The 1153433-nt window shown below is 48.2% G+C and overlaps 1 protein-coding gene and 1 non-coding gene across 3 annotated transcripts; one reads left to right on the forward strand and one right to left on the reverse strand.

The window, feature by feature from the left end:
* Nucleotides 1-194069: 194069 nt before the first annotated feature.
* On the forward strand, nucleotides 194070-817073 carry LOC140396153 (PDZ domain-containing RING finger protein 4-like). Of its 2 annotated transcripts, XM_072484373.1 has the most exons (10): nucleotides 194070-194961; nucleotides 203541-203627; nucleotides 231967-232074; nucleotides 751794-752047; nucleotides 757932-758034; nucleotides 777272-777373; nucleotides 782655-782717; nucleotides 796839-796940; nucleotides 802938-803054; nucleotides 814852-817073. In XM_072484373.1, the coding sequence occupies exons 1-10, from the start codon at nucleotides 194245-194247 to the stop codon at nucleotides 816400-816402; spliced, it is 3204 nt and encodes a 1067-aa protein (XP_072340474.1). In that variant the 5' UTR covers nucleotides 194070-194244; the 3' UTR covers nucleotides 816403-817073. The 2 variants fall into 2 exon arrangements, with proteins under 2 accessions (XP_072340474.1, XP_072340475.1); XM_072484374.1 differs by lacking the exons at nucleotides 194070-194961; nucleotides 203541-203627; nucleotides 231967-232074 and adding an exon at nucleotides 625219-625571.
* On the reverse strand, nucleotides 442739-442933 carry LOC140396687 (U2 spliceosomal RNA). Its single transcript, XR_011936589.1, has one exon. It is a non-coding gene; the product is annotated as a U2 spliceosomal RNA (small nuclear RNA).
* Nucleotides 817074-1153433: the final 336360 nt, after the last annotated feature.

Raw genomic sequence — 1153433 nt, forward strand, 5'->3', positions numbered from 1 at the left:
AAATTGTGGAGGCATTAGTGATGATCTTTCAGGGATCACTGGAGGCAGGAAGGGTCCCAGAGGACTGGAAAGTGGCTAATGTAACACTGCTGTTTAAGAAGGGAGGGAGGCAGAAGATGGGAAATTATAGGCCGGTTAGCCTGACTTCAGTCATTGGTAAGATTTTAGAGTCCATTATTAAAGATGAGATCACGGAGTACTTGGAGGTGCATGATAAAATAGGACTGAGTGAGCACTGCTTCGTCAAGGGGAAGTTATGTCTGACAAATCTATTAGAGTTATTTGAGGAGGTAACAAGGAAATTGGACAAAGGAGAACCAGTGGACCTGATTTATTTTGATTTCCAGAAGGCTTTTGACAAGGTGCCACATAAGAGACTGATAAATAAGTTGAGTCCATGGTGTTAAGGGTAAGATCCTGGCATGGACAGAGGATTGCTGACTGGCAGAAGGCAGAGTGGATAAAGAGGTCTTTTTCAGGATGGCAGCCGGTGACTAGTGCTGTGCTTCAGGGCTCTGTGCTGGGACCACAACTTTTCACAATATACATTAATGATCTGGAAGAAGGAACTGAAAGCACTGACATTAAGTTTGAAGATGGTACAAAGATCTGTTGAGGGACAGGTAGTATTGAGGAAGCGGGGGTGGGGGGCAAATGCAGAAGGATTTGGACAGGCTAGGAGAGTGGCAATGAAATGGCAAATGGAACACAATGTGGAAAAGTGTGAGGTTATGCACTTTGGAAAGAGGAATGGAGGCATAGACTATTTTCTAAATGGGGAAATGCTTAGGAAATCAGTAGCACAAAGGGACTTGGGAGTCCTTGTTCACAATTCTCTTAAGATTAATGTGCAGGTTCAGTTGGCAGTTAGGAAGGCAAATGATAGCATTCATGTCAAGAGGGCTAGAATACTAGAGCATGGGTGTATTTCTGAGGCGGTATAAGGCTATGGTCACACCCCATTTGGAGTATTGTGAGCAATTGTGGGTCCCGTATCTAAGGAAAGATATGCTGGCCTTGGAAAGGGTCCAGAGGAGGTTAACAAGGATGATCCCTGGAATGAAGAGCTTGTCGTATGTGGAACAGTTGAGGGCTCTGGGTCTGTACTCGTTAGAGTTTAGAAGGAATGAGGGGGGATCTTATTGAAACTTACAGGATACTGCAAGGCCTGGATAGTGGACGTGGAGAGGATGTTTCCACTTGTAGGAAAAACTAGAACCAGAGGACACAATTTCAGACCAAAGGGACAATCCTTTGAAAACTGAGATGAGGAATTTCTTGAGCCAGAAGGTGGTGAATCTGTGGAATTCTTTGCTGTGGAGGCCAAGTCACTGAGTGTTTTTAAGCTAGTGACATCGAAACAAACCTGTTGGACTTTAACCTGGTGTTGTAAGACTTCGTACTGAGTGTTTCTAAGACCGAGATAGTCAGGTTTTTGATTAATAGGGGGATCAAGGGTTATGGGCAGAAGGCAGGAGAATGGGAAAGAGCCATGATTGAATGGCGGAGCAGACTCCATGGGCCGAGTGGCCTAATTCTGCTCCTATGTCTTATGGTCTTATGGACATAAAATTGAGTAGGAATAAAAGGGACATGTCAGCCTGATGGATGAAACCAGCAGGGTAATGCAAGGAGCAATGCTTGTGCCTCAGCTATTTACAATCAGTAGTAAAGACTTGCCTGAGGAGACTGAGTATAATTAATCCACGTTTGCTGATGATGTGAAGATAGCAGCGAGTTCCAGGCACCCACTACCCTCTGTGTAAAAAAAAAAAAAAAAAAAAAAAAAAACTTGCCTCGTACATCTCCACTAAACCTTGCCCCTCGTCAGATGGAATATATTGTGGGAAAGTGGAAAAAAGCAGAATAGGTGAGATAGCTGGGAAATGGTGAGAGGCTGGGAAATGTGCCGGAGAGACCTTCACAGAAAGTTAACATGCAGCAAGCAATTAGGAAAGCAATAGTATGTTAGCTTTTATTATAAAGGAATTGGAGGATGAATGAGGAATCTCATGTGATCATATAGGATCTTGGTGAAACCTTGAGTACTGTGTACAGTTTTGATCTCCTTTACCAAGGGTAAGATATACAACTTTCAGAGAGAGCACAAGAAAGTTTCACCAGATTAATTACAGCGCAAGGGATTGTTCTATTAGAAGAGATTGAGTAGACTGGGCCTATATTCCTTGGAGTTGAGAAGAATGAGATGCTATCTTATTGAAAGATATACTATTCTTAAAAGCTTTTGACAGGATAGATGCTGAGGTGATGTCTCTCCTAGGTGGAGAGTCAAGAATTAGGGATCACATTCTTGGAATATAGAGATTGACTATTTTGGATTGCAATTGAAAAGATACTTCTCTCAAAGGATTGTAAACCTCGGGAATTGCCTTGGGAACAGCCAGAGGGCTATCACTTGAGTATATTGAAGACAAGAGAGCGATAGATTCTCGGATAGTGTGGGAAGAGGGAATTGAGGTTGACAATCGGCCATGGTAGTACTGCATGCTCACATGCAGTCTCAAAGGGCCAGATGTTTAGCTCTTGTTTCTAGTTTCTGTCTTAACAGGAAGAGGTTTATAATCCCATAGGGAAATAAATGAAAGGATTAATTTCTTCCTCCTATTTTGACTCCCGGCATTGAGCTTGGCTGAGAACGTAGTGAGATTGATCCATGCACCCCACCTCACTCCCCCTCATTGAACTCCCCCTTCGACCCTGCATCACAGGCTCCTTAGCTGAAAAGTGACTTTTGTTTGAAAGATACTTCTCACATTTGCCACAGCAGAAAAGATGCACCATTCGTTAGCTTTAATTCTGCTGAATAAATTGACTTATTTTAACGGTTTAAATGAAGTATTGTACACTAGTGTGGAACTTGCGGGACTTTGGGTTGGTAAACCCTTAACTACTGCTGAATATTTACAACTGACCGAATCATCCTGTGGACAGGGTGCCTGTTTCTTTGGAATCCTTGTTTTCACTCTGCAATGAAACCGTGGCCTGGTGAATTAAGGCTGCAGTGACAGTTGGGTCAGGATCCCCAGGTTCCATGATGGTAAGTGGTCTAAGGAAGCTGAAGTGGTAAATGGTTCAGAAGGGCACTTGGCACAGAAGATGGCTGCCTGACACACAAGATGGAGACACAGAGAATAAAGCAGACATAACTGATGCCTGGAGCCCAGCGGGGTGCCAGTGGGACAGATAGGAACAGATCCAGGACAAAGGGAGCCAGACAGGAAGATTAAGAAATACATAAATGCGGGACACCACTTGAATAAAGCTGACTTCAGCCAAGGTGTACACAATGATATGCTAATACGAATGTCTTGGGCCATTTCCTAAAACAAAGGGACAATCAATACTGCTTTCCTGCTGCTACCTGTAACCTGTAAAACCTCTTTAACTATAACCATGTGTAAATGGCAAAAAAAACTTACAAATAACGATGTACAATCTATAAAACGTTTAAAGATAACAAGGTGATAATTGTTTTGTATCTGGGCCCATTGTGAACCCAAAGTATAAAATGAATGACTGCCATTTAAACCACGAGAAAGGCTGGCTACCGTATCGCGGGGTACGTACGCTTTCCCCCGAAGCTTCGTGAAACAATAAACTGCACTAATTGGACACAGCAAGTCTGACTCATGAAGTGGTTTATTTTCCCACAACAAAGCCAAGTGCCTTTCAGAACCAGTGTCAGTTGCCTTTTGATCGACTTAATTGGCGCGGGAACAGATTTCACAGTCTAGTTGAATAATCAAGGTTTCACCAAAGAAATCTGCTTATTGGTGAGGCACCAACTTGGACACAAAATCCTAAAATGGGTTTAGTTGAGAATTGCAGTTGGCTCATCCAAGGAAACAATCTTGCCCTTCCATATCGCAACAGCAATAACTTGTGTTAATGTCGTGCTTTTTTAGCGAACATCCTGATACCTTCGCGTTGAGCTGTTGTGTAAATTATTCCTTTCTTTCCCATTCCAAGCGGTGAATATTCTCGGAAGAAAATGTTCTCACATCAGAGTCAGGGCTGTAATGCTCCAAGCAATTATCACGTAGGTTGGTGAAGTTCTGTGATACAGAAACAGCTTCTCTTGAACTCTCATAAGTCCTTTTTTATAGATCATTTAATTTGGATTGCCGGAGCTGGCTCCCACTAGTTATGCTGTTTAATTGGTACTGTACAGATTGGTGGCAGACTTCTGGACCAGCCAGAAGGCGAATCAGATGTAAAACCAGGACCAGGCAGCAGGCATTGCATTGAAAGACCAGAATAGAGGCAACTTAATAATGTCTGGAGGGAGTAGATGTACTACTTTTAGCAAACCTGAGAACCTAGCCGCATTCTTCAAACTGTTATCCCATCTTGCACTTTGAGAAGCCTTCTGAATTAACTTTCTGCTCATGTATTACTTTATAATGAATTGGACATGACTTGAGGAACAGACCTTTTTTAAGCAGCTTTGTGTTAAAACGTGTCAAGGTGTCCAGCCGAACCCTGAAATATTTTTGGAATAGGCTCTGCTGTGTATCTTCTTTTTCAGCATTCCGAGCAGGAATATGAGAGTTGAGGGTGGGGGTTTCCGTGGCAATGCTGGGAGCTGACTCTGGATGTACAGGAATCGTAATTCCTGAGCACACAACATTGTTTTAACATCAGCAATTTGACCAGCCTGCTTTCATTGAACATACGAATGTGGCCATTACGGAGACATGGTTAGAACAGGGACAGGAATGGTTGTTGGAAGTTCCGGGGTGTAGATGTTTCAGTAAGAGTAGGGAAGGTGGTAAAAGAGGTGGAGGGGTAGCATTGTTAATCAAGGATAGTATATTGGCTGCAGAAAGGCAGTTTGAAGGGGATCTGCCTACTGAGGTGATCTGGGCCGAAGTTAGAAATAGGAAAGGAGCGGTCACGTTGTTAGGAGTTTTCTATAGGTCCCCAAATAGTAATAGAGATGTGGAGGAAGAAATTGCAAAACAGATTATGAATAGGTGTGGAGGTCTCAGGGCAGTTCTCATGGGTGACTTTAACTTTCCAAATATTGATTGGAACCTCTATAGGTCGAACAGTTCAGATGGGGTTTTTGTACAATGTGTGCAGGAGGGTTTCCTGACACAATATGTGGGCAGAGGGGGGGCCACATTCGATTTGGTACTGGGTAATGAACCGGGCCAAGTGTTAGATTTGTTTGTGGGAGAGCACTTTGGAGATAGTGACCACAATTCGGTGTCTTTCCCTATTGCATTGGAGAGGGATAGGTCCATACGGCAGGGCAAGGTTTATAATTGGGGAGGGGTAATTATGATGCGATTAGGCAAGAATTAGGGAGCATAAGATGGGAACAGAAACTGTCAGGGAAAGGCACAAATCAAAAGTGGAGCTTGTTCAAGGAACAAATACTGCGTGTCATTGGTAGGCATGTCCCTGTCGGGCAGGGAGGAATGGCTGAGTGAGGGAACCATGGTTCACAAAAGCGGTTGAATGTCTTGTCAAGAGGAAAAAGGAAGAGTATGTAAGGATGAGAAAACAAGGTTCAGTAGGATCGCTTGAGGGTTACAAGGTAGCAAGGAATGAGCTGAAAAAAGAGCTTAGGAGAGCGAGGAGGGGGCATGAGAAGTCCTTGGTGGGTCGGATAAAGGAAAACCCCAAGGCTTTTTACTCTTATGTGAGAAATAAAAGAATGACCAGGGTGAGGATAGGGCCGGTCAAGGACAGTAGTGGAAACTTGTGCATGGAGTCAGCAGAAATAGGAGAGGCGTTGAATGAATACTTTTCTTCAGTGTTCACAAAGGATGAGAGTGTGATTCAGGTGGGTAGGCTGGAGGAAGTAAATTTTCTGAGGAAGGGTGTATTAGCAAATTTGAAAAACCTGAGGGTCGACAAGTCCCCTGGGCCAGATGGGATATACCCAAGGATTTTTGGGAGGCAAAGGATGAGATTGCAGAGCCTTTGGCTTTGATCTTTGGGTCCTCACTGTCCACGGGGATAGTGCCAGAGGACTGGAGAGTGACGAATGTTGTTCCTCTGTTCAAGAAAGAGAATAGGAATGACCCTGGTAATTATAGGCCAGTTAGTCTTACTTCGGTGGTCAGGAAGATAATTGAAAAGGTCCTGAAGGATAGGAATTATGACCATTTGGAACGATACAGCTTAATCCGGAATAGTCAACATGGATTCGTGAAGGGTAGATCTTGCCTCACAAATTTGATTAAATTCTTTGAGGAGGTAACTAAGTGTGTAGATGAAGGTAGAGCAGTTGATGTCGTATACATGGATTTTAGTAAAGCATTTGATAGGGTTCCCCATGGTCGGCTCATGAAGAAAGTAAGGAGGTGTGGGATAGAGGGAAATTTGGCCAATTGGATAAGTAACTGGCTATCGCATAGAAGAGAGAGAGGGTGGTGGTGGATAGAAAATTTTCAGACTGGAGACCAGTTACCAGCGGTGTACCACAGGGATCAATGCTGGGTCCTCTGCTATTTGTGATTTTTATCAATGACTTGGAGGAGGGGACTGAAGGGTGGGTCAGTAAATTTGCTGATGACACCAAGATTGGTGGAGTAGTGGATGAGGTGGAGGGCTGTTGTAGGCTGCAAAGAGACATTGATAGGATGTAGAGCTGGGCTGAAAAATGGCAGATGGAGTTTAACCCTGATAGGTGCAAGGTGATTCATTTTGGTAGAAAAAAATTGAATGCGGTTAACAGGGTCAACGGCAGGGTTCCGAGGAATGTGGAGGAACAGAGAGATCTTGGGGTTCATGTCCACAGATCTCTGAAGGTTGCCACTCAAGTGGATAGAAGGCTTATAGTGTGTTAGCGTTTATTAACAGGGGGCTTGAGTTTAAGAGCCGCGGGGATATGCTGCAACTATACATGACCCTGGTGAGACCACATTTGGAGTATTGTGTGCAGTTCTGGTTACCTCATTATAGGAAGGATGTGGACGCATTGGAAAGGGTGCAAAGGAGGTTTACCAGGATGCTGCCTGGTTTGCAGGATAGGTCTTATGAGGAAAGGTTGAGGGAGCTAGGGATTTTCTCTTTGGGGCGGAGGAGGATGAGAGACGACATAATAGAGGTTTTAAGATAATGAGGGGGTTAGATAGAGTGGACGTTCAGAGACTATTTCCTCAGGTGGATGTAGCTGTTACAAGGGGGCATAACTTTAAGATTCAGGGTGGGAGATATAGGAGGGATGTCCGCGGTAGATTCTTTACTCAGAGAGTGGTTAGGGTGTGGAATGGACTGCCTGCTGTGATAGTGGAGTCGGACACTTTAGGAACTTTCAAGCGGTTATTTGATAGGCACATGGAGCACACCAGAATGACATGGATTGGGATAGCTTGATCTTGGTTTTGGACAATGCTCGGCACAACATCGAGGGCCGAAGGGCCTGTTCTGTGCTGCAATGTTCTATGTTCTATACTGCACTTCTGAGTGACAGTGATTTGTTTTTAATGACCCCCCCCCCCCCCTCCCACCCCCCTGCACTCTGGAACCTCTGCAGAATTCAGGTTCTGTTATGAAAGAGGAGTTCGTTGTCATACTGCTCACACAGCGCATCTCCAGCCGACCCCCATTTGATATTCTGACTATCAGAGAGAGGGGAAGAGATGATGTTGCCCACTTAAGTTCCTAATTTTTAACGCAGCAGAAATAAAAGGAATGTAAACCTGATCATAAAAAAACCTGTAGCTCTAATCCCATCATAGAATTCCTACAGTGCAGAAGAAGGCCATTTGGTCCATCGAATCTGCGCCAACCCTCTGAAAGAGCACTCTAAGGAAGCCCGCTCCCCTGACCTATCCCTGATCCCCACCTAAGCTAAAGGATGCTCGAGGGACTATTTAGCACGGCCAATCCACCTAACCTGCACACCTTCGGAATGTGGGAGGAAAATAGAGCACCCGGAGGAAACCCACACAGACACAGGAGAAAGTACAAACTCCACACGGACAGACACCCAAGGATGGAATTGAACCTGTGTCCCTGGCGCTGTGAGGCAGCAGTGCTAACCACTGTGCCACCGTGCTGCCAATCCTGCCTCGTGGTGAAGCTTGTTCCATAAAAATGAAAGACCGCGAAGGTAAGGCATGCCCAAGCGCTCTTGAACTTAGTCTTATCAGCTAGTATATGCTGACCTTTCATAGGATTTAATTTGAAAATGTGTTTTCTTAAATGTGACATTAAGCCCCCTTATCACAGATGCCTCTTTGAAAACTGCATTGTTACAGGTTTGTGTCACATCTTATGCCAGTTAACAGGCAGAGAACATTTGCTTCCTGTCAAAATTAGTTTATGAACAGAAGTGGATGCTGCATAGTGCATCACTGATTTTACGTGCCTTGCCCACTTTGTGTTCACTGTAAATGTAACACTTTTCAATCATCTTTCAATGACTAGAATTTACAGCACAGAAACAGACCAGTCATCTCGACTGGATTTTGCTGGTGTTTCTGCATCGCATGAGTTTCCTTCCAACCTTCCAATCTGTTTCATCGAATTCAGTCAGCATAACCATGTACTCCTTCTGCTCACGCAATAACCTAGCTTCCTCTTAAATGCATCTACTTTTTAAAAATAAATTTAGAGTACCCAATTAATTTTTTCCAATTAAGGGGCAATTTAGCGTGGCCAAACCACCTACCCTGCACATCTTTGGGTTGTGGGGGCGAAATCCACGCAGACACGGGGAGAATGTGCAAACTCCACATGGACAGTGACCCAGAGCCAGGATTGAACCTGGGACCTCGGCACCGTGACGCAGCAGTGCTATCCACTGTGCCACCCTGCTGCCCTTTTAAATGCATCTACATTCCTCTCTCAACTACTCCCTCTAGTTCTATATCTCTATATTCTAACTGTGCTCTGGCTGAAGAAGTGTCTCCTGAATTTTGCGGGATTTGTTTGTAACTATCTTATACTTATGACCTCTCAGTTTGAACTCTCCCACAGTGCAAATATGCGTTTGCTCGAACAGAACTTCAATATTGCTGAAAAGAGAGATGTTGCTGAATCTTTTCATCTTGCACACATCAGCACAAATACAAGAATACCAAATTTCAAATCATCACAACAAGTTATGCTGCAGGAGAAAAAGGGTGCTGATTGGTTAGCAAGACTAACTGGCAAGACTGATTGGCTGGTTGGATCCCCATGCTTCTCGAGGAACAGCAGAACATCTCGCTCGTTCTCCAGACCTCCGACTAGTTGTGAATGCTGTCCATGTTCTCCATTTCGCCGGTAGCCCGGTAATTTCCTGACAGCGCAGGGCTGCCCACAATGGGAAACCCCATTGGCCGGCTGGCGAGACAGAGAATCCCTGGGGCGCGCATCACTAGAAATCTGGTGCAGCGGGATGGAGAATCCTGCCCAGTATATTTATGGCACAGATGAGCTGAGGGCCTTCAGCCCATCATGTCTGCACCAGCCAAGAAAAAGTCATCCAGCCTGATCCAACTTTCCAGCAATTGGTCAGTAGCTAAAAAGGTTCCGGCACATTCAAATGTTTTTTTTTAATGCAATGGGGATTTCTGCCTCGACCATCCTTTCAGACAATGGCTTCAAGATTCCCACAGCCCTCTGACTGAAAAAGTGACTCCACAACTCCCCTCTATTCTTTCTGACAATTACTTTAAATCTGTTTCTCCTGGTGTTGACCTCTGTGATATCTGTTACTTCCAAAGCACGTTTTCTAGGCCCCTCATAATTTTGTACAACTCAATTAAATCTCCCTTCAGCCTCTTGTGCTCCACACAATATGACCCCACCTTACTTCTAAATTTCCTCTCTACCCAATTCAGTGCAATCACATTTATTTTGTAACATGTTGCCCAAAACTCTGCACAGTCCTCTAGCTGTGAACTAACTAGCGTTTTATTCAGTTAGCATAACGTCCTGTGGTGATATACATCACTAAGTACACAAAGGGTTAATGTACATACACTACACCTAGCTAGACACTAGAGGGAGCACCAGAGACATGACACACAGACAGTCAACCAATAGGTCAGTGTGATAGGACACGACCAATGGGCATTCACGATACGCACAGAGGTGACACTACCACAGGGGGACATTACACCAACCCATATCATAGATTAGCATAGAATTTACAGTGCAGAAGGAGGCCATTCGGCCCATCGAGTCTGCACCAGCTCTTGGAAAGAGGACCCTACCCAAGGTCAACACCTCCACCCTATCCCCATAACCCAGTAACCTCACCCAACACTAAGGGCAATTTTGGACACTAAGGGCAATTTATCATGGCCAATCCACCTAACCTGCACATCTTTGGACTGTGGGATGAAACCGGAGCACCCGGAGAAAACCCACGCACATACGGGGAGAACGTGCAGACTCCGCACAGACAGCGACCCAAGCCGGAATCGAACCTGGGACCCTGGAGCTGTGAAGCAATTGTGCTATCCACAATGCTACCGTGCTGCCCTCTATAAAAAGAAACATCACACATGCTCAGCCTCTTTCCAGTGGAGACACTCAGTGAGTACAGACACAGGGTTGATTGAACATCACACCCACCACGTGGATTGTAGCAGACTGGTTCATCAGTCTGAGTAGCTATAGCAGGATTAACAGTAGAGTCGAATCCAAGTAGGAGAATTGTTAATAGTTTAATAAACGTGTTCAAGCTATCTCCAAGTCTGAACCTTCCTTTGTCAGAGTGCACATCAAGGAAGCAGCTTATGCTACATCAAGAGCATAATAAAACATGGTACCAGTGAGTAACTGTTTAAATCCATATAGCTCAACTCAACTCAACACAACAGTGACAACCAGCAACAACAGCCAGGCAAGATGATTTTCGGTATTCAGGTTCCACAGCAGCTCAGGTACCAAGGCAATCTCAGTGAAAACTGGCGTTGGTTCAGGCAGACATTCGAGATCTACCTGGTATCGTCCGACCTAGATGGCGTGGCGGATGCAGAAAAAAATAAAACTTCTACTTACCATCGCGGGTCCAGAAGCAGCTGAAATCTTCCAGACCTTCAAATACTCAAAGGGGCAAAACAAGTCCTGGACAAATTCCAAGAATTCTGCGAGGAACATACAAGAAGAAAAGGTAAAAGAGGCGCCAAAACTCACCGCGAGGTAGGCTTGCAGCAACGAATGGCAGTTTTGAATTGCAGCCATCTTGGAAAAGATGCTACACATGTGCAGTTGCGCGAAGAGCGCACGGAACGGAAGGTCCATTTGCACATGCGCGAGAGGCCGTGCATGCACATTTGTGAAAATGGCCCCTAAGTACAGGAACAGCGATATGCGCTTGCGCAATCGCTTCCTACGACCTACGTCACAGACTTCATGATGTCAGAGGCCCCGGACCACGCCCACTTAAAGGGAAAATGTCTCAAACCACGGGAAAAAAAATGTTAAGCCTCAAAACCAGATTCCTTCACCTGGAACGACAGCACAATGCCTGAAATTCGACCAGTAGCTGAAAGTAACCTCCACAGAACCCTGCAACAAGCAGTTAGCACTGCCCAAAGAGATGATACAGTCCTTGAAGACTATGACTCAGACCTTGAATTCTTCTTTGGACATCGCGAGCCCAATGCCAGCTCTGACACAAAACATAATGATATGGTCCTAGAAGACAACGATTCAGATGAACATTTCACCTTGGGTGGTACCCCAGCACCAAATCTGAACCGCAACTAGACGTGTTGCACATTGACGACCCCGACGACAAGTTCTTCGGATTGGGGAATCTTCAGCCCAGCATATATGACATCCCGACTCGTGAGTGCAGGATTATGCTGCGGCCTGGCGCCAAGAGACAGAGAGTGGTACAAGCCCACAGAGAGCGGCCTGCTGCCACACAGAGTGGTCCATGCACCACAAAGAATGCATTACATTCATCCCCCACCATCTGGCCTGCGAAATCCTACCAACTGTCCTGGCTTGAGACAATTCACACCTCTTTAACCTGGGGTTACCCCATCTCTGGATCTGTAAAGATTTAATCACCAGCTAATGCTCGTATTCTAAGCATTGTCTGGCATCTTTGAATCTGTCTATGTTTCTGGAACATACCTCTTCATTCACCTGAGAAAGGAGCAGTGCTCCGAAAGCTAGTGACATTGAAACAAACCTGTTGGACTTTAACCCGGTGTTGTAAGACTTCGTACTGTATTTATTTACACACACACTTAAATATACTCCTGCACGAAACTCTACAGACTAAACTATCACATTGCTAAAGCCTATACTTAGCTTCGGGTGCCCACTCAGTCAGAGGAGCAATGGCCGTTGTTCGGTTCTGAGACTGCTGGGGTCGAACTGGTACAGGGGAACAGCTAAGGTTGTCCGTCTGGTAGCGAGCGTTGACCTTGGACTTACTTGCTTCTGGTGCAGCTGGTGGACGGGTCTCTCCTCGGTGAGAGCCGGGTCCAAGAGAACGATTCTCTCTTGGGGGCTCCTTCTTAAACCCAAAGGGGCTTCGCGCTCTTTTGGGTGGGCCTTGAACTTGGTCCTAATTAATTGGGCCGTTTCTTGATCATTCATATTGATCTCGTCCAATAAAGGGGTGGGTGCCCTGATGGCTGGGCGTGTCCTAGCTGGCCGTTGGCCTGCTTTGTTCTGGTCTCCTCTGGCGCCGGAGGTGTCTGCCATAGTATCGGTTACTCAAATGTTACCCTTTTGTTCCCGGAGATGGGCCATTAGTATGCTAATGGGCCTAGGAGTTTTGGTCTTGTCTGGGAGCTGTGGCTCCAATACACAGACAAGTTCTGAACCTGCTTGTTTTCTCAGCATTGTCCATTTTCCCTGCAATCGTTGCAAAGTGTCCATTTTGTAATCGGGAAGTGGCTATCCCAGATGGCTACACTACATGCCGCTCCTCGGACACATCACCTGAAAATACGGTGTTAGTTTTCACATGTGCAATTAAAGTGCCCAACTCTACCTCACTATTACCTCTCTTGACTCCGCTACTGTTTCTAAACGATTAGACTGTTTAATCAGTGCCCAGTATTGGATGAGTGTCAAAGTTTAGTCTCCGAAATGGAGAATCCTGCCCAAGAATTTTTGTTTCAGATGGTTGTTTCGCGCACACCTTTCATCAGTCCAGGCTTTCAGCTCTGTCTGTAATGATTTTCACTGTAGATTCATTCAGGGCTCTGCAATTTCATAGAATATAAAGTGCAGAAGGAGGCCATTCAGCCCATCGAATCTGCACCGATCCACTTAAGCCCTCACTTCCACCTATCCCCATAACCCAATAACCCCTCCTAACGTTTTTGGTCACTACGGGCAATTTATCATGGCCAGTCCACCTAACCTGCACGTTTTTGGACTGTGGGAGGAAACCGGAGCACCCGGAGGAAACCCACGCAGACACGGGGAGAACGTGCAGACTCCGCACAGACAGTGACCCAGTGGGGAATTGAACCTGGGACGCTGGCGCTGTGAAGTCACAGTGCTAGCCACTTGTGCTACCACACTGCCCTCAGAAATATTCAGAAATACAGCAGCTGAATGGCTTTCTTGGGGAAAAAAAAAAAGAGAGAAAAAGAGAGCAGATCCTTTCCTCTAAGTGTCCAGGACTCCCAAGTGTCTGTCCCCTGGCTCTCTGAAATTCATCCCACTCATGCAGTTACCCAGCATAATATGGCTTTTTGTCCAATTCATTGGCCACCAGCCAGCGAATCGAACCGAGTCTGGTTTAGCTCACTGGGCACAATCGCTGCCTTTTAAAGCAGACCAAGGCAGGCCAGCAGCACGGTTCAATTCCCGTTCCAGCCTCCCCGAACAGGCGCCGGAATGTGGCGACTAGGGGCTTTTCACAGCAACTTCATTGAAGCCTACTTGTGACAATAAGCGATTTTCATTTCATTTCCCACCAATCTCTCTGGTGCCGAAAAGTCTTGAGTTCTACTGTCTACCTTGGTGAGTTACTGCAGTGCATCTTGTAGATGGTACACACTGTCATGATATCCACATTAGCATATCATGGTGCAATCACGCACAGGCTGATGGACAGGTAGTTGGACCAACCAACACACACACAACATTGCAGCCAATCACCAGTGAGAGCACACGCACTATAAAACAGGGAACACCACAGTTCCCGCTCATTCTACCAGGAGATAGCTCAGAGCACAGAGCTCACAGCGCGCCACTCAGACATAGACCATGTGCTGAGTGCCTCACCAAGATAGTTATAAGGGCTGGGTCCACAGGATAGCTGGTGAAGCATGAACCTCAGCCAGCAGTTAGTAGATGTTATTGTTTAAGACAATAAAACAGAGTTGTACCATCTACAGCAGTGTTGGAGCATTTGTGCATCGGAACACCCAACACGACATGATATCAGTAGTGGAAGCTAACCAGCGACCGTGAGACCTACCTGCGCCCTTTCAGAAATCCGCCATCCTGCTCCATGGTAAACGTCAGCCGGCCGCAGCCGCCCCGAATCGCTGGAAATCTCGGCGTTGACTGGAAGCTGTTTAAACAGCGCTTCCAGCTCTTCCTAGAAGCCACAGACAGGGAGAATGCATCGGACACCAGGAAGATCGCCCTCCTCCTCTCCACGCCATCCACATCTACAACTCCCTGGCATTCGCGGAAGGCGAGGACAAGACTAAATATAAGACGGTGCTTCTAAAATTCGAGGAACACTTCAGCGTGGAAGTCAATGAGAGCTTCGAGAGGTATCTCTTCCAGCAGCACCTGCAGGGTAAGGATGAGCCTTTTGAATCTTACTTGACACACCTCCATATCCTCGCGCAGTCCTGCAGCTATGAGGCCACCTCCGACTCCATGATACAGGATCAGATAGTTTTTGGGGTTATCTTACACCCTGCGCCAGCAGCTCCTCAAAATTAAGCACCTCACCCTAGCGACTGCCATCGAGACCTGCATCCTCAACGAGAACGCGACCAGCCGGTACTCCCAAATCCAGGCGGCCGAAACGGCACGGCAGGGGTCCTACGAGGCAGAGCCGGTCCAGTCGATCGAGTTCCTCCCGGCCCGCGGCTCGGACGAGGGCGGCCATTTCACGCGCTTTCCGAGGCCTCCTGCGCTTGTACGCGCCAAAAGAGGGGACGTTGACGCAGAGGGACGCGTTGCGCAGGCGCGCTCTACGCAGGACCGCACCGCGGTGATGCAACGAACGCCATGACGTCACGACGTGCGGCAACTGTGGCTCCGCCCATTTAAAGCGGCAATGTCCAGCCAAAGCGCGACAATGCCTCCGCTGTGGCAGGATGGGCCACTACGCTGCCTGCTGTCGAGCAGCTCAACCTGCCAACTCTCAACAATTCCGCCATCCTCGCAGGGACGTGTGGGCTATTCCGCCTCCATACACTGTCATATCCTGACAACATGCAGACCAGTGATACCGAAGACAGGGAACCCTTCCGCATTGCGGTAATCCACAAGAACCGGATGTCCCCAAATCGGCACCACCAGCCGCTGTCAGTGCACAGCATTGATCCGGGCAATGAGTGGTGTGCCACCCTAACGGTCAACCTATCACAGATCACATTTCGCTTGGACATTGGTGCCTCCGCCAATCTCCTTGCATTGTCAGCCTTCCAGACCTGAAGGTTAAACCACCGATTCTGCCATCCCACTGTCAGCTGGTTGACTATAACGGAAACGTCATCCCGGCTACAGGATCCTGCCAGCTCGAGGTTACACACAACTCACATAAAGCCACATTGTCTTTTGAAATAGTTGGATCCTCGAAGGACTCTCTGTTAGGCGCACAGGCGTGCAAGGTCCTCCACCTCGTTCAGCGGGTACACACTCCGTCTCCTGAAGGCACGTCCGACTTCCCAGATGCAGACTTTAGGGCGCAGCTCCACTCACTCCTCGCGCACAACCAGGAGGTTTTCGAGGGCATGGGCACACTGCCCTACATGTATAGAATACTGCTCAAACTGGACGCCACCCTGGTCATTCACGCACCTCGTAGAGTCCCAGCACCACTCAAGCAGCAGCTGCAGGACCAAGGAGTGCTTTCCCAGGTAACGGAGCCAACGCCATGGGTCAGCTCCATGGTGTGCATCAAGAAGCCCTCCTGCGAGCTCCGGATCTGTATCGACCCAAAAGATTTGAATCACAACATTATGAGGGAACACTACCCTATACCCAAACGAGAAGAATTCACGAGCGAAATGTCTCGGGCAAAAATATTCACCATGCTTGATGCCTCAGAGTTTTTGGCAGATTCAGCTGGATCAGTCCAGCAGGAAGCTGTGCACTTTCAACACTCCCTTTGGCAGATACTGCTACAATAGGATGCCGTTCGGCATCATCTCGGCCTCCGAGGTTTTCCATCGCATCGTGGAACAGATGATGGAGGGCATCGAAGGGGTACGCGTCTATGTAGACGACTTTATCCTCTGGTCCACCACACCACAGGAGCACATCAGTCATCTCCAGCGTGTCTTTGCACGGATACGAGATCAGGGCCTGCGCCTCAACCGAGCCAAGTGCTCTTTTGACCAGACTGAGCTAAAGTTTTTGGGGGACCACATATCCCGGTCAGGGGTGCGGCCGGATAACGACAAAGTGGCAGCTATTGCAGCCATGCAGCAGCCGGCAGACGAGAAGGCAGTGCTACGCTTTCTCGGGATGGTCAATTTCCTGGGAAGTTTATTCCTAACCTCGCCTCGCATACGACGGCTCTTCGCCACCTGGTCAAGAAGACAACGGAATTCCAGTGGCTGCCCGCACACCAGAAGGAATGGGAGGAGCTGAAGATCAAGCTCACCACTGCCCCGGTATTGGCGTTCTTCGACACCACTCGGGAAACGAAGATCTCGACTGATGCCAGCCAGTCCAGCATTGGGGCGGTACTCCTGCAACGGGACGACACCGCATCATGGGCCCCGGTCACCTATGCCTCGTGGGCCATGACCCCCACAGAACAACGCTATGCGCAGATTGAAAAGGAGTGCCTGGGTTTGTTGACCGGCATCGACAAATTCCACGATTATGTGTATGGTCTTCCGCAGTTCACTGTGGAGACCGACCATCGCCCCCTGGTCGGCATCATTCAGAAGGACCTAAACGATATGACCTCTCGCCTCCAGCGCATTCTGCTCAAGCTCCAGAGGTACGACTTCCAACTTGTCTACACCCCGGGAAAGGACCTCATCATCACGGATGCTCTGTCCAGGGCAGTGAACACACCGCCCGAATCGGAGGGGTTCGTTTGTCAGGTTGACGCACAAGTAGCCTCATCGGCCAATCTGCCGGTTACTGACGCACGTCTGGCCCACATTCGCCGTGAGACTGCGGCTGACCCCCTTCTACAGCGTGTAATGCGCCACATGACGGAAGGGTGGCTCAAGGGGCAGTGCTCACAATTCTACAATGTCTGGGATGACTTGGCCGTCATTGATGGTGTCCTCTTGAAGTTCGACCGGATTGTGTTGCCACACAGCATGCACCAGCTTGTCCTCGAACAACTGCACGAAGGCCATCTCGGAGTTGGAACGTGCAGGCGGAGGGCCCGAGAGGCGGTGTACTGGCCAGGCATCAGTGGCGACATCGCTAACATGGTGCTCAACTGCCCCACCTGCCAAAGGTTTCAGCCGGTGCAACCCCCTGAGACCCTTCAGCCCCATGAGTTGGTCACGTCCCCCTGGGCGAAGGTGGGCGTGGACCTCTTTCATGCACTCGGCAGGGACTACATCATTCTGATTGACTATTTTTCAAATTATCTGGAGGTCATACGCCTGCACGACACAACGTCATCAGCTGTGATCCGGGCTTGCAAAGAAACCTTCGCTCGCCATGGAATTCCGCTCACCGTCATGTCTGACAACGGGCCTTGCTTTGCGAGCCAAGAGTGGTCTTCCTTTGCCACTTCATACGACTTCACACACGTGACGTCCAGTCCCTTGCATCCCCAGTCGAATGGCAAGGCGGAAAAGGGCGTCCACATTGTGAAGCGGCTCCTCTGCAAGGCTGCTGATGCCGGATCTGACTTCTATTTAGCCCTGCTGGCCTATCGCTCAGCCCAGCTGTTGATGGGTTGCACCCTCAGGACCACTGTGCCATCCATTCATGTTCCTGAACCCGACCATGCTCCAGTACTGCAAAGGATGCAGCAACAGCGTGCTCAGCAGAAGGTGGCACATGACGCTCGGGCAACTGATCTTCCTGCCCTGGCGCCTGGAGACAACGTCCGCATACATCTACCGGAGGGTGGCTGGTCGGCAACTGCCGAGGTTCTCCGCCGCGTGGCTTCCCGCTCGTTCCTGGTTCGCATGCCTGATGGGTCCATTCGCCGACGTAATCGGCGGGCCCTTCGTCTGGTTCCGCGCTCTCTACGAGATCACGCACTGGTGCCACGCCCTCCTGCTGTCCCTGATGTTGCCTTCATTGAGCTTCCTGCCACTCTGCCCATTCCTCTCTCGTCCGTGGCCAAGCCCATTCCTCAGCCGGTGGATCCTGACCCACCCTTGAGGCCATGATGTGGAGATGCCGGCGTTGGACTGGGGTGAGCACAGTACGAAGTCTTACAACACCAGGTTAAAGTGCAACAGGTTTGTTTCGATGTCACTAGCTTTCGGAGCGCTGCTCCTTCCTCAGGTGAATGAGGTTCCTTCATTCACCTGAGGAAGGAGCAGCGCTCCGAAAGCTAGTGACATCGAAACATACCTGTTGGACTTTAACCTGGTGTTGTAAGACTTCGTACTGCACCCTTGAGGCGGTTAACCCGAATTCGTCGCCCACCTACTAGACTGGACTTATGAGCCTGTTAGCACATTGGACTCACTGAATTGTTTTACAGCACTGTTAACGAGTTTCTTTCTTGTCGTTCCAGAAGTTCTCTCTCGTCGTTTGCTGATTGCATTTGTTTTGTTAGTGGTACAACCTCGTTGCTCTGTTGCACCTGACACCTTCCTATGTATATAGTTTAGCCTCATGTACATGTTGTAAATATTGCACACACATACTCAGATGCACTCAGTACACACTTATATTTATTAGCATGTAGGCACTTATCCTTGTGAAAAGGGGGGGATGTCATGATATCCACATTAACATATCATGGTGCAATCACACACACACCGATGGACAGGTAGTTGGACCAACCAACACAGACACAACATCGCAGCCAATCACCAGTGAGAGCACACGCACTATAAAACAGGGAACACCACAGTTTCCGCTCATTCTACCAGGAGATAGCTCCGAGCACAGAGCTCACAGCGTGTCACTCAGACATAGACCATGTGCTGAGTGCCTCACCAAGATAGTGATAGGGCTGGGTCCACAGGTTAGCTGGTGAAGCACTAACCTCAGCCAGCAGTTAGTAGATGTTATTGTTTAAGACAATGAAACAGAGTTGTACCATCTAGAGCCGTGTTGGATCATTTGTGCACCCAACACGACACACACGGCTGCCACTTTTCATTGGTGGTGGAGGGTTTGAAAGTTTTTGGAAAGGGGAGCAATCAAGCGGGCTAATTTGTCCTGGATAGTTTTGAGCTTCTTTAGGTTGTTGAAGCTCCACTCATCCAGGCAAGTACCAATAGTTTCTATACCCCAATAGTTCAAAAAGGGGTGGGGTGGGGGGCGTGGATAAGTGTTTAATTAACTGTATCACTTAAAAACTTGTGCCTTGTAAGATATTGTTATTACGGTAATGTGATGAACGGTTACTGCCTTATCATCATGTAAGGTGATGTCCCCTTTAAGACATGGCTTGGAACCCTGGGGACTCCGCCTCTGGCTCCACCCATCTGTGAGCCATATATGAAGGGCTGCCTCATGGGCTGTGCAGCCATCAGCACATGCCTAGCTCTAGCATAGTTCTTAGTCTAATAAAGCCTTCTTTACCGTTTATACTCTAAGCGTCGTTATTGAGGGTACCTCAGGTAACAACCCCTCGGAATTCAGCAGTTAAGCTTTATAGAGAGTATAATTTTTTTTTAATGGTGCTGCTCAAAATGTATCCCTAAATGACATTCCTGTAGCTAAACACCCACAATGTTTTCGTTTTGCCTCCGGTTTTGTGTTCTAACACCAAGCAACAGTCAGAATTCTGATAATCTAGCCGCACGTTTTTTTCTTTAAAACTTAGAGTACCCAATTCATTTTTTTCCAATGGAAGGGGCAATTCAGAGTGGCCAATCTACCTACCAATCTCCAATTTGAAAGAAAGAAGGTAGAATCAGATGTAAAGGTGTTACAGTTAAATAAAGGTAACTACAGGGGCATGAGGGAGGAACTGATGAAAATCGACTGGGAGCAGAGCCTAGTGGGAAAGACAGTAGAACAGCAATGGCAGGAGTTTCTGGGAGTAATTGAGGACACAGTACAGAGGTTCATCCCAAAGAAAAGAAAGGTTATCAGAGGGGGGATTAGGCAGCCATGGCTGACAAAGGAAGTTAGGGAATGCATCAAAGCAAAAGAGAAAGCCTATAATGTGGCAAAGAGTAGTGGGAAGTCAGAAGATTGGGAAGGCTACAAAAACAGAGGATAACAAAGAGAGAAATAAGGAAAGAGAGGATCAAATATGAAGGTAGGCTAGCCAGTAACATTAGGAATGATAGTAAAAGTTTCTTTAAATACATTAAAAACAAACGGGAGGCAAAAGTTGACATTGGGCCGCTCCAAAATGACGCTGGTAATTTTGTGATGGGAGACCAGGAAATAGCTGAGGAACTAAATAAGTACTTTGCATCAGTCTTCACAGTAGAAGACATGAGTAATATCCCACCAATTCCGGAGAGTCAGGGGGCAGAGTTGAATATGGTAGCCATCACAAAGGAGAAAGTGCTAGAGAAACTAAGAGGTCTAAAAATTGATAAATCTCCAGGCCCAGATGGACTACATCCTAGAGTTCTAAAGGAGATAGCTGAAGAAATAGTGGAGGCGTTAGTTATGATCTTTCAAAAGTCACTGGAGTCAGGGAAAGTCCCAGAGGATTGGAAAATCACTGTTGTAACCCCCCTGTTCAAGAAGGGAATAAGGGAAAAGATGGAAAATTATAGGCCAATTAGCCTAACCTCGGTTATTGGCAAGACTCTAGAATCCATTTTTAAGGATGAGATTTCTAAATTCTTGGAAGTGCAGGGTTGGATTAGGACAAGTCAGCATGGATTTAGTAAGGGGTGGTCGTGCCTGACAAACCTGTTAGAGTTCTTTGAAGAGATAACAAATAGGTTAGACCAAGGAGAGCCAATGGATGTTATCTATCTTGACTTCCAAAAGGCCTTTGATAAGGTGCCTCACGGGAGACTGCTGAGTAAAATAAGGGCCCATGGTATTCGAGGCAAGGTACTAACATGGATTGACGATTGGCTGTCAGGCAGAAGGCAGAAAGTTGGGATAAAAGGTTCTTTTTCGGAATGGCAACCGGTGACGAGTGGTGTCCCGCAGGGTTCAGTGTTGGGGCCACAGCTGTTCTCTTTATATATTAACAATCTAGATGACGGGACTGGGGGCATTCTGGCTAAGTTTGCCGATGATACAAAGATAGGTGGAGGGGCAGGTAGTATGGAGGAGGTGGGGAGGCTGCAGAAAGATTTAGACAGTTTAGGAGAGTGGTCCAAGAAATGGCTGATGAAATTCAACGTGGGCAAGTGCGAGGTCTTGCACTTTGGAAAAAAGAATAGAGGCATGGACTATTTTCTAAACGGTGACAAAATTCATAATGCTGAAGTGCAAAGGGACTTGGGAGTCCTAGTCCAGGATTCTCTAAAGGTAAACTTGCAGGTTGAGTCCGTAATTAAGAAAGCAAATGGAATGTTGTCATTCATCTCAAGAGGCTTGGAATATAAAAGTAGGGATGTACTTCTGAAGCTTTATAAAGCATTAGTTAGGCCCCATTTAGAATACTGTGAGCAATTTTGGGCCCCACACCTCAGGAAGGACATACTGGCACTGGAGCGGGTCCAGCGGAGATTCACACGGATGATCCCAGGAATGGTAGGCCTAACATACGATGAACGTCTGAGGATCCTGGGATTATATTCATTGGAGTTTAGGAGGTTGAGGGGAGATCAAACAGAAACTTACAAGATAATGAATGGCTTAGATAGGGTGGATGTAGGGAAGTTGTTTCCATTAGCAGGGGAGACTAGGACCCGGGGGCACAGCCTTAGAATAAAAGGGAGTCACTTTAGAACAGAGATGAGGAGAAATTTCTTCAGCCAGAGAGTGGTGGGTCTGTGGAATTCATTGCCACAGAGGGCGGTAGAGGCCGGGACGTTGAGTGTCTTTAAGACAGGAGTTGATGAATTCTTGATTTCTCGAGGAATTAAGGGCTATGGAGAGAGAGCGGGTAAATGGAGTTGAAATCAGCCATGATTGAATGGTGGAGTGGACTCGATGGGCCGAATGGCCTTACTTCCGCTCCTATGTCTTATGGTCTTGCACATCTTTGGGTTGTGGGGGCGAAACACACGCAAACACAGGGAGAACGTGCAAACTCCACACGGACAGTGACCCAGAGGCGGGATCGAACCTGGGACCTCGGCGCCGTGCGGCAGCAGTGCTAACCACACCACCGTGCTGCCCTATCTAGCCGCACTTGAGGAATGCGTTCAATTGTTCCTCTTGGACAATCTGGTGTTTGCATGTGACTTGACTCTCCATAGATTTCAATCATGTGCCCTACTGCAACATGGAAACCTCTTTCAGAAAGAGAAACTGAACAAACCATGGTTCTGTGGCACCTTCCATGACCAAGGTACTTCACAGCTAATGTGCTTTTGACATGTAGCCGCAATTTGCTTTTGCAAAAGCTACATGTGTTGATTGTAATTCGGTGTCAGCAGGGTAAGTGCGCCCATTCCTTTGAGTTACCTCATTATCAAAGGGTACACTTAATGCAATCACTGGTGCAGCATTAATCGCCCAAAAAAATCATATTGCATTACCAGTCAAGTTTAAAGATTTCAAGTACATTTGACCCAACTCATTGATTTTGACATTCTTGTTAAGTGCAGCTTAAAGGGATTTTTTTTTTTTTGTTGATAAGTCATTGTTATGGTCTTGGATTTCTGAGATTTAATGTTGAATGAGCCTTGCATATGGTTGATGTCATATGAACCCTCTATAATTGGGACATCAAAGCAAAAATATGATTCTGACCATTATACGGCATGATGCTCATGTTTCACAGGAACCTTTTGATGTAAATCATCTCATTGCGCCTGTCAGTTTTACCTTCCATAAAGAATTGCCAACAATGGGCTGTGTAACCTGAGTCTCCACAAAATCTGAGCAAATATTTTGGCTTCCCTCTGACAAAGTAGCACATCGTCCAACGAGGCTGTAGAAACTTTTTAGCAAAGTGAAGATTTGTCATATTCCGATTCTGCACTGCAGCTGGGAATGAGGATTTTATACATGGATCAATACATGTTTAATCAGGTCAGATCACTCACTGACTGACCACCACCAAGAGCATGTCTCGTATGGCATTGGAATCCCGTGGCAATCAGTAATCCACGAGAATGAGAATCTGCATACCTCATATTTGCTGATTTGATATTGAGAGATGTTTTACAACTTCGGAATGCATGGGTTTGTTCAATCTTCTAATACCTACACACTGAACTCTGTAACTCTATGTATCAGAATGCTCTAAGATGGCAGTGTACCAAGATATAGATTCCCAAAAGACTTCTGAATTTCCAGCATCCTATAAATAGATGGGATTGCTGAAGTGGAATTTTATTTGGCTTTGCAAACGAAACTGTAGCTTCAAAGTATTTTATAATTCAAGACGGCTATTGATTCTGATACATCCAAGGTATTCTGCACATGCCCAGTGTATAAGGATTTTGTTGTCTAGACTTGTCGTCTTTCCAATCTGTCCTCATTGAAATATAGCTTTTCCTGTATGTAGTCTTTCTTAATTCTCCTCCTCCTTCATTCACTTTTATTGTTCCCATTCTGGACTGACCCTGGCAATTAAAAGGTTGCAGCCTCAAGTGGTTAGCTTGTGTTTGTCATAAATTGACCTCCTTTGCTGTGTTGCTGCCTGTATTGAGCTGATGATAATGGGTTGATTTAAGCCCGCTTCTTGGGTAGATGTTGAACATTAATGGTGCTGTGCTTAAATGCTATGTCTTGGTGGCCCTTAGTATGAGGCCGTAGGTCAACGGTACTTAAATCACAAGAAGTGAGAAGTACGCTCAGGAATGCTGATGTTCATTGCTGCAGTGTACACTCCCGTATCACGCACACGAACAAGGGAAGGTCACGTGACCTGCTCTGCCAGTTTGTTAGCTCTGGCCTGATCATCGCTTTGATTCCAAGTTCCTGACCTCCTCCCCCTTATCTTCCAAGTACCTACCTCTTTTTATTTAAAAGCATGTCCATTGTTTCTGAATCCATAAGCCACTGTACCCCATATTTTTGCAAACTTTTGTGTGGAACCATTGTTTTCTGAATTTACTTTTGAATCACATAACGACAGTTACAAGGCTATATGTGAACTGTTTTTTTTAATGGGCGCGATCTAGCCGAATGGGAACAGAGACCCGTAGCGCGATTAGTGTGGTAAACCATTGTTGTACCTATATTAGAGGATCTACGGTAGAACCTGTACTACAGGTTCACCGGTAGTCCCTGCCTGCTGGCTCCGCCCAGGAGGTGGGGTATAAATATGCGTGGCCTCCAGCTTGCAGCCATTTCGCCAGCTGCTGTGGGAGGCCACACATCTGATAGCAATAAAGCCTCAGTTTGGATTCAACTATCGTCTTTAGTCCAATTGATCGTGCCTCAATGTATTGCTATCAGTTTCTAAGGATGGACCTCCATATTAAACCGGATCGCCTGAAGCTGGATCCGCACTCAAGCGATGCCAGAAAGGACTTCCAGCACTGGCTAGCTTGCTTCGAAGCGTATACCAACGTGGCGCCAACCCCTGTTCGGAGGCTCAGAAGATTCCGATTTTATATTCCAGGTTGAGCTCCAAAGTCCTCCCACTAATCCAGGATACGCCGAACCAAGCCGAAGACTTGACTCGACTCAAGGACAATTACGAGTAGAAGGCAAACACGCTCTTCGCCAGGCACGTACTCGCCACTCGTTCTCAACTACCTGGTGAGTCCATAGAAGACTTCTGGAGGGCCCTAATCCCACTAGTCCGGGACTGTGACTGCCAGGACATCACGGCCAAGGAGCATTCAGACCTCATGTGGAACGCCTTTGTGACTGGAATTGGGTCAGATATCATATGCCAGCGGCTCCTAGAAGGGGCCACGCGTGACCTTGCAGAGACTAAAACTCTAGCGCTCTCCATGACTGTCGCCCTGCTCAACGTCCAGTCCTACGCCCCCAACCGTGCGGCCCACCCCTCCTATGCTTCGTGGACCCCACAGACAGCCGCCCCAGCGGGGGCACTGCCCACCCAATATGCCTGCGCTACACGCCAGCCAGTGAACACCGGGGAGCCCCGATGCTATTTTTGCGGCCAGTAAAAGCACCCCAGCCAGCGATTCCCGGCCCGCGCTGCCCTTTATAAAGCCTGCGGGAAGAAGGGCCACTTCGCCGCGGTGTGCCAGGCCCGCTCAGTGGCCGTGATCGCCCCCCCCCCCACAGTCACGGACAATGGGCACCGCCATCTTCTCCCCCCCCAGACCATGTGCGATCAGTGTGCGCCGCCATCTTCCCCTCCGCGCAACACGTGCGTTTCATGGGCGCCGCCATATTGTTCCGCCCCCGCAACGTGCGTTCCATAGGCGCCGCAATCTTGTAACCCGCAAGATCTTCGGGCGCCGCCATCTTGACTACCCTTCAGCACATGGGCACCACCGGCGTTTCAGAACCGGAGCTCAACAGCCGCCCCATTACCCGACGACCAACCAAGGCTCGCCTCCATGTCAATCGACCAGTCTGGCCCGCATAACCTGACTAACGCATCCACCAGCGTGAAAGCCGATGGCGATGTAACCTCCTGCCAGCTGGACTCCGGGAGCACCGAGAGCTTTATACACCTGGATACAGTAAGGCACTGCTCCCTCACGATACACCCCGCCAATCAAAAAATCTCCCTGGCCTCCAGATCCCATTGCGTAGCGATCCGGGGGTACTGTACGGTCACGCTCACGGTCCAGGGCGTAGAATTCCACGGCTTCCACCTTTACATTCTCCTCTGCGCTGCACTAATCCTCAGCCTGGATTTCGAGTGTAACCTCCAGAGCCTAACCCTGAAATTCGGCGGGCCCTTACCACCCCTTACTGTGTGCGGCCTCGTGACCCTAAAGGACGACCTACCTTCCCTCTTTGCCAATCTAACTCCAGATTGCAAACCCGTCGCCACCAGGAGCAGACGGTACAGCACCCAGGATAAGGCCTTCATCAGGTCCGAGTCCACCGGCTGCTTCGGGAAGGCATCATCGAGGCCAGCAACAGCCCCTGGAGAGCTCAAGTGGTGGTAGTTAAAATTGGGGAGAAGCACCGAATGGTCGTGGACTACAGCCATCCTATCAATCGGCACACGCAGCTCGACGTGTACCCCCTCCCACGCATATCTGACATGGTTAACCAGATTGCACAGTACCGGGTCTTCTCAACGGTAGACCTGAAATCCGCCTACCACCAGCTCCCCATTCGTAAATCGGACCATCCATACACCGCCTTGGAGGCAGACGGCCGCCTATACCACTTCCTTAGGGTCCCTTCGGCGTCACTAACGGGACCTCGGTCTTCCAAAGGGAGATGGACCGAATGGTCGACCAGTACGGGTTGCGGGCCACCTTTCCGTACCGAGACAACATCACCATCTGCGGCCATGATCAGCAGGACCACAACGCCAACCTTGCTAAATTTCTCCACACCGCTACTCTCCTAAACCTCACTTACAACAAGGAGAAGTGCGTGTTCAGCACGAACCGCTTAGCCATCCTCGGCTACGTGGTCCAGAATGGAGTCCTGGGGCCCGATCCTGACTGCATGCGCCCCTCATAGAACATTACAGCGCAGTACAGACCCTTCGGCCCTCGATGTTGTGCCAACCTGTGGAACCAATCTACAGCCCAGTATTCCCTTATCACACTACTCCCTTATCGTCCATATGTCTATCCAATGACCATTTGAATGCCCTTAGTGTTGGCGAGTCCACTACTGTTGCAGGCAGGGCATTCCACGCCCTTACTACTCTCTGAGTAAAGAACCTACCTCTGACATCTGTCCTATAGCTATCTCCCCTCAATTTAAAGCGATGTCCCCTCGTGCTAGATATCACCATTCAAGGAAAAAGGCTGTCACTGTCCACCCTATCCAATCCTCTGATCATCTTTTTTTTTTTTTTATAAATGTTTTATTGAAAATTTTTTCCCAAACAACAATTTTTCCCCTCTTACAAAGCAAACGCAACAATAACAATACAGAAATTTTAAACAATACACAAGTAACAAAACCCCTTTATCTTTGACCTAAACTAACCCCCCCCCCCCCCCCCCCCCCTCCTCCCCCTGGGTTGCTGCTGCTGGTCATCTGTCTTCCCTCTAACGTTCCCCTAGGTAGTCGAGAAATGGCTGCCACCGCCTGGTGAACCCTTGAGCCGATCCTCTCAGGGCAAACTTTATCTGCTCCAGTTTAATGAACCCCGCCATATCATTTACCCAGGCCTCCAGTCCGGGGGGTTTCGCCTCCTTCCACATGAGTAGGATCCTGCGCCGGGCTACTAGGGACGCAAAGGCCACAACGTCGGCCTCTTTCGCCTCCTGCACTCCCGGCTCTTCCGCAACTCCAAATAGAGCTAACCCCCAGCCTGGTTTGACCCGGGCCTTCACCACCCGCGAAATCACTCCCGTCACTCCCTTCCAATACCCTTCCAGTGCCGGGCATGCCCAAAACATATGTGCGTGGTTTGCCGGGCTCCCGCCACACCTCCCACATTTGTCCTCCACTCCAAAGAACCTGCTCAATCTTGCTCCCGTTATGTGTGCTCTATGTAGCACCTTAAATTGAATCAGGCTAAGCCTGGCGCATGAGGAAGAGGAATTTACCCTGCTTAGGGCATCAGCCCACATACCCTCCTCTATCTCCTCCCCTAGTTCTTCTTCCCACTTTCCTTTTAGTTCGCCCACCGACTCCTCCCCCTCTTCCCTCATCTCTCGGTAAATCTCTGACACCTTGCCCTCTCCGACCCACACCCCTGAAAGCACCCTGTCCTGTATCCCCTGTGTCGGGAGCAATGGAAATTCCCTCACCTGTTGTCTAGTAAATGCCCTCACCTGCATATATCTCAAGAAATTTCCCCGGGGCAACTTATACTTTTCCTCCAATGCTCCCAAGCTCGCAAAAGTCCCATCTATAAATAAATCTCCCACCCTCCTAATTCCCAACTGGAACCAGCTCTGAAATCCTCCATCCATTCTTCCTGGGGCGAACCTATGGTTGTTCCTGATTGGGGACCCCACCAGGGCTCCCCGCACCCCTCTCTGTCGCCTCCACTGTCCCCAGATATTTAATGTTGCCGCCACCACCGGGTTCGTGGTAAACTTTTTAGGTGAGATCGGTAGCGGCGCCGTCACCAGCGCCTCTAAACTCGTCCCTTTACAGGACTTTCTCTCCAGTCTTTCCCACGCCGCTCCCTCACCCTCCATCATCCATTTACGTATCATTGCCACATTGGCGGCCCAATAGTAATCGCCCAAGTTCGGTAGTGCCAATCCTCCTCTGTCCCTACTACGCTGAAGGAACCCCCTCCTTACTCTCGGAACTTTCCCTGCCCACACGAAGCTCGTGATGCTCCTGTCTATTTTATTAAAAAAGGTCTTAGTGATTAGGATAGGGAGACATTGAAATACAAATAAGAACCTCGGGAGGACCATCATCTTAATTGCTTGCACCCTGCCCGCCAGCGATAGAGGCTGCATGTCCCACCTCTTGAAGTCCTCCTCCATTTGTTCTACCAACCGTGTCAGATTAAGTCTGTGCAAGGTTCCCCAGCTCCTAGCGATCTGAATCCCCAGGTATCGGAAGTTTCTTTCCACTTTCCTTAGAGGCAAGCCTTCTATCTCTCTACTCTGGTCCCCTGGATGTATCATAAATAATTCACTCTTCCCTATGTTTAGCCTATACCCCGAGAAATCCCCGAACCCCCTCAAAATTCGCATAACCTCTATCATTCCCCCCGCTGGGTCCGACACGTATAACAATAGGTCATCCGCATATAACGAGACTCGGTGTTCTTCTCCCCCTCTAATCACCCCTCTCCATTTCCTGGAGTCTCTCAACGCCATGGCCAGAGGTTCAATTGCCAACGCGAACAACAATGGAGACAGCGGGCATCCCTGTCTTGTTCCCCTATATAGTCGGAAATACTCCGATCTATGTCGACCTGTAACTACGCTTGCCGTTGGAGCCCCATAAAGAAGTCTAACCCAGCTAATAAACCCGTTCCCAAACCCAAACCTCCTTAACACTTCCCATAAATACTCCCACTCCACCCTATCAAATGCCTTCTCTGCGTCCATTGCCGCCACTATCTCTGCCTCCCCCTCCACTGGGGGCATCATTATCACCCCTAATAGTCGTCGCACGTTAACATTCAGTTGTCTCCCTTTTACGAACCCTGTCTGGTCTTCGTGCACCACCCCCGGGACACAGTCCTCTATCCTCGATGCCAGTACCTTTGCCAACAATTTGGCGTCCACGTTCAACAATGAAATGGGTCTATAGGACCCGCACTGCAACGGATCTTTATCCCTCTTCAAAATTAACGATATCGTCGCCTCCGACATCGTCGGGGGTAGAGTCCCCCCTTTCCTGGCCTCATTGAACGTCCTCACCATCAACGGGGCCAACAAGTCCACATATTTTCTGTAATACTCCACCGGGAACCCGTCTGGTCCTGGGGCCTTCCCTGTTTGCATGCTTCCCAGTCCCTTAATAACCTCGTCCACCCCAATCGGTGCCCCCAGGCCTACCACCCCCCGCTCCTCCACTTTCGGGAACCTCAATTGGTCCAGGAACTGCCGCATCCCCTCCTCTCCCTCTGCGGGTTGAGACCTATACAGTTCCTCATAGAAGGTCTTGAACACCTCATTTATCTTTCCTGCCCTTCGCACCGTGTCTCCCCTTTCGTCTCTAATTCCTCCTATTTCCCTCGCTGCTGCCCTCTTTCGCAATTGATGAGCCAACAGGCGACTCGCCTTTTCCCCATATTCATACCTCCTCCCCTGTGCCTTCCTCCACAGTACCTCCGCCTTTCTGGTGGTCAGAAGGTCAAATTCCGTCTTGAGTCGTCTCCTCTCCCTGTACAATTCCTCCTCCGGGGTCTCTGCAAATTCCCTATCCACCCTTAAAATCTCCCCCAGTAATCTTTCCCTTTCCTTGGCCTCTGTTTTCCTTTTGTGGGCCCCAATGGAGATCAGCTCTCCTCTGACCACCGCTTTTAGTGCTTCCCATACCACTCCCACCGGGACCTCGCCGTCGTCATTGACCTCCAGGTATCTCTCAATACACCCCCGCACTCTTGCACACACTCCCTCATCCGCCATCAGTCCCACATCTAATCGCCAGAGTGTTCTCTGCTCCCTTTCCTCTCCTAATTCCAGGTCCACCCAATGTGGGGCATGATCCGAAACCGCTATGGCTGAGTACTCAGCTTCTTCCACCCTAGAGATCAACGACCTTCCCAAAACAAAAAAATCTATCCGGGAGTACACTTTATGGACATGGGAGAAGAAGGAATACTCCCTAGCCCTAGGTCTAAGAAATCGCCATGGATCCACTCCCCCCATTTGGTCCATAAACCCCTTAAGTACCTTGGCCGCTGCCGGCCTTCTTCCGGTCCTTGAGCTGGATCTATCTAGCCCCGGGTCCAGCACCGTATTAAAGTCCCCTCCTAAAATCAAGTTTCCTACCTCCAGGTCCGGTATACGCCCCAGCATCCGTCTCATAAATCCCGCATCGTCCCAGTTTGGGGCATACACGTTAACCAACACGACCTCCATTCCCTCCAGCCTGCCACTCACCATTACATATCTACCTCCGCTATCTGCTACGATGTTCTTTGCTTCAAATGCGACCTGTTTCCCCACCAAAATGGCCACCCCTCTATTCTTTGCGTCCAGTCCTGAGTGGAACACCTGTCCCACCCATCCTTTCCTTAGCCTAACTTGGTCCGCCACCTTTAGGTGCGTCTCTTGGAGCATAACCACGTCTGCCCTTAGTCCTTTCAAATGCGCGAGCACTCGGGCCCTTTTTATCGGTCCGTTCAGGCCTCTCACGTTCCACGTGATCAGCCTCACTAGGGGGCTACCTGCCCCCCTCCCGTGTCGACTAGCCATTACCTTCTCTAGGCCAGTCCCATATCCCGCCTCCGCGCTCCCGCTCGCTCCCCCAGCGTCGCACACCATCCCCGCCCACCCACTCTTTAGCCATTTCCTTTTGGATTTCCGCAGCAGCAACCCAGTTGTCCCCCCCCCCTTCTCCCTCCCTCCTCCCCTCCCCGCTAGATCTCTTTCTAGCTTGATTGCTCCCCCCATATTACTTCCGTAAGTCAGCTAACTTCAACTGACCCCGGCTACTCCTGCTCACTCCTCGACCCCCCCCATGTGGGGAACTCCCATCCGCCTTGCGCCTGTCTTCCCGCCTTATTCTTTCTGGTGCGGGAACATCCCATTACCTGACCCGCCTCTTATGGCGCAGCTCCCTCTCCCCTCCCCCTCCCCTTCCCCATTCTCCAACTATGTCCCGTCTTTCCCCCCTCACCGGCGCCCACATTTCCCCAATGTCTCCCCCCTTCCCTGTTTACTTCTCAATTAACTTCCACCGTAACATTAACAATAACATTTCCTGCAGCATCAGTCCCTCAGTTCCGATCCAATTTCTCTTCTTTGATGAAGGTCCATGCTTCCTCCGCCGTCTCGAAATAATGGTGTCTCTCCTGATACGTGACCCATAGTCTTGCCGGCTGCAGCATCCCGAACTTCACCTTCCTTTTATGCAACACCTCTTTGGCTCGGTTGAAGCTCGCCCTCCTTCTCGCCACCTCCGCACTCCAATCCTGGTATACCCGTACCACTGCATTCTCCCATCTGCTACTCCGCACCTTTTTAGCCCATCTCAGGACCTCTTCTCTATCCTTAAGGCGGTAAAATCGCACGATTATCGCCCTGGGTGGTTCCCCCGCTTTTGGTCTTCTCGCCGGAATCCGATTTGCCCACTCCACCTCCAAGGGGCCCGTAGGGGCCTCAGCACCCATCAGTGAGCTCAGCATCGTACTTGCGTACGCTCCACAGTCCACTCCTTCCACACCCTCAGGGAGACCCAGTATCCGAAGGTTCTTCCTTCGCGCTCCATTTTCTAGGGCTTCGATCCTTTCAGTACACTTTTTATGAAGTGCCTCGTGCGTCTGTGTCTTAACCGCCAGGCCCAGGATCTCGTCCTCAATATCTGTCACCTTCTGCTCCACCACACGGAGCTCTGTCTCCTGGGTCTTTAATGTCTCCTTGAGCCCCTCAATTGCCTGTAGCAACGGGGTCAGCACCTCCCTCTTCAGCAGCTCCACGCACCGTCTCACAATTTCATGCTCAGGCCCCCATGTCGCCTGCGCTTTCTCCGCCGCCATCTTGTACTTCTCTCTTTCTGACCCTTTGGTCGACGATTCCTCGCGCTGCAGCCGCCGCCGCCGGTTTTTTCCTCCTTCGTTTGGGGGGGACTCCCTTCTCACACGCCCCACACCGGGTTGCGTCGTCGAAAAATTCCCCGTTGGGGCTCTTAAAAGAGCCCGAAGGTCCGTCGGAGCTGGAGCCGCCGAAGCGTGCGGCTAGCTAGGCATCACCGCAACCGGAAGTCCCTTCAGTGGCCTTGATGAGGTCTTTTCACAGTTGTTCCCTCTGCTGCTAGAATTCACCTTTGATACAGGCCCTCAGGTCAGCTTGCAGCTTTAAGCTTGCCCTTCCCCCGCCTGCATGCTGGAAGAGGCCCTGTTTATCCTGTAGTTGCAGCCAAATCTTTCACTGTTTCTGCGTGTGTCTGGCAACCAAGAGACATACCCTTCCTGGGGGACACTGTCGGGGGAATATTGCCGCCTTCTTCCCACACCGGGAAATGTCAAACAAATGCCGTGGGGGCCCTGTAAAAGAGCCCAAAAGTCCGTTCCAAGCAGGAGCTGCCGAATGTGCGACCTAGCTCTGCATAGCCGCACCCGGAAGTCAATCCTCTGATCATCTTGTATGCCTCAATTAAGTCACCTCTTAACCTTCTTCTCTCTAACGAAAACAGCCTCAAGTCCCTCAGCCTTTCCTCATAAGATCTTCCCTCCATACGAGGCAACATTCTGGTAAATCTCCTCTGCACCCTTTCCAATGCTTCCACATCCTTCCTATAATGCGGCGACCAGAATTGCACGCAATACTCCAAATGCGGCCGCACCAGAGATTTGTACAGCTGCAACATGACCTCATGGCTCCGAAACTCAATCCCTCTACCAATAAAAGCTAACACACCGTACGCTTTCTTAACAACCCTCTCAACCTGGGTGGCAACTTTCAGGGATCTATGTACATGGACACCGAGATCTCTCTGCTCATCCACACTGCTAAGAATCTTACCATTAGCCCAGTACTCGGTCTTCCTGTTATTCCTTCCAAAATGAATCACCTCTCACTTTTCTGCATTAAACTCCATTTGCCACCTCTCAGCCCAGCGCTGCAGCTTATCTATGTCCCTCTGTAACTTGTAACATCCTTCTGCACTGTCCACAACTGCACCGACTTTAGTGTCATCTGCAAATTTACTCACCCATCCTTCTATGCCCTCCTCCAGGTCATTTATAAAAATGACAACCAGCAGTGGCCCAAAACAGATCCTTGTGGTACACCACTAGTAACTGGACTCCAGTCTGAACATTTCCCATCAACCACCACCCTTTGTCTTCTTCCAGCTAGCCAATTTCTGATCCAAACTGCTAAATCACCCTGAATCCCATGCCTCCGTATTTTCTGCAGTAGCCTACTGTGGGGAACCTTATCAAACGCTTTACTGAAATCCATATACACCACATCAACTGCTTTACCCTCATCCACCTGTTTGGTCACCTTCTCAAAGAACTCAATAAGGTTTGTGAGGCACGACCTACCCTTCACAAAACCGTGTTGACTATCTCTAATCAAGTTATTCCTTTTAAGATGATTCTACATCCTATCTCTTGTAAACCTTTCCAATATTTTTCCCACAACAGAAGTAAGGCTCACTAGTCTATAGTTACCGGGGTTGACTCTACTCCCCTTCTTGAACAAGGGGACAACATTTGCTATCCTCCAGTCTTCTGGCACTATTCATGTAGACAAAGATGACGGAAAGATCAAAGCCAAAGGCTCAGCAATCTCCTCCCTAGCTTCCCAGAGAATCCTAGCATAATTCCCATCCGGCCCAGGGGACTTTATCTATTTTCACACTTTCCAGAATTGCTAACACCTCCTCCTTATGAACCTCAAGCCCTTCTAGTCTAGTGGCCTGAATCTCAGTATTCTCCTCGACAACATTGTCTTCTTCCTGTGTGAATACTGGTGAAAAATATTCATTTAGCACCTCTCCTATCTCCTCGGACTCAATGCACAACTTCCCACTACTGTCCTTGACTGGCCCTACTCTTACCCTAGTCATTCGTTTATTCCTGACATATCTATAGAAAGCTTTAGGGTTATCCTTGATCCTACCTGCCAAAGATTTCTCATGTCCCCTCCTGGCTCTTCTTAGCTCTCTCTTTAGGTCCTTCCTAGCTAACTTGTAACTCTTGAGCGCCCTAACTGAACCTTCATGTCTCATCTTTACATAAGCCTCCTTCTTCCTCTTGACAAGTGTTTCGACTGCTTTAGTAAACCACGGTTCCCTTGCTCGACCCCAGGTACATACTGACAGGTACATACTTATCAAAGACACGCAGTAGCTGTTCCTTGAACAAGCTCCACATTTCCATTGTGCCCATCCCCTGCGGTTTTCCTCTCCATCCGATGCATCCTAAGTCATGCCTCATCGCATCATAATTGCCTTTCCCCCAGATATAACTCTTGCCCTGCGGTATATACCTATCTCTTTCCATCACTAAAGTAAACGTGGTCACTATCACCAAAGTGCTCACCTACCTCCAAATCTAACACCTGTCCTGGTTCATTACCCAGTATCAAATCCAAAATGGCCTTGCCTCTCGTTGGCCTATCTACATACTGTGTCAGGAAACCCTCCTGCACACATTGGACAAAAACAGACCCATCTAAAGTACTTGAACTATAGCGTTTCCAGTCAATATTTGGAAAGTTAAAGTCCCCCATAATAACTACCCTGTTGCTTTCGCTCCTATCCAGAATCATCTTTGCAATCCTTTCCTCTACATCTGTGGAACTTTTCGGAGGCCTATAGAAAACCCCTAACAGGGTGACCTCTCCTTTCCTGTTTCTAACCTCAGCCCATACTACCTCAGTAGACGAGTCCTCATCAAATGTCCTTTCTGCCAATGTAATACTGTCCTTGACTAACAATGCCATCCCTCCCCCTCTTTTACCACCTTTCATGGAGCTTCCCCTCCCCCAATGCCCAAGGCCCTCAAACGCTGCCTGGGGTTCTTTTCATACTACGTCCAGTGGGTCCCAAACTATGCGGACAAGGCCCACCCACTCATACAGTCCACCAACTTCCCCCTGACGGCCAAGGCCCAACAGGCCTTCACCCGGATCAGAGCTGATATTGCCAAGGCCACAATGCACGTTGTAGATGAAACACTGCCCTTCCAAGTAGAAAGCGACGCATCAGATGTTTCCCTAGCCGCCACCCTCAATCAGGCAGGCAGGCCCGTGGCATTTTTTTCCCGCACGCTTCATGCCTCAGAAATTCGGCACTCATCCGTCGAAAAAGCGGCCCAAGCTATTGTTGAAGCTGTGCGGCATTGGAGGCATTTCCTGGCCGGCAGGAAATTCACTCTCCTCACTGACCAACGGTCGGTAGCCTTCATGTTCAACAACATACAGCGGGGCAAGATCAAAAATGATAAAATCTTGCGGTGGAGAATCGAGCTCTCCACCTATAATTACGAGATTATGTATCGCCCCGGTAAACTCAACGAGCCCCCAGATGCCCTATCCCGATGTACATGTGCTAGCGCACAGGTAGACCGATTCCAGACCCTGCGCGACAGCCTTTGTCACCCAGGAGTCACACAGTTGTACCACTTCATTTAGGCACGAAATCTGCTCTACTCCGTCGAGGAATTAAGGACGATCACCAAGAACTGCCAAGTCTGTGCGGAGTGCAAGCCGCACTTCTACCGGCCGGACCGCACACGCCTGGTGAAGGCCTCCTGTCCCTTTGAACGCCTCAGCGTGGATTTCAAAGGGCCCCTCCCCTCCACCGATCGTCACACATATTTCCTCAGTGTGATCGACGAATACTCCCGTTCCCCTTCGCCATCCCATGCCACGACATGACGTCTGCCACCGTCATTAAAGCCCTCAATTCGACCTTCACTGTTCGGTTTCCCTGCCTACATCCACAGTGACAGGGGATCCTCTTCATGACTGATGAGCTACGTCAGTTTCTGCTCAGCAGGGGTATCGCCTCCAGCAGAATGACAAGCTACAACCCCCGGGGAAACAGACAGGGAGAAAGGGATGGTATGGAGGGCCGTCCAGCTGGCCCTACGGTCCAGAGATCTCCCAGCCTCCTGCTGGAAAGAGGTTCTTCCTGATGCACTCCATTCCATTCGCTCATTACTCTGCACTGCCACTAACAATACACCGCTTGAACGTCTTTTTGCCTTCCCCAGGAAGTCCATTTCCAGGGTGTCGCTCCCGGCTTGGCTCACAGCTCCGGGAACTGTGCTTCTCCGTAAACATGTCCGACTCCACAAGGCGGACCTGTTGGTGGAGAGGGTGCACTTGCTCCACGCAAACTCCCAGTATGCCTACGTGGCGTTCCCCGATGGCCGCCAGGATACTGTCTCCCTCAGGGACCTCCACCAGCAGGTTCCATCCCCACACCACCCCCTTCGCCCCCCGTGCCACCCTCCCCTCCCCCGACGCTCACAACAACCCCCCTGGCACGCTTCCGGAGTCACCTTCGACCAGGTCAGCACCAACATCGGCGACACCACTTCGTCGCTCCCAGAGGAACATCAAGGCCCCAGACCGGCTAAACCTCTGACTGGTCCACTGGACGTCAATGGACGTTTGTTTGTCAATGGACGTTTGTTTGCTTTATACATATTAACTCATTATTGTATATAGTTATCCACCACCCCCGCCGGACTCAATTTTTAACAGGGGGTGAATGTGGTAAACTACTGTTGTACCTATATTCGAGGATGTACGGTAGAACCTGCACTACAGGTTCACCAGTAGTCCCTGCCTGCTGACTATGCCCAGGAGGCGGGGTATAAATATGCATGGCCACCAGCTAGCAGCCATTTCGCCAGCTGCTGTGGGAGGCCACACATCTGATAGCAATAAAGCCTCAGTTTGGATTGAACTATTGTCTTTAGTCCAATTGACCGTGCCTCAATTAGCTGGGTTTATCTTGGCACTATTGAACAGCCATTCAGGTAGATTTGGGGCCTCAGCCCGCAACGTGTGGCCAAGGCATCTCTCTAGAACTCCTCAGTGCAGGAGATCGGGACCCCCAAACCCTCCCAAGCCCCAACTCTCCGATAAGGGGGAGGGGGGGGGGGGGGGAGAAAGCCTTAGGCTTTCCCCGCACCCGCATAGGGCACACCTGCGCCGGTCCACATCAAGGGAAAAATGCCAGCCTGGTACCATGGAAGTGCCCCTGTCAGCACCACCTGGGCACCTTGGCAGTGCCAGGCTGGCACCCAGGTTGCAGTGCCAGGGTGCCATGTTCACAGTGACAGGATGGCAGTCTGGCAGTGCCAGTGCGCCATCCTGCCCAGAGGGCAAGCATCTGGGGGCCTCCAATCCCCTGGGAGACCCCCACGAGTACCATTACATCTGGTTTGTGGAGACCAACACTGAACGGCACCCACCCAAGGTCTCCAAGGTGAGGGAGTCAGATCCCACGCCTTGGGTACATTGTGGGAATGCATATTAGAGCGAGACTAGCCGTCTCACTCTAATATGCAGATTTACCAAAAGGTGAGCCAGCCAACAATAGATGGGGACTTTGTTGGGGCCCCTTCAGCTGCCTCTGATCTGCATCTGGGATTGCTAAGCCTAGGCACACAGAACCACCGGGGGAAATTTTGCCATGTAGGGCACCTTTCCCCGAGACAGCTGTGCCAAGGTGTAAGGTTTCCTATCTCAGAAGCAAATATCCGGGCCTAAGTTTCCTGGATTTTAACAGCACCTTTGGGTGGGATTTACTGAGCAGCCTGCCAAGGCATCCCGCCATTGGCCGGCAGCGGGATCATCTGGTCCCGCCATTGTCAATGGGGTTTCTGGTTGAATGCCCCCTCTATCACTGTGAAACCCATGGTGAAGATGTGCCATCGATGGGATCAAAAGATTTGACTGCCGTGAACAGTTGGAAAATCTTGCCCTATATTTCAAAAAGTACTTTGTTCCAAAGTGCTTTGAAACGAGTGGAAAGACACTATATTAATGCATGTTTGTCTGCCTGTCAATGAATGCTTGAGAACATGGTTGCTGTCGGTCTTTGACTTCAGTTGACCTTGAAAAGGTCCTTACCATCAAGCAGCTCCTTCCAGCCCAATTCCAAGGTCATCACCAGTCCGGCCACCACTAACTTCCTTTACTTTAATTATCTCACTGATGCATATATGCTGTTAACCGTTTTAGTTGCTGCGATGTGAAGAGTCTAAAGTTCTTGTTCCTTTTCACCAAACACCATTTATTTCACTTCCATCGCCTCTGCTCAAAACTCTTAACAACACACCAACTGACAGAGGCCACCTGAAGCCCCTTTACATATCAGTGTCAATTAATGGATACTTAACATAAATGAGACAACTAATTGCAATGTCTCTTATACTTAACAGTCTCCCCTTGGAGAAAAAAAATAATTAGGTGAAAACAAAATTTCAAACTCAAAAACACACACATGATGTCCCCCCCCCCTTTTTTTTTTGTTTGGACGCGAAAGAGAAAAACAGTCACAGAAACAGGCGCCCTTCATTAACAATATCCAAAAGTTTCTGTGAACTCGCCCCTCTTTTCGTAAAACAGTCTGACAGTTGATAGCTCCTGTCGACCCATTTAATTTTTGTTATTTCCCCTCTGTCCAACATCTGCTTCAAACTTGCGATGTCTATCCGTAACCTCTTTTCATTGACAGTTTTTGTAGAGTGCACATTTTCCCACAGGGATTTATTGTCAATGTGACAGTCAATAGGTATATTACCCAAATCCCCATATCCCAAAATTTCTGTCAATATCATACTTATATAAAAGGCCATATCCACCGCCTCCACAAGGCTCAGCAGCCAAAGTGCTTTTTACCACTCTCCTTATTTTCTTTGTTTCCCACACAAACGGGCAACATTTACCATTGTTCCCCAAAAGGAAAATTATAAAACCTCCTGCGCTTGAAACTCCATCACATAAATTTGCGTAGGACGCATCACTATAAACTATGATTTTCAAGTGCTCAAGGTCACCTAAAACCAGGAACTTCAAAACACACTCCTGCATTTTTAGTTTGGCCAACGCTTTATTTGCTCTTATTACGTCTTCCACTTTGGGATCATTCATTTTTGTACTCAACTCTAAGACATCAAAACTCACGTCCGGTCTCGTCTGTCTACCTAACCAGTTCAGTTGCCCAATTAAACTTCGCAGTTGCTCTTTTTCTATCTTTGAAACCATTGCGTCTTTTTGTGAAACTCAGCCACGACTAATTGCTGCTGGGGTGATGCTTTCCAAATAAGATTGCTGACGTAAAGTTGCCCCTAACTTAGTCTGTCCAATTTCCAGTCCAATATATTTAAATGCACCGGAAGCCTGACTTCCAACCCTGAATTCTTTCCTCAAACCAGAGATTACAATAGCTTCAAAATCACTAGTCCCACCCCACATAAAATCATCGACATGCATCATAAAAATGCCAGAAAGATTTCCTTTATAGTGCCCGTAAAACATTGCAGGATCTGCTTTCAACTGGCAACAGCCTAACTTTAACAAAACTGACCTTACCGAAAAATACCAGACTCTAGATGCATCATTTAATCCATATACACATTTGTTCAATTTCCAGAGTACCCCTCCTGTGTTAGCTGCATCTTTAGGAGGATGGAGAAAAATGTCTCTCTGGAGCTGATGCTCCTGCAAAAAGGCAGCTTTTATATCTCTAGATTTGCATTCCCATGCGTTTGTGGCTGATAGAGCCAAGAACTTATTTAAAATAACCTTTCCTGCTGTAGGTGAATCTACCCTTAAATCCTGATCTTCTAAGTGTTCTTCAAATCCCCTTGCCACAAGCCTGGCCTTTGCCTTATAAGTTCCATCCGGAAGAACCTTTTCCGTGCAAATCCATCTGTGGGATAGAGCTCTTTGTCCCCTATCCGGTACTTCTGTGTACACCCCAAATTCACTCCAACTATGCAATTCTTGCTGTTTAGCTTCTTTAATAACTTTTTCATCTAATTTATTTGAAGCCACCAAAATCTCATGTGCACGTGGGCTTCCAGCCCTATTAGTATTCGTAGTCTTACTCATGTTCCGAGATCTTGACAAACTACGTCCCCTCTCCCACCTGGTATCTCGTTCTGTACTGCTACTGCTTGATCTTTCCCTTCTGCTGTGGGATGTCCTTTCAATAGTTTTCGACCTTTTCCTGCAGACCTGTTCACTATCTGATGTACTATCTGAACTGGCACTGCGTTTCTGTGCCCTCCATGTTTGAACTTCGTTTTCCCAATCCATTGTCTTGACTCTTTCCCATGAATGCTGTACATTCAACCAATGTTTATACTTTCCAATGGCCTTCCCTGCTCTACTAATATCAGTTGCATCTTTCCATTGACTAGACCCTTCAGGCAAGTATGTCACTTTTGTACTACCTTTTGGCAGTTGCCCTTTCGGAATAATGGCCTGTTTTAATTCACCAGAAGTGTTGTGTTCCTCCACAGAAACGCTGTCTATATCATTTAATTGGTCCTCATGGTTCTGTAACACATGCATACCAGATGACTCTGGTTCCTCGTCATGTCTGTCTGCTCTGTCGAAATTTGAAAATTTGTAATCTGTACCCATTATCCTTGATGAATGGATCCTAACAGTTTGATTATCATGTTGCAAAATAATTGTTTTGCAATCTATGCCTATGATCTTCCCTGGGCCTTTCCATTCATTAGAATTGTCTCTCTTATAGTATACCATGCCTCCTTGCTGAAAAACGGCATCCGATGGCCGTGCGTTATGTCTTCAAGCTCTGCGAATTCTTTCAGAGACTTCTGCTTCCAAAAAAGCTTTTCTACTGCTATGTAATGCATTTAAATGTTCAGCAAAACCAGAGCTAATTGTAATCCCCTCACAAGCTGGAGGCTGTGATCCAAAATGGACGGAATTTTAGGATTTCTACCAAACACTAATTGATAAGGACTATAGCCCCCCAACCATCTGCAATGAATTCTTTGCATGTACTGCCCATGCTAAAGCTGAATTTAGCCTGCAATTTGGTCAATCTGCCAAAATTCTCCGAAGCATGTCATCGATGACAGCATGATTTATTTCACAGACACCATTACTAAATGGGTTTTCTGCAGCCGTATTCATAACTCTGATATTCATGTTTTCACACATATCCCTAAACTCATCATTAGCAAATACTCCCCCATTGTCCGTAAGGAATTTTGCCGGTGACCCATTCCTGACCCTATCCATTTTTCCACTATTTGATCCAGAATTACTCTCTTTTTTTTTACTTCGTGCAATCGTTGATTGACTAAATCTGGTTGCTAAATCTACAAAATGCAAAATACATATTATTTACTTTATCCCAGATCTTAAGGTCCATGGCCACAATGTCGTTAAAATCCCTGGCCATAGGTAGGGTTACTATCGGTCGTGCTGGTGTCCTTTTGAAATGAAAGTGAAAATGAAAGTCGCTTATTGTCACAAGTAGGCTTCAAATGAAGTTACTGTGAAAAGCCCCTAGTCGCCACATTCCGGCGCCTGTTCGGGGAGGCTGTTCCAGGAATTGAACCGTGCTGCTGGCCTGCCTTGGTCAGCTTTCAAAGTCAGTACTTCCTACAAACTTCACAGCGGTCACTAACCTGTTCTATCAGTTTAGTTTAGTCGTCATCCCTTACCCCTGCATCCTTTAATACATTTTTCAGCCTCCGAGGAGACGGATGTGCAAATTGCCTTTGCAGTTTTAATACAAGCTTTTTATCAGCTAAAGTCCCATTTTCAACTGCCATTAACACATCCTTAAACACTCTACTTGCAAAATTATTTGTCAGTAATGGAATACAATAGTGTCCCGACTCTGTACATTGTAAGTCCACCATCTTTCCAAAAACTGTTGCCTTATCCTGTTCAATATCCAGTTTCATGTGTGCTTTCTTCCTCGACAGTCTGCTCAAAAGCAAAGGTATCTCACTTGATACAACATCTTTCTTATGAATCTTATCCATTTAATGTAATAAAGTCTCCAGACCGTCTTCTGAGTCTCACTCTTCCAATTCCAGCTCAGAAAGCACTTTGTTTCGGATTTTACTGCCATTTGGTAGAGAAAGAGCCAATGCCATACCTTGTTTTCTCTTTCCCAAAGCAGTTACTTTAGTCCACATAACTACTGCATATCTCCATTGGTCGTACGATTCCATTTCAGAAAATAAGGGAGGATAGTCGTATCCAGACATCTTTATCCTCGGTTCAGCCATATATCCCTTCTTTTTTTTTTCCTTTTCTCACTTACTCCTTGGTTTGATCTGGAAAAGTTGTATCTTTCAACCCATCACATTTACACAGCAACCATCCTCTGCTCCCAATTGTTAACCATTTTAATTGCTGCGATGTGAAGAGTCTAAAGTTCTTGTTCCTTTTCACCAAACACCATTTATTTCACTTCCACAGCCTCTGCTCAAAACTCTTAACAACACACCACCTGACAGAGGCCACCTGAAGCCCCTTTACATATCAGTGTCAATTAATGGATACTTAACATAAATGAGACAACTAATTGCAATGTCTCTTCACCCATTACTTAACATATGCCACCTGGGAAGATGTGGCTGCTGCCAGTACTACACCCACACAGGGCCTCAGATTGAGGAGGGACCCAGGCACAGGTGGATGATGGCAATAAGGGGGTCACCGGAGGGAGTGGGGGTGGTGTTCAGCAGCAAGGGCAGGGGTTGACTCTCAGCCCTCTTTCCTGATGCTGCGTCCCACTGGCACTGAGTGCCTTTGAGCAAAGGACCCCTCCCCCACCGTTACTCTCCTCCCCAAGAGTCTGTCAGCAAAGATGCCAAGGAACGTGTCATGTTCCTGGCATATTGAGCCCCCCTGCCTGCCGCTTGGTGAATCCCACGGTGATACGGTGAGACCCTTAAGTGGGCATTAATCGCCAATTGGCAGCGGGGCAGCAAGGCCATCCACAGAACCTTCCCACCAAGGATTACGGGAAGGTGGTTGGGTCCCTACCTGCCACTCTCCCACCCTGGGAAACACACCACCTGCCACCAAACCCACCGTGGGGGAGGGAATTGGATTCCGCCCACCATTTCTGCCAGTTGAGTTGAGAGCAGGATATTCCAATAACAGGGGTAGCATTCTCTGATATGAACCTTAGCCTGATTTCAATTATCTCCTATCTGAAAGCTGTTTTGTGTGTAGCCACCATATAAGACTGACCCGTAAAACTGAGCAATGAACTTGAATCTTCGGTCTGGACAATTCCTGTTTGTATTGTAAATACTAATTGTGAAACCAGAGCAGTCTGAGAAAAGAATCATCATTTCAAGGTGTATGGTGATTTAATTACTCGGGTCTCTTTTTGAAGATAACATCAACTTAAGGAATGTCCCTTCTAAAAAGCCCGATATTATATTCAGGTCACTGGTCATCTGTCATGCTTTCTTGTAAATTAGTAGGAGCACATTGGGTAACTGTTGAGACTTGCAAGTAAATTTACAAAGCAAGTTTCTTCCATTTACCGACGGTACCTTGCCTCTCAGTACAATTTCTGTATTACAGTACACCTCTTCAACTAGATTCAGCTACGGTGAATTTTAAATAGCTTCAGCTGGAGGCGATGTTATTGGGATTAGAATCTATAGTTTGAGGAAAAGTTGTTGTGTTGAACTTCCAGCAGCCTTTGTTAACTCGTCAATCTCATTCTGGGATCTTTTGAAAGGCAGTCGGTATTTTAATTGTAGATTCTAAGCAGATGGTTGGCATTGAAGGAGTGCTTGCAGGTGGTTGGTAGCCATGGAGGTGAGGCTCGTTCTTCTGGAGAGAGTCCAGCTGCTTCACTTTGCAAATGAGTGAAGTTGTGGCGAGTTTAACCCAGGGCTATGGCTTGGTATAAGCAGTACTTGGGTTTGATAGTCCCAGACAGCCTATGAATAATCCTTGATAAAGATGTCCGCCTTGGCTCAGTATCAGCACTCTCGCTTCTGAGTCAGATGATTGGAGATACAAGTCCCAGCACAAAACCAAGAATAGCACTTTAGGGCAATCCTGAGGGAGCACTGCACTGTCTGAGGTGCCATCTTGGATGGGTGTAAAAATGGCAATAGGGGCGGCATGGTGGCACAGTGGTTAGCACTGCTGCCTCAGCGTCAGTGACCCAGGTTCGATTCTGACCTCGGATGACTGTCTGTGTGGGGTTTGCACGTTCTCCCCGTGTCTTCCAGGGTTTCCTCTGGGTGCGCCTGTTTCCTCCCATAGTCCAAAGATGCACAGGTTAGGTTGATTGGCCATGTTAAATTGCCACTTCATATGGGGATAGGGCGGGGGAGCGGGCCTGTGTAGGGTGTTCTTTCAAAAAGGTCGGTGCAGACTCGATGGGTCGAATGGCCTCCTTCTGCACCAGGAAATCTACGGTTCTATTACAAGAGCAGATGACTTTCCACAGTATCCTTGCCAGCATTGCTAAAATAGATTATCTGATCATTTATCGCCGGGTTATTCATGGAAGTTTGCAAAGCACCTATTCGCTGCCATCTTTTCTACATTACAACAGGGACTACATTTCAAAAGGACTCCATTGATTGTGAAGCAATTTGAGATGCCGTTGGATTAAGAAAGGTCCTTTTTTTAAAAGATTTGTAAGTGAAGTCTTTCAGGTGAAATATGAACAGGCCTTGTGCCACTTTAGCGGAGTGGATTGCTCTCTATTGTTGACATTTTGTGCACTCAAAAATAAAGTGGCTGCTGGAGAACTGCTTCTGACTGTAGTAGCTGCTGGAGTATGAAGCTCGTTCGTTGCCCTTCATGGCAATCATTTTGTTGTTCTCCTATTAACAGAGTGAGGTTAACAGGAGGTTGTGCTCATAACCTGCATGGGGTGGGCACATGAAATGGCCACACTGTTTTAACATTTTACTGAGAAGCTAAGGGTCGGCAACGTAAGAATGGAACTGCAGTGACCAGATTCCATCACGAGTTTGAAACATAAGCAATTATCATAGAATTTACAGTGCAGAAGGAGACCATTCGGCCCATCGAGTCTGCACCAGCTCTTGGAAAGAGCACCCTACCCAAGGTCAATACCTTCACCCTATCCTCATAACCCAGTAACCCCACTCAACACTAAGGGCAATTTTTGGACACGAAGGGCAATTTATCATGGCCAATCCACCTAACCTGCACATCTTTGGACTGTGGGAGGAAACCGGAGCACCCGGAGGAAACCCACGCACACACGGGGAGGACGTGCAGACTCCGCACAGACAGTGACCCAAGCCGGGAATCGAACCTGGGACCCTGGAGCTGTGAAGCAATTGAGCTATCCACAATGCTACCATGCTGCCCCTAGCAGCTCAGTCTCCATGTGTCAGAGAATACATTTCTGCTGGTAAAGCACTACGTGATGTGGAGTGACGTCAGCAGTGTTTGCATGTGCTTTAGGCAGTTTCCCATCTTTGAGTGTATGAGCAACACCTCTTAATAAACCCCATCATTATGTTTTACAAGAATCCAGATTGTGGGCACCTCCAGACCTTTTCTCTTTGCGGCAGCAAAGAAATAAAACCAAAGAGAAAACTGGTGATGAGGACCGAGGCAGAAAATTTGCTGGAAGAAGAAATTTGTTGACTAAATAGTGGGGACGGCATCGGGAGCAACGGCAGATACTCCAGACCGGACTCCATCACCCATAGACGTCGGGTGAAGCACTGCCGCTGATGCTGAAAGTTTTAAAACAAAAATGTTGACTGCAGCTATGGGTAAAGAGATGGACAATCAGGGGGAACTTGTTTTGCGTTGAAGTGAGTGCGGTCTGGGGTGCAGGGGTCGTGCATGTGGCATAGCTAAACGGGCTGAAACGAATGGGGATGCCTCTGCACGGGCCTCTACCGGGGGGGGGGGGGGGTCGAACTGTAATCAGGCAAAACAAAAGTTAGTTGCTCATAACAAAGGGGATCACTTGTGCCATACTTTACATTATAACTTTGGGGGGAGGGCACTTCCTGTGTGGCATGTAGTGGAACATGAGGTGACTTCCCCCCCCCCCCCCCCCCCCCCCCCCCCCCCCCCCCCCCCCCCACCAGAGAACATTGTTTAAGCCCTTTTTGCCCAAACTTCGATAGAAATCTGGGCTGAAAGTTGTTGGGAGGAATGGAATGAGTGTCCGACAGTGAGTAGATACAAAATAGGGACAGAACTAGGCAACAGAAGAAGAAAGAAGCAGTTTCAAAAGGGGAAGTTTCAAGTTCCTTGGTGGAGAAGAAAATAGCGGATGTGATTGCGGTATCAGGGGCCACCCCACTAGCTATTGAGATCTTGGGCGCAATTCTCCCATCGGGAGACTAAGTCCTGACACCGGAGTGAAAACCGGAGTATTTCACTCCGGCATCAGAGCCCGCTCCCAGGTCCCTATTCTCCCGCCCCCGGGGAGCTAGGAGCTAGGAGCGCCATTTACGCGTTGGCGCCGCGTAAATGATGCGGCCGGCGCCGCATGAATGATGTCACCCGCGCATGCGCGGGTTGGCCGGCGCCAACCCGCGCATGCACAGTTGCCGTGCTCCCCGAGACCGCCCCGCAAGAAGATGTCGGATGGATCTTGCGGGGCGGCGGAGAAAAGGAGATGGGCACCGATCGCGGGCCAGACCCCTTTTGAGGCCCCCCCCCCCCCCGGTGCAGGAATCCACCTCCTGCCCCCGCCAGCGTTCCCGCACTGTTCCCGCCGGCAGCGACCAGGTGTGGACGGTGCCGGCGGGAACCCGTCGTGTTGGGCAGGCCGCTCGGCCCATCCGGGCCGCAGAATCGCCGCTCGCCCGTTGCAAACGGTGACGGCTATTCTCCCAGCAGCCAGCCGTGATTCTCGCCGCGCCAGTTGGGGGCGGGAGAATCGCGTGCGGGTGACGGGGCGGCGTGGCGGGACTCGCGCGGCGCCCCAGCGATTCTCCCACCCGGCGAGGGGGGGGGGAGGAGAATTCCGCCCCTTAGATGTGGAACTGCAGAAACAATGGAAGTCGATTGAGGCAGCGATTTCCTCGATTCGAGGGGCCCTAGCTAAGGGGGACGAGGTGGTGAGGCAGCAGGGTGTGGAGCTGCAAGAGGTAGGGGTTGCTCTGTCGAGGCAGAGTGAACAGATCGCGTCTCTGGAAGTGGAGATGGCAAGGGCAGTGGCCGACAACAAGGGTTTGAGGGCTAAGGTGAGCGACGTGGAAACTCGGTCAAGAAGACCGAATCTGAGGATGGTTGGGTTACCGGAGAGGTTAGAGGGCTAAAACGCAGTTGCTCTGGAAGGTAGTGGGGGAGGGGGAAATGTCCGACCCTCCTGGATCGAGTCCACAGTTCGTTGAGGCAGAAGCCCGTGCTGGTGAGCCACTTCATGCGATTCCACATCTACCAGGATAAAGAACAAGTTTTACGGTGGGCAAAGGAGCAGCGGGAGTGCAGATGGGATGGCCACAAGGTGCGAATCTACCAACGTGTTGGAGTGGAGCTGGCCAGGAGGCGTGCAGCGTTCAATGAGGCCGAAGCGGCATTGTTTCAAAATAAAGTTTGGTTTGGTGTGGTTTATTCCTCACTCATCCGGGTGTCGTACAAAAATAGGGACCACTACTTTGAAACACCAGAGGAAGCTGAGGCGTTCGTTTAAATAAATGGACTGGGACTGAAGTAATTGAAAGGTATTTTGTACGTGTTGAGGGAGGTTTGTTCGAAAGTGGATGGGATTTGTTTGGTCTTTCGTCTGTTTGATAAGGCTGTTTTGTAACTTTACTTGCGGAATTGTATTGTGGGGGGCTGGTGAGCTCACTGTTGTTACTGTTCATGTTACTTTCTTTTTGAATTAATAAAGTTGGTTTTGGATGGAGTTGATGCACGATCAATTGAACAAAGACTAGAGTTGGATACAACTGAGGCTTTATTGCTCTAAGATTTGTGGCCTCCCACAGCAGCTGGCGAAATGGCTGCTGAATGGAGGACATGCATATTTATACTCCGCCTACTGGGCGGAGCCAGCAGGCCGGGACTTCCGGCGAACCTGTAGTACAGGTCCTACCTTACATCACCTAATAAAGGTGTAACAGTGGTTTACCACATTCACCCCCTGTTAAAATTGAGTCCGGCGAGGGTGGTGGAGAACTATATACAGCAATGAATCTATATTTACAGTATTTCAGGAGAAAAAAATGTCTTAAGTTCGGCGGACCAGTTAGAGGTTTAACCGGTCTGGTGCCTTGATGTTCCGCTGGGAGGGACGTAGTGGTGGCGGCGATGTCGATGCTGGCCCAATGTTCGGTGACTCCGGGAGCGTGCCAAAATCCTCTTCATCCTCGGGGGTGAGCAGGGGAAGGACGGGTGGTCCTGGTGGGGTTAATGCTTGGAGCGCCGGGGGAGGAGAGGGTGGCGCCGGGCCGGAGGGGTGAGTGTGTGTGGAACCTGCTGGTGCCAGGTCCCTGAGGGTGACAGTATCCTGGCGGCCGTCGGGGTACGCCACGTAGGCATACTGGGGGTTTGCATGGAGCAATTGCAGCCTCTCCACCAACGGGTCAGCCTTGTGGAGTCGGACGGGCCTACGGAGCAGGACTGGTCCTGGAGCTGCGAGCCAAGACTGGAGCGACACCCCAGATGTGGACTTCCTGGGGAAGGCAAAAAGATGTTCATGGGGTGTGTTGTTAGTGGCGGTGCACAGTAGTGACCGAATGGAGTGTAGTGCATCAGGGAGGACCTCCTGCCAGCGAGAAGCTGGGAGGTTCCTGGACCGTAGGGTCAGTTGGACGGCCCTCCATACCGTCCCGCTCTCCCTCTCTACCTGCCCGTTTCCCCGAGGGTTATAGCTGGTCGTCCTGCTGGAGGCGATACCCCTGTTGAGCAGTAACTGACGCAGCTCATCACTCATGAATGAGGATCCTCTGTCACTGTGGATGTAGGCGGGGAAACCGAACAGAGCGAAGATAATGTTTAGAGCTTTGATGACGGTGGCAGACGTCATATCCGGGCATGGGGTGGCGAAGGTTAATCTGGAGTACTCATCGACCACTCTGAGAATATACGTAGTTCGGTCGGTGGAGGGGAGGGGCCCTTTGAAATCCACGCTGAGGCATTCAAAGGGGCGGGAGGTCCTCACCAGGCGCACACGGCCCGGCTGGTAGAAGTGCGGCTTGCACTCCGCACAGACCTGGCAGTCCCTGGTGATTGTCCATACTTCCTCGACCGAGTAGTGCAGATTGCGAGCCTTGACAAAATGGTACAACCGAGTGATCCCTGGGTGACAAATGCTGTCGTGCAGGGTTCGGAGTCGGTCTACTTGTACGCTGGCACATGTACCTCGGGATAGGGCGTCTGGGGGCTCGTTGAGTTTGCCGGGGCGATACAAAATCTCATAATTATAGGTGGAGAGCTCGATCCTCCACCTCAAGATTTTATCCTTTTTGATCTTGCCCCGCTGTGTGTTATTGAACATGAAGGCTACCGACCGTTGGTCAGTGAGGAGGGTGAATCTCCTGCCGGCCAGGTAATGCCTCCAATGCCGCACAGCCTCAACATGGCTTGGGCCTCTTTTTCGACGGATGAGTGCCGGATTTCTGAGGCATGAAGCATGCGGGAAAAGAATGCCACGGGTCTGCCTGCCTGATTGAGGGTGGCGGCCAGGGCGACGTCTGATCCGTCGCTCTCTACTTGAAAGGGCAGTGTCTCGTCTGCTGCGTGCATCCCGGCCTTGGCGATATCGGCTCTTGTACGGGCGAAGGTCTGTTGTTCCTCGGCCGCCAGGGGAAAGTGTGTGGACTGTATGAGTGGGCAGGCCTTGTCCGCATAGTTTGGGACCCACTGGGCGTAGTATGAGAAGAACCCCAGGCAGCGTGTGAGGGCCTTGGGGCAATGGGGAAGGGGGGGCTCCATGAGGGGGGCGCATGCGGTCGGGATTGGGCTCCAGAACTCCGTTCGGGACCACATAGCCAAGTATGGCTAAGCGGGTCGTGCTAAACACGCACTTCTACTTGTTGTAGGTGAGGTTGAGGAGAGTGGCGGTGTGGAGAAATTTGGCACGGTTGGCATCATGGTCCTGCTAGTCATGGCCGCAGATGGTGACGTTGTCTAGGTACGGGAAGGTGGCCCGCAAACCGTAATGGTCAACCATTCGGTGCATCTCCCTTTGGAAGACCGAGACCCCGTTAGTGACGCCGAAGGGAACCCTGAGGAAGTGATAGAGACGACCGTCCGCCTCTAAAGCAGTGTATGGATGGTCCGATTTACGAATGGGGAGCTGGTGGTAGGCGGATTTGAGGTCTACAGTTGAGAAGACCCGGTACTGTGCAATCTGAGTGACCATATCAGATATGTGCGGGAGTGGGTACGCGTCGAGCTGCGTGTACCGATTGATGGTCCATGACCATTCTGTGCTTCTCCCTAGTTTTCAGACTACCACTTGGGGCTGTTGCTGGCCTCGATGATGTCTTCCCGATGCAGCCGCTGGACCTCGGGCCTGATGAAGGTCCTGTCCTGGGTGCTGTACTGTCTGCTTCTGGTAGCGACGGGTTTGCAATCCGGGGTTAGATTTGCGAAGAGAGAAGGCGGATCGACCTTTAGGGTCGCAAGGCTGCACACAGTGAGGGGTGGTAGGGGCCTGCTGAATTTGAGGGATAGGCTCTGGAGATTGCACTGGAAGTCCAGGACCAGTAGTAGAGCAGCGCAAAGGTTAGGGAGAACGTAGAGGCGGAACCCGCTGAATTCTACACTCTGGACCGTGAGTGTGACCGTACAGTACCCCCGGATCGCGACAGAATGGGATCCAGAGGCCAGGGAGATTCTTTGGTTGGCGGGGTGTACCGCGAGGGAGCAGCGCCTTACCATATCCGGGTGTATGAAGCTTTTGGTGCTCGTCCAGCAGGCACGAGGTCACGTAGCCGTTGATTTTCACGCTGGTCGATTCGGTGGCCAGGTTGTGCGGATGAGACTGGTCGATCGTCAGTGAGGTGAGTCGTGGTCGGTCGCTGCTGGCGTCGGATCATGGGGAGCCTGGGGGGGCCCAGGTCCTGGAATGCTGTCGGTGTCCATGCCCTGTGGGGGAGGCAACAAGGCGGCGCCTGAAGATCCTGCGGGGGACAAGATGGCGGCGCCCATGGGCCACATGCGGACTGAGGGGGAGAAGATGGCGGCACCCACTGGCCGCGCGTGGTCCAGGGAGATAAAGATGGCGGTGCCCATTGTGTATAGACTAGGGGGTGGGGGCGATAGCGGCGACTGCGCGGGCCTGGCACACTGCGGCAAAGTGCCCCTTTTTGTCGCAAGCCTTGCAAAGGGCCGCGCGGCCTGGGCAGCGTTGGCGAGGGTGTTTCTGCTGGCCGCAGAAGTAACATCGGGGACTCCCAGGGTGCACGGACTGGCGCGTGGTGCAGGCGTACTGGCTGCGTAAGGCCCCCGCTGGGGCGGCCGTCTGTGGGGTCCACGATGCGTAGGGGGGTGGGCCGCGCGGTGGGGGGGGGGGCGGTAGGCCTGAATGTTGCACGAGGCGACCGTCATAGAGAGCGCTAGCTTCTTTTTCTCAGCTAGATCGAGCGTGGCCCCTTCTAACAGTCTTTGGTGTATGAGGTACGACCCAGTCCCCGTAACGAGTCCCGCATAAGGATGTTTGAATGTTCAGTGGCCGTAACAGCCTGACAGTCACAGTCCCGGACGAGTGGGTTTAGGGCCCACCAGAAGTCTTCTATGGACTCACCAGGGAGTTGAGAGCGAGTGCCGAGTACGTGCCTGGCGAAGAGCATGTTTGTCTTCTGTGCGTAGTTTTCTTTGAGAAGCGCCATGGCGTCGGCGTAGTTCGGGGCGTCCTGGATTAGCGGAAACACGTTGAAGCTCAACCTTGAGTACAGGATCTGTATCTTCTGAGCCTCCGGAACAGGGGTGGCCGCTGAGTTGATGTACGCCTCGAAGCAAGCTAGCCAGTGATTAAAGTCCTTTTTGCCGTCGCTTGATTGCAGATCCAGCTGCAGGCGATCTGGCTTGATACAGAGGTCCATCTTTTGGAAAATCTTAGAGCAATAAATTGATGCACGATCAATTGAACAAAGGCTAGAGTTGGATACAACTGAGGCTTTATTGCTCTAAGTTGTGTGGCCTCCTACAGCAGCTGGCGAAATGGTTGCTGAATGGAGGACACACATATTTATACGCCGCCTACTGGGCGGAGCCAGCAGGCATGGACTACCGGCGAACCTGTAGTACAGGTCCTACCTTACATCACCTAATAAAGGTGGAACAGTGGTTTACCACAGTTTGATTCGTTTTTTTTGAATTTTGGGGTTGTGAACCTGTTGAATCCAGGGCAGCATGGTGGCGCTGTGGTTAGCACTGCTGCCTATGGCCCTGAGGTTTCGATCCTGGCCCTGGGTCACTGTCTGTGTGGAGTTTTGCACCTTCTCCCCATGTCTGCGTGGGTTTAGCCCCACAACCGAAAGATGTGCAGAGGAGGTGGCTAAATTGCCCCTTAATTGGGGAAAAAAAATGATTGGGTGCTCTCAATTTATATTAAAAAAGAAAAAAAATGAATGTGTTGAATCCGCAGTAGACGGAACACATAGACAAAAGTAGAAATTACAGAAAAAGGTTTATTTTGATACAATTACAACACTCCTCTGACCTCCTAAGGGTCTCCTTCCCCGACTTGCAGCTAGGCCTGGGATTTTATACAACTGGGGCTCTCCTTGTGAAGGGAGATGTAGATGAACCCCCCCCCGCACCCCCTTCCCCCCAATCCGACTGGTTACATAGGATGTGAGAGGGTTGAGTGGCCCGGTAAAGAAATCTGGGGTGTTTGCGCTGATGTGGTGCTGTTGACGGTTAGAGATCAGATAAAGGTATGGAAGGGTTGGATTGGGCAGCTGTTTTCATTCGGGGTTTAATAGTAGGGCCCGGGCGGGCAAGCGATCCTGATTAATAAGAAGGTAGCCTTTTAGCTGAAGATTTTGACAGATTCGAAAGGGAGGTATGTGGTGTTCAGTGGGTTGTTAGTGGGTGCACCAGTGATGCTGGTCAATGTATATGCCTCAAATTGAGACAACACAGCATTTCTGAGTAAGATTTTGTCTTTAATCAAGGATTTGGATTTGCACCGGCTAATTGTGGGAGGGAACTTTAATTGTGTGTTGGATCTCCGACTGGATAAGTCAAGGCCTAAGGCATTGAAATATTTTGGGATGGTAAAGGCACTGTTGGCCTTTATGGAGCAGAGCCTTGGAGATTTCTGCTTCCTGGGGGGAAATATTTTTTGTTCTTCTCTCGGGTGTATTCCTTTGTGGTAGATAGGTCCCTGCTGATGGGGGTGGTGGGTGCAGGGTACTCGGTGATAGTGATTTCTGAGCACGCTCCTCATTATGATGCAACTGCAGTTGAGTCGGACCCTGCTCCGCGCTCTCCGTGGAGGTTTGATACATCGCTGCTGACGGGTAAGGGCTTCCGCGAGATAATGTCCTCCGCCATTGAGGAGTACCTGTGATTTAATAGGGGTGAGGAGATTTCACTTTCCATGTTGTGGGAAGGTGGTTGTTAGAGAGGAGATCATTTCTTTTAAGGCACACAAGGGGAAGAGTGAAAGGGTGTAAAGGCAGAGATTGATGAATGTCATATTGCAGGTGAACCGTCAATATTTGGTCAATCAAGCAGCGGAGTTATTGGCTAGTAGGAAGAATCTCTGGGAAGTGCAGTAGCACAGTGGTTAGTACAGTTGCTTCACAGCTCCAGGGTCCCAGGTTCGATTTCCGGCTTGGGTCACTGTCTGTGCGGAGTCTGTACGTTCTCACTGTGTCTGCGTGGGTTTCCTCCGGGTGCTCCGGTTTCCTCCCACAGTCCAAAGATGTGCAGGTTAGGTGGAGTGGCCATTCTAAATTGCCCTTAGTGCCCAAAAAGGTTAGGTGGGGTTATTGGATTACGGGGATAGGGTGGATATGTGGACTTGAGTGGGATGCTTTTTTCAAGGGCCAGTGTAGACTCGATGGGTCGAATGGCCTCCTTCTGCACTGTTGATTCTATGATAAAGTTGGGGTTTGGACTGTTGTCATCAAATAGAGCGGTGCACCTGCTGCGACGCTCAAGGGGAGCTTTTAAAGAGCATGGGGAAAAGGCTAATCGCTTGTTGGCACAGCAGTTGAGGCAACAGGTGGCCTCTCAGGAATTTGAGCAGGTTGAGGACACAGGGGTGGAGTGGTCTCAGCCCCGACCAAGGTTAATGAGTCATTTTATCAGAACCTTTTACGAGTCTGAGCCCCCAGAGGATGGGTTTTTCGGCTTTTGGGATGGTTTAGCTGTTCTGGTGGTGGAACAGAAGAAAAGGGAGGAATTGGAGGCTCCTCCGGCTTTGTAGGATGTTAGGGAGGATATGTGTCTGATGCAGTCGGGGAAGATGCCAGGGCCCAGATGAGTTCCAGATTGAATTTCAGCAGGTTTGCTGGGTTTATGGAGTTCACCTGACCCACAACTTGTGATAGATTTTGGTTATGGGGAGCACAAGGGCCCACTTTACAGGTGTGATGCAACAGAGATCTAAAGTATTTTTAAACAAACAATGTTTATTCTATGAATCCAATTAACATTTTATAAACACACAGTGAACACCTTATCAACTACCAACACTTATACCCCCCCAAAGATATAGTACTCTATTAGTAACCCTTAGTAACTTTCCTACCAACATCCATAAGTAAAAGACCTTTTAACAAAGACAGTAGGTTTGCAGAAACAGGTATTACTTTAAAATCATAAAGTGATCTGCAGACATTTTTTAGAATGCAAAGAGAGACCAAAATACACCTCCTTGGTTTGGATGCAGCTCTCCAACTGAAAACGAAACTAAAACTCAGAGCCAAAAACAGCTTTCAGTTCAAAACGAAAGTAAAAAGCAGATCCAGAGCCCAGCTCTACCCACACACTGACATCACTGCAGCCACTTGAAAAGACAAACATTTCTTAAAGTGGCATTCCCATGACACTGGCCATAGCATTGAGGTCATCCACGAAGTGGAGGGGGATAGAGAGAGTTGGGACGGAGCATAAGCTGTCATTAAATGCGGACGATCTGTTGCTGTATGTAACTGACCCTCTCTACAGTGCAGAGGAGATAACAAAGCTGCTTGGGAAGTTTGGTTCCTTCTTGGAGTATAAAGTGAACTTGGGTAAAAGCGAATGCTTTCCGGTAAATTTCCCAGGGAGAGGAGCCAACCTGGGGAAGTTGCCTCTTCGCATCGCCAGGTCCAGTTTTCATTATTTGGGAGTCAAGGTGGCCCATGATTTGGGCCTCGCTGCAGAGATTAAATTTCAGTGACCAGGTTGAAAGGGTGAAAGCTCACCTGAAGAAGTGCGATAACCTCTCACTGACTTTGGGGAGGACTCAGTTGGTCAAAATGAATATCCTCCCAAGATTTCGATTTTTGTTTCAGTACGGTACCTGGTAATGCTGGAACACCATTGGTAGATATTGTACATTTCCTATTGGTCAAGCTGTATGGTACCCCGCCTTGCAGGGCGGAGCTATCAGAGCCCGTGCCGCCCTCTTCTTTCTGTACCTGAGCTTCTGGGGGAAACATCTAGCTTATTAAAGCCTTCAGTTGGACTACAACCTCGCTTTAGTGGTCATTGATCGTGCATCAAGTACCTTCTAGTTTTCCTTCCAAAATCTTGCTTCATGAGAGTCAAAAAGATGATCTTGTCTTTTATTTGGGCAGGCAAGATCCCTTGGGTCTGTAGGAAGTTTTTACAAAGGGGCAGTGAGGGGGCCTAGTGTTGCCCAACCTGTATTACTAGTGTGCGGCGATTATTGAAAAGGTGCAGGGGTGGGACTTCCGGTGACGGCGGGCGGGAGACGGCCGCACAATGGAGGGCTCCCGGTCGGCAACGGCATTTTCGGGGCTTTAAGCCCGGTCCCAGGGTCCGCGGAGGCGGCAGAAGAAGGGAGAAGGCACGGAGGAGGCACAGTGGAGACACAGGAGGAAAAAAGGAACAAAGAAAAATGTCGAGGGTGAGCAAGAAAACGGCCGGAAAAAAAACAGCTGGAGGTCTGTCGGGGAGTTGAAAGGTCACCGCGGGGTCACCAGGGAAGGCCGCACTGCTTACGGCTGAAGAAATAACTAAAGTGATGGCTGCGGAATTTGAAAAGCAGTTGGCGCAGATTGCGAAATGCATGGAGATGGTGAGGAAGGAGATGAGGGAGGTTTTGAGTGTGCTGGTGGAGGAGGCGGTTTCCCCAGTGAGGACGGAGGTGGCGAACGCAGTGGCGGAGGTGCGAGAGCAAGGGGAGGCGCTGAAGGAAGTGGAGGAGACGTTATTGCAGCACGGTGATCAACTTGCCTCGATGGGGAAGGAGATGCGGAAGGTGATGGATACTAACAAGGATCTGCGAGGAAAAATGGAAGACCTGGAAAACAGATCCAGATGACAGAATTTGAGGCTGCCCGACGGAGTTGAAAGACCAAAGCCGACTGAGTACTTTGCCGCGATGCTGGCAAAATTATTGGGGGAGGGGGAGGAACCCTCCCGGTATGAACTGGATCGGGTTCATCGGTCGTGGAGGCCTATACCAAAGGCGAGTGAGCTGCCAAGGGCAGTGACTCTGTGCTTCCGTAGGTACAGTGTGAAAGAGAAGGTCCTGAGCTGGGCCAAGCAGAAGCGGGTGGTGCAGTGGGCTGGAGCTGGTATACGTGTATACCAGGACTTCACGGTGGAGCTGGCAAGGAGGCGGGCTGCCTTCAACCGGGTGAAGAGGGCACTGTACATTAGCAAGGTGCAGTGCGGCATTGTATATCCAGCGAAGCTGAGGGTGACTTACAAGCTCAGGGACTTTTATTTTGGAACGGCGGAAGCAGCGGAGGAGTTTGCGAAAGCAGAAGGACTGTGGCAGAACTGACAAATTGAGGAATGGCCATGTGCCGATGTAACCTCATAACTGTATTTTCTTCTTTTTTGTATCACTGCGCGCGGGTGTAGAGATTAAAGGAGCCAAGATGGTATATATTTGGACAAGGGAAGGGACGGGACTTTCACTCGAAATGAGAGTTCTTTGGGGTGTAGGTGGATATGCGGGGTTTGTGTGCTAAAAGGGGATCTTTGGGCTTTCCTAGGGACGGGCAAGTGGGAAAGGGACCCGGGCGGGGGCCTCCACGCTGGCCGGTTTAAGCCGGTCAGTGAACGGGAGTGAGGTGGGGGGAGGGGCTGCTGCCATCGGAGCCTGGCAGAACAGGGTCCGAGTGGTCTAGCCGGGGTGGAAAGTTGGGGGGAAGGAACCGAGGTTGGGAGGAGGAGTTTTACAAGAGGCAGTGGACGGGAGGAGCTGGAGACCTGCGGTGGGGGGGGGGGGGGAGCTCTGTAAGATTAAGGGTGACTACGGGTAATCCCTGATTCCTTTTTGTAATTTGTTTATGTAAACATGCGGGTTGAGGTTTGGGGGTCGGTGGGTAGATGGGATCGTTGTTATTATGGGGGCTGACATATCGTGCTGATTATTGTTTATTGTTGATGGATGTAAATGTGGGAGAAAATGTGAAAATGGAGGAGAATAAAAAAACATTTTTTTTTTTAAAGAAAAGGTGCAGGGGTGGTATCGGGGGACGGAGTCCATGTGGCGGCAGATAGAGAGGAATGACTGTGAAGGCGATAGTTTGTGAGCATTGGTTAGCCAGGCGAAATGGACTGCCAATCCAGTGGTGGTGGCGAACATGAGGACAGTTTAGGCAGCATTTTGAACTCGGTGCTCTGTCGGCGTTGGCCCCAATTTGTGCAAACCATTGTTTTGTGCTGGTGGTTTTGGACTCATCCTTTGGGGTTTGGAGAGATGAGGAGTTAGAGTGGTTTGGTGACTTGTTTGTAGATGGGAGGTTCGCTGGTTTTCAAGAGTAGCTAGAGAGGTACAGGCTTCCGAGAGGTGACCAGAGTTTCGGTACTATCAGGTGAGAAATCTTCTCCGCAAGGAGGTCATTTCCTTGCCTTTGGCACTCTCACCCTTGTTGAAGGATCGAGTTCTCACGATGGTTGGTGCGGGGGAGGGGAGGTGTCTGAGATCTATGGTTGGCTGGTGTTGACGGAGCAGGTCCCTTTGAACGAGAATAAAAAGAAGTGGGAGGAGGATTTGGGCTAGGAGTTTGAGAGGAATTTAGATCAGGGGTTTGAGAGGAGGGAGGTGTCAACTCCGCCTCCTCGTGGGCTAGTCTCAGCCCGATCCAATTTAAGGTGGTGCGTACGGCACATCTGACTAGGACACAAATTTGTGTTTTTTTCTTGGATATAGGTGCAAGCAGTACTCTAGAGACGAGGCGCATCATGCACACATGTTCTGGTCCTGCATTGAGTTTGTGGGTCTCCTTCAGCATCATGCCGGGAATTACTGGGGTTGAGTTGGAACTGTTTGGTGGCTTTTTTGGGGGTCTCAGATTTACCGGAGTTGCAGACGAGAGCGAAGCTAGATGCTCTTACCTTCGCTTCCTTAATAGCCTGAAGACGAGTTCTATTTGTTTGAAAGTCCATGACCCGACCCAATGCAGCAGCATGGTTAAGTGACCTGATGGAGTTTTTTAATTTGGAGCGGGTGAGGGGGGGAAATCAAGTACTAATAATAGTAATCTTTATTAGTGTCACAAGAAGCCTTATATTAACACTGCAATGAAGTGATTGTGAAAAGCCTCTAGTTGCCACACTACGGCGCCTGTTCGGGTACACTGAGGGAGAATTCAGAATGTCCAAATTACCTAAGAGCACGTCTTTTGAGACTTGTGGAGGAAACCGGAGCACCCGGAGGAAACCCACGCAGACACGGGGAGAACGTGCAGACTCCGCACAGACAGTGACCCAAGCCGGGAATCGAACCGGGGCCCCAGGCACTCTGAAGCCACAGTGCTAGCCACTGTGCTATCATGAAGGGTTCTACCTGAGGTGGCAGCCGTTTATTTCCTATTTCAGGGACTTGGTCACAGTTGGTAAAGGAGAGTCGACATAGGGGGTTGTTGTTCATTCTTTTGCTTTGGCAGAGTGCGGTGGAAGGGTTCAAATATTGTAAACTATTGTACGTGTATGAATGTAAAGGTGTTATATTGAAAGATTTGTTCATAAAAATTTTTTTTTTTAAATCAGAAGGGAGGAAGTTGGTTGAGGTTTAGATCCCAGGAGCTGGAATTCGAAAATAGTGGGAAAAATGGGCGCCATAGATGCATTGATGAAGACTGTGAGACTTCAAATATGAGGAAAAATTCGAATTATTTCTCATAGCAAATCAGATACTGGAGGACCTAAAGGCCACAACATGCTCATCTCAATAGGGTGAAAAACCTTTATGCTGCTCCAAAATTTACTTCACCCGGCAAAACCAAGAGGCAAATCCTACATTGAATTAATGAACATTTAGAAGGGTATTTTCCTAGACCGGTATTGATTGCAGAAATGTTTCAGTTCCACCGTTGTGAGTCGGGAAGAAGGTGAAAGCGTTTTACAGTTCATAGTGACTTGAAGGTTAGCACAATATTGCAAATTTGGTGCAACACTTGATGACACTCTTCATGATAGGCTGGTTTGTGGACTCTGCAGTAAAGATATTCAGAGGAAGCTGCTTACTGAAAGTGATTGAACGATTGAAGCTGCTGTGGAAGTTTCCACATCTATTCAGCTCGCAACGAGAGAAGCTTTACAGATAGGGGCAGGAGTGAAGATCCACAAGATGAATACCACAAGGAACAAGGATGCAAGTGTGTGCAATTAATGGACACAGCTCAAGATCACCCCAAAGACGACGCAACCAAGCCACTGCAAGAACTGAAGCTAGATGTTTTGTCAGTGCGGGACAATCAACAAGGCTTTTGGGTATATCCATAACTCAAAATAATAATAATCACTTATTGCCACAAGTAGGCTTCAATGAAGTTATTGTGAAAAGCCTCTAGTCGCCACATTCCGGCGCCTGTTCAGGGAGGCCGGTGCGGGAATTGAATCCGCGCTGCTAGTCTTGTTCTGCATTACAGCTGTTTAGCCCAATGTGCTAAACCAGCAAAAGGTTACAAAATTAAAATTCAAGTGCATATGGGTACAGCAGTGTTATTAATTCCTGAGACCATTGATAATCATCCGCTGAAGCACCAGTCTTTACAATCTGTCAAATGTGATCCAAAGGATGCACACCGAAGAGGTCATCCCATTAAAAGGATGCATTATGGTGAAAGTAGAAGCAAATGGGTAGACAGTGAAATTGTCTCTTCACGTTGTCATGAAAGTTTTCCTGCTCTATTTGGCAGAGCAGTGTTGGCTAAGTTTAGGCTTAACTGGGAAACAGTGAAGCGACTAGTGGGTTCAAAGAGCAACTTGCAACAACTTCTGATGAAGTACGAGAAGGTTTTCGAAGATTCGCCAGGCTGTATAACTGGAGTTGAGGTTCACCTAAAAGATCAAGCCAGACACATCACCTAAATGTCTCAAAGCTAGACCCGTGCCATACGCCATCAGGCCAAATGTTGAAGAAGGACTAGAAAGACTCATGCGAACAGGAGTCATTGAACCTGTTGCTACAAGTGATTGGTTAACACCAACAGTTCCTGTATTAAAACGTGATGGCTCAGTACGAATTTGTGGCGATTTTAAAACCACTGTTAACCCGGTATTGTGCCCAGATCATTACCCACTGTCGCTGTTTGAAGACTTGTTTGCTGGACTTTCTGGAGGGCAGAAATTCAGTAAAATTAATCATTCACATGCATACTGCAGATGAATGTGATTGCCGAATCACAGCCACTACTCACCATCGTAACGCACAATGGAATTGTTTTGTTACAGAAGACTTCCTTTTAGAAACTGTACCTGTTCTAAGTGGGTTGAATGGAGTTCAATGTTATTCAGATGACATACTCAAGTTCCAGTGAACAGGAACACTTGGAGAATTTGGAAAGCTACTACAAAAGTCATTCCTGTTTTATTTCCTTTTTCTCATTTATTTTATTTTATTTTTATTATCTTGGTCCATGGATTTATAATCAGGATGTGCCTTTAAGCAGGTTTTATATTTTGGTAAGGAGAAGCCAGACTCTTTGGTGCCGAGTGGATCTTGAGAACCAACTTTGGAAGGACTTGGTTCAGTTGGTCAACTGGCAACCAGTGGGTTGGGCAGATCCAGTGCTCTGCCTGACAACAGTCAGTGATTGGTTCCTGCATGATGCTTTCTGAGAGAATGTAGCAGAAGTGTTTAGATTTTGGAAATGAAAGAAACACACACTCTCTCAAACTTGCTGAAGTGAAACAACTGCACTATTTTCTGAAAGCAGTGATTGCCTGGCACATTCTTTGCTGTGAACCTGAAATGATGCTGAGTCTGTAGAGAAGGTAGACAACCCTTGCCAGAGAAAACTATCTCAAGCCCAGAAGGAAGAAGCACCAGAAGGAAAGCCTGAACTTCAGAAAGACATTGACTGGGAGTCACCCCAATGCATCAAAGATCCTTAGCGGTTTATTTTCATTTACATGTTTTTCCCTTTCCACCACTCTTGCCCCACTGTCTATACACACACACACACACACGAAAGTTAGAAAGGTCTGTTTAGAATAGGGCAGTAGATAATCAGTTACATTTTCTGTAATTATAATACTGTACATAAATTGTGTTTTGAAGTTATAAAACTGTTGACTGTAGTTTATTGGGCTCAACCAAGATCATCGAGTAGATTAAATAAAATCTAATTTAATTTGTATTGTGACTCTGGGTCAAGATGGGCTGGAATTCACCGCACACTAGCCCAGGGTGTCATGACACAACCCTGAAGCATTTGCAGATACACCATCATCTGAGAGTTAAAATGGAAAAGTGCAACTTTTTCAAGTCATCCATAAGTTACTTGGTCATATCATTGACAAAGATGGCTTACACAAGGAGTCGAAGAAATTGTCAGCAATCTTAGAAGCACTGTGACACAATAAGGTCTTTCTTAGGATTGATCAATTATTATCGATTGAAGCTTTTACACACTTTTGCTGTGTGCCGTACAGGCATGGCACTGGTCAGAAGAATGTGAGAATACACACAATGAAGTAAAAGAGGTTTTACAGAAGTCAGAGCTATTGGTTCATTATAATCCCAAACTGAAGTTACAACTTGCTTGCGATGCCCCACCCAATGGGGACGGTGCACTTGCTTCGCAATTTTGCTTTCAGGAGAGGAATGACCGATAGCATTTGCTTCACGCACTCTTACTAGCGCAGAAACGAATTACACTCAGCTAGAAAAAGAGGCTTTGACCATCATTTTCTGTGTAAGAACATTCCATCATTATGGGCGTCATTTCACTCAATTGACGGATCATTGACCCTTGACGACAATCTTTGGACCGTTTAAAGGTATACCTTCTTTGGCAGACAGTAGATTGCAAAGATATTCATTGATATTGTTGGCACACATTTACAATATCCAATATCCCAAGTCCGAGTACATGCAAATGCTGGTGCTCCGCTATGATTGCTGTTACAAGACAAACACGAACTAGAAGAACATTCCGTCAACTTCCTCATGGACTTAGCACTACTGCCGAGATCCCAGGTTGGATCCCAGCTCTAGGTCACTGCCCGTGTGGAGCTTGAACATTCTCCCCGTGTCTGCGTGGGTTTCGCCCCCACAACCCAAAGATGTGCAGGAGCGGTGGATTGGCCATGCTAAATTGCCCCTTAATTGGAAAAAAGGAATTGGATACTCTAAATTTATTTAAATAAAAACTTCCTAATATATAATGTAGCTGTGACTTCAGCTCCAGTTCAAAGATATGCAACAGTCGATCCAGTGATGGACGAGGATGAAGGATTCGGCATGCAGTTACTTTTGGTGGCCAGGATTAGATGCTCGAATTGAAGAGAAAGTAGGACAATGTTAATCCTGTGTAAAACTAAGGAAAGCTCATCATTACATCCTTGAGAATGGCCCACACTGGAATGGCAGAGAATACACATCAATTATACTGGCCCACTGGAGGGTTACATGTTCTTAGTGATTGTGGCCGCATACAGGCCAGAAGCCACAACAATGACGATGGCTGAGCAGACCATTGGGAAATTAGACAAAATAACCACAAGATTTGGAACAGGGGAGCAGATTGTCAGTGATAATGGTACTCAGTTCACTTTGAGGGACTTTGTGGACTATTTGAAATGGAACAGTATACGCCATATCAAGTCCGCTCCATATCATCCTGCAATGAATAGATCGGTTGAACATTTTGTTCATTCATTAAAGCATTCTATCAAAGTGTCAAAGGACCAGGGGACATTGACAAGAAGAGTAAACAAATTCCCAACCTCCTACAGGAACACTATTCATGCTGACACTCAAGGGTTCACCGGCAATGCTGTTAATCAGGAGGAAACCACAAACACATTTGATTTGTTAACGCCACCCTGATAATTAAGAGATTGTCAAACGACAACAATAAGCACAAATTGCTAGGAGGGAGCAAAACTCTAAAGAACGAGTATTCAACCAGGAAAAGAGAGTGCTAGCTAGGAGTTACACCACCAACGAGAAATGGGTAATGGCTGTGATCCTAGTTAAGACAGGTCCACTATCATACACTGTACAGATGGACGATGAAAGAGTTTAGTGGCGTCATGCTGATCAGCTACTTGCTTCACAAAGTGAGTTCGCAGAAACTTCTCAAAAGGCTCTTCCTTTGGAAAATTTAGAGAGCGATACTTTGGAACCAAAACTAGACACAGTTCAAATTCTGTTTCTAAGGATCTTTCAGTACCTATGGTGACAGATACTGAAATAACAACTCAATAAGTATCATCTACGGAAAGGAATGAGGACACTTCCACGGTCTCAAGTGGCCAAGTTCCAGAACGTAGACATCCGCCACAGAGACTATCTTACAGTCTATGTGTATAGATATAATGCATAAGTGGATTTGTTGCACTAATGAAGTCAAGTGGGAGGGGTGTTATGCATCAGAGACATTCTTGCTGGTAAAAATGTCACTTGATGTGTAGTAATACCAGCAGAGTGTTTGAGCAGGCTTCAGGCAATTCTCCATCTTTGAATGTATAAGCAACACCCCATAAAACACGATGAAAGGTTTATTAAAAGAATGCAGAGTGTGGGCACCTCCATACCATTGCTCTTTGCAGCAACAAAGAAATATCTCACCAGGTTACTGTTTTCAAGAACGCTCTGTTCAAAGACAGCCTCATCCTCCAGCAAACGTTGGATGTTCCTCAGCATTTCCTCCATTAGATTGACAGTCACAGCAATTGTTTTCCTGCTTTCTTTCAAGATGCTGCTAGCCTCCATCCTGGTCTAATGAATTTAATTGTCTGCCCTGAAGGTCTTGATGTCAAATAACAAACTGCATTTTTACAGAGTGCCTCTAGTGTAGTTAAACATTGAGTGCACGTCACAGGAATGCGATCAGAAATAAAAATTGACACTGGCCCAAAGTTGGAGTGATGATCAAAAACTTAGTCGAAGAGAGTAGTTTTAAGGAGCTGCTTAGAGGTCGGGGATGTGGAGGGGCATGGAATTTTATAGGAGGGAATGCCAGGGTTTAGACGAGAGATCGGAAGGCACAGACACTGAGGGAGAATGCATGGATAAAGATAATGGGCAATACGGAAGTTTGTATGGGATCTTTGATTGCCTGTAAAAGAGGAAGTCTCAATTCCCCCCACAGGGATGTGCCAGACATATCAAATGTCATTTGTGAGTGAAGAAAACGTGCCCTTGAGTAGGTTCAACGGCCGTTCCATGCCTATAAGAGGCAATCACTTGGGGAAACAAATGTTACCAGATGTTTAGATTTCTGCCTTAGTTTTTTGCCGAACATAAATGGAACCGAAGCATATAAATAGTTTTGTGTGGAAATAAAGTTGTCTAAAGAGCCATTAACTTGTTGCAATGCAGACTAAATATTTTTACAATTTCGCTATTAGACGGGGGAAAAGAAAGTAGAGGGCACTTGGCTCCTGTTGTGTTTCTAAACTTGGGTTACGGGTCACATAAAGCACGGGGTGGGTTACTTGGATCATGCAATACTTTTCCTGTACAGCATTGTTGAAGGGGAAAACAGGCTTAACAATGAATCTGAAAGGATACTTTTCTGCCTGAAGTAATGGCATTTTCACACACTGTTAATATTGGGAAGGTCGAGAGCGCTGTTTCCATTCGATGCAGCTATTTTATTGGGTTAGAATTAAGGTCGATGTTGTGAACTTATTTTGTAAGTGTTAGTCAGACTCTCAGACTTGTTTTGCACATCTATCCAAAAATTGCGTTAACAGCGGGCTGCTTAATTTACACATGGAATACTCCCATCTAATTGCCCCAGAGTTATTGACATTACTTTTTGTCACGTCCTTGAAACCTTTTTAAAATCTCTCTCTTCCCTCATCTGTCTTTCCCTTGGTTATGTCAGAATTGGATATTCAAAGTTAAACTCTGATAATAAGGGCCCTTCAGCCCATTTAATCTCATTTTAGCAGAATACTAGCCCTCCCATTTAAACATTGTACTGTTTCACTGTTTAAATGACTGTAACCAATCTTCCTGGTGACCTATTCCAACTGTGCTCACTGAGACTGTAGATGCTGGGTCAATTGAAATTTTCAAGATGGAACTGCCTCCTAATACAATTTCAAATAAATAATATGTTGCATTTGACTATTAAGCTTTATTGGCTATGGTGCATGCCCTGCTGAACTATCTTTTATGAAGATTAGCCATGAGGATTGTGTTGTGTATTCATGTTTGTTCCTAGTTGGAACAAGATCATGTCAGAGTCCGATTATCTGACCTCTTGATGACATCATTGGTTGTTTGCCTGGGAAATGGGCAGTCTACCTTTACAGCCTGTGGAGCAAACACCTTTCCAATAAAGCTCTTCTTTGTTTGTACCTTTGTGGCCTGCAAGCCTCTCCTTTAAAAATACCACAAAGAAAACTGGCGACGAGGAGATTGGAACCACGCTGGCAGATTCCTGGAGAAATTAAATATTGAAAACTCATCAATCCATGTGCAAACATCTGAAAAGGATTAAGAAGCTAAACACTTTGCACCAATGCTGGCGATGGAAGGGTATGAAATGTAAATAGCAGCCATCAATGGAATCAAAATTTAAACATAGATTTCAGAGGTAGGCCGCATTTGGAGTATTGCATGCAGTTCTGGTCATCACATTATCAGAAGGATGTGAAAGCTTTGGAGAGAGTGCAAAGAAGGTTCACCAGGATGTTGCCTGGTCTCGAGGGTGTTGGCTGTGAGGAGAGGTTGAATAAACTAGGATTGTTTTCACTGGAAAGACGGAGGCTGAGGGAAGACCTGATAGAGGTCGACAAAATTGTGAGAGGTATAGACAGGGTGGATAGTCAGAGGTTTTTTCCAAAGGTGCAAGGGGCCACAGGTTCAAGATGAGAGGGGGAAAGTTTAAGGGAGATGTGCAGGGTAAGTTTTTCACTCGGAGTGGTGGGTGCCTGGAACGCGATGCCGGAGGATGTGGTGGAAGCAGGCACATTAGCAACATTTAAGAGGCATCTGTATGGGTACATGAATAGGGAAGAAATACAGGGATACGGACCCAGTAAGGGTAGAAGGTTTTGTTTTTAGTTAGGGCATCATGATTGGCACATGCTTGGAGGGCCAAAGGGCCTGTTCCTGTGCTGTACTTTTCTGTGTTGTTCTTTGAAACAACTTTGAAAAGAATCTCACCACATGCTCTGCCCGGAAATATCAGGAACAATTCAGGAAGCACTATTCAGAAAAGAAAGAACATAGAACATACAGTACAGAAGGAGGCCATTCGGCCCATCGAGTCTGCACAGACCCACTTCAGCCCTCACTTCCACCCTATCCCCGTAACCCAATAACCCCTCCTAACCTTTTTGGTCACTAAGGGCAATTTATCATGGCCAATCCACCTAACCTGCACGTCTTTGGACTGTGGGAGGAAACCGGAGCACCCGGAGGAAATCCACGCAGACACGTGCAGACTACGCACAGACATTGACCCAGCGGGGAATCGAACCTGGGACCCTGGCGCTGTTAAGCCACAGTGCTAGTCACTTGTGCTACCGTGCTGCCCTAAAAGACTTCCATTTGAGATTACATCTGCACCTGCGCTGTTCCAATGTGCCATGGATCAAATTGAAAAATGAAATGAAATGAAAATCGCTTATTGTCACATGTAGGCTTCAATGAAGTTACTGTGAAAAGCCCCTAGTCGCCACATTCCGGCGCCTGTTCGGGGAGGCTGTTACGGGAATTGAACCGTGCTGCTGGCCTGCCTCGGTCTGCTTTCAAAGCCAGCGATTTAGCCCTGTGCTAAACAACCCCTGCTACCTCCACCTCCACCCTCATCGGGCCGATTGCCTCCTCCACCAATGATCTTGACACGACCACCGTCTCTTTCCTCAAGGCCTCCATGTGCCTCACAAACTGTTTTCCAGCTCCACCGCCATCACCTCGGTCATCTTCCCCACCGTAAGTAGTGTGGCCCCGCCTTGCAGTTCGGCTTCCGCCATCCTGTCAACACTTTTGCTCGTCTTCTCCTTCGGCGGCGAACCCGCGTTTCCTCCTTCGACGCTGCTCTTCGCATCCTTTAGCGGCTTATTGTTTTTTATCTTCTTTCTTTTCTCCTCTCTCCCCCTTCACCCTCCTGTCCTTCATCAATCTGACATTCTTTTCTTGAGAAAAAAAAAGTGGGAGAGAAAAAAACAAACTTTCACCAATCTTCCTTAAACCTCCTTTCTTTCTCCTCTACATTCACCTTGAGCCAGGCTTCAACCTTCTTTCTTCTTCCTAGGTGGGAGCCATCCGACATGGAGCACCCTCCCTACATAGTGCCCTGGCCTCGGGCCTGCCGCCTCAGCCTCCTCGTAGCTCCGCCCCCGCTGCTCTAACCTGCCGCGCCGGGCCCAGCGCCTCAGCCCCGCCGCCCGACACCCGCGCGGGGTTCTTTGCCGGTTTTCAAACCGGCCCCGCTGGCTGCTCGTGACGGCTCCAAAGGCCGACGATAGTCAGGGAGTGCGTGAAGACTTGGGAATTTCCCCAAAATCGCCACCAATCGCGGCCACCGGTGGGAGCCCTTGTTGTTGCGGCCGCCCTGCTTGCCCACGCCACCGGAAGTTGTCTATAGTTATGTTTCTACTAAATTGGCACAATTGACTCATCAAGCAAGGGTCAGGAACCTGGGGCGAAATTCTCCCCCAACGGCGGGATGTCCGCCGACTGGCGCCAAAGCCGGCGCCAATCAGACGGGCATCGCGCCGGCCCAAAGGTACGGAAGGGTCCGCATCTTTGGCGGCCTAGCCCCAACATTGAGGGGCTACGCCGACGCCGGAGGGATTTCCGCCCCGCCAGATGGCGAAAATGGCGTTTGTTTCCCCGCCAGCTGGCGCGGAAATGCGGCGCATGCGCGGGAGCGTCAGCGGCCGCTGTCAGTTTCCCAGCGCATGCGCGGGAGCATCAGCGGCCGCTGTCAGTTTCCCGTGCATGCGCAGTGGGGAGAGTCTCTTCCGCCTTCGCCATGGTGGAGGCTGTAGCGGAGGCGGAAGGGAAAGAGTGCCCCCACGGCACAGGCCCGCCCGCGGATTGGTGGGCCCCGATCGCGGGCCAGGCCACCGTGGGGGCACCCCCGGGGTCAGATCGCCCTGCGCCCCCCCCCCCCCAGTACCCCGGAGCCCGCCCACGCCGCCTGGCCCCGCCGGTAAATACCAGGTTTGATTTACGTCGGCGGGACAGGCAATTCCTGGGCGGGACTTCGGCCCATCCGGGCCGGAGAATCCAGCGGGGGGTCCCGCCAACCGGCGCGGCCCGATTCCCGCCCCCGCCAAATCTCCGGGAGCGGAGACTGCGGCGGGGGCGGGATTCACGGCGGCCAACGGCCATTCTCCGACCCGGCGGGGGGTCGGAGAATGACGCCCCTGATGAGGCAACTGGTTTCCCCTTGTGGCAGGTGAGGCAGATCTGATGTGTGTGAAGACTGAAATTAGCATGTCAGCTTCATCCTTAGAGGGCACCCTCATTCCCCAGCTCTCAAGGGCTGCGGGTTAGACAAGCCTTCCAACTTGAACAGCCAGTCACCCATACACTAATCCCCGACAGCCTGGCCTCCATAACCAGTGGCCTTGAACTTCCAAACAGCTCATAGCCTCTGACTTCAAAGTGCTGCCTAAATGTGCGGGTTCATTCTCACAACACCCATCCTCCCCCCGATGTGAGGGTCTTCAGGCCTCATGAGACTGGAAAAGAGCCCTTGTCAGACTCCACCACTCTGCCCATGCAGCCTGGGATCTGTGCTGAGCCTATGGACCAGAAGGAGACAAGTGCTACCTAGGTGATATCTTTGTTACTGGAAAGAATGAAGGGCATCTTCAAAATTTACACTACAAGAGGCGAAAGGATTACAGGCTACGAGTATGGAAGGATAAATGTGAATTCTTCAAATCTTCTACTGAATACCTGGGCATGTCATAGATACAAAGGGACTGCACAAATCGCCTTCAAAAGTAAAAGCCTTAACTGAGGCACCTACACCTCATTGCATAAATCAACTTCAATCATTTTTGGGATTATTGAATTATTATTGAAGGTTTTCCCCTAATCTAGCAACTAGTGAAGAGAAGCCAATAGTGTTTGCATCACGATCTCTGAACAAAGCGTAAATTAACTATGCACAGGTAGAGAAGTAAGTTGCAGTCATCATTTTCAGGATCAAATATTTTTACCAATACCTATATGGATGGACATTTACTTTACTAATGGATCATTGACAACGCTACTTGGGGCGCACACCAGTATTCCTTCTCTAGCAACGAACCAGATGCAGAGCTGGGCATTGCTGTTGTCAGCACATACATGCATGGTAAAATATCATCAATCAAATTTCCATGAGAATGCTGATAGTCTCTATAGATTGTCTTTGCCTAATGACTCATCAATGAACAGTTCGAGTGATAATATTTTAATTTCGAAGAAGTCGATAACGCTCCTGTAACTGCAGGTCAAGTTAAGAAGTACACTAGAAATAACCCACTACTGTCAGAAGTTATGGACATGGTACTTCATGGCAAGACTTTGTGAGAAAACTAGGAATTGATGCTATATATTACCCAGAGACTCAAACCCTCCGCACAAGCTGCTTGTCTCCTCAGGGGAATGAGGGTCATCATTCCAATATTTTTAAGGGAACGTGTCCTAAACCAAAGCCATGAAGATCAGAAAATAGCCAGAATAGCCCTTAGGGGCTGGTTTAGCACAGTGGGTTAAACAGCTAGCTTGTACTGCAGAACAAGGCAGCAGCGCGGGTTCAATTCCCGTACCAGCCTCCCCGAACAGGCGCCGGAATGTGGCGACTAGGGGCTTTTCACAGTAACTTCATTGAAGCCTACTTGCGACAATAAGCGATTATTATTATTATTATTATTATTATTATTATTATTATAGAAGCTATTTTTGGTGGTCAGGGCTCGATTGCAAAACAGAGGACAAGGTGGACATGTGTTTGGCATGTGCAAAGATTTAAAATCAGTCACCAATACCACCATTATATCCATGGGAATGGCCAGAAGTGCCATGGCAAAGAGTGCATATAGATTATGCTGGACCATTCGAAGCAGAAATGTTTTTCATTGTGGTAGATACTGAAGTCACCATTATGAAGATTACATCCTTGGAGAGTACAATAGAAAAATTGGATGAGGTTTTATATGCAAGATTCGATTTCCCTGAACAACTTGTTAGCAACAATGGGCCACAGTTCATTTCGTAAGGAGAACAGCATTCAACACATCTGATTTACTCCTTATCACCCTGCCACAAATGGGCTGGCCGAAAGGTTTGGTCAGACAATGAATCATTCTCGTGAGCAAGGACCATTGTCAAAACGACTAAGTCAATTCCTGATGACATACAGGAATACAACACATTCGACAACCCAAAGTTCTCCGGCATTACTAATGGTAAAATGTCAGTTGCGCACAAGTGTTTGATTTACTGTTGAGAGTAAGCAGCAAAGTCAGGTTTTGCAATGAGAGGTCAGGAACTTTTGGCAAAGAACCATACCACCAAGGCGAAGTGGATACCTGCCATCATCTTAGTACAGACAGGACTGGTCTCCTACACCGTTCAAACTCGGGTTGATGTAATAGGGAGAAGACACGCTGATCAACCTTTAGCAACTAGATCCAGTTTGCCAAGAGACAGAGTTAACCTAGAGTCTGCAACTGAGTCAAGTGAAGACCTAGGCATCCCTGAGAATCTGACAATACCAGAAACAACTGTGAAAGACAGTATCATCTTGTGATAAAAGGGGGAATGCCAGCATCAAGCCAAAGACATCCCTCAATGCTGATGACTAAGCATTGAAATTTGCATTATGTCAGGTAGCATCAAAACCTTCCTGCACCCATCGTCCATGTGGTGCTGTGATACAGTATTTGACACTTAGGATTTTTTTTTAAAAAAGTCACGAAGGATACGTTGTTCGTGAAACATAATTTGCAGCTGTAAAGTGCTCACGTGAAAAGTTTTCGGCTTGTCCATTAATTAGAAATATTAATCAGAAATATTTCAATCGAATAGATACAGAGAGAATGTTTTCGCTTGTGGGGGGAAATATATCTGGAGAGTATCAATATAAGATGGTCACAAAATAACCTAACGGAATCCAGAAAAAGCTTTTTCATCCAAGAGTGGGGAGAATGTAGCAATTGCTAGTATAGGGAATGGTTGGAGCAAATATTATAGATGTGTTTAAAGCAAAACTAGGTAAGCATATGAGGAAGAAGAGAATGGAGTGTGCTTTGGATAAATTCAAGATAATCAGGCAGAGTCCACAAGATTTTCTGAGATGGAGATCATATTTACCCATTTTGTTGGAGTTCTTCGCAGAAGTAACCTGTGCTGTAGATGAAGGGAAATTCAGTGCATGTACTGTACTTAGTATTCCAGAAGGCATTTGATAAGGCATCATATTTAAGGTTATTGTGGAAAATAAAGGCTCCACTGTATTGGCATGGATAGAAGATTGTCTCGCTAATCAGAAACAGACTAGGTATAAATGTGTAATTTTCTGGTTGGCAAGATGTAACGAGTGTCGTGCCACAGGGATCAGTCCTGAGATGTCAACTCTTTACAATTTGCGTAAATCACTTGGATAAATTTACTGATAATGCATTGATAGGTAGGAAAGTAAGTTGTGAAGAAGACTTGAGGAGGTTTCAAAGGGAAAGGTATGTTGAGTGAGAGGGCAAAATTATGGCAAATTAAATATAATGTGGGAAATTGTCCATTTTTTCAGGGGAAAAGAAAACATGTGTAAACGGTCTGAGATGCAGAGGGGTCTGCCTATCCTAAACCATGAATTATGAAATGTTATTGTGCAGGTACAGCAAGTAATTAGGAAGCTGAACTTCCAACTGCCAAAGCAAATCTTTTTTGCCAAGCTCAAGGAAGGTTTCTGGAGAAGAGGACAAAGGAAGTTCTTAAAAGACACCTTGAAGGCTTACCTTAAGAAATACAACATAGATGTTGACACCTGGGAGACCCTTACTCTGAAGAGACCTACTTGGAGGAACCTCCTGGTTGAAGGGACACAATTCTTCGAGGACACCTGACAGCAAGAGGATTTGGATTTGGATTTTGTTTATTGTCACGTGTACTGAGGTACAGTGAAAAGTATTTTTCTGCGAGCAGCTCAACAGATTATTAAGTACATGGAAAGAAAAGGGAAAAGAAGAAATACATAATAGGGCAACACAAGGTATACAATGTAACTACACAAGCACCGGCATCGGATGAAGCATACAGGGTGTAGTGTTAATGAGGTCAGTCCATAAGAGGGTCATTTAGGAGTCTGGTAACAACGGGGAAGAAGATGTTTTTGAGTCAATTCGTGCGTGTTCTCAGACTTCTGTATCTCCTGGCCGATGGAATAAGTTGGAAGAGTGAGTAAGCCGGGTGGGAGGGGTCTTTGATTATGCTGCCTGCTTTCCCCAGGCAGCGGGAGGTGTAGATGGAGTCAATGGATGGGAGGCAGGTTCATGTGATGGAGACTGGGCTGTGTTCATGACTCTCTGAAGTTTCTTGCGGTCCTGGGCCGAGCAGTTGCCATACCAGGCTGTGATGCAGTCTGATAGGATGCTTTCTATGGTGCATCTGTAAAAGTTGATAAGAGTTAATGTGGACATGCCGAATTTCCTTAGTTTCCTGAGGAGGTATAGGCTGTTGTGCTTTCTTTGTGGTAGTGTCGACGTGGGTGGACCAGGACAGATGTTTGGAGATGTGCAACCCTAGGAATTTGAAACTGCTAACCATCTCCACCTTGGCCCCTTTGATGCTGACAGGGGTGTGTACAGTACTTTGCTTCCTGAAGTCAATGACCAGCTCTTAAGTTTTGCTGGCATTGAGGGAGAGATTGTTGTTGCTGCACCACTCCACTAGGTTCTCTATCTCCCTCCTGTATTCTGACTTGTCGTTATTCGAGATCCGTCCCACTATGGTTGTATCATCAGCAAACTTGTAAATGGAGTTGGAACCAAATTTTGCCACGCAGTCGTGTGTGTACAGGGAGTAGAGTATGGGGCTAAGTATGCAGTCTTGCGGGGACCCGGTATTGAGGACTATTGTAGAGGAGGTGTTGTTGTTCATTCTTACTGATTGTGGTCTATGCGTCAGAAAGTCGAGGATCCAGTTGCAGAGTGGGGAGCCAAGTCCTAGGTTTTTTTTTGAGCTTTGATAGGAGCTTGGCTGGGATTATGTTGTTGAAGGCGGAGCTGTAGTCAATAAATAGGAGTCTGATGTAGGAGTCCTTGTTGTCGAGATGCTCTAGGGATGAGTGTAGGGCCAGGAAAATGGTGTCTGCTGTGGACCGGTTGCGGCGGTATGCGAATTGCAGTGGATCAAGGCGTTCTGGGAGTATGGAGGTGACGTGCTTCATGACCAACTTCTCAAAGCACTTCATTATGACTGACGTCGGGGCCACCGGACGATAGTCATTGAGGCACGTTGCCTGGTTCTTCTTTGGCACCGGTATGATGGTGGACTTCTTGAAGCAGGAGGGGACCTCAGCATGGAGTAGGGACAGGTTAAAGATGGCCGGTGAAGGAGGAAGCCCAGTAAAGGAGCAGGAGGAAGCCCAGTCAAGGAGCCAGAGAAAGGAATACCAATGATCCAGATGCTGATCCCACCTCCCAGAAACACCTGACAAGAGTGTGGTTGAAAATGCAGCTCTAGATTCAGGCTCATCAGCCATTCAAGGACCCATAAGAACCCATGACCAATAAGACGAGGTTCTTATTGTTAACGAATGATCACTGCAAAAAGAAGAGGAAAGCTAATACAATATTATTGTTTATTGCACGGAGAATTGAATACAAAAGTAGTGAGGTTATGCTTCTGTTATACAGGTCACTGATAAGACCACATTTGGAGTACTGTTTACAATATTGTTTTCCTTATTTGGGGAAGGATGTAAATGCATTGGATGCAGAGAAGGGTAACAAGACTAATTACTGGAATTGGTGGAATGTCTTATGAGGAAAGGTTGGACAGGCTCGGCTTGTATTCGCTGGAGTTTAGAAGAGTGAGAGGCAACTTGAGTGAAACCGAGGTCAGAATTTTCTGTGCCCTTCCCCTCCCCCACCCTCTCTGCAGCGTGTGATGGCGAAGGCAGAGATTCCCCACCATTGGCCGACAGTGAGATTTTCCAGTCCCACTGCTGTCAATGGGGTATCCCGTTATTCGCAAACTCGTCGCCAGGGAACCTGCGATGAAGGCGTCAGCGGAACTGGAAGATCCCAACGTCATGAACAGCTGGAAACTCCTGAGGGATCTTGACAGTGTGGATGTGATAAGGATGTTCTCTCTTGTGGGGAATATCCAGAACTAGTGGTCACTGTTTAAAAACTAAGAGATTTCCCTTTTTAAGGGCATTTTTTTTTCCTGAGTGTTGTGAGGCTTTCAAACTCTCTTCCTCAACTGGTGATGGAAGCAGAGTCTTTGAATATTTTTACGGCAGGAGCTGGATGCAATTCTTGATAGGTGAGGGGCTGAAAGGTTATTGGAGATAGGTGGGGATGTGGAGTTGAGCTTACAATCAGATGAGCCATGATCTTATTGAATGGTGGAGCAGGCTCGAGGGGCTGAATGGCCTACTCCTGTTCCGAATTCATCTGTATGTGCATACAATGGTCAACTTAGATGAGGTAAGAGTGGAGGAGGCTAGAGCGGAGCATATATGTCAGTGCCTTACACCCTATGTAATCCTGTGTAAAGTATCAGCTACCTTGAGGTAGTAAGTGCTGCTGTAGCAATTGAAACCAGTGAGCTCTCTCATCTGGGACAACAAGACACTAAATGAATAAGATACTAATTGGTGACTGTGATGAATGAGTAATGTGCCTTTAAGATCATGCATGTAATGTCCCTTTAAGACCGGGTTTGGAACCCTGGGGGACTCCGCCTCCGGCTCCACCTCCCAGGGGCCGGATATAAGGTGACGTCAGTGGGCGGCGCTCAGTGAGCACTCATCTCCCTGGCTGGCGAAGTTCTCTGTTTATTAAAGCCTTTGTTTTACGAGTACACTCTCTCGTGGCATAATTGAGGGTATATCAGTGAATCAGCTTAAAATCATTATTATTTTGTTGTTTGATAGAACTGGGCAGAGAAGGTTTGGGCCATCAGCCTCTCTTAAGGCCCCAGCAAATAGTGACTGTGAATAAATCTTGGTGTCCCGTTTCCACCATGATCCCAGTTCAAACAGATGTGGCTCCTGAATGAGCTGCCCTCATCAAGACCCCTTCAAAACAAAATAATTATTTCAACAGTGATAAAAGCAATGTTTCCTCTGGAGCAAATTACAAAGTAATTAAATTCCCAGTGCCTGGTAAAGATACATTCCAGATACTCCAGTATGTCACCAGTATGTATTCCCTGTTGCCTGATGCTACAGGACGTGTAACAGAGCTGAAAGCTGATCCCCACTGTATGAATGAGCTCAATGTGTCATGCCGCATTATGGACAGACAGTTGCGTATCACAGTGTATCAAATGTATAGAAAAGATTTTTGGAGTATCGTTTCTTGGACGACATCCAGTCAGATTGTGTTACCTTTCATTCTTTGCACTTCATTATTCGGAAAGCATTTGTATTGTTGTGCCATGGCATTGGAAAATGCAGTTAATCCACGGCATACATGAAACCTGTGCTGGACTTCATTTCTCAAGCTTTGTGAATATTTAAGGTGGATCGAACTGCTTCGCTCATTTTACGTGATGTCTTTCCTCTTTTGTAAGTCACTCCACTGTCGCACTTATCTGTCTAAATCGGGAGTCCGCAGCACGTTCGAGTTGAACTGACCTACAGTTGCCTTTTAGCGTGGGTCAAGATGGAAAAGTTTACATTTATTTCTTTGGCTACAAACCGGTATTCATTGGCACATCAATGTGTTGGAAAGGAAGCAAGCTGACTTGTTGATAGGAAAGTGATTTGCGGAGCTGGAGAAAAGACAAGAAGGAAGATAACAAAGAAACGGGAACCAGAACTAAAAGCGTTATGCAGATCCTTTGCATTAAACACAGACATGGGAGAGGTGCACTCACCGGGAGCAAACTCTCAGGCTATTAAAGATCAAAAAAATGCCATTTTTCAACAGAAACTTTGGGGAAACAAAACTGCATTCCATCTTTGAGGTCCTAGATTTCCTTCTCGACAAAGCAAGCTCCATTGTGTGTTGTTGGGAAAGAAAGATTTTAATGAATGAAGCATTTTGATGTTTAGAATTGTTTCCTACTGACCACTGTTTAATATCAATTTTAAGCCTAACCTGTAGGGGGGAAACCTCTGATCTATCAGCTGTCTTACACTGTGTGCAGCTCTGTTGAAATCCTTTCAAACCAATTGTGTGGGTTAGTTTAAAATCAGAACTATCATTCATTTAAGGGAATCTATATCTCAATACAAAATCTTTCATCCAAGCTCTCTATCTAAGCAGATGTGGAGGTGTTTGTGTTCCCCATATGCAGAGGTAATTTTCTGATTCTTTCCATTCCACGGCACCAATTTGAAGTCATCCATGTCTTGAGTTGTTAACCTTTTCGTCTCCTACCTGTTCTACAGAATCTGAGTAGAAATATTCAAACAGCCTTCGTTTTCATGTTGCGGATTAGGAACAATAGTCAATTCTATATGCTTTTCTCACAAATGCTTGAAACACTTTCTGTAAAATTGGGTGTAAAGAAGGCATTCAACATCTTGCCTAATTACATTAAACTGGCATTTAGGAGCACAGCAGTGTCACCATTTGTGCAAGGGGATAGTGCCTCAATGTATACTTTCGATGGACTGCTGAGGACTGGAGTACACCACACTTTACAGAAGTACGCCAAATGTATTTTAGAGCCTAATCTACTTGGATCTCCGGGGTTAATCTATGCAGAGCTGACACAAAAAATGAGCCACCAAACTTGAAATCAAAGATGGGCTTTGCAGTGCAGCAGGTTGCAGAGTGAAACTATGACAGGACCACTTTCTTTTGAGGTGATACATGGAGCTGGCGCCAACCGCACTGTATCGTGCCAAACGCACAGTGTGGTATCGGTGCCAGAAGTACAGTTCAGCAGAATGATATAATGAAAATTCCATGAACAGAACTAAAAAGAGTCACACAAAGTAGTGAAAAGATGAGGTTAGCAGATGGTGTTGGCTTGAAGTGGCTCTTGGGGACCATCAGCCATGAGATGTAATAGTGCAAGTTAATCAGTTTAACAAATGATTTTTTTTGCCGATCAGTTGGACTTTGCACTGTGCAAATGGAGGGGTACATTTAAAATTCCTCTCTTCTGCAAAGCATATTTTCCTAAAACATTTGCGCAAAAGTCAGAGGGAATTATGCAGTCAAAGATAATGTGCTGATGTCAATTGATTTTGAGGGACCGATGGGGTCTCTTTAACTAGGTTAAACATCAGTGCTTGCAGATCAGACAAAAGGCAGAATTGACTGTTAGAAGTCCACTGACCAGTCCAGCAGCATCGTTGAGAAGAGTCCACTAAGAGAGGTGCCTAAAGAACAAGTGCCAAATAGATTTGGCCTTGGTCACAAAAGGTGTTTCAAATTGTTACTCTTCCTCTTGGAATTAAGAGTGTGAAGTAGCAGAATGATTCATAAGCTGTGTAACAGTCTGAGGGACTGTTTCCATTGCATTGACCATCTCTCTTTCAGTCAATGGGATTTCATCCCAATCCGTAGGGGATGGGTGGGGGGGGGAGGTGGTGGTTAAGGACCTCCCTCAGTCCACACAACGAGATTGCTGGGGGTGGTGTGTGGAGCACTGGTGAAGCGGCATCACCCACACTGGGGCATTGGTGGAGGGGCATAACCCACAACTAGGGCATTGGTGGATGGGTGCCACCCACACCTGGGGCATTGGTGGAGGAGTGCCACCCACAACTGGGGCGTTAGAGGTTGGGCACCATCCTTCCTGGAGCATTATTGGTGAGGCTCCTCCACCCACACCCTATCACATATGAGTAACGTTGCTGGATATCAACCCTGAATTCAGAGCTAAACCTCTGTTTTCTACCTTTGGGACTATCTGAGAGAGTCACAAAGTCCTGCATCTGACCATGATTACCATGACTTAAAGGACTTGGCTGTTCAACTGGATCTGCAGCTGGTGGTGGAGGAGGGAAAAATCTACTTGACCTCAACCTCAGAAATCTACCTGGCAAAGATCCGTCTGTTCATGATAGTATCAGTCGGTGTGACTACTCAGACCTTGTGGAAACAAAGTCCCGCCTTCACATTGAGGATACTCTCCATTGTGTTGTGTGGAACTACCACCGTGCTAAATGGGATGAATTTCAAACTGATCTAGCAACTCAAAACTGGGCACCCATGATGCGTTGTGTGACATCAGCAGCAGCAGAATTGTACTCAACACAATATGTAACCTCTAGGCCTGGCGTATCCCCTTCTTTACCATTACCACCAAGTCAGGGAATCAAGCCTGTTTCAGTGAAGAGTGCAGGAGGGCATGCCAGGAGCGGCACCAGACATATCTAAAAAAATAAGTGTCAGGTGGTGAAGCGATAACACAACGACAGCTTGAAGGCCAGATATCTGAAGCAACATACTAATACACAGAGCTAAATAATCCCACAACCAACAATCAGATCTGAGCTCTGCAGTCCTGCCACATCCAGTCGTGAATGGTAGTGGACAATTAAACAGCTCACTGGAAGAGGAGACTCCACAAATATCCCCATCCTCAATGTTGGAGGGGCCTAGCACATCAGTGCCAAAGACAAAACTGAAGTATTTTCAACAGTCTTCAGCCAGAAGTGCTGAGTGGGTGATCCATCTCAGCCTCCTCCTGAGGTCCCCAGCATCATAGATACCAGTCTTCAGCCAATTCGATTTGCATTATTATTATTATTAATAACGTGATATCAAGAAAAGCCTGAAGGCACTGGATACTGAAAACTCTATGGATCCTGACAATATTCCAACAATAGCACTGAAGACTTGTGCCCCGGAACTTGCCACACCCCTAGCTAAACTGTTTAGCTACAACACTGGCCTTTACTCGGCAATGATGAAAATTGCCCAGGCGTGTCCTGTACATAATAAACTGGACAAATCCAACTTGGCCAATAACCACCATATCAGTCTACTGTCCATCATCAGAAATGTGATGGAAGGGGTCATCGATAGCGTTATCAAAAGCCACCTGCTCAGCAGTAACCTGCTCACTGATGCTCGATTTCGATTCTGCTAGGCCCACTCAGCTCCTGGCTTCATTACAGCCTTGGTTCAAACATGGACAAAAATGCTGAATGCAACAGGTGAGGTGAGAGTGACCCCTTGACATCAAGGCAACATTTGACCAAGTGTAGCACCAAGGAGCCCCAGCAAAATTGGAGTCAATGGGAATCGGTGTGGGTGGAAATCTCTCCGCTGGTTCGAGTCATACCTGGCACAAAGGAAGATGGCTATGGTGATTGGAGGTGAATCATCGCTGCTCCAGGACATCACTGCAGGAGTTCCTCAGGGTAGTGTCCTAGGTCCAGCCATCCTCAGCTGCTTCATCAATGATACCCCTTCCATTATAAGATCAGAAGTGGGGATGTTTTCTGATTTTATTCAGCACCATTCGCGACGACTCAGATACTGAAGCAGTCCGTGTCCATATGCATCAAGACCTGGACAACATTCCGGCTTGGGCTGTAAATTGCAAGTAACGTTCACACCAGACAAGTGCCAAGCAATGGCAATCTCCAATAAGAAAGAATCTAACAATCTCCCGTTGACATTCAATGGCATTATTATTACTAAATCCCCCACTATCAATATCCTGGGAGTTATCAATGACCAGAAACTGAATTGGACTAGCCATATAAATACTAATGGCTACAAGAGTTGGTCAGAGGCTCAAACGTCTGGAGCATGCTACTCACCTCCCTGGCTCCATAAAGCCTGTCCACCATCTACAAGGCACAAATCCAGGAGGTGGAAGAATACTCTCCACCCACCTGGATGTGTGCAACTCCAACAACATCTGAGAAGCTCAACATCATCCAGGAGGAAACAATCTACTTGATTGGCACCCAATTCATTACCTGCAACATCCACACCCTTCACCACCGATGCACAGGTGCAGCCATGTGTACCGTCTGCAAGTTGCACTGCAGTAACTCACCAAGGCTCCTTTGACAGTACCTTCTAAACCCTCCACTTCAACAACCTAGAAGAAGGGCAGCAGATGGGAACACCACCGCCAAACATTATTTCACGGGATGTAGGTGGTGCTGGCTGGGCTAGCATTTATTGCCCATCCCAAATTGCCCTTGAACTGAGCGACATGAAGGCCAGGATAAGTAAGTACGGCAGATTTCCTTCCCTACAGTATATTAGTGAACCAGATGGGTTTTTCCATCAATCAACAATGGTTTATTGATCATCATTAGACTTTGTAATTCCATATTTTGTAGTGAAGTCAAATCCCATGGTAAGATTCGAACCAGGGTCCTCGGAGTCAAGTCTCTGGATTACGAGCTCAGTGCCAATACCATTACACCATCATCATCTCCCCCTGCAAGTTCCCCTCCAAGCCACACATCATCCTGACTTGGAACTATATCGCCATTCCTCCACTGTGGCTGCGTCTAAAATCCTGGAACTCCCTCTCTAACAGCACTGTGGGCGTACCTACACCATTATGGGATGGCCAATGAAATCTGATCTTGCTGATGACGCCTACATCCCAAGAAAGAATAAAAAAATCAAGGAGGTGGGAATGCTATCACAAAGCCAAAGACTTGCTTTTGCGTTACATAGACGTGTATCAGGAAGCCTTGAAGAGCTACATACAAATGTAACTCTGATTTCCTACCTATTTGCATATATCTCGAGTTGCAGATCCTAATTGATTTGTTTGATTGAACTACCCATGAGGTGCAATGCTGAAACAGTCCTTCCAAGTTACACGGTTGGCAAAATTCAAACTGGGCAAATCAGCAAGTCAGAAGCTAAGGGTATATAAGACCAAGTTGCTTCGACCCTGGGGTTACATAGCCAAGAATAGCGAGTATGAGTGGGTGCCCTTCTCTGAAGGCGAGAGGACAGAATGGCTGGGGTAGAACCATTCTGCGTTCTTCTCCCAATATCAAGCGATGTAACAAATAATGAGGACTGGGGGGTGGGGTCCCGTAGAAGTCAGTCAAGTGTAACTGGAACTGGTTAAAAGTCTAATAACAGTGTGGGCCCCAAGTAATTCATTTTTAACAATGCAAGAATGACAATCTGTTGAAGCTCAGATGCCAAGTGCATGTGTTTTCTTCCTTTTGAAAAAAAGGTTATTTAGAAGTTATGGGAGAGATCTGAAGATAACACATGTTTCCATGACTTCTTCAAAAATGAAAACAATGAATTAATCTGAAGTGCCTGGGGAATCTATCATGTACAAAGATGCCAGTAAAGCATCTGCAATGAAGCAACTCTAATAATGAAATATCTACAGAGCCTCTGACCAAAATAAAGCAGGATTTTCACAGGTAGGAAGACTACGGCAAGGGTCCAGTTAATAATTTGTGGAGTTTGACTAATGTAGAAACTGTATCCAGAATGCTGTTCTCCTGTCTCAACAAGAAATGGAGCACTAATCGGACAATCAAACGCGTTAATCTGACACTGGTAATAGACCAAATTTATAGTGAAGAATCAGTGTTACAAAGCGGCCACTAGGTATAGTTAGTTGTGGTTCTGGCAATTGTATGGAACTCTTCAAGAAAACAACCAGATTAACAGTGATGACTGGAGATTTGGCTGGATTCCGAATCCTCTTCCCCAGTGCTATCTGTAAACAACTTGCAAGGGGCTATTTCTGGTAAAAGTACAAAGTTGACTCGAAGCCCAAGTTGTCCGGCCAAGTAGCGAGTGTGAGGAAATTGAGAATATTCAGAAGCACCAGGGTCAATTAAATAAGTGAAACGAAAAAAGAGTAGAAGATTCCAAGGAGGAACACAACTGTGGTAAACGCAAATCGGAATCGCTTAAGAACTCGTGCAAAAACAATGGCAAGACCCTGATCTTTGGCCGAGAGATTGTAGAACTTTGGCCATAGCCTGTCACTCAGTTACCTCCATCTTCACGCAGATTCCAAAGTGCCTTTGCCAACGGCCCTCTGCTGCTCATGAAGCCTCAGCGCTCGAGATATGTACAGCTTTCTTAAATGGTCAGTTCTCAACAGGCTGAAGGTCTACAGCTAAACCCCAAACTTCCATTTCAGCTTTAAAAATAGAAAATGCTGGACAATATCAGCAGGTCTGACAGCATCTGGATGACTTTGTCAAAGTTTTGACAAAGAGCCATCCAGACTCGAAATGTTAGCTCCCTTCTCTCTCCACAGATGCTGTCAGACCTGCTGAGATTGTCCAGTATTTTCTGTTTTGTTTCAGATTCCAGTATCCACAGTAATTTGCTTTTATTTTCATTTCAGCTATTTTTTGTTCAATTTTCGCGAGTCTTTTTAAAAAAAAAAAAAAAAAATTCCACAATTTATCTCCTCAAATTTTCAAAAGTTTCTTCATCGCCTCAAAATGATTTGCTTAAAAATTCAAAAATGTCCGTTCAATCTTTTCAACCTAGCTGCGGACATAAATGATAGTTTGATGGTCCTCAGCCTATGGCCAGTCCCAAACGCTTTAGTTACCAATGTAGTGACTGAACTCAAGCAATCAGAGACCTTCCGAATAAAACGGCCAGTGCAGTTCAAAGAGTGGGCTGCACCAGCAGTTCCTGTCCTCAAGCCTGACAAGTCGGTCTGCCTCTGTGGAGACTATAAACTAATGGTTAATAAAGTGTCATGTTTAGATCAGTACCCCATGCCATGCTTAGAAGATCTATATGCCTAACTGGCAGGGGGTCAAGCCTTCATCAAACTCTATATGAGCCATGCCTACTTCCAGCTAGAACTAGTTGAGTCATCCAGGAAGTATGTGACAATTAACACTCAAACATGCAACTATACATGCCTGCCCTTCTAAGTCTCATCAGCATATGCCATTTTTAATGCACGATGAAGAACATTCTCCAAGGGCTGCCTAAGGTGGCAGTATACATAGGTGACATACTAATCATAAGAGCCATGGAAAAGGACCACCGGGAAAACCTGGAAAAGATTTTGAGATGATTTTCTGATGCAGGTGTCCATATCAAATGAGAAAACTGTGTGCCAGGCAGGAAAAATGATCTCCTTAGGGTGCTGAGTTGATAAAAAAGACCTACACCCTGTGGAGAATAAGGTTCATCAAAGTGGCACCGACCCCACAAAATACCACAGAATTAAAAAACTACGTTAGGAAATTTATCCCAAACTTGACCACTTTATTGTCACCCCAGTATTGTCACACTGTTCAAAAAAGCACCAGAAGTGGTCATGGCAGGTGCCGCAGGACGGAGCTCACGAAGGTGAAGCAGCAGTTTCTATCATCAAACATCCTGGCTCATTACAACCCCAAGAGAGATTTGGTGTTAACGTGATGCCTCTCCATATGGAGTAGGGGCAGTCCGATGGTTCGATGGCAGAGACCTAGAGCATATCCATCTAGAACCCTGGCAGATGTGGAAAGATGCCAGTCTCAGATCGAATAGGAAAGTCTGGCTGTTATTTTGGGGGTGAAGGAATTCCTCCCATATGTCTATGGCCAACATTTCACAATTGTAACAGACCATAAACCCGTCCTGGGCCCTTTCAAAGAGGAAAAGGCGATTTTCCCCCCATTTCCTCGGCTTGGGTCCAACATGAGGCATTATTGTTAGTGGCCACTAATACTCTCTCAAGCCAATATAGATGCCCTGAGTCACCTCCCACAAGCTTGGCCCCTCTGCCAGCGATAGAAGAAGTCATCGGGACCTTGAATGTCCTGGATACCTTGGCAGGATCGTGAAGCAGATCCGAGCATGAACCCAGAAGGGCCCCACAGTGGCAGGATTGCGCCACATGATCCTCAGTGGCAGAATCCGAGGACACTCCATGGATGACATGAAGCCCTTCCTCACTAAAAAGCAACAGGAGCTAAGTGTAGAAAATGCATCATCCTGTGGGGGAGTCTTAGTAGACGACTCCTGCCCAAGTGGGAGGAAACCCACACAGACACAGGGAGAATGTGCAGACTCCACACAGAGTCACCCAAGGCCGGAGTTGAACCCTGGTTCCTGGCGCTGTGAGGCAGCAATGCTAGCCACTGTGCCATCATGCTGCCCCATATGAATTTCAGGCATTCATGAAGTTGAACAACACTAAAGACAATTGACCGGCATCAATCGTCCCATCAATCGTCTAATGCCTGGCCAACGGGCATTTCAAGCATTCAAAACCAGAATGAATAAACGTCCTGTTTGTTCCCTGGATACAAAATCGGCCCAGTTCCTCTTTGAGTATAGAACCATACCCCATACGATGTCTGGAGTCGCACCAGCAGAATTGTTAATAGGACGACGACTGTGCACCAGGCTTCAGAACAGGAGATGCCATCCGTGTGCAGAACTTTGGAGATTGCTCCCAATGGATCCCAGACGTCATGCTGGAATAAATTAGTTCCAGTTTCTTACAAAGTCAAAGTCTAAGGGAAGGCCATGAAAAAACCAAGACCAACCAAAAAGCCGGGAACTCAGTACAGTGGAGACGATTTTAGCAGAGATGATGTCTTTGACGCTCATTGCAACTGCCTCCGGCAAGGGGACTCAGGCTATGGGGGTCCCGAGAATTGTTCCTCCCCCCGCCCCCCCCCCCCCCCCATCCTCCCTCCAGCTGATGATGAAGATTTGGAGTACAAAACCGAGACTGAGGAGATTGATTCTCCGCCAGATGTCAGCACCGAAGACCAGCCTGCACCTGTGACCCTTCAGCTTTCAACAAGGAAGCGACGATGCGCAGTCCGCTTCGTGCACCACGATCTGACTCCACCAACTCGAGGCCTTTTGCCAAGCGACAAAAGAGGCCTCATCACCGTGAGAGTGAGGGGGATGATTCGGACCTGAAGGTGAAGGAATGTGATGACCCTCACTAGGACCACGGAGGATCACTCATTGATCTCCCTATGACCGTCGTTGAAATTGAGTTCCCATGGTTGAGCAGTTGGGGGCCCGCCCAGCTGGGGCTCGTTAGCTGGCCCTTTATATATAGCTCCCAGACCCAGACTGGCAGTTCCCGATAATCTGGGGTTGGGACGTGTGTTTTGTGTGCCTTTCTCTCCGCGAGTAATAACTCTCTTGGAGTTATTACAGTCATCATTACTGAGGCTAGTTTTCAATTCCACATTTATTCGTTGAATTTCAATTCCACCAGATGCCGTGGTGGGATTTGAACCCATCCCCCCCCCCGGTGCATTAGCTCAGGCCCCTGGATTACTAGTCCAGTGACACTACAGCACTACGTCTCGCCAAGGTTTCAACTCCAAGATGACTCTCCCTAAGGAGTAGAGTACGGAGTTTTGAAGAAGAGTCATATTTGACACAACGTTAAGTCTGTTTCTCCCTCCATAGATGCTGCCAGACCTGCTGAGTTCTTCCAGCACTTTCTCTTTTTATTTCAGATGTGGAACAGAGCCTGTTGAAAAAACTCAGCAGGACTGGCAGCATCTGTAAGGAGAGAGAAACAGTTAATGTTTTGAGTCATTTGGCTCTTCATCAGAAATTAAGGGAGGAAATGTTTGTTAGAGCTGTGAAAGATTACAAGAAAATGTTGCAACATTTTGGTGTGCATTGCATGTTTCTAAAGTGTGTTCAATGTATGTATTTGGTACAGTAAGGGTTAAAAGCTTGGGTTAGTGTGTGTGTGACTGCTGAAATCATGTTTTAATGGACATCCTAGTTTGAAAGATAACAAAGGCTTTCGGAGCCGGGATGCAATTAAACCATCGTAAAAAGGTTGGGCTAATGGAATTTTGTTTGGATTAAGCAGATTCTTGTGGAGTTAATTAGATTCCAGACTGGTAAGGTGATGTCGTTGATGGGTGGAGCTGGCATTAGGCATTATGAGAAAGCAGTTCAGTTCTGAATGAAGCTGTGTCCAGAAGTAAAGCAGTTTTGCTCTCACTGTAGTTCAGTTAAAAGACATTAGCAGTCTTTAAAAGCAATGCATACCTGTCCGAGAACAAGGTAGGGGGAGGGGGTGGGGGGGGGGGGGGGAAACAAACTGAGAAGCAGCTTATAAAGTCAGAGTTTCTGCTTGGGTCTGACAGGAGTCAGATCTTTTCTTTAAAGCAGAGATCTCTATTTCTCAAAGAGCATTTCTGAAAGGCAAGTATTCCTATGTGTCATTGGTAGTCAAATTGGATTTAAAACTGACATGGTTTTATTTCTTATTGTTTAAGTGGCAATAGCCATCACAGTTAAGGGTAATGTATTCACTGTATTGAGTAGTATTGTTTAAGGGATAATTGTAAACTATCCTGGTGTGATGTTAAAGAGTTTAATACTGTGTTAATAATAAAGTTTGTTCTGATATCCCATATCCCTATTTATTTGTGCAATCACTCCTGGAACAAAGTATACTTCCCTCATATCTTACAAAATTAAAATAAAATATTGTGGTTTCTGACCAGTATCCTAGCCACTGTCGGGGTCCGGACTGGGATCATAATAAAAGGACTGTTTTGTTTCTTTACATAATATATTACAGCACAGAAACAGGCCATTCGACCCAATATGTCTCTGATGATGTTTATGCTTGCTCCACATGAGGTCTTTTCCCACTGCATATCATCTCACCCCATCAACATATCCTTCCATTTCTTTCTCTCTCATTTCTTTCTCTCTCATGCCTTCACCTAGCTTCTCATGTTGCTGTTTGTACTTAAATACAGAGCTTTGTGTCTGGTTTATTGTAATAAATTATACCCGGAGAGAATGCAGTTGCCGAGACGGAGGTCAGCATCAGGCAACCAAGTGAGACCCCACTGTGTTGCAGTGTCCCATGGGATGCATGGCACTACCCCCTCACCATACCATCACCAGCCTCACACCACCACCACTCCACCACCCAACCCGTGAGCCAATCGTGCATCATGACTTGTGTCTTACAGAATCATTTGGCGAAGAGGCAGACGTTTCTGGTGTTCTCCGCCCCCGACCTAAACCCCAAGCAGATGCCAGCGAGGAGTGGCGCGTGCACCCGAATGCCAACCCAAAACACCCTGGAGCACCAGTCCAAAACACCCTGGAGCACCAGTCCTGGGACGACATATGTAAAAAGCAAGAGGATGTTCCAGGGAAAGGATTGGACCACTTAAGAACAGTGGGGGAAATCTGGACAGGGGGGTATCTATGTTTTGAGCCAGAGGAAATGGGTGAGGTACTAAATGAGTACTTTGCATCAGTGTTCACCAAAGAAAAGGACTTTGTGAAAGATGATTCTTGGGTAGGGTGTGTGGACAGTCTGGATCATGTTAACATTGAAAAGAAGGAGGTATTGGGTCTTTTAAAAGATATTAAGGTAGATAAGTCTCCTGAGCCAGATGGGATTTATCCCAGGATACTGAGGGAAGCAAGGGAGGAAATTGCTGGGGCCTTGACTGACCTCTTTATATCCTCATTGGCTACAGGTGAGATCCCAGAAGACTGGAGAAAGCTAATGTGGTACCGCTGTTTAAGAAAGGTAGCAGGGATAATCCTGGAAATTATTGGCTGGTGAGTCTTACGCCGGTAGTAGTTAAATTATTGGAGAGAATTCTCAGGGACAGAATTTATACCCATTTGGAAACAAATGGACTCATAAGCGATAGACAGCATGGTTTTGTGAAAGGGAGGTCTTGCCTCACTAACCTGATCGAGTTTTTTGAGGAGGTAACAAAGATGATTGATGAAGGGAGGGCGGTGGATGTTATTTCCGTGGACTTCAGTAAAGCCTTTGACAAGGTGCCTCATGGCAGACTGGTACAAATGCGAAGTCACACGGGATCAGAGGTGAGGTGGTAAGATGGATACAGAACTAGCTCGGTCACAGAAGGCAAAGGGTCGCAGTAGAAGGGTGTTTTTCTGAATGGAAGGTGTAGCCATGTAAAATGGCTGCGTTCCGATTAATCTGGCCAAACCCCAGTTTAAAACGGCTAACCCGAAAGACTGCTGGGAAAAGCAGCCAAGAAGACACAAGCAGGCAGCTGCAGACAGGTTTGCATATTCAGCTCTGGGAACGTAGCCCAGATCGATACTCAGGGCTATCAACAGCCCATCAACCCAGGTATCTGCAGTCGCATTCAGGACTGTTTACACCTAATCTACTCAGACATCCACAGTTAAATCGGCTATCCCCGGGAACAATTGCAACATATTAGCAATTAAATACCGGGCCAGACCTGTCAGCGCCTGCAGTGGCCGAATCAAAGACAGGTGAGCGACCACCCCCCCGATCAGGGAATCGCCTCACCATTGGACACATCGACCCCAGAGGCTGGGGACAGAATCCAATCACTTGGGACTCAGGGTCAAGGGCCGCCCCGGGAGGCGGGAAGCCCCTGGGCCCTATAAAAGTAAAGGTCCAAGTTCAGATCGCTCTCTCTCTCATCTTCCCCTGCTCGAGACCTTCGCAAGACCAGCCACCGGCAGCAGTAAGTTTGAATCCAACGATCGCTATCTGGTAGAGACAACTAGCCACCGACCTGTAGCAGCCTTTTGAATCCCGTGGGCCAGATTTGATTGGACAAGCCATTCGTTTCCCTGACCTGGTGGGCTCTTCCCAAGTTAAGTATTGGCCAGTAGTGATAGGTTTATTATATAAATAGCAGTATTAGGGTATTAATATTGCTTGTTGTGTATAATAAATGACCGTTGTTTTAATCCTTACTAAGCGGTGTGCTGTGTTATTAATCATAACCTGAACTTGAACCACGTGGCGGTATCATAAAGATACCTGGCGACTCATGAGCAAAGGTGACCTAAACTGAGCAAAAAGACTAAAGCTAGAAAGAGCAACAAAGGTTGTGACTAGTGGTGTTCCACCAAGGATCGGTGCTGGGGCCTCTGTTGTTTGTGGTGTACATAAACGATTTGGAGGAAAATGTAGCCGGTTTGATTAGTAAGTTCACGGATGACACCAAGGTTGGTGGAGTGGCAGATAGTGTTGAGGATTGTCGGAAGATACAGCAGGACATAGATAGGTTGGAGACTTGGGCAGAGCAATGACAAATGGAGTTTAATCGGGACAAATGTGAGGTAATGCATTTTGGTCGGTCTAACATAGACAGGAAATATACAGTAAATGGTAAAGCTCTTAATAAAGTAGAAAGTCAGAGAGATCTGGGTGTGCAGGTCCACAGATCTTTTAAGGTGGCAACGCAAGTGGACAAGGTAGTCAAGAAAGCATACGGAATGCTTGCCTTCATTGGACGGGGCATCGAGTATAAAAACTGGCAAGTCATGCTACAGTTGTATAAGGCCGCACTTGGAATATTGCACACAATTCTGGTCGCCACACTACCAGAAGGATGTGGAGGCTTTGGAGAGGGTGCCGAGGAAGTTTACCAGGATTTTGCCTTGTCTGGAGGGTGTTAGCTATGTAGAGAGACTAACTGGACTGTTTTCATTGGAAAGACGGAGGTTGAGAGGTGACCTGATAGAAGTCTACAAGATTATGAAGGGCGTGGATAGAGTGGATGGGCAGGCACTCTTTCCCAGGGTGGAGGGGTCAGTCACCAGGGGGCATAGGTTTAAGGTCCATGGGGCAAAATTTAGTGTAGATGTGCAAGGCAGGTGTTTTTATGCAGAGGGTGGTAAGTGCCTGGAACACGTTGCCAGGGGAGGTTGTGGAAGCAGATACATTAACGACGTTCAAAAGGCATCTTGACAAATGTATGGATAGGATTGGTATAGAGGGATACAGCACAAGGAAGTGCTGAGGGTTTTGGCAAAGGTTGGTATAATGACCGGTACAGGCTTGGAGTGCCGAAGGGCCTGTTCCTGTACTGTATTGGTCTTTGTTCTCGGGGACACCGACCTCCCGTCACAGCTGCATCCAACACCCTTCACCATTCCAGATGGGTACCTTGGTTGGGCACTTCAATTAAGAGGCTCATGGGCACTATCTAGTGTGCACCATGCACGTGCTGTGGTACATCAGGTGGAGGTAGGAATGCTTGGGGGGGGGGGGGGGGGGGGGGCGGACGGTTAGAGGGCAGTCCGACCCCAGGGACTAGCTTCCATCCAGACGGGTCTCGGGTTTCTGGAAAGGCCAGTCCCATCAATAATGGAGATGCAGACACAGAGCCAGGGACTACATGAGGGGCTGTCAGCACGAGGTGGTGCCGATATTGCATGCCACCCAGGCCAATACCGCACGGGTGGTGTCTGCGGTGGAGGCCTTCGGCGGCGGCGGGGGGACGACGACATATCGGTCATGGGTCAGGATGTCTAAGGCTTGGAGCACTCTGTCCGGGCAATGGTTGAGGCACAGGACAGGTCTGCCCTGTCACAGGCAGCCATGTACCATTGCCATGTGCTCCATGGCCGCAAGCATGGAGACGCTGGTCGAGACGAGAGCTGGCCTCCAGGACTGGCAGTGCCAGGTGCCGGGGAGCTCCAAGAGTTCGCTCCGGTCACACGCGCAAACCAACGCAAAGCGGGGGGCCATCGAGCACCCCGAGGGAGGAGGAGGTGATGGGGCCCATGCTGGTGACTCTGCAGGGGAGGTGTCGGAACACCACAGCAACTCAACACAGCAACACCACAGCACCACCAGTCAGGGGCCAGCGCTCCCAATTCCGACTACGGCGCGTCCAGAATGTGCAACGACGTTTACAGGATTCTGATCCTGGCAGTACAATGGTTCCAGAGGACGAGTGCCTGGGGTCCACCTACCGAGTGGGCATCATTACCACACGTGAACATGCCACACCTAACTCATCTCGCATTCAGTCCATTCTCGCTCTGGATTCGGAGGACGAATGGCGTGCGGTGATGCAGGTCAACCGCTGCTCCATCCAGCTCCAGCTCGACACAGGTGCTTCTGCCAACCTCCTCTCACAGGCAGACTTCAAACACATCAAGAAGCCCCCCAAGGTCCTTCCAGCAGTCTGCCACCTCCTGGACTATAATGGTAATGCCAACACGGCACTGGAGTCCTGCCATCTACTCGTCTCCAACCGGAGCACCCATGCACGGCTAAGGTTTGAAATTGTCAAGCCGGACAGGGCATTCCTACTGGGCGCGCATGCCTGCAAAAAGCTAATCCTGGTGCAGAGGGTTTATTCAATGACATCCTCCAACGTGGATCTTCAAGCTGGCATTGACGTCATCCTCGCTCAGTATCCAGATGTGTTTGACAGGATGGACACTTTGCCATATCGGTACAAGATCCTACTGTGACCTGATGCCAAGCCAGTGGTCCATGCATCACTCCGGGTCCCGGCTCCGCTGAAGGAGCACCTGAAGGAACAGCTCAAGGAGCTGCAGCAGCAGGGGATCATTTCCAGGGTAACCGAACCGACTGACTGTGTCAGCTCGACGGTGGTGGTTAAAAAACCATCTGGAGACCTGCACATCTGCATTGATCCCAAGGATCTCAACCAGAATATAATGCGTGAACACTACCCCATCCCGAAGCGGGAGGAACTCAGTGAGATGGCACATGCACGGTTTTTCACGCAGTTAGATGCGTCACATGGATTCTGGCAAATTCAGCTGGATGAGTCCAGCAGAAGGCTCTGCACCTTCAACACACCGTTTGGCAGGAACTGCTATAACCGTATGCCGTTCGGCATCGTCTCGGCATCGGAGATATTTCATCGAATCATGGAGCGGATGATGGAGGGCATCGAAGGGGTTCGTGTGTATGTGGACGACGTCATCATATGGTCCACGATCCCTGAGGAGCATGTTTCCCGTCTCCAGCAGGTATTCTGCCGTGTCTACGCCAATGGCCTGAAGCTGAACAGGGCCAAATGTTGCTTTGGCATGTCGACACTCAAGTTCCTAGGAGACCAGATCTCTCAGCAGGGCGTGTGCCCCGACACAGACAAGGTCAAGGCCATCGCAGCCATGAAGGTCCTGGAAGACAAGAAGGCAGTATTGTGCTTTCTGGGCATGGTCAATTTTCTGGGCAAGTTAATCCCAAACATGGCCTCACACACCACGACCCTACGAAACCTAGTGAAGAAGTCCACTGCCTTCAAGTGGAAGGTGGCCCATCAGGCAGAGTGGTTGGAGCTGAAAGCCAAGCTCCCCACTGCACCCGTATTGGCATTTTTCGACTCAGACAGGGAAACAAAAATCTCAACAGATGCGAGCCAGGATGGCATCGGTGCGATCCTGCTGCAACGCGATGACACTTCATCCTGGGCACCGGTTGCCTACGCATCAAGGGCAATGACACCCACCGAACAAAGGTATGCACAAATCGAGAAGGAATGCCTGGGCCTTCTCACTGGCATTCTCAAGTTTCACGACTATGTCTACAACCTGCCGACATTCACCGTCGAGACGGCCCCTGGTCCACATTATCCACAAGGACCTTAATGACATGACGCCTCGGTTGCAGCGCATCCTCCTCAAACACAGAAGGTACGACTTTGACCTGGTCTACACGCCTGGCAAGGAGCTCATCATTGCCGATACACTGTCCCGCTCCATCACTGTGCCTTGTGAACCACTGAACGTCATCCGGCAAATTGAGTCACAGGTTGAGTCACAGATGCAGCTGTGTGCTAGCACTCACCCGGCATCTGATGAGAAGGTGATTCGTATCCGTGAGGAGACAGCCAAAGACCCCCTCTTGCAACATGTTATGCAACACCTAGCCAATGGCTGGTAAACAGAGCAGTGCCCTCAATCTTTCAATGTCAAGGACGACCTGACGGTGGTTGATGGTATTCTCCTCAAACTGGACCGGATTGTAATTCCACGCAGTCTCCAGAGCTTGGTGCTCCGTCAAATCCATGAGGGCCACCTGGATGTGGAAAAGTGCAGACGCACAGCCAGGCAGGCTATCTACTGGCCCGGGATCAGCCAGGACATCGCGAACATGGTCCTTAACTGTGCGACCTGTCAACGCTTCCAGCCAGCGCAGAGTAAGGAGATACTTCAGCAGCATGAAATCAAAACCTCTCCGTGGTCCAAGGTTGGCATCGACCTCTTTCATGCAAATGCTCGTGATTACGTGTTAATCATTGATTACGTTTCCAATTACCCTGAAGTCGTGAAGCTCTCAGACCTCACATCTCGGACCGTCATCAAGGCCTTTAAGGAGACATTCTACAGGCATAGTATCCCACTCACTGTCATGAGTGACAATGGCCTGTGCTTCAGCAGCCATGAATAGGATCGCAACCCCACTCATCTTAGAATCAAGCCCCGAATGAAAGACCTGACTGACCCAGCCCTTCCTTAACCTAATCTGGTCTGCCACTTCCAGGTGCGTCTCCTGCAGCAAGGCTATGTCCACCTTCAGAACCCCCAGATATGCAAACACACGCACCCTCTTCACTGGCCCGTTTAACTCTCTAACATTCCAGGGGATCAGCCTGGTTGGGGGACTTCGCCCCCCCTTTGCCGATCAGCCATCCCCTTTCCTTGGCCAGCCCCCCAGCAATGTGTCGCGCTTCCTCTGGCCCGCCTCCTGACCGGCTCCACCCATGACCTCCTCACTGTTGCCATGCCCAGTTTCCATCCCCATCAGCAGAACTACTCTTCCCCCCCCCTTAGCAACACCATCCTATCACCTAACACCTGCTCTAATCTAACTATATGCACACCCCTCACCGCGGCTTCCATTGACTAGATACACTCAGCTAGCCTGGGGCTCCCAGCCTCGGCGCCAGCGCATCTCCCACCCATTGTTCCCAGTCACCCCTCCCCCGACCCATCCATACCACTTCCCCAGATCAGCCCTACTTAAACAAACACTCTATAAAATCATAAACAACCCCCACAATAGCACAATTCAAGTTAAACAAGAAAAAAAGAGATAAGAAATAACAGGCACTCTCAGTCCTTCCCATACACTCACAGAAAACAATTGCACAAAGTTCCCCTGAAGCATCCATTTTAACCCAACCCTTTTAACTGTTTTCTTTATTATTTTCCCCCCAGCCAAACTCCAACTAATCAATGAGCCCAAACAGGAAACATTCAGGTCAACCACGCAAAAAGCACGCAAAAAAACCCAACACATCCCCAGCAACTTCCAACCCCTAAAAAGGTCGAAAAAAGAAACGACAAAAACGGACCCAAACATGCAGCACTTTTCAAAACGGGAGAGACCCCACAAATACTTAAAAGTTCTAACATGAGTCCAAACGTCCTCAGCTCAGGGCCAGCCCTTGCTTCTTAACAAAGTCCATTGCCTCTTCGGGTTCCTCGAAATAGTGGTGCTGACCCTCATAGTAACCCACAGTCCACCCGGAAAAAGCAGCCCGAATTTCACCTTGTTTTTATACAGTATCTCCTTCACCTGCCTGTAGCCTCCCCTCCTCCTGGCCACCTCAGCACTCAAATCTTGGTAAACACGGAGGGTGGTATTGTCCCAAGTGCAGCTTTGTGTGCTCGTTGCCCATTGCAGCACCCGTTCCTTGTCCAGGTAGCTGGGAAAGTGTACCACCATCGCTCATGGGGGACCCCCTATTCGCGGCTGCCTCACCTGCACTCTGTGTGCCTTGTCCACCACCGGCGGGCACGGGAACTCCTCGTTCCCCAGCAACTTCTGAAACATACCCTCCACATACGCAGCAGCATCTAGCCACTCTGCCTCCTCCGGGAGGCCCAGGATTCTCACGTTCTGCCGGCGAGATCTGTTGTCCAGGTCCTCCAGCCTTTCCAGGAGCACTTTATGCTGGTCCCTCAAGCCTCCAAATCTCCACATCCGCCACCGTTTGAAAGTCAGCCTGCTCCTCCACTGACTTCTCCAACTGCTGGAGCTTCTCAGCCTGATCATCCAGCCTTTTGCCCATCCGGTCAATTGACTTCTGAAGCGGCTCCAAGTTGTTACGCTTCAGAGCCAAAAAGCCCTCCTGCATAGTCTGCAGCAGCTGCTCCATTGTGGGCTGGGCTGTCGGTGCCTTGCTCTCAACACCAGCCATGCTGGTCTCTCTCACAGCCTCGACCTTACTCTACCACTTCTTCTGCTGTTTACGGTCCCTCCGGCTTCTTAGGTCCATATAATTCTGTATGGGTCCTGTGCCTGAGTACTATTGCTTTCCAGTTCCGCGCTCAAAAGCGCAAAAACGTCGGGGGAAAAGGTCCAAAGATCCAACTGAAACGGGAGCCACCAAATGTGCGACCTGCTCCCTCATAGCCACCACCGGAAGTCGTAAATATGTTAATATTGGCCTCTTCTTCTAAATACGTTCACACATGTAATCCAAACATAATTTAAAAAGGGGAGATGTCATGATATGCAGACACACACATAATGATACAGACAAGCAGCTAATGGACACAGAGAACAGGATATGACCAATAAGCAGGCAGGACACTCAGAGGTGGGATCTAACTATAAAAGACACAAGGCACTCACACTCTGCCTCTTTCCACTGATGAACATCTAGAGAGTCAGTCAAGGGTGTTGTTACAATCTCACACCTCCACCACGTGGCTAAGAGCTAGTCTGGTTCAGTCAGACAGAGTAACCACACTTAAGTTAGCAGAGAGTCGAACTCACAGAGAACTGTGCTAACTGTGCTATTAGTTCAACAAACCTGATTGAACTAACTTCAAGGTCTGGAGTATCTTTCTGATCTAAGCTGCATCCAGTTGCAGCCAGTGTTAGATCAGTGTGCCGAACACGACACTTGCTGCAGAGGTGTTGCTGCCGGGAAATAGGGGATGGTGGGGGGGAGCCCATAGTCACGTTCTGGGAACATGTCCTACCTCCTCTCTCCCCCTCAGCCTGTTTCCCGATTTTTAAGTTCACAAGTGAAACCTGCCGTTGGTAATTCCTCCTGGCAGTGGTGGAGCTTTGCGGAGGCCCTGAAGAGTACCGGATCAGGCGGTTAACAATAATATGCTTTTATTTTATGTGCGGAGAAGAATGTGTTGACACTGCTGTTGAGGCACCGAAGCATGGCATTCCGTTGTGCCCGCGGTGCTGGCCACGATTTTCACCTCACGGGCGATTCTTCACCGAATCGCGATTCCGGCATCTCTGGGCGGAGAATTCCACCCCATGTGGTATTCTGGTATTCTTGCGAAGTGTCCTAATGACTGTAAGACTTTGTACATGGAACATACAGTGCAGAAGCAGGCCATTTGACCCATTTTCCACCCTATCCCCTAAACCAATAATCTCTCCTAACCTTTTTGGACATTACGGGCAATTTAGCATGGCCAATCCACCTAACCTGTACATCTTTGGACTGTGGGAGGATACCACGCAGCCACAGGGCGAACGTGCAGACTCCGCACAGGCAGTGACCCAGTGGGGAATTGAACCTGGGATCCTGGCGCTGTGAAGCCACAGTGCTAACCACTGGGCTACCGTGCTGACAAAAAGTTTCAACTTGTCTCTTAATTTTCAGCAACAAGAAACATTCCTGAGGTGTTAAATATTGGCATGGATTTTGCAAAGTAGCTTGGCGTTCACCTCAGAAACAAAATGCTTCACGCCAGGTTTCAGAATTCTCGAGAGAACAGCTCTCTTCTTTTCTGATGTCTGAATTTGGTGCTTTCTACACAGGATCTGTGGCATAAGTGAACAGGGTAAAGAGACTGAACAATTAATCAGATTGAAGATTCATCATGCCCGGCAAAGCAGGAAATATCATTTGCTCTTAAATTATTGTACGCAGTGCACTTGGGGTTCAGGAAAAAAGTTGAATTACAAAATGCACTTGAAAAGGAAATTTTATTTTTTGACTGTGAAGATTTCCTTTACTTCTGAGAATGACTGCCTATTTGTAAAATTATTTTTGTCAGGGACAAGAATTTTTCAGCATTATTTATACTTATACCATTTGAAGAACTCAATTGTGCCTGATTAAAAAAGGCTGAAATTTTGCATCCATCTTTAGTGTGGGGAATTTATTTGAAGTTTGCCTTTTCCTCCAAGATGCTAGATATATAGTGTTGACAAAGAATATACAAATAAGAAGATTGAATCAAAACTAATTTATTTTACACGACTAAACTAAAATGAAGTTCGCACACTCTACTGAGTTACAGATAATAAACTAATGTTACTGAATCTGCAGTACAGTATTCAATATTCTATCTAGCTATTAAACTACACTATGACTTGAACTCGTGCTATATTTCTCTATTCAACTTTCACTCTGCTCTCTTCATGTCTTCATACAAAGTGGCAAAGATTAGTGGGAGACTAGAGGACTGGGAAATCTTTAGGGGGCTACTAAAAGCTACTAAAAAAGGTATAAAGAAGAGTAAGATCGATTATGAGAGTAAACTTGCTCAGAATATAAAAACAGATAGTAAAAGTTTCTACAAATATATAAAACAAGAAAGAGTGGCTAAGGTAAATTTTGGTCCTTTAGACGATGAGAAGGGAGATTTAATAATGGGAGATAAGGAAATGGCTGAGGAACTGAACAGGTTTTTTGGGTAGGTCTTCACAGTGGAAGACACAAATAACATGCCAGTGATTGATGGAAATGAGGCTATGACAGGTGAGGACCTTGAGAGCATTGTTATCACTAAGGAAGTAGTGATGGGCAAGCTAATGGGGCTCAAGGTAGACAAGTCTCCTGGCCCTGATGGAATGCATCCCAGAGTGCTAGAAGAGATGGCTAGGGAAATTGCAAATGCACTGTTGATAATTTACCAAAATTCACTAGACTCTGGGGTGGTCCCGGCGGATTGGAAATTAGCAAACGTGACACCACTGTTTAAAAAAGGAGTTAGGCAGAAAGCGGGTAAGTATAGGCCAGTGAGCTTAACGTCAGTAGTAGGGAAGATGCTGGAATCTATCATCAATGAAGAAATAGCGAGGCATCTGGATGGAAATTGTCCCATTGGGCCAACGCAGCATGGGTTCATAAAGAGCAGGTCGTGCCTAACTAATTTAGTGGAATTTTTAGAGGACATTACCAGTGCGGTAGGTAACGGGGAGCCAATGGATGTGGTATATCTGGATTTCCAAAAAGCCTTTGACAAGGTGCCACACAAAGGGTTGCTGCATAAGATAAAGATGCATGGCATTAAGGGGAAAGTAGTAGCATGGATAGAGGATTGGTTAATTAATAGAAAGCAAAGAGTGGGGATTAATGGGTGTTTCTCTGGTTGCCAATCAGTAGCTAGTGGTGTCCCTAAGGGATCAGTGTTGGGCCCACAATTGTTCACAATTTACATAGATGATTTGGAGTTGGGGACCAAGGGCACCAAGGGCAATGTGTCCAAGTTTGCAGATGACACTAAGGTGAGTGGTAAAGCAAAAAGTGCAGAGATACTGGAAGTCTGCAGAGAGATTTGGATAGGCTAAGTAAATGGGCTAGGGTCTGGCAGATGGAATACAATGTTGACAAATGTGAGGTTATCCATTTTGGCAGGAATGACTGCAAAAGGGATTATTATTTAAATGATAAAATATTAAAACATGCTGCTGTGCAGAGAGACCAGGGTGTGCTAGTGCATGAGTCGCAAAAAGTTGGTTTACAGGTGCAACAGGTGATTAAGAAGGTGAATGGTCAAAATGACGGTGCTCCCAAGGTTTTTGTTCCTGTTCCAGTGCCTCCCCGTGTTTATCCCGAAGGCTTTTTTCAGGCGGGTTAACAGGAGTATAATGAGGTTTGTGTGGGCACGAGGGACTCCGAGGGTGAGAAGGGTGTCCCTGGAGCGGAGTAGAGATAGGGGGGCTGGCGATGCCCAACCTATGTGGGTACTACTGGGCCGCCAATGCGACAATGGTGCGCAAGTGGGTGATGGAGGGGGAGGGGGCTGCATGGAAGAGGCTGGAGACGGCGTCCTGTGTGGGTACGAGTCTGGGGCCGCTGGCAACGGCGCCGCTGCTGCTCCCTCCAAGGAGGTATACCACGAGCCCGGTGGTGGTGGCGGCCCTCAAAATTTGGGGGCAATGGAGGCGGCATAGGGGGGAAGTTGGGGCCTCGGTGTGGACCCCATTACGGGGGAACCACCGGTTCACCCCAGGAAGAACAGGTGGAGGGTTTTCGGGGTGGCACAGGGCAGGGATACGAAAGTTGGGGGACCTGTTTGTGGACGGGAAGTTCGCAAGCTTGGGTGAGCTGGAGGAGAAGTACGGGCTCTCCCCCGGGGAACACCTTCAGGTACTTACAGGTAAGGGCATTTGCCAGAGTTAAATTTGCCATTGTTGAGTTAAATTATCTGTGCTTTCTGGTGGTATATGCAAGGCATGAATATTGTTTTGAAAATATAATTGTCTCCTGATGTACATTGCCTCCTGAAAGAACAGTTTTTCCTCAAGGTTGTCAAGTACAAAGAAACTCATTGATTTATGACATCATTTACAGTCTCAATTCAATAAATGCTAAAATAAAATTGTAACTGCAACTATTTTCTCCTTTGCAAAATTACTGCTGAAGTCATTAGTGTGTTAAAAATGTAACAGAATGTAGTTTTAGAGCTGGTCAGAGCATGTTGTATAAACAGCCTTCGCCTGCCTCTAGGCAAAAGACAGTAAATTGGCTTGCTCCGTACTACAATGCCAGCTATACAACTGTGTGTATAAATTTTGGCTTTAAAAACCTCGGCATTTCGACTCCTTGCAATGATCTTAAATAAGAAATGTTCTGTGACCCTTTTGCATTTCCCTATTCCAGCCTTATGATACTGGAAAACTATCCTGTGGATGTAAGATGTTCATATGTGGAAGCCTCAAGGATTTGTTGTTTTTCGACCAGGAGGAAAGAAACGTCCACTTGATAAACAGTGATTCACTTTGCCTTTGTAAGGTTGAGGATGATTGTACTGTTGAAGATCAAAACATTCAGAATAAAAAGGTTTTAAACTGATGCAACCAGCAGTTTTTACAGGTGTTGACTTCTGTTCAGGTTCTTCCACTGTCCACTGAGTTTGTTCAAAAATACGCAATCAAAAACAATTGACGAGCCATCATTATTGTTGCTAACACTGATATTCCCTGGTTCAAGGTTTCAAGGAAAGGAAACAGGAGAATACAGTGTTGTGACTTTGTAAATGCATGTCATAAATGTTTTTTAATGACCATAATTTGCCCTCATGGGCCAACTTGTACACATTCCAGATCAGAGTTTGATTTCCACCATCCAGTAAACCTTTGCTTGTTCTGCTCAGGAAATAAGTGAATCCTGATTAATATTCTGCAGTACCTACTTCTGGAGTCCACAATTAAGGATAGGGACGTCATTCTCCGACCCCCCGCCGGGTTGGAGAATCGCCGGGGGCTGCCGTGAATCCCGCCCCTGCCGGTTGCCGAAGTCTCCGGCACCTGATATTCGGTGGGGGCGGGAATTGGGCCGCGCCAGTTGGCGGGGCCCCCCGCTCGATTCTCCAGCCTGGATGGGCCGAAGTCCCGCCGATAAATTGCCGGTCCCGCCGGCGTGGATTAAACCACCTTTTGAACGGCGGGACAAGGCTGCGTGGGCGGGCTCCGGGGGGGGGGGGGGGCGCGGGGCGATCTGGCCCCAGGGGTGCCCCCACGGTGGCCTGGTCCGCGATCGGGGCTGTGCCGTGGGGGCACTCTTTCCCTTCCGCCTCCGCCACGGTCTCCACCATGGCAGAGGCGGAAGAGACTCCCTCCACTGCGCATGCGTGGGAAACCCAGCGGCCGCTGACGCTCCCGCGCATGTGTCACCCGGGGATGTCATTTCCGCGCCAGCTGGCAGGGCAACAAAGGCCGTTTCCGCCAGCTGGCGGGGAGGAAATTCCTCCTGCGCCGGCCTAGCCCCTCAATGTTGGGGCTCGGCCCCCAAAGATGCGGAGCATTCCGCACCTTTCGGGCGGCGCGATGCCCGTCTGATTGGCGCCGTTTTGGGCGCCTGTCGGCGGACATCGCGCCGTTTCGGGAGAATTTCGCCCATGGTGACTGAACATCTTGAAACTTTTCAGCTGACCTGAGAGAGCCAGTAGTTGTCGTGTTATGTACTCTGGGATAACACAGGCTGCAACTGGATGCAGCTTTAACCAAAAGATAGTCCAGACCTTGAAGTTTGTTCAATCTGACTTATCAAACCAGTAGCACAGTTCTCTATGAGTTTGACTCTCTGCTAACCTAAGTGTGGTTATTCTGTCTGACTGAACCAGACTAGCTCTTAGCCACGTGCTGGGGGTGTGATACTGTACATACACCCTGACTCACTCTGTAGATGTTCATCAATGGAAAGAGGCGGAGTGTGAGTGCCTTGTGTCTTTTATAGTGAGATACCACCCCTGAGTGCTGTTTTGAAGAGGTGGCTCATGCACTGGACAGGAGAATGTCTCCGGGTGTTATTTACTCAGACTTTCAGACTTCCAGAAGGCCTTCAATAAAGTATCTCATGAGAAACTGTCAGCTAAAAGTTGATGCTTATGGAATTGAAGGCAAATCGATGACCTGGTTAGAAAATTGACTGAGTGGCAGGAGACTGAGAGAGTAGGAATAGTGGATAGTTACTCTCATTGGCAGTATGTGTCTAGTGATGTCCTGTAAGAATCTGTGTTGAGGCTTCAGTTATTGAGCTTGTTTATTAACGGCACAGATGATGGGATTATAAAACCACTTACTTACCTGTGGTTGACAATGATCCTTCGGACTTCACCTTAGATATGCACTCCATAGCACTGTATACTGGCCAAAGCCTGTAACTACATCATTCACGTTGAGATTAGCTGTATTGACAAAAGGTATGGTGAACATTGTTGACACAACCTTCGGCTGGAAGCGTGCCTCGCGGAGATTTGTAATATCCGCCAGATTTTCAAGTTCTGAGAAGATGTTTTTGCTACGATGATTCAGTATGACCCTACTGCTTTCAAGGAATTGTGAATGCCATAAATTGTAAAAACCTGTTTTCAGTTACTGTTATATTGAAGTGATTGAAACTTACTAGTTACATTCAGTTGTCGGAAAGAGCATTTGGTTATACTTCAAGTGCATTTCCCACAGCGTTGGTAATTAAGGGATACCACTAATGGGATGAGGCCCTCCAAATGGGGGTTTGTACCTAACATTGGCTTGTAAGAGTAGGCATTGTGCAGTGACACATAGCAGAATCTTTTTTCTGACAAGCTACAACTTTCAGATTAAAATGCCACCTCCTTTTGTCTATTGAGGACAAATTACCCCCCCCTTCACCCAGACCAATCCTGTAGCAATAGACATACCTGTGTTCTTTGCCACTCTTACACGGAGAAACAAATTGAGCACTTTCTGGCATTTAACCGTTCTTTGCTTCTCCTAATTTGTTGAAAGTTACGCTTTACTTGGCAGAACATTGCCTTCAGATTCCAGACTCAAGGCTTTAAATGACAAATTCCTCTAGTTGACTTTTGGTTTTCTGCCACTATGTTGCCGTGGAGCTGGCTGCAGCTCTGGCCTTGTTTGCTGCTGAATGTCGACAGTGTTTAGGCAGTTGTCGACCGGCCATGTTACCCGCTCGGTATATTGGTAAAACGGCTATGGATTGAATCACTATTGCCACTTTAACTATAATACAATTTATCCCACTTTGCTTGAAATTTTCCATGAAGCTATTCCCACAGCAACCAGTTTGTTATTTTAATGCAACTGGAGCAACAAAGCCCCAACGAGAGCAGTTCTGGTTACCACACTTTAGGACAGACTTGTCCAAGGGCCGGTCTGCAGTCCGGATGTGGCCCGCGAGATGGTTTGATCTGGCCCACAACACCGTTCAACTCAGACACAATATCAATCAGATCTTCAGTGCTATCAGCAGCCAATACAGGGAGAACCAAGCTATGAGCGGACAAGCAGCACACAGTTGCCAGATAAGTTTGAAATCTCCATTTCTGCCAGCAGAGCTCAGAGTAATGTATGGTGAGTGCAGGGGCTGGAGCAGCTGCAGCACGAAGGAGGCGATTCAGGCCTCGGCCCATGGAGCAACTTCGAGAGTGGGGGAGGTGAGCCGGGCCTCCGAGCACGGAGCAACTTCGAGCAGAAGGAGGAGAGTCAGGCCTCTATGGAGCCACTATAGAGCCACTCGGCCCAGCGGGTCTGCACCGACACCTGGAAAGAGCCCCCCACCCAGGCCCATGCCTCCACCCCATCTCCGCAACACCACCTGAACTTTTGGATACTAAGGGGCAATTTAGCATGGCCAATCCAACTACATCTTTGGACTGTGGCAGGAAACAGGAGCATTATGAGAAAACCCACGCAAACACAGGGTGAACGTGCAAACTCCACACAGTCACCCAACGGCAGAATTGAACCCGGGTCCCTGGTGCTGTGAGGCAACTGTGCTAACCACTGTGCAACCGTGCCACCCATACTATGAATAGGTGGGGGCTGGGGAGGAGGGGGGTGCTAGAGCTGCAGAGAAACTTCTAGTGGGAGGGCAGTCAGGCCTCTGAGTTTGGAGCAACTTCATATGCGGGTCAGGGGAGGAGGAAGAGGGCCTTGGGCAGGGCCTTTACACAGCATGTTGGGGGAAAGGCATAACAGGACCATGATACAGCATGTGTGAGGGGAAAAGCAAAGCAAGGATGACGGGGAGTCCTGAGACAGCATGTTTCGAGGGTAAGGGCTCTTCAAGGGCTGACAAACAGATATCAGGTCTGGGTTATGTTGTGCTGCATCAAGTACATGGGCAGGCATTGACGACGTGACAGACAAAAACAAGGGCAGATATCTCACTGAATCAGTGCTCAATGGGCAGAGAAGATAAGGTGGTAAATGAGTCTTCTCATCTGAAGCTTGTTCAAAGAGATACAGATTAATGTTGATTGGATTAACAGCGAGATAAATTTCCATTCCTCTCAGCCTGTTTCCTATTCTTCTCCCAAGCGAGAGAAAATTGAAAATGCCCTCCCCTTCATCCCCCTCCAAGCAGAAAGGTTGGACAAGTCTACTTTGTATCTGCAAAGGCTGATGTCGAGTGGGAAAAGTGGCATTGAAGCCGTGGTCAGCAATGGAAGCTTTATCCGGCTTATAGTCTGGGACTTCAAGGGACAATCCCATGACATATTGCTGGAAGGGAGGGTGGGGGGGACATCTGATCAACCAGTTAATCCTGGAACACCCCCTGGCATCCCCCTGGCACTGGGAGCTGCCTGTGTAGTGCCAGGGCAGTGCTGGGCTGCCAAACTAATGCTATGACGATGCCCAGTTAGTACCCAGGATGTGCTTGGACAGTGCCACCTGGTGGTGCCAGGGTACAAACTGATCAGTTAGCGAGAATAACCCTCTCCCTCCAAGCATTGCACTCACTTGAGCTCCCCTGCGAGGTCTGCCCACCAGATGCACACTGTCGGAGACCAGTTGGGCTTCATGTTACTCTGCTGTCATGCCGCTGTGGATGGATCTTTTGAAGGTGGGAGCGGGGGAGGTGATTCCAGCGTACAGGCCTGATAATTACATGTTAATATATTCAAAAGAAGTTCCCATCATTGGAAAACACGTCCCATCACTGACAGGGGGAGTGGACAGTCACCTCATGTGCTTACATGCGCCTTGTCGTCAAAGCTGCCTGCCGTATTGAAAAGCATCCGAAATCACTGACTCACCATTGAAGACAGAAGATACATCTCCTGAAGAAAGAAGGCGAACCTCCAGGAACACATTGAGCCTGGTATGTGGACTTCCTCGATGACGCTAAAACTGAAAGATGTACCGGAAAGATGCTACCCCACCCACAGTTCTGAGGTCCCAGGGTCACTGGCTTTCTCCATCCTGAACTCTGGAGGCAGCCCCAGTCATTCTTCAGGTAAGTCCAGAATTTTGCACGCCACATTGTCCCAGACGTGACCTTACCGATGTGTTTTTTGCGCGAGTATGAAACCGATATATGGGCCGCCTGCCAAATTCCTAGATTACTCCACAGGGAACAAACAAGGGGCTGAATGGCCTCCCTTCAGTGTCATAAGTGATTCTATGACTCCTTTTATTGGGTTAATACATTAACAAACGTAACTGTCGTGAACATATTGATCTTGGGATTATTTGCTTGGGTGTGACTTAACGTGCAAAATCAGAGGCACTTTTTGGACGTGTATAGTGGGGTGTTTCTTGACGCTCTGCTATCTAATGGAATTCTTCTGTTTTTTTGGCCTCGGTGACGAACATCCCACCGTGGCCGCGCTTACCTCATTTCCTCCACTGATGAGCTAGGCTCGCCAATGCAGAACGATGACTCGCAGATCGGGACACCATTTTAAAATGTGGCCCTGATCTTTTGACAAACCCTCTGCTCATCCAGCACGGCCTCCAGACTCCCCACCCTCCCACCCCCACCCCCAACGTCTACAACTTGGAGGTGCAGTCATTCGGATGGGGTACTACACTGAGGCCCCGTTTGCCCCTTCAGGTGGAACTGAAAGAGTCTGTGGCATTATTTTGAAGAAGGGTAGGATACTGGGTGTGTGTACATGTCAGAGACTACAGAGATTCAAGAAGGCAGCTCACTGCCACCTTCTGAAAGGCAACTAGGGATGGGCAATAAATACTGGCCTAACCAGTGACGCCCACATCCCATAAATGAATTTTTTAAAAGCTCTCCCCAGTACCCTGGGCAATATTTATCCCTTAGTCAGCAGCACACATACAAAAAAACAGATTACCTGGTCATTGTCACACTGCTGTTTGTAGGAGTTTGCTGAGTGCAAATTAGCTGTCAGTCATTCCATTGCAACAATGACAACACTTCAAAAATGTACTTTGTCAGCTACAAAACACTTAAAAACATCCAGTGGTCGCGAACCCTTTCTTTCTCTCCATGGCACCCAGCATGCATTTGCAAAACACAGATTTATATTTAGAATTGTCAATAACATTTTATATACAAGGAACAGGTCAGATGTTGGGCCAGGATTTTATTGCCCCCCCCCCCCCCCCCCCAACCTGCCCTGCGGATGAGCTGGGGCATTAAAATTGCCGTTTATTTAAGCGGGACCATAAGATCCCGCTGCTCATGAGGTGCCGTAAAATCCTGGCCTTGCCGTTTGGTTAATCTGCCTCTTCTCCCCTGCTTTCTATCAGTAAAACAGTGGTGACAATTAAAAGCTCTTTACAAAATTAACTGAAAGATTAGCAAATTCTGGAAAAACACTGTGCCTATTCAAGTTTGGAAGGAGATTCCGATTAAATATCTGGAACGTTTAGATTGAGGCAGAAACTTGCAGTTAAACTAGATACTGTGCCAGAAATAATTGGTGCGGAAAGAAGGAAGTAAATTTGTTTTAGGAATATTGGATTCAGGAACAGGAGTAGGCCAGTCAGCCCTTCGAACCTGCCCTGCCATGCAATAGGATCATGGCTGATCAGATTGTGGTCTCAATGCTACTTTTCCATCTGCCCCCCCCCCCCCCCCCCCCCACCCGCCCCCTCCCCTCATAACCTTTGACTCCCTTGTGTATCAAAAATCTGTCTAACTCTGCCTTGAATTCATCCAATGACCCAGCTTTCATTACTTTCTGTGGAAGAGAATTCCGCATTCTAACGATCCTCTGAGAAAACATTTCTCCTCATTCCATCTTTAACAGTAGACCTTTTATTCTTAAACTATGTCCCTTTGATTGTAGTCTCCCTCAGAAGTGGATACATTCTCCCGGTAACCACCTTCTCAAATTCCCTCAGGGTCTTATATGTGTCAATAAGATACCTCTCAATCCTCTAATTTCCAATCTGTTCAATCTTTCTTCATAAAATAATCCCCCGCATCCTAGAAATGAGATGAGGGACTCATTTTTGTTGCTCTTTCCTGTCGACTGTCTCATGTGAGAGTACCTTTTAAGGTTTGGGTGTTTGTAAATGGGTACATATATAAGCATCTGTAGTGAGAGTACCTTTAAGAAATGGGTTTTTATTACTACATTACTGACGTCAGAGAGTTGGTGGAGCTCGGCTGTCTGTCAGCTTTTTACTTTTGTTTTAGGCTGTTTGCTGCACGGTGTGTTTTAGTTTCATTTTCAGTGTTGGCGCTGAAGCCAGACACAGCAGCTGTACTGCTATTCTCTCTGCCAAGAAAAGACTATCTCTTGATCATTTGGTGAATTCAGAATTATAAATGTTTTCAGTAGTGCTGATGTGCTTTTGTTAAAGGTTTTGTTTTTAAGCCGTATGGATGTTAAAAGGAAAACTTTAAGGATTACTTAGTGTTGTAGTCTTTGGGGGTTGAATTTGAATTAATGGTTGCTAAGATGTTCACTGTGTGTTTTAAAAAGGTTAACTTGAGTTCATAGAATAAACATTGTTTTGCTTTTAAAAAATACCTTTCCATTTCTGCTGTACCACACCTGCAGAGTGGGCCGTGTGCTCCCCATACCACAATCTACTAAAAGTTGTGGGCCAGGTGAACTCCATGATACACTTTGGGGTTCTCTAAACCCTGGCCCATAACAACTGCAACACTTTAAACAGCTTTTGCAGTTTTACCTAGCCAAAGGCCTTTTCACAAACCACAAAGCAGGTAGGTCTAAATCTCTTTCAGTATTCTATGCTTCTTTCATTTAACACTCATCACGACTTGTACCCTCTCTAGGTCGGTCACCTGTTCTAAATCTGAAGTGATCACAGCCGAGGTAATGGCTCGCTTTGACTTTCAATCTATTTGTGAGCATCTTCAACATTAATTTGGATGCTTGTGTAATCCTCTGTAATTCTCTTCATCAGTAGGACTTTAAACTAGAGATTGGGGGGAAGGGAAAGCCAGGGAACCAAGAGGTGAAGTAATTAGTGGGAAGCATAGCTGCTTAGGAATACAAAAAAGCACGAAAAGACAGAACTCAGGATAGGTTACGATAGTCCCCATCCCACAAAATATGACACAGTGTATGGAAAGGCTCAGTAAACCAAGGTCCACCACACTAAGAAAACAAAAAGGGACGGTCAATAGAGAATTAAAGGTGCTATATTTAAATGCGTGCAGTGTACGGAACAAGGTAGATGAGCTTGTGGCCCAGATTGTGACTGGCAGGTATGATGTGGTAGGCATCACAGAGACGTGGTTGCAGGGCGTTCAGGACTGGCATTTAAACATCCAGGGATTCACAACCTATCGAAAAGACAGAGAGGTGGGCAGAGGGGGCGGGGTTGCCTTGTTAATTAGGAAAGAAATTAAATCAATGGGCGAAATTCTCCGGTATTGGCGTGATGTCCGCCGACTGGCGCCCTGAAAGGCGCAAAAGTCGGGCATCGCGCTGCCCCAAAGGTGCGGGATGCTCCACATCTTGGGGGGCCAAGCCCCAACCTTAAGGGGCTAGGCCCGTGCCGGACGAATGTCCGCCCCGCCAGCTGGTGGGAAAGGCCTTTGGTGCTCCGCCAGCTGGCGCGGAAATTACATCTCCGGGCGTCGCATGCGCGGGAGCGTTAGCGGGCGCTGACGGCATTCCCGCGCATGCGCAGTGGAGGGAGTCTCTTCCACCTCCGCCATGGTGGAGACCGTGGCGAAGGCGGAAGGGAAAGAGTGCCCCCACGGCACAGGCCCGCCCGCGGATCGGTGGGCCCCGATCGCGGGCATTCCTGCGCATGCGCAGTGGAGGGAGTCTCTTCCACCTCCGCCATGGTGGAGACCGTGGCGAAGGCGGAAGGGAAAGAGTGCCCCCACGGCACAGGCCCGCCCGCGGATCGGTGGGCCCCGATCGCGGGCCAGGCCACCGTGGGGGCACCCCCTGGGGCCAGATCGCCCCCGCGCCCCCCCCAGGACCCCGGAGCCCGCCCGTGCTGCCTTGTCCCACCGGTAAGGTAGGCGGTTTAATCTACGCCGGTGGGACAGGCATTTTAGCGGCGGGACTTCGGCCCATCGGGGCGGAGAATCGCGGGGGGCCCGCCAACTGGCGCGGCGCGATTACCGCCCCCGCCGAATATCCGGTGCCGGAGAATTCGGCAACCGGCACGGGCGGGATTCACGCCAGCCCCCGGCGATTCTCCGACCCGGCCGGGGGGGGGGGGGGGGGTCGGAGAATCTCGCCCAATAGCACTAAACGACATAGGGTCAGATGATGTGGAGTCTGTGTGGGTAGAGTTGAGGAACCACAAAGGCAAAAAAAACATAATGGGAGTTATGTACAGGCCTCCTAATAGCGGTCAGGACCAGGGGCACAAAATGCACCACAAAATAGAAAGTGCATGTCAGAAAGGCAAGGTCACAGTGATCATGGGGGACTTGAATATGCAGGTGGACTGGGTAAATAATGCTGCCAGTGGACCCAAAGAAAGGGAATTCATTGAATGTTTATAGGAGGGATTTTTGGAACAGCTTGTGATGGAGCCCACGAGGGAACAGGCCATTTTGGACTTAGTGTTATGTAATGAGCCAGACTTGATTAAAGATCTTAAAGTAAGGGAACACTTAGGAGGCAGTTATCATAATATGGTAGAATTCAATCTCCAATTTGAAAGAAAGAAGGTAGAATCAGATGTAAAGGTGTTACAGTTAAATAAAGGTAACTACAGGGGCATGAGGGAGGAACTGACGAAAATCGACTGGGAGCAGAGCCTAGTGGGAAAGACAGTAGAACAGCAATGGCAGGAGTTTCTGGGAGTAATTGAGGACACAGTACAGAGGTTCATCCCAAAGAAAAGAAAGGTTATCAGAGCGGGGGTTAGGCAGCCATGGCTGACAAAGGAAGTGAGGGGATGCATCAAAGCAAAAGAGAAAGCCTATAATGTGGCAAAGAGTAGTGGGAAGTCAAAAGATTGGGAAGGCTACAAAAACAGAGGATAACAAAGAGAGAAATAAGGAAAGAGAGGATCAAATATGAAGGTAGGCTAGCCAGTAACATTAGGAATGATAGTAAAAGTTTCTTTAAATACATTAACAACAAATGGGAGGCGAAAGTAGACATTGGGCTGCTCCAAAAATGACGCTGGTAATCTAGTGATGGGAGACAAGGAAATAGCTGAGGAACTAAATAAGTACTTTGCGTCAGTCTAACAAAGAACAAAGAAATGTACAGCACAGGAACAGGCCCTTCCGCCCTCCAAGCCCGTGCCGACCATGCTGCCCGACTAAACTACAATCTTCTACACTTCCTGGGTCCGTATCCCTCTATTCCCATCCTATTCATGTATTTGTCAAGATGCCCCTTAAATGTCACTATCGTCCCTGCTTCCACCACCTCCTCCGGTAGCGAGTTCCAGGCACCCACTACCCTCTGCGTAAAAAACTTGCCTCGTACATCTACTCTAAACCTTGCCCCTCTCACCTTAAACCTATGCCCCCTAGTAATTGACCCCTCTATCCTGGGGAAAAGCCTCTGACTATCCACTCTGTCTATGCCCCTCATAACTTTGTAGACCTCTATCAGGTCTCCCCTCAACCTCCTTCGTTCCAGTGAGAACAAACCGAGTTTATTCAACCGCTCCTCATAGCTAACGCCCTCCATACCAGGCAACATTCTGGTAAATCTCTTCTGCACCCTCTCTAAAGCCTCCACATCCTTCTGGTAGTGTGGCGACCAGAATTGAACACTATACTCCAAGTGTGTCCTAACTAAGGTTCTATACAGCTGCAACATGACTTGCCAATTCTTATACTCAATGCCCCGGCCAATGAAGACAAGCATGCCGTATGCCTTCTTGACTACCTTCTCCACCTGTGTTGCCCCTTTCAATGACCTGTGGACCTGTACTCCTAGATCTCTTTGACTTTCAATACTCTTGAGGGTTCTACCATTCACTGTATATACCCTACCTGCATTAGACCTTCCAAAATGCATTACCTCACATTTGTCCGGATTAAACACCATCTGCCATCTCTCCGCCCAAGTCTCCAGACAATCTAAATCCTGCTGTATCCTCAGACAGTCCTCATCGCTATCCGTAATTCCACCAACCTTTGTGTCGTCTGCAAACTTACTAATCAGACCAGTTACATTTTCCTCCAAATCATTTATATATACTACAAAGAGCAAAGGTCCCAGCACTGATCCCTGTGGAACACCACTGGTCACAGCCCTCCAATTAGAAAAGCATCCCTCCATTGCTACCCTCTGCCTTCTATGGCCTAGCCAGTTCTGTATCCACCTTGCCAGTTCACCCCTGATCCCATGTGACTTCACCTTTTGTACCAGTCTACCATGAGGGACCTTGTCAAAGGCCTTACTGAAGTCCATATAGACAACATCTACTGCCCTACCTGCATCAATCATCTTAGTGACCTCCTCGAAAAACTCTATCAAGTTAGTGAGACACGACCTCCCCTTCACAAAACCGTGCTGCCTCTCACTAATACGTCCATTTGGTTCCAAATGGGAGTATATCCTGTCTCTAAGAATTCTCTCCAGTAATTTCCCTACCACTGAAGTAAGGCTCACCGGCCTGTAGTTCCCGGGATTTTCCTTACTACCCTTCTTAAACAGAGGAACAATATTGGCTATTCTCCAGTCCTCCGGGACATCCCCTGAAGACAGCGAGGATCCAAAGATTTCTGTCAAGGCCTCAGCAATTTCCTCTCCAGCCTCCTTCAGTATTCTGGGGTAGATCCCATCAGGCCCTGGGGACTTATCTACCTTAATATTTTTTAAGACACCCAACACCTCGTCTTTTTGGATCACAATGTGACCCAGGCTATCTACACCCCCTTCTCCAGACTCAACATCTACCAATTCCTTCTCTTTGGTGAATACTGATGCAAAGTATTCATTTAGTACCTCGCCCATTTCCTCTGGCTCCATACATAGATTCCCTTGCCTATCCTTCAGTGGGCCAACCCTTTCCCTGGCTACCCTCTTGCTTTTTATGTACGTGTAAAAAGCCTTGGGATTTTCCTTAACCCTATTTGCTAATGACTTTTCGCGACCCCTTCTAGCCCTCCTGACTCCTTGCTTAAGTTCCTTCCTACTTTCCTTATATGCCACACAGGCTTCGTCTGTTCCCAGCCTTTTAGCCCTGACAAATGCCTCCTTTTTCTTTTTGACGAGGCCTACAATATCACTCGTCATCCAAGGTTCTCGAAAATTGCCGTATTTATCTTTCTTCCTCACAGGAACATGCCGGTCCTGTATTCCTTTCAACTGACACTTGAAAGCCTCCCACATGTCAGATGTTGATTTGCCCTCAAACATCCGCCCCCAATCTATGTTATAATTAGCCTTCCCCCAATTTAGCACATTCATCCTCGGACTACTCTTATCCTTGTCCACCAGTACTTTAAAACTTACTGAATTGTGGTCACTGTTACCGAAATGCTCCCCTACTGAAACATCTACCACCTGGCCGGGCTCATTCCCCAATACCAGGTCCAGTACCGCCCCTTCCCTAGTTGGACTGTTTACATATTGTTTTAAGAAGCCCTCCTGGATGCTCCTTACAAACTCCGCCCCGTCTAAGCCCCTGGCACTAAGTGAGTCCCAGTCAATATTGGGGAAGTTGAAGTCTCCCATCACCACAACCCTGTTGTTTTTACTCTTTTCCAAAATCTGTCTACCTATCTGCTCCTCTATCTCCCGCTGGCTGTTGGGAGGCCTGTAGTATACCCCCAACATTGTGACTGCACCCTTCTTATTCCTGATCTCTACCCATATAGCCTCACTGCCCTCTGAGGTGTCCTCTCGCAGTATAGCTGTGATATTCTCCCGAACAAGTAGCGCAACTCCACCTCCCCTTTTACATCCCCCTCTATCCCGCCTGAAACATCTAAATCCTGGAACGTTTAGCTGCCAATCCTGCCCTTCCCTCAACCAGGTCTCTGTAATGGCAACAACATCATAGTTCCAAGTAGTAATCCAAGCTCTAAGTTCATCTGCCTTACCCGTAATGCTCCTTGCATTAAAACATATGCACTTCAGGCCACCAGACCCGCTGTGTTCAGCAACTTCTCCCCGTCTGCTCTGCCTCAGAGCCACACTGTCCCTATTCCCTAGTAGCCCGGCGCAGGATCCTACTCATGTGGAAGGAGGCGAAACCCCCCGGACTGGAGGCCTGGGTAAATTACATGGCGGGGTTCATTAAATTGGAGCAGATAAAGTTTGCCCTGAGAGGATCGGCTCAAGGGTTCACCAGGCGGTGGCAGCCATTTCTCGACTACCTAGGGGAACGTTAGAGGGAAGACAGATGACCAGCAGCAGCAACCCAGGGGTGAGGGGGGGGGGGGGGGGGTGGTGAGGGTTTTAGTTTAGTTTTTGTCAAAAGATTATGGGGTTTAGTTATTTGTGTATTGTTAAAAATTTCTTTACTGTTACGTTTGCTTTGTAAGAGGGAAAAAATTGTTGTTTGGGGAAAACATTTTCAATAAAATATATATATTTTTTAAAAACTATCTGTTTCCTAGCACTAGATTTCTAATAGAAATGCGAAAGCTAAATATAGTACTCTCTGATCTCTGGCTTAGATACCACTCTAAATTATAATTAAGTAATTATGTTTAATTAGTTACCAATGCTTAATTTTTTAAATTTAGTGTAGATTCCCAACCAGCCACTCAGGCCACAGCTTTTCTGTGATGTCACTTCAGTTTCCCCCCGACACACACAATTTGAAAAAGGTATAAAAGTAAAAATGAGTAAAAATCACTTACTTACCTTCTTACCTTCTGAGTGTCTTAGATGTTCTCAGGTTCTCTCGCTGACAGAGACTGCTCCTCCACCTCCGAACCTTGACCTGCACAATGCTAATAATATAATAATAATATAATATGGCACTTACCTTACACCAATGGGTCTTATTATTAGGTTAGAGGAGGAGGGCGGGTGGGAGACACTACACGTGTAGTGTCTCGGGTTTCCTCTCCACCAGAATTTATTGGTTGGGGGGGGGGGACTTGCCAGAGGTCCGCGGGTCGAACTTCCGGTTCCCGCCTTATATAAAAACAAATAAAACAGAAAAGAAGAACAGACACGGGACCAGGCAAGGCTTTTAAATACACTACTCACCTCCAAGAAGGCCCCTGCGCACCGCTGCCGCCGAAATCCAAAGGGCTGCTCCTGTAAAGGCAAGGCTTTTTAAAGTAAGTACTCACCTCCCAGAAGGCCCCTGCGCACCGCTGCCGCCGAAATCCAAAGGGCTGCTCCTGTAAAGGTAAGGCTTTTAAATACACTACTCACCTCCAAGAAGGCCCCTGCGCACCGCTGCCGCCGAAATCCAAAGGGCTGCTCCTGTAAAGGCAAGGCTTTTTAAAGTAAGTACTCACCTCCCAGAAGGCCCCTGCGCACCGCTGCCGCCGAAATCCAAAGGGCTGCTCCTGTAAAGGTAAGGCTTTTAAATACGCTACTCACCTCCAAGAAGGCCCCTGCGCACCGCTGCCGCCGAAATCCAAAGGGCTGCTCCTGTAAAGGCAAGGCTTTTTAAAGTAAGTACTCACCTCCCAGAAGGTCCTTGCGCACCGCTGCCGCCGAAATCCAAAGGGCTGCTCCTGTAAAGGTAAGGCTTTTAAATACGCTACTCACCTCCAAGAAGGCCCCTGCGCACCGCTGCCGCCGAAATCCAAAGGGCTGCTCCTGTAAAGGCAAGGCTTTTTAAAGTAAGTACTCACCTCCCAGAAGGCCCTTGCGCACCGCTGCCGCCGAAATCCAAAGGGCTGCTCCTGTAAAGGTAAGGCTTTTAAATACGCTACTCACCTCCAAGAAGGCCCCTGCGCACCGCTGCCGCCGAAATCCAAAGGGCTGCTCCTGTAAAGGCAAGGCTTTTAAAGTAAGGACTCACCTCCCAGAAGGCCCCTGCGCACCGCTGCCGCCGAAATCCAAAGGGCTGCTCCTGTAAAGGCAAGGCTTTTTAAAGTAAGTACTCACCTCCCAGAAGGCCCCTGCGCACCGCTGCCGCCAAAATCCAAAGGGCTGCTCCTGTAAAGGTAAGGCTTTTAAATACGCTACTCCCCTCCCAGAAGGCCCCTGCGCACCGCTGCCGCCGAAATCCAAAGGGCTGCTCCTGTAAAGGCAAGGCTTTTTAAAGTAAGTACTCACCTCCCAGAAGGCCCCTGCGCACCGCTGCCGCCGAAATCCAAAGGGCTGCTCCTGTAAAGGTAAGGCTTTTAAATACGCTACTCACCTCCAAGAAGGCCCCTGCGCACCGCTGCCGCCGAAATCCAAAGGCTAGAGGTCCTGTCTTTTAACTTTCTGCCTAGCTCCCTGAACTCCTGCTGCAGGACCTCATGCCCCTTCCTGCCTATGTCGTTAGTACCAATATGTACAACGACCTCTGCCTGTTTGCTCTCCCCCTTCAGGATCCCTTCTACCCGTTCGGAGACATCCTGGACCCTGGCACCAGGGAGGCAACATACCATCCTGGAGTCTCTTTCACGTCCACAGAAGCGCCTATCTGTGCCCCTGACTATAGAGTCCCCTATTACTATTGCTCTTCTGCGCTTTGACCCTCCCTTCTGAACATCAGAGCCAGCCGTGGTGCCACTGCTCTGGCTGCTGCTGTTTTCCCCTGATAGGCTATCCCCCCTGACAGAATCCAAAGGGGTATACCTGTTCGAGAGGGGGACAACCACAGGGGATTCCTGCACTGACTGCCTGCCCTTTCTGGTGGTCACCCATTTCTCTGCCTGCACCTTGGGTGTGACCACATTTACATAACTGCGATCTATGACGCTTTCCGCCACCTGTATGCTCCTAAGTGCATCCAATTGCTGCTCCAACCGAACCATGCGGCCTGTGAGGAGCTCCAGTTGGGTGCACTTTCTGCAGATGAAGCCATCCGGGACGCTGGAAGCCTCCCGGACCTGCCACATCTCACAGTGAGAGCACTGCACCCCTCTAACTGACATTGCGTCAATTAATTAAAAATTAAAAAAAAAAAAAATTTTTTAATTTTTAAAAAATATTTATTTTTTTAAATTTCAAAGTTACTGTTAACTATCTGTTTCCTGGGGCTTCCGGTTGCGGTGATGCATTGCTAGCCGCACGTTTCGGCGGCTCCAGCTCCGATGGACCTTCGGGCTCTTTTAAGAGCCCCAACGGGAAATTTTTTGGCGGCGCAATCCGGTGTGGGGTGAGTGAGAAGTGAGTCCCCCCCCCCCCCAACGAAGGAGGAAAAAACCGGCGGCGGCGGCGGCTGCAGCGCGAGGAATCTTCGACCATAAGGTCAGAAAGGGAGAAGCACAAGATGGCGGCGGAGAAAGCGCAGGCGACATGGGGGCCCGAGCAGGATGAATTTTTGAGACGGTGCGTGGAGCTGCTGAAGAGGGAGGTGCTGACCCCGATGCTACAGGCAATTGAGGGGCTCAAGGAGACACAAACGACCCAGGAGACAGAGCTCCGCGTGGTGGAGCAGAAGGTGACAGATAATGAGGACGAGATCCTGGGCCTGTTAAGACACAGACGCACGAGGCACTTCATAAAAAGTTTACTGAAAGGATCGAGGCCCTAGAAAACGGAGCGCGAAGGAAGAACCTTCGGATACTGGGTCTCCCTGAGGGTGTGGAAGGAGTGGACTGTGGAGCTTATGCAAGTACGATGCTGAGCTCACTGATGGGTGCTGAGGCCCCTACGGGCCCCTTGGAGGTGGAGTGGGCACATCGGATCCCGGCGAGAAGACCAAAAGCGGGAGAACCACCCAGGGCGATAATCGTGCGATTTCACCGCCTTAAGGATAGAGAAGAGGTCCTGAGATGGGCTAAAAAGGTGCGGAGTAGCAGATGGGAGAATGCAGTGGTACGGGTGTACCAGGATTGGAGTGCAGAGGTGGCGAGAAGGAGGGCGAGCTTTAACCGAGCCAAGGAGGTGTTGCATAAAAGGAAGGTGAAGTTCGGGATGCTGCAGCCGGCAAGACTATGGGTCACGTATCAGGAGAGACACCATTATTTCGAGACGGCGGAGGAAGCATGGACCTTTATCAAAGAGGAGAAATTGGATTGGAACTGAGGGACTGATGCTGCAGGAAATGTTATTGTTAATGTTATGGTTGAAGTTAATTGAGAAGTAAATTGGGAAGGGGGGAGACATTGGGAAATGTGGGCGCCGGTGAGGGGGGAAAGACGGGACATAGTTGGAGAATGGGGAAGGGGAGGGGGAGGGGAAAGGGAGCTGCGCCATAAGAGGCGGGTCAGGTAAAGGGATGTTCCCGCGCCAGAAAGAATAAGGCGGGAAGACAGGCGCAAGGCGGATGGGAGTTCCCCACATGGGGGGGTCGAGGAGTGAGCAGGAGTAGCCGGGGTCAGTTGAAGTCAGCTGACTTACGGAAGTACTATGGGGGGAGCAATCGCGCTAGAAAGAGATCTAGCGGGGGGGGGTGGGGGGTGGGGGGGGGGGGGGGGCCAATTGGGTTGCTGCTGCGGAAATCTAAAAGGAACGTGAGAGGCCTGAACGGACCGATAAAAAGGGCCCGAGTGCTCGCGCATTTGAAAGGACTAAGGGCAGACGTGGTTATGCTCCAAGAGACGCACCTAAAGGTGACGGACCAAGTTAGGTTAAGGAAAGGATGGGTGGGACAGGTATTCCACTCAGGACTAGACGCAAAGAACAGAGGGGTGGCCATTTTGGTGGGGAAACGGGTAGCATTTGAAGCAAAGAACATCGTAGCAGATAGCAGAGGTAGATATGTAATGGTGAGTGGCAGGCTGGAGGGAATGGAGGTCGTGTTGGTTAATGTGTATGCCCCAAACTGGGATGATGCGGGATTTATGAGATGGATGTTGGGGCGTATACCGGACCTGGAGGTAGGAAACTTGATTTTAGGAGGGGACTTTAATACTGTGCTGGACCCGGGGCTAGATAGATCCAGCTCAAGGACCGGAAGAAGGCCGGCAGCGGCCAAGGTACTTAAGGGGTTTATGGACCAAATGGGGGGAGTGGATCCATGGCGATTTCTTAGACCCAGGGCTAGGGAGTTCTCCTTCTTCTCCCATGTCCATAAAGTGTACTCCCGGATAAATTTTTTTGTTTTGGGAAGGTCGTTGATCTCTAGGATGGAAGAAGCTGAGTATTCAGCCATAGCGGTTTCGGATCATGCCCCACATTGGGTGGACCTGGAATTAGGAGAGGAAAGGGAGCAGAGAGCACGCTGGCAATTAGATGTGGGATTGATGGCGGATGAGGGAGTGTGTGCAAGAGTGTGGGGGTGTATTGAGAGATACCTGGAGGTCAATGACGAGGGCGAGGTCCCTGTGGGAGTGGTATGGGAAGCACTAAAAGCGGTGGTCAGAGGAGAGCTGATCTCCATTGGGGTCCACAAAAGGAAAACAGAGGCCAAGGAAAGGGAAAGATTACTGGGGGAGATTTTAAGGGTGGAGAGGGAATTTGCAGAGACCCCGGAGGAGGGACTGTACAGGGAGAGGAGACGACTCCAGACCGAGTTTGACCTTCTGACCACCAGAAAGGCGGAGGTACTGTGGAGGAAGGCACAGAGGAGGAGGTATGAATATGGGGAAAAGGCTAGTCGCCTGTTGGCTCATCAATTGCGAAAGAGGACGGCAGCGAGGGAGATAGGAGGAATTAGAGACGAAAAGGGAGACACGGTGCGAAGAGCAGGAAAGATAAATTAGGTGTTCAAGACCTTCTATGAGGGACTGTATAGGTCTCAACCCCCAGAGGGAGAGGAGGGGATGCGGCAGTTCCTGGACCAATTGAGGTTCCCGAAAGTGGAGGAGCAGGAGGTGGTAGGCCTGGGGGCACCGATTGGGGTGGACGAGGTTATTAAGGGACTGGGAAGCATGCAAGCAGGGAAGGCTCTGGGACCAGACGGGTTCCCGGTGGAATATTACAGAAAATATGTGGACTTGTTGGCCCCGTTGATGGTGAGGACGTTCAATGAGGCCAGGGAAGGAGGGACTTTACCCCCGACGATGTCGGAGGCGACGATATCGCTAATTTTGAAGAGGGATAAAGATCCGTTGCAGTGCGGGTCCTATAGACCTATTTCATTATTGAACATGGACGCCAAATTGTTGGCAAAGGTACTGGCATCGAGGATAGAGGACTGTGTCCCGGGGGTGGTGCACGAAGACCAGACCGGGTTCGTAAAAGGGAGACAACTGAATGTTAACGTGCGACGACTATTAGGGGTGATAATGATGCCCCCAGTCGAGGGGGAGGCAAAGATAGTGGCGGCAATGGATGCAGAGAAGGCATTTGATAGGGTGGAGTGGGAGTATTTATGGGAAGTGTTAAGGAGGTTTGGGTTCGGGAACGGGTTTATTAGCTGGGTTAAACTTCTTTATGGGGCTCCAACGGCAAGTGTAGTTACGGGTCGACAAAGATCGGAGTATTTCCGACTATATAGGGGAACAAGACCGGGATGCCCGCTGTCTCCATTGTTGTTCGCGTTGGCAATTGAACCTCTGGCCATGGCGTTGAGAGACTCCAGGAAATGGAGAGGGGTGATTAGAGGGGGAGAAGAACACCGAGTCTCGTTATACGCAGATGACCTATTGTTATACGTGTCGGACCCAGTGGGGGGGATGATAGAGGTTATGCGAATGTTGAGGGAGTTCGGGGATTTCTCGGGGTATAGGCTAAACATGGGGAAGAGTGAATTATTTGTGATACATCCAGGGGACCAGAGTAGAGAGATAGAAGGCCTGCCTCTAAGGAAAGTGGAAAGAAACTTCCGATACCTGGGGATTCAGATCGCTAGGAGCTAGGGAACCTTTCACAGACTTAATTTGACATGGCTGGTAGAACAAATGGAGGAGGACTTCAAGAGGTGGGACATGCAGCCTCTGTCGCTGGCGGGCAGGGTGCAGGCAATTAAGATGATGGTCCTCCCGAGGTTCTTATTTGTATTTCAATGTCTCCCTATACTAATCACTAAGACCTTTTTCAATAAAATAGACAGGAGCATCACGAGCTTCGTGTGGGCAGGGAAAGTTCCGAGAGTAAGGAGGGGGTTCCTTCAGCATAGTAGGGACAGAGGAGGATTGGCACTACCGAACTTGGGCGATTACTACTGGGCCGCTAATGTGGCAATGATACGTAAATGGATGATGGAGGGTGAGGGAGCGGCGTGGAAAAGACTGGAGAGAAAGTCCTGCAAAGAGACGAGTTTAGAGGCGCTGGTGACGGCGCCGCTACCGTTCTCGCCAAAAATGTTTACCACAAACCCGGTGGTGGCGGCAACATTAAATATCTGGGGACAATGGAGGCGACAGAGAGGGGTGCGGGGTGCCCTGGTGGGGTCCCCAATTAGGAACAACCATAGGTTCGCCCCAGGAAGAATGGATGGAGGATTTCAGAGCCAGCACCAATTGGGAATTAGGAGGGTGGGAGATTTATTTATAGATGGGACTTTTGCGAGCTTGGGAGCATTGGAGGAAAAGTATAAGTTGCCCCGGGGAAACTTCTTGAGATATATGCAGGTGAGGGCGTTTACTAGACAACAGGTGAGGGAATTTCCGTTGCTCCCGACACGGGATTCAGGACAGAGTGCTTTCAGGGTTGTGGGTCGGAGAGGGCAAGGTGTCAGAGATATACCGAGAGATGAGGGAAGAGGGGGAGGAGTCGGTGGGCGAACTAAAAGGAAAGTGGGAAGAAGAACTAGGGGAGGAGATAGAGGAGGGTATGTGGGCTGATGCCCTAGGCAGGGTAAATTCCTCTTCCTCATGCGCCAGGCTTAGCCTGATTCAATTTAAGGTGCTACATAGAGCACACATAACGGGAGCAAGATTGAGCAGGTTCTTTGGAGTGGAGGACAAATGTGGGAGGTGCGGCGGGAGCCCGGCAAACCACGCACATATGTTTTGGGAATGCCCGGCACTGGAAGGGTATTGGAATTGAGTGACGGGAGTGATTTCGAAGGTGGTGAAGGCCCGGGTCAAACCAGGCTGGGGGCTAGCTCTATTTGGAGTTGCGGATGAGCCGGGAGTGCAGGAGGCGAAAGAGGCCGACGTTGTGGCCTTTGCGTCCCTAGTAGCCCGGCGCAGGATCCTACTCATGTGGAAGGAGGCGAAACCCCCCGGACTGGAGGCCTGGGTAAATGATATGGCGGGGTTCATTAAATTGGAGCAGATAAAGTTTGCCCTGAGAGGATCGGCTCAAGGGTTCACCAGGCGGTGAATTTCTCGACTACCTAGGGGAACGTTAGAGGGAAGACAGATGACCAGCAGCAGCAACCCAGGGGTGAGGGGGGGGGGGGGGGGGGGTGGTGAGGGTTTTAGTTTAGTTTATGTCAAAAGATTATGGGGTTTAGTTATTTGTGTATTGTTAAAAATTTCTTTACTGTTACGTTTGCTTTGTAAGAGGGAAAAAATTGTTGTTTGGGGAAAACATTTTCAATAAAATATATATATTTTTTAAAAACTATCTGTTTCCTAGCACTAGATTTCTAATAGAAATGCGAAAGCTAAATATAGTACTCTCTGATCTCTGGCTTAGATACCACTCTAAATTATAATTAAGTAATTATGTTTAATTAGTTACCAATGCTTAATTTTTTAAATTTAGTGTAGATTCCCAACCAGCCACTCAGGCCACAGCTTTTCTGTGATGTCACTTCAGTTTCCCCCCGACACACACAATTTGAAAAAGGTATAAAAGTAAAAATGAGTAAAAATCACTTACTTACCTTCTTACCTTCTGAGTGTCTTAGATGTTCTCAGTTTCTCTCCCTGACAGAGGCTGCTCCTCCACCTCCGAACGGCTCACGAAACTAGGCCGCGATTTTTTAAATTCTCCGCTCTGACTCGCAGCTCCTGCGCTTTTTAAATCTCCCGCGCTTTTTAAATCTCCCGGATCACTCACCTCCCGCACTGTTTTCACTGTCCCGGCTCACTCACCTCCCGTGCTGTTTTCACTGTCCCGGCTCACTCACCTCCCGTGCTGTTTTCACTGTCCCGGCTCACTCGGCTCTCGCGCTGTTTTCACTGTCCCGGCTCACTCACCTCCCGCGCTGTTTTCACTGTCCCGGCTCACTCACCTCCCGCGCTGTTTTCACTGTCCCGGCTCACTCACCTCCCGCTCTGTTTTCACTGTCCCGGCTCACTCACCTCCCGTGCTGTTTTCACTGTCCCGGCTCACTCACCTCCAGCGCTGTTTTCACTGTCCCGGCTCACTCACCTCCCGTGCTGTTTTCACTGTCCCGGCTCGCTCACCTCTCGCGCTGTTTTCAATGTCCCGGCTCACTCACCTCCCGCGCTGTTTTCAATGTCACGGCTCGCTCACCTCTCGCGCTGTTTTCACTGTCCCGGCTCACTCTCCTCTCGCGCTGTTTTCAATTTCCCGGCTCACTCACCTCTCGCGCTGTTTTCAATGTCCCGGCTCACTCGGCTCCCGCGCTGTTTTCACTGTCCCGGCTCACTCACCTCCCGCGCTGTTTTCAATGTCCCGGCTCACTCACCTCCCGCGCTGTTTTCAATGTCCCGGCTCACTCACCTCTCGCGCTGTTTTCACTGCCCCGGCTCACTCACCTCCCGCGCTGTTTTCACTGTCCCGGCTCACTCAGCTCCCGCGCTGTTTTCAATGTCCCGGCTCACTCACCTCCCGCGCTGTTTTCACTGTCCCGGCTCTCTCTCCTCTCGCGCTGTTTTCACTGTCCATGCTCACTCACCTCCCGCGCTGTTTTCAATGTCCCGGCTCACTCACCTCCCGCGCTCTTTTCAATTTCCCGGCTCACTCACCTCTCGCGCTGTTTTCAATGTCCCGGCTCACTCACCTCCCGCGCTGTTTTCACTGTCCCGGCTCACTCACCTCCCGCGCTGTTTTCACTGTCCCGGCTCACTCACCTCCCGCGCTGTTTTCACTGTCCCGGCTCACTCACCTCTCGCGCTGTTTTCAATGTCCCGGCTCACTCACCTCCCGCGCTGTTTTCAATGTCACGGCTCGCTCACCTCTCGCGCTGTTTTCACTGTCCCGGCTCACTCTCCTCTCGCGCTGTTTTCAATGTCCCGGCTCACTCGGCTCCCGCGCTGTTTTCACTGTCCCGGCTCACTCACCTCTCGCGCTGTTTTCAATGTCCCGGCTCACTCACCTCCCGCGCTGTTTTCAATGTCCCGGCTCACTCACCTCTCGCGCTGTTTTCACTGCCCCGGCTCACTCACCTCCCGCGCTGTTTTCACTGTCCCGGCTCACTCAGCTCCCGCGCTGTTTTCAATGTCCCGGCTCACTCACCTCCCGCGCTGTTTTCACTGTCCCGGCTCTCTCTCCTCTCGCGCTGTTTTCACTGTCCATGCTCACTCACCTCCCGCGCTGTTTTCAATGTCCCGGCTCACTCACCTCCCGCGCTGTTTTCAATTTCCCGGCTCACTCACCTCTCGCGCTGTTTTCAATGTCCCGGCTCACTCACCTCCCGCGCTGTTTTCACTGTCCCGGCTCACTCACCTCCCGCGCTGTTTTCAATGTCCCGGCTCACTCACCTCCCGCGCTGTTTTCACTGTCCCGGCTCACTCGGCTCCCGCGCTGTTTTCACTGTCCCGGCTCACTCACCTCCCGCGCTGTTTTCAATGTCCTGGCTCACTCACCTCTCGCGCTGTTTTCAATGTCCCGGCTCACTCACCTCCCGCGCTGTTTTCACTGTCCCGGCTCACTCGGCTCCCGCGCTGTTTTCACTGTCCCGGCTCACTCTCCTGCGCTGTTTTCAATGTCCCGGCTCACTCGCCTCCCGCGCTGTTTTCAATGTCCTGGCTCACTCAGCTCCCGCGCTGTTTTCACTGTCCTGACTCACTCAGCTCCCGCGCTGTTTTCAATGTCCCGGCTCACTCACCTCCCGCGCTGTTTTCAATGCCCCGGCTCACTCACCTCCCGCGCTGTTTTCAATGTCCTGGCTCACTCAGCTCCCGCGCTGTTTTCACTGTCCTGACTCACTCAGCTCCCGCACTGTTTTCAATGCCCCGGCTCACTCACCACTCGCGCTGTTTTCAATGTCCCGGCTCACTCACCTCCCGCGCTGTTTTCAATGCCCCGGCTCACTCACCTGCGCTGTTTTCAATGTCTTCACAGTAGAAGACATGAGTAATATCCCAACAATTCAGGAGAGTCTGGGGGCAAAGTTGAATATGGTAGCCATCACAAAGGAGAAAGTGCTAGAGAAACTAAGAGGTCTAAAAATTGATAAATCTCCGGACCCAGATGGGCTACATCCTAGAGTTCTAAAGGAGATAGCTGAAGAAATAGTGGAGGCGTTAGTTATGATCTTTCAAAAGTCACTGGAGTCAGGGAAAGTCCCAGAGGATTGGAAAATCACTGTTGTAACCCCCCTGTTCAAGAAGGGAATAAGGGAAAAGATGGAAAATGATAGGCCAATTAGCCTAACCTCGGTTATTGGCAAGACTCTAGAATCCATTGTTAAGGATGAGATTTCTAAATTCTTGGAAGTGCAGGGTCGGATTAGGAAGTCAGCATGGATTTAGTAAGGGGTGGTCGTGCCTGACAAACCTGTTAGAGTTCTTTGAAGAGATAACAAATAGGTTAGACCAAGGAGAGCCAATGGATGTTATCTATCGTGACTTCCAAAAGGCCTTTGATAAGGTGCCTCACGGGAGACTGCTGAGTAAAATAAGGGCCCATGGTATTCGAGGCAAGGTACTAACATGGATTGACGATTGGCTGTCAGGCAGAAGGCAGAGAGCTGGGATAAAAGGTTCTTTTTTGGAATGGCAACCGGTGATGAATGGTGTCCCGCAGGGTTCAGTATTGGGGCCACAGCTGTTCTCTTTATATATTAACGATCTAGATGACGGGACTGGGGGCATTCTGGCTAAGTTTGCCGATGATACAAAGATCGGTGGAGGGGCAGGCAGTATTGAGGAGGTGGGGAGGCTGCAGAAAGATTTAGACAGTTTAGGAGAGTGGTCCAAGAAATGGCTGATGAAATTCAACGTGGGCAAGTGCGAGGTCTTGCACTTTGGAAAAAAGAATGGAGGCGTGGACTATTTTCTAAACGGTGACAAAATTCATAATGCTGAAGTGCAAAGGGACTTGGGACTCCTAGTCCAGGATTCTCTAAAGGTAAACTTGCAGGTTGAGTCCGTAATTAAGAAAGCAAATGCAATGTTGTCATTTATCTCAAGAGGCTTGGAATATAAAAGCAGGGATGTACTTCTGAAGCTTTATAAAGCATTAGTTAGGCCCCATTTAGAATACTGTGAGCAATTTTGGGCCCCACACCTCAGGAAGGACATACTGGCACTGGAGCAGGTCCAGCGGAGATTCACACGGATGATTCCAGGAATGGTAGGCCTAACATAACGATGAACGTCTGAGGATCCTGGGATTATATTCATTGGAGTTTAGGAGGTTGAGGGGAGATCTAATAGAAACCTACAAGATAATAAATGGCTTAGATCGGGTGGACGTAGGGAAGTTGTTTCCATTAGCAGGGGAGACTAGGACCCAGGGGGCACAGCCTTAGGATAAAAGGGAGTCACTTTAGAACAGAGATGAGGAGAAATTTCTTCAGCCAGAGCGTGGTGGGTCTGTGGAATTCATTGCCACAGAGGGCAATGTCTTTAAGACAGAAGTTGATAAATTCTTGATTTCTCGAGGAATTAAGGGCTATGGAGAGAGAGCGGGTAAATGGAGTTGAAATCAGCCATGATTGAATGGCGGAGTGGACTCGATGGGCCGAATGGCCTTACTTCTGCTCCTATGTCTTATGTCTTATGGTCTTATGGACTTCTTGGGCGGGATTCTCCATTTCTGAGACTCAGTGTTGACGCCAACGTAGAATTCATGGACTTTCATGACAGAAAAGCTAGCACCACACCTAGACTGATTCCGCTGCAATTAAGGGACTAGCACCGGTGCCGCGTGGAACACATTCAATTCCAATGAAAAACATTGCAGGATTCACCGTGTCTGTGCTTGGCACTCGGGTGGCTGACAAGCTGTAGCAGCACATACACATTACAATCCCCACACACACTTATCCCAACCAAAAGAATGGCACTGGTTGAGATGGAGCACACCCAGACAGCTGATTGGTCAGCTGCAGCTAGAGGGCACCCAGGGGATGCCCAGGGGGGGACACCTAAACGGTGTGTTGTTAGCGGTGTGCGGAGCTGCATGGCTGACTTGCCGGCTCGGCAATGGTGTTCTGTGTCCATCCACCCCGGCCCCCCCACCGGCCCTGGCAGAAGCCCCCGGCCAGCGGCACAACTGTCAGCAAACTATGGCGATGTTGGGCACTTTCTGCACCCCCTCTTTCAACCCTCAGCAACCGCCGCGCCGGTTTCTCAATTTTTAAAAGCACAAGTGAACCCCACTGTTGGGAACTCGGCCCATTGGAGGCGAAGAATCGCGGAGGCCCCGGAGAATATCGGGTCGGGTCCCCTAATGATATGCAAACGGTGTTTACTGCCTGTGCATTCCGGAATGCTTTGACGACGCTGTCAAAGTGCTAGAGAATTGCAATTTGGCACCTGCCACGATTTTGGCATCGGAAACGATTCTCCACCCGATATCCTTTCCCGATTTCAGCATCGGCTAACGGAGAATCCCACCCCTTATTCTTAAGCTGCGTCCCCTGGATCTAGTCTCTTCCACAAGTAGAATCATCCTCCCAGTATCTACCCTATCAAATCCCCTCAGGACCTTAGATGTTACAGCCAGACCCTGATGTTTTAATCTGTTCCTAATAATAATCATCTTTATTATTATCACAAGTAGGCTTACATTAACATTGCAATGAAGTTCCTGTGAAAATCCCCACTCTGGTGCCTGTTCGGGTACACAGAGGGAGAATTCAGGGTCGGAGAATGGCCGTTGGCCGCCGTGAATCCCGCCCCCGCCCCCGCCGAAGTCTCCGGTACCGGGGATTGGGCGGGGGCGGGAATCGGGCTGCGCCGGTTGGCGGGACCCCCCGCTCAATTCTCCGGCCCGAATGGGCCGAAGTCCCGCCCAGAAATTGCCTGTCCCGCCGGCGTAAATCAAAGCTGGTATTTACCGGCGGGACCAGGCGGCGTGGGCGGGCTCCGGGGTCCTGGGGGGAGCGCGGGTCGATGTGGCCTGGCCCGCGATCGGGGCCCACCGATCCGCGGGCGGGCCTGTGCCGTGGGGGCACTCTTTCCCTTCCGCCTCCGCCACGGCCTCCACCATGGCGGAGGCGGAAGAGACTCTCCCCACTGCGCATGAGTAGGAAACTGCCGGCGGCCGCTGATGCTCCCGCGCACGCGCCGCATTTCCGCGCCAGCTGGCGGGGCAACAAACACCATTCCCGCCAGCTGGCGGGGCGGAAATCCCTCCGGCGCTGGCCTAGCCCCTCAATGTTGGGGCTCGGCCCCCAAAGATGGGGAGCATTCCGCACCTTTGGGCCGGCGCGATGCCCGTCTGATTGGCGCCGTTTTTGGCGCCAGTCGGCGGACATCGCGCCGTTGGGGGAGAATTTCGCCCCATGTCTTTCGGGACTTGTGGGAAGAAACCGGAGCACCCGGAGGACACCCACACAGACACGGGGAGAATGTGCAGACTCCGCATAGACTTTGACCCAACCTGGGACTCTGGCACTGTGAAGCAACAGTGCTACCGTGCGGTTATTGGTCGTCAAATATATAAAGCAGCCCACAAATTTGATATTGTAGGAATGGACTATTCAAAAATAAATCATATTTGTACGGCTTCATTTTCTAGTTTATTGAAATAGATGAAATTGTGATTTTTAAAAAAAAGCAAAACTCAAAGTAAGTTTAAAGGGGGGAATCGTATATTTTCGGCTTTTGTTAATGTAAGAAAGGTTACATAATTTTGTCATTATATTATATTTGGGGTCTCTGTTTTACAATTTGATATACCAGCTGGCAGTCGTGTGTTCGGCTGAATGGCAGCACCTCTGTGTTTGAACAAGAGTTAGTCTTTTTTTTAGAACTATGCTTGACAGATTGATCTGTCTGTGTGTGTGAAAAATGTGCGAGTGACTGTATGTCCTCAGACTCACCTTGAACAATGCCAGGAGATCTGCTCGGACTGTACTGAATGGTCAGACTCTCATGACCAGCGCATGGATGCAGCACAGATAGGGGACTCGTACAAACAGGACAGTATGCTCCATCCAGCCTATCCCGCACAATTCAAATGCCTGAAGATATATGCACAATTCATCCCCTTAAAATCATGTGATCGCCTAGGAAAGGTAAAAATCTAAATAAAAGCACAGCACAATTGGGCCGGGGAGAGGGACTGGGGGGGAGGGGGGAAGGGGGGGCACCAAGAATATCTGGGAATTTCCTCCCTGACCCTTCTGGGAATTTCCTCCCTGACCCTTCTGGGAATTTCCTCCCTGACCCATCTAGGAAAGAAGACCTACTCCACGAGAACATTTCTGGCCCTGAATTCCCCACAGTATCTTAGGTAGAGATGATGTCCGCCCCAACCAGAATAAAGTCCAACTCGCGCTTGAAGGAGCACAGCAAGTTGATGCCCACTGCTTGAGCTGACAGTGTGTTCCAGGGCACCATTAATGTCTGGGGTAAGCATCACCTCCTGACAACTGACCTTTCGCAACGTAAAACCTTAATCCCTGGTCCTCCAAACCTATTTAATTGGAACTGTCATCTGGGTGGGGGTGGGGGGGGGCGGGGGGGGGCACAATGGTGCAGTGGTCAGCACTGCTGCCTCACAGCACAAGGGACACAGGCTCACTGTCTGGGTGGAGTTTGCACTTGCTCCCTGTGTCTGTGTGGGTTTCCTCCAGGTGCTCCGGTTTCCTCCCACAGTCCAAAGATATGCAGGTGGATTGGTCGTGATAAATTTGCCGTTTCGTGTCCAGGGATGTGCAGTTTCGGTGAGGTTATGGGGATGGGGTGGGGGAGTGGGCCCAGGTAGGGTTCTCTTTCGGAGGATCAATGCAGACTCGATGGGCCGAATGGCCTCCTTCGACACTGTAGCGATTCTATGGTTCTAAGGTTACTCACCAGGAAGCCTGGTGATGAAGGTTAAAGCAGGAGCCAATTTTTATATACTTTTATAAGTATTTATTCATAGACATGACACGTTACAAACATGCACCGCCCATGAGGTAATGGAAGACACGGAGCAGTGTCAGGAGAAAATTCCGGAGCTCCCAATGGTGGATCAATAAAATCAAGGATGCTCAAGGAGCCAGAATTAGATAGCGGGGATATTTCAAAGGGTTGTGGGATTGGAGAAGATTTCGGGCGTAGGGAGGGATGAAGCCATGGCAGGTTTAGAAAACTGGGATGAGAATTTGAAAGCACGATGTTGCTCGACTGGGAGCTAATGTAGGTCAACACACAGGAGTGATCGGTGAACAGGAATTGGTATGGGTCAGAACACTAACAAATCGTTCTCTTCCTCTTGTACACATCTAGTTAAATTGCAATGAGCCCGCATGCTTTGTGATTGTAGATGGATATGCTACGGTTTAACTTGTAGAATGTCTCCATCGATTGACTTTTTAGATAATGTGCTCACTAGGTGGCACTAAGCAGAATGGGCAATCCAGTGTTAAACTTGTTCTAATCTTAAATCTATTTTGCACATATTTAATGCAGTTGAAAAGTGTTGTCACAACTGCTGTTTGATAATGCTATGAATAATAGGCAAGCCCACATTCTGGTTGCGGCATATCTTCTAATAACCCTGCCAGGAGCTGTGGTGTTGATTTCTTGGAATGTCGCTTTCTTCAGTTCATTAACCCCTCTCCCACCCAACTCCCGAAGCGTAGGTCCAAGACTTTCTATCTGAAAAGTGGAGGTTTGCAGCAACAACCCAGCTTTCAACGGACCGCAGCTTTCTTTAACAAAGATTGGACCGTTGTCTGTGGAGTGTGACGTGCATCTGGCTGACCCCGGGGTCACCGTGTTGACTGGAGAGAACCCACTGAGTTCAATAACAAAGGACGGATGGATGGATTTTAAACGCTCCCGTTATTAAAGGAAGATGCAACTGGGGTTACACTGCACACTGTGGGGATTGAAACTAGTGAGAGACAGTTTAAAGGTACACTCCGAACTCCCAAATGTACATCCTTACTTTCATACTGTTGTACATCCAACACCCTCTCACAACACAGATGTAGAACTGCAGCCTCGGAGATTATCGTTTGAATGTGACATGACCCATTTTGCCTCGTCTTCAAAGTTGAACCCATGAAATACACTGGCTATTCTGTTTAAAGATATATTAAATAAATAAACCACTCTTTTAAAAAATCATTTCCAAAGCTTCATTTGTTATTTCAGGTGAGTTTCATAAATTTCTATGAGGTTGGGCTGGGATAGCTCGACTCAAGCTGATTGCTTGTGAGTCTGTACAGAATGAATGACCAGAAGAAAGTAACCACAGCGACCTTTGTGCTGACATCCATTTGCCTCTTCTGCCAGTGTAAAGTTCATGGCAACTTTCATTGTGTGCCCAGATCACCTTGTGAATATTAAATCATAAAAATGTCTTACATTTCACAGTGTTGCGATGCCAGTTGATGTTTATAATAATCTTTATTAGTATCACAAGTACATAGAACATACAGTTCAGAAGGAGGACATTCGGCCCATCGAGTCGGCACCGACCCACTTAAGCCTTCATTTCCACCCTATCCCCGTAACCCAATAACCCTTCCTAACCTTTTTTGGTCACAAAGGGCAATTTATCATGGCCAATCCACCTAACCTGCATGCCTTTGGACTGTGGGAGGAAACCGGAGCATCCGGAGGAAACCCAAGCAGTCACGCGGAGAATGTGCAGACTCCGCACAGACAGTGACCCAGCGGGGAATCGGACCTGGGACCCTGGCACTGTGAAGCCACAGTGCTAGCCACTTGTGCTACCATGCTGCCCCAAAAGTAGGCTTACATTTTTAAAAAAAAATGATTCTCCTCCTTGCTCACATTTTCTCCCAAATTTACACCCACCAACATTAAACAATAATCAGTATCGAATGCAATGTCAATCCCCATATCAATAACAAAAATCCCATCCTCCCACCAAATCCCCAAACATTAGTCCGCATGTTAGCATAAACAAGTAACAATCAGGAATCACCCATAGTCACCATTAGCATAGACTGTTACCCCTCCACCCAACCCTCCCAACAGCTCCCCCCCCCTAATGTTCAATGTAATCTAATTCTCGAAAGTACATAATGAATAACGCCCATGAATTGTAGAACCCCTCCATCCTTCCCTTCAGTTCAAATTTGACCTTCTCAAGAGACAAGAATTCCAGCAGGTCCCCCCGCCATGACAGGGCACAGGGTGGAGAGGTTGATCTCCACCCTAACAGGATCCGCCTTCCGGCGATCAACGAGGCGAAGGCTACAACATCTGCCTCCGCGCCCGTTTCCAACCTCGGCTGGTCAGACACCCTGAATATGGCCTCCCGAGGTCCCGGGTCCAGTTCCACGTGCTTCCAGTAACAACCTCCTTCCAGTAATCCTCCAGCTTTGGACAGGACCAAAACATGCGAACGTGGTTTGCAACCCCCCCCCCCCCCCAAACTCCCCCCCAAACCCCCGGCAACGTTCACAGACATCTTCTAACCCCTCAAAGAGCCGGCTCAACCCTCACCCTTGCGAGGTGTGCTCTATATACCACCTTCAGCTGTATCAGCCGCAACCTCGCGCATGAGGAGGAGGCGTTCACCCTCCGGAGCACCTCACACTCAAGTAGGCTTACATTAACACTGCAAAGAAGTTACTGTGAAAATCTAGTCGTCACACTCCGGCGCCCATTCGGGTACTTTCTAACTGGATGGGAACCACCTCATTCTGCAGGCGGGACCGGGGTCAAATGTTTTACCCTTCGCCTCGCTGACTGCTCGGAGGTGGGTCTTGTTGGGGTGGAGGTCAGCCTCTCCACCCTAGGCCTCGGAATGGCAGGGGGACCTGCTGGAGTTTTTGGACTAGAGAAGGTAATGTTCAACCTGAGGGGGGTGAAGAACGGTTTCTTCAATTGTTATTTAGCATACACTTTGGGGAGTTGGTTACAGTTGACTGTTGAGGGTGGGGTGGGGGGGGGGGATTTTATTTGTTTGGGAGTTGTTTGGGTTTTGTATTTTGAAAATGTTGAAAATCTGTTGAATAAAAATACTTTCAATAAATAAATAACTGGATCGGAAGATCACAGAATGGAACCCAGTTTTACTATTCGTTATCAAACATGAGGTAACAGAGTAACAGGACTGCTAATTCGTTTAAAAAAATGTTTCAAACATAGAACAATTGGATTATGATATAATGCTCCTTTACTCTCCCTTTAGGTTAACAATTACACACAGGTTTTAAGATAACACAGACAGCAAAGTACATTTGTAGCTACAATGGTCTTGTTAACACACAGTTTGTGTTTGCGGAATTGCCCTCTGAATCCCCCCTGTCGTATGAGAGTTACAAAACTCCACTCCCAATATACGCTTTGAAACCTCCTCTCCAGTCCGTATTTTACAAATGACACTTGTGAACAAAGCTTCCGTTCCACTTTTTAAAAAAATGTTTTTATTCTTCATTTTCACATTTTCCTTCATAATTTACACCCCACCCACAAACAGTAAATGGTAACAAATACAAAATCAATCCCCTTAACAATACCAACGATCCCATCCTCCCATCACCCCAAACAACGGCCCACCTGTCAATATATGCATCCCATAAAACAAACGCTCCCACGGTGGAAACAAAAGAGAAAAAGAAAAAGGAGTCCGGGACCGCCCATGGTCACCATTGACCGAAAGAGTCCACTCCCCCTTCCCCCCTCCCTACACTCAATGCCATCCAGCCTCTGAAAGAGTACCGTACATGATACCCAAGAGTTGTACTCCCCCCCCCCCCCCCCCCCCCACCTCCTCCCAGTCTCCAACTCCTCCCGTCCACTGCCTCTTGTAAAACTCCTCCCCCCAACCTCGGTTCCTTCACCCCCAACTTTCCACCCCGTCTAGACCACTCGGACTCTGTTCTGCCAGGCCCCAACGGCCACAGCCCCTCCCCCCACCTCACTCCCATTCACTGGCCGGCTTAAACCGGCCAGCGTGGAGGCCCCCGCCCGGGTCCCTTTCCCCCTTGCCCGGCCCTAGGAAAGCCCAGAAATCCCCTTTTAGCACACAAACCCCGCATATCCACCTTCACCCCAAAGAGCCCTCATTTCGAGTGAAAGTCCCATCACTTCCCTTGTCCAAATATATAGAACATTGGCTCCTTTAGCCCATACACCCGCACACAGTGAAACAAAAAAAGAAGAAAATACAGTCATGAGGTCACATCGGCACATGGCCATTTCTCAATTTCTCAGTTCTGCCACAGTCCTTCTGCCTTCGCAAACTCCTCCGCTGCTTCCGCCGTTCCAAAATAAAAGTCCCTGAGCTTGTAAGTCACCCTCCGCTTCACTGGATATACAATGCCACACTGCACCTTGCTAATGTACAGTGCCCTCTTCACCCGGTTGAAGGCGGCCCGCCTCCTCGCCAGCTCCACCGTAAAGTCCTGGTTTACACGTATACCAGCTCCAGCCCACTGCACCACCCGCTTCTGCTTGGCCCAGCTCAGGACCTTCTCCTTCACCCTGTACCTACGGAAGCACAGAGTCACTGCCCTTGGCGGCTCACTCGCCTTTGGTACAGGCCTCCACGACCGTTGAGCCCGATCCAGTTCATATCGAGAGGGATCCTCCCCCTCCGCCAATAGTTTTGCCAGCATCGCGGCAAAATACTCAGTCGGCCTCGGTCCTTCAACTCCTTCGGGCAGCCCCACAATCCTCAAATTCTGTCGCCTGGATCTGTTTTCCAGGTCTTCCATTTTTCCTTGCAGATCCTTGTTAATGTCCATCACCTTCCGCACCTCCTTCCCCATCGAGGCAAGTTGATCACCGTGCTGCAAAACATCTCCTCCACTTCCTTCACCGCCTCCCTTTCTCTCGCAGCTCCACCACTGCACTCGCCACCGCCGTCATCACCGGGGAAATCGCCTCCTCCACCAGCGCACTCAAAACCTCTCTCATCTCCTTCCTCATTGTCTCCATGCATCTTGTAAACTGCCTTTCGAATTCCGCAGCCATCACCTTAGTTATTTCTTCAGCCGTAAGCAATGCGGTCTCCCCTGGTGCTCCAGCCTCCAATTTCCTTGCTGAGCCCGCGGTGACCTTTCCACTCCCCAACGGACCTTCAGCTGTTTTCTTTACGGACGACTTTTTGCTCACCCTCGACATTTTTCTTCACTGTGCCTTCACTGTGCCGCCTCTGTGCCTTCTTCCTGTTTTTGCCGCCTCCGTGGACCCTGGGACCGGGCTTAAAGCCCCAAAAATGCCGTTCCCGAACGGGAGCCTTCCATTGTGCAGCCGCCTCCTGCCCGCCGTCACCGGAAATCTCTGTTCCACTTTTAACAGTGAATTTGTTCCAAGATTTTGTCCCAACTCCTTTAGGATTCCTTTGCCTTGGCGGTCTTCCCTATCACACAACCTCTGACATCAACCAATACTTTCTTCCCAATTAATTTAAGATTTGTTTCCCAGGCAGTAGCAAGAAATTCCAAACTTTAGAATTACTTTAGATACCTTTTTCTAGCATGCTCACCAATCAATTCTTTCTCACTCCTGTGACAGGAAATGACCAAACCCTGTTCTGCTCCCAGTTCCTCTTTGTTCCTTAAAATTCAGACCTGGAAGCTCCTCTTCATTTCTCTAGTTGCTTTAAGTAGCAGCCCTTTAGATTTCTGGCACTGCGCCATTAAACATTGCGCCATTGTATGGCTTTTCTTATAGTAAAGCTGAGAGAGATGTTCCCTCTCTAGCTACCTGTCAGCAACTACTCTAGCTTTCAATTAAGACTAAAAAACAAAAATAGTGTTTTTTCCCTTGCAAGGGTCTCTAGTTTCCAAGCAATTGTATTTACTCTTCACGTCCTAAACTGTCTCTATTACAATAGAATCAAGGTTGGAATTCAAACCAATCCCCATACATCCAAATACTTTTGTCCAGCCTGAATCTAGCTGTAGGTATTTAGCTTTCCAGGCACAGTGACATTAAATTAAACCCACTTAAAACTAAACTTGGGCCGGGATTCTCCGACCCCGCACTGGGTTGGAGAATTGCCGGGCATGGGGGGGGCGCGAGAATCCTGGCCCGGATGCCAGCCCCCCGATTCTCCGACGCCGATTCTCGGGTGGCCACAGGATCGCCGCCGTGCTGGTCGGGGGTAGTTGAAAGCGCCCCCCCCGGCAATTCTCTGGGCCTCAATGGGCCGAGTGCCCGTCGAGTTCGGCCGAGTCCCGCCGGCGTGGGTTACGTATGGTCCCACTAGGTGGGACCTCGGAGTTCTGGCTGCAGGGGCCGTCCTGGTGGTGGGGGGCGGGGGGCTCCGAACCCGGGGGGGTGCCTCCATGGAGGCCTGGCCCACGATCAGGGCCTAACGATCGGCGGGCGGGCTAGTTCCGTGGGGGGTCCTATGTTCCTCCCCGCCGGGCCCCTATAGGGCTCTGCCATATTGCCCGGGGGCCGGCACGGAGATGGTAACCCACGCGGCAGCCGTGGCATGCCGGCTTTCGGGCGGCGGAGCTGCGGACACCACTCCGGCGCCGTACTAGCCCCCTAGGAAGGGGTGAATACCTGCCACTTGAGGCCCATTGACGCTGGAGTGGCTCGCGCTGCTTTTCACTTGGCCGTTGGATTGGGGAATCCTGGCCTTTATCTCTAAAGTTTGCCAACACAAATATAAATCCTTTAAAACTACTTGTGTTTTCCTCACAATGAACAGGAAGAGATTTCAGAGGTATGCATTGAAGAAGGTTTTAATTTGTGTATTATTCCAATATGAATTAAGAACTATCTGTTAATGCTTGTGCATGCATAAGTATTGAGTGTCACATTGCTCATCACTGCACTACAGTCAGTTACTGGGCAATACATGGTACGATCTAAGAAATACATTTGATGACGGTTGAGCTGTTGTGTGAGATTCTTTTGGACTGCAGGAATCCATAAGACATAACAAGAGGGCAAAACAGTGGGCCCTGTGTAGGAATGAGGAAGAGAAAAATATGGGCATTAAAGCAGAGGGATGTGGCTGAAAGAGTGCGGAAGAAAAACTTTTGAGGAGGTTTTACAATGAGAGAGTGGTGACCTAAAGGATGGCTCTAGGCAATAGCATTGTCATGGACAGAAGCATATTGATTGACAGTGTGGCCATCATTTGAGGAGTGGAGGGATAATGAGTCGTCCATTGTCAGAGAAACTGTGTGCACAGACACTCAAGACTGGAAAGGACAAATAATCTGGACTAGAGATAAATCTCAGAGGAAAATTAATATGGGCAAGCGCTTCAGAGTTAATTCACAGGGGAACAAGGAGCTAGCGAAGCATGTGTATGGTAGCACACACCTTCCTTCGAAACAATTCACAAGAAATGGGTTGTGATTTTCTTTCTGGAAAAAGGGACGGCAATGTTTCAGTTATTTTCAGTGCAGTCAGATAGGTTTAATATCAGCTTTTTTGGACGTTCTTGTCAGGGGTGGCTAAAGACCAGGGAAAGAGAAATCACCTCTCTAACAATCAGGAAAAAAAATCCAAATTGTTTCACAGTCAGATTGCTGCAACACACAGAATTCTTGTGAAATTCATAGGTCTGATCCAAAAATATATTTTTTTAAAATACAGGTAAAAGAGGTTTATCCAGAGCAGACGCCTACAGAGGTTTTGGTCAGTTTGTGAGATTGCCGACTGAATATACAACACCAGCAGTTAAAAGCACACCAAGGGTTAATCGCTTTTTCCCTCACATAACTCAAGAAATATATCAAGCCTTATTTTCGAAATGCATGCTATGTTGTGTGATTGCTATTTTGAAGGGAGTCAGAGTGGCTTGTAGAATGCATGTCTTTCTGAGAATTCCTGCAAAAGGTCCCCAGGAAGGAAGCTGTTATTTTTTCCAAGAGTTTCAATTATCTGATACAGTAATGCATTTCAAAATAAATAGTTCATTGTTTCCGAACTGAAAAGGAATTGTCGTAGCAATTCAATATCTGCTAACCAGCTGATTGCAGTAACTTGCTGCCAGTTCGAAATTGGGTCAAGTGCAAAGATACCCATTATCTTAATGGTGCATTTGGAATGCGAGCAGACCTCTGTTGGCAATGCCTGTATTGAGTCAGAATCCACACTGGTACGAAAGAAGATGCTACAGGGAGTGGGGGAAGGATGTGCAGTTCCGCAGAAATAAGGATAGTAATTTTTAACGGCCATCTCCCCTGGGATAGTGGCTGATTTTGGTTGGGGGGGGGGGAGGGGGGGGAATGAATTGTGTTTTCCTTACCAACTGCAACTGCAAATAGATAAATAATTGTGTGTCTTTCTTTGCATGCCATACACTCTCCATGTAATATGTAGGAGCAGCTCGCTATCTTTCCTGTCTGTCTGTTTAGGATGTGGCTTTCTCACTCAGGAGCTTAAGAAATTATTTTTTTTACCCTTAGTTTCCATATTTCCTTCCTTTGAAATAAATCTGAAACGGTTCAATGTAGGTTAGACCCAAGAGAGATAAATCCCAAGTGTTTTCAAAATGGTGAAAAACTGTGGAGGAGTAAAGAGATTTGGGATTCCCAGTGCGCAAATCATTAAAAGCCAGTGGAGATGAACAAAAAGGCACATTAATGTTGGCCTTTACCTCAAGGGAGCCGAATGCCGAAGGGAATAAGCTTTGGTTCGATCCCATCTGGAGTATTGCGTTTGCTTTTTCAAACTGTTTTTCTTTTTAGGAGGGATATGTTGACCTTGGAAAGATGACAAATGCAGAAGCAGCAAAATGATACCAGGGCTTGGGGGATTAAATTATAAGGACAGGTCGTGTACACTTGTTTTGTATTCCCTTAAGTGTAGGAGATTGAGGAATAATCTGATCAATGATTTCAAGATGATAAAAGGATTTGATAGGGGTTGATACAAAGAAACTATTTCCTCTGGGAGCAGCAAGAGCAATGGGACATAATCTTAAAAATATTTTTTAAAATAATCTTCACCTGATGAAGGAGCTGCGCTCCAAAAGCTAGGGATTCCAAACAAACCTGTTGGACTTTAACCTCGCGTTGTAAGACTTCTTACTGTGCCCACCCCAGTCCAACGCTGGCATCTCCACATCATAGCTTAAAAATAGAGCTATATTATACAGGAGTGTAAATCTAAACATACTTTTTTCATACAAAGGTTAATGGAAATTTGGAAAGCTCCAGCCCAAAACATTGGGTCAGTTGGATCTTGCTCAGTGGGCAAGTAATTGGGTACGCTAAATTTATTTAAAAAAATTAATTAATTAATTAAAAAAATACAAGTGGTGACGCTTGGAGAAAGAACTTATTTGTGGAATTTCTATGTTGGTGTTAATGTGATTTGGTGATATAAGTGGGATGTAACTCATGTTTATTATCAAGAACACAAGCAACTTATTACATCAAATTTAGTTTTGACTGAGGCATTTCATAAGTATTACAGTGTTTTTCATTGAATTCAGCAATCTTGTGATTGTTTTTGTGAAACCTGAATGTCAGCGTCATGATTTATCCCCAGTTTACTCCTGGCGATTCAGTCATCTTTGCTTTGTTCTGGAAAAAGGTCACATTATCTCATGGTTTGAATTAAGCAACTTTGAATGAAGTGGAGCGGATTATCCTCCTTTACACACGTGCTCAATTTTATTTCTGACCTTTTAAAATTCCACTATGTGTGGTAACATACTCGACAATGCACACCAGGGTGGGGAGGTACTTGACCTTGGTGAGAGGAGCTTTGTCGGGGGTGGGGGCGGGTGGGGGGGAGGGGGGCACTTGAAGTTCAGCAGCATTTGGAAAAAGTCTTTAGCTACTTTAGCCCCAAAGGAATAATGTTCTTGGGTTTTAGTAGAACTGCTCAGGAGGATCCTGGATCAATGGGTGAGATTCCAAAACTTGTTTCACTTGTTGTCGCATACCCACTGCAGCTGGATAAATAAGTTACCATTAAGGCTGTATTAATAACAATATTCTTGATTGGAAAGTAGAAATAAAGCAAAGTTTCCCATCATTGACATCTGCTTTTGTAAACGTATTGGGAAATGTTTCACAACATGAGAAAGAAGCTTCACAAAAGTTGATACATTCTTTATTAGTAATCATGGTTTTCAAATTCCAACTAACTACTTATCAAGAATACATTTTTTGATTTTGAACAAAGTTAAGCAAGCAGAAGCAGAAGTAAAATTATAATGACCAAATCAAGGTAGATGGAGATTTTAAATGAACAAACACATGCAAAGGCACATAAATAGGCAAGTTTAATTTAGTGTGAAGTATTTCATATTGTCTGTTCTGTTGTGTTATAAACCATATTTAGACATAGGTGCGGGATTCTCCATCAGTGGGATCCTCCATTTCGCCGACAGCGCACTCACACCTACAGCTTCCCAATGGTGTGGTGTAGCCACAATGGGAAACCCCATTGGCCGGCTGCGTGGACGGAGAATCCTGTTGCTGGCGGGAGTGCCCCCGTAGGAAAACGGGGCTGGCGGGATGGAGAATCACGCCCTAGAAATTTCAGTTCCTAACGTGGAAGCTTTGGAAATTTTTTCGTGTGATTGCCTTAGTTTCAAGTTTGATCATTTTTGTGAGCCTGCACTGTTAGACGGTCTCAATCATGGTTTATATGTTTTATATTTCAGCTAATAAAAGGCATTAAGCCAGAGTCGAGGAAGGAAGTGCGATAGCAGAGCATTACTGAGAGGAACCATGTCCTATCAAATTGTTTTTAATATTGGATAAATTGATACATAAATTTTCAAATGTCTCCCAACATAACTTTGGCAGAAGTTCAGAAAACTTGGAGAAAATGTGTGCCATTTCTCCAGGGTACCTGCTGATCTTGACAGATGAGAGTTTTTGGAGAAATTCTACACTACAGTTTGAACAAGTGGATTTGGCTGTATGTACAGTCCAGATAGACAGAATAAAATCTCCTCTTTCTCCACAAACATGAATGATTTTGGGTAAACCTTGGACGTTCATGGCTCATTGGTACAAATCAATGGCTGAATGGAGACTTTGACAACTAAATGTCTCGCTAGTCCTCTTCATGGCCAGTTATGAGTTAACCACAATGGTGTGAGGCTGGAGTTATATATCAATCCGAATGGGTAAGGATGACAGGTTTCCTGCCTTCAAGCACATGAGTGAAACAGTGGGAATTTACAGGAGGCTTGGGGGTTGTGAGAAGGGGAGATTGGGGTCTTGGTGGGATGGGTCAGGAGGGGAGAGAGGTCCAGAGGTCACCAGGCCCTAAAGTGAAGCCTCTCCCAGTCGGAAGGGGGCTTCAGATGGAGGCCCCCCCTTCACACCCAAGAACAAACTTCATTCAATTTCAGATTTCCCCTCCCACTCACTGTTTATCATCTGCCCGCCAATCTATAAATTGAGCCTGGGCAGGAAAGGGCTCTTAAGTGGCTACTTAGTTGAGTTAATTGGGGCAAGGGCGGGTTTCCTATCTGAGGCCCTGCCCACCCCAACATAAAATCCCAACCAGACCGGGGCTGGTGGAATCCTAAAGGAGCGAGGGATGAATAGCATAAAATTCTGACATCATGTGTATGCAGAAATCCTGTAAGTTCTGACATATTTTAAAGTATCATAAATAAACCTGTAGTAGATTTAGGACTTGTGCCATCTCTTTATTGTATTTGAGCTAAAGCAGACATATAAGATATACATCTACATAACATACATGCTATCAAACATCTTATTCCAATAAAGGATTTATTCCAAAGTACATTTTATTATTTTTGCTAATTTGCTGAAAACAGAAATGTAGCTCTTTCAACTGGCATTGCATTCCATCGCTCTAACTGAAGTTGTGAAATGGATGAATGGATGGCCCTCCATTCCGAGACATTATTATCATAGTGTTAGCAGAACGGGCAGCATGGTAACACAGTGGTTAGGACAGTTGCTTCACAGCTCCAGGGTCCCAGATTCAATTCCCGGCTTGGATAACTGTCTGTGCGGAGTCTGCACATTCTCCCCGTGTCCACGGGTGGGTTTCCTCCGGGTGCCCCGGTTTCCTCCCACAGTCCAAAGATGTGCAGGTTAGGTGGATTGGCCATGTTAAATTGCCCTGAGTATCCAAAAAGGTTAGGTGGAGTTACTCGGGTTACGGGATAGGTTGGAGGTGTGGGCTTAAGTGGGGTGCTCTTTCCATGGTTGCAGACTCGATGGGCCGAATGGCCTCTTTCTGCACTGTAATTTCTATGATTCCATGAACCATTGAAATTGTCCATTCCCCACTGATACTTCATTGGCCGCATCTCCCAATCCCTCAACACCTACCTAGAACGATATGGGCAACAAGTGAATAGAAATACCACAATCTCCAATCTCCGTGGGTCATATGCCTTTCTGACGAGGAAAGTGGTGCTGTTCCTGTATCACAGGAACCAATCCTGGAATTCCCAGTCTAACCACTGTCTTTGGGTACAGTTCATCACCTGGCCTGCAACGGTACAAGAAGACTCAAGGGTGACTCACGATGGGCAATAAATGGGAACTTTGGCAGCGATTCCCACATCCCAAGAATGACATTTCAAAAACACCCTAAAATCAATGGCTACGCAGCCACACGAGTAGTTCCCCCTTGCTGTGCAAAAATTGATGTTGCAGTAACAAAAAATTGTAGAAATGTTTAAAATTCTGCCCCAACTCTTAAAAAGTGTTTTCAAGATTAATTTTTTGGATGAGGACATCATAGAATCCCTGCCGTGCAGAAGAAGGCCATTCAACCCATCGAGTCTGCACCAACCCTCTGAAAGAGCACCCCTCCTAGGCCCACTCCCCCGCCTTATCCCTGTAACCCCACCTAACCTTTGGACACTGAGGAGAAATTTAGCATGGCCGATTCACCTAACCTGCACATCTTTGGACTGTGGGAGGAAACCGGAGCACCGAGAGGAATCCCACGCAGACACAGGGAGAAAGTGCAAACTCCACACAGTCACTCGGGTCCCTGGCACTGTGAGACAGCAGTGCTAACTATTGTGCCACCCTGCCACCCATGCTGCTGGCATTGCTTGGCTATCTTTAATTGCCTGAGATGATGCTGGTGGGCCTTCTAGAACCAGTACAGTTTAGTGTTTTGATATAACTGAGTGGCTTGATAAGCCCCACCATAGGATAGTGTAGAGTTGACCACATTGGTGTGGGACTTGAGTCACAGACAGGACAGAATTGGGGGGATAGGTTTCTTTCTGCAGACAGAATTTATGGCCCTTTTATTTTGCCCGATCCGTTTTGTGATCCGTGTGTACAGAATCTTTAAGATCGGAGTGTCCAGGAAGGTTTCAGTGGTCTTGATTTGCACTAAGTAGTGCAGTTTTTAATATGATGTAAGTGCCGATCACGTACCTCCCAGGGAGCACACTGAATCTTGAGAGTGCTGTTACACTGTGCAAAGTTAGTCCTGTTTTCCAAATAGTTCTGTGCTCGATTTGCAACTGATGAAGGGTTAAGTTCTCCCCTGCTCATTGATGGAGCTGAGCAAAGCTGCAGAATCACATGTTAAGCTAATAAGCAGATCACTGAGTTTCAGTCACAAACTCCTTACAAGCTGCGAAGAGGAACTGTTAGCTCTCGGGTCAGAAATTTACCCAATTGAACTGCGATGACTGCTGTTCGTAGTTGTTAACCTTTACCTATCTCCTTTTAAGGGTGTAAAATGTGAAATAATTGTTCCTTACTCTCATTGCATTCACGTTTATTTAATTTCACGTTCAGGCTTTGAACAGTTTCTTTCTCCTGCCATGTTTGGATAGCCTCAATTGGGACAATATTTACATTCTTTAGTTGAATCTCTTACCACCCAAGCGTAAGGAGATGCTGGTGCTAATCAGACAAGAGAATTATCAGCTTGTTTTCATTCGGCCATGTCATCCCCCAATTCATTTGCTGCTCTTTGTTTTAAAAACATGATTATCTTCTTTGGAATGGATTTGCTGAGGCGCTCGCAAAGGCCTGCTTCTATTTGAGAAGCTATGTGGATTACGGAACACATCTGACAAAGCTGGCAGCTCTACAAAGTGCAGCTGCTCATTGTGAAGAGCAAGTTGGCTTTGTTACAGCAGAAGAATGGGGGACCTTGCGCCCGAGGCTGCTTTTACACAACCAAAGTGCAGCTGACTCTGTACATGTAGGTCTCCCTCTCTCAGCCTGCGCTCTGTAGGATGAACAAGCCACTGCAAGGCAAAGCCTACGATTTGAGCTTATGAGGGAACTGGCTTTACTAGGGTAAATACAGGAACCTGATGATGCTCTGTGTGATTCTCCTCATAAAAGAGGAGGTTAGATGGTCCCACCTTGACACCCAACCATCCAAGCTCATACAAGAGCTCCATCATATTGATGGAGGTTACTGTCCTGAAATAAGATGCACTGAAATAAACCTCAGTTCCCTCCTGGCCAGCTACACCTCCCAAGAAGGGAAAAGAAAGTACAATGGGGAAATACGAATACTTGGCCCAGCTGTTTTTCTTTCCTTCTGGGTCTCTGTCCCCAAGGTTCCCACAACTGTGCACTGCATCCGCCAGCCCTCTCCACTAATTTTCTTTACCTTATTCTGGCTGCTCACCCTTCCAAGTATAGTAGTTGTGTTGCTGGACTAATAATTGAGAGAATAAGCTTTCAAATCCTACCACTGCAGCTTGAAAATTTTACGTCATTATTAAAACATCCAGGAATAAAAAGCTGGTGTCAGCAACCATGAAATGATCAAATTGAGATATTTTACTCAGTTAAAGGAGCTATGTAAATGTGAGTTGTTGTTGCATGTCTGGCACTTGTGCAAAGGTAGAACAAGACAGTCAGGATAGCGTAGAAGCATTAGAGTTTAAACAAGTTAACCAGTGAGGTAATTTAAATAAAAGCTCAATTACTAGACATCAGGAACTGAAAGCTTGACAACAGATCAAACAGTCCTGAGGAGTTTTCGGTTCTCTTGCAAACATTTATGGACTATTACGAATAAACTTGTTTTACTGTTATAAATTAGGAAATGCAAGATTACTGTGGAAGGCGTAGATATAGGATTGTTTCTTCCATGTCTGATACTCATATATTTACCGATGAATAATCTCAATTGTCAGTGAGTAAACTCCCATAACTATTGGAATTAAATGGATTAACAAAGATGCATAATTAATTAATTTATAGTTTGTGGTCTCACTTCTAATCCGAAATCTTCATGGCTTTGTTAAATTTCTTTTCACTTGTTCTTTTCAGTGAATATAGTTTAGTTATTTTAATTTATGCCCACATATTGTTTTCTTTTTCAGTTCAGCTTGATCCTACCTAGACAGCTTCACTGGATCTGAAGTCGAGTCTCTCTTCTCTGAAAGTGACCAGTTATCGGCCAGTTCTTGGGTCTCGTTTTTCAGCGGTTCTGCTGATTTTGACTGCCCGCCAAGATTTTACAACATCTCTTCTTCTCGAAACCGGATCAGCCTCGCCTTGTACATTTCTTCCCGTAGTCACGAATCTGCCAGTTTTCAGATGCCAGAGTTTCAGCCTTCAAACTGACTGGCCTTTAACCAATGGCTGTTGAGAATGTTGCCTGTAAATCAGCTGCTAATACTGACATGCTACTAACATACTGTTAATCATGGACACAAACAGGCGGATTCTCCACTCCCGCGCCGGTTGGGAAAATCGCCTGGGCCTCCCAAATTTCCCGGGACCCAAGCGGCGGGAACGGCCCGGTCGAGTTCCGCGGGCCGCAGGCTGGAGACACCCAAAATGGCGATTCTCCGGCACCCCAGTTATTCTCAGGCCCGGATGGGCCGAGCGGCCAGGCCAAAACGGCGGGTTCCCCCCAGCGCCGTCCACACCTAGTCGCTGCCGTCGTGAACAGTGCGTAAACGCTGGGGGGGGCGGCCTGCGGGGGGGGGGGGGATCCTGCACCAGGGGGTACCTCAAATGTGGGGTGGCCCGCGATCGGTGCCCACCGATCGTTGGGCCGTCCTCTCTGAAGGAGGACCTCCTTCCTTCTGCGGCCCCGAAAGATCCATCCGCCATCTTCTTGCGGGGCGGACTCAGAGAGGACGGCAACCGCATGCGCGGGTGACGGCAGTTATGCGGCGCCGGCCGCGTCAACTATGCAGCGCCGCCTTTACGCGGGCGACAAAGCCAGGCGCGTGTAGATGACGCTGCCCCGATCCTAGCCCATTGTCAGGGCCTCAATCAGTCGGCATCGGGGCCGTTTCGCGCCGTCGTGAACCTCGACGGCGTTCACGACGGCGCGGCCACTTAGGCGCGGGAGTTGAGAATCCCGCCCAAAGTGTCTTGGCTTGGACTGGTTGTCCTGTCCCCAGCTTTGTAACTGAGCAATGTGCATGAGTGTTTTGTTTGATATGATATGATTATAGTCAAAGTCATTGTCCTGCACTGCAAACATTGTTCTTTATATTGAGCAGCATTTCAAACCCAAGCTTTCTGCTTGGCCTGAGAATCAATAATCAAGTTCGGGCGAGATTCTCCGACTCCCTGCCGGGTCGGAGGATTGCCGGGGGCTGGCGTGAATCCCGCCCCCGCCGGTTGCCGACTTCTCTGGCACCGGAGATTCGGCGGGGGGGGGAATCGCGGCGCGCCGGTTGGCAGGCCCCCCCCCTCCCGCGATTCTCCGGCCCGAATGGGCCGAAGTCCCGCCGCTGTCAACCCACGCCAGCCGGCGTGGATTGAACCACCTACCATACCGGCGGGAGCAGACGGGGTCCGGGGTCCTGGGGGGGTGCAGGGCGATCTGGCCCTGGGGGGTGCCCCCACGGTGGCCTGGCCCGCGATCGGGGCCCACCGATCCGCGGGCGGGCCTGTGCCGTGGGGGGCACTCTTTTCCTTCCGCCTTCGCCACGGTCTCCACCATGGCGGAGGCGGAAGAGACTCCCTCCACTGCGCACGGGTGGGGATGCAACCGCTAACGCTCCCGCGCATGCGCCGCCCGGCAATGTCATTTCCGCGCCAGCTGGCGGGGCACCAAAGGCCTTTCCGGCCAGCTGGCGGGGCGGAAATCAGTCCGACTCAGGCCTAGCCCCTCAAGGTTAGGGCTCGGCCGGTCAAGATGCGGAGGATTCCGCACCTTTGGGGCGGCGCAACGCCGGACTGATTTGCGCCGTTTTTGGCGCCGGTCGGCGGACATCGCGCCGATTACGGAGAGTTTTGTCCCAAGTACTTTTGTCAACTTCAAATACGAGAGTTTTGGGGCGGGATTCTTCATTTTCTGGTGCAACATCTGCATCTCATTAACAGGACGCAAAATGGTTTGACACCAGCCTCTGGCGGAAATGACCCACCATGACAGGTGGAAACACACGTTCGCACTTTACGGCAGTGGAAATCTGTTGGTTTCCCACCTGTCATGGTGGGTCATTTCCTCCAGAGGCTGGTGTCAAACCATTTTGCGTCCTGTTAATGAGATGCAGCTGAAGGCCCAACTGGGGTTATTCCATCTGCCCAATCATCCGCACTGCCAACGGGCTTTCATGCCGGACTAGAAAACGTCTGGACCAAGGTTGTGTGTGAACGTTGGACATACCTGTGGGGAGGCATGGGGCATGAGATCAGAAGGGAAGATGGAGGCCTCCAGTGTCCAGATCCTGCAACACGTACCGCAGTCAGTGAGCTTTACATCAACGATGTGGATCTTCTGACTTCAGGACCTCCCAGGAGTTTTAAACTTCCCCTTCAAAAGGTGGAGAAGTTGTTGTCCAGGTGCCTTTTAAATATGGCACCTGAATATGATGATGGGCAGACATGAGCCATCCAGCCCATTTCGATGCACAAAACATCAGGAAACCCCCAACTGCAAAACCATTTAGGCCAGCAGCCCCATGGCAGGATATTCTCCCCATTTCCCCCTTCCACCACGGCAGCCACGAGTCCAGATTGGAAAATTCCACCCTTAGTTTTTGGAAAAGGAAAATTTAAAAAAAGGCGCCGAAAAAAAAGAAGGGGTCAATGACAAGGTTGAGTTTTGAAAATCTCGATATTCTGTTGAATCTTCCGCCCTTTCTGCCAGAAGGATATTCCGGTCCCGCCGATGGTGACCCCCCCCCCCCACAAGGCGGGTTCCCCGGCGGCACAGCCGGTGCACAACCCGAAACGCCATTGACATCGGCACGACCACAGAAGATCCCACCACCGCAGAAAAGGAAGATTATGGAAGGTCAAGAATCATGCAGCTTTGAGCCTTTGAAAAACAAACAAAAAGTTAAAATAGGAGTTTTCAACATAGAACAAAGAACAGAACAACGCAGGAACATGTCCTACGGCCCTCCAAGCCTACGCCGACCATGGTACCTGCCTAAACGTAAACCGTATGCGCTTACGGAGTCTGTATCCTTCCATTCCCACCCTATTCATATATTTGTCTAGATGCCCTTAAATGCCGCTATCATAACTGCTCCCACCTCCTCCCCAGGCAGCGCGTTCCATATATTTACCACCTTATGTAAAACACTTGCCTCGCACTTTAAACCTATGTCTCCTCGTACTTGACTCTCCTACCCTATGAAAGAGCATCTGACTATCCACTCTGTCCATGCCACTCAATCTTGTAGACCTTGAAAAGTCGCCTCTCAGTTTCGATATAAGAACATTCGATACAAGGAAGAAAGGTTTAGAGGAATGCGAACTTTATTGGAAATAAAACAGACAAGAAGGGTAGAAATAAGAGATAGATTGCTTACCAGACTGCAGTTAATTTAACTTGGGACCCATGTAGGAACTTCCCAAGGGAACAATATTGGACAGATGGTGATGAAATCAGTGCTCTGAAGGATAAAGTGACACTTTAAATGACTGGGCCATTTTCACTAAAACACAAAATATCACCTGGATTTGTATTAATTTATTCAAATATCTTGGAAAAATAACAATTGATTGAAGCAAGCCAATTTGTACATTGTCCAGCCAATTTCTACATGGTCCAGCTACTCATAATTTAGATGCAGAAATGACTGGTGGATCAACTGCATCATTAAAAAAGGAAATGGGTTCAGGTATGATGGGCGGTATTCTTCCCCCCCCCCCCACCCCCCGCTGGGTGGGAGAATCGCCGGGGCGCTGCACGAATCGCGCCACACCGCCTCGACCCCCGCACACAATTCTCCCACCCCCTTGAAACCAGTGCCGCGCGAATCGCCGGGCCGCTCGGAGAATCGCCGCAAACGGCGAGCGGCGATTCTCTGGCCCAGAAGTGCCGAGCGGCCGCGCGTAAACAGCCTAGTCCCGCCGGCGTCATCCACACCTGGTCGCTGCCGGCGGGTACTCGTCGCGAAGGCTTGGGGGGCGGCCTGTGGGGGAGGGAAGGGGGCTCCGTTCCCGGGGGGACCTCCAGATTGGCCTAGTACGCGATCGTGACCAACCGATCGGCAGGCCGGTCTCTCTGTCGGCGGGCCTCCTTTCATTTTCCAGCCGCTCAAACACACTCCACAGTCTCTCTTCCAGTTCCGCTCTTCACGTCTGCCCCAAGCCTTCTGCCCTCACGAACGCCTCAGCCGCCTCCGCTGTCTCAAAATAAAAATCTTTGGCGTTATATGTTACTCTCAACTTCGCCGGGTACACTACACCAAATTGCACCCCCTTCTTGTACAAAGCCGCCTTCACTCGCCCAAACGCCGCTCGTCTTTTTGCCAACTCCACCGTCAAGTCCTGGTAGATCCGAACCGCAGTACCCTCCCACAGCACCTCACGCTCCTGCTTCGCCCAGCTTAATACCTTCTTCATGCAAAACTTATGGAAGTAGATAATTACTGCCCTTGGCGGCTCGTTCACTTTGGGCTTCGGCCTTAATGACCGATGAGCTCGGTCTAGCTCGTACAGGGTGGGGCTCTCACCCTCCCCCATCAGCTCCGCCAACGTCTTAGCGAAGTATTGCGTTAGCCTTGGGCCCTCTGTCCCTTCGGGCAAGCCCACAATTCTCAAATTGTGCCGCCTTGAGTGGTTTTCCAAGTCTTCCAGCTTTGCTCGGAGTCGTCTGTTAACCTCCACCACCCTCCGCAGCACGTCCCCCATCGAGGTGTGTTGTGTCACGGCCTCCTCCACCTCCTTCATCTTCTCACCCTGCTCTCTCACCTCGGCCGATGGCTTTGCCAGCTCCACCCTCATCGGGCCGATTGCCTCCTCCGCCAATGATCTCAACACGACCGCCATCTCTTTTCTCAAGGCCTCCATGTGCCTCACAAACTGTTTTTCCAGCTCCACCGCCATCACCTCGGTCATCTTCTCCACCGTAAGTAGTGCGGCCTAGCCTTGCAGTTCGGCTTCCGCCATCCTGTCAACACTTTTGTTCGTCTTCTCCTTCGGCAGTGAACTCGCGTTTCCTCCTTTCTTCGACGCTGCTCTTCGCATCCTTTAGCGCCTTATTGATTTTTATCTTCTTTCTTTTCTCCTCTCTCCCCCGTCACCCTCCTGTCCTTCATCAATCTGACATTCTTTTCTTGGAAAAAAAAAGGGGGAGAGAAAAAAAAACTTTCACCAAACTTCCTTAAACCTTCTTTCTTTCTCCTCTGCATTCACCCAGAGCTCCCCTGGGACCAGGCTTCAAACTTCTTTCTTCTTCCTAGGTGGGAGCCATCCCTACATGGTGCCCTGGCCTCGGGCCTGCCGCCTCAGCCTCCTCGTAGCTCCGCCCCCGCTGCTCTAACCTGCCGCGCCGGGCCCAGCGCCTCAGCCCCCGCCGCCCAACACCCGCGCGGGGTTCTTCGCCGGTTTTTAAACCGGCCCCGCTGGCTGTTCGTGACGGCCCCAAAGGCCGACGATAGTCGGGGAGTGCGTGAGGACTCGGGGATTTCCCCGAAATCGAAGTGAATCGCGGCCACCGGCGGGAGCTCTTGTTGTTGCAGCCGCCCTGCTCGCCCACGCCACCGGAAGTCGTCTATAGTTATGTTTCTACTAAATTGGCACAATTGACTCATCAAGGAAGGGTCAGGAACCTGGGGCGGAATTCTCCGGAAACGGCGCGATGTCCGCCGACTGGCGCCCAAAACGGCGCAAGTCAGACGGGCATCGCGCCGCCCCAAAGGTGCGGAATGCTCCGCATCTTTGGGGGCCGAGCCCCAACGTTGAGGGGCTAGGCCGGCGCCGGACGAATTTCCGCCCCGCCAGCTGGCGCGGAAATGACATCTCCGGGCGGCGCATGCGCGGGAGCGTCAGCGGCCGCTGACAGCTTCCCACGCATGCGCAGTGGAGGGAGTCTCTTCTGCCTCCACCATGGTGGAGACCGTGGCGGAGGCGGAAGGGAAAGAGTGCCCCCACGGCACAGGCCCGCCCGTGGATCAGTGGGCCCCGATCGCGGGCCAGGCCACCGTGGGGGCACCCCCCGGGGCCAGATCGCCCCCCCCCCCCCAGGACCCCAGAGCCCGCCCGCGCCGCCTTGTCCCGCCGGTAAGGTAGGTGATTTAATTTACGCCGGCGGGACTTCGGCCCATCCAGGTCGGAGAATCGCGCGGGGGGGTCCGCCAACCGGCGCGGTGCGATTCCCGCCCCCGCCGAATCTCCGGTGCCGGTGACTTCAGCAACCGGCGGGGGCGGGTTTCACGCCAGCCCCCGGCGATTCTCCGACCCGGCGGGGGGTCGGAGAATGACGCCCCTGATGAGGCAACTGGTTTCCCCTTGTGGCAGGTGAGGCAGATCTGATGTGTGTGAAGACTGAAATTAGCATGTCAGCTTCATCCTTAGAGGGCACCCTCATTCCCCAGCTCTCAAGGGCTGCGGGTTAGACAAGCCTTCCAACTTGAACAGCCAGTCACCCATACACTAATCCCCGACAACCTGGCCTCCATAACCAGTGGCCTTGAACTTCCAAACAGCTCATAGCCTCTGACTTCAAAGTGCTGCCTAAATGTGCGGGTTCATTCTCACAACACCCATCCTCCCCCCGATGTGAGGGTCTTCAGGCCTCATGAGACTGGAAAAGAGCCCTTGTCAGACTCCACCACTCTGCCCATGCAGCCTGGGATTTGTGCTGAGCCTGTGGATTCACCTCCTCCCACCCACCTGGCCACTCTGGAAGGGCAATCCCTCAACGGTTACAATGCCACAAGTCCAGCAAGCAGGATACGGGAAGTGCTGCCTGCATACCAGCCTCCAGACACCTGTAAACCTTGAGGCTCGCAACCATGAGAGGCTGCTAACAGCTGTGAAGAACCCTGCAGACCCCAACCCCCCCACGAGATGCCGAAACTGAACACTTCCCCCTGTCCCGAGTTGAGCATTTTTGGGTCCCCGTGCCCTCTCCGGTGCCCCCTATGTTACTGGGACCCTGGAGGGTGGTGATAACCTGATGCTCACCTCCAATATCTCCTTCAGAGGTGAGGTCACCAGATCCCCGTTTTATACAGCTGTTGTAAATCACACCACGTGACATCACAGCGGCGACCGATGAATATTCAGTCAGAGAGGAAGCCCCAGTGGGAGGGCTCATTAATGATATGTATTTAAATGTGGTTCCCAATATTCCATGGCGGATTTCTCATTATGCCACTGGCAAGGGTGTTAAGCTCCGATACTTTATAAGAAGAACTGGGAAGCAAGTCTTAACTTCTTTGACGACAAGTTTATTGTGTTCAGTAATCACTTCACTAACACAACAGAAGAGTGCCATCTGTATCCCCTTTATATATTGGTGCAGTCTATTAAACAATAAGTGTAATCTATGAAACAATTGAAACCCAACTTGCAACTGAAGTACTAGGCACCATTAACTCTTTCTTAACAGATGTTCCCCTCTTAAAAGTTAAAAGAAATCTTTAATTTTGACGTAAATTACAAAAACAAAAATGGATGTATATATATTTTTGCAATAAATGCACCCTATTCCCCCTTTTTTCATTTGTGATGTGGAGGTGCATTGGACTGGGGTGAGCACAGTAAGAAGTCTTACAACACCAGATTAAAGTCCAACAGGTTTGTTTCGAATCAATAGCTTTCGGAGCACTGCTCCTTCCTCAGGTGAATAAAGAGGTGGGTTCCAGAAACATATATATAGACAAAGTCAAAGATGCAATATGATACTTTGAATGCAAGCCGTTGCAGGTAATTAAGTCTACAGGTCCAGACAGAGCAACTGGAGAGAGGGATAATCATAGGTTAAAGAGGTGTGAAATGTCTCAAGCCACGACAGTTGGTAGAATGTTGCAAGCCCAGGCCAGATGGCGGGGGGTGAATGTAATGCGACATGAATCCAAGGTCCCAGTTGAGGCTGTACTCGAGTGTGAGGAACTTGGCCATAAGTTTGTACCCTTACATCTTGGTCACACAAGATTTCTTCAAACTTCGAGCCACCAGCCTGGCTTTGGCATTATGCGTTCCATCAGGAAGCACCTTTTCTGTGCATATCCATCTATGAGATCAAACTCGTTGTCCTCTATCTGGGCATCTGTGTGCATCCCATATTCTTTCCAACTGTGCAGTTATTTCTGTTTTGCATCTTTTACCAATTGATCGCCTAATTTGTTTGAAGCCAATAAACCTCCTCAGTCATATGGGTTTCTGCTCCTTGTAGCATCCTCGCCTGTACCATATTTCTTGACCTTGTTAAGCTGCAGCCTTTATCCTGCCTTCCAGATTCGGTGTCATGGAGGGGATCCATCTTCCAGACTCCGACTGTTCCTGGAGATCCAGCTCCAGTCTCAGAAGGTATATCTTCTGGTCTCAGAGTGTTCCCCGAGATCCATCTTGATTTGCAGGAGATCCATCTTCTTTCTTCAATGGGTCAGTGATGATGAGCACCTTTTCAATATGGCGTCCAGACACATGGCAGTCTATGCCTCTTCCATACCTGCCATTTCAAGCTGCCCTCCGCTGTTGCAGAAAAGACTGTGGAGGGGGGAGGAAAATCCCACCCCACAGTGTCTATGCCATCCCTCTGAAAGAGTTATCCATTCCATCCAATTCCCCTGCATTTTTCCCCCGTCCTACAAATGTTTTCCTTTTCCAACATCCTCTGGAAGGAATGATTGAATATGCTTCCTCCAGCGATTCCGGCAGTGCATTCCATTTGTGTCAATGAATTACATGATCGTCACGGAGACAGATTCAGGAGCCCACTTTTCACACAGCAAGAACCCAAACCACCCATGAGCTGAATGACCAATGAACTCGGTCTTGGGCGGTGGGGGTTAGCTGGGACCACAAAGTAGTCTGTTTGAAAAGCGATAAATGTTTCAAATCCACTATTTTAACAACAAGAACAGGGATTCTGTACGAGTTGTGTATTTCCTATAAACACCAGCTGAATCGGAGCCTTGCAATAGAGAAACATAGTCACAGAGTAGCTCAATAAATTTTATGAGAAATATTTTGACTTCTTTACTATCGATGTGTCTTTAAATTATTGTGTAATATGACAAGCTGTTAAAAAGTCAAAATATATTATTAAGAAAAATATCAGCAGGTTTGCGCTTTAAGGTTTAGGCATGCCGTTTGTAATTATTAACTTCTAAATTTATTGCCCATGGTATGTGCAGTCATTCAATTAGCTCCAGCCTGATCATTTCTGATCCTTTTCCCTTTTACTTTAGCTACCCTGCTTTGTCAGCAATCCATCTTCTAACATTGAAACCCCACTGCTCTTTGTTTTTGACTGCTGGGAGAAGAGATTGGAGAGCCCTTATCAAGAAACACAAATGGCAAGATGGGGATGACTTGGAATGTGTTCTAGCAAATGCCCATGAAAACATTGGCCCTTTAACTGCCTAACTCCATATTCCTTCAGCATTCTGCACTTGTTAAAATCCCAGTCAAGTGTAACAATATGAGGCCGTGTCTTAATCCTTAATTTTGAATTGATTGTTTATTTTAGCAATTTGCAGAAGACATTGCACCATATTTAATTAACAATCGCACAGAAACCAAACAATAGCTTGTGCCCAAGCCCACTGGTTTACGATGACTGCATAAGTCAAAGTCTGCATTTATTCCTTGATTTTTCCAGGTGCTTCTTTGTTTGTTTCTCCATGAAAACCACACATCATTTAGATTTAGATTTATTGTCATGTGTACCGAGTGAAAAGTATTTTTCTGTGTACAGTCCAGGCAGATCGTTCCAGACAAGAAAAACATAAGACATACGATAAACACACAATGTAAATCCATAGACATGGACAGCGGGTGAAGAATACGGAGTATAGTATTACAACAGTAGAGAAGATTCGTAGAGAGATCGGTTCAGTCCACAGAGGGTCATTCAGGAGTCTGGTAACAGAAGCTGTTTTTGAATCTGTTAGTGTGTGTTCTCGGACTTTTGTATCGTCTGTTCGATGGAAGAGGTTGGAAGAGAGAATAACCCGGGTGGGAGGGGTCTTTGATTATGCAGTGGGTGTAGGCAGAGTCAATGGGTGGGGCGCAGGTTCACGTGATGGACTGGGCTGTGTTCATGACTCTCTATAGTTTCTCATAGTCTTGGGCCGAGCAGTTGCCACACCAGCCTGTGATTCAGCCGGTTAGGATGCTTTCTATGCTGCATTTTTAAGAATTGGTCGGAGTCAATGTGTACGTGTCAAATTTCTTTTTTAAATATTTTATTCAAGGCATTTGCACATATATTCTCAAACTATCAGAAGAACAGCAAAACAACTCAATTAACAGCCACATCTCCTTCCTCATTTTATCCCCATTACCCAACCGCCCCCACCCCCTCCCCCCCCCATATACACTCCCCTTTGATAACCCCTCAATCCTCCTTAAAAAATTTGATTGAAAACGATGTTGAGATGGATGGAGTTTTTGGCGCTTCCACCCGGTAAACCCCTCTGCTGACCCTCGCAGAACGACTTGACCTTTTCCAGCCTCAGGAATTCCGCCAGGTCACTCGTCCACACTCCCACTTTTGGAAGCTGAGTTTTGCCATCCTAGCAAAATCCGTCCCCGGGCTATCAGGGAGGCAAAGGCCAAAACATTGATCTCTCTCCCCCCTGGACCCCCGGGTCATCCGACACAGACTCAGAACCACCCCCACACTCAACACCTCGGATATCACGTCCGAGAACCCCTGCCAGAATCCCCTAGTCTTGGATATGCCGAGAACACGTGCACGTGATATGCCGACCCCACCCTCCCCCGCCCACAACGCACCCTCACCTCCTCTCCCAGCTCCTCCTCCCATTTACGCTTAATATCCCCTGCCAGGGCTTCCACCATCAATTCCTGATAAATATTCAACACCTTCCCCTTCCCTATTCCATACATCGACAGCACTTTGTCCTTCAACCCCAGGTGGGGCAGCTCAAGAAAGGACGGCACCTCTTTCCTCACGAAGTCCCTAACCTGAACATACCAAAAGCCACTTTCCCTGGGCAGCTCATGCACTTTCTCCAAGTCCTCCAGACCCGCACATTTACCTCTTATGAACAAGACTCCAAAGCACTCAAACCCCGCCTGCCCCCACCCCCTAAACCTCACATCCAGCCCCGCCAGCGCAAACGCCACTGGGTTCTCTATATCCCTCCTGTTCTCTGACTCATCGTTGTTTGAGATCCGACCCACTACGGTTGCGTCCCCAGCAAACCTGAAGATGGAGTTGAAGCCAGATTTTGCCATACAGCCGTGTGTGTAAAGGGAGTATAGTATGGGTCTAAGTACCCAGCCTTGTGAGGCCCCGGTATTGAGGACTATTGTGGAGGAGGCGTTCTTAACCTGCTTTGCTTCATGCCCAAATACATTTTCATTTGTGTTTGTGGAATGAGCGTGCTCTCTGTCGGTGTAGCTATTGGTTGTTTGCTCCCCTGCAAATCTTGTGTGTTCCTTCTGCTCGACATTGGCAATGTTGAACAATGGGATGTTCCAATCAAAATACAAGACCATTACGATGTGGGGCTCCTTGCGGTGTCTGTTCTGCCATTCTGCAAAAAGGTTAGATTACGTTTGAGAGCAACCATGTCCTGTTGCTCATCTTCATTCAGTTCTTCATTTCTGGTGTGTGACAGCTGTGTTCCTACAATTGAACAGATGTTTCTGATCATCGTCAAAATGTCCTTGTGTCTTTTTTTCTTCCAGTGCGAGTCATCTTGAAAGTCTGTTGTTGCATAGCCCGCCATGGGAAACAGGTCCACCCTGCCGCAAGGTGGAAGAGATTCTGTCGCTCCCTGTTGGAAGTAAATGTATGATATCCCCCCCCCCCCCCCCCCCCCCCCCCCGACGACAAAAACTCCATCCATCTCAACAACGTTTTCACATTGTCTGCAGTTGGCTTTGTTCAGTTAAGATCCTGTACTTTGGGTTGCGTTATTGGGGAAGAACAACTTTAGTACACTGACTTCAGGCCATCAAGACAATGGGAGCCTATCCAAAAATGAACTTCCTTAACCCTGTAATCACCTACTCATTTCCCTCCTCAATGACAAAATACTTCCATAATGCCCCTTCATGGTGGAAAAGAAAATGGATTTGTTGTATCCCAGTAATTAATGGATTATAAGCACTGTCTTTATATGGTTTCACATTTAAGAATCTTAGTGAGCCATGTGACAAGTGAGGGACCCATGTTGTAATAGTAACTGCTATTGCAACTTGCTGTAATATCCAGAACTATCACTGATTGACAACTTTAAAATAGCAGGTGAGCAACTATACTTCTTTTTATTATTTCAATTTGTCCAATTAAGGCGCAATTTAGCATGGCCAATCCACCTAATCTGCACATCTTTGGGCTGTGGGGGTGAGACCCACGCAGACATGGGGAGAATGTGCAAACTCCACACGGACAGTGACCCAGGGCCAGGATCAAAGCCGAGTCCTTAGCACCATGAGACGGCAGTGATAACCACTGCACCACCATGCCGCCCTGAGCAACTATAATTTCAGTGAATTGAAGGTCTGTGTTTCCCTGCAGCCTGGGTCTGTGGTCGCTTGGTTGGCACACTGACCTTTCACCCTTTGAGGATGGGGTTTGAATGTAACCCAGATGGATGGGAATAGAATCTACCCTCCATGGTGTCTGAAACCTTCAGCGAACACGGTTCATGCGGTTTCAATCCAGATTTGTGCATGGAACTTTGATCAGAGTCCATAATACTAGTTGGTCTACTTAGGGAGAAGTATGCAAATGTTAGCTCTTGAGCCCTGGCACTCCTGCCTTTGAAGTTCAAGGACCTCAGTCCTATTATGCACCACATATCTCCATCACCCCTTCTGTCTCATTCGCTACTTCTGTGTTGTCTAGTCACTTGTCTGACATTCAGTCTTCAATGAACCAGTATCTTCAGCAGATGATCATTAGGAAAACTATAGGTACCATATGTAGCTCCCACCTCTATACCACTGCCACGTTGACTGTAACCCACCCTCGGCAGTTGTTCCAGTCTCAATCAGATTGTTCAGAGCCTCAATTTAACAATGTCTTCTTTCGCCAAGAGCAGACCTTTCAAATCATTATGCCCTCCACTACATAGCTGCCAGTTCTGTAACACTGCCCATCTGTAGCCCTGGTCCATCTGCTGTTGAAAGAAACCCTCATCCTTAACTTTGTCAGATTCAATTATGTCAGTGTTCCCCTGGAAGTCTCACATCCTTCATCCGCTGCAAAGTTCAGCCCATCTAAAATTGTGCTGCCGTTTCCTGTCCCAACTCCCGTTTGCTTAAGAACCTATTCTTGTGGACTAACAGTAGCAATGTCTCAAATTGAGCATTCTTGAACTCCCTTCTTGGTCTTAGAATCATAGAATCCCTACAGAGCAGTAGTAGGCCATTCGGCCCATCAAGTCTGCACCGACCCTTCGAAAGACCACCCTACCCAGGCCCAATCACCCGCCCTATTCCTCCAACCCCAAGCTAAAGGGAAATTTAGCATGGTCAATTCACCTAATCTGGACATCTTTGGACTGTGGAAGGAAACTGGAGCAACTGGAGGAAACCCACGTAGACACGGGGAGAATGTGCAAACTCCACACAGACAGTCACCCGAGGTCGGAATCGAACCCGGGTCCCTGGTGCTGTGAGGCAACAGTGCTAACCACTGTGTCACCATGCCTCTCTCATGCATTCCACCTCCCTTTGCTCCTCCGTTGACAGCTGTACCTTCAGCTGCTTTGGAATTCCCTCTCGAAAACCCTTTTCTCTTCAACTCCCACTCCTTCTTTAAGAAACTCTTTAAAATCCACCTCTTCAAATCAACTTCTCATCACTTTTTCGGCTTGACACCGTCATCTTTAATGCTTCTCTGAAGGACCAAGGTTATTTCTTTGAGATGCTCTTCCGCATTAACTGGAATTTGTATTTTCCTATTTAGTCTTTCAAGGATGTGGACATCGCTGGCCAAACCAGCATTTGCTGCTCATCCCTAATTGGCCTTGAACTGGGTGGCTTGCTGGGCCATTGCAGAGGCAGTTAACCACATTGCTATGGATCTGAAGTCACATGTAGTCCAGACCGAGTTACAATGGCAGATTTCCTTCCCAAAGGGACATTAGTGATCAATTGTTGTAAAAACCCATCTACCAATTGTTGTGTTATGCTGCTTCGGATAACACAGGCTGCTATTTGATGCAGTCTTAACTAAAGGATGCTCCAGACTCTGAAATGAGTTCAGCGTGTTTATTGAACTATTAACACAGTTCTCAAATGAGTTCGACTCTCTGCTAACTAACTGTAGTAACTCAGTCTAACTGTACCAGCTTGCTCTAAGCCATGTGCTGGGGTGTGATGCTGCTGATCAACCCTGTCTAACTCTCTAGATGTCTGTCTGTGGAAATTGGCAGCGTGTGAGTGCCTCGTCCCTTTTATAGTGTTTATGTCATGCCCCCTTGTGGTGATCCCACCTCTGAGTGTCCTGACTGCCCATTGGTTGTGTCCTATTCTGAGTATTGATTGATTGCATGTTTGCATATCATGACACCAATAATACCAGTAGATTCATGTCACCAATAATGACCCTAGATTTATATTCCAGATTTTATTAATTCAATTTCAATTCCATCATCCGCCATGTTGGGATTTGAGCCCATGTCCCCAGACCATTAACTTGGGCCTCTAGAGCAGTTGTCCAGTGACAGTACCACTGCCATCTCCCATTAATATTTCCTCTTCTCCAATTTTGTCCTGTTGAACTTTGTGAACTGGGAATTTTAGAAAGGATTGGTTTTAGTCGGGTTGCTCCTTGGTGAATAATTCCTACATCAGTCAGATAAATAATACACAGAGATGTTTTAATATCGGCGCCTTCAGTAGAAGAAAGGGTTTCAATTGTATGTGTGCTCTCACATCACCATGAGGCTCACAAAGGCTTGGTTACCCCGCAGTAGGAGATGCTCCTTGGGAGTTAGAGTTAAAATGTCTGACTGGGCAACAGGAGAAGGAGCATTGAATTGCATTTGGCCATCGAGAGTGTGTTGCTGGTGTGTTTAATGCTGACTAAGTGTACAAGCAGGATATATTACCCAACATCCCGCATCCTTTCTTTACTTAGCTCTCGTGCTCAGCAAGATTAACCAAAATAAACATGAGAACACTTCGGAGCTGCTTTCTTTTACCAAACTTTTGTAAAAATAATTTTAAAAAATCATTGTGTCAGATTTCAGTTTTGCCTTCCGATTAGTCATTTGATCTCCTAAACTTCAGTCCTGTGCTGAGGGAGTGCTACATTGCCGAGGTGCTGTCGCGTTGATGAGCTGTTGACAATCCCAAAATATTACTTGAAGTAGAGCGGAGTTTCTTCCGAGTGTCCTGGCCAACATTCCTCACTCTACCCAATGTGCAAATTTTCTGGTCACTCATCCCGCTGTTTGTGAGATCTCGCTGTTTCCAAAATGGCTGCTATGTTTGCTTATGTAACTTCAGAGTAATTGAGATGTGATGCATCTCAGAAATATAAGAAAGTGCCAGTTGAACGTAGACACTTGTTACCTTTGGGCTGCTTACTGGACAAACTTGATTGACAAATAGGAATCGCCTCCACATACCAATTCTGAACTGTGTCAGGTGGTGTGGTGCTTTGTCAACATAAAGCAGGAGCGGCCCTTAAGGCTCCAACCTTGTCCTTGAGTGGCAATAAATCTTAGAAACCTTCCGGAGAACCGTTCAAAATGAAGTTCTGACCAAATTGATGATACATTGAAGAGTGCTCACAATGTGTGAATTGGTGATTTTGTTCATTTTATCAACAGTTTCACTGACTTCAAAGCAGACATGAAATAAATTGTACTTGGAAAAAGGAGGGGAAAAAATTCTGAATCCCTGGATGCCTTGTGCTCAGGATCTATTGTTGCATTTGTTCACCTCTCCTATGTGTTCTAATCGCTTCATACCAAGGCACCCTGCAATAAATGTCACAACGACAGTGATACAATACAGTGGGTTTGTTATTCATTTCACAGGAATGTCTTTTTGGACCAATGCCTTCAGTGTTATTCTAACTCCGTGCTGCTCACGCTGTTTTTTGTTGAGGGCCACATTTCAAACCGACATCTTGCTCGAGGGACATTCTCATGAACACTGCACCACACACCGATGGAATCAGGTCTGTACTCGGATACCGCACACAGACTACTCCTGATTTCAATCTTTACTACTGCGTCCAATTAATACCAACAAACAAAAAATTTAAAGCTGCAACATCTGAAGCATGGGAATGGCTCAAGGTGCTTCAAGGATAGGCTGGCTAGGCACCAGGTAGGGGTAGAGGCTGTGGAGGGGTTGGTGGGAAGTGATGTCTGTAAAAAATTGAATTTTGTCTATTGCCTCTAACACTCAAACTTTTTTGCCTTGATCTTTAATTTCTCTGACTCACTCTCTGCCTGGCTACTATTGATGCTCTGTCTCCTTATCTCTCATTTACTCGCATTTACAGACTGGTTTGTGTCTCCACAGTAGCTGAAAGAGGTTATCTGTACCGCCTGCTTTGTAACAGTCTGAAGAAAGGAAACCTAGCTTCAGAAACTCACCTTGGGAAGATGAGGTCATATTTACAGTTCATCAGTTATCTTTTCTTTTCCGTCATCAAGAATGTTTGGGAAGTTGATTAATCTCATTGTGAAAGGTGTACAGTATTCATTCATTTTTCTGAATGTCAAATAAACCAAATGATAGTTCAAAGCTGTGCCTTGCTGTGATATAGTGCTTTTAGCTCAGTTGGCAGGACAGCTGGTTCATGACGTAGAGCAAAGCCAACAGCGCGGGTTCAATTCCTGTACCGGCTGAGGTTATTCATGAACTCTCAACCCTTCTCAACCCTCGCCTTAGGTGTGGTGATCTTCAAGTTAAATCCACCGTCAGTCTGCTCTCCCCTCTCAAGGGGGAAATCAGCCGATGGTCATCTGGGACTGTAGCGACTTTCCTTTCATTTCGTGCTTTTTCATTTATTTACCTTTTGCACAGAGGGGATCATTGTAGTATTTCCTATTGGGTATACAGAGTAAGGATTCTCAGTTCAAATCAATGTTGTTGTTCTCTTTCCACACCTAGTGGTACACGAGGCAGACTTTCACCTGTTCCCATAGCTCGTTTTCCTGGAAAAGGGTGCTAGTCTGTCACCAGAGCTTGAGCGCCGCCATTCCACATCAAGAAATAGCACAGTGGTTAGCACTGTTGCCTCACAGATCCAGGGTCCCAGGTTCGATTCCTGGCTTGGGTCATTGAGTGTGCGGAGTCTGCACGTTTTCCCTGTGTCTGCGTGGGTTTTCTTCGGGTGCTCCGGTTTCCTCCCACTACTCCCAAAAGATGTGCTGTTAGGTAATTTGGACATTCTGAATTCTCCCTCCGTATACCCGAACAGGCTCCGGAATGTGGCGACTAGGGGCTTTTCACAGTAACTTCATTGAAGTGTCAATGTATTCCTACTTGTGACAATAAAGATTATTATAAGAATGGCTGACCAGGAATCTCTCTTGCTCTTTCCACCTGCCAAATTGTTGGACATTGTTGGAATGATCTTGTAGGTTGCCACTCAACCTGTTTGACCACGTTATGAATCTACCTTCCTTGGCCATCAAGTCCTGGGTGGAACCCGAACCTGGAGGCTCAAGGTTAGAACATAGAACATTACAGCGCAGTACAGGCCCTTCGGCCCTCGATGTTGCGCCGACCTGTGAAAGGGATGATGCCCACTGTACCAAACAACCTCCCTACCAAATCCATGTGCTACATTATAATTTAACCAGATAAATACACTCTGAATTACTGGTGATGTAAAGTCTTGACAGTAAAGCTGAATCTGAGTTAATGTCCAGTGTCAAAACCCTAGGCTTGTGGCTGTGATTCCAAGAATGGTCAAAGAGTAAACGTTTGAGGAGGTTCTTTAAAGTGAGGAGGAATATAACAAATCACAGACATTCAGGAAGAGAATTCCAAAGTGCAGGGGTAAGTGGAGGTCAAGCACTTCTCGCAGGCAGGAAAAAACAAACTAGAAGACAAATAGTTGTGTTAAACCTTGTATTTTAACTTGGTTGTGAGCTGGGATGACTAGGAGCATGCCTCTGTCTTGTTTTGCTACAGAATGGGAGGGCTGAACCACACAGCTTCCTGTTCTATTAACAGCCTACAGATGACGAGAGGCTCAGAGTTACATGGAGCAACAGGTTTACCCTTGGCCATGGGGGTGGGGGAGGTGGCCTGCTATTGGCATCAAGGGCTAAGCCAGTGTTTTCCAGACATAGCTACAGAAGTGTTGGTTTAGTGATGTACACTAATTCTGGTAGAGAATGTCTACATTTGATCACTCAACTAATATAGGGAAACATACTTAAGTATATAACGTAAGCAACATCTATCACTGTTCAATAGTCAAGGACATGGGGAGGTGGTGTAGTGGTATTACCACTGACCTAGTAATCCAGAGACGCAGGGTAACACTGGGAACCTAGGTTCAAATCCCATTGGGGAAGATGGTGAAATTTGAATTCAATTATAAGTTCAATGTTGACGTTTGTAGATTGTTGGTTCACTGATGCCCCTTTTGAGGAGGAAATCGGCCATGCTTACCTGGTCTGGCCTATGTGTGACTCACAGCCATGTGGCCCTATAAAATGGCCGAGCCACTCAGTTCAAAGGCAATTATGGATGGACAATATATGCTGACACAACCAGCCCTTATCAGGTGAATCAATGTACCCCCAATGCTGCTAATTTTCCATTTCTGTTTTCCAAAAGGGTCATACGGACTCAAAACACTAACTCTGTTTCTCTCTACACAGATGCTACCAGACTTGCTGAGTTTATCCAGCATTTTCTGTTTTTAATCCCATTTTTCACTTATTGTTTCTCAGAACCCATGCCTCATGCGGCTGGTGGCAAATGCATTGGTTAAGACTGTTCTAAAACATAGGGCCTCTCACTGTCCCACAGTTTTGCCAGTTAATACACGGGCAAACTTGAATAGGTTCGACGTGTTACAACCTGCATCGTGAATGGCCCGTTTGCACACACCTTCCGCGCTGTCACCTCCACGCTCACTTACATTATCTGAATGATTTGTCTGATCATGGCGAATAAATCAAATCTGATAACATCAGTGGTTTTGTAATATTTGAGGTATTTAAACCAGCCTGTTGTTTTGTTTATGGTTTGGCTGCAGATTAAAGGTAAATTTAAACCCTTCCTAACGGAAGATAAATTCTGGAGTTTGCTTTATAATGTTTGGCAGATTAAATCTGTGGAGCAGACTTTATTATTTGTGAACGGTCAAGGTTTGATGGACCAAATGGCTTATTTTCATTACATGCTTGTCTCTATGCTTTACTGTATGAATGTACTCCAGTTTTTACATACAGCTATTTGGAGGCTACGTCTGTGGTCAGAATTCATCTGGTTTTGATCCATTTCTTTACATCTTTGCTCATTATTTACACAATCCACTATTGGGGCAATATAAAATAAAGGTTACACTCTAAAGAGGGTGTAGGAGCAGAGGTACCTGGGTGAATATGTGCAGAAACAATCGAGAGGGGGGTAAGTCAGCTTGAGGGAGTGTTAATAAAACATGCAAGATCCCAGACTTTATTAACAGTGGCATGTGGCGTACAAGAGCAAGGAGGTTATGGTGAACTTGTATAAGTCACTAGTTCAGCCTTAGCTGGATTATTGCATCCAGTTCTGGGCACTGCATTTCAGTAGTGATGTGAAGACATTAGGTGTAAATGTTAGAGATGCAGGCCCCTGTAAGGGGAAACCAGGACTAACTTCAGAGTGAATTGAGAGCAAGTGGTGCTCATTGAAACTTGTATTTAAGTGTTGGGTTTTCCCCAGTGGACAGGGAGATGAAGATCCAGAGGGGAAGAGAAGAAACCAGTGTTTCTGCTACAATCTATAATAATCTATAATCTTTATTATTGTCACAAATAGGCTTACATTAACACTGCAATGAAGTTACTGTGAAAATCCCTTCATCGCCACATTCCAGCGCCTCTTCGGGCACACTGAGGAAGAATTCAGAATGTCCAATTCAGTTAACAAGCATGTCTTTCGGGACTTGTGGTAGGAAACCGGAGCACCCGGAGGGAATCCACGCAAACATGGGGAGAACGTGCAGACTCCGCACAGAGAGTGACCCAAACGGAAATCGAACCTGGGACCCTGGCGCTGTGAAGGAACAGTGCTAACCTCTGAACTACCGTGCCGCTGAGCTCTTGCATCACAATAAAATTGTTCAGAATCATCCGAATGTCTTTTGCTGCTTCATTCAGTAAATGGATATTCAGCTATTTAACATGGTAGCAGAGGATTAACCTCGATCCCTTTAGGTGGGAAGGTAAATAAAACAGAAAGCAATCTCTGCTTCAGACACACAAGGGAAGCTCCCTGTGGCTTTGAAGCTGAAATGCCTGAGTTACACTCCAGGATCACAAACTTTGATAACCCACCAGTCTTGTCTGAATTGGAACCATAGTAACAAGGGAAGAACGAGGTGGAGATGTCGACCTCGCGTCATTTCTCTGGCTGAGAGGAAACAGGAATGGGTTTGGCCTTGTCTTTATCAGAAAGATTGGAAATGAAAGTATTTTCAGAACTGGATCTAACTGACTTCATACCAAAGTGTGCTGATCCTACTACAATTTATGAACAGAATTTACAAAAAAGATGACTTGTTCGAAGCCGGTGACGGATGGTCAATATTTGATAGTTTTAAGATGATCGACATCAGTCCATTGAAGAACACGTTATGGATTTTAAGACTTTATATAAAAGACTAAAGAAATTCAATCTATAAATTCCAGAGTCTATACTTGCATTCAGATGATTAGATTTGGCACAGATATCACACGCATATAGACTTTTGGCTTCGACGGGTGTTCAATTTTGTGGTGAGGACCCTCTTTATGAACAAATGGCCGCAGCTCTTACAAAATACCTTTTGGGGAAACAATTGCGTCCAACTATCTTCGAGTGATGTGGGAAATTCTGCAGTGGTACAGAGAATGGAGGACTCCATGATTACTGACTCTCAGAATCAATAGCGGCCTAGTCGCAGGCGCTTGTACAAGGATGGAATTGCTCAAAGACGTTCTGAAGTGGGCCATACTTTTAATAGATATAACGATCAAGGCAAAAACAGGATTGGTATGATAACTGACAGTGAATTAATCCAATAAACACATGGGGAATAATTACTGTGTTTCCCGTGTGACTCTAAATATCACTATGTAAGGAATTGTCCAAAAGTCTGGAATCAAGTATTTGAAGCAACTCCTGAAACAGATGGCTCTGATGGTGAAGATGATATGGATGAACAGCAATAAGGTATTGTGTTCGTGACAGAAAGCCTAAGCATTCAAATCCAGTGCAGGAGGCTTGGTGATATTTCTTGTGGGAGAGAATGGAAATAGCTGTCCCCTGACATGGAAGGCAAATAAAATGTGAGTAGTGAAGAATACACTAGCCACTGGAACACATGTTCTCGTTGATGCTATTTTTATGGCCATTCTATTTATCCACGATATGGAAGAAACTGTTGTTTAAAAAAGAGACTGATAGAAGAATAGAATGGTTTTTTTTACATTGTTAGAGTACCCAATTATTTCTTTCCAAATCTCAACCTACATCTCGATACTGGGTAGTACTGTGATGCACTATCACATTTAGTTAGACTCAGGGGTGGATTCTCTGCTGTAGCAGGGTTCCCGATTCAGCGGAGAATCGAATGTTGGACTAATAATTGGCTGGTTCTATTCTGATCATTCGGTCCCCTGCTGGTGGTGGCAGCAAGCTACACGCCCTCCCATGGCAGGAAGATGCAAATAGGTCTTTGCACCCTTTTGCATCCGATTAACAGGCTAGAAGTCTGATTCTCCAATCGCAATGATGCTTCACTCTTGCTATGATTAATAACCCCTCACTATATCAAAGGCAGCTAAATTCTTCCTGATGTGAAGAAGAGGAAGCCAAAGCATTTAGCTACTTTTGATGTGGTGAGGGGCTGTCAATTATAGCAAGAATGTTTATAAATGTTTATAAGCGTGAAGGGAAAGATCAATGAACAATCCACCAAGCAGCTCCCTCTGGAGTAAAAAAAAGTGAATCATTTTTTTTCTCTCTTTTTTATAAATTTAGAGTGCCCAATTATTATACACCGCGGGGTCACCAAGTAAAATGGAGGCTGGAGCACCAGGGGAGGCCGCATTGCTTACGGCTGAAGAAATAACTAAGGTGATGGCTGCGGAATTCGAAAGGCAGTTTACAAGTTACATGGAGACAATGAGGAAGGAGATGAGAGAGGTTTTGAGTGCGCTGGTGGAGGAGGCGATTTCCCCGGTGATGACGGCAGTGGCGAGTGCAGTGGTGGAGGTGCAAGAGCAAGGGAGGTGGTGAAGGGAGTGGAGGAGATGTTATTGCAGCACGGTGATCAACTTGCCTCGATGGGGAAGGAGATGCAGAAGGTGATGGACATTAACAAGGATCTGCAAGGAAAAATGGAAGACCTGGAAAACAGATCCAGGCGACAGAATTTGAGGATTGTGGAGCTGCCCGAAGGAGTTGAAGGACCGAGGCCGACTGAGTATTTTGCTGCGATGCTGGCGAAACTATTGGGGGAGGGGGAGGATCCCTCCCGATATGAACTAGATCGGGCTCATCAGTCGTGGAGGCCTGTACCAATGGCGAGTGAGCCGCCAAAGGTAGTGACTCTGTGCTTCCGTAGGTACAGTGTGAAAGAGAAGGTCCTGAGCTGGACCAAGCAGAAGCGGGTGGTGCAGTGGGCTGGAGCTGGTATATGTGTATACCAGGTCTTTACGGTGGAGCTGGCAAGTAGGCGGGCTGCCTTCAACCGGGTGAAGAGGGCACTGTACATTAGCAAGGTGCAGTGCGGCATTGTATATCCAGTGAAGCTGAGGGTGACTTACAAGCTCAGGGACTTTTATTTTGGAACGGCAAAAGCAGCGGAGCAGTTTGCAAAGAGGGTACAACTCTAGGGTGTCATGTACGGTACTCTTTCAGAGGTTGGATCGCGTTGAGTGGAGGGGGGGGAGGGGGAGTGGACTCTATAGGTCAATGGTGACCATGGGCGGTCCCGGACTCCTTTTTCTTTTTCTCCTTTGTTTTTTGTTTCCACCGTGGGAGAGTTTGTTTTATTGGATGCATATAGTGACAGGTGGGTCATTGTTTGGGGTGGTGTGAGGATGGGATCGTTGGTATTGTTAAGGGGATTGATTTTGTATTTGTTACCGTTTACTGTTTGTGAGTGATGTGTAAATTTTGAAGGAAAATGTGAAAATGGAGAATAAAAACATTTTATTAAAAAGTGGAACGGAAGCTTTGTTCAAAAGTGTCATTTGTAAAATACGGACTGGACTCCGGATTGCAAACCGCTAAGTGAAAGTTTTGCTATGAGGGAGGTTTCAAAGCGTATATTGGGAGTGGAGTTTTGTAACTCTCGTACGACAGGGGGGATTCAGAGGGCAATTCCGCAAACATTTTTGAATTTAACGTAATCCCGAGAGCTCCCCGCCATGCATAAATTTGCATGGCAAAGGGGAGGGGATCATATACTGGGACCCACTCCTCACGCCAGCGATTATACTCCGACGGGAACAGACTCCCAAATGGAGAATCCTGCCCTTAATTTCTCTTTGACACACAGTTTACCTTAATCTCTGCTCCCTGAGAGCTCAGAGTTCAGCCAGCCAATGAGTTGCTGAGCCATGTTGAGCAGGAGGCCAAGTTAGCCACCTTCAGTCAGGTGATAGGAAGTCAGCCATTGCCCTTAGCTATCTCGGGTTGCACCCTCCGTGATCATTCAAAATTGAGCTGCCCGAAATATGACTGGTACAAATTTATGCATCAGCTCGTGGGCAAAAACCTACAAAAGCCTCTATTTTTAAAATTCCCATACTTCGTTTTTTGAAATCCCACCATGGCCTGCCCCTTCCCTATTACTGTAACCTTCTCATGCTTGACAATCCTCAAAATCTCTACTTTGCCCAATTCAGGGGTGGGATTCTCCCCTACCCGGTGGGGCGGGGGGTTCCGGCGTAATGGACTGGCGGGAACCACTCCGGCGTCGGGTCGTCCCAAAGGTGCGGAAGGCTCCGCACCTTTAGGGACCAAGCCCTCACCTTGAGGGGCTAGGCCCGCATCGGAGTGGTTTGCGCTCCGCTGGCTGGCGGGAAAGGTCTTTGGCGCCACACCAGCCGGGCCGAAAGGTCTTCGCCGGGCGACGCATGCGCGGGAGCGTCAGTGGCTGCTGATGTCATCCCCGCGCATGTGCAGGGGAGGGGGTCTCTTCCGCCTGTCCCATGGCGAAGGCGGAAGAAAAAGAGTGCCCCCACGGCACAGGCTCGCCCGCAGATCGGTGGGCCCCAATCGCGGGCCAGGCCACTGTGGGGGCACACCCCGTGGCCAGATCGCCCCGCGCCCCTCCCAGGACCCTGGAGCCTGATCGCGCCACCTTGTCCCACCGTTCAAAATGTGGTTTAATTTACGCTAGCGGGACAGGCATTCCAGCAGCGGGACATCGGCCCATCGCGGGCCGGAGAATTGGCAGGGGTGGGCCCGCCGACTGGCGCGATTCCCGCCCCCGCCGACCGGCGCGGCGCAATTCCCGCCCCGCCAAATCATCTCTGGCGGAGACTTCGGGACACGGCGGGGGCGGGTTCACGCCAGCCCCCGGCGATTCTCTGACCTCTCCCGCCCCTGATCTTTAACTCATTTCTTATTTTTAATCAGTCCATCGTTGGTGGCTGTGACTTCAAGTGCCAACTTCCTAATATCTCTAAAGCTTTGCTCCTCTTTACCTCCATCTCCTTCTTTACCAAGTCAATATTTAATCTTTTGATTGCTTGGTTCAATATCTCCTTCTTTGGCTTTGTGATCTTGTTTGATAATGGTCTTGTGAAGCAACTTGGAATATTTTACGAGCTGTGTATTGCCGGTTGTTGTTGAGTTAGTGAGGGAAAATCCCCCAAGATTTTTCCTCTTGATCATTTGTGCAGTAAATACTTCTGGAAATGTGTACATAGAGGTCAGGTGGGGACAGGCTAATGCAAACAAAGGACCACATCATCAAGACACTGCGGATCATTCAGCACCCATGGATTCATGACCCAGCGAGAGAAGGAAGGGAAGGGAAACATTGAGAAGAAACAAAGTGCCTTCAATTCAAACCTTCTGAAAATTGTATAACGATTGGCACAGTGGCTAGTGTTGCTTCACAGCGTCAGGGACCCAGGTTCAATTCCTGCCTTGGGTGACTGTCTGTGTGGAGATTGTACGTTCTCCCCGTGTCTAAGTGGGTTTCCTCCTGGTGCTCTGGTTTCCTCCCACAGTCCAAAGATATGCAGGTTGCCTGTGCTAAAAAAAATTGCCCCTTAGTGCCTAAGCATTAGGTGGGGTTGAGGGGGAATGGGCCTGGGTGGGGTGCTCTTTCGGAGGGTCGGTGCACACTCTATGGGCTGAATGGCCTCCTTCTGCACGTTAGAGATTCTATGAACAATGATTTTTTTGAAAGAAAATCACACCGGCCAGGATATTATTTCACATGTTGTCAGCTGTGACTCAATGTCAAGGTTTCAATCTCTGAGATAGCAAGTTGTGAACTCAAGCATAATAAGGCATAAAGGCTGACATTTCAGTGCAGTCCTGAAGGGGTGCTGCGCTGTCAGAGGTATTTATCTTTCAGATGAGATGTTAAATCATAGACCAGGTATTGTCAAAGTCGGGGGCACGGTCCGCGGGTGGGTTGTGGGCAGGTGTCGGGAGGGTCACGGAGCAGTCCGTCACGGTGCTCCCGATTGTGCAAATTTGCGTGCAACAGCCGGCTTTTAACTATGCTGGCTGCGATCAGCCTTTTTACCATATATAAAAATGCAGCCGCACTGCGCGTGGGTGCCCGCTCATCGGTGCGCATGCGCAGAGTTTTTGCACCGATGAGTGGGCATGCATGCGCAGTGCGGCCGCATTTTTGTAATATGGTAAAAAGGCCGCTCGCAGCCGGCATAGTTAAAAGCCGGCTACTGCTCGCCCTGCCGATTCGGAAGTGCTCGGTTCTACTGAACGAAGCTAAGGCCGAGTATCGCCCTGGCGACAAGCACCATAGGACCCACCCGCAGAGATGCACCGCCATGGCCTCCACCTCGGAACTCGCTTGTATCGACAGCGCGCTCATCCTGCACGACGATGAGGTCACTGTCGCCGAAAACAAATTCAATGCCCTGATTAAAACAGCTGGTGTGACCATTGAGCCTTTCTGGCCTAGTCTGTTTGCCAAGGCATTGGCTAATATTTATTTATTTTTAAAAAAAAAAAATTTTTATTGAGGTTTTCACAAAATATCAACAACAGAATGAAAAAGGAACCCAACAGAATTAAATGCAAAACACAGTAAAACAACCCCCGTGCCCCCCTCCACCCTGTACATAAATAATAAATTAACACCCCGAATTAACACAAAGCAAACATATCAAATATATACACCCCCTCAGATCCCCCAGTGTACATAAACAAAAATAGAATAGAACCCCCCCCCCCGGGTTGCTGCTGCTACTGACCAGGAAGTCCAAGAACCGCCTGAAGAAACCTTGTACCGATCCCCTTAAGGCGAATTTCACCCTCTCCAATTTAATAAACCCCGCCATATCGTTGATGCAGGATTCCAAGCTTGGGGGCCTCGCATCCCTCCACTGAAGAAGAATCCTTCGCCGGGCTACCAGAGACGCAAAGGCCAGAATACCGGCCTCTTTCACCTCCTCCACTCCCGGCTCCCCTGCAACCCCAAATATTGCGGGCCCCCAGCCCGGCCTGACCCTGGATCCGACCACCTCCCGACACCGTCCTCGCTACGCCCTTCCAAAATTCCTCCAGCGCTGGGCATGCCCAGAACATATGGGTGAGATTTGCTGGGCTTCCTGAGCACCTAACACACCTGTCCTCACCCCCAAAGAACCGGCTCATCCTTGTCCCGGTCATGTGTGCCCTGTGCAGCACCTTAAACTGTATGAGGCTGAGCCTCGCGCACGAAGAGGAAGAGTTCACCCTCCCTCGGGCATCTGCCCACGTCCCCTCCCCGATCTCCTCTCCCAACTCCTCCTCCCACTTACCTTTCAACTCCACCACCGAGGCCTCCTCCTCCTGCATCACCTGGTAAGTTTCCGAGATCTTTCCCACTCCAACCCACCCCCCGAGAGCACCCTGTCCTGTACTGTGCGTGGCAGCAGCCGCGGGAATTCCACCACTTGCCGCCTGGCAAACGCCCTTACCTATAAGTATCTAAAGGTGTTCCCCGGGGGGAGCCCATACTTCTCCTCCAGCTCACCCAGGCTCGCGAACCTCTCGTCCACAAACAGGTCCCCCAACTTTCTTATCCCTGCCCTGTGCCACCCCGAACACCCTCCACCTATTCTCCCTGGGACAAACCAGTTGTTCCCCCACATTGGGGTCCACACCGAGGTCCCAACTTCCCCCCTGTGCCGCCTCCACTGCCCCCAGATTTTGAGGGTAGCCGCCACTACCGGGCTCGTGGTATAGCTCATTGGAGGAAGCGGCAGCGGCGCCATTGCCAGCGCTTCCAGACTCGTACCCTCACAAGATGCCGTCTCCAGCCTTTTCCACGCAGCCCCCTCCCCCTCCATCACCCACTTACGCACCATTGCTGCATTGGCGGCCCAGTAGTAGCCACAGAGGTTGGGCAGTGCCAACCCCCCATCCCTATTCCGCTCCAGGAACACCATTCTCACCCTCGGAGTCCCTCGCGCCCACACAAACCCCGTTATGCTCCTGTTGACCCGCCTAAAGAAGGCCTTCGGGATAAACATGGGGAGGCACTGGAACAGGAACAAAAACCTTGGCAGCACCGTCATCTTAACTGACTGCACCCTTCCCGCCAGGGACAGCGGCAACGCTTGAACTCCCCCTCCATTTGCTCCACCAGCTTCGTGAAATTAAGTCTATGCAGGGCCCCCCAGCTCCTGGCCACCTGGACCCCCAAATACCTAAAGCTCCTCTCCGCCCTTTTTAGTGGGAGCTCACCAATCCCCCTCTCCTGGTCCCCTGGGTGAACCACAAACAACTCGCTCTTCCCCATGTTGAGCTTGTACTCTGAGAAATCCCCAAACTCCCTGAGGATCCTCATTACCTCCGGCATTCCCCCCACTGGGTCCGCCACATATAGCAGCAAGTCGTCCGCATAGAGCGACACCGTATGCTCCTCCACACCCCGCACCAACCCCCTCCAGTTCCTCGACTCCCTCAGTGCCATAGCCAGGGGTTCAATCGCCAGTGCGAAGAGCAGGGGGGACAGGGGACACCCCTGCCTCGTCCCTCGATGCAACCAAAAGTACTCAGACCTCCTCTTGTTCGTGGCCACACTCGCCATCGGGGCCTTGTACAACAGCCTAACCCACCTGACAAACCCCTCCCCAAACCCGAACCTCTTCAGCACCTCCCACTCTACCCTATCGAAGGCCTTCTCAGCGTCCGTCGCCGCCGCTATCTCCGCCTCCCCTTCCCTCGCCGGCATCATAATAACGTTCAGGAGCCTCCGCACATTCGCGTTCAACTGCCTCCCCTTCACGAACCGCGTCTGGTCTTCGTGGATCACCTGCACAATCTTTCAATTCTCGTGGCTAAGACCTTCGCCAGCACCTTGGCATCTACGTTTAACAATAAAATCGGCCTGTAAGACCCACACTGAAGGGGATTCTTGTCCCGCTTCAGGATCAAGGAGATCAGTGCCCGGGACATCGTCGAGGGCAAAGCCCCCCCCCTCCCTTGCCTCATTGAAGGATCTAACTAGCAATGGGCCCAACAGGTCCACATATTTTTTGTAGAATTCGACCGGGAAACCATCCGGCCCCGGCGCCTTCCCTGCCTGCATGCTCCCTATCCCTTTGGCCAGCTCCTCCAGCCCAATCGGGGCCCCCAATCCCGCCACCAGTCCCTCCTCCACCTTCGGAAACCCCAATTGGTCCAGAAAGCGGCCCATTCCTCCCTCCTCCAGTGGGGGCTCGGACTGATACAATTCCTCATAAAAGTTCCTGAAGACCCCATTGATGCCAACCACACTCCCTCCCCTATCCTTAACTCCCCCGATCTCCCTAGCTGCGTCCCGCTTCCGAAGCTGATGCGCTAGCACCCGGCTTGCCTTTTCCCCATACTCGTAAATCTCCCCCTGGGCCTTCCTCCACTGCACCTCCGCCTTCCTTGTGGTCAATAGGTCGAATTCGGCCTGGGGGCTACGCCTCTTCCTCAATAGTCCCTCCTCAGGCACCTCCGCATATCTCCTGTCACCCTCACCATCTCCCCCACCAGCCTCTCCCTCTGCTCTCTCCTCTCCTTGTGGGCCCTAATGGAGATCAGCTCTCCCCTAACCCTGCCTTCAGCACCTCCCATACCATCCCCACTCGGACCTCCCCGTTATCGTTGGCCTCCAGGTATCTCTCTCTGCTTCCTCGGATCCGCTCACTCACCTCCTCGCCCGGCAACAGCCCCACCTCCAAGCGCCACAATGGGCGCTGGTCCCTCTCCTCCCCCAGCTCTAAGCCTACCCAATGCGGTGCGTGATCCGAAATGGCTATCGCCGAGTACTCAGTATCCTCTACTCTTGCTACCAGCGCCCTACTTATAATAAAAAAGTCGATCCGGGAATAAGCCTTATGAACGTGCGAGAAGATTGAAAATTCCCTAGCCCCCGGCCTTGCAAATCTCCAAGGGTCCACCCCTCCCATCTGGTCCATAAACCCCCTCGGCACCTTAGCCGCCACCGGCTTCCTACCCGTCCTAGACCTGGAGTGATCCAGTGCCGGATCCAACACCGTGTTAAAGCCCCACCCCCCCCCATTATCAGGCCCCCCACTTCCAAGTTCGGGATCCGACCCAACATGCGCCACATAAAACCCGCATCGTCCCAGTTCGGGGGTACACATTGACCAGCACCACCCTCTCCCCTTGCAGTTAACCACTTACCATTATGTACCTGCCGCCATTATCTGTCACAATGCTCGATGCCTCGAACGACACCCTCTTTCCCACCAAGATCGCCACCCCCCCGATTTTTGGCATCCAGCCCCGAATGAAACACCTGACCTACCCACCCTTTCCTCAATCTTACCTGGTCTGCCACCTTCAGGTGAGTCTCCTGGAGCATGACCACATCCGCCTTCAGCCCCTTCAGGTGCGCGAACACCCAGGCCCACTTGACCGGCCCATTCAGTCCCCTTACATTCCAGGTTATCACCCGGATCAGGGGGCTACCCAACCCCCTCCCACGCTGACTAGACATAACCCCTCCTCGGCCAGCCACGCGCCCGCACCCCACACCCGGCCCGTTCCCCACGGCGGCAGACCCACGTCCCAGCCCCTCTACTCGCTCCAGCTCCCCCTTGACCATAACAGCAGCAACCCGGTTCCCCCCCACCCACCCCACCCGTCCTCCGGAGACTCAAAATAATGGTGCCGGTATTGTAGGTGACCCACAGTTGCGCCGGCTGCAGCATGCCAAACTTCACCCCCTTCCTGTGCAGCACCGCCTTCGCCCGATTGTACCCGGCCCTCTTCTTCGCCACCTCCGCACTCCAGTCCTGGTATATTCGAACCTCCGCGTTCTTCCACCTGCTGCTCCTCTCTTTCTTGGCCCACCTGAGCACACACTCCCGATCGACGAACCGATGGAACCGCACCAGCACCGCCCGCGGAGGCTCGTTAGCCTTGGGCCTCCTCGCCAGCACTCTATGGGCCCCTTCCAGCTCCAGGGGCCCCTGGAAGGACCCCGCTCCCATCAGCGAGTTCAACATGGTGACCACATAGGCCTCCTCGTCCGACCCCTCCAGCCCCTCCGGGAGGCCCAGAATCCGCAAATTCGTCTGCTTCGACCGACTCTCCATCTCCTCGAACCGTTCCTGCCATTTCTTGTGGAGCGCCTCGTGCGCCTCCACCTTTACCGCAAGACCTAAGATCTCGTCCTCATTGTCGGAGATCTTTTGTTGGGCCGTGTGGAGCACCACCCCCTGGGCCGTCTGGGTCTCCAGCAGCTTATCGATAGAAGCCTTCATCGGCTCCAGCAGGTCCGCTTTGATCTCCCTGAAGCAGCACTGGATAACCTCCTGCTGCTCCTGCGCCACTGCATCCACGCTGCCTGGTTCCCCGCCCGCCGCCATTTTGCTCTTCTTCCCTCGCACCTTCTTCGGGTCCACCACCACTTTTTTAGTTGCCCCGCTCCTGGTACAAGCCATATACTGCTGGGGAACTATTGCAATCTCCTTCCCACACCGGGAAACATCGAAAAAAGTCCATTGAAAAGAGCCCAAAAGTCCGTTTTTAGCGGTAGCTGCCGAATGTGCGACTTAGCTCCGCATAGCCGCAACTGGATGTCCGGCATTGGCTAATATTGACATCAATAGTCTGATCTGCAACGTTGGTGCTGGTAGCAGTACCCCAGCTGCTGCAGCAGTTAGAACATAGAACATAGAACATTACAGCGCAATACAGGCCCTTCGGCCCTCGATGTTGCGCCGACCTGTGAAACCACTCTAAAGCCCATCTACACTATTCCCTTATCGTCCATATGTCTATCCAATGACCATTTAAATGCCCTTAATGTTGGCGCGTCCACTACTGTTGCAGGCAGGGCATTCCACACCCTTGCTACTCTCTGAGTAAAGAACCTACCTCTGACATCTGTCCTATATCTATCTCCCCTCAATTTAAAGCTATGTCCCCTCATACTAGACATCACCATCCGAGGAAAAAGGCTCTCACTGTCCACCCTATCTAATCCTCTGATCATCTTGTATGCCTCAATTAAGCCACCTCTTAACCTTCTTCTCTCTAACGAAAACAGCCTTAAATCCCTCAGCCTTTCCTCATAAGATCTTCCTTCCATACCAGGCAACATCCTGGTAAATCTCCTCTGCACCCTTTCCAATGTTTCCACATCCTTCCCATAATGCGGCGACCAGAACTGCACGCAATACTGCAAATGCAGCCGCACCAGAGTTTTGTACAGCTGCAACATGACCTCATGGCTCCGAAACTCAATCCCTTTACCAATAAAAGCTAACACACCGTACGCCTTCTTAACAACCCTATCAACCTGGGTGGCAACTTTCAGGGATTTATGTACATGGACACCGAGATCTCTCTGCTCATCCACACTACCACGAATCTTACCATTAGCCCAGTACTCTGTATTCCTGTTACTCCTTCCAAAATGAATCACCTCACACTTTTCTGCATTGAACTCCATTTGCCACCTCTCAGCCCAGCTCTGCAGCTTATCTATGTCTCTCTGTAACCTGCAACATCCTTCCGCACTGTCCACAACTCCACTGACTTTAGTGTCATCTGCAAATTTATTCACCCATCCTTCTACACCCTCCTCCAGGTCATTTATAAAAATGACAACCAGCAGTGACCCCAAAACAGATCCTTGTGGTACACCACTAGTAACTGAACTCCAGGCAGAACATTTCCCATCAACCACCACCCTCTGACTTTTGACATCTAGCCAATTTCTGATCCAAACTGCTAAATCACCCTGAATCCCATGCCTCTGTATTTTCTGCAATAGCCTACAGTGGGGAACGTTATGAAATCCATATACATCACATCAACTGCTTTACCCTCGTCCACCTGTTTGGTTACCTTCTCAAAGAACTCAATAAGGTTTGTGAGGCACGACCTACCCTTCACAAAACCGTGTTGACTATCCCTAATCAGATTATTGCTTTCCAGATGATTATACACCCTATTATAAACCTTTCCAAGACCTTTCCCACCACAGAAGTAAGGCTCACTGGTCTATAGTTACCGGGGTTGTCTCTCCTTCCCTTCTTGAACAAGGGGACAACATTTGCTATCCTCCAGTCTTCTGGCACTATTCCTGTAGACAATGCCGACATAAAGATCAAAGCCAAAGGCTCAGCAATCTCCTCCCTAGCTTCCCAGAAAATCCTAGGATAAATCCCATCCCGGTTGTTTCCACCGCCGCCCTTGTTGCTGCTGAAGAGAAAAAGGAAGAGAAGAAACAGGAAGAATCTGAAGAGTCTGATGATGACATGGGCTTTGGTGTCTTTGATTAAACGTGCTGTGCATTAACATTGTTACAATTTACAAAAAATAAATAAAAATTGAATATAAAAGCTGGCTGCTGTGGCTGAAGACCGCAAAGTTGCGCAATTGGAGACGCAGAAGATTTTTTAAAAATTCTATGTAATCTTCCTGCCTGAGGGAGGCAGAGAGCAGGTCACGGCCCCCAAACGTCGCCATGACGTACTTTAGGCGTGATTGCGATTCCTCCATTTTGTCAGCAGCAAACAAGGTAAGAGAAAATGGTGGGTCGTGAAGGTCAGCCAGCATGGGTCCCGAAAGTAAAGTGGATCCCCGGGAAAAGAAATTGGAAGAACACTTTCATAGACCCTAGGCTAGATTCTCCGGCCCACCACACCACATTTCTGCCTCGACCCGCCAGCGGGTTTCTCCGTTAGGATGGCCTGTCAATGGGGTTTCCCAGTGTGGGGTAGCCCCAAGCCATCGGGAAACCCCCGGGTGCCGGCAAAACGGAGAATCCCGCAGGCAGAGAATGCCGCCCCCCTGTCTGTCCTGCCACAATCCTGAGGCATTATTTCGAACAAAAGGAGTTTTTCATAATGTCATGGCCAATGTTTTCCCTCAAACAACCAATTCTACTTCAACAGATTATCTAGCCATTGTTATATTCCTGTTTATGGGATTGATGCACGATCAATGACCACTAAAGCGAGGTTATTGTCCAACTGAAGGCTTTAATAAGCTATATGTTTCCCCCAGCAGCTCAGGTACAGAATGAAGGCTGCTGGGGCGGCACTGGTTCTTATACCCCACCTAGCAGGGCGGAGCGACCATACATCCTGACCAATAGAAAGCATACAGTTTCCACCAATGGTGCTTCAGCCTATCAGGTACCGTAATACCTATAATACCACATTCACCCCCTGTTAAAATAGAGTCCGGCAGGGGTGGTGGCCTGAAACTACAAAACATGGCAACGTGGTATAATTAGTTATGGAGGTACCGTAATACCTCCATACAGTGTTTTGTAACTATTTACAATTCTGATAGCGATGTACATTTGATGGTTTACATTTACAGTTTACAATTAAAAAATGGAGCAATTAGATTACAGTTTACAGTCTACAATTTAAAATGAAGCAATCAGTCGATCGGGGGCCCTGGTCGTCCTCTGTGATCGTCGGAGCTTCGGTGGTGACTCCGGTGGAGGCTCGGGCGTCTGTGACTCGGGGAGCATGGCTTCGATCTCCATGGCAGCTTCGGCACCCCTAGATGGCGCTGGTGGGGAAAACGGTTGACCTGGGAAGGGAGCGCCTGCGGGTGGCGTCGCTGGGTGGAGGGGGTCCTAGCCGGGGGCGGCGGAAGGACCGATCCTCCTGTAAGGTGCTGCGGTAGAGGGGAGGGTGGGACTGGTGGCTGGGGTGTGCGTGGGGTTCCGGCAGGCGCCAGGTCCCGTAGGGAGACCGTATCTTGTCGGCCGTCGGGGTACGCCACGTAGGCGTACTGGGGGTTAGCATGGAGCAGATGGACCCTCTCGACCAACAGATCCGACTTGTGCGCCCGCACGTGTTTTCGGAGCAGGATGGGTCCGGGTGCTGCCAGCCAGGTCGGGAGCGTGGTCTTGGAGGAGGACTTCCTTGGGAAGTCAAGGAGACGTTCGTGAGGTGTCTGGTTGGTTGTGGTACAAAGCAGTGACCGGATGGAGTGGAGGGCATCCGGTAGGACTTCCTGCCAGCAGGAGACTGGGAGGTTCCTGGACCATAGGGCCAGTAGGACAGTCTTCCAGACCGTTCCGTTCTCACTTTCTACCTGTCCGTTACCCCGGTGATTGTAACTGGTCGTCCTGCTCGAGGCGATGCCCTTGCTGAGCAGGAATTGACTCAGTTCGTCGCTCATAAAGGAGCACCCCCTATCACTGTGTATGTAAGCAAGGAACCCGAACAGCGCAAAGATGCTATGTAGGGCCTTGATGACGGTGGTTGCGGTCATGTCGGGGCAGGGGATGGCGAATGGGAACCGGGAGTACTCGTCAATCACGTTCAGGATGTATGTGTTGCGGTTGGTGGAGGGGAGGGGGCCTTTGAAGTCCATTCTGAGGCGTTCAAAGGGACGGGATGTCTTTATCAGGTGCGCTTTCTCTGGTCAGTAGAAGTGCGGTTTGCACTCCGCGCAGATTTGGCAGTCCCTGGTGGCTGTCCTGACCTCCTCGATGGAGTAGGGCAGGTTGCGAGTCTTGACAAAATGGAAAAATCGAGTGACCCCCGGGTGGCAGAGGTCCTCGTGGAGGGCTCAGATGCAGTCCACTTGTGCGTTGACACATGTGCCGCGGGATAGGGCGTCAGGAGGCTCATTTAGCTTCCCGGGACGGTACAAGATCTCGTAGTTCTAGGCGGAGAGTTCGATCCCCCACCGCAAGATCTTGTCGTTTTTTATCTTGCCCCGCTGTGCATTATCAAACATGAAAGCAACCGACCGTTGGTCAGTGAGGAGAGTGAATCTCCTGCCAGCCAGGTAATGCCTCCAATGTCGCACAGCTTCTACTATGGCCTGGGCCTCCTTTTTGACTGAGGAATGGCGGATTTCGGAGGTGTGGAGGGTGCGTGAGAAGAAGGCCACGGCCTGCCCGCTTGGTTGAGGGTGGCGGCCAGAGCTACGTCAGACGCGTCGCTCTCGACCTGGAAGGGGAGGGACTCATCGATGGCGTGCATCGTGGCCTTTGCAATGTCTGCTTTGATGCGGCTGAAGGCCTGGCAGGCCTCTATCGACAGGGGAAAAACTGTGGATTGGATCAGGGGACGGGCCTTGTCCGCATAGGTGGGGACCCAGTGGGCGTAGCAGCTAAAAAAACCCAGGCAACGCTTCAGGGCCTTGGAGCAGTGAGGGAGGGGGAACTCCATAAGGGGGCGCATGCGTTCAGGGTCGGGGCCTATAACTCCATTTCACACTACGTAGCCAAGGATGGCTAGGCGGTCGGTGCTAAACACGCATTTATCCTTGTTGTATGTAAGGTTCAGGATTTTTGCGGTCTGGAGAAATTTTCGGAGGTTGGTGTCGTGGTCCTGCTGGTCGTGGCCACAGATGGTGACATTATCAAGATACGGGAATGTTGCCCGTAAACCGTACCGGTCAACCATTCGGTCCATCTCTCGTTGGAAGACCGAGACCCCGTTAGTGACACCAAAGGGAACCCTTAAGATGTGATAGAGCCGCCCATCTGCCTCAAAGGCAGTGTACTTGCAGTCACTAGTGCGGATGGGGAGCTGGTGGTAGGCGGACTTGAGATCCACCGTGGAGAAGACCTTATAATGCGCGATCCTGTTTACTAGGTCGGATATGCGGGGGAGAGAGTACACGTCCAGCTGCGTAAACCTGTTGATGGTCTGACTGTAGTCGATGACCATCCTATGCTTCTCCCCGGTCTTTACCACCACTGCATGAGCTCTCCAGGGGCTGTTACTGGCTTCAATGACCCCTTCCCTCAGTAGCCTTTGGACCTCTGACCTAATCAAGATCCGGTCCTGGGCACTGTACCGTCTGCTCCTGGTGGCGACGGGTTTGCAATCCGGGGTGAGGTTCGCAAACAGGGAAGGCGGGTCGACCTTAAGGGTCGCGAGGCCGTAGACAGGAAGGGGGGGTATAGGGCCGCCGAATTTGAAGGTTAGACTTTGGAGGTTACACTGGAAGTCTAAACCCAGGAGTGTAGCCGCACAGAGTTGGGGAAGGACGTAGAGACGGAGATTTTTGAACTCCCTCCCCTGGACTGTGAGGTTTGCTACACAAAACCTCTTTATCTCCACTGAGTGTGAACCGGAGGCCAGGGAGATTTTTTGATTAACGGGGTGGATGAGGAGAGAACAGCGCCTTACCGTGTCAGGGTGTATGAAGCTCTCCGTGCTCCCAGAGTAGATTAGGCAGGACGTCTCGTACCCGTTGATAAATACAGTCGATGTAGCAGTTGAGAGTGTTCGAGGCCGGGACTGATCCAGGGTCACCGAGGCTAATCGCAGCAGTTGAGAGTTCTCTTCGGGCAGTGCGTGGTCAGCCGAGCTGGGGTCCTGTGGGTTCATCCAAGATGGCGGCTCCCATTGGTCACACTTGGCTGGGGGTGCACAAAATGGCGGCGCCCATCCCTCCAATGTGGCGTCCGCGGAACAAAATGGCGGCGCCCGGAGTCCGCACGTGGCCCTGGAATATGAAGATAGCGGCGACCGCTGGCCGCACGGGGACAGTGGAGAGGTTTGTGGTTGCGGTCTGCATTCGCCGCCTGAGACCGCGGCAACCGCACTGGCCTGACATACCCTCACAAAATGCCCTTTTTTGCTGCATCCCTTGCAGGTGGATGCGCGGGCCGGGCAGCGCTAGCGGGGGTGCTTGGCCTGCCTGCAAAAGTAGCAGCGGGCCCCCCCAGGGTTGCCAGGCCGCCTTGCAGTTCCTGGAGGCCACGTCCAGGAAGCCTGCAAGGGCCCGTGCCTCCCTGAGACCCAGAGTGTCTTTTTTTAACAGTCGCTGGTGGATTTGTGAGGAAAGAATACCTGCCACGAAAGCGACCCGGACTAAGAGTTCCATGTGTTCGCTCACCGAAACTTGCGGGCAGCTGCAGCTTCTTCCCAACACCAGGAGTGCACGGTAAAATTCCTCCAGCGATTCCCCAGGGGTTTGTCGCCTTGTTGCAAGCAGGTGCCGGGCGTAGACTGGTTTACCGGGTGAATATAGTGTCCTTTTAGCAGCTCTATTGCTGCATCGAAGTCTTCCGCTTCCTCGATGAGGGTGTAAATCTCCGGGCTCACCCTTGAGTGCAGGACTTGCAGTTTCTGCTCTCCCGTGGGTGTGTTTTCGGCCGTCCCGAGATACCCTTTAAAGCACGCCAGCCAGTGCTTAAAGATTGCCGCTGAGTTTGCCGCGTGGGGGCTATGTTGCAGACACTCCGGCTTGATTTGGAGCTCCATCCTTTGTTCTTAAAAAACTAGCTCATTAAATTGATGCACGATCAATGACCACTAAAGTGAGGTTGTAGTCCATCAGAAGGCTTTATTAAGCTAGATGTTTCCCCCAGCAGCTCAGGTACAGAATGAAGGCTGCTGGGGCGGCACGGGTTCTTATACCCCACCTCGCTGGGCGGAACTACCATACATCCTAACCAGTAGAAAGCATACAGTTTCCACCAATGGTGCTTCAGCCTATCAGGTACCGTAATACCTATAATACCACAGGGATCTTGTTTGTAAATTGCCTGACTTGCAAGAGTAATATTAAAGGTCATGACAGATGGTACATAAATGCAGAATTTATTTTTACCTGCAAGTTCCCCTCCGAGCCACACACCATCCTTTTTAAAAATAAATTTAGAGTACCCAATTCATTTTTCCAATTAAGGGGCAATTTAGCATGGCCAATCCACCTAGCCTGCACATCTTTGGGTTGTGGGGGCGAAACCCACACAAAAACAGGGAGAATGTGCAAACTCCACACGGACAGTGACCCAGAGCCGGGATCAAACCTGGGATCTCGGCGCCGTGAGGCAGCAGGGCAAACCCACTGCGCCACTCCCCACTCCACACACCATCCTGACTTGAAAATATATTGTCGCTCCTTCATTGTCATTCGGTCAAAATCCTGGAACTCCCTCACTAACTGCACAGTGGGTGTACCTGCACCACTTGGATGGTAGCGGTTTGAGAAGGCAGATCGCCACCATCTTCTCGAGGGCAATTAGGGCTAGGCAATAAAAATCGAAAAAAGTAAACCTTCTCCTTTTTCCCCTCTCCTCCCCCCTCCTCCCCCATAACAAGTAACGGTGACCATCTCCGTAAAATACACAATATGGCTGCCATCTCCGATAAAACCCCTCAATTGCTCCCCTCATGGTGTACCTGACTTTTTGAGGTGTAGGAACTCCATCAGATCTCCCAGCCACACTGAGGCACTGGGCAGAGAAGCATACCCCTACCCCAGCAGTACTCGCCCTCGGGCAATCAGTGAGGCGAAGGCCAGGAGATGGGCCCCCGGGCCCGTCTGCTGCTCTGGCGAGTCTGACACCCCAAATCTGGCCACTAAAGGACTGGGCTCCAGTTCAATTATCATGGTGCTAAAGAAGGGGATCCAAAAACCTACAAGCTTGGGGTAAGATTGGAACATATGCACATGGTTGGCCTGCCCCCCCACAATAGCACTTATCTCACCCGCTTGACTCTTGAGGCGACAGTGAACTGAGGTTGACACATTTACTAACCTCATGCCTTGTTTACATTTCTCCCCTCACTTTCTCTCCTGAAAGTGCGGAGATCCATTGGCACTGGCAGTTCACCTACACCGCATTCAAGTAGCCATTCTTAGTGTGAATCTGGGCAAGCTATTTGACTGTGGAGGGCATCGGGATCAGGCTCCACCTCAGCATCGCTCCACCAGCTCCACCCGCAATAATCACTCAGCAACAATGAGGCGGAAAGCATAGATGAATGTTCTCTCAAACTATCCTCCTTAGTCGAATTGCACTGAGGCCGCTAAAGTACGACATCTGTGTCCTAGTGCAATCACAAGCTCAGCACAAGCCTTTTGGTTCAATACTAACAGGCTCAGGAACGTGGCGACTAGGGGCTTTTCACAGTAACTTCAGAGCAGTGTTAATGTAAGCCTACTGGTGACATTAAAGATTATTTTTTTTAAATGCAATACAATTAAGATTGCCAATAACAATTTTAAGCCGAGGATTTATTGAAGTGACTGTTTTCCCACTGATAATTTCTGGCAAAATGGCTGTTTTTAAAACCTATATTTTGAATAATGTATACATGTTGTCTAAAGGTACAGGAAAATGTCTTGTGCAACGTTATCCTCAGCAAAAATGTCTGCATAAGATTTCCACTGGAACGTTTTTTGCTGATAGCTCATTTATTTAATCATTAAAACCTTTCCAAAGACGCGTCTGCCAGACTTGCTCAGGCACAAATCCAAGGAAGTGAAAGGGATATAACAGGCAAATCAGTGCCAAAACTCAATAGTAAATAAATGGAGCAGTGAAAGCTACATATGAACATAGCTGACTTTTTTTCCCCCCCAAAAGGACACAGCTAGGAGATTTTCAATCCGTTGACAATAATTAGCTGTGCGTTACAGGTTATTCTGTGAACAATACAGTGGGGTTTTTCCATAATCCCCTAATTACTACTGACACAAATCCCAGAGTGGTCTTGTAATCAGATCAGAACTTCAGCAACAGAGCTTCCTTTTCTGTCCCAGTGCACAGATATCACATCACATTGGGATGGAGCCACTGCAGTTTATTGCTGATTTGACCCATATTCTGCTGTCTATCCTCTTATTATTGTACACCGTGCCAATGGCAAAATGAACGTGTTTTGATAAATGGCTTATTTGAGATGTTTAAAATATACACAAAGTGCTTACAAGGGTCTCTCACAGTCTGTGGTCTCGCTCCATTATAGAACTTAATGTAGATTGAAATTTCTTTTGGGGACTGCAACTTCTTCGCTCCAGTGTATTGACATTCCAGGGTCTTCTGTTTAAAAAGGTGCTTCAGTTAGAATTACAACCGTGGCCATGGTAAACTGGAGCAGCTCCACTTCACTCTCAATAACCCAGTTACCGCATATACAAAATATTTTATCTCCCCATATTTTTAATATCTATATCTCCATATGTTCCCTTTGTTTAGAAAGTCCAGATTATTTTCATACACTGTTTTCACAGCTGACGTTAGACTTTTGCTGCCTTCAAGTCGATGTGGTGCTGTACACCCATCGAGTTTCATTACCAAACATTACCGCACCAGTGCGCTAGCCTAGCCGTGACCCCGTTAGCTCATCATAGTTAGGTTGTTGTACAAGTAAGGACTGCTTGTTGGCATTAGAAAAGTTAAAGAAAATAAAACAGTGCTTAATGGCAACAATCATTGCCTTGCATGTGTGTGTCGAGATCCACTTTGTGCAGGAACACACAGAGGCAGCACAGTGGTTAGCACTGCTGCCTCAGAGCTCCAACGACCTGGCTTCAATTCTGGCCTTGGGTGACTGTGTGGAGTTTGTACGTTCTCCCCGTGTCTGCGTGGGTTTCCACCGGGTGCTCTGGTTTCCTCCCACAGTCGAAAGATGTGCAGGCTAGGTTACGGGCCAGGGCGGCGGGGGGGGGGGGGGGGGGGGGGGGGCAGGGGGAGTGGCCTTCGGAGGATCGGTGCAAACCCGATGGGTCGAATGGCCTCCTTTTGCACTGTCAGGATTCTATGAATTCTATAATCTGACTGCTGCCTAAAAGATCTAAATTCAAGTAAAATTTCTAATGTCTGTGATTCACCACGTATGTTATATATTAGAAACCATTAAAACCAACGAGAAAAATAAAAATGTTCAAACACCCTCCACCAAAGGGTGGATTTTCACAGTAACTTCATCGCAATGTTAATGTAAGTCTACTAATAAAGATTATTAAGATTATTACAGATTCTCTCTTCTTCTTTCTAGAACTCTTATTTTTCCCAGATCTCCCATGGTTTTGAACACCTCTATAAATCCTTCTTGAGGACAGCAGCTCCAGCTTCTCCAGGTCCCACATGCCTGGAACCATTCTTGAAATTCTTTTCTGCTCCCAGTCAAAAACCTTCACATGTGTGCCCAGAAGGGACACAATAGTCCAGCTGAGGCCGAACCAGTGCTTTAAATAGGTTTATCATAACGTCCTTGCTTTTATACTCTATGCCCCTATTTATAAAGTCCAGGATCCGGTGTATCTTCTTAGCCACTTTCTGAACCTGCTCCTTAATCTTCAATGACTTGTGCACATATAGCTCCAGATCCCACTGCTCCTGCACCCTTTTAGATCTGTATCCTTCAGTTTATATTGCTTCTCCTCATTTCCTACCAAAATGTGCCACTTCACTTTTCTAAGCATCACATTTCTTCTGCCACATAACTGAACATTCCGTCCATCAGCCTGTCTGTGCTCTTTTAAAGTCTATTACATTCCTCCTCACAATTCGCAATACTCTCAAGCTTTGAGTCATGTGCACATTTTGAAATTGTACCCATTCACCAAGTCAGGAAAAGCAGTGAGCCTTGTACCGACCCCACAGTATACATTCCTCCAGACCAAGAAACAACCGTTCACTGATAATCTCTGTTCCTGTCACTCAGCCAAGTTCATATCCACACTGCCACTACCCCTTTTATTCCCTTAGCTTCAGTTTTGCCTGCAAACCTATTTCGTTGGGCAGCACAGTAGCACAGTGGTTAGCACAGTTACTTCACAGTTCCAGGGTCCTAGGTTCTATTCCCGTCTTGGATTACTGTCTGTGACGAGTCTGCACGTTCTCCACGTGTGTGTGTGGGTTTCCTCCGGGTGCTCCTGTTTCCTCCCACAGTCCAAAGATGTGCAGGTTAGGTAGATTGGCCACGCTAACATTGCCCTTAGTGTCCAAAAAAGGTTAGGTTGGGATACGGGGATAGGTTGGAAGTGTGGGCTTAAATGGGGTGCTTTTAGCGGGTGGTGCAGTGGGCTGGAGCTGGTATACGTGTATACCAGGACTTTACGGTGGAGCTGGCGAGGAGGCGGGCTGCCTTCAACCTGGTGAAGAGGGCACTGTACATTAGCAAGGTGCGGTGCGGCATTGTATGTCCACCGAAGCTGAGGGTGACTTACAAGCTCAGGGACTTTTATTTTGGAACGGCGGAAGCAGCGGAGGAGTTTGCGAAAGCAGAAGGGCTGTAGCAGAACTGACAAATTGAGGAATGGCCATGTGCCGATGTAACCTCATGACTGTATTTTCTTCTTTTTTGTATCACTGCGTGCGGGTGTAGAGGCTAAAGGAGCCAATGTTGTATATATTTGGACAAGGGAAGGGACGGGACTTTCACTCGAAATGAGGGCTCTTTGGGGTGTAGGTGGATATGCGGGGTTTGTGTGCTAAAAGGGGATCTTTGGGCTTTCCTAGGGCCGGGCAAGGGGGAAAGGGACCCGGGCGGGGGCCTCCACGCTGGCCGGTTTAAGCCGGCCAGTGAACGGGAGTGAGGTGGGGTGAGGGGCTGCGGCCATCGGAGCCTGGCAGGACAGGGTCCCAGTGGTCTAGCCGGGGTGAAAAGTTGGGGGGAAGGAACCGAGGTTGGGAGGAGGAGTTTTACAAGAGGTAGTGGACGGGAGGAGCTGGAGACTTGGAGGGGGTGGGGGGGGGGGGAGGAGGGGGGGAGGAGCTGTGTAAAATTAAGGGTGACTACGGGTAATCCCTGATTCCTTTTTGTAATTTGTTTATGTAAACATGCGGGTTGAGGTTTGGGGGTCGGTGGGTAGATGGGATCGTTGTTATTATGGGGATTGACATATCGTGCTGATTATTATTTATTGTTGATGGATGTAAATGTGGGAGAAAATGTGAAATAGGAGGAGAATAAAAAAATTATTTTTTTAAAAATGGGGTGCTTTTTCCAAGGCCGGTGCAGACTCGATGGGCCAAATGGCCTCCTTCTGCACAGTAAATTCTATGATTCTATGTTGCACTTTCTTAAACGCCTTTTTAGAAGTCCATATCCACCACATCAGTCTCTTGTCGTCAATCAACACTCTCTGCTCCCTCATCAAAAAAACTCAACAAAGTTTAGTTAACCACAAATTTTCCAGAACAAATCCATGCTGAATTTCTTTAATTAATGCACCCATTTCTGAGTGACTTGCTAATTTTGTCCCGAATTATCATTTTGAAAAGCTTTCCCACCACCAAGGTGTAGTTGCTGAGTTTATCTATGCATCCTCTTCTGTACAAGAGTATATAATATTTGCATTTCTCAAATCCACTGCCATATTTAACATGGATTGGAAGATTGTGGTCAGTACCTCTGCAATTTTCATCCTAACTTCCTCAACATCTTCAAATGCGTCTCTGTGGTCCTGGTGACTTATCAGTTTTGAGCCTATCTAATATAACCACTTTATCAATTTGTAGCCCATCCGCTACAATACCTAATGTCTCCTTGTTCACTATGACTTTGACAGCATCATCTTCCTTTGTAAAGACAGATACAAAGTATAATATCCCACATGGGACGTACAGGGTAGGAATGCTTGTCTTCCCCATGTTCCTTGTGGAATATGAGCTCCCCTGCTAGTGGCAGGGTATCTCAATTAACCTCTATATATAAGGTCGGCCAGTAAGGCACCAAACAGGGAGGAACCTGGTAGGGCGCTAAGGGGTAGTGTTTATATTGTTTGTGTAAATAAAACTCTGTTCTTATTTTATTCAGTGTGGACTTCCCGTGTCCGTATTAAACAATATATTTATTTCACACTTCCACCATATCCTCTTCTTCATGTATATATATGCTTTTTGATGCTGAATCAATGTACCCCTTCCTCTCTTTTTACTATTTATATTCCTATAGAAGACTTTTGGATTGATTTTTATGTTAGATGCCAGCCTCTTCTCGTGCTTTCTCTTTGACTCTCTTACCATCACAGCATGGTATGGCAACTGCTTGGCTCAAATCGTAAGAAACTACAGAGACTCGTGAACCCGCCTTCAATCCATTGACTCTGTCTACACCTCCTGCTGCCTTGGGAAAACGGGCAGCATAATCAAAGACCCCTCCCAGATGGGTTATTCTCGCTTCCAACCTTTTCCATTGGGCAGAAGATGCAAAAGTCTGAGAACGGGCACTAACAGATTCAAAAGCAGCTTCTTCCCCGCTGTTACCAAACTCCTGAATGACCCTCTTATGGACTGAACTGATCTCTCCATGCATCTTCTCTACTGTTGTTAGCACTATACTCTGTATGCTTCACCCAATGTTTATGTCTGTGTATTTACATTGTGTTTTTATCATATCTTCTATGTTTTTCATGTATGGAACGATCTGCCTGTACTGTACGCAGAACAGTACTTTTCACTGTACCTCGATACACGTGACAATAAATCTAAATATAAATTTGTTACTCCCCCTCTGACCTTTCCACACTCCACCTGGTTCTTATTTGTATTATCAAACTAACATCTGCCGTACGCGTTCTTTTTTTTGCTTAATCTTATCCTGTATCTTTATCTCTTTTGCCATCCAGGGAGCTCTATCTTTGATTTACTCTTATTTTCCCATCAATGTACTTCGACTGTATGGAATCATTTATTCTTTCTCCATTGCAACTTTGTCTGCCAATCTTTAATGCCATTGTGCCCAGTGGAAGCCTGATCTCACCCCAGTGAAATAGCTTCTTCCCCAATGAAGGAGCAATCTAGAGTAAAAGTACTTGTCTTTCTTCATAAGTAATCCAAATGAAATCTCATGAGACTATGATGGCAGTTCCCCAAATGTTCCCCTTTGATCTACTTGATCAGAACCAGATGTAGCAATAATAATAATCTTTATTGTCACAAGTAGGATTACATTAACACCGCAATGAAGTTACTGTGAAAAGCCCCTAGTCACCACATTCCAGCACCTGTTTGGGTACACAGAGGGAAATTTCACCTAACAGCACGTCTTTCGGGACTTGTGGGAGGAAACCGGAGGAAACCCACGCAGCCACAGGGAGAACTTGCAGACGCCACACAGACAGTGACCCAAGCCGGGAATCGAACCTGGGACCCTGGAGCTGTGAAGAACAGCGCTAACCACTTTGCTACCGTGCTGCTCTTCTTCCTCATTGGACCAGAAACATACTGATCATGAAAATTCTCCTGAATACACTTCAGAATTATCTGCCCCTCTCTGCCCTTTATACTTTGATTATTCAAATCTATATTGGGATTATTACAATCCCCCATTATTACTATTCTATAATTCATCTATCTCTCTGTAATTTTCTTGCAGATTTGTTCCTCTATATCTGTCCCACTGATTGCTGGTATATTGAATATATAGTCTATAATATATAGAATATATAGTATTTAATAATAATCTTTATTATCACAAGTAGACTTCCATTAACACTGAATTAAGTTACTGTGAAAAGCCCCTAGAGGAAACCCACGTAGAGAACGTGCAGACTCCACACAGGCAGTGACCCAAGCCGGGAATCGAATCTGAGGCCCTGGAGCTGTGAAGCAACTATGCTAACCACTGTGCTACTGCGCCGGCTAGGTAGGGTCTCTCCACATGAATTTATTTCTCTCTCCTTCTCCCTGACACTGACTGTCCTGTGTTTTGAGCAGTTGGTGTCCTTGTTTCCCATGTCCAGCAGCCCAGTGACACCAGGAATGTTACTGAGTATGCTGACAATCCAGTGAGCTCGCCACTGCCACATAAGCAAGATACCTAGTCAATACCTGAGTGAACAGATTATTTCAGTGAAATTCAGGTCCGTCCTCCTGACCTCCATTCCTGCTCCTGATTACCACCTATTTACCCCCTGGTGACTATGAATTGGTTAGGTGTGGACAGGACTGAGTTTAGTTATGATCCCCCCCCCACCAGCAGTCGAATAGGCAGGCAACCTCACTGCGGAGTACCAGAGGCCTATTCAATGCCACAGAGCTGTACTCCAACAAGGAGTGAGGTAAGCAGTTCTGAGATCAGAGGGAGTACGCCTGAGGGGTAACAGTGCTGATACCAACAGGGAAAAGCATCAAATCCGAGGAAACTCGGAACCTGAGCCCAGAGGGACCGAGGTTTTTAAAAAAAAACAAGTGCGAAGTCAGCACGGGAAGGTGCTGGTAGATGCTAAGGTTTATTTTAAGTAAGTTTTTAATCATTCTTTAGTTTATTTCTGTTGAGTTTAGTCAGTCTAAGTGTGCCATGTGGCAGGGCATCTCAGCCCGAGGAGGGTACGTCCTGTTCCATGTGAGAATTACGGGTTGCAGGAAGTGTCATCAGCTGGAGGAGCTTGCGTTCTGAGTTTGGGAACTTGTGCAGCAGCTGGCATTGTGGTGCATCCCATGTGGCAGAGAGTTTTGTGGGCAGCACATTTCTGGATGTGCTCACTCTGCAGCTTAAAGGGTGAGCAGGCAGAGGGCGAATTGGGTGACCACCACACAATCAAGGAGGACAAGGCAGGTAGTGCAAGAGTTCCCCAAAAGCACCTCAATACTGATGAATACGGATGAGGATGATAGCTCTTCTGGGCAATGCAGCCACAGCCAAGAAGGACTTGTAAACAAATAGGGACAGAGCAATTTATAGTTCGAAGTACTGAGGGCATGAATTCCATCTGGTATGTTGCCTCCCTGGTACCAGGGTTAAGGATGTCACTGAGTGCCTGCAGAGCACTCAGTAGGGAGGGTAACAGCCAGCAGTCGTGGTCCAAATCAATATCAATGACGTCTGTCAAAATCGTAGAATCCCTACAGTGCAGAAGGAGGTCATTCGGCCCTTCGAGTCTGCACTGACCCTTGGAAAGAGCACCCTACTTAAGCCCATGCCTCCACCCTATCCCCGTAACCCCATCTAACGTTTTGGACACTAAGCAATTTAGCATGGCCAATCCACCTAACCTGCAGATCTTTGGACTTAGGAAACTGGAGGACCCGGAGAAAATCTACGCTTACACGGGGAGAAAGTGCAAACTCCACACAAACAGTCACCCGAGGCCAGAATTCAACATGGGTCCCTAGAGCTGTGAGGCTGCAGAGTTAATCACTGCCGACCCAGAGGAATAAGGTCCTGTGGGCAGATTTTATAGAGCCAGAAACGAGGTCAAGAAGTTAGACGTTTCAACGGTAGTAATTTTTGGCTTAGCCCCAGTGTCACGAGCGAGTGAGTATAGAAATAGGAGGACAGTTCAGGAGAATACATGGCTGGAGAGATGTTGCAGGAGGGCGGGCTTTAGATTTCTGGGACACTGGGACCAGTTCTGGGGAGGTGGGACATATACAGACTAGATGGGCTGAACCTCAGCAGAACTGGGACAAATGCCCTTGCAAGGCCATTTGCTAATGCTGAGGTTTCAGACAAAGTTGGCAGATAGTTGGGAAGCAGGGTGTAGCATTAGAAAAAAGAAACAAGGTACATCAAGGATTGGGAGAGACAGGTTAAGGGGGAATGCAGAAAGTTCTAATTCAAGTTCACACTACATGAGGATTTCCTGAAGCAGTCAAGGGCAGAATCTATTGAGTTAGAGACCAACTCTAAACAACTCCGAGTTCGAAACTAACTCTAGAAGCGGCACGGTAGCACAGTGGTCTGCACTGTTGCTTCACAGCGCCAAGGTCCCAGGTTTGATTCCTGGTTTGGGTCACTGTCTGTGCAGAGTCTGCATGTTCTCCCCCTGTATACGTGGTTTCCTCCGGGTGCTCCGGTTTCCTTCCACAAGTCCCGAAAGATGTGCTATTAGGTGAATTGGATATTCTGTATTCTCCCTCAGTGTACCCGAACAGGCGCCGGAGTGTGGCGACTAGGGGATATTCACAGTAACTTTAATGCAGTGCTAATAATGTAAGCCTACTTATGACACTAATAAAGATTCTTCTTATTATTACCTTGGAATTGTCCTCTGTCCTGAGCAGGGCTTTGCACATTGGGAAAAAGAGGTGCCGGTAAAGGAAGGGGGGGGGGGGGGGTAGTGCGGAGAGATGAAGGATGATTCTGGGATTTGGGAGAGTGGGGGACAGAGAAAGGGAAAGAAAGAGAGGAATGTGAAGGAAGGCGAACGGAAACCTCTGTGGCTTGCCTCATTCTTTTTAAGCTTTCCGTTGCTGGCCACTGGAATAGCTTTCTGTGTGATTCTTTCTGGTGACTTTTTTTAAATAAAATGTGACATTTCAATCTTAACAAATAAAAAAAGAAACATCGAGTCGACTTTGAACAACAGTGATCCAGTGATTCTGCACTGCAAGGGACTTCACCTTCCTGGACTTCATTTCTGGAGGCGACTGTTTTAGGAAGAATACGGTGGATTTGTGCTGATCCTGGCAGTACACAGTGAGAGAGAGAGTGAGTGAGTCCAGTCGGACTGGGAGACTTCAGTCTGAGCTGTAACAACTCAGCTAGCAGTTACTTGGAGCGTACAGTCTGCCAATGACTCTGGGCTGCACTTAGGAGGCTCCAGGCAACTTTCTGAACTGATCTTCACAACCGAGAACGTGAGAGAGATAGGGGGGTGGAGAAGATGGGGTTTGAACTGGATCGTTTCAGCGAGGAGGTGGACCCCGAGCTGAAGTGCAACCTGTGCAACAAGGTGCTGGAAGACCCGCTGACCACCCCGTGCGGGCACGTCTTCTGTGCGAGCTGTGTGCTGCCCTGGGTGGTGCAGCAGGGCATGTGCCCGGTGCAGTGCCAGAGGATGTCCACCAAGGAGCTCAACCACGTCCTGGCCCTCAGGAACCTCATCTCCAAGCTGGACATCAAGTGTGACTACCGCTCCCGGGGCTGCGGGAAGCTGGTCACCCTGCAGAAGCTGCCCGAGCATGTGGAGATGTGCGACTACAGCCCGGCCAGGTGCAGGAACAAGGGCTGCCAGGAGGTGCTCAACCTGAAGGACATGGATGTGCACATGCGGGAGAGCTGCGAGTGCCGGCCGGTGGGCATGTGCGAGCAGGGCTGCGGGCTGGTGCTGCTGTACCGGGAGCTGGGGCAAGGCGACAGGCACTGCTGCCTGGCCGCCCTGCGGGGCCGGGCAGCCTCCCTGCAGCACCGGGCGGCCAGCCTGGCTCAGGAGCTGAAGAAACAGGCGGTCCGCGCCGGCAAGCGGGAGCAGGCGCTGCTCGCCCAGGTCTCGGCGCTGCAGAGCGAGGTCCAGCTCACCGCCCTCAAATACCAGAAAAAGTTCAACGAGTACATGGTCCACATCAGCAACATCAGCAAGAACCTGGCCGGGTACGGCAAGGTGAGGCGGCGGTGAGGACTTTGAGAGGGGGGGGGGGGTGAGGACTTTGAGAGGGGGGGGGGGGTGAGGACTTTGAGAGGGGGGGGGGTGAGGACTTTGAGAGGGGGGGGGGGTGAGGACTTTGAGAGGGGGGGGGTGAGGACTTTGAGAGGGGGGGGGTGAGGACTTTGAGAGGGGGGGGTGAGGACTTTGAGAGGGGGGGGTGAGAGGACTTTGAGAGGGGGGGGGGTGAGGACTTTGAGAGGGGGGGGTGAGGACTTTTAGGGGGAGGGGGGGTGGGGTGAGGACTTTTAGGGGGGGTGAGGACTTTTAGGGGGAGGGGGGGTGGGGTGAGGACTTTTAGGGGGGGTTAGGACTTTGAGGGGGGGTGGGGGTTAGGACTTGAGGGGGGTGGGGGTTAGGACTTGAGGGGGTGGGGGTTAGGACTTTGAGGGGGGTGGGGGTTAGGACTTTGAGGGGGGTGGGGGTTAGGACTTTGAGGGGGGTGGGGGTTAGGACTTTGGGGAGAGGGGTGAAGAATTGGGGTGAGGGGGGAAAAAGTGGTGGTGGGGGGGGCAAGTGGTGGTGGGGGGGCAAGTGGTGGTGGGGGGGGAAAGTGGTGGTGGAGGGGGAAAGTGGGGGTGGGGGGGTAGGAAAGTGGTGGTGGGGGGGGGGAAAGTGGTGGTGGGGGGGGGAAAGTGGTGGGGGGGCAGAGTGGTGGGAGGGGGGGCAGAGTGGTGGGAGGGAGGGAAAGTGGTGGGGGGAGGGAGGGAAAGTGGTGGGGGGGGGAAGAAAGTGGTGGGAGGGGGGGAAGAAAGTGGTGGGAGGGGGGAAAAAGTGGTGGGAGGGGGGAAAAAGTGGTGGGGGGGGGAAAAGTGGTGGGAGGGGGGTAAAAAGTGGTGGGAGGGGGTAAAAAGTGGTGGGGGGGGTAAAAAGTGGTGGGAGGGGGGGGAAAAGTGGTGGGAGGGGGGAAAGTGGTGGGCGGGGGGAAAAGGTGGTGGGCGGGGGGGAAAGGTGGTGGGCGGGGGGGAAAAAGTGGTGGGCGGGGGGGAAAAAGTGGTGGGCGGGGGGGAAAAAGTGGTGGGCGGGGGGTAAAAAGTGGTGGGCGGGGGGTAAAAAGTGGTGGGCGGGGGGAAAAAAGTGGTGGGAGGGGGGAAAAAAGTGGTGGGAGGGGGGAAAAAAGTGGTGGGAGGGGGGAAAAAAGTGGTGGGAGGGGGGGAAAAAAGTGGTGGGAGGGGGGAAAAAAGTGGTGGGAGGGGGAAAAAAGTGGTGGGAGGGGGAAAAAAGTGGTGGGAGGGGGGGAAAAAGTGGTGGGAGGGGGGGAAAAAGTGGTGGGAGGGGGGGAAAAAGTGGTGGGAGGGTGGGAGGGGTGGGGAAGGGGGAAGAATTGGTAAGGGGGAGGAGGAAGAATTAGGGAGGGGGAAGTATTGTGGAGGAGGAGGAAGGGGGAAGAATTGGGAAGAGAGGAGGAGGAATTGTGGAGGGGGAAAGAATCGAGGAGGGAGGGAGGGGGAAAGAATCGAGGAGGGAGGGAGGGGGAAAGAATCGAGGAGGGAGGGAGGGGGAAAGAATCGAGGAGGGAGGGAGGGGGAAAGAATCGAGGAGGGAGGGAGGGGGAAAGAATCGAGGAGGGAGGGAGGGGGAAAGAATCGAGGAGGGAGGGAGGGGGAAAGAATCGAGGAGGGAGGGAGGGGGAAAGAATCGAGGAGGGAGGGAGGGGGAAAGAATCGAGGAGGGAGGGAGGGGGAAAGAATCGAGGAGGGAGGGAGGGGGAAAGAATCGAGGAGGGAGGGAGGGGGAAAGAATCGAGGAGGGAGGGAGGGGGAAAGAATCGAGGAGGGAGGGAGGGGGAAAGAATCGAGGAGGGAGGGAGGGGGAAAGAATCGAGGAGGGAGGGAGGGGGAAAGAATCGAGGGAGGGGGAAAGAATCGAGGGAGGGGGAAAGAATCGAGGAGGGAGGGAGGGGGACAGAATCGAGGAGGGAGGGAGGGGGAAAGAATCGAGGAGGGAGGGAGGGGGAAAGAATCGAGGAGGGAGGGAGGGAGGGGGAAAGAATCGAGGAGGGAGGGAGGGGGAAAGAATCGAGGAGGGAGGGAAGGGGAAAGAATCGAGGAGGGAGGGAGGGGGACAGAATCGAGGAGGGAGGGGGACAGAATCGAGGAGGGAGGGAGGGGGAAAGAATCGAGGAGGGAGGGAGGGGGAAAGAATCGAGGAGGGAGGGAGGGGGGGAAAGAATCGAGGAGGGAGAGAGGGAGGGGGAAAGAATCGAGGAGGGAGAGAGGGAGGGGGAAAGAATCGAGGAGGGAGAGAGGGAGGGGGAAAGAATCGAGGAGGGAGGGAGGGGGAAAGAATCGAGGAAGGAGGGCGGGTAAAAGAATCGAGGAGGGAGGGAGGGGGAAAGAATCGAGGAGGGAGGGAGGGAGAAAGAATCGAGCAGGGAGGGGGAAAGAATCGAGGACGGAGGGAGGGGGAAAGAATCGAGGACGGAGGGAGGGGGAAAGAATCGAGGAAGGAGGGAGGGGGAAAGAATCGAGGAAGGAGGGAGGGGGAAAGAATCGAGGAAGGAGGGAGGGGGAAAGAATCGAGGAGGGAGGGAGGGAGGGGGAAAGAATCGAGGAGGGAGGGAGGGGGAAAGAATCGAGGAGGGAGGGAGGGGGGGGATAGAATCGAGGAGGGAGAGAGGGAGGGGGAAAGAATCGAGGAGGGAGAGAGGGAGGGGGAAAGAATCGAGGAGGGAGAGAGGGAGGGGGAAAGAATCGAGGAGGGAGGGAGGGGGAAAGAATCGAGGAAGGAGGGCGGGTAAAAGAATCGAGGAGGGAGGGAGGGGGAAAGAATCGAGGAGGGAGGGAGGGAGAAAGAATCGAGGAGGGAGGGGGAAAGAATCGAGGACGGAGGGAGGGGGAAAGAATCGAGGACGGAGGGAGGGGGAAAGAATCGAGGACGGAGGGAGGGGGAAAGAATCGAGGAAGGAGGGAGGGGGAAAGAATCGAGGAAGGAGGGAGGGGGAAAGAATCGAGGAAGGAGGGAGGGGGAAAGAATCGAGGAGGGAGGGAGGGAGGGGGAAAGAATCGAGGAGGGAGGGAGGGGGAAAGAATCGAGGAGGGAGGGAGGGGGATAGAATCGAGGAGGGAGGGGGATAGAATCGAGGAGGGAGGGGGATAGAATCGAGGAGGGAGGGGGAAAGAATTGTGGAGGGAGGGGGAAAGAATTGTGGAGGGAGGGGGAAAGAATTGTGGAGGGAGGGGGAAAGAATTGTGGAGGGAGGGGGAAAGAATCGAGGAGGGAGGGGGAAAGAATCGAGGAGGGAGGCAGAGAGAATCGAGGAGGGAGGGGGAGAGAATCGAGGAGGGAGGGGGAGAGAATCGAGGAGGGAGGGGGGAGAGAATCGAGGAGGGAGGGGGAGAGAATCGAGGAGGGAGGGGGAGAGAATCGAGGAGGGAGGGGGAGAGAATCAAGAGAGGGGGCGAGAATCGAGGAGGGAGGGGTGAGAATCGGGGAGGGAGGGGGCGAGAATCGGGTAGGGAGGGAGGGGGCGAGAATCAGGGAGGGGGCGAGAATCGGGGAGGGAGGGGGGAAGAATCGGGGAGGGAGGGGGAGAGAATCGGGCAGGGAGGGTGGAAGAATCGGGCAGGGAGGGGGGAAGAAGCGGGGAGGGAGGGGGGAAGAATCGGGGGGGGAAGAATCAAGGGGGGAGGAAATGGTGGGGGGAGGGGAGGAATTGGAGGGAGGAATGGGGAAGGGGATCGTGGAGATGGAGAAGGGGGAGGAATTAAGAGGTGGGAGAAATTGGACAGGAGAAGGGGTAGGAATTGGGGAAGAAAGAGGAATTCGGGAGTGGGGAGGAATTGGGGAGGCAGGATGGGGTAGGGTGGGGGAAGTGGGGTAGGGTGGAGGAATAGGGGAGGGAGAGGAATAGTGGAGGGAGAAAGGGGAGGAATTGGGGATGGGGGAGAGATTGGGGAGGCAGGAAGGGAGGGGAATTGGGGAGGAGGTTGAAGGAAGGAGGAACTGGGAAGGGTTGAAGGGAGGGGGAATTGCATTAGAAATTTGGGCAGTGAAGGGAAATTGAGGGGGAGAATTGTGGGAGGGTGTAATTGGGTGGGGGAGAGAAGAAGAAATTGTGGGGAGGTGGAGCAGGAATTTTGGATGGGGGTGCAGGGAGATAGGAACAGGGCAAAAGCGAATTCGATTGGGAACTGATGTGGGGACGGCAATTGGAATCGGTGGGGGCAAGCACAATGGGTTGGCGAGGGGGATGAATTGGATGGTGAAAGGTGAGGGTGAAGGGGGAATTGGAAGGGACAGGGGAGAGAGAATCGGGTGAGGATGAGGTAGGATTGGAGGGGATGGGAGAGGAACTGTAAGGATTGGAAGGTCAGGAGCAATTGGTAGGTAAGAGCTAAGAGCCAATTGGGGGTGTCTGGGTGGGGCAATTGTGGGGTGGATAGAGGAGGGTCTGGGTCGGTTGGGGGAAGAGGGGATGGGCTGGAGGAGGAGTGGGAAGGAGAGGGGGAGGAGGAGGAAACGTGGGAGGAAGGGGAGGGAGTATGAGAGGGGGAATGAAGAGATGGAGGGTAATTTGGGGATATTGCGGAGGGGGGGCGTTGTGTGCGACTGAAGAGGTATTGGCAAGGAGGTGTTTGTGACTCACTCTGCAATCTTGCAGAGTATTTATCAATTGCACAAGCAACTGTCTCTTTAATTTTACATATTTATTTTGCTGCTCTTTTTCTAGTTATCATTTTGTAGTCGATAACCCTGTTTGGCTGTTCATTCACTGATGTGCTGTAAAAGAGGTAGTTATCGGATGCAGTGAACACTAGTGAATACCATGAGGGGAGGGGTGGGGGGGGAACAGGAATGAAGTAATTGCAGGAATTCCAATAAGCAGGAGGGAGGGAGAGGGAGATTATACATGTCTGTGATTTGTTTTGATAACTGAAGTAGCTTTAGGATTTTCATATTCGTTTCTTTTTCTTGTGTTGACATTAGAATGGAAGGACAAGCTGATTTAATGTGGACTTTAGCTCACACAATGACTTGCTACGGTTCAAACTGGAAACAAAAGCAATGCTGGGGGCCCTTTAAAAAAACATTAATTGCAGTTTGGAGAAAAAAATTGATTAACCTCATAAGCAGCAAAAACATCTGCCACCAATTTTGTGCTCAGCTTTTGTGCTAATTCAAAGACATAAAGTTGATTGGAGCACACTGAGAGAATTTAACAAAATAAGAAGCCAAATTGGTTAACGTGTTCAAGTTATCTTGTAATCCAATCACTTGATCTTTGAAATTCCTCTTCACTCAGGCAGGGCTTCTCTGCAATGTGTGAGGGAAAGGGTGTCCTCGTGTTTAACTCGAATTCTAAACGCAGCTGCTCTCCGGAACCCTGCGGTGATTTAAGATTTGGAATCGGGGATTACATGGTGACCCTTCAACAATCTATTGTGTTGTTGCCAAACCTTTATTTACTGCTGTGAGGTCTGTCCTGGGATGGGGTTTGCCGTGTTTGAACTATTGTTTGTTTGAACTGTGTTGGATGATTGTGTGTTTTATAAAACAACAACGTTGGTTGGGATGTTTTCAAGGTTCACTTACCCCTCTTGGCGCAGAAACACACACAAAGTCCAACATTTCACGATGGGAAAAGATGAAAATGAGCGTGAGTTGTGGCATAGAGTAGGATGCGTCCTGTGTTCAGCCTAAGGAGTCTTGCCGTAGTCATCTCATCGTCATTCTGCCATTGAGCATTGGCCGAAAACGGTATGTCAGCTTTCAGGTGTGAACGCCAGTTTGGCTCTCAGTCTGCTCGTTGACAGTGAGCTGCAATACTGAGCATATTGCTGCTGTTCATCAGCTCAACTTGAGGGAAGTTTAAACATCAGGAAGAAGGATTGCAGTGACTACAGAGAAATGTGTGACCATTTGCAGGATCTGGCTGCAGTATTTCCCCCCCCCCCAACCCCACACACACACACTTCAAGCTGCTATTCGTTCCCTGCTAGTGGTGTGTCGCAGCAGGAGGCAGCAAGGGCCATTGACTCCGTGTTTCTGTGTTTGAAAGAGTGTTCAAACATGTTACGCTGTAGTCAGGATGTGAGCTGAGCGGTGTTCGACAATAGGTTGTACTGAGTTTATTAATAGTAATCTTTATTAGTGTCACAAGTAGGCTTACATTAATACTACAATGAAGTTACTGTGAAAATCCCCAAGTCGCCACATTCCGGTGCCTGTTCGGGTACACTGAGGGAGAATTTGGAATGTTCAATTCACCTAGCAGCACATCTTTTAGGAGTTGTGGGAGGAAACTGGAGCACCCAGAGGAAACCCACGCAGACGTGGGGACAAAGTGCAGATTCTGCAGAGACAGTGACCCAAGTCAGGAATCGAACCCGGGTCCCTGGCACTGTGAAGCAACAGTGCTAACCACTGTACTACCATGCCTCCAAGAATGGGGGCGGGGGGGGGGGGGGGGGGGGGGGGGAGGCATATGCAATGATAAGTAAAGTCTTTCCTAACATTATGAGGTGAACTTTCCATTGAATTAAGGCATGACTTTGGCAGTAAATGGAATAATATGGATGCTTAAAAACTGTACCCAAATTGTTCTTTCACAAGAAACATTATTCCCCTTTCATACTTTTCTTGTGTCATTTGAGTCAGGTTTATGTTCTAAGTGCGCTTCCACCTCTTGTGAATTGGCGCTAGGTTATTTAGGAATGGTTTTCATATAAAGGTTTATTTAGCTTATTTGTTCATGGGATGTGGGCATCGCTGATAAGGGCAAAATCTGTTGCCCATCCTGAATGGTCCTTGAACTGACTGCCCACAGAGCCATTTCAGGGGGGCTGTTAAGAGTTGACCATATTGCTGTGGGTCTGGAGTCACATATAAGCCAGACCAGGTACAACAATTGATGATAGTACGGGCGGGATTCTCCAGCCTTTCCCACCCGGCAACAGGAGAATCCCGCCCGAGGTCACTGGACTTCTGCATTGTCAGCACCTCGCCCGTGGCGATCTTGCGGAATCCAGCCCTATAACTACTATTCCTGAGACTAGCTTTATATTCCATATTTATTAATTTAATTTAAATACCACCAGCTACTGTGGTGCGATTTGAACCCACATTGCCAGAGTATTGGGCTGAGCTTCTGGGTTACCAGCCAATGATATTACCACGAGACCAGCACCTCCCCATGGTGATCAGAAACCCACTTTGCCACAAAAGGCTATGGGCCGGGGTGAAGCGATGTGATTTAAAGTCTTCCAGTTCTGCCTGAACTGAAGTTAAACTAATCATCTTGTTGTATCCCGCATGCTTGAGGGCAGCATGGTAGCACAGTGATTTCCTCCGGGTGCTCCGGTTTCCTCCCACAGTCCAAAGATGTGCGGGTTAGGTGGATTCGCCATGCTAAATTGTCCTTAGTGTCCAAAAGGAAATGAATGCAAATTGTTGGGAGGCCCAGGTTACGTTGAGCTCACAGATGCTGGGCGAGTTCAGTCTCCCAAGTGCAAACAGTGCACTGATCCTTACAACGTGTCATTAAAATGGTTACAATAATGATTTTAAGATTAAATGCTGTCGCTGGGCATCGGTGTAAAGTGGCAAATGACAAGTTTAGAATGCCAGGAAGTTAATTTGTCCACAAAGAAAGGCAAGATTTGCATTTATATAACGACTTTCATGATCTCAGGACGATCCACGGAGCAGTTTTGAATTATCGTCATTGTTGCAATTTGAGGTGTTCAGCAGCCGACCCGTGCACAGCAGGATCCCACAAACAGCAATGAAATAAATTACCGGATCGTCAGTTTTACTGATGTTCCACTGCTGCCTCACGGCGCTGAGGACCCGGGTTTGATCCTGGCCCCGGGTCACCGTCCGTGTGGAGTCTGCGCATTCTCCCTGTGTCTGTGTGGGTTTCACTCCCACAACCCAAAGATGTGCAGGGGTAGGTGGATTGGCCACGCTAAATTGCCCATTAATGGGGGGGAAAAAGTAATTGAGTACTCCAAGTTTATTTTAAAAAACAAAGAAAAGTTTTTGTGACGTTGGCTATAGATTAGCCCACGGGCAAACTTCGTTATTCTTCAAAGTAGTGCCGCAGGATCTTATATTCTACCTGCGAGAGTAATCAGTAATGGTTTGACGCCAGATCCAAAAGACCGCCTGACGAATAGTGCGCCACTCTCCGCCTGGCTCTGCAGTGTCAGCTTGGAATTTCTGTGGGGTAGGCGGGAATGGGCTATTGAGTTGGATGATCAGCCACAATCATAATGAATGGCAGGGCAGGCCTGAATGGCCTACTCCTATTATCTATGTCTCCGGGGTGGAACTTGAACTTCAACTTCCTGACGCCGAAGTGAGAGTGCTCCCACTGAGTCCAAGGCTTATGGTCTTGTGGGTAGGATAATGAAGGCAAAAAATGTTTTTGTCATTCCACAAGCATCTGTGAAGAGCTGACTCAGACACACAGACCAATTAGGCCCCTCAACTGTACTTGCTGCTGTTTTTATTATGCTATGTTGCAGTTTAGACATTTACAGTTTCAGTCCTTTGAGAGGCATTCAAATGTTACTTTTGCTCTCTTCTAACAGGGTGGAGAAACCAAACCACTAACCATAGCTCTGCACCGAGAAAATGACACGCTTGGATTTAACATTATTGGCGGAAGACCCAGTCCAGTAAGTTTCAGAGAGCTTTCAGTACCTTTTATTTACAGCTTTGGCCTGTTTGACACAGGAGTTATTATTCGGTACAACTTGAAGATTCCTGAGAAACTGTCTGGCTACATGTCCTTTTCAGATAAATCAGATGCAACGTTTGCAGAGATGTTGCGCAGTTGGTATTACAGATGACCTGACCAATCCTTTAGGAGTTTGATTTGCCTGGCGTCTTAAATTTTAAATGCCTAATGACATGTCTCAAATATATACAGTCCCCAATATTTACACCGGTCCCACCTCTAGGCTATAATGTAGCAAATTAGATAGACATTTCTTTTTGAAAATTTATAAAAGTACATTCTATGACCGTTCAAATTACATAAGGAGTAAAACAATCCATTTCTTCCAATACTGTATGTTACGTGCCACGTTTACAATTACAGTCAATATCTACCATGTTTATCACCAAATCTCATCCTACTTTGCTACTAGAACTTTGGAAAGATACATTCCACAGCAGTGGAAATTGAGTGCAATCTAATTCAAGTCCTTTCCATACAGCTTGTGGAATGTATTCTGAGGTGCCTCAATACAATTGCAATTACAAGCTATATGTACAATATACATTCCATGATAAAGATACCGCCCGAGAGGTGTGACACAGTATCCAGCATCTCGGGACGCTCTGGCAGGTAGATCTTTGACCATATTCTTTCCTCATTGCACCTTTGAGGCAATGTAGTCCTGGACTTTGGAATGTACCAGTCTGCAACTCTCGAACGTGGCGAACTCTTTTTGTTATATAAATTTAGAATACTCAATTATTTTTTTCCAATTAAGGGGCAATTTAGCGTGGCCAATCCACCTAATCTGCACATCTTTGGGTTGTGGGGGTGAAACCCACGCAGACATGGGGAGAATGTGCAAACTCCACACAGACAGTGACCCGGGCCCGTGTCCTCGGCGCCGTAGGCTGCAGTGCTAACCACTGTGCCACCACGCCACCCTAGACATGGAGAACTCTTTTCAGCGGAAGACAAACATGTTTCAGGCAGGCCACATAGTGTATTTCACTGAGTTGATGGCTCTCCAACAGCAGTGATACTTATCTCGAGCTGCTCAGGATGAACTGGGACAGAAAACATCAAACCCGTGCTCGACTTTCTTTGCACAGACACATTCCAGAAGGGGGCAGACGACAGTCTCTTTATCACTGCATCGGGGGCAATGGGCAGAACGGATGAGACTCCGGGTGTGCAGAAAGGACCTGAAGGAGAGGACCTGTCTCGCCACTCGCCAAGCTACATATTGATGCTTGCTTGAAAGTTCTGACAATGGGGAATTCAGCCAAATGACTTTGACAGTCTGCTCATCCAACCATTGGAAAGGGTCCGCCATCTCCTTTGCTCCATTTCCTGCCAGGTGTCAAGGAGGTGTGAATCACTGCCTGATGGAATCATGGTGAGAGGTGTTTTCTGCGTAAAATTCTCCATGAGAGTGGTAGAGCATAAGTCCAACAGGCTGGAGCTTTCTACTGCAATTGAAATACAGAAATTGACCATTCGGCCAACAGGCTATTCTGCTGGTGGTGTTCCTCAAGTACCACCTCTCACTTCACTACATTTAACCCTGTCAGCATTGTCACGTGTGCCTTTCTCCTTCAGGTACCTATCTAGGTGGATTGGGAGTGTATTAAATTCAGCAAAAAATTCACAAATTGATAAAGAGAGTGTGAAAATAAACTTGCAAGAGATGTAAAAGCTTCCATAATTATGTAAAAAAGAGATTTAAGTAAATGTGGATTTAATCAGAAATAAGCACAGAAGAAATTATAATAGAGAATAAAGAAATGACAGTGAAATTCAACAAGTTCTTTGTATCTGACTTCGTGGTAGCAAACAAAATGACAATCTGGCAATAGTGGGGAACTAAGGGTTTGGCAAGAATGAGGAATTTAAAAGAATAGTGTTGGAGAAATTAATGAAACTAAAAACCAACAAATCACCTGTAATTAGGGGTTTAAAAAAGTGATAATAAATCCCAAGTGGAAGCAAAAGTACGGGATTTGGCAAAAGGCAAACTGGTGGTCATTGCCGGTCATGAGCCTTTGCGATAGGCCATACGTGGCAAAGTGCCTCTTGAGTTTCACAATTATCAAACCGCTGATTGTACTTGCCAAATAGTCCAGTTTGAACCGTCCAAAGTACCAATTTACCATACCATTACTGTCCCATTCAGAATGTCTGTTGCTGTGGACTGTACGTTAGCACTGTTGCCTCACCGCTTCAGGGATCCGGGTTCAATTCTGTCCTCAGGTGACTGTCCATGAGGAGTTTGCATTTTCTCCCCGTGTCTGCGTGGGTTTCTTCCAGGTTCTCTAGTTTTCTCCCACAGTCCAAACTGCAGGTTGGTGGACTGGCCATGGTCAATTGCCCCTTAGTTTCCAAAAGGTTAGGTGGTGTTCCTGGGTTAAAGGGATGGGGTGGAGGCATGGGTTTCAGTAGGGTGATCTTTCCAAGGGCCGCTGCAGCCACGATGGGCCGAATGGCCTCCTTCCATACTAACTTCTATGATTCTACGATAAATGCCCATGAGAAATGTGGGACCTAATGTTAGTGTAGCGACTCTTTTGTTTGGTGTGGCTTATGTGCATTGTAGGGAGAGCAATTGGAGACCTCCCTCAATGCCAGCTTGTATAGAAGGCCAATGCAGCGACTCTTTTGCCCTGGCCTTAGTTGTGTCCAATGTGGGGTGCCCTTGATTGGCTTGTTAGGTATGGTACTGGTGGAGAGCGGGTGGAATGATGAATCGCTGACCTCGCAGAATTAGACCATCTTGAATGGTTAGTTCCTCTCTGAAAGCAAGGAACACACCGAGGCCATGAGGAATCTCCCTAGAAGATTCCGGCCAGCCGTGTATGATGACATCATGCCATCAAGTGTATGTGACACCTTGCTGCAACCCTGGCTTCAACTCCTGGATGTGGCGGGAGGAAAGTCCCTCCTCTCCATGCTGTCGATGTGTGCCTCATGATCAGCCTGGTCTGTGGTGGACAGGAAGGCTCTGGAGAGGGCATCGGCTAGGTAGAATTCCTTGCCGTGCTTGTACACCTCACTGATGCTGTAGCTTTAACATCATGTGATTTGGCCGTGCAGATGCAGTGTGAAGAGGCTTTATCAGGATGGTTTTGAGCAGTCGATGGTCAGTTTCCACAATTGCCAGATGATCATAGATGAAGTTGTGGAATTGTTGACATGCAAAGCCAGGGAAAGGAGCTATTTTTCTATTTGCGCGTATAATGTTTCTGTGTCAGTGAGTCACCTCAAGGCAAAGGTTATTGATCAACCACTTTGTATGCATGTTGCACCAAGTCCATGCTGTGATGCATATTACAACCCCAGATCAGACCCCAACAGTGGCTAGGATACTAGACAAAAACCTCTACTTTATTTTGATTTTGTAAGACTGAGAAGAGGATAATTCATTCCAGGAGTGATTTCATGTAAAATAGGGATACGTTTTTTAACAACAAACTTTATTACTAATACAGCATTAAAATACCTTTAAAATTACACAAGAAAAGTAGCTTACAATTACCCTTTAAACAATGCTAATCGTTAGTGACACAATAACCCTTAACTGCTATCTTTACTTCCACTCAAATAACAAAGCCATCTCAGCTCTCAATCCACTTTCAAATACAGTTAGCACTCAGGAATACCTGCTGCACAGAGATGTCTGGATACTCTACTTTGAGAAAGGAGTGATCTTTTGACACTGCTTTAAAGAAAGAGACCCAAGGGCGGCATGTGGCGCAGTGGATAACACTGGGACTGCGGTGCTGAGGACCCGGGTTCGGATCCCGGCTCTGGGTCACTGTCCGTGTGGAGTTTGCACATTCTCCCCATGTCTGCGAGAGTTTCACCCCGACAACCCAAAGACGTGCCGGTTAGGTGGATTGGCCATGCTAAATTGCCCCTTAATTGGAAAAAACAAAAATAATTGGGTATTCTAAATTTATTAAAAATAAAAGAGACCCGACCCTGTCAGAAGACTGCAGGATCTCTAGCTGAAGTTTTCAGAAACTGTCTTCATAATTTGACTTCCATCTCCAGACCTAAAACTAAACTGCTTCTCTGCAAAATGTCTGGTACTCAAGCTCCTCTCATTAATTCCATCATTTTACCAAGCTGAAACACAACGTATCTAATTAACTCCACAGGAATAGCCCTTAATCCAAATAAAACTCCATTAGCCCCAGCTTTGATGATGCCTTAATTGCACCCCTGTCTCCTAAAACCTATCAAAGCAGGATTTTTAAAAACATGACTGCAGCAGTCGTACACACACTAACCCAGATTTTTAACCCTTACTACACCAAATACATATAATACAATGTATCTGAAATTCCAACATTCATCACACACATCTGCTGAGATTGGGGTAAGAGCTTGGACATTGAAGTATTGTAAAAGTAGTGGAGATGCCAGCGATCATTTGGGTCTGTTGAACGACCTGTGTGATGTTCTTGCCAATGCCATGCGAGGTCCGGATATAAGAGTTGAAGAAGTAGCCCAGTGATTTCACTGTAGCAAAGAATGAATTTTGAGCAGCAGTTTGTCCTACCCGAGGAACACTGTAGAGCGTGCTCATCAACCGGAGGGTTCGTGTGACGTATGGCTGCACTCTTCTCTGGATCAGGTTTTACACCACCATCTGTCAGCTGGTAGCCTACATGCTGCACCTGATTGACCCCGAATTGACACTTTGTAGGATTGAGCTTCAAATTGAGATCACTGACTTTGTTCAGGACACGAAGGTTCAGCTACAGTACGACCCCAGATCAGGATGTCAGCAACTATGATTTCACATGGTTGATCTGCAAAGAAATGTTCCATACAGCACTGGAAGCCTCACTGCTGGAAGAGATATATGGCATTCGGGCAAAATGGTACCTGCCTACCGGGGGCATGAATTTGGTCAAGCTTGAGGATGGTGGGTCCAGTGGTATTTGTCACATTTCGCATCTAACACACTAAATACTCTTGCTTGCGGCATGTCTGAGATGACCTGTTCTACTGTCTTCATGGGGTGACGTGGCCTGAATGGTGCTTTGTTTAAATGTACAGGCTCGATACATTTTCTGACCACACCATCCTTTTTTAACCGCGACTACCCATTACTGAAATCCATTCTCTTCCACTGGGTTAATTACACCCATTTCAGTTATTCGATACAGCTCATTGATGACCTTTTGCTTCGTCAGAGTCGGTATCCTTGGCGCACATACCATTGGTGTGACTGAGTACCCAATCTTATATCATATATAACAGGTAGCTTGCCGATTGCCTTAGCAGTCAAAAATGTCATCATACTTTGACGCCTCCGGAGCTTGACATTGCACATCGTGGACCTCTTGGCCAAATTGAATGACGAGGTGCTGTCCCCACAGTCCTAGTAGGCTTGAGACTTTGGGCCACAATGTGGAAGTCAAAGTTTTCCTGTATGCAGCTTTGTGTGGCCACAACGTAACCCATGACGTCGGACTGCTGATTGGGATCCGGTGTTGCCTCCAAGTTTTCTCACACAGTTCTTTTTCTGGATAGAACATTGTACTTTCCGCCGAAGTCGATTTTGACTTTTAACTTGGCTGAGATTATCTGTGGTGTGATCTCTATCGAATTCTTCAGTAAACACTCCAAATGCCTATTTTCCTGCTCAGATCTTTGGTGTGCCCATGTACGATTGGATTGATTCGAATGGTTTCTGATTAGCAGAGTGGAATATGTGGCACACATGCCATTGCTGTGACTGATTATGCTTTTAAGCGGGGAGCAGATATCTTCAAATTCCTGTAGGATAATTGCAGGGTCCTCTTTATGTGCTTCTGAATCGAATTTGAACAATCTAAACTTCGCCACTGCTGCTCCTCTACCTGAACTAGATTTTTATTTCCCAAAGAGTATGTGACCTCCTTATTCGTTTGACTAAAATGCGCCACCTCAAGCTTATCTATATTTACAAATGACTTGCCCATTCTGCCAGTTTACTGATACGTTTTTGCAAATTGTCGAAGTATTCTTCTGTATTGACTATAACCCCAATTTTGTCACGACTGCAAATTTGGGAATTCTGCTTATGTTTCCCAAGTCCACGCTGCTTATGTAAATGGTGAACAAGCAGTCCCAGCACCAAACCCGTGGAACATCACTTCAGCCAGTCTGACTATGTATATTTAACCTCGCCAGGTCAGCTGCTATCCATTCTGCTGCTTGGATTTGGATTTTGTTTATTGTCACGTGTGCCAAGGTACAATGAAAAGTATTTTTCTGCGAGCAGCTCAACAGATCATTAAGAACATGAAAATAAAAGAAAAGAAAAGTACATAATAGGGCAACACAAGGTACACAATGAAATGTCATCAACATCGGCATCGGGTAAAGCATACACGGGTGTAGTGTTAATGAGGTCGGTCCATAAGAGGGTCGTTTAGGAGTCTGGTATCGGGGGAAAAAGCTGTTTTTGAGTCTGTTTGTGCGTGTTCTCAGACTTCTGTATCTCCTGCCCAATGGAAGAAGTTGGAAGAGTGAGTAAGCCGGGTGGGAGGGGTCTTTGATTATGCTGCCCACTTTCCCCAGGCAGCAGGAGGTGTAGATGGAGTCAATGGATGGGAGGCAGGTTCGTATGGTGGACTGGGCTGAGGTTTCTTGCGGTCTTGGGCCGAGCAGTTGCCATACCAGGCTCTGATGCAGCCAGATAGGATGCTTTCTATGGTGCATTTGTAAAAGTTGGTAAGGGTTAATGTGGACATGCCGAATTTCCTTAGTTTCCTGAGGAAGTATAGGTGCTGTTGTGCTTTGTTGGTGGTAGCGTCGATGTGGGTGGACCAGGACAGATTTTTGGAGATATATACCCCTAGGAATTTGAAACTGCTAATCATCTCAACCTCGGCCACGTTAATATTGACAGGGGTGTGTACAGTATTTTGCTTCCTGAAGTCAATGACCGCCCTTTAGTTTTGCTGGTATTGAGGGAGAGATTGTTGTTGCTGCACAACTCCATTAGGTTCTCTATCTCCCTCCTGTATTCTGACTCGTCGTTATTTGAGATCCGGCCCACTATGGTTGTATCATCAGCAAACTTGTAGATGGTGTTGGAACCAAATGTTGCCACGCAGTCGTGTGTGTATAGGGAGCATAGTAGGGGGCTAAGTACGCAGCCTTGCGGGACCCCGGTATTGAGGACTATTGTGGAGGAAGTGTTGTTAATTTTTACTGATTGTGGTCTGTGGGTCAGAAAGTCGAGGATCCAGTTGCAGAGTGAGGAGCCAAGTCCTAGATTTTGGAGCTTTGATACGAGCTTGGCTGGGATTATTGCTGTTGAAGGCGGAGCTGTAGTCAATAAATAGGAGTCTGATGTAGGAGTCCTTGTTGTCAAGATGCTCTACGGATGTGTGTAGGGCCAGGGAGATGACATCTGCTGTGGACTGTTTGTGGTGGTATGTGAATTGTAGTGGATCAAGGCGTTCTGGGAGTATGGAGGTGATGCGCTTCATGACCACCCTCTCAAAGCACTTCATTACGACTAAAGTCAGGGCCACCGGACGATAGTCATTGAGGCACGTCGCCTGGCTCTTCTTTGGCACCGGTATGATGGTGGTCTCCTTGAAGCAGGTGGGGACCTCGTAGCGGAGTACGGGCAGGTTAAAGATGTCCGCAAACACATCTGCCAGCTGGTCTGCGCAGGCTCTGAGTGCATGGCCAGCGATCCCGTCTGGACCCTTCCGAGGGTTCACTTTCAGGAAGGCCGATCTGACTTTGTGATGATGGGTGTCAGATGACGAGTCTGAATACAGGAGGGAAATTGAGAACCTAGTGGAGTGGTGCAGCGACAACAATCTCTCCCTCAATGTGATGGTGGGTGTGACAAGCTTTGACAAAGGGTCATCTGGACTCGAAACGTTAACTCTTTTCTCTCCCTACAGATGCTGTCAGCCCTGCTGAGATTTTCTCTATGGTGGGTATGGGTGTGTTATGGGCTGCTGGGGCACTCGACAGCGAATTGTTGGTTTCCTGCTTGAACCGAGCATAGAATGCATTGAGTTCATCGGGGAGGGGTGCGCTGCTGCTGGAGACACTGCTCGGCTTCGCTTTGTAGCCCGTTATGTTGTTTAGGCCTTGCCACAACCCGCCGAAAGTCTGTAACACTAGTCTGTGACTGTAGCTTGGTCTAATATTCTCTCTTGGCATCTCGGATGGCTTTGCGGATATCGTACTTGGATTTCTTGTGAAATCTGTGATGTTGGTGGCATACCCATTGGTCGCTGAGTTCTTAAATATGGAACAGTCCACTGTCTCCAAGCAGTCACGTAAGAGCTCTTCTGTTTCCTCGGACCAGCACGCACGATCCTCTTAGCTGGATTCTCCCGCTTGAGTTTCTGCTTGTATGTCGGGAGAAGGAGCACCGTCTTATGGTCTGATTTTCCAAAGTGCGGTCGGGGGATGAAATGGTAGGCGCCCTTGATTTTTGAGTAGCAGTGGTCAAGAGTGTTGTCGCCCCTGGTGAGACAGGAGGTGTGCTGGTGGAATTTTGGTAGTACACTCTTGAGGTTGGCCTTGTTGAGGTCCCTCGGCCACGATGAACAAGGCCTCCGGGTGTTGTGTTTCGTAGTTGTTTATAACTGTGTACAGTTCGCCCAGCGGCACCTTCATTTCTGCCTGGGGTGGAATGTAGACCGCTGTGATAATGGCTGAAGTGAACTCACGTGGAAGATAGTATGGGCGGCACTTCACGGTCAGGTATTCCAGGTCCGGGGGGCAGTGAGTCGTCACATCCAAGCGCCAGGAGGAGTTGATGAACAGGCAAACCCCTCCACCCTTTGCTTTGCTTGATACTTGTCACCTGACTCCACATACTCTCTAATCTGTGTTTAAACCACAGCACCAACCATTTGCCAGTACCATAGGCAAGCAGTTACAAAGGTGCCACTTAAGCCATATTAAGAGCACTGAGTATTGTTGATGGTGCAAGCAGCTATTGGCGCCTTGTTGAAGCGCGATTGCTTGTGATGAAGTTCTGTCTCCTTGTGTGGGACAGGATGGAGCGTGCTGCATGGTCGAACATACCGCAGGGCCAGAAATGTCGCACAATCGGGCACCCCGCACGGCCAGACACCCCACGTGGTCGGACGCCCAGTGCGGTGGGCCACGTCGCGCGGTGGGGCACTCTGGCTGGAAATGGCTGCGCGGCTGGGCCAGTGTGAAGGAGGGCAGTTTATTTTTGTTACTTCTGCCCATTCATGGAGCCTGGGAAAAAGTCAGAGGGCTTGTCTCCTGTGTATTGTCGGATGCTGGTGGGCATACAGTGTTCCATCAGTGCCATTGTGGCATTGGGTTTCTCTGAAGGAGGGAGATGTGTGGATACAAGGTTCCCGTTTTCCTGAAGTTCAACGTCGCGCAAGAGAGTCACCATTGTCCCCAAGGACCATAGGCTGCTCTCCCATTTTGAGAGAGCTGACTGGTGGTGATTTAACCTGAGGGTCACCACACCTCAGGCAAGGGGCAAGATTGTGAAGGGGGGATAACCTCAGCTGAATTAGCATGGCTCCACATCACGAACCAGCCGCCCAGCCAACTCCGCTGACCGACTGTCATCAACCCCAGAAAGGACGACTTGAATATACACACTACTTCTGGCCGTCCCAAAATGCTTCACAGCCAATAAAGTACTTTCAAAGAGAAATACAGGCAACACACAAACCAATTTGTGCCCAGCAAGCTCCCAGAAACAACAATGATAACAGAAGATGCCGGAAAATCTCAGCAACTTCTGCGTGGGAAAAACAGAAGAAGAGTCATGCAGACTCGAAACATGAACTCCCTTCCTCCGGATACTTCCTTCAGACCCGATGGGCCAAATGGCCTCCTTCTGCACTGTAAACGTCATGCTGTCAGACCTGATTTCTTGTCCCCAACATTGTTTTTGCTTTAAATTTAATGAACAGGTAATATGTGTTTTAATGTTAATTGAGGGGCAAATGTTGGTCCGGCAACGGCAGGCATGGAGGCCTGCGGCCTTCTTAGAAGTAATTCCACGAGCTGATTCGACAACGGCTTAACATCTGATCCGAAATATGGAATTGCTGGAATTTGTGCAGCTGCTCAGTTAGGTTTGCAATGTATCCACACGAGTCTAACTCATTTCAGAAGCTAGCCCATATTAAACACAGCTTGAAGCAGATTAGTGCCTGTCCTGTTAGTGCCTGCTATTTTGGGTTAATGCATGACTTGCCACCAATAACACAGTGGGAAATCTGTTTAATTAACTGGGCGAAAGGGGAAAAGAATCTGATGCATGTTCGTAGTAATGATTAATTTGATCAAATGCCTTCAAGCAGCCGTTCATTTTTTTCCCCCACAACTGTGGGTTTGAAGCATCTTAAGATATCACACGACGTACCAATTCAAGCTGATACTGATGTCAGCCACACCTCTCTGTTGGTGGCATTTCTGCCTGAGCTTGAAGGCTGTGAGTCCCATTCCTGTGACATGAGCACAGAATTGCAGGCTGATACTCTAGCGCAGTCCTGAGGGGCAGCTGGATTGTCGCAACTTCTGTCTTTTGGATGAGATATTAGATCGAGGCCTTGTCTGCTCTCACAGAGGGAGGAGAAAGATTCCACAAGGCTATTTTGAGGAGAGGCGGGGAAGTTAGCTTTGGTGTCCTGCCAAATATTACACCCTCAGCCAAAATCACATTAATAGGTCATCTGGTTATTATCACATCACTGACTGTGCACATTGCCTGCTGCATCTCCAATGTCACAACAGTGGCTACACATCAAAAATACTTAATTGGCTATAAAGCACTTTGGGTCATTCTGGGGCTCGATATGAATGTAAGTTCTTTCCAACTGCACCCTACCAAGAAATTAGGTAGTCTGGACTCCTGGCTAGGATGAAATGCTGACTATGGATAAATCCCAAGTCATTATAACTGCTTCTAAACTTCCAGTGGGCTACAAATCGTTGTAAATGTAGAGCTTTCTGGGGACTTTCCATCAGCGATCATGTGTAAACAGCAGGAGGAAGAATCCTGGCAGAGTTTCCGTTCCCTAGGCCCTGGGTTCTTGTATTCAGTGTAATGGATGGTATCGGAGTATTTTTTAAAATAATTTTTATTAGGATTTTCACAAAATATCAACAACCGAATGAAAAAGAAACCCAATAGAATTAAATAGAGAACAAAGTAAAACAACCCACGTGCCCCCCTCCCCCTATACATAAATAATAAATTAACACCCCGAATTAACACAAAGCAAACATAGCAAATATATACACCCCCTCAGATCCCCCAGAGTAAATAAACAAAAATAAAATAGAACCCCCCCCCCCACCCTCTCTCTCTTTCGCTCTGCCAGGAAGTCCAAGAACGGTTGCCAGCGCCTAAAGAACCCTTGTACCGATCCCCTTAAGGCGAATTTCACCCTCTCCAATTTAATAAACCCCGCCATATCGTTGACCCAGGATTCCACGCTTAGGGGCCACGCATCCCTCCACTGAAGAAGAATCCTTCGCCGGGCTACCAGGGACGCAAAGGCCAGAATATCGGCCTCTTCCGCCTCCTGCACACCCGGCTCCCTGATGGTATCAGAGTTGATGAGACCAAACCCAGAGGATAATTATTTTACCAATATCGTAAGTAGGTTGCCCCTTACCTGTGTAAATCAGGCTTCCTCCTGTGGCCTAATGGTACAGGGCAGACCTAGAGCAATTCTCTGGGGTTCCAGGCTCGAACCCCACCACTGGCTGTTGGTTGAATTCAAATTCTAAAATAAACAAGTGTAAATCACAATGCTTTTAGTCCACAGCAACAGTTCAATTTTAAGTGTGAAGTGGCTGCTTTGCTCAATAAATGTAGTTTTAGTATGCCATCTGAGGTTAGCTGCTAATTACTATTACAAACGTGTCTGGAGACTCGAGAACAGATATCTGCAGGTTAAACATTCCAGTACTGATTCGGGGCAATTCCCTGGGATGTGTGTTGAGTCCATGCAACCTTTATCACTAAAGGTGTGGAGTGTGCTGGCTGACCCACAGTACCACATGTCAAGGTGGTGCAGGGACTGGGGGAGGAGGGTGTACACTTTCTCCAAAGTGACACTGGAGGTCCTGGTGGTGGAGATCCAGAGACGGAAGAGGTGCCCTGTGGAGAGAGTGGCAGAAGCCTCCCTCGCTCTGCTGTCCCTCTTTCCTTGTGCTGCTTTGCCTGACCTCATCCAGAGGAGACAGCAACGTTTCTCCTACTAACTGGTCTAAGGTGACGGAAGTTCTCAAGAGAATTTCGCATATAAATATTGATTGTATTGGTGAAGTTGTGACAAACAACCTCAAAATGTTTCCCGATGTGTGTCTCAAAAGTCTTCTTAAAAGCTACAGCAGCAGGTGAGCTGTGTAAGTCGAGCATGCCTGTAAGTAGTGTCCAAAATTCTCAGGCATTGATTTGTGGACGGCACAGTGGTATAGTGGTTAGCACTGCTGCCTCACGGCGCCGAGGGTCCGGGTTCGATTCCAGTTACTGTCCGTGTGTAGTTTGCACATTCTCCCTGTGACTGCGTGGGTCTCACCTCCACAACCCAAAAAGATGCGCAGGTTGGTGAATTTGCCACGTTAAAATTGCCCCTTAATTGGGGAAAAAAAAGAATCAGGTACTCAAAATTTTTTTTAAAAAAACATTGATTTGTTTGCTCCTGTTCAATTAGGCATTTTTAGGCAAATACATTAGTCAAAGCTCTAGCCCTAAGATGTCATGGAGCCTCTTGAATGAGCACCAAAAGGCACTCTATTTGTCAATCAGATAATGTTCCTCTCGGTGATCGCTCACAGTGAATGTTTTCACTCCTTTTTACCAAGATGTCATCTTGAGCTAGATGTCAGCTATACGGGTGTTGTTGTTCAAGATCCCATCTTCACCGCCTCAGAATTTCTTTCATGTCTAAAGTATCTGGAAAAAATCACTTGTTGCAACTCTGGCAAGGATTTCAGTGTAGGACTTTATGATATTTGAAGTTACTAATTAATATTGAAGACAATATCCAGGCTTGGGCTGACAAGTGGAAAGTAACATTCGCGCCACACCGGTATCAGGCAATGACCATCTCCAACAAGAGACGATCTAACCATCGCCCCTTGACATTCAGTGGCATTGTCATCGTTGAATGTCCCATTATCAACATCCTGGGGGATATCATTGACCAGAAACTGAACTGGACTAGCCATTTAAATACTGTGGCTCCCAGAGTAGGTCAAAGGCTAGGAATCCTGTGGCGAGTAACTCACCCCCTGACTCCTCCTCAAAGCTTGTCCACTATCTGAGGCACAAGTCAATGGTGTGATGGAACACTTTCCACTTGCCTGGATTGGGTGCAGCTCCAACAACACTCAAGAAGCTCGGCACCATCCAAGACATACTAGCCTTTCCACAAACATTCAATCCCTTCACCACCAATGCACAGTGGCAGCTGTGTCTAACGTCTACAAGATGGACTGCAGAAACTCACCAAGGCTCCTTAGGCAGCACCTTCCAAACACTTGACCACCACCATCTAGGACAAGGGCAGCAGATACCTGGGAACCCCACTAGCTGGAGGTTCCCCTCCAAGTCACTCACCATTCTGAGACTTGGAAATATATAGCCGTTCCTTCACTGTTGCTGGGTCATAATCCTGGAACTCTCTCCCTAAAAGCACTGTGGGTTTACCCTACATGCACTGCAGCAGGTCAAGAAGGCAGCTCACCACTGCTTTCTCAAGGGCAACGAGGAATGGGCCAACCAACGACACTCACACCGGATAAATTATTTTTGTTTTAATGAAGGCTTAGTTATACCTTAGTGCACTCTTAATTGTCATGTTATTTGGCTGACTTCCAAAAAGTACACTATGATAAAGGTGTATTTACATACAGTAGATTATTCTACATGCCATGCATTCAATGGAGACAAACGCAGTGGAAGCTCGCACTAAATTGTTTCAATTCAATAATACAGAAAAGCTTGTGTTTTATTGAAAGTTGAAGTGTTAAGACTGTCCAACTCTCAGGACCTAACGCTTAGATAACTCTTCGCGTGGGATTCTCTGACCTCCCGGTTGCATGTTTCTCAGTGACGGTAGGCGGCGGACTGTTCGCTGGTGGTGGGATTCCCTGCTCCCACTGCTGTCAATGGAAATTCCCATTGAAGCCGCCTCACATCACTGGGAAAACTGCGGGGAGTACCTGTGGACCAAAGAATCCTGCTGCCAGTGAATGGTCGGACAACCGGCCTTAATTGTTGCAGGGTGAAACTTGAGCACCCATTTTATTTATCGAAGGTGACCGGACTGCATTTAAATGGATGCCGTGTGCAATTTGCATTTTAAAATTTCCCTCGCATATGTTGGATGTTTTCTAAACCTTGTCATATCCAACTTATCAAAGAAATTCAGCGCGATGGGTTTGTTGCAATGACAATAGGGGTGCTTCAGCTGCTGTTCAAGCCAGCTGTAGAGGGAGGAATTGTCCATTGTTCATGGTGATATGTGGATCGGGCTTGTTGATCGAGTAGCACTCATTGCCGAGAGTCATACATGAGTTCTTTGGCCAAGGTACTGGAGACCGAGTCCCAGCTCGGAGTCTGGATCTTCAAGAGGACAGGAGCAGAGAGAGAGAAAACATTGGGAACAAAAAAAAATGTACGGGCTTTTAGTGACACAGCATTGCAATTTTTCCTTCCTGTGGTGCATTGCGGTTGGAATTACATCACTGTGACCAGATTTTGTCGCCATACACAATTCTGCAGATTTTTGGCTTGTAAATAAGACCCAGAAAGACAAGCAATCAATCCATGAAGAAGACCTACAGCACACAAGCCAACCACTGTGTGATTTCATCTGACAGAGCAAACAGGCTTTACGATGTGAAATCTCCGCATTCTCTCTCCCCTCCCAGCCAAATCATATGCCAAGTTCTGTTTAATGGAAGCTTTGGGAAATCGAGGCTGCTTGTCACAGGTAAGATTCTAACCCAGGGCAGCACGGTGGCGCAGTGGGTTAGCCCTGCGGCTTCACAGCGCCGAGGTCCCAGGTTCAATCCTGGCTCTGGGTCACTGTCCGTGTGGAGTTTGCACTTTCTCCCCGTGTTTGCGTGGGTTTCACCCCCACAACCCAAAGATGTGCAGGCTAGGTGGATTGGCCACACTAAATTGCCCCTTAATTGGAAAAAACGAATTGGGTACTCTAAATTTAAAAAAAAAAAAGATTCTAACCCAGTGATACTATTAAATCATACATTGTTTAAATTGTTTCTTTTGAACACACGTATAATTTGTTTTACAAATTACTCACTTAAATACGTTTTTAAATTAAATAAGGTTGGTTTCATTACTGTTTTAAACTGGCTTTCTGCAATGGAATTCTCCGGCCCTTGCCGGCCCTTGGGGCACCCTGTTCCCGACAGCAATGCACCCCCATCCGCGGGTTTCCTGCAGCGTGGGCTGGCTTCAATGGAAAATCCCATTGACAAGTGGCAGGAGCAGAGATCCCGCTGCCAGTAAACGGCGCGCCTCCACCAAACACGGGCGGTATTCTATGAAAATGGGGCTATGTCCCCACGCCGGCGGGAAAACCGGCGCCAATCACTCCGGCGTCAACAGCCCCCGACAGTGAGGAATTCTCCAATTTTTCGGGGCTAGTTTGATGCTGGAGTGGTTGCTGTCGCTCCAGCCGGCGCCGAAGGGTTCGCGCATGCGCGGAACGGCCAGCATGATCTTGTGCATGCGTGGACCGGCCGGCGTATTTCCGCGAATGCGCAGACCGGCCGGTGTATTTCCGTGCATGTGCGGGTGTTCTCCGCGCCGGTCCCCGGGCAATATGGCAGAGCGCTACAGAGGCCCGCGGGGAGGAAAGAAGCCCCCCCATGGAACCAGCCTGCCCGCAGATTGGTCGGCCCCGATCGCGTGCCCCCCCCGAGGACAGCCCCCGCACACTTATCTGCCAGGTCCCGCCGTGCGTGAGGTGAGTAATTCACGCCAGCGGGACTGGCCAAAACTGGACGGCCACTCAGCCCACCGGGCCCCAGGGGGGCCACTGTCAACGACCCCCGACTGGCGTGGCGGGAATCCCGCCGGCCCCCGAAAAGCAGCGTCAGAGAATAGGGCAGCTGGTGTCGGGGTGGAATTCGCACCTCCCCCCGGGGACTTTCCGACCCGGCGCAGGTCGGAGAATCCCAGTCCATGTGGCTGGGGGAAGCGGAGAATCCAGACCCTGGTGTAAATCTGAGCATAGAAGCTGGAGTGTATAGGCACAAGTCATGATTTTTACACCATGTTGGAAAGATATGGGTGGAAACACGAATACTATGAATGCTGCAATCTGAAACCAAAAGAGAAAATACTTGAAAATCTCAGTAGGTCTGGCAGCATCTGTCTGGAGAGAAAAGAGCTAACATTTCGAGTCCAGATGACTCTTTGTCAAAGCTGATATGGATGAACCTGGGCACAATGCTTGGCTTTATTGCTTGACCTGGCTATTGTTGCATTCAACTGATGATAATTGTTGATTTTGTATAAAATAAAGTTGCAAAATATTTGGACCTTTTATAAAAAAAAATTTTAAAACCTCAAATACTGACTCTGCCGTCTATGTTTTAATGTGGAAATGCCAGCGTTGGACTGGGGTGAGCACAGTACGAAGTCTTACAACACCAGGTTAAAGTCCAACAGGTTTGTTTCGATGTCACTAGCTTTCGGAGCGCTGCTCTTTCCTCAGGTGAATGAAGAGGTATGTTCCAGAAGCAAATATATAGACAAATTCAAAGCTGCCAGACTTCAGCAATCACTTCAGCAGTCAAGGGCATTCAGCCTCTGATCTCCGTGCAAGCGCCCTCCAAGGCGGCCCCCAGGACGCGCGACAACGCAGAATCGCCGAGCAGAAACCCACAGCCAAGTTCTGCACACATGAGCGCGTCCTCAACCGGGACCCGGGACTCATGTCGCACCACATTTAGACAAACTTGCATAAGTTGGGAAGGTGTGAAGCATGTTTGTGCACGCATGCTCCCCGGTTGTCACAAGCAAGTGTTCTTCCATTTCGTCATGTGGCACTGGTCATTTTCCATCTCTGATATTCTGGGAAGCTACTGAGTGGAGCCAATTGAGAAAGAAGGCAAAATTAGGAGGAGTAACCTCATGATGCCTTTGCACACTGTCGGTGGACAGTGACCTAGGAGCTTGCTTTCAACCGAGCTTCAATTTCTGTTGCCACGAAAAACCTGAAGATGCACTGATCATGCATCTGTGCATCTGTTTAAAGAATCTCATTTGGCTGGTTAAGCATGTTGTTATGGACAATGTATAATTTTAGGTTGAATGTATATATTTTATTTGTGTGTTAAGCAAGGTAAAAATGATTTCAGTTTCATTTAGGTTTTGTTAATGACCTTTGATGCCTGGATAGACTTATTCATAAACCATAGAATTCCGGCAGTGCAGAAAGAGACCATTGGCTCATTGAGTCTGCACTGACCCTCTGAAAGAGCACCCAGCCTAGGCCCCCTGCCCCGACCCATCTCTGTAACCCATAACCCCACCTAACCTGCACATCTTTGAAACCCACGTAGACATGGAGAGAACATGCAAACTCTGCACAGACAGTCACCCAAGGCTGGACTTACCACCCAAGTGGCACTGAAAGTTTTCAGATCCTTTGGGTTTGATTCTATGTATATATCTTCAACGAGGTTTTACAACCCCTGAAGTTAAAGAGATGGGTTAAAAGGTGTTAGAAATTCGGTGATTTTGGAAACAGAAAGAGTAGAAAAGTTTTTACAGTTTAGCGAGTGACACAGGCAGAAAAAGCCAGGAGTGAGAGGGGGAAAGATCTAATTTGATTGTGAATGTGGAATCGAGGAGTTTCTTATGGATTGGATGAAATCCAGGTTCCTTTGCTGATTACATTTTCTGCCCACATCACCCGCTATTATTAAGAACGTGATTAAATAATAAAGATGAGCCATAGTTCGATTTTTGTATACAAGTCTATTGATCAGAGGCCATTTCAAAACCTAGCTCAATATATGAGAACATGGGCGGGATTCTCCGACCTCCCATGAATCCCACCCCCGCCGGCCGCCGAATTATCCGGTGCTGAAAATTCGGCGGGGGCGGGAATTGCGCCGAGCCAATCGCCCCCCCCCCCCCCCCCCCCCCCCCCCCCCCCCCCCCCGCCGGCGATTCTCCGGACTGCGATGGGCTGTAGTCCCACTGCTGTCATGCCAGTCCCGCCGGTGTGAATCAAACCACCTACCTTCCTGGCGGGACTAGCGGCGCGGGCGGGCTCTGCGGTCCTGGAGGGGGCGCGGGGCGATCTGGCCCCGGGGGGTGCCCCCACGGTGGCCTGGCCCGCGATCGGGGCCCACCGATCCGCGGGCGGGCCTGTGCCGCGGGGGCACTCTTTTCCTTCCGACTCGGCCATATCCTACGCAATGGCCGATGCGGAAGTGACCCCCCCCCCCTGCCCCAGCAGCCGCTCCCGCGCATGCGCGGACTTCCGCCGGCCGGCGGAGTCCCTTCGGCCCCGACTGGCGTGGCGCCAAAGATCTTTACTGCCGGCCGGCGGGGCGCCAACCACTCCGCGCGGGCCTAGGCCCTCAAGGTGAGGGCTTGGTCCCTAAAGGTACGGAGAAATCCGCACCTTTGGGGCGGCCCGACGCCGGAGTGGTTCACGCCACTCCCTCCCGCTGGGACCCCCCCGCCCCGCCGGGTAAGGGAGAATCCCGGCCCATGAACTGTGCTGCTTCGAATTGTCTTGCAATTCGCTGCCTAAATTCTGATCACTGGCCTTTTGAAAAAGCAAAATCAATTTTGAATTTGCTGCAATAATTCTGTCATGCACAGTGATAGCACCTAAAGTGGCTCAAGCAGACTGTGATTACAGTAGTTTGCTGATACTGCGATTAAAGGGAGAAAAAGATAATTGAGCTGAACTTTACAAATAGATTTATTTGGAAAAGGTATGGCCCGGCTTTAAGTGGAGTCTTGACCCCAATTTTCTTTCCTGTACCAAAATATTTGTCTCTGAAATAGCCCGATCAAATGAAATCATCTTAAGTAAATCAGTGTGGTCGGACGAGTGTTTGAATTTGCGTACAAGTCAAATGTTACTTCTCCTCTCCAGGTTCCTGGGCATCACTCATACTGTGGGGATGCATGAGCTAGTTATAAATAAGGCAACTCGCATTTAAAATTGGCACCTTACTTTATGGTCGAAAGCCTTGCTTCTCTCTCCCCCCCCCCCCCCCCGCATTTCCGAGAAGTAAATTTTATTTTCCTCCAGATTGGCTGCTCCACGCGCTAGCATTGCTGCACAAAATAGGGAGCAGGAGACCAGCGAGAGAACAGGAGCCTGAGAGAAAGAAGCAGGAGACTTGGAGAAGTTTGCAGACCAAAGAGGGAGTATATTTGGACAAGTTGGGTTTGTTGGAAGGCCGGGAAGCGGTGAAGCTTGCTGAGGACTGGGATGATAGGTGAAGCCAGCTGGAGATTGCGGTGATAGGTGAAGCTGGCTGAAAATTTGGATGGCGGGTGAACCTTGCTGAGGATTGGGATGGTAGCTGAAGCTTGCTGAGGATTGGGATGGTAGGTGAACCTTGCTGAGGATTGGGATGATGGGTGAAGCTTGCTGAGGATTGGGATGAAAGGTGAAGCTTGCTAACGATTGGGATGATAGGTGAAGCTTGCTGAGGATTGGATGGTAGGTGATGCGTGCTGAGGATTGGGATGATGGGTGAAGATTGCTGAGGATTGGGATGGTAGGTGAAGCTTGCTGAGGATTGGGATGATAGGTGAAGCTTGCTGAGGATTGGGATGATAGGTGAAGGTTGTTGAGGATTGGGATGGTAGGTGAAGCTTGCTAACGATTGGGATGATAGGTGAAGCTTGCTGAGGATTGGGATGAAAGGTGAAGCTTGCTAACGATTGGGATGATAGGTGAAGCTTGCTGAGGTTTGGATGGTAGGTGAAGCTTGCTGAGGATTGGGATGATAGGTGAAGCTTGCTGAGGATTGGGATGGTAGGTGAAGCTTGCTAACGATTGGGATGATAGGTGAAGCTTGCTGAGGATTGGATGGTAGGTGAAGCTTGCTGAGGATTGGGATGATAGGTGAAGCTTGCTGAGGATTGGGATGAAAGGTGAAGCTTGCTAACGATTGGGATGATAGGTGAAGCTTGCTGAGGATTGGGATGATAGGTGAAGCTTGTTGAGGATTGGGATGGTAGGTGAAGCTTGCTGAGGATTGGGATGATGGGTGAAGCTTGCTGAGGATTGGGATGTTGGTGAAGCTTGTTGAGGATTGGATGGTAGGTGAAGCTTGCTGAGGATTGGGATGATGGGTGAAGCTTGCTGAGGATTGGGATGATGGGTGAAGCTTGCTGAGGATTGGGATGGTAGGTGAAGGTTGTTGAGGATTGGGATGGTAGGTGAAGCTTGCTGAGGATTGGATGGTAGGTGAAGCTTGCTGAGGATTGGATGGTAGGTGAAGCTTGCTGAGGATTGGATGGTAGGTGAAGCTTGCTGAGGATTGGGATGTTGGTGAAGCTTGCTGAGGATTGGGATGTTGGTGAAGCTTGTTGAGGATTGGGATGGTAGGTGAAGCTTGCTGAGGATTGGGATGAAAGGTGAAGCTGGCTAACAATTGGGATAATAGGTGAAGCTTGCTGAGGATTGGATGGTAGGTGAAGCTTGCTGAGGATTGGGATGATAGGTGAAGCTTGTTGAGGATTGGGATGTAAGGTGAAGTTTGCTGAGGATTGGGATGTTGGTGAAGCTTGCTGAGGATTGGGATGATAGGTGAAGCTTGCTGAGGATTGGGATGATAGGTGAAGCTTGCTGAGGATTGGGATGGTAGGTGAAGTTTGCTGAGGATTGGGATATTGGTGAAGCTTGCTGAGGATTGGGATGATGGGTGAAGCTTGCTGAGGATTGGGATGTAAGGTGAAGTTTGCTGACTATAGAGCTGATTGGTGAAGCTTGCTGAGGATTGGGATGGTAGCTGAAGCTTGCTGAGGACTTGGATGGTGGGTCAAGCATGCTGAGGATTGGGATGTTGGTGAAGCTTGCTGAGGATTGGGCTGGTAGGAGAAGCTAGCTGAAGATTGGGATGATAGGTAAAGCTTGCTGAGGACTTGGATGGTAGGTGAAGCTTGCTGAGGATTGGGATGGTAGGTGAAGGTTGTTGAGGATTGGGATGTTGGTGAAGCTTGCTGAGGATTGGGATGATGGGTGAAGCTTGCTGAGGATTGGGATGGTAGGTGAAGGTTGTTGAGGATTGGGATGGTAGGTGAAGCTTGCTGAGGATTGGGATGGTAGGTGAAGCTTGCTGAGGATTGGGATGTTGGTGAAGCTTGTTGAGGATTGGGATGATTGGTGAAGCTTGTTGAAGATTGGGATGGTCTGTGAGCGGATCGAAGTTTGTGCAGGTTAAAGCTGGGGGAGCTGATGAGAACAACATTGGAATAGTTGAATCTTGAGACAATGGAAAGATAAGAGAGTGTTTTTGGCGGTGGTGCACTTGTAGAAAGGGAAAAGTGTTACTTGTGCGGGGATCTGGTATGACTGAAATCTCAGCTCAATTGTGAGCTATTTGGTTTAGTGCGAGTGAGTTTCCAGAGAGAGGATTAGACTTAGCTCAAAATTATGGTGCTATTGAGGAGAGCCAAATAAAATAGATTTGGTTTTCCAAAGTAGGGAAAGCTCTTGCTCATCTTTGACTTGCTGTGAACTTGGGCAGTCTGGTAAAGTGGCAAGAGTCACGATGGTTGAAGTGGAGTGTCAAAGCTTGGTTTCATAGAATCCCTGCACAGCAGAGAGAGGCCATTTGGCCCATCGAGTCTGCACCCACCCTATGAAATAGTACCCTACCTAGACTCACGACCCCGCCTTATCCCTGTAACCCACACCTAACCTTTGGACACGAAGAGGCAATTAGCGTGGATAATCCACCTAACTGGCCCATCTTTGGACTGTGGGAGGAAACCGATGCTTCCGGAGGAAATCCACGCAGTCACGGGGGGAACGTGCAAACTCCACACAGTCACCCAAGGTCGGATGCTTTATGTGTAGAAACTGTAGGTCTTGTGGCACAGTGGGTAGCATCCCTGCTCTGAGCCAGGAGCTCTGGGTTCGAGTTCTACCCTGGGTCTTGATGACCAAGGAAGGTGCGCCCATAACGCGGACAAACCGGTTGAGTGAGTCAACCTGCAAATCCTTGCCAACAGGCCAATGGCTGGCAGAGAGAACAGGAGAGACTCTGAGTCAGCCACACTTGATGGGGAGTGGCGCCCCTCAAGCTGTAAGCCCCGGGGATTACTAGCGATGGAAACAAACAAAAGTCTGCCTTAGTGCACCACTAGATGCGGGAAGGGAATTGGAATGGAAATTGTAGAAACTAAGCTTGTGTTGGGAGATAACCTCTCAGTATAACATGGTAATCTGCTGCTGTCGGCACCTGTCCAGTGGAAACCTAAAACTTCACCCAGGCCTTGCACTGCTCCGAATTGCTGCTTTGTAAACATTTGAGTTGGAGACTTTCACAAGCCCGTCTTTGTCGGTAATGTTTGCTACTGAAGATCAAATAAAATAAAGAAACAAAGCTACAACTCTTCCCTGGAGCTTTCCAAATGCTGTGGACAATTTGTGTATTTACAGCCGGTCTGAGACATTCAAATAAAATCAAAAGCAAATTCAAGTCTAAGACATTTGTTTGAGAGCCTTTTGAGCAACAAGCCAGGCGAATGATGGAATTATCTCCATTTGCCTGGATGACTGCAACTCCAACAACACTCTGAAAGCTCGACACAATCCAGGTCATAACAACCACTTGATTGGTATTTGGACATAGAATTTACAATGCAGAAGGAGGCCATTTGGCCCATCGAGTCCACACCGGAAAGACCAACCCGCCTAAGCTCACACCTCCATCCTATACCCACAAACCAGTAACCCCAGCTAACCTTTTTGAATACTATGGCCAATTTAGCATGGCCAATCCACCAACCCCTACACATCTTTGGACTGTGGGAGGAAACCGGAGCACCCGGAGGAAGCCCTCACAGACACGGGGAGAACGTGCAGACTCTGCACAGACGGTGACCCAAGCCGGGAACCGAATATGGGACTCTGGAGCTGTGAAGCCATAGTGCTAACCACTCTGCTACCCTGCTGGTGTTGCATACACAACCGTAAACATCCACTTCCTCCGTCGTTGGCACAAGCATTGTGCCAAGGCTACCTTGATCGAACCTCTTGAACCTGAGAACTTTAGGGAGCAAGTACTTGACGACACCAGCACCTGCAAGTTTCCCTCCAAGGCGCACACACCATTCTGACTTGGAATTCTATCACCGTTCCTTTACAGTCATGGGTCAAATTCCTGGAATTACTATTATTAGTACTGGTAACAGTACTAATAATAATCTTTATTGTCACAAGTAGTCACCACATTCAGGCGCCTGTTCGGGTGCACAGAGGGAGAATTCAGAATGTCCAATTTACTTAATAAACACGTCTTTCGGGACTTGTGGGAGGAAACCGGAGGACCCGGAGGAAACCCACGCAGACACGGGGAGAACGTGCAGACTCCACACTGACAGTGACCCAAGCCGGGATTCGAACCTGGGACCCTGGAGCTGTGAAGCAACTGTGCTACCATGCTGCGTGGATGTTCCTGCACCACATGGACTACATAGCAGCTCACCTTTACCTTCTCGAGGGAATTAAACATGGGCAATAAATGCTGGCCTTAACTGTAACAGCTTCATCCAATGAATTGATATATAAATACATCTTCCCTGGCTGAGTTGGTGATAAGTTAGAAGTAATTTGGGGAGAGCACTCCATACTCTGATTAGGTGGGCATCTGGTACATCAGTAGAAAGATGCAGGGTGCATTAAGGCCGCTCTGCTACAGTCTGCTACAGACTTGGTAATGGGTCTAGATACTCGAGGGGGCAGGAGCGGGGGTCTCGGCACCCCAGTTACCTGAGCTTCCTGATGCATGAGGCAAATGAGAATGGGGGTGGGGGGTGCATTGCTGGATTCTAAAGAAATACTCAAGTGGCACTTGCACATCGTTCCCACAGTGACCCAGTGAAAATGCTCAAAGTTATTACAGCAATGTTAGGGCAGCATGGTGGCGCAGTGGGTAAGCCCTGCTGCCTCACGGCGCCAAGGTCGCAGGTTCGATCCCGGCTCTGGGTCACTGTCCGTGTGGAGTTTGCACATTCTCCCCGTGTTTGAGTGGGTTTCGCCCCCACAACCCAAAGATGTGCAGATAGGTGGATTGGCCATGCTAAATTGCCCCTTAATTGGAAAAAATGAATTGGGTACTCTAAATTTATTTTTAAAAATTAAATATTATAGCAGTGTTATATCAGGGCACTTAGATAAGGTAATCAGGCAGTGTCAACGTGGTCTTGTGTGAAGGGAATTGTTTAACCAATTTCTGGATGTTCTTTGAAGAAGTAACAGGAGGCTGTAAATAAAGGGGGACTGGTGGATGTAGTGCACTTAGATTTTCAGAAGACATTTGATCAGGTGCCACATCATAGGTTTTTGTGGAAAATAAAAGCTCGCGTTGCAGGGGAATTTTACATTGACATTTATGGAAGATAGGCTGGCCAACAGAGGGTAGCGATAAATGGGTTATTTTCTGATTGGCAGAATGTAATGTACCACAGCAATCAGTGCTGGGCTCTCAACACTTTACAATTTATTTCAATGACTTGGATGGTAAGATTGCTAAATTTGTTGATGAAATAAAGATGGGACGGAAAGGGAGTACTGAAGAGGGCATGAAGTTACAAAAGGATAAGGATAGATAATAAAATGAGTGGACAAAAAGATCTGGAAAATGGAGTATATATGTTGGAAAATGTGAATTTACCTATTTTGGCAGGACAATAAAAGGGAAGCATATTATCAAAAGAGATTGCAGAGCTCTGAGATACAGAGGGATCTGGGTGCCCTAGTGCATGATTTGCAAAAGATTAGTATGCAGGTACAGGAAGTAATTAGCAATGCTAATAGAATGTTGTTATTAGTGAAGGGAATTGAATACACGAGTTTACACTTGAGTTATACAGGGCATTGGTGACAATCGCCGGGAGGCGGCGTGAATCCCGTCCCGCCGCTCCGACGCCTGCGGCCGAATTCTCCGGCGCTGTTTTTTTTGGCAGATGCGGGTATCACGTCGCGCCGGTTGGGGGCCGTTGGCAGTGGCCCCCCTGCCGATTCTACTGGCCCCCGATGGGCCAAGTGGCCGCCTGTTTTCAGCCGGCCCTACCGGCGCGAAATGGATAAGGTGCGTACTGGCGGGACCTGGCTCCGAGGGCGGCCTGCAGAGTCCTCGGGGGGGGCACGGGGTGATCCGGCCCCGGGGAGGGCCCCCAAAGTGGCTTGGCCCGTGATCGGGGCCCAACGATCTGCGGGCGGGCCTGTGCCGTGGGGGCACTCTTTCCCTCCGTGCCGGCCTGTGTAAAGCTCCGCGGTGGCTGGCGCGGAGAAGAAACCCCCTGCACATGCACAGGGATCAGGCCAGCGGTTCTGCGCATGCCAGAACATGTTGACGCTCCCGCGCATGCGCCAACTCGCGCCGGCCGGTGGAGGCCCTTCGGCGTCGGTTGGCGCGGCGCTAACCACTCCAACTCCGGCCTATCCCCCGGAAGTGCGGAGGATTCCGCACCTTCCGGTCGGCCTGACACTGGAGTGGTTCTCGCCACTCTTTGGCGCCGGTACGGCCCGCCCTGCCGGTTGGGGGAGAATCCCGGCCCATATCTGGAATACTGCAGATAGTACTGGTCTCCTCATTTAAGGAAGGATTTAAATGCGTTGGAAGCTGTTCAGAGAAGGTTTATCAGCCTCTTACCTGGAATGGAAATGGGAGGGTTGTGTTATGAGGAAGAGCTTGTATCTGCTGGAGAAGAAGAGTAAGAGGCAACCGGATTGAAAGATACAAGATCCTGAGGGGTTTTGATAGGGTGGAAGTGAAGAGGATGTTTCCTCCTATGGAGAGTTTAGAACTCTGACTTCATTTAAAAATAAGGGGGCTTCCATTTAAGACCGAGATGAGGGGAAAACAATTATCTCAGAGGCTGTGGAATTTTCTTCCTCAGAAGGTGGTTCAGGCAGAGTCTTTGAATGTCTTTTACACAGAGGTAGATAGATTGTTGTTAAGCAAGGGTTGAATGGTTAAGCAAGGGGGTGAATGGTTATCAGGGGTAGGCAGGAATGTGGAGTCGAGATTACATTCGGATCAGCCATGATCTTATTGAATGGTGGGCAGGCTTGAGGGGCCGAGTGGCGCTCCTAAATCATATGTTCGTATGACTCCGGATCTATGCGTGTTAGTGGTCTTCTTGAGCATTCTCCTCAGACTTCGTCATCTTGAGTTGAAATGTGACTTGGCTGCACAGGGAATTAAACCTGGGCGAAGGCTTTTGGGGTGTGGACAGAGATGTGTCATTTATTACTGAGGGCAAATCAGGAACACATGAGCCACAGTGAGGCTCTGACAAAGTTTTCCCAAGGTCCTAAAAGGCGATGCTGCTTCATTGATTCAGTCAATGAAGTGTTTTCAATACTTATGCTGCAGTTTGTTTTGGACTATAGAATACAGTTTATCGAATCATAGAATCCCTGCAGTGCAGAAGAAGGCCATTCGGCCCATCGAGTCTGTATCGACCCTTTGAATGAACTCTCCACCCATGCCCACTCCCCTGTAACCCCATATCCTAACCTGCACCTCCTGGATACTAAGGGGCAATTTATCATGACTAATGCACCTAACTTGCACATCTTTGGACTGTCGGAGGAAACCCACGCAGACACTGGGAGAACGTACAAACTCCACACAGACAGTTAGCCAAGGCTGGAATTGAACCTGGGTCTCTGGCGCTGTGAGGCAGCAGTCTAACTGCTCTGCCACCATGCCGCCCATGTGACTTAACACATCTACTGAAAATGGGAGTCCGAGAAGTATACTTGCAGAACTTTGTCTGAAAAATATGTGCATTCTGCAATCATCCGGTTCTATTTTAGTCGCTGTTGACTGTGTTTAGGGAATTTTCTATTTTAAAATGCTGTTTTGACATTTTAGTCATGGTGAGGTGTATAGGTGCAGTTTAGTCATGTCTTGTAGTTCAGACAGGAGCAACTGGAATACACGACGTGTAAAGGTGTTTAAAATAATTACTGCACATCATTCGACTGACCTATCTACCAATTGCGACTGTTATACTACAAGGATCAAGCAAGCACTATTAGCCAATCAGTTTTACTGGCTTGAGAATTGTGCTTTAATAAATTCTGAAAAATGAATCATGTATTTTCAATGTTTTTGTTGATTTGACAAACTACATCTGAAAAAGAAAGACTTGCATTTAGGTAGCACTTTCACAACCACAGGATGTCCTGAAGCACATTAAATAATTCTACCGTCTAGTCACTCTTTTGATGTAGGGAACACAGTAACCAATAACAATGCGATCACGACCAGATAATCTGTATGTAATGATGATAATTGAGGAACAGATATTGCCCGGGACATAAGGGCTGACTGCGATTCTTCGTAATAGTGTCAGGGGATGTTTTTGCCTCCACTGGAGGGGGCAGACGGAACCTCGATTTGACATTCTTCTAAAAGTCAGCAGCTCTGACAACGCGACACTCCCTCAGTACTGCCCTGGAATGTCAATCCAGATATTTGTGCTGAAGTCTATGGGGTGGGGCTTGAACCCACTGAGCCACGACTGACGCTCTCCATGTCTGTCATCAGGGTCTTATTCTCCAGGCATTTCACAACCTCAGGACCCAGCTGGCCCTGGGTGAAGTACTTTTGAACTGTAGCCACTGCTAAAATGGTGGAAATATCACAAGCAACATGCACACTGCAAGGTCCATGTTGGGACCCTCAACGTTCTGGTCATGAGGTGTGAGGTCTACTTATGAGTTCTACCACAACTACCAGTCTAAAATAACTCTTAATGGTATATTTTAGTAAGAAGTCTTACAACACCAGGTTAAAGTCCAGCAGGTTTGTTTGCAATCACTAGCTTTCATCAGGTGAGCATCAGGTATATTTTAGTGTTAAGGGGCCCAGGATGGATCCTGCAGAGTTTAAGGTTACCATTTGAATTAGTAAACATTAAATTGTTAGTTGAGCCCTACCCCCTTCCCTTTCCAACCCCGAAAGCAAGGAAAGCATGTAATTATCTCGACCAGGGGTTACCTGCTTCCAAACCCCCACTGACTCTCTGTTGCCTTGCTTTCTAGGACAGTGAGGAAGAATCTTCGAGCGAAGGAATTTATGTTTCCAAAGTTATGGAGAAAGGGCCTGCTGACAGAGCAGATGGACTCCAAGTTCATGACAGGATCATTGAGGTAAGAGAGGAGGTGTGGCCAAATGTATTAATGTCTGCTCTTCAGTTTACCAGGCCAAGCACATTCCATTCTTCCTTTTAAGGAGATAGTGTGCCTCTACGTCATCCCTCTCCAGCTTAATATACAAAACAGTTTGTCTTCTATCTAAACAAGGTGCTGGTAATCGTTTTTCCTGGTGTGACCTTGTACCCGGGTCTAATTGCCTGTGTCTCAGACTAATCCAGCGATTGGTTGAGTTACGCAGACAGCAGAGGCTCCAGTTTGGCTTTCCCCTCACTGTGCTAACTTGCCTGATTTCTTCTACAAGATTTCTGCCATTGGCATCACCACCTCTTAAGTTGGGGAGAAGAGGAGGTAACAAAAGAAAGCTGTGTTCACATTTCTAACTGCTGTCAAATGACACCCCTTGCAAATTCCTATGTGCCGTCAGGTGAGAACCAGGCTTGAACCTGTTGGACGCTCTGGCCACAGTCATGGAGCTGTTGAGTCGGTATCTCCACATTAAGGGAAGGAAAAACTCTGGCGAATGGATAAAGAACAGTTTTTACCTCAAAGGATGAAACTGTCTCCATGCTTATGCGGTCAAAACAGTAAAAGTGTGAGAACTATCCACCTTCCCTTTCCTCTTCAACCCATCCAAGACTTAGCATTTCTTGGACGTTTCCGTATAAGGGCACAGAGCACTGAGCTGCAGCAGTCTAACATCTTACACTTACCTTATTGCTTGTAAGTGTCATGCAGTAGTGGTTGTGTGATATGCTTCTGTTTTATCTCCTTGACGCAGTGGGGAACAGTACATTTCCCGGTGTCCTTCCAAACTTGAGTCGTGTCTTGTGTTTAAAGTTATGTGCTGGAGATTACCCCGGTCGGATCAATGAGGTGATTATTGGTATTGTAAAAAAATGTGTCACACGCCACGCAAGTCCTTGGGTTGAACAGTGACTGTTCCTGTTGTGTGTTTGGTATCCATAAATGAACAAGCCCAGTGACAACATGCGCTATATTTCAAACATTTTGCTTGAACCATCAGTCACAGTTGGACCAAGTGTTTTGTTACAGGAGGCAATTTGTTAACATTGAAAAGCTGGCATTTTGACTGCCTCTGAAACCTTTTGTGCCAAATTGTGCATTGAGGGTAGTGTTTTTGTTTTGCTTTGTGTATGATTAGTGTAGACATTTGCTGTGGTACCATCCTCACTCCACTTGTCTTAACCATCACGGCGCCATTTTCCAATGAACCGTTTAAATGTTTAAATTGCATTTTTATTCCGTTCACCTCATGTGAAATATTATTTTTCTCTCCTGTTGAAGATATGTTAAGCTAAATAAACCATGTATTGAGGAAAGGTTGAATCTGAAGTCAGCAGTTCCCTTCCGCCAGGTTTATTTCCAAGAGTAATAACACAGATTCCTTTTGCCACCACCCCCCACTCCTGCAGCTTTGCCCCATTGTAAATTAAGCATATCACCTCTTTAAATTTTGATGGGAATGTCTGTATTAGCAATGAGCAGTTGCAGGTAGGTAGGGGGCTGATTTGTGTCATGTCAGTTAACATAAGATGATGATTTACGATGACATCAACTGTGCCGAATGGCATTTAGCTTTATATAACGAGAGCAGAGATCATCAAAGGTTTTTTTTAAGGGAATGTTTCCAGAAGAGGATATCTTGATAAAGAAGTTTCCACACACTTGCACACACTGAATGATTTATTTTTCCTCGTGTGCTGTATAGGCCTTGCCTTTTCAAGACAAAACCAAAGAAAATTAGCTTTTTACCTCAGCAATGATTGCTCTACACATGAGTTGCAGCCTCCATACACCTGCCAGTACAGTACATTGTGATGAGTTCATAAAGATGTTGCTTTCCTTACTTGAGGATGCACAGAAAGATGGATCATGTTGGGTAGGAAATGCAGGATGGGGCAGGGAATGGAGGATGGGCGGAGAAGCAGCAGCCCCGTGATTAAGCTTCTTGCTAAACTGACACAATTCCAAGTTTTTTAGCCGTTGATGTGAATGGCTGCCTCTTTTGAATTTGCTGTAACAAATTCACCTTGTGATTAATGGGCGTGATGTCACCATTGCCCATGGGCACCATTTCTGTGCTGCTTAACTAATGATGTCATCCAAAACCATCGGTTCAGTGTTGCTAGGCGACTGACATGAAAGGCTCCCTGTTTGGATTTGTTCCGGATATTACTCTTGTGATAAATTTTACTGTAAGCCAGTGTAATTTAAGTGGTGGTGGTGGTTGTTGGGGCGTGGGATGTGTGGGTGTGTGAGGGGGTGGGGGGGGGGGGGGGTGGATTGTAGAGGAATGTTGTTTTGAAGCTATTGCTAAATTTTTACATCTGAAGTTTGACTTGCATGAATATGTGAGATGAGTAGGCGAATATTCTTTATTGTTTTCACGTTGGTCACAACCATTGATTGCTTGATCAAAATAGCATGATGCATTAGAGTACCAGAGCTGTTGGATCCTGAAATGCCACTCTTGTCAGTTCCCTTGCGTATTTCAACTGTTATTGGTCTTGGGCTTCGGTCCACTAACGAGCGTGCAAGTAATAAGATTACTAGGTGTGGCTTGAAATAAAGATGGCAAAAATGCCCCTTCATAATACCATACAGAGTCAGGATTCTGCTTATTCATTCAGTTGAGTTATTGGAGTTTGTACTGTGGAATACAGTTGACATGCTAATATAAGCACAAATTTCTGTTTATATTATAACATTTCTACAGCCTTAAATTTATCCTGAATCCAAGTTTATATCGACTGTTGACGGCGTTGCATTACTGCCAATTCATCAACAACCTCTTTCAATCTTAGTGCTATCTTCTTGCAAAAGAATTGCATGAATCCTGAAGCACAGGAAAGAGGCAGCTAAGGGGAAAAGGCACTCCGAGGTTACAATAAATATTCCAAAGTAATACTGCACAAATACATGGCAATCAACACTTTACAACACTTTACAAAGAGATGTGTTCTTTTGCTGCCAGGAAGCAGGAACTCAGCCATATTCCCAGAAGGACTTCCCTTACCGGATGGGGAAGGATCTCTCTTGCTATATTTTTCCAGTGAAATTTTCAGGCCTGCAGCTGTTGGCCAGCTGTGACCCATAGTGTCTGCTCTGAAGAATTAGGCTGCTATTAGTTTCAATCACCTTCGACTTTGTCCAGTTATTTCTCATCTGTGGAGCTTACATTGGTTCAATGCAGTCGGCGAATTATTTTCCGTGACATCATTGAAATAAGGCCCTTCATTCTACTGGATTCAATAGAGTATGTCAGTCACTTCTTTTAGGTCTATTAAAGCATGCTATCTAATGCCACAGTGGTTAAAAAGGCTGCAGGTTGCAATACTGAGCCACAAGTCATGAGATTGAAAACAACGTTGACCCTCATTCGAAGAGGCTCCTCAGTGTTGCCAGCAATAGTCTGGCCTTTGCGGGTGGTGAATCGAGCCAGCACCCTTGGGAGAAAAGGAGGGAACTAAATAATCTTGCTCTGGCGACCCGCTGCGGGCGATGTGACTTGGTGGCGCGAATGTGTTTGAGTCCCAAAGTGCCACGAGCAAGATTCTGAGCACGGTGACTTTTCTCATCTGTGCTGAGCCACAAGAGGGGGCACCACCAGGCAAGTGCGAGCGAGAATCAGAGGCCTCGTGATTCTTTCCACTACGAGCATGACCGCCACTGAGCGCCTCCCTGTGGCCGGTTTCTGATGTTACTGGCCCAGGGAATTGATTATCCACCTGGCTTCGTGCCTGAGAAATGCAGAGGCCAAGGAAACCAGGTATTCAACCCAGTTCGTCTGAGACAAAGGAAAAACTTTGAATCACATTTATCCACCCTGCTCTTGTATCTCTGCAACCCCTGTTCCTTTATTCACAAAGGGCTGAGGATGTTAAATTTTTCAATATCTGTAAGTCAGAGGTTGATAGATGCTGAAGGAATTAAGGGATGCAGGAATAGTGTGTGAAGGTGGACTTGAGGTCGAACGTTAGTCATGATCCTATTGAATAGTGGAGCAGCCTCAATGGCCTACTCCTATTTTGTATGTTTGGAGGGAGGATTAAATATTGAACAAAAAAGCAGTGCAAGTCCTTTAATTGGTAATACATGAAATAAATTAGCTTTATATATCTCCATCATTTATTATTGATGCAAAGAAGTTCCAGTGCAGGAACAGATCATTTGACTCAACACAGCTATGCTTCTATTTCTGTTCAGTTTAAGGATTGAGAATTTTCACGGTCATGGAACAGTGCAAGTTTCTACTACCCTCCCATCCCATTCCTCACACCTACCCACTCTGACGCCATACGTTTTCCCAGTGAGTAGCTGCACCAGACCGATCAGGAAGATCCTAGGTCCAATCCCGAGTTTGTGCCAAACATAGTTGAAAGCAACGGGGCGGGGGGAGGGAGCGGATACATGCGATGAAAATTTGTCGAGGTCACCAGTCTTGAGAATGATAATCATTATTGGTGTTACAAGTAGGCTTACATTAACACTGCAATGAAGAATATCTCCTAGTCGTCACACTCTGGCACCTGTTCGGGTCCACTGAGGGAGAATTCAGAATGTCCAATTCACCTAACAAGCACTTCTTTGGGGACTTGTGGGAGGGAACCGGAGCACCTGGAGGACCCACGCAGTCATGGGGAGAATGTGCAGACTCCGCACAAGACAGTGACCCAAGCCGGGAGTCGAACCTGTGACCCTGGTGCTGTGAAGCAGCAGTGCTAACCACTCTGCTACCATGCTGCCCTGAATTTTACTGTTGTCTCTGCTGCTGCTGCAGCTGTTGTGTGTTGTGTGAATGTGTGGGGATGTCAAGTGAGGCTGCATTTAGGCTGGTCTGTGGTGTATCGACAGCAGAGTAGCTTGCTAATACTCACTCACCAGATAAACACATGAATAAGGTCATTTGGAGCTTGCTTTCATCAAGAGTTTGAAAGGGGAAGAGGTTGGTCAATAATTTGGTCAAATGATTTCAGCATTTTAGGGGGTGCGAAATGAACTGAGTTCTGACGAAGGAAAGATTTGGGAACAATATATTCTTGCCAGAATCTCTTTCCGTCTCCCTCACTCTCTTGCGTGAATGCAGTAGAGTAATGTGCATTTCTGACCAGATATGGAACACTTCCTTTGGCATTTCGGGTGTCATACTTCTTCAGGAGTTGAAATTTCATGTTCATTTTTTAAAAAAAGCTAAAAACTCACGTTCTCTTCCGAATGAGGTTGAGGAATAAAAAATAAGCCAAGGGGCCAAGCTGACAAGTGGGCAACAATCAATCCTCACTCACCAGCCTGGAGAATCAATCAGCAATTTCACAAAAAGGAGAAGCCAAACTAATGGCTCAACATGTGTTTAGAATATTTTACTCTGTCTGCTGTTTTTATGTTCATCGCCTGGTGGGTATGGACTAAAAATAAAGGTCTGTGACAGAAGCGAATTAATCTTAGCCACTCAAGCTTTCTTCCACGTGTTTGACTTGCTTTAGTGTTTTATTTGTGAAGGCCTTAGCCTGTCCCAAAAGCCCAGCCTTAAAAGTAGATATTTTTCACCCAGCACTATTTCTGGCATTAGCTTCAGGGAAATGGCATAGGCAGTGAAAATTTCCAATTGTTTGTCAGTGCGAGAAATGGGCTGATACAGTGGTCATGATGCGGAAGGATTTTTGAGTTTCGTTTGGAGCTTCAGGTGAAACCAAGTGCAAAAGAAATCTCCAGCTGCAACCCCCCCCCCCCCCCCCCCCCGACCTTTCACATGGTGGAAATTGCTTGCCATAGGCGGGATTTTCCAGATCCGCCGAAGTCGGTGCTGATTTACATTCCTCGTCCATGCGCGACGTGGGTCGACCTTCAGTGGGACCAAAGATCCCGCTGATGGGAAGGCCTGGAAAATTCCGCCCACTGTCTTTCTTCGCATCATTAATCGAATCGTTTTTTAAAAGAATTAATTGATTGAATTTTGAAAGTTTCTCAAGTAACGCAAAGGTTTGGGTTGCCATAACCTATAATTTGTTGCTAGCCAATGCCAAAAGTTGAATTAATGGCAGCTATATTCTGCAGTGCTCTAATTTACAAGGAAGCTTTTTTGAGTAAAAATATATTCCCTTCTCATTCTCCTGTGCCAATTCTTCTCATTCCTCCACACGGTCACTCACCACCCCCTTTCGTAACAACCGACGGTGTATATAATGCCCTCCTCCATGTGAATGCACTCTCAACCCCCAAATGAGCACTTACCTCAGTCATTAACCCAAATTCTCATCATCCCACCCCACCCCAAATACTCTTGATCCCAAAACCCAAAATAGATAACTGCCTCAACTCCCATCTCTTCCCTCGATTGCTAACTGACCCTTCAGTAATCGTACCTCGAGTCCAAATGCCTTCTACTCCCCAAATCCAAACTATCCAAGCAGCGGATTGAGAACTGCTTGCAATTACTGACAGCCGCACTACCGCAGTCTATAGCGGCCAGAATTCTCCGGTCATTGCCGTTCAGTTTTCCCGCCAGTGTACCCCTGCCAGCGGGTTTCACGGTGGCGTGAGGATGGTTACAATAGGAAATCCCATTGACAAGCGGCGGGAAGATAGAATCCCCCACCAGCGAACGACTCGCAGCCGAGAAATACATGGCCGGCCACCCAGTATCTTTAACATTGCAAAATGTCCCAAAGTGTTTCAATGTCAATTTATTCAGGAAACTATTGAGTGTCGAGATTAAAGAAAAGTTTGTTCAAAAGTGGATTTTAAGAGGATTCTTAAAGGATCAGTGGGAGGGTTTTGGGCAGGTAATTCCAGAATCCGGGATCTAGGCTGCTGAAAGCACGAGTTTAAGTGGTGAGGTGAAGGGGGGGGGAATGCAAAACGGAATCCTTACACATCCAACCTTCTTGCCCCATACTCCCAGACCCCTTACCCCTTGCTCACCAAGAGCAATAACATAGGTGATTCACTTCCCTATTAAACGCCTCTGATGTCTCATGGACGACACTGCGGTTATGTGTATCCCGCACATCACATTGTGTGTGTTGTGTTGTGTGCGTCCTGCACATAACCATTGGACACATGCGGAGAGACTCAAATTCCCTGGAAGGAGATCACTATGTGACCATCATCCAGACAATTTCTTGACGCTGTTCGCAGAAACATCCTTGCACATTGCTCAAGGGGACCTGAAACACAAAATCCATGTTCCTTTCCGCCCAGAACAAAATCAGGCTGGGAGCACAGAGCTTGCAGATTCACTAGCTCCCATTTTTCTCCCCTTACCCATAACCGACCTCACTCCACATGCGCCTAAATTCTCTAGAAATTTCCAAGGAGGCTCCTATCAGATGACTGGGCTCCTAGTATAGCAGGATGCCCATCATTGCTAGGCCTCTACAACAACCAATACAATCGCAAAGAACGCTATAAGCCGAGCTGTGGCGATCACTGGTTCTGAGGGAGGATCACTAATGGTTGTGTGCTGTGCTATCCAGTTTCCCTCTTGGCCTTGCGACACTTTCATAGATCCATACTTGGCCATCCACGATTGTTACTTTGCAATGTTTTTTAACAGCTCTTTCCAAAATATGCGACTTCCTTGTTTGAAACCTTGATGAGTAACACGGAACACTTCATTGACAAGCAACACTGCCTCTTTAAAGGTTTTCTGGCATCTGTTATATTCACGCTCGCCTCGCAGTGGTGGTGATAGAAGAGACCAATTAATAAAAGCCTTGAAATTATCCTGTGCTGGTATCAGTGTATGAAAGCTTAATGGCTTTGCCTGCTATTTTAGTGGAGGCCTTAACCCTCTCGAACTAAATGAGTTCATGCTTCCATTAAACTCGAGGACAAAAGAACTGCATTACAATCGCACAGTGTAATCTTATGGCCAAAGGGAGCATCATTACTTGACACCAGTGCCACCATGTATACGACCAATCAAAGAACTTTGTTATATCAGTAGCCAAGCGCGAGGCAATGGTGCAAGCTATTTTTGTGCTCGAAGTGATGAAAAGGCTTAATGTTGTTGTGCGCATACCCCCTTTAATATAGTTAAATGTGACATAACCTAAATTCCACTCTGTTGGCTCTACCGCCAGCATGTACAGCTGCTGTTGTTAGACCAGTCTAAAGCCCCACCAGTTATTGTGCTGCGTGTCATGGCTGCTGTATGACACACTCCGCTCAAGGCCCTTATTCTTTAACCAAGTACGTGTAAATAATTACAACGCCTGAGATGCCGGAGACGAAGAATAGAGAGTCTGGAAACTATGTACGAAGTTTGCAAGCCTGGCAAAGACGTACAGAGTAAAAATTCTGTCTTTACTCTGAAGCTGTCCGCATCTTGTGTTCTGAGCAGATAATAGTGCTGCTAATAAAATCAGCTCCCTTTAAGCATTCTGAGTGCCTATTTTTATGCGAGTAGTAATAGCAAAGCTTAAACTCGGAGCCTGTGCACAGCAATGATGTTTATTTGTATTGCATGATTAACATTGTAGATCTAAATTCCATTAAGTGACTGCATCCTACCCACACCACCCCCCCAATCCAATTTTCCCGTGTTTATGTTTCACATTGCATTCTCCCTTATCTTGCATAGCTGCTGCAGGATCACTGCTGTAGTTTTCTGTAATGCCAAATGACAGCAGCTACTGTCGCCTCTATCGAGCAGCCACTTAATGCCTCTATATGACATTCCTCGCTCCCTTCCTTTTGCACAAGTGTAAACCTATTTGTCTCAAAATGATTTAACGTCTCTGCAGGAATAGTAGCCAGAGGAATGTCATGTCCTTCTGCCAACAATCATTTTTCAGATGAACATGTTTAAATTCAAAGGCGATGCGTTCGCATTTGAGTCATTGTTGTGGTCAAGGTCTGGCAGAAATGCTGTTGGAAAAACGCTTACAAGCATTTCAAGAGCAAAATGCCTTTGGAATCAGCATTATTGCGAAGTTTATATTTAAAAAAAAACATTCATTTGCGATATGGTCATCGTTGGCTAAATCTACTCCAGTCACCCAAGTTTCAGAATCACAGAAATGTTACAGTTCATAAAGAGGCCATTCGGCCCATCATGTTGAGAGCGGCTCTCCTAATGAGTTTGAAGCAACCAAACATCTTGTTCGGTCACTTCAAGGGTTCGTTAAGAGTCACCCACGCTGGTGTGGGGCTGAAGTCACACATGAGGCAGGTGGGGGAAGGCAGAGGTAAAAAATGAGCCGGTTGGGTTTGTACAAGAATTTGACCGCTTCATGGTCACCTCGATTGGCACCAGTGTTTTTTTTTTAATTTTCAGATTTAAAAAAAAAACTGACTGCAGATATCCATACTACGTTACGCCTAAGCTGCCATTAATGTGACTTGGATAATACTACTTCAATCTGGGCTTGTGCTGCTGAGGCATCCCTTGCAAGCAATCCCTTTTACTATTCCTTCATGGGATTTGAGCGCTGCTGGAAAGGCCAGCATTAGTTCCGTATCTCTAATTGTCCTTGAGAACGTGCTGCTGAGCTATCATGTTAAACAGCTGCCCCAAGCTGTCACTCACCATTAGCAAAGCCATGGGTGGCATGGTAACACAGTGGTTAGCACTGCTGCTTCACAGCGCCAGGGTCCCAGGTTTGATTCCCGGCTTGGATCACTGTCTGTGTGTAGTCTGCACATCCTCCCCGCGTCTGCGTGGGTTTCCACCGGGCGCTCCGGTTTTCTCCCACAAGTCCCCAAAGGCTTCCATGTTAGATGAATTGGACATTCTGAATTCTCCCTCAGTGTACCCGAACAGGCGCCGGAGTGTGGCGTCTAGGGGATTTTCACAGTATCTTCATTGCAGTGTAAGCCTACTTGTGACAATAATAAAGATTATTGTTCTGTTGTTTTGGTGGATTGAGGTCGAACATAATGGGGAAGGAGCAGATGATTTGTCAAGTGGGCACGGTTTGATTTCTGCTGGGAAAGGAAGGGGTGAAAAAATCAATGAGCAGGTTTTCCAGAGAAGGAAGGTTTGAGTTGAGAGGACCATTGAGATGATTTATAGATGATGGAATTTTACTGTTGAAATTATTGGCTGGGGAAAAAAAACCCATACCATGTTTCACACTTCAAAGATCCATACATTTCTCAGAAAGCATGTGAAACTAGTTAGATTCCCGATGCCAGATGTTCTTGTGTAGTTTCAGGAGAAGCTGATAGTTGCTTAGTTGCTGGGGCTTCAGAAATGGCAATGTGCAGAGCCTGAGTGTTCTCCTCGTGTCTGCATGGATTTGCGCTCTGGCTTCATTGACTGAATTTCACATCAGATGTAAAACATAGTACAAGAATTGAAATACTCTGGGCAGATCATAAGGTACATGATCTGACCAGAATTAGGCATCTTCTTCAGCCTATAGTGACTCACACTGCTCGTGCTCTTTTACTAAATATCAATCTCCAGTTGACTGAATCCATATCGACCACAGCCAAGAAAACGTTAAATGTCAAACCACTTCTATACCAGAGCAGTCACTTCATCAATAAATCAAACCCGCTGTTCCCTAAGTGCGTGATACAACATGTAATGGGCCAGCATCTGTGCTAGCTACCCATGGCCCTGAGCTCAGTTGCTTACATAGAATAGATTGTGCTCCTCAATTGAGATGATACACTCGCCTCCACTACTTCTTCAATGTATCATTTAGCCTCAGCATTTTTAGTTCGGCATATTGCTACTCAGCGGTTGAATTTAGGTTTACTTCTCCTTAACTAATGGGTGGAATGTTCCAAAAATTGCACGGAGTGCTGGATCAAACGAGAAAAGCAGGAAACTCATTGGTTTCATAGCTGCCTTTTCTAGCCAGATCAAACAGCGCTCTGCACAATTTCAAAGTGCTGCCGATGCTTACACAACTAGCTAGCGGGGGCGCTTGGAACTCGCCAGCAAAGCTGGAATTCTGAGAAAATAGTACCCCGATCTCAAAGTGAAGTTCATGCCCCTCCTTCCAGACGTCGGGACAACTGTCAGACAAGCGAACACCTAACTAGGCCAACCCCCCCCCCCACTCAATTGTCAGGTCACCCCCCCCCTCCCCCTCTCCCCACCCCCACCCCCCAAACCGCACAGGGTGACCCGTGCATCCCTTCCCAATCCTCACCGGCGTTGGGGCACCCCTTCATTCTGAGTCTTCCCCGCTCCCAGCATAATGGGGATCCCCCCATTGGGGTTCCCCCCATTGGGGTTCCTGAGAATCCCCACCCTCTAGCCCTGCCCTGGTAACTTCCAACTTGGCATTGTCCGCCTGGCACTGCCAATCATCTTTGGTTGGCACATTGCCAGGGCAAGCCAGAGCATCTCCTGGCGACGTCCCTCACCACCTAGGGGCTATACCAAGTCCCCGGTGTGATCGTCACGACTGGATTTTGTTTTGAGCTGGGCTCCATGAAATAAATAGATAGTACTCCACTCGTATGATGCAGCTATTAGCCAGCAGAGAACAATGTCAACTGATAGGGATACTTGGGATTGAACTTGCTGCAGCAATTGTATGGCCAAGGCAATGTGAAAGTGGCCAAAAAAGCCTGGTGATTAAAACGAGATTCGACCGGCACCAATGATCTCCAGTTGCTTGATGTCAATGAAACCAATCAGTGGAGCACAATTTGTAACTCTTCTTTAAAAAAATATATATTTTATTCAAGATTTTTGGCCAAACATAACAGTACGTAGTGTTTCTTTTATACAACAATAAAACAATATAAATAACAGTGGCCAGTTTTAAACAAATAAATAAATAATATATAAACAAAAACAAAAACAAAACTGAATGGCAACTGCCTTGTCCAAAATAAATACTCTCCAAAAATACAATCCAACAATCCAATATACAATTACCTACAACAACTACCTATACATATTATACATATACAATAACATCTCTGAGAGTCCGTTCGATTTCCCCCCCCCCCGCCTGGTGAACCCCTAGGCCGAACCCCTTAACACAAACATAATCCGTTCTAACTTTATAAATCCTGCCATGTCGTTTATCCAGGTCTCCACACCCGGGGGTTTGGCTTCCTTCCACATTAACAATATCCCGCGCCGGGCTACTAGGGACGCAAAGGCCAACACGTCAGCCTCTCTCGCCTCCTGCACTCCCGGCTCTTCTGCAACCCCAAATATAGCCAACCCCCAGCTTGGTTCGACCTGGACCCCCACCACCTTCGAAAGCACCTTTGCCACCCCCACCCAGAACCCCTGTAGTGCCGGGCATGACCAGAACATGTGGGTGTGATTCGCTGGGCCTCTCGAGCATCTCGCACACCTATCCTCTACCCCCAAAAAATTTACTGAGCCGTGCTCCAGTCATATGCGCCCTGTGTAACACCTTAAATTGTATCAGGCTTAGCCTGGCACACGAGGACGATGAGTTTACCCTACGTAGAGCATCAGCCCACAGCCCCTCCTCAATCTCCTCCCCCAGCTCCCCTTCCCACTTCCCTTTCAGCTCATCCACCATGTTCTCCCCTTCGTCCCTCATTTCCCTGTATATGTCCGACACCTTATCATCCCCCACCCATGTCTCTGAGATCACTCTATCCTGCACCTCCTGCGTCGGGAGCTGTGGAAATTCCCTCACCTGTTGCCTCGCGAAAGCCCTCAATTGCATGTACCGAAATTCATTCCCTTGGAGCAACCCATATTTTTCCGTCAGCGCTCCCAGACTTGCAAACATCCCATCTACAAACAGATCTCTCAGTTGTACTACCCCAGCTCTTTGCCATGCTCCAAATCCCCCATCCATTCTCCCCGGAACGAACCTATGATTGTTTCTTATCGGGGACCGCACCGAAGCTCCCGTCCTTCCCCTATGCCGTCTCCACTTCCCCCAAATTTTCAATGTAGCCACCACCACCGCCCGGTGGTGTATTGCTTTGGTGAGAATGGCAACGGCGCCGTCACCATTGCTTGTAGGCTAGTCCCCCTGCAGGACGCCCTCTCCAATTTCTTCCATGCCGCTCCCTCCCCTTCTCCCATCCACTTACACACCATTGAAACATTGGCAGCCCAGTAGTACTCACTTAGGCTCGGTAGTGCCAGCCCCCCCTGTCCCTACTACGCTGCAAGAATCCCCTCCTCACTCTCGGGGTCTTCCCAGCCCACACAAAACTCATAATACTCTTCTCGATTCTTTTGAAAAAAGCCTTCGTGATCACCACCGGGAGGCACTGAAACACAAAAAGGAATCTCGGGAGGACCACCATTTTAACTGCCTGCACCCTACCTGCCAATGACAGGGACACCGTGTCCCATCTCTTAAAGTCCTCCTCCATCTGTTCCACCAACCGCGTTAAATTAAGCCTGTGTAATGTACCCCAATTCTTGGCTATCTGGATCCCCAAGTACCGGAAGTCCCTTGTTACCTTCCTCAACGGTAAATCCGCTGTCTCTCTGCTCTGCTCCCCTGGATGCACCACCAACAACTCACTTTTCCCCATGTTCAGTTTGTACCCTGAAAAATCCCCAAACTCCCCAAGTATCCGCATTATCTCTGGCATCCCCTCCGCCGGGTCCGCCACATATAGCAACAAATCATCCGCATGCAGAGATACCCGGTGTTCTTCTACCCCCTGAGTACTCCCCTCCACTTCCTGGAACCCCTCAATGCTATGGCCAGAGGTTCAATTGCCAGTGCAAACAATAACGGGGACAGAGGACATCCCTGCCTCATCCCTCTATGGAGCCGAAAATAGTCAGACCCCCGTCCATTCGTGACCACGCTCGCCATCGGGGCCCTATACAGCAACTGTACCCACCTGATATACCCATCCCCAAAACCAAATCTCCTCAGCACCTCCCACCAATAATACCACTCCACTCTATCAAATGCTTTCTCGGCATCCATCGCCACCACTTTCTCCGCTTCCCCCTCTGGTGGGGGCATCATCATTACCCCTAGCACCCTCCGTATATTTGTATTCAGCTGTCTCCCCTTCACAAACCCAGTTTGGTCCTCATGAACCCCCGGGACACAATCCTCTATCCTTATTGCCATTACCTTGGCCAGAATCTTAGCATCCACATTCAGGAGGGAAATGGGCCTGTAGGACCCGCATTGCAGCGGGTCTTTTTCCTTCTTTAGGAGGAGCGATATCGTTGCCTCTGACATAGTCGGGGGCAACTGCCCCCTTTCCCTCGCCTCATTAAAGGTTCTCATCAGTAGCGGGGCCAGCAAGTCCATATATTTCCTATAGAATTCAACTGGGAATCCATCTGGTCCCGGGGCCTTCCCCGCCTGCATACTCCCAATCCCTTTCACCACTTCCTCCATCTCAATCTGTGCTCCTAGTCCCACCCTCTCCTGCTCCTCCACCTTGGGAAATTCCAGCTGATCCAGAAAGCACATCATTCTCTCCTTCCCATCCGGGGGCTGAGCTTCATATAATCTTTCGTAAAATGCCTTGAACACTCCATTCACTCTCTCCGCTCCCCGCTCCATCTCTCCCTCCTCATCTCTCACCCCACCTATCTCCCTCGCTGCTCCCCTTTTCCTCAGTTGGTGGGCCAGCAACCTGCTCGCCTTCTCCCCATATTCGTACTGTACACCCTAAATTTCCAAATTTAATCTTCCATTTGTGCAGCACCGCCTTGGCCCGATTAAAGCTTGCCCTCCTTCTCGCCACCTCCGCACTCCAATCTTGATATACGCGGATCACCGCGTTCTCCCACCTACTGCTCCGAGTTTTCTTTGCCCATCTGAGGACCATCTCTCTGTTCTTATATCAGAGAAATCTCACCACTATGGCTCGAGGAATTTCTCCAGCCCTCGGTCTTCGCGCCATAACTCGATAGGCTCCCTCCACCTCCAGCGGACCCGTCGGGGCCTCCGATCCCATTAACGAGTGCAGCATCGTGCTCACATATGCCCCGATGTCCGCCCCTTCTACACCTTCGGGAAGACCAAGAATCCTTACATTCATCCTCCTCGCATTATTCTCCAGCACCTCCAGCCTTTCCACACACCTTTTGTGTTGTGCCTCGTGCATCTCCGTTTTCACCACCAGGCCCTGTATGTCGTCCTCATTCTCAGCAGCCTTTGCCTTCACGACCCGAAGCTCCTGTTCCTGGGTCTTTTGCTCCTCCTTTAGCCCCTCAATCGCTTGTAATATTGGGGCCAACAGCTCCTTCTTCTTCTCCTTTTTGAGTTCTTCCATGCAACGTCGCAGGAACTCTTGTTGGTCAGGGCCCCATATTAAACTGCCTCCTTCCGACGCCATCTTGCTTTGTGCCTGCCTTCCTGGCCGCTGCTCTAGAGGATCCACCGCAATCCGGCCACCTTCCTCTCTTTTTTTCCATCCGTGTCAAGGGGGGATTCCCTTCTGGATTACAGCACAGTGTTTTTTTGCCGTTAAAATTGCCGTTGGGGCTCCTATCAAGAGCCCAAAAGTCCGTTCCACCGGGAGCTGCCGAAACGTGCGACTTAGCTGGTCATCGCCGCACCCGGAAGTGACAATTTGTAACTCTTTAAAAAAAAGAGATAAACTTTTGTTTTGGTTTTGTGGATCTGTAATAACGAAACAGATTTGAAGCTTTCGCATTTCTTTGGGGGTGCACTGTTGGGGCCAACCAAAGTAGGCTTTTAGTCTACTGAGAACCGCACTTAGCATTTCAGATACAGTAATGAAGTACAGAATTCTCTTCACGATTAGTATTGGGAGATTTGGAAGGTTGAAAGTGGCAGAGCGCCGGGGGGGTGGGGGGGGGGGGGGGGGGGGGGGGGTGGGGGGGGGATGATGGGGAAGAGAGAAGAGCGAGAAGGGTTGCTGTCAGTACCCTTTTCTCATTAACCTTGAACCCACTGAGGCATGGCTCAAAGATAGCAAAAGGAGGAGGTAACAATCCAAAAATGGGCAGCTTAGGTGGATTGGCCGTGCTAAATTCCTTAGTGTCCAAAAAAGGTGGATGGGGTGGCGGTGTGGGCTTGGGTGGGGGTGCTCATTGCAAGGGCTGGTGCAGCCTCGATGGGCTGAATGGCCTCCTGCATGGTAAATTCTTTTTAAAAAATTATATTAATCCTATCTGATCTTTTTTCTTTATTTTTTAAATTTAGAGTTCCCAATTATTTTTTCCAATTAAGGGTCAATTTTGTGTGGCCAATTCACCTACCCTGCATATCTTTGGATTTGTACGGGTGAGACCCACGCAACATGGGACAATGGGGTTAGGTGAGGTTAAGGTGGCAGCATGGGCTTAAGTCGTGTGCTCTTTCCAAGAGTCGGTGCAGACTCGAAGGGCCAAATGGTCTCCTTGTGCACTGTAAATTCTATGATTCTATGAATGTGCGAACTCCACATGGACTGTGACCCAGGGCCGGGATCGAAACCAGGTCCTCAGTGCCGTGAGGCAGCAGTGTTAACCACTGTGCCACCGTTCTGCCGTGTCCTATGCAGAATTGTTCACAACTCATTCAGCTTCTTTTAAACAGGTGCCACTATCCAAAACGCCATCGTTAAGCTAAGAGGATATTTCGGTGGGTTGTGTGCAATGAAAGGACAGCAAACCCTTCCGAGCTTACTGTGCCACACTAGCACCAGCTCAAAATTTTCAGGGATTCAAAGTCTATACCATTACACATAAAGCTCTAAGAATTCCTGCAGAAAGGAAGATGCAGACCTGTGCAGATTCTTGGGAGTTCACATTACAGTCTTTGATCTTAGCACGTCAGTCCAGATAGGCTGATACACTCGTCTGCATTTCTTTCATATCTTTGATTCGCTTGTCTAGTGACCTTTCTAATTTAGTCGGATCTCCCTTTGAGTGCTGCCAATCTCCCTCAAGCTCTCACGTTATCCCAGTGGGTTGTCTTCAGCAAACTTTTAACCTGTGGAATTCTGCCCCCAAACCGACCCCCTTCCCGTCTCCGTGGGGTGCTCGGAATTCAGCAGCAAACATGGGAGCCCTGCAATTGAGACTCCGCTGCCAATGATGAGTCCTAATGGACGGGAGCATCAAATTAGTCATTCGCAAATTTTCCCTTGGTTCAAATTCCACAATTTCAGGTCATACTGGAGTGTCCTCCGTGAAGTGGAAGGTGGGGTTTGGGAGGGCTGGTGGTGCGTGGGGTGAGAGAACTTTACAAATTTCCCCTGAATCAATAATTGATGCCGTCAATGTGGAAGCTTCATCACAACAGATGGACAAATTTGCATCAGGTTCATCCAATCACCAGTTTTGAACATGGTAACCTGACCTCTGTAGTTGCTACAGCTGCATATTTGAGATTTATTCCAAGCTGTTTTGAATTAAGAGATCGCATGTAAACATGGTAAAGCTTACCAACTGAGACGTTACGCCACCGGGAATATTGCCTCCCACCTCCTGAAGCTCCCTTTGAAACTGCTTTGTGTACATCTTGATTTTAAATTAAACTGCTGCTCACAATTATCGTCAAACTTAGCCTCCCCCGTCCAGACTGGTGTTAGTGGGTGTGTTGGACAAACGGTTTGATGCAAGTGCCCAGAACATCTTCCGATTTGGAGGACGAAGGAGGCCAATTGAGGAGCTGAGGGCAGTATTTCCCCCTTCCCAGTAAAGTTGTGATGGCCCAGAACATCCTCCAACCCTCAGCTCCAGCTGTTTTTCTGGCTTTGGGGCTAAGGGGTTTATTTTGAGTTCCCAACAGTTAATCGAGGCTGCGCCGGCACGGTGACACAGTGCTGCCTCACAGCACCAGGGGCCCAGGTTCGATTCCCACCTTGGGTGACAGTCTGTGTGGAGTTTGCACTTTCTCCCTGTGTCTACGTGGGTTTCTTCTGGGTGCTCCAGGTTTCTCCCACAGTACAAAGATGTGGATTGGACATGCTAAATTTCCCCTTAGGATGAGGTTACAGGGAGGGGGATAGGGCCTAGGTAGGGTGCTCCTTCAAAGGGTCGGTGAAGACTCGATGGGCCAAATAGTCTCTTTCTGTGATAAGTAATAACTATTTAACTTTCAGGGGCTTGTCACCACTGCCCTCAGACCTTGTCCTGTTTTCAGCCATTATCCCACTAGTTTTGGATGGGAAAGGGGAGGAAATTCCCCATTAACAATTATGTTCTCGGGTCGAGTTTCTCGACTAACATGCATGCTCCTTGAAAGACCAGCTCATCGGAATGAAGCTCCCTACCTGCAAGAAATGAGAATGTTCACTTTTGCGACTGCAACAACCAGCAAGATTGACTTCTTCCATGAGTAATAGTGAGTTGCCGCTGCATTGTCTTTTTTCGGAAGCGTCTGTAAATGCTATCCAATGTTCGAGATCGGGCGGTGGCATTACAAGTTGGTTGGAGGATGACCAAGGGACAGTTAAAGGGGAAGAGTGGAGCAGTCGACGGGCAAAGACAGAAGGAACATGGGCAGCACGGTAGCATTGTGGATAGCACAATTGCTTCACAGCTCCACGGTCCCCGGTTCGATTCCGTCTGGGGTCACTGTCTGTGCGGAGTTTGCACATCCTCCCTGTGTGTGCGTGGGTTTTCTCCGGGTGCTCCGGTTTCCTCCCACAGTCCAAAGATGTGCAGGATAGGTGGATTGGCCATGATAAATTGTCCTTAGTGTCCAAAATTGCCCTTTGTGTTGGGTTGGGTTACTGGGTTATGTGGATAGGATGGCGGTGTTGACCTTGGGTAGGGTGCTCTTTCCAAGGGCCGGTGCAGACTCAATGGGCCGAATGGCCTCCTTCTGCACTGTAAATTCTATGAATTCTGCAGGCTGTCTGGAAGCCCTTTAAATTTGATGTCTTGACCTTCGACCCCATAAGATAACGGCGGGGTGAGACTTCCTGCCTGCCCGCCATAAAATTCACCATTCTCAAGGATGCATAGGTAATGAACTGACCAACGTAAATATGCGGATGGTCAACTATCCCAGCACCCCATCCAGTGGGAATTACTAAATCACTCCCACTTTCCCTCCTGTCATCCTAGGATGGAAGATTCCGACCGAGGTCACTGGATTTCGGTCATCACTCCGACATTCTTCGTTAAACGCAACTTTAAAGCTTTGCACAAGTCTTTATTACCCTGAACAAATCCTTGGGTAATTTTCCGGTGTCCATGAATAGATAAGGTAAGATTCCCACATCATATGAACAATTCTGCTAATGTGGAATATGTTGCATGGTCTGGGACCATTACACTGTCAAAGGCAAAAATGGAACTCGGCGAGCTCTGACAGGAACGATTAATCACCCTTAATGTAGAAAACAGTCAAAGGTGTTTTATAAAGGAAATTAAAAAAGAACATATGCCAAGCATTGTGCGATATTTTGGAGAAATAACCAGATGCTAGGTTAATGTTAAGAAGGCTTTGATAAGCCGAAAAGGAATGAGAGAGAGAGGGACGCTTGCAGTAAACCCAAAGTGGCTCAATGCTCTGTTATCAGTCAAACATACGCAGAAGCAGGAGTATGTGATACTCCTGCTCCACAATTCAATAAGACCAGACCTGATCTTCGACTTCAACTCCACTTTCCTACTTGATCCCCAAACCTCTTCCTCTCGGAGTCAAAAAAAATCTCTCTCCGCCTTTAAAATACTCAATGACTCAGCTGTCTTCTTGGTCCATAATAACTGACCCCTTATACCGAGATGGTGGACGCAGGGTCTAGACTTTCCAACCAGGCAAAGCTTAACAGCATCTAGTCAGCTCTCTAGAATTTATGTTTCAATGAGATCCCCTCTCATTCTTCTAATCTTCAGAGAGCACAGATCCATTTTACTCCCATTTCTCCTCATCGAACAACGATCTCATGACCGAAATCATTCTCGTGAACCTTCGTCCCATGCACACATATCCTTTCTTGGGTATGGAGACCAAAACTGTGGCCTCACCAAAATTCGGTGTAATTGCAGCAAGACTTCCTTACCCTTGGACTCCAACTCCCTTGAAGCGAGGATGAATCTGCCATTTGCCTTCCTAATTATTTGCTGCTCCTGCATGCTAACTTTGAGTTTCTTATGCAGGGATACCGAAATTTAATAGCTTCTCACCATTCCTAAAATGTTGGCTGAGGTTTTCCAGTCCTGCCAATGGTGGGCGGGACTGGAACATTTGGAGAGCAGCCAAACGTCCGTCGACTTTCGGCGGGAATTTCTGGATTGTCAGTGTCGGGCTGGAAAATTCCACCCATTGTGTTTCTATCCTTACGATCAAAGTGAATACCACATTTCTACACATTATTCTCCACCTTGCTCTCTCACTTAATCTAACCACATACTTTTACAGACTCGTTGGGCGCATCCTACTGGCTATTACGCCGGCGGTATCTCCTGCTCCTGCCGACGGCACACCCCCTTCCGTGGATTCAATGGGAAATCCCATTGTCAAAGGCGGGACAAGAATATCCAGCTGCCGACCAATGGCGCACTGCCTCCAGTCGCCAGGAAGAAGCCAGCGAATCTCGCCCTTTGCAGTCTCCTTACAGCTTTCTTTTCCACCTAACTTTGTGACGTCAGCAAACTTGGAAACTTTCCATGTTTTATTGGAGAATGTTAAGGGGGTGGTGGCGATGGACGCCGAGAAAGCATTCGACAGAGTGGAGTGGGATTATCTGTGGGAGGTGCTGAGGAGATTTGGTTTTGGAGAAGGGTTTATTGGATGGGTACAGCTGCTATATAGGGCCCCGGTGGCGAGCGTGGCCACGAACAGACAGAGGTCTGATTACTTCCGTCTTCATAGAGGGACGAGGCAGGGGTGTCCCCTGTCTCCATTACTGTTTGCATTGGCGATTGAGCCCCTGGCCATAGCACTGAGGGGCTCAAGGAAGTGGAGGGGAGTACTCAGGGGAGGAGAAGAACACCGGGTATCTTTATATGCAGATGATTTATTGCTGTATGTTGCGGATCCAGTGGAGGGGATGCCTGAGATAATGCAGACACTCAGGGAGTTTGGGGAATTTTCGGGGTACAAATTGAATATGGGTAAGAGTGAGTTGTTTGTGGTGCATCCGGGCGAGCAGAGCAGGGCAATAGATGACTTACCGCTGAGGAAGGTAACAAGAGATTTCCGGTACTTAGGGATTCAGATAGCCAGGAGTTGGGGAACCTTACATAGGCTTAATTTAACAAGATTGGTGGAACAGATGGAGGAGGATTTTAAGAGATGGGACATGGTGCCCCTGTCACTGGTGGGTAGGGTGCAGGCAGTCAAAATGGTAGTCCTCCCGAGATTCCTTTTTGTGTTTCAGTGCCTTCCGGTGATGGTCACGAAGGCTTTTTTCACGAGAATTGAGAAAAGTGTCATGAGTTTTGTGTGGGCCGGGAAGACCCCGAGAGTGAGGAGGGGGTTCTTGTAGCGTAGCAGGGATGGGGGGGGGGGGGGGGGGGGGGGGGGGGGGCTGGCACTACCGAGCCTAAGTGAATACTACTGGGCCGCCAATATCTCAATGGTGTGTAAGTGGATGGGAGAAGGGGAGGGAGCGGTGTGGAAGAGATTGGAGATGGCGTCCTGCAAAGGAACCAGCCTACAAGCAATGGTGACGGCGCCGTTGCCGTTCTCCCCGAAGAAATACACCACAAGTCCAGTGGTGGTGGCAACACTAAAAATTTGGGGGCAGTGGAGACGACATAGGGGAAGGACGGGAGCCTCGGTGCGGTCCCCGATAAGAAATAACCATAGGTTTGTCCCGGGGAGAATGGATGGGGCATTTGGAGCATGGCAGAGAGCTGGGGTTGTGCAACTGAAAGATCTGTTCGTAGACGGGACGTTTGCGAGTCTGGGAGCGCTGACGGAAAAATATGGGTTGCCCCAAGGGAATGCATTCAGGTACATGCAACTGAGGGCTTTTGTGAGGCAGCAGGTGAGGGAATTCCCGCAGCTCCCGACACAGGAGATTCAAGATAGTGATCTCAGGGACATGGGTGGGGGATGGTAGGGTGTCGGATATATATAGGGAAATGAGGGACGAGGGGGAGATCATGGTGGATGAGCTGAAGGGAAAATGGGAAGAAGAGCTGGGGGAAGAGATTGAGGAGGGGCTGTGGGCTGATGCCCTACGTAGGGTAAACTCGTCGTCCTCGTGTGCCAGGCTAAGCCTGATACAATTCAAGGTTTTACACAGGGCGCATATGACCGGAGCAAGGCTCAGTAAATTTTTCGGGGTTGAGGATAGGTGTGGGAGATGCTCGAGAAGCCCAGCAAACCACACCCACATGTTTTGGTCATGTCCGGCACTGCAGGGGTTCTGGGTGGGGGTGGCAAAGGTGCTTTCGAAGGTGGTGGGGGTCCGGGTCGAGCCAGGCTGGGGGTTGGCTATATTCGGGGTTGCAGAAGAGCTGGGAGTGCAGGAGACGAAAGAGGCTGATGTCTTGGCCTTTGCGCCCCTAGTAGCCCGGCGAAGGATATTGCTTAGGTGGAAGGAAGCCAAACCCCCGGGCGTGGAGACCTGGATAAATGACATGGCAGGGTTTATAAAACTAGAACGGATAAAGTTCGCACTAAGGGGTTTGGCTCAAGGGTTCACCAGGAGGTGGCAACCGTTCATTGACTACCTCGCAGAACGATAAAGGAAATGGGAAGGTAACAGCAGCAACCCAGGGGTGGGTGGGGGGGTGCGGGGAGGGCTTGGGTGGGTCCTCAGGGTGTTTTTGTATAGATATTTGTACTAGGTTATGTATAATGGATTGTTTGATTTTATTTTTGGAGAGTTATTATTTTTGTTATGGCAGTTGCCATTTAGTTTATATATTATTTATTTATTTGTTAAAACGGCCACTGTTATTTATATTGTTTTATTGTTGTAAAAAGGAAAACCTTTGTATTGTTTTGTTTGGCCGAAAAATTTGAATAAAATATATTTTTTAAAAAAAGAGAATGTTAAGGGGAGATTAGATGGCCATTCTGAAAATCTTGAGGCGTTTTGGTAGGCCTTTGCGTCCCTAGTAGGGATTCCCTATATATATACGACACCCTACCATCCCCCACCCATGTCCCTGAGATCACTCTATCTTGAATCTCCTGCGTCGGGAGCTGCGGGAATTCCCTCACCTGCTGCCTCGCAAAAGCCCTCAGTTGCATGTATTTGACGCAAAGCTCAGCTGCTGAAAATTTGGCAACCAGGTGAGAGAGATTTAAGACACGTAAACTGGCGGCAACATGAGGAAGAAGAAATGCGGCCTTCTTATTCCCTGAAATGTTGTGCCTGAATGTTTGGCAGAAGAAAATTCAATAATAACTTCAGTAAGTATTTATCCAATTCCTTTTATGAAGTTATCTTTGAATCTACTTGTATGAGGTCCTGTATGACAAAAGAACAATGGGAGTGGAACTATTGGGATAGTTCTTTGCATGATGGGACAAATGGCTTCCTTCAGTCTATGATTTTAAAAGAATGGATGGACTTACAGCTGAGTTGTGCCTTTCACAATCGCAGCACGACCCAAAGCATGTTGCAGCCAATGAAACGTCATCATAATGTAGGAAACCACGGCCAATTTGCACACAGCAAGCTCCTACCAACAACAATTAGATCATGGTTGTATAAGAAACTCTGGTTAGGTTATTGGCTCCCCTTCATTTCTGAGACCACATCGGTATTTAAATTGCCACTATGCCTTTGTCATCCTCTTATAAACCTCATTGAGGGGGTGTGGGGGTACCTGTTTATCCAACTTGTTTATCTAGGGGTGGCACAGTGGTTAGCACTGCTGCCTTACCGTGCCAAAGACCCGGGTTCCTCCTGTCTGTGAGGAGTCTGCACATTCTCCCCGTGTCTGCGTGGGCTTCCTCTGTGCTCCAGTTTCATCCCACAGTCCAAAGATGTGCGGGTTAGATGGATTGGCCATGCTTAAATTGCCCGTTGAATGTCCAGGGATTTGCAGATTAGGTTATGGGGTTACGGGGATAGGGCGGGGTGGACGGGGGAGTGGACATGGGTAGAGCGCTCATTCAAAGGGTCGGTGCAGACCCGATGGGCCGAATGACCTCCTTCTGCACTGTAGGAATTCTATTCTATGGCATGAGGAATGGAAGAAGCGAGTCTTCATTCACTTCAGTTCTATATCGGGCTTGTGAGCTGTGCTTCCAATGCTGTCAAGTGAGAGCCAAGCTTGCAACTTGCAGTACAGCTTTCAAGCTCTTGGGCTTAATGCATTGGGAGTTTCGGCAGCCTTCAGCTTAAGTCCTGTCTTGCACGGTATTTAAGCATCTGGAATAACATCACTCACACTGTACCATTCCACTGCAATGACCAGAAACTGTCAAAGGCTCTTTCATCTACTTTCTTTTGGCTTACGTTTCATTTCTAATTTACTAATGAGGCGACTAGGGACAGCTAAGAGCAAAGGATTTGGAGGATTGAACCGTGCGTTGGACACTATAAACTGCAGAGTGCTGGGGGAAAAATAGAATCAAGCTCAAGTCAGAAAGAAATGGGAAAAGAACACGGGAACTGAGATAAATAATGGAACGGACAAGATGTGCAAAGTGTGTAATATGTGATAAACAGATAAGGCAGAGTAGATGATGGGGCAACTGTCATTTGTGAAAATCACAATGATTTAAGTATATTAATTAGGGCTTTCACTCTGCAGCATGTGGGTAAATGCTCATGGGGCAGAATTTTGCGCCTGCATTTTCCGCAGACCACGAACGCAAACGGCAACATGAAAATGAGAATCCTGCCAGCGAGATCTCGTTTTCAGATTTACCATGTCCTTCGCTGGTGAGGGAACGAGGGAACTTTATTTAAATAAAGTACAATGACATTTTAGCCTTCACTACCATATCATACACCGCCCCCCCCGCCTCCACATTGGGATCCCACTTTGGCGATGTGACGTCGTGCTGGTGAGGTTCAAAACGAGTTTTTAAAAACCGGGCCCAAGCGGAGGGAACCCACCAGGGGCGCGCACAATTAAGTGTAGGTCTTGTGGGGAGAGGGACATGTCCGGATAGTGCCCTGGCTCTGCCCCCTTGCACCCTGGCAGGGAGGCATGCCTTCTGGGAATCTAAGTACAGTACATTCACCAGTTCCCCTTTATCCACCACATATGTGACTCCTTCAAAGAACTCTTTGGTTAAACGTGATTTCCCTTTCATAAAAACATGTCGACTCTGCCTGATGGCCTTGGATTTTTTTTCAATTGCCCAGCTTTAACATATTTAATAATGGCATCTAACATTTTCACTATGACATATGTTAGGCTAATTGGCCTGTAGTTTCCTGCTTTCTGTCTCCACCCTGGCAGTGCCTGTGGCACCCTGCCCTGCCCCAAGGCGGACCCCTCTGGGTAGCTCCATTGTTGGGAGGGGGCGGTTTTCAGTCCTGTTTTTTAATTGTAGATCAAGGCGATCAAGGCACCCGTTTTAGGCCAGGGTTCACAGCACTGCCAGCCTGAAGTGTGGGCCACGCCTTCATTTTGTTTCCCGCAGAATGCTGCACGATCTGGCGAGAAAAAACAGCTGTGCAGCTGGCAAGCTGTGCGATGGTGTACCCGCGACCCAACATCTGTGCAAAAATAGGACAATTCCACCCATAGTTTTTCAGCAGCCAGTGTGATCCTTATTTGATTATTTTAGCGTGAAGACACTGGGGTTCACTATTAACCTTCCAAGAGCTGAGGAAGACAAATGGCAAAATGGTGAGAAGCAAATGGAAATATTGCCTTGAAATCAAGTGGCAGATTTTCCAGCCTCAGGTTTGGGGTCACTAAAGCAGCCAGCCCCCACATGCTGGGTCACCACTTTGGCTGGTAAAAGGGCGTTATTGAGGGCGCTGAAAGGAGGCCAGCCTGAGATTTCCCAGGTGGCCTCTGGTTTCCTGACCCGAGCATGGAGGGGAGGGGGGGTCAATACTTCAGGTAAGCCCACAGGGCCTCCCTGCCCATCTGAGCATGGGTGAAAACAATGACCCCAGCAAACCCCAGCTGTGTGCCGACTGCCGACTGCTGATTGTTTTGCATTTCAACTGTTCAGAAGAACTTGGCGAAAGGCCGGCTCCATGTTGAAGCACCCTCTCATTACAAACTGCTGCTCCTCTTGAAGCTGGATAGCCGCCCCTCACTGACGCTACTTTGAGAATCTGCCTACTGCCCTTATTGAACAGGAATTTGGGCAGATGAGAATAAGAGGACATCTCTGTCAAAATCCTAAGAGTGACTGTTTCCCTTTTGGGAGCCGGGTTGAGGCTCAGAAACAGACCCAATTCCCTATTTTCCCAACCCCCTTTCACCCGGAATATTCGCCCCACGAAGTATGGGCGGTCATAGAATTGGTACCTGAGCGACCAACACTAGTTTTAATCTCTGCTTTACCTCCCGGGTTCTTCAAACTCCCTTCTCCAGTATTGTCTTCATAATATTCCATCAGCTGTTTACAGCCCGTGTTATTTCCAGCCCAGCTTTATTTCAATGAGCTTCCTTGTTGGGTTCCGGCTGTAGTAGTCTCCAGTCTGGCTGGAATGAGTGAGGTTTGTACAATGTCAGGAGCTCTGCTCTGACTGAACTGTGAGAAAAGCCAAGAGTGGGGCCATTGTGAAACTTAAAAGCAAGGTGGCTGGGAGTGAGCTTGATATGCTTTGCTCGATTAAAATCTGTGCATCCCTTTTTAAAGAGTCTTCCTGGCATAGTTTTACAACCAAACGATTTACTGAACTTGTTTCATTATTTATTAAAAAAAATACTATTTGAGGATGGAAGAGAGGGAGATTAATTCTGCACCTGTAGATGCTGAATTGGTTAGTTGAAAGAACTCATTGTAGTCATTGGCAGCTCGCTCGTGGATTGCCGGGGCTGTGTCAGAGGTGAAAATGCAAAGAATTCAGAACAGGACCTAGACCAGCCCACTCGAGTTTTAATGGAGGTGGACTTAGGGCAGGTGAACACCCCATTTATCAGAAGAGGTTAGTCCTTTAATTATTAGAATGAGGCAGCCTGCCTTCACTTTTAATAGTCGCTGTGCTTTTAACCCTAGGGGGCCGGGTTTCCTGGGTCCTGGGGAAACTCAGCAGCCTAAAGGAGGTTGGGACCCCCTTAACCAACATGGGAACCCCTCCCTCCCAACTCCCCACACCCAATTTCACTCTCTCTCCCCCACCTCTTCCTTCATAGGGTTTGGCACTGTGAAAGAGGCTTCCTGTCTGAAGAACTCCGCCCTGACAATCAGCCTGCTGGACAAAACGAGCTCGGCAGTCAAATCCAGCAGGACCCTCCGGAAACCCCTGCCTCCAGGCTGCCCTACACCTTCAAACCACTCCCCCGCATGGAATGCGTCTCCAGGCTGAGGTGCAGGCTATATGTATGTATCGAGGTCAGATGTACTCGGGCTGGAGGGAATGAGGACGTTGGTGGACCAGAGGTAATATGACTGGTTAGGGCTATATCCCTGTGAGTTTTTCACACAATATGGATTATATGGAGTACTTTGTTGACTCCATTTCTTAACAAGTCAAATGCAAGGCAATCCTCAGTTGGAGCAAACACTCTGCACAGTCATTTTAACTGACAGACAGTGGTCACAGTGGAAATATTTTGCTGGAAGCTTTGAATTTGACCTTTCACTTTTCTGCTGTGCCCACGCACACTGGAATAGGGCAGATTTCCTTCCTTTTGCGGATGGCTCAGACATGAATCTGGACCGCAGGATAGCATAAGTTTCTTTCTGTTTCTATATGTTTGGCCTACCTCTGTAAGTACAGAGCAAAAACTGGAGGTTCAGTTCAAAGGGCGGCACGGTCGCACAGTGGTTAGCACTGTTGCTTCACAGCACCAGGGACCTGGGTTTGATCCCCGGCTTGTGTCACTGCCTGTGCGAAGTCGGCACGTTCTTCCCGTGTCTGCGTTGGTTTCCTCCGGGTGCTCCAGTTTCCTACCTCGAGTCCCGAAAGACGTGCTTGTTAGATGAATTGGACATTCTGAATTCTCCCTCCGTGTACCCGAACAGGTGCCGGAATGTGGCGACTAGGGAATTTTCACAGTAACTTCATTGCAGTGTTAATGTAAGCCTACTTGTGACAATAAAGATTGTTATTATAAATCATCCTGGTGCACTGGTTGCAAAGAGGTATAACCTTGAGACAGCTTTAGCTGTCGTCAAGTTTTTGCTCTTGCATTCACTTTTTTAAAATCCTGTTATTAGTACAATCTTTCTTTCTTTGCCATTATGTAAAGTCGAGGCAAAACAAGCCGAGGTGCCTTGGGTCAGAAGAGCAGTGGAACTTGTAAAGTCTCATGAAGCGATGTCACCATAGAATTCCTACAGTGCAGAAGGAGATTGTTCGGCCCATCGGGTCTGCACCGACCATCTGAAAGAGCACCCTACCTGGGCCCTAGAGCACCCGGAGGAAACCCACGCAGAGACACGGGGAGAATGTGCAAACTCCACACAGCCAGCCACCCAAGGCTGGAATTGAACCCGAGTCCCTGGCGCTGTGAGGCAACAGTGCTAACCACTACGCCACCATAACACTGCTTTGTAATTAAAGCAACTGTGGTTCCAGTTTTGAACAAAAGAATTCAGGCTGAATTTAAAAAGCTGAAATTTGGATGGTGGAAATTCTTTTCATGATTTTAAAAAAACAAGTTGCACACATGCCGGTTTCGTTGATCTACGCAGCATGCCTTAAGGAAGTGTTTTGCCCATAGCCTTGCCCCCTTTCGAGTTTTAGACTTATCACGAGGGGAACACCCTAACTCACTCAGAACGCATGTTCTGTAACAGTTATGGCAGAAAAACAAAGAGGTTTTTCTCGCCCTCCTTATTTTTGTGTTATAACAGTCAGGAATCTATCTCCTACCAGAATCTGAAGAGCGTGATGTGCAGCTGGCAGACTGACCGGGGTTATACTGTCAGCAGTTGGTTTCACTGTTCCCAGTACTGGAAGAGTTGTATGCGAGTACGGAGAACTTCCCTATCTGTATCCTCAATTTGTTAAATGCGGATGTCATTGCGGCCGAGGCAATTTGTTCGCCTCTTTCATGAACACAAAGGATTCAAATTAAAGTTGAGATTTGAGTTGCAGTTCTATTGTATCTCCTGTAAAGGGAAAGTGGACTGACCGTACCCCCTGAAGGCACCCCATAACACTTCCCTTTTAGCACATCTGGAACTCTGATCTCCAGCCTGACTCAAGGGTTGGACAGCCGCTTTTGTATCAACATGTATCTGAAATGAAGTATTATTAGTGAGGAGTAGAGACCCTCCACCTAATAACTGGAGTTCTACTGCCAGAAACTTACTCGGCCCAATTTCCCCATGTTCTTGCACTTTGTTTTTTAAAGAGACGCGTTGGAAATGTGCTTTAAATCAGGGAAATTTGACAAGAAAGTCGGTTTGAAAACTTTGACAGCATAAGTAGGGCATTGTCCCGTTTTTAAAGTTGTGTAATTATTCCGTTTCAATTCAGCAATATTTCATTCAGGAGTCAAGCAGGTTCTATTCTAGCAAGCTACATGTTGACAAGGGGCTGACTGTCCGAAATCACAAGTGGTTGCTCTTTAGTTCCTTAAGAGCCTGAGCTCACATTGGCAAGTAAGATTCTGGAGAAAGGATAACACTGTTTCAGAAATATATTCCTGTTGCTTCTACTTCTTCTCTGTACCTCAAGGTTAAACCAAACACTAAGTTGATTTATTTTAGCCAATTTTGTACTGATTACAACCCGGCTTCCTGTTAGCCTGTGGCCCTCAACAGGAGTGTTCATTTTCATGCCCCTGGTTTTCAACTCATGGCCCATCACTGTGTGATGTTGCTGGAGCCAGGATTCTGGAGGAGGCAGAGAAAATATAGTGGACTGAGGGAGATGGGGAAATAAATGGTGTTTGTGTGTAGGGTGGCCACAACTTGAATGCAATTAACTGCTTGGGATTCTGGTCCCTGATATAAAACGTTAGTGAGCCTCGCCCTTAATCTGACGCAATGTCCTCTGGCACATCCATGGATGCTGATATGGTTGGAGTTTTCATGACAGGGTAGGTAGATTTTTGTTCAATAAAGGATCATCCTGGTTTGAAAAGGTAACCCTGGCTTCTTTCCCCTAATGCAAACTCCTCCACCCTCATCTCTGGCAATAAGTCGAGAAGCTCATAGACATCTTTGTCATTATGATCGAGACATAGAACATAAAACATACAGTGCAGAAGGAGGCCATTCGACCCATCGAGTCTGCACCAACCCACTTAAGCCCTCACTTCCACCCTATCCCCGTAACCCAATAAGCACCCTAACCTTTTTGGTCACTAAGGGCAATTTATCACGGCCAATCCACCTAACCTGCACGTCTTTGGACTGTGGGAGGAAACCGGAGCACCCGGAGGAAACCCACGCAGACACGGCAAGAACGTGCAGACTCCGCACAGACAGTGACCCAGTGGGGAATCAAACCTGGGATGCTGGCGCTGTGAAACCACAGTGCTATCCACTTGTGTTACCGTGGAGACCATCCAATCAGATCATTCTGTGGTGCACCTTCCTCTCATCAACCCCCTCCTCTAAAGTTTCACCCACTACTCTCTCACTACACTCGCATCTTTCTCTAGTTTCTCTCCTATCTCCACTCATGCCCTCTCCTAGCTCATCTTATATGTGAGCCTCAGATCTTGCTTGCTCAACCTTATTCTCACTAAACTACTGATCACCTAATTTCCTTCCTGGTTTCCATGTTAGCTGATAATTGTTAACAATTCTTTCTCTTCGGTATCGACCCTCCTTTCAATCTGCCATCATCAACACCATCCTAAAAAAAAAACAACAATCCTTGACCCCACCGTCATGCAAATTATTACCCCATCATCACCCTCCCTTTCCTCTCCAAAATCCATGTCCCCTCCCAAATCCAGGCCCACCTTTCCCAGAACTCCATGTTTAAAGCCCTCCAATCAGGATCGTGGCCTTGTACTTAAACAGCTCTTATCAAAGCCACGTGACATCCTATGTGACTGACAAAGGTAAACCATCCCTTCTCATCCTTTTCGACCTATCTGCCAACTTTGACATAGCTGACCACACTGCCATGTTATTCACCCTGGGGTAACACGGACTGCAACACGATGCAGAGAAATGATAAAGCATACACCAAACATAGGTGTTGGTTCAATAGGATTTATTGAACTTCAGTAACGAAGCACACAGCTGCCTGTGGGTTGACTCTCCACTAGTTTAAATAAACTAACTCTTAACTATCTAGACCAGGCTAGCTCTGATCCACGTGTAGAAGGTGTTGAATGATTTGTACACCCTGACTGTCACTACAGTTGGCACCAGTGGAAAGAGGCAGAGTGCTGATGCCTCGTGTGTTTTATAGTTGGAAGCCCCCCCTCTGGTGTTCTGTCTGGTGATTGGTTGTGTTCTGTTCTGTATGTTGATTGGCTCACCTGGGTGTCTGTCACTGCCTGCTTTTACCTCATGATGTGCATGGGTGCATATTATGACACACACGATCCTCCAACTCCTCTCCACTGCTGTCGAGCTGGGTGGGACTGCCCTCACCTGGTTCCATTTTTTTCTCTCTTGTGTTAGCTCCTCAGCCTGCTTGCGCACCCTTATCTCCTGTCTCCCCTAAAAATCTATCCATCGGCCCTCCACTGCTTCTCATCTACGTGCTGCTCCTTGGCAATGTTATCCAAAAGCACAGTGTCGGTTTTCACACGCACGCTGTGACACCCAGCTTTACCTCACAGTCACCTCTCTCAATCCTCCACTGTTATTAAATTATCAGACTCCCAATACTGGATTAGCAGAAATTTCCTTCAGTTAAATGTTGGGAAAAATGAAGCATTCGTTTTTGGTCACTGCTCCAGACTCCATCCCTTATCTACTGAATCCATCCCCCTCCCTGGCAGCAGGCTGAGACTTTACAACATTGGCGTCATAATTGACCCTGCGGTGAGCTTCTGACCACACATATAGTCAGTCAAGCTATCACTAAGACCATCTCCATTCACCCCCATAATATTGCCTGACTTTACCCCATGACAAAAATTGCAATTCCTCTGCATAGAGCTCTTCAGCTGTTGTGCTTTGAAGTGCCTGTACCAATGGTCAACCAGTTGCTAATGTGTTTTTGGAGGCAGGAGGGACTGAGAGACAAATGGGAACAAAGCTGAGCTCAATTTACAACAATTGGATGTACGTTGCTGAAACTGTCATTCGTGCCTCTGTTACTCCTCAAGTTGACTATTACAAAGTACTCCTGGCTGATCCCTTGCACATTTTGCTTGAGGTCTTGATGACTTGAGGTCATCAATATTCTGCTTCCCGTGTCTGAACTCAAACCAAGTCCTATTCCCCCATCACCCTATGTTTACCGATTTACATTGGCCCCTGTTCAAGCAATCTCCTGATTTTAGAATTCTCATCCTTGGTTTCAAATCTCACCAAGGCCATAACTCTCCCTGCCTCTGTAATCTCCTGGCCCACAATCCTCTTGAGCTAACTGCCCTGCTCAAAGCGAGCCTCTGGAGTTTCCTTGACATTTTAATTGCTGCACCATTGGTGACCATGCCTTCAGCTACCAAGGCCCTAAACTCTGGAATTCCCTCTCACCAACTCATTTTTCTCCTTTAAGACACTCCTTAAAACCTACCTCTCTGACCAAGCTTCTGGCTGTCTGACCCAAAATCATTTTATGAGGCTTGGTATCATATTTTATTTGATAAAACCACTGTGAAGTGCCTTAGGGCATTCGGGTGGCACAGTGGTTAGCACTGCTGCTTCACAGCGCCAGAGACCCAGGTTCAATTTCGACCTCGGGTGACTGTGTAGGTTTCGTCCTGGTGGTCCAGGTTCTTCCCACAAGTCCAAAGATTAGGCGAGGTGGATTGGCCATGCTACGTTGTCCCCAGGTGGGATTGGGCCTTGGGTAGGGTGTTCCGAGGGTCGGTGCAGACTCAATGGGCCAAATGGCCTCCTACTGCACTGTCGGGGATTCTCCGATTTTATTATGTCAAAGGCACTATATAACATCGTTACTGTACTGAACTAATGCAGAAAAGTAGATTTTAGGTGCCTTCAGCCATGAACTAATTGAATGGTGGAGCAGCCTTGAGGGGCTGTGAGTGGCTTATGCCTGTTCCTGACATCTCTGATCTATGGAGATATAGTTCTACCGTAGAGCAGCTTTGAAGGATGGTCCCGTTTTCCTGAGCCTTTCATATCTTCTAGACTGGATAACGTGAACAGAAGGAGATTAGTATTCGTGTCTTGTCAGAAAATGGACACGAAACAGGCCAAGCAATCCACTGCTAATAAAAATGGAATTAAACGCCTCTGAAGAGCATCATCGTTAATCGCCCGGAACAGGCGACCTTGCTGCCCGTGTGTGGTATTACCACACGCGGGAAGGAAAACTGGTGCAAGTGTTAAAACTTCAAAAGACATTTGAAAACATAGTGCAAAGGATAAAAGGGGATGTCAAGCAGAGGTTGCTAAGTTTGTAATGTGTATAGTGAATAGGCAAACTTAAATCCTCACAGAAGGTAGACTGGCTGGTGCATTTGGAGTGGCTCTTTGAAGTGCATGCTGACAGAAACTGGTTTGAATGATTAACAGTAAACCCAGCTGTGAATGGCTCTTGTGAGGCTTAGCTGAACAGTAGACTGAGCACATTAGACCAAACTGCTCAAAGGAATTTAGAAAGATTGCCTCTCTGTTGAACACATGCCTCTAGTTCCAGTGTTTTAATGCACCAAAGAAGTAATGAATAGAGCATTCATTGGCTCTCCTTAGGACCGTGCAGTTTACCATTGGAAAGACACAACTTTACAAAGACAGAAGAGACAGCGGACATGTGTTGTGAGAAAGTTCTCCTTGCCTTCTCAACCGCCTAGATTGTCGCACTGCAAAGATGTGCCTCAGGCTTTTTGGGTTGCCATAATAGTTTTCCTTAATCATCTAATCCTGTTCAAATTATCTAGTTGATCTAAACACTTTATACTCGGACATTAAATGCAGCAAGACACCAGCATCTCGTGTACACTGTAAATTTACTGGCGCATTAGTTTTGTTGTTCTTTCGTACAGCAGTTGTCACCGTACACTATTTAAAAAAGACTAAAATGAACTCTAAATCATTTGACCCTGTCTCTTGACACGAACAGTGAAAGCATGCTTCATCGGACTGATTCAAAACCAATTTTGATTTGTTAACCATGCAGTGTCCCCACGTGGTCATCCATACCGTTCATGCACCTTTTAATGCTGAATTTTGGCGCCCTAATTTCACTAATACAAAGCCAAGCCTGCTCCAAAGCCACAAGGACATTGATGTACTCGTGGTCTACACCACAGTGCGCATACAACAAATCTAGCTATTGTTTAAGAGTGAGCACTCATTCTCAAAGCATGGTAGTATTGCCGTGCACATTCATTGACTGAAAGGAACTGAATAATGAGCCCTGTAAGCCACGTGGGTGCTCCACCGGTCTGCAATCACGAGGGAGCAAACAGGCCGTGTCACAAGCTACCTTGCCTTTAAGATACACACATGCAGGCTGACAGGTTAATCCAAGAGGGACTGTGCACAGCAAACAAGACTGAGAGAACATTGCTTGTGAGCCTATATCACACGAGTGATATTACAGTTCCTACTCTAGCCTCACAGCTGTGTGCGCAGCATTTTTTTGATGCCTGGCTTATGACTTTAAAAAAAAAAATGTTTTAAGAGTATCCAATTAAGGGACAATTTTAGTGTGGCCAATTCACCTATCTGGCACATGTTTTAGGTTGTTGGGGTGAGACCCACGCAAAAACGGGGAGAATATGTAAACTCCACACGGACAGTGACCCGGGGCTGGGATCAAACCCAGGACCTCAGTGCCGTGAGGCAGCAGTGTAAACCATTGCGCCACCGTGCCGCCTGAGGCTCATGACTTTTAAAAGATGTGACTGATCACATAACCCTTGGTGCATTATAAATGTATGTTAGATACAAACAGCACTCATCAAAGGCGAATGAAGGTTTCTCTCCACACTGCATCTGTTGTATCACATGGTGTAAAACCTACGGTTCGTGAAGTGAGCTTTTTAATCGCTTTAACACCAGAATGAAGGGATTACACCATATTTGTGGTCACTCAATAACTTAATCCATTCTGGATTTGTTCTGGAACACATGTACTGTAGATTGAGCGTGAGAGGGGACTTGGAATGATTTGTTTGAATCCATAATGGTTTGGTCAGTCTGAAAGAAGACCTACCAGATTTAGTTGATATAGGGGTGTCACAGTGGCGCAGTGGTTAGCACTGCTGTATCACAGCGCTGAGGACCCGGGTTCAATCCCAGCCTGGATTACTGTTCATGTGGAGTTTGTACATTCGCCCCGTGTTTGCGTGGGTCTCACCTCCACAACCCAAAGATGTGCAGGGTAGGTGAATTGGCCATGCTAAATTGGCCCTTAATTGGGTGGAAATAAATAATTGGGTACTCTAAATTAAACACAAGATTTATTTGATGTAATCTGTATTGTATAATATCCCATTTGCTCATCACCTGAGGACTCCATCGCCCAACTCTTTAGTTTCATACTCATCATCCCTGTCTCTAAATCCCTTCATGGCCACAGTCCATCTCATCTTTAATTCATTTGCACTCTTGTCTGCGCTTGCCCTCTCTCTGCCCCATTTTCTGCTGAAGTCTCCTACTGACATATCTGCCTTCCTCGCATTGTCTTTCTATGTCCCTTTGCTTGGCCAGGTGGATCTGGAGTCACAAGTCTGGATCTGGAGTCACAAGTCTGGAGCGAGACCAGGTAAGGATGGTAAAAACGATCTTTGTGAACCAGATGGGTTTTGGGAGCCGGTTTAGCTCAGTGGCTGGACAGGTTTGTGATGCAGAGCAAGGCCAACAGCATGTGTTCAATTCCCGTACTGGCTGAGGTGATTCATGAAGGCCCTGCCTTCTCAACCTTGCCCCTCACCTGAGGCGTGGTGATCCTCGGGTTAAATCCCCCTCAAAGGGAAAAGCAGCCTATGGTCATCTGGGACTGTGGCGACTTTACTTTACTGCTGGTCTATATCTCTCCTTAGCTTCAGAAGCCTATTGTAAAACCTGTCTCTTTGGAAACCTGTAATTCTACTCCTTTTAGCTGTGTTTTATTATTTCGAAAATTGATTTAAAATCTCTCCTCCTCATGTTCAAATGCCTCTCCATGGCCTTGCCCTCCCTAACTCTGGTTGTTAGCTCCTACAGGCTTAAAACTACTGGCGAAGTTCTGCATTACTACTGTGGCCTTTAGTACATCGTCCACTTCCTTTGCCCAACTTTGGCTGTCATGCCTTTAGCCATCTTGGCCCTCTGGCCTGGAATTCTCTCTCAAAACCTCGCTCTTCTCTTTGAGCATGCTTCTTAAATAATTGATCTTCCATGTTATGTCGCTTAATGTGTCTGTCTTTTGCTTGGTCCGATTCATTTTCCCGTACGGGGCCTTGGGACATTTTTCCATGTTAAAGGCATGATATAAATGCAAATTTTAATTGGACTCGATCTCCAGTGTGTGAGACATATTGGGATATGTTGAATGAAGGTGTAATGTGAGCATGGGTTGTTGGTGTACGCTCAGCCAGATGTTGAACTGTAGCTGCTTTTGCTGTTACTTTACTCTGAATCTCTCAGGGCTTGGATGTGAACGTCTGGCTGGTAATGAGCATGTTGCATGGCTCCCACCAGGGGAGGCGGCGGCGTTGTCCCTGGACTGACAATCTGGAGGCCCAGGCTAATTTTCTGGGGACACCGGCTCAAATCCCACCATGGCAACTGGTGGAATTTAAATTCAATTAACAAATCTGGCATATAAAGCTAGTCTCTGTAATGTTGACCATGAAACTATCACCAAAAACCCATCTGGTTATCTAAGGTTCTTTAGGGAAGGAAGGAAATCTGCCGTCCTTACATGGTCTGGCCTATTTGTGACTCCAGAGCCACAGCAATGTGGTTGACTCTTAAAAACCCTCTGAAATGGCCCAGAAAGATGCTAAATTCAAGGGCAATTAGGGATGGGCAACAAATGCTGGTCAGTGGCGGCCACATCCCATAAAAAAATAAAGAGAAAAGATAATGTTTACCGAGTTGCTCTTGTTATGCCTCGATTTTCATTTGGGATATCTGAGCAGGGGTTACGTGGGCGGCACTTTGCATTTCTGAGCCCGGGTCCTTTACCTCAGTGGCAGACTTGTATATCTGGTGCCAGGGTGACGGAGTGTAGTCATGTGAATGTTTCAGCTGGCTCACAGAAGCTGCCCCCCCCCCCCCTCCAATGCAAACAAAATTAGCAGTCCAAAACCAGCTTATCTCCTCAAATCTCTTGCGTGACTCTTCACATTCACATGGTGAATCGCAGGGAGCACTTATTTCTGTCAGGTCAAGTGGCTGATGAGAAGTTCTGTTGACTTGACAACTGATCGTGATCGCGTATGTCAATCCACAGCAGGATTAAATATGATTTCATTGCCGTTTGCCAAGAAGGCCACTATTTAAATATTACATTGCCGTTTAACTATATTAATGCTGAGGGCTCATGTTGAAGCAGGTTTGTGCTTTGGGACAATTAAATGTGGATTAGCTGAGTCCTATTGGTTACACTGATTTCATTCATCAGTTGTTGAACAGCGCCATTGGAAAAGTGGATTTTGGTTTTGTAGTATGTCATCAGGCTAATTAAGACTGACAGCACTGTTTTATGCCATCGTCAGAATGCACATCAGGATCAATGCGATCCTCCTGGCTTTGTACTGAGGGCTGGCTGTTCTCATATCCAGCTATCTACCAGTGGAGATAAACCGCACTGTGGCCGGCCTAAGATTAAATCCTGTTGGAAATTTGCAACTAATATTGATGTTTGCGGATATTTTGTGAATGAAACTTATTTCTCTTTTAAAGCAGTGTTTGCTTTTGCCTGGCTAATTTTTAGGTAAATGTCAAGGAGATGCAATAAGGGAGGAATCCCTGACTCACCATATCACTGGGGGCTGGTCTCAGTTGGCTGGACGGCTGGTTCGTGATGCACAGGGATGCCAGCAGCATGGGTTCAATTCCTGTACCGGCTGAGGTTATTCATGAAGGCTCTGCCTTCTCAACCTTGTCCCTCGCCCAAGGTGTGGTGACCCTCAGGTTAAATAACCACCAGTCAGCTCTTTCCCGCCACAACAGCCTATGGTCATCAGGGACTATGGCGACTTTACTTTATACTGCAATTTACTGGACTATGCCACAAGCTGCCACATGATCTCCTTGTGTGGAGAACATCCACTTTATCTCACCACAGTGCACCTAACCAACTAATGAATATATTGACTGAATTAATCAGGGTAACAGCCATACAAATGCAATGCAACTGGTATACTTGCATTAAGTGAAAACTTCACCCATTTCTTCTGAAGTAACCTAAAACAAAACTTTACTATAAAACACAATTCCTATGCTTCTTAAATTGCTATCCCTTACCATTGAGTTGCTGACCAACTCCTAATCTCTGCTGGCTTCAGGTTGACTGCTGCATCGTTGCATTTCAAAACGGGCTCCAAATTTCTTTGAGGCTATCTCACAATGGAAAGAATATCAAATTTCAGAATGAACTTCAGAACTTCAAGCTCTCGAGCGGCGGGACGGGATTCACGCCCCCCCCCCCCCCCCCCCCCGGCAATTCTCCGACCTGGCGCGGGGGCCGGAGAATCCTGCACCTGAGCACAAAGTTTACTGATACCCAAGTGCAGTACTGGGGACTGGGGGAGTGCTGCATTGTTGGAGGTGCTGTCTTTCAGTTAAGACAGTAAATGGAATTTTCAATGCAAAAGAAAAAGGGAAAAAAACTCAAATTAGGATGAAGGAAAGACTCTTACTTTTTCTCTCATTTGAAAACAGAGCTTTCCAAGTAGTTGCTTTATTTCAGACCCAGGTCAAAAGTTCCCACAACTTCCTAAACTGAACAAATATTTGTGGAATTTTCCAGTATTCATTTGTTTTTGATACATTCATGGGATGAGGGTGTCACTGGCTGGCCCATCCCTAATTACCCTTGAACTGCCATAGCTTGCAGAGCCAACCAGGGGTCTGGAGTCACTTGTAAACCAGCTAAGGATGGCCAATTTCCTTCCCGAACAGACGTTAATGAACCAGATGTGTATTTATGACAATCGACAATAGTTCATGGTCATCCCTAGACATTTAATTCCAGATTTTTAATGAATTCACATTTCACCGTCTGCCACAGTGGGATTTGAACCTGGGTCCCAAGAGAATGATCGGAGGTCTCTTAGTTACTAGTCCAGTAACAATGCCATTTATACTGAGGTTAACGATGTGCTGAATGGTAAAATAAAAGCAAAATGCTGTGGATGCTGGAAATCTGCAATAAAAACAGAAAATCTGGCAGCACCTGTGGAGAGGGAGAAAGGTAACATTTAATAATAATAATCTTTATTGTCACAAGTCGGCTTACATTAATACTGCAATCAAGTTACTGTGAAAATCTCCTAGTCGCCACACTCGGCGCTTGTTGGGGTACACAGAGGGAGAATTCAGAATGTCCAATTCACCTAACAAGCACGTCTTTCGGGACTTGTGGGAGGAAACTGGAGCGCCCGGAGGAAACCCACGCAGACATGGGGAGAACGTGCAGACTCCAAACAGTCACCCACCCAGGAATCAAACCTGGGATCTGTCATGCTATTCAGGTAAACATCATGGTACAAACATACATATATACTGATGGACAGATCAACGGACCAATCAACACACACACAACACCACAGCTAATCACAGGCAAGAGCATACACAGTACAACACAGGGAACACAACACTTCCCGGGCATTCCAGCAGGAGACAGCTCAGGGCACAGAGCTCACAGCAAGCCACTCAGACATCCACCATGTGCTGAGTGCCACTCAAATATAGTATTAGGAATAGGTCCACAGATTCTAGGGTTATGATCGAACCTCAGTAACCAGTTTACCACTGTAAATATATGTTAGTAATAAAACTGAGTTGTACCATTCGCAACCATGTTGGTTCGTCTGTGTAGCAGAGTACCCAACACATCATAGTACCAGGAGTAACTGTGGGACCTACCTACGAATCCTCCGGAATCTGCCATCCTGCGCCATGGACACCGTCAGCACGCCGCAGCCGCTACAAGTCGCTGGAAACCTCGGCGTTAATTGGAAGCTGTTCAAATAGCGCTTCCAGCTATTTCTGGAAGCCAACGAAAAGGAGAGCGCCTCGGACACCAGAAAGATCGCCATCCTCCTCTCCATGGCAGGTCAACATGCCATCCATGTCTACAACTCACTGGTTATCGCGGAAGGTGAGGACAAGACCAAGTACAAGACATTCCTTCTCAAACTCGACCAACACTTCAACGTCGAGGTCAACGAGAGTTTTGAGAGGTATCTCTTCCAGCAGCGCCTGCAGGGTAAGGATGAACCCTTTCAATCCTTCCTTACGCACCTCCGTATCCTCGCGCAGTCCTGCGGTTACGCCACCACCTCTGATTCAATGATTCAGGACCAGATTGTTTTTGGGGTCACCTCGGGTACCCTACGCCAGCAGCTATTAAAAATTAAAGGCCTCACCCTAGCCTCCGCAATCGAAGCCTGTCCTGCATGAAATCGCGACTAGCCGCTACTCCAAATTTCAAGCGGCCGAATCGGCGCGGCAGCGGTCCTATGCGGCTGGATCGGTGAGCCAGGCGTCCTACGAGGCCGAACGGGTCCAGGCGATCGAGTTCCTCCCGGTCCGCGGCCCGGATGAGGGCGGCCATTTCGCGTGCTTTCCGGGGCCTCCCGCGTTTGTGCACGCCATAAAAAACGTCGACACAATGTGACGTGATGCGCAGGCGCGCTCGACGCAAGACCGAACTGCGCATGCGCGGTGGCGCAACGAACGCCATGACGTCACGACGTGCGGCAACTGCGGAGTCGCACATTTAAAGCAGCAATGTCCCGCAAGAAACCGACAATGCCTCCGCTGTGGCAAGATGGGCCACTATGCTGCCTGCTGTCGAGCAGCTCAATCTGCCAATGTTCCCCAATTCCGACATCCTCGCAGGGACGTGCGGACCATTCAGCCTCCTTACTACGAGTCGTGCCCAGACGATATCCAGACCAGTGACAAAGACGACCGGGACGCCTTCCGCGTTGCGGTCTTTGATGGGAACCGGATGTCTCAAACCAGGACCCACCAGCCGTTGCAAGTGAACACTGTCAATCCGGGTGATGAATGGTGTGCCACCCTAACGGTCAACCGATCACCGATAACATTCCGTCTGTACACTGGCGCCTCCGCCAACCTCATAGCATGGTCAGCCTTCTACGCCATGAAGGTCAGACCACCAATTTGGCCATCCCGTTGCAAGATGGTCGACTACAATGGGAACGTAATCCATCTATGGGATCCTGCCAGCTCCAGGTGACACTCAACACACACACGGACACACTCTCATTCGAAATTGTCGGATCATCAAAGGACTCCCTGCTAGGCGCACAGGCATGCAAGGTTCTCCACCTCGTGCAACGAGTCCACGCTCTGTCTCCAGAAGGCACATCTGACTTCCCGGATGCTGAATTCAGGGCACAGCTCCAATCGCCCCTCGCCCACAACCAGGAGGCATTCGAGGGCATGGGAACACTGCCCTACACCTACAGAATACGGCTCAAACCGGACGCCACCCCGGTCATTCACCCACCTCGCAGGGTCCCAGCGCCACTCAAAGACCGCCTCAAGCAGCAGCTGCAGGATCTCCAGGAGCAAGGGGAGCTGTCCCGGGTCACGGAGCCCACGCCATGCGTCAGCCCCATGGTGTGTGTTAAGAAGCCCTCCGGCGAGCTCCGGATCTGCATTGATCCAAAAGACCTCAACAACAGCATAATGAGGGAACACTACCCCATATCCAAACGGGAAGAGATCACGAGCGAAATGGCCTGGGCTAAAATCTTCACAAAACTGGATGCCTCAAAGGGTTTTTGGCAGATCCAACTGGATCAGTCCAGCCGAAAGCTGTGCACCTTCAACACCCCTTTCGGCAGGTTCTGCTATAACAGAATGCCATTTGACATCATCTCGGCATCCGAGGTCTTTCACAGGATCATGGAGCAGATGATGGAGGGCATTGAAGGGGTACGCGTCTACGTGAACGACGTCATCTGGTCCACCACACCACAGGAGCACATCAATCGTCTCCAGCGCGTCTTTGCGCACATACGGGAAAACGGCCTGCGCCTCAACCGAGCCAAGTGTTCTTTCGGCCAAACCGAGCTGAAGTTTCTGGGGGACCACATATCCCAGTCAGGGGACCGTCCGGATGCAGACGAGGTGAGCGCAGCTGGCAGACAAGAAAGCAGTGCTACGCTTCCTAGGCATGGTCAACTTCCTGGGGAAGTTCATTCCCAACCTTGCCTCCCACACGACGGCTCTGCACCACCTAGTGAAGAAGTCCACGGAGTTCCAGTGGCTGCCCACACACCAGAAGGAATGGGAGGAGCTCAAAATTAAGCTCACCACAGCCCCGGTATTGGCGTTTTTCGACACATCTCGTGACACAAAATTTTCGACTGATGCCATCCAGTCCGGCATTGGGGCTGTACTCCTACAGCGGGATGACACTGCGTCATGGGTCCGGGTCGCCTATGCCTCGTGGGCCATGACCCCCACAGAACAGCGCCACGCGCAGATCGAAAAGGAGTGCCTGGGTTTGCTGACCGGAATAGACAAGTTCCATGACTACGTTTATGGTCTCCCCCAGTTTACCGTTGAGACTGACCATCGCTCCTTGGTCAGCATCATACATAAGGACCTGAATGAGATGACCCCTCGCCTCCAGCGCATCCTACTTAAACTCAGGAGGTATGACTTCCAACTGGTCTACACCCTGGGAAAGGACCTTATCATTGCGGATGCCCTACCTAGAGCAGTGAGCACACCACCCGATACGGAGGGGTTCGTCTGTCAGTTCGAAGCGCAGGTGGCCTTCACATCGGCAAATCTGCCAGCTGACGACTCCAGTCTGGCCCGTATTTGACGGGAGACTGTGGCTGACCCCCTTCTACAACGGGTGATGCGCCACATGACGGGAGGGTGGCTCAAAGGACAGTGCCCGCAGTTCTACAATGTCCAAGACGACTTGGCTGTCATTGATGGTGTCCTCCTAAAGCTGGACCGGATTGTGATTCCGCACAGCATGCATAAGCTGGTCCTCGACCGACTACACGAAGGCCATCTGGGGGTCGGGAAGTGCAGACGGGGGGCCCGAGAGGCGGTATACTGGCCGGGCATCAGTGATGACATTGCCAACATGGTGCTCAACTGTACAACCTGCCCAAGGTTTCAACCGGTGCAACCTCCTGAGACGCTTCAGCCCCATGAGCTGGTGACGTCCCCCTGGGTGAAGGTGGGTGTGGACCTTTTTCACGCGCTTGGCAGGGACTATGGAATCGTCATTGATTACTTTTCAAACTATCCAGAGGTCATACGCCTGCACGATTTGACATCGTCCGCTGTCATAAGTGCCTGCAAAGACACCTTCGCTCGCCACGGCATTCCGATTACTGTCATGTCGGACAATGGGCCCTGTTTTGCCAGCCAGGAATGGTCGTCCTTTGCTGCTTCGTATGGCTTCACACACGTGATGGCCAACCCTCTGCACCCCCAGTCCAATGGAAAGGCGGAGAAGGGCGTTCACATCGTCAAGCGGCTCCTCTGCAAGGCTGCTGCTACCGGATCGGATTTCAACCTAGCCCTGCTGGCCTATCGCTCGGCCCCACTAGCCACTGGCCTCTCACCAGCCCAGCTGTTGATGGGTCGCGCCCTCAGGACCACTGTGCCATCCATTCTGGTACCCACAACCAACCATGCTCCGGTACTACACAATGCAACAGCAGCGCGTTTGCCAGAAGATGGCATAATGCACACGGACAACTGATCTTCCTGCCCTTGCGCCTGGAGACGACGTCCGCATCCACCTACTAGAAGGTGGCTGGTCAGCACCTGCCGAAGTTCTCCGCATGGCTCCCCGCTCGTTCCTGGTTCGCATGTCTGACGGATCCATTCTTTGGCGCAATCGCCAGGCTCTTCGCCTATTTCCACGCTCTCTACGGGAACTTACACCGGCACCACGCCCTCCTGTTGTTCCTGATATCGACTTTGTGGAGCTTCCTGCCACCATCCCCCTTCCGTCGTCGCCCGTGGCCAGGCCCATTCCTCAGCCGGTGGATCCAGACCCACCCTTGAGGAGGTCAACCCGAATTCGTCGCCCACCTACTAGACTGGACTTATGAGCCTGTTTGTACATTGAACTCATAATACCACTGTGTTAATATGTTTCTGTTCTTCCTTGTCGTTACAGGAATTTGTTTTGTCGTTCAACATTTCCCCGTTCTTTGTTTATGGTACAACCTCGTTGCTATGTCGCACCCGACATCGCCCCTTGTATAGTTTAGCCCCATGTACATGCTGTAGATATTGCACACACACACTTCCAGCTGCACTCAGTACACATCTCTATTTATAACCACATAGGCACATGTTCTTGTAAAAAAGGGGGGATGTCATGATATTCAGGTAAACATCATGGTACAAACATACATACATACTGATGGACAGATCAACAGACCAATCAACACACACACAACACCACAGCCAATCACAGGCAAGAGCATACACACTACAAAACAGGGAACACGACACTTCCCGGGCATTCCAGCAGGAGACAGCTCCGGGCACAGAGCTCACAGCAAGCCACTCAGACATCCACCATGTGCTGAGTGCCACTCAAATATAGTATTAGGAATTGACCCTGTGAAGCAACAGTGCTAACCACTGTGCTACCCTGTCGCAAGTAAAGAAAATGCTGATAGTGGTGTAAAAGTAAGATAGGAGAATGTTAGGACAGCACGGTGGCACCGTGGTTAACGTTGCTGCCTCACGGCACGGAAATCCCAGTTTCGACCCCGGCTCTGGGACACTGGCCGTGTAGACTTTGCACGTTCTCCAACAACCCAAAGATGTGCAGGGTAGGTGGATTGGTCATGTTAAATTGCCCCTTAATTGGAAAAAAATAATTGAGTACATTAAATTTTTAAAAAAAGACAGGAGAATGTTTCTCTCCCCACAGATGCTACCAGGCCTGCTGAGTTTGATTGATTGATTGATTGATATTTATTGTCACATGTACCGAAGTACAGTGAAAAGTATTTTCTGCAGCCAAGGGAATGTACACAGTACGTACATAGTAGACAAAAGAATAATCGACAGAGTACATTGACAAATGGTACATCAACAAATAGTGATTGGTTACAGTGCGAAACAAGGGCCAAATAAGAGCAGTATAGGGCGTCGTGAATAGTTTTTCCAGCATTTTCTGCGTTCATTATAACCTAGTCAATGGTTTCAGCTGACAGAGTGTGAATAGATGTGACGCCACCAGGAATTGATCTCTGAAGGGCAGATGTTCAGTACAGAGGTGATGGTCTGACTCAGATGGCCCCAGCCACAAATTGAACTGTTCGTTGTCTTCCACACGTGAAGCAAGTGGCCGCACCACCTGCCCCACCCCCCCACCCCCGAGCACAAACGGTTGAGGGTTACCCAGACCTGGGACTTCACCATGTGGGTCAGTTACCAGGGTGCGGTTGGTGATGTTTGCGGTCAACCACCAGGTAAGGTGGGGCTGTCATCGGGTTGTAGGGCGCGGGTTGTGGGATTTCAAATGAGTGCATAGGTTCTTTTTTTTGTGAGGCCTTAAGTCAATGGGCGGATTTTGTTAGCTGTCAGCTAGTGGTGTTCTTTGAGGAGGTTTTGTTTTTCTCTCTCCACGCACCAGGAGGTTCAATGTCAGCAACTGTCACAGAGTATTGCTTGAGGAGGCTGTTTTCCCCGCAGACGTGGAATGCATGACCTGGATGAAAACATTAGGGGCTGGATTCTCCTGTCCCCTAGCCACATGTTTCTCGGCAACGCGCTATTTGTTGGTGATGGGATTCTCTACGCCCACCGCTTGTCAATGGAATTTCCCATTAAAGCCACCCTACGCGGCCGGGAAACCCATGGGAGGGGGCATGCTGCCAGCTGGAACACAGAATCCCAGCAGACGGGAATTCCAGCCTACGTTGTGGAATGCAATAATGGCACTCAGCTATAGGAACAACAAATGTAGAAAGCGTTCAAAGGGACATTATAAAGGAAATTTTAAAAAGGAATAAATGCCTAGCATAGTGTGAAAGTTGGGAGAAATAGCCAGATTCTTGGTTAATGTTAAGAAGACTTTGACAGCCAGAAAAAAGTCATTGCTAGAGGGACACAGCACTGCACTGTATTATTCCACAATTCCATAAATAATCTGGCAAAGGTTTGCACAAAATTAAGGGCAGTACTGAGCGAGTGCCGCATTTTTGACAGTGCTGTATGTTCCGTGAAAGGTTAAATCAAGTCTCTGTCAGTCTCTCAGCCTGGATGTAGGTGCCATAGCAACATTCCAAGAGCAAAGGATTTCTCCCCGTGTGCGAGCAGTTCATCCCTAAACTGACATCAGATCAAAGCAGCTGCCCGTTTACCCCCTTAGCCGTTGGTCATATCGCACTGTGGACAAATTGGATGCTGGGTTTTCCGACAAAAGGAGTTGTTACATTTCGGAAGTACTTTAATGGCCACAAAGCGTTTTAAGATTACCTGGGAACATGAAAGATGCTACGTTACAGAAATGCAGGTTTTTCTTATACGATCCTTTATAACTGTACAAGTTGTCTTGTTTTTAATTTTAAGATTTATTTATATTTTTGCGAAGTTTCTGCTCGTCAGAGTGAACTGGACGGTGGCACATCATGACCAGTCTTGTGAGCAGTATTGTAAATTAGAATGTATTCATTGGGCAGGTGGACAGACTTCAACAGCGCTGAGAAATTGAGGGCTGCACGGAGGCACAATGGTTATTACTGCTGCCTCACAGCTCCAGGGACACAAGTTCAATTCCAGCCTTGGGTGACTGTGACTGCACTTTCTCCCCGTGTCTGTGTGCGTTTCCTCCAGGTGCTCCGGTTTCCTCCCACAGTCCAAAGATGTTAGATGGTTAGATGAATTGGCGATGCTAAATTTCCTCTTAGTGTCCAAAAGGTTAGGTGGGGTTATGGGGATAGGGTGGAGGCATGGGCTTAAGTAGGGTGCTCATTCTAAGGACCGGTGCAGACACGATGGGCTGAATGGCCTCCATCTGCACTGTAAATTCTATGATTAGACTGACAGCAGGATATTCTTCACACAGAGGGTGATCAGCCAGATACAGCAATGGACCTGGAAGTGAAAAGGAGACTATCAGATTCTGTGGTGTCTGGACTGGGCGGCACAGTTAGCACTGTTGATTCACAGCGTCAGGGTCCCAGGTTCGATACCCGGCTTGGGCCACTGTCTGTGCGGAGTCTGCATGTTCTCCCAGTGTCTGCGTGGGTTTCCTCCGGGTGCTCCTCCCACAAGTCCCGAAAGACGTGCTGTTAGGCGAATTGGACATTCTGAATTCTCCCTCCGTGTACCCGAACATGCGCTGGAATGTGGCGACTAGGGGCTTTTCACAGTGACTTCATTGCAGTGTTAATGTAAGCCTACTTGTGACAATAATAAGATTATTATTATAGATTCTCTTTGGTTGAGTGGGCATGGATGGACCAAATTATTCATTCACATCTATTTCATGATAAAAGCAAACAAGGACTAACATAGGCTAAATAGAAAGCAAAGCTTCCCTTTGCCTCGCGATGTGTGATATCCTTCACTTCAGTGGATTACTATTTGAATTACTGAGCACATTGAAGCTATGACACCTCAAGTCTTAGCCAGTAAACTAGGTTGCAAAGGCTTGAGAATGCACCAAGTGCAGTATAACCCGTATTCATTTACACGCTCTTTAATAGCTTTCATTGGTGACATATTCCACAACTCAAATCGCTTCAGCTATGAACAGTAGCTCGAGGATGATTCTCAGCGAAGATGGGTCGCCTACTACAGGCATCACTGCTGGGTCTGTGAAAGGCTTGGGTCTGGGTCTGTTGCCCCTTGACATCTGTTTCGGTCAAACAGTCAGCGCTTTCCTCAGGCTACAGGACAATAGTCATAAAACCTGATGTTGAACTCCTCAAGGGTCAAAGAGAGATACAAAGCTACCCCTGAATAACCCTTGGCTCCGTGGTTGTATGAGCGCAGGCAAGTAATGTGAGCAATTTGAACTGAAACATTTCCCTTATTGTTTTCAGTGCTTAGATTGGGCTTTACAAACTGTGCAGTAATTATGTTGACATTCACAAGAGGGAGCAAATGCCATCATGTTTGTCCTGAAGTGGGATCTGACTTTTGAATAACTCTTTTATTTCAAATTGCCTTGTCACGAATATCAGCGAAGTCAAAGTGCGTGTCACCCCCACCCACTATCTAATCCAAGGAGAGAGGGATTTTTCCATGCCCCTTTCCGATTACCAATTGATATTTTAAAATGATCTTCATCCTTCTGAAACTATAGCTGTTGTCATCGTTTCCATTTATTTCTTTTACAATTTTTAAAATAGATTAAAAAATTTTTTTTTTCGAGTACCCAATTATGTTTTTCCAATTAAGGGGCAATTTAGCGTGGCCAATCCACCTAACCTGCACATCTTTGAGTTGTGGGGGTGAAACCTACGCAAACACAGGGAGAATGTGCAAACTCCACACAGACAGTGACCCGGGGCCGGGATCGATCCCGGGTCCTCAGCGCCGTAGGCAACAGTGCTAACCACTGCGCCACCCCATGGTTCCCATCTCTGAATGCTATTCAGAAAAGTGTAATGGGATGAAGACTGATGAGCATGTGCTGCGTACCCCCATCAGATAGTCTCGCTGTCAAGGTGCACACATGAAGAATGATCGCATGCTACCAGAGGACATTCTGCTGATCGCAGTAACGCAGGCCACATACAGGACTGGAAAAATCCACTTTGCTTCATCCTGCTGGCTCCAGAGTTCAAACAGCTATTGGGTGGAATTCATCCCCCCCCCTCCGCCACCCCCCGGCACAGCGCCATTCCGCCATTCGCTGGTGATAGGATTCTCTGTTCCCGCAGCTGTCCATGGGAATTCCCATTGAAGCCACGCTGCTGGGTAACCTGTTACAGAGGGGTGAGGGGGGGTGAGGGTGTGCACTGCCGGTGGGACTAGAGAATGCCACTGTGCCCATTATTAGTCTTAATCCCCTCCCTGCGCGGCGTAATCCGAACATTTACCACCCTCTATATGAAATAGTTATACATCTGTTTTTTTAATGCATCCACAGGAAGTGAGCATCACTGGTGAGGCCAGTATTAATTGCCCATTTCTAATTGTCCTTGCGAAGGTGGTGGTAAGCTGCCTTCTTGAACTGCTGCAGTCGCTGAGGTGCAGGTACACCCATTGCGCTGTATGGCGGGAGGACGGAGATCCAGGATTTTGGACCAGCGACAGGGGAGGAATGGTGATATATTTCCAAGTCAGGATGGCACGTGGCTACTTGCAGGTGGTGGCTTTTCCACGCACCATCTGCCCTTGCCATGCTTGGGGGGGGGGGGGGTAAGAGGTGGTAGAGGTCGCGGGTTGGAAGGTGCTGTGCAAGGAGCCTTGGAGAGTAGCTGCCTGTTCAGCTTCCCTCCTTTTTCAGCTTTGACCAAAGTGCCCTCATTGCCATTCCCAGGGTTATAGTAAACAATTACTCAGAGTTAAACTTGTCAACATCCTGAAGTATTTTGAAACCCTCAAGACTGCATTGTAAAATTATTATTAGCGGGTGGGTGGATTACCAGGGGACACAATTTTAAGGAGATTGGTAGAAAGATTAGAGGGGACATGAGGAAAACCCTTTCCACCCAGAGGTTGGTGGCTGTCTGGAATGCACTTCCTAAGTTGGTGGTTGACACTGAAATGCTCAACTCATTTCAAAGGTATCTGGATCTGAAGTGCTGCAATTTACAAGGGTACGGATCAGATGCTGGGAAACTGGGATTAAAATGAGTCAGTTTCTTTTTTCCCCCTATTTTTTTGGTTGGCGGAGACACGATGGGCTGAATGGCCTCTTTCTGCACCATAACTTTTCAAGGGTACTATCAGCAACAGAGTGACCTCCTGGACTAGTTCCGATCACCTGAGGGGAATTTTACAGATTCTTTTTTTCTCTAATTGGCCTGTGTTTTAAACCTGTTTCTCAGGAGTTGGGCGAGAAGTATGGGCTGGCAGTGGGGAATGTTTTAGGTATTTGCAGGTGCGGGACATTGTGAGGAAGGTTTCCCCGACCTTCCCTATAGCGTCTGCCTCCTCGCTGATGGGGCAGTGCTGTCAGTGGGGGAGTTGGAGAGTGGGGTTGTTTCGGCGCTATATGGGAGGACTCTGGAGTCGGATGGGGTGCCATGGAGAGGGTTAAGGTGAAGTGGGAGGAAGAGCTGGAGGCGGGGCTAGAAGAGGTTGGGGCTGATAAAGCTGGAGGTAATGTGGGGGCGCACCCCAAAATCAAGGATGAGCCAGCTGTTTGAGGTGGTGGAGGACGTCTGTGAGCGATCTGAGAGGGGCCTTGCGAACCATGTTCATATGTCTTGGTCCTGCCAGAAGCTGGAAAGATTTTGGAGGATGGTGTTCAGTACAATCTCCGGGGTCTTGCATGTGGATATGGAGCCCTGTCCCCTGAGAGCCATATTCGGGATGTCGGACCATCCTGAGCTGCAGGCGGGAGATGTTTTAGCCTTGTCCTCGCTGATTACTCGCAGGTGGGCCTTGTTGGGGTGGAGGTCAGCTTCTGCACCCTGTGCCTCGGCGTGGCGGGGGGAACCTGCTGGAGCTTTTGATCCCAGAAAGGCTGAAGTTTGTGCTGAGGGGGGAGAATGAGGGATTCTATAATTGTTGGGGTTTGTTCATCATGCACTTTCGGGAGTTGGTGACTGTTAGTGCTGGGGTAGGGTGGGGGGGGGGGGGGGGGTGATTGGGGAGGGGGGTTTGTTTTGTATTGTAAAATTGCTGGAAATTTGCCGAATAAAAATACTTTCAAAACAAAATTCTGTTTCTCTTCGCCTAACGTGGATTTTGGATATGTATTGTAATGTGCAAAGCGATGCTCTTGTTTGGAGCAGTGTAGATGGAACCTGCTACGTTTGTGATAACTCACTTTGATCAACTATCTGTCTTCTCTGATTTTAAAAAGACAACTCCTTTCCTGCAGCCTGGTTTTCCTGTAAATCCTACTCGTTCCTGGAAGGTCATTTCAGTTGTGGGGTGCAGTGGGATAGGGAGGGTGGGGAAAGGAGAGGAAGACGGAGATTGGGAGAGAGAAACAAAATGGAAAGACAGGTGTGTGAGAATGAATGAATGAATGAAGAGAAAGTAATTAATCCTTTGCACGGTGGATGGGCAGGTGTGTGAGTCAGAGATTTCTATTCAGTGACTGCCATGCTGGTCTTATTGAGATCTATTCATGTCAGGCTTTTTCACCCGCTGCCTGTGGTTCACACCGTCGTTTATGAAATGTTCCGATGGATTTGTCCTTAAAATTTTTACACAGACACCAAAACCAGGGTCATTTTTAGCATTCAAATTGAATAAGTAGAATTTGGAGAGAGCAAAATGCGAGGCCTTGATTTAAACACACTAATTGTGTTTGTCCTCTGTTCGTGCCTCTGTAACACTTGAATGCATTTGGTTCTTTGATCCCTCTGTTGAAAACAGGCTACGCAGTGATGAGCACTTTCTGGTCGAGAGCAGGTGAAAGGGAAGATCACCTTCATCAACAGAATCTAGTAATCAAGGAGAAATGCTCCTGGGTAGTATGCGTCTATGTTATTCTTTTGCTTTTCTCTTCGTCTCGTACCAAACCTTGATCTTTGGTGTCTTTAATACCCGGGGAATAAAGATACATTTGAGCAAGTTCAGCCCAGTGGATTTAGGGGTGCTCACCAGAACAGCTGATAAAGTTGACCTTATCTGAATGAGTTCTCTTGAGCCAAACTGCATCTGAATTTCAAACAGTGCATTTCAAGTGAATGCTTATCATTGACAAGGTGAGAGGCTCTCTGTTGACTTGTCTGTTGAAAGGCTTCATTCTTAACTTTATTTTTATTTTTTGGAGTTCAGTGTTATGAGTATAACATGCACCTTGTTATAACATTGTCATTCTTCAGCTTTCTTACCTTTCATGTTGTTTATGCTTGCCCTTTCTCTCGCCGTCTTCCCTAATTGACTTGAACTTTGCGTGTATCTGTGCTTTCTCTCTCTCTTTTTCCCTCTCTCTCTGTTCACCTCTGCCTTCCCTCCACCAGCCTGGTCACCATGCCAATCTATGCTCACCTATGTTTCCTGCTAGGACCATTACAGCTTACATCAACCCTCTTCTGCTCTTCCTTGTATTCCCTCATTGGCTCTTCTCAAATGTTCTTTCAGTCTTGTCCCCAGTGTTTTACTGAATCTTCTTGTTGCTTGAGGCAATCTTCCTGACACTCTCACTGCGACTTGAACCCAGGTCTGATAGCTCAATACACTTCCTCAGCTGGTGTTCCCCTGTTGAGTACTTCCTGAGGTCCTCTCCATTAAGGCCTCATCTATGAGGCCTCTCTCAGAGTTCTCACAACCAATATTTTGTTCCCAGGTCTCCCTGAGTCTTGTTTCTCTTCAGTTTTATTCACGGCACGGCAAATTGCCTACTTAAAAAAACACATTTGCTTTAAGAATCGATTGTAGAAAAGAATATTGTGGTGGTTCACATTGGAGTACGACTATTAAGAGTGTGTTTTTGAGTTTGATCAAGCTGAGCTTAACGTCCAAACCAACAACTGTCACTAAGCCCAACTACAGCAATGCCAAAACCTCAGTCAACGTGAACTTCTAAAGGAAAGTTTAAAAGAGATGTTTTATGATCGAAATACTTGGTGTCCTTGAGCTAAGATATATAATGCTCCATCTCCGCTCGGTTTTACATGTTCAGACTTAGTGAGCTACCAAATCTTCACGCACGACTGATTTCAAAGAAGAACTGTTTCAGGCTGCGGAAAAATACTGTGGAAAAACAAACTTCTTTAAGAATATTTCTTGGGCTGAAGAGACTAACCGAAGCAGCTGGGTTTCTATTTTCACACTCTGGTTTCTATTGTTTTTAAGGAGGTCCACTCAGCACACGCCTTCCATCCTGGAGTCATTCCACCTTAAAGAGGCTCCTGAAAACCTACCTTTTGACGAGAACTTTGGTTGTTCTCTATGAATCTTCCCTCGACACTCTCTTGCACTCATTCTCATTTTCTCTCTCTGTCACTTGTGATCTCTCTCTTTATCTCCCTCTCACGCCCTCTCTCGCGTTCACTTTCCTACGTACTCTCTCACTCTTTCTTGCACTCTCTCTTTCACTCGCAGGCACTCTCCGATATACACACTTTCTCTTGTGGGTGCTCCCTTGCGTGCGTATATGCTCTCATGCGTTCGCTCTCTCATGCGCTCTCTCTGGTATGCTCTCTCTCATGTATGCTCTCTCTCACATGCTCATGCACTCTCTCCCTTGGGCGCCCTCCCCCTTATGAGCGATCTCTCGTGCGCGCGTTGTCCCGTGCGCGCGTTGTCCCGTGCGCGCGTTGTCCCGTGCGCGCGTTGTCCCGTGCGCGCGTTGTACCGTGCGCGCTCTGTCTCGCCCTGTCTCGCTCGCGCCCTATCTCGCTCGCGCCCTGTCTCGCTCGCGCCCTGTCTCGCTCGCGCCCTGTCTCGCGCGCGCCATGTCTCGCGCGCGCCCTGTCTCGCGCGCGCCATGTCTCGCGCGCGCCCTGTCTCGCGCGCGCCCTGTCTCGCGCGCGCCCTGTCTCGCGCCTGCGCCCTGTCTCGCGCGCGCCCTGTCTCGCGCGCGCCCTGTCTCGCGCCCGCCCTGTCTCGCGCCCGCCCTGCCTCGCGCCCGCCCCGTCTCTCGCGCCCGCCCCGTCTCTCGCGCCCGCCCCGTCTCTCGCGCCCGCCCCGTCTCTCGCGCCCGCCCCGTCTCTCGCGCCCGCCCCCGTCTCTCGCGCCCGCCCCGTCTCTCGCGCCCGCCCCGTCTCTCGCGCCCGCCCCGTCTCTCGCGCCCGCCCCGTCTCTCGCGCCCGCCCCGTCTCTCGCGCCCGCCCCCTCTCTCGCGCCCGCCCCCTCTCTCGCGCCCGCCCCCTCTCTCGCGCCCGCCCCCCTCTCTCGCGCCCGCCCCCTCTCTCGCGCCCCGCCCCCTCTCTCGCGCCCGCCCCCTCTCTCGCGCCCGCCCCCTCTCTCGCGCCCGCCCCCTCTCTCGCGCCCGCCCCCTCTCTCGCGCCCGCCCCCTCTCTCGCGCCCGCCCCCTCTCTCGCGCCCGCCCCCTCTCTCGCGCCCCGCCCCCTCTCTCGCGCCCGCCCCCTCTCTCGCGCCCGCCCCCTCTCTCGCGCCCGCCCCCCTCTCTCGCGCCCGCCCCCTCTCTCGCGCCCGCCCCCTCTCTCGCGCCCGCCCCCTCTCTCGCGCCCGCCCCCTCTCTCGCGCCCGCCCCCTCTCTCGCGCCCGCCCCCTCTCTCGCGCCCCGCCCCCTCTCTCGCGCCCCGCTCCCTCTCTCGCGCCCGCCCCGCTCCCTCTCTCGCGCCCGCCCCGCTCCCTCTCTCGCGCCCCGCCCCGCTCCCTCTCTCGCGCCCGCCCCGCTCCCTCTCTCGCGCCCGCCCCGCTCCCTCTCTCGCGCCCGCCCCGCTCCCTCTCTCGCGCCCCGCCCCGCTCCCTCTCTCGCGCCCGCCCCGCTCCCTCTCTCGCGCCCCGCCCCGCTCCCTCTCTCGCGCCCGCCCCGCTCCCTCTCTCGCGCCCGCCCCGCTCCCTCTCTCGCGCCCGCCCCCGCTCCCTCTCTCGCGCCCGCCCCGCTCCCTCTCTCGCGCCCGCCCCGCTCCCTCTCTCGCGCCCGCCCCGCTCCCTCTCTCGCGCCCGCCCCGCTCCCTCTCTCGCGCCCGCCCCGCTCCCTCTCTCGCGCCCGCCCCGCTCCCTCTCTCGCGCCCGCCCCGCTCCCTCTCTCGCGCCCGCCCCGCTCCCTCTCTCGCGCCCGCCCCGCTCCCTCTCTCGCGCCCGCCCCGCTCCCCCTCTCGCGCCCGCCCCGCTCCCTCTCTCGCGCCCGCCCGCTCCCTCTCTCGCGCCCGCCCCGCTCCCTCTCTCGCGCCCGCCCCGCTCCCTCTCTCGCGCCCGCCCCGCTCCCTCTCTCGCGCCCGCCCCGCTCCCTCTCTCGCGCCCGCCCCGCTCCCTCTCTCGCGCCCGCCCCGCTCCCTCTCTCGCGCCCGCCCCGCTCCCTCTCTCGCGCCCGCCCCGCTCCCTCTCTCGCGCCCGCCCCGCTCCCTCTCTCGCGCCCGCCCCGCTCCCTCTCTCGCGCCCGCCCCGCTCCCTCTCTCGCGCCCGCCCCGCTCCCTCTCTCGCGCCCGTCCCGCTCCCTCTCTCGCGCCCCGCCCCGCTCCCTCTCTCGCGCCCGCCCCGCTCCCTCTCTCGCGCCCGCCCCGCTCCCTCTCTCGCGCCCCGCCCCGCTCCCTCTCTCGCGCCCGCCCCGCTCCCTCTCTCGCGCCCGCCCCGCTCCCCCTCTCGCGCCCGCCCCGCTCCCTCTCTCGCGCCCGCCCCGCTCCCTCTCTCGCGCCCGCCCCGCTCCCTCTCTCGCGCCCGCCCCGCTCCCTCTCTCGCGCCCGCCCCGCTCCCTCTCTCGCGCCCCGCTCCCTCTCTCGCGCCCCGCTCCCTCTCTCGCGCCCCGCTCCCTCTCTCGCGCCCCGCTCCCTCTCTCGCGCCCCGCTCCCTCTCTCGCGCCCCGCTCCCTCTCTCGCGCCCCGCTCCCTCTCTCGCGCCCCGCTCCCCCTCTCGCGCCCGCCCCGCTCCCTCTCTCGCGCCCGCCCCGCTCCCTCTCTCGCGCCCGCCCCGCTCCCTCTCTCGCGCCCGCCCCGCTCCCTCTCTCGCGCCCGCCCCGCTCCCTCTCTCGCGCCCGCCCCGCTCCCTCTCTCGCGCCCGCCCCGCTCCCTCTCTCGCGCCCGCCCCGCTCCCTCTCTCGCGCCCGCCCCGCTCCCTCTCTCGCGCCCGCCCCCGCTCCCTCTCTCGCGCCCTCCCCGCTCCCTCTCTCGCGCCCGCCCCGCTCCCTCTCTCGCGCCCTGCGCGCTCCCTCTCTCCCCTGCGCGCTCCCTCTCTCCCCTGCGCGCGCTCTCTCTCCTCTGCGCGCGCTCTCTTCTGTCAATGCCTTGTCAAATCAGGTTTGAATTTGAAAAAGCCTTTGGAAGTTAACTGTTCCCTGGTGCATTCTTCATAGCGAGACCTCTATCAATTTGAGCCCACATGCCAATAAATCAGTACTTTCTTCTCATGCAGTGTAAATTGTTGCTTCCATTACATTTGGCAATCTTGCAATGTGTCCTGATGAGTTCATGATGAAACCTTCGACCGCATGTTTCTTTTTTTTTCAGCAATTTTCAAGTTCCAGTAATGTTACCTATTCAAGACAGCAACCTTTTAGCCAGTTAAGGAAAAGGCATAATCTGTGATTCCATGAAATGTACTGCTTATTTTACTGCAAGTTAGTGTACCTAGCAGATCCCTACACGAATGTAAAATGAGATGTGCTGACGTCGGGACGTCAATCTCCGATTGGCGAGTGGGCGCAGAAATCGGAAACCTGCCTGCCATTTTCAAATTACCAGTGATCAAGCTATTGGACATTTCCTGGGCGACGGACCTGAACAGGTTTAGGAGTGTTTTATGGCAGCTATGACAAGGTGACACATGGGTGGAAGGAAAGGCATGCCACTGGAACCAAGGCTGAAGGTAGCAGTAGTTCTGTCAATGAGTGGTAGTGCCTATATGTCATGTTTTAACTCCTTTTTTAACTTTTTTGGAACCTGCCATAATGAAAATAAGAGAGATTGAGCGAACAAGGGGGCCTTTAAATTTTAAATTTGTAGCTGTGACCGACTTCTTGTTAACAGCATAATGCCACTGCCACATGACGTCCCAGCCTGGATTCCCGCTTGGGCGCAGAGCACAGCCCACACTGCCTTCCTGCTGCACAGCCATTAATTGGTCATTCGACACTTGGTTCAGCAATCTAACATGGCGGAAGCGAGTGGATCACTGACTATTCATTCCACCTCTCTCTCCCCCCCCCTCTCTTGCGCATTGCAACAGATCCTTGCAGTGTGGGTAACAAACACCTTAGAATCGCAACCATTGGCAGCAAGGTGGCGCAGTGGTTAGCACTGCTGCCTCACAGCGCCAAGGACCCGGGTTCGATCCCAGCCCCAGGTCACTGTCCGTGTGGGGTTCGCGCATTCTCCCCGTGTCTGCGTGTGTCTCACCCCCACAACCCAAAGATGTGCAGGTTAGGTGGATTGGCCACGCTAACTTGCCCCTTAATTGGAAAAAGACATTTTAAAAAAGAATCGCAAACATTAGCAGCATACAATTCAGCCTCTTGTAATTTGACTTTGTGGTACGTATACTTGCACAATGTTAGTGTTCTTTAGTCATAGACCAAGATTCATTTCATCAAAAGGTTTTGCGAGATTGGGGCATGGCAGAATAGAGTTCTGCGATAATCTAATGGTTTTCAATTCCCTGTTTATTCAGTTCTGTTTCTGAATGAAGTCAGCAGAGGAAAAAATCTTCTGAAAGTGCTTTCTACAGAAAGATCATTTGTGGTGACAGTTGTAATGCCAAGGCAAAAGCCCGAGATGTCTGCCTGTATGTGGTTGCTTTTTCCTCAGTGGTGTCACCATCCTGCCCTTTTTCCCTTTCCCACAAATACCACAACCCTGCTCAGCCCACAGACTGTGTGATCCCCTCGCCAGCCGTCTGTTTAATCTTTCAGTGCCCACAAATACTGCTAGACTGCCTGAGCGCCTGCCATCGATGATGTGATTCATTCTGCCCCACCTACCTCTCTCCACAGAAGCCCGCCATTCGAACAAAACAGTGCCTTTTCGACAAGAGGCAACCTATCATTTAGGAAATTAATCTGACTCCACATAAAAGTAAGACTTGTATTTATATAATGCCTTTCAGAATGTCAACATGCTCGAAATAGTCCACAACCAGTTGTTAGGACACCCTGGGTTAATGCGTGGTCAATTCCAGCCCCCACTTGACCCGGAGTCACAACACGGGTGAAATTAGATTTTATTTAAAATACCCGAGGCCTTTCATTGAGCCCAATAAACTACAGTCACCAGGTTTGTAACTTCAAAACACAAGTGACATTTGATTGTGCACAGTATCATAATTAAACGGACAGTAAATGCAACTGACTACTATCGCTTTCCCAACCCCCCACCCCTTCCTAACTCACCCCACCCTCTACATATATACATATCTATATATATATATATATAGAAGGGAAAGGGTGGTGGTGAGGGAAAGAAAATAATAATAAAAATAAAAGGATAAGGATCTTTTATTTTTAAATTTAGAGTACCCAATTCATTTTTTCCAATTAAGGGGCAATTTAGCATGGCCAATCCACCTATCTGCACATCTTTGGGTTGTGGGGGCGAATCCCACGCAAACACGGGGAGAATGTGCAAACTCCACACGGACAGTGACCCAGGGCCGGGATCGAACCTGGGGCCTCGGCGCCGTGAGGCTGCAGGACTAGCCCACTGCGCCACCGTGCTGCCCCCAAGATAAGGATCTTTGATGCACTGGAGTGAATTCCAGTCAATGTCTTTCTGACACTGTTCAGGCTTTCCTTCTAAGTTTGAGATGGTTTTATTTGGAAGGTTGCCTACCTTCTCCGCATCTCAGTATCATTTCAGGATCACAGCAAAGGCTGTGCCAGGTACTCACTGCTTTCAGAACAATAGAATCGTTTTTTCACTTCAGCCAACAGGGGAGAGAGTGTGTTCCTTTAACTTCTAAGGTCTAAACACTTCTGCTTGGCTGTCTCAGAAAGCATCATGCAGGAACAAATCACTGACCATTGTCAGGCAGAACACCGATCCTGGCCAACCTACCAGTCACCAGTTAACCAATTGAACCGACTCCCTCCAAACCTGGTTCCTAAGATTCACTCAGTGCGAAAGAGCCTGGGTTCTCCTTTCCAAAATACAAAACCTAGGAACACAGTATCCTGGCAAGCAGTCTGTTTCAATTTGAGACTTCTGCTTAAAGGCACATCCCGATTCTGAGTCCACGGACCAAAATAATAATAAAATAAATGGGAACAAACAAGAGAGACTCTTACAAAGTGAAGTACTTTTCAAATGTAGCCATTGCTGCAATGTAGGAGACTGCATTGCAAAACAGAAATGTGAGCATATGATTTAGTGGTTTTCGTTAATAATAATAATCTGTGAAAAGCCCCCAGCCGCCACACTCCGGCGCCTATTCGGGTACTCTAAGGGAGAATTCAGAATATCCAATTCACCCAACTGCACGTCTCTCGGGACTTGTGGGAGGAAACCAGAGCACCCGGTGGACACCCAAGTAGACACGGGGAGAACGTGCAGACTCCGCACAAACAGTGACCCAAGCCGGGAATCAAACCTGGGACCCTGGAGCTGTGAAGCAACAGAACTAACCATTGTGATACCATAGCTCTTTTTCTTGAATAATGACAGGGGATTTCTAGCTGAGGGGGCAGGTTTAGTGTCTCATCCCGAAGACTGCATTCCTATTAGTGGAGCACTCCCCCAATAGTGCACTGGAGTGTCAACCTAGCTTTGACTGGAGTGGTGGCAAATCCACAAATTGATTTTGGAAAGAGGGCGACCACTGAGCCACGATTAACACCTACCAGAATTTATACATACGTAGGAAGCAGAACAGAAATCTATCTCTTTGACTTTGTCTCTGGTTACCTTCCATAGTTGTTTTACTGGTCTCTGTCTACATGTTTTGCTGGTTTTTGTCCTCATGCACCCCTGGAAAGCCTTTCGAGTTAAAGGTCGGGATTCTCCGTCCTTCCAGCCGCCTGTTTCTCGGCATGGAGGCAGCGCGGCGTTCGCTAAGGAGCGGGATTTTCTGCTCCCGCTGCTGGCAATGGGATTTCCCATTGAAGCCGCCCCACTGCACCAGGAAAACCCGCAAGCGGGGGCAGGTTGCCAGCGGGACCGGAGAATTCCGGCCAAAGTTAGAAGCTCAATGCAAATGCAGCTCGTTCACTTGAGCTTGATTGTGGACCCCACAAGTGATCGCCAAATATTTGCATGGGTAGGGACACCGAGCATGTCATGGCAATCGTCGCAGTTACGTTTCTGCTGTAAAGCACTGCTGAGTACAGCCTCATAGGAAATCCTAGTTCAACCAATCTTGAAGCATTGAAGCATTGAGTGATGGGATAATCACAAAATAAAGCAGTGAGATCTTCCGATTACAGTCAGGTGCAGTTGCGGTGCAGGGTTGCTCTGGGACATGTTTAGCATTCATACATTGCAAATGTGCCTGTGGGCAAGCTGTGCCCCATGTCTCTCTTTGTGAAGCATTCATGCACATTATGAATGCATCCAGGGAATTCAGTGTTCTATAAAAGGGAGTGTGGGATCTTTTGTTTGCCCATAGATTTCCATGTCTCAGCTGTGGGCAAGCAAATTACTGTGAGGATCTGAATTTTTAAAAAAGATCTGCCTGACCCTGGACTTCTGATGTGGATATTAATTCAGGAAGGATTTTACATCGAGACATTTCGTTAGAAAATATTATTTTTAACTCCTCTGGAGACCTGGCAAGTTAATGAGCAACTTTGCCTCACAGGCCAGAAGAGAGTACTAGATTGGAGCCTCTTCCCAGCCATACCTGTATGTAGGGCTACACTGTGCCATCAGTGCCGGTTATTATTGAGTCTGCTGTGGCCATTTTAAGTCAGTGGTTTGTGGGTTCAAGTTCCGCACCAGAGCTTTAAGCACATAATCCAGGCCGACACGTCAGTGTACCGTCAGAGCTGCTGTCTATGGATGGATCCCTTTGACTGTTTGGGGGTGGGGGAGTGTTCGAAAAAAGATCAGGATGCCTTTCCCCAGTGCGCTAAGCAATGTGGAACCATCACTAGCACCAATGTAAGTCAATCGTTCGCTCATCTCATTACTCTGTGGAATTTGGGGCATGAAATGGGCTGTGTTAGGTAACGGTGACTGTGGTTTGAGAATGTTGTCTAATGTTTTGCGATTTTGGGGGTTAGCATTGCTGCCTCACAGTGTCAGGGACCCAGGTTCTATTCGGCCTCAGGTGACTGTCTGTGTGGAGTTTGTACTTTATCCCCCTGTGTCTTCTTGGGTTTCCTCCGGGTGCTCCGACAGTCCAAAGATGTGCAGGTTAGGTGGATAAGCGTTGCTAAATTGCCTCTTAGTGTCCAAAAGGATAGGTGGGGTTACAGGGTTACGAGGATAGCGTTGGTGCTTAGGCCTAGGTAGGGTTGGTGCAGACTTGATAGGCTGAATGGCCTCCTGCACTGTAGAGATTTTATGATTCTATCCTGAGGGCACCTCAGGAATGTTCGTAATGTCCCTTTTATTCTTTGATGTGATGCATTGTTGATGATGTTATGGTCAGTGAAGAATTGGTTTAATCTTCATTTAGGTCTTCTGATCCAAGTTCACTGGGGCACCCTACCAAGCAAATGATTATAAGTTCATCAAAGTTTGGAATAATCTCACCATCTGTGTTGATTTTAAATGCGGCCCTTAAAAATTATTTATCAGTCTGTCCAATTTACCCATTGGGTTTCCTTAATATCATCCATTGATTCATTTTAGTCCTTGAGGAAAGCACTATGTCTGATGATTCTATAACCTATTTCTCTGTTCAGCACCCAGCTTGCTGAGGATTTATAGGACTGCCTTTTTTAATCTATCAAACACAGTTCGTCCTGCTGCTGACTGTCAGACAGGAAGCGGTGTCCTTAACTGGGCCTGAAGTGTAAGTGAATCATTTAAACAGAGTACAACATCAGCAGTTGAAGCAGCAGCCCTCGTATCGCAATTCCGAATTGGGTTAATTTTATGCATTTGGCTTTTGATAATGTTGTCATCGGATATGAGTGATATACGAGGGCCGTAAAACAGCTTAGGATTCCCACTCCTTAATTTGTGCTCCATCGTACATAACCGACAACTTGATAAACTCTGCAGAGCTTGTAAGTGCACACATCGGGTCAAATCTTGTACCCCCCCCACCCCGGTGGCGAATTTGACGACAGGGAAGGTATTTAGTCAGGGAGGACGATGATGGGTGGGGACTTGCCATATCCCCCTCCCCCCCCCACCTGATTAGGTTTGTGGTGGGAAGGACTGTGGATGGCTTTCCTGCGCCACTTCCAATTGACGCCTTTCCGTGTACAAGTAATGTCCAGTTAAGGGCCTCAGTTGGCAGCGCTGGTTGTAACTGGCTGGCAGGGGGCTTTCTATGCAGGGAGGGCAGCACACAGGCATAGTTGCTTGCTGTCTCCTGGGGTTAGGTGGGGATTGGGGGGAGTGGTGGTGTCTCTTTTTCAAAGGCACTCATTGCATGATCGAGGGACCTGGCATCAGGAGGTTGGGAATGTGGTGGGGTGCTTGGGGGAATCACTGAAAGCCACCGCGCTGCTGATATCCTCTCCCCTCAGCTCCCACCTCCCACCATCACTCCCATACCACTATCACTCACATGCCCCTGAGTCCCTCCTCAATTTGAAGTCTTGTGCAATACCAGCAGCTGCCTCCACCTCCCCAATGGCGCTGCCAGGTTCAGAAGAGCTCTGGCTGGACTCACAATAGGCGGACGCTCCTACCCCGGGGATGACCTTCCACTGGACTATAAAAAGCTTGATCACCACAAGATGTGGCCGTGCTTCCGAAAAAGAGTTGACGCGTGTTCCTGCTAGCTCTCCAGCTGGTGACTAAGGTCCTCATTGGCTCCATGAGATTCCACACGTTAAATCCAAAGCTCCTATTGCTCCTCTGCACCAGTCAAATTTGGTCCCCTTTTCTCTTGGACATTGCATTCAAAATCCTATTGGTGTTTATAGACCTCCCTGATATCACCTCACCATACGTCTATACCTTATCCAAACCTACCTGCCATTGTTCCCATTTTATTTTTAACTCTGATTGTCATTGCAACACCGCATCCCTCTCACTTACCATTGGTTACACTTCCGTAAAACATCTTGGCTCTATATCTGGGAATTTCTTCCCTAAATATCTCCGCTTTGCTCTATCTCCCTCCAACCTCTGAAACCACCTTCCCTAGTTTTTCTTACTGATGTCTGCCAACATGTACCTGTGAAAGGCATTGGGACTAGAAGTTTAAGATTAACATGTTGTTGTTGTCATGACTGGGAGATTCTGCAGAACTTTCCAATTTGCATCGTGCTCCAGGAACTGGTCCCAGGAAGAATAAACATTCCAGATGATTAGAAATAGCCTCACGTGCAGCATTTATTGAGCGTGTTCTCCCTACTTTTAAATGGCAACAAGTTCTCAGAGCTTTGAAATGACGTGTTTTTCGATCAGATAATATCAGCTTGATGAAAATATCTCTCTGCACATTTTGCAGGTTAAGTGGAGCTTGAGCACAACATCTGGGACAGATGAAAAAAAATGTGTTGTGACAAGTACTGATTTGTTGCTGCCTGTCCTTGGTATGGGTACTGCCCTTGCAGTCCATGGGTAACTAATACCCTTTACTGTCATTGAGCCATACTTCTTAATATCCATCATTTGTGCAAGACCCAAACTAACTATTGATAGTTCACCGATTACAGAATGAGTGTTTTTTAAAATGTTTCTAATGCAGCATGGAATTCAAAACAAGAAACACATTCTTGCAGTTTTGGAAATGATATGAGGCCTAAGAGTGTATTAGTAACATGTTTCATATCCCTGCATTTATCACATTGGACAAAATCACAATTAAAACCATTATAGTTGCTTTCACAAACTGTTCCTATTTTTTGCTTCAACCAGTTTGATCCTTTTCCTTCCATTCCCAAAAGTATTCCCAATTGTGGAATACTGGATGCTTAGACGGGGACACCTCAGTGCCCAGTATTCACATGCAGGTCTTGGTGTTGATAAGTGGAAGGTTCATTGACTAGCAAAGTATGCTGCCCTCTATCCATTGCCCACACTTTGCCATGGGAGTGACTGGATTTCATTAGGAAATAGGGACTCCGGCTACGTTTCCTTTCCTGAATCCAGAGGCATTGAAGCCAATTTTCCCACCCTCCAGCATAACCTTGCTTTGCATGGGATGAAAGACGGGTTTCTGAGCAGTGTCCGGGGTGGTGAGCAGTATCAGTGTTGGGGGGTGAGCAGAGTTGGGGTGAGGAGAGTGAACGGTGTGCTGGGAGATGCTGAGCACTGTCGGAGGGTGAAGGGGGTAGTGATCAGTGTCGGAGGGTGAGGGGGTAGTGATCAGTGTCGGAGGGTGAGGGGGTAGTGATCAGTGTCGGAGGGTGAGGGGGTAGTGATCAGTGTCGGAGGGTGAGGGGGTAGTGATCAGTGTCGGAGGGTGAGGGGGTAATGATCAGTGTCGGAGGGTGGGGAGGTAGTGATCAGTGTCGGAGGGTGAGGGGGTAGTGATCAGTGTCGGAGGGTGAGGGGGTAGTGATCAGTGTCGGAGGGTGAGGGGGTAGTGATCAGTGTCGGAGGGTGAGGGGGTAGTGATCAGTGTCGGAGGGTGAGGGGGTAGTGATCAGTGTTGGATGGTGAGGGGGTAGTGATCAGTGTCAGAGGGTGAGGGGGTAGTGATCAGTGTCGGAGGGTGAGGGGGTAGTGACCAGTGTCGGAGGGTGAGGGGATAGTGATCAGTGTCGGACAGTGAGGGAGATAGTGATCAGTGTCGGAGGGTGAGGGGATAGTGATCAGTGTCGGAGGGTGAGGGGATAGTGATCAGTGTCGGAGGTGGGAGAGGTTAGTGAGCAGTGTCGGAGGTGGGGGGGTAGTGAGCAGTGTCGGAGGTGGGAGGAGTAGTGAGCAGTGTCGGAGGTGGGAGGGATAGTGAGCAGTGTCGGAGGTGGGAGGGATAGTGAGCAGTGTCAGAGGTGGGGGGTAGTGAGCAGTGTCGGAGGTGGGAGGGATAGTGAGCAGTGTTGGTGGTGGGGGGGTAGTGAGCAAGCTGGGAGGGGTAGTGAGCAGTGTCAGAGGTGGGAGGGATAGTGAGCAGTGTCGGAGGTGGGAGGGATAGTGAGCAGTGTCGGAGGTGGGGGTTAGTGAGCAGTGTCGGAGGTGGGAGGGGTAGTGAGTAGTGTCGGTGAGAGGGGTAGTGAGCAGTGTCCGAGGTGGGGGGGGTAGTGAGCAGAGTCGGTGGTGGGAGGGGTAGTGAGCAGTGTCGGAGGTGGGAGGGGTAGTGAGCAGTGTTGGAGGTGGGAGAAGTAGTGAGCAGTGCTGGAGGTGGGGGGGTAGTGAGCAGTGCCAGAGGTGGGGGGGTAGTGAGCAGTGCTGGAGGTGGGGGTAGTGAGCAGTGCCGGAGGTGGGGGGGTAGTGAGCAGTGTCGGAGGTGGGAGGGGTAGTGAACAGTGTCGGAGGTTGGGGGCGGGGTTAGTGAGCAGTGTCGGAGGTGGGAGGGGTAGTGAGCAGTGCCGGAGGTTGGGGGGGGGGGGGTTAGTGAGCAGTGTCGGAGGTGGGGGTGGTAGTGAGCAGTGTCGGAGGTGGCGGAGGTAGTGAGCAGTGTCGGAGGTGGGGGGGTAGTGAGCAGTGTCGGAGGTGGGAGGGGTAGTGAGCAGTGTCAGAGGTGGGGGGGTAGTGAGCAGTGTCAGAGGTGGGGCGGTAGTGAGCAGTGTCGGAGGTGGGAGGGATAGTGAGCAGTGTCGGAGGTGGGAGGGGTAGTGAGCAGTGTCCGAGGTGGGGGTGTAGTGAGCAGTGTCGGAGGTGGGAGGGGTAGTGAGCAGTGTCGGAGGTGGGAGGGGTAGTGAGCAGTGTCGGAGGTGGGAGGGGTAGTGAGCAGTGTCGGAGGTGGGAGGGGTAGTGAGCAGTGTCGGAGGTGGGAGGGGTAGTGAGCAGTGTCGGAGGTGGGAGGGGTAGTGAGCAGTGTAGGAGTTGGGAGGGGTAGTGAGCAGTGTCGGAGGTGGGGTGGTAATGAGCAGTGTCGGAGGTGGGAGGGGTAGTGAGCAGTGCCGGAGGTGGGAGGGGTAGTGAGCAGTGTCGGAGGTAGGAGGGGTAATGAGCAGTCCGGAGGTGGGAGGGGTAGTGAACAGTGTCACAGTTTTGGTGAGTGCTGTCGTGCATAAAGTTTTCTCAGAAGTGAAGTTGTAAGTGAACTAGTGTTAAAGTAGTGTTAGTCCAGGACAAACTGCCACATTTACATGTCTATGGGCCCTGGCGGGGACAGACAGTGGCGGCTCCCACAGGGCCATTTATGGCATATCGGAAGTTCAGTTTCAGGTGTAGATCAGCTCCATAGAGTTTCCGATGTCATCGTGACCCTCGTGGCGAATGTCTCAAGGGTCACTGTTATAAGATTGTGGGCCATCAGTTAATAATTGTACAAGACAAGAGCATGGCAAAACCAGGGTAGCAGGTAGAAGGGAAGTTGATTTTGATGAACTCCGATTAGAACTTGGGTAAATAAAATGGACAGCGCTATTTGCAAACAATGAATTCTTTGGAAAGGTCACGGAGAGGGTCAACAAAGGGAATGCAGTGGATGTAATTTATTGAGGTTTCCAAAAAACGTTTGCTAAATTGCCACAGAATACCTTAATGAATGTGCTCAGAGCATGTGGAATCAGGTGGAAAGTAGCAGAATGGGACAGCTAGCTGGCTGTAAGACAGATAACAGAGAGTCGCGGAAACAGTAGCTATTTGTTGTGGCAGAGAAGGTGGGCGGTTGAGGCCTGAGAATCGGTGATGAGACCATTATTGTTCACAATTTTCTTATTAATGAATTGGACATTGAAATCAAAGCATCAGAAAAGATTTCTTGAACCGGACTGCGGTGTGTATGTTGCACTCGATCTCACAGGAAAGTTAGTTGAGGCATGTCTGGGGAGGCCAGAAAGCAGATGAGTGGGAAGGGAATGGAGAGTTACACTGACCAAAACAGTTAAGGAAGAATAAGAGGAGACTCAAATGGAACAGAACTGCTGCATGGACTAGTTAGGCCAAAATGCTTGCTTCTCTGCTGTATTTTATCAGTAAATGAAAAATTGCTTCTGTCAGGAAGAACAATAGTTTTGATGGGTCACGAGTAGGAAATTTGGTCGCCTGCCAAAATGTTATGATATGACTTATGGTGAATTTGGTTGCTCAGCCTTGAAACCAATCCCAGTCTTCACATGACAAAAGCATGATTAATTTCATTGCCTTTTTTTTTAGCCAACTGGGTTTCCTAAGTACTCCAGTTCAACTAAGGTGAGCTGCGTCTGGTGTAAATGAGACCGATTGGGCTTCCTATTAGTGTTTCTGCATTGGATCAAAATCTTTTTTTCCGGGTTTTGTTCAGCTTGTGAGTTTAGCAGTGCAACCTTTCACCCCTGTACCATTTTTGTGCAGGGCCCAATGAGGAAATTTGTGTACACTGATGGGTTTCTGGCTTTTGCTGCAGTTACTGATTCCTGGTGTTCTCGGTTGGGTCATGATCTCTCCCCCCCCCCTCCCCCCCCCCCCCCCCCCCTAAAAATAAGAGAGCAAGGATTGAAAAAACTGTTTTCATCTGATTTGCCGCACCAGACGGGCAACGCGGGGTCCATAAACACACCTTTTGCCCACCCTTTGTCTGCTGTAGTTGAGCTCCTTTTGCAGTGTCCTCCAGCTCTGACTTTCCATGGCCAGGCTGATGATTTTTGAACGGTAAATGAGCTGGACTTGCCCCAGTTTTTTTTTGTGCCAGGTGAAGAAACTCATCTTGTGACAGCGAATCGATCATAATGCTTTGTGACTGCGTGAACTGTTGGATTTTATTTTGTGGCATGTGTACACACAATCATTTTGTAATTAGAATGCAATGAACAACTGCCTGCACGGGTTGATTAATTACTTGGGCAAGTCAGAGGAGCAGAGAAGCTGTAGGAGGAGGACTGGAGGTGGTCGTCATGACACTAATTAAGTTAATTAAAAGGTGAAATGATTGTTCTTGGTTCAACGACCTCATTTTCATTCTCAGAGGACATTGAATGGGCAATTCGGCCTGGACTAACAGTGAATCAATTAACAGGAGAACTTGATAGCTCGCAGCATCTTTTACAAGGGTCGTGACCTGATGGCTGTGAACAGACTTCAGCCTGCGTTAATTTGTTTAATGTAACGGGCTATAACACCTTTTTCACAAAAGTGATGAGTTGTTTGCTTTCGAATGTCCCGGTCGACTGATTGGCCTCTCAGGTTTTTGAGGTGTCGGCTTGTACTTTCATTTTTAAAAATTTTAAAAATAGATTTAGAGTACCCAATTCATTTTTTCCAATCAAGGGGTAATTTAGCATGGCCAATTCACCTACCCTGCATCTTTGGGTTGTGGGGACGAAACCCACTCAAACACGGGGAGAACGTGCAAACTCCACACGGACAGTGACCCAGAGCTGGGATCGAACCTGGGACCTCGGCGCCGTGAGGCAGCAGGGCTAACCCACTGCGCCACCGTGCTGCCCCGGCTTGTACTTTCATGAGATCCAATCAACTTGGACCAAATCCATTCCTGTTGAGGACAAATATCGACTGGCTTCCCTCAAGAGAATTGTTCAGCTCTTTCACAAAAGGATCTTGGAAGGGACAAATACATTGCTTTTATATGAAGGAGACAATTACTGTTTATATTACAGAAACAAGATTGGTTTATATCATGCCTTTATGAAGAATTAAAACATTTGTCGAGTGCTTTTCACAACCACCGACTATCTCAAAGCAGTTTGAGCCAGTGAAGAACGGTTGAAGTCTCCGTTGTAATGAAGGAAACATAGCTGCCCATAGGACACCGCAAACTCCCACAAGCAACAAAGGTGATAATGACTGAACAATCTTGTTTTTTGTGATGTTAGTCTAAGGGATACATATTGGCCAGGTCTCTAGGGCTGACTCGTCTTTGAAATCGGGATATTTTACATTGACCCAGACAGGCAAGTGGGTCCTCTACTTAACAGCTCGTCCAAGGGACAGCATCTGCAACAGTCCAGCACTCCCTTGGAACTCCACTGGAGCCCCATTCAGCCTCGACCTTCGCACTCCAACTCTAGAGTGGGGGAGAATTGAACTCAGAACATTGTGACTCAACAGGCGAGAGTGCTGGCAGCTGGCAAGCTGCCCCAAGGTGCTTCAAAGAAGCATTATCAGACAACAAGTGATGCCACGGCAAAGAAGGAGATGTTTTGACAGGTGACCTTGGTCACAGGGGTAGGTTTAGAGAGCGAGGTGGAGAGAGTTAGGGAACTGATTCTAGAGTTTGGGCTGAGGCACAGCCACCAACAGTGTATTAGAGGAAATGAGGGATGCACAACATATGGGAGTTGAATATTTCGGGGAAAAAAAGAGATGCTTTTCATCTTGCACTGTTCAGGACAGATGCAAGAATACCAAATTTCAAAGGGAACAGCTATTTACACTGCTTGAGAAAAGGGATGCTGATTGGTTGGCATTGGCGCTGATATTTTGAAATGTTGCCATTGTGAAAGCACTAGGGAACTATTGTCCCCCATGCAGTGCAGGCAAAGGTTCAATGAGCAACTGCATTCTGACAAGGTGAGTAACTTGGTCCATCCACACAGTGCTCCATAGGAAGGATCGTATCTGGGTGCTGCAGCTAAGGTGCAAGACGTGTCAGATACCCCACTTCAGCATTGAGGCTTGTATACCGCACACAAAAGACATGTGAATGAATACCGTGATGCAGTATTCCTCCATGCACTGTATATGAGGCTAACTTAAATTCATGTTATTGTTACAGTCTAAAAATGTGAAATATGCCACAAGGGTGGCCTTGCCAGTAGCAGGTGATAATGGTGGTATTGAAATCACTTTGCTACTTGTTTAGCAATTTAGGGGCAATTTAGCGTGGCCAATTCATCTACCCTGCACATCATTGGGTTGTGGGGGTGAGACCCACGCAGACACGGAGAGAACGTGCAAACTCCACACGGACAGTGACCCGGGGCCGGGATCGAACACAGGTTCTCGGCGCCGTGAGGCAGCAGTGCTGACCCCTGCCCCATCGTGTCGCCCTTTCTCATTTAGAGTCATCGGTGTTCATGTGAGAGGGTCAAGTTGTGAATGATTTATTACCATATTTATTTGCAGTACGATGAGACCCATCATTATTATGGTGAGGGTTTCAGTCTTATGAATGTGACTAAGTCCAACTCATTAATTTGTCTATTCTCAAACTTGTGGGACATGGACAGTCCCTGTAGTAATTATGGAGTTGGTGTACAAGGTTCTTTCGGTGGAAATAATGTCACCAGTGACTGGCTGAAGTGATATCGGAGGATCTCAGGAGGACCTGTGTGGCGATGATCCCCCTTCTGCAGAGAATTGGCCTTATCTACATGGCCACGCCTCCCAGCTGCTGTGCCATTGGCAGCCTTCTCGCCCTGATCCATTTCGGAATCTTCTGACTGGACAGGGGCTTCCCCCTCCTCCTTCTCCTCTCCCTCACTTTCCTCCTCCTCAAAGGTTGAAGCTCTGCTCATTGTACTGTTGGCTCTTCCGCTGTGCAACCACAACTATTCTTATACCCTTTCGGGGGTGTAATGTAGAGCCTTACCTGAGCAACCGAGGCACCTGAAGTGCATCTTTCAAATGTCAATTACCTGCTCAAATGGCACTGCTGGTGATGACATGGCTGCTGACTCCATTTTGTGGGCTCCTGATGGAGGTTTTTAGCCAAGTTCTTTGGCGGTAGTTCCTGTCCTCCAGAAGTCAATCAGGGATCTGACTGAGGTATCTGAGGGAGTTGGGAACTCCTCAGTATGAAGAAGTCATGGCAGCTATCAGGGAACCTTGTGCACATATGAAGGATGATCTAGGCCAGGATTTTACAGTCCTTTCCGCCCAGCAGAATATTACAATCCCTCTGAAGTAACCGGCAAGGCAATTTAAATGGTCTGTCACATCCACTGGGGGCGACACACAGTGGCAGGGCTGTGGTCATAAGCCTCCTGTCCATTGAGGGGGAGGGCTTCCGGTTGTCCACATTTCGACTTGGGACTTTAATGTCAATATGGGTACCATCAGTGACACCCAGTCCTGAGGGAAACCTGCTAATTGGGCAACAATCTTGGCTCTCTGCGTCTGAGATGTCAAATCTATCGGGAAGTCAATGTGATGTCCCAGACGAGCAAACAGGGAATTAGTTAGAGTTTTATAGTAGCTGACTGGGATAGACCGGACTGGCCGATTAGCTCAGTTGATTGGACAGCTGGTTAATGATGTGGAGCGACGTCAACAGCTTGGGTCCAATTCCCGTACCGGCTGAGGTTAAAAATATCATAATATTCAAGGCTATGGACCAAGTGCTGGAAAGTGGGAATAGTACAGATAGTAAAGTTTGGCTACAATCCAGGTACCACAAGAACACAGGGCCCAGAAACCTTCAGTGGCATTAGAGCCAAGTATGGAAAATTGCTTTCCTCGTGGTGGTGTCTACACTGGGTACAATTACATCTCTTGCAATGCAATCAGTACCAAAATGTTCACCACATTTTGCTTTGTCGTGAGAGTGAGGTGCGATTAAAAGACTCCATTGAAAAGAATGCATGCTTGAGGTTGACATACACCCTGCAGGGCATTGAGATACCCAAAAATCTGTGCAGGCTTCTGAATACCTGACTCAACTGCAGTATTAATATTGAATCACCAAGTGGGTTCAAGAGGATTTACCTCTTGTGTCTTCTCAGGGGCAGGCCAGTTTGATGAGTGAGGCATTTCACTGAATGAATCCAGTAAAGAAGAATGATCATTTATACACAGCTTTCGTGACCGAGTCCCAGCCCAAAAGATGACGTCTCTGATAGTGTGCGCTCCATCACTGGACCATCAGTCTGCTTGATGTGCCCAGATCCTGGAGGCTATCAAGGACAAAATCAAGGAATGCAATTCCAAAAACACTGATATGCTAAAAACGGAGTTTGTTCAATTGGAGGCCTGTCAGTCGGTTAACATATGGGTTCAGCAGCGTCCAATTTAAGAAGCAAAGGTTCAGTAGCGAAAGAGAAGGATCAGGTGAAGGGCAACCATTCTGTTGGCACTGGTGAACATTATTCTCCCTTTTCAAAATTCCCTTTCCCTTTGAACATTTTCAATGCAGCAATTTGCACTGATGCTTTTCCAGTTCCCGAATTGGAAAGGTTGCGCCAGCCTCTGCGATTGCCATCATGCTGAACAATCTCTGAATCTGCCTCCATTTGCTCTTACCCGGCACAAATTCACAAACAGCCCCTGTAAATGGTGATTTGCGCGTGATTGAACAAACCCCGTTGGTTTACCCTTTCTTCAGCAACTTGGTGTTACTTGCCTAGCTTATCGAGAATAAAAATGCAGACAAATGCCTTGTTTAGGTGATAATGTCAGCTGCCCTTTTATAAAACCGAATCAGACAGATGTGATGATATCTGTGTACGGCGTTGTCATGCCCCAACTAGCTAGTTTGATGCCAAAGTGGCTGCTCGCTCATCGGGTTTAAACCACTTGGCCGTGTTCAATGAATGTGCGTATCCCTGGAAATAGAGATGGTTTGGGTCAGAGAGAATTGATGAAATGTAAAACATGTTCCTAGCTGAGCTAAAAGCATGTAGATAGCTATGCAGTTATGATAGAAGCTTCGGAAATAATCGCACAGGCTTAATGTAACTTCAAACAGATTGAAGGTGAAATCCTGACTCTCATCCAATTTTGATGTGAGATTGCAGTGTTTTATGCTGTTTTATGCCTAAGACCATAAGACACATAAACAGAAGTAGGCCACTCGGCCCAACGAGTCTGCACTGCCGATCAATGAGATTATGGCTGACCTGGTCTAATCCTCAACTCCACTTTCCTGCCTTATCCCCATAACCCTCAATTCCCTTACTGATTAAAAATCTGTCTGCCTCAGCCTTGAATATAACGGCCCAGCCTCTGAAGCCTTCTGGGGTAAAGAATTCCACAGATTTACTCCCCACTCTGAGAGAAGAAATTACTCCTCTCTAAAATTGGCCGACCTCTTACTCTGAGATTATGCCCTCTGGTCCTAGACTTTCACAAGGGGAAACATCCTCTCAGCATCTACCCTGTTAGGCCCCTGAGAATCTTGCATGTCTCAGTAAGGTCACTTCTCATTTTTATAAACTCCAAGAATACAGGGCCCATCGACGCAACCTCTTCTCATAAGAAAATCCTTTCATATTGTGGATCAACCTAGTGAACCTTCACCTGACAGCCTCCAATGCCAGGATATCTTTCCTTAGATAAGGGGACCAAACTGTTCACAGTGTTGCAGATGGTCTAACTGGGGTCTTGTATAGTTTTAGCAGAGTTTCCTATTTTTATACTCCATTCCCTTTGAAATAAAGGCCAATATTCCAATTGCTTTCTCAATTACCTGCTGAACTTGCAGCTAGCCTTTTGTGATTTATGCACAAGGTACTCCAAATCCCTCAGTACTGCAGCTTTCTGCAGTCTCTCTCCATTTATATAATATTCAGCTCCTTTATTCTTACGACCAAAGTATTTGACTTCAAACCATGAGGTTAGCTTCCCAAAAACTGTGCACTGGAAGCACTGGGAAGGTGGCAGTCTTTTTTTTTGTGATAGTGTAGCATCACCTGGAAGATTGAGACAGCATTTCAGGGCTAAAAGGTAGAGTGAGGTGATTCTATGGCTTTTGGGGACCATTCCAAATGAAAAGAGTTTATGTGTGTGTGTATAATTCTGGTAAACTCCAATGAAGAATCTGACTTCAAGGATGCAGGGTCAAAGACATTTCAAATTTCTCTTACTAATCTGTCGAATTCCAATGGATATTTTATTTTGTGTCTTTAGTCAGTTCATCAATTTTCCAAGCTTGCATCTGTTTGTCTGTCTCAGTCTCTTGGGTATGCGACCTCTTTGTCTCTGCTATGCACGTTTTCTCACTCCCTACATTGAACACAGGGCTCTTTCCTGAAGTTACTTACGTTTGCCATGGCAATAACACTACACTACACACAGTCACAATGCTACATTTATCAAAGAGATGACTTGGCAAAGAAGACGCAGACCTGAAATAAACTCTCACATCAGTCTTGGTTTAGTCGAGAGCACTCATCTCTTGAGTCAAAAGGGTATGGCGCTGAGTCCCACTCTTCGCCGGCCTCTGACAGGCCCACTGCCATCTCCTGCTCAAATGTCCGTCTATACTTGGAAGGAAGTCCCACCTTGTTGAGATGTCAGCCATGTTTTCCAGCCCATTCAGGCGCAATGGCTGGAAGTGGCACTGCATTGCCATGCCTGGGACTAAGTGTAAGGATCCAGTTTGAGATAAGTGGCATGGGCCCCAGGGAGGGGAGGATAAAGGGTGCCCTGGAGGGGGCTTGGAGGGAGGAAGGAAGAGATGGTGGTATTTAGGTAATCAGGGCATAGGCCAGGGGTGGGGACGTTGCAGGAGGGAGGTCTAAAGGTGTCCGGCTCATGAGGGGAGAGTGCCCCCAGTCAGAAGGGGTTTCCTGCCCGAGATCGAGACCAGTGATTCTTTTCTATTCTCACCTTCAGCTGTCCGGCTCCCATCAGCCTGAAAATTGAGTTTGGGCGGGAAAGGCCTTTATGTGGCCAGTAAATGGCTACTTTAGGCCTTAATAGGGCCAAGGCTGGGCTTCCCATCCGAGCCCACTGGAAAATTGCATCTGGGTCAGGGCAGGCAGGATCCTGGAGGGAATCCTGTCTGTGCAATTTCACGCTTTCCCTCCCAGCCCACCTCGTAATTGCGGGGCGGGGGGGTTGAATTTTGGCCATGGTTTCAAGCCTCGCATCATAGTGACTTGATCACACTATCCAGGATACCACCTTTTATGTGTAATACTATGTGGTGATGCAAGTCACTATATAAATGCAGGTCATTGTTAATTAAGCAATTCCTTCCGTGCTTCCTGAATGACTACGGAGACCAAATAAACTATTCTGAACATGATTAATACAGCTCATGATGCTTTGCAAAGCCAGAAGCCTTATTTACAGTTATTGAATAGCAGACCATTCTATCAAGTTAAGTGGCTGGGTTTTTGCAGTCAGTTGAAAAACCTAGACATTTGAAACCATGTTAAACTTAATTCCATTTCCTTCCTTGGCAAGCCTCTGTCCAATAGAGCTCCTGTTTATATATCAACTCTAAACCTCGGACTACTTATACAGACTTCTCCTTATTCAAATAACGGTTCCAGCCCTGGCACTTCCCTGCCTCTCTGTCCGTTCTTAATGCACATACAATTAAATAAGAGAGATTCAGCCACCTCTTTTTAAAAAAACGCAAGCCTTAAATGGAGTTTCTCTACAGCCTGGGACCGTACAGCTGTAATTCCTGTTACACTGTGACTACACTTATGGATCCGCATCAGGCTGCTAGAGCAGTGCCCCGTTCAAATTCCAGTCCCCTTCTCTCTACTTCCTACCTCTCGTCCAACGTACATTTCTGGAACAGAAGTGTTCAATTGCACTAAAATCGGCAGGCAAAACAATGACGCATTGTAACACTGAGTGAAGGGCAGTATTGCTACTGTAAATTGAGTAAGCAAAATAATCTCAATTAACTCGTTAGAAAGAATTGGAGAATTTAATCAATCAAGACAGGAGATGTTAATTTTGTTTCTTTTTTAAAAAAATGACCATGGGTTTCCTACATGTGGGAATGTTATTGAATCTTTATCTTGGCCAGTTTTGTGTGTACTCATCTAAGCAATGCAGTCACCTTGTAAATGTACTGACGAGGTTCAGTCGAGCTTTTAATTTTGGAAGTCTGCGTTGAATTCTCGTGTTTTTAATTGCTCAAAGTTATTTTTGTAGCTTATTACAGCGGGTAAGTTGCTGTGTTAACTTCTGGTTACTGTCTAGTTGGTTGATTTGCACTCGGGGGCCGGGGGGGGTGGTGGTGGCGGAACCATCCTGAGACTTGAGGAGCCAGCCACTGAGGAGGAGCAGCAGCTGCAGTTTTCCGGCTCGGCCAGCACACTCCCAAACTTGAAGAATGCCACATCTGCATTTCTTGAACCCTTTAGCAAATAAACTACTTTGGAATGGGGGGAAGCTGGACCCTGCTGTCATTTCGTCATTCAGCTAGATTTGGTCTTACCGTGTAAGCAAAATTGTTATCAGGTCCCCAAGGGCAAAAGGAAAGACATTTATTTTCGCCATAAAATTGGCAGCTCGTTTCTTTTGAATGCCAGACTGTGGAAAAGCTGTCGCAAATACTTTTCGAACCTCCATTACTGTTACATCGTGAGATATCAAACAAGGCGGCATTTATTTGGGTTATGGGGAAAGGGCAGGAAAGTGGACGTGTGGAATGTCGAATCAGCCATTCTCCTATTGAATGGCAGGGCAGGCCCGAGGGGCCGAGCGGCTTACTCCTGTTCCTGTTTCTTATGGTTTAATGGCAGTGTTCTACGCAGGCAGTGGCAATTGTTTGTGTTCTTTTGCTACCTGTTTTATATTTTAAAAAAATCCTGACAAATTGCACGCCTGTTAGGTAGTTGTGAACGATCCCATTGCATTGTTCAAAGAAGGCTGTTCCCCTCCCATGTCCTACCCAACATTCCTCTCAGGACCAAACTGGAAAAACAGATTGCTGTAGTTCATGCGTATAAATCACACCTTGAAGCCTCGAAAGATCCTCCCAAAAATGGGGGTCGACCTATATGGCTGGTATAAACTGTGAACAGTTGGTGTAGGGGGTCACCATTTTGAAACCTGAAAAAAAAACATTGAAATGGCCATTTTAATTAAATCAAAATGGCACATTTTAATGAATGAATTAATTCTACAAGCAAACTTAAAAAAAAAATGTTTTTCCAATTAAGGAGCAATTTAGTGTGGCCAATCCACCTACCCTGCACATCTTTGGGTTGTGGGGGTGAGACCCACGCAGACACTGGGAGAATGTGGAAACTCCACATGGACAGCGACCCAGGGCAGGGATTGAACCCACGTCCTCGGTGCCGTGAGGCAGCAGTGCTAACCACTGCGCCACTGTGCCACCCCCATACAAGTATACATTTGACCACATTCAGAACATTTTAAAAACACTCAAATTCATTGCCTTTGGCGTCCAGTGCAGAGACTTTATCAAATTTAATGAGTCACTTTGGTCAGGGCCTTGTCCTGAGGATTCCACTCTCAATCAGGTTTGGCTACTCCGGTTACAGATTCATCCCTCTAAAAATTACCTTCCTCTCTATCCATTGAATTGGGTATTTTGCATTTTCTGAACAATGAGGTTGATGCCAAACCACACTTTCCACACTTTGTGAAGGATTTTTTCTCCATCAACCATCTACTTATTCCATTCAGTGTGAACATGACCCTGAATGGCTTGTTCAGAAAAGCATCCAAAAAATGGAGCTACAGAGGTTAGAGCTCGTGGTATAAGTGGGTGCGATTTCTTCACAGGGGCTTCTTGATCACATCAGTTATATGGGATGTGAACATGTCTCACACTAATAAGCTGCACGTAGCCAAGTACAGCCATGAGCCATCTTCTCACCTTTCCACTCCATGGTTTCGTTGCTGATCATATCGAAATTCAGGGTCATTTCACCCACGTTACCAATGTGACACAATGAGTACTCGTGTTTTTGCCGCTGTCTGGTGACGAATCGCTGGAAAATGGTAATATTGGCGTTGAGGTCTTTTAGTGGTTTCTGAACAATATTGGTCATCTCCCACAACACCCGACTGATTTGTTCAACCACACCAGCTAGCTGTTGGTCTGCAATCTTTACGGGACTTAGGGTTTGAATTGGTCCACTTAAATGCTCATGTACGCATTGCATTTCTGCTGACAATGGAACTATTCTGACAATTCTCAAGGACCTGTTCTGATAACAAGCTGACGATCAGGCCAGTGGCTGCTCACTGTTCCCGTAGTGCATCTGGTCCCGGGCGTCTTCCACAGGATGAAATTCCTCCTCCTCCTATTCTCTAGCCATTTTTTTCACTAACACGGAATTTCTTTCCAGAACTTATTTGACAAGTTAGCAAATGTAACAACTTTTAGCTTGAAAGCAGCTTTGCATTTCATTATTTTTACCAGAGGACCCATTCCTGTCCATTATATGCCATGCATGGTCTTCGCTGTGTGGGCGTATCTTAAACTCCTTCTTCTATGAAACAGTGGTCAGTGACGGTAGCTAACAGTGGTTAGCACTGTTGCTTCACAGCACCAGGGACCAAGTTCTCTCCGTGTCTGAGTGAGTTTCCTCCCACAAGTGCGGAAAGACGTGCTTGTTAGGTAATTTGGACATTCTGAATTCTCTCTCCGTGTACCTGAACAGGTGCCAGAGTGTGGCGACTAGGGGATTTTCACAGTAACCTCATTGCAATGTTGATGTAAGCCTACTTGTGACACTAATAAATAAATAATAAAGAAAAAGACAAAAAGGACAGAACCATGTTTGGAACTTGGGCAGGTCTCTTGTCTGTCACTGTCCCGGGGTCCCAATGAATGTGCGTGTCCACAGGATCTGAGAGATGGCTTGATTAATTAAATCAGATCCAAAACGGAATGTCAGATCCAAAACGGAATGTTGACAACTGCAGGACAATTCTCTCTGTGCTCAAGCTCCTTGCTGTTTTCCTTAAACAATTCTCGACCAATACAGCAAATGCCTAAAAGTGCGGAAAGATGCAGATTGCCAGTTGGTGCATTATTGGAATTCCTAGATTCTGTCATTTGATAAAGGTCACCCTTCTGTGGTTCTGGTTTGCACACGAAGCATGCAGTGTTCTACAGTATGACGCTGAACAATTATTGAGGTAGATTTTCCTGCGCAGGCCGAATTGGAAGACTACACCCGAAATTGCACCTATTTTGTTGTTGTCTGTTTTAAAACAAGATTTAGAGTACCCAATTATTTTTTTCCGATGAAAGGGGCCAATCTACCTATAATGCACATCTTGGGTTTTGGGGGTGAAACCCACGCAGACACGGGGAGAATGTGCAAACTCCACACGGGAACCCGGGTCTTCAGCACTTGTTGTCTGTTAACCCCGGCCATCGTTACGAAGACACGTGGAAATGTAAAAATCAGCATAAGCAATTGTGCCATGGACAGCTCTGAACGCACTTTATATTCCAAATAAAGTTTCCAGCCATCTGTCTATCACTCGTGCACATTAGGCACACAGTCTGTTTAAAAATGTGCATTCGTGGAAGTTTTGCAAATTTTAATCTGTCTCATACTGATGTCATAAAAATACATTCAAAGAAACAGAAAATTCAGAACAGGTCTCGGTGAATTTTTTTTAAAAAGCAGTAAAACAAATGACTTTGTTTCCTATTGCGCTAAGAATTCTGAGTGTGCTTTTGCACCCGTTTTGAACCAGGGTAATTGCAGGAAATTTTCATGTACTACCTTTGAGCATTTACAATGAACTTGGATGCATTCGAGCACAGGGATTGATGGACAGATGTGAAAGAGTGAGGAAGTTTGGGCAGCGTGTCAAGTATGTGCCGAAGACCTTTGTGCCTAAGTTGCCTTGATCTTTTAGTTTAGAGGTTTGCTTTATCTGCAACCCCCCCTCAACCGATTACCTGTGTTGGATGTAAATGCACAGATATTTTGTAACCTTATACCTAGTGAATGGTCTCAAATTGTTACTTCTATTGGGACGATGAGCAGTGCAATATGTTTTTCAGACTTTTTTCCTGCACAACCCACTTTTACAAAATGGCCGACACTCTTGACCCACGCCACGTTCATAATAGATTCTCCATAGTTACTTTTCAAAATGTCATATTCATTGTTGGCACTTCTGTAGTATTAAATGTAAAAATTGTAAATATAAATATATGTTCTATATTTTGTTATTTGGTGATCTCCCCCAGAGCCGAGTTCAGAATGGGGCAGACATGAATCAGCTTCATAACAATGGACCAATTGAAAGTCGGGGAGATCCCCACAGGATACACAGGAATTATCTGCTAAATCTTGTAGCCTCCGGCTTCAACTTGCTGACTGGGGGACTTGTGGAAACATATTCCAGTCAGCAGTCATTTGGTTTTGGGTGGGAGATTCAGGCCTGGCAAAAAAAGAACGGGAAGTATGACTGAAAACTGACTTTGCGCAGAGGGAGTATCTTCAGGAGAGGAATTTAAAGTGAATCGATTTTTCTTTAAAAATCTCTTCAGGTTTAGTTGCAGGTGTTAACGAATCTGACCGATCAGCTGCTGCAGAAACGGGAGTCGCTGCAGGAGGCTGTGTTGGTGGCGGTGACTGTAGCAGTGACCCAGGCCGGCAAGAAACACGGCACCGGCTTCTCCATCAGCCTCATGTGGCCGTACGCTGTACTGCGGCGAGAATTTACCCAGAGATAAAACGGGAAAAATGGTCAGGCAATCTTTGGGAATCATTTTGGCGATCCATTTTACACCATTTTGCGACCCACCTGCGGATTTGGGACCCCCCCCCCCCCCCCCCACACACACACACACGCGCTTTGAAAAACACTATGTTACAACACTGGCTGGTTGCTGGAAGCTGAACTTGATTCCTCAATTCCAATTTGTCTACCCATTTTGACCTCCAGAAATTTGACCACATTTGTCCCTGTGGAGACTCCTTTCCTGCCAAAAGCCCCTTCATCAACTCAAGGATTGATTTCTCAACTATTCTCGTCTCGACCCATGACAAATCTCAGCTGCAAAAAGTCTCCTCTTGCACAAAATTCTTGTACAAATTGGGAAACGGTGGCGGTAGTGGCATTATGTCTGGACTAGTAATCCAGAAACAAAAGGCGAGGATGCAGGTACAGCAAGTAATTAAGAAGGCTAATGGAATGCTCTCGTTTATTGTGACTTGTGCACCAGAGGACCTAGATCCCTCTGCACTTTGTTACCTGGAATGAGTGGATAATTTTATCAGAACATAGAACATACAGTGCAGAAGGAGGCCATTCGGCCCATCGAGTCTGCACCGACCCACATTAAGCCCTCACTTCCACCCTATCCCCGTAACCCAATAACCCCTCCTAACCTTTTTGGACATTAAGGGCAATTTAGCATGGCCAATCCACCTAACCTGCACGTCTTTGGACTGTGGGAGGAAACCGGAGCACCCGGAGGAAACCCACGCAGACACGGAGAGAACGTGCAGATTCCGCACAGACAGTGACCCAGCAGGGAATCGAACCTGGGACCCTGACGATGTGAAGCCACAGTGCTATCCACTTGTGCTACCGTGCCGCGATGAAACCTTGGGCAGACTGGAGATTCGAAGTGTGGGAGGGGTTTCCTGATTGAAGTATATAAGTGATTCCCCCGGCAGCATGCTATGCAGAGGTAGAGGCAGACAGGCCTTGCGCCAGTGGCAGGACCTTCCAGGCCCGCTGCTGTCAGCAGAAGAACATGTGGCGGGAGGTCACCGTCAGGGGGAACCAGAAGATCCTGCTTGTGGGAATGGCCAGAAAATCCCTTGCAGCATCCTAAACGTTCTTGACAAGGTGGACGTGGAAAGGATGTTTCTTCTTGTGGGCGAATCCAGAACTTTGGGGGAGGGGGGGGCGCACTGTATTAAAATAAGGAGTCGCCCTTTTGAGACAGAGATGAGGAGAATTTACTTTCTCTGAGGGTTGTGCGACTTTGGAACTCTCGGCCTGTGGAGGCGGGGTCACTGAGTATTTGCAAGGCGGAGGTAGATTGATTCTTTTTAGGCAAGGGGGTATCAAAGGTTATCAGGGGTAGAGGGGAATGTGGAGTGTGAATCTCAAACAGATCGCCCGTGATCTTGTTGAATGGCAACTCAGGCTTGAGGGGTCGAATGGTCTGCTTCTGTTCCCACTTTGTCTGTTTGTCCGTTACATATAAATATTGGAGCACCTGTGAGCCACCAAATAATGTCCACCAGCTGAATCTGATTAAACACACATTTGCTATTCACCGTACAACTGCTGCATTCAGATTGGGCAGTATTGGGTAATGTTTAATTGCTCCTCGAAGCATTGATACGAAATCCATCTTATGTAAAAGATTGTCCTTACAACCATTTTGTTGTTTAATCAGTGTGTCAAAGAAAGGAAACAGTTTGTAAAAAGGTGTCCTGGGCCTCACCTTTCAAATAATGTTAGAGGCTGCGGGCTCATGTAAAAATAGGAGGTGTCTCGCACTTCAGCTGTATGCAGCTAATGGTTCACACACAAGTCATTTTATTCATCCTGAAGTAAGCTTTGTGAGCTGGGTTGGTGCAAATCCTTTTGGTGGCTTTTAGTTTCCAACCATAATTGGTGAGCTGGATCTTGGAATTCAATTCACATGTCATATTAAAAGTTAAAAGCAACAGGAAGTTCGCTTGGTAGATCAAATTCCCTTCGGTGGGAAAAGACTTTACTCCGATGCCTCAGTACGTCCCTTAGTTTCACAAAACAGGAAAGATCCAGGAGTAGTTCCTGGTCAGGCTGTTCAGAAACATTCCCCAGATGCACACGTGAGCAGAATGTGCAGAGGATGCACGAGGTGCAGCCCATGCGATATGTGATAGACAGGAACTGCAGGCTACAGTTTTGACTTCTTGCACACAGCACTCCCCACCCCCCCATTTGTTCAATATGCACCCCAACATCTACCAGTCACTTCCAATTCGACATCAAGCAGTGGCATTTTGGATTTGGCACATTCCACAGGATGTGTGTGGAATTAAATTGCCAGTTCAAACTGATGTGATGTAGAAAGAAAAAGCTCTGGTATTTGCGCAGTATCTTTCACATCCTCACTATCCCCTCGAGCACTTCACAGCGCACAAATTACTTCTGTGGTGCTGACTGATGTTTTGCAAGCAAACAGAGCAGCAAGTTTGCACACACTGCAAGGTCCCACAGACAGTACCAGAATGATTGATCTGTTTGTGGGGGTGTTTGCTGAGGGATGAATGTTGTCCAAGACACCAGGGGAACTGCTCTTCAACATCGGGACTGACATCCTGTTCACATGATCTTCCACCTATTTGATAGAATGGATGGAGATTATCCCTGAAAGGGCAGGACGCCCTCAGTGTTGCAGTGACGTATATTGTTAATGTTCATACTCCTAATAAAACAAAAAGACTAGAGTTCGACCGTGTAGCTTACCTTTTTACCATTGGTGCAAAAGATAGCACTGGTGTTAAGTACATTCTGAAAATTATGTATCAAATTAAAAGCATGCTGATGTCTGAGCTGGTTCAGTCAGTGAGCAGATGTGCCCTACAAACAAGGATAGTTCCCAATGTTGGGATGGGAGACAGCTGTGTGCTAAGATTGGCTTTGATATTCCTGGATTAGAGAAAGGAAATTAGTCCGTGTTCCCACTAGTAGTTTTCCATCAACTTTATGTGCGATTGGTTAGATCAGGCACAACCGCGATGCCTCTAATCATATGTCCTGCTAATGTATACAGCTGAGGTCTGTTGTGAGGAAAGTGGGTGGGATTGTCATTTAAATACCCCCAAATACACATGCATGACGCCCCTCCGTATGTAGGGAATCGACCCCAGCAAGGGATCACCTCAGGACAGAGGTGCTGTCGAGAAAATTAAGGGGAATGGGCCAAAGGACCAAAAAAAAGGAAAAATAATGAATGCCTGTTCGAGGTAATGAGTTCACTTCTCAGGAACGCCGTTGTCAGAACTCTGTTACACTGTGTTTGGCAACTTGCACTGGCTGACAGTTTCTCAATGAATGGCTCAATTAATGTCTGTCTCTCGACAATCTGGCATTTCTGCTAGAAATCTTTCCGCTCCTCACCTGCCCCTTATATAAGCAAAGCTTTACTGAGGAAATAGTATTGAAAGATTTTCAAATGCTGCCATTTACATCGTGCTGCGATCCATGAATGGCAAAAAAGAAAGCGAAGTGGGTGAAATATGTTTTCCTACAGAGACTTGGCAGTGATGCTGGGTCTACTGCAAGGATTGAGTAAGTCACTTAAGCTTTTATGAAGCCTGTGCCTTTTAAAGTTTTATATATTGTTTCTTTCCTCACCTTTACGATTGCTCAAAATGCCGCCTGACCTTTACATGAAGACCTGCTGTTGGGAGTTCCTTTTTTCAATCGGTAAATTTTGACCGAGGGCGGAGAGTTGAAGATGGACATGTGTTTACCCACCTCCGCCTGTGATTTTAAGGATATGAGCCATGAATTAGTAGGAGGGGAGGAGGATCTGCTTGATTGACAGTATCCAAGGTGTCTGCCTGCCCTGTACCTCTGCCATGAATGTCTGATACAACCACTTTTGCACAAACTGTTTAAACAGTTTGTAGAAACACTTTCGGATGGGAATCACATGAGTCGTGGATAAATGCATCTCCCCGTCTTGTACTCAATCGCACTGATCCCCAAACTGTGCTGGATCTGTCGATCGTAACTGCTTGGAGTCCACAGTCCCTGGATAAGGGAGAGGACAAATCAGCTTGTGTGGGCGGCCTGGTGGTTAGCATTGCTGCCTCACAGTGCCAGGGATCCAGGTTTGAGCCTGACCTCGGATGACCGCCTGCGTGGAGTTTGCATGTTCTCCCTGTGTCTGCGTGGGTTTCCTCTGGGTGCTCCAGCTGACTCCCACAGTCCAAACATGTGCAGGTTAGGTGGGTTGGCTACGCTTAATTGACCCTTAGTGCCCAAAGATGGGCAGGTTAAATGGGGTTACGGGGATTGGGCGGGGGGAGTGGGTGAGGCTCCTTTGGAGCGTTGGTGCAGACTGGATAGGCCAAATGGCCGCCTCCTGCACTGTACGGATTCGATGGATTCCCATTCCCACTACTTCTCCAGTGACTCCCACGGAAAAGGGTGCACTTTGGCCATTGGGTGAGCACCTGGTAGTCCTGGAATGTGATGCTCCCCATAGTAGAAGTGTCATGCTGGCATTGTGTCCTGACTCATTTGAAACTGACGAACACGTATGAGAGATACTGAATAGCTGCTGGTAATTGTCAAATGCCTGTTTGTTTCTATGCCTTTGTGAAAGCCAGGGAGATGATTGGGAAATGTTTGTTAACAGTTGCATTTTGAATGCAAATGTTTAGGAAATCCCTTTCTTACTTGAAGTACTAAGGAATGGGGTTTATAGAAGCAAATGTCAGTCTTCTACCCGACTTCCAGATGGTCATATAACATGGAATGAATGCAAACTTTGTGAAAGCCAGGGAGATGATTGGGAAATGTTTGTTAACAGTTGCATTTTGAATGCAAATGTTTAGGAAATCCCTTTCTTACTTGAAGTACTAAGGAATGGGGTTTATAGAAGCAAATGTCAGTCTTCTACCCGACTTCCAGATGGTCATATAACATGGAATGAATGCAAACTTTGTGAAAGCCAGAGAGATGATTGGGAAATGTTTGTTTACAGTTGCATTTTGAATGCAAATGTTTAGGAAATCCCTTTCTTACTTGAAGTACTAAGGAATGGGGTTTATAGAAGCAAATGTCAGTCTTCTACCCGACTTCCAGATGGTCATATAACATGGAATGAATGCAAACTTTGATAAGAATTTTCACTTCTCATATTCATTTATTCAGCATTTAATATGGCAAGTAAAGTTGCCATAGTCCCAGATGACCAGAGGCTGCTTTCCCCTGTGAGGGGGAGAGGTGGCTGGTGGTGATTTAACCTGAGGATCACCACACCTCAGGTGAGGGGCAAGGTTGAGAAGGCAGGGCCTTAACGAATAATCTCAGCCGGCATAGGAATTGAACCTGCGCTGCTGGCCTCGCTCCACTTCATGAACCAGCCGCCCAGCCAACTGAGCTAACTGACGACTCCTACCCCCAGCAGGCATTTATTGGTCCATAAAATGACCTTTGTTATCCTTGCAAAATAATTTTCACCATCCCACTCCTTGTTGCGCTCACAAATTGCCACCGTATCTCCAATCTCCCTTTCCACACTGAAGCTCTGCTATCTGCTGTTGAGAGCTAATTCTGTGTTCCTGCTGCCGGTTGTGGGATCTTGCTGTGCTAAAAATTACCACCACATTTGAAACTGTAGCAGACACAAATCATTACTTGTGTGTGAAGTGATTTCGGAGAGTCATCAATGCAATTAATTTTGGCTGTAACCAAAAGAAAAGTTTAAATATTTTCCACATCCTCTGTAATCAAATGTGAGGTCCGCATGACTGAACATCTGGACCTTAATTAACATTTTCCTGAAAAATAGGAATAAAATATAATTCTTCAACACAGGGCGCGATCCACCGGCCGCATTGCGCTCTCCCTTGAGTGCAGTGCAGCCGGTGAATGCTGGGAGAGTCTTCTCACAGGCTTCGCGGACGTGTTCACGCCTCGTGGGATTCACCCAAGTCCCATGAGGTGTTGGAGTCAGAATCCCGCCCACAAGGGGCGGGACCAACGGCATGTGTCGAAGCCGTTTTAAAACCAGCTTAGGTGAACTTACCCAGCATCCACCGGCCTCCGGGATTCACCGGCCTCCCCAGTGAGGTCCAAACGTGGACCAGGCAGAACGGCACCCGAGGGTGGGTCACCCGGGCCATCGGAAGCCCCTTGGTGGTCAGGGATAGTGCAGGGTGGCACCCTGGTCCTCCCCTGGAACACTGGCACCTTGGCACTGCCCAACTGGCATGTGGCCCTGCCAAGGTGCCTGGATGGCACTGTCAAGCTGGCAGGAGCACTGCCTGGATGCCAAGGGTCAGGGGACAAAGGGGGAACCATGAAAGGAGGGCAGAGGGAGGGTTTGAAGAGTGGAGGTGTGCAGATCAGGTGGGGACCTTGGAAAGGAGGGGGTGCTGTAAGGGGGCTTGAAGGGGCCTGAAGAGGGGGGATCCCCAGGGACCCCATAGCGGGGTGTCCTCATTTGGGGGTGTGTGAGGTAATGTCCATATGTGAAGGGGGGGGTACCCACAAGCTCACTTGGAGATTAGAGCACCCATTCAAAATGGCGGTCGTCTCTGACGTTCAGCTCCCCTGTGCTAAAGAAAATTCTAAGTGTCACTGAAAAACGGCGGGGATCCCGCTGGCTGAAACTCCCTTTTTAAAGAAAAAAAAGCCACAAATGAACTTCGAAATTTTTGGTGCCCTTAATCTTAAACTCTGTAAACTTAATCCCATGCAATTTGTGAATCAAATGGTAGTGTTTATTTTGCATCAACACTAAGCTAAATAGTGCACCACCACTAAACTAAATGATGTCCCCTGAGGACTATGTCTTACAATTTCTCCTCTCCAAAGCTGCCTTGTAATTTGGCTGCTGAACTGAGCTGCTAAGCCTGATAACACGGGTTCTGACCAAACCTTCAGCCAGTGTTACAGTTGCAGGTTGATCCGCGGCTCTGGGGCATATCCATAAATCACCAGGGCAGCAGCATGACAACGTGCCTCGCCTCCTCCAGCAGACCTTTATATTGCATTCCTGTCTTCCAGCAGTGTGAGCAGTAAACATCTCCTAATTCCAACCCTGGACACCCGGAGCTTGTACGACGCATCTCCACAAGAAGAAGAAAAACAGAAACATTTTCGGACCGTGAGAGGGTCCCGGCCACAACCGGGGATCTGTGCTGGCTTAACCCTTTAAACTGTGTGTCAGAGACGTCCTGACATGGCGGAGACTTGATGGAAGGCACATGTTGAGAAACTGGACTTCAGATAATGATCAGTGGGCAATATGGCAGAGCCCTACAGGGGCCCGGTGCGGAGTAAAATAGGCCCCCAGTGAACCAGCCCGCCCGCCCGCCCATCGGTAGCCCCCGATTGCGGGCCAGGCCACCGTGGGCCCCCCCCCCCGGGGTCGGATCCCCCCGCAGCACCCCCCCTCCAGAACGGCCCCCGCAGACTCACCTTCCAGGTCCACCGTGTGGGACCCGAGTAACCGACGCCGGCGGGACTCGGCCAAACTCGTCGGCCACTCGGCCCATCGGGGCCCGGAGAATCGCCGGGGGCGACTGGCGCAGCGGGAATCCCGTGGCGCCCGAGAATCGGCGGCGGAGGATGTGGAAACCGGCGGCGGGGCGCGATTCTCGCGTATCCCCGTGGATTCTCCGACCTGCCGCCAGGTCAGAGAATCCTGGCCCTTTTGTCTCAAGAGGGTAGCGTGTCTTTCGAACTCTCTTCCTCAAAAGGTTGTCTTTGACTATGTTTTAAGGCTGAGCGGATAGATTCTTGATAAACAAAGGGGTGGAGGGTTTTTGGGGTAGGTGGGAGGTTACAGTCAGATTAGCCATGTTATTATCTTTTTTTTAATAGATGTTTTATTAAAGTTTTTCCAATCAGCGTTTTTACATAACAAAAATAGAAATGCAGATGGTAATAAAAAAATAACAATAAGCATAGCCGAAAGCTTACAATAACACTAATTATAAAACACAATTTTTTTTTTTTTTAAACAGAGCAAGGTGGGTTTTGTCTCCATGCCCAACTCATATTATATCAACAGTACCCCCCCCACCTGAACCCCGCCCACCACCTGAACAACCCCCCCCCCCCACCACCTGAACACCCCCCCCCCCCCCCCCCTTCCAGGATGCTGCTGCTGACACTGTTCCCCATGAAAGTCAAAAAAAGGTTGCCACTGCCGGGAGAACCCCATCAAGGACCCTCTCAAGGCAAACTTTATTCGCTCCAGGCTGAGAAACCCCGCCATGTCACCAACCCAGGTCTCCACGCTCGGGGATTTCGAGTCCCTCCACATTAACAAGATCCGTCTCCGGGCTACCAGGGAGGCAAAGGCCAGTACCTCGGCCTCTTTCGCTTCCTGCACTCCCGGATCCTCCGCCACCCCAAATATCGCAACCGCTGGGCTCGCCTTCACCCGAGCGTCCAAAACCATAGACATCACCCTTGCAAATCCCTGCCAGAATCCATTAAGCGCCGGGTATGCCCAAAACATATGGGCATGATTCGCCGGACTCCTTGCACACCTCGGGCACCTGTCCTCCACCCCAAAATACCTACTCATTCTTGCCACCGTTATATGCTCCCAATGCACCACCTTAAACTGGATTAATCCAAGCCTGGCACATGATGAGGAGGACTTCACCCTGCCCAGGGCATCGGCCCACAGGCCCTCATCCAGCTCCTTGCCCAGCTCCTCCTCCCACTTATCCTTCAACTCCCCCACTGAGACTTCCTCTACCTCCTGCAGCTCCTGATATATGTCCGACACCTTCCCCTCCCCTACCCAGACGGCAGACACCACCCTATCCTGGATCCTACGTGGGGGCAGCAGCGGGAATGTCCCCACCTGTTTTCTAAGGAAGTCCCGAACCTGGAGGTACCTGAACGCATTCCCCGGGGGCAGGCTGAATCTCTCCACCAGCGACTCCATGCTGGGGAAAACCCCGTCTATAAACAGGTCTCCCATCCTCCTAATACATGCCCTATACCAGCCTTGGTACCCCCCATCCATCCTACCTGGAGCAAATCTGTGGTTATTCCGTATCGGGGTTCACACAGAGGCCCCCTCCTCTCCCCTGTGTCTCCTCCACTGCCCCCAGATCCACAGTGCCACCGTCATCACTGGACTTGTGGTGTATCGCGCCGGCGAGAACGGCAGCGGAGCCGTGACAAGTGCCCCTAGACTGGTGCCTCTACACGACGCCGCCCCCAGCCGCCCCCACGCCGCCCCCTCCTCCATCATCCATTTCCTAATCATGGCCACATTGGCCGCCCAGTAATAACTGCAGAAGTTCGGCAGAGCCAGTTAGCCATGTTATTATTGAGTGCCGAATAGACTTGTAGGGATGAGTGGCCTACTCCTGCTTCTAACCTGTATGTAACTGCGGGTGCAATTCAGCAGACTCAAGTTAAATGCCTCTGAATGGTGCGTTTAGTGGATATTTCTTGGCCAGCAGTGCTGAGAAAGATCCCGCTATTCAACAGCACTTTGCCTTGGAACTCCCTGTCAAGGTCACTCTTTAAGTCATTTAGATCACCAGTGCAGGAAAATGCAGACGGGCGCTATTTTTAAAGGCAGCCATGATCTTTCACTGCTGCCCCCCCCCCCCCCCCCCACCCCCCCCATGCCAGCAATGTGACCTCAGGACCCCCCCCATCCACCCACTTCGCCAACTTATCTCTTCCGGTGTCCTCGATCCCGTCACCCCACCTGTTATAGGCAAAGCACCCCCCCCCCCCCCCCCGCCCCCACACACACACACACTCGTGGCCCAACCAGTGCTTGAGCAACCTGGCACATTGGCACTGCCAGCCTGGCACCTTGGCAGGCACCCCTGCAGTGCCAGGCGGTCAGTGCCAAGGGACCCAGGTGCCAAAGGGTGTGCCAGGATACCACCCTGCTGTGTCCCAGGCCAACTGCCTCAACTCCCCAGCGAGAGCCCCCCCTGGAGGGCCATCACGACGGGTTCATGACATTGTGAACCTGCACGAAATGGCACCCAGTTGAAGTCTCGCTGGCGAGGTCAGTGAATCCCTGGCCCTGGCTCATTTAAATATGAGCGCGTGACGTGCCACGAGGATCCATGTAGAATCTTGCGAGACGTTTTGAGCGTCACAAATCTCGCAAGAGGCCTCTCATGCGATTCAAAGGCCTTGTCCCGATACCAAGTCGGGTGCGACAAGGCCGCTGAAGCGTGCCCTGTATGTCCAATCAATGAACTCTTTCCAGTTAATAATTTTTATTATTTTCACAAGTAGGCTTACATTAACACTGCAATGAGGTTACTGTGAAAATCCCCTGGTCGCCACATTCCGGCGCCTGTTCGGGTACACTGAGGGAGAATTCCGACTGTCCAAATGACCTAACAGCACGTCTTTCGGGTCTTCTGGAAGGAAAGCGGAGCACCCGGAGGAAACCCACGTTGATACGCAGACACGAGGAGAGCGTGCAGACTCCACACAGACAGTGACCCAAGCCAGGAATCGAACCTGGATCCCTGGCGCTGTGAAGCAGTAGTGCTACCCACTGTCCGACCATGCTGCCCAGTATTTCATTGCTTTGGATTTTCTGGTTAAGGTGATTTGACTCCCGGGTGAGATGTTTTATCTTGGGTTATGTGAGAGGTGTCGACGGTGCTTTTAATGTGACAGCACTCCTGTTGTGATCCAGTGACTCGTGACGTGAGCGAGCATAGGGGTGAATTGTCCGATGTGGCTGCTGAGACGATGGAGCAATGAGCTTACAGCTCGTCGATCTAGCACTGGATTTCCCCACAGCACTTTGTGCAGTCGAGTGCAGTTAACTGTTTGTGGCAAATACTGGCTGAGTTTGGATTTGCCTGTAAGAGCCAGCTGTCAGCAAAGGGCAGGAAGTACACATCCAGAAAACATGGGGAGGAAGATGAGGAGAGGGGAAAAAAATGTTAGTGGCCTCAGGAAATCTGCCAAGGTAAAGTTAGCCAATACTTGCACACTGTAAAGTAGCTGGGAAAAGCATGCAGGCTACTCACAGTTTCCTCTCACTGTTACAGCTTGACTGGAGCCCTGTGCTAAGTCTACATAAAACACCCTGAACTTCACCGACATGTCCAGATACATTAGGCGCATATTGCAGTAATTCTGCATTGACCTGCTTATTCTCTGACTATTCGGAATGTTTACTCCACACAACTACCCTGCGTGATGCAGATGAACTGACTCGCAAACTCTAGGGAGGAAGGGTACCAATTTGAATGTCACTTGCCGACATGTCTGTGCTCCAGCATTATCTTTCTGCCGGGATTGGAGGAACTCCCCGTCTTGTTAGAGCCCTCTTCAGTGGGAGCATGCACTGCTGCACAGGCTGGGGACTGATGTTGGGAATGGGCCATGGTGAGCTGGAGGAAGCCTCAAAGGTTCAAAGCTAATGTCGCCCTTTTCCTACACTTGCTGCGAGTCAGGGCGATCCACTTGAGAATCTCAGCCACCATTTGTTTCTGTAGTTACAGCACCAACACTCCAAAGCACATGGAATCATTCACTTCATCCACAGAATCCCTAGAAGAAGGAGGCCATTCGGCCCATTGAGTCTGCACCGACCCTCGGATAGAGTACCCTACCGAGGCCCATTCCCCCACGCCATCCCCATAATAAGTACTTGCAACCTGGTCCATTGGGTTAGTTGATTTGATGTGGCTATATCTGATGAAACGCAGAGCATAGGTGAGCAGTCAATTCACCAATGGACAGTTCACTCCCTCCGCTGCCGAGCTTGAGGCTATAGGTCTAACAGAATTTGCATTGTCCAGATGTTCCCTGAGCGACAGCTATTTCTCCAGCCAATAGACAACATGCCTTTAGAACCTTCTGACACCTTTCTCAACACATTACGCAGAATCCCACAATGGATAAAGACCTGCTCTCTCACACATGTTGCTATTGATGGAACAAATGTGTTGTATTCTATACATACCTTGTTTGCACAGGCAAGGACATTGACCCTTGGTTTGTGTTTTTTTTAAAATATTTTTTTATTCTCCTTTTTCACATTTTCTCCCAAATTTACACCCACCAACAATAAACAATAATCAGGAACAAATATGTCAATCCCCATATCAATCACAACGATCCCATCCTCCCACCAAACCCCAAACATTAGCCCGCATGTTCACACAAACAAATGACAAAAGGGAATTGGGGGTCACCCATAGTCGCCAATAACACACACAGACCCTGTCCTCCCAACCCTCCCACCCACACACCTCAACTAATGTTCGATGTTATCCAGTTCTTGAAAGTGCACAATGAGTAATGCCCATGAATTGTAGAACCCCTCCATCCTTCCCCTCAGTTCAAATTTAACCTTCTCAAGAGTCAAGAATTCCAACAGGTACTCCCGCCACGCCAGGGGACGGGGGTAGAGGTTTCTCTCCAACCTATCAGGATCCACCTTCGGGCGATTAACGAAGCGAAGGCTACAACATCTGCATCCACACCCATTTCCAACCCTGGCTGGTCCGACACCCTGAATATGGCCTCCCGGGGGCCCGGGTCCAGTTTCACATGCACCACTTTAGAAATTACCCTAAAAACCTCCTTCCAGTAATCCTCTAGCTTTGGACAGGACCAAAACATATGAACGTGACTGCCCCCCCCCCCCCCGGCAACGTTCACACACTCCTTAAAAGAATCAGCTCATCCTCGCCCTCGTGAGGTGTGCTCTGTATACCACCTTCAGCTGTATCAGACCCAACCTCACGCACAAGGTGGAGGCATTCACTCTCCGGAGCACCTCAGACCCACCCCACCTCCATATCCACTCCTAACTCTTCCTCCCACTTTGCTTTAATCCCTTCCAGTGGTGCCTTCTCATCTTCCAAAATAGCCCCGTAAACCACTCACACTACCCCTTCTCCAGTCCCCCTGTCGTCAGCACCTCCTCCAGCAATGTGGAGGCCGACTCCACCGGGAAGCTCTGTATCTCCTTTCTGGCAAAATCTTGAACCTGCATGTATCTAAACATTTCCCCCTGCTCCAGCTCATACTTCACTTCCAGCTCCTTCTATCCTGCAAACCGACCCCTAAGAAACAAATCTTTTAGTGTCTTAATCCCCTTCTCTTCCCATTTCCAAAAATTTCCATCCCACCTCCCTGGTCCAAATCTGTGGTTCCCCCGTTTTGGGTCAACTTTATGTGGGACACATGAAAATGAACCAAAGAATCACGGGGTCAACTTTTATACCAGAATTTACTGCAATGTTTTGAAAAATAAATGGGTTGAAACGTTTCAAAATAGCAAAGGAGCAAGTTTCAGTGTGTCTTCACAGAAAGTCATTTCTGTTGTATATATGTTGTGTTTTGCTAATTTGTAAATACTTGTGCTTTTTAAAAGATTGTAATAGATCACAAGCGTCATTATTACTTGACTGACCTTTTGTCAAATTACACTGCACCCATCAGCTGGACAATAAACTTTAGGCCACTTCATTGACGAGAATTCCACCTGGTGTTTACTGATTATCAGTGAGGCATAGGGCAATTTATTTTGTGTTTGTTCCAATAATGACATTTTAAAGTGACCGTGTACTTGGGGCTTGAGCAACTTAACTTCACTGTGTATCCAGGATCTAGAAGGTTGTTTGGTATAATTGCACACATTTGTTCGATCTTGTGAACAGTTTGCTCCTCATTACGCATACTGGGCATTTTATCAGGCAAATGTCAATTTATTGCCTTCAACTGCGAGTCGTCACTCAACAGGGTTTAGCATGAATAAATCTGACAGCAAAACCATTGTGTGAATCAGATTCATAGAAATATAGATTCGCATCATAATGTCCATCAACTGATATTTATGGCCTGGGGTTTATACATTTCATCAATTGTATTTTGACTGTTCTGATTTGACTGTCAAATGTGAAAACTTTCAAAGTAGAATTGCCTCAAGCTACGACCTCCATGTTCCATACAAGATGGTTACGAGGGGGGGAGTGTCCGGTGTTCCTTAGTTTTGTCAGATAATTATCATCAGTTTATAATCCCACGTTACCTCTGTGAATTCCTATGTAAAAACTGATAGAGTTCAGTCATCTGAATTTTAATTCAGAGATTTGAAATGTTCCTTTCTTATGTTCTAGCCCAAATTTAACCCGAAGTTAAACGTATGGAAGATGAGGACATTGCAACTGTATCTCATCTCCTAATACGACGGGAATAATTTCATTTTAGCAGTCAATGAAAAATGATAAAAACAATAATAAGATCAAAGATTTTGAGATCAACTACCACATGTTTTGCACACACTTCTTTCCCAAGGAAAAATGACCACATTGAGTTCTCCTGTTTTGAATGGAGTTGTTTCTGGAATGTTAATTGCGGTCGTTGTGATGTCAACCTATACAAACATAATATGTCTGTGACATTTGCGTAACTGTCAGAGCCGGGTGTCTTTAGTCAGACAATGGGTTGGACAGCAGCAGTAATAGATTAAGGAGCCAGACAGACAGACAAAGATTCCTTCGGCAAAGTTTAAAATGGGAGTTTATTAACTGTTCTCATCATCTAATCTGCCTGTAATCAATAAAAGGCGATAAGACTTTGAAATGCTGCGTGTGTTTTATTTTAACCATCTGCTGCGGTGGAGTACTGTGACATTTTCTTAGTAGAATTTATCCACACATTGTTCAATCACTTATACTGGATGGAATCTTATTGAAGTTGCCTATCCCCGAGACAAATCAGGAAAGAGTGATCTTACGAGCAAGACTGCCACGAGATCACAGTAGTTCTCAGCGTTATCTTTATGGGGAAGTCTTTGCAAATCTTGACATAGTGTGTTCTAGTCTGTAAAGCTACCCAAGGGAGAACACTGCATGTAGTTTACGTGTATCCCTTCATATGAAGTAAGAGGCTAGAGAACAAGGGATTAATGTACCAGACTGCAGAGGTTTAATTTACTCTCACATACACATTGTGCATTTTGTCCTTCTTTGCACGAAAGCCACCTTTTAGACCAAACGTTTGGTTGCCGCAGCAAAATCTTTTCCTTAACTTGGCAACCTTTCATTAATTTTAACCTTGGGAAGCGCCCCGGAGCATTTCTTTTTAATGTTGAATGTGGAACTTCTTGTCACATAATGCTTTGATTTTGTTTACAATTTAACAGCAAAGCGTGACCAGCAATTTGGGAAGCAGGGTTGGTTGGACTGAAGTACAAGCTGAGAGGTTGGCCAAACCAGTCAAAGGACATAACTATCATGTTGCAACATGTACACAGGCCATTTCCATTTCATCAAATTTTGTACGGTGCAAGCATTGGCAGAAGTGTGGCAAAATGTGAGAGCAGACCGCAAATTTGTGTAGACTGGGAGGGTTGTAGATGTAACATTTTTAATGTCGACCTAGTATTAACATATTAGGAAGTCAATAAATGCATTAAGTTCAGAAATCTGAAGAGCAGAGCAGATGTTATGTTTGGATGGTATGGATGGATGTTATATATGCACAATTGTATTTGTTTTATTCGTTCATGGGACGTGGGCGTCGCAGGTTGTGCCAACATTTATTGCCCATCCCTAATTGCCTTTGAGGGGGCTTTTAAGAGTCAACCACGTCGCTGTGGGTCTGCAGTCACGTATAGGCCAGACCGGGTAACGATGGTAGATTCCCTGCCCTAAATTAGTGAACCAGATGGGTTTTTCCGGCAGTCGACAATGGCTTCATGGTCACCATTCGGATTTTAATTCCAGCTATTTATTGCATTCAAATTTCACCATCTGCGGGGGTTTCGCCCCCACAACCCAAAGATGTGCAGGCTAGGTGGTTTGGCCATGCTAAATTGCCCCTTAATTGGAAAAAGATAATTGGGTACTCTAAATTTATTTTAAAAAAAATTCACCATCTGCAGTGGCGGGATTTGAACCTGGGTTCCCAGAGCATGACTCCGGGCTTCTGGTTTACTGGTCCAGTGATAATATTACTATGTCACTGCCTATCTCATGTAAGTATACATGAAATATTTACTGTTTTTAGCTAATGACTTATGATTATATAATAAACTGGCGGTGAAGCCAAAGACTAACTTTTACTTTAGCATGGACTCTATCTCAGTTTTAAAACCTACGACCAAAGTGAATCAATGTGAGGGAAGGACCTTCTCAATCTATTTATGTGCATTGTCTTGTTCTACATACTGTCCTGATTTCAGTCCAAAGGTAAAGAAGTTCATGAAGTATTGCTACTCATTGCCGTTTTCTTATGATGACATTTCGGCCAAGCTCACCTAAGAAGGAGCAGATTTTTCTTGTCCTTCTCTGCTGTTGACAGTTGATAAAAGTGATGAGGGCAGCAACTGATGAATTGAGTGCAGAGCCTTCTCTACAGATTGGACTAAAAATTAACTGGCTTTTTTCCATGAAAAATAATGAATTCTCCGGAAGTTTGCAAAAGTAAGAAAGATCAAAATTTGTTGCCTGGGTTTCTCTGGAAACAAAAATTCCAGTGTCCTGTCAGTCACTTGGTCTGCTTTCAAAGCCAGCGATTTAGCCCTGTGCTAAACGGAAAGAAAGACATTCAATTTTTTCCCCGTTTCAACTGACTCCATTGTTTAGATTTTCAAGTCCAATATGAATGCTTGGCTGATTTTCAAAAGCTCCACAACCGCTTATCTCAGCAGGTGACTGTGCTCATATTTTGACAGTTGCAAGAGGTTATTCAAGAATTATCTGTCTTTGATATGGTATGTAAATGTTGTTTCTTTTTTGCAACAGGTTGAACATTTGAATGGCTTTTATGAACGAGAGCTTTTTCATTATGAAGTGTGCCTGTCCAACATCTCTATTAGATTGTTAAAAGTTTATGTTTTTAATGTTAATTTCAAAGATGTAGCGCCTGCCCAAGGTGGATGCTGGTGAGTGGCTGCGTGGAAGCATTGGAGTTTGAGAGAGCATGGCCGCATGGGAAGTAGGAGGGGGCATAGAGGGAGCACGGGGGGCATAGAGGGAACACGGGATATGAGGGGTCAAGGGCATACGGGAAGACAGAGGGTGAAGTTTAGAGAGCTTTTGAATGTTGTTGGAAGCTGGGCAGGAATGGAGTTTGGAAATAGAATCAGGTTTCAGAAGTCGGGATTGAACCTGACTCACATTTGAACAAAGAACAAAGAACAAAGAAATGTACAGCACAGGAACAGGCCCTTCGGCCCTCCATGCCCGTGCCGACCATACTGCCCGACTAAACTACAATCTTCTACACTTCCTGGGTCCGTATCCTTCTATTCCCATCCTATTCATATATTTGTCAAGATGCCCCTTAAATGTCCCTATCGTCCCTGCTTCCACTACCTCCTCCGGTAGCGAGTTCCAGGCACCCACTACCCTCTGCGTAAAAAACTTGCCTCGTACATCTACTCTAAACCTTGCCCCTCTCACCTTAAACCTATGCCCCCTAGTAATTGACCCCTCTACCCTGGGGAAAAGCCTCTGACTATCCACTCTGTCTATGCCCCTCATAATTTTGTATACCTCTATCAGGTCGCCCCTCAACCTCCTTCGTTTCAGTGAGAACAAACCGAGTTTATTCAATCGCTCCTCATAGCTTATGCCCTCCATACCAGGCAACATTCTGGTAAATCTCTTCTGCACCCTCTCTAAAGCCTCCACATCCTTCTGGTAGTGTGGCGACCAGAATTGAACACTATACTCCAAGTGTGGCCTAACTAAGGTTCTATACAGCTGCAACATGACTTGCCAATTCTTATACTCAATGCCCCGGCCAATGAAGGCAAGCATGCCGTATGCCTTCTTGACTACCTTCTCCACCTGTGTTGCCCCTTTCAATGACCTGTGGACCTGTACTCCTATGCTGACCCTAAGACAAAAATCCAGTATATTTCCATGTGGTTGCAATCCAGGCTGAAGATATTCTCTCTCGAAGTAGAAAGGAAGCCAGTAACAGATTTATAGCAAACTCAATCGGATTGCTGTACCTATTATTCGTTCGTGTGCAAGTGAAATGGTAGCAATGGCTGAGAGGAGCATGCATTTCGATAGGTGAACGGGTAGAAGAAATCCCAATGGTATGAGTGGCTCTGGAGGTTTGAATTAAAGGTCTGTGTTATGTGAAAAAACTTGGGCTGGGTTTTGCGCTCCCCAGTTAGCGGACTTAAAGGCGGGGAGGCTTGCAAAGTCCAGCATGGGTCCATCCCACCGCCTGCTCTGACCTGTCTGAAATTTCACTGGGGTGGGGGGGCAGTGGAGCGGTTGTGACTCTCTCTGCGCAAGGCCACAGCCGGATTGATTTAAATCTGTTGCCATATTGTTTCTGTGACTGTCTGAGTTTTCATCTTGCGCAGTTTACCTGTATCCTGGAAGGGGGATAGTCTTGGTTGAACTGAAAGTGTATTGGAGCTTTGCATTAGAGATGCATGTTTGAGGAACAACCATTGAGCTCAAGCATTGTGTTGATTGAGTGTAAATCCTGCTGTTTTAAAGCTGGTTATGCACTGCAGGAATACAGTCAGAGGCAGCTTTCTCCCTTATCCATCAGGCTAATCTTAGTTGGACTTATTAGCAGGTGTTTCATCTCCTCGTCATACCCGTCTATCACTGATTGACCAGCACACTCATCCTCTGAATGCATCACCTTCCCACATCAATTGGACAGCAGATAGACAGATATCAACACAGAAAATAGGAGCAGGAGGAGGCCATTCAGCTCTTCAAGCCTGCTCTGCCATTCATTATGATCATGGCTGATCGTTCAACTTAATAGCCTGATCCCACCTTCCCCCCCACCCCCCCATTTCCTTTGATCCCCTTTGCTCCAAGTGCTGAATCTAACTGCTTGAAAATATGCAATGTTTTGGCCTCAACTACTACCTGTGGTAGCAAATTCCACAGGCTGACCATCTGGGTGAAGAGATTTCTCCTCATCTCTGGTTCTGGACACACCAATCATCTGGAACACCCTTCCTGCATCTACCCTGTCTAATACTGTGAGAATTCTATGAGATCCCCCCTCATTTCTCTGAACTCCAGCGTCTACAATCCTACTCTAGAGTACACAGTATTACTCGAGCGAACACTTAATTCCCCGATTGGATGATTCTTGACACTCAGTTACATAGCACCTTTTCCAATAACATCTCCAATGTTTTCTCAGAACTGCTGAACAAAACTTTTTTGAAGAACTTGGAAAAGCTCACTTTTCATGATCCAGGATAAAGGAGTCCACTTGGTCTTCACCCCATCCGCCACCTTAAATAGTTACACCCCCTAGCACTAACACAAAGTGGCAACAGTATGTACTCCCATACAAGATGGACTGCATTAACCCAGCAAGGCTCCTTCAACAGCAATTTCCAAATCTGCAACCTCTACAGGGGATGCGTGGGAACATCTCCACTTGCAAGTTCCCCTTCAAGCTTACCCCATCCTGACTTGGAACGTTATCACCGTTCCTTCACTGTCACTCGGTCAAAATCCTGGAACTTCCCCCCTAACAAAGCTGTGAGGAATCTACACCACAAGGAGATGGCTCACCACTACCTTCTCAAGGGCAATTAGGGATGGGCAAGACGTTTTGGTGTCAGCGACGTTCACGCATCATGAATGAATGATTAAAAAAGAACCTCTCGAATTGCTTGCAGCAGTGTCATGGAGGCTGCAGAACAACTTTGGAGTGTGAGCAACCTTATTCATGGCATCAAAGACATTGTGGAGCTCTTAAAATATGTGCCCCTGTATTGAGAGCACCAGTTTAGATAAGGTGATGAGACTAAGTCAATCCCTTGTACTTGTGCTCTAGAGTCTCTCCCACTGCGTGGCAGAGATCTGTGGGTGATGGGGAAGAGGAGAGGGAGGGAGAGAGAAATATGTATTTGCAAAAAACGGGATCCCCAAGACAAGTTCAAAAAGCAAAAGGGCCATTTTGTAAGGGCCACGAAGAATCCAGCACGAGTTTTAAGGATACAAAGTAATAACATTTATTTACAATAACATATATATATATATAACAGCAGCAGCAACTTCCCTTGCTGCACACTCCTTCCTGCTGCTTCCAAACTGGCCAGCTTTATTTATACATGGAGTTTACTAATGGTTTCTCCGCCCCCCTCATTGGGGAAGCTCATACTCCCACAGGATTGTGGGATTGTCATTAGTCCCCAGCCAATGGTAAGCAGGCAGGTTATAACATCCCTCCCCGCCAAAGTCCAAGGAATCCACCGAAGACCCTGGCGAAGGAGGGCGTCGGACTCGTTTTGCCGCAGACCAGACACTATTTGCATGCGGCGCTGGATCAGGCGGCGTGTGATGAGACGGATACCGGCGCTTCCGTGATGAACGGCGCAATGGTTGTACATCCATAGCCCGTGGACCCGAGGATTCCCCCTCTGATGCGTCCTGTGTCTCCATCTCAGAGTCAGAGTCTGCTGCCTCCGTCATGTCAGCGTCTCTATCTCCATTCGGTTCTGTAACGACCTGCGCAGGTTTCGAGTGAGGCACCAGTGGAAGATTGTGAGGACTACCTTCCCTGGTCTCTGGTCTCTGCGGCTGTAGAAATGAGCTCCGGGGGTGGGGAATCTTTTGAGGGGATAGTCTTCTGGACTGAACGTGGTCTACATGTTTGCGCTGGAGATGACCCTGGGCTTGCACCTGGTAAGATATAGGGCCCGTTTGGCGAAAGATTACGCCAGGAACCCACTGGGCAACACCAGCAAAATTCCGAACGAACACTGGGTCACCGGGCGCAAACTGCCGAATCGGCCGATGCCGAGAAAATCCCTGTTCCTGCCGTTCTTGTGTGCGGCGTACTTTTGCGCCAATGTCAGGGAAAACCATACTAAGGCGGGTGCGAAGTCTCCGGCCCATTAGGAGTTCTGCGGGAGCTACCCCAGTCACCGCATGGGGGGTGGTCCTATGCGTAAACAAAAAGTGAGCCAGTCTCGTGTCCATTGATCCGGAAGACTGCTTCTTTAGGCCTCTTTTGAATCTCTGCCAACCCATTTGAAGCCGGGTGGTAAGGGGCAGTGCGGATATGGCGTATGCCGTTCATCTTCGTGAACCTCGCAAACTCCTCACTCGTGAATGGAGTGCCGTTATCCGTGATCAGCACCTCGGGGAGGCCATGCGTACTAAAGGACAAACGCATCTTTTCAATTGTTGCGCAGGACGTTGTCCCCTGCATCTTATGCACCTCTAGCCATTTAGACTGGGCGTCAATTAATAGAAGGAACATGGATCCTTGAAAAGGGCCTGTGAAATCTGCATGCAAGCGTGCCCAAGGCCGCCCTGGCCATTCCCAGTGATGTAGGGGCGTGGCCGGCGGAAGCTTCTGATGCTTCTGGCAAATGGAGCAGTTTTGGGCCACCTTCTCAATGTCGGTGTTGAGGCCTGGCCACCAGACATAACTCCGGGCCAACATTTTCATTTTGGTCACACCTGGATGCCCATTGTGCAAGTCTGTTAGTATCAGCTCCTGGCCTTTTTCCGGGACAATCACACGCGTCCCCCACAAGAGTATGCCGTCTTCCACGCTGAATTCTGACAGCTTGGAGGAAAATGCCCGCAACTCGCCTGGGAGCTGTCTATGCTGCCCACCATACAGGACTATGTGCCGAACCTTTGACAGGACTGGCTCCGTCTGGGTCCACTCACGGATCTGTGGTGCCGTGACAGGCAAGGTGTCCATAAAATTTAGGGTTGCAACAACCTCACCGGTCGTGGGGGTCGACATGGGGCAGGTCGATAAAGGCAATCGTCTCAGTGCGTCGGCATTTGCTATCTGCGTTCCTGGTTTGTGCTCCAGAGAATACTCGTATGCAGCAAGCAACAAAGCCCAGCGCTGGATCCGTGCGGAAGCAATGGGGGGTATTGGCTTATCCTCTCTGAAAAGTCCCAGCAGAGGCTTATGATCGGTCACGATAGTGAAATGGCGGCCATACACGTACTGGTGGAAGCGTTTCACCGCAAAAACCACTGCCAGGCCCTCCTTCTCAATCTGCGCATACTTTTTCTCCGCTGCAGTCAATGTGCGGGAGGCGAAAGCTATCGGTCGCTCGGCCCCGTTCTGCATCTTGTGGGACAGGACGGCCCCAATACCATACAGGGATGCATCACATGTGACGAGCAAAGGCTTTCCAGGATCATAGTGGGTTAGTAACCCAGACGACGACAATTGTTGCTTTACCCGCCGAAAAGCGGTTTCTTGCGGCTGGCCCCAAACCCAGGTGTGATTTTTCTTTAGCAGAAGGTGCAACGGGGCCAGCGTAGTTGCCAGATTGGGGAGGAACTTCCCATAATAGTTTACGCGACCGAGAAAAGAACGAAGATGCAAAGTGTCAGTCGGGGCGGGGGCCTGTTGAATTGCACGCACCTTCTCTGCGACGGGGTGCAAACCTTCGCGGTCCACCCGATAACCTAGGTAGACTACTTCCTTAGCCTGAAATACGCACTTTGTGCGACGTAAACGGACTCCAGCCTCCGAAAAGTGTCTAAGGACAGCCTCCAGATTTTCCAGATGTTCCTGCTCCGACGTGCCTGTAATCAAAACGTCATCTAAGTACACAGCAACACTTGGTAAACCTCTCAAAATGCCCTCCATAACACGTTGAAAAATTGCGCAGGCAGAGGATACTCCAAAGGGCAACTGTGTATATTCATACAGGCCCAGGTGTGTATTAATCGTTAGATCTGGTCGGGAGGCAGGGTCCAGCTCCAACTGCAGGTAGTCGTGACTCATATCTAATTTTGTGAACGAGAGCCCACCTGCAAGCTTCGCGTAGAGATCCTCTATGCGAGGCATTGGATATCGGTGGAGTCGGGAAGCCGTATTCACTGTAAGTTTATAGTCGCCACACAAGCGAACTGTGGCATCTGGCTTCATTACAGGTACAATTGGTGCTGCCCAGTCAGCAAAACGGACGGGCCTGATAATACCCAAACTTTCCAAATGAGTGAGCTCCCCTTCTACCTTCTCAAGCAAGGCGTAAGGCACCGGGCACGCCCGGAAATAGCGCGGCGTGGCTCCTGGTTCGACTTGGATACGGTCTACAGCCCCTTTTATTTTCCCCAAACCAGGCTGGAATATATCTGGGTATCGTCCTAGCACCTCAGTCAACCCTCCAGAAACTGTTTGGAGGATGTGCTGCCATTGCAACTGCAAATGGTGCAACCAGTCCCGACCCAACAGGCTGGGCCCATGGCCGCGCACCACGATAAGTGGGAAACTCCCCTCCTGGCGTCCATAAACAACAGGGGTCATTGTAGTTCCTGCAATGTCCAGTGGTTCCCCCGTGTAGGTGGCCAACCTGGCCTGTGAGTCGGTTAATGTAAGGGTCTGTATACCCTGCTTGATGCGGTCGAATGTCCTCTGGGCGATCACGGAGACTGCTGCGGCGGTGTCCAACTCCATCTCAAGCGGGTGACCATTGACCCGCACTGTCACCTTAATGGGGGCCACACGGGGAGCTGCTACACAATGCAGCTGCAGGCAGTCGTCCTCCGTCTCAACGTCCTCGGGAGTAGTCGCCGCAGGTTCATCCACATGGAAGGTATGACCCCTGGGCTGGTCCCAGTTCCGGTCGGAACAACGGCGCCTCTGGCGCCCCCAGGACCGGCGTCTGCGATGGGGTCGGCGCCTACAAGTCTGACACGGACATGGCTCCTCATCCATTGGTTCTGGAGAAGGCTCCCTTCGGGGAGGAATGTCCGACGGCCACTGGCGTTGGTCCGGACGTCGCCTCGCCCAAGGTACTGCAGGAGTGCGGGGGGACGTTTTCGGACGGAAGGGGTTGCGCCCCAAGTCATGCACTTCCATTCCCTGTAGCTCATTCACTCCTCGTTCTGCACTCTTTCAGGACAATACTATTTGAATGGCCTGTTGAAAAGTCAATGTTGGCTCAGCTAACAACTTTCTCTGGGTGGCTGCATTTTTTTATTTAAAAAAATATATATTTTATTGAAAATTTTTGGTCAACCATCACAGTACATTGTGTATCCTTTACACAATAATATAACAGTATAAATAACAATGACCTGTTTTATTAACAAAGAATAAATAATATATAACAAAAACGAAAACTAAAACTAAATGGCAACTGCCTTGTCTCAGATAAACACTCTCCAAAAATATGATTTAACAGTCCAATATGCAATTATTTATAGCAACGACCTATACATATTATACATATATATTAACAACCCTGAGAGTCCTTCTGGTTCCCCCCCCCCCGCCGCCCCCCCCCCCCCCCCAACCTGGGTTGCTGCTGCTGCCTTCTTCTTTTCCATTCCCTCTATCTTTCTGTGAGGTATTCGACGAACGGTTGCCACCGCCTGGTGAACCCTTGAGCCGATCCCCTTAGGACGAACTTAATCCGTTCCAGCTTGATAAACCCTGCCATGTCATTTATCCAGGTCTCCACCCCCGGGGGCTTGGCTTCCTTCCACATCAACAGTATCCTGCGCCGGGTACTAGGGACGCAAAGGCCAAAACATCGGCCTCTCTCGCCTCCTGCACTCCCGGCTCTTGTGCAACCCCAAATATAGCCAACCCCCAGCTTGGTTCGACCTGGACCCCCACTACTTTCGAAAGCACCTTTGTCACCACCACCCAGATCCCCTGTAGTGCCGGACATGACCAGAACATGTGGGTGTGATTCGCTGGGCTTCTCGAGCATCTCGCACACCTATCCTCTACCCCAACAAATTTACCGAGCCGTGCTCTAGTCATATGCGCCCTGTGTAACACCTTAAATTGAATCAGGCTTAGCCTGGCACACGAGGATGATGAGTTTACCCTACTTAGGACATCCGCCCACAGCCCCTCCTCAATCTCCTCCCCCAGCTCTTCTTCCCATTTCCCTTTCAGCTCATCTACCATAATCTCCCCCTCGTCCCTCGTTTCCCTATATATATCTGACACCTTACCGTCCCCCACCCATGTCTTTGAGATCACTCTGTCCTGCACCTCATGCGTCGGGAGCGGTGGGAATTCCCTCACCTGTTGCCTCGCAAAAGTCCTCAGTTGCATATACCGGAATGCATTCCCTTGGGGCAACCCATATTTCTCGGTCAGCGCTCCCAGACTTGCGAACTTCCCATCCACAAACAGATCTTTCAGTTGCGTTACTCCTGCTCTTTGCCATATTCCAAATCCCCCGTCCATTCTCCCCGGGGCAAACCTATGGTTATTTCTTATCGGGGACCCCACCAAGGCTCCCGTCTTTCCCCTATGCCGTCTCCACTGTCCCCAAATTTTCAAAGTCGCCAACACCACCGGGCTTGTGGTGTATTTCTTCGGTGAGAACGGCAAATGGCCGTCACCATAGCTTGTAGGCTAGTCCCCCTACAGGACGCCCTCTCCAATCTCTTCCACGCGGCTCCCTCCTCTTCTCCCATCCACTTACTCACCATTGAGATATTGGCGGCCCAGTAGTACTCACTTAGGCTCGGTAGTGCCAGCCCCCCCCTATCCCTACTACGCTGTAAAAATCCCTTCCTCACTCTCGGGGTCTTCCCGGCCCACACAAAACTCATGATACTCTTTTCGATCCTTTTGAAAAAAGCCTTCGTGATCACCACCGGGAGGCACTGAAACACAAAGAGGAATCTCGGGAGGACTACCATTTTAACCGCCTGCACCCTCCCTGCCAGTGACAGGGATACCATGTCCCATCTCTTGAAGTCCTCCTCCATTTGTTCCACCAATCACGTTAAATTTAACCTATGCAATGTACCCCAATTCTTGGCTATCTGGATCCCCAAGTAACGAAAGTCCCTTGTTACCTTCCTCAGCGGAAAGTCCTCTATTTCTCTGCTCTGCTCCCCTGGATGCACCACAAACAACTCACTTTTCCCCATGTTCAGTTTATATCCTGAGAATTCTCCAAACTCCCGAAGTGTCCGCATTATCTCTGGCATCCCCTCCGCCGGGTCCGCTACATATAACAACAAATCATCCGCATACAGAGATACCCGGTGTTCTTCTCCTCCTCTAAGTACTCCCCTCCACTTCTTGGACCCCTCAATGCTATTGCCAGGGGCTCAATCGCCAGTGCAAACAATAATGGGGACAGAGGGCATCCCTGCCTTGTCCCTCTATGGAGCCGAAAGTATGCAGATCCCCGTCCATTCGTGACCACACTCGCCACTGGGGCCCTATACAACAGCTGCACCCATCCAACATACTCATCTCCAAAACCAAATCTCCTCAGCACCTCCCACAGATAATCCCACTCCACTCTATCAAATGCTTTCTCGGCATCCATCGCCACCACTATCTCCGCTTCCCCCTCTGGTGGGGGCATCATCATTACCCCTAGCAGCCTCCGTATATTCGTATTCAGCTGTCTCCCCTTCACAAACCCAGTTTGGTCCTCATGGACCACCGTCGGGACACAATCCTCTATCCTCATTGCCATTACCTTGGCCAGAATCTTAGCGTCTACATTTAGGACGGAAATAGGTCTATAGGATCCGCATTGCAGCGGGTCCTTTTCCTTCTTTAGGAGAAGCGATATCGTTGCCTCAGACACAGTCGGGGGCAGCTGTCCCCTTTCCTTTGCCTCATTAAAGGTCCTCATCAGCAGCGGGGCGAGCAAGTCCACATATTTCCTGTAAAATTCAACTGGGAATCCATCCGGTCCTGGAGCCTTCCCCGCCTGCATATTCCTAATTCCTTTCACTACTTCCTCTATTTCAATCTGTGCTCCCAGTCTCACCCTTTCCTGCTCCTCCACCTTGGGAAATTCCAGCTGGTCCAGAAAGCCCATCATTCTCTCCCTCCCATCCGGGGGTTGAGCTTCGTATAATTTTTTATAAAATGCCTTGAACACTCCATTCACTCTCTCCGCTCCATCTCTCCTTCCTCATCCCTCACTCCCCCTATTTCCCTCGCTGCTCCCCTTTTCCTCAATTGGTGGGCCAGCAACCTGCTCGCCTTCTCCCCATATTCGTACTGTACACCCTGTGCCTTCCTCCACTGTGCCTCTGCAGTACCCGTTGTCAGCAAGTCAAATTCTACGTGTAGCCTTTGCCTTTCCCTGTACAGTCCCTCCTCCGGTGCCGCCGCATATTGCCTATCCACCCTCAGAAGTTCTTGCAGCAACCGCTCCCGTTCCCTACTCTCCTGCTTTCCTTTATGTGCCCTTATTGATATCAGCTCCCCTCTAACCACTGCCTTCAGCGCCTCCCAGACCACTCCCACCTGGACCTCCCCATTATCATTGAGTTCCAAGTACTTTTCAATGCACCCCCTCACCCTTAGACACACACCCTCATCTGCCATTAGTCCCATGTCCATTCTCCAGGGTGGGCGCCCTTCTGTTTCCTCCCCTATCTCCAAGTCCACCCAATGTGGAGCGTGATCCGAAATGGCTATAGCCGTATACTCCGTCCCCCTCACCTTCGGGATCAACGCCCTTCCCAAAACAAAAAAGTCTATTCGCGAATAGACTTTGTGGACATAGGAGAAAAACGAAAACTCCTTACTCCTAGGTCTGCTAAATCTCCACGGGTCTACTCCTCCCATCTGCTCCATAAAATCTTTGAGCACTTTGGCTGCTGCCGGCCTCCTTCCAGTCCTGGACCTCGACCTGTCCAGCCCTGGTTCCAACACCGTATTGAAATCTCCCCCCATTACCAACTTTCCCACCTCTAGGTCCGGGATGTGTCCTAGCATACGCTTCATAAAATTGGCATCATCCCAGTTCGGGCACATACGTTTGCCAAAACCACCGTCTCCCCCTGTAGTTTGCCACTCACCATCACGTATCTGCCCCCGCTATCCGCCACTATAGTCTTTGCCTCAAACATTACCCGCTTCCCCACCAATATAGCCACCCCCCTGTTTTTCGCATCTAGCCCCGAATGGAACACCTGCCCCACCCAACCTTTGCGTAGTCTCACCTGGTCTATCAGTTTCAAGTGCGTTTCCTGTAACATAACCACGTCTGCCTTAAGTTTCTTAAGGTGTGCGAGTACCCGTGCCCTCTTTATCGGCCCGTTCAGCCCTCTCACGTTCCACGTGATCAGCCGGGTTGGGGGGCTTTTTACCCCCCCCTTGTCGATTAGCCATCCCCTTTTTCCAGCTCCTCACCCGGTTCCCACGCAGCTGTGTCCCCCCCAGGCGGTGCCCCCCCGCCCATCCCACCCCATGCCAGCTCCTCCCTCTCCCCAGCAGCAGCAGCCCAATAATTCCCCCCTCCCACCCCCCCCGCTAGATCCCCCACTAGCGTAGTTACACTCCCCATGTTTCTCCCAGAAGTCAGCAAACTCTGGCCGACCTCGGCTTCCCCCCGTGACCTCGGCTCGCACCGTGCGACGCCCCCTCCTTCCTGCTTCCCTATTCCCGCCATGATTCCCCCTTGGCCCCGCCCTCAATGGCCAACGCCCCATCTCCTCCACCTCCTTTCCTACCCCCACCACCTCCTGTGGAAGAGAGAAAAGTTACCACATCGCAGGATTAATAACATAAAACTCCTCTTTCCCCCCTTTTTACCCCCCTCTTCGCCCCCCCATACTCGCCCCACCACTTTGTTTCAAACATTCTTTTTTTAATAACCCGCTCATTCCAATTTTTCTTCCACGATAAAAGTCCACGCTTCATCCGCCGTCTCAAAGTAGTGGTGCCTCCCTTGATATGTGACCCACAGTCTTGCCGGTTGCAGCATTCCGAATTTTATCTTCTTTTTGTGAAGCACCGCCTTGGCTCGATTAAAGCTCACCCTCCTTCTCGCCACCTCCGCACTCCAGTCTTGGTATACGCGGATCACCGCGTTCTCCCACTTGCTGCTCCGAGTTTTCTTTGCCCATCTAGCTTAATGGTAAAAACTGGGCGGCATGGACTGGTTGGGCCGAAGGGCCTGTTTCCATGCTGTAAACTTCTATGATTCTATTCTATGATCTAAGGACCATCTCTCTATCCTCAAAACGGAGGAATCTCACCACTATGGCTCTAGGAATTTCTCCTGTTCTCGGTCCTCGCGCCATCACTCGATCTGCTCCCTCCAGCGGACGCGCCGGGGCCTCCGCTCCCATTAACGAGTGCAGCATCGTCCTCACCTATGCCCCGACGTCCGCTCCCTCCGCACCTTCAGGAAGACCAAGAATCCTTAGGTTGTTCCTCCTCGCGTTGTTCTCCAGCGCCTCCAGCCTTTCCACACATCGTTTATGGTGTGCCTCGTGCATCTCCGTCTTCACCACCAGGCCCTGTATGTCGTCCTCATTCTCAGCAGCCTTTGCCTTCACGACCCGAAGCTCCCGCTCCTGGGTCTTTTGCTCCTCCTTTAGCCCTTCGATCGCCTGTAATATCGGGGCCAACAGCTCCTTCTTCATTTCCTTTTTGAGTTCTTCCATGCAGCGTTTCAAAAACCCGTGTTATTCAGGGCCCCATATTAAACTGCCACCTTCCGACGCCATCTTGGTTTTTGCTTGCCTTCCTTGCCGCTGCTCTCAAGGATCCACCGCAATCCGGCCACCTTCCTCTCTATTTTTCATCCGTATCCAGGGGGGATTCCCTTCTGGTTCACCGCACAGTACTTTTAGCCGTTAAAATTGCCGTTGGGGCTCTTATTAAGAGCCCAAAAGTCCGTTCCACCGGGAGCTGCCGAAACGTGCGACTCAGCTGGTCATCGCCGCACCCGGAAGTCCCTGGGTGGCCGCATTGTTAATACCGCAAACCAAACGGTCGCGTAACATTTCTGACAAGGTCTCACCATAGTCATAGTACTCCGCAATCCTGCGTAGCCTGGATAGAAAGTCGGCAAGGGATTCTCCAGGGGTCCTCTCAGCGGTATTAAACCGGTAACGCTGGACTATCGTGGACGGGGTAGGGTTAAAATGTTGCCCCACTATATTCACATGTTCATCAAACTTTTTGGTGTCCGGCGCAGCTGGGTACGTAAGGCTCCTAATCACCCCAAATATATGCGGGCCGCAGGCGGTGAGCAATATGACCACCTGCCGCTCGTTTTCGGTGATATTGTTTGCCCGGAAATAGTAACGCATCCGTTATGCGTACTGATTCCAGCTTTCCAGCGCAGCATCAAAAACATCCAAACGTCCGTACAGAGGCATGGTATAATAGAAAACAACTTCCAACCTGTATCCAACAAAAATCCAGGGAGGTGGCTTCAGCAGTGTAGACAGCTATTCACTTTAACGCTCGTCGCCAGTTTTGTAAGGGCCACAAAGAACCAGCACGAGTTTTAAGGATACAAAGTAATAACATTTATTTACAATAATATATATATATAACAGCAGCAGCAACTTCCCTTGCTGCACACTCCTTCCTGCTGCTTCCAAACTGGCCAGCTTCATTTACATGGAGTTTACTAATGGTTTCTCCACCCCCCTCATTGGGGAAGCTCATACTCCCACAGGATTGTGGGATTGTCATTAGTCCCCAGCCAATGGTAAGCAGGCAGGTTATCACAGGCCGCGATAGCGTTTTCTGCACGGTTGACAGAGTACAGGTTTGCTTCTTCACATGACACCAAATTTAGCGAAATGGTATGCCTGTCTGTCACTGTGCCTGGCGTTTTGTGTGTTAAAGAGCTGTCAGTGAGGAATGCTGATGTTCCAGGTAGTGCTTCGTGATAATAAAATCCTGATGGAAAGTCAGGAGTTCAAAACAAATCGTTCCTTCCTTTGGAGGCCCGGTGCCATAAAAAGCAAGTGGTATGAAAAGTGAGTGGGGGAGTTATGAGTCAAATCGCAGCTACTGCTAACCTGGCCAGCTCTCTACGCATCATTGCTTCCTTTCTGAATAGACAGTTGAAATACCTTGTCAACACGGAGTATCTTTGTAATCTTCAAATGATGTGAATAAATAGCAGCCCGATTCTTATCGCCACTTCTATCACCCTAGAGATGACATTACAGGCATATTTACACTGAGCTCATTAATTTGGATCAGATTGGAAATTTCCAGCCGTGTCAGACAAAAGGGGAGTTGGCTGATGGCTTGGTTTTTCTTTTACGACCTCAACCTTGATATCATTTCAGTCTCCCCATGCCATATGTACCTTACAGGCTTGGCTCTGTCAGTGCTAAAACCAGGGGCACTCAGACCAACCTCCAGCCCTCCTCCCACACCCGTCCATTACTCTCCGGTGCCAAGTCAAATTGCCTGCTCAAGAGACTTGTATGTAGATACAGCAAGTAATTAGGAACCTTATCATTTATTGCGAGGGGAATTGAATACAAAAGTAGGGAGGTTAGGCGTCAATAGTAAAGCGCACTAGTGAGACCGCACTTGGAGTTCTGTACACAGTATTGGTCACCTTATTTAAGGAGGGATTTAAATATGTTGGAAGCAGTTCAGAGAAGGTTTACCAGACAAATGCCTGGAATGGATGGGTTGCCTTAGGCAAGCAAGGCTTGTATCTGCTGGAGTTTAAAAGAGTAAGAGGAATCTTATAATAATAATCTTTATTAGTGTCACAACTAGGTTTCTGTTAACATTGTCAAGATGTTACTGTGAAAATCCCCTAGTCGCCACACTCCGTCGCCTGTTCTTGTACACTGAGGGAGAATTCAGGATGTCCAATTCACCTAACAGCATGTCTTTCGAGACTTTTGGGAGGAAACCGGAGCACCCGGAGGAACCCATGCAGACACAGGGCGAATGTACAGATTCCACACAGACAGTAACCCAAGCCGGGAATTGAACCTGGAACCCTGGCGCTGTGAAGCAACTCATTGAAACATATAAGATCCTGAGGGTACTTCACAGGATGGGTGTGGAAAGGAAGTTTCCTCCTGTGGGAAAATCTAGAACTTAGGGGCTGCTGTTCAAAAATGAGGTTTTACAATGCAGATGTGGTGAAACTTGTTTACTCAGAGGGTCGTGGGTCTTTGGAACTCTCTTCCTGAAAATATTGTGGAAGCAGAGTCTTTGAATACTTTTAGGGCAGAGGTGGATCAATTTTTGGTGAGCAATGGGGATGATGGGTTTGCCAGGGGCCGGTGGGATGCAGATTGGAGGTTACTATCGGATCAGTCATGGTCTTATTAAATGGCATAGCAAGCACGAGGGGCAGAAAGGCCACCTCCTGCTCCTTGGTCATGTGTCCACACTAATAATTAAGCCATTTTAATCAATATTGCACTAGCACTGCAAGCAATGCGTATTGGTACCTATTTATTAGTGATGCTTAACTGCTGCTTAAAGAAACACATTCTAGTTGGTGCAGTTGGATGGAACTCAGGAACAAAAGCCCCTGATTGACTTTTACCACTCCCCTCCCCCAGAGATGCTCTGAGCACCGTTTACCCTACCAGCTGGCTCCTACAGTGCAGCACAAGAACCCTCCTTCATCCCTCTACACGTGCCCACTGCCAGTGGAACTTAGCCAAACCTTCACTGCTGGCATGTCTTGGCGTCCCACCCACCGTGATGATGCAGATTGCGGGAAGGTCTACCTTTCCACGTTACTGATGTGTACTGACTAAGCCCAGGCACCAGAGAAGCTACATAGGCAGATCAAATCATATGGGTGTAGCTGTGTCAGGGACTGTGATGGTGCCAAATCTCCTGCCTGCCCCATTACCATAATGACACAGTGATTAGCATTGCTGCCTCAGCTCCAGGGACCTGGGTTCAATTCCGGCCTTGGGTAACTGTCTGTGCTCCGGTTCCCTCCCACAGTCCAAAGATGTGCAGGTTAGGTGGATGGGCCATGACAAATTGCCCTTAATGTCCAAAAAGGTTAGGTGGGGTTACTGGGTTACGGGGATAGGGTGGAGACATGGGCTTAAGTAGGGTGCTCTTTCAATGGGCCGGTGCCGACACGATGGGCCGAATGGCCTCCTGCACTGTAAATTCTATGATTAGTTGCTTCCACATGGTTCTTGGTTCAACAACATGAGCTACTGATGAGTTTGGCTTGGAGGGAATAGGATGGCTCCTGCAGCCGTCTTTTTTACACCAAAGGTTCCACGTGGCAAGTTGCTGTCATTGACATGGGGCCTGGCAACTTTGTACATATCAGGTGCTGAAATGGATAGACCTGAAATTGTTGTCAATATCAAGTCAATTCAAAGTGATCTAAAAACTTTAACAATGAGGATGGCACAGTGGTTAGTACTGCGGCCTCACAGCGCCGAGAATCCTGGCTCGATCCTGGCTCCATGTGCAGTCTGCAATTCTCCCTGTGTCTGCGTGGGTCTCATCCCCACAACCCAAAGATGTGAAGGGCAGGTGGATTGGCCGCGCTAAATTGCCCCTAAATTGGGGGGAATTCTTTTTTAACAAGGAAGATTTTTACTTGAGCTGGCTGGAGTTCAGAAGAGCAAGAGGCGACTTGATTGAAACATAAGATTCTGAGGGGAACTGACAGGGGTGGATGTGGAGAGGATGTTTGCTTTTGTAGGAGAATCTAGAACTAGGGCCCACTGGTTTAAAAATCAGGCGTCGGCCATTTAAGACAGAGATTGTCGTGTTATTCACCCTGGGGTAACACGGACTGCAACACGATGCAGTGAAATGATCACAGTAAGAAGTCTTACAACACCAGGTTAAAGTCCAACAGGTTTGTTTCGATGTCACTAGCTTTCGGAGTGCTGCTCCTTCCTCAGGTGAATGAAGAGGTATGTTCCAGAAACATATATATAGACAGATTCAAAGATGCCAGACAATGCTTGGAATGCGAGCATTAGCAGGTGATTAAATCTTTACAGATCCAGAGATGGGGTTACCCCAGGTTAAAGAGGTGTGAATTGTGTCAAGCCAGGACAGTTGGTAGGATTTTGCAGGCCAGGTGGTGGGGGATGAATGTAATGCGACATGAATCCCAGGTCCCGGTTGAGGCCGCACTCGTGTGTGGAACTTGGCTATAAGCTTCTGCTCGGCGATTCTACGTTGTCGCGCGTCCTGAAGGCCGTCTTGGAGAACGCTTACCCGGAGATCAGAGGCTGAATGCCCTTGACTGCTGAAGTGTTCCCCGACTGGAAGGGAACATTCCTGCCGAGTGATTGTCGCGCGATGTGCGTTCATTCGTTGTCGCAGCGTCTGCATGGTCTCGCCAATGTACCACGCTTCGGGACATCCTTTCCTGCAGCGTATGAGGTAGACAACGTTGGCCGAGTCGCACGAGTATATACCGCGTACCTGGTGGGTGGTGTTCTCTCGTGTAATGGTGGTATCCATGTCGATGATCTGGCACGTCTTGCAGAGATTGCCATGGCAGGGTTGTGTGGTGTCGTGGTCAGTGTTCTGAAGGCTGGGTAGTTTGCTGCAAACAATGGTTTGTTTGAGGTTGCGCGGTTTTTTGAAGGCAAGTAGTGGGGGTGTGGGGATGACCTTGGCAGGATGTTCATCTTACATAAGAACATAAGAATTAGGAACAGGAGTAGGCCATCTGGCCCCTCGAGTCTGCTCCGCCATTCAATGAGATCATGGCTGATCTTTGTGGACTCAGCTCCACTCTCCGGCCCGTCCACCATATCCCCGAATCCCTTTATTCTTAAGAAAGGCATCTATCTTTTTCTTAAAAACGTTTAAAGAAGGAGCCTCATTGATGACGTGTTGAAGGCTGTGAAGAAGATGTCGTAGTTTCTCCGCTTCGGGGAAGTACTGGACGACGAAGGGTATTCTGTCGGTTGTGTCCCATGTTTGTCTTCTAAGGCGGTCGGTGCGGTTTTTTGCTGTGGCGCGTTGGAACTGTCGATCGATGAGTCGAGCGCCATATCCCGTTCGTACGAGGGCATCTTTCAACGTCTGTAGATGTCTGTTACGCTCCTCCTCGTCTGAGCAGTTCCTGTGTATACGGAGAGCTTGTCTATAGGGGATGGCTTCTTTAATGTGTTTAGGATGGAAGCTGGAGAAGTGGAGCATCGTGAGGTTATCCGTGGGTTTGCGGTAAAGCGAAGTGCTGAGGTGACCGTCCTTGATGGAGACGAGTGTGTCCAAGAATGCAACTGAATTTGGAGAGTAGTCCATGGTGAGTCTGATGGTTGGATGGAACTTATTGATGTTATCGTGTAGTCGTTTCAGTGATTCTTCGCCGTGGGTTTAATGATCAAGCATACACCAAACGTAGGCGTTGGTTCAATAAGATTTATTGAACTTCAGTAACGAAGCACACAGCTGCCTGTGGGTTGACTCTCTACTACTCTAAGTAAACTAACTCTTAACTATCTAGACCAGTCTAGCTCTGATCCACGTGTAGAAGGTGTTGAATGATTTGTACACCCTGACTGTCACTACAGTTGTCACCAGTGGAGAGCGGCAGAGTGCTGATGCCTTGTGTGTTTTATAGTTGGAAGTCCCCCTCTGGTGTTCTGTCTGGTGATTGGTCGTGTTCTGTTCTGTATGTTGATTGGCTCACCTGGGTGTCTGTCACTGCCTGATTTTACCTCATGATGTGCATGAAGAATAAAGGGATTAAGGGTTATGGTGCTCAGGCCGGAAAGTGGAGCTGAGTCCACAAAAGATCAGCCATGATCTCATTGAGTGGTGGAGCAGGCTCGAGGGGCCAGATGGCCTACTCCTGCTCCTAGTTCTTATGTTCTTATGATCTTATGGGTGCATATTATGACAAAGATGAGGTAATATTTTTTCTCTCAGAGGGTTGGGAGACTTTGGAATTCTCTTCCTGAAAAGATGATGGAAGGAGAGTCGTTGACTATCTTTAATGCAGAAGTAGGTAGATTCTTCGATAAGGAAGGGCATAAAAGGATATCGGGGTAGGCAGGAATGTGAAGCTGAGGTTGAAATTAAATCAGCGGGGATCTTACTGAATGGTGGAGCAAGCTGAAGGGCCGAGTGGCCTACTCCTGGTCCTGATTTGTGTGTTTATATGGCTGCTTATTGTGTACCTCCTCACCTTGGCTGTGTTACTATTGTGACATCAACAATCGGAGCACGCCAAAAGTAATTTGTCATGTAAAACACTCTGAGGCACTTTCTGCTCTGGTAAAGTGCAACGCATGTACACATTTTTCTTTGTACCCACTCCACACATGGACACAGCATAATAACACACTCGCAAACTCTCCAAATACTGCATAAAGTTGGCTTCAACAGCAAATAAATACACAAAGGAGCCAAGTTTTTTTTGGAAGTATAGCACTCTGAGCCAAGTCATGTGGAGTCTCAGTGGTTGCTGAGAGCCAGGGAGTCGATGGGATCTAAAGGAAGGTTTTGTGGGCACAGAGCCACCGGTCAGCTGTGCTCAGTATCAGGATAAATCACTGAAGAATAGGACCTGAGTGAGCTCAATTCTATCTTATTTTTGATGCCATGTTTGTAGAATGGAACTGTTTCTGGTCGGAATGGCCCCAAAATATAATCTTGTTGAGCTGCACTTCACTCTTTTCATTGAGTACAGTTTCCCTTGGTGCTTTTCTGTTGTAGCTGCCAACCTTGCTCTTTGCCCAAGGGCAGGCTCAGCTACGCCTGCAATGCTCTAATGGGCTACTTGTGCTTGTAGACGTTTGACCTTCATCAATTTGAAACCGGTAGCCTATCTGTCCTCTCCTCGGAGAGTTGCACAGCTGAGAGTGGGAACAATGACCTGATTCGCAACTTTAATCTGTTGTGCAACCTTCAGCGTGGTGGAGAATGACCGCATTTCTCGTTGCATCTCTCTCCCCTGCACAGGGCAAAGTAAACAACTCGAAATGCTGGGAGCTGCCAAACCCAACTAACCCTGGGACCTGTTCCTGTAGTGCAGAAGTCGAACTGTTTATTGTGTCAACAAATGCCAAAACCAAAAACCAGTGAAATTTGACCATCTGCCACTTAATCACAGCGCCACCCATCAGCATTGAAGATCAAAGATGAGAATCCTGGAATCAGCAACATTTACCTTTCTCAGATTGCCTGCTGTTTTGGGTCTCCTTCGGAAAGATATACTTTCCATGGAGGGAATGCGGCAAAAGTTCATTAAATTAATTCCTGGGATGGAGGGATCGTCCTGGGAGGAATTATTAAACAGACTGGGCTTTTATTCTCTCGTTTAGGAAAATGAGATGTGGGGCGGGGTTCTTCAGCCTCCCAACCACATGTTTCTCAACGGCCGGAGGCAATTCTCTGCTCCCGCCGCTGTCAGTGGAAATTCCCGTGGAAGCCACCCCACACCGTGAGGAAAACCACAGGCAGGAGTGCCCTGCCGGCAGGACCAGAGGACCCCACTGCCAGCGAAGTGATCTCATTCAGACATGCAAAATTCTTACAGGGCTCAACAGGGGAGTTGCAGCAAGGGTTTTTCCCCCTGACTGAGGGGTGGCGGGAGGGGGGTGGGGGTGGGGGTGGGGGGGGAGGTTCTTGAACTACGGGACATGGTGTCAGAATATGAGACAAGCCATTTAGGATTGAGAGGAGGACGGACTTCTTCACTCAGCGGATGGTGAATGTTTTGGAGGCCTGTGGAGGCTGAATCAATTGTTAAGCATGTTCAAGACTGAGATCGACAGATTTCTAGGTACTAAAACTTCACTGTACCTCGGTACATGTGACATTGAACAAATCCATCCATCAAGAAATCTGGGGATAGTGCAGGAAAATGAAGTACAAGCTCAGTCATGATCATGGCAGAGCAGGCTGAATGGCCTCCTCAAAGGGCTGAATGGCCTCCTCCTGCTCCTGGTTCTTACACAAGTTACCACACATCATTGAACTTTGATCGAGCCTCTGATAGCTCAGTCGTTTGTGGGGGGGGGTCTTCCCTCTCCAGATGAGGGTTGCCACGTGGCGAATTTAACTTTCCCACGGCCTGCTCCCGTGATGTCCTTGACATGGCAGTGAAGTTGTGACGGAGCTGCTGTGTGTCATAGCTCACAACAAGAGGCCGGCAATCGGATGGATCAGTTGTCCAGCTAGCATGACCTGGCTTTCACTCCTGACTTTGTGCAGCTTCCTGTCCGGGGACAAAGGGAACCTGTGGTCATGTGCCTTTTAATTTGAACACATTTCTGGGTTTTTAAAAAAAATTACACACCCACAACACACACACATGGGCCTACACCCTTGAAAAAACTCCTGCACATACTGAAAATGTTTATAATAATCTTTGTTAATGTCACAAGTAGGCTTACATTAACACTGCAATGAAGTCACTGTGACAATCCCCTCGTCGGAACATTCTGGCGTCTGTTCGGGTACACGGGGAGAATTCAGGATGTCCAATTCACTTAACAAGCACGTCTTTCAGGGCTTGAGGGAGGAATATGGAGCACCCGGAGGAAACCAACGCAGACACCAATGCAGATTCCGCACAGACAGTGACTCAAGCCGGGAATCGAACCCGGGCCCCTGGCACTGTGAAGCAACAGTGGTAACCACTGTGCTACCGTGCATTTGGTATCAACATGTCATCATGTGCTGGTGGGAGTCCAGGTGGTGTGACACAAGCTGCTGGAGTTGGAGAGTCTGGCCTGATGGAGATGGAAGAAAATGCGTCAGGAAAAGTCCAGTTGATCTACCTATAGCCCATCCCTTATACTACCCAGCCACAAAGAACAACCTAATAGAATTGAATTTGTACAGTTTAAAATGAGGCCACATGACCCATTTAGTCTGCATCGACCCTCTGAAAGAGTACCCTACCTAGGCCCACTTCCCCGTAACCCCAACTGACCTGCACATCCCTAAGGGGCAGTGTAGCGTGACCAATCCACACAACCTGCACATCTTTGGAACGTGTGAGGAAGCCGGAGCACCCGGAGGAATCCCACGCCATCACGGAGAAAAAGTGCAAACTCCACACAGGTCGCCCAATGATCTGGTCCTTGTCAAGTGCTTTGTGTGGGAGATTTGCAAATTAGCTGCTGCTTTACAGCAGTGCCTAAATGGCAAATGTACCTCATTGGTTATAAAAAGCTTTGAGATGCCAGCTTGTCATGAGAAGTGCTATATAACTTTCAGTATTTTTTCCTTTTGGTATGACAGAAGGGGACACTGTGCAGGAAATCTACCAATTCAGATGACAATCCATCTTCACTACACCCCAATCCAATGCGTTTAGGCCCGAATTCATTAACCCTCCCTCAGTACGTGTGGACTTAATATGGCCGTAATTCCTGGTCCTATTTTGCAGTGCTTTGGTTGGTTATTTGACTGCTGTGCCTTTCTGTGAATTTACGCATACTGAGGTTCAGTGGCCTTGAACTTGACCAGGGGACTGGATGTTTGTGGTACTGTTTCTGGAAAAACGATCGGGAGAGGAACAGCATCAAACCTTCCCTTTTACAATGTCTAGACCCATGGTCACTGTGGCGGCACATGGCGAGAATTCACTTTTGTTGGTAATTTCTCCACGTCCCATGCTGTTGTGTCCTTGTTCTCCTGTTGTGTCGCCCCCACCCCCGGTTTCACTGGATGGCTCAACCACCCCACCCTCCGAGATCTCGGCCTTCCTCCAATTCTCCAGCCCCCCCCCCCCATCTTCTCATTCTCAATTTCCATCTCCTTTCTCTCGCTCTCTCCTCCTTTGGAACGGTTGTTGAAAAACCTCAATCTTTGACCATGTATTTGGTTAGCTGCCCTGGTAACACCTCATGTAGCGAGGTGCCAACTTCTGCCCGATAGCACTCCTGTAAAAGAGTCTTGGGATCTTCGGCGACGATAAAAATGCTTCATAAAAGCGAGTTGTTGCCCGGGTTAGTATAACTCCTGGCCCGGATATTGCCACGCTGAAATATATTTCCTTTTGGGTGATGATCGTGGTCGTGATAACTGTTGAGGAACTCTTTAGTCTTCACTGGCCTGCTTTTCTAGGTCAATAATTAAAAGCTCTGGCAGTGAGTGGGTGGTTAACCAGCCCAGGCACATGAATGATGGTTTTACTTCAAACTTGAAGGTAAGGGTCCGTGGGAAAGTAAGGACATGATGCTTGCTGGGTCAAATGCCTCAGTTGCCGTTTGGAAGTTTACTAAACAGTGAGGCTTTGTGAAATGAAGAAACCTGCGCAGGTGTGAATTGTGAGCATTGGGTAGCCTAGGGCAGGGTCAGTGAGAGGGAGAGTGAATGTAGCACAGGTGTGTGTGTGTGTGTTGGGGGGGGGGGGGGGTAGGAGAGGAGCAGTGTAAGGTGACTTGCCAGCCTTTATTTGGGAAAGCGTAGATAAAACACCGGCTTAAATCCACATCTCCGGTATCTGATTTGTACGCGAAAGGATTTTAGATTTTACGCTTTGTTTTCTATCATTAAAATTCTGATGCTGCCCCCCCTCCCCCACCCCCGCCAGCTCAAAAGCACTTGCCGAGTTGACCCACACCATCTGGGTTTGCGAAAACATTGTGTGTAAGCTTCTGGGTGGTTTTGGAACAGTCCTGGACAGCTTGGAGGTTCAAACACCACCGCGGCGAGTTGGGAAACTGATTTGATCATTTAGAAAAATAGGTAAGAAAGCCATGGGCTGTTGTAAATCCCAACAAGCTCAATAATAACCCCAGGGAAGGGAACCTGTTGACCCGATACGATCTAGCCTATCTGTATCTTCTGTCCCAAATTGCCTAGTTGCCTCAGGGCAATTCGGAATGAACAATAAAAAGCTGCTCTGACAGTGTCAGCCATGTTGCCCAAGCCAATATAAAAGACTTTGTCTTCATCTTAGTTTGATTGCAGTGACAAGGACAGGAGTTTACAGAGTGTGCACCTAACTGGACAGTTGGGGCAGAATTTTCCCCTCCTTGGACCAAGTCCCATAGCAGGGAATATACAGTGAGTGGCAGAACCCTCAAGAGTATTGACTGTCAGAGAGATCTAGGTGTACAGGTCCACAGGATGTCAGAGGCTTTTTCCCAGGGTAGAGGGGTCAATTACTAGGGAGCATAGATTTAAGGTGCGAGGGGCAAGGTTAGAGGACATGTATGAGGCAAGTCTTTTTACACAGAGGGTGGTGGGTGCCTGGAACTCGCTGCCGGAGGAGGTGATGGAAGCAGGGTCGATAGTGAGTTTAAGGGGCATCTTGACAAATACATGAATGGGATGGGAATAGAGGGATACGGACCCCTGCATGGTCGGCGCAGGCTTGGAGGGCCCAAGAGCCTGTTCCTGTGCTGTACCTTTCTTTGTTCTTTGTTTGTTCAGTGTGGGAACGTGGAGTGTTTCCCGCTTAGGAGGCCGGTGGGAAAACCCGCCAAATCTTCTGGTCCCGACGAAATTAATTATGCAACTGGGTATTTTGTGCAGTATTCCATGGCGGGGCAGGCCTGATAGAACGTGTCCGCCATCCTATCCGGGCACCGTGTTGAAAAGGCGTCCCAACATCACCGACCCACTATTGAAGAAAAGGTAGGCCTCCTTAAAATTAAGGTGGAATTCAAGGAATATTCTGAGGCTGGAAGATGGATCCCCCTCCAGGACACCGAATCGGGAAGATCCATCTGCATCCCATTAGCAGAGTGCAAATGAGGTTCATGCCAGCCTCCAGCGGGTTTTGAGATCTGCCATGACGGGAATCAGCAGGAGATCCCGCTGGACATTCACGCCGTGGTGAAACTGATTGTTGGGCCTTCTGCCATATTCATCTTCAGAGTCAGCCTATCAGCATCCAGTGCTCGATTTGTGACTCGGGAAGGAGGTAGTGTGGTTCTGGTCTCGGGAAAGGAGTGGGTGGCGGTGGGGGGGGGGGGGAGGAGGCAGGTTCTGTCATCTGGAAAAGAGAGGGATGGGGCTCTGGCCTCGGGAAAGGAAGGCGGGGTGGGGGGGGAAGGGGGGGCTTCTGGCCTTGGAGAGAGTTATGAAAGTGAGTATGTGTGTTTGTGTGCCTGAGGATTTGTGGGCGAGTGTGTGAGAAAGAGACGGTAGCGTGTGTATGCGATGTGTCTGTTGAATATTAGAATCAGCTTTCCAGCACCATTCCTCCCATTAAAAATCTCAAAGGGTATTACCTATTGTTAATCAGAGAACTTTTAAATTATTACCACATTAATGCATGCATATCGATACAGCTTGAAAAGACTTGTTTACATTTGATTTCTGTGATTGCACCTATTTCGTAGCAAAATAATGGGTGCCAACATTGTGAGAATGTTCGGGATGCCCAAATGCTCTTGGGAGGTCACTATGGGTTCCTCGGCTCAAAGTTTGGGAAAGCCTGGCCGATTCCCATGGCTAGTTCTTGGTTGTCCTCTGGAGAATAGCAGAGAGTTCCGACTGCTCCGCCTCACATTATCTCAAAAGCAGACTAGCTATTCAATCATCTCATTGAATGTGAAGCACTTTTGAGGGTTTACTGAGAAAAGGATGTTGTATAAATGCGGGTCTCTCATTTTTGTTCCATCTTCCTTCACGTTATCCAACTGCCCGACACCAAAATACAGTTGCACTCATTTGCAAACAACCCCCCCCCCACCCACCCTACGCACTCCCGCAGCCTTTCATAGCCAAGCACAGCTCAGAAGCAGAGATGTTTTTCCAAACAGTGGGAGGGGGCTGAAAAGGTTAGCCATGGCCGATTTGACTCTGGTTCAAACCCTTTCAGCAAGGCAGAAAACTGCAATTGACTCACCGACTGAGCACCTCTATAGGGGGAACCATGGGCGAAAGGTAGAAAGCTTTTTTTCTCCAATTATCAAAACTGATAACAAAAAGGTAAAACATTGTCCAAAAAGTCCCAATTAATTGAGCACCTCCCAGAAAACAACAAGGAATTTCTCTTGTAATAATAATACTCTTTATTAGTGTCAAAGTAGGCTTACATTAACACTACAATGCAGTTACTGTGAAAAGCCCCGAGTCGCCACACGCCGGCGCCTGATCGGGTACAAGGAGGGAGAATTCAGGATGTCCAATTCACCTAACAAGCACATCTTTCGGGACTTGTGGGAGGAAACTGGAGCACCCGGAAGAAACCCACACAGACACTGGGAGATTGTGCAGACTCCGCACAGATAGTGACCCGAGCCGGGACTCGAACCCGGGACCCATGCTGAAATATGAATGCCATTTTGTTGGCATGGCCCCCTATCAAACAAAGAACAAAGAAATGTACAGCACAGGAACAGGCCCTTCGACTAAACTACAATCTGCTACACTTCCTGGGTCCGTATCCCTCTATTCCCATCCTATTCATGTATTTGTCAAGATGCCCCTTAAATGTCACTATCATCCCTGCTTCCATCACCTCCTCCGGTAGCGAGTTCCAGGCACCCACTACCCTCTGCGTAAAAAAACTTGCCTCGTACATCTACTCTAAACCTTGCCCCTCTCACCTTAAACCTATGCCCCCTAGTAATTGACCCCTCTAACCTGGGGAACAGCCTCTGACTATCCACTCTGTCTATGCCCCTCATAATTTTGTAGACCTCTATCAGGTCTCCCCTCAACCTCCTTCGTTCCAGTGAGAACAAACCGAGTTTATTCAACTGCTCCTCATAGCTAATGCCCTCCATACCAGGCAACATTCTGGTAAATCTCTTCTGCACCCTCTAAAGCCTCCACATCCTTCTGGTAGTGTGGCGACCAGAATTGAACAATATACTCCAAGTGTGGCCTAACTAAGGTTCTATACAGCTGCAACATGACTTGCCAATTCTTATACTCAATGCCCCGGCCAATGAAGGCAAGCATGCCGTATGCCTTCTTGACTACCTTCTCCACCTGTGTTGCCCCTTTCAATGACCTGTGGACCTGTACTCCTAGATCTCTTTGACTTTCAATACTCTTGAGGGTTCTACCATTCACTGTATATTCCCTACCTGCATTGGACCTTCCAAAATGCATTACCTCACATTTGTCCGGATTAAACTCCATCTGCCATCTCTCTGCCCAAGTCTCCAAACAATCTAAATCCTGCTGTATCCTCTGACAGTCCTCATTACTATCCGCAATTCCACCATCCTTTGTGTCGTCTGCATTGAGATCACGTAGATTAATCATTGAGATTACGTAGGGTGGCATAGTGGTTAGCATTGCTGCCTCACTGAGGATCCAGGTTCGATGGCCGGGGTTATGAGGACCTGGGTTCGATCCCGGCCCCAGGTCGCTGTCCATGTGGAATTTGCACATTCTCCCCGTGTCTGCGAGTGCCTCACCCTCACAACCCAAAGATGTGCAGGGTAGGTGGATTGGCCATGCTAAATTGCCCCTTAATTGGAAAAAAAACAATGAATTGGGTACTCTAATTTTTTTTAAAAATTCTTGATTTAATGTTGACATTTCTATTATTGCTCTTGGCTGGGGGGGATGCCCTATGAATATATCTTGAGATAAGCCGATCGAATTGGCATCGCTCAGGTTTGAAACGGGCTTGCTGAGTTAGAAATCAGCAGTGTAGAGGCAAGTGGCAACTTTAAATCGTGTTTACTCTAGGATGAGTTGCCCTGGTGTGTGAGGTTAGGTGTGCCGGGATAATGAAAAGTGGGAGCTGGGGGGAGATAGATTTTGTGATCGTGGAGTCGACTGAAATAACAGAAGGTCACTTAACCCCATAACAGATGGAGCCAGACTGCTGCCCTCATCAAAGAGACCAATATGAAACCTCAGTGGCCAGTGGATTCAGTAAATATGAATGTAATTGGAGTGGACATGCGGAGAGAGAAGACGATGCAAGCCTGCCACTAGCCACAGATCAACTTTAAAGATTCAGGCTACTTTATACATTAAACTTCTGGGGCTTACGCTGAATGAGGACAGCAGGTTACATAAACACAATTGAAATACAGTTCTTTGTAGATGGCAGATACTTGATGCCGAATAGTTTGGTTGCTGTGGCGATTAATTTTTTTTGTTTCCTCTTATTCCCTGTGTTTCTGGAACCAAGGGCAAGGCAGTTGTCGTTCAGAAACCAGACATTATGTTTGTTTTACGGGATCTTTCTTTTCCTCTCCCTCATTCATGATTGACACTGGCTGTTTACTTGCTTTTTTCCGCCGCCCTGCTATTACCAATCCTCTTGTTCTTGTGCGACTGCAATGGTTCAAATGCAAACTCATATCAAAAAGAAAGGACCATATACACGTCAGAAAAATCCATCGTTTGACCTGCGCTCCTCTGAGTAAAATATGGGACGGGAGCGCGGGCAAAATGGATGGGAATTCAGCCTTCTCGTCTTTTGTCATGGCCATCGATCAACCTTCGCCAGTAGTAACTTGATCTACTTGTGAATTAAAGTGAATTTTGTGATGCACTGCTATCGTATTGTGATCGTAACAGTAACAGACTGTGCGGAGTCCGCGCGTTCTCCCCGTGTCTGCGCGGGTTTCCTCCGGGTGCTCCGGTATCCTCCCACAGTCTAAAGATTCCTGTATCAGCCTCTCTGAACAGGCGCCGGAATGTGGCGACTAGGGGCTTTTCACAGTAACTTGATTGAAGCCTACTTGTGACAATAAGTGATTATTTTTATTATGTGGAGGTTAAGTGGATTGGCCATGATAAATTGCCCTTAGTGTCCAAAAAGGTTAGGTGGGGTTACCGAGTTACAGGGATAGTGTGGGCTTAAGTGGGATGCTCTTTCCAAGGGCCGGTGCAGACATGATGGGCCGAATGGCCTCCTTCTGCACTGTAAATTCTATGAAATCTATGAGTGGGCTTGCATTTACATAGCATTTGTAAGAACATTCAAATGGAGTATTTTTCTAAATTTAGTGGACCCAATTCACTTTTTTCCCATTAAGGGGCAATTTAGCATGCTGAATCCTTGCACATATTTGAGTTGTGGGGGTGAAACCCACGCAAACACGGGGAGAACTTGCAAACTCTACACGGACAGTGACCCAGAGCCGGGATCGAACCTGGGACTTCGACGCCGTGAGGCAGCAGGGCTAACTCACTGCGCCACCGTGCTGCCCCAAATGGAGTATTTTTGAAGTGCAATCACTGGTTCAATGTTTGAAAAAGGCAGCTTAAATGTGTGCAGCAAGATGATCCCACAGACCACAATGTGATGGTGGCCACAGAATCTCTTTTAGTGATGAGCTGCAGAATAAATACTGACTGGGTCACTGGGGGTAACTCCCCTGATCTTTGAGATATTGGCTATATTTTGCATTGACTTGAGAGAGCACACCGGACCTTAGTTTGGCATCTCATCTGAATAACAGCATCTCCAACAGTGCAGCACTGTCCCAGTACTGCACTATAAGTGTTTGAATTGTGTGCTCTGGAGTGGGACTTGAACCCACAACCTCCTGAATCAGAAGGTGAAGCACAATCCATTTGAGCCACGGCTGATGAAGGGCGTGTGCAGCAGATAGGTGATATGTACTGTTTTTCCTGTCGCCATGACCATGTGACATCATGCTCCCTTATTACTTGGAGTCAAGTGGGAAAGGTTGAAGACTAGCAACCAAGACAATACTGATTAAGTGCAAAAGGGGATTGAGATACTGTAGAAGATGGCGCTCATTAGGACTTTATCAACAAAGTACTCTCGCCACCAGAATGTGGTTGGATTTAGTTAAAAAATGAGAAGCACTGACAAAGAAACATCTCTACTGATGCTAGTTGGTCCTGACTCAGCCAGTGTCGGTAAGCTCCAGTAGGGCTAACGGGAGTTTGAGGAAATGATGGTCCTCTGGAATGCCTTTCCTGTCGAGAAGAAGGCAGATTCTGAATGACAGTGAGATATGGCTACTCCCCAACTCAACTGCATTGCTATATGTTCCCCAAAGTGGTGCTGTTGCCATCTTATTTTTTGTTAGTTGGTGTTTTGATGGCAACCAAACCCACATCAGATTTCTGTTTCCAATATCATTCCGTTTCTTTGGTGGCCTTACTGGGTGAAGTCACTGCCCAGTGTGGGATTGAGTCATACAGACTGGAAAATTCCAAATCCCCTCATGACATGATGCGGGTTTGCTGATCTCAGTTAGCACAGCATTTCACATGGTGCTATTTGGCATCCTGGGGAAGGATGAAAAATCAGTCATGGGTTTCTCTTCCCTCTTTTCTAATTTCGTTCACGGCCACTTGAGAGGGCAGACAGCACCCCCCCCCCTCACACACACACAAAATACAGCACACCCTCAGCACTGCACTGCAGAACCAGCTGAGATTGGGTGCCCTGAATTTCTGGAATGACACTTGAACTCCACAACCTTGGGACTGAGGAAGGATCACTGCCATCAAGCCACGGCTCACGTCCTGCGTATCACTCCGCTTGTTGTGCAGCAGCGGTGCAATTGGGATGTAATAGTGCTTCAGGTTTCCCTGTGAAAGCTAAGTTCAGGGAACAATTAGCCAGTGTCCCTGGAGATCACGGTTATCCCGGTGGAAGCTGCATGTGGATCTTAACTGAAGATTGGCGTCGTGCCTGATTGTTGATTATTATTGCAATCCTTGACCAGTCCCCAACAGTTGCTAGGATACAAGACAGAAACCCCAATATTTGATTTAATTTGTAAGACTGTGAGGAATGATTCCACGCACAAATAGGGATATAGACATTAAAACAAACTTTATTACTAATGCAGTATTACTAACTTTAATATCTTAAAGACAATAGCTTACAATTACTAGTTCAACAATCCTTAACAATACAATGAAACAACTTATGACTACGATCTTTATCGCCACTCAAATAACACTCATTTCAGGTCAAAATTCCTTTTTAAATACAGTTAGCAGACCCAGGAATACTAGCTTAATAGAGGTCATTTGATATTGAGCTTTGAGAAAGATATCCTTCAGGAACCAGCCTGTAGATTCTTGCCTTTCTCAAACTACAACCTTTTGAGACATTGCTCCTGTCCTGTTTACAGGTAAATCCACTGTGCGAAAGAAACTTCTCCTGTTCACAGATCAAAACTCACTGCTTTCAGTGAAGCTGCTTGTCTGTCCACATCCCAAACTAAAACTGAATTTCAAAACTGAAAACACAACACCTGACTGCTTCAGCTCCTGGCTCGTCCCATTAGCTGCAGCATCTTAATGAAACTAAACACAATGGGTGGGATTTTCCGTTTGAGAAACAAAATATTGATGCCAGGACTGAATCGGTGGACTTCTGCAGTCTTGGAGCAATTCAAGATCCTTTAAGGGGCTCGCAATGGCGCCACATGGAACCCGATTGATTCCAATGAGAAACTGTATCCGATTTGCTGGGGTCAGGGTTGCCACACGAGAGGCTGACAAGCTGCAGCTCCATATCAGCACTGCACTCCCCACTATCATCCCAGCCAACAGGATGGCAACAAGAAGAGTGCCAACCTGTTTTGCAGGTACTGGGCTTGAGACCAACCTGGACATCAAGGAGGAGAGGTGGGCCACCCTATTCCCCGAGGTGGGAAGGAGGCTGCCAGTTGCCACCGTACACTGGGCCTGTGTGCAGGTGGCAGAGGCCATGAGCGCCGTGGGCCCCAGCACAAGGACCGAACAGCAGTGTTGCAAGAAGCTGCACAATCTCCTCAGGGTGGTCAGGGTGAGTAGACAGCACTGTGCACATGGCAACAACCCCCGTCCCCAACACCTGTAACCCCCAGCCGGAGGGTTAACCGAATCCCACCTGCCAGCAGTGTGTGCACATCCCACACTACACCACACGCCAGCACCCATACGGCCCGCCGTGGCCGGTTGCCCTGGGCCCGAAGGCCACCAGCTGGCCACTCCCTGTGGTGCCGGCGTCCGACTGCCTAACACTGTGCACTTTCTGTCTCTCTCTCTCCACCCCACAACCCCCACTCCCCCTCCCCATCCCCAAACCCCAGGCCAAAGTGGCGCATAATCGGAGAGAGATGGAGAAGACCGGAGTGGGCGCCGAACCTGCAGAACGCTGGGCACAGAGAGTGGGCAGTTGCCGAGGCGGAAGTCGGCTTTGGGCAACCAAGTGAGACCCCGCTATGTTGCGGTTCCCCATGGCATGTGTGGCATGACCCCCTCGCCACCACCCCCACCCGCTAACCAATCATGTCTTGCAGGAACACCTGTCGACGTGGCGGGTCCTCCTGGTGTCCCTCATCCCCAACCTCAAGCAGATTCCATCGCCATTACTGATGTTACCTTCCCTTCCAGAAGCCTGAAACCTGCCTGGACGACAAGGACGAGGAGGCAATGGACAGTGATGCGAGCCCGAGACACCACGGAGCACCAGTCTGGGGACAACCCTGACTTTCCATCACAGCTGTCACCAATCCAGAGACACTCGCCGCGGTTGGGCACTTTAATGAAAAGGCTTTTGGGACAATATCTGATGCGCACCACACACACACACACACACACACACACACACTTCGGTACATCAGGTGGAGGCAGGAACCCACGAGGGGGCAGAGGGTCGGAGAGTGGCCCGACTCCAGGGTCTAGCTGCCGTATAGACAGGTTTCAGGCTTCTGGAAAGGGCGGTACCATCGATAATGAAGATGCAGAAACAGAGCCAGGGACTACATGAGGGAACGTCAGCAACCATCCAGTGCCTGCAGGTGCAGTTGGAGGAGTCCAACCGCATGCGGGGGCAGGAGGTGGTGCCGACAATGCTTGCCACCCATGCCAACACTGTACAGGTGGCGTTGTCACTGAATGCCAGGCACTGGCAGACCTGCACCAGTCCCAGATGGAGGTGGCACAGTCACTGAGTGATGTGGCACAGTACCAGAGGGAGGAGGCCCAGTCCCTGTGCTAGATGGCCACAAGTATACAGACAAGACGAGGGCAGGCCTCCAGGATTGGCAGCACTAGGTGGTGGGGGAGCCCCAGGAGTTCCTCCGGCTGCCCCCCATCCCACAGAGTAGCCCGGGACCATTCAGTACCCCGAGGGAGGAGAAGGTGATGGGGGCCCACGCCGGTGACTCTCGCAGGGAAGGTGCTGGATCACCACATCGCCTCAGATTACCTCACCCCCTGCCCTGGTGCATCTGATGAGCAGTGGGCAGAACAGGGTGGCACCATGCCACTTTATTACCTGAGCAACTGCCGGGCCTATCCAGACCCGGTCGCTCCATAGAACGGCTGCCAAAGGGCACCCACATCACAGGGCGGGATTCGCAGTAGGCCGCCTCCACCCCTGATGTACCAACTGGGCATGAGTGCAACACACAGCGTTGGGGACTAGGGCACAAATCTTTATAGTGATGTTCACATGTTCTTTGCAAAATAAACACCTGTGCACAAAAGTTCCAACTTGCCTTAGTGTCCCTTCAGAAGGGTGTGTGGGATAGGCTGGGCTGCTGCGGAAGGGGGGGGAGAGTTGGGCAAAAGGGCAAAAGAGTTGGTCACGGGCTGGGCCCCCAGGTCAGACCCTGCACATCACCCCGGTACCCCGCCCTTCTCCATCGCTCTCGTCCAACCCCCCCCCCCCCCCCCCACACCCCGCGCCACACACACACACACCCTGTCTGCACCTCCGCCACCCCAAGGGTTCAGTGGAGCCGTGTGATGGAATGGCAGCTCACATGCAGGGATCATCCAGGTGGATGGTGGAAAGTGTTACAATGGACACGTGTCAGACCTTGTCAAACCATGTGGATGCGGAGCACCAGAGTTCATCGCAGAGTGGGTCATCATCATCCCATGGTCTGGAACTGCTATTACTGCCAACCCAGAGCCCAAACCCGCAGGTAGGAATCACAGAGGGGTCACCAGGGCCCACCTCCTGGTCACCCATCATAAGGTTGCTGCACGTTGTTGCAATCTCTCCCACTTCCAATTTAATATCCAACACGTCTTCCTTCTCTTTAGTTCTGATGGAGGCAATTGGTCTTGAAACGTTGACTCTGTTCTATCTCCCTACAGATGTTGCCGGACATGCTGGGCTTTTCCAACACTTTCTATTCTTGTTTCATTCAGCGCCCACAGTACTTTTATTATTCAAATCTATTGTGCTTAGGGTACCTTCCTATTGTGCAATTTTGCCAATGGCTGAAGAGACCAATCCTTGAAAACAGGTTGTGCCTCACATTTTGCGTGTGAAGTGGCAATCCGGTGTTTGCGGTGCACCCGGTGCCAATTTATTCAGCTGTACTTGTGTCCTTACTGAAACAAACCTTGAAGGTAAAGGTATTTTGGTGCATGTTTAGAAGTGTTTGAAAAAAGATAGCTGGAGGTTTTCCTTAATACTGAATGTACTATTTGTGATGCTTTGACCCCATCTTTTCCTCCGAGCTGCTATCTCAGGCTATCTCAAAGGCACGCAGTGTAAAGGTCACCTTGTTGGAATAGACCATTCTTAAATGAAGTGCAATCAGATTAAGAGATTGGCCGTAAGAGTGTATTTGATTTTCTGTCCTTTGAATCACTAAAATGTAATTACGGGAGAAGTATTTGATTCTTATCCATAGGAATTTCATGTATTGTCTTTCTATGAAAGAAGCACGATTATGTGAAGGAAGGAAATGAGCCACATAATGGAAGATATTCCTGAGAGACGGATTGTATTAGACATCCCCAGCTAGCTTACTGTGTGTTTATTTTATACTGCATTAGAAGGAAACGTCTTCTTAAACATATTGATGAGTTGAAGAGGAAGTTTTCTGCTGATGTTAGATGTCTGACAGCTGTGAATGTCCAATGAACTTGGGGGGGAAATTGTCCCAGATGTGCTTGGATTGATATGAAAGACTGCAACTGATACAAAAGCCAAGATTTCTTCAAACCCACAGCTCTTTGAAATCTGTATAACATCTCTGACCACTTCTTCCTTTCTGCCACCTTGTGAGACAGGTAACGATTAGCCAGCTGAAGTGGATGGCAATCTGTTGGTGTGGCACCGCCAGCGATAATGCGCAGAGACTGGCAGAAGCCGATCTTCTGATGCAGGCTAATATTGACCCTGAGAGTTTCCCACTCCTGCTCATATGGTGCAGTTATATAATGCATTTCGTGACTGCAAGGCATCCCAAACTGCTTTAGAGCCAATGGAGATACTTTTGAAGTTTAGTCACTGTTGTAGGAGACAAAATAGCCAATTTATGTACAGTAATCTTGCACAAATAGCCATGGATGTTGAGCAGATGATCTGTTTTGGTGATGTTAATTAAGAGACAGGCATCAGGGACAACTCCCCTGGTCTTCTCTCGAGTAGCACCATGGAATTTTAAAATTCCACGCGAGAAGGCAGTGCAGCATGCTGTCAGTACTGCACTGGGACTGTCAGCTTCGATTTTTGAACTCAAGTCTGTGGGACTTAAACCCACAGCCTCCTGAAGGTGTGAGTGCTACTCGCTGAGCCACAGCGGACACTGTTAAATGTATGAAGTTCTGGGGGAGCACCTGTGGGACTTTTAACTGGAAACGGCAATACTTGGGGGAGCAAAGGCAGCCATTTTGAAGTGTCTGTTTAAAAGACCAAACACATCCTGCTTCGGACTAAATTTAGTTCAGGCATAGCATTTGGATATTTAAAGAAAATGACAAGCGCATGAGGGTGTCCAGTTTCGACAGTGCAGTTCAAGAAAAGGTGAATCAGTAAATAATATAAACGGAAGCGGTTTTTTCATATGAACACAGCCATCTGCAACCTGTTACTGTTGGTTATATTGCAGTGTAATAGGACGTTTGAAGCAGGTACCTCAGCAAAGCATGATCATCATAGAAGTGTCATCAAATCCCTACCATGCAGAAGGAGACCATTTGGCCCATCGAGACTGCATCAATCCTCTGAAAGAGCACCCTACGTCGGCCCACACCTCCAGTAACCCCATCTAACCTTTGGACACCAAGGAGCAATTTAGCATGTCAAATGCACATCACTCCACATGTTTGGACTGTAGGAGGAAACCGGAATAACCAGAGAAAACCCACGCAGCCACGAGGAGAAAGTATAAAATCCACACAGATAGTCACCCAAGGCTGGAATTGAATCTGGATCCCTGGTGCTGTGAAGCAGCAGTGCTAACCAGCGTACCTCCCATTAAAAAAAATATATTTAATATCACATTAGGAATTAACTTATAATTCATAGAATCATAGAATCCCTACAGTGCAGAAGTTATGGGCCGAAACTGCACTGACTCTTCGAAAGACCGCCCACCTAGGCCCAATCCACCGCCCTCTCCCCGTGACCCCTCTCAACAATTTGGACACTGCGAGGCAATTTACCATGGACAATCCACCTAACCTGAACACATTTGGACTGTGGGAGTACCCAGAGGAAACCCACGCAGTCACGGGGAGAATGTGCAAACTCCACACAGACAGTTACCCAAGGTCGGAATTGAATCCAGGTCCCTGGTGCTGTGAGGCAGCAGTGCTAACCACTGTGCCCCTGTGCCGCCCCCGGAATGTTATGCCTTGTCCAGTTCTATAATCTGGAAACTCTTGTGTCCTCCAATTCCAGCCTGGTACATCCCACTCTCTTCACTGTGCACCATTCGCGGCCATGGTTTCAGCGGCCTATAGGCCTTAAGTTCTGGAATTCCCTCTTTAAACGTGTTGGCTCTCTCCTGCTTTGAGACACTTCTTGTAACCTATCCCTTGATCAACTGCCCTTATGCCTCCTTTGCATGCTTTGTTGTCTTATCATACTCTTGTGGAGCAACTTAGGGTATTATGTGACAGTAAAAGAATTGTATATGTGCAATTTATAGTTGTCCTGGTCCACAAGTGTTTTCTGTGCAAGCGTTACAGCAGACTTGGCAGTGCGTAAGAATTCTGCTGATCTGAGGTAATTGTGGTGCAATTTTTACAGGATATGAATTTTGGAGGAATTTGTGATTGGGATCAGCTGTTGGGAGATTGAATTTAAACAAAATATGATGACTGAGCTCAGAGAGCTCGGAATGATGCTGCAGTGAATCAACTTCAGCACAAAAAGTGATTCTCAGAGAGCCATGTAACAGGACTCAGAATTAATGTTCTGGGAGCATCAAATATCAATACAAATTGCGTTTGTCAGATGCCTTTGCACTGACAACAACTTATGTTTATATAGAACCTTTAATGCAAATAATAATTTGGTGGTACAGATTTCGGGTAGTGCTGATTGGTTGGCAAGTGACAACACCTCCACCAGTCAGGGCCCACTTTCCAAGTGATCAGCACCCTCTTCTCATACATTATGAAGCCATTCTTTGGGAAGGGGGGGGGGGGGGGGTCACAAGCCAACTCACAAGCGAAGTAACGGCCAGGATGTCTTTCCCCACCCCTGTCCGGAATTCGGTACATCCAAAACCCCCAAAATAGCCACCAGTGGGCAAGGCTCCAACCCAATGCCTAGGTTTGCCGACATATATCATAAAAGGACCTCTAGAAGCCCACCAGCTTTGAGTGCGAGGTGCGACAACCGCCTTGAACACCGATCACATTTATCCTCCATCCCATTGATGTGTTGGGTGTTCTGGATCACAAACAGGTCACCAACACTGGAAATGGTGCAACTCTATTTTATTATAAGGTTAACTATATTAACATACTTGAACTGTGGGTAAATGCAATACCAGCTTTAACTGTGTTGACCCTTGCCTAGCCCTAACCAGGTGATGCACTCAGCACATGGTGAATGTCTGTGTTGCAGGCTGTGAGTTCTGTGCGCCAAGCTGGCTGCTACTAGAATGAGGGGGAACTCTCCTGTCCCCTGTCTTTATAGTGCGTGTGCTCTCACTGGTGATTGGCTGCGGTATTGTGTATGCTGATTGGTCCCACTGCATGTCCATCCGTGTGTGTCTGCACTATGATATACTGGTATATATTATGACATCCCCCCTTTTATATAAAGAATATATGCCTGCATGACAATAAATATCGTGTAGTGAATGTACCTGACTATGAGTGTGCGTGTTATTTACATGACTATGTACATGAGGCTAATCTATTTACACGGCCTGGTGCCGATAAATAGGGTGTCACACCAACAACAAAATGAACATTATATACAAACTACTGGAATAATGAATCAGGATAACAGAACAGATCAAAGAGTCCAACATTGTATAACTCATAAGTCAAGTCTCTGAGGTGGGCGACGAATTCTGGTTGACCACCTCAAGGGTGGGTCAGGAGCCACCGACTGAGGAAAGGGCTTGGCCACGGCAGAGCGAGGAGGATGCAGATTATTCGGAATCTCCACATAGTCCAGGTTGGGGACAACAAGAGGGCGTGGCACCGGTGGAGGATCACATAGCGAGCGTGGAATGAGACGAAGGGCACGCCCCCTGATCCGGCTGATAACCTGGAATGTATGAGGCCTGAACGGGCCGGTCAAACGGGCCCGTGTGTTCGCGCACCTGAAGGGCTGAAGGCAGATGTGGTCATCCTCCAGGAAACGCATCTGCAGGTGGCAGATCAGGTGAGGCTAAGAAAGGGGTGGGTAGGGCAGGTGTTCCATTCGGGGTTGGATGCAAAACATCGGGGGGGAAAGCGGGTGTCGTTTGAGGCTTTGAGCATCGTGGCAGACAGTGGAGGTAGGTATGGGATGGTGAGTGGTAAGCTGCAGGGAATGCGGATGGTCTTGGTAAATGTATACGCCACAAATTGGGACGATGCGGGGTTCGTGTGGCACATGTTGGGCCGGATCCCGGACTTGGAGATAGGGGGCTTGATAATGGGGGGGGGGGGGGAGAACTTCAACACGGTGCTGGATCCGGCATTGGATCGCTGTAGGTCTAGGACGGGCAGGAGGCCGGCGGCGGCCAAGGTGCTGAGGGGGTTTATGGACCAGATGGGAGGAGTGGATCCGTGGAGGTTTGCGAGGCCGGGGGCTCGGGAATTCTCATTCTTCTCCCATGTTCAGAAGGCCTACTCTCGGATTGACTTTTTTGTAATGAGCAGGGCATTGATTCCGAGGGTGGAGGACACGGAGCATTCGGCGATAGCCATCTCTGACCATGCCCAGCATTGGGTGGACCTCGAGCTGGGGGAGGAGAGGGACCAGCGCTTGCTGTGACGCTTGAGGGTGGGGTTGTTGGCGGACAAGGAGGTGAGCGGGCGGGTCCTGGGGTGTACAGAAAGGTACTTGGAGGCCAATGATAATGGGGAGGTGCAGGTAGGGGTGGTCTGGGAGGCGCTGAAGGCGGTGATCAGGGGAGAGCTGATCTCCATTAGGGCCCACAGAGAGGGGAAGGAGAGGAGAGAGCGGGAGAGGCTAGTGGGGGAAATGGTAAGGGTGGATAGGAGGTATTCAGAGGCCCCCGAGGAGGGACTACTCAAGGAGCGACGAAGCCTCCAAGGCGAGTTCGACCTGTTGACCACCAGGAAGGCGGAGGTGCAGTGGAGGAAGGCGCAAGGGGCGGTGTACGAGTACGGAGAGAAGGCTGGCACACCAGCTTCGGAAGCGGGAGGCATCGAGGGAGATCGGGGCAGTTAGAGATGGAGGGGGAGCACGGTGCGAAGTGCGGTGGGTATTAATGGGGTCTTCAGGGACCTTTACGAGGGACTGTATCGGTCTGAGCCCCCATCGGAGGAGGGGGGGAATGGGTCGCTTTCTGGACTGGCTGCGGTTCCCGAGGGTAGAGGAGGGGCAGGTGGTGGGGCTGGGGGCGCCGGTTGTGTTGGAGGAACTGGTCAAGGACTGGGGAGTATGCAGGCAGGGAAGGCACCACGGCCAGATGGGTTCCGGTGGAATTCTATAGGAAGTACATGGACCTGTTGGGCCCGCTGCTGGTAAGGACTTTCAACGAGGCAAGGGAGGGGGGGGGGGGGGGTGGTCCTGCCCCTGACGATGTCTAGGGCGCTGATTTCTCTAATTCTGAAGCGGGACAAGGACCCTGTACAGTGCGGATCGTAGAGGCCGATTTCACTCCTTAGTGTGGGTGCGAAACTGCTAGCAAAGGTATTGGCCATGAGGATTGAGGACTGTGTTCCGGGGGTCATACACGAGGATCAGACGGGTTTTGTGAAAGGGAGGCAGTTGAATACCAACGTACGTAGGCTCCTGAATGTAATTATGATGTCGGCGATGGAAGGGGAGGCGGAGATAGTGGCGGCGATGGATGCGGAGAAGGCCTTTGATAGGGTGGCGTGGAGGTACCTGTAGGAGGTGTTGAGGAGATTTGGGTTTGGGGAGGGGTTCGTCAGTTGGGTGAGGTTGCTGTACGATGCCCCGGTGGCGAGTGTGGCCACGAACAGGAGGCAGTCGGAATATTTCCGGCTATACCGAGGGACGAGGCAAGGGTGTCCTCTATCCCCCCTGCTCTTTGCGCTGGCGATTGAGCCCCTCGCCATGGCTTTGAGGGAGTCTAGGAACTGGAGGGGGTTGGTACGGAGGGGGGGGTGGCGGAGGAACACCGGGTATCGTTGTATGCGGACGATCTGCTATTGTATGTGGCGGACCCGGTGGGGGGAATGCCAGAGGTGATGAGGATCCTTAGGGAGTTTGGGGATTTCTCCGGGTATAAGCTCAACATGGGGAAGAGCGAGCTATTCGTGGTGCACACGGGAGACCAGGAAAGGGGGATTGGTGAGCTTCCGCTAAAAAGGGCAGAAAGAAGTTTTAGATACCTGGGGGTTCAGGTGGCTAGAAGCTGGGAGGCCCTGCATAAGATCAACTTAACGAGGCTGGTGGAGCAAATGGAGGAGGAGTTCAAAAGGTGGGATATGCTGCCGCTCTCCCTAGCGGGTAGGGTGCAGTCGGTTAAAATGTCGGTGCTCCCGAGGTTTTTGTTTTTGTTTCAGTGCCTCCCCATCCTGATCCCTAAGGCCTTCTTTAAGCGGGTTAACAGGAGTATTATGGGGTTCCTATGGGCGAAGAAGACCCCGAGGGTGAGAAGGGTGTTCTTGGAGCGGAGCAGGGACAGAGAGGGGGTTAGCGTTGCCAAACCTATGTGGGTACTATTGGGCTGCCAACGTGGCGGTGATACGTAAGTGGGTAATGGAGGGGGAGGGGGCGGCGTGGAAGAGGCTGGAGATGGCGACCTGTGTGGGCACGAGCCTGGGGACGCTGGTGACGGCACTGCTGCCGCTTCCTCCGATGAGGTACACCACGAGCCCGGTGGTTGCAGCGACCCTCAAAATCTGGGGGCCATGGAGACATGACAGGGGGGAGGTGGGGGCTTCGGTGTGGTCCCTGATACGGGAGAACCATCGGTTTGTCCTGGGGAAAATGGATGGGGGTTCCTGAGTTGGTACAGGGCAGGTATTAGGAGGATGGGGGACCTGTTCATAGACAGGAAGTTTACGAGCCTTGGGGAGCTGGAGGAGAAGTTCGGGCTCCCCCCTGGAAATGCTTTCAGATATATGCAGATAAGGGCGTTCGTTAGGCGACAGGTGGTGGAGCTTCCGCTATGCAGGCGCGCAGGGTCCAGGACATGGTGCTTTCGGGGGGTGGGTTGGAGAGGGTAGGATCTCGGCAACTTATCAGGTGATGCAGGAGGAGGCCTCAGCAGAGGAATTAAAAGGTAAGTTTGTGTCTGGTAGGGGATGCACTATTGTTTACTGTTTAACGTTTATTTGTTTATTTATGCACTTTTGTTCTTGTTGTTTTATTATTGGTCTAAAGGGGGGGGGGTTCTATTTTTCTGTTGTGATAATCTGTGAAAATTTTTGAATAAAAATTATTTAAAAAACAAAACAAAAAAAACAATGCCCCCAGGCTTGTCCCTTTCATAGACTCTGTTTTCATCCGGAACCGCAGCTCCTCTGAACCCCTGCACTACTCTAGCACTTTTTCAGCATTGGCCGCCCAATATTGAAAGATTGACCAGTCCAAGCCCCCTGCTTGTGTCTCCCTCTGGAGCGCCGTCCTGCTGATCCTCGGGCCCTTTCCCGCCACAATAAACCCAGTCATAAGCCGATTGATCTCCCTGAAAAATGCCTTGGGCAGGATCACCGGGAAGCGCTGAAACAAAAATAAAAATCGCAGCAATATATCCATCTTAACCGATTGCAGTCAGTCAGCCAGGGATAGCGGGAGACCGTCCCACCTTTGCACATCCGCCTTGAGCTTCTCCCATCAGATTTGAACAGTTCGACCGCAGGAGTTTCCCCCAGTCCCTTGCTAAAGAGTGAATCATGAATGCAGTCAGAGCTGCAGTATACTGTCCATTTACCAGGTTAACAATTACTTTTCTTAAAAAAAAGCCTGCAGCCATGTTGCCCAGATGAAATATTGACGTTATCCGCTGCGAGAGTTTGTATTTCACTTTTCTTTGCTGTCGGACACCGTTACCTTCCACTTTGATCAATGAGGCGAGAGGCACACTCACCCAGCAGCACAAATCTGCTTCGCAAGCCCAACTATCTGTGGCAATCATTGTCACCAGTTAAGAGTGTTTGCAAGAAAAATAAACTGTGCTAATCGAAGTGCCCAGCAACGTGCCACAAGCAGCCGTCAGATGAAGGATCAGTTTGTTTAGACAGCGTTGGCTAAGTGTTAAATGTTGGCCTAAGCATTCGGGGTACTCTCTGTTCTTTGAATGGCTCCCTTCTCTCAGGGTGCTACAGGATTCCCCATGACCAACTGGACAGGGAAGGAGGGCCACTATTTAATTGAAATACGGTAGTATGACACTATTAGCAGACAACAGGGGAGTTCCCTCTGGCCAATATTTCCCCTCAACCAATATAACAATAAAACAGATTAACTGATCATTGTTGTTTCTGAACATAAGTGACTACACTTCAAAGGTACTTCATTGACTGCGAGAAGTTTTAAAATGTCCTGTGGTCATAAAATGTGATCTATAAATAAAAATCTTTCTTTCTAGTGCAATTGTTTTTGGTGCTGTTTGTTGATAACAACAGCAATAGCAACATGTATTGATATAGAGCTTTTAATGCAATAAATTCCCAAAGGCGGTCCACGGGGACATTATAAAGCAAAATGTGACACGAGCCACATAAGGAGACATTAGGAGGTCAGATGTGTTAAAGGAGGAACATGAGGTGGAGGGTGGGAATTCCAGAGCTTTCGGGCCTAGAGAACTGAAGACACAGTCACCAGTAGTGAAGTGATTGACAGTGGGAATACCCGAAGGACCAGAATTAGAGGGGAGATATTTCAAATGCTTGATGAAATGATAGAGATCGGGGACTGCCACCGCTAGGTGTGTTTCCAGTAGAGGGCACCCCTGAGCTCAAACCCATAATATGGGAGGGAGGGGGCTAATGTCGGCTGCCTGCCCGCCATAATGTCAATTTTGCTTGTTACCAAGGCAACTGACCCTGATAATACCCTGCCACCTCCATAAATCCCCACTGAGGGGTGGAAGCCCTACTTGGCCCTTGTTCAGTCTGCCCCCAGTCCGGAACATTGCAGATGTGGGATGGGTTGACTCCACACCACTCCCATTTTTTTCAGCCCAGGCAGGGAAGAGAATATGGAGGAATTTAAAAATTGCACCACACAAGTGCCAGGCAATGACCATCCCCTACAAGAGAGGATCTAACCATCGCACCTTGATATTCAATGGCATTACCATCGCTGAATCCCCTACAATCAATATCCTGGAGGTTACCATTGATCTGAAACTGAACATATTAATACTCTGGCAGGTCAAAGACTAGGAATCCGACAATGAGTAACTCACTTCCTGACTCCTCCCCCTTTCCCCTATTCACAAGGAACATCATCTACAAGGCACAAGTCAGGAGTGTAAAGGAATATTCTCCACTTGCCTGGATGGGTGCAGCTCCAATAACATTCAAGAAGTGCCCACGCTTTGCAAGATCCAGAACAGCAGACTCATTTAAATAAGCATTTGCTGCATTCTCCCAGCTCCCGGGAATGAACAGCCTTCCCTGTGAGGCCTTGACTGGGCACCGTTCAGTACTAGTCCACACAAACGTGGACCATGTGTAACGGCACCTGAGAGGGGGTCTCTCAGAGCATTGGGTAGCCGGGGACAGACAAGTTGGCTCCCTGGTTCTCCCTCTGGCATCTGAGCATCCGAGCATCCTGGCACTGCTAAAGTGCCCATATGGCACTGCCAGGCTGGCATGGGCCGTGCCAATGTGCCAGAGTGACACTGCCAAGGATCTGGACTTGGGGGGGTGAGGGGGGGCTATGAAAGGAGGGAGGTGAAGGGTGGGTATGAAGAGGCCTTATAAAGGTTGGGGGGGGGGGCTAAGGGTGGGGTTCCTGAAATGGGGCGGTGGTGTGGCTTGAAAAGGGGAGGCCCTCAGTGACCCCATAGCAGGATGCCCTCACATGGGAGGATGTGGGCTCATGCCCATATGTGTGGGGGGGGGTGGCATCGCCCATCGGTAGGATATGACGGGACCCTCAAGATCACTGAGCGATCAGGGCACCTTTCAAAAAGGCGGCCCGAGCTCTGAGAAGCGGCTCTTACCGGCGAGTTAAGCTCCCTAGTCTTAAAAAAAAAAAAAAATTAGTGAGAGAAACTCCCCAGGGTCCAAAAATGTGACTAAAGTGTGGTTGAATAGCGATGTGGATCTTACCCAAAAAAGCCGCCGAGAAACAACCCCGCCCAAAATGACACAAATGTTCTGGCCCCATATCGTGAATTGTGAGGTTTGCTTTGCTGAAGAAGAAAAGGATTCAGAAAAAACCCTCAATCTTGGTAAAAGAACATGCCGTCGCCCACTCTGAACATCACAAGAGCAGTGACCCAGCTCAATAACTGTAAACCAATAACTCTCGATTTGCTACCAATGTTCAATTGAAAAAATACATTCTTCATTCGTATGATGAATGTCTTCACAATGTGGCATTTGGGAAAGAGTGAAAAAATGATTTATTTTGATGGCCTATTTGAAATTTAAAGGCAATTCATAATCAGAACTGAAATAAAAAAGAAAGACAAAATGCTGGAAACACTCAGCAGGTCTGGCAGCATCTGTGGGGAGAAACAACGTTAAGGGGCAGAATCTTGTGGAGGTGCCAGGGGTCTCGGCCATTGGCTGCAGGGCCAGCAAGCCCCCCACGTCACCTCTTTTGGGCAATTTGCTAATTTGGTATCTTGTTCCACTCAGGCACTTGACAGGCCATTGACAGGACTTCCCCCGGGATCAGGGACATTATGGGCTGAAGTGCCGCCTGCGGAGAGCTGCCAGCTTCTGATTGGTCGGCAGCTCCATTGAACAGCAGCGCCATCAGGGAGGCGGTGGTTGCTGCTGGTACAACATCCTCCCAAGACCAGGTCAGAGGGAAGGAGAGGTTTGGAGGGCTCATGGAAGAGTGGGTGGAAGCTGTAGGGGAAGGGGTTTGGCATCAAGGGCAGTTGGGTATCTATCAAGGGGCGGGGGGGCTCACCCTTCTCAATGCTGGTTTCCTCGATCAATCACCAAGTACTCCTCTAGTTATGCTCCCTGCCTGGTGGGTTAATGCCAGTAGCAGTGGGATGAAACCCTTAAGTGGGCATTAATTGCCTACTTAGGTTCTCCATTGGTGACAGAGTGGAAGGCTGTCAACAGGCCTTTCCACAATGGACTTAACCTTGGTGAAGATGGGAAGGTTCTGTGCTTTTATAATAATGTACTGTTTTCTAACTAATAAACCAATTAACAATATGTTGAGGGTTTATTTATTGAGTCGAGACATGGAAACATATATATACATGGGTAGAAAAGAATTCTTCAGCAGGGCTGTGTGTGCTGTGTTCTGCTCACAGGCAAAGTGAAACTGAGGCTGGATAATGTGACATACTTCTATTCCAATGATCACATGCTGCTATCGCTTGAAGGCAAATTACAATATCCTCTTTCTTTTTAATAATAATCTTTATTGTCACAAGTAGACGTACATTAATACTGCACTGAAGTTACTGTGAAAACCGCCGAGTTGCCACATTCTGGCGCCTGTTCGGGTACACGGAGGGAGAATTCAGAATGTCCAATTCACGTAACAGCGCGTCTTTTGGGACTTGTGTGAGGAAGCCGGAGCACCCGGAGGAAACCTACGCAGACACTGGGTGAACGTGCAGACTCCGCACAGACAGTGACCCAAGCTGGGAATCGAAACTTGGTCCCTGGCGCTGTGAAGAAACAGTGCTAACCACTGTGCTACCGTGCTGCCCATACATCTGCACCACATTTCTCTTGCACACTGATCCTGACAATGGGTGGTGTATAATGTTATTGGAAGTAAAAATTTGCAAATTATCCTTCAGGGTTGCAAAAAAAACGTGAAGGTAATAAAAAGGACTCTTTACCCACATAAATAGTAATTATCTGCTCATCAGTAAGCATTGTAATAGGGCAATTACAGTAATTTAGGGGAAACTTCAACCCAGCAATTTGAAATATAATTACGTATAAACATTCTTCAAGAATTTGACAGTAATTAGACCTCGACATGTGTTATATCGTGTGCAACCTATTTTGCTATTTTCGGCATGTTTGCCTAGCATCTGGGCAAGTTGCTCATCAGAAAACAGTGAAGCCTTTGCGCAGACCCATCGTGACATGAGCAGTTAGGTCTTTTTTAATGGACAATTTACTGGCTGGTTATCAGTCCTGTAGCTTTCTTTTAAGAGCTGACTTCTATGTTGAGCTTATGGAGTCAGGATGGATGTGAGTGAACATTGGCGTTGCTACGTCAAGCGAACTTCCCTCTGCACTGCCTCAGGTATCCGGCAAAGCTCACCTGGTGGCATCCTCCACTCGAGACTCCAGCTGTATTGTCTGCTGGATGTAACACCTCATGGCATTGTTTGAAGAAGAGCAGGACAGTTCCCCTGATGTCCAATATTTACTCCTTAACCAACATCAGGAAAACCAAACATCTGGTCATGTATTTCAATGTTTTTTAAAAAATTAATAAGATCTTGTTGAGCACCAAATGGCTGCTGCATTTTTGCCTGTATTACAACAAATATTTAATTGGCTATAAAGCACTTTGGGATGATGTGAAGTTGTGAAAGGATCAAAAGAAATCGGAGTCCTTTCCTTCCCTGACTCTAGCTTTTCTGACTCATTCATTCCATTATCAACGACTTCAGTTTGGCTCATTGCAGATTGAAGAATTTCTATGTAACGATGTAACTTGTGAAGAAAGGCTGAGCAGATTGAATCTATATTCATTGGAGTTTAAGCAGAGATGAGGAGAAATCTTTTTTCTCAAGATTTGGGAATTCCCTTTCTCAGAAAGGAGCGGAGGCTGAGTCACCGAAATAGGAACCGATGTGATCGCACTGGAGAGAGTGAAGAGGAGATTCACCAGGTTGTTACCTGGGCTGGAGCGTTTCAGCTATGAAGAGAGGCTGGTAAGGCTGCAGTTGTTCTCCTTGGAGCAGAGAAGGCTGAGGGGAGGGGGTGGGGGGGGGGGGGGGGGGGGGGGGCTGATCGCGACGTACAGAATTATGAAGGACATAGATAGCGTTGATGGGAAGAAACTTTTCTCAACCAGAGGGCATTGATTTAAGGTAAGGGGCGGGGGATTTGAGGAAAAGCTTTTTCACCTAGAGGCTGGTGGGAATCTGGAACTCTCAGCCTGAAAGGGTGCAAGATATGAGAACCCTTACAACATTTCAGAAGCATTTAGATGAGCACTTGAAATGCTGTAGCATACAAGGCTATGGGCCAAGTGCTGGAAAATGGGATTAGAGTAGATAGGTACTTGGTGGCCGACGCAGACACAATGGGCTGAAGGACCTCTTTTTGTGCTGTAAAACTATGACGCAATAATTCAAGGCAGGGGTAGACAGGTATTTTGGACACAAGGGAATCCAGAGTTATGGGGCAGGCAGCAAAGTGAAGTTGGGACCACAACTAGAGCAGCTATGAACTTATGGAATGGTGGAGCAGGCTCGAAGGGCTGAATGGCCTACTACTGCTCCTAAGTCTAAAGATCCTGTTGTTCTCTTACTGTCTTCAGAAGATAGCTTTCGGAGCACTGCTCCTTCCTCAGGTGAATTCACCTGGAGCAGTGCTCCGAAAGCTAGTGATTTGACACAAACCTGTTGGACTTTAACCTGGTGTTGTAAGACTTCTTACTGTGCTCACCCCAGTCCAACGCCGGCATCTCCACATCATGGCTTTCAGAAGATAGGATTTGTAGTTAAATTATTTAGTGACAGGATTCTTCCAGATTACTATAACCTTACAGTGAGGCATTACAGTGCAGCATTTCCAAGGGATATTTGTGAGCACTGGGATGTGCCAGACACTCAGCAAATATATTTTAATATTTTGCCAATGAATATCCACACAAAGGCCCCAGGCTGTAAATACAAACTGCTGATTAAAATCTGCTGTTCCACATAGCGACCAAATACTACAAGAGTAGCAACTCGAGGCTTTATCCTCTCGTAGTTTAAACCTGACTAAGTTGGATAGATCAATCTGCTGAACAGGCGTCAGGAGAACATTATGCGTCAGTGTCTTTTTCTTGTTAATTATTGCAGAGTGCGCTCTTTGACACCTAACTTAACAGTTTGGTATTGCTTGACCTGGAATGATCAACTGACACATTAACAGCTGGGAAATTATATTGGATGTCGTGGGCGGGGATGGGGGTTGGGGAAGGTTGAGTACTGGGATCTTGTAAAAAGAGACTTCCCAGTTCCCAAGTTGGAATGTGCAGTGCAGACTGGAAATGGCCACAGCCGGGGAAATCTGCTCTGTCCTATTTCACAACATTAGTTTGGCACAGTTGCTAATGTTCAAGTTTGTCTAATGTTGAGTTGAACATTGAATTGAATCCTATTTTGCTAGCATACTCCGCTTTTCTGCTTTTCTTTCCGTGCAGATGTGCAGAACTTGTTCGACAGTGAGAACTGGGCAGGTGGGCAATTAAAATGGCCGAGTCCACTTGACCCCTCACCTATCCCACACCCTTCCAACGGTTGCTCTTTTAACCTTTCTCTTGGGTAAGCAAGAGGGACAGAAGGCGGCACGACCCTTCTAGGGGCTGGTTTAGCACAGTGGGCTGAACAGCTGGCTTGTAATGCAGAACAAGGCCAGCAGCGCGGGTTCAATTCCCGTACCGGCCTCCCCGAACAGGCGCTGGAATGTGGCGACTAGGGGCTTTTCACAGTAACTTCATTGAAGCCGACTTGTGTCAACAAGCGATTATTATTATATTGTTATTAAATATGCAGATCCAGCTCTGATTACGTGATCAGGGCGCACTGCAATCTTAACCTGAGCCACGTGCGACAAAGCCTTTGGTGACCACCTGATTGGCAACAGCTTCCTCCTCTGGTCCCAGCACCAACTATTCATGCTTGCTTGCGCTTCACGTATCACTCAATCAAGCTGTCTGTCTGTCTGTCTCTGTCTCTCTCTCTCTCTCTCTCGCTCTAAGTTCCCTTGTGCTGGACACCTTCAGGCTGGTGCCTGTGAGGGGAGTGAGCGACAGAACCCACTCTGAAAACTTGGACGCACTGAAACAATGCCTGAAGGACTCTGCTCCTTCTGGCACACCTGGAGGAAGAAGAGTTTCAAAGTGGATGCCGAGGAGTTAGGTTCGCAGTGTGCCTTTTCATCCAAGAACGGTGATGCAAGGCGTCAGCATGCAGTTTCCTGATGATGTGCTCAAGCTAATGAGCACTGAGGCTGCCTCATCGGGGAATTTTTGGGCTGGCCCAATTTTAAGAATAGCTGTTTCCAAAACTCATTTAACACGGGGGATGCTTGGTCTTGCAACCGGTGTCATGTTACCCCAGTGTTATATAAAAAAAAGCAACTGGTGATTTTGCTTCTGAATCTTTTTCATGTCAGCTGTTCAAGTCTATTAGCCATGATGTCTCAGTGGCAAGTTTTCTACTAATTCCACAGCACTCCCAGTTGTTACTCTGTCTTCTACTACTTCACAATGGGTGCCGTATTGATTGAGTGCTTATTTTCAAAGTGCGAGTCAGCGAGCAAAGAGGCTGTGGGTGGCACGGCGCCACAATGGTTAGCACTGCTGCCTCACAGCGCCAGGGACCCGGGTTCAATTCCAGCCTTGGGTGACTGTGTGGAGTCTGCGCGTTCTCCCCGTGTCTGCGTGGGTTTCCTCCGGGTGCTCCGGTTTCCTCTCTCAGTCCAAAGATGGGCAGGTTAGGAAAATCAACAATTCTAAATTGCCCCTCAGTGGCCATGATCAATGTATGGGATTGTAGGGGTAAACCAGGGGAGTTGGTCTAGATAGAGTGCTCTTTCAGTTCTCTTTTGTTCTGCAACTGTATATTCTGCAACCATAACTGACCTTCTATCTGGCCTGCAGCATTCCTGCTCATCCTGACTCCACTGACGAAGAAATGATTTCTTTTATAAATTTAGAGTACCCAATTCTTTTTTTTTTCCAACTAAGGAGCAATTTAGCATGGCACCTAGCCTGCACATCTTTGGGTTGTGGGGGTGAAACCCACGCAGACACGGGGAATATGTGCCAATTCCACCCGTACAGTGACTTGGGGCCGGGATCAAACCTGGGTTCTCAGCGCCGAGATGCAGCAGTGCTAACCACTGCGTCACAATGGTTACTTCAGGGATCGTTGTTTCGGTCGCAGTCAGGTGGAAACAGTTGAGTGGAGTTCCAATCAACTGGGGTCCTCAGACAGGTGTGATGACCCTGATTAGCCTACTGAAAGCACCCAAGTACCTGCTGCCTTTGGGTGGACACTTAAAGGTTAACAGCTCCTAATTTGAACCAGCGGACTTTGGGCAGATTAGGCATACACGATTGTGACCCGAAATTTGCCTTCCCCGCCCACCTAAAAGAAAGACAGGCATGACGGATACAAATTCTAGCCCCGTATCTCTCTATTTATAATTAGGGCCACCGTACTATAGTGACTTGTAAGAGTTACTAGGATGTTTGAGGTATTTTTTTAAGCAGCGGGATCGGTGTTTTTCCACAAAGAGTGGTCTTGCTTGTCATAAAGGAACCAGTGCTACGTGAGTAAGCTGATGGGCTAGAACATGAATAAGAGTGAGCTGGCACGATTAACAACACACTCGGGTTACAACAGCGCTTGGTGGAAAATGTGAAAACGAAGCGTTGGAATCCAAACCCACTGCACAGGCTTCCAACTCTCCACTTGGAGTGAACGTATCCAGTAGATAAACAGGGCAGGAAGTGATGCTCTGGTGTCAGGGTTACAAATTGATCCAAAACATATGTCGAACGAGACTGCTACGATGCAGCTGCCTCCACGCATTTGTTTCGAATCACATTTTCAGCACAGTTCCACTTTCACCGAGACGTTAAAATCCTGATTCTAAACAGCCAGCTCGTTGGCAGCCCAGAAGAGACTTACTGGGGAGGTAACAGAGGTGCGTAATGTTGGCAGTTCCCGATTTGCCAAGTGGCTTCCCTACGGCTCAGAATATATCAAGACCTCGTGAAACGCGCAAGGAAAAAGAAAAAATCACTGTCAAATAAGTTAAACATCTTACAAGGATCGTTAAACGCAATAAGGTAGCTTCCATGTTTAAATAGTGACAGATTATGACTCTACCAGATCTTTTAATATGAATAATTTGGAACGGTTCAGGCTCCCTGATTTATACTGCCTCAGAAGGCTGCACTGTTTGAATTTTTTAATGTTTAAAAGGGGAAAAAAAACTTGGCATTTATATAGGGCCTTTCATGACCCCCAATACATCCCGAGGGGCTTCCCAGAGAAGCATTTTGAAGTGTAGCCTCAGTTGGACTCAGTAAATCAGTTTGTGCACAACAACATCCTACAATTGACAATGTGATAATGACCAGACAATCTGTTTTAGTTGTGTTATTTTGGGGATGTATGTTGGCCAGAACACTGAGGAGAAACTCTTCTGTTCTTCGAGATAATGCAACAGGATATTTTTTAAGAATCAAGCTGAGGGAAAACATGGGCTCATCTAAAAGTTGGTGCCTCTTGACAGGGCCGCATTCTCTCACGGGGGTGTCATTCTAGATCTCTCTGGGATAGGCCATGCCTGGGTTGCTTTCTAGCCCTTCATTGGGCACTGACCTGGCATTACCATGAATTCCCATTCCTGGACCTTCTTCAATTTCTTCCCTCACCCGATGTACATCACTTCACACTCACCAACACAGCACCCAAAGAAATCTCGAAGGAGCTTGCGTTTATATTTCCCCTTTCACACTGCTTCAAGGTCCTTCGCAGCCAATTGATCGCTTTTTGTAAGCAAACAAATTTCCTCAGAGCAAGATCCTACAAACAGCAGCGAGATATATGCTCAGTTAACCTAAATTTTGGTATGTTGATTGAGGGAGAACGACACTGGGAAAAGGCACTGCCCATTTAACTACTTCCATGAGATCTTGGATGTCCTCCTGAACATAGAACATAGAAAATACAGCACAGAACAGGCCCTTCAGCCCACGATGTTGTGCCGAACCTTTGTCCTAGATTAATCATAGATTATCATTGAATTTACAGTGCAGAAGGAGGCCATTCAGCCCTTTGAGTCTGCACCAGCTCTTGGAAAGAGCACCCTACCCAAACTCAACACCTTCACCCAACACCAAGGGCAATTTGGACATTAAGGGCAATTTATCATTGGCCAATTCACCTAACCCGCACATCTTTGGATTGTGGGAGGAAACCGGAGCACCCGGAGGAAACCCACGCAGACACGGGGAGGACGTGCAGACTCCGCACAGTCAGTGACCCAAGCCGGAATCGAACCTGGGACCCTGGAGCTGTGAAGCAATTGTGCTATCCACAATGCTACCGTGCTGCCCTTGAGAACAAATAAATCTACACTATATCATTTAACCGTAATCCATGTACCTATCCAATAGCTGCTTGAAGGTCCCTAATGTTTCCGACTCAACTACTTCCACAGGCAGTGCATTCCATGCCCCCACTACTCTCTGGGTAAAGAACCTACCTCTGATATCCCTCCTATATCTTCCACCTTTCACCTTAAATTTATGTCCCCTTGTAATGGTTTGTTCCACCCGGGGAAAAAGTCTCTGACTATCTACTCTATCTATTCCCCTGATCATCTTATAAACCTCTATCAAGTCGCCCCTCATCCTTCTCCGTTCTAATGAGAAAAGGCCTAGCACCCTCAACCTTTCCTCGTAAGACCTACTCTCCATTCCAGGCAACATCCTGGTAAATCTTCTTTGCACCTTTTCCAAAGCTTCCACATCCTTCCTAAAATGAGGCGACCAGAACTGTACACAGTACTCCAAATGTGGCCTTACCAAAGTTTTGTACAGCTGCATCATCACCTCACGGCTCTTAAATTCAATCCCTCTGTTAATGAACGCGAGCACACCATAGGCCTTCTTCACAGCTCTATCCACTTGAGTGGCAACTTTCAAAGATGTATGAACATAGACCCCAAGATCTCTCTGCTCCTCCACATTGCCAAGAACTCTACCGTTAACCCTGTATTCCGCATTCATATTTGTCCTTCCAAAATGGACAACCTCACACTTTTCAGGGTTAAACTCCATCTGCCACTTCTCAGCCCAGCTCTGCATCCTATCTATGTCTCTTTGCAGCCGACAACAGCCCTCCTTACTATCCACAACTCCACCAATCTTCGTATCGTCTGCAAATTTACTGACCCACCCTTCAACTCCCTCATCCAAGTCATTAATGAAAATCACAAACAGCAGAGGACCCAGAACTGATCCCTGCGGTACGCCACTGGTAACTGGGATCCAGGCTGAATATTTGCCATCCACCACCACTCTCTGACTTCTATCGGTTAGCCAGTCCGTTATCCAACTGGCCAAATTTCCCACTATCCCATGCCTCCTTACTTTCTGCATAAGCCTACCATGGGGAACTTTATCAAATGCCTTACTAAAATCCATGTACACTACATCCACTGCTTTACCTTCATCCACATGCTTGGTCACCTCCTCAAAGAATTCAATAAGATTTGTAAGGCAAGACCTACCCCTCACAAATCCGTGCTGACTATCCCTAATCAAGCAGTGTCTTTCCAGATGCTCGGAAATCCTATCCTTCAGTACCCTTTCCATTACTTTGCCTACCACCGAAGTAAGACTAACTGGCCTGTAATTCCCAGGGTTATCCCTAGTCCCTTTTTTGAACAGGGGCACGACATTCGCCACTCTCCAATCCCCTGGTACCACCCCTGTTGACAGTGAGGACGAAAAGATCATTGCCAACGGCTCTGCAATTTCATCTCTTGCTTCCCATAGAATCCTTGGATATATCCCGTCGGCCCGGGGGGACTTGTCTATCCTCAAGTTTTTCAAAATGCCCAACACATCTTCCTTCCTAACAAGTATTTCCTCGAGCTTACCAATCTGTTTCACACTGTCCTCTCCAACAATATCGCCCCTCTCATTTGTAAATACAGAAGAAAAGTACTCGTTCAAGACCTCTCCTATCTCTTCAGACTCAATACACAATCTCCCGCTACTGTCCTTGATCGGACCTACCCTCGCTCTAGTCATTCTCATATTTCTCACATATGTGTAAAAGGCCTTGGGGTTTTCCTTGATCCTACCCGCCAAAGATTGTTCATGCCCTCTCTTAATCCCTTTCTTCAGTTCCCTCCTGGCTATCTTGTATCCCTCCAATGCCCTGTCTGAACCTTGTTTCCTCAGCCTTACATAAGTCATCTTTTTCCTCTTAACAAGACATTCAACCTCTCTTGTCAACCATGGTTCCCTCACTCGACCATCTCTTCCCTGCCTGACAGGGACATACATATCAAGGACACGTAGCACCTGTTCCTTGAACAAGTTCCACATTTCACTTGTGTCCTTCCCTGCCAGCCTATGTTCCCAACTTATGCACTTCAATTCTTGTCTGAACAGGTGGACGTGACCTTGGTTTGACATCCCATCCAAAAGCTGGCATGTCTAATAACGCAATCTTCTATCAACCTCACATCAAGTATCACTCTGGACGATGGGTGTGAAATTAAGGTCCGCCAATAAGATAACAGTGGATTGTAAAACGAGCTACCAATTTGCTATTGCCCGTTCCTGGACCATTGCTGTAGAGTAGGTTCCCTGAGTTGAGAGCGTTACCACTGAGCTAAGCTGACACTTCCATCACCCAACACCCGATGTGATGGGCATTCGGCCAGCTTCTTTCCATTGTCACTCTGTGACTGATTACAAGGCTTGGGCAGCATGGTAGCACAGTGGTTAGCACTGTTGCTTCACAGTGCCAGGGACCTAGGTTCGATTCCCGGCTTGGGTCACTGTCTGTGCGGAGTCTGCACGTTCGCTCCATGTCTGCGTGGGTTTCCTCCAGGTGCTCCAGTTTCCTCCCACAAGTGAAAAATGAAATGAAAATTGCTTATTGTCACAAGTAGGCTTCAAATGTGAAGAGCCCCTAGTCGCACATTCTAGCGCCTGTTCGGGGAGGCTGGTACGGGAATTGAACCGTGCTGCTGGCCTGCCTTGGTCTGCTTTAAAAGCCAGCTCTTTAGCCTTGTGCTAAACCAGCCCCAAAGACGTGCTGTTAAGTGAATTGGACATTCTGAATTCTCCTCTGTGCACCCGAGCAGGGGCCAGAATGTGGCAACCAGGGGATTTTCACAGTAACTTCATTGCAGTGTTAATGTAAGCCTACTTGTGGCATTAATAAAGATTATATTATATCAGAAGCTAACTTTTCAAACACCCTCCATTTCAGTGGGAATGCATTGGCTGTCTTGGGCTGATTGCTTAGCTGTGATAGGGAATCGGCAAGAAGACAAATGATGGTCACAGGCCCATGGCTTAGTCTTTCGAGGTATGGTTTATTGTTGTGTCAACAGTTTTGCCAATGGGCTGCCTCAACAGAGAGACCCTTTGAGTTGTAGCTGTATTTTGTTAATTTACTAACGGTTAAAGTTATATCAAATAATGGATGATAGAAATTAAACCTAAAAAAAAGGACTCTATGATTACTGTGATTTCTTTTTTTGTGATTCCAAATGATAAATTATGAAATTGGACCAAACCACACTGGCCAGTTTTATTCTATTATGGGTTGTAATAAAAAAAATACAGCTTGAAGGAACAAAATGAAAACCACATTCAGATTTGGGACCTACTCCAACTTAAATATATTCTTAACCCTCCCTCGCCCTGCTCACAGTTCCGGAGCTTCTTTTTGATGTACAGTGATGAGGCACAGTTGGGATCTGGTATCAGAGAACCTAATATTGGAGGATGTAAATATTCTGCACATTGACCCTTGGCAAGGAGAGAGCAGGGGTTAAGGCTTCATGCTGAGTCCTCCAGAAGAAATTCATTGAGCAAGCAACTGCTGTTTGAAACACCTTGAAGATCATGCAAGATTTTGAAATCTTCTTTTGAATAACTTGCAGGGGACGAAACAGGAACTCCCTCTACCCCATCCTTGATTTCTTCACTGTTACTGATGACTGTCGTGTACAATACGTATTTGCTAGACCACAATTTAATGTCTTTGCATCCTAGCCAGTTAATAACCTCCGATAAATTGTTGGGTAATCTTTTATTAGTGTCACAAGTAGGCTTACATTAACACTGCAATGAAGTTACTGTGAAAAGCGCCCAGTCGCCAGACTCCAGCACCTGCTCGAGTACACAGAGTGAGAATTCAGAATGTCTAATTCACCTAACAAGCACGTCTTTTGGGACTTGTGGGAGGAAACCGGAACACCCGGAGGAAACCCACGCAGACAAGGGGAGAACGTGCAGACTCCACACAGACAGTGACTCGAGCCGAGGATCGAACCTGGGACCTTGGTGCTGTGAAGCAACAGTGCTAACCACTGTGCTACATTGGGTTTTAGGGCTCCTGAGCACAAGGCTGTTGGAAACCCACCTCCGGTTTCTTTTCCTTTCTGCTATTTTTTTTGAAGAAAAGGAATCTGTGGTACTCCAATGCAAGCGGTCCCATTCTGATTGATCGAGTACTCGGAATCTCATGTAAAGTGTCACTTATACTTTGCTTTCCTGTAAGCAAGATAGACCTTCTGAGTGCACTACACTGCTTGAAGCAGCCTTGAACATAGCCAGGTTACACAAGGCACCAAATTAATTTGTCAATCCTTGCGGTTGTTCCGGTTCTTATTAAGTTCATCTCCTCTAATTCTTTATGTTACTAAAGGGGAGCTCCCCATTATCCTGGTTCAAGATATCCGACCCATCTGACAAGTTTCAGAGGTCCGAGTCCGGTGCGGAACCTGGGCTCAACGCATTCTCAGCAACACCGATCTCCTGTCTGATCGTTCTTGGCGGGTGGGTTCGATGTGAGGGGCAGTCCAAGTGCGAGGGGCCATAAACATAAGATGGTCATAAATAAATCCAATCAGTATCTTCTTTACTCCGAGAATGGTGAGAAATGTGGAGCACACTGTCGTACTTAGTGGTTGACAAAAGTAGCGCAGATGCTTTAAAGAGGAAGCTAGGTAAGTACATGAGGGGAAAAGGGATAGAAGGTTATTCTGATTGTTATGGGCCAGGGTTTAGAGAACCCCAAAGTGTATCATGGAGTTCTCCTGACCCAACTTTTAATAGATTGTGGTATGGGGAGCACACAGCCCACTCTACAGGTGTGATACAGCAGAAATGGAAAAGTATTTTTTAAAGCAAAACAATGTTTATTCTATGAACTCAAGTTAACCTTTTTACAACATACAGAGAACATCTTAGCAACCATCAATTCAAACACAACCCCCAAAGAATACAACACTAAGTAATTCTTACTTTACTTTTAACATCCATAAGACTTAAAAACACCTTTTAACAGAAAGACATCAGGCTTAACTTCACTACTGAGAACAGTTACCATGTTGAAATCAGCAAATTTGGACATTCATAAGTTTGCAGAGATTCACACACCTCCTGCTGTGATTGCAGCTTCTCCAAAACTAAAATGAAACCAAACCCATCCTGCAGCAAAAAGCCTAAAGCGAAAGTAAAAAGCTGACAGACAGCCCTGCTCCACCCACTCTCTGACATCACTGCAGTAGTAAACACACATTTCTTTTTTTTTTATTTTTAAAAAATATATTTATTAAAGTTTTTAACACAATTTTTCTCCCTTACAAACAATAACCCCCCCCCCGTAACAAAAAAAACCACGAAACGAGAAATCGCACGGAGCAAGATATATACATGGCAAAATAGTATATTTACATAGCTTTGTACACTGGCTCTCTCCCGTACGTGCCAGTTTCCCCAACTCTTCATGTTATCTCTTGCTCCTCCACCCCCCCAGGCAGCCCCCCCCCAAACCCCCCCGGACACCCCCCCCCCCTCCCCAGTTTGCTGCTGCTGACCGACCTTCCTCTAGCGCTCTGCGAGATAGTCTAGGAACGGTTGCCACCGCCTGTAGAACCCCTGCGCAGACCCTCTCAAGGCGAACTTGATCCTCTCCAACTTTATGAACCCAGCCATGTCGTTTATCCAGGCCTCCACGCTGGGGGGCTTCGCCTCCTTCCACATTAGCAAGATCCTTCGCCGGGCTACTAGGGACGCAAAGGCCAGAATACCGGCCTCTTTCGCCTCCTGCACTCCCGGTTCATCCACTACTCCGAATATTCCTAGCCCCCAGCTTGGCTTGACCTGGACTTTCACCACCCGAGCTATTGCTCCCGCCACTCCTCTCCAGAACCCCTCCAGTGCCGGGCATGACCAAAACATATGGACATGGTTCGCCGGGCTCCCTGAGCACCTTCCACATCTATCCTCAACCTCGCCTCCGTCAAGTGAGCTCTGTGAACCACCTTAAATTGTATCAGGCTGAGCCTGGCACATGAGGAGGAGGAATTAACCCTACCCAGGGCATCAGCCCACAGACCTTCCTCGATCTCCTCTCCCAGTTCCTCCTCCCATTTACCCTTCAACTCTTCTACCAGCGCTTCCCGCTCTTCTTTCATCTCCTGGTGTATTGCCGACACCTTGCCCTCCCCGACCCATGCACCCGAGATCACCCTGTCTTGAATTTCTTGTGCCGGGAGCAACGGAAATTCCCTCACCTGTCGCCTCACAAAAGCCTTCACCTGCATATATCTAAATGCATTTCCCGGGAGTAACTCAAACTTCTCCTCCAGTACCCCTAGGCTCGCAAACATTCCGTCAATGAACAGGTACCCCATTCTTCTGATCCCTGCCCGATGCCAGCTCTGGAACCCCCCTTCCATCTTCCCCGGGACAAACCGATGGTTACCCCTGATCGGGGACCACACCGATGCTCCCATTGCACCCCTGTGCCGTCTCCACTGGCCCCAGATCCTTAGCGTTGCCGCCACCACCAGGCTCGTGGTTTACTTTGTCGGCGAGAGCGGCAGCGGTGCCGTCACCAACGCCCCCAGGCTCGTTCCTTTGCAGGACGCCTTCTCCATCCTCTTCCATGTCGCCCCCTCTCCCTCCATAACCCACTTGCGGATCATCGACACATTTGCTGCCCAGTAGTAGCTCCCCAGGTTTGGCAGAGCCAACCCTCCTCGGTCCCTACTGCGTTCCAGGAATCCTGTCCTTGCCCTCGGGGTCTTATTCGCACACACAAACCCCATAATGCTCCTGCCTACTCTCTTAAAAAAGGCCTTAGTGATCATGATGGGAAGGCACTGAAACACAAACAAAAACCTCGGAAGGACCACCATTTTGACCGATTGCACTCTACCCGCCAGCGAGAGCGGTAGCATGTCCCATCTTTTAAAATCCTCCTCCATTTGAACCACCAACCTTGACAGATTCAGTTTATGTAGTGTCCCCCAACTCCTGGCTATCTGGATCCCCAGATACCGAAAGCTCCCCTCCGCCCTCCTCAGCGGTAGGTCCCCTATCCCTCTTTCTTGGTTCCCCCGCCTGTAATACAAAGAGCTCACTCTTCCCTACATTGAGCTTATAGCCCGAAAACTCCCCAAACTCCCATAGAGCCTGCATGACCTCCACCATCCCCTCCATTGGATCCGCCACGTACAGCAACAGATCATCCGCATATAGCGACACCCGAAGCTCTTCTCCCCCTCGAACCACCCCCCTCCATTTATTAGACTCCCTCAGTGACATGGCCAATGGTTCGATCGCCAATGCGAACAACAGGGGGGACAGGGGGCACCCCTGCCTCGTCCCTCAGTACAGCCGAACGTACTCCGACCTCCGCCGGTTCGTCACTACACTCGCCACCGGGGCTCTGTAAAGGAGTTTAACCCAACTGATAAACCCTCCCCCGAACCCAAACCTACGCAGCACCTCCCAGAGATACTCCCACTCTACTCGGTCAAAGGCCTTCTCCGCGTCCATAGCTGTCACTATCTCCGCTTCTCCCTCCACCGATGGCATCATTATCACGTTTAAGAGCCGCCGCACATTGGTGTTTAGCTGCCTACCCTTTACAAATCCTGTCTGGTCCTCGTGAATCACCCCCGGGACACAGTCCTCGATCCTCGTGGCCAGCACTTTTGCCAGCAACTTTGCATCCACATTGAGGAGCGAGATCGGCCTGTACGATCCACATTGCAGTGGGTCCTTGTCCCGCTTTAGGATCAAAGAAATTGTCGCTTCCGACATTGTCGGAGGTAGGGTCCCCTCCTCTCTTGCCTCATTAAAGGTCCTCACTAGTAGCGGGACCAACAGGTCTACGTACCTCCTGTAGAACTCCACTAAACACCCATTTCTTAAAGGTACTCTCACATGACCTGATAGTTATCTGAAGCAGCTCATGTGAAGCATGAAGACTTTGTTGGTCCGAATGGCTTGTTTCTGTCCTGAACATCTCCATGTAATTCTATGGCCCAAATCAGCCAGACAGAACAGGAAGGATTACTGTACTCAGCCATGGCTGTTAATATAATGAGTATTAATGGACAAAATTGAAGGACTGCCATTATCCACCTTCTGATCTGTTCAATCATGATAATGAGCACACTTGTCCGTGCAAATGCAACCTTGTTCATGAATTCTCTTGAGGGAAGGTCACAGGTTGCCCTTGCCCATTTTGTCTTGTTTGTCCTATACTAATGTGATTGAATCTTAAGCCATCTGAAGTGGCTAAGAAAAATACTCAGGGCAACCTGGGATGGGCAGTAATTGCTGGCCTTGTTGGAACATCAACTTACAAACGTCTGAATGAGGAGCAAGAGTAAGCCACTTGGCTCCACGAGCCCATTCTGTCTTTCAATAGGTTCATGGCTGATCCGACTGTAACCTCGGGCTGGATTCTCCGTCGGCGGGATCCTCCATTGGCCGGCTGCCGGGACAGAGAATCTCGCTGCCGGCGGGGGTGCGCCGCACCACACCAGAAAACGGGTGCGGTGGGACGGAGAATCCTGCCCCACGTTCCTGAGACTGAATTGAACAATAAAGTAGGTGATTTATTTTATCAAAGTAGATTAGCTGAATGGATACTCAGTACAAAGTTTCAGTTGCCTGGGTACATTAAGGCCATGGCTGTGTGGACACTGGATCGCTATAGAAACGCATACTAAATACAGTGGCCTCCTGTGCATTTTGCCACGCGTTCCTGTCAGTCTCTTGCTGCTGCGCCTGTCTGCCAAGCTGACCCCTATCAGGAATGTCAGGTCATTGCTCCCACCCAGTGACATGGCTGTTGAGGATAGAACAGAAAACGTGGTAAATCAATTTGTTTTACGATATATTTAAGAGCGGGAGATGGACTGCATTTGTCATGCTAAAATGGTTCAGGTGCAGCAGATGTGACTTCTCTGAAATAGAGAATTGTGGATTTCTGGGATTAATCGATAATCTCAACAACCTATTCGGATGCCTCAATTGAAAACTATTCCAAAGTGGCTTATAATTGCCTGCGGAAGTTCTGAGATTTGAATCTGGTAATCTGGCGGAAAGAAGCACAGAAAATATTTGAGAATAAAAACCACAGCTGATCCACCTGCATCTCATAGAATCGTAGAATAGTAACACAGAAGGAGGATATTCAGCCCTTCAAATCAGCGCAGGCTCTTTCGAAGAGCTCCTAGTCCCACTTGGCCACTCTTTCCGCATATCCTTGGAATTTTAGTTGTGCTTTCAAGTATTTATTCAGTTCCCTTTTGCAGGCTACTCTAGAAACCCTGCCAGGCAGTGCATTTCAAATATTAAAGAGTCATGGCATAAAATAATGAGAAAGGAGAAGTTAACGTTCTGAGTGGAGATACATTATCGGAGCTCCGACAGTATGAAGGTTCCTTAATTATCCCCGAGACTAGAATGAAATCATGTTCCTTCAAATTATCATAGAATCTTAGAATTCACAGTGCAGAAGGAGGCCATTCGGCCCATCGAGTCTGCACCAGCTCTTGGAAAGCCTACTTAAGCCTACACCTCCACCCTATTCCCGTAACCCCTAACCTTTTTGGTCACTAAGGGCAATTTAGCATGGCCACTCCACCTAACCTGCACGTCTTTGAACTGTGGAAGGAAACCGGAGCACCCGGAGGAAACCCACGCACACACGGGGAGGATGTGCAGACTCCGCACAGACCGTGACCCAGCAGGGAATCGAACCTGGGACCCTGGCGTTGTGAAGCCAGTGCTAACCACTATGCTACCGTGCTGCCAGGAGGGTGTTGGCTGAAGGTAGAAGAGATCCCATGGTGCTATTTTGAAGGAGAGCAGGTGTCCATGCATCCATATCCATAGAATTCTTGCAGCGCAGAAGAAGGCCATTCTACCTAGACCTGCTCCTCTATCCTATCCGTAACCCTAGCTAGCCTGCACATCTTTAGACTCTAAGGGCCAATTTTAGCATGACGATTCCACTCAATGTGCACATCTTTGGAAACCTGGAGGAAACACATGTAGACATGGGGAGAATGTGCAAACGCCACACAGTCATTCACCCAAGGCCAGGATTGAACTCTGGTCCCTCGCGCCGTGTAAACCACTGTTCCACTTGCTGCCCAATATATTGTCCTGGACAATATTTGTCCCTCAATTAATCGTGAAGACAAGGGCTAGAGTCTCCCAAAATGGAACTATGTCCCCATGCCGGCGTAAAAACGCTGGAGTTTTGCTCTGGAGATTGCTGCAAAAAGATCAGCTAATTCAATGCTCTGCAGGGGCTAGCAGTGATCCGGAGTAATTCATGCAGCTTTAGCTGTGGATACGGGCTACCGCACTTAGGGTTTTTAGTGAGCATGGTGGCGGCCTCAAGCAACCGCGCTGAGCGCGATGGAGGACTCGGACCGCGGAGGCAGATATAAAAGATCGGCCAGGATCTGACCGTGCGGATATTAACCCCGGCCGCCTATAAGCCTCCCTCCGCACCAAGGCGGCCGTGGACTGAGTCCGCAGCCACCACACCAGCATCCCGACTGGCAATACCAGGTTAGTTCCACGCCGTCGGGAACTCGGCCAGTCGGGAGCGGAGGATCGCTGGGCTGGCCTCAGCCAATGGGCCCCCAGCTGCGCAGCGTACTCCGCGATCAGGCAGTTTCTCGGGTCCCGGAGAATCGCCAGGCGTGATTTCAGCGTGAAATTGGATTTTCAGCCCCCGCGCTGAACGCGATTTCGATGTGGGGCTGCGGAGATTCCAGCCCCCAATATCTGGCTGTCTATTACATTGCTGTTCATGGGAGTTAGCTGTGAGCAAATTAGCTGTCATGCTGTCATATTTACCTTTATTACAACAGAGCCTGTTGTTGGCAGTAAGGTACTTTATGGTGCCCCAGAGTGAAAGATACAAGATAAATAAAAGTGATTTGCTTTTATTTTATCATTCAATGTTATATATCTTACAGTTGTAACATGTGATATTCTGGATATATCTTCGATTGGCTGAGATATCATTTAGTCAGCCAATAACCTGATTATATAAGAAAAGTTGAAGTGGGTACTCACGTTGGGTCCAAAGCTTGAGAATATTCAAGGCACTTGAGAGTGTGACATTGTTGATAAGATTGGAAGAACACAGATTGGTTGGCTTTCAAAAGTTGGGATTCTATAAAGTCTTTTAATGCAGTGTGCAGTTTAGATGGATTGACCATGCTGAACTGCCCCTTGGTGTTCAGGGATGCGCAGGTCAGGTTGCAGGTTACAGGGACAGGATGTGATGGGCAGGGCTGTGGACCGAGGTAGGGGTGCCCTTTCGGAGGGTCGGTACAGACTTGATGGGCCAAATGACCTCCTTCTGCACTTGAAGGAATTCTATGATCAAGCTGCAGGTCAAAGCTTAGACACTTGCCAATACTACTGTGATCTAAGCTTTGAGGTAAATTGGGAAGTAGTGATTCAATAATGTCAGAACTTGGATTTTCAAATTTTGCAGTTTGCAGGAAAGACGGCAAAGAGGTCCATAGTTTTTAGCATCCTGGGAACAAATGAGATATAAGACAGTGTGATGGGACCATTTTCATGTTAGTGAGGAAACTGTAACTACAGCTTAGCAGAAAGAGGGGAACAGCGTTCAGTAGCGATCTGGTGCCATTATTGATATGAAAGAACGACGTGCTTTCTAACGCCTCCTGAACATCCCCAAGTGCTTTAAAACCAATTAAATACATTTGGAGTATAGATACTGCTGTAAAAGAAGAAATTAGGCGATGGGGAGAGAGGAGGCAGAAATTGGAGCTGAAAGGTCCTGGAGGGGTCATCCACTGGACATCGAGCTGTTCCTTGTAACTTGTCCAAGATCTGAAAAACGTGCTGGAGGAGTTTTCCTGAGTTTGTATATAAATATTTTGCTTTGAACAGACCTGGACTTTGTGAAGTTAACAGCTGTTGGAGAGAAAAGGAGTGGGATAAACGAGGGCAGCTTCAGCAAGGGACCTAAGATAGACCAAGGTTTCCTTAGCCATTGCAATTTTAAACAACTCGAATTGGATCTCCCTTGGTGACCAGTGGATTATAAGTATATTATTCCATTGGATGATATTGAGCGGCAGGTTAGCACAGTGGTTAGCACTGTTTCTTCACAGCTCCAGGGTCCAAGGTTCGAACCCTGGCTTGGGCCACTGTCTGTCTGCACATTTTCCTCGTGTCTGCATGGGTTTCCTCCGGGTACTCCGGTTTCCTCCCACAGTCCAAAGATGGGCAGGTTAGGTGGATTGGCCATGCTATATTGTTCTTAGTGTCCAAGGAAAAGGTTAGGTGGGGTTACGGGGATAGGGTGGTATGGGTTTATGTAGGGTGCTCTTTCCAAGGGCCACTGCAGACTCGATGGGCCGAGTGGTCTCCTTCTGCACTGTAAATTCTATGATTCGAGGTACAGAACGTTTGCAATGCTGCCTCTGATATCAATTCTGTGCAAGGGAGGTGTAAGATCTTGATTGTTACCCAATCATCTGACCTGGTAGTACATGTATGGCGAGGACAGGATAGAGATTGCCTGAATTTCCGAGGCTCCTACACGGGCAGCACGTTAGCATAGCGGTTAGCACAGTTGCTTCACAGCTCCAGTGCCCCAGGTTCGATGCCCGGCTGGGTCATTGTCTGTGCTGAGTCTGCACGTTCTCCCCCTGTCTGCGTGGGTTTCCTCCGGGTGCTCCGGTTTCCTCCTACAGTCCGAAGATGTGCGGGCTAGGTGGATTGGCCATGCTAAATTGCCCTTAGTGTCCAAAAAGGTTAAGTGGGGTTACTGGGTTATGGGGATAGGGTAGATACATGGGATTGAGTAGGGTGCTCTTTGTAAGGGCCGGTGCAGACTCGATGGGACGAATAGCCTACCTCTGCACTGTAAATTCAATGATTCTATGATGGCTGGCAGTCAAGGAGGCGTGCAGGGACAATGAAGGACTGCCGAGCATCCAAGGAAGTGCATCCCAGCACGAGACATCTTCAGTAGGGGAAAAGTGTGTTTTCTCAGTTCCTTGGAAATAAAATCCAGAATATGTTTTCCCTCAACTACCTTTCCGCTGTAAACTAGATATTGCCACTTTAAACCAAAACACAGAAAGCTAATGAAAGCAAGCTGTGATTCTTTCAGTGGCGAGCAGCATGTCCTCTTATTAATATGGTCAGCACTTGCTTGCATTCACTTATTTGGTAATAAAAGGCTGTGTTACCTAATGTCGGGGTTCCACGCAGTCATTCAAGTCATGTTGTGTACTGAACACAGTGTGTAGGGAAGAATTTACCTTCTTTTGTGACCTTACACTGAGTGCAAATGCTTAAGTGCAAATGACTCCAGTTGTTATTTTCTCAGCTCAGCGTGCCCACCCCTCCCATCGATTAAAATGATGGTAATTGATGGTCAGTCAGGAGGATGTAGGACCTCCAGGGTTGAAAGCAATTTGTTTCTTTTACAAACTCGGCCATCTCTTGTAGAAGCGGCTGTTGCAGTGACTGAATTTTAAGTCCTTTTTTAACCTCTGCAGGCCGTTATTGATGTCTGAATGTGACAGTGTTGTGGCTTGTTTGACGGTCTGAAATCACCGAGTTGGTGAAGGGGCAAGGGAAGCATGCCCCAGCGACCTGGTTGATTTAGACATTCTTGTTGATTTAGACATTCTTGAAGTACTGTGCTTTGCAATCCCAAAAGGCTGCTTCAGTGCACCAACTGCAAGAAAGACAGAAAGTACTTGTATTGCTATAGTGTTGTTAAGATTTAGAGTTATTGTCACGCGCATCGAGGTACAGTGAAAAGTATTGTTCTACATACAGTCCAGGCAGATCGTGCCATACGCCTGGGCGCGATTCTCCGCTCCTGCGCCGGTTGGGAGAATCGCCTGGGCCGCCAAAATTTCCGGGGACGCCGGTCCGACGCCCTCCCGCGATTTTCCCAAGCAGATGGAACGGTCCAGTAGAGTTTTGCAGGCCAGAGAATCGCCGGCGACACCGAATATGGCGATTCTCCGGCACCGGCGCTATTCTGAGGCCCGGATGGGCCGAGCGGGCAGGCCAAAATGGCGGGTTACCCCTGGCGCCGTCCACACCTGATCGCTGCAGTCGTGAGCGGTGCGTGAACGCTGGGGGGGACGAGGGGGGATCCTGCACCGGGCTTTACCTGAAATGTGGGGTGGCCCGCGATCGGTGCCCACCGATCGTCGGGCCGTCCTCTCTGAAGGAGGACCTCATTCCTTCCGCGGCCCCGCAAGATCCGTCCCCTATCTTCTTGCGGGGCGGACTTAGGACGGCAACCACGCATGCGCGGGTTGGCACCGGCCAACCCATGCATGCGCGGATGACGCCCGTTATGTGGCACCGGCCGCGTCATCTATGCGGCGCCGCTTTTACGTGGGCGACAAGGTTTGGCGCGTGTAGATGACGCGGCCCCGATCCTGGCCCATTGTCAGGGCCTGAATCGGTCGGGACCAGGGCAGTTCCGCGCCGTCGTGAACCTCGACGGCGTTCACGACGGCGCGGCCACTTTGGCGTGGGAGTGGAGAATCGCGCCCCCGTTTCTGCTTCTGGGTTTCCGGGCAGTGTGGGATGTCTTCAATGGGAAATCCCATTAATGAGCAGCGGGAACAGAGATTCGTGCTGCCAGCGAACGGCTTGCCGCTGAGAATGGTCCAGCTGTGGTCCGGAGAATCCAGCTGATATAATCCATGCTGAGTTCAAACAGTTTTCCTATATTCAGCAGACTATTCCTCCTTTGCCCCGTATCAACATTGCGCAATTTTATGCAGAAGTGCATGTCCAGCTATATATAATAGATTTGAAATAAACTTGGAAAATGTGCACTTGGCCATATATTTCTCTGAGCTCTGTAACCTGAGCAGTGCACCATCCAGGTGGCTGTGTGAATTTTGGGATTCCATTCGCCAAGGGATTGGTCGACTGAGAAGCATCTTAACCCAGAGGGATACAGGAACTCAGCCGTCCAGTGTTCAGGCAGCACAATTAACCGTTTGAGGCTCTGTGGTATTGTGCCCTTGGGGGGGGGGATTTCTGGACGCATCGGTACATTACCCAGGGAGTTGCATGGAGTCAGTCATGCTTGGAAGGGGAATACTCAGCAGCAGAAATGAAATGATCACTGAAAGTACTGTCGGCTCCAGTGTGGCAAGTTTTCACATCTGAGAATTCCAAGTTGGACCACGTTCCAGACAATTATAAGCGAGGGAGAGGTTCTGCGATACATTTTTACACAAGATTTTATGTGGATGTGGAATGAACTACCAGCTGGTCAGAAGACAACTCTGAATAGTTTTAATTAAGCAAAGTGAATATGAGATTGAAATACCGAGATGGGGAAAGGAGAGACTTTTGGAAAGCAGGCTCATTCATGCACCTTGGCCCAATGGTGCATTTTATGTGCGGAACGTCACCCTTGTCTCTAACTGGTGTTAGACATGTCTCACCAAGTACGGTGCCTCAATTTTCCATACCACAGTCCCAGATGACCATAGGCTGCTTTCCCCTTTGAGGGCGAGAGCTAACTGGTGGAGATTTAACCTGAGGGTCACCACACCTCAGGCGAGGGGCAAGGTTCGGAAGGTAGGGCTTTCATGAATACCCTCAGCTGATACGGGAATTGAATCCGCGATGCTGGCCTCGCTCTGCGACATAAATCAGCTGTCCAGATAATTGAGAAAACTGGCCCCCATAATAATCACTGACAAGAACATTTATGTTTTACGTTTAATTTTGTGGCGGTTTTCTCGCTTTGTTAAGATATTTATTTCTTATTGAGCATATGTGCTGGGCACCCTCCTGTGCCGGGCTATTTGAGAACCAGGGTATTACAGTGATGCCAAATCGTGTCATTGCCAACCATTTAAACAGATATTTTTCCCAGTGTGTGCTTCACGGCTATCGATATAACCTTGGGAATCCCATCCATTGGTTCCGATTCTCTTCCCGCACCTGCACTAACGCAAACCTATGTCCGTTTCCGTCGCAAATAATTCCCGGAACTGGTCGCTAGTCTGTCTACAGTGGCTTATACCTTGAGGGGCACCACTCTTACCGCTTACCATTGCCGCACTTGAAAGGATTTACAGGTTGACACTCTACCTGTTTGACCGCATTATCAACGCACCTTCCTTGGCCATCACACCTGAGGCGGGACTCGAACCCGGAGCTTCTGGCTCAGAGGCAGGGACGCTACCCACCGCGTCACCTGTCCATTTGTACACTCCTTAACCCAAGGAACTGAGGCTGCTTGTAAGGTTCTCTCCTTTGTGCCCAGTGAGACCAGCCTTCTCAACATGGATGGCTATGACCTCCACCTCGTTGCCAAATCCCTTCATTGCCTTGCCCCACCCTATCTGTGACCTCCTACAACTCCTGGGAGATTTCTTTGCCCTCTTGGAATTCTGGCCTCTTCCACATGCTCGATTTTCTTCACCGCCATTGGGTGCCTTGGCTGCCTCTGCCTGAATCTCAGGAATGTCCTCCTAATATCTCCTTATGTGGCTTGCTGTCATGCCATGGGACATTTTAATATCTTAAAATGCACTATATAAATGCAAGTTGTTATTCTGTAAAGGTGCTGGCATGTGTCGCTCAGTAATACACTACCAGTCCCTATTATCCATTTATTAACTTGCCTCAGATCTAATGCGAGATGTTCCACTGATTCGTTTGTGTTTGTGTATTGCAAGAATCTGAGTTGTATTAATTACATTCTTGATGTAGCTTTACATGCACACATGTCCTCCAGGTGCAGCTTTAATGTGATGGTTTAAACGCACCAGGAGAGGGCAGACACAGCCTGCAGGCAAAAGTGTTTGTGTCGATAAATTTGCTCCAAATAAGCAGAAAGAGAATAGCCCTTTGTTTTTTGGGGGTTAAGAATCAAATGTTGCGAGCCTGTTACGAAACATTTGCCAGGCATATCCGTGCTTCGAATAAAAACTCTAATCTATCGGGGAGGGAATAAAGTATTCAGCTGTTAACCATGGAGCCACTTCTCTCTCTCTCTCTCTCTCCCCCACCCCCCTCTAAAATCGCAGGTATGTTTGGTCCGTGAGTAACTGAGATTTGTGGCTGAAGTGGGAAAGGGTTTGATCCCTGCCCCAGTTCCATGAGTTAACTGATGTTGGATAGAAAAAGGAGCAGACAGATACTTACAAACATAGAAGCATACATAGAAAATAGAAGCAGGAGTAGGCCAGCCCTTCGAGCCTGCTCCGCCATTCATTATGATCCTGTCTTCCGCTCCATATCCCTTGAAAATTAGGAGCAGGAGTACGCCACTCGGCCTTTCGAGCTGCCTCATCCCAACCTTAGTGGCGGTACTTCGATCAGGATCTGCCTCTCCTGAACCATAACCAGTGATCACTGTGGTGATGTGCATCACTGTAAATACATGTAAGCTAGACAGACACTAGAGGGAGCACCAGAAACATCACACACACACTCAACCAATAGGTAAGTTAAATAGGAGGCGACCAATGGACATTCACGATACACAAGGAGGTGACACGACCACGGGGGGGCATTGCACCAACCCAAACATAAAGGACACCACACACTTGATCTGCCCCTTTTTGCCAGTGGAAACAGTCAGTGAGGAGAGGCACAGGGTTGATGCATTATCACACCCACCACGTGGAAGACAGCAGATGGTTAGTCAGTTTAGGTAGCTACAATAGGATCAGCAGTAGTGTCGAACTCAAGTTATAAAAGTGTACATAGTGTAAATAAATGAGTTGAAGTTATTTACACGTCTATACCTTCCTTGACAAAAGCAACACAAGGAAGCCGCTTATGTTACAAAGGAAACATAACAAAACAATCACCAGATGGGCTTGTCATGGTACGGCTGCCAGCTGGTTGAGAGTATGATGGGAGCTTCACATCCTCACCCTTCCCGCCCCAGAGGTTGAATACCACTGGACACCGTTGCTAAGCCTTTAGGGTGAATAGCGACCATGTGGGCAAGGTATGATGGACTGCTGGTGTACATGGATAGGATTTGCAGCAAGAACTCCATTCCCTCCGGAATGAAGAGCGAGAAAGTTTGGGAAGGAGAAAGATGATCTGGAATGCTGTGTAGAGAACGTTAGTAATTCGTAAACCAAAACGCTGTGGGGTTTGTTCAGAGGTAACATGTGTTTCTGGAAACTTCTTGGATGGTCATGTAAAAGGAATTCTACACTTGTTGTGATGCCAGCAATGAGCCGTAGGTTACTGTGAGGGAGCTTGCTGCGTCAGCTTCAATTCCTGACTTTTCTAAAACTGGCAGAATCTCTGCAACAGAATCAACCTGTGAGATCTTGGGAATTCTACTTCGCAAAGTTAGCCTTGTACTTGCTGTTGGGTTTCAGGATCAAGGTCAGAAATGTTGGTAATTTGACTACCGATTTAGATAGCTTTTCTCAGGTTTAATAGCCGTTTCCCCAGTCTTGCAAGTGCCAGGCTATTGACTAGGTAGAGAGTGGCTGAACGAGTGGGTCAGGCCAAAAAGGTTTGCAAAACATACACCACGAACGACCAGAAGCAGATATCATATTTCACAGCAAGCATGTACTAGGGCAGATCATTTTCACCAAAAGAATGCATGGATATGAAGTAGCCATTCAGATTTTATTGTCTTGTTACTTGTAGAAAACTGGGCACAAGCTGCTAATTTCTCTTCCTCCCTCTTCAGCTAATTACACACTTGCACTTCCGAAGGGGATTCTGCCAAATGGGCATATACGTAACTGCCCACATCTTTTGATGGTAAACAGCCACTTAAAACTCTGGAAATAGATTGCATTTGTCTTTCAACCCATGACATCAAATGAAGGCAATGTATGGAATGCCTAAGCTGACTCCTGATTGGGCAGATCCTTGCCCCATGACCCTTCACCTCAAAGTAGCCGTGTGAGTATTCATTGGGCCTAATCCGTCTTAAAATGAGCACCCCCCCCCCCCCCCCCCCCCCCCTTATTCTGCGACTATGCCTTCTGGTCCTACACTCTCCCATGAGTGGAAATCTCACAACATTTACTATGCTGACTCTTGTACAAACCCCTTTTGTATTGTGTGCCCCGTACCAGGTGAAAAGAAAATATGTGCAAAGCATTGCGCACTAGATAATGAAATAGAATAATTTGGGGGAAGTAAAATTCAGGCCGCCAGATTGGCACCTGAAATAATGAATAATGTGGTTAAAATATTGTTTAAGAACATGCTTTTATTTAAAGAGAAGGCACCCACACTCACCCCAGTCTCTCAGAGCTAACCTTGAGCTCTCAGTGAAAAAGACCCCAAGGCCTGCTATGCGGGCTTTAAGGCCTCCAGCGATCGTCTCCCGCTCGCTCGTGTGTGCCTCAGCTGGGCTGATTAAATGCTTTTTAATACGCCGAGGGCTTGGCTGGCCAGTTGTGGCTCCATGGCCCTGAGCCAGATTTCTGCTCTTGCACAACATCTTTCAGCAGAAAATTTGTCCCCATCACTCAGCTGTCAGCTGGTTCGCTGCAAGATTGATGAGGTCTCCTCAACGGAGTGACGCTGAAAGCCTTCTTTACAGGCGGCGTCAATCATTATTTTATGAGCACGTTGCCCTCGCCCTATGCAATGTCGATTCTTTTCCTGGCATCTATTGGTATAATTACGAATACACTTGCTTGTGGGCTACGAGCCTGTAACGAATATCCTGACTGGGCTCATTGTGCATTTAAGCAGAGCCCTCCAGGAATTACTTCACTTTGTCTGGGGCGGTGGGGTTGGGGTGGAGTGGTGGGTGGGGGTGGGGAGTGGGAAATGCCATCTGACGGGAGGAAATAGTAAAACGGCACCTTGTAAATTAATTTATTTTCGCTTGGTACAAGGCCCTGGATGTTTCCATAGCGACATCTGCAATCTCAAACATAGAATTCACCTCCGTAATGTGCGGTAGAAATTAATATCAGTAAATCCAGTATCACTACTGAAATTAATAAAAGTTAATAAAAGTATTTGTCATTTTCAAGTTTTGAAGACTTCAATGTGTTTCCTTTTAATAAAACAATCAATTTGTTTGGCAGGAATAGGAAGGTTCCTCGATAAACAAAATCAAAGGGAGCCAAGAAGACTTCACTTACATTTCACTACTTTCTGCTGTGGCTGCCTTGTGTAGACACACAATCAAGAACCTTGGTCCATGTTATTGTTGAATAAAATCTTCTTGAATCCACCTTTCCCTTTCTTGCACTCTGGTTTAATATTTCACAATAGACAGTAATCTTTTATAGAACCATTGGAACAGTTTGCAGACCTGTCACCCCACCTCCATCACCACCCATAAGACCATAAGAAATAGGAACAGGAGGAGGCCATTCAGCCCTTTGAGCCTCCTCTGCCATTTAATAAGATCATAGCTCAACTAAGTCTCACTAATTCCACTTTTCTGCCTTATCTCTGTAATCCTTAACTTCCCTACTGATTAAAAACCTGTCGATCTCAGTCTTGAAAATGTCCAAGGACTCGGCCTCCACAGCTTCCTTGGGTAAAGAATTCCAAAGATTCACCACTCTCTGAGAGAAAAAATTCTTCCTCAAATCCGTCTTAAAATGAGCACCCCCCCCCCCTTATTCTGCGACTATGCCTTCTGGTCCTACACTCTCCCATGAGTGGAAATCTCACAACATTTACCCTGTCTAATCTCCTAAGGATCGTTTATGTTTTTAAAAAAACAAACACTCTGCTCCCTCCAACTTCCACTCGCTTGCTCTTGGACTATTTGTTTGTGAGCTGATTATGATACTCTGGTTGTCTTCATTTTTAGTTTAACCAGTACTTTCTTTCTTAATTATTTTCTGGGGAACTTGATCATCCTTGTAATTGGGGGGGGGGGAGCCATTCACTCAGCCCATCACTCAGCCCATCATATCAGTCTTAGCTCAGTAGGCGGCATTCTTGCCTCAAGAAGTCACATGGTTGTAGGTTCAAGTCCCACTCCCAGAGACTTCAGTACAAAATTCAGAAAAGATTTCCCACTGCAGTGTCGAGGGAATGCTGCACTGCCTGAGGTAAGTTCAATCTTGAATAGGCCCCTTGAATATATGTATAAAATACTGTGGAACTATTTGAAGGAGCGAGGGAATTTTCCCCAGTGTTCTGGCCCATGTTTAACTCAACCAACCCCTTAAAAAGAAACATATGGGCGGCATGTAGGCGCAGTGGTTAGCACTGGGACTGCGGCGCTGAGGACCTGGGATCGAATCCCGGCCCTGGGTCACTGTCCGTGTGGAGTTTGCACATTCTCCCCGTGTCAGCGTGGGTTTCACCCCCACAACCCAAAGATGTGTTGGTTAGGTGGATTGGCCACGCTAAATTGCCTCTTAATTGGAAAAGAAAAATAATTGGCTACTCTAAATTTAAAAAAAAGAAACATACAATTTGACCATTTATTTAATTGCTGGTTCCATTCTCACCTGATCATAGCCAGAGAATCCGTTGCAATCGCTTCTCTTCCTGCTCCTGCACCGTTACCTCTGATGACCCCATGGATCTATCATTAGTCACTTCCTGTTCCTCATTCACATTCTGCTTCTTGGCGACGCCAACCAAATGCACAGCGACAGTTTTCACACGTACGCTGATAACACCCAGCTTTACTTCACTACCCTCTCTCTTGACACCTCCACTCTTGCAAAATTATCAGATTGCTTATCTGCCATCTGCATTAGATGAACAAAGATTTTGTTGAAGTCCAAATTTTGTCCCTGCTGCAGACACCTTTTCCGAGCTACAGATTCCATCCCTCTCCCTGGCAACAGTCTGAGATTAAGCCTGTCCGGTTGCACCTAGATGTCTCATTTAATCCCGAGTTGAGCTTTCACTCTCATATTCGTGCCATCACCGAGACTGCATATCTTCACCTCCAACAAATAAATGTTTTACTTGTACCTGAGAACTAGGTGCAAGAGATCAACTCAGGCCAGATGAAAACTTGTTGTGAAAATGGATGTGAGTTGAAGACATGCCCACAGGGCAGACTCAGCGTAGCGAATGGCAAAGATGGTGACCAACCATTTATGCCGGAGGTTCACGTTTATACTCGACGTATAAGTCTTTGTTTGGAGGGATTTTCTGAGGCTTCTGTGGTCTATTTGCCCAAGGTACAAGATAATGCAGTGTCTTCATTTAAAATCCTCATTCTGGTTTTCAAATCTCTCCATGGCCTTGCCCACCTGAAATTGGTTCCAAATATTTGCCCTCATCTAATTCTGACCTCCTTGAGCACCTCCAGTTTTGATTGCTCCATCATTGGTAGCCATGTTTTCATTTGCCTCGACTCTCCCTACATCTCTTTGCCCCTCTACCGTGATTTAGTGCTTCTAATACACCCCTTATAAACTACATCTTTGACCAAGCTTTTGGTCACCTGACCTAGTATCCTCCTTCTGCGGCTCACTGTCACGCTTATGTTCATAGCACTTCTGTGAAGTGCCTTGGGACATTTCATTATGTTAAAGACGTGAAATACAAATAAGTTGTTTGTGTGAGCTTGCTCTGCGCAAATTGACTGTCACTTTTCCTACATTACAAGAAGTGACAGCATTTCAAAAGCCCTTGACTGTAACGTGCTTTGAAATTTCCTGATGTAATGAAGGATGCTATGTAAATGCGGAAGTTAATTTTCTTTCTCTCCTCAGCTGAACTTGTCCGGTTTGAGATGTCTGGTTCCTCATTAATGTCACCCCCCCCTCCCCCCACTCCCCAAACCCCCCTCCTCCCAGTACTGCTGCGGAGAAGGTGAAGCCACTCTGGAATGCAGAGCCTGTTTCTGGCCATTGTTTAGTTTCCCATATCAAGGATCTTGGGTGAATGAGAAAAGTAATTGGATGGTGTAACAGGTTTGAAACTTCCAGTCAACTGGATTTTTGGTTGGAACTATTCTAAAGAAGTATTCGGGCATGATTGTACAAGATGTCCGCATTTATTTTTGTTTGTTTATCAGCCATAGCAGACTGAGGGCTAGGACTATTCTGAGATTCCCATCACCAGAAATACTTCTTTCCCACCCCCGGACTGTGCACAGCTGCACACATGGTACATTGTAGAGAAAAGGAAGCTGACCACAGATTGTCCCAGACAGCCCAGAGATGCCTGAATATGATAACACTCATGATTTCACCGATGTCTGGTTGGAGGATTGAGTGTGTTGGTCAGTAAAGTGGGTTACTTGACTGGACATGGCTGTGAGTCAAATCCGATGAAGCCAAATTCTGACATCAGGTCAAACCTGTCTGGGGTCATGTTTAGCCAACATGCAACCCATTCCCTTGTAAGGAATCTACATTTTCCAGACCTATTTGTGGGCTGAAATTTATTTTGACAATTGTGCAAGCCAGAGAGGCCATGTCTTGTTATTCCTTCCCAGGATGGGGGTGTGACTGACAATTTATTTTCCATTCCTAGGCGCCTTTGACAAGGTGGTGGTAGGCCTTTTTAAATATTAACGACACTTTTCTTTTTGACTATTTAGATGCAAGAAGGAGCTCTTCTTGTTTTTTCTCATGTTCCTGCATCTCTCTCTCTCTCTGCCACCATTTCGGTGAAATCTCCAAATGGTAGAAAATTTTATCTGATAATATTTAAATAGCAGCTCACCACTCTTGGCAGTGATACACAAACCTGTTCCTGCAAAGGCCCTGACAAATGTCAAGACCCAAATATTTAACACAGGCCTTGTTTTTCTTCCAATCTTTGCTCTAACAAAGGGACTGGGTCTGAAATGTGAGCCGAACATTGTTCCTTCTGATCCCAATTCACATGCAACTCATTTCCCTTGTTTTATTTATAATCTCTGAACTTTTAACTGGATTTCTGACTGATCTCTGGGGTTTTATCGTTTTTATTGTCTGTTTTTAGAAACTAATGGTTTTGTGTTTTCTTTACCTCTTTTTGCAACTAATATTTGGGGCTGGAGTCTCTGGTCCTCCAGCCCCATGTTCCTTGGCGGCACGCCATTCGCTGGCAGTGGGATTCTATCCTCCCGCCACTTGTCAATGGAATTTCCCATTGAAGCCACCCCATAAAGCCGGAAAACCCGTGGGCGGAGGTGCTCAGTGGCCGGAACAGAGAATCCCAACGGCCGGAGAATTCCAGCCCTAATGTTTCTTCCCATCTCCCAGTTGGAAAAATTAACCATTCGATTATCGACAATACTGGAGGCGCATCAGTTATCAGCCTTAGCCTGGCAGGGGTGATCAATAGGAGCAATGGGTTATAGATAAACATACATCAGATAGAACCTTCAATCAGCTGATAAAAATTCACTGTGAGTTTTGGTGCCACGCCTACCAGCCTCTGTTAAGTCAGCTGTTTAAACTCATTGGTTGTACTTTTAAAATCTTCAAAGGCATTAAAGTCAGACACACAACAACTTGTATTTATGTAGCGCCTTGAATGAAATAAAATGCCTAAGGTGCTGCAGACGAGTGTTCTAAAATAAAATGTGGAATCAAGTCATGCACGGCAATATTGGAACAGGTGAACAAAAGGTTGGCTTAATTGATAGGCCATAACGAGCATCAGCAATGAGGTGGATTAAGGGCTTCCCTTGTTTTTCTGCACATTGGCTATGCAACTTTAAGAATGGAGCAAAAATTAAAAGGAGGGCCAAGGCAAGTGAAAGCCCATCAGCAACTGAAGGCCTGTCCAGCAGTGGTGGAGCAGTTAAATCGAAGGTTCTCAAGATGCCAGAATTGGAGGTGTGCAGCTACTTTGGAGGGCTGTGAGGCTGGAGAGGTTACAGAGATTGGGGAGGAGTGAGACCGTAGAGGAGCTGGAATATGAGGATGAAAATTTTAAAATTGAGGTGTTGCTTGGCAGCTAAGAACATGGGTAGCAGATATTTTAGATTTACAAAGAGTAGAATGTGGCTGGCCGGATAGGAGTGCATTTGAATAGATTTAACAAAGACATTGATGAGGATTTCAGCAGCTGATGAGTAGAGGAAGGAGGGTAGAAGAGGCGAGAGATCTCAGGGAAATTTTATAAGGGGAACATTTTCACGACGAGAAAGACCAGGGAAGTGGGTCTTAATTAGTAATTCTTTCAAAGAGACATCACAGACAACTGTGAGCCAAATGGCTTCCTGAGTCAGAAAGGAAGCATTTTGCCAAGGATAAAAATCCAGGAATTTGACTGATAAGCCATCTTGTACGTAAGTACAGATGGGCTTGTGAAACTTCCAACAGTGGTGAAACGGAGTGAAACGCCAGTCGACATGAGACCTTGAGTCCAATCGCCACTTTGTAAAGTGTGGATATTTTAATAGGAACCTAGATAGATGGTCCAGAAAGAAAGTGTGTGACGGTGGAAGGCAGAGGCAGGACTGGGGAGTAGTAAGTCTTGTATCTTACAGTCTTTGGGTCTAGCCAGAGGCATGGAATGGAATATGTCCGGAGAAAATGTCAGCCAGATGTGAGATCCATTCAGAAGACTTAGTATGAGTTGTGCGGCAGTACCAAAACTGAACCAATGATCACGTTACCTCTAATCAATATAGTACCAACACTGAACCAATTAATGTATTGCTACATTCCCACAGCTTTTTACTGAACTGTGAGCCTCTTCTGTGTTCACCAAGTTAGGTTGAAGCTTGTATTTATATGCAAGGCTTCAGGAATGTTGGGATTGATTCCTGCTTTCATGCTGCAGTTAAGTGTTGAGTTCCACAGGTTGAAAGCCAAGTGGGTGCACTACAGGGCCAGGGATCTGCTCCATCAGGTTAGCAGCTAGCAGGTGCAGATGGTAATCTATCCCGTACATATCAGACAGAAAAAAATACTCATTCTTCCCAACCACATAATAAGTCTGGAGTTTCAGATCAGCTATCTCGTTGAGGAAAATGATAGCGTGTTTATATGGTGGGATTGTTTCGTTCCCGTGTACGGAATGTTACCTGAATAGAAATGAGCCATAGTTAAGGGCAGCACGGTGGTGCAGTAGTTAGGACTACTGCCTCATGGCAGCTGAGTTCGATCCCGCCCTCGGGTCAATGTCTGTGTGGAGTTTGTCTGTGTGGGTCTCACCGCTACAAGCCAAAGATGTGCAGTGTAGGTGGATTGGCCACGTTAAATTGCCCATTAATTGGGGGGGGAAATAATTGGGTACTCTAAATTTATTAACAAAACAAAGAAATGAACTGCAGCTTACCTGCACAGTCTTTTTTTAAAATAAATTTTGAGTACCCAATTCATTTCTTCCAATTAAGGGGCAATTTAGTGTGGCCACCTACCCTGCACATCTTTGGGTTGTGGGGGGGGGGAAACCCACGCAAACACCGGGAGAATGTGCAAACTCCACACGGACAGTGACCCAAAGCCGGGATCGAACCTGGGACCTCAGCGCCATGAGGCAGAGTGCTAACCACTGTGCCATCCTATTGCCCTTTCCACAGTCTTTTTTGACAGTCAAACTATCATGTGTATACAGTCGAACTATTGTGTGTGTGTGTGTGTATATATATATATACAGCACTCCAGCAAGTTTTGCCTGCTGATCAAACAGGCCTCATTTGGTTTCTGTTCTTTCCAGAAAACGTTTAATTTAAAGGCTGTTTCCACTTGTGGGGAGACCAAAATTAGCACCTATAATTATAGGATAGTCACAAATAGGTCCAATCAGGAATTCAGGAGAAATGTCTTTACCCAGAGAGATTAGAATGTGAAACTTGTTACCACATGGAGTGGTTATGACAAATAGCATCCATGTACTTGAGGGTAAACTAGGAAAATATGTGAAAGGGTGGCATGTGGCACAGTGGATAGCACTAGACCACGGTGCTGAGGACCCGGGTTCGAATTCCGGCCCTGGGTCACTGTCCGTATGGAGTTTGCACATTCTTCCCATGTCTGTGCCCCACAACCCAAAGATGTGCAGGTTAGGTGGATTGCCCATGCTAAATTGCCTCTTAATTGGAAAACAAAAAGTAATTGGGTACTCTAAATTTATTTTAAAAAAAGGAAAATACATGAGGGAGAAAGGAATAGAAAGTTAGTTTGATGAAGAGGTTAGATGGAAACATAATGAACATATGAAGTAGATAGGACCAGACTAAGGAGAATTGGATGAAAGATTAAATGAAAGAGATTCAGCACAAAGAGTAAGAGACACTTTGTTTTACGACAAGAAACTGTGGAAATAGTGGAGTTAGTGACTGAGGCAGAGAGCATGTCAACATTTAAGAATAAGTTAGATTGGTGGTTGAACAAAAGGGGGGTGGGATAAAGGGACAAGACGTCAATAGGACTATTCCGCAGAGGATAAATACTAACATGAGACCGTCAGTGTGAACATTTCCACCTTATAATAATCTTTATTAGTGTCACAAGTAAGCTTTCATTAGCGCTGCAATGAAGTTACTGTGAAAAGCCCCTAGTCGCAAATTCCGGCGCCTGTTCGGGTACACAGAGGGAGAACTCAGAATGTCCAATTCACCTAACAAGTACGTCTTCCAGAACTTGTGGGAGGAAATCGGAGCACCCGGAGGAAACCCACGCAGACTCCGCGCAGACAGTGACCCAAGCCGGGAATCGAACCTGAGACCCTGGCGCTGTGAAGCAACAGTGCTAACCACATTGCTACCCTGCCGCCTATATCTCTACGTAGCTTCTGAATCAGTGTCTAGGTTTATACAGGCCTAATTGGGCCAGGCGCTGAAAACCTGTGTCTCATAAGAAGACGAGCAAAACAGGAATAAAAGGCAGAATTAAAAACGAGAACAGCAAGTAAGAACACGCATCTCTGAACTGAAGTACTCAAAATGAATCACTTTCCCCTCTCAGTTGCATTAAGACAATAGTGCAAAATCAATGAATCAGTTAAGTGCAAACAAAGAGGCAAATAGAGCAAAATCAATCCATCTGTAATGAAGTCCAGTGTGTTAGATGCTGTCAATAAATCATTGGATTTATTTGATAGTGCATTGCGTTAACGCTGGGCACAAGATTCTATCAGCATTATTGTTTGGTAATCATTTACTGTAAGCAATCATTCCAACTCCATAGATATCCTTCCAGATGAAAACTGTCAGGGTGCATCCCTTGGTGTGAGAAACACTTTTTAGTAAGCACCATAGAATCCCGACAGTGCAGAAGGAGGCCATTCGGTCCATTGAGTCTGCTCCGACACTCTGAAAGAGCACCCTACCGAGATGCTCCAGGATCCTATTTGTGGTATCTGTGCCATTGGGACTCTTCACCTTGTAGCATTCCCAGAACAGCCATTCACAAAGCTTGATCAGTCGGCTACTAATTTGCAAAATTGTGCTTTTCAAAGTTGCAAAATATTTCAAAATATTCAGATAGGTCAGGAATGGGGTTTAGGGGTCCCAATGAAAGAAACAACTGTAATATAGTCGGGAAGTTTTTAGAAGTTCTTGACTACCAGACCAACGGAGGTGCTAGTGTAATTTTAGTTCTATCTGAGTTACTGGTCATTAGATAAAGCTTGAAGATGTGATAGTCATATAGATAGCTAGAATGTAATGCAGAATGATGCCAATAGCATGGGTTCAGTCCTATGCTGGCTGTGGTAGTTTATGGTGGCCGTGTCTCCAAATGGCCAAAATGTCTTCTCTAATGGAGAGAGGAGGTGCCTCTGGTCCTTTGGAAGTGTGGTTCGATGATGATGATGTGATATTGATGATGATGTAATGATCATGTGACAGGGGTCACATTCTGAGGATATGGGGTAAACCATTTTGGACAGAGATGAGGAGGAATTTCTTCACCCAGGGCGAATGGTATCCATTACCATAGGAAGTAATTGAGGTCAAAACATTGTTCCCTTTTACGTGAATCGTGCCCACAAAGTCCTAGAGCAAGTGTATTTGGCCGCGTGTTTCCTGGCATTCATAGAGCCGAGAAACACAAGGCCAAACAATGCCACTCACATTAAATAAGGGGCCTCAGCAGAGAACATGGGGCTTTGGATGCACATAGTCCTGTTTTCTGTATCGAGGAACTCTGCTCACCAGATATCCTCAGTACAGCGAGAGATCGGAACGCTTTTTTAAACGGGCGTCCTGATCTCCGAATCCTGAACGCGACCCCAGTACCCACACAGGGCCCACCCAATCAGCAGCCCACAAAAAGAATGCCAGCTTGGCAGTGCAAACCTCGCACTGCCTCTGCCAACTGGGCACCTTGACATTGCCAGGGTGCCCAGGTGGCATCAGCAGTGCCAGGGTACCATCCTGCCTCCAATCCCCTTGGAGACCCCCACAAGTGCCGTTTCACCAGTGCTGAACAGCACTCACCCGAGGTCTCCGAGGCGAAGGGGATGAATCCAAAGCCGCAGGTACCTCAGGAATCTGCACATTAAAGTGAGACTAGGGTTGGGATTCTCCGACCCCCCCACCGGGTCGGAGAATCGCCGGGAGCTGGCGTGAATCCCGCCCCCGCCGGTTGCCGAATTCTCCGGCACCGGATATTCGGCGGGGGCGGGAATCGTGCCGCGCTGGTCGGCGCCCCCCCCCCCCGGGCTATTCTCTGGCCCGCAATGGGCCGAAGTCCTGCTGCTGTCATACCTGTCCCACCGGCGAGAATCAAACCATCTCTCTTACCGGCGGGACTAGGCGGCGCGCGTGGGCTCCGGGGTCCTGGGGGGGGGGGGGGGGCGATCTGGCCCCGGGGGGTGCCCCCATGGTGGCCTGGCCCGCGGTCAGGGCCCACCGATCCGCGGGCGGGCCTGTGCCATGGGGGCACTCTTTCCCCTCCGCCTTGGCCACAGCCTCCGCGATGGCCTCCGCATAAGAGACACCCAGCCCTGCGCATGCGCAGGGATGACATCAGCGGCTGCTGACGCTCCAGCGCGTGCGCGGACTTCCGCCACCCGGCGAAGTCCATTCGGCCCCGGCGGGTGTGGCGCCAAAGGCCTTCCACGCCAGCCGGTGGAGCGGAAATCACTCCGGCGCGGGCCTAGCCCCTCACAGTGAGTGCTTGGCCCCTAAAAGTGTAGCGAAATCTGCACCTTTGGGGCGGCCCGATGCCAGAGTGGTTAATGCCACTCCATCCCGCCGGGACCCTCCGCCCCGCCGGATAGGGGAGAATCCCCGCCCTGCTGTCTTGCTTTAATATGCAGATTTTCTAACGTGATGGGCGGGATTTACATTGCAACGTCTCGCGAGATCCAACGCGATTCTGAGCCGGGTAGATCCGGGAGCGGGGTCTCCGGGCTTTAACGGCCACACTGTGCCGTGACAAGCTGCTTTTCGGGTGTATCCGTGGCCGTTGGATCGCACTTGTATATTTTCAAGAAGCAGTTAGATATAGCACTTAAGGGCGAAGAGGTTCATAGTATATGGGGGGAAAGCGTGATTAGGTTTTTGAATAATACGATCAGCCATGATTATAATGATTGTAACGATAGTGAGGTTTAAGGGGCATCTTGACAAATACATGAATATGATGGGAATAGAGAGATACGGACCTCGGCAGTGCAGAAGATATTAGTTTAGACAGGCAGTATGGTTGGCGCAGGCTTGGAGGGCCGAAGGGCCTGTTCCTGTGCTGTACTTTTCTTTGTTCTTTGAATGACAAAGCTGGCTCGATGGGCTGAATGGCCTCCACCTATTTTCTATGTTTCTATTTGGCTAAAGCTCCCACTCTCCTTGATGGGACTTTTCTCAATCCAGTGTTGTTAGTTCAGGGGCATATGTGGTCCCTACATCCAAACCCCTAGTGTAACTATATTAAAATTGACATGACATAAAAATGGTGTCTGTACCCAACAACAACTTGTACATGCATAGCGCCTTTAATACAGTAAACCCTCCTGAGGCACTTCATGGTAGTGTTAAAGTTTGATACTAAGTCACATAAATAAGATATGAGGGGAGATCACCAAAGAGACAGGTTGTCCGAGGAAGGGGAGGCTTAGGAGAGAACAGGAGAGCTTCGCACATAGAGAGCTGAGGATGTGGTTGCTAATGCTGAAGTGAAGGAAACGGGGGAATCACCCGAGGATCCAAATTTTTGGAGGACCTGAGGGCTGCTGGAGACTTTGAGGGAATTCAGGGAGGATGCAGGCAGTTTGTTTTGCATTAATATTCATCCAAAAAAGGGAGAGGACATGTGAAAGGAAGCAAGATTGTCAATGACTCCTCCATTACTCTGGAAAAATGCTTTTCGGCTATCTGTAACAGCCTCCCCGAACAGGCGCCGGAATGTGGCGACTAGGGGCTTTTCACAGAAACTTCATTTGAAGCCTACTTGTGACAATAAGCGATTTTCATTTCATTTCATTTCTGAGGAAGTTTGAGTTCAGTTTAATGCTCTTGTCTCACCAGCAGATGGCAGAAGCTCCTTGATCCAGGCCGCAGAATTTAACACAGCTTCAGTGTTGTAGTAAGAACATTGCAAGAGTCAACAATAAGGTCAAAAAAATAATAAATCCAGATAGCAACACAGCAAAAATAAATCTAGCTTTCCTCTAAAATGTGAATGCTTAATTTAAACACTCCTTTCATCTGCTTTGAAATTTAATGCAGCGAAGTATTGAGCAGTTTTGCTCAGGTCAGGCAAACCAGGCTTAAATAAAAGCAAATTAATAATAATCTTTATTGTCACAAGTAGGCATACATTAACGCTGCGATCAAGTTACTATGAAAAGCCCCTAGTCGCCACATTCCTGTTTGGGTATACAGAGGGAGTATTCAGAATGTCCAAATTACCTAAGAGCACGTCTTTCGGGACTTGTGGGAGGAAACCGGAGCACCCGGAGGAAATCCACGCAGACATGGGGAGAACGTGCAGACTCCACACAGGCAGTGACCCAAGCCGGAAATCGAACCTGGTACCCTGGAGCTGTGAAGCAACAGTGCTAACCACTGTGCTACCATGTTACTGTGGATGCTGGAATCTGAAACAAGAACGGAAAACGCTGGACAATCTCAGCAGCTCTGACTGCATCTGTGGAGAGAGGAGGGAGCTAACGTTTTGAGTCTGGGTGACTCTTTGTCAAAGTTCCCTCAGGCTTTAGTCTGGCAAAATATTGTGAATGGTTTTCCCTTTTGAGTTTTTCACAACCAGTCTCTTCCCCTCACTCTCAGTCCACCCCAGTCCCAAACAAAACCATCTTTAACCCTGCCTCCTTGAAGATACTCCTTAAAACCTACCTCCTTAACCAGTCTTTTATCCCTCTGATCTCGTATGTGCCTCACTGTCAGATTTTGTTTGGAAATGCTCCTGTGAAGCGCCTTGGGATGCCTGTTTGCATTAAAGGTGCTATATAAATATAGGCTGTTGTTGCTACATCCAGAAGTGCCATGGGCATCAGCAGAGGGAAAGCGTGCAGGAAGTTTCATTTTAGAACCTTAACTAGTCTGTGCTCTTTCTAAAAATAGGGACAGTCTCAGCGAGAGAATGTTTTGCTAAATCTTAACAGTCTTGAACGTTTTTCTTTAATAAGAAATGTAGCATACCCAATTCTTTTCTTTTCAATTAAGGGACAATTTAGCATGGCTAATTCACCTACCCTGCACATCTTTTTGGGTGGTGAGGGTAAGAAGACCCACGCAGGCACGGGGAGAATGTGCAAACTCCACACGGACAGTGACCCAGGGCCGGGATCGAACCCGGGTCCTGGGCGGCGTGAGGTGACAGTGCTAACCACTGCACCGCCGTGTCGCCCTGTCTTGTGCATTTTTCATCCATCATTCTAGACGACCATGAAAACAGAGCAGAATCGGGACTTCCTCAGTGTCCCCGACCTCAAATCCTGGATTGTTGAGTTTTTAGGATGTACATCTTCCATGATGGTCGGTGAGTTAGAGAAAGTGTTTTCCTTTCTCGCTCCTGTAATTTAGCGAGATCTGGTGTCAGTAATAACAGTCTTCTTTTAGTTTGATGCCTCAAAACCACTTGGCCCATTTGGCTTAGTTAATCGGTAGCATCGATATCATATCCAAACAAATGGGCTTCTTGGGAAGTGACATGATTCCTTGTCCAGTAATTGCTGCACACACACATGATATATGGACGTGCGTCGAGTTGCATGTTTTAAATGCGAATGGAATATGCAGTTTTCATAATTTATTAACACTGCAGTGGTCAAACGGTCGCCTTATGAATAATACAGAGATTTACATGGGCAGCATGTCACTAATAGATGGAAGTTGCTCCCCTTGACTGCCAGGAGACTTGTAAAGCAGAATGCATTACTTGTGCCATGTAATAAATCATTGTAGTTTGTTGGTGTCTCCTGAATTTTTCTCCTGAGGTCTTGAGTAGGCTTGATGCCATAAAGCCCTGGATAATGTCCAAAGTGTTTCCAGTAAATCGGCTTCTCCAGGGTGACGTTTGAAGGCAGTTTCTTGGTGGGATAACAAGTGATAATAACTCTCCGATATCGCCTCTCCCAATTTCCCTCAGTCCTTGCATGATTTTAAAAGCCCGGAATGACTTGCTTCATTTGAATTGGGGGGGGTGCAGCGGTGATTTTATGTCTCTATTCAAGAGTTATAAAGCCCTTACAAGGCAGTAATGAGCTGAGTAAAAGCTCTTTATCTCTGCTGACAGAAACATCCGATCACTTAGCTTTTAGTATCACTTAAAGGCAGAAGATAATTCTCTCCGCAAAGCAGCTGTAACACTGCAGACTACTTGGGGAAAAGATGCCTTTTATTGAATATTTATTCAAAATAATGCCAAGTTTGCCTTCCGAAACAAATTTGCTGGGAACCAAATAGGCCTGTTCTCTGTTGGTTTGTAACTTTACACCTTTGATTTTGAGTGGAGACAGTGGCCATTGTGGGAGTTTTCAGGTTTGTTCTGTCTGTCACCAGAAGGTGGCAGTGTCCTTATTTGCACCATTTCTTTTTTTTTAAATTTAGAGTACCCAATTCATTTTTTCCAATTAAGGGGCAATTTAGCGTTTTCAATCCACCTAGCCTGCACATCTTTGTGTTGTGGGGGCGAAACCCACGCAAACACAGGGAGAATGTGCAAACTCCACACGGACAGTGACCCAGAGCCAGGATTGAACCTGTTACCTCGGCGCCGTGAGGCAGCAGTGCTACCACTGCGCCACCGTGCTGCCCTTACTTGCACCATTTCTGAGTGTCCAATGGTTAAACCTCTTATGGTTTGTTGGGCCAAGTTTCCCTTATAGAAGCTGGGCGGACAAAACATGTAGATAATAAACTTAATTTTATTTACCCTTACATAGCCATAGTCTTTGATGCACAGTGCCTTTTTCTCCCATTGCTGTCCTAGTTGTGTTTGTGATACTCAACTCTCATTCTGGCCATACCCAAGCCCACTCAGATCTTTCAAACCTCTTTAATGAGGTATTGCGTGTTAGTCGAATGTGCAGCCTCGGGCTGTATACATATTTTTTTTTAAAGAAGCACTGTAAAAGTCAGCAGCTTCTCCAGAGTAAAGCTCAGAAAAGCTGAACCTTCCTTGTGATATCTTTTTGAATCGAGGTGTAAAAGGAGAATAACATCAAGGTTGTTTTTTTTCGCCAGGCCAGAGACTTGTTTTTGTGGTGGGGCAGCTTTGAAAAACAATGCTGAAATTGCCTCAGTTTTGGCTGAACTGTCACCCTCAATCAGAAGGTGATGGATCCAAGACCCACTCAAGCTCTTGGGTAAGTACTCCGGAATAGTACTGAGGGAATGCTGCAGTGTTCAGTGTGTTTTGGATGACACACCGTCACATCCGTGTGTACAGAGTTCACCAGCAGCAATCGGGAACTTGCCGTCACAGCCCTTACAGGAAGCAGTCATGATGTGGAGATGCCGGCGTTGGACTGGGGTGAGCACAGTAAGAAGTCTTACAACACCAGGTTAAAGTCCAACAGGTTTGTTTCAATGTCACTAGCTTTCGGAGCGCTGCTCCAAGCAGTGTGTGAGGACTGCATTCCATTCTCCCAGTTTTGCCATCTCCGTCACATCTGTTCCATGCTACCTTCCACAACGGCATTTCTGACATGTCTTCCTTTTTCCTCCGCCGAGGAATCTAGCACCCCCCCAGCCCCGCTGTTGACAGGGCCGCAACTGTGCCCGAATCATTTTCTGCATTTCTGCCCTCATCCCTGCCCCTCTCTCGCAGAAAGATGCTTGTGTTCCCCTTGTCCTCACTTTCCACCCCTCCATCCTCCACATTCAAAGGATCATCCTCTGCTATACTTGCCAACTCCGGCATGATGCTACCACCAAGCCCCTCCCCTGTCCCTGTCAGCATTCTGAAGGGATTGTTCCCTCCGTGACCACCCTGGTCCGCTCCTCTCTTCCCTCAACATCTTATTCCCATCCCACTGCACCTTCCCATGTAATCACAGGAGCTGCAACACCTGCACCTTTACTTCCTCTCTCCTCGCCATCCAAAGCCCCAAATCCTCCTCTCGGGTGAAGCAGCGTTTCACTTGCACTCCTTTTACTTTGGTTTATTTTATTCGCTAGTCCCCAGTTTGGCCTCCTCTACATTGGGGAGACTAGACGCAGGCTGGCTGACTGCTTTACAGGACACCTTCGCTCAGCCTGCAGGCATGACCCCAACCTTCCTGTCGTTTGCCATTTCACTTCAACATCTTGTTATCATGCTCACATTTCTGTCCTTGGCCTGCTACAATGTTCCCATGAAGCCCACGCAAGCTGGAGGAACAGCACCTCACCTATTCGGCATGTGACAGCCTTCTGGTCTCAACATTGACTTCAACAACTTCAGACCAAGAACTCTGTTCTCCGTTTCAATTTTGTTTTCTCTTTGCCCCCATTTCCCCCGCCCCTCCTTCAGTCCGTATCACCTCATAATTTTGCTTTCAGGGCGCTGATCTTTATTCTGCAATTTACACCTACTCTGGACCAAGGCTTTTGTCTTGACACTGTCATTACCACTCCCTTTGTCTTGTGTTCCATCACACCTTTGTCATTTAATCTCTCCAGCCTCTTCCCATACTTTGCTCACCTCCCTCATTTTTCAGCAGCATAAACCCATCACATTTCTCCCTCTACCCAGCCCTGGAGAAGAGTCATATTGGACTTGAAATGTTAACTCCGTTTCTCTCTCCTTAGATTCTGCTGACTTTTGCATTCCAGATCATTATAATCCACTGCAGCAAAGAAATTGCCCATACCCCCCGCCCTGCCCCCTCCCTAATATTTTTGCTAATTATCTTATATCTAGTTTCTCTGGACTCTAGAATTCTGCTGTTGAAAATAGTTCCCCCTAATCTTCTCCATCGAAACCCTTCATGATTTTGAAGACCTGTAGCATCTTGCATGGAGAAGCAGTGATGTAATGGTTACTGTCATTGCACTAGAGACCATGGGAAACCCAGGTTCGAATCCCACCATGGCCGAAGGTGAAAAAAATTGAATCTAATCAAAAACTGGGATTAAAAGTCTCATGATCTCCATGAAACCATTGTTTGTTGTCAGGAAAAATCCAGGTGATTCACAATTGCCCCTTTGGAGAAGGAAAGCTGTCATCCTTATCCATGTGATTCCTGACTCTTAAATGCACTGTGAAATTTGCCCAGCAAGCCACTCAGTTCAAGGACTTCTCATACTCTTCATCCACTCAGCCACTTAATTCAAGCCAGTGATGCCCACATAGAGAATTGCCTCTTTCTGCCCTCTTCTGAGGAGGTACGAATAAAGTTAGTTCAATAATGGCAGCCGGCACGTAGCTTAGTGCAACAGAAAGATAGAGACGAGGCTGGGATAGAATTTTCTCTTTGTATTTGATTTGCGAAATAGGGAGTAAGGATGAGGCAAAATGAGGCAGTGTCCAGCTAGTGTTGTTCCCGAAACCCCTACTGTGTTGACTATTCTGAAATGGATGAGATTAACGAAGAGTGAGATTGAACTGAGAATTGCATCCAGAAGCAGTTGCTAAGTGACACAGTTGCAGATCACATTCTCGAATTAAAGGAACTCTCTCGTCGCTGTGGGTATGGTGTGAATTTAGAAAACAACCCGAGAGACATGTTTGTAGGAGGTCTCAAAGAACGACAAAATCCAGGTGCAGCTTTTGAGTAAAGGTGCTGAGCTGATGTGGCAGAAGGATTATGACACTGAAGGAGGCCTGCGATGCGGTTGTGGCCATAGAACTGGCAGAAAGAGAGAGCTGCGGATCGCAAGAGAGTTCTTTTCATGAGGGGGCAGGAGAGGTAGGCCAGATTCAGCAGGACCGAGGCCACGGCGGCCATGTCCACAGTCTTGGAGTCAAAGATTTAGATGCCACCCTACCTGCCATTGTAGCTGCAAACTACTTACATGCCCCATTCTCAATCAAGTGAAAAGGTTGGTCATATCCAGGCAACATGCAAGAATAGAGGAAACAGCAATGCACTAAGGCGGGATAAAACACTCAAGTCGTAGCTATGCAAGGTCGTGTTCGATCTCAATTTCATTCCTGTTATCTCGGTTGGAGTGCATAAGATGTCCGTGAGTCACACCTCCTTACACAACAGGTGCGTAATTGACCTGGTTATTCCAGTAACAGTAATTCAGTATGAGGTGAAGTTATTGATGGAGTGGAATATGATGATGAATTCTATTACTGATCATTGATGGCAGTAAGAGAGAACAAGGGGCGGCGGGGGTCGGAGAATCGCCGGGGGGCGGCGTGAATCCCGCCCCCGCCGGCCGCCGAATTCTCCGGCACCGAAAATTTGGCGGTAGGGTAGCGGGAATCGCGCCGCGCCGGTCGGCGCCCCCTCCCCCCCTCTTTCCCCCCCCCCCCCCGGGTGATTCTCCGGCCCGCGATGGGCCGAAGACCCGCTGCTGTCATGCCAGTCCCGCTGGCGTGAATCAAATCACCTTACCTTACCGGCGGGACTGGTGGCGGTGGCGGGGCACCTTACCTTACCGGCGGGACTGGTGGCGGTGGCGGGGTCCTGGGGGGGGGGGGGGTGCCGGGTGATCTGGCCCCGTGGGGTGCCCCCATGGTGGCCTGGCCCGTGATCAGGGCCCACCGATCCGCGGGCGGGCCTGTGCCCTGGGGGCACTATTTTCCTTCCGCCTCGGCCATAGCCTCCGCGATGGCCGATGCGGAAGTGAACCCCCAGCGTATGCGCGGGGATGAGGTCAGCAGTCGCTGACGCTCCCGCGCATGCACGGACTTCTGCCGGCTGGCGCAGTCCCTTCGGCCCCAGCTGGCGTGGTGCCAAAAGCCTCGCCAACCACTCTGGCCAAGGTGAGGGCTTGGCCCCTAAAGATGCAGAGAAATCCGCACCTTTGGGGCGGCCCGACACCGGAGTGGTTCCCGCCACTCCATCCCGCCGGGACCCCCCGCCCCGCTGGGTAGGGGAGAATCCCAGGCAAGGTCTCTCATGGGAAGAAATTTGTTTAAGAAGTTACTGGAGTAAGTTATACTGCAGGGACCAGTAAGAGTACGTCTGACATTGAGGAAGTACTGAGAGGACAAAGTGGTCTTTAAGCAAGGAGGACCAAATGGTAAAATGAGTCATGACAAAGTCAAGATAAAGGACACTGTACAGCTGACCTTTTAACAAGACTAGAGTTGAATAGATTAGAAGGAACAGGGAAAGGTAAGAAATGAATGAGCAGTGAATGAGCTGCAACTTTTCAGAGTGCGTAGAATTTCATGGAATCTCTAAAGTGCAGAAGGAGGCCATTTGGCCCATTGAGAGTGCACCAACTATCCAAAAGACTACCCCACCCAGGCACTCATCCCCGCCTTAACTCCATAACCCCGCCTAACCTTTTGGACAGTTGGGGCAATTTTAGCATGGCCAGTCTGCCTAACCTGCTTATCTTTGGACTGTGGGAGGAAACTGGAGCACCCGGAGGAAACCCACACAGACATGGGGAGAATGTACAAAGTTCACACAGAAAGGTCTGAATTGAACGTGGGTCCCTGGCGCAGTGATGCAGCAGTGCTAACCACTGAGCCACCTTGCTGCCCTTTGCGGTAGTTCAAAAAGCAGTTAGATCACTTTGAATTTGTGGAGATTATAATTAAACAGTAAGGAAGGCGTTTGACTACTAGTGAAGGTTTGTTTTCTAATTTGGACAATAAAAAGGCGCTCCGTAAGATAGATTGGTCAAATGCATGCGTACAGTTTGAATTAACTCATGCGGGGGGCCAAGGTGGTGTAGTGGTTAGCACTGCTGCCTCATGCCGCTGAGGACCCGGGTTCAACCCTGGCCCCGGGTCACTGTCTGTGTGGAGTTTGCACATTCTCCCCGTGTCTGCTTGGGTCTCACTCCCACAAACCAAAGATGTGCAGGTTAGGTGGATTGGCCATGATAAAAATTGCCCCTGAATTTGAAAAAAATTATTGGGTGCTCTAAATTTATTGAAAATAATAATTAACTGATGAGCAAGGAATTGCTTACAATTCGCACTGTAAAAGAAATGTTGTCACAGTTCCCGAGGACCGTAGGCTGCTATCCCATTTTCAGAGAGAGCCGACTGGTGGTGAGGTAACCTGAGGGTCACCACACCTCAGGTGAGGGGTAAGGTTGAGAAGGTGGGGACTTCATGAATAACCTCAGCCGATACAGGAATTGAACCCACGATGTTGGCGTCGCTCTTGCATCACGAACCAGCCGTACAGCCAACTGAGATAACTGACCCATCCATACACACACACGGCTTGTACCGGTTTGAACCGTGACCATTTTGTATGTCTACTACTCCCCCAGTGCCCCGCAGCATTATGGCTCAGTTTCTAAGTGGGACGAAAGGAGTGTGTAATTAGCAGTAAGCAGAGAAGGAGCATACTGTAAGGTTTTAGATTTACTTTGATACCATGGCATCAAAAGCAAAAGGCACAAGTGTTGCTTCATGGTATCAAATGTAACAAATTTGGGAAACCAAGTAGATGGTTAACCTTTCCACCCAGTGCAGGAGAAGGTTGAGGGATTTTGTAAGCAAGGAGATTGGAGAACAAAGAAAAACTTTGAGCGTTCAGAGAGACTGCTGTGAACTATTTTAAGTTCATCCCAGACCTAGCTCGTGACATTTGCTCTTCTTGCATCAACTGCTCAAAGATGGAATAGATTGAGAGTGATCATGGAGTGTCAGAATGCATTTGAAGAAATGAACAAGTTCTGGCGAGTGATGCTGATTTGACTCACTGTGATCCTAAGGAACAATTTGTTTCAGGATATAATGCCTCACCACAAGGGTTAGGTGTAGTGTTAGTCCATATGGTGGAAAATGGCGTGGAGCATTTGTTTCTCGAGCTTTAACGAAGTCAGACCAAAATTGCTCACAAGTTGAGAAAGAGGCACATCTGCTGTGACCAAGTTCCACAAATACTTGCATGGCAAGAAGTTCACTTTTTGAACTGACCACCAAGCCCTTACGATCATATTTTGATCAAAGAAGGGAATATGATCCCGAGTAGCAGCATGGCTTCAGAGATGGACATTGACTTAGATAACCCATCAATATGAGATTAAATATTGTAATGTCAGCCAAATTCTTGCCCACTCACTTAACTCACTTTGCTGACTCCTTGTACTTTCTTACCTATTTTTGTATCATCTTCAAATTTGGCTCCAGTGCAGTCATTCCCTTCATCTAAGTCATTACTAGAAATTGTAAAGAATTGAGTCCTCATGGTGACACTCCACGAGTTACAATTTGCCACTCAGAAAATGAGCCATTTATCCCAATGCTCTGTTTGCTGTTAGTTAGCCAATCCTGTATCCATACCAGTTCATCTCCCCCAGCACCACGAATTCTGGTTTTGTGTCGTAATCTTTTATGTGGCACCTTATTGAATGCCTTTTGGAAATCCAGAAGTGCTACATCTGCTTGTGTCTCTTATCCACCCTGATTGTTACATCTTCAAAGACTTCTAATAAATTTGTCAATCATGATTAGCCTTTTACAATAAACATGTTGATTTTGCCTGACTGATTCCTTAATAACGGGTTCTAGTATTTCCCTAATGACAGATGTTAGGCTAACTGGCCTAGCAATGGTGGAGTACAAAATATGTTCGTTGCGGGAGGGAGAGCCGGAGTTGATGACTGAATTGGGCGATTGGGACTGACTGGATCTATCTGCAGAGTCATGCCACGACCCCCAGTGGTGCTGTCAACCTCCAATTTATGTGAATCCGTCGGCAGGGAATCAGAGAGGGGAAGGCCACAACATCCTCTTCCCGGCTCCTCCCAACACCCCAAAAATCTCCACTATAGGGTCCGGTGTCAGCTTTCACCCCACAATCCCCGACAGATTCTTCAACACTGCCTCCCAGAAGCTGGCCAATTTAGTACACCCCCAAAACATGTGGGAATGGTTTGCCGGCCCCATCCCACACCTCTCACATACATCCGCCACTCCCGGGGAGACCCCGAGTCATATGGGCCCCATGCATCACCTTGAACTGTCTTAGGCTCATCCTTGTGCACAAGGAAGTTGAATTGACCCTGCGCATTACTTCACTCTAAACGTCCCACCCTGTCTCCACCCTCAATTCCTCCTCCCACTTCTGCTTAATCCCTTTCACTAAGGCTGCACCCTTCTCTCCCACGCCTCGAATTTCAGCCAAACCCAAATCTCCCAAAGATCTTGAACAGGTATTGCCACTCTACTCGGCCAAAGCCCTTCACCGTGTTCATCGACACGATCACCTTGTGTGCGACCGATCAGACCATGGCCCCCACCAGAAGCCCACCAAACCCTCTCATTAGGTTTCATGTTGATGTGAAAGTAGCTGATCCTGTCTACCTCATTCATTCAGAAAGCTAGCCATTGCCCCGGTCCCACATCCAGACGTTTCTTAACGACTGGAAGATCTCTGCCTCCAAGAAGCCTTTGTGTGACAAAGGATTTCTTGGCATCAGTTATAAAGTGCCTTACCATGAGTTTCAAACCAATGTTCCTGTTTTCCGTGACAACCGAGGCTCATCACCGCACCTCCCAGTTTAGCTGCCTCCATTATATAAGTTATACAGCACTGGCGGAGGCCATTCAGTCTCTCTGTCCCTGTGCCAACTCTACAAGAGCAATCCAGTTTGTCTCGCTTCCCCACCCTCTCCTCACAGCCCTGCAAATCTTTCCCTTTCAAGTATTAAGTGACAATTCAACCTGTCTCCACCATCTTCCTTGACAGTGCATTTCAGATCGCAACAACCCACTGCATTCAAAACTCCTCTCATTCAAGGGTGAAAAGCCCAAAGTTTCCCGTGTTGATTGTCCACTGCTCGCTCAGACTGGGCTCAGTTTATCCTGATCACTCTCCTGTTTTCACCCACTGCCAAGTAGGACGAGGGCAGAACTGTGAGGAGCCATCAGTCTCGCTTTGACCCCGGTTGCGCAGTCAGCTACGAAGGGGCCAAGAGAGAAGGAAGGAAGAACCACCAACTTGCTTAAAAGGCTCGGCGAGGGAAAATGATGTATTGTTTCTTTCCAAAAACGTTGGGCTGTTGAAACGGAGAATGGTGAATTAATCTGTCCTGATCTTAAATTAATGGGATTAGGTTTTCTAAATACAGCCAGCCCGTGTCTATTTGCATAGTATTTGTGAGTTTCATGCATGCAGCCAATGTAATGGAAATGCTGTCATGTCTTATTACATTTTTATACAAATGTTATTCTCTTGTAAATGCTCTGTCAGTAGAAATGAAATTTAAATAGTGACAGGAAAATGTCATTCCTTGCGCTAAGTTGAAGACACTAAAAATGATGGACTCCTGGAGACTAACGAGTTGTTCATGGAAAAAAGCTATTCAACAACTTTACATTAATCTCGCTTTTTGTCCTCTCTTTTCTCGCAGATGCAATCTAATGTTAACTGTTAAAGTGTCATAATATACAAAAAATATTGGTCACTTCAGTTCCAAGTGATGTGCTGCAGCTTTGCTTTTGAAATAAGTGGAGCTTGGGGAACCGTGTATTGCTCAACTTGTCGGACGCTGATCCAAGAGTTAGCTCTGTGGGCAGTTTGTGATGGTCTTCGCTCAGTCCCCTGTGGATCTGCACGCAGAGCAGAGTTCCAAGTGTGTTTGTCGCAAGTCAGTGACCTGTCATGAAAATATGTCAGCAGAGCGTAAAGCTCCGTTTTAGCCTTCCCCAAAAGTGGTGACCCTTCAGCTTTGTGGACACTTTTTCTGCTGGCGCCCACTTTTTGTTTTAAACTGAATTAAAATTCTCAAAGTGCTGTGGCATGACCTGATCTTGAGTTCTCTGAATTCTTAGTTCAGCCGGTTACGTACCGAGTGGTTTTAACAAAGACAGGTGCCAAATATGGCCAGTTCATGAGTTTAATATGTCATTTGGTATTGCACGTGCTCACAATATATGAATATATTTACACTTCTAAAGGAAAAGTATTTTTGCTTCTCTTCAATAAACTATTTCACTAATCATACAATTTCAACATTAAGATGCACATTTTTATCGATATGCACACATGGCATAATTGCAACTGAAAGTTTAGTAACTGATCTTGGAATGGAGTCAGGTTTTGGACTGTTTGGTTTTAAAGTTCCATACTCTCAGGAGATCCAGATTCTTTCTCAGAAATTGGTACGTCAGGACCCGAAAGTCCCAACTGGTTCAAATCTGGCACGAGCTCGCGATCAATTGAATTCTACTCATGTTTGGATTCGTCCTTGCTTTCCATCAATTCCAACTGAGTATCGTTCGGCTCCTCACGGTTCGGCTACATCCCCACACCCAGAACGCCAACTTGCCTGAAACTGCGTCCACACTTGTTTGTTTGTGTCATAGAACATAGAACATACAGTGCAGAAGGAGGCCATTCGGCCCATCGAGTCTGCACCGACCCACTTAAGCCCTCACTTCCACCCTATCCCCGTAACCCAATAACCCCTCCTAACCTTTTGGGTCACTAAGGGCAATTTAGCATGGCCAAACCACCTAACCTGCACGTCTTTGGACTGTGGGAGAAAACCGGAGCACCCGGAGGAAACCCACGCAGACACGGGGAGAACGTGCAGACTCCGCACAGACAGTGACCCAGCGGGGAATCGAACCTGGGACCCTGGAACTGTGAAGCCACCGTGCTGCCCCCATAATGTCATAATGATGCTTTTGACGGAATTGTTTGTGTTCAACTTTTAACCAAACTCAAACACGATCTCAACTGTCGGTTCATCCACGGGTTTGTACCCTGTAGTGACGTGTGAGCTTTTTAAAAAACATTTCAGCAAGAAATTAGCCAACCACTGTTTCCCTCTGAGTTTTGAATCATGGTACCGGATATGCTTCTCGAGTGCTTCTTGAACGATCCTAACGGATCTTTTGGCAGCTCCATTTGATGCTGGATGGTAAAGAGGGGTTGGGGGGGGGGAGTATATTTGATACCGTTTTGCCTCACAAAACTTTGGACCTGAATGAAATTGAGGATCATTATCTGAGAAAACCTTCTCGGTAAACCGTGACGAGCAAAAAATAAAGCGTTATTTATCCATTGTTCATTCAGTAATGGTGTTGTGGTGCTTGTGTTTTATTTTGATCCACTTCGAGTCTCTTTCGATGACAACCACGAAATTGTCATTTTCCTTCTCACAGACACCGACATGAATTCTTTGTAACGAACCTGACTGCAAAGGGGTTTTATGCGGCCTCATTCTACAGTTTTGGCACATCGTTACTTCGTTAATCTGTGATTCTAGGTCACTGTTGAGACCACAGGCCGATAAACAAGTCTCTTGCCATAGGTTTCAGACTGACTATTTCTGTGTATTCAGTGTGGAATTCTGTCAGAACCCTGGGCGGTATCCCCCCACCCCATCCCACTGGGTGGGAGAATCGCCGGGTCGCCGTGCGAATCGCGCCACGCCACCCCAACCCCTGCACGCGATTCTCTCCCCCCCCCCCCCCCCCCAAAACCAGCGCCGCGCAAATTGCGCGGCTCGGAAAATCACCTCAAACGGCGAGTGGCGATTCTCCGGTCTGAATGGGTCGAGCGGCCGCGCGTAAATGGCCTAGTCCCGCCGGCGCCGTACACACCTGGTCGCTGCCGGCGGGTACTCGTCGTGAAGGCTTGGGTGGGGGGGGGGGGGGCGGTGGAGGTGCTCCGTTCCCGAGGGGGGGCCTCCGGAGTGGCCTGGTACGTGATCGGGACCAACCGTTCGGCGGGCCGGCCTCTCTGTCGGCGGGCCTCCTTTCTTCTGCCAGTGAGCCTGGATCCATCCGCCATGTTTGTGCGGGACGGCCTGGGAGAGGACGGCCACAACTGCGCATGCGCGGGACCCAAGGCGCCGCGTCTTTTACGGGGTCTCTGACGCCTCGCTGAGGCCCGCCCCCATAAATCACGCGGCGCCCCTGCTAGCCCCATGGAGGGGGGAAGAATAGAGGTCTGGGAACGGGCCCCGACGCCGGAGTAAAACACTCCGGTTTTTACTCCAGCGTCGGCACTTAGACTCCCGTTGGGAGAATCCCGCCCCTGTCTCTTTACAGAATTAGGTACCATCGCTCTGGGCCCCACTTGATGTAGCCTTGCTCTCGTGACAACCCACTGCGATGGCTGTGACAGTTCCTCGCCTGCACTCTGGCCAAATACTGCTCCATCCATTCGTTGCCGAGGTCGGAATTCTCCAGACCTTTCCGCCGGCGGGATCTTACGGTCCCGTCGATGAGAACTGAGGTTTTGGGTTTTGGAGTCTCCCTGGGCTTCGGCTGAAGTTTTAGTCGCATCGATTGGAAATTAATGATGACTACACCCGTGGGCAGGATGGACCTGCACATCTCAAATCTGAGTCCTGGTGTGACAAACGTGATATTCAATATTGTAGCTGTACTGAGAGAGAAGCTCATTGCTGCATCCTTGAAGCTTCTTGCAAGATTTAATGGCCTTGAGATCTGGATCCCGGCTACAGTGACAGAATCCAGACTTGCATATTGAAGTGTGTAGTCAGGCTCACTTGGATAAGTTTGCGCTGGAGTTACCCAGGGCACGGGATCTAATGCTCGTGACATGGAGAACCCGAACGAGCGCTGTTTAGCGCTGATCTCCAACGATGTGGACCAGACGTACCAGCACTTGAGGAGGTCTCGCAGGCGATCCAGGACCACTGGATGGGCAGGCTCTGGGCAGGATGGTACCCCTGATGCTACCCAGGCACTGTGGCACTGCCAGCCTGGCACCCTGGCAGTTCCACCTCTGCCACTCTGGCACTGAAAAGCTGGCAGATATTGCCAGGATGCCAAGCTGTCATTACTAATGTGCACAGGTGGCATCTTGCGTGTGCCGGGGATCGGGCCCGGGGGTGCCCTGCCCTTATGGGGTGGGGTGCGGGTGGCTCGCGGAACCCGTCATTGGTAAGTTGGGGCGTTGGGGGGAGTCCACAGAGCGTGATGGGGAGGTTCTTCACCACGGTACCACAGTGGTTAGCACAGTTGCTTCACAGCTGCAGGGTCACAGGTTCGATTCATTCCTGGATCACTGTCTATGCGGAGTCTGCACGTTCTCCCTGTGTCTGTATGGGTTTCCTCCAGGTGCTCCGGTTTCCTCCCAGAGTCCAAAGATGTGCAGATTAGGTGGATTGGCTTGGCTAAATTGCCCTTAGTGTCGGAAAAAGGTTAGGTGGGGTTACGAGGATAGGGTGGAGGTGTGGGCTTAGGTAGAGTGCTCTTTCCAAGGGCCGGTGAAGACTCGATGGGCCGAATGGCCTCCTTCTGCACTGTAAATTCTGTGATTTCTGTTAAATCGCGCCCTTTGATTGGATTATTTCGTCCATCAATACACACACACACACACAACTGTTTCGTAACACATGGTCGACTCGTGTGCTAAAGTTGTAATATTTTGATAAATTCTTCATTGTCACAACATACTCACCAATTGTTTTAAGTACTTTTTTGAATCCTGGTTCCAGATTTATAGCTTTAGACTATGTCTCATGACTTAGGGTTGAAATGTTCTTCCAATTTCATGATTGTTTGGAATGGTGCATCCTATGCCTTGTTGGAATCAAAGTTAGGATTTAAAGTGCCAAATGCTTCCAGACCAATTCCCATCAGCAACATTTCTCAAGTTCAAATTTTGCCTTATTATAAGCTTTGATTCTTCACTTACATCTTCAAGTTCCGAAGTGTCATTAGCTCTGAAAGACACATCCACTCTCTCAATCGACAAACTGTAGAGTCCTCTCAAACGTTCAAGATATCGCATGGGCACAGCCATATTGCCCGACTTCCAAATTCAACAGTGACACAGTAAATCCTTTACTGCAACTATCTGTAACAGTGACAGAGTTTCATGCAGCGCAGCTAATTGAGGTATATAAGATGCGAAACGGGATCGAAAGAGTACGTACGGTAAGGTAAAATCACCATTGCTCCAGATGACCACAGGCTGCTTTCCCCTTTGAGGGGGAGAGCTGAATGGTGGTGATTTAACCTGATGGGGCACCACACCTCAGGCGAGGGGCAAGGTTGAGAAGGCACAGCCTTCATGAATAACCTCAGCCGATACGGGAATTGAAGCTGTGCTGTGGCCTTGTTCAGCCCACTGAGCTGGATGTGGAATGGATGTTTCCCCTTGTTGGACATTCTGGAACGAGAAGTTTTAAGCTAAGGATTGGCACATTTGAAGCAGAAATGAAGAGGAATTTCTTCACTCAAAGGGTTTTGAATCTGTGGAATTCTCTACTCCAGAGTGCAGTGGACGGCGGAACACAAAACAAATTTAAGTAAGAGATAGGTTTTTAATTAATAGTGGGATGAAGGGTTATGGGGAGCGGGCAGGTAGGTCGAGATGAGGCCAAGGTGAGATCAGGCATGATCTTGCTGAATGGCGAAGGAGGCCCGAGGGCTGAATTGTCTACTCCTCCTAGTTCCTATGTATTACATTGTTACGTTCTGTGGCAGGCGAGCTTCCGCACAAGTGTTCACAATAAAACATCTCAATTACTCCGTTTAGGGGAACAAACCCCTCGGAGTCGATGGTTGAGAACACCGTGGGCGGGATTCTCCATTGGCAGGATCCTCCGCTTCGCTGGCAGCGCACTCGCGTCCGCGGATTTCCCGACGGTGTGGGTGCCCACAATGGGAAGCCCCATTGGCCGGCTGGTGGGACGGAGGATCCCGCTGCTGGCGGGCACACGCCGCACCAGAAAACGGTGTGGTGGCCCGGAGAATCCTGCCCCTTGACTCCATGCAGGTGACTCTCCGGCTCCTGCTCTGCAACCTCTGCTGGTAATGGAATTCTGGATCGATGCCCTTTCTCTGGCAATATCTGCAGCCTTCGGCAGAGGGCCTAGACTGCCCTGACCCGCCTTGCAGGAGTGCAACAATGGGAAAAGCGAGTCAGTGCACAATTCAGCAGAGATCACTGCCTTCTGAGGGGGCAGCTCTATTCACTGCCAATGTTGGTGATCTGTGATCCCAGCCTCTTCACCAAATTCTGTTACATATTAGGTGGCTCTAATGAAGAGGACTGACACCACCTTGAACAGTAAGGCGAATCAAGGGTTGTGGGGAAAGGGCAGGAAAGTGGGCATGACAAATTTAGGATCAGCCACGATCCTAGTGAATGGCGGAACAGGCTTGAGGGGCCTACTCTTGTTGCTATTTCTTATGGTCTTATGGACAGCCCATCCTCCAACTTTATCCTTACATTTGGGTGTGATATCGTCTCGAATCTACTCTCTCATCTTCCATTTTTGCTCCTTCCCCTGCCTGCTGTCCAATTGACACTATTACATCACGGCGTACTGTGCATGCTCAGAATATATCAATACATTAATATGCCACAACACTACCATCAAAACTGATGAGACGTTTTTGCAATCTTATTTGTTGAATAATGGACCGGGTGATTTGAGGTTGACTTTTGGTAAACTGTACCTCCAGAAAGCTGCTATTTCTCTAAGTTCTGTGACTCGAGACCTGTGTCAAACCTCAACCACATAATATAACACAAGTGACTAGTTAGAAATGGCTAGTCACTGAAAGTTGGCTCTAAATTGGGGCACATTTAGAAAGTAAGAGCAGCAATCTGAGAGTTTCTAAACATTATTTTAATTTGGTTGCTGCAATGTAGTTTGCCATTTTGCAATATAATGATGGGGATGGGGACGGGGAGGGTGTTGAACATTCTGTACTATGACAAACGCCCAGGCTCACCCTCACAAACCCCAAAAGATGTGCAGGGTAGGTGGATTCGCCACGCTAAATTGCCCCTTAATTGGAACAAAGTAATTGGGTACTCTAAATTTATTGAAAAAATATATATATATCCAGAGATGGTATTTGTGAACTGCACCACACTTGAATTCAGTACTGGTGGTGACTGCGCTGTCACATTTATCTGAGATGAATGTCACAGAGGAGGTGATCCTATAAGCTTCGAACCTATCAACTAACGCTGTAAAGTGTAGCAGAACCCCCAAATACACTAAATCAGCCTGAATGGCCACAGTCGAGTAGGATACAATACTCAGACTGCGATGTGGATTGGGCTGCAATAATCAGAGTGGGGAAGGCCTTTGAGGAAGTAATAAGTGACCTGGACCTGTTGGGTCGAATGGCGTTTCATTCATATTGGTTCTATGAAATGTGCCGAGAGAATGTCATCTCCATAAGTGGTTTTAATGAATCGTGAAATTATTTTTGTTGGAATCAATCTCTTGCAGGACACTGCTGAATATTCTTGTGCATGTCAACCCTTTTGTTTAGTGTGAGGAGAGATCGATGAGCATTACGAGTTATGGGTGGAGGGAAGGAGAGTTAGTAACCCCCAGAAACACTGGATCATAGTCACAATGTGAATCCAAGATGGCGGGCTGGAGGACAAGATTTCTTCCCTTTTTAGGATAGTGAGACTTATGATATAAATATGTTGCTGTTTTTGATAAGACGGGATGGTCAGGTAATTTTTAGTTAGCTATCTGAGTGGCGGCGCATCGATAATGACTTCAAAGTCCATCCCTACACTTGGGTGTCAAGATGTCATCTCTGATCTACTCTGTCATCTTCCGTTTTTTGCTCCTTTCCCTGCCTGTCCGCCCTCTAGCACAATGTTTTTTGAACTTTATTGCCCAGGACCCATTTTTACCAACCGGCCATCCTTCGGGACCACACTTGCCGACCTTCGCGACCCACGCCGGCCGACGTTCACGACCACACCGGCCGATCTTAGTGACCTACGACGGCCGGCCTTTGCGACACTCGCTGGTTGACCTTCGCAACCAACATTTTCACTTACCTTTAATGTGACAGGTGGTCCTCACAATCTCACTTGCTTTGTTATTCAATGTTACATTTATGATAATGACTTCAGCTGATGAACAGCTGGGGCTGTTTAGCACAGGGGCTGTTTAGCACAGGGCTAAATGGCTGGCTTTGAAAGCAGACCAAGGCAGGCCAGCAGCACGGTTCAATTCCCGTACCAGCCTCCCCGAACAGGTGCCGGAATGTGGCGACTAGGGGCTTTTCACAGTAACTTCATTTGAAGCCTACTCCTGACAATAAGCGATTTTCATTTTCATTCATTCATTTAAGATCTCACAGCATCTGTTGAAAAAAATCAAGAGATTTGCCTTCAAATGTCTTTGAAGTTTTGAGGGTACCTACTTCCCGTGATCGGAACCCCCGCGATGCATGGTCCTGCGATCGGGAACGCCACAACGCATGGCCCACGATCGGGAACTCCGCGATGTATGGCCCTGTGACCCACCCGACAGCTGCCTGCGACCCACCCGCGGGTTGCGACCCTGGGTTTGAAAACGACGGCTTTAGCATGTCCAATCCTTAAAGAGAAACTCCAGTGGTCCAATCAGCTGATGAAAACTGAGAATAGCTGAGACAGACAGACCAAGGAAATTCCAGATTTGAATGTGGACTGCACTGACTGAGCTGATCTTGGCCAAACCAGTGGTCCGCCCCTCAGCTTCCTGTGGTAAAGGAGGGATAAATTGACCCAACATCCCATTTGAAAGCAGTGGTTAAACATGGGTTCCAGATGGGGATGTGGGATCATGATAGCACTTCCCCACTTCGCCTTCCAGGTTTTATTGCACACACCGCAGATCGTGCTCTGAGTTGGTTGACGGAGCGATTACAGAAGGAACGAGAGTTAACATATCACTAACAGCAGGGAAGAAAACTGATGAAAAAGGTGGATAAAAAGGAAGGGCAACTCCAGGCTTCCGTTTATAATTATCGGTGAAAAAAAGTGGCTGCATTGATTTGCTGTTTTTTGAATGAGAATGGACAGAGTATTTGAACAAAGTGTGAGTGTGCACGTGTGTATGTATTTGCTGTGAGTGTGTGTGTGTGCGTTTGTGTTCACAGTGAGTTTCACCGAAACACCAGGGTATGAAATTATGATGTAAGATAGACAGAAGTGAAAAGGAGATTAGAGAACAGGTATGAAATATCCCGTTAGTGACTAAGTTAAAAGGAAAGTGAAAGACAAAGACAAATCTGTGATGGAAAAGAAAGAGAGAGGGTGTTTTGGGATTGGACAGACTCCCAGAAGAGCTGAGGGTCAGTTTTGTAATGGAGCTGACGTACGCAGGTCAAGAAGCTTTTAGCCAGCTGGGCAAGGTTCCTGAGATGTGTAAACAGTGGGGGAAGACTGTGATTGACAGCAGTGCTCCTCGAAGTGGAAATCACTTCATCAAATGGGAGCAAAAGCAAATTTGATAGGCAGAGTCTCATCCAGTGACGGACAGTAATAGAGAAATAAAGGTCTTTCATTATCCTGAGCTGTGAACAGAGTCCGAGTGCTACAGATGATGAACTCCTCTGCTGTCCCTGGCACCATGCCTCAGTTATTTACAACAGCTAGTCCACTTTCCTTTTCCCTCCAAAACTTCAAACTCGAAACAATTTGAAAGCTTTTTCTCACAGCAAAGATTACTTTTTAAGTGCAGTGTGGCAAGGTACTGTGAGAGTGCACTGCCGGTGTGGTAACTGCACCGAGTGTGCACTGTGAGTGTGCAGCAGCTGTGCACTGAGTGTGCACTGTGAGTGTGCATTGCCGGTATGTAGCTGTGCACTGTGAGTGTGCATTGCCGGTATGTAGCTGTGCACTGTGAGTGTGCATTGCCGGTATGTAGCTGTGCACTGTGAGTGTGCATTGCCGGTATGTAGCTGTGCACTGTGAGTGTGCATTGCCGGTATGTAGCTGTGCACTGTGAGTGTGCATTGCCGGTATGTAGCTGTGCACTGTGAGTGTGCATTGCCGGTATGTAGCTGTGCACTCGGGAGTGAGAGTGCTACCCAATGAGTCAGGTGGGAGAGAGGATCACAGCATTATAGACCAATTCACTGACCTACACCTCCTGGATGTACACTTTGTCACTGAGAAGAAGCACAGCCTCCCATCAGCTCGCAACCTGGATTGACGCATATTATTTCACTTGACTTGACATCTTATGTGGGTTTGGATCAGTTGGAATGTCTTTCTTGAATGGACTGTGGACACATTTGCAAAATTTGAAAAATGAGCATCATTCTTACAGGCGTCTCATTGCCCGTGGTCAATGCTGAATTCGCTGATATCAACCCGGGGGTGTTACCGATAAAGACAGGCAATCTTCCTCCTCTTACTTCTGTGTGTTCATGGCTTGAAAGCTTATGTTTATTTTAAAGAACTTTTATTTGCAGCGGAGCGAATTGTTCAGTGATGCTCCTGCCCCTTGCCCTCTGTCCCCTGCTTTGCCCTTTATCCAGCCGCCTGTCTGGTTGGAGATTTGTCACTCACAACCGCACTTTCAAAGTGCCAACTGTCTTTTGCCCTCCATGCATCATGATACATCTGCAGCTGTCGATCTGAGGCTGTCGCCCCTTATCCACAGTAAGACTTTACCTCCCCCCTCCCCCTCCACACCCTGATCCTTTGCTATAGCCCCCATTTATGCACCTCCAACTCCCCCAAGAGGCGTGTGTGTATATATACCTGGTGCACAACTGCTTTCGGCGTGCATTGCCGGAGCTGATCACATTGAGCACAATCGGGGCTTTACTTTCCTCTCCCTAAACCATTAACTGCTCTAGATTAATCCTGTTGAGCAGTGGTAGCCCCCGGCTTCCAGCTGTGACTCTTTGTAACTGAATTAACCAACTCCGCACATTGTAATGAGACTATTTGTGTAGTTCCACGATGTTGCAGGCACAGCAGGAAAGGAAAGGGAGGACAGTCCATGAACAGAGCTCACGACAGCGGCAGCCACAGTCTCAGTCAGTACAAATCCTCCTGAAAGCACTTTAATAGGCTCTTATAAGCCAACCTTGAAGGCTTTCTGTCTGTGGGAAATGCGAGACCTGTTAGAAATGAGAATTGGTAAAATCCTGGAAGCTTGTGTAATCTCTTGATTTACCAGCTCACTGATGTAACAACCCTTGGTTTGATTTTAACCTTGTGGTAGTCACCACTGTTGTATATATCACATACGAGATGTAATACCGTACTACAGGTACGGGGGTAGATCCCTGTCTGCTGGCTCCGCCCAGTAGGTGGAGTATAAATGTGTGTGCTCACCGAGCTGCAGCCATTTCGGCAGCAGCTGCAGGAGGCTACACATTGCTGCATAATAAAGCCTCGATTACTCTACTCTCGTCTTGTCGTAATTGATAGTGCATCAAACCGCCCACACATCGTGGTGGCCTCCAGACATTTAGCCACACGATTCTTGTCAAGACACTTTTGCTTCACTTGGTGCATGCTGGTCTTCCCATTGCATGGGAGGTCAACCCTGGCTTCATCTCATCATCCCTGACCAACCCTGTACATGAGGGAAATGGATGGATGACCTACAATAGCGTACCCTTTTTGAGAAACCTTTTGCCCTGATCTCTAATCAAACACCAGTGCCCAGTATAAATATCATGCCTCAGGGAATGTGGGTAGTTCGTAGAAGTGTTAGCAGAGGAGAAGTATTGACCACAGCTCGAGGACTAGTTTAGATTAGAGAGAGAGTGAACACAAGGTCATCATTAGTTAATATGAGATTATAGATTACTGTTTAACAGATTCAACCATACTTTATTAGTAGTTAAAGCTCTGTAGAGTGTGTGAACTTTATTTAATTAATCGTTATTCAATAAATTAGTTTTGCTTCAATCTAAAGATTGCTGGTTTCTTCATCATCAACTCATCAGACCATTCTGGATCACAAGGCAAAGAATAACAACATATGACCACAAAGTGTAATATAACACAAGATCGTCGGTTTTATTCTTTGTGAGAATCTATCGTTGGCAAGGCCAACATCGATGGACCATCCCTAATTGCCCTTGTTGGTGCATAGGACTTATGCCTTTAAACTGTGTACATGAAATGCTGCCCTCTATCCCCATTTCAGTTGCTTAACACTCAGTGCAACCTGCCTTCACCCCCGCCGCCTCTCCAAATGTACGCACCTTCTGGTCTGCTTGTGACCGAAAAGAATGAGTGTTGTGGATCAGCCGAGAGATGCAGCTGCTCAAGACTTGGGTGGCACCAGTGTGGGCTGGGGTAGACTCTGGGCTCGCGAGACAAGCGGACAGTGAGCTAACATAACCGCTGCTGCCACCAACCATCAACCCCCTCCTCCCCTGCCCCTGCCCCCAGTCCTGCCCCACTTCAGTCATCTCCCTGCAAAATAGATATACCGCTTTGGATACTGTTGAGGGAGATGGCTCACCAGGGGAAGGCAGCAGCAGCCAGGTTTATGGCACCGTGGCTGGCTCTGCTGCGCAGCTGGGCAGGAAGAAGAATGGCAGGGCTATAGTGATAGAGGACTCAATCGTAAGGGGAATAGACAGGCGGTTCTGTGGACGCAATCGAGACTCCAGGATGGTATGTTGCCTCCCTGGTGCAAGGGCCAAGGATGTCTCGGGGCGGCTGCAGGATATTCTGCGGGTGAGGGTGAACAGCCAGCTGTCGTGGTGCACATAGTCACCAACGATATAAGTAAAAAACGGGACAAGATCCTACAAGCTGAATTCAGGGAGTTAGTAGTTAAACTAAAAGTAGGACCTCAAAGGTAGTAATCTCAGGATTGCTACCAGTGCCACGAGCTAGTCCGAGTAGGAATGTCAGGATAGATAGGATGAATGCGTGGCTCGAGAGATGGTGCAAGAGGGAGGGATTCACATTTCTGGTGCATTGGATCCGGTTCTGGGGGTGGTGGGACCAGTACAAACCGGACGGTCTGCACCTGGGCAGGACTGGAACCGTGTCCTAGGAGGGGGGGGTGTTTGCTAGAGCTGTTGGGGAGGGTTTAAACTAATGTGGCAGGGGGATGGGAACCAATGCAGGAAGTTGGAAGGTAGTAAAACAGGGACAGAAACAAAAGGCAGTAAGGGGGAAAGTGTAAGGCAGAGAAGCCATAGTCAAAAATCAACATAAGTGTACTTTACCTGAATGCTCGTAGTATTCGGAATAAGGTAAATGAGTTGATGGCGCAAATCATCGTGAATGACTATGATTTAGTGGCCATTACTGAAACATGGTTAAAGGATGGTCACGACTGGGAGTTAAATATCCGGGGTATCAAACTATTCGGATGGACAGAGTGGATGGTAAGGGAGGTGGTGTAGCTCTGTTAATTAAGGATGACATCCGGGCAATAGTAAGGGATGACATCGGTGTTATGGAGGATAAGGTTGAATCCATTTGGGTGGAAATCAGGAATAGTAAGGCGAAAAAGTCACTGATAGTAGTCTATAAGGCCACCAAATAGTAACATTATGGTGGGGCAGGCAATAAACAAAGAAAAAACTGATGCATGTAGAAATGGTACAGCAGTTATCATGGGGGATTTTAATCTACATGTCGATTGGTTTAACCAGGTCGGTCAAGGCAGCCTTGAGGAGGAGTTTATAGAATGTATCCGCGATAGTTTCCTAGAACAGTATGTAATGGAACCTACGAGGGAAAAAGCGGTCCGAGATCTGGTTCTGTGTAATGAGACAGGATTGATTCAGGATCTCATAGTTAGGGATCCTCTCGGAAGGAGCGATCACAATATGGTGGAATTTAAAATACAGATGGAGGGTGAGAAGGTAAAATCAAACACTAGTGTTTTGTGCTTAAACAAAGGAGATTACAATGGGATGAGAGAAGAACTAGCTCAGGTAGACTGGGAGCAAAGACTTTATGGTGAAACAGTTGAGGAACAGTGGAGAATCTTCCAAACGATTTTTCACAGTGCTCAGCAAAGGTTTATACCAACAAAAAGGAAGGACGGTAGAAGGAGGGAAAATCAACCGTGGATATCTAAGGAAATAAGGGAGAGTATCAAATTGAAATAAAAAGCATACAAAATAGCAAAGATTAGTGGGAGACTAGAGGACTGGGAGATCTTTAGGGGGCAACAGAAAGCTACTAAAAAAGCTATAAAGAAGAGTAAGATAGATTATGAGAGTAAACTTACTCAGAATATAAAAACAGATAGTAAAAGTTTCTACAAATATATAAAACAAGAAAGAGTGGCTAAGGTAAACATTGGTCCTTTAGAGGATGAGAAGGGAGATTTAATAATGGGGGATGAGGAAATGGCTGAGGAACTGAACAGGTTTTTTGGGTCGGTCTTCACAGTGGAAGACACAAATAAAATGCCAGTGACTGATAGAAATGAGGCTATGACAGGTGAGGACCTTGAGAGGATTGTTACCACTAAGGAGGTAGTGATGGGCAAGCAAATGGGGCTAAAGGTAGACAAGTCTCCTGGCCCTGATGGAATGCATCCCAGAGTGCTAAAGGACATGACTAGGGAAATTGCAAATGCACTAGTGATAATTTACCAAAATTCACTAGACTCTGGGGTGGTCCCGGCGGATTGGAAATTAGCAAACGTGACACCACTGTTTAAAAAAGGAGGTAGGCAGAAAGCGGGTAATTATAGGCCAGTGAGCTTAACTTCGGTAGTAGGGAAGATGCTGGAATCTATCTATGATCAAGGAAGAAATACCGAGGCATCAGGATGGAAATTGTCCCATTGGGCAGATGCAGCATGGGCTCATAAAGGGCAGGTCGTGCCTAACTAATTTAGTGGAATTCTTTGAGGACATTACCAGTGCGGCAGATAACGGGGAGCCAATGGATGTGGTATATCTGGATTTCCAGAAAGCCTTTGACAAGGTGCCACACAAAAGGTTGTTGCATAAGATAAAGATGCATGGCATTAAGGGGAAAGTAGTAGCATGGATAGAGGATTGGTTAATTAATAGAAAGCAAAGAGTGGGGATTAATGTGTGTTTCTCTGGTTGGCAATCAGTAGCCAGTGGTGTCCCTCAGGGATCAGTGTTGGGCCCACAATTGTTCACAATTTACATAGATGATTTGGAGTTGGGGACCAAGGCAATGTGACCAAGTTTGCAGACGACACTAAGATGAGTGGTAAAGCAAAAAGTGCAGAGGATACTGGAAGTCTGCAGAGGGATTTGGATAGGCTAAGTGAATGGGCTAGGGTGTGGCAGATGGAATACAATGTTGACAAATGTGAGGTTGTCCATTTTGGTAGGAATAACAGCAAAAGGGATTATTAATTAAATGATAAAATATTAAAACATGCTGCTGGGCAGAGAGACCTGGGTGTGCTAGTGCATGAGTCGCAAAAAGTTGTTTTACAGGTGCAACAGGTGATTAAGAAGATACATGGAATTTTGCCCTTCATTGCTAGAGGGATGGAGTTAAGACTAGAGAGGTTATGCTGCAATTGTATAAGGTGTCAGTGAGGCCACACCTGGAGTATTGTGTTCAGTTTTGGTCTCCTTACTTGAGAAAGGACGTACTGGCATTGGAGGCTGTGCAGAGGAGATTCACTAGGTTAATCCCAGAGCTGAAGGGGTTGGATTACGAGGAGAGGTTGAGTAGACTGGGACTGTACTCGTTGGAATTTGGAAGGATGAGGGGGGGAGTCTTATAGAAACATATAAAATTATGAAGGGAATAGATAGGATAGATACGGGCAGGTTGTTTCCACTGGCGGATGAAAGCAGAACTAGGGGGCATAGCCTCAAAATAAGGGGAAGTAGATTTAGGACTGAGTTTAGGAGGAACTTCTTCACCCAAAGGGTTGTGAATCTATGGAATTCCTTGCCCAGTGAAGCAGTAGAGGCTCCTTCGTTAAATGTTTTTAAGATAAAGATAGATAGTTTTTTGAAGAATAAAGGGATTAAGGGTTATGGTGTTCGGGCCGGAAAGTGGAGCTGAGTCCACAAAAGAGCAGCCATGATCTCATTGAATGGTGGAGCAGGCTTGAGGGGCCAGATGGCCTACTCCTGCTACTAGTTCTTATGCCCTTATGTTCTTATGTTCACCGATTTACTCAAATTTATAAACATCTGTTCGCAGTGAACCTGCAACATAAGCATTTTGTGCCACCAGCAACAACATAACTTGGCGGGATCACTTGTGAAGAATGATGCAGTGTCGAGGACAGTTATTGACCATATAGCTGTTAATTGATTAGCAACCAATCTATATATTGTTTAAACCTTAGTCATGACCCATATCTGAACTTTGAAAACTGATATCACAACGATAATTACAGTGCCACAGATGATCTAATGCATGTCCGTGCATGGTAATTGCAGTGTGCACTGACTGACTGCTTCATATATCCTCCCGAGTACATGCTGCTCTGTGTGAGTCAAGAGCGGGATTTGTAGTCATCTTCTTCAAGTACATTTTATGCAAACTTTGATTTTCGTGTGGCAGTATCATCGCTTTTTTTTATTACTCTGGAGAGACCAAAATGAGATACTGTCACCTAAAGGATGCGAGGTATTTGTAAATTGAAACTATCAAAAATTGAATTATCTGGTGATTTATGTTAGTCTAGTTCCCCATAGTTCTCCAGAAGGATGGTGCAGAGCGTCTCTATCCAGTGTAAGTACTACAGACTAATCCTCACCGGTCCAAGGCTGACTTGCAACTGATTTCCACAGACACCAGCCATATGAGGAAACTTCAGTTTTCATGTAAAAGTACACTGATTCGCCTTCTGCTTCTGTCACTGCTTTAGTGAAAGGCTGATTGTTGATCACGAACCACAAACCATGCTGATATTATCCGCAAGGGTATACCAACTTGAAACACCAGTTCGTGGGGGTGTATAATTTTGTTTTTGGAATGGTGTGGGGAGTCAAGTGAAACCCCAGTGAGAATGAACAGTCAAGTTGTCAGGTAACAATTATTAAAGACTGTTTATTTAAAGGAAAGACAAATACACCCGCACAGGACCACACTACTCTTAAGAAAATTAAGTATATGAATGACTAAATACACACACAATGTACAAGTGACCTTTTGTTCAAAAATTTATCTATGATCCCCGAACTTCTTAAAACTTCCTCTTTCCCCAAACAACATGCAAATTTTTAAAAACTCTATAAGTCAAATCCAGTTTATACTTACCACACGATACAGGATCGATGATCAAGTCTGGGAAACATCTTCTGGTCCAGTGAAGATATTTAAACGCCTTTTACAAAGTTTTCTGCACTGCTTTGGCTCGAAGATTTAGAGGCTGTAAGATATAAACTGGCCTCCAGGCTGCTCGGTGTAAGCTGGCCTTCCTGCTTCTCAGGATGCTGGCAATTATACTATTTCACACCCTTGATCCTGATTTTGCGTGACTGTCTCAATCAAACTCCTTGACTCTGGACATTAGCATGTGTATGTCTCACTGATCTCCCAATCGTCTCGGTAAGCTGTTTCTACTAACAAGGGATTCACACCCGTTTCTATCTAGATGCCTTCTAATCTTGTTACTGGGCAAGACATGTTTCATCCGCCCTTTTGAATACTGGTTTCTGCTGTTGCAAGATAGATTTCTACCTGTTACTGAGCAGATTGCAGTCTTCTTATGTCTTCTTAGATTTGTGTTACTGCTGTTACTCGGCAAATCCATGACCGGTTCAATTTGATTATCAGTTAAAGATTTAACTTGGGATACTAAAGTTCATGTCTGCCATAGTTATATTGAATATGTGTATGATATTTGAAGGAGGACCATCATGTTCCTTGGTGTTAATGTTCCTTTCTATCTCTGACTGCATTTCAGAGCCTTGTATTTACTAATTTTTCTTCTGAAAGCAGGAGAGTGTTGCCGCACTATTCAACGGGGTGGGTTATCACAGCTGAGCTAATGCTCCGATCCACCCAGGGGCACTGAGTGGAGATCAGGATTGTGAGTTCTTGTTGATTTTCTCTTCGTCAACCCTGAGGCCGATGGAAACAGCCTAATCGCTGCTCGTCCAATGTCGTCTTAATCAACATAGTCTGGAGAGCGACCGTGGCACCATTATGGTCTGGGCAGCCTGATGCTCATCTGTCAGTCAGCCTCATTGTGCGAACCTTTCAATGACTGAGCAAAGGGTATTATTGATAGAAACCATGGGACAGCCTGCACTCTGTCCTTCTAAATTGAGAAGATGCTTGGGAGAAACTAGAAAATAAGAAGAAATGTTCCTGGGGAGGGTGCAGGAGAAAGAAAAATATGCACAGTGGAATCGTTGTTGTCAAATAGCAGTGGATTCTGGGTCACTGGAAATTTTCAAGACTGCAGTTGTTAAGATTTTTGCTCGCTAAGGGTACCTAGGGATTGTGGAGCAAAAGGCAGGGAAATGGAGTTACGGTGCAGATGAACCATGATCTAATTGGCGGAACAGACTCAAGGGACTGAACAGCTTAGTCCTGCTCCTAAGTCACAATTCTTTCTCCCTCATTCTCTGCCTCGTGTCCTATTCTTCTCAAAAGTGGTACAATATCAATATTCAACTTTTGTTTCCTTACATTACAACAGTGGCTACACTTAAAACAAGTTTTTTTTTCAAAAACAGACTTTATTCATGAAATATCTGAAAGAACATTACAAACATTTCAGAATGGCCAACGCACAAACTGCATTAATATTTAAGTTTCCTACATAGATCATGTTGCACCCTGAGGTGTTACAAGACTGTCCAAGAAATATTATAGAAGTTTCAAAATGGTTATTACAAATAGTGCAAAGCTACTTACGTTGTCTGTATAGATGAAGTTGCACTCTGAGGCACTTCCAAGCAATAGTAATAGATGCAATATTCACTGTATACATTGTGTGAGTCAAAAAGCCCAAGGGCGTCTATACAATTCCCCTTCCCTCAGTTCACTATGGCTGAAAGGTCGTTTTTTCTTTTTTTTTTTCTTTTTTTTTTTTCCTTTTCTGAGTTACCAAGCCAGGGCTCAGAGTGTGGGTCAGGGGCGAACCCCTAATCCAGCTCCTTGTCTGCTCCAAAAAACTAATTCAAATTGAATCGAATTTATGGTCCCCACAAGAGAGACATACCAGATCTGAACCCAAAGGCTCAATCTATAGACACTTGATCTTAGCCAAAAGGCCGAGAAGCGATGGCTGAAAGGTCTTAGACAGCGACCTTTCCCCATTGCACCCGCCTCTACAGCGGCTGCCCCAAGCTAGAGTTCATACCTCAGGACGTAGTGCTGGCTTTGGAATGTGCCAGCCTACAACACTCGGTTGGGGACAACTCTTTGCACTGGAAGACTAACAAGTTTTGGGCAGACAAAAGAGCGTCTCTCACCATGTTGATGATCTTCCAGCACCAGCTGATGTTTGTCTTGGTGTGCATCCCTGAGAACAGCCCGTGGAGCACCGAGTCCTGTGTCACGGAGCTGCTCTGGATGAATCTTGACAAAAAACCTTCTCATCTCTCCAGCCCTTCTTTGCAAAGACACATTCCACAAGGAAGTGGACAACGCTCTCTTCCCCACCACCGTATCCTCAAAACAACAATCCATTGGTAGTGAAGTACTTCAGAAGATCTTGAGGACATGAAAGGCATCATACAGGCAGGTTCCTTCCTCCTTTTTCCCTTTTGCTTTCTCTTGTGTCATCAACTCCAGTGTAATCCAACCCATAATGCCATTCCACTGATCCTCCTTCTCTGGAGAGTAATATCAGACAAAGGAACAATACTAAACATCGGCACTGGAAATTCCCCAGGCAAGCTTGGACTAGAGACGGCGACGTACTCATCGAATGATATACCAAAGGCCTCCAGCGAGTGGGAGGCTGCATTGGGTGGACAGTGTGAAGGGAGGGACAACCAGCAAGGCCTCTCAGTGGGCCTACTGCTCAGTGACCGATCCATCCCTTGTGGATTTTGTTTGCTCCAGCCTCTTGCTTATTCAGCACAGAATTTGATCACTGCCATTATTTTAGCCACACCCGCCTTTAGTTCACTGCTAGCTCAGGGATTGGTGCACAAATGGCTGCTGTGTGGAACTCTAGCTGCAGAAATAGTTTTAGAGTAAATAATTACGAAGAGCCATGTTTCTCGACCTTTTGGCTTCGATCAAGTGTTGGGTCAAGCGTGAATTCAAGTGTTCTTGTCAGCTTGGATCTAATAATGTCTCTTTTGTAGGGACCATGAATTAGATACAATTTGAATTGGTTTTTGGATCAAGTAAGGAGCTGGATTAGGGGCTTGCCCTGTCCACTTGGCACATTGGCTTTGTAGCTCTGAGAAAGGAACATTTTTTTTTAAAAGAATGGGCTGAGGAATGAGTGAAAGTGGTTTTCTGCTGGGGTAGTGAAAAGGTGTACTGGGCACTAATACACCATTGAGAGCTGAACTGGGGCCGTTGGAAGTTATGTAGCTTAGCCAGAAGAAGGCACCTGGGCAATATTCCTGTCGGTGCCCAACAATAATGGAGAGTCATGTCTCACATTTGGCTGCATGACATTTCCATGTTCCTTGTCAGTCGGTTGAAGCCATGCTCCTGGACAGTTTAATGGCATGATGCTGCTAGATCCCCAGGGTAAGCTGCTGCAGTGACACTGATGCCCAACTGATAGTTGAAGGCGGAACAGGATCACACTGGGACCAAAATCATTTGTATCCAGCTTTCGCTCTCCAAATCCCTGAATTGGAGTCCTCAAACCAGCGGCTTTAGCACAAAGAAACAATTGGAAAGTTCCCCCACGAGAGATGTGTGTGTTTGTGTGAGAGACATTGTGATGGTTTACCTGCAGTCCGAACAAGCCAGTGAGATACTGCACTTGTAAGTGTGAAAATGTTAGCACTGTATGCGGCGCTTCATGGAATGGAGTTGGCCATTAAGAATCTCGTTTCAGTCTATGCTCGGGTACAAGGCAGCGTAATACCCCTGAGGTTTGATGGTTTGATAGTGCTTTCCTCGCAAAACTCAAACCAGTTAAATGCACTTTATGGGACTAAATATGCTAAATGGATTGATCAGTGCTTTGGGAAAAGATTTACTGCTGTTGATTGCTCCCTTGGTTCTTGCTTTGAATGTTGAATGAAAGGCTTTTGAAGGCCTGGAACAGACGGCGCCACTGAACACTTCACAACACTGCACTTCTGGGGGCTGCTACAGATTTCGGATGCATGCTATAACTCTGCACTGCTACACCAAGGCATGGGGGTTACTGGAAACCTCAAAGATCCAGCCTTCCTAACACGTGGGGTTCCATAGACTGAAGACAATCACGTGGCTATTCCCCAGAAGTAGCATTACAAGGCAACAGTGGGGGGCCCTGGGCTAAGGTATAGAAGTGTCCTGTCAGCATTCACAACCGTCACAGCACCTTTTTAACAGTTTTATTTTGTAAAGTAATAAATTATGGATGAACCAGCTCAACCCTGAGCGTGTAATTTTAGACTGTTTAATTATAGCAAGAGATTCACTCACCATTGCACACACAAACCCATTCCAGTCCCAAATTGCACGTTTTGGTGGAATGCTGTTCGACATTTCTTGTCGATTAGTTGGCTGAAAAGGATTTGTGCAGAATTTTGTTTTGCAGAAGATCACCTACGACTTTGCTGTCAAACTTCAGGAAAATGCGATGAAAATGGTCTCGGGAAACGAGGGTGTTTGAAATACAGACTTACATTTTGCAGTGTAGTCACAGTCATTGTGCAGAAAAGTTGGCAGCCGATTCGCGAAGAGCAATCTCCTACTAATTGTGATAAGTTAATGACTAAATAATCATTCAGTAGTGTTAGTTGATTAATAAATATTGGCCAGCTCACTGGGGTGAACTCCTCCATTCATTTTCGAAGCAGTAAGGTGAGATCATTTACATCCACCTCAAGAGGTCAGGTGGGACCACAATTTAACCACTCAACCAAATACAATCTTGTGATTGCGGTGCGTTTGGAGGAGGGGAGGGCGTGTCATTAGGTGGGATGATGGTATACTGGAACCCTGCCACCTTCCCACCTACTCCACAATTAGGTTCTGGATGGGAAGGCCCATGGTCGACCTTCCCAGCCCACCAGTAATTGAGGTCTATGAATGGCCAATTGATGGCCACTTAATAACCTCATTCCATCACCACTGGTGTTAACCCAGCTGCAGGTGGACCTGTCGCTATGCAGCGTGCACAGTAGCTAAACCCATGTGGACTGCTCGTCACCTCTACGGTACTGTCGACAAAAGGCAATCCAAGGGACTTTTTTCACTAAATTTAGAGTACCCAATTCATTTTTTCCAATTAAGGGGCAATTTAGCATGGCCAATCCAATCAGGCAGTGACAAGGCAACTGGCGGGCCTTCCCCGGGAGCAAGGCACAACTTTGGGCTTTTGTGTTTGGAAATCCGGGGAGAATGTGCAAACTCCACACGGACAGTGACCCAGAGCCAGGATCGAACCTGGGACCTCTGCGCTGTGAGGCAGCAGTGCTATCCACTGGGCTACCGAGCTGCCCTAATCCTTGACATCGGGAAATGGGGGCCTGCTGAGAGCCACACCCCTGTCCTTGTTGCCAACCCTTCTCCCCGTGAACCCCATGATTGGCTTGTGGTTTTCCAGACCTTTCCGAAACGAGGAAGCTTGGGCCTCTTGCCAGCTCTCCAGCCGGCCGATGACCCCTCCAACACCTCAACACCCAAAAGTGCAGCACTCCCTCAGTTGTGCACTGGAGTGTCAGCATTGATTTTGTTCTCAGTGACCTGGAGTTGGACTTCAGTCCCATAGCCGTCTGGCTCTTCACAAAGAATGCCACCCATTGAACTGCAGGTGACATATATGGACACGCTTTGGCTTCAGCCAACTTTCCTCGGACGAAACCCATATCCACACCCTGCACTGCCGCCATTCAGCACGAGGCCTGCGATGCACAGTGTTCAATCAGTAAAAATAACCTATTTAAAACCTGAACCGTTTGTGAGATAGAATGGACTGCTTTTGTTGGCCCGCTTACAAAAGGTCTTCAGTTTCGACAAGCCCCACATTTTCCCCCACCATCCCCACATCCTCTTTCTGCGGAGGTTTTCCTCCTCCTATCATGGTCGGCTCCTAATCTTGCGGGCGGTTTTTCTTTTGACATCTGAATGCCTGATTAAAGTCCTGGCACAAAGGATGTGATTGGAAGCCATTTGCCTGCAGCAAAGATGATGGAGAATGTTGCTAATAGAAATTGGCGTGATGTGAAACTGCGGCAGCGAATTCATTGATCCCTCAGTCTGTTGGCATTTTCACCAGTGGCTCCAGGGTAATGGAAGAGGTCTTCAAATTCTTACAAAATCCATCAGTAATTATCTTCTGGGGTGTCGATCCTTATTTTGCTTCCTTGTTACTTGCAAAATCCACCATGAACTGGATAGAAATCCCATCTCCGGCTTTTCCTTTTGTCCCTGTTGAAGCACATCGCTCTTTTCCATCTGAACTGCCCAATCAAAGTCCAATTTGCACTTCTGCTGTGTGGATTGTGCCGATCATGCTTTCGCTTTAAAGTTGAACTGACTTCTTCCAAACTTTAAAAATATATATATTTTAATTCAAATTTTCAATATTTGAACATTTTGACAATGAATAACCCCCCCCCTTGACGGCAACCAGATCCCAAAAGTGTAAGAAAACACATCCCATCTCTTGTGGAACTCCTCATTAACCAATCTCAGAGTAACTTTCACCTTCTCCAAGTGTAGGAACTCCACTAGATCCCTCGGGCACGCCGAGACACAGGGGGAGAAGCTGACCTCCACCCCAACAGTGCCTGCCTGTAAGCGATCAACGAGGCGAAGGCGAAGACATCCGTATCCGTCTGCAACTCGGGCCAGCCTGATACCCCGAATATGGCCTCCAGGGGACCAGGCTCAAAATCTACATGCAGGATCTCTGACATGGGGCTGAAGAACCACCCCCAAAATTTTTCCAACTTTGGGCAGGACCAGAAGCGATGAACAGGATTAGCTGGACCCCTCCCACACCGTTCGCAGCTATCCTCCACCCACTCAAACAACCGGCTCATCCTCGCCTTCATTAAGTGCGCCCTGTGCACCACTTCCAATTGAATCAACCCCAGCCCCGCGCACGAGGTTGAGGCATTGGCCCTTTGCAGCACCTCGCACCATAATCCCACCTCCAGTGCCTCTTCCCACTTGACCTTAATTCCTTCCATGGACACCTGATCTTCCTCCGTGGTCTGGAATGGGCTACCTGAGCGTGTGGCGGAGGAAGATTCATTTGTGGTTTTCAGAAGGAAACTGGGTAAGTATCGGAAAAAAACAAATTTGACTGACTAACTGAGTTGCACTTGCAGAGAGCTGGACGGGCCAAATGGCCTCTTTTTGTGCTGCAAGCATCTGTGAGAATGTTGGCACTGAGCAAAGCTGTCGTTGCAAGGTGCTGTTGTCTGCATGTGGATGCAGAACCCGAGGGCACAGTCTCAATCCTTTAAAACTGAGATGAGAAGGAATTCCTTCAGCCAGTGGGTGATGAGTCTGTGCACAGAAGGCTGTGGAGGTCAAGCCGTGGATAGATAGATTCTTTTTTTTTTAATAAATATTTTATTGAAAATTTTTGGTCAACCAACACAGTACATTGTGCATCCTTTACACAATATTATAACAACACAAATAACAATGACCTATTTTAGAAACAAAAAATGAATAAATAATAAATAACAAAAATGAAAACTAACCCTAATTGGCAACTGCCTTATCACAAGTAACACTCTCCAAAAATATAATTTAACAGGCCAATATATAATTATCTGTCGCAATGACCTATACATATTATACAGTATATATTAACAACCCTGAGAGTCCTTCTGGTTCCTCCTCTCCCCCCCCCCCCCCCCCTCCCCCCCGATCCTGGGCTGCTGCTGCTGCCTTCTTTTTCCCATTCCATCTATCTTTCTGCGAGGTATTCGACGAACGGTTGCCACCGCCTGGTGAACCCTTGAGCCGACCCCCTTAGAACGAACTTAATCCGCTCTAGCTTTATAAACCCTACCATGTCATTTATCCAGGTCTCCACCCCCGGGGGCTTGGCTTCTTTCCACATTAACAATATCCTGCGCCGGGCTACTAGGGACGCAAAGGCCAAAACATCGGCCTCTCTCGCCTCCTGCACTCCCGGCTCTTGTGCAACCCCAAAAATAGCCAACCCCCAGCTTGGTTCGACCCGGACCCCCACTACTTTTGAAAGCACCTTTGTCACCCCCATCCAAAACCGCTGTAGTGCCGGGCATGACCAAAACATATGGGTATGATTCGCTGGGCTTCTCGAGCACCTCGCACACCTATCCTCCACCCCAAAAAATTTACTGAGCCGTGCTCCAGTCATATGCGCCCTGTGTAATACCTTAAACTGAATCAGGCTTAGCCTGGCACACAAGGACGACGAGTTTACCCTGCTTAGGGCATCTGCCCACAGCCCCTCCTCGATCTCCTCCCCCAGCTCTTCTTCCCATTTCCCTTTTAGTTCATCTACCATAGTCTCCCCTTCGTCCCTCATTTCCCTATATATATCTGACACCTTACCATCCCCCACCCACGTCTTTGAGATCACTCTGTCCTGCACCTTGTGTGTCGGGAGCTGCGGGAATTCCCTCACCTGTTGCCTCGCAAAAGCCCTCAGTTGCATATACCTGAATGCATTCCCTTGGGGCAACCCATATTTCTCGGTCAGCGCTCCCAGACTCGGGAACTTCCCATCCACAAACAGATCTGTCAGTTGCGTTATTCCTGCTCTTTGCCACATTCCATATCCCCCATCCATTCCCCCCGGGGCAAACCTATGGTTGTTTCTTATCGGGGACCCCCCCAAGGCTCCAGTCTTTCCCCTATGCCGTCTCCACTATCCCCAAATCTTCAGTGTAGCCACCACCACCGGGCTTGTGGTGTAGTTCCTCGGTGAGAACGGCAATGGGGCTGTCACCATAGCCTGTAGGCTAGTCCCCCTACAGGACGCCCTCTCTAATCTCTTCCACGCGGCTCCCTCCTCCTCTCCCATCCACTTACTCACCATTGAAATATTAGCGGCCCAATAATACTCACTTAGGCTCGGTAGTGCCAGCCCCCCCTATCCCTGCTACGCTGTAAGAATCCCTTCCTCACTCTCGGGGTCTTCCCGGCCCACACAAAACCCATGATGCTCTTTTCAATCCTTTTAAAAAAAGCCTTCGTGATCACCACCGGGAGGCACTGAAACACAAAGAGGAATCTCGGGAGGACCACCATCTTAACCGCCTGCACCCTCCCTGCCAGTGACAGGGATACCATATCCCATCTCTTGAAATCCTCCTCCATTTGTTCCACCAACCGCGTTAAATTTAACCTATGCAATGTGCCCCAATTCTTGGCTATCTGGATCCCCAGGTAACAAAAGTCCCTTGTTACCTTCCTCAACGGTAGGTCCTCTATTTCTCTACTCTGCTCCCCTGGATGCACCACAAACAACTCACTTTTCCCCATGTTCAATTTATACCCTGAAAACTCCCCAAGTATCCGCATTATTTCTGGCATCCCCTCCACCGGGTCTGCCACGTATAGTAGCAAATCGTCCGCATACAAAGATACCCGGTGTTCTTCTCCTCCTCTAAGTACTCCCCTCCACTTCTTGGAACCCCTCAACCCCAGGGGCTCAATCGCCAGTGCAAACAATAATGGGGACAGAGGGCATCCCTGCCTTGTCCCTCTATGGAGCCGAAAATATGCAGATCCCCGTCCATTAGTGACCACGCTCGCCATCGGGGCCCTATACAACAGCTGCACCCATCTAACATACCCCTCTCCAAAACCAAATCTCCTCAACACCTCCCACAAATAATCCCACTCCACTCTATCAAATGCTTTCTCGGCATCCATCGCCACTACTATCTCCGTTTCCCCCTCTGGTGGGGCCATCATCATTACCACTAACAGCCTCCGTATATTCGTGTTCAGCCGGCTCCCCTTCACAAACCCAGTTTGGTCCTCGTGGACCACCCCCGGGACACATTCCTCTATTCTCATTGCCATTACCTTGGCCAGGATCTTGGCATCTACATTTAGGAGGGAAATAGGTCAATAGGACCCGCATTGTAGCGGGTCCTTTTCCTTCTTGAAGAGAAGCGATATTGTTGCTTCAGACATAGTCGGGGGCAGTTGTCCCCTTTCCTTTGCCTCATTAAAGGTCCTCTTCAATACCGGGGCGAGCAAGTCCACATATTTTCTATAGAATTCGACTGGGAATCCATCCGGTCCCGGGGCCTTTCCCGCCTGCATACTCCTAATTCCTTTCACCACTTCTTCTACCTCGATCTGTGCTCCCAGTCCCACCCTTTCCTGCTCTTCCACCTTGGGAAATTCCAGCCGATCCAAGAAGCCCATCATTCTCTCCCTCCCATCCGGGGGTTGAGCTTCATATAATTTTTTATAAAATGTCTTGAACACTCCATTCACTCTCTCCGCTCCCCGCTCCATCTCTCCTTCCTCATCGCTCACTCCCCCTATTTCCCTCGCTGCTCCCCTTTTCCTCAATTGGTGTGCCAGCAACCTGCTCGCCTTCTCCCCATATTCGTACTGTACACCCTGTGCCTTCCTCCATTGTGCCTCTGCAGTGCCCGTAGTCAGCAAGTCAAATTCTACATGTAGCCTTTGCCTTTCACTGTACAGTCCCTCCTCCGGTGCTTCCGCATATTGTCTGTCCACCCTCAAAAGTTCTTGCAGCAACCGCTCCCATTCCTTACTCTCCTGCTTCCCTTTATGTGCCCTTATTGATATCAGCTCCCCTCTAACCACCACCTTCAACGCCTCCCAGACCACTCCCACCTGGACCTCCCCATTATCATTGAGTTCCAAGTACTTTTCAATGTACCCCCTCACCCTTAGACACACACCCTCATCTGCCATTAGTCCCATGTCCATTCTCCAGGGTGGGCGCCCTCCTGTTTCCTCCCCTATCTCCAAGTCTACCCAGTGTGGAGCGTGATCCGAAATGGCTATAGCCGTATACTCCGTTCCCCTCACCTTCGGGATCAACGCCCTTCCCAGCACAAAAAAGTCTATTCGCGAGTAGACTTTATGGACATAGGAGAAAAACGAGAACTCCTTACTCCTAGGTCTGCTAAATCTCCACGGGTCTACACCTCCCATCTGCTCCATAAAATCTTTAAGTACCTTGGCTGCGTCCTAGCATCCGCCTCATAAAATTGGCATCATCCCAGTTCGGGGCATATACGTTTACCAAAACCACCGTCTCCCCCTGTAGTTTGCCACTCACCATCACGTATCTGCCCCCGTTATCCGCCACTATAGTCTTTGCCTCGAACATTACCCGCTTCCCCACTAATATAGCCACCCCCCTGTTTTTCGCATCTAGCCCCGAATGGAACACCTGCCCCACCCATCCTTTGCGTAGCCTAACCTGGTCTATCAGTTTCAGGTGCGTTTCCTGTAACATAACCACATCTGCCTTAAGTTTCTTAAGGTGTGCGAGTACCCGTGCCCTCTTTATCGGCCCGTTCAGCCCTCTCGCGTTCCATGTGATCAGCCGGGTTGGGGAGCTTCCTACCCCCCCCCCCTTGTCGATTAGCCATCCCCTTTTTCCAGCTCCTCACCCGGTTCCCACGCAGCTGTATTTGCCCCAGGCGGTGCCCCCCCGCCCATCCCCTCCCATACCAGCTCCCCCCTCTCCCCAGCAGCAGCAAACCAGTTATTCCCCCCTCCCACCCCCCCCCCCCCCCGCTAGATCCCCCGCTAGCGTAATTACTCCCCCCATGTTGCTCCCAGAAGTCAGCAAACTCTGGCCGACCTCGGCTTCCCCCCGTGACCTCGGCTCGCACCGTGCGACGCCCCCTCCTTCCTGCTTCTCTATTCCCGCCATGATTATCATAGCGCGGGAACCAAGCCCGCGCTTCTCCCTTGGCCCCGCCCCCAATGGCCAACGCCCCATCTCCTGCACCTCCCCTCCTCCCCCCATCACCACCTGTGGAAGAGAGAAAAGTTACCACATCGCAGGATTAGTACATAAAACTCCTCTTTCCCCCCTTTTTAACCCCCCTCTTCGCCCCCCACATTCGCCCCATCACTTTGTTCAAACGTTCTTTTTAATAACCCGCTCATTCCAGTTTTTCTTCCACAATAAAAGTCCACGCTTCATCCGCCGTCTCAAAGTAGTGGTGCCTCCCTCGATATGTGACCCACAGTCTTGCCGGTTACAGCATTCCAAATTTTATCTTCTTTTTATGAAGCACCGCCTTGGCCCGATTAAAGCTCGCCCTCCTTCTCGTCACCTCCGCACTCCAGTCTTGATAAACGCGGATCACCGCGTTCTCCCATTTACTGCTCCGAGTTTTCTTTGCCCATCTAAGGACCATTTCTCTATCCTTAAAACGGAGGAATCTCACCACTATGGCTCTGGGAATTTCTCCTGCTCTCGGTCCTCGCGCCATCACTCGGTATGCTCCCTCCACCTCTAACGGACCCGCCGGGGCCTCCGCTCCCATTAACGAGTGCAGCATCGTGCTCACATATGCCCCGACGTCCGCTCCCTCCGCACCTTCAGGAAGACCAAGAATCCTCAGGTTGTTCCTCCTTGCGTTGTTCTCCAGTGCCTCCAACCTTTCCACATATCGTTTCTGATGTGCCTCATGCGTCTCCGTCTTCACCACCAGGCCCTGTATGTCGTCCTCATTCTTGGCTGCCTTTGCCTTCACGACCCGAAGCTCCCGCTCCTGGGTCTTTTGTTCCTCCTTTAGCCCTTCGATCGCCTGTAGTATCGGGGCCAACAGCTCTTTCTTCATTTCCTTTTTGAGCTCTTCCACACAGCATTTCAAGAACTCTTGTTGTTCAGGGCCCCATGTTAAACTGCCACCTTTCGACGCCATCTTGGTTTTTGCTTGCCTTCCTTGCCGCTGTTCTAAAGGATCCACTGCAATCCGGCCACTTTCTCCTCCTTTTTTCATCCGTATCCAGGGGGGATTCCCTTCTGGTTTACCGCACAGTGTTTTTAGCCGTCAAAATTGCCGTTGGGGCTCCTATCAAGAGCCCAAAAGTCCGTTTCACCGGGAGCTGCCGAAACGTGCGACTCAGCTGGTCATCGCCGCACCCGGAAGTCCCGATAGATAGATTCTTGATCAGTCAGGGGATCTGGTGTTATGGGGAGAAGGCAGGAGAATGGGGACGAGAAACACATCAGCCACGATTGAATGGGGGAGCAGACTCGATGGGCCGAATGGCCTATTATTCTGCTCCAATATCTTATGGTTTTATGGAGCTCCAGGCTCTCACTAAGTGGATATTGGTTAAATGGCTCAGGATGGTGTGGCCCATGTGACAGAATCAGTTCTTGAAGGAGTACCACAATGTAAGTACAGCACCGATCTTAACTCAGATTGGGGTAAAGCTTAAAGACAGGCTTTCTATTACTCCCACTGTCTGTCTCGTCATGGACTAGGTTAAACAATGTCACGTACAGTTAAGGACACCTTCTGAGCCACCCAGGCTCGGAGCGAATTTGAAACAAAATGTTCGTAATATCTGATCTTAAATTCATTCTGTTTAGTCAGTGCACAATAATTGAGAACAAATCTAATTACAGTCATGTAAACAAGGAGATGAGTAAAGTCAATGTGTGTGTATCAATGTGTAAATAGGGAGAGGAGTAATTTCAATGCTGCATATCCCTGTGTAAGTAGAAAGATGGGTAAGTCAATTTGTGTATATCTCTGTAAATAGGGAGATAAGTAAAATCAATGGGGGCTAAATTAGATAGTCCCGGACACAGAAACCATGATGCCTGTTTATCCCCCGTACGTTAATTGCAATGCAGAGACAGCGTGTCAACTTGGTGCTGCCTGCTGATTTGAATGACATCCAGCTGTTGATTGGCTGAACACGTCAGCAGGGAACCAATATTGTGCATCGCTAACAACACATTAAGTTAGGCTGCACCACTTAAGGCTAGCCTGCCCTTCTTTTTAAAGGGGAGGTACATTGTGGTCGGAGCATGCAGACTCTGACCTGGGAAATATTAAAGAATGGCACAACGCGGGAGAGAGCAGGCTCCAGGGTTTACCGACACTGCATGGGGCATCTTGGTGGTTTAAGGTGCAAATGGAGGGATGTCCTGTGTCCACAGGGAACCAGAGGGCCCTCCAGACACACGGTCAGGAGGGAGTCGGAGCAGATAGCTGGGAAGGTCGATGCCGGGGGGTCAAGGCCCTGGACCAGATGCAGTGCTGCAAGTTCACTGACCTCGTGAGAGCGGTTAATGCCAGTGAATAGATTGTCATCCCTTATCAACTGTACCATCTGCTCAATTCGCCACGCATCCATCACTCATCTACCAACAAACCCTATCAATCAGGACTTATATCTAACATTCATATGCTCCATCGCAGTCTCGCACAGTTAGCATTGCTGCAAGCATTACACCCACATCACACCCAAATCTCTCAGTTTGCACACACTTATCAGCTTTTCAGCCATGACAACCACATCACTCAAACACATTGTACTCTCTTCTGGTAGTATTGCAGAGCAAGGTGATGCATGTTCAGCAGCAGCAGGTACTAAGCTGAAGGGGACAGGTGCACATTCATGTCTAACCCTTGTCGCATTTGACATTATTAGGATCTCATTGCTGAGATTGTGGCCAGTGGCTTGGCCGACTCCATTGACAATGCTGCTCTCCTCATACCTAATCCTCCTTCCTCCTCATCCCACAATACCTGCTGAATTCCAAGATTCAGGCAATGTAAGAATACTGCTCTGACTTTTCCTGCCAGGCCTTTGGGCCTTTCTCCTCACTGATAGCAAAGACAGCAAGATGATGAAGATGTCACACTCACAGCTACCGATACCGGCACTGTCCTGGATTTAGAGGGTAGTGTGGAGGAGGGATCGCCAGGTGGCGAGTCGCCAGGCAGGAATAGTCTGCAGCCAGGCAGGGGACAAGGAGAGTGCAAGCTCCAGCCTGCAGTATGAGGTGGAGCATGGGTTCAGTTGAGGACTTTAATGGGTAGCCTATTGAACGGAACTGATGGGTACGCATTGTGAAATGCTTGGTACATTGGGAAGCCAGAAAACCTATGCTTGATGTCAAGGAGTAGGTTTGGAGTTATACACTCAAATGCGAAGATGAAGATCAGGTCCATTCACACAGCCCCAATGTGTTGCACCGTCAAGTGGCTAATCTCGCAGCTTCCGTAGCAGCACAAGCAGCAGACGACCGACTTCGGAATGTTGCAACACGCACGCATGCTGACGCCCTCACCAATATGGCAATATTACACCTGCCGTGATTTGACCGAGTGTGTACGTGTGAGAAAGCTACCATTAAAGAGACTCATATGGTGGGATTCTCTGCTCTTGTCTGTGGCGGGATCTGTTGTTAGACGTTGAACTGCTGTTGTTTAAAGGTCAAAGGTACTGCTCCTTTTCACAATCACCTTTATTTTACTTTAACAGACTCTGCTCAAAATTCTAACATAACATCACCTGACACAAAGGCCACCTGAAGCCCCTTTACATATCAGTGTCAATTATTGGATACTTAACATAAATGAGACAACTAATTGGAATGTCTCTTAACCTATTACTTAACATCCGTTGTGAGCAAGAATGGAGAATTTGGCGTTCCAGCCAAAACTTCATTCACTGTCAGCGGTGCCAGAAAATCCCAGCAGCGAACAAGGATAAAAGATTTTGGCCATTGTGTCCAAAGCATGGGCATGAGTGAGCCCAATTTTTGCCTTTTGTGTGGGTGTCCCTCTATAAGTGGGGAGATGAATTATTTCAATACATGTATATCCCTGTGTAAATAGGGAAATCAGTAAAGTCAACGCATGTACATTCTTGTGTAAATAGAGAGATTAGTAAAGTCAATACGTGTACATCCCTGTGTAAAGAGGGAGATTAGTTAAGTAAGAGGTTTAAATTTGGATGTTGCTGTTCCTGGCCAGGTAAAATCGCAGATACAGAAGCTTACACGTCCAGACTTTAACATTGGCTGCACAAGCACGTGACACCAAATCGTGCCATCTATACCTTTAACCGGCCAACTCAGCCATGAAATTAGACTCTGCGGAACAGGAATGTACTTGTACTGAGCAACCTCACCCTGTTTGTTTAGTCAAGAGGTGAAATCAATTGTTGGCAGGTGCCTCGATCTGTAAAGAGAGAAGCCAAGATAAACAGCCAATATCTCTCGCATTTCCCAGAGATAATGGCTATTGGTCTGTCTCCTTGGCGGAGGAAGAATTTCAAGTTCACAGAAGGTAAAAGGCAATTTGTGAAAACCAGGACATCCTCCCACACTTGGGTCGCTTAGAAAAATCACACACACTTCACACGATTTGAAATTCAGTGACTTACATGAGGACAAATTCAACGGACAATTTGCACAAAATAAATATCCCGCGTAAGAAAATAAGATGAGTGACTGATTTTTGTCTGTTTTTACTTTAATTGGCTTGGGGGGGGGGGGTTGCTATTTGTCCTCCTTCATGTCTGGCTATACGTCTTCTCTTCGTTCCTGCCTATGATGCTGACGCGAGCCAATAAGAGGCAGAATGAAATAGCCATATTCCCTGGACACAGTTAATATGTGAATGGTTCAGATGGTAGCTGGTAGGGCCTCCGCTAATCACTACCATGAACCTTTAGTTGTGAATAAAAAATAGGGGAATGCCATTTGTTTCCAAAGGAGGGAGCGTCTCTCTTCAGCGGGACACAATTCAGAACTCTGCACTATTTCCATTTCATTTAGATGTCCTGATTAAAAGCAAAGCAGTGATGACTCACAAAACTCTCAGGGCAGCAAATGTGGGATGCTGGGTGTCCTGAGGGAGAAACCACATCATCCATGTCATGCCCACTGCAGGTCAATAGCTACACTCGATTGGCAACTCATCCACAAACATTCACTCCCTCAACCGTGGCAGCAGTGTGCACCATCTACAACAGGGCTTTCCAAACTGGGGTCCGTGGAACCAAGGGAGGGGGGTTCATGGCAAGTCAGGAACATTTGAAAAATGCTGTCGAGGAGCTGTCCAATTGAGTTCTTGAGAAGTGAACCTCTGATTGGACGAGTGTGGACAATGACGTGATGGGAAGTGAGAGCATTGAAATGGAACTTGTGCCAAAGCATGAGAGGATGGTTCAGAGCAAGCCTCCGAGCTGGGGCAGCCATCCAGCGCGGACCTCACAGCGGGCCATCCAGAGTGGGAGGGGCTGTACAGCGCAGGCCTTGGTGGGGGGAGTCATTCAGCACAGGCCTTGGAGTAAGGCAGGGGTCCGAGCAGGCCTCTGAACGAGGATAAGAAGGATATGTGCATGTGATAGAGAGAGACGTATGTGATGTATGTGTGTGAGAGAGAGAGGGACATGTGTGTGTGTGTGTGAGAGAGCGAGGGACGTGTGTGTATCAGAGAGAGGGACATGTGTGCATCTGAGAAGAAGAGGGGCGTGTGTGTGTGAGGGGGAGAGGGACACGTGTGCGTGTGAGAGAGAGGGAGGGACACGTGTGCATGTGAGAGAGAGGGAGGGACGTGTGTGCGTGTGAGAGAGAGGGAGGGACGTGTGTGCGTGTCAGAGAGAGGGAGGGACGTGTGTGCATGTGAGAGAGAGGGAGGGACGTTTGAGAGAGAGGGAGGGACACGTGCGTGGGAGAGAGGGAGGGACGTGTGAGGGGGAGAGGGACATGTGTGCGTGTGAGAGAGGGCGAGACGTGTGTGCGTGTGACAGTGAGGGACGTGTGCGCGTGTGAGGGGAGGGATGTGTGCGTTTGTGAGAGAGGGAAGTGTGCGTGTGAGGGAGGACGTGTGCGTGTGAGAGAGAGGGAGGGATGTGTGTGCATGTGAGGGGGAGAGGGATGTGTGCGTGTGAGAGAGGGAGGGACATGTGTGCATGTGAGGGGGAGAGGGATGTTTGCGTGTGAGAGAGTGAGGGACGTGTGCGTGTGAGAGAGAGGGAGGGACGTGTGTGCATGTGAGGGGGAGAGGGATGTGTGCGTGTGAGAGAGAGGGGGATGTGAGCATGTCAGAGAGAGGGATGTGTGAGCGTGTGAGAGAGAGGGATGTGTGTGCGTGAGAGAGAGGGAAGGACATGTGTGTGTGAGAGGGAGAGGGACGTGTGAGTGAGAGGGGGATGTGTGTGCTTGTGAGAGAGAGTGGGACGTGTGTGCATGTGAGAGGGAAAGGGACATGTGTGTGTGTGTGAGAGAGAGAGAAGGATGTGTGTGTGTGTGAGAGGGGGATGTGTGTGAGAGGGAGAGGGGGATGTGTATGTGAGAAGGGGACATGTGTGTGTGACAGAGGGAGAGAGTGAAGGAGAGAAGTGCGTGTGTCCGATATGAGAATCAGCTTTCCAGCATCATTCGTCCCATTAAAAATGACAAAAGGTAAGACTTAATTTTTTTTCGTAAGAAAACTTTCCAGATTATCCGCTGATGGAAATTGATTTTTCTAGTCAGCTATAACCATGAGAGTAAGGGAAGATGATAGAGATAAAAGGGTCAAACGAGAACTCATTTTCTGCAAGTTGCTTGGGACTGCAAGGTCAGTGACGTCAACTAGCTAAAAGGCCCCATTGTATTGTAAGAACGACTGCTGTCCCAGCAAGGGTAGTCCCGTTTCTATGGTAACAGCCGGTCTAGGGTGATAATGTCTTAACGAAAACTGTGTTTTTCTAATTAGGTGTGGATAATTAGATGCAGGTGTGGATAATTTGGAAAATTGGCAAGCGATGGAATGGGAAATTTGCACCAATACATTTAAATACATATATCTCTTAAATTGATGGACAGACATTTTGGCCGAATTGAGTAAATTATAAATGAGTTAAAGCTAATCAGAAGTAAAAAGAAGGCTGGACCTTAAGATAATAATCTCCTTAAGAATCACTTACCGGGATGGAAAAACTCAACCCGGGATCACCCCATCTATATTTCTGAAACCTGTTTCCTTTGCTGCTTGCTTTTGCTAATTGCCATCTTTCTTTTTTTTAAATTACTTAGTTATTTTATCCTGTGTATTATGATTTGAAGAATGACTACAATCTGTAATTGAATGAAAACTCAACTACTGTACTCGCTAAAGACAATCCATCTGACTAGCTTGCTGCAGGGCTAGTTGGAAACTTCCTAAATTTTGTATTGAAAATAAGTTTACCAGTGGCACAGCTGATAAATAAAGTTAAGTGGACTTTGCCAAAAAAGCACAGACTTGACCTCTGTTATTTGGGAACTGAGAAGGGATAATGGATATCCAGGGTTCTGAATAGACACAGAGATCCATCACCCGCTCCTAAAATGAGTACCACTTCCTCGGATTAATGTTGAGGAACCATGGGACGGTAACTTGAACAGGTGTTAATGTGGAGGAGCCATGTAGCTGCCAAATCGTTTTTTGACTATATGCAAGGATAGAGCTAGAAAATACTTGTTTACATTTTATTTTACACCAATTTTGTTATTAAAAAAGGAGCGTCAACATTATGAGAATTCTTGGGGTTCTCCGATGCTCTTGGGAGGTCACTAGGGTTCCACGGCTCAAAGTTTGGGAAGCCCTGATTTACAAGATGCACTGCAGTAACTCCCCAAGGCTCTGCAAATAGCACCTTCCAAACCCATCTAGAAGGACAAGCGCAGCAGACACGGGAACACCACCACCTGGACGTTCCCCTCTAAATCACTCACCATCCTACTTTGAAATATTTCTCCATTCCTCCACTGTCACAGCATTGTGGGTGGACCTACACCACATGAACTGCAGCGGTTCAAGAAGGCAGCTCACCACCACCTTCTCAAGGGCAATTAGGGATGGGCAATTAGGGATGGGCAATAAATGCTGGCTCAGCCTGCGATGCCCACATCCCTTGAATGAATTAAAAAAAGAACAACTCACTATGCATCTATCATTAAAGTCACTTTATAACTCTTTCAATTAATCTGCATCCTGTAAACCATCCCTCCACATTCACACACCTCCCTGTGCCACGCACCTGAATCAGAAGGATGTCTGACTGTACAGCGTGGTCACAGAATCTGGAAAACAGTCCACCAACCCTCTATCAAATTTCTCTTATCCAGGGCGGCACGTGGCGCAGTGGTTAGCATTGGGACTGCGGCGCTGAGGACCCGGGTTCGAATCCCGGCCTTGGGTCACTGTCCGTGTGGAGTTGACACATTGTCTGCGTGGGTTTCACCCCCACAACCCAAAGATGTGCAGATTAAGTGGACTGGCCACGCTAAATTGCCCCTTAATTGGAAAAAAATAATAATTGGGTACTCTAAATCTATTTTCTTTTAAATTTCTCTTATCCAGCTTTTGCGTGAATTTTGAAGATCCATCCACTGAACCAGGGCTCCCTTGGCAGCCCATCACATATGACTACCTTGGGCGTGAACACAAAATGATCTCCTCGCCCGTCTCCCTCTGTCAGAGGCCAGTCCTCCTTGTAGAATCCGTCACTGCATTCAACCAAATGTCCTTGATGGGCACGCAATTTCCCTGCTTGGATGAGACAGCCAAAAGTGGTTAGTTTAAATGCATGAAGCCAGCTCACTAACATCAATCTCCCAGCAACTGTGCTAAATAATGCCCCTTCATGAAAAAAACTAGGGAAGCTTTACCTGATACTTGTGTGCTTTGGTTAGACCACCAATCTCAACAAAGGAGCTGTCATAACTTGCTCAGCACACAGGGCGTTGGCAGAATCACAGTCCAAGGCTGATGTTTCCTACGACATACTCATTTCAAGCAATCTGGAGCTGCAGCATGTGGCACGCTCTTCATGACTGTAACTAACTATCTACTCCAAATTTGCATTGAGTGTTTGTGTAGGACTTCACAACTCTGGCTCTTGTTACATGCGATAGCCTTGCAAAGCAGGGGGATAATCGTTAAATCGATTGACAATGAGCCAATTACGCATTTTCATGAAAAACGTGTGGTCAGTTGATAGGAATTTTCATTTAAGGAGTCAGTGTAGAGGCAGTTCCATTGATAATCTTTAAGGCTTTGGTTCGCTGTGCTACAATCACAGATGCATTTTAACTTTCAGCATTCTAATCTTCCGTGCTAAACCTTGACAGGGAAATGGTGCAAGAACCCTGACTGTAATGGCCAGCGAAGTTATTACAATCCCAGACCAGACCCAACAGTGGCTAGGATACTGCACCGAAACCCCAATATTTTAGTTTATTTTGTAAGACAGTTCAGAAAGAATGATTTGCTCCAGGAGTGAGTGCACGAAGGAATCGGGTTTTGGTATGTTTAAAACTTTATCATGAATACATAAGAACTAGGAGCAGGAGTAGGCCATCTGGCCCTTCGAGCCTGCTCCGCCATTCAATGAGATCATGGCCGATCTTTTGTGGACTCAGCTCCACTTTTGAATAACCCTTTATTCCTTCATTCTTCAAAAAACTATCTTTATCTTGAAAACATTTAATGAAGGAGCCTCTACTGCTTCACTGGGCAAGGAATTCCATGGATTCACAACCCTTTGGGTGAAGAAGTTCCTACTAAGCTCAGTCCTAAATCTACTTCCCCTTATTTTGAGGCTATGCCCCCTAATTCTACTTTCACCCACCAGTGGAAACAACCTTCCCGCATATATCCTATCTATTCCCTTCATAATTTTAAAGGGGCTGGTTTAGCACAGTGGGTTAAACAGCTGACTTGTAATGCAGAACAAGACCAGCAGCGCGGGTTCAATTCCCATGCCGGCCTTCCCGAACAGATGCTGGAATGTGGCGAATAGGGGCTTTTCACAGTAACTACATTGAAGCCTACTTGTGACAATAAGTGATTATTATTATATGTTTCTGTTAGATCCCCCCGCATCCTTCTAAATTCCAATGAGTACAGTCCCAGTCTACTCAACCTCTCCTCGTAATCCAACCCCCTCAACTCTGGAATTAAACTAGTGAATCCCCTCTGCACACCCTCCAGCGCTAGTACGTCCTTTCTCATGTAAGGAGACCAAAACTGAACACAATACTCCAGGTGTGACCTCGCTAACACTGTATACAGTTGCAGCATAACCTCCCTAGTCTTAAACTCCATCCCTCTAGCAATGAAGGACAAAACTCCATTCGCCTTCTTAATCACTTGTTGCACCTGTCCAACTTTTTGTGACTCATGCACTAGGACACCCAGGTCGCTCTGCACATCAGCATGTACAATATTAAACTCTTGAATTACAACTTGCAATTACCCCTTAACACTACTACTCCAATTTCTCATTAAACAGCAAGAAAAAAAACTTATAGCTCTCAATCCAGCTTCAAAATCAGCAGGGCATATAGTAGTACTTGCTTTACAGAATAGAGTCTGGTTATTGTTAGAACCCCTTCAGACTCTGGCTGAATATCTTCAAAAAGCTGCTTCCACTGGGTTGTTTCGGCCTCTTCCTTGTCTCCAGACAAGACTGCTTTACTTTTCAAATATCATTACTCTTTTTTTAAACCATCCTACTGGGAAAGAAAGCGGCTTTTAGGTGTGCTCTAACAAAAAGCCGTGCCAGATCAGACTTCATTTCCAAATTCTTTCTCACAAAAACAAAGTCTCTCTTAGCTCCACCGAGCACTGACATCATCTCCCCAAAATAAAATAAAATAAACTGGAAAGCACATTAACTGCCCAGGGACTTCCGAGTCAAGCCACTGTGCATTAGCCCAGACTGAAAAACACATTACTTTATCAATTTCACCTGCTCAGCAGGGTGTTTGGGAGGGGGGGGGGGGGGGGGGGGGGGTGGCATGTGGAGGGTTCGGGGAGGTAGGGGGTGATGGGTGAATTATTAGTTTTGTTACCGGTTGCCGAGGTTTGGCTTGTGTATTTTTGTCTATTTGAAAAATACCTACTGCCTGTTAAAGTCCCCAGGCCTGCAGAACAGAATTCTTAAAAAAAAATGACCATTGCAGTCAAATATACTCTAATCCCAGGCTTTTAACCCTTAAAATGCCCAAAACGTTTATAATCCAATTTTCCTGAAATCTTCCAATCGACACAGTAGCACTAAACTATACAGACCTAAAGTTCTCACTTTCAAACTCAGTCGGAGTAGCAGTTGGATCACGGCGCCGAGGCCCCAGGTTCGATCCCGGCTCTGGGTCACTGTCCATGTGGAGTTTGCACAGTCTCCCCGAGTCTGCGTGGGTTTCGCCTCCACAACCCGAAGATGTGCAGGTTAGGTGGATTGGACACGCTAAATTGCCCCTCAATTGGAAAAAATGAATTGGGTACTCTAAATTAAAAAAACAAAACAGTAGCAGTTGGAATGCCACGATTTACATTAGCATAGCTGGACATGATACAGAAGATGGTTGCAGGCCTTAATTGAAAAATTACCCATCGTGAGTTTAACCATTACTGGAGGAAGGGAGCGAACTGGAGAATATTGGAAAAATATGCCAAAGCAAACACTGAAATGCATGGCAGTCTTTTGTTTGCTACAACAGTGAAAAGTTGGAATTATATAGATTGCCTTCACATGCAGAAACATCCCCAATGCTTCACATGAGGTGTAATCAAAATTGACACTGAGCCAGAGGAGGTGACATCTGGAAGGGGTAGCATTAGCGTGGTCAGTGATATGGGTTTTGACCAAAGTCTTGTAGATGAAAAGGAACTAGAGAGGTTTAGGAAAGCAATTTCAGAGTGTGGGACATCAGGGGCTAAAGGCATATCTGTCACTGGTGGAGCAAAACGAAGGTTAAACTACTGAGGGAATCAATATTAGCTTCTATTCCGCAGCACCTCAAATATAAAATTCTCTCTCATGGCTATAAATTCTTACAGGTCTAAAATCTTTGAGAACTTTGTATTTTTTGGCTCTCTGTCGCTCACTTCTTCTTTAAGATCCTTCATCAAACTTACCTCGAACTAGATTATTACTCATCTCTCCCAATATTGGCACAGTGTCAGGTTTTGTCTGAATACACTACACTTCTGTGGAGATTCTTGGGATGTGTTTCTATGTTTAAAATCCTCTATAAGTGCATGTTATTTTAGGGGACATTTTCAGGCTGGAAGTGTTGCTGGTTAGTTTTGTGGTTAACCTGTATTTTTTTAAACTATAATTGTCGTGGTCACTCACATTAGTTGAAATTATTTCTGCAGGAAAAGCTGGACATGCAATATGATGTGACACAAGATCACAGGATAATTACAGACGAGAAAGACAATTTAGCCCTTTTTTATTTATCCCTGGAATAAATATCCTAAAGACACCTTCATTGCAGAATCTCTCCACCCTTTCTGAAATGATTCTAGGTTTTTGAATGCACTCGACTATCAGGGAGCTTGTAGCGATATCTAAACTAGGTTTTCTCGTTTGAATCTGCCTCCTCTTGTCCGTCGCAATTTAAAGTAAACCTCCAGATTTTCTATTTAATTTTCTGTTCTGGAAAGGTTTGTAGAATCTTCCTTTCACATATGAAAAGCCCAAGTTTCTCCAGTCTTTATTCATGCTTCGTTTCTCATATTTTTGGCACCTTGGGCCATTCCTCTGACCTGCCTCCTGTGCCTCAATATTCCGTTTCTTATGAGGCAATGATCTGCTTAAGGCAGGTCTCATGGCCTGTGATTTCCTCCTCATTTGCTTGCATTAGCCTCCTGTTTGATTTGAGTGAGCAACAAAATAATTCTTAGTTCATATGTCTTCCCAAAGGATCTTCCCTTTAAGCAGCTGTTGTCCCCCGAGGTGCCACTATTGTCACTGAAAATTTGCTGGTTTTGCCATTGGCAATGGCTTGTACAACCCACCCCAAACCCACCGACCCCATGTCCCTGGGTCTGGGGCATTCAGAAAATGGGAGGAACAACCACTCTGTGGTCTCAGCTGACCCTACTATCCTTTTTGTTATGCACAGTATAACTTTCTTTGGGCTTTGCACCATTATACCTCTGCACCCATAAAAGATGGGCTCTATTAGTGTTCTTATTGAAACCTAGAACATCCTGAAGGCCCTTGATAGGGTGGACAGCATGAGGGTGTTTCCTCTTGTGGGGGAGACCAGGGAGGGATTCCCGATCCCCACGCGTGTGTTTCTCGGCAGTGTGCCGTTCGCTGGCGGCAAGGATTCTTTCTTCCCGCAGCTTGTCAATGGGATTTTGCATTGAAGTCACCCCCACGCTGCCGGGAAACCCCAGCAGGCAGGAGAAGGGCTGCCAGCGGGAACAGAGAATCCCAACGGGTGGAGAACTCCGGTCCAGAACTAAGGGGTGCAGTTTAAAAATAAGAGGTCTCCCTTTTAAGACAGAGAGGAGGAGAACATTCTCTCTCAGAGGGCCGTTGGTTTGTGCGATATTCTACCAGAAAGCAGTGGAGGCTGGTTCAAGGCTGAGTTCGATCTTTGATATACAAGGGAGTCAAGGTTAGGGGGGGACAGGAAAGTGGAGACCACAATCGGATCAATCATGATCTCATCGAATGGCGGAGCGGGCTGGAAGGGCAGAATGCACCTCTCTTGCTCCTAAGGCCTATGCCCCACTGTTTAACTGTGCTTCTGAGAGGAGAGTACTGCTAGGAGAATAGTACCAGGGTGAAGGGCACTGAAGAGGCATTGGAAATAGCATTCGACTATTTTTAATCCAAACCTCTGCACTGCATTTGAATTGGATAGAGAAACTCACTACACAGAAAAATATCAAAAAGTCCAAGAAACCAAGTGAGCTTTTTTTCTAATTAATATCTGCCGCCTTCAGTTGTCTGGACAATTACATGAGTGGATGAGGCAAGGCAGTTGGTAATAATGGGTTTGTTGTGCCTTCTCTTGCTGTCAATGCTGGCAGACACTTTTAACAATAGCAGCTGAGCATTACTGTGATAATAAGGAAAGGGCATTTGAAGATTGACATTTGGAAGAAATCAGATCACGTTCTATTGTTTTTTTTCTTCTCTCGCAGACAGTTGAGGAGACAGCAAGGGCTTCTGCTTCCCAGGTGCCTGACTGACAAGAGGACAAAGCCTGATGGCAGCATCTGGCAGTGCTGAGCACCATTAGTTTTTCAATTGTTCGGGATGAAGCAGGTTGAGAATTTTAATTCTGCCTTGCGCAATGTGGAACCCTGCCTACAGGCGGTGACTGTGTGCTACAGATCAACCACAAATGGTGGGACAGGCTCGAGGGGCTGAATGGTCCATTGCTGTTCTCGAGTTCCTCTGGGGAAAGTCTCGTTTCCCATTATGATGGGTTACTGAATTTAGATCTCTTAAATAAATTAGACATCTCTCTAAATTAGTTGCTTTTTTTTTTGTTGGCTTTTAAGAGGTGTGCCTGGTTGCCAGGGAATGGGTGAAGTTCAGTGTGGAAGTCACCCACTCCCTTACAGACTCAAGCCTTCCTCAATGATTTATTAGATTCTCTTTAAGTAAGATATTATGGGATTGGATTGGGTGCCCAGTAAGCAAATGGGACAAATTGAAAATGAAACAATTATCAATGCAGCAACTTTAGCGCCAATAGTCCCTCTGCTCACAATGTGCAATGACCTTTGTAAAGGTGTTGACAACAATTTCCTCTGAATGGTATTTCTAATTTTTAAAAAAAGCACAAACCAGATTTATGATTTTTCTGCATGGTTAATTGGAAGCACTTCTGAAATTTGACACTGGTCAGTTTGATTGACCAACCTGATGTTTTTATTATCTGGAACTGGATTTTCCTTTGAGAGTTTGATCCTCAGACGGGGAATGAAGAGAGTTTAGAGGGCAACCTGCCAGTTTTGGCCAAAGAATGGAAGGAATATATTTATTTCATTGACTTTGTAATCACTTGGAAATCGTGTTGTGTGGGTTTTAATGTCGGTTCCTTTGCAGTTTGGAGGCAAATTCACCTCACAAAGCAAATCACATGAAACTGGATCACCACAGACGTGTATGATGTCACAGAGTCATTCGTAGTCAGAGTAAACTAAAAACAGAAAGAGGTCATTCAGCCCACCAGTTGTATGCCTGATCATTTAGTTGCACCAGGAAACCATGACGCTTGGGAAAAATGGTGTTATGTTTTTTTTTTCCTTATCCTAAACAACAAAGCACTTTATTATGAAAAAAGCACCCCTCAGATACATTAAAGGACAACCTAACCCTTTCTTTTCAGCTACCCTGGCTGTTCCAACTTGTTTGGAGCTCTACTTGGATATATGTTACCAGCTCCAACTTAAACTGGAAACTTTACTCTCTGCCACTTAAAAGAGAAAGCACATTTTGGTTTCAGCACTCCCGGCCCAACTGTTAACTTCTGAAGAATTATCCAATCTCAAGCTGCGATACCTTTTGAAATCTGCCTTTTCTAGCGATTGGGTATGGTCATCTCTTGCATACAGCTGACTAATGATTGTGGCGTTGGACTGACATGCTAAATGTTTGCTGGGCAAGGGAATTGAAGGTTATCGGGGGTAAACGGGAATGTGGGATTAGAAGCACAAACGGGTCAGCCAATGAACAGAGGAGCTGGCTCGAGGGGCCGAATGGCCTACCTCTGCTCCTGTTTCATTGTTCGTGTGTTTCGTTTTCAATTGAATGCCACCAAGGCAAGTTGTGAAACCAAACTCAATTAAGCTGATTTTTGTTAGCACGATAGCACAGTGGTTAGCACTGTTACTTCACAGCTCCAGGGTCCCAGGTTCGATTCCTGGCTTGGGTCACTATCTGTGTGGAGTCTGCACTTTCTCCCCGTGTCTGTGTGGGCTTCCTCCGGGTGCTCCGGTTTCCTCCCACAGTCGAAATATGTCCAGGTTAGGCGGACTGGCCATGCTAAATTGCCTTTAGTGTCCAAAAAGGTAAGGTGGGGTTACTGGGTTACGCAGTCGGATGGAGGCGTGATGGATCTGTACTTTGAACAAAGAACAAAGTAAAGTACAGCACAGGAACAGGCCCTTTGGCCCTCCAAGCCTGTGCTGACCATGCTGCCCGCCTAAACTAAAATCTTCTACGCTTCCTGGGTCCATATCCCTCTATTCCCATCCTATTCATGTATTTATCAAGATGCCCTTAAATGTCACTATCGTCCCTGCTTCCACCACCTCCTCCGGCAGCGAGTTCCAGGCACCCACTACCTGTGTAAAAAACTTGCCTCGCACTTCTCCTCTAAACCTTGCCCCTTGCACCTTAAACCTATGCCCCCTAATAATTGACCCCTCTACCCTGGGAAAAAGTCTCTGACTATCCACTCTGTCTATGCCCCTCATAATTTTGTAGACCTCTATCAGGTCGCCCCTCAACCTCCGTCGTTCCAGTGAGAACAAACCGAGTTTATTCAACTGCTCCTCATAGCTACTGCCCTCCATACCAGGCAACATCCTGGTAAATCTCTTCTGCACCCTCTCTAAAGCCTCCACATCCTTCTGGTAGTGTGGCAACCAGAATTGAACACTATACTCCAAGCGTGGCCTAACTAATGTTCTCCACCTGTGTTGCCCCTTTCAGTTACCTATTCTCCACCTGTGTTGCCCCTTTCAGTTACCTATGGACCTGTACACCTAGATCTCTCTGACTGTCAATACTCTTGAGGGTTCTACCATTCACTGTATATTCCCTACCTGCATTAGACCTTCCAAAATGCATTACCTCACATTTGTCCGGATTAAACTCTATCTGCCATCTCTCTGCCCAAGTCTCCAAACGATCTAAATCCTGCTGTATCCTCTGATTCCTCATCGCTCTCCGCAATTCCACCAACCTTTGTGTCATCTGCAAACTTACTAATCAGACCAGTTCCATTTTCCTCCAAATCATTTATATATACTACGAAAAGCAAAGGTCCCAGCACTGATCCCTACGGAACACCACTAGTCACAGCCCTCCAATCAGAAAAGCACCCTTGCTCCTCTCTGCCTTCTATGACCTAGCCAGCTCTGAATCCATCTTGCCAGCTCACCCCTAATCCCGTGTGACTTCACCTTTTGTATCAGTCTGCCATGAGGGACCTTGTCAAAGGCCTTACTGAAGTCCATATAGACAACATCCACTGCCCTACCTGCATCATAATTTATGACCTCTTCGAAAAACTCTATCAAGTTAGTGAGACACGACCTCCCCTTCACAAAACCGTGCTGCCTCTCACTAATACGTCCATTTGCTTCCAAATGGAAGTCGATCCTGTCTCTCCAGTAATTTCCCTACATTGACGTAAGGCACACCGGCCTGTAGTCCCCTGGATTATCCTTGCTACCCTTCTTAAACAAAGGAACAACATTGGCTATTCTCCAGTCCTCTGGGACATCACCTGAAGACAGTGAGGATCCAAAGATTTCTGTCAGGGCCTCAGCAATTTCCTCTCTAGCCTGTTTCAGTATTCTAGGGTAGATCCCATCAGGCCTTGGGGACATATCTACCTTAATATTTTTCAAGACGCCCAACACCTCGTCATTTTTGGATCCCAATGTGACCCAGGCTATCTACACACCTTTCTTCAGACTCAACATCTACCAATTCCTTCTCTTTGGTGAATACTGATGCAAAGTATTCATTTAGTACCTCGCCCATTTTCTCTGGCTCCACACATAAATTTCCTTGCCTATCCTTCAGTGGGCCAACCCTTTCCCTGGCTACCCTCTTGCTTTTTATGTACGTGTAAAAAGTCTTGGGATTTTCCTTAACCGTATTTGCCAATGACTTTTCGTGACCCCTTTTAGCCTTCCTGACTCCTTGCTTAAGTTCCTTCCTACTTTCCTTATATTTCACACAGGCTTTGTCTGTTCCCAGCCTTCTAGCCCTGACAAATGCCTCCTTTTTCTTTTTGGTGAGGCCTACAATATCTCTCGTTATCCAAGGTTCCTGAAATTTGCTGTATTTATCCTTCTTCCGCACAGGAACATGCCGGTCCTGAATTCCTTTCAACTGACATTTGAAAGCCTCTCACATGTCAGATGTTGATTTACCCTTAAAAAATCCGCCCCCAATCTAGGTTCTTCAGTTCCCACCTAATATTGTTACAATTAGCCTTCCCCCAATTTAGCACATTCACCCTAGGACCACTCTTATCCTTGTCCATCAGCACTTTAAAACTTACTGAATTGTGGTCACTGTTCCCGAAATGCTCCCCGACTGAAACTTCTACCACCTGGCCGGGCTCATTCCCCAATACCAGGTCCAGTACAGCCCCTTCTCTAGTTGGACTATTTACATATTGTTTTAAGAAGCCCTCCTGGATGCTCCTTACAAACTCTTCCCCGTCCAAGCCCCTAGCACTAAATGAGTCCCAGTCAATATTGAGGAAGTTGAAGTCTCCCATCACAACAACCCTGTTGTTTTTACTCCTTTCCAAAATCTGTCTACCTATCTGCTCCTCTATCTCCCGCTGGCTGTTGGGAGGCCTGTAGTAAACCCCCAACATTGTGACTGCACCCTTCTTATTCCTGATCTCTACCCATTAGCCTTGCTGCCCTCTCAGGTGTCCTCCTGTAGTACAGCTGTGATATTCTCCCTAACTAGTAGCGCAACTCCACCACCCCTTTTCCCCTTTTACATCCCCCTCTATCCTGCCTGAAACATCTAAATCCTGGAACGTTTAGCTGCCAATCCTGTCCTTTCCTCAACCAGGTCTCTGTAATGGCAACAACATCATAGTTCCAAGTACTAATCCAAGCTCTAAGTTCTTACCCGTAATACTTCTTGCATTAAAACATATGCGCGTCAGGCCACCAGACCCGCTGTTTTCAGCAACATCTCCCTGTCTGCTCTTCCTCAGAGCCATACTGGCCCTATTCCCTAGTTCTCCCTCAATGCTCTCACCTTCTGACCTATTGCTCCCGTGCCCACCCCCCTGCCATACTAGTTCAATCCCTCCCGTGTGACACTAGCAAACCTCGCGGCCAGGATATTTATGCCTCTCCAGTTTAGATGCAACCTGTCCTTATACAGGTCACACCTGCCCCGGAAGAGCTCCCAGTGGTCCAAAAACCCTCCTTCCTACACCAGCTGTTTCGCCACGTGTTTAGCTGCTCTATCTTCCTATTTCTAGCCTCACTGGCATGTGGCACAGGGAGTAATCCCAAGATTACAACCCTAGAGGTCCTGTCTTTTAACTTTCTGCCAAGGTCCTGAACTCTTGCTGCAGGACCTCATGCCCCTCCCTGCCTATGTCGTTAGTACCAATATGTACAACGACCTCTGCCTGTTTGCCCTCCCCCTTCAGGATGCCCGCTACCCTGAGACATTCTGAGACATCCTGGACCCTGGCACCAGGGAGGCAATATCCTGGAGTCTCTTTCACGTCCACAGAAGTGCCTATCTGTGCCCCTGACTAGAGAGTCCCCTATGACTATTGCTGCTCTGCGCTTTGACCCTCCCTGCTGAACATCAGAGCCAGCCGTGGTGGCACTGCTCTGGCTGCTGCTGTTTTCCCCTGATAGGCTATCCCCCCCGACAGTATCCAAAAGGGTATACCTGTTTGAGAGGGAGACAACCACAGGGGATTCCTGCACTGACTGCCTGCCCCTTCTGGTGGTCACCCATTTCTCTGCCTGCACCTTGGGTGTGACCACATCTACATAACTGCTATCTATGACGCTTTCCACCACCAGCATGTTCCTAAGTGCATCCAACTGCTGCTCCAACTGAACCATGCGGTCTGTGAGGAGCTCCAGTTGGGTGCACTTTCTGCACATGAAGCCATCCGGGATGCTGGAAGCCTCCCGGACCTGCCACACCTCACAGCCAGAGCACTGTACCCCTCTAATTGATATTGCGTGAATTAATTAGTAAATTAAATTTAAATTTTTTTTTTAAAAGTTGCTGTTAACTATATGTTTCCTAGTACTAGATTTCTACTTTAAATGTGAAGGCTAAATTCAGTACGATCCAATTTCTGGCTTGGATACCCCTTTAAATTATAATTAAGTAATTCATTAATTATGTTTAATTAGTTTAACAATGTTTACTTTTTGAATTTAGTGCAGATTCCCAACCAGCCAATCATGTCACAGCTTTACTGTGATGTCACTTCAGTCGTCCCCGTCCACCCTCCCCACACACACAATTTGAAAGAGTAATAAAAATAAAAATCACCTTCCCAGAATGCTCTCTGGTTCTCTCCCTGCAGATTAAATATATTAATGTGTCTCCGCACTATATGTTAATCAACAGAACTTGAGACTGAGCTTCTTAGGTAAAGTAAAGTATAGCTTTATTTGTGTCAGTTTTAAAGTCGACTGATCAAGTCAAATTTTATGCGAGTACAGAATCTAGAAAGTTGTTTGTCCAACGCAAATACAGATGGTTGCATTGCATTCAAAATACAATTCAGTTTATGGTCATTTCTTCAGATCAAAATGCATAATACAAAAACGAAACAAAACGAAATAGCAGTTTGCAAAGCAAAGGAAAGAATAGGTTTCAAAGGTTAAGTTAAAGATGATTTAAGAGAGAGAGAGATGATTTTGGAGAGAGCAAAAAAGGTTCTCTCCCGGTCTTTTAAGGAAATCATAATCTTTTGAGGTTCTGTCCCCTTTCTGACTGTGATTGGGTTAAAATAATTATAATTCATCTAATTGACCAAAATGTCTGTCTATCAAGTTTTAAGAGGTAATGTGGCATGGGAGAATGTCTGTATGTTTCCATAATATGGTGTGATCAAACCACCTGCTTCTCACCATGTTTTCCAGAACTGGGATGTTTGCCCAATAATGATAACAATGAGTTTATTCTGCAACGTGGCCTTGTAGTGTATGGTCAGTTTTCAAACCTACTTCCTTATCAGATCTTTTCCCATGCTCTCAGCCTTTTCTGCTATGGCTAATATATGATTTTTAATAGTACCATGTCACTAAATCATTTCTTCCTTTAAACTTTTATTACCTATAAGAAAAGTAGAATTCTAGCAAGGCGTCAGCTTAAGTGGGGTGCTCTTTCCAAGGGCCGGTGCAAACTCGATGGACCGAATGGCCTCTTTCTGCACTATAAATTCTATGAACTTCTATGAACTATGAACCAGGAAAGAAATGACCATGATTGTGGTAGGGCCCTAACTGCCCACCACCGTGACTCCTCTCCCTCACAAGTTGATTGACTCGGTCATGATTCCAGTGCTCCCTTCCAAACAGCACTGTGGAACTACTTTCACCATCCAGATTGCAGCGGTTCAAGGAAACGCTCCACCACCACCACCTACTCAAGAACAATGAGGGATGGGTAATAAATGCCATCCTTGCCAGCTATGCTTCATCCCAAGGATTTAAAGAAAAAACCTTGAATGGCCTCAAGACAACAAGAAACAAACAGAAAATTCTGCCCTGCCAATGGTGCCCGCGTGCCAAGAACAGATTTGAAAATGTGACGCTGGTCCCGGAAATAGTTGATAGAACAAGGAAGGTTGCTTTCCAATTGGTCAAATAGATGATGTTGGTCGTGGTTATGGTGCTGGACAAGCAAGCTGGAGATCATGAGTTCAAAGTCACCCCATGACACATTATGAAATTGAATTTAATAAATCTGGTCAGTTGTGAGCAGAAAGTAGGCATTAAGTTGTTCTAATTAGTTATCTTCTGCCCATCAGCTGGAGACGGGATGGGGGAAGGGGGGCTGATGGAGGAAGCTACCATAGCCATCAGGTCTGCTCTGTATGTGACTCCAGTCCCATACTTTGTGGCTTCTTTATAGTGTTTTAGGGAGGGCCACTGGGGATGGGCAATAAATACTGTCTTGCCAGCGTCACACAAAATGCAATAGATAGCAAGAGTAAGCGGTTAAGATGGCATCTTTGAAAGCTTGGTTCATTGAGTCGAGGTTTCAGCCAGGATGAGCCAGTTCACTGTCCATGTGAAGTTTGCACATTCTCTCCATGTCTGCGTGGGTCTCATCCCCACAACCCAGTGATGTGCAGGCTAGGTGGATTGGCCATGCTAATATTGCCCCTTAATTGGAAAAATGAAAATAAATACTTTTTTAATTGCTCATCCCTAATTGCCCTTGAGGGGCAGTTACTTGTCAATCACATTGCTGTGAGTCTGGAGTCAAATGTAGGCCATACCAGGTAAGGCAAGCAGATTTCCTTCCCTAAAGGAAATTGGTGAACCAGATGGATTTTTAGGGCAATCGACAATGGTTTCATGGTCATCATTAGACTTGTAATTCCGATTTTTATTGAATTGAAATTTCACCATCTGCAGTGGTGGGATTTGAACTGGATCTCCAGAGCTTCACTCTGTGCTTCTGGTTTACTCGTCCAGTGACAACACCACTATGCCACCGCCTCCCCAAATAAATACATACTTGCTGTAAAGATCCCTCTCTCCGTTTGTAGTGGGAAAAGAAACAGTGGCAAAATGCTAGTCTTCAAACCTGTTGCGTAATTTTGGGCTGTTAAGTACTAGGTTTTTGTTAATGCGGCAAAAGGTTCCCTTTAGGCTAATGCAAATTCCATCTGGAATTCGCACTGCTGAAATCTGCTTGTTCATCAACAATTACACGAGTTTTCCTGCAGGGCGACATGTGACCTGAGGCTTTTCAAAGCGTTTCTGCTCCATGGGAGGTGGGTGGGCAACACTGGGTTTTCCAATGTCGATAGTAGTGCGGCTAGGTAATTGAAAAGCATATGGGTACTTTAAGCATGCAAATCGCAGATAATCAAGGAGCCGGTGCTGTTTTGCAACATTATAATACGTTGCAATTCAGCTGCAATTTCCTGCACTTGATAATACTAATATATTTCAATGCCGAAAAGGTATATTGCCATTTATCTGACAGGTATTTTCATAACCAGGTGAAATATTGAAGAAGAAAGCCCATGAAGTGCGAAAGTCTTTTTTATTAAATAGTCTGCTAAAAGCAACCAGGTGGGAAATTAAAGCCTTGTAATTCTTGATCTGTCAGTCCAGAGACACAGAGACAGGCTGATCTTATACATGACTGAATATGCAATTAATCTGATATGGTGTTGGAATAATATTTTGTGGCCGGGGCAGATACTTCACTGCCTGTGTGCACAGTGGAACAAAGTGCCTTTATACTTGTGAAAGTCAGTCTTTTACATCAGACACATCAGTGGAAGAGCTTTGGTTTAGTTTGTCATGTGCGCTACTCCTCACCAATTGTGTGTGGTAGATCCTTGTGTCGTAAATCATTAGTGCAGCGTACCTGCTCCCCAGCACTGTCACTGTCATCGCAACGTTGCCGAGTTGAAACTTCGGGACACTTGTTCACCCAATATTTACAGGGCGGCATGGTAGCACAGTGATGAGCACGGCTGCCTCACAGCTCCAGGGACCTGGGTTCAATTCTGGCCCCGGGTCACTGTCTGTGTGGAGTTTGCACATTCTGCCCCTGTCTGCGTGGGTTTCCTCCGGGTGCTTCAGTTTCCTCCCACAGTCCAGAGATGTGCAGGTTAGGTAGATTGGCCATGCCAAATTGCCCCTTCGTGTCCAAAAAGTTAGATGGGATTACGGGGATAGGGTGGAGGCATGGGCTTAAGTAGGGTGTTCTTTCTCCGAACCGGTGCAGACTTGATGGGCCGAATGGCCTCCTTCTGCACTGTAAATTTTTGATTCTATAACTACATTGTAACTTTAATTGGCTCACGGACGGTGAATTATTCTGAGGTGCAGTGTCACAAGGGGAGAAACTAGGCCCTGGCAAAGCGGCTGGAGAGCTGACTGCCAGAGGTCGCTGATGAGGACCTGGCGGGTTTTGTCAATGGCAGGCAGCGAACATCAGGTGCCTGCTGAACGTGATAATGGCCCTATCCATGGAGAGAACACCAGAAGTGATCATCACCCTGGACGCAGAAAAGGCCTTTGACAGAGTTGAGTGGAAGTACCTCATAGGTAAGGGGAGGACACCCAAGGAAATCGAGAGGAACAAGGGATTAAAACTGTAGATAGACATCTGTAAATACACGCCTGGGCCAAACTGGGAATGGCAACAAAGGTACACCGTTCAAGGGGGGGACACGGCCACAACAGGAGGGAAAGCAACTGTATGTATATATCTGTACTGACCTCTTACCTCCTTTTATTTCTTGCTCGTTTTTGTTATGTCGTTTCTTTTTTCTCTGGCTGGCGCGATTATGTAAAGAGTTACATATAAAATATGAGTTAATTACAAAATGTGAAAACCCAATAAAAATACTTTTTTTAAAAACCAAGGGGAGAAACTGTACATCATAAGATTTAATTCAGCGAAATTCTCAGTATGCCCCTCATTTAGGAAATATTGTTAATTAAAGCTTTCAGATGGAGATGGTGGTTGGCCTGGCCGTGGGTTTGCACCATTCATGTGAAAATATGTCAAACACTAAAGTTTGGCGAAGTAGTTACCAATCTGCTGATGCAATTTTGGGAGCTCTTGAACGTAGCACAGGTTTACTTTCCTATGAGAAGGAGACTTCATACTATCCTGATTCCATCTTTCACTGTATTTGTGGCAACTTAACCCTTTCTTGCAGAAGGTTCTGCCTCATAAGCACTCGATACCTCAGTTGCAGGTAGTTTCCGATCAGGGTTAGGATCTTCTTGTACAAGATAATTTTCCCCAATATGTCCCTAGATACGCACATTCCTGTTGAAACTGTGGACATTTTTTTTAACATCTCTTACCAATTATTCCAGTCAGCTTTCTTCCAATTGCATTGAACACAGCCCAGTCCATCACGCCAATCTGCTTCCCATCCATTGACTCTGCCTACACCTCCTGCTGCCTTGCGAAAGCAGGCAGCAGAATCAAAGACCCCTCCCAGATGGATTATTCTCTCTTCCAACTTCTTCCATCGGGCATAAGGTACAAAAGATTGAGAACATGCACTAACAGGTTCAAAAACAGCTTCTTCCCCCCGACTCCTGAATGGCTCTCTTATGGATTGAACTGATCTCTCCATGCATCTTCTCTATTCAGTAGCACTACGCGCCATATGCTTCACTCAATGGCTATGTCTATATATTTACATTGTGTATTTATCGTCTGTCCTATGTTCTCATGCATGGAATGATCTGCCTGAACTGTACCAGAACACTACTTTTCACTGTACCTCGGGACATGTGACAATAAACCACCCTACTTGCTCTTTCCATCTCTTTTCTCTCATTTTGCTTTCTGTCAGTCGGTTATCTTTCCCTCCTTTTGTCCAGCTCTTCCTTACCATGCCTTGCTTTCTCTCTCCCTTCCTATGTCTATGCTCGCTTCTCGCCCTTTTCCAGCATGCTCGTCAATAGTGCAAAATTAGTCCTTTACCGTCACGCTACTCGGGGACCAGCCAGTTATCTTGCCAGCTGAGGTATCCACGTAAAAAAAGAGAGAGATTGAAAATTAAAATGACAAAATAGAAATGAGACCAGGGCAAAGGTTAAAAAGAAAAGGCAATTGTTAATTTTGAAGCAAACCGATATTGCTGCTTATTTACATTTTGGATTGGGCAGAAAAGTCATATTGGCATCATGCGATCATGGCAGCCATTTCCCTTCATGTGTAATGTTTCATGATTGTCACAATAAATCTGCCAATTCATTTGAACCCAACATTTTCTCTGTAATGTAGACATGGGAAAAACACCCTGAGATAATATAAACCTAACTCAGCCAGCGAGGAACTGTTTGGCTATCCGATTTATATCCTGTTGTCTTCAAAGGAAGGTAACATTAGGCAGAGTGTAAAACAGATGAACCACCCAATCATATCAACTTCCCACTGGGTGGGTAAGGTTAGAATTGCCCCCTCCCTCATCTCTTTATGACATACTCTTAAAATGAGGGACCACAGTAAGATCATGAGGGCTCCGGGCAGAGCTGATACAAAAAAGACTTTCCTCTGGTGGAGGGATCGAGATCAAGAGGGTGCCGATTAAAGACGCAATGGTGACATGAGGAATTCAGCAAGTGGGTTAAGATTCGGAAAACACTGCCCGAGAGAGTGGTGGAGGCAGGTTCACTCAAATTATTCAAAAGGGACTTGGATAATGATCTGAACGGGAAGAATGTGGGAAGTTACTGGAAGAAGGAGGGGAAGTGGGACGAGGGCAGCACGGTAGCACAGTGGTTAGCACAGTTGCTTCACAGCTCCAGGGTCCCAGGTTCAATTCCCGGCTTGGGTCACTGTCTGTGCAGAGTCTGCACGTTCTCCCCGTGTCTGTGTGGGTTTTCTCCAGGTGCTCCAGTTTCCTCCCACAGTCCAAAGATGTGCAGGTTAGGAGGATTGGCCATGCTAAATTGCCCTTAGTGTCCAAAATGGTTAAGTGGGGTTACGGGGATAGGGTGGAGGTGTGGGCTTGGGTAGAGTGCTCTTTCCAAGGGCCTTAGCAGACTAGATGGGCCGAATGGCCTCCTTCAGCACTGTAAATTCTATGATTCTATGAATCGCTCATTCGGAGAGCAGGCACAGACACGATGGGCTGAATCGCCTCCTTGAGTGCAGAAGCAATTCTATGGGTCTACAATCCACTATCCTATACAGGTATGTTGGATGCCCTGTCACTGTTTCCATCCCTTCTCTGATGGATAATTCCAGTAAAATAACCTCACAGTGGATTCTCATGGACCACTGCAGCCACATTGGTACTGACGTCGCCTACCAGAATTGCTCTCAAAGCCCTCCCGCTGTGCCGTGAAACTCTGAGATACAGTTGGCATTGCTTCTATTGTAGTTTGTAAACAGTGAGTTGAATTAAGGTGAAGTGCGGTTATAACCAGTCTTGGGTTATAGTTACACTTAATCTAATTATTTTTGTAATTCCCCACCCACCCGTCTTCCGTTCTATTCCTTAACCCTGGATTTGTTGACACAATGACGCATGCTAAAAATTCATTTCTTGTGTATGTTTTAAATGGATTATTTCTGTCTGTGAAACATTGTTTATCGTCACGCGCCATCCGTGCGTCTGACAGTAACAATTGCCTGATAACTAATTGAGTTTGCAAACATCTCAGGTTTTTCATAGTTCAGAGCAGTTTAGTTTAATTGTCCTGTCTGGTGTCCATGCTTTCTCTACTAATCAGTTAATGGCAAGCGAACACACCATTGAGTCTAATGGATAGATCTTTTAGAGAGCTGGTACGGGCAAGGTGAGCTGACTAAATGAGGAATGGATTGACTAAAGAAAGAAGGGACTTGCATTTGTAGGACCTTACACATCACCAGGAAAGTGTTTTGCGGCCACTGAAGTAGTGTTGAAGTGCGGCCACTTGCAATGTTGGGAGGGGCATAATAATGGAGATGCTCCCTGGTGAATAGTAGCCCATCATAAGGCCAAAACCTTCAAGACAAAATGGAAACAAAACCTCAACTTAACCTATGGTCCATTTCCACATCTCCGAAGACAACCCAAAATGCTTCTTATGTAATTAATTAGTTTAGTAGTGACTATTATTTCAGCAAATGCAGCTGTCATTTTGTACACAAGATTCCATGATCATCACTTAGCGTTATTGGTTGAGGGAGGAATACTGGCCTCGACTCTGAGAGGATCCCATGCTCTTCGTGCAATACGACCTTTTCCACTTATCATAGAATCATAGAAAGAGGCCATTCAGCCCATCATGTCTGCACCGGCCCTTGGAAAGAGCACCCCATTTAAGCCCACACCTCCACTCCATCCCCATAACCCAGTAACCCCACCCAACCTTTTTGGACACTAAGGGCAATTTATCACGGCCAATCCATCGAACCTGCACATCTTTGGACTTTGGGAGGAAACTGGAGCACCCGGAGGAAACCCACGCAGACACGGGGAAAACGTGCAGACAGACAGTGACCCAAGCCGAGAATCGAACCTAGGACCCTGGAACTGTGAAGCAACTGTGCTAACCACTTGTGCTACCGTGCTGCTTCTTTGAGCATACAGACTAACGTCTCCTCCAGTACTTCCAACAGCATCACCCTGAAGGAGCTCAGTTCCTGCAGTGGGGCTTGAGCACTCGATCTCCGAACAGAGGGATGAGAGTGCAGCCACAGGGCCAAGCTATGAGGAAGGAAGAAACAACTTTTCTAGTGCAGTTCCATTGGGAAAACATGTGTTACAGCAAACAAATTGGCCACTAAGTTAGTGCTTTGCAATTGTGCCTTCAGGGACTGGAAGAGATTGCTTTATAACATAATGCCAGATAAAGGTCACAACTGAGGGAATGGAGAAGGGGTAGGTTTATACCGAGTAACAATACGATCCATTTCACTGAGCTGAAAGGTGCTCCTGTGTAAATTCTATCATTTTTTCCCTTTGCCTAGGACTGCAGACTATGATTAAGCTGCCGAGTGTTCAGCTCCACTGTTGAAGAGCTAACGCATTTTGGAGCGCAGGGGACTGAGGTGCGAAGTTTCAGCCGGACCTACCTAAATTGCACTGGCGTGTACAAGCCATTTTTTGAAATTTAATATAGCGGGCGATTAGAAGCCCACTAATAATATAGCAATCAGCCCTGATGCTGTCACTAATTGCTACCTGGTTCACAGCAGACTTTAATAGTAGCATGTTGATTCTCGTTGTGAAGGGGGGCACTTATGCCAGTTGTATACTCATAGCCTGCAGTGCTTTATCTGACACCGAACACTCGCTCACACTCCCTTTGCATTGAAGAAAGCTTAAAGGCAACCTCACAATATAATTATTTGTGTAAACAGAAACTCAAAGCTGCATTTACATAATGAAAAATGAAGTCCCTTTGAATCTCTTCCAAGTCAATCTTTTCAGCACCAGAGAATGCAAGAATCAAGTAGCACCATAGAATCCCCACAGTGCAGAAGGAGGCTATTCGGCCCATCGAGTCTGCCCAGTCCACCCCACCTATCCCCAAAACCTAACCTGCACATCTTCGGACACCGAGGGCAGTTTAGCATAGTGAATCCACAACCCTCTCCATCTTTGGACTGTGGGGGGAAACCGGAGCACCCGGAGGAAACCCACACTGACACTGGGAGAATATACAAACGCCACACAGTCATCCAAGGCTAGAATCGATCCCGGGTGCCTGGCGCTGTGAGGCAGCAGTGCTAACCAACTGGGTTGTGAGTGCTTTTCATAACTGTTATAACCTGCCTGCTTACCATTGGCTGGGGACTAATAACAATCCCACAATCCTGTGGGAGTATGAGCTTCCCCAATGAGGGGGGCTGAGAAACCATTAGTAAACTCCAAGTATAAGTAAAGCTGGCCAGTTTGGAACCAGCAGGAAGGAGTGTGCAGCAAGGGAAGTTGCTGCTGCTGTTTTTTATATATATATATATATATATATATATATATATATTATATATATATATATATATATATATATATATGTTATTGTAAATAAATGTTATTACTTTGTATCCTTAAAACTCGTGCTGGATTCTTCGTGGCCCTCACAAAAATAACAAAATACATGCTTGGATTTAATATGCTTAAACCCGCCATTGACAGCCTTCCATTCAGCTGCTTGGACCCCAAGCTCCTGTTTTTTCTCTCCCTTAACAATCTTACGCAGTGCTGAACTAACTGTTAGAGATATATCTTCTGGATTAGACATTAAACCTAGACCCTGTCTGCTACCTTGGGGGTGAATGTAAAAGGTCCAGGGGAGGAGTTCTCCCCAGTATCCTGGCCAATGTTTATCCCTCAACCATTTTAATCAAAATACCTTTCCAGTGGTGGGATCTTGCTGTGTATGCTTTTTGGACATAAACATCATGTCTGTATGTCACTGGCGACAAAGCAATCTGAGATGTTCTGAGGCCATTAAAACTACATAAATGCACGTCTTTTTAAAAAATATATTTATATTAACGTTTTCACAAAATATCAACAAAATGTAAAAGGAACCCAATAGAATTAAATACAAAACAAAACAACCCAATGCCCCCTCCCCCCTATACATAAATAATATATTAACACCCGCCGAAACACATAGCAAACATAGCAAATATATACACCCCCTCAGATCCCCCAGTATAGACAAACAAAAATAAAATAGAACCCCCCCCTCCCCCCACCCCCCCACCCTGGGTTGCTGCTGCTGCTGACCATTGTCTACCGTTCTGCCAGGAAGTCCACGAACGATTGCCACCGCCTGAAGAACCCTTGCACCGATCCACTTAAGGCAAATTTCACCCTCTCCAATTTAATAAACCCCGCCATATCGTTGATCCAGGATTCCACGCTTGGGGGCCTCGCATCCTTCCACTGAAGAAGAATCCTTCGCCGGGCTACCAGGGACGCAAAGGCCAGAATACCGGCCTCTTTCGCCTCCTGCACTCCCGGCTCCCCTGCAACCCCAAATATTGCGAGCCCTCAGCCCGGTTTGACCCTGGATCCTACCACCCTCGACACCGTCCTCGCTACGCTCTTCCAAAATTCCTCCAGCGCTGGGCATGCCCAGAACATATGGGTGTGGTTTGCTGGGCTCCCTGAGCACCTAACACCCCTGTCCTCACCCCCAAAAAACAGGCTCATCCTTGTCCCGGTCATGTGTGCCCTGTGCAGCACCTTAAACTGTATGAGGCTGAGCCTCGTGCACAAAGAGGAAGAGTTCACCCTCCCTAGGGCATCTGCCCACGTCTTCTCCTCGATCTCCTCCCCCAACTCCTCCTCCCACTTACCTTTCAGCTCCTCCACCGAGGCCTCCTCCTCCTCCTGCATCACCTGGTATGTTGCCGAGATCTTCCCCTCTCCAACCCACGCCCACGAGAGCACCCTGTCCTGTACCGTGTGTTATGGCAGCAGCGGGAATTCCACCACTTGCCGCGTGGCAAACGCCCTTACCTGTAGATACCTAAAGGCGTTTCCCGGGGGGAGCCCGTACTTCTCCTCCAGCTCACCCAGGCTCGCGAACTTCCCATCCACAAACAGGTCCCCCATCCTTCTTATCCCTGCCCTGTGCCACCCCGAAAACCCTCCATCTATTCTCCCTTCGACAAACCGGTGGTTCCCCCGTATCGGGGTCCACACCGAGGCCCCCACTTTCCCCCTGTGCCGTCTCCATTGCCCCCAGATTTTGAGGGCAGCCACCACCACCGGACCCGTGGTATATCTCATTGGAGGGAGCGGCAGTGGCGCCGTTGCCAGTGCCTCCAGACTCGTACCCTCACAAGACGCCGTCTCCAGCCTCTTTTCGATGCCGCCCCCTCCCCCCCCCCCCCATCACCCACTTGCTCACCAGCGCTGCATTGGCGGCCCAGTAGTACCCACAGTGGTTGAGCAGCGCCAGCCCCCCCATCCCTACTCACCCTCGGAAGGAACACCCTTCTCACCCTCTGTGTCCCTCGTGCCCACACAAACCCCGTTATGCTGTTGACCCGCCTAAAGAAGGCCTTCGGGCTAAGAATGGGGAGGCACTGGAACAGGAACAAAAACCTTGGGAGCATCGTCATTTTGACCGACTGCACCCTACCCGCCAGGGACAGCGACAACGCGTCCCACCTCTTAAACTCCTCCTCCATTTGCTCCACCAGCCTCGTGAAATTAAGTCTATGCAGGGCCCCCCAGTTCTTGGCCACCTGGACTCCCAAATACCTGAAGCTCCTCTCCGCCCTTTTTAGTGGGAGCTCGCCAATCCCCCTCTCCTGGTCCCCTGGGTGAACCACAAACAACTCGCTCTTCCCCATGTTGAGCTTGTACCCTGAGAAATCCCCAAACTCCCTGAGGATCCACATTACCTCTGGCATTCCCCCACCGGGTCCGCCACATATAGCAGCAAGTCATCCGCATAGAGCGACACCGTATGCTCCTCCCCACCCCGCACCAACCCCCTCCAGTTCCTCGACTCCCTCAGTACCATAGCCAGTGGTTCAATCGCCAGCACGAAGAGCAGGGGGGACAAGGGACACCCCTGCCTCGTCCGTCGATGCAACCAAAAGTACTCCGACCTCCTCTTGTTCGTGGCCACACTCGCCATCGGAACCTCGTACAACAGCCGAACCCACCTGACGAACCCCTCCCCAAACCCGAACCTCTTCAGCACCTCCCACAAGTACCCCCACTCTACCCTATCGAAGGCTTTCTCAGCATCCATCGCCGCCACCATCTCTGCCTCCCTTTCCCTCGACGGCATCATAATAACATTCAGGAGCCTCCGCACATTCGCGTTCAACTGTCTCCCCTTCACGAACCCTGTCTGGTCTTCGTGGATAACCTGTGGCACACAATCCTCAATTCTTGTGGCTAAGACCTTCGCCAGCACCTTGGCATCTACATTTAACAATGAAATCGGCCTGTAAGACCCATACTGCAGGGGATCCTTGTCCCGCTTCAGGATCAAGGAGATCACTGCCCGGGACATCGTCGGGGGCAACGCCCCTCCCTTGCCTCATTGAAGGTCCTAACGGGCCCAACAGGTCCACATATTTTTTGTAAAATTCGACCGGGAAACCGTCCTGCCCCGGTGATAAATGCACGTCTTTCTTGCATAAATCTCTTTGCCCATCTACCTCCCACTCCTTTAAGACATTCCCTTTAAGACATTTTGGTCAGATTACCCCCCACTTTCCTAATGTCTCGTTTTGACTCGATGTATTGTTTAATCTGATCACATTTCTCTGAAGTAACTTGGGATGCTTTTCTAAGTCCAAGGTGAGACATGTAGAACAGACTACCTGATCCAACTGGGCCTGCTGAGGGCTCACACTCCCTTTGCAATGAAGAACGCTTACAATACAAATGGGTGCTCAACACCATTTTTGCTAAGACAAATTGAATTGTGCTTTAATAGACAATCATAGTTGAATACCGCATGGTTCAGGGACCTTGTCTGTGTGTAAATCAGGCATTGTCAAAGTCGGGGGCACGACCCGCGGGTGGGTCGCGGGCGGGTGTCGGATTGCTCGCGGAGCCGTCCGTCGTAGTGCTCCCGATCGCGCAAATCTGCGCGCAGCAGCCAGCTTTTAATAATGCCGGCTGCAAGCAGCCTTCAAAATGGCCACGAACATATAAAAAACAATGCGGCTGCACTGCGCATGCGTACCTGCTCATCGTTGTGCATGTGCAGAGTTTTGTCAATGCGCACCGATGAGCGGGCATGCATGCGCAGTGCGGCCGCATTTTAAAAAAATCTGGTCGCAGCCTTTTTGAAGGCCGTTCGCAGCCGGCATTGTTAAAAGCCGGCTGCAAAAAGTTCGGGGAGAATGATGTGGTTGGTTGCTTTCTGAACTTTGATGCTGATGAAGTGGAAGTCTCTTACTCCAAGAATGGTGAGTGATCCAACGATGGTTTCTCCGCAGCTGTAACTTCAACCAAGAGATGTCAACTTTTTAAATCTTGATTTTTGAACATTCCAAAACAAAGTGCCTGCAGGTTGTATTTGGAAGCTTTATCAATTAATTGATTTTGAAGTGTGTTTTATTTTTTTTTTTTTTTTTAAATAATATTTTATTGAAAATTTTTGGTCAACCAACACAGTACATTGTGCATCCTTTACACAACATTATAACAATACAGATAATAATGACCTTTTTTATTTAAACAAGAACAAAAGAAAACAACAACAAATAAATAAATATTAAATAACAAAAATAAAAACTAGCCCTAATTGGCAACTGCCTTGTCTCAGGCCACCCCCCCCCCCCCCCCCCCCCCCCCCCCACCCCCCACCCCCCAAGTTCTGGGCTGCTGCTGCTGCCTTCTTTGTTCTCCCCTATCTATCTTTCCGCAAGATATTCGACGAACGGTTGCCACCGCCTTGTAAACCCTTGAGCCGACCCCCTTAGGACGAACTTAATCCGCTCTAACTTTATGAACCCCGCCATATCATTTATCCAGGTCTCCACCCCCGGGGGCTTGGCTTCTTTCCACATTAGCAATATTCTGCGCCGGGCTACTAGGGACGCAAAGGCCAAAACATCGGCCTCTTTCGCCTCCTGCACTCCCGGCTCTTGTGCAACCCCAAATATAGCCAACCCCCAGCTTGGTTCGACCTGGACTCCTACTACTTTCGAAAGCACCTTTGTCACCCCCATCCAAAACCCCTGTAGTGCCGGGCATGACCAAAACATATGGGTATGATTCGCTGGGCTTCTCGAGCACCTCGCACACCTATCCTCCACCCCAAAAAATTTACTGAGCCGTGTTCCAGTCATATGTGCCCTGTGTAATACCTTAAACTGAATCAGGCTTAGCCTGGCGCACGAGGACGACGAGTTTACCCTGTTTAGGGCATCTGCCCACATCCCCTCCTCAATCTCCTCCCCTAGTTCTTCTTCCCATTTCCCTTTTAGTTCGTCCATCATAGTCTCCCCTTCGTCTCTCAATTCCCTATATATATCCGACACCTTACCGTCCCCCACCCATTTCTTTGAGATGACTCTGTCCTGCACCTCTTGTGTCGGGAGCTGCGGGAATTCCCTCACCTGCTGCCTCGCAAAAGCCCTCAATTGCATGTACCTGAATGCATTCCCTTGGGGCAACCCATATTTCTCGGTCAGCGCTCCCAGACTCGCAAACTTCCCATCCACAAATAGATCTTTCAATTGCGTTATACCTGCTCTTTGCCACATTCCATATCCCCCATCCATTCCCCCCGGGGCAAACCTATGGTTGTTTCTTATCGGGGACCCCCCCAGTGCTCCGGTCTTTCCCCTATGTCGTCTCCACTGTCCCCAAATCTTCAGTGTAGCTACCACCACCGGACTCGTGGTATAGTTCCTTGGTGAGAACGGCAATGGGGCTGTCACCATAGCCTGCAGGCTGGTCCCCCTACAGGACGCCCTCTCTAATCTCTTCCACGCCGCTCCTTCCTCCTCTCCCATCCACTTACTCACCATTGAAATATTAGCGGCCCAATAATACTCACTTAGGCTCGGTAGTGCCAGCCCCCCCCTATCCCTACTACGCTGTAAGAATCCCTTCCTCACTCTCGGAGTCTTCCCGGCCCAAACAAAACCCATAATACTCTTTTCTATCCTTTTGAAAAAAGCCTTCGTGATCACCACCGGGAGACACTGAAACACAAAAAGGAATCTCGGGAGGACCACCATCTTAACTGCCTGCACCCTCCCTGCCATTGACAATGCTACCATGTCCCATCTCTTGAAATCTTCCTCCATCTGTTCCACCAACCGCGTCAAATTTAGCCTGTGCAATGTGCCCCAATTCTTAGCTATCTGGATCCCCAGGTAACGAAAGTCTCTTGTTACCTTCCTCAACGGTAGGTCTTCTATTTCTCTACTCTGCTCCCCTGGATGCACCACAAACAGCTCACTCTTTCCCATGTTCAATTTATACCCTGAAAAATCCCCAAACTCCCCAAGTATCCGCATTATTTCTGGCATCCCCTCCGCTGGATCCGCCACATATAGTAGCAGATCATCCGCATATAAAGATACCCGGTGTTCTTCTCCTCCCCTAAGTATTCCCCTCCATCCCTTGGAACCTCTCAGCGCTATCGCCAGGGGCTCAATCGCCAGTGCAAACAGTAATGGGGACAGAGGACATCCCTGCCTTGTCCCTCTGTGGAGCCGAAAATATGCCGATCCCCGTCCATTCGTGACCACACTCGCCACTGGGGCCCTATACAACAGCTGCACCCATCTAACATACCCCTCTCCGAACCCAAATCTCCTCAACACCTCCCACAGATAATCCCACTCCACTCTATCAAATGCTTTCTCGGCATCCATCGCCACTACTATCTCCGTTTCACCCTCTGGTGGGGCCATCATCATTACGCCTAACAACCTCCGTATGTTCGTGTTCAGCTGTCTCCCCTTCACAAACCCAGTTTGGTCTTCATGAACCACCCCCGGGACACATTCCTCTATTCTCATTGCCATTACCTTGGCCAAGACCTTGGCATCTACATTGAGGAGGGAGATTGGTCTGTAGGACCCGCATTGTAGCGGATCCTTTTCCTTCTTTAAAAGAAGCGATATCGTTGCTTCTGACATAGTCGGGGGCAGTTGTCCCCTTTCCTTTGCCTCGTTGAAGGTCCTCGTCAGTAGCGGGGCGAGCAAGTCCAAATATTTTCTGTAAAATTCAACTGGGAATCCGTCCGGTCCCGGGGCCTTTCCCGTCTGCATGTTCCTAATTCCTTTCACCACTTCTTCTACCGTGATCTGTGCTCCCAATCCCATCCTTTCCTGCTCTTCCACCTTGGGAATTTCCAGCCGATCCAAAAACTCCATCATTCTCTCCCTCCCATCCGGGGGTTGAGCTTCATACAATTTTTTATAAAATGTCTTGAACACTTCATTCACTCTCTCCGCTCCCCGCTCCGTCTCTCCATCTTCGTCTCTCACCCCCCCTATTTCCCTCGCTGCTCCCCTTTTCCTCAATTGGTGTGCCAGCAATCTGCTCGCCTTCTCTCCATATTCATACTGTACACCCTGCGCCTTCCTCCATTGTGCCTCTGCAGTGCCTGTGGTCAGCAAGTCAAATTCCACATGCAGCCTTTGCCTTTCCCTATACAGTCCCTCCTCCGGTGCTTCCGCATACTGTCTGTCCACCCTCAAAAGTTCTTGCAACAACCGCTCCCGTTCCTTACTCTCCTGCTTCCCTTTATGTGTCCTTATTGATATCAGCTCCCCCCTAACCACCGCCTTCAACGCCTCCCAGACCACTCCCACCTGAACCTCCCCATTGTCATTGAGTTCCAAGTACTTTTCAATGCATCCCCTCACCCTTAAGCACACCCCCTCATCCGCCATTAGTCCCATATCCATTCTCCAGGGTGGACGCCCTCTTGTTTCCTCCCCTATCTCCAAGTCTACCCAGTGTGGGGCATGATCCGAAATGGCTATAGCCGTATATTCCGTTCCCCTCACCCTCGGGATCAATGCCCTACCCAACACAAAAAAGTCTATGCGTGAATAGACTTTATGGACATAGGAGAAAAACGAGAACTCCTTACTCCTAGGTCTACTGAATCTCCACGGGTCCACCCCTCCCATCTGCTCCATAAAATCCTTAAGCACCTTGGCTGCTGCCGGCCTCCTACCAGTCCTGGACTTCGACCTATCCAGCCTTGGTTCCAACACCGTGTTAAAGTCTCCCCCCATTATCAGCTTTCCGGTCTCTAGGTCTGGGATGCGTCCTAGCATTCGCCTCATAAAATTGGCATCGTCCCAATTCGGGGCATACACGTTTACCAACACCACCATCTCTCCCTGTAATTTGCCACTCACCATCACGTATCTGCCCCCGTTATCCGCCACTATAGTCTTTGCCTCGAACATTACCCGCTTCCCCACTAATATAGCCACCCCCCTGTTTTTCGCATCCAGCCCCGAATGGAACACCTGCCCTCCCCATCCTTTGCGCAACCTAACCTGATCTATCAGTTTCAGGTGCGTTTCCTGTAACATGACCACATCTGCTTTAAGTTTCTTAAGGTGTGCGAGTACTCGTGCCCTCTTTATCGGCCCGTTAAGTCCCCTCACGTTCCACGTGATCAGCCGAGTTGGGGGGCTTCCCCCCCCCCCCCCTTGCCGGTTAGCCATCATCTTTTTCCAGCTTCTCGCCCAGTTCCCACGCGGCTGTATTTCTCCCAGACGGTGCCCCCCCGCCCATCCTTTCCCGCACCCACTCCCCCCTTTCCCCAGCAGCAGCAACCCAGTAATTCCCCCCTCCCCCCCCCCCCGCTAGACCCCCCGCTAGCGTAATTACTCCCCCCATGTTGCTCCCAGAAGTCAGCAAACTCTGGCTGACCTCGGCTTCCCCCCGTGATCACGGCTCGCCCCGTGCGGTGCCCCCTCCTTCCTGCTTCTCTATTCCCGCCATAATTATCATAGCGCGGGAACCAAGCCCGCGCCTCTCCCTCGGCCCCGCCTCCCATGGCCAACGCCCCATCTCCTCTCCCTCCCCACCTCCCCCCATCACCACCTGTGGGAGAAAGAAAAGTTACCATACCGCAGGATTAATCATACAATACAATCCCTCTTCGCCCCCCCCCCCCCCACTCGTCCCACCACTTTGTCCAAACGTTCATTTTCGTAGTCCAATCATTCCAATTTTTCTTCTACAATAAAAGTCCACGCTTCATCCGCCGTCTCAAAGTAGTGGTGCCTCCCTTGATATGTGACCCACAGTCTTGCCGGTTGCAGCATTCCAAACTTTATCTTTTTTTTGTGAAGTACCGCTTTGGCCCGATTAAAGCTCGCCCTCCTTCTCGCCACCTCCGCACTCCAATCTTGATAGACGCGGATCACCGCGTTCTCCCATTTACTACACCGAGTTTTCTTCGCCCATCTAAGGACCATTTCTCTATCCTTAAAACGGAGAAATCTCACCACTATGGCTCTGGGAGCTTCTCCTGCTCTCGGTCCTCGCACCATAACTCGGTATGCTCCCTCCACCTCCAACGGACCCGTCGGGGCCTCCACTCCCATTAACGAGTGCAGCATCGTGCTCACATATGCCCCGACGTCCGCCCCCTCCACACCTTCAGGAAGGCCAAGAATCCTCAAGTTGTTCCTCCTTGCGTTATTTTCCAGTGCCTCCAACCTCTCCACAGATCGTTTCTGGTGTGCCTCCTGTATCTCCGACTTCACCACCAGGCCCTGTATATCGTTTTCATTCTCAGCTGCTTTCGCCTTCACGACCCGAAGCTCCTGCTCCTGGGTCTTTTGTTCCTCTTTCAGCCCTTCAATCGCCTGTAATATCGGGGCCAACAACTCTTTCTTCATTTCCTTTTTTATCTCCTCCACGCAGCGTTTCAAAAACTCTTGTTGTTCAGGGCCCCATATGAAACTGCCACCTTCCGACGCCATCTTGGTTTCTGCTTGCCTTCCTTGCCGTTGTTCCAAAGGATCCGCTGCAATCCGGCCACTTTCCTCTCCTTTTTCCATCCGTGTCCAGGGGGAACACCCTTCTGGTTTACCGCACGGTGTTTTCAGCCGTTAAAATTGCCGTTGGGGCTCCTATCAAGAGCCCAAAAGTCCGTTTCACAGGGAGCTGCCGAAACGTGCGACTCAGCTGGTCATCGCCGCACCCGGAAGTCGTGTGTTTTATTTTTTTTTACATTTTTAATTGTAATGTGTAGGTGGAATGTGGTGAACCTTCAATTTCTAGAGGATGAAAACATTTTCAGTTTCTGCATTTTTTTTTCCTGTTAAACTTTATCAAATAAACCCCCACCCCCTGAACTTGTAAACAAAAAAACAGGCTGCTGCGGCTGTTGCCCGCGAATTTGTGAATCGGAGACGCAAAAGAATTAAAATTCCATATAATCATCCTGCCTGAAGGGAGGCAGACAGCAGGTCATGCCCCCCCGAGCATTGACATCACGTGCTTTGGCCGTGATTGCGATTCCTCCATTTTGTCAGCAGCAAACAAGGTAAGAGAAAATGGTGGGTCGCGAAGGTCAGCCAGCGTGGGCCACGAAGGTTGGGTGGCGTGGGTCGCGAAGGTTTGCCAGCGTGGGTCGCAAAGGTTGGCCAGCGTGGGTCGCGAAGGTCGGCCGCCGTGAGTCGCGAGGTTTTCCAGCATGGGTCGCGAAGGTCGGCCGGAGTGGGTCGCGAAGATAAGCCAGTGTGGGTCATGAAGATCGGCCGGATTGGGTCCCAAAGGTCGCCCGGTTGGTAAAAATAGGTCCCCGGGAAAAAAAGTTTGAAAAACACTGGTGTAAATCACCCACTCTCTCTCCATCTGACACCCACCCACCCACCATCACTCTCTAACTCATTCATCACCTCTCACTCATGTAACCTCACATATCCGCCCTCACTCACTCACCCACCCTCACTCACCCACACACCCTCACCCACGCACTCTCACTCATCAACCCTCATTCACGTATCCTCACTCACCCATCCTCGCTCACCCACCCTCACTAACTCACCCTCACTCATGCACCCTCACTCATTAACCCTCAATCACGTATCCTCTCACGCACCCTCACTCACCAACCTTCACTCACCCACCCTCACACATCCACCCCCACTCACTCACCCTCACTCATCCACCCTCAACCTAATCCCCCACTCATTCCCTTACCCATCCACCTTCATTCATTCACCCTCATTCATCCTCACTCACTCACCCTTACCCATCCACCCTTAACCTGATCCCCCACTCCCACCCTCACTCACACACCCTCATTCACCCACCCTCCCCCTCTTAACCTCACTCATTCTCCCTCACTCATCCACCCTCAACCTAATCCCCCACCCTTGCCCAAGGAACCTCACCCTCATTTACCCAGCCTCACCATTTTTCACTCTCATTGACTCACTAAATTGGTGAAGGGGGTATAGGTGAGAGCGGAAGAGCAACCTAGAGAAAGACCTAAAGCCTGGCAGAGCCCAAATGTGAGTACTCGGCAAGCGGCGTGCTCGGTGTGAGGGGAAAGCACCAGGAGCTGTGGGAAAGTGGGCAGAGCTCGGACGGCACGGTTAGCACTGTTGCTTCACAGCGCCAGGTTCCCAGGTTCGATTCCCGGCTTGGGTCACTGTCTGTGCGGAGTCTGCACGTTCTCCAAGTGTCTGCGTGGGTTTCTTCCGGGTGCTCCGGTTTCCTCCCACAAGTCCTGAAAGACGTCCTGTGAGGTAATTTGGACATTCTGAATTCTCCCTCTGTGTACCCGAACAGGCGCCGAATGTGGCGATTAGGGGCTTATCACAGTAACCTCATTGCAGTGTTAATGTAAGCCTACTTGTAACAATAATAAAGATTACAAAGATTATTAAGTAGGGAGAACCAGGGGTTGGCAGCAAGTGCTGGAGGAAAGAATGGGGATTGGAGACCCCACACACCCCAGAGTTTCTATCTCCATGTACTCGCAGTTGCCGGTGTTCTCTGGTCCATTGATTTTCAAAATGGGGTCGCGACCTGCGGATGGATCGCCGGATGGTGTAGCATGGGTCCCCAAAAGGTCACCAAAATGATCCCCAAATATCGCCTGACCATGTTTACCATTTACTCTCACTGCGTTACAGTGTATGGCCGCACAAGGCCAATGAAGAAGCCGGTGCCATGGACTTCCTTGCCTCTCTGGGCCAGAATAAGTTGGGCAGTGAGCAGTCAGAAACCTGTATAATTCTCTTTGGGTGGCATATCCTGCTACTATGTTCAGCGTCAGGATCTGTATTATTTCTTGAGTTCAGTGTGGTATTATCTCTTAAGTTCAGTATGTCATGAACAAACGCTGTGCGTCTTGTATCATTCTCTCAGTTAAGCTGGGCAAATAGCCACCTTCAGCTCACTCCTTCCACTTCCAAATTGTCTCTCCACACCAGGGCTCTTGTCCTTCAAGGACGCTTCTTTTTCTCATCACGTCACCCGCCGCTAATCACCTCCTCTTCCCAGATACTCGCCCCAAGCATCCGTCTCTGCCGTGTGGCTACATGGACTCCATCAGCTGACTTGGTTCCTCTACAGCAAGGACTTTTGCATCTACCTTTATCGGGGCTTGAATTGTTCGCCAAAGATGGCATTAGCTGCCGACTAAACCACACTCATGTATACAGGAGCCGGTAAATGTTGCGGTGTATGGAATGGAATGTGTCTCCACGTTTTGCATATTGGGCAGCTGAGCTGTGCCCAGCATTGTTTTTTTAAGCACGCTTTTGGTCTGTTACATAATTACCGAGGAAACTGTGCTGACAGGCATCCAGTGACATTCTGTCTGACCGTGTTTTTCGTTCAACAGTTAGGGCTCCTGTTCCGAAGTTGAAGTTTTGAGTTTAATTTCCTATCCGAGGTTGTGTTAGGTTTTGAACGCGTGAACATGACATTGTTAAACTGCAATACTGAACCTGTTAGTCTTTCCAGCGCTTGCACAAAATTTTCCAAATGCAACAATGGGAATGGGGGTGGAGAAATAAAATAATCAAATAATCCTGAGTTACACCCTTTAGCAAGGTGTCAGGGTGGAGCTGTCGATTAAGGTGAAACAGCAGGTCAATTTACAAATTTACATTTAATAATACAGAAGTGCCAACAATGAGTGTGACTTTTTAAACGTAATTATGGAGAATCGTTTGTGAACGTGCCATGAGTCACGATAGTCAGCCATTCTGTAAACGTGGGTCGCTCGAAACAAAGTTTGCAAAGCATTGCTCTGGTCCACTGATATAGCCTGGTTCTCTCCCATGTTTGTTGCTGATAGGCTTACTACAAAGCCTATCAGCAGCAATCACAGGAGAGGACTGGCTTGTGATTGGAGGTGCAGCCTCCTGCAGAATTCATCAACCTCACTGGCCCTTGGAGATTTTGATTTAATATTTGATTTGATTTGATTTATGATTGTCATATATATTAGTATACAGTGAAAAGTTGTTTCTTGCATGCTGTACAAACAGTGCATACCGTACATAGGGAAGGAAGGAGAGGCTGCAGAATATAATGTTACAGTTATAGCAATGTGTAGAGAAAAGATCAACTTAATACGAGGTAGGACCATTCAAATGTCTGATGGCAGTAGGGAAGAAGCTGTTTTTGAGTCGGTGGTATGTGACCTCAAACTTTTGTATCTTTTTCCAGACGGAAGAGAATATGTCTGGGGTGCGTGGGGTCCTTAATTACGCTGGCTGCCTTTCTGAGGCAGCGGGAATTATAGATAGAGTCAATGGATGGGAAGCTGGTTTGCGTGATGGACTGGGCTACATTCACGACCTTTTGTAGTTTCCTGCGGTCTTGGGCAGAGCAGGCTCCATACCAAGCTTGATTGTTTTGAACAATCATTCCGGCGGGGGGCCCACATTTTTTAAAATTTAGAGTACCCAATTTTTTTCCAATTAAGGGGCAATTTAACATGGCCAATCCACCCAACTGTCACGATATCCAGATCAGCATATCATGGTGCAATCACACACACACTGATGGACAGGCATTTGGACCAACCAGCACACACACAACATCGCAGCCAATCACTAGTAAAAGCACACACACTATAAAAGGGGGAACACGAGAGTTCCCGCTCATTCTGGTAGGAGACAGCTCGGGACACATAGCTTGCAGCGTGACACTCAGACATAGACCATGTGCTGAGTGCCTCACCAACATTAGTGTAAGGGCTAGGTCCATAGGTTAGCTGGTAGCGAACGTACCCAAGTCTATAGTTAGTTGCATCTGTTAGTTAACATAATAAAATCAAGTTGTACCATCTACAGCCGTGTTGGCTCATTTGTGTATCAGGACACCCAACACGGCACTAACCAGCGCATCTTTGGGTTGTAGGGGTGAGACCCACGCAGACACGGGGAGTATGTGCAAACTCCACATGGACAGTGACCCAGGGCCGGGATTCGAACCCGGGTCCTGAGCGCCGTAGTCCCAGTGCTAACCACTGCATCACGTGCCACCCAGAGATGCCCACATAGAGAGACTGCGTGGGCCACAATCCGGCCACGGATTCGAGCTAGCCTCCTCTGGGGGCTGAATAGCCAACTCCTGGTATGATATTTCTATTCTGAGAAACAGGGTATTCTGAGTATCTTTCACATGCATAACATCGAAAGGATTTTTGAATTCAATAATTATGATAATTCATTGAGTAGTTGATACTTTAAAACTTTTTGTTCGGGTGGGGAGAGAAATAAATCACAGTTAATTTTCAGTTTTGAATTTTAATTGGAAATAGCATCCAAAATCTGTCTTGGTTTGAAAGCCAAGTTGTTGCTTCTTAGCTGATGCTGTGAATGTCGCACCTGACTCTCACATTCTGTGGATTGTGCTAATTCATGTCTGAAGCCTCCGACTGCCCTGCTCGCCAACTTGTGAGTTTGAGGCGTTATGCAAGTTGCCAGCTAGATCCTCATTTGCATCCTAGTAATTTCCCTAATTAATGTTAGCGGGCTGGAGCTGCCGCCTTCAACACCTGCAGCTTCTCTCTGGCCTTTAGATTTTTGACTGTGACAAGAACAACTTCATTTATCGACCACAACATTGGTCTCCGTACCCAATCAGAGCAGCCTCTTGCATGCAATCCTGCAATAAGAGACACAAGCAAAATCTGTGCCGTAACATCTGTAATAAAAGGGCGGCAAGGTTTCGCATTGGTTAGCCCTGCTGCCTCACAGAGGCGACGACCCGGGTTTGATCCCGGCCCCGGGTCACTGTCCGTGTGGTGTTTGCACATTCTCCCCATGTGTGCGTGGGTGTCACTCCCACAACCCAAAGCTGTGCAGGGTTGGTGGATTGGCCACGCTAAATTACCCCTCAATTGGGAAAAAAAAATAATTGAGCAATTTAAATTTTTTTAAAAACTTCTTCAATAAAAAAATTAACTTTTTACCCTTGTGCCTATCTTGCAAAGGTGTCTTTTTTCTGTCTTAGTGCTCTGGTGCAGTGGTACCCCAGTGACTACAGCTTGGGTGGTGGAAGACCGCAGACCAGGCCCCAATAGTTGCTAGGATACTGAACAGAAACCCCAATATCTTATTTAATTTTTAAGACTGGGGAAAGGATACTTTGCTCCAGGAGTGACTGCACACACAAACACAGAAGGCGGTCTCACCGGCTGAACAACTGAATGCACCACACATCTTGGTGTGCATGTTCAACACTGAAATGATGCTGCTCTTGTCGTTTGTCCTGAGTGTGAGCTCAGGCAGGCCTTGGATGGCTGAATGATGAGAGTCAAAGCGGAGGGGTGGTAGTGAGGGCTGGTTGGAAAGCAAGAGGTCACTTCAAGTCAGCTTGCACTCCATGGCGGACAGCAGGATGAGGGTGGAGTGGATGTAACACCGGTTGCTGCAGGCTCTGTCACAACCAGCCCCACGATGCCTCGTCTCCTCTGTCAGGCTAGGAAGATTCAGGTGTGCCTGGCTCCCACTGTTTCTGTTCTACTCTCTGTGACTGTGTGTGACCTCTCCCTGGAAGAGAGGGCTATGGGGGGGGGGGGGGGGGGGGGGGGGGGGGAGAGCATGTCAGGGACAGTGCTTGGGTAATGTGCCTGCCTTAGTTGAATAGCTTGAGGAATGTGGAGGTTGACATCATTGGTGGGTACATGAGACTGAGCTGAACCACCTGAATGACAGACCGGAGTTCTAGTTGCTAAGGGACAACAGATGGATAAGTGAAGGGAGTGTGAGAAGATGTTTGTGCGGTGGATTATAGACTCAATTGTTTTAGGACAGAAGGAGGCCATTTGGCCCATTGTATCTGCACCAGTTCTCTGACTGAGTATTTCACTCAGTGCCTCCACCCCTCCACATTCTTCCTTTTCAGATAATTGTCCAATTTTCTCTTGAATGTCACTGACCCTGTCTCCACCACACTCTCAAGCAGGGTATTCCACTGACTGCGTGGGAAAGTTCTCCTCATGTCTCCATTGCTTCCAATGTGTAGTATCTTGGAAGACTGGCACCACCAAATAGATCACAACGAATAAATGGGTTATTAAGCTGAGTAACTATGTACAAAGAGTGAGGTAAAGGCTATCATACTCCACAGCTCCAATTCCTAACTAACAGTAAAACGCACGCTCAGCCCCAGGAGTCTGGCGTCTGGTCCCATTGGCCGAAATGGGGCACATGATTCTCCGAGACCCGCCCCCTAAAAGGGGCACAGTGCCACAGAATGATTGTCCTTTGATTGCCCCCCGCCCTCCCCGAGTATCTAACCTCCTGTTCACATCAATCAATCCATCACCCCCTCCACGAACCTCAGGGCCTCCTCTCTTCTCCTGGTGCTCCATTTATTGCTTCTACATGCAGCCGCTTGCAGTGCTGGCAATCAAGCAGCAGCTTCCTTGTCTGAGTTGCCCCTTTAAGAGACAGGCTACCTTCAGGGTTGGGGCAGTAATGGTTGGCATTAGACTGGCACATACATTACGTGGTACAAATCTGTACAATGGCTGCATCAAATTCACCTCCACCCTTGTCCCTTCCAGGATCATGTCCTCTGCTTAATGGGAAACAACTCACATATCTGTAACCTCAGGAACTATTTACACCCAGACACTTTGATCCACATGTCATTCAGGAGCCTGCATGAAGGCCTGTGACATTCCCGAATGCAGGCTGTTGTGAGAGGGGGGCACTACGTCACGCACTCTCCCAATTACAAATCAAAAGTTGAATTTTACTATCCATCTCTTCTTCTGCAGCAATTTCTACTGCATAACCTTTCCCAAATACGCCTTAGCTGAATTGCTCACTCTGGAAACATCGGCCGCAGCTCGAAGATGAAAGACGCTCCGCTGTGTGCTCGAAAAGTGTTGGTCTTGCAGAGCTGAGAGTTCTCCATGACCCAGTGTTGCAGACGAGGCACGTTCCGAGGTCCTGGACCACGTGCTGAGGGACTCACTAAAGCTTGGGGTAGCTGGGGAAAGGTCGCTGTCAAAAGCCCTTCAAACCATAGTAGACCGAGGGGCTGGAAACTGTGAAGAAACCCTGGGGCCGTATGTTCCACATCTAATGACTTTGGTAAATATTAAATGTAAATGTAGTGAGTGACATTGAGTGTTGGAAGAATCTGATTTGGTTTGCACCTTATTTCATGTCAATTTTGAATGGTACTGTAGTGTACCCTGAGATTTTATGAGTAAAGTATATTTTGAAAAACAAATTTGTTCTTTTTGCATGATACAGGGGAGGGAAATAGCTGCATGCCCCCATTGCTTCCAATGTGTAGTATCTTGAAAGACTGGCACCCGGGGGGAGGGGGGGGTGGGGGAGTTTGTGATGGAACATACAGTTAGAAAAGAAGTTCCTTGGATTTGAATAACCTGCTAACATGGTGAACAATCTGGTTGAACCTGAGACAATTGCGAATGAACAGGTTGAGATCAGTGGAAAAGGAATGTTGATTATGGTAGGGCTCAAGGTGATGGCTTCAGTTTTACCCAATGTTGAGTTGGAGGAGGTTCAGACTCATCCAAGAATGTGGAACAAGCAATTAGACAGCACTAAGACAGACACAGCATTGGGAGATGTGGTGGAGAGGTAGAACCGAGCAATATTGGTGTACAACGGAAGCTGAACCCAAGGGAATCCAATAGGTGAGGAACAGGTTTTGGGCATGGGGGTGGCTCTAGGTGTGATTCTGTACCTACATTCAGATCGAAAAAAGTGCGATTGTGTGCTGACAGATAGAGGAGAATGAATTGGTCGGTTGTATCATATATTACAGAGAGTTCAGAGAGGATGAGGACTGATAATGCACCACTGACACTATCATTGAAAATGGATGTGACTTAGTTAAAGGCTTTTTTTTCAGTGGGAAGGGCTGAAGCCAGGTTGGTGTGCATTCAAACAGAGCACATCTCAGTGGTGAAAGTGTACCTAAAAGCCTTAGAAAGGAAATTGAGATCGGAAATAAGAGTTGGTGGAGATGGGGGGGGGGGGGGGGGGGGGGGGGGGGAGGGGCGCATGATGGTGCAGTGGTTAGCACTGCTGCCTCATGGCGCCGAGGACCCGGGTTCGATCCCAACCGCGGGCCACTGTCCGTGTGGAGTTTGCACATTCTCCCATTGTCTGCTTGGGTCTCATCCTCACAACCCAAAGATATGCAGGGTAAGTGGCTTGGCCAGGCTAAATTACCCCTTAATTGGGAAAAAAAAATTGGGTACTTCAAATTTATTAAAAAATATAAATAAAAATATTTTAAAAAATAAATTAATAAGACAATGAAGACAAAATAATTATGTGTGGTTGTGATGAGGTGTTGATGAGGGAAGGGATGGTTCCTGAGAGGAGGGGACCAATAATGATATCAGTTAGAGTTTGCGATTTGGAACGTAAGTTAAGTTGTTATGCATTCAGTAGGAAGTGGTAATGTTGGTCCCAGAAGATATGAGCTTGGACAAGGAAGAGGGGAAAGATGAAGTGAACAATTGCAGAGGTACAAAGATTCAGAGCTAAAGCTAGAGGCAGCCAGTGGGCAATAAGAAGAGATGATGTAATTAAGTTAGCTGCATAGATTGTCTTGATTTTGATGATTGAGGATGAGGATGGTTGGGGGAAGAGCTGTAAGGAGCTGTTTGCTTGTAGAAAAAATAAGCATGGACTCTCCCTGACCTTCTGGGAGATTTTAAGAGTAATGGGTTGATTTTGGTCGAGGCATGAAGCTCTCTGTATGCTGTAGCTTGATAAGGTTTAACCAGAAATGGCCATGGGTGACTGAACTAGTGGTCTGCCAAGGTTAGAACTTTTGCAATCCTCGAACTTAAGGAAGCAAAGGTGGGGGACTGTATCAGCAGAGTGATAGTGAGAGACTACTAGTTTGGCTTGAGACGGTCCATTGGACTTTGATGCCAAGGAGTGGGCAAGCAAGTTAACCGTTGCAACAATATCATGAAGGGTACAAGGCTGAAGGTGATGGAATTTGAGACTGCGGTTGTAAGTTAATTTGAGTGAAAACATTATTTGCATTGAATTAATTTGCCATGATCTCATTAAGTGGCAAAGCAGGTCCAAGGGGCTGAATGGTCTACTTTTACTCTTCATGGTCTTGAGCGTGGTACTTGCTGGGGTTTAATATGTGGACGAGGTGCGATGGGACACGGCCACTTTGGTAATGTTAGCATTTTCCAACACCTTACTTTCAGATTGAAGAAACATGAATTTTACAGTTTTTCTTCCCCTTCTGGAGATCTTGGGTTCTTGTGTTCTGCCGCAGTAATGCTAAGCCTGGAAGTTGTCTTTTCTGTCGGCTGTTGCAAAATGTTGAAATGTGCGAGGAGGCGAGGGGAAAATGAAGGCATGCTAGTTTTTTCCCCCAGATATTGAAGGCAGACTTCTGACTGAGGAGAAAGGCGAATTGTCGCCTTTCCCTTGCCTCAAGAATGTCTGAGTTGCCGGTGTTTAAATTTGAAACCATGCAGCTCTAATTGCCTTCCCTTCTTGCGAATTTGGAGTCGTGATCCCGACATGGCCGATTGACATGTACTCTTTCTCGTTGCTAACAATTGGGCTCCTAATTGGCGCTCTGTCAACTGTCCCAATTATGCCTCAACTTTAAGCTGCTAATGATATATCTTTGCGTTGGTACCAATATGGAACGGCGACGTTTCCTTGTTGCTTGCTGGTTAGTGTGATATGTGGACTGTTACATAGTTGATTTTCAAATCTTTGTTACCGTTGACCGTTTAAAATATTCAAGTGCAAAGAAATAAATTAGTTAAAATAGGAACTCCTGCAAACTGTTTGTGCCGTGGCTTCCTATCCACTCATTATTATTTTTTAAAGTGACCTGAATGGAGACGAGAGATTGATTTTATATGGTTTAATATGATTACAGCATATAATTCCTTTCATTCCTGGACGATGATACTAGATTTTAATAGTGTAATCTTATTGCAATATATTTTTTATTGCTTTTAATTAAGCCTTGTAAAACCCCATATTGAACACGGGATATTTGCGGCAGTGGCTGAAGTCTTGCGCATTAGTGTCAATTATTCAATAGTTGTAAAAATGACAGAGGCCGCATTGATTCACATCTGGCTAAATACTGATGAACTGATAGGCAGCTCAGGTCAGATATCTGGTGGTGAGACACAGCTCAGACGGACTGGTTATCAATGAATCAGCCTTCTCTTCTGCTGCCAGAGCTGAAGGATGGAACAATGCAGATTGCTCGAGACTCGAGCGTTCTCCCACAAGCCTACTCCTTATCACCACCCAAGCTGGCAAAATCTGCCACTCACTCAATCCCCTCACTTTCGTGTTTAATTAATGCTTCGCTGTGCAGCATGCTGATAGCTCGCAGGGCCCCCGTACACTGTCTAAATGTGAACATATATATTGTTTGAGAACAAAAAAGTTTTAAAGATAAGCACAGCATGAGATATTGGCTCCAGTGATCTTGCCATTGATGCAAACATGATAAGGTAGCTGCTCTTTTTTCACGCACTCACTGTGGAGTAATTGTTTTCGATAAATTTGCAGCCTCCTCTGAATATTTATCTTTTATTTTCTTTTAAAGCCAAGGTGAAAAGCCACTGCCCAGATGGCAGGGAACCTCAAACCATTGACAATGACTGGAGCTCGATAAGACTGGAGTGGGAAACAATTATTAGGTGACCTCGAGCTTCAGTTTTAAGAAGCCCAAAGGCAGTTTGAAGAAGGGCAGAATGGCCAGTGACTTGAGGGAGCCGAGGCATTGGATATTTCTGAAATCCTGGGGAAGATTTAGAATGGGAGACGAAACGATCAGTTCCGACTTCAACGCAGTGAATTTTCAGGAAAAAAAAGGGTGACTGTAGGATTGTTGATTGTCAGCTTTGGGAGAGTGAGAGGTTCAGGTTAAGAGGTATATTTACCATGTTATCAATGCGATGGTGAGAGAGAATTGGAGGAAAGCAAGGAGAAAGATTTACAACTGCGATGTAATTGTGTCCTATCATCAACACCACAGCTCTGAGGGAACGTCTGTCCGTTCACCTCTGATAAATATTTCCTATATCCGCTTAGATCAAAAATTCAAGCTGCCAATAGAATGATGTCAAAACCCAGACGCACCATACCTGATGCTTCATACTGACACTGAATGCTTTCAGTGGAAAAGAAATGGCCCACTTCCTTCAAGTGCCATTCCTCACCGCGGTGATTGCTGCTTCCCTGCTCCGTACCTTTGTGCTCAAACACAGCTTTTACCATTGAACAGCGGGGCGAAGTGGGCCTTTATCAGCTTCTCATTACCTTCCGATGTCAATACTGTTTGACCGATACATTTGGCTCTCGTTGCAAAGGATGCTGGTGGAACCTGCTCCCCCAAGCAAATGTAACCCCCACCTCCCAAACCTGCCCAAATAGAAGGCGGTTTTGTCAGTTGGAAACTGCTACAGGTTTGGGAGCCTTGTCCCATGCTTTCTGAGAACTCCACAGGACGCATTGGCTGCCCAGACAATCGGGTCACCTGAGGCATGCCAAACGCTTCACCATTTGGACTTTTGAGGACTAACTCTTGTCTGCTCCAGGTGGTCTGCACTGTCAGGTGTGGCACAGATAAGAAATGAAGTTTATTAGTCTGTCCAACCACTCTCCCAAATCCACCTTCGTTATCCCGGACCGCGTTAAAGCATGTTACTGCATTTATATGATGCCTTTCAGGACACTTCAAAGCATTTTGCAAACAATCAAGTACTCCTAAAGTGTCATCACAGTGGTCATGGAGGAAGCATGGCAGCCAATTTGTGTGGAACAAGCTTCCTCAAAGTGCAATGAGATAAATCACCAAGTAATATGTTCAGGGTGAAGTTTGTTGAGGGCTATATGTCAGGGCACTGCCAGCATTTGCCTACTCTTCAATCAATAGTGCTGCGGAATGTTATTACTCTGGACTGAACTGATAAACGGAGCCTTGGTTTAATATCTGAATGACGGCACTTCCAAAAGTGCAGCACTTTCTGAGGGCCAATGTGAGTGCCAGCCTGGAGGATGCCCTCAGTTCTTTAGTGGGTGGCACAGTGGTTAACATTGCTGTCTCACAGCGGCAGTGACCCGGGTTCGATTCCGGTCTTGGGTGACTGCGTGGTTTTCCTCTGGTTGCTCCCATAGTCTGACGATGTGCAGTTTAGGTAGATTGGCCATACTAAATTGTCCCTTAGTGTTCAAAGGTTAGGTGGGATTACAGGGGTATGTTGAGTGCTCTCGGTGCAGACTCGATGGCCTGAATGGCCTCCTTCTGCACTGTGGGGATTCTATTCTATTCTATGAGTGAGGTTTGAAGCCGCCTGGCACGAGAGGTGAGAGAGTGCTACCAACTGAGCCACAGGCTGACACCTTTTCTGTCTGCTGGTGCCATGGAGAGAGATGCATAAACGAGGAGGAGATTAAACACGACATTGGCAGGGGAGATTTCATCAAAGCGGAGTTGTTGAGAGACATGAGACCTGACCTTTTCAAAATGCAAAGATCTGTTGGGTGAAAATATGAACCTTGTGTCAATACTGGTGGCAGAAAGAAGATCAAACAGCTTCTCAAAGCCGGGGGTGGGGTATCCTACCGTTTGTACTGTGCAAACACCAATATATGAATGGAGCACTGTTGTCACTACAGGATCTCGCTCTATTTTTCAGAAGCTTGATCAAAAACTGTAAATAGTATTATAATAAGTGATTATTTATGTATTCTGAGGCCTTACTGCATCTCCTTAATACAGGCTAGTCCTGCAAATAAGGTAGATCTAATGACAATTGAATTTGATCATCACGTTTTTACTCTGTCTGGAAAGGGCATGGCATTTTAAATATGTTTAGTCAAGGAAGAGGGCAGGACCGCAGAAATCAGCTGTCATCCCTTTAGAAGCTTTGAACTATCTTACTTTTGTTCATTTTCCCTCTCTTCTCCTGAAGGCCCTGGCCCGAGCTGAGGTCTGGTCCCATGGTTACGTCCAGTACCTCTCCCAAATTAGTGAGTTGGTTTCTGTTTTGAGCCTCTGCAGTGTATACTTGCAGGCTGTTCGACCAAAAAGGGTGTCACAGTCGATCCCGATCCCCGTCTTATCCAAAGTCCACATGCGCGAGCAGGTGATCCGGAGCAGGTTGTCTTCTTCCTGCCCCAAACCATGGGCGTTGAGGTCAATTGTGCTGCCTGATCTTCCCGCCCCGCTGAAGAATCTGGAACAAATTAGCTTTTGATAAGGTGCCCCATGGTCGGCTCATGCAGAACGTAAGGAGGCATGGCATAGAGGGAAATTTAGCTGATTGGATCAGTAACTGGCTATCACATAGAAGACAGAGGGTGGGGTAGATGGTAAATTTTCATCCTGGAGCCCAGTCACCAGCGGTGTACCACAGAGATCAGTGCTGGGTCCTCTGCTATTTGTGATTTTTATCAATGACTTGGATGATGGAGTTGAAGGTTGGGTTAGTAAATTTGCTGATGACACCAAGATTGGTGGAGTAGTGGATAATGTGGAGGGCTGTTGTAAGCTGCAAAGAGATGTTGATAGGATGCAGAGCTGGGCTGAAAAGTGGCAGATGGAGTTTAATCCTATAAGTCTAAGGTGATTCACTTTGGTAGGACAAATTTGAATGTGGATTACAGGGTTGACGGCAGGGTTCTGAAGAATGTGGAGGAGCAGAGAGATCTCAGAGTTCATGTCCATAGATCTCTGAAAGTTGCCACCCAAGTGGATAGAGCCATGAAGAAAGCCTATAGTGTGTTGGCATTTATTAACCGGTGGATTGAGTTTAAGAGCCGTGAGGTTATGCTGCAACTGTACAAGACCACATTTGGGGTATTGTGTGCAGTTCTGGTCACCTCATTATCGGAAGGATGTGAAGCATTGGAAAGGGTGTAAAGGAGATTTACCAGGATTCTGCCTGGATTGGAGGGTAGGTCTTATGAGGAAAGGTTGAGGGAGCTAGGGCTTTTCTCATTGGAGCGAAGGAGGATGAGAGGTGACTTAATTGAGGTGTATAAGATGATGAGTGGGACCGATAGAGTGGACGTTCAGCAACTTTTTCCTCAGGTGGATGTAGCTGTTACAAGGGGGCATAACTATAAGGTTCATGGTGGAAGATATAGGAGAGATGTCAGAGGTAGGTTCTTTACTCAGAGTGGTTGGGGCGTGGAACGCACTCCCAGCTATGGTAGTGGAGTCGGACACTTTAGGAACTTTCAAGTGGTTATTGGATAGGCATATGGAGTGCAGTAGAATGATTGGGAGTAGGTTGATTTGATCTTAGTTTCAGACTAATTCGGCTAAACATCGTGGGCCGAAGGGCCTGTACTGTGCTGTCCAGGTCTATGTTCTAATCTCAGAGGGGTTTGAAACGGTCAAAACTTTTCCAGAAAGCATCATTGGTAGGAGCCCACTTTTTGAACTCTCCAGTGGTTCATGTGTGCTGCTGTAACTTGCAAAGAAATACAACCTTTGAAGATGCAACTCAACATTAATTGAAGTGGAACTTAAACACTGGCTCCCTCAAATCAGTGGTCGAGTTGGTGAAAGACACTTAACCAGACGTAATATTGACCCATGCAGGTCGGTAGTTGAGCATGCTTATGCATGTACATGTACATTAGTATGTGCTAGTGTGTGAGCTTCAGGCCGTGTCTCTGTGTGAACATTTGGGTGAAAGGTCGTGCAGGGAATTGCGCACAAGAGTTACACTCAGATGTATCATGCCACTAACATTGGTCAGGTCAACGGCAAGAAAGCTGTGAACTGGTGCAGTGAACAAATGTCTGTTCAGAACCACGCTTCACAAAATATCAATCCCAATCACCTCTAAAAACCATGAGTTACATCTGAAATAACATCAGGAAATTCTGAATATACGGTGCTACTCTGCTCGGGTGTTTCAGACTTTGATAGATCTGTGCGTTTCCAGCATCTCTCCCCTTTGCAAAGCTTTATAAAAGGGGATTGAATAATTTAGCAGAAATATTGTTCCTTCACACAAGCAGTATGACTTCATGATGGTGGAAGAAACTGAATCATTGAAGCTTCCATTTGGTGCGACGATCTTGCAAATGTAGTGAAAGAGTATTCTATATGAAATTCTGGGACCTGCTTAGAAATCTTTGTGGAAGAGGCAGGAATGATATTTCTGTTACTATGAACCCAATTGCCAATATTATTCTGTGTGACATAAAAATTGAAGGCAATTCCTGCATAACAAATATAAAGTCTTCCTGGTGTTAAATTTGAATACACTGTAAAAGCTGTTCTTTGTGTTTTCGATCCTCTGCAACAGTGCCTTACGATCAACCTGGCTGGGTTATTCAAGAAATGTTTGTATGTAAGATGTGGCAGAGAGGGGGACGCTCTTCGTATTGCTGGAAGATAAGCCTTCTAGAGGTTATTATCAGCACAGCTGTCTCCACAGACTGGAGGGCTGGATCAGGCCCATGCTCATCACACATGTCAGGACAGTTAGTCCGTGATTGATGCCGTATTAATTCACAGCACAGGCCCATTCCCTTTGTTACTGCACATTAGACAAATTAGCCCTTACAAATTCTCATCCCACCTCCCCCACCCCTGGGTAAAGCTTTGCCACTCCGGCTGGTTAATATTACTAATAACCTTCATTTGCAGTGGAGGGAGGCACCGGGGGGAGGGGGGGGGGTTGTTAAAAGGAGGGACTCCGATCGATGGGCCTAACAATTTATCACTAGGCAGCAGCCATTTTCTATTATACATCCAGCTTTGTGATGACAAATGATCTATTATCGTCAGTCCTCCCACCCCACCTCACTCCTCCGCCCGCGCCCCACCAAATTAATTTTCTCAGCCACACTTCATCTGACTTCATTTATCTTCCCAATTACATTGCGGTTTCTTTTGCCTCTGATAGCAACGGGACAGTCTGCGGGTTTTGTTCCGATACTTGAGTGAGCCAAGACACACAGTTGGGCGGGAGCTTCGGATCTGGGCTCCCAATGTGGGAATTCGGGTGCAGGAGGTCAGCGTGGCCCGGATGATTTCCCATCCGTCTAATTTATAGGAGCAGATGGGGATGGAAATTCCCAACGTGCGCTCCCTATTCGTGAAGCTCCATGCAGGGCACGTTAATCACAAAATACACCTTTGGAACCAGTTGTAACCAAAGAATAATTTTCTTTTAAATTGTCTATGCCGTCTTGTACTGTCTAGCAATACTTTGCATGCCTTCATGCCTGGAATAATGCCTTGTCAGTGGTTGTTGTGTGTTGAAGAGCGTTTTACATTGTGTAGAATTACACAGAACGTACAGAACAAAAATAGACCATTCAGCCCAAATGCTCTTTGCTGCAGTTATACTTGATGAGAGCGTCAATTCACTCAGAGACACGAGGAGAAGTAAACAGTGGTTTTAATCAGCTTAGAACAGTGCCTGCCTGAAACCGGTACAATACTGAGGACGGCCCACAGGTCAGCTGCTCTTTATACTTCCTCTTAAGGGGAGGGGCCATGGGCAGAGCCCGTGCATGCCCCAACATATCCCCCCGTGCGTGAAGCCACACAATGGCCCATAGGCGGAGCCCACAGGGTTAATGACATAATACCACAGCAGAACATGATACAATGCACTGGTGAATTATTAGCAGTTATATATTCACCACATTCACCCCCTGTTAAAAAATGAAGTCCGGCGGGGGTGACGGGCTCATAGGTTCAGTCGGTCCGGGTGGCTGTGGTAGTGGGTCCGGTGCGGGCACAGGCGTGGACTTCGGGAGCGGTTCTTCTGGATCTTCATTCCTGTGGACCGGTGTGGCGGGCGGGAGGGAGCACGGGAGCCATATCGGGGTGGGGGCGCTGGACATGGTAGATTGGACGGGGTATAGTGTGGGGGATGCAGTAGTGATAGTGGTGGTGGAGCCTGTGGGCGCCAAGTCCTGGAGGGAGACGGTATCTTGTCGGCCATCGGGGTGTTTGACGTAAGCATAGTGTGGGTTGGAGTGTAGGAGCTGGACCCTCTCTACCAGGGGGTCGGTCTTATGGCTCCAAACGTGTTTTCGGAGGAGGACTGGACCCGGTGTCTTCAGCCAGGATGGAAGCGAGGCCCCTGAGGTAGCTCCCCTAGGGAAAACAAACAAACGGTCATGAGGAGTCTGGTTTGTGGCCATGCAAAGGAGGGACCTAATAGAGTGGAGAGTCTCAGGGAGGACCTCCTGCCAGTGAGAAACTGGGAGATTCCTGGACCGCAGGGTCAGTAGGACGGTCTTCCAGACCGTCACGTTTTACCTCTCCACCTGCCCGTTTCCCCTGGGGTTATAACTGGTAGTCCTGCTCGAGGCAATGCCCTTACTGAGCAGGTACTGACACAGTTTGTCGCTCATGAACGACGAGCCCTGTCATAACTGGGGAAACCAAACACGGTGAAGACACTATGCAGGGCTTTGATGACAGTGGGGGTGGTCATATCGGGGCAGGGGATGGCAAACGGGAAGCGGAAGAACTCATCTGTGATGTTAAGGAAGTATGTGTTGCGGTTATTGGAGGGGAGGGGCCCTTTGAAATCGATACTGATGCGTTCAAAGGGCCGGGATGCCTTTACCAGGTGGGCCTTATCCGGTCGATAGAAGTGCGGTTTACACTCCGCATAGATTTGGCAGTCCCTGGTCATGGCTCTGACCCCCTCGGTGAAGTAGGGCAGATATCAAGCGGGCCTTGATATAATGGGTGAGCCGGGTGACTCCCGGGTGGCAGAGGTCATCGTGGATAGCCAGAAGTCGGTCATCTTGCGCGCTGGCGCATGTGCCGTGGGACAGGGCATCTGGGGGCTCGTTGAGCTTCCCAGGACGATATACTATATTGTAGTTATAGGTGGAGAGTTCGATCCTCCACCTCAAGATCTTGTCGTTCTTGATTTTGCCCTGCTGCGTAATGTCGAACATGTAGGCTACCGATCGTTGGTCGGTGACAAGGGTAAACCTCCTACCAGCGAGGTAGTGCCTCCAGTGCCGCACGGCTTCCACGATGGCTTGGGATTCTTTTTCGACTGAGTAGTGTCGAATTTCAGAGGTGGTGAGGGTGCATGAAAAGAACGCTTCCGGTCTGCCTGCTTGGTTGAGGGTGGCGGCGAGAGAGACCTCCGATGCGTCGCTCTCCATCTGAAAGGGGACGGACTCGTCCACCGCACGCTTCGCGGCTTGGCGATGTCCGCCTTGATGCAGCTGGAGGCCTGACGAGCCTTGGCTGCCAGTGGAAAGAGGGTGGCCTTAAATAGTGGGCGGGCTTTGGGGGACCCACTGGGCGTAAATAGGAGAAAAAATCCAAGGCACCTCTTCAGAGCCTTGGGACAGTGAGGGAGAGGGAGTTGTAGGAGGGGGCGCATACGGTCAGGGTCGGGCCCTAGGACCCCGTTCTCCAAGACGTAGCCGAGGATGGCTGATCTGGTTGTGCGGAAAACGCATTTCTCCTTGTAGGTGAGGTTGAGTTTTTGGGCGGTTTGGAGAAATCGGTGGAGGTTGGCGTTGTGGTCCTGCTGATCATGGCTGCAGATGGTGACTTTGTCCAAGTACGGAATGTGGCCTACAGCCCATACTGGCCACCATTCGGTCCATTGTTCATTGGAACACCGAAACCCCACTCATGACGCCAAAGGGGACCCGGAGGAAATGGAAAAGGCGGTCGTCTGCCTCAGAAGCCGTGTAGAGGCGGTCCTCTGGGCAGATTGGCAGCTGGTGGTATGCAGACTTCAGATCCACCGTGGAGAACACGCGGTCGTGCGCGATCTGATTTACCATGTCTGCAATCCAGGGAAGTGGGTACGCATCACGTTGCGTATACCGATTAATGGTTTGGCTGTAATCAACCACCATCCGGAACTTTTCCCCGGTCTTGACGACCACCACCTGAGCTCTCCAGGGGCTATCGCTGGCCTCTATGACTCCCTCCCGCAAGAGACGCTGGACCTCAGACCTAATGAACATCCTGTCCTGCATGCTATACCCGCCTGCTTTTGCTGGCTACTGGCTTGCAATCGGCGGTGAGGTTGCGAAGAGGGGGTGGGGGTCGATTTTTAGGGTTGCGAGGCTGCATATGGTGAGCAGGGGGGCAGGGGCCTCCCGAACTTAAGAGTAGGCTCCTGAGGTTGCACTGGAAGTCGAGTCCCAAAAGGAGAGGAGCGCAGAGGTCTGGGAGCACATATAATTGAAAATTAGCGTACTCAGCGCCCTGTATCGCTAGGGTTGCAGTAGTGCACCCTTGATTTGCACCGAGTGTGACCCAGCGGCGATGGGTGATGGTTTGTTGCGTCGGGAATATTGGGAGCGAGCAGTGTCTTGCCATGTCCGGGTGAATGAAGCTCTCTGTGCTCCCGGAGTCGAAAAGGCAAGGTGTCTCGTACCCGTTAACCCGGACGGCCATCATGGAGCTCCGGAGGTGCTTGGGTCGCGACTGGTCCAGGGTGACCGCGCTGAGTTGTGGGTAGCCCGGCAGCGTGATCGGAGGTGCTGGGGGCGGCCCAGCGATGGCTGGCCATGTAGGTCGTACGCATCGAGCGGCATAGCAGATGGCAGCCAAGATGGCGGCCCCCGTTGGTCGAGCGTGGCGGGCGGTGAGGAAGATGGTGTCCAAGGTGGCGGCCCCCATGGATCACACGTGGCGGGCCGCGTGGGGGAGGATGCCAAGATGGCAGCCACCATGAGTCGCACGTGTTGTGCGGAGGCAGAGTTGGCAGACACCGCTGCTACATTGCGGGGTCTGCAGGCCTGTGAGTTCGAGTTCTCAGACCTAGCCAGGCAGCCCTTGGTGAAGTGCCCTTTTCGCCTGCAGCTGCTGCAGTTTGCATTGTGGGCTGGGCAGTGCTGTCGAAGGTGTTGGGACTGGCAGCAAAATTGTAGGGTAGCCACCCATGATGGGCGGGCGGCCGTGCGGCACAGGCCTGGGGTAGTCTCTGGTCGGGGGCCAATGAGGGGGTCGCGTGGTCGACCGGGAATGCAGTAAGGCTCTGAAAGCGACCTCCAGAGAGGTAGCTAGTTTTACCTTGTCGTCCAGGTCCTGGGCCCCTTAAGCAAGCGCTGTCTCATATAGTTCGACCGGACCCCCGCCATGTAAATATGTCGGACGGCGAGTTCCGTGTGCTCGGTGGTCATAACGGCCTGGTAATTACAGTTGCGTGCGAGGGCTTTGAGGTCGAGTAGGTAATCATCTAGCGACTCCCCGGGGCGCTGGCGGCGAGTGGTGAAGACATGTCGTGCGTAGACCCCGTTCACAGGCCGCACGTAGAAGCGTTCGAGTAGCGCGAGGGCCTCTGTATAGGAGGCGGCTCGTCGAGCTGGACAGAAATGCGATGGCTCACCCTGCGTGGAGGAGGCTCAGCTTCTGTTCATCAGTGACGGATGGCGTGGACGACGCGGCGAGATAGGCCTTGAAGCATCAAAGCCAATACAAAATCATTTATATCGTTTCCGCGGCCTGTGGATCGAGTTCCAGTCAATCAGGTTTGAGGGCTGATTCATGGTTGTATTTTAAGCTGATTAAATTGATGCGACCATCAATTCACTCAGAGACACGAGGAGAAGTAAACCGTGGTTTTAATCAGCTTAGAACAGTGCCTGCCTGCGACCGGTCCAATACTGAGGACGTCCCGCAGGTCAGCTGCTCTTTATACTCCTCTTAAGGGGAGGAGCCATGGGCGGAGCCCGTAGGTGCCCCCAACAAATCCCCCTGTGGGTGAAGCACACAATGGCCCATAGGCGGAGCCCACAGGGTTAATAACATAACACCACAGCAGAACACGATACAATGCACTGGTGAATTATTAGCAGTTATACATTCACACCATACTCTCCACCCATTTCACCCCAATCCATCCACCTCATCCCCAGTCAGTACAGTCAATGGTTTCTGTGACACTAGCACCATCAAGCCTGACCTGAAATAACAACGGCTAGGCTACTTCACATCATCCAGAGGTAAAGGTTCAAGTGCGAAAGAGTGGACCTTGTGTCTTTGCTTTGTCTGTTTTGAAGGCTCTGAACTTATTTATTTTGGCATTGCAGACTAATGTGCAATTTGGACTTCCCAGGTGTCTCATCCCCCCCCCCCCCCCCCCCCCCCCCATCCCCACCCAGCACCCCGATGTGGCACTGTTTACCTGGAACGAGTCTCTTTTCTGCACCTCACGTCTCCCCCTTTGCTGCCTGTTGAGACTGCAGCACTATTGTCCCTCTGCAGGGAGAGCTCATAAACTTGTGCTCACACAGTCGCGCGCATGGCAGATGCTGAGAGCTCTGCTATGTACGTCCAGCATTTGCAGCAAGAACAGGTCCCAGGGCAGCAGCATTGTTTGACGTTCATGCTGCTTATCTAGTAATCGCTGGTAGGAGAGTTTAGCTATGTCGATGTATTTTTATGAAACTGCTCAGTGTGTTGCTCTGCTTAATGTCGGGTGACTGACGCTGGCTTGTAATAAAAAGTGCTGTTTATCTTGCAAAGGGGGAAGCGGCGACACCTGATTCAGACTGGCAGTAGATAAGTGAGGCACTCCTTCTTTGGGATTAGGCTGGCAGGGTCCAGCCTGCTGCTGTGTGAGTGTAGCCAGAGAGCACGTTTTGGATGCTGTCATGTCACTGACTGCATATCAGTGTCCCCTGTTGAATATCTGGATCGCTGGCATGTACGCGAGCATGTACAGGACCGGAAGCTGCCAGGTTTGATCCCTGCCTCCTTGCTGCGTTTTGGCTGATCTCACTCGGGACTGCGGTGGAAATTCTGCAATCTGTCCCTGCAGGTTTGAGGAAGGCAGAAAGCAGCCATGGTGCCCAGCTCCTGATCTAATGTGCCAGTCAACCCTGCTCCGCTGTGGATATCATCTGAGAAGGGGGGTGAACTCAATATTCTTCGCCTCCTGCCATCGGCCCCGCTCCCACCCTCGCCAAGATAAATAGTTTTGTCAGCAATCACCCTTGAGCATCACACCTAAGAATGACAACCTGGATGAGATACGATAGAGTGACTGGCATACATGGCAAGGCAGAGGGGAAGAAACGGTGTATGGAGGGGGCTGATGATGTGGGTTGTGTGATGTACTGAGGGATCTCTGGTTCCACAGTAACCTCTCATTGATGGTGCTTGGGTCCGGATACTATTTAACTTTCTGAACAGAGACAAAAGTAAAGTGTTTTTTTTAGACAATACTATTGATGTGAGCAGTTGTCGTGAATGTGTAGGTCTCACTTTTTAATTTGATGCCTCGCTTTTGGCACATCACAATCTGATTTGCAGTACATGTAGAAGAGTGCAGTTGAAAGGCACTGATATTAATAATTATCATCATAGAATTTACAGTGCAGAAGGAAGCCATTCGGCCCATCGAGTCTGCACCGGCTCCTGGAAAGAGCACCCTACCCAAGGTCAACACCTCCACGCTATCCCCTTGACATTCTTCAATTAAGTAACACGGTGTACATGGGGCACAATGGGCTGGATTCTCCGGTCACCAGTGGTAAAATCGCGTTCGGCGAATAGCTGGAGAAACCAAGTTTCCAACCAAATCGGGGATGGAGCTGCTTTCGCGATGCTCTGCCCCTTCCAACAGTATAAATGCAAGTCCTATTCAGCTGTACGTTTAAACAAATATGCATTTATGTTTGTGCATATTTGCCTTTGTGTCTGGATTTTGATATAAATGGAGCAGTTCATTTTTGCTGATTCCATCCCTGCTGCTAAAATTTGTGTTTAATATAGCAATTTAAGGGCAGCACGGCGGCGCAGTGGGTAGTGCTGCAGTCTCACGGCGCCGAGGTCCCAGGTTCCATCCCGGCTCTGGGTCACTGACCATGTGGAGTTTGCACATTCTCCCCGTGTTTGCGTGGGTTTCACCTCCACAACCCAAAGATGTGCAGGGTAGGTGGATTGGCCACGCTAAATTGCCCCTAATTGGAAAAATGAATTGGGTACGCAAATTTTTAAAAAAAATATAGCAATTTATTTTTCAATGAGACCATGTGTCAGCATGAATCAATTGACCATCTTTATGCCGGCGCTTCTGACCTCTGTGGAATTGCCGACAGCCCTGCTTGCCAACGGCTAGTCGCTCGAAGCTTCCCTCAATTTGCTGCAGGCGTTCCTCCTTTGGGCATTCCTACAATCGATAAAGCAGCAAGGTACAAGCTCAATATGGAGAAGAGCGAGCTGTTCATAGTTCAGCTAGGGGACCAGGAGAGGGGGATTGGCGAGCTCCCACTAAAAAGGGCGGAGAGGAGCTTCAGATATTTGGGGGTCCAGGTGGCCCAGAGCTGGGGGGCCCTGCATAGGCTTAACTTTACAAGGCTGGTGGAGCAAATGGAGGAGGAGTTCTAGAGGTGGGACGCGTTGCCGCTGTCCTTGGCGGGTAGGGTGCAGTCAATCAAAATGACGGTGCTCCCAAGGTTTTTGTTCCTGTTCCAGTGCCTCCCCGTGTTTATCCCGAAGGCTTTTTTCAGGCGGATTAACAGGAGTATAATGGGGTTTGTGTGGGCGCGAGGGTTTCCGAGGGTGAGAAGGGTGTTCCTGGAGCGGAGTAGAGATAGGGGTGGCTGCCGCTGCCCAACCTCTGTGGGTACTACTGGGCCGCCAATGCGACGATGGTGCGCAAGTGGGTGATGGAAGAGGAGGGGGCTGCATGGAAGAGGCTGGAGACGGTGTCCTGTGTGGGTACGAGTCTGGGGGCGCTGGCAATGGGGCCGCTGCCGCTCCCGCCAAGGAGGTATACCACGAGCCCGGTGGTGTTGGCGGCCCTCAAAATTTGGGGGCAGTGGAGGCGGCATAGGGGGGAAGGTGGGGCCTCGGCATGGACCCCATTACGGGGGAACCACCGGTTCGCCCCAGGAAGAACAGGTGGAGGGTTTTCGGGGTGGCACAGGGCAGGGATACGAAAGTTGGGGGACCTGTTTGTGGACGGGAAGTTCGCGAGCTTGGGTGAGCTGGAGGAGAAGTACGGGCTCCCCCCCGCAGAACACCTTCAGGTACTTACAGGCAAGGGCGTTTGCCAGACGGCAGGTGATGGAATTCCCACGGCTACTGCCACACACAGTACAGGACAGGGTGCTCTCGGGAGGGTGGGTGGGAGTGGGGAAGATCTCGGAAACTTACCAGGTGATTCAGGAGGAGGAGGCTTCGATGGTGGAGTTGAAAGGTAAGTGGGAGGAGGAGTTGGGAGAGAGGATCGAAGAGGGGACGTGGGCAGATGCCCGAGGGAGGGTGAATTCTTCCTCTTCGTGCGCGAGGCTCAGCCTCATACCGTTTAAGGTGCTGCACAGGGCACACATGACCGGGACAAGGATGAGCCGGTTCTTTGGGGCGTGAGGACAGGTGTGTTAGGTGCTCAGGGAGCCCAGCAAATCACACCCATATGTTCTGGGCATGGCCAGCGCTGGAGGAATTTTGGAAGGGCGTAGCGAGGATGGTGTCGAGGGTGGTAGGATCCAGGGTCAGACCGGGCTGGGGGCTTGCAATATTTGGGGTGGCAGAGGAGCCAGGAGTGCAGGAGGCGAAAGAGGCCGGAATACTGGCCTTTGCGTCCCTGGTAGCCCGGCGAAGGATTCTCCTTCAGTGGAAAAATGCGAGGCCCCCAAGCGTGGAATCTTGGATCAGCAATATGGCAGGGTTCATTAAATTGGAGAGGGTGAAATCCGCCTTGAGAGGGTCGGTACAAGGGTTCTTTAGGCGGTGGCAACTGTTCTTAGATTTTCTGGCAGAACGATAGACATTTGTCAATGGCAGCAGCAGCTCGGGGGGGGGGGGGGGGGGAGTTCTTTATTTTTGTTTATGTTATTTACACTGGAGGGTCTGAGGGGGTGTATACACCTGTTGTGTTAAGTTGGGGTGTTAATGTTAATTTATTATTTATGTACGGGGGGGGAGGGGTTTGGGGGGTTGCTTTTTTAGATTGTGTTTTGTACTTAACCCTGTTGGGTTCTTTTTTCTTTCTCATTTTGTTATTGATATTTTATGAAAACCTTTAATAAAGATTATTTTTTTAAAAAAAATAAGCAGCAAGGAGGAGAAAAACAATTATAGTACACCTATCACATTCTGCAAGTCATATTCATTTGTCAGTCATGCCTGAGGAAAATGCACCATCTATATTCGCTGAGCGCCCGCACAATCAGATACAATTAGTCAGTCGACCAGCTTCCTGGTTCGGCCTGACCTGAAATTTGGCACGATCTGAAATCCAGCACGAGGTTGTGCTTTTGAGACACCTGTGCCTTTGATTTAAGAAAACATCCAGCATTGTGAGACAAAGATTTCCGTGGAACCAAAGAAGGAAATATTAGGTGGGGCGTAACTAAATGTTTAAAACTGTCCTCACTGACCCTTGGGTTAGGTAGCGGAGAGTCAGCCAAGGTCTCCGCTCCCTCCTGGTAGCAATGTAGCGGAATCTTTTGGAAATGGTGTGCGCGATCGTCAGTTGAAGTGTGAACAAACCCAGCTCCATGGTCGAATAGCACATCACCACTCATGGGCCAAGGTCAGATGTATAAAGCAGCTCCACGGGAAACGAGGTGGAGGGCAGCCAGTTGCTGTGAGGCTGGAACCGTGTGTGATGCAGCACTTCAGGAGGAAGGAAGAGAAAAACGAAACAAAATGAAACCCCTGGAACATTTTCAGGATTCCCTGGCAGCACGGTGGCCCAGTGGTTAGCACTGCAACCTCACGGCGGCGAGGTCCCAGGTTCGGTCCGGCTCTGAGTCACTGTCCGTGTGGAGTTTGCACATTCTCCTTGTGTTTGCATGGGTTTTGCCCCCACAACCCAAAGCATGCAGGGTAGGTGGATTGGCCACGCCAAATTGCCCCTTAATTCGAAAAAATGAATTGGGTACTCTAAATTTAAAAAAAAAATTCAGGATTCCCCACAACTGTTTAAGAAATCCAGAGACATTTAAACTGAGCTGTGATCAGAGGATGACCGCCTGACCACATTCATAGGGTATCTTTGTGTGCTGGGAATTGGACGTTAAATTCCAAAGTGGCTAATATATGAATGGCACCTATCTCTCGAAGAATATTATAAAACCATGCGCGATAATAAGAGTTTTATTTTGCCAAAAAAGAATATGATCGAATGACAGTGACCGACTTCACTCGAGCAGAACAGTGCACATGCAAATCAATAGAAGAGCTTAGTGTTTCAGGCCCTGGTATGATGCCATTACTGAATAAGCAATACAAATATTTCAATACACTCAAGGCATTGTATGTAGAGGCTCGGCAAATGTGCCACTGATTTGGTCACGGAAGAGAGAGCACAGAGAATGGAAATGTCACACTGGTGCAGCAGGGTGGCTGCTTTTTTTTCGAGATTAGGGTCAAGCTCTATATTGGAGCATTGCAGGGGATGCCCAGCCTTCCATTGACCTGTGCCACCCCCTTAATGTGGGAGAGCTTGGCCTTGTCAGGGGGTGCTCTGTGAAAGGGTCGTCCTCTCCAGCGCTGTTGTTCCTCTTGAGAAGACGTCGTGCTCTGCCGCAGCTATCCCTCACCTTCCTGAGCTCTGGAAAAATGAAATTGGGGCTTCTTGCTGTGTCCTTCCAAAGATACAAGAATATAATTCACAGTGTGACAAACCAGGGTAGGCACAATGGCCGGTCCATTATTCACATGTTTAGAAATAGCACACTAGTCCACTGAAAAGCATAAGGACAGCTGGGGTATTGTGAAGAGATGCATAATTATTAAGCTTTTATTAAGTCTTTATTTTCTCCTAGGTTTGATTTATGATGTATAGCTTCTGATTGGCGCAAAAATACTTGGAGAGGTCAAAGGGATGTTTCAAATAATATTTATATTTGACATGTTCTCAAGTTGACTGTTGGGGGAGCAAAACCCGTACATATTGCAGCTACCTAAAACCTACCAGCGTTCTTATTTTGCTGAATCATCAGATGTCTACAGTTAGGTTATGTTGGTAGGTTGTTTCGCTTCAAAGACTTCATCTCGGTAGTTTGGGCCCCTATTCCGAGGATTTTCCTGGAGATGGTCATGGCCACAGTAGGATTCCTCCATGAGGATGAGGCTATTTTTAATAGTGAAATGGAATCTGGCCTCAAACTCATCCCTCCGCACCCACTACGCCAACCTCATGGTCCCGGTTTGATCAGCTTGGTTGGGAGAATGCAGTGCACACATAGGGGTAAGCTTTCTAATGAGGGGAAAGAGGAGGGTAATGGAAGAACCTTTGGACTAGACCGTTCTAAGATTGTGGTGGTTGAGGACAGACCGAATGCTGGCTCATCTTTCAGTCGCCCTCTCGGATGGTCAACAAGTAAATGTGGCTTAGCTTCAAAAAATGCTGCGGCACGTTGTGGTACACGTGACACTGTACGACAAACAGAAATCTCCTCTCTGCTTTCTGAGGTAAACTATTGGTTCATGGTAATATAAAGTGAATGGGCAGGGCCTGCAATACACAGCTGCTCTCAGCTGTAATGGTGCACAGCTATCTCTGACACTACTTCATCAACATTGCTGACTAATTATTTTGGCGTAGAGCTAGGAAACTGGAGGAAGAAGCCCAAACCTCCTTTCTTGTTCCTCACAGCACAGCAGTGTCCCTTAACTGTACTTAACTGGCATTATAATACAGCGGTGATGAAGGAATGGTTACTTGACTTGGGAGAGGCATTTGCTGGCCGCCTCCTCCTAGGTGGTCGAGGCCACAGGTTTGGGACCTGCTTCCCAAGAAACCCTAATCTCTATAGTACATTTTTAAAAAAAAAAAAAATTTAGTGTACCCAATTTATTTTTTTCAATGAATGGGCAATTTAGCGTGGTCAGTCCACCTAGCTTGCACATCTTTGGGTTGTGGGGGCTAAACCCACTCAAACAAGGGGAGAATGTGCAAACTCCACACGGACAGTGACCCAGAGCCGGGATTGAACCTCCGCGCCGTGAGGCAGCAGTGCTAACCACTGTGCCACCCTGCTGCCCTTCTATAGTACATCTTTTAGTAGGGAATGGGTGTGGTGTGTATTAAAGAAAAAAACCTTTTCCACAGTAAAATGATGGCCCATTTACTGCTTTGTACTGCATTTTAAAGAACAATGGGTTTTTTTTTTAAAAAGGGGGCTGGATTCTCCGTCCCCCGCGCCAGATTTCAGCCTCGACCCGCCGGCGGGATTCTTCGTTACGCCGGCTGGTCAATGGGGTTTCCCATTGTGGGGCAGCCCCACGCCATCCGGAAACCCCCGGGCGCCGGCATAACGGAGAATCCCACCGGCAGAGAATCCCGACCAATAGTTCCCCACAGGTCTTCACTTTTGGTTAAATGAAGCTATGCTGAAAATACTTCTTTATACGTCCCTGGTCAGGAATTGATTTGTACTCCAAATGGTCCTTTAAGGAGCAGTCCATTTTTTCTTATTCTTTCTGTCAATCCCCTCCTTCTCCTTGAAGGTGCCTGCACCTGCTGGGGCACAGTTCAACACATGCTGCTTGCTTCTCTTGTAGTTGGCCTTCATGTGGCTGTAGACCATCCCTGAGTTGAGAGATCTGAGGGCCGGCTGGGGATTGAACTACAGAGGAAAGGCACCTGTTTATCATGCCTCAGAAAGGACACCCAAGTATCACTTACTACTGGTACTCGGCGTCCAGAGGCATTGACACGATGAAGGGAGTAAGCTGATTTCGGTATGTTTCAAATAAGGTAATAAAATTGCATAGAACCACACCAAAATGATAGTACAGGACCAGGCCATTCAGTCCAACCTGTCTGTGTGGGGCTTATACTCTACACCAACCTCCTCTTTCCCTACCGCATCTCAGGTTGTCCATCTACTCCCTTCTCCCCAATAGTTCTGGTTGCGATGGTCGGGAAGTTGGGCATGGAAATGATTAGAGTTGATTAATGACCAAAATTATTTGTTTCATGCGCCGCTTTGAGTAGCTGGAAAACCACACAAGTCACTAAGTAGAGGCATTGGCCTCCTGAACCCGAGCTGCTGATGTATCTTTCCATCAGGGAAGCACGGCACGGCGGCACAGTGGTTAGCCCTGCTGCCTCACAGCTCCAGGGTCCCAGGTTCAATTCCGGTCTCGGGTAACTGTCTGTGCGGAGTCTGCACGTTCTCCCCGTGACTGCGTGGGTCTCCTCCGGGTGCTCCGGTTTCCTCTCTCAGCCCAAAGATGTGCAGGTTAGGTGGATTGGCCATTCTAAATTGCTCTTAGTGTTCAAAAAGGTTAGGTGGTGTTACTGGGTTATGGGGATAGGGTGGAGGCGAAGGGTATTCTTTCCAAGGGCCGATGCAGACCCGATGGGCCGAATGGCCTCCTTCTGCACTGTAAATTCTATCAGGCACAAGATTCGACTGCTTAAGAGCAAACCCAGGATAATTTATCCCAATGTGCCATGGTGCTGAAATCCAACTTGAGTTCTGTGAACGCAGGTCGAAGCTATATTGAACTCGTCCACTGACCCTTCTGCACTTAAAAGAGTTCACCATGGTCAGTGTCCCTTGTTGCTGTTTTCCTCAAGTTTAAATTCCTTAATTCCGCCGGTTTTGGTTCCCATTTGATTCTGACTCAAAAGAAAGTATACCACGAGGTGTTTCGATGGGGATTTGCCCCAAACCTTCAAATGGTCTTTTTGCACCGGTGGTGTGAAAAGGTTTTGATCACAATTTCAAGATAGCTTTATTCGCAGTTCTCAATGTGACTGATATCCTGGAAATAGTGGAGAGAGAGCGAGTCAGAAAGAATGGAGCTGATTGACAGCTGGAATTTTAATCTGATACCATGTTGCCGACTCCCCCTTGAAAATGACTGTAAATTGATTTGAGGCTGATTGTTTAATAGGCTGCACCATTGGCTCTGATAGCTGGAGTAAATAACAGAGGTGAAAGCGTGCATCATTTTCTCGTGACCCGATGCAATTCAAATGCAGGGTATGGTGAGAAAGGACACAGCCATCAGCAATAATTGCTACTTGTGGGTCTATCGCGCACAACCCTTCTACATACTCTCAGAATTGAGGTCAAATCTGAGACCAATTTCCCTTTAATCTTGAGACAATGATTGCCCCTCGATTTACAGCACTGTACCTAAAGCTGGTGTGAGCACCAAGCAGGATTGATGTCTGTCGCAGGCTTACGAGTTTCCTTCACAGAATGGAGTCCTGGCGAGAGGAATAGTGTTCGGGTGCTTTTACATATCCTGTCTGTTTCTATGTGTCTGCGACATAGGACACCACTTCCTTCACCCTGCCACCCCCTCCCTTTTATTAACATCTGCTATCAGGCTCCAGTACTCGCGCTCCTGGCTCTGCCAAGATCCCATTTACTGGGAGTGCAGAAGCCAGGGTTACATGCTCGCGGGTTTCTGCAGCTGGAGGTCGAATGCACAGTGGCAGATTTCGTAGGCTGGCTCGCTTTTGTGCTATTGGCTCTTTGCAGATTGACCCGATTCTGTGTGGCCGGCAGCAAGGGAGAACACAACACAGGCAGTTACCCAAGGTGCCTTGTGGAAAGGCGGCTGGCAATCTGTTTACAGATATCACAGTTGGCGACCATGGGTAGTTGCCTAGGGCCTAGGCTCTGGAATCTCCTCCCTGATACTTACTGCCTCTCTTCCTCTCTCTCCTCTTGTGAGACATTCCTCAAAACCTAGCTTTGACCAAACCATTGCTCATCTGCCCTAGCATCTCCTTGCGTATCAAATCTTGTTTCATAATGCTCCTGTGAAGCACCCTGGGATGTTTTACAAATTAAAGGAGCCGCATAAATGGAGGGGTGCAATGGGGACATCCCTCCTTCTGGGCCAGAAGCTCTAGGTACAAGTCACACTTCAGGACTTGATGGCCACGGGAGGTGCGTTCATAGTGTGGCCAAACAGGTTGGTTGTCAACCTGTAATAATTCCTTCCAAAATGCCTGATGGCAGGCGGTAAGCGTAGGCATGTTTCCTGGTCTGCCATTTTTCAGAAGGCAATGGAAAACTACTGCAGTACTTTGCCAAGCAGAACCATGGACCAATCCAGTGGAAGCCTGTGGTCACTTAGAGCATGGTACCTGAAGGAGGGGGAGAATAAAAATACAGGTTGTTGTATTTAAGGAAGTTGCAAAATGAAATGCAACATTACTTCAGTTGGATGTTGTGGTTCGAGTGCTACATGACTTTCCTCACTCATAGAGCATCTTTTAAAATGGCCGGTATCTTTATAAAGGCACTGCCCCTTTAATACCTGCCTATTTTAATCCAAATTTTAAAATCTATAACCAGAATGATCACCAGAAGTCCCCACGCAACGTCCCTTAGCCGTTTATCTTTCTGTTAGTTCAGAGGAATGCAAGAGACCCTCCCCAGTTAATAGCAATCCAAGTCTGTCGGGGAGAGGTCGGGGCCTGGGGCCAGGCTGCTACAATTGCCCTCGATGCCCTTATTGAAAGAGGACATGGTCAAAGCACCTGTTCTTGATTGCTATACAGTGACCCTTGCTGAACATTGTTCAGTGTGGACAATGGGGCTGCAAAATTGGGCTTCATAGTGCATTGTTTTGTTGCCATCTTGGCGAGGGCTTTAGAGTGGGCACTAGGAGTGTACACTGGAAGTAAGACAGTTTAGGTTGTGGCGTCAGTCAATGTGTAACACTGATTGGTCACCATTGTCAGCCCGGTCACTCTGCTGAATGCCTTCTCTTAAACATACACAACTGAACAGGTGTTCAACAACAAGGAGGTTCTCCACACCAGTGTTATCTAAAGGGATCATCATCTACTTTTGGATTATTGCTGATTGGATTTGAGCTTGTGGAAGTGCTTGGTGGCTTGAAGAGTTATTTGAAGCTGGTGAAGACTGCAGACTGTGATGGTGCTGAACATGGAGAAGGCCTCAGCTGTGGCTGCAAGATTCTGGTCAGACCAGCCATGGATGGTGGTGGGGTGGGGTGAGCCAGGGCTCCCAGTTGGCGGCGGGCTTGTCCACCGACAGTCTTCCAAGGGATTTCAGTTATCTCTACCTAAACCAGGAACTCTGTCTGTGCTTTCCACAGAAGGTACTCGGAGAACTCGGCCACCTCTTGCAGGCAGACCTGCAACCTCACAGCAGGGGAAGGGTGGCACTGCCCCTATCTGCGAAGGTGGCCGTGGCCCTGAATTACTTTGCTTCGGGATTCACGGCTGGAAGTTGTGACATCTCTAACGTCTCCCAGTTTACTGTCCACTGCTTCATTATCGAGGTAACAGGTTATTTTTAGACCAAGAGGAGAGAGTGGGTTTGTTATGTTCTCACTGAGCACAGAAAGCTGGGGGAGTGTGTTAGTAGTCTTGCCACAATAGCACACTTCCCATAGTTTGTGCCAACATGTTGCTTTGCGATTGTCTCATTCAACCCCAGTTCCTGTGTTTCCTTCCCAAAATCCCATTGGATAACTATTTGAATAGAAAGAATGTGTAGGGGGAATGGGTAAAAGGCAGGGGAATGGCACGTAGTCAGAATGATCATTTGGAGAGCAGGTGCACACATGATGGACCAAATGGCCGCCTCCTGCTCCGTAACAATTCTATAATTCATTGGTCACATATCTCTGTCACTGACCATCACAGGCCACGTGCTAAAATATAAGCCACCAAAACTAATTTTATCCAGCAAACCACGCCCAATATTCTACACAAAAGCCAACTTGTGTATTCTCTTAGTGTCTGACTTGTGGATTCCCTTGACTGGCCTAGTTCTCCTGTACAATGTTATCCCAGTGACTGCAGCATGGTTGTTGGGAGGTTGCTGACTTTCACTGGGAGAGATGGTCGATGACCTTGCAGGATGATCTTGAACAGCCCTGAAACTAGGTGACCCAGCTTTGGTCTGCCCGATCTTGGGGTGGGCAGAAATAATCTCGAGTGGTTGGCAAGTGGTGCCAGCATAAATGATGCCATCCAGAGAGATGACAGCAGAGTCACGCTCCATGGAGCCAATGTAATTTCACCGGCAGCAGCGCCGTAGCAATGCTTGGAAACCGGTGGAGTACAGAGTGGACTCTGTGCGATTCTGAACACCCCTTTACGGGCACTGGCATCCGTAACCATGGTGGCAGCAGTCTGAGCTTGCATGGCAACGTATTGTGATTCTGTGACGTCAGCCTGTGCTTTCACTGTAATATTCATAAATCCAGTTGCGTCTGCCTGTGCTGCACTGGAAGCCGTCAGATTGGCATCATAGTCAAGTTGGCCAGTGCTGTGATAGAGTTGGTCACCACTTCCACGTGGAATGGACAAGCTTCAAGCTTTACATGGAACCCTGTGCTAAGTTGAATCTGGACTCTTGTGTGCTCATTGACAGTGACAGCAGGTTGTCTGCCATTGCACCACACATTTTAGTGTGCATCCCCTTTCTGCATGCCACCTCATCTGTCCTCAACTGAGTTCCCTATAGCAAAATGTGTGTGCGACCTCACCTGCCTGGTAAATCGGCACCCACTAGGATATTCATCCCCCCTACCTTGATTGCAGCCCACTCATAGATTATCATAGATTTTACAGTGCAGAAGGAGGCCATTCGGCCCATCGAGTCTGCACCGGCTCTTGGAAAGAGCACCTTACCCATGGTCAACATCTCCACCCCATCCCCATAACCCAGTAACCCCACCCAACACTAAGGGCAATTTTGGACACGAAGGGTAATTTAGCATGGCCAATCCACCTAACCTGCACATCTTTGGACTGTGGGAGGAAACCGGAGCACCCGGAGGAAACCCACACACACACGGGGAGGATGTGCAGACTCCGCACAGACAGTGAACCAAGCCGGGAATCGAACCTGGGACCCTGGAGCTGTGAAGCAATTGTGCTATCCACAATGCTACCGTGCTGCCCCACTCATGCCTTGTATATCTCACCACCTATGCACCCCCCTCGGTGCTGTCTCCAAAGTTTACACAGTGCAAGTATCTGAGCTGGTGGTAGCGAGCATCAGTATGATGGCATTTTTGCTTGATCGCTCTTAAGTGCGCACAGACTCTTGAGCAGATGGTAAGTCTGAGAGGTTAAAAACACAAAGGTTCGGTTGAGGGAAGAGTGGGGAGAACAAGAGGTTTGTGCATCACAGTCATTGCAGGCAGCCATTTGGCCTATCGAGTCTGCACCTCTGAAAGAGCACCTACCTAGGCCTACTCCCCCGTAACCCCGCCTAACCTTTGAACACTTGAGGGGCAATTTAGCATGGCTCACCTAACCTGCACATCTTTTGACTGTAGGAGGAGACCAGAGCACCCGGAGGAAACCCACGCAGACAAAGGGAGAACGTGCAAACTTCACACAGTCACTCAAGGTTGAATCGAACCCGGGTTCCTGGAGCTGTGAGACAGCAGTGCTAACCACTGTGCCACTATGCCGCCTGGCACTGTGAGGCAGCAGTGCTAACCACTGTGCCGCCATGCCACCGCCTTTAACTTTACATTTGAAGAAATTAGGGGATGAGCAGGTGGGCAATGCATGATGGTGGATTAGCTGGAAACCTCTCCTCAGCTTCCATGGTTTGGCCATGACACTGGCTAAGCCTCAGGAAATAGGGACATGCAGCTGGAGCTGTCCCCTGCCAGTTTAGGGAGGCGGTGGCGTAGTACTGTTGTCACTGGACTAGTAACCCAGAGACCCAGAGTAATGCTCTGGGAACCCAGATTCAAATCTTGCCACTGCAGATGGTGAAATTTGAATTCAACAAAAAAAAAACTGAACTTTAAAAAGTCTAATGGTGACCATGAAACAATTGTCGATTGTTGAAAAAAACCATCTGGTTCACTAATTTGGGGAAGGAAATTTGCCGTCCTTACCTGGTCTGGCCTACACGTGATTCTAGACTCACAGCAGTTGACTCTTAACTGCCCCCTTCAAGGGCAATTAGGGATGGGCAATAAATGCTGGCCCAGCCTGCGATGCCCATGTCCCATGAACAAATTTTTTAAAAAGCTTAGTTGCTGTTGTCTCTGATTATGGGCCATCTTGTGCTGTGAGATAGAGAGTATGGCGCAGTGTGTTACGCTAGCACAATTGAGCAGCTGACAGTGTGCCATGTAAATGTGTAAGCAGTGTAAGTGTGCAAGGCTGAAGTAGGACTCTGAATGTTGGGAATGAGGTGTAGTTGATGGAGAGTGTCGGTAGGTTAGTGAATGGAGCAGTTTTTGAAGTTAGTGGTTCATTTCCATATGCATACATTCGCTCACCTTGACCATTCATGGAAGGTCATTGAAATTTTTATTGCATCGCATCCAGGTTCTTGGAGTCAGACTGCTGCATTAACCATGATACTATCTACTTCCACGACCTCCTCAATGTCTGTCTGCAGGGTCTCCTGTCCCCAGTAGGGAAGAGGACCTCTGCTCTCCTGCCTACCTCCTGCAACATGGCAACCAATGCATCTAAAAGCTTAGTGACACAGTCTTTGGTCTGTGGCAGGATTCCCAACCCACTTTCTGTTCCAAGGCTCTTCTTGAACCTGTTCCAACCAGAATGCACATCGCCTCTAAAATGTGCTGGCTGGCTCTAAGTAGCACAGGCTGCCTTTAAGTGACACTCGCCTTGTTACAAGCTTGGACCTCTTCCGTGGTGTACAGTAACCTAACATTGGGCTGCATGTCACTATCATTTAAATTAGCAGGCAGTCGGCATGCTACCTGTCACTACCAGTGAATATGGATTCATCATGCACTTGTGATCCCCGCACCCGATTACCAGAGATAGAATTGGACTCGCCTGCGATTACCACCATGTAGACCAGTTTTTTTCAAACTTTGTTGCCCAGGACCCATTCTTACAAACCAACCATCCTTCGCAACCCATACCGGCTGACCTTCATGACCCACGCTGCCCGAACATCATGACCCACCATTTTTACTTCCCTTATCTCACTTGCTTCGTAATTCAATGTTACATTTCTGATAATGACTTCAGCTGATGCTTTAAGATCTCACTGCATCTGTTGAAAAAAATCAAGAGGTTTGACATACAACTGTCATGCTTAGTATTCAAATGCCTTTTGAAGTTTTGAAGGTTTAAATCTTTCATTTGCCAGTGCTTCCTGGCATATAACACACATGGGCTTTGCATCCTGATTTGCATTCACACAATTAATAAATACCTCAAGCAATCACCTTCACACTGCTTTGTTCCTGTTTTCAGCTTCTTCATGGGTTGTTCACCTGAGACTCTGAAGCTCACACCAGCACTGCTGGCAGCTAGAAAATGGAGGAATCTCTCCATCACTCAGAGCATGTGATGGGACACATGACTTGCTCTCTGCTGCCGCTTCTGGAGAAAAGACTATCGATCAATTTTTAATAAAGAATCTGCTCGTGGGTCAGTGCGCTGATGTCAGGAGGTAGCAGTCCACCACGCTGGGCTCCAGGCCTGCGCACTGCCTGATCCGGTATGCATGCGCAGGTTGGCCAGCAATCTGTAAAGCCCGTCGCAGTCGGCATTTTGAAAAGCCGGTTCCCCCTGTGATTGGTAGCGCCGCGACCCTCCTGACACCCACCCGCAGGTCGCAACCCTGAGTTTGAAAACCCCTGATGTAAACACTTGATTTTCTCAGCTGTGGCTCAAGCTCACCGAATGGCCAGTTGTGCAGGTTGCCAACAGGCGGTCAGTGGAATCACAGCCCAGTTACAGTCAATGACTTGAAGAGAGAAGATCGTCAGGGGAAAATGGGGAGTTTTTGTTTTAAGTGAAAAGTGTGAGAAAACAGAAAATGCTCCTTGATTTCTCTCTTAAGAACATTAAGGACATTGTTCTGCAGCTGTTTCCTCAAAAAACTTTCTTCCCCTCCCTCTCCTGAACAATAATAAAAGTACATTGAGCTATCCCCTGAAGGCATCCATTCCTCATGCCAAATTCATGCCTGTTGGGCCCATAATAACTGTAAGCCAGATGGGTTTCTCAAGGGCTTGGTTATTTCAGGAGATTTCCACCTCCCTCCCCCACTTTGAGACTCAGCGGTTTTTCCATTTCAAGGATGATTTTATGAGCTAGGCTCAGTTCAGCTGACAGAAGTGACAATATCTTTTTTTTTTCAAAATTGATAAAAAATGTTGTTGCACCCTGGAATTTTCACCTTCCTCTTAAAGAAAAGGGACGTGCAAATAAGCTACACACTTGCACTGCCAGGCAAATAGGAATAGCCTGAAGATAGTTAGCACTGGCAGTTATGCTAACTAACTGCCCCAATTCCACAAGATGGGAGTAGTAATTGCATTCATCTGGATTTTGAAGATTGTTTGGCAGTGGGAGAGAAGTTATAGTGTCCTCTCAATAGGGAACTAAGCTAATGTATTTCAACAGTCCATTGGCCCACTTCTGGGTGTGACATAATTTATGTTGTAATTGGATAGACCTGATTCATATTTAATTTCAGTCTGACAAATTGAGTTTGAATCTCTTTCCACAAATGAGGGGAGGAGGGGTGGGGGGGATATTGGGCTCCTTAATATCCTGCAATTTTCTCATTCAGGCAGATGCTTAGCTGTAATTAAAATCCCTCTCATATAATTTCTGTACTTGGATGGCTTCCATTTAACTGCCAAGTTTTAGCATGTTCTAAACTAAATAAAACTTGCGTTGCGGTTTACCCCAGGGCAGGAGAAACCAATTAATTTTATTACAGAAACTGATGCTCCAACATAATTGGCGGCACAACGCATTGAAAATTAACACAATTACATATTAGTAGAGAATTTGTACAATCAGGCCACATTTTCTGCTCATTAAATTCAGACATAATCTCTAACAACAATGGTACCTGTTAATTAAGGGTCTGTCGTGCTGTCTTTCCCCATCCATAGGAAACTTGGAGGACCAGGGTTAAAACCAGAATGAGTAAGGGTGGGGCGGGAAGGTGTGGCCAAGGCTCTGGTTATTTGATATAAAAGAAACATATTTGCAACTTTGGTGACGAACAGCATCCCGCCATATGACACGGAAATGTGTGCGCCTTTCTGAGGTGAAGTCGCTCTGCGTGCTAGCAACACAAGACGTGGTCTCTTGTGTTGGTTGACACATGAAGTCAGGGATTTCGCGGTCAACTTATGAGCACAATTTTGCCTTGTGAAACTCTACTCCTAACATACATCCCAGAAGAATCAACAAATCGCTACACTGCAGAAGGAGGCCACTCAGTCCATTGGGTCTGTACCAGCCCCCCTACCTAATAATAATAAGCTTTATTGTCACAAGTAGGCATATTGTCACATTAACACTGCAATGAAGTTACCGTGAAAAGCCCCTAGAAGCCACATTCCGGCGCCTGTTAGGGTACACGGAGGACAAATTCAGAATGTCCAAATGACCTAACAGCATGTCTTTCGGGACTTGTGGGAGGAAACCGGAGCACCCGGAGGAAACGCACGCAGACAAGGGGAGAACGTGCAGACTCCACTCAGACGGTGACACAAGCCATGAATTGAACCTGGGACCCTGGCGCTGTGAAGCAACAGTGCTAACCACTGTGATACCATGTTGCCCATGCCCCAAGCTATCCCCATAACCCAGTAACCCTACCTAACCTTTTGGGGTGGCACAATCGTTAGCACTGCTGCCTCACACTGTGACTGTGTGGAGTTCGCACATTCTCCCGTATCTGTGTGGGTTTCCTCTAGTTTACTCCTACAGGTTAGGTCAATTTGCCATACTAAAATTGTCCATTAGTGTTCAAATATGTGTAGGTTAGTGGAGTTATGGGGCAGGGGAGTGAGCCTAGGTCAGGTACTCTTCCAGAGGGTCAGTGCAGACTCGATGAGCGCTAAGGTCTGAAATGACCTCCCTGAACCTCCCCATCTCTTTATCACTCACTCTCCCCTTAAAGCCCTTGGACCAAGCGTTTTTGTAACCTCTCCCAATATCTCAAGTGGTTTGGTGTAAAATCATGGAATCATAGAATCCCTGCCGTGCAGAAGAAGGTGAACTGGCCTGAATAAAGATGATTTTAAAAAAGGAACTGGGAGAAATTGGGAGTGGGAAGATAAAGCTGAGAAGAAAATAAACGATACCGTCTCAGTATCCCAATGCTGTTCGTTCAGTCGACCAGTGTCTGGCAGCAACAGCGAAAGGCTGCTGTGTTCGGATGAATTGAGCTGGTTCATTTGCTCTGTTTAAAATACAAAGTGCTTCCTGTCTTTTTGCAACTCGGGTGAAAGGGATAGTTTCAGGTTGATCGCTAAGACTGATTAGGTAAGACTGTGTATGTGTGGGGGTGGGGGAAAGAAAAATGGGATCAAATTGAGTTTACACTGAACAGAGATCCAGGGCATCTGAAACTGTGCTCATGTGCAAAGGACATCGGATGAAGGAAAGGAGTCAGTTTTTATCTCTCAGTTGCCTTTGATTTACAGCCTTTAATGCAAATGGTATAGCTTTTTGGAAGTGCATTAGTAGATTGATGAGGTTAAAGGGACAACATGTCTCTCCTGTTGCATTAGAAAGTAGGTGAGGCCAGCACAGCATCAGTGTCGAAACCTTTTATCACCTTGATCACAGATGATGTAGATTTTAATTGTACTGAGGGCCCATTCTCATCGCACCAGCTCCTGCGTGACATAGAGATAGATGAACCCATTTGTTGGCAGTACCCAAGCCAGCTGTGAGCCTGGCTCCAGCTCCAGTCGGCATTATATCTCTGGCTTAATCCTCTGATTGTGAAAGGATCACAGGCAGCTGAAACATACGGCAAATCATTTTTATCATAAGACCAGCTTTCAAATGTTGAAGCCCTTGAAAATAAAACCCAGAAGACAGGTCATTGAAATCTACTTGAGGTTTTGAAAAGGCTCGTGGAGTGTCTGTGCAACTGTTTAAACTGTATCCTTTCAAGTCGATAATCAGGACGTCCAGTTTTGGGTTTAAACTGATAAAACCCACAAGTATCCCGACCAGCTGGAGCACATTCGTTCCACGCCGTCGGGACTTCGAGGGGGGAAGAATGCCGGTGGGCCTCTGGCAATGGCCCCAGGGCGGCGTGACGTACTCCCCGAGTACCCCGATTTTCGGGGCTCGCAGGATCAGTGATCCGACGCCGGTCCCGATTTCTTGCAGGAACATGGATTCTCCGCCCCGCACCGTCCGCGGTTTCAGCGCGAGGGTGCGTAGAATCCAGCCCCAACTTTTCAGCTCTTGACATGTCAAATGTGGTACGTATTTTGTGTGTTAAATTTACGATCATAGAATCCCTGCAGTGCAGGAGGCTGCTATTCGACCCATCAAGTCTGCATCGACCCTCCGAAAGATCACCCTACTCCCACTCCCCCACCCTATCCCCGCAACAAGCTTTGGACATTAAGGGGCAATTTTAGCATGGACGATCCAGCTCACCTGCACACTTTTGGACTGTGGAAGGAAACCGGAGCACCCGGAGGAAACCCACACAGTCACAGGGAGAAGGTGCAAACTCCACACAGGCAGTCGCCCAAGGTCGTAATCGAACCCGAGTCTCTGGGGCTGTGAGGCAGCAGTGCTAACCACTGTGACTCATATAATTTACAGTGCAGAAGGAGGCCATTCAGCCCATCGAGTCTGCACCGACCCCTGAAAAGAGCACCCTACCCAAGCCCACAGCTTCACCCTATCCCCGTAACACAGAACCCCCATCCAACCTCTTTGGACACTTAAGGGGCAATTTAGCATGGCCAATCCACCTAATCTGCACATCTTTGGACTGTGGGAGGAAACCGGAGCACCCGGCGGAAACCCACGCAGATACAGGGAGAATGTGCAGACTCCGCAGAGACAGTAACCCAAGCCAGGAATTGAATCTGGGACCCTGGAACTGTGAAGCAACCGTGCTAACCACTGTGCCACTGTGCCCCACTTGCAGTGCTTTCTTCATAATCAGAATGGGGTTGTACTCTCCGTCAAGTTCATTCTTTTGGATTAGTAACTCCCTGGCCAGAGGAGCAGCTGTCAACATATTGCATGTTTTACAGTGAATCTTTCTTCCATTTTCCTCACTCACCAAAGGAAAATCCAAGATATTGATAAACCCCAGTTTGATGAATCCAAGATTGTATTTGGCTTAAAATGAGCACAGAAAACCGATTCCAAACAGCCAGCTACTGCATGATGCTGTTGGTTATAGATGAATTTAAGGTTCTATACAAAGACTAGGGATTATTCTTTATGTCGACACTAAACAAAACTAATGATTTAAACATGAGGGATTATTGGTGCAAGTTCCAGATATGAACATAAGAATGACGGACACGGAGAGACCTTTGGGTCCATCCGGCCTGCTCCACACAATTGTAGCTGCCCAAAATCTTGTAAATCACAACAAATAGACTGCACATCCAGCTGAAACTTGATCTCCTGAGAGAGGCAAAGAACCAAAAAAAAGTCCAATTTGAAGAAAGAAATCTGGGAAATTCCTATTCAACCAACTTGGGTGATCAGAACTAGCCCAGAAGAGAACTCTGGCCCAGTTACTGTTAATGCAGCACCACGACTATTATTCCAGATATACTGGTGTGCTTTAAAAACTAATGAGAACTCATATTGATTTCTCAGAGTGCAAAGTAATGTAGCGAACTCCAAAATTGGCGAGTTTGGTGAGCTCAACGGAAGTAATGAGTGATTCTACAGTTTTGCACACCTTTCGACTCAGGGTGCGGGTTGGAAGCAGAGCTACCGCATGTTAGTCCCAGGTCTCCAAACCACCTCTCCCTACCAGATGAAATTGTGGAATTACCCCTGCAAAGGTAGTGAAACGAAGGGAGGGTGGGGTTTGGGGGGGAGGCAAGGGGTGAGAATATATATATTTTTAATTTAGAGTACCCATTCATATTTTTCAATTTAAGGGGCAATTTAGCATGGCCAATCCACCTACCCTCCACGTCTTTGGGATGTGGGGGCGAAACCCATGCAAACACGGGGAGAATATGCAAACTCCACATGGACAGTGACCCAGAGCCGGGATCGAACCTGGAACCTCGGCGCCATGAGGCTGCAATGCTAACCACTGCGCCACCGTGCTGCCCAGGTGAGAAGTATTTAAAACAAAAATTTACACTGTCTAATTTAAAATGTCAGCAGACGATGAACATTATTTGGCTGTGCAGCCCTCAGGGTCAGATAAAGAACAAAACAATCTCATGCTCGTTCACGTCACCCGAATACCACTTCTTATACTGAGAAAGATACTTGATGTAGTAATCCTTTTAAACCATTTTTGGAAGGATATTTCTGTAATTCGTGGAAGAAAAGGATTGAGATTGCATTATGTTTTTATACTTCACTAGTCCTAAGAAGGCCCTGCTCCATTTTTACCACTAATTCTTCCCAAGGAAAATAAAAGGATGTTTCTGAAACGGGAGAGCGGTTGCTGAAGCTTTTCAGCTCTCACTCATCAGGACAAATGCAAGAATGCCAAATTTCAAACGATCGCAACAATTTATACGACGAGAAAAGGGTGTCAACTTGGTTGGCAAGTTGACTCTGATTGGCTGAAGCTTTGCCATGCAGCAAGCAGTGGGGAACTATTGGTTCCCTGAGCTCCCGGAAATTCAAAGAAAGCCCAAGGCTTGAACCTATTCCTTTTGTTTGCACAGAACAGGTCCCGTTGTAGGATTGTACTTCTAGCAAGCGACTGAAAATGAAAGGGTCAGCCTGGCGTAACCTTATCTCACCCCTGCTCTGGTCATACTTAGACATTCTTTGTGTGTTGGTCTATATGCTGACGGAAGACATATATGGAGCTTGGCTAGTTAGCAGGACAAGGTGCCTAAATGGCAGCTGAAACTTCAAAGTAACAAACCACAGACTTGAATATTTCCCATGGAATTTGAGAAGCCTGACCTTTGAGGTCTAACATTTGTATTGTACATACCGTGTAGCTGCATCTTTCTCTTTTCTCCAGGAACTGACAAATCAGTTCTCAACCTTTGCGCTCCCTTTCTACATCAATGGTGGAAGTTCTTTTCCAGGGTGCTGACCTGGAAACCGGGCAGTTTTCTTCGAGCACAGGACTGAAAAGATTTTGGATTATTTGGGATGGAAGTGATTGTGGCAATTGTTCCGAGCAGCATGTATTCTTACCAGTAGTGACAGTCAGAACTGTCAACATTGGATGAATCATAGGTGTGATGTATATGTTGTGATCCTTACTACTTGTGCCAAAAAGATAAAAATTGTTAAAAGAGGATTGTCGGCTGGAGATAATGGCCAAGTGGCTTTAATATACTCTTCACTTGCACTTAATCTGTTTCCATATCTTTCTCTTCCCCCTCTATTTATTTGGGATTTTCCTTTTTCTGTTCTTCCATGGCTTCTTCAGAGCCTGTTGAGATACTGTGGGATTGTCTACAGTCTTCTCCGTCACATGCATAGATGGAGCCCTATCCCTCCACAACACTATTGCAAATGGGGGGCGGAATTCTCCTTTCTGAGACTAAGTGCTGACGCCAACAAAGAATCCGTGGACATTTATGTCCGAAAAGCCGGCGCCACACCTAGACCGATTCCGCTACCGTTGAGGGGCTAGCACCGGCATTGCATAGAACACAGTTGATTCCCATGAAAAACGGTGCGGGATTGGCCGGGTCCCTGATTGACACACGGGAGGCTGACAAGCTGCAGCCGCACACTCCCCACACACATGTATCGAAGCCAAAACCTGGGACAGGTTGTCCTGGGGCAGCCATACAGCTGATGGGTCAGCTGGGGCCAGAGGGCACCGGGGGAGGGGGTGTCACCTGTGTGTCACAGGGCACCAGGTTTAAAGCGGGCTGTTAGCAGCATGCACAGCCGCATGGCTGCCTTGCTGGCTGCCCACCCGTCCACCCCGACCTCACTGCCCACCTACTAGCCGATGCGGCGTGCATCGCATCGACACCGTTTTTAAGGTGACGGGGCATTGTGATTTAACGTAAAAGCGGCGCCTGCCCCTAGGGCAGCACAGTGGCGCAGTGGGTTAGCCCTGCTGCCTCACGGCACCGAGATCCCAGGTTCGATCCCGGCTCTGGGTCCGTGTGGAGTTTGCATATTCTCCCCATGTTTGCGTGGGTTTCGCCCCCACAACACAAAGATGTGCAGGCTAGGTGGATTGGCTACGTTAAATTACCCCTTAATTGGAAAAATGAATTGGGTACTCTAAATTTAGTTTTAAAAAAATTTTTAAACGGCACCTGCCACGATTTTGGCGTTGGCTAACGCAGAATCCCACCCAAGTATTTATTCTGCAGACCGAAGGAGGCTTTCTGACACAGTGGGCAGCGCCTCCTATCGGTGGACCAGGAATTCCAGGTTTGATTCCAACGCCAGGATTTGCATGGGGTTCAGAGGGCTGATAATCAGCTCGGAAACCCTTCCACACTTCCCCCACTATTCCCAAAAGGGTAAGAAACAGCATATGGCTGTGAATATACTCTAACAACCACAATCTGTAGACCAATGGCTCTGAGACTGTTTCGGGGTTCTCCCAGTTTGCTCAGCATATATCTACTGGACAGACCCCTAAAGCAAAGGACAGCAATGACTGATGATCCTATTCACCTGGGGATTCCATTGGCCCTGCAGCCAATTTAAAAGGGGGAATCTTTTTTAAATTTTATAAAAGCAGACTACCTTTATTATCGCAAATGTTTTAAGGGTCTTCTCCATTGTGCTCTTGTGTTTTGAGAGAAATGCCAGAGATTGCTGGCAGCATCCTTTAAAAGTGTGATGTGAAGGCAGGAGATTGTGATCTGTCACCAAATGTAGGAGAGTGATCACATTTAGGTGTCAGCTGTGGCTCAGCGCTGGCACTTTCCCACATGTCTCACTCGAGACTTCAGCACAAAATCCAGTCGACATTGCTGAGGGAGTGCTGCAAAGAGGTACGAAATTTAACTGAGGCACCCTTCGGCCCTCTTGGGTGGCTATACAATCTCCTGTAATATTTTAAAGAAGGACAAGGGAGTTCTTCCAGTATCCTGGCTAATATTCATCCCTCAGTTATCATCACTTAAATAAAATATTCGTCTGGCTATGACCTCAGTGCTGTTTGTGAGCCCCTCACGAAGTTGCCAACTGCTTTGTGTCTCCTCCTGGATGTTTTCTCAGCAGGACGGGCAGCGCAGTAGCACAGTGGTCAGCACAGTTGCTTCACAGCACCAGGGTTCCAGGTTCGATCCCCAGCTGGGTGACTGCCTGTGCGGAATCTGCATGTTCTCTCCGTGTCTGCGTGGGTTTCCTCCGGGTGCTCCGGTTTCCTCCCACAGTCCAAAGATGTGCAGGTTAGGTGGATTGGCCATGATAAATTGCCCTTAGGTTAGGTTGGGTTACTGGTTTACGAGGATAGGGTGGCGGTGTGGGCTTAAGTGGGGTGCTCTTTCCAAGAGCTGGTGCAGACTCGATGGGCTTACTGGCCTCCTTCTGCATTGTAAAGTCTATGATACTTTTTTTTTAAATTTAGAGTACCCAATTAATTTTTTTCCAATTATGGGGCAATTTTAGGTTGGCCAGTCCACCTAATCCGCACATCTTTGGGTTGTGGGGGCAAAATCCACTCAAACACAGGGAGAATGTGCAAACTCCACACAGACTGCAAACTCCACACACACAGTGACCCAGAGCCGGGATCGAACATGGTACCTCGGTGCCATGAGGCAGCAGTGCTACTCACTGCGCCACTGTGCTGCCCATATCTATGATACTATGACTGGGACTGTTTGTGAGCCCTTCAGACTAGACTTCCAAAGTGCTTCCTGGGCTTTGACTTGCTTTGGGACAGCATGAGATTCTGAGAGGCACTACATAAATGCACATCCTTCCTTGTCGCTTGCACTGTTCCACCGCACACTCCTTTCCATCGCCCTGCACACAAAGGATTTAAGCAACGTAACCTTTGTCCGTACAGCGTTCGTTCCAAGCTGAAGGGAGAGCATTTGCTGAACTCTTCAATCAACAACTTTATTGTGCACCCACAGCCTGTCTCTACAATGCATAGTGCCAAGTGGGCAGTCGATTTGCCTGAGGAGGCAAGCCAGATAAACCCTGCAATAATCCTTTGGAAAGGTCATCTCATAGTGCTTGAGCACCACTTTCAGTAAATTTCAAGTGCTGTTACATCTTTAATTAAGTACTTTGTTCATATGAGTCTATTGTTATAGGCGAGGCTTCCATAATTACAATTAAACATTCATTCTCAGCGTACTATCTAGGATTTTCTTTTTGCTATCTGTCATATTTGACCTTTCTGATAGATATTCTGAGTGGGGGCGGGCGGGGAATATAACTTCAGACGTGATGGTTCCGATTCTCTGACTCGTGTTTTTAAAAGTCCCATACAAAAAGGCTGTGTCAAGCAATAGTTGTAAAGTATTAATGGAAGGCGATTGGTTTCTTTACACCAGCAGCTGAACCACGACTTGCTGGTTCATTAATGCACGCGGTACTAAAGTCAAGCCTTATGATTGCCCTTCACACTTCCGACAGCTTCAGAATAGATATGTTGTGTTGGCTCCATTAGGTTGCTTGCTGATTAATCTAGTGGCTATGACTCTGCCCAGGGACTGGAGCCCTCCCCCCCCCGAAAATTATTTCTGCCCGGCATTGTCGCAAAATAAAATGGAAAGTGTTTTTACTTGCCCCTGGTGTATGAGGCGGTGGTTGCTGCTTTGAAAGAGGTGTCACAATTAAGTTGGTAAATATGGCCAAGCAGCCCTGACTGAGGTTCCTCAATTTACTCACTTACTCAAACTAATTACAATCTATTGCCAATGAGGGCAGCATATAAATAATGGATGAAGGAGGCAGACGGGGCTTTAACACTCAGGGTTTGACAGGCTTTTTGGTGATGTATTACAATTTGATATGCTCCAGTGTCACTTAATTTATTCAACTAGTGAATGAATTCCTCTTAAGTTTCTTACAAGTGGGATGGTTTCGCGAAGGGTCATTGTTGTCAACTGCTTTGTGTCTCCCCCTGGATGTTTTTCCACCGGGACCGGGGCTTGTCAGACATGTTTTGCTGGAACGTTCTGCCTTTCTCCCTCTTAACACCTGAGTGTGGAATGGCTGCAGACTTTTTTTGTGTGTGTGTGAGGCAAAACAGCTGGCGCGGTGCTCGCCATGCCCCGAGGCCAGTTACTAAATGATAAATTACCACTTTGCTTAACTTGCCAACGGATTCAAATGGGCCGGCAGGAAGAAACAAGTGAATGTTGGACTCGTGGTGACAATAGGAGAATGTGGGAAGTGGTCATTTGGCAGGAGCTTCAAACAAAATCCTCCACCTTGACGGCATCTGCAAGGATGAGAGTCACCAACCAGAGCTGCCCCATTTGTAGCTCAGACTGGAAAGTAGCTTTGAAATAAAGCACAAAATGGATCTTTGAAAATATATAACTTGATGTTCTGACAAAAACCACATGAGGCACAGAAAGACATTGAAGACTATCCAAATCCTGTCAGTGCATGATTCGCAAAGACTACGTGTAAAATGTGTACACCACAACTGTTGTACACCTCCTCTCGATGAGGTGTCGAGCTGGGTTTCCTGTCTGGCTGTTTCTAGTGGCTGTTCTAGTGGCTCCTGCCTCTACTAGATGCCATGTTTGATGGCATCGGCTGTTCCTCCGTCAGCCGATGCCATCAAACATAAATGAACTGGTCCTTTTATTAATGGGATCTTGCACAATGACTCCCATGGTACTCAACATGAGGACAGTAAATGCACTTCAGCTTAAAGTCTATGGTGTGATTTGAGACATTTGTCTGAAACATTGCAAGGTGATTTTTAAATACAAATGTTTCCTTAATAGTATCTCGGCTGGATCTGATAATGATAGCAGACTAGAGTTGGAGAACTTACTGCTGTGGTATCCCTGATTACAGGGTCCAGGGGACTTTCACAGTGTTAGCCTACTTGTGACACTAATCAAGTTTATTATTATTACTACTATACAAATGTATATGTGGATGATGTATCCTCATTATGTATGCTTGGCAGAGAGCCCAGACATCTATCAGAATACTAGAACAGCTACTCCCCAGAGGAAACATTGTTTGATTGACAATCAGGATCTCTGTGTCAATTTTACAAAGTTTTTTTACACAAGTTAAGTGGCTTCAAGGGTTTGTGGTTTGTGGTGTTTGAAACGTCTGGATGATTGACACTTTTTATTAGCTTGTTTCAGCCAATTTTTCAAGCATTAGAGAAAGTTATCAATTGATTTCAGTTTTAAAGCTTTTTTTCACACTTACAACTATACACCATGGCACTCTTTGGGTCTCGAAAGTATACAGTGGGGCAATGGGCATCAAAGTACCAGAGCTTGTCACAGGGGACCTGAGGGGGTGAGTGGAAGGGCAGAACTTGGCATAAGAGGCTTGGTGGGATATATGGAGTGCGTTGGGAGGCATGAGGTGGCATTGATGGGTTTGGAGGCTGAAGGGTGTGTGGGATGAGAGGTTGAGGGCCTCTTTTTTTTTTTCTAATTGGACAAAGTTCCACAGCATCGAGGTGGGCATCTAAATAGCCTGCCTCCGCATCCAGCAACCCATGGCTGAGTCTACATTTCCCCCATGGTGGGCTGGCCCGACTCCATCCCAGACCCAGCCACCATCAGTGGGAATCCTGTCTTTTTTTAAAATAGAATTGACAGTGCAGAAGGAGGCGATTCGGCCCATCGAGTCTGCACCGGCCCTGACAAAGAGCACCCTTACAAGCTCACATCTCTACCCTATTCCCGTAACCCAGTAACCCCCACTTCACCTTTTTGAATACTAAGGGCAATTTAGCATAGCCAATCCACCTGACCCGCACATCTTTGGACTGTGGGAGGAAACCCATGCAGACCCAGGGAGAACGTGCAGACTCCGCACAGACAGTGACCCAAGCCGGCAATCGAACCTGGGACCCTGAAGCTGTTAAGCAACTGTGCTAACCACTATGCTACAGTCCTGCCCCTTTGTGGGCACTTTCTCCCATTGCTGGGAGGCCGAGCCAGAAAGTTTATTGACCCCCCCCCCCCCTCCCCCCCCCCACCTGCCTCAAGGATGAAACGCCACACCATTGTCTCCAACACTGCAAGTTTGGCTGGCATGGGAAGTAGAAATTTTTCCCCCTTGGTGCACGATAGTATCTACGCTGCCATTTTGAAAGTCATGGTGAGGCTCACTGCTGGGTGGTAATGACCTTACCCTGAGCTGCCTGCGCTATACTATACCTGGGAGTGCTTGTAGGCATTGTGTGCCCGAAATGTTTCTCAGCAAGATGAGCATTTAAAACATCTAGGCAGCATTGTTTTTGGTTGGTTAGGTAAAGCACCACCAGCAAGGCCCAAGACCGGACTTCTCAACTTGTCTGTCTTTAATTAGTAAATTGCTCTCACGCATGCATGGTGCCCTTATTCCTCAGGAGCAGCCATTTTCATGTAATCTAGATCAAGCAACACTAACAGCATACCCACTACCTGGCTTCGGTACTGCCGCTTTCATTGTGCTGCACACTCAAAAGCTCATCACTTCAACATTCAAGTGGCAATATAACTTGCAGCTTAAATCTCTTGTCAGAATTGGCTTAGTGGTTAAGTTGTTATTGAGTTAATGGTGTCAAAATAAAACTGAGGCTACATTTGAGAATCCCATAATACCCGATATGACACCCAATTCTTGAAGGCAACACTGTGGGCACCAAGAATGCCAGAAGATATGCAAATGAGTATTTAATTTATGACGCCTCAGCAGTTCGTGGGCATCTCATAAACAAAAGGAACATTTTCGTTTTCCTTATTATCAAAGGAAGTGTATAATTAACAACCCGTTTGCCCTAAAAAAAAGAAAATGCACGTGTGGGGCACAGTTCCGAGTGGAGGGCTGGGTATTGTTGGCAAAAATAACTGAAGGGCAGCTGGTGCCTGCAAAATTTTGACAGCAGCTTAAAAAAAAAAATCCCAGAGAACCTGAGATCTGATGCATCTCCATGCCAGGCTACAAACAGGTTGGGTGTTGCAGGCAGAGCTCTTGAGGTGTTTATCGAGATGCTCTTTTTTTATTTTGGTGCGAATTTTGATAGAGTACGTGAGAAATGTAATAAAGCTTGACAAACGAGCCGTGCTCGGGATTCACTTGGTCTCTCCGAAAGTTGATAATTTGATGAACGACCGGATTGTCGGACCCTGACAGGCTGGTTGCCTGGCCTTTGCACTCTGCCAGTTCAACCCTTACAAGTGTGAAATAGCCAATTACTGGGATAGCTATTGAAAGTAATAGGCCAATGAGCAAATTGCTACTGTGGGACATTGTGCTACTGTAGATGGAAAGGGGCCAAGATAAAGTTCTGCTTCAAACAGCTGCTCCCCCGGTTATCAGATAATGCCATTGGGCAACTGAGAGATGACAGCAAGGTATTTTTTATTCTCTCCTTTTAGCTGGGAGCCTCCTGACTTGTATTGACTGAAAGTTTATGATCCATGCGGCTATTGTCGCATGCTGACTAATTTCTGGAGGTAAAGCACCCTTTTAAGAGTCTGCTAATGGGCAAATGAAATAGCCACCCTACAGTCTTCCTTTATTATCAGTGAGCGCAACTTTCATTTGAATTGAGGACCAAAAGAAAATCCTGGTGCCTCTGTACATAAGCAACGTATTAATGCTTGTGGGCCATTTGCTATCGACAGATCAATTCATCTTGATAAAGGACACTGAAAAATTCCAATCTATTCACAGACATCACATTATCAGCAGTAATATATGACAAAATATAAATATAAAGCATGGGGTGGACACAGGAGACTGACTTTTGTGCATTTTTGGAAGTAATCAAATCTACACTGAGCAAATTATATTTTGGGCGTGTAATAGGCAAACCCATTTTTACATCCAATTTTTACGTTTTTTATTACTGTTTAATGTAATGTTGCTTTTCTGCTTAATTGCTCTTATTTTATAAGACCCTGGTGATGGTCAGCGGGAATAGAAGGAAGCAGCAGAGTTCATAAATTCCAACAAGGATGAAATGAACGGCAAACAAATGATTTGTACTTCAGAACAGAAAGGAATCAATGTGGAGAATCAATGAAATTGCAAGGAATTTTTCAGTAGCATAATGATATTTAAGATGCAATGCCCATTTTTCTTGCTTTTTTTTGTCCCAATTAATTATATTCAAAGGCCGTGTGTCAAAGGAAAATTCGTGCTCGGGTAGCCCAGAGATTCTAAGGTGGCAGTGGAAATGCTCAAATCGATCATAATTAATATCTGCTGATTGTTGTCAGAATAATTTTCATGACAGTTTTCTTGGAAATTGAACTAAGATTAAAAAAGAATCCCACATTGTCATATATTTGATTTGGTGTGATCACATGCGGTGTGGGTTACTTTCCTTGAAGCTTTTTTAGCCTGCTGTCTGTAGCCAGCAGGAACAACTTACAGTTCTATGGAACTTTAACATACTATAATGTTCAAGGGAGCCAAAAAATTGAATGGGGGTCGAGCTGAAGAAGAAACGTTCTGCGCAAATGACCAACACCGAGTCAAAGCAGTAGGTTTTAAGGAGTGTCTAAAGCAGGAGCGAAGTGGTGATGGAGAGGTTTAAGGAAGGTGCGGCATGGTGGCACAATGGTTTTAGATGCAGCATGGTGGCGCAGTGGTTAGCACTGCTGCCTCACAGCACCAGAGGCCCGGGTTCAATTAGACCTCGGGTGACTGTGGAGTTTGCACGTTCTCCCCGTGTCTGTGTGGGTTTCCTCCTGTAGTCCAAAGATTTGCAGGTTAGGTGAATTGGCTATGCTACATTGCCCCTAAGTGGGGTTATGGGGATAGGGCAGGGGATTGGGCCTAGGTGAGGTGCTCTTTCAGAGGGTCAGTGCAGACTCTGTGCCCAATAGCCTCCTTCTGCACTGTAGAGGTTCTATGATTCTCAGGAATTTCAGCATTTCGGGCCTAGACAACTAATGGCACAATCATCAGTGGTTGAGTGAAGGAAATCGGGAATGCACAATAAGCCAGAATTGAAGGAATGCACAGATCCTGGAGGCTTGCAGGGCTGGAGGAGGTGATAGAGTTAAGGAGGGTGGGGCCATTAAGGATTTTGGTTTCATGCGGGACTGGATGTCGGAGGAGCAGTCTGATCACATGGAGGCAGAGGAGAGTTGAGAGAAGTGAAGTTGTCGGGGTGGATGATTCAAAAGACAGGTGAATGGCCTGTGCGTAGACTGTTGGCAGTAGCGTTTGTGTGGTTAGTTGCCCTGAAGCATCTGAGCCCACCTCTACAATTGCACATCCTGGTGATTTTCTCCAGTTGACTGCCGCTGTCTCCTCCAGGGTCTGGATTCCAAGAGTTTTGGCGGCCCTTCAGCACATGACAGAATAGAAGAAACACCTGCATTTATAAAACTGCCTTTCACAACCACCAGATGTCCCAGAGTATTATCAGATTTGTGCCCAATTATGCCCTCAGACAGATGAGGCATTAAACCAGAGTCTCATCTGCCCTCTCAGGTATACAAGAAGCTTCCACAGTTCCAGGGAAGTACTTCCCAGTGTTCTGATAATTTTTACCCCTTAACCTGTTAAAAAGTAGATTGATCTGTTCATTATCTCATTACTCTTTGTGGGAGCTGGCTGCATCTAAATGCACTGATGCATTTTTTTCATTATAACCGTGCCTTCACTTTGTTGATTGTAGCATCTTGGGATGGTCAGAGGTTGTGAAAGATGCAATAAAAGCACAAGTTAATAATAATCTTTATTGTCACAGGTAGGCTTACATTAACACTGCAATGAAGTTACTGTGAAAAGCCCCTAGTCGCCAGTTTGGGTACACAGAAGGAGAATTCAGAATGTCCAAATTACCTGACAGCACGTCTTTCAGGACTTGTGGGAGGAAACCGGAGCACTCGGAGGAAACCCACGCAAACACAGGGAGAACGTGCAGACTCCGCACAGACAGTGACCCAAGCCAGGAATCGAACCTGGGACCCTGGCGCTGTGAAGCAACCGTGCTAACCACTGTGCTACCGTGCTGCCCATTCTATCTTTTGTTTTTTATTTCCGCGCGTGATACAGCAGGAGCCACTGAACAGCAACTGGGAGTCGGAAGCAGTAATTTACCCCCTTTCCCCAGCTCAGAGACTTGCAGCCAGTTGTAGCACCCAGGCTGCTTGTGACTTAAGTCGGTTGAAGCCTCATCGCCATTCCTATTTTAGCGGAGTTGTAATATTTCTGCGTACATGGCAGTCTGGTCTGATCAGGATTGTTTTCGTCTGATCCTGTTCTCTCTCATAAGATCATAAGACATAAGACATAGGAGCGGAAGTAAGGCCATTCGGCCCATCGAGTCCACTCCACCATTCAATCATGGCTGATTTCAACTCCATTTACCCGCTCTCTCTCCATAGCCCTTAATTCCTCGAGAAATCAAGAATTTATCAACTTCTGTCTTAAAGACACTCAACATCCCGGCCTCCACCGCCCTCTGTGGCAATGGATTCCACAGACCCACCACTCTCTGGCTGAAGAAATTTCTCATCATCTCTGTTCTAAAGTGACTCCCTTTTATTCTAAGGCTGTGCCCCTGGGTCCTAGTCTCCCCTGCTAATGGAAACAACTTCCCTACATCCACTCTATCTAAGCCATTCATTATCTTGTAAGTTTCTATTAGATCTCCCCTCAACCTCCTAAACTCCAATGAATATAATCCCAGGATCCTCAGACGTTCATCGTATGTTAGGCCTACCATTCCTGGGATCATCCGTGTGAATCTCCGCTGGACCCGCTCCAGTGCCAGTATGTCCTTCCTGAGGTGTGAGGCCCAAAATTGCTCACAGTATTCTAAATGGGGCCTAACTAATGCTTTATAAAGCTTCAGAAGTACATCCCTGCTTTTATATTCCAAGCCTCTTGAGATAAATGACAACATTGCATTTGCTTTCTTAATTACGGACTCAACCTGCAAGTTTACCTTCAGCGAATCCTGGACTAGGACTCCCAAGTCCCTTTGCACTTCAGCATTATGAATTTTGTCACCGTTTACAAAATAGTCCATGCCTCTATTCTTTTTTCCAAAGTGCAAGACCTCGCACTTGCCCACGTTGAATTTCATCAGCCATTACTTGGACCACTCTCCTAAACTGTCTAAATCTTTCTGCAGCCTCCCCACCTCCTCCATACTACCTGCCCCTCCACCTATCTTTGTATCATCGGCAAACTTAGCCAGAATGCCCCCAGTCCTGTCATCTAGATCGTTAATATATAAAGAGAACAGCTGTGGCCCCAACACTGAACCCTGCGGGACACCACTCGCCACCGGTTGCCATTCCGAAAAAGAACCTTTTATCCCAACTCTCTGCCTTCTGCTTGACAGCCAATCGTCAATTCATGTTAGTACCTTGCCTCGAATACCATGGGCCCTTATTTTACTCAGCAGTCTCCCGTGAGGCACCTTATCAAAGGCCTTTTGGAAGTCAAGATAGATAACATCCATTGGCTCTCCTTGGTCTAACCTATTTGTTATCTCTTCAAAGAACTCTAACAGGTTTGTCAGGCACGACCTCCCCTTACTAAATCCATGCTGACTTGTCCTAATCCCACCCTGCACTTCCAAGAATTTAGAAATCTTATCCTTAACAATGGATTCTAGAATCTTGCCAACAACCGAGGTCAGGCTAATTGACCTATAATTTTCCATCTTTTTCCTTGTTCCCTTCTTGAACAGGGGGGTTACAACAGCGATTTTCCAATCCTCTGGGACTTTCCCTGACTGCAGTGACTTTTGAAAGATCATAACTAACGCCTCCACTATTTCTTCAGCTATCTCCTTTAGAACTCTCGGATGTAGCCCATCTGGGCCCAGAGATTTATCAATTTTTAGACCTCTTAATTTCTCTAGCACTTTCTCCTTTGTGATGGCTACCATATTCAACTCTGCCCCCTGACTCTCCTGAATTGTTGGGATATTACTAATGTCTTCTACTGTGAAGACTGACGCAAAGTACTTATTTAGTTCCTCAGCTATTTCCTTGTCTCCCATCACTAGATTACCAGCGTCATTTTGGAGCGGCCCAATGTCTACTTTTGCCTCCCGTTTGTTTTTAATGTATTTAAAGAAACTTTTACTATCATTCCTAATGTTACTGGCTAGCCTACCTTCATAATTGATCCTCTCTTTCCTTATTTCTCTCTTTGTTATCCTCTGTTTGTTTATGTAGCCTTCCCAATCTTCTGACTTCCCACTACTCTTTGCCACATTATAGTCTTTCTCTTTTGCTTTGATGCATTCCCTAACTTCCTTTGTCAGCCATGGCTGCCTAATCCCCCCTCTGATAACCTTTCTTTTCTTTGGGATGAACCTCTGTACTGTGTCCTCAATTACTCCCAGAAACTCCTGCCATTGCTGTTCTACTGTCTTTCTCACTAGGCTCTGCTCCCAGTCGATTTTCGTCAGTTCCTCCCTCATGCCCCTGTAGTTACCTTTATTTAACTATAACACCTTTACATCTGATTCTACCTTCTTTCTTTCAAATTGGAGATTGAATTCTACCATATTATGATCACTGCCTCCTAAGTGTTCCCTTACTTTAAGATCTTAAATCAAGTCTGGCTCATTACATAACACTAAGTCCAGAATGGCCTGTTCCCTCGTGGGCTCCATCACAAGCTGTTCCAAAAAGCCCTCCTGTAAACATTCAATGAATTCCCTTTCCTTGGGTCCACTGGCAGCCTTATTTACCCAGTCCACCTGCATATTGAAGTCCCCCATGATCACTGTGACCTTGCCTTTCTGAAATGCACTTTCTATTTTGTGGTGCATTTTGTGCCCCTGGTCCTGACCACTGTTAGGAGGCCAGTACATAACTCCTATTATGGTTTTTGTGCCTTTGTGGTTCCTCAACTCTACCCACACAGACTCCACATCATCTGACCCTATGTCGTTTAGCGCTATTGATTTAATTTCATTCCTAATTAACAAGGCAACCCCGCCCCCTCTGCCCACCTCTCTGTCTTTTCGATAGGTTGTGAATCCCTGGATGTTTAAATGCCAGCCCTGAACCCCCTGCAACCACGTCTCTGTGATGCCTACCACATCATACCTGCCAGTCACGATCTGGGCCACAAGCTCATCTACCTTGTTCTGTACACTGCGTGCATTTAAATATAGCACCTTTAATTCTCTATTGACCGTCCCTTTTTGTTTTCTTAGTGTAGTGGAACTTGGTTTACTGAGCCTTTCCATACACTGTGTCATATTTTGTGGGATGGGGACTATCGTAACCTCTCCTGAGTTCTGTCTTTTCGTGCTTTTTTGTATTCCTAAGCAGCTACGCTTCCCACTGATTACTTCACCTCTTGGTTCCCTGACTTTCCCTTCCCCCCAATCTCTAGTTTAAAGTCCTATTGACCACCCTATTTACTCTTTTCGCCAGAACACTGGTCCCAGCTCGGTTCAGGTGGAGACCATCCCAACGGTATAGGTCCCCCCTGTCCCAAAACTGATGCCAGTGTCCCATGAAAAGGAAACCCTCTTTCCCACACCACTCTTTCAGCCACGTGTTAACTTCCCTTATTCTTGCCTCCCTATGCCAATTTGCACGTGGCTCGGGCAGTAATCCGGAGATTATGACCCTTGATGACCTGTTTTTTAATTTGAATCCTAGCTCTTTATAATCTCTAAACAGGTCCTCTTTTCTAGACTTGCCTATGTTGTTGGTACCGACATGGACCACAACAACTGGATCCTCCCCCTCCCTCTCCAGTATCCTTTCAAGCCGGTCAGAGACGTCCCGCACCCTAGCACCGGGCAGGCAACATACCATGAGGGACTCTTTATCCTGCTCACAAAGGATACTATCTATCCCCCTGATAATAGAATCCCCTACAACTACAACTTGCCTGTTTACTCCCCTTGAATGGCCTGCTGAACCATGGTGCCTTGGTCAGCTGACTCATCCTTCCTGCAGCCCTGTTCGCCATCCACACAGGGAGCAAGTGCCTCATACCAGTTGGACAGGGTCAAGGGCTGAGGCTCCTGAGTTCCTGACTGCTGGTTCCCTTTACCTACCTGACTTGCAGTCACACCCTGCTGTCCCTGGCCACTGTCAGGATTTAAACTACTTACTCTGACAGGTGTGACTGCCTCCTCAGACACAGTGTCCAGGTAAGTCTCCCCCTCTGGGATGTGCCTCAGTGTTTGAAGCTCAGACTCCAGCTCATCAACTCTGAGCCGGAGCTCTTCGAGCAACCAACACTTACTGCAGATGTGGTCGCTGCAGCTCGCAATGGGATCTGCCAGCTCCCACATCAACCAGCTCAAGCACATCACCTGACCAGCTATCACTAATTAATTTGGGGCAGATTTGCTATCAACCAATCAGATCACAGCTTCCCTCTGACGTCACTTTTGGGGAAAAAAACTGGAAAACAGGAAGTTACCGTTAGGTTTTTATACTCACAGAGACTGCTCCTCCTCCTCCGAACGGCTCCCAAAATTAGGCCCGAAGAAAGAGAGAGAACAAAACAGTCGGGGAAAAAGCACCTTCTCCCACTCTTCACCGAATTACCTCACTGCACCAAATTACCAAATTCTCACTCTGTCTGTGTCTCACTCACTCAGGCTGTGTCTCCTTGACCAGCGCAACGCTGAAAGATTAGGACTTGTCTGGGGATGTGGAATTACAGTCTGTGGATACAGTGTAGACCACTTAGGACTAAGCTGAGAAGAAACTTCTTCACCCAGAGAGCGGTCGACCTGTGAAATTCACTACCAGAGAAAGCGGTTGAGTTCACAACATTGTATGGTGTCAAGAAGCAGTTAGATGTAGCTCTTGGGGTGAAAAGATATGGGGGGGAAGGCGGGATTAGTCTATAGAGTTGGATGATCAGCCATGATCACAATGAATGGCGGAGCAGGTTCGAAGGGCCAAATGGCCTCCCCCTGCTCCTATTTTCTATGTTTCACTGAGCATCGAAGCTGATCAGACATCTATTATTGATTCCATGTGAACTCCAAAAATAGATTAAGAGAAAAAGTGACCAAATTTATTAAAATATTTCATGTTTGTTTCTTCCAAAGCCTAGCATCATATTGATTATTTGTAGCGGTTTGTTTGAGTTCACCTAACCCCACTGCAGTTACCCTCCAGTAAACAGGGAGGAATAAGTTGCCAAAGATTGCAATGGCCAGATGATGTTTAAACACATATGCTCATCCCTTTTAAGCCTGTGTAAGCCGCAGTTTATTGGCTCTTTAATGCATCTAAAGCATAGCCGCACGCAAGCAGTGCATGAAGGAGAAAGGTCACTGACCTATACAGTTTACTGGGGTTCTGAGTGCATTGCCAAGGGATCTTGCCGCAGTCTGCTATTAGTCCCAAGACCCCAGATATTGTACTTGTCATTAACCTCTTTGTATCAATAAAAAGCAACATCACACAACTCCTGGATTTACGCGCATTCCTGTTGACCATGTTGATGTCGCTCAGAGAGCTGCCGTTTTGTCTATCAGCGAGCAGTCTGTTCAATAAGCAGGGCAGCTGAACTTAAAAGAAAAGAAACTGCTTGGAATGGAAGCAACCTGACATTTAACTACCGTCCCTGTGATGACCGCAAGTATCAGATGCACAATGATATATATGAGGAGCACTTTGAATGAAGTTGAGTTCCAAGCATATTAATGGTGTTAATTTCTGATGTTAGTGCAGGGATATGCAGTGAAAAGCAATTAAAGATATCAGGAACTTTGCTGAACCATTTCAGAACCCACTTTCCCACTTTTGGGCCAAGTCTTGTTATTTGAACTTAGGCAAGATTGACTTGAACCCTGCCCTTCCTTCGCCTCTCAAAGGATATTTCCACCAGGACCCCTTGTACCTCAGAGGAATTCATTGGGTTTGTAACTTTGGAACATTACTCAGAGACAGGCAAAGACTTCATATTAATGCAAGTAAGCCTTGCTTTCACAAGGGATCACGTTGAGGATCTGGATTAACACCATTCATGGCAGTGTCTTTGGGCAGCAATGTGGTTGTGGATAGTGATAAATGTTTGTGAGAGTGTCCACCTGCCATGTTTCGAGCAATTGATTGTCCCCCACTTGCATTAGGATCCACTTTGTCGCTGGAGTTCAGAGGAATGAGGGGGGGATCTCATAGAAACTGATAAAATTCTAACAGGACGAGACAGGATAGTTGCAGGAAGGATGTTCTCGATGGTGGGATTGTACAGAACTAGGGGTCACAGTCTGTGGATGCGGGGTAGACCATTTAGGACTGAGAGGAGGAGAAATCGTTTCACCCAGAGAGTGGTCGGCTTGTTGAATTCACTACCACAGAAAACAGTTGAGGCCAAAACATTGTTTGTTTTCAAGAAGGGGTTAGATAGAGCACTTGGGACAAAGATGGTCAAAGGATATGGGGAGGGAAGGCTAGATCAGGATATTGCGTTGGATAATCAGCCATGATCACATTGAATGGCGGAGCAGGCCCGAGTGGCCTCCATCTGCTCCTATTTTTAAAAAAAATTTAGAGTACCCAATTCATTTTTTCCAATTAAGGGGCAATTTAGCGTGGCCAATCCACCTACCCTGCACATCTTTGGGTTGCGGGGACGAAACCCACGCAAACACGGGGAGAATGTGCAAACTCCACACGGACAGTGACCCAGAGCCGGCATCGAACCTGGGACCACAGCGCCGTTAGGCAGCAGTGCTAACCACTGCGCCACCGTGCTGCCCTTTCTATGCTTTTGAGGCCAGTTAACTGAAAAGCCTGATCACTGCCCAATGAAAGGCAGTGGATTATTGGGGTGAGTCACAGAATTAGCTCGAGTGTTTGTGGTGTGGTGAGGTTTGGAGGGTGGGTCAGTGCCCTATGCCACAGTTTGAACTGAGGATTATTGTTGGGGTACAGCAGGCAAGCCTTTACTCTATCTACCTGTGCATCTGGGAACCTTTGGTATTAATATTGGATGACCAAAGTAGGGAGCTTTCCACACCCCCAATGCTATAATTTGCCATTTCAGTGACAACTATGAGCACCAGGTAAAGAAGCTGATCTACTGAAAGTTTCCCTCGGTTTCTGTGTTTAAGCTAATCTATCCCGCACCACACGAGTTCTGATTAAAACAGAACTGAATAAATCCTCTGCCTGCAGATGACATATTCCTTGGAGAGTCGAGATTTGGCTTATTTAACCTTGACTGTAAAAAGTGCACAGTTTAGGTGCAGGAGGGGTAGGGGAGTGGGGGGTGGGGCGGGGGGGGGGGGGAGAACTGGAGTGGGAAATAAATAAATAGGGAAGGTGTGGGGAACAGCAGCCGGAGGGGGAGGGAGCGGGAGTAGCCAGGAGGGGTGGGGCCTGGGGCATATGGGGAGGAGACCGAGAGTGGGAAGGGAGCCAGAGAGAGAGGAAGAAGAGGGGAGGAGCGCCCTGAGAAAAGGGGAGGGACCAAGAGAGAGAAGGGTCATGCCAAGAGAGAAGAACATGGACAGAATTGGAAGGACAGGGTGGGAGAGGCTGTAGCCAGAGAGAGAGTGATGGTGGTGAGGAGTCAAGGATCGAGGGGCTGTGGAAGGATACAGACAGGGAGAGGAGTCAGAGGTGAGCGGGGGTGAAGGGAAATGTGAGCCAGATAAAGAGTGAGTCATGTAGAGGAGGCAGTGAGGGAGGAACAGAGACTGGGGACACCAGAGGATCCAGATTTGCCAGTTGAGTGGAACCAATGAGTGCAATGCAGAGAGTGAGCAATAGAACATTTCACTGCTACAACTCTCCGATGAACGGTAGCCGAACTTTTTCATCTTATACAGAAGTACATCGACCTACACTGGCTCTAACTCAACACCAGGTGTTACTCTCTCATGCTGCTGATTAACTTCTGCTGCTTTCGTCTTCGCATTTCACAAGATTGCAACCTAACCTGTAGTGTTTTTCACAGACAGAATGTCACTTCATCTTGGGTATTAATTAATCTCAGCAGTTTTGAGCAGGAAACATGTTGCTCAAGGCGTTCTAACAGTAAATGCCTGCTGAAATCGGAATGCTTCCTGAGTTTCAGGAAAAAGAAAAACATTCTATTTTGGCAGGAAACTGTACAAATGTTTGTGATTATAACAATCCTAAACGTTGCTTTAAGAATTAATCAGTATCATTTTGTAAGAGTTACTGTGCGCATTACCAGAATATTTTATAATTCTTCCACAAAGGCGATACGGTGGCGCAGTGGTTAGGACTACTGCCTCACAGCGCTGAGGACCCGGGTTCGATCCCGGCACCGGGTCACTGTCCGTGTACAGTTTGCACCTTCTCCCCGCGTCTGCATGGGTATTACCCCCACAACCCAAACAGATGTGCAGGATAGGTGGATTGGCCAGGCTAAATTGCCCCTTAATTGGAAAAAAAATATTGGATACTCTAAATTAAAAAATAATAATTCTTCCATGAGATGTGAGTGTCACTGGCTATGCCTGAATTTTTATTGTGCATCCCTAATTGCCCTTGAGAAGCTGGTGCTGAGCCACTTTCTTGAACTGCTGCAGTCCATATGGCGTCGGTAAAATTCTGCCAGTCTAAAGGGTTAAGAACATGTTATATAGTCTGTGGCTGTATGCTCTTGAATATGGAAGAAAAGGGGTGTATGTAATTGGATTTTATAAATAGTTCGGTAGCCCAGAACTTGTGTATTGCTGAAAAAATACATGTTGTCAAAGCTTTTTGTTTTGCACTCATCAGGACAAGTCGCTAGAATGCCAAATGTAAAGGAAACAATAATTCATACTCAAGAAGAAAGTGCTGTTTGGTTGGCAAGTGGACTCTGATTGTAAAGGTGTTGTCATGGAGAATGCACCAGTGAACTGATGACTGACAGTTAACTGCCAAGCTTTGTTTAAATTCAAACCAGGAAGGTTGACTCTGGTCAAGGCATTGACCTTGGGAATTAACTAGAGAATGGCTATCACCCATTTTGTTTCGTTGAAAAGGGTGCAATGTGTGTACATGTTCTTTCTGTCTGCAAAGGATAGATCCCTGTGTAGCTTCTAGCATTGCGACCCCGACTGATGACATTAAATCGGTTGTCAGTGTAATTCGTAGTACATTCAGGACTGTTAGCAAATGTTGTCCAATTGTGGAATCACATCTAATGATGTTTTGCAAGCACGGGCTGGTTGGGTATGATTTGTACCTTTTGAGATGATTAAAGGAGGACAGATTGACAGAAACTATCTGCTGTTTTGGGAGAGTTCAGAACAAGGGTGCATAACTTTGAAGTTAGAGCTAGGCCTTCCAGGGGAGATGTCAAGAAGCAATTCACAGGAGTGTAATGGAAATCTGGGACACTCCCCCCAAAAAAACAGATGAGCCTGGGAACCAATGAAAATTTTCAAACCTGAGACTAGACTTTTTAATAGGTTATCAAATGATATGGAGCCAAAGCAGGTAAATGGATTACAGATTGAATTGAACGGCAGAACAGGCTTGAGAGTTGAATGGCTGACTCCTGCTTTTATATTTATGCACCTGTTTCCATAATTGAAATGGTTATGGTAGCCTGCAGATGTCTTCTAAAGGTTGAGAGTTCAAATCCCACAATGACAAGGTGAAATTAAATTCAGTAATCCTGGTTATTAATGTTGCTATGTTCTATTTTAGTTTCATTATATAAGAACAAATGATTTAATCTTGTGAGTCGGTCATGTCAAGTGATATTTGATATTGATATAATATAATAATCTTTATTGTCACAAGTAGGCTTATATTAACACTGCAATGAAGTTACTGTGAAAAGCCGCTAGTCGCCCCATTCCAGCGCCTGTTCGGGTACACAGAGGGAGAATTCAGAATGTCCAAATTACCTAAGCACGTCTTTTGGGGCTTGTAGGAGTAAACCGGAGCACCCGGAGAAACCCACACAGACAGCGACCCAAGCCGGGAATCGAACCTGGGACCCTGGTGCTGTGAAGCAACAGTGCTACTCGCTGTGCTACCGTGCTGCCCATAAAAGGTGGTTTAAAAGTATCCTGGGGCCACCAGCTGCCATCACTCTCCTCCTCCCCCCCCCCCCCCCCCCCCCCCCCCCCCAAGGTCAACCTCTCCCCAAGAAAGCCCATTGCTCACTACCCCCTCTACGACTGCACCCCTCTGGGGTCACCCCCTTACACTCTATGGCCCAGCATGGCTCCCATCCGAAAGCCTGCATCTGGCATTGGGTGCCTGCAGAGATGCCTGTTGTGCTGACTGCCGCTGCTCACCGTGGTTCATGCAGGCACACACTGAATCTCCTTCAGTCAGGTGAGATAACGCATGTGAATCAGTCCCGGTAACAGGCGCAATGACAGACAGATAACTTAACACTGTTCAAATTCAGCTCGACCCAAAAGCTTTCCTCTGCAAACAAGAATACCCCCAAAAGCCAACATCAGTTCCTGGAAACAGTCCTACTTTGGGACGGGTGAAAATATTAAGAAGATTAACCAGGTTCTATTTACTCCTGACCAGACCTTCTGTCACCCCGTAGAGGCAAGAAGCAAATGATTTGCAGATAATATTGAACAATGGATGGTTTCCAACAGTTTACAGTGCAACCGTGGTTTGAAACTGCAGTTCGCGGCCCCTCCTGTGTGACAACAGGAAAAAATAATGTGTTAATATTATATCATAATGTTGCACGATGAATCACTCAGAATAGTAACAATATCAGGGAGCCAACAGATTAAAGACCCAGTCTGTGCTAAATTAGCATTTATCAGTCAGGATGAGAGAGAGGCAGGGCAGTCAGTACTCCTAGGAACCTGCAGCCAATATTCCCACTTCTGATTCTCATGAAGTGGTGCATCTGATGCCCAGATGTTGAGAGAGGATCGGAGCAGGTAGGATTATTATACCCTCCTACGCCTTAGCCGCGTGCACGTCAAGCCTGGCAAGGAATCACCACCTTTAGGAAAGGAGGGCTAACGGGACTGGCATTTGTCACAGAGCAAGTCGGTGTCAAAACGATACATTACAAAATATTAGAGAATCGATATTGAATTGGGGCAGCATGGTGGCACAGTGATTAGGCCCTCCCTCACAGCGGCAGGGCTACCCAGGTTCAATTCTGGCCTTGGGTGACTGTGGAGCTTGCGCATTCTCCCAGTGTCGGTGTGGGTTTCCTCCGGATGCTCCGGTTTCCTCCCACAGTCCAAAGATGCGCAGATTCGGTGGGGTTACGGGGATAGGGCGGGGTAAGAGGGCCTAGGTCGGGTGCTCTTTCGGAGAATCGGTGCAGACTTGATGGGCCGAATGGCCTGCTTCTGCCCTGTAGATATTCTATGATAGCAATCAGTCGCCATTTTATATTGGTGCAAAAGATAAAACCTGCTTATACCTCTCAGATTCCAGTAGAATTCTCTTTGCTTTTCAGAGCTCTCTTTGCATAGCTATTGACCCAGGAAATCAGAGTCTTTCAGGTCTTACACATCTACCACCACTGCATTAAGGGTCAAAAAACTTGAAATAACAATGGCATTTAATGCCTCTGCAACTCAAACTCTGAATCTGAATAATTTGCTTGTCCTTCCACTTGGTAGGATATCCTGCCGTTTCTTTTCCTCAAAGCATAAATCGCTTTGGTTCCCCTTGACTCTGATCTATTTGGTGGATCAGTATGGACTGGACTTTTCTAATAATCCCGAATGATATGGATTTGTCTCACTGCACACACACACAAAGCACGGAGATTAAATAAATCAGCAGCAATGACTCCTTCCCGATGAAAGATTTAAAATGCAATAATAAAAATGCTTATTTTGTTTAAAGTGCCATCCCTGGTGTCAAACTCCCACCTGGTGCCCTAGGTAAATGCATAAAATCCAGTTAATTGAGCTTCGAACGCAGATCTTAGATGGGGGAAGGTATGTTGCCAAGCCAACTGTAAGGATACAATTCACTAGGTATTTTCTTTCGGCAGAAGGCACATCAGTACAATGGATGACAGCAAGTGTGTCAGAGGACAGGTACCTATTTGTCACCTTCGATTGTGGTTTTTTTTTTGGTTTTTGAGACAAAAGGATTGCCCTTCAGGCAGGAGAACAACTGCTTGAAAGAAAGGAAGAAATTGCATTGCTGTACATCTTTCTCAACCTCGAGGCGATCGAAGATGCTTCACAGTCAGTGAGGCCATTTGCCTTTACAATAACTATTGCCAAGAAGACAAACACAACCCCAGGTTTGTGCACAGACAGCAATAAGGTAAATGACCAGTGGCATTGGTTGAGTGATGACCTTTGGCCTAAACCAGAATAACATGCTCTTCAAAGAGGCTCACTTGCGTCCAGCTGAGAGGGGGGGGAGGGGCTTAGGTTTAATTAATGATCTGAAAGCTGGCTCTATTGACAGTGCAGCACCTCCTCAGTAGTGCAGTGAAATGGGAGCTTCGATCACAGTCAAGTCTTGGGAGTGGGGCATGGACTGCCAACTTCTCGACTCCAGGACTGAGAGAGCAAACACTGAGCCAGAGCTACCACTAACACTTACATTTAACAGAACAACAATGCCCCAATGTGCTTGATGAGTAGGAACAGGGCAATGGGCTGAATGCTGAGAAAGTGTGACCACAAGTTTAGTACAGGTCGAAACCATACTAACTTTCTTTCTCAATGTACTTTTGACGCACGAGAGTGACAGATGCTGTCACAAGTCATTGCAGACATTCGCACCACAGACATATCTGTGCAATGTACGTGTTATACGTTGAATTTACATATTTTCCATTTTCTGTCCATAATGTTAATCAAAGAAAAATCACCAGTTTACGGGATGCCCTTCCAGCTGGAACCACTCCTCGTTGAGAGTGCCAGATTGCTCTGAGGCTTTGCTGTGTTTGCCAATAAATTCGGGAGAGTGAAAACCACGTTTAATTTAAGGACAGCTCTTGGCTCCGAAACCCTTTGAGTTGAGATATTTGCCCATTTAACATCTGGGTTGCAGCCAATTAGACCGTGGTGTCTAATGTCATAACTTTGCACCTGATACTCAACAATGCGAACACATTTCCTCTCCTCAAATCAGTTCAAACAAATTGTGGGTCTTTCTACATCCACTCTCAAAGGAACTGACATGAAGGAGCAGTCAGTGCCTTCTGTCACAGCAGAAGTGAGATACTTGTGAGTAATCCCAGCCCCTCTAATTGGATTAAGTAAATTGACAGCGCTGCCATGGTGTTTGCCTGCCCAGTTTAATATTCCGCTCCAGTTAATTCTGATATTGCACCTATTATCTCCAGCTTAATAGATAATAAATAAAAGTGAAATTCCTTTGCTCAACTTGTTTCCTTTTGTGACATGCATCAACTAGTGTTGCACTTTGCAAATTCACTGCGATCATGCTTTGACATCCATTGGTGCCCCCCCCCCCCCCCTAACATGTCTGTCGCCCCAAGCCATTCTGGGAAAGCCCAGGTGAGCAATTGCACCTACTTTACAATGTTGCTCGATACAGTTACTTGTCTTTATTCCCTCTCCCCACAAACCCCAGGTATTCAATGTGGCTGGTAAACTGGCTGTAATTAAATGATAACTGACATCAAAAGAAATGGAGTCTGCTGAGAACAGCCGCATCTGGTTAGGTTAATCTTAGTCCCCACCCTTCTTTCATATTGTACACTTGAAATGTTCAAAATCCCCTAGGAGTTGTGCTGGCCTCAATCTCTCTGGTGTTTACTGTGGCCACTGTGCGCTAGTCTCTGGCTGGGACTTTCTGGCCCACTATGGTGGATGCAGTGAGCCATTGTCTTCAGCTGAACTGGACGATGTCGCCGTTTGGGTCAGAAGATTGTTGGCTCAATTCCCACTCCCTGAATTTGAGCATATAATCTGGGCTCAGAGCCCCAGTGCAGTGTCGAGGAAGCACTACTTCGTCAGAGGTGCCATCTTTTGGATGAACCATTTGAGTGAGTCAAAGTGGCGATACACGCACACAAACCCACTGACCTCCCGGCAGGTTGTCATGGGAGTGTCCATTTAAGAAATGTTTTTGTCTTATCACGTGGCTTTAGTGATGTCATTGTGTGGGTGGAGCTGGGCTGTGGCTCTGAGTTTTACTTTCGCTTTGGTTTGGGCTTGTTTTGGTGGCTCTTGAGTTTTTTGTTTGCATTTTCACTTTTGGCTGCTGTATTCAGACAGACTAGTATCTTTGAGTATTTCTCTACCTTCAGTTTAAAAGGTGTTTCCAGACTCCTTGATAACTTGAAAAGAAATAATTGCTTTCTGGAAGGAATTCAAACCTGCTGTTTTGAAAAGGAAACGAGCATCCAAACCAGGTCTCGTGTGCTGGGCCACCCCTTTGAAATGGGGTTTCTGGTTTCTGGGATCTTGTTATTAAATTGGAACAGTTTAAGGGAGAAATTTATTGAGGGTCATACTGTAGCTGTGTGGGGTATTTATGTCGGTCGTTGATAAAAATGCTTACTGTGTGTGTTTATAAAAATGTCAACTAAATTTGTAGATTAAACTTTGTTTTTGATTGAAAGTGCTTAAGGCCTCTGTTGAATAACACCTGAAACGTAGGCCCTTGTGCTCATCATAACCAAAATCCATAAACAGTTGTAGGTCAGGTGAACCCCATGATATACTTTGGAGTTTTCTAAACCCTGGCCCATAACAAGGTGTAAAAAATTCCACAACTCTATTTAATGAAGAACGGGGAATTCTTCTTGTTTTGTTTGGCCAATATTTATCCCTCAACCATCCTCACCGACACAGATTGTCTGGTTATTATCATATTTTTATTTGATTTTATTTGATTTGTCCCATGTATTAGGATACAGTGAAAAGTATTGTTTCTTGCATGCTGTACAAACAATGCATTTGTACATAGGGAAGGAAGGAGAGACTGCAGAATATAATGTTACAGTTATAGCAATGTGTAGAGAAAAGCTCAACTTAATACGAGGTAGGTCCATTCAGAAGTCTGATAGCAGTAGCGAAGAAGCTGTTCTTGAGTCGGTTGGTACGTGACCTCAAACTTTGAGATCTTTTTCCTGACGGAAGAAGGTGGAAGAGAGTATGTCCGGGGTGCATGGGGTCCTTAATTATGCTGGCTGCCTTTCTGAGGCAGCGGGAATTATAGATAGAGTCAATGAATGGGAGGCTGGTTTGCATGATGGACTGGGCTACATTCACGATCTTTTGTAATTTATTGCGGTCTTGGGCAGAGCAGGCTCCATACCAAGCTGTGATACAACCAGAAAAAATGCTTTCTACGGTGCATCTGTAGAAGTTGGTGAGGGTCGTAGCTGACATGCCAAATTTCCTTAGTCTTCTGAGAAAGTAGAGTCGTTGGTGGGCTTTCTTAACTATAGTGTCGGCATGGGGGGGACCAGGACAGGTTGTTGGTGATCTGTACACCTAAAAACTTGAAGCTCTCGCCCCTTTCTACTTCGTTCCCATTGATGTAGACAGGGGCATGTTCTCCACTACGCTTCCTGAAGTCAATGACAATCTCCTTCGTTTTGTTGACATTGAGGGAGAGATTATTGTCGTCGCACGAGTTCACCAGATTCTCTATCTCATTCCTGTACTCTGTCTCGTCATTGTTTGAAATCTGACCCACTACGGTGGTGTCATCAGCAAATTTGAAAATTGAGTTGGAGGGGAGTTGGAGTCATAGGTGTATAAGGAGTATAGTAGGGGGCTGAGGACACAGCCTTGTGGGGCACCTGTGTTGAACATGATCGTGGAGGAGGTGTTGTTGCCTATCTTTACTGATTGTGGCCTGTGGGTTAGAAAGTTCAGGATCCAGTCGCAGAGGGAGGAGCCGAGGCCAAGGCCACGGAATTTGGAGATGTGTTTCGTAGGAATGATGGTGTTGAAGGCTGAGCTGTAGTCGATAAATAGGAGTCTGACATAGGTGTCTTTGTTATCTAGGTGTTCCAGGGTAAAGTGCAGGGCCATGGAGATGGCATCTGCTGTGGACCTGTTGCAGCGGTAGGCGAACTGTAGTGGATCAAGGCAATCCGGGAGGCTGGAGTTGATTCGTGCCATGACTAACCTTTTGAAGCACTTCATGATGATGGACGTCAGAGCCACTGGACGATAGTCATTAAGGCACGCTGCTTGACTTTATTTTGGTACAGGGATGATGGTCGTCTTCTTGAAGCAGATAGGGACCTCAGATTGTTGTAAAGAGAGGTTGAAGATTACTGCGAATACCCCCGCCAGCTGATCCGCGCAAGACCTGAGTGCTCATCCGGGGCCCCCATTCGGGCCAGTGGCTATCCATGGGTTGACCTTCGAGAAGGCTGCTCTGACGTTCTGCAGTGGTGATCTCAGATACAAGTTCATCCGCGGCTTCTGGGATGGAGGGCTCGCAATCTCTGACCTCTAGCTCAAAGCGGGAAACGTATTGCTGTTTGTGGGGGCTTGCTGTGCACAGTTTACCCGCCGTGTTTCCTTTATTCAAGACGGCTTTGCTGGCCGTAAAACACTTTGGGATGTTCTGTGGCTGTGAAGGATGATACAGATAGGAACAGCAATAGTCCATTCAGCCCCTCAAACTCTACCACTATTCAACAAGATCATGGTTGATCTGTATCTTAACCCAATCCACCATACTTGACTCCATATTGCTTTGTAGCTTCTCTACGGGAAATATATCAACATTGGATTGAAAATTATTGGTACAGTTAGCACCTACTGCTTTTTATGGGAAAGAGTTCCATATTTCTACATCTCTCCAGATGAAGAGTCTTTCCTTTTGGATCAGAAAAGGTGGGAGGAGGTTTGAGTTGAGCATAAACGCTGACATGAGCCGCTTGGGGCAAATGACCTGTTTCTGAGCTGCATCTCCTGTGTGTATGTGGCTCCCAAAACCTTTTCTGTTCCTAGCTTTTCACCACAGAATCACAGAATGGTTATAAAGCACAATGAGCCTTTTGACACTCTGAAGAAACAATTCACCTTGTGCCATTCCTCATCCTTTTACCTGGAGCACTGCAAATATTTCCTTTTCTGTTACTGATTCAAGTCCATTGGGGGGGTGGCACGGTGGTGCAGTGGTTAGCACTGCTGCCTCATGGCGCCGAGGACCCGGATTCGATCCCGGCCCCGAGTCATTTTCCGTGTGGAGTTTGCATATTCTCCCTGTGTCTGTGTGGGTCTCATCCCCACAACCCAAAGATGTGCAGGTGGATTGGCCACGCTAAATTGTCCCTTAATTGGAAAAAAGAAAGAACTGAGCACTCTAAATTTAAAAAAATGATTCAAGTCCATTAAGAAAGCCTCAGTTGACCCTGCGTCCACCAGACTCTCGGACAGCGCATTCCAAATCCTAACCACTCACTGCGTGAAAATCTTTTTCCTCATGTCACCAATGCCTCTTTTGCCAATTAACTCAAATCCGCACCTTCTGGTTCTCGATCCTTCCACTCATGGGAACATCCATCTACTCTGTCCAGACCCTTCATGATTTTCAACACCTCTATGAAATCTCCCCTCACTTCTCCAAGAACAGTCCCGACTTCTACAACTTTTCTACACAACTGAAGTTCCTCATTCCTGGGGCCATTCTCCTGGACCATTTTTGAAATTTCTCTGACAACTTTGCATTCTTTTGAAGGTGGGGTCCAGGACTGAATTAAATACTCCAGTTGTTCAATTCCAGTCCAAAGATGTGCAGGTTAGGGGGATTGGCCATGATAAATCGCCCTTAGTGACCAAAAAAGGTTAGGAGGGGTTATTGGGTTACGGGGATAGGGTGGAAGTGAGGGCTTAAGTGGGTCGGTGCAGACTCGATGGGCCGAATGGACTCCTGCACTGTATGTTCTATATTGGGTGGCACGTGGTGCAGTAGTTAGCACTGCTGCCTATGGTGCTGAGGACCCCCCGGGCCCTGGGTCACTGTCCGTGTGGAGTTTGCAGACTCTCCCCGTGTCTGCGTGAGTTTCACCCCCACAACCCAAAGATGTGCAGGCTGGGTGGATTGGCCAGGCTAAATTGCTTCTTAATTGGAAAAAAAAAATAATTGGGTACTCTAAATTTGTATTCAAAAAAAATACTCCAGTTGAGGCTGAACCAGTGTTTGATACAGGTTGCTGTTCACTTGCCATCACTTGATTTTGGAATCTATGCCACTCCTTAATAAAGCCAAGGATGCATCATGCTTTATTAAACTACTTTCAATCTGTCCTGATACCTTCAATGATTTATGCACAGAGACACCCGGATCCCTCTGCTCCTCTACCCCTTTTGAATTGTACCTTTTTGATGTGCAGAGTAGGTAGATCTGCCATTTTAAATTGCCTCTTAATTGGGGAAAAAAAACAAATTGGGTACTCTAAATTTATTAAAAAATAAAAGAATTGTACCTTTATTTTATTTTGTCTCCCTACCTTTATGTTATGTTGTCTCCCTGTATTATTCCTGTCAAAATGAATCACTTCATACTTCTCTGCACTAAATCTCAACTGCCACCTGTCCGCCCATTCCGTCAACCTTTCTATGTCCTTATGAAGTTCTACACTATCCTCCTTATGGTTCATAGAATCATAGAATTTACAGTGCAGAAGGAGGCCGTTCGGCCCATCGAATCTACACTGGCCCTTGGAAAGAGCACCCTACTTAAACCCATGCCTCCACCCTATCCCCATAAATCGTAACCCCACCCAACCTTTTTGGACACTAAGGGCAATTTATCATAGCCAATCCACCTAACCCGCACATCTTTGGACTGTGGGAGGAAACTGGAGCACCCGGAGGAAACCCACGCAGACACGGGGAGAACATGTAGACTCCGCACAGACAGCGACCCAAGCTGGGAATCGAACCTGGGACCCTGGAGCTGTGAAGCAACTGTGCTAACCACTGTGATACCGTGCTGCCCTGAAACACAACCATTCACAACTTTTTGCTTTCTGTCACAGCCATTTCTGTATCCATGTTGCTACTATCCCTTTATACCCTGCGCTGTTAAGTTTTCTCAAATGTCTTATGCAAAGTCCATGTACGCCACGGCAACCATCTCTGTTACTTCATCAAAAAAACTCCAGCGTTAGTTAAACATGATTTTCCCTTAATAAATCCATGCTGGCTTTCTTTAATTTGGTCAAGTGACCATTAATGTTGTCCCGACTTATAATTTCAATGTTTCCACACCACCGAGGTGATCTGTAGTTCCTAAGCTTATCTTTACACCCTTTTTGGTCACCAGTCTGTCACAATCCTCCTCCTTTCCACCCTTTTACTACATATATGTCTATAGAAGACTTTTGCATTCTCTTTTATATTCGCTGCCGGTCTCTTCTCATGCTCTCTCCTGTCTTCTCGTAGTTGATTCTTCAGCTCCCTGCCAAACCTTCTTTGTTCAACCTGGATCTCAGTTGTATTATCCACTTGGCATCTGTCATAAGCACACTTAGTTTTTCTTCTTCATCTTAATCTCTAGCTCTTTTTGTCACCCAGGGAGCTCTGGGTTTGTTTGTCATACCTTTTCCCTTCATGGGAATATGCATTGACTATACTGGAACTATCTCTTATTTAAAGGTAACCCATTGTTCAGTTAGAGTTTTGCCTGCTAATCTTCGATTCCAGGTGATCTGGCCAGATCCATTCTTATCCTGTTGAAATTTGCTTTCCCCCAGTTAATTATCCTTACTCCACTGTCCCCTAAAGGTTCCCCTACAGACACTTGGTTCACCACATTCAGGAGAACCAGATCCAGCAATGCCGTTTAAAAACAACTTGGATCAATCATTTTTCAATCCAGAATGGAGGCCTCACACTTACCTGTATTGAAGTTTATCATCCCCAATTTTGCCCACTCGTTGAGTAGTTGATGGCTATCACTTTGTAATTTTATTTTCTCGTCCACAATACTTATAGTGTCACCAATCTTTGTATCAAACGCAAACTTGGAAATATGGCTCTCCATCACTTTATCCAAGTCATTACAAAATGCAAATAGTTACCATGTGTTTTAAATTTCTACCCGGTGTCGTTCCCGTCAGTCTGGGAGGGAGACTGTGTTCGAGAAAGTGGGTTGGCATCACCATGAGACTCACAAGGAAGGGATCCCAGGATATGCCACATCACCTCTTGACAGTGCCGGAAGCAAAAAAAAAAAAAGAACTCTGACTGCCAGCTCCTGATGGCATTCTCCACTTTGGCAGTGGACCAATCGAATGGACAGGCTCACTCGATATCACTGGGCTGGACTGACCCCGAGGACTGTAGCTGGACGTGACTTGACATTAACTGCGTGTGGATGAGGTTTGCATCTTTTCCAGTTAATTCTGAGTCACTTTTTCAGCTAGGCAAACCTGAGGTAACTATTAGCTCGATTCTGAAGCCAGGATCTTGACTCTCTCTGTTTAATGAGCAAAGTCACCTTGTGATCGAGCGTGCTTTATGTCTGCTCCAGGCAGATCAGAAAAGTTGTGAGCTTTAAAAGTTGAGATGAATGAAGACAAAAGCCAAGCAGGGAAATTATGTTCCTTTGTTCTTTGCTGGCCCACTTAAAGGTATGTCTTGCAGCAGCAGCCGTGGAAGAGTCTTTTATTATTTTCCAGCCAGCCTGTGAGTGGAGAAGATAGATGGAGACAGTTCGTGAAAGGGACTGATCTTTTATTTTCCCTTGCCACAGAATTCTATCAGATACAATTGGCTGAAATGTCGAGTTGCCAGGAGCAGCTCATTGTTGACGGTGAAATATCAGGCCAGGTAAAGACTGTAGGTGAAGCAGGTTGCAAACCTGTTGAAATTTAAGGCATCATTTGTTGCCTTGGGTCTTGCCACTTACAACACACATTCACACACACACACACACACACACACACACACACACATTCATTAAAATCTCTACAGTGCAGAAGGAGGCTGTTCTGTCCATTGGGTCTGCACTGACCCTCCGAAAGAGCACCCCACCTAGGCCCAATCACCAGCCCTCTACCCGTAACCCTTTAACCCCACCTAACCTTTGGACACTTCGGTGCAATTTAGCATGGCCAATCCACCTAACCTACGCATCTTTGGACTGTGGGAGGAAACCGGAGCATCCGGAAGAAACCCACTCAGTCACGGAGAGAATGTGCAAACTCCACACAGTCACCCAAGGTCGGAATTGAAGCCGGGTCTCTGGCGATGTGAGGCAGCAGTGCCATTGTGACATTCATGCAAATACACGCTCGCACACTAAAAGGGAAAGCTGGTGTGGAGTATGGCTCCAAGTAACAATGCCACATTTGGGCAGCACAGTGACACAGTGGTTAGCACTGCTGCCTCCCGGCGCCGAGGACCCGATCCTGGCCCCGGGTCACTGTCCGTGTGGAGTTTGCACATTCTCCCTGTGTCTGAGTGGGTCTCACCCCCACAACCCAAGAGATGTGCAGGATAGGTGAATTGGCAACGCTAAATTGCCCCTTAATTGGAAAAAAATAATTGGGTACACTAAATTTATTTCAAAAAACAATGCCAATTTTGCTCGCGGTTCTGGTACTCTAAACAATTAACCAATGTTGTAAATTTTCGGAATATTTCCAATGGCTAGGTATTGGCCACATGGGCGAAGGGTCTCTGAATGACCTGTCACTCAAAACCTGTAACATTCCTCCCTCCCTGCATCAAGTTTGTAAAGAGGAACGCTCACTGCATGTTGTGCTGAATGTATTCGAGCAAAAGCAGAAAGTGTTACTAGATTTTTCTATCGCTGAATATCTTGGCATTTAAGTGAAACTATGTGTGTTTGATGTGTTTGGAGATTTGATTATTCATTGCTGCCTGCAAATGATGACAGGCACTTACAGTCCAGAGCATATTACAAGCCATTATACTCCTAATGTTATGACCAATTACTGTTCCCTCTGTTACATGCCATTGCAACCCTATGTGATACAGACATTAATAGCTTCAATGTTGAACAAAAACATTTATTTTTATGGCACCTTACACACAACAAAATGTTCCAAGGTGCATTTGAAAACAAAATAAGACTCGTGAGGCGCATAAGATGACCAAAGGCTTGGGGAGGTAGTTTTTAAGGAGCAAAGCAAGCTGATGGGAATTCCAGAGCTTGAGCCTTGGCATTCGAAGACATGGCCACCACTGGTGGATTAAAATCAGGGATGCACAAGAGGCCATAATTAGGAGCGTAGATATATTGGAGGAGAACACAAGAGCTAGGATGTGACAAGGGAGGGATTCGAAAACGAGGATGAGAATTCTAAAATCAAGGCCTTGCTTGACCGGGAGCTAATATAGGTCAGCGAGCACAGGGGTGATAGGTGAACAGGTGCTTACACGGGCAGCAAAGTTTTGGATTATCTCAAGTTTATGAAAGCAATATGTGGAAGACCAGCCAGGAGTGTGCTGGAATAGCCTGAGGCCTCGATGACGTGAAGGCACGGATGAGGATTGTATCCTGTGTTCGAAACAACTGCATTTGTTTTGAAAGTTGGTTTCCATTCTTCTCCCCCACAATTTTCCCCACTCCTCTCCTCAACACGCTGTCCCAGGGCTCTGTCCCACTGCCTTCCCTTAATAACCTCAGCGTAGGCCCAGATACTCAGCATCAGCAGTGTATTCTTCTGGGGGGGGGGGGGGGGGGGGGGGGGTGACATTGAAGCTGAGTCCAATCCTAACCGCTATTGAGTGTGAAAATATTGGCTCATTTTATTCTTCCCTTCACCTTTTGTAACCAAGGGGAACTTGCCAATTCAAACTAATTCAGCACAGACCAGGGACTGAAGCAGTGACATTGTATACAGTTCAGCACCACTATCAGCTACTGCACTTTCCCATTAATAACAGGAGAGAGCAGACAGCTTATTCCATCACAGAGGCAAACAGTGTGAAGAGGAAGACGATCATTTTCCTTCCTGTTACCAAACAAAAAGAATGGAGTGCGGTATTTTCTTTGTTTGACTGTCAAAGATAAAGGACAGTCCAATTCAGCAACGTAAACTAAATTTGTATTTTACCAAAAACAAAACGTTTAAAAGTGAGCCGCAGTTTATTCCTGTTATTGGTGTTTGCGCAGGTTGTGTATTATTGTTATAATAATAATCTTCATTGTCACAAGTAGGCTTGCATTCACACTGCAATGAAGTTACTGTGGAAAGCCCCTAGTCGCCACACCCCGGCACCTGTTCGGGTACACAGAGGGAGAATTCAGAATGTCCAAATTGCCTAACAAGCACGTCTTTCGAGAAACCGGAGCGCCCGGAGGAAACCCACCCAGACACGGGGAGAACGTGCAGACTCCGCACAGACAGTGACCCAAGCCAGGAATCGAACCTGGGACCCTGGTGTTGTGAAGCAACAGTGCTAACCACTGTGCTACCGTGCTGCCCATGCTCATTATTAATGCATTCAGTTCTACAACAATTAGCAAAAAGTGTATTATCTATTATCTGGACTGTTAACATTTAGATTTTCTCTTTCCAGGGATTTTCATAGTCTCTGCCCATCCTCTTCAGAATGTAGTGCTGTGTACAGCTGAAAGTCTTATCGACCACTCTCCTGTTTTTGCCTTGATGCCCTATATTAAGCCTCACCCACTCAGGAGAGGAAGGATAAGGGAGAGTCACAGCCAGGCCCATCATCGGAGAGCCACAGCCACATACATTGGCATGTATGCGCACAGACACACATGTACATACACACACATGCAGAGGAATGAATACACACATGCCAGAGTAGCCAGGCACATGTACTTATTCACATACTGCCCACACGATATACACATATACAGATACAACACCAGAGGATACCGATATGGAAGAGCATATATACAAACTCACATTATGTGGTGAACATACAGTGCACACGATAGTGCACACAACAGTGCACACAGATATACATATGTATACATCATGCAACAGCATACATACATGTGTGCATGTCCACACAGAACCTACCAAAAGCAGATAGTGGTAAGGATTGGGAAGCTGCGATTAACTTGACACAGAAGTGGAGTTTGCACATTCTCCCCATGTCTGCGTGAGTTTCACCCCCACAACCCAAAGATGTGCAGGTTAGGTGGATTGGCCACCCTAAATTGCCCCTTGATTGGGAAAAAAAAAAAAAATTGGGTGCTCTAAATTTATTTTTAAAAACTTGACACAGAAGCTGGGGCCTTGCCTGGTCTTCACAACTCAGCTGTTCACCCTAACTGAATTGACTAAGCCTATGGCTCCGTATGGCGCATCCAACCCCATTTACACCACAGCTGTCACTTTAGATCTGTTGGGTTGACAGCTGTCACTTTTTAACTGAAGCACCCCATGTCAGACTAAAGTGGCACTTCCAATTCGCAATGCCCTTCCCCAAAGCAGCTGGCTTTGAACTAGATTGTAGTAATCTGTCTTCTGCTGTGCCTCGGGCACTGGAGCAAGTGTCAGACTTTAACCTGATATTCCCTGCCTGCCGCGTGCTCAGGCCACAGGTTAGTGCAGAGATTAAAGTTGGTGTGGATCAATATATCTGAGCTGAATAATGTGAAGACCCTCCAGTGTAAACAGAGCTCTTTCTGAGCCACCGCAGTCATTGCAGCCAAAAATGCATGTTTAACTGCTTGGGCCCAGACGGCTGGGGAGGCTGATCGTTTAGCATAATGCCTGCTTGGGGATGTAGGGCGGTGGATACAGATGGAGTGGGATGGGGGGGGGGCTGCAAGACCAATCTGGGTTCTCTGTCCCAACCTGTTCCCAGCCCAGTGTGAGGCACAAACATTCTCAAAGGTGGATCTATAAGATACTCCTTCATCTGTGGATTGAAATTCAATGTAAATTGTCTCGTTGAATCCTTACCAAAGGTAGACACCAGGGACATCTATTGATTCTCGGTGCCTTGCAATACTACGATTGCAGGGAAGGATTCCCAAATTCTTAGGTCTGCCTGGTGTTGCCAGTCAAGGAGTGACCGATTCATTTACAGGATGAGGGTGTCGCTGGTTAGACCAACATTTATTGCCCATCCCTAGTTGCCCTTCAGAAGGTGGTGGTGGGTTGCCGTCTTGAAACACTGGAGTCCTTGAGGTGTAGGTACACTCACTGTGCTGTTAGGGAGGGAATTCCAGGATGTTGCCCCAGCGATAGTGAAGGAACAGCGATATATTTCCAAGTTAGGGTGGTAAGTGACTTGGAGGGGAACCTCCAGCTGGTGGGATTCCCAGGCATCTGCTGCTCTTGTCCTTCGAGATGGTAGTGGTCATGGGTTTGGCAGGTATTGTCTAAGGAACCTTTTGTCATTGCAGTGCATCTTGCAGATGGTACACATGGCTGCCATTGTTCTTTGGTGGTGGAGGGTTTGAATGTTTCTGGAAGGGGGAGCAATCAAGCTGGCTGCTTTGTCCTGGATACTGTTGAGCTTCTTGAGTGTTGTTGGAGCTGCACTCATGCAGCAAGTGGAGAGTATTCCATTACACTCCTGACTTGTGTCTTGGAGATGGTGGACAGGCTTTGAGGAGGGGGTGGTCAGGAGGTGAGTTACTCGCTGTAGGACTCCCAGCCTTTGACCTGTCCTGGTAGCCACAGTACTAATGTGGCTGTCCAGTTCAGTTTCTGATCAATGACAACCTCCCAGCATGTTGATTGTGGGGGATTCAGCGATGGTAATGCCATTGAATGTCAAGGGATGTGGTCAAATCCTCTCTTGTAGGAGATGGTCATTGCCCGACTGTCATGTGAGAGTACCCTTTAAGAAATGGGTGTTTAAGAAATGTACCTTTAAAAAATGGAGCTGCTCATGTTACTGGAGTGATGTCAGAATGTGGGCGGAGCTGAGCTCTACCTCTGCTTTTTTAGTTTCAGTTTAAGAAAGCTTGGGTGTGTCGGTGAGCTGCACTGCTGTTGGTCTCTTCCACCCAAAAACTATCTATGGATCATTTGGTGAATTCAGAAGAAGTATAAAAGTTTTCAGTCTTGAATGTAAACCCTAATGTGCTTCTGTTTGGAGGTTTGTTAAGTCTTTTGGATGTTAAAAGGACAGCATACAGATTACGTAGTGTTGTATTCTTTGGGGGTGTATTTGATTTACTGGTTGCTAAGATGTTCACTGTTTGTTTTAAAAAGGTTAACTTCAGTTCATAGAATAAACATTGTTTTGTTTTAAAAACTACTGGTCCATTTTCTGCTGTACCATAGCTGTAGAGTGGGCCGTGTGCTCCCCATACCACAATCTATTAAAAACTGTGGGTCAGGTGAACTCCATGATACACTTTGGGATTCTCTAAACCCTGGCCCATAACACCGACACTCGTGTGGTGCGAAAGTAACTTGCTACTTGTCAGCCCAAGCCTGGATATTGTCCAGGTCTTGCTGCATTTGGACATGGGCTGCTTCATTATCTGTGGTCGGGGATGGTGCTGAACGTTGTGCAGTCATCTGCAAACATCCCCACTTCTGACCTTATGATGGAAGGAAGGTCATTGATGAAGCAGCTGAAGATGGTTGGGCCTCAGACATTACCCTGAGGAGCTCCTGCAGTGATGTCCTGAGCGTCCATGAGCAGGTTATTGCTGAGTAGGTGCCGCTTGATTGCACTGTTGATGACTCCTTCCATCACTTTGCTGATGATACCTTATTCAACTTATACAATTGCACCTTATACAATTGCTGATGATGGAGAGTAGACTGAGAGGGTGGTAATTGGCTGGGCTGGATTTGTCCTGTTTCTTGTGTACAGGACACAACTGGACAATTTGCTACATTGCCAGGCAGATGCCAGTGTTGTAGCTGTACTGGAACAGCTTGGCTAGGGGTGTGGCAGGTTCTGGAGCACGTCTTCAATACTATTGCCGGGATATTGTCAGGGCCCATATCCTTTGCAGTGTCCAGTGTCTTCAGCAATTTCTTGCTATCACGTGGAGTGAGTCGTATTGGCTGAAGACTGACATTTGTGATGCTGGAGACCTCTGGAAGAGACCGAGATGGATCATCCACTCGGCATTCTGGCTGAAGATTATTGCAAGTCTCGTCTTGTGCAAAAGGCATATGTGCTGGGCTCCTCCATTATTGAGGAAGGGGATATTTGTGGAGCCTCCTCCTTCAGTGGGTTGTTTAGTTGTCCACCACCATTCACGGCTGGACGTGACAGGACTACAAAGCTTAGATCTGATGCGTTCATTGTGAATCGTTTAGCTCTGTCTATTACTTGCTGCTTATGCAGTTTGGCACACAAGTAAACCTGTGTTGTAGCTTCACCAGATCAACACCTCATTTTTCGGTATGCCTGATGTTGTTCCTGGCATGCTCTCCTGCACTCTTCATTGAACAAGGATTTATCCCCTAGCTTGGTGGTAATGGTATAGTCGGGGATATGCCGGGCCATGAGTTTGCAGATTGTGGCCGAATACAATTCTGCTGCTACTGATGGACCACAGCGCCTCATGGATGCCCAGGCTTCAGTTGCGAGATTTGTTCAGAGTCTATCCCATTTAGCACGGTGGTATTGCCACACAACATGATGGAGAGTATCCTCAAAGTGAAGACGGGACTTTGTCTCCACAAGGATTGTGCGGTGGTTACTTCTACCAATACTGTCATGAGGCAGACTGGTGAGGAGAGGTCAAGTATGTTTTTACCTCTTGTTGGTTCCCTCACCGCCTGCTGCAGACCCAGTCTAGCAGCTATGTCCTTTAGGAGCTGGTCAACTTGGTCTGTAGTGGTACTACCACTACTCTTGGTGGTGGGCATTGAAATCCCCCGCCCAGAGCAGATTTCCTTCCCCAAAGCACATTAGTGAACCAGATGGGTTTTTATGACAATCAAAAATGGTTTCATGGTTATGGTTATCATTAGACATTTAATTCCAGATATTTTATTAATATTAAAATCCATCACCTGCCATGGTGGGATTTGAACCCGGGTCCCCAGATCGTTATCCTGGGTCTCTGGATTACTAGTCCAGCGACAATACCGCTATGCCACAGCCTCCCCCAAGCCAAGAAGGACACTGATCCTGCTGCTCTTGGCAAATGGCGAAATTCTCTTCTCATTTCCAGGCTGAGTTAGAAAAATGGCGAGGAAACCTACCCGAGAGAGGTTTAAAAAAACCTCAAGAATCGTAATGGAGATTCCTCCACAGGGGGTAGATGGAGGTTTTGCTCTGTTCAATCTATAGAATCCATAGAATCCCTATAGTGCAGAAAGAGGCCATTCATCCCATTGAGTTTGCACTGACCATACCTAGGCCCACTCCCCCACCCTATCCCCATAACCACGTGCATTGATCAAGGCCTGTGCTGTGCCAGATCCAGCAGTGCTTCCCTATCCACTCCTCCAATCCCCAACACAAGAATTTCAAAACCATTTTCTTTTTAGTTTTAAAGTTTCCACCACTTTCGAACCTGTGCTGTAATTACTTTATATCAAAAGATTCCTAGTTGATATTTCAAACACAAAGAGGAAAACTGCATTTTTTAGGCATCTTTCACAGTTTCAACACATCCCAAAGCACTTTACAGCAACTGAAATACTTTTGATGTCTAGTCTCTGTTGTAATGAAAAAATGTGGCCGACTCCCTGAACAACAATGAGATCATCTGTTTTTTAGCAATGTTGGTTAAAGGATCAACACTGAGCAGGATAACGGGGGTTGTCCGGGCTTCGGTTTAACATCTCCTCCCAAACGATGGCACCTTTGACAATGCAGCACTCGCTCAGAACAGCATTCATTCACAACTACACTGAATTTCATCTTAGAATACATGTTCAAGCCTCTCGATTGCGACTTCAACACATGAACTTCTAACTCCGACACATGAGTGCTTACCACTGAGCTACAGGCTAAAGAGGACAGCATCATAGTGCAAAATGGGAAGGCAGTTTATGGTATCCAAGTTCCCTTCAAAGAGTTGGACCTGATGATCTCTGTGTCATGAATTCAAAGGCTGTCCTTTATACAGCATTTTTAACAAGGGGAGATGGGCAGAGGCGCTGTCAAAGCGGTAGGTTTTAAGGAAGAGTTTTAGGATGAAACACATGGATAAAATATTGAAGACTCTTCCACGAATGGAAGAACAGAAGAAGGGGGGGGGGGGTGCACAGTGCACCAGCACTGGAGATGTGAAAGATACGTGTTAGCGAGCTAGACACAGGGAAGTGGCCAATGTAGGGAGGGACCAGGCTTCAGGGAGAATTGAAGATCAAGAAGATTTTGAAATTACCACACTAGAAACCAGCAAGAGTTGAAGTGATAGCCAGGCTGGATTTTGTCATGGATAGGATCCAATACTCAAGCATTCTGAATGAGTTGGGATTTATTTAGCCTGGGTCAATGAGGAGGATGTTGGATGAAGTTGAGTCCAACAAAGGCATGGGTGAGAATTTCAGCAACGGCGAGGTGGCAACAATGAAATGGATATGTTTTTGGAGGCGGTAGACTGCAGTCTTCATGGCAACCTGGACATGCAGTTAGAAACTGAGTTTGGTTTATGTAGGGCCCACCGTCGCGTGATGCGTGATTGATCAGCCAGTGTTTGGAATGGCATTGAGCTGCAAAAAAAGAAGAAAAAAAAATTCTGGCTGGTCCGCAATTTCATATCGGTCAGACAGTCTGACGACAGCATAGGGAGAGCAAGTCATTAAAAAAAAGCTTCAGCTCTGTAATGACGATGGCTGACCTCTACTGCTAGACACCAGGTCTCTCAGGCCAAGGGCTATTGTTCTACAAACTGTCAGACGGTGCGGGGCTCCACTTGGGTACTGTTCCCTCATGAAAAAAACAGTAAATCACTGCCGTGTGGGATACTGCTATCGCCATTAAATCAGCCCATTCAATGAAAAAGTCATTAGCTGAAGTTCAAAAAGCAAGTACAACACACACGTTGCAGAATTTTAACTTGGGTTGTTCGAATTAATTTGGCAGCGTCTGCTTTGTTTTGATTAAAATGTTTCTCGGCAAAATGAATAGTGAAGGCTGCATTCATCAGATTCCAAATACTGTCAAGACGGCAAATTTAATACAACTGGCCATGTGGTCAAAGGGAACACGGTCCTTCCCTTTAACTTTTAAAAACCTTTTTAGAGTACACAATTTATTTTTCCAATTAAGGAGCAATTTAGTGTGGCCAATCCAGCTACCCCGCTCATCTTTGGGTTGTGGGGGCGAAACCCACACGGATACGGGTAGAATGTGCAAACTCCACATGGACAGTGACCCAGAGCCAATATTGAACCTGGGACTTCAGAGTCGTGAGGCTGCAGTGCTGATAACGCGCCACTGTGCTGCTCCGTCCTTTCCTTTCACAAGAGCCAAACAGAAATGTAGGCCGTTTAGTCTTGGGGTGAAGCACAGTGGTTAACATTGTTGCTTCACTGTGTCAGGATCCCCAGTTCGATTCCCAGCTTGTGTCACTGTCTGTGCGGAGCTGCACATTCTCCCCGTGTCTGCGTGGGTTTCCTCCGGGTGCTCCGGTTTCCTCCCACAAGTCCCGGAACACCTGCTTCTTAGGTGAATTGGACAATTCTCCCTCACGTTCCTCAAATAGGTGCCAGAATGTGGCGACTAGAGAATTTTCACAGTAACTTTATTGCAGTGTTAATGTGAGCCTACTTGTAACAACAAAGATTATTATTATTAATGAAGACCATTGTTAACTGTAAGCAAGGAAATAAAATTTTGTTTGAAAAGCGGTTTCTGATTACATCACAGCGAGTTTAACAACAGATACTCACATTGCATGTACGGTAGCACAGTGGTTAGCACTGTTGCTTCATAGCGCCAGGGTCCCCAGTTCGATTCCCAGCTTGGGTCACTGTCTGTACGGAGTCTGCACGTTCTCCCCGTGTCTGCGTGAGTTTCCTCCGGGTGCTCCCACAAGTCCCGAAAGATGTGCTTGTTAGGTGAATTGGACATTCTGAATACTCCCTCGGTGTACCCGAACAGGCGACTAGGGGATTTTCACAGTAACTTCATTGCGGTGTTAATGTAAGCCGACTTGTGATAATAAAGATTATTATTATTATACCATGTATTGGATGTATACAGGGAGGCTGTACCGTAGAGGTATTGTCACTGGATTGGTAAACCGGAGACTGAGGGTAATGCTCTGGGGACCCAGGTTTAAATCCCCCCACTGCAGATGGTGAAATTTGAATTAAGAAAAAAGTCTAATGATGACCATGGAGCCATTGTCAATTGTCGTAAAAACCCATCTGGTTCACTAATGTCATTTAGGGAAGGAAATCTGCCGTCCTTACCTGGTCTGGCCTACATGTGACTCCAGGCCTACAAAGAACAAAGAAATGTACAGCACAGGAACAGGCCCTTTGGCCCTCCAAGCCTGTGCTGACCATGCTGCCCATCTAAACTAAAATCTTCTACACTTCCAGGGTCCGTATCCCTCTATTCCCATCCTATTCATGTATTTGTCAAGATGCCCCTTAAACGTCACTGTCGTCCCAGCTTCCACCACCTCCTCTGGCAGCGAGTTCCAGGCACCCACTATCCTCTGTGTAAAAAAACTTGCCTCATACACCTCCTCTAAACCTTGTCCCTCACACCTTAAACCTATGCCCTCTAGTAACTGACCCCTCTACCCTGGGAAAAAGCCTCTGAATTTCCAATCCGTCTATGCCCCTCATAATTTTGTAGACCTATATTAGGTCGGCCTTCTACCTCCGACGTTCCAGTGAGAACAAACCGAGTTTATTCAACCTATCCTCATAGCTAATGCCCTCCATACCAGGCAACATCCTGGTAAATCTCTTCTGCACCCTCTCTAAAGCCTCCACATCCTTCTTGTAGTGTGGTGACCAGAATTGAACACCATACTCCAAGTGTGGCCTAACTAAGGTTCTATGCAGCTGCAACATGACTTGCCAATTTTTATACTCAGTGCCCCGGCCAATGAAGGCAAGCATGCCAAATGCCTTCTTGACTACCTTCTCCACCTGTGTTGCCCCTTTCAGTGACCTGTGGACCTGTACACCTAGATCTCTCTGACTGTCAATATTCTTGAGGGTTCTACCATTCACTGTATATTCCCTACCTGTATTAGACCTTCCAAAGTGCATTACCTCACATTTGTGACTCCAGACCCACAGCAATGTGGTTGACTCTTAAATAGCCTCCCAATAAATGCTGGCACATCCGGCGGCACCCACGTCCCATAAATGAATTTTAAAAAGCACAGAACAGGCGGCATTTAACCCAACCTCTCCACTCACATCACTTCCCAGTCTTCCTTCAGCTAATAGTATCAGCATAACCAGGTATTCCTTTTTCCCTCGTGCTTATCTGACATAGCCCTGAGTGTACCTCAATTTATTTACCCCCAGTCACACATGCTTCTCAATGGTTCCAAGTGGATTTCTATACCTCACCCCACCGCATGTGTGGAGCCCAGTGAGGCACCCCGGTTAAAAAAGAAAGCAACTTTCATGACGTCAGAGTCACTCAAAGTGTTTGGCAGCCGAGTAGTTACTTTGAGTATAGTCTGTAGAAAACTGCTTAAATGTAGAAAATGTTGCAGCCAATTTGCACAGAGCAAGCTCCCACAAAGAACACTTTGACAACTACTCAGGCATCTGTTTTTAATAATATAGGTGGAGGAATAGAACCACAGAAACCCTATGGGGCAGAAGGAGGTCATTCGGCCAATTGAGTCTGCACCGACCCTCTGAAGGAGCACCCTACCCAGGCTCACTCCCCTGCCCGATCCCTGTAATTGCACCTAACCTGTCCATCTTTGGATACTAAGTGATAATTTAGCATGGCCAATCCACCTAACTTGCACACCTTTGGGAGGAAACCGGAGCACCCGGACGAAACCCGCAAACACTGGGAGAATGTGTGAACTCCACACAGACAGTCACCCAAGGCTGGAATTAAACCTGGTTCCCTGCCGCTGTGAGGCAGCAGTGCCAACCACTATGTCGCCATGCTGTTGGATAGGTCACTGTGGAGAACTCCTCTACTCTCCTTTGAGTACTACCACGGGATCTAGTTCTATGAGCTTTGGTGAGCTGCCCTACTTGCCAGACCTGCTACAGTGCAGCACTCGTGATACCAGGGAGTAAGCTACTGCTCGGTCTGTTCCCAAGAAGAAACAGCTGTGTTGTGTCGTGAGTAGCCCTTGTTGATCTGGAGTTGGTTTGGTGGGAGCTTTACCAGGCAGTTTTGAAATAGCAATTGCTGTAGAGTAGTTTTTTTCAAATCCATGTCGAGATCAGCAGGTGGGTCAAGGGCAAGTGTCGGCAGGGCCGCTGGGCCATGATTCGCGGCGTTCCCGATTGTAGGAAATGGTGCCCAAGTGTGTGACTGGCTTTCAGAATGTCGGCCGTTCGGCAAATGCATGCCCCCACAGCAGTGCGCAGGCCCAGAGCCTAAATAGACTGAACCCCACCTCCTGACGTCAGTGCACTGACTCGGGGACAGATTCTTTTTTAAATCATTGGAGTCTTCCTGCCTGGAGCAAAGGCAGGAGCAGGGCATGTGATGTATGCTAACATCACATGTTCTGGGCGCGTCCTCCATTTTGCAGCTGTTCGCAGCGATGGTGTGAGCTCCAGGGCCTTAGGTGAACAACCCATGAAGAAGAAGCTGAAAACAGGAACAAAGCAGCATAAAGGTGATGATTTGAGGTGTGGGTTCATTAATTGTGCCACTGCAAATCAGAATTCAAAGTTGATGTGAGTTATATGCAAGGATACGCAAATGAAATTTTAAAACCCTCAAAAAGTCAAAGACATTTGAAGACATGGCGAGTTTGAGAACAAACCTCTTTATTTTTTTTAACAAATGCAGTGAGATCTTAAGTCATCAGCTGACGTCATTATCAGAAATGTAACATTGAATAACAAAGCAAGTGAGATTGGGAGGACCAAGCAGGCTCACCTGTCGCAGTAAAGGTGAGTGAAAATGGTGGGTCATGAGGTTCGGCCCGTCGGCATGGGTTGCGAATGGCGGCTGGCATGGGTCGCGAAGGTCGGACGGCTTGGGTTGCGAAGGTCGGCCGCCGTAGGTCCAAAAGGATGCTTGGTTAGTAAAAATGGGTCCTGGGCAAAAAAAGTTTGAAAAACACTGGGGTTTTTTGAAAAACACTCCAGATTTAACCATCAATCTGTGTTGTGACAGGGGAGGAACTGCTGGAGTTTCAGCTGGCTGAGAAGAGTAAAATTGTTGGGTGTCCTGATCACTGCCCGGCATTCCCTGCCGGAAGTGTAAGTGGATGTTGTTTGACGATGGCATCAGGCCGAGCTGTAATGCTCCCCGCAGTAAAATTGCCTGTTACAAACACAACCCTGAGTCAGATGCACTAAAATGGCTATTTGGAAACATAGCTGATGAAGCAGACAATGGTTTCAGGAGAAAGGAGATTGGGGTGATCGGGTGGGAAAAGATTGTCATCACTTTGTCTCATCCATGTGTTGAAGTGCTGCTACATGATTTGCTGGGATGTAACGAGTCTGAGAACATTATTAGCAAGGAGATTTCAGGTAGTAAACTGTGGACCCAGGCTTGTTCCGGTTAACTTCCCGGTGGGGGTAGGGGGAGCAGGCAATAGGAAAGGGAGATAAATGCTACGGTCACGTTAGGATACCTGACAGCATCACATGGGTCTATTTGTTATGAGCTTAACCGAGACTGGGGCCACACAGTATCAGTACTCGGGTTCACAGGCGGCCTGGGTTCACTAGACAGACCTCAGCTGGGACTATTATGACATTCAAGGCACCATATGAATGCACATTATTGTTGCTTAGGAATCGGAAAGATAATAAGAATTGGACAGACTCCAGCTACACAGCTGCATCATAGCATTCTGCTACTCGTTCCATTCTGAACTCCAGGAACAAATTTTGTAGGTTGATCAGATGGAATAAAAGAAGCTTTTATCTGATGGCTAGGCTGTTTACTTTCCTATGAAATGTGGTTTTGTTTTACCTCTGACTTCAGTCACTGTGGGGATTAGACTCTGGATAATGCCTGCATTTATTTTATTTAAGCTCTGAGAATGCCAGGAGGAATGACACTTCACCTTTTGATGCTCCCAGTATCACTTCTTCCTGTTCGCCAATGTAAAAGTAACTGTGTGCACCCTCATTAAAATATAATTGGGATATTTTTTAAATGGCATAATTTGAGTATGAGGATCAATCAAGTGCACACCACAGCTGGAAGTGGAGACATAGCTTATTAAGATCAGTGGTATGCTTGTGTAGGTCCGACCCGCATGTGTTATAAGCTGTATAATTGCTTAAGCATTTGGATAGTAGAAGTGGCGTGAAATGTTTTATGATGAATTCCCTTACATGTCTGGTTTAAAAAAAACACACATTTACGGGTAATCAGAGCATTGATTTCTCCGTGTGTGGAGTCACTTTATTTTGTTTCAGTCTGCAGGCTGTACATTTGATTTACTGTCTATGCTGATGAGCCTGGATAATTAGGCTTAAAATGAAAGCTTACTGTATACAAAGTACTGGCCACCATCAGGGTTAGAATGTAACTGGCTCAACTGGGGCCTGCCTCCCAATGGATATATGACCGTTCATTTTGCGTTTGCACGACAACATCACTGCTCTATTTCTAAAAATTGCTTTTGTAACTCTTGTCCGCATTTTGTACAAATAACAAGGTACATGCTTGCCTTCAACAGTCCCTACAGTGACTAAGACGGCTGCCTCGATTACACCAGTGTTGCCTGCAGCCCCTGGCATCGATAAGGAAACTAAGTTCTGTAGGTTCTTGTAAACCAGCGATCTATTTCAGTTTGTAAACTGATCCAAAAGCCCATTACTATAGACGATTAAGCCGCAACATCCCACCAATGCCGCTCAAGCCTCATCATTGAAGTGCATCATTTACCAAAAATGACAGAGGAATATCTCCCGCCTCTTACTTCTTGTTCAGAGCTTCGTTCTCACTAATTAATGGACGCCACCATGTTTGTAGTTCTCTGCTTTTCCCGGCTGTTTGTCCTCCCTTACAGATAGATATGCCCTGCACTCTGCACCAAACCTATATCTTTACTTTCATTATTTAGTATAAAAGGGATTATCAAAGCTATTTGAGCAGCTTAGTGATGAGGTTAATCTTTGGGTTTGGTTACTGAACCATGAGGAGGTCTCCGACAATGATTAGAAGCCAATGTAATTATCGTTAGCAACCCTGGGATCGCAAGGGTATACACGTCCAGGGTTCCTGCTTCTGCCCATGATTCAGTGGGACATGCTGCAAGGTTTTGTGCATAGACAATACAGGAAGAGAGGATTCAGCTTGGCTGTTTAACCGTCTGAACTCATGGCTCTTGGATGAGGCATTCAAAGATTGACAGAACCCCTGGAACACTATAGTCCAATAAGAGCCAGTGCCTCGAGGAAGGAAAGGGAAAATGCTTCCACAGAGGAACAGAAAATTAGGAGCTTAGCTTCTCCTGATGTAATTTTAATCCCCCTGGTGAGCAGCGATCAATCATCTTCCACTTCATTAAAGATTCTAGAGTAGTAATTCCAATTGGGAGCGTTTCTGTGCCAATACTTAATGCGATGGTGCTTTGTTTACATGTGTTAAACCATTTAAAAATAAACACATTCATCTTCAACACTCATGCAAAATGGCAGACACAGCAAACTAATCTACTGGGAGCAGGAGTAGCTCTTGAAATAATTTCCAGCCCAAATGTTAATGTGGCCACTTTGCCACACAGAATTTCTAATCGGCATTTAAAAAAATATTTATTTGAGTTTTCTGTCAGTTCTGCATTTCTCACCTTAAAAATGGATTATATAACAAAGTTTCTGTTCTTATAGTTCTGCAGTTATTGACTAACTAATGTAGACATCTGGGTAGGCAGTTAGCAAGTATACCTAACTTCAGTTCAAAGCAATTAACATGCATCACTGGGCTTTGAATCAATGGCCTAATCTGATCAGCATCACCTGAACACAGTTAGGGCTTGTCAAACACCAAGGTGGCCATCGGCATGCCTTTGTGTCTTGATTTTGGAGGTTAATGTACGTTGTTAAAGTCTGTTTGCTTCACAGACTAGCCTCTGTGTGTTTAGCATTTAATATAACAATTAGTTATGATTTTGACCTTGCTGCAACAGACGTGGATCACACAGCAGCGACAAGGAACATGCATTCATCTTTCTTTTAGAAAGATCTGTTTTTTAAAAAGCCCGTCAATCCAACTTATCGGTTAGGATTGCACAATTAATCCTTTCGCAAACTGATCCAAGACTGCTCCCTCATCTGGCTTGGTTTCCACAACTTGATGTTAGGACAGGTTTCTGAAAATGACCATGTATGACTCGCCCTGTTGGATAGTTGAATCTGTTACTGATGTCTGTCTCATAGCTGATTTCAATCTAAAGTGATAAGGATTACAAGTGGAAATCTCCATGTAGTTTAGGGATGAGAAACAAGTCCGTTATTCAGCTAGCACACACGACCCTTTGTGGATAGTGCCTCACTTCACTTCACAGAGTGGCACGTGCTTAGAAAAGTTGGCCTTTGTGTTGTTTAGATATTTGCAGATTCCGACTGTTTTAACCGGCCAGATCTTCCAGTCCAACCGAATGCGAACCTCCGTCATGTGCTTCCCAGCGAACCTCAAAACACGTCGTGAGGGGGGGAATCTCACCTTCATTTTGGTGTAATTTGGAGTGGGATTCTGTCTCCCCCCCCCCCCCCCCCCCCCCGCCCAGTGTGTCTCGCAGTGGAGAGATCTTCAATTCCCGTCACCATCAACGGGTTTTCCTGTTTCGTGTACCATCCCCCGTCAGGAAATCCACAGCAGGGGTTTTGGCGGCGGCGGCGGGACCGAATTTTCCTGCCGGAAAAACCTGGCCATCATGTGCACGGGAGGCAGTGGCTTAGTGGCGTTGTCACTGGACTAGTGTTCCAGAAGAGCTTGGGTAATGTTTTGGGTTCAAATCCCCACCACGGCAGATAGTGAAATTTGAAGTCAATAAAAAGCTGGAATTAAATGTCTACTTCTGACCATGAAACCATTGTCGATTGTCGTAAAGACCCATCTGGCTCACTCGTCCTTTCGGGGAGAAAATCTGGCCTGGCCGACATGTGAGTCCAGACCCACAGCATGGGATGCCCACATTCCATGAACGAATAAACAAAAAAGGTACAATATTATACTCATTCTTTCAGCGCGTCCTTTATGTTGCAACAAGAACACTCACTTTGAGCAATGACTTACTGTCATATAGACACATGGGTGAGGCCTCAGAGCTTAGATGTTTACCACCATCTCCAGAGAGCAGTGTCACAGGAAAGGGTGGGTGGCCACATTCAGGAGAGAATGGGGCAAAACGGATCAAGCATTTTCTTTTAAAAAGCAGCTTCAAAGTTGGCAGAGTGGGAGAGAGGCGTGTTATGAGAACTAATTTGCTCATCTAAGAAGAAAGATGAGGGTTGCTTTTATATAATGTTTTTCATGACCACAGGATGTCTCAAACTGCTTCACAGCTAATTCCTTATTTTTGAAGTGTAGTTTCACAGTTGTAATAGGAAGCAGCAGCCCATTTGCGCACAGCAAGCTTCCTCAGCGGAAATGAGCTAATACATCGAGCATACAGTGCAGAAGGAGACCATTCGGCCCATCGAGTCTGCACTGACACTCTTAAGCCCTCACTTTCATCCTATACCCATAACCCACGAGCCCCAGCTCACCTTTGTGGACACGAAGGGCAATTTAGCATGACCAATCCACCTAACCTTGCACGTCTTTGGACTGTGGGAGGAAACCGGAGCACCCGGCGGAAACCCAATCAGACAGGGGGAGAACGTGCAGAATTCCCACAGACAGTGACCCAGCGGGGAATCAAACCTGGGACCCTGGTGCTGTGAAGCCACAGTGCTAACCATGTGTGCTACCGTGCTGCCCACTGGGTAAGTGGACACATTACCTAATGACTGGGCAATCTGTTTTGGTGATATTGGCCAAGGCACCAAGAGAATTCCCTTGCTCTTCGAGGATCATTGTCCGGGAGGGGGGGGGGGGGGGGGGGTCACATAGCTGCTAGTGTCTCGGTGTAATGTGTTATCTGAAAGACAGCACCTCCCAATAGTGCTGCACTCCCTCAGTACTGCAGTGGCCCAACAGCTTGGCTTTTGTGCCCACACCTCCAGAAGGCGAATTGACCCCAAGATGTGACTGAGCCATGGCTGACACTTTGTGAAGTGGGCTGAACCCTGCTGGGGTGATCCAGAATCCGCCGTCGGTTTGAGAGTGTGTGAGCTGCTGCTTTGACGCTTTTGCTCCGTCATGGTTGGGTGATATTTGCGCACATTGTCCTTGTTGGTGATTGTTGGGTGCTCTGCTACACAGACGAACCAACATGGTTGCGAAAGGTACAACTCAGTTTTATTACTAACATATATTTACAGTGGTAAACTGGTTACTGAGGTTCGATCATAACCCTAGAAGCTGTGGACCTATTCCTAATACTATCTTGTAGTGGCACTCAGCACATGGTGGATGCCTGAGTGGCTTGCTGTGAGCTCTGTGCCCTGAGCTGTCTCCTGCTGGAATGTCCCTGTTTTGTAGTGTGTATGCTCTTGGCTGCGGTGTGTGTGTGTTGATTGGTCCGTTGATCTGCCCATCAGTATGTATGTATGTTTGCACCATGATGTTTACCTGAATATCATGACAGTTGGCGTAATCAGTTGTGTGTTGTGATGCAGAACCTTCCGTTCCCAGTGGGACATGTGCTGTCAGGTCGCTTAATTTATCTGCCATGGATTAACACAGCCTCAGTTAATGATAGTGTCCAGACGGGAGCAGAAACACTTTTTTTTTTATTGCTGAAAGCTCTGGTTATGACCCACGATCCCGTCCTTTTGGTTTTTTGCTCTGAGACTGCCCAAGTAAATTTAGCGCCAAATAATTTGAGCTCGGACCTTCTCTTCCCTCCCATTCAACTCAACCCGCTGTCAAATTAGTTGCCGACGAAAAAGTGTTCCTTTACCGTGGTCAAGCCCACTGAAAAGATCTATTTGTCATAAACTCTTGTCGCATTGCCATGGCAACGCAGAGGGGCAGTGAGTCCATTTGGGAAAATACTTGTGGAGCTTCACACCCCATCATTTGTCATTCAATAATTTTGTGTTCATAGTGACTGGGAAATCAATATGTTTCCTCAGAGACAGCTTGTTGGGAAGAGCTGGCATCGCTGAGGAGAGACACGTTGCTCGGTCTTTGTGCTGCTGTGTTGGAGGGCCATTAACTTGTGGCATAAAGCGAGCCTGAGCGAATCAGGACATACTGGCATTCAGACGCAGTCAGACCGTGATTGTCCTCAGTTCTATAATGTGAACGGTTGCAATGTAGAATGAGCTTTTGATGCATTTCAGTGCCCCTTCATACTGAATACCAAAGGGCAACGTTCAGCGTATTTTAGAAACATCAAGAACAAGGACCGATGGAGTGAAATAGATTTAGTGCTTCTCGGATTTCCATCGGTTGCCTGATGTGAATCTTTTCTCTGTACTATTCACTCGCCATCCAGTGCTGTCTGCGTACCCCCACCCCCCGTTCGCAGCAGCTCTCTCCTTGAGCGCTAAATGAAATGACACGTTAAATCAAGAATCTGTTACCGCTCATTGCTTCCGACGTAAACTGGATCTTTATTTTTCTCTAAATGGGAAAGTGACATTTTCCTTGTGTGCTGAGCAGTGGCTCTTGCGAGGACAGGGAAGATTAGCATATGAAATGAGACGGCCGTTCGACCTTTACTGCCCTTAAACCTGAGGTCAAACTGAAGTTCTTCAGGGATCACGGCCTTAATGCTCATTCTCAAGTGAGTAACATTGTTTGAATGGCTCACCCTAAAGCGTGTTGCTCTTTCCTTATTGTACACACTTTCTGTTCTCATAAACACTTGCCCGCAGTCTCTCCAAAGGTTTACATTCATATTTCGCGCAATCATTTTTTGTTACATGGGTGTTGAGCGTCATTCTGCCTTTAACAGTCTCTCGCAATTTACACTTTTGTTTGAGATTGTTCGGTTTGTTTTGTGTTTCAATGTTCAAGTTTGCTCCCCTCCTCCCCCCTGAAGATGCCAGCTCTCCAGCTTTTGCTTTCACTCGGGTACTCCGCTCAAGTGCCCATTCTTCATGTGTGGGCTTTGGTAGTGACTGTGAGCTGTTGCTTGTAAGGGTTATCACAGTCGAGTCCAGTCTTGTTCCTATGTTGCCGAATTGCCATTAGATCGAGCCCTGGCATCACCTCCACCTTCACACAGCTCAGGGGTGCTGAGACTTCTCGTCTCACCCAGATCCTGCCGTCTCGGCACACTCACTGGCTTACACTCTGGGGCCTCTGGCCTGCCAGCCATTGCCGTTTAATAATCATAATAACCTTTATTCTCACAAGTAGGCTTACATTAACACTGCAATGAAGTTACTGTGAAAATCTCCGAGTCGCCACATTCCGGCACCTGTTCGGGTACAGAGAGGGAGAATTCAGAATGTCCAAATTACCTCACAAGCACGTCGTTCGGGACTTGTGGGAGGAAACCTGAGCACCCGGAGGAAACCCACGCAGACACGGGGAGATCATGCAGACTCCACGCAGACAATGACCCATGCCGGATCAAACCTGGTTTAGTTAACCATGACGATTCCAACTTCAGAAGATCAAGAACTATGAGCAAATTTTAGTTATAAGAGTGGGAGACTCATGATTATACAGCACCTTTCACAAACTCAGGACCTCCCAAAGTGATTTAAAGCCTATTGGGTTCTTTGAAGCATTCACTGATGTGACGCAAGAAACATGGCAGCTATTCTTTTTTTGCACAGCAAGATTTTACAAACAGCAATGTCCAGTTAATCTATTTTAGTCATATACCCGAGGGAGAAATATTGACCGGGACATTGGGGGCCTCTTCCCAACTCAAACTGTACAGTAATCTTTTAGATTCACCAAAGTAGTTTAACATCCTGAGGGTTACCATTAACCAGAAACTGAACTGGACTAACCATATAAATGCTACAAAGGCTAGGAATACTGCGACTCCCCAAAGCCTATCTACCATCTTCAAGGCGCAAGGCAGGAGTGTAATGGAATATTCTTCACTTGCCTGGATGAGTGCAGCTCCAACAACACTCAAGAAGCTCAACACCACCCAGGACAAAGCATCCCACTTGATTTCACCCCCTTCCACAAACATTCAATTGCTCCACCACCAACGAACAGTGGCAGCCGTGTGCACCATCTACAAGATGCACTTCAGTAACTCACCAAGGTTCCTTAGGCAGCACCTTCCAAACCCATGACCCCATTACCATCTAGAAGGACAAGAGCAGCAGATACCTGGAGGTTCTCCTCCAAGTACCTCACCAACCTGGCTTGGAAATACATCGTCGATCCTTCACTGTCGCAGGGGTAACAACCTGGAGTTCCCTCCCTAATGGCACTGTGGGTGTGCCTCCACTTCAGGGACTGCAGCGGTTCAAGAAGGCAGCTCACCGCCACCTTCTCAAGGAATTAGGAATTGGCAATAAATGCCCAAATCCCATAAATCCAAATGGCACCTCATACAGTGCTGCTGTAAAATGTCAGCCTGGGTTCTGCGCTTAACATTCTGAAATAGGACTTGAACCATGGGTGGCACGGTAGCACAGCGGTTAGCACTGTTGCTTCACAGCGCCAGGATCCCAGGTTCGATTCTTGCTTGGGCCACTCTGTGCGGAGTCTGTACGTTCTCCCCGTGTCTGTGTGGGTTTCCTCCGGGTGCTCCAGTTCCCTCCCACAATTTCCAAAAGACGTGCTGTTAGGTGAATTGGACATTCTGAATTTGGTGACTGAGTAACTTCATTGCAGTGCTAATGTAAGCCTACTTGTGACAATAAAGATTATTATTATTACCTGTGATTTTCTGAGAGCTCCTCGCTGCTTGTTCCCACTAATTCTTTCATGAGGCTGAGGGGATGAGTTACTCTTGAGCCTCAAACTCCAGTAGCTCTGAGCCAGCCATTGTGAGATGCATCCCAATGGCCTCTGCCTCTCTCGCTTTCCCTATTTAATACTTCATACCAAAAACAAATGTAAATGAGTGAGATTGGCAGAGAGGTTCAGGGAAGGAACTCCAGAGTTTAGAAGCCTAGGTTGTGGGGAGCACAGCCGTTAATGCGATCCTCCAGCGTAGGTTTGCAGAGGGTAGAAAATAGGAGGCTCTACCAAGGGTACGTTGGAATATTCGAGTCTAGAGGTAGCAGCGGCCTAGATGAGGGTTACATCAACCAATGAGCTGAGGCTGTGGTGGTTGATGGTGGACGTAGGTGGTATTGATTATGGCTCGGTTATGTGGTCGAAAGCTCACCTTCCATTACTGTCAAGTATGACAGTCACTGTCTTGGTTAACCCCTTTACAGCTGAATGTGTGAGCATCACTACAATATTTTTAATGTTAGAAACTTGCAAAAATGCAGTTGATGTCTATAAAGAACTTTATTTCTTAATTGGATAGACAGAGAGTGGCAGGATTGGGACAGGAATCAAATGAATCCAGGTGTATTTAAAGTTAAGGTACTTTTACCAAAATCAATCGCTCACGTTAAAATCTTGGACTATTTCAATGAGGCGAGTTGTGAAATGCGAGCTTCCTCAGCAATCCAGCAAGTTTACCCAGTAGGCAGCATGGCCGCCGCCACAATGAAGAGTCCAGGTTCAGTCCCTGGTCTGTGCTGAGGTGCCTGATCTGATCTGGGGCAGAAAGTTCTCATTTTACACTGTGCCTCACTCCAGCCTCCTCCGCTGAAGGTGCGAGATACGTTTGCTGAGGAGAGGATCAGATCCGACACTTTGCTCACTTTCCTGGCCCCGTGGTTGGTTAACCTGCCGACGCTTACTCTTGAATAATTGCCATTCAGTATTTGGTGCCGGTAGATTCAAAATCCAGCAAGGAATCGAGAAAGGAAAGCATTTCTATAGCAACTTTCATGACCGCCAGCCGATGAAACACTTTTTTGAAGTGCTCTAGTGGAGGATACACAGCAACCCATTTGCACACAACGGGGGCGATTCTCCGAGCCCCGCGCCGGGCCGGAGAATAGCCGCAACCGGGCCACGATGCCTGACGCCGGAGCAGGATTCTCCGATGTGCGGAGAATCGGCGCCATTTGCGGCGGCACGTTTGGCTCGGCGCCGGCCGCTGGAATCGGCGGGGCCGCCGATTCTCTGGCCTGGATGGGCCGAGCGGCCGCGCCGATACGACAGAGTCCCGCCGGTGCCGTTCACCCCTGGTCGCTGCCGGCGGGAACAGTCGGGGGGCGGCTGTTTGGGGGGGGGGGGGCTCCTTCACCAGGGGGGCCTCCGATAGGGTCTGGCCCGTGAACGGGGCCCACCGATCAGCGGGCCGACCTCTCCCACCCCCAGGCCTACTTTCTGGTGCGGCCGGCCCCTGAACACCGACTCCATCTTGAGTCGGGGCCGGCGCGCTAAAGAAGTCCCCCGCGCATGCGCAGGATGGCGCGGTCCAACAGCACATGCGCAGGATTGAGCTGGCCCAACTGCGCATACGTGGGTTGACGCGGCGCCCACTTGGCGCCACAAAAGGAGGCTGGAGCGTCGTGAACCGCTCCAGCACTGTGCTAATTGTATGTAACCGGGCCAGTTCGCACCGTCGTGAAACGCAACGATGTTCACGACAGCGCGAAATCTTGGGCCCAATATTGGAGAATCGCCCCCACCATCTCCCACAAGCAGCAATCTGATAGTCAGCAGATAATTTGTTTTTAATATTCCATAGCATCCATACCGTGCAGAAAGAGACAATTTGGCCCATTGAGTCTGCACTGATCGGAGCAGCATGATGGTGCAGTGGTTAGCACTGCTGCCTCACGATGCCGAGGTCCCAGGTTCGATCCCGGCCCTGGGTCACTGTCCGTGTGGAATTTGCACATTCTACCTGTGTCTGCGTGAGTCTCACCGCCACAATCCAAAGATATGCAGGGTAGGTGGATTGGCTACACTAAATTGCTCTGCATTGGAAAAAAGAATTGGGTACTCTAAATTTATTTTAAAAAAGAGTCTGCACCGACAATCTGAAAGAGCAGCCTACCTAGGCCCACCCCTGCCCTATCCTGTAACTCCCACCTAACCTGCACATTTTTGGACACTAAGGGACAATTAATAATAATACTCTTTATTGTCACAAGTAGGCTTACATCAATGCTGCAATGAAGTGGGGCAGCACGGTGGCGCAGTGGTTAGCTCTGCTGCCTCACGACGCTGAGGTCCCAGGTTCGATCCCGGCTCTGGGTCACTGTTCGTGTGGAGTTTACACGTTCTCCCCGTGTTTGCTTGGGTTTCGCCAACACAATCCAACGATGTGCAGAGTAGGTGGATTGGCCACGCTAAATTGCCCCTTAATTGGAAAAATGAGTTGGGTATTCTAAGTTTATTTTAAAAAAGCACTGCAATGAAGTAACTGTGAAAAGCCCCGAGTCGCCCCATTCCGACGCCTGTTCGAGTACACAGAGGGAGAATTCGAAATGTCCAAATTACATAACAGCACGTCCTTCGGGATTTGTGTGAGGAAACCGGAGCACCCGGGGGAAACCCACGCAGACACGGGGAGAAAGTGCAGACTCCGCACAGTCACCCAAGGCTGGAGTTGAATCCGGGTCCCCGACGCTACGATGCAGGAGTGCTAACCACTGTGCCGCCTTTGGCCAGCAGACCAGATACAACTCCTTCTTTGAAATAGTGCAATGGAATCCTTTACATTCACCTCATAGAAAAGACAAGGCCTCAGTTTAACACCTCATCTGAGAGGAAGAATCTCCAACGGCGCAATACTCCTTCAATACTGCACTGCCAAGATTTCTGTGCTCAAGTCTCTGCAGTGGGAACTCACTGACTCAAAAGAGAGTGCTGCCACTGAGGCATGGCTGACACACACTGAGGCATGGCTGACACACACTGAGGCATGGCTGACACACACTGGGGCATGGCTGACACACACTGGGGCATGGCTGACACACACTGGGGCATGGCTGACATACACAGAAGAGGGCACAAGATAAAACCTTTGTGAGATGAAAAGAGATTTTTAAAGCTAGGTTTTCAATTCCGCTGCTCACAGTGTATCTTCCACTTTGTCCTGGCCCTGTGTTTCACAGCAAGACGGCAGGCTGACAGGAGACGTGAGTGAGTGAGACTCTGCAGCTCAGACTGAATGGCTGGAACTTCCAAGTTCTGAGGGGAAAAGGAAAGTAAAACCACGTGCTATTGCAATTTGGCTTTTGGAAATGCTTCTCGCTCTTGTTGTACGTTTAAGTGGCGATTAATGTCTGAAGCAGCTACTTTCAATGTCTAGTCATGATCTCAGTGAGGAAGATTGCTGGTCAAACACACCTTAAATCAATACTGATGGAATTTGCTTATTGACAACATTCAAATAAATGAGGTGATTTTATTTCCAACACGGCATCTCAATTAGCTGCCTGTTATTGTAACAGAAAGTAAAGTCGTCATAGTCCCAGATGACCATAAACTGCTTTCCCCTTTGGGGGGAGGGGGAGCTGACTGGTGGTGATTTAATCTGAGGGGCAAGGTTGAAAAAGTCTTCATGAATAACCTCAGCCAGTACAGGAATTGAACCCACGCTGTTGCCCCCACTCCCCGTCACAAACCAGCTGTCCAGCCAACTGAGCTAAACTGGCCCCCGTTATTGTAATACAAGTTTATTCATGGCAAGGTTAGGAGTGATATTTTTTCCATAGTTCCTTGCAGGTATAGAACTTGGTATACTTGGATAAGGTTGGATCTTTAGGTCGCTGGTAGCATTTGGGGATGAGGTGAAGTCATTACGGGATAATACTGCAGTTCACTTTGGGAAGTGGGTTTATGGTCTGTTTTCAACCGACCGTATATTTTGAACTTTCACACCCTGCATTCAGTCTCTCTTTCCCTCCTCCGCCTGTTGTCCATCTCTCTCTGCTTCCTCGGGTTCTCCCCATCTCTCTCTCTCTCTCTCTCGTACACCCAATCTCTTGCTCTGCTCTCTCGTGCTTCCCATCTTTCGCTTTGCTCTCTCCTGCTCCCCATGTCTCTCTCTGCTCACTCGCTCTCCCCTTCACTCCCTCTCTGCTCCCTCTCTTGCTCCCCATTTTCGCTCTGCTTCCTTCTGCTCGCCATCTCTCTCTGCTCTCTTCTCCCCTTCTCTGCACTCTCTCATGCTCCCCATCTCTCGCACTGCTCTCTCACTCGCCCCCTCCCTCTCTCTGCTCTCTATTATTCTCTTCTCTCTCTCACACACACAATCGCTCCACCTCGCTCTTTCTACTCTCTTACGCACCCCGTCTCTCTCTCTCTCTGCTCTCACATGCTCCCCATCTCTCACTCTCCACTCTTGTGCTCCCCATCTTTCGCTCTGCTCTCTCGTGCTCCCCATTTCTCTCTGCTCTTACTCTCCCCATCTCCCCTTCTCTGCACTGTCTCATGCTCCCCATCTCTCGCACCGCGCTCTCACTCGCCCCATCTCCCTCTCGCTGCTCTCTCTATTCTCTTATCTCACACACACGTTCCATCTCGCTCTCCCTACTCTCTCCCATGTTCCCCATTGCTCTCTCTCTGCTCTCTCGTGCTCCCCATCTCTCACTCTGCTCTCGTTTGTTCCCAATCTCTCACTCTGCTCTTGTGCTCTGCACCTCTCTTTCTGCTCTCTTATGCTCCCCATCTCTCTCTCTGCTCTCTTCTGCACCCATCTCTCTCTCTTTCTATCTCTCTTTACTCTCCCATGCTTCCCATCTCCCTCTCTGCTCTCTCGCTCCCCATCTCTCTCTCTGCTCTCTTCATGCTCTCTCATGCTCCCCATCTCTCTCTCTGCTCTCTTCATGCTCCCCATCTCTCCACTCTCTTGTATTCCCCATCTGTCTCTTTACTTTCGCTGCTCTCTCTTGTGCTCCCCAATACCCGTTCTGCTCTCTCGTGCTCCCCATTGCTCGCTCTGCACTCTTGTGCTCCCCATCTCTCTCTCTGCTCTATTCTCTCCATCTCTCACTCTGCATTCTCACGATCCCCATCTCTCGCTCCGCTCTCTTGTGCTTCCCATCTCTTTCTATACTATCACATTCCTCATCTCTCATTCTGCTCTCTCTCTCTCTCGAGCTCCCCATCTCTCACTCTGCTCTCTTTTACTCTCCCTCCCAGTCTCTGCTTTCTTGTGCTTCCCATCTCCCTCTCTGCTCTCTCACGTTCTGCTTTCCAGTACTCCATATTTGGCACTCTGCTCTGTTGTGCTCCCCATCTCCTTCTCTGCTTTCTCTCTCCCTATCTCGTGCCGTGCCTTCTCATGCTTCCCATCTCCTTCTCTGCTCTCTCGCGTTCCCCATTCCCCTCTCTGCCCTCTCGTGCTCCCCATCTCCTTTCTGCTCTCAAGCTCCCCATCTCTCTCTCTCTGTTCTCTCATGCTCTCCCTCTCACTCTCTGCTATCTCTCCCCATCTCTCACTCCTCTCTCATGCTCCCCAACTCTCTCACTGCTCTCCAGTGCTCCCCATCTCCCTCTCTGCTCTCTTCTCTCCCCAACTTTTATTTTGCTCTCTTGTGCTTCCCATCTCTTGTGCTCCCCATCTCCCTCTCTGTTCTCTCTCTTCCCATCGCTCACTCTACTCTCTCATGCTCCCCATCTCCCACTCTGCTCTCTCGTGCTCCCCATCTGCCTCTCTGCTCTCTCTTGTGCTCTCCATCTCTCGCTCTGCTCTTTCTCCACGTCTCTCGCTCTGCTCTGCTCTCTCCTCATCTCTCACTCTGCTGTCTTGTACACCCAATCTCTCGCTCTGCTCTTTCTTGAGCTCCCCATCTCTTGCTCTGCTCTCTCGTGATCCCCATCTTTCGCTCTGCTCTCTCATGCTCCCCATATCTCTCTCTCTGCTCACGCGCTCTCCCCATCACTCTCTCTCTGCTCCCTCTCGTGCTCCCCATTTGTGCTCTGCTCTCTCATGCTCCCCATTTCTCTCTGCACTCTCACTCCCCATCTCCCCTTCTCTGCACTCTCTCATGCTCCCTATCTCTCGCACCACTCTCTCACTCGCCCCATCTCCCTCTCTCTGCTCTCTATTATTCCCTTCTCTCTCTCATACACGCTTCACCTCACTCTCTCCACTCCCTCCCATGCTCCCCATTTCTTGCTCTGCTCTCTCGTGCACCCATCTCTTGCTCTGCTCCCCTTTGCTGCACATCTCTCGCTCTGCTTGCTCTCGTGCTCCCATCTCTCACTCTGCTCTCTCTCATACTCCACATCTCTCGCTCTGCTCTCTCTCGTACTCCACATCTCTCGCTCTGCTCTCTCTCGTGCTCCCATCTCTCGCTCTGCTCTCTCGCATGCTCCCCATCTGTCGCTCTGCTCTCTCGTGCTCCTCATCTCTTACTCTGCTCCCCTTTGCTCCCAATCTCTCGCTCTGCTCTCTCGTGCTCCCATCTCTTGCTCTACCGTCGCTCATACTCCACATCTCGCTCTGCTCTCTCTCATACTCCACATCTCTCGCTCTACTCTCTCTCGTGCTCCCATCTCTCGCTCTGCTCTCTCACGTGCTCCCCATCTCTCGCTCTGCTCTCTCACGTGCTCCCCATCTCTCGCTCTGCTCTCTCGTCCTCCCCATCTCTCACTCTGTTCTCTCTCCCCATCTCTCACTCTGTTCTCTCTCCCCATCTCTCACTCTCCTCACTCGTGCTCCTCATCTCTCGCTCTGCTCTCTCTCTCCCCATCTCTCGCTCTGCTCTCTCTCGCACTTCCCATCTCCCTCCTTGCTCTCTCGCTCTCCCTATCTCTCTCATGATCCTCATCTCTCGTTAACTCATTTTGCATCAAAAGGTCATAAATCTGTACTCCCCCCTCATCCAAGCAGTGCTGGAATAGTTGATCTCAACTACAGTCGAGCTAGGAGCCAGAGCGGAACGTCAATTAAAATTCCCGCTCCTGGACACTATGCAGTGACTCTCAATAAAAGTCTTTATGTGGAATTTACTGCGCTGATTTCTGCCTATCCAAACTTACACCTCCACAGTGCTTACTTTTTGTTATATTCCATAGAGGCAGGTGGTGAAGGATAGTTCATGAACCAATCTTTACACACTTTCATAAGCTTTTAATTAAGGCAATATACATTACAAACGTAACCACAGTTGCAGTCTGTGTCTATTTACAGGAGTACAAGTGAATCCCCAGCTCGCCACCTGCATACAATTAACACTGGGTAAACCGAAGAATAGAGCGTCAATCTCAGAAAGTGGTTCCAAAGCCACCCAATGCACAATTCTGTCTTAAACGAGCGACATCCAGGAATTGGAGAGACTGCAGCTCAGAACCACTACATTTCTTGCTGGGGTGAGATGCCTGAGCTGCGAGGAGATGCTGAAGAAACTTGAAATTTTCACATTTGGAGATCTGAAACCTTATTGAAATACTCCAGAATTAACGGTCCCAGATTCGATAGAGGTAGAGGAGGGGAGGGTGAAAAGATAAGTTAGGTTTAGTTACATGTGAGTGATGAATGCATGGGATGGACTGGCAAATGGAAGCAATGGGGCGGAGTGTCTCAGCACATTCCAGCTGGTGGGGTAGCTATCGCAGCCTTTGGAAAGAGGGATTTTTGGCGGAAGCAATTTTGTCTTCTCCAATGCTGTGGGTATTTGGGTAATGCATCAGGCAGTGAATCGCTTCCATACTCCAGAAAGGATTCACTGGCTCCAGAGGAAAGCAGCTCTGCCAATACTCAGTAAGAGTAAGAAGTCTTACAACACCAGGTTAAAGTCCAACAGGTTTGTTTCGATGTCACTAGATTTCGGAGCGCTGCTCCTTCCTCAGGTGATTCGATGTCACTAGATTTCGGAGCGCTGCTCCTTCCTCAGGTGAATGAAGAGGTATGTTCCAGAAACATGTTCCCTTCCAGTCGGGGAACACTTCAGCAGTCAAGGGCATTCAGCCTCTGATCTCCGGGTAAGCGTTCTCCAAGGCGGCCTTCAGGACGCGCAACAACGCAGAATCGCCGAGCAGAAACTTATAGCCAGGTTCCGCACACATGAGTGCGGCCTCAACCGGGACCTGGGATTCATGTCGCATTACATTCATTCCCCACCATCTGGCCTGCGAAATCCTACCAACTGTCCTGGCTTGACACAATTCACACCTCTTTAACCTGGGATTACTCCATCTCTGGATCTGTAAAGATTTAATCACCTGCTAATGCTCGCATTCCAAGCATTGTCTGGCATCTTTGAATTTGTCTATATATATATGTTTCTGGAACATACCTCTTCATTCACCTGAGGAAGGAGCAGCACTCCGAAAGCTAGTGACATCGAAACAAACCTGTTGGACTTTAACCTGGTGTTGTAAGACTTCTTACTGTGCTCACCCCAGTCCAACGCCGGCATCTCCACATCATGAATACTCAGTAATGTTGCACCTGAATTAACACATTTCTGACATGGCTGAGAGTGCCACCACCTGAATTAAGCAGCGTAACAGGCATAGGAACATAGGGCAGGATTTTACATTGCCCCACCAGCGGGTTTGCAGGTGAACGATGCCAATGAAGTTGGCCTTCCCACTGGCCTCGGCTGACCCACTCGTTCACAAATTGAGGCCCTTAAGCGGCCAATTAATGAACACTGGAGGGCCGTCTCCCACCCTGTCTCAATTTTGAGGAAGTGCTCAGCAGCCAGGAGGAAACTCAGAAAGTGACCCTGCTCTGGTCTCAGGTTGGAAGGGCGTTGAAGGGCACCTCCATCAACAGAGCCTCCTTTCAACATCAGGAACCTGCACACCCTCCCACAAGGTCTGTCCTCCTTTGGGTGCACCCTCTGCCTTGGCATCTCCATCAACACCACTCTGCACTCTGTATCCCCCCTTCCCACCATGTCGGATGACACCGTTGGAGACATTGCCTGCTCAGTGCTGTTGCCTTTAGTCATTTTGCTGCTGTCGCAAGTGCGACTGACCCTCACAAACGGTGCCAACACAACTCTTCACCGTCCTTGAGGAGGTGAGGATTTGAATTGACTTGCTCCAATCTCAGCCCAATATTGATCCAGCTGATCTAGCCAGAAGAAGAAGGAGCCAAAACTGGGTCACCCACCACCACCATCTCCCCCTCACTCCCCCACCCTCAGTCTGATAATGTTAGGGCATTCAGAGTGAAACATATATTCCCTTCTGTGGGATTGACACCCTTAGTTTTGGAGATCATAGAATTTACAATGCAGGAGGAGGCCATTCAGTCCATCGAGTCTGCACCGGCCCTTGGAAAGAGCACCACACTTAAGCCCACGCCTTCACCCTATCCCCGTAACCCAGTCACCCCACCTAAACGTTTGAACACTAAGGGGCAATTTAGCACGGCCAATCCACCTAACCTACATATCTTTGGACTGTGGGAGGTAACCGGAACTCCCGGAGGAAACCCACACAGACACCGGGAGATAGTGCAAACTCCACACAGTCACCCGAGGCCGGTATCAAACCCGGGACCCTGGAGCTGTGAGATGAACGCATAGCAGCAAATAAATTGGCATAGCTTTTGCAGAATCCATTTGCTATGACAGGAGTGCATTCCCATTTCGGTTTAAATGAAACCTGATGCAGCATTGAATTAATAATTACAGCGGTGCACAGGCCGGATTTCCCTGGGCGTATGGATGCTTCCTTCGTGGGCTGAGGCCTAATGCTTTGGCCCAGTTTGCAAGAAATTAACATTGATCACATCCACAGTAAGCAGCAGGCTGCGTGCCCACGTCATCTGAGCTGGAATCGCGGAGTTGCAAAGTTAAAAGCTGCCCTTCGAGTCAAGCATGTTTTTTCCGATTTAAAGCCTCAAACTGCTTTGAGTGCCACCCCAGGAATCTTCCATCTGACCTCAGCTGGCTCCTTGGATTGACTGCTGTACGACAGGAGGCTGTCGAATGGCATCACCGCCACTAATAACTAATTAAGTTGAGAAACGAGGATCTGTTAGGGGGTCTCGGATTATTACCCTGCGTCCTCGTTGTGTAGCAGAAAATTCATTGTGTTGGCAATAAGTGGAATTGTTTTTAGACATGGGCTTTTGCAAGGAGCAGCATTAAGAAATTGCATACCATGGCAACCATAACATCCAGTCCCAGTATGTCTATCAGTTTTGTTGACATGCTGATTTGGCATGCAAAAAAAAAAGTCAGCTGCACACTTCAGGTGTTGCTCACGATTCATTCATTTTGACACTTCTGAAAATTGACGGGCTTTTCCCAGATAGAGGGAGGGAGGGGGGTTATTTTGTTCAAAGGTTGTCTTAATCCTTTGTCTGCAAGCATTGTATACTGTGTGGATTAGTGCAGTTCTCCCGAGCCCGAAAATTACCCTGTTTAATTATTGCGCCAACGTGGAAAGCATACAACAGTCGCATCATTTTGCTTGCCATTTTTCTTTTGGTTGATGGCGAGAATGCTAGTCAGAACATAGAGAATGATTTAGAGCCGTTATTTGTGGGGAGAGGGATTTGATATAAATTAAATATCGATATGTTGTTGCACAGTGCCCTTTTATAGACTGCTGTAAGATTTTTAAAAAGACAGGAGAGTTTACCATTTGTTTGCGATCTACCTGTGGCTATGTTGTACAATTGACGAAAATAAATTTGCATCATCTGACTGTGCGCAGCTTCACTTTTAAATGACCACAGCATTTAGTATTACGTCAAAGAAAAGTACCCACCCTCCCCATAACCCCTAGCTTGCCAAATTGCAGTTACTCACCTTTATCTTCAAATGTCCCGTTCCCCTATTTAAAAATTGTCTCCAAATCCCCTCACACTCTCTTCCTGCTCTGCATCCACAAAGACCTGTAATCCTATAACCTCCCCATGGAACACTCAGTTTCTTTGAATGTAAGCTATTTAACATCCCAACCATCCCCAAATTGATTTTGCCCTTTTCCTTCCCAGTGATGCCTTCACGGATCTTTTCCCCGGCTTTTTCTGCACCTCTTCAGTCAGGTTTTCTGCCTCGTCGCTTAACCAAGGAGGCACAGCAACACAGTGGTTACCACTGTTGCTTCACGGCGCCAGGGTCTCTGGTTCAATTCCCGGCTCGGGTCACTGGCTGTGCGGAGTCTGCGTGTTCTCTCCGTGTCTGCGTGGGTTTCCTCCGGGTGGTCCGGTTTCCTCCCACGTCCCGAAAGACGTGCTTGTTAGGTGGATTGGATATTCTGAATATTCCCTCTGTGTACCTGAACAGGCGCTGGAGTGTGACAACTCGAGGATTTTCACGGTAACTTCATTGCAGTGTTAATGTAAGTCTGCTTGTGACACTAATAAATATTGTTATTATTAGAACCTGCTCTCTTTCTGTGGCTCAACTTCCAGGCCCAACAGCTATCTGTGCTGTGGCTTCGGAAAGTATAAGTGAAGCTGGTGTCTATTCCGCAACACAGCAGTTGTACAGACATGACAATATGGGTCGACAAGTTTGAAACCATTGTTTGCACATTTTTGTTGTGGATACTCATCTCGAATCTGAGAGTATTGGTGTTTGAAAGCTTGGCAAATTTGCCTCGGATAACAATCGGGTATGGTTTTGTTCGAGTGGGAAATCCAGAATGAGCCAAGGCAGAGAGAGCTGGCTAAAACAAGAGGGCACTGAGGAAGGTCAAAGGTTGTGCTCGGGGAGGGACGAAAGGTTGAAAACCAGTCTTTGCGCTGGGACGAGTGACCTCTGTTCACTGACCCGATCCCTCAGTGTTTTCTCCCAGCTACATCTCTGCTATACATGAGAATGGCGCCATATAATAACCATTTGCGAGAAATCAAGCCTCTTTGAACCCCTACCGTTCTATACGCAGCATCACATGCAGGCTTGCAAAACTGGCGAGACCCACAACAGACTTTCAGCACACATCTGTTTAACCTCAAAAGCTAGGGATGGTTCAATCTTTCGATGACTTTGGCGTGCAGGCAGAAGCAACTTTTTTTTTAAATCCACGTGCACGGCAGATAATCACACAATGAGTTGATTCCAGAATGTATTTAAAACATGATAAATAACTCGCCATGGGATAAATGCAATATCACACAACTGATAGTGCGTTACTGATGTGCATTCATTCATGCACAACATGATCGTAACTCACTCATGGTGCAATGGGTCTGGCGCAATGAAACTCTTAAAAATACACCATCTCAAAACTTTGCACAGGTGCTGGGCTATGTTTCACTGAAATAGAAGATTCATGTTCTTTCAATCCAAAGTAGCTCACGGCCTGAAGTGGAAATCGGCAAGCACCCAGATGAAAAGGAGGTCAAATAGAGAATAGAATCCCTACAGTATAGACGCCAGCCATTCGGCCCATCGACTCTGCACCAACCCTACGAAAGGGCACCCTGTCTTGGCCCATGCCCCCCCACCCCATCCCTGTAACCCAGTAACCCCATCCAACCTTTTGGACACAAAGGGACAATTTAGCATGGCCAATCACCCTTCCTGTGCATCTTTGGACTGTGGGAGGAATCTGGAGCACCCGGAGAAAACCCACGCAAACACTGGGAGAAGGTACAAACTCTACAGTCACCCAAGGCTGGAATTGAACCTGGGTCGCTGTCGCTGCGAGGCAGCAGTGCCAACCAATGTGCCACTGTTCCACCCCGGACTAGAATTTCATAGGCTTGTGTGTTTAAAAGAAATATATGATAGAATCCCGACAATGCAGAAGGAGGCCATTTGGCCCATCGAGTTTACACCAACCCATCAAAAGAGCACCCAACCTTCCCACTCCCTCATCCTATCCCTGTAACCCCACCTTAAATTTGGATGGTATGGCATAATTTAGGAGGCTGTTCAACATGTATCTGGGTAATCCGTATTCTGTAAGAGCACTTTTATTTAGCTCAGAGGATAATGAGCTGGAACACATTGCCAAGAGGGCTGGCAAAGGCCAGGGCATGACTCATTTAATAATGTAAGACTCATGGAATGAGATGATCGGTATTTTGCGAGGGTGACATCCAGTGGGGAAAAATGGTTTTCACCCTCTCTACCTACCCTTTTATTTAAATGTAAGGGAATGGGCACTGTCTTCAACTCCTTTAGGCCATCAGCATTGCACTTATAACCAATATCAGCACTTCTCATTTCATGGACTGTTAATGGGCCACTCACAATACAATTCCTACTATTTACGGGAGGCGAAAAATAATTATTGCAGTCAAACTGGTGCCTCTTGGGATTTGATGTTTGGAAGATGGAGACAGGTGAGGGAGGTGTTCTGCTTTGAATAAGCCCTGCATGCAGTGCAGAGGAAATAAAACTTTCAAAGCCGCAAAAACATTCCCCAGCTTTTCCTTGAATTAAGGTTTTCACTTCTGCTTGCCTACCTTTGAAGAACATTCAAACATTTGGTCATTCTTTGTGTGAAGAGGCGCCTCCTGGTGCCTGTCCGAAATGAACAACTTTAGCCATCTTATTGGGCGGCACGGTAGCACAGTGGTTAGCACTGTTGCTCCACAATGCCAGGGACCCTGGCTTGGGTCACTGTTGGTGCAGACTCTGCACGTTCTCTCCGTGTCTGCGTGTGTTTCCGCCGGGTGCTCCAGTTTCCTCCCACAAGTCCCAAAGGACGTGCTAGTAGGTGAATTCTGAATTCGCCCTCAGTGTACCCGAACAGGCGCCGGAATGTGGTGTCCAGGGGATTTTCACAGTAACTTCATTGCAATGTTACTGTAAGCCTACTGGTGACATTAATAAAGATTATTGTTATTGGCTTCCCTTAAAGGGGACCGTAAAAGGAAATGGCTGGATGGTCAGTGTAGGGCAGAGGTCACGGGCATCCTCACACAAAAGGTATTGAACACTTGGAATGATCTTCTGTGAAGGGCGGCGGAGGGTGTTGAATGCAGGACCACCTCAAGAAGGTCGTCAAGAATCTGCAAGCTCTGCAAGGTCAACTTAGCAGAGGTCTGGGCGGGCACTCCTGCAGTTAAACTGGGCGTTGGGGCAGAGATCTTTCACCCTGATCGCCATGCTCTGCCAATTTGGCCTATTGAGCATTCACACGTTCAGTTACTCCACCACCAGGTGACCACTTGCTAGGACATAATCTCTGGAATTCTCTTTCCAAATCCCTCCGCCCCTCTCAAAGCAAGCCTACTTGACAGTTTTCTACCCAATATTCCAGCCAATGCGCAGAAGGCTCTGCACCTGTATTTTAAACACAGACTCTATTTGGAGAATGGTATAAGCAAGTGGAGGTATAACTTCTCTCTGCAGCTGTGCAGTTCTCATAAAGGTGTGTTCGCCTCCTGCATGATACTTAGCTAAAAATTGCTTCGTTTTTTTTCAAACCACCCAATAACAGCTTCAATTTACATAGTACATTCAACTATTAAACTGTCCCCGGTGCTTCACCACCGAACAAACTTCGAAACTGAACCACATTGCCTCACAGCACCAGGGACCCAGGTTCGATTCCGGCCTTGGGTAACTGTCTGTGTGGAGTTTGCACTTTCTCCTCTTGTGTGCGTGGGTTTCCTCCCGGTAGTTCCGGTTTCCTCCCACAGTCCAAAGATGTGCAGATTAGGCGGATTGGCCATGATAAATTGTCCCTTAGTGTCCAAAGATGTGCAGGTTAGGTAGGGTTGTAGGAATGGGGCGGGAGGAGTGGGCCTAGGTGGGGTGCTCTTTTGGAGGGTTGGTGCAGACTTCATTAACCGAATGGCCCCCTCTGCACTGTAGGGTTCTACGTAACTTTGTCACTATGGTTTATCTCCAATTTAACTGCATCTCACTCAGGGTAACAGAGATTAGTAGCTGAGATTAGTAGATTTTTTTCAGATACGCTATGTAGGAAAATGAAGCACAGCAAGAAAGTTGAGTTTCCGGAAGTACGTATCCACAGTGATCCAATTGAAGAGCAGAGCAGGCTTGTGGGGCTGAGTGGTCCTGATAATGATTCTGTTAAAGGATATACGACCGTCTTGAAAAGGCTGACAAGTTGTGTTGTGGGTAAAACCAGTGAAATATAATAAAAACAAAAGCAGCTGCACATTAACTAGAGATTGTCTTTTTGAGCCACATCTTCCGATCAGATAAATTGAATATATTACAAAGCAGCTATTGTTTCCATTCCGTAACTTGAGCCTATTGAATTGCCTTATGTGGAAAGTCTTCGTCTTTGGATGGATGCTGGTCTGTTTTGGGTTGAAAAAACATATGCTTTGCCTCAGACAAGAGTTGGATTAGAAACTCCAAATCTTGCTTTGTGTTCAACAAATTAAGGCAGGAAATGCAAGGAAAGCTCAGTCAACCCATCAGCACCTGAATGATGAAAAGGCAGGCATTCGGCTGCAAACACTTTGTAAGAAGCAAAGGTCTAACAGCCAAATATGAAGCTGTTTTTCCCTTTACTGACCAACCGACCTCTTCTGTATCACCAGCATTTTTTGCTTTCTTTCAGATTTTCCGCATCCTGTTTTCCTCTATGTTTGAGTTACATTTCCCAATGGTGTCCGGTTCTGCTGCCATCTTACATTTCTTGCCCCCTGTCCTGTACAAACTGACACTTCAGATGGGGTGTCCCTACTGAACCTTGGCTCTGTGAGACTGGGTGGTGCATGTTTGCGAACTACACTGTGGAGGGAATCGCAGCCAAGACCAACTCTGCTCTCCTCCGCACCAAGATAGGATGCGCTGAAGACCAATTAAGAAGCATTTTTTGCACTACCCAAAGCAACAACTGTGTGAATTGGCTAACCACAAATCCATAAGACATAGGAACAGAATTAGGCCATTCAGCCCATCGAATCTGCTCCGCCATTCAATCGTGGCTGATAATTTCCTCATCCCCATTCTCCTGCCTTCTCCCGATAACCCCTGATCCCCTTATTAATGAAGAACCTGTCTATCTCTGTCTTAAAGACATTCAGTGATTTGGCCTCCACAGCCTTCTGTGGCAAAGAGTTCCACAGATTCACCACCCTCTGGCTGAAGAAATTCCTCCTCATCTCTGTTGTTGTTCCCCTTCCAGGCCTCTCCTGAAAGGAACTGGTTCCCACAAGGACCAATAGACACTTCACCCAACGTGATACACACTGTAACCCCGATTCTCTCAACTCCTAATCCTTGCAAGTGAGGCTCCTGACTGGAAATGCCCCCATCACCTCTCCTCCGTGATGTGTGGCGGCGGGTTGATGATTTTAACTTGAGGAGCATCAGGACAGCTGGGCATATCTATCCAACCAGGGTCACTGGATGAGGGCAAAAGCAGGAATCCTGGTTTACTTTTGACCCTCACGCTCACCAACATAGGCACTGACACCAGTAAATCCAAAACAAAATGGGACAATCACAACATGGAAAAACAGAGAGGAGAGCGAGAGACCAATATGTCCTTCTTAAAGAAATACACAGATCATTCCTGCCTATTTTTCATTTCGAGATCTTGAAAAGATGAAGAAAATAGGATCAATGGAGCAGAAAGTGAGTAAAATAGAGTTGCAATCGCTGGCCTGCTTTTCACAGGAGGTCTAAACAAGATCAGACTTCAATTCAATCAGAAGTCTAGTTAATGACAGTTTCATTGGCGACATCAGATTAATTTTATTTAGGCTGCAGAATCGAATATCTGTCTCCTGTGGTTTTACAATAGGCCTGTGTGAGTATTGTTAGGAGACAGTGTTTGGAGTGCGCAGCGCTCAGTGCCAACCTAGTGAGGCATTGTGGTGTAATCTTTAAAGTACCTCTACAATAGTGTAACAGCTGGTGCTAACTCCACTCTCCCTGACAGTGCAGTATGTGGGGACTTGGTCTTTACGAAAACAATGGGTGGGGTCAGCATCAGCCAGACCTATGTGTCTCTCAGACAGCTGGCTCCGCAATGTGATAGCAGTCAATCGAGAGGAAGAGTCAGATCCAATAACACGAGTCTTAATGCTGTACAGAAGGTAAGGTAACCAAAGACAGGGCCAATCGGGGCACATTATGGTTTTTTTTTACCTGACAGTCTGTTTGAAAGCAGGTGCAGCAGCACTTGTCATTATCACTCGCTCACTGGTATAGCAGGAGGTCAGCACTTTGAGTTCAGAACCCCATTCGCCTGCAGGAAAGCCCAAGTGGCTCGACACTGACATCTTGTTGTGCAGAAGTTCAAACAACTGTTTTCAGTGGGGAGAGGGGCAGCTTCCACCAATTCCAGATGCAGGGTGTGTCATTTAAGAGAAAGACTTGCATTTATCTAGCACCTTTAATGACCTCAAGACTTTCCAAAGCTCTTCAAAAGTACTTAATTGGCTGTGAAGTATAGTCACTGCCGCCATTCCTAAATTATAACAGAGAATTTGTGCACAGCAGGCTCACTCAAACAGCAATATGATAATGACAGACAACCTATTTTAGTAACGGTGTCTAAAGGAGGCCAGGAACACCCGGGGAGAACCCACTGTTCCTCAGAATAGTGCACTGAAGTCATTTATGTTCACCTAAGGCAGTTGGAGCCCTGTTAACACCTCATTTGAATGATGCAGCACTCCCTCAGTACCGTTGTGGAATTGCAGCCCAGGACAGGTGCTCAGGTCTCTGAAGTGGGGTGTGAACCCATAACCTTTCGATTCAGAGGTGAAAGTGCTGATGCTTGTAGGTGAGATGTGTGCAAACTGCTGAAAGCAGCCCATATAATCATGCATATCTTATTCAAAGGATAGATTTGAAAACTGCATAAAGAATAGGAACAGGAGGAGGCCATTCAGCTCTTCAATCCTACTCCACCATTAATAAGATCAGCTGCTCTAACACTCACTACCTTCACATTCCTGCATTATCTCTGTAACCCTTAGCTCCCCAACTGATTAAAAACCTGTCGATCTCAGCCTTGAAAACGTCCAAGGACTCTGTCTCCACAGTTTCCTGGGGTAAAGAATTCCAAAGATTCTCCACTCTTGAGAAAGAAGAAAATTCTTCCTCAAATCCATCTAAAATGAACACCCCCTTATTCTGCTACAATGCCCTCTGGTGCTATTCTCTCCCATAATTGGAAACATCCTCAACATTTACTCTAACCTCCTCAAAATCTTGTATGCTTCAATCATATCACCTCTCATTCTTCTGGACTCCAAGGAGTACAGACCCAACCTGCTTAATCTTTCCTCATATTGCACTCCCTCCATACACAGGATCATCCTGGCAAACTTCCTCTGTATTGGCTCAATTATAATATATCTTTCCTTAAATAAGCAGACCAAATTGTACACAGTGTTCTAAATCTGGCACTAGTACCTTGTACAGTTGCAGCAACACCTCTTTACTTGTATACTCCAGCCCCCTTCGAATAATAGCCAGCATTCCATTTGTCTTCCTTATTCCCTTCTGCATCTATATGCTAACATTCTGGGTTACATGAACAAGGACCCCCAAGTTCCCTTGTGTTACAACTTTCTGCAGTCTCTCTCCATTTAAATAATACTCCGCCTTCTCATTCTTTCTTCCAAAATGAACAATCTCACATTTTCCCAAGTTGAATTCCATTTGCCAATTTTCCAGCCACTCACCTAATCTATCAATATCTCTCTGTAAACTATTTATATCCTCTTGAAAACCTGCCTTTCCTCCCAGCATTGTATCATCTGCAAATGTGGCCACAGTACACTCTATTCCTTCCTCCAAATCATTAAAAATATTGTGAAGAGCTGAAGTCCCAGCTGATCTCTGTGACACTCCACTGGTTATTGCCCTCAAACCTGAGAAAGACCCCCCTTATCATTGCTTACTTCTTCCTGTTAGTTAACCAATCCTCTATCCATGCCAGAATATTACCTCCAACACCATGCACTCCTACCTTGCATAGTACCCTTTTGTGTGGCACCTATTAAATGCCTTTTGAAAATCCAAATATACAACATCAATTGGTTCTCCTCTATCAACTCTGGCTGATATTTCCTCAAAAGACCTCAAATAAATTTGGCAGACTAATAATTTTTTTAATTAATTTTTTCCAATTAAGGGGCAATTTAGCATGGCCAATCCACCTCGCCTGCACATCTTTGGGTTGTGGGGTCGAAACCCACGCAAACACGGGGAGAATGTGCAGACTCCACACAGACAGTGACCCAGAGACGGAATCGAACCTGGGACCTCAGCACCACTGCGCCACCGTGCTGCCCTGGCAGACCAAGAATGATTTCCCTTTCATGAAACCATGCTGACTCTGCTTGTTCAGTTTATGACTTACCAAATGCATTGCTATTCTCTCTTTAATAATTGATTCTAATATTTTGAATAACTGAAGTTAGACTCACTGAACCTGTAGTTTCCTGCATTTTGACTCCTCTTTTTGAACAAGGGTACCACATTGGCAGTTTTCCAATCCTTTGACACAGTTCCAGACTGCAAGGAATTTTGGAAAATGACTTCCAATGCATTCACGATCTCTGTAGTTACCTCCTTTAAGATCCTGGGATGCAAACCTTCAGGTTCAGGGGACTTATCCTGTTAGTTTCTAATTCTCTGGTGATAGTGACTGTATTTAATTCCTCCCTTATATATTTGTTTTACTATTTCTGGGATGCTTGTAATATCCTCTGCAGTAAGTACCAATGAAAAATATCTATTTAACTCCTCTGCCATTTCCTTGTTCCTATCATTACTTCCCCAGTTTCATTCTCTAAGGGGTCAATCCTTTCTTTTACTTCTCTCTTCCTTTTAATGTACTTAAAAAAACTCTTGTTTTAATATTTCTCATTTGCTTCCTCTCAGTTATTTTCTCCTTGCTGATTTTTTTTTTTTAGTCCATCTTAGCTGCATTCTGAATCTGTCGCACTCTTCTTGTCTACCACTAACCTTTGCCATCTTGTATGTTTCAGCTATCAACTTAATAGCCTCCTTGATTTCCTTGGTTATTCATGGTAGGTTCTTCCTCCCCTTAGAGTCTTTCCTCCTCATTGGGATTATTTTTGCTGGAAGACATGAATTACCCTCCTAAATGTCTGCCATTGCTCATCTATTGTTTTACCTACTGATCTATATGACCAGTACACTTTGTCCACTTTTCATCCTCATACCTTCATAATTCCCCTTTAAATTTAACACTGATATTTTAGTCCCAATTTTCTCGCACTCAAGCTTTTCTCGCACTCAAGCTGAATGCTAAGTTTTTTCATGTGATCACTACTTCCTAGGGGATCCTTAACTTTGAGATAATTTATTGAACCTGCCTCACTGCACATTACCAGATCCAAAGTAGCCTGATTCCTAGTTGACTCCATAACATAACAGCCCAATAGATGGCTGGTTTGGCTCAGTGGGCTAGACAGCTGGTTTGTGATGCAGAACAAGGCCAGCAGCATGGGGTAAATTCCCATACAAGCTGAGAATTCTGAATTCTCCCTCTGTGTGCCCGAACAGGCGCTGGAATATGGCAACTAGGGGCTTTTGACAGTAACTTAATTGCAGTGTTAATGTAAGCCTACTTGTGACAATAAAGATTATTTATTTATATTGCTCCAAGAAACCGTCCCAAATGCACTGTATGTATTCATTCTCTTGGTTGCCATTTCCAATTTGATTAGCCCAATCTATATGAAAATTAAAGTCGCCCATGATTAATTCAGTGCTCTTTATACATGCATTTGTTATTTCATTTTTTAAACACTTTCCTGCGGTGTGGCTACTTTTTGGGGGCCCTGTACATCTACCACTCTCTTCCTTCAGTTGGTATTTGTCACTTCCACCCAAATCGACCCTGTATCCTCTGAGCCTGGATTACCCCTCAGAACTGTACTTATTTCCTCTCTTATTAGCAGAGCTACCCCACCACCTTTTCCTTCCCACCTGGCTTCCTAAAAGTTAAATAACCCTGAATATTGATTTCCCAACTTTGTGATGTTCCAACAACCATGTTTCAGTAACGGCTATCAGGTCTTGCCCACTTAACTCTATTTGTGCTGTCAGTTCATTTACATGATACAGTTTCAACAGAACACTTGAGCCTGCTGGTACAGAGTATACATCGCTGCGCCTCCTCAGACAGACGTTGAGTTCTCTTGCCAGAACCAGTTTTAATATCTCTCTCATCTACTAGCCTTCCTTACGGAGAGCATGCTGTTTTTAAATAGGGCTTAGTCCCACGTAATTCAGAATACATTGCTGCCGCAGGAGGCCTGCCCCTTTAAGGCCAGCGCTAATTATTGTTAATAGACCCATCCTAAGATCAAGAAGACAAGGAATTCCATTTGGACACATCCAGTTAAATGATGTTGGGAGAACCAACCAAATCAAAGAGAGATCCGATTGCTGGAATGTTTTATTAGTCACTCGAATCCCTGATTGGAATGAAACTAGGATAATGTAACTAAGATGGGATAAAGTTGAAGGGACGTCCTGTTCTATTTTTATAAAAGCCTGAATTTTGAACCAGATGGTCAGAACCCCAGACAACAATTCCAAAAGTAAGAATATTCATTTTTAAACTATAGGAATAGGTGCCTGGAAAACCTCATAGCAAACAGGAGCTAATAGCACTGGAATTACTAGTGGCAGCGCTATAAGAACTAGATACAGAATCCAAGCTGCAGTCCTTGCCAGAATGAGTCCATTCAGCATCATTGTTTGGTGTGAAAGGACTGTGGCTCCATGCCAACCCTCAACGAGCATAGACTGCCTCTGAAGATGAAGTACAGGGAGACTGCCTCCTTCTGGAAGTCGGCTGTTCTGCCAGATCCCAACTCTGGATTCGGACCACGTTTTCACTCGAGTTTTGAAGGGAATGCAGTTTGTTCAAATACTGTAGTTGTGGTGTATTGGAAAGAAAGACTTGTATTTATTTTTTTTTTTTAAATACATTTAGTGTACCCAATTATTTTTTGTTTCCAATTAAGGGGCAATTTAGCATGGCCAATCCACCTAAGCTGCACATCTTTGGGTTGTGGGGGTGAAACCCACGCAGACATGGGGAGAATGTGCAAACTCCACAGACAGTGACGCAGGGCCGGGATCGAACGCACGTCCTCGGCGCTGTAGGCAGCAATGCTAACCACTGCGCCACCATGCCGCCCAAGTCTTGTATTTATTAATTACCTGTCACAACCTCAGAACGTCCCGGCACCTTTCAAGGCCAATTAATATTTTTGAAATGTCGTTACTCTTTTAATGAAGGAATTGCAGCTTTAAATTCAGTTCTACTTTCTGAGACAATTCACCAACTCCAAATGATCACCATTGTGTTTCCTGAAGTTTGGGCAATTTTATTTAGTTAGTCTCTGATGCTACAATCGGTTTTGTTCCTGGTCTGCTGTAGTAATTTCTCTCTTGCCATACTTTAACCATACATCTCTAGACTAGTGCAGCACTCAATGTCGTGTTCCCAGGTAGAAAAAGATGCTTGGGAGAAATTCTCCGGAAACGGCGCGATGTCCGCCGACTGGCGCCCAAAACGGCACAAATCAGTCGGGCATCGCGCCGCCCCAAAGGTGCGAAATGCTCCGCATCTTTGGGGGCCGAGCCCCAACCTTAAGGGGTTAGGCCGGCGCCGGACGAATTTGCGCCCCGCCAGCTGGCGGAAAAGGTCTTTGGTGCCCTGCCAGCTGGCGCGGAAATGACCTCTCCGGGCGGCGCATGGGCGGGAGCGTCAACGGCCGCTGACGGCATTCCCACGCATGAGCATTGAAGGGAGTCTCTTCTGCCTCCGCCATGGTGGAGACCGTGGCGGAGGCGGAAGGGAAAGAGTGCCCCCATGGCACAGGCCCGCCCGCGGATCGGTGGGCCCCCAGGACCCCGGAGCCCGCCCGCGCCGCCTTGTACCGCCGGTAAGGTAGGTGGTTTAATCTACGCCGGCGGGACAGGCATTTTAGCGGCGGGACTTCGGCCCATCCGGGACAGAGAATCGCGCGGGGGGAGCCCGCCAACTGGCGCAGTGCGATTCCCGCCCCCGCCGAATATCTGTTGCCGGAGACTTCGGCAAACAGCGGGGTCGGGATTCACGCCAGCCCCTGGCGATTCTCCGACCCGGCGGGGGGGTCGGAAAATCTCGCCCAACACTTGTGTTGATGCAGGGCTGACATTTGAATCTTTATCTTGTAGTCGGCACACAAGTACTTTATGATGCCAAATCACTGGGTGATCCCAGGAAGGAGAAGTACTTGAGTGCCAAGCTTAACCTTGACAGTGTAGAACTCATGAAGTGTGGCAGTTGTAGAAATGAGCCACCCAACGGTGATAGATTGCACATTTTAGACATGAATGGACCTAACCCGAGATGATGTCAAAAGCCGTCAGTCCTGTTTATGATGAGCTTTCTTGAAATGATTGGAATCAGAATTAACATGCACTATTTCAGAATTTTCTGTCACTTACATTATAGTAATACCATTGAACTCGATGAAAACTGACAAGCGTGCAACATCTATAGCGTGTTCTACAGCTGGGGACAGGATGTTCAGCTAAGCTCCTGTACATTGATGACAAGTAAATTTGGTTCAGCTGCTTTGCAACTGCAGCCCAAAGCCTGAAATGAAGCTGGTGGCCGATTAGTATCAATCTTACATCTTCACCAACTGTTGGATTTAACCTGTTGAGGCATTACGCTTTCCAATAAAGAAAGAGAATCTTAGACCGGGGTTTTCCATTGATTTTTTAACAGCGCTCCAAATTTCCCATCCTGCCCGCAACCATGCCTGCCAGTGTTGGAGCCGGAAAATCCCACTCTTAGGATATCCAAAGCCTTCTACAGCCATTGAGGAACTTTTGAAGTGTTGTCAGTGCTGCAATGTAAGGAATGTGGCAGCCAATTTTCACACAGCAAGGTCTCACAAATAGCAATGCTGTAAATTATCCGATTACCTGTTTCTACTGATGTTAATTGAGGGATAAATGTTGGTCAGGACATCAGTGTAGAACTCATGATCTTGCTCTTCTTCAAACAGCGCCATGTTCTATTTTGCGTCTACAATAGAAAGCCTCAATTTAACATCTACATCCGAGAAATGGCAGCTCTGACAGTGCAGCACTCCTTCTGTACTGCACTGCATGTCAGCCTAGACTGATTGCTCAGATGTCTGCCGTGAGACTTGTAGCAACAACTTTCTAACTCTGAGTTGAAATTGCTACCCAGGTAGCAATCAATAGTGGGAACCCTGTCTCAGTTAATTTTTCCTTTCCCTAAGTTGGGGGAGTTGAAGACCTCGCACTCTCGGCTAAGATTGATTAATTCAGTAAAAACCGGGCTGGAGTCTGTATGGTTCAATTGTACTACAACCTTTATTGATATTTGAAGTTTATTCATGGCCTAATATACCTCTAGTTTAATTCCCTTCAACTTCAGTAAGAGCGAACTAGGCCCAAAGACATGTAACTGGCTTATGTGTTCTGCGTGACCTCGGAATGAAGGATTCAAATCATCCAGAATTATTACCATCTCCTTGAACAGACTTCTTACAACTATTTCTTAAATAGATTGTAATTTCTTGTATATTATAAGGGTCCCAGTAAAAGTCTTCAGTAAATGTTCTTTCACCACAAGAGAACTGGAGAGGGGGTTTGTGAGGCTTTGACAAAGAAGTCTAAATAAGATGATTAAAGATTAAAGCGCACACAAATTTATTATAATATGAAAGCTTTCAATTGTGGTGGTTACACAAAAGATATAAATTGCAAGCTAGATAAATCCCAGAAAGAAAAGATAACTAGTTTTTATTTCTATTAGAGAATTCTATGCTTAGAGTTGTTATAGAGACTTCCGGTTGCGGCTATGCGGAGCTAAGCCGCACGATTCGGCAGCTCCCGCGAAGGCGGACTTTCGGGCTCGATAGCAGAGCCCCAACGGAACTTTTTACATAGCCAACCCGTGGGGAAGAGAGGAGAGAGGTCCCCCACTAACCTGTATGGACCGGACCTGCAACGAAACGGCCAAAAAAACGGCACTGGAGCAGCGGGAGAAGAGGGGGAAAACAAACAAAATGGCGGCGGCCGGGGACAAAGAGAGATGCAAGAATTCATCAAGCGCTGCTTCGAGGAGCTGCGCAAGGAGATGGTGGCGCCTATGCTGGCAATAAATGAAGGACTTGGGGCAACCCAGAAAGCCCATGAAGTGAAGATCCAGGAGATCCAGGAAAAAGTGAGTGAGAATGAGGATGAGCTCTTGGGCCTGGCGGTGAAAGTGGAGTGACACGAGGCGCTACACAAGACATGAGCGGGAAGACTCGAAGACCTGGAGAACAGGTCGAGGAGAAACAATCTGAGGATCCTGGGTCTCCCAGAAGGAGTGGAGGGGGCCGACGTCGCGGCATATGCGGGCACAATGATCGGGGCGCTGATGGGCGCGGAGGCCCCCCCGGGGTTGCTGGAGCTGGAAGGGGCGCACCGGGATGCTGGCGAGGAAGCCCAAGGCAAACGAGCCGCCAAGGGCGATGGTGGTGAGATTTCACCGGTTCACAGACAGAGAGAGGGTCCTGAAATGGGCCAAGAAGGAGCGGAGCAGCAAGTGGGACAATGCTGAGATCAGAATATACCCGGACTGGAGCACGGAGGTCGCTAAGCGGAGAGCGGGTTTCAACCGGGCCAAAGCGGTGCTGCATCGGAAAGGAGTGAAATTTGGAATGTTGCAGGGGGGTGGGGGGTGGGGGGGGGGGGGGGGGGGCGGTGGGGGCGGTGGGGGGGGGGGGGGGGCGGGGGGGGGGGGGGGGGCGGTGGGGGGGCGGTGGGGGGGGGGGGCGGTGGGGGGGGCGGTGGGGGGCGGTGGGGGGGGGGGGGGGCGGTGGGGGGGGGGGGGGGGCGGTGGGGGGGGGGGGGGCGGTGGGGGGGGGGGGGGGGGGCGGTGGGGGGGGGGGGGGGGGGGGGGGGCAGCAGTGAGAGCCCCTCCAATCCGGCTGATAACGTGGAACGTGAGGGGCCTGAACGGGCCGGTGAAGAGGGCTCGAGTGTTCGCACACTTAAAGGGACTGAAGGCAGACGTGGCCATGCTCCAAGAGACACACCTGAAGGTGGCGGACCAGGTTAGGTTAAGAAGGGGATGGGTAGGACAGGTATTTCACTCTGGACTGGACGCGAAAAATAGAGGTGTGGCAATTCTGGTGGGAAAACATGTGTCATTTGAGGCCAAGACTATCGTAGCGTGATGGTGAGTGGTAGGTTGCAAGGGACGTGGGTGGTGTTGGTAAATGTATACGCCCCGATGATGCTGGATTCATGAAGCGCATGTTGGGCGCATCCCGGACCTGGAGGTAGGAGGACTGATAATGGGAGGGGACTTTAATACCATGCTGGATCCAGCACTAGACCACTCAGATCAAGGACGGGAAAGAGGCCAGCGGCGCCAAGGTGCTCAGGGGGTTTATGGACAGATGGGGGGAGTGGACCCATGGAGGTTTGCAAGATCGCAGGCCAGGGAATTTTCTTTCTTACTCCCACGTGCACAAGGCCTACTCCCGGATAGATTTCTTTGTGTTGGGCAGGGTGCTCATCCCGAGGGTGGAGGGGACGGAGTATTCGGCCATAGCCGTTTCGGACCATGCCCCGCACTAGGTGGAAGTGGGGCTGGGAGAGGAGAGGGACCAACGCCCGCTGTGGCGGCTGGATGTGGGACTGCTGGCAGATGAGGTGGTGTGTGGGAAGGTAAGGGGGTGTATTGAAAGGTACCTGGAGGCCAACGACAACGGGGAGGTGCGAGTGGGGGTGGTATGGGAGGCGTTGAAGGCGGTGATCAGGGGAGAGCTAATCTCCATCAGGGCTCATAGGGAGAAGACAGAGGGCAGAAAAAGGGAGAGGTTAGTGGGGGAGATTTTGCGAGTGGACAGGAGATACGCAGAGGCCCTGGAGGAAAGATTACTTGGGAAAGGCGACGGCACCAGACGGAATTTGACCTGTTGACCACAGGGAAGGCGGAGGCACAGTGGAGGAAGGCGCAGGGGTGACCTACGAGTACGGGGAAAAGGCCAGTCGGATGCTGGCACACCAGCTCCGTAAGAGGGTGGCAGCGAGGAAATAGGGGGAGTCAAAGATGGTGGGGGAGCTATGGCCCAGAGTGCAACGGAAATAAACAAGGTATTCAAGGCCTTCTATGAAGAGCTGTACAGATCCCAGCCCCCAGGGGGGGAAGAGGGGATGAGAAGATTCCTGGACCAACTGCGGTTCCCGAGGGTGGAGGAGCAAGAGGTGGCTGGTTTGGGGGCACCATCGGGTTGGAGGAGCTGAGTAAGGGTTTTGGGGAGCATGCAGGCGGGGAAGGCCCCGGGGCCGGATGGGTTCCCGGTGGAGTTCTATAGAAAGTATGCGGACCTGTTGGCCCCGCTATTAGTGAGGACCTTTAATGATGCAAGAGAGGAGGGGACCCTGACCCCGACAATGTTTGGAGGCGACAATTTCCTTGATTCTGAAGCGAGACAAGGACCCACTGCAATGTGGATCGTACAGGCCGATTTCGCTCCTTAATGTGGACGCTAAGCTATTGGCAAAAGTGCTGGCCACGAGGATTGAGGACTGTGTCCCGGGGGTGATACATGAGGACCAGACGGGATTTGTAAAGGGCAGGCAATTAAATACGAATGTGCGGCGGCTCTTAAACATGATAATGATGCCATCGGAGGAGGGAGAGGCAGAGATAGTGGCAGCCATGTACACAGAAAAGGCCTTTGACCGAGTAGAGTGGGAGTCCGTCTGGGAGGTGTTGCGTAGGTTTGGGTTCGGGGGAGGGTTTATTTGCTGGGTTAAGCTCCTTTACAGCGCCCCAGTGGCAAGTGTGGTGACGAACCGGCGGAGGTCGGAGTACTTTCGGCAGTTACCGAGGAACGAGGCAGGGGTGCCCTCTGTCCCCCCTGTTGTTTGCATTGGCGATCGAACCCTTGGCATATCACTGAGGGGTCTAATAAATGGAGGGGGTGGTCCGCGGGGGGAAGAGCATCGGGTGTCGCTATACGCGGACGACCTTGCTGCTGTACGTGGTGGACCCAATGGAGGGGATGATGGAGGTCATGCAGACTTTGAGGGAGTTTGGGGAGTTTTCGGGCTATAAGCTCAATGTAGGGAAGAGCGAGCTTTTTGTACTACAGGCAGGGGACCAAGAAAGAGGGATAGGGGACTTACCACTGAGGAGGGCGGACAGGAGTTTTCGGTATCTGGGGATCCAGATAGCCAGGAATTGGGGAGCCCTACACAAATTGAATCTGACGAGGTTGGTGGACCAAATGGAGGTGGACTTCAAAAGATGGGACATGTTGCCGCTCTCGTTGGCGGGTAGAGTGCAGTCGGTCAAAATGGTGGTCCTTCCGAGGTTTTTGTTTGTTTTCCAGTGCCTCCCCATCATGATTACCAAGGACTTTTCAAGAGAGTAGATAGGAGTATTATGGGGTTTGTGTGGGCGAACAAGACCCCGAGGGGAAGGAGAGGGTTCCTGGAATGCAGTAGGGACCGAGGAGGGCTGGCGCTGCCAAATCTAGGGAGCTACTACTGGGCAGCAAACGTGGCAATGATCCGTAAATGGGTTATGGAGGGAGAGGGGGCGGCATGGAAGAGGATGGAGATGGCGTCCTGCAAAGGAACGAGCTTGGGGGCGCTGGTGACGGCACCGCTGCCGCTCTCGCCATCAATGTACACCACGAGCCCGGTGGTGGCGGCAAGGTTAAGGATCTGGGGCCAGTGGAGACGGCACAGGGGTGCAGTGGGAGCCTCAGTGTGGTCCCCAATCAGGGGTAACCACCAGTTTGTCCCGGGGAAGATGGACGGGGGTTTCCAGGGCTGGCATCGGGCAGGGATTAGAAGAAACGGGGGACCTGTTTATCGACGGGACATTTGCGAGCCTAGGGGCACTGGAGGGAGAAGTTTGAGCTACCGCCGGAAATGCATTCAGATATATGCAGGTGAGGGCTTTTGTGAGGCGACAGGTCAGGGAATTCCCGCTGCTCCCGACACAAGAAATTCAAGACAGGGTGATCTCGGGTGTATGGGTCGGGGAGGGCAAGGTTTCGGCAATACACCAAGAGATGAAAGGAGAGGGGGAAGCGCTAGCAGAAGAGTTGAAGGGTAAACGGGAGGAGGAGCTGGGGGAGGAGATCGAGGAAGGTTTGTGGGCTGACGCCCTGGGTAGGGTTAATTCCTCCTCCTCATGTGCCAGGCTCAGCCTGATACAATTTAAGGTGGTTCACAGAGCGCACCTGACGGGGCGAGGTTGAGTAGGTTCTTTGGGGTAGAGGACAGATGCGGAAGATGTTCAGGGAGCCCGGCGAACCATGTCCACGTGTTCTGGACATGTCCGGCACTGGAGGGGTTCTGGAGAGGAGTGGCGGGAGCAATATCTCAGGTGGTGAAAGTCCGGGTCAAGCCAAGCTGGGGGCTAGCAATATTTGGAGTAGTGGACGAGCCGGGGGCGAAAGAGGCCAGTATTCTGGCCTTTGCGTCCCTGGTAGCCCGGCGAAGGATCTTGCTAATGTGAAGGAGGCGAAGCCCCCTAGCGTGGAGGCCTGGACAAACAACATGGTTGGGTTCATAAAGTTGGAGAGGATTAAGTTTGCCTTAAGGGGGTTCTGCGCAGGGGTTCTACAGGCGGTGGCAACCGTTCCTAGACTACCTCGTGGAGCGTTAGAGGAAGGTCGGTCAGCAGCAGCAGCAACCCTGGGGGGGGGGGGGAACGAGGGATTGTTTGAGGGGACGGATGAGCGGGGATAACATGGAGGGTGGGGGAAACTGGCACGAATGGGCGAGAGCCAGTGTATGTAAATATATCATCTTACCATGTATATATCTTGCTCAGGGCGATTTTGTGTTATTTTGTTACGGGGATGGGGGGTTTATTGTTTGTAAGGGGAAAAAATTGTTTTGTTAAAAAACTTTAATAAATATATTTTTTTTAAAAAGAGTTGTTATAGATTTCAGAAGAAAGTAAAGATATCCATCAATTAAAGAAATAATGTTGCCTTAATCCCCGAGTATGTGAGATTCGCAGGTCTGAAGTTATCTATGAGAATCTGAAGATTCAGTTTGATTTGAGATATTTAATCATGAAGTTTGGGGGTTTATAATTAATGGTTACATGAAGATGTTAATTTGATGAGTAGTATAACACCCCTAATTAGTATCCTATATTTATTTTAATGAGGATGCTGTTCAATTTCTAGGAAATGTTTTGAATTTATTCATGAACTTGGACATTACGCAACAGTCATGTTGATCAATGTTGCATTGTCAGGGGACAATGTCCAGTCAGATAGCACGACTTGAGGCCTAGCATTAGAATCATAGAATCCTGACAGTGCAGACGGAGGCCATTCTGCCCATTGAGTCTGCACCGGTCCTCCGAAAGAGAACCCAACCTAGACCCAATCTCCCGCCCTATCCCCATAACCCCACCTAATCTTTGAACACTTGGGGACAATTTAGCATGGCCAATCCACCTAACCTGCACTTATTTATTTTATTTTGGTTTTCATTTTCAGAGATAGCATTGCAAGTGCTGATGTAATGTCAAGGACCATAAAATACCATTTTGTAACACACTGTCTATATTTCCTATCAGTAAGTTCACATTGTTGTGAAGGGAGTTAACCTTGCTGTTTATTTGCAAGGTAGCCTTGACTCCAGTTAAAATATGTTTCATTGTGAGTTTATACAAAGTAACTTTTCACCGAATGGTCCTATATTCATTCCATATTATTTGACCCCTATTCCCCACACAATTTTCTTACAAGATAACCCTGAGGGATGAGGGAGAGGAGGACACTGGAATTTATATCTGATATAGAGCGCCACTGAATTTCATTTGTTGAACCACCTAATTTTATTCACACTCTGGTTGGGAGAGAGTACAGAGTGATGGAGAGAGAAAGGGTGTGCAGCAATAGTCACACCAACCCGGTTAGAAAGGGAAAAAAGCTAACCTTGATCACGATTCAGATTGTGCAGTGCTGCTCAAAGTACGATACCAGAGGTGGGATTTGGGGATTTCTGTTCTTTTATAAAAAGATGAGTCTCAGAAATTCTCCAATTAAAAAGCTGACCCCAGGTAGGAGCTGGAATTCTCTGTATTTTCCTTGGTCGTTTTCTCGCATCTCCGGAAGTTCTGACTCCATCGGCTCGGTTACACCAGTTCCAAGTATTCTTCCGCTCCCTCGTCCCTTCCCGATGCATATGATCTTGACAATGAATGGTGACGCACTATTTGACCATGCTGAATGGAGATGGAATCAGGACAGATGAGGCCATTCCTGGCCTTCGCCAACATCCAGCAGCATTTCCAAAACGGGGTCAGGAACCTGACATCTGGATAGGTTCTGGCACCTGACATCTGGATAGGTTCTGGGACCCGACTGTATGGGCCCGATTCTCCCAAAAACTTTCTATGTTAATTTGTGGTGGGTTTTTCGGGGAGTTTCCGGCCGGTTCTGTCAGAGAGTTCCCACCACTATCCAATGACACTTAGTCACTTTTTTCGGTCCTGGGGAGTTTCTCACCGGTTTAGCCCACACTTAGGGCTGGGTTCTCCTACCTCGCCCACCACAGGCGAGCCGCTTACAATGGAGAATTCCATTTACCTCGGCGGAATTCTCCGGCCGCGTCCGTCCAATGACCGGAGCATCCCGCCCTTAGAGATTTTTTTGCGCTGGAGAGCTGAACTCTGAGGTCGGGCCACCATTTTGAAAGGGTGCCCTGATCTCTAATTGAGTTTGTAATTGCCCCCTCCACCCACCCGTGGGCAATGTCACCCCCCACACACATGGACAGGACCCGATACCACTCAAGTGAGGAACCGCGTTCTGGGGTGCCTGGGGGTCCCCCCTCTTCAGCATCCCCCAAGCCTCCTTACAACACCCCCTCCCTTCTCGGACCTCCACTCATCACACACCCCCCCCCCCCCCCAGTGACCCCTACTTATCTACCATGCACTCCAACACTTTCAAACCCCCCATCCACCCTCATTTCATGGGCATGGTCCCCTCACAACCTGACCCTGACAGCGCCACCCTGACACTTGGCCCCTGTGCACTGCCATCCTGGTGCCCATGCAATGCTCCTGCTGTCTTGGCAGGCCATCTGGGCATCTTGCTGCCAGCTGGGTAATGCCAAGGTGCCCGTGTTCCAGGGGGGAGGCCAGGGAGCCCAGCTGCACTTATCCTGACTCCCCAGGGGTCTCCGAAGGTCTGGGAGACTCCCAGCTACCGTTCTGCCTGGTCCATGTTTGTGTGGATCAGCACTTATTGGTGCCCGGCTGCAGCCTCCTAGAGGAGGCCGATGGATCTTGCGCAGGTAGGTCGTAAGTAGGTTTACGACCTAGTTTGGCGAGCGTCATTTGGTCCCGCCCATTTGGTGTGAGGTTCCGACTCCGATGTCTCGCGGGACACTGGAGAAACTCTCAAGACGCGGAGGCTGTCGGGAGGCTCACTGGATGCCTCTCCCGGCATTTACCGGCCGCATTGCGCTCAAGCGAGAGCACAACGCGGCTGGAGAAACCGATATCTGTTTTTGACTGCATGTGCCATAATTGGCACCCAGTTAGTGGCATCCAGCATCTCCAGGAGATGGCCAATGCTGCCTGGTGCCAGCCTACCACTGTCTTTTGGAAGAGAGCAGCTAGCTCATCAGATGGCCAGCAGGATAAAATCGTGTGAATGAGGGTGACCAGGTCAGACTAATGTATATTGATGCATAGCTACCAGAGCAGATTATGAAAAGGCTGCATGACTTTCACCATCAAATGCAGACCTTTTCTTTAGCGAGCCCAACAGCTGTGTACTAATGTGCACCAAACTGCTCGGGTTCCGCAGCCTTAAAAATTGTATTCCCAAATGCACCAGTCCCTTCTAAAGGAGGTTAATGGCCTTTAATTGACAGTAAGCAGGTTCTCCCAGTCCCTCCTACCTTTGAAAATTTTGAACTATCCCACAGGTATCGTGATCCCAAGACAATCTCCAGGATCACAATTTTCAAATCTTACCCACACCAAGACCCATCTCCCCTAATATTTGCCAATGTGGCCCTAGATTCTCCATCAGGAGTCACTGGAGAGTCACTGCTTGGTTCTACGCCACACCACACACCCTCACCCCACCCACCCAACCAGCCCAACTCAGGAGCGTTGAGATCAATTATTATTTTCCAACTATACCCACCGTTGTCTCGCCACATACCATGAAATAAATATACTTGGGACTTTCAAGTGTATGTTGTTTCATGCAACATTTGCCAGCAATGCTGAGGCGACAGAAGAGTCTAATGAATCCTTCCAGGACGGCACGGTGGCACAGTGGTTAGCACTGCTGCCTCACAGCTCCAGGGACCAGGGTTCAATTCCAGCCTCAGGTGACAGACTCCCACCGTGTCTGCGTGGGTTTCCTCTGGGTGCTCCGCTTTCCTCCCACAGTCCAAAGATGTGCAGGCTAGGTGGAGTGGCCATGCCAAATTGCCCCTTAGGGTCCAAAGATGTGCAGGTTAGGTGGGGTTATGGTGATAGGGCGGGGGAGTGGGCTTAGGTGGGCTGCTCTTTCAGAGAGGGTCAAGGCAGACTCTAGGGCCAGATGGCCTCCTTCTGCACTGTAGGAATTCTATGGCTCTATGATGAGGTCTCCTGCTGGCTTTGCTTTAGGAGAACCATCAAAGGGTACATTATGTAAAGGAAGATGCAATTCATATTTGCATAGCAACATTCAAAGCTTCAGCACCTGCCAATATACACTATTGCCATTCAAGTAGGGTCACGTTTACTGCACCACCTTCTTTGCCAGGAGGCAACCCTCCAAACTCTCATCACAATCAAAAATAGTTGTCAAGTACAAAGTAAATCAAAAAGGTGTATGGGAGAAAAGAAGTCAATTAAACAAATATCTATACAGTAATTATAAGGAAGAACAAGGAGCCTCAGGAAAAAAAGGAAAATAAAAGGATCTGCTTATGGGGTGGTAAGGTGACCTGACATCTGCTGTGTAAACGTCTGCAGGTGCTGGGGACTTTCCAGATCTATGATTCACTTCAAAATGTACAATTTGAAACTCGTTGACTTCCTATCACTGTAAATTACTGCAAATATAAAGTTCCCTGCACACATTTTATCCAAATTAAGAAGAGCTATTGTGTAATGTAATCAGTTTAAAGTCATTTTTAAATTACCAAATTGGCATATTTTTCAGAGTGTTTGCAGGCAGATATTTTCTTGACTAACATTATTTACATTTTGTTTCTGTTATTCTTTGAATAGTCACTTACCCCATATTTACATTTAAATCATTTGCATTCCATTCATTTTTCAGTAATTGCTGAAACACTCATACCTAAATCAGAAGCCATGATGTGGAGATGCCGGCGTTGGACTGTGGTGGGCACGGTAAGAAGCCTTACAACACCAGGTTAAAGTCCAACAGGTTTGTTTGGAATCACTAGCTTTCGGAGCGTAGGTCCTTCATCAGGTGAGTGGTGAAGGAACAACACCTGATAAAGGAGCTACGCTCCGAAAGCTGGTGATTCCAAACAAACCTGTTGGACATAAACCTGGTGTTGTAAGACTTCTTACTAAATCAGAAGGTTGTGGGTTCAAGCTCTACTTTGGGAATTTGAGCACCAGGTCTCGGCTGAAATTCCAGGTTTGAGAGAGTGCCAACACTTTCAGAGGTCTTGGCTTGCAGATGTGATGAGGAGTAGAGGCCCAGTCTGCCCTCTCATGTGTATGTAAAAGGTCCCATCCACTATTCAATGAAGAATGAGATTTTCACGGTGTGCTGGCCAATACTTATCCCTCAACCAACATCATTAAAATCGATTTCATGGTGATGGTCACATTGATGATTGTGAATCTTATTGTACATGAATTAACTGTCATGTTTCCTACATTACAGTCATGAGTGTTCTTCACAAGTCTTTCATTAGTTGGAAAGCGCATCCCAAGGTCTCGGAAAGTGTGATGTCAAATGGAAGGCATTTTTTTGGTTGAGTAACTGAGCTTATGATGGTCTCCTCAGTCTGATCATTTTTAGATTAATTTTCTGACAGCTACAGTGTTCCTGTCAACTGGCAAAACTCAACAGCTGACCAATAGTTTCATTAAAAATAAAATGACTCATTTCCCTAAGAACTGACAACTCAAAAACTGCCTGGAATTGTAAAAATAAACTCTTGCAGGATTTTGACCTCTGATGACCTCTGCTCTGTCAATTTACCCAACATTCATTCAAATTGGTTTTAAAGGGGAAATCGTGATCATGACATTTTTTTAAAATTCAAAACAGGGGGGGGAGAATGATTTTTGAATTTCCAACATATCCAGCAGTCTTATCCAAATGTTAGTTCAATAGTCACCCTCCCACTTCCTGCTCCTTAAGCAGCTCACAAACCCACATCGAACTGTTCACTCTTTCACAGAGATATTGGCTTCTTCAGTCCTCCTACTTCTGGCTGGTACACTTGTGCCACCCGTACCTGCTCAGCCCCACCCCAGTATCAGAATGTTTCACTCTTCCCCTCCAGTTGGCACTCACACCTGGTTCATCTGGCATTCCCCTTTCTCCTCCCCAACTCCCAATCACCATTCCCACTTTCTGTTTTCCCCTCATTGCATTCCCCTTCTCCTCACCCTGCACTCATCCCCCAGAACTACATTGCCATTTCTTCCCTGACCCCGTTCATCGCATCCCATTCCCCCATCCTGCTCTCCATGCTGCTACCTGCCCTTCCCATTCGGATGTGTTTTGTCCCTTTGCTGCTGTCCTTGATTCCTCCTCTACTTAGTCTCCACTTGCCTACCCTCATCCTCATGGGATTGCTTACCGCAGAAATGGCCATGGATGCTATCTTGTGTGGGTGAGAACTCTTTGGGGAATAAGAGGGGGGAGTGGACATGGGTAGTTCACTTGGTGCAATGGCTCCTGGTTCAGAATAATGCCAAAAATGTCAGTTCGATTCCTCTTGGGGGCTGAGGTATTATAGAATTCGTACAGTGCAGAAGGAGTCCATTCGGCCAATTAAGTCTATCGATCGACCCTCCGAAGGAGAACCCCAATCAGGCACCACCCTATTCTCATAGCCCTACCTAACCTTTTGATTTTGGATACTAACGGGTAATTTAGCATGCCCAATCATCCTAACCTGCACATCTTTGGACTGTGGGAGGAAACCGAGCACCCGGAGGAAACCCACAAGCACACGGGGAGAAAGTGCAAACTCCACAGTCACCCAAGGCCAGAATTGAGCACGGATCCATGGCGCTGTGAGGCAGCAGTGCTAACCACTGTGCCCCTGGGGTAGAATGCCGACCTGTCTCCTCACCCTGTTCCAAGCTGTATAACTGTCTCTAGCTCTCTCAAATATCGTGTGCCAGAGGCAACAACCCAGTTTTCAGCACTGGGAACGGGACAAGCTCACTGCTAAATAGCCACCAAAGTGGAGAGGGGGTCCAACGGGGTTAATTTCTGGCAGAGAGCTCTCCAACTAACAGGTTATCCGGGTCCATGGGCAGCAGGGACAACGCATTGAGTCAGTTTTAACCCACACTAACCGTGTGCATTCTGAACAGCGACTTTCGGAGTCGGAATTTAACACTGGGACGCTGTGACGGGACAGCAGACTCGCCTGGGGAGCAATAATCGCTTTGGCACCGTTAAGCACAGGCAGTGAGTGCCAAGTGGATCAAGCTTAATCCGTGTGTCTTTAGTTCATTTAGAAAGCTGCTTTAGGGAGAGTCTCATTGGCACGCTGTGTTGCAGTCGCAGGGCACTGGTGGTGAGAAATGCTTCCACGTAGGTCGCCTCTTTGCTCTCCTGCAGACAGGTCAGTAACATTACGCCCTGGAAAATCGGATTATTGTGTCCCAGGGGTGAGAGCTGATAGGCAACAGATGACTCTCGATGCACTTGCCACTCTGCTCTTCGGTGTTGTTCGACTTGAGACGATATTTGCTTGGAATTAAGACCAGATAAGAAAACCTAATATTCAGATAGCGAGAGGAATAGTTTGGGGACCTTTCCCACAACAGTTTGACGCCCCCGCCCCCGCAAAAAAAATCATGTGGACTTTGTTGCCATGGGCGTGCATCTAAATTCGAGCGTCTCCTGGCTGACTTGTTGTGGTCCCAGAAGTGATTCCTGGCAGGAATTCCAGTTGACCCCCCCCCCCCCCCCCCCCCAAAGTTTGAATGAGTTCCTCAATCTTGTAAAACTTGTCAAATGACGGGATTTGGCATGGCCCTTTGAAATGGGGGCCAAAGTGGAAATTCCCACGACACCCTCCGGAGGCTTCCCCGTTGAAATATGATTAGCTAATTACCAGTCTGAATATATTTGGAGCAATAATGCAAGAACTCCAGGAGTTTGTTGAACAAAGCGGTGCACGGTTTTTTTTCCCTCCCGAAAATGTAATTTGGATTACAATATATTTGCTTCCCAATTAGTGGGATATTCATCTGTCATAAGCAGAGCCGTCCTTCCCCACCATCACGACGTGCCATAAATAATCAATGAAGCCCTGATTAATATGCATGAGTTGGAATCAGTGTAGTCATGTGCATTGAGGCAAAGGCAGGGGGAGTGTGTTGCTTTGAACTGAATCAAAACTGTGTGTGAGATACGACAAGGAAACAACCACGAATCCTGCTGCTCATTTCCAAGACCCCCCCTCCTCCCCCCACCCCCAGCCAAGTACCACAGCGAACAGTGGCTGTGTATGTTTATTGAGAGCACGGCTCTTAGTGACTGATGAGAGAAGGCAGGCAGGGTCTGGAGGGTGATTTTTGTTTCTCTTCTCCCCACCCCCTCCTCCCCAGTCAGTGCAAGTCCCTCTCTGGGCAACCAAAACAAAAAAAAACTGGACGGTGGGCTGTCTCCGGGCTGGCTGCTGACCTATAATGGGCTGCAATCTGTGCACTTTACAGAAGAGAGACGAGCACTACAAACTACTGTATGAAGTTTCGCAGGTGAGTTGGTTGGAACAGGGAAGCTTTGCTGGAGAATGTGGGACCCGAGTAAGAAATGGGTCTTCTTTGCAGATGCTCTGTTTAATTTTAGGGGGGGGGGGGGAGTTACTTTTCTTCCCTCTCGAGTTCTGTTGGATTTTGAACAAAATGTCTTTGTGGATTTCTGCACCTGCAGTTTACAACTGGTGATCAATATCAGCCTTTACCCCCCCCCCCCCCCCCCCCACCCCCCACCCATTCATTTCTGGTTAACAATCGGTGTTATTTAACAGAATAATTGTAGTGCTGCATTTCCTTGTATTTCAATCCAGTCTGACTGACCAGAAAATTGCCAAGGAATTGCTTCTGGAGTTCCATGCAAGTTCATTGGTGTTGACATTTAATCCATTCTGCGCGTGGTGTTGGACAACTTAGAAACTCCTTTCATTCTGTTATCCTCGGAGCAAGCCTGATAGATACACCTTGGTACCAGCTTTAAACCCATCACGAAAGGCTGAACAGACCGGGGGGGGGGGGGGGGGGGGCTCAACGAGTGAACTCATTGTTAGCGTTAGAATTGGGAAGGGGGTGCTGGTGGGGTAGGCACGAAAATCCAAAACTGGGAAGCGGAAATCTTAAATTAGTCACGAATAAGGAGTTCAGGAGAAACTTCTTCATCCAGAGGGAGTGAGGTGGTAGAACCTGACACCACACGGAGCGGTTGCGCCGAGTAACAGGCGAATTTCAAGGGAATCTGGAAAGGTACACACGCGGGAGAGGTGATGGGTTGGAAGAAACAGGCAGGAGGCTGGTGTGGAGCGGAAGCACTAGTACCGATCTGTTGGGCTGAATGGCCGGTATCTATGCCGTAAAACGCCATACCATGATTTAGCTTAATTTACAATTTAGCTTGAACTTCAAGAATCAAGAGGGTGAGAGGCGGTGGGGTAAATTGGAGGCAACTTTTTGGCACATAGACCCTGACTTCAATACATGAGGGATATAATGGGGGGGGGGGGGGAGATTTGGCGACCACTTTGCGCCTGTAGGTACGTTTTGTCACGATGAAGGCGCTACATAAATGCAAGTTGTTGCCGGGGGGCAAATGGAAGTATCAGAAGCAATGCAAGAAATGCTGGAAGTGTGACCCACAGATGCTGACCGACGAGCCTCGCTGCTGACTCGAGCATCTAACAGGTTGTCATTGCATAGTTCCCAGAAACTCCGACCGCCTCTTTTATTTAAAGGGACGATGATGCATCCTCACTTCAGCTCCAACATGAAGTGCATTGTTCAAACCTGGGCTATTCCGAATTTAACTCGGGTTCCGCAAACGGCGGTGACCGCCGAAGGGCTACTTGACCCAGAAAAAGGTGTTATTAAAAAAGCGCTGGAGAAAAGGGTTTTGAATGACTTAACATTTGGGATGAAAGTGTCCACACTTTGGACTGCATACCAGACCCTCTTAATATAATCTGTGCTATGTTCTAATAGGAATGAAGCCTCCTTTTACAACAGGCACTGTGCTATGCTGCAGCTTTTAAGGTTACCAAAGACAGGCTTATCTGTAATGGATTTTTAAAAAAAGCTGAAATGGCCACCGAGTTGCAAACAAATGAAGCGAACATGTGTAACTTAAATTTCATTCATCAGCTGCTAATAGAAATCCCCCTGAATATCGTATTTAGGGAATCACAGCGAGAGAGAGACATGGAGACAGGCATTTTGCACAAGGAAAGATAGGGCTAAAATATTACATTGAACTTACTGTTTGTTATTCCAGGCCAACCTGCAGGAATATTTGCATGTTGCATTTTACTGACACTGCAGGTACCGAGGTCTCGGTTTCTTTCGGAAGCATTGAAATTGGTCTTTTAAAAAAAAAAAAAATCCTGGTCAACGTTCCTTTAGGAAGCAGTGGTGGGTTACTCTTGCCTCGGTGTTATCAAAGGTCGGAATTGAATAACTGTTGAGGTACAGTTAAGGAGCATCTAGCGAGGAAGCAGCTCAACCTTTGACCAGCGGTTGTGGGTCTGTAATGTTGGGAGAGGGAGCGTCCCCAACCCCCCGCTACCTGCCGCCTTGCGAAAGCTTCATGCCTTTGAGTGGGAACGTGTGTGTGTGATCAAAGCCTCATGAAATCCGTTTTATACGATTCCACGCAGACATGGAATGCAAGAAAACACTCTCTCTCGCCCTAGCTGGGGGGGGGGGGGGGGGGGGGGGATGTTTGGGAGAAGATTTAATCGCTGTTTGAAGCTGGGAAGCGAGTCACTTGCTGCGTTGTGAAGTACAAGCTGAGCGGACGCGCTGTGCTCTTCCCCTAATCTCTGAAGCGGAGTGTGGACGGGGTTTGCTGCCTCCTGATATTTAATCGGCATTATAAGTAATGCAAAGTGCCCTCTTATTTATGCGTGATGCAAGCGGCTGTTAAATTATTTTATTAATTATAAAGACGCAGTGGGTCGGAACTGCTTGATAATAACGCACGGCAGCAAAATAAAGACGCTCAGCGGGTCAGACTGGTAATCCAAGGAGAGAGAAATGAGTTAATGTTTGGAGTTTCATGTTTTTGCACCGGACTGTACATTTCAACACCTGTGTAAACACGTGCTTGCTCAGGTTCAGAGGGGAAACCCTCTTTTTGTATTTATGGTAACTATTAATATGTGGGAGCCCAGAGCATTAACTCTCTGTGCAGTAATTTGACTCGGCTCACAGCTCCTCTCTCTGCGCTTTCTATCACCCCGAGCTCTATTGTTGGAAGGAAGGGCCAGATATGATATCAAGGCTTTGCAGCAATCCGTGCTTGTGACACTCGCTCTGCGCCCCCCCCCCCCCCGGCGGCAGTCGGTGCGATCATGCACTGTTGTTTAGTGATCTGACAAAGAGCGTTGTGTTTTATCAAGTGGCCTGGTGCCAGCACCCCCCGCCCCACTGTCCCAGGCAGCTAAAGCAGCAATGACTAAAGAGACCTGGCTTTAAAAGGGACCCTCTCCATTACTGTCATGCTGGAAGCCGTTTGTGTCACCACAGAACTGGTACAAGTTTAGAAGGAGGCCATTCATCCCATCGAGTCTGCACCAGCCCTCCGAATGAACAGTCATAGAATCTGCAGCACGGGCCAAACTGGTCCATGCCAACCAAATAGCCCGTCTAAGCTAACCCCATTTGCCTGCATTTGGCCCAATAGAATCGTAGACCACCCAGTGCCATATCCTGATATTCATAGATTCATAGAATTTACAGTGTAGAAGGAAGCCATTCGGCCCATCGAGTCTGCACCAACTCTTGGAAAGAGCCCACTTATGCCCACACCTCCAGCCTATCCCCGTAACCCAATAATCCCACCTAACCTAAGGACAATTTAGCATGGCCAATCCACCTAACCCTGCACATCTTTGGACTGTGGGAGGAAACCTGAGCACCCGGAGGAAACCCACGCAGACACAGGGAGACCGTGCAGACTCCGCACAGACAGTGACCCAAGTCGGGAATCGAACCTGGAACCCTGGAGCTGTGAAGCAACTGTGCTAACCACTATGCTGCCCCCTCACACCTCCTTGCCGTAACCCTACGCAATCTTTTCAAATGACAGTCCAATTCCCTTTTGGAGGACTCAGATTGACCCTGCCTCCACCACACACACTCTCGAGGCAGTGTATTCCACACTTGAGCCATGCGCTGCGTGGAGAAGTTTTGTCTGGCATCACTTCTTTTCCACTTCAAATAGCCCTCAAAAGAATCCCTGTACTCCATGGTCATTGCAAACCATGTGCATTAATATGGATTTTTACCCGATTACTTCAATTTGGATTTTGCCCAATTACTTTAAATCCTGTGCCCTCTTGTTCTCGACCCTTTTGCAAGGGATCTACTCTTCCCAGACCATTCATGATTTTGAATACCCCTATCAAATCTCCTCTTTTTCCATAGAAAACAGTCCCAATTTCTCCAAGTAATCTGTAAACAGAAGCAAGGGGTAGGGGAAATCCAGGTCAAGAGCAAAACTTGGCAGTGGTGTGAGAAATTGCTTACCAATTTCCTCTGAATACATTTGCGCCTTTCATTGTAATGATCATCATTAAAGGTCTTTTATGGAATAAGAGTGGCCATCTCCCTTTCTGGCTGGGTTATTTCCCACTGATCTGAGAGCAAGGTTTTGTGTGGAGGAGGAAATTGAGGGAAGCTCCTTCTCACCCATGATGTTACCGTGTCCATTTAAACTGCAAGTGTTTGCAGCTCAACCTGTTGTTGTAATATTATGCCTTTTAAGGGATAGCAGAATGACATCATTCAAAGGGGAGTGTGTCATGAGATCCAGTCTCAGTTTCACTTTGGCCTGTGAGCAGAACGCAGCACACACAGCTCTGCTGCTGATGCCTTCAAGCGTTTTACCTTATGGATAAATGTTCCCAAGTACCTAGTTTAAATAAATGAACACAAAATGTGTTTACACAATCTCTTCGAGTGATTGGTGCCTTAAGATGATTGTAACAGCACGCCACCTATTAAAATTAAGCCTTTTTGTTCCAAGTCCACTTCGTGTAACATTTTATTTCTTCCCTCTACTGGAGGCATGGATTCCTTGCCAAGCTGCAGTTCTGGAATCAAACCATACTTTTTCATTTAAATATCCCAGTTTATTTTTGAGTATGCCTATCTCTTCCAGCTTCTTCCTTACAATGCAAACTATCCCCCACTTAATACACAGTGAATACACAAACTGGTGCCAGCATAGAGCTAGTCAGCCATGTGGGAACAAAGCCTGATCTCTTGCCCCTTCTTTTTGTATTCTTCCCTGTTGCAGAGTGGGCAGGGTTGCTAACTTTTATCAAATCTAAAATCAAAGTGGAGAAAGAAACATTTGCATTCATATAGCACTTTTCATTACCACAGGTTGTCCAAAAGCTCATTACACCTAATGATGTTAGGAAGATAGAAGAGGCAGTGGCACAGTGATATTATCACTGGACTAGTAATCCAGAGACACAGGGGGCACGATTCTCCCAACGGGAGTCGAAGTGCTGACGCCGGAGTGAAAACCGGAGTGTTTCACTCCGGCGTTAGAGCCCGCTCCCAGCCCCCTATTCTCCCGCCCCCGGGGGGCTAGGAGCGGCATCGCGTAATTTAAGCGCGCTGGGCCTTGGCGCCGCGTAAAAAGCGGCGCTGTGTAAAAAACGGCATCGCGGAAATGACGCGGTTGGCGCCGCGTAAGTGACGTCACCCACGCATGCGCGGTTGTCGTCCTCCCCGAGGCCGCCCCGCAAGAAGATGTTGGATCGATCTTGAGGGGCGGCAGAGGAAAGGAGGTCCTCCTTTAGATAGGCCAAACCCCATTGGAGCCCCCCCCCCTGTTGCAAGAACCCCCCCCCCCAGGTGTGGATGGCGCCGGCGGGAAGCTGTCACGTTGGGGCGGCCGCTCGGCCCATCCGGGCCGGAGAATCGCCGCTCGCCTTTTGAAAACGGCGAGCGGCGATTCTCCCAGCGGCCAGCCGTGATTCTCGCCGCGCTGATTTGAGGGGGAGGTGGAAGAATCGCGTGCAGGTGACGGTGCGGCGTGGCGGGACACGCGCGGCACCCCGGCGATTCTCCCACCCGGCGTGGGGGGAGGAGAATTCCGCCCAGGGTACTGCTCTGAGGGCCTGGGTTCAGATCATGCCAAATGGTGAAATTTGAATTCAATAAAAATCTGGAATTAAAAGTCTAATGATGATGAAACCATTGTTGATTGTCGTAAAAACTAAAGCCCTTTGGGGAAGGAAATCTGCCGTCCCTTCCCGGTCTGGAGTACATGTAACGTCAGATCCACAGAAATATGGTTTACTCTCAGATGCTTCATAAATGGGCAATTTGAGGGCAATTAGGGATGAGCAAGTTATGCTGGCCTTGCCAGTGACGCCCACATCCAATGAATGAATGGAAAAAAAGTGTAGCCACTGTTGTGATGTGGGAATGCAGCAGCCAATTAGTACATGGCAAGATCCCAGAAACAGCAATGCTTTAGTAAGTCAATAATCTATTTTTAAGTGATGTTTGTTGAGGTGTTGGTCAGGGCACTGGGGAGAATTCTCCACTCTTTTGAAAATAGTGCCATGGGAGCTTTTGCTGGGCTGATGGGATTGGGTTTGAATCACTCATCCGCAAAGCAGCACCTCCATGCGCATGAGCACCTCTGCAGGATTGCACCGGAGTCTCCCTCTGGATTTTCTGCCCAAATATCTGGAATGGGACTTGTCTCTGGGGAATGAAGAAGGCATTTTTATGTTAACAGAAGTGTCCATCAAATCTGTAAGAAATTAATATGAATGCATGAAACCCTTGCCTATGCCCAAACCTTGGGTGACACATGTTGAAACGTTTTTATATATAAAGAAAACACAATGACCCAAAAATCAAAGTTTAATTTCCTCCATCAACTTCAGTTCTCTGGATCACTGCTGCCTTTGTCCTAATTCACACAACACCCCTTACTCTTTACCCCTGGTGCTTGCCAAATTTACATTGAATTGAGGTCTAACACTGCTTCAAATATAAAATCCTCATCCCCATGTTCTAATCACAGAATTGTTTGCACCGTGTGATTGCCCCTCCCCATCTGTGTAACTCTCTCCAGCCTCGCAAACCTCTGAGAAAGCTTCATTCCTCCAACTCTAGCTTCTGGTGTGTCCCTGATTGTTGACGTCAGCTGTCTGGACTAAAAGCTCTGGAATTCCAACCCCAAAACTCTCCCAACTTTTTAGACACTGCTTAAATTGTACCTGCCCCAATATCTCCTTGTGTGGCTTGATGCCAGACTTTGTCTGATAATGCTCCCGTGGAAACCCCTGTGACATTTTACTATGTTCAAAATGCTGTATAAATACAAGTTGTTGGCTGTCATTCTTCAAGATTTCAGGGACTGCTCCTCTGAAATTGTCCCATTCAAAAATATAGAAACAAACTTTTAAGTGCATACCTTGGTAGTGTCTGTTTGAATTATCAAATAGCCCTTGAAAGAATCTCCATGGTCATTGCAAACCATGGGCAAGATTCTCCGACCCCCCCCCGCCGGGTCGGAGAATCGCCAGGGGCTGGCGTGAATCCCGCCCCCGCTGGTTGCCGAAGTCACCGGCACCAGAGATTCGGCGGGGGCGGGAATCTCGCCGCGCCGGTTGGCGGGCCCCCCGCTCGATTCTCCGGCCCAGATGGGCCGAAGTCCCGCCGCTAAAATGCCTGTCCCGCCGGCGTTAATTAAACCACCTACCTTACCGGCGGCACAAGGTGGCGCAGGCGGGCTCCGGGGCCCGGGGGGGGATGCGATCTGGCCCCGGGGGGTGCCCCCACGGTGGGCTGGCCCGCGATCGGGGCCCACCGATCCGCGGGCGGGCCTGTGCCGTGGGGGCACTCATTCCCTTCCGCCTCCGCCACGGTCTCCACCATGGCAGAGGCAGAAGAGACTCCCTCCACTGCGCATGCGCGGGAAGCCGTCAGCGGCCGCTAACGCTCCCGCGCATGCGCCGACCGGAGATGTCATTTCCGCGCCAGCTGGCGGTGCACCAAAGGCCTTTTCTGCCAGCTGTCGAGGCGAAAATTCATCCGGCGCCGACCTAGCCCCTCAAGGTTGGGGCTCGGCCCCTAAAGATGCGGAGCATTCCGCACCTTTGGGGCGGCGCGATGCCCGTCTGATTTGCGCCGACTTTGGCGCCAGTCGGCGGACATCGCGCCGTTTCCGGAGAATTTCGCCCCATATGTATTAATATGAGGTGGAATTTTCAGTTCCTGAGGCTCCGTGCCAGCGCCAGCGGAGAATCCGCAGTTGATTCACGCTGGGAAAATTACAGTGAAACCCTCACCAATTTCGGTACCAGTGAGGGGCTAGCACCAGTGCCGCAAGGAACACCCGCGGATCGCACGGAAAACAGCTGGAGAATCGCCAGGCCCGGGCCGCACATGCAGGGCGGACGAGCTGGAAACCTAACCCGCCCACCCAGACCCCACAGCCCACCCACTGGCCACACACCCCACCACTCCTCCCAGCCCTAGCAGCAGTCGCTCCCCAGCCAGCGGCAGAGATTCTGGACGAGTGTGGCGGCGCTGGACACTGTCTGCAGCCGGCACGCCAGGTTCCTGACCTCTGGGAATCACATGTGGCCTGTGCTGTCAGGGAACTCGGTCCATTGGGGGAGGAGCATCACGGGTGGGCCGGCTGATGATGCGCCAATGACCTTGCGACTGCACGCGGCGCACTTCCCGATGACGCCAATTTGGAAGGGGCGGAACATCATGGGCAGGAGTCTCCACTCACACGCCGAAGTGGCCGCACCGTCTTGAACGCCGTCGAGTTTCACAACGGCGCGGAACAGCCCCAGTCCCGACCGATTCAGGCCCTGACAATGGGCCAGTATCGGGGCCGCGTCATCTACATGCGCCAGGCCTTGCCGCCCGTGTAAAAGCGGCGCCGCATAGATGACGGCGCGCATGCGTGGTTGCCGTCCTTTCTAAGTCCGCCCCGCAAGAACATAAGAACATAAGAACTAGGAGCAGGAGTAGGCCATCTGGCTCCTCGAGCCTGCTCCACCATTCAATGAGATCATGGCTGATCTTTTGTGGACTAAGCTCCACTTTCTGGCCCGAACACCATAACTTAATCCCTTTATTCTTCAAAAAACTATCTATCTTTATCTTAAAAACATTTAATGAAGGAGCCTCTACTGCTTCACTGGGCAAGGAATTCCATAGATTCACAACCCTTTGGGTGAAGAAGTTCCTCCTAAACTCAGTCCTAAATCTACTTCCCCTTATTTTGAGGCTATGCCCCCTAGTTCTGCTTTCACCCGCCAGTGGAAACAACCTGCCCGTATCTATCCTATCTATTCCCTTCATAATTTTATATGTTTCTATAAGACCCCCCCTCATCCTTCTAAATTCCAACGAGTACAGTCCCAGTCTACTCAACCTCTCCTCGTAATCCAACCCCTTCAGATCTGGGATTAGCCTAGTGAATCTCCTCTGCACACCCTCCAGCGCCAGTACGTCCTTTCTCAAGTAAGGAGACCAAAACTGAACACACTACTCCAGGTGTGGCCTCACTAACACCTTATACAATTGCAGCATAACCTCCCTAGTCTTAAACTCCATCCCTCTAGCAATGAAAGACAAAATTCCATTTGCCTTCTTAATCACCTGTTGCACCTGAAAACCAACTTTCTGCGACTCATGCACTAGCACACCCAGGTCTCTCTGCACAGCAGCATGTTTTAATATTTTATCATTTAAATAATAATCCCTTTTGCTGTTATTCCTACCAAAATGGATAACCTCACATTTGTCAACGTTGTATTCCATCTGCCAGACCCTAGCCCATTCACTTAGCCTATCCAAATCCCTCTGCAGACTTCCAGTATCCTCTGCACTTTTTGCTTTACCACTTATCTTAGTGTCGTCTGCAAACTTGGACACATTGCCCTTGGTCCCCAACTCCAAATCATCTATGTAAATTGTGAACAGTTGTGGGCCCAACACTGATCCCTGAGGGACACCACTAGCTACTGATTGCCAACCAGAGAAACACCCATTAATCCCCACTCTTTCTATGGGGGATGGATCATGCGGGGCCGCGGAAGGAAGGAGGTCCTCCTTCAGAGAGGACGGCCCGACGATTGGTGGGCACTGATCGCGGGCCACCCCACATTCCAGGTAAAGCCCGGTGCAGGATCCCCCCTCGCCCCCCCACAGACCGCCCCCCCAGCATTCACGCACCGCTCACGACTGCAGCGACCAGGTGTGGACGGCGCTGGGGGGAACCCGCCGTTTTGGCCTGGCCGCTCGGCCCATCTGGGCCTCAGAATAGGGGGGTGCTGGAGAACCGCCATTTTCGATGACTCTGGCGATTCTCCGGCCTGCGGCCCGCGAAACTCGACCGGGCCGTTCCCGCCGCTTGGGAAAATCGCGGGAGGGCGTCGGACCGGTGTCCCTGGAAATGTTGGCGGCCCAGGCGATTCTCCCAACCGGCGTGGGAGTGGAGAATCGCACCCAAAAACCGGTGCCTGCCCCATCGGGTGTCAGAAGCCATTCTCTGCCCGATCGCCGATTCCAATTTTGGCGTCGTACTACGGAGAATCCTGCCCATGGATTTTTACGAATGAGAAATATAGTCTGAAGACTTTACAAACAGATTTTGAACAAATGATGAGGGAGGGGGTCGGTGGGGGGAGGGTCACCAGACTAGACAAGGTATTGGGGAAGATTGTTCAAGTTACATTGGTGGGGTTTTGAAAAGTAAGACTGGATTCCTTGAAACGGATGCACTGGTTGACAGGGAGCCGGTGGAGTTTGGATAGGACAGAAACCGTGGGCATATGGGGTTTTGTTAACGCAATGACTGAGGATGTGGCAATCTCAATCATGGAAGAGGCAGTTAGGGAATAGTCACTGTCACAAACACGTCCATCAAAATCAAAAATGACACAGGGGGGTGACGGGTGCCTCGGTGTGGTCCCCGATTAGGAATAACCACAGGTTTGTCCCAGGAAGGATGGACGGGGGGGTTCCAGTGTTGGCAATGAGTAGGAATTAGGAAACTGAGGGACCTGTTTATAGACAGGACGTTTGCAAATCTGGGAGCGCTGGAGGAAAAATATGAGTTGCCCCGGGGAATATCTTCAGACATATGCAAGTGAGGGCGTTTACGAGGCAACAGGTGAGGGAATTCCCGCTGCTCCCGACACAGGGGATCCAAGATAGAGTGATTTCCGGGGTATGGGTCGGGGAGGGCAAAGTGTCCGAAATATATCAGGAGATGAGAGACGAGGGGGAGGCGATGATAGAGGAGCTGAAGCGAAAATGGGAAGAAGAGCTGGGGGAGGAGATTGAGGAGGGGCTATGGGCTGATGCCCTAAGCAGGGTAAATTCCTCGTCTTCGTGTGCCAGGCTTAGCCTGACTCAATTTAAGGTTCTACCCAGAGCACATCTGACGGGAGCAAGACTGAGCAGGTTGTTCGGAATGGAGGACAGGTGTGGGAGGTGCTCGGGAAGCCCGGCGAACCACACACACATGTTCTGGTCCTGTCCGGCATTGGATGAGTACTGGGGGCGCGTGGCAAGGGTGATTTCAAAGGTGGTGAAGGTCCGGGTCAAGCCAGGCTGGGGGTTAGCGATATTTGAGGTAGCGGAAGAGCCGGGAGTGCAGGAGGCGAAAGAGGCCGATATTCTGGCCTTTGCGTCCCGAGTAGCCCGGCGCAGGATTTTACTCAGGTGGAAGGAAGCGAAACCCCCCGCGTGGAGGCCTGGATAAACGACATGGCAGGGTTCATAAAGCTGGAACGAATAAAATTTGCGTTGAGAGGATCGGCTCAGGGGTTCTCCAGGCGGTGGCAACCGTTCCTTGACTATCTCGCGGAATGTTAAGGGAAGATAGAGTGACAGCAGCAGCAACCCAGTGGGGGGGGGGGGGTGGAGCACCATTTTTTGTTATTTTGTTAGTTCACTATATTATTTAAATAATGTTATTTACTAATTATTGTATTATTTTTATGTTGATTTGTAAAAACGGAAACATTTTGTTTGAAAAATTTAATAAAATATGTATTTTTTTAAAAAATCAAAAATTATTCTCCTTTGAATGATCAGATTTAAAGTGCGTCACTTGTCAAAGAAAATCTACTTTAGTCGGGAGGGACCCTAACCTCTCCTGTTTTCCGTCTCCTCTTTTCTGTCCATAATTCTGCAGTATTGCTCTCCAGTTCTGTCATAATTAACGAGGCCAAAAGTAACCTAATGGGGAAGAAATAAACTTTGACGTTCACCGCGTTATTTGGCAAGAAATTTTATATCTGTCTTTTCTAAACACTCATCAGGGCTTAAGCCAAATGTGCAGTTTTCCCGCCGTCAAAATGTACTTCATATTTTTTATTAAGTGAGAGAAACACTGATTAAAACTTGCGTAATTGTTAATAAAAGACCATCTGTCAATCATTCAAGCATCTGAGTTTGTCTATGATATAGATGACTGGCTGTTTCAGCCTGATGTTGTGGTCCAGGTGTCATGTGATTGACACTTGGTCCCTGTGTTTGCAAACAGGCACATTTTATTTCTTCTGCTAGAAGAAGGAAGCGAAGCTCGTTGATTGCGTTGTGAGGTAAACACGTTTTGATTTTCCTCTCCCTGTACTGATGTGCCGACAGTGCAGTTTTTTGGCTACCTCGGTGTCAAGTACTATTCACATTGAATCAAGAAAGCTACGCTAAACCTTTCTGAATTTGGCTTCAGCTGGAGTATTTTGTTCAATTTTGGAGACATCACCTATCGAAGGATAACAAAACCGTGGAGAGAGGGTAAGGAAGAGATTTGCTGCAATGTTATTGAAGATGAGGATCTTCAGTTATGTAGAAAGATGAGAGAAGCTGGAATGGTTCCTTTGGAGCAGGGAAGTCTAAAGGGAGATCTAATAGAGGCATTCAAAATGATGAAGAGTTCAAAAGCTGGGGAAATGAGAATTTTCTTTCACTGTGTGGTTATGGTCTAAGATATAATCCTTGAAAGGGCGATTGAAGCTACATTCAATGGCACCTTTCAAAAGGGAATTGGATGTTCTTGAAAAGACAACACCGGTAGGGCTGTTGGATAGAGAGCAGGGAAGTGGGACTAATTGGATAGTTCTTATGGAAGAGCAAGCAGAGGCATAATATACCAATTGATCATCTCCATTCTATAAACAGCTCATAATGAAATTAAATTAAATTAAATGAAAATTGCTTATTGTCACAAGTAGGCTTTAAATGAAGTTACTGTAAAAAAAACACCTAGTCGCCACATTCTGGCACCTGTTCGGAGAGGCTGGTACGGGAATTGAACCTGCGCTGCTGGCCTTGGTCTGCTTTACAAACCAGCTATTTAGCCCACTGTGCTGAGATGCTCAAGGGGGTCGACTTCCCAAGTGTGGCCAATCTCTTTGTGTTGAGGTTGAGGCCTGTCCATTGAGGAATTTGAAAATGTGATCCAATGTCCAGCTACCATGGGGAGTTTTTAAATCACGCTAGATTGGATTTGATTGAAATGCGATGTAGAGGTTAGTGCTTCACTCAGTAAAAATGTTCAACATATTATCATTTATTAAAAAAAAGGAATTCTTTATCAGAATCTGGCAACTCATTCCCACTCCGCCACTAAATCAAATTGCTTAACTCGATTGCATAAGACCATAAGATATAGGAGCAGAATTAAGCCATTCTGCCCATCGAATCTTCTCTGCCATTCGATTCTGGCTGAAATAGTCCTCATCCCCATTCTCCTGCCTTCTCCCCATAACCCCTGATCCCCTTATTAATAAAGAACCTATCTATCTCTGTCTTGAAGACACTCGGTGACTTGTCCTGCTTGTCAAGGCGAGAAACAAGCTTCAGAGATCCAGTGTCAAGAGTTTTTGTTAATATAAATTTAAAATACCCAATTGTTTTTTTTCCAATTAAGGGACAATTTAGCATGGCCAATACACTAACCTGCACATCTTTTGGGGTGAAACCTACGCAAACACAGGAAGAATGTACAAACTCCACACGGACAGTGACCCAGGGTCGGGATTCGATCCTGGGTCCTCAGCGCCGTAGTCCTAGTGCTAACCACTGCACTGCCGTGCTGCCCTAAGTGTCAAGAGTACAGCACCCTTAGGTCTGTACTAACAGCCTGCCTCAACGCCAACCTGAGCACTGCCTTCTGAATTTCTCACTGACTTGGAGGCTTGGAGTGAGAATCCAATTGTTTCAGTTGAAGTAAATGTCCCTGACCATTGTCGTAATGCTCCACTTCCTGCATGCACTGTAGTAAATGCTCCCCTGCAAGCTGAAGGGTGTGCAGGTGTTTTGAGGTTTCTGCACCCCCCCCCCCCCCCCCCCCCCCCGATACTGCCATCGCCCTCCCAAAATGGCTGAAGTGAAGTAGCTCATGCTCCTGTGGGGCTGTCTATAGGAGGCATTATATCTTAAGCATTCAGTTCTTCATGGCCAGAAGCATGCCTCTAGCTGGCTGTGGTTTGTAAATATGTTGCTGTCAGAAATGTGCCACGGTGTAAGGTGGGGGGCAGTTACATCTCTTTTGGTGGCAACACATCACCTTGCTTCCTTTGCACTGTACTGAGGATGATTTAGCTTTCGCTGCTGGGGAAGTGATTAAGTGGGATATTAGCTACCATTAAATGTGTAAGAATCATAAAATTGGAGAATACAGCACAGAAAGAGGCAATTTTGTCCATAATGCCTGCGCCGACTCTTCGAAAGAGCTATTCAATCAGCTCCACTCCTTTGTTATTACCCCGTAGGTCTACAGTTTTTTCCCCCTCAAATATTTGTCCAGTTGCCCGTTGAAAGTTTCTACTGAATCTGCTTCCACCCTTTCAGGAAGTGCAATCCAGATCGTAATCTTGATGTAAAATCCCTTCTTCTTTGTCATCTCTGGTTCATTTGAAAATCACCTTTAAATTGTGTCCTCTGGTACTCAATCCATCTGTCACTGGAAACATAGATCATAGTATCATATGATACTATGATACACTTCCAAGTGTAGTGCAAGTAATTTTGCACATGGCTCTTTAACTGAGGCCTAACAAGTATTTTATAAATGTTCAACATAACTTACTTTTTAACAACATATCTCTATTAATAAAGCCAAGGATCCCAAATGCTGCCTTAACAGCCCTGCCACCGTTGAAGATTTATATTCAGATCCCTTTCTTCCTGCAACCTCTTCAAAGTTATGTGATTCATTTTATGAACATACGAATTAGGAGCAGGAGTAGGCCATTCGGTCCCTCAAACCTGCTCCTCCATTCAATAAGATCAAGGCTGATCTGATTGTGGCCCAACTCTACATTCCACCTACCCCTGATAACCTTTGACCCCATGGTTAGTCAAGAATATATCTACCTCTGCCTTAAAAAAAATATCAGCGCCCTGCCCCTACCACTCTCTGGAGAAGAGAGTTTCAAAGATGTTGCCTCTTCTTCATTCTTCACACCAAAATGTATCAGTTCACACTTTTCTGCATTAAACTTCATCTGCCATGTGTCTTCCTATTTCCTCTTTATGTCTGCATCCCAGTTGGATACATGTGCAAGTTTTACATCATACGCTGACCTTGACATTAAGGCCTGTGTTTAGCCGTCTGTGTTGTTAATACATGTCAAAAGAGCAATGGTCTGAATATAAACCTGGAGAACATCATTCTATACAGCTTTCCAGTCGGAAAAGCAACCTTCATGTCTACTATTTTGTTTTATGTCCCGTAGCTAATTTTGTACCTGACTACCACTTTCCTTTTAATCACGTGGTCAGTCCATCAATCTTATTTACTCCACTGTCTTTATTTAGACCAGTGATGGGCAAGCTAGGCCAATGAGTAGGCCGCATGAGTGACCCTCCTTCATCTCAGTGGGCTGCAAGATTGAAATCAGGCTTGTTCACTAACCATGACGCCATGAATCAGATTAAATACATTGGCTACATGGCAAATATTTTGCAACAAGTTATAGAAAATGCTTAATCATTTCTAGGTTAATAGAACTGTCCTAAATTTCAAATGGTAAAAACAAAATAAATATTTACACTTTGTGCCCAGAGGGTGAGCACGGCTCTCACAGTCAATGTTATGAGCAATCAGCATGATCGTCACTTCACTTGCCCTTGCTTTACATGCGAACCACTTCAGTCGCACAGGTAGGAGAAATAACTACGTGTACGGTAATCAGCAGAATGTGGGAACCGTTTATGTGGGCAGCATAGTGATTAGCACTGTTGCTTCACAGCTCCAGGGTCCTAGGTTCGATTCCCGGCATGGGTCATTGTCTGTCCAGAGTCTGCACTTTCTCCCCGTGTCTGCGTGGGTTTCCTCCAGGTGCTCCGGTTTCCTCCCACAGTCCAACGATGTGCAAGTCAGGTGGATTGGCCACACTAAATTGCCCCTTAGTGTCCAAAAATGGTTAAGTGGGGTTACTTGGTTAGGGGGATAGGGTGGAGGTGTAGACTTTCCAAAGTAGGGTGCTCTCTCCAAGGTAGGGTGCTCTTTCCAAGGGCTGGTGCAGACTCGATGGACCAAATGGCCTCCTTCTGCACTGTAAATTCTATGAAACTCTATGAAACAGGTTGCCACCAATGATTTAGATTTAGCTTGTCCCATGTCTGGTCTCTCGCATGTCTGAACTATTCTTTACCCTAGTCCCATTTATCTGTCACACTCCTCAGGGCACCATTTTCTCCCGTCTGAGGGTTCATTCTGGCACCCAACTCCCTGAAAATGAGTTTACAACCATTAAGAAAGAAATGACGTACACTGTCATAGCATCATTCAGAATCCTGGGTCGCCCAAAATGCTTTACAGCCGATGAAGTACTTTATAAATGTCATCATATTTGTAATGTCGGAAATGCAGCAGCTAATTTGCACACCCCAATATACAACAATGTGACGATAACAGGATAATCTTAGTGATGCTGGTGAAAGAATAAGAAATAGCCACCGCCTTCTTGAGGGCAACTAAGGATGGGCAATGAATAGTGGTCTTTGTGGCAAGGGTTAGTAGATCATTATGCTCAAGAATATTTTCAAACGCTTCCCTTTTAAATCTGCGGCCCAGTCTCAAATTTCAGTCCATGAATCCCCGAAGACGAGCCCACAAAATAAGTGCAACTGGTTGATTTCTTGTTTGTTTTGCTAAAATGACCTTCAGGTTTGGAAGTGGCTGTTCTTGGCTCTTGGAATAAAAACTGTATCAGAGCACCAAGGCCTGTTCGTAACAACAACTTGAGATTCGCGCCGTTTATCGGCATGTTCAGTTTACACGTTACGCATGGCCGACGGGGCTCCCTGGTATGGACCTAAGCTCGAGCAAAAATCTTGGCCTCTTCTGCTTAAGATTCTACTGACAGGTGTACGGCCGTAGAGCAGACAGAATGACAAAGTGAGGTCAGTCGAAAGACATTTCTTTTGCATGTGAAGAGTACTTCCACAGCTCACTATCTCCAGCAAAATATCTCTCGTCTGCTTTGACCCGCTAGAGTGGCCCATGGTGCAGACACACTGATCTGATACTTCTAAACTGACCCGCCAATCAAAATTGTGCCTACTATCAATCAGGAAATCAAAAGGATCATTTTGTCTTTCTCTCTCTCTTTCGCACTCTCCATTTCTCCAGCTGCCACAAAGATTTATGAACTGCATGCATCGTGCAGTGTTATGACCTCCCCTATCCGCCCCTGATATTGAGAATATGACAGTTTGCCTGACGTAGCTGGTGTAATTCTGCAACAACAACAACAACAAAAAATTGCACTGTTACACGAAAAAGGAGTGTTGGAAATCAGCAGAGCAGGGCACCAAAGAAAGATATTGAAAATAAACACAGGCGCAGCAAGCAAACACATTGAATGACCTGCTGTACAGCGTGCACTTGGCTGAAGAATTGTATGGCAGTTGCATGACTTGTCTATGTTCCATCTGTGCCACTGGGAATGTTTTATAACCTTGGACTATGCATGCTGAATGTACCCATCCATCTACCTGTCTCATTCTATTTTGCTTGAATGATGCGCTTCACATATCAAACAGATGGGAATAGATGGTGTTGCTACGAGTTCATTTTACAATCGAAATAACATTTAAAGTTAAGATTTACAGGACTCTCGCCTGCCTGAAAAGAGTTTAACGTGCAGACTGGTCCATAAAAGATTAAACTTACAATGATTGGTCTATTAAAGATTAAAACCAGCTCTATAAAATATTGGATTTATGTCTCTTAAATGTAACATCTGCACTGATTGGTCTATAAAAAGTTACGTTGCCACTGATTGGCGTATGAATAATTTAGCATTTAGTTTATAAAGTGCTAAGTCTGTGACTGGTCTATAAAACATCATAATCAACATTGAGAAGAAGTTAAATTTGCACCACGTTCTGTACAGTTAAACTCACAGACGATCACCAGTGGTTTAAGATGTACATATTCCCCTTTCGCCTTTTTATTTTTTCACCCGTCGCAATGCTCTTAATGCCCTCATGGGTGTCCTCGGTCTGAATGGTCATCTCGCCCAGCCTCTGCCAATGCTCCTTCATGATTACAGAGAAGCATATTTCAGTCTCTTTCCAACCTGAGATTGAGACAGCTGTCTACACCCACTTACTCCAGCTGAACGAGCTACCTTAAAATCTGTGACATTTCACCAAAACAGCCAAACTAGTTGTGGCAATGACTAGAAAGGCTCTTCAATTGTGCAGCCTTGTAGCTTAGCTTTTGTTTGATCCACGTCTGTGCCGAATCATTTTGTAGCATTCGCAGCGCTGCCGCCTAGAGAGGTGTTCCTCATGGGCCACGTTGAGTGTGATGTTTAGCTGTTCACCTGAACTGATCCTTCAAGGCTGCTGCCTTAGGGAAATCCAGGCACTTGCTGTTGCTGGCAAGTAATAGAGGTTACTTCAACCAACCACCAAGATGTAGCTTGGCTAGTGCAGCATGTTGGTGCAGTGGTTAGCATTGCAGTCTCACGGCGCCGAGGTCCCAGGTTCGATCCCAGCTCTGGGTCACTGCCCGTGTGGAGTTTGCACATTCACCCCGTGTTTGCGTGGGTTTTGCCCCCACAACACAAAAATGTGCAAGGTAGGTGGATTGAACACTCTAAATTGCTCCTTAGTTGGAAAAAATGAATTGGGCACACTAAATTTTTTTTAAAAAAAGATGTAGCTTGGCTGGTGGTAAGAAGGGCCCTCCCAATCGGACCCTCCCTGCATGCCTGAAGTCTCAACCCCCCCCCCACTCTACCACGTTACCCTCGAGGGGACGGTGGTGGGGGAAGAAACACATAGACATACGGAAAATGGGTAACAGTCCTCAGGCTATATATTCCGTAGGATGCACACCTGGGTTAAACATCAATTGCTCCGTTACCTCAGTGAAAAATGCTCTTTTGTTGCCTGGAGCTCACTGCTCTTCCACGGTCTCTGCGGGTGTGGCAGAGGGGCACATTCCAAGGTTCAGGACAAGGTGCTGAGGGATGCGCTAAAGCTCAGAGCCGCAACCTCAGAGGTACAAAGGGGAAAGGCCACTGTCCAATGCCTTTCAGAGATAGTATATCGAGGAGCTAGAAACTAGGTAAAACCCATGGCTGTATGCAATCATTCATAGAATTCCAAAGATGCAGAAGGAGGGCGTTCGGCCCATCGAGACTGCACCGACTCTCGGAAAGAGCACCCAACCTAGCCCCCCCCCCCCCCCCCGGGTCCCATTCCCACAACCCACCTAACCTTTGGACACTGAGGGACAATTTAGCGTGGCCAATCCACCTAACCTGCTCATCTTTGTACTGTGGGATGAAACCCATAGAGACAGTGGGAGAACGTGCAAACTCCACACAGTCACCCAAGGTCGGAATCAAACCCGGGTCCCTGTGAGGTAGCAGTGCTAACCACTGAGCCACCGTGACGCCCATTGTCTGACATTTGTTTTTTAAATTTAGAGTACCCAATTCATTTTTTCCATTTAAGGGGCAATTTTAGCATGGCCAATCCACCTACCCTGCACATCTTTGGGTTGTGGGGGCGAAACCCACGCAAACATGGGGAGAATGTGCAAACTCCACACTGACAGTGACCCAGAGCAGGGATCGAACCTGGAACCTCGGTCTGACATGTTCTGAAGCTTGTAAACATTAACTGTAATTGTAAATGAGTGAGCAGCATACGTGGTGGAAGAGACTAATTTGCTTTGCAATTTCTGGCACGTTAACTTTGAATAGTCATATTATTGACATTTATAAATTTGATGAATGAAGCTTATTTTTGGGAAGAAGAGATAAATTCTCGATCAATAAATGGCTGGTAAATGTTGTCCTGTATGTCTTCTCTCCCCATCCCCCACCCCGACCGAGGTTTTAGTGGTGATTATTGGTTTCTCGCCATGCTAAGTCGGGATCCTGATTTCGCCAGTGTGGGCGATCCGGTTAGATCGCTAACAGATCAGCTCCTGGCACGGTTATGGATTTTGGCCTTTCCCGCGATCTAACGGCCTCGTCACACTCTGGCTTAAAGCGCAACGCGGCCATTAAATCACGCCCTGTGTTTCCCCCTCCACAGGCAGAGTTAGCATTTCAGGTCAGTGACCTTTTGATCAGAATGTAAGTGAGTTCAGATGAAAGATCATTGACCCGAAACGTTCACTCTGTTTCTCGCTCCACAGATGCTGCCTGACCTGCTCAGTATCCCCAGAATTCTAATCTCATTGCAGATGCTGGAAATCTGAAATATTTCTTTGTTTTAAGATTGCTTTGCATTTTCAACACAAAGGCTCTGCATATATATTTTTTATCATTTTAAAATTGCTTTTCTGGCACAACCCCTGTCATTTGCTTCATTTGCGCAACATCATCTTTTAATTATTGTTCCATCAGTCTTTGTTAGGAACATGGGTTGTTTTCTCCTTTCCAATGTGTCAGATCGTGACACCAATGATGAACACATTGCTGAATGAGATTTCAGCTAATATATAGACAACAGATTGTGTTAATAGCCTGAACATCTCCCATCCCGCAGTCCAAAGTATCATCATTATACAGTATACTTAACCCAGAACGCTGACCCTCGGGGAATGTTGATGGAGAGTGAGCCTGCAGTCAAGTACCTAAAGCACACTACACGGCCACATTTGCTAGGATATGGAGAGAAAGTAAAACTAGTAAGAAACCTGAACTAAAAATGGGAAATTATGGAAGAGCACAATCTGAGGGAAGTAACATTTAATCCACGTGCCTTTTTAAAATGCTGATGGTTTGTGATTCATTCGCACGATTTTCCGTTTATATTCTCTTAATCGGTGGTTGCTTTGGATCCCAAATGGTATTCTGTCTTTTTTCTGTTTGTGCAATGTATGGCCTTAAATAAGGGAGGAACTGCACACCCATTTAAAAAAATGCTGTTCATAGAATTTACTGTGCAGAAGAAGGCCATTCGGCCCTTTGAGTCTTCACTGAACCTTGGAAACGGCACCCTACTTAAGCCCACAGCTCTACCTTATCTCCCTGACCCTGGCTAACCTTTTTGGATACTAAGGGTAATTTAGCACGGCCAATCCACCTAACCTTCACATCTTTGGACTGTGGGAGGAAACCGGAGCACCCGGAGGAAACCCACGCAGTCACGGGGAGAACGTGCAGACTCCGCACAGACAGCGACCCAAGCCAGGAACTGAACCTGGGGCCCTGCAGCTGTGAAGCAACAGTGCAAACCACTGTGCTGCTGTGCCACCCTGTGCATCCCTGAGGGAATCTCTCAAAGCTAGGCCCAAGTTGGAAATTATATGAAAGGCTGGCCAGTCACTCTTCAGAAGCACTTAGTGCTGTGTCCCTAGATCGAATCACTGACTCTTTTTTTAAAAATTCACTCCTGGGATATGGATGTCGAAGGCAAGGGCAGCATTTATTGCCCATCTCTAATTGCCCTCGACAAAGTCGTGGTGAGCTGCCTTCTTGAACAGCTACAGTCCATTTGGTGTAGGAGCACCCACCGTGCTGGTAAGAAGGGAGTTCCAGGATTTTGACCTAATGACAGTGAAGGAAAGGCGATATAGTTCCGAGTCCGGATTCTGTGTGGCGCGTAGGGGAACTTTCCGGTGTTCCCATGTGTCAGCTTCCCTTGTTCTTCTAGATGGTTGAGGTTGTGGATTTAGAAGATGCTGCCAAAGGAGCCTTGCGAGTTGCTGCAGTGCAAACGGCGGGTGAGTTGCTGCACTGCAAACGGCGGATGAGATGCCAACCAGGAATGTTGCTTTGCCCTGTTGAACTTTTTTTAATATAAATTTAGAGTAGCTAATTATTTTTTTTCCAATTAAGGGGCAATTTAGCCAATCCACCTAGCCTGCACATCTTTTGGGTTGTGGGGGGTGACCCGGTTCAACTTTTTGAGTGTTGTTGGAGCTGTACTCAGCCAGGCAAGTGGAAGAGTATTCCATTACACTCCTGACTTGTGCCTTTTAGGTGGGTGACAGGCTTTGGGGAGTTAGGAGGTGAATTATTCCCCGCAGCATTCCCAGCCTCTGACCTGCTCTTGTAGCCACAGTATTTATATGAATGGTCCAGTTCGGTTTCTGGTCAATGGTAACTCCTCAGGATGTTAGGGATTCAGCCATAGTATTGCCATTGAATTTCAAGGGGAGGTGGTTAGATTTTCTTGTTGGAGATGGTCTTTGCCTGACACTTGTGTGGCACAAATGTTACTTGCCACTTATCAGCCCAAGCCTGAATATTGCCCAAGCCTTGCTACATGCGGACTGTTCCGACATCTGGGGCGAAATTCTCCGTAAAACGGTGCGATTTCCGCCGACTGGCGCCCAAAACGGTGCCAATCAGACGGGCATCGCGCCGCCCCAAAGGTGCGGAATGCTCCGCATCTTTGGGGGCCGAGCCCCAACATTGAGGGGCTAGGCCGACGCCGGAGGAATTTCCACCCCTCCAGCTGGCGGAAATGGCCTTTGTTGCCCCGCCAGCTGGCGCGGAAATGACATCTCCGGGCGGCGCATGCGCGGGAGAGTCAGCGGCCGCTGACAGTTTCCCACGCATGCGCAGTGGAGGGAGTCTCTTCCACCTCCGCCATGGTGGAGACCGTGGCGGAGGCGGAAGGGAAAGAGTGCTCCCACGGCACAGGCCCGCCCGCGGATTGGTGGGCCCTGATCGCAGGCCAGGCCACCGTGGGGGCACCCCCCGGGGTCAGATCGCCCCGCGCCCCCCCCCAGGACCCCGGAGCCCGCCCACGCCGCCTTGTCCCGCCGGTAAGGTAGGTGATTTAATTTACGCCGGCGGGACAGGCAATTTATCGGTGGGACTTCGGCCCATCCGGGCCGGAGAATCGAGCGGAGGGGCCCGCCAACCGGTGCGGCGCGATTTCCGCCCCCGCCGAATATCCGGTGCCGGAGACTTCGGCAACCGGCGGGGGCGGGATTCACGCCAGCCCCCGGCGATTCTCCGACCCGGCGGGGGGGCGGAGAATGTCGCCCCTGAGGAGGCACGAATGGTGCTGAATATTTTGCAATCATTAGCGAATATCCCCACTTCCGACCTTATGATGGAGGGAAGGTCATTGATGAAGCAGCGAAAGATGGTTTAGATGCTACCCTGAGGAACTCCTGCAGTGATGTTCAGGAGCTGAGATGATTGACCTCCAGCAACCATAACCATCTTGCTTTGTGTCGAGTAAGTCTCCAACCAATGACAAGTCTTCCCACGATTCCCATTGACTCCAATTTTGCTAGCGCTCCTTGATGCCACACTAGCTCAAATGCTGCCTTGATGTCGAGGGAAGTCACTCACTTCAGTTCTTTGGGTTTAGCTCTTTTATCCATGTTTGGACCAAGGCCGTAATGAAGCCAGGCTCTGAGTCACCCTGGTAGAACCTAAACTGAGTGTACGTGAACAGGTTATTGTTGATTAAGTGCCGCTTGATGGCACTGTTGATGACACTTTTGATCAAGAGTAGGCTGATGGGAATGCAATTGGCCGGGTTGGATTTTTCCTGCTTTTTGTGGACAGGCCATACCTGGGCATGTTGTCGGGTAGATGCCAATATTGTCGCTGTACGGGAACAGCTTGACTAGGGGTGCAGCAAGTTCTGAAGCACACGTCTTCAGTCCTATTGCTGGGCCCATAGCCTTTGCTTTCAGCTGTTTCTTGATATAATGTGGAGAAAATCAAATTGGTTGAATACTGACATCTGTGATGCTGGGGACCTCCGGAGGAGGAGGCTGAGATGGATCATCCACTCGGCACTTCTGGCTGAAGATTGTTGCAAATGCTTCAGCTTTGACTTTGGCACTGATGTGCTGGGCTCCTCCATTATTGAGGTGGGGATATTTGCGAGCCTTCTCCTCCAGTGAGCTGTTTAATTGACCACCACCATTCATGGCTGTATGTGGCAGGACTGCAGAGCTTAGATCTGATTCATTTGTTGTGGGATCACTTAGCTCCCGCCTTTTGCATGCTGCTTTTGCTGTTTGGCATGCAGATAGCTGTGCTGTTGTAGCTTCACCAGGTTGACATCTGGGGCAAAATTCTCCTACCCGCCCCGCCACATTTCTGCGCCGACCGGACGGAAGGAGGGTCTCCGTAACACCGGCCGGTCAATGAGATTTCCCATTGTGGGGCAGCCCCACGCCGTCGGGAAACCCCTGGGAGCCGGCAAAACGGAGACTCCCGCCGGCGGAGAATGACACCCCTGATTTCTAGGTATGTCTGGTGCTAGACCTGGCATGTTACTCTTCATTGAACCAGGGTTGATATAATGGTAAAGTGGGGAATATTCTGGGCTATGATGTTACAGATTATGATTGTATACAATATTTTTGCTGCCGATGTCCCACAGTGCCTCATGGAGGCCCAGTTGAGTTGCTAGATCTGTTCAAAATCTGTGGCATTGACATGGTGGTAGTGCCATGCATCCCACGATGGAGGGTCTCCTTAATGTAAAGGTGGGACTTGGTCTTCACAAGGACTGTGCGGTAGTCACTCCTACTTTCATGGGCAGATGTATCTGCGATAGATAGATTGTTGAGGATGAGGTTACCATTTCCCTCTTGTTGGTTCATTCACCACTTGTCAAAGGCCCGTCTAGCAGCTATATCCTCAGGACTTAGCTAACTCAGTCAGGAGTGCTGCTAACAAACCACCCGTGGTGGTGGACATTGGGGTCCTCACCCAAAGGGGCCTTTGCCACTCTCAGTGATTCCTCCAATTGGTGTTCAATATGAAGGAGTACCAATTCATCAGCCGGGGAGGAAACAGTATGTGGTAAACAGTTTCCTTGTCCATGTTTATCCTGATGCCATGCAACCTCGTGAGGTCCAGAGTTGATGTTGAGGACTCCTAGGGCAACTCCCTCTACCAGCTTCCATGGCAGGATTTGAACTCGTACCTCTGGAGAATAAGTCTGCATTTCCAGTCCAGTGACATTACCACCATGCTACTCCCTCCCTTAATGCAACCTCTTGGGAAAGAAGCAGTGAACTATCTGTCAGGTCAAATTGGGAAGGAATTGGGGAGGTATATCCTCCTAAAGGTGAGGGAACAAAGATGCCAATCATAGAATCCCCACAGTGCAGAAGGAGGCCATTTGGTCCCTCGAGTGAGCACCAACTCTCCAAAAGAGCACTCCATCTAGACCCACTCACCCACCCTCTCCCGCAACCTAACCTACACATCTTTGGACACTAAGGAGCAATTTAGCATGGCCAGTCCACCTAACCTGCACATACTTGGACTGTTGGAGGAAACCCACGTAGACATGGGGAGAACGCGCAAACTCCACACAGTCGCCCAAGGTTGAAATTGAACCCGGGTACATAGCATTGAGGCAGCAGTGATAACCACTGTGCTACCTTGCTGACCCCATATATGAAGTATATAATAAAATATGTAATATATGAAACTGTGTCAAGATTGGGAATTTTAAATTCAGGCAGGTGTTATATGAATTCATATTGGATGAGCATCCTTTGAAAAATGATCGAGTGGCGCAAATGAACGACTTGTCCTTGTGTAGTGGTAGAGTTAGAGGTGTAGGATTTCAGTAATTTCAGCCCCAGGATGTAAGGCCCAAATACTGTGCATTGGCTGACTGTTAAAAGCGGAAGTGTAAAACTGGGAATGTAGTTGCTGTAATGTCCAGTGACATCACGGGGATCAAACCAAGACAAGATCAAGACCTAAGCACCTGATGTTTACAACTACTGGGTAGAAAGCACGTAAACCCAACCCGCAGCTAAAGGGACGATGACACTTAGTTAGTGTTCAGTAGAGTGTTTCACCGTGACTGCACAGTACAGTGTGTGACTGCAGAAACCCTAATTACCATTATCACTGAACAATGCATGCATCTGTTTTACCTGAGTTAAAATAAGATGATAAATTAGTTTGGTCACCAAATCTGCCGAGGTGCTGTCCATACATTTCCCGGAGAAATAAAGCTTTAAAATTCAGCTGTGACAATAACTGACCTTGGCTGATATGGTGACACTGACTATGTGAAGTAATTAATTGTCAGCAATGCTCTAACTAATTTTGTAAATGCAGTGGTGGGGGTGGAGTTCTGAATAGATATTATTTATTGAACCACTGACCTCTTATCATTCCAAACGTAGAAATTCTCAGATCTCATTGAAAAGACCACCCAAAGAGATTTGTCTTTCTTGCGACAACTGATGTGAAATGGTCCCAGTCAAAAGCCGTTTCTTAATCAAATGCTCTTCAACTCGCTTTTCCATGTGTCAGTAATCCTGCTGTTGTAGGACTCCCTAATTGTGGCACTCCTTCGAACGATGAACACTTTAAGCCTTAAAGAGAGAGAGGGAGAGAAAGAGAGAGTGTATGTGAGTGTGTGTACTCGCACCAGTCACACAGTGGGTGAGGGTGAGTGTGTAAATACTCTGAGACTGAGGGTGGGATTTTCCAGCCCTTCTCACCGGTGGGATCCTTTGGTCCCACCAAACTCAATGCAGGGCAGCACGGTAGCCTGGTGGTTAGCATAATTGCTTCACAGCTCCAGGGTCCCGAGTTCGATTCCCGGCTTGGGTCACTGTCTGTGCGGAGTCTGCACGTTCTCCCCGTGTGTGCGTGGGTTTTCTCCGGGTGCTCCGGTTTCCTCCCACAGTCCAAAAATGTGCAGGTTAGGTGGATTGGCCATGCTAAATTGCCCTTAGTGTCCAAAATTGCCCTTAGTGTTGGGTGGGGTTACTGGGTTATGGGGATAGGGTGGCGGTGTGGGCTTGGGTAGGGTGCTCTTTCAAAGAGCCGGTGCGGACTCGATGGGCCGAATGGCCTCCTTCTGCACTGTAAATTCTATGAACCGCCACAGACCTTTGGTAGGACCGGAATATTCTGCCAGCAGCAATCCACCTCCGCCACAAGAAAACCCACTGAGGGGGATTGGGGGGGGGGGGGGGGGTGTCGAGAAGGGGGGTCTGCAAAACTCCAGCCTGAAAGTGAACCGGGAATTTGACCCCCTCACGCTCTAATGGTCATCTTTGTTAATGACTCATCATTTTGAATTATCAATTTATTGCTTTGACATTGCTTTATTTTTGTGCAGCAAGTTGTTGCTTTGCTTTCTTCCTGAACATGTGAATTTCATGTCTAATGTTGTGGCAAATTTTGAAATTTGCTCGTCAGCCCCTTAAATACCAAAAAACTTGAAATGTGGCCCCTTGCATGAGACGGTTGGACAAGCCTGCTTTAAGGCCACAGTTCTGCTCAAACAGATGCTCAGACCACTTTTGCTCTTGTTTTGGGGGAAGTCTGTTCAAAGCCAAACCCAGTTTTGTACTGGTGGTAAGGATCCATACTAATCCTGAAAATAAAACTTGCATTTGTGATTCCATCTGTACCTGAGGCTTTTAGTTCAAGCCGAAGGAAAACATTGTCACAAAGAAAACTGTACTCTCCACAAGGGATGACCAAGTGACATTTATCCTCCCTCTCATTTTCTTTTTATCTTTCTTAGATTCCCCCCCCCCCACCACCACTCTTTGTAGCCTGCTAGTAGTCTCCTGTGGTATTTTTGACAGAAAGCAAGTTGGCAGTGAAGCTACCTCAGCATTCATAACCATAGTGTAAGTTGTCTATTAAATCCAAGTGTGTTTCATTTTTTTAACCAAAAGCTTTCATTGCCAAGATGACCACTGTATTCTCTTGCTTTCTGTCAGCCTTCAATATATTTACCAATGTAGAGTGTGGAAGATTGCAAACTCGTCCATGTTAAGAGCACCCTAAAGATGCCAAAGTGTTGATAGGCCTGTGTTTCATCCATAAACTAGGCAACATCAAGTACGGTGCAAATATAGCCGCATATTGAATTGAGAATTTGCAATATATTTGGGGGAAAAAATGCTCGCCAATGTTGTGTTGACCTGTGCTGCTAAACGAGTGCAAACACAGAATAAACAGCTTTATGACCACACTGAGCTTCTTTCAATTTTCTTCTGGTGTTTTCCACTTTAGCTAATTTTTTTTCTCTGTTTTTTTTATTCATCCTTTTATTACTTCACCAATCATGCTCCCCAGACTCGCCTGCTAACCACATTACATCAATGTGACACAGTAGCATAGTGGTTAGCACTGTTGCTTCACAGCGCCAGGGACCAGCGTTCGATTCCGGCTTGAGTCACTGTCTGTGCGGAGTCTGCATGTTCTCCCCGTGTCTGCGTGGGTTCCCTCCGGGCGCTCCGGTTTCCTCCCACAGTCCAAAGAAGTGCGGGTTAGGTGGATTGGCAACGCTAAATTGCCCCGCAGTGTCTAAAGGTTAGGTGGGGTTACTGGATTACGGGGAGAGGGTGCTCTTTCAAGGGCCGGTGTAGACTCAATGGGCTGAATGGCCTCCTGCACTGTAAATTCAATGGTTCTATTCTATGATTCTGTGAAAAGCAAATGTGGTACAGCCGTGTGGACATTTCTTCGTCCAACTCAATATATTTCCTGAAAAGACGATCAGCTGAGGAAAAGTATAATTGCGAACTTTCCCATAAAAGCTTAACTGCCTATCTAATTGTTAGAGGTGCGTGGGTGAGTGAGTGGGACCATTTCCTTTGTGCGTGTATCTATAGAGAGTGAGAGTTACAAATGTCTCTATTTATATATTCCATTTCTGATGCTATTTGTCAGTAGTGGGTGTACATCCATGATGCACTAAAATATTTGTTGAGTTTTTTTAAGAATTCAATCTCCGGTTTCCTTCTCCGAAATACATTAATGAGTCACTTGAATTTACCCATTTTTAACAGATAAACAATGTTTGTCCAGTTTTTACTTTCCACCTAAGTTTAAATTGTAGTGTATGTCCTCTCATTCTGTGGATTACTGGTCCAGTAACATAATCTTTATTATTGTCACAAGTAGGCTTACATTAGCACTGCAGTGAAGATACTGTGAAAATCCCCTAGTCGCCTTACTCCGGCATCTGTTTGGGTACACTGAGGGAGAATTCAGAATGTCCAACTCACCAAACAAGCACGTCTTTCGGAACTTGTGGGAGGGAACCGGAGCAGCCAGAGGAAACCCACACAGACACGGGGGAGAACATGCAGACTCCGCACAGACAGTGACCCAAGCCGGGAATCGAACCTGATTCTCTGGCGCTGTGAAACAACAGTACCAACCACTTATGCTATCGGCTAACATAGCCACTACACAATGTTACTCACCCGGACCTGTGAATCTGCCTTTGACAAGGTCTTGTTCCAGTAATCTGAATGCAGGAAGGCATTCATATCCATGGAGCACCCTGGGGCTTGTCCACAGAGATCTGCATCGAACAGCAACCGTACAAATCCGTACAAAACCGTACAGGGAACATTAAACCGAGGAAAGTACGGGTACCTCTTGCTGCATTGTTCTATTTAATGACGAGCGTTACCAACCCTTCATGTCTTTTTGATACTGCTACAAGCAAGTCAGAATAGAAATTGCAGGGAATTTTTTTAATGTGCGCTTTTTCAATTTGAACAATTCATTCCAAGGCTGAAACTGGGAGAAAAGGCTGTTCGACTGAGAGTCATGGATGGACCAGTCAGCTGGTCTGTTTGCTTTTCCATTGGGTGACCACAAGGATGAGCGTTTCACCAGTCCAATGATAGGAGGATGGAAGCTGGTGAAATACCTTAGGATTAAATCTTCTGGAATAGATCCAGAGTTGACAACCCTGACTTAATAGGTGACTTCAACAAAACTCAGTTTTGCCTGAAGTGATGGCACTGACTGAACTAGTTTGTATTACGCATCTCAAATACGTTTGGATGAGTGAGAGGTCCCTTGATTGACGTATATAAAGTCCTGAATGGTCTTGACTAGGTGGGCGAGGACAGAGATGTGGGGATTTTTTTTTCTCTCAGAGGATTGTGCGACTTTGGAACCCGCTACCTCAGAAGGCAGCGGAGGCGGGGTCACTGAATATTTGTAAGTCAGAGGTAGATAGACTCTTGTTAGGCAAGGGAGTTGAATGTTCTCAGGGTTGCGTGGGGGGAGGGGCGGAAGGGGGTGGAGTTTGGTAGATGGGAATGTGGAACAGTTTGGCCATGATCTTATTGAACGGATGGGGCCGAATGGCCGACTTCTGCTCCTGCCTCATATCTCTGCATGTGAGCTGGTGAGGGCATAATGAATAAAATTCAGCAGATAGGAACTGCCCTGCACATGGGCAACCCCAGCCTAAACTCTTGTTTTAAAACTCTCCATTCTTGAAGAGATATTATTGGTTTATGTGGAGACTGAAATCTAGCTGATAAAATCAGACAGCAGAGAAAATCTGCATTTGAACTTCATGTAGCTCTGAAATGCAGTCCTCTGTCACCAATCTTCAGTTTCCTAAAGAAAACAGACAGCTCGTTAAATTGACATTATTTGAAGAAAGCTCTGCAACCAATTAAAAGCTGTCTGGGAGAAAAAAAATCCCTTTTTTTTGCCATTGCTTGCATGCAATTTGCACAATCTGCTAATGTCTATCTTCTAGATCAGCGGTGGTGTGTGATCTTAGTTCCACTTCATTACATCCTAGTGGAGTGATGATAAATTCTTCTTCAAAAGGGTCCTTGCATCCACATCAAAGTGATTAACATTCAGAGGTCACTAATCACTCTGCCTTTCAGTGTAGCTGTTGGAAAGCTTTTCTTAAAATTTCTCACTAACCATGCAGCCCTTTACCCTCCCCACCCTGTTGCAAATTTCAATTTAATTAAACTTCAAATTAATTTCAGCTAATGGGTTAAAATAGTTGGCGCAGAGTTACGGGTGCTGTGTGCATTCTGGCTTCGGGGACACTGGCTGCAGTCATCTCATGTACCTCGCACATTTGTGAGCTTCATCTTTTCAACGTAGTGATGCTTGCAGAGAGCGAAATGAAGAGAAAGTGAGACAGCGGTATTGGACAAAGAGGGCTACGACAAGTTACTGATTGAGAGTTCTTTTGTGTGTTAACTGGGAGGAGAATTGAGAACTTAATTAAGAATCCGTCAGTGCATTTTACAAAGTTTCTTCGGGAGGTGGCAACAAATCGATTGCGGAAGAGATTAAATAATTGAAACCTGCGCCCTATCTTGGTTAAACAAACGCTAAATGTAGCTTGCTTTTGGAGCTCCTGTGGCGAGGTATTTCTCCTCGTGCCACACGCCAAGCTGACCAATAACAAAACAACTTGAATTCTCAAATGTCATAGGGCACAATTTCAGCCCCAATACAATCCTCACCGTGCACCCCGGATGGAATTATTTCCCCCTCTTGTGCTTCATAATCTCCCTTTGTCTCACTGTTGGAGTCAATTCAACCAGTTCTGTTTTTGAAGCGCAGATATAGATCATAGATTTTACAGATTTTCAGTGCAGAAGGAGGCCATTCGGCCCATCGAGTCTGCACCGGCCCTTACAAACAGCACCCTACTCAAGCCCACCTATCTACCCGATCCCCGTAACCCCCACTTAACCTTTCTGGATACTAAGGGCAATTTATCATGGCCAATCCACCTAACCTGCACATCTTTGGACTGTGGGAGGAAACCAGAGCACCCGGAGGAAACCCACGCAGACACGGGGAGAACATGCAGACTCCGCACAGATAGTGACCCAGCTGGGAATCGAACCTGGGACCCTGGAGCGGTGAAGCAACTGTGCTAACCACTATGCTACCGTGCTGCCCATCTGAATCAGTGGATTGTGGGTGTCGGTTTGCTGTGGGGGTTGGGGGGGGGGGGGGGGAGAGCAAAATAACAATCAGTTTGTGGCATCTAAAGACATGAACGCAGGCCCATTGACAGCTCCAGTCCGTCAAGTCAAATAACCTTTCCCCTTGCATGGGAGCACTCGGTAGCTTGCACCTTCCAGCAGCAAATGCGATTCCTTACTAATTAACTGTGGTAATGAGTCCTTTGTTTTCCTGGGTGGGATGGCTTTAACTACCCCCTAATTACTATGACCTTTGATGCAAAAGGAGGAACGAAAGCAAGTGGTGATCTTTGATTAATTTAATTAGGTCTGATCTGCATTGGCACTCGGGTGCTTTTACAGTTATAACTGACTGTGGCATTCAGATAGCGATGAGGTCTCTTCGGCAACTTTAAATCCTGTGTTTTACTCTCCTTTCCATCATCTGCCTCTCCAGTTTCCTGTCATTAGTCATTCTAGCCCATCAAGATGTCAGCCTTAAATATCAGCACTGACATTTCAAAGCTTCCTGCGATGGAAGGGGTAGCGACAGGCTCTGCATGTTCCTCTGGAATGAAGAAACAAAAAGGCCGCAAAGCCCACGAGAGTCCATTTCCTCATCAGCCACGACTCCCTATCTGGAGGTTGGAGAAGGCCCGATCACCCAGAGCACTTGCTTTGAGAGACTGACCGTGAATTGGAACAAAGAGCAAAGAGAGTACAATAAGCTCAGATGACAATGGAGGATGCGCACGACTCCACAGGTCACTCCCAGTGCTCTCTGCACTGGCTGATAAGGCTATGTTTGACAGTGGCTAATGCTGCTGTCGGCACACCTCCTGAGCCTGCCGCACAGGCAGCGGGCTTTTGGAAACAGATGATAAGGAACACAATGAATTAACCAACAATGCTGGCCTGATAAACGCAGTCATTTGCAATACACCACAAGAAAGCCTTTCTCCCAGTGGTAGAAGACGCACACCTATTTTGGAAGTGTTAGCCTGCCGCTGATAGCTGATGGGGGACCTTTCAGCCGGCAGTGAGATAAGTGGTAACCAGAATGCTTTGGTTGGTTTTGCACTTAGCTGAAACATCACAAACAATGTACTGAGATAAACAGACATCTATACAACCTCTCATAGCCACAGTTTACAAAGATATCTGGCCAGTCCTGGAGTTGCATGAGTACAGACCTTAACAATCTGTTGTAAAAATGATTTGCAATACATGTTATTTACAGACCTTTTTTTTAAAAAGCATTTATTTTTATCTCCTAAAGATGCTGACTTTTTCTGGGAGAGCATTGTTAAGTGGGCTGGCTTCCCTCTGGTACGAATATCCAAGTCCATGTGAGCCATTGTGTGTTGGAAGGATATTTGATTGTTAAAGGTAGCAGACAAGCTTGGGCCTGTCCTTTTTGCCCTGGATTGCAAGCCAGAGTCCTCATCATCTTCATCATCATCCCACAACACATCCGTATAGATAGGACAAGCAATTGTGGTGTCTTTCAGGACTGTCGAACTCCATCCAGGTTCCAAATCTGATGGAGGCTCTATGTTAGTCTGTAGATATTAAAACCGGGTAAGGACGGCAGATTTACTTTCCGAAAGGTTATTAGTGAACGAGGTGTTTTTTTTTTTTTACAACAGTTGAACATAGGTTCATGACCACCTACTGAGACTAGCTTTATAATTTATTATAAATAGAATTGATATTCTTCTGGTTTGAACTGGATGTTTGTGGAGGAAGACCTTGGCGCTTGTTACAAGAATGCAGTATGATTCCTGGTGGGGAGAAGGTGGTATTGGGGTATTGTCACAGGACTAGCAATCCAGAGCCCCAGGCTAATGTTTTGGGGGGGGACTAGAGGAATTTCAATTCTGTTTATAATTAATTTTCAAGCTAATCTCAGTAGAAGTGGCCATGAAACTATGTTCAATTGTGGTAAAAAAAAAACTACCTTGTTCACTAATGACCTTTTGGGAGGTAAATCTGCCGCACTTACCCGGTCTGGCCTACATATAACTCCAGATCCACAGCAACTTGGTTGATTCTTTTTTTAATATAAATTTAGAGTGCCCAATTCATTTTTTCCAATTAAGGGGCAATTTAGCGTGGCCAGTCCACCTACCCTGCACATCTTTGGGTTGTGGGGGTGACACCCACGCAAACACGGGGGGAATGTACAAACTCCACATGACCCCGGGACCCCGGGATCGAACCCGGGACCTTGGTGCCGTGAGGCAGCAGTGCTAACCACAGCACCACTGTGCTGCCCACATGTGTTGATTCTTATCTGCCCTCTGCAAAGGCCTGGCAGGCCACTCAGTTCAGGGGCAGTTCAAGGGCAACAAATAGTGGTCTCACTGGTGCCACCCTCAACCCATTAAAGAAAAGAACGGTCAATAATAGCGTCCCAGTTTCACCCCGTTTCTTTTTAATTTGTTCGTGGTCAAAATACATTGCTAGCAAGGCTGCCATCTCTTGTTACCCTGCAAGATGATGGATGGCTTTCTTCTTGAATCACACCAGCAGTTTGATGCAGATGCAATAAAGGTGCCCGCGAGGCCACTTTGGAGGGTTGTTAAGAAATAACCATGTTGGTGTTGGGCTGGGGCTGGAGTTATGTGGGCCAGACAGGATAAGGAAGGTTTCTTTCTCGAAAAAGCACGAGTGAATCCCTCAACCACAAAATCAGCAGCTTCGTCACTTTTAGTCATGGCATTTTTTTAAAACTGAACTCAAATTCTCAAATGACCACAGTAGGATTTAAGGTCACATCCTCTACATTAAATAGTCCAGGTCCCTAGATTACTGCTCCACTAACATAGCAGGCATACTTTATAGTGGTTATTATTGCCTAGATAGGAATGAATAGCCACAGCAGATCAGTAATATGCAGAATTGCCCTGGAGCAGTTTGGTTTGAAGTTAAGACTGTGAGCTTAAAGCTATGTGAGCTTAAAGCTAGATTCACTGTCCCTCTGATTAGTGCTCTGCAGTGAAATGAGCAATTTTTTTTTCCTGAATTGAGAGTACCCAATTATTTTTCTTTTCCAATTAAGGGGCAATTTAGCGTGGCCAATCCACCTACCCTGCACATCTTTGTGTTGTGGTGTTGAAACCCACACAAACATGAGGAGAATGTGCAAACTCCACACGGATAGTGACCCAGAGCCGGGATCGAACCTGGGACCTCGGTGCCGTGAGACAGCAGTGCTAACCACTGCGCCACTGTGCTGCCTGTGAAATGAGCAGTGTTGATGCTCTATTGTAAAGACTATGGTTACCTTTCACTGTTTCAAGACTTTAGTCAGAAGCGTTGCAGCTAATTTGGTGAAATGCGCCTCAGTTGTTCACAGTTCAGTTTTCAGCAACAATATCAGACTAGCAGGATCACGATTTCTTCAAGTTAATGTCAGTTCTGCGCAAGTAATGTACTACACAGTAGAGTTGACATTGTGGATATGATGTAGACAAGACAGGGTTTTATGTTTTGTGTGGGTGGGCAAATTGCTCAAATATGCATAAGTTTAGTTACTTCCACCTTGTATAAAAGAGACATAATTCCACCACCTTAATGCCAAATACAGGAATTGGTCGAAAGGGGTCATTTTGCCTTCTCATATATGCAGCATCCCAAAGCTAAAAATATTTTTTTTAAATACATTTAGAGTACCCAATTCTTTATGTCCAATGCAGGGGCGATTTATTGTGGCCAATTCACCTATCTTTGGGTTGAGCGGATGACACCCACGCTGACATGGGGAGAATGTCTACACGCACACCAAGGTTAAAAACATAAGGAAAGATATAAATGAAATGTGTAATGACTTCTCACCCAGATGGATTATCATATGGCCAAGCATCAGAGGAATTGGCATCTGCTACCCATGAAAACTACTTGTGTTTATTTTACACCCTTCATGACCTCAGGACTTCCCAAAGTGATTTGCAGTCAGTGAGTTACTGCAGCTTTAAAGTGTGACCATAATCGGTGTGTTGGAAATATGCCAATCACTTTGCACAAGCAAAGTCCCATCGATTGTTGGGCAAAAATGCCCAGAAAATCTGTTTTTTCTTGAAGCTGGTTGTGGGGTTAATGCTGCCTCATTACACTAGGGATAACTCCCTTATTCTTCTTCCAATAGCACTGTGTGTCCCTTTATGATCACCTGAGAAGGCAGATAGATCTTCAGTTTTCATGTCACATCTGAACGACAGTACCCCTGACACTCCCTTAATCCTGCATAGGAGCGTCAGGCAATATCCTCTGTTCAAATCGCTAAACAAAGAGTTGAACTCAAAACCTTCTGACAATGAGGCAAAACTGCTACCACTGAACCATTGCGGACACTGAAACATAAATCGCCTCCTACTGCTGGTGTCTTCACATAGGTCAATATTTGTTCTAAAATTTCATCCTTGTTTCATCTTTTGGATTCCAGTTTTGACAAGGTGCAGAGGTAATATTGCGGGAGGAAAGGTTGTGAGAGTTTTGGTCCCACTCTATGCCAATGAGTTAATTGAAACAAATTTCTATGATCCTCCCTCTGCCCAGAGGGAGGGTAGAACTTCCAAAGGTGTGTACACCATCCAAAGCTTTCACTGGAACTGCTATAAGTTAATTCTTTGTCTTGTCTGCCAAATGTGTTACTGCCCATTTTGGGCAGGAGTATGGTGATAGTTGGTGAGGGGGGGGGGGGGGTGTTAAGGGGGGCTGGCGGAGGGGTGTGCGGGGAAGCCTGGCACCATAGATTTGGTAAAAAGATAAGGGGCGGAATCTTATGGAGGTGGCGATCGGAGAACGGGCAAGACTCCGCTGAAGGAGGGTCCAATGCATCTTGTGTTACTCATGCACTCGACACATCAGGTGGCAGGATCAGGATCAGGTACCCTGAGGGTGGAAATTCCAATTGCTGGGAGGTGGTGGCTGCTGCTGGTTCTGCACCCACTTGAAGCCTACGATTGACGGGGGGGCCCCAGGCACGAGATTCTCCCATGGTGGCAATACACTGGCAGAGTTGGCAGCTTATTCTTCACCATCTTTGAATTTACACTAATACTCGACTTCGTCGATGACAATTGGCATCGCACAGTCACTGTTGCTATGGTAGCAGAATTGTCATTATAATCCTCCATGTCCCGTCCTTTTTTTTAAGTTCCCTGCAGAGAACCGTTTACTGAGCAGGAGCTCTGGAGTTCTCATTAGCCGAGTGTCAAACAGCCACATTCATAATGACTTCCCAATGCAGCTTTAGTGGTGCACACATAAGAATTTTAAGACCATTGTTGCACCTGGTAGGCAAGCTGGTAATATGTTAAGTGAGTTACTGGTGAAAAGATGATAATCATCGGTATGTTCCACGATATTAATTTGTACTATAATACAGAGCGAGGACACTGCATGAGCGAGGGGAGGGGTGTGTGTGTATGTTTAAAACTAATTTTAAAATGCTTTTCAGCTTTCACTGGCTTTATGAACAAGTTTTAATGTGCTCACAAAGCCGCTTCTGAAAAATGTGCCGTGAAGCAAGTTTTGCAGGGTTTTTTTTTTAATGTGGTAGTAGTAATGTTTTGAAGCCGCTCTTTAGGATTATTACCTGTATTGTGATGACCGCAAATTGTCAAATGAACAGTCGTCGCTGCTTTATCAGCATCTCCTGCTTTCATTATGGAATTTGGTGCGCATCTAAAAGCAGAGATACCCATCAGCCAATTGTTGTGGCCATTTTGTTGTGCTCTAATGTTACGGACCACACCAGCAATCAAAGCTTATTACAGCTGCCCATGTACCAAATCCTCTGCCTTAATCTGATAATTTGGTGAAATTGGGACACAGTCTAACAAGGACGGTGTTTGATAAACTATAATTGGATCATCAGTCACAGTCTTCCCCTATGTGGCTTCTATCTTTGTTCTTGTTTCTCTACAGCCAGTAGCTGTATTATTTGGAAAAACAATACTATTGATGAATAGTCAGTCTCCCATTATTGGGCTGTGCAGTCGGAGAACTGGGATTAGATCCTCTGAAAGGATGTTTTTCTGATTCCCCAGGAAAGTTTAGTGATAGAATGGGAGTTCTCTGTTTGGACAATTTCCCAAGGACAAAATTCCTTCACATTTCAGAGGCTTACTCTAAGCTTATTAATGCATCTTTCACACTTACAATAGGCTCAGTGAAAATCAAATGACATACAGACTACATTTAAATTGTCATGAGGATCCGGGTAGAATAGTTGATGGGTAATTGGATGGGGAGAGGAGGGGGTGCGGTGGACACCAGAGGCAGATCCTGGACAAATTGAATGTGGAGTTGTTGAGATATTTGAGGTAAAAGGGAGTTTCTGATTTTTAGTGTTTGGGACCAGCCAAATGGACTGTGCCATCTTTTCAGGGTCCCTTTTTCCCATTGAAACAGCCTCTCGAGGAAGATGGACAATTTGGTACAATAATAATAACCTTTATTATTGTCACAAGTAGGCTTACATTAACACTGCAATGAAGTTACTGTGAAAAGCCCCTAGTCGCCACACTCCGGCGCCTGTTCGCATACACAGAGGGAGAATTCAGAATGCCCAATTCGCCTAACAAGCATGTCTTTTGGGGACTTGTGGGAGGAAACCAGAGCGCCTGGAGGAAACGCACCCAGACACAGGGAGAACATGCAGACTCCACACAGACAGTGACCCAAGCCAGGAATCGAACCCGAGACTCTGGCGCTGCGAAGCAACAATGCTAACCACTGTGCTGCCGTGCTTTTATATTGCAACCTGACAACCTCATCTGACCAGGGGAGAGAATCACTCGTTCATGCACTCTTGTGTGTAGGTTTGCACTTCGCATCCAGTCACCTTTGATGCACTGAGCTCTGCTTTTATATAGAATCCCAGAAAAAAATTGATGCACAGCATTGATTCTCTTACCCTGACAGCTGACTCTGTCACTATAACCTGTTTGATGGCACCAACAGGGAAAGAGACCTGCGTCTTTAACCAACTGCTGCACCTGTAGGATGTGAGAACATCTGCAGTACATCACAATAATGATAATTTTTGTTGTTGTACCTCATGGCCTGTGAACCACCTTGGATAATCCTGAGGTTACGAAGGCGCTGTCCTCATGAAAGTTCTTTCTTTTCGCTCTTTCTGTCCCTCTCTATTTCCTCCCCAACCCCTCTCGCTCTCACGGGGGATGAAAGCGAAATCCTCGCTCCCCCTTTCCAGTCTCCCCAATCCAGTAAATCCCCTGCGGGCAACACTTGTGCCTTCAGGAAAGGGCCTGTGCTTTGTGCATGATGGCTCAGGCGCCAAAGTAATCGACAAGGCGAAGTACCTTAAATGACAGCAAACTACCTGTTAATGATTGCAACAGCAATGCCTGCCTGCCAGCTCCATTCGCCAATTAAAGTGCCTGTCGGGGGGGGCTGGTGGCAGAGGGTTCTAATTGGAGAGAAAGTGGCTTTGCAGCATTTTGCACTTGCTCTGGATGTCTGTTTTATCAGCTAAAACCGATAACTCTATCATCCGTTTTGCCGCTTTCCCATCGCATTAACCTTCACTCCAGGTGAAAAAGCAGAATGCACAGACATCAACTGGCCTAATTTCTAACATTTTATTTATTTCCGTTTGTAACCTTTCATTGAACCAGGCCATATGATGCATCCGGCCCTAATTGATCTATTTTTCTCCTTATCAAGATATATTGCCGGGGATGCATTCAAATGCAGTATTTGCAGCTCTCTTTTACATATAACTGATTGTTTAATTGCAGATTAAAGATTGATGCACGTGTAATGAGTCGGTTAGGATGTGCCAGACAATAGGGTTCTGCTTCTGGGGTCGCATCCATTTTTCACTGGGGCTATAAATTTGGCTGGGACTTAAATAGTAAATAGCCATGATTGCAGCACTAGTCTCTCAAGGCACTCACCAGGAATGAAAATAAATGAACAGGCTCTCGTACCAAGAATGTTTCATTATGGTCATTAGTGCAGCAGGACCTCGGCAGGATTAAAGGTGACGTTGTCTTTGTCAGATGCTACGATATAAGTCTATTGGTAGAGCTGTTGCGTGAGATTTACACTGCACTCGCTGGAAGGTTTTGGTTAACCCTGTCACAATGTTTCTTGGTCTTCCGTCTCTTTATATTTACATGGATCAGGCATTCTGTGAAATAAACACCAATGTCTCTTTTACCTGAAGGGAGGTCAGAGTGTATAACCCGTTATCACATGGAGTGGTTGAGTCATAATGTTTTACGCGCAGAAGAAGGCCCTACGGCCCATCGTGCCTGAGGTGAATGGGGTAGATACTTGGCGAAAGATTTTTATATCTCTTTTTAACTTTATTTTAGATCTCAATCTGTCTCAAACTGTACTATCTTAAATGTGCACCTTAGACTTTCATGTAGGTTAATGGTAGGGAATTGGGGTGAGTTATAGAACAAAAAGATCTAGGAGTACAGGTTCATAGCTCCTTGAAAGTGGAGTCACAGGTGGACAGTGTGGTGAAGAAGGCATTCGGCATGCTTGGTTTCATTGTTCAGAACATTGAATACAGGATTTGGGACGTCTTGCTGAAGTTTTACAAGGCGTTAGTAAGGCCACATTTGGAATACCGTGTACAGTTCTGGTCACCCTACTATAGGAGGGGTATTATTAAACTAGAAAGAGTGCAGGGAAGATTTACTAGGATGCTACAGGTACTTGATGGTTTGAGTTATAAGGAGAGGCTGGATAGATGGGACTTTTTTCCCTGGAGCGTAGGAGATTGGGGGTGATCTTATAAAGGTCTATAAAATAGTGATGGGCATAGATAAGCTAGATGGTCGACATATTTTCCCAAAGGTAGGGGAGACTAAAACTAGAGGGCATAGGTTTACGGTAAGAGAGGAGAGGTACAAAAGGGTCCAGTGGGGCAATTTTTTTCGCTCACAGGGTGGTGACTGAAATGAGCTGCTAGACGCAGTAGTAGAGACGGGTACAATTTTGTCTTTTTAAAAGTATTTAGACAGTTATATGGGAGAGCTGGGTATAGAGGTTTATGGGTTAAATACGGGCAATTGGGACTAGCTTAGTGGTTAAAAACTGGGCGGCATGGATAAGTTGGGCCGAAGGGCCTGTTTTCATGCTGTAAACCTCTATGACTCTGTCAGAGCTACCGATTCTCATTGACATTCCAGGTATTTGAAGTTGTTCCTGGTTTTTTGTGAAATGTGATGAACAGCAGAAAATAATCATGCAGCCCAATAGAATTATGGCCTTTGGAGGTCTAGAATACAAGGGGGTATTGCTCAGCTGAATAAAAGTTTTGGTGAGTCCCATTGTGCGAGATTAGCTGGGTGTTTCCCGGTGCTCGAGAAACACCCCGTTATCTAACGCCCATCCAAGTAGATCAGGGGCCTCAGCAGGGAACTCCCCGCACTTAGCCCCGTTTTCTGCACTGAGGAGCTCCGCTCGCCGGAACTCCTCAATGCAGCAAGAGATCAGGATGCCATTTTTAAATGATGTTCCAATCTCTCCAGCCTCGAGCACAACCCCCAACCCCCCTCCCCCAGCTCAATATAAGGGTGTCCCCAGGTTCCCCCTCCTGCATATCCCCACACCTGCAGAGGGCACACCCTTGGTAGTGCCAGACTGACAAACAGGTGACAATGCCAGATTCGGTGCCAGGATGCCCAGGTGGCACCAGGAGTGCGTGCCACCCAGCCCAGAGGGTATGCACCTGGGGGACCCCACAAGTGCCATTCTGTCTGGACTCCATTGTGGAGACCAGCGCTGGTCCGAGCTCTCCAAGGCGAGGGAGTTAGATACCATGACTTGGTCACATCTTGGGAACGCATATTCAAGTGAGACTAGCTGTCTCACTCTAATATGCAGATTTGCCAGAAATTTGCCACAATGGGCGAGATTCACATCGTGAAATCTTGCGTGATCGTCTTGAATCTCGCAATGCGTGGCTGGCCGGGTTGTTCCCAGAAGTGGGAGCTCCCACTATCTACCGGTCGCATTGCATCACCCCACTTTTCGGGCCCGTCCACTGTGTTATTAAGTGGAGTAGATGGAATGGTTGGAGAGTCCAGGACTCGGTAGGGAGGGTGAGTGAATAGTCTTAAAAAGTATTGATAGATGTTTCAGGAGTGAAGCATTTCTACATGGCAAAGATTCGTAGGGTGGAATTTTCGGGTATCGCCAAAGTGGATGGACAAAAACGCCGCAGCCACCGCATGGGGGCCAGAAAGGCCCGGCAATAGAAATGTGCTGCTTTGAAGGAGTCAAATTAGTTCACTTTGTACCTGTGGTCCGTTGTGGCTGAAAAATAGCTACCTAGCCTAATCCTGCTTTCCAATTCTTAACCTGGAGGTCACTAAAGGGTGGGAGAAGTTTGGAATACTCTTCCACAAATTATAGATTTCCGTTAACCAATGGTATTAAGGGATATGGGCCAAAGGCGCGTATGTGGAGCCAGGTTACAGATCAACATCAATCTCACCGAATGGTTTGAGGGGCTACTCCTATTCTTGTTTGTGGAATGATAGGATCTTTGTGTGCACTGGAACAAGCAAAAGCAGAGTATTAATCAAGTAACTAATAGAAGATTATTAAAAGATAACACTTTATACTGAGATCCATTATGCAACAAACTGAGCAGCAACTTTTGACTCCTGCTCTCAACTCCAAATTGTAAATAGTGTTGTATTGGTTGGTGCTTTAGGATTGCAACTAAAGGCTGGTGCATGCTTCTGTTGGAAATACAAAATTGCCCACCAAGACATGCTTTGCGGCATCATACACTTGCTTATTGCTTGTTGTTGGGGAACTGCAGGCGAATTCACCAATGATAGCACACCCGCTGGAGACTGCAGCAGTAGGGAAAAGTGACAGCATTGAACACAACTGCTGTTGTATCAGTGTTCGAGTATAGCCTCGATTGTAGCCCTCAGTGGTGTCGCATGTGCAGACGGTCCTAGATTGTGTCACGTATTCTGTGCTTTTCACTCGTAACTGCAGATGTGGTTTGCAGTCGGGACTGTTTTTAAAGGATAGGCTTTCAGACCACGAAGGTACAAACAGACAAGAGCTTTATTGGAAAGAGTGTTTTTAATCTGCAGGCTGTTAGGATAGGCGAGCAAATGGCTGATTGCGTCATGTATATGCCACATGATGAGACTCTTAAAGTGATCTTGTTCCAACTAGGAACAAACATGGATAGAGACCAGAGGCCTTGGGCTGATTGTCCGTCGGCGGGATCCTCTGCTTCGCCGCTAGTGCACTCACCCCCGCAGATTTCCCGACGGAGTGGGGGTGATAGGAAACCCCATTGACTAGCTGGCTGGTCAGAGGACCCCGCTGCCGGCAGGGCCGCGCCGCACCAGAAAACGGGTGCGGCGGGACGGAGAATCACACCCAGGCTGAAGTAAAAGTCTCTATTGCACGACTTCAAAGAAGAGTAGCAGAATTCTCCTGTGTCCTGTTCAATATTTGGACTGGACTGCTAAAAACGAGTTATCTGGTCATTATCACATTGCTGTTTGTGGAACTTTGCTGTGCTCAAATTGGCTGCGGAATCAACAGTGCTTACCCTTCAAGAAGTACTTCAGTGTAAAGTGTTTTGGGATGTCCTGAGTTCCTGAAATAAGCTCTGTATAAATGCAATCATTTCATTCTGTCTTTCTTGTAATTAGGGTAAGCCAAAAAAAAAGTATTTCCGAAGAATGGGTCTGAGGGACCCCACTGCGCTGGCATATAGATGCTGTGCGCGCATGACTTTGAGAGAAGCAAAGAGTCGAATTGTGCTGATGTGCATTCAGTAATGGCTCTATCAAAACTATTCATGGTGTGTGTTGCTTGATGCCCACTCAAAACACATCAGATTATATCAATTCTTTTTATTCCCACCATGTATCATGTAATAGGGAATCTTACAGATGGGAGAAAGGCTTGTGACAGATTGACTGGCCTGTGAGAGGGGAAAATAGCTTTTTTTCCAATTTTGCTTTGCCCAGATTCACCCATTTATTGGAGATTGGGAAGCTGCAGAGGAGATATTAGATATAATTGAAGAAAGTGCGGCCTGTGTAGATGCGAAATATGAGGCAGCTCGGTGAAATATGATGACCACCAGAGTGAAAAAATTGTGATCTGTCGGATATATAAATAATGAATATTCGGCTGTGTAACAACGAGTTACGGTCTATCGTCACTGTCTGTTTCTGGTCTTTCAAATTCTTGGGTGCAGCAGTGCTATAGTTGAGAATGCATTTTCTTGCATTTGACTTTCAGGCTGCGTTAGTTCCATTTCTTTTATTCAGCAATTATTTAATAGTTCACTCTTTATTTCATAAATCTATAAATAGAGAGGTGTAAAAGAACTTTGATAGATATTTGTTCACTCATATAGGGCGAGATTTCCCCCCCCCCCCCCCCCCCCCCGCTGGGTGGGAGAATTGCCAGGGCGCTGCGCGAATCGCGCCAGGCTGCCCTGACCCCCGTACGCGATTCTCCCACCCCCCCCCCCCCCCCGCTGGGTGGGAGAATTGCCAGGGCGCTGCGCGAATCGCGCCAGGCTGCCCCGACCCCCGCACGCGATTCTCCCACCCCCCCGGAAACCAGCGGCGTGCGATGCGCATTGGGCCGCTCGGAGAACCGGCGAGCGGCGATTCTCCGCACCAAATGGGCCGAGCGGCCGCTACGACACGTCAGGTTCCCGCCGGCGCCGTACACCCCTGGTCGCTGCTGGCGGGAACTCTGCGGGAACGCTGGGGGGGGGGCGGCCTGTGGCGGGGCGGGGGGGGGGGGGGGGCTCCTTCACCGGGGTGGCCTCCGATGGGGTCTGGCCCACGATCGGGGCCCACCGGTCGGCGGGCCGGCGGCTCCCCCCTCGGGCCTACCTCCTTCCGCACGCGGCCCCAGAACACCGTTGCCATGTTGGTGAGGGGCCGGCGTGCGTAAGACGTTCCCCACGCATGCGCAGGATGGCGTGGCCCAACTGTGCATGCGCGGGTTGGCGCAGCGCCCATTTGGTGCCGCGTAAGGATGCTGGAGCGGCATGAACCGCTCCAGCGCCATGCTTGCCCCCTGTGGGGGCCAGAATAGGTTGTGCCCGGGCCCTGTTCGCGCCATCGTGAAATGCGACGGCTTTCACGATGACGCTGGCACTATGTCTGCGCCGCGGAGAATCGCCCCTATAGTGTCTGCAGTTTCAATTTTGTATATATGAAGGTAAATGGTTAGCTTGTCAGAATGGAGATTCATTGATTACTAGTACCTGTATAAGCCTTGGTTTAGTGGTAGCATTCTCTCACAGCTGACTGAAACTTAAGTACATAGCCGAGACTAACACTCTGCTGCAGTACTGAGGGAGTGCTGCAATGCCGGAGATGCCATTTTTCAGATGAGGTGTTAACCTGAAGCCCCATCTTTCTGCTCCTTTGGGTGGACAAAAAAGAGCCCAACGCCTTATTGAAAGAGCAGCAGGGGAGTTCTCACCAGTGTCTTGGACAACACTTATTGCTCAAATCAACATAGCTAAATAAAAAGGTCAGCACAGTGGTTAGCACTGCTGCATCATAACACCGAGGACCTGGGTTCAAACCCGGCCCCAGGTCATTGTCCCTGTGGAGTTTGCACATTCCCTCCGTGTCTGCCTGGGTCTCATCGCCACAACCCAAAGATGTGCAGGGTAGGTGGATTGGCCACACTAAATTGCCCCTTAATTGAGCGGAAAAATAATGGGGCACTCTAAATTTCTAATAGAAAAACATTGCCAAATAAGATTATCTGGTTATTATCGTATTGCAGTTTGTGTTGTCCTGCTGTGCCCAACTTGGCTGTGACATTTTTGAATGTAATGGAAACAATCTATTGGCTTTATGTTTAAGATGAACTAATTGTCAATGGATCTGGTCAGTTTCCTCCTGATACCTATCACCCTTTTATCACTGCACTCTCAAAACATGAAGGAACACAACGGAACTCAAGAGATGGATCACAATGCAGTTGTTTTCTTTGTTTGAACTTGTCGGCCTGAGATTGAAAGGAAACGGTCTCACTTTTACAAAGGGTTAAGATGATTGACGGCAGCTGCTAATTCAAGTCCACCGTCAGCTTTTTTGCCTGGAGGTGCCTGGTTTTAAAACCAATTGTCCAATTCCGTGTTATTCGACATAAATCAGGTGTGGCTATGAAAATATCCTTTTAGCAATGCTTTTATTGGAAAACGCCTTTAATAACTAGTTAAGCAAAACCGAGAGAGGAATCAAAAAATGCTGGGGATGATTCTCTGCCCGTGTTGCACCTGCCGCACTTCCCACTATTCCGGGAGAATAATGGGAGGGCCCTGAACGGGTTTTGCGCTTGGCGATGAGCAGATCGTGATGCCCCCAACCCGCGGCACCTGACACAATCTGGTTCGGCCCCTCGCTGGGCGGGAGACATAGGAGCATATTTAAATGTGTTCTGACCTTACAAGCCAGTGTCGCCCGGGACTCTATTCCCCACCTCCCCCCAGCCCCACCACCGGGGCAGCTGAGGCCAGCAAGAATCCCAGGTGGTCTTCACCACCGGAGACCAGGACCAATTACCATGCACAGGGTGCCTTGGAGGCTATTGGAGATTGTGGGTGGTCAGGGATGTGGTCTGGCAGCCTGCCAACCCAGTGTGCCAAAGGGCACTGCCAAGGTGACGGGGCCTGCAAGGTGTGGCCATGAAGGCGGGCATTTGACATAGCAGGGTGTCGCTCAGGGCAAGGGCTTGAGAAATTCTGACAATTGCATGGGGGAGGGGGCTGATGCTGGCCAGGATGGGGTGGGGCCTGAAGGGAGACACTTTGGTAGAGCCTGGATGCCAGTGATCCTTTGGGGGTGAGGGGAGAGGTCTGCACTCTCATGTTGAGATCGGGACACCATATTTAGGGTTGGCAGGCTTCTTCGGGTCCCAGACCACTTTTCCGGCGGATTTCGACTCTGGCTCCAAAAGAAGAATTGTGATAGGAATTATGCCGGAACAGCCAGTGCGAATCCCGAAATGACACAGCCATTTTTTGGGAGAATTCCACCCACTCACTCTGCTTTCCCTCATGCCATGTTACCAACAAACTCACACTGAGGTTAAAATTTACATGCCTATCCTGTGTGAATATAATTTTGAAATCAACTCTTGATGGCTAATTTTTGGTTATTTTTCTTTGTTTAAAGACAAAGGTAGCTTGTGTTGAGGGTTGAAGGTCCATTGACGGTCAACAATCCCTCTTCTGGCAACTCTTTGTTTTCACATTGCTGATGTGTTAAATCACTTTCTTTTTGCAAGTTCATATTGATTGGTTTTTTTTCTCCATCTTTACAGGTAAGAACATTTCTCTGTTGCTTTCTGATTCTGTCCGTGGTCTCTCAGAGTAAGTAGCTGATTATTACCACTGTTCTTTGCTTTGGTACCATATCTGCACTGCCAAGTGCTGCATTTAGATAGCACCCCGTGTTATCTCCGGGATTCCATCGAAAGGAGAAGTTCCAACCCTCTGCCAAGCAGGATTTCAGTAAATTGTAATGGTGGGACACTGCGATCTACTCTGAAGTGTAACAAGTATTAATATTTCCAGGGTTCTGATTCAGTCACTGGGAGCCGATCACTTTTGTCAATATAGAAAGAGATAGGTCCTTGAGCATTCATTACCCATATGCTCAAACTGAGTTGTTGCCACCGCAGATGTCTCGTTCATCCAACAAGCCTGTGCTCTCAAACCTCTATTGGTTCCCAGCCCACCAGCATCTCGATTTTAAAAATGTCAGCCTCCTGTTCAAATCCCACTTGGTGTTGCAGTGACTGAAGGAGACTATGGTAGAATAAGAGCTGAGGCGAAGGATTAATTCTCTCTGACATGGGAAGCTGGTGGAGGTTGGCGTAGACTGCAATGAAGAGGATATGGGCTTTAGTGTGAGTGAGGGGCATGAACTGCAGAGTTCGAGCTGACATGCCGTTTGTAAATGGTGGAAGCAGGGAAGCTAGCAAATGGGTTGGGGCCTGAATGGCAGAGTGAGGCAGGTCGGAGAATCAATTCAATCCTTCCTTTATTGCATGTCACCCGTAATATCTACTGTGAAGTAATTCTTTGTTGAACTCAACAAAGACGATTTGAAGTGTGTACCGCTATAAATGAAGAAGTAACATATGGCAGATCTAAGGTCGATGAGATTTACCCTGTCTGGTTGAGACCTGATTTTTCTTTTCAATTTAATTATTGCAAAACCGTTATTGAAAAGTATTGGGGATTGATTATTCCTGTGTCTGGGAACATTACACACCCATTCCCTGATGTATAGCATGGTATGCACGGATCTCGCCAACTCTGGTGAAAGGAGTGGGCTTTTCATTGCTTTCACACCGGGTTCAAAAAGCTCACTTTAATCACTCGCACGGTCCAATATGAAAATTATTTTCATTGGTTATATATGCTTAGGGGGGAAAAGAAAATTCTGTTAATAATTACATTTACGGGCTCACGAAGTAACTGAATCCTTAACTGCAGGGAAGTCATTATTGGTCGCTATGAACCGAAAATAAATTAAGTTGGTAGCCAGGAAGGGGGTCATTAGCTTTGCGGACAGTCGCACCTCATTAGCTCGTTGCATTATCCACATAGAGGAGCAAAGTGATTTCCAGTCACCTGAAGTTCTGTAGAAGCGCAATACATTTCGCATGAGAGCAAACAAAAAGAAGAAATTCCATTACACTGAGAAATATGATGCCATTATCGCCTGAAGCTGCAACCCCTGGATGGCCTGTTCGTTGCGGCGTCTCTGAGTTGACGACCTGAGGTGACGCTTCACCAACAGCAGTTCTGCATCCTCCTGTGGGTTTCTTTTATTGATGGAGGAGAGAAAGAAAGGTCTGCGAATTGCTCCCTGTTTTCACTCCGTCAGTCAGGTTGCTGAGGAATGCACTATTATGTAGTGCAAATAAAAAGAGATTGAGACTCTCGGCTTCTATGGTGCCTTTCACAAACTCGGAACATCCCAAAGCATTTGCAGCCAATGAAATACATTATTTTAACTGTTGTAATGTACGGCTGTGGGAGCGAGGAGGAGGGAGCCTCTTCCCTGTGTTTGTTTCTCCAAAATCAATCCCTTAACCCAAGAGTGCAGTAGAGACTGGGATTTGTGCAGGTTTACAATGCTTTCAGCTCCCTGAGTGTGGGATTGGTTATATAATAGAAACATATCTCCCATCAGTTGCTCAATTAAAGATAAAAATGTCATAAATCTCAGTTCAATGCAAACCCTTATCCTGAGTTTATGTATAGATTTTTGTCGCAGGAAATTGCCTTACACTTCTGATGACAGGTGAGGGACCTGATACTGCGCTCAGCTCTGCAAAATGTGTTAAAAATTGTGATGAGGTGCAGTATGAAGAAACTCTTTCTTCCTTTCATTGTCACTTTCTGATTTGATAGTTCATTTCATTCTGGACAATCTTCATGCCGATTACAATAAAGAGTAGCACCAAACGCTCCCCCCATTTGTTTAGATGCAGGGAAAAGCACCCTCAACTCTGACCTGGCGAGATGGCTCAGTGACATCCGAGAAAACCGTCTCCTTCTGCTCTGGGACAACCTTTTTCAACTTGACAACACCAACCACCCTGCGGCTAATGAGTGAAATTGCCAAGTTCCCAAAAATTTGGATGGACATGGGCCAAAGTCCTTTCATAAAGGAACCTCTTACAAAAAAACAGAAGTGATTTTCATCTCTGGCACTAAATCCCAGAGGCAGCAATATTCAGATCATTTCATATTTTAGCCACCCACCCCAGTTTATGTTGAAAGAGCACTGCTTTTTGTCCATGGCCATTATATATGTAAATTCAATTCCCGTTCACAGCCGCATTCGTTTACATTGCCAAAAGTAGTGTTGGCCTTGGCTCAGTGGTAGTGCTGTAGAAAGCTATGGGTTCAAGTCTCACTGAAGCAATCCGTGTCCATATGCAGAAAATCCTGGACAACTTTCAAGCTTGGACTAATAAGTAACATTCACACCACACAAATGCCAAACAATGACCATCTCCAACATAAGAGAATCTAACTATTTACCCTTGGTAATCAGCGGTATTATTATTGTTGAGTCCCCTACTCGCAGTATCCAGACAGGCTACCATTGGCCAGAAACTGAACTGGACCAGCCGTATAAATACTGTGGCTATAAGAGCAGGTCAGAGGCTGGGAATTCTCCCTCCTGACTCGCCAAATTCAGTCCGTCCACCATTTACAAATCACAAGGCAGGAGGGGAACATAAAATGAAATTTGAATTTTTAACAGACCAACATGGCAATTCGTCCTCTCGCACCCTGCCCCATCATCTAACGACCCCATCGCCCAACCTCCCCCTTGTCTCAACCCCCATTGTCTAACCCTCTCAATGTACAATCCCCAACCCCCCATCATCTAACCACTTCATCATCCAAACCCCCATTATCCAATCCAATCCCCTATCGTCCAGCCTGCCCCCCAGCCATCCAGCAACCATTGTCCTACCCCCCCCCCCCCGCCCACCCCAACCCTCCGCAGCTGTCTGAACGGGTCTCTTGGCTCATGCAGGATCTCCATCTCCACTCCTCCGTCCCTTATTAATACTGGCAAGCATCTCCCTCTTTGCCTTCAATCAATTCAGCATTCGTTGCCTCTTCCTATCTAGTTCAAGCTGGCTCTCCCTTCCACCACCCTACCAATGTTCAGCTAATGTTAACAATCCTCGTCCACCCAGAGTACTGTTCGCACATTTTCCCTTTAATCCCCTCCAGAGTGCCACTCCAAAGTTCTTGCTCCCACCGCAGCACAGTACCTCTTACACCATTACCCCCAAAGTGCCGCTCTTAGTCTTTTGCCTCCTTTCCAAAGTCCGGTTCCTGCTCCATCCTACCAAATTGGTAATGTTGGCAATGTTTACCATCCTCAGCTGCTGCTTCCAGCAGCAAACCCTTGACCACCCAATCCCATCGTCAGTCCTATCAAACCCCCGCGACTGCAAGTAATTTTTTGCATTCCATTCTGTAATGGGAGTGGGGGGGGGGGGAAATTTCTGACCTGGGGAGGATTACTCCTCTCAGTACCCAGTAATCGGAATCACTTGCAGTATCAGGATTCGAATAGGAGCAGCACAGGCAGCAGGATTCCCATCTGTGCTGATATCCATCTTCAAACAGAGACACAGACTGGTACCCAAACACAGATGGTTGGCATGTATAAAGATAAGAGATGCTCAGCAATATTCTCTGGCACATTTACAATGACTGCTGAAGGAGGGAGGAGAAATTCGGAATATTAATAAATGCCCGCCAATCCAGTGGACTGGGAGTTTTTTCAGGACAGGAGGGCTGACATAGGAGGGTTGAGCTGACCCGAAATTGGAAAATGGACAAAGGTTCCAATTTCAATTCCAGGTGAGTTGGAATCTGACTCGCTGCAGGAATCAGGGCCGAGGCTATTTTTCCTCTGCCTCATTTATAGATCGCTGGCCCGCTTCCCACCCAGAAAGGAAGTGAATGGGAAACAGCAGGAATTGGATGGTACAGAGGGGTATCTGCCGAGGATTTCTGATTTGGGAATGGGTATTAGCTGGGCCTCGGCTTAATCTAGGGCCTGGGCAAACACACTTTTTCATCCTAGACCCATAATGGGAGAAGAAAACAATGAGCTTTTTGGATCACTTCTTGACCGATTCACTTCTGTTCTGGGTTAAGCTGTGGATAACACGCAGTGACCACCCACTCAAACCTCCAGTTAAAATTGCAAATGGGTTCTGATAATTTCATGCATATGTAAAGGAGAACCCTACTAGGTATGGGCATAGGTATGAAGGTGCAACGGAAAAGTTGCAGATTAGCTAAGATCTCATTGGATAGTGGGCAGAGTTGAGGGGTTAAAGAGCCTACTCCTCTGTTCCATGTTATGGCATTGCCCTTCTTGTGGAACAGGAAGGAATACTGCGGGCATCAACAATTACCCGAAATTATGTTTAACCAAATATTGCCAGCTACATCTGTCTGCTCACAACTCCGTGAAGTATTTTGTTGATATTTTTCTACATGAAATGTGACATATAAATGCCAAGTTGTTGTTGTGTCTTTGAGCCAGAAAGCTATGGGGCGAGATTCTCCGACCCCCCAGCGGGTCGGAGAATCGCCGTTGGCCGCCGTGAATTTCGCGCCCGCCGAAGTCTCCGAAGGGAGAAAAGTCGGCGGGGCGTCAATGGCGCCGCACACCTCGGAGAATGGCACGGGTGGGCGCAAGGCAATGGATTTTGGGGCTGCCGATATTCTCCCGTCCGGATGGGCCGAAGTCCCGCCGACGTGACCCGTCATCAAACCACCTTTCAATCGGTGTCACCTTTCAATCGGTGTCAACCAGTGCTCATGGTTGACGCCGACCAGCGTGGAGGTGGGTGACGGCCTGGGGGGTTGGCCGCTGGAGAGGCGATGGCGTGGCCGCAGTCTGTATGTGTGGGGGAGAAGTGTGTGTAGGGTTTTGTGTGTGTGTGTGTGTGCGGCAGAGGGGGGGGGTTAGAGTGGGCTGGGATCGGAGGGGGGGGGGGGGAGAGTGCCGGGAGGGGGGGTGAGTGCCGGGGAGGAGGATGGGCTCCGTGCCGGGGAGGAGGATGGGCTCCGTGCCGGGGAGGAGGATGGGCTCCGTGCCGGGGAGGAGGATGGGGTCCGTGCCGGGGAGGAGGATGGGGTCCGTGCCGGGGAGGAGGATGGGGTCCGTGCCGGGGAGGGGGATGGGGTCCGTGCCGGGGAGGGGGGTGGGGTCCGTGCCGGGGAGGGGGGTGGGGTCCGTGCCGGGGAGGAGGATGGGGTCCGTGCCGGGGAGGAGGATGGGGTCCGTGCCGGGGAGGGGGGTGGGGTCCGTGCCGGGGAGGGGGGTGGGGTCCGTGCCGGGGAGGAGGATGGGGTCCGTGCCGGGGAGGAGGATGGGGTCCGTGCCGGGGAGGAGGATGGGGTCCGTGCCGGGGAGGAGGATGGGGTCCGTGCCGGGGAGGGGGATGGGGGGGTCCGTGCCGGGTAGTGGGATGGGGGGGACAGGGTCCGTGCCGGGGAGGGGGGATGGGGCCCGTGCCGGGGAGGGGGATGGGGCCCGTGCCGGGGAGGAGAATGGGGTCTGTGCCGGGGAGGGGGGTGGGGGGGTCCGTGCCGGGGAGTGGGATGGGGGGGACGGGGTCCGTGCCGGGGAGGGGGGATGGGGTCCGTGCCGGGGAGGGGGGATGGGGTCCGTGCCGGGGAGGGGGGATGGGGTCCGTGCCGGGGAGGGGGGGTGGGGTCCGTGCCGGGGAGGGGGGATGGGGTCCGTGCCGGGGAGGGGGGATGGGGTCCGTGCCGGGGAGGGGGGATGGCGTCCGTGCCGGGGAGGGGGGATGGGGTCCGTGCCGGGAGGAGGATGGGGGCCGTGCCAGGGAGGGGGATGGGGTCCGTGCCGGGGAGGGGGGTGGGGTCCGTGCCGGGGAGGGGGATGTGGTCCGTGCCGGGGAGGGGGATGGGCCCGTGCCGGGGAGGGGATGGGGCCCGTGCCGGGGAGGAGGATGTGGTCCGTGCCGGGGAGGGGGATGGGGGGGGGGGTCCGTGCCGGGGAGTGGGATGGGGGGACGGGGTCCGTGCCGGGGAGGGACGTGGGGGGGGGGGGGGGGGCAAGTGAGTTGGTCCACCTGGCCAGGTGCCAGCCTCCAACAGTCGGATCCATGCGGTCCATGCCACCTGGCTGGGGGGAGGAGGGGGTATGGGCAATGATGACATGTCGTTTCCCACCCCCCTCCCCCAGGTCGGGGAGGAGGAGGAGGAGCGTGCCAGAGAGGCGGTGCAGGCTGCTGCAGAGGGGCAGGCGGCAGCCGACCAGGCTGGAGGGACACCTGACCGACAGGACGAGGAGGGGGAGAGGACGATGCGGCCCCACGGCAACGGAGGCACCCAAGGGTGCCCCGTGTGTACCGGCCCCGGCAGTCATACCAGGACCTCACGGATCAAAAATGCCGGCCGTCACCCTCTTCGCTCGTCTCAGGTTTGGTGGTTGCATCGGATCTATGTGTGGGTGTGGTAACTCCAGGAACCCGGGATCCATCTGGGCGGCAGATGTTCGCTTGGGCTGGGCTGCCCTCCGACCGCCCGGCCCCTCTGCTGCTCCTACCTCCACCTGCTGTACCGGGATGCTGTGTTGTGCGCACCAGTGAGTGTACCAGACGCCTCATCACTAAAGTGCCCAACCGAGGTGAGTGCCTCTGCGATGGTGGAGGGTGTTGGTGACAGCAGTGGCGTTGTGTCGTGCGCATCGTCCCACTCTGAGTGCATGGCACTTTGGGGTGGCAGTTCGTCTCCGCCCATCCAATCTGTGTCACTGTCCTGTATTTCAGTTTCCTGGGTAGGGGTGTCCTGGGTAGTGGTGTCCTGGGTAGTGGTTTCGTGGCTCGGCTGTGACGGGGGCCTGTGGCTGCCCCTCTCGTCGCTGGGTGGCACACGCCTGCGTCGTCGCACCCGCAAGATACGGGGACGTCGACTCCCTGTTGCTCTAGGTCTCTCCATCTCCAGTGGTCTCTGAGGGACATCGTGCGGGCGTCGCATGCCAGAGGGTCCGGGTCTCTCCATCTCCAGTAGTCTCCAAGGGGCATCCTGCGGGCGTCGCATGCCAGAGGGTCCGGGTCTCTCCATCTCCAGTAGTCTCCAAGGGGCATCCTGCGGGCGTCGCATGCCAGAGGGTCCGGGTCTCTCCGTCTCCCGTGGTCTCCGAGGGGCATCATGCGGGCGGTCTGCATCTGCGGGGATGGGTGCCTCGACGTTTGCTCCTGCGATACACAATGAAGCATGCATGGTTAGACATGCAGGCAGTGATCAGGTGATATGGGGGAGGGGGATATAGGGGAGGAGGGATATGGGGGAGGGGGGATATTCGGATGGGCTGTCGGTGGCTCACTTGCTGGTGGGCCCCCGACCTCTGCATCAGCAACCTCCCGGTCCTCAGGTCCGCCAGCCAGTTCCAGGGCCCTTCCCTCATGTTCGGTCAGTGGCCTCTCATCAGCGGGGCCTCCTCCAGTCCTCACATGCTCCCTGGTGTGTGCGCGTTTCTCCTGTGGGGGGTAGGGGTTGGTGTGGTGGCAGGGGTAAAAGCCAACAGTGTTAGACAGGTATATGAATGCACGCCATCGGTTGCGTCTGGATTGCAGAGGTTAAGGTTAAGGCTGGATTCACTTGGGGAAATGGGGGAAGGCGGATATGGGGGAGGGGGGGATATGGGGGAAGGGGGGGATATGGGGAAGGGGGGATATGGGGGAAGGGGGGATATGGGGGAAGGGGGGATATGGGGGAAGGGGGGATATGGGGGAAGGGGGATATGGGGGAGGGGGGATATGGGGGAGGGGGATATGGGGGATATGGGGGAGGGGGGATATGGGCGATATGGATATCGGGCAGGGGGAGGCTCACCCTGGCTGCTCTGACGAGGTTGTTCACCTTCTTGTGGCGCTGGGTGCTTGTCCGTGGTGTCAGGGCCACAGCGATGACGGCCTCTGCCACCTCCCTCCACAGACGCCGGCTGTGGCGTGGGGCAACTCTGCTGCCGTGCCCGGGATACAGGACCTCCCTCCTCTGCTCCACCGCGTCCAGGAGCGCCTCAATGTCGCGGTACTGGAAGCTCGGGGCTGAGCGGCGGGCGGCCATCCGGTCGGGTGTTCTGGTCGGGTGGGGGGGAGCAGCGCGTCCTTAATGAGCCGTCACGCCGTGCGGCGTGTATGACGCCGCAAGGCGTGAACCACGTGAGCCAGCGCGGATAGCGTCACGTCGCTGCTAGCCCATTCCGGGCCGGAGACTTTGCGACGTTTGGGGCGGCGTGATGCAGGGGGATTTGCGCCGTTTTTGCTGCCGGTCGGCGGACTTTGCGCCGATAACGGAGAATTTCACCCATGATGGGGATTGTCAGCGATTCTTTTTTTTTTTCTCCCCTTTTTAATTCATTCTTGGGCTGTGGGTGACAATGGCAAGGGTAAGCATTTATTTCCCATCCTTAATTACCCTTCAGACTGAGGGAGGCCGAGAGCCAACCACATTTGTGTGATACTGGAGTCACTTGTAGGCCAGACCAGTCAAGGGCAGCAGATTTCCTATCCGAAAGGAAAGTGAACCAGCTGGTTCTGAAGCTTTGTGATCACATATTGAGGACGCCAGTTTTCTTTTATTCCTTCTGTTTTTTTTGTTAACTAAGTTTCTTTTAAAGAAATTTAGAGTACCCAATTATTATTTTTCCAATTAAGGGGCAATTTAGCGTGGCCAATCCACCTAACCTGCACATCTTTGGGTTGTGGGGGTGAAACCCATGCAGACACGGGGAGAATGTGCAAACTCCACACAGACAATGACCCAGAGCCGGGATTTGAACCCGGGTCCTCAGCGCCGCAGTCCCAGTGCTATCCACTGCGCCACATGCCGCCCCTTGTTGACTAAGTTTTAATTGTCGAACTATCACATTGTTTGGATTATAATCCAGGCCACTGGGTTACTAGTCTGGTAACATACCCAGTCTATGTTATCATAATCTCTGCGCAAATTGACGCCATGTTTCCTGCATTTCAACACTGGTAATTAATTAGTTGTAAAGCACTTTAGGACGTCTTGTAATTGTGAAAAATGCGATGTAAATGTAGTCTTTTATTTTGGCCGAGTGCTCAGTGGTTTAATTAGAAAGTGGATGCAGAGAGTATAAAGAATATATGTACTATGTTTTACTCGAGTGTTTTACTCTTTAATACAGCATGTAACCTTGTGTTTCTGTTGTCAAATGCCATATTGTAGTTCATAATATATAGTATTTAATCCTCCAAAGCTGACTGTATAGGGAGTAGATAACTTGCACATGCACACATGTTCCCTATGTGTGTGTGTGTGTGGGGGGGGCAGAACATTCTGTTAAAGCAGCAGATCATTAAAAAGTTGTATATTGTCTCCTAAACTCGTCTTGTACATCACTTGGATGGTCAATTCCTTGACTCCATTCGCTTTCAATGAATCTTTTAAAAAATATATATTTTATTCCAAATGGTATAAAAGGTTACAAAACATAAACAATTCGGGGAACAAACGCCCCAACACACAACTATACAGTCTGTACAAATTTCCCCCTTTTTCACCCCCTCCTCCCGCTCTCAAACATGGCCATGAACATTCCCCACCTTGCCTCGAAGCCCTCCGCTGAACCCCTTAATTCGTACTTAATCTTTTCCAAACAAAGAAAGTCATATAAGTCCCCCGGCCAAGCCGCCATCCCCGGTAACGTTGCCGACCGCCACTCCAGCAGACTTCTTCACCGGGTAATCAGAGAGGCGAAGACCACAACATCGGCGCTCCTCCCCTCCATCAGCTCCGTCCTCTCCGATATCCCAAATATTGCCACCAATGGGCCCGACTCAACCTCTACCCCCACTATCCTTGTTAGTGCCGCAAACACTCCCGCCCAAAATCTCCCCAATATTTTGCAGCCCCAGAACACATGAACATGATTCGCTGGTCCTCGCCCACACTTCTCACACTCGTCTATCACTCCCTGGAATAACCCACTCATTCTTGCCCGAGTCATGTGTACCCTGTGTACTACCTTGAACTGTATCTTGCGCACAAGGAGGTCGCATTTACCCTTCGTAGCGCCTCACTCCATATTCCCCAGTTTATCTCCCCTCCCAGCTCCCCCTCCCACTTCTCCTTAATCTCCATCACCTGCTCACCACCCTGCTCTCCCACCCCACCCCCCCTTCCACACCTGGAAGCAGCAGTCGCTCAAACAGGGTGTACCTCGGCAACCTGGGGAACTCTTTCCAAACCTCCCGTGCAAAGTCCCTTACCTGCAGGTACCTAAACTCACTTCCTCTCACGGCCTCTACCCTCCCCTTCAGTTCCACTATATTGGCAAATCCTTCTTCCAGGTACGGATTGCTCATCTTAACCAGCCCCACTTCTCTCCACTTCCTGTATATGCCATCTATTCTCCCCCCCCCCCCCCCCCCCGCCCCCCCCGCCTCGCTCAAAACCGTGGTTTTTGCACTGTGACAATAAGCGATATTCATTTCATTCAAAGGTGTTAATACCGATATTCCCTCTATCCTAAAGTGCCTCGTCAGCTGGTTCAAGACCTTCACCATGGACTGCACCACAGGGCTCACCAAGTGTTTCCTTGGCATCATTGGCAATGACGCCGTCACCATAGCCCTCAAGCTGGATCCCCTATAGGATTCTTCCCCCATCCTAACCCATTCTACCCCTTCTCCTTCCCACCACCGCCTCACCTTCTCCACGTTCGCCGCCCAGTAATAATGTAGCAGATTCGGCAACGCCAATCCTCCCTTCTGTCTCTGTCTCTGTAACAGGGTCCTTTCCTGGCACCTTCCCTGCCCATACAAAGTCTGAAATAATCATATCCAGTTTTTGAAAGAAGGCCTTCAGTCCAAAGATCGGGAGTGCCTGGAACATAAACAGGAACCTCGGCAGAATGTTCATCTACAACACTTGGACCCTCTCTGCCAAAGTCAAGTGCAGCGTGTCCCGCCCCTCCGATCCTCCCTAACCTCCTCCACCAGTTTTGTTAAATTCCATTTGTGTAGCATCGCCCAATCCCTCGCTACCCGAATCCCCAGATATCTAAACCACTCTCTGTCCACCTTAAATGGCATCCCCCTTAGATTGGCTCCCCAACCCAACCCGTCACAGGGAACACTTCGCTTTTTCCTACATTTACTTCCCGAGGATACCCCAAGAGGCCCATGATCCCCTCCATGCTGTCCAGCGGGTCCCAAACATACAATATTTGATCGCCCGCGTATAGTGACACCCGATGCTCCCTTCGTCCCCTCGTAATCCCTCACTACTCTGCCAGGCCCCTAAGAGCCATTGCCAGAAGCTCTATAGCCAGCGCAAAGTGCAGCGGCAACAGCGGGTACCCTGCCTCGTTCGCTTGTGTAGTTCAAAGATCCGTGAACCCATGTTACTGGTCCGCACACTCACCCTTAGATGCACTCATGCCACAAAATTCGTCCCAAACCCAAACCTTCCCAGGACCTCAAACAGGTACCGCCACTCCACCCGGTCAAATGCCTTCTCCCCGTCCGTGGACACCACTACCTCCGGTTCCTGGGTTCTCGACAGGGTCATGATCATGTTTAACGGCCGCCGAATGTCGAGTTTGCTGACTGTAGTGCAATAAAGACTAGACTTGCCAGGATGTCATGCTTTTCAGGATGATAGCAAGCAGGTTTGAGCCTATAATTGCTCCTACACCAGCTCATGGAGCTTGTACTTAGTTTGTCAGTTGCATTTCCATCAGTAGCAATGTGACTGATTAAACCAGCTAGGCTGTGAAGGACATGGCTGATAACTATAGTTATCACTATATAGTTATGGCACCACTATCGGTTGATCTTTTTGTCAGACTTTGCATTGAAATTGTTCCTTAATTTCTAAGGAAAAAAAATGTTTAACGGCCGCCTTATATTACTAGAAAGCTACCTGCCCTTTACGAAGTCTGTTTGGTCCTCCATAACCACCCCCAGGACACAACCTTCCATCACTCCCGCCAACAACTTAGCCAGTACCTTCATATCCGTATTTAACAAAGATATGGGGCTATACGACCCACATTCCACCGGGTCCTTCCCCATTTTTGGTATTAATTTGATTGTTGCCTGCGTCATTGTCTACGGCAGCTCCCTCTTCTTCAATGACTTATTAAACTCCCTCAGGAGATGTGGTGCCAGGTCCGTCGCGAACTACAGGTAACCATCAGGCCCCGGGGTCTCCCCCCAACTCCATACCCCTTGTACTATCCAATACCTCCCTTAGCCCCAAGGGCTCCTCTCATGCCTGCCTCGGCTCTTCATCCAACTGTAAAAACTCCAGTTCGTCTAAGAACTGTCCCATGCCCCCCCATTTCACCCCCTCCCCCGGGTCCGCCCTGTACGGCTCTTTGTAATACACCCTAAACACCTAATTTATCTTCCCTGGCTCTGGCACCACATCCCCTGCCCCAGCCTGTATCTTCAATATTTCCCTGGACGCACCAACTCCATAGCTGATGGGCTAATATTCGACTCGCCTTCTCCCCGTATTCATACTGCGCCCCCCTTGCCCTCTGCAGCTGTCCTATCGCCCTCCCCGTCGTCAACCTATCAAATTGCCCCTGTAATTTTTTCCTCCTCACGAATCCCTTGACTACTCCCTATCTACCTCCACTATCTCATTCATTAGCCATTCATTTCCCTCCCTCCTTTCCCTATCTGCATCGGACCACGACACTTCCCAAAATGTGGCCACCGACACCTCTCCGTTTTGGTACAATTCTACATAATCTTTAATCACAGCCCGCACTTTGTCACAAAACCTTCTGTTTGCCAACAACCCCAAATCGGGCCCCAAATCACCCCGGCCTCTAAGCCAAATCTCCAGCCAGTGGGGTGCATGGTCCGAGATTACTATCCCCACGTACTCTTCTCCCCCCCCCCCCAACCAAAACCTCCCGGCTCACCACAAAAAAGTTGATTCTTGAATACACCCCATACACATTTGAGAAAAAGGAATACTCCCTTCCCCCTGAGTTCTTGAAGTGCCACGGGTCCACCATACCCATCTTCTCCATAAACCCACCCAGCTCCTTTAACATTCGTATCCTACCCATTGACCTGGGGCTCGAACTATCTACCCTTGGCTCTAGGACACAATTAAAATCCTATTTATGGACTACAGCTCAGCCTTCAACACCATCATTCCTATGAAATTCCTCTCCAAACTCCGTGGCCTTGGCCTCGGCTCCTCCCTCTGCGACTGGATCCTGAACTTTCTAACCCACAATCAGTGAAGATAGGCAACAACACCTCCTCCACAATCATCCTCAACACCGGTGCCCCACAAAGCTGTGTCCTCAGCCCCCTACTATACTCCTTATACACCCATGACTGTGTGGCCAAATTCCCCTCCAACTCGATTTTCAAATTTGCTGATGACACCATCGTAGTGGGTCGAATTTCAAACAATGACGAGACAGAGTACAGGAATGAGATAGAGAATCTGGTGAACTGGTGCGACGACAATAATCTCTCCCTCAATGTCAACAAAACGAAGGAGATTGTCATCGACTTCAGGAAGCGTAGTGGAGAACATGCCCCTATCTACATCAATGGGAACGAAGTAGAAAGCTTCAAGTTTTTAGGTGTATAGATCACCGACAGCCTGTCCTGGTCCCCCCCATGCCGACACTTGTTAAGAAAGCCCACCAATGACTACTTTCTCAGAAGACTAAGGAAATTTGGCATGTCAGCTACGACCCTCACTAACTTCTACAGATGCACCATTGAAAGCATTCTTTCGGGTTGTATCACAGCTTGGTATGGAGCCTGCTCTGCCCAAGACCGCAGGAAACTAAAAAAGGTTGTGAATGTAGCCCAGTCCATCACGTAAACCAGCCTCCCATCCATTGACTCTATCTTTAATTCCTGCTGCCTCAGAAAGGCAGCCAGCATTATTAAGGACCCCACGCACCCCGGACACACACTCTTCCACCTTCTTCCGTCAGGAAAAAGATCCCAAAGTTTGAGGTCACGTACCAACCGACTCAAGAACAGCTTCTTCCCTACTGCTATCAGACTTTTGAATGGACCTACCTCGTATTAAGTTGAGCTTTTCTCTACACAGTGCTATAACTGTAACATTATATTCTGCAGTCTCTCCTTCCTTCCCTATGCACGGTATGCAAGAAACAATACTTTTCACTGTATACTAATATATGTGACAATAAATCAAATCAAAACATCTCCCCCATAATCAACTAATGCGTGGCCAAGTCTGGGATTGCTGCCAACAACCCCCCCATAAACCCTATATCACCGCAATTCAGTGCATACACATTCACCAATACCACCGGCGTCCCTTCTAATACCACGCCCACCATCATATACCTCCCACCCAGGTCCCTCACTTCCTTCGCGCTCACAAACCCCATTTTCTTACTCCTCAACATTTCCCCCCTCCCGCAGCTTTGAATCAAACCCCAAGTGGAAAACCTGACCCACCCATCCCTTGCCTTCAATGAATCTTCTATAGCTTGTGAAGTAACTTGGAACACTTCGTACCCTCTGTATAATTAAACAATCGATCAGTGCTCACAGTGAATCGTCCTTTTCATATTGAGATGAAGTCTGAATCGATGAATTGTGACAGCTATCCGCTTATCTACTTGGGTTTGTCCTCGGCAGAGATAGTTTTTGTTTAACCTGATAGATAAAAGTATCTGCATCCTTCTGTGATGTATTACTGGAGGATCACAGTGCCTTGTAGATAATATTTTTGCAATCTCTGTTCAATTCAATCCCCTAACAGTTGTTACATTGATAACTCCGGTGGCCTTTTGTATTGCATTCATTTAAGGTTCATAAGTGGACAGTTATTTTTTTTAATGTGAAAGAATAAGTGGAACGTGAGCAGTTTTAGTCTCCATATCTTAATGTGCTTGCTTTGGAGGCAGGAATGTGAAGGTTCACTAGATTGTTTCCCGGGTTGTCTTGTGATGAGAGGCTGAATAAATTGGATCTATGTTCTCTATACTTTAGAAGAATGAGAGGCGATCTCCTTGAAACATACAAGATTCCCGACCAGCTGAAACAATCCACAACACAGGGGCACAATCGCCGGATAAGGGGCCAATCATTTAGAAGGGGGATGGGGGAGGGGGGAAAATTGCCCCACCCAAAGGTTTTGAATCTTTGGAATTCTCGACCCCAGAACGTTGTGGATTTAGATTTGGATTTATTGTCACGTGTACCGAAGTACAATGAAAAGTATTGCGCTGCGTACAGTCCAGGCAGATTGTTCCATACATTAAAAACATAGAGAGATGATAAATACACAATGTAAAGCATATGGACAGTAGTGCTACAACAGTAGAGAAGATGCATAGTGAGATCAGTTTAGTCCACAAATGGCCCATTCAGGAGTCTGGTAACAGCGGGGAAGAAGCTGTTTTTCAACCTGTTTGGGCATGTTCTCAGACTTTTGTATCTTCTGCCGATGGTTTCTGTAAGAGAGAATAACCCAGGTGGGAGATGTTTCATCATTGAATAATAATCTTTATTATTGTCACAAGTGGACTTACGTTAATGGGCGGCATGGTAGCACAATGGTTAGCACTGTTGTTTCACAGCTCCAGGGTCCCAGGTTCGATTCCCGGCTTGGGTCACTGTCTGTGCGGAATCCACCTAGCCTGCACATCTTTGACCTGTGGGAGGAAACTGGAGCAGCCGGTGGTAACCCACGCAGGCATGGGGAGAACGTACAGACCCCGCACAGACCGTGACCCAAGCGGGAATCGACTCTGGGACCCTGGCGCTGTGAAGCAACAGTGCTAACCACTGTGCTACCATGCCGCCCTTCAATACTAAGAGCGATAAACATTTGGGTCTGGATTCTCTGTCCTGCCGGACCAGATTTCTGGTTCAGCACACCAGCGGCATGCTCCGTTTCGCCGGCTTGTGGGGTAGCCCCACGCAGTCTGGAAACCCCAGGCTGCCAGCTGAACAGGGCATCCCGACGGCGGAGAATCCAGCCCTTGATCTCCGAGGGAATCGAAAGTTACTGTGAGAAGCCCCTAGTCGCCACATTCCGGCGCCTGTTCGGGGAGGCTGGTATGGGAAATAGTCTATTTTAAATTCTTCCCCCATCTGTTCCTAGGTGGATTGGGTGAAAATCAACTTCTCTGTCATAGATTATTATAGAATTTACAGTGCAGAAGGAGGCCATTCGGCCCATCGAGTCTGCACCGGCTCTTGGAAAGAGCACCCTACCCAAGGTCAACACCTCCACCCTATCCCCATAACCCAGTAACCCCACCCAACACTAAGGGCAATTTTGGACATGAAGGGCAATTTACCATGGCCAATCCACCTAACCTGCACATCTTTGGACTGTAGGAGGAAACCGGAGCACCCGGAGGAAACCCACGCACACACTGTGAGGATGTGCAGACTCCGCACAGACAGTGACCCAAGCGGGAATCGAACCTGGGACCCTGGAGCTGTGAAGCAATTGTGCTATCCACAATGCTACCGTGTTGCCCCTGAAGGTGTGGAAGCTGTCCACACCTTCCTTTGTCTAGTACAGATCACGTTTGTCATCCCTTGTATTGACTGCTGTTAATAGCTTCCTGGCACACTGGTTGACATCAGCCAGCTCAAAACAGCAGTGAATAGCGACTGTTCATGTAATGTGTCTGGATTGTTACTGGTGTAACTGGAGACCATTGCAAAATACGCTGACCCCACCACTCTCCATTGGATTTTCAACTAAAGGGTACTGCTGTCCAGGTTTCAAAGTTCTGCACAGTTTGAGTTGTAAGGAGGAAGAGCCCTGAATTCAGTCATGACCGATATTCTCTCAAGGAGAGGAGGAGGGGGAGTTTTTTCCCCCCAACCTGTGTTCATAGAATCATGAAATCCCTAAAGTGCAGAAGAAGGCCACTCGGCCTATCGAGCCTGCACCCACCATCCGAAAGAACACCCCACCTATCGAGCCTGCACTGACCACCAAGTGGGATGTGGGAATATACTTTTTTTTTAAAATTGAGTACCCAATTAATTTTATTTCCAATTAAGGGGCAATTTAGCGTGGCCAATCCACCTACCCTGCACATTTTTGGGTTGTGGGGGAGAAACCCACGCAAGAATGTGCAAACTCCACATGGACAGTGACCCGGGGCCGGGATTGAACGTGGGACCTCAGCGCCATGAGGCAGCAGTGCTAACCACTGCGCCACCGTGCTGCAAGTGGGAATATTCTGCTGGTGGTTTTGATTTTTTTGTTGTGAGGGTGATCTAGCTGTCTTTCCATTATATTACAACTGGCCATGCTTGCTGTTGTGCATCATTAAGAGAGGAAATAATGCCATTGCTGAGCATCAGGTCCAAAAATCAATTATTTAAAAAAGCCCTTTACAAACTAGAAAGTGTGAATGATTTAACGCTTTGAGGTCTAAATAAATAGTGCGCAACATTTGGAATAAACACACCTCAATAATAAAAATAATGTTTCTCTTGGATACATGAACCAATAGGCAGGGTCATTGTTCTCATACTTAGCCATATCACTCGAGGCTTATCCAATAAAATTCAGCCAGTGATGAATGTTCCTTCTGATGGACGCCTGCCATGCACTTTCCATACAATTTAAGTGAAGGAATGTCAATGGAAATGGTCATTTTCACAGACCCCAAGGACAAGAAAAATGTCAGGAACAAATCAATCCCATCGAACCGTCAGTTCACCAGTCCTTCCAACCTTTCTTCAGAGAGCATACATTTATTTGGCTGTTACCTTAATTATATGTTTAGACTGACTTTCTTGATAACCGAATCCATTTGTTACCTCTTCCTCCTATCCGCCTGGTTTTAAAATGGATGGCCTCCAATCGCATTTCTCCCAACTGCAAAATGCAATCCAAAGGCAGTTCCAACACACCCTTCTGGACTGCACGTTGTTGAAATAAACACTTCTTCCCTCCTGCTGATCACATTTCAAGTATTCAACCGCCATGTCTACACATCAACTGACCAGAGTGTCCTTGTGATAGACACCTTTGAGCAAACCTGATTTAGAGAGTTTCACATTACTATTTTATTTATTTATTCTTTTATGGGATATGGCACTGCTGGCAAGGCCAGCATTTGTTGCTCATCCTTAATTGCCCCTGAACTGAATACAGGGCAGTTGAAAGTCAACCACATTGGTGTGGGCCTGGAGCCAGAGAGAGGCCAGGTAAGGACGGCAAATTAGTGAACTAGATGGGTTTTATGGAAAAAACAGAAAATGCTGGACAACCTCAGTAGGTCTGCGAGCATCTGTGGAGAGAGAAGGGAGCTAACATTTTGGGTCTGGATGGCTTTTTGGCAAATCGGGAGAGAACTGGAAATCTGGTCGGATTTATACTGTTGTGGAGGGCATGGAGCAGTGTGGCTGGTTAGGGGGCCAATGATAGGTGGAGATTGACAAAGATGTCGTGGACAGAAAGATAAAGGGAATGTAAATGGGGATGATTAAGGCTAAGAAGGGTGCAGAATGGCACATAAAGAGATTAGAATGTGTGAATGACAGAGCAAAGGGAAATGGTGTGTCAAAGGACAAATAGGAACAGGGGACAGATGGCCAAAGTGGGGTTGGGGAAAGGGAGGACAATGGTGAGGGAAAATCCGATCGATGGAAAAAATTAAAATAAATTGATAGAAATAAAAATGAGGTGATGGTGGAGGACAGGTTCCACAGTCTGAAGTAGTTGAACTCTAGTCCGGAAGGCTGTAACATACCTAAACAGAAGATGAGGTGCTGCACCTCCAGTTTGCGCTGGGCTTCACTGGAACATTGCAGCAGGCCAAGGATGGACATGTGGGGCGAGATTCTCCGACCCCCCCTCCGCCGGGTCGGAGAATCGCCGGGGGCTGGCGTGAATCCCGCCCCCGCTGGTTGCCGAATTCTCCAGCACCGGATATTCGGCGGGGGCGGGAATCACGCCGCGCCGGTTGGCGGGCCCCCCCCCGCGATTCCCCGGCCCGGATGGGCTGAAGTCCCGCTGCTAAAATGCCTGTCCCGCCGGCGTAGATTAAACCACCTACCTTACCGGCGGGACAAGGCGGCGCGGGGGGGTGCCCCCACGGTGGCCTGGCCCGTGATCGGGGCCCACCAATCCATGGGCGGGCCTGTGCCGTGGGGGCACTCTTTTCCTTCCGCCTTCGCCACGGTCTCCACCGCGCATGCGCGGGAATGCCGTCAGCGACCGCTAACGCTCCCGCGCATGAGCCACCCAGAGATGTCATTTCCGCGCCAGTTGGCGGGGCACCAAAGGCCTTTTCCGCCAGCTGACGGGGCACAAATCTGTCCGGCGCGGGCCTAGCCCCTTAAGGTTGGGGCTCGGCCCCCCAAGATGCGGAGCATTCCGCACCTTTGGGGCGGCGCGATGCCCGACTGATTTGCACCGTTTTGGGTGCCAGTCGGCGGACATCGCGCTGATACCGGAGAATTTCGCCCGTGGACATGAGAGCAGACGGTGAGTCGAAATGGCAAATGACGGGAAGGTCCGGGTCCTGCTTGTCCTTTATCTCCCATTTCACAGAGGGTGAGAAGCTAGTGCTGAGAATTGTACAACTCTTACCAAATATGTCAATTTTATCTTTTCAAAGTAGGGCTTTTTTTTTTGTGCTGTGGGTGGACCGTGTCCAAATATAGATAGGCTCGGCTGCCAATTGTGCAAGGGCGATGCCGATGGGGAATAGCGCTTTTCAGAATCTGAAGCTAGGGAAAGTGGCAGATCCTGACTTCCTGCTCATGCATTATCATTCATCAGCAAGGCAGAAAAGGACGAATGAAAGTGAGGCCATCTATTGGCATGACTGTTGACCAACTGCACGAGATTAAATGTAAGGAAAGAAGTGCCAAGGGAGAATAAGTGTGGATCACCATAATGAAGTCAAATGGTTCTTTGAAGTGAGGCTCATGCTATCGCTCAATAGACCATTCTTTGATCACTTGCGCCCTGAGACTGGACATTTTGAACTTCGAGCCAAAGGCTATCAGTGTAGTGTCTCAAAGTTCTATATTTTACACTACCCCGCTGGACTTGGAGACATCAACCACGAGACTATGCTGATCTGTCACAGGGCGTGTAGCTTTTAATATGAGAATTTTTACTATAAACTAAGGTGATTAAGAGATACTGAAATGCATATCGAGGGCAATGTTTATTCGAGATTGATTCTTCCCTGTCAGGGAGGACTACCCAACACTAGATTGAATTCACTTGGACTCAGTGTAAAATACTTAAAGCTAAGCCACTTGAGAATATCTGTCTTGCAGGAGATTTTGCCTCCTGGCTCCTTAGATTCATGAGGCCTGCCATCATCCTTATTGCAGGACTGGATTCAATTTATGAGTCTTGGCACCTAATGGAAAACCTACTTCCAAATAATTTACTGTACTCTGGAGCAAAATTTGTTTGATCTCCGAGTTTTTCTTTTACAATTTCCACATAGTTTAACCCTTCAAGGGTGCTTGGTTTCCCTTCACTCTTCAGCAAGGTGACCAAGACATGAAATGAACTTGAACAAACAGTTTAGGGGAGGTGGTGGCATAGTGGTGTTGCCACTGAGCTAGTAATCCAAAGACCCAGGGACTGTTCTTGGGACCTGGGTTCGAATCCCACCACAGCAAATGGTGAAATGTGAATTCAATAAAAATAAGAAATCTGGAATTACAACTCTATTGATTATCATGATGCCATTGTCGATTGTCGTAAAATCCCATCTGATCCATGAATGTCCTTTAGGGAAGGAAATCGGCCATCTTTACCTGGTCTGACCTACATGCGACTCCAGATCCACAGCAATGTGGCTGACTCTTAACTGCCACTCGGTCAAGGGCAATTAGCGATGGACAACAAATGCTGGCCTTGCAATCGGCGCTCACATCCCAGGAAAGAAACATTTTTAAAAGTTAGATGCTGCATTCAGATGGGAGATGAGAAGAGACTGGCGATTCTTACCAGGATGGGTAATGGCATGGGGTGTCATGGTGGCACAGTGGTTAGCACTGCTGCCTCGCAGCACCAGGGACCCCTCGGTTCAATTCCAGCCTTGGGTGGTTGTCTGTGCGGAGTCTGCACGTTCTCCCCATGTCTGCGTGGATTTCCTTACCGAAGTTCCGGTTTCCTCCCACAGTCCAAAGATGTGCAGGTTAGGTGGATTGGCCATGCTGCAAATGTCCCTTGGTGTCCAGAGATGTGCAGGTTAGGTGTGGTTACAGGCATAGGGCAGGGGAGTGGGTCTAGATGGGGTGCCCTTTCAGAGGGTCGGTGCAGACTTGATGGGCCGAATGGCCTCCTTCTGACTGGAGGCATTCTCTGGTTCTATGATAAGCTGGTTCAGTGGGCTACCTCAGCTGTTGACTGCCACATTGGTCTTTGTAACAGTCAATCAAGAACAGAGGGGCAGAAATGCAGGTTGGGAGTCAGATCCACACTTTAGCCTGTGGGTTGATACATTGAAGCAAGTAGGTTTTATTTTAGTGCAGTGTTATTGAGCTTCCTGTCAAGTGGCATTATGAAATGAAAATCGCTTATTGTCACAAGTAGGCTTCAAATGAAGTTACTGTGAAAAGCCCCTAGTCGCCATATTCCGGCGCCTGTTCGGGGAGGCTGGTACGGGAATTGAACCATGCTGCTGGCCTGCCTTGGTCTGCATTCAAAGCCAGCGATACTGAGCATTCAGCGATACGGAGCATTCAACAGCTAGGCAAAAGACCTTGAAGAATTTGATGTTCTGTCCATTTCTTTGGCTGGTGTCTCTCTCTCTCTTTCTCTCTCTCTCTCTCTCTCTCTCTCTCTCTCTCTCTCTCTCTCCCCCCCCCCCTCCCCCCCATTCAAAAGCATCAACTTCTAAAGGGTCTGGGCACAGTACATAGCACATTAGTCATATGTTTGTATGTTTTGTTATAGTCTGGTATCAGTCCAGCGTGTCCGATTTTACTGGACATTAGAGGGGCGACTTGATTGAAGTATATAACCTGAAGCGTCTCGAGAAAGTGGACGTGGAAAAGGTGTTTCCTCTTGTGGGTGAGTCCACAACTAGGGGATATTATTTTAAAATTAGGAGTTGCCATTTTAGGACAGAGATGAGGAGAAATATTTTCTCTGAGGGTTGTGCACCTTGGGAACCCTCTGCCTCAGAAGCTGGTGGAGGTGGGGCCACTGAATATTTTTAAGGTGGAGGTAGATAGATTCTTGTTGGGTAAGGGAATCAATCAAAGGCCATCATGGGTAGAGAGAAATATGGAATTCAAACACAATGACATCAGCCATGATCTTATTGAGTGGTGGATTAGGCGAGAGGGGGCAAATGGCCTGCTCATGCTCCTATTTCATATGCTCACAAGTTCGCAGGAATACAGGCTGTTAGCTCCTCTGGCTTGATCCATCATTTAGAGCCATGGTTGAGCCTGGGCACCGACCAGTTTCGAGTAACCTTGAACACATTGAGCTCTCTTGGGCAGCTAAATTGCTACTTTGTCCATAGTTTAAGAGCTGAACTATTTCCAATCTTACATGGTATTGTTACTGAAAGATATGGGCATGGAAATTGGTTCACTGCCAACTTGTGCACCCACATAAAGGGAGAGAATCGGGACTCCTCTGGCACACACAGCCACCTTTCCCTATCGGTGGCCTAACAACTGGTTCAGTTGGACAGGTACCATTTTGCTGAGTTCGCTGTCAGCAAGGGTTGGGGGCCAGCACACTAAAGCTAAAGGGGAAATTGTCCAGGGCTCCTGTCCCTGCTTATTATCCAACCACAGTTGATTGGAGAGTAAAATCCAGGCACTGCCTAGAGACAGGGTCAAACTCAGCATTAAGTCCCAATAGTTGAATAGCCTGACACAATGTAGTACCAATGTTTGCACTCAAATGGTGACCATAAGGGAACGACCCATGTGCCAGCATCATAATCCGCCAAGAAGTCAGTGTCTTTGAGAGGGAGCAAGAAAATGTGAGATCATGCATTAAAAACAATTTAAGCACTGGACCACGTGCTATACAGTTCTAGTTTGCTCATTAGGAACATTAGTTAAAGTAGCGGTTTTACTTAAATGAGGAAACTTTCATTAACCTTTCAGAAAAGAAACAAATGTGAACGGATATTTGCTGAGGGATGGAAATGTGTACCATTAGAGAAGGAAGCAAATGGATTTATGAAACGCCATTACTTGTCAGCCATGACTCAGTTGATAGCACTCTCACTTCTGAGTTCGAAGGCTATCGGTTCAAGCCCCACTTCCAGTGCTTGAGCACAAGTTGCATCCAGTGCAGTAGCGAGGGAGTGGCACCAACCTGTGGGTGAGATGTTCGTCCAAGGTCCTATCTGTCCTCTTTGGTGAGCTTAAAACATTCATGTTCTGATTTGATGAGGAACAAGGTATTTCTTCCCATGAGTCTTGGCGAACTTTATCCCTCAACCAATATCGCTAACGGAGATGATCTGGTCATTTATATTCATTGCTGTTTTTGGAACCATGTTGTGCACCAATCAGCTGTCTCAGACTGACAGGAATAGATATCCGTAGGAGGAAACACAGCAACCAAAGAAACAAATCAAGATCCCACAAATGCCTTGAGTCACCAGGTAAAGTTTCACTGAGGTATAATTATTAGCCACAACATTTCCCCTTACTTGTTTAGCTGGTGGGATATTTTACTTCTTCCTGAGAGAGTAGTTGGGTATTTGGTTTAACGTCTTATTGAAATATGGTGTGGAGATGCCGGCGTTGGACTGGGGTGAGCACAGTAAGAAGTCTTACAACACCAGGTTAAAGTCCAACAGGTTTGTTTCGATATCACTAGCTTATGGAGCGCTGCTCCTTCCTCGGGTGAATGAAGAGGTATGTTCCAGAAACATATATATATAGACAAATTCAAAGATGCCAGACAATGCTTGGAATGCGAGCATTAGCAGGTGCTTAAATCGTTACAGATCCAGAGATGGGGTAACCCCAGGTTAAAGAGGTGTGAATTGTGTCAAGCCAGGACAGTTGGTAGGATTTTGCAGGCCAGATGGTGGGGGATGAATGTAATGCGACATGAATCCCAGGTCCCGGTTGAGGCCGCACTCATGTGTGCGGAACTTGGCTATAAGTTTCTGCTCGGCGATTCTGCGTTGTCGCGCACCCTGAAGGCCGCCTTGGAGAATGTTTACCCGGAGATCAGAGGCTGAATGCCCTTGACTGCTGAAGTGTTCCCAGACTGGAAGGGAACGTTCCTGTCTGGTGATTGTCGCGCGATGTCCGTTCATTCGTTGTCGCAGCGTCTGCATGGTCTCGCCAATGTACCACGCTTCGGGACATCCTTTCCTGCAGCGTATGAGGTAGACAATGTTGGCCGAGTTGCACGAGTATGTACTGCGTGCCTGGTGGGTGGTGTTCCCACGTGTAATGGTGGTGTCCATGTCGATGATTTGGCACGTCTTGCAGAGGTTGTCATGGCAGGATTGTGTGGTGTCGTGGTCACTGTTCTGAAGGCTGGGTAGTTTGCTGCAAACAATGGTTTGTTTGAAGGCAAGTAGTGAGGGTGTGGGGATGACCTTGGCAAGATGTTCATCTTCATCGATGACGTGTTGAAGGCTGCGAAGAAGATGTCGTAGTTTCTCTGCTCCGGGAAGTATACAAAGAGTATTCTGTCAGTTTTGTCCCATGTTTGTCTTCTGAGGAGGTCAGTGCGGTTTTTTGCTGTGGCGCATTGGAACTGTTGATCGATGAAATATGACACCTCTGACAGTGCAGCCCTTCCTCTGTACTGCACTGAAGTGTCAGTCTGGCCCAAACTCTGATCTCAGGATGGTCTTCATCATCTTATTTCTGGGCAAAAACATTGCCAATTCATCGAAGTTGATATGTTAGGTGTACAAGACAGGAATATTTTAATGTCCTTAATATAGTTGGGCAGGAGAACAAAGTTCAATCTACTTGAGTATTGATGAAAAAAAGTTATCTTGTCAAAGCTTTTCGACCTCCACACATCAGGACAATCACAAGAATACCAATGTCAGGAGAAACAACAACATTATGCTTTGCGAGCTGACTATTGGAGGTTTGCTTTAATTCTCTCATTCAATAGTTCTCAGGGTTTTAGTTCTGAAGTGCTCTGGTTCTGTGGATTCTGTTTCGATTCCTATCAGTCTTTGGAACCAGGCTTGAGCAATCTCACCGTTGCACTTGACAACTGTCCACCTACACACAAGAGGCTGGATGCTCTCAAAATGGGACTATGTCCCCACAACAGCATAAAAATGCTGGAGTTTGACTCTGGAGTCCTGCAAAAAAGGTGAGCTGATTCAATGACCTGCAGTGGGATAGCAGGGACCCAGCGTAATTCATGCAGCATTAGCTGTGGATACGGGCCCCCACACTTCCGGTTTTGAGTCCGCGAATGCGCACGGCGACGGCTTCCAGCAGTCGCGCTGAGCGCAATGGCGGACTCAGGCCGCGGAGCTACAATGAGAAAAGAGACCCCCCCCCCCTGGATTGGCCGAGCATCTGACCGCGCGGATCTTTCTCCTGGCCGCCTATAAGGCCACCCCTCCAGTGTCCGATACCCCCGCCCCTCCACCAGGACGGCCGCGGAACTCCAGCATTCCGACCGGCAATAGGTGGTCAGTTTCACACTGTCGGGAACTCAGCCGGTCAGGAGCGGAGGATTGCTGGGCTGGCCTCTGTCAATGGGCGCCCAGTCGCGTGGAGTACTCTGCGATCACGCCGATTTTCAGGCCCCGGAGAGTCGCCGGACCAGCGCCCGGCCCGATTTCAGCGTGAAATTGGATTCTCCGCGCCCGCGCCGAACGTGATTTCAACGCGAGGCTGCAAAGAATCCAGCCCAAGATCTGCAGCATTCTGCTTGTTTATTGTTGAGATTGTTTTTTGGTTGTCAAGTGAACTCTGATTGGTGGAGGCTTCACCATGGAGAATCCACCATTTGATAGGGACTAACGGTTAACCGAGTGACTATCTGCTTCACTGCCTGTTCCCACTTAACAGACCTTGAGACATACAAGTTCAGCAATGTCTGTTTTGATTCCCAAGAGCACCCTCTTCTCATACAGTACAAAGTTGTTGTTTGTGCTGACATTAGTATTCTTGCAATTGTCCCGATGAGTGCAAAATGAAAAGCTTCAACAAAACCTCTTTTTCAGCAATGCTCAAGTTACACCCTTAATGTCTAAGCAGTTCTTGTGAGCTCTGCACAAGGATTTTTGCTGTTATCTAGTTTTGTTGAGCTGTCAAAATGAAGGGCATTAGGCATAATTTATTTGAGAATCAAAACAGATAGATCTGAACTTATAGGTCTCGAGGCCTGTGACGATAAGTAGGAACAGACAATGAACCAGATAGTTATTCCTACAAATCACAAGCTAACTATTGGAGGCTTGCTTTAATTCTCTCTTCCAATAGTCCTCAGGGTTTTAGTTCTGAAGTGCTCTGGTTCTGCGGATTCTGTTTCCATTCCTATCAGGCTTGAGCAACCTCACAGTTAAACTTGACAACTGTCCACCTACACACAAGATCTGCAGCGTTCTGCTTGTGTATTGTTGTGATCGTTGCTTCGTTTCCAATGCTCTTTGTTGTGCTGTTGTGCAACTGGTAGCGGGATGGTGGCAAGTGATATTTGATCTTGCAGTAAGAACGTCAATCAAGTGATCGGTCACTTGGCTAACTGGACCACTGTTTTGCATAGCTTCTGCGACTCTTGAAGGTGAAGGCATTTATATTGAGCATTGCCATGTTTTGGAAACGACTCGGCAACAATTTAGGATTAAAGGCCCCCCTCCCTTGCCCCCAATATCACCACATTGGGCTGTTGCGCTGTCTCCTACTGCATTTCAGCGATCAGTGTTCAGTCCGAAATGTAGGAGCAGGATTTCCGATGGCATCAGCTATACCTGATACTCAAGTGGGTGTATAGGAGTGTAGTTGGCAAAGAATTGTGGGAGGGAGAGGGAGGAGGATTGTCCCAGGCCTGTGGCCCTCCTTTGGGGCTTAGGAGGCCTCTTTTTGCCCAGCTGCTTTTCCTGAGGGGTTCCCCACGCAGGCCTGGAGTTAGGATTGCAATCAGGCCACCTAACAGAATGGACGTAGACAAATATTTAAAACCCGGACCCGGCAGTGCCTCAGCTGTTGTCACATTCATTTGCTCTGAAGGAAAGGTTAATATTGACACCAGCAAGTAGACAGCGGGACCAAAGGGGGTAAGTCACATTGAGCATTGTTAAAAAAATAAATTTAGAGTGCCCAATTATTTTTCCAGTTCAGGGGTAATTTAGCGTGGCCAATTTACCTATCCTGCACATCTTTGGGTTGTGGGGGCGAGACCCACTCAGACTCAAAGAGAATGTGCAAACTCCATATGGACAGTGACCCGGGACCGAAGCCGGGTCCTCAGTGCCGTGAGTCAGCAGTGCTAACCACTGTGCCACGTGCTGCTCCTGCATTGGGCATTTGAATTCCCAGCTTTACACTGTTAAAATTCTCTCAATCCTTCGACCTTTGCTGTGTGCAAATTGGCTCCCACATTTCCTACATAACAGGTGACTCCACTTCTGAAGCACTCCATTGGTTACAAAGCTCTTTGGGATTTCCTGAGGCCATGAAAGATGTAATAGAAATGTGAGACCTTTATTTTATTAGACTGACGGTCTCGAAGGAACGTGGGCAGAAAGAATTCCAGGAGAAGAGAAAACTGGCGAAGATGACTCTTAGTGTCATTTTCTTTCTCTCTGAGAAAGCTGTCTGGATAAAATTCCCATTAAATGCGTTGAGCTCTTCCACTTGCTAACCGTATTTATAGCTGGGTGGATTTTGTAGTGTTAATTAGACAATCCCAAAAGCTCTACCGTTACCAGGAAATGCACTTAAAATAAACAAAGCTCTTGAGTGTTTCATTGATTTTTCATGTTGCATCTAATTAAGTTTCAGCAATTAAGCGGGCTCGGAGAAAATGTTTCTAATTGAAGACTTTAAGCAAATCTGCCTGATGCTCGGCTGTCATATTTTTGTGGTTATTTTTCTAATGTGAAGTAAATTATCTTTATCAGCTCAAAGTAGTTCTTAATTACACCAGATGTCCAAGCTGTAATTTCATTCTGGAAGCTTTCTTGAGGAGCCAAATGAAGAAGTGTGTGGATGAAAGATTTTCATTTGTATAGCACTGTTCCAAAATATTTTACATGCAATTACTGTGAAGGAACTATTAATTTACGCAGAGCTGGCAATAAGATAGTGCCTTCTACAACCTCCCCACGAAGCACCATTGGAGTGGTGTCATTTGTAATGTAGGAAATGTGGCAACCAATTTTATGCACAGCAAGCTCCCAAGTGCGATTGATTATTTTTTTGGTGTGTTGGTTGAGGGAGGAATGCGAGAGCCATTTTAGTGACCTCAAATCTTTAAAAAACTGAAATTAAAAGCAGAACATTTTAAAAGGCTCCTCAATCTCTGAGAGAAAAGATGCTTTAAGTGCAACTCTAATTTGTAATCCTGATGATTCTCTCCATTGCAAAGATTCCTTATTCCTACCTCTGCGGTACTGCTGGTCTACACTTCCAGCCAGTGGGCGGGATTCTCCGGTCCCCCAAATGCGTGTTTCTCGGCCGTGCGCGGTTCGCTGGCGGCAGGATTCTATCCTCCCGTCGCTTGTCAATGAGATTTCCCATTGAAACCATCCCACACCGCCATGACACCCACTGGCGGGGGTGCGCTGCCAGCGGGAAAAGTGAGTCCCAATGACCAGAGAATTTCAGTCCATGATTTTAAAAGACGTATTCATGGGATATGGGAGTTGCTGGCTACGCCAGTATTTATTGCTCATCCCTAATTGCCCTTGAGAAAGTGGTGGCGAGATGCCTTCTTGAACCGCTGAAGTCCATAAACTCTCATTGTGCTTATCAAAACTCTGCTCTTATTAATAATAATAATCCTTATTGTCACAAGTTGGCTTACATTAACACTGTGATGAGAACTGTGAGAATCCCCTAGTCACCACACTCCAGTGCCTGTTCGGGTATACAGAGGGAGAATTCAGAATGTCCAATTCACCTAACAGCACATCTTTCAGGACTTGTGGGAGGAAACTGGAGCACCCCGGAGGAAACCCACGCAGACACGGGGAGAACGTGCAGACTCCGCACAGACAGTGACCCAGCAGGGAATCGAACCTGGGACCCTGGTGCTGTGAAGCAGCAGTGTTAATCACTGTGCTACTGTGCCGCCATAGCCTAACTTACACCTAGTTCTGTTCACCCAGCACCCCAGCACTTGCTGACTGAGATTGGTTCCTCGTTTGCCAGAACCTTCATTTTAAAAATCTCACCCTGTTTTTTTTTCAAATCACTCATTGACTCAGCTCCTCCCCTATCTTTATCGTCATTAAGCGTGAGGTTCTCTCGGTTCCCCGTGGCATGTTTCTTGGCAGCAGGAGACGGCCTTCCATTGGTCGGCAGCAGGATCTTCTGGTCCCGCCGCTGTCACTGGAATTTCCCACTGAAAGTACCCTACGATGCCGAGAAACCCGTCGCAAGGACTGGAAGATCCCGCCAGCGCGAACAACTGGAGGATCTCGCTCTAAATGTCGTAATGTGCCCTTATTTAGTATGGCATTAATTGTCATCTGATTATGCTCATATGGGGCATTTTAATACGTTAAAGGTGCTGTATAAATCAAGTTGTTGATGAATATTTAGCTTTAACCCGTCTTTTCTCTTTTGCATGTGGACTGACATCAGTTGCTTCGAGAAGTATGTCATGTTGTGATAGGCTACTGCTCAATGCTTGCCTAGTGAAGCCAGTGTGACTGAGGTTTACTCGTATTCTTGAGCTTTTTTTTAAATGAGAAGAGAAAAATCGAACAATGGATTTTATACGGAATTTTCCAATATCTAACAGTAAAGATTTCTGCTGGGAGAATTCCAGGAGCTGGTTTAGGATAATCCCTGTTGTAAATATCTGGAGCAAAAGAGTAGAATCTGATGAACAGATTGTTTAAAATGATATCCATGATCCACGATTTTTAACATTTCTATGTCTATGGAACTGTGCAAATATTTTTTTTTAAGTGGAAAATTTGGAAACCTCAGTGTGAGTTCACCAGGCCGTCCAGTGTCGTCTTCGAGCCCAGCAAATCGGCAAACAAAATTCCACCCATCAACATATTTTAGCAACGCCTCGATTGAGGATTATACACAGGACGCTTGCTGGTATTCATCCGTGTAATATAGTTTTTGCTTCCGCTCACAGGTCTGTTTCAGATGCAACTTTGTTGCCTGTAGGTTATGGAGTCAACTCCATCAAGGAGATTAAAACCATATTACACACATTGCCATTCAGAAGCCACGCGTCTTTGTACTGGATGGAAGATATTTTCATTACCCACTCCCGCACTGCTCTTCCACCCACCCCCTCACCCCAGCCTCAGTAAATCAGTCATCCCGTGACCGAATTTAAATGGAAACAAGGCCGACTCTTATTGTGAAGGATACAAGGAGTGGAATTCTATTTTACGGAAAAGCGGCAATGTGCAAAGGATTAGGATCTGGGACACGGCCTGCTGCCCCGGGGCTGAATTGGCAGTCCTCAGTGCAGTGAGCTTTGAAACTGGTAATAATTAAGGAACATTTCGAAATCGGGATTATGCATTTAAATGATCTGCCTTGCATCAGGAATTCTGTTTCAGGCGAGGACTGAAAGCTGAATCGGTTCATTGGAATTCTGTGCTTTGGGTTTGCAGTTTGTTTATCTCCATTTTCTGGCTGGTGGTGATAAAATATTTGCCCTTGGGTCACGGAAGTGTCCTCCGGTGTACAATAATATCTTTAACACTTGCCTCGAGGCATAATATTATTCAGTGACTCCTATATAATGTTTAGACACAGCTGTGCCATGACTTTTCTGTCGCTCATTCACCTTCCATGTCGAATCATACCCGTATAACTTAGGGACACGCCAAATATCCCTGATTTTTCTTTCAGCTTGTGAACATCATCCTGTGCTATCCATCAACTCTGCCATCTCCCTTGATCTTTGTCCTCCCGTTTGAGATCTAGCTTCCCTTCTGTCCTCCCTTTCCTGTCCCTATCTTGGAACCCATCATGAGGTTTACCAGGCATTTGAACCTGCCTTCTACGAAGGAGTTGACTAGCCCACTTCCAACCTGGCACAAGAACTGTCCTCATCCACTGTTGCCATGCTATCGTCATTCTTCTCATGAAATATTGACTGGAAGCTATGCAACTTTTTCATCTTGCTTCTTTAGCAAGCAGGACTCCCTGCCAGAAGGACAGATAGTGTTGTTGAGTATTTGTTAATACTCTGTAGATCTTTGATCAGCAGCCTTGCTGACTCCTGCATTCATCTCCTTTCTGAGCTCACTATCAACTGTTGCCCATCCCAGGTAGGTAGGATCTACTTGGACAACATTGAACAAACCTCATCTTCAGTATCGATCTCTCCAATTTCACTCTTTGCCCTACCATACCATGAAAGCCAGTTTATGATTTCATAGAATGTTTACTTGCTGTTTAAGTGCCAATTTAAGCTCGCAAACACATTCTCTTCTGGTGCCTCACCCAAGCCTTGACAAGTGGTTTGATCACGCCATTAATCTAAACTGAAGCCTGTTCTTAAGTGATCTTGATGTAACTCCCAGCAGAGGAGGCTAGAATGCCATCAGGAATGGGATCATTGTCCGATTATTTTTTTAAAATATTTTTTATTAAAGATTTTCCATTTACAATAAATTTTATAACAAAGCCAACATCAGAGGTGAGCATCTGGAACAGGCTGCCAGACAACGTCAGAGTTGAGCATCTGGAACGAGCTGCCAGAGGCAGTGGTAGAGGCAGGTACAATTTTGTCCTTTAAAAAGCAGCTAGACAGTTACATGGATGGGTATAGAGGAAGTGGACTAGCTTAGTGATAGAAACTGGGTGGCATGGAAGTGTGTTCCTAAAAGTATAGCAGTTTGTTCTTTGTGATTCTTATTATTGGGATGGATGTCGTAGTGTTCACAAAGACCACAGAAACTAAATTTAATAACAAATTTATTACACAACTTATTAAAGCTCGAGCACTTACTCCTGTAGCAAGCAATAATCTAGTAATCTACAATCTACACTCTACTCACACTAGTCTCTACACTCTATCTATAACTGTACTCTGCACTCTCTAGATCTCTCCTCTGCACTCTCTCCAGCCCTCTCCCTGAAACCTGAGAGTCAGTGCTTTGTATAGTTTTGCACCTAGCTCCATCTAGTGGTCAATTATGATTTTGCATTAACACTTTATATTCTAGACATTCTACATAATGTCACACACTCTGCTCTAACCCATGCTTACTTAACTACTCTCAATTGCGCTTTATCACCTTGCCCTGCCTCTTGGCTTAGCTGTGTTCCCAGGCCAATCTCCCTCCTCTCTTTGCTCCCCCTTTTTCCTTTTTTCTCGAATGTAATTCTCCCAAAAAATGATTAAGTGTCATTTCAGGTGAGTTTGGGAGTGTTTCAGCCTAGAGATCCAGACCTCTTTGGGCCTTCGTTGTTTCTCCCGGACTAGCCCACATTTAAAAAAAATTTCAGCAGTGGGTGCAGAACTCGCCGGGGAGACCGGCTCCTCTGAGATTGGAGTGCCATTTTGAAAGGGTGCCCCGATCTCTAATTGAGCTTGAGGGTTCTCCCCCGCACCTCCCCCACGGACAATGCCATTACCCCGCAGGTATAGGCATTACCCGCCCCAAGTGAGCACACCACATTATGGGATCGCCGAGGGCACCCCCTTTCAGGATCTTCCCCCCCCCTAACCTTTATGATGTCCCTTCATATCCCCCTTCAAACCCCACCCTACATACCCCCTTCAGGCCCTAGCCCTTGTCAGTGCCAACCTGGAACAGCTAGCCTGGCACATGAAGGTGTGCCCCGGTAACCTGGCAGGTGCATCCTGGCAGTGCCAGGTTAGCACTGACATTTGGGCGGATGTCAGCAAGTGCCAGGACAATGCCCTGCCCTGTCCGCAACCACTCGGGCGGGCTCGAGTAGCCTCCCTGACCCTCTGAGTGGCCATCACACCTGATGTCTGCTTGTGGAGACCTGTACTAATCGGTACCCAGTTGAGGCCTCGCTGGTGCGGCTGGTGACTCCCGGGTGCCTTCAGAATGTGGCCTATTTTATTAAATGAGCAAATGGCTCATTGAAATATGATTATCTGGATCACACCCAGCAAAGGTGTGATCCAGTTTGCGCCGGGTGCCACGGGTTTGGTGACTCGGGCATGGTTTTGCACCCGACACAAAGCACGATTTGGGCCTCTCCCGCGATGCACCCAGCGTGATCAGACTGGCGTAGGAGCAATGCGGTGGAAAAATCGTGCCCTAAATGTATAAAAGAACAAAGCCTTTTCAACACCTATTTTTCATTCTGCATTCAGAGCAAAGGGATAATTTAGCTTGTTGAATGGGGGTTCCCTGTTGTGACAGTCAGTGTCTCTTGAAGGAAAGATTTTCTTGTCGGTGGCTATTAGTAGTGATGCAATATTGCTCACGTTTCAGCTTTGTTGTCGTAATCAAAGAAAATTCGGAATGTTTGGCACTGACACACTTCAGAAATTCGCTCTTGTTTGGTAAAGCAGAGGTTAATTTTGAGCGGTGTCAGTGAAATGGTTACAGATAGCTGCAGCATTTTAAAAGTTATTGGATCTATTTAAAATTAACTCCTTTACGTGAAATTATTTTACACCCATCCCCACCCCACAGTCACCCCAGTGAATTGAAGTGATTAATGGAAATGGCAATTTATGGCATGAACTGCTTTTCTTTTTACTTCATAAACTGGGGCTTGTAGAATTTAATCTAAAAGGTGTCTGAGGTTACCACTGACTGATAGAATGTGTCATTCTATGTTGAAACCCTTTCCTGACCCCTTGTACTTGCAGTACTTCACTTCAGTGCCCTTTGTGTGGACCCCCATTCCACTTCCTGGCAGGCCTATTTTTAGATTTCCCCTGAGATTATCGTTTCGCTGTTATTGTACCAAATTTTTTTTATTTTTTAAAAAATTAAGGAATTGTTATTGAATCCCATTTGTCTCACCAGTCTTTACCCAGAGCTATTCCGTGATTGCCATTTGTGCTTTGCCTCGAGTTGCCCAAGATCAGGGCTTCAGTGTTGAACTTGAATACACACCAGCAGCACGAAAATTAAAGGGAGGCTGTTAGGATAAGGGTAAAAGTTTTACTGTTGGTACCATATGTAATCAGATGCAGAGCTAGAGAACCCAAGTTATACTGTCAGCACACTGCCTATGAGCACTAAAATGGCTCTCGTCAGCATCCAGGTGGTTTTGCGTGCTTCTTTCCGGAGCGCCAGAAACGCAAATCATTGGCCGGAATTCTCCGGTCATTGTGATGCAATTTGCCTGCCGGCAGCGCACCCCCACTCACTGGTTTCCTGACGGCGTGGAGTGGTTACAATGGGAAATCCCATTGAAAAGCTGCGGGAAGATAGAATCCTGTCATCAGCGAATGGCGGGCGGCTGGGAAAAACACGGCTGGGGAAACAGAGAATCCGGCCCATTGTGAATGTAGGACATTTGAAAGACTAACATTAAAATACCCAATGGCTTCCATGATCAATTCCTCCAAAGGCCATTCTCAGTCTAAAACTGAGAGCCAGGCCTTTCAGGAGGGAAGTTAGGAAATATCTGTACATGCAAAGTACAATAGAAGCTTGGAACTCTCATCTACAAATTACTCAACACTTGGGTTAATTGTTAATTTTAAAACTGAGATTGATAGATTTCTGTTACCAAACGTTATGAATCGATGTGGGCAAAGATGGTTATATGGAAGCACGCCACAGTCAGCCACAGTCTCAGTGAATGGGTGGCACGTGCTCCAGGAGTTTAAGTGGCCAACCCCTGGGTTTGGGATCCTAATAGCGTTCTGGGACCAGAGTTGGTATCCTGAATCCCAGACAAGGTCGTGGTGGGCGGTGGTGGGAATCGAGCTCCAAACTTTCAGAGGCAAGTTTTTAACCGCAAGCTTGTTCCTTGCCCCTTGGGCATCATGGACTCACCTCACCGCCTGCATGCCCCGAGTTCACAACTTGGTCCTCCCGCGGCATCTTCCCAAGCGTGTTTTCTAGTTGGAGTCTCTGGGTGACAGTCAAGAATCTGAAATTTGTCTGATGTTTCGCTTGCCCGATCTATGATCAAGGAGCTCAGCACCGACTAGGAATTGGGTGTGGCATCTTGCAGCTGGTACAAATAAAACAGCACATTCACCCATAAAGCTATTGCAAAATATTGGCAGAATAGTTATGAAACAGAGGAAAGAGTAGCCCCCTGACCTCACTTGGGTGAGACTGACTGAGAAGACATGCAGAGAATCAGGGAGCTAGCTGTAGAAAAGCTGCCCTTGTTAGCAGTCTGCCACCAGCAGTGTACGTTGAAGATTAAATACTGCAGCGGAAGACAGGAATTGAGGAGATGAGACACTGCCCTAACTGTTGTCAATGTCTAACAGAACGCAGATAACAACACAGACGGCAAACGAGCAGTTAAAGCCACATTACCAGTTGGCGCACTTGAGGTCTGGAAGAGTGCCAGATTCCCCTGGTGGTCTGATCCTTAATCTGTGGTTCCATGTCACTAGCAAAGACCAACAAGTGTCGGAGTCAATTCAGATAGTTTATTTGATTGTCAGCAGTGATTTAGACTGTGAGTCCTTTGTCGAGGTGGAGATCATCAGGTCAGATTGTGAAATTGGCATGGCAAATTGAACAAAGACGTTTTGGGCATCACAAGTGAGGCTTGTGGTGTTTAACTGCTGGTCTGAGAGGGAAGAAGCGGAGCACAGAAATGTTAAGGATTAACCAGTTCTGTAACGTTTTCTGGAAATTTACAGCCCCTCCCCCACCGCGGATTTTTCCCACGGAAAAGTCAGCTCGCCGTTGGCCGTCAGATGGATCTTCCTGTCCCTCCGAAGTCAATGGCCGTTTCCATGGCTTGCCCGTCCTGCCACCGTAGAACCTGTGGTGGGGGTCAGTTTCGGCCGGACTGGAAGATCCCGCCAGCGGGAATGGCTGGAAAAATCCCATTCATTGTCCCATTTATTGGGCTATAACTTTCTACTAGCAGCAGAAAGTCACAGACCGTTGGAATTACAAAAGTTTAAAGTGCACTTACCCACTCTTGAAAACTTCATGCAAACCTCCTGCTGGCAGGAGCTACTTGGAGGCTGCCGCTCATGGCCCAGTTTCACTGCAGTTCAGTGAAAACAGGGAGGGCACGCTCCCCCCCCTTTTACTGCACTGCCTGTTGGGAAGCAGGACGGTTTCAAGGACCCAGTGAAATTGACAGGCCAAGTTTAGGGAGTGAAAGGAAAAGGGGTTGGAGAAGGTGGAGATTTATTTTTAGAGGGTCGGTTCGTTAGCCTGGAGGAACTTAAGGAGAAATATGGGCTTACTCCGTGTGGAGTTTGCACATTCTCCCCATGTCTGCGTGGGTTTCACCCCCACAACCCAAAAGATGTGCAGGTTAAATGGATTGGCCACGCTAAATTGCCCCTTAGTTGGGGAAAAAAAAATAATTGGGTACTTTAAATTTGTTTTAAAAAAAAGAAATATGGGCTTACAGATACTGATGGGTTCAGGTATCTCCAGGCACGTAGCTGGGTCAAAAGTTACTTCCCGGCCTTCCCAGTGAAGCAGCCTTGAGGGGATTTTATCCTGCTCGAGGTCGGAGGTGGCCAATACTTCGGGCATATACGAGCAGTTAGTGGGGGAGGAGATGTGCTCAGTTGAGGGAGAGAAGGCAAAGTGGGCAGAGGAACTGAGGCCATCTTGGAAGAGGAGGTTTGGAGTGAGGCACTGAGGAGGGTGAACGCGACCTTGTCCTGTGTAAGACTGAGTTTCATTCAGCTAAAGATGGTGTTTCGAGCACACCTCACGAAGGCTGGAATGAGTCATTGTTCGATGGGGTGGAGGATAAATGTGATCAGCGTTCGAGGGGCTGGCACACCACACGCACATGTTCTGGTCGTACTCAAAGCTGATGGGCTTCTGGCGGTCCTTTTTTGATGTTATGTCGGCAATCCTGGGCATTGGGTTGGCGTCTTGCCCACTGGTGCCGATTTTTTGGAATTTCTGGGGCGGGATTCTCCGACCCTCCGCCTTGTCGGAGAATCGCTGGGGGACGGCGTGAATCCCGCCCGCCGCTCCGACGCCGGCTGCCGAATTCTCTGGCGGCAGTTTTTGGGTGGGGGCGGGGATCATATCGCGCCGGTTGGGGGCCGTTGGCAATGACCCCCCCACCCCCCCCCCCCCCCCCCCAGCGATTCTCAGGGCCCCGATGGGCCGAGCAGCCACCCGTTTTCAGCCAGTTCCGCCGGCGTGGATTAGACAAGGTCCATGCTGGCGGGACCTGGCTCTGAGGGCGGCCTGCGGAATCCTCTGTGGGGGCGCAGGGGTATCCAGCCCCGGAGGGGGGGGGGGGCTCGGTGGCCGCGATTGGGGCCCACCGATCTGCGGGCGGGCCTGTGCCATGGGGGCACTCTTTCCCTCCGCGCCGGCCTCGGTAAAGCTCCGCCATGGCCGTCGCGGAGAAGAAACCCCCTGCACGTGCGCAGGGATCACGGCAGCGGTTCTGCACGTGCCACACACGCTGGCACACCCGCGCATGCGCCAACTCACGCCGGCTGGCGGACGCTCTTCGGTGCCAGTTGGCATGGTGCCAACCACTCCATTGCCGGCCTAGCCCCCGGACGTGCGGCGTATTCGGCACCTTCCGGGCGGCCCGACACCGGAGTGGTTCACGCCGCTCTTTGGCGCCAGTATGGCCCACCCGCCGATTGGGGGAGAATCCCGGCCCAGATGTTCCGTAACTCCGGGCAGGGGCAGACATCCTGGCCTTTACCTCGCTTGTGGCAAGGAGGCAGATCCTCTTAGGCTGGAGGTTTTGCACCTCGCGAAGGCCAGTGAGAGTGGCGGTGGAAGAGTTTTACCGTACATGGCAGCCATTTATAATGTATTTTAAAGAGTTGGTCACTGTTAGCTATTAGGGGGTGGGTTAGTGGTGAGATTATAGTGTTGTATGGGGAGGGAGGGTTCTTACTGTCTGGCTGTTATTCGGTGTTATTGTATGCTTTATATAAAAATGGTAAAAAAATTACAATAAAAATATTTCCCAAAGAAAATAAATTGACAGGCCAGGGAGAAGGTAAGTGAATTGGATTTGGCTGGTTAAGGGGATTGTTTCGGAAGGGGGATTGCAGGGGTGTTGAGGAGTCGGATAGGAAGGGGGTGAGATAGACATTGGGAGGAGTCAGACATTGGGGAGGTTGGGGCATCGGGCATCAGTGGAATGGGGGGAGTCAAAGGTCAGTCATCGGGTCGCGGGGGAATCGGACATTAGGGAGGGGTTGGATAATGGGGGTTTGGGGACCGGTCGGGTCAGTTCGAGTAGGGGGGGTGGGTAAATATTGTGGGGGGTGGTACTATTAGTTGGGAGTGGTGTGGGGTGTCACCCGCTGGGGGGAGGGATGAACCTTCTGACAGATACATAAATTATAGCACAGGAGTAGGCTATTCATCCCATCTTGTCCATGCCAGCCCAAGGACATCTGGGTGCCTTTTCTAATCCCACCTTCCTGCACCTGGCTCACACCTGTAGCTGACAGCACTTAAGGTGCAGATCCAGCTATTTTTGAAAGAGTTCAGGGTCTCTGCCTCCACCACCAATTCGGGCAGCGAATTCCAGACTCCCACTACCCTCTGCGTAACAATGTTCTTCCTCAAGTGCCCCCTGCACCTTCTGCCACTTGTCTTGAATCTATGTCCCCTAGTTCTAGAACTCTCCGCCATTGGAAACAATATTACCCCGAGCACTCTATCTCTTCCCCATATAATTCAGTGCACCTCAACCAAGTCACCCCTCAGCCTTCTTTGTTCCAAGGAAAATAACCCCAACCTATCCAATCTCTCCTCGTGGCTACACTTTTCTAGCCCTGGCAACGTTCTTGTAAACCTCCCCTGCACCCTCCAGAGCAATAACGTCCTTCCTGCAATGTGGTGACCAGAACTGCACACACTATTCCAATTGTGGCCTCACCAATATTTTATACAATTCCAACTTTATATCCTTACTTTTATATTCTATACCTCTGCCAATGCAAGAGAGCATTCCAACCTTGTCATCTTGAACTGCTGCCTTAAGGGACCTGCATATCTGTATGCTAAGATCTCTCACTTCATCTACCCCCTCTTAGTATATTCCCATTTATTGTGTACTCCCTATAACTGTTTGACTTCCCTAAATGCATGACCCCTCACTTATGTGTTAAAACCCATCTGCCACTTTATCGCTCACTCCACCAACCCATCAATATCATTTTGGAGATTATTGCTACCCTCTACAATATCCACTACTTGCCCAATCTTTGAACTTGATACGCTGGGAGGGAGCTTAAAGTGTTCACACAAATCAGAGGGAAGACTTTAAGCTGAAACTTGACATGCTGATAGTTTAATGATTTTCAAAGCTGCAGATGGGAAAACCTGCCAAACGACCCCCTATCCCAGGAAAAGACCCCTGACCTGAGGACCCCAACCCCACCTTCCTGGAAGGACCCTCCCCTGGCACACTGTAGGCAGGTGAAAAGAGGGTACTCACCCCCTTGCTCTCCCCCTCGGAGTGCAAGGTGCTGGTTACTGTCATAATATACACCAGTATATCATGGTGCAGACACACACACTGATGGACACACAGCAGGACCAATAAACACACACAACACCGCAGCCAATCGCCAGTTAGAGCACACTCACTATATAGACAGGAGGCATCAGAGTTCCCGCTCATTCGGGATGCAGCCTCTTAGAAGGACAGAGCTTACAGCACAGATCTTCACCATGTGCTGAGTGCATAGACTGGTTAGGACAGGCATAGGTCTTTAGTTTAATCTAACATCGTGTTGACCCACAGTGAAAGTATGTTCAACAGTTTCTAACTTAATAAAATAGTGTTGCACTATTTCAAGTGTTGGTGGCCTGTATGTGTTCCACGGATCCAGAGCACCCAACACATCATGATACCAAGAGTTGAGGAATGTTGGAACTTTTTAGACCCACCTGCAAGTGATCTGCCTTCCGCCAGCATACAGCCATCCTGCAAAATGGGCAGCGTCCGCCCGCCGCCGCCGCTCAGCATCACCGATAACCTGGGGGCCAACTGGAAGATATTCAAACAACGCTTCCAGCTCTACCTGGAAACCACAGACCGGGAAGCTGCCTCAGACACCAGGAAGATCGTTCTCTTCCTATCCACGGCCGGGGACCATGCCATCCACATTTTCAATTCTCTCACCTTTGCTGATGATGAAGATAAATCAAAATTCAAGACGGTCCTCCTCAAGTTGACAGTCACTGCAACATCGAGGTGAATGAAAGTTTTGAGCGCTTTGTATTCCAACAGCGTTTGCAGGGTAAGGATGAACCTTTCCAGTCCTTTCTCACCCACCTCCGCATCCTTGCGCAGTCCTGTAATTACGGGCCCACCTCCGACTGCAAAATACGCGACCAGATCGTTTTCGGTGTTCAGTTGGACCCCCTACGCCAGCAGCTCCTCAAGGTAAAGCAGCTCACCCTAGCGACTGCCATCGAGACCTGCGTGCTACACGAACACGCCACTAGTCGGTATTCCCACATCCAAGCGGCTGAAACGGCGCGGCAAGGTCCCCACGAGGCAGAACGGGTCCAAGCAATTGAGCAACTCCAGGGCCTCAGCCTGGATGAGGGCGGCCATTTCGCGCGCTTTTCGCGGACTCCCGCGCTTGTGCGCACCGAACGAGGGGACGGCGACGTCGACGAAAATACTGCACAGGCGCGCACCACGTACGACCGCAACCCACATGCGCGGTGGCGCAGCGAACGTACTGACGCTACAACGTGCGGCAATTGTGGCTCTGCCCACTTAAAGCAGCAATGCCCTGCCAAATCCCGACAATGTCTGAGATGTGGCAAACTTGGCCACTATGCTGCTTAATGCAGATCAGCTCAGCCTGCCTCCTCTTCTTGCTCCAGCCAGCCTTGCAGGAATGTACGGGCCATTCAACCCACAGTCACCAAGTCCGATGCGGACCTACTACCCGATATTGACACCAAGGACCCGAAGGCGCCTTTTCGAGTCGGTATCGTTACAAAAATCAGGGTGTCCCCGAAGCAAAGAATCCAGCCTCTATCGGTATACAGCATCGATCCAGACGATGAGTGGTGTGCCACCCTTACGGGCAAACGGTCCCAAATACGATTCCGCCTGGACACTCGTGTCTTCGCCAATCTCATTGCGCGGTCTGATCGCCACAGCCTTTGTGTCAAACCAGCCATCCTCCCATTGCTGCCAGCGGCTCATGCCAACTTGAAGTGACGCACAGGTCACGCAAAGCCATCCGTCCCTTTGAAATCGTGGGCTCCTCGAAAGCCTCCCTGCTTGGCGTGCAGGCATGCAAGCTGTTGAACCTAGTTCAGAGAGTTCACTCTCTTTCTCTCCTGCTGACGCATCTGCCTTTCAGGACACCGACTTCAGGGCGCAGCTCGACGCCATTATCGACCAGTACCATGACGTCTTTGAGGGCATGGGCGCACTCCTGTACACCTACAAGATTTTATTAAAACCGAATGCCACGCCTGTGGTGCACGCACCTCGCAGGGTCCCAGCACCCCTTGAGGACCGCCTCAAGCAGCAGCTGCAGGACCTCCAGAACCAAGGAGTGATTTCCAAAGTCACGGAATCGACCGACTGGGTCAGTTCCATGGCATGTGTAAAAAAAGCATTCCGGCGAATTGAGAATTTGCACTGATCCCAAGGATCTAAATCGCAATATCATGAGGGAGCACTATCCAATTCCCAAGTGCGAAGCGCTCACATGTGAGATGGCTCGCGCCAAGCTCTTCACCAAACTCGACGCCTCAAAAGGATTCTGGCAAATCCAGCTCGATAAATCCAGCAGGAAACTTTGCACATTTAATACCCCCCCTTTGGCAGACATTGTTACAACAGGATGCCGTTTGGGATCATATCAGTATCAGAAGTGTTCCATAGGTGTGATGAACGGTTACTGCCTTATCATCATGTAAGGTGATGTCCCCTTTAAGACCAGGCTTGGAACCCTGGGGACTCCGCCTCTGGCTCCGCCCATCTGGGAGCCATACATAAAGGCCTGCCTCATGGTATGGAAAGCAGTCATCTCTCGTCCAAATCTGTAGCATAGTTATTAGCCTAATAAAGCCTTCTTTACAGTTTAATCTCTAAGCATCATTATTGAGGGTACCTCAATTTATTAGGCTAAACTAGATTCAGGATGGACGCAGGCCTAAAACCAGAGAAGCTCAATCTGGAAGCATGAACGCCGGAGGCAAAGGAAATTTTTAAATACTGGCTGCGGTGCTTCGAGGCCTACCTGGACTCCGCAGAGACTCCCATCCTGGGGCCACGCAAGCTGCGTCTACTCCACGCCCGGGTGAGTCACAGAATCTCCGCCACGCTCGAAAAGGCGACGATTTATGAGGAAGCGATTGAGTTGCTCCGCAAGCGGTTTGTCAAACCCGTCAATGAGGTGCACGCCCGGCATCTGCTCTCTACCTGCCGGCAGCGCTCGGGGGAATCGCTCGACGAGTTTGTTGAGAAACTCACCGCGCTGGCCAAGGACTGTGACCATCAGGATGTGACAGGGGAAGTCCATATGAACCTGCACATCAGAGATTCTTTCGTGTCCGGCATCCGCTCAACCTACATCCGGCAGCGACTGCTCGAAAACGGGGCAAAAGACCTCCAGGAGACGCCAACGCTCGCCTCCTCGCTGGAGGTGGCCCGACATAACTTGGGCACGTACCCCGCGGACTCTGCCAGCCCCCCCGGACTTCCTCAGACCCGCCCATATTACAGGCCTGCGCCACGCGGCGACCCGCTCACCATGGGGGCACACCTTGCTACTTCTGCGGGCAGGGCCAGCACCCACGCCCACGCTGCCCAGCCCGCTCCGCGATCTGCAGCGACTGCGGGAAGAAAGGGCACTTTGCGAGGGTCTGCCTGGCCAGACCCAGGGGCCAGAAAAACAAAGAACAGCCGGCCCGAAAATCAGGCTCTCAGGCCCGCAGGCCTCGCAATGCTGCTGCGCACCGACCCGACACGTCCTCTTCTGACGCGTCATCAGCCTCGTGCGAATCATGGGAGCGGACAACTGGTCGGCAGCCATCTTCTCGACCCGACACGTGCGACCAACGGCAGTGGCCATTTTACGACTCCGATTACCCGCGACTGGGTGCGATCACCCTCGATCAAACTCGGCCAAAACACCTGCAGAACTCCATGATGCAGGTCCAGGTCAACGGGCACGATACTGCATGCCTCTTCGACTCCGGGAGCACGGAGAGCTTTATCCACCCTGAAACGGTAAGGCGCTGCTCCCTACGCACCCATCCCACATCCCAAACCATAGCCCTCGCATCTGGGTCCCACTCGGTACAAATCACGGGGTACTGTATTGCGGATCTCTCGATCCAGGGTGCCAAATACACCCGTTTCAAATTTTATATCCTCCCTCACCTCTGTGCCCCCCTGCAGCTCGGACTGGATTTCCAGTGCAGCCACCGAAGCCTGACACTGAAGTTCGGCGGACCCTTGCCCCCCCCTCACGGTGTGCTGCCTTGCGACACTGAAAGTCGCACTCCCCTCGCTATTCGCTAACCTCACTCCCGACTGTAAGCCCGTCGCCACCAGGAGCCGGCGCTACAGTGCCCAAGATATGGCTTTTATCAAGTCAGAGGTCCAGCGTTTACTGGGAGAGGGGGTCATCGAGGCTAGCAACAGCCCTTGGAGAGCGCAAGTGGTGGTAGCCGGTCCGGGGAGAAGAAACGGATGGTCGTGGATTATAGCCAGACCATAAACCGATTCACGCAGCTTGATGCGTACCCCCTTCCTCGCATCGCGGAAATGGTAAATCGGATCGCCCAATACCGAGTCTTTTCCACGGTCGACCTCAAATCTGCCTACCACCAGCTCCCCATCAGACCAAAAGACCGCCCCTATACTGCCTTCGAAGCAGCCGGCCGGCTCTTCCACTTCCTCAGGATCCCCTTTGGTGTCACAAATGGGGTCTCCGTCTTTCAAAGGGCGATGGACCAAATGGTGGACCAGTACGGTTTGCGGGCTACATACCCGTACTTGGACAATGTCACCATCTGCGGCCATGATCAGCAGGACCATGACGCTAACCTCAAAAAGTTCCTCCAGACCGCCCGAACCCTTAACCTGACCTATAACGAGGAAAAATGCGTTTTCCACACCACCCGGCTGGCCATCCTCGGCTATGTCGTGGAAGACGGGGTCCTAGGTCCCGACCCCGACCGCATGCGCCCCCTTAAGGAACTCCCTCTCCCCCGCAGCCTCAAGGCCCTCAAACGGTGCTTGGGGCTTTTCTACTATTACGCCCAGTGGGTCCCCAAGTATGCGGACAAAGCCCGCCCACTCCTAAAGACCACCACTTTTCCCCTCTCGGCTGAGGCTCAATTGGCCTTCAACCGCATCAAGGCCGACATCATCAAGGCCGCCATGCACGTGATGGACGAAACCATCCCTTTCCAGGTAGAGAGCGATGCATCAGACATCGCCCTGGCTGCTACCCTCAATCAAGGAGGCAGACCAGTAGCGTTCTTCTCCCGAACCCTCACCGCCTCCGAGATTCGACACTCTGCAGTCGAAAAGGAGGCACAAGCCATTGTGGAGGCTGTGCGGTGCTGGAGACACTACCTCGCCGGTAGGAGGTTTACCCTCGTCACCGACCAACGGTCGGTCGCCTATATGTTCGATAACACGCAACGGGGCAAAATAAAAATCGATAAAATTTTGAGGTGGAGGATCGAACTCTCCACCTACTCGTACGATATCAAGTATCGTCCAGGGGAGCTCAACGAGCCCCCAGATGCCCTGTCCCGCGGCACATGCGCCAACGCGCAGGAGGACCGCCTGCAAGCCATCCACAATGACCTCTGCCACCCGGGGGTTACCCGGCTCGTCCATTTCATCAAGTCCCGCAACCTACCTTACTCAACCAAGGAGGTCAAGGCCATGGTCAGGGCCTGCCAGGTCTGTGCGGAGTGCAAACCGCACTTCTATCGTCCAGAGAAGGTTCGGCTCGTGAAGGCCTCGGGCCCCTTTGAGCGACTGAGCGTGGACTTCAAGGGGCCCCTCCCGTCCACCAACCGTCATGCCTATTTCCTCACCGTGATCGATGAGTTCTCCCGTTTCCCATTCGCCATTCCCTGCCTCGACATGACCTCAGCCACGGTGATTAAGACACTGCACAGCATCTTCACCCTGTTCGGTTTCCCTGCTTATATCCACAGCGACCGGGGTACATCGTTCATGAGCGATGAACTGCGTCAGTATCTGCTCAGCAAAGGCATCGCCTCGAGCAGAACGACCAGCTATAACCCACGGGGAAACGGGCAGGTGGAGAGGGAGAACGCGACCGTGTGGAAGGCTGTCCTTCTGGCCCTGCGGTCGAGAAATCTCCCAACCACCCGCTGGCAGGAGGTCCTACCCGATGCCCTATACTCCATTAGGTCACTCCTCTGCACGGCCACAAATGAGACCCCTCATGAGCGATTGTTTCTCTTCCCCAGGAAGTCTACCTCCGGGGTCTCGCTTCCACCTTGGCTGACGGCTCCGGGACCTGTTCTTCTCCGGAGGCACGCGAGGAGCCATAAAACGGACCCCCTAGTTGAAAAGGTCCGACTGCTCCACGCCAACCCCAGTTACGCCTACGTGGAGTACTCCGACGGCAGGCAAGATACGGTTTCCCTCCGGGATCTGGCGCCCGCTGGATCCTCCACCACAGACGCCCCTTCCCGCGCCGCTCCCCTGCAGGACCCGTCTCCCCCTACAACACACCCCCTTCCGGCCCTACCACCCGTTGGTGAGCTCCTACCGTGCGCCCCCCCTTTACACACCCCGCCGGCGCCGGCTCCGCTACCCCCGGCCCTGCCTAGTTCCTCTGCCCCGACCCGGACTGAAGCTCCGACTGCTGTGCTCCCGGATGTGCCCTCAACCGGGACGTCCGTGCCCGCCGCACCACCGCCCGAACTGAGGAGATCCAGGAGGACGATCTGGCCGCCGAGACGGATGGACCTATGATGGCACTTCACCCCCGCCGGACTCCTTTTTAAACAGGGGGTGAATGTGATGAACGGTTACTGCCTTATCATCATGTAAGGTGATGTCCCCTTTAAGACCAGGCTTGGAACCCTGGGGACTCCGCCTCTGGCTCCGCCCATCTGGGAGCCATACATAAAGGCCTGCCTCATGGTCTGTATAGCAGTCAGCTCTCGTCCAAATCCGTAGCATAATTATTAGCCTAATAAAGCCTTCTTTACAGTTTAATCTCTAAGCATCATTATTGAGGGCACCTCAATAGGATTAGGGAACAAATGATGGAAGGCATTGAAGGAGTTCGCGTCTATGTCGATGACATAATCATTTGGTCCACCACCCCGCAGGAGCATGTTAGTCGCCGCCAGCGCGTATTCAGACGTATACATGAGCATGGCCTCCGCCTCAACAGGGCCAAATGCTCTTTTGGTCAAACGGAACTCAATTCCTCGGGGACCACATCTCCTAATTGGGTGTGCAGCTGGATGCGGACAAGGTAGCTGCCATCACAGCTATGAAAACACCAGAGGACAAGAAGGCGGTCCTCCGATTTCTGGGCATGGTCAATTTTTTCGGGAATTTCATCCATAACCTCGCCTCTCATACCACGGCTCTCAGGAACCTAAAGCAGTGCTCCTTCAACGTGATGAGGCCTCATCGTGGGCCCCTGTTGCATATGCGTCATGGGCGATGACCCCCATGGAGCAGCGCTACGCGCAGATAGAAAAGGAGTGCCTGGGCCTTCTGACCGGTGTGGTTAAGTTTCACGATTATGTCTACGGACTTCCTCAATTCACCGTCAAGACCGACCATCGCCCGCTGGTCAATATAATACAGAAAGACTTGAACGACATGACGCCTCGCCTCCAGCGTATTCCTCTCAAGCTCCGGCGATACGACTTCCAGCTGGTATACACCCCAGGCAAAGACCTCATCATTGCTGACGCTCTCTCCAGGCATTCAACACTCCATGTGACCCAGCGGGATTTGTCTGCCAGATTGATGCCCATGTGGCATTCGCGGCCTCCAATCTACCTGCCTCGGATGAATGCTCCGTCCAAATTCGCCGCGAGACGGCGGCTGACCCCTTGCTACAGCGTGTCATGCGCCACCTAACGGACGGGTGGCTCAAGGGCCAATGTCCTCAGTTCTATAATGTCAGAGATGATCTGGTGGCAGTAGACTGGGTTCTTCTAAAACTGGACCGCATTGTCATCCCGCATAGCATGCGCCAACTTGTCCTGGAAAAACTACACAAGGGCCAACTTGGCGTGGCAAATTACCGCCGACGGGCCCGAGAGGCAGTGTACTGGCCCGGCATTAATGAGGACATAGCCAACACAGTGCTCAACTGCCTACTTGTCAGCACTTCCAGCCGGCCCAACCACGTGAGACCCTGCAGCCCCATGAGTTGGTCACATCACCATGGACTAAGGTGGGCATCGACCTGTTCCACGCGCAGGGTAGAGACTATGGCCTGATCGTGGACTACTTGTCGCCCACCTCAGACTAAATTTATGAACTTTGCGGACTTATGGACTCTGAATTGTTTTGTTGCTTTGTTTGATCGTTTCCCTGGTTTGTATGTAGTGTTGATCTCGTTACTCTTGTTACATACTGTTTCTCTGCACCAGGCACCTTCCCATGTAAATAGCTTAGTTCTCATGTATGTAGTCCTGTAAATATGTCTTCGCACCCCACACGTAGTTAGGAACATTCTCACCAAACTTTATTTATTGCCACACACATACATTCTTTTCTAAGATGGGGGATGTCATAATATACACCTGTATATCATGGTGCAGAGACACGCGCGCACACACACACACACACACACACACACACACTGATGGACACACAGCGGGACCAATCAACACACACAACAACGCAGCCAATCACCAGTTAGAGCACATTCACTATAAAGACAGGGGGGCATCAGAGTTCCCGCTCATTCGGGATGCAGCCTCCTAGAAGGACAGAGCTTACAGCTTACAGTACAGATCTTCACCATGTGCTGAGTGCATAGACTGGTTAGGACAGGCATAGGTCTTTAGTTGAATCTAACATCGTGTTAACCCACAGTGAAAGTATGTTCAACAGTTTCTAACTTAATAAAATAGTGTTGTACTATTTCAAGCGTTGGTGGCCTGTTCCACGGATCCGGAGCACCCAACACATCAGTTACCTGCTTGTCAGGACTTGTACCAAACAGTTCAAGCCAATGTGATTCCAGGTTGGGGGGGGGGGGGGGGCGGGGGAATACTAGACCATCCCAGGAGGCTGTGAATCGGGCTTCCTGCCGATAACGATATTGAAATGAAGTTCATTGAGGTGTTTGCATATTCCTGTCCGAACCTCGCCGGGGCGAGCCGCGAGACTCTTAACCGGCTTGATGCCCAGTGAGAATCCCGTTTTTGCCCTCACACCTGATTCAGTGTGTCATCACAATTCCTGCCCAGTCCAGTATCCCTGGAGAATCCTCCTCAATGTCAGGCTAAAGAGTACAATTTTGAAGGAGGTGCAAGAAGAAAGAGATCGGACGGTATTTGTGTACAAATCTTTGAACGTAGCAGGACAGATCGACAGAGCATTTAATAAAGCATGTGAGATCTTAAACTTCATCAACAGAGGCTGAGAGCACCAAGCCAAGGCCAGAAGTTATGCTAACCTTATATATAAAAGACACTAGTTTGGCCCCAACGGTAGCACTGTGGTTAGCACAGTTGCTTCACAGCTCCAGGGTCCCAGGTTCGATTCCCGGCTTGGGTCACTGTCTGTGCGGTGTCTGCACATTCTCCACGTGTCTGCGTGGGTTTCCCCCGGGTGCTCCGGTTTCCTCCCATAGTCCAAAGATGTGCAGAGTAGCTGGATTGACCATGCTAAATTGGCCTTAGTGTCCAAAAAGTGGGATTATTGGATTACAGGGATAGTTAAGAGGAGATTTGATAGGGTAAAATCATGGAGTATTTAGAAAGAGTAGTTGAAACAAAACTGTTTGCAGCAGCTGAAGGCAATAACAGAGGCCACAAACTTTTGATTATTGGCAAAGAAACAGAAATGGCGTGGATGTGTGGAAGGAATGGAGGTGCACAACAAGCTGAATTGCTATTCAAAAGAGCCAGCAAGTACTCACTGGGCCGAATGGTCTCCTTTTGTGCAGTGATTCTATCCTGAACAGGATTATAATTATTCAATTGGGACACCAATGCTAATATGGGCACAGGTGTTGGGCTGAGGGGATGGAAAGTTGAATTGGGGTAAATTAATATCAGAGTAAAAGAATGTCTTTCCAGTCCCACTAGTTTTTCGTACACTCCCTTCACAGTAAAATATATGTCAAGTAATCATTTAAAAAGTCTTCAGGTTTTTTTTGTCCATCGCATTATTACCATCTGGTGCTGTATTTACTTTATTTTTTTAATATATTTTATTCGAGTTTTTTGGCCAAACATAACAATACGTAGTGTTTCTTTTACACAACAATAAAGCAATATAAATAGCCGTGGCCAGTTTTAAACAAATAAATAAATAATATATAAACAAAAACAAAAGAAAAACAAAACTAAATGGCAACTGCCTTGTCCAAAATAAATACTCTCCAAAATTACAGTCCAACAGTCCAATATACAATTACATATACCAAATACCTATACATGTACAATAACATCCCTGAGAGTCCGTCCGATTTACCCCCCCCCCCTCTCCCCTGGGTTGCTGCTGTTATCTACTTCTTTTCCGTTCCCTCTATCTTTCTGTGAGGTAGTCGACGAACGGTTGCCACCGCCTGGTGAACCCCTGAGCCGAACCCCTTAACACGAACTTAATCCGTTCTAACTTTATGAACCCTGCCATATCGTTTATCCAGGTCTCCACCCCCCAGGGCTTAGCTTCCTTCCACATTAACAATATCCTGCGCCGGGCTACAAGGGACGCAAAGGCCAACACGTCAGCCTCTCTCGCCTCCTGCACTCCCGGCTCTTCTGCAACCCCAAATATAGCCAACCCCCAGCTTGGTTCGACCCGGACCCCCACCACCTTCGAAAGCACCTTTGCCACCCCCACCCAGAACCCCTGTAGTACCGGGCATGACCAGAACATGTGGGTGTGATTCGCTGGGCCTCTCGAGCATCTCGCACACCTATCCTCTACCCCAAAAAATTTACTAAGCCGTGCTCCAGTCATATGCGCCCTGTGTAGCACCTTAAATTGTATCAGGCTTAGCCTGGCACACGAGGACGATGAGTTTACCCTACGTAGGGCATCCGCCCACAGCCCCTCCTCAATCTCCTCCCCCAGTTCTTCTTCCCATTTCCCTTTCAGCTCATCTACCATGATCTCCCCCTCGTCCCTCATCTCCCTGTATACGTCCGCTACCTTTACCGTCCCCCACCCATGTCTCTGAGATCACTCTATCCTGCACTTCCTGCGTCGGGAGCTGCGGGAATTCCCTCACCTGTTGCCTCACAAAAGCCCTCAATTGCATATACCGAAATGCATTCCCTTGGGGCAACCCATATTTCTCCGTCAGCGCTCCCAAACTCGCAAACGTCCCAACTACGAACAGATCTCTCAATTGTACTACCCCAGCTCTTTGCCATGCTCCAAATCCCCCATCCATTCTCCCCGGAACGAACCTATGATTGTTTCTTATCGGGGACCGCACCGAAGCTCCCGTCCCTCCCCTATGCCGTCTCCACTGCCCCCAAATTCTCAATGTAGCCACCACCACCGGGCTTGTGGTGTATTTCTTTGGTGAGAACGGCAACGGCGCCATCACCATTGCTTGTAGGCTAGTCCCCTTGCAGGACGCCCTCTCCATTTTCTTCCACGCCGCTCCCTCCCCTTCTCCCATCCACTTACACACCATTGAAACATTGGCGGCCCAGTAGTACTCACTTAGGCTCGGTAGTGCCAGCCCCCCCTGTCCCTACTATGCTGCAAGAATCCCCGCCTCACTCTCGGGGTCTTCCCAGCCCACACAAAACTCATAATGCTCTTCTCAATTCTTTTGAAAAAAGCCTTGGTGATCACCACCGGGAGGCACTGGAACACAAAAAGGAATCTCGGTAGGACAACCATTTTAACCGCCTGCACCCTACCTGCCAATGACAAGGACACCATGTCCCATCTCTTGAAATCCTCCTCCATCTGTTCCACCAACCGTGTTAAATTAATCCTATGTAATGTACCCCAATTCTTGGCTATCTGGATCCCCAGGTACCGGAAGTCCCTTGTTACCTTCCTCAATGGTAAATCCTCTATCTCTCTGCTCTGCTCCCCCGGGTGCACCACAAATAACTCACTTTTCCCCATGTTCAGTTTATACCCTGAAAAATCCCCAAACTCCCCAAGTATCCGCATTATCTCTGGCATCCCCTCCGCCAGGTCCGCCACATATAGCAACAAATCGTCCGCATATAGAGATACCCGGTGTTCTTCTCCCCCACTAAGTACCCCCCTCCACTTCCTGGAACCCCTCAGTGCCATGGCCAGGGGTTCAATCGCCAGTGCAAACAATAACGGGGACAGAGGACATCCCTGCCTCGTCCCTCTATGGAGCCGAAAATAGTCAGACCCCCGTCCATTCGTGACCACGCTCGCCATCGGGGCCCTATACAGCAACTGTACCCACCTGATATACCCGTCCCCAAAACCAAATCTCCTCAACACCTCCCACAAATAATCCCACTCCACTCTATCAAATGCTTTCTCGGCATCCATCGCCACCACTATCTCCGCTTCCCCCTCTGGTGGGGGCATCATCATTACCCCTAGCAGCCTCCGTATATTTGTATTTAGCTGTCTCCCCTTCACAAACCCAGTTTGGTCCTCATGGACCACCCCTGGGACACAATCCTCTATCCTCATTGCCATTACCTTGGCCAGGATCTTAGCATCCACATTCAGGAGGGAAATGGGCCCGTATGACCCGCATTGCAGCGGGTCTTTTTCCTTCTTTAGGAGGAGCGATATCGTTGCCTCTGACATAGTCGGGGGCAGCTGCCCCCTTTCCCTCGCCTCATTAAAGGTTCTCATCAGTAGCGGGGCCAGCAAGTCCAAATATTTCTTAGAGAATTCAACTGGTAATCCGTCTGATCCCGGGGCCTTCCCCGCCTGCATGCTTCCAATCCCTTTCACTACTTCCTCCGTCTCAATCTGTGCTCCCAGCCCCACTCTCTCCTGTTCCTCCACCTGAGGAAATTCCAGCTGATCCAGAAAGCACATCATTCTCTCCTTCCCGTCCGGGGGCTGCGCTTCTTATAATCTTTCATAAAATGCCTTGAACACTCCATTCACTCTCTCCGCTCCCGCTCCATCTCCCCCTCCTCATCTCTCACCCCCCCATCTCCCTCGCTGCTCCCCTTTTCCTCAGTTGGTGGGCCAACAACCTACTCGCCTTCTCCCCATATTCATACTGTACACCCTGTGCCTTCCTCCATTGTGCCTCTGCCTTACCCGTAGTCAACAAGTCAAACTCTATATGTAGCCTTTGCCTTTCCCTGTATAGTCCCTCCTCCGGTGCCTCCGCGAATTGTCTGTCCACCCTCAGCAATTCTTTCAACAACCGCTCCCTTTCCCTACCCTCCTGCTTTCCTTTATGTGCCCTAATAGATATCAGCTCCCCTCTAACCACTGCCTTCAGTGCCTTCCAGACCACTCCCACCTGTACCTCCCCATTATCATTAATTTCCAAGTACCTTTCAATACACCCCCTCACCCTTAAACACACCCCCTGATCTGCCAATAATCCCATGTCCATTCTCCAGGGTGGAAGCTGTTGTTTTTCTTCCCCTATCTCCACCCAGTGTGGAGCATGATCCGAGATGGCTATAGCCGTGTACTCCGTCCCCGTCACCTTTGGGATCAGTGCCCTTCCCAAAACAAAAAAATCTATTCGTGAAAATACTTTATGTACATAGGAGAAAAACGAAAACTCCTTACTCCTAGGTCTACTAAATCTCCAGGGATCTACTCCTCCCATCTGCACCATAAAATCCTTAAGCACCCTAGCTGCAGCAGGCCTCCTTCCGGTCCTGGACCTCGATCTGTCCAGCCCTGGGTCCAGCACCGTATTAAAGTCACCACCCATTACCAACTTTCCCGCCTCTAGGTCCGGGATGCGTCCTAACATACGCCTCATAAAATTGGCATCATCCCAGTTCGGGGCATACACGTTCACCAATACCACCGCCTCCCCTTGCAGTTTTCCACTTACCATCACGTATCTGCCCCCACTATCTGCCACTATAGTCTTTGCCTCAAACATTACCCGCTTCCCCACTAGTATGGCCACCCCCTTGTTTTTTGCATCCAGCCCCGAATGAAACACCTGCCCCACCCATCCTTTGCGAAGTCTAACCTGGTCTGTCAGCTTCAGATGCGTCTCCTGAAGCATGACCACATCTGCCTTAAGTTTCTTTAGGTGTGCGAGTACCCGTGCCCTGTTAATCGGCCCGTTCAGCCCTCTCACATTCCACGTGATCAACCGGGTTGGGGGGCTTTTTACCCCCCCCCCCCTTGACGACTAGCCATTTCCTTTTTCAATCCAGCTCCTCACCCGGTTCCCACGTAGCTGTATCCCCCCCAGGCGGCGCCCCCCCCGCCCCGGCCCCCCCTCCAATACCAGCTCCCCCTTCTCCCCAGCAGCAGCAACCCAGTTAACCCCCCCCCTCCGCTAGATCCCAAGCTAGCGTAATTGCACCCCCCATGTTGCTCCCAGAAGTTAGCGAACTCTGGCCGACCTCGGCTTCCCCACGTGACCTCGGCTCACACTGTGCGAGGCCCCCTCCTTCCTGCTTCCCTGTTCCCGCCATGATTACCATAGCACGGGAACAAAGCCCGCGCTTCCCCTTTTTGTGTCATAACCTGCATCCGTACGGGACTTACAGGGTGGGAATGATTGTATTCCCTGTGTCCCAGGATAGCGGGGGAAGCTCAGTTAACATTGTGTATAAAGTCGGCCACTTCGGGACCTGGCTTCTTAGGCCTGGTTGGGTAGTACGGGGAGCAGTGTATCTTTATCATAGAAAATAGAAGCAGGAGGAGGCCATTTGGCCCTTCGAACCTGCTCCGCCATTCATTATGATCATGGCTGATCATCAAGTTCAATACCTTCATCCCTCCCCCTCACCCATATCCCTTTCGCTCCAAGACCTGTATCTAATTCTTTCTTGAAATTACACAACAATTTGACCTCAACTACTTTCTGTGGTAGGGAATTCCACAGATTCACCACTCTCTGGGTGAAGATATTTCCCCTCACCTCAGTCCTAGAAGGTTTACCCCTTATCCTCAAACTATGACCCCTAGTTCTGGACTCCCCCACCGTCGGGAACATTCTTTCTGAACCTACCCTGAATCAAAACCTTGTAAACAAACCTTGTTTCGTTTTTTACAATTCGGTGTGTACTCCCCATGTCTTCATAAAATTTTGCCTGTTACTTTATCTTGCCTCATTTGTTTGCCATAGCTATTTTATTTATGTGTATGGAGACTCTGCATTTTTGGAGCAGATCCTGGGGTTGCATTTTCTTTTCAGTATTTCCCACTGTTTGTGAGTTTATGGTTCAGCCTAGTTTACTGAGGAAATTTGTTGGTAAAACCTAAATTTGAACCTTTGGGTTCTGGTCTTCCTTTCTCCTCCTCGAGCTTAATATCAAGCTCACTCATTGTTGTCACAACCTGCAAAATATTACCTTATCATCAGATTGTTAAATCATTCCAGTTTGTTACTCTGAATCCAGTATTCCCTCTTGCTCTTCTAGAAACCTTTCCTCATCACATTCCCAAAAATTATTTGCCTTCACCACTTGAAGTGTCCTGCCTCTGTCTCCATGAAGATTAAAATCTCCCATTATAAGCATTTAGTTTTCGCTGCACGTTTCCTTGATCTCAGACTTTATACATCCAACCACGAGATCACGACTACCTGGAGCTTTGTAGGCAACTCTTTCCAGAATGCTTAGGTCTTTTGTTGTTCCTACTCAATTCTGTTTCTGCTGTCCAATCACCCTTGCTGAAAGCTTCCCATTGTGCGACTTGTATTTGCATCTTTTATGAATATTGCTAATTTGCCCCCTCTCCCAATTAAACTGTCCTTTTGATGTTGCCTTGGAATATTCTGCTTTTGGATTGGAATGCACTGACTTTAGATTGGGAAGCTGATGTTAATTTTAGCCATTGTAGTGTTGTGTTTGCTGAGCTGCATATATAGGGTTTTGAAATTATGCCTATTAATATTAATCACTGAGCAATTTTGGTTTTTTTAATTGTCAAAGATTATGCAGTTAAAATTAAAGTAGAACAAGAAACTATGCATTAGCCCTCATCCATTTAATTGTCATCTCTAATTACAATGTTCCCCTAGCCAGCCTCAAATCTTCCAGCTTCCATACTTTCCCTCAGTCCTGCTTCCTGCACTCACTGACCTGGATTGGCTCCCTGTCCAAAGAAAGGCCCCAAATTTAAAATTCTCAGCCTTGTTTACAAGTGCCTCCTTGCCTCTCCGCAGCTCCTAAGACCTAAATCACGCAAGAACTCCGCATTCCTCCACTTCTAGTTTTTTTGTGCACCCTTAATTTTCTTTGTGCTTCCCTTTCCCTTCTGTTGTATGTGCCCAAGGAAATTCCTTCCGAGACCTCTCTGCATTTTTACTCTCTCTCATCATCTGTAAAGTCGTCATAGTACCAGATGACCACAGGCTGCTTTCCCCTTTGAGGGGGAGAGCTGACTGGTGGTGATTTAACCTGAGGATCACCACACTCAGGTGAGGGGCAAGGTTGAGAAGGCGAGGCCTTCATGAATAACCTCAGCCAGTACAGGAATTGAACCTGCGCTGCTGGCCTCGCTCTGTCACACAAACCAGCTGCCTAGCCAACTGAGCTAAACCAGCCCTAAACACACTCATCATCTGAGATGCTGTTTAAAGCCAGCTCTTTGGCTAAATTTTGGTCAACTGTCTTAATATCTCCTTGTGTTACAGAGTCAAATTATTTCTGATAATTTCTTCTGTGAAGCACCTTGGGAAAGGCGCTATACATAAGGACAAAAGTTATTGTTTGATCCGCCCATCATTCTTAACCTAGTACAATTATAATTCATGGATTAGATAGAATGAGGATTTTTTTGAATCAGACCTGTAAAGTGCAAACTGCTCCCAAGTGGCATACAAAGCTAAGAGGGGTTGATTCCCAGTGGGTCAGAATGGAGGAGAGTTTGTGCAGGGGGTCGGGATTGAAGGCACTAGCAACAGAGCCGCTCCCGATGGCCCCGGGGAAATACTCAGGGAGTCCAGTAATAATAGCTTCATTGAGAATTTGGAGGCAGTTTCGCCAAAACTTCGGGTTGGGGGCAGGGTCAAGGGAAATGCCGATTCTGGGAACCACAGATTTGAGCCAGGGAAGTGGGATGGAAAATTTCAGAAATGGGAGGAGAAGGGGAGTAAGACACTAAAAGATTTGTTTCATAAGGGTCGGTTTGCAGGATTGAAGGAGCTGGAAGTGAAGTATGGGCTGGAGCAGGGGGAAATGTTTAGATACATGCAGGTTCGAGATTTTGCCAGAAAGGAGATCCAGAGCTCACTGGTGGAGCTGGCCTCCACATTGCTGGAGGAGGTGCTGACGACTGGGGGACTGGAGAAGGGGGCAGTGTCGGCAGTTTTCAAAGCTATTTTGGAAGAGGAGAAGGCACCACTGGAAGGGATCAAAGCAAAGTGGGAGGAAGAGTTGGGAGAGGATATGGAGGAGGGGTTCTGGCGTGAGATGCTCCGGAGAGCGAATGCCTCCACCTCGTGCGCGAGGTTGGGGCTGATACAGCCGAAGGTGGTATACAGAGCACATCTCATGAGGGCGAGGGTGAGCCGATTCTTTGAAGGAGTAGAAGATGTGTGTGAACGTTGTGGGGGGGCCCCCGCTAATTATGTTCATATGTTTTGGTCCTGTCCAAAGCTAGAGGATTACTGGAAGGAGGTTTTTCGGGTAATTTATAAAGTGGTGCACGTGAAACTGGACCCGGGCCCCCGGGAGGCCATATTCGGGGTGTCGGACCAGCCAGGGTTGGAAACGGGCGCGGAGGCAGATTTTGTAGCCTTCGCCTCGTTGATCGCCCAAAGGCGGATCCTGATAGGTTGGAGAGCAACCTCTCCACCGTGTGCCCTGGCGTGGTGGGGGGACCTGTTGGAATTCTTGACTCTTGAGAAGGTTAAGTTTGAACTGAGGGGAAGGATGGAGGGGTTCTACAATTAATGGGCATTATTCATTATGCACTTTCAAGAACTGGATAACATCGAACATTAGTTGGGGTGGGTGGGAGAGTTGGGGGGGGGGGCCTGTGTGTGTTAATGGCGACTGTGGGTGACCCCTAATTCCTTTTTGTCATTTGTTTGTGTGAACATGCGGGCTAATGTTTGGTGGGAGGTTGGGATCGTTGTTATTGATATGGAGATTGACATATTTGTTACTGATTATTGTTTATTGTCGGTGGATGTAAATTTGGGAGAAAATGTGAAAAAGGAGGAGAATAAAAAATATATATATTTTTTAAGTGGCATATAAATACCACACAGGAGAATGTGAAGGGCTCAGACACTCCACTGTAGAAAGAAGCCTGGAGGAAAGCAAGGAAAAAGGGGTTCTCTGGAAAGCTGGGATCATGACAAGGAGTAAAAATAGAATTTTTTCAACTTTGTTGTGTGAGATCCCGTTCATGTCGAGGCATTTCAGAATTCTGCTGAAATCCGAATTCTGTTCTGTTAATTCCTTAAAAATATCCTGACCCAAGCCTGACTTGAAACAGACAGTTGGTGTCCGAAGCAATTTAGAATTTAAGCTACAGGATGCTTGTAAAAATTGTTGAAAGGATCAAGAAGAATCCCTTAGGAATTGTGGAATGGGCACTTTCAGAGACCAACGTTTCGCGTCAGCAAAGCTCTGTCTGCATTTGTTTCCAGAAATAAGAACTTTCTGCTGCTTCTGGCAGCCCAAAGATGTGCAGGTTAAGTGGACAGGGCGGGAGAAGTGTGTCTATGTGGGGTGCTCTTTCAGAGGGTCAGCGCAGACTCAGTGGGCTGAATGGCCTCCTTCTGCACTGTAGAGATTCTATGATAAACTCTTATTCACCTTGGAATACTCCAAAAGGTGTGACAGCTGTGTGCGGTTTATGTGCAAACATACAACCTGGCTTCATTGAATCATAGAATTTACAGTGCAGAAGGAGGCCATTCAGCTCATCATGTTTGCACCGCCCCTCTGAAAGAGCGCCCTACCCATGCCCATTGCTTCACCCAATCCCTGCACCCCCGTAACCCTACCTAACCAGACTACCTGGGGCTGGTTTAGCACAGGGTTAAATCGCTGGCTTTGAAAGCAGACCAAGGCAGGCCAGCAGCACGGTTCAATTCCCATGCCAGCCTCTCCAAACAGGCGCCGGAATGTGGCAACTAGGGGCTTTTCACAGTAACTTCATTTGACGCCTACTTGTGACAATAAGCGATTTTCATTTTGTTTCATTTCATAACCTTTCAACACTAAGGGGCAATTTAGCATGGCCAATCCACCTAACCTGCACATCTTTGGACTATGGGAGAAAACCGGAACACCTGGAGGAAACCCAAGCAAACACAGGGAGAACGTACAAACTGCAACAGCCACCCCAAGACTGGAATCAAACCTGGGTCCCTGGCACTGTGATAGCCACTGAGCCACCATGCTGCCATTATGTTGCCACCTGTTGGGAGACTGGCAAGAAAATGAACAAGTGTTCATTTTACAGGGCCTTTCTCACACTGAATCTTCCTGCTCTTCACAAAGGGGAAGCGAGTGGCCCAGTCAAATTTGATTACATTGTAAAAGTTTCTGCAAAGATACATACTTATTGTTAGCATAATCAAAAGTTCTGGCCTTATTCTCAATGGCAACCTTTGGACTCCCAACACACTCCTTTTTACTCAGTAGCATAAACAATGTCACTGAATGGCACCGAGTGAATCAACTCAAACTTGCTGGGACTTCATTTCCTTTTGGTAGTTTGAAGCATGTCGACCAAGATTATGTCCAGGTTCAGTCCCTTAAATGCTTACTGTATTTACTAAACTGCTGTTCGCTCTGCAGTTGAGAATTGATACACTCTGCACCGCCTCTTCTCAGGTCAACCCAAAGTATCCCTCCATTCTCGTCCATGCACATAATCAGACTGTGCATCCAATGCTGGCTTCTTGCTAACGAGCAGTTTGTGGTGTCGGCGATGATCAGAGAATCTGATTAGAACCTAACCTGCACATCTTTGTGTTGTGGGGGGGTGAAACCCACGCAAACGCGGGGAGAAAGTGCAGTGACCCAGAGCCGGGATCGAACCTGGGCCCTCAGCACTGTAGGCGGCATTGCTAACCACTGTGCCACCGTGCTGCCTGAAAATCAAGTCGATTTTATCTTGTTACAATAACCCTTGAAAGAGTTAAAATATCTGTCACCCTTCGGAATAAATTATTGTTGGCTGAATTCCAACGGAGTCCAAACTGATGGAGAATACACCAGAAAGGAGGAAGCTCGCTGCTGGGAGATTCCCCAACATGTACATATCCTGTCTTCAGTTCTCACATCCTTCCTCAGAATCAAACATTACCAACCCTATGCTACTTTTGTTTTCCCCTGAATAGCAAGTGATAACTTTAGCTGCACACGTACCCTATATTTTATGTCAGGCAGATGTCCCATTTCACTCTATGTTTTGCTTTCATATGTCACCGGAAAAATCTTTGGGTTTCGCTTTTGTTTTAATAAAATGTCAGGCTGGATTGCAAAATAATAATAATCTATAATAATTTTTCTTGTCACGAGTAGGCTTACATTAACACTGCAGTGGAGTTACTGTGAAAATCCCCTGGTCGCCACATTTCGGCGCCTGTTCGCGTACACTGAAGGACAATTCAGAATGTCCAAATTACCTAACAAGCACGTCTTTCGGGACTTGTGGGAGGAAATCAGAACACCCGGAGGAAACTCACGCAGACACAGGGAGAGCGTGCAGACTCCGCACAGTCCGTGACCCAAGCGGGAATCGAACCTGGGACCTATCGCTGTGAAGTAACAGTGCTAACCACTGTGTACCATGCCGCCCATTGTGCTGCCACCCAGAATCGCAGATTCAAACACAGACAAAAAATCTTGGAATTCCAGTGTAATAAAATCCTAAAATCTGTGGTCTTGATCATTGACTTGCCACAGGCTGGTTTATGGGCCATCCACTTCTTTGTATTGAAATTATTGGTCAGATGTTGCATTTTTCTGGGTTGGCATTTGTGGTCCAGATGGGCACTATCTGCCCATTGTACATATGCTGCTTCTAACTCTTGACGCCGATAATCTACTCCAATCTTACTTTCCTCCTGTTAGGCCAGTAAATTCTTTAGCCAGCTACTTCAAAATAACTTTCAGTCAGCGGCAGAAGCTTGCGTGTGCTAACAAAGTGTTGCAAGAAGATAATTTGAATCGGGCTTCTGCCTGTGTCGAACAGGTAGACAGGCAAAAGTAACACAGCTTGTTCCAAGCTCTACACTGGGACATATTAGTATTTACAGCCTTGATGGCAGTAATGGGAATCCTTGTACCACTTCACAAAACTTGAGAAATTAAAACAAACACTGCCTCTTAATATCATTTAGTGCATTGTTTCAACGATTGTTGCACCATTTCTGCCAGCAGTGGTCCAATAAAATCGGTATTTTGTTTTTTTTGGGAGCTGTAAAAGCCTCATCTTCAGTGTTTGGTCGGGATGAGTTTAGGATTGAATAGGAAAGTTGATCTGAAACTGACGATCATTTTTATTCCCTCAGCATGATTTGTGCCTGGGTGGTCTTGTTACTTAAAGGAAAATGATGTTGCCATTTGTGCAGATCTATTTCATCCACTGCTACTTAGAATCTAGTATGGGTAACACGGTACAGTGGTTCAATCAGAACTCTTATACTAATTCTATCATTACATTGCATACACACCACCACTAATTCATGGTACATCAAAGCTACATAAAGATGACAGAATAACAACATGGAAAACGGGAAATTGCGCTTAACGCTCCTCAATCTCCTCTAGTTACTCTGTACCACCTTGTTGTACCTCTCTTAAGTTTCATAGTTCGACATCCATCAAAAACCTTCAGATCATTCTATTGCGAAAAGCACAGGTGACCAGATCAACACCTTCCAGACTATCGAGATATGGGTGAGTGTATTCCGTCCATGCCATCAGCTCCTCTTAAGAAGAAACCTTTGCTGTAGGCTGGCGTTTACACATTTGAACTGCTTGGATGAGTTTCAATGCCCCCTTGGAAGTGAGTTTGAAGGCGGGGGGGCATTTAATTGGCAGGAGGGTGCCAAGTGGGGATTACAGTACCTGAGACAAAACTCCCATGGCCTTGCTTCATACACCCCCCCCCCCCCCTCCCCCTCTATTTGGATCCCTCATTGATCCATGCCTTCCCCTACTGAGGTGATGTTGAGCTCTTGCCGGCTCTCCAGCTGGCAGGCAAGGCTCCCATCACCTAAATTAAACCCCTCCCATTGTACTCCAATCTCGTAAACAGCCCAGGTCATTGGGGAATACAGGTGGAGTGAACTCTCATTCCCACATTTGATACCAAATGGAGCAATTGAGATGGATGGCAGATATGCATTTAAAGAGAAATTAGATAAGCACATGAGAGAAAGGAACAGAAGGAGCTGTTGATGAGCCGAGGATTGGAGGCCGCTAGTGTAGAATACTAATCAGTTGGGCCGAATGGCCTGTTTCTGTAAATTCTGTGTAAAATATCAATAAAAGAGTCCTTAATGAAAAAATAAAGTATCATAAAGTGTTAAGACCAGAAATACTCGCCATTTGATCCTTTTAGATTCCTGAACTTGACACAAGGTAATTTAGCCTGTTCATTCCCCCAGCTTCAGGCATCTCCTCACCCCCCCCCCCCCCCCCCCCCCCCCCCCGCCCCCATTGCAATCTTTCTTGTATATTTTACGGGTATGACGATTTTTAAAGTTCTTACTAGTTTTCTTGCCTTCTTCTGGCTGCCCCCTGTACCACCTTCCCTCTCCATCTATCCTGAAATGAAAACTCACCATGTGGTATGTAACCAGATCATCTCAAGAGCTCATTCTGCCAGATTCTTTATGCACTGCAGGCTTCTGGCTTTTCAAACCGAGGTTAGTTTGAGCAAATCATTGCTGCCTGATTTACCGACCCATCTCTGATGCTCTTTTCAACCTTGGTGGCCTTCTGCACTATGGGCCTCAGTTACCTCACCGAGAAAATTGGAATGCACAGGAATTCTTATTGAGCATAGAGTGTGCCTATTCAGACACTTGGAAGCAGTGGGAAGAGTCCAAGGGAAATAGGGGGAGGAGGATGTAGTCACTGGTGTGGGTTCATTTTTTCATCATGTCATAATAGAAATGCAGTTCCTATCAGTAAAGCAGAGCGTTATTTAAGGTTGACAACCTTGGGCTGTGATTAAATTGGTACTGGGAAACCAGCGAGGGAAATGATAAAGTGACCCTCAAAATGAAGTCTCCCCATATTGGGGCTTCGATGTAATGAAATGATCTGAGAGACTTAAGAAAAGCATTGGGGGACCCGGGTTCGAATCCCGGCTCTGGGTCACTGTCCGTGTGGAGTTTGCACATTCTCCCCGTGTCTGCGTGGGTTTCACCCCCACAACCCAAAGATGTGCAGGCTAGGTGGATTGGCCACGCTAAATTGCCCCTTAATTGGAAAAGAAAAATAATTGGGTACTCTCAATTTTTAAAAAAAAAATGTTTTTAAAGAGAAGCATTGGGGTGACAAGGGGTGGGAGGGTGGTGTAAACAGTGACATTTAGGGGCAGTTAACAGGGGATCTCGTTGGTGAGATAAGTTTGAGGATTTTTGAAGGAGGGAAAGCTGTAACAAGGTGAGGAGTTGAGGAAGAGAATTCCAGAATGTGGGGGAGTGATGGCTGAAGGCTCATCTTTTTTTAATAAGGAGGAAGCTGTGCGGTAATGAAATAGGAAGTAAGTTGCATTTTTGCCTTTATTTAATGTGTTTTTGAAGGAGGTAAATAAAATTAACATGAGCGCACAAGCCTAATAGGGCAGTACTTTGGAAAGTCGCTATAAACTTTGAACTTCGAAAGTTTTTAATGGCAATTACCATTCTGTTGATTGCTGCCTTGGGGCCCACTCGTTCCTTGCTTATTGCCAGGTAATTTACTGTGAAAGGAATCAGAAATGAACACAGCAAATTAGAAAGGTCATTAACCAAGATGTGGCAAACCTGAAAATGCTAATGAAATGAAAATGAATGAAATGAAAATCGCTTATTGTCACAAGTAGGCTTCAAATGAAGTTACTGTGAAAAGCCCCTAGTCGCCACATTCCGGCGCCTGTTCGGGGAGGCTAGTACGGGAATGAGTGAGTGTCAGTGATAATCTGGCAGATCGTGAGGCACAGAAGAGAAATGAAGTTAAGCTTCAAAACATTGTGGAATGGAGCCAATAATATAGGTTCAGCTCAGTGTGGAACTGAAGCTAGAAAAGAGGGTCCCATCTTTTCTCAGGGGATGGTAAACCTAGCTTTGGGTTCGGAGGCTAAGACCTGTGCACAGTTCAGAGGTGTCCTGAGGGATGAGGGGCTTCATTCTGCGACCCCCCCGCCGGGTCGGAGAATGGCCGTTGGCCGCCGTGAATCCCGCCCCCGCCGAAGTCTCCGGTACCGGAGATTGGGCGGGGGCGGGAATCGGGCCGCGCCGGTTGGCGGGACACCCCGCTCAATTCTCCGGCCCGGATGGGCCGAAGTCCCGCCCAGAAATTGCCCCGCCGGCGTAAATCAAAGCTGGTATTTACCGGCGGGACCAGGCGGCGTGGGCGGGCTCCGGGGTCCTGGGGGGGGCGCGGGGCGATCTGGCCCCGGGGGGTGCCCCCACGGTGGCCTGGCCCGCGATCGGGGCTCACCGATCCGTGGGCGGGCCTGTGCCATGGGGGCACTCTTTCCCTTCCGCCTCCGCCACGGCCTCCATCATGGCGGAGGCGGAAGAGACTCTCCCCACTGCGCATGCGCGGGAAACTGTCGGCGGCCGCTGACGCTCCCGCGCATGCGCCGCATTTCCGGGCCGGCTGGCGGGGCACCAAACGCCATTTCCGCCAACTGGCGGGGCGGAAATCCCTCCGGAGCCGGCCTAGCCCCTCAATGTTGGGGCTCGGCCCCCAAAGATGCGGAGCATTCCGCACCTTTGGGCCGGCGCGATGCCCGTCTGATTGGCGCCATTTTTGGCGGCAGTCGGCGGACATCGCGCCGTTGGGGGAGAATTTCGCCCGAGGTGTTAAACCCAAGCCTCATTTGGCTGTCTTGAGGAAATGCTGCAATTATTGGAAGTTCCATTCTTTGGCTGGGACTTCAAATCAGTGCCTTGAATGCTTATCATTCGAACCCATCTCCCCATTGAGTCTGTCTACACCTCCCGCTGCCTGTCGAAAGGGGGCAGCATAATCAAAGACCCCTCCCACCCGGGTTATTCTCTCTTCCAACCTCTTCCATCGGGCAGAAGATATAAAATTCTGCGAACACGCACTAACCGATTGAAAAACAGTTTCTTCCCCGCCGTTACCAGACTCCCGAATGACACTCTATGGACTGAACTGATCTCTCCACACACCTTCTCTACTGAGTAGCACTACACTCCGTATGCTTCACCCTATGTCTGTGTCTATGTATTTACATTGTGTATTTATCACATTTCATATCATTTTTCATGTATGGAAAGATCTGTCTGGACTGTACGCAGAACAATACTTTTCACCATACCTCGGTACACGTGACAATAAATCTCAATCTATTGCAGTGGTTTAAAGTGGGTACTATTGGCCCCCGACGTTACGATGTGAGGAGGAACGGGGTCCTTTCTGGACTTCCTTGCCAGTATTCGGTCAAAAATGGGTTGACTGACTATTTGTGGGATCTTGCTCTGCGCAAATTGTCTATTGCATTCACTACACTTCAAAGTGATTTATTGACCGGAATTCTCCATTTGGGAGACTGAGGGCTCAATTTAACACAAATTAATAGAGTCCCATTTTGGGTGTGTCTAGCGGGGTGTTTCTCAGCGCCTGTAGGCACGGGATTCTGTTGTTTCTTTTTGGCCTCAGCAAGGAATGCCCCACCGAGGCCGACTTATCTCACTTCCTTCACTGACGTGCAGAGGTGAGCTCGACAGTGCAGGAAGGCATTTCTAAATGCTGCCCAATCTCTCGACCCCTCCTTGGACTCCCCACTGTGGCCTCCAGACACCCCCAAAACCCCAATAGATCTCTTGGGGAGTCCCCCCCCCCATCCCCTAGCTCTTAAGGGCACCCTCTGGCCCGATCCCTGACATGTGCAACCTGGTACCCAGGCACCTTAGTACTGCCAGCCTGGCACCGTCTAATGGCCTGGGAGACGTCCCCCTCCTTCCCCCAGGTGCTGTTGCGCCTGGTTAACATCTGTGCAGACTAGTGCTTGATGACACCATGGCAAGATCTCCCAGTCATGGGTATTCGTTCCTGGACCTCAGGAGAATCAGAAGCCAACATATTTTATTGAGCCTAATAGAGGCCTCTTGCGAGATTTAACAGCCTCATTGCATTACTGAGTCAGGCATGATGAGGCCGCACGATCACGCTCTTTTAGTGTTTCCGTTAGGACTAAGTAGTGTGCGATTCACACTTCCGAAGGAGCGCCATTCGCTAAGCATGTCAGGACCTGAAATTTGGCCAGCACTCTGCCGGTGCGAATTGAGAGCACTTCCCGGACCATTGTAACCGCTGAGGCCGAATTTAGCACTAAAGAGCCTCACATCTGGAGCTGTTTTTAAGTACTCCACTTAACTGCACACTTACTGCAGCTACGAAAATGGCTCACAGAAGACCTGCCTCCTCTGTTCGGGAGTCCAAGGTGGACACACAACTCCATGCCAGTGAGGAGAAGAGGGACATTCTGTTTCCCATGGTGGGCCGTAGACTCAAGCCTGTCCTCCTGAACAGCACCTGGGAGGTGGTGGCAGAGGCAGTCAGCCTGACAGCCTCACTCGGAGGAGACAGCTAGTGAACCTGAGGGGTCATTGATGAGGCCTATGCCCTGAGAGGGGCAGAGAATCACGTTGCAGGTGTCCTCGGGTTGGGGTGAGCTCTGCTGATCCCCTGTTTCACCTGCAGTGGGCAGTGCTTCTGAGGAATGCCAGTACCTGGTGGGCCCCTGATTGCACTTGACCATGTCCATTGATGAAACAGGTGGAGTATTGAGTGCCCATAGGGGCGGTCTGAATGGGCTCCCAGATGACCAGAGACAAGTCAACGAGTTGTAATTAAAATAGGGATTTTGGTCTGATTTTCCTTCCTCTATTCTAGGGGCAGGAAGCCTGATGGAAATCAACACCGACTGAGAATTGAATCAGGGCCTTTCTATTCTTTGTGGTTTAGTGTAACGCCTTTCCCACTAGGCCATTAAAGGAGTTTAATCTCTGACAGCTCGGGGCAAAATGAACAAATCAATTGTGGTCTTGTCATACCTGGGCCGTTGACACTAGAGGAGCTGTAATATTTACATGGCTCACCGGCAGTCTCTGTGTTACCAAACTCTTAGTACATTTTTGAAATGTAAAGCATTGTGTGGATAGTTTTATATAGTATAGCATATTGCCAACCGAGCCAAGAGATTTGCCCACCCGAGCCAAGAGATTTGCCCACCCGAGCCAAGAGATTTGCCCACCCGAGCCAAGAGATTTGCCCACCCGGGCCACTATTCCTGCAGATCACTCCCTCCCTACCGCTATCATGGAAATATTGTTACCACAAAAGCTGCAGTGGTTCAAAGAGAAGGCCCGTCACCATCGACTCGGGGCACCTTAGGATTGGCAACAACTACGATATTACCAGAACTGTCCACATCCTGACATCATGGACTGCTTTATCAGAGTGTATGGGTGAGTGAGCATCATTTCACAATACATTTTAGGAATGACCTAACTAAAAGTGCTATCTGATTCCCAAAGGACTTCATTCTCATCAGAGATTACCAGCATATCGTTGGACAGCACGGTGGCGCAGTGGTTAAAACTGCTGCCTCATGGCACCAAGGACCCATATTCGATCCCGGCCCTGGGTGACTGTCTGTCTGGAGTTTGCACATTTCCCTGTGTCTGCGCGGTTCTCACCCCCACAACCCAAAGATGTGCAGTGTAGGTAGATTGGCCACGCTAAATTGCCCCTTAATTGGAAACAAATGTTTTTTAAAAGTGATTAACGGTATATCATGAGAAGGAATTTTGGTAGATATTGGCCCTTTCACAGTTCAGTCACTGTTGTTTAATACTGTGGCTTTTTGGACACCGAAGATGCCACAGACGGTGTAAGAATTTTTTTTTATTTTAGAGTACCCAATTCTTTTTTTTCCCAATTAAGTGACACTTTAGTGTACCAATCCAGCAACCCTGCACATCGTTGTGTTATGGGGGTGAGACCCACGGGGATAACGTGCAAACTCCACACGAAGCTAACCACTGCACCACCGTGCCGCCCAGCAGTCAGTGTAAGATGAAGAACCCATTTGTTGGTTTTTACTGGTGTTGGTTCATTTTTGGGCAGGAAATTAGGGGAATTCCATGTCCTTATTTGAATCTTTTCATGGAAGCTTACCCCCACCCTAATGGGCAGATGGTTGAACATCTGAACAGAACATGGCTGGTGAAATACTAGGTACTGCACTGGAGTGCCAGCATCAATTACATACTCATATTCCAGAATGAGACTTGAATCTAAAGCTCTCTGACTCTGAGGCAAGAAATGACCAACTAAGTCAAGTGGACAAGAAACGTAGAGTGGAGTCAGTGAGCCACACAAGTGGGTTGTGCACAAGAGAGGAGTGCTATCTTATAATATCACAGTTTGAAGGAAAATTCAGAACACAGATCAGGAGACTTAAAAAAAGGCCGTGCTTCTCTCATATACACCTACATTGTTCAATGTATGGATATCCATATCTAATGTGCATACCAATGCTTCGATGTTTTGAGATTTTTACAGTGTTGCACATCATGGGCGAAATTCTCCCCCAACGGCGCGATGTCCGCCGACTGGCACCAAAAACGGCGCCAAACAGATGGGCATCGCGCCGGCCCAAAGGTGCGGAATGCTCCGCATCTTTGGGCACCGAGCCCCAACATTGAGGAGCTAGGCCGACGCCGGAGGGATTTCCGCCCCGCCAGCTGGCGGAAATGGCGTTTGGTGCCCCGCCAGCTGGCTCGGAAATGCGGTGCATGCGCGGGAGCGTCAGCGGCCGCTGACAGTTTCTCGCGCATGCGCAGTGGGGAGAGTCTCTTCCGCCTCCGCCATGGTGGAGGCCGTGACGGAGGCGGAAGGGAAAGAGTGCCCCCACAGCACAACCCGCCCGCGGATCGGTGGGCCCCGATCGCGGGCCAGGACACCGTGGGGGCACCCCCCGGGGTCAGATCGCCCCGCGCCCCCCCCAGGACCCCGGAGCCCGCCCACGCCGCCTGGTCCCGCCGGTAAATACCAGCTTTGATTTACGCCAGCGGGACAGGCAATTTCTGGGCGGGACTTCGGCCCATCCGGGCCGGAGAATTGAGCGGGGGGTCCCGCCAACCGGCGCGGCCCGATTCCCGCCCCCGCCCAATCTCCGGTACCGGAGACTTCGGCGGGGGCGGGATTCACGTCGGCCAACGGCCATTCTCCGACCTGTACACTGATTGGTGTCCTTCAGTCCTCTCTCTCTCGGGGAGATATCTGTACACTGACTGGTGTCTCTCAGTCCCATCTCTCTCAGGGAGATATCTGTACACTGACTGGTGTCTCTCAGGCTCCTCTCTCTCTCATGGAGATATCTGTACACTGACTGGTGTCTCTCAGTCCTCTCTCTCAGTGAGATATCTGTACACTGACTGGTGTCTCTCAGTCCTCTCTCTCTCAGGGAGATATCTGTACACTGACTGGTGTCTCTCAGTCCTCTCTCTCAGTGAGATATCTGTACACTGACTGGTGTCTCTCAGTCCTCTCTCTCTCAGGGAGATATCTGTACACTGACTGGTGTCTCTCAGTCCCCTCTCTCTCAGGGAGATATCTGTACACTGACTGGTGTCTCCCAGTCCCCTCTCTCTCTCAGGGAGATAGCTGAGTGACCATGAAACGGTCAGATTACTATTTTAAAAAGCTCCAACTAGTTCACAAATGTTCTTTAGGGAAGGAGTCCTGTCAGTCTTATCCGGTTTGGCCTATTTGAGACTCTAGGTTCGACATCAACACTTGAAGGCTTTTCTGCCAACTTTGGATTGATAATAACTGCTGATCCTTCTAATGACACCCACTTAGAATCTCAGAATGAACATATTCAAAAGTTTGAACATCGTACATGTTACATTTTTTAAAGTATATTTAAAATATTATTCAAATATTCGAAAAAATAAATCAAGGAACACAAGTTGTGGACTTAATATCCCTCAAACTGTGCTGATTTGAAATTGAAAATCGCTTATTGTCACAAGTAGGCTTCAAATGAAGTCACTGTGAAAAGCCCCTAGTCGCCACATTCCGGCGCCTGTTCGGGGAGGCTGGTACAGCTATTGAACCCCCACTGCTGGCCTTGTTCAGCTTTACAAGCCAGCTGTTTAGCCCACTGTGCTAAACCAGCCCCTTGTGTATGTGTAGTCCGGAATCCATGATACTAAATACTTGGAAAAGTAAGGATATGGGAGGGATATATAGGCTATAGGTCCCATTTTTCCATTGGGGGCATGCCCCATATACAGAGTGGCCTGCCATACTTAATGTAAAGTATTAACCAGTGTTTAGAATTCCCTCATGCAAAATTAAAACAGCAGATGTTTGAAGTACATATCAATCTTAGCAGAATCCATGGAGAGAGAAACAGAGTTTATGTTTCATGTCGATAACCTTTCATCGGGTTAGAGATCACGGGCGGGATTCTCCACCGTTTTCCAGCACGGCGCCCGCCGGCAGTGGATTCTCCATTCCCGTAGCCAACCAATGGGGTTTGCCATTGTGGCCACCCCACGCCTATGGGAAACCTGCAAGCATGTGTGCGCTGCCGGCGAAGCGGAGGATCCCGCCGACGGAGAATCCCGCAGCACAGGCCTGAAGCGTTAACTAAGTTTCTTTCCCCAAAGATGCTGCCAGATCTGTGGAGTATTTCCAACCTTGTCTGTTTTTATATCAGATTTACAGCATCTGCTGTTTATTGCTTTTATTTAGAAGTTTAGTGTTTGAATCCAACTCTTTGGCTGGCATCTATTGTTGGAATCCCAGCTTTCTGATCTGGGCTGAACAGAATCTGACTGGGATCAGGGGTGAGGGAAGAGTTGGGAGGTTGGGTGGAATCCCTTCCTGAATTCAGTTCACTTCACGCTGACAGGATCTGCAAAGCTAATGGGTGTTGGCTCGTTTTCTTCAGGAAAGTATACTTGAGATTGGTGGGGAGTAGGGGTTGGTTGATGATGGTGGGCTGCCAGGATTCAAGAGGGAAGCACAAACGATCCAGAATTAGTATATAGAAAACGATTTTGAGCATTATAATATGCTTCGTGCATGATCGGTTGTAAATTCTCTGCCATACTCCGCTGCCACAGAGGAGAACGAGATGTGTTTTGCACTTGGCATAGGCACATTGGTGAGTCTGTTTGAGCGGTAGTCAGCAAAATGTACAGCCCGAGGGAAAATAACCAGTTTTACAATCACATAATCAGCACTTTGTGTTGTACACTCTGTGCTTGATACAATGTGCTTTTGTGACTTTTCGATATAACGGTTGTCTGCTTTGCATCTTGGCGTGCATAATAAAACTGTTTTGACAAGAAGCAATACTGAGCCCATAATGCTGATTGTGGTGGAAAGCAGCCAGTTTGTGGGCTATTATGTCCAAATTGCAATTTGCCCACATAGCTTCCAAATGGTTAATGTCCTCCCTCAGATTATATATTTCCCCCACTACAAATTCTTTGCGTAAATCATCTAGAGAGTGTGGAATGGCGATATCTTCCTCATTTGAATTTAACAAAATTGTGGCGCAGCTCCCAAAAGACGTTTCAGCTAGTTACTTCAGATGGGAGTTCAGTTCCCAACATCTGGCACATATTTACCAGGAAATCTAAGTGGGGAAAGATCCATTACATAGTAGATGCATCAAGTATTAAAGTAATACAGTCTACATCTGTAAACCGATATGTTTTATTATTCATGGGGTACTTGTGGATTAACCAACCCATCTGGCATGCTACAATTATTCTAACACCCTGCTAACCATCTAATCGAATGCAGTTACTGTTTCACGTGAGAACCTTCTTGTCGGTCAGACTTGACCAGACATTGTGATGGAAGAATAGCAGGATTGGCAGTCGCCACATGTAGGGGTCCGGTGGCAGCTCTCTCGCTTGAGTCAGAAGTTGTATGTTCAAACCCTACTCCATAATCAAAGTAGCACTGAGGGAGTGTCGCACATTTGGTGGTACTGCTTTTCAGTCGAGACACTGAACCAAAACCCCCTCTGCCCTCTTGTGGATGATACAAGAGCACTGAAGTTCTTCCTGAGCAGCATTTATCCCCTTAAGCGACACCTTAAAAAAAGATGATCTGGTCATAACCTCCGTGTTTGTTGTGGGTTCGTGCTGTGCGCAGTTTGACTGTCAAGATCCCTAAATTACCACAGTAACTATTTAAAAGGCGCTTTATTCCCTCTAAATCTCTGTGGAACATCCTGAGGTAGTGAAAGATGCAATATGAATGTAAGGTTGTTTTCTTATTGCTGTATTCAGCACCGTGGTGTACAATTCGGCAACAAATCATAGCACTGTTCATGTGAGCAGAGCCAGGACACAGATTGTGTTTAAAGGGACAGCATCAAGGTTCCCTCATGTGCTGGTAGAGACGTGCCAGGCTGCTAGTGGTCCGCAGCAATGAATACCTGCAAGACCCCAGGATAGATCCACATTCAAGTTCACTGACCTTAATCAGTGAAAATCAGTCACAGACCCCAATTTTGATGGCCGCCTATTGCCCCTGGCCACTGGGCGAAGATAGGATCAGTACTGTCTGGGATGCTTTCCACTCCAACAAGAGCACTTACATTTATGTAGTAACTTTCAAGTGTCGAAAGGCGGAAAGGTGCTTTACAGGAGCCTTATTGGGTAAAATTTGACACAGCTGAAGAATGAGATATTTGGACTGGTGGTCACATCTTGAATGATGAGTGAAAAGGTGAGGGGGTGAATTCCAGAGCTTGGGGTCAAGGCAGCCTCAGGCACTTCTGTTAATAGTGAAGGAAGTGTGTGGTGGAAGTGAAGGAATTGTAAGGGGCCAGAATTGTAAGAGAGCAGAATTTGTGGAGGGTTGGAGCAAGTAAAGTCACCGTAATCTCAGATGACCATAGGCTGCTTTCCCCTTTTAGGGGGAGATCTGACTGGTTCCCAGGGGGGGAGGTCAATTACTAGGGGGCATAGGTTTACGGTGCGAGGGGCAAGGTTTAGAGGAGATGTGCGAGGCAAGTTTTTTTTACACAGAGGGTAATGGGTGCCTGGAGCTCTCTGCCGGTGGAGGTGGTGGAAGCAGGGGCGATAGTGACATTTAAGGGGCATCTAGACAAATATAGGAATAGGATGGTAATAGAGGGATACAGATCCTGGAAGTGTAGAAGATTTTAGTTTCGATGGGCAGCATGGTCGGTGCAGTCTTGGAGGGCCGAAGGGCCTGTTCGTGTGCTGTACTTTTCTTCTTTTTGTTCTTTCGTGGTGATTTAACCTGAGGATCATCGCGCAGAATCGCCGAGCAGAAACTTATAGCCAAGTTCCGCACACATGAGTATGGCCAACCGGGACCTTGGATTCATGTCGCATTACATTCACACCCATCATCTGGCCTGGGCTTGCGAAAGCCTACCAACTGTCCTGGCTTGAGACAATTCACACCTCTTTAACCTGTGATTATCCCTCTCTCCAGTTGCTCCGTCTGGACCTGTAAAGACTTAATTACCTGCAAAAACTCGGATTCATAGCATCGTCTTGCATCATTGACTTTGTCTATATATATGTTTCAGGAGCTCACCTCTTCATTCCCCATGAGGAATGAGTTGTGCTTGAAAGCTAGTGATTTGAAACAAACCTTGTTGGACTTTAACCTGGTGTTGTAAGACTTCTTGCTAACCTCAGATCTAGGGCAAGGTACAGGAATTGAACCTGCGCTGTTGGCCTTGCTCTGCATGAAAAACTAGCTGTCCAGCCAACTGAGCTAAACCCCTCGCCTCAGGGTTGTAAGGCTGAAGAAGGTTACAGAGGGGTGAAAACATGGAGGCCTAATGTTAAGTAGCCAGCCTATACTGGCTCCAGATTAAACCCTGTAGAATGGCCTTTTGATGAAGGAATAGAAGTCTGTAGATGCCTGTGGAAGTCTGATCCAATATCTTTAAAAAGGAGAGAAACAAAGCTGCAAAAGCATTTTGTTGTAGAGAAACCTGACGAGGGTAAACAAGAGGGTGGCCTCGTTCAACGGCAGAGCAGACGTGATGGGCCGAATGACCTACTTTTGCGCCTACGCCTTATAGCATCCAACCTGCTGGTAACCACTTACAATCCCATAATTATAGTATCACTGCCTCTTTAACATTCGGAAGGTGCACTGCCAAATTTTCAGTTTTATTATTGGTCTGCTAATATCCATAATTTGTTCTTGGCTTCATTCGGACCCGATTAGTTTCACGTGGGTACGATTGGAGGCAGCCTCCTGTCAGTTCCCATCTCTGCCTCCTCTGGGAAACTAGACAGTCACTTAAGATTTGGACCCAGTTCAGAACACACTTTGGCTACAATCTCTCTCTTTATGCAGCCCTATTGACGCAATTCATCTATTTCCGCCTTCATTAGGAGATTCTGCCTTTCAGGTCTGGCACAAGGTGACAGCAAAACTCTTGCTGACATACATATTGATAATATTTTTGCTTCCTTTGACTCAGAAATATGGGGCGGGTTTCTCCGTCCCACCAACGCCGTCGGGATTCTCCGTTTCACCGGCTGGTCAATTGATTTCCCACTACGGGGCAGCCCCATGTCATCGAGAAACCCGGGCTGCCAACAAAACGGAGAATCCCTACAGCAGAGAATTCAGCACACGATCCTCCCCCCCCCGCACACTTCTTTTTCGACTTGCAAATCAGAGATTTAGCGAGCAAAACAATAGTTTAGTTTTCTTCTCTTTTATTAAAGTAGAGGAGGTGGACATCGCTGGCTCAGGCCAGTATTTCTCGCCCATCCCCTAGTTGCCCTGCAGAAGGTGGTGGTAAGCTGCCTTCTTGAGCCACTGCAGTCCCTAAGATGAAGGTACACCGACAGTGCTGTTAGAAAGGGAATTCCAGGATTTTGACCCAGCGACAGTGAAGGAACGGCGATATATTTCTATGGAAGGTGAGTGATTTGGAGGAGAACCTCCAGGTGGTGGTGTTCGCTGGGTGTGGTATTTTTAAAGGAGAGGCTTGCAGACCACAAAGGTACAATCAAACAAGAGCTTTATTGGAAAGGTGGTTACTCAACAAGCTGTGAAGAAAGATGCCTGTTTGCCCGCGCAAGCAGCTGGTGACATCATCAATATGTCATGTGATCGGACTCTTAAAATGACCTTGGTGTAATAAAGCCTTTACCTTTCTAACCCTTCTCGGATGTCTGTGCATGGATCGACTATTTTTCTATATATTTTTTCTTTTCTGGATGTCTGCCAGCATGGTTCCGACCTCCTCATGGCCAGTTTTCTTTGTGGTATTTTTAAAGGATAGGCTTGCAGACCACAAAGGTACAAACAAACAAGAGCTTTATTGGAAAGGTGTTTACTCAACAGACTGCAAAGATAGACTACCCATTTGCCTGTGAAAATGTCCAATGACATCATCAATACGTCATATGATCGGGATCTTAAAATAACCTTGTTCCAAGTAGGAATTAACAACAGCAGGAATCTACTGCTCTGTTCCTTCTAAATTGTCCTGATTGCAGGTTTGGAAGGTTCTACCTAAGGAACTTGACGGGTTCCTGCAGTGCATCTTGTAGATGGTACACATGACTGCTGCTGTTCGTCGTGGGTGGAGGGACTTTGTGGAAGGGGTAGTAATCAAGTGGGCTGCTTCATCCTGAGTGCATCTTGAGTGTTGTTGGAACTACATTGATCCAGGCAACTGGAGAGTATTCCATTACACTCCTGACTTGTGCCTTTTAGATGATGGACAGGCTTGCCGGGGGGGTCAGGAGGTGAGTTGCTCGCCGCATGATTCCTAGCCTTTGACCTGCTCTGGTAACCACAATATAATTATCATAGAATTTACAGTGCAGAAGGAGGCCATTTGGCCCATCGAGTCTGCACCGGCTCTTGGAAAGAGCACCCTACTCAAGCCCACACCTCCACCCTATCCCCATAGCCCAGTAACCCCACACAACACTAAGGGCAATTTAGCATGGCCAATCCACCTAACCTGCACATCTTTGGACTGTGGGAGGAAACCGGAGCATCCGGAGGAAACCCACGCACACACTGGGAGAATGTGCAGACTCCACACAGACACTCACCCAAGCCGGGAATCGAACCTGGGACCATGGAGCTGTGAAGCAATTGTGCTATCCACAGTGCTACTGTGCTAGTCTAGTTCAGTTTCTGGCCAATGGTAACCCCCTGGATGTTGATGGTGCGGGATTCAGAGATGGTAATGCTACTGAATGTCAATGTTCGATGGTTAGATCCTCTCTTGTTGGAGATGGGCATTGCCTGGCATTTCTGTGGTGCAAATTCTACTTACAACTTGTCAGCCCAAGTTTGGATATTATCCAAGACTTGCTGCATTTGGACATGGACTGCTTCGGTACCTGAGGAGTCATGAATGGTGCTGAACATTGTGCAGTCTACAGCAAACATCCCCACTTCTGACCCTCTGTTGGAAGGAAGGTCATTGATGCAGCAGCTGAAGATGGTTGGGCCTAGGATACTACCCTGAGGAACTCCTGCAGTGATTTCCTGGGTCAGAGATGATTGACCTCCAATCACCACAACCATCTTCCTTTGTGTCATGTTTTCCCCCTGATTGATTCCTATTGTCTCCAGTTTTCCTAGGGCTCCTTGATTCCATACTTAGTCAAATGCTGCCTTGATGTCAAAGGCAGTCACTCGCACTGCATTTCTTCTGTCCATGTTTGAACTAAGGCTGTAATGAGGTTAAGAGCTGAGTGACCCTGGCGAAACCCAAATAGTGCATCCGTGAGCAGGTTATTGGCCCTCCCAGACCACCGATAGAAATATCAGAACTAAATCCTTTTGTTGGGGGGTTCATTTTCAAATTATATTCTCTAATCTTCTCACTACACGGCCCTTCGCTTTCCATCTTAAAAACTCTTTAGGAGCAAGGTTTTGATTCAGACTTATCCGCGGAAAACTGAAATTCTATTCTCTCTCATGTGCGTTCCTCATCTGTATGTGCAAAACATGGGTTACTACAATTTAAAATCTTACATCGTTACCCTTCATCCAAAGTTAAGATTTCTCCAAATTCTGATCCATCCTATGGTAAATGCCATACTGCCCCAGCCCTTCTCATTCATATGTACTGGTTGTGTACTAAATTGGCTTTGTTTTAGACAAAACGGTTGACATCACTCATATTTTTGGTAGTAACATTGATCCTTCTCTTACCGCATTCTTTGGAGAGGAACCAAATGGCCTCCCTCTTACAAAAATTCAGACTGACTGACGCACTCGCCTTTTCAACAGTATTGGCTAGATACGATGGGCGGGATTCTCTGAGCCCGGGGCCGGGCCGGAGAATCCCCGCGACCGGCGCAAATCGCGCCACGCTGCCCCCATGTCGGCACACGATTCTCCGCAGAGCTGAATGGGCCGATTGGCCGTCGTGACAACGCCGAGTCCCGCCGGTGCCGTCCACACCTGCTCTCAGCCGGCGGGACCTCGGCGTGGAAGGGTCAGGGGGCGGCCTGTGGGGTCTGACCCCAGGGGGGGCTCCAATGTGGCCTGGCCCGCAATCGGGGCCTACCGATTGGCGGGCCGGCCTCTCTGGCTGGGGGCCTCCTTTCCTACACGCCGACCCCTGTAGTCCTGCGCCATGTTGCGTCGGGGCCAGCACGTTGAAGGAAGTCACTGCACATGCGTGCGTTGGCGCCTGCGCATGTGCATGTTGGCGCCGGTGCCACTGCGCATGCACGGATTCCGCGGCACCCAGTTCGTGCTGGGATCAGCAGTTGGAGCGGCGTGAACCGCTCCAGTGCCGTGTTGGCCCCCTGTAGGGTCGTCGGGTCGGCCCGTTCACGACAATGGTGTTTACGACGCCGTGGACATTTTGCCGTGGGATTAGAGAATCCCGTCCCCTATTCTATTAATTTGGAAGCAGTCTGTCCCACCCTCTTTTACTAACTGGATACGTGATTTTGTACAGAATCTCAAACTTGAGAAAATAAAGCAGATTATCAGAGGCTCCACTAATGGATTTTATGCAGCTTGATAACTGTTCCTAGATTATTTTGAGGAACTACAGCTCTCTACTTTCATATAGCCTACCCTAATTAGGTTGTGTATATTACATCATGTGAAACTAAACCTGCCCTGTGCTTGTTGATTTTCTTATTGTTTGGTTTTTTTTTTGGTGGCTAGTAAGGGTTTTTTCCTTTTTTGATCTTTCCACTTCCTCCTACTTCTCTTCCTTTCCCTTTCTTTTTCTTTCTCTTCCAAGTGCTGAGTTGTAAGCTATTTTTTTGTATTGTTATTCATTATGATTGTTACCTTCCAGCTCACATGTTTAAAGACATCCCAAAGATTCGGAAAATTCACAGTGTGCAGCGCCGCTGCAGCCATCTTGCCTGATCCCAAAGTGGGCTTGTGGGATTTGTTGTCCAGTCCAATTTTACAAGAATGTAGTCTGTTTGATCCTGCATAAATGCTTTGAAGTAATCTCTCAACAGGAATGTCATCATGTATGTGGTTTTCATCTTGAGATTTGAGGTTGCTTCTCCTTGGTCCACAAGGAGTGCTGCAAAAGACGCTTACCTTCGTGAGCTGTCAGCTCCTGCCTCACTTTCACTTCTGGGTTCTCTGAACCCTGGGCTGCCAAGGGACAACTGTTCAATTTAAAGTTGAATGGGTGAGCCGGATTTAAATATTATAATGAGGTGCCCCACCTCTCAACACTTAGACACTGACATACCCTGCAACTTGCTACCATAAAAGCAGTCGCGGGTAGATTGGGTCATCTGTTACATTTTTAAACTCTCTCCTGTCTGTACAGGGTTAAAATGATCCCCCCTAAGGAAAGCACGGTGGCACAATGGTGAATATTTCTGCCTCACGACGTGGAGGTCCCAGGTTCGATCCCGGCTCTGGGTCACTGCCGTGTGGAGTTTACACATTCTCCCCGTGGGTTTCGCCCCCACAACCCAAAGATGTGCAGGCCAGGTGGATTGGCCACGCTAAATTGCCCCTTAATTTGAAAAGAAGAATTAGGTACTCTAAAAAATTTTTTTAAAAATTATCCCCCCCCCCAATTGTTTCATCACATTAGTTTTGAATTTATTTCCTCTTTCCATCGTGGGCTTTATTCTCTAGTTCTACTGTTTTGGGTAAGGTGAATGAACGTGTCATTGTTTATGGAAGTGTGACTATCGCCTCTGTTCCTGGTGAGGGTGAGGTAATGAAGTGTTCTTTTTGCAGGTCAATGGGAAGGATTTGTCAAAGGCCACACATGAAGAGGCAGTGGAAGCTTTCCGAAATGCCAAGGACCCAATTGTTGTGCAAGTTCTGCGGCGAACCCCCGTCACAAAGAATCATGGCAGTTCCCAGGAGGTTCCGCTTGTGGATGCTGGAACGCAGACAGAAATTACTTTTGAGCACATCATGGCTCTTTCCAAGTTGAGGTCGTCTTCACCTCCAGTACCTGATATCTGCCCCTATTTGTTATCAGACAGGTATAGCGCAGCGCCTCTCTCCCATTTGGTGCAATCACTACAGTTGTTTAGAAAATGATTTAAAAAACGTTCACCAACAATATGTTTGTTCTCATGTGACCTTATATTTTACTTATAAATTATGTTTACTGCATTGACGGAGAAAATTCATCCCGTGCTAGATCGTCTACTGGAGCATTCCACTTGAATTCCATCTTCTTGCCCTTCCCACTATTCTTTCATCTTTTTCCCTTTAAAATCCCATTAAATCGTTAGTCTCTGCCTCAGTAGCCTCTTGTTGGAAAGCATTACATGCTCCCTGTTGGTGCTCTAATCAGCCTCAGCCTATCTCCCTTTATTAATGGTCCATCAGCAGCGATGAGTCTTTTGCTAGTTAGATTCTCAAGACCCATCATAATTTTGAAAGCTCTGTTGGATTCACCCTTAACCTTCTCTTTTCCAATGCCCCAATTGGTCACTTATTTCTTCATCCTTCCAGATCTCGAGCCTCTTCAAAGAAAAAAAGGAGTGGGCGGGGATTGTCATCACTGGGGGGGCTCCATAGAGATCTGGCCGCCATCTTTAAAGGGGGCCCCGATCAAAACTTAAAATGAACAGCCCATGCCATGAAGGTATTCCACCCCCGCTTCCCCCCCCCCACTCACACTATGGACAATCATCGCCTCCCCCCACAACAGTATTATCGCCAGCGTCACCCCTGTTCCTCAGTGCCCATGCCTGCAGCTTACCCCCCATCTCACTGCCTGCACTCCGTCACACATTAATGGAAGCCCTCCCGTGGAGCTCCCACAGGGGTGGGCCCCTGACACTGTCTCCTGGCACAGGTTGGCACCTGCCAGTGCCAATGGGTACTGTGGGAAGTACCAGGGCACTGCTGAGCATGTCCTTCACCCCCAGGGGCTATACTTGCATTTGGACCTCCAAAAGGGATCCCCTCAACTGAATCTCATTTTTTAAAAGCTGTTGTAAACAAGGAATTCATATTTAGTGAGGAGAGCTCCTTAATAATATTAACATTTATTATAATTCATTTAAATGACGTTACTGCACTTCATAACCTCACCAGCGAAGGGCGGGGATAATCTGGAAATCCTCTGGATATTCCTCCTGCATTGCCTTTCTCTCTGTTGGCAAATGTGAGCTGAAAATCTCCCCCGCCCTCTTATTGCTCATTCTGAGCTGCTATTGCAGATACATTGTACTCTTTCACTGGCACTAGTACAGCAGAATGGCCAGACATGTACACAGTGCTCCCAACTTGAGCCTGAATTACCTTTGGATACAACTTGAACTTCAGCTCCTTGCCTTCAATCTACTTACTCCTGTGTGCAAAAGTAGAAAATTCAGTCATCTCTTTATGACTATTATTTATTTAATATTGTCTACACCCCGACTCTTTCCTTCAACTCAGCTGAGTACTTTGAAATTCAGGGGATATTATTTTCCCCCGCCCCCCAAACCTCCAAATCTGAATTTCTCTTCATCGATCATTCCTCTTAACTGTTTGCCCCCACCTCTTACTTGACTCCCTCTTCTTGCAATCTTTTGTGCTCTTCCTCGCAGTTTTTCCATGCCCCTAATTTCATACCATTAACTTCAAACTTGTTCCTCTTCTGCCGATTCCATATCCTTCATTATATCAATAGGAAATAAAGAAGTTCACGTGCAGATCTCTGGGGAATATCACCATCTACATCCCACTGATCTGGAAAAAAAAGACTATTTACTCTCACTGTGCCTTCATTTTCATTTGTGAAACCTTATATTCACTATATATTATATTTATATATATTTCTGTATGTCTATGTACTGAATTGGACACTGTTCAACGGTGTGCGGTAGCACAGTGGGTAGTACTGCTGCCTCTCAGCGCCAGGGACCTTGGTCTGAGTCAGGGTCATTCACTCTCCGAGTGAAGACTAGTCATTGAGCTGTTTAACCGGCGCCCACTTGAGGTGCCTCATGAAACAGCCATTAAGAGTTGTTCTGTCCACCCAGTTCTTACCCCAGTGTCCCAATGTTAATGTGGGTGGGGAAGGAATGGGATCACATGGGGAAAAACTGGCAGGTTGGGGAAGCCGAACCCCTGCTGATCTTCAATTAAATAACATGCTATAACCTCCCGCCTAGCGACCAGCCTGCTTCACAGACTTTGGTCAAAGAGCATCAGGCTGAAATGGAGCAACGTGTTCAGAATGAGGAGAGGAGGTGTGGGTGATGGGGGGGGGGGGGGGGGGGAAGGATGGGGGGGGGAAGGGGGGGGGAACACACCAAAAGTATGAGCTTTCATTTTTTTTTCTGGAGGTTTCCCACCTGGCAGGTACGGTAACACTGTTGTTAGCACTGTTGATTCACCACTCCAGGGTCCCAGGTTCGATTTCCGGCTTGGATGAGTGTCTGTGCGGAGTCTGCACATTCTCCCCGTGTCTGCGTGGGTTTCCTCTGGGTGCTCCGGTTTCCTCCCACAGTCTAAAGACGTGCAGGTTAGGTGGATTGGCCATGCAAAATTACCCTTGGTGTCCAGGAAGGTTAGGTATGTTACTGTGTTGTGGAGGTGTAGGTTTCGGTAGGGTGTTCTTTCTAAGGGCCGGTGCAGACTTGATAGGCCGAATGGCCTCCTTCTGCACTATATGATTGTATTGTATCATTGATTGTATGTAGGTAGCAGGAAGCAATACTGGGGAAGGGGGGGGGGGGGCGGGTTCAGGTACGAGATTGCTGCGGAGCAGTGCTGTAAAGGCACTTGACTTATGGACCCAGCATTTCTCACAATCCTTTTACCTACTGGCTTTCCATGGCCCAGGAAAGCCAACCAGCATGAGTTCAGAATGAGAAAGACAAGGCCTCCTTTGAAAACTGTTACTGTCTGTTTTCCTGTGAGCTGATTAGTATCCCTCCCTCCCACCTCACCCTCATCCGCATCTGTGAATAAGGGCTTGCATGGTTCGCAGGTGACTTTGGCATGTTTTTTCAATTTCAAGTTGTCCATCTCAAAATGACCTGATTTGGGGGGGGGGGGGGCAGGGTGTCAGAATGACCATATTTTAATTGTTTCTCTTTTTCACAGATGCTGTCTGACCTGTTGAGTATTTCCAAGATTTTCAGTTTATATTTCCAGCATCCGCGGTATTTTGATCTGAAAAGATGTTTTATCCGTTGCTATGTTAGGGGGCGTGTGGTCTGTGTAGGAAGTCAAATAAGACAGGGGGGTGAGGCGGGGGTGGGTGGAGGAGGACAAATGACAAGCGGCATGATATGTCTTCACTTTAATACATCAAAATAAATCTGTTTTGGAATCAAAGTGCTAACTCCTCCGAGGTGAATGGAGTGTGTGGGTTTGTGAGATTGGCACTTTCTAATGGAGGTATTGTACAATCAAATTGGGGAACGATAAGGAAAACACCTGGAGTACAGTACTGAGAGGAAGTAGACCTTATTGGGCGGCATGGTGGCCCAGTGGTTAGCACTGCTGCCTCACAGCACCAGGGACCCAGATTCGATTCCGACCTTGGGTGACTGTGGAGTTTGCACATTCTTCCCGTGGTCTGTGTGGATTTTCTCCGGGTGCTCCGGTTTCCTCCCACAGTCCAAAGATATGCAGATTAGGTGGATTGGCCATGATAAATTGCCCCTAAGTGTCCAAAGTTTAAGTGGGGCTATGGGACCATAGAAAGCATTCTTTCTGGTTGCATCACAGCTTGCTATGGATCCTGCTCTGCTCAAGACCGCAGGAAACTACAAAAGGTTGTGAATGTAGACCAATCCATCACGCAAACCAACCACCCAACATTGACTCTGTCTACAATTCCCGCTGCCTCGGAAAGGCAGCCAGCATAATTAAGGACCCCACGCATCCCGGACATACTCTCTTCCAACTTCTTCCGTCAGGAAAAAGATACAAAAGTTTAAGGCCACGTACCAACCAACTCAAGAACAGCTTTTTCCCTACTGCCATCAGACTTTTGAATGGACCTACCTCGTATTAAGTTGATCTTTTCTCTACACCCTAGCTATGACTGTAACATTACATTCTGCAGTCTCTCCTTCCTTCCTATGTACGGTATGCATTGGCTGTATAGCATGCAAGAAACAATACTTTTCACTGTATACTAATACATGGGACAATAATGAATCAAATCAAAAAAATTCAAAAAGGTTATAGGGCGGGGCGATTGGGCCTGGGTAGGGTGCTCTTTTGGAGGGTCTGTGCAGACTTGATAGGCTGAATGGCTTCCTGCACTGTCAGGATTCTCTGAAAAGCAATTCAGCACCCAACCTCTTCTGGGACTATTGTGGCATCAAACTGAGGGCATTGAGACTGCTTTGTATGTGGCACTGCATCTTCTTGTTGACCATTTCTTTCTTTCATTTTTCCATTTCACTGGATTTGTATTGAATGTACTGGAGGCTCTATTGACTGCTGAGCTGTAAGCATAGATGGCTCAGCCATCCATGCACTTAAAACTATTTCACCAGTGCAATTGTTAATTTAAATTGTTCAAAGTCCACAGATGTTTGGGTAGAAATAATCTTTATATCCTGCAAACTGTAAGATATTCATTTAAATGTAAAGCGTTTCTTATTTTTGGGAAGTGAATTTTGTATATAGATTAAAATTCTCAACAGTAGCGCTGCCAAGTGATTTTATAAAAAGAAAGATGCTGACATTTGCTGTACTGGATTGATTAGAAGTCTGACTGATTGAATCCGTTCCTTCTCCACCTGCTTTGCCGAGAGGGTTACTTCGGAAATGGTGGGTCCCCACCTGGCAGGCTGGTTGGATCTCCACACTCCTTGTGTCCTGAAGGTGGCATGGTGTTGCAGTGGCTAGCACTGCTACCTAATGGCGCCGAGGTCCCAGGTTCGATCCCGGCCCTGGGTCACTGCTGTGTGGAGTTTGCACATTCTCCCCGTGTCTGCGTGGGTTTCAACGCCACAACACAACCCAAAGATGTGCAGGTTAGGTGGATTGGCCACACTATATTGTCCCTTAATTGGAAAAAAAATAATTGGAAAAAAATAATTGGGTACTTTAAATTTATAAACTTTTTAAAAAATCCACAATTCTTTCACTGTTTCAGTTTGAGGGTAGAACTGTCACCTCTTGAGTCAGAAGGCCACGGGTTCAAGTCCCAGTACAGAATGCTTGGGAGCTCCCTGGCATCTATTGAATGGTTTCATAGGGGCTTTTACATTCATCTGACGGAATGTTGGTTCCGGGTCTCATCCAAGGGATAGCCCTGCCAATAAAGGTGGTCAAAAAGTAACCATACGCTGAAAACACCAACATTAAAAAAAAAAAGATGATTATTTTGATTTCGACATTTGCTTTACTGTGTTTAAGGGATCTTGTTGGGCCCAAGTTGCCACCTCAGTTTCCCTCCATTAGAAGTGACTTCACTTCAAAAGTTCTCAATGGACTGTGAAGCACTTTTGGACATTTTTGAGGTGTAAAAAGTGCTGTGTGAAAGAAGGTTCCTTTTCCCACAGAGGGGGGCAGGGATACAATTGTAATTATTTTGACACGCCACGCGCTGATGCTGCCACATATAGAAGTTTGATGTTAGCCAACATTCATTCTATTGTCCACCCTTGCTGGCGTATTTTAAAAACTGTCCTTAACAAATAAATGATTTCAGGCTTGGGGGTAAAAGATGTTGGACTGAGACTAATTGGATAGCCCTTTTAAAAAGCCAGCAGAGAGAGTGACAACAGGCTCAATGCCCACCCCACCCACCCCTTCCCTGCCCCTTTTAATATCAATTAACTTCAGGAGGGAGCAGAGCTGTCCATCAGAATCATTATGAACATTGGACCAAGATGGGTTCAACACCTCCATTCCCACTGTGTGCACTCATGGCAATTCTTGTATCTTCCCTCACAGCTGCCACTCTCTCCATCCCATGACCCACGATTACTACGAAGCCAGTGATTACCTTCCCAACTTGGCACACGACGGGGACAGAGCTGATGAGCTGGAATATGAGGTACGGCAGCAAAGCATTTGGCAAGAGAACAAAAAATTGGCAGGATTGTTGACTCCGTCTCAAAGTATTTTTTAATGAAGCTCGAGCATCGTTAGTGGAAGCTCTCGGCAAACTTACTCTCCAAGACAAATTGGTTGCAATTACAAAATAAGGATTCTGTAGGGCTTTAATTATTACAGAATTTGGACCACTTCCGAAACAAAATCAGCCAATATATATAATATATATATCTAAAAGAAAACTGGGAGGCTTAGGCCCAGATTTTTGCCACAATGGAGAGCCTCATAAGTCCCACACCCCACTGTTCCCATTTTCATGGGGGTGCAAATAGGATCAGAACATTTTGCACAATAATGTTTTAAGGAGGCACCCGGCCATTAACTGCCTCCGCTCCAGTGGGATTTTGGTGCCCTTGGCATGTGAAACCCGAAGTGTGCAGATTAGACCTGGCACCAGCAAGTCTGAACTCAGTGAATTTGTTTGGCTAGCCAGAGTGCCCCTTTTGAGATGTAAGGTATGCTTTTGAATCTGGTCCTGGGATACCTTTGGGGGAGGTCATGTGCCCTTTGGAATTGTTTTTGGAATTGTGAAAAATTGTATAAAGTCATTACTGTCAGGTTTATTGGAACTGTTAACAGTCCTGTCAAAATCAACTGACAAAACTGTCAGAAGCACCTGGCGAAGGGACCTGTCAGAAATGTTAAGAGGAGCTGTCAAAAGGACCTGTCAGAAACACCCATTAAAGGGAGCTGCCAAGCTGTAAAGGCATTTAGATATCAAGACCTTTTATATATTTTTTTTAAATGTCTGGAGTGTTAAAACGTGCTTGCTATTTCACTCTTGACATAAATCTGGGAACTTCAAAAAACGGGTTACTGCTCCATGACTGATCTCACAGCCATCCATTGTCACTTGCTATTTCACAGTTTGATAGTGGTTACAGACTTTTTGAAGTTGTGCTTGTTGTTATAATCCCTCATGCACCTTTACAAATCCCTTATGGTCCCTTATGAAATGTTTGCTGTTGTAGGACTTTAATTCGTTGAAGGAAGGTAAAGTTAGATCTTGGGTTTTTCCGAATAAGCTTTTTTTACCCCCAGTAAAGTCTGCAGTAGACACTTAGAACTTTACTTCATTTCATCTCTGCATGGGTTGTGATGTCCCCCCATGATAGACACTGGATGAGTTGGCTGATAGACGGTAGTGGGGGACATAGATTGGCATGAGTTGGCATTAGGTTGGTGTAGGTATAATGAAGGGCTATGATGAATGGATGGAGGGGCATAGGTTGGCATGGATGGCTGGAGGTCCTACCTTGAGGATCCAGCACGATATCCAACATTTAAAAATAAAGAATAAAATATGAATCATCTCTCCCACCAATACACTCCTCACCTCCCCACACATTTGATCCATTCATGACAACTGATGTCACCTCATGACCCGAATCCACCCTCCTGGCCCCTCACCATCATTTGGAAGCCTCGCCAGTTCTTTTGCAATCGCCCAGCCCAACTTCTCCCCACCACCCCGGATCAAAAAGGATTTCTCCCGGATCTGCACACTTAACGTGGAAATGAAACCCGCTAGTGCAAAACCCACCAGTTTTAGTTCTTCCAATTGTCATGCTGATCTTCAAGAATAGCAACATACAGTTTGGTAAGCATGCCTGCGACAAGTGTTTGCTGGGGAACATTTTAAGACATGTTGCGATCTCAGAGGAAGTTATGCGATTGTACATTAAAGCGGACTTTAACATAAGCTAGTTGTGGCATTAGTTCCGAATAATGAAAAAACGGACTATTATAGGAGAACTGAATGTCGCTCTGCTTTCTATTCAATCGCCAGTAATCGCCAGTAATCACACTATCACAGTCATTAATTTAATGTCAGCTGTGATTTTGCAGCCTGAGGCAAAATCTCCTGACTAGAATAAAGAGTGTTTGACATGAGAGTTAAATAGAAAAGTGCCCTTTTCAGGCAAAGCCTCTTCAAATAATGGTGAATAAAACATTATACAGGAGTTAATTCCACAACTAAAAAAGGCCTTAAACTGACAAAAAAGGGAAATGATTGTGTTCTTATGAAAGGTGAGATTTATTTTTGTCATTTTGCTGTGTGACAACTTTGAAATTGTATTTTTTTAAATAAAGAAAGACATATCTACAGCCCTTTTATAGTGCTTCACATTTTATTAATGCTGGCAATTTTGAATTCAGCGATACACAAAGGGAAGAAAATGCCACATTAATATGATATGAATGTTCCAGAAATAATGGACGATTGTCAGCAAGCAAATTTGTTTGCCAAAAACACTCGCCAGATAGGTTACATTCTGTTGCCAACTGTTAATTCATCTCGTCTTCTGCCCTCCAACTCAAAAGATGTTGAGTGTGCAAAGAAGACATTCCCGACAGGCAAAAAGGTGAGCAAGATAAATAGCTGTGCAGATTTGGAAAATGGAAAAACCAACCATGGCACTCCTGCACGCTTTGTGTGAGTGTGGTTGCAGATGACTGCTCCAGGAATGTAATATCTGTGTTGAACATTTTGCAGGAACGATGACAGAGTGCAGTGTAATAAATTAAAAGACCATTTTTTTCTTTGCGTGATCCACCTGGGCGTTCATATTTCAGCTGAGTGACTGAATGAAGGGACAGAACAGTGTCACAGTTATGAGGTTTAGAAGATTATGTTTTGGGGCTGTGTCTTTAATTTTAACGTTAAATATAGAGGATCATGCAGCCTGAATTCTGCCTGATCGTAAGCCTGGGTGGTTTGATTGTTAGAGATCAAAGAAAGGCTGAGATTGTTTTGCCAGGAAAATGCAAGGTAAAATGCTTGGAGGCAAAGGCTGGAGCCTGTGTGTTTACAGTAAAGACTGTGCATCTCCAAAGACCTGGGAAAATGTTGAGAATATTGCGTTGTAAACAGTTGTACTTTAACCTGTCCATTTAGTTTCACGATGAAAGAGATTTAGGATCTCAAGGATGGATAATTAGCATTTTTACATGGGTGCAAGGCCCATGTGATTCACATTCCCATGGGGAAGGATGCAGAGAAAGCCATGGTAAAGATTAGACGACATGCTTTATGAGAAAATCACTGAATATCACGGAGTTTGGAGTGTGTCTGGACCTGGGAGAGAGGGAGCAGCCAGAGGAGGGGGGGGGGGCACGGTAGCACAGAGGTTAACACAGTTGCTTCACAGCTCCAAGGTCCCAAGTTTGATTCCACCTGTCTGTGTGGAGTTTGCACTTTCTCCCCATGTCTGCGTAGATTTCCTCCTGGTGCTCTGCTTTCCTCCCACAGTCCTAAGATGTGCAGGTTAGGTGGATTGGCCATGTTTATTTGCCCTTAGTGTCCAAAAAGGTTGGGCTGGGTTGGGTGGGGGTACTGGGGTGGGGGTGTGGGCTTGGGTAGGGTGCTCTTTCCAAGAGCCGGTGCAGACTCGATGGGCTGAATGGCCTCCTTCTGCACTGTTAATCCTTTGATTCTCGATTCTATGCCAAAAACGTCTCTACTGTTTGCCAGGCTAAACAGCTGGCTTGTAATGCAGAACAAGGCTAGCAGCGCGGGTTCAATTCCCGTATCGGCCTCCCTGAACAGGTGACGGAATGTGGCGACTAGGGGCTTTTCACAGTAATTTCATTGAAGCCTACTTGTTACAATAAGCGATTATTATATTATGCAGGAATATGTGGAAGCTCACACTCAGATTGAACAGACAGGTGGGGAGTAAAAACAAGGCTGGAAGAGTTACCTAGCTTGGGTTAGAGGGAGAACCTTTATGGAAAAAAACTCACCATGGGAAGCAGTTTTAAAATTGTAAGTTATCAGGCTACGAAAAGAAAAGAACAGCAATAAACCCTTGGGAACTAAGAATCACTTTGAATTGATTTTAATTGAATGCCTAAATTACAGTGTCAAGTATATCTGTAAGATGTGATCTCTCAATTGTGCTAAGAATATTGAGTGAGTGTTGTCCATTCTCTGGTTTAGAATACGTTCCTTCAAAGATGCGTCAGCTAACAATGTGTTTAGTCATTTGTTACAGTAAACATCTTAAAATGTGTACTCTTGACGTGTCATTCTTTCAGCTATTAACTGGAATTTCTACTTTATTTCCAAAAGTTATTGATCTCACCTCGGATCATGACAACAATTACAATCATGAGAATTTATTGCCTAAGCTGACAATTATTTATGTTGGAAGATTACTGTCCACATTTTATTGACAAGTTATCAAGGCCAACAATTCTTGTATTGACTAAGATAGGCAACAGGCAAGTAGAGCAGTGGTGTGGAGGGATTGGTTGGAATTTAACTTTCAACTTATACTGATACATACAGGAATATTCAGCATCTGTCTTCATTGTTTGCCCTAACTTTTTACATTCAGTCTTTCAGGCAAAGATGATTTTCTTCTTCCATTCCCCCTCTTTTTACCTCCTGAAGATAACATTGCCTTGACAGTCTTTCGTATTTTTCATTGGTTCATGGAGTTGGATTCCTACAAAGTTAAATCAATTTGCATTCTTGAGGTTTAAAACTGAGGCTGGTTTATTTTGGAGAGTTCAGAATGGATGCTCTGTTGACGGAGAGAGAGGGGCGAAGCTTTCTTTCTCAGGCCTGTGGGGAGTGTGCAGCTGGATGCTGTGTCACTATTCTAAGCCCTTTGGAAGAGGCAATTAATGCTTATCCAGCTCGGCGGTGTACACACTTCCTCGCCTAACTTGTCAAGAACAAACAACTTCCCTAACAAGACGCACACTGCTTCTACTTCACAAATTTTCCATCAGATGTATCCTCTACACTGCGAGTGAGAGGAGAGGGGAGCTACTTGCTATTTTGTTTCATGTACCAAAGGCAGTACTTATGCAGCATACCTGTCTCAAGTTTCAAAAGTAATTGTCTCATTGTTTTGCATAGTTGTGTTTTCATCCCATCATGAGAGCGATTGAGCATTGTTGTAGCAGAATCTGAAGCACAAGCGATTCACCCGTTTAACATTGTGATTTGACTCAATAGGCTGCATTTCTGTATGAACGTTGCCGGAGTTCCAGAGCTTTCCCCTTTGAGAGAGAGCCGACTGGTGGTGATTAACCTGAGGGTCACCACACCTCAGGCGAGGGACAAGGTTGAGAAGGTGGGGACTTCATTGGTAACCGCAGCCAATATGGGAATTCATAGATGTTACAGTGCAGAAGGATGCCATTCGGCCCATCGAGTCTGCACCGGCCCTTGGAAAGAGCACCCTCCTTAAGCCCATGCCACCACCCTTTCCCCGTAATCCAGTAACCCCACCTAACCTTTTGGACACTAAAGGGTAATTTAGCGTGGCCAATTCGCCTAACCTTCACATCTCTGAACTGTGGGAGGAAACTGGAGCACCCAGCAGAAACCCACGTAGACATGGGGGAAACTGCAAACTCCACACAGACAGTCACCCGAGGCCAGAATTGAACCTGGGACCTTGGAGCTGTGAGGCAGCAGTTCTAACCAGTGTGCCACCATGCTCCCGCGCTGTTGCCATTGCTGTGCATCACAAACCAGTTGTTCAGCAAACTTGGCTAACCAACCTCCCGGCATTTCTGCATAATATTTTAGCAAATATTGAATTAATATAATGGTCATTCGCTAAACAAAATAAAATCATACTATTTCCTTGAAAGGTGCAGCTGGTTCCAGGTAGGAACCATTGTACATCCCAGCCTTACAATGAACAACTGTGCAGTGATGATTACACAGGTTACCTATCCTTGCAAGGAATAATGTCTCTTATGACGATGGTGGCCCTTCGGTCGGTAGTAAATATTCCCACCCACCACACTCCTGTCCAAAAGGTTGATGCTCCAAAATCTAGTTGAATTATCAGGGTCTAGCCTAATATCAGATTGTAGCTGCCACTAAACAGATTATGATTCACTGGAAACTATTATAGATGTACCTAAAATAAATTATAGAAATATATATCCGATAAAAAGCCATTGAGCTGGATTCTCCAAAAATGGGGCTTTATCCCTCCGCCGGTGTAAAAACGCTGGTATTTCACGCCAGACTTTCCTGAAACAAATTAAGAGCAATTCACCTAGCTGCAGGGAGCTGGCGGGGCCCCGGAGCACTTCTCACAGCTTTAGCTGCGGATACGGGCCCCTGCACTTCTGGTTCCGAGTCCGTGCATGCGCACGGCGGCGGCCTCCAGCAGCCGAGCCGAAAGTGATGGCGGACTCAGCCGGTGGACCAACAAACAAGGTCCCAACGATCTGCCCCGTGCCACTCCATCTAACCCACCCGATCGCCACCCCGGCCGCCCATAAGGTCTCCCCCCTGTACTTGAACCCCCCACCAGGGCGGCCGCGAGAATCCCGACCGGCCAGACGTGGTTAGAACCATGCCGGAGCGGAGAATCGCAGGAGCCGCGCCGGGCCCGATTCTCGCATAAAAGTGGATTCTCCACCCCTGCGCCAAACACGATTTTGGCACGGGGCTGCAGAGAACCCAGCCCATTGTGCTTGTTCTACCTTTTGAAACAGCTGTCCAATTAGTCGCACTCTCTTCTTGCCTCACAGTCCTGCAAATCTCTCTTTTTCAAGTATATACCCAACTCCTTTATGAAAGTTATTCTTGAACCTGGATAAAGTTTAGATGAACAATTTTTTGTTCAAAAATTGAATCAAAGAGAAACATACAACCTCAAAAATTGTTTTGAACCTTTGTAACAAAAGGTCAGGGGTGGGATTTTCCATCCTGTCAGACCCATTTTTCTGGCACGGCCCGTTAGCAGAGCGATCCTTCGACCCTGCAGCTGGTCAATGGGGTTCCCTATTGTGGCCAGCCCCCCACCGTCGGGAAATCCGCAGGTGTAAGTGCGCTGCGGGTGAAGCGGAGGATCCTGCCAACGGAGAATCCCACCCCAAATATCTCAAACACCATGGGCGCGATTCTCCACTCCCACGCCGGTTGGGAGAATCGCCTGGGCCACCAGAATATCCGGGGACGCCGGTCCGAAGCCCTCCCGCGATTCCCCCAAGCGGCGGGAACGGCCCGATCGAGTTTCGCAGGCCGGAGAATCGCCGGAGACACCCAAAATGGCGATTCTCCGGCACCCCCGCTATTCTGAGGCCCGGATGGGCCGAGCGGCAGGCCAAAACGGCGGGTTCCCACCGGCGCCGTCCACACCTGGTCGCTGCAGTCGTGGGCAGTGCATGAACACTGGGGGGGGCGGCCTGTGGGGGGGCGGCCTGTGGGGGGGCGAGGGGGGATCCTGCACCGGGCTTCACCTGGAATGTGGGGTGGCCCGCGATCGGTGCCCACCGATCGTCGAGCCGTCCTCTCTGAAGGAGGACCACCTTCCTTCCGCGGCCCCGCAAGATCCGTCCCCCATCTTCTTGCGGGACGGATTTAGAGAGGACGACAACCACGCATGCGCGGATGACGCCCGTTATGCGGCGCCGGCCGCGTCATCTAAGCGGCGCCGCTTTTACGCGGGCGACAAGGCCTGGCGCGTGTAGATGACGCAGCCCCGATCCTGGCCCATTGTCAGGGCCTGAATCGGTCGGGACCGGGGCCGTCCCGCGCCGTCGTGAACCTCTTCGCCGGGGGAGTAGAGAATCCCGCCCCATGATCCAGGTCTACCTGCTATTTGGCCTGACATTATCAAAGCATATATCTGGACTCACTCTTAGGAAAACAGTGAGAGAAAGTAACTTTTGACTGGCCTGGCATGGGTACTGAGTAGAGTCCCCAATCCTGGGAGAATGCTGCTTCTGGGCATGCAATATATCATCCAGCTGTGTAGTTTCTGGGTACTGAGCTGCCCCAGATTGGTCGCATTGATTTCAAGATCTGTGGACAACAGATGAGATGAGAGAAGAGGAGGAAATTTAAAGATCACTTTTGCAACAATCTTTTTTTAATATCAAGTTGTCAGACCATTTCACACAAACAGTGGACAGCAATGTCCACCATGTGGCTCGATGTTAAATTCCATGTAATATGACCCTAATGTGCATCGGTCCCACATTTCACCACTCGGATAAGCTGAATCACCTTAATGTCACCAGAATTGTGGTCGGGTTGCACGAGGCAACACCAAAAATCCTGATCACCATCCAGATTTCATAGGTTTCATAGAATTTACAGTGCAGAAGGAGGCCATTCGGCCCATCAAGTCTGAACCAGCCCTTGGAAAGGGCACCGTACCTAAGCCCACACCTCCACCATATCCCCAAAACCCAGTAATCCCACCTAACCTTTTTGGGACTCTAAGGGCAATTTAGAAAATAACTCACCAATGCTCACTGCTGAGGCTCGGAAGGAAAATTCAGAACTGTGCTCTGGCTGTATTGCCCCCTGGTGTCATGGCACTGTATCCTCACTATACAGTCACCCTGGTGTCTATGGCACTTTACCCTCCCCCTGGTGTCTGTGACACCATATCCTGTGTGATGAATGCAGGAATTTCAGATATATTGTATTATATGTATTTGGTGCAGTCAGGGTTCGAAGCCTAGGTTAATATTATGTATGACCCCTGCAGTGGTGTTTTTAAAAATCCTGATTTGCAAGACAGCTCGGCTTTTAGGGGGAGCCAGGGGCCCAATTAAAAAATCATAAAAGTTTGGGTTACTGGATTTTTATTTGGATTAAGAGGGTTCCCTAGGGCAACACGGTAGCACAAGTGGATAGCACTGTTGCTTCACAGCGCCAGGGTCCCAGGTTCGATTCTCTGCTAGGTCACTGTCTGGGCGGAGTCTGCACATTCTCCCCGTGTCTGCGTGGGTTTCCTCCGGGTGCTCCGGTTTCCTCCCACAGTCCAAAGATGTGCAGGTTAGGTAGATTGGCCATGATAAATTGCCCTTAGTGACCAAAACGGTTAGGAGGGGTTATTGAGTTACGGGAATAGGGTGGAAATGAGGGCTTAAGTGGGTCGGTGCAGACTCGATGGGCCGAATGGCCTCCTTCTGCACTGTAAGTCCATGTATGTTCTGGAGAGTGCACAATTGGAGACATTGGGCACGATCGTCCCAAATGGGGGCATAGTCCAATAGCACGATATTAGCTGGGTGTTCCCCAGTGCTCGGAGCGCCAAGAAGCACCCTGCTATCTAATGCCCATCCGGGTGGACCAGAGGCCTCAGCGGGAACTCCCCGACAAGGCCGTCCTTAGCTCTGTATTCTGCGCTGAGGAGTTCTGCTTGCCGATGTCTTGAGCCCCCTATGTGACCCCTGAATCCACACCCCGGTCCCAACTCACCCCTCCACACTCACACAGGGCACCCCGCAGCCCAATTACCGCCACTCAAAAAAGGCAGTGTAGCACCTTGTAGTGCCAAGCTGGCACCCTGAAATGCCCTTGCCTGTAGGCAATGGCACTTGGGCACCTTTGCAGTGCCAGGCTGACACCCTGGAATGCCCCTGCCAGGAGGCAATGGCACTTGGGCACCTTTGCAGTGCCAGGCTGTTAGGTTGCTAAGCTAACAGTGCCAGGGTGCCCAGCTGACATCAGCAGTGCCAGGGTACCACCTTGCCAAGAGGGTGTGCACCTGGGAGTCTCCGATCCCCTGGAACATACCCATATGTGTTCTGTATGGTTCCTGTTTGCGGAGACCAGCACTGAACAGCGCTCATCCGAGGTCTCCAAGGCGAGGGGGGGTTAGATCTTGTGAACGCATATTAGAGTGCGATTCACTCCAATATGCAGATTTAGCGGGAAGCGTTAGATCTCGCGAGGCGTGGCGAACCGGGTAGATTCTGGAAGTGGGATTTCCCAGCATCTACCAATCGTATTGCGCCACGCTACTTTTTGGGCGCAATGCGACTGGTAGAGCCCGCCTAGAGTGTTTCAGCTTGGTAAGATGATTTAGTTAATGGGAGGTGCCAAGGGCTGAAGCAGTCCAGTCTTGAGGTTTCAGTTTAGGTTTTAGATTGGGATCGAACAAAAGTCAAACATCTGCTCTCGATACAGTTCAGTTAATGATCCATCTGTAGACAGACTAGCAATTTCTTCCCAAACATTTGGGAACTGGAAGTCAAGCTTTGAAAGCAGTTTTCTGAGGACTTCAGCTAGAGATCCTGTATTGTTTTGACAGGGTCAGATCTCTTTCTTGAAAGCAGTGTCAAAAGACTTCTCTGTTTCAAAGTGGCGTTTCAAGACATCTCTTTGCAACAAGTATTCTTGAGTGCTAACTGTATTTAAAAGTGGATTGGGAGCTGAGATGCTTTTGTTGTTTAAATGGAAGTAAAGATAGTAGTTAAGGGCTATGTGTCACTGTATTGATTAGCATTGTTTAAGGGGTAATTGTAAGCTATTCTCCTATGTGATGTTAAAGATATTTTAATACCGGGCGGCATAGTGGTGCCGTGGTTAGCACTGCTGCCTCACAGTGCTCAGGATCTGGGTTCAATCCCGGCCCACGGTCACTGTCCGGATGGAGTTTGCACATTCTCCCTGTGTCTGTGTGGATCTCACCCCCACAACCCAAAAGATGTCCAGGGCAGGGGGATTGGCCATGCTAAATTGCCCCTTAATTGGAAAATAAAATAAAAGATATTTTAATACTTTAATAAGAAAGTTTGTTTTAATATAGCATATCCCGATTTTACGTGAAATCACTCCTGGAGTGAGGTATCCTTCCGTCACAGTCTTACAAAACTAAAATAAAACATTGGGGTTTCTGTCCAGTGCCACTTTTGAGATCTGGTCCGGGATCGTAATACCTGACTGTTCAGCCCCCCTGTTGTCTGTGACACTGTACCCTCGCGGTACTCTCCTCCTGGTGCCTGTTGTACTGCACCCTGTCTGTTCCCTCCTCCTGGTGCTGTGGCACTGTACCCTGGCTGTATTGTCCCCCTGGGATCTGTCATTGTAACCCGGGCACAAGTTTCCATCCTTGGGAAAGGTGGGGGAAAAAATAGGAGAAAGGAGTTGATTGGCAGGTCTCCACTCTTACTGAGTATTGCTGTGTGCGTTCATTTCAGAACTAACTGTTTTCTGGACTTATTTGAGAATCTAGTTTCTTGGTTTTGAACCAGCACAGAGGCTGGTGGTGGGGGAGGCGAGGCTGGGTGGCGGGGGAGGCAGGTAAATTGAAGGGATCAGTGACATTCACTGGATGTCTGGAATTTCTTTTCTGTGTAATTTTAGCCGTGGTCGTGGTCACTGAGTTTATTCCGATCAAACTGAAGAAACCGTGAGTATGTAATGTCACAGTGTTCTGAGCTGAAGGATTAGAGGTGGAAAGCTGTGAAGTCAACTACCATTTAGTGAGTCAAATCTCAAGGCTTTGTACATATTTGGGTTGCACGGTAGCACAGTGGTTAGCACTGTTGCTTCACAACTCCAGAGTCCCAGGTTCGAATCCCGCCTTGGGTGACTGTCTGTGTGGCGTTTGCATGTTCTCCCTGTGTCGACGTGGGTTTCCTCTGGTTTCCTCTCACAAATCCCAAAAGACGTGATGTTCGGTGAATTGGACATTCTGAATTCTGTGTACCCGAACACAACGCTGGAATGTGGGGCTTTTCACAGTAACTTCATTGCAGTGTTAATGTAAGCTGACTTGTGACAATAAAGATTATTATTATTATTTGGAATGACAGTCTATTTGCTAGCACCACTTCAAGATAGTGATGGGCTTGGTCTGATTATCGTTGAGGGGCTTGGATATATATACCACCAGGGTTGAGAGGTGGAGGACAGATGATACCAAGCTTGGAAATCAAAAGCCTGAACACTGTATGCACAAGGAAAGAAATTAATGAGATTAGGAGAGAATAAGACTGAATTAGATGTGCAGGTTATGTGGATTAGCCACGCAAATTGCTCCTTCGTGTTCAACGGTTAGGTGAGGTTGAGGTGATAGGGAAGGGTAGTGGGCCTAGGTAGGGTGCTCTTTCAGAGGGTCACGACAGACCTAATGGGCCGAATGGCATCCTTCAGCTCTGTCGGGATTCTATGGCCGCAATGTGCCCGAGTGGAGACAGATCGGTAGCGCGCAAGATTAGCCGGGTGTTTCCCGGTGCTCAGAGCACCGAGAAAAACCCTGCTATCTAACGTCCATCTGGTAGATCAGGGGCCTCAGCAAAGAACTCGCTGATGAGGACGCACTTGGCCCTTTTTTCTGCACTGAAGAGCTCGCTCGCTCAAACTCTTCAGTGCAGCAAGAGATCGGGATACCATTTTTAAATGGCGTCCCGATCTCTCGAGCCCCTAATGCGACCACCAAACTCACTATAAGGTGGTCCCCAGTTTCCAGCCCCAAACACCCGCGCAGTCACACCGTAGCCCGATCAGTGGTGCGCAAACAGTGCCACCATGGCATTTTGACAGTGCTAGGCTGGCACCCATGTGGCACTGCCAGGGTACCACCCTGCCCAGAGGGCATGCACCTGGGGGCCTCCAATTCTCTGGGCGACTCCCACAAGTGCCGTTCTGTCTGGCCCCCATGTGGAGGCCAGAACTGAACGGTGCTCTCCAAGGTCGCTCCCACGCCATGGTTAGATCTCAAGAGCGCATATTAGAGTGAGACTAGCTGTCTCACTCTAATATGCAGATTTGCCAGAAAGTGATCCCGCCCACAATAGGTGGGATTGTGATGTCTCACCAGATCGCATTAGATGTCACGAGGCGTGGTGAGCCGAGTAGATTCGGGAAGTGGGATCTCCTGGCATCTACCGGTTGCATTGTGCCGCGCTGCTTTTCGGCCTGGTAGATCCCACCCTACGATTCTAAGACTTGGGTTCAACACAGTGAGGTTAGGAACATAGGAGCAGGAGTAGGCCATGATTTAACCCGTCCACCATTCAATTAGATCATGGCTGACTGTCTTCCCCAAAGCCACTTTCCTGCGCTATCAGCATATCCCTTGATATCATTAGTCTCTAGAAAGCTATCAGTTCCCAAAGATTCACCACTACCGTCGCAGTAGAAGAAATTCCTCCTCCTCTCAGTCTTAAATTGCCTGTCCCTTAATTTAAGGATTTAAGAATAGCATGTAAGAGCTTTGGGATAACAATGCACAGAGGGAGACTGCACATAGAAGTATCAATAAATTAGAGAGACATTGGAAAGATTGGAGAGAGGGAAAGGCAGGTCAGAAGCTAAAGGTGGGACTAGGATTGCAGGGCGCACAATGAGCTCTAGCTTCTACCCTTAAGCGAGCAGGCATCTTGAACGTTTGTCAGAATGAATCTGGCCTTTGTCCTCCGTGACGAACGTTGTCGTGTGCTTTGATTTTCTGAAGTTCGAAGTGAAACCAGGTACTTTTTAAGAAAAATTGTTTTTATTTTTTCTTTGAGCTTTTTGTTTGTTCGCACAAGAGGTAAGCCGTCCTTCATGAATAGCCTCGCATCGTTATCAGGGTGCCCTGGTGCAACGTGGAGATTAAGACGAATCAGTTGAATTAATTGTCAATGATCTGCTTTGCCCAAATAAAAGGAGCAACTTAAACCAATGGAAATAGAAAAGCCAGTTAATTTGCAGGGCCCGGTGATTCAGGGCCAGAAAGAAAAGCAGCCCACCCACTGGTTAATTGTACAATGTGGCTGGATAAAGGGCTGCATTGTGTTGCTGGAATGTTTATGTTCTGTAAATTATGCCTGTGTTTACAGTCGCTCTCGGTATAATGCTGACTTTCAAGGCACCTGTGACAGTTGTCATCCATAGCTGTCACCGGTAATGAATTTCCCAATTTACTTCCCTGCTTCTCACCCCTGGTATGTGTCACCAGCTTGGGAGGGGGGGGGGGGGAAGAGGCAAGTGACAGGCAGGCCGCATGAACAAATATGCCAGAGTGCTCCAAATATATTTCTTTTCAGGACTTGCTCAGGAGAGATTTAAGAGTCGGAGATGCCCAGCGTGTGTGTGTTTTTTTTTGGGGCTGTGCACCGGGAAACGAGGCTGGAATGAGATTGCCGGACGGGTCTGCAGGATTTCCTCTGTGGTTCGCTTTGTCTTTCCCAGCGAGGGCAGAAAATTAAAACTCCCGAGCATGTTTGAGTTAGCAACAGCATTCCATCACTCGTCAGGGGGCTCTGTCTGCTTGACAGCATGATGCCTGTGCTGTTTCGAGACGTTTGGTGTTGTGCTTCCTATCCCAGTGGAAGTGCAGTCACTTTCTCTTTCCCCTTTCTCCCTTAGCCTCTCTATTTCCTTTATTCTTCTTTATATCCTGACTCTTTCATCAGTTTCTTTCACTCTTCCCCTCCTTCAACCTCTCTTTCCCTTCCCTTTTCCTTTCGACCTTTATTTTTTCTTTGCTCCCCTTTTTCCCCTCCCCTGCATTCCGTTCCGTCCCCTTTCCTTCTCTTTTTTTTTTAGCTCTCTTTCCTCTCCTCGCTCCTTTCCTTTCCCTTTTTTTATTTACCTCCTTTCTGCTTTCCCTCTTTGTCTCCCACTTCCTTTCTTAGCCTCTAGTCTTTGTCCTTTTCTCATTCATTCCCTTCCCTTTGCTCTGGACTAATTACAGGAAATGATGTTTCCTGCATGATGTGCAGTGGACATTATAAAGCGGGGGAGCTCTCTCTCCACCCTTTACACTGCCTATCCCTGGATGGAACAATTCAGCAGTGGTGTGCAGTTTTACACTTTGCTTTTGTTACACGTCGACACAATCTTCAACATGTTAAATTAAATGAATACATCTGCTTATGGCTGATATATATTCAAATTTGTTTTGTCACTCTATAGACGGAGTCAGGGTTGTAATGGCTTTGTGATTGCTAGGATAACGTTTCTGTCATATCACACCCTGCCTAATAGGCTGGGGAAACTCAATTTTAATTATATTCTAGATACATCCATCAAACATACTGTGATGTGGGCCAGCTTGTATATGACTGAAAGAGCTGTCCAAAACTCCTCATCTCCTTGAAGTGCAGGCAACGGTGTGGTGGCTTGTTGGTCAACCCTAACCTCTAAACTGACTGAGAGTAAAAATCCATTTTCAAGAGTTTTAGCCAAACAAAATTCCATTGGAATAGTAATATTGGGAAAGAGCAGGTTGTGTTGGATTGAAAGACGGGTTTTGCTTTTAAACCTTGCACCCCCCCCCCCTTACTTGCTCTTGAAGGTACATTCAGCTTCAGTAGTTCCACAGAACTCGATACCTGTCCCTATACAGGGCGCCAATTTTATTTACCTAATTACAACAGTGACTATGCTTACAAAATACATCATTGTCTGTAAAAAGCCCTTTGGAGCTTGTTGAGGAGTGAAGGAGGATGTTGAAATGCAAGCTTGTTGGTTTTTTCTCTTGGGTGAACTCTGACAGGAAGCACCTTCAGCCTATTCACCCGAAGCAGCACCATGTGAACATATGGATATGATGCAGGAGGGGGGCCACTCGGCCCCTCGAGGCTGCCCCGCCATTCAATAAGGTCATGGCTGATTTGATTGTAACCTCAACCCCACATTCCTGCCTACCCACAGTAACCTTTCATCCCTTTGCTTATCAAGATACATCCATCTTGATACCAGCCTCCCCGAACAGGCGCCGGAATGTGGAGACTAGGGGCTTTTCACAGTAACTTCATTTGAAGCCTACTTGTGACAATAAGCGATTTTCATTTCATTTCATTTTCAAGAACCTATCCACTGCTGCCTTAAAAATATTCATGATGTGGAGATGCCGGCGTTGTACTGGGGTGGGCACAGTCTTATAACACCAGATTAAAGTCCAACATGTTTGTTTCAAATCACTAGCTTTCGGAGCACTGCTCCTTCCTCCGGTGAATCAATCCAGCAGAGGTCACTGGATCAACAAGTAGGAATCATCGCAGCCTGCAGAACAGGAATTTTACAACTGAGACCAGTTGTAAAATCCCACTATCCTGCCTCTCTCCCCACGAGCAACAACCCCAATCTGAGGTCAGCTAGTTTAATACGGGGTTTTGGCCAAACACCGCACTGTGCAAGGAGACATCTGACTTGTTTAAACTAAGAACCAAATTTCCAACACCTTTATGTGTGGGGAAAGAGAAATAAACTTCTGCAAGTAGGGAGAGACAATGTGAGGAAAATCATTTTAATACAGCATGTGGTTAGGGTCTGGAATGTGCGGCTTGAGAGTGTGGTGAAAATGGATTGAACTGTAGTTTGCAAACGAGAATTGGATAAGCAACGGAAGAGGAAAGATTTGGAGGGCTGTGGGGCAAGGCAGGTGAGTGAGACCATCTGCTTCGTTCTTGCAGAGAGCCAGCACACTCATGAAGGGCCAATTGGCCTTCTTCCGTGCCGTACAATTTTATGTGTCACACAACCTGCATGTGACTGGTCACAATGTGTCAGAGTGGCTGAGCTATTCATCTCAAAAGTAGTTTAGGCCAATTCAATTGAACACAAACTTCCATTGCAGTGAAGTTTATAGTCCAGTTCGTTCTCTGATAGATTTCTCTTGTTATCAAAAAATAAATGAACTGCACTGAACCGATGGAGAGAGGAGCAGGAAAGCTTGTGTGGAACTGCGTATGAAACCTCCACCACACCACTCAAAAGCTCCTGTTCTTCCATACATTGCCAGAGTGCTGGAATAGAATGGGGTGCCTGTTGACATGAACTCTCAACTTGTCTCGCTAGCGTTCAATGTGCCATTGGCTCATCTCAACTGCCACCTCTCCTGCTATCTGCTATTGCCTGGGGTTTTCAGCACAGTGTTTAAGACTATGACCTGTGTTTGCATTATATATCCAGTAGGGGAGTCAAGAACGTGAGGTAATGCAGTCATTTATTTGGTCAAATATCTTGGCTTAAAGTTGAGAAGGAATTTGCAGCTAAGTGGCTATTGAACAATAATTATAGCTGTCGGAAGCTTGTGAAAGGAGATTTACTGTTATCCTATTTTTAGTCATTTTTATTTAAATCCGGTTTTATTGGATAAGACAGTAATATTTTCAGTAACAGTGCTGGATTCCATGTGGTCAGTGTTGGTTAATCTATGCCATCGGCAATATCAAAAAAGGAACATTTAGTAATTGAGAGTTCTGGTGCTTCCATTTCTGGTTTTAATCGCAAGATTAATACGTTTTCCGTCTGCTTTGGATCTTGAGATGAATTTCTCATTTTCACTCCCTCTTTGATTTTAATTTCCCTGTCTCTTTAACTCTTTACCATTCCTGCCCCTCTTTGTGTGATCTGAGTCACTGAAGGAAACATTTCTGCACAAAGGAGTCGAAAGCACAGCTCTGCATTCTTGGATATGGCGATAGGGCAGAATATCTTTTTTATTCTTTCATCTTATAATCTTCTGATCTTTATTATTGTCACAAGTAGGCTTACACTAACACTGCAATGAAGTTACTGTGAAAATCCCCAGGTCGCCACACTCCGACGCCTGTTCAGGTACACAGAGGGAGAATTCAAAATGTCCAATTCACCGAACAGCACCTCTTTTGGGACTATTGGGAGGAAACTGGAGAACTCGGAGGAAACCCACACAGACACGTGGAGAACGTACAGACTCTGCACAGACAGTGACCCAAGCTTGGAATCGAATCGGTTCCCTGGCGTTGTGAAGCAACAGTGCTAACCACTGTGCTACCGTGTCGCTCATGGGATATGGGCTTTACTAGTTAGGCCAGAATTTATTGCCCATACCCCAGATTCCCTTCAGAAGGTGGTGGTGAGCCGACTTCTTGAGCAGAGGAGTGCTGATTTTGATCCTGTGTTAGTGAAGGCAAGACAATATATTTCCAAGTCAGGATGTGTGGCTCGGAGAGGGATATGCAAATTGGCGCTGTTCCCATGTGTCTGCTACCCTTGTCCTTCTATGATGTGGAGATGCCGGTGTTGGACTGGAGTGAGCACAGTAAGAAGTCTTACAACACCAGGTTAAAGTCCAACAGGTTTGTTTCGATGTCACTAGCTTTCGGAGCGCTGCTCCTTCCTCAGGTGAACTTGAGGAAGGAGCAGTGCTCCGAAAGCTAGTGACATCAAAACAAACCTGTTGGACTTTAACCTGGTGTTGTAAGACTTCTTACCTTGTCCTTCTAGGCGAAGGAGATCGCGGGTTTGGACGTTGCATCTTGCAAACATCAACACTGCATGTCGTTGATTGAAGGAGTGAATGTTTGAAGGTGCTGTGGTGGATGGTGTGCCAGGTTGCTTTGGTCTGTATAATGGCAAACTCCTTGAGTGTTATTGGAGCTCCATGCAAGTGAACTGTGAAATGTTGGTAGAATCCACTGGTAGTTGCCCCACAAAGAATCTTTGGGCATGGAGTGTCCAGAAGAAATGTGCCACCCCATCAATTTCCTCCCAATAATGCATAAAGAAGGGAAGAACAAGAATAGGTTATTTTTTAAAGAATACCGTTATGCTTTCCAACAAGTATGTTGCTGATTAGAATCTGTTGATGGAACAGGTGAACTAACAAATTCCAACTCACTTTCTGTCAATCCTAGTGCAAATATTTGTCATAGTAAAGGCCTTTTGTGAAATGTAATGAAAATTGCTCGAGTCTCTGAGGACCATAGACTGCTCTCCCCTTTGAGGGGGAGAGCTGACTGGTGGTGATTTAACCTGAGAGTTGCCACACGTCAGGCAAGGGGCAAGGTTGAAAGGTTGGGGCCTTCATGGGTAACCTCAGCCAGTACGGCAATTGAACCCGTGCTGTTGGCGATGCTCCGCATCACGAATCAGCCGTCCAGCCAATTGAGCTCGCTGTTCTGTTCAGCTCTTGGCATTAGCTTAGAGAAGAACCTTCGTCATAGAGGAAAGTGATATTTTTCGCTTTAAAATGTCCATTATCCCCTCTTTCTTAAATGGGTACCATACCTGAATTAAACTTTTCCAGTTTGAAGATATTGACCTAACTCTACGGCCATGCAACGATACAGTTGTGTGTTAAATCAAAGTTCCGCTCTCAAGCTATACGAATATTTTACCAGCATTACCCTGAAATATCTGTGTGCAAACCTATCATAAATATGTCGGGCTCAAATAAAGGTACATCACTAGAACCAGTTCACACCTGCAGTCACTGCAAACATCAACTATATGTGAGACGGAGGATTTTATACTAAAATGTTTGCAATGATTGCCTGTGATAAGAGGTCCACTTTATTTATTTTTTTCAGTTGCCAGGCCAGCTAAATATGCCTTTGCTGGGAAGAAAACGTGCCTCGGGAGATTGAAATATGCAATGCTTCGGAAGCAGGCTAAGCGAGTTGTGGAACAGTGTAAGAGCAGGAGGGAAATAAAGAAACGTAACTCACAGCTTTGGTGCTGTGTTTTCTTTCAGGAGGTTGAACTTTGCCGCATCAGTAGCCAGGAGAAGCTGGGCCTGACTGTCTGCTACAGGACAGATGACGACGAGGACGATAGCGGGATCTATGTCAGTGAGGTAAGCTGCTGTGGAAGGAACTGAGCAAGCAATGGTCTTTAATGGACCTGACTGTTGAGGGTTGGCACTGGGCCAAGTGTTGTCACTCCTAATTGTGGTAAATTGCATTGCCCGGGTAATGTGATTATTACAGCCTATTCATTTTAAGCAAATGTTTTAATGGTAGATCTTAATTACTGAACATTGCCAGAGCAAAAAAAAACCAAATGGTAAAAATCAAGTTGACTACATGCTCACACTCTGCTTTACACAAAGCTTCCATCCAACAACCAAAGCTCCAGATTCAGAGGACTAATAGAAGGGTGCTGGGGCCGGGGGGGGGGAGTGACAAGATTGCCTACGTAAAGAAAATGTTACACCAGCACAATCAGGAGCATTCACCGTTGAATGTAACATTAATAATTAAAATGTATACATTGTGGCAGGCCGTAATTGTTGAGATCGCTCTTTGTGATACACTCTTTGCCATTCCAATAAAGCCACATTGTGGGATCAAGTTATAGGGACGGGGAGGGTGTTGTGTCCTGTGCTATGGCTGTTGCAATGATGTACACAGAACATTTAGTTGTTTAATTAGAAAGATGATTTATCAACAAATACGTGGAAAGATGACTAACTAATTACTATACAACAAAGGCTACTAAATGAATTCTGTGAATTCTCCTGGAGCTACTCAAAATGTGATTATTCTCTTGTACGTCTTACTACCAATGGGGCGGTATCTCAAGCCACGTGATGTACGCCTGATGCCACCAGCTGGTTGCATTGCTAACTATCTACAGGACTGTGCAAAGGCAAATCGCCACGGGGAGGCGCGTTTCTCTGTTAACAAGAAATGCAGAGATCTGCAGCTGAATCGGTGCTGGCCATGCCTGCCCCATCTACTCAAATCCTGTAGCTTCAGCACCTTATTCCTTAGGCTCTGATGTAGGGGAAATTGAGGCACTCTCCTCAGTTCAGCTTGTTTCTCATCATCTGTACCCCGACTGCAGCTATACACCTGTGACAAGATTTAACTTACATTAGGTATTTAAAGAGGAATGGGATGGAGGGAGTGTATAAAAGGATACGGTGGGTGAGGGTGCGGATGGAGAGCTAACCCAGGCATGTATCCCATTTTCTGTGCTGTAAATTCGATGATTGTAGATGTGGGCCTACACTCCTACAGTTAACCATTTATGTACCAAGGGAACAGCTGCAGTTTAACACCTTTGCTGCTGTGGGCAAATATACTCATCCAGACTCTGTTTAGTTCGAAGGGCAGCATTGCGTTTTACTTGTTTGACAATCACATTTGTGTACATCACAGACTAATCTAGTCAATTCTTCAAGTGGGCAAAAACAATCATACTCGAAAGGAAGCAAAAGGCTCATTTCTAAAGTTTACCCAGACTTGGCAAATGGACAGCGGGCGAGAGAAAATTCCAGATACACAAATGAGTTTGAAATTAGTGAACACCATTTTACACCTCAGAATCTGGGCAGAAGCCTGACAGAGAGACACTTGTCTGGTGCTGACCTAGGGGTGGGATGATCCTACTGCCTGGTGGAGAAGCTGGGGGAGGGATCCCCGCCCTTGGGAGAGAGGGGTCCCCGTGACACTGGTGCTGACCCTGGGGAAGGAGTCCCCACGCCTGGTTTAAACACTGGGGGGAGGGTTCTGCCTGCATGGTTTTGACTTTGAGAAAATGGGTCCCCTTGCCTGGTGTAGACCCTGGGCGTGAGGTTTACCTGCCTGGTGTAGATCCTGGGGAGCGGACAGATATGCCAAAAAGGCTCAACTCAGCCACACCCGACCCGTTAATGGCCCCTGGACTAACCTCCAGATTGATTTTATAGGACCATTGCCCCCTTGCAGGAATGGCTATAAATATTTCCAAGTCAGGAAGGTGAGTGGATTCAGAGGGAACATCCAGGTGTTGCTGCCCTTATCGTTCTAGATGACAGTGGTCATGGGTTAGGAAGGTGCTTTGGTGAGTTGCTGCAGGGCAACTTGTAGACGGTACACACTGATGCTCATGTGCATCAATGGTGGAGGAATGAATATTTGTGGAAGAGGTGCCAATTAAGAGGGGCTGCTTTGGCCTGGATGGATGCCAAATTTCTTGAGTGTTGTTGGAACTGCATTCATCCAGGCAATTGGAGACTATTCCATTACACTCCTGCTTTGTGCCTTATGGGATGGTGGACAGGCTTTGTGGAGCCAGGATGTGAGTTATTCACCACAGGAGTGGTGGCATAGTTGTTAGCATCGCTGCCTCACAGAACCACGGACCCGAGTTTGATTCCAGCTATCGGTGACTGTCGTGTAGAGTCTGCACGTTCACCCCGTGTCTGCGTGGGTTTCCTCCGGGTGCTCTGGTTTCCTCCCACAGTCCAAAGATGAGCAGGTTAGGTGGATTGGCTGTGGTAAATTTCCCCTTAATGTTCAACGGTTAGGCAGGGTTACAGGTAAGGGCCTTGGTAGGGTGCTCTTTCCAATCGTCGGTGCAGACCCAAATGGCCTCCTTCAGCTCCTTCTGACCTGCTCTGTAGCCACAGGATTTATATGGCTAGTCCAGTTCAGTATGTGGTCAATGATAACCCCAGGCTGCTGATAGTGAGCGATTCAGCCATGGTAATGGCATTGAATGTCATGGGGCAATGGTTAGACCCTCTCTTGTAGGAGATGGTCATTGCTTGTCTGGAGGGATGTTCCTGTCCACTGAAGACACTGGGAAAGGGGTCCTCCTGCCTGGTGTTGACCCTGGGGAGGAGGGCACTGTCTGGTGTAGACCCTGGGGAGGGGATTACCTCTGCCTGGTGTAGACCCTGGGGGAGTGGTTCCCCCTGCCTGGTGTTGACCCTGGGGAGGAGGGCACTGTCTGGTGTAGACCCTGGGGAGGGGATTACCCCTGCCTGGTGTAGACCCTGGGGGAGAGGTCCCCCTGCCTGGTTTTGACCCTGGGGGAGGAGGTTTCCCCCTGCCTGGTGTAGACCCTGGGGAGGGGATTACCCCTGCCTGGTGTAGACCATGGGGAGGGGATTACCCCTGCCTGGTGTAGATCCTGGGGGAGGAGGGGGCTGCCTGGTGTAGACCCTGGGGAGGGGGAGCCTGTCTGGTGTAGACCCTGGAAAGGAGGAGGCTGCCTGGTATAGACCCTGGGGAGGAGATCCCCCTGCCTGGTGTAGACCCTGGGGAGGAGGGGGCTACCTGATGTAGACCCTGGGGAGGGGGAGCCTGCCTGCTGTAGAAGCTGCCAAGTTTTGATTTTCCAGGTCACTGCCCAGGTGTTTAGTTTGGGGAGAAAATGTAGACTAAATTAAGCCGATGAAGTGGCTCATTAATAATTTTTTTAAAAGGCGAGGAGAAACGGAATGATATCGTTTATCTTATTTTGAACTGATATCCTGTTAATACAGCAGTATAGCTCATTGTAATGCAGCTCGAATGCTGCAATGACAATATTTCATTCACAGAGATTGTGCAAACTGAAAGCCTGGAACATATTTGATCAGACTTGACATCCCAAAGGAAGGGACAACGATGATGCGGTCAAAGTGATTCAAAGATCGCAATCATTAAAAAGGAAAATTGTGAAGCGTGTTTGGCAATAATATATCAAAAGCCAATCACAGATGAGAAACAAAACGGGGAACATTACACAGAAATAACCATTTAAACAGGAATCCTAAAGTAAAATGAGAGAAATGAATAGCTGAAGATAGTGATTGTGCCAAAGGTGATAGATAGGAGTGCCCCTTGTTGGCAGGGTCATCACTCAACTCTGCACAGTGGTGACTTTGATGGAGTGTAATTTGTATCCCAAATTCTGCAACACACAATAACAAGAACCAGTATCAGATGAGGGCAACTGTGAATCATGGTTGCCACAACCTCATCTGATCAACTAAATGTCGGCCCCTTCTTGTAAAATTCCTTATTTGCTGTTTGTTCCGAGCGCATCTGACAGATAATGAAGTGGTGTAAAAATTGTACTTTTCTCCTAAATTGTGTTGAGATATAATTGTACACAAACTGGATAAGCTTCTGTCACTGATCAGCATTAACCAAGTAGAACGTGAACCGCGTATACCTGTTGGGGAATGCTCCAGATTTAAACTTCATTCCTTTCAGAGTGCAAATATTTTATCGATTTGCAGCCCTGGGCATTACATGCTGTTATTTTAGTTAGTTTAAATTATACCTTTGGAGCTTGAGCCCAACTCTGTCTGTGTCACTTAGGAGCATCTCTATCTCACTACTTAAATGGACATCATTCCTCAGTGACCTGCCTGCCGAGGAGCTATTCCACAGTAAATGAGACTTGATCAACTTGGGAAGCTGTAGCTTTTGGAGGAAGTTTGCTGCTGTCCTAACTCTACATATCCACAAGACACCAGTGTTTACCATCAAAATAATTTTGTGCAAGTCCAGAATAGTTTCGACTGCAGTCTGAACACAGAACATGGCACAGTTAATAGATGGTCAAGAGGGGATGACACGGTGGTGCACTGGCTAGCACTGCTGCCTCACGACACAGGGTTTGACCCTGACCCTGTGCCACTGTCTGTGTGGAGTTTGCACATTCTCCCTGTATCTGCGTAGGTCTCAGCCCCACAACCCAAAGATTTCTTCTTTTTTTTAATTTAGTGTACCCAATTCATTTTTTCCAATTACAGGGCAATTTAGCGTGGCAAATTCACCTACCTTGCACATCTCTGGCGAAACACGGGGAGAATGTGCAAACTCCACACGGACAGTAACCCAGAGCCGGGATCAAACCTGGGACCTCGGCACCGTGAGGCAACAGGGCTAACCCACTGCGCCACCGTGCTGCCCTCCCACAACCCAAAGATGTGCAGGGTCGGTGGATTGGCCACGCTACAATTGCTCATTTTTAGGAAAAAACTTTTAAAAATAGATGGTCAAGAGGGACACTGAGAACCATTAACTTTTTACTTGCTAAGGGTGAGTGACAATGCAAAGTCAGGCCCTCGTCTGAAACTTGTCAACGCTCACCAGATATCCTGGCCCCCTGGCAGGTGCATTATTTCAAAGGGGGCCTATTTTCAGGTAATATAGAATCATATAATTCCTTTGCCCAACATTGAGCACTGGTTAAAATGTATGGATTATAAATTCACACTCAACGTATATTACAGCTGTGGGATACAAGATTGAACGTAATCGCATTGAAATGCCAGGATTATTCATTGTGTAGGGACAGGAGTCAGCCATTCACCCTCTTGCATCTGCTCTGTCAGACCTTGAACCATTAAAACGCTTTTTCATTTGCAGGTTGACCCGAATAGCATTGCCGCCAAAGATGGGCGCATCAGAGAGGGAGATCGGATCGTTCAGGTGAGTGTTGTTTGAAGTGTTTGTGCGACTGAAATGATCGGTCTTGTGGCTGAGACCAACACGCAAGGCTTGTGGCAACGTGTGTAAAACAAAAATAAATTATCAAGCAGGTGGCAGCCTTTGAGGGTCAAGCCTCAGATGTACAACTAAATCCAAAGCTGCACCTGGGAGATAAGCCAATAGCAGGTTTTATTCCAATGGGCTGTCTACCAGTTCGATGTGAAGAAAGCAGCCCCACAGCTGGTGCCTTACCACGTCTGGACCTGCTACACAGACTGTTATCACCATAGCAACAATCAGACTGGACCCTTTTGAATTCTCCATGCAGAAGCATGGGCTCACACCAAAATGAGATTTTTAAAAATAAAGCTGTTGTCACAAAATAGCTGCTTTTTTACAGTGACACCCATTGGAGTAACCTGAATGATAGAAATTACAGTGCAGAAGGAGGCCATTCAGCCCATTGACTCTGCACCGGCCCTTGCAAAGAGCACCCTACTTAAGCCCATGCCTCCACCCTATCCCCGTACCCAGTAACCCCACCTAACCTTTTTGGATGCAAGAGGCAATCCAGCTCACCTGCACATCTTTGGACTGTGGGAGGAAACCGGAGCACCCGGAGGAAACCCAAGCAGACACTGGGAGAACGAGGCGACTCCGCACAGACAGTGACCCAAGCCAGGAGTCGAACCTGGGACCCGGAGCTGTGAAACAACTGCCAACCATTGTGCTGCCCACTAAACTTCATTGTAGTGGGAATGTAAGCCTACTTGTGACACTAATAAAAATTATTATTACCTTCATTCTTTGACACAACCCTTTGCTTGTTGGTCTATTTGCGATTGCTAGCAAAACCTTAACATTTGTACAAAGAAGAAAGTCCATATTTTATAATGTACTGAGTTATTGGTGTTTGTTTCAGTTGGTTTATCATAGATTTTATAATAAAATAATAATAATCTTTATTTTATCTCTGCAATGGGTGTCAGAACACAACTAGATGTCCCACACTGGAGGGAAGTACAGAGTGTGAAGGGACATAGATACATAGGAGCAGGAGGAGGCCTTTTGGCCCTTCGAGCCTGCTCAGTTATTCATCACGATCATGGCTGATTATCCAACTCAATAGCCTAATCCTGCTTTATCATCATAGAATTTATTATAGAATTTACAGTGCAGAAGGAGGCTATTCGGGCCATCGGGTCTGCACCGGCTCTTGGAAAGAGCACCCTACCCAAGCCCACACCACCACCCTATCCCCATAACCCAGTAACCCCACCCAACACTAAGGGCAATTTTGGACACTAAGGGCAATTTTTTTTTATCATGGCCAATCCACCTAACCTGCACATCTTTAGACTGTGGGAGGAAACCGGAGCACCCGGAGGAAACCCACACACACACGGGGAAGATGTGCAGACTCCGCACAGACAGTGATCCAAGCCGGAATCGAACCTGGGACCCTGGAGCTGTGAAGCAATTGTGCTATCCACAATGCTACCGTGCTGCCCATAGCCTTTGGTCCCATTCTCCCCAAGTGCTATATCCAGCCGCCTCTTGAATATATTCAAAGTTTTAGCATCAACTACTTCCTGGGGCAATGAATTCCACAGGCTCACCACTCTTTATGTGAAGAAATGTCTCCTTATCTCTGTCCAAAATGGTTTACCCTGAATCCTCAGGCTGTGACCCTTGGTTCTGGACACACCCATCATTGGTAACATCTTCCCTGCATTTACCCTGTCTAGTCCTGTTAGAATTTTATAAGTCTCCATGAGATCCCCCCCTCATTCTTCTGAACTCCAACGAGAACAATCCCAACCTAGTAAATCTCTCCTCATATGACAGTCCCGCCATCCCTGGAATCAGTCTGGTAAACCTTCGCTGCACTCCCTCAAGAGCAAGAACATCCTTCCTCCGAGAAGGAGACCAAAACTGCACACAATACTCCAAGTGTGGCCTCACCAAGGCCCTGCATAATTGCAGCAACACATCCCTGCTCCCATACTCGAAACCTCTTGCGATGAAGGCCAACATACCATTAGCATTCTTTACCGCCTGCTGCATCTGCATGTGCACTATTCGCTGAAGGTAAGCAAGGACACCCAGGTCCCGCTGCACACTTCCCTCTCCCAATTTACAACCATTCAATATCAGCGCCACTGCTAATTTTGATTGGTGTGAATGAACTTGACTGGCATCATTTCAAATTGTTCAGATGACCAAATTTGAAAAGGTAGCAAAGGATGAGGAGGTCAGTTGCAGACATTCGGAGGATGTAGGTAGACTGGTGAAGTGTCACATGGCAGATTAAATTTTATGTGGAGAAGTGTGAACCGGTGCACTTTGGGAGGACGAAAGTGGAACAGTATAATATACAAAATGGCGCCATTTTAAAGGCAGTGAGTGCAGGGACCGAGACCTGGGAATTCATCTACACAAATCTCTGAAGCCGGAAGGACAAGTTGATGAGATGTTCAGAATGCACAGGAGAGCCTGAGCTTCATAAATAGAGGCATAAGATGTCAGGAGCTAGGGGGTTACACTGAAACTTTATAAATGGCTGGGAAGGTCTCAGTTGGAGTATTGTTTCCTATTCTTGGCAGCCCACTTTTAGAAGGATATCAAGACTTTGGAGAGTGCCCAAAGCACTTTTACTCAAATGATAACCAGGGATGAAGGATTAAATTCAAGCAAGCGAAGCTGTGAATATTCTCCTTTAGGGCAAAGAAGATTATAGGGGGCGGCACAGTGATTAGTACTGCTGCCTATGGCGCTGAGGACCCGGATTCGATCCTGGCCCTGGGTCACTGGAATAATAGCTTATTGTCACAAGTAGGCTTCAATGAAGTTACTGTGAAAAGCCCCCAGTCGCCACATTCCGGCGCCTGTTCGGGGAGGCTGGTACGGGAATTGAACCCGCACTGCTGGCATTGTTCTGCATTACAAGTCAGCTATTTAGCCCACTGTGCTAAACCAGCCCCTGTCTGTGTGGAGTTTGCACATTCTCCCCGTGTCTGCGTGGGTTTCACCCCAACAACCCTAATGAGCAGTGTAGGTGGATTGGCCACACTAAAATAATAATTGGGTACTCTAAATTTAAAAAAAAAGAGATTTAATAGAGGCGTTCAAAATTGTTGACGGGTTTTATTAGACTATATGGAGAGAAACTGTTTCCACTGGCTAGTAATCAGAAGATACATTATCGTAACTGGCAGAACAACCAGTGGGTTGTTACGATCAGGAATGCACTACCTAGAAGCAGGCGCGAGGGGCTGAATGGCCAACTCCTGTTGCTTCTTTGTATGTTCAAAGCAGATCCAATAGTAACTTTCAAAAACAAATTTGATATATATTTGAAAATAAAAAGGTTGCAGGACTGTAGGAAGTGCGAGTAAATGAGTTGCCCTTTCAAAGAACCAGGAAAGCACGGCACTTAATGTCTCTTCCTGCTGTACAGTTGTATGACAATAAAAGGCTTTGATAGGATAGATACCAGAGAAACCTTTTTCTCTGGTGTGGGCTTCCGGAAAAAAGGGCATAATCGTAAGATTCGAGTTAAGGCATTCAGGAAGGATAGTGGAGACCTGGGGCGGGATTCTCCGACCCCCCGCCGGGTCGGAGAATCGCCGAGGGCTGGCGTGAATCCCGCCCCCGCCGGTTGCCGAATTCTCCGGCACCGGATATTCAGCGGGGGCAGGAATCGCGCCGTGCCGGTTGGCGGGCCCCTCCCTCCCGGTGATTCTCCGGCCCGTATGGGCCGAAGTCCCGCTGCTAGAATGCCTGTCCCGCCGGCGTGGATTAAACCACCTCTCTTACCGGCGGGACAAGGCGGCGCGGGCGGGGTCCTGGGGGGAGGGCGTGGGGCGATCTTGCCCTGGGGAGTACCCCCACGGTGGCCTGGCCCACGATCGGGGCCCACCGATCCGCGGGCGGGCCTGTGCCGTGGGGGCACTCTTTTCCTTCCGCCTTCGCGACGGTCTCCACCATGGCGGAGAAACATGATCCTCAGGGGTCGTGGACCATATGAAGATGTCGTCCACGTACACACGAACCCCTTCGATGCCCTCCATCATCTGCTCCATGATGCGATTAAATATCTCCGATGCCGAGATGATGTCGAACGGCATACGGTTATAGCAGTACCTGTCAAACAGTGTGTTGAAGGTGTAGAGCCTTCTGCTGGACTCATCCAGCTGGATTTGCCAGAATCCATGTGACGCATCTACCTTCGTGAAAAACCGTGCATGTGCCATCTCACTGGTGAGTCCCTCCCGCTTCGGGATGGGGTAGTGTTCACGTATTATATTCTGGTCGAGATCCTTGGGATCAATGCATATGCGCAGGTCTCCAGAGGGTTTTTTAACCACCACCATCGAGCTGACCCAGTCAGTCGGTTCGGTTACCCTGGAAATGATCCCCTGCTGCTGCAGCTCCTTGAGCGGAGCCGGGCCCAGCATGTTGCATGGATCACTGGCTTGGCATCAAGTCGCAATAGGATCTTGTACCGATATGGCAAAATGCTCATTCCGTCAAACACATCTGGATACTGAGCGAGGATGTCGTCAATGCCAGCTTGAAGATCCACGTTGGAGGATGTCGTTGAATAAACCCGCTGCAGCAGGTTTAGCTTTTTGCAGGCATGCGCGCCCAGTAGGGATGCCCTGTCCGGCTTGACAATTTCAAACCTTAGCCGTGCATGGGTACTCCGGTTGGAGACGAGTAGATGGCAGGACCCCAGTGCCGTGATGGCATTACCGTGATATTCCAGGAGCTGGCAGGCTGCTGGAAGGATCTTGGGGGGCTTCTTGATGCGTTTGAAGTCTGCCTGTGAGAGGAGATTGGTAGCAGCACCTGTGTCCAGCTTAAACTGGATGGAGCAGCAGTTGACCTGCATCACAGCACACTATTCGTCCTCTGAATCCACAGTGTGAGATTGTTACAACACTTGACTGACTCTCTAGATGTTCATCAGTGGAAAGCGGTGGAGTGTGGGTGCCTCGTGTCTTTTATAGTCAGATCCCACCCGAGTGTCCTGTCTGCTTATTGGTCATGTCCTGTTCTTTGTGTCCATTAGATGCTTGTCTGTATATCATTGTGTGTGTCTGCATATCATGACACCTCCGACAAGAGGTTTCCGAAATCCCATCTTGGATGAATCAGTCACCGTCCTGGGGTGGGTGTAAAGTGAGGGTACCTTTCAGACATGGATGTTTAAGCAATGTACCTTTAAGAAAACAGTGATGTCAGAGAGTGGGTGGAGCTGAGGTCAGGTCAGCCATTTTGCAGTTGGAAAAAGCAGGTTGTGTGTGTCTGTGTGTGTCCAGAGAGCTGCAGGAAGAAAGCAAGGTGCTGGAGCTGAAGTCAACCAAGCTAATATATCTCTGCCATTCTACAGAAAATATATATATCCTTTGACCTGATGTGATACTGTTTAAAAGTGTTAAGCCTTTTGAAAGTTTGAAGGAACATTTTAAGGAGTTATTTACTGTTGCAATATTTTCTGCGTTACCTTTGAAGTAAAGGGTGTTAAGAGATCCAATGTTTATTTAAGATGTTAATTTGAGTTCATGGAATAAACAGTGTTTTGTGTTTAAAAATCCACATATCCATAATTGTAATCCCACACCTAGGGAAAAAGCCATGTGCTAGGAAAAGCAACAAATCCATTAAAGGGAGAGGTTGGTTGAACTCCCATGATACATTTTGGGGTTCTGAAAACGCCTCACCCATAACAATTGGGGGCTCGAGGGGGATAAAAGTCTATCTAGTGGATTGGCTTTTGTGAACTTAAAGACAGTGAAGGATTGTTGCTTTTCCGGTGTGGTATTTTAGTTTAAGTGGGAAGAGTGTTGTGAATAATGGCTCTTTCAGAGGTTCAGAAGTTTTTGGGGGTGGAGAATGTCACATGTAGTACTTTACGGACAGAAACGAAAAGCAGACTGTTAGATTTGGCAAGAACATTGCAGTTAACATTACCTGACAAAATGCGAAAAGATGAGGTAATTATGGCGGTTGTTAAGCATTTAAAGTTGCCTGAGATACCGTTTGACTCATTGGAAATGGCAAAAATTCAATTGCAAATTAAACAAATGGAACATGAGAAAGAATTAAAGCGGCTGGAATACGAGAGTGAGAGAGAGGAAAAAGAAAGAGAGCGAGGAAAAAGAAAAGGAGAGAGAAGAAAGGAGAAAAGAAATAATAGCCCAAGCAGAACAAAAAGAAAAAGAAAGGGAGATACAGATGAGGGGAAAAGATAAAGAGAGGGAGTTTAAACTTCAGAAAATGGCCATGAAACATGACAATCAGTTAAAATTGGCAGACGTAAAGGGAAAGGTACATTTGGATGATAGTGATGAGGATAGTGAGAAAGAGCGTCATAGTCGAAGGCTTGGTGGGAATCTATTTAAATATGTCCAAGCATTGCCAAGGTTTGACGAGAAGGAAGTGGAAGCCTTTTTCAGTTCATTTGATAAGGTAGCTAAACAAATCAAATGGCCACAGGACATGTGGATGTTATTGATTCAAACAAAGCTGGTAGGTAGAGTTTGCATCACTACCGGAGGAGGTAGCTGGAACATATGAGGAGGTGAAGAAATTTGTCATGAGTGCATATGAGCTAGTGCCTGAAGCTTACAGTCAAAGGTTTAGAAATTTAAGGAAAGAATTTGGTCAAACATACATGGCGTTTGAAAGGCTCAAACAGAGTAATTTTGATAGGTGGATAAAGGCTTTGAAAATAGACCAAAAGTATTAAGCTCTCAGAGAAATTATACTTTTGGAGGAGTTTAAAAATTCAATTCCTGATGTCGTGAGAACTCATGTGGAAGAACAGAGGGTTAAAACTGCGAGATTAGCAGCGGAAATGGCAGATGATTATGAATTAGTTCATAAATCAAAAATTGGTTTCCGACATCAGTTTCAGCTGGTGAGGGATAGAAACTGGGGACATGAGAAATACTCAAGTGGTAAAGGTAAAGGTGATCTGATGGGAGACAATAAAGAGAGTGTACCTCAGATTAAAAAATAAATCCAGGAGGGTGGAAAAGAAATGAAAAGTTTCAAATTTTTTCACTGTAATAAGCTAAACCATGTAAAGTCACAGTGTTAGTGGTTGAAGAAAAGCACTGGAAAGGCTGATGTGGTAAAACAGGATAAGACAGTGGGGTTTGTTAGAGTGGTAAAGGAAAGCCAAAGGGAAGCGAAGGAGGTGCAAACAATTGTACAGCCTGTTCAAGAAGTAATTGTTAAGAAGGTCCCAAATGTCTTTAGAGAATTTACTTGTGTGGGTAAAGTTTACTCATGTGTATCAGGAGGAGCAGGTAAAGAAGTCACAATTTTAAGAGATACAGGGGCTAGTCAATCTTTAATGAGGAATTATGTAGTTTGGGAAGAATGTTGCCAGAAAAGGTGGTGATATGTGGAATTCAGGGTGAGAGGAGTAGCGTTCCATTATATAAGGTAAGGTTGGAAAGTCCAGTGAAGAGTGGTGAAGTGGTAGTAGGAGTAATAGATAAACTATCTTGTCCAGGAATACAGTTTATCTTGGGAAATGATATAGCTGGATGCCAGGTGGGAGTGATGCCTACTGTGGTTGATAAGCCAGTGAAAATTCAGTCAACTGAAGTGTTGAAGGACGAATATCCTGGGATTTTTCCGCGTTGTGTAGTAACAAGGTTGCAAAATCACAGGTTAAGACAAGAGGTGAAATCAAAGAGTGAAGATGAAGTTGAAGTGCAATTATCAGAAACGATTTTTGATTAGATGGTTGAAAAAGAACAAGAACAGGTGGAGGATGAGGCGGATAATTTTAGTTCAGGAAAATTGGCGGAGTTACAACAGAAAGATGTAGAAATGAAACAGATATGTCAGAAAGCATATACGGAAGAGGAATCTGAGAGTATACCAGTGTTATTACCGTAAAACTGATGTCTTGATGAGAAAATGGAGACCTGTACATATGCAGGCGGATGAAAAGTGGGCAGACGTTCAACAAGTAGTATTGCCGGTAGGGTATAGAAAGGAGGTGTTGAGAGTTGCATATGAGGTACCAGTGGGAGGTCATTTGGGAATAAGGAAAACTCAAGCTAAAATCCAGAAACATTTTTATTGGCCTGGACTACATAAAGAAGAAGTTACATTTTGTCAATCATGTCACACATGTCAAGTGATAGGGAAACCTCAAGCAGTGATAAAATTAGCGCACTTAATACCCATTCCAACATTTGAGGAACCTTTTACAAGGGTCCTAATCGATTGTGTAGGACTGCTTCCTAAAGCAAAAAGTGGGAATCAATATCTTTTGACTGTAATGGATATGTCTACTAGGTTTTCAGAGGCCATTCCAGTACGTAATATTACAGCTAAAAGGATTGTGGAGGAGTTACTTAAATTCTTTACTAGATATGGACTACCCACAGAAATCCAGTCAGATCAAGGAACAAATTTTACTTCAAAGTTATTCAAAAAAGTTATGGATAGCTTAGGAATAAAACAATTTAAATCAACTGTGTACCATCCAGAATCGCAGGGAGCGTTAGAAAGGTGGCATCAGACATTATAGACAATGTTGAGGGCGTATTGTCAAGATTATCCAGAGGATTGGGATAAAGGAATCCCATTCGTACTGTTTGCAATTCGGGAGGCACCTAATGAGTCGACAAAATTTAGTAATTTTGAACCAATTTTTGGTCATGAGGTAAGAGGACCACTCAAATTGATTCAGGAAAAATTGGTGGGTGAGAAATCGGAAATTACACTATTGGATTAAGTGTCAAATTTTAGGGAACGATTAAATAGAGCAGGTGAATTGGCTAGACAACATTTGAAAGTTGCACAAAATGTGATGAAACGGATAGCTGACAAGAAATCCAAAGTTCGTAGTTTTGCCAGTGGAGATAAAGTTTTAGTGTTGATATCAGTGGTAGGGGAGCCTTTAAAAGCTAGGTTTTGTGGACCGTATCAGATTGAAAGGAAATTAAGTGAGGTGAATTATGTGGTAAAAACACCAGATAGAAGGAAGACTCACCGAGTGTGTCATGTGAATATGCTTAAAAGGTATTTTGAAAGGGAAGGAGAGAAAAAGGAGGTTTTAATGATTCTAACTCAAAGTGACGAACCAAATCCAGATGACTGTGAATTTGACATACCTCAAATTAAATTGGAAAATGAGGATGTTCTTAAAAATTGGGATGAATTGTTAAGTTACCTTCCAGAGGAAAAACAAACTGACCTGAAAGAGTTATTGATATCACATGGGCAAGTTTTTAGAGATAAATTGGGAAGTACTAAAATGGCTAAACATGATGTAGATGTGGGAAATGCTGTTCCTTTCAAATCCTTTAAAATTGGCACAGGTTAACAGCGAGATTGAGAGTATGCTTAAAAATGGCATAATTGAAGTGGGTTGCAGCCAATGGAGCTTACCTATAGTGATGGTACCTAAACCAGACGGTACCCAATGGTTGTGTGTGGACTATAGAAAGGTGAATGCAGTTACAAGAACGGACTCTTATCCTGTCCCACCATTGAAGGATTGCATGGAGAATGTGGGACAATCTGCTTTTATTTCCAACTTCCAGATATGGAAAGAACATTTAAAACATCGTATGGAGTTCTTCGATCAACTTCAGGAGGCGGGTTTGGTGATGAACCTAGCCAAAAGTGAATTTGGAGAAGCCCGAATCACTTTCCTTGCGGAGTTTCCGTTATCCTCAAGAGGAAGGGAAATAATGCAATTTCTTAGCATGAATGGCTTTGATCGAACAGTTGTGCAAAAGTTTTGTGGTGTGATTACTCCACTGATGAACTTGCCAAAGAAACCTAGAAAATGTCAATGGACAGTGGACTTTCAACAGGCTGCCTGAAAGCTGTGATCACCAATGCTCCTGTATTGGAGAATTGCAAGGGACTCTGTGGTCAGATTGAACTAAATTATCTGATTCTGAAGAGCAATGCCGAGGAGTAGAGAAATGGATGGATCGTGCAGGGACTTTGTTCAAAGAGACTGTCAATCGAAAAGGATTTTGGTTGGGGGAAGAAGAACAAAGAAAAATGGACTATATTATTATACCTGTGTAGTTTTTTTTTAAAAAGGAAAGGTATATTTACTGTGTACATTTCTTAGTGGATGGTGCAAAAGTGAAAAATGAAACCATCTTGAAGTTGATGGTTTATTTTTTTTCTTGGGGGGAGGTGTCATGTGAGGGTACCTTTAAGACATGGATGTTTAAGAAATGTACCTTTAAGAAAACAGTGATGTCAGAGAGTGGGTGAAGCTGAGGTCAGGTCAGCCATTTTGCAGTTTAGTTTTGCAGTTGGAAAAAGCAGGTTGTGTGTGTCTGTGTGTGTCCAGAGAGCTGCAGGAAGAAAACAAGGTGCTGGAGCTGAAGTCAGCCAAGCTAATATATCTCTGCCATTCTACAGAAAATATATATCTCCTTTAACCTGATGTGATACTGTTTAAAGGTGTTAAGTCTCTTAGAAGTTTGAAGGAACATTTTAAGGAGTTATTTACTGTTGCAAATTTTCTGAGTTACCATTGAAGTAAGGGGTGTTAAGAGATCCAATGTTTATTTAAGATGTTAAGTTGAGTTCATGGAATAAACAGTGTTTTGTGTTTAAAAACCCACATGTCCAGAATTGTAATCCCACACCTAGGGGAAAAGCCGTGTGCTAGTAAAAGCAACAAATCCGTTAATGGGAGAGGTTGGTTGAACTCCCATGATACATTTTGGGGTTCTGGAAACGCCTCACCCATAACAGTGGGATTCAGTTGCCTCGTCACACCCGATTTGGTGTCGGGACGAGGCGTTTGAATCTCGCAGAAGGCCTCCATCCGGAATCGCTTCACTTGAAACGTCTCGCGAGATTCAATGGAATCTGGTGAGGCGTCACGATCTGGATCTCGCTGGGCAAGATCCAGGCACGCATATTTAAATGAACCATTAGGCTAATTTAAATATGTGCCCGCCAAATTCTCCCTGTGCCTGGGATTCACCAGCCTCGTCTCACAAAGTTGTGAAGTAGCCGTGATGGCACCCCGGAGTGGGGTCTCATTGGGGAGCTGAGATCAGGCACAGGGTAGGGTGGTAAACTGGTGCTCCCCTGGCACCTAAGCACCTTGGCACTGCCAGCCTGGCCTCTTGGAACTGCCACCCAGGCTCCCTGGAGGTACCAACCTGGCTCTGCCAGAGTGTCCAGGCAGCACAGCCAAACTGATAAGAGGCACTTCCAGGGTCCTACGCTGCCCAGGTGCAAGGTTTCCTGTGCCAGGGTCAGGCCTGGGGCTGGGGAGGCCATAAGAGATGGGATGAGGGGGAAGGGTAAGTTGGGTGAAGTAGAGGGGTCCAATGGCCGTGGTGGGGGTGCTGTGCTGGAGTCGAATGATCTTTCCCGCCTTTAAAACAGTGCCCCGATCTGCGAGTAGTCTTCCTAAACTGCACAAAATGTCTTTGAGTGGCCTCAACGGGGAGTTCCTCGCCGAGGCCAAAAGGAACGGCAATGAATTGCGGGTCTTTCCCTGTGCTGCAAGCGCCAAGAAACGCCCCACTCAACATGCCGTTCAGCTGTCTTTAATTCAAGTTGGCTGAATCACGCCCCACATCCAGTGGCTCACTGCCAAATTCTATTTGGTAATGCTCCTGTCAATTGGCTTGGGATGTTTCACTACATCAAAGGTACTTCATAAATGTGAGTCAGATTCTCATTTGCGCAGTGAGTGTTAGGATATTTGAAACCATGACACTGGGCAGGCTCTTATAGAAATCCTAAACGTTCAATGGTGTGTTTTTAAAAACCAGGATGACATGTTTTTAAAAAAAATCTACGAACTAGACTGTTGACCAGTTCTTTGGACCATTGTTTGTGTTGCATGCCCTGCAAATGTCTTCATATCTGAGTGGATTTGCCCGATCTCATTGGAAAGACAGACCTGAGTTTGACTTCAGCCTGTGCTGCTAGGTTAACCATTTGGTTCCTTTGTTGATTGCTGTGGTATTTGTTAATCAGATGGGTTTGGGTAATCTCACACGGCAGTTTGACAAGCTTTTGTGTCTAAAACATCTACTCCTGAGTTTGGACGTTAAAGGATAGTTGGCACTGTGTTTGACTACGGTTTATAATTGTGTCTAGAATCCATTAGAGGGAGGCTATCCTGGCAAATCAATAACTTGGTGGCCACGACTGTTCAGAATGAAGAAAATACAACTAAACAAAATGGGCCGCACGGTAGCACAGTGGTCAGCAGTGTTGCTTCACAGCGCCAGGGTCCCAGCTTCGAATCCCGGCTTGGGCCACTATCTGTGCGGAGTCTGCACGTTCTCCCCGTGTCTGCGTGGGTTTCCTCCAGGTGCTCCGGTCTCCTCCCACAAGTCCCAAAAGATGTGCTGTTAGGTGAATTGGACATTCTGAATTCTTCCTTGGTGTACCCAAACAGGTGCCGGAATGTGGCGACTAGGGGCTTTTCACAGTAACTTCATTGCAGTGTTAATGTAAGCCTACTTGTGACAATAAAGATTATTATTATTCTATTAAATAAATCATTTGCCTTTATATGCAGTACTTGGTCTGCTAGGAGAAATAAAGAGGTTCCATGCTTTGAAAAGCACCAAGTGAGACTATAGCTTTCTTTTCCACAGGGTAAGTACAGCAGTTGCTTCCTGCTGATTAAATGTGAAGAGCATTAGTTATAAAGCAGTGACACAGCTAGATCGCCAGTCTGAGGGAAATTGAATGAGAGTAAAGACTCCGACAAGTGTCTACCGTGTGACATGCTGCAGGAGTTGCTGGAGATTCAACGGGCTGATTTAAATTGCTTGAAGCTTCGTCATTGAAATTTTGTTTGGTCCATTAATGCAAAGCATATCAGTAATCTAAAAGTCATGAATGAGTGTCTGTACATATACTAAAAATTATAATGCAGCTGGTTCGAGGTGCATTTAAAAAATAACCCGTACAACTAAAGGGTTCCGATAAAGTGAAGTTCATGGACATCAGTATTTTTGTAATTTTATAATTGAGGATTGACGTGCAAATGTAACTTTCACCTGTGAAAATCTCCCAGGTGCTGGTGATGCACAGCTCTGCATGTTGGGGGAATTAAGAGATGGGAGAATGGGATGCAGTGTGAGTTTCAAGTATGGAACAGTGATCCTTAATAGAATTTCTTTGAATGTGGGGCATGCTCATTCATTGACTGTGGCAGGGGTTTCTAACTTTAATGGAACTGGTAGAGTGTCATGAGGTTTCTCTTTGTTGGCAGGTGGGGGACTGGCGGGTGGGTGGGGGGGGGTCTGTCAGTTACCCGTTCTGGTGGGGTAAACAGGATATGAGACTGAACGTGCTGTGTATTCATAATGTGCTTTATTCATATTCTTCCTGTTGCCACAATTTCTCCAAAGTGCTGGAACTTTAGCATTCACTTAGCATTTAGCATTCCCTTTTCTTTGAATCCAAAGCTGTGTTACAGAAATCCTTTTAGAGGTCCATGCTTTTCAAATATTTATTTACAGGTTTTATATTCATCTGCATAATAACTGCGGATATGAGCGACGTTGTCCATGCTATGTTTATGTATCTCAACACAAAGGAGGAAATTTGAAATTCAGTTCCAAGTTCCACATTAGTCTGAAGTGTTTTGATGAAAGGGAGACCAGCGCTGGGCCTATAAGCAATGCAACTTCACCTCGTGCTGTGAGATAATGGTGCATTCTTTCTAATTAGATCCCCCATAAGTGTGGAGGCTGACTGATCCCAGCTCCAGCACTATTATCTCTGACTGACACTTCCATTACTCCGAGGGGGAAAAAGATGAACGTCACCTGTCATCTGCCAGTTAATTGTGTTGCTGGATGTATGTTGCTGGGGCACATGTTGGACATTTATGAACATTACGGCCTCCTCTGATGTCCAGCTTTCTTCACCAATCGATAGCAACTTGTGCAGTGAGCACCTAATTGAGTGGCGGCACTTACTGCTGTGATCACAAAGTGGAGTCTTTTGTGTGAAAAGCCACGTCAATTCTTAACACAATGAGCTGCAATTTGCGTTTTACAATACTCAAAGTGTTGACGCTGTGAAAATAAATGGTCTGCTTTTTGTTTTGATCAATTCCTCTTGCAGATAAATGGCAAAGATGTCCAGGACCGGGAGGAGGCAGTGGCATTACTTTCCAGTGAGGAAAGCAGGAATATTCTGCTGCTAGTCGCCAGACCAGAGATCCAGGTAAATACTGATTTTGAAACAGTGACAATTACGTTTCTATTTAAATTGCATTGTTTGCATTCTCAAGCACTCTGCAAGAGCTTAATGATGAAATAAATACTTCCTATTTGAAATCCAGCTAAACCTAGCAACCTATTTTCAAGATGTCAGGAACAGCATTGAGATAAATGACCAAAATAGCATGGTTTCAGCAGTGTGTTGGTTGAGGGGTAGTTATTGGCCAAGAAAACTTTACAAGCCTATCCCTGACAGGCAAACCTTGCTTTCTACTGCATTCAAATGTCAACCTAGATTATGTGCTCAAGTCTCCAGAGTGAACCCATGACCTGCCTCAGCGCGACGAGCTTTACCAATCAGAAAACGCAGGTGCCGATCAGAATGAGAATTATCTCTCGGCCTCCAATGTAAGTGGCGAGCAGTAGTGGTGGTACAGAAGGAATTTCAAACCTCTCATGGACACTTGTAATTAAGCCTACCCCAAGTGTCTTGAATTTTTATTTTAATTCCTTGAGGGAAATTTTATTTTTGTCACACATTTCTCCCCTTTGCATGGGAATGAACAATCCATCAGCACTTTAAAAGTAGGTGGAATTACCCCAAATTAAATTTGCAGTAATTATGAAATGCAACTGTGTCAGAATAAAATAGATAATAAGACATCCTCATTGGGAATGGGAATATCAGATTAGGATTTAAATTCAGCGTGAAAATTCCCATTAATTCTCATAGCTTCACCAAATTTTTTATTTGAGGATATCGTTACCACAGACCCCTTGTATTTCTCAATGGTGGAAACCCACTGCTGAGAGGTAATAGACCAAGGCCAAACTAACACTCGCTTTGACTGACTGGGTAGGATTTGTGACATGAACTCACATTTAGTGCCAGTTGGAAAACTGTGCACTCGCTCATTTGGAATTTCTTGCTTTTGTATTTTTCTTGAGTTGTGAAAACTGTTGTTGAAGGGAAGTCTGGGGCTTCTTTTTGCAGAAGCCTACTGCCTTGGTTAAGCGGTACAAGGTGCGGTACTGGTTACACTCCTGGGATTCCAAACTAGCATTGCTCAATGATGCAAAGTCAACATGACACGCTTGGGGAGCACTAGAGTTTATTTGGCACCCAGCATTTTTGGACTTCAACAAAAAAACTCCCCGATGCATTAATCAGTGGAGGCAGGAAAAGAGCTAGTGATCTATTTTGTGAATGGCCTCCCTTATAGAACTTATTTGCTCAAACACATGTTAATTTACATAGGCAACCTGTAGTCCTGGATTTGTTTTAATCTGATTCCTGGGATGACAGGACTGTCATATGAGAAGAGACTAAGTCAGTGAGGATTATATTCATTGGCTTTTAGAAGAGTGAGAGTGGAACTCATAGACATTCTAACAGGATTATACAGGATAGATTCAGAAAGAATGTTCCCTATGGTGGGGGAGTCCAAAACTAGAGGTCATAGTTTGAGGATAAGGAGTGAACCTTTTAGAACTGAGGTGAGGAGAAATGTCTTCACCCAGAGAGTGGTGAATCTATGGGATTCACTACCACAGAAAGTAGTTGAGGGCAAAACATTGTGTAATTTCAAGAACGAATTAGATATAGTTCTTAGGCTGAAGGAATCAAGGGATATGGGGGGGAAGGTGTGATTCGGGTATTCAACTTGATGATCAGCCATGATCTCATTGAATGGCAAAGCAGGCTCAAAGGGCCGAATGGCCTCCTCCTGCTTCTATTCTCTATGTATGCTTCTTTGTATGAATAAGCTTTAGTCATAGAAGTATTTGTAGATTTTCAAGATACATCAGCACCAAGATAAGTCAATAATATATGGTATTTATCTATTTCTGTTTAGCTCCCTACATTCCCCATGTTTAAAAGAATTTCCTCCGCCTTCACTCCACGTCCCTCCCTCATTCATTCCCCTCCTCCCATATCCTCTTCCTTCCCATATCATCCTTTATCCCACCGCCTCTCCCAGTTAGCCCTTCCCATTCCTCCATTCACCTCCCCACCCCATGGGTGGGATTTTCCGGCAGCGGAGACGTCTCTCCATTGGCCGACCAACAGGATCTTCCGGTCCCGCCGATGTCTATAGCATATTGGGTGGGGGGAATCGAAGGGGGGGGGGTTCCCCTCCAGTGGGAGTGGAAGATCCTATCGGCGGGAAGGGCCAGAAATCCCCACTCACGTCTCAGATGCCGATGATCCGACCTCACAGTTTTTAGAAAGCCCTGGCATCTACACCCTTTCCTTGTGATTTTAACTGTCTCTTTCATTAGACACTGTTTATGCTCTCGGCAGTAAGCCATTCATCTGTCCACCCAGGGAAACTTCCCAGCTTGCACCGGAAGCTCTCAAAGTGATTCCTGACTGGAATAAAGCAGAACTGCTATCTTTTACTTTATTCCTTGCGCGGTGCAACAATCATTTTGCAGTCCATTCAATATTTCTGAATCCCTCTCCTTTTGAATCTCTTTGGCCAATAAATCGAAACTGAGGAAAGGCCAGAACTGAATAAAGGTGGGGTTGGTTGTGGTAAAGCTCTCTGATAAATATTCAAACGATTTCTGAGCTGGCTCTTTATGCAATATTTGCACCTTTATCCTGCAGAGTGTACAGCATTGGAGGAAGCCATTCAGCCCATTGTGTCTCATGGCTCTTTGCTGGAACAAACTAATCCCACTTGTCCTGCTCTCCCCCCACATGTTTCTGTCTTTCTTCTCTGCTTCAAATATTTATCCAATTTTCTCTTCAGAATCAGTGCTCACATTCCTGCAGCAAATAATTGCATGCTTCAACTGCTCTCAAAATACAGAAATTTCTACGAACCTATCTCGGTGACAGTTTTAAATTGATGATCCCTTGTCACTGCCTCTCCAACCAGAAGAAATATTCTTTCCCCATTCACTCTATTGAAGCCCCGTGCAGCTTGAAAAATCTCTATTCAATTTGCTCCAGTAGAAATAGTCCTAATATTTTAAGCCTCCCCTCGTAACTATAATTTCCCATCCTGATGTTTTTCCATTGATGTACTCTCTGCCTTTAAATATCATCCCTAGTTTGCCCAAAACTCAAAATGCAACCGATTACAGCTGGATGCCTTTCCTGTTATTAACTCTTCCCCACTTAACCAGGCTGGGCGTCAGCACTGATACACACTGGTTTGCCCGTATCACCTGAGGAAGGAGCTGCATTCCGAAAGCTAGTGATTTGAAACAAACCTGTTGGACTTTAACCTGGTGTTGTAAGACTTCTTACTGTGCTCTCCAATGTGAGTACCTGCCCATTACCCCTGCTCTCAGTCTCCTGCCACTCAGCCAATTTCTCACCAGGTCAACAATTTGCCTTCAATTCCTTGAATGTCAACTTCACTTAACAGTCTCTTATGAGGGACTTTATTAAATGCCTTCAGGAAGTCCAGATAAATTATATCCCTAGGCATTCCCCTGCTGCTTACATTAGTACGAAGTCTTACAACAACAGGTTAAAGTCCAACAGGTTTGTTTCGATGTCACTAGCTTTCGGAGCGCTGCTCCTTCCTCAGGTGAATGAAGAGGTATGTTCCAGAAACATATATATAGACAGATTCAAAGATGCCAAACAATGCTTGGAATGCGACCATTAGCAGGTGATTAAATCTTTACAGATCCAGAGATGGGGTAACCCCAGGTTAAAGAGGTGTGAATTGTATCAAGCCAGGACAGTTGGTCGGATTTCGCAGGCCAGATGGTGGGGGATGAATGTAATGCGACATGAATCCCAGGTCCCGGTTGAGGCCGCACTCATGTGTGCGGAACTTGGCTATAGGTTTCTGCTCGGCGATTCTGCGTTGTTGCACGTCCTGAAGGCATTCAGCCTCTGATCTCCGGGTAAGCGTTCTCCAAGGCGTGCATCTCCACATCATGGCTTACATTAGTCACCTCAAAGAAATTTCATCAGGTTTGTCAGGCATGACCTACCCTTTACAATCCATGCCCTGATGATAAAGGTGCTCAATCAATTCATCCTTACTTATAGACTCGAGTAAATTTCCCAATAACAGATAGTAGGTTATCTGGACTAAAAGCCCATGCTTTCCCTCTCTTGCCTTTTTTAAATAGCACCGAAACCTACCTATCTAAAAGAACGGTTCCTGAATTGAGAGAACTTTGGCAAATCATAGGACATCAGCAATGTTTTCACCTATTTCATGACAATACTGGGATGAAATCCAATCAGCCCTGAGGATTTCTCACTCTTTTGTGCCATTATTTTATTCATCAATGTTAATTTGCTTAAGGTAATTTGCTTAAGTCCTGTCCATGATTCACTATTAGTTTCCTTGGGAGGTCCAGCATGAAAGCCTCTTCCCTCTACTCTGAATATTGATGCAAGCTAATATTTTATGTGCCAATTTCTTATTTTTATAATATCACTTATTCATTTTGTTTTTAACCACTGGCTTTTTCCTAACCTGATTGAAAACTTTATTTGCACTGACTTTTATATCCCTTGTAAGTTTCTTTTTGTGTTGTTTTTTGTCGGGTTTACTATATGTTCTATCACCCTTTACTGTTCTTTGTATCTCTTCCATTCACCATGATTTTTTTTTTTAACATCTTTGTATTATTTTTATTTTAGTTTTATGTTGTTCGTTAATTCTTTACTATGGCTGTTTTCTGACATATGGAGCTTTTGCCACTTAATAAATTAGCTCTGTATCATGTAAATTTTTTTTTTTGGTATAACGTCCCCTTATAATCTGACATTCTGTTTATTCTTATTATGTGACAGTTATGAACAGGCTTACCCAGTTTACTATGGGCAGCGTCTGTCTCATCTTATTGAAAGCTGTTTTATTCAAATGTTGCATCTTAAACGAGCCTACTTATTTCAAGCTATATGGGCGTTAAAATCTCCCATTAAAGCCACTCTATCTTAGCCACATGCTTGTCTGACCTCTGTATTAATGCAATTCCACAACTTTACAGCTGCTACCGGGGGGCCGATGCACATTGCTAATCACGACCAGATTCCTGGTATATTCAGTTCCTGGTCTTCGTGACTTGCAGCCACGTCTCAGGAATGGCTACCATGTCGTAGCCCAAGTTGAATTTGCAGCAGCAGTGCATTCGGTTAATTCCTCATACTCTGTGCATTGATATGAAGAACTTAGTTGTGCCACATACCTACCTAACCTGTCCTTCAGCTCTCAGGTTTCATCCTGGTTTAGCATCTTTTAGTTTCCCCTGTAGCTGAAATGTTTAAAGAAGAATTTCTTATCGTCGTTCTCCTTTTTTGTTTGCTTTCAAACTATTATGTATGCTCCCTTTTCTATTTGACTCTGCCTCCCTCCCCCTCTGCCATTTACTCATCACTAGTTTGAGGTCTTTCTGACCACCCTGTTTAAGATTTCTCAAGAGCCCTGATCCCAACCCAGTCACAATGTTATTCTGAAAAATAGTTCCAGCCCTGATCCCAGGAATACGCCAACTCGGCTTCAATCTGACCCATTCACCCAAATCCTGGGTCTCCTGTCTGTCAACTGGCTTCGTATTCATGCTCCTACATTTCCCCTTGTGCTTATCTAACCCACCTCTTCTGAAACACACATTTTGAAAATCCATTACCCACCACAAGTACCTCAGTTGCTTTTATTGATGATATTCATTTTCAATAAAATTGGAGGAAAAATCACTCCTTTATAAAAGGGCTGTCTCTTCTACCTCATCCTCTGCCTTGTGGGCTTAATGCCCGAGTCAAGTATTGACCTAATGACTGACCATGTTAGAACTATCAATAGCGCCCTATGATGGGCATAGATACAACTCCACAATAAAGTCCTGAACATGACAAATGTAACAAAGAATTCTTGGAAACAACCCATATTCTGAACCTTGCAAGGGCCCATACATCACAGGTGTTCATTCGGGTTTAGATTTTCTTGTTCTTTAGTGAGAACTTGTACTGTTCAGTGATTGTCTTGCAACACCTATTACTTCTCTATATTTCTATCAGTTGGATGAGGGATGGCTTGATGATGACCGGAATGATTTTCTTGATGAGCTACACATGGATATGTTGGAGGAGCAACACAATCAGGCAATGCAGTTCACAGCGACTGGCCTTGAGCAGGTAACAATCACGACAGTCTATGAACAGCAGGCACCTGCTATTTGTCATCAATGATATTATATGATATTTATGCTTGCATTTAAGTCCCAACGGTAGACAGATTTATAGTAAAACAGCTCCCAACCTTGCCCTAGATGAGTTTTGATATTAATTCTAACAAGCATTTCTGTCCTTCAGACCAATATGCTCTTGACAGTCCCCTTATATCAACCATCTGAATCATTCTAAACAGAGCAAATAGTCAACATACACTTGCCATGGTCATGATTTTTGTTGGAAATTACCTATCACTCTTCCTTTTTGGTAAAACATTTTCCACAACATAACGCTATGGGATAGAACACTTTTTATTTTAGAGCTCCAAGAATGAGTCGAATAAGAACATAACATAAGAACTAGAAGCAGGAGTAGGCCATCTGGCCCCTCGAGCCTACTCCGCCGTTCAATAAGATCATGGCTGATCTCTTTGTGGGCTCAGCTCCACTTACCCGCCCGCTCACCATAACGGGTTATTCCTTTACTGTTCACAAATCTATCTATCTTTGCCTTAAAAACATTCAATAAGGTAGCCTCAACTGCTTCACTGGGCAGGAAATTCCACAGATTCACAACTCCTTGGGTGAAGAAGTTCCACCTCAACTCAACCCTAAATCTGCCCCTCTTTATTTTGAGACTATGCCTAGTTCTTAGTTTCACCCTGCTTCTATCTTATCTATTGCCTTCATAATTTTATATGTTTCTATAAGATCCCCCCTCATTCTTCTAAATTCCATTGAGTACAGTCCCAGTCTACTTAGTCTCCACTCATGAACCAATCCTCTCAACTCCGGAATCAACCTGGTGAATCTCCTCTGCACCCCCCTTCCAGTGCCAGTTCATCCTTTCTCAAGTAAGGACACCAAAATTGTACATAGTACTCCAGGTGCGGTCTCACCAGCACCCTGTACAGATGTAACATAACATCCCTGTTTTTAAACTCCATCCCTCTCGCAATGAAGGACAAAATGCCATTTGCCTTCTTAATTACTTGCTGAACCTGCAAACCAATTCTTTGCGATTCCGGCACAAGAACACCCAGGTCCCTCTGCATAGCAGCATGCTGCAATTTTTTACCATTTAAATAATAGTCCATTTTGCTGTTATTTCTACCAAATTGGATGACCTCACATCTACCAACATTGTATTCCATCTGCCATATCTTTGCACACTCACTTAAACTAACTTTATCCCTTTGTAGACTTTGTGTCCTCTGCACATTTTGCTCTACCACTCATCTTCGTGTCATTTGCGAACATTGACATATTACACTTGGTCCCCAATTCCAAATCATCTATGTAAATTGCAAACAATTGCGATATCAACACTGATCCCTGAGGCACACCACAAGCCACTGATCGCCAACCAGAAAAACACCCATTTATCCCGACTCTTTGCTTTCTGTTAGTTAACCAATCCTCTATCCATGCTAACACATTGCCCGTAATGCCATACGCCTTTATATTATGCAGCAGCCTTTTGTTTTTTAAAATAAATTTAGAGTACCCTATTATTTTTTTCCCAATTAAGGGCAATTAATTGGAATTAATTCCTGCACATCTTTGGGTTGTGGGGGTCAGACCCACGCAGACACTGGGAGAATGTGCAAACTCCACACTGACAGTGACCGGGGGCAGGGATTGAACCCAGGTCCTCAGTGCTGTAGGCAGCAGTGCCAACCAATGCGCCACTGTGCTACCCATGCAGCAGCCTTTGGTGAGGCACCTTGCCGAATGCCTTCTGGAAATCCAGGTACGCCACATCCGCCGGTTCCCCATTGTCCACCGTGCTCGTAATGCCCTCAAAGAATTCCAGTAAACATTACCTGCCTTTCACGAACCCCTGTTGCATCTGCCCAATGGGACAATTTCTATACAGATGTCTTGCTATTTCTTCAAGTATTTTCCCCACTTCATGTGTTAAGATAACCACCCGATAGTTACCCACCTTTTGTTTACTTCCTTTTTAAACAGTTATGTTACATTTGATGTTTTCCAATCTGCCGGAACAGCCCCAGAATCCAACGAATTTTGGTAAATTACCAGGAGTTCATTTGCTATTTCCTTCACCATCTCTTTTAGAACCCTGGGATGCATTCCATCAGGGCCAGGAGACTTGTCTATCTTTACCCCATTAGCTTGCCCAACACTACCTCCTTAATGATAACGATCGTTTCTAGGTCCTCACCTGCCTCCTTGCCATCAATTATCGGCATGTTATTTGTGTCTTCCCCTGTGAAGACTGACACAAAATACCTGTGCAATAGACCAGGTTATAGAATCATAGAATGGTTGCAACACCTGGATCTGCACCTTAAGTGCTCTAAGCTACAGGACTATGAACGGGAGCAGGAAGGTGGGGTTAGAAAGGGCACCTAGGTGTCCTCCGGCTGGAATGGGCAAGATGGGCCGAATGGCCCCCTTCTGTACTGTAACTTTTCTATGAACACAAAAGGAGGCCTTTTGACTCGTCATGGCTATGCCGGCTCTGCTCATCCCACTCAAGCCCTTGTCCCTCCCCACCTTTTCCCATAGGTTAGCTACGAAGCAGAGTCTCTCGGTCCTATACCAATAACGTACTTCAACCCCAGCTCGGAAAAATAATCCTTGCTGCATCAGTGTGACATTTCCATTTAAATGACAGCTATTCTTGAATGTGACAGTGTATCAGTGTTTGGAATTTGTACTTCACTTCTATTAACAAAATTGTGACAGCCAGGCTCACTTTGCTAAGGAGCTCACTTGCATATTTCCACGTCATTTTCCCAGTTCTCTACTCTATTCTAAACAGGAATTAGCACCATATCACGAGCAAGATTTTGTATTAAGCTTTTCGATGTCTAACAGACGGAAGCACTCCTCGAGGAGAAAATGGTCCTTTTAGGCAACAGATTACAAGCCACCATCTGTTGTTGATTTTCTCCTGGATGTCAACTAACATTGACAGGATTTGACCATCTACCCCTCAATGTCCTGTTCCTCTGATTGGTGCTTTACCTTGCCACAATGAGAATCAACCAGGAATCCAGAAAACAGATGCCCATAACTGTTCGGGTCTCCCATTGCAGTTTCTAATGGTCTCACTTCCAACTGGCATTGGATTTACTCTCTAACTGGAAATAATGCCTAATAAAACCCAGCACTGATACGACTCCCCTGATCACTCAAATCCAATTTACTTGTATGATTATCCTTTGATCTGCATCCAAGCAGTCGTCTCCTGTAGTCTTGAAAGGAACACCCAACAGTGAGGGTTGCCAGTATGATCGTGCCAACTGGATCATTCTCAAACAGGGAGTTGTTAACATTCGACTGGCATCCAACCCGCTCTTCAAAAGATTCAGGCTTGACCTGCGTTCATACCAAGCAGATTGCTGAACAGTGGCAGGTGCACCGTGCCATCTAAGATGCACACGTGCATTGATGTGCAACAACCCAGGGGGTGCTGCATAGATCACATTTAAGGTGCCCCGTGGCAGCTGCAGGACAAAAGTTAAAGATACTATTAATTGAAATGAACACGCTATCCCACCATATCAACGAAGGACGTGTAACATGCCAATGCACTGACTATGGTATTAAAACATGAAGCATTTTCCAGATGAAGATTACATGGAACTTAGAGGTTATACAAAAAGACCTGGTTATCACACATATAAATCGTAGCAAATGTGACGCACACATGCGCTCACGTACACATCCCACAAGACCGAAAGGAAGATTGTCAAATCTTACACCGTTTGAGTGCGATCAATCATAGAATCTTCGAGCATCCAAGGAGGCTATTCATCCCCTGTTAATTCTGCTGGATAAAGCTGTCCAATAAGTCCAACTCTCCTGCACTATCGCCAAAGCCCTGCAATATTCTCCCCTTCAACTATTCACCCAATCCCCTTTGAAAGTTATTCTTGAACCTGCTCGCACTACCCTTTCAGGTACCTCACTCCAGATTATAATAACTTGCTGCATTTAAAAATAAATCTCTTCACCCCACGTCTGGCTCTTTTGGCAATTATTTCAAATCCGTTACTAATCCCTCTGCTATGGAAATATATTTTCCTTACTCCCTCATAAATCTCCTCTTAACTTTCAGTGCTCCAAGAGAACAATCTCAATTTCCCTAGTCTCACCACCTAAGTGAAGCCACTCATCGCTGGTATCATTAGTAAATCTCTGCTGCACCCACATCCTGTAGTGCCCAGAATAACTGTGATCTAGAGGCATTTGGGTCGATACCCTAATGCTGCTCCTATGTTATATGGTATAACTTTCTTGTTTTGTGCCTGTGTTCATACGGCTAATTATCCTTTATGTTTTTTTAACCCTCTTATCTATATCTCTTGCACCTGTCAAAGGTTTCTGTATAGCACCCCTCCATTTGTGCTGCAGCCCTTTTATTTAAAATACCTCTTCCCATTTTTTTTACCTGAAATGCATGCTTCACACCTGTTTGTGTACAATTGTATCTGCTATGTGTCTACTTCTTTCACCTTTGTCTTTCCTTTTGTCTTTGTCCTCTTGGAGCCTGCTACTGTCTTCCTAATTTTTATTTTTTTTATTTTTAAAAAATATATATTTTATTAAAGTTTTGAAACACAATTTTTTCCCTTACAAATCAAAAAAAAAAAGGTAACATGATAACTGCAATATAACATTGTTTAACTAACATGGTAAACTAACCAAATAACACGAAGTAATACTCCCCCCCGCCCCCTCTCCCCCTCCAAAAACCCAAACAATTTACCCCCCCCCCCCCCCTCCCCCTGGGTTGCTGCTGCTGGCCATCTATCTTCCCTCTAACGTTCCGCTAGGTAGTCGAGGAACGGTCGCCACCGTCTGGTGAACCCTTGAGCCGATCCTCTCAGCGCAAACTTCATCTGCTCTAGTTTTATGAACCCCGCCATATCGTTTATCCAGGCCTCCAGTCCGGGGGGTTTCGCTTCCTTCCACATGAGTAAAATCCTACGCCGGGCTACTAGGGACGCAAAGGCCACGACATCGGCCTCTTTCGCCTCCTGCACTCCCGGCTCATCCGCTACTCCAAATATAGCTAACCCCCAACCTGGCTTGACCCGGACCTTCACCACCTTCGAGGTCACTCCCGTCACTCCCCTCCAATACCCCTCCAGTGCTGGACACAACCAAAACATATGTGTGTGGTTCGCCGGGCTTCCCCCGCACCTCCCACACTTGTCCTCCACTCCGAAGAACCTGCTCAACCTTGCTCCCGTTATGTGTGCTCTATGCAGCACCTTAAATTGGATCAGGCTAAGCCTGGCACACGAGGAAGAGGAATTTACCCTGCTTAGGGCATCAGCCCACAAACCCTCCTCAATCTCCTCCCCGAGCTCTTCTTCCCATTTTCCCTTCAGTTCGCCCACCAACTCCTCCCCCTCTTCTCTCATCTCCCGGTATATCACTGACACTTTGCCCTCCCCGACCCACACCCCCGAAAGCACCCTGTCCTGGATCCCTTGTGTCGGGAGCTGCGGAAATTCCCTCACCAGTTGTTCCGTGAACGCTCTCACCTGCATATATCTAAAGAAATTTCCCCGGGGCAGCTCATACTTTTCATCAAGCGCTCCCAAGCTCGCAAACGTCCCGTCTATAAATAAATCTCCCACTCTCCTGATTCCTACCCGGTGCCAGCTCTGGAATCCTCCGTCCAGCCTCCCTGGGGAAAACCTATGGTTGTTCCTGATCGGGGACCACACCGAGGCTCCCAGCACACCCCTCTGTTGCCTCCATTGCCCCCAGATACTTAATGTTGCCGCCACCACTGGGTTTGTGGTAAATATTTTTGGGGAGAGCGGTAGTGGCGCCGTCACTAGCGCTTTTAAACTCGTCCCTTTGCAGGACTTCATCTCCAACCTTTTCCACACCGCTCCCTCTCCCTCTATCATCCATTTACGAATCATCACCACGTTGGCGGCCCAGTAGTAGTCGCCCAAATTCGGCAACGCCAGTCCCCCTCTGTCTCTGCTACGTTGTAGGAACCCCCTCCTTACCCTCTGGGCCTTCCCTGCCCACACGAAGCTCGTAATGCTCCTATCTATTTTTTTAAAGAAGGCCTTAGTGATCAGTATAGGGAGACATTGGAACACAAATAGGAACCTCTGGAGGACCATCATCTTAGTTGCCTGCACTCTGCCCACCAGTGACAGCGGCTGCATGTCCCACCTTTTGAAATCCTCTTCCATTTGTTCCACCAGCCGTGTCAGATTGAGTCTGTGTAAGGTTCCCCAGCTCCTGGCTATCTGAATCCCCAGGTATCGGAAGTTTCTTTCCACTCTCCTTAGCGGTAGGCCATCTAACCCTCTACTCTGGTCCCCAGGGTGTATCACAAAAAGCTCACTCTTTCCCATGTTAAGCCTATATCCCGAGAAATCTCCAAACTCCCTCAATATCTGCATGACCTCTGTCATCCCCCCCACTGGGTCCGTCACATACAGCAGTAGGTCATGCGCGTAGAGTGACACTTGGTGTTCCTCTCCCCCTCTAATTACCCCTCTCCATTTTCTGGAGTCTCTCAGCACTATGGCCAGTGGTTCAATTGCCAGCGCGAACAGTAATGGGGACAACGGGCATCCCTGTCTTGTTCCCCTGTGTAGTCGAAAATACTCCGACCTTTGCCGACCTGTGACCACACTTGCCGTTGGGGCCCCATAGAGGAGTTTAACCCAGCTGACAAACCCGTCCCCGAACCCGAACCCCCTCAGCACCTCCCATAGATACTCCCACTCCACCCTATCAAATGCCTTCTCTGCATCCATTGCCGCCACTATCTCTGCCTCCCCCTCTGCTGGGGGCATCATTATCACCCCTAATAGCCGTCGCACGTTGACATTTAGTTGTCTCCCCTTTAAGAACCCTGTCTGGTCTTCGTGCACCACCCCTGGGACACAGTCCTCTATCCTCATTGCCAGCACCTTTGCTAGCAACTTGGCGTCCACATTTAGCAGTGAGATAGGCCTACAGGACCCGCACTGCAGCGGATCTTTATCCCGCTTCAAGATTAGCGATATCGTTGCCTCCGACATTGTCGGGGGTAGGGTCCCCCCTTCTCTGGCCTCGTTAAAGGTCCTTACCAGCAGCGGGACCAACAAGTCCACATATTTTCTGTAGAATTCCACCGGGAACCCATCTGGTCCCGGGGCCTTCCCTGCCTGCATGTTCCCCAGCCCCTTGGTAACCTCGTCCACCCCAATCGGCGCCCCCAGGCCTTCCACCTCCTGCTCCTCCACCCTCGGGAACCTTAATTGGTCCAAAAACTGCCGCATCTCCTCTTTTCCCTCCGGGGGTTGGGACCTATATAGTCTCTCGTAAAAGGCCTTAAACACCACGTTTATCTTCCCTGCTCTCCGCACCATAGCTCCTATTTCATCCCTAATTTCCCCCTATCTCCCTCGCCGCTGTCCTCTTTCGCTGCCTGCCCCCCCTCCCCTGTCGACTAGCCATCACCCTCTCTAGGCCAGTCCCACGTCCCGGTTCCGCGCACCCACCTGTTCCCCAGGCGGCGCATTCCCGCCCCGACCACCTTTTCTTTTACCAGTTCCTCTTCGATGATCTCTGCAGCAGCAACCCAGTTATCCTCCACCCCCCCCCCACCCCCGCTAGATCCCCATCTACCTTGATTACTCCCCCCATATTGCTTCCGAAAGTCAGCTGACTTCAACTGACCCCGGCTTCTCCCGCTCTCTCCTTGACCCCCCCGTGTGGGGAACTCCCATCTACCTTGCGCCTATCTTCCCGCCATCATCTTTCTGGCGCGGGAACAAGAACAATAAGCCCCGTGTTCTCCAGAGCCGTCCCGTCCCTCGTGGCGCAGCTCCCTCTGCCGCCCCACTCCCATTCCCCATCCCCCGCCTATGTCTCTTCTTCCCCCCCACCGGCGCCCACATTTCTCAGTGTCCCCCCCTCACCAATTTACATCTCTATATGCATCAGCATTGTCGTTTCCCCTCCAACATCACTCCCTCAGTTCTGATCCAGTTTCTCGTTTTTAATGAAGGTCCATGCTTCTTCCGCCGTTTCGAAGTAGTGATGCCTCTCCTGGTGCGTGACCCACAGTCGCGCCGGCTGCAACATCCCGAACTTCACCTTGTGTAGCACCTCCTTGGCTCGATTAAAACTCGCCCTCCTTCTCGCCACCTCCGCACTCCAATCCTGGTACACCCGTACCACCGCATTCTCCCATCTACTACTTCGTACCTTTTTGGCCCATCTCAGAACCACCTCTCTGTCATTGAAGCGATGAAATCGCACGATCGTCACCCTAGGTGGTTCTCCCGCCTTTGGTCTCCTCGCAAGGACCCGATGGGCCCCTTCCACTTCCAAGGGGCCCGAGGGGGCCTCAGCTCCCATTAGCGAGCGTAGCATCGTGCTCACGTAAGACCCGCCGACCGCTCCTTCCACTCCCTCGGGGAGACCCAGGATCCGAAGGTTCTTTCTCCGTGACCTGTTTTCTAGGACTTCAATCCTTTCAATGCACTTTTTGTGGAGCGCCTCGTGCGTCTGCATTTTGACCGCCAGGCCCAGGATCTCATCCTCGTTGTCCGTCACCTTCTGCTCCACCACACGGAGCTCCATCTCCTGGGTCTTTTATGTCTCCTTAAGCCGCTCAATTGCTTGTAGCATCGGGGCCAGCACCTCCTTCTTAAGCAGCTCCACACACCGTCGCAAAAATTCGTATTGGTCCGGCCCCCATGTCGCCTGGGCTCCCTCCGCCGCCATCTTGCTCCTTTTTCCTTCTGCTCCTGTCCTCGAGGATTCTTTGCGATCTGGCCGCCGCCGCCGATATTTTTCTTTTTCGTTGGGGGGGGGCTCCCTGTTGTCTCACCCCACACCGGGTTTCGTCCCGAAAAAATTCCCCGTTGGGGCTCTTAAAAGAGCCCGAAGGTCCGTTCGAGCTGGAGCCGCCGAAACGTGCGGCTTAGCTGGTCATCGCCGCAACCGGAAGTCTGTCTTCCTAATTATTTACGATTCAAATTGTGTTATCTTCAAACTTGAAAAACATTACCTATGCACCCAAGTCCAGGTCATTAATGTAGTCCATACCGTTATAATTTCATAGAATCCATTTTGGGTGGCAACTACCCACTTTAGGTATCTGGGAGTACAGATGGCTTGGGACTGGGCTCGGCTCCGTAAGTTGAACTTTACGAGTCTGGTGGGTAGGGTCAACATGGATTTACTGAGGTGGGATAGACTTCCCCTATCGTTGGCAGGTTGGTCACAGGCGGTTAAGATGAACATTTTGCCACGTGCTTTATTTTTATTTCAATGCCTACCGGTCTTTTTGTCAATCGTTTTTATGGGAGTGGATAGGTTGGTCTCGTGGTTTGTGTGAGCGATTAAAGTGGCAAGGATTAGGAGGATGGTACTTCAGAGAGGGCGACTTTGAACTGCTAAGTGCTTTCAATGTTAAAATGTTAAATTTGAATGAAGATACTTTAAAAAAAAATTAAATAATAGAATCACAGAATCCCTACAGTGCAGAAGGAGGCCATTCAGTCCATTGTGTGGCCAGGGGCTGGTTCAGCACAGTGGGCTAAGACAGCTGGCTTGTAATGCAGAACAAGACCAGCAGCGTGGGTTCAATTCCCATTCCAGCCTCCCCGAACAGGCGCCGGAATGTGGCGACGAGGGGCTTTTCACAGTAACTTTATTGAAGCCTACTTGCGACAGTAATTGATTGTTATTATTATGATGTGTCTGCACCAGCCCTCTGAAAGAGCACCCTATCTGGGCCCACCTAACATTCAGACACAGTTTAGCATAGCCAATCCACCTAACCTGCACACCTTTGGACTGTGGGAGGGAACTGGAGGAAACCCTCTCAGACACGATGAGAATGTGCAAACTTGACACAGAGTGTCACCAAAGGTCGGAATTGAACCCGGGACACCGGTGTTGTGAGGCAACAGTGCTAACCACTGTGCCACCCTGAATTCTGTTGAAAGGATTCCCATCCCGATCCAAGAATGGTGCAGTAGGCTAGTTCAGCATTTGATTGCGGTGTATCTGTGATATTACATCACTGTGTGAATGCAAATACTTCTTTGTAAATTGAAGTTCCTGCTTCAAGGAAATGCAGTGTGCAAGGATTATGTTCAAACCTAATAAGTCTACCAAAAGCTGGAGCTCTCAGAATCAAAGAACCTACGGCACGGAGACAGGTCCTTCGGCCCAAACTGGTCCATGCCAACCAAAAAGACGATCTAAGCTAACCCCATTTGCCTGCATATCCCTCTAAACCTTTCCTATCCAAATGCCTTTTAAATGTTGTCAATGTTCCAGCCTCAAACACTTCCTCCAATAACTCATTCCACATAATCAAAATTCACCTTGCCCCAATTTAGAGCTTGCACCTGTGGACCAGTTTTGTCCCTTTCCATAAATTAATAGAACAATGGTCACCGGTCCCAAAGTGGTCCCCCACCATCACCTCAGTCACTTGCCCTGCCCTATTTCCAAGAGTAAGTCAAGTTTTGCTCTTTGCCGAATAGGACTCTCCACATACTGCTTGAAGAAACTTTCCTGAACACACTTAACAAATTCCACCCCATCTAAGACCTTAACACTATGGCAGTCCCAGTTAATGTCAGGAAAATTAAAATTCCATACTATGACAACCCTATTATTCCTGCAAGTCTTCTAATCTGCCTGTTCTTCTAAATCCCGTTGACTATTTGAGGACTTATAGTAGAACTCCAATAAGGTCACAATCCACTTCTTATTTCTTAGTTCCACCCACAAAGCCTCGTTGGATGATCCGTGGGTTATTTAATCTCTGACTATCGATGTGATGCTCCCCCAAATCAAAAATGTACCCCCCCCCTCTCTTTCCTCCACCTCTGTCCCGCCTGAAGCATCTGCACCCTGGAACATTAAGCTGCCAATCCTTAGCCATGTTTCAGTTATGGCTATAATATCTCAGTCCCATGTGCCTATCCATGCCCTGAGTTGATCAGCCTTACCTGTCAGCCCTCTTGCACTGAAATAGATGCAATTTAATCCAACATGTTTTCCCCGCTCCCTGCTGCACTCCTGCCTATATGCCTATTCAGCTTGCCATTGCTGAGTACTGCATCTCCCTATCAGCCCTTCATTTGCTCCCCTGTTGCTGAGGATCCCACTCCTCTGCCAATCAAGTTTAACTGGGCAGCATGGTAGCACAAGTGGATAGCACTGTGGCTTCAAAGCGCCAGGGTCCCAGGTTCCATTCCCCGCTAGGTCACTGTCCGTGCGGAGTCGCACGTTCTCCCCGTGTCTGCGTGGGTTTCCTCTGGGTGCTCCAGTTTCCTACCACAGTCCAAAGACGTTCAGGTTAGGAGGATTGGCCATGATAAATTGCTCTTAGTGATCAAAAAGGTTAGGAGGGGCTATTGGGTTACGGGGATAGGGTGGAAGTGAGGGCTTAAGTGGGTCGGTGCAGACTCGATAGGCCGAATGGCCTCCTTCTGCACTGTATGTTCTATGAAACCCTCCCTTGCAGCACTAGCAAATCTGCCCCACCTAGCAAGCATTTATCCCAATATTTTCCATCTTCCTTTAGAAATCTCCTTAAAACCAAATTCCTTGTTCAATGCTGTTGATTACTCCTCCTCATACTTTTTTTCTTTTGCACAGTGTTGATTTTTTTTGTTAGGAATGGTTTGCAATGTTATGAACAAAGGGGTGTTCTAGAGCGGCAAGTACTGTTCAAAGCAACTGGTCATTTACTTACTGCATCTAAGTGTATTCTTTTTAAATCAATGCAGAAAAAACATGAAGAAGATGGTGGAACAACAGACACTGCCACCACCTCTTCGAATAACCATGAGAAGGACAGTGGGCTAGGCCGCACAGACGAGAGTTTGAGGAACGACGAGAGTTCAGAGCAGGAGATACTGGGAGAGGAGCAGACCAGCGCCTCACTACAAAGTCAGCAGGACTTGGGCTACAGCCAGGACACTCTGGGCAGCAGCGAACTTCAGTGCAATGAGAGCTTTGTATCTGGGGAATATAATGACTCGGATTTTGTGGGGACGCAGGATGAAGAATGTGAGAGGTTCAAGGAGCTTCTGGAGCTGAAGTGCAAGATGAGCAACCGAAGCCAGTTTGACCTTTACTATTCCACAAGCACAATAGAATGTGGCAGGAGGCAGCAGGAGGTGGTGGATCGGGAGCTGGAGATGCTCAATGAAGAACTGAGAAACATTGAACTGGAGTGTCAAAATATCATGCAGGCACATCAGCTGCAGACAGTAAGGGAGGATTATGGAGATGTGTGGTCAATCCATGGCAGTGGCTTCAGGAACTACAACACCAGCATGGACACCCAAAGGGGAAAGCTGGCCGACATCATGGAGCACCCTGAGAAGTCGGACAAAGACAGTTCCAGTGCCTACAACACGGCGGAGAGCTGCCGCAGCACGCCGCTGACTGTAGACAGGTCACCAGACAACTCGCTCCAACGGATGGTCAGCCTCGCCAACCAGAAGAACCTGCGGAGCTCCATGGAAGTGGCCCAGGCTTCGGCTAGGCCGGCCAGCCGGGAGGACAGCCCCGCCGTGAGCAGCAGCTCCTCGGAGACCCCGGAGACGGCTGTGCCGGGGGAAGAGACAGAGAATGTGACGGAGGGCAGCAGCAAGTCAGGAGAGCAGGAGAGAGAAGGCGGAGGTGGAGGGCAGCACATCCCCTACCTGTCCCCCTATCACAGCTCCCGGTACCGGCACGTCAACATACCCGCGCACGCCCGCCACTATCAGAGCTATATGCACCTCATCCAGCAGAGGTCGGCTGTCGAGTATGCCAACAGCCAGCTCAGCCTGGTCGGCATGTGCAAGGAGCCACAGAAGGGCACAGCCGAGGCCAAGATGGAGTGGAAGGTGAAGATCCGCAGCGATGGCAGCCGCTATATCGCCAAGCGGCCGGTGCGGGATCGGCTGCTCAAGGAGCGTGCCCTGAGGATCCGCGAGGAGCGCTGCGGCATGACCACGGACGATGACGCCATGAGCGAGATGAAGACGGGCCGATATTGGAGCAAGGAGGAGCGGAAGCAGCATGTGGTGCGGGCCAAGGAGCAGCGGAGGCGCCGGGAGCTGATGATGCGCAGCCGCCTGGAGTGCCTGCGGGAGAGCCCCCAGAGCGGTGGCGAGGGCAGGAAGGAGGTGAACATTATCGAACTGAGCCATAGGAAAATGATGAGGAAGCGCAACAAGAAAATCTTTGACAACTGGATGACCATCCAAGAACTCATGACACATGGTGCCAAGTCTCCGGATGGCACAAGAATCTACAATTCCTTCCTGTCGGTTACTACTGTGTGAAAGGGACCTTTTTTTAAATTTTATATATATATAAGGACACTACCGATTTGAGGTAGAATACAAATTGCCTCGTTAAATGTGGCATGTCACTTTTTTTCTATCTGAGAACTGCTTCTAATCTAATGATGGTTTTTATAAGCAGTTGCCCATCACTTTTACAATTTGTGGTATGATTCATTGTCTGTAGGTGACAACTGCCCACCGTCCAAACCATGATCTTCAATCCTGTTATTTGTAAAACAAAAAGGAACCATAATTTCACATGACACTATGTTCCTGTAACTTAAGAATCTGACTTTATTGCAAGTCCATTAATCATTACACCGGTTTCTTTTGTAATGTATGTTTATGTTATTAAAACTATAATTATAATGCCAAATCCAGATAGCTTTGCATACTTGCCCACATGCATTGCGGTGCTAGCTTTTACATAACTTTACTTTCTCTGCTGCCAAATGGAGCATAAGCTATTAACATCCAAGCATTTAACTTTCACATTTGTTCAGCCATGTATTGTATAATTAGACTGTAAATTAAAAGTGTATTGTCCAAGTAAAGTGTAGCTGGATGAGTGACTCGTCATACTCTAGTGGAATCGATGCACTAGTCAGCTAAATATGTGGTTATTGTGAAGATGAAAAAAAATAAATTATTGCTTATATTTGAAGAAACGCAGATTGCGGAGTAAATATTATTGTAAAATCTTTTCCTGCACTCATTATCAAATATCTTTCTGTTGACGTTGAACAGGCTTAACTGGCCTCAGGAGAACTGTTACTTTAAAGACCACAGTCTACAATCAATAGTAGTTCTATTACATTTTTAGCAACTGAGTTTTCCAGAGGCATCTTTGCTAATCTCTGTGAGGTGGGTTTTAATTACCAGTCAACCCCATATTCTGTGATGTTAGAATGAAGCCAGTGTGTACAATAGATATTTTAAGCGGGGCAGGAAATGCATTATCATCGCACATGGAAGCAAGCCACCCATCCTGAAGGTCAGGTGTTTTGACTGGGCCAGCTCAGAAACAAGCTCCGCAAATCTAATCTCTAACAAAGTGGTTGCTGGCAGGCACGGCAGCGTGTTTCTTCAAGTGGAACCATTTGTGGCCAAGTGCAGATGACAACGGCGGATTGCAATGCAAGAAACGTCTGAGCATCTGGTGGGATGCAATCCTAGCACACTAGCTCGGAGCATTTGGAAATGGATCGAAGCAATTGTCTTTAGCATCCTTACGAGTAATGTTTGAGCAGCTGCCTTTGGAGCATGCTACAAGGGTAGATTTGCCTCTTGATTTGAGTTGAGAGAAGGCACGTGACAAGTGGAAGCCTTGCGGCATTCATCTGAGCAATTTTAAGGATCCCTTGGTGAAGAACTGATAATCTTGGCTGTGCTTTTGAATCTGTTAGTGCGTGTACTCAGTCTTTTGAATCTCCTGCCTGATGGAAGAAGTTGGAAGAGTGAGTAAGCCAGGTGGAAGTGGGTCTTTGATTATGCTGCCCGCTTCCCCAAGGCAGCAGGAGGTATAGACCCAAAGGGGAGTCAATGGATGGGACGACTCTCTGTAGTTTCTTGCGATTTGGGGCCGAGCAGTTGCCATATCAGGTGTGATACAGCCAGATAGGATGCTTTCTATGGTGCACCTGTAAAAGTTGGTCAGAGTCAATGTTGAAATTCCTTAGTTTCCTGAGGAATTATAGGCGCTGTTGTGCTTTATCGAGGCTTAGCATAACTTCCTTGCCTCCTGTTCAAACTGTGTGCTTTGTCATGGGTCTAATGTTAGTTGCAGAGGGTTGGTATTAACATCCTGGTGTTAGATTAAAGCTCCAACTTAATCTTTTGGGATATGCTATGCAGGTACCCGATTGGCTTAGTTTAATATTAGGTTTTATAGATTTTAGCTGGTGTGCATTTCAGCACGATTGGAGAAATAAACTGTGGTCCATTCTGTTTAATGCAAATAACTAAGTTGCTTCATTATATTACATGTTGGTTTAATGAATTCAATTAGTTTTCTATTTAAGATGCACATTGCTGGGGTCAGCAGACAGGAGACCAAAACTGGCTTGATGTTCCCTAACTCATCCTCCCAGCTAGCAGCGATTCCTGCTGGGCAATGCTATTGATCAGCCTAAATGAGGTCAGGATGTAGGTTGACCTCCCTTCACGGGAGAACAGCCCATCAATGATCATTACTGTGCTTCACATTGCTTTTCTCAGCTTCTCCTAGCATTTCAGTCGCTGAGGGAGGGTGGGGGGGGTGGATCGGGGAAGGAGAGGAGGGCATGGGTTGGGAGATGGGGGCGTGGGGAAATGGGAGGGACATGGAATTTACAGTGCAGAAGGAGGCCATTCGGCCCATCGAGTCTGCACCGGCCCTTGGAAAGAGCACCCTTCTTAAGCCCACTCCTCCACCCTATCCCAGTAACCCCACCTAACCTTTTTTGGACACTAAGGGGCAATTTAGCATGGCTAGTCCACCTAACCTGCACATCTTTGGACTGTGGGAGGAAACCAGAGCAGCCGGAGGAAACCCACGCAGACCCGGGCAGAATGTGCAAACTCCGCACAGTCATCCAAGGCCGGAATTGAACTCGGGTACTCGGAGCTCTGAGGCAGCAGTGCTAACCACTGTGCCACCATGGGAGAGGGGAGGGAGATAGAGGAAAGGGGAGGAGAAGGGGGGGGCAGGGAGAGAGGGGAGCGTGATGGAGAAAGGCGATGGGGGAGAGAGAGGGGGAAGAGATTGATGGGAAATGTTTGCAGGTCCACCGATAGAATGTCCTCTTATTTCAAAATGCGAATCAGTGCTCACCACAAACCATCGTAAAGGACCAGGTTCAATTCACAAACCACCTTGCAGCAAACTGTATTCCGTTGGGTCATCCAAGAATATTTCGTTCTCGTCTCGGAACCACACCAACTCTTTAATTAGAGTTTAAGCAAAGGGGCATCAGACTGGTCATTCCTTTTTTTAATGGGCACAGTGGAAAGCATTGTACAGGAAATACTTATTAATGCCTTTCCATCAAAATGATTTATTGCTACAGTGAGCGTTATGGGGGTGGGAGAGAATCCAGCTGTGGAGTGAGCAAAGATATTACCATTACAATCTCGGAGAGAATGAGAGCTTGCTGAATTTAAACAAGGACAAATGGCATTTTTGCATCCTAGTTTTACTAATCAATATTATCAATATTGGACATGGTAGGGCATAAAGCACCATATACTCATAAATGTTTTAATATAGATTGAGCAGGACTACATTAGGTAAACTAATGGCCAGTTGAAAGACATTTACACATTGGTGTTTCACTCCTGGGAGACTGGCCATCAAGCGGGAAGCTTGCGACCACTGAATATCACTGCTCTATTTTTACTACACCTTTCTGTATCACTAGACAGCCAACAGAGGGAGAGTTTCCAATTTCCCACACTTCCCATCATCATTGCCAGGACTGACAGTAAGTCATCAATCGGTTGAAATCTGAGGCTTGGCGTTTACCCCACATGTCGAATGAATTCACAGTGTTAAATGCTCAATGCAACAATAGGGTGGAGGTATGGGCTTAGGTAGGGTGCTCGTTCCAAGGGCCAGTGCAGACTCGATGGGCCAAATGGCGTCCTTCTGCACTATAAATTCTATGATAGTGAAAATACAACTGAGTGAGGAGACTGCTGGAGAAAAGAACCTCACTCGCCTTACTTCGGACTCTAAATCCGTGACACCCAGTTTAGACATGAAAGCGTGTAGGTCGAAGGTGTGAAAAGGGGGTGAGGGATCTCATGCTGTTGGCTGACTATCATTTGCCTGCTGCCAGTGACAGACTTGTCAGCACGAAAGTGCCTTTCCAGCTTTCTCCCACGATTGCAATCTGTAAACTCTCACTGACTTTAACTACATGTTAATAACAGAATCAGACTGCTTCATTATCACAATCAATTTACTGAAGAGTTTAACCGAAGCTCCCAGGAGACTGCCACCTACCCACTTTGTTGAGAGTGGTTGCGGTGCTTTACGTTTTGGGGCGATGCGCGCACGTTCTCATGAAACAAGCTGTTTCTAAAGCCACCCGAGTTACCATTTGATTATAGATGAAGTGAAAGTTGACATTTTGCTCTTGCATTGACAGCCTTTCTCTCCACTTAATTTTCAATGATGTCAAACAACGAGATCCTGTATCATGTCAGAAATTCGACATCGGCATTTTGCATAAAAGCTGCTCGACTTCACTCTTCGGTCTGGATGTTTCATCATTAAATTGCTTTTTGAACTCTTGTCCTATTGATCAAAGTAGTGATGCATTCTGGCATCTAATGTTTCTCTTATGCATTGAACTTTGTTTCTATTGATATTAATGTAAATCTTTAATCTCCGAATCCTGAAGATTTGAACAGACTATTAAAGCTGCTGTTCAGATTGATGTACCATTTTCTGATAGTAATTATGCTCAAATAATTCACCAAGGTTTGGAATTTCAAGTTTATTTTTTAATAATTCCATATCTTTATTGCATTGATTGGCACAATTTACACAGTTCAAGTCACATGTTTCCAATGCTTTTTCCATTAACACACTGGGAAGCATAAACCCACTGGCCTATTAGTTGTAAGAGCTGGGGGAGTTGCTTTGTGCTGGCCATGAGGCATAATTCTGCTTCCAGCAACACCTTTCAGTCCTCGCCACCAGAGAGGCACCAGACCCCTTTGTGTCCCATCCCACCCTGAGGTCAGGAAAACTGCAGCTTGTAATAATCTTTATTATTGTCACAAGTAAGCTTACATTAACAATGCAATGAAGTTCCTGTGAAAAGCCCCTAGTCGCCACACTCCGGCACCTGTTCGGGTTCACTGAGGGAGAATTCAGAATGTCCAAATTAGCTAACAGCACGTCTTTCAGGACTTGTGGGAGGAAACCCGAGCGCCCAGACGAAACCCAAGCAGACACGGGGAGAATATGCAGACTCCAAACAGATAGTGAGCCAAGCCAGAAATCGAACCTGGGACCCTGGTGCTGTGAAGCAACACTGCTAACCACTATGCTACCGTGCCGCTTGTGAAGAATATCAAACCTTTTGTGAATATTATTATCCACAGTCAATTGGACAAAGATCAGAATCTTCAATCAGGTGCTTGGGGTGATGCCGATTAAGCAATTAGAGATTTGGTTCACACACTTTTCTTTTCGAATTCACTCCTGTTTTAATCTTTTTTAATTCAAACAATGAATTCACGTCCGTGAGCACAATCCTTTTTTTTCTGCTTTCTACTTTTTTACCTGTTTTGCTTCCCTCGCCTTCACCGGGTCAAAATGTAGGAACTCCCTTCCTAACAGAACTGTGGATGTGCCTACACCGCATGGACTGTAGCGATTCAAGGAGGTTCCTCACGCCACCACCTTCTGAAGGGCAATTAGGGATGGGCAATAAACGCTGGCCCAGCCAGTGACACCCACATCGCATGAACAAATCCAGGAAAACTTTACAGCCTGGGGTCTGCAGCTGAATGCACAGCTGCAATAATGAAGTTGGAGGGGGGGGCGGGGTGGTAGCAAGGGTGGGAAGTACAACAAATCAGAGGAGAAGGTGGCCAGAAGAGAAATTGGAGAACTTTATCTGAAGGCATTTTGGCAGATCTGAGTGCATTTACTCCTCAAAAATTACCTGTTGTGGCATCTTCCTGTGCACTAGTTGAATTTACTTTAATAGTACCCCACGGTCTATCCATTCAGCAGTTAGCTGCAATAATCTATTAATTTTCATAGAATCCCTAGTACAAGTGGAGGCCATTCGCCCTCTTTGAGTCTGCACCAACCCTCCGAAAGAGCACTGTACTCACTGCACTCCCAAACCCACCCTGCCCTATTCCTGGAACCTGTACATTCTTGGACACTAAAGGGCAATTTAGAATGACTAATCCACCTAACCTGACATCTTTGGGCTGTGGGAGGAAACCCAACGCAGACACGGGGAGAATGTGCAAACTCCACACAGAGTCACCCAAGGCTAGAATTAAACCCGGGTCCCTGCTGCTGTGAGGCTGCAGTGCTAACCACTGTGCCACCATGCCGTTGGGTGCTGAACATAATTTACACATGAGTTTGTGCAGAAAATGCAATTTTACGAATTGAAAGTTTTAAAAAAATTATTCCATTCTTGAGATACAAAGCCAATGCGCAGAGCGAACAGGAAAACTTTAATCCATCTCATTGCTTGCTCGAAAAACCAATTCAAATTGAATCCAATTCATGGTCTCCACAAAAGAGACATACAAGATACAAACTGACACAAAAAAGCATTGCACCTCATCTTGGGCTTAATCTGCCACTTGATCTTAGCCAAAAGACCAAGACAGCAGTATATGTAATTTCAAGGAATCTAACCGTAATTTAGGGTTTTCATTAAGTAACCAAGCAACATAGACCAAATACAATAAATATTTTGGTCCATGTTGCTGGCAGCAGAAGCATTGTAATTGGCCTTACTGTCTTCGGTTAGGGAAGGAACAATCAACCTGGCTTGTTCTGGACACAACGTGTGCCTATGAAGGTTGTGGCAGGATCAGGTTTGGTCTCACCGTAATCAGCAATAGTGTTGCTGATGGTGACTCATGATGAATGGCCACTTGTACAAGAGACTGGAGTTTACTGCTGACCATGGAACTAGCCTCCAACAAAGAGACACCATTTTCTGCAGAGAGGAGAACCATTAATGTAATGTAAATGTAAATCACTTATTGTCACAAGTAGGCTTCAAATGAAGTTACTGTGAAAAGCCCCTAGTCGCCACATTCCGGCGCCTGTTCGGGGAGGCTGGTATGGGAATTGAACCATGTTGCTGGCCTGCCTTTGTCTGTTTTAAAAGCCAGCGATTTAGCCCAGTGTGCTAAACCAGCCCCAGTGCCAAAGGAGACCATTCGGCCCATCGGGTATGCACCGACACTCCGAAAGAGTACCCCACATAGGCCTACTCCATGCCCTATCCCTGTAACCCCACTTGACCTGTACATCCTTGGACACTAAGTATCATTTTTGCATAGCCAATCCACCTAACCTGCGCATCTTTGGACTGGGAGGAAACTCATCCAGGCCTGTGGAGAAGGTGCAAACTCCACACAGATAGTCACCCAAGGCTGGAATTAAACCCAGGTCCCTAGCACCGTGAGGTAGCAGTGCTAACCACTGTGGCACCGTGCCCCCCGAAGAATAGGCAGTTTAGAAGAAGAGAAGATAATTAATGAGACTGCCGATGGTGAACACTCCAGTACTGAAAATGCTATTGTTGAGGGGCTTGTCCTTTCATCCCTTGTGGGCGTACAATCTAGCAGCAGTTTTAGTTGAAATCGGGATTAAACTGGAGTAATTGAACAAATTAGCAAGAGGAAACATGGAGTAGGCAACGTCATTCATTAGTCTGACGTGTATTAAAACTTTGATGCAGATAATAGCAACAACATTTATTCTGTGTGAACTGCACATATCCTGCAAAAGTGTGACTCACATTCTAATTGTCAAACACTCAAGTGATTTCGCTTGCATTAAGAAACGTATAATAAATCTCTATATTTTCCCCATTACCTTCTATTCAGAAAGAAAAATTATTTTCCCAAATAAAGCGCTTCAATGTCTAAATGCCATTGTGTGCACCCGGACATTAAAGATAAAAGTTGACCCAACATGTAGATTCCCAGAACCTCATCTGTTAATTCTCATTATCGTCCGGATGGAAATGTCAATTAAATGCTATCAAGCTTTTGGGGATTATGCATCTTGACGAAGGTTTTAGGTATCAGCCTTAACACCAGCTAATTAAGTCACTGGCTTGCAGCTGTTGGGAGCCTCAAACAGGTATAATTAAAACTGAGCAGATGACAGCAGTGGCATTTGTCAGATTCATGTGGTGTTAAAATCCCAGTCCTGACAGAAATGTCAAACTGATACTAGTCACTATCTTTCAAATATGTGTGAGCTTCAGCAAGCAGCACTTATCAGATAAGTGCCAGGCGATAATCTTTAGGAATCCCCCCCCCCCAAAAAAAAAGCAAACATTAAGTATTAGATTTCATAATCTAGGAAAAAACCTTCACTTTGTAGCCTTTTAAATGGTGGAACATGAAGGAAAGGTGATCGATTGGCCTCCCCTTTTTCTGTTTTGAATTTTCGTTATTTATTAAACAGCATACCAGCCCCATATTCATTTCTCCAACAGCCAAATGAAGTATGTTACACTAGAAAAGGAGCACTGCGGATTTTTTTAGTTATAATATACATTTCATGACCCCTGGTTGAGTCAAACATATTTTCCAGTAATGTTTTACAAGTGTAGTCACTGTCATGATGTGCAGACACACACATAATGATACACAGACAAGCAGCTAATGGACACAGAGAACAGGACATGACCAATAAGCAGGCAGGACACTCGGGTGGGATCTGACTATAAAAGACACGAGGCACTCACACTCCGCCTCTTTCCACTGATGAACATCTAGAGAATCAGTCAAGGGTGTTGTTACAATCTCACACCTCCACCACGTGGCTAAGAGCTAGTCTGGTTCAGTCAGACAGAGTAACCACACTTAAGTTAGCAGAGAGTCGAACTCACAGAGAACTTTGCTAACTGTGCTATTAGTTCAATAAACCTGATTTAACTAACTTCAAGGTCTGGAGTATCTTTCTGATCTAAGCTGCATCCAGTTGCAGCCAGTGTTAGACCAGTGTACCTAACACAACATGATACCAGGAGACTACTAATTTAAGGTGGCTTACCTCAGTCCGCTCTGTGACGACCACCAAATGTATCCCGGCACCATGGAGAAGATTCAAGCTCCTCACCAGCTCAGGACCTCCGGCAATCTCAGTGCCAACTGACGGATATTCAAGCAAAAGTTTCTGCTGTACATCGAAGCTTCAGACCTCGAGGGTGCATCTGATGCAAGAAAGATCACGCTTCTCCTCTCAACAGCAGGTGATTAAGCCATCAAACTCTTCAACTCGTTTAACTTCACCGAAGGCCAGGACAAGACAAAGTTTCAGATTATCCTCGACAAGTTCGATAGGCACTTTGAAGTGGACACCAATGAAATCTTCGAGCACTACATATTCAGACAAGGTCTTCAAGTTAAAGATGAATCTTTCAATGCCTTCCTAACTAGCCTCCGTCTGCTAGCGCTGTCCTGCAAATTTGGTGATATTGCTGACTCCATGATCAGAGACCAAATCGTGTTTGGAGTTCACTCTGATCCTCTGAGAGAGCAGCTCTTAAAAATCCAGCATATGACCCTGCCAGTCGCGATTGAAACATGTACAGTGCATGAGCATGCAAAAAATCGGTATTCTCAATACAAATCGGCTGAAAATGAGAAACTTGCCTCCCATGAGGCAGTGAGTGTGCAGGCCATCTCCCGGATGCAGCGGCCATCTCGCGCACTTTTCCCGGAGGCCCATGCATGTGTGATGCGGACGAGAAAACGAAGCGGCCGACACACATACTGCGCAGGTGCAGATGTCTGCAGACCGCACTGCGCATGTGCGACGTTGTACACCGCGTCACGACACCGACGTCATGATGTGCCCGAACTGTGGCAACACCCATTTAAAGGGACACTGCCCTGCAATGTTTAAACTGCGGGAAGCCTGGACACTATGCAGCCTTGTGCAGGTCTGCACCACCAGTCAGAGGCCAGCGCTCCCAATTCCGACTACGGCGTTTCCAGAATGTGCAACAACGATTACAGGATTCTGATACTGGCAGTACAACGGATCCAGAGGACGAGTGCCTGGAGTCCGCCTACCGAGTGGGCATCATTACCACACGTGAACATGCCACACCTAACTCATCTTGCATTCAGTCCATCCTCACTGTGGATTCGGAGGACGAATGGCGTGCGGTGATGCAGGTCAACTGCTGCTCCATCCAGTTCAAGCTGGACACAGGTGCTTCTGCCAACCTCCTCTCACAGGCAGACTTCAAACGCATCAAGAAGCCCCCCAAGGTCCTTGCAGCAGCCTGCCAGCCCCTGCACTATAACGGTAATGCCATCACGGCACTGGGGTCCTGCAATCTACTCGTCTCCAACCGGAGTACCCATGCACGGCTAAGGTTTGAAATTGTCAAGCCGGACAGGGCATCCCTACTGGGCGCGCATGCCTGCAAAAAGCTAAACCTGGTGCAGCGGGTTTATTCAACGACATCCTCCAACGTGGATCTTCAAGCTGGCATTGATGACATCCTCGCTCAGTATCCAGATGTGTTTGACAGGATGGACACTTTACCATATCGGTACAAGATCCTACTGCGACCTGATGCCAAGCCAGTGGTCCATGCACCACGCCGGGTCCCGGCTCCGTTGAAGGAACGCCTGAAGGAATAGCTCAAAGGGCTGCAGCAGCAGGGGATCATTTCCAGGGTAACTGAACCGACTGACTGGGTCAGCTTGATGGCGGCGGTTAAAAAAAACATCTGGAGACCTGCGCATCTGCATTGATCCCAAGGATCTCAACCAGAATATAATGCGTGAACACTACCCCATCCTGAAGCGGGAGGAACTCACCAGTGAGATGGCTCATGCACGGTTTTTCACGAAGGTAGATGCGTCACATGGATTCTGGCAAATCCAGCTGGATGAGTCCAACAGAAGGCTCTTCACCTTCAACACACTGTTTGGCAGGTACTGCTACAACCGTAGGCCGTTCAGCATCGTCTCAGCATCGGAGATATTTCATTGCATCATGGATCAGATGACGGAGGGCATCGAAGGGGTTCGTGTGTACGTGGATGACGTCATCATATCATCCACAACCCCTGAGGAGCATGTTTCCCGTCTCTAGCAGGTATTCTGCCGTGTCTACGCCAATGGCCTGAAGCTGAACAGGGCCAAATGTTGCTTTGGCATGACAACACTCAAGTTCCGAGGAGACCAGATCTCTCAGCAAGGTGATTCAAGGTCTGGAGTATCTTTCTGATCCAAGCTGCATCCAGTTGCAGCCAGTGTTAGACCAGTGTACCGAACACAACAGTCACTCTTCTAATGTCGGGAAAAGCAGCAATAAATTTGCACATAGACTACCACAAGCAGCAATGACCAGATATTGTCCTGAATCCTACGGTCTCCAGGTCATCAGAAACAGGACGTACGACTGAAGCTGCCTATCAGGAACCTGGCACATGGAGCTACGTGGAAATTCCAGGGAAGTTTAAGCTTCTGAGCTAGAATGGGAGACTTCAGACAGTTCCACAGTACCAACCCAGATAGTTACCCAGGAAATGTTAGACAGATTTGAACCTAATCTGCCACATGGATAACTACACAGACCTCCCTGCTCCACCCCCAATCACCCTCAATGACACCTAACCTTAGACTACACACTGACCAGACCCGACTATACCCTCTGACCAATCACGACTATCCACCAACCCGACTATACCCTCTGACCAATCACGACTATCCACCAACCCGACTATACCCTTGACCTACCCGATCACTCCCCATCTCAACTAACCCCAACCTGGCTGTCTTTCTGACCACCCTCCAACCCCAGCTTGATGGCCCAGTACACACAACTACCCTCCAGCCCAGCACAACTACCTCCGACCCAATACAACTACACCCCTTACCGTCTGATAACCTCCATGCCCCCACTACATCCCATCATTACACAACCAACCCACTTGACCCAACACGACTAGGCCCCATGCCCGCCCCCCCCCCCCCCATTCGACTACCCCAACGACCACTTGACTAGCCTCCCTGACCTGACTACCTAACCAACCATTTCCAACTATCCCTTGATCTGACAACGCTATCAACTGGACCCGACTACCCCACAAATCCCCTTACCCGATTAATCTCCAAAGCCACTGACAAGATCCAACTACCCCCCAGTCAAACTGCTCAACTACATCCACAACCTGAACCAACGACCCACTCCGACCATTCGACTATCCTCCAATCCAACCCTACTTTCTCTAGACCCGATCCTTGACTGTCCCTCGACCATCCAATTATACTCCCCCAACATAACCTGACTAAGCTTAATTACCCGAAAAGGACAGAACGAAAGCCTCTGTGTATGAATGCACGCAGCAGTTGAATCAAAACAAATGAACTGACAGCGCAAATTGTAATAAATAGAAATAGCCATTACAGGATGATATAGAGTGGGTCCTGAATATTGAACGGGACATGACATTTGTGGAGGAAAAGAAACTCTGAAAAGGTGGAGGAGTGGCCCTGACAATTAATATTGATATTAGCACATCAGACAGGCATGTCCCAAGTTTAGGAAATCAGGATGTAGAAGCAGTGGGGGTCAAGGTAAGAAATGATTAATGCAAGAAGCCACTTGTGGGAATGGTGCACAGGCCCTCTAATTATAGCTACACGGGGCCCCTTGTCGTTCGGGGCCCTGGGCCCAGGCACAATGGCCTTGATTCCCCGATGCCAAAATTGCATTCGGCGTTCGGCAGGAGAATCCCCGACTGCGCCAAAATCGGGGGGCGGCACTGCTTTTGCGATCCTTCGCCCCCTCCAAAACTGCGTACTCCCGAGTACGCCGCATGCCGTATGGACGGGCTCAGGACATCAGCTGAGGCCCTCCCTCGATGCTCCGCCCCCGATGGACCGAGTTCCCGACGGCATGGGTCACTCATGCTATTTATTTTCGTGAACCCGTCGTGGCAGCTGAGGACTGAGCCCGGAGCTGACACAGTCGGGTGGGAGCCATTGGCGGGGGCTGAGAGCACTGATGGAGGATGATCCGGAGGTGGTGAGCCTGGCCAAAGGGGGGGCATTATTTGGCAGGCCGGTGCCATCTTGCATGGCGCGGCCACTGCAGGCCAGCGCATGCGCATGCGCAGCCACGGACCCGGCAATTCTCGGCCATATCTGCAGGTAAAGCGGGCTTTACGCTGCGTGGCTGCTAGCCCCCCACCAGCCAGAGGATCAGTGCAGCTTTTGCGCCACTTTTTCGGGCGTAAAACGGCACTGTTCCTACACCGGCGTCAGCACTTAGTCTTCAAATCGGAGAATCCAGCCCAATGTTTTCCAATCCAACCCTTGGCTGGAGGGAGATTACAGACAGAGGGAGGTTTACAGAGATGGGGAGGGTTACAGTTATAGGGAAGGTTAAAAGGATTGGGGGTTACAGGGAGAGGAAGGTTTATAGAGCTTGAGAGTGTTACAGAGGTAGGGAGAGTTACAGGGATAGGGTGGGTACAGTGGCACAATGGTTAGCACTGCTGCCTCACAGCGCCAGAGACCCGGATTCAATTCCGACCTCAGGAGTTTGCACAATCTTCCCATGTATGTGTCGGTTTCCTCCAGGTGTTCCTGTTTCCTCCCACAGTCCAAAGATGTGCATGATAGGTGGTTTGACCATGCTTAATTGCCCCTAGGTGGGGTTATGGGGATAGGGTGGGGGATTGGGTTTAGGTAGGGTGCTCTTTCAGAGGGCCAGTGCAGATGTGATGGGCCGATTGGCCTCCTTCTGCGCTGCAGTGATTCTATGGATTCTATGGTAGACCGAATACCAGGCGATAATCAAGGGCATTTTAATCTACATGTACACTGGACAAATCAGATGAGAATAGATAGCCTAGATGAGGAGTTCATATAATGTTTTGGGGATAATTTCTTCGAATAACACATTCTGGAGCCAACCAGGTGGTAGGCTATATTAGACTTGGCATTGTACAATGAGATAGGATTAATTGATAACTTCAAGGTGAGGCACCACTGGGTAGCAGTGACTATAACTTGGTTGAATTTTATATGCAGTTTGAGGGAGAGAAGAGTGGATCCAAGACCAGTATTTTAAACTTAAATAAGGGCAATTATGTGGGAATGAAACAGAACTAGCTAAACTGAAAAATTAGGCTAAGGATAGGTCAGTAGAGATGCAGTGGTCGACATTTAAAGGGATATTTCAGCATGGATAGAATAGATACATTCTAATGAGAAATGAAATTTCCAAGGAGAAGACCCATCACCCATGATTAGCCAAAATAATTAAAGATATAATCAAACTTAAAGACAAAGCATATAATTGTGCAAAGACTGGTGGAAGGTAAGAAATTTGAACAAAATAGAAAGATCAGCAAAGAATGGCAAAAAGATTAATGAGGAGCAAAACATTAGAGTATGAGAGAAAGTTTGCTGGAAATATCAAGATGGATCGCAAGTGTTTCTATCTATATTTAAATAAGGAAAGAGTTAACAAAGAAATTGTGTCTGAGGAATTAATAATGGAAAGTAAGGAGATGGCAGATGAATTCAACATAGAATTTGCATTGGTCTTCACTATAGAGGGTAGGGAGGGAGGAACCCTGGAAAATTGCCAGGGAAGTGGTACTCAGCAAACTTAGTAAACTGTTGGAGCTGCAGGTTGGCAAATCCCTGGGTCCTGATGGACTTCATCCTAGGGTATAGAACATACAGTGCAGAAGGAGGCCATTTGGCCCATCGAGTCTGCACCAGCCCTTACAAAGAGCACCCTTCGGAACTTCCGGGTGCGGCTATGCAGAGCTAGGTCGCATATTCGGCAGCTCCTGCTTGGAACGGACTTTTGGGCTCTTTTACAGGGCCCCCACGGCATTTGTTTGACATTTCCCGGTGTGGGAAGAAGGCGGCAATATTCCCCCGACAGTGTCCCCCAGGAAGGGTATGTCTCTTGGTTGCCAGACACACGCAGAAACAGTGAAAGATTTGGCTGCAACTACAGGATAAACAGGGCCTCTTCCAGCATGCAGGCGGGGGAAGGGCAAGCTTAAAGCTGCAAGCTGACCTGAGGGCCTGTATCAAAGGTGAATTCTAGCAGCAGAGGGAACAACTGTGAAAAGACCTCATCAAGGCCACTGAAGGGACTTCCGGTTGCGGTGATGCCTAGCTAGCCGCACGCTTCGGCGGCTCCAGCTCCGACGGACCTTCGGGCTCTTTTAAGAGCCTCAACGGGGAATTTTTCGACGACGCAACCCGGTGTGGGGCGTGTGAGAAGGGAGTCCCCCCCCAAACGAAGGAGGAAAAAACCGGCGGCGGCGGCTGCAGCGCGAGGAATCGTCGACCAAAGGGTCAGAAAGAGAGAAGTACAAGATGGCGGCGGAGAAAGCGCAGGCGACATGGGGGCCTGAGCATGAAATTGTGAGACGGTGCGTGGAGCTGCTGAAGAGGGAGGTGCTGACCCCGTTGCTACAGGCAATTGAGGGGCTCAAGGAGACATTAAAGACCCAGGAGACAGAGCTCTGTGTGGTGGAGCAGAAGGTGACAGATATTGAGGACGAGATCCTGGGCCTGGCGGTTAAGACACAGACGCACGAGGCACTTCATAAAAAGTGTACTGAAAGGATCGAAGCCCTAGAAAATGGAGCGCGAAGGAAGAACCTTCGGATACTGGGTCTCCCTGAGGGTGTGGAAGGAGTGGACTGTGGAGCGTACGCAAGTACGATGCTGAGCTCACTGATGGGTGCTGAGGCCCCTACGGGCCCCTTGGAGGTGGAGTGGGCAAATCGGATTCCGGCGAGAAGACCAAAAGCGGGAGAACCACCCAGGGCGATAATCGTGCGATTTTACCGCCTTAAGGATAGAGAAGAGGTCCTGAGATGGGCTAAAAAGGTGCGGAGTAGCAGATGGGAGAATGCAGTGGTACGGGTATACCAGGATTGGAGTGCGGAGGTGGCGAGAAGGAGGGCGAGCTTCAACCGAGCCAAAGAGGTGTTGCATAAAAGGAAGGTGAAGTTCGGGATGCTGCAGCCGGCAAGACTATGGGTCACGTATCAGGAGAGACACCATTATTTCGAGACGGCGGAGGAAGCATGGACCTTCATCAAAGAAGAGAAATTGGATCGGAACTGAGGGACTGATGCTGCAGGAAATGTTATTGTTAATGTTACGGTGGAAGTTAATTGAGAAGTAAACAGGGAAGGGGGGAGACATTGGGGAAATGTGGGCGCCGGTGAGGGGGGAAAGACGGGACATAGTTGGAGAATGGGGAAGGGGAGGGGGAGGGGAAAGGGAGCTGCGCCATAAGAGGCGGGTCAGGTAAAGGGATGTTCCCGCACCAGAAAGAATAAGGCGGGAAGACAGGCGCAAGGCGGATGGGAGTTCCCCACATGGGGAGGTCGAGGAGTGAGCAGGAGTAGCCGGGGTCAGTTGAAGTCAGCTGACTTACGGAAGTAATATGGGGGGAGCAATCAAGCTAGAAAGAGATCTAGCGGGGAGGGGAGGAGGGAGGGAGAAGGGGGGGGGGGACAACTGGGTTGCTGCTGCGGAAATCCAAAAGGAAATGGCTAAAGAGTGGGTGGGCGGGGATGGTGTGCGACGCTGGGGGAGCGAGCGGGAGCGCGGAGGCGGGATATGGGACTGGCCTAGAGAAGGTAATGGCTAGTCGACACGGGAAGGGGGCAGGTAGCCCCCTAGTGAGGCTGATCACGTGGAACGTGAGAGGCCTGAACGGACCGATAAAAAGGGCCCGAGTGCTCGCGCATTTGAAAGGACTAAGGGCAGACGTGGTTATGCTCCAAGAGACGCACCTAAAGGTGGCGGACCAAGTTAGGCTAAGGAAAGGATGGGTGGGACAGGTGTTCCACTCAGGACTGGACGCAAAGAATAGAGGGGTGGCCATTTTGGTGGGGAAACAGGTTGCATTTGAAGCAAAGAACATCGTAGCAGATAGCGGAGGTAGATATGTAATGGTGAGTGGCAGGCTGGAGGGAATGGAGGTCGTGTTGGTTAACGTGTATGCCCCAAACTGGGACGATGCGGGATTTATGAGACGGATGCTGGGGCGTATACCGGACCTGGAGGTAGGAAACTTGATTTTAGGAGGGGACTTTAATACGGTGCTGGACCCGGGGCTAGATAGATCCAGCTCAAGGACCGGAAGAAGGCCGGCAGCGGCCAAGGTACTTAAGGGGTTTATGGACCAAATGGGGGGAGTGGATCCATGGCGATTTCTTAGACCTAGGGCTAGGGAGTATTCCTTCTTCTCCCATGTCCATAAAGTGTACTCCCGGATAGATTTTTTTGTTTTGGGAAGGTCGTTGATCTCTAGGGTGGAAGAAGCTGAGTACTCAGCCATAGCGGTTTCGGATCATGCCCCACATTGGGTGGACCTGGAATTAGGAGAGGAAAGGGAGCAGAGAACACTCTGGCGATTAGATGTGGGACTGATGGCGGATGAGGGAGTGTGTGCAAGAGTGCGGGGGTGTATTGAGAGATACCTGGAGGTCAATGACGACGGCGAGGTCCCTGTGGGAGTGGTATGGGAAGCACTAAAAGCGGTGGTCAGAGGAGAGCTGATCTCCATTGGGGCCCACAAAAGGAAAACAGAGGCCAAGGAAAGGGAAAGATTACTGGGGGAGATTTTAAGGGTGGATAGGGAATTTGCAGAGACCCCGGAGGAGGAATTGTACAGGGAGAGGAGACGACTCCAGACGGAATTTGACCTTCTGGCCACCAGAAAGGCGGAGGTACTGTGGAGGAAGGCACAGGGGAGGAGGTATGAATATGGGGAAAAGGCGAGTCGCCTGTTGGCTCATCAATTGCGAAAGAGGGCAGCAGCGAGGGAAATAGGAGGAATTAGAGACGAAAGGGGAGACACGGTGCGAAGGGCAGGAAAGATAAATGAGGTGTTCAAGACCTTCTATGAGGAACTGTATAGGTCTCAACCCCCAGAGGGAGAGGAGGGGATGCGGCAGTTCCTGGACCAATTGAGGTTCCCGAAAGTGGAGGAGCGGGGGGTGGTAGGCCTGGGGGCACCGATTGGGGTGGACGAGGTTATTAAGGGACTGGGAAGCATGCAAGCAGGGAAGGCCCCAGGACCAGACGGGTTCCCGGTGGAGTATTACAGAAAATATGTGGACTTGTTGGCCCCGTTGATGGTGAGGACGTTCAATGAGGCCAGGAAAGGGGGGACTCTACCCCCGACGATGTCGGAGGCGACGATATCGTTAATTTTGAAGAGGGATAAAGATCCGTTGCAGTGCGGGTCCTATAGACCCATTTCATTGTTGAACGTGGATGCCAAATTGTTGGCAAAGGTACTGGCATCGAGGATAGAGGACTGTGTCCCGGGGGTGGTGCACGAAGACCAGACAGGGTTCGTAAAAGGGAGACAACTGAATGTTAACGTGCGACGACTATTAGGGGTGATAATGATGCCCCCAGTGGAGGGGGAGGCAGAGATAGTGGCGGCAATGGACGCAGAGAAGGCATTTGATAGGGTGGAGTGGGAGTATTTATGGGAAGTGTTAAGGAGGTTTGGGTTTGGGAACGGGTTTATTAGCTGGGTTAGACTTCTTTATGGGGCTCCAACGGCAAGCGTAGTTACAGGTCGACATAGATCGGAGTATTTCCGACTATATAGGGGAACAAGACAGGGATGCCCGCTGTCTCCATTGTTGTTCGCGTTGGCAATTGAACCTCTGGCCATGGCGTTGAGAGACTCCAGGAAATGGAGAGGGGTGATTAGAGGGGGAGAAGAACACCGAGTCTCGTTATATGCGGATGACCTATTGTTATACGTGTCGGACCCAGCGGGGGGAATGATAGAGGTTATGCGAATTTTGAGGGGGTTCGGGGATTTCTTGGGGTATAGGCTAAACATGGGAAAGAGTGAATTATTTGTGATACATCCAGGGGACCAGAGTAGAGAGATAGAAGGCTTGCCTCTAAGGAAAGTGGAAAGAAACTTCCGATACCTGGGGATTCAGATCGCTAGGAGCTGGGGAACCTTGCACAGACTTAATCTGACACGGTTGGTAGAACAAATGGAGGAGGACTTCAAGAGGTGGGACATGCAGCCTCTATCGCTGGCGGGCAGGGTGCAAGCAATTAAGATGATGGTCCTCCCGAGGTTCTTATTTGTATTTCAATGTCTCCCTATACTAATCACTAAGACCTTTTTTAATAAAATAGACAGGAGCATCACGAGCTTCGTGTGGGCAGGGAAAGTTCCGAGAGTAAGGAGGGGGTTCCTTCAGCGTAGTAGGGACAGAGGAGGATTGGCACTACCGAACTTGGGCGATTACTATTGGGCCGCCAATGTGGCAATGATACGTAAATGGATGATGGAGGGTGAGGGAGCGGCGTGGGAAAGACTGGAGAGAAAGTCCTGTAAAGGGACGAGTTTAGAGGCGCTGGTGACGGCGCCGCTACCGATCTCACCTAAAAAGTTTACCACGAACCCGGTGGTGGCGGCAACATTGAATATCTGGGGACAGTGGAGGCGACAGAGAGGGGTGCGGGGAGCCCTGGTGGGGTCCCCAATCAGGAACAACCATAGGTTCGCCCCAGGAAGAATGGATGGAGGATTTCAGAGCTGGTTCCAGTTGGGAATTAGGAGGGTGGGAGATTTATTTATAGATGGGACTTTTGCGAGCTTGGGAGCATTGGAGGAAAAGTATAAGTTGCCCCGGGGAAATTTCTTGAGATATATGCAGGTGAGGGCATTTACTAGACAACAGGTGAGGGAATTTCCATTGCTCCCGACACAGGGGATACAGGACAGGGTGCTTTCAGGGGTGTGGGTCGGAGAGGGCAAGGTGTCAGAGATTTACCGAGAGATGAGGGAAGAGGGGGAGGAGTCGGTGGGCGAACTAAAAGGAAAGTGGGAAGAAGAACTAGGGGAGGAGATAGAGGAGGGTATGTGGGCTGATGCCCTAAGCAGGGTAAATTCCTCTTCCTCATGCGCCAGGCTTAGCCTGATTCAATTTAAGGTGCTACATAGAGCACACATAACGGGAGCAAGATTGAGCAGGTTCTTTGGAGTGGAGGACAAATGTGGGAGGTGTGGCGGGAGCCCGGCAAACCACGCACATATGTTTTGGGCATGCCCGGCACTGGAAGGGTATTGGAAGGGAGTGACGGGAGTGATTTTGCGGGTGGTGAAGGCCCGGGTCAAACCAGGCTGGGGGTTAGCTCTATTTGGAGTTGCGGAAGAGCCGGGAGTGCAGGAGGCGAAAGAGGCCGACGTTGTGGCCTTTGCGTCCCTAGTAGCCCGGCGCAGGATCCTACTCATGTGGAAGGAGGCGAAACCCCCCGGACTGGAGGCCTGGGTAAATGATATGGCGGGGTTCATTAAACTGGAGCAGATAAAGTTTGCCCTGAGAGGATCGGCTCAAGGGTTCACCAGGCGGTGGCAGCCATTTCTCGACTACCTAGGGGAACGTTAGAGGGAAGACAGATGACCAGCAGCAGCAACCCAGGGGGAGGGTTTAGTTTAGGTCAAAGATAAAGGGGTTTTGTTACTTGTGTATTGTTTAAAATTTCTGTATTGTTATTGTTGCGTTTGCTTTGTAAGAGGGGAAAAATTGTTGTTTGGGAAAAAATTTTCAATAAAACATTTATAAAAAAAAAAACAAAGAGCACCCTTCTGAAGCCCACGTATCTACCCTATCCCCGTAACCCAGTAACCCCCACAACATTTTTTGGACACTAAGGGCAATTTAGCATGGGCAAGGGTCTTAAAATAAGTGGCGGGTGAGACAGTTGATGTGTTGGTTTTAATTTTGCAAAATTGCCTGGATTTGAGGAAGGTACCACTAGATTTGGGGAAGGTGCAAATAGGTTCAGGGAGGTTGTGGCAGATTGGAATTGTTGCTGGACTTGAAATCCAGAGACCCAGTTTAATATTCTGGGACACACGTTCAAATTTCACCGCGGCAGGCGGTTTGCAATTTGATTGCAATTTTAAAAAATCTTGAATTAAAAGTCCAATGATGATCATGTGAAAACCTATCTGGTTCAGTCATGTCCTTTAGGGAGGGAGCCTGCAGTTCTGACCTGGTCTGGCCGACATGTGACTCCAAACCCACAGAAATGTGGTTGACTCTGAAATCAACAAAAAGGAACCCAACCAGACAGGCCACCCGGCATCAACGGAGGCACCAGAAAGGACGCCAGCAAACCCAACCCTGTTGACCCTGTAAAGTCCTCTTTACTGACTTGTGCCAATATTGGGAATGCTGCGTCACAATAGCAGCAGACTGATGGAATCAAACCATGTCCCAGACACCACCATCACCATCCCTGGGTACATCATGTCCCACCCGGTGTAAGAGGTGGTGGCACAGTTGTATACAGTTTGGAGGACTGTTGAAGTCTTATGGCTTCAGGTTAAACATGGAAAACAAAACCACCTGTTGATTACCGTGAGGCGTCCACTATCAGCTGATGAATCAGTACTCCTCCATATTGAACACCACTTGGAGGAAGTGTGGTGTGGTGAGGGTTCAGAATGTACACTGAGTGTGGTGAGGGTTCAGAATGTACTGTGGGTGGGGGACATCAATGCCCATCACCATCCGCAGATTAGCAGTGCCACTACTCATGAAGCTGGCTGATTCCTAAAGGACTTAGCTGCTAGACTAGACTAGACTGCAACATGAATGAGGGAACCATCAAGAGGGAAGAAAAGACTTGACCTCATCCTCATCAATCTGCCTGCTGCAGATGCATCTACTCAATGACAGTAATGGTAGGCCCGTGACCATTGCACTGTCCTTGTGGAGATGAAGTCCTACCTTCCCATTGAGGATACCCTCTATGAGTTATGTGGCACTACCATCATGTTAAATGAGATAGATTCAGAAGAGATCTAACAACCCAAGACTGGGTATCCATGAGGCACTGTGGGCTATCAGCAGCAGCAGAATTGTGCTCGGCCACAATCTAACCTCATGACCTGGCATATCCTCCAAGCCAAGCGATTAACCTTCTTCAATAAATGTGCAGGAGGGCATGTCTGGAACAGCACGGGCATACCTACAAATGAAGTGTCAACCTGCTGAAGCTACAACACAGGACCACTTGCATGCCAAGCAGCAAGTAATAGAGAGAGCTAAGCAATTCCACAACCAACGGGTCAGATCTAAGCTCTGTAGTCCTGCTACATCCAGCCGTGAATATTGGTGGACAATTAAGCAACTTATTGGAGGAGTAGGCTCCAGAAATATCCCCATCCTCAATGATGGGGGAGCCCAGCACATAAGTGCAAAAAGTAAGGCATTTGTAGCATTTGCTACAATCTTCAGCCAGAAGTGTCAAGTGGATGATCCATCTCGGCCTCCTCCAGACGTTGCCAGCATCACAGATGCTAGTTTTTCGACAATTCGCATTCGCATCGCTGAAGAAACTTAGCTTGTCGAGTGTGCAGTATTCCTGTACGTGAGCAGGAATTGGCTCAAGCAGTTAGACCGTGAACCTTGTTCTCTGGCTACCGTCAACAAATGTTTCTTCGTCTGTACAAAACGTTCTGCCAGCCCACTTGTGGCAGGGTGATAAGGAGCAGGCCGGATGTGTTGAATTCTGTTCTCCTTCAAATAGTGTACACACTCTTGCAAATTGAACCGCGGCCCATTATAGCCCACAAGTTGCTCAAATCTGCGGAAGATTTCACCCAATCACTCAATTGTTTGCTCCGATATCATTGACTTCCTGATGGCAACTTCAGGCCATTTCGAGTGAGCACGACTAGATTGAGAAACATACGCCCTTCAGACGGTCTGGCATAGTTAACATGTACCCATGGCTAGGCCTCTTCTTTTTTTAAAAATTTAGAGTACCCAATTAATTTTTTCCAATTAAGGGGCAATTTAGCGTGGCCAATCCACCTACCCTGCACATCTTTGAGTTGTGGGGGCGAAACCCACGCAAACACAGGGAGAATGTGCAAACTCCACACGGACAGTGACCCAGAGCCGGGATTGAACCTGGGACCTCGTCACCGTGAGACAGCAGTGCTATCCACTGTGCCACCGTGCTGCCGGCTAGGCCTCTTTTTGCCATTACCACAGGGTGTAACAGGGCTTATGGCGACAGGTTCCTCACTTTTGCACAAGACAAACACATTCCTGCCTTCTCCACGATTTTGGCATGTAGCCCCGGCCAACTCCTTCGTCCTTACTGTAGTGGCCTTTGTGTAATAGATTTAATACATGTTTTCTTAGGAGTGGTGGAATTCTGACTCTCATTCCCCCAGAGGAAAAAACCTCCTAATACATATAATTCAAGTCTTCAAGTGGAAGTGGCTTAACTCGGTTTTGTCTTGAAGTCTTTCCTCGAAGCACCATATCCATGACCTCTGACAGTACTGGATCATTTCTGGTATGCTTCCTAACTTGTCCTGAGGTCACAGAAAATATTTCTACATGAATTGTTTAGCGACACATTATTTGGTCAGGGTAGTTGGGAGTGTCCATCTATATTCCCATGAAGGCTTGACTGACGATACTTGATCATGTATGTGTGTGCCGATATTATGATCCCAGACCAGACCCCAACAATGGCTAGGATACTGGACAGAAACCCCAAGATTTAATTTTAATTTTGTAAGACTGTGACGAAAGGATACCTTGCTACAGGAGTGACTGCACAAATAAATAGGGATATGGTATATTAAATCAAACTTTCTTACTAACACAGTGTTAAAACAGCTTTAACATCACAGCAGAAAATAGCTCACAATTATCCCTTAAATCATGGTACTCAATGCAGTGAATGCAATTGCTATCTTTGTTCCCACTTCAACAACAAGAAAATACACCATCTCAGCTCTCAATCCACCTGAAATACCAATGGCACAGTGGAATACTTGCTTTAAGAGATATTCTTTGAGAAAGAGATCTTTTGATTCTACTTTGCAGAAAATATCTGACTCCTGTCAGGCCCATGCAGAAACTCTGGCTGTATTACTTCAAAAGTTATTTTCAGGACTTCTGGTTGCGGCTATGCCTAGGTAGGTCGCATGTTCGGCAGCTCCCACCGGGAACGGACCTTTGGGCTCTTCAGAGGGGCCCCAAAGGCAGTTGTTCGACGGCTTTCAGTGTGGGAAGGTGACAGCAAGGTCCCCCTGGCAGTATATGGATTGGACCAGGAGTGGAGCGGCTAACAAAGTGATCCAGGTGCAGTGAAATGTGCGAGGGAGGAACAGCAAGATGGCGGCGGGTGGAGACCAAGCAGCATGGGCGCAGTGGTCGCAGGAGCAGCAGGAGTTTCTTAAACGCTGCTTTGAGGAGCTGAGGACAGAAATGCTGGCGCCAATGAAGGCGGCGATTGAGAAGCTTGTGGAGACCCAGAAGGCCCAAGGGGCGGCGATTCGGGAGGTGCGGCAAAAGGTTTTGGAGAACGAGGATGAGATCTTGGGCCTGGCGGTGAAGGTGCAGGTGCACGAGGTGCTGCACAAGAGGTGGGCGGAAAAATTCGAGGACCTGAAGAATAGGTCGAGGAGGAAGAATCTTCGGATTCTGGGTCTCCCTGAAGGAGTGGAGGGGCCCGATGCCAGGGCATATATGAGCACGATGCTCAATTCGCGGATGGGCGCGGGAGCTTTCCCGAGGCCCCTCATCGGGTCCTGGCAAGGAGACCCAAAGCCAACGAGCCGCCAAGGGCTGCAGTGGTGAGGTCCACTGCCTTACGGATGACAGTGTGTCCTGAGATGTGCCAGAAAAGAGCGGAGCAGCAGGTGGGAGAACACGGAGATCCGAATTTATCAGGACTGGAGTGCGGAGGTGGCTAAGAAGAGGGCTGGTTTCAACCGAGCAAAGGCGGTGCTCCATCGGAAGGGGGTCAAGTTTGGTATGCTGCAACCAGCGCGATTGTGGGTCACATTCCAAGATCGGCACCACTATTTTGAAACGCCCGATGAGGCATGGAACTTTATCCAGACTGAAAAGTTGGACTCAAATTGAGGGTTTGTCGCGGGGGGATGTTTACTGTGTTTACCGCGTTTGGGGAATGTTCTTTTTGTTTGAGTGCTGGGTGGGGATGGGTGAATGGATTTGTTGTGGGGGCTGTGGGAGAGTGTGGGCGTCGGTGTTCGAGGGGCAGGGCCCCACGGAGGAAGAGGGTGGGTGCAGGCCCGGAGATGGGGAGTTTGGGTAAGGCCGCAAAAAGGAGCTGCGCCAGAGGGGGCGGGGCCGGCTCAGGAAAGCGCGGGCTTTTTCCCGCGTTAGGGAAGGATGGGGGCGGGGCCAGGGCCAGGGGGGAAGGGCAATGCTGGAGAGGAGCGCACACTGACTGCCAAGGGGTGGGGGATTCTCACACTGGGAGAGGGGGCGGGAGAGGCCGGGGTCAGCTGACTAACGGGAGTGTCATGGGGGGGAGCAAAATGGCTAGATGAGGATCTAGCGGGGGGTAGGGGGAGGGGGTGAGGGGGAAACTGGGTTGCTGCTGTATTGGCCAAAGGGGAGCTGGAAATAGGAGAGGTAGTCGGGGCAGGGGTCCGCCGCCTGGGGGACTGGAGGGTGCGGGAGGCGCGGGCACGTGGCTGGCCCAGAAAAGGAGATGGCTAGTCGGCAGGGGGAGGGGGGCGAGTAGCCCCCCGATCCGGCTGATAACTTGGAATGTGAGGCGCCTAAACGGGCCGGACAAGAGGGCCCGGGTGTTCGCGTACTTAAAGGGACTGAAGGCAGACGTGGTTATGCTCCAGGAGACACATCTGAAGGTGGCAGACCAGGTTAGGCTGAGAAAGGGATGGGTAGGGCAGGTCTTTCATTCAGGGCTGGATGCAAAGAACAGAGGGGTTGCAATACTGGGGGGGGAAGCGGGTGTCGTTCGAGGCACTGAATATTGTAGTGGATAATGGAGGTCGATATGTGATGGTGAGTAGTAGGTTGCAGGGGGTGCGGGTGGTACTGGTGAACGTATATGCCCCGAATTGGGATGATGCCAGATTCATGAAACGCATGTTGGGTCAGATTCTGGATCTGGAGGTACGAAGCTTGATAATGCGGGGGGGACTTCAACACGGTGCTGGACCCAGCACTGGACCGTTCTAGGTCCAGGACGGGTAAGAGGCCGGCTGCGGCCAAGGTGCTCAGGGGGTTTATGGACCAGATTTGGGGAGTGGATCCATGGAGGTTTACCAGGTCGCTGGCCAGGGAATTTTCCTTCTTTTCCCACGTCCATAGAGCCTACTCCCGGATAGATTTTTTCATTTTGAGTAGGGCGCTAATCCCGAAAGTGGAGGGAACGGAATATTCGGCCATAGCCATCTCGGACCACACCCTGCATTGGATGGAGCTGGAGTTGGGAAGGAGAGGGACCAGTGCCCGCTGTGGCGCCTCGATGTGGGACTGTAAGCGGACAAGGAGGTGTGCGTGCGGGTGCGGGGGTGTATTGAAAGATATTTGGAGGCCAACGACAATGGGGAGGTGCAGGGAGGCGTTGAAGGCCATAAGACCAGAAGACATAGGAGTGGAAGTAAGGCCATTCGGCCCATCGAGTCCACCCTACCATTCAATCATGGCTGATTTCAACTCCATTTACCCGCTCTCTCTCCATAGCCCTTAATTCCTCGAGAAATCAAGAATTTATCAACTTCTGTCTTAAAGACACTCAACGTCCCGGCCTCCACCGCCCTCTGTGGCAATGAATTCCACAGACCCACCACTCTCTGGCTGAAGAAATTTCTCCTCATCTCTGTTCTAAAGTGACTCCCTTTTATTCTAAGGCTGTGTCCCCGGGTCCTAGTCTCCCCTGCTAATGGAAACAACTTTCCTACATCCACCCTATCTAAGCCATTCATTATCTTGTAAGTTTCTATTAGATCTCCCCTCAACCTCCTAAACTCCAATGAATATAATCCCAGTATCCTCAGACGCCCATCGTATGTTAGGCCTACCATTCCTGGGATCATCCGTGTGAATCTCCGCTGGACCCGCTCCAGTGCCAGTATGTCCTTCCTGAGGTATGGGGCCCAAAATTGCTCACAGTATTCTAAATGGGGCCTAACTAATGCTTTATAAAGCTTCAGAAGTACATCCCTGCTTTTATATTCCAAGCCTCTTGAGATGAATGACAACATTACATTTGCTTTCTTAATTACGGACTCAACCTGCAAGTTTACCTTTAGAGAATCCTGGACTAGGACTCCCAAGTCCCATTGCTCTTCACCATTATGAATTTTGTCACCGTTTAGAAAATAGTCCAAGCCTCTATTCTTTTTTCCAAAGTGCAAGACCTCGCACTTACCCACGTTGAATTTCATCAGCCATTTCTTGTACCACTCTCCTAAACTGTCTAAATCTTCCTGAAGCCTCCCCACCTCCTCCATACTACCTGCCCCTCCACCTATCTTTGTATCATCGGCAAACTTAGCCAGAATGCCCCCAGTCCCGTCATCTAGATCGTTAATATATAAAGAGAACAGGTGTGGCCCCAACGCTGAACCCTGCGGGACACCACTCGTCACCAGTTGCCATTCCGAAAAAGAACCTTTTATCCCAACTCTCTGCCTTCTGCCTGACAGCCAATCGTCAATCCATGTTAGTACCTTGCCTCGAATACCATGGGCCCTTATTTTACTCAGCAGTCTCCCGTGAGGCACCTTATCAAAGGCCTTTTGGAAGTCAAGATAGATAACATCCATTGGCTCTCCTTGGTCTAACCTATTTGTTATCTCTTCAAAGAACTCTAACAGGTTTGTCAGGCACGACCTCCCCTTACTAAATCCATGCTGACTTGTCCTAATCCGACCCTGCACTTCCAAGAATTTAGAAATCTCATCCTTAACAATGGATTCTAGAATCTTGCCAACAACCGAGGTTAGGCTAATTGGCCTATAATTTTCCGTCTTTTTCCTTGTTCCCTTCTTGAACAGGGGGGTTACAACAGCGATTTTCCAATCCTCTGGTACTTTCCCTGACTCCAGTGACTTTTGAAACATCATCACCAACGCCTCCACTATTTCTTCAGCTATCTCCTTTAGAACTCTAGGATGTAGCCCATCTGGGCCCGGAGATTTATCAATTTTTAGACCTCTTAGTTTCTCTAGCACTTTTTCCTTTGTGATGGCTACCATATTCAACTCTGTCCCCTGACTCCTCCGGAATTGTTGGGATATTACTCATGTCTTCTAATGTGAAGACTGACGCAAAGTACTTATTCAGTTCCTCGGCTATTTCCTTGTCTTCCATCACAAAATTACCAGCGTCATTTTGGAGCGGCCCAATGTCTACTTTTGCCTCCCGTTTGTTTTTAATGTATTTAAAGAAACTTTTACTATCATTCCTAATGTTACTGGCTAGCCTACCTTCAAATTTGATCCTCTCTTTCCTTATCTCTCTCTTTGTTATCCTCTGTTTGTTTTTGTAGCCTTCCCAATCTTCTGACTTCCCACTACTCTTTGCCACATTATAGGCTTTCTCTTTTGCTTTGATGCATTCCCTAACTTCCTTTGTCAGCCATGGCTGCCTAAACCCCCCTCTGATAACCTTTCTTTTCTTTGGGATGCACCTCTGTACTGTGTCCTCAATTACTCCCAGAAACTCCTGCCATTGCTGTTCTACTGTCTTTCCTACTAGGCTCTGCTCCCAGTCGATTTTCGTCAGTTCCTCCCTCATGCCCCTGTAGTTACCTTTATTTAACTGTAACACCTTTACATCTGATTCTACCTTCTTTCTTTCAAATTGGAGTTTGAATTCGACCATATTATGATCACTGCCTCCTAAGTGCTCCCTTACTTTAAGATCTTTAATCAAGTCTGGCTCATTACATAACAGTAAGTCCAGAATGGCCTGTTCCCTCGTGGGCTCCATCACAAGCTGTTCCAAAAAGCCCTCCTGTAAACATTCAATGAATTCCCTTTCCTTGGGTCCACTGGCAGCATTATTTACCCAGTCCACCTGCATATTGAAGTCCCCCATGATCACTGTGACCTTGCCTTTCTGACACGCACTTTCTATTTCGTGGTGCATCTTGTGCCCCTGGTCCTGACCACTGTTAGGAGGCCTGTACATAACTCCCATTATGGTTTTTTTTGCCTTTGTGGTTCCTCAACTCTACCCACACAGACTCCACATCATCCGACCCCATGTCGTTTAGCGCTATTGATTTAATTTCATTCCTAATTAACGAGGCAGCCCCGTCCCCTCTGCCCACCTCTCTGTCTTTTCGATAGGTTGTGAATCCCTGGATGTTTAAATGCCAGTCCTGAACCCCCTGCAACCATGTCTCTGTGATGCCTACCACATCATACCTGCCAGTCACAATCTGGGCCACAAGCTCATGTACCTTGTTCCGTACACTACGCGCATTTAAATATAGCACCTTTAATTCTCTATTAACCGTCCCTTTTTGTTTTCTTAGTGTGGTGGACCTTGGTTTACTGAGCCTTTCCATACACTGTGTCATATTTTGTGGGATGGGGACTATTGTAACCTCTCCTGAGTTCTGTCTTTTCGTGCTTTTTTGTATTCCTAAGCAGCTACGCTTCCTACTGGTTACTTCACCTCTTGGTTCCCTGACTTTCCCTTCCCCCCCCCAATCTGAAGGCGGTGGTCAGGGAAGAGCTAATCTCCATTCGGGCCCATAGGGAGAAAAGAGAGGGGAGGGAGAGGGAGAGGTTGGTGGGGGAGATTCTAAGGGTAGGCAGGAGGTATGCAGAGGCCCCCCCAAGGAGGGGCTACTTAGGGAGCGACGGAACCTTCAGACGGAATTCGACCTATTGACCACGGGGAAAGAAGAGGCACAGTGGAGGAAAGCGCAGGGTATGGGGAGAAGGCGAGTCGGATGCTGGCACATCAGCTTCGTAAGAGGGAGGCAGCGAGGGAGATCGGTGGAGTTAAGGATAGAGGGGGGAATACGTTGTGGAGTGCGGTGAGAATAAACAAGGTATTTAGGGACTTCTATGGGGATCTGGACAGGTCTGAACCCCCAGCGGGGGAGGAGGGGATGCGACGATTCCTAGATCAGCTGAGGTTCCCAAGGGTGGAGGAGGAGCAGGTGGCTGGTTTGGAGGCGCCAATTGGGCTGGAGGAGCTGGTTAAAGGATTGGGAAGCATGCAGGCGGGGGAGGCCCCGGGGCCGGATGGGTTCCCGGTTGAATTCTACAGGAAATACGTGGACCTGCTGGGCCTGTTGCTAGTGAGGACTTTTAATAAGGCGAGGGAGGGGGGACCTTGCCTCCGACAATGTCCAGGGCGCTGATTTCCTTGATCTTGAAGCGGGACAAGGATCCATTGCAATGTGGGTCGTATAGACCGATCTCAGTCCTCAATGTTGACGCTAAGTTGCTGGCGAAGGTGCTGGCTACGAGAATTGAGGACTGTGTCCCGGGGGTGATTCATGAGGACCAGACGGGATTTGTGAAGGGTAAGCAGCTAAACACAAACGTGCGGAGGCTCCTCAATGTGATTATGATGCCCTCGGTGGAGGGGGAAGCGGAGGTAGTGGCAGCTATGGATGCGGAGAAGGCCTTTGATCGGGTGGAGTGGGAGTATCTTTGGGAAGTGTTGCGGAGGTTTGGGTTCGGGGAGGGGTTCATCAGTTGGGTCAGGCTGCTATACAGAGCCTCTGTGGCGAGTGTGGCTACGAACCGGCGGAGGTCGGAGTACTTTCGGCTGTACCGGGGGACGAGGCAGGGGTGCCCCCTGTCCCCCTTGTTGTTTGCACTATTAATTGAGCCATTGGCCATGGCACTGAGGGAGTCCAGGAAATGGAGGGGACTGGTCCGGGGAGGAGAGGAACACCGGGTGTCGTTGTATGCTGACGACCTGTTGCTGTATGTGGCAGATCCAGTGGAGGGGATGGCAGAGGTCATGCGGATCCTTAGGGAGTTTCGGGACTTTTCAGGGTATAAACCCAACGTAGGGAAGAGTGAGCTCTTTGTGGTGCATTCAGGGGACCAGGGAAGGGGGATAGATGAGCTACCGCTGAAGAGGGCCGAAAGGAGCTTTCGGTACCTGGGGATCTAAGTAGCTAGGAGTTGGGGGGCCCTGCACAAGCTCAATTTGACGTGGTTGGTGGAGCAGATGGAGGAGGATTTTAAAAGATGGGATATGCTGCCACTCTCACTAGCAGGTAGGGTGCAATCAGACAAAATGACGGTCCTCCCGAGGTTTCTCTTTGTGTTCCAGTGCCTTCCCATTTTGATCCCCAAGGCCTTTTTCAAACGGGTAAACAGGAGCATTATGGGATTTGTGTGGCTATTATTGGGCATCCCGAGGGTGAAGAGAGTGTTTCTGGAGTGTAGCAGGGACGGGGGGGTGGGGGGGGGGGGCTGGTGCTGCCGAATCTGTGCGGCTATTATTGGGCAGCCAATGTGGCGATGAACCGTAAGTGGGTGATGGAGGGAGAGGGGGCGGCGTGGCAGAGGCTAGAGATGGCGTCCTGTGTGGGCACGAGCCTGAGGGCGCTGTTGACGCACCACTGCCGCTCTCGCCGACAAGGTACACCACGGGTCCGGTGGTGGTGGCAACGCTGAAGATCTGGGGGCAGTGGAGGCGACACAGGGGCGAGGTGGGAGCCTCGGTTTGGTCCCCGATTCGGGAGAATCATCGGTTCGTCCCGGGAAGGATGGATGGGGGGTTTCGGAGCTGGCATCGGGCAGGGATTAGAAGAATAGGGGACCTGTTCATCGATGGGACGTTTGCGAGCCTTGGGGCGCTGGAGGAGAGGTTTGGGCTACCCCCGGGAAACGCTTTCAGGTACATGCAAGTGAGGGCGTTTGTGATGCGGCAGATGAGGGAATTCCCGCTGCTTCCGGTACGTGGGATTCAGGACAGGGTGATTTCGGGTGTATGGGTTGGAGAAGGCAAGATTTCAGCAATTTACCAGGAGCTGAAGGAAGAGGATGAGGCCTCGGTGGAGGAGTTAAAGGGCAAGTGGGAGGAGGAGCTTGGGGAGGAGATAGATGAGGGTCTGTGGGCTGATGCCCTGAGTAGGGTTAATTCTTCCTCCTCTTGCGCCAGGCTCAGCCTAATACAGTTCAAAGTTACTCACAGAGCGCACATGACAGGGGCGAGGTTGAGTAGGTTCTTTGGGGTGGAGGACAGATGTGGGAGGTGGGAGCCCAGAAAACCACGTCCATGTGTTCTGGTCGTGCCCGGCGCTGGATGGGTTTTGGAGGGGTTTTGCGAGGACTATGTCCAAGGTGGTGAATGCCCAGGTCAAGCCGAGCTGGGGATTGGCATTATCTGGGGTATCGGATGAGCCGGGAGTGCAGGAGGCGAAAGAGGCCGGTATTCTGGCCTTTGCGTCCCTGGTAGCCCGGCGGAGGATTTTGCTACTATGGAATGATGCGAAGCCCCCGAGTGTGGAAGCTTGCATTAGTGACATGGCAGGGTTCATCAAGCTGGAGAGGATAAAGTTTGCCTTGCGAGGGTCTGTGCAAGGGTTTTTCAGGCGGTGGCAACCGTTTCTAGACTATCTTGCGGAGCGTTAGGAGGAGGTCAGCAGCAGCCCAAGGGCGAGGGGGTGAGAGGGAGGGGGGGGGTTCTCTTGGGGTGGCATTTGGGTGAAGGTGGGGAGGTTTCCCTATTTGTGTTGTTAAATGTTATATGGGGCGTTATTGTATATGGGGGAAATCCAATGTATAATTTCTGATTGTTGTGTTCTTGTTTCTTTCTTTTTGTTGGGGGAAGGGGCTTGTTGAAAATTTGTTGAAAAATTTAATAAATATATATATTTTAAAAAAGTTATTTTCAGCTGGCTTGTTTCAGCTCCCCTTTGTCCACAGACAAATCTACACTGCTTTAAATTCTATTAATCTTCAACTAAACTGCGGAGAGAAAAACCTGACTTGTGGTCCCAGCTTCATCCAGAACAGAACCGAACTGAACTGAAAATGCTTTCTCAAAATGCCTTAGCTCCACCCAGCAATGACATCATCTCACCAAGCTGAAAACAAATGACCTCCTCAAGGAATTCCCCCTAATCAAAACAAAATTGCATTAGCCCAAGCTTTTTACGATGGTTAATTGCACCTCTGGCTCCCATAATATACTTGCTTTTCAAACTAGAATTTCTTTTAAAACATGTCTGCAGCAGTCAAGCACACTATAACCCAGGCTTTTAACCCTTACTTCACCAAATACAGTAAGAAGTCTTACAACACCAGGTTAAAGTTCAACAGGTTTGTTTCGATGTCACTAGCTTTCGGAGCGCTGCCCCTTCCTCAGGTGAATGAAGAGTTCCAGAAACATATATATAGACAGATTCAAAGATGCCAGACAATGCTTGGAATGCGAGCATTAGCAGTTAATTAAATCTTTACAGATCCAGAGATGGGGTAACCCCAGGTTGAAGAGGTGTGAATTGTGTCAAGCCAGGACAGTTGGTAGGATTTCACAGGCCACATGGTGGGGGATGAATGTAATGCGACATGAATCCCAGGTCCCAGTTGAGGCTGCACTCATGTGTGCGGAACTTGGCTATAAGCTTCTGCTCGGCGATTCTGTGTTGTCGCGCGTCCTGAAGGCCGCCTTGGAGAACGCTTACCCGGAGATCAGAGGCTGAATGCCCTTGACTGCTGAAGTGTTCCCCGACTGGAAGGGAACATTCCTGCCTGGTGATTGTCGCGCGATGTCCGTTCATTCGTTGTCGCAGCGTCTGCATGGTCACCAAATACATTTAATATAATATATCTGAAATTTCTACATTCATCACAGCCGACGAGCACCTCTGCGTGCTGCTCGCTGCAATTGATGGAATCCCGATATGAGGTCCAAGAATCATTTTTAATGGACGACGATCCGTCAATAAATTTCCTCCCAGACTGGAATTGGTAGAACTGATTTCTGTCAAAGTGATTCCTAGGGCTTCTTTCTCTAACTACACGTAATTGTTTTTTTGCCTTATTCAAGGTCCAGGACGCAAAGACTTCTCTTCACCTATGGGCATTATGTGGGAAGCCACCAACGCAACAGGAGTAAATTTGGATCAAAACGTGTCAGGATTTCTGCCTTGAGTACCGGCTCTTTGATTTGCAAGAATGCTCTCTCACATTGAGCCACCCATGTCCACTTTTTATTTTGACACAGCAAATTGCACAAGTGTTTTGGAATAGTAGCCAGATTAGGGACAAATATTCCATAATCGAAGTTGATTCACATTTTGAGGTGCGGGTGCCTCAGTAATGGCTTTGACTTTCAAAAGCTTATGTAGTACCTCAGCATGAATGACATGTCCCAGATATTCAACTGAAGATTGGAAAAATTCACATTTGTCTTTTCGGATCCTTAAGCTATAATCGTTTAATCTCTGCACTGTGGCATCTAGGCTGCAGAGAGGTTCTTCATTCTTTCCAGTAACCAAGATATCATCTAGGTAACACTGGACTCCATCTAATCTGCTTAAAAATTGGTCCCCAGTTCGTTGGAATAATGCTGATGCAGAAGGGATGCCAAATGATTGTCTTTTATATCGAAATAACTCTTTGTATCTTGCAATCATCAGGAAATGTTGTGAATCTGGGGCGTCATTCTCCGACCCCCCGCCGGGTCAGAGAATGGTCGTTGGCTGCCGTGAATCCCGCCCCCGCCGAAGTCTCCGGTACCGGAGATTGGGCGGGGGCGGAAATCGGGCCGCGTCAGTTGGCGGGACCCCCCGCTCAATTCTCCGGCCTGGATGGGCCGAAGTCCCGCCCAGAAATTGCCTGTCCCGCCGGCGTAAATTAAACCTGGTATTTACTGGCGGGACCAGGCGGCGTGGGCGGGCTCTGGGGTCCTGCAGGGCGATCTGACACCGGGGGGGTGCCCCCACGGTGGCCTGGCCCGCGATCGGGGCCCACCGATCCGCGGGCGGGCCTGTGCCGTGGGGGCACTCTTTCCCTTCCGCCTCCGCCACGGCCTCCACCATGGCGGAGGAGGAAGTGACTCTCCCCACTGCGCAGGCGCGGGAAACTGTCGGTGCCCGCTGACGCTCCCGCGCATGCGCCGGGAAACTGACAGCGGCCGCTGACGCTCCCGCGCATGCGCTGCATTTCCGCGCCAGCTGGCGGGGCAACAAACACCATTTCTGCCAACTGGCGGGGCGGAAATCCCTCCGGCGTCGGCCTAGCCCCTCAATGTTGGGGCTCGGCCCCCAAAGATGCGGGGCATTCCGCACCTTTGGGCCGGCGCGATGCCCGTCTGATTGGTGCCGTTTTTGGCACCAGTCAGCGGACATCGCGCCGTTGGGGGAGAATTTCGCCCCTGCTGGATCCAAGTTCATTTGAAGATCTACTTGACTGGGGTCAACTTTATAGAAGTGTTTTGTTTTTTGAAAATTTAGGGAACCCAATTATTTTTTTCCAATTAAGGGGCAATATAGTGTGACCAATCCACCTACCCTGCACATCTTTGGATTGTGGGGGCTAAACCCACGCAGACAAGGGAGAATGTGCAAACTCCACATGGACAGTGATCTATGGCCAGGATCAAACCCGGGCCCTCAATGTCGTAGACAGCAGGCTAGCCATTGTGCCACTGTGCTGCTCACTGGAGTGTTGGTCTCCAGCCAACCCAGTGAATAAGTCATCAATCAGGGGCAGAGGCTAATGTGCTGCATGCAGTCCAGGATTAATGGCAACTTTTAAATCATCACAAATGCTTACAAATCCACCTTTTTTCATCACGCGTACGATAGGCATGGGCCAATCACTCACGGTAACAGGTTTAAAGACTCCTGCTCTGACCAGCCATTCTAATTTTGCCCCTACCTTGGATTTGATTGGGTGTGGCACTGACCTAGCCATTAAATATCTAACCTGACTTCCTTCCTTGATCTTCAGCTTTACTGAGATACCCTTCATATACCCAGCTCACCATTGAAGACAATGACATGTTTCTTCAAGATTTTGCATCACCTAATTTAGAATCTGTCAGATTTACCTCATCCCATTTTAATCTGATCTTTTCCAGCCATGTTCTTCCTGTTAGTGTTGGATAATTTCTTTTGATTATGTGCAGGGACAAATCTGCCATCTGTCCATTTAATTGGACCATTACATTAATATGGCTCCTCAGCGGGACCACTTCTCCAGCGTAGGTTTTTAACACCATCTTCGAGGATTGCAGAGCAATGCACAAGAGCATTTCTTGATAAACAGTCTCTGGCACCAGCGAGACTGCTGCCCCAGTGTTCACCTCCATCTTCACCAGTTGACTGTCCAGTAATGAAGTGAGCCAATATCGGTTTGTTGCACCAGCAATAGCTGTTATATTTAATGACAGTTCGTCTTCAGACTGCGAATTGAGTTCCTTCTCATGACCTTTTTGTATCATGTGGTCAATTTTGCCTTTTGTTTTATTCTTGCTTCCTGCAGCTTTAGCCTGAACCTGGTTTCTTTTTCCAACAGTGCGTATGATGCGGTCCTTTCTGCCACAATTTCTGCACATGTCTTTCCACAAACAATCTGCAGCTAAGTGCCGGGTCTTTGCACACCTATAGCAAAGGTGAGACTGTGTTTGCGTTCGGGTTTCAACCGACATCTTGTGAATTATTTGCTTGAACTTAACCGTTGAGCCTCTTTGGCTGCTAGTTCCATGGACCCAACAACTTCCAAAGATTTCTTTATGGTCAGATTGCTTTCGGTTAACAACCGCTTTTGAACAGCTTCGCTCCTTAAACTACAGACTAATCTATCTCTGATGGTATCATTTAATACATCCCTGAATTTGCAGTGTCGGCAAGTTTTTTTAGGGTAGCTACAAACTATGAAATCAATTTGCCTTCTTCTTGGTTGCGCTTATGAAAACTAAACCTTTCGGCAATGCCTCAAGGTTTTGGTAAATATTGACTCTGCAATATTTCCACTGTTTCATCGTAGGTTTTCGTGCCTGGCTTTTCTGACTGTACCAGACTCCTAAGGAGGTTAAATGTTGCGCCCCCCCCCCACCTCCCTCCCCTATTATGCTTAGGAATGTTGGAACTTTTATGTCTGCTGCTATCTTGTTCACTTGGATGAAATAGTCCATTGGCTCTGTATTCTCATCAAACATTCTCACGGCGGCAAAAGCTCCGACCATTTTTCACTATAGTAGGACTGGTGTGTGCACGATGTGCCACGAACCAGTTGCACTACCTTGCTTCCTTTCTCCCCAAAACAAGGTAAACCTGAGCTTAGCCTGTTTTCCTTATGTGGTTTGCACCATCCCCCAGCTCTAAACGTGTTGTTGCGGGATACTTGCTGCTCCCGGTGCTCTCGGGACTGTTATGGATCGTTTCGGGCAGAGCATATGGAGAACCTCTTTCCAAAGTTGTTTACTTCGGATTCCTCGATGATTTTTCGGTTGCTCCAGTGGCTGTAACTGTTGTTTGCCCCCCCCCCCCCCCATCACCATATTTCATGTAGCGATGATTTTAATTATTTTTCTCTCTTTTCAGGTGCCTACAAAAACTATTCTACTTTTCTTACAGGTACATACAAACGCTGTTCGGCGACTTCATCACCTTTGTATGTGGCAGTTTTAAAACCAAGTCTGTAAGCATCAGAGGCTCAAACAAATGAAGAGCTTTATTAAGAGGATGTTAACAATACGATTTGCTATGTTACATTGCATTGCCCGTGCAAACGGCCGATCCAATGACATCATATCATCAGTCTCTTTTATTAAAAAAAGTATGTTATTACAAATATGGATCGAAACTGGTTACAGCAAATAAACACCCCGGGAAACATACTTCCCAACAATCAACTATACAGTCTGTACAGATTATTCCCCTTTTTCATCTTCCCCCCCTCCCCCACCTCCCTCCACCCCTGTGACGAACAGCTCCTCAATCACGGTCACAAACATCCCCACCTTTTCGCAAACGCTCCTGGTGAGCTCCTTAACTCATACTTTACCTTTTCTAACCGCAGGAAGTCGTACAGGTCACCCAACCAAGCTGTTACCCCCGGCGGAGACGCCGACCACCACTCCAGCAAAATTCGCCGCCGTTCAATCAGAGAGGCGAAGGCCATGATATCGACCTTCCTCCTCTCCATGAGCTCCGGCTTCTCTGAAACCCCAAATATCGCCACAAAAGGGTCCAGGTCCACTCCCTCCTCCACTATTCTGGCTAAGACCGCGAACAGTCCCGCCCAGAATCTTCCCAATTTTTCACAACCCCGAAACATGTGCGCATGATTTGCTGGCCCCCGCCCACACCTTTCACACTCATCTGCTACCCCCTGAAAGAACCCACTCATTCTCTGTGCACCACCTTAAACTGTATCAGGCTTATCTTTGCACAAGAGGAGGTCCCGTTTATCCTACGTAGCGCCTCACTCCATACTGCCCAATTGACCTCCCGTCCCAATTCCGCTTCCCATTTCTCCTTGATCTCCACCATCTGATCGCCTCCCTGCTCCCCCAGCCACTTGTATATATCCCCAATTCTTCCCTCCCCTTCCACATCCGGAAGCAATAGTCGCTCCAGCAGGGTGTATCCCAGCCATCTAGGGAATCCCCCTCCAGACCTTTTGCGCAAAGTCCCTAACCTGCAGATACCTAAACTTATTCCCTTTGGCAGCTCTACCCTCTCCCTTAGTTTTTAATCCAAAACTGTGGACTTTCACACCAGAAAAACTGGCGTTAAAGGGCCATATATTCGTAGCCCTGCAGGGGGCTAGCAGGGACCCGTTGTAGATCTAGCAGCTTTTGGTGCAGATACGGGCCCCTGCACTTCCGGGTTGGAGGCCACGCATGCGCATGGCGGCGACCTCCAGTGGTCGCGCTGTGCTCCATGGCGGACTTGGGCCGCGGAGATGGACTGTGAAAATAGACCCCCGATCGGCCGCGTGCCTGACTGCCCGTACAAACATTCCCCAGCCGCGTATAAGGCTCCCCCTGCCCTCCAATCGGCCCACCGCCGACCAGGGCGGCCGCGGACTGAGTCCGCAGCCTCCACGCGAGTATCCCAACCAGCTGGACCACATTAGATCCACGCCATTGGGACTTTGGCTGGCCGGGGACAGAGAATGGTGGAGCGGGCCTCCAGCAATGGGCACAGGTAGGTCAGTGGCGGTGCGGAGCCCGCAGAATTGGGGAACCGCCACCAGTCCCGATTCCATGTGGGGAAATGGATTCTCTGCCCCCATGCCAGGCGCGATTTCGGCATCGGGGTGCAGAGAATCCAGATCATATCTTCACCGTGAACTGCACCACCAGGCTCCCAGGCTCGGAGCCATTGGCAATGCTGCCGTCACCATAGACCCCTTACAAGATTCCTCCTCCATCCTAACCCACTCTCCTTCTCCTTCCCACCACCGTCTCACCTTGTCCACATTCGCCACCCAATAGTAATGAAGCAGGTGCGGCAAAACCAACCCCCCTGCTGCCTCTGACTCTGTAGCACGGTCCTCCCCACCCTCAGCAGCTTCCCCGCCCATACAAAGTCTGAAATGATCGTGTGCACTTTCTGAAAAAAGGCCTTTGGTATAAAGGTTGGGAGAGCCTGAAAGATAAACTAGAACCTCGGCAGAATATTCATTTTCACCACTTGGACCCTCCCTGCCAACGTTAAGTGCAGCGTATCCCACTTCTTAAGATCCTCCCTAGCCTCCTCCACCAGCTTCGTTAAGTTACACTTACAGAGCCCCATCCATTCCCTCGCTACCTGAATCCCCAAATACCTCAACCTATCCCTTGTTATGGTAAACGGCATCCCCTCTAAATTAGCCCGCTGTCCCAGCACATTCACTGGGAATACCTCACTTTTCCCTACATCCAGTTTGTACCCTGAGAACCCCCCAAACCTCCCCAGCAGGCCCATAATCCTTCTCCAACGGATCCGAAACATACAGCAAGAGTCATCAGCATAGAGCGACACCCGATGCTCCCTCTGTCCCCTCATAATGCCCGCCACTCTGCTGACCCCCTGAGAGCTATCGCCAATGGCTCTGTGGCCAGCACAAACAGCAACGGCGACAGCAAGCAACCCTGCCTCATTTCCCTGTGTAAGTCAAAGCTTTGTGAGCTCAAATCATTCGTCCTCACCCTCGCCCTTGGTGTCACATACAGCAACCGCATCCATGACCCAAAACCTCGAACAAGTACCGCCACTCCACGTGATCAAATGCTTTCTCCGTGTCCATGGACACCGCCAGCTCTGGTACCAGAGCCCTCGACGGATTCATCACCACATTCAACAGCCATCTTATATTACTCGCGAGCTGCCTGCCCTTCACAAAGCCTGTTTGATCTTCTGCAACCACCCCCGGCATCGGGGTGCGGAGAATCCAGATCATATCTTCACCGTGAACTGCACCACCAGGCTCCCAGGCTCGGAGCCATTGGCAACGCTGCCGTCACCATAGACCCCTTACAAGATTCCTCCTCCATCCTAACCCACTCTCCTCCATCATCCCCGCCAACAATTTAGCCAATACTTTCACATCTGTATTCAATAGTGATATGAATCTATACGACCCACATTCCACCGGGTCCTTCCCTTTTTTCAGGATTAGTGTGGTTACTACTTGCGTCATTGTCTCCGGCAATGCCCCCTTCTCCAGTGCTTCATCAAACGCCCCCAACAGATGTGTTGCCAGGTCCGTTGCAAGTTCCTTATAAAATTCCACCGGGTACCCATCCGGCCCAGGGGCCTTCCCCGACTTCATACCCCTGATACTGTCCAGCACTTCCCTCAGCCCTAGAGGCTCCCCCAACGCCTGCCTCTTTGCTTCCTCCACCTGGCGAAATTCCAGCTCGTCTAGAAACCGCCCCATGTCCCCCTCCTCTCCCACCGGGTCCGCCTTGTAAAGTCCCTGGTAGTGCTCCCTCAATGCCTCATTTATCTTCCCTGGCTCCGATACCACATCCCCCTGTGCCTTCCATACTGCCACCAACAATAGACCATGCTCCGGTACTGCATAGGATGCAACTGCAGCGCGGTCGCCAGAAGAGGTCATATGACACACGGGCAACTGATCTTCCCGCCCTGGCCCCTGGAGACGACGTCCGCATCCACCTACCAGAAGGTGGCTGGTCAGCACCTGCCGAATTTCTCCGACGCGTGGCTCCCCGCCCGTTCCTGGTACGCATGCCTGATGGATCCGTGCGTAGGCGCAATCGCCGGGCTCTTTGCCTACTTCCACGCTCGCAATGAGACCTTACACTGACACCGTGTCCTCCTGTGGTTCCTGATAGCCACTTTGTGGAGCTGCCTGCTACCATGCCCCTTCAGTCGCCGCCTGTGGCCAGGCCTGCACCTCAGCCGGTGGTTCCCGACCCACCCTTGAGGCGGTCAACCAGAATTCGTCACCCACCTACTAGACTGGACTTATGAGACTGTTTACACGTTGAACTCATGCAACCACTGTTTTAACATGTCTATGTTCTTCTCGTTACAGGCATTCGCTTTATCGTGTCACATTTCCACATTTTTTTTTGTTATGGTACAACCTCATTAGTATGTCACACCCGACATCGCCCCTTGTATATAGTTAAGCCCCATGTACATGATGTAAATATTACACACACACATTTAGCTGCACTCAGTACACATTTCTATTTATAACCACGTAGGCACATAATCTTGTAAAAAAGGGGATGTCATGATATTTAAGTGAACATCACAGCACATACACACATACATAATGATAGACAGAGCAACGGACCAATTAGCACACATAACACGACAGCCAATCACAGACAAGAGCATACACAGTACAAAACAAGAAACACAACACTTCCTGGGCAGTCCATTAGGAGACGGCACAGGGCAAGGACCTCCAAGCCAGACACTCACACAGTCACCACGTGCTGAGTACCAAGTTTGTTATATAAATAGCTTAAAGGAATAAAACTGCGTTGTACCAATCGCAATCGTGTTGGTTCGTCTCAGAGCACCCAACACTTCAGGGTGCATGGTCTGAGATAACTATCCCCGCATACTCTGCCCCCTCCACCCCAACCAAAATCTCCCGACTCACTACAAAGTAATCAATCCTCGATTACAACTTCTGGACGTGTGAAAAGAAGGAATACTCCCTTCCCTCTGGGTTCTGAAAACGCCATGGATCCACCATACCCATCCTCCCCATAAGTCCCCCCCAGCTCCCTTGCCATTCGTAGCCTACCTATCGACCTGGGGCTCGATCTATCCACCTTCGGCTCCAGGACACAGTTACAATCTCCTCCCATGATCAACTGATGCATGGCCAAATCCGGGATTGCTGCCATCAATCCCCTCATAAAACCCACATCATTCCAATTTGGGGCATACACATTTACCTACACTACTGGTGCCCCTTCCAATACCCCACTCACAATCACATATCTCCTACCGAGATCCCTCATCCCCTTCGCACTCACAAATCCCATTTTTTTGCTCATTAAAATCGCCACTCCCCTCGATTTCAAAACAAACACTGAGCGAAAAACCTGCCCGACCCACCCCTTCCTTAACCTAACCTGGTCCTTCAGACGGAGGAATGGCTCCTGCAGAAAAACCACCCCTGCTTTCAAGCTCCTGAGGTGCGCGAACACTTGCAACCTTTTAACCGCCTATTCAGTCCCCGTACGTTCCACGTTACCAGCCTTACTGGAGGCTTATGCCTCCAATCCCCTCTACCGTCTGTCATCCTTCCCACTTAACTCCCGCCCCCTTAATTCCAGCCTATACCTAGCCCATCCCAGATGGCCCCTTTCTGCCCCTGACTGTCATCTTTCACCCCCTGCCATGTCGCAAACGTCCCCCCCCCCCCGCTCCCCCTTCTCCCCCCTCCCCCCGGTCAGCCCTCTCGGCCTTCTCCCCAACCACCTCACTTCCATTCACCAGCAGCACCTGCTAGCGCTGCCGCCCGTGCTCAAACGCACCTCCCGATGACCTCCCCCTCCCTCTCCCCCCCCACTCCTCAGCTCAAGGAAGGCTCGCTGCTGACCTTTCCGGTCCCCTCCCAAACAAGGACTTCTGAACTCCAGGCAGCCTTCTCCAAAAGCAAACAAACAAATGATAAACACAAAGCATTGTCCACTCAGTTCTCCCCCAGTTTATGCTCCTTAATGAAGCCTTCGGCCGCTTCTGGGGTCGCAAAATGATACTCCCGACTTCACTAGGAAAGTCGCTAGCACTGCAGTGCATCGTCAGGGTGCCCTCATCCTCCAGATACATACTTCATTAAAGGCCCTTGACTTCACATAAGAAGGTTCAAACATGCTAAGGGGAGGGTGAGACATCCATGGCTGACGAGGGAAGTCAAGGAGAGCATAAAAGCAAAAGAAAAAGCATACAAGGTGGCGAGAGTCAGTGGGAAGCCAGAGGATTGGGAAGCCTCCAAAAGCAAGCACTGAACAACTAAAAAAGCAATGTGGGGAAAAGATGAAATATGAGTGTAAGCTAGCTAGTAACATAAAAGAAGATTGCAAGAGTTTTGTTTGCTATATTAAATATAAGAGAGAGGCAAGAATTAACATTGGACCACTGGAAAATGAGGTTGGAGAAGTAGAACAACAATGTCCGCAACAATTGAAAATCTATAACAAAACTTCGCCAAGCGTGCCCTGGCAGTTGTTTTGGTCTCCGATAACAGCACTGCCTTTACAGGGGCAGAGTTTCAGCATTTTATGCAAACTAATGAAATAAAATATGTGTGCACAGCACCCTATCACCCAGACGTGAATGGCTGAGCAGAAAGAGCTGTCCAGACATTTAAGTCAGCGATGAGAAAACAACCTTGCGGTTGAAGCTTGCTAGATTCCTCAGATCCTTGGTAGTGGTTGGCCCACCCTTGCGCTCGAGTGTACGACGACTTTGCTGATCCGTTCCTGGGCTCAATGTTTCTTCTTTTCATACATGTCCATTCCAAGCGGTTGGAGGTTCACAAAATGATGCGATCACCTCCCGTGCGACTGCTGGGCAGTTGCGTATCGTGTTGCGACACCCTGGGCGAGTGCGCGATCAATTCCAGTCCTACAGACCCCGGAGTCCCAACATAATTGAATTAACCAATAATTCGTATAAAGGTTTTGGGATCTTGCAATAACTTACATGAACCAAATTTGTAAGTAAAACACAAAAACTGTTTATTTATAACAACAGGAGACATAAGACATGCAATAATGAAAATAAAATAAGCTAATCTATTACTCCACCCTTTTACCGTTCCAATCTCTACTCAGACACACACAAGGGGAAGGGAAAGAGGTAAAATGGTAGGGATTCAAATGTAAGAAAGAGCGAGGAGTGCCCTTGTTGCTGATATTGAAATCGGTGTAGCCGGCTATCTTCTCAGGATGCAGAATGTTGAAACCACCAGTTAGATTGCTAACGAGGTTCTTCAGGCTGGAACATTCAGGCAGAACTCTCAGGCTGTGGGATCCCCTCTGGGGAATCACTTGAACTTGTATTAACCTGGGCCTTCACACCGAAAATCTATCTCAGGTCTGTTTAATTCTGATTTCCTTCCACCTCCAACAGATTAACTATCAGACGCACTGAGATAAGACTAGAGTTCTCCACAGGAGAGTTTAAAAAGTAATTTCAAACAACACACCCTGCCTGCAGTTTGTGCTGAACTGGATTTTCCTACTGGTCTCACCGACTGTGCAGAGAGAACCGAAGAGGTTCCATTGTCCTCCTCCTCCTCATCCACGGCCATTTGAGGTTCCTTCGGACTTTGGGGGGGGAAGAATGTAATAACCCGCACGGTGTGGAAAGGATTGTCTTCCCCATCTTCCTTGCCCTTTAGGAGTCTGGGGAAACTCAATCTATGTTGTATATGAGGTCGGCCAGTTCGGCACCTACCTGTTAAGACCAGGTTGGGGACTACGGGGAGCTGTGTGCCGTAGCCTTGTTAATAAACCAAAGTTTCTTTGATACAACTCAGTGTGGACTTTCCGTGGCTTCATAAAAGTTACATTACTAGAGTGTTCTACTTAGTTAAGTAAAATAAGTTCACGATGCAGGTGCTCATAAAACCAGGAAGTTCAGAGGTTGAATACCTTTTTTAAAATTAATTTGTGGGACATTAGCATCACTGGCTAGGCCAGCAATTATTGTCCCAATCTAATCGCCCTTGAACTGAGTGGCTTTCTGGGCCATTTCAGAGGGCATTTCTGTGGATCTGTAGTCACACGTTGGCCAGGCTAGGATAGTATGGCAGTTTTCCTTCCCTAAAGGACATTAGTGAATCAGATGGGTTTTTATGACGACCGACCATGGTTTCACAGTCATCATTAGACTTTTGATTCCAGATTTTCATTGCATTCAAATGTCACCATCTGCCAGAGTGGGATTTGAACCCAGGTCCCTAGAGCATTCCTCTGGGACTTTGGATTCTTCTCCTTCATCAGTGATCACTCGCTAACGAGTATGATTGTCCAACTAAGAAATTCCGTGTTACTGGTTATGGGTCTTATGGTCCTTGCATTTAAAAAAAATAAATTTAGAGTACCCAATTCATTTTTACCAATTAAGGGGCAATTTAGTATGGCCAATCCACCTACCCTGCACATCTTTGGGTTGTGGGGGCAAAACACACGCAAACATGGTGTTTGTTTCGAATCACTAGCTTTCGGAGCGCAGCTCCTTCCTCAAGTGAGTGATGAAGGAGCTGCGCTCCGAAAGCTAGTGATTCAAAACAAACCTGTAGGACTTTAACCTGATGTTGTAAGACTTCTTACTGTGCTCACCCCAGTCCAACTTGGCACCTCCACGTCATGGCTTTATTAATAGGGGCATAGATTACAAGAGTAAGGAGGTTGTGTTGAACTTGTATAAGACCCTAGTTTGGTCTCAGCTATAGTATTGGGTCCAGCTGTGGGTGCCGACCTGTAGGAAGTTTGTGAAGGCATTGGACAGAGTACGGAAAAGATTCACATGAACAGGTTCACAGGTAAGGAACTTCAGTTTTGAAGATAGATTGGAGAAATTGGGTTGGATTTTCCGGTTCTCCACCTGCATGTTTCTCGACTGCGCGCCGTTCACTGGTGGCGGGATTCTAACTTCCCGCTGCTTGTCAGTGGAATTTCCCATTATAACCACCCAATGCCGTGGGAACACCATGGGCGTGGGTGCGTTGCTGGCATAAAAAGTGAATTGCAACGACTGGAGAATTCCAGCTATTAGGTATGTTTTCCTTGGAGAACAGAAGGCTGAGAGGAGATTTAGTAGAGGTGTTCAAAATCATGAGGGGCCTGGACAGAGTATGTTCGGAGAATCGGTTTCCACTCATGAAAGGATCAAGAACGAAGGGGCACAGATTTAAAGTAATTGCCCAAAAAAGCAAAAGTGACATTTTTCACAGCAGGTGGTTAGGGTTTGGAACTGCCTGAGAGTGTGGTGGAGGCAGGTTCAATTGAGGCATTCAAAAGGGAACTCCATTGTTATCTGAAAAGGAAGAATGTGCAGGGAATTGGCAAGAGGTGAGCAGGCGCAGAGGGCCTATGCAGATACGATGGGCTGACTGGCCTCCTTCTACACGGTAACGAATCTGGAATTCTGTAAGGATAAGTGTATCAAAGGATACAATGCTTAATGACCAACTCCTGTTACTGTGATCCTATAAGTCACTGACGGTAAAAACAATGAGCCTGACTGAAAAATGATCCTAAAATTTTAATGACCTTGTGAAAATTGTCAGAGCCGTTATCAGGTTGAATATATGTGGATCTGATATTAAAGAGTAACACATGAGATTACAGATACAACCCGCACAATATCACAGATATTGACAGATGTCTTTTGTTATAGTGACAAGTCCGACATTAAAAATATAGCCCATCAGATATTACTGGTACAACCTGACCAGTAATACAACATAAATAATCCAATATTACAGACACACCATCCCATATTACAAATGCAACCCATCTATATCAAACATACTGTGCGTTTGATATTATAAATACAACCTTTTCAAAAATCTAGCTATATCCTGTCTAATGTTACAGATGAAGCGTACATGGTTCTCCTGATCTGGGGCCAGGACAGGCCGAAATGGGTCAGCTCATTTGTTAAACTTTCTTCTGTACTAGCTCTTTTGCACCAGAACAAGCTGGCGGTGTAACCTAGTACAGAAACAAAGGCGAGGCATCCAGGCCTTATTGAACAGCGAGACCAACAATCTATATCCTAAAGAGTGTGATTGAGAGGTTGGCTAAATAACAGAGAGGAAAAGAAGGTGAATTAGAGTCAAATCACTACAGTAAGAGAAATAGAACCAAAGAAAATTGGACGAAGAGGAAAAATGAGACAGGAAGGAAAAGTAAGAAAACGAATGTTAAAAATTTCAAATTTGACTTAATCCTTAATGAGAATTCATTGCCTGAGGTAATGAGACAGGGGATTGCCAGTCATTATCAATTACCATGTCCCTAAAAGGGTACTTATGTCATTAATTACAAGACCTAAGTTGATGCAGTGAGTTCAGTGAGAAATTAACATGCAAATGCCATTTGTGTAATGCAAATTGCAAACTGACATAAATCTACCAAAAAGTCCAGAAGTTCTGCAATTGCGCATCATAACTGGATGCAAAGCCTGTCGTAATCTCTCACGCTTACTAGTGTGGGCTGCTGTGTTTTGAATATAATAAAAAGTTAATTACATTGTGGGAGCTTTTTATGGATGCAGAGAAAAACTTGACTTGCAATAACTATTTAACATTATTATTACTATTTAACATTAACATTATTATTTAACATTATTTATAAGGTTAACTTCTGCAAATGAGTTAACGGAAATGAATCTGACTGAAAAGTGAACTGAAAATTTTATGATTTTGTGAACATCATGGGAGTCATTATCAAGCTGAATATATGTGCATCTGACACATGGGGGGGGGGTCACATGATGTAAGCACGGGAGGAGTTGCGTTTTCCTGAGCTCTGGCTCTTGTGCACATTTCCTTTTTGTCTTTTCGTGGCTTACATAGTTGATGCTATGCCCTGAGAATTATTAGTTGGAGTTTCTGCATGATTGAGTCGAGGTGGAATGTGTAAATCCTCGCTTGTTCACTGCGGGTGGAAGGAGTTGGGGTGGGGTGCTGCCTTTCGTGGCGCAGTTGCTTTAAAGTGGGCTCCAGCCGTGACGGTGCTGTGCACATTGATGGATTATGGGCTGCATGGTAGCACAGTGGTTAGCACTGTTGCTTCACCGCTCCAGGGTCCCAGGTTCGATTCCCGGCTTGGGTCACTGTCTGTGAGGAGTCCGCACGTTCTCCCCGTGTCTGCGTGGGTTTCCTCCGGGTGCTCCGGTTTCCTCCCACAGTCCAAAGATGTGCAGGTTAGGTGGATTGGCCATGATAAATTGTCCTTAGTGCCCAAAGAGGTGGATGGGGTTGCTGGGTTACAGGTATGGGGCGGAGGTGTGGGCTTAAGTGGGGTGCTCTTTCCAAGGCCCAGTGCAGACTCGATGGGCCAAATGGATTCCTTCTGCACTGTAAATTTTATGACTGTGTCTACGGCTGCCAACAAAGATACTGTCCTGACTGGAAGTGTCGACTCTGCGGTTCAGGTCGTCAAGGTCCAATTCCAAGAGTTGCAGTGTTTTTATGGAGACGCACAAGGATGTTCTTGCATTAGAGAAATTCGATGGAGCACATCTAATCCTCCTGTCTTCCAGGCCTGGGGCTGGTGTCGCCTTCTGACCACTGGTCCATTGTTGTCCTGTCCTGGAGGTTAGTCATGGGAGGTTGGCCGGGTGGCCCATCAGCTGGAGCCTATATTGTTGACCACCTGGGTTCTGGTGAGATGGCATGGTGGAAGTAATGGTGTCTCATGCTTTGATCGCTGGAATCCTTGACTGATCCTGTACAATGCTCATTGATCTTGATCCTGCTTCAACCTTGATTTGGGCTTTCTTTGTGCGCCGGTGAAGAAGTGTTTATCATGAGGACTGCCTTGCATTTCTGCATGTCGGTTATTTACCTGGACTTTGCTCCCTGTTGATCATACTGCCGTCTGCTTGATATTGTCAATCGTTTCCACGAACAGAAAAGTAAATAATGTCAGTGTGATGGCCTGTCCCTTTGAGCATCCTGATTTAACAAGTTCATATCATGCTAAGCCGGATATTAAATGCGGGATTTATCCTAAATGTATTTGGGCCTTACATTGTCTGATAATCCTTCTGGTGGAGAGAGGGGGCTGATTTTTGCTGTCTCCTCCCACCCCCTGTCTCGCTTAGAAGGAAGATAAACGTGGGGACATTGGTGCAGCACTTGGGACTAGAGGGGGCCTTGTTTTGGGCACCGATTTGTGGAAATCACCAGTTTGTTCAGGGGGGCTGGATGAGGGCTTCAGGGGTGGCATCGGGCGGGGCTTGAGCGGTTTGGGGATCTGTTCGTTGAGAGCGGCTTTCCGAGCTGGGAGAAGTTGGAGGAGGAATTTGAGCTGCCCATCGGGAATGGATTCTGATATTTGCAGGAGAGGGACTTTGGTCAGAGGCAGGTACTGTCCTTTCCTCACCTGCCACCCCAGGGGCTACAGGACAAAGTGGTGTCAAGAACATGGATAGGGGAGGGGAAGTTGTCAGAAATTGACATGGAGCTGATGGATTGGGAGGCAGCCCTGATAGTGGTAGTGAAGCGCAAGTGGGAAGAAGAGTTGGGTAGGGAGTTGGAGGCTGGGCAGGAGGCCCTGAGGAGGGTGAATGCATCCTCGTTGTGCGCTAGGCTTAACCTTATCTAGTTTAAGATGGTCCACAGGGCACATGTCACGGTGGCCAGGATGAGCAGGTTTTTTGAAGGAGCGGAGGATAGGTGTGGGCGGTGTGCGGGTGGGCCCACGAATCATATCCACATGTTTTGGGCATGTCCGACGCTTGGGGGATTCTGGCTGGGGTTTGCCGACATTATGTCGGAGGTCCTGAGGGTGAAGGTGGTCCCGAGTCCAGAAGTAGCGATCTTCGGAGTGTCAGAAGATCCGGGAGTCCCCGGGGCGAGAGAGGCCGATGTTTTGGCCTTTGCCTCCCTGGTAGTCAGGAGATGGATATTGTGAGAATGGAGGGACTTGGGGCCCCGAAATAGGGGAGGAGGGGGTGTTATTGAGTTTGTTATTGGCAGCCCTGTCGGCCTGTTTTAATTTGTGATTATGTTTGTTGTGTGAACATATAAATGCCTCAATAAAATATTTTACAAAACAAAAGGAAGGAAGATGAGTGGAGTGAGGAGTGGAGGGTGGGAGGAGTTTTTACTTTTTCTCTTTTTAATTTGGATCAGCGCATCCGTGCTTTTTGCTCTTGGGTCGCCCTACCCTTTTTCACAAGTGGTCATGATTGTCGGGGTGGGTTCTGGTGCTGGGGGAAATGTGGTCTGGTGCTCCCTCTCAAGTCTTCCCCACCTCGGCCTTGTGGGGTTTTCTGACTGGCGCCTCTTCTCTGGTAAGGGGGTCCCCTCTTCCGACTGGAATCTGATGCTATCCTTTTTAATCTCAGGCCTTTTGCACTGTGGGAGTCAGTGTAATTCCCCTTTAGCTCTGGGGTGCTCAGGTTTTTTTATTCCCCTGTTATTTTTCTTTGAAGCTCTGGGTACGATGTAACTGTGTTGTTGGCAGTATCCTGTTGTGCTGCAGTCAGATCTTGTATCCGTGGAGGCAACACGTTGGGGTTATTGTCGGCAACTCACTGGTCTTTTTTGTTCCTGTGCTTTTCAATAATTGTTTATTAAAACAGTAACACATAAGACATTACAGATACAACCCGTACAATCTTACAGATAGATATTAGAGATAAACTCTGTCTTATGTTAGAGACACAAGCCCGACATTAAAAATACAGCCCACTTGATATTACAGATACAACCTATCCAATAATACAGATTACAACTAATCCAATATTAGAGACAATATTAAAGGCCAGACAGCAGTTTTTTTTTTTTTCCCAGTTTGTGACCTTTCGGATCACAAGTATCATGTAAAGTTGTTTGCTTAAAACTGAAAGTCAAGTTAAAACGTAATGTCTTAATGTAATGCTGCTTGTATAGAATATAATAATAATCTTTATTGTCACAAGTAGGCTTGCATTAACACTACAATGAAGTTACTGTGAAAATCCCCTAGTCGCCACATTCTGGCGCCTGTTCGGGTACACTGAGGGAGAATTCAGAATTCCCAAACCACCTAACAGCATGTCTTCCGGGACTTGTGGGAGGAAACCGGAGCCCTCGGAGGAAACCCATGCAGGCATGGGGAGAAAATGCAGACTCCGCACAGACAGTGACCCAAGCCAGGAATCGAACCTGGGACCCTGGTGCTGTGAAGCAACAGTGCTAACCACTGTGTTACTGTGTCACCCATTGCATATCATTGAATAAGTAGAAATTTGTCTGTTTGTAACACCCTTTCACAATGGTTGGTTGGTAGGAGAGGGGGCCGGTGGGGGAGGCTGGCCCCTTCTATTATGCCAAACAGCATGTACACTGGAACAAATAGACATCGCTAAAGCAAGCAGATCTCGGAGGAGATTAGCCAAACTTGTTGCCGGAACCTTCCTGCTCTAGGTTGTGTTGCCGTGGGTGAAAATGAGCCAATCATGGACTGCTGCTATCAGAGAAAAGAGCCAATCAGAAAGTGTGTAGATGGCAGGGCGAGAAGCAGAGACCTATTTAAGCATGGCATTTGTTAAGCTCAAGGCCATTGCTGCAGCCAGACAAGGAAGAAGGACAGCCTGGTCAGTTTTCTGAACAGAGAATGGACAAGGGCCGATTGATCAACTGATCCTATCTGTTTCTTGGGGAAACCCAAGGGGTGGCACAGCGGCACGGTGGTTAGCACTAATGCCTCGCATCGCCAGGGACCCGGCTTTGATTCCAACCTCGGGTGAGTGTCTGTGTGACGTTTGTACATTCTCCCCTTATCTGCGTGGGTTTCGTCCAACTGCTCCAGTTTCCTCCCACAGTCCAAAGATGTGCAGGTCAGGTGGATTGCCAACGCTAAATTGCCCCTTTGGCTGAGGTTGCAGGAATAAGATGGGGGATTGGGCCTTAGATATGGTGTTCTTTCACTGTAGGGATTCTATCATTCCAAGCAACTAAAGTGTGGGGTAAATAGTCCCTGGAGTAAACGTTAATGAACTCCCTGTAACAGAAAGCAAATAATAAAGTGTAGTTGCTTTGGGCGAAGCCTTCTTTTGGGTCATTGATATTCAGAGTCAATCTCTGAACCAAGGTGGTAAGAATAGCCTACAGTGGGGAAATTGTATATTAATAATAGGGAACATTATTCATGGTATTTGTTTCACTAGGTTCTGGTCTCAGATGCTTCATTAGTTAAATACGTAATTAATAATTTACGTCTCCCCTGAAATTGAGTTGATACCAGTGTTATAGACAAGAACGAGAGACAGGCAAACTGTACTTAATTCCTTTCACCACCTATCCGTGGGAAGAAGGTGTTTGAATTATTTTTAGCTCAGAAGGTTCGTTTATTTCACATTCAACAACTGGGGGGAGAGGTGTTTGCAACTTTTTCCATGCACACATGCAAACTCACACACACATACACAAAAACACACACACATACAAATGTGTCTACATTAAAAGGGGAGAATCAAAAAAGGAGTTTTACAACTATGGAATATAACGGTACAAGAATCACAGCAATAAACAATCATTTAAATACTTTCTATAGCTCAGGGTCCAATGAGGAATTCCTTCATGTAAGCTTCAGAGTTTCACTGCTGGACACGGAGAATTCACTTTACAGTTGGTGCTGATACCGCAGGCTTGAGGAGCTGGGGAGGAGGGGGGCAGGAGGGGGGTGGGGGGGGGGCAGGGCTGCTCCTTGGTGTTTCGCCAGTTGGATGTTATGACCATCCCAAAAGGCTAGAGGTGTGGATCATGTGACATGTCGCATTAATGGTGAATTGATGTTTAACAATCAGTTTCTGTGCTTCTGGCCAGAATTCCATTGTTCCTTTTCAGAAGAGAAATTGGCGGTTATTAGTATTTCTTCCAGCAAAATGAGATTCAATCTCTCTCTTTTCTAAAGTTGTGATTGGGGAGCCAATTCCCCTGCACCTTTGTGGAACACTGTGGTCTTATGACTTGTAGCAGTTGTCCTTTTTGTTTCAGCAGAAAAAAAAACAGCAATAAGAATAAAGTTTTGAATGTATAATTTTGGATTTATTTTCATAGCGTAGAAACCCAACACAAGCAGAACAGATGCAGGAATCTATTGGTGGAAATTGGTGATTTTGAAGGTGTCTAGATGCAAGTAATGAGAATGACTATGATAGTATTTAACCTAGATATCATCTGTAGAGGTGGCTGGTTTTATTTTGAAAAGAAAATTCTAGAAGGCCAATATCAACAGGAGTCTGTTTAACTTAGAACAAATTGCTGACTGGAAATTGGAAATTGGGCTGAATTGTAACAAAAATATAAAATTAATCTCAATGTTGGGGGAAGCTCATCTAATGTCGATGTCAATCATGCACAGAAAACGTTTAAAAAAATTTAACTTGATGTATACATTATTTCATGAATCTGGTGGGAGCCAGTACTAGACAGTATTCAAAGGGCCTCAATTGGTATGCATTTTCCGGGTAACGAGTTTAGAACAGCAGTTCAGATAATAATTAAGTGTGAAAGCTTATGGGGAAGAAACAGATCATAGATGATTGGGAAGGTCCCTGAGATACAAACGTGTTAATGTATAGTCCAGGAAGTTGATAGGGGCAGGGAGCTGAATACACAGAACGCATAATCAAAGAAGGTATAATTGCACAGACCCTGAGAAGCCCGGAAAAGCAGTTACCAACTAGCAGTCTCATAAATTGGACAGGCCAGTTTCCAGCCATCAAGCCTGAAGGCCAGGTTTACAGCAAACAAGCTTCTGCATCTTAGAAGCGTGCAGAAAACCTTCATAAAAGCAGTTTTAAAGTATCTTCGCTGGTCCAGGAAAAGGCAGTTCCCAGATTTGAGTGTCACCCCTGTATTGTGTGGTAACTATAGCTGGTTATTCAATTTGGCTGTTGTTTGGGGAATAGGGGAAGTCTTACAAAGTTCAGGTATCGTAGATAAATTTGGTAACAAGGGATACATTCTATATATAATGATTGATACACCTTCATTGCATGAGAGTAGCTTCGTACTGTTTGTGTGTATTTGTCTTTTCTTTACTTTATTCAATAGTTGTTAATAATTGTTACCTAACGACTGGGTGATTTATTCTCACTGGGGTTTCACTTACCTCCTCACACCAAAACAAAATAAAACTATACAGCCCCATGAACCAGTGTTGCAATTTGGGATACCCTCCCAGATGACATAATTGTGCTTTGTGACAATTGTATTAATGATCACTGTGAAACTGGCTTAAATGAACTGATTTCTCATTTGCGATGTGTACAAGGTCAGAATAAATCTACTACTGCAGCAAACTCGGCAATGTTCAGTGACAGAGTGAAAATTGTGCACAAGGTATAATGCTCTTTTATACATCTTCATATTCTGCTGTACTAAGTGCGACTTGAATGATATTTAAATGGAACCATTTCCAAAAGGCAACCGATAATTCAACTGTCACTTCAAGGAAAATCTGATTTAGAAACACAAAAGTAACACAATGAGGCACTCGTTTCTGTTTCATTTTAATAAAGTACAATGTGATAAATAGCTATAGGAAGTGATTTAGCCCTTGGGCTAATACAGGTAGCTCACACCAGCTGCTGCAAGAGATTTTGCAGAACCTGCCTTGGATCCGAGCCAACACATATGGCTGCGCTGCGTCTACGAGCTTAGAAAGTCTGCTTACTACACAGTCTGAGCTTTTGAGGAATGAGAAACACCCTGGACCTTGACATACTGTTTATGTTTTACATACCCAAGGTTATTCTGCAGGATGACAATTGTATAAAAATAATACAGTCAAACCCTGATATCATTGCTCACAGATTCAGCAAGACAAGTAAGATTAAGTATCACAATGAAACTTGCAGGAAATGGGTTTCTTTAAAGAATTGCGCAGTATTGCAGAGGAACAAATTTACCTGCATCTCTTGAGCCCCATGTTATCAGCATCATAATAATAATCTTTATTGTCACAAAGAGGCATAAATTAACACTGCAACGAAGCCACTGTGAAAAGCCCCTAGTTGCCTGCGAGAATTCAGAATGTCCAAACTACACAATAGCACGTCATTCGGGACCTGTGGGAGGAAACCGGAGCACCCTGAGGAAACCCATGCAGACACAGGGAGAACATGCAGACTCCACATAGACAGCGACCCAAGCCGGGAATCGAACCTGGGACTATGGAGCTGCTAAGCAACAGTGCCACATGGGAGCAATTGTGAGGAAACCCATGTGATCGGATGTCATTGAGAACACGAATGATGACGGCACCTTCCCGCCTATATGCTCCTTCTCAACTCCCACCTCACCCTCATCACCTTAGCTAACGTGATGAGCAAGTTGCTGATCGTGTGACCATAGGCCTCCTGCTTCCCACACCGACCTGTCCTCCCCTCACACCTACCTTTTCCTCCTGAGTTTCTGCTTTTAGAAGTCAAGGAACTGCTGTCTGCCCAGCCATAACAACTATGGATGAAGAGAGTGGGCAACAGTACATCACTAATCTCACACTCGGAGGTGCCAACTCGAATACTGGCATTGCATGTGCCTTCATAGATTTGGGAAGACCAGGTGGGTGAAACAACCGGACGCAAATAGGCTGCAATCCAGCCAGAGGGAAAGAATGGATTGTTTGTCAGCTTACTGGAGGTCCGGGTTGCAAATGTGTTCTGCTTCGGACAACTTATAAGAACTTTAAAAAAAACGTTTTTTTCCAATTAAGGGGCAATTTAGCGTGGCCAATCCACCTACCCTGCACATTTTTGGGTTGTGGGGGTGAGACTCATGCAGAAATGGGGAGAATGTGCAAACTCCACACAGACAGTGACTCGGGGCTGGGATCAAACCCGGTCCTTGGTGATGTGATGCAGCAGTGCTAACCACTTCACCGTGCCGCCAGATGAGGACTTTAATGTTGCAGACAGTTGGGTGGTGATAGGCATGCACGCCAAATCTTGGGTACCAGGCTGCTGTCACTGAGCATGGAAGAGTTCTGGCTTCAGCTTGGCAGAGCGCTTGATCTTTCCACAGTTTCTGCTCCATCTCCCTGGCACTCTGCAGGCTCAGGGATGCTGCTTCTGCTGCCCCCAGACCTGTTACACCATTTGTGTCGACAGGTCACCTCTGTCAGAATGTAGATACACTCTCTATCAAATTCAGGAACACTTTAAATATGTAGGCAGTGCCAAAGGCCTGGAGAATTATAAATGTAATGCCATTGTTCAAAACAATGGTGTAAACCCAACAACTACAAGTCAGTCTGTTTAACTTCCATAACGGGAAAACTTTAAGGATGCTAATTTGGGAGAACATTAATAGGCACTTGGACAAATGTGAATTTATTAAGAAAAGACAGCATAGATTTGTTAAGTCAAATTGTATTTAACTGATTTGCTTTTTTTTTTAAAGACACATCAGAGAGGGTTGATGAGGGGAATACTGGTGATGTGGTGTATATGGACTTACAAAAGACATCTGATAAAGTGCCATGTCAACAGATTTAGAGCCTATGGAATAAAAACCACGTAGCAGGATGGATATCAAATTTGCTGAGTGACAGGAAACAGAGTTATAATAAATGGTTGTGTTTCAGACTGGAGGAAGATATATACTGGGGTTCCCAAGGAGCCCTGCTTTTCGTGATTTTTAAAATATCCTAGGGCACAACTTCGAAATTTGCAGATGAAAGAAAACCTTGAAGTATTGTGAACTCAGAGGAGGATCGGGATAAACTTCAAGAAGAATGGTTTAGCACAGGGCTAAATCGCTGGCTTTGAAAGCAGACCAAGGCAGGCCAGCAGTATGGTTCAATTTCCATACCAGCCTCCCCGAACAGGCGCTGGAATGTGGCGACTAGGGACTTTTCACAGTAACTTCATTTGAAGCCTACTTGTGACAATAAGCGATTTTCATTTCATTTCATTTCATATGCAGGCTGGTGAAGTTATCCATTTCAGAAGGAAAAACAGATTGACAGAGTATTGTTTAAATGGTGATAGATTGGGAAATGTTGATGTACAAAGGGACCTGGGTGTCCGAGGACACAAATCACTGAAAGCAAGAATGTAGGTACAAGCGGTTAGGAAGGCAAATGGTGTGTTGACCTTCATTGCAAAGGGGCTTGAGTACAGGAGCATGGATGTCTTACTACAGTTGCACAGGGCCTTGGTCAGACCACACCTGGATTATTATGTGCAGTTTTGGTCTCCTTACCTGAGAAATGATATACTTATTATAGAGAGAGTGCGGCGAATGTTCACCAGACTGATTCCTGGCAGGATTATTGCATGAGGAGAGATTGGGTCGATGAGGCCTGGATTCACTGGAGTTTAGAAGAATGAGAGAGGATCTCATTGAAACATATAACATTTTGGCAGGGGTAGACAGACTGGATGTGGGGATGATATTTCCTCTGCCTGGGGGGGGGAGGGGAGGGGGTCTAGAACAAGGGGTCACAGTCTCAGGATATGGGGTAGACCATTTGGGGCTGAGATGAGGAGAAATATCTTCCCTCAGAGGGTGGTGAACCTGTGGAATTCATACCGCAGAAGGTTGTGGGGGTTAAATCGTTGAATATATCTAGATTCTAATGGTGCCAAGGGGAATGGGGAGAGCACAGGGTTTGTGGCATTGAGATAGAGGATCAACCATGATCATATTGAATGGCAGAGCAAGCTCGAAGGGCCGAATGGTAGGATGGACAAACAAGAGGCTGAGAAGTCTGGTGGGATTCATTGGATAGGAAGACCGAAAGGAGTCAACTTAAAATAAAGGGTACAATTGTAAAGATGCTGCAGGAGCAGAGGGACCTGGATGTATATATGTATACGCCATTGAAGGTGGAAGGGAAGATTAGAAAGCAATTAACAAAGCAAATAGGATCTTGTGTTTGATAAATAAGGGCACAGAGTACAAAGCATTGATATTATGATAAGCCTGTATAAAATACTGGTTTGCTGAACCCAGTTCTGGGCACCACTCTTTAGGAAGGATGTGAAAGATGAGAGAGTGCAGTAAATAACTATGAGACTGTTCCCAGTGATGAGGAACTTAAGTTATGTGGATAAATTGGAGAAGCTGGGGGAGTTCTCCTCAGAGGAGAGAAGGTGAAGAGGAGCTTTCCTCAGGGTGTTCAAAATCGTGAGGGGTCTGGGCGGAGTAGATTGGGAAAAATTGCTCCTGATGGTGGAAGCATCAAGAACCAGAGAAAAAGTTTATTATACAAGGAGTGGTTAGTATCTGGAATGTGTTGTCTGAGAGTTTGGTGGAGGAAAGTTCAATTAAGGCCTTCAAAGAAGAATTGGATGATTATTTGAAAATAAATGTTTGTCGGTCTATGAGGCGAGGAGTGGGAGTGGGTGAGTTGCTCTTGCACCGCGCCGGCACAGACATGATGGGCCCGATAGCCTCCTTCTGTGCTCTAGCAATTATTTTCTAATCTAGCTCCCCACTTCACCTGCAAAAATACTTGGGGGTGTACTTCCAGAGGTCTTGTGACTGCAGGTGCTTAAGAATTGTAGCACCTCAGGCCTCCACCTCGTGTGTTGGGGCTGATACAGCTGAAGGTGGTATATAGAGCACACCTCACAAGGGCGAGGATGAGCCGGCTCTTTGAGGGGGTAGAAGATGTGTGCGAACATTGCAGGGGAGTCCCAAAACCAGGTTTATATGTTTTGGGTCTGTCCAAAGCTGGAGGATTACTGGAAGGAGGTGTTCAGGGTAATCTCTAAAGTGGTGCACGTGGAACCGGACCCAGGCCCTTGGGAAGTCATATTCAGGGTGTCGGACCAGCCGGGGTTGGAAACAGGTGCGGAGGCAGAGGCTGTAGCCTGTGCCTCGTTGATCACCCGAAGGTGGATCCTGTTGGGATGGAGATCAACCTCTCCACCCTGTGCCCTGGCATGGCGGGGGGACTGAGGCACGATCAATTGGACAAAGACGATAGTTGAATCCAACTGAAGTTTCATTGCTATCAGATGTATGGCCTCCCACAGCAGCTGGTGAAATGGCTGCTGGCTGGAGAGCATGCATATTTATACAGGCAGGGACTACCGTTGTTCAGTGAGGAGTGTGAATCTCCTGCCGGCCAGATAAAGCCTCCAATGCTGCACAGCTTCAACGATAGCTTGGGCCTCCTTTTCGACGGATGAGTGCCGAATTTCTGAGGGATGAAGGGTGCGGGAAAAGAATGCCACGGGCCTGCCTGCCTGATACATCGCTTTCTACTTGGAAGGGCAGTGTCTCATCTACAGCGTGCATTGTGGCCTTGGCAATATCAGCTCTGCTCCGGACGAAGGCCCGTTGGGCCTCGGCCGTCAGGGGAAACTGGGTGGACTGTATGAGTGGGCGGGCCTTGTCCGCATAGTTTGGGACCCACTGAGCGTAGTACGAAAAGAACCCCAGGCAGCGTTTGAGGGCCTTGGGACAGTGGGGGAGGGGAAGCTCCATGAGGGGGCGCATGCGGTCGGGATCGGGCCCCAGAACTCCGTTCTGGACCACATAGCTGAGGATGGCTAAGCAGTTCGTGCAACACGCACTTCTCCTTGTTATAAGTGAGGTTTAGGAGAGAGCGGTGTGGAGAAATTTAGCAAGGTTGGCGTCGTGGTCCTGCTGATCATGGCCGCAGATGGTGACGTTGTCTAGGTATGGAAAGGTGGTCTGCAACCCGTACCGGTCGACCATTCGGTCCATCTCCCTTTGGAAGTCCGAGACCCCGTTTGTGAAGCCTAAGGGGACCCTAAGGAAGTGGTATAGGCAGCCGTCTGCCTCGAAGGCAGTGTATGGACGGTCCAATTTACGGATCGGGAGCTGGTGGTAGGCGGATTTCAGGTCTACCGTTGAAAAGACCCGGTACTGCGCAATCTGGTTAACCATGTCAGATATGCGTGGGAGGAGGTACGCGTCGAGCTGCGTGTACCGGTTGATGGTCTGGCTGAAGTCCACGACCATTCGGTGTTTCTCCCCAGTTTTAACTACCACCACTTGAGCTCTCCAGGGGCTGTTGCTGGCCTCGATGATGCCTTCCCGAAGCAGCCGCTGGACTTCGGACCTGATGAAGGTCTTGGCCTGGGTGTTGTACCGTCTGCTCTTGGTGGCGACGGGTTTGCAATCTGGAGTTAGAGTGGCAAAGAGGGAAGGTGGGTCGACCTTTAGGGTCGCGAGGCCGCACACAGTAAGGGGTGGTAAGGGCCCGCCGAATTTTAGAGTTAGGCTCTGGAGGTTGCACTGTAAGTCCAGGCCAAGGATTAGTGCAGCGCAGAGGTTAGGGAGAATGTAGAGGCGGAAGCCGCTGAATTCTACGCCCTAGACCGTGAACGTGATCGTACAGTACCCCCGGATCACTACGCAATGGGATCCGGAGGCCAGAGAGATTTTTTGGTTGGCGGGGTGTATCGTGAGGGAGCAGCGCCTTACCGTATCCGGTTGTATGAAGCTTTCGGTGCTCCCGGAGTTCAGCAGGCAGGAGGTTACATGTCCGTCAACTTTCACGCTGGTGGATACGTTGGTCAGGTTATGCGGACGAGACTGGTCGATTGACATGGGTCGATTGAGGCGAGTCTTGGTTGGTCGTCGGGTAATGTGGCGGCTGGTGAGCCCGGATCCTGGAATGCTGGTGGTGCCCATGTGCTGAGGGGTAGACAAGATGGCGGTGCCCAAAGATCTTGAGGATTACAAAATGGCGGCGCCCATGCAACGCATGTTTTGGGGGTGGAACAAGATGGCGGCACCCATGGAACGCACGTGTTGCGCGGAGGGGATGATGGCGGTGCTCACTGGCCGCACGTGGTCTGGGGGGGATGGCGGTGCCCATTATCCGTGACCGAGGGGGGTGAGGGTGATAGCGGCTACTGAGTGGGTCTGGCACACCGCGGCAAAGTGACTCTTTTTCCCGCAGGCTTTACAAAGAGCAGCGTGGGCCGGACAGCGTTGGCGGGCGTGCTTCTGTTGGCCGCAAAAATAGCATCGGGGGCCCCCGGGGTTCGCTGGCTGGAGTGCAGCGCAGGCATATTGGGTGGGCAGTGCCCCTGTTGGGGCGGCTGCCTGTGGGGTCCACGAAGTGTAGGAGGGGTGGGCCGCGTAGCTGGGGGTGTAGGACTGGACGTTGCGCAGGGCGACCGTCATGGAGAGCGCTAGCGTTTTAGTCTCTGCGAGGTCCCTTCTAGGAGTCGCTGGCGTATGAGATCTGACCCAATTCCAGTCACAAAAGCGTCCCGCATAAGGAGGTCTGAGTGTTCCATGGCCGTAACGGCCTGACAGTCACAGTCCTGGACTAGTGGGATTAGGGTCCGCCAGAAGTCTTCTATGGACTCACCAGGGAGTTGAGAGCGAATGGCAAGTGTGTGCCTGGCGAAGAGCGTGTTCGTTTTCTGTGCGTAGTTATCCTTGAGTAGAGTCATGGCTTCGGCGTAGTTTGACGCGTCCTGGATTAACGGAAAGATTTTGGAGCTCAAACTGGAATATAAAATCTGAATCTTCTGAGCTCTGGAACAGGGGTCGGCGCCGCGTTGATATACGCTTCGAAGCAAGCTAGCTAGTGCTGGAAGTCCTTTCTGGCGTCGCTTGAGTGCGGATCCAGCTGCAGGCGATGCAGTTTAATACGGAGGTCCATCCTTCGAAACTGATAGCAATAAATTGAGGCACGATCAATCGGACAAAGACGATAGTTGAATCCAACTGAGGCTTTATTGCGATCAAATGTGTGGCCGCCTACAGCAGCTGGCGAAATGGCTGCTGGCTGGAGGACACACATATTTATACAGGCAGGGACTACCGGCGAACCTGTTGTGCAGGTCGGACATGCTGGAATTCTTGACGCTTGAGAAGGTGAAATGTGAACTGAGGGGAAGGATGGAGGGGTTCTACAATCCATGGGCGTTATTCAATATGCACTTTCGAGAATTGGATTACATTGAACATTGGTGGGGGCGGTTGGGAGAGTTAGGGGGAAGGGGACTGTATGTGTTAATGGTGACTATGGGTGATTCCTGATTCCTTTTTGTTATTTGTTTATATTAACAGGCGGGCTAATGTTTGGGTGTTTGGTGGGAGGATGGGATTGTTGTTATTGATATGGGGATTGACATTACATTCGTTACTGATTATTGTTTATCGTTGGGTGTAAATTTGGGAGAAAATGTGAAAAAGGAGGAGAATAAAAATATTTTAAAAAAAAGAATTGTAGTACGTGTAATTTGGATGCCTGGCCTTTTAAGGACTGCTTGCAGCTTATTCTTGACCTTTGCTGAGCGATCGATTAATTTGTTCCACAAACCTGTGGGCTACCAATTTGGTATTCTGGCATCACTTCAGTTGGCAGGGTTGTGTGACATGGGGCGTCATTCTCCGACCCCCCAGAGGGTCGGAGAATGGCCGTTGGCCACCGTGAATCCCGCCCCCGCCGGTTGCCGGAGTCTCCGAAGGGAGAAAACTCGGCAGGCTCTTAATGGCGCCGCTGACTTCGGAGAATGGCACGGGTCTGCGCAAAGCAGCCGATTTTCGGCCTGCTGATATTCTCCCTTCCGGATGGGCCGAAGTCCGTTCACGTCGACGTAAATCAAACCTCCTTTTCATCTGCGTGAACCTGTGCTTCAGGTTGACGCCGACCAGCGTGGAGGTGAGTGACGGCCTGGGGGGTTGGCTGCTGGGCAGGCGATGGCGTGGCCGCAGTCTGAATGTGTGGGGGAGAGGTGTGTCTCGGGTTGAGTGTGTGTGTGTGCGGCGGGGGGGTGGTTAGAGTGGGCTGGGCTCCGGGGGAGTGCCGGGAGGAGGGTCCGCGCCGGGGAGGAGTTTGGGGGGTCCGTGCCGGGGAGGAGGTTGGGGTCCGTGGCGGGGAGGAGGTGGGGGGGGGTCCGTGCCGGGGAGGAGGTTGGGGGGGTGGGGTCCGTGCCGGGGAGGGGAATGGGCTGGTCCGTGCCGGGGAGGAGGTTGGGGGGTCCGTGCCGGGGAGGGGGTTGGGGTGGGGGGGGTCCGTGACGGGGAGGGGTATGGGGGTGTCCGTGCCGGGGAGGAGGTTGGGGGGGGGGCCGTGCCGGGGAGGGGGGGTGCGTGGGCAAGTGAGTTGGTCCACCTGGCCAGTTGCCAGCCTCCAACAGTTGGACCCATGCGGTCCATGCCACATGGCTGGGGGGAAAGAGGGGATATGGGCAATGATGACATGTCGTCCCCCCCCCCCACCAGGCCGTCATGTTTTCCGATCATCCAGCGATGTTGGCCGCCGTGGCGGTAGCCCCTAATGTCCATGTTGCCCTGGATGAGGAGGTGGAGGAGGAGGAGCATGCCAGAGAGGTGGCGTAGGCTGCCGCAGAGGGGCAGGCGGCAGCCGCCCAGGCTGGAGGGACATCTGACCGACAGGACGAGGAGGGGGAGGAGGACGTCGCGGCCCCACGGCAATGGGGGCAACCGAGGGCGCCCCGTGTGTACCGGCCCCGGCAGTCATACCAGGACCTCACGGACCGGGAATGCAGGAGGAGACTCCGGATGAGGCGGGAAACCGTGGCACACATCTGCCACCTGCTGGCACACCTGTCACTGCGTGGCACTGGCGGGGGACACCCTCTCCCCGTGTCCGTCAAGATTACGGTGGCCCTGAACTTTTATGCAACGGGTTCATTCCAGGCACCGAGTGGGACCTGTCCGGCATATCGCAGACATCGGTGCATCGGTGCATCCGGGCAGTGACAGATGCTCTATATGCCATGGCGCACCGCTACATCCTCTTCCCCGTGGACCGGGCCAGCCAAGATGCCCGGGCCGTGGGCTTCTCTGCCGTGGCCGGGTTCCCCATGGTCCAGGGCGCGATTGATGGGATGCACGCCGCCGTGCGGCCACCTGCAGATAATAGGGCCGTGTTCACCAATAGGAAGGGTACCTATTCGATGAACGTACAGGTGGTCTGCGACCACCGCATGATGATCCTGCACGTCTGCGCCCGTTACCCAGGCAGTGTACACGACTCATACGTGTTGTCGCGGTCATCCATCCCCAGCATGTTCGAGGGACGCCATCCCCGGCTGAGGGGCTGGTTGCTGGGCGACAGGGGCTACCCATTGTGATCGTGGCTGATGACGCCTATACGGAGGCCACGCAATGAGGCGGAGAACCGCTACAATGATGCCCATGTAGCGACAAGGGGAGTGATAGAGAGGTGCTTTGGCGTGCTGAAGATGCGTTTCAGGTGCCTGGATCTCTCTGGGGGCGCCCTCCAGTATCGGTCAGATAGGGTCGGCCGCATCATTGTAGTGTGCTGCGTCCTGCACAACATAGCCCAGCAGAGGGGCGATGTGCCGCAGGCAGAGGAGGACGGAGTGGAGGAGCAGGGGGTTATGGCGTTATGTCTGTGACAGTGCGACGCCGGCTCGCACATGGCCACTGGCGCCGATGCCCTCAGCGATGGCCTGCAGAGACTGGGCCATGGCCTGCTGAGACTGGGCCATGGCCTTGAGAGACTGGGCTATGGCGTTGAGCGCCTCTGCCATCTGGCGCTGGCACTGGCTCATGGCCTCCTGTGAGAGGGCAGCCATGTCCTGGGCCACAGACGCCACCTGCACGGAAAGCCCCAGGACTCGCAAACCGTTCCCCATGTCTGACACCGTCGCACCCATTGCCTCCACCGCGGACGCCACCCGTGCGGTGTCGGCCTGGGTGGCACGCATGACCGGCACCACTCCCAGCTCCTGGATGCGGGTGGACTCCTCCACCTGCGACCGCAGCCGCCACAAGCCGCCCGTCACCCTCTTCGCTCGTCTCCGGGTCGGTGGTTGCATCGGATCTATGTGTGGGTGTGGTAACTCCAGGAACCCGGGATCCATCTGGGCGGCAGATGTTCGCTTGGGCTGGGCTGCCCTCCGACCGCCCGGCCCCTCTGCTGCTCCTACCTCCACCTGCTGTACCGGGACGGCTATGTTGTGCGCACCAGTGAGTGTACCAGACGCCTCATCACTAAAGTGCCCAACCGAGGTGTGTGTTTCTGCGATGGTGGAGGGTGTTGTTGACAGCAGTGGCGTTGTGTCGTGCTCTTCGTCCCACTCTGAGTCCATGGCACTTTGGGGTGGGGGTTCGTCTCCGCCCATCCACTCTGAGTCACTGTACAGTATTTCGTCTTCCTGGGTAGTGCTGTCCCGGGTAGGGGTGTCCTGGGCAGTGCTGTCCCGGGTAGTGGTGTCCCGGGTAGTGGTGTCCTGGGTAGTGGTGTCCTGGGTAGTCGTGTCCTGGGTAGTCGTGTCCTGGGTAGTGGTGTCCTGGGTAGTGGTGTCCTGGCTCGGATGTGACGGGGGCCTGTGGCTGCCCCCCTCGTCGCTGGGTGGTCGCTCCCGCACGTGATGGGGGTGTCGTCTCCCTGTTGCTCCAGGTCTCTCCGTCTCCTGTGGCCTCCGAGGGGCATCCTGCAGGCGTCACATGCTGGAGGGTCCGTGTCTCTCCGTCTCCCGTGGTGTGCGAGGGGCATCCTGCGGGCGTCGCATGCTGGAGGGTCCGTGTCTCTCCGTCTCCCGTGGTGCGCGAGGGGCATCCTGCAGGCGTCGCATGCTGGAGGGTCCGTGTCTCTCCGTCTCCCATGGTGCGCGAGGGGCATCCTGCGGGCGTCGCATGCTGGAGGGTCCGTGTCTCTCCGTCGCCTGTGGTGCGCGAGGGGCATACTGCGAGGGGGAGGGGGGATATGGGGGATATGGTGGAGGGGGGATATGGGGAATATGGGGGAGGGGGGATATGGGGAGGGGGGATATGGGGAGGGGGGGATATGGGGAGGGGGATATGGAGGATATGGGGGAGGGGGGATATGGGGGATTATGGGGGAGGGGGGATATGGGGGAGGGGGTTATGGGGATATGGGGAGGGGGGATATGGGGGAGGGGGGATATGGGGGAGGGGATATGGGGAGGGGGGATATGGGGGATATGGGGGAGGGGGGATATGGGGGAGGGGGGATATGGGGAGGGGGGATATGGGGGATATGGGGGAGGGGGGATATGGGGGATATGGGGAGGGGGAATATGGGGGATATGGGGGAGGGGGGATATGGGGGAGGGCGGATATGGGGGAGGGGGGATATGGGGATATGGGGAGAGGGGATATGGGGGAGGGGTGATATGGGGGAGTATGGGGGAGGGGGGTATGGGGGATATGGGGAGGGGGGATATGGGGGAGGGGGGATGAGGGGGATATGGGGGATATGGGGGAGGGGGGATATGGGGGAGGGGGGATATGGGGGAGGGGGGATATGGGGGAGGGGGAATATGGGGGAGGGCGGATATGGGGGAGGGGGGATATGGGGGAGGGGGATAAGGAGGAGGGCGGATATGGGGAGGGGGGATATGGGGGAGGGGGATAAGGGGGAGGGGGGATATGGGGATATGGGGAGAGGGGATATGGGGGAGGGGTGATATGGGGGAGTATGGGGGAGGGGGATATGGGGGATATGGGGAGGGGGGATATGGGGGAGGGGGATGAGGGGGATAGGGGGGATATGGGGGAGGGGGGATGAGGGGGATATGGGGGATATGGGGGAGGGGGGATATGGGGGAGGGGGAATATGGGGGAGGGGGAATATGGGGGAGGGGGGATATGGGGGAGGGGGGATATGGGGGAGGGGGGATATGGGGAGGGGGGATATGGGGGAGGGGGGATATGTGGGAGGGGGATATGGGGGATATGGGGGAGGGGGAATATGGGGGAGGGGGAATATGGGGGAGGGGGAATATGGGGGAGGGGGAATATGGGGGAGGGGGGATATGGGGGAGGGGGATAAGGGGGAGGGCGGATATGGGGAGGGGGGATATGGGGGAGGGGGATAAGGGGGAGGGGGGATATGGGGCGAGGGGATATGGGGAGGGGTGATATGGGGGATATGGGGGAGGGGGAATATGGGGGAGGGGGGTATGGGCGAGGGGGGGTATGGGGGGTATGGGCGAGGGGGGTATGGGGGATATGGGGGAGGGGGGATATGGGGGAGGGGGGATATGGGGAGGGGGGATATGGGGGATATGGGGGATATGGGGGAGGGGGATTTGGGGAGGGGTGATATGGGGGATGGGGGATATGGGGGAGGGGGGATATTGGGGAGGGGATATGGGGGAGGGGGGATATGGGGGATATGGGGGAGGGGGGGATATGGGGAGGCTCACCCTGCCTGCTCTGACGAGGCCGTTCACATTCTTGTGGCACTGGGTGCCTGTCCGTGGTGTCAGGGCCGCAGCGGTGACGGCCTCTGCCACTTCCCTCCACAGACGCCGGATGTGGCGTGGGGCAACTCTGCGGCCGTGCCCGGGATACAGGGCGTCCCTCCTCTGCTCCACCGCGTCCAGGAGCGCCTCCACATCCCGTGACTCGAACCTCGGGGCTGAGCGGCGGCCAGCCATCCAGTCGGGTGTTCCGGTCGGGTGTTCCGGTCGGGTGGGGGTGGGGAGCAGCGCGGCCTTATGAGCCGTCACGCCGTGCGGCGCGTATGACGCTGCACGGCGTGAGCCACTGCGCAAGCGCGGATCCCGTTACGTCGCTGCTAGCCCATTTCGGGTCGGAGACTTTCGACCCATTTTTCCGACGTGACGCAAGTCGGATTTGCGCCGTTTTTTGCGCCGACCGGCGGACTTTCCGCCGATAACGGAGAATTTCGCCCCAGGATAGTGTGAGGTCAGGACAGTGTCAATTCAAAGCCTTCTGCTGCAAGCTAAGGATGCCCCCACGGAAGTCCTTTTATTGACGGAGCACCATGTGGAAGTGACTATGAGGGCATCTCGTGCCTGAGCAAAGAGGCATTCAGCTTTGGCGGTGCGCACTGAATTTCGCACTCAATGTTCGTTCACAATTGGAATGGTTAGAACATTTTCGTGACATAAATCGATTTGTTTCTGGGTCATTTTTGTCTAACTTTACTTCTGGACAACATAAAAGTTGTGACATGGGGGAGTGCATCGCAACCCGCTGGCTGAGATCAGAGGCTGGGTATTCTTCACTGCTGTAACTCCCCAGGGTCATTCTGCACCTCATCATGTTGCAGTGCCCCAGACAACCTATATCAATCAGCATATTTATTTCCAGCCCACATGTGATTTGCTTACCTCTAGTTTGAAATTTTCCTCTCAGCTAATACTGTTCTACTGGCCATAATGGCTCTTACTGGCATGTTTAAGAGTCAATGGGGCTATTAACTAGGCATTGGCATAGCAAGGATAAAGCTCATGTGAAATTCTCCAGATAAATTGCAGCATTAAATTATAGTGGTGTTAAGTGCAAATTAAAACCAGTTTTAATGAAGAAACACTGCTAAAATGCTCATGAAAGCATTTTCCATTCAAATAACTCATGCAATAGTTTCCACCAACAAAACACTGAGGTGGGGAGAAAGTGGCAAATGATAAAATCTGCACAAAGGTGGAGAAAACATTCCCACTGTCTCAGGGGTCACTAACCAGACGACGTAGATTTAAGATAATTGGCTAAAGTGTCCTGGTACATGAATCACAAAATGTTAATTTGCAGGTACGTGGTTAGGAAGGCAAATGGGCTGTTGTTGTTTATAAAGGGACATAAAAGGAGATGTGTTACAGCAACTATACTGGACCTTGGTGAGATCACGGGCTGGATTCTCTGGCGCCTGCTACTGGCGTTCCCGATGCGGCGGAGAATCCATCATTGGTGCAAAAACGGGATCGACACCCAACGCCTATCCCATTCCGATGCTCCGGTCCCCTGTTAGCGACAGTATCGCGGTTCGGTCTGGATACTGGATTTTCCAAGCCTGCGTGATTCTCTGATCCCCTGGGCCAGGATACACATGGGCAAGAATTGGTGCAGGTATTTCCCAGCATGGCCCTGGCACGGTGGGCCGTGCGGTGGGCCAAGGGGATAACTCTTTAAGGCAGTTTCCCCCAAATTTCATCAGAGGGCCCCTTTCAAGAACAATGAAGTAAAGTACAGCACAGGAACAGGCCCTTTGGCCCTCCAAGCCTGTGCCGATCATGCTGCACTAACTAAAAAAAAACCTTCTGTTTCTACTCGGTCCGTATCCCTCTATTTCTTCCTATTCAGGTACCCATCCAGATGCCTCTTAAATGTTGCTAATGTGCCTGCTTCCACCACATCCTCTGGCAGCGCGTTCCAGGCATCCACCACTCTCTGTGTAAACGCTTACCTCACACATCTCCCTTAAACTTTCCCCTTCTCACTTTGAACCTGTGCCCCCTTGTAATTGACACTTCCTGCCTTGGAAAAAGCCTCCGACTATCCATCCTGTGTAAGCTTCTCATAATTTTGTCACCCTCTAACAGGTCTCCCCTCAGCCTCCTTCTTTCCAGTGATAACAATCCTAGTTTATTCAACCCCGCCTCATAGCCAATACCCTCAAAACTACACAACATCTTGGTGAACCTTCTTTGCATTCTCTCCAAAGCTTCCACGTCCTTAAGACCATAAGACATAGGAGCAGAAGTAAGGCCATTCGGCCCATCGAGTCCACTCCACCATTCAATCATGGCTGATTTCAACTCCATTTACCCGCTCTCTCTCCATAGCCCTTAATTCCTTGAGAAATCTTGAATTTATCAACTTCTGTCTTAAAGACATTCAAAGTCCCGACCTCCACCGCCCTCTGTGGCAATGAATTCCACAGACCCACCACTCTCTGGCTGAAGAAATTTCTCCTCATCTCTGTTCTAAAGTGACTCCCTTTTATTCTAAGGCTGTGCCCCCGGGTCTTAGTCTCCCCTGCTAATGGAAACAACTTCCCTACGTCCACCCGATCTAAGCCATTCATTATCTTGTAAGTTTCTATTAGATCTCCCCTCAACCTCCTAAACTCCGATGTATATAATCCCAGGATCCTCAGACGTTCATCGTATGTTAGGCCTACCATTCCTGGGATCATCTGTGTGAATCTCCGTTGGACCCGCTCCAGTGCCAGTATGTCCTTCCTGAGGTGTGGGGCCCAAAATTGCTCACAGTATTCTAAATGGGGCCTAACTAGTGCTTTATAAAGCTTCAGAAGTACATCCCTGCTTTTATATTCCAAGCCTCTTGAGATAAATGACAACATTACATTTGCTTTCTTAATTACGGACTCAACCTGCAAGTTTACTTTTAGAGAATCCTGGACTAGGACTCCCAAGCCCCTTTGCACTTCAGCATTATGAATTTTGTCACCGTTTAGAAAATAGTCCATGCCTCTATTCATTTTTCCAAAGTGCAAGACCTCGCACTTGCCCACGTTGAATTTCATCAGCCATTTCTTGGACCACTCTCCTAAACTGTCTAAATCTTTCTGCAGCCTCCCCACCTCCTCAATACTACCTGTCCCTCCACCTATCTTTGTATCATCGGCAAACTTAGCCAGAATGCCCCCAGTCCCGTCATCTAGATCGTTAATATATAAAGAGAACAGGTGTGGCCCCAACACTGAACCCTGCGGGACACCACTCGTCACCAGTTGCCATTCCGAAAAAGAACCTTTTATCCCAACTCTCTGCCTTCTGCCTGACAGCCAATCGTCAATCCATGTTAGTACCTTGCCTCGAATACCATGGGCCCTTATTTTACTCAGCAGTCTCCCGTGAGGCACCTTATCAAAGGCCTTTTGGAAGTCAAGATAGATAACATCCATTGGCTCTCCTTGGTCTAACCTATTTGTTATCTCTTCAAAGAACTCTAACAGGTTTGTCAGGCACGACCTCCCCTTACTAAATCCATGCTGACATGTCCTAATCCGACCCTGCACTTCCAAGAATTTAGAAATCTCATCCTTAACGATGGATTCTAGAATCTTGCCAACAACCGAGGTTAGGCTAATTGGCCTATAATTTTCCACCTTTTTTTTTGTTCCCTTCTTGAACAGGAGGGGGGCGGGGGTTACAACAGCAATTTTCCAATCCTCTGGGACTTTCCCTGACTCCAGTGACTTTTGAAAGATCATAACTAACGCCTCCACTATTTCTTCAGCTATCTCCTTTAGAACTCTAGGATGTAGCCCATCTGGGCCCGGAGATTTATAAATTTTTAGACCTCTTAGTTTCTCTAGCACTTTCTCCTTTGTGTTGGTTACCATATTCAACTCTGCCCCCTGACTCTCCTGAATTGTTGGGATATTACTCATGTCATCTACGATGAAGACTGACGCACAGTACTTATTTAGTTCCTCAGCTATTTCCTTGTCTCCCATCACTAGATTACCAGCGTCATTTTGGAGCGGCCCAATGTCTACTTTTGCCTCCCGTTTGTTTTTAATGTATTTAAAGAAACTTTTACTATCATTTCTAATGTTACTGGCTAGCCTACCTTCATATTTGATCCTCTCCTTCCTTATTTCTCTCTTTGTTATCCTCTGTTTGTTTTTGTAGCCTTCCCAATCTTCTGACTTCCCACTACTCTTTGCCACATTATAGGCTTTCTCTTTTGCTTTGATGCATTCCCTGACTTCCTTTGTCAGCCATGGCTGCCTAATCCCCCCTCTGATAACCTTTCTTTTCTTTGGGATGAACCTCTGTACTGTGTCCTCAATTACTCCCAGAAACTCCTGCCATTGCTGTTCTACTGTCTTTCCCACTAGGCTCTGCTCCCAGTCAATTTTCGTCAGTTCCTCCCTCATGCCCCTGTAGTTACCTTTATTTAACTGTACCACCTTTACATCTGATTCTACCTTCTTTCTTTCAAATTGCAGACTGAATTCTACCATATTATGATCACTGCCTCCTAAGTGTTCCCTTACTTTAAGATCTTTTATCAAGTCTGGCTCATTACATAACACTAAGTCCAGAATGGCCTGTTCCCTCATGGGCTCCATCACAAGCTGTTCCAAAAAGCCCTCCTGTAAACATTCAATGAATTCCCTTTCTTTGGGTCCACTGGCAACATTATTTACCCAGTCCACCTGCATATTGAAGTCCCCCATGATCACTCTGACCTTGCCTTTCTGACATGCCCTTTCTATTTCGTGGTGCATTTTGTGCCCCTGGTCCTGACCACTGTTAGGAGGCCTGTACATAACTCCCATTATGTTTTTTTTGCCTTTGTGGTTCCTCAACTCTACCCACACAGACTCCACATCATCTGACCCTATGTCGTTTAGTGCTATTGATTTAATTTCATTCCTAATTAACAAGGCAACCCCGCCCCCTCTGCCCACCTCTCTATCTTTTCGATAGGTTGTGAATCCCTGGATGTTTAAATGCCAGTCCTGAACCCCCTGCAACCACATCTCTGTGATGCCTACCACATCATACCTGCCAGTCACAATCTGGGCCACAAGCTCATCTACCTTGTTCCGTACACTGCATGCATTTAAATGTAGCACCTTTAATTCTCTATTGACCGTCCCTTTTTGTTTTCTTAGTGTGGTGGACCTTGGTTTACTGAGCCTTTCCATACACTGTCTCATATTTTGTGAGATGGGGACTATCGTAACCTCTCCTGAGTTCTGTATTTTCGTGCTTTTTTGTATTCCTAAGCAGCTACGCTTCCCACTGATTACTTCACCTCTTGGTTCCCTGACTTTCCCTTCCCCCCCAATCTCTAGTTTAAAGTCCTATTGATTACCCTATTTACTCTTTTCGCCAGAACACTGGTCCCAGCTCGGTTTAGGTGGAGACCATCCCAACGGTATAGGTCCCCCATATCGCAAAACTGATGCCAGTGTCCCATGAAAAGGAACCCCTCTTTCCCACACCACTCTTTCAGCCACGTGTTAACTTCCCTTATTCTTGCCTCCCTCTGCCAATTTGCACGTGGCTCGGGCAGTAATCCGGAGATTATGACCCTTGAGGACCTGTTTTTAAATTTGAATCTTAGGTCTTTATAATCTCTAAACAGGTCCTCTTTTCTAGACTTGCCTATGTTGTTGGTACCAACATGGACCACAACAATTGGATCCTCCCCCTCCCTCTCCAGTATCCTTTCAAGCCGGTCAGAAATGTCCCGCACCCTAGCACCGGGCAGGCAACATACCATGCGGGACTCTTTATCCTGCTCACAAAGGATACTATCTATCCCCCTGATAATAGAATCCCCTACAACTACAACTGGCCTATTTACTCCCTCCCCTTGAATGGTCTGCTGAACCATGGTGCCTTAGTCAGCTGACTCATCCTTCCTGCAGTCGTGTTCGCCATCCACAAAGGGAGCAAGTGCCTCGTACCTGTTGGACAGGGTCAAGGGCTGAGGCTCCTGAGTTCCTGACTGCTGGTTCCCTTTACCTACCTTGCTGTCACATCCTGCTGTCCCTGGCCACTGGCAGGATTTAAACTACTTACTCTGACAGGTGTGACTGCCTCCTCAGACACAGTGTCCGGGTAAGTCTCCCCCTCCCGGATGTGCCTCAGTGTTTGAAGCTCAGACTCCAGCTCATCAACTCTGAGCCGGAGCTCTTCGAGCAGCCAACACTTACTGCAGATGTGGTCGCTGCAGCTCGCAAACGGATCTGCCAGCTCCCAAATCAAGCAGTTCAAGCACATCACCTGACCAGCCATCTCTAATTAATTCATTAGTTTAATTTAAGTTTACGAGTTTAGCTGTGTTTTAAAAAAAATTTGGGGCAGATTTGCTATCAACCAATCAGATCACAGCTTCCCTCTGACGTCACTTCTGATAATGTGGTGACCAGAACTGCATGCAATACTCCAATGCGGCCTAACCAAGGTTTTATATAGCTGCATCATGATTTCCCAAATCCTGTACTCAATGCCATGCCTGATGAAGGCAAGCATGCCATATGCCTTCTTAATCACCTTGGCCACCTGTGTTGCCACTTTTAGCGAACTCAGAACCTGCATGGCCAGATCCCTCTGTATGTTAATGTTCCGAAGGGTTCTCCATTTAGAGTATAATTCATACTTAGATTTGATCCTCCAAAATGCATTTGTCTGGATTAAGCTCCATCTGCTATTTCTATGCCCAAGTCTCCAATCTATCTATATTCTGTTGTATCCTCTGACAGTCCTTGGCACTATCAGCACCTCCTTCAATCTTCGGGTCATCTGCAAACATATTAATCCCCCCACAATGCAAATCCTGCCCATCCCTTCCCCACCAGACCCCCCCCCCACCAGAAACATTATAGATACCCCTACCCGAGACTCACCCCTGAAGACAGCCCACCCCCTGAGACCAATCCTCCATTGCAGTGTTCCTGCCTGGAAGCTAGAAAGCTGTTTAACTAACCACAATGTTTATAAACATCTAGCTATGATTGACAGCTCTTGGACCACAGCAATGGCAGTTAATTGCTCTCATTTCTTTTTCTCTGCAGAAAGCACTTAACTGCTTTTGATGTTGTCCAAGAGCCATTAATCATAGCTAAATGGCTACAAACATTGCAGTTAGTTACACAGCAAGTTACTTGAGATCCATTCAAGCATGTCAATTATAGCCGAATGCAAGCAATTTCCCATTAATGTGAATGAAAGCCTTCCAGCTCAAAGATTTGAAGGTGTTTAACCGCAGCTGATATGATTTTCGCTTTCTAGAAATTTAAAAGTATAGGGGAACAAGTGAGTTTTAAAGCAACAATATTTTTTCACTGTCTCTGTCTGGACTGCTTTCTAGTTTCCAGTCAGAGGTCTGTGATGGGGGCATTTCTAGTAGGTGGGAGGATAGGTGGGTGCATGTGAGTGAGGTGGGCTAATGGGTGAGATGGATGTGAGCAGTCAGATCAGAGGGTAGTGGGGAGGACAGTCAAGCCTATGACACCTCACCTGTCTACCCACTCACTAACCTATTCATTAAAAGACTGGATCCTGAAACCAGTGCAACCCGGGAGCCACATGCAGCCCATCAGGGTTCTTAGTACAGCCCACAAGATGTTTTGTTGACTGTTGCCCCTGCGCAGAAAGTTTTCTCTCCAGATTTTGCACTCTGTACACAAAAGATCTGGAGGCGTGGCTTCCACTGTTATGCTAGTGGAGCAGGCCTGATAGAGCCGCCAACGTTAACTCCACAGAAATCGGGACACCATTTTTAAAGGACACCACGTTCTGTACTGAAATAAATACTGCCCCACCAGCAGAGATACAGGGAAACACCCCACGCAGCCCCCTCCGACTGCCCCGTGGATAAGGAGAACCCCCGGGGACCCCCCTAACCCTCCCCCCTCCCACCCACAAGCACAAGGGAAACTCCTAGCTCACGGATACGGAAAGCCCTCTGCCCCTCCCCTCAAAAGCACCAGGGCAACCCCCACCCACGATATAGATAACCACCTGCCCGCAAGTGACGGGGTAACCTTCCCCCCACAGATAAGGGAACCCCCACCCATAAAGGGAACTCCCTGCAATGAGTTCCCAGAGGGCTTTCCCTTGGCATTTCCCCAGCTGTGCCACCTTGACACAGCCAGGCTGGCACTGTCAAGATGGCACTGCCAGGCTGGCAAAGGGGGCAGTGCCATGGAGCTGTGTTAGGGTGCAGGACACTACTCAACTATATCACTCTCCCCTGGCTGCTATACTAAACTTTGTCCCCCCAGTGGGCTCCCCTCATCTACTTTACATTTTTAAAAACCGGCATCGTGTCACCTTGGCGAGGGGAGGAGTTCTAAATGTGGCGGGAATATATTGCGGGAAGTTTTTGAATTATATTATAATTTATTAAAATGTATTGAAATGAGTTCCCGCTTTTCCGGACACAAATCTCATGACATCACCGGTGAGGGGCGGGGACAATTGGAAAATGAGACCTTGCAGACAAGGCCCTCGATTTACGATTCTCACGAGATTTTGCATCCTCCATTTGTACTCACAGCAAACGCGGAGGTAACCACTAATAGTACTTCAGAGAAGTTGCGTCCACTTGTGTATTGTACTATTCTTGAAATGTTCAGTCCTAAACTTCATGATGTGCAACATGTTAATAATAATCTTTATTATTGTCACAAATAGGCTTACATTAACACTGCAATGAAGTTACTGTGAAAAGCCCCTAGTCGCCACGTTCCAGCGCCTGGTCGGGTACACGGAGGAAGAATTTAGAATGTCCAAGTTACCTAAGAGCACGTCTTTCAGGACTTGTGGGAGGAAACTGGAGCACACGGAGGAAACCCACGCAGACGCAGGGAGAACGTGCAGATTCCGCACAGACGGCGACCCAAGCTGGAATTGAACCTGGGACCCTGGCTCTGTGAAGCAATAGTGCTAACCATTGTGCCCACGTTGTGAGCTGTATGATACAAAGAGTGTTCTTTTATGAAGATTCAAAAGGGATTTGTATCCTGCATCCACATGTAAGTATACCACAACCGTTCAGCAGTACCCACCTGTTCGGAATGTGAAATATTTAATATTCCAGACACACAGCTGGTCCATTGCCTCATTGCTTGTTGTCCAAGGATGAATTCACAGGCAACCAAATGAATCTAGATTTACAAGTGGTCGAACAAGCCCAAACAAACGCATGGCCAGTCACCATTATGATTACCTCATTTGTGGAAGGAACCTGCAGTTCCCATGTTCCTCTAACTTTAATAGCCTGTATAATGCAGAATGGAAATAATTATATTGTGCAAAATAGATTTCTTGAACACGTTCTCAATCTTAATCTCTAACACACCTTTGTATTCAATGTAATGTCTCTGGTGAGATACCTAACACCTTTGTGTTGCTCTATTTGTTTATCTCGGTGAACCACAAGCCTTCCCTTATATCGATCAAATGACCACACAATCAGTTAGTTAGTTCAAAACATGGTTTATTTACATACACAAGAGTTATCTCAACATGCAAGCACAGTATCTACTATGAGTTAAACTACATTTATTAGCTACAATAACCTATACTTAACTTCAGGGCAACTGGCACTGTGTAAATGGATAAGGCCTTTACCTGGATTTCACTTGGTGGTTCGAAGAAAGTGGCTCTGTCTCTGCTGGGCTCATCTGTCAGGTAGCGATCGTTGGTCTTGAACTTGGCTTGCTGTTTCTGCTGCAATTGGGTTTCGATCAGGCCTGGTTACCTGTGTTTTAGATACACATAGGCTGTGTATCTGTCTGAGTCCTGGGTTGGCCATAATCCCCATGGTCCTTTGCAGGTGGCCATCTTAGATGGCTACAATCCGTCCTTTTGATCCTGAACGCGAAGCGTGGTGGATCACACTATCGATCCCTGTTAATCCCTGGTGGCCCGGTCACCCTTGGTCAAGGCAAGGTTCTACTCTATCTTATGGTTTGGGATATTTACCTAATATTTCATTAATACATTCATAAAATAATTCATCTCTAACGGTCACTATAATTTAGGTCATTATAAAACATTTAATTTATCCGCTCAGTTGTTCTCTAGCTAACGCTATCTAAGCTACTCTCATGCTGCTGGTGGATATCAAAGAACTTACATACAGTACAAAAACTAAAAGAGCAGCATCACATTTCTACTTAATCCTAATAAAGTTAAAGAGGTACATGGTTTATTTTTAGCAGAGATTGGTACATGAGTTCAATTTTGTTGAATTCCAAAGAAGGGGGCTCGGACTGTATATATCAGGGAGCGGGAGACTTTTGCTCGCCATTAACGGAGTCGGAGTGTCTGAATGACACTGCAGATTATTGCAATTACTAGAAGGGCCTCTACTATATATGAAAGGGGTCCCATTTGGCAATGTTTTCGCACCAGGTGGGGGTTTCAATGTCTGTCTTTATGTGTGGTGCAGTGTCCGGGCTGGTGATGGCCTGTTGTGTGGTAGTGTTCGGGGCTGGTGGAGCGTTTCTTACAAAAGTTCGTTGCGCGCACAGTTGCAGAATTCCAGCGATGATCCAAACGCATGTCAGCAGTCCTTGCTTCGTCCTGAGTTTTCTGTTTTCTGGGTAATCCTAGGGGTGCAAGCATAGTATCTGTTATTATCTTTGGTTAATATCTCGTTTAATTAGTCTTTCTTTCCTAACTCCAATTACTCGTTATGATTGTCACCAGGGGCGCCATTCTCCGCCGGCGGGAGTCTCCGTTTTTCCGGCGCCCGGGGGTTTCCCGACGGCGTGGGGCTGCCCCACAATGGGAAACCCCATTGACCAGCCGGCGTAACGGAGCATCCTGCCGGCGGGTCGGGGCAGAAATGTGGCGGGGCGGGATGGAGAATTTCGCTCCATGTGTGACTCCCTCATTTTTAATTTCTTCGAAATTTTTTAAAGTACAGAGACTCGCAGCTTGTGGTCGATGCAGGGAGTGGTCGGACAATTTCTTCGACCAGTCTTTTCTTTACTTGCAACCAGTGGTGGTTGAGGATTATCTTAGCCAGCCGAATTTCAGGGCGGCCAGTTTTATAGAGTTTCGTCCCAGGGCTCAGAAGTAGTTCGCGTGTAGCAGCATGTATAGTAGCAGTGATCAGCAACCAATTGTGTAATACGTGTAAATAGCATGTGGGGAGCAACCAGGGAGGTAAAGAAAAGAAGGGGTGAGCGTACGGAACGTGGCAAAAAGCATTCTTTATACCACAACCAAAGGGAGAGTAGAGAAGGTGAAACTAAGGCCTGCCAAAGGCAGTGCAGAGTATCGAGAACCATTCCAGAGCGTATGAAGTGACCAGAGCGTGTGGGCCGCTGCGGGAGAAGAATGGGTGGGATCACCGGGTAGGGCGGGAGTTAGTGCCGTTACTCTACTACCCGATCAGTGCTCCCTACCTGGGTGGACAGTAAGAGTTTGTAGTCGTGTGGAAACTTATCATAAAGACTGGGAGAACAGTGATCTGTTTCCCAACAAACGTGTGCCTTTAACTGACATTGGGTATCGTACCCTCGAATCAGAAGAGTAATTTGTGTCGGGCGACATGAATTAAAATCATGTGGGAAGGCTCCATCAGAACTTTGGACATCTTAATACTTAGGCGGAGTCTCTTTCTCATCATCTGGACACCTCAGGGTTCTGTATCAAACAGTGTTGTAAAAGCATTACCGAAACGAGAGTCAGTCTCTGAATCATTACCGTCTCCTGGTTGCCAGACTCGTGTCTGCCGTTTCTGTGCCTTGGCTGCATGGGCGGTCGGATGGTCCAAATCGTTGAGCCTTACTAGTTTGCAAGAGTTGTCGCGGTGCCAAAGAGGGGCTTGTTTGTTGTGAGGCGTAGGGGTGGGGGGGGAGTGGAGGGCAAGTTACTGGGGTCGGGCGGTGGATGTGGCGGTGGCTGGGGGAGGGCATAGGGGGTCAAAGATATCCAAGTCGTGATCCCGGGAGCCGGGGTGACTGGTGGCAGAGAGATTGCGCCATTGTTCAGGGATAGTAATCAAATCCGGGAGGCTCTCGCTGTCGTCAGAGTCAAGTGCAAGGTGAAAGTCCGTACCTGTGGGCGGAGAAAAGTTCGGGTCTGTGGGCGCAGACAAGGGACAAATGCCGGCATGCCTGGGGGAGGTTTGGCGTAGGGGTCGGACTAGGTTGTTGATGGGCGGGGTGTAATCGTCTCCTATTTCCAGAGAAATGTGGTGGGAGTGCATTTTGCATGACTATGCCGGTGAAGTGGGAGCCTTGGTCTGACTCAATGCTGCGGGGGAGACCCCAGCGTGTAAATATCTGTTGTGATCCGTAGACCTTTAGAGTTGGTTGATGTGGAACCAACCAGTTTTACCGTTGGGGTACGTTATCTTGTACACGGAGGGGCTCACTTTGTCTGAAATGGAGTAGGGTCCTGCAAATTTGGGGGAGAGGAAAGAACTGGGGTTGTAAAGTGAAACCATTACTTGCTGACCGACTGTGTACTCTACGGGGTGAACGGTTTTATCAAAGCAGGCTTTACTCTGCTTCTTTCTAGCGCCTAATCGGACAGCTGCAGTGAGCTGTGCCGCTTTAATGTTATCTGTAACCTGTTGGACTGCTTTGTCATGGGTGAGGGCGGTTACTGTAGGGCTTGCCAGATTGAGGCCAAAGAAATATTCAATACCCTTCATGTGCCGTTCGGTCATGAGAGTGTGGGGGGGGGTGAAACCTGTTGAACTGGAAACGGTGTTCTGAATAGACATGAGAGCAAATGGGAGGACTGTGTCCCACGTGGTGTTGTTCTGTTGCACCATCTTCCTAATGGTCGCTCGAAAATGCCACTGGATTGGGGTGATATGCTATACGGAATTTCTGCCTGATCCCAAAAATTGTTGAAACATTTTGCATGACTATGCCGGTGAAGTGGGAGCCTTGGCCTGACTCAATGCTGCGGGGGAGACCCCAGCGTGTAAATATTTGTTGGGTCAAAGTCTTAGTGGTGGCCTTAGCTGTGTTTGTCCGTGAGGGATGTAGCCATCTGCGATGGCCACTTCCAACAAGGTACAGAGAAACTCGCAAAGGCTGATGGGTAAAATGGACAAGCCAAGAGTCAGGGAGGCTCAGAGCCTGAAATGCATATTTGTCAGCAAAGTCCAGACGTCATCGAAACTCCGTCCCATTAGCATGTTAATCAGGCCGATTAGCAGGTGATGGCCCATCTCCCCCAACACAAAGGACTGGTACTGCAGCAATTGGGACAGTCCCAGACATTTCGGCGCCACTCCCTGTCCAAGGAAAACGCAAACAACGGGGTCAATGACCACTTGGGTCACGCCCAGCCATCCAAATCCCTGCCCACTTATTGGTTAAGGAATCGAATGGAGTGATCAGGGATCACCCAATTAGTAAGGCCCAAATCAAAGGACCACCCAAAAGAGCGCGAAAGCCCCCCGAGTATAAAGGAAGAGTTTGCCATATGTTCGCTCTCTTTTGGCCTTGGTACCCCGGTCACGGCCATTGCCAACTGCAGCATCACCAGAAGTTCGAGTTTGAGTTCAACGCCCACTACCAGAAGGACGAGCCCAGCCGAGCAGCAGTTACCACTTCGAACCCAAGAGATCCTGAACAGCGGCCACTGTTTCCTTACCTAAAAAGGGTGGCCGAAGTTAAGTACAGGTTGTCTTAGTAATAGGTATAGTTGACTTGTAGTGTTTATGTTGCATGACTGATTATATGTAAATAAAGTACCCTTGACCTTGAACTAACTGACTGGTGTTTGGCTCTTTGATCGATAGCCGGTTGAAACTTGTGGTGGCATCATTCGATACCTGGAGACTCTAAGCATTCGGACATAGACAATATAGAAAGAAGGCAAATCCACTGATTGCCCTAATTGGAACAGAGTCACAGAAAAGACCAAATAGTAGAGATAAATTGACAACAGTTATTGGCGACTCTGACGGGACTTGACCCAGAAGTGACCGTGTCACTCCGAGAGTGCCCACAAAAGCATTTGCATTAGAATCTAAATTGGCAAAGTAAAGAGACCACAAGCGAAACCAGTATCGATTGAACCTCCAGAATTTGGAAGTGTGTCATTTGCATGCGTACTAACAAAGAGATATAAGGTAAACTCGATAGATTTTGTTGCGTGAAACTTTCGGGAGTTGCGTAAACCAGAAAATAGCTTATGCCATACCCGTGTTTGCACCACCGCTTTATTCCCCCTTGTTCCAAATTTCCGGTAAGAGAAGAGTATTTGTTGGGATGGCCACAAAGGCAATGGAACACCTTATGCATCCACAAGAGCCCGAGGTTGCAGCGACCAATAGACCAGTGTCCTATATGGGAAGAAGAGATGGCCCCTATGGTCTGAGTTTTGCGTGAATGAAGAGACAGGTCCTGGCAGCATAGGACAGACTTGGTGGGACAGCCTGACCGAGATCCATAAAAAGAGTTTGACAAAGGTTCGTAAGCCAATGCCAATCGTGTCCTGTCTGGCACAATTGCGAGGCACAGAGGAGGTTGTGAAGACGCTCTGCTAGCATCTAGAGGAGAAAGAGAAAAGTAGAGAGAGAGTTTTAAGTAAATGTGAGAAATTAAATGTACAGCTCCGGGAGCAGTTAGCAGCGAAGGACAAGGAAATGGATGATGTCAAGAGGGCACATCAATCCTGTCTCACCCACCTTAGCAGCTTCCAAATCCAATATGATAAGGCCTACCAGGACTCATAGCGTGCTGTACTGGTAAGAGAAGAGACAGAGAATCAGGTACAGATCTTAAAGAAACAATGTGATGATTTAATAGCAGCCCTCCGAGCCCTCCACAGTTCCACCACGGAACAGAGACAGAGTTCGGTGGATCATGCCAAATGCAGGCAGCAAATTGCAAAGTTGCAATCCCTGCTATCAGTTCAGAATGGGTTTCGAGATTTGGCCCACAGCTAGACCAGGAAGGTGGCCCCGATTGGCAGGAACTCAGTGAAACGGCCCAACGGTACGTAAGCGAGACCGAGAATCAAAATAGAGCCCCTTAGGCACCGAAGAGAAAAGCACCCGCACCACCGACTGCACAGGCAGCACCCAACCCAATGAACCCCATCACCACACAGCGCAAGGGCTCCCACGGAAGACCAACCCGATTTTGTGTACACCACCCCATTAACTATCACCCAGTTACGAGACGCCTGAGAAAAGATCGATACTTTCCACCACTCATCGGACCCACATCACTTTTTCGAGTTAGTAAAACAACAAACTCTGATGTATGGTTTAGACGAGCCAGAGCAGGTTATCAACTTCTGTCTTAAAGACACTCAACGTCCTGGCCTCCACCGCCCTCTGTGGCAATGAATTCCACAGACCCACCACTCATAGGTTAAACTCATAGTTATGTGCTTACACCCCTCAGTTAGCTGGTTTAGCAGGGGGGCTGGTTTAGCAGGCGGCTGGTTTAGCACAGGGCTAAATAGCTGTTTTTTAAAGCAGACCAAGGCAGGCCAGCAGTGCAGGTTTAATTCCCGTACCAGCCTCCCCGAACAGGCGCCGGAATGTGGCGACCAGGGGCTTTTCACAGTAACTTCATTTGAAGCCTACTTGTGACAATAAGCGATTTTCATTTCATTTTTCATTTCATTTTCAGTTAGTTCAGCCCTTCCCGACCCACAAAATATAGGAGGAGGTAGTCTTCAAGAAATGAAAATAGGCATTTTAGATGCCATAGGATATAACAGAGGAGATCCGGTAGACGGACTCAACCGGTCCAGGCAGAAAAAATGAGAGCATCCAACAGCATTTGCTGGATGCCTTTGGATCCATTTCACTGCGGTATTTGGTGAGTTAGCCTGCGCCCATTTATCAGCTGACAATACGGCCAAATGGACCCGTACGTTAGTGTCTCACGCTACAGAGGCAGGACAGAAGGCTTGTGCCAATTATGACCCCTCAGACCCAGCGCATAATGAAGTGTGGGTTCTGAAACGATTGTCTAGAGCTTGGGAACAGTCGGTACAGAAAAAGACAGAGCAGGAGAGAGTAGACGACACAATGAATTCAGTAAGGGCACACCAAGACCCCGCATGGGTAAACAAAGGCAGAGGTACAGCGCAGCACCCCAAGACACAGGAATGCTATAATTGCGGACACGAATGACATTACGCTCGAGAATGCAATGCCCCCCCGAAGCAGCAAAGGAATCAGCAGCCAAACGCCCCCCCCCCCCCCAGAAACAATACCCGACCCATTCACAGCGTTAGCGACCGACCAGATAATTCGGCCATGAGTGGCACTGATTGACGGTGTTCGGGCTCCCCAACTTGGGTCTGCGATACCCTTTGGGATACGTCCGGAAGACCGGTAGCCGCAGGCACAGTCCAGGGACACCCCGTAGAGTTTGGGACACAGGAGGGTCCCGAACCACGTTAAATTCCTCCATCATGTTCCAGAAAGAGATTTGGCCCACTACGGATACCATTACCCTTAGTGGCTTTACAGGTCACCTCCAGCAGGGACACAGCACAGGCCCTGTGGACGTACAGCTCGGTAATATTAGGACAAAACATTTGGTTGTTTTAGTAGACTTGCCCCAGGCAGCAGAACACATTCTCGGTATCAATTTCATGAGTACACACAACCTCTCATTCGACCCAGTTAACCGATGCATCTGGAAAATGGCTAGAGCAGCACGAGCCCCCACCATGCTCACAGAAGGAGATTATGCCCATAGAATCAGCTCAGTAGGAGAGTACTGGTTTGATCCACAAACCATTACCACAGACAAAGCAGTTAGGGAGATCTTGGAAAGACATAAGACAGCATTTGCCCAGCACAAGCATGACTGCGGTAAAATCCCATGTGTTGTAAACATTACAGGTCCCGACCCCAAGCCCCAGAAACAGTATGGCTTCCCCCAGCAAGCCGAGGGAGAGATAGCCAAGGTAATTCAAAGCTTATTGAAGCAAGGCGTGATTCGACCCGTTGCATCAACAAATAATGCCCCGATTTGGCCCGTAAGAAAACCCGATGGATCATGGCGACTGACCATCGACTGCAGAGAATTTAACAAAGTAACTCCCCTAGCAGCCCCCACCGTTGCCACAAGGGACTTGAGACAGGGACTCCAGTCAAAACTTTTTGCAGTATTAGACATCAGTAATGGCTTTTGGTCCATACCACCGGACAAAGCATGCCAGTATAAATTTGTGTTCACCTTCCAGGGACAGCAGTACACGTGGACGTGGCTTCGACAAGGCTTCCACAACTCCCCCTCCAATTTCCACAGCCAATGGGCAAAAGGCTTCTCTAAATTTTCCCGCCCTGAATGCCTTGTTCAGTATGTGGACGACTTGCTCCTACAGACTGACACCAAGGAAGAGCACATCTCGCTTCCTTCTGAATTATTGGAACTCTTTACAATGATTGGATGCAAAATTAACCACAAGAAAGCCCAAATTCTTCAGGAAAAGGTCACTTATTTAGGTACGGTCATCACGCATGGGAAGCGTGAAATAGAACTCAAACGGATTGATTCCATTGTAAATTTGCCCTTGCCCCAAAACGTTACAGCCCTCCGGTCATTTTTAGGACTGGTTGGCTATTGTCGGAACCATATCGACGGATTCGCCACAAAGGGAGCCCCATTCTCCGATTTACTAAAGAAACAAGCACCATAGAAATGGCTTCCACAGCACACGGATGCCGTGGATGCATTGAAACGCGCCCTGAGCACAGCCCCCGCTTTGCAAGCCCCCGAACACCACTCCCCGTATACGATAGAGGTAGCGATGACAGATCGCACCCTTTCGGCCGTACTCCTGCAGAAAAGGCACGATCATCTGGGACCCGTGGCCTATGCCTCACGAGTCTTAGATCCGGTCGAATAAGGAATCAGCCTGCGAAAGGCACCTATTAGCAGTACTTCTCGTACATAACCGGACTCAACCCAGTCACCACTTTGACCGAGCACACCCCGACACAGCTTTTATTGGACGGCAGACTAAAAGACGGCACAGTAAGCCAAATTCGAGCAGCGCGATGGACCCTACATGGACGCAACATCACGGACAAACGGACCAAAACGCACATGTTTCTGGCCGATAACTTGCATTATTCAGGGACCCCACAAAACACACCACAGGATCTTTTGTTCCAAAGCCGGTACTAAGAAAGACAGGTATCGGACCCCAGCCCACAGACAAAGCCCTGAGAATTTATATAGATGGATCCTCCACAGTCCTTGAGGGACAAAGGATAACAGACTGTGGATTTATGTAGAAGACGCGCAGGGACGCGCTTTAGAAGGGATAGCTTTAAAGTTTCCTGGACACTTACGTTCGCAGGCAGCCAAGTTAGCGGCCATTGCTTACATTGTCCAGCACCCCGATTCATTCCCCACCCTTGCAGACATATATTCGGACAGTGTATATGTCTGCAACTGCCGTACGGAATTCCTACCCCTGTGGGAATCGAGAGGATTTATTTCCGCGGACGGAAAACCTCTACCCTCAGCCGCACTACTAAAACATATCCTCCAGACAGCTAAAGGCAGAGAATACGGCATCATCAAAGTAAGAAGTCACCATCGCTCCTCCCCACCCAGTAATGTGAAAGCTAATGCCCTAGCGAAGGCAGGCTCATGCCATGGCCACTTTTGGCAACCCCCCGAGAGCACCCCAGTACACGCAGTTCAGGTCTCACAGACCAACATCCAAGACCTCGCCCAGGCACAAAAAGAAGACAAAGCATTAAAGGAGATTTTAAAAGGAAATGTCCCAGCTCCCTATGAAAAGTTCAGAAATTCTTTGACGGTCCATAAGGGAATCATTTTAAAAGATGGAGTTTATGTAGTCCCCACCCAGGACAGAAACAAGATAATCTGTAAGTTCCATGACGGACATGGACATCAAGGGATTGAATTCACCCTTGCCCACCTCAGACTCCTCTGCTGGTGGCCCGCGTTAAAAACCGACGTGTCCCACTACGTCGAAAATTGTTTAATTTGTGCTCAAAACAACCCCGATAGGTATGCGCGAAAAGCCCAGCTCCAACACACCCGCCCTGTAAATGGCACATGGACAAACCTTCAATTAGATTGTATTGGTCCCCTTGCCCCCTGCAGAAATGGTTACAAGTATGTTACTGGTGATAGACACATTTACGAAATGGGTCGAAGAGTTCCCATTGAGAACAAACACAGCCAAGGCCCTGCAAAGGTCTTAACAGAACAGATTTTTACAAGATGGGGACTCCCCCTTGGTATTGAATCGGACCAAGGATCCCACTTTACGGAAGGGTCATGAAAAATGTTATGACATATTTGGAATTAAACAAAAGTTCCACATTGCCTATCACCCGCAGTCCAGCGCAATTGTGGAGCGCATGAATTGTACGCTAAAAGCCACCCTCAGGAAAATGGTGCAGCAGTGCAACACAACATGGGACACAGTGCTCCCATTCGCACTGATGTTTATCAGGAACTCAATGTCGAGCTCTACAGAATATACCCCCCATACCCTCATGACCGGACAATCCATGAAGGGTACCGAATACTTATTCGGACTTGACTTGGCCAGCCCCGCAGTCACCGCCTTGACCCATGAGAAAGCAGTCCAGCACATGGTAGAGAATATTAAAGCAGCACAGCTCGCTGCAGCTGTTCGACTAGGCGCTAAACGAAAACAGAGTAAGGTCTGCTTTGACAAAACAGTACAGCCGACGGAGTATACAGTCGGACAGCAGGTAATGATCACCTTGTACAACCCTAGTTCGTTCCTCTCCCCTAAATTTGCAGGACCCTATTCAATTTCAGACAAGGCAAGCCCCTCGGTTTAGAAAATCACGTTTCCAAACAAAATCAGGATGGTTCCATGTAAATCAGCTTAAGGTTCATGGAACGCAGTGCAGCCACTCGCACCATCTCTGATTGGCGATGGCAGACAATGAGGACCCGCCCACTGACAACCCGGGTTCCCCCTCCCCCAGCAGCAGCAGCACATCCACAGACAAGACTTTGACCACGCCCCCAGAATCAAATTTCACCCTGACGCTTGATTCAGCTGCTAGCAACAGCGATAGCACTACAGAAGCCTCTGAGAGACCCAAACAAAGATCCCTCGAACCAGGCCCCAGTCACTACAGGCCCAAAGACCCCAATGACGATACACTCAGCCCTTTGAAACAATTTATCTGCCCAATCCGGAACCTGACCCGCCACCCGACGATAGCGACACCCTCTGACAACCTCCCTACGGACCATGAAGCACTGGCACCGTGACAATTCCTGTCGCTTGAAGATAAATGACGAAATGGACGCCACATCGGCACACGCCACGTTAGCATGCAAACACCATGAAAGAGTTTGGCACCCGGGAGATGGTGACAACTCCGAGTCTGACTCCCACCATGGTAACCCCTTTGCAAATCTTTTTGAAATAGAATCTTGAGGTGTCCAGATGATGAGAGTCAGGAACCGATGGAGATTTACCGTGTCCGGTACCCTGATGGAGTCCGCCCATTTTTCTTTCTTTAATTTGTTAATTTTAAATGTTGAATGTTTGTTTATTTGTGCGACTACTCATGTCGATCTCACTGAATTTCTTGACACAGTTTCTTCTTTCAGTCTCACACCAAATTTCTTGATGCAGTCACACTTACTCTTTTGACGCCACATGGCAGTTAGTTTGTCTGCAACCGATATAGTTACAAATTCGTACTGCTCTTGGAAAGTCACTCAGGCAGTGGAGTAACGGCACTGATCCCCGCCCTGCATGGGGACCCCTATTCATTTGGTCAGCCAAGCTCGGGTAGTGGAGCAATGGCACTGATCACCGCCCTACCCGGGGATCCCACCCATTCTTGTCCTGCCGCGGATCATACGCACCACCCCATTCGACTACTTGGTTTCAAAACTCTTTTTCTGTTTTTTATTTTCGAGTCCTGTGGTATAAAGAATGCTCTTTGCCACTACTTTTGCCTTTCCCGGCAACCCTTCGGTTGCCATTCCCCCACATACTATTTACATGTAAGAAACGCTTGGTTGGAAAACAAGTTTGCAGAGGACGGAGAAATTGTTCACCCACTCAGCTCATCGACCACAGGTTGTGAGAGTGCTTGCGCTGTGAAACAGAACTTTTTGGGATGTCTTGTCTCCGCAAATGGTTGTTTAAAAAAAAAAAATGAGGGAGTCACATATGTTGACGATTATAATGGGAGAATTGACGTTAAAGACACACAGAAATACGAAATGTTAAACAACAAGATGATAACAGACACTATGCTTGTTCCCTTACAGAGATACAAAGACACTCGACGGTGATGGAAAACCGAAACAAGATGAAGATGACCCTGATGATCGGCATCATGATCGTCGCTGGAACAGTCCAGGTGCGCGTGTTACCCACTTCTAATCCCCTCACCACACAGGCCCCGAACACGACCACCCAACACAACACCCCCAGCCCGGAAACTACACTGCACACACACCCAGCCACTGATACCCCCACATGGTGTGAGAACCTCATCAAGTGGTATTCACTGTCCTACACAGTGGAAGCCTTACTAATAGTAACCATATTGTACAGTGTCATTCAGACAATTAGATTGCGGAAATGGAGATGGAGAGCCTCCCGCCCTCCAGTATATTCATTCCGAGCCCCTTTCCTCAGACTCCAGCAGACCCCACACTCTTTCTGAACCTTTTCTTTGATAAATTCCGCGGTTGTTGTTTTGTGAATAAAGTTTATTTGTCTGTGTATGTAAGTGTCAGTAATAGGAAGACATGCGATGCTGCTATCGGATATTTTTTGTATTGTAACATAAGTTTTGGATTGTAAATAGCAGCATGAGTTGTAGTCTAGTTAGAGGCAGTTAGAGGTTCCCCTTTTACTGAATGTTAAATGGCCGCCTCGAGATTCTTAGACATCTGGGTGGGATTCTCCGGGAATCGGCCGGGGGGGGGGGGGAGCAGAAATGTCGCAGTGGAGTGGCGGGAACCACTCCGGCGTTGGGCCGCCCCAAAGGTGCGGATTCCTCCGCACCTTCAGGGATTAGGCCGGCGCCGGAGTGGTTTGCGCCCCGCCGGCAAAGTCCGCACATGCGCGGCTGCTGACGTAATCCCCGTGCATGCGCAGGAGGGGTTCACGTTCACGCCAGCCATTGCGGAGGCTTACATGGCCAGCACGGAGGAATGGAGTGCCCCCATGGCATAGCCCCGCCCGCAGATCAGTGGGCCCTGATCGTGGGCCATGCCACCATGGGGGCACCCCCCGAGGCCAGATCGCCCCACGCCCCCCCCAGGTCCCCAGAGCCCGCCCACGCAGTCAGGTCCCGCCGGTAAGGGACCAACTCCAATTTACGCCGGCGAGACCTGCATAGAACGGGCGGGACTTCGGCCCATTGCAGGCCGGAGAATCGCCGGGGGGATCCGCTGACCAGCGCAGCGCGATTCCCACCCCCACCAAATCTCTGGCGCCGGAGAATTCGGCAGCCGGCGGGGGCGGGATTCATGCTGCCCCCAGGCGATTCTCTGACCCGGCGGGGGGTCGGAGAATCCCGCCCCTGTTGTTTAGGGAAATGAGGTAAATGTTTTTGGACCCATAGGACACAGTAGAGTAGAACCTGTCCTTGGTTAAGGGTACCCAGCATCCCAAGAGAACAAAGAAGACCCAGTATTGTGATCCTTCACGCTTCGTGTTGAGGATCAAGAGGATGGAGTGTAGCCATCTGAGATAGCCACTTCCAACTAGGTACAGAGCAACTCGCAAAGACTGATGGGTAAAATGGACAAGCCAAGAGTCAGGCAGGTTCAGAGCTGAAATGCATATTTGTCAGCAAAGTCCAGATGGCATCAAAACTCCGTCCCATTAGCAACTTAATCAGGCCGGTTAGCAGGTGATGGCCCATCTCCCCCAACAGAAAGGACTGGTACTCCAGCAACCGGGACAGTCCCAGACATTTCGGCGCCACTCCCTGTCCAAGGGAAACGCAAACAATGGGGTCAATGACCACTTAGGACACGCCCAGCCATCCAACTCCCCGTCCACCTATTGGTTAAGGAATTGAATGGAGTGATCAGGGATCACCCAATTAGTAAGGCCCAAATCGAAGGACCACCCAAAAGAGCGCGAAGGCCCCCCGAGTATAAAGGAAGAGTTTGCCATATGTTCGCTCTCTTTTGGCCTTGGTACCCCGGTCACAGCCATTGCCAACTGCAGCAACACCAGAAGCAAGTTCGAGTTCAATGCCCACTACCAGACGGATGAGCCCAGCTGATTAGTGGTTACCACTTCGAACCCAAGAAATCCAGAATTGAACAGCGGCCACTGTTTTCTGACCTAAACCGGGTGGCCGAAGTTAAGTACAGATTGGCTTAGTAATAGGTGTAGTTGACTAGTAGCGTTTATGTTGCATGACTGATTGTATATAAATAAAGTACCCTTGACCTTGAACTAACTAACTGGTGTTTGGCTCTTTGATCGATAGCCGGTTGAAACTTGTGGTGGTATCATTCGATACCTGGCGATTCTAAGCATTCGGACATAGACAATATAGAAAGAAGGCAAATCCACTGATTGCCCTAATTGGAACAGAGCCACAGAAAAGACCAAGTAGTAGAGATAAATTGACAACAGGGAAATGCTTCTACTCATTTAGTAAAGGTGTCAATTACAACCAGCATGTACTTGAAACCGTTTCTACAAGGGGGAAGGGGGCCAATGTAATCGATTTGCAAATTTGTCCAAGGGCCATTCACAGGTTAGGTGTGACGTAATTGTCCTTTCTTTGAGTAACGATTAGGATTGTTCTGAGCACAGATAAGGCAATTCTCGACATAATGGGTTACGTCGCTTTTTAAATCGGGCCACCAACACAAAGGCCTTAAATGGGCAATGGTATTGTCTATCCCCTGATGCCCGTGTCTGTCATGAAATTGGTAAATGAGCTGGTTTCTGTCCTGGGTGGGGACCACATAAATTCCGTTTTTTAAATCTATGCCGTGTTGTACAGTCAGTGAGTCCTTTCATTTATCATAGGGGGCTGGGAAAGTGCCGTCTAAACCAGTTTGAGGGTGTTGTCTGCTTTTTGGGCTTGAGATAGATCCTCAATATTGGTCTGGGACACCTGGACGGAGTGTATCGGTTCACTTTCAGGTGGCTGCCAGAAGTGACCATGGCGTGATTCTGCTTTGGCTAAGGCGTCTGCCTTTACATTACCGGGTGAGGAGGAGCGATGATGGCTTCTTACTTTAATGATACCATATGTGCGATCTGAGGCTGTCTTGAGAATGTGCTTTAACAATGGGGCAGAGGGTAGGGGTTTTCCATCGGCTGAAACAAAACCTCGAGATTCCCACAGGGGCAGGAATTCTGTTAAGCTGTTGCACACATACAGGCTGTCGGAGTGTATGACTGCGGGAGTTGGAAAAGAGTCGGGTGGTGAATTACATAGGCTATGGCTGCGAGTTCTGCTGCTTGTGAACCTAGGTGGCCGGGCAATTTTAAAGAGATCTCTTCTACTGGGCGTCCCTGCGCTTCTTCCACGTAAATTCCACAACCAGTAGTTCTAACTCCATTTTCGATTGTGGAGGAACCGTCTGCATACATTTTTAAAGTATTCCCTGTGGTTTGGGAATCCTGTGTCTTACTGCCGCTCTTGGGTGTTGTGACTTTGGGATAAAGGGTCCTGTGTGTGTTGGGCTGCTATGATCTGGCACTCATGTGGGGGCCCTTCATATTGGAGATTATCGGCCAGAAATGTGTGGGTCTTGGTGCTTTTTACCGTGATGTCACTGCCTTGTAACAGTAGTGTCCAGCGAGCTGCTCTGATTTGGCTGACTGAACCGTCCTTTTATCTCCCGTCAAGTAATAGTTGAGTGGGAGTGTACTCGGTCTAGATCGTGACTGGGTTGAGGCCTGTGATGTATGCAAAGTACTGTACTGCCCAAAAGACTGCAAGCAAGTGCCGTTCGCAGGCTGAGAATCCTTGCTCTACAGGGTCTAATACTCTTGAGGCATAGGCTATGGGTCCTAAGTGATCATGTCGTTCTTGCAGGAGTACTGCTGTAGAGTTCGGTCGGTGGTTGCTACTTCTATGGCATAGGGCAAACTGGGTGTGGAACTTATAAAGCGGGCGCTGTACCTAGGGCGTGTTTTAAATTATCAATGGCGCCTGTGTGCTGCGGAAGCCATTCCCATTGGGCGTTCTGTGCGAATGAAGCTTTGTGTTTTATGAGGGCCTCTCTAATCGTCTGGTCTGCATTAATTGTTTGTGGATTAAACCAATAGTCCCCTACTGAGCAAATCCTGTTTTCATAATCCCCTACTGTGAGCGTAGCGGGAGCCCTAGCTGTTTTAGCCATTCGCCATACACATTTGTTTCCTGGGTCAAATGAAAGGTTATGGGAGCTCATAAAATCAATGCCTAAAATGTGCTCTGTGGTTTGGGGTAAGTCAACTAAAACAACGGGTTGTTTGGTGCTAATGTTCTCTATCTGAATGGGTACGGGAGCTGTGATATATCCTTGTTGCATGTGGCCTGTGAATCCACTCACGGTGATAGTGTCTGTGGTGGGCCATTTATCCTGTTGAAACATGGTGGAGGAGTTTAAAGTGGATCCTCCTGTGTCCCAAAGAAAATCGACTGTATGTCCCCGGACTGTGCCTGTAACTACTGGTCTGCCTGATTTGTCCCAGCGTGTGTCACAGACCCAAGTTGGGGAGCCCGAACACTGTCAATCTGTGGAGTTAAACGCTAAGTCGTCTGAATGGGTGCTAACATTATGCATGGGCCTAACATTGTTCCTAGGTGGGGGGTTTGGTTGGTATCGTTGATGGTTCGGGGGGTTTTGTCGGCAATCGCGGGCGTAATGTCCCATGTGGCCACAATTGTAACAACCTCGTGGTGCCTGTGCTCTGGGGTGCTGTCCCTCGAGTCCACCCTCGTTTATCCATGCTGGGTCCTGGCTAGTCCTAACCGGGTGCATGTTTGCTTCTATATCGTCCTGAACTGCCCTTCGGTGTAAGGTCTGTTCCAATGCTCTAGAAAGTCGTTTCAATACCCAAACCTCATTGTGTGTGTGGTCTGCAGGGTCGTAGTTTACACAAGCCTTTTGACTTGCGTCTGAGGCATGCGAGACTAAGGTGTGGCACCATTTAGTGGTGTTCTCCTCATTTAGGTATGCGCGGTTCAATTGTCCGTAGACTGCCATGAAATGAATCCATAGACGACCAGCAAACGCGGTCGGATGTTCGCCCTTCTTTTGCCTGCAGTGATTTAAACCCTCAACTGGATCTCCTTTGTTATACCCGATGGCATCTAATATGGCTATTTTCATTTCCTGTAGGGTTCCTCCTGCTACATTTTGGGGTTCTGGCAAAGCTGACCTTATGGACTGGCTAAGGCTCATAACTATTAGCTTTACTTCCTCCCTCTCATCTAGGCCATACATAACCTTTTGTTGGTGCACCTCCTCAAAGAAGCTGTGCGGGTCTGCGATGGGCTGGAATGGACTTATTTTTGTACAAGCTTCTCATAATTGGGTTATGGAAAGTGGGGGGCTGTAAACGATATCAGGCTTCTCCTGATCCGATGACCTGCGTTGTGTGGAACCGGATTCACAGGGGTCGAGTTGTGAGTGGGGGTGTGTGCTGCCTGTGCAGTCGGTGCTGCGGGTGCTTTTCTTTTTGGGGCGTGGAGGGCTCAATTTTGATTTCCCGTGGCCTCTACATATCTTTGGGTGCTTTTGTTTAACTCTTGCCAATCGGGAGCATCTTCCTCATCTAAATCCTGCCCGAAAGTGTACCTGAAGCCATTCTGTACTGAGAGTAGCGACTGTAACTTTTCTATCTTTTGTCGGCATTTAGCATGGTCTATGGTATTCTGCCTCTGTTCCTTAGTGGAGTTGTGGAGCGCTCTCAAAGCTGCTTTTAAATCTGCGCATTTGCTAGTTAGCTGGGCGACCAGTTGTTCTGTTCCCTCTCTTACCAGGACTGCGCATTGTATATCTTGGTAGGCTTTAAGCTACTAAGGTGAACTGGACAAGATTGATGTGCGCGTTTTACTTTGGCCATTTCCTTATCCTTAGCTGCTAACTGTTCCCGGAGTTGCACAATTATCTTCTTGCTTTCGTTACTGTTTCCCTCGTTCTTTTCGTCCTTCTCAATTAACTGTCTATGGAGCGTCTTCATGACCTCCTCTGTGCCTCGCAACTGTGCCAAACAGGACACTATTGCCATCGTCTTTCTGACTTTCCCGACATTTTCCTTGTGGACCTCGCTTAGGTTCTCCCACCAAGTCTGTCCTATCTTTCCTGAACCTGACTCATCATTAGCGCAAAAATTCGACCTAAGGGGCCATCCTTTCCCCTTTAAGTATTTCCTTAACTCTTCCTCCCATATGGGACATTGCTCTACTCTCTTGGTCGCTGCGACCTCGTGTTCCTGCGGATTCACCAACCTTTCCATTGCTTTAGTGGCCATTACTTCTCTTATCTCTTTCTCTACTTTTAATTTGGGACAGGGGAATAAGGTGGCGATTTGAACAGCGGGTATAGCTTAAGCTATTTTCCGGCTCACAATCCCTCGATAGTTGTACACAATTCTAACGAGTTTACCTTACTCTTCCTGTTAGGTAGGCATGTGGGTTTGTAAATACTTCCGAAATTCAGTTATTTGGTCGATATGGGACTTGCACTTGTGGTTCGTTCTCTTTCTCTCAATTGGATTCAAAGTTTGTGGGCTCTCTTGGAGTGACAAAGTCACTTCTAATCGAGTCCCGTCAGAGTTTGCCAATAATGCTGCTCTATTTATTTATCTCGGTGAACCACAAGCCTTCCCTTATATCGATCAAATGAGACACAACCAGTTAGTTAGTTCAAAAGATGGTTTATTTACATACACAAGAGTTATCTCAACATTCGAACACAATATTTACTATGAGTTAAACTACACCTATCAGCAACAATAACCTATACTTAACTTCAGGGCGACCGGCACTGTGCAAATGGATAAGGCCTTTATCTGGATTTCACTTGGGTGGTACGAAGAAAGTGGCTCTGTCTCTGCTGGGCTCAGCCATCAGGTAGCGATCATTGGTCTTGAACTTAGCTGCCTATTCTTGCTGTAATTGGGTTGGCACAGGCCGGATCCAAAAGAGACAGAACACATGGCTGTGTCCTCTTTTATCCCTCTGGGATTTTGCGCTCTTTGGGGCGGTCCTTAACCTTGGACCCAATAGTTCGACAGGGCTCTGATCACTCTCTTCGATTTCGGCCAATAAAGGGGCGGGTGCCTTGGTAGCTGGGCGGGTCCTTAGCGGTCATTGACCTTGGCAGTTATGCTTTCTGAGTAAGGGGAGTGGCGCCGATCAGTCTGTGGCTGTACCGGTTGCTTGATTGGAGTTCTATTGTCCTGGAAAAATGGGCCATTAAGATGCAAACGAGCGGGGGTTTCGATCAGGCCTGGTTACCTGTGTTTTAAATACACATAGGCTGTGTATCTGTCTGAGTCCTGGGTTGGCCATACCCATCTCTTGAATGGAAAATAAAATTACATTCTCAAAATTGTGCAAGGGTGGTGACCATGGTTACAATGGTAGGCCATTCAGCCCCTCGTGTCTGTTCTACCCAATTTGATCCAGTTAGTAACCTAGAGTGGAGCAGTGCTACCCACTGCATAGTTCAAGGGATCAAACATAGTTATAGGTTGATGGAGCACGCTTAAGGACATGGAAAATGACTTGTTCGTTAGCAACCTAATTCAAATTGTCAAATTATTTTTGCCCTTTTAACAATTTGTGAGACATTTGACCTAAGTCTGGCTCCCTCATCTGTGATTACACCATCTAATTTAAGATAGTAAGAAGTCTTACAACACCAGGTTAAAGTCCAACAGGTTTGTTTCAAATCACTAGCTTTCGGAGCACTGCTCCTTCCTCAGGTGAATGAAGAGGTATGAATGAACCTCTTCATTCACCTGAGGAAGGAGCAGCGCTCTGAAAGCTAGTGATTTGAAACAAACCTGTTGTACTTTAAGCTGGTGTTGTAAGGCTTCTTACTGTGCTCACCCCAGTCCAACGCCGGCATCTCCACATCATAATTTAAGATAGAGTAAATCCAGTTTAGCTGCGATGTGATAGTTCTGTGCATGGAATGAGAACCGACCTCTGGAGAAATCATTTACTGCCAAAAAAACAAGGTCTTTGCCCATACTCTGTCTTGAACTGTCTAATCTTCTATATTCACCTCCCCATGGAGATGAACTGAATTAGGAAAACACAAAACAGTACACATTGTGCAGTCTGTTGGAAGAAGAGCTCGACAGTTCCACAATTTTTATTTTCTTAAGTACTTGAACAGTGTTATTTAGACTGTACATCTTTACAAAACAACGTTGCTTTTAATGTTTACTGCTTTATAAAAATTCATTCTTAGAGTTTAGATGTTGCTAGCAAGGCCAACATTTGTTACCCATCCCAAGTTTCCATTGATAAGGTGGAATGACTTGGATGCAACTACATCAGTTATTAGGCACTTTAGAGAGTAGTCAGTAGCTAATTATGTTGGTGTGGGACACTTCTGGTGGCGAAACAGATGCACAAAAGGTAACTCTCCTCTGGAGACCACTAAACTGACAGAAAAAACCCTACCCTCTCCCGCCACAAACCGAATAGCAACTACCCAAGAAAATGCCCTCAAATCTGCAGAGAAGCAGAAAAGACAGCAGGAGTGGTAAGAGCCAGAAGAGAAGGAAGTAAACGGTGGACAAGAGGAGAGAAACCAAACAGAGCATGATGAACTAGGAGGGATCGACGACACGACCACCGGCACCGACCCAGCCACTGAAGGGGCAAAGAATGGAGCTCCTGGCACAGGAGCACCTAAAGCTGAGGGACTCTATCAAAGAGGACCTCATGGAGACCATGAAGGCGGCCATAGCAATCGCCTTGGCTTTCCCCCAGTTAATCTTTCTCACTGTGGTCAGTGGGGAAGGGGAAAAGATTCCCCAAATCCCCAGAAGTGGACAGAACCTACAGATCACTCAGGCAAAGACCCAAATCAGGGGAACCACCAAGAGCAATCATCGCAAAGCTCTACAGGTACAAGGACACGCAGCAGACCTTGAACTGGGTCCTATAAATGGAAGGCCTCGTGATGCGTATATAACAGGACATTGGGGCTGACCTGGCCAAGCGCTGGCCGAATTCAATGGAACCAAGGCAGCCCTTTATCCGGCCAAACAATGAGTAATATTCAACAACAGGGAGTTTTACTTCAGCACGTCGGGTGAAGCAGAGGAATCTGTCAATAAAAACATGCTGGGAAGGCAGCAGTGATGGACACAAATAGACCGCAAAAGATGTTGTTTGCTTTCCATGCCTGATCTACCTCTATTTGTATGTCCAGGGCACTCATTGGAATGATCACCTGTGAATCAAGGCCAGGGGGGCGGTGTAGGACAAAGGGACACCAAAGTGAGAAGGAGAGGGACAGGAACGAAATGGGCCAAAGATAGGAGGAAATGCTCCCAAGGTGGGGAGCCAACGGGCGAGCGAATATCCAAGCATACGGAGTTTAAGAGGAGAGGGTGGGCCACGGCGCAGCTCCCGAGAGGAAGGGAGCGCTCGGCAGAAGGTGACAAAATAGCAGGGTGGGGGTAGAGAGTAAGGGAGGGAGCGATCGCTGTCTGACCTAGCCAAATTCTTAAAATTGCAAAAAACTAAATTCGCCATCAGAGAATCGGAAGAGAGTTTCCACAAAACATGAAAGCAATTTACCAACTTGTTTGAGGGCCTGTTCGTAACCAGCAACCAATAAGGGAAGGTGGAAGGGGGGAAGTAAGGGGGGGAATGGTGGGGAGGGGGAGGTAGGGAGGTGAAGGGGGGGTTCAGCGATGATACCTCTTAAAATTGAATAGCTAGCGTGCCACTAGAGTAGTTTTACATAAGTTACTTTATTAAGGATTAAGATGAATTATAGGAATGAGTAATCATTATTAACCATTAAACATGTATTTTTAGGACATAGCAGTAATAAGTAATTGAATGGGATTTAGGATAGCTAATTGGCCGGAAGGACATCACTTCTGATATCTTGAGGTGGGATTCTGTGGGAATCGGCGGGGCAGGCAACTCTGGCGCAAAGGAGTGGTTAGGCCGGCGTCAGAGAGGTTAGCGCCGCTCCGGCCGGCGGGGAAGGGGCTTGGCGCCATGTCAGCCGGCGCCAAAGGGCCTCTGCCGGCCAGCGTGTGCTGGCATCATCCCGTGTTCATCTCCGCGTCGGCAATCGCGGAGGACCACAGCAGCCGATGCGGAGGAATAGAGTGCCCCCACGGCACGGGGCCATCTGCGGATCGGTGGGCCCCGATTGCGGGCGAGGCCACTGTGGGGGCACCTTCCGAGGACCCCGGAGGCCGCCCGCACAGCCAGGTCCCACCGGTAAGTACCTGTTGTAATTTACGCCGGCGGGACCGGCCTAAAACAGGCGGCCACTCAGCCCATTGCGGGCCGGAGAATCGCCGGGGGGGGGGGGGGGCGCTGCTAGCGGCCACCGACCGGCATGGTGCGATTCCCGTCCCCGCCAAATCTCCGGCGTAGGAGAATTTGGCAGCCGGCGGGGGCGGGATTCACGCTGCCCCCAGTGATTCTCCGACCCAGCAGGGTGTCGGAGAATCCCGCCCCTTGTCTTTGTGAAACAATCCAGGATGCGGGTTTTTGCTGTCCTGCTTTTCACAGACAATGAATGGACAGCAAATTACTAGGAAGCATAGCTGTCAGGATGAGGATCAATCAGGCGCTGCTTGAAATTCTAGAGGGTGAAGTTTAAACATTGCTTGCAATTCTATTGGATAAGTTTAAACGTAGCAGCTTCAGGGATTGGATCGCATCCAACTAGGGTGGGCTATTGATTTTTGAAAATTGTACAAGTACTATGTTCTGGTCTTTGTTCAGCAGAACAGATCTTGGCAGATATCCAGGTCTGTTCTCCATGTACACATAACAAGCTTGCTTAAATAAGCCATCTTGTCCAGGTTGTCGTGTTTGTTCCTCTCTGAGTTGAGCCACAGGGAATAACCCCACGTGGAAGCTGACTCAATATACAGGTCTTGAAACCAGGAAGCAAGGGATCTAAGAAGGGGGAGAAGAAGACACAACCCAGAACACAGGGGACATAGGGCAGAGAGGGGGAGGGGATATCAGCCCAGGAAGGATGCCCAGAGCAGCAACAGGAAGGGCACACCTGGGCGACCGAAAGCATGCCCCCGGTATGTTTCAATACCAGGGAGTCACACATAAAATGTAGAGCAGAAAGGTCGGGTACCTGCAAACAGCAGCCCCCCCATCCCCCCACCCCCAAACCTGCTCATATATTCTCCAGGTATTTACAGCAAACTATGTTAACCCCCAGTTTGTGCTATATTTTGTATGAAACATTCTCAATAAATCCCATGATACTTATACTGGTTTCTTGCATATTTAAGCACTAATGCAACAACGCTGCTACTAGTCAAATGTAAATAACCAATAGAACACAATATGTGAAAAGGGAGGTGCAAGAAGGGAAGGGGGGGTTGACTGTGGGAGGGGTTAGGCTATGTTTCAGGGTTTTTTTCTGATAAACAATTTTATTGAGGCATTTTGGCATAGCAAACAACAACAATACAAAACAGAGTGCAAAGAACAATCAACATAGTGCAAAATCCAGCTCCCCTCCTACAAGGACCGCCTAACTACCCCCCTAAAACTACCCCCCTATTCTACGTTGCCCTAACCCCCCCACTGCTGACGATTAATTTTCCGCGAAGAAGTCGATAAATGGTTGCCACCTCCGGGCGAACCCTGACAGTGACCCTCTCAGAGCGAACTTAATTCTCTCCAGACCGAGAAAGCCAGGCCTCCGACTTTGGGGGCTTTGAGTCCCTCCATGCCAGCAGAATTCATCACCGGGCTACCAGGAAAGCAAAGGCCAAAACGTCGGCCTCCCTCTCCTCCTGGACTCCCGGGTCCTCCGAAACCCCAGAAATTGCCACCTCTGGACTCATCACCACCCTTGTTTTCAGTACCCGGGACATAACATCCGCGAACCCCTGCCAGTACCCCCTGAGTTTTGGACATGCACAGAACATGTGGACATGGTTCGCTGGACCTCCCGAACATCTGGCGCATCTGTCCTCTAATCCAAAGAATTTACTCATCCGGGGCACTGTCATGTATGCCCGGTGGACGACCTTAAATTGAATCAGGCTGAGCCGAGCGCATGTTGTGGTCGCGTTTACCCTGCTCAACGCCTTCGCCCATATGCCCTCTTCCATCTCACCCCCGAGCTCCTCTCCCCACTTAAGCTTCAGCTCCTCGTCTGCGACTCCTCTGCCCCCATAAGGTCTTTGTGTATCTGAGACCCTCCCCTCCCCCACCCATCCACTGGACACTACCCTGTTCTGGATTCCCCCTGAGTGGCAGGCGTGGGAAGAATGGAATCTGTCTGCGTAGAAAGTCCCGCACCTGCAAGTACCTGAAATCATTCCCTCTCGCCAGCCCAAATTTCTCCTCTAGCGCCCTCATGCGCGGGAAGCTCCCTTCCAAGAACAGATCCCCCAATCTTCTCGATCCCAGCCCTCCGCCATGCTCGGAACCCACTGTCCATATTCCCCAGGGCAAACCGGTGATTGTCGCAAATTGGGGACCAAACTGATGCTTTCACTTCCCCCACATGCCTTCTCCATTGGCCCCAGATCCGCAAGGTCGCCACCACTATAGGGCTGGTGGAGTACCGTGCCGGCAGGAACGGCAGGGGCGCCGTAACCAGGGCTGCCAAACTGGTCCCCCTGCACGAAGCGGCCTCCATCCGCCCCTAAACCGACCCGCATCCACCATCCACTTCCTTATCATAGCTATATTGGATGCCCAGTAGTAATTACTAAAGTTTGGCAGCGCCAGTCCCCCTTCCCCTCGGCTCCTCTCGAGCAGCAATCTCCTCACCCGCAGGGACGTTCCCGCCCACACAAATCCCATAATCATTTTATTGACCTTCTTGAAAAAAGACCGTGGAATGAAAATGGGGAGACACTGGAATACGAACAGGAATCTCGGGAGAATCATCATTTTAACCGTCTGCACTCTCCCCGCTAGTGTCAGTGGGAGCGCATCCCACCTCCGGAACTTGACCCTCATTTGCTCTACCAACCGAGATAAGTTCAACTTGTGCAACCGGCCCCAGTCCCACATCACCTGCATCCCTTCCAACCCCTTGAAGCTCTCAGGGCAATCGCCAGCGGCTCTATTGTTAGCGCAAACAGCAGTGGGGAGAGGGGCCACCCCTGCCTCGTTCCCTCGGTACAGTCTAAACTAGTCAGATGGCGTCCTATTCATCCTCACACTAGCCTCCGGAGCCTGGTACAACAGTCTAACCCAGTTGATAAAGCCCTCCCCAAACCCAAATCGGCCCAGCACCTCCCATAAATAGTCCCACTCAACCCGGTCGAAAGCTTTCTCGGCATCCATTGCCACAACTACCCATGCCTCCCTACTCTCCGGGGGCATCATGATCACAATCAGCAGCCTTCTTAGATTGGCCACCAGCTGCCTGCCCTTGACGAACCTGGTTTGATCTTCCATAATAATGTCCGGCACACAGTCCTCAATCCTAGCTGGCAAGAGCTTGGCCAGAATTTTAGCATCTACATTGAGCAGAGAGATCGGCCTATAGGACCCATATGCCTCCGGGTCTTTGTCCAGTTTCAATATCAGGGAGATGGTGGCCTGTGACATCGTCGGGGATAACACCCCTCTGTCTCTTGCCTCGTTAAAAACCCTAGCCAGCACCGCTTCCACTATCTCAGAGAACTTTTTATAAAACTCCACCGGATACCCATCCGGCCCTGGGGCTTTACCCGATTGCATGGCGCTCAAGCCCCCCAATATTTTTCGGTCCTAATCGTGGCCCCAGCCCGTCCACCAACCCCCTACCCACTTTTGGAAAGGTCAATTCATCCAGAAAGCGTCTCCTCACGGGGGGGGGGGGGGGGGGGGGGGGGTGGGGGGGTGGGGGGGGGGGTGGTTCCGAGGTGTAAAGCTTGCTATAGAAGTCCCTGAACACCTTGTTCAGCCCTGCCAGATCCTCTACCAAGTCCCCCCCCCACCCCCTGTTGACTACCTTCCCTATTTCCCTGGCCGCTTCCCTCTTCCTCAGTTGCTGTGCCAGCATTCTACTGGTTTTCCCTCCGTGCTCATAGATCGCTCCCCTCACCTTCCTAAGCTGCTCCACAGCCTTACCTGTGGACAACACCCCAAACTCAGCCTGTAGCCTTCGTCGTTCCCTTAATAGCTCTGCCCTCGGTGTCTCCGCATATCGCCTGTCTACCTGTAAGATCTCCTTTACCAGTCGGTCCGTTTCTGCCCTGTCCGACCTGTCCCTATGTGCTCGAATCGAGATTAGCTCCCCTCTCACAAATGCCTTCAGCGCCTCCCAGAGCACCGCAGCTGAGACTTCCCCTGTGTCATTGACTTGCAGGTAGTTTTGCATACATTTCCTCACCCTCTCACACACCGCCTATGTTTCGGGGTTTTATGTTCGTATCGGTATTTTACTCTGTCATGTTGTATTGCACTATTGTGTATTATATAAAATGAAAATCCGAATAAAAATATTTTTTCTAAATATTGGTGTGAGACTGGAGTTACATATAGGTCAGACTCTGCAGGTTTGCTTCTTTATCAGATATGTTGGGTCTTTCTGAAAATCTGATGGATTTACCATCACATTTATGAATAGAAAAGTAGACAATGGAAAGACAAACAGGAGAAATGTAAAGCAGGCTGATGACTTTGCAAACAGCCACTATACTATCGGAAAAAGCCACTGTTTTTGGTTTAAGACAGTTTAGAAACAATTATTATTATTACAGATTTAGATCAGCGGAATAATGTTGATTAGAGCCATAAATTCCTGAAGTGGGATTTGCAATTATCGAAGGAGGGGTCGCCATCATTCGTATTCCACAATTTCTTTTTCCTCAATCTGGAGCCAGTGTCTCCATTGGAAAACACGGATATCTGGGTCTGTTAATGAAAGCAATCCTTTAAAGGTATGCTGTTTGCACACATTATTCGACATGTCCCAATTCTGTTCGACCCATTACCACATCCCAAAACAATCTGCACGACACACATCCTAAGGTCATTCATATATTTATTGCAAAAGGAATCCCGGAGTGGTCTCCTCACATCAGGTGAACTAAGAAGCTAACATTCGCACACAAACACTAACGAAATGAAATGAAATGAAAATCGCTTATTGTCACAAGTAGGCTTCAATGAAGTTACTGTGAAAAGCCCCGAGTCGCCACATTCCGGCGCCTGTTCGGGGAGGCTGTTACGGGAACAGTTTGTATTTGAGATTGCAAGAGCTTTGGACAGGGGGAGAGAGGGAGAGGTTTCAGGAGTAATGTCAGGTGAAACAAAAGGGAGTTTCAGGGATGGGTTAGAGTATGGTTTTCAAACTTTTTTTCCCGCGGGACCCACTTTTGCCACCTGGCCGACCTTCTCGACCAACACCATGTTCACTTATATTTAATGTGAATGGATGTCATGTTTTGGCCGATATGAATGATGCACTACATAAATAAAATAATTTATTATGAAACAACAGCGTGGTAAAGATACCTGGAATAAACAAAATAACAAACTACTAACACTAACTAACTATTATAGAGCTACTGCAAAATACATCTATCCATAAACACAATTTACTCTCAACACTCCAGAAACAGGGTCACGTGATGGGTTGGAAGTCATGTATAATATTATGTACAGAATTGTTTTACGCACACAAATGTACTCCAATCAGGTTCACAGGAGGAGAAGGCAATGCTAATATCAGCTGGTTTCTTTATGCCGTCTTCATCTTTGGGACAACAGAAAATATAACCTCTCACACGTAGGTTGTGGAGAAGGGCAATAGCAACAAGATGCTTGTTTTACTCAGCACTGCATACTCCTGGGAGATGCTACTCCAGAGTAGCTGTCAGTTTCATGGGCTTTTGCGTGTTTTTAATGTGTTATCACAGGCAAGGTGCAACAGCTCAGTCTTTTCATTTGGAGTCAGCTGTAAGTTAATAACTGATTGGAGTCTCAACCTCAAAAGGACTTTTTCACCCACCCAAATCTGAAACTTATCCTCTCATTTGCCAGTACTTCTCAGCATATAACACACATGGGTTTTGCATCCTTACTTGCATTGGCACAATTGACAAAACCATACCTAAAGAAATCATCTTTATACTGCTTGTTCCCGAGTTAAGTTTTTGCTTTGTAGATTGTTAACCAAAGGCCCTGGAGCTCTGTACAGAGCTAACACTAGCACCGCTCTATTCTGCCCTGGTCTCTCTTGAGCAGCTCTCTCTATTAGATTCAGATGTGAGATTCGGGCCAGTAGATTCACTGCCTATTTGTATCTCTGGCCGTCTCTTACTTGTAAGAAAATGATTCAGCTTCACAGTCCTCTTCTCCTGCTTGCCAACAGCTAGAAAGTGGAAGAAGCTCTCTTCTGTGATTTGGCCCAGAAGCATGTACATCAAGTGTTCGTGCAGGTGCAGTAACTGCTCACTGCTGCCGCCACTGGCCGGAAGACTGCACACAGCTTCCTTTTGTTCTCATTTAAAAGGTGGCAGCGACTGCCATTATCAATAAAAATGGCGGTAGCGGCCATTGGACGTTTCTCCTGCAATTGGGACCAATGCTGGAATGCCGCCACTGATCACTCCTTGACCCTCCCGACATCCGCCCACGACCCCCCAGTGTGTCACAACCTGCACTTTTAAAAACCTGGGTTGGAGGACAGGGGAGATTAAATACCAAAGATGTCACATGATGAAAGTCAAAGGGAGTAGGACTGGTCGGAGTAAAGAAAGAAAGTGTAAGTTCAGAGCAGGTATATTTAAAGAAAGCACCTACCTTTTGAGGAAGGTGCTGAGAGAGGAGAGGAACTGTGGGGGGATACAGCCAAGAGTAGCCTGAGGAGTGTGTGAGAAATCCCATTGACAGAGGCAGGAACAGAGAATTTTGCCGCCAGCGAATGGCACATTGCCTTAAAACACACGGCTGAGCTATCGGAGAATCCAGCCCATCATGTTGTGGCCATAATAAAAATGGTCAGGACTGGACATTAAATATTCCCAGATAAAAGGCATTCAGGAAAGATAGAAAAGGAAGAAAAGGGGGAGGCGTGGCAGGATTGATAAAGGAGAACACTGTGGCGATGGAGATCGAGAGTGTCCCAGAGGGATCAAGGACATGATCTACTTGGCTAGTGCTAAGGAATAAAAAAGGTGCAATTAGTGTAGTCTCAGTGTAATCTAGAGACCACCAACTAGTGGGAAGAATGTAGAGGAGCAAATTTGCGAATAAATTACAGAGGCGCAAAAATGATAGAGTACTTACGACGGAGGACCTTAATTATCCAGGTATAGACTGGGATAGTAGTAGTGTATAGGGCAGAGAGGGGAAAGAGTTCCTGGAGTATGTTCAGGAAACCAGACCAATGAGGAAGGAGGCATTGTTAGACTTGGTTCATGGGAATGATCAAGTGTCAATGGGAAAACATTTCAGGGACAGTGATAATTGTCTCGTACATTTTAGGCTGACGATGGGGAAGGACAAAGAGCTGTCCACAGTGAGAAAGATTAACTGGGGGAAAGCCAACTTCAATAGGGCAAGAACGAATCTGGGCCAAATAAATTGGAGTCCAAAGTTGTGCAGGTTAGATAGATTGGCCATGCCCCTTATTATGTCCAAAGGTGAGGTGGTTATGGGGATAGGGCAGAAGAGTGGGCCTAGGGTAATGTTTTGGAGGTTCGGTAGGCTGAATGGCCTCCTTCTGCACTGTAGGATTTGATGAAAGGTTTGCAGGAAAAATGATAGCTGAATAATGACTACCTTCAAAGAAGAGATGATTTGGGCACAGTCAGGGGAAAGGTAGAGTAAACAAAGAGCTCCCAGGATGTCAAAAGAGATATAAATTAAGATAAAGAAGAAAAATTGAACTATGACAGATGTCAAGTAGAAAACGCAATTGATAACCAAGTTGAATATAAAGATTCAGCGGAGTGGTTAAGAAGCAAATAATAAAAGCATGAAAAAAGATGGCAGCTCACATAAAAGGGAACTTTAAAGTCTTCTATAGGCATATAAATAGCGAAATTAGGTACAAAAACAGGATTTGCACATGTAAGCAGAGGACATAATTGAGGATTTTGAATACTTTGCATCTGTTTTTATAAAGGAGAAATATACAACAAGCCCATGGTTAAAAAATGTGATGATTAAGACTAGATGAGTTTAAAATTAAAGAAGAGGAGCTATTGGACATTATCTATACTTAACGATGATAAGGCGCCAGAACCAGATGAGATATATTTAAGAATACTGAAGGAAGTTAGAGTGGAAATTGTGGAGGCACTGGCTTTGATCTTTCTTTCTTTGACTCAGGGGTCACCCCAAAAACTGGAAAATTGCAAATGTTACACCCTTGTTCAAAAAATAGTGCAAAGGTCAACCAAGCAACTATAGGCAGCATGGTAGCACAAGTGGATAGCACTGTGGCTTCACAGAGCCAGGGTCCCAGGTTCGATTCCCCACTGGGTCACTGTCTGTGCAGAGTCTGCACGTTCTCCCTGTGTCTGCGTGGGTTTCCTCCAGGTGCTCCGGTTTCCTCCCACAGTCCAAAGATGTGCAGGTTAGGTGGATTGGCCATGATAATTGCCCTTAGTGACCAAAATGGTTAGGAGGGGTTATTGAGTTACGGGGATTGGGTGGAAGTGAGGGCTTAAGTGGGTCGGTGCAGACTCAATGGGCCGAATGGCCTCCTTCTGCACTGTATGTTCAATGTTCTATAGGCCAGTCAGTTTAACGTCAGTGGTGGGGAAACCTCCAGAAATAATAATTCAAGACAAAATTAATAGTCACACTTGAGTTAATTAAGGAAAGCCAGCATGGATTTCTGATAGGAAAATCATGTTCACCTAACGAGCTGGCAGAGGCGGTCGATGAGGGCAATGCTATTGATGTGGTGTACTTAGACATTCAAAAGTGTTTTTAATAGTGCCACATTCAGAATTGTGAGCAAAGCTATTGCTCATGGAATAAAAGGAACAGCAACATTGATACAAAATTGGCTGACGACAGGACACAGAATCGTGGTTAATGGATTTTGTTTAATGATGGAGGAAGGTTTGTAGTGGAGTTCTCCAGGGTCAGTGTTGGGACCTTTGTTTTTTCTGATATATATTAAAGAACTAAACCTAGATGTACAGGACATGATTTCAAAGTTTGTGCATGGTATAAATCTCGGAAGCATTGTGCAAAAAGTAGTCACCATCGTTCCAGATGACCATAGGTTGCTTTCCCCTTTGAGGAGGAGAGCTGACTGGTGGTGAGGGGCAAGTTTGCGAAGGCTCGGGCCTTCATGAATAAACTCAGCCTGTAAGGGAATTGAACCCATGCTGTTGGCCTCACTCTGCATCACAAACCAGCTGTCCAGCCAAATGAGCTAAACCAGCATTGTGTACTGTGAGGAGGATAGGATAGAACATCAAAAGAAAGTTCAAAAGGAAGTGGGGGCGGCACGGTGGCACAGTGGTTAGCACTGCTGCCTCATAGCGCCAGAGGCCCGGGTTCAATTCTGGCCTCGGGTGACTGACTGTGTGGAGTCTGCACATTCTCCCCTTGTCTACGTGGGTTTCCTCCAGGTGCTTCCCTTTCCTCCCACATTCCAAATATGTGCAGGTTAGGCGGATTGGCCATGCTAAATTGCCCCTTAGTGTCCTAAGATGTGCAGGTTGGGTGGGGTTCGTGGGGTGATGTGGGGGAGTGGGCCAAGGTTGATTTGATTTGATTTATTGTGGGTGTTCTGTTGTGTGGGGTCAATGCAGACCCAATGGGCCGAATGGCCTCCTTCTGAACTATGGGGATTCTATCATTCTAATCTCATGTTGGCATTTTCTAAAATGCCTTCTAAAAGACAGCCCGTCAAATGGTCAAAGCCTGCCTATGCTCTCTGCCTAGACTGTCAGCTGAATATTGTATGGGTTATTGTGGGGTACCTGATGCCCTTGTAAGTGTACAACAGGTGGGCTTGATGCCTTGGGTGGGGTTGGGGTGGGAGGGTGCCGGGGGGAGGGGGTGGGGGGGGGGGGCATGGTAAGAGCGGCAGTGGATAGAGAAAATGTGCAGAAATAAATGGGAAAAGGAAGAACTAATCTTGCTGTCAGCATCAGTTGGCATCTTGTTGGTACCATTTCTCATCAGTGTGCCAGAACTACTGGGTCTTATAGTTAAATAGATTTGAATTAATCAACATGCTGTACAGAGTAGCAGTGTTCAATGTAATGAATGAATGTATATTGTAACCCAGCATGTTCTTAGCCAAGAACTCCACTATTAGCGTCAGTGCTACATCTCATTTATAATAAAGTCAATCTGGTGTAGGCTCAACTGTGAACAAGTGTTATCAACCAAGTTAAATGGACAAGGGGTGAAATATAAACTGTGGTACGCTGTTTCCTTCTGTTTTTGTGTTGAGAGCCATCAATGGTGGGTAGCTGAAACGTTTGTGTCAGGGCCAGTGTCCCATTGGAGGGTGGCAGTTCAGCAGGTCCGGGGCGGGCTATAAATCAGCCACCTAGAGGAACAGGAAGGCCCCAACTTACCTCCCCATCATTTTGTCAGAAGTCTAAACTATTTGTTTCTGTGAACCCCTTCATCCCTCAATCTTCCCCCCCCATCCCATTATTGTCCTGGGATCCCCTCCCCATCACATCCGAATCCCTTACATGTCACTTTGGAGATGTCAGAGCAGAGACATAGGCCAGCTACACGGTTCAGTGATGCTGTGCTGCAGGTTCTCCTCCAGGCCATCAGGGAAAGTCAGGAAGTTCTCTTTCCCAATGATGGGCAGCAGGAGACCACTCCACCCTCCTCCCCAGCTGACCAGCAATGGTGCAGCGCTGAGAAAGGTGAGCGTGCCCTCCTCATTCCCTCTACCATTGATCCCATTGTTTCGAATAGGTGTGGCTGAAGGGTTTGCTCCTCCACCTGTACAGTACACCCCAGCAGGATGGAGTCCGCAAGGCTGTGGACCTCTAGAAGATGCCGGCCAAAGTCAAAGCAAACAATGGGGCATCACACTCGGCTTGTGTCCACCTCAACTGCTGATATCAGTTTCAGAGGAAAATGTAGGAAAATAAAACTTATTCATTAATGAGAGCACAAAGATGATTTTTACAAAATCCACGTTGACACGTAAATATTGCACAATACATTCTTTCACTTTATTCCTGTGTGCATCATTATCCCTTCTTAGGACTTGATTAGTCAGGAGTCTAACATTCTGTCAGGGCTCATGGTTGGCATTCATTGATGGCTGCGAGAATGTTAGATATCTCATTTAATGTGTGTGGTGGTATGTATTAGGGATAGTACGGTACCTGTGAAGTCGACAGGCTATTGGCTGACAGGTCCCGGGTCCTGGTTGGATTTGCCGCCTGCTGGCTCCGCCCAGAAGGCGGAGTATAAGAGCTCGAGTTCTCCCAGCAGCCGCATTCTGTAACTGAGCTGCTGGGGAACAAGTCTTGCTCAATAAAGCCTCGATTGATTTCACCTCTTCTCGACTTGAGTGAGTAATTGTTGCGCTACAATGTGTAGGACACTATGGTGTTGTGAGTTTGTGATTGATCATTATTTAATGCTCATGTGTGTCCATTTAGAAATTCACCAGTCTGTGACACAGAGGACCACGCAGACTCTGTAGCCACTCCATTGTGTGCAGTGTCAAGGAGATTGTCTGAGATTACATTCCACAGGGACAATTAAGACCATAAGACTGTAAGAAACAGGAGCAGAATTAGGCCATTCAGCCCATCGAGTCTGCTCAGTGATTCAATTATGGCTGATATTTTTCTCTTCCCCATCTTCTTTACTTCTCCCCATAACCCCTCATCCCCTTATTCAGTTTTATGAAGCCACACTGAGTTATATCAAAGAAACTTAGGCTTATTTACAAGGCTATAACACATGCTCCAGGTAGTTCCCAACTGGGTCTTAACAGGTCGGTGCCAAACTGGCTGACCTTATATACAATATAGATTGAGTTTCCTCTGCCTCCTAACGAGGAAACTCATATTCCGCAAGGAACACGGGGAAGACAATCATTCCCACCCCGTAAGTCCCATGTGGGTTATGGCAGTAACTTCTTTCCCTCCAGTTTACACTGTAACCATGGCAGCTCAGTGATCTATTGTTCAAAAATACCACTTGTCCAGAAATTTAAAAAAAAAGTATTTTTAGTCCAATTTTCAACATTTTACAATAACAAAAACAAAACATATTAAGCCTCCTACACAAGATGACCTCCCTCATCCCCCCATACCCCCACCCCCACCCCCTTAATGGTTGACGATGACCAGCTCTCCAAAATACAAAATGAACAACCTCCAATTCTTGTGGAACCCACCACTCGCCACCCCCCTCCCCCCAACCCCACCCCCCTTTGGGCAAATTTCACCTTCTTCAGTGCTAAAACCTCCATTAGGTTCCCCCCGCCATGCCGAGGCACAGGGTGGAGAAGCTGACCACCTCAACAGAACCCGTCTGCGAGCAATTAACAAGGCGAAGGCTGAAACACCTGCCCCCACTCCGGTCTGCAACTCCGGTATCAAACACCCTGAATATGGTCTTAAGGGGACCGGGCTCCATGTCTACATGTAAGACAGCTGAAATGGTGCCAAAAACTGACCTTCAAAACATCTCCAGCTTCGGGCAGGGCCAGACCATATGTACATGGTCAGCAGGACCCATCCCACACTGCTCACCGATTTCCTCCACCCCCTCAAACAGCCAGCTCATACTTGACTTCATCAGATGTGCCCTGTGCACCACCGTCAGCTGTATCAGCCCCAGCCTCGCACACGGGGTTGAGGCATTCACCTTCCGCAGCACCTCACACCACATTCCCTCCTCTAATACCGTCCCGTCTCTTCTTCCCATTTGGCCTTAATCCCCTCCATGGACACTTATCCTCCTCCAAAATCCTCCACTAAATCGCTGAGACGACTGCCCCCTTACAGCACCATCCCCACTGACAGCACCTCCTCCAACAAGGGGGAGGCAGGCGATTTCGGAAAGATTGGAAAAACATTCTTTGGAAAGTCTTGCACCTGCATGTACCGAAAACATTCCTCCCGCACCAGTCCAAACTTTTCAACTCCTCCAAGCTCGCACATTTTCCTCCCAGAAACAGATCCTTCATCTCCCTGATCCCCCCTCTCCTCCCATCCTTGACCTCACATCCATCCTCCCTGGCTCGAATCCCTGATTCCCCCTGATTGGCATCACCCTTGACCCCGCTCCGAACCTAAAGTGCTGCCGGAATTACCTCCAAAACGTCAGCACGGCCACTACAAGAGGACTCACTGAATTCTTCCCTGGAGCCAACAGGAGCGGTGCCATTGGCAGGGCCCGCAACCCCGACTCCCTACACGAACCCGCCTCCATCCTTACCCACAAAGCCTCCGCCTTCCTAATCCAACTCCGTATCTTCTCCCCATTCTCTGCCCCATTCGGAAGGCCTACCCCCCCCCCCACCGCGACGGCTGTCCCCTCTGAAGTACCACCTTCCTTATCCTGGCCACCTTCCCTGCCCAAATGAATGAAGAAATCAGCCTATCCACCCCCTTGAAAAATACCTTGGGCAAGAAGACCGGCAGGCACTGAAATAAAAACTAAAACCGTGACAAACTGTTCATCTTCACCCCCTACATCCAGCCCGCCAATGACAGAGGAAGAATTTGGTAGAGGGATTGAGTTCCGGAGTCAGGAGGTCATGTTGCAGCTGTACAGAACTCTGGTACGGCCGCATTTGGAGTATTGCGTACAGTTCTGGTCACCGCATTATAGGAAGGACGTGGAGGCTTTGGAGCGGGTGCAGAGGAGATTTACCAGGATGTTGCCTGGTATGGAGGGAAAATCTTATGAGGAAAGGCTGATGGACTTGAGGTTGTTTTCGTTGGAGAGAAGAAGGTTAAGAGGAGACTTAATAGAGGCATACAAAATGATCAGGGGGTTGGATAGGGTGGACAGTGAGAGCCTTCTCCCGCGGATGGATATGGCTGGCACGAGGGGACATAACTTTAAACTGAGGGGTAATAGATATAGGACAGAGGTCAGAGGTAGGTTCTTTACGCAAAGAGTAGTGAGGCCGTGGAATGCCCTACCTGCTACAGTAGTGAACTCGCCAACATTGAGGGCATTTAAAAGTTTATTGGATAAACATATGGATGATAATGGCATAGTGTAGGTTAGATGGCTTTTGTTTCGGTGCAACATCGTGGGCCGAAGGGCCTGTACTGCGCTGTATTGTTCTATGTTCTATGTTCTATTAAGACTATCCCACCGAAACAAATCCGCTTTCACCCTCCCCGCCGAGCTCGAAAAATTCAATTTCTGAAGACCTGCCAATCTCGAGCCACCTGCACCCCAGATACCTAAAATGAGAAGTCGCCACACGGAATGGCAACCCCCTACCCGTCCCCCGGTCCCTGGATGGACACCACAAAATACTCACTTTTCCCCAAGTTCAGCTTGTATCCCGAAAACACCCCAAATATATTAAGCAAACCTATTATGTCTACCGCCGAGAAACCCGATTCTGAAATGAATAATAACAAATTATCCGCATGCAAGGCACCCTTTGCTCCATGCCCCCTCACTATCCTTTTCCACAACTCTGAACTCCTCAGTGAAATGGGGAAAGGCTGTATTACTAATGCAAACAAAAGGGGCAACACAGGGCATCTCTCCCTCGTTCCCCAATGCAACAAAAAATACCCTGAGGTAATATCGTTCATGCGCATGCTTGGCATTGGCTCCCTATATAGCAACTTCACCTATGCCACAAACTTAGGCCCAATCCCAAACTTCTCCAACACCGCAATTAAATAGCTCCACTCCACCCAATCGAATGCCTTCTCCGCATCTAATGCCACCACCACCTCCTCCTCCCTTTCCTTTGTCGGACGAAGCACCACATTTAACAGCCGCCTCATATTTGATGACAACTGTCTGCGCTTAACGAACCCCGTCTCACCCTCTCCAATCACTGTCGTTAGGCATCCCTCCAACCTTAGCGGCAGCACATTTGCCAATATCTTAGCATCTACATTCAGTAGAGATATGGGCCTGTACAATGCAGACTCCACCGGATCCGGATCCTTCTTTAGCAGAACGAGATGGAGGCCTGCTCCATCATTTTTAGCAAAACCTCTCTGACCATCACATCCTCGAACATTTCCACCAAGAACGGCGGCAGCTTATCCTTAAATTTGTAATAGAATTCCACTGGGAAACTATCCGGACCCACCGTCTTCCACGTCTGCATCTTCCCAACCGGTCGCAACGGGTCCACAGCAGATGCCATTTCCCTGGCCCTACATTCATACCCAGAGCATCTTGACAACAAGGACTCCTATATCAGACTCCTATTTATTGACTACAGCTCTGCCTTCAACACCATAATCCCAGCCAAGCTCATATCAAAGCTCCAAAACCTAGGACTTGGCTCCCCACTCTGCAACTGGATCCTCGATTTTCTGACCAACAGACCACAATCAGTAAGAATGAACAACAACACCTCCTCCACAATAGTCCTCAACACCGGCGCCTCGCAAGGCTGCGTACTTAGCCCCCTACTCTACTCCCTGTACACACACGACTGCGTGGTAAAATTTGGTTCCAACTCCATCTACAAGTTTGCTGACGATACAACCATAGTGGGCCGGATCTCGAACAACGATGAGTCCGAATACAGGAGGGAGATAGAGAACCTAGTGGAGTGGTGCAGCGACAACAATCTCTCCCCCAATGCCAGCAAAACTAAAGAGCTGGTCATTGACTTCAGGAAGCAAAGTACTGTACACACCCCTGTCAGCATCAACGGGGCCGAGGTGGAGATGGTTAGCAGTTTCAAATTCCTAGGGGTGCACATCTCCAAAAATCTGTCCTGGTCCACCCACGTCACGCTACCACCAAGAAAGCACAATAGCGCCTACACTTCCTCAGGAAACTAAGGAAATTCGACATGTCCAAATTAACCCTTGTGGTATTGTAGGTATTACGGTACCTGAGAGGCTAAAGTACCATTGGTGGAACCTGCATGCTTGCTATTGGCTAGAGTGTATAATAGCTCCGCCCTGCTAGGCGGGGTATAAGAACCCGTGCCGCCCCAGCAACCCTCATTCTGTACCTGAGCTGCTGGGGGAAACATCTAGCTTATTAAAGCCTTCAGTTGGACTACAACCTCACTTTAGTGATCATTGATCGTGCATCAATTTAATAAGCTAGTTTTTTAAGAAGGATGGAGCTCCGAATCAAGCCGGAGTGTCTGCAACTTAGCCCCCACATGGCGAACTCAGCGGCAATCTTTAAGCACTGGCTGGCGTGCTTTAAAGGGTACCTAGAGACGGCCAAAAACGCACCCACGGGAGAGCAGAAACTGCACTTCCTGCACTCAAGGGTGAGCCTGGAGATTTACACCCTCATCGAAGAAGCAGAAGACTTCGATGCAACAATCGAGCTGCTAAAAGGACACTATATTCACCCGGTAAACCAGGTCTACGCCCGGCACCTGCTTGCAACAAGACGGCAAACCCCTGGGGAATCGTTGAAGGAATTCTACCGCGCATTCCTGGTGCTGGGAAGAAGCTGCGGCTGCCCGCAGGTTTTGGCGAGTGAACACACGGAACTCTTAGTCCGGGTCGCTTTCGTGGCAGGTATGCTTTCATCACAAATCCGCCAGCACCTTTTAGAGAAGGACACCCTGTGTCTCAGGGAGGCACGGGCCCTTGCATGCTCCCTGGACGTGGCCTCCAGGAATGCCCGCGCCTACTTTCCAGACCGCACGGCAGCCCCCTGGGCAGCGTGGAACTCCGCAGCGGCCGACCCCGAGACTTCCCCCGTTCCCCTGCAGGCCTGCGCTGCAAGGCAGCCTGGCAACCCCGAGGGGCCCCACGGCTACTTTTTCGGGCAGGCCAAGCACCCCGCCAGCACTGCCCGGCCCGCGCATCCACCTGCAAGGGATGTGGCAAAAAGGGCCATTTCGTGAGGGTATGTCAGGCCAGAGCGGTGGCCGCGGTCTCCATCGGTGAATCCGGACCGCCGCCACAAACGTCTCTAAGGGCCCCGTGTGGCCAGCGGTCGCCGCCACCCCCATATCCCAGGGCCACGTGCAGACCCCGGGCGCCGCCATCTTGTTCCACAAACGCCACGCTTGAGGGATGGGCGCCGCCATTTTGTGCATCCCCGGCCATGTGCGACCTATGGGAGACGCCATCTTGGATGAACCCCTAGGACCCCAGCTCGGCCGACCGCACACTGCCTGAACAGAATTCCCAACTACTGCGATTGGCCTCGGTGACTCTGGATCAGTCTCGATCTCGAACACTCTCAACCGCTACGACGACCGTTTCCATCAACGGGCACGAGACGTCCTGCCTAATTGACTCTGGGAGCATGGAGAGTTTCTTACCCCCCGACACGGTAAGGCGCTGTTCCCTCCTCATCCACCCTGTTGATCAAAAAATCTCACTGGCCTCCGGTTCCCACTCAGTGGAGATAAAGGGGTTTTGTGTAGCAAACCTCACAGTCAAGGGAAGGGAGTTCAAAAATGTCCATCTCTACGTCCTTCCCCAACTTGCGCGGCTACACTCCTGGGTTTAGACTTCCAGTGTAACCTTCAAAGTCTGACCTTCCAATTCAGCGGCCCTATACCCCCCCTTACTTTCTGCGGCCTCGCGACCCTTAAGGTCGACCCGCCTTCCCTGTTTGCGAACCTCACCCTGGATTACAAACCCGTTGCCACCAGGAGCAGACGCTACAGTGCCCAGGACCGGATCTTTATTAGGTCAGAGGTCCAAAGGCTACTGAGGGAAGGGATCATTGAAGCCAGTAACAGCCCCTGGAGAGCTCAAGTAGTGGTGGTAAAGACCGGGGAGAAGCATAGGATGGTCATCGACTACAGTCAGACCATCAACAGGTTTACGCAGCTGGACGCGTACCCTCTCCCCCGCATATCCGACCTGGTAAACAGGATCGCGCATTATAAGGTCTTCTCCACGGTGGATCTCAAGTCCGCCTACCACCAGCTCCCCATCCGCACTAGTGACTGTAAGTACACTGCCTTCGAGGCAGATGGGCGACTCTATCACTTCTTAAGGGTTCCCTTTGGTGTCACTAATGGGGTCTCGGTCTTCCAACGAGAGATGGACCGAATGGTTGACCGATATGGTTTACGGGCAACATTCCCGTATATCGATAATGTCACCATCTGCGGCCACGACCAGCAGGACCACGACACCAACCTCCGAAAATTTCTCCAGACCGCTAAAATCCTTAACCTAACATACAATAAGGATAAATGCGTGTTTAGCACCGACCGTCTAGCCATTCTCGGCTACGTAGTGCGAAACGGAGTTATAGGCCCCGACTCTGAACGCATGCGCCCCTTTGTGGAGTCACCCTCCCTCACTGCTCTAAGGCCCTAAAATGCTGCCTAGGGTTTTTATGCCCAGTGGGTCCCCAACTATGCGGACAAGGCCTGCCCCCTGATCCAATCCACAGATTTTCCCATCGATAGAGGCCCGCCAGGCCTTCAGCCGCATCAAAGCAGACATTGCAAAGGCATTGATGCACACCATCGATGAGTCCCTCCTCTTCCAGGTCGAGAGCGATGCATCCGATGTAGCTCTGGCGGCAACTCTCAACCAAGTGGGCAGACCAGTGGCCTTCTTCTCCCATACCCTCCATGCTTCCGAATTCCGCCACTCCTCAGTCGAAAAGAAGGCCCAGGCCATAGTAGAAGCTGTGCGATATTGGAGGCATTACCTGGCCGGCAGGAGATTCACTCTCCTCACGGACCAACGGTTGGTTGCTTCCATGTTCAATAATGCACAGCGGGGCAAGATAAAAAAACGACAAAATCTTGCGGTGGAGGATCGAACTCTCCACCTACAACTACGAGATCTTGTATCGTCCCGGGAAGCTGAATGAGCCTCCTGGCGCCCAGTCCCGCGGCACATGTGCCACCGCACAAGTGGACCGCCTCCGAGCCCTCCACGAGGAACTCTGCCACCCAGGGGTCACTCGCTTTTTCCATTTCGTCAAGACCCGCAACCTGCCATACTCCATCGAGGAGGTCAGGACTGCCACCAGGGACTGCCAAATCTACGCGGAGTGCAAACCGCACTTCTACCGACCAGAGATAGTACACCTGATAAAGGCTTCCCATCCTTTTGAACACCTCAGCATGGACTTCAAAGGCCCCCTCCCCTCCACCGACCGCAACACGTACTTCCTGAACGTGATTGACGAGTACTCCCAGTTCCCATTCGCCATCCCCTGCCCCGACATGACCGCAACCACCGTCATCAAGGCCCTCCATAGCATCTTTGCACTGTTCGGGTTCCCCGCTTACATACACAGCGATAGGGGGTCCTCGTTTATGAGCGACGAACTGCGTCAATTCCTGCTCAGCAAGGGCATTGCCTCAAGCAGGACGACCAGTTACAACCCCTGGGGAAATGGACAGGTAGAGAGGGAGAACGGAACAGTCTGGAAGACCGTCCTACTGGCCCTACGGTCCAGGAACCTCCCAGTCTCCCGCTGGCAAGAAGTCCTCCCAGATGCCCTCCACTCCATCCGGTCACTACTTTGTACAACCACCAATCAGACACCTCACGAACGTCTCCTTGCCTACGCGAGGAAGTCCTCCTCCGGGACCTTGCTCCCGACCTGGCCTGCAGCATCCTGTTCCGAAAACACGTGCGGGCGCACGTCGGACCCGTTGGTCGAGAGAGTCCATCTGCTGCACGCTAACCCCAAGTACGCCTACATGGCGTACCCTGACGGCCGACAAGATACGGTCTCCCTACGGGACCTGGCGCCCGCCGGTACTCCACCCACATTCCAGGCACCAGTCCCACCCTCCCCTCTACCGCAGCACCTTACAGGAGGATCGGTCCTTCCGCCGCCCCTGTCTAGGCCCCCCACCCACCGACGCCCCCCCGCAGGCACTCCCTTCCCAGGTCAGCCGTTTTCCCCACCAGCGCCATCTAGGGGTGACGAAGCTGCCATGGAGATCGAAGCCACGCTCCCGGAGTCACAGACGCACGAGCCTCCACCGGAGTCACCATCGAGGCTCCGATGATCACAGAGGACGACCAGGGCCCCCCGATCGATTGATTGCTTCATTTTAACTGTAATCTGTAAATATAAAACAACCAAATGTACATAGCTACCAGACTTGTAAATAGTTACTAAACACTGTACGGAGGTATTACGGTACCTCCATAACTAATTATACCATGTTGTTATGTTTTGTAGTTTCTGGCCACCACCCCCGCCGGACTTTTTTTTAACAGGGGGTGAATGTGGTATTATAATACCTATAATACCACATTCACCCCCTGTTAAAAAAAAGTCCGGCGGTACCTGAGAGGCTAAAGTACCATTGGTGGAACCTGTATGCTTGCTGTTAGCTAGAGTGTATAATAGCTCCGCTCTGATATGGGGTATAAGAACCCGTGCTGCCCCAGCAGCCCTCATTCTGTACCTGAGCTGCTGGGGAAAACATCTAGCTTATTAAAGCCTTCAGTTGGACTACAATCTCGCTTTAATGGTCATTGATCGTGCATCAACCCTTACCAACTTTTACAGATGCGCCATAGAAAGCATCCTATCGGGCTGCACCCCTGTGTGCTTCATCCGATGCCGGTGCTTATGTAGTTACATTGTGTACCTGGTGTTGCACTATTATGTATTTTCTTTTCTTCCCTTTTCTTCCAATTTACTTAATGATCTGTTGAGCTGCTCGCAGAAAAATACTTTTCACTGTACCTCAGTACACGTGACAATAAACAAATCCAATCCAATCCAATCCAATCACCACCTTCACCTCTTCTACCCCCACGACTTCTCCAGCCCCGCCCTCTCCACTTCACCCACCGACAGGCACTCTATCCACAAATGGCCTCCTTATCCACTGTAAATTCTTTAAAAAATTATATTCTAAAAATCTCCCACTCATCCTGGTTACGATTTATACAAGTCTCTGTAGAACTCCTCAAACACCTTATTAATCTGCTCCAGTGCTGCCACCAGCTTGCCCACCCTATCCCTAACCCAAACCATCTACCTCGCCGCAGCTCGCCTGCAGAGCTGGCCTTCTCCCCATACTCACAGACAGCCTCCTTCGCCTTTCTCAGCTGATGCACCACTTACCCCGTGGACAACAGACAACAGTCGGCGATCTTCCCTCGCCTCCTTATCCACCTTAGCCTTTAATGAAATAACCTCCCCTCTCACCACTGCCTTCACAGTCTGCCAAACCACTGACGGCGAGACCTCTCCAGTACAGTTAAACCCACATACTCCTTGATCACCTTCCCCATTCTAACATAGAAACTCTGGGCTGCCCAATAATCCCCTTCTCCAGGACCACGTCCATCCAGTGTGGAGTGTGGTCCAAAATCACAATTGTCGAATACTCTGCCCTCTTAACTCCTGCTAACAGTGCCTTTTCCCCCCCAAAAGAAAATCAATCCTAGAGAACACTTTATTCACCAGCGAAAAAAACGGATACTCCCGGTCCTTTGGGTGCAAACATCTACACAGGTCAGCCACGGCCCCCCATCTCCCTCATAAATCCAGCCAACTCCTTCGCCGCCACCCCCTCCTCACCCCCAAGGGGGTCAGTGACTGGGACCTGTCCACCCTGTTCCAGCACTATATCCCAATACCCCCCCCCACAAAATCAACTCAAGGGTATCCAGATTCGGAATGTCAGCCAGCGTTTTCATCACAAAGTCTGCATCATCCCAATTGGGCACATATGCAATTACGAACAACACCAACCTCCCCTCCAATACACCCATTACAATCATGTACCTATCCCACTGATCTGGAACCTCGCCCGCTTGCCCACGAACATGTCCGCAACCACTGAAGCTGATGATTAGCTACCTCAGAACACAGGTGGGACTGCATTTGGGACATTCCCAACCCCCGTCATTCAGGTGTGCTGAAGATTCCCAGTTGTGTAACTTAGTCAGCCTCCGGCCTTCCCCCCTCCCTCAGGCAAGGCCACAATTTGGTTCTTAGCTTTTTATTGACCTCTGCCACCCTCCGCAGCTCCTCACCCATCAAGGTGAACTGGTCGCTATGCTGCGGCAGTGCCTCCTCCACCGCCTTCATCGTCTCTCCTTGCTCCCGCGCCTCCATCTTCTTATGACGTCTTCATTAAAGCCGCCTTTATCGGGGCAAGCCTCTCCTCCACCCACTCTTTGAGCGAGGTAATCGTCTCTCTCCGATGCACCTCGAAATGTTTGCCGAACAGCCTTTTAAACTCCCCCTCGGCCAGAATTTCAACTGCAATGGGAACGGCTCCACCTGACGAACCAGCCCCCACCTGCTACACTCACAGCAGCACACGTCGGCGGACTTTAGCTCGCCCCCTTCCTTCCCTGACCTTTCTTCTGGAACTTCAACATTCCACCAATTCCTTAGAACTTCCCACACCAACTCATTCAAAAAGTACCCCCGAGTTTGCACATTTGTCTGAATGTGTCTCCCCCCACAACCCAAAGATGTGCAGGGTCGATGGATTGGCTGCGCTAAATTGCCCCTTAATTGGAAAAAAAATTAAAATAAATTTAATGTCATTATGTTATGGGCCAGGGTTTAGAAAACTCCAAAGTCATGGAGTTCACCTGACCTACAACTGTTTATTAATTTTGGTTACGAGGAGCACAAGGGCCTACTTTTCAGGTGTTATCTTAACAGAGGCCTGAAGCACTTTTAATCAAAAACAAAGTTTATTCTACGAATTTAGTTAACATTTTTATAAACACACCCAGTAAGCACTGTTATCAACTGTAAATATAAATACCCCACACAACTACAGTACTCTATATATAACCCTTAATAAATTTCCCCCTTAAGTTGTCCCAATTTAGTAACAAGATCCCATAAACCAGAAAACTCTTTTCAAAGGTGTGGCTCAGCATATGGCACTCTTACTGTCTTTAGGACCAGCATATGGATGCTCTTGTTTTATTTTCAGAACATCAGATTTGAATTCCTTCCAGAAAGCAGTTATTTCTTTTCAAGTTATCAAGTGATCTGGAAACACCTTTTAACATGCAGAGAGAGAGAGAGACAAGACGAGGTTTCTCTGTCTGAATCCAGCATCCAAATGTGAAAATGAAAGCAAAAAAACTCAGAGCCACCAAAACAGTCCAAACTAAAATGGAAGTAAAACCCAGAGCCACAGCCCAGCTCCACCCACACAATGACATCACTGAAGCCATTTGATGAGACAAAACATTTCTTAAAGGGACACTCCCATGAGAATTATATAATCCAGAATATTCCAAAATCTGGAAAGGATTTGATCCCAAGCATTCTCGAGAGGTTACAACGCATTACATATAACCGTCATTCTCAAATTGTAAAATAGTCAGATTCATTTTTTGTGTTTCTTTGGATGTGTGGAGACGGTGGCGTAATCAAGAGTCCCTGGCTAAACCACGGGATTTAAATCGAATTGATTAAATCTGGAATTGAAAGCTAGCCTCGGTAATGGTGTCCATGACGATTATCATCAATTGCCGTAAAAACTCATCTGTTTCACTATTGCCCTTTAGGGAAGTCAATCTGCCATCTTCACCTGTTCTGGCCTACATGCGACTCCAGACCTACAGCAATGTGGTTGACTATTAACTGCCTTCTGAAATGGTCTAGCAAACCACTCAGTTCAAAAAGAATTAGGAAAGGGCAACAAATGCTGGCCTTGCCAGCAGAGCCCACGTCCTGTGAAAGAATAAAGAAAAAAACCTACTTGCCTGATATAAGATGCCCAAAAGAAATAAAACGCACTGGTAAGGGACTCCCCCCCCACCCCCCCCCCCCTCCTCCGCAGTCAGAGTGATGTGTTTTTTTCACGGTTTTATCAAATTAAAAAAAAAAATATTTGGTGAAAATGCTCTCAGAGACTCTGCCAATGAGTTAAATCTGTGGGGATATTTAAATTTTGAGGCACAGGCGAGCATTTTCCACACTAAGCGGGTCCAACTGGGTTACAGAAATTCATGTAATAATAATCATCTTTATTAGTGTCTCAAGTAGGCTTACATTTACACTGCAATGAAGTTACTGTGAAATTCTCCTAGTCGTCACACACTGGCGCCTGTTCGGGTACACTGAGGGAGAATTCAGAATGTCCAGTTCACCCAACAAGCACGTCTTACAGGACTTGTGGGAGGAAACCGGAACATCCAGAGGAAACCCACGCAGACAGGGGGAGAATGTGCAGACTCCACACACTTTCCCAAGCAGGAATCGAACCTGGGACCCCGGTGCTGTGAAGCAACAGTGTTAACCATTGTGCTACCGTGCCGCACATGTAAATGATATTTTACGAACATAAGAACAGGAAGCAGAAATAGACCATAAGGCCTTTCAAGCCAGCGCTGCCACTCAATAAGATAATTGATGACCATCAATACCATCGCAAAATTACATCACTTCGCCAATCTATCCAAAGCTAGTTGTGCTGCAAGATTCCCAGTTGTGGAAATGCCATCCTGAATGATGGGGGTTGGGAATGTCCCAAATGCAGTCCCACCTGGGTTCTGAGGTAGCTAATCATCAGCTTCAGTGGTTGTTGGAGTACTTTAATAGGCTGGGGAAAGATTTGTCAGTCAGTAATCCTCCTTTAGAAGGTATCTTGTGTGTAACATCCATCGTGCATGGGAATTTTGATGTTCTCAATCACTGATTAAGCTCTCAGCAGCCACATAAATGGCCACTTGGGTGAAATAGGTGGAACCCATGCTTTTTTAAAAAATATATATATTTATTAAAGTTTTTTAACACAATTTTTCTCCCTTACAAATAATAACCCCCCCCCCCCCCCGTAACAAAAAAAAACGAGAAATCGCGCAGAGCAAGATATATACATGGCAAAATGATATATTTACACAGCTTTGTACACTGGCCCTCACCCGTACGTGCCAGTTTCCCCAACCCTTCATGTTATCTCTTGCTCATCCACCCTCCCAGGCAGTCCCCCCTTTCCCCGCCCCCTCCCAGGACGTCCCCTCCACCACCACCACCGCCCCCCCCCCCCCAAGGTTGCTGCTGCTGCTGACCGACCTTCCTCTAACGCTCCGCGAGATAGTCTAGGAACGGTTGCCACCGCCTGTAGAACTCCTGCACAGACCCTCTCAAGGCGAACTTAATCCTCTCCAACTTTATGAACCCAGCCATATCATTTATCCAGGCCGCCAGGCTGGGGGGCTTCGCCTCCTTCCACATTAGCAAGATCCTTCGCCGGGCTACGAGGGACGCAAAGGCCAGAATGCCGGCCTCTTTCGCCTCCTGCACTCCCGGTTCGTCCACTACTCCAAATATTGCTAGCCCCCAGCTTGGCTTGACCCGGACTTTCACCACCTGAGATATTTCTCCCGCCACTCCTCTCCAGAACCCCTCCAGTGCCGGGCATGACCAAAACATATGGACATGGTTCGCCGGGCTCCCTGAGCACCTTCCACATCTGTCCTCTACCCAAAAGAACCTACTCAACCTCGCCCCCGTCAAGTGCGCTCTGTGGACCACCTTAAATTGTATCAGGCTGAGCCTAGCACACGAGGAGGAGGAATTAACCCTACCTAGGGCATCAGTCCACAGACCTTCCTCGATCTCCTCCCCCAGTTCCCCCTCCCATTTACCCTTCAACTCTTCTACCAGCGCTTCCCCCTCTTCTTTCAACTCCTGGTGTATTTCCGACACCTTGCCCTCCCTGACCCATACACCCGAGATCACCCTATCTTGAACTTCTTGTGCCGGGAGCAACGGGAATTCCCTCACCTGTCGCCTCACAAAAGCCCTCACCTGCATATATCTAAAGGCATTTCCCGGGGGTAACTCGAACTTCTCCTCCAGTGCCCCTAGGCTCACAAACGTCCCGTCGATGAACAGGTCCCCCATTCTTCCAATCCCCGCCCGATGCCAGCTCTGGAACCCCCCGTCCATCTTCCCCGGGACAAACCGGTGGTTACCCCTGATCGGGGACAACACCGATGCTCCCATTGCACCCCGGTGCCGTCTCCACTGGCCCCAGATCCTTAGCGTTGCCGCCACCACCGGGCTCGTGGTATACTTTGTCGGCGAGAGCGGCAGCGGTACGGTCACCAACGCCCCCAGGCTCGTTCCTTTACAGAACGCCATCTCCATCCTCTTCCATGCCGCCCCCTCTCCCTCCATAACCAACTTGCGGATCATCGCCACATTTGCTGCCCAGTAGTAGCTCCCCAGGTTTGGCAGCGCCAACCCTCCTCGGTCCCTACTGCATTCCAGGAACCCTCTCCTTACTCTCAGGGTCTTATTCGCCCACACAAACCCCATAATACTCCTGCCTACTCTCTTAAAAAAGGCCTTAGTGATCACGATGGGAAGGCACTGAAACACAAACAGAAACCTCGGAAGGGCCACCATTTTGACCGACTGCACTCTACCCGGCAGCGAGAGCGGTAACATGTCCCATCTTTTGAAATCCTCCTCCATTTGCTCCACCAACCTCGTCAGATTCAGTTTATGTAGGGTCCCCCAAGTCCTGGCTATCTGGATCCCCAGATACCGAAAGCTCCCCTCCGCCCTCCTCAGCGGAAGGTCCCCTATCCCTCTTTCTTGGTCCCCTATCTGTAATACAAAGGGCTCATTCTTCCCTACATTGAGCTTATAGCCCGAAAACTCCCCAAACTCCCTTAGAGTCTGCATGACCTCCACCATTCCCTCCATTGGATCTGCCACGTACAGCAACAGGTCATCCGCATATAGCGACACCCGATGCTCTTCTCCCCCTCGGACCACCCCCCTCCATTTATTAGACTCCCTCAATGACATGGCCAATGGTTCGATCGCCAATGCGAACAACAGGGGGGACTGGGGGCACCCCTGCCTCGTCCCTCAGTACAGTCAAAAGTACTCCGACCTCCGCTGGTTCATCACTACACTCGCCATCGGGGCTCTGTAAAGGAGTTTAACCCAATTGATAAACCCTACCCCGAACCCAAACCTACGCAGCACCTCCCAGAGGTACTCCCACTCCACTCGGTCAAAGGCCTTCTCCGCGTCCATAGCTGCCACTATCTCCGCCTCTCCCTCCTCCGATGGCATCATTATCACGTTTAAGAGCTGCCTCACATTGGTGTTTAGTTGCCTGCCCTTTACAAATCCCATCTGGTCCTCGTGGATTACCTCCGGGACATCGTCCTCGATCCTCGTGGCCAGCACTTTTGCCAGCAACTTTGCATCCACATTGAGGAGCGAGATCGGCCTGTACGATCCACATTGCAGTGGGTCCTTGTCCCGCTTTAGGGTCAAAGAAATTGTCGCTTCCGACATTGTCGGGGGCAGGGTCCCCTCCTCTCTTGCTTCATTAAAGGTCCTCACCAGTAGCGGGGCCAACAGGTCTGCGTACTTCCTGTAGAACTCCACCGGGAATCCATCCGGTCCCGGGGCCTTCCCCGCCTGCATGCTCCCCAAACCCTTGCTCAGCTCCTCCAATCCAATTGGTGCCCCCAAACCAGCCACCTCTTGCTCCTCCACCCTCGGGAATCTCAGTTGATCTAGGAATCGTCTCATCCCCTCTTCCCCCGCTGGGGGCTGGGATCTGTACAGCTCTTCATAAAAGGTCTTGAATACCTCGTTTATTTTCGTCGCACTCCGAACCGTGGCTCCCCTTCCATCTTTGACTCCCCCTATTTCCCTCGCTGCCACCCTCTTAAGGAGCTGGTGTGCCAGCATCCGACTAGCCTTTTCCCCATACTCGTAGGTCGCCCCCTGCACTTTCCTCCACTGTGCCTCCGTCTTCCCTGTGGTCAACAGGTCAAACTCCGTCTAGAGCCGTCGTCTTTCCCCAAGTAATCTTTCCTCCGGGGCCTCTGCGTATCTCCTGTCCACTCTCAAAATCTCCCCCACTAACCTCTGCCTTTCCATACCCTCTGTCTTCTCCCTATGAGCCCTAATGGAAATTAGCTCTCCCCTGATCACCGCCTTCAACGCCTCCCATACCACACCCACCCGCACCTCCCGTTGTCGTTGGCCTCCAAGTACCTTTCGATACACCCCCTCACCTTCCCACACACCACCTCGTCCGCCAGCAGTCCCACATCCAGCCGCCACAACGGGCGTTGGTCCCTCTCCTCTCCCAGCTCCAGTTCCACCCAGTGCGGGGCATGGTCCAAAACGGCTATAGCCGAATACTCCGTCCCCTCCACCCTCGGGATGAGCACCCTTCTCAGAACAAAGAAATCTATCCGGGAGTAGGCTTTGTGTACATGGGAGAAGAAAGAAAATTCCCTGGCCTGCGGCCTTGCAAACCGCCATGGGTCCACTCCCCCCATCTGATCCATAAACCCCCTAAGTACCTTGGCCGCCGCTGGCCTCTTTCCAGTCCTTGATTTGGAGCGGTCCAGTGCTGGATCCAACACTGTATTGAAGTCCCCTCCCATTATCAGGCCTCCTATCTCCAGGTCCGGAATGCGCCCCAACATGCGCTTCATGAATCCTGCATCATCCCAGTTCGGAGCGTATACGTTTACCAACACCACCCATGTCCCTTGCAGCCTACCGCTCACCATTACATATCGCCCTCCATTGTCCGCTACAATAGTCTTGGCCGCAAATGACACCCGCTTTCCCACCAATATTGCCACCCCTCTATTCTTCGCGTCCAGTCCCGAGTCATATACCTGTCCTACCCATCCCTTTCTTAGCCTGACCTGGTCCGCCACCTTCAGGTGTGGCTCTTGGAGCATGGCCACGTCCGCCTTGAGTCCCTTTAAGTGCGCGAACACTCGAGCCCTCTTCACCGGCCCATTCAGGCCCCTCACATTCCACGTTATCAGCCGGATTGGAGGGGCTCTCACCCCCCCCTACGCCCCGCCGACTAGCCATCTCCTTTTCTGGGCCAGTCCCGTGTCCATGCCTCCCTCACCCTCCAGTCCCCCAGAGGGGGGACCCCCGTCCCGACCACCTCTTCTGTGTCCCATTCCCTTTCGGCCAGTGCAGCAGCAACCCTTCCCCCCCCCCTCCCCCTCCCCTTCCCCCTGCTAGACCCCTGTCTAGCTTTTTTGCTCCCCCCATGTCACTCCCGTAAGTCAGCTGACGCCTGCTGACCCCGGCTTTCCCCGCCGTCCCATTGACCTTCCCGCGTGGGAGTCTCCCAATCCATATGCATTCCTTCGTTCCCCTTCCCGCCTTTCTTCCCGCCCGCGGGAAAACACCCCGTGCTTTCCAAAGACCGCCCCGCCCCCTCTGGCGCAGCTCCTGTTGCGGCCTTGTCTCTCTCCCCCAGCCCATATAACATTTCCTGCGTGTGATTGACCCCCTATATACAACAACCATCACACATCAAACCTCAAAACATCCCCCCCACCCTCACAAACCCTCAGTTAGAGTCCAACTTTTCGGCTTGTACAAAGGTCCACGCCTCTTCAGGCGTTTCGAAGTAATAGTGTTGGCCTTTGTATGTGACCCACAGTCGCGCTGGCTGCAGCATTCCGAATTTCACTTCTTTCTGGTACAACCCGGTTGAAACCGGCTCTCCGCTTTGCAACCTCCGTGCTCCAGTCCGGGTATATTCGGATCTCTGCATTGTCCCACTTACTGCTCCGCTCCTTCTTGGCCCATCTCAGGACCCACTCTCTGTCCGTGAACCGGTGGAACCTCACCACCATTGCCCTTGGCGGCTCATTTGCCTGGGGCTTCTTCGCCAGCACCCGATGTGCCCCGTCCAACTCCAGCGGCTTCGAAGGGGCCTTCGTGCCCATCATCGCCTCGAGCATCGTGCTCGCGTATGCCCCGGCATCAGCCCCCTCCACTCCCTCAGGGAGACCCAGGATTCGCAGATTCTTTCTCCTCGACCTGTTCTCCAGGTCTTCGAGTCTTCCCGCTCACCTCTTGTGTAGCGCCTCGTTCTGCTCCACTTGCACCGCCAGGCCCACGACCTCGTCCTCGTTCTGACTGACTCTTTTCCGTACCTCCTGGATCTTAGCTTCGTGGGCCTTCTGGGTGATCCCGAGTTCTTCAATTGCCGAAAGCATAGGCGCCAACATCTCCTTGCGCATCTCCTCGCGCTGCTCCTCGAAGCAGTGCTTGATGAACTCCTGCAACTCCCCTTTGTCCCTGGCCACTGCCATTTTGTTTTCTTTCACTCGCTTCTCCCATTGCTCCATTGCCGCTCCTTTGGCCGTTACACTTCTGGTCCGTTTCATCGAAGTTGGAGGGGGACCTCTCTCTTCCCTTCCCCATGGGTTGCATCAAAAAAAAAGCCTCGTCCCTGCTTCCTCAATGGCCTTGGTAGGTCTTTTCACAGTTGTTCCCTCTGCTGCTAGAATTCACCTTTGATAGAGTCAAGTCAGATTGCAGCTTTAAGCTTGCCCTTCCCCCGCCTGCATGCTGGAAGAGGCCTATTCCTGCAGCACAAGCCAAATCTTTTACTGTTTCTGCCGGGTCTGATAGCCAAAAGACATAATATTCCTGGGGGACACCGTCAGGGGAGTGTTGCAGTCCTCTTCCCACACTGGGAAATGTCAAACAAATGCCATGGGGGCCCTGTAAAAGAGCCCAAAAGTCCATTCCAAGCTACCGAATATGCGACCTATCTCTGCATGGCCGCACCCGGAAGTGGTGGAACCCATGCTTAAGCACAAATCACAATGTGGAGTTGCCGGCGTTGGACTGGGGTCGGCACAGTAAGAGGTCTTAGAACACCAGGTTAAAATCCAACAGGTTTGTTTAGAGTCTCTAGCTTTCGAGCGCAGCTCCTTCACCACGTGAGTGAGTATCTTTTGGGTATCTTATATCAGGTGTGCATTTTTTTTTGCTTTATTCTTCCACAGGACGTGGGCCAGCAAAAATCAGTGCCTTCATGAGGGGAGGAAGCAAAGAGGAGAAAAGATTCTGGGCTGCATTTTACTTTCCCCATCTTTTAAACAACTTAATAGTAGAAAGAGGGTGCAATATCTCACCTGAAGAAATGGCAATTCAATACTGTACTAGATTTCATGAAATAATAATTGTTGTCAAAGAAACATATAAGGCCTCACCATTTAACCAAGTTGCCACGTCAAAATCTGAATGTTTTCCAATTTTTGCAATGGCTCGATCTTTACTGATATTGATGGGGTTTTATTCATATGGGTTCCCTCCAGGTGCTCCAGTTTGCTCCCACATTCCAACGATGTGCAGGTTAGGTGGAGTTACGGGGATAGGGTGGGGGAATAGACCTTGATAGGGGTGCTCTTTCAGAGGGTTGGTGCAGACCTGATCGGCCAACTGACTTCCTTTTTTTGCTTTTCCCCAGGGTAGAGGGGTCAATTACTAGGGGGCATAGGTTTAAGGTGCGAGGGGCAAGGTTTAGAGTAGATGTACGAGGCAAGTTTTTTACGCAGAGGGTAGTGGGTGCCTGGAACTCGCTACCGGAGATGGTGGTGGAAGCAGGGACGATAGTGACATTTAAGGGGCATCTTGACAAATACATGAATAGGATGGGAATAGAGGGATACGGACCCAGGAAGTGTAGAAGATTGTAGTTTAGTTGGGCAGCATGGTCGGCACGGGCTTGGAGGGCCGAAGGGCCTGTTCCTGTGCTGTAAATTTCTTTGTTCTTTGTTCTTTGTTCTTCTGCACTGTAGGGATTCTACTATTTTATGATTAATTGGACATGATTAATTAATCTTTATTCATTACACAATCTAGTGGTGCACTCGTTAGAGGTGAACTAATTAGCCTTAGTTTGGATTTGTTTCGGTGAATTGGTTTGACATAAACATTGAGCTCAACCATCTGCATCCTGAAAATTTCTCTGATTAAACTGATTATTCCTGAAGAAAATAAATTTATTTCATTCTACTATTGCCATAGGTTGTGAATTCTTTGTTAAATAGAGAAATCTATCTTCTTAAAGGACTCTGAGATAATTCCATTTACTGGTGCATTCTCCATGGCAACCCCTTTACCATTCAGAGTTCATTTGCCAATCAATCAGTATTCACCTTTCAGAGGGTATAAAGTTGTTGTTTCCCCTGAAAGCTCCTGATGAGTCCAAGATGAAAAGCTTTGACAAAATATCTTTTTTCAGCGATACTCCAGTTCTGTACCACCATTAAACATGTTGCAACTCTGGGTTGATTGATTTGGTATAAATTGAGAAAGATTTCTTCTGTTGTCCCGGTGCCCTTTTTATTCAATATTTCTGCAACGGAACTGCAGACAGTGCTTGTAAAAAGTAGATGTGATGTGCCACTAGTTTGAGAAGGGCAGTGAAAGTAATTGTATGCCCTTTTAAATAGATTTGGCATAAAGCTGAAGAGCTGGCAACAAATCAAATGTCACAACTTTTCTTAGCTTTTGGATCAGACGAAATAACGTGCTACAAGCAAGCAAAGGTTGGTTATTTGAACTGTCTTGAATTGCTTATGTGGTTATAAGACCTGCATGAGAAAAAGGTTTCTTTCAACTTTATGTTTCCAAGGCAATTGCATCCCCATGGACCTCTACCCTTTAGCTTTGAGTCCACCTGCACCTTAATCCATAATTGCCCCCTGAGGCTAGGTCAGGCGAACAGGGCTTGACTATCCTGAACTGAATTTCCTTCCACATATCTATCTTAGCACTCCATTCGCCGCTTTGCACACATCTTTCACAGGATCTTTCCTGCAATGAGATTGAGAATCACAACTGACAGAATTTTGCAACAAATACAACCACTTTATAGCCAAAAACCTTCAACTTTGAGTGGTCCATGTTTATCTATCGGCACGCGATCAGTCTTTGATTGATCCATGTCTCGCTGGACTTAATCCATATAGATTGCTTACTCATGTAACCCTGATGTACATAGTTGGTGAGACAGTTGCTTCCAGGCCTTGTTTGGTTTTGCAAGTGCTTGCGTGAACGCCCACAAGACATGAAGCATCTGCATACATCAAGGGTAAGCACAATCACAACTCCTTCATCGGCAATAGATTTTGAATAGTCAATCGCAGACATTATTTTGAGCAAACTTGTATTGAAACTCTTCAGCATATTCCTGCATTCCATGCATTCTCCAACTCATCTAGAGCATCTCCAGCAGGTCAACGGTCTACACTCCCATCATTCTGTCCTTGCTATGATTCACTTATACCCTAAGTCTCAGCAAAATTGTTTTAAGCTCCCCACATTCAGATCCCATCCTTTTCTGATTCTAATGGGAGTGTGGTCACTGTTCTAATGCCGGAAAACTGCAGCCAGTTAGTGCAGAGCAAGCAGCAATGAGATTAATGACCAATTAGACTGATTTTGATGATCAATAATGAGGTATTGTAACAACACTAGGCCCCATGGGACAAGTGGAATATGAGCTTCCCAATTCGTGGATGGAGGCCCTCTGTTATTGAAAATATGGAAAGATGTGTCATTTGAAACATGGAAGCCTGGCAATATCTGGTCTGAGAGAAACACTAGAAGATACAGGGAAAGATCCCACAAAGGGTTAACAGCAGCTGCAAAGAGCAGGATTGTAAAATGCAGATATCCTTGGTCAAGCAGGCTTAGCAAACACACAGCATTTTGAATGAAGCCAAAAACAATGGCTCACACCTTCATTGAAAGTAACTAGTAAGCAGCTGGAAAAGAATGGATGAGGTTCAGTTGAATTTGGTGACAATTCTAGGTGTGAAATTTTGCTAATACCAGGTAAATTAAAGAAAACTGGAGATTATCAGTCCACGAGAAACATAATTCAAAGCCAAAATAATGAGCTGAGGACACAATTGGAAAATAAAACTATTGAAATGACAGGAACCAAAACAAAATTCACAGCTCTTGAAACCAAAGCATGTTTGAATACCACAAAGGAACTTTGAACATCACAAAGGAAACAATGTAATCAGAGACCTGAGCAGTGAGGTTATGCCAAAATGAATACTTAATTGGATTAGAATGTTTAGATCAAAGATACTTTTTACAATCAAAGAAAATAAGAGTTACTTTACAATAAAGTCATAAGAACTAGATAACTGTTAGAAAAATATATAAACCCGAAGAAAGGGGACAGTCAGCAGAGCCAGCTCTCACAGCTCGGTACATGGGAAAGATAGGACACAGCAACCGAGCTCATCAGCGAAAACACCCAAAGAAGACCAGATTTTAAAAAGAAGATTGATTGTCAAGTTGGGCCTGAAGGTCCCTTCAACCAACCAGAAGGATCCAGAAGCAAGACCTTTTTACTTTTCTGAAAAGACAGTGATTGCATCTTTTAAAAAGGAAAAAAATATATAATAAAAAAATAACTTAAAAGTTTTAACCTGAAACAGTGGTTATTAGCCTACTTTACTTACTTAGCAATGCAGGACCCAGGATATCAATGCTACTGAGGGGTAAGTAGGTAAAATTCTTCGGTGAAGGTATGGGTTATACCGGGGGATAACTTGAAAATATAGTTTGACCTGAATAGCACCCACTGAAGCCTGCATCAGAATCGGGGAGTGAGAATCCCTGTTCACCATTTAGAATATCGACCCTTTTTTGGTATAGGGGGAATTCTAAGAATAGTGGTGAGTTTTTAACTTCATGCAGCCCAACTTGGGGCCTAGAATATTAGATGTTTCTAGGTAAAGCAAGGCTAGAATATTAGAAGTTTCTCATTAAGCAGAGTGGGGGCTAGAATATTAGAAGTTCCTAGTTCCCAAACAACGGTTAGAATATTATAAGTTTCTAACCGGCACAAAGGCTAGAATATTAGAAGTTTCTAGTCTATGTGTGAGTCAAACTTTAACCTGCCGAGTTTAGTTTGGAAACTCATGTGCGATTGACTTTTGTAAGGATATTCTGTGGATCGAGGGGACATAAAACTCAGGTTGGGTGTAAAAGTCAGTAGACTAGAAGATACTGATCCTAATAAAAAGTCTGCAAAACATCTTGGTGACAGCACTAAAAATCTTGCATCCATTACTGGTAAAAGGAGGCCAAAAAATAAATCTGCCTTAGAGTGAGGCAGATTGTGAGGAACATCCTAGAGAAATAGGGCATGCCTAGAAACCTTTAGAGACCAATAACCAATCGACCCTTAACTAAAAGAGGAAGATAGTGCCTAAGTTAGCCTTGGATAAGGCCCAGAAAGGGTACTTATCCTTAATTTCAGAGTGCACCTGAAAGGGACAACCAGGAACGGAACTTAGAATTCCGAAAAAATTCTGTCATACAGAATACAGTCAAGAGAGTTCAAGCAATGAAACAAGAATGGAAGAAATTAAAAGGGTTAAAAAAATCCTGGAAGAAAGAGACGTATCACGACAGAAACGTCTCCTTCTTTGTTAGAGTGCCTAAAGACCTGCAATATAGGGATCCAGTCGGGATTCTTAAAGTACTTTGTAAATTTGCATTTGAAAAGCAAGCTGAATCACTAATTTTGTTCAGACACAGACAGAAGCATGCCCACTCAAGTGGGCAAAGAGCTCTCTAAACTGGTTAAAATCATTGATGAAGAAAACATGTGTGGTGGTATGTATTAGGGGTCATGTGGGACTGTGAAGCCGTGATGCTATTGGCTGACAGATCCCGGGTCCTGGTTGGCTGTTGACCCCTGGCTCTGCCCTGAAGGCGGAGTATAAGAACCCGTGCTTCTCCCCGCAGCTCCATTCTGTTGCTGAACTGCTGGGAACAAGTCACACTTAATAAAGCCTCATCGACTTCATCTCTACTCGTCTCTCTCGTAAGTCATTGTGCGCTACAATTTATTAAGCGTGCTTAAAGGACTATGGAGCTCCGGATCGCCCCGGAATGCCTGTGGATCAGCCCCCACGCAGTGAACTCGGCAGCAGTCTTTAAACACTGGCAAGCTTGTTTCGAAGGCTACCTCCGAACGGCCCCCGGCCGGATCACAGAAGACCAGGAACTGCAGGTCCTGCACTCAAGGGTAAGCCCGGAAATTTACCCTCTCATAGAAGACGCAGAGGATTTCCCGACGGCGCTCGCAGCACTGAAGAGCATCTACGTTCCCCCTTTGAACCAGGTCTACGCACGCTACCAACTCGGAACGAGACGGCAAAGTCCCGGAGAATCGTTAGAGGAGTTCTACGCCGCACTGCTAATTTTGGGACGGGGCTGCAGCTGCCCGCCGGTAAACGCGACTGAACACACGGACATGTTAATTCGCAATGCGTTTGTGGCAGGTATGAACTCTCCCCAAATCCGCCAAAGACTTTTAGAAAAAGAGTCGCTAGGACTCTCAGAGGCACGGGCCATCGCAGCTTCCCTAGATGTGGCCTCGCAAAACGCCCGCACCTACGGCCCCGACGGCGCGGCTGCCCCTTGGGCTCCGTGGACCCCCGTCGCGTCAAACCCCCCCCTCACAGGCTTGCGCGGTTAAAGTGCCGGATCATCCCGGGGGGGCCCGCTGCTATTTCTGTGGGCAAGCGAAACACCCCCGGCAGCGCTGCCCGGCCCGCGCAGCTATTTGCAAGAGCTGCGGCAAAAAGGGCCATTTCGCGGCTGTGTGCCGGTCCCGGGGGGTCGCCGCGATCCCTGGAGAAGAACGAGCCCAGCGCATCCCAAACGCTCCCCAACCCCCCCAGCGCCCCATGTGCGACCCGCGGGCGCCGCCATTTTTGGTCCCGGCCACCACGAGGGGAGATGGGCGCCGCCATCTTGTGACTTCCCAGTCACGTGCGATGCATGGGGGCGGCCATTTTGTCCACCCCCGACCACGTGCGATCCATGGGGGCGGCCATTTTGTCCACCCCCGGCTGCGTGCGATTCATGGACGCCGCCATCTTGGATGACAACAAAGGACCCCAGCATCGACGGCTCCACGGGGTCCGGAGAAGACGCTGAGACACTACGACCACGACTGGCCTCGGTGACGCTAGATCAATCACGGCCCCGGACGCTCCAGACGACGACAACAACGGTGCTGATCAACGGACACGAGACACCATGCCTGATCGACACCAGGTGCACCGAAAGTTTCATCCACCCCGACACGGTAAGACGCTGTTTTTTGACCATCCATCCAAGTACGCAAAAGATTTCCCTAGCTGCAGGATCCCACTCCGTAGAGATCAAAGGGTTCTGCATCGCGAACCTAACGGTGCAAGGGAGGGAGTTTAAAAACTACAGGCTCTACGTCCTTCCCCAACTCTGCGCGCCCACATTACTGGGATTAGATTTCCAGTGCAACCTGCAGAGCCTAACGTTTCAATTCGGCGGCCCAATACCCCCACTCACTATCTGCGGCCTCGCAACTCTCAAAGTTGAACCGCCGTCCTTGTTTGCAAACCTCACCCCGGATTGCAAACCCGTCGCCACTAGGAGCAGATGGTACAGCGCCCAGGACCGGATATTTATTCGGTCTGAAGTTCAGCGGTTGCTGAAGGAAGGCATAATCCAGGCCAGCAATAGTCCCTGGAGAGCACAGGCGGTAGTAGTAAAGACCGGGGAGAAGCAAAGGATGGTCATAGACTATAGCCAGACCATCAACAGGTACACACAACTAGACGCATACCCTCTCCCCCGCATATCCGACATGGTAAATCGGATCGCCCAATATAAGGTTTTCTCCACCGTGGACCTCAAGTCCGCCTACCACCAGCTCCCCATCCGCCCAGGTGACCGCAAGTACGCAGCCTTCGAAGCAGACGGGCGTCTATACCACTTCCTAAGGGTCCCATTTGGTGTCACGAACGGGGTCTCGGTCTTCCAACGGGAGATGGACCGAATAGTTGACCAACACGGGTTGCAGGCCACGTTCCCGTATCACGACAACGTAACTATCTGCGGCCACGATCAGCAGGACCACGACACCAACCTCCAAAAATTCCTCCAGACCGCAAACGCCTTGAACCTCACATACAACGAGGAAAAGTGCGTTTTTTAGCACAAACCGGCTGGCCATCCTGGGATACGTAGTGCGCAATGGGATAATAGGCCCCGACCCCGAACGCATGTGCCCCCTTATGGAATTTCCCCTCCCCCACTGCTCCAAAGCCCTGAAACGTTGCCTGGGGTTCTTTTCATATTACGCCCAGTGGGTCCCCCAGTATGCACACAAGGCCCGCCCGCTAATACAGACCACTACCTTCCCCCTGTCGACAGAGGCTCGCCAGGCCTTCTGCCGCATCAAAGCGGATATCGCAAAGGCCACGATGCGCGCTATCGACGAGTCCCTCCCCTTCCAGGTCGAGAGCGACGCATCCGACGTAGCTCTGGCGGCCACCCTTAACCAAGCGGGCAGACCCGTGGCCTTTTTCTCCCGAACCCTCCACGCCTCAGAAATCCACCACTCCTCAGTGGAAAAGGAAGCCCAAGCCATAGTGGAAGCCGTGCGACACTGGAGGCATTATCTGGCCGGCAGGAGATTCACTCTCCTCACTGACCAACGGTCGGTAGCCTTCATGTTCGATAATGCACAGCGGGGCAAAATTAAAAATGACAAGATCTTAAGGTGGAGGATCGAGCTCTCCACCTTCAAGTACGAGATCTTGTACCGTCCTGGAAAGCTGAACGAGCCGTCCGATGCCCTATCCCGCGGCACATGTGCCAATGCACAGATAGACCGTCTCCAAGTCCTCCACGAGGACCTCTGCCACCCGGGGGTCACTCGGTCCTACCATTTTATAAAGTCCCGCAACCTCCCCTAATCTGTGGAGGAGGTCCGTACAGTCACCAGGAACTGCCACATCTGCGCAGAGTGCAAACCGCACTTTTTCAGGCCGGATAGAGCGCACCTGATCAAGGCTTCCCGCCCCTTTGAACGCCTCAGTTTGGACTTCAAAGGGCCCCTCCCCTCCACCGACCGCAACACATACTTCCTGAACGTGGTGGACGAGTACTCCCGTTTCCCCTTCGCCATCCCCTGCCCCGACATGACAGCGGCCACAGTCATCAAAGCCCTTAGCACCATATTCACACTGTTTGGTTGTCCCGCATATATCCATAGCGACAGGGGGTCCTCCTTCATGAGTGACGAGCTGCGTCCGTTCCTGCTCAGCAAGGGTATAGCCTCGAGCAGGACGACCAGCTACAACCCCCGGGGCAACGGGCAAGTAGAGAGGGAGAACGGCACGGTCTGGAAAACCGTCCTACTGGCCCTACGGTCCAGGGATCTCCCAGTTTCCCGGTGGCAGGAGGTCCTCCTGGACGCTCTCCACTCCATCCGGTCGCTGCTGTGTACCACCAGTAACCAAACGCCACATGAGCGCCTCCTTGTCTTCCCCAGGAAGTCCTCCTCCGGAACGTCGCTGCCGACCTGGCTGGCAGCCCCAGGACCCATCTTGCTCCAAAAACATGTGCGGGCGCACAAGTCGGACCCGTTGGTCGAGAAGGTTCACCTCCTCCACGCGAACCCGCAGTACGCCTACGTGGCATACCCCGACGGCCGACAGCACACGGTCTCCCTGCGAGACCTGGCGCCCGCCGGCAACACACACCCCCCCGACACCGATCATCCCCTCCCTGCCACCAGCGCACCCCGCGACCGCCCCCTTCCCGGGAGGATCGGTCCTCCTCCCGTGTCCGACCAGGAGTGAAACAGAAACAAACAACGAAACGCTCCCGGAGACGACAACGCGGGATCAAGCACCTGCACCACCACCGGGGCTGAGGCGATCGACGAGGAAGACCAGACCGCCGCTCGACTCGTGGCATCGGTGTGACATCAAGAATGTTGTTGGGACTGTAACGAAAATGTTCTTTTCTCTTACGAATATTGTAAATAGTTCACAAACCTTGTACATAGCCCAGTGTAGGGCTAAAATTGTAATGACATGCCCAAAATTTTCCTCCCAAGACCAGCCTTGTAAACCCCTACCACCATGCGAACCACCACCCCGCCGGGTTCATTTTTAACAAGGGGTGAATGTGGTGGTATGTATTAGGGGTCATGTGGGACTGTGAAGCCGTGATGCTATTGGCTGACAGATCCCGGGTCCTGGTTGGCTGTTGACCCCTGGCTCCGCCCTGAAGGCGGAGTATAAGAACCCGTGCTTCTCCCCGCAGCTCCATTCTGTTGCTGAACTGCTGGGAACAAGTCACGCTTAATAAAGCCTCATCGACTTCATCTCTACTCGTCTCTCTCGTAAGTCATTGTGCGCTACAACATGAAAGAAATAATACAGGTCCCTAGTGAACACAAAAGTAAGTCTGAAGTGGCAAACGAATATTGTAAACAGCTGCAGAAAAATGAAGCTTTAGAAATGGAAAATGACGAGGAATCAGTCCTAGAATCAGATAGCACAGTGAAAACAGTAGGGTTTGAAACAAATGCGCCAAGTAAAATCGAAGATGAATGGGAGCAGACAAGACTTATTTAAAAAATGTACGTAGGAGGAAAGCAGATCCACTTAGTGGAAGGAGACTTTACAAACACCCAAAAGGATGTACAAGTTAATCCTTCCAATAGAAAGGGGAAATTAGGGGTAGGAATTTCAGGGGTATTGGCTCATAGATACAATCCGGAGTTACAGCTAAAAATGGATGAAGAGGTAGTTCTTAGAGGATAATTTAAAGAAGGGATAGCTAGAGCCACAACTCTGAGCCATGGGGCAAAGATTATACAAGTGGTATCACGAAACAATTCTGGACAGCAGTATAGTATGATGGATGAGACAGAAGTAAATCAAGCAAACGTGGAAGGAATCCTGAGATATAGTGTAGGGAGAGATGTTGATATAACATTATTAGGAGATAAAATATTCAAAAATAACTCAAGGGAATCTCTGAGAGCGATAAGAAAGACATGTGCATTAACCCCTCCGGCTAGGGCAGGTCAGATAATAAGGATTTGGCGAGAGCAATGGCCACAATTCCTTTTAGACACAGCAGGAACAAGACAGCAATCTGAATTGCAATTCAACCAAGTGCAGCATCCCTGTCAGAGACAGAAAAAACACGTCCCAGAGCCCCAGATAACCAAGGGAATTCGGACCCCTTTGAAAATTTCCCAAAGGGATACCGTTCTCAATACCCAGATTTAAGTCAGTTTCGGACAATCTGCCACACATAAAGAAGGAACTTTTATGGATTATTTTTTTAAAACACAAGAAAGTGAAGAAGAACAAAGCCTAGTTGGGATTATTGCACCTCCTGCGCTGGGAAAGGAATGAGGAAATATTAAAACCAAGGAGAAGAAAAGGGAATAGAAAGAAATTCTAAACCATTAGAAATTGGGGATTATAGCGATTACTGGAAACAACAACAACCTTCCACTTATCGACCAATATATAAGGATTTACCATATTATATGTATAATCCAAAGGCAAAAATGGTACACCGCAGAGATCAGGAAGGATGGGAAAGAGTGGTTATATCTAGGGGACTTAAAATAGGACAAATATTAGGAGGAAGTCAACAAATTGATTCTACAAAATTACTGGGATTACCAAATGTTACCCCCAAAGCTAAAATTTGGCAAATGAGCAAAGGGTATGATAGTTTCGGAAGAGCCATGAGTAGAGTAAGGAACAGCACAGAAACACAAGGCCAGATAATAGCAGCATTAAGACCACAAGAAAGGATACAGAATCTCCCAAGACCCCGAATAACTGCACCTACTCCCATAGATAGGGTAAGTTTTGCTCCACTGGATAGCCAAGTACCAATTGCAATGTTCGATGAATATATAGATTGTGGAAGATTTTGTACAACAGGGTATCCCCTATCTTGAAGAAGAACCGGTACAATGACAAATACATTTCTCAGAATATAGGGAACCAGATAGAAGTGCCCCTTTAAGAACACCATGCCCCAGAAGTAAGAAAGTAGTTTGGTCATTTACACATTATCCAGAGGAAGGACAGGGAGATATGGTACCGCATAAAATAGTAGCAGCAGTAATGAAGACAGCAGGCCCAAAGAAAGATGGGGAGAGTAGAATTGAGTATTCACAGAGGGTAAAACAGTTAGCGAAGAAAATGGGGGCATCAGGAGAATCCACCAAATTGATTGATTTACATACAGTGGGATAAATAGTTACAGGCGAAGTCTCAGATTTAATAAACGAGTTAGATTTGGGAAATGAGAGAGCTAAATTAATGAAAGAAATGACAGAGGCAGCATATGCAGGGGAACACCTCACAACATATGTCGACCAAATATATGAGGTTAATAAGGAAGAGGAGGCTGATGTAGTCAGATTCCTGAGGGAATTAGGACCCAAGATTCCAGGAGGGAATAGCTTCTCAACAATACTGCTAACAACCTCCAGACAAGAAATAGGAAGAGAACTGGTCAAATTTGATTTGGCAATTAAGGATAAACAAACAAAAGGGGAACAAAGAAGAGCAGCAGCTGCCCAAAATAATGTTTCAACACAAAATGCTCAGACCAGACCACCGAATTGACAGATACCCGACAAAACGGGACAAAATCTCCCCAACCAGCAATGCCACAATACGGGTTCAATGCCACAATCTGCGGTCACAAGGAGATCACCACAAAATCTAAATTACTTACCAAGGGAACAATTCCTAGCCCTCAGTCGGGAGGAAAGAGACAGATTCATTGAGGATAGGAGAAGAAGAGCAGCTGGTCAGGGGAGGATTGAGCAAGGTAGGTATCAACCACCAGAGTGGTACTCGGGACCCTCGCGAGGGGGATTCCGAGGAAGAGGCAGAGGAGGCCCCAGTATAAATTGAACAGATTCGGCTTCTCCCCTTAAACAGGCTATCCAAAATCAAACAATAGAAACAGAAAAAGGGGAATTAGTAGTAGAATACAGGGGAAAGAGATTTATTGTGGGCATAGGGGCTGAGGTATCAATGATAAGGGAAGAATCTGGAAATCTTAAAGGAAAAGAATACATAGTAGAAGGAGCATTAGGGAATAAGGATATTAGACCAGAAATTAGATTAGAATTATTTGCAATATCAGGAAATGAGAATCTGATGGCAGGAAAAGATTTAATAAAAATAGATACAGGAAAAATAAGGATATTAAAACCAATTGATAACATGGAGGAAATAAGGAAACAGAAAGAAAAAATATTTTAAATGACGAGGCTTGGAAGAAGATGGAAGAAATATTAATGGGAGCAAACCTAGCGATAGGAAAGAATGACACAGGTTTAATTAGCAAGAGGTTCCAACACACAATACACGGAGGACAACACAGATCACAAAAACAGTATCCTTTGACCTGAGGAACTAAGAGTGAGCTGGAGATAACAATCAAGGAATTAGAGCAGCAGGGTATTATTCAAGAGGTCACATATGCCTCGGCAAATACTCCAATTCAAGTAGTAAGGAAACCAGATGGTACATTTAGGCTGGTAACAAATTATAAAGCTCTAAATAAAGTCAGGAAAAAGGATAAGAGATATTTGATAAATCCACAAACTACCTTAGAGCAAGTCGCAGGAAAAACGTACTTAACTAGTATAGATCTCGGGAATGGATTCTGGAGTGTTCCATTAGACCCAGACAGCCAGGAGAAAACAGCATTCACCTTCGGCACTAAGCATTACGTATATTGTAGACTGGCACAGGGATATGTTAATTCTCCAAATCATTTTCAGGCAATAGTCAGGGAACTGATTAAAGACGATTTGGCTTTAGTATATATCGGTGATGTATTAATTGGAGATGACGATCAGGACAAACATGTGGAAAGAGTGGCCAGGATTATTAAGACACTTAGTGAAGCAGGCTTTAAACTAGGACTAAAGAAATGTCAAATTGGGAGAAGCGAAGTCAACTATTTAGGTTATTCAGTATCGAAGGAAGGTAGGGAGGCCAGTATTGAAATGAGGAAGAAGGTAGCTGAAATTACTGCGCCCCTCTTGAGAAAAGGGGTTCAAAAATAATGGGAATATTGGGATATTTAAGGCCAGTAGTGAAGGACTTCAGTCTTTATGCTAAATCCATTTCTGAAACGTTGAAAGCGGATTTTATTGGGAACAGCGAGGCCCAGAGGGGGTTAGGTCAGTTAAAGACAGCAGTTACAATATCGGGACCATTAGTTGGGAGGCAACAACAGGATGATTTAAGCATTAAATTAGACATATATAAAAATGGATATGGTATGGTGCTCGCTAATCATAGCAATCAGACACCTATCAAACATCTGACAGGTCGAGAGCTGAACAGGAATTTTCAGACATCGAGAAATGTCTGGCAGCTATAACAAAAAGAATGGCAGAGATAGAAAACTTGTCGGTTGGTAAGAAAATTTATGTCACAACTGAGTTTTTGGAATTAAAAGAGCTAACTGATAGACAGATTTGCCAACAAGGTGCAAATACAGCTCGATGGGTAAGATGGGAAACCATGCTTCTAAATCCTGACTTAATGTTTATTCATAACATTAAAAAGGGACAGAAACTTGATGAACCAGTTAGTAAAACGGAGTTGGTGAACAGCACGGTAGCATGGTGGTTAGCACAATTGCTTCACAGCTCCAGGGTCCCAGGTTCGATTCCGGCTTGGGTCACTGTCTGTGCGGAGTCTGCACATCCTCCCGGTGTGTGCGTGGGTTTCCTCCGGGTGCTCCGGTTTCCTCCCACAGTCCAAAGATGTGCAGGTTAGGTGGATTGGCCATGATAAATTGCCCTTAGTGTCCAAAATTGCCTTAGTGTTGGATGGGGGTCCTGGGCTTTGGGGATGGGTGGAGGTGTTGACCTTGGGAAGGGTGCTCTTTCCAAGAGCCGGTGCAGACTTGATTGGCCGAATGGCCTCCTTTGGCACTGTTAATTCTATGATAATCTATGATAATGCTTGGGTATTATATACTGATGGTAGTAAAGTCAAGAAGGACGAAGGACAGGCCAGATGGGCATTCATTTAAAAAAATTCAGGAAAGAAAGTAGTGGAGGAACAGGGAATAATCATTGGGTCAGCTGAGACAGACAAGGTAGAGGGAGTATTGCAAGGGTTAAAGGAATGTCAGCAGAGAAAGCTGCAGGAAGTAACCATTGTCACCGATAGCTTTTTTGTGCAGCAAGGATTGGAGAAAGAATTGAAGTTTTGGAAACTAAACGGTTGGACGAATGGTAGAAATAAACTACTGGAACAGAAAGAACAGTGGGAAGAGATAGATAACATTTTAGCAGATATGGAAATCCAGACAATTCATCAAAAAGCACACACAAAAGGAACTGGGAGCTGTGTAAGGGGAATCAGGAAGTGGATGAATTTGCCAGACTTAGAACGATAATCTTGGGAACTCTTGGGAACACAGCGGCCGACCTTCAAATGCAAATACATGAAGCCACAGGGAATGGAGGTCATGTTGTAGTCGCAAGGGAGTTGAAAAAGTTCGGAATTAAAATAGCCGATTGGAGACAACACTTAACGGCAGTCAGGAGAAAATATGAAAGATGTATGGCCTTGGAGGACAGAGAGGGAATAAAACATACGTGAGCATAAAAACTGAGAAACCAATGCAAGAATGGTCATTAGATTATGCAGGACTGCTTTTTCCTAGAAGCAGCAAAGGTAATGTGTACTTTTTAGTCAAAACTGATAGCTGCACGGGAGAAATTGACCTCAGAGCAACCAGCAAAGCAAATGGAGCCACTACCAAAAAGGTATTGGCAGAAATGATGACCTCAAGAGGTAGGCCAGAATTGATCCGGATGGACAATGCGTCGCACTTTAGAAAAAGTACCGTTATTAACTTTTGTGCTGACAGAGGAATAGCAATCAATTGGGCCGTGAAATATGCGCCGGAGAATAATGGAATGGCTGAGAGGTCTGTAAGAAAAGTAAAAGATTGGATAATAAAGAATCAGAATGATAAAGGCTGGGATAAAGACACTGAGAGAAAAGTATTTGATCTTAATAGTAATCTCGGAACCTCTGTCTCCCAGGGACAAGGGGACCCAAGTGAATCTGGAAATTATCAAGTAGGAGAGGAAGTTTGGGTGAAGCTACCAACTAAGACTGCAGGGAAAATAATTAGTGAAGCTGTAAAATGTAAAGACAAGATTGTTCATAATCTGGGTAAACATACAATTGAATTAGAGAAGCATGGTGTCTGGAGCAAAAGAAATTGTATCACAATTGAAACACATGATCCAATTGGTGGGAAGACAGTGAATTAAAACCCGTGAGCAGCATTGATTGGACAGATGATAAAGTTAAAATGTCATGTTCGGAACTTACCTTCATAAAAATCCGGCCGTAATCAAAATAAAATAATTAAAGTAAACGCAGTAGCAATATCAGGAATGTATCAGGGTAAGGTTTTGACCAGGTTGGATCACTGAGTGAGCAAAAGAGGAGGAGTTTGAGATTCTTCGAATCTCACTCAGGGGTGCAGTGACAGAAGGAGGAGGCTTAACAGGCTTTAATTGTAGGAAGAATATAAAGGAAAAGGAAAATAAACCAGTTCAAAAAGAAAAGGAAAGAAATGGTAGCAAAAGAAATCCGGATGTCCTGGAGAGGGCACCTCTGAGTGTTCAAACGAAGATAGAAAGTACAAATTAAAGAATAGGGCCCTCTCCACCCTTGACCTGTTCATTTGATTTTTCAGATGGAAAAAATAAATAACAGACAAACCAATTCACAAGAAGGAAGAGAACTACACTCCAGAGAAGAATGTTTTAGACAGTATTGGGGGGAAACTAATGATACAATTAGTTACATATTTGAGGGAATTAAATGACAGAGCCCGGAGGAAAACCTTACGGGTTAGAAACAAATCAAAATATCAAATTATTACTGAGCAGTGAAATAACTTAAAAGTTTTAACCTGAAACAGCGGTAATTAGCCTACTTTACTTAGCAACGCAGGACCCAGGATATCAATGCTACTGAGGGGTAAGTAGGTAAAATTCTTCGGTGAAGGTATGGGTTATACCGGGGGATAACTTGAAAATATAGTTTGACCTGAATAGCACCCACTGAAGCCTGCATCAGAGTCGGGGAGTGAGAATCCCTGTTCACCATTTAGAATATCGACCCTTTTTTGGTATAGGGGAATTCTAAGAATAGTGGTGAGTTTTTAACTTCACCGCCCAGCTGGGGCTCATAAACCGGTTTAAAGGCCGGCCCTGACAGGGACTGGCACATTGGTTGTCCCAACAGGACTGTACACTGTAAATACATTCGCTGTCATAGGCAGACTTTCTGTGATCGTAAATAAAACAACGTTCACCTGACTGCTCGGCTTCCTGGGTCTTGATAGGTGTCAACGTTGGCTAACTTGGCCAAGGTGAACTCTCCCCTTCTGCTTTGAATAGGATAAGGTGATCGTCTTTTACACCAGCACCTCATGACAGATGGCAGCTCAATTTAATATTGCATCTGAAACACAGCACCTTTGATAGTGAAGCACCCTCTCAGTACAACAACAACTTGCATTAATGTAACACCTTTAACAAAATAAAATATCCCATGGTATTTGGAATGGAATGTTATTGAACAGAATTTGACAGCCAGACACTTAAGAAGACTTCAGTACAGAAGACCAAGGCTTTGTCAAAAGAGAGAGGTTTTAAAGGGTGTCTCAGGTTGGAGAGAGGAGAGACTTCGGGCCTCAGCAACTGAAAGGAGGATAGCACTGTCCGAGGCATAACCTTAGTCACTGAACTGGAGCTTGAACAAACTGGCCCAAAGCTTCCACCTCTCGATTATCGGAGACCTGATGTACAATGGGCATGTGCATCAGGATCCTGCAGATGCAGGAATTGTCCGGGAAACTGCCTGATGGGTAATTTCTGAGGCCCCTCTGCAAATGTTTTTGTCTCTGAGCTGGTGTTGAAGACTTGGGACAGACACGGGTGACTACCGTTGGCCTAAAATTGAGGAACTCCACAACCAAATCCCACCCCCCTGCTGTAAATTAACCCTCTGACCACCCAGGGGGATGGGTGCAGTGGGGAAAATCGAGAGGGAGTGAGGGAAGGGTCATGGGGATGAAAGGCTGGACACCCTCAGAGTCCTGAGTGGGAACCCCAGGAATGTTCACCATCCTCCTCCTTTGGTGCCCAGGGGCCCCTCCCTGGTTCATTGAGGCACCTGGAGGGAGGCTGAGGTGCCAGGGCACCCTGTTGTAAAGCCACTATTCACCCATGGCTACAGAGAGTGAATGCAGGTCTGCGCTTATCTCTGGTCAAAGCTGGACCAGGTCTCCATTGCATCTGTCACCCTCTCCAAGGAGACTTTGCTTTGAATGTGAACTATGTTGGTACCATTTCATCAATCACAATGTGTACAGACTCCTCCGCCTTTGTTGAGGGTTTTTGGTACCTCTGCCTGATGTTCTCTATCTGCATCTCTATCTGCATCTCCAGCATCTTTCCTAGTCCTGCTTTCCTGAGGCTCATCATTTGTCTTGGAGGTCACAGTGACCTATTCCTCTGCAGTGCCAGTGACCTCGGCTGTCTTTACTGTTAGAAAATTCAGATCGTATTAAGTAAGTTATATTTGTATTTTGTGGGTGTTAATAATACAGCTTTAACTTTAAGCCTAATTTATATTTCGACAGGTAAGTGTAATGGAAATTGGAGCTTTAGATTTACTTTAAAAGCTGCCTGCATTTTAGTGAGTCTTTACGAAGCTTAAAATAGGAAAACTAGATGGTTGCCTAGTAACCAGCGGCCTACAGAGAAGGCAAGAGGACTTTCAGTTCAGTTGGTGAATATGTTCTAAGGTGAAGTGAGCAGTTTAAGTCTTTCTCGACTTGGATGTGCTAGCTGATTGCTGAGGGAAATGGAACTAAGAATCTTAGATGAGTTGTTCTGGAGTCACAGTGAATGTTGAGTGAGTTCTGGATGTCAAGAGAGGTACCAAGTGTGAGCAGTTTTGCTCAGAGAGGAAACTGCAGGGAGCAGGTCCTGAAGGAAAGAAGGGTTCGTAAAGGAGACCTTCGAGTGAAAGGGAAAGAACAGGAACCTGGAAGAAAAATGCCCTGTTCAGTAACGTTATAGTGAGGAGCAAGGGCAGAGGTTCCAAGTTCAGAGATAGGGTTGCAAACTCAGAATCACATGGGCTTGCGACAAACCAGAAGATCCAAGGAGACTCAAAGGTTGATAACTCCTTACTATGGGTCTGCGAAGCAATGGTGTTCTGTTGGCATGGCTGGGTAACTGAGAGATTGTGTGAAATGCAAAGCTTGAATGCACATTGCGCTCCAGATTGGAGGAGCTCAGGAAGGAGAGGTTGAAACCCTGGAGGTGGATCTATGGTGAAGGCATCTGAGCAAAGCATCGTTTGGGAAAAAATTCCAAGGCATGTTCAGTGGGAGCGGAGATCGACAACCCTCATGTGAAAGACAGAGTTCCACTGAGACTAATTGGTTCACAGTGTGGCAAGTATCTGGGGGGAGGATCTATCAAGCCAGGTTCCACCTTGAGATCTGACTTGTCCAATAGTAACATCAGCTGGGATCAGGCGGGGGCTCATCCAGGATTATTATTACAAGTTGGGATCTCTTGTAGGATTGAAAATTCTTGAACATTGTTGGGACCTGTGCAGCCTTAGAAAATGAGTACACGGAAGTACTGGTCATAGGAATTGGAGTTGCTGTGAGATATGTTATAATGGATGGAATCTAAAATGTGTTTGGAGACTGCCAAGACATTTCTCACTGGTTTACAAAAAGTAACCAAGGCTCAGTTAATGGAATTGGCAGATAAATTTCTGTTAGAATTAACAAAAAGTAAAGTCCCAGATAACCATAGGCTGCTTTTCCCTTTGAGGGGGAGAGCTGACTGGTGGTGATTTAACCTGAGGATCACCACACCGCAGGCGATGGGCAAGGTTAAGAACGCGGGGATTCCGGCAGGCGGCAGGTCCCGTAGGGAGACCGTATCTTGTCGGCCGTCAGGGAACGCCACGTAGGCGTACTGGGGGTTAGCGTGCAGCAGATGGACCCTCTCGACCAACGGGTCCGACTTGTGCGCCCGCACGTGTTTTCGGAGCAGGATGGGTCCAGGTGCTGCCAGCCACGTCGGGAGCGAGGTCCCGGAGGAGGACTTCCTGGGGAAGACAAGGGGACGTTCGTGAGGTGTCTGATTGGTGGTCGTACAAAGCAGTGACCGGATGGAGTGGAGGGCATCCGAGAGGACTTCCTGCCAGCGGGAGACTGGGAGGTTCCTGGACCGTAGGGCCAGTAGGACAGTCTTCCAGACCGTTCCGTTCTCCCTCTCTACCTGTCCGTTTCCCCTGGGGATTGTAACTGGTCGTCCTGCTCGAGGCGATGCCCTTGCTGAGCAGGAATTGACGCAGTTCGTCGCTCATAAAGGAGGACCCCCGATCACTGTGTATGAACACGGGGAAACCGAACAGTGCAAAAAAGCTATGTAGGGCCTTGATGACGGTGGTTGCGGTCATGTCGGGGCAGGGGATGGCGAATGGGAACCGGGAGTACTCGTCAATCACGTTCAGGAAGTATGTGTTGCGGTCGGTGGAGGGGAGGGGGCCTTTGAAGTCCATGCTGAGGCGTCCAAAGGGACGGGAAGCCTTAATCAGGTGCTCTGGTCGGGAGAAGTGCGGTTTGCACTCTGCGCAGATTTGGCAGTCCCTGGTGGCTGTCCTGACCTCCTCGATGGAGTAGGGCAGGTTGCGTGTTTTAACAGAATGTAAAAAGCGAGTGACCCCCGGGTGGCAGAGGTCCTCGAGGAGGGCTCGGAGGCGGTCCACTTGTGTGGTAGCACATGTGCCGCGGGACAGGGCATCAGGAGGCTCGTTTAGCTTCCCGGGACGATACAAGATCTCGTAGTTGTAGGTGGAGAGTTCGATCCTCCACCGCAAGATCTTGTCGTTTTTGATCTTGCCCCGCTGTGCATTATCGAACACGAAAGCAACCGACCGTTCGTCAGTGAGGAGAGTGAATCGCCTGCCGGCCAGGTAATGCCTCCAACGTTGCACAGCTTCTACTATGGCCTGGGCCTCCCTTTCGACTGAGGAGTGGCGGATTTCGGAAGCATGGAGGGTACGGGAGAAGAAGGCCACAGGTCCCGCTTGGTTGAGGGTGGCCGCCAGAGCTACGTCGGACGCATCGCTCTCAACCTGGAAGGGGAGGGACTCGTCGATGGCGTGCATGGTGGCCTTTGCAATGTCTGCTTTGATGCGGCTGAAGGCCTGGCGGGCTTCTATCGACCGGGGGAAAGTTGTGGATTAGATCAGGGGACGGGCTTTGTCTGCGTAGTTGGGGGCCCACTGGGTGTAGTAACTGAAAAGCTCTAGGCAGCGCTTCAGGGTCTTGGGGCAGTGGTGGAGGGGGAACTCCATAAGGGGGTGCATGCCTTCAGGGTCGGGGCCTATAACTCCATTTCGCACTACGTAGCCGAGAATGGCTAGATGGTCGGTGCTAAACACGCATTTATCCTTATTGTATATTAGGTTAAGGATTTTAGCGGTCTGGAGAAATTTTCGGAGGTTGGTGTCGTGGTCCTGCTGGTCGTGGCCGCAGATGGTGACATTATCGAGATACGGGAACGTTGCCCGTAAACCGTATTGGTCAACCATTCGGTCCATCTTGCGCTGGAAGACCGAGACCCCGTTAGTGACACCGAAGGAAACCCTTAAGAAGTGATATACCCGCCCGTCTGCCTCGAAGGCAGTGTATTTGCGGTCACTAGTGCGGAAGGGTAGCTGGTGGTAGGAGGGCTTGAGGTCCACCGTGGAGAAGACCTTATAATGCGCGATCCTGTTTACCAGGTCGGATAGGCGGGGGAGAGGGTACGCGTCCAGCTGCGTAAACCTGTTGATGGTCTGACTGTAGTCGATGACCATCCTATGCTTCTCCCCGGTCTTTACCACCACTACTTGAGCTCTCCAGGGACTGTTGCTGGCTTCAATGACCCCTTCCCTCAGTGATCTTTGGACCTCTGACCTAATAAAGATCCGATCCTGGGCATTGTACTGTCTGCTCCTGGTGGCGACGGGTTTGCAATCCAGGGTGAGGTTCTCAAACAGGGAAGGCGGGTCGACCTTAAGGGTCGCGAGGCCGCAGACAGTAAGGGGGGGTATAGGGCCGCCGAATTGGAAGGTCAGACTTTGCAGGTTGCACTGGAAGTCTAAACCCAGGAATGTAGCCGCACAGAGGTGGGGAAGAATGTAAGGCGGAAATTTTTGAATTCCCTTCCCTGGACTGTGAGGTTTGCTAAACAGAACCCCTGTATCTCTACAGAGTGAGAACCGGAGGCGAGGGAGATTCTTTGATTATCAGGGTGGATAAAGAGGGAACAGCGCCTTACCGTGTCAGGGTGTATAAAACTCTCCGTGCTCCCAGAGTCGATCAGGCAGGACGTCTCATGGCTGTTGATGAAGACGGTCGTCATTGCTGTTGAGAGTGTTCGAGGTCGAGTTTGGTCCAGGGTCACCAAGGCCAGACGCAGTAGTTGTGGATTTCATTCAGGCAGTGCGTGGTCGGCCGAGCTGGGGTCCTGGGGCATCCAAGATGGCGTCTCCCATTGGTCGCACATGGTGGTCGGGGGTGGAAAAAATGGCGGCGTCCATCCGTCCAGCGTGGTGTCCGAGGGACAAGATGGCGGCGCCCGGGGTCCGCACGTGGGCCTGGGATACGGGGGTGGCGGCGACCACTGGCCACCCGGGGACCCTGGAGAAGTTCGCTGTGGCGGTCTGGAGTCGCCGCTGGAGACCGCGGCCACCGCTCGTGCCTGGCAGACCCCCACGAAATGGCCCTTTTTGCCGCACCCCCTGCAGATGGATGTGCGGGCGGGGCAGCGCTGGCGGGGGTGTTTTTCCTGCCCGCAAAAGAAGCAGCGGGGTCCATCGGGGTTGGCGGGCCGCCTTACAGCGCAGGCCTGCGGGGAAGCAGGAAAGGTCTCTGGGGCGGCCGCTGCCGGATTCCACGCTGCCCATGGGCCCGCCGCGCGGTTGGGCACGTAGGATCGGGCGTTCTTGGAGGCAACGTCCATGGACCCTGCAAGGGCCCGTGCCTCCCTAAGCCCCAAGCTGTCTTTCTCTAAAAGATGCTGGTGGATTTCTGAAGAGCTCATACCTGCTACAAAGGCGTCCTGGACTAGGAGTTCCGTGTGCTCGCTCGCCGAAACCTGCGGGCAACCATAACTTCTGCACAGCACCAATAGCGTGCGGTAGACTTCCTCCAACGATTCCCCGGGATTTTGTCATCTTGTTGCAAGCAGGTGACGAGCGTAGACCTGATTTACTGGGCAAATATAGTGGCCTTTTAAAAGTTTGATTGCTGCATCAAAATCTTCCGCCTTCTCGATGAGGGTGTAGATCTCTGGGCTTACTCTTGAGTGCAGGACGTGCAGTTTCTGCTCCCCCGAGGGTGTGCCTCCAGCCGTCTCAAGGTAGCCTTTAAAACACGCCAGCCAGTGCTTAAAAATCGCCGCTGAGTTCGTCGCGTGGGGACTGAGTTGCAGACACCCCGGCTTGATTCGGAGATCCATTCTTTCTACTTAGTTCTAGCTTATTAAATTGATGCACGATCAATAACTACCAAATCGAAGTTGTAGTAATGAAGGCTTTAGTAAGCTAGAACTGTTCCCCAGCAGCTCCAGTACAGAATGAGGGCTGCTGGGATGGCACGGGTTCTTATACCCCACCTTTCCGGTCGGAGCTATTATACTGTACAGCCAATGGTAAACCCCTAGGTTTAACCAATGGTATTCAGCCTCTCAGGTACCGTAATACCTGATAATACCACCACTTACTTTGTGATTCCATAAATTAAAAGAGCCAAACAGTTGGAGCAGGTTTCCTATTTTCACATTTGAACAATTGCTGAGTGTAAATTTATCATAGATTATCATAGAATTTACAGTGCAGAAGGAGGCCATTCGGCCCATTGAGTCTGCACCGGCTCTTGGAAGTTGTCTTCTTTTTAATGATGTGATCCATTCTCTTTGTTTATAATGGAGATGATGTGAAAGTGTACTGATCTGTCAAAACAAGGGCCTGTCGTGTTGTGACAATTCTTGGTGTCTGGTTCTTGTCACGTTTGGCAGCCTGCCTTGTCAGTAAGGGCTGGTAGCTCCATTTCACCCCGAGTTATGATGCTAAAGTAGGACAGATTGGATCCTCCCACATGGAACTCACTCCTTCGCACAATACAGGTTTACTTCACTCCCTTTCTGTCCCATCGACCTTTCACAGGACTACAGGATGCTTTGTTGGCCAAATGCCGGCTATTCACTGATTTTCTAACTGCACAAAGATTTTCTCTCCTGCAAATGAATGATGAATGTGAATGGAGACTCCTCTAATTCACGCTGAACGATTTCAGAAAGTCTTTGCAGCTCCCATGTTTTCAAATGAATCAGTGCTGTCCCTTGATGTGCAAAATAATCAGGTTGCTCCAAAGTAGCCACATTTATGTATTACTCTCCCTCAGCATTCTGGACCCAGGAAACTTCATTCATTGGAATGGTGTCAAAAGTTGATGGTCGACTGAGTATAGATTCTGCGTGCTCCTATAATGGTCAAAGTGGTGATTCATGTGGTCTCGATTCAGCAAACGCCACCTGACGGTTGATTTATTTTTTAATAGGTAAGTGGTGTTATGTTAATTAGATCATCAACTAGTTTAATGAGCTTCTTTGTAATGCAACCAAATAATCCCTGGTATAATCTAATGGTGTAAATCACTCACCATGTAATTCCCCAGGATTCTTGGACTATCTGCAATATTGATGTCTGCTGCGGATGTAATGTAGTTGGCAATCAGCTCCCAGCAATTGGAACATGTGACAGCAGGATTCACACAAGGCTGTCAGGTCCTAAGTCAGAGCCCTGGAGCCAGTCAGAACCAATCATAGGCCATGGTGCAGTCAGAACCAAGAATAGGCCACGATGCAGTCAGAGCCAATCATAGGCCAGGATCCAGTCAGAGCCAATCATAGGCCATGGTGCAGTCAGAACCAAGAATAAGCCACGATGCAGTCAGAGCCAATCATAGGCCATGGTGCAGTCAGAGCCAATAATAGGCCACGATGCAGTCAGAGCCAATCATAGGCCAGGATCCAGTCAGAGCCAATCATAGGAAACGATCCAGTCAGAGCCAATCATAGTCCATGGTGCAGTCAGAGCCAATAATAGGCCATGGTGCAGTCAGAGCCAATAATAGGCCACGATGCAGTCAGAGCCAATAATAGGCCACGATGCAGTCAAAGCCAATCATAGGCCACGATCCAGCCAGAGCCAATCATAGGCCACGATCCAGTCAGAGCCAATCATAGGCCACCATCCAATCAATGCCCTGAGCCACTCCGCATTCCTGAGCCAATCAGAATTCCTGAATCAGTCATAGCATCTGCATGGATTTAGCTGCAGGCTTAAGATTAACATCCTGAACAAAGGATTCCAAGCCAAGCCTTTCCACAAGGCTCTTACAAGGCAAATGCTGTTCCGGGCATGGAGAATTGCATGAACATATCAACATCAATTATTTCTACTGTGTTTTCATTTGCTTTTTAATTAATGACAGTGTGGTAGTCTCTCTAGAGGTATTATGGTACCTGGTAATGCTGGAACACCATTGGTAGATATTGTATGTTTCCCATTGGTCAAACTGTATGGTAGCTCCGCCCTGCTAGGCGGGGTATAAGAGCCTGTGCCGCCCCAGCAGCTCAGGTACAAAATGAAGGGAAACATCTAGCTTATTAAGCCTTCAGTTGGACTACAACCTCGCTTTAGTGGTCATTGATCATGCATCAATTTAATAAGCTAGTTTTAAAAGGATGGAGCTCCGAATCAAGCCGGAGTGTCTGCAACTCAGCCCCCATGCGGTGAACCCAGCGGCAATCTTCAAGCACTGGCTGGCGTGTTTTAAAGGATATCTCGGAACGGCCAAAAACACACCCACGGGAGAACAGAAAATGCAAGTCCTGCACTCGAGGGTGAGCCCGGAAATTTACACCCTCATCGAGGAAGCGGAAGACTTTGATGCAGCAATAAAGCTGCTAATAGGACATTATATTCGCCCGGTAAACCAGGTCTACTCCCGACATCTGATAGCAACGAGGCGACAAATCCCTGGGGAATCGCTGGAAGAATTCTACCTTGCACTCCTGGTGTGGGGGAGAAACTGCAGCTGCCCGCAAGTTTCGCCGAGCAACCACACAGAACTCTTCATCATGGACGCTTTCGTGGCAGGTATTCTGTCCTCCCACTCTAGGCCTCAAGGAGGCACGGGCCCTTGCATGCTCTCTGGATGTGGCCTCCAGAAACGCCCGCGCTTACGTTCTCGACCGTGCGGCAGCCCTCTGGGCAGCGTGGAACCCCTCCACAGCCGACCATCCCCCATCCCCCCCACAAGCTCGTGCTGCAAGGCGGCCTGACAACCCCGCTGCTACTTTTGCGGGCAGACCAAGCACCCCCGGCAGCGCTGCCCGGCCCGTGCATCCACCTGCAAGGGATGCAGTAAAAAGGGCCACTTCGTGGTGGTATGCCAGGCCCGTGCGGACACCGCGGTCTCCGGCGGCGAATGCGGACCGCCACCAAAAACCTATCCACGGTCCCCGTGTGGCCAGCGGATGCCGCCATCTTCCTACTCCAGGGCCACGTGCGGCCCCCGGGCCAACTTGTCCTGCGGACGCCACGTTCGATGGATGGGCGCCGCCATTTTGTGCACCCCCAGCCATGTGCGACTATCGGAGCGGCCATCTTGGATGGACTCCCAGGACCCCATCTCGGCTGACCACACACTGCCCGAAGAGAACACTCAACTGCTGAGATTAGCCTCGGTGACGCTGGATCAGTCCTGGTCTCGGACACTCTCAACTGCTACAACTGTACTAATCAATGGGCACGAGACGTCCTGCTTAATCAACTCTGGGAGCACGGAGAGCTTCATACACCCCGACACGGTAAGGCGCTGTTCTCTCCTCGTCCACCCCGTTAATCAAAAAATCTCTCTGGCCTCCGGTTCCCACTCAGTAGAGATAAAGGGGTTTTGTGTAGCAAACATCACAGTCCAGGGAAGGGAGTTTAAAAATTACCGGCTCTACGTCCTTCCCCACCTCTGCGCGGCCACACTCCTAAGTTTAGACTTCCAGTGTAATCTCCAAAGCCTAACTTTCAAATTTGGCAGCCCTATACCCCCCCCCCCCCCTCACTGTCTGCGGCCTCGCGACCTTCAAGGTCGATCCGCCTTCCCTGTTTGCGAACCTCACCCCGGATTGCAAACTCGTCGCCACCAGGAGCAGACGGTACAGTGCCCAGGATCGGATCTTTATTAGGTCAGAGGTCCAAAGGCTACTGAGAGAAGGAGTCATTGAAGCTCGCAACAGTCCCTGGAGAGCTCAAGTAGTGGTGGTAAAGACCGGAGAGAAGCATAGGATAGTCATCGACTACAGTCAGACCATCAACAGGTTTACGCAGCTGGACGCGTACCCTCTCCTCCGCATATCCGACCTGGTAAACAGGATCACGCATTACAAGGTCTTCTCCACGGTGGATCTCAAGTCCGCCTACCACCAGCTTCCCATCCTCACTAGTGACCGCAAATACACTGCTTTTGAGGCAGACGGGTGGCTCTATCACTTCTTAAGGGTTCCCTTCGGTGTCACCAACGGAGCCAGACCGAAATGGACCGAATGGTTGACCGGTACAGTTTACAGGCAAAATTCCCGTATCTCGATAATGTCATCATCTGCGGCCACGACCAGCAGGACCACGACACCAACCTCTGAAAATTTCTCCAGACCGCAAAGATCCGTAACCTTACATACAACAAGGATAAATGTGTGTTTAGCACCGACCGCCTAGCCATCCTCGGCTACGTAGTGGAGTTATAGCCTCGACCCTGAAAGCATGCGCCCCCTTATGGAGTTCCCCCTCCCTCACTGCTCCAAGGCCCTGAAGCGCTGCCTCGGGCTTTTCTCTTTCTATTCCCAGTGGGTCTCCAACTATGCGGACAAGGCCCGTCCCCTGATCCAATCCACAGTTTTCCCCCTGTCGATAGAGGCCCGCCAGGCCTTCAGCCGCATCAAAGCAGACATTGCAAAGGCCACCATGCACGCCATCGACGAGTCCATCCCCTTCCAGGTCGAGAGCGACGCGTCTGACGTAGCTCTGGCGGCCACCCTCAACCAAGCGGGCAGACCCGTGGCCTTCTTCTCCCGTACCCTCCATGCTTCCGAAATCCGCCACTCCTCAGTCGAAAAGCAGGCCCAGGCCATAGTAGAAGCTGTGCGACATTGGAGGCATTACCTGGCCAGCAGGAGATTCACTCTCCTCACTGACCAACGGTCGGTTGCTTTCATGTTCGATAACGCACAGCGGGGCAAGATAAAATACAATAAGATCTTGAGGTGGAGGATCGAACTCTCCTCCTACAACTACGAGATCTTGTATCGTCCCGGGAAGCTAAACGAGCCTCCTGATGCCCTGTCCCGCGGCACATGTGCCAACGCACATGTGGATCGCCTCCGAGGACCTCTGCCACCGGGAGTCACTCGCTTTTTCCACTTTATCAAGACCCGCAACCTGCCCTACTCCATCGAGGAGGTCAGGACAGCCACCAGGGACTGCCAAATCTGCACGGAGTGCAAACCGCACTTCTACCGGCCAGAGAAAGCGCACCTGATAAAGGCTTCCCGTCCCTTTGAACGACTCAGCATGGACTTCAAAGGCCCCCTCCCCTCCATCGACCGCAACACGTACTTCCTGAACGTGATTGACGAGTACTCCCGGTTCCCATTCGTCCATCCCCTGCCCCGACATGACCGCAACCATCCTCATCAAGGCCCTCTTTGCACTGTTCGGGTTTCCCGCTTACATACACAGCGATAGGGGGTCCTCCTTTATGAGCAACGAACAGCGTCAATTCCTGCTCAGCAAGGGCATCGCCTCGAGCAGGACGACCAGTTCCAACCCCCGGGGAAATGGACAGGTAGAGAGGGAGAACGGAACGGTCCTACCGTTCTTGATGGGGCCGACAAGATACGGTCTCCCTACGAGACCTGGCGCCCGCCGGAGACCCACGCACACCCCAGCCACCAGTCCCACCCTCCCTCCTGCCTGTGCACCTTATAGGAGGGTTGGTCCTACCGCCAGCCCCGTCTAGGCCCCCCACCCACCGACGCACTCCGCAGACGCTCCCTTCCCAGGTCAACCATTTTCCCCACCAGCGCCGTCTAGGGGTGTCGAAGCTGCCATGGAGATTTTGGCCACGCTCCCGGATTCACAGATGCCCGAGCCTCCACCGGAGTCACCACCGAAGCTTCGACGATCACAGAGGATGACCAGGGCCCCCGATCGGCTGATTGTTTAATTTTAAAGTGTATCTAAATTATGAATCATAAATTGTAAATAGAATTGTAAATAGTTACAAAACGCTGTACGGAGGTATTACGGTACCTCCATAACTATAATTTCTACCACGTTACCATGTTGTAATATCAGGCCACCACCCCCGCCGGACTCTTTTTTAACAGGGGGAGGAAACCAGAGCACCCAGAGGAAACCCACGCAGTCACAGGGAGAACGTGCAGACTCCACACAGACGGTCGCCCAAGCCATGAATCGAACCTGGGACCCTGGAGCTGTGAAGCAACTGTGCTAACCACTGTGCTACCGTGCTGCCCTTATAGAATGATGGTGGAATGGCGAAGCATAAGTGTGTGAACCGTAAAGTACTATGGATATAAATATTTACCTGAAACAAAATCAGTGACATAAAGCAGTAATAAAAATGGTTTTACTTTTCCAAATACTGGACATTCCATGTTCCTGCTTCTAAAGTACTGGAGTAAGATAAGGCGATGTCTCCATAGTCCCAGGTGACCATCAGCTGTTTTCCCCCTTTGAGGGGGAGAGCTGACTGGTGGTGATTTAACCTGAGGGTCACCACACCTCAGGCAAGGGGCAAGGTTGAGAAGGCATGAACAACTGGGGTAAAATGTTGCTGATGATGTTGAGGGAACAAAAAACATTAATGTTTCTGAGCAATAGTTTTCCAGGTTTGGGAGATTACGTTGTAATATTAGGTTTTTCACTACTGTAAGTTAATACCATTCTGACCACTGTGAAGAAGAATGTTTTCACTTCAACCCTAAATATTCCTCGTACAAGTTGAACTCTGCAGCCCCTGATGGCGCAGTCCCAGCTTAGTTTGAAATAACTTGCCGAACCTGCCTTGGTTTGTGAAATTGGTCAACTTTAGATATTTTAAGTTACCGTTAAAATGATTGTTGTACTTTCCTTCTGGTAACCTCCTTCACAGGCCATGACCAGACGCAAAGCTGCTGAAAGTACATTATTAGTCTACCTTGCATTGCACTCGACCTTGGAATTACCGGCAGCCAAATTTAGAATGTGAACACATTGCTGAGTCTCACATTATCACTTGATCGGTAGATGTTGGTAATTATCCTAAACGTCCCACTGAGCTGCAGAGAAGGCACTTCCAATACAGGTCATTAGTTTGTCTCATTTAAGCGTGCGGGTGGGTGATAGCACATTTAACTTTACCTCCACCACATTGGTCGCAGGTCTGGAAATGAAAGCTGCTGCTTTAATGCTTTGGATGAATTGTGCAGATTTCAGCCTGTTAATTCAAAGGAATGGGTGGAATTAAAAACATATATATATATACACACATAAATACCTCACCAATGAGGCAGGTCAGTAACCTTCAGTTCTAAAACCTGCCTCTTGTTACCAACCCCAGGAATTCACTTGCCACTTGCTCTTAGCCGTTCTACTTTACCATGAAGCTCCCTGATCTCTGCTTGTCCAAAATTCAGAGCTCTTCGACTTTAGTCTCGTAGATAAAAAGGAAAAAAAAAGACATGTTAGAAGTTTCCCAAAATTTATATCTTGGATTGCACGTTAGGCCAGTAAGAGTCTGAGGGAGAAAGACTGGCTAACATTTCATTTGGGGAAGGAAAACAGAAAATACTGGAAAATCTCATCAGGTCTGACAGCATCTGTGGAGAGAGAACAGAGCTAACATTTCGAGTCTGGGTGACTCTTTGTCAAAGCGTTAGCTCAGCTCTCTCTTCTCAGTCCTGCTGAGATTAGGGACGGTGCCGTGGCACAGTGCTTAGCACTGCTGTCTCACAGCACTAGAGATCTGGGTTCAATTCCCGCCTTGGGTGACTGTCTGGAGTTTGCACGTTCTTCCCGTGTCTGCATGGGTTTCCTCCGGGTGCTCCGGTTTCCTCCCACAGTCAGTCCAGAGATGTGCAGGTTAGGTGGATTTGCCGTGCTCAAAATTGCCCCTTAGTGTCCAAAGCGGTTCAGGTTAGGTGGGGTTGCGGACGTAAGATGGGAGAGTGGGCCCTAGGTAGAGTGCTCTTCCGGAGAGTCTGTGCAGATTTGTGGGCTGAATGGCCTCCTTCTGCACTGTAGGGATTCTATTTCCATTCTCTTCTATGCTGTTAGCCTGCTGAGATTGTCGAGAATTTTCTGCTTTTGTTTCAGTTTCTGACATCCCATCCGCAGTAATTTGCTTTTATCGTTCACTTGGGGAACTTTCTGAACCGTTTTAAAGGTCTATAGTCAGAAGGGTATGTCTTCGAATGTTTCAGATTTTATTTCACCTGTCCAGCATAGTTTTTCTCTTTAACTGTTCAACGACATGCATTGGTGGACACACAGTTCTGTGAAGGGTTGCACAAACAAGTGGCCACTGCATTCTATGGCCCTTGACAAAGCATTAGCAAGAATCCCTGCTCTAAACAGGGGCTCTAGAGTCCGAGAGAAGCTGGACCTCTGATTGTCAGCCCTAGATAGAACAGACTCAATCTAATTCAAAATCGCCCGGGGAAAGGTTTATATTTGGGCTGAAAATTACCTTGAATAATTCTGAAACATTCACAGTTGATCTGTGTTCGATTACTATTGTGTGCAAGGCCAAAAGCAGCTTTTATTTAAATAGACTGCACCTTCCACACATGTAACAATGCCCTGGAAACAGTGGAGGGCATTATCTTTTCATGATATACTGTCCCATTAATACCGGCAATATGTTGCTCCTTTCAAATTGATGCACTAGCGTTATTCTGGAAGACATCCTGGTGTGTGAAATTAATTTGAACCTTTTATCCGTCTTTCTTTCTGACCTGGTATAAATTGTCATCAGAATTTATTTTGTCTTGCGCTAAATCTTTACAATTCCAGGAAGGTTGGAGATTCTTGCGGTTAGAAATCTTTCTGGAAGTGTCCCGCCAGTCGATGAATTTGACCATTTTAGAGATGGGTGGCAGGGGAACATCTTGGGATTCTTCCACACATCCATTTTGCTTTTTTGATTTGAGACACAAGTGCTTAGGCCATTGCCATGGAAACTGCCTGAGAGAATTCGCAGAACTTGGCAATATAATGGAAGCAGAGTCGAAAAGTACGCAGCCTTGGTACATCTACTGCTGTGGGACAAAAGCTATTTTTCTGTTGATTTAAGCCCCTTTCACCTCAATATATTTATCCGACGCAATTTCAGCAAAATATAACCAACATTTGCATTTTGAAGAATAATATTGTTTTTTTTAAAAGTCACACAAAAAGAGGGAGTAATAAGAAGGATGAGTTGAAAGGGAATATCAGTAATGTTCTCTCTTCACAACTTGCAGGATATTCAGCGGATAAAGAAAGGCAAATCTGTATTTTATATTGAGCCTCTCATGACCTCGCAACATCTTAAAGTAGTTTGCATCTAATGAAATGCTTTTTTGAATAAAAACAGATTCAGCAGGTCAGGCAACACTTGTGCACAGAGAAAAACAAAGGCCGGAATTTGCACTCCCAGGTTAGGAGCAAGGAGTTGGGATTCCTCAGTGTATAAAACAAGGCTATGTGCGCCCTTAGCCGCGCATTCCCCGCTGAGGCCCCTTATTTATCGTGAGTGCCGTTTTATAGTGTTTCTCTGCGTTGAGGGTGCCAGGAAACACGCGGCTAAGCGTGCTCACTATGGGACTTTGTTCCAATTCAGTTAAATCACACCTTCTCTGTCTTTATGAAAATTCAGGCTAAAGTGAAGGTGGATATTGTTTTGTCAGAGTCATGTCTAAGCCATGCCCTTCTCTGAAATGGTGACAGGGAATCTTTTACATCTATCTGAGTGGGCTGACTGAGCCTTGGTTTAACATTTCATCCAAAAGACAGTATCTTTGACATTATATCACACAGCTCTTCAAACTTTTAATCTGGGATCCACTTTTCCCAACCAGCCGACCTTCGGGACTCCTGCTGGCTGACCGTCGTGACCCATACCGGCCAACATTCCTGACACATGCCGGCCGATCTTCATGACCCATGCCACGTTCACTTACCTTTAATGCCAAAGGAGAGGCTGCTTGGTCCTCGCAAACGCACTCCTATCAGGTTCACTGGGAGGAGAGGGCTATGCGTATATCAGGAGAAAACTTCAGCCGGTTTCTTTGTGCCTTCTTCATCTTTGGGAGAACAGAAAATCCAACCTTGCAAATGTAGGTTGTCGTGAAAGGCAATAGCAACAAAATGCTTGTTTTACTCAGCACTGGATATTCCTGGGAGATGCTACTCCAGAATGCTGACAACCTCATGGGCTTTTGCCGTGTTTTTAATTTGCTGTCACAGACAAGGTACATCAGCGTAGTCTTTTTATTTGGAGTCAGTTATAAGTTAATAACTGACTCTGGCGTCTCAACCTCAAAAGGAATTTTTCACCTACCACTTCTCTTTCAAAATTAGGAACTTTCTCCTCTCATTTGCCAATACTTCTCTGCATATAACACACATGGGCTTTGTATCCTTATTTGCATTGGCATAATTGACAAAACCACACCCCAGGAAATCATCTTTATACGTCTTTGTTCCCAAGTTAAGTTTCTTCTTTGTAGGCTGTTAACCTGTTAAGCAGAGGCCCTGGAGCTCTGTACAGAGCTAACACTAGCACTGCTCTGGACTCTCCTGGACAGCTCTCTCCAGCAGATTCAGATGTGAGATTCGGGCAAGTAGATACACCAGCCTTCTTTTTCTTGTAAGGAAACGATTCTTCTTCACAGCCCTCTTACCTTGCTTGCCAGCAGCTAGAAAATGGAAGAAGCTCGCCTCCGTTATTTGGTGCCATAAGCACATACATAGAGGTCACTTGACCTGCTCACTGCTGCACCTCTGGCCGGAAGACTGCACGCATTTTATCAATAAAAATGCCCGTAGTGGCCATTGGGCACCTTTCGCCCGCGATCAGGACCACTGCGGGAATACCACCAACGATCACTCCGTGACCATCCCGACATTTGCCCGTGACCACAGATCCTTTGAAAACGCTGATGTAGCACACCCTCAGTACTGGCATGGGTCACAAAGATCGGCCGGCGTATGTCGGGAATGTTGGCCAGTATGGGTCATGATGGTCGGCCAGCATGAGTCCCGAAGGTCGGCTGGTTGGAAAAAGTGGATCCCATTTAAAAGTTTGAAGAACAGTGTAATATAATGTCAAAGATGCCGTTCTTTGGATGAAATGTTAAACCAAGTCTCCGTCAGGGATGGGATTTGAACACATATTTATCTGACTGAGAGATGAGAGTGCTGCACACTGGGCCCCAGCTAACAAATGGATAAAGCAGTGAAATGAATAATGTGAGCATTTCTTAGACAGGGTGATGTGAGGGTTGCTAGCAAAAGAATGTAAAGTTCTAAAAGGAACTTACTTAATCAGGAAAGAGAATAGGCATGTTAAGAAAACACAAAAAGTTGAGTTGAGCGATTGGTACCAGTAAACACGGATTGTACCTGACCTATTCTGTGATGTGCCAATTTAACTCTTTCGCCTGTTGTAAATGATCTCTATTACATTCCCAACTTGTGGTAATCACCACTGTTGTACATATTAGAGGATGTGTGGTAAGACCCTGTACTACAGGTATGGGGGTAGTCCCTACCTGCTGGCTCCGCCCTGTAGGCAGAGTATAAATATGTGTGCTCCCTATACAGCAGCCATTTCGCCAGCTGCTGTAAGAGGCCACATATCTTAGAGTAATGAAGCCTCAGTTGTATTCAACTCTCGTCTCTGTGCAATTGATCGTGCATCACAATTGTAATTTCTCACCTTGATAAATGAATAAACAAGCAGCAGCATGAAATGGGAGAAAAGTGAGATTAACAGAATACCAATGGACCCTTTACAGATAACTATAGTTGCAGCTGTAACTCATTTTTTTACCCTGAGGCTTAGATTTTGGGTTCAAGCCCCACTTCAGGGCTTGAGTACAAAGATCCAAGTTGACACCCCAGTGTGCACTGGGATGCTGCACTGCTGGAGGTGCTGTCTTTCAAGTGGGATGTTACATTGGGGTCCCCTCTGCCTTCTTGGGTGGATACAAAAGATCCCATGGAACCATTTCCAAGACGAGCAGAGGAGTTACCCCTCGTGCCCTGACCAATGGTAATCCTTCAATCAACATTGCCAAAGATAAAAGAGGTTATTTGACCTTTATCACATTGCTGTTCGTGATAGTTTGCTGTGAGCCTATTGGCTCCTGTGTTTCCCACATTTGCAAACCGTGACCCGTGAAGGCTTCCTAGATACATGGCGGCAGTTCGGTGGTCTGTTCCAGAACCTGTTCGAGGCCAGCACGAGGAGTAAGCTAAGAAAGAAAACCAAGATAGATGAGAAACCAAAGGACTGCACAACCGGGGAAGGGGGGGGGGGGATGGGGGATGGAGGGGGATGGAGGATGGGGGAGGGGGGGGAATGGGGGATGGAGGGGGATGGGGGAGAGGGGGTGGGGGATGGGGAGGGGGATGGGGGATGGGGAGGGGGGGGGGGTGGGGAGGGGGGGATGGGGAGGGGGGAGGGGGGGATGGGGGAGGGGCGGGGAAGGTGGGTGGAGGAGACGGAAGGAAGGTTGGAAAACCACAAAAGACGAGAAGAGAGGTTAACCCCCCCTCACTAAACATAAAAGCAAAGCACAGCCGAAGCCAACGGTGGGGGAAGTACGCAAGGGAGGGGGGCAAGGGGGGTGCGGGAGGAGGGGGGGAGACGGGAGGGACCATAGACCGAACCAGAGGGCGGCGAAATGTATATAGGGTCAATTAAAAGGAGAACAGGATAAGCCTTTCTGTATAATAAAGTAAGTTAACGCGGGTAAGAAAAATGTGATGTATGAATACAATTGTTTCTAAATACGAAAAATGCCAATAAAAAGATTTTTTAAAAAAAATAAAAGGATGGGGCTTGGGGAGATTGTATTAAATTATTATTATTATTATTAGAAATATTGTCCTCTTATTTACACTGCTCCTAATGGGATGATTTCCATTTGGATATTGTTCAAACCGATTGGACCAATTAATAAACATATAATGTTAAATTGAAAAGAAAAGGACCTAATGAGAGTTGACATCCAATGCATGGCATGGGAAACCCAAAGTATCAATGACACAATTGAAGGTTATTCATCTCTCTCTCTCGGTGCTACGGCCTGAGCAGTGGCAGGTATGAAGGATTCACAAAGCCCATAATCATCGGTTAAAGTTGGTCTGAAATATCACTGCCCGATATTATGTTATGAATCGAACTTGAGTGGACTTTGTGTCAGAATTCTTTAAGATTTGGCTCAGCAAACAAAATATTCAGCGCTCACGTTGTTCAGCACATCGCTGGTCTTTGCAGACAGAAAGCAAAAGCGTGAGGCTAGACTGAACGAGACGCACATATGGAGCACTCAGCGGGAGATGAATGACCTGTGAGCTCTGGATAAAGCAGCAAACAGCAGCAGCATAGAAATAGAACCCTGGACACAGTCCTTGACAGTCGCATAGATGAAGGAGGAAGGTTGTTTGAAAGATCCTCGTTGGAGTTCAGTCGCAGCAACCTCAGTCTTGGCGGATTAGCTTCCTCCGTCGCAGGCTTTTTTCGCAATGCACCAGGGTCTCCCTTTCAATTCATTGCCAGCTGTCCTCACTTGGCCCAAGTCATGCTACTTTGCTGGCTCACCAACACCTCGCCTACACAAAGGGATTGATGATGCTGACCCTTAACATGGCAATTTATCCTTTCATTTGACAGGATGTGAAAATACAATTCTACAAACTGTCTTCAATGCCAAAAGGTTTCTAGTAATTTAAAGATACTGGCAATTTCACTTAAAGTAATGAAATCTGCTTTCATATCTCAAGGGGCTGAATTTCTTTAAATTTCATACTTTCATTCATCTACCGCATACATGAAATATACCAGATACAGAACAAGCGATATAAAAGATTATCATTAATAAAATTAATAATAAATAATCCTCGTGCTTTCTCGCTCCCATTTCACAGCTCCAGATGTTTTCACCACTATTACCTTTCCATAGAACCATGGAATCCCTACAGTGCAGAAGAGGACGATTCGGTCCATCATGTCTGCATCAAACCTCTGAAAGATCACCTTACCTAGGCCCACACCTGGAGGAAACCCACACAGACACGGGGAGAATGTGCAAACTCCACACAGACAGTCACCCAAGGCTGGAATCGAACCTGTGTCCCTAGTGTGAGGCAGCAGTGCTAACCACTACGCCACCATGCCGTCCCTCTAATTTATTATTATATAATAATAATCTTCAGTATTGTCACAAGTAGGCTTACATTAACAGTCCAATGAAGTTACTGTGACAATCCCCTCGTAGCCACACTTCGGCGCCTGTTCGGGTACAGAGAGGGAGAATTCAGAATGTCCAATGTCCAGCACGTCTTTTGGGATTTTGCGGGAGGAAACCGGAGCGCCCGGAGGAAACCCACACAGACAGGGGGAGAATGTGCAGACTCCGTACAGACAGTGACCCAAGCCGGGAATTGAACCTGTGACCCTGGCGCTGTGACGCAAAAGCGCTAACCACTGTGCTACCGTGCATGTCTTTTCTTCCCAACATTCCCTGAACCTATGGATCTGCCAGCACACAACTCTTCCCATTTTACATTCCAGTTGATTCCTTCCAAATACCTCATGACTCTGGAACTGCTTGAGTCCCAAGCCTTCATTACTCCTGGAATCTTCAGATGTTTGTCCCACTGACTGATTTCAATTAATAATTACTTATCAACAACTTGCATTTAGCTAGCAACTTCAGGTAGTCCAAGGTGCTTCAAGAGCAGATCACTCAAAAGAACAGAGACCAAGTCACACAGAAAGATGTAAGGAAAGGTGACAAAATGCTTTGCCAAAGATGTAGGCTTTAAGATGCAACTTAAAGGTGGATGGGGAGTTGCGGAGGCGGAGAGGTTTAGGAATGGGATTGCAGAATTTAGGATCAAGATGAATGCAAACCAGCAACAGTGCAGCAAAGGAATTCAGGGAACGCATGAGAGGTTGGAATTCTAACAGATATTGCTCCTATTTGGAAAAACCCAGGAATGGCAGCATAATGATAACGTTACTTGAATATTCGAGAGACATGAGGTTCAATCCAACCATTCAACCACTTCAATAAATCTGGAATTAAAGAGCAAATCTCAGTAATGATAACCCTGAAGCAACCGGATTATCGTAAAAATCAATTAGTTCATCACTGTCCCTTCGGGAAGGAAATCTGTTGTCCTTACTCAATCAGGCCTCACTGTGGCTCTAGTCCTCAATGTGGTTGGCTCTTAGCTCCCATCACAGATAACCTAGCAAGCCACAACAGAAAAATGAATCAAGGAAAAAACCAGAGAGATCAAGCCGTACACCATAAGGAATGCCCTACAGATTCCTCCTCAATTCTGTCTTGGGATTTGTGCCAGAATTGGGAGAGTCATTACACAGGCTAGTCAAGCAACAGCCTGATCTAGTCATACTAGCCAAATCACACCTTTCAGCCAATGTTTCAGCTTAATCTTCCATCATCTCTGGTTATGTCTGTCCCACTGGCAAAACAGATCCACTAGAGGTGGCAGCACAGTGACATACAGCCTGGGAGACCTAAACATTGACTCTGGATTCCAATAAGTCTCTTGGCATCAGGCCATGCATGGGGAAGAAAGGGAAATGTTCTGTTGATTGTCACCTATCAGCCTCAGTGCTCCTCATTTTGAATGCTACTTGAAAGAAGCATTGAGGATCAACGATATAGAATGTGCAATGGTTGGGGGGTTTCAATGTCCATCACCAACAGTGACTTGGCAGCACCATTATTGATGGAGCTGGCAGAGCCCTGAAGGACATTTCTGTCAAACGAAGCCAGTGGCAGGTGAGGAGAGGTGCGACCAGAAGGAAAATATACTTGACCTCACCCCACCAATCTACCTGTCTCAGTTGCATCTGTCCGTGACGGCATTGGTCAGTGCGGACGACGCACAAAGCGGGATTCTCCGTCCCGGCACATCTGGACAGGTGCACCCCCGCTGGCAGTAGGATCCTCCGTCCCGCCTGCCGGCCAATGGGGTTTCCCATTGTGGGTACCCCCACGCCGTCGGCCAAATCCGCGGCAGTCAGTGTGCTGCGGGTGAAACGAAGGATCCCGCCGACGAAGAATCCCGCCCATAGTCTTTATGGAAACAAAGTCCCATCTTCACACTGAAAACACACAAATTGCATTGTGGGGAACAATCACCTTGCTAACGGAACAGATTTTGCAGCTCAAGAACTGGGCATGTACGAGATGCTATGTGCCATCAGCTGCAGAATTATGTTTAACCACAATGTACAACTTTGTGGGCAGCATATTCCCCATTCTACCTTTACCATCGAGCCACGGGATCAACCCTGGTTGAACGCAGAAGGGGCATACCAGGAGCAGCACTAGGCATGAAATGTCAACCTCGTGAAGTTGCAGTACAGGACTTTATACATGCTAAACAATTGAAGCAGCATGCTGTCGACATAACTGAACTATCTGTTCAACGTTCCGCAGTCCTGCCACATCCGGTCGTGAATGGTCGTGGACAACTAAACAAATAACAGGAGGAGGAGGCCCCACAAATATCCCCATCCTCAATGATGGGGGAGCTCAGCAAATCAGTGCAAAGGAAAGGGCGGAACCATTTTCAACAACCTTCAGCCAAAAGTGCCGAGTGGATGATCCATCTCGACTTCCTCCTAATGTCCCCAGCATCATAGATACCAGTTTACAGCCAATTCGAATCTTCCAACTAAAAATGGCTCAGTGCAGTAGATACTGCAAAGGCTATGTGCCCTAACAGCACTCTATTTGTAGTGCTGATAACTTGTGTTCCAGGACTAGCTGTGCACTTTGCCAAGTTGTTCCAACACAGCCACAATGTATCTACCTGACAATGTGGAAAATTTCCCAGATATGTCCTGTTCATGAAAAGCAGGGCGTAGTCGATCAGGCATTCCATCAGCCTACTCTTGACCATCTAACTAGTAATGAAAGGTGACATCAACAGTGCTATCAAGTTGCACTTAGAATCATCGGGCAGCATTAGTCTCTCCCCCGAGGCTGGTTTGGACATGGGGAGAGCGTGTAATCAGGACGAGGGTGATGGGAGGGACCTTCAACAGGACTATGGCAAAGGGGGAATACACTCCCCATTCCTTTTCCTCTTGTCATTGATTTCAACATGAGGTAGGCAATGGTGGAGAGGGGAGGGGGGTGCAGAGTATTTGGTATCTCCTGGCAACACGACCGGTTGCTGAACCTGGTCTTCGCAGACAGTATGGCCTTGCTGGCTGAAGAAGTGCACATGCTCCACGCAAGACATGGTTGGACCATTCCTCAGTTGCAAGAAGACCAAGGCAGTGATGACTGGATGGCAACAAGACCCCTGATCCCACTTCACACCCCTTCATTCCCGCACCCCCCCTCCCGCCATCCCCACATCAACATCGGGCAATGGAACATCGAGGATGTCAACCACCTTCCCTACTTAGGAAGCAACATCTCTAGGGAGGGTGATGTTGAGATTGGCATCCAGACATGAATTTGAAAAGCAGCATTGGTCTTCCATCTGCTCCATGTGGTTAGGACATTCAACATTATCAACACAGCCCTGAAGCTGCAACCCTACATGTTCATATTAGTACCAACTGCAATCTTTGCCCACGAGACATGGGAGAGAACAGCACCGGTGTCACATAAGTTGGCATCTTTCATCAGTGCTGCCCACATATGATCCTGGGCATCACAAGGAGAGACAACATCACCAATGAAGATCTACTGGAGATGGCTGGTCAGGCGTGCCAGAGGGGTTACGGATGCTGACAGACACATATTTAACCTCCTGGATCTATGCCCTGCCAGTAGAATGGACAGCCAAAGAGGTCCTGGTGAAGTGCATTTAAGGAGGACCTTCAAGAGTGGGATTGGGCTGAAGTGAAAGGGTTTGTAATGAAGTGGTGGCAGAGTCTTGCTGCCCATTGTCCCACTGGGCGAACCAAGTCTAAGTCTTGCAAGTCTTGTAAGTGTATGTGAGACAAGAGAAACTTTTATCGTTCACCTTGGCGCAGAGAACGTTAAGGGCAGATTTGATAGAGGGTCAAAATCATCAAGATTTTTGGTAGAGTAGATAAGGAAAATCTGTTTCCAATGGCAAAATAGTCAATAATCAGAGGACACAGATTTAAGGTGACTGACAAAATGACAAGAATGACATCTGGGGAGGGGGCGGAAACTTATGCACTTTCAAAAGGGAATAACTACTTGAAAAGGAGAGATTTGCAGGGCTATGGCGATAAAGCAGAGGAGTGAGACTAATTGGATTGCTCTTTTAAAGAGCTGGTACAAACATATGTATCATAGCCCGTTTGATCAACAACCCATGCACCACCTTAAACATTCACTCCCTCCGCCACCAAGGCACAGAGGCAGCAGTGTGCGCCATCTACAAGATGCACTGCAGCAACTCGCCAAGGCTCCTTCGATAGCACCTTCCAAACCTACAATCTCTGCCACCGAGTCAAAATCTTAAATTCCCTCCCTAACAGTGTTTTGGCTAGACATGAATATTCAAGAATGATTATATTAGATATCGATATTCAAAACAATTTTCACATGTCCACTGTACTCTCAGTGAAATTGACATGCTCACAGTTATATAAACTGTTTTAAATTGAAAATTTAGAAAGCATTCCAATTATAATGCATGTAATAGGAAAAAGGGAGTACCAATTAACAAGCACACAAAAAAAATCTTTATTAGCAGCATTCAGAGGATTGTCAGCAGAATAAGGGACCTCTGAGGTCTACAGCACTACAACATTAATCTAATCAAAGAAATGTGATTTACGAGGGATGCAATGAAGCAGCTATTACTGAGGAGAAATCATGCAACTCCAGCCTTCTTGGTTCCTGGATTAATGCAAAAATCTTCTCAGTAGATTTAACCAGTGTGATGTTTCATTACGTACAGGCAGCAAAAATCATTAAGAAATCCTTATTAAAATTCTTCTTGTGAGTTCGGTGATCTCCATTATGCTAGTGGGTAGGTACAATTCCATATCCATTTCAAAGACAAATCCCAGTTAATTTCAATTACTTAAATACTTGTGATCAAACGTACAGCAAATGTCAGAGGCGCGATCCTGCAAGAAGAGACATTCAACCAAGACATTCTGTTCCCTCACTTGGATTTAGAGGATGCCACTACACTGTTTCAATCTGCATCACAAAAACATTTTCCACATTTTCATTTCCTTGCTGCTTATGGGAGATTGCTGCGCACAAATTGGCATTGCAACCCTCGGGCGGCACGGTGGCACAGTGGTTAGCACTGCTGCATCACAGCACCAGGGACCCAGGTTCGATTCCGACCTTGGGTGACTGTGTGGAATTTGCACTTCCTTCCTGTGTCTGCGTTTGATTCCTCTGGTTTCCTCCCACAGTCTAATGATGTGCAGGTTAGGTGGATTGCCAACGTCATATTGATTTGATTTATTGTACTGAGGTACAATCAAAAATATTGTTCTGCGTACAGTCCAGACAGGCTGTTCCATCCGTGAAAAACATACAACATACAATAAATACACAATGTTAATACATAGACATAGGCATCGGGTGAAGCATACGGAGTGTAGTACGACTCAGGAGAGAAGATACGTGGGGAGATCAGTTCAGTCCATAGGGGGGCCATTCAGGAGTCTGGTAACAGCAGGGAAGAAGCTGTTTTTGAACCTCTTAGTGCGTGTTCTCAGACTTTTATATCTCCTGCTCGATGGAAGAGGTTGGGAGAGAGATAAATCCAGGTGGGAGGGGTCTTTGACTATGCTGCCCGCTTTCCCAAGGCAGTGGGATTTGTAGACAGAGTCAATGGATGGGAGGCGGGATTGCATGAAGGGCTGGGCTGTGTTCATGACTCTCTGTAATTTTGTACGGTTTTTGGGCCGAGCAGTTGCCATATCAGGCTGTGATGCAGTCAAATAGGATGCTTTCTATGGTGTATCTGTAAAAATTGGTAAGAGTCAATGCTGGCATGACAAATTTCCTTAGTTTTCTGAGGACGTATAGGTGCTGTTGTGCTTTCTTGGTCGTTGCATCAACGTGGGTGGACCAGAACAGATTGTTGGTGATGTGCACACCTAGGAATTTGAAGCTGTAAACCATCTCCACATTGGCACCACTGATGCAGACAGAGGGTGTAAATTGTCCCTGTGGTGAACCACTGTAATAGGAGATGTAAGGTAGGACCTGCACTACAGGTTCGCCGGTATCTCCTGCCGGCTGGCTCCGCCCACGGAGAACTGTATAAATATGCATGACCTCCAGTGCCCTGCCATTTCGCCAGCTGCAGCAGGAGGCCACGCATCTGACTGTAATAAAGCCACAGTTGTACCCAACTTTAGTCTTTGTGCAATTGATTGTGCGTCAGTCCCTTCGTGACCAGCGGTATGAAGGTTAGGTGGGGTTACAGGGGTGGAACTGGGAAGCAGGTAGGGTGCTCTTTCAGAGGGTTGGTGCAGACTCGATGGGCTGAATGGCCTCCTTCTGCATTGTAGGATTCCATGGTTCTAACAGTCAAACGCACTTTATTGGCTGTGAAGCACTTTCCAGTGACTTGAGCTTCAGTAGAAATGAAGTTCTTTCTTTTGAAAAGAACGATAGGTACAAAATTAGAAAACAAAAGTATTTGCATACCACACTTCACAATCAACAAGATATCCCAATGGGTTTTACAGCCAATGTGATGTGTCATATGAAACTTGGCAGCCAGTCTGGATTGCACTGCTTGGAAGGGGAGTGGAGGCAGCTTCATTTGTGGCTTTCAGAAGGAATTGGAAAAGCACCAAATGGGAAAACCGGATGTGGGAGCAGCTGGTTTGCACTTGCAGAGAACTGGTATGGGATCACCAGGCTAAATGATTTATTCAAGTACTGTAACCATTCTATGATTTAATATGTGCACAGCAAGCTTCCACAAACATCAAGGTGATAATAGCTAGATAATGTTGTTTTTATATTCAGTGTTATATGTAGATGATGTAAAGACGTGATCGACAACAATGTCTGAATTTCTGTCCAGACGGTGAGACTCTCTCTCTATCGTTGAAAAAATGGCGTCAGAGGCCTGGACTTGGAAGTCCCACCCTCAAGCTCAGTTTAGTAAGGACACAGGGAGTCCACACTGAGTGAAGTTACGAACTGGGTTTATTTATAAACCATATATACAATGTGCGGGGCAGCACGGTAGCACAGCGGTTAGCACAGTTGCTTCACATCTCCAGGGTCCCAGGTTCGATTCACGGCTTGGGTCGCTGTCTGTGTGGAGTCTGCACGTTCTCCTCGTGTCTGCGTGGGTTTCCTCCGGGTGCTCCGGTTTCCTCCCACGGGCCAAAGATGTGTAGGTTAAGTGGATTGGCCATGCTAAAATTTCCCTTAGGTTAGGTGAGGTTACTGGTTTACGGGGATAGGGTGGAGGTGTGGGCTTAAGTGCGGTGCACTTTCCAAGAGCCAGTGCGGACCCGATGGGCCAAATGGCCTCCTTCTGCGCTGTAAATTCTGTGATTCATTACTATCTCTCTTCCTGAGGTCGATGCTTTACGGGCCGACATTTTATACATTAGTTAATAGAGATGCCCGCCCATAGCAGGGGTGCTCATACTGCGCAAGGACCATGGAACCATGGGGAAGACAATTATTCCCACCTCGTAGGTCCCGTGCGGGATAGTACATTCCACCCCCCCGCCCCCCCCTGAAGTCCAAAGACCCTTTCGACGACTGATGAGGTGGAGAAGGAGGAGCGGATTGAGGACATTGGAGTCACTTGGTTTCTGGACCAGTTGCGCCAGATCAGTTCGCGTATATCTCACTGGTGCACATCATCAGTGAGGATAACATCGCAGTGGACCCTCGGCATGAGGCAGCTGAGTCGGCCACCGAGACCTCAGATGTCTGTGTCGCCATTTCAGAATCGGACAACACATTGGGCATCTTGGCGTCAGGGGCGGCTGGAGGCGTCACAACAGGCTGGTTTGACAGTGGAGACAGAAAATACAGGGTAGGTTTCTTTTGAGGAACCTCACGAGGGAGCAACCTCCGTCAGCAAATATGATCCAAGTGCCAACTCATCAGTTAACTCCAGACCCGAAGTAAGAGACTGGGCTGTTTGACGGATGGCAATCCCAGAGAGCCAGTGAGCACTGTCGTTGAAGTTAGGAATTAGCACCACGTCATCAGGTGCAAAGTGTCGAAGAGGTCATGTTGAATTGGCAACTCCCTTGTAAATCCTGGTTGCGGCGCAACTTCACCCCGATGTCCGGGATAATCAAACTCAGTCGGGTACGAAGCCTATGACCCATTAACATCTCATCATGGGCCCCTCCAGTTACTGCGTGCGGCGTGGTCCGATGTGATAATAGAAATCTTGCCAGCCTGGTGTTCGGAGAACCCGATGTCTGCTTCTTTAGCCCCTATTTAACCATCTGCATGGCCCTCCCTGCCAAGCTATGCAATGCTTGATGGTCTGGGGCAGTGCAGACATGCCAAATCCTGTTGTCTTTCACAAAAGCGGCAAATTACTCGCTCGTGAAAGAGGTGCCGTTATCTGTCATGAGCATCTCAGGGATTCCATGGGGGGAAAATGAACTGCGCAATTGCTCGGTGGTTGCCCAGGAGGTGATCGTCGCCATCCTGTGGACCTCCAGTCACTTGAAGTGGTCATCTACCAAGACGAGAAATATCGAACTCAGAAATGGACCAGCAAAATTGGTGTGCATGTGAGTCCAACCCCGCCCACTCCCAATGGTGTCTGGATTACCGCCACAGTTAGCTTCCGATGCACTTGACATGATGGAGCACTCCTGGGCAAATGTCTTTCTATCCGTGTCCAAACCCGGCCACCAGATGTAGCTTCTCACCAGCATCTTCATTTTGGGCACTCCGGGATGTCCATTGTGAAGATCCTTCAAGATGCTAGCCTGGCACCTCGCCAGAACAACAACCCTCGTGACCTACAAGAGGATACCATCTTCCACGGTCAGCTCTGAGAACTTTGGAGAGAAAACTTTCAACTCCCCTGGTAGCTCTCAATACTGCCCATCATAGAGCACCAGATGGCGCGCCTTCGCCAGTACAGAGTCGCTTTGCGTCCAGTCACGTATACGCGATGTAGCGCCAGGCAAGGAGTCCATAAAATTCAGGACAGCAACCACTTTGTCCGCCTTAGGGGGGGGTTTTGGACTCGGTCTGCATGGGGAGACGGCTCAACGCATCAGCATGCACAATCTGGGTTCCTGGGCGATGTTTGAAAGAGTACCCGTATCGTGGCCTAGCACTAAATCTTTGCAAGCTTTATTAGTGGGATCACCTTTTCTTCACGGAAGAGGTCCAGCAATGACTTATGATAATAAAGAAATGGCTGCCATAGAGGTACTGATGAAACCTCTTAACGTCAAATACTACCGCTAAACCTACTTTTTCAATTTGGACATATTTTCTCTCAGCCGCAGCCAGCGTCCGGGAGGCAAAGGCGATCGGTATCTTTGAACGATTAATGATGGAGTTGGGTTAACGTGTTGCGCCACAGGTTGGTCGAACGATTGTGTATCAGGCGGCCCCAGCACATTAGACGACGGGTCACCCCGGACGTTTGCACTCCACAGGCCATTAACAGTATGGCCGTCTGGCACTTGTTCCCCATGATGTTGTTAGCATATTCTCAGCATACTGATTTCAGTCTTGAACACTGGCATCAAATGCTCTAACCAGTGTCTAGAAAGTCGGCAAGGCTCTGTCGATTAGGTTGCAGCATTTACAGCAAACCAGTTTACTCCGCATTGCCAGTTTAGTAAGGACATGGGGAGTCCATAGCGAGTGAAGTAAAGAACTGGGTTTATTTACACATAATATGTACAATGCCCCGTAGATACTTACCGGGTTACACTCTCTCCAACTGAGGTCGGTGCCTTACTGGCCAACCTGTTATGCATTAGTTAACAGAGATCCCCACCTCTAGGAGGGGAACTTGAACTCTGCAAGGACCACAGGGAAGATACTCATTCCCACTTCGTAGGTCCCGTGTGAGATATTACACCCAACTTCCACTATTTTCATGGGGTAGGAAAATGGGGGCAGATTCTAATGGCTACATCCATGGTTCACGGAGGCAACTGAGTATGCTAAAGCGCAGTTACCTCAGTCAGGTCTGATTTTGGGGAGTGGGACGCCCAAAAATGACTTGTTTTCTTTCTAAATTTAGAGTACCCAATTATTTGTTTCCAATTAAAGGACAATTTATTGGAGCCAATCCAACCAACCTGCACATCTTTGGGTTGTGGGGGCGAGACCCACGCTGGCATGAGGAGAATGTGCTAACTCCACATGGACAGTGACCTGGGGCTAGGATCTAATCCCCGTCCTCGGCGTCATGAGGCAGCAGTGCTAACCACTGCATTACCATGCCGCCCCTGACTTCTATACTTATAAGAGAAGGTTGCCCCTTGGGATTGTTAGAAGTAGATATGAACGTGCATAAATCTATTGGAAATGACAAGAAAATTGTCAAATTGTCAAGGCATTTAAATGCCATGGCCTTTACATTTTTGAAAAGACTGTCTTCAGTATTTTAAAAAATAAATGCTTGCTATTTCACTCTATTCATATGAGCATATGGGATATCATTACACGATTAATGTTGCAAGACTGATTTTACAACCTATCATTACCACAGTGGGGTGTCTATCAGTTTGCAGTTTGATTGACAGATCCAGGTGGTTACAAATTCTTTGAAATGGGATTACGAGTGTATGTTTCTATAATGGATAAAGGTAAGTTGAATTAATGAATGAGTTTTATCAATGAGAGTCTTTTTTTCTTTTTGAAAAAGTGAATTAGTCAAAAATCACAGAAGAAATGTATTTAATCCCAGCATGTTTTCTGTGGTCAACCAATGGTGGATAGTGTGTGAGTTGACATGGTTGGAAAGGCAAAGGGTGTTGGTGGAGGCATGTCTTGGCATGAGTTAGCACTAAGTTGAAGTAGGCTTTAATGAGTCATTGGGGATAGATGGAAGCCACAAGGTGCCACAAGGGTCATGGAGGTGGGAAGAACAAAGAAAAAAGAACAATGCAACAGGAACAGGCCCTTCGACACTCCAAGCATGTACCGGTCATGATACTAACCTTGGCCCAAACCGTCAGCACTTCCTTGTGCCGTATCCCTCTATACTCATCCTATCCATGCATTTGTCAAGGGGCCTTTTGAATGCCGTTAATGTATCTGCTTCTATTATCTCCCATGGCAATGTGTTCCAGGCCCTCACCACCATCTGTGTACAAAATCTGGCTCGCACATCTCCTCTAAACTTAGCCCCATGGACCTTAAACTTATGCCCCCTGGTGATTGACCCCACCATTCTGGGAAAGAGTGCCTGCTCATCTATCCATGCCCCTCATAATCTTGTAGACCTCCATCAGGTCATCCCTCAACCTCCATCATTCTAATGAAAACAGACTGAGTCTATTCAGCCGCTCAGCATAGCTAACACCCTCCAGACCAGGCAACATCTGGGTAAACCTTCTCTGTACCCTCCCCATAGCTTCCACATCCTTCTGGTAGTGTGGCGACCTGAATTGTGCGCAATATTCCAAGTGCGGCCCTACCAAGGTTCTATACAACTGTAGCATGACTTGGCAGTTTTTATACTCGATTCCCCGTCCAATGAAGGCAAGTATTTCATATTACTAATCAAAGAGTGTCATTAGTTGGCATGTAGAGTACAAAGGGCCAATGGTGTGGCTGGGGGCCATGAAGTAGCATGGGTTGGCATGGATGGAGCATTGAGTGTGAGGACTGAGGATTTGAGAACCATTTTATTGTTTTATTCATCTTTTGATATCTTCAACCTGCAGCCTCTGAACATTTTCCAGGGTCATCCACCACAACTCCCATTTTCATTGCCCACCTACCACCCAGTACCAAGAGTCAAAACATCAGGGTCACTTTTTCCCAGTCTGGGCTTGTTCAGATGGGAATTGTCCTGACAACACACTCCTAACACAGGAGCAAAGATTGAGACCAAAGCTCCAACCAAAGAAGCCCACCAAATTCTTAGACCCACCAAGGGTCAAATCAAGCATCAAATCAAACATTCCAAAAGTATGAATGACCCTCCCCACTTCTAATAAACTGTGTGTCAACTTTCAACCCTTATTCCCTGAAACAAAGTCAAACACATATTTAGAACAGAAGCTATGTTTGACTTCCTGGGGAACCAGTGGGTCTGAAACACAGGCAATCATTAATGTTAATCGTTAGGTTACATCTTTGTCAGGGCCTTAATGCAATTGAGAGATACATTCAGGCAAGTAAAATTACTCAATCTGCTGAACACTCACATTATAAAAGTTAATGTACAGCCTCCAGAGCCATCAGATTTCATTACATTTCAGACATTTATTTTCTAAATTTTCTCCTTGCCCTCCATAAAGGGTTTGAAAGCAGGATTAAGTATGTTGCTCATGATACCATGAAATGTATCATTCTCTGGACTGTATTATTGAACATTTGTGCGAAATCACAATGTATTGTTGCACTTTCAAAATACTTTTTGTTCAATATTGCCGTATATGTTTTGAGAAAAGCGTGAAGATCATTTAATATCAGAATGTGATGGGCTGTGACACGATTTCCCCTAGCAAATTTCTATACTTACCGTGCAATTTGGTTCCCAAATAATAACTCCCTGACCGCCGAATCTTGGCTACACTAGAAGGTCGAATAGCTCACTTGCCCGTGTGTCACGAAACAACCTAATAGATGCATTTAATAGAGCGATGAGCAAGGAATCATAACAATAACTGGAAAATGGTCATATGTGAGGGCAAGTTCCACCTCGCAACCTAGTATAAAGATGCACAAAGCTCAGAGGGAAAATCTATTTGAATATCATTTATGATATTGCTGCAGCTTTGAAAGGTTGATGGACGATTACATTCAGTGGAGACAAAGACAAGATGCCATGAATTTATTTCTTGACCTGGGCAATGTAATAACTTTTTTGAAAATTGTAAGCAATTTTCCTTCCTCAACAATTTCTTCCTGCCAATTCTCACCTCCTTATAAGTGTTGACTGTTTTTCCAGAGCATAATAGCATCCTCACCGGAGTGGGCTTGGACAATGCAAGGTACATCTGTAAGCTTCCTATATTATGGGGTTATTGCAGTCTGGTACCAACTTCGCAAAGAGCTTGGAGACCATTCATTCCAACGTGGAATGGGTGACTACATCTGGCAGCACACCTGTGGAACCAACTATGGTGCAACATCTGATGACCAATGTCTTAGCTTCCATTGCAGCACATTCAGCAGTATCCCCCCACAACACTCCTCAACCCCCCCCCCCCCCTACAATACTCTGTAATTCCCCACAACACTTCCCAACACTTCCCAATCCTGTCTGATTGCTGCACTGAAAGCTCAGACGTTGCCATGCAATCTCTCAGTTTTCTGCCAGTTTTCTGCCAGTCTTCAGTTCTGTACGTTGTTCTGTATACATACAGATGATTCTGAGATACAAATACAAAAGCACAACACTGCAGGTGTTGGAAATCCAAAATAAAAACAGAATTCTGCAAACACTCTAGCACTGGTCACATCTGAGGAGAGAGAAACAGAGTTAAAATTTTAGCTCAATGACTTTTAATCATTTCTGTGGCCAGCTGTTTATAAGAATAAAATCTTTATTAGTGTCACAAGTAGGCTTACATTAACACTGCAATGAAGTTACTGTGAAAATTAATAGGGTGGCAAGGTAGCACAGTGGGTAGCACTGTTGCTTCACAGCACCAGGGTCCCAGGTTCGATTCCCGGCTTGGGTCACTGTCTGTGTGGAGCCTGCACGTTCTCCCTGTGTCTGCGTGGGTTTCCTCCGGGTGCTTCGGTTTCCTCCCACAAGTCCCGAAAGACGTGCTGTTAGGTAATTTGGACATTCTCAATTCTCCCTCCACATACCCTGACAGGCGCCGGAATGTGGTACCGGACTAGGAACCTTTCACAGTAACTTCATTGCAGTGTTAATGTAAGCGTACTTGTGACATTAATAAAGATTATTATTTTTATTATTGTTATATTATTAAAATTCCCTAGTCGCCACACTCCGCCACCTGTTCAGGTACACTGAGTGAGAATTCAGAATGTCCAATTCACCTAACAAGCATCCCTCTAAGGCACTCCTGTTTTAAGAGAGTTTGTGAAGAATAGATCAACAGTGGCCATTTTGCATAAAGTTTGGCTGCAGTGACATCCTGAGAATTTCTGTGAAGCTATGAACTGATGAGAGGAACTGCCTAGTGTGGTACGATGCCTGTTCTGTGGCTTGCTCCAACAGGCAATCTTCCAGCAATAAATGTCCTATCAATGCACTGTTAAAACACTCCTTATACATAAATACATCATGCTAAATAATGCTAAAGGTCATTCCATTCAAAAAATATCTAATGATAATTTTGGCATGTGCAAAAGGTTGGAGGTAACCCCCAGTCCACAGATTATGTTGCTTGGCTTGGAGGCCCTCTCTGGTGGGAGCAGGGGCTGACTACCATTTGAAACTTACACAGAAATCATTCCCACAAAGGCTTATATATATGCTTATTCAGAACACTTTATTTATAAGTTTATAATGTTGATAGATAGCTGCGTATCTTTTATGAAATACAGTTATGCAAGTGTTCAAACCATATAATCTCTGTGGATTCAATGTATACTGCCTTTGTAATAAAAGAAACCTCGACATCATTCATTTATTCTCCTTCTGTCTTTGTATGTTCCTCCTCTTTGTTCCCCTGTAGGAGCTTCACTATTCTTTACCACTGGGGCCTAATTGTTTTGAAAATTCAGAATTGAATGTGGATGAATTGACCACATCTTTGCTGACTCTGAAGTTTGAGTATAAATTAATGAAAATAATTTTACAATTGATTTAACCTCCTTGTTGAAACCAAACTCCTTGCGAATTGTAAGCACTCCAATGATTTCAACAAATAATTCAATCGCAAATGAGGTTGGACAAAGCGGTGTATCAGAATGAGTCAATCATGCAACTGGCAGGTGCTCTAAACATTTCTTTTCAGTTCCCTAGAAAAGAAGAAAGCTACAAATTCTATAGAGAAGAGATAAACTTTTGCTTCAGCGTCCATTCAATTTTTATACTTATTAGCCACTCATTTTTCTTTCCTCCCCTTCCACTCACCCCCACTTCAGTTTTCTTCTTTCCTCTGTTGACTCAAGACATTAAAACCAAGGGAATGTGACATTATGTAAAATGTCTAGAATATAAAGGGTCACCTTATAAATTGATCACCAGTTGGAGCTAGATGCAGAACTATATAAAGCACTGACTCTCAGGCTTCTGGGAGAGGTCTGGAGAGTGCAGAATACAGTTATAGATAGAGTGTAGAGACTAGTGTCAGTAGAGTGTAGATTGTAGATTACTAAATTATTGCTTGCTATAGGAGTAAGTGGTCGAGCTTTAATAAGTAGTATAAATAAAAGTTAGCTTTGTTAATGAACTTAGCTTCTGTCGTATTTGTGAACACTCCGACACTCATCCTGATAACAGATTCACAAAGAACACTACAGGGAAGTAGCTTTTATCGCACCGTCATCAATGTTGTGACTTCCAAATGGAATGGTGCGAGTAGCAGTTATGTTACTGGACCAGAAATCCGGAAGCGCAGGCAAATGCTCCGAAAATGTGGGTTTAAATCCTACTGCAGCGAGTGGCTGCAATTTAAATTAAATTAATTAATAAATCTGGAAGTTGTAGCTTGCCTCGGTAATACTGACACAATATTGTCATAAAAATCCATCTAGTTGACTCATTAGTAGGGAAGGAATTCCACTGTCCTTGCCTGGCCCACGTGTGACTCCAGATCCAAATGGTTTACACTGAAATGGTCTTGCAAACCATTTAGTGGAACCAAACTGCCACAGACAAAGCCCAAAGCAACTATACTCTGAAGAAATTACATTTGTGTATTAACTGCTTTTAACTACTTGCAATATGTGCACAGCAAGGTACTGCAAACAGCATCATAGTGCTGCTGTGAGTGGCCATTTATTAAGCGCGAGCTACAATGGTGAATGATGCCAGTCTGCTTCATTGTGCAAGCTGAGCCCCAATCCTGTCCTCACCCTCATCTAACGGCGCAGATGTTTCGGCTGAGGTTTCTGGATAGCAATCAGGAGTGAAAGTAATGACTGATATTCTCTCTCGTTCCAGCCACAGCACTCACAGCCGTTGCCCTTGCAGCAATAGGTTCACTCAGTGCCGCCTGGAGATCAAGCCCGAGATCTTTTGGCAGTAGAACCTAGTCTTGTCCTGCTTGGTGTTTATACTCAGTTTATGCAATATCTGCACCTCTCAAAGAGTAAACATCACTGGAGTTACAGACGAGCAGGAGAAGGTCCCTACAGTCATGAATAATTTCCTTTATGCAGAAAGTTAAATTAATTTTGCAGACAATGAATGCTGTCTGTTGAAGCATCAAGATCAGTTGTTTTATTACCTTACTGCCTCTTATTTGATCTATAGCAATTGATATGAAAACTGCATATCACTGGGACTCGGGATAAGGCTGCACGGCTTACAACTCATCACTTTCTTTGCGTGTCAGAACTGGAGTTCAATGTTCTACTGCTGTACTTAACCAGCCACAGTGTCTTTCAAATGCTAAAGCAGCATTATTTAATATGTTTCTTTTAAATTGCTTCCATCTTCTCTTGATAGTGTTGCCTGTTGCTGGAGTACAGTCCAGGGATGGGAGGATGGATGAAAGAAAGAAAAAGCTGAAAGGGATTACCACTAATGCTCCCTGTTTACATTCTGTGGTAACGGGTTATTTCAAGGGAAAAGAAAGACTTGCATTCATATAGCACCTTCTGCAATCTCAGGATGTCACAAAGTGCTTGAAAACCAATGATGTACTTTTAAATTGTTTCTAATGACCATTCTTCATGGGCTGGATTCTTCGCCGCACCACATTTCTGTTTCATCCCGCCGGCGGGATGCTCCATTACGCCGGCTGGTCAATGGGGTTTCCCATTGTGGGGCAGCCCCACACCGTCGGGAAACCCCCGGGCTACCGGCAAAATGGAGCATCCCGCCGGTGGAGAATCCAGCCCATGTCTAAACACAGGCATTGAATGACTTGGATCAGTTAACTGTGGAGGGCATCAGAGTTCAGCCCAATCTTATTCTTATCTGTGAATCAGGAGGTCCAAAGATTTGGATGTCCAATTGTTCCTTGATGGTATGAATGCAACCATCTTGAGTGGGAGATCTGAAACAGATGCCTTCAAAAAATCTGGTCCAGGGTCGAGCAAGTGTGATAGCCACCATACTATTAGCAATCCATTCACCTCATCAACGAACAACTGCCCTCTGGCATCAGCATTAAATATTGTCTGGATAGAAAACACCTTAACCTCAGCTGCCTCTGTGCCACAACTAAACTGACAGCCATTGATCGACATGATCTGCAATTTGCAGATGACTTGCGCATTGCCAACTCTGTACCAGATTTGTAAGACATTCTCAATCTCTTCAATTCTGCGCACAAGAAACCCGGCCTGCCTGAGTATGTTGCCAGAACACAAGAAAACAAGAGATAGGAATAGGAGTAGGCCATATATTTTTTAAAATTCATTTATGGGATGTGGGCGACGCTGGTTAGGCCATCATTTATTGCCCATCCCTAGTTGCCCTTCAGAATGTGGTGGTGAGTTGCCTTCTTGAACCGCTGCAGTCCTTGAGATGTAGGTACACCCACTATGCTGTTAGGGAGGGAGTTCGAGGATGTTGCCCCAGCAACTGTGAAGGAACGTGGAGGGGAACTTCCAGGTGGTGGGGCTCCCAGGTATCTGCTGCTCTTGTATTTCTAGATGGTAGTGATCATGGGTTTGGAAGTGTTGTCTAAGGAACCTTGGTGAGTTACTGCAGTGCATCTTGTAGATGGTACACACAGCTGCCACTGTTCATCGGTGATGGAGGGTTTGAATGTTTGTGGAAGGAGGAGCAATCAAGCGGGCTGCTTTGTCCTGGATGGTGTCGAGCCTCTTGAGTGTTGTTGGAGCTGCACTCATCCAGGCAAATGGAGAATATTCTATTACACTCCTGACTTGTGCCTTGTAGATGGAGGACAGGCTTTGGGGGGTTAGGAGTTGTGTTACTCACTGTAGGATTCCTAGCATTTGACCTGCCCACAGTATTAATGTGACTAGTCTAGTTCAGTTTCTGATCAATGGTAACCCACAGGATATTGATTGCGTGGGTTTCAGCGATGGTAATGCCATTGAATGTCAAGGGGCGGTGGTTAGATCCTCTCTTGAAGGAGATGGTAATTGCCTGGCCCTTGTGTGGCACGAATGTAACTTGCCACTTGTCAGCCCAAGCCTGGATATTGTCCAGGTCAAGTTGCATTTGGACATGGACTGCTTCATTATCTGAGGAGTCGCGAATGGTGCTGAACATTGTGCAGTCATCCGCAAACATAGAACATAGAACATTACAGCGCAGTACAGGCCCTTCGGCCCTCAATGTTGCGCCGACCTGTGAAAACACTCTAAAGCCCATCTACACTACTCCCTTATCGTCCATATGTCTATCCAATGACCATTTGAATGTCCTTAGTGTTGGCGAGTCCACTACTGTTGCAGGCAGGGCATTCCACGCCCTTACTACTCTCTGAGTAAAGAACTTACCTCTGACATCTGTCTTATATCTATCTCCCCTCAATTTAAAGGTATATCCCCTCGTGCTAGACATCACCATCTGAGGAAAAAGGCTCTCACTGTCCACCCTATCCAATCCTCTGATCATCTTGTATGCCCCTTTAATTGTGTTTGAACCAAGGCTGTAATGAGGTCAGGAGCTGGCCAATTGAGCTAGCTCCACTATTTTATATGATCATGGCTGATATTGGGTTGCAATTCCAGTTTTCCGCCTGTTCCCCATACCCCTTAATTCACGGAGAGGTTAAATGTCTGTTGATTTCAGCCCTGAATATAGTCAACAACGGAGCATCCTCTGGGTTAGAGAATTGAGTGAAGAAATGTGTTCTCAACACATACCTGGATGATCAGCCCCTTACCCTGAGGCTGTGCCCCTATCTCCACGATCCTCAGTAACCACCCTGTCAAGCCTCTTCAGAATCTTGCATGTTTCAATAATATCACCTCTCATTCTTCTAAACTCTCGAGAATATAGGCTCAAATATAGGCTCAATTTACTCAGCATCTCACCAAACGACAACCCTTTCATCACAGGGAAGAACACCCTATGAACCTGGACTGAAATTCATATATCAACCCACACCAGGTATAGTGGAAGGAGAGACTCTGTAATATGTTGAGAACTTCCCATACCTTGGCAGCTACTGCTCCATAAGAGATTGGTTTGACAAGGAGAACCAGTGTTAGAACATAGAACATAGAACAGTACAGCACAGAACAGGCCCTTCGGCCCTCGATGTTGTGCCTAGCATTGCCTGAAACCAAGATCAAGCTATCCCACTCCCTGTCATTCTGGTGTGCTCCATGTGCCTATCCAATAGCCGCTTGAAAGTTCCTAAAGTGTCCAACTCCACTATCACAGCAGGCAGTCCATTCCACACCCTAACCACTCTCTGAGTAAAGAACCTACCGCGGACATCCCTCCTATATCTCCCACCCTGAACCTTATAGTTATGCCCCCTTGTAACAGCTACATCTACCCGAGGAAATAGTCTCTGAACGTCCACTCTATCTATCCCCCTCATAATCTTATAAACCTCTATTAAGTCATCTCTCATCCTCCTCCGCTCCAAAGAGAAAAGCCCTAGCTCCCTCAACCTTTCCTCAGAAGACCTATCCTGCAAACCAGCAGCATCCTGTTAAATCTCCTTTGTACCCTTTCCAATGCTTCCACATCCTTCCTATAATGAGGTGACCAGAACTGCACACAATACTCCAAATGTAATCTCACCAGGGTCATGTACAGTTGCAACATAACCCCGCGGCTCTTAAACTCAAGCCCCCTGTTAATAAACGCTAACACACTATAGGCCTTCGTCACGGCTCCATCCACTTGAGTGGCAACCTTCAGAGATCTGTGGACATGAACTCCAAGATCTCTCTCTGTTCCTCCACATTCCTCAGAACCCTGCCGTTGACCCTGTAATCCGCATTCAAATTTGTCCTACCAAAATGAATCACCTCGCACTTATCAGGATTAAACTCCATCTGCCATTTTTCGGCCCAGCTCTGCATCCTATCAATGTTTCTTTGCAGCCTACAACAGCCGTCCACCTCATCCACTACTCCACCAATCTTGGTGTCATCAGCAAATTTACTGACCCACCCTTCAGCCCCCTCCTCCAAGTCATTGATAAAAATCACAAATAGCAGGTTGTGGCAGCTGCATCAATTCAGACATCTAAATAACATCGCAGCAGGTATTTGACAACAATGACTTTTGCAAGTGGGCAAATGTCCTAGTGTACAGAGGTGTTGGCGTCACCAGCCTCCTGAACTGCAGTGAGCCCTGGACTGTGTATCGGCGACACATCAGAGTGTGAAAGAAATTACTTTAGGAATGCCTCCACCGCATCCTCCAATTCAATGGGAGGGCGATTGGACAAATGCTGGTATCCTTCTTAAAACTAGCTCCACAAACATTCAGGTAAAATCTATTGCAAAGTCAACGTTGGGCGGAATCTTACCATATTTTTTTCAAAGTGTCAGGCTTAGACTGAAAACCAGCGTGTCGCTGTCCAAATGCACAGTCCAGTTTTCTCTCCAGATCTTGAGCCTCCCTGAGTATAAATAATGACTGGGCGGGGTTTACACCATCACCCTGGCAGGGTCGGGCCCGATAGAGCTGGCAAGGCCAGCTTCACATACTCAGTTCACTTACTTCAATATACTCCACAGAGATCGGGACATCATCTTTAAAGGGCCGGCATCTCGATCAGCACTGAATTGGAACTCCCCCCTTCACCTGGAGGTATCGGAGGCTCCCCCGACACATACAACCATACACAGTCACCGGGGGCTGCCCCCTTGCCTCCCATATTCACTGGGGATTACCCACCCCACAATCACTGGGGAATTTCTCTCACCCCTAACAATTGCAGAAGCATTGCCAGCGTTTCTCCTACCTCCCCGCACTGCCCCCGCTGTGCCTGCAAGTTCCCTCCTCACTGCCTGCTATTCCCCCCTCCACACATAGCCGGAAACCAACACCCGGGGCTCCCACGTGGCAAAGTTTGGGACTGTGACAACATGGCAGTGCCAACCTGTGCCAGGGGCAGTGCCAGGGGGCCGTTCCAGGGTACTGTCCATGCAAGTCCCTCTTCCCTTAGGGGCTATACCTACCTTTCCGTCCCTGGAGGGTTCCGCTGGACTGAACCTTGGAAACCTGTTATGAACCTGGCCAATGTGACGTCATGCCAGTGAGGTCTCAATATTCAGTGAAAGGGATCGTGTGGTGGGCAGACTGACGAATGGTATTAAAATGTTCTGAGTTCCATTAAAATGAGGTTCCCAGCAGTTGTGGGCATGAACACCGTGACGTCACCAGCGACAGGTGTAGAAAATTGGGAAATGCGATCTCTCCCTGGAGAATCACATTTCACGATTCCCTCCAGATTTGGTTCCAAACACCATATGGACTGCTTCATTATCTGAGGAGTCGCGAATAGTGCTGAACATTGTGCAGTCATCCACAAACACCCCCATTTCTGACCTTACGATGGAAAGGAGGTCATTGATGAAGCAGCTGAAGTTGGTTGGGCCTCGGACACTACCCTGAGGAACTCCTGCAGTGATAACCTGGAGCTGAAGTGATTGACCTCCAACTACCACAACCATCTTCCTTTATGCCAGATATTTGGCAATCAATATCCAGCTAGGGGCTGTTTAGCACACTGGGCTAAATCGCTGGCTTTGAAAGCAGACCACGGCAAGCCAGCAGCTCAATTCCCGTACCAACCTCCCCGAACAGGTGCCGGAATGTGGCGACTAGGGGCTTTTCACAGTAACTTCATTTGAAGGCTACTTGTGACAATAAGCGATTTTCATTTCATTCATTTTCCACCCACATTGCATCCTCTCTGATAGCTAACACTGGCTGATAATTGCCCCCAGCATGTCTGGATGGCCAGAAACTGCTCCATCCACCATGCCCTGTTTTCACAACCCTCAAATGGTCAACATTTTAAGGGAGGACATGTTATACACTTCAAAGACACCCTAAAACTCTCTTTGGAAGCAGGGAAGCAGTGTCATTAATGACATGGAGGAGCTTCCTACCAATGATTCAAAATGGTGACAAACTGTACATCGTGCTTTGCGCCACAACTCCTTTATGATGAGGCAGAGTGGCGGCAAAGAAGGAAAGAAAAGTAAGCAAACCTTGCATTCTGGTCCCACTAATTTTTGGGGCGTTATGTTACATGTGTTCAAAGACCTGCAGGTCAAAAATCAGTCTGTTGTCAGTCAAATGAAAACCCATGGTAGAAACACGTGATGCAGAGTATAGGACATCCACAAATCGAGGGACAGCAATCGCGACCAAAGTCGACATATTCACATTTTCCCACATTAACTTCCATCTGCCAAATTATGACCCGTTCACTTAACCTACCTGTATCCATAGAATCTCTACAGTGCAGAAGGAAGCCATTCGGTCCATCCAGTCTGAACCACCTCACCAAAAGAACACTCTACCTCAGCTCACTCCTCCGCCCTATTCCCCTTAACCCCAAGCATTATTCATGCCCAATCCAACTAATCTGCACATCTTTGGACTGTAGGAGGAATCCGGAGCACCCGGAGGAAACCCACAGAGACAACGGGAGAAAGTGCAAACTCCACGCAGTCAGTCACCCAAGGCCGGAATCGAACCTGGATCCCTGGCATTGTGAGGCAGCAGTGGTAACCACTGCCACCGCTATGTAGACTCTTTATGCCATCCTCATGACTTGCTTACCTACAAAAGACTAAACAGTTTTCAAAAACCTGAAGAAAAGAGTTCAACCAAACACTTGTAAAAGATGGAGAACATTTCTAGGAACCGAAGTGAATAAGGTACGAAGTCAAAAGGACTGGCACGATTAAAACTTTCCCCCACAGGGAGCAGGGGTCAAGTCAAGTTGAGCAAAAAGTGTGCAGAGACCAATAAAAAATATTACAATCAAGGAATAACTGAAAGAGAAAAGCAGCTTCAGATGTGTTTTACTGAAGCAATTTTATTTAAAAAAATATTATATCCTGATATAACCCTCAGTATTCTCAATTGCTTATAGAAATTAGCAGATGGTATCCTATTTACCAAGACCACAGATCCAATTTTATACCTGCCTTCTTTTTCCCGCTGCAGGTTTTCATCAACTTCAGGGAAACAGAGTTATTGCATTACTGAGCTCATATTAAAAACTCTGAGAGGGTTATTGGGTTATATTTTAAAGCGTACTTTATGTTCTCTATCATTGAATTTTTCTGCTTTTTACTTTCTTTCCCATTGCTGTATATTATTTCCTTGTGTTAATATTTACAGCAAATATAAGAAGTTACAAGAGGTCTTTCCACGGGTTTCCGCTCCCTGTGTTGCCCCCACCACACAGCAAGAGACTGCAATGCCTCAAATTAGAAATCGTTGTCAAATATGGTAAAGTACATGCAGTCGATATATAAAGATCTAATTAACATTATATTTATGAGGACTGTATCACAGACTATTAACAATGCTATGACAAATGTTATAAATTAAATATTTATTACGGTATGCTTTATTTCACATTGGTGAATATGCTTCCCTTCATTATAAAGGTTTGCCGTCTGGAACTATTTGTCTTCACTGTTGCTGAAGCATTACCCTTGCTATTTTTTTCCGACATGGAAGCGTTATTCAATAAACCTCAGCAGACGACAAAGTAGCTAGTCCATTAACGTTTGCGCAGCTTTCTGCCTTTATGAAAAATAATAAAAATACATTAACAAATGAAACTTGAATAATCCACGTCCTTAGGCGTTGATTGCAATTCAATTTTTTTTAAAAAGAAAACTTAATTGGAACAAAATGCATTCAATGCCGTTTTCATACTGTGCATCTTTTATTCCCTGGACCTTCTCCGTGTCAATCCTCCAAACAGTAAAATTATTAAAACCATATATTACAGCAATGCTTGAATACATTTCTACGGGGTTCAATGCACGTTTATTTCAATGCTATCTGGGTTTTCTTTCTTTAATCTCTTTAGTGAGATTCTTGCCAACATTGACTTGCCGTAATGAATAATCGATCAATGATCTTCAATTTTATGACTGCGTTTCTTAACAATTTTAAACGGAAGTTGTTTCAGAAGAATTAATTAAAATTATACATTTCTGAACTAAAACTTCTACTTTCCCTCCACTAAACATAATGCTTCTCTGAAGATAATAGATTAAAAATATAATAAAGAATGGAAACATATTATATTCAGTGCTCTTGAATGCCTGCCAGCTTATTGAAGACATGAACCCTCATCCTTTGTCTCCTCACTATTGTAAAGTCAGACTTTCTTTTCTTTAAATTTTTGAGGGTGGATGCAATTGGTTGGATTGCACGTCTTCAGTGCGCACAACTCCAGTTTCCTTCTAGTCTTTAACAGAGCAATAGTAATATTGCTTCTTTAAAGGTACACTTTCCCAACTGCTGATGGATGTAGTCTATAGCTTTGATGGCCCTTTTGTCCTTCTTTATCTGTCGCGCACTTTGCTCTATTCTGTCTGTCCTCAAAAGGAGCACCTCCATTCCCACTGCTGCCAAAAAGGATGTAATGCCATCTTTAGTGCCAAACACTCACTTCCCTCTCAACCATGAATGTCCCAGGTTGTCCAAGTCTGTACAAAACATGCAAACAGAAGAACTAGGATCAGGAGTAGGCCACTCGGCCTTTCGAATCTGCTGCGCCATTCAATACGATAATGGCTGATCTGACTGCAACCTCGTGCCTACCCCCCCCCCCCCTTCAACCTCTTGTTTAACAAGAATATATCTAACTCTGCCTTGAAAGTATTCAAGACTCTGCTTCCATCGCCATTTGAGGAAGTGGGTTCCAAAGACTCACTACCCTCTGAGAGAAAAAGATTCTCCCCATCCCTGTCTTAAATGGGTGACTTTTTTTTTAAAAACAGTGACTCCTAGTTCTATATTCTCCCACAAGAAGAAACATCCTCCCCTCATCAAGCCTGTCAGGATCCCTTAGGATTTTACATGTTTCAATCAAATCAGAAACAGGGGAATTTATAATGGGGGACAAAGAAACGGCTGAGCAACTAAGTCCATACTTTAGCCTGTCTTCACAAATGAGGGCATAAATAAGATGCTACAAATGTTGGGGAACGCAGGGTTTAGTGAGAGGGAGGAATTGAAGGAGGTCAGTATTAGTAGAGAAATGGTGTTGGGGAAATTGATGTGATTGAAAGCTAATAAATCCCCAGGGCCTGATAATCTACATCCCAGTGTACTTAAGGAAGTAGCTCTAGAAATAGTGGATGCATTGGTTGTCATCTTCCAGGATTCTACAGACACTGGAATAGTTCCTGCAGATTGGAGGGTTTCTAATGGAACTCCATTATTTAAAAAGGGAGGTAGAGAGAAAACAGGGAATTACAGACCAATAAGCCTGATGTCAGTAGTGGGGAAAATTCTAGAATCCATTACCAAAGATTTTATAGCAGAGCACTTAGAAAACATTGGCATAATCGGACAAAGTCAGCATAGATTTACGAAGGAGAAATCATGCTTGACAAATCGACTGGAATTTTTCGAGTATGTAACTAATAGAGTTGATGAGGGGGAGTCAGTGGATGTGGTTTATTTGGACTTTCAGGTTTTTGACAAAGTCCCACATAAGAGATTAGCGTGTAAAATTAAAGCGTATGAGATTAGGGAAAGTGTATTGAGATGGATAGAAAACTGATTGGCAGACAGGAAACAGAGAGTAGGAATTAGCGGGTAATTTTCCAAATGGCAGGCAGTGACTAGTGGGGTACCGCAGGGATCAGTGTTAGAACTCCAGCTATTTACAACATGTATTAATGATTTGGATGAGGGAACGAAATGTAATATCCCAAAATTTTCAGATGACACAAAGTTGGGTAGGACGGTGAACTGTGTGGAGGATGCAGAGGCCCTTCAGTGTGATTTGGGCAAGTTGAGTGAGTGGGCAAATGAAATGGCAGATGCAGTATAATTTGGATAAATATGAGGTTATCCACTTTGGTAGAAAAAACGGGAAGGCAGACTATTATCTGAATGACTATGAATTAGGAGAGGGCAATGTGCAATGAGACCTGGGTGTCATCGTACACCAGTCACTGAAGGTAAGCATACAGGTACACCAGGTGGGAAAGAAGGCAACTGATATATTCGAGTATAAGTATTGTGAGCAGTTTTGGTCTCCTTATCTGAGGAAGGATGTTCTTGCTGTAGCGGGAGTGCAGCAAAGGTTTACCAGCCTGATTCCTGGGTGACAGGACAGACGTAGGAGGAGAGATTGAGTTGGTTAGGATTGTATTTGCTGGAGTTCAGGAGAATGAGGGGGGGATCTCATAGAAACCTAAAAATTTGAACAGGACTAGAAAGGGTAGATGCAAGAACGATGTTCCTGATGGTGGGGGTGTCCAAAACCAGGGGTCACAGTCTGAGGATAAGGACCATTTAGGACAGAGGCGAGGAGAAATCTCTGTGCTGGTAGAGGGTAGGGTGACAGCTGTGACGCATCAATTGTGGCATCCTCAGAGCACTCCTCCGAGGTAGTCTCATAGGAAGCAGAGGATGGGGCCTCCCCGGAATGAGCTGTCGCCGTGCGCTGGAGGACCTGCGGGAGAATGGACATGTGGTCAGTGAGAGGGATGGGCCAGTTTGTATGGCAATAACAACTCATGTGTAACAGGTCCTCCGGGAGGAGCCCGATGAGACCTCACCTCTGCGCCGTGCGCCAACCTCCGTCGAGGACACCCGCCAGGGGCATTGAAGGCCACGGGACGTGGTAAGCAGCTGGCCAGCTCCACCTTTGATGTGCATCCTGGGGACACACCTAGATGTAGCGGTAGAGCAAGGAAGATGCATGTCGGGAATCACTGACACGCATGGTGGGAGGGGAGAAGAGCAGGGGTTTAAGTAGGGGGTGGGGGAGTGAAGGTGGTGATGGGGACAGTGGGCACTGGGAGAGTGCGGCATTGTTGGACACATGTAAAACATTAAAAACCCTTCAACCAGAATGACGCCTCTGTCATTGTCTTCCGCAATGTAGGCCGATCTCCAGGCATGCACCCTCTCCCCGCCCTGGGCACACCGCATGCAGGGGTCAACTGTCGCATAGATTGAGGAGCACTGGCGCTCAGCTCTCTGCGGGTTATCATCACCCCCCCCCCCTTGCCCTCAACAGTGACCCGCTGACAGTGCAACACATTCCCAGCACCCTGAATTGATGAGACACATGGGGTGGGGAAGGTTGCGCTAACAGACCAGACCTTGCCCTATGTGAAGCAGGTGAGTATAAGGGCCTCCCTGGCCCTCCGGGCTTGTCGGACTCTCGCCACTGCAGCCTCTGGCTAGTCCTCGGTTCCTCCTCGGAATCGTCCTCCTGCTCCTGCTACTTTAGTGCCTCCTCATCATCCTCATCCACCTCCTCCACCTCCTCGGAGGTGGCCACAGGATCCTCATCCGCCACCTCCAGCTCATCGTCCCGCTGCTGTGCCAAGTTGTGGAGGACACAGCGCCCTATACGAAGTGGGCGGCCAGCCCGGGCGGTGTACTGGAGTGCACCACCAGAGAGGTCGAGGCACAGGAAGCGCATTTTAAGCAGTCCGATGCACCCTCAATGACTGTTCTGGTGGCTACATGGGCCTCATTGTATCGGGTCTCCGCTTCGGTCTCCAGCCTCCGTACTGGCGGTATTAGCCAGGCCCTCAGCGGATACCCCTTAACCCCCCAAGAGCCGGGCGGTCATCCTGGGGTGTTCCTCAAAGAGGTCGGGGATCTCCAAGTGCCCCAGGATTTAGTTGTTGTGGACATTCCCCGGGAAGCATGCACACATGATCTACACATTGTGGTCACACATGAGCTGTATGTTCAGGGAGTGGAATTCCTTCCTGTTGATGTAGGGCACTCCCAGCTGGCCTGGTGCATGCAGGCTTTCAACCCCTTGACCTGGGGCATCCTGGCGGTGGCAGAGAATCCTGCTGCCAGGCATCTTGGTCCATGTCAAAGTTGATGTAGTTTTCCACCTGGCAAACAGGGCATCCATGACCTGTCGGATGCACCTGTGCATTGTGGCCTGCAAGATGCTACACAGGTCTCCCTCAAGCCCTGGAAGGAACCTGAGGCATAAAAGTTCAGGGCTGCAGTGACCTTGACGTCTCCAGAGAGCAGGTGTCCTCCTCCTCCACGTGGTGCCAAGTCCACGAGGACATGGAATAGGTGCTGCCCCACCTCCTTGTTGAGGCGGAACCTCCCGTGGCAGTCACTGTCCGTCATTTGTTCGAACGACCAACGATGACTGCCCGGGGCCTTCACCTCTGGTGTCACTCTAGCCTGATGGGCGGTCATGTCCTCACGGTGTGGGGCGGGGTCCGGCACATCGAGCCTCTGCAGATGCTGCTGTTACCGCCGTCTCCGACGACTGGTCACCCTGCCTAACAGTAGCACCACTAAGGCCTGTTCTGCGGGGTCCAAAATACCATCCATAGTGTTCAATATCCGTAAGGAATTGGGAAATGAAAATGAATGAAAATCTCTTATTGTCACAAGTCGGCTTCAATGAAGTTACTGTGAAAAGCCCCTAGTCGCCACATTCCGGCGCCTGTTCGGGGAGGCTGTTAAGGGAATTGAACCGTGCTGCTGGCCTGCCTTGGTCTGCTTTCAAAACCAGCGATTTAGCCCTGTGCTAAACAGGGGAGGGTGTTAGACTGACAAACAGCAGTGGCTCCCACCCTGGGACCCTCCATTTCCCCCATTGATTTCCCCCCTCCCCTTCCACCACACCAGCATGCCCTGCCCACGAACAACTGACCGCAGTGCGGCCCCTTCAATGGACCCGAGACCCTGCATCCTGACACCCGTTCAGGCTGTGTGCAGGCATCATGGTCTGATTGGGATGCTCGGCAATGACTCCCACATGATACATGGCCCGCCCACCCATGAGGGGACTCACTTGGGATATGTGAAGTGCTCACTTAACCACAATTGTCAATTCAGCAATAGCCTTCAGCCACACGGCCAGAGGCCTTGGCAGTCGGTGTGGGTTATGGGTGATCAGTGGGGCAGACGGGCAGGGACAGGATTGCCCCAGAGCAGATACATGCGATCCAGGGGTTGGCATGGTGCAGCAGCGTGCAGATGTCCCCTCAACGGAGGCCGGAGAATAGCACCCTATGTTTCTATGTTAAGTCGCATCTTACTCTTCTAAACTCCAGGGGATACAAGCCTAGCCTGCCAATCTTTCCTCATAAGATAACCTGCCCATTCTTGGTATTAATTTATTCAACCTTCTTTGAACTGCTTAAATTGCATTTACATCCTTCCTTAAATAAGGAGACCAATACAGTGCGCAGTACTCCAGATTTGGTCTCACCAATTGAACACAGCATGAACACTCGTATCTTTTAGATTTTCTTTTTTGAAAGCCCAAAGTGAATGAACAAGATTATAACGCCGAACATTTTCAAAGCCATGAAGGTTAATGGTGAAGGGAAAGTGAATCAGGAAAATTCTTCGGAACTGGAAATTGCATCAAGGGAGTAGAGCGTTATGAATGTTACACCCCTGATTCTAAAAGGGGAAGGAATAAGCCAGCTGACCATAGGTCAGTTAGCCTCGTGTTTGCTCTAAGAAAACTGATGGAGGTCAGGAAAAGGATCAATGTTAATGAACACTCTCGATGTGCCTTTAATCCGCAGTTCCCAATCTGAAAACTGAAGATCCACTTTGAATGCCAGCACAGAGAAAATACAGAGAGCTAGAAGACTGGACGTTGTGTAATCTGAAGTACGAGTTGATTGATCTTCTCCAAAGAGCGGAAAGTCTAACTTTACATAACTGAGGAGACACAGTTAAAATGCAAGTCAGTAAAAATGAGCCTTCGGCCCATAGATAGCTCCTGTTTACATTGCTTGTCTCCTGTCTGGCTGAAACTTCAACTCAGCTGTTTAGCTGTTCATGAATGGATAAGCATGGATAGAGCTTTCTCCCAACAATTTATATATTTAGAGAACAGGAACAAGAGAATCTCTGTTCGTTTAAACATTTAAACTGAGGTCAGATTTGTTTACCAATGGTCGTAAGGCTATCATTGGTTTTCAGCGGGCTAGACTTTAATGTCCAGAATTCTGACCCTAATCCTCTCCTCCTCTCTCCTCTGTGTAACATTATGTACATTGGGCGGGATTCTCCGGTCGCCGATGCAAAAGCACATTCGACGATCGGCTGGAGAATCCCTGTTTACGCTGAAATCGGGGGCAGCACCGCTTTTGCGATGCTCCGCCTCCTCGGAAATGGCATAAGTACGCCGCACGCCGTCGAGACGGCCTCAGGAGATCAGCTGAGGCGCTCTCCTGATGCTCCACCCCCGATGGGCCGAGTTCCCGACAGCGTGGGTCACTCATGGTATTTTTTTCCGTGGACCCGGCGAGGCGGCTGCAGACTGAGCCCAGCGCCGCCACAGTCAGGGGGGAGCTGTTCCGTGGTCAAGGGGGGCTTTGACGGGGGCTGGGGGCACCAGTGGGGGTCGCCCGGGGGTGGAGAGCCTGGTCAAAGGGGCGCAGTTTTTGGCAGGCCGGGTCCGCTTGTGGCCGCTGCCGTGCACATGCGCGGCCACGGGCCCAGCAATTCTCATGCCTTAACCGCAGGTAAAGCCGGGGGCTTTACGCTGCGCGGCTGCTAGCCCCCCACCAGTCAGAGGGTCAGTGCAGCTTTTGCACCATTTTTTCTGGCGTAAAATGCTTAGTCTTCAAATTGGAGAATCCAGCCCAAAGTCTAGCACATTAAGGGTTAATGTAATACTCTAGCTGACCACTAGATGGAACTGGCAGCAGACCTATAAAAATGAACACATCTCAGGCTTCTAGGGAGAGTGTAGAGAAGGCTAAAGTGAATAGGGGCAGAGCAGAGAACAATTTATGATAGTGTGCATGGGACAGGTGTTAGTATAGTATAGATTGTAGTTTAGTTATAATATAGCTTGTTTTAGAAATAGTGATCAAACTGTACAATAAGTAGTGTAATAAATTTTAGCTTTATTTATTTGACTTAGATTTTTGTGGTCTTTGTGTACACTACGAATCCATCCTGAGTATTAGCAACACAAAGAAACCACACCCTGGACTGCCTTAAAACCTAGAACTTTGGCCAAATCTTTAGTCACCTGTCCTAATGTTTTAGTCTTAGGTGCAGTGTAAATTTGAGTCTGATAATATTTCTGTGAAGTGCCTTGGAAGCTTTGCTGCGATAAAGGCGCTATATAAATAAGAAATGTTTTATCAAGACGTGACACTGGACTCACATCTCACCTGGTGCCATTCTGAAACGGTGGGGGAATACCCAACCCAGTGAGCTTCAGCTATCTTTGGGCTACAGATCAGGTTAGGTATCCATGAATGATTGAGTGATGCAAAGTTTGGATTTATCCTGGAATATGAATGTACTGAATGAAAGTCCGGAGTACGAATTCAAGTTTCAATTTATCTTGGAATACGAAGGTGAATGGAAAATAGAAATTTCTCGAAACCAGTGTTAGAATTATCATAGAATTTACAGTGCAGAAGGAGGCCATTCGGCCCATCGAGGCTGCACCGGCTCTTAGAAAGAGCACCCTACCCAAGGTTAACACCTCCACCCTATCCCCATAACCCAGTAACCCCACCCAACATAAGGGCAATTTTGGACACTCGGGGCAATTTATCATAGCCAATCCACCTAACCTGCACATCTTTGGACTGTGGGAGGAAACTGGAGCACCCGGAGGAAACCCACGCACACACGGGGAGGATGTGCAGACACCGCACAGACAGTGACCCAAGCCGGAATCGAACCTGGGACCCTGGAGCTGTGAAGCAATTGTGCTATCCACAATGCTACCGTGCTGCCCATCAAGTGTTAAAGCGCTTGACTAATTCACTTTCCTCAAGAACATCAGTGGGACATAATCAAAGCCGGGTATTAAGCAAATGGGATATATCTGGACTTCACACGTGTGCAAACTCCACACGCACAATGCCATGGGGCCGGGATCGAACCCGAGTACTCAGCGACGTGAGACAGCAGTGCTAACCACTGCGCAACCACAGCCCCAAAACTCATGGGGCTGGATCCTCTGTTCCTGAGGCTAAGTGCCGGCGCCAACGGAGGATCCGTGGTGTTTCACGGTGGGATAATCGGCGTGAAACCCTTACCGATTCTGCTACCGGCGCTGTGTGAAACACCCGCGTAACGTGCGGAAAACGGTTGGAGAATTGCCGGGTTCCGTGCTGCACATGTGCAGGGCTGACAAGCTGCACCCTCCTCACACCGGAAAAGATGGCGCCGACTGGACTGCGTACCCTCCCACCGCGATCTCACAGCTCACCTCCTGGCCACCTCCCAACCCTGGCCGAAGCCCCACGGGTAGTGGCATGGATCTTGGCCGAGTGTGGCGGCACCGTCGGGAACTTGGCCCATCGGAGGCGGAGCATCGCGGGTGGGTCGGCTAATGACATGCCAATGGGATTTTGGCATCGGGCTACAGAGGATCTCGCCCATGATATTTGAGGCAAGAAGAGCGAGGGATGGCTGGAAGGTATCAAGTAAGTGGATGGAAATGCATGCACAAACAATTCGGGTCCAAGGATCGATGCTAGAAATGTTAATATTCTATAATAAAATCCATGAAATTGTTTGTCTGAGGTTAGAGGGGGATGATAGCTAAATTTGCACATATAAAATTCGAGGAAGTGCAAGGGAGTGTCTGGGAGAAGATGAAGGAAAGGAATGTGGACCGATGCATTCGCCTAAATGGCAATTTAAACCCATTCAATCACAATATTTAATAGAGATTTGAAGGCAAAGAAACAAAGCCTGCAGAATACATGGACTGACCGTGAAGCTGGGATCAGGTAACTCGGACCGGCACAGTCAGGAGAGGTCAAATGGTTACTCACATGCTAAATTTCGACCACTATATGCTTAAAAAAACATGAATGATTAAGTGACGCAGCGTTTTGATTTTAATAAAAACCTGAAGGCTGGTTGAGCAAAGATCGGCTGAAGGAAATAAAGAGTTCCACAGTTTGAGGAACGAAATTCTTGAGCAGGAATTAGTCAAGATCACAACGCTAAAAATGCAGCGAGGAGTCTGTATGTCATGTGTTGTAACTTGGAGAGATGAAGAAATAGAGAATAAAGGAAATGGAACTTTCATCCATTTCAGTGGAGAAAAGCTGGGTGGGTTCCTTTACAAACGAGCTTTATGATCCATCAATATTCAGGTAATTAGCGTTACAAATGATTCAGGGTGGCCATTACAGACCCCCTAAAAAGCTAATACATGTTTCCGTGAGAGTAGTCAGCAGCAACAGGCTTGATGTGTACATTCTGACAGGGACCACCTATAGACCAGTACATACCTGAGCACCTTCCCTGGGTTGAGCAGTTGCGGAAAATTTAATAACTTGTCAACTCTGTTGGTGGTCAGTGCTATCAGTCAGTCTTCAAAAACCATTAGTCAACTCTACCAGGGAGATTTGAGAATGAAGAAATTAGCATGGACAGCCAAAAATATTGAGTGTGCATTTCCAGAGGCCCTCGTTTTGGATTAGCCTCTGATTTTGTCTGAAAATTATATTAATTCTTGTTAATGGGATCTTGAAAATTAAAGGCTGTACACACATCCACCTGGTGCTTAGATATAAATAATGTCCAAATTTAACAAAATGCAACAAAAACTTGCCTTTTTAAAATCCATTTGAGGGACGTGAGTGTCACTGGCTAGGCCTGCATTTATTGCCTATCCCTAGTTGCCCTTGAGAAGGTGGTAGTGAGCTGCCTTCTTGAACCACTGCAGTCCATGTGGTGTAGGTACATCCACTGTGCTGTTAGGGAGAGAGTTCCTAGATTTTGCCCCAGTGACAGTGAAGGAATGGCGATATATCTCCAAATCAGGATGGTGAGTGGCTCGGAGGAGGATGTCCAAGTGGTAGGGTTCCCATATAGAACATTTCTGACATCGTAAAATGACGTGTCACCCTGGAGCCAACAGAATTCCATAAGAGCCTATTTATCCACTTCCAGCGGTGGACAGTGACAATTTGGGTGTTAAACAACTGATAAGAGAGCTTGGTTCCATTTTCGGTGAACAAACATGACCAGCGATCTAATTGAATGAATCATGAGCATGCAACTCACCATCGGCATACACCACCCCATGAGACAGCAGGTCCACTGGCTGCAGTGTTTCAGCAGGAACTTCTGTATAGCACAATGGTTAGCACTGCTGCTTCACAGCGCCAGGGTCCTGGGTTCAATTCCCGGCTTGGGTCACTGTCTATACGGAGTCTGCACATTCTTTCCGTGTCTGCGTGGGTTTCCTCCGGATGTTCCGGTTTCTTCCCACAAGTCCCGAAAGACGTGCTGTTAGATGAATTGGACATTCTGAATTCTCCCTCAGTGAACACGAACAGGCGCCTTAGTGTGGCGACTAGGCGATTTTCACAGCAACTTCATTGTGGTGTTAATGTAAGCCTATTTGTGACACTAATAAAAAAAATTATTATATAACCCAATCCATGTTTGATGTACAAAACCCATTTTTATATACTTTTAATTGTGTGAATGAACATGTCTCTTAAAGTTTTTTCTTAAACTGTGCAGAACTGTAACACCACTATGTTTAGTTTGTTATCCCACTATTTGAAATGGTGAGTAGAGTTGTAATGCATCTGTGTTGTTTAATGTTGTTTAAAAGTCAGCTGCTTGGTGGTTTGTCTTGTGGCCTAATCTATGCTAGGAATGTTGTCCTCTACTTATAAGTAACTTTGGTCTGACGTAGGTGGGTTACTTCAAACCTATCTTACATACTTGATATACATGAGCTACTAGGTGGCCTCATCTCCCTCATGTACAGATTACCCCACATGCTCCATCAAGTGACTGCTGATGTCCCTGTTACATCATGTTACACACCACTTTCTCATTACATAACTATTAACCCATTATACAATGTCAGCTGGTAGCCCAGTTTGTAGCATTCAGAGAAACGTACATAGAAAATAGAATCAGGAGGAGGCGATTTGGCCCTTTGAGCCTGCTCCGCCATTCATTATGATCATGGCTGATCATCAAGTTCAATACCCTGATCCCGCCTTCCCCCCATGATCCCTTTAGCCCCAAGAGCTGTATCTATTCCTTCTTGAAGGTACACAATGTTTTGGCCTCAACTACTTTCTGTGGTAGTGAATTCCACAGATTCACCATTCTCTGGGTGAAGAAATTTCTCCTCACCTCAGTTTTAAAAGGTTCACTTCTTATCCTCAAACAATGACCACTAGTTCTGCATCAAAAAGCTGTGGGTTCAACCCCCAATCCAGAAACATGAGTGCAAACTGATACCCCAGAGTGGTGCACCTGAGGGTGTATTGCACTGACGGAGGTGTTGTATCTCAATGAAATGCTAAACTAAAATCCAATGTGTTTTCGTAATAACATGAAAGCAAAATACTGTGGGTGCTGGAAACCTGGAATAAAAATGATGCAAAAACTCAGCAGATCTGGCAGCATCTGTGAAGAGAGAAATAGAGTTAGCGACTTGCTTCACAATTACAAACAGCCCATCAAGTTCTGAAGAAGGATCACATGGTCTCGGAACATTAACTCTGTTTCTCTCTCCACAGATGCTGCCAGGCCTGCTGAGTCTTTCCAGCATTTTCTGTTCTAACCCACATCTGTTCTCCCTGGGCAGAAATAAAAGATCCCATGCCACTATTTCTAAGATGAGCAGGCTAATATTTATCCTTTAATCAACATCACCAAAAGAGATTATTTGGCCAATGTCTTATTTCTGTTTGTGGGAGTCCTCCCCAATTAGATAAGTGGTTGATTAGCTGTAAGTCTTTCCTTGGCTGTAAAGTAAGTTTTTTGGCACATCCTGAGGTAATGAAACTTGCTATATAAATGCACATTCTTCTTTCTCTCCTTTTCTTTCAAGAATTCTTCGAACACAAAATTACGTTTTGCAGTCTCATCCAGCACTGACTCATAGTTAAATATATATCTTGGGTATGAGAAATTGAGAGGGAGATAAATTGACAAACCCTCGATTCCAGTTCAGTTGTGGTGTTCTTTGTGATTCTGTTCTCAGGATGGATGCTGTAGTGTACTCTACATTTCTCACTGCTCCTCTCCAGCCTTCTCCAGCTCTCTCCCAGAAGTCAGTGAGTCAGCTTCATATAGTTCTGCATCTAGTGGTTAATTATGATATAACAATAACCCTTACTTTTAGGAACATACTCCTGGTACCATGTGGTGCTCTTTGTGATTCTGTTATCAGGATGGATGTTGCAGTGTTCACAAAGACCACAGAAGCTAAGTTAATTCACGGAGTTAACTTTTATTTACACTACTTATTAAAGCTCGACAACTTATTCCTATAATAATATACACAATAATCTAGTAATCTACAATCTACACTTTACTGACACTAGTCTCTACACTCTATCTATAACTGTACTCTACTCTCTCTCATTGCTCCTCTCCAACTTTCTCTCAGAAGCGTGTGAGTCAGTGCTTTATATAGTTCTGCATCTAGCTCCATCTAGTGATTAATTATGATATGACATTAACCCTTTGTATTCTGAACATTTCACATAATATCACAGTGTGACCACAGTCCTGCTGGTTTCAAGCAGTTCTGATGAAAAATCATCAATCTGAAATGTCGGGTGGGACTTCCACCCACCCGCACCCCCTCCCCCGTGTGTTTTGCGGCAAGATCACCGGGTCACCGATGGCGGAACCGGAAGAGCTTGCCGGCTGGAACGGACACAGAATTCCGCCCATTAACTCTGTTACTCTCTCCACAGTTGCTTCTTGACTGGCTGAGTTCTTCCAGCATTTTCAGATTTTATTTCAAACATTCTTGGGCTGCCCCTTGCAAAGGTGTTCTCAAGTCTTTGTCGTAATCAAGGAATAAACGTCAAGAGAAGCAGCATGACACGGACTTCTGGACATCCAAGTGTTTCCCAGAACAAGTCTCTAATTAGTTTTGTAGCTCCACTGTGTTTTGTCGGACTTCTGCTTTGTTCTGCATTTTGCTAATAAGCTATTTAACACATTATCATTTGGCATTGCTTCATCAGTAAATGGGCTATTACCCGTCTCCTCAACAAACCCATTTGTTCCATTTCCCAGAGGCTTAGCTCCTAGTTCTTTGCAAACAAAGAACTGCAATTCTTGTACTCTTTAACATTCACCAGCTGTTACACTCTGTCAATTAACTCCAGTAAGGAGCAGCTGAATAAAAATCTGGCTAAGGAGGAGATTGCAAGTTGTAAAACGGCAGACGTGGACATGTATCTTAAGAAGGGCAAGAGCAACCCCATGAAACCGGCTTGCTTCACAATGACAAACAGCCCATCAAGAAGCTTTAGACAGAAAAACAAAACAAAGGAATAGGCAGGTTGTAACGATGCACTTTCACAGACTTTATTAGAAATGCTAATGGTATTTATTAATAAGAAGAACTATACAGCAGTCACACAGCTGCCCTTAGCTCCCTACATGTCTCCTACCTACGAGAGGACTCCAGTTCCTGGGGTGTTCACCCACACTCAGTCCCAATGTGTCCCCCAAGTCAGGTGACCCTTACTGTGCATTTTTTAAAATTCATTTTGTGGAATGTGGGCCTTGCTAGTTAGGCCAGCGTTTATTGTCCATCCCTAGTTGCCCTTCAGAAGGTGGCGATGAGCTGCCTTCGTGAACTGCTGCAGTCCTTCAGGTGTTGGTACATCCACTGTGCTGTTAGGGAGGGAGTTCCAGGATGTTGCCCCAGCAACAGTGAAGGAACGGTGATATATTTCCAAGTCAGGATGGTGAGTGACTTGGAGGGGAATCCACTTGGTGGGGTTCCCTGGTATCTTCTGCTCTTGTCCTTCTAGATAGTAGTGATCGTGGGTTTGGAAGGTAGGTGCTGTCAAAGGGGGCTTGCTGAGTTCCTGCAGTGCATATTGTAGATGGTGCACACGGCTGCCACTGTTCGTCAGTGGTGGAGGATTTGAATGTTTGTGGAAGGGGGAGCAATCAAGTGCGCTGTGTTACCTTGAAGGGATAATTCTCATAAAGCACCATACAGCTACAGCTGATCAGTTAGTGGAATGATACTGTCAGTGAGCTGTTCACAAGGTCAACAAACCAGAATCGTCACAAACCGTCTTCTTAAAGATACTGAATGTAGGCTGCCATACAAGGGGAGGAGAAAGGGGAATTAGAGAAGGCCTGCAATAGGATGCAAGGCAGGAGAGTTACATGACCAATAAAGGGTGCAAGGCAAAAGGTATTAGGACACGTAAAGAAACAAAGATTATTGGACTGAAACGTCAATCCTCTTTCTCGCTCTACCAATGCTGCCTGACCTGCTGAGTATCTCCAGCATTTTCACATTTTTTTTTGCAAGCGGTCTTATTCGGCCTGTGATGGTACCTTGGGAGAGAGGCCGGTGGTGATTGGGGACCAGAGTATGTGCCTGTAACTGAAGACAATGGGCAGAATTCTCCCTTCTGGAACTCTGTCCTGTGGTGGGGGCGGGAAGAGGGACGGCTGGATTCTCTGTCGGTGGGATCCTCCGCTTCGCCGGCAGCGCACTAACGCCTGCGGATTTCCCGAAGGCTGAGGGTGCTCACAATGGGAAACCCCATTAGCCGGGCTGGCGAGACGGAGGGGATCCCACCCAGAATTCTTCTCACTGCAAAGGCCGGCGGGAAATCGTGTCATATCTTCCGATGACATCATTAATTATGCACCTGGGGGTTAAGTGCCGTATTCTGCAGTGGGACGGGCCTGATGGTGCGTGTCCCGCCATCACATCTGGGTGCCATATTAGAAAGGCTTTGATCATCGCTGACCCACTGCTGAAGAAAGAAGATAGACCTCCTGAAAATGAACATGGATATCCAGGAACACTGGAACGATGGCACTGAATCTGGAATATCCTCCTGTAGAAGCGACCCCACCCATTGCCGTCGTGTTTTGGGGTCCAGGGTTGCTGGCGGCCTCCATCCCAGTCTCCAGATGCATCCCCGGGCTTTGATCAGGTGAGTCCGAACTACTGCAAACCCAGAGTTCCATGAGCTCCGCAGCGTTGTGTTTGTCCGCTAACGTCGCAAAATGAATCCGACGTGGGTGGAAGATTCCCATTAGCGGGATGCAAATTGTCTTCATGCCAGCCTCCATGGTTTCCTGATCCGCCAAGGCGGGCAACTGCAGGAGATCCCGTAGGAAATTCAGGCCGGCATGAAACCTGTTTTTCGATTCCTGACGATTTCTCTCCCTTTGCGCACAATTGAGCCCAACAGTGGGGCCATGGGAGAATTCCGCCCAATGTCTTTGATTGTCCAAGTGTTCAATTGGAGGAAAACCTTTTTCCCCAAAAAAACATCAGTGAACTCATGGGCGGGAACTTTCAGCCCGCATTCACCATGGGCAAAATGGTGGCGCCGGTGAAAAATCCTGCAAGATCACAGGAACAAAATGTAAATGTATTTAAAGGGCTTCAATGCCATCTATTACCCCAGTTAGGGAATCCCCTTTTCCTCATTGAAGTGAAGTCAGAGAGGTTTACAACGGTTTCTCTAAAACTTGAAGCTGTCGAGGATAACCCTCCAGATCGCAAAGGTAAGTATAGTGCCTGGGGTGGAGGGACATGCCCACAGAAATGCCTTGGCACTGCCCCCAGCACCCAAGCAGTACCAATCTATCAGTGCCAGGGTGGCAGTGTGTTGCCCTGTTTCTCTGGTTATGAACATGGCGGTCAATATGGTCGCCTTCCTTAATCCTAATTATGTTTGCTTTAGAGTCGCCAGGTATCTCTCGATACCGCCACAAGGTTCAAACCCGAATACTGATCAAAGAGCCAATACACCAGTTAGTTAGTTCAAAGTCAATAGTATTTATTTACACACACAGTAATATCTACTCATGCACAAAGTACTACAAACTAAACTATCTCTAATGCTAACGCCTATACTTAACTTCGGGTGCCCACTCAGTCAGAGGAACAATGGCCGTTGTTTGGATCTGAGGTTGTTGGGTTCGAAGTGGTACAGGAGAACAGCTAAGGTTGTCCGTCTGGTAGCGAGCGTTGACCTTGGACTTACTTGCTTCCGGTGCAGCTGGTGGATGGGTTTCTCTGCTTTGAGAGCTGAATCCAAGAGAGCTTGCGAGCTTTCCCTAAGCTCTTCTTATGGATCTCTGTCAGGTTCTCCCAACAAGTATGCCCTATACTTCCGGGACCTGTTTAATCGTTCACACAAAATTCACTCCAAAGGGGCCATCCTTTCCCTTTGAGATATTTTCTGATTTCCTCTTCCCATACGGGACACTGTCCTACTCTACTGGTCGCTGTGACCTCCAATTCCTGGGGGTTCATAAGGCGTTCCATTGCCTTCATTGCCATTTCTATCGCTATCTCTGGGGTTTCTACTGAATTTGGAACAGGGGGGAATAAAGTGGTAATGTAAACTCTAGCACGGCTTCCGCTAATTTCTGGCCTACAAACTCCCGACAGTTTTACGCAACAAAATCTCTCAGGTTTACCTTATATCCCTGTTAGTATGCATGCAAATACCACGCTTCCGAATCTTGGTGGTTTGATCAGTATTGGTCTTACGCTTGTGGTTTTTCCTGTGTCCAATTGGATTCTAATTCAAATTTTGTGTTCTCTCGGAGTGACTAAGCCACTTCTACATCGAGTCCCGGCGGAGTCACCAGTAATGTTGCTCTGTTTCTCTGGTTATGAATATGGCGGTCAATATGGTCGTCTTCCTTAATCTTAATTATGTTTGCTTTAGAGTCACCAGGTATCTCCCGATACTGCCACAAGGTCCAAACCTGAATACTGATCAAAGAGCCAATACACCAGTTAGTTAGTTCAAAGTCAATAGTATTTATTTACACACACAGTAATATCTACTCATGCACAAAGTACTACAAACTAAACTATCTCTAATGCTAACACTTATACTTAGCTTTGGGTGCCCACTCAGTCAGAGGAACAATGGCTGTCGTTTGGATCTGAGGTTGTTGGGTTCGAAGTTGTGTACAGGAGAACAGCTAAGGTAGCGAGCGTTGACCTTGGACTTACTTGCTTCCGGTGCAGCTGGTGGATGGGTCTCTCCGCTTTGAGAGCCGAATCCAAGAGAGCGAATCTCTCGTGGATGTTCCTTCTTATACTTGGAGGGGCTTCACGTGCTTTTAGGCGGGCCTTAAACTTGGTCTCAATTAATTGGGCAGCCTCTCGATCACTGTTATCGATCTTGACCAATAAAGGGGTTGGTGCCATGATGGCTGGGCATGTCTTAGGTGGCCGTTGGCCTTGCTTTGTTTGTGCTTTTTGGTTGGGGAACTGGCACCGAGATGCAATAGTATCGGTTACCTGAGTGTTTCCCGGAGATGGGCCATCAATATGCTAATCGACCCATAGTTTGAATTCCATCTGGGAGCTATTTTCCAGATATACATTCAGGCTCTGTGCCTGCTTGTTTTCTAGCATTGTCCACAGTTCCCTATATTCTTTGCGAGCATCCATTTTGTATTCTGGAAGTGGCCATCCCAGATGGCGACACACCCTCCTTGTGATCCTCTTTGTTCTCTTCCTAAGTTGAGCACCAGTAAGCAGGAACAGTCTCTACTCTACTCTGTCCTATGGATTGGAACTTTACCTAAATTGTTTTATATACACACATTATTATAAAATTCTACGGAGCTCTATGACATTCATGCATTACAAAATAAAAACACGGGAACCTCTAACTATTCTTATCTAAACTATCCTTAGTCAAGTAAAAGAATTTACAACGTTATAAACTATACAGTAACAGCAATACAGGTCTCTGTAGCTTGGCAGGCAAGCACAGAGTTTTACATCTTTTTATTAGAACAAACAAACAAAAAAAAACGATGCACTTTGATTCACTTAAAGAGAGTGGGGGTTTGCTGAAGTCCAAAAATAGGGGGTCTGAAGGTATATACCGGAGTGCGGGAGGATTTCCTTCGCCATTTCTTAAGTCTCAGTGTCTGGATGATACTGCAGAGTATTGCAATGACTCGCAGTGCTTCTACGATGTCGGACAGGGAATACCAGGTGATAAACTTGTCACACCAGGTTGGTGTATCAGTTCCTGTCTCTGGGTGTAATGTATGGCAGGGATCGGAAACTTTCACGGCCTGTGGGGTAGGGATCAGGGGGTCGCGTCCGCGCGCAACTGGAGTGATCCCGCAAAGATCCAAATGAAGTTTGTCTTCATGTTCTCTTCTTTCTTCTTGGTCTTCCTGTGCCTTCTGTTGTTCTGGATTTCCTGTGGACACAAGCATAATATCTGTTCTTATCTTATTTAAGATCTTGTATGTCTGTCTGTCTGTCCTTTTATTACCAATTACCCATTATAATTGGTCACCATATGTGACTCCCTCATTTTTTTTTAAACCAAATATTTTGGGGACAAGACATCCGAGAAGAAAATACTGTCACAGCGTGAGCAGTCTTGCAGTCTGTGCGGTCGATGCGGTGTACCATCCCAGTGTTTGAGGATGTAAATAGCATATGGAGAGCAACCTAAGGGTCGCCGTAAAACAAACAAAAGAGTTTTGAACCAAAAGTTCCGAATGGGGTGCGATGGGCCGCGGTGGGTAAGAATGAATGGAATTCCCAGGTAGGACGGTGACCAGTGCCGTATGTGCACTACCCGAGCGTAGCTGACCAGATGGGGTCCTCAGGCAGGGCGGGCACCAGTGCCGTTGCTCCACTACCTGAGCGACCAGACAAGAACGGAAAGAATTTGTGTTCAGCGTCGGGCTTTTGCCTTTTGTGCTTCCTTCAAAATAGAAGAGTGGTTATGATCGGTTGTCTTCGGAAAAACTTGTTCCTTTAACTGCCAGTGGGCATTAAAAGAGTGGTGGCGTGGGGCCATGAAAACTTTAAGTGGACCAACAACATTTAACATTTACAGTAACAAACATTTAACGTAACACACAAACATAACAAAAACCGTGCAGGTTTCATCAGAAAGGGCACCATAAATCTCCGTCGGTTCCTTTTTACCATCATCTGGACACCTCATTGCTCTATAGCGAACAGAGTCGCAAAGGGGTTCGTTTGATGGGAGTCAGACTCTAAGTCATCATCTTCTCCCGGTTGCCATACTCGTGACTGGAGTAGCTGCGCCAAAGCTGCTTGGGGCGAATTGGGTCCATCTCATCATTCTGGATGAGTCTGAACAAATTATCTCGGTGCAAGTGTTTTGTGTCAAGGTTGGAGCTGCTAGGTGGCTATCCATAATCGTTGTGCGGTCGGTCTGGATCAGGGACTTTAACGTACGTGATCTCAAAGGGGTTGCTGGAATCGTGTTCAGAGTCGCTGGGAGTGGGGCCTGGTGCAGGGGTGTAAGCGTGGCGTGGTGTGCTGGGGCTGTCACTATCGCTATCGCTATCACTATCGCTGTCGCTGCTGGTTGGAGGAAGGGAGGGGCGGAATCATGCCTCTGGGGGTGGAGTCGAAGTAGTGTCTGAGGATGGGCTGGACTGGTTGGGGGAGGGTAGGAATAGGTCGTTCGTGGGCGGGGCGTGTTCATCTGCTGCTGCAAGCGAGATGTGGTGTGAATGGTTGTTCTGCGAGCCATAGCCTTAAGCTGGTTTATGTGGATCCACGCAGACTTGTCATTAGGATAGGTGATTTTGTATACAGAGGGGCTGACTTTATCCGAGATGGAGTACGGTCCTGCAAATTTGGGGGAAAGGAATGAACTGGGATTGTATAGGGATAGCATGACTTGCTGCCCTACTACAAATTCTGTGGCGTGTACTGTCTTATCAAAGCAAACTTTGTTTTGCTTCTTGCGTGTCCCAAGTCTAACAGCTGCTGCAAGCTGGGCTGCTTTTACATTCTCTAAAATCTGCTGAACAGCTTTCTCATGGGTGAGGGCGATGACTGTGGGGCTGGCCAAATCCAGTCCTAACAAATATTCTGTCCCTTTCATGGGTCGTCCGGTCATGAGGGTGGGGGGTGGGGGGGGTATCATGTCGACGTGGATACCGTGTTTCTTATGAACATCAATGCAAAGGGGAGAACTGTGTCCCAGGTGCTATTGTGTTGTTGCACCATTTTCCTGAGGGTTGCTTTTAAAGTCCTATTCATTCTTTCGACTATGCCGCTTGACTGTGGAATTTTTGTTTAATTCCGAAAATTGTAAGGACGTTTTTCATCACTCGTCCTGTAAAATGGGAGCCTTGGTCGGACTCTATGCTGCGTGGAAGTCCCCATCTTGTAAGGATGTGCTGAGTGAAGATCTTGGCTGTTGCTTTAGCCGTGTTCGTTCTGGATGGAAAAGCTTCCATCCATTTTGTGAAGGTGTCGATGACCACCAACGCATACTTGAAACCATTCCTGCAGGGGGGTAGGGGTCCTATATAATCAATTTGCAAGTTTGTCCAGGGGCCATTACAGGGCGGGTGTGGCTAAGCTGATCTTTTCTTGCGTATCTGGCCAGATTGTTCTGGGCACAGATTAAACAGTTCTCAATGTAGTGCATTACATTAGCTTTTAAATCAGGCCATCAGCAGAGAGGTCTGAGGTGGGCTAGGGTAGCTTCTATGCCTTGATGTCCATGGTTGTCATGGAATTGAAAAATAATCTGGTTCCTGTCCTGGCTGGGGACTACATAAATTCCTTCTTTTAAAATCACACCGTCATGTGTTGTCAATGCGTTTTTGGACTTATCATAGGGGGCTGGGAAGTTGCCTTTTAAAACTTCCCTGAGCTGTGCTCCTTCTTTTTGGGCCTTTGCTAAATCCTGAATGTTGGTCTGTGAGACCTGAACTGCGTGTACTGGGGTGCTCTCGGGGGGGTTCCAAAAGTGACCGTGTCTGGAACCTGCCTTTGCTAGGGCGTCTGCCTTAACAATACCAGGGGGAGGAAGAACGATGGTGGCTACGAACTTTAATAATGCCATATTCCGATCTCTTGCTGTCTTTCGGTTATGCTGGAGTAATGGGGCTGAAGGTAGAGGTTTTCCGTCTGCAGAAACAAATCCTCTAGATTCCCACAAGGGTAGGAATTTGGTCAAACTGTTACAGACATATAAACTGTCGGAATATTTGTCGGCTGGGGTCGGGAACGAGTCGGGTGCTGTACAATATATGCTACGGCTGCTATTTCTGCTGCCTGCGAGCCTAAATGTCCTGGCAATTTTAACAATATTTCTTCTAGCGCGCGTCCCTGCGTGTCCTCTACATAAATACTGCAACCTGTAATCCTTTTTCCGTTTAAAACTGTGGAGGAGCCATTCACATAAATCCTATGGGGTGCGCCTATGTCTGTGGGCTGGGGTCGCTGGGGTGTCGTTCCTGGTTTCGGGGGAGATGACTTTGGAACAAAGGGGCCTATGTTGTGTTTTGTGGTTATTATTTCACACTCATGTGGGGTACCTGCATATTGTAAATTATCGGCGAGGAAAGTATGGGTTTTTGTCCTCTTTACTGTAATGTCCCGTCCCTGTAAGAGAAGGGTCCATCGGGCTGCGCAAATTTGGCTGACTGTGCCGTCCTTAAGTCTACCACCAAGTAGGAGTTGTGTTGGGGTGTGCTCAGTTAAAATGGTGATGGGGTTGAGCCCTGTAATTTGGAGGAAGTATTGTACTGCCCAAAAAACTGCGAGCAGGTGCCTTTCGCAGGCAGAAAATCCTTGCTCCACTGGATCAAGTACTCGTGAGGCGTATGCCACAGGGCCTAATCGATCATGTCTTTCTTGGAGGAGCACAGCCGAAAGGGTTCGGTCGGTGGTTGCAACTTCAATTGCGTACGGGAAGAGTGGATCTGGGACCTGTAACGTGGGGGCTGTGCTGAGGGCTAGTTTTAATGCACCCATGGCATCCATGTGCTGTGGAAGCCATTCCCAAGGTGCTTACTTCTTGAGAAGGTCGGACAGGGCGGCTGCCTTTGTGGCAAAACCGTTGATGTGAGTCCTACAGTAGCCAACCAGTCCTAGAAATGACCGGAGGGCTGTGACAATATGGGGCAGGCGTAATTTGACGATCGATTCGATTCGTTTCTGCTCGATCTCGCGTTTGCCGTGTGTGATCACTGTTCCTAAGTAAATCACTTTTTCCTGTAAAATCTGGGCCTTTTTGGGGTTCACTTTACATCCAATTTGTTGAAGGAGTCCTAATAATTTGGCGAGAAGCGAAATGTGCTCTCCCTTTGTGTCCGTCTGTAAAAGCAAATCATCTACATATTGGACCAGACAATCGGGTCGGGCAAATTTGGCTAATCCATTTGCCAGCTGTCGGTGGAAAATGGAGGGGGAGTTGTGGAAGCCTTGTGGAAGGCACGTCCACGTATATTGCTGTCCCTGGAAGGTGAAAGCAAATTTATATTGGCATGCTTTATCCAGTGGAATGGACCAAAAGCCATTGCTAATGTCCAAAACCGAAAAAAATTTAGACTGGAGTCCCTATTTGAGCATGGTCTCGTGGCTACGGTGGGGTTGCTACTGGGCTTACTTTGTTCAGTTCCCGGTAATCAATGGTCAGTCGCCATGATCCATCGGGTTTCCTGACAGGCCAAATTGGGGGCATTGTTCGTGGAGGCTACTGATCGAAGTACGCCTTGGTCAAGCAAACTCTGAATAACTTTTGAGATTTCTCCCTCTGCTTCTTGGGGAAAACCTTTTGGGGTTTGGGGTCGGGACCTGTAATGTTCACCAAGCCAGCGATCTTGCCACAGTTGTGTTTGTGCTGTGCAAATGCTGCTTTGTGTCGCTGCAGGACTTCTCTAACTTCATTATTCTGACGAATGGCTCGGGGGTCGAACCAGAAGTCTCATACTGTGCTAATTCTATTTTCATCGTCTTCAACTGTGAGTGTGGTGGGGGCCCGTGCTGCCTTCGCCATTCTCCACACACATTTGTTTACTGGGTCGAATGATAGATTGTGGGAGCTCATAAAATCAATACCTAAAATGTGTTCAGCTGTCTGGGGTAGGTCGACTAGAACTACGGGGTGTTTAGTCTTAATGTTCCCTATCTGAATTGCTACAGGGGCTGTGATGTGTCCCTGCTATAAGTGCCCTGTAAAACCGCTGAGAGTAATGGTGTCTGTGGTGGGCCATGTGTCTCGCTGAAACATTGTGGAGGAGTTTAGCGTGGTGTGGGACCCTCCTGTGTCCCAAAGAAATTCTATGGGGTGTCGCCGGACTGTGCCTGCCACTACCGGTCTTCCAGATTTGTCCCAAAGGGTGTCGCAGACCCAAGTTGGGGAGTCCGAACACCGTCAGTCAGTGCCGTTCATATCTGCGTTATCGGAACGGGCGCTAATACTATGGATTGGCTTGGCCCTATTCTTATTCAGGGTGCCTGTCTGCTGGTTTCGCTGCTGTTTCTGGGGCGCATTGCACTCTCGTGCGTAATGTCCTAATTGGCCACAATTATAACACTCCTGGGATTTAGTTTGCTGTGGGCTGTTTCTTCCCTCGTTTACACATGCAGGGTTCTGGTGCGTCCTAACTGGATGCATGTTCGCATCTGCCTGCTCTTCCTCTGCTCTACCATAAGCATATTTACCTGAACGGACTGTTCCCCAGTGCGGGGCAATCTTTTTAAAACCCATTTCTCGTTGTGGGCCTTGTCTGAGGGGTCGTAATTTGCGCAAGCTCTCTGTCCTGCTTCTGTTGCATGAGAGACGAGGATGCAGCTCCATTAGGCCATATTCTCTGGGGTCAAATGGGCATGGGCTAACTCTCCAAACACCGCTGTAAAGTGAATCCACAAGCGTCCAGCAAACGCTGTGGGGTGCTCTGTCTTTTTCTGCCTACATTTGTTTAGGCCTTCCACGGTGTCTCCTTTGTTGTAGCCGATCGCATCGAGGATCGCTGTGTGCATTTCTTGGAGGCTGCCTCCTCCTACATTTTGTGGGTCGGGAAGGGCTGCCTCGACTGAGGGGTCGAGGCTTAGAACTGTAAACTTCACTTGCTCCTTTTCATTAAGGCCGTACATGGTCGCCTGCTGTTTTACCCTTGCAAAGTAATGGTGGGGGTCCGATATGGGTATGAACGGTGTAATCTTGTCGCACGCGTCCCTTAATTGAGTGACGGTTAATGGGGTGGTGTATAGAAAATCTGGGTCTCCTTCTGCTGTGGCCCTGCGCTGTGTGGTGATAGGGTTCATAGGATTGTGTTTTGCCTGTGCAGTCGGGGGTGGGGGTGCTTTTAGTTTTTGTGGTTTGTCCTGTGTACATGTTCCATGTACATATCTATGGGCAGTCTCATTTAACTCCTGCCAGTCGGGGCCATTTTCTTGGTCTAATTGGGATTCAAACGTGCCCTGGAACCCATTTTGGACAGAAAGCGGAGATTGTAGTTCTGCAATTTGCTTCCGGCATTTTGCGTGATCTACCGAGCTCTGCCTTTGTTCCATCGTGGAAGTGTGGAGTGCTCGTAGGGCTGCTTTTAAATCGTTACAATGCTTCTGTAACTGCTCAACTTGGTGTTCCGTTTCCTCTCTTACCAACACCGCGTGTTGCGTGTCTCGGTAGGCCTTATCGTATTGCGACTGAAAGTTGCTTAAATGGGCGAGACAAGATTGGTGTGCCTGTTTGATATCAGCCATCTCCTTGTCCTTCGCCGCTATCTGCTCTCTCAGTTCTCTGTTTTCTTTCTCATATTCATTCACGTCTCCTTCACTATTGATGGATTCCGATGTTCTCTCTGAGTCCCAGAGCCAGGGCGCTGCTTCATGATGGTTGTTCCTGTGGGGTATTGCTCCTGATGTCCCTTTGTCTCTACTATTTATCCAGGTCCTACTGGTACTAACTATGCTTTCAGTCACATACTCACAGGACAGGCATTAATCTATCACTGTCCTTAGATCACAACTGCTCAGGAAATCGTGTTTATCTCAGGAGGTCGTGTTTCTGAGCGCTTCCAATCACAGGGGTCAGGGTTCAATCACTCCCCAGTCGAGGCATATGGTGTCTCATCAGGTGATGGCCTAATCAGTTGCCGTGCCCTCTCGATGGTTGCACATCCTGTCCTTTGCTGCAGACCATAGCAATTTACTCTGCTCCCACAATTCCTATGTTGATGCAGAGTTAGCCATTTTAACCATCAGGCTTTGCTAGTGTCTCTACGGATACCCATCAGGCTACAGGGGGTTGCCCTGATGCTTGCTGCGAGTGGTGGTGGTGGGGGGGGGTGGGTGTGCTCCAATGCTTGTCGGTGATCAGATCAGAATTTCATGGACAGTATAACCCAGTAGATATGTAGCCACTAACGGCATCACAGACAATTATTTTGTTAACAGCAACATGCTTTCCTAATGCTGTGGATTTATTGTAAAATCTCATCTCTAATTCTGCAGAATTTCATGAAATAAGATGGAACCTTTGAAGGGGAGAGCTGACTGGTGGCGATTTAACCTGAGGATCACCACACCTCAGACGATTGGCAAGGTTGAAAAGTTGGTTGGACAGCTGGTTTGTAATGCATAGCGAAGCCAACAGCGCGGGTTCAATTCCCGCGCCGGCTGAGGTTATTCAAAAGGCAATTATTGCGAGGTCCCACAAGCCACATCGACAAAGATCACAGATTTATCACTTGTCCTAATGTGAAGAGCGGCAATTGCCAATACGGCCATGGATCTGTACAGTTGTCAAGTATTCCTGCGTTTAGGGGGGTCATTGAATTTAACCACATGCACTGCCTAATGGCGCACATTAATTGTCAGAAGGTGTTTAATGAACATGCAGGTTGGGTATGATAGAAAAATATGATCAAGCCTTTAGCCTTTTTGCTTTTAGCCAATTCAAATTGTCGAATGTATTTGATAGAGATGACAGACCCCATTGTTTTCTCTCCCAGAAGACCATACTTTGGTCCAGAAATCATGACTGATAAATCTGATCTACAATCACAGACACAGGTATAACAGGCTCATAAATCAACAGAGACAGTCAGAGAGAGCAAAAAAGATGGGTATTTTGTCCGCCTCTGGAGAAAGTAGAGCAGCTTCAATTGAAAGATCAACACAAGAATTATAGTGTAATGTACTCCAGAGACAAATGGATGAGGATGGTGACCAATAATACGTGCAAAATGCTTGTTGCATGAGGTTTTGGTGGTGATCCTATTATCAGTGGAAAGGTGCTGAATAAACCAAACCTTCAAATATAATATTTTAAAATCCAAAGTATGCTTTATGATGGGGGAGATGATTTGTAGAGTTGTACAGTCATGCACAGGTTATAGATATATATAATTGTACACCTCCTTTGATAGGACTGAACCTGATGGGCCAAATAACCTTCCCTTTTACCGCTATTTTTTAAAGACGGCTCATGGAGGAGAATATCCAGCAACACCTGGGGGAAATCAGGGAGAATTCAAATCGAGAAATTTAAAAATGTGGAAACAAAAAAATAACTTTTTGTATCGTGTATCTTCACACACGCACACTTTTTTCTCTGTGGGGAATAGTGGGAGGAGCAGTGGAAAGATTCCCGAGCTGATTATCATTCCATTGAACTGCACTGAATGCTCCTTCCGTGGCCACCAAGTCCTGGCATTGGACTTGAACCTGAAGCTTCTGGTCCAAAGGTAGGGACGCTAACACTGCACCACAAAATAGCGGAACTGAATTGTCTGAATTGTTAAAACCTGACTGAAAAAGCCCAGAAACGACACAGCAGTAATTATATTACTTGTTTTTTTTAATGTATTCATTCATGTGATGTGTGCATTACTGACCAGGCTAGCATTTATTGTCCATTCCGAATTGCCCCTAGGGAGGGTGGTAACGAGCTGCCATTTTGAAACACTCTGGTTCATGCAGTTAACAGCGCCATTAGAACGGAGTCCCAGGATTTTGACCCAGTGACAATGAAGGATCTTCAGGCGGTATTTCTGATTCTGGAGACAAAGGGTGCAATTCTTCAAAAAGGGAACAAAGTCCCCAAGCGGACGCATTTAGGCGGGTGTTTCCCGGCACTCGCAGTTGAATAAGGAGCCTGAATGGGGAACGTGCGGCCGAGGCTGCACATAGCCCCGTTTTGTACAGTGGGGAGCATTGTAGCGAGAGATTGGGACGCCATTTTTAAATGGCGCCCCGATTCCCAAGGCCCCCAAAACAAAACCCCGACATCCCCCTCAGCCCAAACGCAATATGGAAGGATCGTGGCCCCACACCCCCATGCCGGGCAACTCCAGCCCAATCACACATGCATAAAAAATGCCAACCTGGCAGTGCCCATGCCAGCTGGCAGTGCCACCTGGCAGAGACCTTGGGTGAGCGCTGTTCAGCGCTGATCCCCACAAATGGGGACAAGATGGAACGGCACTCTTGGGGGTCTCCCTGGGGATCGGAGGCCCCCAGCTGCATGCCCTTTGGGCAGGGTGGTGCCCTTGCACTGCTGGTGCTACCCAGACACTCTGGTAGTGCCAGCTTGGCAACTAGCTGTGCCACTTCGGTGCCAATATGGCACTGCCAAGGTACCCAGGTGGCGGTGCCAGGTTGGCACTGCCAAGGTGCCAAGCTTGCATTTTTGCTCCCGAACTGGCTGGAGTTGCCCGTCATGGGTTTTGGGAGCATGCAGGGGGGCCAGGGCCCCTCCTATATTGCATTAGGGCTCCGGGGCAGGTCAGCGATTGTTTTAGGGCCTCGTCCTGATGGCATCCCGATCTCTTGCTACGTTGGGGAGTTCTGCAAGCAGATCTCCCCACTTTATTAAACGGGGCTCTGTGCGGCCTCGGTTACGCGTTCCCCATTCAGGCCCCTTATTCAATGGGAGAATCGCCCCCCAGTATTAAAGATTTCAGAAACCGACGCTAAGGTCAGCTTTTATTTAAAATTTCATGATCTGCACCAGTGCAAAACAGAGAAGCTCCAGAATATAGTATGTAATGACAACATCACATCGCAATAATTAGTACAACGTTGGAAGTCACTAATATTTTTTTCTCTGATGTGAGTCCTACCTTCTGGCTTTAGTGCTTTTAATTAATGGGATCATTGTGACTCTTACTCAATGCGTTCATTCCTTCTACTGTTTATATATCTTGACAAATGAAGCAGTTGGAGGAAGAAACAGCTATACCCATTTCTGAGGAGAGTTTGTGAAGCAGTGTGGACACATAGCCATGAGACCATAAGATGTAGGAGCTGAAGTAGGCCATTCAGCCCATCGATGTAGGAGCTGAAGTAGGCCATTCAGCCCATCGAGTCTGCTCCTCCAAGCAGTAATATTATGACTGATCTGAAATAACAATCCGAAACTCCACTCTCCCGCCTTATCCTTGAATCACTTGCCGATTAAAAATCTGGACATACTTAATGACCCATCCTCTACAGCTCCCTGAGGTAAAGGATTCCACAGATTCACTACCCTCTGAGAGAAGAAATTCCTCCTCATCTTTGTAAGGGTGACCCCTTACTCTGAGATTATGCCCTCTGGTCCTAGACTCTCCCACAAGAGGAAACATCCTCTCAGCATCTACTCTGTCAGGCCCCTCATTCTTCTAAACTATAATGAGTATAGGCCCAACCTACTTAACCTCACTTCATATGTAAATCCCTCCAGACCTGTGGTCAACCTCTGTAACCTTCTCTAGACTGCCTCCAATGCCACTATATATTTCCTTACATAAGGGGACCACAGTATGCCAGGTATGATCTGATTTGTTCCATATAGTTTCAGCAGCACTTCTCTATTTTTATACTCCATTTCCTTTGTGATTTATGCATGAAGACCCCCAATTTCCCTGTGTTGCAGCTTTCTGCAATCTCTCTCCATTTAAATAATATTCAGCTCCTTTATTCTTCCTACCAAATTGCATAACTTCACATTTTCCTACATTATATTCCATCTGACAAGTACTCACCTAACCGGTCTATATCCCTCTATAGACTCTTTGTGTTATCCTCCCTCCCACCCGGCTTACTCACTCTTCCAACTTCTTCCATCGGGCAGGAGATACAAAAGTCTGAGAACACACACGAACAGACTCAAAAACAGCTTCTTCCCCACTGTCACCAGACTCCTAAATGACCCTCTTATGGACTGACCTCATTAACACTACACCCTGTATGCTTCATCCGATGCTGGTGCTTATGTAGTTACATTGTATACCATGTGTTGCCCTATTATGTATTTTCTTTTCTTTTCTTTTCATGTACTTAATGATCTGTTGAGCTGCTCGCAGAAAAATACTTTTCACTGTACATCGGTGCACGTGACAATAAACAAAATCCAATCCAATCCAATTTTTGTGACATCTGAAAACATTCACTTTTCTCATCCAAGTCAATAAAATATATTGCAAATAATTGTGGCCCTAGAATAGATCCCTGTGGCACTCCACTAGTTACAGGTTGCCATCCTGAAAATGTCCCTCTTATCCCAACTCTGTCTTCTATCAGTTAGCCAATCCTCTATCCTTGCTAATACACTACCCCCAACACCATGGGTTCTTTTCTTATTCAGTAGCCTTTTATGTCGAACCTTATTGAATGTTTTTTTGAAAATACAAGTATCTCCTGGTTCCCCTTCAACTATCCTGTTCATTACCACTTCAAAAAATTCCAATAGATATGTCAGGCATGTTTTCCCCTTCATGAAGCCATGTTGACTCTGCTTGATTATAGATCATAGATCATAGAATTTACAGTGCAGAAGGAGGCCATTCGGCCCATCGAGTCTGCACCGGCTCTTGGAAAGAGCACCCTACCCAAGGTCCACGCTTCCACCCTATCCCCATAACCCAGTAACCTCACCCAACACTAAGGGCAATTTTGGACACTTAAGGGCAATTTATCATGGCCAATCCACCTAACCTGCACATCTTTGGACTGTGGGAGGAAACTGGAGCACCCGGAGGAAACCCACGCACACACGGGGAGGATGTGCAGACTCCGCACAGACAGTGACCCAAGCCGGAATCGAACCTGGGACCCTGGAGCTGTGAAGCATTTGTGCTAACCACTATGCTACCGTGCTGCCCCTAATACATTATGTCATGTATTTCTGAATGTTCTGCTTTTACATATTTTATAATGGACTCTAATACTTGCCTAATGACAGAACTTAAGCTAACTGGCCGATAGATACTTGTTTTTTTAATCTCCCTCCCTTTTTGAATAAAGGTATTTTATTGGCAGTTTTCCAATCCTCTGGGTCTTTTCCAAAATTTTGGGATTCTTGCAAGATTACTACCAATGCATCCACTATTTCTGTAACTAATTCCTTTAATATCCTGAGTTGCAGTCCATCAGGTCGAGGGGACATATCGGTCTTTAGTCCCATTAGCTTTCCGAGTACTTTTGCCTAGTGTTATTTATTGTATTTATTTCCAACCCCTCTGCCCCTTGTATTTAGTATTTTTGGAATGTTATCAGTGTCTTCCACCGTGAAGACTGACGCAAAGTATTTGTTTAACGTCTCTGCCACGCAGGCGCGGGGAGAACATGCAGACTCCGCACAGACAGTCACCCAAGCTGAGAATCGAACTCGGGTCCCTGGCGCTGTGAAGCAGCAGTGCTAACCACTATGCTACCGTGCTGCCCACAAATTATTCCGCTTCCTGATTGCTGTGCAGTGACTCCCATTTGAAAGTGTCACATGCAAGGACAATGGGTGAGATCAGTACTGGGTGTAACCGTGACTCGCTCCATGGTGGACGATCTGCTCATACTCACTGCCTGGCTTTGCATAGTGATGTGCTAGAAGAAACCCCAGCACAAATCAATGCTTTAAGGAAAGGATAAAGCAGATTTCTTTTCTTTTTTAAAAGACCCTCCAATATAACATGATGACAATGAGCAATCGTGAAGATTCATTGACTGTATAATCTTCAGCGTGTAACTTAATTAGTTAGACATGGCAATTGTAGTGTGGGGTCAGAGGCTATGCACCACACCGAGAAGACAAACACAAGCATAACTCCTTGACCAGTTCCATGATGACTTGAGTGAAAGGTTGGTACTTCCATGATGGAAAACAAAGTGAAAGACAAAGGGTGAGGGTGAAGATATAGGATTTAAGAACGAGAAAGCGAAAAGATGAAAGTTACGGAGATTATATTCACTGCAAAGTTGACGCGATGGAAGGGGATTACACGTGGAGCCATTAGTATTGTTCTCTATGGTTTTATATCCCAGTGCACCAGTAGGAGACAATTTTTCATGTAACTGTATGAGATGCACGTTGAAATGGATTGGAAATTAAATCAGCTCATGCTGCGCAGGTTTTAATGAGGCACACCAACTTAAAGACATGGAATGCTGATTAGAATCGCACCCCTGGTGATTTACTCATATGCAGCGATACCTTCGTTTCTTGTGGAAGAAAGCCATTGTGTGCATATTACAAGGCTTTGTGAGTTAAAGCAAATGTGCTGCATTGAACAAACATGAGGCACCATCATTTTTCTCCATCCTGTATCAGTTTGTCACTTGTGTAAGGTGCAGTCATCTCTGTATGTGCATGTACATAAAGGATTAATGTGTAATCAGTCGCACCAGATGATCACTAGAGGGCCAGACCAACAGGGGTATAAAAGCAGCCGCATTGTGCCTCTCGCGCTCTCTTTTAAATGTACTGTGACCAGGACAGGAGTATCAGATCAGCTCTGATGGTTAGTGTAGTTACGCATAGTTACTGTAGTTAGATCTTGTTAACATTATCACTAGTATCAATGTTAAAGTAAAGAACTCACGTAATTATTGTTATAGTTACTCAATAAACCTTTTGTTACTACTGAACGAGTTCGCGTCTTCTTCATCGAGAATCAGAAGACCTCATCAGTAACCAAGGTTTGAGTAACACATATTACACTCCGTAGTTTATCAAAACACACAGAGAAGTGTAATAAAAGATAATACAGAAGCGTAATAAAAGATAAGGAGCAAAAATTTGAACCTACAACTTCCCAGTGCTTCTCCTAACTGCCTGTGAATTTCTCTTGTTAAATTGGAAGGAGTTTCAACATTCCAACAGAAACTGTTGTTGCAGGTTTGTGTCCAGTTTGAGGAGCGGCCCCAATTTTCCTTCCGGCTGGCTCCATAACAAGCTGCCAAAATACAACATCAACAGGCAATTAGTTGAAAATAACCCTGAGTGTTCCTTTTATTTGTTTCATGTTGATATTTGTATTTACTTGCAGTACTTTGCCCCGAAACAGCAAAATAATAATATTGTTCTGCATTACAAACCAGCTGTCTCGCCCACTGAGCTAAACCAGTCTATTATGAGGAAGGTGATATTATGGGCGCAATTCTCACCCAAAGATTTCTAAGTTCTGTTGTGGCGGGTTTTTCGATGAGTTTCCCGCTGGCTGTCGGCGAGTTCCCCACCGCTATCCAATGACACTTAGCCACTTTTTTGGGCCCGGGGGAGTTTCTCACCGGTTTAGCCCACACTTAGAGGGTGGGATTCTCTGCCCCGCCACACCCATTCTCTGGTGCGGACCGCCACCGCCGGCAGCGGTGCCATATTTGAAAGGGTGCCCCAATCTCTATGTAAGCTTGTGCCCCCCCCCCCCCCCCATCCCACACACAACCACGTATGGGAAATGTCACCCCCCACACACATGGGCACTACTCCACACCCCCACGATGGGGTCCCTGGTCCCCCCTCTTCAGCCCCCCCCCCCCAAGCCCTCTTACAGCATCCCCTCCCTCCCAGGCCCCCACCCATCACCCTCTCCACCAGCTGGAGGCCCCTATTTACCAGCCCTGCACAGTCCCACCCTTCAAACTCCCCCTCCATCGGCTGATGCTGAAATCGGAAAATGCAATTGGGCGGAGAATTGGTTTTGACGCGTAATTGCAATTCTCCGATACGTCAATAGTGACGTCAATGTGTTCCAGAAGGAATATACAGTAAATCCCGTTGGTACATCATTCGCGGGCCTGACCCGGTATTCTCCGGGGCCTCCGCGATGCTCCACTTCCACTGGGGCAAATTCCTGACGGCGAGGTTCACTTGTGCTTCTAAAAATCGTGAAACAGCTGCCGTGGCTGATGAAGGGGGAGAGGGGGTATGGAAAGTGTCCAACATCGCCATAGCTTGATGACAGGTGTCCCGCTGGCTGTGGGGGGCTCCTGCCAGGGCCGGGCAGAGTAGCGCGGTGTGGCCAGGAGGTGGGCTGTGGGGTCGGGGTGGGTGGGCACAGGACACCATTGCCGCAGCCACAGGCCTAGGGGTCCCCCCCAGGGCACCCCTTAGGTGCCCTCTGGCCCCAGCAGACCCATCAGTTCGATGGGCATGCTGCAGCGCAACCAGTACCATCTTGTTGACTGGGATGGGTGTATGTGGGGAGTGTAATGTGTATATGCAGCTTGTCAGCCTCCTGACCTGGTGAATCCCGCACCACGCTAGCCCCTCCTTGGTTACTGAATCAGTCCAGGTGCGGTGCCGGTTTCATGTCGTGGACGTCCACTAATCCTGCCCTGGCGCCAACACTTGGTCTCAGGAACGGAGAACCCGACGGCTGTTTTCAGAGTTGTTGGTTCATTTTTGTAAAACATTCTTTCAAGGGCTGTGGGCTGGCAAGTCCAGCAGTTGTTGTCGATTCCAAATTGACATTGAGAAGGTGCTGATGAGCCTTCTTTAAAGAATCATAGAATCCCTACAATGCAGAAGGAGGCCATTCGGCCTATCGAATCTGAACTGACACTCTGAAAGAGCACTCTACCTAGGCCAACTCCCCCGCCCTCTCCCTATAGCCCCACCTAACCTGCACACCCCAGGACTCTATGGGGCAATTTTATCATGGCCAATCCATCTACCTTGCACATTTTTGGACTGTGGGAGGAAACCGGACGGAGCACCCGGAGAAAACACACACAGACACAGGGAGACAATGCAAAATCCGCACAGTTACCCAAGGCCGGAATTGAACCAGGGTCTCTGGCGCTGTGAGGCAGCAGTGCTAACCATTGTGCCACCGTGCCCCTCAGTTGCCGTCCATGTGGTGCAGTTCAGCCACAGTGCTGTTAGGGAGGGAGTTTCAGGAATTTGATCCTGCAACGATGAAGGAATGGCGATATAGTTTCAATTCGGGACGGTGTGTGGCTTGGTGGGGAACTTGCATGCGTCTCCTGCCCTTGTCTTTCCAGGTGGTAGAAGTCACTGATTTGGAATGTGCTGTCGAAGAATGCCTTGGTGAATTGCTGCAGTGCATCTTGGGGACGGTAAACATTCCTGTCACTGTGCGTCAGTGGTGGACGGAGTCAATGTTTAAGTTGGTGAATGGAGTGCCAATGAAATAGGCTGCTTTGTCCTGGATGGTGTTGAGCATGTTAACTTTTGTTGGAGCCACATTCATCCAGGCAATTGGAGAGTCTTGAATCACACTCCCGACTTGTGCCTTCTAGATGGTGGACAGGTTTTGGGGCATCGGGAAGTGAATTACCTGTTATATTACTGGGTAATATGTATCGTTGCTAGTTGCTGTTGATGCCGATGGTCTGATGGTGAGATCCTGAAGAAACAACAAGTCTTCAACGTAAGCAAACTAATTTATTAAAGTAACGATTGATTATATCTGAGTTCGACACTCTCCAGAACTATATCTAGAAATTAAGTAATGAAATATGATTGAATTAACTGATTCACAACTATAAATACTGGGCGGAATTCTCCGACCCGGCGGAGGGTGGCAATTCTAAGCAGAGCGGAGAATCGACGCCATCGCTGCCGGCGTGGTCGGCGCACGTCGGGGTATGCGCCGACTCTCCGACCCGGGCCGGCACGGGCCGGAGCGCCGATTCTCCGGCTCGGATGGGTCGAGCGGCTGTCACAAAAAATCCGAGTCCCGCCGGCGCCGTTCTAACATACTCTGAGCCAGCGGGACCACGGCGTTGAAGGGTCCGGGGGCGGCCTGTGGGGGGTGAGGGGGGGGTCCGACCCCGGGGGGGCCTCCGTAGTGGCCTGGCCTGCGATCGGGGCCCACCGATCGGCGGCCGGCATCTCTAGCTGGGGGTCTCCTTGCCTCCGCACCAGCTCCTGTAGCCCTGCGCCATTTGGCGTCGGGGCCGGCGTGGGGAAGAAGGACACTGTGCCTGCACTAGTTGGCACCGGCTCAACTGCGCATGCGCAGACCTCGCGGAGCCAGATTCACGCCGTGCTAGCCCCCTATGGACCGGAGAATGGGGTCCCGGAACGGGCGCCGACGCCTGAGTAAAACACTCCCGTTTTTACGCTGCCATCGACATTTAGCCGCTCGATGGGAGAATCTCGCCCAACTAACTATACTGAGAGATATCTATCATACACTACTGCTTATTAAACACTCCTGGGTTGAAAGAGACCACGATCCTCTCGGAGTCGATACTTATAGGTGGAACTAGTGGTGCCCTCTAATGGCAATGTTACAGCTAGATGTTATAATTAACCCTTTAGTTATGTACACATATACATATCATTACATTACCATCTCAGAATTCTCAGCTTCTGATCTGCTCTTGCAGCCACAGTATTTATATGGCTAGCGGGTGGCACAGTGGTTTGCACTTCTGCCTCACAGTTCCATGGGTTCAATTCCGGCCTCAGGAGACTGTGTGGAGTTTGCACATTCTCCCCGTGTCTGCATGGGTTTCCTCCAGGTGCTCCGGTTTCCTCCCACAGTCCAAAGATGTGAAGGTTGTGGATTGGCAATGCTAAATTTCTGCTTTGTGTCCAAAGATGTGCAGGTTGCACCGAGGCCCAAATTCGATCCCGGTCCCGGGTCACTCTCTGTGTGGAGTTTGCACATTCTTCCCATGTCTGCGTGGGTCTCACCCACACAAACCAAAAAGATTTGGCTGGGTAGGTGGATTGGCCACGCTAAAATGACACTAAATTGGGAAAAAAAAGAATTGGGTAATCTAAATTGATACACGAAAAAAGGTTAGGTGGGTTATGGGGATAGCGTGCAGGACTGGGTCTAGGTAGGGTGCTCTTTCAGATGGTCGGTGCAGTCTCGATCGGCTGAATGGCCTATTTCTGCACTGCAGGGTTTCTATTCTATTGTTACTGGTCAATAAATGTTGAGATTGACAGATTCAGTGAGAAAATACCATTGACTATCAAAGGGAAATGGTTAGATTCTCTCTTGTTAGAGATGATCATTGCTTGGCACTTGGTCCGAATGTTACTTGCCATTTATCAGCACAAGCCTGAATATGGTCCAGTTCTTGCTGCATATTGACATGGATTGCTTCAGTATCTGAGGAGTTGTGAATCATTAAGGAATCATCGATAAATATTTCCACTTCTGGCCTTATGTTGGAGGGAAGGTCATTGATGAAGAAGCTGAAGATGGTTGGGCCTAGGAAACTACCCTACGGCACTCCTGCAGCAATGGCCTAGAACTGAGAAGATTGATCTCCGACAACCAAAACTATCTTTCTTCATGCTAGGTATGCTAATGGAAGTTTCCCCCTGATTCCCATTGACTTCAGTTTTGCCAGGGCACCTTGATGCATCACTCGATCATATGTTGTCTTGATGTCAAAGGCAGTCACTCTCACCTTTTTTCTTGAGTATAGCCCATTGGGCCAAGTGAGCCAAGGGGCCTTGGGAACTCAATGAACAAAGAACATTACAGCACAGGAACAAGCTCTTTGGCCCACCAAGTCTGCGCCGATCCAGATTGATTATTTAGACCTGCCCAAACCATCTGCATCCCTCCAGTAGGTTACTGATGTGTGATTACCACTTGATAGCGCTGGTGATGACACCTTACATTACTTTGTTAATGTTCAAGAGACTGTTAAGGACAGAGGAGGGAGGCAAAACTGAACTCTTATTTTTCTTGCTATCTGTTAAGCAGAGGCATTTAAAAATTTTTGAAATAGCCTGTGGTATATTTCCCCAAACCCTCTTGTTTGTGAGGTCAATATCTGAAACAAACTCACTTTAGCATTAAATCAGAAGTAAAGTTTATTCACACATTCAAACCCGGAGAATGGTGGCAACCTGATACGCACACAGAAGTACACAATGAGAAAATAGGAAAAAGGAGTTTTACAATAATTGAATAACTTAAAAAGCACCACCGATGTGGAAATCAGTTCACGTGACTGCCAGAATTTTAGAGTCCAGTAAGGGTTCCTTCAGGGAGGAGCTGAAGCAAGGTAAGGTTGGTAAACAGAGATTTGGCCTGCTTGGCAGGTGATGTTAGGCATCCTTCCGAGAAACAGGCTTCAAGGAGGCTAAGACTTAATGCAGACTGTTGGTCAGTCTGAAGTCCTGCTTTGATGTTTGCAGGTTGGAGTTGCAACAGCAGGCTGAGTTGCGAGCCTGGAAATGTAATACTAAAATGTTCCAAAGGCCAGAAGCTTCGGTCATGAGATGCTGCCCATTAATATGTCACAGTAGCACAGTGGTTAGCACTGTTGCTTCACAGCTCCAGGGTCCCAGGTTCGATTCCCGGCTTCAGTCACTGTCTGTGCGGAGTCTACACGTTCTCCCCGTGTCTGCGTCGGTTTCCTCCGGGTGCTCCGGTTTCCAAGGGCGGGTGCAGACTCGATGGGCAGAATGGACTCCTTCTGCACTGTAAATTCCGTAAATTCAATGAGTCAGTTTCGGGTGAAAAGACAGTTCCTGTGTCTCTGGCCAAAATCCACTGTTCATCTTAGGAGTCAAATGGTTGTTTTTATTAAATCTCCAGGTGTAAGGAGTTTCAATGGCTGTCACTTTGTTTTTGGACCAAACTGCAGAGACAGATCATCTGTTGCCGCCTGTTTTTTTTCATGGCATTGGGTCTTCAGAATGAGAGGTGTGAGAATGCACAAGGATGAGGGTTGAGATTTACCCTGTAACTGATGTTGGAAATTTCCAAAAATTGTAGATAACTTGTGAATCATATGGCCTGGTACACCAAAGTCCACTTTTTGAATACGCAAAAATGTAAGGTTTGATTTACCAGTTAATGACCTATTTCATGACTTCGGGTGATGACGGTAGACTGATGGGACGGTAATTGGCTGGATTCGTTTTGCACTGCTTTTTTAGGCAATTGTCCTCATTGTCAAGTAGATGCCAGTGTTGTAGCTGTATTAAAACACCTTGGCTGGGGATGTGGTTAGTTCTGGGGCGCATGTCTTCAATATTATTGTTGGAACATTGTAAGGGCCCATCGTACCTTTAGCCACTTCTTGATACCATGGGGAGTGAATCAAAGTGGCTGAAGACTCAATTTGTGATGCCCGGGACTTCAGGAAGAAGCCGAGATGGATTATGCACTTGGTACTTCTGACCGGATATGTTTGCAAATGCCGTAATGCAGCCTCTGAGGCCTCTGCACACAGGCTGCCAAAGTTGTTGGACATTCAACTGACTTATATTTGAAAAATGCTATCAAGCTACTTGGCCAATCACATGCTGGTCCCTCCCTGCATTTTCTACTGATCGATTCAGTGAGGGGGGAGGGGGAGGGGAAATGGAAATGTAGTGGAAAGGTCAGGGAGGGAGAGGGAAGGGGAAAGGGGAGGGGAGGGGGAGAGAATGGGGAGAAGAGTGAGGGGAGTGAGTGAGGGTGAGAGAGAGAGGAAGGGGAGAGAGTGAAGGAGAGGGGAGAGGGTGGGGGGAGAATGAGTGTGAGGGGGAGGAAGAGTGTGAGGGGGAGAGGGAGTGTGAGGAAAGTGTAAGGGACAGTGAGAGCATGGGGGAGAAAGAGAGTATGGAGGGGAGAGGGAGAGTGTGAGGGATTGGACAAGTCTGACCTCTGTGCTCCGTGAAGATGAAAGGTTTACCATCCTTGCGCAGTCTAAATGCATTCTGGGCACGGACAACATTGCACACTCAGAATAACATGGTGGGGTTAAGCAAATTTAAGCCGGTCTCATTTTCCGAACTCTGGGTTTCTGAAACACACAAAGGAGCCCAGCACGCCTGTGCACACTGCCTGGCAACACGGAGCCTGAGTGGAGGAGCATGATGGGCAGAGGTCGCTTTCTTAAAGCCATGACAAAAAAATGAAAGAGAATGGAGAGATGCTCAATCCTGCAAACCTTCCTTTGAATGCTGATCTCTCAGAGCCCCAGCACAAATACAGAAAGTGTCCATCGTGTAATCAAGCTAACCAGCATTTTGCAATGGATAATTTACATTGCCATACTAAGTATGAAGTAGCAGTCCCTCTGCACCCATATTTTAAGGGACAGGGTCAGACAACTAAGTGTTAATATGCATAAAAAATTACTGTAATTTAATCAGCAAAGGGCCCAAGTCAACACTGGCATGTCATTTTTCATTCTAATATTAGTGCCTGCTCCATTGCTTTAATTAGTTATTATAATATTCTGTGATCGTTCACAAAGCTTTGTTTCCCCACAAAAAACTCAGTCAAAATGTATTACCTGTCAAGTTTAATTCAGATGCAAGTGACTGTTCTGCAAAATAACAAACGGGTATTGTGACCTCACCGACAAAAAAGGCCAAAAATAAAGACACGGCAACATCTGTAACAGGGTGTGCAGAGTAATGGAGCTATTTTCAAATCTGCTTTTCCGAATGGCTAATTAGAAAAGTTAGCACACAGTGAGGGAAGCCACGAATAGAATAGAATGATTACCATGAAATTATCACAAAAATAATTTCATGGTAATCATTCAGTTGGATGTAGTTTTGGAGCATCTGGTTTCACTGAAGAAACATTTGCCTTGACGCAATGTCACAAGGGAACAAATTGATAGATCAAATTATTGTGACACAACCAACCTCTTCCCGGCCATGTTAGCTTTACAGATTAATATTTATTGATTACAATATAGATCCACTAAGTATACAGCAAGTACAGCCCATTCTTAGCTTGACAATTACAAGCCACAACTCCTCCAAGTTCTTAATCTCCACTCTATTGATTAAACTGGAAGAAAGAAATCTCTATAATTGTACCAGAGCGCTGGACTGCTGACCAGATCTTGACAAATGGCTCCTTTTAGGCTGCACAGGAAAGACAAAATAATCCACTAATTTACTTTGTGTTTGTTGTGTTCTGTGATATAACCGTTGTAATGATATGCACGGAGCATATAGTTGTTTAACTATAAAGGTGATTTATTAACAAACACATGGAAAAGATAACGAAGGAACTACAATACAGACGATGGCGACTAAATGAATTCAGTGAATTCTACTGGAGCTACTCTAAGTGCGACTATCTCTTGTACGACTTACGACCAACTGGTGGCTGGTGTTGAGTCACGTGATAGATCTCTATCGCCACCAGCTGGTTGGAGGTCACATTGCTAACTCTATGCAGAACTGTGCACAGGCATATCACCACAGTGTTTACCTGTACACTGGGTATTTCTTTCTGCCTCTGTCCTATCATTAATCCAATTTGTTTCTCAGAACTGAAGAGGCAAACACCAACTTTGTCTTGGCATTCACTGCTGGTATAAACAAAGATCTAAGGGCACAGCTCTTTCAAAGCAGGATTAGAGGTGAAAAGTGCTGTGAAAATCCCACCCTACCTTATTGTTTCAAGGTTTATTTAATGAATAGAATTTAAATTCCCCAGCTGCCCCTGTGGGATTTGAACTCACTGCTCTGGATCCTTATCATCATAGAATCCCTAAAGTGCAGGAGGGCATTCAGCCCATCGAGTCTGTACCGACCCTCCGAAGGAGTGCCCTACCTAGACCCACTCCAGCTCCATAACCCCACCTAAAGGGGCAATTTAGCGTGGCCAATCTACCTAACCTGTACATCTTTAAACTCCGGAGGAAACCGGAGCACCTGGAGGAAACCCCTGCAGACACAGGGAGAATGTGCAAACTCCACACAGACCGTCACTCAAGGCCGAAATTGAACCCGTAACGAAATTGAATTCTCCGCTCACGAAGCTGGAAAGAAATCAGGTTTGCACCGGACGCCGATTCTGATGCCATGCTCACTGGTGGCGAAATCAAAGAGCCCACCCCGCTCTGGCGCGCCCATGCCAAGCCATCATTTGCTTGGATTTTAACATCAGTAGCAGGTTGGACACTTCATGCTTCACCCCTCTTAAATGGAAGTTACCTGGGCACAAATTTGTGCAGGTATTTACAAACAGGGACTGGGTGCCATGGCTGCGGAGGGGGAGCGAGAATGTAAGAAAACTGTCCAAAATTGTTGGGCTTGCTGGGGAGTGGCTGCCTGGGCTGGGGGAGTAGCGGGGAACAACTTGGTGCCAACTCCGTGAATTCGGGGCGCCCCTCTTGGGATCGGGGTGGCCTGGCTCAGACTGCCATTGCTGCACCCCCATTGGTACTACTTACTAGCTGCTCACCATGCTGACTGCTCACTGTGTCCTGTAAATGTTCACAGAGCCTCTGGTCAGCTGGGAGCCCATCCAAACCGTTGCCCTGAAACTCTCAGACACCAGCTGAATCATTAATGGGGTGGGCGTGGCCAAGCTCAATCAGTGGCACACCAGGTGTTGGTGCTCCTCAATGCACTGATCAGAAGTGCAGCCCCACTGCAGGGGAAGTGGGGGAAATAGTAGAGCTCACCCCAAACAAAGGATAAATGCCTTTGGCACCCACCCTAGCATACTGCCCCTCTCAGGGCAGAGGCCTCACCAGTGAGACTATCAACTAGTCAACCATTTCAGACCACAAGCTGTCTCCAAACACTGCCTGTCCACCACGTCCTTGCTTCCATCCATTCTGCCCTCGGTCAGATTGTCACAACTTGTGTGTCACACCCAGGCCCCACATCACACTGCAACTAATCTCCCAGCAGACGCACACTTCCCTCACTCACCCACATTTGTAGGACCTTCCCACACACAAGCCTCTAAACCTGGAGGCGATTGGTGGCACACAGTGATCTCCTCCACCACATAACCAGTTGCCACCATGCTGTTGGGATAGCACACAGCCCACCCAGTGAGGAAGCCCACAGTAGATCCCACAGGAGGAAACAGGAGAGGGACATCAGAGCCTTACACTGACAGGGTTGCGGCAGCCATTGGTAACCCAATGGGATGGGTGGTGAAGATAAAGGCTCCACACATCGCAGGCCCTCTGCCACTCACTGATGGGGACAGGGGTGCAGTGCGGACGACAATGTATCAAAGGGGCCGATTAACGGGTGGGGATCGGATTGGGGAGAATGTGCTGAGGTGACGCAGCAGTGCAACTCAAGGTGACCACGTAACCTGGTGGCTTTGGACATGCAAGGGTATACTCACCTTGCTAACAATCCCCCCCCCCCCCCCCACCCCCCAGAGAATGGATTTTGGAGTACAGCCAGCAATGCTCGCTATCTACCTGGCTGCCGCTGCCATTGCGGACACTCGGAGGCTAGAGTAGCAAGACCAGCTGAGGGAGGACCCTGCACAAGAGGAGTCTGCCACAGAAGAGCAGGGGCCAGCCGGTGAGGCTCAAGTGACAGCCGCTCAATAGGCCGTGGAGGAGGTGCAAAGGAGGCGCTGTAACAGGCCACGTACATACTGCTGCCGCGTGTCCTTCGAGGAGATGTCTGGCCACCTAAAGTCACTTAAGACTTTGGCTAACCTGTAAGACTGCTATCTCTGCCATGCCCCAGGTCCAGGGGGTGATAGATTGCATGCATATCCCGCTACGATCACCGGTTTATCAGGGACTGCCCTTCATCGCTAGGAAGGGGTTCTCTGCCTGAATGTGGAGTTGGTGTCTGACCACCAGCTGCACAATATGCACGTCTGTGCCTGAGACCCAGGTTGCATACATAACACAGACATTCTGGAGCACTCTGAGGTTCCCGGCACCTTCGAAGTGCTCCTTCGGGTGAGGGGTTGGCTCTTGGGTGTCAAGGATTACCCACTGAGGTCATGGCTAATGACGCCTGTCTAATGGCCCCAGACCCATTATAATGATGCCCATGCAGCATCCAGGAGTGTCACTGAGCATTACATTGGGGTGCTCAAGATGCGTGTCTGATTACCGGACCGTTCCGGTGGGGCTCTCCAATATAGCCCAGGGAGTCTTGAACATCCTGCGGCCTACTGCGTCCTTCATAGCACCGTGCATGAGTGGGGCAATGTGCTGGAGGAAAAGGAAGAACGACAGGCTTCATCTGACGAGGAGGATGAGGAAGGTGTCCAAAGCGATCCGGGCTTGGGGCCCGGGCTGGTAGGGCAGGCTGCGCATCATGGCATTCAGAGCCGCTGCACACTGGACAACCTCATCAACTCCCAACTTGCCGACTCAGAGACCTACAGCTCCACCGCCATGTCCCACCCCTCCATTCCCTCAAAATGGAACACCTTTCTCCATAACAATTCACCCCTTTCCTGTCCCTCAGCCCGTCACTCCACTTTCCTTGTCCCTCACTCCATCTTCCCTGTCCCTCCTCCCTTCACTCCACCTTCCCTGTCCCTCTTCCCTTCACTCCATCCTCCCTGTCTCTCCTCCCTTCACTCCACCTTCCCTGTCCCTCAGTCCTTCACTCCACCTTCCCTGTCCCTCCTCCCTTCACTCCACCTTCCCTGCCCCTCAGTCCTTCACTCCATCTTCCCTGTCCCTCAGTCCTTCACTCCACCCTCACTGTCTCTCCTCCCTTCACTCCACTTTCCTTGTCCGTCACTCCAACTTCCCTGTCCTTCCTCGCTTCACTCCATCTTCCCTGTCCCTCAGTCCTTCTCTCCATCTTCCCTGTCCTTCTCCCTTCACTCCACCTCCCTGTCCTTCTCCCTTCACCCACCTTCCCTGTCCCTCCTCCCTTCACTCCACCCCTGTCCTTCTCCCTTCACTCCACCTTCCCTGCCCTCCCTTCACTCCACCTCCCCTGTCCCTCCTCCCTTCACTCCATCTTCCCGTCCCTCAGTCCTTCACTCCATCTTCCCTGTCCTTCTCCCTTCAATCCACCTTACCTGTTGCTCCTCCCTTCACTCCACTTTCCCTGTCCTTCTCCCTTCACTCCACCTTCCCTGTCCTTCTCCCTTCACTCCACCTTCCCTGCCCTTCCTTCACTCCACCTTCCCTGCCCTCCCTTCACTCCACTTTCCCTGTCCTTCTCCCTTCACTCCACCTTCCCTGTCCTTCTCCCTTCACTCCACCTTCCCTGCCCTTCCTTCACTCCACCTTCCCTGCCCTCCCTTCAATCCACCTTCCCTGTCCCTCCTCCCTTCACTCCACCTTCCCTGTCCCTCCTCCAATCCACCTTCTCTGTCCCTCCTCCCTTGACTCCACCTTCCCTGTCCTCCTCCCTTCACTTCACCCCTGTCCTTCTCCCTTCACTCCACCTTCCCTGTCCCTCCTCCAATCCACCTTCTCTATCCCTCCTCCCTTGACTCCAACTTCCCTGTCTTTCCTCCCTTCACTCCACCTTCCCTGTCCCTTAGTCCTTCTCTCCATCTTCTTTGTCCTTCTCCCTTCACTCCACCTTCCCTGTCCACCTCCCTTCACTCTACCTTCCCTGTCCCTCCTCCCTTCACTCCACCTTCCCTGTCCCTCAGTCCTTCACTCCATCTTCCCTGTCCTTCTCCCTTCACTCCACCTTCCCTGTCCCTCCTCCCTTCACTCCACCTTCCCTGCCCTCCCTTCACTCCACCTTCTCTGTCCCTCCTCCCTTCACTCCCCCTTCCCTGTCCTCCTCCCTTCACTCCACCTTCCCTGTCCCTCCTCCCTTCACTCCACCTTCCCTGTCCCTCCTCGCTTCACTCCACCTTCCCTGCCCTTCCTTCACTCCACCTTCCCTGCCCTCCCTTCACTCCACCTTCTCTGTCCCTCCTCCCTTCACTCCCCCTTCCCTGTCATCCTCCCTTCACTCCACCTTCCCTGTCCCTCCTCCCTTCACTCCACCTTCCCCGTCCCTCCTCGCTTCACTCCACCTTTTCTGTCCCGCCTCCCTTCACTCCACCCCTGTCCTCCTCCCTTCACTCCACCTTCCATGTCCCTCTCCCCTTCACTCCACCTTCCCTGTCTCTCCTCCCTTCACTCTACCTTCTGAGTCCCTCAGCCCTTTACTCCACCCCAGCTCCTCCTCCCCCTCCAAGGGTCCTACAGGCATCACCACAAGGTGTTAGCCCGGGGTTGGCAGTATCAGCGGGTCTTCTCCATGGGATGGGGATGATCATAGCTTGCTATGAGATGACCTCTGGTGTTCCTCATTGTCTGACAAAGTCTGACTCCTGCCTTTAGCACCACCTTCCACTGTGTGGCTGGGTGATAACTGCAGGTGTGCTGGCCAACACATCACATGTGCTCATATATATTTTTGGGAGATGGGGAGGAGGTGATGTTCAGGAGCTGGTGAATGGTTAGGACTCACTCACTGGGTAAGCTGTCGTACAAGGCGGGCTCACACTTCTGGCCACGTGCCCTGCTACCTCTCTCTGAGGGTGACACCAGGTTGGGCATTCATGTGCCATGGGGTCCTGCCCCACCCCATCCTCCAGGTGCATGCCCTCCCCAGAACTCCCACATCCCTGTCTGCACCCAGGCCCTGCCCATTCCTAACACCAGTCAGACTGAGGATTGAGGCAGGTTCAACTGTGATGGGGGTGAGGGGAAAGGGAGAGGGATGTGAGGGGGTGCGATGACGGGTGAAGCCACGTCCCCTATGTGAAGCGGACTGAGGTTGAGGGCCTCGCTGGATCACCGGGGTTACCGGACCCTCGCTTCGGCCACGCGTCCTCCATCCTCCAGCTGGTCCTGGGGGTCCTCCCCGGGCTCATCCTCCAGCCCCTCCTAGTCGGGCGCCTCCTCGTCCTCCTCCTCAGATGTAGCCACATGTTCCTCCCGCTCCACCTCCAGCACATCACTCTGCTACTGTACCAGGTTGTGGATGGCACAGCAGACCACCACAAAGTGGGCAACCCCCTGGGTGGTGTACTGCAGGGCGCCGCCAGAGTAGTGGGGGCATCAGAACCGTATTTTGAAGACTCTGATGCAACGATCGGTGACAGCCCAGCGGGGATGTAGCTGTCGCGCACACATGTGCATGATCTTCAGGTGGTGGTCACATACAAGCTGGATATTCAGAGAGTGGAACACCTTCCTGTTAATATAGGGCACTCCCTGATTGGCCAGTGTGCGCAGGGTAACATGGGTGCCCCTTGGACATGGGGCATCTCGGCCAGCACGGAGAATCCTGCTGCCCGGGCATCCTGTTGGGCCTGCTCCATGTCAAAGTTTATCGAGTTTGCTGCCGGGGCAAACAGGGAATCCATGATCTCACGGATGCACTTGTGGGCTGTAGCTCGTGGATGCCGCACAAAGAACAAAGAACAAAGAACAAAGAAATGTACAGCACAGGAACAGGCCCTTCGGCCCTCCAAGCCCGTGCCGACCATACTGCCCGACTAAACTACAATCTTCTACACTTCCTGGGTCCGTATCCTTCTATTCCCATCCTATTCATATATTTGTCAAGATGCCCCTTAAATGTCCCTATCGTCCCTGCCTCCACTACCTCCTCCGGTAGTGAGTTCCAGGCACCCACTACCCTCTGCGTAAAAAACTTGCCTCGTACATCTACTCTAAACTTTGCCCCTCTCACCTTAAACCTATGCCCCCTAGTAATTGACCCCTCTACCCTGGGGAAAAGCCTCTGACTATCCACTCTGTCTATGCCCCTCATAATTTTGTATACCTCTATCAGGTCGCCCCTCAACCTCCTTCGTTCCAGTGAGAACAAACCGAGTTTATTCAACCGCTCCTCATAGCTTATGCCCTCCATACCAGGCAACATTCTGGTAAATCTCTTCTGCACCCTCTCTAAAGCCTCCACATCCTTCTGGTAGTGTGGCGACCAGAATTGAACACTATACTCCAAGTGTGGCCTAACTAAGGTTCTATACAGCTGCAACATGACTTGCCAATTCTTATACTCAATGCCCCGGCCAATGAAGGCAAGCATGCCGTATGCCTTCTTGACTACCTTCTCCACCTGTGTAGCCCCTTTCAGTGATCTGTGGACCTGTACTCCTAGATCTCTTTGACTTTCAATACTCTTGAGGGTTCTACCATTCACTGTATATTCCCTACCTGCATTAGCCCTTCCAAAATGCATTACCTCACATTTGTCCAGGTTAAACTCCATCTGCCATCTCTCCGCCCAAGTCTCCAGACAATCTAAATCCTGCTGTATCCTCAGACAGTCCTCATCGCTATCCGCAATTCCACCAACCTTTGTGTCGTCTGCAAACTTACTAATCAGACCAGTTACATTTTCCTCCAAATCATTTATATATACTACAAAGAGCAAAGGTCCCAGCACTGATCCCTGTGGAACACCACTGGTCACAGCCCTCCAATTAGAAAAGCATCCCTCCATTGCTACCCTCTGCCTTCTATGGCCTAGCCAGTTCTGTACCCACCTTGCCAGTTCACCCCTGATCCCGTGTGACTTCACCTTTTGTACTAGTCTACCATGAGGGACCTTGTCAAAGGCCTTACTGAAGTCCATATAGACAACATCTACTGCCCTACCTGCATCAATCATCTTAGTGACCTCCTCGTAAAACTCTATCAAGTTAGTGAGACACGACCTCCCCTTCACAAAACCGTGCTGCCTCTCACTAATACGTCCATTTGCTTCCAAATGGGAGTAGATCCTGTCTCGAAGAATTCTCTCCAGTAATTTCCCTACCACTGAAGTAAGGCTCACCGGCCTGTAGTTCCCGGGATTATCCCTGCCACCCTTCTTAAACAGAGGAACAACATTGGCTATTCTCCAGTCCTCCGGGACATCCCCTGAAGACAGCGAGGATCCAAAGATTTCTGTCAAGGCCTCAGCAATTTCCTCTCCAGCCTCCTTCAGTATTCTGGGGTAGATCCCATCCGGCCCTGGGGACTTATCTACCTTAATATTTTTTAAGACACCCAACACCTCGTCTTTTTGGATCACAATGTGACCCAGGCTATCTACACCCCCTTCTCCAGACTCAACATCTACCAATTCCTTCTCTTTGGTGAATACTGATGCAAAGTATTCATTTAGTACCTCGCCCATTTCCTCTGGCTCCACACATAGATTCCCTTGCCTATCCTTCAGTGGGCCAACCCTTTCCCTGGCTACCCTCTTGCTTTTTATGTAAGTGTAAAAAGCCTTGGGATTTTCCTTAACCCTATTTGCCAATGACTTTTCATGACCCCTTCTAGCCCTCCTGACTCCTTGCTTAAGTTCCTTCCTACTTTCCTTATATGCCACACAGGCTTCGTCTGTTCCCAGCCTTTTAGCCCTGACAAATGCCTCCTTCTTCTTTTTGACGAGGCCTACAATATCACTCGTCATCCAAGGTTCCCGAAAATTGCCGTATTTATCTTTCTTCCTCACAGGAACATGCCTGTCCTGTATTCCTTTCAACTGACACTTGAAAGCCTCCCACATGTCAGATGTTGATTTGCCCTCAAACATCCGCCCCCAATCTATGTTCTTCAGTTCCCGCCTAATATTGTTATAATTAGCCTTCCCCCAATTTAGCACATTCATCCTCGGACCACTCTTATCCTTGTCCACCAGTACTTTAAAACTTACTGAATTGTGGTCACTGTTACCGAAATGCTCCCCTACTGAAACATCTACCACCTGGCCGGGCTCATTTCCCAATACCAGGTCCAGTACCGCCCCTTCCCTAGTTGGACTGTTTACATATTGTTTTAAGAAGCCCTCCTGGATGCTCCTTACAAACTCTGACCCGTCTAAGCCCCTGGCACTAAGTGAGTCCCAGTCAATATTGGGGAAGTTGAAGTCTCCCATCACCACAACCCTGTTGTTTTTACTCTTTTCCAAAATCTGTCTACCTATCTGCTCCTCTATCTCCCGCTGGCTGTTGGGAGGCCTGTAGTATACCCCCAACATTGTGACTGCACCCTTCTTATTCCTGATCTCTACCCATATAGCCTCACTGCCCTCTGAGGTGTCCTCTCGCTGTATAGCTGTGATACTCTCCTGAACAAGTAGCGCAACTCCGCCTCCCCTTTTACATCCCCCTCTATCCCGCCTGAAACATCTAAGTCCTGGAACGTTTAGCTGCCAATCCTGCCCTTCCCTCAACCAGGTCTCTGTAATGGCAACAACATCATAGTTCCAAGTAGTAATCCAAGCTCTAAGTTCATCTGCCTTACCCGTAATGCTCCTTGCATTAAAACATATGCACTTCAGGCCACCAGACCCGCTGTGTTCAGCAACTTCTCCCCGTCTGCTCTGCCTCAGAGCCACACTGTCCCTATTCCCTAGTTCTCCCTCAATGCTCTCACCTTCTGACCTATTGCTCCCGTGCCCACCCCCCTGCCATACTAGTTTAAACCCTCCCGTGTGACACTAGCAAATCTCGCGGCCAGGATATTTATGCCTCTCCGGTTTAGATGCAACCCGTCCATCTTATACAGGTCACACCTGCCCCGGAAGAGCTCCCAGTGGTCCAGATAACAGAAACCCTCCCTCCTACACCAGCTGTTTAGCCACGTGTTTGTCTGCTCTATCTTCCTATTTCTAGCCTCACTGGCACGTGGCACAGGAAGTAATCCCGAGATTACGACCCTCGAGGTCCTGTCTTTTAACTTTCTGCCTAGCTCCCTGAACTCCTGCTGCAGGACCTTATGCCCCTTCCTGCCTATGTCGTTAGTACCAATATGTACAACGACCTCTGCCTGTTTGCCCTCCCCCTTCAGGATTCCCTCTACCCGTTCGGAGACATCCTGGACCCTGGCACCAGGGAGGCAACATACCATCCTGGAGTCTCTTTCACGTCCACAGAAGCGCCTATCTGTGCCCCTGACTATAGAGTCCCCTATAACTATTACTCTTCTGCGCTTTGACCCTCCCTTCTGAACATCAGAGCCAGCCGTGGTGCCACTGCTCTGGCTGCTGCTGTTTTCCCCTGATAGGCTATCCCCCCCGACAGTATCCAAAGGGGTATATCTGTTCGAGAGGGGGACAACCACAGGGGATTCCTGCACTGACTGCCTGCCCTTTCTGGTGGTCACCCATTTCTCTGCCTGCACCTTGGGTGTGACCACACTTACATAACTGCGATCTATCTATGACGCTTTCCGCCACCTGCATGCTCCTAAGTGCATCCAATTGCTGCTCCAACCGAACCATGCGGTCTGTGAGGAGCTGCAGTTGGGTGCACTTTCTGCAGATGAAGCCATCCGGGACGCTGGAAGCCTCCCGGACCTGCCACATCTCACAGTCAGAGCACAGCACCCCTCTAACTGACATTGCGTCAATTAATTAAAATTAAAATTTGTCTTTTTTTTTTAAATACTTTTTTTTTAAATTACAAAGTTACTGTCAACTATCTGTTTCCTAGCACTAGATTTCTAATAGAAATGCGATAGCTAACTATAATATTCTCCGATCTCTGGCTTAGATATCCTCTAAATTATAATTAAGTTATTATGTTTAATTAGTTCCCAAATACTCAAAAAAATTTAGGTTAGAATCCCAACCAGCCACTCAGGTCACAGCTTTTCTGTGATGTCACTTCAGTTTCACCCCGACACACACAATTTGAAAAAAAGGTATAAAAGTAAAAATCACTTGCTTACCTTCTGAGATGTTCTCAGGTTCTCTCGCTGACAGAGACTGCTCCTCCACCTCCAATCCTTGACCTGCACAATGCTAATAATATAATAATATAATATGGCACTTACCTTACACCAATGGGTCTTATTATTAGGTTAGAGGAGGAGGGTGGGTGGGAGACACTACACGTGTAGTGTCTCGGGTTTCCTCTCCACCAGAATTTATTGGTTGGGGGGGGGGGGGGGGAACTTGCCAGAGGTCGAACTTCCGGTTCCCGCCGAAATCCAAAGGGCTGCTCCTGTAAAGGTAAGTGGTTTTAAACTCACTACTCACCTCCAAGAAGGCCCCTGCGCACCGCTGCCGCCGAAATCCAAAGGGCTGCTCCTGTAAAGGTAAGTGGTTTTAAACTCACTACTCACCTCCCAGAAGGCCCCTGCGCACCGCTGCCGCCGAAATCCAAAGGGCTGCTCCTGTAAAGGTAAGTGGTTTTAAACTCACTACTCACCTCCAAGAAGGCCCCTGCGCACCGCTGCCGCCGAAATCCAAAGGGCTGCTCCTGTAAAGGTAAGAGCTTTTAAACTCACTACTCACCTCCAAGAAGGCCCCTGCGCACCGCTGCCGCCGAAATCCAAAGGGCTGCTCCTGTAAAGGTAAGTGGTTTTAAACTCACTACTCACCTCCAAGATTCCCAAGTCACCACTCAAGGCCTGGAATGACCCTGAGGCATAAAGGTTCAGGGCTGTGGTGACCCTGACAGCTACCAGGAGTGGGTATCCTTCTCCACCATGTCCGCACCGTCCCCTTGTTGAGGCAAAGCCTCCTGCAGCACAAACTACCTGTCATCTGTTTGAAAGACTAGTGACACCCGTACACCTTGGGCCGTGGCCAGCCTCCACCATGGATCACTCCCTGGCCTGATAGGCGGTCGGGCCCTCAGGCTGTGTGGCAGGGCCCTGCACGTGGGCTGCCGCCTCGAGTCTCTGTCAACGCAGCTGCCGCCGTCTTCTCCGGTGTCTACCAGCAGCACCGCAAAGGCAGCCTTCGCGGAGTACAAGACATCATCCATTTTGTGTCATATCTGTAAGAAATTGGAGAGGGTGTGAGACCTTCTGCTCCCCCATTACCCCACCCCGAATCCCCCCCTCCCCCCCACATTTCCTGCCATCCGATATGTCGTGCTCATGCACCACCCCACCTCCCCCCCCGGCTGCAGCGGGGGCCCCTGATCACCGGACTCCAGACATGTGCGGCAGACACCCGCACTTAACGTTACCTGGACCGGGCACTGGTCCCCTCCCTGGTGCACATACCCACCCTCTGGTCGTGGAGATGACCCCGGTGTTGGGGCCCAGCTCCTGGGTGTTCGGATGTTGTCCGCTGCGTCTGTAGTGTTGCTTCTTGCAGTGCTCAGGTGTGATTGGGATGCTGGGCAATGACCCCCACATGCCTCATGGCACGCCCACCCACGGGAATCCACTTGGGTTCTGTGGTGCTCACTTAACTACGATTGCCATTTCCCTATTAGCAATAACCTTCAGCTGCGCGGCTAAAGGCCTCCACGGTCAGTGGGTGTTATGGGAGGTCGGTGGGACAGACAGGCAGGGGATGGGGTTGCCCCGTAACGGGTACACACGATCCAGGGGGTGGCATGGCAAACCCGTGTGGGTGGAGACACACACACACCCCCCCCCCAGCCCAAGGCCACCCCCCACAACAAGCCGATCCTCCCACTGATGGCGGCTCACCCTGACCGAGGCTGCCCCCCCAGGGGCTCCTCCACCCTCCCTCGAGCACCGGGGCTGCAATTCAGTGCCCCCGGGCTAATTGTCTAGGAGTGAAGTATCATGATATCCACATCAGCATATCATGGTGCAATCACACACACACACTGATGGACAGGTAGTTGGACCAACCAACACACGCACAACATTGCAGCCAATCACCAGTGAGAGCACACGCCCTATAAAACAGGGAACACCACAGTTCCCGCTCATTCCAGCAGGAGACAGCTCAGAGCACAGAGCTCACAGCGTGCCACTCAGACATAGACCATGTGCTGAGTGCCTCACTAAGATAGTGCAAGGGCTGGGTCCACAGGTTAGCTGGTGAAGTACGAACCACAGCCAGAAGTTAATAGTTATTATTGTACAGAATAATAAAACAGAGTTGTACCATCTACAACCGTGTTGGTTCGTTTGTGTATCGGAACACCCAACACGACATGAAGATGACTACTCACATCCTCGGGGTCCCTCAGCAGACATTCCGCCAGCTTCACGTTTTACAGTGTACTAATCAGCACCCACATGACCACTTGCTGGTGCTGCGGTTAGATCCCGGGAGGCCATTCAATATGGGATCTTTCCCATTGATTGGCCTTAAGTGGTGATTATTGGTTTTTAGCCATGCGACGGCAGGATCCGGACTTCTCCAACGGGGCAGGGCGGTTAGATCGCAAACCGATCGGCGCAGTTCTCGATTTTGGACTCTCCCACGATCTATCAGTCAAGTTGAGATTGAGAGCCATTAAATCGCGCCCTTAGTCACCCAAACGGAGAATTCCGGCCCAGAGTGAAATTGTTGATAGAATATTACGTGTTATCTCAAGATATGGAATATAAAAGCCTAGACGTAAGGAAATTAAGACCTCAGTTAAGCATTCTGGGCTCTACATTATAGAAAGGCTACTGAGAGGGTGCAACAGGGATTTACTCGGGTGCTACTGATATGAGGAAGAACAAAGATGGGCCGCACTAATCGCCTCTAAAATCACCAACTGAGGACATGGCTGATGGCACGGGCGTCCCATCCCACCCCCACACACCACCCTGGCCGACCAACCCCTCCCATAACCACGCGTCTTACACCCTACCTGCAGACGAGGGCCCTGGGTTGGCAGTAAGAGTGGGTCTGATCCATGGGATGGAGGATGGTGATGACCCGCTCTGTGATGAGCTCTGGTGCTCCGCGTCATTGGAAAATGTCTGACTCCTCTCCCACAGTAGCACTCTCATCATTCCATCACACTGTCCCATCGAACCCTTGGGGTGGCGGAGGTGGGGTTGGGGTGCAGGTTGGGCAAGAGGGAGTGGGAGGAGCAGGGTACCGGGGCAATGTGTAGGATCCAACCGGGGGCCCCAGACCGTGACCACCGTCTGCCCATTACCCCCCCCCCCCCCCCTCCCCCCGCCCAACACCCCCTCTGCAGCCAACCAAGTCCAGCTTATCCCTCACATCCTTCTAAAAGAGCACCGAGGCAGGTTGGAACTTTTGTGCACAGGTGTTTATTTTACAAAGAATATGTGAACATCTCTATATCGGTTTGTGCCCTAGCTCCTAACACTATGATATGTGCTGCACCCATGCCATCTTATCTGGTGTCTACCTTTCCGGCCTTATGGGCCCTAATGCTATGTCTAGGTTGATCCACATGTGGTACATCAGGAGTGGAGGTGGCCTGCTGTGATTCCCGCCCTATGACCCCTTTGGCGGCTGTCCTCTGGAGTGACCCGGCCTGGATGGGCCCGGCTGCTGCTTTTGTGTCCCAAGTGACATGGTGCCACCCTGTTCTCCCTGCTAACCACAGGATGCGCCAGGAACATGGGGTGGAGGGACAATCCGAGGCACTGTGGTGTTGCAGTACCTCCCCTGCAGGAGTCACCTCCTTCTTCCTTGGTGTGCCCGATGGCCCCGGGCTACTCTGTGGGTCTGGGGGGCTCCCCTGCCACCTGTCGCTGCCAGTCCTGGAGGCCCTCGCTCGCTTCGACACGAGTCTCTATGCTTGCAGCCATGGAGCGCAGAGACTGGGCCACCTCCTTCTGGGACTGTGCCACATCATTCAGTGACTGTGCCACCTTCCTCCGGGACTGGCTCAGGTCTGTCAGTGGCCGGGCAATGGCTCAGTCATAACCCTTTGTGGCAGGTCCAAGCTCTGGAGTGCTGCTGCAATGGCCAGGTGGCCTGTGACAGGACAACCCTCTGACTTGGCCACTGCCCACACAGAGTGACCCAGGCCTTGGACATCCTGACTCATGGCCAATACCTTGACCCCTGTTGCTAACTTTTGGTTGGCTCTTAAATCGTAATTTGCTCTGTTTGTTTAACCTTTGCTCTAGAGTCGCCAGGTATCTTTATGATACCGCCACGAGGTTCAAGTTCAAGTAATGATCAATAACTCAACACACCAATTAGTAAGATTCAAATCAAAGCACATTTATTATACACAGTAAATCACTACTCATGCATAAACTCTACTTTCTAGCCTATTCCTATCACTAAAAGGCCTATACTTAGCTTCGGACTGGCCCACCAGGTCAGGGGAACAAATGGCCTTTCGTTGAGGTCCTGAGTCTGCAGCATTCAAAAGCTGGTATGGACTGGTAGCGAGGAGCGCCTATCTCGTAGCGAGCGTTGATTCGAGACTTACTTGGTTGGAGGCAGTGAGGCAGGTCACTGTCAAGGGTTGGTTCAAGTTGCTGAGTGACCCTGCCAAAGAAGGACGAATTGAACTTGGGGGCTTTACTTTATAGTCCCCAGGGGCTTCCAATCCTTCGAAGTGGACCCCGTACCTTGTTCCAAGTGATTGGACTACTTTCCGATCACTTGGATCGATTTCTCCAATGCTGGAGTGGTTCCCTGATCACTGGGCGGTCCCTAAATGTCCGTTGGCCTTCCTTTGTCTTGGCTCCTGCTGGCGCCGAGCAGTCTGGCTTGGCTTTATTTATCTTCACTGATGCCATTGTGCCTGGGAATCGCACATTACTATGTAGATGGCTGCTGCATTACTATGCAGATGGCTGCTGGTTTCAGTGCTGTCTGGTTCCTTACAGATCTCAATGCACATGATTTCGTATTTGCTAGTCTTTGCCTGTGTTAGCTGAATTTCCCTTCAGCCTTTGCGGTTCTCCATTTTAAGTCGGGAAGTGGCCAACTCAGGTGGCTATGCGCCCTCCTTGTGATCCTAACATGAAGCGTGAAGGATCACATAACTGCGTTGTCTTCATTCCCTGACCCGGCGAGCACTCTTCTATGGCCTCTACACTGACCATAACTATGCAAGAAAAATTTTAACTAACATTCTAAGTGGCGCTATGTCAAAACAGGGACATGCATTACAAAATTTAAAAAACGGTACCTCTAACTGTCCTTAATAAACTACACTCACTCAAACATTCAATCATACTAACTTCCTAAACAATACAAAATGAAAGCAGCATTTACATTTTTCCTGGCTTGGCAGTCAAGCACAGGGGTATACAATCTTTCCATTTCTTTATTTACGGAAGAACGTAAACAAATGTCCTTTATTATAGATCAAGAGGTTCGGGGGCCTGGGGATAACGTAACATAGGGGATCTTATTCTGTATACCGGCGTGCTAGCGTTGTAGGCTCTCCTTCTCCATTTCTTCATGCAGATAGTCTGCATGATGCTGCAGAGTATCGCCAACACTAATAGGGATTTGACTACGTAGGAAAGGGAGTATCACGATATGAGCTTATCACACCATGATGGTGTGGAGTTGCCTGTTACTGGGCTCTGGGTGCTATGGGGAAGTGAATCATTGACGGATGGAGGGGTTGGGGTCAGGGTGTTCGCGTTCACACGCAACCGAATACAAATTGCAATAACGAAAAACAGGTATGCCGTCTTCATTGTTGTCTACTTCTTTCTCTTCTCTTCTCTTCCTTTCCGTTTCGTCTCTTTTCCTGGAGCTTCTGGGGTTCTGTGAGATCAAGCATAGTGTCTGTTACTATCTTGGATTAATATCTCATCTGTTGGTATGTCTGTCCTTCTGTGCCAATTCTCCTTTTACAATTTGTCACCATGTGTGACTCCCTCATTAAAAAGAAAATCTTAAACCGAATATTCAGGACAAGACACACTTAAAAATACTGAAACAGTGCGAGCCGTCTCGCAGGCTGTGCGATTTACCATCCAAATGTTTGAGGATGTAAATAGCATAGGGATGGTAACCTAAGGGTCGCCTGAAAACAAAACAAAACTTTTTGAACCAAGAGTGCCAAAATGAGGTGCGTATGGGCCGCGACGGGTAAGGTTTGGATGGAATCCCCGGGTAGGACGGCGACCAATGCCATGTGTGCTCTACCCGAGCGTAGCTGACCAGAGTGGGGGGTCCTCAGGCAGGGCGGAGACCAATGCCGTTTCTCCACTGCCTGAGCAACCGACAAGAACGGGCAAAAAATGTAGTCATCGTGGGGGTTGCCGTATTGGTTCTACCTTCGAACCAGAAGGGCAGTTATGAACGGGTGTCTGGCAAGCTCTCAGCCGTTTCTGCCAATGAGCGTGCTGGCAAGTTCTCAAAGGTTTCGGCCGAAAAATATGGCGTGGGGCCGTGGAAAAAAAAATTCCGATCTTACAAACAACATTTAACACTAACAGTAACAAACAACATTAAACAATACCACTACAAACAACATAAAACAGGCTGCAGGTTCCATCAGAAAGGACACCGTTTTCTTCCAAGTGGTTCCTTTTTAAAACATCATCTGGACACCTCAGTTATCAGTTGCGAACAGGGTTGCAAAGGGGTTCTTGCTTTGGGAGTCAGACTCAAAGTCGTCATCTTCTCCCGGATGCCATACTCTCGAATGTATAAGGGCTGATAGGGCTGCATGGTGCGATTTGGGGTCCATTTCGTCGTTCTGAACGAGCCTGAATGAGTTGGCGCGGTGCTAAAAGGTGGTGTCTAGTTCTGTGGGGACGGAATCGGGTTCATAATCATAGGGCAGTGGTCTTTGGTGGGGTTTATTGAGGAATGTGATGAGGAAGGGATCACTCGAATCGTGGTCAGATTCGCTGGGTGTGGGTCCTGTTGCCTGGGGATAGTAGGGAGGCGTGCTGTGGCTATTGTCGGAGTCACAGTCGTTGTCTCTGCTGCTGTCTGCTGGCGTTCCGGAGTGGAGTCTAGAGTTCGGGGGTGGAGTCGAGGGCGAGTCCGTGGATGTGGTGGGCGTGTTGGGGTAGGGTAGGGATACGTTGGCTGTGGGTGGGGCGTGGTCTGCTGAGTCGAGCATGACGTGGTGTGCGTGGTTGGACTGTGGGCCATATGCCTTAAGCTGGTTGATATGGAACCACGCAGTCTTTCCGTTGGGGTATTTAATTTTATAGACGGAGGGGCTTACTTTGTCCGCAATGGAGTACGGACCCAAATACTTTGGTGACAGGAATATGCTGGGGTTGTAAATTGAGAGCATGACTTGCTGTCCTACCTCAAACTCAGTCGCATGCACTGTCTTGTCAAAACAGGCCTTGCTCTGTTTCTTTCTAGTGCCTAATCTTACTGCGGCTGCTAGCTGAGCCGTTTTTACATTCTCCACTAACTGGTTAACTGCGTTCTCGTGTGTGAGGGGCTGGTCAAGTCCAATCCTAATAAAAATTCTGTGCCTTTCATGGGGCGTCCGGTCATAAGAGTGTGTGGGGTGTAACCTGTGGATATTGAGACAGTATTTCTCAAAAACATCAGCGCAAAAGGGAGGACTGAATCCCAAGTGGTGTTGTTTTGTTGGACCATTTTCCTGGGGGTTGCTTTTAGGGTCGATTCATTCGCTCCACGATACCACTTGACTGGGGGTGGTATGCGATGTGGAATTTTTGGGTAATGCCAAATATCGTGAGGACGTTCTTCATGACACGTCCCGTGAAGTGGGAACCTTGGTCAGATTCAATGCTGCGGGGGAGTCCCCATCTCGTAAAGATATGGTGGGTTAACATCTTGGCTGTGGTCTTTGCCGTGTTCGTTCTGGATGGGAATGCCTCTACCATATTGTAAAAGTGTCTATGACGACTAATGCAAATTTGTAACCATTCATGCAAGGGGGCAATGGTCCTACAAAATCGATCTGGAGGTTAGTCCAGGGGCCGTTAACGGGGCGGGTGTGATTAAGCTGAGCCTTTTTCGCGTATCTGTCCGGGTTGTTCTGGGCACAGTTAAGGCAATTCTCAATGTAGTGCGTTACGTCTTCTTTTAAACTTGGCCGCCAACAGAGCTGCCTGAGATGGGCTGTAGTGGGATCAATTCCCTGATGTCCATGACTGTTATGGAACAGACAAATGAGCTGATTCCTGTCCTGTTCAGGAACCACATAAAGGGTGTCTTTGAACACCACACCGTCATGTGTGGCCAGTGCATTTTTAAACCTATCGTAAGGTGCCGTAAATCTTCCTTTCAAAATCTCACTGAGATTGCTATCCTGCTTCTGGGCCTGCACTACATCCTCGATATTAGTCTGCGAGACCTGAACTGCATTGACTGGTGCCCGTTCGGGGGGTGTCCAACAATATCTGTGCCTGGAACCTGCTTTTGCCAGTGCGTCGGCCTTTACATTTCCAGGGGGGGAGGAACAGTGGTGACTTCGAACTTTAAAGATTCCGAATGTCCTGTTCTTTGCTTTTTCTAAAATGTGACGGAGCAATGGGGCTGAAGGGAGGGGTTTTCCGTCTGCGGAAACAAATCCTCTTGCTTTCCACAGGGGTAGGAATTCTGTAAGGCTATTGCAGACATCGATGCTGTCCGAGTATATGTCTGCTGGGCTGGGGAAGGAATCTGTGAGATCCACAATGTACGCAACGGCTGCTAGTTCTGCCGCCTGCGCGCCTAAGTGGCCTGGTAGTGTTGCTAACTTTGCCTTAGTTTAATTGCTCTGTTTTATCACCTTTGCTCTTGAGTTGCCAGGTATCTTTCTGATACCGCCACGTGGTTCAAGTCCGAGTAATGATCAATAATCCAATACACCGATTAGTAAGATTTAAATCAAAGCACATTTATTATACACAGTAATCGCTACTCATGCACAAATTCTACGTCCAAGATACTTCTTATAACTAACAGGCCTATACTTAACTTGGAACTGGCCCACCAGGTCAGGGAAACGAATGGCCTTTCGTTCGGGTTCTGAGCCTGCGGGATTCGAAGTTGGTACAGATTGGTAGCTAGGAGCACCAATCTCATAGCGAGCGTTGAAGTAAGACTTACTGGATATCGGCGGCGGCTGAACCGGTCACTGTCAAGGGTTGGTTCGTGTTGCTGAGTGACCCGGTCAAGAAGAACGATTTGAACTTGGGCTTAATTCTTATAGTCCCCAGGGGCTTCCGCCTTTCGGGGTGGACCCTGTACCTGGTTCGATTTTCTCCAATGCTGGAGCGGTTTCCTGATCGATGGGCGGTCCTGAGGTGGTCGTTCACCTCCTTTTGTGTAGGCTTCTGCTGGCGCCAAAGAGTCTGGTTTTGCTTTATGTGTCTAAATGTTGCTCATTGTTCCCAGGGATTGCTCAATATTTGCAGATGGCTGGTGTTTTGTTATGCTGATGGTTGCCGGTATCGATCTTGTCTGCCCTTTCCAGAGGTAAATACACACTCAACCTGCAGCTGCTCGTTTGTGCCTGTTGGCTGACTTTCCCATAAGCCTTTGCCGTTCGCCATTTTAAATCGGGAGTTAGCCATTTTAAATCGGGAGCTGGCCATTTTAACTGGCTACATCCCTCCTTGTGATCCTAACGCGAAGCGTGAAGGATCACATAACTATGTTGCTTTCCATTCCCTGACCTGGGGGGGGACACTTCCTTCATGGCCTCTGCACTGACCATAGCTGTGCAAAAAAATTTTAACAAACAATTCTAAGGGCGCTATGTCAAACAGGGACATGCATTACAAAACAATAAACTGGGAACCTCTAACTATTCTTAATGCACTACACTCACTTAAACATTTCATCATCCTAACTTCCTCAACCATACAGACAAAACCATAGCATTTTATACATCAGTCTTCCTGGCTTGGCAGTCAAGCTCAGGATCGTACAATTTACTCATGAACAGTTCTGTACATTTCTTTATTTACAATAAACGCAAGTGAATGCACTTTATTATAGATCGCGGGGGTCGGGGGTATGATCATATCCGAAAATAGGGAATCTGATCCTATATACCGGGGTTCGAGCGCGGTAGGCTCTCCTTCTCCATTTCCGTAGACGCATAGTCTGCACTATTCAGCAGAGTATCGCTAATACCAGTAATGTTTCTATTACATAGGACAGAGAGTACCAGGTTATGAACCTGGCACACCAAGATGATGTGGTATCGCTGGTGACTGGGCTCTGGGTACTGCGGGGAAGTGAAACATTAACGGCTGGGGGGCTTGAAGTCATGGGGTTCGCGTTCACGCGCAACCAAATGTCCATAAAGATGATGCTGATCCAAGTGAAGGAAGTCCTCATGGCTCTTCTCTTTCCTTTTCTTTCTTCTCTTCTCTGGTCCTGGAGCTTCTGGAGTTCTGTGGAAACAAGCATGGTGTCTGTAACTATCTTTGTTTAATATTTCGTATGATAGTGTGTCTGTCCTGTAGTGCCAATTACTCCCTTTATAATTGGTCACTATGTGTGACTCCCTCATTTTTTTTAAAAAATCGAATTTTAGGACAAGACACACTTCCCAATAATGAACCAGTGCGAGCCGTCTCGCAGACTGTGCAATTTACCATCCAAATGTTTCAGGATGTAAATAGCATGTGGTTGGCAACCTAAAGGTTACCTAAACAAAACAAAACTTTTTGAACTGAAAGTGCCAAAATGAGGTGCGTATGGGCCGCGACGGGTAAAAGTTGGATGGAGTCCCCAGGTAGGACGGCTACCAATGCCGTGTCTCTCCTTCCCGAGCGTAGTTGACCAGAGGGGGGTTCCCAGGCAGGGCGGGTCCCAAACCGTTTCTCCACTGCCTGAGCAACCGACAAGAGCGGGCAAGAAATGTAGTCATCGTGGTGGGGCTGCCGTAGTGGTTCTACCTTCGAACCAGAAGGGCAGTTATGAATGGGCGTCTGGTTCATTAACCAGTCTCTGCAGACAAGTCCTCAGAGGTTTCTGCTGAACTAGTGTCTGGCAATGGTGAGTCTCTGTCGGCAAGTCCTCAGAGGTTTCAGCCAAATAGGCGTGGGGCAGTGAGAAAGAATTCCCCTGTCGGACATACAACATTTAACAAACTTGCAAACAACATAAGCCATTCTGCAGGTTCCATCAGAAAGGACACCACTTCTCCCAAGCGGTTCCTTTTAAAACATCATTTGGACACCTCATCATCTGCGCCGGCCTGCTTTTCCTCGGTATTCTTAACTGCGGGTTTACTTTGAACAGATTGCTCCCAAGTGTGGGACAATCTTTTCACTACCCACTTCTCGTTATGTGCCTTCTCTGAGGGATCATAACTCGTGCAGGCTTTTTGTCCTGTTTCTGTGGCATGGGAGATAAGGGTGCGGGTCCATTTGGCCATGTTGTCTGGGGACAAATGGGCACGGTCTAAGTCTCCAAAGACTGCTGCAAAGTGAATCCACAGGCATCCAGCAAACGCTGTGGGGTGCTCGTATTTCTTTTGCCTACATTTGTTGAGGCCATCTACGGGGTCACCCTGGTTATACCTGAACGCATCCAGGATCGCGGTATGCATTTCTGCAAGGGTGCCTCCTCCTACATTCTGTGGGTCGGGAAGGGCTGCTGCTACTGAAGGATCTAAACTTAAAACTGTGAGCTTTACATGCTCTCGCTCATCCAGGCCGTACATGGTCGCCTGATGCTTAACTATGGCGAAGACGTGGTGGGGGTCTGAGATGGGGAGGAACGGTGTGATCTTATCGCACACGTCCCATAATTGGGTCACTGTTAAGGGGGTGGAGTATAGAAATTCCGCATCGTCCGATGTGGCTGTGCGGTGGGTGGTTACTGGGTTCATTGGAGCCTGAACTATCTGCTGTGTGGGGGGTTGGGGCGGTTTTCTCTTTTGTGGCTTTCCCTGCGCACATGTTCCCCGAACATATCTCTGCACTGTTTCGTTCAATTCTTCCCAATCAGAGCCGTCTTCCTGATCTAATTTGTCTCATGGAAACCTTTCTGAACAGAAAGCAGCGATTGCAGCTCTGCAATCTGCTTCCGGCACTTTGCGTGATCTAACGTGCTTTGTCTTTGTTCCGTGGTGGCAGCATGGAGTGCTCTTAATGCTGCCTTGAGGTCACTGCACTGTTTCTGTAATGCCTCTACCTGTTTTTCCGTTTCTTCTCGTACCAGGACTGCACGTTGTGTGTCCTGATAGGCCTTTTCGTATTGAGACTGGAAGCTGCTTAAGTGCGCCAGACAAGACTGGTGAGCCCTTTTGGCATCCTCCACCTCTCCATCTTTTGCTGCCAACTTCCTTCTCAAGTTTAAATTCTCCTTTTCTACCTCGCTTACATCGACCTTACTCATCCGATGTATGCCCTCAACTTCTTTCCGGAGCGTCCTAACGGCCTCCTCTGTGCCTCGCAATTGTGCCAAGCAGGCCATGATTGCCATCGGCTTGTGAGCTTTCCCTAAGCTCTTTTTGTGGATCTCGCTCAGGTTCTCCCACCAAGTATGTCCTATACTCCCGGGACCTGATTCCTCGTTGTCACAGAATTCATTCCAAAGGGGCCATCCTTTCCCTTTGAGTTATTTCCTGATCTCTTCCTCCCAAATGGGACATTGTCCCACTCTACTGCTGCTGGTCGCTGCGACCGCAAATTCCTCTGGGTTCATTAGGCGCTACATTGCCTGCATTGCCATCTTTCTTATCCGAATGCTTCTTTTAAATTTGGAACAGGGGAGCTAAGGCGGTGCTGTAAATACGGGTACGGCTTTCGCTACATTCCGATATACAAACTTCCGACAGTTTTGGCGCAACAAAAAAATCTATCAGTTTTACCTTATCACCCTGTTAGTTACGCATGCATACGCACACTTGCGAATTATGAGTATTGATCAGAACTGCTTGAACACTTGTGGTTTTCTGTTTCCAATTGGATCTCTAATTCAAATTCTGGGTTCTCCCGGAGTGGTTTTCCACTTCGAGATCGGGTCCCATCAGGATGTCGCCAAATAATGTTGCTGATTTTCTCCTTGGTTCAATTGCTCTGTTTTATCACCTTTGCTCTTGAGTCGCCAGGTATCTTTCTGATACCGCCACGTGGTTCAAGTTCGAGTATTGATCAATAATCCAATACACCGATTAGTAAGATATAAATCAAAGCACATTTATTATACACAGTAATCACTACTCATGCACAAATTCTACGTCTAAGCTACTTCTTATAACTAACAGGCCTATACTTAACTTGGAACTGGCCCACCAGGTCAGGGAAACATAGAACATAGAACATAGAACGATACAGCGCAGTACAGGCCCTTCGGCCCACGATGTTGCACCAAAACAAAAGCCATCTAACCTACACTATGCCATTATCATCCATATGCTTATCCAATAAACTTTTAAATGCCCTCAATGTTGGCGAGTTCACTACTGTTGCAGGTAGGAAACGAATGGCCTTTCGTTCGGGTTCTGAGCCTGTGGGCTTCAAAGCTGGTACAGATTGGTCGCGAGGCGCGCCTATCTCGTAGCGAGCATTGAAGTAAGACTTACTGGATATCGGCGGCGGCTGAACCAGTCACTGTCAAGGGTTGGTTCGCGTTGCTGAGTGACCCGGTCAAGAAGAACGATTTGAACTTGGGCTTAATTCTTATAGTCCCCAGGGGCTTCCCGCCTTTCGGGGTGGACCCTGTACCTGGTTCCAAGTGATTGGACTTTGTACCAATCACTTGGTTCGATTTTCTCCAATGCTGGAGCGGTTCCCTGATCGATGGGCGTTCCTGAGGTGGTCGTTCACCTCCCTTTGTGTAGGCTTCTGCTGGCGTCAAAGAGTCTGGTTTTGCTTTATGTGTCTAAATGTTGCTCATTATTCCCGGGGATTGCTCATTAGTATGCAGATGGCTGGTGTTTTGTCATGCTGATGGTTGCTGGTATCGATCTTATCTGGCCTTTCCAGAGGTAGATACACACTTAACCTGCAGCTGCTCGTTTGTGTCCTGTTGGCTGACTTTCCCATAAGCCTTTGCCGTTCGCCATTTTAAATCGGGAGTTAGCCATTTTAAATCGGGAGTTAGCCATTTTAACTGGCTACAGTCGCTTTAGTGGTATTTCTTCTAGGGCGCGTCCCTGCGCGTCCTCGACATAAATGCCGTACCCTGTAATGCACTTCCCTTCTAATATCGTGGATGAACCATCCACATATATTCTTAAAGGTTCGCACGTGTCGGTGTGCTGGGGGCTCTGGGGTGAACTATCTATCTTTCTGGGCCTGTGTTGTGGTGCGGTGAGATGATTTCACATTCGTGCGGGGTTCCTGGGTACTGAAGGTTATCGGCTAAGAAAGTGTGGGTCTTGGTCCGTTTAAGAGTGATGTCCTGTCCCTGCAAAAGAAGGGTCCATCAACCTGCTCTAATCTGACTAACTGTACCGTCCTTGAGTCGTCCATCAAGTAAAAGTTGTGTGGGGGTGTGTTCTGTGAGGATTGTGATGGGGCTTAGTCCGGTTATGTAGGAAAAATACTGAACTGCCCAGAAAACTGCGAGCAGGTGTCTTTCACAGGCCGAAAATCCCAGTTCCACAGGATCTAAGACCCTGGAGGCGTAAGCTACGGGCCTTAACTGTTCGTGCCATTCCTGGAGGAGCACGGCCGAAAGGTGCTAGCTATCTCTATAGCATAAGGGGAAAGTGGGTCTGGAACTTGTAGTGCGGGGGCTGCTATGAGTGCTCTTTTCAAAGCATCCACAGCATCCGTATGCTGCAGAAGCCATTCCCAAGGGGCTCCTTCTTTAGGAGTTCCGAGAGGGGTGCTGCCTTGCTGGCGAAACCGTCAACGTGGTTTCGGCAGTTGCCAACCAGTCGTAAAAACGACAGGAGGGCTGAAACAATCTGGGGAAGGGGCAATTTGGCAATCAAATCAATTCTTTTGTGCTCGATCTCGCGTTTACCATGTGTGATAATCGTACCCAAATATATCACCTTGTTTTCCAAAATCTGGGCCTTTTTGGGGTTTACTTTAAAACCAATTTTCTGTAGGAGTTCCAGGAGTTCGGCCAGAAGCTCGATGTGCTCTTCCTTGGTGTCTGTCTGCAGTAATAGGTTGTCCACATACTGGACCAGACATTTGGGGCGAGAAAATTTTGATAATCCATTTGCCAACTGTCGGTGGAAAATGGAGGGGGAGTTGTGGAATCCTTGTGGAAGGCATGTCCACGTGTACTGCTGATTTTTAAAAGTGAAGGCAAATTTGTATTGGCACGCTTTTGCCAATGGAATGGACCAGAATCCATTACTGACATCCAAAACCGTAAAGAATCGGGAATTGAGTCCCTGCTTGAGCATGGTCTCGGGACTTGTGGCTACCGTGGGGGCTGCTGCGGGGGTGACTTTGTTGAGTTCCCGGTAATCGCTGGTCAGTTGCCATGATCCATCGGGCTTTCTCACTGGCCAAATCGGGGCATTATTAGTGGAGGCTACTGATCTGAGTACGCCCTGCTCTAATAAGCTGTCGATAACTTTTGCGATTTCTCCCTCTGCCTCTTGGGGAAATCCGTATTGCTTTTGGGGTCTAGGGTCAGGTCCTGTGATTTGAACGGAACCATTCATCCGGCCACAGTCGTGTTTGTGGGTCACGAATGCTGTCCTGTGTTTCTGCAGAACTGCCCTAACCTGCTTGTCTGTGCTAATTGTGGTCGGGTCAAACCAGAATTCGCCGACTGTGCTAATCTTGTTTGCGTATTCACCTATTGTGAGCGTTGCGGGGGCTCTTGCGGATTTTGCCATTTTCCAGACACATTGGTTGACTGGATCGAAGGATAGGTTGTGGGAATTCATAAAAGCGATGCCCAAAATGTGTTCTGCTGTGTGGGGCAGGTCGACTAAAACTATGGGATGCTTTGTCGTTATATTGCCAAACTGAATGGGTACAGAGGCTGTGATGTATCCCTGCTGTGAGTGGCCTGTAAAGCCGCTGAGTGTGATGGTGCCAGTAGTGGGCCATGTGTCTTTCTGGAATATGGTGGAGGAATTGATTGTGGTGCGGGACCCTCCTGTGTCCCAGTGAAATTCGATGGGCTGTTCCCGAATCTTTGCTGCAACTACTGATTGGCCGGACCTATCCCAAAGGGTGTCGCAGACCCAACTGGGGGAGCCCGAACACCGTCAGTTCATTCGTTTCAGGTCCGTCGTCTGGTCTGAATGGGTGCTCACACTACGTATGGGCTCAGTCCTATTCTTATTCAGAGTGCCTGCCTGCTGGGCTCTCGGTGGTTTTCGTGGGGCATTGCATTCTCGTGCAAAGTGTCCTAACTGTCCACAGTTGTAACACTCCTGTGGCTTTTGTGGGGGGCTGTTCCTGCCTTCGTTCACTCATGCGGGGTTCTGGTGCGTTTTCACCGCTTGGATGTCTGCTTCTGCCTGCTGTTCCTCGGGTTTCCTAACTGTGGGTTTGCTTTGTGCAGACTGCTCCCAGGCACGGGACAATCTTTTTATAACCCATTTCTCATTGTGGGCTTCCTCTGAGGGGTCACAATTCGTACAGGCTTTTTGTCCTGCCTCCGTGGCATGGGAGACAAGGGTGCGGGTCCATTTGGCCTAACCGTCTTGGGACAAATGGGCGCGTTCTAAATTTCCAAAAACTGCTGTAAAATAAATCCACAGGCGTCCAGCAAACACTGTGGGGTGTTCCGTCTTTTTTTTCCTGCACTTATTCAGGCCTTCTACAGGGTCACTTCTTTTGTAGCCGATCGCATCTAGGATCGCTGTGTGCATTTCCTCAAGGGTGCCTCCTCCTACATTCTGTGGGTCGGGAAGGGCTGCTACGACTGAAGGGTCTAAACTCAAAACTTTGAGCTTCACGTGCTCACGCTCGTCCAGGCCGTACATGGTCGCCTGCTGCTTTACTCTTGCAAAGAAGTGGTGGAGGTCTGATTTGGGGAGGAACGGTGTGATTTTCTCACACGCGTTCCATAATTGGGTCACAGGTAAGGGGGTCGTCTACAGGAATTCCGCGTCTCCGTCCGATGTGACGGTGCAGTGGGTGGTTACTGGATTCATTGGTGCCTGAACTATCTGCTCTGTGGGGGGGTTGGGGCGCTTTTCTCTTCTGGGGCTTTCCTTGCGCACATGTTCCCTGAACATATCTATGCGCGGTCTCATTTAATTCTTCCGAAACCGGGCCATCTTCTGTATCTAACTGGGATCCAAAGGTGCTCTGGAATCCTTTCTGAACGGAAAGCGAAGACTGCAGTTCTGCAATCTGCTTCTGGCATTATGCGGGATCTAGTGAGCTCTGTCTGTGCTCCGTGGTGGTAGTATGGAGTGCTCTTAATGCTGCTTTCAGGTCGCTACACTGCCTTTGCAATGCCTCTACCTGTTTCTCTGTTTCCTCTCGTACCAGGACTGCACGTTGTGTGTCCTGATAGGCCTTTTCGTACTGTGTCTGGAAGCTGCTTAGGTGTGCCAGACAAGACTGGTGTGCCCACTTGGCATCATCCACCTCTCCGTCCTTTGCTGCTAACTTCCTTCTTAATTGTAGGTTCTCTTTCTCTATCTCGCCCACATCGACCTTACTCATTCGGTGTGTCTCCTCTATCTCTTTACGGAGCGTCCGAACGACCTCCTCTGTGCCAGTCAATTGTGCCAAACAGGGCACGATTGCCATCGGCTTGCGAGCTTTTCCCAAGCTTTTCTTATGGATTTCGCTCAGGTTCTCCCACCAAGTATGTCCTATACCCCGGGACCTGTTTCCTAATTTTCACAGAATTCGCTCCAAAGGGGCCATCCTTTCCATTTGCGGTACTTTCTGATTTCCTCTTCCCAAACGGGACACTGTCCTACTCTACTGGTGGTCGCTGCGACCACAAATTCTTCGGGGTTCATGAGGCGTTGCATTGCCTGCATTGTCATCTTTCCTCTCTGAATACTTATCTTAAAATTTGGAACAAGGGGTATTAAGTAATTATGGGTACGGCTTTCGCTATTTTCCGGAATACAAACTCCTGACAGTTTTGTCGCAACAAAAATCTATCAGTTTACCTTATCGCCCTGTTAGTTACACATGCATTAACACACTTCCAAATTATGAGGATTGATCAGAACTGCTTGAACACTTGTGGTTTTTCTGTTCCCAATTGGATTTTTAATTCAAAGTTTGGGTTCTCCCGGAGTGGTTAAGCCACTTCTAGATCGGGTCCCGTCAGGATGTTGCCAGTAATATGTTGCTAACTTTTGGTTGGCTCTTAAATCGTAATTTTTCTGTTTGTTTAACCTTTGCTCTAGAGTCGCCAAGTATCTTTATGATACCGCCACGAGGTTCAAGTTCAAATAATGATCAATAACTCAACACACCAATTAGTAAGATTCAAATCAAAGCACATTTATTATACACAGTAAATCACTACTCATGCATAAACTCTACTTTCTAGGCTATTCCTATCACAAAAAGGCCTATACTTAGCTTCGGACTGGCCCACCAGGTCAGGGGAACAAATGGCCTTTTGTTCAGGTCCTGAGTCTGCAGGATTCAAAAGCTGGTATGGACTGGTAGCTAGGAGCGCCTATCTCGTAGCGAGCATTGACTCGAGACTTACTTGGTTGGAGGCAGCGAGACAGGTCACTGTCAAGGGTTGGTTCAAGTTGCTGAGTGACCCTGCCAAAGAAGGATGATTTGAACTTACGGGCTTTACTTAATAGTCCCCAGGGACTTCCCGTCCTTCGAGGCGGACCCCGTACCTGGTTCCAAGTGATTGGACTACTTTCCGATCACTTGGATCGATTTCTCCAATGCTGGAGTGGTTCCCTGATCGCTAGGCGGTCCTCAGTGTCCATTGGCCTTTCTTTGTCTTAGCTCCTGCTGGCGCCGAGGAGTCTGGCTTGGCTTTATTTACCTTAACTGTTGCCATTGTGCCTGGGAATCGCACATTACTATGTAGATGGCTGCTGCATTGCTATGCAGCTGGCTGCTGGTTTCGGTGCTGTCTGGTTGTTTTGCAGGTTCCAATCTACATGATTTCTGTATTTGCTAGTCTTTGAATGTGTTGGCTGAATTTCCCTTCAGCCTTTGCGGTTCTCCATTTTAAGTCGGGAAGTGTCCAACTCAGGTGGCTGCACCCCCAAGCTTTCCACCTCAGATATCCCCTGTTCGGGGTTAGACAATCGGACACGGAAAGCACAGGGGGTGGCCAACTGGTGGCCTTCATTGCCAGGGCACCCGGCCATGGTGGCCGGTATGGGTGCTGGCATGTGGTGCAGGGGAGAACGCACACACTGCTGGTGGGTACGATTCGGTCACCTCCAGGTTGGGGAGGGGTTATGGGCGTGTAAGACAGGGGTTGGTGTCAGGGACACATTGCTGTCTATTCACCATGGCCGCCCTGTGCAGGTCAGGAGGCTTCTTTCGCTATTGTGGGCCGGATCTGGCGGTGGGGCCCACGGTGCTCACAGGCTCTGTCACCTGCACCCAAGCTCAATGTACCACGGTGGGTGGCAACCTCCTTCCCACCTCGGGGAACAGTGTGGTCTGCCTCTCCTCCACAGCATCCATCAGTGTCTCCAGCTCGCCGTCCGCAAACCAGGGTGCCATCTTGTTGACTGGGATGAGTGAGTGTGTGGAGTGAAGTGCTGATAGGCAGATGCAGATTGTCAGCCTCTCGAGTGGCAATCCCAACCCCATTTTTCATTGGAATCGATCTTGTTTCACTTGGTGTTGGTGCTAGGCCATTAACGGATCTGGAATTGCTCCGGGACCGGCACCGGCACCAATTTAGTTGTCGTAGAAGTCCACCGATTCAGTCCCGGCATCAACAGGTCATCTCTGAAATGGAGAATCCCGCCCAAGTTGCCTCTTCAGAAAGCCTGTACCTGTGAATATTGCATTTTCTAAACTGCAGGGACCCTGAATGAATGCCTCTTCGAAGAAGACCACTACTGACTGAAAATCAAAGTCTCTAATATGCAAGCTTGCTGTGGTGAAAGTGTGCTAAAAAAACTACCATCTGACTCTTATCTTTTGACTTTCATCCTTATTATTTTCCCCCCTCCCCCCCCCCCCCCCGCCCCCCACCACTCTGTGTTTATCTGTCTTATGTGCGTGGGTAGAGGGTGGGGCAGTTAAAGTGGGTAGTAGGTATTAGCTTGTTGTTATCCAGTGTTTTTACTGAATATTTCATGGTAGTTCTTGGTATAAATGCACAGTAATCATTTTTAAACTTACAAACCTGGTGACTGTAATTTTGGGCAGCCAAGGGTCAAAGGGTTTGGGAATTTTTATAAGAATTATTGGTTAATTCCCCTGTGTTGTGACACCAGGACGAGTGGGGCTGAAACTGACCGTGCACTTACCCAGGGGGTCAAAACACAGTTTACACTGGAGGCCGTATTCAGTCCAGAATATTCAGCCCGCTGCAAACATCCATTTACAAATGCCATCATTTGATGTTTTTCCAGTCACACAGACACAGGCTGATGGCCTCATAAAACTGAATGCTTAATGATGATGATGCACAAATCGTGTTTAAAGATGTCATATGCATCTTTCCCAGACAGGGCCAGAGGCTAAATTAGAAGGGGTGGGTAGCTCCTTAGTCCTGTTGATGGCCGGTTCAGAATGAGTTAAAGAATCAGGATGAAGAAACTGCCCTTTCAGCTGGGGAATGGTGGACATTAGGGATGTAGATTTGCACTATGTGAAATGTAGGAGCACCGCGGGGGTACCTTTCTTTCATTGGGTATCAGGAGGGGGCCATCAGTTTTAAATGAGAAAGAATGATAATTAAAAACCGCAGTTTCCTGGTCCTTTATATCAAGTGATCAGGCCTTGTGTAGATATTTTTGTGTTTTTCTCACTTCAATATCGTTTTTTTTTGGTGCTTCCTGAAGTTATACTGAAATGATCTATTTCCTATCAGTCCCACTTGAAATTTAACCAAGTGAGCAGAAGGAGTTTGTGAATTTGGCTTCAAATTGACCAGATGATTGGCCAGGAAAGGGGAAAAGCAGCTTTAAAGACTTTGTGCCAAGAGGAGTCTCTGGCTTCCAAATCATAATATTTTCACGCAACATTACTACTTATGAAGCAGTTAGACTTAATAGCATTGAAGACAGCAGTACTCAGGGCCAGCTTGATGTCTGCTTTTTGCCTCTGTTGGCAATGGGCTTTTCCCAAAATGTTATTTTAATTGTAATCTCACCTAATGGCTCAGCGGTATTCCTGAGCCAAGCTGACCAGGAAGATCCCTGTTTTGAACAATGCTCTTTTCTGAGTGAGCTGGGCCTCAGGGCAGGAGCACAGCAATCGGCCTAAGCACCCGTTCATTAAGTCCTGCTCCTGTCTGGTATCTGAGCAAGGCCTCAGGTTAGGCCCCAGTTGAGTACCATCCTGGAGGTGTAGAAGGATGCCGAGGCCTGAGAGAGAGCGCGCCAGAGATTTAATCAAATGGTGTCAGGAATGAGGGACATCAGTTATATGAAGAGATTAGAGAAGCTGGGGTTGTTCTCCTGAGAGAAGTGCAGGTTAAAGAGAGATTTAACAGTTGTTTTCAAAAGACTACATGAGGAGAAATAAGCAGAAACTAGGAATTGAATTTTTCCAGCCCATTGGTGGAGGGGTGGGAGGCAAAATGGTCACGTGTGCAGTCCGCCAACTAACAAGGGGAACCCTCCTTGATTTGCACTCTATGGTCCACAGAGGGGCCACTGCCCCTCACCCTAGTGGCAATGATCACATCCATGCCAACAGTGGCTCACTGTGCCATGACAAACATTCCTCCCCAATCGTTGGGGCCTGCCTGATTCCGGCTTCCTCCCCGTTGGCAAGAATGTGCTCCAGGGACCCACTGCCCGCCAGAGCAGGGTCGCTTCCTACTTTCCGTTATAGGTCCCAGTGGCAGGATTTTAAGATCCCTTGAAAAATTTAGCCTTCGGTTTCCACTTACAGGAGGATCAATAACCAGAGGACACAGTTGGCTCAAAGGCAGTTGAGATGAATTTCCTTTGCACAGTGAGATTTTGTTGTCGTCGGAGTCGTGTGTGGTACTTATGGGATTAATATCGGACTGAGTACAGTATCACAGGCACAGCAATCGATGTAAGAAGGTACATGACCCAGAGCAAGGGTCAGTATAGAGATGAGCAGAGATGGTTAAAGACCTAGACTCTAGTCAGCTCCATACCTGTACCCTCCACTGGATATTGTGAGTTGTTGATAAAGACTTGCTGTTAATGCACTGAAGACCACAAAGCCTTTTTCATCGCATTCGAGGCAAAATTCTTCTTTCTGGTTCGGTCCAGATGCAAAACCCGGATCCTCATAAAAATGCTGCAAAGTTAAGAAAAAGGACAATTTCAATAGATCCTGCACTGAACCTAACTCCCTACTGAAGCTACAGATGAAGAGAAAATTTACCAGAAAGAGAAACCTCCGGAGGGAGAAGAGCCAGGAAGTTAAAAGGTAGATTTACTCCATTGAATCCACCTTGCAAATCCAGCTTCAGCCAGCAGTGTGCCAGGTGAAATAAAATGTTTTTATAGTCTAGGCCAGCCAGCCCGAAGAAACATCTTTTCATTCATTCCATCAAAAGGCAGTTTGAAAGAAGCCCGTCATTAACCCTGATCACCATCCCCAAGTCTCAACACGTGGACCCCAGGTTTGCCAAATAAATTAATTAACAATTAATTTTGTCTAATTCAGGCACCTCACACCCAATCGATTTCCCAAACAGCAAACCTACGGACCTGTTCTGTGCGTCCCGACTCAGAATGTTACACCACTGATCAAATTAAGTCAGCAGCTGGCTGACCCACATGGCCATTTGCAGACTCTTCTTCTTCAGGCAGAAGCACACCGCCAGCATTTTGGAAAGCCCACCAAAATCTGGCAAATATGGGTCCATTGTTCGACAGTGAACGATGATGCCATTTTGGAAGTCTCTAATCTCTTCAAGCTGTACTTGTACCCACACTTTTAAAATGAATTGTAAATTGAACTCACCAGATCAGTTTGGACCAACCCAAGACACAAATCCAACAGAATTTTTGGCATCATTGAGAAGTAATTTTTCTCATTACTTGCGTACAGCAGGCCTCAGTAAAAATCAGAGGAAATCAGATGAGAGCATCATAGAATCATAGAAAAGTTACAGCACAGAAGGAGGCCCATCTTGTCCATACCAGCCTGAGGACACCCGGGTGCTCTTTCTAATCCCACCTTCCTGCACCCTGTCCATAGCCCTGTAGCTGACAGCACTTAAGGTACTTTTTGAAAGTGTTTAGGGTCTCTGCCTCCACCACCAACTCGGGCAGAGAATTCCAGACTCCCCTCTGCATAAAGAGGTTCTTCCTCATCATTCCAGATGCTGGAAAGTCCCCAATAGTCAGACCAACCCACCGCATGAGGTCACCATAGCATCTCCGGTGGAAGTGGTGACAGAGAAGGCTCAACATTCTGAGGAGCTGTTACCTCCAACTATGCTGATGGTACAGTGCGCCAACCACAGGGCACACACGGCAACATCCAGCCAGCGTATCAAAACCACAAGGGATGCTGAAACCTCGTAGCAGTCTCACACCATCAACACAAAACAACAGAGATGAACATGCTACTCAATCTATTTGCCAAAGGAACACCCTTTCTCAGCCTCCGAGAACTTCCCGACAGCCCAAATGGAAAAAGCAAAAAAGCCACTACCAAGTAGTAATACCATTTTTACCCATCCCACAAGAAGTAATGATGAGTAACAACATCCGTGCACCGCCAAACCACCCAGACCAACCAGGAGGGATTTAACATCAAACAATAGAAGAAACAGATAAAGCCTTACCTGTTCAACCTCCGAGCCAACTGCAAGAACCAGAGCCTCCGGAGCCTACCACAATCCTGACAGAGCGACTAACGAGATGTGGAAGGATTAGCATACCTTCAGGTTGCCTGAACCTCTAACTTCAAGAATGTGAAGGGGGAGATGGGTAGCGGGAAAGTTGCTAATGTTAATGTTGTAAAAGCAGTAATGTTGGAACAGCATTAAGGTTGAAACAATGAGGTAAATGTATAAAATTTATTGTAATGTAAGACTTGAAGAAAACTAAAGTAACTTTATATCCATGGGACAAAGACTTGGGGAGAGGTGAATAGTATGGTGTGGTACATACAAGGTTAATGTGGGGCTGAGTAGAGTGGTGCCTACACAGTGATGTAAAAAGGCACATGACACAGAACCAGGGTCTGTCTAGAGACAGACAGAGCTAGGTAAAGACCTGAACTGGAGGCAGCTCCATACATGTACCCTTTACTGTAAATGTGTGCACAGTTATGAGTTATTCATAGACACTTAATATACCCAAAGCTACAAAGCCTATTTCCTAGTGTCTGAAGCAGGATTCTTCAACTGTGATCGGGAATGCCTGAAAGAGCAATGGAAGCAAATCCAATAGTAATATTCAAATGATAATTTTGTACTTACACAGAAAGATACAAAGAAAATAGAAGCACGAAAGGCCATTCAGCCCTTTGAGCCTGGTCCACCATTCATTATGATCATGGCTGATCATCGTGTGCAATACCTTGATTCCCGCCTTCTCCATATCCCTTGATTTCTTTAGACCAAAGAGCGATATCTAATTCCTTCTTGAAATTATACAATGTTTTGACCTCAACTACTTTCTGTGATAGTGAATTCCACAGGTTCACCACTCTCTGGGTGAAGAACTTTCTCCTCACTTGAATCCTAAAAGGTCCTTGTCCTCAAACTATTGCCTCCAGCTCTGGACTCCCCCATCATCGGGCACATTCTTTCTGAATCAACCCTGTCTAATCCTGTTAGAATTTTGTAAGTTTCCATGAGATCCCCTCTCACTCGTCTAAACTCCAATGAATATAATCCTAACCGACTTAGTCTCCTCATATGACAGTCCCGCCAACCCAGGAATCGGTCCACTAAACCTTTGCTGCACTCCCTTCCTAGCAACAACATCCTTCCACCAAAACTGTCCACCATACACCAGGTGTGGTCTCACCAATGCCCTATACAATTGCAGTAAAACATCCCTATTCCGATACTCAAAACCTCTCACTATTAAGGCCAATATACCATTTGCCTTCTTTATGGCCTGCCTGCACGCTTACTTTCACTGAAGCATCTCTGCATCCTCCTCACAGCTCACCCTTCCACCCAACTTTGTATCATCTGCAAATTTGGAGATAACACATTTGGTTCCCTCATCCAAATCATTTATATATTTTCTAGATATATTACATACATATGTATACTTGATATATACTTAGTTATATCTTGAAAAGGAATTGTTTGTCGGTGTTATATAGAGACAAAGGGGTACTGTGCCGAACTGGATGTCTCAGTCAAAAGGCACAATGAGCAGAATGTCTTCCTTCTGTCTTGCTTGATTTTATGATTCTATGTTTCTTGCTAGAAGTGTGTGTGGGCGAAGTGGGAAACATTTGCCAGGGACACCGCTGACAAATCCTCCCGCAATAAAGAATTTGATCGATGGCCATTTGGCGAGGACCCGAATTGTTTAAAACAGGCAGAAAATTAGCAAGAAGCGGGGGGGGGGAAACAACTGCTTCTTAGGTGGCACATGATGTGGAGATGCCGGCGTTGGACTGGGGTGGGCACAGTAAAAAGTCTCACAACACGAGGTTAAAGTCCAACAGGTTTGTATGGAATCACTAGCTTTCGGAGCACAGCTTCTTCATCAGGTAAGTGACACGTATATCAGGTAGGTGGTACATGGACAGAGTTTGTTGATGCTCAAATATAGTGCGTGCTGCTGAGCGACATGACAGAACTGTGACCCTACCATTCCCCCCCCCACACAATGATTTCCCTACCTTGGTCATGCCGATGGCAGAAATGCTAAAGGAAAGTCTCGGCGTTTCTGTGGAGCGAGGGAGTGAGAAGCGCTGAATCAGAACGCAAGGCACCTGAGCACTGTTGCTTCACAGCGCCAGGGACCCGGATTCGATTCCCGGCTTGGGTCACTGTCTGTGCGGAGTCTGCACGTTTTCCCCATGTCTGCGTGGGTTTCCTCCGGCTGATCCGGTTTCCTCCCACAAGTCCCGAAAGACGTGCTTGTTAGGTGAATTGGACATTCTGAATTCTCCCTCCGTGTAGCCGAACAGGCGCCGGAATGTGGCGACTCGGGGCTTTTCACAGTAACTTGAAGTGTTAATATAAGCCTACCTGTGACACTAATAAAGATTATCATTATTAAGCTGCTCTTGCTCACACCTTACCACTCACCTCAAAAGGCAGAGACAACCTGTGGCTCATCTGCCTGCTCAATGGCGATCAAATAAAAATGTGAAAACCGAAGGGAAACGAGTAAAAGTTAAAATAGATTTGTTCTGGCTCACTGAATAAAACATTACAAAATTCCAGTATTTTTCCTTAAAAGCAGTAATTTCCATACTATCTCCTCAGAGCAACTTGCTGCTGCCCCTGCTTCCTCACGAATGTACTGGCAGTTGAAATGTGCGGGGCTGGAAGCTTATGTGCTCCATTGGGCAAGAAACCTAATAGGGGAATCTTTCATGGGAGCCCTGAGCATCTGTCCAGTATGTGAGCTACAGCTGTGATCCATCAGACAATCTGGAAGGCTCGTTGCACAAAGATTGGAGCATCCATCAGAGAATCGAGGAGCATCACGGGAATGTTTGCCCCGATCCATGGAAATTCAATTAAAATATGGAAATGATCCTTGCACCGGGGCAATGATAGACCTGCACAAACGTATACTCCTCTCATGGGTAACCAGCTTAAGCTACCTGAGGGCTACTGCAGCCTGATGTCCGAGACTCATTCTTCCATCTATCAAAGGCTCGTCTATATTGTTGCTCTCCTAAAGGCCAGCTATGGTTCTTTTGTTGTGTGTTATGTGATAAAGCTATCCTTCTGAACCCCTATAAAAAAAAATACCACTCTCACTAAATCAAAGGGTTCTAAATTTAGCAGCACTTTAGAAAGCGAGAGTGCTTTGAGATTTTGGGGAGAGCAAGGAAGAGGTTTAACATCTGGTTGGTGGCGCTTTATGAATGTGGATTTTTATTCTAACCCTGTGGCTCAGCTTAGGTCAGCCGTCAGCTAGTTTTAAAGAGATCCATTTTACTTATGGGTTTCTCACATGGAAATAATCTGGGGGGGTGGGTGGGATGGGTCTGTGGGTAAATAAATGTAACAGAAAATGTATTAGACACCCTTGCAATTCTGGAATTGAAAAGCGGCACGGTGGTGCAGTGGTTAGCACTGCTGCCTCACAGCGCCAAGGACCCGGGTTCGATCCCGGCCCCGGATCAATGTCCATGTGGAGTTTGCACATTCTCCCCGGGTGTGCGTGGATCTCACCCCCACAATGCAAAGAAGTGCCCGGTAGGTGGATTGGCTGTGCTAAATTGCCTCTTAATTGTAAAAAAAAGAATTGGGCACTTTAAATTCAGAAATACATTCTGGAATTGAAGTAATATAATTATAGAATCCCTACAGTGCAGAAGGAAGCCATTTTGCCCATCTAGTCTGCTCCGATTCTCTGAAACAGCACCCTACCCAGGCCCCCCCCCTTTTCCCAGCAACCCCGTAACCCCATCTAAGCTTTAGAGACTAAGGAGCATTTTTATCATGGCCAGTCCATCTAGCGTGCACATCTTTAGACTGTGGGAGGAAACTGGAGCACCCGAGGAAACCCACGCGGACATGGGGAGAAGGTGCAAACTCCACACAGTCACCTAACGAGGGAATCGAACCCGGGTCCTTGCCGCTGCAAGGCAGCAGTGCTAATCCTACGATAAGAGAATCTGGAATAAATTAAATCTACCAGAATGATGGGCTTTAATTATTCTGAATTTGCAATGTATAGACACAGATTAAAGTCAATTGCTTGATCCTTATCCCCTTAACCCCAAAATAATTCCTTATTGCCAACATACACAACACGCCAGTCCCCCGCATCTGTGGAGAGAAAAGGGAGCTAATGTTTTGAGTCTGGATGACTCTTTGTCAAAGCTTTTTTTAAATAAATTTAGAGTATCCAATTATTTTTTTCCAATTAACGGGCAATTTAGTCTGGCCAATCCACCTACCCTGCACATCTTTTTTGGATTGTGGGGTTGAGTCCCACGCAGACACGGGGAGAATGTGCAAACTCCACATGGACAGTGACCCAGGGACGGGATCGAACCTGGGACCTCGGTGCTGCGAGGCAGCAGTGCTAACCACTGCGCCACCGTGACTCACGCCCTTTCTTTGTCAAAGCTTTGACAGTCATCCAGACTCAAAACGTTAGCTCCCTCTCTCTCCACAGATGCTCTCAGACCTGCTGAGATTGTCCAGTATTTCCTGTTTTTGTTTCAGATTCCAGCATCCGCAGTAAATTGCCTTTATATATGTATACATAGGCCAGTCTCCTCACTCTCTCGTCCAACACATGCAAATGGTTTCCCTAATAAAGTGAGAATGCTGACGAACGGTCTGTCGACTGAATACTTCATTAAGAAATAATACAAAGTATTCTCGATCAATTGGGTTGTGTACAGGAAATAATTCAGCTGGTGTTTCTTTTTGACTTGTACCATCCAAAGACAAATCAGAGGAAGAAACAGCTTCACTGCTGTTGCGTACAACTGCCCCCTCCCCCGGAGGATCATCAATGAATAATGCGCTGTGACTCCTTCAACATTGATCTTTTGAAAGACAGGTTAATGGAAAGAGTAGAGCTGGAAATAGGGCTTTGCGAGTTTATTAATTATACCATGCTTGGAGTAACCAGTTAAAAATGTTAATTGACAAGAAAAAATAATTAATCCATTAATCGTGGTGCCATTGGAAAGCCAGTTTGCTGTATGGATAGTGCAATTTTGCATGCACGTCAGATGTGGCAATTCAGATCTTGCTCTTGTAAAGCTCTTTCTTACAGAAAGGAAAACAAATAGCAACATGGCATTTTTGGTCGGTAGCTTGCCAGCAAGTATTTCTGAGAGAGCCTGGGGGTGCTTTCAGCGGAATGTTCAAAGAGATGGACAAAGGCAGGTACACGCGCTGCCTTTTGGCAGTATGTAATACCTGTGCTTAAATTTTCAACGCTGTCACCAAATATCGAATGACTGAAATGGAGCAGGCCGCAGTGCTCTGCTGTTATTATGAAGCAGAGCGGAATTGTCACAACACCGCCGTCAAGCAGCCTTTAAGTCTGCGGCTTCAACTGTCTTATTGTGCAGATTCACAGCCAATTCGAACTGACAAAGAATTAATGTACTGTTGCTGGCTTATTCCTCGATTCGCGGGCTGGTGATGTGAGGAAGCTTGAAGTTGATGGAATAATTTGTCTGTTTAATTCCAAGATTAAACAAAACTTCCCCTAAGATAAGTAGTTTGCACAAAACAGAGAATGGCCCTGAAAATGAATTATAACTCGTCTGTGATGACTGCACATTCAGCAACTTTTATAAGTGTCAGAGTCTACATTCAGATCACTCTGCTGCCGACAAGCAAACCTCATTACAGAAGCACAAAAAGGCCAGGAAACAAATCTTTGGTTCCTCTCAGACTGTAAGGGGGCTTTAGGTGGGACATAGTGGGATGTTAGTAACCACTATTTTCTCATATTAAAATCTGTCTGCATTAAGGCGCAATGAAATTGGGGGTAAGAAAAGTAGCAGGTAATCCTATTAACAGCTTGCAGGGCTTCCACTTATAACCTGCTCAGGTGTCTGACTTCCCCAGATGTCCCCTTTTCCAAAACTTTCAAAGAGCTTGTGGAAGTAGCCAAGGGACACGATCACCTAAAGCCCTCAATAATAATGTAGCGATACAAATTAAATTGGACGACAAGGGTCCAGGGGAGGCAACTACAGCATTTGTGGCATGCCGAAAACAAATGGCTGAACAATGCGAGTTCAGGTCTGCACTCAACGACATGTTGAGAGACAGGTTGGTCTATGGCATTAACGACATGGCTATACAAAATAAATTGTTGGCAAGGGCAGAGATGCCCTTTAAAAAGGCATTGGAGGTCACCTAGGTGATGGAAAGTGTCAAAAGGAAGGGGGGGGGTGTAGCAGAGTATGTAAGCAGGTGACATCCACCAGTTTTGAAGAGAAACTGCTGGCAGTTGTGACGCTAGAGATGAAGTCGCAGAAACTAATAAACTCAGAGCAAAAGAGATTGCAGAGATATAGGGAACTTAGTCCACACATCAGGAGATATGAAGAATGCTACCAGTGTGGGGGAGACCCTCCCCAGGGGAGAATTAAATTCAGGAAAGCTACATATATACCTGCAATAGGAGGGGGCACAGTAAGAGGAAATGCCCACAACGGACCATCAAAGAAAAACTCCGACTCCAGTATACAGAATTGAGAATAACCCTGAAAACAGATCTGAAATGCACAGTTTAACAACAGAAAAGTGGGCACGATGCCACAATCGGGATCGTGTTGATGGTACCACTCGGAAGCAGTTGGATACGGGGCCTCTGCTACAGTTGTCAGTAAAGAAATGTACCATTGTTGACAAGGTGGGGTCCAGCCCCTGAAGTTAAGAAGCTTTACGGCCAGGCAAGCAATTTATACCGGAGAAAAGCTTCTAGGAGCTTCTGTTCCTAGAATCCTAGGAACAACCGCAATGCCCGTAAGCTACCAGCACCAAGCAGCTCAACTGCCTCTAATAGTAGTGGCCAAGGACCAAGTCTGATGTGCTTTGCCAAATTAGATTAAATTGGCTAGAAATATTCCAAATTAACAAAGGAGGTCTTCATGACATCTTAAATAAATATAAGGTTTTCCAAGATGTTAAGACCATAAGACCATAAGACCATAAGACATAGGAGCGGAAGTAAGGCCATTCGGCCCATCGAGTCCACTCCATCATTCAATCATGGCTGATTTCAACTCCATTTACCCGCTCTCTCTCCATAGTCCTTAATTCCTCGAGAAATCAAGAATTTATCAACTTCTGTCTTAAAGCAAAGATTTATGTGGCTCCTGAGGCCACATCCACATTTTTAAGAGCCCGACCTGTCCTCTATGCCTTAAAAGAGAAGGTTGAGCCTGAACTCAAGTGAGTAGAAGAATTAGGGATCACCAAACCTGTACAGGTTTTGGAGGGGACGCCTCTAATCGTGCCAGTGGTGAAGACAGGTGGCACCATTAGAATAAGCGGGGACTGCAAACTAACTATGAATCATGCAGCCAAATTGGACTGATACCTAATACCAAGAATTAAAAATTGATACGCTAAATAAACAAGAGGCTTAATTTATACGACACTTGATATGAGTTATGCGTAACAACAATTAGTTGGATGAAACATCCAGGCAATTTTTTACAATAAACACCGTCAAAGGCTTATACCAGTGTATCCAGCTACACTTCAGACACTCATCTGCTTGTGTGATTTTCTAGTGCATGATGGAAGGTTCACTGCAGGACCAACCCCAAGGTGGTTGTCTATCTAGACGATGTACTAATAACACAAGCATCCAAAGAGGAGCACATAGCAAATCTCAAAGATGTTTTTTGCAAGATTTAGGAAGGGTGGGATAAAGCAGAAAAGAGAAAAATAAAATTCCAACCTCATGAAGTGACGTACTTATCATAGATTTCATGGAATTTACAGTGCAGAAGGAGGCCATTCGGCCCATCGAGTCTGCACCGGCTCTTAGAAAGAGCACCCTACCCAAGGTCCACACCATCCCCATAACCCAGTAACCCCACCCAACACTAAGGGCAATTTTGGACACTAAAGGCAATTTATCATGGCCAATCCACCTAACCTGCACATCTTTGGACTGTGGGGGGAAACCGGAGCACCCGGAGGAAACCCACGCAGACACGGGGAGAATGTGCAGACTCCGCACAGATGGTGAGCGAAGCCAGAATTGAACCTGGGACCCTGGAGCTGTGAAGCAATTGTGCTATCCACAATGCTACCGTGCTGCCACTTATCATTCAGGGTAGAGGCCAAAGGGCTGCACCCTATATAGGAGAAGGTCAAAGAGACTAAGGAAGCACCGGCCCCCAAAAATACATCAAAATTGAAATCCTTTTTAGGAATGTGAACTATTACGGCAGATTTATTCCTAATCTTTCATATCTTGTTGGCCCCCTTACACACACCACTCAATAAGCACCAGAGGTGGTATTCCGCCAGGCCTAAGATCTCGTCCTCATTGTCAGAGATCTTTTGCCGAGCCTCGCGGATCGCCACCCCCTGGGCCGTCTGTTTCTCCAGCAGCTTATCAATAGACGCCTTCATCGGCTCTAGCAGGTCCGTTTTAATCTCTCTGAAGCAGCGCTGGATACCCTCCTGCTTATCTTCCGCCCACTGCATCCACGCTGCCTGGTCTCCGCCCGCCGCCATTTTGTCCTTCTTCACTCGCACCTTCTTCGGGTCCACCACCTCATTTTTTGTCACCCTGCTCCTAGTTGAAGCCATATACTGACGGGGAGCTGTTGTAGACTCCTTCCCACACCGGGAAACGTCGCAAAAGTTCCATTGGGGTCCCTGAAAAGAGCCCGAAAGTCCGTTTTTGCGGGAGCCGCCGAATGTGCGACTTAGCTCCGCATAGCCACAACCGGAAGTTCCTTGTTTTATACTTTCGAGATACATTGCCAGTGTAAGCACATAAGGTTAAGCTTTGGACCCAAATTGACTCCTTATTATCTCAAGTAAAGTGCACGGTCCTTCACAGCTGGCAATGGAATAGCAGGTCTGAGCAGTTGCAACAATTTCAGATCAGAAAAGATGAGTTAAGTTGCGAAGACGGCATTATTATGGGGAGCAAGCGTGGTCGATCCCACCCTGCTAGAAAGCGACACAGGAGGTACACTGTGCCCATCCTGGGTTGACTAAGCCGAAGATGCTTGCACTCAGTTATGTGCAGACGTCCGGATGGATACCGACATAGAGAATCTGGCCAAACAATGTGACCAATGTCAAATTCAGCAAAACTTGCTGTCTGCGGCCTTAATGCATCCTTGGGAGTGGCAGGCCGACTTTGGATATGACTACACATCGATTTTGCGGGCTCGTTTATGGGCCCCATGTCCTTGCTCATCGTAGATGCTCAATCCAAGTGGTTGGAAATACATAAAATGAAGTCCACGACCTCATCAACAATGGTAGAATAATTGTGACAGACATTTGCCACCCACGGGTTGTCAGTGGTTCAGGTCTCAGATAACGGGACTGCTTTTACTAGTGAAGAAGTCCAATATTTTATGAGAACCAATGGCGTTGAACATACTTGAACCACTCCCTACATCCTGCTTCAAATGGACTGGCAGAGAGAGATGTCCTAACACTCAATGCTGCCATGAAGATAGTACGAAGTCTTACAACACCAGGTTAAAGTCTAACAGGTTTGTTTCGATGTCACTAGCTTTCGGAGCGCTGCTCCTTCCTCAGGTGAATGAAGAGGTATGTTCCAGAAACATATATATAGACAAATTCAAACCTTTGTCTATATATATGTTTCTGGAACATACCTCTTCATTCACCTGAGGAAGGAGCAGCGCTCCGAAAGCTAGTGTTTGAAACAAACCTGTTGGACTTTAACCTGGTGTTGTAAGACTTCGTACTGTGCTCACCCCAGTCCAACGCCGGCATCTCCACATCATGGCCATGAAGATAGTTGCACTAGATTTTCTGTCTCAAAGAACAAAGAAAAGTACAGCACAGGAACAGGCCCTTCGGCCCTCCAGGCCTGCGCAGACCATGCTGCCCGTCTAAACTAAAATCTTCTACACTTCTACACACCCTCTATTCCCATCCTATTCATGTATTTGTCAAGATACCCCTTAAACGTCACGATCGTCCCTGCTTCCACCCCCTCCTCCGGCAGCGAGTTCCAGGCACCCACTACCCGCTGTGTAAAAAATTTGCCTTGTACATCTCCTCTAAACCTTGCCGCTCACCGCTTAAACCTATGCCCCCTAGTAATTGACCCCTCTACCCTAGGAAAAAGTGTCTGACTATCCACTCTGTCTATGCCCCATATAATTTTGTAGACCTCTCTCAGGTCGCCCCTCAACCTCCGTCGTTCCAGTGAGAACAAACTGAGTTTATTCAACCTCTCCTCATAGCTAATGCCCTCCATGCCAGGCAACATCCTGGTAAATCTCTTCTGCACCCTCTCCAAAGCCTCCACATCCTTCTGGTAGTGTGGCGACCAGAATTGAGCACCATACTCCAAGTGTGGCCTAACTAAGGTTCTATACAGCTGTAACATGAGTTGCCAATTTTTATACTCAATGCCCCAGCCAATGAAGGCAAGCATGCCATATGCCTTCTTGACTACCTTCTCCTCCTGTGTTGCCCCTTTCAGTGACCTGCGGACCTGTACACCTAGATCTCTCTGACTGTCAATGCTCTTGAGGGTTTTACCATTCACTGTATATTCCCTACCTGCATTAGACCTTCCAAAATGCATTAGAGCCATCAGCCCATTTTCTGCTCACCTTTCAAACCACACCTCATGTCACCAAGGTGTAACACCCGCTGAGTTGCTAATGGGCAGACGCAATCGAACATGGTTGGATCTTATATTTCCTAATTTGGCAGAGACTGTGGAGGCTAAACAGAATGCACAGAAGAAACATCATAACTCAAAGAAACTAAGAGGACATTTGAGATTGTCAAATTGATACATGTGAAGAATTTTGGTGCTGGCCCGAATTGGATCTCGGGAATGGTCTTAGTTAAAACAGGTCCACTGTCTTATGACATAGCTGTTCAAGGAAAAAGGGTAAAAAAACCCCACCGGAACCATTTGAGGAGAAGAGAACCACACGCAGAACCATTGGGACAGCCCATCCCTAGTGGGCTTGTCAGTGACACAGCCACGGAAGAAAGTGATGCTGCAGCATGCTCCCCTGAGGAAGAAGCCAGAAACATTGCAGGGGGAGCTGAGGAAACTATCTGCACAGATGCACCTTCACAAATCGAGAGTCAACCTTGTAATGTTCAAACCAAAATGACCTCTTCACTGGTGAAGCCCCCGTTAGTGAACTGCAACCCTGCCAAAGGATCAAGGAGTCTCTCGACCAACTTACCTTATAAGAGACTGTGTTGTGATTCATTTGTTGCATATTATGATAAATACTTCCAGTGTTATTGAAATGTGGTCATCAGGAACTTAAAGGGGAGGGATGTGGTAGCATGCCCCATTTAGTGAAGTTTCATTTAGGGGCGAGTTTCCACAGGATTGTATGACCCGATCAGCCATTAAGCCGGAGAGCGCAAATCCTGGGGGTCTGTGTGCCGGTTTCCTGGTTAGTTGGGAATTTAAAGTCTTGGAACATGGTAGCCTTTTATCTCACTCGCTGCATATAATTATATACTTCGCAAACAGTTATTTGTTAATCGACTTGGTGGTCACCTGTCTGTCAGGATACTACAAATTCCTCCTCACTCTTCTCAACCTGTGAGCAACCTTTGACCCTACCATCCTCTTCCAATGTCTCTCCACTGTAGTCCAGCTGGGTTCACCTGGTCTGGTTCCATGATTATCTATCCAATCATAGCCAGTGTATGACTTGAAATGGTTACTCTGCTGTCTCCTGCGCCATTGCAATTGCTGTCCTCCCAAGGATTTATCCTTGGCCCTTGATATATTTCAGTAACGTGCTGCCACTTGTAAACATCTTGCAATAACACAGCATTAGTTTTCACATTTACGCTGACAACACCCAACTCTACCTCCTCAACTCCTCCACTGTTGCTAAATTCTCCGACTGTTTATCTGACATCTAAGATGAGCAGACATTTGATCCAATTAAATATTGGGAAGCCAGAAGCCATTGCTTTCAGACCCTCCTCCAAACTCCATTCCTTCATTAATGACTCCCATACCTTTCTCTGGCAAATCTCTTCTGAGACTAAAGCAGGGTGTTTGCAATCTCGTGTGTCACATATGATCCCAAAATGAACTTCCAACACTCACATCCATGCCACCACTAATAACCTCAGATTTGAGAGGCGACAACACATTCAGGGACTTTGGGATTCACGAGTTGAGATTATACAGTAAGTGGCATTTCTCACAAAGGTGGCACAAGTTAGTGATGGAAAATCTAAAATGTTGCAGTACTGTAATTCTTCAAAAATAATGTTACATCTGCACTGATCAACACATTTTCTAAAAGGAGAAAATATTTCATCAGCACCTTGTATAAAGTTCAGGCCACACTTTACAATGTAAAGGAAGATTGGAGTTAGTGTTCAGTCTCTCACGAGAGTGTTTTCCCCACCCTCAATATTTCCCTCCTCCCCATAAGGCACCAGGAACCTGTTCAATGTATAAACTTGCAGCCGAGCTAAATCCTGTCTTATTTATTGATGCTGAAAAAAATAAAATGTGTCATTTTGGGTTTGTTTAATAATCACGGTCGGATTACCTATAGGGTGTACACAAGCTGACTCTGCATTATATTGCTCTTAATATTAATAAGCTGTGCTGCAGATATATATTGAACAATATTTCTAACTAGGTGCCAACAATGGATGATCATTTTACCCATACCTTTCTGTGATTGGTAAATTCGTAGCATTTACAGTGCAGGAGGAGGCCATTCGGCCCATCGAGTCTGCACCGGCTCTTGGAAAGAGCACCCTACCCAAGCCCACACCTCCACCCTATCCCCATAACCCAGTAACCCCACCCAACACTAAGTGCAATTTTTGACACGAAGGGCAATTTATCACGGCCAATCCACCTAACCTGCACATCTTTGGACTGTGGGAGGAAACCGGAGCACCCGGAGGAAACCCACGCAGACACAGGGAGAATGTGCAGACTCCACACAGACAGTGACCCAAGCCGGGAATCGAATCTGGGACCCTGGAGCTGTAAAGCAATTATGCTAACCACTATGCTACCGTGCTGCCCTAAGTTGATTGGTGAATCTTAAAACATATACTTCAAGGTTCTACTTGTCATGATATTCATATAAACATATCATGGTGCAAACACACACACACACACTGATGGACAGATCAACGGACCAATCAACACACACACAACATCACAGCCAATCACCAGTGAGAGCACACGCACTATAAAACAGGGAACACCACAGTTCCCACTCATTCCAGCAGGAGACAGCTCAGGGCACAGAGCTCACAGCAAGCCACTCAGACATACAGCATGTGCTGAGTGCATCTCTAAGATACTGCAAGGGCTGGGTCCACAGGTTAACTGGTAAAGTACGAACCACAGCCAGAAGTATACAGTAGTTGATGTCAAGAATAATAAAACAGAGTTGTACCATCTACAACCGTGTTGGTTCGTTTGTATAGCGGAACGCCCAACACGACATAGTACCAGGATTGGAACCCAGCAACTGTGAGACCTACCAGCATCTTCAGCGATCCGCCATCCTGCGCCATAGACACCATCAGCCCGCCGCAGCCGCTCCAAATCGCTGGAAACCTCGGCGTCAACTGGGAGCTTTTTAAACAGCGCTTCCAGCTCTTCCTAGAAGCCACAGACAGGGAGAATGCATCGGACACCAGGAAGATCGCCCTCCTCCTCTCCACGGCAGGGCAACACGCCAGCCACATCTACAACTCCCTGGCATTCGCGGAAGGCGAGGACAAGACGAAGTACAAGACGGTCCTTCTAAAACTTGAGCAACACTTCAGCGTCGAAGTGAATGAGAGCTTCGAGAGGTACCTCTTCCAGCAGAGCCTGCAGGGTAAGGATGAGCCTTTTCAATCTTTTTTGACACACCTCCGTATCCCCGCGCAGTCCTGCGGCTATGAGGCCACCTCCGATTCCATGATTCGGGACCAGATCATTTTTGGGGTCACCTGGGGCGCCCTACGCCAGCAGCTCCTCAAAATAAAGAGCCTCACCCTAGCCACCACCATCGAAACCTGCGTCCTCCACGCAAACGCGACCAGCCAGCACTCCCAATTCCAAGCGGCCGAATCGGCACAGCAGGGATCCCACGAGGCCGAGCAGGTCCACTCCATTGAGTTCCTCCCGGCCCGCGGCCCGGACGAGGGCGGCCATTTTGCGTGCTTTCCGCGGCCTCCCGCGCTTGTACGCACCAAAAGAGACGTCGACGCAGAGGGACGTGACGCGCAGATGCGCTCTTCGCAGGACCGAACTGCGCATGCGCAGTGGCGCAACAAACGCCATGACGTCACGACGTGCGGCAACTGTGGATCCGCACATTTAAAGCAGCAATGTCCAGCAAAAAATCGACAATGCCTCCGCTGTGGCAAGATGGGCCACTACGCTGCCTGCTGTCGAGCAGCTTAACCTGTCAACGCTCCCCAATTCCGCCAGCCTCGCAGGGATGTGCGGGCCATTCAGCCTTCATACACCGAGTCATACCCTGCCGATGAACAGACCAGTGATACAGACGACCAGGAAGCCTTCCGCGTTGCCGTAATTGACAGAAATCGGATGTCCCCAAGCAGGACCCACCAGCCGATGCCAGTGCACAGCATCAATCCGGGTGATGAATGGTGTGCCACCCTAACGGTCAACCGATCACCAATCACATTCCGTTTAGACACTGGTGCCTCCGCCAATTTCATTGCATGGTCAGCCTTCCACACCTTGAAGGTCAAACCACCGATTTGGCCATCCCGCTGTCAGTTGGTTGATTACAACGGTAATGTTATCCCGGCCATGGGATCCTGCCAGCTCGAGGTTACACACAGTTCATACACAGCCACACTGTCTTTTGAGATAGTTGGATCCTCAAAGGACTCCCTGCTAGGCGTACAGGCGTGAAAGGTTCTCCACCTCGTTCAGCGGGTACACACTCTGTCTCCAGAAGGCACAACCTATTTCCCGGATGCAGTCTTTAGGCCACAGCTCCACTCGCTCTTCGCCCACAACCAGGAGGCTTTCGAGGGCATGGGCACACTGCCCGACACTTACAGAATATGGCCCAAACCGGACGCCACCCCGGTCATTCATGCACCTCGTAGAGTCCCAGCACCACTCAAGGACCGCCTAAAGCAGCAGCTGCAGGATCTCCAGGACCAAGGAGTGCTTTCCCGGGTCACAGAGCCCACGCCATGGGTCAGCTCCATGGTGTGCATTAAAAAGCCCTCTGGCGAACTCCGGATCTGCATCTACCTGAAAGACCTGAACAATAACATCATGAGGGAACACTACCCCAAACCCAAACGGGAAGAGATCACGAGCGAAATGGCCCGGGCTCAAATTTTTACAAAGCTTGATGCCTCAAAGGGTTTTTGGCAGATTCAAATGGATCAGTCCAGCAGGAAGCTGTGCACCTTCAACACTCCCTTTGGCAGGTACTGATACAATAGGATGTCGTTTGGCATCATCTCGGCATCCGAGGTGTTTCATCGAATCATTGAATAGATGATGGAGGGCATCGAAGGGGTGCGCGTCTATGTTGACGACGTCATCATCTGGTCCACCACACCACAGGAGCACATCAGTCGTCTCCAGCGTGTCTTTTCTCGGATACGAGAACACGGCCTGCACCTCAACCGAGCCAAGTGTTCTTTTGGCCAAACTGAGCTAAAGTTTCTGGGGGACCACATATCCCGGTCAGGGGTGCGTCCGGATGCAGACAAAGTGACAGCTATTACAGCCATGCCGCAGCCGGCAGACAAGAAGGCAGTGCTACGCTTTCTCGGGATGGTCAACTTCCTGGGGAAGTTTATTCCCAACCTTGCTTCCCACACAACGGCTCTTCACTACCTAGTGAAGAAGACTACGGAGTTCCAATGGCTGCCCGCACACCAGAAGGAATGGGAGGAGCTCAAGATCAAGCTCACCACCGCCCCGGTATTGGCGTTCTTCGACACTAATCGAGATTCAAAGATCTCGACTGATGCCAGCCAGTCCGGCATTGGGGCGGTACTCCTGCAACGGGCGGACACTGCATCATGGGCCCCGGTCGCCTATGCCTCGGGGGCCATGACCCCCACAGAACAGCGCTATGCGCAGATTGAGAAGGAGTGCCTGGGTTTGTTAACCGGCATAGATAAATTCCACGATTATGTGTATGGTCTTCCGCAGTTCACCGTGGAAACCGACCATCGCCCCCTGGTCGGCATCATACAAAAGGACCTTAATGAGATGACCCCTCACCTCCAGAGCATTCTGCTCAAGCTTCGGAGGTACGACTTCCAACTGGTCTACACCCCGGGAAAGGACCTCATCATTGCGGATGCCCTGTCCAGAACAGTGAGCACACCGCCCGAATCGGGGGGGTTCGTCTGTCAGGTCAAAGTGCATGTGGCCTTCACATCAGCCAATCTGCCAGCTAATGATGCAATTCTGGCCCGTATCCGCCGGGAGACTGCGGCTGACCCCCTTCTACAACGTGTGATGCGCCACATGACGGAAGGGTGGCTCAAAGGACAGTGCCCACAATTCTACAATGTCCGGGACGACTTGGCCGTCATTGATGGTGTTCTCCTAAAGTTGGACCGGATTGTGATTCCACACAGCATGCACCGGCTTGTCCTCGAACAATTACACAAAGGCCATCTCGGGGTTGAAAAGTGCAGGCGGAGGGCCCAAGAAGCTGTGTACTGGCTGGGCATCAGCGACGACATCGCCAACATGGTGCTCAACTGCCCCACCTGCCAAAGGTTTCAGCCGGCGCAACCCCCTGAGACAATTCAGCCCCATGAGTTGGTAACGTCCCCCTGGGCGAAGGTGGGTGTGGACCTTTTTCATGCGCTCGGCAGGGACTACGTCATCATAATTGAATATTTTTCAAATTATCCGGAGGTCATACGCCTGCATGATTTGACATCATCAGCTGTAATCAGAGCATGCAAGGAAAGCTTCGCTCGCCATGCATTCCGCTTACCGTCATGTCGGACAATGGGCCCTGTTTTGCAAGCAAAGAATGGTCTTCTTTTGCCGCTTCGTATGGCTTCACACACGTGACGTCCAGCCCTCTGCATCCCCAGTCAAATGGCAAGGCGGAAAAGGGCGTCCATATCGTGAAGCGGCTCCTCTGCAAGGCTGCTGATGCTGGATCTGACTTCTGTTTAGTCCGGCTGGCCTATCGCTCGGCCCCATTGTCCACAGGCCTCTCTCCAGCCCAGCTGTTGATGGGTCGCGCCCTCAGGACCACTGTACCGTCCATTCATGTTCCTGAACCCGACCATGCTCCAGTACTGCAAAGGATGCAACAGCAGCGTGCTCAGCAGAAGGTGGCATATGACACTCAGGCAACTGATCTTCCTGCCTTGGCGCCTGGAGACAACGTCCGCATACACCTACCGGAGGGTGGCTGGTCGGCAACTGCCGAAGTTCTCCGCCGCGTGGCTCCCCGCTCGTTCCTGGTTCGCATGCCTAATGGCTCCATTCGCCGGCGTAATCGGTGGGCCCTTCGGCTACTTCCGCGCTCACTACGTGATCATGCACCGATGCCACGCCCTCCTGTTGTCCCTGATGTCGACTTCGTGAAGCTTCCTGCCACTATACCTATTCCTCTATCGCCCGTGGCCAGGCCCATTCCTAAGCTGGTGGATCCTGACCCACCCTTGAGGCGGTCAACCCAAATTCATTGCCCACCTACTAGGCTGGACTTATGAGTCTGTTTGCACATTGGACTCACTGAATTGTTATGCAACAATGTTAATGTGTTTCTCTTTTTGTTGTTCCAGGAGTTCTCTTTCGATATTTGATGATTGCACTTGTTTTGTTTATGGTACAACCTCGTTGCTATGTTGCACCTGACACCTTCCTATGTACATAGTTGAGCCTCATGTACATGTTGTAGATATTGCACACACATATTCAGCTGCACTCAGTACACACCAATATTTATTACCATATAGGCACATATTCTTGTGAAAAGGGGGGATGTCATGATATTCATATAAACATATCATGGTGCAAACACACACACACACTGATGGACAGATCAACGGACCAATCAACACACACGCAACATCACAGCCAATCACCAGTGAGAGCACACGCACTATAAAACAGGGAACACCACAGTTCCCGCTCATTCCAGCAGGACATAGCTCAGAGCACAGAGCTCACAGCGTGCCACTCAGACATACACCATGTGCTGAGTGCCTCTCTAAGATACTGCAAGGGCTGGGTCCACAGGTTAACGGGTAAAGTACGAACCACAGCCAGAAGTATACAGTAGCTGATATCAAGAATAATAAAACTGAGTTGTACCATCTACAACCGTGTTGGTTCGTTTGTGTAGCGGAACACCCAACACGACACTACTATGCAACATTTTCATTAGATTTTACCGAGGAAGGTTGTTATCAGGACAGGGATTACAACCTGTCATCACAATAACAGTAGACAGTGCCACTAATGACACTGCTGACATTAGCAGTGGTTAAGGAACCAGGCCACTGTTGGCAAGTGCCAGCAACTTTAGGCAGATGAGCACCTCGGGGAAGGTATTGGGATCCTCAATGGCTGAAAGCAGATGAGCTAAATTTAGGATGCACCCAGGACATCCATAACATTCAGGTTGTTACTCAGTTGTAGTCAGGGTTGGAGCTGGGTAAGTCCAACTGGAATAGGGACGTTGATGAAATGAAGGTTTCAAAGTCAAGATGTGACTGACTTGGAGGCAAGAGATTGTGCTGACAATTGGTTTTACCAGAGGAAGATAATCTAACATTCATAAGAAGTCTTGCTTGCCATGATGTTTGATGCTAATAAGTATGACTTTACTCGAGTATGCTGTGTAGATTACTCAGGGGTCCATGACCATTCTGTCCCCAAGTACTTTAGTTTTGTGCAAGAAAGCTATGACTGATGCCCCATCTGTAAGTATATAGATGTATTGCTTACAAACAGCATGCTACTTTGCTGTTGAAGTGTTTGTTATCTTAGCTTATTCTAGATTTTGATATTTATTTTGGATAGAAGGGAGTCCAGCAGTATTTGCCGAAAGAGTAAGGGAGGACAGCCAATTGAGCTCCATCAATAAAAGGGCATTCTGTTTTATTCAGCCATCAGGAGGTGTTTGCCTCAAATTTTTTCCATTGGCCCTGCTCTGACAACTGGAGCAGTAAAGCTGTGAATTGAACGCATATTGCAAATATCACAATGTTGATCTCCTTCAACATTTCATAAAAAAGATTTTAAGAGGCAATTTAGATTCTGTTTCACACCGGAGGTTTGACAGCATTGTTAATATTTCATCTTTTTTCATAAAATCAGGTAGAATCAGATAACAACCAGCTCTGTGGAGAGTGCATTAAAGCTGACAGAACAAAGATCTCAGGGAGACCTCATCATGAGCAGACAATATGCAGCATTAATTCAATATCTCGTTCAATTCTTCAGAGCGAAATAGAAAAAAGTACTTGAGTGACAACTTTATTATGAAATAAAGTGCCTTCCATGCAAAGTGTTGTCATTGCTTGTTAACATTGCTGATGAGATAGAAAAGAAAATGTGGCTAATTCTCACTGAAGATATAATTCAACAAAGGTGTTAAAGTGCAAATTAACTAAAGACCTTTTGCTGAAGGCACATTCAGTCTTGGTTCTCACAGCTTTTTCAAATACATTTTCTAGTCTTTTGCTACATGGTTATTACAAGCAAGAGCTTACAACAACAATGCTACAATATTGCAAAGACAACATTTATTTCCTCACAATAATTTACAATCAATGGTGCCCCTCACATTTTAAAAGGCATTGCAGAGTATTCAACAAGGCCAAATGTCAAAACTGGGCTCCGAGGAGGAAGGAGACTGAGGAAACAGATTTTAAAGTTTTGCTTTGCGTTTGACATTGTTTCAAGCTTACGTTCAACGGTCACTTTGGACCTCACATACCCTGTGATCCAGATTATGCCCTCCACTGCCTGAGATTTGGTCAAATAACAATATGACCTGGGAATCACACCTGAGAATTCTTGTTACATATTGTCATAATATACACCAATATATCATGGTGCAGACGCACACACTGATGGACACACAGCAGGACCAATCAACACACACAGCACCGCAGCCAATCACCAGTTAGAGCACACTCACTTTATAGACAGAGGGCATCAGAGTTCCCGCTCATTCAGGATGCAGCCTCTCAGAAGGACAGAGTTTACAGCTTACAGCACAGATCTTCACCATGTGCTGAGTGCATAGACTGGTTCGGACAGGCATAGGTCTTTAGTTTAATCTAACATCGTGTTAGCCCACAGTGAAAGTATGTTCAACAGTTTCTAAGTTAATAAAATAGTGTTGTACTATTTTAAGTGTTGGTGGCCTGAATGTGTTCCATGGATCCAGAGCACCCAACACATCATGATACCAGGAGTTGAGGGATGTTAGAACTTCTTAGACCTACCAGCATACAGCCATCCTGCAAAATGGACAGCGTCCGCCCGCCGCCACCGCTCTGCATCACCGATAACCTAGGGGCCAACTGGAAGATATTCAAACAACGCTTCCAGCTCTACCTTGAAGCCACAGACCAGGAAGCTGCCTCAGACACCAGGAAGATCGCTCTCTTCCTATCCACGGCCGGGAAACATGCCATCCGCATTTTCAATTCTCTCACCTTTGCTGATGGTGAAGATAAATCAAAATTCAAGACGGTCCTCCTCAAGTTTGACAGTCACTGCAACATCGAGGTGAATGAAAGTTTCAAGCGCTATGTATTCCAACAGCTTTTGCAGGGTAAGGATGAACCTTTCCAGTCCTTTCTCACCCACCTCCGCATCCTTGCGCAGTCTTGTAATTACGGGCCCACCTCCGACTCCATGATACGCGACCAGATTGTTTTCGGTGTTCAGTCGGATCCCCTATACCAGCAGCTCCTCAAGGTAAAGCAGCTCACCCTAGCGATTGCCATCGAGACCTGCGTGCTACACGAACACGCCATTAGCCGGTATTCCCACATCCAAGCGGCTAAAATGGTGCGGCAAGGTCCCCACGAGGCAGAACGGATCCAAGCAATCGAGCAACTCCAGGGCCTCAGGCTGGATGAAGGCTGCCATTTCGCGTGCTTTTTGCGGACTCCCGCACTTGTGTGCACAGAACGAGGGGACGGCAACGTCGACGAACGTACTGCGCAGGCGCGCACCATGCACGACCGCACCGCGCATGCGCGGTGGAGCAGCGAACGTACTGACGCTAGTGGCACAGTAGCACAGAGGTTAGCACTGTTGCTTCACAGCGCACCAAGGCTCCAGGTTCGATTCCGGCTTGGGTCACTATCTGTGTGGAGCCTGCACGCTCTCCCCATGTCTGCCTGGGTTTCCTCCGGGTGCTCCGGTTTCCTCCCACAGTCCAAAGATGTGCAGGTTAGGTGGATTGCTATTGCTAAATTCCCCTTAGTGTCCAAAAAAAGGTGAGACGAGATTACTGGGTTACGGGGGTAGGATAGCAGCTGTCCTTTCCCATGTACTCACAAGAATAGGTCAGAATTGAAAACAGCATGATATCAGATGAGAAGCCATATAGCCAACTGCAATATCTGACTGGGCAGCAGAGTTACAATCTGGAAGATGGGGGCTTCATCCCACATCGCTGTCAATGATTACTTGATTTAAAAAAATTTTTTTAAAAGTTCTGCTCCTTTTTCAATTTTCTATCAAATTTACACCCAACAATAAACAATAATCAGTAACGAATGTAATGTCAATCCCCATATCAATAACAACGATCCCATCCTCCCACCAAACCCCGGACATTAGCCCGCATGTTAACATAAACAAATGACAAAAGGGAATCGGGAATCACCCATAGTCACCATTAACACATACAGTCCCCATCCTCCAACCCTCCCAATGCCCCCCCCCTATTGTTCAGTGTGATCCAATTCTCGAAAGTACATAATGAATAACGCCCATAGATTGTAGAACCCCTCCATCCTTCCCCTCAGTTCACATTTGACATTTTCAAGCGTCAAGAATTCCAGCCGGTCCCCCCACCACGCCAGGACACAGGGTGGAGAGGTTGATCTCCACCCTAACAGGATCCGCCTTCCGGCGATCAACGAGGCGAAGGCTACAGCATCTGCCTCCACGCCCATTTCCAACCCCGGCTGGTCCGTACACCCCGAATATGGCCTCACGAGGGCCGGGTCCAGGTTCACGTGCACCACTTTAGAGATTACCCTAAACACCTCCTTCCAGTAATCCTCCGGCTTTGGACAGGACCAAAATATGTGGATGTGGTTTGCGTCCCCCCCCCTCCCACAATGTTCACACACATCTTCTACCCCCATAAAGAGCCGGCTCATCCTCGCCCTTGCAAGGTGCGCTCTATACACCACCTTCAGCTGCATCAGCCCCAACCTTGCACACGAAGTGGAGGCATTCACCCTCCGGAGCACCTCACACCAGAACCCCTCCTCCATACCCTCTCCCAACACTTCCTCACACTTTGCCTTGATCCCTTCGAGCGGCGCTTCTGCCTCCTCCAAAGTAGCCCCGTAAACCGCCGATACTACCCCCTTCTCCAGTCCCCCTGTCATCAGCACTTCCTCCAGCAATGTGGAAGCCGGCACTACTGGGAAGCTCTGTATCTCCTTTCTGGCAAAGTCTTGAACCTGCATGTATCTAAATATTTCCCCCTGCTCCAGCCCATACTTCGCTCCCAGCCCCTTCAATCCCGCAAAACGACCCCCAAGAAACAAATCTTTCAGAGTCCTAATTCCTTTCTCCTCCCATCTCCGAAAATTTCCATCCCACTTCGTTGGCTCAAATTTATAATGGTTCCTCCGAATCGGCATTTGTCAATGATTCCTTGATGTGTGAACCCAAGGCTCTACAGTGCACACCATTGCTAAGCCACCGCTATGTAAATAAGACTGAGTGAAACCTTGCCCCTCAAAAGTCACAAGGGGACATAGTCTTCTGAGAGTATAGAACTCTCAAGATTGAACACAAAATTAAAAAAGTACTTGTTAACACTCCAAATTACAATAAGCCTGGTTTAAAGCCGGGCTTATTCTTTGCGGTAAAAGTGCAGAATTTGACATTTAACACCAGTATTGTAAAAGTTTTAACTCAATCAACATAGGAAGATGCAACTCATTCATATAGCACAGTTAAGAAAGACATGCCTCATTGCTTCACAGAAGTCAGACAAAAACATATTGCAAAGTCAAAGAAGAAGAATTAATAAAGTAACCAAAATCTTTGTCAAAGAAGTGGGTTTTAAGGAGAGTCCTAAAGGAGGAGAGAGCGGCGGAGAGACAAGCGGTTCAGCAAGGAAAGTCAAGGACATAGGGCCCAGCGAACTGAAGAAACAAATGGCACTGTTGAGTGGCAGGAAGGTTGGCATGCATAAGATGGCTGAATTGGTGGCATCCAATTATGTTGCGAGGGTGTAGAAATTTATAAATAGATGGAGGGAAAAAGCCTTGAAGGTATTGATGCATGATCAATGACCACTAAAGCTAAGTTGTAGTCCAACTGAAGGCTTTAATAGGCTAGATGTGTCCCCCAGCAGCTCCGGTACAAAATGAAGGCTGCTGGGGCGGCACGGGCTCTTATACCCTGCCTAGCAGGGCAGAGCTACCATACATCCTAACCAATAGAAAGCATACAGTTTCCACTAATGGTGCTCCAGCCTATCAGATACCGTAATACCTCTAATACCACATTCACCCCCTGTTAAAAAGAGTCCAGCGGGGGGGGGGGGGCCTGATACTACAAACATGGCAACGTGGTAGAATTAGTTATGGAGGTACCGTAATACCTCGTATAGCGTTTTCTATCTATATACAATTCTGATAGCTATTTACAACTGCTGATTTAAATTTACAGTCTTCAGTTTACAATTTAAAATGAAGCAATCAGTCGATCGGGGGCCCTGGTCGTCCTCCGTGATCGTCGGAGCTTCGGTGGTGACTCCAGTGGAGGCTCGGGCGTCTGTGACTCCGGGAGCGTGGCTTTGATCTCCATGGCAGCTTCGGCACCCCTAGGCGGCGCTGGTGGGGAAAACGGTTGACCTGGGAAGGGAGCGCCTGCGGAGTGTGTCCGTGGGTGGGGGGACCTAGACGGGGCCGGCAGAAGGACCGATCCTCCTGTAAGGTGCCCCGGTGGAGGGGAGGGTGGGACTGGTGGCTGGGGTGTGCGTGGGGCTCCGGCGGGCGCCAGGTCTCGTAGGGAAACCGTATCTTGTCGGCCGTCGGGGTACACCACATAGGCGTACTGGGGGTTAGCATGGAGCAGATGGACCATCTCGACCAATGGGTCCGACTTGTGCGCCCGCACGTGTTTTCGGAGCAGGATGGGTCCGGGAGCTGCCAGCCAGGTCGGGAGCGAGGCCCCAGAGGAGGACTTCCTGGGGAAGACAAGGAGACGTTCGTGAGGTGTCTGATTGGTTGTGGTACAAAGCAGTGACCGGATGGAGTGGAGGGCATCCAGGAGGACTTCCTGCCAGCAGGAGACTGGGAGGTTCCTGGACCGTAGGCCCAGTAGGATGGTCTTCCAGACCGTTCCATTCTCCCTCTCTACCTGTCCGTTACCCCGGGGGTTCTAACTGGTCGTCCTGCTCGAGGCGATACCCTTGCTGAGCAGGAATTGATGCAGTCGTCGCTCATAAAGGAGGACCCCCTATCACTATGTACGTAAGCGGGGAACCCGAACAGTGCAAAGATGCTATGGAGGGCCTTGATGACGGTGGTTGCGGTCATGTCGGGGCAGGGGTGGCGAATGGGAACCGGGAGTACTCGTCAATCACGTTCAGGAAGTACGTGTTGCGGTCGATGGAGGGGTTGGGGCCTTTGAAGTCCATGCTGAGGCGTTCAAAGGGACGGGAAGCCTTAATCAGGTGCGCCCTCTCTGGTCGGTAGAAGATTTGCACTCCGTGCAGATTTGTCAGTCCCTGGTGGCTGTCCTGACCTCCTCGTTGGAGTAGGGCAGGTTGTGGGTTTTAACAAAATGGAAAAAGCGAGTGACCTCCGGGTGGCAGAGGTCCTCGTGGAGGGCTCGGAGGCGATCCACTTGTGAGTTGGCACATGTGCCGCGGGGCAGGGCATCAGAGGCTCGTTTAGCTTCCCGGGACGATACAAGATCTCGTAGTTGTAGGTGGAGAGTTTGATCCTCCACCGCAAGATCTTATCGTTTTTTATCTTGCCCCGCTGTGCATTATCGAACATGAAAGCAACCGACCTTTGGTCAGTGAGGAGAGTGAATCGCCTGCCGGCCAGGTAATGCCTCCAATGTCGCACAGCTTCTACTATGGCCTGGGCCTCCTTTTCGACTGAGGAGTGGCAGATTTCAGAAGCATGGAGGGTACGTGAGAAGAAGGCCACTGGTCTGCCCGCTTGGTTGAGGGTGGCCGCCAGAGCTACATCAGATGCATCGCTCTCGACCTGGAATGGGAGGGGCTCATCGATGGCGTGCATCGTGGCCTTTGCAATGTCTACTTTGATGCGGCTGAAGGCCTGGCGGACCTCTATCGACAGGAGAAAAGCTGTAGATTGGATCAGGGGATGTGCCTTGTCCGCTTAGTTGGGGACCCACTGGGCGTAGTAACTGAAAAACCCTCGGCAGCGCTTCAGGGCCTTGGAGCAGTGAGGGAGGGGGAACTCCATAAGGAGGCGCATGCATTCAGGCTCGGGGCCAATAACTCCATTTTGCACTACGTAGCCGAGGATGGCTAGGTGGTCGGTGCTAAACACGCATTTATCCTTGTTGTATGTAAGGTTAAGGAATTTTGCGGTCTGGAGGAATTTTCGGAGGTTGGTGTTGTGGTCCTGCTGGTCGTGGCTGCAGATGGTGACATTATCGATATATGGGAATGTTGCCCGTAAACCGTAACGGTCAACCATTCGGTCCATCTCCTGTTGGAAGACCGAGACCCCATTGGTGACACCGAAGGGAACCCTTAAGAAGTGGTAGAGCCGCCCATCTGCCTCGAAGGCAGTGTATTTGTGGTCACTAGTGCGGATGGGGAGCTGGTGGTAGGCGGACTTGAGATCCACCGTGGAGAAGACCTTATAATGTGCGATCCTGTTTACCAGGTCGGATATGGGGGGAGTTGGTACGCGTCCAGCTGTGTAAACCTGTTGATGGCCTGACTGTTGTCGATGACCATCCTATGCTTCTCCCCGGTCTTTACTACCACTACTTGAGCTCTCCAGGGGCTGTTACTGGCTTCAATGACCCCTTCTCTCAGTAGCATTTGGACCTCTGACCTAATAAAGATCCGGTCCTGGGCGCTGTACTGTCTGTTCCTGGTGGCGACGGGTTTGCAATCCGGGGTGAGGTTCGCAAACAGGGAAGGCGGGTCGACCTTAAGGGTCGCGAGGCTGCAGACAGTAAGATGGGGGTATAGGGCCGCCGAATTTGAAGGTTAGACTTTGGAGGTTACACTGGAAGTCGAAACCCAGGAGTGTAGCCGCGCAGAGGTGGGGAAGGACGTAGAGACGGAAATTTTTGAACTCCCTTCCCTGGACTGTGAGGTTCGCTACACAAAACCCCTTTATCTCCACTGAGTGTGAACCGGAGGCCAGGGAGATTTGTTGATTAACGGGGTGGATGAGTTGTAGCAGTTGAGAGTGTTCGGGACCAGGACTGATCCAGGGTCACCGAGGCTAATCGCAGCAGTTGAGAGTTCTCTTCGGGCAGTGTGTGGTCAGCCGAGCTGGGGTCCTGGGGGTTCATCCAATAAGGCGGCTCCCAATGGTCGCACATGGCTGGGGGTGCACAAAATGGCGGCACCCATCCCTCTAACGAGGCATCCGGGGGACAAGATGGTGGCGCCCGGGGTCCGCAAGTGGCCCTGGAATAGGAAGATGGCGGCGACCGCTGGCCGCACGGGGACCGTGGAGAAGTTTGTGGTGGCGGTGTGCATTCGCCGCCAGAGACCGCGGCAACCGCACGGGCCTGACATAACCCCACGAAATGGCCCTTTTTGCCGCATCCCTTGCAGGTGGATGCGCAGGCCGGGCAGGGCTGACGGGGGTGCTTGGCCTGCCCGCAAAAGTGGCAGCTGGGCCCCCCGGGGTTGCCAGGCCACCTTGCAGTGCAATGGGGGGTGTCTCGGGGTCGGCTGCGGAGGGGTTCCACGCTGCCCAGGGGGCTGCCGCGCGGTCGGGAACATAAGCACGGGCGTTCCTGGAGGCCACGTCCAGGGAGCTGGCAAGGGCCCGTGCCTCCTTGAGACCCAGAGTGTCTTTCTCTCGCAGTCGCTGGCGCATTTGTGAGGATAGCATACCTGCCACGAAAGCGTCCCGGACCAAGAGTTCAGTGTGTTCGCTCGCCGAAACTTGCGGGCAGCTGCAGTTTCTCCCCAACACCAGGAGTGCACAGTAGAATTCTTCCAGCGATTTCCCCAGGGGTTTGTCATCTTGTTGCAAGCAGGTGCCGGGCATAGACCTGGTTTACCGGGTGAATATAATGTCCTTTTAGCAGCTCTATTGCTGCATCGAAGTCTTCCGCTTCCTCGATGAGGGTGTAAATCTCCGGGCTCACCTTGAGTGCAGGACTTGCATTTTCTGTTCTCCCATGGGTGTGTTTTCGGCCATTCCGAGATACCCTTTAAAGCACACCAGCCAGTGCTTGAAGATTGCCGCTGAGTTCGCCGCGTGGGGGCTGAGTTGCAGACACTCCGGCTTGATTCGGAGCTCCATCCTTTCTTTTTTTTAAAACTAGCTTATTAAATTGATGCACGATCAATAACCACTAAAGCGAGGTTGTAGTCCAACTGAAGGCTTTAATAAGCTAGATGTTTCCCCAGCAGCTGAGGTACAGAATGAAGGCTGCTGTGGCAGCACAGGCTCTTATACCCCACCTAGCAGGGCGGAGCTACCATACATCCTAACCAATAGAAAGCATACAGTTTCCACCAATGGTGCTCCAGCTTATCAGGTACCGTAATACCTCTAATACTACAGGTATAGAATCATAGAATTTACAGTGCAGAAGGAGGCCATTCGGCCCATCGAATCTGCTCCGGCCCTTGGAAAGAGGACCCTACTTAAGCCCACACCTCTACCCTATCCCCATAACCTAACCTAACCTTTTTGGGCACAAAGGGCAATTTATCATGGCCAATCCACCTAACCTGCACATCTTTGGACTGTGGGAGGAAACCGGAGGAAAACATAGCTATTCCAAAACTGAAGATCTGACATGGAGGGTTCCTCAGAGCAGGTCAAGAAGTAGAGCTGGCTAATATACCTGGATCTGATGAAGTCACCAAACTTGGAGACAAGGAATAGTGGTAAGCAAAGGCCACATCCTCGGGAAAGTACAGACGGTGAGGGTGTGAAAAGAATCCATTGTTGCAGAGAGAGTTTCGGGATGAAAGCATAATTCACTCTTCCTATTTTAAAGTCATTCCTAAGATCTTTAAAATCCCTATTTTGGCTACCATTGAGGCTGAATCCAAGTAGAGGTTAAATTTGACTGTTCATGATTGGAATCAATTCCTGATTCCTTTATCCATTCACATGATAAAGAGGAAAGAAAATAATGTAGGGTTTGTGCCCTTGTTAATCAGCAATAGTTTGGGCAAAATGCTATTCGTGACCCATTGTTCCTGATAGTGGAATTGAGAACGTGAGCCACTTCTGCTCTCTTGCATTTTACCTGTTCCAATGTAATTGGAATTAAAATTTAAAGTGCCGCTGTTGTGCACAGGAGGCACATGGGGAACTATTCTGTGGTGAGACCCAATGTCAGCTGACAATGCAGCAGATATGGTCGGGCAATCAGGGAGGTGGTATATGTATTATTGTAGTTGTGTGCAATGTCTCTTTAAGAGTGAAGTCATCGGCTACTTCGCGGCTTTTGCTAGTGTAGTACTTAACCATGAACAGTGAAGACCTATTTAATAAACCTCTGTTGATCTTGAATTAAACCTACTTGCTTTGGCAATCTATTTCTTTTGTACTGTTAGCCTAAAGATACACCAGTTTACAAAAAGACAAATGGCAACGAGGAACGGATTAGAAGAAAAAATATGGGCTGGATTCTCCGTTTCTGAGGCGAAGTGCTGACTCCAACGGAAGATCCGTGAAGTTCCACGTCAGAAAAATGGCCACTGCACCCGCACCGATTCTGCTACTGGTGAGGGGCTAGCACCGGAGCCGTGTGGAATACCCGCAGAACACACAAAAAATGATGCGGGAATCGCCGGGTCCATGGTGGACACGCGCAGGGCTGACAAACTGCAGCCGCACATACACTATACACCCCCCACACACACACACACCGATCGCGCCCGAAAATATGGCGCCGGTTGTGCTGGATCTGGACACACAGGGAGAACGTGCAAACTCCACACAGACAGTTACCCGAGGTCAGAATCGAACCCAGGTCCCTGATGCTCTGAGGCAACAGTGCCAACCACTGTGCCACCATTCCACCCAGGGGGCACTCTGTTAACTACGCATGGTGTGGACACACAAAATCTGAGCCAATAACGCCACATCCGTCTCGACTAAAACCACAGAGACTGGCTGAGTTAGAAACTGAAATACAATGCATGTTGGACATGTTGCAGGAACAGGCGGAAGCTCTGTGGTCCCCAGAATGCCAAGTGGAGTTTTGGAGTTTGACGGCCATGTTAGTAGATGAACCGGTGCCGGAATTGATCCCGTATCCCTGGAACTGTGAGGCAGCAGTGCTAACCACTGTGCCACCTGATGTGTTGGGTAAGCTGGGTCTGCGAGGACTGCATTTACTGTAGCAGAGAGAGAGACAGGCTTCCAACACTTGAAGAAATGCAACTCTATTTTATTAAACTCTTAACTATTAAACATGCTTGAACTGGGTTGACACTATGCTGAGTTGACTGGAGACCTGAGGCTAACCTGACCAGACTATCGTACTACCACATGGTGGATGTTCTAGTTGTTGCTCACAGGCTCTGCCTGTCTCAGAGGCTGCATCCCCGGACTTCTGGTTGCGGCTATGCCTAGGTAGGTAGCACGTTCGGCAGCTCCTGCCGGGAACTGACTTTTGGGCTCTTCAGAGGGGCCCCAACGGCAATTGTTCGACGGCTTCCAGTGTGGGAAGGTGACAGCAACAATATAATGACCCCCAATATTATATGGATTGGACCAGGAGTAGAGCGGTTACAAAAGTGATCCTGGTGCAGCGAAAAGTGCGAGGGAGGAAAAGCAAGATGGCGGCGGGTGGAGACCAAGCAGCGTGGGCGCAGGAGCAGCAGGAGTTTCTTAAACGCTGCTTTGAGGAGCTGAGGACAGAAATGCTAGCGCCAATGAAGGCGGCAATTGAGAAGCTTGTGGAGACCCAGAAGGCCCAAGTGGCGGCGATCCGGGAGGCGCGGCAGCAAGTCTCGGAGAACGAGGACGAGAGCTTGGGCCTGGCGGTGAAGGTGGAGGCGCACGAGGCGCTGCACAAGAGGTGGGCGGAAAAATTCGAGGACCTGGAGAATAGGTCGAGGAGGAAGAATCTTCAGATTCTGGGTCTCCCTGAAGGAGTGGAGGGGCCCGATGCCGGGGCATATACGAGCACGATGCTCAATTCGATGATGGGCGTGAGAGTTTTCCCGAGGCCCCTGGAGTTGGATGGGGCTCATCAGGTCCTGGCAAGGAGACCCAAAGCCAACGAGCCGCCAAGGGCTGTAGTGGTGAGGTTCCACCACTTTATGGACAGAGAGTGTGTCCTGAGATGGGCCAAAAAAGAGCGGAGCAGCAGGTGGGAGAACACGGAGATCCAAATTTATCAGGACTGGAGTGCGGAGGTGGCTAAGAAGAGGGCTGGTTTCAACCGGGCTAAGGCGGTTCTCCATCGGAAGGAAGTGAAGTTTGGGATGCTGCAGCCAGTGCGATTGTGGGTCACGTTCCAAGATCGGCACCACTATTTTGAAATGCCCAATGAGGCATGGAACTTTATACAGACTGAAAAGTTGGACTCAAATTGAGGGTTTGTCGCGGGGGGATGTTTACTGTGTTTACCACGCTTGGGGAATGTTCTTTTTGTTTGAGTGTGCTGGGTGGGGATGGGTGAATGGATTTGATGTGGGGGCTGTGGGAGAGTATGGGCGTCGGTGTTGGATGAGTAGGGCCCCACGGAGTAAGAAGGGGGGTGGAGGCCCAGGGATGGGGAGTTGGGGTAAGGCCGCAAAAAGGACTACGCCAGAGGGGGCAGGGCCGGCTCAGGAAAGCGCGGGCTTTTTCCCACGTTAGGGAAGGATGGGGGCGGGGTTGGGGGGGAAGGGCGGTGCTGGAGATGAGCGCACACTGACTGCCAAGGGGTGGGGGGATTCTCACACTGGGGGGTCAATGGAATGGCGGGAGAGGCCGGGGTCAGCAGGAGTCAGCTGACTTATGGGAGTGTCATGGGGGGAGCAAAATGGCTAGCTAGGATTGTTGCTAACTTTTGGTTGGTTCAGTTGGCTGTTTTATAACCTTTGCTCTAGAGTCGCCAGGTATCTTTATGATACCGCCACGAGGTTCAGGTTCAAGTAATTATCAAAAACTCAACACACCAATTAGTAAGATTCAAATCAATACACATTTATTATACACAGTAAATCGCTACTCATGCATAAACTCTACTTTCTAGGCTATTTCTATAACTAACAGGCCTATACTTAGCTTTGGACTGGCCCACCAGGTCAGGGGAACAAATGGCCTTTCGTTCGGGTTCTGAGTCCGCGGGATTCAAAAGATGGTAGCTAGGAGCGCCTATCTCGTAGCGAGCGTTGACTTGAGAATTACGTTCTTGGAGGCCGCTGGACAGTTCACTCTCAGGGGTTGCTTCGCGTTGCTAAGTGACCCTGTCAAGAAGGACGATTTGAACTTGGGGGCTTTACTTTAGAGTCCCATGGGGCTTCCTGCCCTTCGGGGCAGACCCCGTACCTGGTTTCAAGTGATTGGACTTCGTTCCAATGGCTTGGTTTGATTTCTCCAATACTGGAGCTGTTCCCTGATCGTTGGGCGGTCTTTATGTGTCCGTTAACCTCTTTTGTGTTGGCTCCTGCTGGCGCCGAGGAGTCTGGCTTGGCTTTGTTTACCTTAAAATGTATTGATTGTTCCCGGGGATCGCTCATTACTATGTAGATGGCTGCTACATTACTATGCAGATGGCTGCTTGTATCGATGCTGTCTGAGTTTCTGCAGAGCTAATACACAGTAAACTTGCACCTGCTAGTTTCTCCCTGTGTTGGCTGAATTTCCCTTCAGCCTTTGCGGTTCTCCATTTTAAGTCAGGAAGTGGCCAACTCAGGTGGCTACACTCCCTCCTTGTGATCCTAACGCGAAGCGTGAAGGATCACATAACTGCGTTGTCTTTATTCCCTGACCTGGCGAGCACTCTTCTATGGCTTCTACACTGACCATAACTATGCAAGAAAAATTTTAACTAACATTCTAAGTGGTGCTATGTCAATACAGGGACATGCATTACAAAATAAAAAAACTGTACCTCTATCTATCCTCAATAAACTACATTCACTCAAACATTCAATCATACTAACTTCCTTAATGACACAAACAAAATCATAGCAGCATCATTCACATTTTTCCTAGCTTGGCAGTCAAGCTCAGGATTGTACAGTCGCTCATGAAACACATTTCTTTATTCACAAAAACGCAAACGAAAGTTCTTTATTATAGATCGCAGGGATCAGGGGTCTGGTCATAACCGAAAATAGGGAATCTTATCCTATATACCGGGGTGCGAGCGCAGTAGGCTCTCCTTCTCCATTTCCTCAGACGAATAGTCTGCACGATGCAGCAGAGTATCGCCAATACTAGTAGCGATTCTATCAAGTAGGACAGGGAGTACCAGGTTATAAACCTGTCACACCAAGATGGTGTGGTGTCACTTGTGACTGGGCTCTGGGTGCTATGGGGAAGTGAATCATTAACGGCTGGGGGGTTGGGGTCAGGTGGTTCACGTTCGCGCGCAGCCAAATGTTCATTACGGTGATGAGCAACACGGAGGATGTCCTCATGGTTCTTCTTTTTTCTCTTCTCTTCTCTTCATTTCGTCTCTTTTCCTGGAGCTTCTGGGGTTCTGTGAGATCAAGCATAGTGTCTGTTACTATCTTGGTTTAATATCTCGTCTGTTAGTATGTCTGTCCTTCTGTGCCATTTCTCCATTTACAATTTGTTACCATGTGTGACTCCCTCATTTTTTAAAAAAAACGAATATTCAGGACAAGACACACTTAAAAATACTGAAACAGTGCGAGCCGTCTCGCAGGTTGTGCGATTTACCATCCAAATGTTTGAGGATGTAAATAGCATAGGGATGGCAACCTAAGGGTCGCCTAAAAACAAAACAAAACTTTTTGAACCAAAAGTGCCGAAATGAGATGCGTATGGGCCGCGACGGGTAAGATTTGGATGGAATCCCCGGGTAGGACAGCGACCAATGCCGTGTGTTCTCTACCCGAGCGTAGCTGACCAGAGGGGGGGGTCCTCAGGCAGGGCGGAGACCAATGCCGTTTCTCCACTGCCTGAGCAACCGACAAGAACGGGCAAAAATGTAGTCATCGTGGGGGTTGCCGTATTGGTTCTACCTTCGACCAGAAGAGCAGTTATGAACGAGGGTCTGGCAAGCTCTCAGCCGTTTCTGCCGATGAGTGTGCTGGCAAGTTCTCAAAGGTTTCTGCCGACAAATAAGGCGTGCGGCCGCCGGAAAAAAATTTCCGGTCTTACATACAACATTTAACACTAACAGTAACAAACAACATTAAACAATACCACTACAAACAACATAAAACAGGCTGCAGGTTCCATCAGAAAGGACACCGTTTTATCCCAAGCGGTTCCTTTTCAAAACATCATCGGGACACCTCAGTTATCAGTTGCGAACAGGGTCGCAAAGGGGTTCTCGCTTTGGGAGTCAGACTCAAAGTCGTCATCTTCTCCTGGATGCCATACTCTCGAATGTATAAGGGGGATAGGGCTGCATGGTGTGATTTAAGGTCCATCTCGTCGTTCCGGACGAGTCTGTATGAGTTGTCGCGGTCTCAAAAGGTGGTGTCTAGTTCTGTGGGGACGGAATCGGGGTCGTCATTGTAGGTCGGTGGTCGGTGGTGGGGTTTGTTTAGGAAAGTGATCATGAAGGGATCACTCGAATCGTGGTCAGATTCACTGGGTGTGGGGCCTGATGTATGGGGATAGCAGGGTGGCATGCTGTGGCTATCGTCCGAGTCACAGTCGCTGTTGCTGCTGCTGCAGTCTGTGGGCGTTCCAGGGCAGAGTGTATAGTTTGGGGGTGGAGTCGGGGTTGAGTCCGTGGCGGAGTCCGTGGCTGGGCTGGACTCGTTGGGGGATGGTAGGGTTACGTTGGCTGTGGGCGGGGTGTGGTCCGCTGCGTCGAGCATGACGTGGTGTGGTTCGATTGTGGTCCATATGCCTTAAGCTGGTTGATATGGAACCACGCAGTCTTTCCGTTGGGGTACTTAATTTTGTACACGGAGGGGCTTACTTTGTCCACAATGGAGTACGGACCCGAATATTTAGGTGACAGGAATGTGCTGGGGTTGTATATGGAGAGCATGACTTGCTGTCCTACACTGAACTCAGTCGCATGTACTGTCTTATCGAAACAGGCCTTGCTCTGTTTCTTTTATCTGCCTAATCGTACCGCGGCTGCCAGCTGAGCCGTTTTCACATTCTCTACCAGTTGTTCGACTGCGTTCTCGTGTGTGAGGGCCGTCACCTCGGGGCTGGTCAAATCTAATCCCAATAAAAATTCTGTGCCTTTCATGGGACGTCCGGTCATGAGGGTGTGTGGGGTGTAACCTGTAGATGTTGAAACTGTATTTCGCAAAAACATCAGCGCAAAGGGGAGGACTGAATCCCAAGTGGTGTTGTTTTGCTGGACCATTTTTTGGAGGGTAGCTTTTAGGGTCCGATTCATGCGCTTCACGTTACCACTTGACAGGGGGTGGTATGCGATGAGGAATTTTTGGGTAATGCCAAATATCGTGAGGACGTTATTCATGACATGTCCCATAAAATGGGAACCTTGGTCGGATTCAATGCTGCGGGGGAGTCCCCATCTCGTAAAGATGTTGGGGGTTAAGATCTTGGCTGTGGTCTTTGCCGTGTTCGTTCTGGATGGGAATGCCTCTACCCATTTTGTAAACGTGTCTATCACAACGAGTACATACTTATAACCATTCCTGCAAGGAGGCAATGGTCCTATAAAATCGATCTGGAGGTTAGTCCAGGGGCCATTAACAGGGCGGGTGTGACTAAGTTGAGCTTTCTTGGCATATCTGTCCGGAATGTTCTGGGCACAGATAAGGCAATTCTCAACGTAGTGCGTTACGTCTTCTTTTAAATGGGGCACCAACAGAGCTGCCTGAGGTGGGCTGTAGTGGGATCAATTCCCTGATGTCCATGACCGTCATGGAACAAACAAATAAGTTGATTCCTATCCTGTTCAGGAACCACATAAAGGGTGTCTTTTAACACCACACCATCATGTGTGGTCAGAGCATTTTTAAACCTATCGTAAGGTGCTGTAAATTGTCCTTTTAAAATCTCCCTGAGATTGCTATCCTGCTTCTGGGCCTGCACTAAATCCTCGATATTAGTCTGCGAGACCTGAACTGCATTCAGTGGTGTGCTTTCGGGGGGTGTCCAACAATATCTGTGCCTGGAACCTGCTTTTGCCAGTGCGTCGGCTTTAACATTTCAGGGGGGAGGAACGATGGTGACTACGAACTTTAACTATTCCAAATGTCCTGCCCTGTGCTTTTTCTAAAATGTGGCCTGCAATGTGGCTGAGGGGAGGGGTTTTCCGTCTGCGGTAACAAATCCTCTTGCTTTCCACAAGGGTAGGAATTCTGTAAGGCTGTTGCAGACATAGAGGCTGTCCGAGTATATGTCTGCTGGGCTGGGGAAGGAATCTGGGTGTTTTACAATGTACGCCACGGCTGCTAGTTCTGCCGCCTGTGCGCCTAAGTGTCCTGGAAGTTTTATTGCGATTTTTTCTAGGGCGCGTCCCTGCGCGTCCTCAACATAAATGCCGCACCCTGTTATGCGCTTCCCTTCTAATATTGTGAAAGATCCATCCACATATATTCTCATGGGTTCACACGTGTCTGTGTGCTTGGGGCTCTGGTTTGGACTACCTATCTTTCTGGGGGGGGGGTTTGCAATAAAGGGGCCTGTGTGGTGAGATGATTTCACATTCATGGGGGGTTATCGGCTAAGAAAGTGTGGGTCGCGGTCCTTTTAACAGTGATGTCCCGTCCCTACAAAAGAAGGGACCACCTTGCTGCTCTTATTTGGCTGACTGTACCGTCCTTAAGTCGTCCGTCCAGTAAAAGTTTGGTGGGGATGTGTTCCGTCAGGATTGTGATGGGGTTCAGTCCGGTTATGTAAGAAAAATATTGTACTGCCCAAAAAACTGCGAGCAGGTGCCTTTCACAGGCTGAAAATCCCTGCTCCACAGCATCTAAGACTCTGGAGGCGTAAGCTCCTGGAGTAGCACGGCCGAAAGTGTGCGGTCGGTGCTAGCTATCTCTATAGCGTAGGGGGAAAGTGGGTCTGGAACCTGTAGTGCAGGGGCTGCAATGAGGGCTCTTTTCAAAGCATCCACAGCATCTGTATGCTGCGGAAGCCATTCCCAGAGGGCTCCTTTCTTTAGGAGGTCTGAGAGGGGTGCTGCCTTGCTGGCGAAACCGTCAACGTGGTTTCGGCAGTAGCCAACCAGTCCTAAAAATGGCCGGAGGGCTGAAACGTTCTGGGGAAGGGGCAATTTGGCAATCGAGTCAATTCTTTTGTGCTCGATCTCACGTTTCCCATGTGTGATAATTGTACCCAAATATATCACCTTGTTTTCCAAAATCTGGGCCTTTTTGGGGTTTACTTTACAACCAATTTTCTGTCGGAGTTCCAGGAGTTCGGCCAGAAGCTCGATGTGCTCTGCCTTGGTGTATGTCTGCAGTAATAGGTCGTCCACATACTGGACCAGACATTCGGGTCGAGAAAATTTTGACAAACCATTTGCCAGCTGTCGGTGGAAAATGGAGGGGGAGTTGTGGAATCCTTGTGGAAGGCATGTCCACGTGTACTGCTGATTTTTAAAAGTGAAGGCAAATTTGTATTGGCACGCTTTTGCCAATGGAATGGACCAGAATCCATTACTGACGTCCAAAACCGTAAAGTATTGTGAGTTGAATCCCTGTTTGAGCATGGTCTCGGGACTTGTGGCTACCGTGGGGGCTGCTGCGGGGGTGACTTTGTTGAGTTCCCGGTAATCAATGGTCAGTCGCCATGATCCATCGGGCTTTCTCACTGGCCAAATCGGGGCATTATTAGTGGAGGCTACTGATCTGAGTACGCCCTGCTCTAATAAGCTGTCGATACCTTTTGCGATTTCTCCCTCTGCCTCTCGGGGAAATCCGTATTGCTTTTTGGGTCGAGGGTCAGATCCTGTGATTTGAACGGAACCAGTCATCCGGCCACAGTCGTGTTTATGGGTCGCGAATGCTGTCCTGTGCTTCTGCAGAACTGCCCTAACGTGCTTGTCTGTGCTAATTGTGGCCGGGTCAAACCAAAATTCGCCTCCTGCGCTAATCTTGTTTGCATATTCTCCTATGGTGAGCGTTGCGGGGGCTCTTGTGGATTGTGCCATTCTCCAGACACATTGGTTGACTGGATCAAAGGACAGGTTGTGGGAATTCATAAAATAGATGCCCAAAATGTGTTCTGCGGTGTGGGGCAGGTCGACTAAGACTATGGGGTGCTTGGTGGTGATGTTGCCGATTTGAATGGGTACAGGGGCTGTGATGTGTCCCTGCTGTGAGTGGCCTGTAAAGCCGCTGAGGGTGATGGTGGCTGTAGTGGGCCACGTGACTTTTTGAAACATGGTGGAGGAATTTATTGTGGTGCGGGACCGTCCTGTGTCCCAGAGAAATAGCTGTGATCCAAAGGTTTCCTGGAATTCTTTTTGAACTGAAAGCAGAGATTGCAGTTCTGCAATCTGCTTCTGGCACTTTACGTCACGGAGCTTTGTCTTTGCTCCGTGGTGGCAGCATGGAGTGCTCTTAACGCTGCCTTCATGTCACTACACTGCCTCTGCAATGCCTCTACCTGCTTCTCGGTTTCCTCTTGTACCAGGACTGCACGTTGTGTGTCCTGATAGGCCTTTTCGTACTGGGATTGGAAGCTGCTTAGGTGCGCCAGTCAAGACTGGTATGCCAACTTGGCATCATCCACCTCTCCGTCCTTTGCTGCTAACCACCTCCTTAATTCTACATTCTCTTTCTCTATCTCACTGACATCGACCTTGCTCATTCGATGTATGCCTTCTATCTCTTTTTGGAGCTTCCTAACGACCTCCTCTGTGCCTCGCAATTGTGCCAAACAGGACACGATTGCCATTGGCTTGCGAGCTTTTCCTAAGCTCTTCTTGTGAATTTCGCTCAGGTTCTTCCACCAAGTATGTCCTATACTCCCGGGACCTGTTTCCTCATTGTCACAGAATTCACTCCAAAGGGGCCATCCTTTCCCTTTGAAGTACTTTCTGATTTCCTCTTCCCAAACGGGACACCGCCCTACTCTACTGCTGGTCGCTGCGACCACGAATTCTTCGGGGTTCATGAGGCGTTGCATTGCCTGCATTGCCATCTTTCCTCTCTAAATGCTTCTCTTGAAATTTGGAATAAGGGGTATTAAGGCGGTGCTGTAATTACGGGTACTGCTTTCGCTAATTTCCGAAATACAAACTCCCGACAGTTTTGTCGCAACAAAAAAATCTATCAGTATTACCTTATCGCCCTGTTAGTTACGCATGCATTTAACACACTTCCGAATTATGAGGATTGATCAGAACTGCTTGAACACTTGTGGTTTTCTGTTCCCAATTGGATTTCTAATTCAAATTTTGGGTTCTCCCGGAGTGGTTAAGCCACTTCTAGATCGGGTCCTGTCAGGATGTCGCCAGTAATATGTTGCTAACTTTTGGTTGGTTCAATTGGCTCTGTTTTATAACCTTTGCTCTAGAGTCGCCAGGTATCTTTATGATACCGCCACGAGGTTCAAGTTCAAGTAATGATCAATAACTCAACACACCAATTAGTAAGATTCAAATCAATACACATTTATTATACACAGCAAATTGCTACTCATGCATAAACTCTACTTTCTAGGCTATTTCGATAACTAACAGGCCTATATTTAGCTTCGGAATGGCCCACCAGGTCAGGGGAACAAATGGCCTTTTGTTCGGGTTCTGAGTCTGCAGGATTCAAAAGCTGGTATGGACTTGTAGCTAGGAGCGCCTATCTCGTAGCGAGCGTTGACTTGAGACTTGGGTTCTTGGAGGCTGCCGGACAGTTCACTCTAAGGGGTTGCTTTGCGTTGCTGAGTGACCCTGTCAAGAAGGACGATTTGAACTTGGGGGCTTTACTTTATAGTCCCCAGGGGCTTCCCGCCCTTTGCGGCGGACCCCGTACCTGGTTTCTAGTGATTGGACTTCGTTCCAATTGCTTGGTTCGATTTCTCCAATACTGGAGCTGTTCCCTGATCGTCGGGCGGTCTTTAAGTGTCCGTTAACCTCTTTTGTGTTGGCTCCTGCTGGCGCCGAGGAGTCTGGCTTGGCTTTGTTTACCTTAAAATGTTTCAATTGTTCCCGGGGATCGCTCATTACTATGTAGATGGCTGCTACATTACTACGCAGATGGCTGCTCGTATCAATGCTGTCTGGGTTTCTGCAGACTCTAATACACAGTCAACTTGCACCTGCTAGTTTCTCCCTGTGTTGGCTGAATTTCCCTTCAGCCTTTGCGGTTCTCCATTTTAAGTCAGGAAGTGGCCAACTCAGGTGGCTACACGATCTAGCGGGGGGGGAGGGGGGAAAGGGGGCGGGAACTGGGTTGCTACTGCATTGGCCAAAAGGGAGCTGGAAGTAGGAGAAGTAGTCGGGGCGGGGGTCCGCCGCCTGGGTGACTGAGGGTGCGGGAGGCGCTGGCACGTGGCTGGCCTAGAAAAGGAGATGGCTAGTCGGCAGGTGGGGGGGGCAGGGGGGGGCGAGTAGCCCCCCGATCCGACTGATAACTTGGAATGTGAGGGGCCTGAACAGGTGTTCGTGCACTTAAAGGGACTGAAGGCAGACGTGGTTATGCTCCAGGAGACACATCTGAAGGTGGCAGATCAGGTTAGGCTGAGAAAGGGATGGGTAGGGCAGGTCTTTCATTCAGGGCTGGTTGCGAAGAACAGAGGGGTTGCGATACTGATGGGGAAGCGGGTGTCGTTCGAGGCACTGAATATTGTAGTGGATAATGGAGGTCGATATGTGATGGTGAGTGGTAGGTTGCAGGGGGTGCGGGTGGTTCTGGTGAACGTATATGCCCCGAATTGGGATGATGCCGGATTTATGAAACGCATGCTAGGTCGGATTCTGGATCTGAAGGTAGGAAGCTTGATAATGGGGGGGAACTTCAACATGGTGCTGGACCCAGCACTGGACCGTTCTAGGTCCAGGACGGGTAAGAGGCTGGCTGCGGCCAAGGTGCTCAGGGGGTTTATGGACCAGATGGGGGGGAGTAGATCCATGGAGGTTTGCCAGGCCGCTGGCCAGGGAATTTTCCTTCTTTTCCCACGTCCATAGAGCCTACTCCTGGATAGATTTTTTCATTTTGAGTGGGGTGCTAATCCCGAAAGTGGAGGGAACGGAATATTCAGTCATAGCCATCTCGGACCACGCCCTGCATTGGATGGAGCTGGAGTTGGGGGAGGAGAGGGAGCAGCGCTCGCTGTGGCGCCTCGATGTGGGACTGTTGGCGAATGAGGGGGTGTGCGGGCGGGTGCGGGGGTGTATTGAAAGATATTTGGAGGCAAACGACAACAGGGAGGTGCAGGTGGGGGTAGTCTGGGAGGTGTTGAAGGCGGTGGTCAGGGGAGAGCTAATCTCCATTAGGGCCCACAGGGAGAAGAGAGAGGGGAGGGAGAAGGAGAGGTTGGTGGGGGAGATTTTAAGGGTAGACAGGAGGTCTGCAGAGGCCCCCGAGGAGGGGCTACTCAGGGAGCGACGGAACCTCCAGACGGAGTTCGACCTGTTGACCACGGGGAAAGCAGAGGCACAGTGGAGGAAAGCACAGGGGTGCGACGTATGAGTATGGGGAGAAGCCGAGTCAGATGCTGGCACATCAGCTTCATAAGAGGGAGGCAGCGAGGGAGATTGGTGGAGTTAAGGATAGAGGGGGGAATACGGTGCGGAGTGCGGTGAGAATGAACAAGGTATTTAGGGACTTCTATGGGGATCTGTACAGGTCTGAGCCCCCAGCGGGGAGGAGTGGATGCGACGATTCCTAGATCAGCTGAGGTTCCCGAGGGTGGAGGAGGACGAGGTGGCTGGTTTGGGGGTGCTGATTGGGCTGGAGGAGCTGGTTAAAGGATTGGGAGCATGCAGGCGGAGAAGGCCCCGGGGCCGGATGGGTTCCCGGTTGAATTCTACAGGAAATACGTGGACCTGCTGGGCCCGTTGCTAGTGCGGACTTTTAAGAAGGCAAGGGAGGGGGTACCTTGCCCCCGACAATGTCTAGGGTGCTGATTTCTTTGTCTTGAAGCGGGACAAGGATCCATTGCAATGTGGGTCGTATAGACCGATCTCGATCCTCAATGTTGACGCTAAGTTGCTGGCGAAGGTGCTGGCTACGAGAATTGAGGACTGTGTCCCGGGGGTGATTCATGAGGACCAGACGGGATTTGTGAAGGGTAGGCAGCTAAACACAAATGTGCGGAGGCTCCTCAATGTGATTATGATGCCCTCGGTGGAGGGGGAAGCGGAGGTAGTGGCAACTATGGACGCGGAGAAGGCCTTTGATAGGGTGGAGTGGGAGTATCTTTGGGAAGTGTTGTGGAGGTTTGGGTTCGGGGAGGGGTTCATCAGTTGGGTCAGGCTGCTATATAGAGCCCCAATGACGAGTGTGGCTACGAACCGGCGGAGGTCGGAGTACTTTTGGCTGTACCGGGGGACGAGGCAGGGGTGCCCCTTATCCCCCTTGTTGTTTGCAGTGGCAATTGAGCCGCTGGCCATGGCACTGAGGGAGTCCAGGAAATGGAGGGGACTGGTCCGGGGGGGGGGAGAGGAACACCGGGTGTCATTGTATGCCGACGACCTGTTGTTGTGTGTGGCGGATCCAGTGGAGGGGATGGTGGTGGTCATGCGGATCCTTAGCGAGTTTGGGGACTTTTTGGGGTATAAACTCAACGTAGGGAAGAGTGAGCTCTTTGTGGTGCATTCAGGGGACCAGGGAAGGGGGATAGACGAGCTACCGCTGAAGAGGGCGGAAAGAAGCTTTCAGTACCTGGGGATCTAAGTAGCTAGGAGTTGGGGGGCCCTGCACAAGCTCAATTTGATGCAGTTGGTGGAGCAGATGGAGGAGGATTTTAAAAGATGGGATATGCTGCGACTCTCACTAGCGAGTAGGGTGCAGTCGGTCAAAATGTTGGTCATCCCGAGGTTTCTCTTTGTGTTCCAGTGCCTTCCCATTTTGATCCCCAAGGTCTTTTTCAAACGGGTAAGCAGGAGCATCATGGGATTTGTGTGGGCGAATAAGACCCCGAGGGTGAAGAGAGTGTTTCTGGAGCGTAGCAGGGACATGGGACGGCTGGCGCTGCCGGATTTGTGTGGTTATTATTGGGCTGCCAATGTGGCGATGATCCGTAAGTGGGTAATGAGGGAGAGGGGGTGACGTGGAAGAGGCTAGAGATGGCGTCCTGTGTGGGCACGAGCCTGAGGGCACTGGCGACGGCACCGCTGCCGCTCTCGCTGACAAGGTACACCACGGGTCCGGTGGTGGCGGTGACGCTTAAGATCTGGGGGCAGTGGAGGCGACACAGGGGCGAGGTGGGAGCCTCGGTTTGGTCACCGATTCAGGAGAATCATCGGTTCGTCCCGGGAAGGATGGATGGGGGGTTTCGGAGCTGGCATCAGGCAGGGATTAGAAGAATGGGAGACCTGTTCATCGATGGGACGTTTGCGAGCCTTGGGGCGCTGGAGGAGAAGTTTGGGCTACCCCCGGGAAACGCTTTCAGGTACATGCAAGTGAGGGCATTTCTGAGGCGGCTGGTGAGGGAATTCCCGCTGCTTCCGGCACGTGGGATTCAGGACAGGGTGATTTCGGGTGTATGGGTTGGAGAAGGCAAGGTTTCGGCGATTTACCAGGAGCTGAAGGAAGAGGATGAGGCCTCGGTGGAGGAGTTAAAGGGCAAGTGGGAGGAGGAGCTTGGGGAGGAGAAAGATGAGGGTCTGTGGTCTGATGCCCTGAGTAGGGTTAATTCTTCCTCCTTTTGCGCCAGGCTCAGCCTAATACAGTTCAAAGTTACTCACAGAGCGCACATGACAGGGGCAAGGTTGAGTAGGTTCTTTGGGGTGGAGGACAGATGTGGGAGGTGCTCGGGGAGCCCGGCAAATAACGTCCATATGTTCTGGTCGTGCCCGGCGCTGGATGGGCTTTGGAGGGGTTTTGCGAGGACTATGTCCAAGGTGGTGAACGTCCGGGTCAAGCCGAGCTGGGGGTTGGCATTATTTGGGGTAACGGACAAGCCGGGAGTGCAGGAGGCGAAAGAGGCCGGTATTCTGGCCTTTGCGTCCCTGTTAGCCCGGCGGAGGATATTGCTGTTATGGAAAGATGCAAAGCCCCCAAGTGTGGAAGCTTGGATCAATGACATGGCGGGGTTCATCAAGCTGGAGAGGATAAAGTTTGCCTTGCGAGGGTCTGTGCAGGGGTTCCTGAGGCGGTGGTAACCGTTCCTAGACCATCTCGCGGAGCGTTAGGAGGAGGTCAGCAGCAGCAGCCCAAGGGCGGGAGGGGAGGGACGCGGGGGCTTCTTTTGGGGTGGCGTTTGGGTGAAGGTGGGGGTGGCTTTCCCTATTTGTGTTTTTAAATGTTATATGGGGGGTTATTGTATATGGGGGAAATCCAATGTATAATTTCTGCTTGTTGTGTTCTTGTTTCTTTCTTTTTGTTGGGACGGGGGTTTTGTTGAAAATTTGTTGAAAAATTTGAATAAATATATGGAAAGGAAAAGAGGCTGCATCCCAAGAGAGCGGGAAAACTAGTGCCCCCTGGTTATATAGTGGCTGTGTCCTGTCTGGTGATTGGCTACTGTGTTCTGTATGTTCATTGGTCATCCTTTGTGTCACTCGCTGTCTGTCTGTGCACCTGTAATATAATTGTGTGTATATTATGACATCTCCCGCTTTCAAAAAATGTGTGTATGTGTCAATAAATAGTGGGTGTGTGTATGAGCCTGACTATGTACAATATATGTGAGCGTATTTACATGAGTAGGAGCTGAACTATATACAAAATACGTGAACGTATTTACATGGGAAGGTGTCTAGTGCAGATAGAGTGCATACAACAAATTAGGAAGAAACAATATGTACAGATGTGTAAACAAAGCACAAGGCAATGCAACATTCAGTCTGTAAGTTCAGTCTCAGTGGCGGGCGACAAATTCTGGTTGACCGAACGAGCACTTGGCTCTGTTGAGTCGGAGGCCATGCTCGTGGATCCTATGGAACACTTGCTTGAGGCGATCGACGTGTTGCTGAGGAGTTGTGGACCAGACAATGATGTCATCGACGCACACTCGCACTCCCTCGATGCCCTCCATCATTTGCTCCATTATTCGGTGGAACACCTTCGAGGCGGAGATGATGCCAAAGGGCATCCGGTTGTAACGGTAACGACCAAATGGGGTGTTAAAAGTGCAGAGCTTTCAACTGGATGCGTCTAGCTGCATCTGCCAAAACCCCTTGGAGGCATCCAGCTTCGTAAATAACTTGGCGTGAGCCATTTCGCTAGTGAGCTCTTCTCGCTTAGGGATGGGGTAGTGTTCCCTCATGACGTTACGATTCAAATCTTTGGGGTCGATACAAATGCAAAGTTTCCCTGACGGTTTTTTGACACAAACCATGGAGCTAACACAGTCCTTGGGTTCCGTGACCTTAGAAATGACGCCCTGGTCCTGGAGGTCTTGCAGCTGCTGCTTGAGGCGGTCCTTATGGTGTGCCGGCACCCGAAGCGGTGCATGAGCCACGGTTGTGGCATTCGGTTTCAGAAGTATCTTGTATGTGTAGGGGAGTGTGCCCATACCCTCGAAGACGCTGTGGTATCGTGCTATGATGTCATCTAATTGGGTTTGAAAGTTGGCATCTGGCGAGGCTGATGCCTCAGCGGGCGACATGGAGTGAACCCGCTGCACAAGATTCAGGATTTTGCAGGCCTGAGCACCGAGCAAGGAAGCTTTGTTGGACGCTACTATTTCGAAACGCAGGGTGGCTCTTGAGGAACAATGAGAAACCATAAGCTGGCATGAGCCACTGGCAGCAATGGCATTGCCATTGTAGTCGATAAGCTGGCAGGCCCATGGAAGAATGCTCGGCTTGATGTGGATGTTATCCAGGTCAAACTTCGAAATGAGGTTCGCTGAAGCGTCGGTGTCCAGCCTGAAGCGTAGGCGAGCCTCGTTGACCGTACGGGTGGCACACCACTCATCGTCCGGATCAAAGCTCAGCACTGGGAGTGGATTAGCCTTTGTTTTTAGAAAGCATCGTATGCTTGGTGATGATGCCCACCGGGAATGGGGATGTGAGATCCTCGGTGTCGGGATCTGGAACCATGTCGGAGTCGGAGTCTGCAACGGGTTGCTGTACTGACCGGACGTTCCTGCGCTGCGGCTGGGATCGCTGCGTGGTGGGCAGTTTGAGCAGATCTGCACAGGGCTGCGTAGTGGCTAAGCTTGCCACACTGGAGACAGCGTCGAGATTTCGCGGGACATTGCCGCTTTAAGTGCCACCGCGCATGCGCGGTGCGGTCGAAAGATGTGCGCACATGCGCAGTTCGATCCTCGGGCTCGCCGTCCCCTCGGTTGTTGTGCACTTGCGCAGGAGCCCGGGAAAAGCACGCAAAATGGCTGCCCTCATCCAGACTCAGGCCCAAGAGCTGTTTTACGGCCTGCACCCGCTCCGCATCGTGGGGGCCTTGCCGTGCCGTCTCTGCCGCCTTGATATGGGAGTACTGGTTATTAGCGTGCTCATGTAGGATGCCGGTTTCGATGGCGATGGTGAGGGTGAGCTGCTTAACTTTGAGGAGTTGCTGGCAAAGGGGATCGGAAAGGAACCCGAAAACGATCTGGTCGCGGATCATGGAGTCGGAAGTGGAGCCGTTGTGGTGTCGGGCATTCTGACACACAGATGAGCCAACACGGTTGTATATGGTACAACGCTATTTTATTTAAACTTTCTATGTACAGTTTTGTCTTGATACTCTGCACGTGGGGATTCCCTGTTTGTGATCTTGTAACAGGTCTTGTCCGTGTCTTTGTCCCCAGACCTACTGTCCACTAGGTGTCGTGCTCGTGCTTTTATGTGGTTGGTGTCCTTGTGTGTGATTGGTTGTGGTGTTGTGTGCTCTGATTTGTCTGTTGGTGTGTCTATCATGATGTGTGTGTTTGAATATCATGACATCCCCCCTTTATACAAAGATATGTGCCTACGTGGTAATAAATATGATCGCGTCGTGAGTGCATCTAAGAGTGTGTGTGTTGTGTACAGCATGTGCATATGACGTAACTATTTACATGGGGCGATGTCGGGTGCGTCACACGAGCAAGGTTGTACCATAACAGAACATGAATGCGAACAAGAAAAAAAAACTTGAACAGTGGTCCAGTCAGACGATATCTGGAACGATAAACAACAACCGGTTATCATATAAAATTGTGTAACTTGTTAGACATATGAACGGTGTTATAAGTCCAGTCTAATGGGCTTGCGACGAGTTCGGGTTGACCACCTCAAGGGTGGGTCAAGAACCACCGGCTGATGTGCAAGCATGGCCATGGGTGGCGATGGAGAGGGCGTGATCTGCGGCAGCTCCACAAAGTCATCCTCGGAAGCCGGTTGAGGATCTGGCGTGTGCATACTGTGTGGCTGCGAGTGTGGAAGTCGGCGAAGGGCGCGCCGATTGCGGCGACGCACTGAACCATCCGGCATGCGAACCAGGAACGAGCGGGGAGCCACATGTCGGAGGACTTCGGCCGGTGCTGACCAGCCACCATACGGTTGATGGACGCGTACTTTGTCTCCGGAGGACAGGGGGGGGCAGGTCCGTCGCTCGTGTGTCGTACTGACTTTTCTGGCGATCACGCTGCATTTGCATGTTCCGAAGAACCGTCTCATGGTCTGTTGTTGGTGCCAGGATGGACGGTACCGTTGTCCTGAGGGAGCGACCCATTAGTAGCTGCGCTGGCGAGAGACCCGTGGATAGCGGGGCCGATCGATAGGCCAGCAAGGCGAGGTTAAAGTCCGATCCGGCAGCAGCCGCCTTGCACAGGAGCCGCTTGGCAATGTGGACGCCCTTTTCAGCCTTCCCGTTCGACTGTGGATGTAGAGGGCTGGATGTCACATGAGTGAAACCATATGCTGCGGCAAAGGACGACCATTCACGGCTGGCGAAGCAGGGTCCATTGTCTGACATGACAGTCCTTGGAATGCCATGGCGAGCAAATGTTTCCTTGCAGGCCCCAATGACTGCGGACGACGTCAGATCATGGATAGGCATGACTTCCGGGTAGTTTGAGAAGTAGTCTATAATAACGATGTGATCTCTGCCGAGCGCGTGAAATAGGTCAACACCCACCTTCGCCCAGGGGGACGTCACCAACTCGTGTGGTAGAAGCGTCTCCGGAGGTTGCACCGGCTGAAACCTCTGACAGGTTGTGCAATTGAGCACCATGTTGGCTATGTCTTCATTAATACCTGGCCAATATACCACCTCTCGGGCCCTTCGTCTGCATTTTTCGACGCCCAAGTGGCCTTCGTGTAGTTGATTAAGAATCATCTGGCGCATGCTGTGCGGAATAACGATCCTGTCTAATTTCATAAGGACCCCGTCTATGTTGGTAAGGTCATCTCGCACATTATAAAACTGGGGGCACTGCCCTTTGAGCCACCCTTCCGTCATGTGGCGCATCACTCGCTGCAGAAGGGGGTCAGTCGCCGTCTCTGCGCGTATGTGGGCCAGACTTGGATCATCAGCTGGCAGATTTGCTGCTGTCAGAGTCACGTATGCCTCAATTTGACGCACGAACCCCTCCGCATCTGGTGGTGTGCTCACTGCTCGGGAGAGCGTGTCCGCCACAATGAGATCCTTCCCCGGAGTGTAGATCAGTTCGAAATCATACCTCCTGAGTTTAAGTAAGATGCGCTGAAGGCGAGGGGTCATGTCGTTCAGGTCTTTGTTAATGATGTTGACCAGGGGGCGGTGGTCAGTTTCAACCGTAAATCGTGGTAGGCCATACACATAGTCGTGGAACTTGTCCAGTCCAGTTAACAAGCCCAGGCATTCTTTTTCTATTTGCGCGTAGCGCTGTTCGGTGGGGGTCATGGCTCGTGAGGCATATGCAACCGGGGCCCATGACGACGTGCTGTCTTTTTGCAGGAGTACCGCTCCAATACCAGATTGGCTGGCGTCTGTTGAGATCTTTGTAGGGCGAGTCGTGTCAAAGAACGCCAGCACTGGTGCCGTGACCAGTTTGTGCTTGAGCTCCTCCCATTCCAGCTGATGCGATTGCTGCCAGTGGAATTCTGTTGATTTTTTTACGAGATGGCGCATATTCGTTGTATGAGAAGCCAGGTTGGGAATGAACTTCCCAAGGAAGTTGACCATGCCCAGGAATCTTAGGACAGCCTTCTTGTCAGCCGGCCGTGGCATGGCTGTGATGGCGCTAACTTTGTCTGCATCGGGACGGACCCCTGATCGTGAGATGTGGTCCCCGAGGAATTTCAGCTCCATCTGGCCGAAGGCACACTTGGCGCGGTTGAGACGCAGGCCATTTTGTCGTATGCGGGTGAAGACACATCGTAGACGATGCATGTGTTCCTGCGGAGTGGTGGACCAAATGATGATATCGTCCACATATACACGTACCCCTTCGATGCCTTCCATCATCTGCTCCATAATGCGGTGGAAAACTTCAGGTGCTGAAATGATGCCAAATGGCATCCGGTTGTAGCAGAATCTGCCAAAAGGGGTGTTGAACGTGCATAGCCTTCGGCTGGCCGGGTCCAATTGGATCTGCCAAAATCCTTTGGACGCATCCAATTTGGTAAATATTTTGGCTTGCGCCATCTCGCTGGTGAGGTCCTCTCGTTTCGGGATGGGATAGTGTTCCCTCATGATGTTGTTATTCAGATCTTTAGGATCTATACATATGCGGAGCTCGCCAGAGGGCTTCTTTACACAGACCATAGAGCTGACCCATGGCGTGGGCTCCGTGACCCTGGATAGGACCCCTTGGTCCTGAAGATCCTGCAGCTGCAACTTGAGGCGGTCTTTGAGTGGCGCAGGAACCCTGCGAGGTGCGTGAACGACAGGGATGGCGTTCGGTTTGAGTCGAATCTTGTAAGTGTATGGCAATGTCCCCATGCCTTCAAAAACCTTCTGGTTGTGAGCAAGGAGGGAATGGAGATTTGCGTGGAACTCAGCATCCGGGAAGTCGGATATCTCATCTGGAGAGAGAGACATAATGCGCTGTACCAGGTGAAGGACCTTACACGCCTGTGCGCCCAGTAACGAGTCTTTTGATGAGCCGACAACTTCGAAGGGGAGTGTGGCCGTGTGCATCTTGTGAGTTATCTGTAGCTGGCAAGATCCTATGGACGGGATGACGTTCCCGTTATAATCAACCATCTTGAGCCGGGATGGCGTGATGGGTAGTTTGACCTTCATGGCCTGGAATGCAGAATATGCAATCAGGTTGGCGGATGCGCCGGTGTCCAGACGGAAGGTGACGCGCGATCGGTTGACCGTCAGGGTGGCACACCACTCATCGGCTGGATTGATGGCATTGACCTTGTTGACATCGATGACGGAAACGCGGAAGGCATCCTGGTCATCTGCATCACTTAACTGGAAGTCTTGATGCGTGGGCTGGACGGTCCTGACTTGTCTGTGAGATTGTCGGGGATGTGCAGGATCCATGGGTTGAGCCGAACGACGGTGGGCAGCATAGTGGCCCACCTTGCCACATCTGAGGCACTGTCGGTTTTTAGCAGGACATTGCCCTTTTAAGTGTACAGCTCCACAATTGCCGCACGTCATGACGTCACGGCGTTCGTTGCGCCACTGCGCATGCGCAGTGCGATCTTGCGGTGGGCGCGCCTGCGCAGTGCGTCCCTCGATGTGGCCGTTATTTTTGGCGCACACCAGCGCGGGAGACCGCGAAAAGCGCGGGAAGCGGCCGCTGTTGTCCGGGCCGTGGGTCGGGAAGTAATCGACGGCCTGGATGCGTTCGGCGTTGTGGGCGGCCTGGCTTGCCGATTCGACGGCTGGGGACCCCCTCCGTGCCAACTCGGACGCCTGAAATCGGGCAAAACGGCAGGTTGCATTCTCATGGAGGACACAGGCTTCCACAGCAGACGCTAAGGTGAGGCTTTTTATTTTAAGAAGCTGCTGGCGTAGGCCACTAGAGGCAACGCCAAAAACAATCTGGTCCCTGATCATGGACTCTGTGGTGCTGCCGTAACCGCAGGACTGCGCTAGAATTCGGAGGTGCATCAAAAAGGGTTGTAAAAGCTCCTCCTTACCTTGCAGGCGTTGCTGAAAGAGGCATCTTTCAAAACTTTCATTCACTTCAACCTTAAAGTGTTGGTCCAGTTTGAGGATGACCGTGTCATATTTGGATTGGTTTTCGTCTTCTTCGAACACCAGTGAGTTGAAGACGTCGAGGGCGTGCTGACCTGCGTAGAAGAGGAGCATTGCAATCTTCGTTTCATCCAAGGCACTCTGTTTTTCGTTGGCTCGGATGTACAGGTCAAATCGCTGCCTGAAGAGCTTCCAATTGGTACCTAGGTTCCCCGCGACTTGCAACGGCTACGGTTTGTCGGTGCGGTCCATGTCCAGAATGGCAGGTTAGTTGGCAGGTATCGATCCACTCCTGTACCATGTGGTGTTGGGCGTTCTGACACACAGATGAGCCAACACGGTTGTATATGGTACAACGCTATTTTATTTAAACTTTTTATACACAGTTTTGTCTTGATACTCTGCACGTGGGGATTCCCTGTTTGTGATCTTGTAACAGGTCTTGTCCGTGTCTTTGTCCCCAGACCTACTGTCCACTAGGTGTCGTGCTCGTGCTTTTATGTGGTTGGTGTCCTTGTGTGTGAATGGTTGTGGTGTTGTGTGCTCTGATTTGTCTGTTGGTGTGTCCATCATGATGTGTGTGTTTGAATATCATGACAGCCGTAGTTGCAGGATTGCGTGAGGATACGGAGATGAGTTAAGAAGGACTGAAAAGGTTCATCCTTTCCCTGAAGCCTCTGCTGGAACACATAGCATTCAAAGCTCTCGTTGACTCCGATGTCACAGTGGCTGTCGAACTTCAGCAGGACTGTTTTGAACTTTGTCTTGTCCTCACCTTCAGCAAAGGTGAGGGAGTTAAAAATGTGGATAGCGTGGTCCCCGGCTGTAGAGAGGAAGAGGGCAATCTTTCTGCTATCCGATGCGGCCTCGAGGTCGATGGCTTCAAGATACAGCTGAAACTTCTGCTTTAAAATCTTCCAGTTCACACCGAGGTTGCCAGCGATCTGGAGCGGCGGGGGAGGGCGGACGCTGTCCATGTAACTGGATGGCTGATCGCTGGTCAAAGGCAGAGTATCTCAAGGTGGGTCCGTCAAACTCAAACATAATTCACTGGTACCATGATGTGCTGGGTAAGCTGGGTCTGCGAGGACTGTGTTTACTGTAGCAGAGAGAGAGATAGGCTTCCAACACTTGAAGAACTGTCTCTATTTTATTAAACTCTTAACTATTAAACATGCTTGCACTGTGGGTTGACACTATGCTGAGTTGACTGGAGACCTGAGGCTAACCTGACCAGACTATCTTACTACCACATGGTGGATGTTCTAGTTGTTGCTCACAGGCTCTGACTGTCTCAGAGGCTGCATCCCGAGAGAGCGGGAAAACTAGTACCCTCTCGTTATATAGTGGCCGCTGTGGTGTTGGGTGTTCTGACACACAGATGAGCCAACACAGTTGTATATGGTACAACGCTATTTTATTCAAACTTACTATGTACAGTTTGGTCTTTGCACTCTGCACGTGGGGGTACCCTGCTTGTGATGTTTTAACAGCTCTTTCTTGTTTCCTTCTCCCCAGACCTACTGACCACCAGGTGTCGTGCTCGTGCTTTTTATGTGGTTGGTGTTCTTGTCTGTGATTGGTTGTGGTGTTGTGTGCTCTGATTTGCCTGTTGGTGTGTCCATCATGATGTGTGTGTTTGAATATCATGACATCCCCCCTTTTTACAAAGATATGTGCCTACGTGGTAATAAATATGATCGTGTCGTGAGTGCATCTAAGAGTGTGTGTGTGTCGTGTGCAGCATGTGCATATGACGGAACTATGTACATGGGGCGATGTCGGGTGCGTCACATGAACCAAGTTGTACCATAACATAACATAAATGCGAACGAGAGAAGAAAAAAACTTGAACAGTTGTCCAGTCAGACGACATCTGGAACGATAAACAACAACAGGTTATCATGTAAAATTGTGCAACTTGTTAAACATATGAACGGTATTATAAGTCCAGTCTAATGGGCTTGCGACGAGTTCGGGTTGACCGTCAGGGTGGCACACCACTCATCGGCTGGATTGATGGCATTGACCTTGTTGACATCGATGACGGAAACGCGGAAGGCATCCTGGTCATCTGCATCACTTAACTGGAAGTCTTGATGCGTGGGCTGGACGGTCCTGACTTGTCTGCGAGATTGTCGAGGATGCGCCGGATCCATGGGTTGAGCCGAACGACAGTGGGCTGCGTAGTGGCCCATCTTGCCACATCTGAGGCACTGTCGTTTTTTTGCAGGACATTGCCCTTTTAAATGTAGAGCTCCACAATTGCCGCACGTCATGACGTCACGGCGTTCGTTGCGCCACTGCGCATGCGCAGTGCGATCTTGCGGTGGGCGCACCTGCACAGTGCGTCCCTCGTTGTGGCCGTTATTTTTGGCGCGCACCTGCGCGGGAAACCGCGAAAAGCGCGGGAAGCGGCCGCTGTCGTCCGGGCCGTGGGTCGGGAAGTAATCGACGGCCTGGATGCGTTCGACGTCGTGGGCGGCCTGGCTTGCCGACTCGATGGCTGGGGACCCCCTCCGTGCCAACTCGGACGCCTGAAATCGGGCAAAACGGCAGGTAGCATTTTCGTGGAGGACACAGGCTTCCACAGCAGACGCTAAGGTGAGGCTTTTTATTTTAAGAAGCTGCTGGCGTAGGCCACTAGAGGCAACGCCAAAAACAATCTGGTCCCTGATCATGGACTCTGTGGTGGTGCCGTAACCGCAGGACTGCGCTAGAATCCGGAGGTGCGTCAAAAAGGGTTGAAAAAGCTCCTCCTTACCTTGCAGGCGTTGCTGAAAGAGGTATCTTTCAAAACTTTCATTTACTTCAACTTCAAAGTGCTGGTCCAGTTTGAGGATGACCGTGTCATATTTAGATTGGTTTTCGCCTTCTTCGAACACCAGTAAGTTGAAGACGTCGGTGGCGTGCTGACCTGCGTAGAAGAGGAGCATTGCAATCTTCGTTTCATCCGAGGCACTCTGTTTTTCGGTGGCACGGATGTACAGGTCAAATCGCTGCCTGAAGAGCTTCCAATTGGTACCTAGGTTCCCCGCGACTTGCAACGGCTGCGGTTTGTCGGTGCGGTCCATGTCCAGAAAGGCAGGTTAGTAGGCAGGTATCGATCCACTCCTGTACCATGTGGTGTTGGGTGTTCTGACACACAGATGAGCCAACACGGTTGTATATGGTACAACGCTATTTTATTCAAACTTACTATGTACAGTTTGGTCTTTGCACTCTGCACGTGGGGGTTCCCTGCTTGTGATGTTTTAACAGCTCTTTCTTGTTTCCTTCTCCCCAGACCTACTGACCACCAGGTGTCGTGCTCGTGCTTTTTATGTGGTTGGTGTTCTTGTCTGTGATTGGTTGTGGTGTTGTGTGCTCTGATTTGCCTGTTGGTGTGTCCATCATGATGTGTGTGTTTGAATATCATGACAGCCGTGTCATGCCCGGTGATTGGCTGCTGTGTTCTGTATGTTCATTGGTCATCCTTTGTGTCACTCACTGTCTGTCTGTGCACCATCATATACTTGTGTGTATATAATGACACCACCCACAATGGATAAATAACAAACCTGCCAATCAAAGGCAACTTAAAGGTACTGCACTGTGAAATTGAACGATTTCAAAGGATCTTGGGGAATTTCAAACCTTTTCAAATGTTTAGGGCTTTCTAGGAAGGCTCAGACACTTCAGTAAGCATCAGTTTCAAAGGCATAGGGCTGAGGGAGGAGATTTGGTTTGATTCTTCATTGAACTATCTGGTCTGCTCATCAGCTGTCAGGCAGAGCATTCAGCGTGAGAAGGCCACTTCAGAGTTTAAACAGGTCAGACAAGGATGAAGACCTTGAACAGAGGGTTGCCTTAGATCACTATGCCAACAGTGGTCTTCAGGTTGCCCAGAGCAAGAAGGGACAGTCTAGACAAGGGACCCCCATCCAGGGGGGGCACCTGGGGTTAACCCCTTACCCACAGCCCCAGCCCACCCAACTCCCAGGATGATTGAGGGAATCTCCCACTGCAGCCTGGTAGCTGCAGAGGGACACATAAGCAATGGGCTGACCCCCTTGACCCCACTGTGGTTCATCGTGCTAGGCTAAGGAGTCACTGCCAGAGTGTCAGTGCCATGGTGCCAGGGAAGTGGACCGTTGGCAATGTCAGAGTGCACGGACTAAAGCAGTGGCCTGGGGGGGAGGGGGTGACAGAAAGGGGTGCCTGAACGAGGGTTAGCTGAAGGGGGGCTGAGGGGTGGTATGGGTTTGTGTCACCCTGATGCATGTTTGTTGTGTGGAAGTGACCCTTTAGTCTCGTGGTAGGAGGGAGGATGCCCCTCCTTGATGGGGACTTGTAGTGCTCCCGTTGTCAGTGGAGGGGGGGGGGCAACATTTGCATTGTTTTGTTTTTAAAAAAATAAATTTTATTCCAAGATTTTCACAGATTATCACAACGGAAAACTAGAAAATCTTCCACTGAAGCAGAATCCTTCGCCGGGCTACCAGGGACGCAAAGGCCAGAATACTGGCCTCTTTTGCCTCCTGCACTCCCGGCTCGTCTGACACCCCAAATATTGTGAGCCCCCAGCTAGGCCTAACCCTGGAATTTACTACCCTTGACATTGTCCTCGCTACGCCCCTCCAGAACTCCTCCAACGCCAGACATGCCCAGAACATGTGGGTGTGGTTTGCTGGGCTCCCCGAACACCTCGCACATCTGTCCTCACTCCCAAAAAACCGGCTTAGCCTTGCCCCGGTCATGTGCGCCCTGTGCAGCACCTTAAATTGTATCAGGCTGAGCCTCGCGCAAGAGAAGGAAGAGTTTACCCATCCCAGGACATCCACCCACATACCCTCGTCGATCTCCTCCCCCAACTCCTCCTCCCACTTACCTTTTAACTCCTCCGCCGAGTCCTCCTCCTCCTCCTGCATCACCTGATAAGTTGCCGAGATCCTCCCCTCTCCAACCCACACCCCCGAAAGCACCCTGTCCTGGACCCTGCGCGCCTGCATAGCGGAAGCTTCACCACCTGTCGCCTAACGAAAGTCCTTACCTGCATATATCTGAAAGTATTTCCAGGGGGGAGCCCGAATTCCTCCTCCAGCTCTCCAAGGCTCGCAAACTTCCTGTCTATGAACAGGTCCCCCATCCTCCTAATACCTGCCCTGTGCCAACTCAGGAACCTTCCATCCATTTTCCCCGGTACAAACCACTGATTCTCCCGTATCGGGGACCACACCGAAGCCCCCAACCCCCCCCCCATGGCGTCTCCATTGCCCCCAGATTTTGAGGGTCGCCGCTACCACCAGGCTCGTGGTGTACCTTGTCGGAGGCAGCGGCAGCAGTGCCGTCACCAGCACCCCCAGGTTCGTGCCCACACAGGATGCCATCTCCAGCCTCTTCCACGCTGCCCCCTCACCCTCCATTACACACTTACGTATCATCGCCACGATGGCAGTCCAATAGTACCCACATAATTTTGGCAATGCTAACCCCCCCCGTCCCTGCTCCGCTCCAAGAACACCCTTCTCACCCTCGGGGTCTTCTTCACCCATAGGAACCCCATAATACTCCTGTTAACCCGCTTAAAGAAGGCCTTAGGGATCAAGATGGGGAGGCACTGAAACGAAAACAAAAACCTCGGGAGCACCGTCATTTTAACCGACTGCGCCCTACCCGCTAGGGAGAGCGGCAGCATATCCCACCTTTTGAACTCCTCCTCCATTTGCTCCACCAGCCTCGTTAAGTTGAGCTTATGCAGAGCCCCCAGCTTCTAGCCACCTGAACCCCCAGGTATCTAAAACGTCTTTCTGTCCTTTTTAGCGGAAGCTCACCAATCCCCCTTTCCTGGTCTCCCGGGTGCACCACGAATAGCTCGCTCTTCCCCATGTTGAGCTTATACCCGGAGAAATCCCCAAAGTCCCTAAGGATCCGCATTACCTCCAGCATTCCCCCCACCCGGTCCGTTACATACAATAGCAGATCGTCCGCATACAACGATACCCGATGTTCCTCCCCCTGCCGCACCAACCCCCTCCAGTTCCTAGACTCCCTCAAAGCCATGGCCAGGGGCTCAATCGCCAGCGCAAAGAGCAGGGGGATAGAGGACACCCCTGCCTCGTCCCTCGGTATAGCTGGAAATATTCCGACCTCCTCCTGTTCGTGGTCACACTCGCCACCGGGGCCTCGTACAGCAACTTCACCCAGCTGATGAACCCCTCCCTGAACCCAAACCTCCTCAACACCTCCCACAGGTACCTCCACGCCACCCTATCAAAGGCCTTCTCCGCGTCCATCGCCGCCACTATCTCTGCCTCCCCTTCCATCGCCGACATCATAATTACATTCAGGAGCCAACGTACGTTGGTATTCAACTGCCTCCCTTTCACAAAACCCGTCTGATCCTCGTGTATGACCCCGGAACACAGTCCTCAATCCTCATGGCCAATACCTTTGCTAGCAGTTTCGCATCCACATTAAGGAGTGAAATCGGCCTCTACGATCCGCACTGTACAGGGTCCTTGTCCCGCTTCAGAATTATCGTCAGGGGCAGGACCCCCCCTCCCTTGCCTCGTTGAAAGTCCTTACCAGCAGCGGGCCCAACAGGTCCACGTACTTCCTATAGAATTCCACCTGAACCCATCTGGCCCCGGTGCCTTCCCCGCCTGCATACTCCCCAGTCCTTGACCAGTTCCTCCAACACAACCGGCGCCCCCAGCCCCACCACCTGCCCCTCCTCTACCCTCGGGAACCTCAGCCGGTCCAGAAAGTGACCCATCCCCCCTCCTCCGATGGGGGCTCAGACCGATACAGTCCCTCGTAAAAGTCCCTGAAAACCCCATTAATACCCACCGCACTTCGCACCGTGCTCCCCCTCCATCTCTAACTCCCCCGATCTCCCTCGATGCCTCCCGCTTCCGAAGCTGGTGTGCCAGCATCTGGCTAGCCTTCTCTCCGTACTCGTACACCTCCCCTTGCGCCTTCCTCCACTGCACATCTGCCTTCTTGGTGGTCAACAGGTCGAACTCGGCCTGGAGGCTTCGTCGCTCCTTGAGTAGTTCCTCCTCGGGGGCCTCTGAATACCTCCTATCCACCCTTACCATTTCCCCCACAAGCCTCTCCCTCTCTCTCCTCTCCTTCCCCTCTCTGTGGGCCCTAATGGAGATCAGCTCTCCCCTGATCACCGCCTTCAGCGCCCCCAGACCACCCCTACCTCCCCATTATCATTGGCGTCCAGGTACCTTTCAATATAACCCCAGACCCGCCTGCTCACCTCCTCGTCCGCCAACAACCCCACCTCCAAGTGCCACAGCGGGCGCTGGTCCCTCTCCTCCCCCAGCTCGAGATCCACCCAATGCGGGGCATGGTCAGAGATGGCTATCGCCGAATACTCTGTGTCCTCCACCCTCGGAATCAGCGCCCTGCTCATTACAAAAAAGTCAATCCGAGAGTAGGCCTTCTGAACATGGGAGAAGAATGAGAATTCCCGAGCCCCCGGCCTCGCAAATCTCCACGGATCCACTCCTCCCATCTGGTCCATAAACCCCCTCAGCACCTTGGCCGCCACCGGCCTCCTGCCCGTCCTAGACCTACAGCGATCCAATGCCGGATCCAACACTGTGTTGAAGTCCCCCTCCCCCTCACCATTATCAAGCCCCCTATCTCCAAGTCCCCCCAGCGGCAGACCACCGCTCTGACCTCCTCTCCAGACTCCAGCTCCCCCTTGGCCATTCCAGCAGCAACCCGGTTACCACCCCCACTACCCACCCGCCCCCCCACCCCAGCCAGCTAGGTCTCCCCCCAGCAGCATTGCTCCCCCCATTGCACTCCCGTGAGTCAGCCGACTCCTGCTGACGCCGGCCACTCCCGCTGCTCCATCGACCCCCCCAGTGTGGGAGGCTCCGCTCCCCCCTCCTGTCTGTAAACAGGCTCTCCCCTTGACCCCACCCCCTTCCACTCAGTGCGGGAAAAAGCCCACGCTTTCCAGCACCAGCCCCGCCCCTTTCCACCCTTAGCACGGGAAAAAGCCCGCGCTTTCCACCCACGCGACCCCGCCTCCTCTGGCGCAGCTCCCTTTCCAGGCCCAGTACCAAATCCCCCGGCTCGGGCCTCCCCCCCCGGCGGGCCCCATCTCCATTTCCAGCCACCGACGCCCACAAGCTTTTACCTGCCCCCCCTCTTACGAACCCACCCAATAGACAGAGAAAGAACATTGTACAACCAACCGCACAATCCCCCCAAAACACGACACAACAGTCCCAACCATCCCCCCTCAGCATCCCCTCATCCCCAGCCCTCAATCCGAGTCCAGCTTTTCAGCCTGAATAAAGGTCCACGCCTCCTCCGGCGTCTCAAAGTAATGGTGACGGTCCCTGTAGGTGACCCACAGTCGTGCCGGCTACAACATGCCGAACTTCACTCCTCTCCGATGCAGCACCTCCTGAGCCCGATTGTACCCGGACCTCTTCTCAGCCAGCTCCGTGCTCCAGTCCTGGTAAATCCGGACCTCTGCGTACTCCCACCTGCTGCTCCGCTCTTTCTTGGCCCACCTTAAGACACATTCTCTGTCCATGAAACGATGGAACCGCACCAGCACCGCCCGTGGCGGTTCGCTGGGCTTGGGCCTCCTTGCCAGCACTCGATGGGCCCCTTCCAGATCCAGGGGCCCCTGGAAGGCCCCCGCACCCATCAGCGCGTTCAACATGGTGACCACGTAGGTTCCGACATCCGATCCTTCCAGCCCCTTCGGGAGACCCAGAATCCGCAGATTCTTTCTTCTCGACCGGTTCTCCATGTCCTCGAACGTCGCCTGCCATTTCTTATGGAGTACCTCGTGCGCCTCCACCTTCACCGCCAGGCTCAAGATCTCGTCCTCATTCTCCGAGACCTTTTGCCGGACCTCTCAGATCGCCGCCCCTTGGGCCGCCTGAGTCTCAAGCAGCTTGTCTATCGAAGCCTTCATCGGCTCCAGCAGCTCTGCCTTCAGCTCCGTGAAGCAGCGCTGGAGAAACTCCTGCTGCTCTTGCGACCACTGCGCCCACGCTGCCTGCTCTCCACCCGCCGCCATCTTGGTCTTCCTCCCTCGCACCTTTCTGTGCTCCAATTCCACTTTTTTCACCACTCCACTCCTGGTCCAATCCATACAGTGCCGGGGGAATATTGCTGTCCCCTTCCCACACTGGGAATCGTCGAAAAAGTACCGTTGGGGGCCCTAAAAAGAGCCAAAAGTCTGTTTCTAGCGGGAGCTGCCGAACGTGCGACTTACCTCCGCATCGCCGCAATCGGAAGTGACATTTGCATTGTTGGGGGAGGGAGCCTGCGCTGGATTCTCCTCCACGCCACGCCACTTTCCAGCCCTGACTCACCGGCGGAATTCTCCGTTGTGCCGGCCGGTCAATGGGGTTTTCCATTGTGGAGCAGCCCCACACCGTCGGGAAACCCCCGGGCGCCGGTAAAACGGAGACTCCCGCCGGCGGAGAAACCCGCTGCCTGTCTCTGGACGCTGGGATTGGGGCGACTGTTCAAAATGGAGCCCAACCCCAGTAACTGCAGAGAAACCAGCGTGCTTGACATTCTGCTATTGTTGCATAGTCAAATGCTGAAAATCCCCCCCTGGCGTTCTCCCAGCACCAGTAGGACACAATCCCGATTTTCCGCTGGCAGGAGCACTTCAACTCTGGAATGGAGAATCTCGACCATTATATTCTGTTACCATCAAGTAACCTTCACTGTAGTCTAGTCGTATCCTTGTTCCTTATAGATTATACAAAAGCCACAATTGATGATTGTCAAGTAAAAGAACCAACAAGCCAATTATCCCTTTGTTGCAATAAAGGAAATGTAATTGTGCATATCACCCAGATTAACACAGGGCTTTTAATCTTTCAAAAAGCTCTGGCATAATTAAGAGATCTGGGTAATGTTAATGAATATTTTGAGCTTGTTAATTTGTTACATTATGTCTCGGCTTCATTTGTGCTAAAACATATTTCAAGTCATTTGCTAATCTATATGTAATTGAGTATAATATTTCTCGGTGTCAGCCTTAGCTAATTGGCACTAATCTAGCCTCTGAGTCAGAAATCTTTGGGTTGAAGCCCCTCTCCAGGGTCTTCAATACATTATCTAGCCTGACCTTTCCAGCATTGGCAAAGATGTCGGGTGGAATTTTCTGATTTTGACGAAGTGGCAACTGGAAAAGTGGGAAAAGTGAGGTGTCGCCCAGTGGCTGCACTGCGCCATTTCCTGCCGTATTCTTTGACACAGTCAAAATAAACCAGCGGGTGGGATTCCACAATTACACACTGGCAGCGTGGGCTCTATATAAACCTGCCCCAGCAAGGTAGGCCCTGAAAGAAATCGGGGCATCCTTCTAAAAGGGCGTCCCGATGTTAAAAAAAAAGAAAATACCTTGTCCCCTTGGAAACGAAACCTCCACACCCAGCACCCCCCACCCCCGGCCCAGACGCAGACTCCCTCATCCTGAAAAGGAACCCCTCCCCCCACCACAGAGATCCCCACTCCAGACAAAGAAGCCACCCCCATTTCACAGAACTCTCATGCAAGCGCTGCACCAGGCCACTGCCCCATGGCACTGCCTAGGCACAGACCCCTGGGGCAGTCCCAGTTGGCAGCACCTGGGCAGTTCCATGGAGCAGTACCAGTGGCAGTACCAGGGGAAAGTGACTGGGCAGTGCCATGGAGCAGTACCTAGGCAGTGCCAGGGGACAATGCCAGTGGCAGTGTCTGGGGAAAGTGCCCGGGCAGTGCCTGGACAATTCTGTGGCAGGACCAGAGGGCAGTGCCAGGAGATATGCCACCGGAGCAGTGACACAGGGCAATGCTGCAGGCATTGCCAGGGACAGTGCCTGGGCAGTGCCAGGGTGCTACCCGGGCATTACCCGCACCCCTTGGGGGACTGTACTCACCTATGCATCTCCAGTGGGTTCTGTTCGCCAGATTCACGTCATGAGGAACCTGTCATGATTCACAATGGACAATCCAAAGTGAGAGGACAATCAGGCTTAAACGCCTGATCTGCATTGTAAATGTGATGTAAATGGCTGTCAGTCATTGGTGAGGCAGGGGTGGGGGGCTTGATAATTGAGCAGAGAAATCCTGCCGGCTTCAACGTCTTTTTGGGTCTCCTGCTCAGTTCTCTGCCCCCTCCCCCATTCCTTCCCCACCAAAAGGGGGTGGTAAATCTTTCCACATCATCTTTTGGGTGGGATATTAAACCGAGGCCCTGTTTACCCTCTCAGATGAATTTACAGTCAATTCCCAATATGCGCGGGGTTCCGTTCCTGGGAAATTCCACATTGGGTGACGTCGCAAACAGTGAGCTTGCACACCTGCAGAGACGGTGCAGGCCAATGCACACTTTCCACAAAGGAAAGACGTGGGAATGGTGAGAGTTTAACAGTTTAACAAGAGAGTCTAAATCGTCGATGTGCAAAGTTTTGCACTTGTAAACTGTGTCCATGCACATTTTCGTGGGTAAACAAATTTGCAATAGAGGGGGTGGCAAATGACAGAAGATAACAGCAAAAGCTCCAATTGTAAAATTTAAGGAAGAACAGGAAAACACTCCCCTGCCCTGACAAACATATATCGTACAACCAATATGACCAAAAGTATCGGGCACGATTCAACAGAAAAATGTCTAGGTGTAATTTTGAGCGTGATTGAAGGGGTGTTTTTCGACAGCCGCGTTGGTGAGATCGCATATTTAGGAGCACTTAGTGTCGGAAATGAGCCCCCACAAGCTTCTCGCCATTACTGGCTGTCTCGCCGTCTGGTTCGCCAGACGCACGCCTCAGCGTCTCGCCGCTAACAATGGGGAGCTGCTTTAAACGCCCCCTTACCACTCACTCAAGTCAACACGCAAACATGGCAGTGCACAGGCCTGCTCCTCATGTTGGGGACGCCAGCCTGGCCAGGATCCTCGACGCTGTGAATGAGAGAGTGGACATCCTGTTCTCCTGAGGGAGGGGTTGGAGGACCAGCAGCAGGGTCACCAATACCACCCGGAGGCAGTGTGGGCCGAATGACAAGGAGCGCTGCCGTCATGGAAGAAGACCAACGACCTCCACCAAGCTGCAAGGGTAAGTTACGATCTCTCTCCTGGCATCAGCTCTGCCTACACCCCTCATATTTCCCCTAGACTGTCCCAATCACTGGCTGACACCTCGTATCCTCTCCCCCTTGTTAGCGGCGAGACGTTGAGATGTGCGTCTGGTGAATCAGAACCCACTGGCACCCTCCAGGACAATCCTTTCATGTCCAGGTGAGGTGCCCACATATGTCATTTGCTTTAGATCCCCCCCCGACCCATTAAACATACAACTCACAATGCCCGCTCTTTGACCCCCGCAGAGAAGATATCCCTTAATAAACGGGAAGGCCAAGTGCTCTCCTCGGACGGGCCCGGATGTCGGGGGTTGCCCGAGGAGAGAGTAGTCACTAACAGCAAGATTGGCCTGTGCCTCACGGGTGAGGATCCATTGCCCCTTCACCCAGATAACCTGCCTCAAGTGAATTGTTCATGTCAGACAAAATAATCCATCCCTCTCACTGACCATATGTCTATTGCCTCACAGGATTTCCACCTGATGGGGCCGGGCCACCCAGAGTTGTTTCCCCCCTCCTGCAACCCAAGCGACCACCTCGGAGATGGACTCCGCAGAGACCACCATCCTGCACTGAAGCAGAGACAAACACCTCGGAGGGAGACATGAGTGGACAGGTTTCTGGGACACAATCTCGTGAGCACCACACAGCTGCTGATGCACATCAGGTGGAAGCAGGAATGTCCAGGGGAGTCAGCAGTCAGAGGTCGGCTAGATCCCAGGACTCAGCTGGGTGCCAGTCAAATGCCGAGCCTCTGGACAAGGTTCTCCCAGAGCTGATACAGATGGCAGGAACAGCCGTGACTTTCAGGAAGGGATGCAGTGATATTCAAGCAAGTGCATAGCTGATTAGGGGACTCCCAAAGGCTACGGGCGCAGGCTATGAGGCCAACATTGCTAGGGTGGTGACCGCAGTGGAAAGCCGAGAGCACAATGTCCGCGTCTTCAGTGGTCGTGACCAAGGCATGGCTCAGTCTGTGACGACCATGGCTGAAGGCCTCGGCATCATGTCCCAGGCGCTGAGGGACATGTCCCAGACGCAGGTGAACATTGCCCAGGCACTGCAGAGCATTGCCCAGTCACTGAGGACCATCGCTGAGGGCATTGACACCATGGTGCAGACAATGAGGAGCCGCCAGGGCTGGCAGAGATAGATGACTCAAGGCCTCTGGAGTAGGCTACCTCCACCTTCGATGTGCATTGTGGGGACTAGACTTGGCAAAAAGATTGAGAAGAGAGTGGATCACTGATTAGGCACTGGACAGGGTGGGGGAGGGGGGGGGGGACTACCTGTAGCTAGGGGGAATGGAAATGTTAAACCTTCACAATTAAAACATGTTTCACTTGATACATCCTCTGTCATGTTAACCTTCACAGCGGGCTTGCCTGCACCCCGATCCCAGGTTGCACCCTACTCCCCCCCCCTCCCCCAGGCACAGTGGGCCAAGATCAAACGACCCCGGTGCAGACCTCGTACAGAGGGTGGGTGTGAGCGCAGACACCTGGAGGATGGAACAGGGTAGTGGGGGAGGGAGAGGGTTGGGGGAGGGTTGGTAACTGAGAGGGGTGAAGGAGGGAAAAGGGTGGGAATAAGGGGAATGGGGGTGTTGCGGGGTAGGAAGAATTGGGGGAAGGGGGAATTGGGGGAAGGAGAGATTGGGGGTGAAGGGGGTGATCTGATGGACAAAACCTCATCCGATGAGAATCAGAACAGGATGGGGGTCTCCTGAGCATGCCAGACCCTTGCTGCCGTCTGTCCTCCATCCTCCGGCATCTCCAGTGCCTCCTCTCCAGGCTCACCCTCCAGGCCCTCCTGGTCCGACACTTCCTCAGATGAGGCCGCATGTTCCTCCTCCTCCAGCATCTCACCCCGCAGCTGTGCCAGCTTGTGGAGTAAAAGAAATGACCATAAAATGGTCAGACTGTGTGAAAACCCAACTGGCTCATTCGGGTCTGTAGTGTAGTCAATGAGGAGCCCCGAAAAGGTAAGTCAAACGTAGTTTATTTCGTACTCACAGTTCGGAGATACAGCAACCAAGCAACATGCCAAGTCCGAGCCGGAGCCATTCTGGAATGCCAGCTCCCCCTTGGGCCGGCTTTCATCTGGGGGGATTAGCGAGCCCCACTGTTGGGCCTCTGCCCCTCAGCGGGGAGCTCATACGCCACGGGCCCCACGGGGAGCTCGATCGAGTCATCCCCGTGAGTCCTGGGGGTGGGCTATCACAGTCTGGCCTTTGTATGACTCCAGTTCTACACCAATAGAATTGACTTGTAATGGCCGCCATAGTGACCCAGAAGCCACTCAGTTGTATCAGATCACGTACTTTGGGGCCTCCTCAGGCCATGGATAGAGTTGCATGCAAATGCAAATCCTTTCTTTCTGTAGTTAGAAGTTACAGTAAAGGATTTCTGATTGACATGCAGAGATGTGGTTCTTTATAACTCGTCATCATCTGGATATATCCTATGGTTAGATTACGATGGCTATGAACACACAGCAACAGTGAGAAACGTAAGGCATAACATCAGAGTCTTGCGTGCCATGCAGATTGTGCCATAGAGCAGCAGAATGAAAATGTAAATGAGCTGGTTATTGGTGTTAAATCTTTTGCATAGTCCCTCCCTACTGAAAAGAAAAACCCAGAAAAGACACCGAGTTCACTCATGGAACGAGCATGTGGAGTTTTGTTGCTCGACCTCCATTTTCAAAGATCTTAAAGAGGGGTCTTGAAGGGTAAATCGATGCTTCACTTGTCAAATGTCCGTGCACTGTTCGTGGAACATAATAAAACGATAAAGGAGGAGGTGTATACTTTATAAGCAGTACTGCGTATGTGATAACCCCTAATTTCTGTTTTATGACTTGACTTGCACTATTGAAATGGTGCACAGCAGCAAGTGATTTACCAAACTCCATATAGATGCCTATTAACCTTTCCATAAAGGAAAGGTTAGGCCTGTATCACCATGAGAAATTAGACCCCTGGGAATACATTTAATGTTGTATAAACTCTTTAACAACCTCTCAAATTGGTTCTATCAGCTGCTACATCTCAAGATTATATTTCAGTTGTAAAGGTTTTTTTAATATAGTGTACACAAGCTTTCTTTCTTTCATACAACATGTGTTTCCTCTTGCATGCAAACAGCTGCACCTGCCCAAGTCTCCCCACTCCAGAACAGTTAAGAATAGCACCATTGTGCTGGCACTGTTAGATTTTGAATGAAGGGAACGCTTAATTGCATCACGATTCATTTACTGCGCTCCCTGTGGTAAATTAATCCATGTACCATGCAGGAAGGATGCACATCTGTGTCCCTGCTTCTGCTGCGGACAAACACAGCAGGTAATGCACAGTCAAAACTATCAGCGTGCATACTCACGCCCTCTAACTATCAATAAGTGCTTGTGATATATGACATAGGTCATGTTTTAAACCAACAGACTGACAAAGGACCAATGCAATATCATTTTACAGTCTTCATTAAAAATCGGAAAAAACAGGTTATCTGCAGGACATTTCCTGCTGAAAGGTGGAGCATGCAGATGGCAGACAATGTGCCCACCTGCAAGTGTCAGCAGCTGTGAGTCAGTGCCAACTCTACCAAGGTTCCTTGAAATACCCATTATCCTTTCCAGCCTCAGTTCTTCTGCACTTACAAAAACGTTTGTTTTAATTTGTCAAATATCAAAATCGCTCCTTTGTATCTCCGATGCAAAGATCCCAGCAAGGTCGGTACCCCCACTAGGCTGAAGTCAGTGGTTCTCCAGGATGGCAAGATTTGGGGAGTGGCACCCTGGCACCAGCACCACGGTAAAACTAAATGGAAACTACATAGGGGTTTAAAATGTATATGAACAACTTTGCAGGAGTGTCTGAGGCACTTATGGAAATCTGCTGCTATCATTTTAAAGCTCCGTGGAAAGCAAAACGTAAAACAGACCCAGGATTGCTTCAAGTTTAAAAAGTAGTCGGCAGGTCAGAGAGCCATTCACCACTTCTTAAACCAGCAATGGGACAGTCCCAGTTACTGTGACACTGTCGATTCCAGAAGTTCTTTCCTGCTTTGCTCTGGGATCAGGTTGCGATCAGACTCCAGGAATGTTCCCACCTTCTCTGCTCCAGGATTAGATTGGGATCAGACTGCAGGAATGTTCCCACCTTCTCTGCTCCGGGATCAGATTGGGATCAGGCTCACCGGCCTATAATTTCCTGGATTATCCCTCCTTCCTTCTTAAACAGCGGAACAGCATTGGTTATTCTCCAGTCCTCTGGGACCTCACCTGTAGCAACTGAGGATACAAAAATTTCTGTCAAAGCCCCAGCAATTTCCTCTCTTGTTTCCCTCAGTATTCTGGGGTAGATCCCATCAGGCCCTGGAGACTTATCCGCCTTAATACATTTTAAGACGGACAACACCTCCCCCTTTTTGATATCCACATGACCCAGAATAGCTACACACCCTTCCCTCGACTCATTATCCACCAAATCCTTCTCTGCTGAATATTGATGCAAAGTACTCATTTAGTATCTCGCCCATTTCTTCTGGCTCCACAAATAGAGCCTTTGAGTGGGCCAACACTTTCCCTGGTTACCCTCTTGCTGTTTATATGCATATACAATGCCTTGGGGTTCCCCTTAACCCAGTTTGAAAGGACGTTTCATGACCCCTTTTAGCCCTCCTAACTCCTTGCTTAAGTTCCTTCCTGCTTTCTTTATATTCTTCAAGGTATTCATCTATTCTCAGCCTTCTAAATCTTATGAAAGCTTCCTTTTACTTTTTGACAAGACTCACAATATCCCTCGTTATCCAAGGTTCCTGAAACTTTCCATATTTATTCTTCATCTTCACAAGAACATGCCTGGCCTGAATTCTAATCAACTGATGTTGAAAGACTCCCAGATGTTGATCCTCAAACAGCTGCCCCAATCTACATTTGTCAGTTCCGACCTAATATTGTTGCAATTAGCCTCAATTTAGCACCTTCACCCGAGGACTACTCTTAGCCTTATCCACAAATATCTTAAAATTTACAGGATTATGGTCACTGTCGTAATATACACCAGTATATCATGGTGCAGACTCACACTGATGGACACACAGTGGGACCAATCAACACACACAACACCGCAGCCAATCACCAGTGAGAGCACACGCACTATAAAGACAGGGGGCATCAGAGTTCCCGCTCATTCGAGTTGCAGCTAGCTCGGAGGACAGAGCTCACAGCCTGTAACACAGACATTCACCATGTGCTGAGTGCATCGACTGGTTAGGACAAGGCAAAGGTCTTTAGTTAAAGCTAGTATTGTATTCACCCACAGCCTGAGTATATTTTAAACAGTTAATGATTTAATAAAATAGTGTTGCACTATTTCAAGTGTTGGTGACCTGTATGTGATTCAGAACACCCAACACATCAGTCACTGATCCAAAAATGCTCTCCTACTGATCACCGGGCTCATTCCCTAATACCAGGTTCAGTATACGGCCCCTTCCCTAGTTCAACTATTTACATATTGTTTCAAGAAACCCTCCTGGATGCTCCTTACAATTTCTGCCCCATCCAAGCCTCTAGCGCTCTGCTCCAGGATCAGATTGGCATGAGGCTCAAGGAGTGTTCTCACCCTCTCTGTTCTGGGATGTTCAGACTGAAAAGGTGAACAGTAGCAGCTGCTGGAGATTTGTTTCCTCTGATTCTCAGCAGATTGTCACACCAATAATTTAACTAAGAACTTAATTTGCTGATCTATATTTGACATTAACTGCTTACAACTCGCATGGGGGTGATGAACAAACTAAAAACTACCTAAATGGAATCAATAGGGACTGTGAGCATGAGGGAGAGGGATAGTTACTCTGGGGAGAACGCAGGCACCTGACTTGCTTTAGAGAGTGTTATAACCCGACCGGAGGTAACGGGGTCTGCAACATCATAGTCCCCGTGACCTCACCTGAATATGATCTCCCCAGATGAGGGATATTCTTAAGCTAGGGATCCATGGGACACAAATACCCCGGCACAAGTGTGGGCCGGCCGTGAGACACCCTTCAGGGAGTAGGAGTTGTATCTAGTATGTTAAATAAATATTGAGTTTTCTGACAGTCGTCGCTTCCGTGTGGTCGGTTTCCTGGAACATTATGCTGGCGACGAGGGTGCAGTGGAGCTGCAGGAGATGCCATTTACTCCTGTCCAGCCATGATATTTTCACACCTGCCTCGTCCCCTACACATTGAAGCCTAAAGTGGATGCAGAGTTGGACCACTGGAAAGATTGGGGATCATCCACCCCTTACAGTTTGCGGATTGGGCTTTACCGATAGTGCCGGTCATGAAGCCTGATGGCTCCATCCATCTGTGCGGAGACTATAAAATGGCGGTAAATCATGCATCCTATTTGGACCATTACCCGGTGTCCATGATTGTAGACCTGTATGCTAAGCTCAGTGGTGGGCATACTTTCACCAAGCTTGACATGAGCCATGCTTATTTACAGTTAGTGTTGGACCCGGCCTCGTGGGTACACATGGCTGCCAATATCCATCAGGGTCTTTACAAGGTTTCCTTTTGGAGTATCCTTCACCTGTGACATTTTCCATCAGGTGATGGAGAACATTCTCCAGGGACTGCCCTAGGTCACGGTTTATCTCGACAACATATTGATCACTGGGTCCACTGACCGAAACCATATGAAGAACCTGGAGGGCGTGCTGTGTTGGTTCAAAGCCCTTGAGGTTCAACTGCAAAGTGAAAAATGTGTCTTTCATGACAAAGAGGTAACCTACTTGGTTACAGAGCGGACCAAGATGATAAGGTACGGGTGATCTGGCAGGCCCCCGTCCCGAAGGACCCTATAGAACTCCGCTCTTTCGACTTCCGGTGGCGGCTATGAGGGAGTAGGTCACACATCTGGTGGCTCCCGTTTCGGTCGGACTTCTGGACCTGTTCCCCCGACTTTTATTGCTCCTTTGAGAGCGGAACTGGAAAGCAGTAGTACTCAGGCACTGGACCCATACAGTTGTATGGACTTAAGAAGCCGGAGGGACCGTAAACAGCAGAAGAAGTGGTCAAGCAAGGCTTGAGGCTGTGAGAGAGACCAATATGGCTGATGTCCAGAGCAAGGCACCGACAGCCCAGCCTACAATGGAGCAGCTGCTACAGGCCATGCAGGAGGGCTTTTTAGCTCTGAAGCGCGATAACTTGGAGCCGCTCCAGAAGTCGATGGACCGATTGGAAAAAAGGCTGGATGATCAGGCTGAGAAGCTCCTGCAGTTGGAGAAGTCAGTGGAGGATCAGGCCGACTTTCAAACGGTGGCGGACGTGGAGATTCGGAGGTTGAGGGATCAGCAGAAAATGCTCCTGGAAAGGCTGGAGGACCTGGACAACAGATCTCGCCGGCAGAATGTAAGAATCGTTGGCCTCCCGGAGGGGGCTGAGGGGCTGGATGCCGCCGCGTATGTGGAGGGTATGTTTCAGAAGCTGCTGGGGAACGAGGTGTTCCCTCACCCGCAGGTGGTGGATGGGGCACACAGAGTGCAGGTGAGACAGCCGCGACGAGGGGGGTCCCGCACGAGCGATGGTGGTCCGGTTCCACAGGTACCTGGACAAGGAGCGGGTTCTGCAATGGGCCAAGAGCGCACGAAGCTGTACTTGGGACAATAGCACCCTGCGTGTTTACCAAGACCTGAGTACCGAGGTGGCCAGGAGGAGGGGAGGCTACAGGCAGGTGAAGGAGATTTTGTATAAGAACAAGGTGAAGTTCGGGCTGCTTTTTCCGGCGCGACTGTGGGTTACTATGAGGGTCAGCACCACTATTTCGAGGAACCGGAGGAGGCGATGGACTTTGTTAAGAAGCAAGGGCTGGCCCTGATCTGAGGACTCTTGGACCCATGGTAGAACGTTTAAGTCTATTTTGTTTCTCTCTCGCTGTGAGCAATGCCTGCATGCTTCTTTTTGTTTTTTCGACCTTTTTAGGTTGATGTATTTTGGTTGTGATGTGTTTTTCTTGTTCTTTTTCGTGGTTTCCTTGAATGTTTTCTTTTTGGGTTACTTGTTTGGTTGGAGTTTTGGGAGGGGGAAAATATAAAAAGAAAATAGTTAAAAAGGTGCGGTTATGATGGGGGTTTCGTGGGAATATTTTGCAATCTTTATCCGTGTTTGGAGGGGAAGGGCTGAGAGTGCCTGGTACTTCTTATCTCTATTTGTTTGATTTAAATTGCACTATTGTTGGGGATGTTTCTGACTTGTATAGAGTATTTGTTTAAGCAGGACTGGTTTGGGGAAGTGGTATGGATGGGCCGGGGGAGGGGAGCCAGGGAACAATGGGTGAGAGACGCGCTGGCGCCGAAGCGGGGAGCTACCAGGCTATCTGGGTGGGCTAGTCAACGGAAGCCAGGTGGGGGGTGTTTATATAGTTAGATTAGAGCAGGGGTTAAGTGGTAGGATGGTGTTGCTGGGGGGGAGGGGGGAGGAGTTGATCAGCTGACGAGAATGGAAATTGGACATGGCAACAGTGTCATGAGTGGAGCCAGCCAGGAGGCGGGCCAGAGGATGCGCGTCACATGGCTAGGGGGCTGGCCAAGGAAAGGGGATGGCTGATCGGCAAAGGGGGGGGGGGGGGCGAAATACCCCCCAACCAGGCTGATCACTTGGAATGTTAGATGGTTAAACGGGCAAGTGAAGGGGGCCCGTGTTTTCGCGCATTTGCGGGTTCTGAAGGCGGACGTAGTCATGCTGCAGGAAACGCACCTGAAAGTGGCAGACCAGGTTAGGCTAAGGAAGGGCTGGGTTAGTCAGGTCTTTCATTCGGGGCTCGACACTAAGACTAGGGGGATTGTGATCCTGTTTAATAAAAGGGTTCAATTTGAGGCGGAGGGTACAGTTGCGGATGGGGGCGGCAGATTTGTTATGGTTAGGGGTAAGCTCGAAGGGGTGAGAGTAGTCTTGGTTAATGTGTATGCCAATTGGGACAATGTGGATTTTATCAGGAGGTTGTGAGGGAAGATCCCCGACTTGGACTTGTGCAAACTGATCATGGGCGGGGACTTTAACACAGTCCTGGACCCGAGCCTAGATCGGTTGTGTTCAAAAACGGGCAGGTTGCCAGTGATGGCAAAGGAACTGAGAAGGTTCATGGAGCAAATGGGGGGTGCTGATCCGTGGAGATTTAGCCGGCCGTCGGCGAGGGAGGTTTCGTACTACTCCCACGTACACAAGGTGTATTCCCGAATTGACTACTTTGTTGTGAGTAGGGACTTGCTGGCCAGGATGGTGGGGGCAGAATATTCGGCAATTATCATATCGGACCATGCTCCGCACTGGGTAGATCTACAGATTTGTAAGGATAGCTTTCAGCGCCCACAATGGAGGCTGGAAGTTGGATTGCTAGCGGACGAGGTGGTATGCGAGAGACTCAGGAGATGCATGCAGAATTACCTGCAAGTGAACGATACTGGAGAAGTCTCAGCAGAAGTGCTCTGGGAGGCACTGAAGGCAGTAGTGAGAGGGGAGCTGATCTTAATCCGGGCTCATAGGAACAGGACAGATAGGGCAGAAAAGGACCGACTGGTTAAGGAAATTTTACGGACGGACAGGAGCTACGCGGGGTCCTCGATGATGTGTTGGGTGTTCTATATCACATACAGGTCACCAACACTTGAAATAGTGCAACACTATTTTATTGAATCATTAACTGTTTAAACATACTCAGACTGTGGGTGAATACGATACTAGCTTTAACTAAAGACCTTTGCCTTGTCCTAACCAGTCGATGCACTCAGCACATGGTGAATGTCTATGTTACAGGCTGTGAGCTCTGTCCTCCTAGCTAGCTGCAACTCGAATGAACGGGAACTCTGATGCTCTCACTGGTGATTGGCTGCGGTGTTGTGTGTGTTGATTGGTCCCACTGTGTGTCCATCAGTGTGTGTCTGCACCATGATATACTGGTGTATATTATGACATCCCCCTTTTATAAAAAATGTACCTGCGTGGCAATAAATAGTGTATGGTGAATATTCCTGACTACGTGTGTGCGAAATATTTACAGGACTATGTACATGAAAACTAAGCTATTTACATGGGAAGGTGTCTGGTGCAGAAAAACAGTATGCAACAAGAATAATGAGGTGAACACTATGTACAAACCATTTGAACGATTAAACGGAAGAACAGAACAAATCAGAAAGTCCATAAGTCCACAAAGTTCACAAATTAAATCTCTGAGGTGGGCGACGAATTCTGGTTGACCGTCAGGGTGGCACACCACTCATCGTCTGGATCGATGCTGTATACCGACAGCGGCTGGTGTCTTTACTTCGGGGACAGCCTGTTTTTCGTTACGACACCGACTCAAAAAGGCGCCTTCCCGTCCTCGGTGTCACTGCTGTGTGGGAGGTCCGCATTGGACTCGGTGACCGTGGGTTGAATTGCCCGAACATTCCTGCGAGGCTGGCTGAAGCGATATGAATTGGCAGGCTGAGCTGCTCGGCAGAAGGCAGCATAGTGGCCAAGTCTGCCACATCGTAGGCATTGTCGAGATTTTGCAGGGCATTGCCGCTTTAAATGGGCGGAGCCACAGTTGCCGCACGGCGTGATGTCAGCAAGTTCGCTGCACCACCGCGCATGCGCGGTGCGGTCGTGCATGGTCCGCGTCTGTGCATTACTTT

The sequence above is a fragment of the Scyliorhinus torazame genome, chromosome 19, assembly GCF_047496885.1.
Source record: "Scyliorhinus torazame isolate Kashiwa2021f chromosome 19, sScyTor2.1, whole genome shotgun sequence".
Lineage (NCBI taxonomy): Eukaryota > Metazoa > Chordata > Chondrichthyes > Carcharhiniformes > Scyliorhinidae > Scyliorhinus > Scyliorhinus torazame.

Excerpts from the sequence above, each read along its gene's own strand:
- LOC140396153 (XM_072484373.1), top strand. The coding sequence starts at position 194,245 with ATGGGGTTTGAACTGGATCGTTTCAGCGAGGAGGTGGACCCCGAGCTG. Across the intron at positions 752,048-757,931 it reads CCCTATTTGTTATCAGACAG|CTGCCACTCTCTCCATCCCA; the intron begins GTATAGCGCAGC and ends CTTCCCTCACAG. Across the intron at positions 803,055-814,851 it reads CAGCGACTGGCCTTGAGCAG|AAAAAACATGAAGAAGATGG; the intron begins GTAACAATCACG and ends AAATCAATGCAG.